This window comes from Ranitomeya variabilis, chromosome 5 (assembly GCF_051348905.1).
Source record: "Ranitomeya variabilis isolate aRanVar5 chromosome 5, aRanVar5.hap1, whole genome shotgun sequence".
Lineage (NCBI taxonomy): Eukaryota > Metazoa > Chordata > Amphibia > Anura > Dendrobatidae > Ranitomeya > Ranitomeya variabilis.
The window spans coordinates 593,333,841-594,487,273 of NC_135236.1; the positions used below are offsets into that span (position 1 = coordinate 593,333,841).

At 39.2% G+C, this 1,153,433-nt stretch overlaps 321 non-coding genes and 1 pseudogene across 321 annotated transcripts; all 322 read right to left on the bottom strand.

Moving 5' to 3' along the window:
* Positions 1–1,046: 1,046 nt before the first annotated feature.
* TRNAL-AAG (transfer RNA leucine (anticodon AAG)) lies at positions 1,047–1,128 on the bottom strand. The gene has a single exon. It is a non-coding gene; the product is annotated as a tRNA-Leu (tRNA).
* Positions 1,129–3,733: 2,605 nt separating this feature from the next.
* On the bottom strand, positions 3,734–3,815 carry TRNAL-AAG (transfer RNA leucine (anticodon AAG)). The gene has a single exon. It is a non-coding gene; the product is annotated as a tRNA-Leu (tRNA).
* Positions 3,816–5,069: 1,254 nt separating this feature from the next.
* Positions 5,070–5,151, bottom strand: TRNAL-AAG (transfer RNA leucine (anticodon AAG)). The gene has a single exon. It is a non-coding gene; the product is annotated as a tRNA-Leu (tRNA).
* Positions 5,152–7,756: 2,605 nt separating this feature from the next.
* On the bottom strand, positions 7,757–7,838 carry TRNAL-AAG (transfer RNA leucine (anticodon AAG)). The gene has a single exon. It is a non-coding gene; the product is annotated as a tRNA-Leu (tRNA).
* A 1,254-nt stretch (positions 7,839–9,092) lies between these two features.
* Positions 9,093–9,174, bottom strand: TRNAL-AAG (transfer RNA leucine (anticodon AAG)). The gene has a single exon. It is a non-coding gene; the product is annotated as a tRNA-Leu (tRNA).
* Positions 9,175–11,779: 2,605 nt separating this feature from the next.
* TRNAL-AAG (transfer RNA leucine (anticodon AAG)) lies at positions 11,780–11,861 on the bottom strand. The gene has a single exon. It is a non-coding gene; the product is annotated as a tRNA-Leu (tRNA).
* A 2,605-nt stretch (positions 11,862–14,466) lies between these two features.
* On the bottom strand, positions 14,467–14,548 carry TRNAL-AAG (transfer RNA leucine (anticodon AAG)). The gene has a single exon. It is a non-coding gene; the product is annotated as a tRNA-Leu (tRNA).
* A 3,956-nt stretch (positions 14,549–18,504) lies between these two features.
* On the bottom strand, positions 18,505–18,586 carry TRNAL-AAG (transfer RNA leucine (anticodon AAG)). The gene has a single exon. It is a non-coding gene; the product is annotated as a tRNA-Leu (tRNA).
* A 231-nt stretch (positions 18,587–18,817) lies between these two features.
* TRNAL-UAG (transfer RNA leucine (anticodon UAG)) lies at positions 18,818–18,899 on the bottom strand. Its single transcript has one exon. It is a non-coding gene; the product is annotated as a tRNA-Leu (tRNA).
* Positions 18,900–21,191: 2,292 nt separating this feature from the next.
* Positions 21,192–21,273, bottom strand: TRNAL-AAG (transfer RNA leucine (anticodon AAG)). The gene has a single exon. It is a non-coding gene; the product is annotated as a tRNA-Leu (tRNA).
* An 826-nt stretch (positions 21,274–22,099) lies between these two features.
* On the bottom strand, positions 22,100–22,181 carry TRNAL-AAG (transfer RNA leucine (anticodon AAG)). Its single transcript has one exon. It is a non-coding gene; the product is annotated as a tRNA-Leu (tRNA).
* A 1,254-nt stretch (positions 22,182–23,435) lies between these two features.
* TRNAL-AAG (transfer RNA leucine (anticodon AAG)) lies at positions 23,436–23,517 on the bottom strand. Its single transcript has one exon. It is a non-coding gene; the product is annotated as a tRNA-Leu (tRNA).
* Positions 23,518–24,343: 826 nt separating this feature from the next.
* On the bottom strand, positions 24,344–24,425 carry TRNAL-AAG (transfer RNA leucine (anticodon AAG)). The gene has a single exon. It is a non-coding gene; the product is annotated as a tRNA-Leu (tRNA).
* Positions 24,426–25,679: 1,254 nt separating this feature from the next.
* TRNAL-AAG (transfer RNA leucine (anticodon AAG)) lies at positions 25,680–25,761 on the bottom strand. The gene has a single exon. It is a non-coding gene; the product is annotated as a tRNA-Leu (tRNA).
* Positions 25,762–25,992: 231 nt separating this feature from the next.
* On the bottom strand, positions 25,993–26,074 carry TRNAL-UAG (transfer RNA leucine (anticodon UAG)). The gene has a single exon. It is a non-coding gene; the product is annotated as a tRNA-Leu (tRNA).
* A 956-nt stretch (positions 26,075–27,030) lies between these two features.
* TRNAL-AAG (transfer RNA leucine (anticodon AAG)) lies at positions 27,031–27,112 on the bottom strand. The gene has a single exon. It is a non-coding gene; the product is annotated as a tRNA-Leu (tRNA).
* Positions 27,113–27,343: 231 nt separating this feature from the next.
* TRNAL-UAG (transfer RNA leucine (anticodon UAG)) lies at positions 27,344–27,425 on the bottom strand. Its single transcript has one exon. It is a non-coding gene; the product is annotated as a tRNA-Leu (tRNA).
* Positions 27,426–31,068: 3,643 nt separating this feature from the next.
* On the bottom strand, positions 31,069–31,150 carry TRNAL-AAG (transfer RNA leucine (anticodon AAG)). The gene has a single exon. It is a non-coding gene; the product is annotated as a tRNA-Leu (tRNA).
* Positions 31,151–35,106: 3,956 nt separating this feature from the next.
* TRNAL-AAG (transfer RNA leucine (anticodon AAG)) lies at positions 35,107–35,188 on the bottom strand. The gene has a single exon. It is a non-coding gene; the product is annotated as a tRNA-Leu (tRNA).
* Positions 35,189–39,144: 3,956 nt separating this feature from the next.
* Positions 39,145–39,226, bottom strand: TRNAL-AAG (transfer RNA leucine (anticodon AAG)). The gene has a single exon. It is a non-coding gene; the product is annotated as a tRNA-Leu (tRNA).
* Positions 39,227–39,457: 231 nt separating this feature from the next.
* On the bottom strand, positions 39,458–39,539 carry TRNAL-UAG (transfer RNA leucine (anticodon UAG)). The gene has a single exon. It is a non-coding gene; the product is annotated as a tRNA-Leu (tRNA).
* Positions 39,540–41,403: 1,864 nt separating this feature from the next.
* Positions 41,404–41,485, bottom strand: TRNAL-AAG (transfer RNA leucine (anticodon AAG)). Its single transcript has one exon. It is a non-coding gene; the product is annotated as a tRNA-Leu (tRNA).
* Positions 41,486–42,739: 1,254 nt separating this feature from the next.
* On the bottom strand, positions 42,740–42,821 carry TRNAL-AAG (transfer RNA leucine (anticodon AAG)). Its single transcript has one exon. It is a non-coding gene; the product is annotated as a tRNA-Leu (tRNA).
* Positions 42,822–43,052: 231 nt separating this feature from the next.
* TRNAL-UAG (transfer RNA leucine (anticodon UAG)) lies at positions 43,053–43,134 on the bottom strand. The gene has a single exon. It is a non-coding gene; the product is annotated as a tRNA-Leu (tRNA).
* Positions 43,135–44,090: 956 nt separating this feature from the next.
* TRNAL-AAG (transfer RNA leucine (anticodon AAG)) lies at positions 44,091–44,172 on the bottom strand. The gene has a single exon. It is a non-coding gene; the product is annotated as a tRNA-Leu (tRNA).
* Positions 44,173–44,403: 231 nt separating this feature from the next.
* TRNAL-UAG (transfer RNA leucine (anticodon UAG)) lies at positions 44,404–44,485 on the bottom strand. The gene has a single exon. It is a non-coding gene; the product is annotated as a tRNA-Leu (tRNA).
* Positions 44,486–52,166: 7,681 nt separating this feature from the next.
* Positions 52,167–52,248, bottom strand: TRNAL-AAG (transfer RNA leucine (anticodon AAG)). The gene has a single exon. It is a non-coding gene; the product is annotated as a tRNA-Leu (tRNA).
* A 231-nt stretch (positions 52,249–52,479) lies between these two features.
* On the bottom strand, positions 52,480–52,561 carry TRNAL-UAG (transfer RNA leucine (anticodon UAG)). The gene has a single exon. It is a non-coding gene; the product is annotated as a tRNA-Leu (tRNA).
* A 3,643-nt stretch (positions 52,562–56,204) lies between these two features.
* Positions 56,205–56,286, bottom strand: TRNAL-AAG (transfer RNA leucine (anticodon AAG)). The gene has a single exon. It is a non-coding gene; the product is annotated as a tRNA-Leu (tRNA).
* A 2,605-nt stretch (positions 56,287–58,891) lies between these two features.
* TRNAL-AAG (transfer RNA leucine (anticodon AAG)) lies at positions 58,892–58,973 on the bottom strand. The gene has a single exon. It is a non-coding gene; the product is annotated as a tRNA-Leu (tRNA).
* A 2,605-nt stretch (positions 58,974–61,578) lies between these two features.
* Positions 61,579–61,660, bottom strand: TRNAL-AAG (transfer RNA leucine (anticodon AAG)). The gene has a single exon. It is a non-coding gene; the product is annotated as a tRNA-Leu (tRNA).
* Positions 61,661–64,265: 2,605 nt separating this feature from the next.
* TRNAL-AAG (transfer RNA leucine (anticodon AAG)) lies at positions 64,266–64,347 on the bottom strand. The gene has a single exon. It is a non-coding gene; the product is annotated as a tRNA-Leu (tRNA).
* Positions 64,348–73,680: 9,333 nt separating this feature from the next.
* TRNAL-AAG (transfer RNA leucine (anticodon AAG)) lies at positions 73,681–73,762 on the bottom strand. Its single transcript has one exon. It is a non-coding gene; the product is annotated as a tRNA-Leu (tRNA).
* A 1,254-nt stretch (positions 73,763–75,016) lies between these two features.
* TRNAL-AAG (transfer RNA leucine (anticodon AAG)) lies at positions 75,017–75,098 on the bottom strand. Its single transcript has one exon. It is a non-coding gene; the product is annotated as a tRNA-Leu (tRNA).
* A 2,605-nt stretch (positions 75,099–77,703) lies between these two features.
* TRNAL-AAG (transfer RNA leucine (anticodon AAG)) lies at positions 77,704–77,785 on the bottom strand. The gene has a single exon. It is a non-coding gene; the product is annotated as a tRNA-Leu (tRNA).
* Positions 77,786–80,390: 2,605 nt separating this feature from the next.
* Positions 80,391–80,472, bottom strand: TRNAL-AAG (transfer RNA leucine (anticodon AAG)). Its single transcript has one exon. It is a non-coding gene; the product is annotated as a tRNA-Leu (tRNA).
* A 2,605-nt stretch (positions 80,473–83,077) lies between these two features.
* On the bottom strand, positions 83,078–83,159 carry TRNAL-AAG (transfer RNA leucine (anticodon AAG)). The gene has a single exon. It is a non-coding gene; the product is annotated as a tRNA-Leu (tRNA).
* Positions 83,160–85,764: 2,605 nt separating this feature from the next.
* On the bottom strand, positions 85,765–85,846 carry TRNAL-AAG (transfer RNA leucine (anticodon AAG)). Its single transcript has one exon. It is a non-coding gene; the product is annotated as a tRNA-Leu (tRNA).
* A 3,959-nt stretch (positions 85,847–89,805) lies between these two features.
* On the bottom strand, positions 89,806–89,887 carry TRNAL-AAG (transfer RNA leucine (anticodon AAG)). The gene has a single exon. It is a non-coding gene; the product is annotated as a tRNA-Leu (tRNA).
* A 231-nt stretch (positions 89,888–90,118) lies between these two features.
* On the bottom strand, positions 90,119–90,200 carry TRNAL-UAG (transfer RNA leucine (anticodon UAG)). The gene has a single exon. It is a non-coding gene; the product is annotated as a tRNA-Leu (tRNA).
* Positions 90,201–92,495: 2,295 nt separating this feature from the next.
* Positions 92,496–92,577, bottom strand: TRNAL-AAG (transfer RNA leucine (anticodon AAG)). Its single transcript has one exon. It is a non-coding gene; the product is annotated as a tRNA-Leu (tRNA).
* A 231-nt stretch (positions 92,578–92,808) lies between these two features.
* On the bottom strand, positions 92,809–92,890 carry TRNAL-UAG (transfer RNA leucine (anticodon UAG)). The gene has a single exon. It is a non-coding gene; the product is annotated as a tRNA-Leu (tRNA).
* Positions 92,891–95,495: 2,605 nt separating this feature from the next.
* TRNAL-UAG (transfer RNA leucine (anticodon UAG)) lies at positions 95,496–95,577 on the bottom strand. Its single transcript has one exon. It is a non-coding gene; the product is annotated as a tRNA-Leu (tRNA).
* A 7,997-nt stretch (positions 95,578–103,574) lies between these two features.
* On the bottom strand, positions 103,575–103,656 carry TRNAL-UAG (transfer RNA leucine (anticodon UAG)). The gene has a single exon. It is a non-coding gene; the product is annotated as a tRNA-Leu (tRNA).
* Positions 103,657–104,597: 941 nt separating this feature from the next.
* TRNAL-AAG (transfer RNA leucine (anticodon AAG)) lies at positions 104,598–104,679 on the bottom strand. The gene has a single exon. It is a non-coding gene; the product is annotated as a tRNA-Leu (tRNA).
* Positions 104,680–105,933: 1,254 nt separating this feature from the next.
* Positions 105,934–106,015, bottom strand: TRNAL-AAG (transfer RNA leucine (anticodon AAG)). The gene has a single exon. It is a non-coding gene; the product is annotated as a tRNA-Leu (tRNA).
* Positions 106,016–111,292: 5,277 nt separating this feature from the next.
* TRNAL-AAG (transfer RNA leucine (anticodon AAG)) lies at positions 111,293–111,374 on the bottom strand. The gene has a single exon. It is a non-coding gene; the product is annotated as a tRNA-Leu (tRNA).
* Positions 111,375–111,605: 231 nt separating this feature from the next.
* Positions 111,606–111,687, bottom strand: TRNAL-UAG (transfer RNA leucine (anticodon UAG)). The gene has a single exon. It is a non-coding gene; the product is annotated as a tRNA-Leu (tRNA).
* A 956-nt stretch (positions 111,688–112,643) lies between these two features.
* TRNAL-AAG (transfer RNA leucine (anticodon AAG)) lies at positions 112,644–112,725 on the bottom strand. The gene has a single exon. It is a non-coding gene; the product is annotated as a tRNA-Leu (tRNA).
* Positions 112,726–112,956: 231 nt separating this feature from the next.
* Positions 112,957–113,038, bottom strand: TRNAL-UAG (transfer RNA leucine (anticodon UAG)). Its single transcript has one exon. It is a non-coding gene; the product is annotated as a tRNA-Leu (tRNA).
* A 2,292-nt stretch (positions 113,039–115,330) lies between these two features.
* On the bottom strand, positions 115,331–115,412 carry TRNAL-AAG (transfer RNA leucine (anticodon AAG)). The gene has a single exon. It is a non-coding gene; the product is annotated as a tRNA-Leu (tRNA).
* Positions 115,413–118,017: 2,605 nt separating this feature from the next.
* Positions 118,018–118,099, bottom strand: TRNAL-AAG (transfer RNA leucine (anticodon AAG)). Its single transcript has one exon. It is a non-coding gene; the product is annotated as a tRNA-Leu (tRNA).
* Positions 118,100–118,330: 231 nt separating this feature from the next.
* Positions 118,331–118,412, bottom strand: TRNAL-UAG (transfer RNA leucine (anticodon UAG)). The gene has a single exon. It is a non-coding gene; the product is annotated as a tRNA-Leu (tRNA).
* A 2,605-nt stretch (positions 118,413–121,017) lies between these two features.
* TRNAL-UAG (transfer RNA leucine (anticodon UAG)) lies at positions 121,018–121,099 on the bottom strand. Its single transcript has one exon. It is a non-coding gene; the product is annotated as a tRNA-Leu (tRNA).
* A 956-nt stretch (positions 121,100–122,055) lies between these two features.
* TRNAL-AAG (transfer RNA leucine (anticodon AAG)) lies at positions 122,056–122,137 on the bottom strand. The gene has a single exon. It is a non-coding gene; the product is annotated as a tRNA-Leu (tRNA).
* A 231-nt stretch (positions 122,138–122,368) lies between these two features.
* On the bottom strand, positions 122,369–122,450 carry TRNAL-UAG (transfer RNA leucine (anticodon UAG)). Its single transcript has one exon. It is a non-coding gene; the product is annotated as a tRNA-Leu (tRNA).
* Positions 122,451–124,742: 2,292 nt separating this feature from the next.
* On the bottom strand, positions 124,743–124,824 carry TRNAL-AAG (transfer RNA leucine (anticodon AAG)). The gene has a single exon. It is a non-coding gene; the product is annotated as a tRNA-Leu (tRNA).
* Positions 124,825–127,742: 2,918 nt separating this feature from the next.
* TRNAQ-UUG (transfer RNA glutamine (anticodon UUG)) lies at positions 127,743–127,824 on the bottom strand. The gene has a single exon. It is a non-coding gene; the product is annotated as a tRNA-Gln (tRNA).
* Positions 127,825–130,122: 2,298 nt separating this feature from the next.
* Positions 130,123–130,204, bottom strand: TRNAL-AAG (transfer RNA leucine (anticodon AAG)). The gene has a single exon. It is a non-coding gene; the product is annotated as a tRNA-Leu (tRNA).
* Positions 130,205–134,175: 3,971 nt separating this feature from the next.
* Positions 134,176–134,257, bottom strand: TRNAL-AAG (transfer RNA leucine (anticodon AAG)). Its single transcript has one exon. It is a non-coding gene; the product is annotated as a tRNA-Leu (tRNA).
* Positions 134,258–136,877: 2,620 nt separating this feature from the next.
* On the bottom strand, positions 136,878–136,959 carry TRNAL-AAG (transfer RNA leucine (anticodon AAG)). The gene has a single exon. It is a non-coding gene; the product is annotated as a tRNA-Leu (tRNA).
* A 1,269-nt stretch (positions 136,960–138,228) lies between these two features.
* On the bottom strand, positions 138,229–138,310 carry TRNAL-AAG (transfer RNA leucine (anticodon AAG)). Its single transcript has one exon. It is a non-coding gene; the product is annotated as a tRNA-Leu (tRNA).
* Positions 138,311–140,930: 2,620 nt separating this feature from the next.
* TRNAL-AAG (transfer RNA leucine (anticodon AAG)) lies at positions 140,931–141,012 on the bottom strand. Its single transcript has one exon. It is a non-coding gene; the product is annotated as a tRNA-Leu (tRNA).
* A 9,361-nt stretch (positions 141,013–150,373) lies between these two features.
* TRNAL-AAG (transfer RNA leucine (anticodon AAG)) lies at positions 150,374–150,455 on the bottom strand. Its single transcript has one exon. It is a non-coding gene; the product is annotated as a tRNA-Leu (tRNA).
* A 232-nt stretch (positions 150,456–150,687) lies between these two features.
* Positions 150,688–150,769, bottom strand: TRNAL-UAG (transfer RNA leucine (anticodon UAG)). The gene has a single exon. It is a non-coding gene; the product is annotated as a tRNA-Leu (tRNA).
* Positions 150,770–153,062: 2,293 nt separating this feature from the next.
* On the bottom strand, positions 153,063–153,144 carry TRNAL-AAG (transfer RNA leucine (anticodon AAG)). The gene has a single exon. It is a non-coding gene; the product is annotated as a tRNA-Leu (tRNA).
* Positions 153,145–156,063: 2,919 nt separating this feature from the next.
* TRNAL-UAG (transfer RNA leucine (anticodon UAG)) lies at positions 156,064–156,145 on the bottom strand. The gene has a single exon. It is a non-coding gene; the product is annotated as a tRNA-Leu (tRNA).
* A 956-nt stretch (positions 156,146–157,101) lies between these two features.
* TRNAL-AAG (transfer RNA leucine (anticodon AAG)) lies at positions 157,102–157,183 on the bottom strand. The gene has a single exon. It is a non-coding gene; the product is annotated as a tRNA-Leu (tRNA).
* A 7,200-nt stretch (positions 157,184–164,383) lies between these two features.
* On the bottom strand, positions 164,384–164,465 carry TRNAL-AAG (transfer RNA leucine (anticodon AAG)). The gene has a single exon. It is a non-coding gene; the product is annotated as a tRNA-Leu (tRNA).
* Positions 164,466–165,734: 1,269 nt separating this feature from the next.
* Positions 165,735–165,816, bottom strand: TRNAL-AAG (transfer RNA leucine (anticodon AAG)). Its single transcript has one exon. It is a non-coding gene; the product is annotated as a tRNA-Leu (tRNA).
* Positions 165,817–167,076: 1,260 nt separating this feature from the next.
* TRNAL-AAG (transfer RNA leucine (anticodon AAG)) lies at positions 167,077–167,158 on the bottom strand. Its single transcript has one exon. It is a non-coding gene; the product is annotated as a tRNA-Leu (tRNA).
* Positions 167,159–168,427: 1,269 nt separating this feature from the next.
* Positions 168,428–168,509, bottom strand: TRNAL-AAG (transfer RNA leucine (anticodon AAG)). The gene has a single exon. It is a non-coding gene; the product is annotated as a tRNA-Leu (tRNA).
* A 1,260-nt stretch (positions 168,510–169,769) lies between these two features.
* On the bottom strand, positions 169,770–169,851 carry TRNAL-AAG (transfer RNA leucine (anticodon AAG)). The gene has a single exon. It is a non-coding gene; the product is annotated as a tRNA-Leu (tRNA).
* Positions 169,852–171,105: 1,254 nt separating this feature from the next.
* Positions 171,106–171,187, bottom strand: TRNAL-UAG (transfer RNA leucine (anticodon UAG)). Its single transcript has one exon. It is a non-coding gene; the product is annotated as a tRNA-Leu (tRNA).
* Positions 171,188–174,821: 3,634 nt separating this feature from the next.
* On the bottom strand, positions 174,822–174,903 carry TRNAL-UAG (transfer RNA leucine (anticodon UAG)). Its single transcript has one exon. It is a non-coding gene; the product is annotated as a tRNA-Leu (tRNA).
* Positions 174,904–179,888: 4,985 nt separating this feature from the next.
* TRNAL-UAG (transfer RNA leucine (anticodon UAG)) lies at positions 179,889–179,970 on the bottom strand. The gene has a single exon. It is a non-coding gene; the product is annotated as a tRNA-Leu (tRNA).
* Positions 179,971–182,265: 2,295 nt separating this feature from the next.
* TRNAL-AAG (transfer RNA leucine (anticodon AAG)) lies at positions 182,266–182,347 on the bottom strand. Its single transcript has one exon. It is a non-coding gene; the product is annotated as a tRNA-Leu (tRNA).
* Positions 182,348–182,578: 231 nt separating this feature from the next.
* Positions 182,579–182,660, bottom strand: TRNAL-UAG (transfer RNA leucine (anticodon UAG)). Its single transcript has one exon. It is a non-coding gene; the product is annotated as a tRNA-Leu (tRNA).
* Positions 182,661–184,970: 2,310 nt separating this feature from the next.
* On the bottom strand, positions 184,971–185,052 carry TRNAL-AAG (transfer RNA leucine (anticodon AAG)). Its single transcript has one exon. It is a non-coding gene; the product is annotated as a tRNA-Leu (tRNA).
* A 1,269-nt stretch (positions 185,053–186,321) lies between these two features.
* On the bottom strand, positions 186,322–186,403 carry TRNAL-AAG (transfer RNA leucine (anticodon AAG)). Its single transcript has one exon. It is a non-coding gene; the product is annotated as a tRNA-Leu (tRNA).
* Positions 186,404–190,686: 4,283 nt separating this feature from the next.
* Positions 190,687–190,768, bottom strand: TRNAL-UAG (transfer RNA leucine (anticodon UAG)). Its single transcript has one exon. It is a non-coding gene; the product is annotated as a tRNA-Leu (tRNA).
* A 947-nt stretch (positions 190,769–191,715) lies between these two features.
* Positions 191,716–191,797, bottom strand: TRNAL-AAG (transfer RNA leucine (anticodon AAG)). The gene has a single exon. It is a non-coding gene; the product is annotated as a tRNA-Leu (tRNA).
* A 1,721-nt stretch (positions 191,798–193,518) lies between these two features.
* Positions 193,519–193,600, bottom strand: TRNAL-AAG (transfer RNA leucine (anticodon AAG)). The gene has a single exon. It is a non-coding gene; the product is annotated as a tRNA-Leu (tRNA).
* A 2,612-nt stretch (positions 193,601–196,212) lies between these two features.
* Positions 196,213–196,294, bottom strand: TRNAL-AAG (transfer RNA leucine (anticodon AAG)). Its single transcript has one exon. It is a non-coding gene; the product is annotated as a tRNA-Leu (tRNA).
* A 3,946-nt stretch (positions 196,295–200,240) lies between these two features.
* TRNAL-AAG (transfer RNA leucine (anticodon AAG)) lies at positions 200,241–200,322 on the bottom strand. Its single transcript has one exon. It is a non-coding gene; the product is annotated as a tRNA-Leu (tRNA).
* Positions 200,323–203,123: 2,801 nt separating this feature from the next.
* On the bottom strand, positions 203,124–203,205 carry TRNAL-AAG (transfer RNA leucine (anticodon AAG)). Its single transcript has one exon. It is a non-coding gene; the product is annotated as a tRNA-Leu (tRNA).
* A 231-nt stretch (positions 203,206–203,436) lies between these two features.
* On the bottom strand, positions 203,437–203,518 carry TRNAL-UAG (transfer RNA leucine (anticodon UAG)). Its single transcript has one exon. It is a non-coding gene; the product is annotated as a tRNA-Leu (tRNA).
* A 2,283-nt stretch (positions 203,519–205,801) lies between these two features.
* On the bottom strand, positions 205,802–205,883 carry TRNAF-AAA (transfer RNA phenylalanine (anticodon AAA)). Its single transcript has one exon. It is a non-coding gene; the product is annotated as a tRNA-Phe (tRNA).
* Positions 205,884–206,824: 941 nt separating this feature from the next.
* On the bottom strand, positions 206,825–206,906 carry TRNAL-AAG (transfer RNA leucine (anticodon AAG)). Its single transcript has one exon. It is a non-coding gene; the product is annotated as a tRNA-Leu (tRNA).
* Positions 206,907–209,529: 2,623 nt separating this feature from the next.
* On the bottom strand, positions 209,530–209,611 carry TRNAL-AAG (transfer RNA leucine (anticodon AAG)). Its single transcript has one exon. It is a non-coding gene; the product is annotated as a tRNA-Leu (tRNA).
* Positions 209,612–211,178: 1,567 nt separating this feature from the next.
* On the bottom strand, positions 211,179–211,260 carry TRNAL-UAG (transfer RNA leucine (anticodon UAG)). The gene has a single exon. It is a non-coding gene; the product is annotated as a tRNA-Leu (tRNA).
* Positions 211,261–213,552: 2,292 nt separating this feature from the next.
* On the bottom strand, positions 213,553–213,634 carry TRNAL-UAG (transfer RNA leucine (anticodon UAG)). The gene has a single exon. It is a non-coding gene; the product is annotated as a tRNA-Leu (tRNA).
* Positions 213,635–214,888: 1,254 nt separating this feature from the next.
* TRNAL-UAG (transfer RNA leucine (anticodon UAG)) lies at positions 214,889–214,970 on the bottom strand. The gene has a single exon. It is a non-coding gene; the product is annotated as a tRNA-Leu (tRNA).
* A 231-nt stretch (positions 214,971–215,201) lies between these two features.
* Positions 215,202–215,283, bottom strand: TRNAL-UAG (transfer RNA leucine (anticodon UAG)). The gene has a single exon. It is a non-coding gene; the product is annotated as a tRNA-Leu (tRNA).
* A 941-nt stretch (positions 215,284–216,224) lies between these two features.
* Positions 216,225–216,306, bottom strand: TRNAL-AAG (transfer RNA leucine (anticodon AAG)). The gene has a single exon. It is a non-coding gene; the product is annotated as a tRNA-Leu (tRNA).
* Positions 216,307–216,537: 231 nt separating this feature from the next.
* On the bottom strand, positions 216,538–216,619 carry TRNAL-UAG (transfer RNA leucine (anticodon UAG)). Its single transcript has one exon. It is a non-coding gene; the product is annotated as a tRNA-Leu (tRNA).
* Positions 216,620–217,560: 941 nt separating this feature from the next.
* TRNAL-UAG (transfer RNA leucine (anticodon UAG)) lies at positions 217,561–217,642 on the bottom strand. Its single transcript has one exon. It is a non-coding gene; the product is annotated as a tRNA-Leu (tRNA).
* Positions 217,643–218,896: 1,254 nt separating this feature from the next.
* Positions 218,897–218,978, bottom strand: TRNAL-UAG (transfer RNA leucine (anticodon UAG)). The gene has a single exon. It is a non-coding gene; the product is annotated as a tRNA-Leu (tRNA).
* Positions 218,979–220,232: 1,254 nt separating this feature from the next.
* On the bottom strand, positions 220,233–220,314 carry TRNAL-UAG (transfer RNA leucine (anticodon UAG)). Its single transcript has one exon. It is a non-coding gene; the product is annotated as a tRNA-Leu (tRNA).
* Positions 220,315–221,568: 1,254 nt separating this feature from the next.
* On the bottom strand, positions 221,569–221,650 carry TRNAL-UAG (transfer RNA leucine (anticodon UAG)). Its single transcript has one exon. It is a non-coding gene; the product is annotated as a tRNA-Leu (tRNA).
* Positions 221,651–222,582: 932 nt separating this feature from the next.
* Positions 222,583–222,664, bottom strand: TRNAL-AAG (transfer RNA leucine (anticodon AAG)). Its single transcript has one exon. It is a non-coding gene; the product is annotated as a tRNA-Leu (tRNA).
* Positions 222,665–222,895: 231 nt separating this feature from the next.
* Positions 222,896–222,977, bottom strand: TRNAL-UAG (transfer RNA leucine (anticodon UAG)). The gene has a single exon. It is a non-coding gene; the product is annotated as a tRNA-Leu (tRNA).
* A 1,254-nt stretch (positions 222,978–224,231) lies between these two features.
* TRNAL-UAG (transfer RNA leucine (anticodon UAG)) lies at positions 224,232–224,313 on the bottom strand. Its single transcript has one exon. It is a non-coding gene; the product is annotated as a tRNA-Leu (tRNA).
* A 1,254-nt stretch (positions 224,314–225,567) lies between these two features.
* TRNAL-UAG (transfer RNA leucine (anticodon UAG)) lies at positions 225,568–225,649 on the bottom strand. The gene has a single exon. It is a non-coding gene; the product is annotated as a tRNA-Leu (tRNA).
* Positions 225,650–226,903: 1,254 nt separating this feature from the next.
* TRNAL-UAG (transfer RNA leucine (anticodon UAG)) lies at positions 226,904–226,985 on the bottom strand. Its single transcript has one exon. It is a non-coding gene; the product is annotated as a tRNA-Leu (tRNA).
* A 1,253-nt stretch (positions 226,986–228,238) lies between these two features.
* On the bottom strand, positions 228,239–228,320 carry TRNAL-UAG (transfer RNA leucine (anticodon UAG)). The gene has a single exon. It is a non-coding gene; the product is annotated as a tRNA-Leu (tRNA).
* A 941-nt stretch (positions 228,321–229,261) lies between these two features.
* On the bottom strand, positions 229,262–229,343 carry TRNAL-AAG (transfer RNA leucine (anticodon AAG)). Its single transcript has one exon. It is a non-coding gene; the product is annotated as a tRNA-Leu (tRNA).
* Positions 229,344–230,597: 1,254 nt separating this feature from the next.
* TRNAL-AAG (transfer RNA leucine (anticodon AAG)) lies at positions 230,598–230,679 on the bottom strand. Its single transcript has one exon. It is a non-coding gene; the product is annotated as a tRNA-Leu (tRNA).
* Positions 230,680–230,910: 231 nt separating this feature from the next.
* TRNAL-UAG (transfer RNA leucine (anticodon UAG)) lies at positions 230,911–230,992 on the bottom strand. The gene has a single exon. It is a non-coding gene; the product is annotated as a tRNA-Leu (tRNA).
* A 1,383-nt stretch (positions 230,993–232,375) lies between these two features.
* Positions 232,376–232,457, bottom strand: TRNAL-AAG (transfer RNA leucine (anticodon AAG)). Its single transcript has one exon. It is a non-coding gene; the product is annotated as a tRNA-Leu (tRNA).
* A 1,254-nt stretch (positions 232,458–233,711) lies between these two features.
* Positions 233,712–233,793, bottom strand: TRNAL-UAG (transfer RNA leucine (anticodon UAG)). The gene has a single exon. It is a non-coding gene; the product is annotated as a tRNA-Leu (tRNA).
* A 1,254-nt stretch (positions 233,794–235,047) lies between these two features.
* Positions 235,048–235,129, bottom strand: TRNAL-UAG (transfer RNA leucine (anticodon UAG)). Its single transcript has one exon. It is a non-coding gene; the product is annotated as a tRNA-Leu (tRNA).
* Positions 235,130–235,360: 231 nt separating this feature from the next.
* TRNAL-UAG (transfer RNA leucine (anticodon UAG)) lies at positions 235,361–235,442 on the bottom strand. Its single transcript has one exon. It is a non-coding gene; the product is annotated as a tRNA-Leu (tRNA).
* Positions 235,443–236,383: 941 nt separating this feature from the next.
* On the bottom strand, positions 236,384–236,465 carry TRNAL-AAG (transfer RNA leucine (anticodon AAG)). The gene has a single exon. It is a non-coding gene; the product is annotated as a tRNA-Leu (tRNA).
* A 231-nt stretch (positions 236,466–236,696) lies between these two features.
* TRNAL-UAG (transfer RNA leucine (anticodon UAG)) lies at positions 236,697–236,778 on the bottom strand. Its single transcript has one exon. It is a non-coding gene; the product is annotated as a tRNA-Leu (tRNA).
* A 1,964-nt stretch (positions 236,779–238,742) lies between these two features.
* TRNAL-UAG (transfer RNA leucine (anticodon UAG)) lies at positions 238,743–238,824 on the bottom strand. The gene has a single exon. It is a non-coding gene; the product is annotated as a tRNA-Leu (tRNA).
* Positions 238,825–239,055: 231 nt separating this feature from the next.
* Positions 239,056–239,137, bottom strand: TRNAL-UAG (transfer RNA leucine (anticodon UAG)). The gene has a single exon. It is a non-coding gene; the product is annotated as a tRNA-Leu (tRNA).
* Positions 239,138–240,391: 1,254 nt separating this feature from the next.
* Positions 240,392–240,473, bottom strand: TRNAL-UAG (transfer RNA leucine (anticodon UAG)). Its single transcript has one exon. It is a non-coding gene; the product is annotated as a tRNA-Leu (tRNA).
* Positions 240,474–241,414: 941 nt separating this feature from the next.
* On the bottom strand, positions 241,415–241,496 carry TRNAL-UAG (transfer RNA leucine (anticodon UAG)). The gene has a single exon. It is a non-coding gene; the product is annotated as a tRNA-Leu (tRNA).
* Positions 241,497–242,750: 1,254 nt separating this feature from the next.
* On the bottom strand, positions 242,751–242,832 carry TRNAL-UAG (transfer RNA leucine (anticodon UAG)). Its single transcript has one exon. It is a non-coding gene; the product is annotated as a tRNA-Leu (tRNA).
* Positions 242,833–244,086: 1,254 nt separating this feature from the next.
* Positions 244,087–244,168, bottom strand: TRNAL-UAG (transfer RNA leucine (anticodon UAG)). The gene has a single exon. It is a non-coding gene; the product is annotated as a tRNA-Leu (tRNA).
* A 932-nt stretch (positions 244,169–245,100) lies between these two features.
* TRNAL-AAG (transfer RNA leucine (anticodon AAG)) lies at positions 245,101–245,182 on the bottom strand. Its single transcript has one exon. It is a non-coding gene; the product is annotated as a tRNA-Leu (tRNA).
* A 1,567-nt stretch (positions 245,183–246,749) lies between these two features.
* TRNAL-UAG (transfer RNA leucine (anticodon UAG)) lies at positions 246,750–246,831 on the bottom strand. The gene has a single exon. It is a non-coding gene; the product is annotated as a tRNA-Leu (tRNA).
* A 2,277-nt stretch (positions 246,832–249,108) lies between these two features.
* On the bottom strand, positions 249,109–249,190 carry TRNAL-AAG (transfer RNA leucine (anticodon AAG)). The gene has a single exon. It is a non-coding gene; the product is annotated as a tRNA-Leu (tRNA).
* A 231-nt stretch (positions 249,191–249,421) lies between these two features.
* On the bottom strand, positions 249,422–249,503 carry TRNAL-UAG (transfer RNA leucine (anticodon UAG)). Its single transcript has one exon. It is a non-coding gene; the product is annotated as a tRNA-Leu (tRNA).
* Positions 249,504–252,504: 3,001 nt separating this feature from the next.
* On the bottom strand, positions 252,505–252,586 carry TRNAL-UAG (transfer RNA leucine (anticodon UAG)). The gene has a single exon. It is a non-coding gene; the product is annotated as a tRNA-Leu (tRNA).
* A 2,277-nt stretch (positions 252,587–254,863) lies between these two features.
* On the bottom strand, positions 254,864–254,945 carry TRNAL-AAG (transfer RNA leucine (anticodon AAG)). Its single transcript has one exon. It is a non-coding gene; the product is annotated as a tRNA-Leu (tRNA).
* Positions 254,946–256,510: 1,565 nt separating this feature from the next.
* Positions 256,511–256,592, bottom strand: TRNAL-UAG (transfer RNA leucine (anticodon UAG)). Its single transcript has one exon. It is a non-coding gene; the product is annotated as a tRNA-Leu (tRNA).
* A 930-nt stretch (positions 256,593–257,522) lies between these two features.
* On the bottom strand, positions 257,523–257,604 carry TRNAL-AAG (transfer RNA leucine (anticodon AAG)). The gene has a single exon. It is a non-coding gene; the product is annotated as a tRNA-Leu (tRNA).
* A 231-nt stretch (positions 257,605–257,835) lies between these two features.
* On the bottom strand, positions 257,836–257,917 carry TRNAL-UAG (transfer RNA leucine (anticodon UAG)). Its single transcript has one exon. It is a non-coding gene; the product is annotated as a tRNA-Leu (tRNA).
* Positions 257,918–259,170: 1,253 nt separating this feature from the next.
* TRNAL-UAG (transfer RNA leucine (anticodon UAG)) lies at positions 259,171–259,252 on the bottom strand. The gene has a single exon. It is a non-coding gene; the product is annotated as a tRNA-Leu (tRNA).
* Positions 259,253–260,192: 940 nt separating this feature from the next.
* Positions 260,193–260,274, bottom strand: TRNAL-AAG (transfer RNA leucine (anticodon AAG)). Its single transcript has one exon. It is a non-coding gene; the product is annotated as a tRNA-Leu (tRNA).
* Positions 260,275–261,834: 1,560 nt separating this feature from the next.
* TRNAL-UAG (transfer RNA leucine (anticodon UAG)) lies at positions 261,835–261,916 on the bottom strand. Its single transcript has one exon. It is a non-coding gene; the product is annotated as a tRNA-Leu (tRNA).
* A 1,253-nt stretch (positions 261,917–263,169) lies between these two features.
* Positions 263,170–263,251, bottom strand: TRNAL-UAG (transfer RNA leucine (anticodon UAG)). Its single transcript has one exon. It is a non-coding gene; the product is annotated as a tRNA-Leu (tRNA).
* Positions 263,252–264,191: 940 nt separating this feature from the next.
* On the bottom strand, positions 264,192–264,273 carry TRNAL-AAG (transfer RNA leucine (anticodon AAG)). The gene has a single exon. It is a non-coding gene; the product is annotated as a tRNA-Leu (tRNA).
* A 1,566-nt stretch (positions 264,274–265,839) lies between these two features.
* TRNAL-UAG (transfer RNA leucine (anticodon UAG)) lies at positions 265,840–265,921 on the bottom strand. The gene has a single exon. It is a non-coding gene; the product is annotated as a tRNA-Leu (tRNA).
* A 1,253-nt stretch (positions 265,922–267,174) lies between these two features.
* TRNAL-UAG (transfer RNA leucine (anticodon UAG)) lies at positions 267,175–267,256 on the bottom strand. Its single transcript has one exon. It is a non-coding gene; the product is annotated as a tRNA-Leu (tRNA).
* Positions 267,257–268,510: 1,254 nt separating this feature from the next.
* On the bottom strand, positions 268,511–268,592 carry TRNAL-UAG (transfer RNA leucine (anticodon UAG)). The gene has a single exon. It is a non-coding gene; the product is annotated as a tRNA-Leu (tRNA).
* Positions 268,593–269,846: 1,254 nt separating this feature from the next.
* TRNAL-UAG (transfer RNA leucine (anticodon UAG)) lies at positions 269,847–269,928 on the bottom strand. Its single transcript has one exon. It is a non-coding gene; the product is annotated as a tRNA-Leu (tRNA).
* Positions 269,929–271,182: 1,254 nt separating this feature from the next.
* TRNAL-UAG (transfer RNA leucine (anticodon UAG)) lies at positions 271,183–271,264 on the bottom strand. Its single transcript has one exon. It is a non-coding gene; the product is annotated as a tRNA-Leu (tRNA).
* Positions 271,265–274,297: 3,033 nt separating this feature from the next.
* TRNAL-UAG (transfer RNA leucine (anticodon UAG)) lies at positions 274,298–274,379 on the bottom strand. Its single transcript has one exon. It is a non-coding gene; the product is annotated as a tRNA-Leu (tRNA).
* An 8,671-nt stretch (positions 274,380–283,050) lies between these two features.
* TRNAL-AAG (transfer RNA leucine (anticodon AAG)) lies at positions 283,051–283,132 on the bottom strand. Its single transcript has one exon. It is a non-coding gene; the product is annotated as a tRNA-Leu (tRNA).
* Positions 283,133–283,989: 857 nt separating this feature from the next.
* Positions 283,990–284,071, bottom strand: TRNAL-UAG (transfer RNA leucine (anticodon UAG)). Its single transcript has one exon. It is a non-coding gene; the product is annotated as a tRNA-Leu (tRNA).
* Positions 284,072–291,315: 7,244 nt separating this feature from the next.
* Positions 291,316–291,397, bottom strand: TRNAL-UAG (transfer RNA leucine (anticodon UAG)). Its single transcript has one exon. It is a non-coding gene; the product is annotated as a tRNA-Leu (tRNA).
* Positions 291,398–295,437: 4,040 nt separating this feature from the next.
* On the bottom strand, positions 295,438–295,519 carry TRNAL-AAG (transfer RNA leucine (anticodon AAG)). The gene has a single exon. It is a non-coding gene; the product is annotated as a tRNA-Leu (tRNA).
* Positions 295,520–297,085: 1,566 nt separating this feature from the next.
* TRNAL-UAG (transfer RNA leucine (anticodon UAG)) lies at positions 297,086–297,167 on the bottom strand. Its single transcript has one exon. It is a non-coding gene; the product is annotated as a tRNA-Leu (tRNA).
* A 3,969-nt stretch (positions 297,168–301,136) lies between these two features.
* TRNAL-UAG (transfer RNA leucine (anticodon UAG)) lies at positions 301,137–301,218 on the bottom strand. The gene has a single exon. It is a non-coding gene; the product is annotated as a tRNA-Leu (tRNA).
* A 947-nt stretch (positions 301,219–302,165) lies between these two features.
* On the bottom strand, positions 302,166–302,247 carry TRNAL-AAG (transfer RNA leucine (anticodon AAG)). The gene has a single exon. It is a non-coding gene; the product is annotated as a tRNA-Leu (tRNA).
* Positions 302,248–306,662: 4,415 nt separating this feature from the next.
* On the bottom strand, positions 306,663–306,744 carry TRNAL-AAG (transfer RNA leucine (anticodon AAG)). The gene has a single exon. It is a non-coding gene; the product is annotated as a tRNA-Leu (tRNA).
* A 231-nt stretch (positions 306,745–306,975) lies between these two features.
* Positions 306,976–307,057, bottom strand: TRNAQ-UUG (transfer RNA glutamine (anticodon UUG)). Its single transcript has one exon. It is a non-coding gene; the product is annotated as a tRNA-Gln (tRNA).
* A 2,488-nt stretch (positions 307,058–309,545) lies between these two features.
* TRNAL-AAG (transfer RNA leucine (anticodon AAG)) lies at positions 309,546–309,627 on the bottom strand. Its single transcript has one exon. It is a non-coding gene; the product is annotated as a tRNA-Leu (tRNA).
* A 231-nt stretch (positions 309,628–309,858) lies between these two features.
* On the bottom strand, positions 309,859–309,940 carry TRNAL-UAG (transfer RNA leucine (anticodon UAG)). The gene has a single exon. It is a non-coding gene; the product is annotated as a tRNA-Leu (tRNA).
* A 2,283-nt stretch (positions 309,941–312,223) lies between these two features.
* On the bottom strand, positions 312,224–312,305 carry TRNAL-UAG (transfer RNA leucine (anticodon UAG)). Its single transcript has one exon. It is a non-coding gene; the product is annotated as a tRNA-Leu (tRNA).
* A 941-nt stretch (positions 312,306–313,246) lies between these two features.
* Positions 313,247–313,328, bottom strand: TRNAL-AAG (transfer RNA leucine (anticodon AAG)). Its single transcript has one exon. It is a non-coding gene; the product is annotated as a tRNA-Leu (tRNA).
* A 1,245-nt stretch (positions 313,329–314,573) lies between these two features.
* TRNAL-AAG (transfer RNA leucine (anticodon AAG)) lies at positions 314,574–314,655 on the bottom strand. Its single transcript has one exon. It is a non-coding gene; the product is annotated as a tRNA-Leu (tRNA).
* A 941-nt stretch (positions 314,656–315,596) lies between these two features.
* On the bottom strand, positions 315,597–315,678 carry TRNAL-AAG (transfer RNA leucine (anticodon AAG)). Its single transcript has one exon. It is a non-coding gene; the product is annotated as a tRNA-Leu (tRNA).
* A 1,570-nt stretch (positions 315,679–317,248) lies between these two features.
* Positions 317,249–317,330, bottom strand: TRNAL-UAG (transfer RNA leucine (anticodon UAG)). Its single transcript has one exon. It is a non-coding gene; the product is annotated as a tRNA-Leu (tRNA).
* Positions 317,331–318,584: 1,254 nt separating this feature from the next.
* On the bottom strand, positions 318,585–318,666 carry TRNAL-UAG (transfer RNA leucine (anticodon UAG)). Its single transcript has one exon. It is a non-coding gene; the product is annotated as a tRNA-Leu (tRNA).
* Positions 318,667–319,920: 1,254 nt separating this feature from the next.
* On the bottom strand, positions 319,921–320,002 carry TRNAL-UAG (transfer RNA leucine (anticodon UAG)). The gene has a single exon. It is a non-coding gene; the product is annotated as a tRNA-Leu (tRNA).
* Positions 320,003–321,256: 1,254 nt separating this feature from the next.
* TRNAL-UAG (transfer RNA leucine (anticodon UAG)) lies at positions 321,257–321,338 on the bottom strand. The gene has a single exon. It is a non-coding gene; the product is annotated as a tRNA-Leu (tRNA).
* Positions 321,339–322,592: 1,254 nt separating this feature from the next.
* Positions 322,593–322,674, bottom strand: TRNAL-UAG (transfer RNA leucine (anticodon UAG)). The gene has a single exon. It is a non-coding gene; the product is annotated as a tRNA-Leu (tRNA).
* A 2,307-nt stretch (positions 322,675–324,981) lies between these two features.
* TRNAL-AAG (transfer RNA leucine (anticodon AAG)) lies at positions 324,982–325,063 on the bottom strand. The gene has a single exon. It is a non-coding gene; the product is annotated as a tRNA-Leu (tRNA).
* A 1,570-nt stretch (positions 325,064–326,633) lies between these two features.
* Positions 326,634–326,715, bottom strand: TRNAL-UAG (transfer RNA leucine (anticodon UAG)). The gene has a single exon. It is a non-coding gene; the product is annotated as a tRNA-Leu (tRNA).
* A 2,307-nt stretch (positions 326,716–329,022) lies between these two features.
* TRNAL-AAG (transfer RNA leucine (anticodon AAG)) lies at positions 329,023–329,104 on the bottom strand. Its single transcript has one exon. It is a non-coding gene; the product is annotated as a tRNA-Leu (tRNA).
* A 1,254-nt stretch (positions 329,105–330,358) lies between these two features.
* On the bottom strand, positions 330,359–330,440 carry TRNAL-UAG (transfer RNA leucine (anticodon UAG)). Its single transcript has one exon. It is a non-coding gene; the product is annotated as a tRNA-Leu (tRNA).
* A 1,254-nt stretch (positions 330,441–331,694) lies between these two features.
* Positions 331,695–331,776, bottom strand: TRNAL-UAG (transfer RNA leucine (anticodon UAG)). The gene has a single exon. It is a non-coding gene; the product is annotated as a tRNA-Leu (tRNA).
* Positions 331,777–332,007: 231 nt separating this feature from the next.
* On the bottom strand, positions 332,008–332,089 carry TRNAL-UAG (transfer RNA leucine (anticodon UAG)). Its single transcript has one exon. It is a non-coding gene; the product is annotated as a tRNA-Leu (tRNA).
* A 941-nt stretch (positions 332,090–333,030) lies between these two features.
* On the bottom strand, positions 333,031–333,112 carry TRNAL-UAG (transfer RNA leucine (anticodon UAG)). Its single transcript has one exon. It is a non-coding gene; the product is annotated as a tRNA-Leu (tRNA).
* Positions 333,113–333,343: 231 nt separating this feature from the next.
* On the bottom strand, positions 333,344–333,425 carry TRNAL-UAG (transfer RNA leucine (anticodon UAG)). Its single transcript has one exon. It is a non-coding gene; the product is annotated as a tRNA-Leu (tRNA).
* A 941-nt stretch (positions 333,426–334,366) lies between these two features.
* On the bottom strand, positions 334,367–334,448 carry TRNAL-AAG (transfer RNA leucine (anticodon AAG)). The gene has a single exon. It is a non-coding gene; the product is annotated as a tRNA-Leu (tRNA).
* Positions 334,449–334,679: 231 nt separating this feature from the next.
* TRNAL-UAG (transfer RNA leucine (anticodon UAG)) lies at positions 334,680–334,761 on the bottom strand. The gene has a single exon. It is a non-coding gene; the product is annotated as a tRNA-Leu (tRNA).
* Positions 334,762–335,702: 941 nt separating this feature from the next.
* Positions 335,703–335,784, bottom strand: TRNAL-UAG (transfer RNA leucine (anticodon UAG)). The gene has a single exon. It is a non-coding gene; the product is annotated as a tRNA-Leu (tRNA).
* Positions 335,785–337,038: 1,254 nt separating this feature from the next.
* Positions 337,039–337,120, bottom strand: TRNAL-UAG (transfer RNA leucine (anticodon UAG)). Its single transcript has one exon. It is a non-coding gene; the product is annotated as a tRNA-Leu (tRNA).
* Positions 337,121–338,374: 1,254 nt separating this feature from the next.
* TRNAL-UAG (transfer RNA leucine (anticodon UAG)) lies at positions 338,375–338,456 on the bottom strand. Its single transcript has one exon. It is a non-coding gene; the product is annotated as a tRNA-Leu (tRNA).
* A 932-nt stretch (positions 338,457–339,388) lies between these two features.
* On the bottom strand, positions 339,389–339,470 carry TRNAL-AAG (transfer RNA leucine (anticodon AAG)). Its single transcript has one exon. It is a non-coding gene; the product is annotated as a tRNA-Leu (tRNA).
* Positions 339,471–339,701: 231 nt separating this feature from the next.
* TRNAL-UAG (transfer RNA leucine (anticodon UAG)) lies at positions 339,702–339,783 on the bottom strand. The gene has a single exon. It is a non-coding gene; the product is annotated as a tRNA-Leu (tRNA).
* A 1,254-nt stretch (positions 339,784–341,037) lies between these two features.
* TRNAL-UAG (transfer RNA leucine (anticodon UAG)) lies at positions 341,038–341,119 on the bottom strand. The gene has a single exon. It is a non-coding gene; the product is annotated as a tRNA-Leu (tRNA).
* Positions 341,120–342,373: 1,254 nt separating this feature from the next.
* TRNAL-UAG (transfer RNA leucine (anticodon UAG)) lies at positions 342,374–342,455 on the bottom strand. The gene has a single exon. It is a non-coding gene; the product is annotated as a tRNA-Leu (tRNA).
* A 1,254-nt stretch (positions 342,456–343,709) lies between these two features.
* TRNAL-UAG (transfer RNA leucine (anticodon UAG)) lies at positions 343,710–343,791 on the bottom strand. Its single transcript has one exon. It is a non-coding gene; the product is annotated as a tRNA-Leu (tRNA).
* A 1,253-nt stretch (positions 343,792–345,044) lies between these two features.
* On the bottom strand, positions 345,045–345,126 carry TRNAL-UAG (transfer RNA leucine (anticodon UAG)). The gene has a single exon. It is a non-coding gene; the product is annotated as a tRNA-Leu (tRNA).
* A 941-nt stretch (positions 345,127–346,067) lies between these two features.
* On the bottom strand, positions 346,068–346,149 carry TRNAL-AAG (transfer RNA leucine (anticodon AAG)). Its single transcript has one exon. It is a non-coding gene; the product is annotated as a tRNA-Leu (tRNA).
* A 231-nt stretch (positions 346,150–346,380) lies between these two features.
* On the bottom strand, positions 346,381–346,462 carry TRNAL-UAG (transfer RNA leucine (anticodon UAG)). The gene has a single exon. It is a non-coding gene; the product is annotated as a tRNA-Leu (tRNA).
* A 1,674-nt stretch (positions 346,463–348,136) lies between these two features.
* TRNAL-UAG (transfer RNA leucine (anticodon UAG)) lies at positions 348,137–348,218 on the bottom strand. Its single transcript has one exon. It is a non-coding gene; the product is annotated as a tRNA-Leu (tRNA).
* Positions 348,219–350,495: 2,277 nt separating this feature from the next.
* TRNAL-AAG (transfer RNA leucine (anticodon AAG)) lies at positions 350,496–350,577 on the bottom strand. The gene has a single exon. It is a non-coding gene; the product is annotated as a tRNA-Leu (tRNA).
* A 1,565-nt stretch (positions 350,578–352,142) lies between these two features.
* TRNAL-UAG (transfer RNA leucine (anticodon UAG)) lies at positions 352,143–352,224 on the bottom strand. Its single transcript has one exon. It is a non-coding gene; the product is annotated as a tRNA-Leu (tRNA).
* Positions 352,225–353,154: 930 nt separating this feature from the next.
* TRNAL-AAG (transfer RNA leucine (anticodon AAG)) lies at positions 353,155–353,236 on the bottom strand. Its single transcript has one exon. It is a non-coding gene; the product is annotated as a tRNA-Leu (tRNA).
* A 231-nt stretch (positions 353,237–353,467) lies between these two features.
* TRNAL-UAG (transfer RNA leucine (anticodon UAG)) lies at positions 353,468–353,549 on the bottom strand. The gene has a single exon. It is a non-coding gene; the product is annotated as a tRNA-Leu (tRNA).
* Positions 353,550–354,489: 940 nt separating this feature from the next.
* Positions 354,490–354,571, bottom strand: TRNAL-AAG (transfer RNA leucine (anticodon AAG)). The gene has a single exon. It is a non-coding gene; the product is annotated as a tRNA-Leu (tRNA).
* A 231-nt stretch (positions 354,572–354,802) lies between these two features.
* TRNAL-UAG (transfer RNA leucine (anticodon UAG)) lies at positions 354,803–354,884 on the bottom strand. The gene has a single exon. It is a non-coding gene; the product is annotated as a tRNA-Leu (tRNA).
* Positions 354,885–355,824: 940 nt separating this feature from the next.
* On the bottom strand, positions 355,825–355,906 carry TRNAL-AAG (transfer RNA leucine (anticodon AAG)). Its single transcript has one exon. It is a non-coding gene; the product is annotated as a tRNA-Leu (tRNA).
* Positions 355,907–356,137: 231 nt separating this feature from the next.
* TRNAL-UAG (transfer RNA leucine (anticodon UAG)) lies at positions 356,138–356,219 on the bottom strand. The gene has a single exon. It is a non-coding gene; the product is annotated as a tRNA-Leu (tRNA).
* A 940-nt stretch (positions 356,220–357,159) lies between these two features.
* Positions 357,160–357,241, bottom strand: TRNAL-AAG (transfer RNA leucine (anticodon AAG)). Its single transcript has one exon. It is a non-coding gene; the product is annotated as a tRNA-Leu (tRNA).
* Positions 357,242–357,472: 231 nt separating this feature from the next.
* TRNAL-UAG (transfer RNA leucine (anticodon UAG)) lies at positions 357,473–357,554 on the bottom strand. The gene has a single exon. It is a non-coding gene; the product is annotated as a tRNA-Leu (tRNA).
* A 940-nt stretch (positions 357,555–358,494) lies between these two features.
* TRNAL-AAG (transfer RNA leucine (anticodon AAG)) lies at positions 358,495–358,576 on the bottom strand. The gene has a single exon. It is a non-coding gene; the product is annotated as a tRNA-Leu (tRNA).
* A 1,560-nt stretch (positions 358,577–360,136) lies between these two features.
* On the bottom strand, positions 360,137–360,218 carry TRNAL-UAG (transfer RNA leucine (anticodon UAG)). Its single transcript has one exon. It is a non-coding gene; the product is annotated as a tRNA-Leu (tRNA).
* Positions 360,219–361,158: 940 nt separating this feature from the next.
* Positions 361,159–361,240, bottom strand: TRNAL-AAG (transfer RNA leucine (anticodon AAG)). The gene has a single exon. It is a non-coding gene; the product is annotated as a tRNA-Leu (tRNA).
* Positions 361,241–362,800: 1,560 nt separating this feature from the next.
* TRNAL-UAG (transfer RNA leucine (anticodon UAG)) lies at positions 362,801–362,882 on the bottom strand. Its single transcript has one exon. It is a non-coding gene; the product is annotated as a tRNA-Leu (tRNA).
* Positions 362,883–364,133: 1,251 nt separating this feature from the next.
* On the bottom strand, positions 364,134–364,215 carry TRNAL-UAG (transfer RNA leucine (anticodon UAG)). Its single transcript has one exon. It is a non-coding gene; the product is annotated as a tRNA-Leu (tRNA).
* Positions 364,216–365,155: 940 nt separating this feature from the next.
* Positions 365,156–365,237, bottom strand: TRNAL-AAG (transfer RNA leucine (anticodon AAG)). Its single transcript has one exon. It is a non-coding gene; the product is annotated as a tRNA-Leu (tRNA).
* Positions 365,238–368,565: 3,328 nt separating this feature from the next.
* TRNAL-UAG (transfer RNA leucine (anticodon UAG)) lies at positions 368,566–368,647 on the bottom strand. The gene has a single exon. It is a non-coding gene; the product is annotated as a tRNA-Leu (tRNA).
* Positions 368,648–369,901: 1,254 nt separating this feature from the next.
* TRNAL-UAG (transfer RNA leucine (anticodon UAG)) lies at positions 369,902–369,983 on the bottom strand. Its single transcript has one exon. It is a non-coding gene; the product is annotated as a tRNA-Leu (tRNA).
* A 1,254-nt stretch (positions 369,984–371,237) lies between these two features.
* On the bottom strand, positions 371,238–371,319 carry TRNAL-UAG (transfer RNA leucine (anticodon UAG)). The gene has a single exon. It is a non-coding gene; the product is annotated as a tRNA-Leu (tRNA).
* Positions 371,320–372,573: 1,254 nt separating this feature from the next.
* Positions 372,574–372,655, bottom strand: TRNAL-UAG (transfer RNA leucine (anticodon UAG)). The gene has a single exon. It is a non-coding gene; the product is annotated as a tRNA-Leu (tRNA).
* Positions 372,656–373,909: 1,254 nt separating this feature from the next.
* On the bottom strand, positions 373,910–373,991 carry TRNAL-UAG (transfer RNA leucine (anticodon UAG)). The gene has a single exon. It is a non-coding gene; the product is annotated as a tRNA-Leu (tRNA).
* Positions 373,992–376,123: 2,132 nt separating this feature from the next.
* On the bottom strand, positions 376,124–376,205 carry TRNAL-UAG (transfer RNA leucine (anticodon UAG)). Its single transcript has one exon. It is a non-coding gene; the product is annotated as a tRNA-Leu (tRNA).
* Positions 376,206–377,459: 1,254 nt separating this feature from the next.
* On the bottom strand, positions 377,460–377,541 carry TRNAL-UAG (transfer RNA leucine (anticodon UAG)). The gene has a single exon. It is a non-coding gene; the product is annotated as a tRNA-Leu (tRNA).
* A 1,254-nt stretch (positions 377,542–378,795) lies between these two features.
* Positions 378,796–378,877, bottom strand: TRNAL-UAG (transfer RNA leucine (anticodon UAG)). The gene has a single exon. It is a non-coding gene; the product is annotated as a tRNA-Leu (tRNA).
* Positions 378,878–380,131: 1,254 nt separating this feature from the next.
* Positions 380,132–380,213, bottom strand: TRNAL-UAG (transfer RNA leucine (anticodon UAG)). The gene has a single exon. It is a non-coding gene; the product is annotated as a tRNA-Leu (tRNA).
* Positions 380,214–381,467: 1,254 nt separating this feature from the next.
* Positions 381,468–381,549, bottom strand: TRNAL-UAG (transfer RNA leucine (anticodon UAG)). Its single transcript has one exon. It is a non-coding gene; the product is annotated as a tRNA-Leu (tRNA).
* A 1,706-nt stretch (positions 381,550–383,255) lies between these two features.
* On the bottom strand, positions 383,256–383,337 carry TRNAL-UAG (transfer RNA leucine (anticodon UAG)). Its single transcript has one exon. It is a non-coding gene; the product is annotated as a tRNA-Leu (tRNA).
* Positions 383,338–385,927: 2,590 nt separating this feature from the next.
* On the bottom strand, positions 385,928–386,009 carry TRNAL-UAG (transfer RNA leucine (anticodon UAG)). Its single transcript has one exon. It is a non-coding gene; the product is annotated as a tRNA-Leu (tRNA).
* Positions 386,010–395,305: 9,296 nt separating this feature from the next.
* Positions 395,306–395,387, bottom strand: TRNAL-UAG (transfer RNA leucine (anticodon UAG)). Its single transcript has one exon. It is a non-coding gene; the product is annotated as a tRNA-Leu (tRNA).
* A 7,246-nt stretch (positions 395,388–402,633) lies between these two features.
* Positions 402,634–402,715, bottom strand: TRNAL-UAG (transfer RNA leucine (anticodon UAG)). The gene has a single exon. It is a non-coding gene; the product is annotated as a tRNA-Leu (tRNA).
* Positions 402,716–406,755: 4,040 nt separating this feature from the next.
* On the bottom strand, positions 406,756–406,837 carry TRNAL-AAG (transfer RNA leucine (anticodon AAG)). Its single transcript has one exon. It is a non-coding gene; the product is annotated as a tRNA-Leu (tRNA).
* Positions 406,838–407,068: 231 nt separating this feature from the next.
* TRNAL-UAG (transfer RNA leucine (anticodon UAG)) lies at positions 407,069–407,150 on the bottom strand. Its single transcript has one exon. It is a non-coding gene; the product is annotated as a tRNA-Leu (tRNA).
* A 1,254-nt stretch (positions 407,151–408,404) lies between these two features.
* TRNAL-UAG (transfer RNA leucine (anticodon UAG)) lies at positions 408,405–408,486 on the bottom strand. The gene has a single exon. It is a non-coding gene; the product is annotated as a tRNA-Leu (tRNA).
* A 1,254-nt stretch (positions 408,487–409,740) lies between these two features.
* Positions 409,741–409,822, bottom strand: TRNAL-UAG (transfer RNA leucine (anticodon UAG)). The gene has a single exon. It is a non-coding gene; the product is annotated as a tRNA-Leu (tRNA).
* Positions 409,823–411,076: 1,254 nt separating this feature from the next.
* On the bottom strand, positions 411,077–411,158 carry TRNAL-UAG (transfer RNA leucine (anticodon UAG)). Its single transcript has one exon. It is a non-coding gene; the product is annotated as a tRNA-Leu (tRNA).
* Positions 411,159–413,720: 2,562 nt separating this feature from the next.
* Positions 413,721–413,802, bottom strand: TRNAL-UAG (transfer RNA leucine (anticodon UAG)). Its single transcript has one exon. It is a non-coding gene; the product is annotated as a tRNA-Leu (tRNA).
* A 4,353-nt stretch (positions 413,803–418,155) lies between these two features.
* Positions 418,156–418,237, bottom strand: TRNAL-UAG (transfer RNA leucine (anticodon UAG)). Its single transcript has one exon. It is a non-coding gene; the product is annotated as a tRNA-Leu (tRNA).
* Positions 418,238–419,491: 1,254 nt separating this feature from the next.
* Positions 419,492–419,573, bottom strand: TRNAL-UAG (transfer RNA leucine (anticodon UAG)). Its single transcript has one exon. It is a non-coding gene; the product is annotated as a tRNA-Leu (tRNA).
* Positions 419,574–422,147: 2,574 nt separating this feature from the next.
* On the bottom strand, positions 422,148–422,229 carry TRNAL-UAG (transfer RNA leucine (anticodon UAG)). The gene has a single exon. It is a non-coding gene; the product is annotated as a tRNA-Leu (tRNA).
* Positions 422,230–423,477: 1,248 nt separating this feature from the next.
* Positions 423,478–423,559, bottom strand: TRNAL-UAG (transfer RNA leucine (anticodon UAG)). The gene has a single exon. It is a non-coding gene; the product is annotated as a tRNA-Leu (tRNA).
* Positions 423,560–426,149: 2,590 nt separating this feature from the next.
* Positions 426,150–426,231, bottom strand: TRNAL-UAG (transfer RNA leucine (anticodon UAG)). Its single transcript has one exon. It is a non-coding gene; the product is annotated as a tRNA-Leu (tRNA).
* Positions 426,232–427,485: 1,254 nt separating this feature from the next.
* On the bottom strand, positions 427,486–427,567 carry TRNAL-UAG (transfer RNA leucine (anticodon UAG)). Its single transcript has one exon. It is a non-coding gene; the product is annotated as a tRNA-Leu (tRNA).
* A 1,256-nt stretch (positions 427,568–428,823) lies between these two features.
* TRNAL-UAG (transfer RNA leucine (anticodon UAG)) lies at positions 428,824–428,905 on the bottom strand. The gene has a single exon. It is a non-coding gene; the product is annotated as a tRNA-Leu (tRNA).
* A 1,254-nt stretch (positions 428,906–430,159) lies between these two features.
* Positions 430,160–430,241, bottom strand: TRNAL-UAG (transfer RNA leucine (anticodon UAG)). The gene has a single exon. It is a non-coding gene; the product is annotated as a tRNA-Leu (tRNA).
* Positions 430,242–432,831: 2,590 nt separating this feature from the next.
* Positions 432,832–432,913, bottom strand: TRNAL-UAG (transfer RNA leucine (anticodon UAG)). Its single transcript has one exon. It is a non-coding gene; the product is annotated as a tRNA-Leu (tRNA).
* Positions 432,914–434,167: 1,254 nt separating this feature from the next.
* On the bottom strand, positions 434,168–434,249 carry TRNAL-UAG (transfer RNA leucine (anticodon UAG)). The gene has a single exon. It is a non-coding gene; the product is annotated as a tRNA-Leu (tRNA).
* A 1,254-nt stretch (positions 434,250–435,503) lies between these two features.
* Positions 435,504–435,585, bottom strand: TRNAL-UAG (transfer RNA leucine (anticodon UAG)). Its single transcript has one exon. It is a non-coding gene; the product is annotated as a tRNA-Leu (tRNA).
* Positions 435,586–436,841: 1,256 nt separating this feature from the next.
* TRNAL-UAG (transfer RNA leucine (anticodon UAG)) lies at positions 436,842–436,923 on the bottom strand. Its single transcript has one exon. It is a non-coding gene; the product is annotated as a tRNA-Leu (tRNA).
* Positions 436,924–440,851: 3,928 nt separating this feature from the next.
* TRNAL-UAG (transfer RNA leucine (anticodon UAG)) lies at positions 440,852–440,933 on the bottom strand. Its single transcript has one exon. It is a non-coding gene; the product is annotated as a tRNA-Leu (tRNA).
* A 1,254-nt stretch (positions 440,934–442,187) lies between these two features.
* TRNAL-UAG (transfer RNA leucine (anticodon UAG)) lies at positions 442,188–442,269 on the bottom strand. Its single transcript has one exon. It is a non-coding gene; the product is annotated as a tRNA-Leu (tRNA).
* A 2,590-nt stretch (positions 442,270–444,859) lies between these two features.
* On the bottom strand, positions 444,860–444,941 carry TRNAL-UAG (transfer RNA leucine (anticodon UAG)). The gene has a single exon. It is a non-coding gene; the product is annotated as a tRNA-Leu (tRNA).
* Positions 444,942–449,751: 4,810 nt separating this feature from the next.
* Positions 449,752–449,833, bottom strand: TRNAL-UAG (transfer RNA leucine (anticodon UAG)). Its single transcript has one exon. It is a non-coding gene; the product is annotated as a tRNA-Leu (tRNA).
* Positions 449,834–451,087: 1,254 nt separating this feature from the next.
* Positions 451,088–451,169, bottom strand: TRNAL-UAG (transfer RNA leucine (anticodon UAG)). The gene has a single exon. It is a non-coding gene; the product is annotated as a tRNA-Leu (tRNA).
* A 3,932-nt stretch (positions 451,170–455,101) lies between these two features.
* TRNAL-UAG (transfer RNA leucine (anticodon UAG)) lies at positions 455,102–455,183 on the bottom strand. The gene has a single exon. It is a non-coding gene; the product is annotated as a tRNA-Leu (tRNA).
* Positions 455,184–457,773: 2,590 nt separating this feature from the next.
* Positions 457,774–457,855, bottom strand: TRNAL-UAG (transfer RNA leucine (anticodon UAG)). Its single transcript has one exon. It is a non-coding gene; the product is annotated as a tRNA-Leu (tRNA).
* A 2,590-nt stretch (positions 457,856–460,445) lies between these two features.
* On the bottom strand, positions 460,446–460,527 carry TRNAL-UAG (transfer RNA leucine (anticodon UAG)). The gene has a single exon. It is a non-coding gene; the product is annotated as a tRNA-Leu (tRNA).
* A 1,245-nt stretch (positions 460,528–461,772) lies between these two features.
* Positions 461,773–461,854, bottom strand: TRNAL-UAG (transfer RNA leucine (anticodon UAG)). The gene has a single exon. It is a non-coding gene; the product is annotated as a tRNA-Leu (tRNA).
* Positions 461,855–464,444: 2,590 nt separating this feature from the next.
* Positions 464,445–464,526, bottom strand: TRNAL-UAG (transfer RNA leucine (anticodon UAG)). The gene has a single exon. It is a non-coding gene; the product is annotated as a tRNA-Leu (tRNA).
* Positions 464,527–465,780: 1,254 nt separating this feature from the next.
* TRNAL-UAG (transfer RNA leucine (anticodon UAG)) lies at positions 465,781–465,862 on the bottom strand. The gene has a single exon. It is a non-coding gene; the product is annotated as a tRNA-Leu (tRNA).
* A 2,590-nt stretch (positions 465,863–468,452) lies between these two features.
* On the bottom strand, positions 468,453–468,534 carry TRNAL-UAG (transfer RNA leucine (anticodon UAG)). The gene has a single exon. It is a non-coding gene; the product is annotated as a tRNA-Leu (tRNA).
* Positions 468,535–469,788: 1,254 nt separating this feature from the next.
* On the bottom strand, positions 469,789–469,870 carry TRNAL-UAG (transfer RNA leucine (anticodon UAG)). Its single transcript has one exon. It is a non-coding gene; the product is annotated as a tRNA-Leu (tRNA).
* A 2,590-nt stretch (positions 469,871–472,460) lies between these two features.
* TRNAL-UAG (transfer RNA leucine (anticodon UAG)) lies at positions 472,461–472,542 on the bottom strand. Its single transcript has one exon. It is a non-coding gene; the product is annotated as a tRNA-Leu (tRNA).
* A 1,269-nt stretch (positions 472,543–473,811) lies between these two features.
* On the bottom strand, positions 473,812–473,893 carry TRNAL-UAG (transfer RNA leucine (anticodon UAG)). The gene has a single exon. It is a non-coding gene; the product is annotated as a tRNA-Leu (tRNA).
* Positions 473,894–475,138: 1,245 nt separating this feature from the next.
* Positions 475,139–475,220, bottom strand: TRNAL-UAG (transfer RNA leucine (anticodon UAG)). Its single transcript has one exon. It is a non-coding gene; the product is annotated as a tRNA-Leu (tRNA).
* Positions 475,221–477,497: 2,277 nt separating this feature from the next.
* Positions 477,498–477,579, bottom strand: TRNAL-UAG (transfer RNA leucine (anticodon UAG)). The gene has a single exon. It is a non-coding gene; the product is annotated as a tRNA-Leu (tRNA).
* A 1,254-nt stretch (positions 477,580–478,833) lies between these two features.
* TRNAL-UAG (transfer RNA leucine (anticodon UAG)) lies at positions 478,834–478,915 on the bottom strand. The gene has a single exon. It is a non-coding gene; the product is annotated as a tRNA-Leu (tRNA).
* A 2,292-nt stretch (positions 478,916–481,207) lies between these two features.
* Positions 481,208–481,289, bottom strand: TRNAL-AAG (transfer RNA leucine (anticodon AAG)). The gene has a single exon. It is a non-coding gene; the product is annotated as a tRNA-Leu (tRNA).
* A 1,558-nt stretch (positions 481,290–482,847) lies between these two features.
* TRNAL-UAG (transfer RNA leucine (anticodon UAG)) lies at positions 482,848–482,929 on the bottom strand. The gene has a single exon. It is a non-coding gene; the product is annotated as a tRNA-Leu (tRNA).
* Positions 482,930–484,183: 1,254 nt separating this feature from the next.
* TRNAL-UAG (transfer RNA leucine (anticodon UAG)) lies at positions 484,184–484,265 on the bottom strand. The gene has a single exon. It is a non-coding gene; the product is annotated as a tRNA-Leu (tRNA).
* Positions 484,266–486,870: 2,605 nt separating this feature from the next.
* Positions 486,871–486,952, bottom strand: TRNAL-UAG (transfer RNA leucine (anticodon UAG)). Its single transcript has one exon. It is a non-coding gene; the product is annotated as a tRNA-Leu (tRNA).
* Positions 486,953–491,974: 5,022 nt separating this feature from the next.
* TRNAL-UAG (transfer RNA leucine (anticodon UAG)) lies at positions 491,975–492,056 on the bottom strand. The gene has a single exon. It is a non-coding gene; the product is annotated as a tRNA-Leu (tRNA).
* Positions 492,057–494,066: 2,010 nt separating this feature from the next.
* On the bottom strand, positions 494,067–494,148 carry TRNAL-UAG (transfer RNA leucine (anticodon UAG)). The gene has a single exon. It is a non-coding gene; the product is annotated as a tRNA-Leu (tRNA).
* Positions 494,149–497,986: 3,838 nt separating this feature from the next.
* On the bottom strand, positions 497,987–498,068 carry TRNAL-UAG (transfer RNA leucine (anticodon UAG)). The gene has a single exon. It is a non-coding gene; the product is annotated as a tRNA-Leu (tRNA).
* Positions 498,069–505,573: 7,505 nt separating this feature from the next.
* Positions 505,574–505,655, bottom strand: TRNAL-UAG (transfer RNA leucine (anticodon UAG)). Its single transcript has one exon. It is a non-coding gene; the product is annotated as a tRNA-Leu (tRNA).
* Positions 505,656–513,651: 7,996 nt separating this feature from the next.
* On the bottom strand, positions 513,652–513,733 carry TRNAL-UAG (transfer RNA leucine (anticodon UAG)). Its single transcript has one exon. It is a non-coding gene; the product is annotated as a tRNA-Leu (tRNA).
* Positions 513,734–519,025: 5,292 nt separating this feature from the next.
* On the bottom strand, positions 519,026–519,107 carry TRNAL-UAG (transfer RNA leucine (anticodon UAG)). The gene has a single exon. It is a non-coding gene; the product is annotated as a tRNA-Leu (tRNA).
* Positions 519,108–521,711: 2,604 nt separating this feature from the next.
* TRNAL-UAG (transfer RNA leucine (anticodon UAG)) lies at positions 521,712–521,793 on the bottom strand. Its single transcript has one exon. It is a non-coding gene; the product is annotated as a tRNA-Leu (tRNA).
* Positions 521,794–525,724: 3,931 nt separating this feature from the next.
* On the bottom strand, positions 525,725–525,806 carry TRNAL-UAG (transfer RNA leucine (anticodon UAG)). The gene has a single exon. It is a non-coding gene; the product is annotated as a tRNA-Leu (tRNA).
* Positions 525,807–528,387: 2,581 nt separating this feature from the next.
* TRNAL-UAG (transfer RNA leucine (anticodon UAG)) lies at positions 528,388–528,469 on the bottom strand. The gene has a single exon. It is a non-coding gene; the product is annotated as a tRNA-Leu (tRNA).
* A 2,605-nt stretch (positions 528,470–531,074) lies between these two features.
* TRNAL-UAG (transfer RNA leucine (anticodon UAG)) lies at positions 531,075–531,156 on the bottom strand. The gene has a single exon. It is a non-coding gene; the product is annotated as a tRNA-Leu (tRNA).
* A 2,604-nt stretch (positions 531,157–533,760) lies between these two features.
* Positions 533,761–533,842, bottom strand: TRNAL-UAG (transfer RNA leucine (anticodon UAG)). Its single transcript has one exon. It is a non-coding gene; the product is annotated as a tRNA-Leu (tRNA).
* Positions 533,843–536,423: 2,581 nt separating this feature from the next.
* Positions 536,424–536,505, bottom strand: TRNAL-UAG (transfer RNA leucine (anticodon UAG)). The gene has a single exon. It is a non-coding gene; the product is annotated as a tRNA-Leu (tRNA).
* A 4,763-nt stretch (positions 536,506–541,268) lies between these two features.
* On the bottom strand, positions 541,269–541,350 carry TRNAL-UAG (transfer RNA leucine (anticodon UAG)). The gene has a single exon. It is a non-coding gene; the product is annotated as a tRNA-Leu (tRNA).
* A 2,572-nt stretch (positions 541,351–543,922) lies between these two features.
* Positions 543,923–544,004, bottom strand: TRNAL-UAG (transfer RNA leucine (anticodon UAG)). The gene has a single exon. It is a non-coding gene; the product is annotated as a tRNA-Leu (tRNA).
* Positions 544,005–545,258: 1,254 nt separating this feature from the next.
* TRNAL-UAG (transfer RNA leucine (anticodon UAG)) lies at positions 545,259–545,340 on the bottom strand. The gene has a single exon. It is a non-coding gene; the product is annotated as a tRNA-Leu (tRNA).
* Positions 545,341–547,937: 2,597 nt separating this feature from the next.
* On the bottom strand, positions 547,938–548,019 carry TRNAL-UAG (transfer RNA leucine (anticodon UAG)). The gene has a single exon. It is a non-coding gene; the product is annotated as a tRNA-Leu (tRNA).
* Positions 548,020–549,264: 1,245 nt separating this feature from the next.
* Positions 549,265–549,346, bottom strand: TRNAL-UAG (transfer RNA leucine (anticodon UAG)). The gene has a single exon. It is a non-coding gene; the product is annotated as a tRNA-Leu (tRNA).
* Positions 549,347–550,600: 1,254 nt separating this feature from the next.
* TRNAL-UAG (transfer RNA leucine (anticodon UAG)) lies at positions 550,601–550,682 on the bottom strand. The gene has a single exon. It is a non-coding gene; the product is annotated as a tRNA-Leu (tRNA).
* Positions 550,683–553,279: 2,597 nt separating this feature from the next.
* TRNAL-UAG (transfer RNA leucine (anticodon UAG)) lies at positions 553,280–553,361 on the bottom strand. Its single transcript has one exon. It is a non-coding gene; the product is annotated as a tRNA-Leu (tRNA).
* Positions 553,362–554,302: 941 nt separating this feature from the next.
* Positions 554,303–554,384, bottom strand: TRNAL-AAG (transfer RNA leucine (anticodon AAG)). The gene has a single exon. It is a non-coding gene; the product is annotated as a tRNA-Leu (tRNA).
* A 231-nt stretch (positions 554,385–554,615) lies between these two features.
* TRNAL-UAG (transfer RNA leucine (anticodon UAG)) lies at positions 554,616–554,697 on the bottom strand. The gene has a single exon. It is a non-coding gene; the product is annotated as a tRNA-Leu (tRNA).
* A 5,626-nt stretch (positions 554,698–560,323) lies between these two features.
* TRNAL-UAG (transfer RNA leucine (anticodon UAG)) lies at positions 560,324–560,405 on the bottom strand. Its single transcript has one exon. It is a non-coding gene; the product is annotated as a tRNA-Leu (tRNA).
* A 5,641-nt stretch (positions 560,406–566,046) lies between these two features.
* On the bottom strand, positions 566,047–566,128 carry TRNAL-UAG (transfer RNA leucine (anticodon UAG)). Its single transcript has one exon. It is a non-coding gene; the product is annotated as a tRNA-Leu (tRNA).
* Positions 566,129–575,499: 9,371 nt separating this feature from the next.
* Positions 575,500–575,581, bottom strand: TRNAL-UAG (transfer RNA leucine (anticodon UAG)). The gene has a single exon. It is a non-coding gene; the product is annotated as a tRNA-Leu (tRNA).
* Positions 575,582–582,226: 6,645 nt separating this feature from the next.
* TRNAL-UAG (transfer RNA leucine (anticodon UAG)) lies at positions 582,227–582,308 on the bottom strand. The gene has a single exon. It is a non-coding gene; the product is annotated as a tRNA-Leu (tRNA).
* Positions 582,309–587,617: 5,309 nt separating this feature from the next.
* On the bottom strand, positions 587,618–587,699 carry TRNAL-UAG (transfer RNA leucine (anticodon UAG)). Its single transcript has one exon. It is a non-coding gene; the product is annotated as a tRNA-Leu (tRNA).
* Positions 587,700–592,964: 5,265 nt separating this feature from the next.
* TRNAL-UAG (transfer RNA leucine (anticodon UAG)) lies at positions 592,965–593,046 on the bottom strand. Its single transcript has one exon. It is a non-coding gene; the product is annotated as a tRNA-Leu (tRNA).
* Positions 593,047–594,300: 1,254 nt separating this feature from the next.
* On the bottom strand, positions 594,301–594,382 carry TRNAL-UAG (transfer RNA leucine (anticodon UAG)). The gene has a single exon. It is a non-coding gene; the product is annotated as a tRNA-Leu (tRNA).
* A 23,548-nt stretch (positions 594,383–617,930) lies between these two features.
* TRNAL-UAG (transfer RNA leucine (anticodon UAG)) lies at positions 617,931–618,012 on the bottom strand. Its single transcript has one exon. It is a non-coding gene; the product is annotated as a tRNA-Leu (tRNA).
* A 2,093-nt stretch (positions 618,013–620,105) lies between these two features.
* On the bottom strand, positions 620,106–620,187 carry TRNAL-UAG (transfer RNA leucine (anticodon UAG)). Its single transcript has one exon. It is a non-coding gene; the product is annotated as a tRNA-Leu (tRNA).
* A 2,104-nt stretch (positions 620,188–622,291) lies between these two features.
* On the bottom strand, positions 622,292–622,373 carry TRNAL-UAG (transfer RNA leucine (anticodon UAG)). Its single transcript has one exon. It is a non-coding gene; the product is annotated as a tRNA-Leu (tRNA).
* Positions 622,374–623,642: 1,269 nt separating this feature from the next.
* Positions 623,643–623,724, bottom strand: TRNAL-UAG (transfer RNA leucine (anticodon UAG)). Its single transcript has one exon. It is a non-coding gene; the product is annotated as a tRNA-Leu (tRNA).
* A 4,968-nt stretch (positions 623,725–628,692) lies between these two features.
* On the bottom strand, positions 628,693–628,774 carry TRNAL-AAG (transfer RNA leucine (anticodon AAG)). The gene has a single exon. It is a non-coding gene; the product is annotated as a tRNA-Leu (tRNA).
* Positions 628,775–629,005: 231 nt separating this feature from the next.
* Positions 629,006–629,087, bottom strand: TRNAL-UAG (transfer RNA leucine (anticodon UAG)). The gene has a single exon. It is a non-coding gene; the product is annotated as a tRNA-Leu (tRNA).
* A 1,269-nt stretch (positions 629,088–630,356) lies between these two features.
* On the bottom strand, positions 630,357–630,438 carry TRNAL-UAG (transfer RNA leucine (anticodon UAG)). Its single transcript has one exon. It is a non-coding gene; the product is annotated as a tRNA-Leu (tRNA).
* A 4,967-nt stretch (positions 630,439–635,405) lies between these two features.
* On the bottom strand, positions 635,406–635,487 carry TRNAL-AAG (transfer RNA leucine (anticodon AAG)). Its single transcript has one exon. It is a non-coding gene; the product is annotated as a tRNA-Leu (tRNA).
* Positions 635,488–635,718: 231 nt separating this feature from the next.
* TRNAL-UAG (transfer RNA leucine (anticodon UAG)) lies at positions 635,719–635,800 on the bottom strand. The gene has a single exon. It is a non-coding gene; the product is annotated as a tRNA-Leu (tRNA).
* A 1,269-nt stretch (positions 635,801–637,069) lies between these two features.
* TRNAL-UAG (transfer RNA leucine (anticodon UAG)) lies at positions 637,070–637,151 on the bottom strand. Its single transcript has one exon. It is a non-coding gene; the product is annotated as a tRNA-Leu (tRNA).
* Positions 637,152–639,755: 2,604 nt separating this feature from the next.
* TRNAL-UAG (transfer RNA leucine (anticodon UAG)) lies at positions 639,756–639,837 on the bottom strand. Its single transcript has one exon. It is a non-coding gene; the product is annotated as a tRNA-Leu (tRNA).
* A 3,941-nt stretch (positions 639,838–643,778) lies between these two features.
* Positions 643,779–643,860, bottom strand: TRNAL-UAG (transfer RNA leucine (anticodon UAG)). Its single transcript has one exon. It is a non-coding gene; the product is annotated as a tRNA-Leu (tRNA).
* A 3,111-nt stretch (positions 643,861–646,971) lies between these two features.
* TRNAL-AAG (transfer RNA leucine (anticodon AAG)) lies at positions 646,972–647,053 on the bottom strand. Its single transcript has one exon. It is a non-coding gene; the product is annotated as a tRNA-Leu (tRNA).
* A 231-nt stretch (positions 647,054–647,284) lies between these two features.
* Positions 647,285–647,366, bottom strand: TRNAL-UAG (transfer RNA leucine (anticodon UAG)). The gene has a single exon. It is a non-coding gene; the product is annotated as a tRNA-Leu (tRNA).
* Positions 647,367–650,477: 3,111 nt separating this feature from the next.
* Positions 650,478–650,559, bottom strand: TRNAL-AAG (transfer RNA leucine (anticodon AAG)). Its single transcript has one exon. It is a non-coding gene; the product is annotated as a tRNA-Leu (tRNA).
* Positions 650,560–650,790: 231 nt separating this feature from the next.
* TRNAL-UAG (transfer RNA leucine (anticodon UAG)) lies at positions 650,791–650,872 on the bottom strand. Its single transcript has one exon. It is a non-coding gene; the product is annotated as a tRNA-Leu (tRNA).
* A 1,802-nt stretch (positions 650,873–652,674) lies between these two features.
* On the bottom strand, positions 652,675–652,756 carry TRNAL-AAG (transfer RNA leucine (anticodon AAG)). The gene has a single exon. It is a non-coding gene; the product is annotated as a tRNA-Leu (tRNA).
* Positions 652,757–652,988: 232 nt separating this feature from the next.
* TRNAL-UAG (transfer RNA leucine (anticodon UAG)) lies at positions 652,989–653,070 on the bottom strand. The gene has a single exon. It is a non-coding gene; the product is annotated as a tRNA-Leu (tRNA).
* Positions 653,071–654,873: 1,803 nt separating this feature from the next.
* Positions 654,874–654,955, bottom strand: TRNAL-AAG (transfer RNA leucine (anticodon AAG)). The gene has a single exon. It is a non-coding gene; the product is annotated as a tRNA-Leu (tRNA).
* A 232-nt stretch (positions 654,956–655,187) lies between these two features.
* Positions 655,188–655,269, bottom strand: TRNAL-UAG (transfer RNA leucine (anticodon UAG)). Its single transcript has one exon. It is a non-coding gene; the product is annotated as a tRNA-Leu (tRNA).
* Positions 655,270–656,225: 956 nt separating this feature from the next.
* On the bottom strand, positions 656,226–656,307 carry TRNAL-AAG (transfer RNA leucine (anticodon AAG)). The gene has a single exon. It is a non-coding gene; the product is annotated as a tRNA-Leu (tRNA).
* Positions 656,308–656,538: 231 nt separating this feature from the next.
* TRNAL-UAG (transfer RNA leucine (anticodon UAG)) lies at positions 656,539–656,620 on the bottom strand. The gene has a single exon. It is a non-coding gene; the product is annotated as a tRNA-Leu (tRNA).
* Positions 656,621–657,874: 1,254 nt separating this feature from the next.
* Positions 657,875–657,956, bottom strand: TRNAL-UAG (transfer RNA leucine (anticodon UAG)). Its single transcript has one exon. It is a non-coding gene; the product is annotated as a tRNA-Leu (tRNA).
* A 2,308-nt stretch (positions 657,957–660,264) lies between these two features.
* TRNAL-AAG (transfer RNA leucine (anticodon AAG)) lies at positions 660,265–660,346 on the bottom strand. The gene has a single exon. It is a non-coding gene; the product is annotated as a tRNA-Leu (tRNA).
* Positions 660,347–660,577: 231 nt separating this feature from the next.
* On the bottom strand, positions 660,578–660,659 carry TRNAL-UAG (transfer RNA leucine (anticodon UAG)). The gene has a single exon. It is a non-coding gene; the product is annotated as a tRNA-Leu (tRNA).
* Positions 660,660–662,462: 1,803 nt separating this feature from the next.
* Positions 662,463–662,544, bottom strand: TRNAL-AAG (transfer RNA leucine (anticodon AAG)). The gene has a single exon. It is a non-coding gene; the product is annotated as a tRNA-Leu (tRNA).
* A 231-nt stretch (positions 662,545–662,775) lies between these two features.
* TRNAL-UAG (transfer RNA leucine (anticodon UAG)) lies at positions 662,776–662,857 on the bottom strand. Its single transcript has one exon. It is a non-coding gene; the product is annotated as a tRNA-Leu (tRNA).
* A 941-nt stretch (positions 662,858–663,798) lies between these two features.
* Positions 663,799–663,880, bottom strand: TRNAL-AAG (transfer RNA leucine (anticodon AAG)). The gene has a single exon. It is a non-coding gene; the product is annotated as a tRNA-Leu (tRNA).
* A 1,269-nt stretch (positions 663,881–665,149) lies between these two features.
* On the bottom strand, positions 665,150–665,231 carry TRNAL-AAG (transfer RNA leucine (anticodon AAG)). Its single transcript has one exon. It is a non-coding gene; the product is annotated as a tRNA-Leu (tRNA).
* Positions 665,232–668,398: 3,167 nt separating this feature from the next.
* TRNAL-UAG (transfer RNA leucine (anticodon UAG)) lies at positions 668,399–668,480 on the bottom strand. Its single transcript has one exon. It is a non-coding gene; the product is annotated as a tRNA-Leu (tRNA).
* A 267-nt stretch (positions 668,481–668,747) lies between these two features.
* Positions 668,748–668,829, bottom strand: TRNAL-UAG (transfer RNA leucine (anticodon UAG)). Its single transcript has one exon. It is a non-coding gene; the product is annotated as a tRNA-Leu (tRNA).
* Positions 668,830–671,505: 2,676 nt separating this feature from the next.
* On the bottom strand, positions 671,506–671,587 carry TRNAL-AAG (transfer RNA leucine (anticodon AAG)). The gene has a single exon. It is a non-coding gene; the product is annotated as a tRNA-Leu (tRNA).
* Positions 671,588–671,818: 231 nt separating this feature from the next.
* TRNAL-UAG (transfer RNA leucine (anticodon UAG)) lies at positions 671,819–671,900 on the bottom strand. The gene has a single exon. It is a non-coding gene; the product is annotated as a tRNA-Leu (tRNA).
* Positions 671,901–672,167: 267 nt separating this feature from the next.
* On the bottom strand, positions 672,168–672,249 carry TRNAL-UAG (transfer RNA leucine (anticodon UAG)). Its single transcript has one exon. It is a non-coding gene; the product is annotated as a tRNA-Leu (tRNA).
* A 947-nt stretch (positions 672,250–673,196) lies between these two features.
* Positions 673,197–673,278, bottom strand: TRNAL-AAG (transfer RNA leucine (anticodon AAG)). Its single transcript has one exon. It is a non-coding gene; the product is annotated as a tRNA-Leu (tRNA).
* A 231-nt stretch (positions 673,279–673,509) lies between these two features.
* On the bottom strand, positions 673,510–673,591 carry TRNAL-UAG (transfer RNA leucine (anticodon UAG)). Its single transcript has one exon. It is a non-coding gene; the product is annotated as a tRNA-Leu (tRNA).
* Positions 673,592–694,240: 20,649 nt separating this feature from the next.
* On the bottom strand, positions 694,241–694,322 carry TRNAL-AAG (transfer RNA leucine (anticodon AAG)). The gene has a single exon. It is a non-coding gene; the product is annotated as a tRNA-Leu (tRNA).
* Positions 694,323–694,553: 231 nt separating this feature from the next.
* On the bottom strand, positions 694,554–694,635 carry TRNAL-UAG (transfer RNA leucine (anticodon UAG)). Its single transcript has one exon. It is a non-coding gene; the product is annotated as a tRNA-Leu (tRNA).
* A 2,003-nt stretch (positions 694,636–696,638) lies between these two features.
* Positions 696,639–696,720, bottom strand: TRNAL-UAG (transfer RNA leucine (anticodon UAG)). The gene has a single exon. It is a non-coding gene; the product is annotated as a tRNA-Leu (tRNA).
* Positions 696,721–699,150: 2,430 nt separating this feature from the next.
* LOC143777298 (U2 spliceosomal RNA) lies at positions 699,151–699,365 on the bottom strand (annotated as a pseudogene).
* A 1,140-nt stretch (positions 699,366–700,505) lies between these two features.
* LOC143777377 (U2 spliceosomal RNA) lies at positions 700,506–700,702 on the bottom strand. The gene has a single exon (XR_013216126.1). It is a non-coding gene; the product is annotated as a U2 spliceosomal RNA (small nuclear RNA).
* Positions 700,703–1,153,433: the final 452,731 nt, after the last annotated feature.

Sequence of the window (1,153,433 nt, forward strand, 5' to 3'; positions counted from 1 at the left end):
AAGTTTTCAAAACCTCAATATGTTGGCAGCAGTGGGATTTGAACCCACGCCTCCAAAGAGACTGAAGCCTAAATCCAGCGCCTTAGACCACTCGGCCATGCTACCTTAAACAGCATGGTTAATTAAGCTTCCTTAGAGAAAGTGAAGTACATTTGACAACATTTAAAATTAGTACATTTTGGAAAATGGGCATGTCTCTAAACATTAGGCAAAAACAAAGATTCTATCAACGGTCTTTATCTTAACTGAAAACTGCTAAATCATACAAATACAAAAGAAGATTATATCACATGCTAATTTGCATGCTAGCAAAATCATAAGAATAAGTACAAAAACATTTCAAGATCTCATTATACTGGCAGCAGTGAGATTAAAGCATATGCTAATTTTGCATGTTAGCATAATTATAAGAATGAGATAAAAAGGTTTAAAAGAACTCATACTAGTGGCAGCAGTGGGATTTGAACTCACAAGTCTGTTGGAATATGGGTAAGTCTCTTAACAATAGGAAAAATCAAAGATTCTTTCACCTGTCTCTTCCTAAACAGAAATTAACACACTCATGAAAATACAAAATCATAAGAATTAGATCAAAGGGTTCTCAAAACCTCATAATAATGGCAGCAGTGGGATTTGAATGGGCATGTCTCTAAACATTAGAAAAAAGCAAGGATTCTTTCAACAGTCTTTATCTGAACTGAAAACTGGAAAATCATGCAAATACAAAAGAAGATTAAATCACATGCTAATTTGCATGTTAGCAAAATCATAAGAATAAGTACAAAAACATTTCAAGATCTCATAATACTGGCAGCAGTGGGTTTAAAGCATATGCTAATTTTGCATGTTAGCATAATTATAAGAATAAGATAAAAAGGTTTAAAAGAACTCATACTAGTGGCATTTGAACCCACAAGTCTGTTAAAATTTAGGTAAGTCTCTAAACTAAAGTCTAAAACTGTCTTTTCCAAAACAGAAATGCACACACTCATGGAAATACAAAATCCTCAGAATTAGATCAAAGGGTTCTCAAAACCTCATAATACTGGCAGCAGTGGGATTTGAACCCACGCCTCCAAAGAGACTGGAGCCTTAATCCAGCGCCTTAGACCGCTCGGCCATGCTACCTAATGCATCATTAAAAGAGCTTCCTGAGAGTAAGTTTAGTGTATCTGACTACATTTTAAACTTGTGAATTGTGGAAAATGGATAGGTCTCTAAACAAAAAGGAAAAAGCAATGATTCTATCTTTTGTCTTTTCCAAAAAAGCAAAGCACGCACTCATACAAAAATATGCTAATTTTTCTATTAGCAAAATCATAAATATAAGCTGAAAAGGTTTTCAAAACCTCAATATGTTAGCAGCAGTGGGATTTGAACCCACGCCTCCAAAGAGACTGGAGCCTAAATCCAGCGCCTTAGACCACTCGGCCATGCTACCTTAAACAGCATGGTTAATTAAGCTTCCTTAGAGAAAGTGAAGTACATTTGACAACATTTAAAATTAGTACATTTTGGAAAATGGGCATGTCTCTAAACATTAGGCAAAAACAAAGATTCTATCAACGGTCTTTATCTTAACTGAAAACTGCTAAATCATACAAATACAAAAGAAGATTATATCACATGCTAATTTGCATGCTAGCAAAATCATAAGAATAAGTACAAAAACATTTCAAGATCTCATAATACTGGCAGCAGTGAGATTAAAGCATATGCTAATTTTGCATGTTAGCATAATTATAAGAATGAGATAAAAAGGTTTAAAAGAACTCATACTAGTGGCAGCAGTGGGATTTGAACTCACAAGTCTGTTGGAATATGGGTAAGTCTCTTAACAATAGGAAAAATCAATGATTCTTTCAACTGTCTTTTCCTAAACAGAAATTAACACACTCATGAAAATACAAAATCATAAGAATTAGATCAAAGGGTTCTCAAAACCTCATAATAATGGCAGCAGTGGGATTTGAATGGGCATGTCTCTAAACATTAGAAAAAAGCAAGGATTCTTTCAACAGTCTTTATCTGAACTGAAAACTGGAAAATCATGCAAATACAAAAGAAGATTAAATCACATGCTAATTTGCATGTTAGCAAAATCATAAGAATAAGTACAAAAACATTTCAAGATCTCATAATACTGGCAGCAGTGGGTTTAAAGCATATGCTAATTTTGCATGTTAGCATAATTATAAGAATAAGATAAAAAGGTTTAAAAGAACTCATACTAGTGGCATTTGAACCCACAAGTCTGTTAAAATTTAGGTAAGTCTCTAAACAATAGGAACAATCAATGATTCTTTCAACTGTCTTTTCCAAAACAGAAATGCACACACTCATGGAAATACAAAATACTCAGAATTAGATCAAAGGGTTCTCAAAACCTCATAATACTAGCAGCAGCGGGATTTGAACCCACGCCTCCGAAGAGACTGGAGCCTTAATCCAGCGCCTTAGACCGCTCGGCCATGCTACCTAATGCATCATTAAAAGAGCTTCCTTAGAGTAAGTTTAGTGTATCTGACTACATTTTAAACTTGTGCATTGTGGAAAATGGATAGGTCTCTAAACAAAAAGGAAAAAGCAATGATTCTATCTTTTGTCTTTTCCAAAAAAGCAAAGCACGCACTCATACAAAAATATGCTAATTTTTCTATTAGCAAAATCATAAATATAAGCTGAAAAAGTTTTCAAAACCTCAATATGTTGGCAGCAGTGGGATTTGAACCCACGCCTCCAAAGAGACTGAAGCCTAAATCCAGCGCCTTAGACCACTCGGCCATGCTACCTTAAACAGCATGGTTAATTAAGCTTCCTTAGAGAAAGTGAAGTACATTTGACAACATTTAAAATTAGTACATTTTGGAAAATGGGCATGTCTCTAAACATTAGGCAAAAACAAAGATTCTATCAACGGTCTTTATCTTAACTGAAAACTGCTAAATCATACAAATACAAAAGAAGATTATATCACATGCTAATTTGCATGCTAGCAAAATCATAAGAATAAGTACAAAAACATTTCAAGATCTCATTATACTGGCAGCAGTGAGATTAAAGCATATGCTAATTTTGCATGTTAGCATAATTATAAGAATGAGATAAAAAGGTTTAAAAGAACTCATACTAGTGGCAGCAGTGGGATTTGAACTCACAAGTCTGTTGGAATATGGGTAAGTCTCTTAACAATAGGAAAAATCAAAGATTCTTTCACCTGTCTCTTCCTAAACAGAAATTAACACACTCATGAAAATACAAAATCATAAGAATTAGATCAAAGGGTTCTCAAAACCTCATAATAATGGCAGCAGTGGGATTTGAATGGGCATGTCTCTAAACATTAGAAAAAAGCAAGGATTCTTTCAACAGTCTTTATCTGAACTGAAAACTGGAAAATCATGCAAATACAAAAGAAGATTAAATCACATGCTAATTTGCATGTTAGCAAAATCATAAGAATAAGTACAAAAACATTTCAAGATCTCATAATACTGGCAGCAGTGGGTTTAAAGCATATGCTAATTTTGCATGTTAGCATAATTATAAGAATAAGATAAAAAGGTTTAAAAGAACTCATACTAGTGGCATTTGAACCCACAAGTCTGTTAAAATTTAGGTAAGTCTCTAAACTAAAGTCTAAAACTGTCTTTTCCAAAACAGAAATGCACACACTCATGGAAATACAAAATCCTCAGAATTAGATCAAAGGGTTCTCAAAACCTCATAATACTGGCAGCAGTGGGATTTGAACCCACGCCTCCAAAGAGACTGGAGCCTTAATCCAGCGCCTTAGACCGCTCGGCCATGCTACCTAATGCATCATTAAAAGAGCTTCCTGAGAGTAAGTTTAGTGTATCTGACTACATTTTAAACTTGTGAATTGTGGAAAATGGATAGGTCTCTAAACAAAAAGGAAAAAGCAATGATTCTATCTTTTGTCTTTTCCAAAAAAGCAAAGCACGCACTCATACAAAAATATGCTAATTTTTCTATTAGCAAAATCATAAATATAAGCTGAAAAAGTTTTCAAAACCTCAATATGTTGGCAGCAGTGGGATTTGAACCCACGCCTCCAAAGAGACTGAAGCCTAAATCCAGCGCCTTAGACCACTCGGCCATGCTACCTTAAACAGCATGGTTAATTAAGCTTCCTTAGAGAAAGTGAAGTACATTTGACAACATTTAAAATTAGTACATTTTGGAAAATGGGCATGTCTCTAAACATTAGGCAAAAACAAAGATTCTATCAACGGTCTTTATCTTAACTGAAAACTGCTAAATCATACAAATACAAAAGAAGATTATATCACATGCTAATTTGCATGCTAGCAAAATCATAAGAATAAGTACAAAAACATTTCAAGATCTCATTATACTGGCAGCAGTGAGATTAAAGCATATGCTAATTTTGCATGTTAGCATAATTATAAGAATGAGATAAAAAGGTTTAAAAGAACTCATACTAGTGGCAGCAGTGGGATTTGAACTCACAAGTCTGTTGGAATATGGGTAAGTCTCTTAACAATAGGAAAAATCAAAGATTCTTTCACCTGTCTCTTCCTAAACAGAAATTAACACACTCATGAAAATACAAAATCATAAGAATTAGATCAAAGGGTTCTCAAAACCTCATAATAATGGCAGCAGTGGGATTTGAATGGGCATGTCTCTAAACATTAGAAAAAAGCAAGGATTCTTTCAACAGTCTTTATCTGAACTGAAAACTGGAAAATCATGCAAATACAAAAGAAGATTAAATCACATGCTAATTTGCATGTTAGCAAAATCATAAGAATAAGTACAAAAACATTTCAAGATCTCATAATACTGGCAGCAGTGGGTTTAAAGCATATGCTAATTTTGCATGTTAGCATAATTATAAGAATAAGATAAAAAGGTTTAAAAGAACTCATACTAGTGGCATTTGAACCCACAAGTCTGTTAAAATTTAGGTAAGTCTCTAAACTAAAGTCTAAAACTGTCTTTTCCAAAACAGAAATGCACACACTCATGGAAATACAAAATCCTCAGAATTAGATCAAAGGGTTCTCAAAACCTCATAATACTGGCAGCAGTGGGATTTGAACCCACGCCTCCAAAGAGACTGGAGCCTTAATCCAGCGCCTTAGACCGCTCGGCCATGCTACCTAATGCATCATTAAAAGAGCTTCCTGAGAGTAAGTTTAGTGTATCTGACTACATTTTAAACTTGTGAATTGTGGAAAATGGATAGGTCTCTAAACAAAAAGGAAAAAGCAATGATTCTATCTTTTGTCTTTTCCAAAAAAGCAAAGCACGCACTCATACAAAAATATGCTAATTTTTCTATTAGCAAAATCATAAATATAAGCTGAAAAGGTTTTCAAAACCTCAATATGTTAGCAGCAGTGGGATTTGAACCCACGCCTCCAAAGAGACTGGAGCCTAAATCCAGCGCCTTAGACCACTCGGCCATGCTACCTTAAACAGCATGGTTAATTAAGCTTCCTTAGAGAAAGTGAAGTACATTTGACAACATTTAAAATTAGTACATTTTGGAAAATGGGCATGTCTCTAAACATTAGGCAAAAACAAAGATTCTATCAACGGTCTTTATCTTAACTGAAAACTGCTAAATCATACAAATACAAAAGAAGATTATATCACATGCTAATTTGCATGCTAGCAAAATCATAAGAATAAGTACAAAAACATTTCAAGATCTCATAATACTGGCAGCAGTGAGATTAAAGCATATGCTAATTTTGCATGTTAGCATAATTATAAGAATGAGATAAAAAGGTTTAAAAGAACTCATACTAGTGGCAGCAGTGGGATTTGAACTCACAAGTCTGTTGGAATATGGGTAAGTCTCTTAACAATAGGAAAAATCAATGATTCTTTCAACTGTCTTTTCCTAAACAGAAATTAACACACTCATGAAAATACAAAATCATAAGAATTAGATCAAAGGGTTCTCAAAACCTCATAATAATGGCAGCAGTGGGATTTGAATGGGCATGTCTCTAAACATTAGAAAAAAGCAAGGATTCTTTCAACAGTCTTTATCTGAACTGAAAACTGGAAAATCATGCAAATACAAAAGAAGATTAAATCACATGCTAATTTGCATGTTAGCAAAATCATAAGAATAAGTACAAAAACATTTCAAGATCTCATAATACTGGCAGCAGTGGGTTTAAAGCATATGCTAATTTTGCATGTTAGCATAATTATAAGAATAAGATAAAAAGGTTTAAAAGAACTCATACTAGTGGCATTTGAACCCACAAGTCTGTTAAAATTTAGGTAAGTCTCTAAACAATAGGAACAATCAATGATTCTTTCAACTGTCTTTTCCAAAACAGAAATGCACACACTCATGGAAATACAAAATACTCAGAATTAGATCAAAGGGTTCTCAAAACCTCATAATACTAGCAGCAGCGGGATTTGAACCCACGCCTCCGAAGAGACTGGAGCCTTAATCCAGCGCCTTAGACCGCTCGGCCATGCTACCTAATGCATCATTAAAAGAGCTTCCTTAGAGTAAGTTTAGTGTATCTGACTACATTTTAAACTTGTGCATTGTGGAAAATGGATAGGTCTCTAAACAAAAAGGAAAAAGCAATGATTCTATCTTTTGTCTTTTCCAAAAAAGCAAAGCACGCACTCATACAAAAATATGCTAATTTTTCTATTAGCAAAATCATAAATATAAGCTGAAAAAGTTTTCAAAACCTCAATATGTTGGCAGCAGTGGGATTTGAACCCACGCCTCCAAAGAGACTGAAGCCTAAATCCAGCGCCTTAGACCACTCGGCCATGCTACCTTAAACAGCATGGTTAATTAAGCTTCCTTAGAGAAAGTGAAGTACATTTGACAACATTTAAAATTAGTACATTTTGGAAAATGGGCATGTCTCTAAACATTAGGCAAAAACAAAGATTCTATCAACGGTCTTTATCTTAACTGAAAACTGCTAAATCATACAAATACAAAAGAAGATTATATCACATGCTAATTTGCATGCTAGCAAAATCATAAGAATAAGTACAAAAACATTTCAAGATCTCATTATACTGGCAGCAGTGAGATTAAAGCATATGCTAATTTTGCATGTTAGCATAATTATAAGAATGAGATAAAAAGGTTTAAAAGAACTCATACTAGTGGCAGCAGTGGGATTTGAACTCACAAGTCTGTTGGAATATGGGTAAGTCTCTTAACAATAGGAAAAATCAAAGATTCTTTCACCTGTCTCTTCCTAAACAGAAATTAACACACTCATGAAAATACAAAATCATAAGAATTAGATCAAAGGGTTCTCAAAACCTCATAATAATGGCAGCAGTGGGATTTGAATGGGCATGTCTCTAAACATTAGAAAAAAGCAAGGATTCTTTCAACAGTCTTTATCTGAACTGAAAACTGGAAAATCATGCAAATACAAAAGAAGATTAAATCACATGCTAATTTGCATGTTAGCAAAATCATAAGAATAAGTACAAAAACATTTCAAGATCTCATAATACTGGCAGCAGTGGGTTTAAAGCATATGCTAATTTTGCATGTTAGCATAATTATAAGAATAAGATAAAAAGGTTTAAAAGAACTCATACTAGTGGCATTTGAACCCACAAGTCTGTTAAAATTTAGGTAAGTCTCTAAACTAAAGTCTAAAACTGTCTTTTCCAAAACAGAAATGCACACACTCATGGAAATACAAAATCCTCAGAATTAGATCAAAGGGTTCTCAAAACCTCATAATACTGGCAGCAGTGGGATTTGAACCCACGCCTCCAAAGAGACTGGAGCCTTAATCCAGCGCCTTAGACCGCTCGGCCATGCTACCTAATGCATCATTAAAAGAGCTTCCTGAGAGTAAGTTTAGTGTATCTGACTACATTTTAAACTTGTGAATTGTGGAAAATGGATAGGTCTCTAAACAAAAAGGAAAAAGCAATGATTCTATCTTTTGTCTTTTCCAAAAAAGCAAAGCACGCACTCATACAAAAATATGCTAATTTTTCTATTAGCAAAATCATAAATATAAGCTGAAAAAGTTTTCAAAACCTCAATATGTTGGCAGCAGTGGGATTTGAACCCACGCCTCCAAAGAGACTGAAGCCTAAATCCAGCGCCTTAGACCACTCGGCCATGCTACCTTAAACAGCATGGTTAATTAAGCTTCCTTAGAGAAAGTGAAGTACATTTGACAACATTTAAAATTAGTACATTTTGGAAAATGGGCATGTCTCTAAACATTAGGCAAAAACAAAGATTCTATCAACGGTCTTTATCTTAACTGAAAACTGCTAAATCATACAAATACAAAAGAAGATTATATCACATGCTAATTTGCATGCTAGCAAAATCATAAGAATAAGTACAAAAACATTTCAAGATCTCATTATACTGGCAGCAGTGAGATTAAAGCATATGCTAATTTTGCATGTTAGCATAATTATAAGAATGAGATAAAAAGGTTTAAAAGAACTCATACTAGTGGCAGCAGTGGGATTTGAACTCACAAGTCTGTTGGAATATGGGTAAGTCTCTTAACAATAGGAAAAATCAAAGATTCTTTCACCTGTCTCTTCCTAAACAGAAATTAACACACTCATGAAAATACAAAATCATAAGAATTAGATCAAAGGGTTCTCAAAACCTCATAATAATGGCAGCAGTGGGATTTGAATGGGCATGTCTCTAAACATTAGAAAAAAGCAAGGATTCTTTCAACAGTCTTTATCTGAACTGAAAACTGGAAAATCATGCAAATACAAAAGAAGATTAAATCACATGCTAATTTGCATGTTAGCAAAATCATAAGAATAAGTACAAAAACATTTCAAGATCTCATAATACTGGCAGCAGTGGGTTTAAAGCATATGCTAATTTTGCATGTTAGCATAATTATAAGAATAAGATAAAAAGGTTTAAAAGAACTCATACTAGTGGCATTTGAACCCACAAGTCTGTTAAAATTTAGGTAAGTCTCTAAACTAAAGTCTAAAACTGTCTTTTCCAAAACAGAAATGCACACACTCATGGAAATACAAAATCCTCAGAATTAGATCAAAGGGTTCTCAAAACCTCATAATACTGGCAGCAGTGGGATTTGAACCCACGCCTCCAAAGAGACTGGAGCCTTAATCCAGCGCCTTAGACCGCTCGGCCATGCTACCTAATGCATCATTAAAAGAGCTTCCTGAGAGTAAGTTTAGTGTATCTGACTACATTTTAAACTTGTGAATTGTGGAAAATGGATAGGTCTCTAAACAAAAAGGAAAAAGCAATGATTCTATCTTTTGTCTTTTCCAAAAAAGCAAAGCACGCACTCATACAAAAATATGCTAATTTTTCTATTAGCAAAATCATAAATATAAGCTGAAAAGGTTTTCAAAACCTCAATATGTTAGCAGCAGTGGGATTTGAACCCACGCCTCCAAAGAGACTGGAGCCTAAATCCAGCGCCTTAGACCACTCGGCCATGCTACCTTAAACAGCATGGTTAATTAAGCTTCCTTAGAGAAAGTGAAGTACATTTGACAACATTTAAAATTAGTACATTTTGGAAAATGGGCATGTCTCTAAACATTAGGCAAAAACAAAGATTCTATCAACGGTCTTTATCTTAACTGAAAACTGCTAAATCATACAAATACAAAAGAAGATTATATCACATGCTAATTTGCATGCTAGCAAAATCATAAGAATAAGTACAAAAACATTTCAAGATCTCATAATACTGGCAGCAGTGAGATTAAAGCATATGCTAATTTTGCATGTTAGCATAATTATAAGAATGAGATAAAAAGGTTTAAAAGAACTCATACTAGTGGCAGCAGTGGGATTTGAACTCACAAGTCTGTTGGAATATGGGTAAGTCTCTTAACAATAGGAAAAATCAATGATTCTTTCAACTGTCTTTTCCTAAACAGAAATTAACACACTCATGAAAATACAAAATCATAAGAATTAGATCAAAGGGTTCTCAAAACCTCATAATAATGGCAGCAGTGGGATTTGAATGGGCATGTCTCTAAACATTAGAAAAAAGCAAGGATTCTTTCAACAGTCTTTATCTGAACTGAAAACTGGAAAATCATGCAAATACAAAAGAAGATTAAATCACATGCTAATTTGCATGTTAGCAAAATCATAAGAATAAGTACAAAAACATTTCAAGATCTCATAATACTGGCAGCAGTGGGTTTAAAGCATATGCTAATTTTGCATGTTAGCATAATTATAAGAATAAGATAAAAAGGTTTAAAAGAACTCATACTAGTGGCATTTGAACCCACAAGTCTGTTAAAATTTAGGTAAGTCTCTAAACAATAGGAACAATCAATGATTCTTTCAACTGTCTTTTCCAAAACAGAAATGCACACACTCATGGAAATACAAAATACTCAGAATTAGATCAAAGGGTTCTCAAAACCTCATAATACTAGCAGCAGCGGGATTTGAACCCACGCCTCCGAAGAGACTGGAGCCTTAATCCAGCGCCTTAGACCGCTCGGCCATGCTACCTAATGCATCATTAAAAGAGCTTCCTTAGAGTAAGTTTAGTGTATCTGACTACATTTTAAACTTGTGCATTGTGGAAAATGGATAGGTCTCTAAACAAAAAGGAAAAAGCAATGATTCTATCTTTTGTCTTTTCCAAAAAAGCAAAGCACGCACTCATACAAAAATATGCTAATTTTTCTATTAGCAAAATCATAAATATAAGCTGAAAAAGTTTTCAAAACCTCAATATGTTGGCAGCAGTGGGATTTGAACCCACGCCTCCAAAGAGACTGAAGCCTAAATCCAGCGCCTTAGACCACTCGGCCATGCTACCTTAAACAGCATGGTTAATTAAGCTTCCTTAGAGAAAGTGAAGTACATTTGACAACATTTAAAATTAGTACATTTTGGAAAATGGGCATGTCTCTAAACATTAGGCAAAAACAAAGATTCTATCAACGGTCTTTATCTTAACTGAAAACTGCTAAATCATACAAATACAAAAGAAGATTATATCACATGCTAATTTGCATGCTAGCAAAATCATAAGAATAAGTACAAAAACATTTCAAGATCTCATTATACTGGCAGCAGTGAGATTAAAGCATATGCTAATTTTGCATGTTAGCATAATTATAAGAATGAGATAAAAAGGTTTAAAAGAACTCATACTAGTGGCAGCAGTGGGATTTGAACTCACAAGTCTGTTGGAATATGGGTAAGTCTCTTAACAATAGGAAAAATCAAAGATTCTTTCACCTGTCTCTTCCTAAACAGAAATTAACACACTCATGAAAATACAAAATCATAAGAATTAGATCAAAGGGTTCTCAAAACCTCATAATAATGGCAGCAGTGGGATTTGAATGGGCATGTCTCTAAACATTAGAAAAAAGCAAGGATTCTTTCAACAGTCTTTATCTGAACTGAAAACTGGAAAATCATGCAAATACAAAAGAAGATTAAATCACATGCTAATTTGCATGTTAGCAAAATCATAAGAATAAGTACAAAAACATTTCAAGATCTCATAATACTGGCAGCAGTGGGTTTAAAGCATATGCTAATTTTGCATGTTAGCATAATTATAAGAATAAGATAAAAAGGTTTAAAAGAACTCATACTAGTGGCATTTGAACCCACAAGTCTGTTAAAATTTAGGTAAGTCTCTAAACTAAAGTCTAAAACTGTCTTTTCCAAAACAGAAATGCACACACTCATGGAAATACAAAATCCTCAGAATTAGATCAAAGGGTTCTCAAAACCTCATAATACTGGCAGCAGTGGGATTTGAACCCACGCCTCCAAAGAGACTGGAGCCTTAATCCAGCGCCTTAGACCGCTCGGCCATGCTACCTAATGCATCATTAAAAGAGCTTCCTGAGAGTAAGTTTAGTGTATCTGACTACATTTTAAACTTGTGAATTGTGGAAAATGGATAGGTCTCTAAACAAAAAGGAAAAAGCAATGATTCTATCTTTTGTCTTTTCCAAAAAAGCAAAGCACGCACTCATACAAAAATATGCTAATTTTTCTATTAGCAAAATCATAAATATAAGCTGAAAAGGTTTTCAAAACCTCAATATGTTAGCAGCAGTGGGATTTGAACCCACGCCTCCAAAGAGACTGGAGCCTAAATCCAGCGCCTTAGACCACTCGGCCATGCTACCTTAAACAGCATGGTTAATTAAGCTTCCTTAGAGAAAGTGAAGTACATTTGACAACATTTAAAATTAGTACATTTTGGAAAATGGGCATGTCTCTAAACATTAGGCAAAAACAAAGATTCTATCAACGGTCTTTATCTTAACTGAAAACTGCTAAATCATACAAATACAAAAGAAGATTATATCACATGCTAATTTGCATGCTAGCAAAATCATAAGAATAAGTACAAAAACATTTCAAGATCTCATAATACTGGCAGCAGTGAGATTAAAGCATATGCTAATTTTGCATGTTAGCATAATTATAAGAATGAGATAAAAAGGTTTAAAAGAACTCATACTAGTGGCAGCAGTGGGATTTGAACTCACAAGTCTGTTGGAATATGGGTAAGTCTCTTAACAATAGGAAAAATCAATGATTCTTTCAACTGTCTTTTCCTAAACAGAAATTAACACACTCATGAAAATACAAAATCATAAGAATTAGATCAAAGGGTTCTCAAAACCTCATAATAATGGCAGCAGTGGGATTTGAATGGGCATGTCTCTAAACATTAGAAAAAAGCAAGGATTCTTTCAACAGTCTTTATCTGAACTGAAAACTGGAAAATCATGCAAATACAAAAGAAGATTAAATCACATGCTAATTTGCATGTTAGCAAAATCATAAGAATAAGTACAAAAACATTTCAAGATCTCATAATACTGGCAGCAGTGGGTTTAAAGCATATGCTAATTTTGCATGTTAGCATAATTATAAGAATAAGATAAAAAGGTTTAAAAGAACTCATACTAGTGGCATTTGAACCCACAAGTCTGTTAAAATTTAGGTAAGTCTCTAAACAATAGGAACAATCAATGATTCTTTCAACTGTCTTTTCCAAAACAGAAATGCACACACTCATGGAAATACAAAATACTCAGAATTAGATCAAAGGGTTCTCAAAACCTCATAATACTAGCAGCAGCAGGATTTGAACCCACGCCTCCGAAGAGACTGGAGCCTTAATCCAGCGCCTTAGACCGCTCGGCCATGCTACCTAATGCATCATTAAAAGAGCTTCCTTAGAGTAAGTTTAGTGTATCTGACTACATTTTAAACTTGTGCATTGTGGAAAATGGATAGGTCTCTAAACAAAAAGGAAAAAGCAATGATTCTATCTTTTGTCTTTTCCAAAAAAGCAAAGCACGCACTCATACAAAAATATGCTAATTTCTCTATTAGCAAAATCATAAATATAAGCTGAAAAAGTTTTCAAAACCTCAATATGTTGGCAGCAGTGGGATTTGAACCCACGCCTCCAAAGAGACTGAAGCCTAAATCCAGCGCCTTAGACCACTCGGCCATGCTACCTTAAACAGCATGGTTAATTAAGCTTCCTTAGAGAAAGTGAAGTACATTTGACAACATTTAAAATTAGTACATTTTGGAAAATGGGCATGTCTCTAAACATTAGGCAAAAACAAAGATTCTATCAACGGTCTTTATCTTAACTGAAAACTGCTAAATCATACAAATACAAAAGAAGATTATATCACATGCTAATTTGCATGCTAGCAAAATCATAAGAATAAGTACAAAAACATTTCAAGATCTCATTATACTGGCAGCAGTGAGATTAAAGCATATGCTAATTTTGCATGTTAGCATAATTATAAGAATGAGATAAAAAGGTTTAAAAGAACTCATACTAGTGGCAGCAGTGGGATTTGAACTCACAAGTCTGTTGGAATATGGGTAAGTCTCTTAACAATAGGAAAAATCAAAGATTCTTTCACCTGTCTCTTCCTAAACAGAAATTAACACACTCATGAAAATACAAAATCATAAGAATTAGATCAAAGGGTTCTCAAAACCTCATAATAATGGCAGCAGTGGGATTTGAATGGGCATGTCTCTAAACATTAGAAAAAAGCAAGGATTCTTTCAACAGTCTTTATCTGAACTGAAAACTGGAAAATCATGCCAATACAAAAGAAGATTAAATCACATGCTAATTTGCATGTTAGCAAAATCATAAGAATAAGTACAAAAACATTTCAAGATCTCATAATACTGGCAGCAGTGGGTTTAAAGCATATGCTAATTTTGCATGTTAGCATAATTATAAGAATAAGATAAAAAGGTTTAAAAGAACTCATACTAGTGGCATTTGAACCCACAAGTCTGTTAAAATGTAGGTAAGTCTCTAAACTAAAGTCTAAAACTGTCTTTTCCAAAACAGAAATGCACACACTCATGGAAATACAAAATCCTCAGAATTAGATCAAAGGGTTCTCAAAACCTCATAATACTGGCAGCAGTGGGATTTGAACCCACGCCTCCAAAGAGACTGGAGCCTTAATCCAGCGCCTTAGACCGCTCGGCCATGCTACCTAATGCATCATTAAAAGAGGTTCCTGAGAGTAAGTTTAGTGTATCTGACTACATTTTAAACTTGTGCATTGTGGAAAATGGATAGGTCTCTAAACAAAAAGGAAAAAGCAATGATTCTATCTTTTGTCTTTTCCAAAAAAGCAAAGCACGCACTCATACAAAAATATGCTAATTTTTCTATTAGCAAAATCATAAATATAAGCTGAAAAGGTTTTCAAAACCTCAATATGTTGGCAGCAGTGGGATTTGAACCCACGACTCCAAAGAGACTGGAGCCTAAATCCAGCGCCTTAGACCACTCGGCCATGCTACCTTAAACAGCATGGTTAATTAAGCTTCCTTAGAGAAAGTGAAGTACATTTGACAACATTTAAAATTAGTACATTTTGGAAAATGGGCATGTCTCTAAACATTAGGCAAAAACAAAGATTCTATCAACGGTCTTTATCTTAACTGAAAACTGCTAAATCATACAAATACAAAAGAAGATTATATCACATGCTAATTTGCATGCTAGCAAAATCATAAGAATAAGTACAAAAACATTTCAAGATCTCATAATACTGGCAGCAGTGAGATTAAAGCATATGATAATTTTGCATGTTAGCATAATTATAAGAATGAGATAAAAAGGTTTAAAAGAACTCATACTAGTGGCAGCAGTGGGATTTGAACTCACAAGTCTGTTGGAATATGGGTAAGTCTCTTAACAATAGGAAAAATCAATGATTCTTTCAACTGTCTTTTCCTAAACAGAAATTAACACACTCATGAAAATACAAAATCATAAGAATTAGATCAAAGGGTTCTCAAAACCTCATAATAATGGCAGCAGTGGGATTTGAATGGGCATGTCTCTAAACATTAGAAAAAAGCAAGGATTCTTTCAACAGTCTTTATCTGAACTGAAAACTGGAAAATCATGCAAATACAAAAGAAGATTAAATCACATGCTAATTTGCATGTTAGCAAAATCATAAGAATAAGTACAAAAACATTTCAAGATCTCATAATACTGGCAGCAGTGGGTTTAAAGCATATGCTAATTTTGCATGTTAGCATAATTATAAGAATAAGATAAAAAGGTTTAAAAGAACTCATACTAGTGGCATTTGAACCCACAAGTCTGTTAAAATTTAGGTAAGTCTCTAAACAATAGGAACAATCAATGATTCTTTCAACTGTCTTTTCCAAAACAGAAATGCACACACTCATGGAAATACAAAATACTCAGAATTAGATCAAAGGGTTCTCAAAACCTCATAATACTAGCAGCAGCAGGATTTGAACCCACGCCTCCGAAGAGACTGGAGCCTTAATCCAGCGCCTTAGACCGCTCGGCCATGCTACCTAATGCATCATTAAAAGAGCTTCCTTCGAGTAAGTTTAGTGTATCTGACTACATTTTAAACTTGTGCATTGTGGAAAATGGATAGGTCTCTAAACAAAAAGGAAAAAGCAATGATTCTATCTTTTGTCTTTTCCAAAAAAGCAAAGCACGCACTCATACAAAAATATGCTAATTTTTCTATTAGCAAAATCATAAATATAAGCTGAAAAAGTTTTCAAAACCTCAATATGTTGGCAGCAGTGGGATTTGAACCCACGCCTCCAAAGAGACTGAAGCCTAAATCCAGCGCCTTAGACCACTCGGCCATGCTACCTTAAACAGCATGGTTAATTAAGCTTCCTTAGAGAAAGTGAAGTACATTTGACAACATTTAAAATTAGTACATTTTGGAAAATGGGCATGTCTCTAAACATTAGGCAAAAACAAAGATTCTATCAACGGTCTTTATCTTAACTGAAAACTGCTAAATCATACAAATACAAAAGAAGATTATATCACATGCTAATTTGCATGCTAGCAAAATCATAAGAATAAGTACAAAAACATTTCAAGATCTCATTATACTGGCAGCAGTGAGATTAAAGCATATGCTAATTTTGCATGTTAGCATAATTATAAGAATGAGATAAAAAGGTTTAAAAGAACTCATACTAGTGGCAGCAGTGGGATTTGAACTCACAAGTCTGTTGGAATATGGGTAAGTCTCTTAACAATAGGAAAAATCAATGATTCTTTCAACTGTCTTTTCCTAAACAGAAATTAACACACTCATGAAAATACAAAATCATAAGAATTAGATCAAAGGGTTCTCAAAACCTCATAATAATGGCAGCAGTGGGATTTGAATGGGCATGTCTCTAAACATTAGAAAAAAGCAAGGATTCTTTCAACAGTCTTTATCTGAACTGAAAACTGGAAAATCATGCAAATACAAAAGAAGATTAAATCACATGCTAATTTGCATGTTAGCAAAATCATAAGAATAAGTACAAAAACATTTCAAGATCTCATAATACTGGCAGCAGTGGGTTTAAAGCATATGCTAATTTTGCATGTTAGCATAATTATAAGAATAAGATAAAAAGGTTTAAAAGAACTCATACTAGTGGCATTTGAACCCACAAGTCTGTTAAAATTTAGGTAAGTCTCTAAACAATAGGAACAATCAATGATTCTTTCAACTGTCTTTTCCAAAACAGAAATGCACACACTCATGGAAATACAAAATACTCAGAATTAGATCAAAGGGTTCTCAAAACCTCATAATACTAGCAGCAGCGGGATTTGAACCCACGCCTCCGAAGAGACTGGAGCCTTAATCCAGCGCCTTAGACCGCTCGGCCATGCTACCTAATGCATCATTAAAAGAGCTTCCTTAGAGTAAGTTTAGTGTATCTGACTACATTTTAAACTTGTGCATTGTGGAAAATGGATAGGTCTCTAAACAAAAAGGAAAAAGCAATGATTCTATCTTTTGTCTTTTCCAAAAAAGCAAAGCACGCACTCATACAAAAATATGCTAATTTCTCTATTAGCAAAATCATAAATATAAGCTGAAAAAGTTTTCAAAACCTCAATATGTTGGCAGCAGTGGGATTTGAACCCACGCCTCCAAAGAGACTGAAGCCTAAATCCAGCGCCTTAGACCACTCGGCCATGCTACCTTAAACAGCATGGTTAATTAAGCTTCCTTAGAGAAAGTGAAGTACATTTGACAACATTTAAAATTAGTACATTTTGGAAAATGGGCATGTCTCTAAACATTAGGCAAAAACAAAGATTCTATCAACGGTCTTTATCTTAACTGAAAACTGCTAAATCATACAAATACAAAAGAAGATTATATCACATGCTAATTTGCATGCTAGCAAAATCATAAGAATAAGTACAAAAACATTTCAAGATCTCATTATACTGGCAGCAGTGAGATTAAAGCATATGCTAATTTTGCATGTTAGCATAATTATAAGAATGAGATAAAAAGGTTTAAAAGAACTCATACTAGTGGCAGCAGTGGGATTTGAACTCACAAGTCTGTTGGAATATGGGTAAGTCTCTTAACAATAGGAAAAATCAAAGATTCTTTCACCTGTCTCTTCCTAAACAGAAATTAACACACTCATGAAAATACAAAATCATAAGAATTAGATCAAAGGGTTCTCAAAACCTCATAATAATGGCAGCAGTGGGATTTGAATGGGCATGTCTCTAAACATTAGAAAAAAGCAAGGATTCTTTCAACAGTCTTTATCTGAACTGAAAACTGGAAAATCATGCCAATACAAAAGAAGATTAAATCACATGCTAATTTGCATGTTAGCAAAATCATAAGAATAAGTACAAAAACATTTCAAGATCTCATAATACTGGCAGCAGTGGGTTTAAAGCATATGCTAATTTTGCATGTTAGCATAATTATAAGAATAAGATAAAAAGGTTTAAAAGAACTCATACTAGTGGCATTTGAACCCACAAGTCTGTTAAAATTTAGGTAAGTCTCTAAACTAAAGTCTAAAACTGTCTTTTCCAAAACAGAAATGCACACACTCATGGAAATACAAAATCCTCAGAATTAGATCAAAGGGTTCTGAAAACCTCATAATACTGGCAGCAGTGGGATTTGAACCCACGCCTCCAAAGAGACTGGAGCCTTAATCCAGCGCCTTAGACCGCTCGGCCATGCTACCTAATGCATCATTAAAAGAGGTTCCTGAGAGTAAGTTTAGTGTATCTGACTACATTTTAAACTTGTGCATTGTGGAAAATGGATAGGTCTCTAAACAAAAAGGAAAAAGCAATGATTCTATCTTTTGTCTTTTCCAAAAAAGCAAAGCACGCACTCATACAAAAATATGCTAATTTTTCTATTAGCAAAATCATAAATATAAGCTGAAAAGGTTTTCAAAACCTCAATATGTTGGCAGCAGTGGGATTTGAACCCACGCCTCCAAAGAGACTGGAGCCTAAATCCAGCGCCTTAGACCACTCGGCCATGCTACCTTAAACAGCATGGTTAATTAAGCTTCCTTAGAGAAAGTGAAGTACATTTGACAACATTTAAAATTAGTACATTTTGGAAAATGGGCATGTCTCTAAACATTAGGCAAAAACAAAGATTCTATCAACGGTCTTTATCTTAACTGAAAACTGCTAAATCATACAAATACAAAAGAAGATTATATCACATGCTAATTTGCATGCTAGCAAAATCATAAGAATAAGTACAAAAACATTTCAAGATCTCATAATACTGGCAGCAGTGAGATTAAAGCATATGCTAATTTTGCATGTTAGCATAATTATAAGAATGAGATAAAAAGGTTTAAAAGAACTCATACTAGTGGCAGCAGTGGGATTTGAACTCACAAGTCTGTTGGAATATGGGTAAGTCTCTTAACAATAGGAAAAATCAATGATTCTTTCAACTGTCTTTTCCTAAACAGAAATTAACACACTCATGAAAATACAAAATCATAAGAATTAGATCAAAGGGTTCTCAAAACCTCATAATAATGGCAGCAGTGGGATTTGAATGGGCATGTCTCTAAACATTAGAAAAAAGCAAGGATTCTTTCAACAGTCTTTATCTGAACTGAAAACTGGAAAATCATGCAAATACAAAAGAAGATTAAATCACATGCTAATTTGCATGTTAGCAAAATCATAAGAATAAGTACAAAAACATTTCAAGATCTCATAATACTGGCAGCAGTGGGTTTAAAGCATATGCTAATTTTGCATGTTAGCATAATTATAAGAATAAGATAAAAAGGTTTAAAAGAACTCATACTAGTGGCATTTGAACCCACAAGTCTGTTAAAATTTAGGTAAGTCTCTAAACAATAGGAACAATCAATGATTCTTTCAACTGTCTTTTCCAAAACAGAAATGCACACACTCATGGAAATACAAAATACTCAGAATTAGATCAAAGGGTTCTCAAAACCTCATAATACTAGCAGCAGCGGGATTTGAACCCACGCCTCCGAAGAGACTGGAGCCTTAATCCAGCGCCTTAGACCGCTCGGCCATGCTACCTAATGCATCATTAAAAGAGCTTCCTTAGAGTAAGTTTAGTGTATCTGACTACATTTTAAACTTGTGCATTGTGGAAAATGGATAGGTCTCTAAACAAAAAGGAAAAAGCAATGATTCTATCTTTTGTCTTTTCCAAAAAAGCAAAGCACGCACTCATACAAAAATATGCTAATTTTTCTATTAGCAAAATCATAAATATAAGCTGAAAAAGTTTTCAAAACCTCAATATGTGGGCAGCAGTGGGATTTGAACCCACGCCTCCAAAGAGACTGAAGCCTAAATCCAGCGCCTTAGACCACTCGGCCATGCTACCTTAAACAGCATGGTTAATTAAGCTTCCTTAGAGAAAGTGAAGTACATTTGACAACATTTAAAATTAGTACATTTTGGAAAATGGGCATGTCTCTAAACATTAGGCAAAAACAAAGATTCTATCAACGGTCTTTATCTTAACTGAAAACTGCTAAATCATACAAATACAAAAGAAGATTATATCACATGCTAATTTGCATGCTAGCAAAATCATAAGAATAAGTACAAAAACATTTCAAGATCTCATTATACTGGCAGCAGTGAGATTAAAGCATATGCTAATTTTGCATGTTAGCATAATTATAAGAATGAGATAAAAAGGTTTAAAAGAACTCATACTAGTGGCAGCAGTGGGATTTGAACTCACAAGTCTGTTGGAATATGGGTAAGTCTCTTAACAATAGGAAAAATCAAAGATTCTTTCACCTGTCTCTTCCTAAACAGAAATTAACACACTCATGAAAATACAAAATCATAAGAATTAGATCAAAGGGTTCTCAAAACCTCATAATAATGGCAGCAGTGGGATTTGAATGGGCATGTCTCTAAACATTAGAAAAAAGCAAGGATTCTTTCAACAGTCTTTATCTGAACTGAAAACTGGAAAATCATGCAAATACAAAAGAAGATTAAATCACATGCTAATTTGCATGTTAGCAAAATCATAAGAATAAGTACAAAAACATTTCAAGATCTCATAATACTGGCAGCAGTGGGTTTAAAGCATATGCTAATTTTGCATGTTAGCATAATTATAAGAATAAGATAAAAAGGTTTAAAAGAACTCATACTAGTGGCATTTGAACCCACAAGTCTGTTAAAATTTAGGTAAGTCTCTAAACTAAAGTCTAAAACTGTCTTTTCCAAAACAGAAATGCACACACTCATGGAAATACAAAATCCTCAGAATTAGATCAAAGGGTTCTCAAAACCTCATAATACTGGCAGCAGTGGGATTTGAACCCACGCCTCCAAAGAGACTGGAGCCTTAATCCAGCGCCTTAGACCGCTCGGCCATGCTACCTAATGCATCATTAAAAGAGCTTCCTGAGAGTAAGTTTAGTGTATCTGACTACATTTTAAACTTGTGAATTGTGGAAAATGGATAGGTCTCTAAACAAAAAGGAAAAAGCAATGATTCTATCTTTTGTCTTTTCCAAAAAAGCAAAGCACGCACTCATACAAAAATATGCTAATTTTTCTATTAGCAAAATCATAAATATAAGCTGAAAAGGTTTTCAAAACCTCAATATGTTGGCAGCAGTGGGATTTGAACCCACGCCTCCAAAGAGACTGAAGCCTAAATCCAGCGCCTTAGACCACTCGGCCATGCTACCTTAAACAGCATGGTTAATTAAGCTTCCTTAGAGAAAGTGAAGTACATTTGACAACATTTAAAATTAGTACATTTTGGAAAATGGGCATGTCTCTAAACATTAGGCAAAAACAAAGATTCTATCAACGGTCTTTATCTTAACTGAAAACTGCTAAATCATACAAATACAAAAGAAGATTATATCACATGCTAATTTGCATGCTAGCAAAATCATAAGAATAAGTACAAAAACATTTCAAGATCTCATTATACTGGCAGCAGTGAGATTAAAGCATAAGCTAATTTTGCATGTTAGCATAATTATAAGAATGAGATAAAAAGGTTTAAAAGAACTCATACTAGTGGCAGCAGTGGGATTTGAACTCACAAGTCTGTTGGAATATGGGTAAGTCTCTTAACAATAGGAAAAATCAATGATTCTTTCAACTGTCTTTTCCAAAACAGAAATGCACACACTCATGGAAATACAAAATACTCAGAATTAGATCAAAGGGTTCTCAAAACCTCATAATACTGGCAGCAGTGGGATTTGAACCCACGCCTCCTAAGAGACTGGAGCCTTAATCCAGCGCCTTTGACCGCTCGGCCATGCTACCTAATGCATCATTAAAAGAGCTTCCTTAGAGTAAGTTTAGTGTATCTGACTACATTTTAAACTTGTGCATTGTGGAAAATGGATAGGTCTCTAAACAAAAAGGAAAAAGCAATGATTCTATCTTTTGTCTTTTCCAAAAAAGCAAAGCACGCACTCATAAAAAAATATGCTAATTTTTCTGTTAGCAAAATCATAAATATAAGCTGAAAAGGTTTTCAAAACCTCAATATGTTGGCAGCAGTGGGATTTGAACCCACGCCTCCAAAGAGACTGGAGCCTAAATCCAGCGCCTAAGACCACTTGGCCATGCTACCTTAAACAGCATGGTTAATTAAGCTTCCTTAGAGAAAGTGAAGTACATTTGACAACATTTAAAATTAGTATATTTTGGAAAATAGGCATGTCTCTAAACATTAGAAAAAAGCAAGGATTCTTTCAACAGTCTTTATCTGAACTGAAAACTGCAAAATCATGCAAATACAAAAGAAGATTAAATCACATGCTAATTTGCATGCTAGCAAAATCATAAGAATAAGTACAAAAACATTTCAAGATCTCATTATACTGGCAGCAGTGAGATTAAAGCATATGCTAATTTTGCATGTTAGCATAATTATAAGAATGAGATAAAAAGGTTTAAAAGAACTCATACTAGTGGCAGCAGTGGGATTTGAACTCACAAGTCTGTTGGAATATGGGTAAGTCTCTTAACAATAGGAAAAATCAAAGATTCTTTCACCTGTCTCTTCCTAAACAGAAATTAACACACTCATGAAAATACAAAATCATAAGAATTAGATCAAAGGGTTCTCAAAACCTCATAATAATGGCAGCAGTGGGATTTGAATGGGCATGTCTCTAAACATTAGAAAAAAGCAAGGATTCTTTCAACAGTCTTTATCTGAACTGAAAACTGGAAAATCATGCAAATACAAAAGAAGATTAAATCACATGCTAATTTGCATGTTAGCAAAATCATAAGAATAAGTACAAAAACATTTCAAGATCTCATAATACTGGCAGCAGTGGGTTTAAAGCATATGCTAATTTTGCATGTTAGCATAATTATAAGAATAAGATAAAAAGGTTTAAAAGAACTCATACTAGTGGCATTTGAACCCACAAGTCTGTTAAAATTTAGGTAAGTCTCTAAACTAAAGTCTAAAACTGTCTTTTCCAAAACAGAAATGCACACACTCATGGAAATACAAAATCCTCAGAATTAGATCAAAGGGTTCTCAAAACCTCATAATACTGGCAGCAGTGGGATTTGAACCCACGCCTCCAAAGAGACTGGAGCCTTAATCCAGCGCCTTAGACCGCTCGGCCATGCTACCTAATGCATCATTAAAAGAGCTTCCTGAGAGTAAGTTTAGTGTATCTGACTACATTTTAAACTTGTGAATTGTGGAAAATGGATAGGTCTCTAAACAAAAAGGAAAAAGCAATGATTCTATCTTTTGTCTTTTCCAAAAAAGCAAAGCACGCACTCATACAAAAATATGCTAATTTTTCTATTAGCAAAATCATAAATATAAGCTGAAAAGGTTTTCAAAACCTCAATATGTTGGCAGCAGTGGGATTTGAACCCACGCCTCCAAAGAGACTGAAGCCTAAATCCAGCGCCTTAGACCACTCGGCCATGCTACCTTAAACAGCATGGTTAATTAAGCTTCCTTAGAGAAAGTGAAGTACATTTGACAACATTTAAAATTAGTACATTTTGGAAAATGGGCATGTCTCTAAACATTAGGCAAAAACAAAGATTCTATCAACGGTCTTTATCTTAACTGAAAACTGCTAAATCATACAAATACAAAAGAAGATTATATCACATGCTAATTTGCATGCTAGCAAAATCATAAGAATAAGTACAAAAACATTTCAAGATCTCATTATACTGGCAGCAGTGAGATTAAAGCATAAGCTAATTTTGCATGTTAGCATAATTATAAGAATGAGATAAAAAGGTTTAAAAGAACTCATACTAGTGGCAGCAGTGGGATTTGAACTCACAAGTCTGTTGGAATATGGGTAAGTCTCTTAACAATAGGAAAAATCAATGATTCTTTCAACTGTCTTTTCCAAAACAGAAATGCACACACTCGTGGAAATACAAAATACTCAGAATTAGATCAAAGGGTTCTCAAAACCTCATAATACTGGCAGCAGTGGGATTTGAACCCACGCCTCCTAAGAGACTGGAGCCTTAATCCAGCGCCTTTGACCGCTCGGCCATGCTACCTAATGCATCATTAAAAGAGCTTCCTTAGAGTAAGTTTAGTGTATCTGACTACATTTTAAACTTGTGCATTGTGGAAAATGGATAGGTCTCTAAACAAAAAGGAAAAAGCAATGATTCTATCTTTTGTCTTTTCCAAAAAAGCAAAGCACGCACTCATAAAAAAATATGCTAATTTTTCTGTTAGCAAAATCATAAATATAAGCTGAAAAGGTTTTCAAAACCTCAATATGTTGGCAGCAGTGGGATTTGAACCCACGCCTCCAAAGAGACTGGAGCCTAAATCCAGCGCCTAAGACCACTTGGCCATGCTACCTTAAACAGCATGGTTAATTAAGCTTCCTTAGAGAAAGTGAAGTACATTTGACAACATTTAAAATTAGTATATTTTGGAAAATAGGCATGTCTCTAAACATTAGAAAAAAGCAAGGATTCTTTCAACAGTCTTTATCTGAACTGAAAACTGCAAAATCATGCAAATACAAAAGAAGATTAAATCACATGCTAATTTGCATGCTAGCAAAATCATAAGAATAAGTACAAAAACATTTCAAGATCTCATTATACTGGCAGCAGTGAGATTAAAGCATATGCTAATTTTGCATGTTAGCATAATTATAAGAATGAGATAAAAAGGTTTAAAAGAACTCATACTAGTGGCAGCAGTGGGATTTGAACTCACAAGTCTGTTGGAATATGGGTAAGTCTCTTAACAATAGGAAAAATCAAAGATTCTTTCTCCTGTCTCTTCCTAAACAGAAATTAACACACTCATGAAAATACAAAATCATAAGAATTAGATCAAAGGGTTCTCAAAACCTCATAATAATGGCAGCAGTGGGATTTGAATGGGCATGTCTCTAAACATTAGAAAAAAGCAAGGATTCTTTCAACAGTCTTTATCTGAACTGAAAACTGGAAAATCATGCAAATACAAAAGAAGATTAAATCACATGCTAATTTGCATGTTAGCAAAATCATAAGAATAAGTACAAAAACATTTCAAGATCTCATAATACTGGCAGCAGTGGGTTTAAAGCATATGCTAATTTTGCATGTTAGCATAATTATAAGAATAAGATAAAAAGGTTTAAAAGAACTCATACTAGTGGCATTTGAACCCACAAGTCTGTTAAAATTTAGGTAAGTCTCTAAACTAAAGTCTAAAACTGTCTTTTCCAAAACAGAAATGCACACACTCATGGAAATACAAAATCCTCAGAATTAGATCAAAGGGTTCTCAAAACCTCATAATACTGGCAGCAGTGGGATTTGAACCCACGCCTCCAAAGAGACTGGAGCCTTAATCCAGCGCCTTAGACCGCTCGGCCATGCTACCTAATGCATCATTAAAAGAGCTTCCTGAGAGTAAGTTTAGTGTATCTGACTACATTTTAAACTTGTGCATTGTGGAAAATGGATAGGTCTCTAAACAAAAAGGAAAAAGCAATGATTCTATCTTTTGTCTTTTCCAAAAAAGCAAAGCACGCACTCATACAAAAATATGCTAATTTTTCTATTAGCAAAATCATAAATATAAGCTGAAAAGGTTTTCAAAACCTCAATATGTTGGCAGCAGTGGGATTTGAACCCACGCCTCCAAAGAGACTGGAGCCTAAATCCAGCGCCTTAGACCACTCGGCCATGCTACCTTAAACAGTATGGTTAATTAAGCTTCCTTAGAGAAAGTGAAGTACATTTGACAACATTTAAAATTAGTACATTTTGGAAAATGGGCATGTCTCTAAACATTAGGCAAAAACAAAGATTCTATCAACGGTCTTTATCTTAACTGAAAACTGCTAAATCATACAAATACAAAAGAAGATTATATCACATGCTAATTTGCATGCTAGCAAAATCATAAGAATAAGTACAAAAACATTTCAAGATCTCATAATACTGGCAGCAGTGAGATTAAAGCATATGCTAATTTTGCATGTTAGCATAATTATAAGAATGAGATAAAAAGGTTTAAAAGAACTCATACTAGTGGCAGCAGTGGGATTTGAACTCACAAGTCTGTTGGAATATGGGTAAGTCTCTTAACAATAGGAAAAATCAAAGATTCTTTCACCTGTCTCTTCCTAAACAGAAATTAACACACTCATGAAAATACAAAATCATAAGAATTAGATCAAAGGGTTCTCAAAACCTCATAATAATGGCAGCAGTGGGATTTGAATGGGCATGTCTCTAAACATTAGAAAAAAGCAAGGATTCTTTCAACAGTCTTTATCTGAACTGAAAACTGGAAAATCATGCAAATACAAAAGAAGATTAAATCACATGCTAATTTGCATGTTAGCAAAATCATAAGAATAAGTACAAAAACATTTCAAGATCTCATAATACTGGCAGCAGTGGGTTTAAAGCATATGCTAATTTTGCATGTTAGCATAATTATAAGAATAAGATAAAAAGGTTTAAAAGAACTCATACTAGTGGCATTTGAACCCACAAGTCTGTTAAAATTTAGGTAAGTCTCTAAACAATAGGAACAATCAATGATTCTTTCAACTGTCTTTTCCAAAACAGAAATGCACACACTCATGGAAATACAAAATACTCAGAATTAGATCAAAGGGTTCTCAAAACCTCATAATACTGGCAGCAGTGGGATTTGAACCCACGCCTCCAAAGAGACTGGAGCCTTAATCCAGCGCCTTAGACCGCTCGGCCATGCTACCTAATGCATCATTAAAAGAGCTTCCTGAGAGTAAGTTTAGTGTATCTGACTACATTTTAAACTTGTGAATTGTGGAAAATGGATAGGTCTCTAAACAAAAAGGAAAAAGCAATGATTCTATCTTTTGTCTTTTCCAAAAAAGCAAAGCACGCACTCATACAAAAATATGCTAATTTTTCTATTAGCAAAATCATAAATATAAGCTGAAAAAGTTTTCAAAACCTCAATATGTTGGCAGCAGTGGGATTTGAACCCACGCCTCCAAAGAGACTGGAGCCTAAATCCAGCGCCTTAGACCACTCGGCCATGCTACCTTAAACAGCATGGTTAATTAAGCTTCCTTAGAGAAAGTGAAGTACATTTGACAACATTTAAAATTAGTACATTTTGGAAAATGGGCATGTCTCTAAACATTAGGCAAAAACAAAGATTCTATCAACGGTCTTTATCTTAACTGAAAACTGCTAAATCATACAAATACAAAAGAAGATTATATCACATGCTAATTTGCATGCTAGCAAAATCATAAGAATAAGTACAAAAACATTTCAAGATCTCATAATACTGGCAGCAGTGAGATTAAAGCATATGCTAATTTTGCATGTTAGCATAATTATAAGAATGAGATAAAAAGGTTTAAAAGAACTCATACTAGTGGCAGCAGTGGGATTTGAACTCACAAGTCTGTTGGAATATGGGTAAGTCTCTTAACAATAGGAAAAATCAAAGATTCTTTCAACTGTCTCTTCCTAAACAGAAATTAACACACTCATGAAAATACAAAATCATAAGAATTAGATCAAAGGGTTCTCAAAACCTCATAATAATGGCAGCAGTGGGATTTGAATGGGCATGTCTCTAAACATTAGAAAAAAGCAAGGATTCTTTCAACAGTCTTTATCTGAACTGAAAACTGGAAAATCATGCAAATACAAAAGAAGATTAAATCACATGCTAATTTGCATGTTAGCAAAATCATAAGAATAAGTACAAAAACATTTCAAGATCTCATAATACTGGCAGCAGTGGGTTTAAAGCATATGCTAATTTTGCATGTTAGCATAATTATAAGAATAAGATAAAAAGGTTTAAAAGAACTCATACTAGTGGCATTTGAACCCACAAGTCTGTTAAAATTTAGGTAAGTCTCTAAACAATAGGAACAATCAATGATTCTTTCAACTGTCTTTTCCAAAACAGAAATGCACACACTCATGGAAATACAAAATACTCAGAATTAGATCAAAGGGTTCTCAAAACCTCATAATACTAGCAGCAGCGGGATTTGAACCCACGCCTCCGAAGAGACTGGAGCCTTAATCCAGCGCCTTAGACCGCTCGGCCATGCTACCTAATGCATCATTAAAAGAGCTTCCTTAGAGTAAGTTTAGTGTATCTGACTACATTTTAAACTTGTGCATTGTGGAAAATGGATAGGTCTCTAAACAAAAAGGAAAAAGCAATGATTCTATCTTTTGTCTTTTCCAAAAAAGCAAAGCACGCACTCATACAAAAATATGCTAATTTTTCTATTAGCAAAATCATAAATATAAGCTGAAAAAGTTTTCAAAACCTCAATATGTTGGCAGCAGTGGGATTTGAACCCACGCCTCCAAAGAGACTGAAGCCTAAATCCAGCGTCTTAGACCACTCGGCCATGCTACCTTAAACAGCATGGTTAATTAAGCTTCCTTAGAGAAAGTGAAGTACATTTGACAACATTTAAAATTAGTACATTTTGGAAAATGGGCATGTCTCTAAACATTAGGCAAAAACAAAGATTCTATCAACGGTCTTTATCTTAACTGAAAACTGCTAAATCATACAAATACAAAAGAAGATTATATCACATGCTAATTTGCATGCTAGCAAAATCATAAGAATAAGTACAAAAACATTTCAAGATCTCATTATACTGGCAGCAGTGAGATTAAAGCATATGCTAATTTTGCATGTTAGCATAATTATAAGAATGAGATAAAAAGGTTTAAAAGAACTCATACTAGTGGCAGCAGTGGGATTTGAACTCACAAGTCTGTTGGAATATGGGTAAGTCTCTTAACAATAGGAAAAATCAAAGATTCTTTCACCTGTCTCTTCCTAAACAGAAATAAACACACTCATGAAAATACAAAATCATAAGAATTAGATCAAAGGGTTCTCAAAACCTCATAATAATGGCAGCAGTGGGATTTGAATGGGCATGTCTCTAAACATTAGAAAAAAGCAAGGATTCTTTCAACAGTCTTTATCTGAACTGAAAACTGGAAAATCATGCAAATACAAAAGAAGATTAAATCACATGCTAATTTGCATGTTAGCAAAATCATAAGAATAAGTACAAAAACATTTCAAGATCTCATAATACTGGCAGCAGTGGGTTTAAAGCATATGCTAATTTTGCATGTTAGCATAATTATAAGAATAAGATAAAAAGGTTTAAAAGAACTCATACTAGTGGCATTTGAACCCACAAGTCTGTTAAAATTTAGGTAAGTCTCTAAACAATAGGAACAATCAATGATTCTTTCAACTGTCTTTTCCAAAACAGAAATGCACACACTCATGGAAATACAAAATACTCAGAATTAGATCAAAGGGTTCTCAAAACCTCATAATACTAGCAGCAGCGGGATTTGAACCCACGCCTCCGAAGAGACTGGAGCCTTAATCCAGCGCCTTAGACCGCTCGGCCATGCTACCTAATGCATCATTAAAAGAGCTTCCTTAGAGTAAGTTTAGTGTATCTGACTACATTTTAAACTTGTGCATTGTGGAAAATGGATAGGTCTCTAAACAAAAAGGAAAAAGCAATGATTCTATCTTTTGTCTTTTCCAAAAAAGCAAAGCACGCACTCATACAAAAATATGCTAATTTTTCTATTAGCAAAATCATAAATATAAGCTGAAAAAGTTTTCAAAACCTCAATATGTTGGCAGCAGTGGGATTTGAACCCACGCCTCCAAAGAGACTGAAGCCTAAATCCAGCGCCTTAGACCACTCGGCCATGCTACCTTAAACAGCATGGTTAATTAAGCTTCCTTAGAGAAAGTGAAGTACATTTGACAACATTTAAAATTAGTACATTTTGGAAAATGGGCATGTCTCTAAACATTAGGCAAAAACAAAGATTCTATCAACGGTCTTTATCTTAACTGAAAACTGCTAAATCATACAAATACAAAAGAAGATTATATCACATGCTAATTTGCATGCTAGCAAAATCATAAGAATAAGTACAAAAACATTTCAAGATCTCATTATACTGGCAGCAGTGAGATTAAAGCATATGCTAATTTTGCATGTTAGCATAATTATAAGAATGAGATAAAAAGGTTTAAAAGAACTCATACTAGTGGCAGCAGTGGGATTTGAACTCACAAGTCTGTTGGAATATGGGTAAGTCTCTTAACAATAGGAAAAATCAAAGATTCTTTCAACTGTCTCTTCCTAAACAGAAATTAACACACTCATGAAAATACAAAATCATAAGAATTAGATCAAAGGGTTCTCAAAACCTCATAATAATGGCAGCAGTGGGATTTGAATGGGCATGTCTCTAAACATTAGAAAAAAGCAAGGATTCTTTCAACAGTCTTTATCTGAACTGAAAACTGGAAAATCATGCAAATACAAAAGAAGATTAAATCACATGCTAATTTGCATGTTAGCAAAATCATAAGAATAAGTACAAAAACATTTCAAGATCTCATAATACTGGCAGCAGTGGGTTTAAAGCATATGCTAATTTTGCATGTTAGCATAATTATAAGAATAAGATAAAAAGGTTTAAAAGAACTCATACTAGTGGCATTTGAACCCACAAGTCTGTTAAAATTTAGGTAAGTCTCTAAACTAAAGTCTAAAACTGTCTTTTCCAAAACAGAAATGCACACACTCATGGAAATACAAAATCCTCAGAATTAGATCAAAGGGTTCTCAAAACCTCATAATACTGGCAGCAGTGGGATTTGAACCCACGCCTCCAAAGAGACTGGAGCCTTAATCCAGCGCCTTAGACCGCTCGGCCATGCTACCTAATGCATCATTAAAAGAGCTTCCTGAGAGTAAGTTTAGTGTATCTGACTACATTTTAAACTTGTGAATTGTGGAAAATGGATAGGTCTCTAAACAAAAAGGAAAAAGCAATGATTCTATCTTTTGTCTTTTCCAAAAAAGCAAAGCACGCACTCATACAAAAATATGCTAATTTTTCTATTAGCAAAATCATAAATATAAGCTGAAAAGGTTTTCAAAACCTCAATATGTTAGCAGCAGTGGGATTTGAACCCACGCCTCCAAAGAGACTGGAGCCTAAATCCAGCGCCTTAGACCACTCGGCCATGCTACCTTAAACAGCATGGTTAATTAAGCTTCCTTAGAGAAAGTGAAGTACATTTGACAACATTTAAAATTAGTACATTTTGGAAAATGGGCATGTCTCTAAACATTAGGCAAAAACAAAGATTCTATCAACGGTCTTTATCTTAACTGAAAACTGCTAAATCATACAAATACAAAAGAAGATTATATCACATGCTAATTTGCATGCTAGCAAAATCATAAGAATAAGTACAAAAACATTTCAAGATCTCATAATACTGGCAGCAGTGAGATTAAAGCATATGCTAATTTTGCATGTTAGCATAATTATAAGAATGAGATAAAAAGGTTTAAAAGAACTCATACTAGTGGCAGCAGTGGGATTTGAACTCACAAGTCTGTTGGAATATGGGTAAGTCTCTTAACAATAGGAAAAATCAATGATTCTTTCAACTGTCTTTTCCTAAACAGAAATTAACACACTCATGAAAATACAAAATCATAAGAATTAGATCAAAGGGTTCTCAAAACCTCATAATAATGGCAGCAGTGGGATTTGAATGGGCATGTCTCTAAACATTAGAAAAAAGCAAGGATTCTTTCAACAGTCTTTATCTGAACTGAAAACTGGAAAATCATGCAAATACAAAAGAAGATTAAATCACATGCTAATTTGCATGTTAGCAAAATCATAAGAATAAGTACAAAAACATTTCAAGATCTCATAATACTGGCAGCAGTGGGTTTAAAGCATATGCTAATTTTGCATGTTAGCATAATTATAAGAATAAGATAAAAAGGTTTAAAAGAACTCATACTAGTGGCATTTGAACCCACAAGTCTGTTAAAATTTAGGTAAGTCTCTAAACAATAGGAACAATCAATGATTCTTTCAACTGTCTTTTCCAAAACAGAAATGCACACACTCATGGAAATACAAAATACTCAGAATTAGATCAAAGGGTTCTCAAAACCTCATAATACTAGCAGCAGCGGGATTTGAACCTACGCCTCCGAAGAGACTGGAGCCTTAATCCAGCGCCTTAGACCGCTCGGCCATGCTACCTAATGCATCATTAAAAGAGCTTCCTTAGAGTAAGTTTAGTGTATCTGACTACATTTTAAACTTGTGCATTGTGGAAAATGGATAGGTCTCTAAACAAAAAGGAAAAAGCAATGATTCTATCTTTTGTCTTTTCCAAAAAAGCAAAGCACGCACTCATACAAAAATATGCTAATTTTTCTATTAGCAAAATCATAAATATAAGCTGAAAAAGTTTTCAAAACCTCAATATGTTGGCAGCAGTGGGATTTGAACCCACGCCTCCAAAGAGACTGAAGCCTAAATCCAGCGCCTTAGACCACTCGGCCATGCTACCTTAAACAGCATGGTTAATTAAGCTTCCTTAGAGAAAGTGAAGTACATTTGACAACATTTAAAATTAGTACATTTTGGAAAATGGGCATGTCTCTAAACATTAGGCAAAAACAAAGATTCTATCAACGGTCTTTATCTTAACTGAAAACTGCTAAATCATACAAATACAAAAGAAGATTATATCACATGCTAATTTGCATGCTAGCAAAATCATAAGAATAAGTACAAAAACATTTCAAGATCTCATTATACTGGCAGCAGTGAGATTAAAGCATATGCTAATTTTGCATGTTAGCATAATTATAAGAATGAGATAAAAAGGTTTAAAAGAACTCATACTAGTGGCAGCAGTGGGATTTGAACTCACAAGTCTGTTGGAATATGGGTAAGTCTCTTAACAATAGGAAAAATCAAAGATTCTTTCACCTGTCTCTTCCTAAACAGAAATAAACACACTCATGAAAATACAAAATCATAAGAATTAGATCAAAGGGTTCTCAAAACCTCATAATAATGGCAGCAGTGGGATTTGAATGGGCATGTCTCTAAACATTAGAAAAAAGCAAGGATTCTTTCAACAGTCTTTATCTGAACTGAAAACTGGAAAATCATGCAAATACAAAAGAAGATTAAATCACATGCTAATTTGCATGTTAGCAAAATCATAAGAATAAGTACAAAAACATTTCAAGATCTCATAATACTGGCAGCAGTGGGTTTAAAGCATATGCTAATTTTGCATGTTAGCATAATTATAAGAATAAGATAAAAAGGTTTAAAAGAACTCATACTAGTGGCATTTGAACCCACAAGTCTGTTAAAATTTAGGTAAGTCTCTAAACAATAGGAACAATCAATGATTCTTTCAACTGTCTTTTCCAAAACAGAAATGCACACACTCATGGAAATACAAAATACTCAGAATTAGATCAAAGGGTTCTCAAAACCTCATAATACTAGCAGCAGCGGGATTTGAACCCACGCCTCCGAAGAGACTGGAGCCTTAATCCAGCGCCTTAGACCGCTCGGCCATGCTACCTAATGCATCATTAAAAGAGCTTCCTTAGAGTAAGTTTAGTGTATCTGACTACATTTTAAACTTGTGCATTGTGGAAAATGGATAGGTCTCTAAACAAAAAGGAAAAAGCAATGATTCTATCTTTTGTCTTTTCCAAAAAAGCAAAGCACGCACTCATACAAAAATATGCTAATTTTTCTATTAGCAAAATCATAAATATAAGCTGAAAAAGTTTTCAAAACCTCAATATGTTGGCAGCAGTGGGATTTGAACCCACGCCTCCAAAGAGACTGAAGCCTAAATCCAGCGCCTTAGACCACTCGGCCATGCTACCTTAAACAGCATGGTTAATTAAGCTTCCTTAGAGAAAGTGAAGTACATTTGACAACATTTAAAATTAGTACATTTTGGAAAATGGGCATGTCTCTAAACATTAGGCAAAAACAAAGATTCTATCAACGGTCTTTATCTTAACTGAAAACTGCTAAATCATACAAATACAAAAGAAGATTATATCACATGCTAATTTGCATGCTAGCAAAATCATAAGAATAAGTACAAAAACATTTCAAGATCTCATTATACTGGCAGCAGTGAGATTAAAGCATATGCTAATTTTGCATGTTAGCATAATTATAAGAATGAGATAAAAAGGTTTAAAAGAACTCATACTAGTGGCAGCAGTGGGATTTGAACTCACAAGTCTGTTGGAATATGGGTAAGTCTCTTAACAATAGGAAAAATCAAAGATTCTTTCAACTGTCTCTTCCTAAACAGAAATTAACATACTCATGAAAATACAAAATCATAAGAATTAGATCAAAGGGTTCTCAAAACCTCATAATAATGGCAGCAGTGGGATTTGAATGGGCATGTCTCTAAACATTAGAAAAAAGCAAGGATTCTTTCAACAGTCTTTATCTGAACTGAAAACTGGAAAATCATGCAAATACAAAAGAAGATTAAATCACATGCTAATTTGCATGTTAGCAAAATCATAAGAATAAGTACAAAAACATTTCAAGATCTCATAATACTGGCAGCAGTGGGTTTAAAGCATATGCTAATTTTGCATGTTAGCATAATTATAAGAATAAGATAAAAAGGTTTAAAAGAACTCATACTAGTGGCATTTGAACCCACAAGTCTGTTAAAATTTAGGTAAGTCTCTAAACTAAAGTCTAAAACTGTCTTTTCCAAAACAGAAATGCACACACTCATGGAAATACAAAATCCTCAGAATTAGATCAAAGGGTTCTCAAAACCTCATAATACTGGCAGCAGTGGGATTTGAACCCACGCCTCCAAAGAGACTGGAGCCTTAATCCAGCGCCTTAGACCGCTCGGCCATGCTACCTAATGCATCATTAAAAGAGCTTCCTGAGAGTAAGTTTAGTGTATCTGACTACATTTTAAACTTGTGAATTGTGGAAAATGGATAGGTCTCTAAACAAAAAGGAAAAAGCAATGATTCTATCTTTTGTCTTTTCCAAAAAAGCAAAGCACGCACTCATACAAAAATATGCTAATTTTTCTATTAGCAAAATCATAAATATAAGCTGAAAAGGTTTTCAAAACCTCAATATGTTAGCAGCAGTGGGATTTGAACCCACGCCTCCAAAGAGACTGGAGCCTAAATCCAGCGCCTTAGACCACTCGGCCATGCTACCTTAAACAGCATGGTTAATTAAGCTTCCTTAGAGAAAGTGAAGTACATTTGACAACATTTAAAATTAGTACATTTTGGAAAATGGGCATGTCTCTAAACATTAGGCAAAAACAAAGATTCTATCAACGGTCTTTATCTTAACTGAAAACTGCTAAATCATACAAATACAAAAGAAGATTATATCACATGCTAATTTGCATGCTAGCAAAATCATAAGAATAAGTACAAAAACATTTCAAGATCTCATAATACTGGCAGCAGTGAGATTAAAGCATATGCTAATTTTGCATGTTAGCATAATTATAAGAATGAGATAAAAAGGTTTAAAAGAACTCATACTAGTGGCAGCAGTGGGATTTGAACTCACAAGTCTGTTGGAATATGGGTAAGTCTCTTAACAATAGGAAAAATCAATGATTCTTTCAACTGTCTTTTCCTAAACAGAAATTAACACACTCATGAAAATACAAAATCATAAGAATTAGATCAAAGGGTTCTCAAAACCTCATAATAATGGCAGCAGTGGGATTTGAATGGGCATGTCTCTAAACATTAGAAAAAAGCAAGGATTCTTTCAACAGTCTTTATCTGAACTGAAAACTGGAAAATCATGCAAATACAAAAGAAGATTAAATCACATGCTAATTTGCATGTTAGCAAAATCATAAGAATAAGTACAAAAACATTTCAAGATCTCATAATACTGGCAGCAGTGGGTTTAAAGCATATGCTAATTTTGCATGTTAGCATAATTATAAGAATAAGATAAAAAGGTTTAAAAGAACTCATACTAGTGGCATTTGAACCCACAAGTCTGTTAAAATTTAGGTAAGTCTCTAAACAATAGGAACAATCAATGATTCTTTCAACTGTCTTTTCCAAAACAGAAATGCACACACTCATGGAAATACAAAATACTCAGAATTAGATCAAAGGGTTCTCAAAACCTCATAATACTAGCAGCAGCGGGATTTGAACCTACGCCTCCGAAGAGACTGGAGCCTTAATCCAGCGCCTTAGACCGCTCGGCCATGCTACCTAATGCATCATTAAAAGAGCTTCCTTAGAGTAAGTTTAGTGTATCTGACTACATTTTAAACTTGTGCATTGTGGAAAATGGATAGGTCTCTAAACAAAAAGGAAAAAGCAATGATTCTATCTTTTGTCTTTTCCAAAAAAGCAAAGCACGCACTCATACAAAAATATGCTAATTTTTCTATTAGCAAAATCATAAATATAAGCTGAAAAAGTTTTCAAAACCTCAATATGTTGGCAGCAGTGGGATTTGAACCCACGCCTCCAAAGAGACTGAAGCCTAAATCCAGCGCCTTAGACCACTCGGCCATGCTACCTTAAACAGCATGGTTAATTAAGCTTCCTTAGAGAAAGTGAAGTACATTTGACAACATTTAAAATTAGTACATTTTGGAAAATGGGCATGTCTCTAAACATTAGGCAAAAACAAAGATTCTATCAACGGTCTTTATCTTAACTGAAAACTGCTAAATCATACAAATACAAAAGAAGATTATATCACATGCTAATTTGCATGCTAGCAAAATCATAAGAATAAGTACAAAAACATTTCAAGATCTCATTATACTGGCAGCAGTGAGATTAAAGCATATGCTAATTTTGCATGTTAGCATAATTATAAGAATGAGATAAAAAGGTTTAAAAGAACTCATACTAGTGGCAGCAGTGGGATTTGAACTCACAAGTCTGTTGGAATATGGGTAAGTCTCTTAACAATAGGAAAAATCAAAGATTCTTTCACCTGTCTCTTCCTAAACAGAAATAAACACACTCATGAAAATACAAAATCATAAGAATTAGATCAAAGGGTTCTCAAAACCTCATAATAATGGCAGCAGTGGGATTTGAATGGGCATGTCTCTAAACATTAGAAAAAAGCAAGGATTCTTTCAACAGTCTTTATCTGAACTGAAAACTGGAAAATCATGCAAATACAAAAGAAGATTAAATCACATGCTAATTTGCATGTTAGCAAAATCATAAGAATAAGTACAAAAACATTTCAAGATCTCATAATACTGGCAGCAGTGGGTTTAAAGCATATGCTAATTTTGCATGTTAGCATAATTATAAGAATAAGATAAAAAGGTTTAAAAGAACTCATACTAGTGGCATTTGAACCCACAAGTCTGTTAAAATTTAGGTAAGTCTCTAAACAATAGGAACAATCAATGATTCTTTCAACTGTCTTTTCCAAAACAGAAATGCACACACTCATGGAAATACAAAATACTCAGAATTAGATCAAAGGGTTCTCAAAACCTCATAATACTAGCAGCAGCGGGATTTGAACCCACGCCTCCGAAGAGACTGGAGCCTTAATCCAGCGCCTTAGACCGCTCGGCCATGCTACCTAATGCATCATTAAAAGAGCTTCCTTAGAGTAAGTTTAGTGTATCTGACTACATTTTAAACTTGTGCATTGTGGAAAATGGATAGGTCTCTAAACAAAAAGGAAAAAGCAATGATTCTATCTTTTGTCTTTTCCAAAAAAGCAAAGCACGCACTCATACAAAAATATGCTAATTTTTCTATTAGCAAAATCATAAATATAAGCTGAAAAAGTTTTCAAAACCTCAATATGTTGGCAGCAGTGGGATTTGAACCCACGCCTCCAAAGAGACTGAAGCCTAAATCCAGCGCCTTAGACCACTCGGCCATGCTACCTTAAACAGCATGGTTAATTAAGCTTCCTTAGAGAAAGTGAAGTACATTTGACAACATTTAAAATTAGTACATTTTGGAAAATGGGCATGTCTCTAAACATTAGGCAAAAACAAAGATTCTATCAACGGTCTTTATCTTAACTGAAAACTGCTAAATCATACAAATACAAAAGAAGATTATATCACATGCTAATTTGCATGCTAGCAAAATCATAAGAATAAGTACAAAAACATTTCAAGATCTCATTATACTGGCAGCAGTGAGATTAAAGCATATGCTAATTTTGCATGTTAGCATAATTATAAGAATGAGATAAAAAGGTTTAAAAGAACTCATACTAGTGGCAGCAGTGGGATTTGAACTCACAAGTCTGTTGGAATATGGGTAAGTCTCTTAACAATAGGAAAAATCAAAGATTCTTTCAACTGTCTCTTCCTAAACAGAAATTAACATACTCATGAAAATACAAAATCATAAGAATTAGATCAAAGGGTTCTCAAAACCTCATAATAATGGCAGCAGTGGGATTTGAATGGGCATGTCTCTAAACATTAGAAAAAAGCAAGGATTCTTTCAACAGTCTTTATCTGAACTGAAAACTGGAAAATCATGCAAATACAAAAGAAGATTAAATCACATGCTAATTTGCATGTTAGCAAAATCATAAGAATAAGTACAAAAACATTTCAAGATCTCATAATACTGGCAGCAGTGGGTTTAAAGCATATGCTAATTTTGCATGTTAGCATAATTATAAGAATAAGATAAAAAGGTTTAAAAGAACTCATACTAGTGGCATTTGAACCCACAAGTCTGTTAAAATTTAGGTAAGTCTCTAAACTAAAGTCTAAAACTGTCTTTTCCAAAACAGAAATGCACACACTCATGGAAATACAAAATCCTCAGAATTAGATCAAAGGGTTCTCAAAACCTCATAATACTGGCAGCAGTGGGATTTGAACCCACGCCTCCAAAGAGACTGGAGCCTTAATCCAGCGCCTTAGACCGCTCGGCCATGCTACCTAATGCATCATTAAAAGAGCTTCCTGAGAGTAAGTTTAGTGTATCTGACTACATTTTAAACTTGTGAATTGTGGAAAATGGATAGGTCTCTAAACAAAAAGGAAAAAGCAATGATTCTATCTTTTGTCTTTTCCAAAAAAGCAAAGCACGCACTCATACAAAAATATGCTAATTTTTCTATTAGCAAAATCATAAATATAAGCTGAAAAGGTTTTCAAAACCTCAATATGTTAGCAGCAGTGGGATTTGAACCCACGCCTCCAAAGAGACTGGATCCTAAATCCAGCGCCTTAGACCACTCGGCCATGCTACCTTAAACAGCATGGTTAATTAAGCTTCCTTAGAGAAAGTGAAGTACATTTGACAACATTTAAAATTAGTACATTTTGGAAAATGGGCATGTCTCTAAACATTAGGCAAAAACAAAGATTCTATCAACGGTCTTTATCTTAACTGAAAACTGCTAAATCATACAAATACAAAAGAAGATTATATCACATGCTAATTTGCATGCTAGCAAAATCATAAGAATAAGTACAAAAACATTTCAAGATCTCATAATACTGGCAGCAGTGAGATTAAAGCATATGCTAATTTTGCATGTTAGCATAATTATAAGAATGAGATAAAAAGGTTTAAAAGAACTCATACTAGTGGCAGCAGTGGGATTTGAACTCACAAGTCTGTTGGAATATGGGTAAGTCTCTTAACAATAGGAAAAATCAATGATTCTTTCAACTGTCTTTTCCTAAACAGAAATTAACACACTCATGAAAATACAAAATCATAAGAATTAGATCAAAGGGTTCTCAAAACCTCATAATAATGGCAGCAGTGGGATTTGAATGGGCATGTCTCTAAACATTAGAAAAAAGCAAGGATTCTTTCAACAGTCTTTATCTGAACTGAAAACTGGAAAATCATGCAAATACAAAAGAAGATTAAATCACATGCTAATTTGCATGTTAGCAAAATCATAAGAATAAGTACAAAAACATTTCAAGATCTCATAATACTGGCAGCAGTGGGTTTAAAGCATATGCTAATTTTGCATGTTAGCATAATTATAAGAATAAGATAAAAAGGTTTAAAAGAACTCATACTAGTGGCATTTGAACCCACAAGTCTGTTAAAATTTAGGTAAGTCTCTAAACAATAGGAACAATCAATGATTCTTTCAACTGTCTTTTCCAAAACAGAAATGCACACACTCATGGAAATACAAAATACTCAGAATTAGATCAAAGGGTTCTCAAAACCTCATAATACTAGCAGCAGCGGGATTTGAACCCACGCCTCCGAAGAGACTGGAGCCTTAATCCAGCGCCTTAGACCGCTCGGCCATGCTACCTAATGCATCATTAAAAGAGCTTCCTTAGAGTAAGTTTAGTGTATCTGACTACATTTTAAACTTGTGCATTGTGGAAAATGGATAGGTCTCTAAACAAAAAGGAAAAAGCAATGATTCTATCTTTTGTCTTTTCCAAAAAAGCAAAGCACGCACTCATACAAAAATATGCTAATTTTTCTATTAGCAAAATCATAAATATAAGCTGAAAAAGTTTTCAAAACCTCAATATGTTGGCAGCAGTGGGATTTGAACCCACGCCTCCAAAGAGACTGAAGCCTAAATCCAGCGCCTTAGACCACTCGGCCATGCTACCTTAAACAGCATGGTTAATTAAGCTTCCTTAGAGAAAGTGAAGTACATTTGACAACATTTAAAATTAGTACATTTTGGAAAATGGGCATGTCTCTAAACATTAGGCAAAAACAAAGATTCTATCAACGGTCTTTATCTTAACTGAAAACTGCTAAATCATACAAATACAAAAGAAGATTATATCACATGCTAATTTGCATGCTAGCAAAATCATAAGAATAAGTACAAAAACATTTCAAGATCTCATTATACTGGCAGCAGTGAGATTAAAGCATAAGCTAATTTTGCATGTTAGCATAATTATAAGAATGAGATAAAAAGGTTTAAAAGAACTCATACTAGTGGCAGCAGTGGGATTTGAACTCACAAGTCTGTTGGAATATGGGTAAGTCTCTTAACAATAGGAAAAATCAATGATTCTTTCAACTGTCTTTTCCAAAACAGAAATGCACACACTCATGGAAATACAAAATACTCAGAATTAGATCAAAGGGTTCTCAAAACCTCATAATACTGGCAGCAGTGGGATTTGAACCCACGCCTCCTAAGAGACTGGAGCCTTAATCCAGCGCCTTTGACCGCTCGGCCATGCTACCTAATGCATCATTAAAAGAGCTTCCTTAGAGTAAGTTTAGTGTATCTGACTACATTTTAAACTTGTGCATTGTGGAAAATGGATAGGTCTCTAAACAAAAAGGAAAAAGCAATGATTCTATCTTTTGTCTTTTCCAAAAAAGCAAAGCACGCACTCATAAAAAAATATGCTAATTTTTCTGTTAGCAAAATCATAAATATAAGCTGAAAAGGTTTTCAAAACCTCAATATGTTGGCAGCAGTGGGATTTGAACCCACGCCTCCAAAGAGACTGGAGCCTAAATCCAGCGCCTAAGACCACTTGGCCATGCTACCTTAAACAGCATGGTTAATTAAGCTTCCTTAGAGAAAGTGAAGTACATTTGACAACATTTAAAATTAGTATATTTTGGAAAATAGGCATGTCTCTAAACATTAGAAAAAAGCAAGGATTCTTTCAACAGTCTTTATCTGAACTGAAAACTGCAAAATCATGCAAATACAAAAGAAGATTAAATCACATGCTAATTTGCATGCTAGCAAAATCATAAGAATAAGTACAAAAACATTTCAAGATCTCATTATACTGGCAGCAGTGAGATTAAAGCATATGCTAATTTTGCATGTTAGCATAATTATAAGAATGAGATAAAAAGGTTTAAAAGAACTCATACTAGTGGCAGCAGTGGGATTTGAACTCACAAGTCTGTTGGAATATGGGTAAGTCTCTTAACAATAGGAAAAATCAAAGATTCTTTCACCTGTCTCTTCCTAAACAGAAATTAACACACTCATGAAAATACAAAATCATAAGAATTAGATCAAAGGGTTCTCAAAACCTCATAATAATGGCAGCAGTGGGATTTGAATGGGCATGTCTCTAAACATTAGAAAAAAGCAAGGATTCTTTCAACAGTCTTTATCTGAACTGAAAACTGGAAAATCATGCAAATACAAAAGAAGATTAAATCACATGCTAATTTGCATGTTAGCAAAATCATAAGAATAAGTACAAAAACATTTCAAGATCTCATAATACTGGCAGCAGTGGGTTTAAAGCATATGCTAATTTTGCATGTTAGCATAATTATAAGAATAAGATAAAAAGGTTTAAAAGAACTCATACTAGTGGCATTTGAACCCACAAGTCTGTTAAAATTTAGGTAAGTCTCTAAACTAAAGTCTAAAACTGTCTTTTCCAAAACAGAAATGCACACACTCATGGAAATACAAAATCCTCAGAATTAGATCAAAGGGTTCTCAAAACCTCATAATACTGGCAGCAGTGGGATTTGAACCCACGCCTCCAAAGAGACTGGAGCCTTAATCCAGCGCCTTAGACCGCTCGGCCATGCTACCTAATGCATCATTAAAAGAGCTTCCTGAGAGTAAGTTTAGTGTATCTGACTACATTTTAAACTTGTGCATTGTGGAAAATGGATAGGTCTCTAAACAAAAAGGAAAAAGCAATGATTCTATCTTTTGTCTTTTCCAAAAAAGCAAAGCACGCACTCATACAAAAATATGCTAATTTTTCTATTAGCAAAATCATAAATATAAGCTGAAAAGGTTTTCAAAACCTCAATATGTTGGCAGCAGTGGGATTTGAACCCACGCCTCCAAAGAGACTGGAGCCTAAATCCAGCGCCTTAGACCACTCGGCCATGCTACCTTAAACAGTATGGTTAATTAAGCTTCCTTAGAGAAAGTGAAGTACATTTGACAACATTTAAAATTAGTACATTTTGGAAAATGGGCATGTCTCTAAACATTAGGCAAAAACAAAGATTCTATCAACGGTCTTTATCTTAACTGAAAACTGCTAAATCATACAAATACAAAAGAAGATTATATCACATGCTAATTTGCATGCTAGCAAAATCATAAGAATAAGTACAAAAACATTTCAAGATCTCATAATACTGGCAGCAGTGAGATTAAAGCATATGCTAATTTTGCATGTTAGCATAATTATAAGAATGAGATAAAAAGGTTTAAAAGAACTCATACTAGTGGCAGCAGTGGGATTTGAACTCACAAGTCTGTTGGAATATGGGTAAGTCTCTTAACAATAGGAAAAATCAAAGATTCTTTCAACTGTCTCTTCCTAAACAGAAATTAACACACTCATGAAAATACAAAATCATAAGAATTAGATCAAAGGGTTCTCAAAACCTCATAATAATGGCAGCAGTGGGATTTGAATGGGCATGTCTCTAAACATTAGAAAAAAGCAAGGATTCTTTCAACAGTCTTTATCTGAACTGAAAACTGGAAAATCATGCAAATACAAAAGAAGATTAAATCACATGCTAATTTGCATGTTAGCAAAATCATAAGAATAAGTACAAAAACATTTCAAGATCTCATAATACTGGCAGCAGTGGGTTTAAAGCATATGCTAATTTTGCATGTTAGCATAATTATAAGAATAAGATAAAAAGGTTTAAAAGAACTCATACTAGTGGCATTTGAACCCACAAGTCTGTTAAAATTTAGGTAAGTCTCTAAACAATAGGAACAATCAATGATTCTTTCAACTGTCTTTTCCAAAACAGAAATGCACACACTCATGGAAATACAAAATACTCAGAATTAGATCAAAGGGTTCTCAAAACCTCATAATACTGGCAGCAGTGGGATTTGAACCCACGCCTCCAAAGAGACTGGAGCCTTAATCCAGCGCCTTAGACCGCTCGGCCATGCTACCTAATGCATCATTAAAAGAGCTTCCTGAGAGTAAGTTTAGTGTATCTGACTACATTTTAAACTTGTGAATTGTGGAAAATGGATAGGTCTCTAAACAAAAAGGAAAAAGCAATGATTCTATCTTTTGTCTTTTCCAAAAAAGCAAAGCACGCACTCATACAAAAATATGCTAATTTTTCTATTAGCAAAATCATAAATATAAGCTGAAAAAGTTTTCAAAACCTCAATATGTTGGCAGCAGTGGGATTTGAACCCACGCCTCCAAAGAGACTGGAGCCTAAATCCAGCGCCTTAGACCACTCGGCCATGCTACCTTAAACAGCATGGTTAATTAAGCTTCCTTAGAGAAAGTGAAGTACATTTGACAACATTTAAAATTAGTACATTTTGGAAAATGGGCATGTCTCTAAACATTAGGCAAAAACAAAGATTCTATCAACGGTCTTTATCTTAACTGAAAACTGCTAAATCATACAAATACAAAAGAAGATTATATCACATGCTAATTTGCATGCTAGCAAAATCATAAGAATAAGTACAAAAACATTTCAAGATCTCATAATACTGGCAGCAGTGAGATTAAAGCATATGCTAATTTTGCATGTTAGCATAATTATAAGAATGAGATAAAAAGGTTTAAAAGAACTCATACTAGTGGCAGCAGTGGGATTTGAACTCACAAGTCTGTTGGAATATGGGTAAGTCTCTTAACAATAGGAAAAATCAAAGATTCTTTCAACTGTCTCTTCCTAAACAGAAATTAACACACTCATGAAAATACAAAATCATAAGAATTAGATCAAAGGGTTCTCAAAACCTCATAATAATGGCAGCAGTGGGATTTGAATGGGCATGTCTCTAAACATTAGAAAAAAGCAAGGATTCTTTCAACAGTCTTTATCTGAACTGAAAACTGGAAAATCATGCAAATACAAAAGAAGATTAAATCACATGCTAATTTGCATGTTAGCAAAATCATAAGAATAAGTACAAAAACATTTCAAGATCTCATAATACTGGCAGCAGTGGGTTTAAAGCATATGCTAATTTTGCATGTTAGCATAATTATAAGAATAAGATAAAAAGGTTTAAAAGAACTCATACTAGTGGCATTTGAACCCACAAGTCTGTTAAAATTTAGGTAAGTCTCTAAACAATAGGAACAATCAATGATTCTTTCAACTGTCTTTTCCAAAACAGAAATGCACACACTCATGGAAATACAAAATACTCAGAATTAGATCAAAGGGTTCTCAAAACCTCATAATACTAGCAGCAGCGGGATTTGAACCCACGCCTCCGAAGAGACTGGAGCCTTAATCCAGCGCCTTAGACCGCTCGGCCATGCTACCTAATGCATCATTAAAAGAGCTTCCTTAGAGTAAGTTTAGTGTATCTGACTACATTTTAAACTTGTGCATTGTGGAAAATGGATAGGTCTCTAAACAAAAAGGAAAAAGCAATGATTCTATCTTTTGTCTTTTCCAAAAAAGCAAAGCACGCACTCATACAAAAATATGCTAATTTTTCTATTAGCAAAATCATAAATATAAGCTGAAAAAGTTTTCAAAACCTCAATATGTTGGCAGCAGTGGGATTTGAACCCACGCCTCCAAAGAGACTGAAGCCTAAATCCAGCGTCTTAGACCACTCGGCCATGCTACCTTAAACAGCATGGTTAATTAAGCTTCCTTAGAGAAAGTGAAGTACATTTGACAACATTTAAAATTAGTACATTTTGGAAAATGGGCATGTCTCTAAACATTAGGCAAAAACAAAGATTCTATCAACGGTCTTTATCTTAACTGAAAACTGCTAAATCATACAAATACAAAAGAAGATTATATCACATGCTAATTTGCATGCTAGCAAAATCATAAGAATAAGTACAAAAACATTTCAAGATCTCATTATACTGGCAGCAGTGAGATTAAAGCATATGCTAATTTTGCATGTTAGCATAATTATAAGAATGAGATAAAAAGGTTTAAAAGAACTCATACTAGTGGCAGCAGTGGGATTTGAACTCACAAGTCTGTTGGAATATGGGTAAGTCTCTTAACAATAGGAAAAATCAAAGATTCTTTCACCTGTCTCTTCCTAAACAGAAATAAACACACTCATGAAAATACAAAATCATAAGAATTAGATCAAAGGGTTCTCAAAACCTCATAATAATGGCAGCAGTGGGATTTGAATGGGCATGTCTCTAAACATTAGAAAAAAGCAAGGATTCTTTCAACAGTCTTTATCTGAACTGAAAACTGGAAAATCATGCAAATACAAAAGAAGATTAAATCACATGCTAATTTGCATGTTAGCAAAATCATAAGAATAAGTACAAAAACATTTCAAGATCTCATAATACTGGCAGCAGTGGGTTTAAAGCATATGCTAATTTTGCATGTTAGCATAATTATAAGAATAAGATAAAAAGGTTTAAAAGAACTCATACTAGTGGCATTTGAACCCACAAGTCTGTTAAAATTTAGGTAAGTCTCTAAACAATAGGAACAATCAATGATTCTTTCAACTGTCTTTTCCAAAACAGAAATGCACACACTCATGGAAATACAAAATACTCAGAATTAGATCAAAGGGTTCTCAAAACCTCATAATACTAGCAGCAGCGGGATTTGAACCCACGCCTCCGAAGAGACTGGAGCCTTAATCCAGCGCCTTAGACCGCTCGGCCATGCTACCTAATGCATCATTAAAAGAGCTTCCTTAGAGTAAGTTTAGTGTATCTGACTACATTTTAAACTTGTGCATTGTGGAAAATGGATAGGTCTCTAAACAAAAAGGAAAAAGCAATGATTCTATCTTTTGTCTTTTCCAAAAAAGCAAAGCACGCACTCATACAAAAATATGCTAATTTTTCTATTAGCAAAATCATAAATATAAGCTGAAAAAGTTTTCAAAACCTCAATATGTTGGCAGCAGTGGGATTTGAACCCACGCCTCCAAAGAGACTGAAGCCTAAATCCAGCGCCTTAGACCACTCGGCCATGCTACCTTAAACAGCATGGTTAATTAAGCTTCCTTAGAGAAAGTGAAGTACATTTGACAACATTTAAAATTAGTACATTTTGGAAAATGGGCATGTCTCTAAACATTAGGCAAAAACAAAGATTCTATCAACGGTCTTTATCTTAACTGAAAACTGCTAAATCATACAAATACAAAAGAAGATTATATCACATGCTAATTTGCATGCTAGCAAAATCATAAGAATAAGTACAAAAACATTTCAAGATCTCATTATACTGGCAGCAGTGAGATTAAAGCATATGCTAATTTTGCATGTTAGCATAATTATAAGAATGAGATAAAAAGGTTTAAAAGAACTCATACTAGTGGCAGCAGTGGGATTTGAACTCACAAGTCTGTTGGAATATGGGTAAGTCTCTTAACAATAGGAAAAATCAAAGATTCTTTCAACTGTCTCTTCCTAAACAGAAATTAACACACTCATGAAAATACAAAATCATAAGAATTAGATCAAAGGGTTCTCAAAACCTCATAATAATGGCAGCAGTGGGATTTGAATGGGCATGTCTCTAAACATTAGAAAAAAGCAAGGATTCTTTCAACAGTCTTTATCTGAACTGAAAACTGGAAAATCATGCAAATACAAAAGAAGATTAAATCACATGCTAATTTGCATGTTAGCAAAATCATAAGAATAAGTACAAAAACATTTCAAGATCTCATAATACTGGCAGCAGTGGGTTTAAAGCATATGCTAATTTTGCATGTTAGCATAATTATAAGAATAAGATAAAAAGGTTTAAAAGAACTCATACTAGTGGCATTTGAACCCACAAGTCTGTTAAAATTTAGGTAAGTCTCTAAACTAAAGTCTAAAACTGTCTTTTCCAAAACAGAAATGCACACACTCATGGAAATACAAAATCCTCAGAATTAGATCAAAGGGTTCTCAAAACCTCATAATACTGGCAGCAGTGGGATTTGAACCCACGCCTCCAAAGAGACTGGAGCCTTAATCCAGCGCCTTAGACCGCTCGGCCATGTTACCTAATGCATCATTAAAAGAGCTTCCTGAGAGTAAGTTTAGTGTATCTGACTACATTTTAAACTTGTGAATTGTGGAAAATGGATAGGTCTCTAAACAAAAAGGAAAAAGCAATGATTCTATCTTTTGTCTTTTCCAAAAAAGCAAAGCACGCACTCATACAAAAATATGCTAATTTTTCTATTAGCAAAATCATAAATATAAGCTGAAAAGGTTTTCAAAACCTCAATATGTTAGCAGCAGTGGGATTTGAACCCACGCCTCCAAAGAGACTGGAGCCTAAATCCAGCGCCTTAGACCACTCGGCCATGCTACCTTAAACAGCATGGTTAATTAAGCTTCCTTAGAGAAAGTGAAGTACATTTGACAACATTTAAAATTAGTACATTTTGGAAAATGGGCATGTCTCTAAACATTAGGCAAAAACAAAGATTCTATCAACGGTCTTTATCTTAACTGAAAACTGCTAAATCATACAAATACAAAAGAAGATTATATCACATGCTAATTTGCATGCTAGCAAAATCATAAGAATAAGTACAAAAACATTTCAAGATCTCATAATACTGGCAGCAGTGAGATTAAAGCATATGCTAATTTTGCATGTTAGCATAATTATAAGAATGAGATAAAAAGGTTTAAAAGAACTCATACTAGTGGCAGCAGTGGGATTTGAACTCACAAGTCTGTTGGAATATGGGTAAGTCTCTTAACAATAGGAAAAATCAATGATTCTTTCAACTGTCTTTTCCTAAACAGAAATTAACACACTCATGAAAATACAAAATCATAAGAATTAGATCAAAGGGTTCTCAAAACCTCATAATAATGGCAGCAGTGGGATTTGAATGGGCATGTCTCTAAACATTAGAAAAAAGCAAGGATTCTTTCAACAGTCTTTATCTGAACTGAAAACTGGAAAATCATGCAAGTACAAAAGAAGATTAAATCACATGCTAATTTGCATGTTAGCAAAATCATAAGAATAAGTACAAAAACATTTCAAGATCTCATAATACTGGCAGCAGTGGGTTTAAAGCATATGCTAATTTTGCATGTTAGCATAATTATAAGAATAAGATAAAAAGGTTTAAAAGAACTCATACTAGTGGCATTTGAACCCACAAGTCTGTTAAAATTTAGGTAAGTCTCTAAACAATAGGAACAATCAATGATTCTTTCAACTGTCTTTTCCAAAACAGAAATGCACACACTCATGGAAATACAAAATACTCAGAATTAGATCAAAGGGTTCTCAAAACCTCATAATACTAGCAGCAGCGGGATTTGAACCTACGCCTCCGAAGAGACTGGAGCCTTAATCCAGCGCCTTAGACCGCTCGGCCATGCTACCTAATGCATCATTAAAAGAGCTTCCTTAGAGTAAGTTTAGTGTATCTGACTACATTTTAAACTTGTGCATTGTGGAAAATGGATAGGTCTCTAAACAAAAAGGAAAAAGCAATGATTCTATCTTTTGTCTTTTCCAAAAAAGCAAAGCACGCACTCATACAAAAATATGCTAATTTTTCTATTAGCAAAATCATAAATATAAGCTGAAAAAGTTTTCAAAACCTCAATATGTTGGCAGCAGTGGGATTTGAACCCACGCCTCCAAAGAGACTGAAGCCTAAATCCAGCGCCTTAGACCACTCGGCCATGCTACCTTAAACAGCATGGTTAATTAAGCTTCCTTAGAGAAAGTGAAGTACATTTGACAACATTTAAAATTAGTACATTTTGGAAAATGGGCATGTCTCTAAACATTAGGCAAAAACAAAGATTCTATCAACGGTCTTTATCTTAACTGAAAACTGCTAAATCATACAAATACAAAAGAAGATTATATCACATGCTAATTTGCATGCTAGCAAAATCATAAGAATAAGTACAAAAACATTTCAAGATCTCATTATACTGGCAGCAGTGAGATTAAAGCATATGCTAATTTTGCATGTTAGCATAATTATAAGAATGAGATAAAAAGGTTTAAAAGAACTCATACTAGTGGCAGCAGTGGGATTTGAACTCACAAGTCTGTTGGAATATGGGTAAGTCTCTTAACAATAGGAAAAATCAAAGATTCTTTCACCTGTCTCTTCCTAAACAGAAATAAACACACTCATGAAAATACAAAATCATAAGAATTAGATCAAAGGGTTCTCAAAACCTCATAATAATGGCAGCAGTGGGATTTGAATGGGCATGTCTCTAAACATTAGAAAAAAGCAAGGATTCTTTCAACAGTCTTTATCTGAACTGAAAACTGGAAAATCATGCAAATACAAAAGAAGATTAAATCACATGCTAATTTGCATGTTAGCAAAATCATAAGAATAAGTACAAAAACATTTCAAGATCTCATAATACTGGCAGCAGTGGGTTTAAAGCATATGCTAATTTTGCATGTTAGCATAATTATAAGAATAAGATAAAAAGGTTTAAAAGAACTCATACTAGTGGCATTTGAACCCACAAGTCTGTTAAAATTTAGGTAAGTCTCTAAACAATAGGAACAATCAATGATTCTTTCAACTGTCTTTTCCAAAACAGAAATGCACACACTCATGGAAATACAAAATACTCAGAATTAGATCAAAGGGTTCTCAAAACCTCATAATACTAGCAGCAGCGGGATTTGAACCCACGCCTCCGAAGAGACTGGAGCCTTAATCCAGCGCCTTAGACCGCTCGGCCATGCTACCTAATGCATCATTAAAAGAGCTTCCTTAGAGTAAGTTTAGTGTATCTGACTACATTTTAAACTTGTGCATTGTGGAAAATGGATAGGTCTCTAAACAAAAAGGAAAAAGCAATGATTCTATCTTTTGTCTTTTCCAAAAAAGCAAAGCACGCACTCATACAAAAATATGCTAATTTTTCTATTAGCAAAATCATAAATATAAGCTGAAAAAGTTTTCAAAACCTCAATATGTTGGCAGCAGTGGGATTTGAACCCACGCCTCCAAAGAGACTGAAGCCTAAATCCAGCGCCTTAGACCACTCGGCCATGCTACCTTAAACAGCATGGTTAATTAAGCTTCCTTAGAGAAAGTGAAGTACATTTGACAACATTTAAAATTAGTACATTTTGGAAAATGGGCATGTCTCTAAACATTAGGCAAAAACAAAGATTCTATCAACGGTCTTTATCTTAACTGAAAACTGCTAAATCATACAAATACAAAAGAAGATTATATCACATGCTAATTTGCATGCTAGCAAAATCATAAGAATAAGTACAAAAACATTTCAAGATCTCATTATACTGGCAGCAGTGAGATTAAAGCATATGCTAATTTTGCATGTTAGCATAATTATAAGAATGAGATAAAAAGGTTTAAAAGAACTCATACTAGTGGCAGCAGTGGGATTTGAACTCACAAGTCTGTTGGAATATGGGTAAGTCTCTTAACAATAGGAAAAATCAAAGATTCTTTCAACTGTCTCTTCCTAAACAGAAATTAACATACTCATGAAAATACAAAATCATAAGAATTAGATCAAAGGGTTCTCAAAACCTCATAATAATGGCAGCAGTGGGATTTGAATGGGCATGTCTCTAAACATTAGAAAAAAGCAAGGATTCTTTCAACAGTCTTTATCTGAACTGAAAACTGGAAAATCATGCAAATACAAAAGAAGATTAAATCACATGCTAATTTGCATGTTAGCAAAATCATAAGAATAAGTACAAAAACATTTCAAGATCTCATAATACTGGCAGCAGTGGGTTTAAAGCATATGCTAATTTTGCATGTTAGCATAATTATAAGAATAAGATAAAAAGGTTTAAAAGAACTCATACTAGTGGCATTTGAACCCACAAGTCTGTTAAAATTTAGGTAAGTCTCTAAACTAAAGTCTAAAACTGTCTTTTCCAAAACAGAAATGCACACACTCATGGAAATACAAAATCCTCAGAATTAGATCAAAGGGTTCTCAAAACCTCATAATACTGGCAGCAGTGGGATTTGAACCCACGCCTCCAAAGAGACTGGAGCCTTAATCCAGCGCCTTAGACCGCTCGGCCATGCTACCTAATGCATCATTAAAAGAGCTTCCTGAGAGTAAGTTTAGTGTATCTGACTACGTTTTAAACTTGTGAATTGTGGAAAATGGATAGGTCTCTAAACAAAAAGGAAAAAGCAATGATTCTATCTTTTGTCTTTTCCAAAAAAGCAAAGCACGCACTCATACAAAAATATGCTAATTTTTCTATTAGCAAAATCATAAATATAAGCTGAAAAGGTTTTCAAAACCTCAATATGTTAGCAGCAGTGGGATTTGAACCCACGCCTCCAAAGAGACTGGATCCTAAATCCAGCGCCTTAGACCACTCGGCCATGCTACCTTAAACAGCATGGTTAATTAAGCTTCCTTAGAGAAAGTGAAGTACATTTGACAACATTTAAAATTAGTACATTTTGGAAAATGGGCATGTCTCTAAACATTAGGCAAAAACAAAGATTCTATCAACGGTCTTTATCTTAACTGAAAACTGCTAAATCATACAAATACAAAAGAAGATTATATCACATGCTAATTTGCATGCTAGCAAAATCATAAGAATAAGTACAAAAACATTTCAAGATCTCATAATACTGGCAGCAGTGAGATTAAAGCATATGCTAATTTTGCATGTTAGCATAATTATAAGAATGAGATAAAAAGGTTTAAAAGAACTCATACTAGTGGCAGCAGTGGGATTTGAACTCACAAGTCTGTTGGAATATGGGTAAGTCTCTTAACAATAGGAAAAATCAATGATTCTTTCAACTGTCTTTTCCTAAACAGAAATTAACACACTCATGAAAATACAAAATCATAAGAATTAGATCAAAGGGTTCTCAAAACCTCATAATAATGGCAGCAGTGGGATTTGAATGGGCATGTCTCTAAACATTAGAAAAAAGCAAGGATTCTTTCAACAGTCTTTATCTGAACTGAAAACTGGAAAATCATGCAAATACAAAAGAAGATTAAATCACATGCTAATTTGCATGTTAGCAAAATCATAAGAATAAGTACAAAAACATTTCAAGATCTCATAATACTGGCAGCAGTGGGTTTAAAGCATATGCTAATTTTGCATGTTAGCATAATTATAAGAATAAGATAAAAAGGTTTAAAAGAACTCATACTAGTGGCATTTGAACCCACAAGTCTGTTAAAATTTAGGTAAGTCTCTAAACAATAGGAACAATCAATGATTCTTTCAACTGTCTTTTCCAAAACAGAAATGCACACACTCATGGAAATACAAAATACTCAGAATTAGATCAAAGGGTTCTCAAAACCTCATAATACTAGCAGCAGCGGGATTTGAACCCACGCCTCCGAAGAGACTGGAGCCTTAATCCAGCGCCTTAGACCGCTCGGCCATGCTACCTAATGCATCATTAAAAGAGCTTCCTTAGAGTAAGTTTAGTGTATCTGACTACATTTTAAACTTGTGCATTGTGGAAAATGGATAGGTCTCTAAACAAAAAGGAAAAAGCAATGATTCTATCTTTTGTCTTTTCCAAAAAAGCAAAGCACGCACTCATACAAAAATATGCTAATTTTTCTATTAGCAAAATCATAAATATAAGCTGAAAAAGTTTTCAAAACCTCAATATGTTGGCAGCAGTGGGATTTGAACCCACGCCTCCAAAGAGACTGAAGCCTAAATCCAGCGCCTTAGACCACTCGGCCATGCTACCTTAAACAGCATGGTTAATTAAGCTTCCTTAGAGAAAGTGAAGTACATTTGACAACATTTAAAATTAGTACATTTTGGAAAATGGGCATGTCTCTAAACATTAGGCAAAAACAAAGATTCTATCAACGGTCTTTATCTTAACTGAAAACTGCTAAATCATACAAATACAAAAGAAGATTATATCACATGCTAATTTGCATGCTAGCAAAATCATAAGAATAAGTACAAAAACATTTCAAGATCTCATTATACTGGCAGCAGTGAGATTAAAGCATATGCTAATTTTGCATGTTAGCATAATTATAAGAATGAGATAAAAAGGTTTAAAAGAACTCATACTAGTGGCAGCAGTGGGATTTGAACTCACAAGTCTGTTGGAATATGGGTAAGTCTCTTAACAATAGGAAAAATCAATGATTCTTTCAACTGTCTTTTCCTAAACAGAAATTAACACACTCATGAAAATACAAAATCATAAGAATTAGATCAAAGGGTTCTCAAAACCTCATAATAATGGCAGCAGTGGGATTTGAATGGGCATGTCTCTAAACATTAGAAAAAAGCAAGGATTCTTTCAACAGTCTTTATCTGAACTGAAAACTGGAAAATCATGCAAATACAAAAGAAGATTAAATCACATGCTAATTTGCATGTTAGCAAAATCATAAGAATAAGTACAAAAACATTTCAAGATCTCATAATACTGGCAGCAGTGGGTTTAAAGCATATGCTAATTTTGCATGTTAGCATAATTATAAGAATAAGATAAAAAGGTTTAAAAGAACTCATACTAGTGGCATTTGAACCCACAAGTCTGTTAAAATTTAGGTAAGTCTCTAAACAATAGGAACAATCAATGATTCTTTCAACTGTCTTTTCCAAAACAGAAATGCACACACTCATGGAAATACAAAATACTCAGAATTAGATCAAAGGGTTCTCAAAACCTCATAATACTAGCAGCAGCGGGATTTGAACCCACGCCTCCGAAGAGACTGGAGCCTTAATCCAGCGCCTTAGACCGCTCGGCCATGCTACCTAATGCATCATTAAAAGAGCTTCCTTAGAGTAAGTTTAGTGTATCTGACTACATTTTAAACTTGTGCATTGTGGAAAATGGATAGGTCTCTAAACAAAAAGGAAAAAGCAATGATTCTATCTTTTGTCTTTTCCAAAAAAGCAAAGCACGCACTCATACAAAAATATGCTAATTTTTCTATTAGCAAAATCATAAATATAAGCTGAAAAAGTTTTCAAAACCTCAATATGTTGGCAGCAGTGGGATTTGAACCCACGCCTCCAAAGAGACTGAAGCCTAAATCCAGCGCCTTAGACCACTCGGCCATGCTACCTTAAACAGCATGGTTAATTAAGCTTCCTTAGAGAAAGTGAAGTACATTTGACAACATTTAAAATTAGTACATTTTGGAAAATGGGCATGTCTCTAAACATTAGGCAAAAACAAAGATTCTATCAACGGTCTTTATCTTAACTGAAAACTGCTAAATCATACAAATACAAAAGAAGATTATATCACATGCTAATTTGCATGCTAGCAAAATCATAAGAATAAGTACAAAAACATTTCAAGATCTCATTATACTGGCAGCAGTGAGATTAAAGCATATGCTAATTTTGCATGTTAGCATAATTATAAGAATGAGATAAAAAGGTTTAAAAGAACTCATACTAGTGGCAGCAGTGGGATTTGAACTCACAAGTCTGTTGGAATATGGGTAAGTCTCTTAACAATAGGAAAAATCAAAGATTCTTTCAACTGTCTCTTCCTAAACAGAAATTAACACACTCATGAAAATACAAAATCATAAGAATTAGATCAAAGGGTTCTCAAAACCTCATAATAATGGCAGCAGTGGGATTTGAATGGGCATGTCTCTAAACATTAGAAAAAAGCAAGGATTCTTTCAACAGTCTTTATCTGAACTGAAAACTGGAAAATCATGCAAATACAAAAGAAGATTAAATCACATGCTAATTTGCATGTTAGCAAAATCATAAGAATAAGTACAAAAACATTTCAAGATCTCATAATACTGGCAGCAGTGGGTTTAAAGCATATGCTAATTTTGCATGTTAGCATAATTATAAGAATAAGATAAAAAGGTTTAAAAGAACTCATACTAGTGGCATTTGAACCCACAAGTCTGTTAAAATTTAGGTAAGTCTCTAAACTAAAGTCTAAAACTGTCTTTTCCAAAACAGAAATGCACACACTCATGGAAATACAAAATCCTCAGAATTAGATCAAAGGGTTCTCAAAACCTCATAATACTGGCAGCAGTGGGATTTGAACCCACGCCTCCAAAGAGACTGGAGCCTTAATCCAGCGCCTTAGACCGCTCGGCCATGCTACCTAATGCATCATTAAAAGAGCTTCCTGAGAGTAAGTTTAGTGTATCTGACTACATTTTAAACTTGTGAATTGTGGAAAATGGATAGGTCTCTAAACAAAAAGGAAAAAGCAATGATTCTATCTTTTGTCTTTTCCAAAAAAGCAAAGCACGCACTCATACAAAAATATGCTAATTTTTCTATTAGCAAAATCATAAATATAAGCTGAAAAGGTTTTCAAAACCTCAATATGTTAGCAGCAGTGGGATTTGAACCCACGCCTCCAAAGAGACTGGAGCCTAAATCCAGCGCCTTAGACCACTCGGCCATGCTACCTTAAACAGCATGGTTAATTAAGCTTCCTTAGAGAAAGTGAAGTACATTTGACAACATTTAAAATTAGTACATTTTGGAAAATGGGCATGTCTCTAAACATTAGGCAAAAACAAAGATTCTATCAACGGTCTTTATCTTAACTGAAAACTGCTAAATCATACAAATACAAAAGAAGATTATATCACATGCTAATTTGCATGCTAGCAAAATCATAAGAATAAGTACAAAAACATTTCAAGATCTCATAATACTGGCAGCAGTGAGATTAAAGCATATGCTAATTTTGCATGTTAGCATAATTATAAGAATGAGATAAAAAGGTTTAAAAGAACTCATACTAGTGGCAGCAGTGGGATTTGAACTCACAAGTCTGTTGGAATATGGGTAAGTCTCTTAACAATAGGAAAAATCAATGATTCTTTCAACTGTCTTTTCCTAAACAGAAATTAACACACTCATGAAAATACAAAATCATAAGAATTAGATCAAAGGGTTCTCAAAACCTCATAATAATGGCAGCAGTGGGATTTGAATGGGCATGTCTCTAAACATTAGAAAAAAGCAAGGATTCTTTCAACAGTCTTTATCTGAACTGAAAACTGGAAAATCATGCAAATACAAAAGAAGATTAAATCACATGCTAATTTGCATGTTAGCAAAATCATAAGAATAAGTACAAAAACATTTCAAGATCTCATAATACTGGCAGCAGTGGGTTTAAAGCATATGCTAATTTTGCATGTTAGCATAATTATAAGAACAAGATAAAAAGGTTTAAAAGAACTCATACTAGTGGCATTTGAACCCACAAGTCTGTTAAAATTTAGGTAAGTCTCTAAACAATAGGAACAATCAATGATTCTTTCAACTGTCTTTTCCAAAACAGAAATGCACACACTCATGGAAATACAAAATACTCAGAATTAGATCAAAGGGTTCTCAAAACCTCATAATACTAGCAGCAGCGGGATTTGAACCCACGCCTCCGAAGAGACTGGAGCCTTAATCCAGCGCCTTAGACCGCTCGGCCATGCTACCTAATGCATCATTAAAAGAGCTTCCTTAGAGTAAGTTTAGTGTATCTGACTACATTTTAAACTTGTGCATTGTGGAAAATGGATAGGTCTCTAAACAAAAAGGAAAAAGCAATGATTCTATCTTTTGTCTTTTCCAAAAAAGCAAAGCACGCACTCATACAAAAATATGCTAATTTTTCTATTAGCAAAATCATAAATATAAGCTGAAAAAGTTTTCAAAACCTCAATATGTTGGCAGCAGTGGGATTTGAACCCACGCCTCCAAAGAGACTGAAGCCTAAATCCAGCGCCTTAGACCACTCGGCCATGCTACCTTAAACAGCATGGTTAATTAAGCTTCCTTAGAGAAAGTGAAGTACATTTGACAACATTTAAAATTAGTACATTTTGGAAAATGGGCATGTCTCTAAACATTAGGCAAAAACAAAGATTCTATCAACGGTCTTTATATTAACTGAAAACTGCTAAATCATACAAATACAAAAGAAGAATATATCACATGCTAATTTGCATGCTAGCAAAATCATAAGAATAAGTACAAAAACATTTCAAGATCTCATTATACTGGCAGCAGTGAGATTAAAGCATATGCTAATTTTGCATGTTAGCATAATTATAAGAATGAGATAAAAAGGTTTAAAAGAACTCATACTAGTGGCAGCAGTGGGATTTGAACTCACAAGTCTGTTGGAATATGGGTAAGTCTCTTAACAATAGGAAAAATCAAAGATTCTTTCACCTGTCTCTTCCTAAACAGAAATTAACACACTCATGAAAATACAAAATCATAAGAATTAGATCAAAGGGTTCTCAAAACCTCATAATAATGGCAGCAGTGGGATTTGAATGGGCATGTCTCTAAACATTAGAAAAAAGCAAGGATTCTTTCAACAGTCTTTATCTGAACTGAAAACTGGAAAATCATGCAAATACAAAAGAAGATTAAATCACATGCTAATTTGCATGTTAGCAAAATCATAAGAATAAGTACAAAAACATTTCAAGATCTCATAATACTGGCAGCAGTGGGTTTAAAGCATATGCTAATTTTGCATGTTAGCATAATTATAAGAATAAGATAAAAAGGTTTAAAAGAACTCATACTAGTGGCATTTGAACCCACAAGTCTGTTAAAATTTAGGTAAGTCTCTAAACTAAAGTCTAAAACTGTCTTTTCCAAAACAGAAATGCACACACTCATGGAAATACAAAATCCTCAGAATTAGATCAAAGGGTTCTCAAAACCTCATAATACTGGCAGCAGTGGGATTTGAACCCACGCCTCCAAAGAGACTGGAGCCTTAATCCAGCGCCTTAGACCGCTCGGCCATGCTACCTAATGCATCATTAAAAGAGCTTCCTGAGAGTAAGTTTAGTGTATCTGACTACATTTTAAACTTGTGCATTGTGGAAAATGGATAGGTCTCTAAACAAAAAGGAAAAAGCAATGATTCTATCTTTTGTCTTTTCCAAAAAAGCAAAGCACGCACTCATACAAAAATATGCTAATTTTTCTATTAGCAAAATCATAAATATAAGCTGAAAAGGTTTTCAAAACCTCAATATGTTAGCAGCAGTGGGATTTGAACCCACGCCTCCAAAGAGACTGGAGCCTAAATCCAGCGCCTTAGACCACTCGGCCATGCTACCTTAAACAGCATGGTTAATTAAGCTTCCTTAGAGAAAGTGAAGTACATTTGACAACATTTAAAATTAGTACATTTTGGAAAATGGGCATGTCTCTAAACATTAGGCAAAAACAAAGATTCTATCAACGGTCTTTATCTTAACTGAAAACTGCTAAATCATACAAATACAAAAGAAGATTATATCACATGCTAATTTGCATGCTAGCAAAATCATAAGAATAAGTACAAAAACATTTCAAGATCTCATAATACTGGCAGCAGTGAGATTAAAGCATATGCTAATTTTGCATGTTAGCATAATTATAAGAATGAGATAAAAAGGTTTAAAAGAACTCATACTAGTGGCAGCAGTGGGATTTGAACTCACAAGTCTGTTGGAATATGGGTAAGTCTCTTAACAATAGGAAAAATCAATGATTCTTTCAACTGTCTTTTCCTAAACAGAAATTAACACACTCATGAAAATACAAAATCATAAGAATTAGATCAAAGGGTTCTCAAAACCTCATAATAATGGCAGCAGTGGGATTTGAATGGGCATGTCTCTAAACATTAGAAAAAAGCAAGGATTCTTTCAACAGTCTTTATCTGAACTGAAAACTGGAAAATCATGCAAATACAAAAGAAGATTAAATCACATGCTAATTTGCATGTTAGCAAAATCATAAGAATAAGTACAAAAACATTTCAAGATCTCATAATACTGGCAGCAGTGGGTTTAAAGCATATGCTAATTTTGCATGTTAGCATAATTATAAGAACAAGATAAAAAGGTTTAAAAGAACTCATACTAGTGGCATTTGAACCCACAAGTCTGTTAAAATTTAGGTAAGTCTCTAAACAATAGGAACAATCAATGATTCTTTCAACTGTCTTTTCCAAAACAGAAATGCACACACTCATGGAAATACAAAATACTCAGAATTAGATCAAAGGGTTCTCAAAACCTCATAATACTAGCAGCAGCGGGATTTGAACCCACGCCTCCGAAGAGACTGGAGCCTTAATCCAGCGCCTTAGACCGCTCGGCCATGCTACCTAATGCATCATTAAAAGAGCTTCCTTAGAGTAAGTTTAGTGTATCTGACTACATTTTAAACTTGTGCATTGTGGAAAATGGATAGGTCTCTAAACAAAAAGGAAAAAGCAATGATTCTATCTTTTGTCTTTTCCAAAAAAGCAAAGCACGCACTCATACAAAAATATGCTAATTTTTCTATTAGCAAAATCATAAATATAAGCTGAAAAAGTTTTCAAAACCTCAATATGTTGGCAGCAGTGGGATTTGCACCCACGCCTCCAAAGAGACTGAAGCCTAAATCCAGCGCCTTAGACCACTCGGCCATGCTACCTTAAACAGCATGGTTAATTAAGCTTCCTTAGAGAAAGTGAAGTACATTTGACAACATTTAAAATTAGTACATTTTGGAAAATGGGCATGTCTCTAAACATTAGGCAAAAACAAAGATTCTATCAACGGTCTTTATATTAACTGAAAACTGCTAAATCATACAAATACAAAAGAAGAATATATCACATGCTAATTTGCATGCTAGCAAAATCATAAGAATAAGTACAAAAACATTTCAAGATCTCATTATACTGGCAGCAGTGAGATTAAAGCATATGCTAATTTTGCATGTTAGCATAATTATAAGAATGAGATAAAAAGGTTTAAAAGAACTCATACTAGTGGCAGCAGTGGGATTTGAACTCACAAGTCTGTTGGAATATGGGTAAGTCTCTTAACAATAGGAAAAATCAAAGATTCTTTCACCTGTCTCTTCCTAAACAGAAATTAACACACTCATGAAAATACAAAATCATAAGAATTAGATCAAAGGGTTCTCAAAACCTCATAATAATGGCAGCAGTGGGATTTGAATGGGCATGTCTCTAAACATTAGAAAAAAGCAAGGATTCTTTCAACAGTCTTTATCTGAACTGAAAACTGGAAAATCATGCAAATACAAAAGAAGATTAAATCACATGCTAATTTGCATGTTAGCAAAATCATAAGAATAAGTACAAAAACATTTCAAGATCTCATAATACTGGCAGCAGTGGGTTTAAAGCATATGCTAATTTTGCATGTTAGCATAATTATAAGAATAAGATAAAAAGGTTTAAAAGAACTCATACTAGTGGCATTTGAACCCACAAGTCTGTTAAAATTTAGGTAAGTCTCTAAACTAAAGTCTAAAACTGTCTTTTCCAAAACAGAAATGCACACACTCATGGAAATACAAAATCCTCAGAATTAGATCAAAGGGTTCTCAAAACCTCATAATACTGGCAGCAGTGGGATTTGAACCCACGCCTCCAAAGAGACTGGAGCCTTAATCCAGCGCCTTAGACCGCTCGGCCATGCTACCTAATGCATCATTAAAAGAGCTTCCTGAGAGTAAGTTTAGTGTATCTGACTACATTTTAAACTTGTGAATTGTGGAAAATGGATAGGTCTCTAAACAAAAAGGAAAAAGCAATGATTCTATCTTTTGTCTTTTCCAAAAAAGCAAAGCACGCACTCATACAAAAATATGCTAATTTTTCTATTAGCAAAATCATAAATATTAGCTTGAAAGGTTTTCAAAACCTCAATATGTTAGCAGCAGTGGGATTTGAACCCACGCCTCCAAAGAGACTGGAGCCTAAATCCAGCGCCTTAGACCACTCGGCCATGCTACCTTAAACAGCATGGTTAATTAAGCTTCCTTAGAGAAAGTGAAGTACATTTGACAACATTTAAAATTAGTACATTTTGGAAAATGGGCATGTCTCTAAACATTAGGCAAAAACAAAGATTCTATCAACGGTCTTTATCTTAACTGAAAACTGCTAAATCATACAAATACAAAAGAAGATTATATCACATGCTAATTTGCATGCTAGCAAAATCATAAGAATAAGTACAAAAACATTTCAAGATCTCATAATACTGGCAGCAGTGAGATTAAAGCATATGCTAATTTTGCATGTTAGCATAATTATAAGAATGAGATAAAAAGGTTTAAAAGAACTCATACTAGTGGCAGCAGTGGGATTTGAACTCACAAGTCTGTTGGAATATGGGTAAGTCTCTTAACAATAGGAAAAATCAATGATTCTTTCAACTGTCTTTTCCTAAACAGAAATTAACACACTCATGAAAATACAAAATCATAAGAATTAGATCAAAGGGTTCTCAAAACCTCATAATAATGGCAGCAGTGGGATTTGAATGGGCATGTCTCTAAACATTAGAAAAAAGCAAGGATTCTTTCAACAGTCTTTATCTGAACTGAAAACTGGAAAATCATGCAAATACAAAAGAAGATTAAATCACATGCTAATTTGCATGTTAGCAAAATCATAAGAATAAGTACAAAAACATTTCAAGATCTCATAATACTGGCAGCAGTGGGTTTAAAGCATATGCTAATTTTGCATGTTAGCATAATTATAAGAATAAGATAAAAAGGTTTAAAAGAACTCATACTAGTGGCATTTGAACCCACAAGTCTGTTAAAATTTAGGTAAGTCTCTAAACAATAGGAACAATCAATGATTCTTTCAACTGTCTTTTCCAAAACAGAAATGCACACACTCATGGAAATACAAAATACTCAGAATTAGATCAAAGGGTTCTCAAAACCTCATAATACTAGCAGCAGCGGGATTTGAACCCACGCCTCCGAAGAGACTGGAGCCTTAATCCAGCGCCTTAGACCGCTCGGCCATGCTACCTAATGCATCATTAAAAGAGCTTCCTTAGAGTAAGTTTAGTGTATCTGACTACATTTTAAACTTGTGCATTGTGGAAAATGGATAGGTCTCTAAACAAAAAGGAAAAAGCAATGATTCTATCTTTTGTCTTTTCCAAAAAAGCAAAGCACGCACTCATACAAAAATATGCTAATTTTTCTATTAGCAAAATCATAAATATAAGCTGAAAAAGTTTTCAAAACCTCAATATGTTGGCAGCAGTGGGATTTGAACCCACGCCTCCAAAGAGACTGAAGCCTAAATCCAGCGCCTTAGACCACTCGGCCATGCTACCTTAAACAGCATGGTTAATTAAGCTTCCTTAGAGAAAGTGAAGTACATTTGACAACATTTAAAATTAGTACATTTTGGAAAATGGGCATGTCTCTAAACATTAGGCAAAAACAAAGATTCTATCAACGGTCTTTATCTTAACTGAAAACTGCTAAATCATACAAATACAAAAGAAGATTATATCACATGCTAATTTGCATGCTAGCAAAATCATAAGAATAAGTACAAAAACATTTCAAGATCTCATTATACTGGCAGCAGTGAGATTAAAGCATATGCTAATTTTGCATGTTAGCATAATTATAAGAATGAGATAAAAAGGTTTAAAAGAACTCATACTAGTGGCAGCAGTGGGATTTGAACTCACAAGTCTGTTGGAATATGGGTAAGTCTCTTAACAATAGGAAAAATCAAAGATTCTTTCACCTGTCTCTTCCTAAACAGAAATTAACACACTCATGAAAATACAAAATCATAAGAATTAGATCAAAGGGTTCTCAAAACCTCATAATAATGGCAGCAGTGGGATTTGAATGGGCATGTCTCTAAACATTAGAAAAAAGCAAGGATTCTTTCAACAGTCTTTATCTGAACTGAAAACTGGAAAATCATGCAAATACAAAAGAAGATTAAATCACATGCTAATTTGCATGTTAGCAAAATCATAAGAATAAGTACAAAAACATTTCAAGATCTCATAATACTGGCAGCAGTGGGTTTAAAGCATATGCTAATTTTGCATGTTAGCATAATTATAAGAATAAGATAAAAAGGTTTAAAAGAACTCATACTAGTGGCATTTGAACCCACAAGTCTGTTAAAATTTAGGTAAGTCTCTAAACTAAAGTCTAAAACTGTCTTTTCCAAAACAGAAATGCACACACTCATGGAAATACAAAATCCTCAGAATTAGATCAAAGGGTTCTCAAAACCTCATAATACTGGCAGCAGTGGGATTTGAACCCACGCCTCCAAAGAGACTGGAGCCTTAATCCAGCGCCTTAGACCGCTCGGCCATGCTACCTAATGCATCATTAAAAGAGCTTCCTGAGAGTAAGTTTAGTGTATCTGACTACATTTTAAACTTGTGCATTGTGGAAAATGGATAGGTCTCTAAACAAAAAGGAAAAAGCAATGATTCTATCTTTTGTCTTTTCCAAAAAAGCAAAGCACGCACTCATACAAAAATATGCTAATTTTTCTATTAGCAAAATCATAAATATAAGCTGAAAAGGTTTTCAAAACCTCAATATGTTAGCAGCAGTGGGATTTGAACCCACGCCTCCAAAGAGACTGGAGCCTAAATCCAGCGCCTTAGACCACTCGGCCATGCTACCTTAAACAGCATGGTTAATTAAGCTTCCTTAGAGAAAGTGAAGTACATTTGACAACATTTAAAATTAGTACATTTTGGAAAATGGGCATGTCTCTAAACATTAGGCAAAAACAAAGATTCTATCAACGGTCTTTATCTTAACTGAAAACTGCTAAATCATACAAATACAAAAGAAGATTATATCACATGCTAATTTGCATGCTAGCAAAATCATAAGAATAAGTACAAAAACATTTCAAGATCTCATAATACTGGCAGCAGTGAGATTAAAGCATATGCTAATTTTGCATGTTAGCATAATTATAAGAATGAGATAAAAAGGTTTAAAAGAACTCATACTAGTGGCAGCAGTGGGATTTGAACTCACAAGTCTGTTGGAATATGGGTAAGTCTCTTAACAATAGGAAAAATCAATGATTCTTTCAACTGTCTTTTCCTAAACAGAAATTAACACACTCATGAAAATACAAAATCATAAGAATTAGATCAAAGGGTTCTCAAAACCTCATAATAATGGCAGCAGTGGGATTTGAATGGGCATGTCTCTAAACATTAGAAAAAAGCAAGGATTCTTTCAACAGTCTTTATCTGAACTGAAAACTGGAAAATCATGCAAATACAAAAGAAGATTAAATCACATGCTAATTTGCATGTTAGCAAAATCATAAGAATAAGTACAAAAACATTTCAAGATCTCATAATACTGGCAGCAGTGGGTTTAAAGCATATGCTAATTTTGCATGTTAGCATAATTATAAGAATAAGATAAAAAGGTTTAAAAGAACTCATACTAGTGGCATTTGAACCCACAAGTCTGTTAAAATTTAGGTAAGTCTCTAAACAATAGGAACAATCAATGATTCTTTCAACTGTCTTTTCCAAAACAGAAATGCACACACTCATGGAAATACAAAATACTCAGAATTAGATCAAAGGGTTCTCAAAACCTCATAATACTAGCAGCAGCGGGATTTGAACCCACGCCTCCGAAGAGACTGGAGCCTTAATCCAGCGCCTTAGACCGCTCGGCCATGCTACCTAATGCATCATTAAAAGAGCTTCCTTAGAGTAAGTTTAGTGTATCTGACTACATTTTAAACTTGTGCATTGTGGAAAATGGATAGGTCTCTAAACAAAAAGGAAAAAGCAATGATTCTATCTTTTGTCTTTTCCAAAAAAGCAAAGCACGCACTCATACAAAAATATGCTAATTTTTCTATTAGCAAAATCATAAATATAAGCTGAAAAGGTTTTCAAAACCTCAATATGTTAGCAGCAGTGGGATTTGAACCCACGCCTCCAAAGAGACTGGAGCCTAAATCCAGCGCCTTAGACCACTCGGCCATGCTACCTTAAACAGCATGGTTAATTAAGCTTCCTTAGAGAAAGTGAAGTACATTTGACAACATTTAAAATTAGTACATTTTGGAAAATGGGCATGTCTCTAAACATTAGGCAAAAACAAAGATTCTATCAACGGTCTTTATCTTAACTGAAAACTGCTAAATCATACAAATACAAAAGAAGATTATATCACATGCTAATTTGCATGCTAGCAAAATCATAAGAATAAGTACAAAAACATTTCAAGATCTCATAATACTGGCAGCAGTGAGATTAAAGCATATGCTAATTTTGCATGTTAGCATAATTATAAGAATGAGATAAAAAGGTTTAAAAGGACTCATACTAGTGGCAGCAGTGGGATTTGAACTCACAAGTCTGTTGGAATATGGGTAAGTCTCTTAACAATAGGAAAAATCAATGATTCTTTCAACTGTCTTTTCCTAAACAGAAATTAACACACTCATGAAAATACAAAATCATAAGAATTAGATCAAAGGGTTCTCAAAACCTCATAATAATGGCAGCAGTGGGATTTGAATGGGCATGTCTCTAAACATTAGAAAAAAGCAAGGATTCTTTCAACAGTCTTTATCTGAACTGAAAACTGGAAAATCATGCAAATACAAAAGAAGATTAAATCACATGCTAATTTGCATGTTAGCAAAATCATAAGAATAAGTACAAAAACATTTCAAGATCTCATAATACTGGCAGCAGTGGGTTTAAAGCATATGCTAATTTTGCATGTTAGCATAATTATAAGAATAAGATAAAAAGGTTTAAAAGAACTCATACTAGTGGCATTTGAACCCACAAGTCTGTTAAAATTTAGGTAAGTCTCTAAACAATAGGAACAATCAATGATTCTTTCAACTGTCTTTTCCAAAACAGAAATGCACACACTCATGGAAATACAAAATACTCAGAATTAGATCAAAGGGTTCTCAAAACCTCATAATACTAGCAGCAGCGGGATTTGAACCCACGCCTCCGAAGAGACTGGAGCCTTAATCCAGCGCCTTAGACCGCTCGGCCATGCTACCTAATGCATCATTAAAAGAGCTTCCTTAGAGTAAGTTTAGTGTATCTGACTACATTTTAAACTTGTGCATTGTGGAAAATGGATAGGTCTCTAAACAAAAAGGAAAAAGCAATGATTCTATCTTTTGTCTTTTCCAAAAAAGCAAAGCACGCACTCATACAAAAATATGCTAATTTTTCTATTAGCAAAATCATAAATATAAGCTGAAAAAGTTTTCAAAACCTCAATATGTTGGCAGCAGTGGGATTTGAACCCACGCCTCCAAAGAGACTGAAGCCTAAATCCAGCGCCTTAGACCACTCGGCCATGCTACCTTAAACAGCATGGTTAATTAAGCTTCCTTAGAGAAAGTGAAGTACATTTGACAACATTTAAAATTAGTACATTTTGGAAAATGGGCATGTCTCTAAACATTAGGCAAAAACAAAGATTCTATCAACGGTCTTTATCTTAACTGAAAACTGCTAAATCATACAAATACAAAAGAAGATTATATCACATGCTAATTTGCATGCTAGCAAAATCATAAGAATAAGTACAAAAACATTTCAAGATCTCATTATACTGGCAGCAGTGAGATTAAAGCATATGCTAATTTTGCATGTTAGCATAATTATAAGAATGAGATAAAAAGGTTTAAAAGAACTCATACTAGTGGCAGCAGTGGGATTTGAACTCACAAGTCTGTTGGAATATGGGTAAGTCTCTTAACAATAGGAAAAATCAAAGATTCTTTCACCTGTCTCTTCCTAAACAGAAATTAACACACTCATGAAAATACAAAATCATAAGAATTAGATCAAAGGGTTCTCAAAACCTCATAATAATGGCAGCAGTGGGATTTGAATGGGCATGTCTCTAAACATTAGAAAAAAGCAAGGATTCTTTCAACAGTCTTTATCTGAACTGAAAACTGGAAAATCATGCAAATACAAAAGAAGATTAAATCACATGCTAATTTGCATGTTAGCAAAATCATAAGAATAAGTACAAAAACATTTCAAGATCTCATAATACTGGCAGCAGCAGTGGGTTTAAAGCATATGCTAATTTTGCATGTTAGCATAATTATAAGAATAAGATAAAAAGGTTTAAAAGAACTCATACTAGTGGCATTTGAACCCACAAGTCTGTTAAAATTTAGGTAAGTCTCTAAACTAAAGTCTAAAACTGTCTTTTCCAAAACAGAAATGCACACACTCATGGAAATACAAAATCCTCAGAATTAGATCAAAGGGTTCTCAAAACCTCATAATACTGGCAGCAGTGGGATTTGAACCCACGCCTCCAAAGAGACTGGAGCCTTAATCCAGCGCCTTAGACCGCTTGGCCATGCTACCTAATGCATCATTAAAAGAGCTTCCTGAGAGTAAGTTTAGTGTATCTGACTACATTTTAAACTTGTGAATTGTGGAAAATGGATAGGTCTCTAAACAAAAAGGAAAAAGCAATGATTCTATCTTTTGTCTTTTCCAAAAAAGCAAAGCACGCACTCATACAAAAATATGCTAATTTTTCTATTAGCAAAATCATAAATATAAGCTGAAAAGGTTTTCAAAACCTCAATATGTTAGCAGCAGTGGGATTTGAACCCACGCCTCCAAAGAGACTGGAGCCTAAATCCAGCGCCTTAGACCACTCGGCCATGCTACCTTAAACAGCATGGTAAATTAAGCTTCCTTAGAGAAAGTGAAGTACATTTGACAACATTTAAAATTAGTACATTTTGGAAAATGGGCATGTCTCTAAACATTAGGCAAAAACAAAGATTCTATCAACGGTCTTTATCTTAACTGAAAACTGCTAAATCATACAAATACAAAAGAAGATTATATCACATGCTAATTTGCATGCTAGCAAAATCATAAGAATAAGTACAAAAACATTTCAAGATCTCATAATACTGGCAGCAGTGAGATTAAAGCATATGCTAATTTTGCATGTTAGCATAATTATAAGAATGAGATAAAAAGGTTTAAAAGAACTCATACTAGTGGCAGCAGTGGGATTTGAACTCACAAGTCTGTTGGAATATGGGTAAGTCTCTTAACAATAGGAAAAATCAATGATTCTTTCAACTGTCATTTCCTAAACAGAAATTAACACTCTCATGAAAATACAAAATCATAAGAATTAGATCAAAGGGTTCTCAAAACCTCATAATAATGGCAGCAGTGGGATTTGAATGGGCATGTCTCTAAACATTAGAAAAAAGCAAGGATTCTTTCAACAGTCTTTATCTGAACTGAAAACTGGAAAATCATGCAAATACAAAAGAAGATTAAATCACATGCTAATTTGCATGTTAGCAAAATCATAAGAATAAGTACAAAAACATTTCAAGATCTCATAATACTGGCAGCAGTGGGTTTAAAGCATATGCTAATTTTGCATGTTAGCATAATTATAAGAATAAGATAAAAAGGTTTAAAAGAACTCATACTAGTGGCATTTGAACCCACAAGTCTGTTAAAATTTAGGTAAGTCTCTAAACAATAGGAACAATCAATGATTCTTTCAACTGTCTTTTCCAAAACAGAAATGCACACACTCATGGAAATACAAAATACTCAGAATTAGATCAAAGGGTTCTCAAAACCTCATAATACTAGCAGCAGCGGGATTTGAACCCACGCCTCCGAAGAGACTGGAGCCTTAATCCAGCGCCTTAGACCGCTCGGCCATGCTACCTAATGCATCATTAAAAGAGCTTCCTTAGAGTAAGTTTAGTGTGTCTGACTACATTTTAAACTTGTGCATTGTGGAAAATGGATAGGTCTCTAAACAAAAAGGAAAAAGCAATGATTCTATCTTTTGTCTTTTCCAAAAAAGCAAAGCACGCACTCATACAAAAATATGCTAATTTTTCTATTAGCAAAATCATAAATATAAGCTGAAAAAGTTTTCAAAACCTCAATATGTTGGCAGCAGTGGGATTTGAACCCACGCCTCCAAAGAGACTGAAGCCTAAATCCAGCGCCTTAGACCACTCGGCCATGCTACCTTAAACAGCATGGTTAATTAAGCTTCCTTAGAGAAAGTGAAGTACATTTGACAACATTTAAAATTAGTACATTTTGGAAAATGGGCATGTCTCTAAACATTAGGCAAAAACAAAGATTCTATCAACGGTCTTTATCTTAACTGAAAACTGCTAAATCATACAAATACAAAAGAAGATTATATCACATGCTAATTTGCATGCTAGCAAAATCATAAGAATAAGTACAAAAACATTTCAAGATCTCATAATACTGGCAGCAGTGAGATTAAAGCATATGCTAATTTTGCATGTTAGCATAATTATAAGAATGAGATAAAAAGGTTTAAAAGAACTCATACTAGTGGCAGCAGTGGGATTTGAACTCACAAGTCTGTTGGAATATGGGTAAGTCTCTTAACAATAGGAAAAATCAAAGATTCTTTCACCTGTCTCTTCCTAAACAGAAATTAACACACTCATGAAAATACAAAATCATAAGAATTAGATCAAAGGGTTCTCAAAACCTCATAATAATGGCAGCAGTGGGATTTGAATGGGCATGTCTCTAAACATTAGAAAAAAGCAAGGATTCTTTCAACAGTCTTTATCTGAACTGAAAACTGGAAAATCATGCAAATACAAAAGAAGATTAAATCACATGCTAATTTGCATGTTAGCAAAATCATAAGAATAAGTACAAAAACATTTCAAGATCTCATAATACTGGCAGCAGTGGGTTTAAAGCATATGCTAATTTTGCATGTTAGCATAATTATAAGAATAAGATAAAAAGGTTTAAAAGAACTCATACTAGTGGCATTTGAACCCACAAGTCTGTTAAAATTTAGGTAAGTCTCTAAACTAAAGTCTAAAACTGTCTTTTCCAAAACAGAAATGCACACACTCATGGAAATACAAAATCCTCAGAATTAGATCAAAGGGTTCTCAAAACCTCATAATACTGGCAGCAGTGGGATTTGAACCCACGCCTCCAAAGAGACTGGAGCCTTAATCCAGCGCCTTAGACCGCTTGGCCATGCTACCTAATGCATCATTAAAAGAGCTTCCTGAGAGTAAGTTTAGTGTATCTGACTACATTTTAAACTTGTGAATTGTGGAAAATGGATAGGTCTCTAAACAAAAAGGAAAAAGCAATGATTCTATCTTTTGTCTTTTCCAAAAAAGCAAAGCACGCACTCATACAAAAATATGCTAATTTTTCTATTAGCAAAATCATAAATATAAGCTGAAAAGGTTTTCAAAACCTCAATATGTTAGCAGCAGTGGGATTTGAACCCACGCCTCCAAAGAGACTGGAGCCTAAATCCAGCGCCTTAGACCACTCGGCCATGCTACCTTAAACAGCATGGTAAATTAAGCTTCCTTAGAGAAAGTGAAGTACATTTGACAACATTTAAAATTAGTACATTTTGGAAAATGGGCATGTCTCTAAACATTAGGCAAAAACAAAGATTCTATCAACGGTCTTTATCTTAACTGAAAACTGCTAAATCATACAAATACAAAAGAAGATTATATCACATGCTAATTTGCATGCTAGCAAAATCATAAGAATAAGTACAAAAACATTTCAAGATCTCATAATACTGGCAGCAGTGAGATTAAAGCATATGCTAATTTTGCATGTTAGCATAATTATAAGAATGAGATAAAAAGGTTTAAAAGAACTCATACTAGTGGCAGCAGTGGGATTTGAACTCACAAGTCTGTTGGAATATGGGTAAGTCTCTTAACAATAGGAAAAATCAATGATTCTTTCAACTGTCATTTCCTAAACAGAAATTAACACTCTCATGAAAATACAAAATCATAAGAATTAGATCAAAGGGTTCTCAAAACCTCATAATAATGGCAGCAGTGGGATTTGAATGGGCATGTCTCTAAACATTAGAAAAAAGCAAGGATTCTTTCAACAGTCTTTATCTGAACTGAAAACTGGAAAATCATGCAAATACAAAAGAAGATTAAATCACATGCTAATTTGCATGTTAGCAAAATCATAAGAATAAGTACAAAAACATTTCAAGATCTCATAATACTGGCAGCAGTGGGTTTAAAGCATATGCTAATTTTGCATGTTAGCATAATTATAAGAATAAGATAAAAAGGTTTAAAAGAACTCATACTAGTGGCATTTGAACCCACAAGTCTGTTAAAATTTAGGTAAGTCTCTAAACAATAGGAACAATCAATGATTCTTTCAACTGTCTTTTCCAAAACAGAAATGCACACACTCATGGAAATACAAAATACTCAGAATTAGATCAAAGGGTTCTCAAAACCTCATAATACTAGCAGCAGCGGGATTTGAACCCACGCCTCCGAAGAGACTGGAGCCTTAATCCAGCGCCTTAGACCGCTCGGCCATGCTACCTAATGCATCATTAAAAGAGCTTCCTTAGAGTAAGTTTAGTGTATCTGACTACATTTTAAACTTGTGCATTGTGGAAAATGGATAGGTCTCTAAACAAAAAGGAAAAAGCAATGATTCTATCTTTTGTCTTTTCCAAAAAAGCAAAGCACGCACTCATACAAAAATATGCTAATTTTTCTATTAGCAAAATCATAAATATAAGCTGAAAAAGTTTTCAAAACCTCAATATGTTGGCAGCAGTGGGATTTGAACCCACGCCTCCAAAGAGACTGAAGCCTAAATCCAGCGCCTTAGACCACTCGGCCATGCTACCTTAAACAGCATGGTTAATTAAGCTTCCTTAGAGAAAGTGAAGTACATTTGACAACATTTAAAATTAGTACATTTTGGAAAATGGGCATGTCTCTAAACATTAGGCAAAAACAAAGATTCTATCAACGGTCTTTATCTTAACTGAAAACTGCTAAATCATACAAATACAAAAGAAGATTATATCACATGCTAATTTGCATGCTAGCAAAATCATAAGAATAAGTACAAAAACATTTCAAGATCTCATAATACTGGCAGCAGTGAGATTAAAGCATATGCTAATTTTGCATGTTAGCATAATTATAAGAATGAGATAAAAAGGTTTAAAAGAACTCATACTAGTGGCAGCAGTGGGATTTGAACTCACAAGTCTGTTGGAATATGGGTAAGTCTCTTAACAATAGGAAAAATCAAAGATTCTTTCACCTGTCTCTTCCTAAACAGAAATTAACACACTCATGAAAATACAAAATCATAAGAATTAGATCAAAGGGTTCTCAAAACCTCATAATAATGGCAGCAGTGGGATTTGAATGGGCATGTCTCTAAACATTAGAAAAAAGCAAGGATTCTTTCAACAGTCTTTATCTGAACTGAAAACTGGAAAATCATGCAAATACAAAAGAAGATTAAATCACATGCTAATTTGCATGTTAGCAAAATCATAAGAATAAGTACAAAAACATTTCAAGATCTCATAATACTGGCAGCAGTGGGTTTAAAGCATATGCTAATTTTGCATGTTAGCATAATTATAAGAATAAGATAAAAAGGTTTAAAAGAACTCATACTAGTGGCATTTGAACCCACAAGTCTGTTAAAATTTAGGTAAGTCTCTAAACTAAAGTCTAAAACTGTCTTTTCCAAAACAGAAATGCACACACTCATGGAAATACAAAATCCTCAGAATTAGATCAAAGGGTTCTCAAAACCTCATAATACTGGCAGCAGTGGGATTTGAACCCACGCCTCCAAAGAGACTGGAGCCTTAATCCAGCGCCTTAGACCGCTCGGCCATGCTACCTAATGCATCATTAAAAGAGCTTCCTGAGAGTAAGTTTAGTGTATCTGACTACATTTTAAACTTGTGAATTGTGGAAAATGGATAGGTCTCTAAACAAAAAGGAAAAAGCAATGATTCTATCTTTTGTCTTTTCCAAAAAAGCAAAGCACGCACTCATACAAAAATATGCTAATTTTTCTATTAGCAAAATCATAAATATAAGCTGAAAAGGTTTTCAAAACCTCAATATGTTAGCAGCAGTGAGATTTGAACCCACGCCTCCAAAGAGACTGGAGCCTAAATCCAGCGCCTTAGACCACTCGGCCATGCTACCTTAAACAGCATGGTTAATTAAGCTTCCTTAGAGAAAGTGAAGTACATTTGACAACATTTAAAATTAGTACATTTTGGAAAATGGGCATGTCTCTAAACATTAGGCAAAAACAAAGATTCTATCAACGGTCTTTATCTTAACTGAAAACTGCTAAATCATACAAATACAAAAGAAGATTATATCACATGCTAATTTGCATGCTAGCAAAATCATAAGAATAAGTACAAAAACATTTCAAGATCTCATAATACTGGCAGCAGTGAGATTAAAGCATATGCTAATTTTGCATGTTAGCATAATTATAAGAATGAGATAAAAAGGTTTAAAAGAACTCATACTAGTGGCAGCAGTGGGATTTGAACTCACAAGTCTGTTGGAATATGGGTAAGTCTCTTAACAATAGGAAAAATCAAAGATTCTTTCACCTGTCTCTTCCTAAACAGAAATTAACACACTCATGAAAATACAAAATCATAAGAATTAGATCAAAGGGTTCTCAAAACCTCATAATAATGGCAGCAGTGGGATTTGAATGGGCATGTCTCTAAACATTAGAAAAAAGCAAGGATTCTTTCAACAGTCTTTATCTGAACTGAAAACTGGAAAATCATGCAAATACAAAAGAAGATTAAATCACATGCTAATTTGCATGTTAGCAAAATCATAAGAATAAGTACAAAAACATTTCAAGATCTCATAATACTGGCAGCAGTGGGTTTAAAGCATATGCTAATTTTGCATGTTAGCATAATTATAAGAATAAGATAAACAGGTTTAAAAGAACTCATACTAGTGGCATTTGAACCCACAAGTCTGTTAAAATTTAGGTAAGTCTCTAAACTAAAGTCTAAAACTGTCTTTTCCAAAACAGAAATGCACACACTCATGGAAATACAAAATCCTCAGAATTAGATCAAAGGGTTCTCAAAACCTCATAATACTGGCAGCAGTGGGATTTGAACCCACGCCTCCAAAGAGACTGGAGCCTTAATCCAGCGCCTTAGACCGCTCGGCCATGCTACCTAATGCATTATTAAAAGAGCTTCCTGAGAGTAAGTTTAGTGTATCTGACTACATTTTAAACTTGTGAATTGTGGAAAATGGATAGGTCTCTAAACAAAAAGGAAAAAGCAATGATTCTATCTTTTGTCTTTTCCAAAAAAGCAAAGCACGCACTCATACAAAAATATGCTAATTTTTCTATTAGCAAAATCATAAATATAAGCTGAAAAGGTTTTCAAAACCTCAATATGTTAGCAGCAGTGGGATTTGAACCCACGCCTCCAAAGAGACTGGAGCCTAAATCCAGCGCCTTAGACCACTCGGCTATGCTACCTTAAACAGCATGGTAAATTAAGCTTCCTTAGAGAAAGTGAAGTACATTTGACAACATTTAAAATTAGTACATTTTGGAAAATGGGCATGTCTCTAAACATTAGGCAAAAACAAAGATTCTATCAACGGTCTTTATCTTAACTGAAAACTGCTAAATCATACAAATACAAAAGAAGATTATATCACATGCTAATTTGCATGCTAGCAAAATCATAAGAATAAGTACAAAAACATTTCAAGATCTCATAATACTGGCAGCAGTGAGATTAAAGCATATGCTAATTTTGCATGTTAGCATAATTATAAGAATGAGATAAAAAGGTTTAAAAGAACTCATACTAGTGGCAGCAGTGGGATTTGAACTCACAAGTCTGTTGGAATATGGGTAAGTCTCTTAACAATAGGAAAAATCAATGATTCTTTCAACTGTCATTTCCTAAACAGAAATTAACACTCTCATGAAAATACAAAATCATAAGAATTAGATCAAAGGGTTCTCAAAACCTCATAATAATGGCAGCAGTGGGATTTGAATGGGCATGTCTCTAAACATTAGAAAAAAGCAAGGATTCTTTCAACAGTCTTTATCTGAACTGAAAACTGGAAAATCATGCAAATACAAAAGAAGATTAAATCACATGCTAATTTGCATGTTAGCAAAATCATAAGAATAAGTACAAAAACATTTCAAGATCTCATAATACTGGCAGCAGTGGGTTTAAAGCATATGCTAATTTTGCATGTTAGCATAATTATAAGAATAAGATAAAAAGGTTTAAAAGAACTCATACTAGTGGCATTTGAACCCACAAGTCTGTTAAAATTTAGGTAAGTCTCTAAACAATAGGAACAATCAATGATTCTTTCAACTGTCTTTTCCAAAACAGAAATGCACACACTCATGGAAATACAAAATACTCAGAATTAGATCAAAGGGTTCTCAAAACCTCATAATACTAGCAGCAGCGGGATTTGAACCCACGCCTCCAAAGAGACTGGAGCCTTAATCCAGCGCCTTAGACCGCTCGGCCATGCTACCTAATGCATCATTAAAAGAGCTTCCTTAGAGTAAGTTTAGTGTATCTGACTACATTTTAAACTTGTGCATTGTGGAAAATGGATAGGTCTCTAAACAAAAAGGAAAAAGCAATGATTCTATCTTTTGTCTTTTCCAAAAAAGCAAAGCACGCACTCATACAAAAATATGCTAATTTTTCTATTAGCAAAATCATAAATATAAGCTGAAAAAGTTTTCAAAACCTCAATATGTTGGCAGCAGTGGGATTTGAACCCACGCCTCCAAAGAGACTGAAGCCTAAATCCAGCGCCTTAGACCACTCGGCCATGCTACCTTAAACAGCATGGTTAATTAAGCTTCCTTAGAGAAAGTGAAGTACATTTGACAACATTTAAAATTAGTACATTTTGGAAAATGGGCATGTCTCTAAACATTAGGCAAAAACAAAGATTCTATCAACGGTCTTTATCTTAACTGAAAACTGCTAAATCATACAAATACAAAAGAAGATTATATCACATGCTAATTTGCATGCTAGCAAAATCATAAGAATAAGTACAAAAACATTTCAAGATCTCATTATACTGGCAGCAGTGAGATTAAAGCATATGCTAATTTTGCATGTTAGCATAATTATAAGAATGAGATAAAAAGGTTTAAAAGAACTCATACTAGTGGCAGCAGTGGGATTTGAACTCACAAGTCTGTTGGAATATGGGTAAGTCTCTTAACAATAGGAAAAATCAAAGATTCTTTCACCTGTCTCTTCCTAAACAGAAATTAACACACTCATGAAAATACAAAATCATAAGAATTAGATCAAAGGGTTCTCAAAACCTCATAATAATGGCAGCAGTGGGATTTGAATGGGCATGTCTCTAAACATTAGAAAAAAGCAAGGATTCTTTCAACAGTCTTTATCTGAACTGAAAACTGGAAAATCATGCAAATACAAAAGAAGATTAAATCACATGCTAATTTGCATGTTAGCAAAATCATAAGAATAAGTACAAAAACATTTCAAGATCTCATAATACTGGCAGCAGTGGGTTTAAAGCATATGCTAATTTTGCATGTTAGCATAATTATAAGAATAAGATAAAAAGGTTTAAAAGAACTCATACTAGTGGCATTTGAACCCACAAGTCTGTTAAAATTTAGGTAAGTCTCTAAACTAAAGTCTAAAACTGTCTTTTCCAAAACAGAAATGCACACACTCATGGAAATACAAAATCCTCAGAATTAGATCAAAGGGTTCTCAAAACCTCATAATACTGGCAGCAGTGGGATTTGAACCCACGCCTCCAAAGAGACTGGAGCCTTAATCCAGCGCCTTAGACCGCTCGGCCATGCTACCTAATGCATCATTAAAAGAGCTTCCTGAGAGTAAGTTTAGTGTATCTGACTACATTTTAAACTTGTGCATTGTGGAAAATGGATAGGTCTCTAAACAAAAAGGAAAAAGCAATGATTCTATCTTTTGTCTTTTCCAAAAAAGCAAAGCACGCACTCATACAAAAATATGCTAATTTTTCTATTAGCAAAATCATAAATATAAGCTGAAAAGGTTTTCAAAACCTCAATATGTTAGCAGCAGTGGGATTTGAACCCACGCCTCCAAAGAGACTGGAGCCTAAATCCAGCGCCTTAGACCACTCGGCCATGCTACCTTAAACAGCATGGTTAATTAAGCTTCCTTAGAGAAAGTGAAGTACATTTGACAACATTTAAAATTAGTACATTTTGGAAAATGGGCATGTCTCTAAACATTAGGCAAAAACAAAGATTCTATCAACGGTCTTTATCTTAACTGAAAACTGCTAAATCATACAAATACAAAAGAAGATTATATCACATGCTAATTTGCATGCTAGCAAAATCATAAGAATAAGTACAAAAACATTTCAAGATCTCATAATACTGGCAGCAGTGAGATTAAAGCATATGCTAATTTTGCATGTTAGCATAATTATAAGAATGAGATAAAAAGGTTTAAAAGAACTCATACTAGTGGCAGCAGTGGGATTTGAACTCACAAGTCTGTTGGAATATGGGTAAGTCTCTTAACAATAGGAAAAATCAATGATTCTTTCAACTGTCTTTTCCTAAACAGAAATTAACACACTCATGAAAATACAAAATCATAAGAATTAGATCAAAGGGTTCTCAAAACCTCATAATAATGGCAGCAGTGGGATTTGAATGGGCATGTCTCTAAACATTAGAAAAAAGCAAGGATTCTTTCAACAGTCTTTATCTGAACTGAAAACTGGAAAATCATGCAAATACAAAAGAAGATTAAATCACATGCTAATTTGCATGTTAGCAAAATCATAAGAATAAGTACAAAAACATTTCAAGATCTCATAATACTGGCAGCAGTGGGTTTAAAGCATATGCTAATTTTGCATGTTAGCATAATTATAAGAATAAGATAAAAAGGTTTAAAAGAACTCATACTAGTGGCATTTGAACCCACAAGTCTGTTAAAATTTAGGTAAGTCTCTAAACAATAGGAACAATCAATGATTCTTTCAACTGTCTTTTCCAAAACAGAAATGCACACACTCATGGAAATACAAAATACTCAGAATTAGATCAAAGGGTTCTCAAAACCTCATAATACTAGCAGCAGCGGTATTTGAACCCACGCCTCCGAAGAGACTGGAGCCTTAATCCAGCGCCTTAGACCGCTCGGCCATGCTACCTAATGCATCATTAAAAGAGCTTCCTTAGAGTAAGTTTAGTGTATCTGACTACATTTTAAACTTGTGCATTGTGGAAAATGGATAGGTCTCTAAACAAAAAGGAAAAAGCAATGATTCTATCTTTTGTCTTTTCCAAAAAAGCAAAGCACGCACTCATACAAAAATATGCTAATTTTTCTATTAGCAAAATCATAAATATAAGCTGAAAAGGTTTTCAAAACCTCAATATGTTAGCAGCAGTGGGATTTGAACCCACGCCTCCAAAGAGACTGGAGCCTAAATCCAGCGCCTTAGACCACTCGGCCATGCTACCTTAAACAGCATGATTAATTAAGCTTCCTTAGAGAAAGTGAAGTACATTTGACAACATTTAAAATTAGTACATTTTGGAAAATGGGCATGTCTCTAAACATTAGGCAAAAACAAAGATTCTATCAACGGTCTTTATCTTAACTGAAAACTGCTAAATCATACAAATACAAAAGAAGATTATATCACATGCTAATTTGCATGCTAGCAAAATCATAAGAATAAGTACAAAAACATTTCAAGATCTCATTATACTGGCAGCAGTGAGATTAAAGCATATGCTAATTTTGCATGTTAGCATAATTATAAGAATGAGATAAAAAGGTTTAAAAGAACTCATACTAGTGGCAGCAGTGGGATTTGAACTCACAAGTCTGTTGGAATATGGGTAAGTCTCTTAACAATAGGAAAAATCAAAGATTCTTTCACCTGTCTCTTCCTAAACAGAAATTAACACACTCATGAAAATACAAAATCATAAGAATTAGATCAAAGGGTTCTCAAAACCTCATAATAATGGCAGCAGTGGGATTTGAATGGGCATGTCTCTAAACATTAGAAAAAAGCAAGGATTCTTTCAACAGTCTTTATCTGAACTGAAAACTGGAAAATCATGCAAATACAAAAGAAGATTAAATCACATGCTAATTTGCATGTTAGCAAAATCATAAGAATAAGTACAAAAACATTTCAAGATCTCATAATACTGGCAGCAGTGGGTTTAAAGCATATGCTAATTTTGCATGTTAGCATAATTATAAGAATAAGATAAAAAGGTTTAAAAGAACTCATACTAGTGGCATTTGAACCCACAAGTCTGTTAAAATTTAGGTAAGTCTCTAAACTAAAGTCTAAAACTGTCTTTTCCAAAACAGAAATGCACACACTCATGGAAATACAAAATCCTCAGAATTAGATCAAAGGGTTCTCAAAACCTCATAATACTGGCAGCAGTGGGATTTGAACCCACGCCTCCAAAGAGACTGGAGCCTTAATCCAGCGCCTTAGACCGCTCGGCCATGCTACCTAATGCATCATTAAAAGAGCTTCCTGAGAGTAAGTTTAGTGTATCTGACTACATTTTAAACTTGTGCATTGTGGAAAATGGATAGGTCTCTAAACAAAAAGGAAAAAGCAATGATTCTATCTTTTGTCTTTTCCAAAAAAGCAAAGCACGCACTCATACAAAAATATGCTAATTTTTCTATTAGCAAAATCATAAATATAAGCTGAAAAGGTTTTCAAAACCTCAATATGTTAGCAGCAGTGGGATTTGAACCCACGCCTCCAAAGAGACTGGAGCCTAAATCCAGCGCCTTAGACCACTCGGCCATGCTACCTTAAACAGCATGGTTAATTAAGCTTCCTTAGAGAAAGTGAAGTACATTTGACAACATTTAAAATTAGTACATTTTGGAAAATGGGCATGTCTCTAAACATTAGGCAAAAACAAAGATTCTATCAACGGTCTTTATCTTAACTGAAAACTGCTAAATCATACAAATACAAAAGAAGATTATATCACATGCTAATTTGCATGCTAGCAAAATCATAAGAATAAGTACAAAAACATTTCAAGATCTCATAATACTGGCAGCAGTGAGATTAAAGCATATGCTAATTTTGCATGTTAGCATAATTATAAGAATGAGATAAAAAGGTTTAAAAGAACTCATACTAGTGGCAGCAGTGGGATTTGAACTCACAAGTCTGTTGGAATATGGGTAAGTCTCTTAACAATAGGAAAAATCAATGATTCTTTCAACTGTCATTTCCTAAACAGAAATTAACACTCTCATGAAAATACAAAATCATAAGAATTAGATCAAAGGGTTCTCAAAACCTCATAATAATGGCAGCAGTGGGATTTGAATGGGCATGTCTCTAAACATTAGAAAAAAGCAAGGATTCTTTCAACAGTCTTTATCTGAACTGAAAACTGGAAAATCATGCAAATACAAAAGAAGATTAAATCACATGCTAATTTGCATGTTAGCAAAATCATAAGAATAAGTACAAAAACATTTCAAGATCTCATAATACTGGCAGCAGTGGGTTTAAAGCATATGCTAATTTTGCATGTTAGCATAATTATAAGAATAAGATAAAAAGGTTTAAAAGAACTCATACTAGTGGCATTTGAACCCACAAGTCTGTTAAAATTTAGGTAAGTCTCTAAACAATAGGAACAATCAATGATTCTTTCAACTGTCTTTTCCAAAACAGAAATGCACACACTCATGGAAATACAAAATACTCAGAATTAGATCAAAGGGTTCTCAAAACCTCATAATACTAGCAGCAGCGGGATTTGAACCCACGCCTCCAAAGAGACTGGAGCCTTAATCCAGCGCCTTAGACCGCTCGGCCATGCTACCTAATGCATCATTAAAAGAGCTTCCTTAGAGTAAGTTTAGTGTATCTGACTACATTTTAAACTTGTGCATTGTGGAAAATGGATAGGTCTCTAAACAAAAAGGAAAAAGCAATGATTCTATCTTTTGTCTTTTCCAAAAAAGCAAAGCACGCACTCATACAAAAATATGCTAATTTTTCTATTAGCAAAATCATAAATATAAGCTGAAAAAGTTTTCAAAACCTCAATATGTTGGCAGCAGTGGGATTTGAACCCACGCCTCCAAAGAGACTGAAGCCTAAATCCAGCGCCTTAGACCACTCGGCCATGCTACCTTAAACAGCATGGTTAATTAAGCTTCCTTAGAGAAAGTGAAGTACATTTGACAACATTTAAAATTAGTACATTTTGGAAAATGGGCATGTCTCTAAACATTAGGCAAAAACAAAGATTCTATCAACGGTCTTTATCTTAACTGAAAACTGCTAAATCATACAAATACAAAAGAAGATTATATCACATGCTAATTTGCATGCTAGCAAAATCATAAGAATAAGTACAAAAACATTTCAAGATCTCATTATACTGGCAGCAGTGAGATTAAAGCATATGCTAATTTTGCATGTTAGCATAATTATAAGAATGAGATAAAAAGGTTTAAAAGAACTCATACTAGTGGCAGCAGTGGGATTTGAACTCACAAGTCTGTTGGAATATGGGTAAGTCTCTTAACAATAGGAAAAATCAAAGATTCTTTCACCTGTCTCTTCCTAAACAGAAATTAACACACTCATGAAAATACAAAATCATAAGAATTAGATCAAAGGGTTCTCAAAACCTCATAATAATGGCAGCAGTGGGATTTGAATGGGCATGTCTCTAAACATTAGAAAAAAGCAAGGATTCTTTCAACAGTCTTTATCTGAACTGAAAACTGGAAAATCATGCAAATACAAAAGAAGATTAAATCACATGCTAATTTGCATGTTAGCAAAATCATAAGAATAAGTACAAAAACATTTCAAGATCTCATAATACTGGCAGCAGTGGGTTTAAAGCATATGCTAATTTTGCATGTTAGCATAATTATAAGAATAAGATAAAAAGGTTTAAAAGAACTCATACTAGTGGCATTTGAACCCACAAGTCTGTTAAAATTTAGGTAAGTCTCTAAACTAAAGTCTAAAACTGTCTTTTCCAAAACAGAAATGCACACACTCATGGAAATACAAAATCCTCAGAATTAGATCAAAGGGTTCTCAAAACCTCATAATACTGGCAGCAGTGGGATTTGAACCCACGCCTCCAAAGAGACTGGAGCCTTAATCCAGCGCCTTAGACCGCTCGGCCATGCTACCTAATGCATCATTAAAAGAGCTTCCTGAGAGTAAGTTTAGTGTATCTGACTACATTTTAAACTTGTGCATTGTGGAAAATGGATAGGTCTCTAAACAAAAAGGAAAAAGCAATGATTCTATCTTTTGTCTTTTCCAAAAAAGCAAAGCACGCACTCATACAAAAATATGCTAATTTTTCTATTAGCAAAATCATAAATATAAGCTGAAAAGGTTTTCAAAACCTCAATATGTTAGCAGCAGTGGGATTTGAACCCACGCCTCCAAAGAGACTGGAGCCTAAATCCAGCGCCTTAGACCACTCGGCCATGCTACCTTAAACAGCATGGTTAATTAAGCTTCCTTAGAGAAAGTGAAGTACATTTGACAACATTTAAAATTAGTACATTTTGGAAAATGGGCATGTCTCTAAACATTAGGCAAAAACAAAGATTCTATCAACGGTCTTTATCTTAACTGAAAACTGCTAAATCATACAAATACAAAAGAAGATTATATCACATGCTAATTTGCATGCTAGCAAAATCATAAGAATAAGTACAAAAACATTTCAAGATCTCATAATACTGGCAGCAGTGAGATTAAAGCATATGCTAATTTTGCATGTTAGCATAATTATAAGAATGAGATAAAAAGGTTTAAAAGAACTCATACTAGTGGCAGCAGTGGGATTTGAACTCACAAGTCTGTTGGAATATGGGTAAGTCTCTTAACAATAGGAAAAATCAATGATTCTTTCAACTGTCTTTTCCTAAACAGAAATTAACACACTCATGAAAATACAAAATCATAAGAATTAGATCAAAGGGTTCTCAAAACCTCATAATAATGGCAGCAGTGGGATTTGAATGGGCATGTCTCTAAACATTAGAAAAAAGCAAGGATTCTTTCAACAGTCTTTATCTGAACTGAAAACTGGAAAATCATGCAAATACAAAAGAAGATTAAATCACATGCTAATTTGCATGTTAGCAAAATCATAAGAATAAGTACAAAAACATTTCAAGATCTCATAATACTGGCAGCAGTGGGTTTAAAGCATATGCTAATTTTGCATGTTAGCATAATTATAAGAATAAGATAAAAAGGTTTAAAAGAACTCATACTAGTGGCATTTGAACCCACAAGTCTGTTAAAATTTAGGTAAGTCTCTAAACAATAGGAACAATCAATGATTCTTTCAACTGTCTTTTCCAAAACAGAAATGCACACACTCATGGAAATACAAAATACTCAGAATTAGATCAAAGGGTTCTCAAAACCTCATAATACTAGCAGCAGCGGTATTTGAACCCACGCCTCCGAAGAGACTGGAGCCTTAATCCAGCGCCTTAGACCGCTCGGCCATGCTACCTAATGCATCATTAAAAGAGCTTCCTTAGAGTAAGTTTAGTGTATCTGACTACATTTTAAACTTGTGCATTGTGGAAAATGGATAGGTCTCTAAACAAAAAGGAAAAAGCAATGATTCTATCTTTTGTCTTTTCCAAAAAAGCAAAGCACGCACTCATACAAAAATATGCTAATTTTTCTATTAGCAAAATCATAAATATAAGCTGAAAAGGTTTTCAAAACCTCAATATGTTAGCAGCAGTGGGATTTGAACCCACGCCTCCAAAGAGACTGGAGCCTAAATCCAGCGCCTTAGACCACTCGGCCATGCTACCTTAAACAGCATGGTTAATTAAGCTTCCTTAGAGAAAGTGAAGTACATTTGACAACATTTAAAATTAGTACATTTTGGAAAATGGGCATGTCTCTAAACATTAGGCAAAAACAAAGATTCTATCAACGGTCTTTATCTTAACTGAAAACTGCTAAATCATACAAATACAAAAGAAGATTATATCACATGCTAATTTGCATGCTAGCAAAATCATAAGAATAAGTACAAAAACATTTCAAGATCTCATTATACTGGCAGCAGTGAGATTAAAGCATATGCTAATTTTGCATGTTAGCATAATTATAAGAATGAGATAAAAAGGTTTAAAAGAACTCATACTAGTGGCAGCAGTGGGATTTGAACTCACAAGTCTGTTGGAATATGGGTAAGTCTCTTAACAATAGGAAAAATCAAAGATTCTTTCACCTGTCTCTTCCTAAACAGAAATTAACACACTCATGAAAATACAAAATCATAAGAATTAGATCAAAGGGTTCTCAAAACCTCATAATAATGGCAGCAGTGGGATTTGAATGGGCATGTCTCTAAACATTAGAAAAAAGCAAGGATTCTTTCAACAGTCTTTATCTGAACTGAAAACTGGAAAATCATGCAAATACAAAAGAAGATTAAATCACATGCTAATTTGCATGTTAGCAAAATCATAAGAATAAGTACAAAAACATTTCAAGATCTCATAATACTGGCAGCAGTGGGTTTAAAGCATATGCTAATTTTGCATGTTAGCATAATTATAAGAATAAGATAAAAAGGTTTAAAAGAACTCATACTAGTGGCATTTGAACCCACAAGTCTGTTAAAATTTAGGTAAGTCTCTAAACTAAAGTCTAAAACTGTCTTTTCCAAAACAGAAATGCACACACTCATGGAAATACAAAATCCTCAGAATTAGATCAAAGGGTTCTCAAAACCTCATAATACTGGCAGCAGTGGGATTTGAACCCACGCCTCCAAAGAGACTGGAGCCTTAATCCAGCGCCTTAGACCGCTCGGCCATGCTACCTAATGCATCATTAAAAGAGCTTCCTGAGAGTAAGTTTAGTGTATCTGACTACATTTTAAACTTGTGCATTGTGGAAAATGGATAGGTCTCTAAACAAAAAGGAAAAAGCAATGATTCTATCTTTTGTCTTTTCCAAAAAAGCAAAGCACGCACTCATACAAAAATATGCTAATTTTTCTATTAGCAAAATCATAAATATAAGCTGAAAAGGTTTTCAAAACCTCAATATGTTAGCAGCAGTGGGATTTGAACCCACGCCTCCAAAGAGACTGGAGCCTAAATCCAGCGCCTTAGACCACTCGGCCATGCTACCTTAAACAGCATGGTTAATTAAGCTTCCTTAGAGAAAGTGAAGTACATTTGACAACATTTAAAATTAGTACATTTTGGAAAATGGGCATGTCTCTAAACATTAGGCAAAAACAAAGATTCTATCAACGGTCTTTATCTTAACTGAAAACTGCTAAATCATACAAATACAAAAGAAGATTATATCACATGCTAATTTGCATGCTAGCAAAATCATAAGAATAAGTACAAAAACATTTCAAGATCTCATAATACTGGCAGCAGTGAGATTAAAGCATATGCTAATTTTGCATGTTAGCATAATTATAAGAATGAGATAAAAAGGTTTAAAAGAACTCATACTAGTGGCAGCAGTGGGATTTGAACTCACAAGTCTGTTGGAATATGGGTAAGTCTCTTAACAATAGGAAAAATCAATGATTCTTTCAACTGTCTTTTCCTAAACAGAAATTAACACACTCATGAAAATACAAAATCATAAGAATTAGATCAAAGGGTTCTCAAAACCTCATAATAATGGCAGCAGTGGGATTTGAATGGGCATGTCTCTAAACATTAGAAAAAAGCAAGGATTCTTTCAACAGTCTTTATCTGAACTGAAAACTGGAAAATCATGCAAATACAAAAGAAGATTAAATCACATGCTAATTTGCATGTTAGCAAAATCATAAGAATAAGTACAAAAACATTTCAAGATCTCATAATACTGGCAGCAGTGGGTTTAAAGCATATGCTAATTTTGCATGTTAGCATAATTATAAGAATAAGATAAAAAGGTTTAAAAGAACTCATACTAGTGGCATTTGAACCCACAAGTCTGTTAAAATTTAGGTAAGTCTCTAAACAATAGGAACAATCAATGATTCTTTCAACTGTCTTTTCCAAAACAGAAATGCACACACTCATGGAAATACAAAATACTCAGAATTAGATCAAAGGGTTCTCAAAACCTCATAATACTAGCAGCAGCGGGATTTGAACCCACGCCTCCGAAGAGACTGGAGCCTTAATCCAGCGCCTTAGACCGCTCGGCCATGCTACCTAATGCATCATTAAAAGAGCTTCCTTAGAGTAAGTTTAGTGTATCTGACTACATTTTAAACTTGTGCATTGTGGAAAATGGATAGGTCTCTAAACAAAAAGGAAAAAGCAATGATTCTATCTTTTGTCTTTTCCAAAAAAGCAAAGCACGCACTCATACAAAAATATGCTAATTTTTCTATTAGCAAAATCATAAATATAAGCTGAAAAGGTTTTCAAAACCTCAATATGTTAGCAGCAGTGGGATTTGAACCCACGCCTCCAAAGAGACTGGAGCCTAAATCCAGCGCCTTAGACCACTCGGCCATGCTACCTTAAACAGCATGGTTAATTAAGCTTCCTTAGAGAAAGTGAAGTACATTTGACAACATTTAAAATTAGTACATTTTGGAAAATGGGCATGTCTCTAAACATTAGGCAAAAACAAAGATTCTATCAACGGTCTTTATCTTAACTGAAAACTGCTAAATCATACAAATACAAAAGAAGATTATATCACATGCTAATTTGCATGCTAGCAAAATCATAAGAATAAGTACAAAAACATTTCAAGATCTCATAATACTGGCAGCAGTGAGATTAAAGCATATGCTAATTTTGCATGTTAGCATAATTATAAGAATGAGATAAAAAGGTTTAAAAGGACTCATACTAGTGGCAGCAGTGGGATTTGAACTCACAAGTCTGTTGGAATATGGGTAAGTCTCTTAACAATAAGAAAAATCAATGATTCTTTCAACTGTCTTTTCCTAAACAGAAATTAACACACTCATGAAAATACAAAATCATAAGAATTAGATCAAAGGGTTCTCAAAACCTCATAATAATGGCAGCAGTGGGATTTGAATGGGCATGTCTCTAAACATTAGAAAAAAGCAAGGATTCTTTCAACAGTCTTTATCTGAACTGAAAACTGGAAAATCATGCAAATACAAAAGAAGATTAAATCACATGCTAATTTGCATGTTAGCAAAATCATAAGAATAAGTACAAAAACATTTCAAGATCTCATAATACTGGCAGCAGTGGGTTTAAAGCATATGCTAATTTTGCATGTTAGCATAATTATAAGAATAAGATAAAAAGGTTTAAAAGAACTCATACTAGTGGCATTTGAACCCACAAGTCTGTTAAAATTTAGGTAAGTCTCTAAACAATAGGAACAATCAATGATTCTTTCAACTGTCTTTTCCAAAACAGAAATGCACACACTCATGGAAATACAAAATACTCAGAATTAGATCAAAGGGTTCTCAAAACCTCATAATACTAGCAGCAGCGGGATTTGAACCCACGCCTCCGAAGAGACTGGAGCCTTAATCCAGCGCCTTAGACCGCTCGGCCATGCTACCTAATGCATCATTAAAAGAGCTTCCTTAGAGTAAGTTTAGTGTATCTGACTACATTTTAAACTTGTGCATTGTGGAAAATGGATAGGTCTCTAAACAAAAAGGAAAAAGCAATGATTCTATCTTTTGTCTTTTCCAAAAAAGCAAAGCACGCACTCATACAAAAATATGCTAATTTTTCTATTAGCAAAATCATAAATATAAGCTGAAAAAGTTTTCAAAACCTCAATATGTTGGCAGCAGTGGGATTTGAACCCACGCCTCCAAAGAGACTGAAGCCTAAATCCAGCGCCTTAGACCACTCGGCCATGCTACCTTAAACAGCATGGTTAATTAAGCTTCCTTAGAGAAAGTGAAGTACATTTGACAACATTTAAAATTAGTACATTTTGGAAAATGGGCATGTCTCTAAACATTAGGCAAAAACAAAGATTCTATCAACGGTCTTTATCTTAACTGAAAACTGCTAAATCATACAAATACAAAAGAAGATTATATCACATGCTAATTTGCATGCTAGCAAAATCATAAGAATAAGTACAAAAACATTTCAAGATCTCATTATACTGGCAGCAGTGAGATTAAAGCATATGCTAATTTTGCATGTTAGCATAATTATAAGAATGAGATAAAAAGGTTTAAAAGAACTCATACTAGTGGCAGCAGTGGGATTTGAACTCACAAGTCTGTTGGAATATGGGTAAGTCTCTTAACAATAGGAAAAATCAAAGATTCTTTCACCTGTCTCTTCCTAAACAGAAATTAACACACTCATGAAAATACAAAATCATAAGAATTAGATCAAAGGGTTCTCAAAACCTCATAATAATGGCAGCAGTGGGATTTGAATGGGCATGTCTCTAAACATTAGAAAAAAGCAAGGATTCTTTCAACAGTCTTTATCTGAACTGAAAACTGGAAAATCATGCAAATACAAAAGAAGATTAAATCACATGCTAATTTGCATGTTAGCAAAATCATAAGAATAAGTACAAAAACATTTCAAGATCTCATAATACTGGCAGCAGCAGTGGGTTTAAAGCATATGCTAATTTTGCATGTTAGCATAATTATAAGAATAAGATAAAAAGGTTTAAAAGAACTCATACTAGTGGCATTTGAACCCACAAGTCTGTTAAAATTTAGGTAAGTCTCTAAACTAAAGTCTAAAACTGTCTTTTCCAAAACAGAAATGCACACACTCATGGAAATACAAAATCCTCAGAATTAGATCAAAGGGTTCTCAAAACCTCATAATACTGGCAGCAGTGGGATTTGAACCCACGCCTCCAAAGAGACTGGAGCCTTAATCCAGCGCCTTAGACCGCTCGGCCATGCTACCTAATGCATCATTAAAAGAGCTTCCTGAGAGTAAGTTTAGTGTATCTGACTACATTTTAAACTTGTGCATTGTGGAAAATGGATAGGTCTCTAAACAAAAAGGAAAAAGCAATGATTCTATCTTTTGTCTTTTCCAAAAAAGCAAAGCACGCACTCATACAAAAATATGCTAATTTCTCTATTAGCAAAATCATAAATATAAGCTGAAAAGGTTTTCAAAACCTCAATATGTTGGCAGCAGTGGGATTTGAACCCACGCCTCCAAAGAGACTGGAGCCTAAATCCAGCGCCTTAGACCACTCGGCCATGCTACCTTAAACAGCATGGTTAATTAAGCTGCCTTAGAGAAAGTGAAGTACATTTGACAACATTTAAAATTAGTACATTTTGGAAAATGGGCATGTCTCTAAACATTAGGCAAAAACAAAGATTCTATCAACGGTCTTTATCTTAACTGAAAACTGCTAAATCATACAAATACAAAAGAAGATTATATCACATGCTAATTTGCATGCTAGCAAAATCATAAGAATAAGTACAAAAACATTTCAAGATCTCATTATACTGGCAGCAGTGAGATTAAAGCATATGCTAATTTTGCATGTTAGCATAATTATAAGAATGAGATAAAAAGGTTTAAAAGAACTCATACTAGTGGCAGCAGTGGGATTTGAACTCACAAGTCTGTTGGAATATGGGTAAGTCTCTTAACAATAGGAAAAATCAATGATTCTTTCAACTGTCTTTTCCTAAACAGAAATTAACACACTCATGAAAATACAAAATCATAAGAATTAGATCAAAGGGTTCTCAAAACCTCATAATAATGGCAGCAGTGGGATTTGAATGGGCATGTCTCTAAACATTAGAAAAAAGCAAGGATTCTTTCAACAGTCTTTATCTGAACTGAAAACTGGAAAATCATGCAAATACAAAAGAAGATTAAATCACATGCTAATTTGCATGTTAGCAAAATCATAAGAATAAGTACAAAAACATTTCAAGATCTCATAATACTGGCAGCAGTGGGTTTAAAGCATATGCTAATTTTGCATGTTAGCATAATTATAAGAATAAGATAAAAAGGTTTAAAAGAACTCATACTAGTGGCATTTGAACCCACAAGTCTGTTAAAATTTAGGTAAGTCTCTAAACAATAGGAACAATCAATGATTCTTTCAACTGTCTTTTCCAAAACAGAAATGCACACACTCATGGAAATACAAAATACTCAGAATTAGATCAAAGGGTTCTCAAAACCTCATAATACTAGCAGCAGCGGGATTTGAACCCACGCCTCCGAAGAGACTGGAGCCTTAATCCAGCGCCTTAGACCGCTCGGCCATGCTACCTAATGCATCATTAAAAGAGCTTCCTTAGAGTAAGTTTAGTGTATCTGACTACATTTTAAACTTGTGCATTGTGGAAAATGGATAGGTCTCTAAACAAAAAGGAAAAAGCAATGATTCTATCTTTTGTCTTTTCCAAAAAAGCAAAGCACGCACTCATACAAAAATATGCTAATTTTTCTATTAGCAAAATCATAAATATAAGCTGAAAAGGTTTTCAAAACCTCAATATGTTGGCAGCAGTGGGATTTGAACCCACGCCTCCAAAGAGACTGAAGCCTAAATCCAGCGCCTTAGACCACTCGGCCATGCTACCTTAAACAGCATGGTTAATTAAGCTTCCTTAGAGAAAGTGAAGTACATTTGACAACATTTAAAATTAGTACATTTTGGAAAATGGGCATGTCTCTAAACATTAGGCAAAAACAAAGATTCTATCAACGGTCTTTATCTTAACTGAAAACTGCTAAATCATACAAATACAAAAGAAGATTATATCACATGCTAATTTGCATGCTAGCAAAATCATAAGAATAAGTACAAAAACATTTCAAGATCTCATTATACTGGCAGCAGTGAGATTAAAGCATATGCTAATTTTGCATGTTAGCATAATTATAAGAATGAGATAAAAAGGTTTAAAAGAACTCATACTAGTGGCAGCAGTGGGATTTGAACTCACAAGTCTGTTGGAATATGGGTAAGTCTCTTAACAATAGGAAAAATCAAAGATTCTTTCACCTGTCTCTTCCTAAACAGAAATTAACACACTCATGAAAATACAAAATCATAAGAATTAGATCAAAGGGTTCTCAAAACCTCATAATAATGGCAGCAGTGGGATTTGAATGGGCATGTCTCTAAACATTAGAAAAAAGCAAGGATTCTTTCAACAGTCTTTATCTGAACTGAAAACTGGAAAATCATGCAAATACAAAAGAAGATTAAATCACATGCTAATTTGCATGTTAGCAAAATCATAAGAATAAGTACAAAAACATTTCAAGATCTCATAATACTGGCAGCAGCAGTGGGTTTAAAGCATATGCTAATTTTGCATGTTAGCATAATTATAAGAATAAGATAAAAAGGTTTAAAAGAACTCATACTAGTGGCATTTGAACCCACAAGTCTGTTAAAATTTAGGTAAGTCTCTAAACTAAAGTCTAAAACTGTCTTTTCCAAAACAGAAATGCACACACTCATGGAAATACAAAATCCTCAGAATTAGATCAAAGGGTTCTCAAAACCTCATAATACTGGCAGCAGTGGGATTTGAACCCACGCCTCCAAAGAGACTGGAGCCTTAATCCAGCGCCTTAGACCGCTCGGCCATGCTACCTAATGCATCATTAAAAGAGCTTCCTGAGAGTAAGTTTAGTGTATCTGACTACATTTTAAACTTGTGCATTGTGGAAAATGGATAGGTCTCTAAACAAAAAGGAAAAAGCAATGATTCTATCTTTTGTCTTTTCCAAAAAAGCAAAGCACGCACTCATACAAAAATATGCTAATTTCTCTATTAGCAAAATTATAAATATAAGCTGAAAAGGTTTTCAAAACCTCAATATGTTGGCAGCAGTGGGATTTGAACCCACGCCTCCAAAGAGACTGGAGCCTAAATCCAGCGCCTTAGACCACTCGGCCATGCTACCTTAAACAGCATGGTTAATTAAGCTGCCTTAGAGAAAGTGAAGTACATTTGACAACATTTAAAATTAGTACATTTTGGAAAATGGGCATGTCTCTAAACATTAGGCAAAAACAAAGATTCTATCAACGGTCTTTATCTTAACTGAAAACTGCTAAATCATACAAATACAAAAGAAGATTATATCACATGCTAATTTGCATGCTAGCAAAATCATAAGAATAAGTACAAAAACATTTCAAGATCTCATAATACTGGCAGCAGTGAGATTAAAGCATATGCTAATTTTGCATGTTAGCATAATTATAAGAATGAGATAAAAAGGTTTAAAAGAACTCATACTAGTGGCAGCAGTGGGATTTGAACTCACAAGTCTGTTGGAATATGGGTAAGTCTCTTAACAATAGGAAAAATCAATGATTCTTTCAACTGTCTTTTCCTAAACAGAAATTAACACACTCATGAAAATACAAAATCATAAGAATTAGATCAAAGGGTTCTCAAAACCTCATAATAATGGCAGCAGTGGGATTTGAATGGGCATGTCTCTAAACATTAGAAAAAAGCAAGGCTTCTTTCAACAGTCTTTATCTGAACTGAAAACTGGAAAATCATGCAAATACAAAAGAAGATTAAATCACATGCTAATTTGCATGTTAGCAAAATCATAAGAATAAGTACAAAAACATTTCAAGATCTCATAATACTGGCAGCAGTGGGTTTAAAGCATATGCTAATTTTGCATGTTAGCATAATTATAAGAATAAGATAAAAAGGTTTAAAAGAACTCATACTAGTGGCATTTGAACCCACAAGTCTGTTAAAATTTAGGTAAGTCTCTAAACAATAGGAACAATCAATGATTCTTTCAACTGTCTTTTCCAAAACAGAAATGCACACACTCATGGAAATACAAAATACTCAGAATTAGATCAAAGGGTTCTCAAAACCTCATAATACTAGCAGCAGCGGGATTTGAACCCACGCCTCCGAAGAGACTGGAGCCTTAATCCAGCGCCTTAGACCGCTCGGCCATGCTACCTAATGCATCATTAAAAGAGCTTCCTTAGAGTAAGTTTAGTGTATCTGACTACATTTTAAACTTGTGCATTGTGGAAAATGGATAGGTCTCTAAACAAAAAGGAAAAAGCAATGATTCTATCTTTTGTCTTTTCCAAAAAAGCAAAGCACGCACTCATACAAAAATATGCTAATTTTTCTATTAGCAAAATCATAAATATAAGCTGAAAAAGTTTTCAAAACCTCAATATGTTGGCAGCAGTGGGATTTGAACCCACGCCTCCAAAGAGACTGAAGCCTAAATCCAGCACCTTAGACCACTCGGCCATGCTACCTTAAACAGCATGGTTAATTAAGCTTCCTTAGAGAAAGTGAAGTACATTTGACAACATTTAAAATTAGTACATTTTGGAAAATGGGCATGTCTCTAAACATTAGGCAAAAACAAAGATTCTATCAACGGTCTTTATCTTAACTGAAAACTGCTAAATCATACAAATACAAAAGAAGATTATATCACATGCTAATTTGCATGCTAGCAAAATCATAAGAATAAGTACAAAAACATTTCAAGATCTCATTATACTGGCAGCAGTGAGATTAAAGCATATGCTAATTTTGCATGTTAGCATAATTATAAGAATGAGATAAAAAGGTTTAAAAGAACTCATACTAGTGGCAGCAGTGGGATTTGAACTCACAAGTCTGTTGGAATATGGGTAAGTCTCTTAACAATAGGAAAAATCAAAGATTCTTTCACCTGTCTCTTCCTAAACAGAAATTAACACACTCATGAAAATACAAAATCATAAGAATTAGATCAAAGGGTTCTCAAAACCTCATAATAATGGCAGCAGTGGGATTTGAATGGGCATGTCTCTAAACATTAGAAAAAAGCAAGGATTCTTTCAACAGTCTTTATCTGAACTGAAAACTGGAAAATCATGCAAATACAAAAGAAGATTAAATCACATGCTAATTTGCATGTTAGCAAAATCATAAGAATAAGTACAAAAACATTTCAAGATCTCATAATACTGGCAGCAGTGGGTTTAAAGCATATGCTAATTTTGCATGTTAGCATAATTATAAGAATAAGATAAAAAGGTTTAAAAGAACTCATACTAGTGGCATTTGAACCCACAAGTCTGTTAAAATTTAGGTAAGTCTCTAAACTAAAGTCTAAAACTGTCTTTTCCAAAACAGAAATGCACACACTCATGGAAATACAAAATCCTCAGAATTAGATCAAAGGGTTCTCAAAACCTCATAATACTGTCAGCAGTGGGATTTGAACCCACGCCTCCAAAGAGACTGGAGCCTTAATCCAGCGCCTTAGACCGCTCGGCCATGCTACCTAATGCATCATTAAAAGAGCTTCCTGAGAGTAAGTTTAGTGTATCTGACTACATTTTAAACTTGTGCATTGTGGAAAATGGATAGGTCTCTAAACAAAAAGGAAAAAGCAATGATTCTATCTTTTGTCTTTTCCAAAAAAGCAAAGCACGCACTCATACAAAAATATGCTAATTTTTCTATTAGCAAAATCATAAATATAAGCTGAAAAGGTTTTCAAAACCTCAATATGTTGGCAGCAGTGGGATTTGAACCCACGCCTCCAAAGAGACTGGAGCCTAAATCCAGCGCCTTAGACCACTCGGCCATGCTACCTTAAACAGTATGGTTAATTAAGCTTCCTTAGAGAAAGTGAAGTACATTTGACAACATTTAAAATTAGTACATTTTGGAAAATGGGCATGTCTCTAAACATTAGGCAAAAACAAAGATTCTATCAACGGTCTTTATCTTAACTGAAAACTGCTAAATCATACAAATACAAAAGAAGATTATATCACATGCTAATTTGCATGCTAGCAAAATCATAAGAATAAGTACAAAAACATTTCAAGATCTCATAATACTGGCAGCAGTGAGATTAAAGCATATGCTAATTTTGCATGTTAGCATAATTATAAGAATGAGATAAAAAGGTTTAAAAGAACTCATACTAGTGGCAGCAGTGGGATTTGAACTCACAAGTCTGTTGGAATATGGGTAAGTCTCTTAACAATAGGAAAAATCAATGATTCTTTCAACTGTCTTTTCCTAAACAGAAATTAACACACTCATGAAAATACAAAATCATAAGAATTAGATCAAAGGGTTCTCAAAACCTCATAATAATGGCAGCAGTGGGATTTGAATGGGCATGTCTCTAAACATTAGAAAAAAGCAAGGATTCTTTCAACAGTCTTTATCTGAACTGAAAACTGGAAAATCATGCAAATACAAAAGAAGATTAAATCACATGCTAATTTGCATGTTAGCAAAATCATAAGAATAAGTACAAAAACATTTCAAGATCTCATAATACTGGCAGCAGTGGGTTTAAAGCATATGCTAATTTTGCATGTTAGCATAATTATAAGAATAAGATAAAAAGGTTTAAAAGAACTCATACTAGTGGCATTTGAACCCACAAGTCTGTTAAAATTTAGGTAAGTCTCTAAACAATAGGAACAATCAATGATTCTTTCAACTGTCTTTTCCAAAACAGAAATGCACACACTCATGGAAATACAAAATACTCAGAATTAGATCAAAGGGTTCTCAAAACCTCATAATACTAGCAGCAGCGGGATTTGAACCCACGCCTCCGAAGAGACTGGAGCCTTAATCCAGCGCCTTAGACCGCTCGGCCATGCTACCTAATGCATCATTAAAAGAGCTTCCTTAGAGTAAGTTTAGTGTATCTGACTACATTTTAAACTTGTGCATTGTGGAAAATGGATAGGTCTCTAAACAAAAAGGAAAAAGCAATGATTCTATCTTTTGTCTTTTCCAAAAAAGCAAAGCACGCACTCATACAAAAATATGCTAATTTTTCTATTAGCAAAATCATAAATATAAGCTGAAAAGGTTTTCAAAACCTCAATATGTTAGCAGCAGTGGGATTTGAACCCACGCCTCCAAAGAGACTGGAGCCTAAATCCAGCGCCTTAGACCACTCGGCCATGCTACCTTAAACAGCATGGTTAATTAAGCTTCCTTAGAGAAAGTGAAGTACATTTGACAACATTTAAAATTAGTACATTTTGGAAAATGGGCATGTCTCTAAACATTAGGCAAAAACAAAGATTCTATCAACGGTCTTTATCTTAACTGAAAACTGCTAAATCATACAAATACAAAAGAAGATTATATCACATGCTAATTTGCATGCTAGCAAAATCATAAGAATAAGTACAAAAACATTTCAAGATCTCATAATACTGGCAGCAGTGAGATTAAAGCATATGCTAATTTTGCATGTTAGCATAATTATAAGAATGAGATAAAAAGGTTTAAAAGGACTCATACTAGTGGCAGCAGTGGGATTTGAACTCACAAGTCTGTTGGAATATGGGTAAGTCTCTTAACAATAGGAAAAATCAATGATTCTTTCAACTGTCTTTTCCTAAACAGAAATTAACACACTCATGAAAATACAAAATCATAAGAATTAGATCAAAGGGTTCTCAAAACCTCATAATAATGGCAGCAGTGGGATTTGAATGGGCATGTCTCTAAACATTAGAAAAAAGCAAGGATTCTTTCAACAGTCTTTATCTGAACTGAAAACTGGAAAATCATGCAAATACAAAAGAAGATTAAATCACATGCTAATTTGCATGTTAGCAAAATCATAAGAATAAGTACAAAAACATTTCAAGATCTCATAATACTGGCAGCAGTGGGTTTAAAGCATATGCTAATTTTGCATGTTAGCATAATTATAAGAATAAGATAAAAAGGTTTAAAAGAACTCATACTAGTGGCATTTGAACCCACAAGTCTGTTAAAATTTAGGTAAGTCTCTAAACAATAGGAACAATCAATGATTCTTTCAACTGTCTTTTCCAAAACAGAAATGCACACACTCATGGAAATACAAAATACTCAGAATTAGATCAAAGGGTTCTCAAAACCTCATAATACTAGCAGCAGCGGGATTTGAACCCACGCCTCCGAAGAGACTGGAGCCTTAATCCAGCGCCTTAGACCGCTCGGCCATGCTACCTAATGCATCATTAAAAGAGCTTCCTTAGAGTAAGTTTAGTGTATCTGACTACATTTTAAACTTGTGCATTGTGGAAAATGGATAGGTCTCTAAACAAAAAGGAAAAAGCAATGATTCTATCTTTTGTCTTTTCCAAAAAAGCAAAGCACGCACTCATACAAAAATATGCTAATTTTTCTATTAGCAAAATCATAAATATAAGCTGAAAAAGTTTTCAAAACCTCAATATGTTGGCAGCAGTGGGATTTGAAACCACGCCTCCAAAGAGACTGAAGCCTAAATCCAGCGCCTTAGACCACTCGGCCATGCTACCTTAAACAGCATGGTTAATTAAGCTTCCTTAGAGAAAGTGAAGTACATTTGACAACATTTAAAATTAGTACATTTTGGAAAATGGGCATGTCTCTAAACATTAGGCAAAAACAAAGATTCTATCAACGGTCTTTATCTTAACTGAAAACTGCTAAATCATACAAATACAAAAGAAGATTATATCACATGCTAATTTGCATGCTAGCAAAATCATAAGAATAAGTACAAAAACATTTCAAGATCTCATTATACTGGCAGCAGTGAGATTAAAGCATATGCTAATTTTGCATGTTAGCATAATTATAAGAATGAGATAAAAAGGTTTAAAAGAACTCATACTAGTGGCAGCAGTGGGATTTGAACTCACAAGTCTGTTGGAATATGGGTAAGTCTCTTAACAATAGGAAAAATCAAAGATTCTTTCACCTGTCTCTTCCTAAACAGAAATTAACACACTCATGAAAATACAAAATCATAAGAATTAGATCAAAGGGTTCTCAAAACCTCATAATAATGGCAGCAGTGGGATTTGAATGGGCATGTCTCTAAACATTAGAAAAAAGCAAGGATTCTTTCAACAGTCTTTATCTGAACTGAAAACTGGAAAATCATGCAAATACAAAAGAAGATTAAATCACATGCTAATTTGCATGTTAGCAAAATCATAAGAATAAGTACAAAAACATTTCAAGATCTCATAATACTGGCAGCAGTGGGTTTAAAGCATATGCTAATTTTGCATGTTAGCATAATTATAAGAATAAGATAAAAAGGTTTAAAAGAACTCATACTAGTGGCATTTGAACCCACAAGTCTGTTAAAATTTAGGTAAGTCTCTAAACAATAGGAACAATCAATGATTCTTTCAACTGTCTTTTCCAAAACAGAAATGCACACACTCATGGAAATACAAAATACTCAGAATTAGATCAAAGGGTTCTCAAAACCTCATAATACTAGCAGCAGCGGGATTTGAACCCATGCCTCCGAAGAGACTGGAGCCTTAATCCAGCGCCTTAGACCGCTCGGCCATGCTACCTAATGCATCATTAAAAGAGCTTCCTTAGAGTAAGTTTAGTGTATCTGACTACATTTTAAACTTGTGCATTGTGGAAAATGGATAGGTCTCTAAACAAAAAGGAAAAAGCAATGATTCTATCTTTTGTCTTTTCCAAAAAAGCAAAGCACGCACTCATACAAAAATATGCTAATTTTTCTATTAGCAAAATCATAAATATAAGCTGAAAAAGTTTTCAAAACCTCAATATGTTGGCAGCAGTGGGATTTGAACCCACGCCTCCAAAGAGACTGAAGCCTAAATCCAGCGCCTTAGACCACTCGGCCATGCTACCTTAAACAGCATGGTTAATTAAGCTTCCTTAGAGAAAGTGAAGTACATTTGACAACATTTAAAATTAGTACATTTTGGAAAATGGGCATGTCTCTAAACATTAGGCAAAAACAAAGATTCTATCAACGGTCTTTATCTTAACTGAAAACTGCTAAATCATACAAATACAAAAGAAGATTATATCACATGCTAATTTGCATGCTAGCAAAATCATAAGAATAAGTACAAAAACATTTCAAGATCTCATTATACTGGCAGCAGTGAGATTAAAGCATATGCTAATTTTGCATGTTAGCATAATTATAAGAATGAGATAAAAAGGTTTAAAAGAACTCATACTAGTGGCAGCAGTGGGATTTGAACTCACAAGTCTGTTGGAATATGGGTAAGTCTCTTAACAATAGGAAAAATCAAAGATTCTTTCACCTGTCTCTTCCTAAACAGAAATTAACACACTCATGAAAATACAAAATCATAAGAATTAGATCAAAGGGTTCTCAAAACCTCATAATAATGGCAGCAGTGGGATTTGAATGGGCATGTCTCTAAACATTAGAAAAAAGCAAGGATTCTTTCAACAGTCTTTATCTGAACTGAAAACTGGAAAATCATGCAAATACAAAAGAAGATTAAATCACATGCTAATTTGCATGTTAGCAAAATCATAAGAATAAGTACAAAAACATTTCAAGATCTCATAATACTGGCAGCAGCAGTGGGTTTAAAGCATATGCTAATTTTGCATGTTAGCATAATTATAAGAATAAGATAAAAAGGTTTAAAAGAACTCATACTAGTGGCATTTGAACCCACAAGTCTGTTAAAATTTAGGTAAGTCTCTAAACTAAAGTCTAAAACTGTCTTTTCCAAAACAGAAATGCACACACTCATGGAAATACAAAATCCTCAGAATTAGATCAAAGGGTTCTCAAAACCTCATAATACTGGCAGCAGTGGGATTTGAACCCACGCCTCCAAAGAGACTGGAGCCTTAATCCAGCGCCTTAGACTGCTCGGCCATGCTACCTAATGCATCATTAAAAGAGCTTCCTGAGAGTAAGTTTAGTGTATCTGACTACATTTTAAACTTGTGCATTGTGGAAAATGGATAGGTCTCTAAACAAAAAGGAAAAAGCAATGATTCTATCTTTTGTCTTTTCCAAAAAAGCAAAGCACGCACTCATACAAAAATATGCTAATTTCTCTATTAGCAAAATCATAAATATAAGCTGAAAAGGTTTTCAAAACCTCAATATGTTCGCAGCAGTGGGATTTGAACCCACGCCTCCAAAGAGACTGGAGCCTAAATCCAGCGCCTTAGACCACTCGGCCATGCTACCTTAAACAGCATGGTTAATTAAGCTGCCTTAGAGAAAGTGAAGTACATTTGACAACATTTAAAATTAGTACATTTTGGAAAATGGGCATGTCTCTAAACATTAGGCAAAAACAAAGATTCTATCAACGGTCTTTATCTTAACTGAAAACTGCTAAATCATACAAATACAAAAGAAGATTATATCACATGCTAATTTGCATGCTAGCAAAATCATAAGAATAAGTACAAAAACATTTCAAGATCTCATAATACTGGCAGCAGTGAGATTAAAGCATATGCTAATTTTGCATGTTAGCATAATTATAAGAATGAGATAAAAAGGTTTAAAAGAACTCATACTAGTGGCAGCAGTGGGATTTGAACTCACAAGTCTGTTGGAATATGGGTAAGTCTCTTAACAATAGGAAAAATCAATGATTCTTTCAACTGTCTTTTCCTAAACAGAAATTAACACACTCATGAAAATACAAAATCATAAGAATTAGATCAAAGGGTTCTCAAAACCTCATAATAATGGCAGCAGTGGGATTTGAATGGGCATGTCTCTAAACATTAGAAAAAAGCAAGGATTCTTTCAACAGTCTTTATCTGAACTGAAAACTGGAAAATCATGCAAATACAAAAGAAGATTAAATCACATGCTAATTTGCATGTTAGCAAAATCATAAGAATAAGTACAAAAACATTTCAAGATCTCATAATACTGGCAGCAGTGGGTTTAAAGCATATGCTAATTTTGCATGTTAGCATAATTATAAGAATAAGATAAAAAGGTTTAAAAGAACTCATACTAGTGGCATTTGAACCCACAAGTCTGTTAAAATTTAGGTAAGTCTCTAAACAATAGGAACAATCAATGATTCTTTCAACTGTCTTTTCCAAAACAGAAATGCACACACTCATGGAAATACAAAATACTCAGAATTAGATCAAAGGGTTCTCAAAACCTCATAATACTAGCAGCAGCGGGATTTGAACCCACGCCTCCGAAGAGACTGGAGCCTTAATCCAGCGCCTTAGACCGCTTGGCCATGCTACCTAATGCATCATTAAAAGAGCTTCCTTAGAGTAAGTTTAGTGTATCTGACTACATTTTAAACTTGTGCATTGTGGAAAATGGATAGGTCTCTAAACAAAAAGGAAAAAGCAATGATTCTATCTTTTGTCTTTTCCAAAAAAGCAAAGCACGCACTCATACAAAAATATGCTAATTTTTCTATTAGCAAAATCATAAATATAAGCTGAAAAAGTTTTCAAAACCTCAATATGTTGGCAGCAGTGGGATTTGAACCCACGCCTCCAAAGAGACTGAAGCCTAAATCCAGCACCTTAGACCACTCGGCCATGCTACCTTAAACAGCATGGTTAATTAAGCTTCCTTAGAGAAAGTGAAGTACATTTGACAACATTTAAAATTAGTACATTTTGGAAAATGGGCATGTCTCTAAACATTAGACAAAAACAAAGATTCTATCAACGGTCTTTATCTTAACTGAAAACTGCTAAATCATACAAATACAAAAGAAGATTATATCACATGCTAATTTGCATGCTAGCAAAATCATAAGAATAAGTACAAAAACATTTCAAGATCTCATTATACTGGCAGCAGTGAGATTAAAGCATATGCTAATTTTGCATGTTAGCATAATTATAAGAATGAGATAAAAAGGTTTAAAAGAACTCATACTAGTGGCAGCAGTGGGATTTGAACTCACAAGTCTGTTGGAATATGGGTAAGTCTCTTAACAATAGGAAAAATCAAAGATTCTTTCACCTGTCTCTTCCTAAACAGAAATTAACACACTCATGAAAATACAAAATCATAAGAATTAGATCAAAGGGTTCTCAAAACCTCATAATAATGGCAGCAGTGGGATTTGAATGGGCATGTCTCTAAACATTAGAAAAAAGCAAGGATTCTTTCAACAGTCTTTATCTGAACTGAAAACTGGAAAATCATGCAAATACAAAAGAAGATTAAATCACATGCTAATTTGCATGTTAGCAAAATCATAAGAATAAGTACAAAAACATTTCAAGATCTCATAATACTGGCAGCAGTGGGTTTAAAGCATATGCTAATTTTGCATGTTAGCATAATTATAAGAATAAGATAAAAAGGTTTAAAAGAACTCATACTAGTGGCATTTGAACCCACAAGTCTGTTAAAATTTAGGTAAGTCTCTAAACTAAAGTCTAAAACTGTCTTTTCCAAAACAGAAATGCACACACTCATGGAAATACAAAATCCTCAGAATTAGATCAAAGGGTTCTCAAAACCTCATAATACTGTCAGCAGTGGGATTTGAACCCACGCCTCCAAAGAGACTGGAGCCTTAATCCAGCGCCTTAGACCGCTCGGCCATGCTACCTAATGCATCATTAAAAGAGCTTCCTGAGAGTAAGTTTAGTGTATCTGACTACATTTTAAACTTGTGCATTGTGGAAAATGGATAGGTCTCTAAACAAAAAGGAAAAAGCAATGATTCTATCTTTTGTCTTTTCCAAAAAAGCAAAGCACGCACTCATACAAAAATATGCTAATTTTTCTATTAGCAAAATCATAAATATAAGCTGAAAAGGTTTTCAAAACCTCAATATGTTGGCAGCAGTGGGATTTGAACCCACGCCTCCAAAGAGACTGGAGCCTAAATCCAGCGCCTTAGACCACTCGGCCATGCTACCTTAAACAGTATGGTTAATTAAGCTTCCTTAGAGAAAGTGAAGTACATTTGACAACATTTAAAATTAGTACATTTTGGAAAATGGGCATGTCTCTAAACATTAGGCAAAAACAAAGATTCTATCAACGGTCTTTATCTTAACTGAAAACTGCTAAATCATACAAATACAAAAGAAGATTATATCACATGCTAATTTGCATGCTAGCAAAATCATAAGAATAAGTACAAAAACATTTCAAGATCTCATAATACTGGCAGCAGTGAGATTAAAGCATATGCTAATTTTGCATGTTAGCATAATTATAAGAATGAGATAAAAAGGTTTAAAAGAACTCATACTAGTGGCAGCAGTGGGATTTGAACTCACAAGTCTGTTGGAATATGGGTAAGTCTCTTAACAATAGGAAAAATCAATGATTCTTTCAACTGTCTTTTCCTAAACAGAAATTAACACACTCATGAAAATACAAAATCATAAGAATTAGATCAAAGGGTTCTCAAAACCTCATAATAATGGCAGCAGTGGGATTTGAATGGGCATGTCTCTAAACATTAGAAAAAAGCAAGGATTCTTTCAACAGTCTTTATCTGAACTGAAAACTGGAAAATCATGCAAATACAAAAGAAGATTAAATCACATGCTAATTTGCATGTTAGCAAAATCATAAGAATAAGTACAAAAACATTTCAAGATCTCATAATACTGGCAGCAGTGGGTTTAAAGCATATGCTAATTTTGCATGTTAGCATAATTATAAGAATAAGATAAAAAGGTTTAAAAGAACTCATACTAGTGGCATTTGAACCCACAAGTCTGTTAAAATTTAGGTAAGTCTCTAAACTAAAGTCTAAAACTGTCTTTTCCAAAACAGAAATGCACACACTCATGGAAATACAAAATCCTCAGAATTAGATCAAAGGGTTCTCAAAACCTCATAATACTGGCAGCAGTGGGATTTGAACCCACGCCTCCAAAGAGACTGGAGCCTTAATCCAGCGCCTTAGACCGCTCGGCCATGCTACCTAATGCATCATTAAAAGAGCTTCCTGAGAGTAAGTTTAGTGTATCTGACTACATTTTAAACTTGTGAATTGTGGAAAATGGATAGGTCTCTAAACAAAAAGGAAAAAGCAATGATTCTATCTTTTGTCTTTTCCAAAAAAGCAAAGCACGCACTCATACAAAAATATGCTAATTTTTCTATTAGCAAAATCATAAATATAAGCTGAAAAGGTTTTCAAAACCTCAATATGTTAGCAGCAGTGAGATTTGAACCCACGCCTCCAAAGAGACTGGAGCCTAAATCCAGCGCCTTAGACCACTCGGCCATGCTACCTTAAACAGCATGGTTAATTAAGCTTCCTTAGAGAAAGTGAAGTACATTTGACAACATTTAAAATTAGTACATTTTGGAAAATGGGCATGTCTCTAAACATTAGGCAAAAACAAAGATTCTATCAACGGTCTTTATCTTAACTGAAAACTGCTAAATCATACAAATACAAAAGAAGATTATATCACATGCTAATTTGCATGCTAGCAAAATCATAAGAATAAGTACAAAAACATTTCAAGATCTCATAATACTGGCAGCAGTGAGATTAAAGCATATGCTAATTTTGCATGTTAGCATAATTATAAGAATGAGATAAAAAGGTTTAAAAGAACTCATACTAGTGGCAGCAGTGGGATTTGAACTCACAAGTCTGTTGGAATATGGGTAAGTCTCTTAACAATAGGAAAAATCAAAGATTCTTTCACCTGTCTCTTCCTAAACAGAAATTAACACACTCATGAAAATACAAAATCATAAGAATTAGATCAAAGGGTTCTCAAAACCTCATAATAATGGCAGCAGTGGGATTTGAATGGGCATGTCTCTAAACATTAGAAAAAAGCAAGGATTCTTTCAACAGTCTTTATCTGAACTGAAAACTGGAAAATCATGCAAATACAAAAGAAGATTAAATCACATGCTAATTTGCATGTTAGCAAAATCATAAGAATAAGTACAAAAACATTTCAAGATCTCATAATACTGGCAGCAGTGGGTTTAAAGCATATGCTAATTTTGCATGTTAGCATAATTATAAGAATAAGATAAAAAGGTTTAAAAGAACTCATACTAGTGGCATTTGAACCCACAAGTCTGTTAAAATTTAGGTAAGTCTCTAAACTAAAGTCTAAAACTGTCTTTTCCAAAACAGTCATGCACACACTCATGGAAATACAAAATCCTCAGAATTAGATCAAAGGGTTCTCAAAACCTCATAATACTGGCAGCAGTGGGATTTGAACCCACGCCTCCAAAGAGACTGGAGCCTTAATCCAGCGCCTTAGACCGCTCGGCCATGCTACCTAATGCATCATTAAAAGAGCTTCCTGAGAGTAAGTTTAGTGTATCTGACTACATTTTAAACTTGTGAATTGTGGAAAATGGATAGGTCTCTAAACAAAAAGGAAAAAGCAATGATTCTATCTTTTGTCTTTTCCAAAAAAGCAAAGCACGCACTCATACAAAAATATGCTAATTTTTCTATTAGCAAAATCATAAATATAAGCTGAAAAGGTTTTCAAAACCTCAATATGTTAGCAGCAGTGGGATTTGAACCCACGCCTCCAAAGAGACTGGAGCCTAAATCCAGCGCCTTAGACCACTCGGCCATGCTACCTTAAACAGCATGGTAAATTAAGCTTCCTTAGAGAAAGTGAAGTACATTTGACAACATTTAAAATTAGTACATTTTGGAAAATGGGCATGTCTCTAAACATTAGGCAAAAACAAAGATTCTATCAACGGTCTTTATCTTAACTGAAAACTGCTAAATCATACAAATACAAAAGAAGATTATATCACATGCTAATTTGCATGCTAGCAAAATCATAAGAATAAGTACAAAAACATTTCAAGATCTCATAATACTGGCAGCAGTGAGATTAAAGCATATGCTAATTTTGCATGTTAGCATAATTATAAGAATGAGATAAAAAGGTTTAAAAGAACTCATACTAGTGGCAGCAGTGGGATTTGAACTCACAAGTCTGTTGGAATATGGGTAAGTCTCTTAACAATAGGAAAAATCAATGATTCTTTCAACTGTCATTTCCTAAACAGAAATTAACACTCTCATGAAAATACAAAATCATAAGAATTAGATCAAAGGGTTCTCAAAACCTCATAATAATGGCAGCAGTGGGATTTGAATGGGCATGTCTCTAAACATTAGAAAAAAGCAAGGATTCTTTCAACAGTCTTTATCTGAACTGAAAACTGGAAAATCATGCAAATACAAAAGAAGATTAAATCACATGCTAATTTGCATGTTAGCAAAATCATAAGAATAAGTACAAAAACATTTCAAGATCTCATAATACTGGCAGCAGTGGGTTTAAAGCATATGCTAATTTTGCATGTTAGCATAATTATAAGAATAAGATAAAAAGGTTTAAAAGAACTCATACTAGTTGCATTTGAACCCACAAGTCTGTTAAAATTTAGGTAAGTCTCTAAACTAAAGTCTAAAACTGTCTTTTCCAAAACAGAAATGCACACACTCATGGAAATACAAAATCCTCAGAATTAGATCAAAGGGTTCTCAAAACCTCATAATACTGTCAGCAGTGGGATTTGAACCCACGCCTCCAAAGAGACTGGAGCCTTAATCCAGCGCCTTAGACCGCTCGGCCATGCTACCTAATGCATCATTAAAAGAGCTTCCTGAGAGTAAGTTTAGTGTATCTGACTACATTTTAAACTTGTGCATTGTGGAAAATGGATAGGTCTCTAAACAAAAAGGAAAAAGCAATGATTCTATCTTTTGTCTTTTCCAAAAAAGCAAAGCACGCACTCATACAAAAATATGCTAATTTTTCTATTAGCAAAATCATAAATATAAGCTGAAAAGGTTTTCAAAACCTCAATATGTTGGCAGCAGTGGGATTTGAACCCACGCCTCCAAAGAGACTGGAGCCTAAATCCAGCACCTTAGACCACTCGGCCATGCTACCTTAAACAGTATGGTTAATTAAGCTTCCTTAGAGAAAGTGAAGTACATTTGACAACATTTAAAATTAGTACATTTTGGAAAATGGGCATGTCTCTAAACATTAGGCAAAAACAAAGATTCTATCAACGGTCTTTATCTTAACTGAAAACTGCTAAATCATACAAATACAAAAGAAGATTATATCACATGCTAATTTGCATGCTAGCAAAATCATAAGAATAAGTACAAAAACATTTCAAGATCTCATAATACTGGCAGCAGTGAGATTAAAGCATATGCTAATTTTGCATGTTAGCATAATTATAAGAATGAGATAAAAAGGTTTAAAAGAACTCATACTAGTGGCAGCAGTGGGATTTGAACTCACAAGTCTGTTGGAATATGGGTAAGTCTCTTAACAATAGGAAAAATCAATGATTCTTTCAACTGTCTTTTCCTAAACAGAAATTAACACACTCATGAAAATACAAAATCATAAGAATTAGATCAAAGGGTTCTCAAAACCTCATAATAATGGCAGCAGTGGGATTTGAATGGGCATGTCTCTAAACATTAGAAAAAAGCAAGGATTCTTTCAACAGTCTTTATCTGAACTGAAAACTGGAAAATCATGCAAATACAAAAGAAGATTAAATCACATGCTAATTTGCATGTTAGCAAAATCATAAGAATAAGTACAAAAACATTTCAAGATCTCATAATACTGGCAGCAGTGGGTTTAAAGCATATGCTAATTTTGCATGTTAGCATAATTATAAGAATAAGATAAAAAGGTTTAAAAGAACTCATACTAGTTGCATTTGAACCCACAAGTCTGTTAAAATTTAGTTAAGTCTCTAAACTAAAGTCTAAAACTGTCTTTTCCAAAACAGAAATGCACACACTCATGGAAATACAAAATCCTCAGAATTAGATCAAAGGGTTCTCAAAACCTCATAATACTGTCAGCAGTGGGATTTGAACCCACGCCTCCAAAGAGACTGGAGCCTTAATCCAGCGCCTTAGACCGCTCGGCCATGCTACCTAATGCATCATTAAAAGAGCTTCCTGAGAGTAAGTTTAGTGTATCTGACTACATTTTAAACTTGTGCATTGTGGAAAATGGATAGGTCTCTAAACAAAAAGGAAAAAGCAATGATTCTATCTTTTGTCTTTTCCAAAAAAGCAAAGCACGCACTCATACAAAAATATGCTAATTTTTCTATTAGCAAAATCATAAATATAAGCTGAAAAGGTTTTCAAAACCTCAATATGTTGGCAGCAGTGGGATTTGAACCCACGCCTCCAAAGAGACTGGAGCCTAAATCCAGCACCTTAGACCACTCGGCCATGCTACCTTAAACAGTATGGTTAATTAAGCTTCCTTAGAGAAAGTGAAGTACATTTGACAACATTTAAAATTAGTACATTTTGGAAAATGGGCATGTCTCTAAACATTAGGCAAAAACAAAGATTCTATCAACGGTCTTTATCTTAACTGAAAACTGCTAAATCATACAAATACAAAAGAAGATTATATCACATGCTAATTTGCATGCTAGCAAAATCATAAGAATAAGTACAAAAACATTTCAAGATCTCATAATACTGGCAGCAGTGAGATTAAAGCATATGCTAATTTTGCATGTTAGCATAATTATAAGAATGAGATAAAAAGGTTTAAAAGAACTCATACTAGTGGCAGCAGTGGGATTTGAACTCACAAGTCTGTTGGAATATGGGTAAGTCTCTTAACAATAGGAAAAATCAATGATTCTTTCAACTGTCTTTTCCTAAACAGAAATTAACACACTCATGAAAATACAAAATCATAAGAATTAGATCAAAGGGTTCTCAAAACCTCATAATAATGGCAGCAGTGGGATTTGAATGGGCATGTCTCTAAACATTAGAAAAAAGCAAGGATTCTTTCAACAGTCTTTATCTGAACTGAAAACTGGAAAATCATGCAAATACAAAAGAAGATTAAATCACATGCTAATTTGCATGTTAGCAAAATCATAAGAATAAGTACAAAACCATTTCAAGATCTCATAATACTGGCAGCAGTGGGTTTAAAGCATATGCTAATTTTGCATGTTAGCATAATTATAAGAATAAGATAAAAAGGTTTAAAAGAACTCATACTAGTGGCATTTGAACCCACAAGTCTGTTAAAATTTAGGTAAGTCTCTAAACAATAGGAACAATCAATGATTCTTTCAACTGTCTTTTCCAAAACAGAAATGCACACACTCATGGAAATACAAAATACTCAGAATTAGATCAAAGGGTTCTCAAAACCTCATAAAACTAGCAGCAGCGGGATTTGAACCCACGCCTCCGAAGAGACTGGAGCCTTAATCCAGCGCCTTAGACCGCTCGGCCATGCTACCTAATGCATCATTAAAAGAGCTTCCTTAGAGTAAGTTTAGTGTATCTGACTACATTTTAAACTTGTGCATTGTGGAAAATGGATAGGTCTCTAAACAAAAAGGAAAAAGCAATGATTCTATCTTTTGTCTTTTCCAAAAAAGCAAAGCACGCACTCATACAAAAATATGCTAATTTTTCTATTAGCAAAATCATAAATATAAGCTGAAAAAGTTTTCAAACCCTCAATATGTTGGCAGCAGTGGGATTTGAACCCACGCCTCCAAAGAGACTGAAGCCTAAATCCAGCGCCTTAGACCACTCGGCCATGCTACCTTAAACAGCATGGTTAATTAAGCTGCCTTAGAGAAAGTGAAGTACATTTGACAACATTTAAAATTAGTACATTTTGGAAAATGGGCATGTCTCTAAACATTAGGCAAAAACAAAGATTCTATCAACGGTCTTTATCTTAACTGAAAACTGCTAAATCATACAAATACAAAAGAAGATTATATCACATGCTAATTTGCATGCTAGCAAAATCATAAGAATAAGTACAAAAACATTTCAAGATCTCATTATACTGGCAGCAGTGAGATTAAAGCATATGCTAATTTTGCATGTTAGCATAATTATAAGAATGAGATAAAAAGGTTTAAAAGAACTCATACTAGTGGCAGCAGTGGGATTTGAACTCACAAGTCTGTTGGAATATGGGTAAGTCTCTTAACAATAGGAAAAATCAAAGATTCTTTCACCTGTCTCTTCCTAAACAGAAATTAACACACTCATGAAAATACAAAATCATAAGAATTAGATCAAAGGGTTCTCAAAACCTCATAATAATGGCAGCAGTGGGATTTGAATGGGCATGTCTCTAAACATTAGAAAAAAGCAAGGATTCTTTCAACAGTCTTTATCTAAACTGAAAACTGGAAAATCATGCAAATACAAAAGAAGATTAAATCACATGCTAATTTGCATGTTAGCAAAATCATAAGAATAAGTACAAAAACATTTCAAGATCTCATAATACTGGCAGCAGTGGGTTTAAAGCATATGCTAATTTTGCATGTTAGCATAATTATAAGAATAAGATAAAAAGGTTTAAAAGAACTCATACTAGTGGCATTTGAACCCACAAGTCTGTTAAAATTTAGGTAAGTCTCTAAACTAAAGTCTAAAACTGTCTTTTCCAAAACAGAAATGCACACACTCATGGAAATACAAAATCCTCAGAATTAGATCAAAGGGTTCTCAAAACCTCATAATACTGGCAGCAGTGGGATTTGAACCCACGCCTCCAAAGAGACTGGAGCCTTAATCCAGCGCCTTAGACCGCTCGGCCATGCTACCTAATGCATCATTAAAAGAGCTTCCTGAGAGTAAGTTTAGTGTATCTGACTACATTTTAAACTTGTGCATTGTGGAAAATGGATAGGTCTCTAAACAAAAAGGAAAAAGCAATGATTCTATCTTTTGTCTTTTCCAAAAAAGCAAAGCACGCACTCATACAAAAATATGCTAATTTCTCTATTAGCAAAATCATAAATATAAGCTGAAAAGGTTTTCAAAACCTCAATATGTTGGCAGCAGTGGGATTTGAACCCACGCCTCCAAAGAGACTGGAGCCTAAATCCAGCGCCTTAGACCACTCGGCCATGCTACCTTAAACAGCATGGTTAATTAAGCTGCCTTAGAGAAAGTGAAGTACATTTGACAACATTTAAAATTAGTACATTTTGGAAAATGGGCATGTCTCTAAACATTAGGCAAAAACAAAGATTCTATCAACGGTCTTTATCTTAACTGAAAACTGCTAAATCATACAAATACAAAAGAAGATTATATCACATGCTAATTTGCATGCTAGCAAAATCATAAGAATAAGTACAAAAACATTTCAAGATCTCATAATACTGGCAGCAGTGAGATTAAAGCATATGCTAATTTTGCATGTTAGCATAATTATAAGAATGAGATAAAAAGGTTTAAGAGAACTCATACTAGTGGCAGCAGTGGGATTTGAACTCACAAGTCTGTTGGAATATGGGTAAGTCTCTTAACAATAGGAAAAATCAATGATTCTTTCAACTGTCTTTTCCTAAACAGAAATTAACACACTCATGAAAATACAAAATCATAAGAATTAGATCAAAGGGTTCTCAAAACCTCATAATACTGGCAGCAGTGGGATTTGAATGGGCATGTCTCTAAACATTAGAAAAAAGCAAGGATTCTATCAACAGTCTTTATCTGAACTGAAAACTGCAAAATCATGCAAATACAAAAGAAGATTAAATCACATGCTAATTTGCATGTTAGCAAAATCATAAGAATAAGTACAAAAACATTTCAAGATCTCATAATACTGGCAGCAGTGGGTTTAAAGCATATGCTAATTTTGCATGTTAGCATTATTATAAGAATAAGATAAAAAGGTTTAAAATAACTCATACTAGTGGCATTTGAACCCACAAGTCTGTTAAAATGTAGGTAAGTCTCTAAACAATAGGAACAATCAATGATTCTTTCAACTGTCTTTTCCAAAACAGAAATGCACACACTCATGGAAATACAAAATCCTCAGAATTAGATCAAAGGGTTCTCAAAACCTCATAATACTGGCAGCAGTGGGATTTGAACCCACGCCTCCAAAGAGACTGGAGCCTTAATCCAGCGCCTTAGACCGCTCGGCCATGCTACCTAATGCATCATTAAAAGAGCTTCCTGAGAGTAAGTTTAGTGTATCTGACTACATTTTAAACTTGTGCATTGTGGAAAATGGATAGGTCTCTAAACAAAAAGGAAAAAGCAATGATTCTATCTTTTGTCTTTTCCAAAAAAGCAAAGCACGCACTCATACAAAAATATGCTAATTTCTCTATTAGCAAAATCATAAATATAAGCTGAAAAGGTTTTCAAAACCTCAATATGTTGGCAGCAGTGGGATTTGAACCCACGCCTCCAAAGAGACTGGAGCCTAAATCCAGCGCCTTAGACCACTCGGCCATGCTACCTTAAACAGCATGGTTAATTAAGCTGCCTTAGAGAAAGTGAAGTACATTTGACAACATTTAAAATTAGTACATTTTGGAAAATGGGCATGTCTCTAAACATTAGGCAAAAACAAAGATTCTATCAACGGTCTTTATCTTAACTGAAAACTGCTAAATCATACAAATACAAAAGAAGATTATATCACATGCTAATTTGCATGCTAGCAAAATCATAAGAATAAGTACAAAAACATTTCAAGATCTCATAATACTGGCAGCAGTGAGATTAAAGCATATGCTAATTTTGCATGTTAGCATAATTATAAGAATGAGATAAAAAGGTTTAAAAGAACTCATACTAGTGGCAGCAGTGGGATTTGAACTCACAAGTCTGTTGGAATATGGGTAAGTCTCTTAACAATAGGAAAAATCAATGATTCTTTCAACTGTCTTTTCCTAAACAGAAATTAACACACTCATGAAAATACAAAATCATAAGAATTAGATCAAAGGGTTCTCAAAACCTCATAATAATGGCAGCAGTGGGATTTGAATGGGCATGTCTCTAAACATTAGAAAAAAGCAAGGATTCTTTCAACAGTCTTTATCTGAACTGAAAACTGGAAAATCATGCAAATACAAAAGAAGATTAAATCACATGCTAATTTGCATGTTAGCAAAATCATAAGAATAAGTACAAAAACATTTCAAGATCTCATAATACTGGCAGCAGTGGGTTTAAAGCATATGCTAATTTTGCATGTTAGCATAATTATAAGAATAAGATAAAAAGGTTTAAAAGAACTCATACTAGTGGCATTTGAACCCACAAGTCTGTTAAAATTTAGGTAAGTCTCTAAACAATAGGAACAATCAATGATTCTTTCAACTGTCTTTTCCAAAACAGAAATGCACACTCTCATGGAAATACAAAATACTCAGAATTAGATCAAAGGGTTCTCAAAACCTCATAATACTAGCAGCAGCGGGATTTGAACCCACGCCTCCGAAGAGACTGGAGCCTTAATCCAGCGCCTTAGACCGCTCGGCCATGCTACCTAATGCATCATTAAAAGAGCTTCCTTAGAGTAAGTTTAGTGTATCTGACTACATTTTAAACTTGTGCATTGTGGAAAATGGATAGGTCTCTAAACAAAAAGGAAAAAGCAATGATTCTATCTTTTGTCTTTTCCAAAAAAGCAAAGCACGCACTCATACAAAAATATGCTAATTTTTCTATTAGCAAAATCATAAATATAAGCTGAAAAAGTTTTCAAAACCTCAATATGTTGGCAGCAGTGGGATTTGAACCCACGCCTCCAAAGAAACTGAAGCCTAAATCCAGCACCTTAGACCACTCGGCCATGCTACCTTAAACAGCATGGTTAATTAAGCTTCCTTAGAGAAAGTGAAGTACATTTGACAACATTTAAAATTAGTACATTTTGGAAAATGGGCATGTCTCTAAACATTAGGCAAAAACAAAGATTCTATCAACGGTCTTTATCTTAACTGAAAACTGCTAAATCATACAAATACAAAAGAAGATTATATCACATGCTAATTTGCATGCTAGCAAAATCATAAGAATAAGTACAAAAACATTTCAAGATCTCATTATACTGGCAGCAGTGAGATTAAAGCATATGCTAATTTTGCATGTTAGCATAATTATAAGAATGAGATAAAAAGGTTTAAAAGAACTCATACTAGTGGCAGCAGTGGGATTTGAACTCACAAGTCTGTTGGAATATGGGTAAGTCTCTTAACAATAGGAAAAATCAAAGATTCTTTCACCTGTCTCTTCCTAAACAGAAATTAACACACTCATGAAAATACAAAATCATAAGAATTAGATCAAAGGGTTCTCAAAACCTCATAATAATGGCAGCAGTGGGATTTGAATGGGCATGTCTCTAAACATTAGAAAAAAGCAAGTATTCTTTCAACAGTCTTTATCTGAACTGAAAACTGGAAAATCATGCAAATACAAAAGAAGATTAAATCACATGCTAATTTGCATGTTAGCAAAATCATAAGAATAAGTACAAAAACATTTCAAGATCTCATAATACTGGCAGCAGTGGGTTTAAAGCATATGCTAATTTTGCATGTTAGCATAATTATAAGAATAAGATAAAAAGGTTTAAAAGAACTCATACTAGTGGCATTTGAACCCACAAGTCTGTTAAAATTTAGGTAAGTCTCTAAACTAAAGTCTAAAACTGTCTTTTCCAAAACAGAAATGCACACACTCATGGAAATACAAAATCCTCAGAATTAGATCAAAGGGTTCTCAAAACCTCATAATACTGGCAGCAGTGGGATTTGAACCCACGCCTCCAAAGAGACTGGAGCCTTAATCCAGCGCCTTAGACCGCTCGGCCATGCTACCTAATGCATCATTAAAAGAGCTTCCTGAGAGTAAGTTTAGTGTATCTGACTACATTTTAAACTTGTGCATTGTGGAAAATGGATAGGTCTCTAAACAAAAAGGAAAAAGCAATGATTCTATCTTTTGTCTTTTCCAAAAAAGCAAAGCACGCACTCATACAAAAATATGCTAATTTTTCTATTAGCAAAATCATAAATATAAGCTGAAAAGGTTTTTAAAACCTCAATATGTTGGCAGCAGTGGGAGTTGAACCCACGCCTCCAAAGAGACTGGAGCCTAAATCCAGCGCCTTAGACCACTCGGCCATGCTACCTTAAACAGCATGGTTAATTAAGCTTCCTTAGAGAAAGTGAAGTACATTTGACAACATTTAAAATTAGTACATTTTGGAAAATGGGCATGTCTCTAAACATTAGGCAAAAACAAAGATTCTATCAACGGTCTTTATCTTAACTGAAAACTGCTAAATCATACAAATACAAAAGAAGATTATATCACATGCTAATTTGCATGCTAGCAAAATCATAAGAATAAGTACAAAAACATTTCAAGATCTCATAATACTGGCAGCAGTGAGATTAAAGCATATGCTAATTTTGCATGTTAGCATAATTATAAGAATGAGATAAAAAGGTTTAAAAGAACTCATACTAGTGGCAGCAGTGGGATTTGAACTCACAAGTCTGTTGGAATATGGGTAAGTCTCTTAACAATAGGAAAAATCAATGATTCTTTCAACTGTCTTTTCCTAAACAGAAATTAACACACTCATGAAAATACAAAATCATAAGAATTAGATCAAAGGGTTCTCAAAACCTCATAATAATGGCAGCAGTGGGATTTGAATGGGCATGTCTCTAAACATTAGAAAAAAGCAAGGATTCTTTCAACAGTCTTTATCTGAACTGAAAACTGGAAAATCATGCAAATACAAAAGAAGATTAAATCACATGCTAATTTGCATGTTAGCAAAATCATAAGAATAAGTACAAAAACATTTCAAGATCTCATAATACTGGCAGCAGTGGGTTTAAAGCATATGCTAATTTTGCATGTTAGCATAATTATAAGAATAAGATAAAAAGGTTTAAAAGAACTCATACTAGTGGCATTTGAACCCACAAGTCTGTTAAAATTTAGGTAAGTCTCTAAACAATAGGAACAATCAATGATTCTTTCAACTGTCTTTTCCAAAACAGAAATGCACACACTCATGGAAATACAAAATACTCAGAATTAGATCAAAGGGTTCTCAAAACCTCATAATACTAGCAGCAGCGGGATTTGAACCCACGCCTCCGAAGAGACTGGAGCCTTAATCCAGCGCCTTAGACCGCTCGGCCATGCTACCTAATGCATCATTAAAAGAGCTTCCTTAGAGTAAGTTTAGTGTATCTGACTACATTTTAAACTTGTGCATTGTGGAAAATGGATAGGTCTCTAAACAAAAAGGAAAAAGCAATGATTCTATCTTTTGTCTTTTCCAAAAAAGCAAAGCACGCACTCATACAAAAATATGCTAATTTTTCTATTAGCAAAATCATAAATATAAGCTGAAAAAGTTTTCAAAACCTCAATATGTTGGCAGCAGTGGGATTTGAACCCACGCCTCCAAAGAGACTGAAGCCTAAATCCAGCGCCTTAGACCACTCGGCCATGCTACCTTAAACAGCATGGTTAATTAAGCTTCCTTAGAGAAAGTGAAGTACATTTGACAACATTTAAAATTAGTACATTTTGGAAAATGGGCATGTCTCTAAACATTAGGCAAAAACAAAGATTCTATCAACGGTCTTTATCTTAACTGAAAACTGCTAAATCATACAAATACAAAAGAAGATTATATCACATGCTAATTTGCATGCTAGCAAAATCATAAGAATAAGTACAAAAACATTTCAAGATCTCATTATACTGGCAGCAGTGAGATTAAAGCATATGCTAATTTTGCATGTTAGCATAATTATAAGAATGAGATAAAAAGGTTTAAAAGAACTCATACTAGTGGCAGCAGTGGGATTTGAACTCACAAGTCTGTTGGAATATGGGTAAGTCTCTTAACAATAGGAAAAATCAAAGATTCTTTCACCTGTCTCTTCCTAAACAGAAATTAACACACTCATGAAAATACAAAATCATAAGAATTAGATCAAAGGGTTCTCAAAACCTCATAATAATGGCAGCAGTGGGATTTGAATGGGCATGTCTCTAAACATTAGAAAAAAGCAAGGATTCTTTCAACAGTCTTTATCTGAACTGAAAACTGGAAAATCATGCAAATACAAAAGAAGATTAAATCACATGCTAATTTGCATGTTAGCAAAATCATAAGAATAAGTACAAAAACATTTCAAGATCTCATAATACTGGCAGCAGTGGGTTTAAAGCATATGCTAATTTTGCATGTTAGCATAATTATAAGAATAAGATAAAAAGGTTTAAAAGAACTCATACTAGTGGCATTTGAACCCACAAGTCTGTTAAAATTTAGGTAAGTCTCTAAACTAAAGTCTAAAACTGTCTTTTCCAAAACAGAAATGCACACACTCATGGAAATACAAAATCCTCAGAATTAGATCAAAGGGTTCTCAAAACCTCATAATACTGGCAGCAGTGGGATTTGAACCCACGCCTCCAAAGAGACTGGAGCCTTAATCCAGCGCCTTAGACCGCTCGGCCATGCTACCTAATGCATCATTAAAAGAGCTTCCTGAGAGTAAGTTTAGTGTATCTGACTACATTTTAAACTTGTGCATTGTGGAAAATGGATAGGTCTCTAAACAAAAAGGAAAAAGCAATGATTCTATCTTTTGTCTTTTCCAAAAAAGCAAAGCACGCACTCATACAAAAATATGCTAATTTCTCTATTAGCAAAATCATAAATATAAGCTGAAAAGGTTTTCAAAACCTCAATATGTTGGCAGCAGTGGGATTTGAACCCACGCCTCCAAGGAGACTGGAGCCTAAATCCAGCGCCTTAGACCACTCGGCCATGCTACCTTAAACAGCATGGTTAATTAAGCTGCCTTAGAGAAAGTGAAGTACATTTGACAACATTTAAAATTAGTACATTTTGGAAAATGGGCATGTCTCTAAACATTAGGCAAAAACAAAGATTCTATCAACGGTCTTTATCTTAACTGAAAACTGCTAAATCATACAAATACAAAAGAAGATTATATCACATGCTAATTTGCATGCTAGCAAAATCATAAGAATAAGTACAAAAACATTTCAAGATCTCATAATACTGGCAGCAGTGAGATTAAAGCATATGCTAATTTTGCATGTTAGCATAATTATAAGAATGAGATAAAAAGGTTTAAAAGAACTCATACTAGTGGCAGCAGTGGGATTTGAACTCACAAGTCTGTTGGAATATGGGTAAGTCTCTTAACAATAGGAAAAATCAATGATTCTTTCAACTGTCTTTTCCTAAACAGAAATTAACACACTCATGAAAATACAAAATCATAAGAATTAGATCAAAGGGTTCTCAAAACCTCATAATAATGGCAGCAGTGGGATTTGAATGGGCATGTCTCTAAACATTAGAAAAAAGCAAGGATTCTTTCAACAGTCTTTATCTGAACTGAAAACTGGAAAATCATGCAAATACAAAAGAAGATTAAATCACATGCTAATTTGCATGTTAGCAAAATCATAAGAATAAGTACAAAAACATTTCAAGATCTCATAATACTGGCAGCAGTGGGTTTAAAGCATATGCTAATTTTGCATGTTAGCATAATTATAAGAATAAGATAAAAAGGTTTAAAAGAACTCATACTAGTGGCATTTGAACCCACAAGTCTGTTAAAATTTAGGTAAGTCTCTAAACAATAGGAACAATCAATGATTCTTTCAACTGTCTTTTCCAAAACAGAAATGCACACACTCATGGAAATACAAAATACTCAGAATTAGATCAAAGGGTTCTCAAAACCTCATAATACTAGCAGCAGCGGGATTTGAACCCACGCCTCCGAAGAGACTGGAGCCTTAATCCAGCGCCTTAGACCGCTCGGCCATGCTACCTAATGCATCATTAAAAGAGCTTCCTTAGAGTAAGTTTAGTGTATCTGACTACATTTTAAACTTGTGCATTGTGGAAAATGGATAGGTCTCTAAACAAAAAGGAAAAAGCAATGATTCTATCTTTTGTCTTTTCCAAAAAAGCAAAGCACGCACTCATACAAAAATATGCTAATTTTTCTATTAGCAAAATCATAAATATAAGCTGAAAAAGTTTTCAAAACCTCAATATGTTGGCAGCAGTGGGATTTGAACCCACGCCTCCAAAGAGACTGAAGCCTAAATCCAGCACCTTAGACCACTCGGCCATGCTACCTTAAACAGCATGGTTAATTAAGCTTCCTTAGAGAAAGTGAAGTACATTTGACAACATTTAAAATTAGTACATTTTGGAAAATGGGCATGTCTCTAAACATTAGGCAAAAACAAAGATTCTATCAACGGTCTTTATCTTAACTTAAAACTGCTAAATCATACAAATACAAAAGAAGATTATATCACATGCTAATTTGCATGCTAGCAAAATCATAAGAATAAGTACAAAAACATTTCAAGATCTCATTATACTGGCAGCAGTGAGATTAAAGCATATGCTAATTTTGCATGTTAGCATAATTATAAGAATGAGATAAAAAGGTTTAAAAGAACTCATACTAGTGGCAGCAGTGGGATTTGAACTCACAAGTCTGTTGGAATATGGGTAAGTCTCTTAACAATAGGAAAAATCAAAGATTCTTTCACCTGTCTCTTCCTAAACAGAAATTAACACACTCATGAAAATACAAAATCATAAGAATTAGATCAAAGGGTTCTCAAAACCTCATAATAATGGCAGCAGTGGGATTTGAATGGGCATGTCTCTAAACATTAGAAAAAAGCAAGGATTCTTTCAACAGTCTTTATCTGAACTGAAAACTGGAAAATCATGCAAATACAAAAGAAGATTAAATCACATGCTAATTTGCATGTTAGCAAAATCATAAGAATAAGTACAAAAACATTTCAAGATCTCATAATACTGGCAGCAGTGGGTTTAAAGCATATGCTAATTTTGCATGTTAGCATAATTATAAGAATAAGATAAAAAGGTTTAAAAGAACTCATACTAGTGGCATTTGAACCCACAAGTCTGTTAAAATTTAGGTAAGTCTCTAAACTAAAGTCTAAAACTGTCTTTTCCAAAACAGAAATGCACACACTCATGGAAATACAAAATCCTCAGAATTAGATCAAAGGGTTCTCAAAACCTCATAATACTGTCAGCAGTGGGATTTGAACCCACGCCTCCAAAGAGACTGGAGCCTTAATCCAGCGCCTTAGACCGCTCGGCCATGCTACCTAATGCATCATTAAAAGAGCTTCCTGAGAGTAAGTTTAGTGTATCTGACTACATTTTAAACTTGTGCATTGTGGAAAATGGATAGGTCTCTAAACAAAAAGGAAAAAGCAATGATTCTATCTTTTGTCTTTTCCAAAAAAGCAAAGCACGCACTCATACAAAAATATGCTAATTTTTCTATTAGCAAAATCATAAATATAAGCTGAAAAGGTTTTCAAAACCTCAATATGTTGGCAGCAGTGGGATTTGAACCCACACCTCCAAAGAGACTGGAGCCTAAATCCAGCGCCTTAGACCACTCGGCCATGCTACCTTAAACAGTATGGTTAATTAAGCTTCCTTAGAGAAAGTGAAGTACATTTGACAACATTTAAAATTAGTACATTTTGGAAAATGGGCATGTCTCTAAACATTAGGCAAAATCAAAGATTCTATCAACGGTCTTTATCTTAACTGAAAACTGCTAAATCATACAAATACAAAAGAAGATTATATCACATGCTAATTTGCATGCTAGCAAAATCATAAGAATAAGTACAAAAACATTTCAAGATCTCATAATACTGGCAGCAGTGAGATTAAAGCATATGCTAATTTTGCATGTTAGCATAATTATAAGAATGAGATAAAAAGGTTTAAAGGAACTCATACTAGTGGCAGCAGTGGGATTTGAACTCACAAGTCTGTTGGAATATGGGTAAGTCTCTTAACAATAGGAAAAATCAATGATTCTTTCAACTGTCTTTTCCTAAACAGAAATTAACACACTCATGAAAATACAAAATCATAAGAATTAGATCAAAGGGTTCTCAAAACCTCATAATAATGGCAGCAGTGGGATTTGAATGGGCATGTCTCTAAACATTAGAAAAAAGCAAGGATTCTTTCAACAGTCTTTATCTGAACTGAAAACTGGAAAATCATGCAAATACAAAAGAAGATTAAATCACATGCTAATTTGCATGTTAGCAAAATCATAAGAATAAGTACAAAAACATTTCAAGATCTCATAATACTGGCAGCAGTGGGTTTAAAGCATATGCTAATTTTGCATGTTAGCATAATTATAAGAATAAGATAAAAAGGTTTAAAAGAACTCATACTAGTGGCATTTGAACCCACAAGTCTGTTAAAATTTAGGTAAGTCTCTAAACAATAGGAACAATCAATGATTCTTTCAACTGTCTTTTCCAAAACAGAAATGCACACACTCATGGAAATACAAAATCCTCAGAATTAGATCAAAGGGTTCTCAAAACCTCATAATACTGGCAGCAGTGGGATTTGAACCCACGCCTCCAAAGAGACTGGAGCCTTAATCCAGCGCCTTAGACCGCTCGGCCATGCTACCTAATGCATCATTAAAAGAGCTTCCTGAGAGTAAGTTTAGTGTATCTGACTACATTTTAAACTTGTGCATTGTGGAAAATGGATAGGTCTCTAAACAAAAAGGAAAAAGCAATGATTCTATCTTTTGTCTTTTCCAAAAAAGCAAAGCACGCACTCATACAAAAATATGCTAATTTCTCTATTAGCAAAATCATAAATATAAGCTGAAAAGGTTTTCAAAATCTCAATATGTTGGCAGCAGTGGGATTTGAACCCACGCCTCCAAAGAGACTGGAGCCTAAATCCAGCGCCTTAGACCACTCGGCCATGCTACCTTAAACAGCATGGTTAATTAAGCTGCCTTAGAGAAAGTGAAGTACATTTGACAACATTTAAAATTAGTACATTTTGGAAAATGGGCATGTCTCTAAACATTAGGCAAAAACAAAGATTCTATCAACGGTCTTTATCTTAACTGAAAACTGCTAAATCATACAAATACAAAAGAAGATTATATCACATGCTAATTTGCATGCTAGCAAAATCATAAGAATAAGTACAAAAACATTTCAAGATCTCATAATACTGGCAGCAGTGAGATTAAAGCATATGCTAATTTTGCATGTTAGCATAATTATAAGAATGAGATAAAAAGGTTTAAAAGAACTCATACTAGTGGCAGCAGTGGGATTTGAACTCACAAGTCTGTTGGAGTATGGGTAAGTCTCTTAACAATAGGAAAAATCAATGATTCTTTCAACTGTCTTTTCCTAAACAGAAATTAACACACTCATGAAAATACAAAATCATAAGAATTAGATCAAAGGGTTCTCAAAACCTCATAATAATGGCAGCAGTGGGATTTGAATGGGCATGTCTCTAAACATTAGAAAAAAGCAAGGATTCTTTCAACAGTCTTTATCTGAACTGAAAACTGGAAAATCATGCAAATACAAAAGAAGATTAAATCACATGCTAATTTGCATGTTAGCAAAATCATAAGAATAAGTACAAAAACATTTCAAGATCTCATAATACTGGCAGCAGTGGGTTTAAAGCATATGCTAATTTTGCATGTTAGCATAATTATAAGAATAAGATAAAAAGGTTTAAAAGAACTCATACTAGTGGCATTTGAACCCACAAGTCTGTTAAAATTTAGGTAAGTCTCTAAACAATAGGAACAATCAATGATTCTTTCAACTGTCTTTTCCAAAACAGAAATGCACACACTCATGGAAATACAAAATACTCAGAATTAGATCAAAGGGTTCTCAAAACCTCATAATACTAGCAGCAGCGGGATTTGAACCCACGCCTCCGAAGAGACTGGAGCCTTAATCCAGCACCTTAGACCGCTCGGCCATGCTACCTAATGCATCATTAAAAGAGCTTCCTTAGAGTAAGTTTAGTGTATCTGACTACATTTTAAACTTGTGCATTGTGGAAAATGGATAGGTCTCTAAACAAAAAGGAAAAAGCAATGATTCTATCTTTTGTCTTTTCCAAAAAAGCAAAGCACGCACTCATACAAAAATATGCTAATTTTTCTATTAGCAAAATCATAAATATAAGCTGAAAAAGTTTTCAAAACCTCAATATGTTGGCAGCAGTGGGATTTGAACCCACGCCTCCAAAGAGACTGAAGCCTAAATCCAGCACCTTAGACCACTCGGCCATGCTACCTTAAACAGCATGGTTAATTAAGCTTCCTTAGAGAAAGTGAAGTACATTTGACAACATTTAAAATTAGTACATTTTGGAAAATGGGCATGTCTCTAAACATTAGGCAAAAACAAAGATTCTATCAACGGTCTTTATCTTAACTGAAAACTGCTAAATCATACAAATACAAAAGAAGATTATATCACATGCTAATTTGCATGCTAGCAAAATCATAAGAATAAGTACAAAAACATTTCAAGATCTCATTATACTGGCAGCAGTGAGATTAAAGCATATGCTAATTTTGCATGTTAGCATAATTATAAGAATGAGATAAAAAGGTTTAAAAGAACTCATACTAGTGGCAGCAGTGGGATTTGAACTCACAAGTCTGTTGGAATATGGGTAAGTCTCTTAACAATAGGAAAAATCAAAGATTCTTTCACCTGTCTCTTCCTAAACAGAAATTAACACACTCATGAAAATACAAAATCATAAGAATTAGATCAAAGGGTTCTCAAAACCTCATAATAATGGCAGCAGTGGGATTTGAATGGGCATGTCTCTAAACATTAGAAAAAAGCAAGTATTCTTTCAACAGTCTTTATCTGAACTGAAAACTGGAAAATCATGCAAATACAAAAGAAGATTAAATCACATGCTAATTTGCATGTTAGCAAAATCATAAGAATAAGTACAAAAACATTTCAAGATCTCATAATACTGGCAGCAGTGGGTTTAAAGCATATGCTAATTTTGCATGTTAGCATAATTATAAGAATAAGATAAAAAGGTTTAAAAGAACTCATACTAGTGGCATTTGAACCCACAAGTCTGTTAAAATTTAGGTAAGTCTCTAAACTAAAGTCTAAAACTGTCTTTTCCAAAACAGAAATGCACACACTCATGGAAATACAAAATCCTCAGAATTAGATCAAAGGGTTCTCAAAACCTCATAATACTGGCAGCAGTGGGATTTGAACCCACGCCTCCAAAGAGACTGGAGCCTTAATCCAGCGCCTTAGACCGCTCGGCCATGCTACCTAATGCATCATTAAAAGAGCTTCCTGAGAGTAAGTTTAGTGTATCTGACTACATTTTAAACTTGTGCATTGTGGAAAATGGATAGGTCTCTAAACAAAAAGGAAAAAGCAATGATTCTATCTTTTGTCTTTTCCAAAAAAGCAAAGCACGCACTCATACAAAAATATGCTAATTTTTCTATTAGCAAAATCATAAATATAAGCTGAAAAGGTTTTTAAAACCTCAATATGTTGGCAGCAGTGGGAGTTGAACCCACGCCTCCAAAGAGACTGGAGCCTAAATCCAGCGCCTTAGACCACTCGGCCATGCTACCTTAAACAGCATGGTTAATTAAGCTTCCTTAGAGAAAGTGAAGTACATTTGACAACATTTAAAATTAGTACATTTTGGAAAATGGGCATGTCTCTAAACATTAGGCAAAAACAAAGATTCTATCAACGGTCTTTATCTTAACTGAAAACTGCTAAATCATACAAATACAAAAGAAGATTATATCACATGCTAATTTGCATGCTAGCAAAATCATAAGAATAAGTACAAAAACATTTCAAGATCTCATAATACTGGCAGCAGTGAGATTAAAGCATATGCTAATTTTGCATGTTAGCATAATTATAAGAATGAGATAAAAAGGTTTAAAAGAACTCATACTAGTGGCAGCAGTGGGATTTGAACTCACAAGTCTGTTGGAATATGGGTAAGTCTCTTAACAATAGGAAAAATCAATGATTCTTTCAACTGTCTTTTCCTAAACAGAAATTAACACACTCATGAAAATACAAAATCATAAGAATTAGATCAAAGGGTTCTCAAAACCTCATAATAATGGCAGCAGTGGGATTTGAATGGGCATGTCTCTAAACATTAGAAAAAAGCAAGGATTCTTTCAACAGTCTTTATCTGAACTGAAAACTGGAAAATCATGCAAATACAAAAGAAGATTAAATCACATGCTAATTTGCATGTTAGCAAAATCATAAGAATAAGTACAAAAACATTTCAAGATCTCATAATACTGGCAGCAGTGGGTTTAAAGCATATGCTAATTTTGCATGTTAGCATAATTATAAGAATAAGATAAAAAGGTTTAAAAGAACTCATACTAGTGGCATTTGAACCCACAAGTCTGTTAAAATTTAGGTAAGTCTCTAAACAATAGGAACAATCAATGATTCTTTCAACTGTCTTTTCCAAAACAGAAATGCACACACTCATGGAAATACAAAATACTCAGAATTAGATCAAAGGGTTCTCAAAACCTCATAATACTAGCAGCAGCGGGATTTGAACCCACGCCTCCGAAGAGACTGGAGCCTTAATCCAGCGCCTTAGACCGCTCGGCCATGCTACCTAATGCATCATTAAAAGAGCTTCCTTAGAGTAAGTTTAGTGTATCTGACTACATTTTAAACTTGTGCATTGTGGAAAATGGATAGGTCTCTAAACAAAAAGGAAAAAGCAATGATTCTATCTTTTGTCTTTTCCAAAAAAGCAAAGCACGCACTCATACAAAAATATGCTAATTTTTCTATTAGCAAAATCATAAATATAAGCTGAAAAAGTTTTCAAAACCTCAATATGTTGGCAGCAGTGGGATTTGAACCCACGCCTCCAAAGAGACTGAAGCCTAAATCCAGCGCCTTAGACCACTCGGCCATGCTACCTTAAACAGCATGGTTAATTAAGCTTCCTTAGAGAAAGTGAAGTACATTTGACAACATTTAAAATTAGTACATTTTGGAAAATGGGCATGTCTCTAAACATTAGGCAAAAACAAAGATTCTATCAACGGTCTTTATCTTAACTGAAAACTGCTAAATCATACAAATACAAAAGAAGATTATATCACATGCTAATTTGCATGCTAGCAAAATCATAAGAATAAGTACAAAAACATTTCAAGATCTCATTATACTGGCAGCAGTGAGATTAAAGCATATGCTAATTTTGCATGTTAGCATAATTATAAGAATGAGATAAAAAGGTTTAAAAGAACTCATACTAGTGGCAGCAGTGGGATTTGAACTCACAAGTCTGTTGGAATATGGGTAAGTCTCTTAACAATAGGAAAAATCAAAGATTCTTTCACCTGTCTCTTCCTAAACAGAAATTAACACACTCATGAAAATACAAAATCATAAGAATTAGATCAAAGGGTTCTCAAAACCTCATAATAATGGCAGCAGTGGGATTTGAATGGGCATGTCTCTAAACATTAGAAAAAAGCAAGTATTCTTTCAACAGTCTTTATCTGAACTGAAAACTGGAAAATCATGCAAATACAAAAGAAGATTAAATCACATGCTAATTTGCATGTTAGCAAAATCATAAGAATAAGTACAAAAACATTTCAAGATCTCATAATACTGGCAGCAGTGGGTTTAAAGCATATGCTAATTTTGCATGTTAGCATAATTATAAGAATAAGATAAAAAGGTTTAAAAGAACTCATACTAGTGGCATTTGAACCCACAAGTCTGTTAAAATTTAGGTAAGTCTCTAAACTAAAGTCTAAAACTGTCTTTTCCAAAACAGAAATGCACACACTCATGGAAATACAAAATCCTCAGAATTAGATCAAAGGGTTCTCAAAACCTCATAATACTGGCAGCAGTGGGATTTGAACCCACGCCTCCAAAGAGACTGGAGCCTTAAACCAGTGCCTTAGACCGCTCGGCCATGCTACCTAATGCATCATTAAAAGAGCTTCCTGAGAGTAAGTTTAGTGTATCTGACTACATTTTAAACTTGTGCATTGTGGAAAATGGATAGGTCTCTAAACAAAAAGGAAAAAGCAATGATTCTATCTTTTGTCTTTTCCAAAAAAGCAAAGCACGCACTCATACAAAAATATGCTAATTTTTCTATTAGCAAAATCATAAATATAAGCTGAAAAGGTTTTTAAAACCTCAATATGTTGGCAGCAGTGGGAGTTGAACCCACGCCTCCAAAGAGACTGGAGCCAAAATCCAGCGCCTTAGACCACTCGGCCATGCTACCTTAAACAGCATGGTTAATTAAGCTTCCTTAGAGAAAGTGAAGTACATTTGACAACATTTAAAATTAGTACATTTTGGAAAATGGGCATGTCTCTAAACATTAGGCAAAAACAAAGATTCTATCAACGGTCTTTATCTTAACTGAAAACTGCTAAATCATACAAATACAAAAGAAGATTATATCACATGCTAATTTGCATGCTAGCAAAATCATAAGAATAAGTACAAAAACATTTCAAGATCTCATAATACTGGCAGCAGTGAGATTAAAGCATATGCTAATTTTGCATGTTAGCATAATTATAAGAATGAGATAAAAAGGTTTAAAAGAACTCATACTAGTGGCAGCAGTGGGATTTGAACTCACAAGTCTGTTGGAATATGGGTAAGTCTCTTAACAATAGGAAAAATCAATGATTCTTTCAACTGTCTTTTCCTAAACAGAAATTAACACACTCATGAAAATACAAAATCATAAGAATTAGATCAAAGGGTTCTCAAAACCTCATAATAATGGCAGCAGTGGGATTTGAATGGGCATGTCTCTAAACATTAGAAAAAAGCAAGGATTCTTTCAACAGTCTTTATCTGAACTGAAAACTGGAAAATCATGCAAATACAAAAGAAGATTAAATCACATGCTAATTTGCATGTTAGCAAAATCATAAGAATAAGTACAAAAACATTTCAAGATCTCATAATACTGGCAGCAGTGGGTTTAAAGCATATGCTAATTTTGCATGTTAGCATAATTATAAGAATAAGATAAAAAGGTTTAAAAGAACTCATACTAGTGGCATTTGAACCCACAAGTCTGTTAAAATTTAGGTAAGTCTCTAAACAATAGGAACAATCAATGATTCTTTCAACTGTCTTTTCCAAAACAGAAATGCACACACTCATGGAAATACAAAATACTCAGAATTAGATCAAAGGGTTCTCAAAACCTCATAATACTAGCAGCAGCGGGATTTGAACCCACGCCTCCGAAGAGACTGGAGCCTTAATCCAGCGCCTTAGACCGCTCGGCCATGCTACCTAATGCATCATTAAAAGAGCTTCCTTAGAGTAAGTTTAGTGTATCTGACTACATTTTAAACTTGTGCATTGTGGAAAATGGATAGGTCTCTAAACAAAAAGGAAAAAGCAATGATTCTATCTTTTGTCTTTTCCAAAAAAGCAAAGCACGCACTCATACAAAAATATGCTATTTTTTCTATTAGCAAAATCATAAATATAAGCTGAAAAAGTTTTCAAAACCTCAATATGTTGGCAGCAGTGGGATTTGAACCCACGCCTCCAAAGAGACTGAAGCCTAAATCCAGCGCCTTAGACCACTCGGCCATGCTACCTTAAACAGCATGGTTAATTAAGCTTCCTTAGAGAAAGTGAAGTACATTTGACAACATTTAAAATTAGTACATTTTGGAAAATGGGCATGTCTCTAAACATTAGGCAAAAACAAAGATTCTATCAACGGTCTTTATCTTAACTGAAAACTGCTAAATCATACAAATACAAAAGAAGATTATATCACATGCTAATTTGCATGCTAGCAAAATCATAAGAATAAGTACAAAAACATTTCAAGATCTCATTATACTGGCAGCAGTGAGATTAAAGCATATGCTAATTTTGCATGTTAGCATAATTATAAGAATGAGATAAAAAGGTTTAAAAGAACTCATACTAGTGGCATTTGAACTCACAAGTCTGTTGGAATATGGGTAAGTCTCTTAACAATAGGAAAAATCAATGATTCTTTCAACTGTCTTTTCCTAAACAGAAATTAACACACTCATGAAAATACAAAATCATAAGAATTAGATCAAAGGGTTCTCAAAACCTCATAATAATGGCAGCAGTGGGATTTGAATGGGCATGTCTCTAAACATTAGAAAAAAGCAAGGATTCTTTCAACAGTCTTTATCTGAACTGAAAACTGGAAAATCATGCAAATACAAAAGAAGATTAAATCACATGCTAATTTGCATGTTAGCAAAATCATAAGAATAAGTACAAAAACATTTCAAGATCTCATAATACTGGCAGCAGTGGGTTTAAAGCATATGCTAATTTTGCATGTTAGCATAATTATAAGAATAAGATAAAAAGGTTTAAAAGAACTCATACTAGTGGCATTTGAACCCACAAGTCTGTTAAAATTTAGGTAAGTCTCTAAACAATAGGAACAATCAATGATTCTTTCAACTGTCTTTTCCAAAACAGAAATGCACACACTCATGGAAATACAAAATACTCAGAATTAGATCAAAGGGTTCTCAAAACCTCATAATACTGGCAGCAGTGGGATTTGAACCCACGCCTCCGAAGAGACTGGAGCCTTAATCCAGCGCCTTAGACCGCTCGGCCATGCTACCTAATGCATCATTAAAAGAGCTTCCTTAGAATAAGTTTAGTGTATCTGACTACATTTTAAACTTGTGCATTGTGGAAAATGGATAGGTCTCTAAACAAAAAGGAAAAAGCAATGATTCTATCTTTTGTCTTTTCGAAAAAAGCAAAGCACGCACTCATACAAAAATATGCTAATTTTTCTATTAGCAAAATCATAAATATAAGCTGAAAAGGTTTTCAAAACCTCAATATGTTGGCAGCAGTGGGATTTGAACCCACGTCTCCAAAGAGACTGAAGCCTAAATCCAGCGCCTTAGACCACTCGGCCATGCTACCTTAAACAGCATGGTTAATTAAGCTTCCTTAGAGAAAGTGAAGTACATTTGACAACATTTAAAATTAGTACATTTTGGAAAATGGGCATGTCTCTAAACATTAGGCAAAAACAAAGATTCTATCAACGGTCTTTATCTTAACTGAAAACTGCTAAATCATACAAATACAAAAGAAGATTATATCACATGCTAATTTGCATGCTAGCAAAATCATAAGAATAAGTACAAAAACATTTCAAGATCTCATTATACTGGCAGCAGTGAGATTAAAGCATATGCTAATTTTGCATGTTAGCATAATTATAAGAATGAGATAAAAAGGTTTAAAAGAACTCATACTAGTGGCAGCAGTGGGATTTGAACTCACAAGTCTGTTGGAATATGGGTAAGTCTCTTAACAATAGGAAAAATCAATGATTCTTTCAACTGTCTTTTCCTAAACAGAAATTAACACACTCATGAAAATACAAAATCATAAGAATTAGATCAAAGGGTTCTCAAAACCTCATAATAATGGCAGCAGTGGGATTTGAATGGGCATGTCTCTAAACATTAGAAAAAAGCAAGGATTCTTTCAACAGTCTTTATCTGAACTGAAAACTGGAAAATCATGCAAATACAAAAGAAGATTAAATCACATGCTAATTTGCATGTTAGCAAAATCATAAGAATAAGTACAAAAACATTTCAAGATCTCATAATACTGGCAGCAGTGGGTTTAAAGCATATGCTAATTTTGCATGTTAGCATAATTATAAGAATAAGATAAAAAGGTTTAAAAGAACTCATACTAGTGGCATTTGAAACCACAAGTCTGTTAAAATTTAGGTAAGTCTCTTAACAATAGGAACAATCAATGATTCTTTCAACTGTCTTTTCCAAAACAGAAATGCACACACTCATGGAAATACAAAATACTCAGAATTAGATCAAAGGGTTCTCAAAACCTCATTATACTGGCAGCAGTGGGATTTGAACCCACCCCTCCGAAGAGACTGGAGCCTTAATCCAGCGCCTTAAACCGCTCGGCCATGCTACCTAATGCATCATTAAAAGAGCTTCCTTAGAGTAAGTTTAGTGTATCTGACTACATTTTAAACTTGTGCATTGTGGAAAATGGATAGGTCTCTAAACAAAAAGGAAAAAGCAATGATTCTATCTTTTGTCTTTTCCAAAAAAGCAAAGCACGCACTCATACAAAAATATGCTAATTTTTCTATTAGCAAAATCATAAATATAAGCTGGAAAGGTTTTCAAAACCTCAATATGTTGGCAGCAGTGGGATTTGAACCCACGCCTCCAAAGAGACTGAAGCCTAAATCCAGCGCCTTAGACCACTCGGCCATGCTACCTTAAACAGCATGGTTAATTAAGCTTCCTTAGAGAAAGTGAAGTACATTTGACAACATTTAAAATTAGTACATTTTGGAAAATGGGCATGTCTCTAAACATTAGGCAAAAACAAAGATTCTATCAACGGTCTTTATCTTAACTGAAAACTGCTAAATCATACAAATACAAAAGAAGATTATATCACATGCTAATTTGCATGCTAGCAAAATCATAAGAATAAGTACAAAAACATTTCAAGATCTCATTATACTGGCAGCAGTGAGATTAAAGCATATGCTAATTTTGCATGTTAGCATAATTATAAGAATGAGATAAAAAGGTTTAAAAAAACTCATACTAGTGGCAGCAGTGGGATTTGAACTCACAAGTCTGTTGGAATATGGGTAAGTCTCTTAACAATAGGAAAAATCAATGATTCTTTCAACTGTCTTTTCCTAAACAGAAATTAACACACTCATGAAAATACAAAATCATAAGAATTAGATCAAAGGGTTCTCAAAACCTCATAATAATGGCAGCAGTGGGATTTGAATGGGCATGTCTCTAAACATTAGAAAAAAGCAAGGATTCTTTCAACAGTCTTTATCTGAACTGAAAACTGGAAAATCATGCAAATACAAAAGAAGATTAAATCACATGCTAATTTGCATGTTAGCAAAATCATAAGAATAAGTACAAAAACATTTCAAGATCTCATAATACTGGCAGCAGTGGGTTTAAAGCATATGCTAATTTTGCATGTTAGCATAATTATAAGAATAAGATAAAAAGGTTTAAAAGAACTCATACTAGTGGCATTTGAATCCACAAGTCTGTTAAAATTTAGGTAAGTCTCTAAACAATAGGAACAATCAATGATTCTTTCAACTGTCTTTTCCAAAACAGAAATGCACACACTCATGGAAATACAAAATACTCAGAATTAGATCAAAGGGTTCTCAAAACCTCATAATACTAGCAGCAGCGGGATTTGAACCCACGCCTCCGAAGAGACTGGAGCCTTAATCCAGCGCCTTAGACCGCTCGGCCATGCTACCTAATGCATCATTAAAAGAGCTTCCTTAGAGTAAGTTTAGTGTATCTGACTACATTTTAAACTTGTGCATTGTGGAAAATGGATAGGTCTCTAAACAAAAAGGAAAAAGCAATGATTCTATCTTTTGTCTTTTCCAAAAAAGCAAAGCACGCACTCATACAAAAATATGCTAATTTTTCTATTAGCAAAATCATAAATATAAGCTGAAAAAGTTTTCAAAACCTCAATATGTTGGCAGCAGTGGGATTTGAACCCACGCCTCCAAAGACACTGAAGCCTAAATCCAGCGCCTTAGACCACTCGGCCATGCTACCTTAAACAGCATGGTTAACTAAGCTTCCTTAGAGAAAGTGAAGTACATTTGACAACATTTAAAATTAGTACATTTTGGAAAATGGGCATGTCTCTAAACATTAGGCAAAAACAAAGATTCTATCAACGGTCTTTATCTTAACTGAAAACTGCTAAATCATACAAATACAAAAGAAGATTATATCACATGCTAATTTGCATGCTAGCAAAATCATAAGAATAAGTACAAAAACATTTCAAGATCTCATTATACTGGCAGCAGTGAGATTAAAGCATATGCTAATTTTGCATGTTAGCATAATTATAAGAATGAGATAAAAAGGTTTAAAAGAACTCATACTAGTGGCAGCAGTGGGATTTGAACTCACAAGTCTGTTGGAATATGGGTAAGTCTTTTAACAATAGGAAAAATCAAAGATTCTTTCACCTGTCTCTTCCTAAACAGAAATTAACACACTCATGAAAATACAAAATCATAAGAATTAGATCAAAGGGTTCTCAAAACCTCATAATAATGGCAGCAGTGGGATTTGAATGGGCATGTCTCTAAACATTAGAAAAAAGCAAGGATTCTTTCAACAGTCTTTATCTGAACTGAAAACTGGAAAATCATGCAAATACAAAAGAAGATTAAATCACATGCTAATTTGCATGTTAGCAAAATCATAAGAATAAGTACAAAAACATTTCAAGATCTCATAATACTGGCAGCAGTGGGTTTAAAGCATATGCTAATTTTGCATGTTAGCATAATTATAAGAATAAGATAAAAAGGTTTAAAAGAACTCATACTAGTGGCATTTGAAACCACAAGTCTGTTAAAATTTAGGTAAGTCTCTAAACAATAGGAACAATCAATGATTCTTTCAACTGTCTTTTCCAAAACAGAAATGCACACACTCATGGAAATACAAAATACTCAGAATTAGATCAAAGGGTTCTCAAAACCTCATAATACTGGCAGCAGTGGGATTTGAACCCACGCCTCCGAAGAGACTGGAGCCTTAATCCAGCGCCTTAAACCGCTCGGCCATGCTACCTAATGCATCATTAAAAGAGCTTCCTTAGAGTAAGTTTAGTGTATCTGACTACATTTTAAACTTGTGCATTGTGGAAAATGGATAGGTCTCTAAACAAAAAGGAAAAAGCAATGATTCTATCTTTTGTCTTTTCCAAAAAAGCAAAGCACGCACTCATACAAAAATATGCTAATTTTTCTATTAGCAAAATCATAAATATAAGCTGGAAAGGTTTTCAAAACCTCAATATGTTGGCAGCAGTGGGATTTGAACCCACGCCTCCAAAGAGACTGAAGCCTAAATCCAGCGCCTTAGACCACTCGGCCATGCTACCTTAAACAGCATGGTTAATTAAGCTTCCTTAGAGAAAGTGAAGTACATTTGACAACATTTAAAATTAGTACATTTTGGAAAATGGGCATGTCTCTAAACATTAGGCAAAAACAAAGATTCTATCAACGGTCTTTATCTTAACTGAAAACTGCTAAATCATACAAATACAAAAGAAGATTATATCACATGCTAATTTGCATGCTAGCAAAATCATAAGAATAAGTACAAAAACATTTCAAGATCTCATTATACTGGCAGCAGTGAGATTAAAGCATATGCTAATTTTGCATGTTAGCATAATTATAAGAATGAGATAAAAAGGTTTAAAAGAACTCATACTAGTGGCAGCAGTGGGATTTGAACTCACAAGTCTGTTGGAATATGGGTAAGTCTCTTAACAATAGGAAAAATCAATGATTCTTTCAACTGTCTTTTCCTAAACAGAAATTAACACACTCATGAAAATACAAAATCATAAGAATTAGATCAAAGGGTTCTCAAAACCTCATAATAATGGCAGCAGTGGGATTTGAATGGGCATGTCTCTAAACATTAGAAAAAAGCAAGGATTCTTTCAACAGTCTTTATCTGAACTGAAAACTGGAAAATCATGCAAATACAAAAGAAGATTAAATCACATGCTAATTTGCATGTTAGCAAAATCATAAGAATAAGTACAAAAACATTTCAAGATCTCATAATACTGGCAGCAGTGGGTTTAAAGCATATGCTAATTTTGCATGTTAGCATAATTATAAGAATAAGATAAAAAGGTTTAAAAGAACTCATACTAGTGGCATTTGAATCCACAAGTCTGTTAAAATTTAGGTAAGTCTCTAAACAATAGGAACAATCAATGATTCTTTCAACTGTCTTTTCCAAAACAGAAATGCACACACTCATGGAAATACAAAATACTCAGAATTAGATCAAAGGGTTCTCAAAACCTCATAATACTAGCAGCAGCGGGATTTGAACCCACGCCTCCGAAGAGACTGGAGCCTTAATCCAGCGCCTTAGACCGCTCGGCCATGCTACCTAATGCATCATTAAAAGAGCTTCCTTAGAGTAAGTTTAGTGTATCTGACTACATTTTAAACTTGTGCATTGTGGAAAATGGATAGGTCTCTAAACAAAAAGGAAAAAGCAATGATTCTATCTTTTGTCTTTTCCAAAAAAGCAAAGCACGCACTCATACAAAAATATGCTAATTTTTCTATTAGCAAAATCATAAATATAAGCTGAAAAAGTTTTCAAAACCTCAATATGTTGGCAGCAGTGGGATTTGAACCCACGCCTCCAAAGACACTGAAGCCTAAATCCAGCGCCTTAGACCACTCGGCCATGCTACCTTAAACAGCATGGTTAATTAAGCTTCCTTAGAGAAAGTGAAGTACATTTGACAACATTTAAAATTAGTACATTTTGGAAAATGGGCATGTCTCTAAACATTAGGCAAAAACAAAGATTCTATCAACGGTCTTTATCTTAACTGAAAACTGCTAAATCATACAAATACAAAAGAAGATTATATCACATGCTAATTTGCATGCTAGCAAAATCATAAGAATAAGTACAAAAACATTTCAAGATCTCATTATACTGGCAGCAGTGAGATTAAAGCATATGCTAATTTTGCATGTTAGCATAATTATAAGAATGAGATAAAAAGGTTTAAAAGAACTCATACTAGTGGCAGCAGTGGGATTTGAACTCACAAGTCTGTTGGAATATGGGTAAGTCTTTTAACAATAGGAAAAATCAAAGATTCTTTCACCTGTCTCTTCCTAAACAGAAATTAACACACTCATGAAAATACAAAATCATAAGAATTAGATCAAAGGGTTCTCAAAACCTCATAATAATGGCAGCAGTGGGATTTGAATGGGCATGTCTCTAAACATTAGAAAAAAGCAAGGATTCTTTCAACAGTCTTTATCTGAACTGAAAACTGGAAAATCATGCAAATACAAAAGAAGATTAAATCACATGCTAATTTGCATGTTAGCAAAATCATAAGAATAAGTACAAAAACATTTCAAGATCTCATAATACTGGCAGCAGTGGGTTTAAAGCATATGCTAATTTTGCATGTTAGCATAATTATAAGAATAAGATAAAAAGGTTTAAAAGAACTCATACTAGTGGCATTTGAAACCACAAGTCTGTTAAAATTTAGGTAAGTCTCTAAACAATAGGAACAATCAATGATTCTTTCAACTGTCTTTTCCAAAACAGAAATGCACACACTCATGGAAATACAAAATACTCAGAATTAGATCAAAGGGTTCTCAAAACCTCATAATACTGGCAGCAGTGGGATTTGAACCCACGCCTCCGAAGAGACTGGAGCCTTAATCCAGCGCCTTAAACCGCTCGGCCATGCTACCTAATGCATCATTAAAAGAGCTTCCTTAGAGTAAGTTTAGTGTATCTGACTACATTTTAAACTTGTGCATTGTGGAAAATGGATAGGTCTCTAAACAAAAAGGAAAAAGCAATGATTCTATCTTTTGTCTTTTCCAAAAAAGCAAAGCACGCACTCATACAAAAATATGCTAATTTTTCTATTAGCAAAATCATAAATATAAGCTGAAAAAGTTTTCAAAACCTCAATATGTTGGCAGCAGTGGGATTTGAACCCACGCCTCCAAAGACACTGAAGCCTAAATCCAGCGCCTTAGACCACTCGGCCATGCTACCTTAAACAGCATGGTTAACTAAGCTTCCTTAGAGAAAGTGAAGTACATTTGACAACATTTAAAATTAGTACATTTTGGAAAATGGGCATGTCTCTAAACATTAGGCAAAAACAAAGATTCTATCAACGGTCTTTATCTTAACTGAAAACTGCTAAATCATACAAATACAAAAGAAGATTATATCACATGCTAATTTGCATGCTAGCAAAATCATAAGAATAAGTACAAAAACATTTCAAGATCTCATTATACTGGCAGCAGTGAGATTAAAGCATATGCTAATTTTGCATGTTAGCATAATTATAAGAATGAGATAAAAAGGTTTAAAAGAACTCATACTAGTGGCAGCAGTGGGATTTGAACTCACAAGTCTGTTGGAATATGGGTAAGTCTTTTAACAATAGGAAAAATCAAAGATTCTTTCACCTGTCTCTTCCTAAACAGAAATTAACACACTCATGAAAATACAAAATCATAAGAATTAGATCAAAGGGTTCTCAAAACCTCATAATAATGGCAGCAGTGGGATTTGAATGGGCATGTCTCTAAACATTAGAAAAAAGCAAGGATTCTTTCAACAGTCTTTATCTGAACTGAAAACTGGAAAATCATGCAAATACAAAAGAAGATTAAATCACATGCTAATTTGCATGTTAGCAAAATCATAAGAATAAGTACAAAAACATTTCAAGATCTCATAATACTGGCAGCAGTGGGTTTAAAGCATATGCTAATTTTGCATGTTAGCATAATTATAAGAATAAGATAAAAAGGTTTAAAAGAACTCATACTAGTGGCATTTGAAACCACAAGTCTGTTAAAATTTAGGTAAGTCTCTAAACAATAGGAACAATCAATGATTCTTTCAACTGTCTTTTCCAAAACAGAAATGCACACACTCATGGAAATACAAAATACTCAGAATTAGATCAAAGGGTTCTCAAAACCTCATAATACTGGCAGCAGTGGGATTTGAACCCACGCCTCCGAAGAGACTGGAGCCTTAATCCAGCGCCTTAAACCGCTCGGCCATGCTACCTAATGCATCATTAAAAGAGCTTCCTTAGAGTAAGTTTAGTGTATCTGACTACATTTTAAACTTGTGCATTGTGGAAAATGGATAGGTCTCTAAACAAAAAGGAAAAAGCAATGATTCTATCTTTTGTCTTTTCCAAAAAAGCAAAGCACGCACTCATACAAAAATATGCTAATTTTTCTATTAGCAAAATCATAAATATAAGCTGGAAAGGTTTTCAAAACCTCAATATGTTGGCAGCAGTGGGATTTGAACCCACGCCTCCAAAGAGACTGAAGCCTAAATCCAGCGCCTTAGACCACTCGGCCATGCTACCTTAAACAGCATGGTTAATTAAGCTTCCTTAGAGAAAGTGAAGTACATTTGACAACATTTAAAATTAGTACATTTTGGAAAATGGGCATGTCTCTAAACATTAGGCAAAAACAAAGATTCTATCAACGGTCTTTATCTTAACTGAAAACTGCTAAATCATACAAATACAAAAGAAGATTATATCACATGCTAATTTGCATGCTAGCAAAATCATAAGAATAAGTACAAAAACATTTCAAGATCTCATTATACTGGCAGCAGTGAGATTAAAGCATATGCTAATTTTGCATGTTAGCATAATTATAAGAATGAGATAAAAAGGTTTAAAAGAACTCATACTAGTGGCAGCAGTGGGATTTGAACTCACAAGTCTGTTGGAATATGGGTAAGTCTCTTAACAATAGGAAAAATCAATGATTCTTTCAACTGTATTTTCCTAAACAGAAATTAACACACTCATGAAAATACAAAATCATAAGAATTAGATCAAAGGGTTCTCAAAACCTCATAATAATGGCAGCAGTGGGATTTGAATGGGCATGTCTCTAAACATTAGAAAAAAGCAAGGATTCTTTCAACAGTCTTTATCTGAACTGAAAACTGGAAAATCATGCAAATACAAAAGAAGATTAAATCACATGCTAATTTGCATGTTAGCAAAATCATAAGAATAAGTACAAAAACATTTCAAGATCTCATAATACTGGCAGCAGTGGGTTTAAAGCATATGCTAATTTTGCATGTTAGCATAATTATAAGAATAAGATAAAAAGGTTTAAAAGAACTCATACTAGTGGCATTTGAATCCACAAGTCTGTTAAAATTTAGGTAAGTCTCTAAACAATAGGAACAATCAATGATTCTTTCAACTGTCTTTTCCAAAACAGAAATGCACACACTCATGGAAATACAAAATACTCAGAATTAGATCAAAGGGTTCTCAAAACCTCATAATACTAGCAGCAGCGGGATTTGAACCCACGCCTCCGAAGAGACTGGAGCCTTAATCCAGCGCCTTAGACCGCTCGGCCATGCTACCTAATGCATCATTAAAAGAGCTTCCTTAGAGTAAGTTTAGTGTATCTGACTACATTTTAAACTTGTGCATTGTGGAAAATGGATAGGTCTCTAAACAAAAAGGAAAAAGCAATGATTCTATCTTTTGTCTTTTCCAAAAAAGCAAAGCACGCACTCATACAAAAATATGCTAATTTTTCTATTAGCAAAATCATAAATATAAGCTGAAAAAGTTTTCAAAACCTCAATATGTTGGCAGCAGTGGGATTTGAACCCACGCCTCCAAAGACACTGAAGCCTAAATCCAGCGCCTTAGACCACTCGGCCATGCTACCTTAAACAGCATGGTTAATTAAGCTTCCTTAGAGAAAGTGAAGTACATTTGACAACATTTAAAATTAGTACATTTTGGAAAATGGGCATGTCTCTAAACATTAGGCAAAAACAAAGATTCTATCAACGGTCTTTATCTTAACTGAAAACTGCTAAATCATACAAATACAAAAGAAGATTATATCACATGCTAATTTGCATGCTAGCAAAATCATAAGAATAAGTACAAAAACATTTCAAGATCTCATTATACTGGCAGCAGTGAGATTAAAGCATATGCTAATTTTGCATGTTAGCATAATTATAAGAATGAGATAAAAAGGTTTAAAAGAACTCATACTAGTGGCAGCAGTGGGATTTGAACTCACAAGTCTGTTGGAATATGGGTAAGTCTTTTAACAATAGGAAAAATCAAAGATTCTTTCACCTGTCTCTTCCTAAACAGAAATTAACACACTCATGAAAATACAAAATCATAAGAATTAGATCAAAGGGTTCTCAAAACCTCATAATAATGGCAGCAGTGGGATTTGAATGGGCATGTCTCTAAACATTAGAAAAAAGCAAGGATTCTTTCAACAGTCTTTATCTGAACTGAAAACTGGAAAATCATGCAAATACAAAAGAAGATTAAATCACATGCTAATTTGCATGTTAGCAAAATCATAAGAATAAGTACAAAAACATTTCAAGATCTCATAATACTGGCAGCAGTGGGTTTAAAGCATATGCTAATTTTGCATGTTAGCATAATTATAAGAATAAGATAAAAAGGTTTAAAAGAACTCATACTAGTGGCATTTGAAACCACAAGTCTGTTAAAATTTAGGTAAGTCTCTAAACAATAGGAACAATCAATGATTCTTTCAACTGTCTTTTCCAAAACAGAAATGCACACACTCATGGAAATACAAAATACTCAGAATTAGATCAAAGGGTTCTCAAAACCTCATAATACTGGCAGCAGTGGGATTTGAACCCACGCCTCCGAAGAGACTGGAGCCTTAATCCAGCGCCTTAAACCGCTCGGCCATGCTACCTAATGCATCATTAAAAGAGCTTCCTTAGAGTAAGTTTAGTGTATCTGACTACATTTTAAACTTGTGCATTGTGGAAAATGGATAGGTCTCTAAACAAAAAGGAAAAAGCAATGATTCTATCTTTTGTCTTTTCCAAAAAAGCAAAGCACGCACTCATACAAAAATATGCTAATTTTTCTATTAGCAAAATCATAAATATAAGCTGGAAAGGTTTTCAAAACCTCAATATGTTGGCAGCAGTGGGATTTGAACCCACGCCTCCAAAGAGACTGAAGCCTAAATCCAGCGCCTTAGACCACTCGGCCATGCTACCTTAAACAGCATGGTTAATTAAGCTTCCTTAGAGAAAGTGAAGTACATTTGACAACATTTAAAATTAGTACATTTTGGAAAATGGGCATGTCTCTAAACATTAGGCAAAAACAAAGATTCTATCAACGGTCTTTATCTTAACTGAAAACTGCTAAATCATACAAATACAAAAGAAGATTATATCACATGCTAATTTGCATGCTAGCAAAATCATAAGAATAAGTACAAAAACATTTCAAGATCTCATTATACTGGCAGCAGTGAGATTAAAGCATATGCTAATTTTGCATGTTAGCATAATTATAAGAATGAGATAAAAAGGTTTAAAAGAACTCATACTAGTGGCAGCAGTGGGATTTGAACTCACAAGTCTGTTGGAATATGGGTAAGTCTCTTAACAATAGGAAAAATCAATGATTCTTTCAACTGTCTTTTCCTAAACAGAAATTAACACACTCATGAAAATACAAAATCATAAGAATTAGATCAAAGGGTTCTCAAAACCTCATAATAATGGCAGCAGTGGGATTTGAATGGGCATGTCTCTAAACATTAGAAAAAAGCAAGGATTCTTTCAACAGTCTTTATCTGAACTGAAAACTGGAAAATCATGCAAATACAAAAGAAGATTAAATCACATGCTAATTTGCATGTTAGCAAAATCATAAGAATAAGTACAAAAACATTTCAAGATCTCATAATACTGGCAGCAGTGGGTTTAAAGCATATGCTAATTTTGCATGTTAGCATAATTATAAGAATAAGATAAAAAGGTTTAAAATAACTCATACTAGTGGCATTTGAACCCACAAGTCTGTTAAAATTTAGGTAAGTCTCTAAACAATAGGAACAATCAATGATTCTTTCAACTGTCTTTTCCAAAACAGAAATGCACACACTCATGGAAATACAAAATACTCAGAATTAGATCAAAGGGTTCTCAAAACCTCGTAATACTAGCAGCAGCGGGATTTGAACCCACGCCTCCGAAGAGACTGGAGCCTTAATCCAGCGCCTTAGACCGCTCGGCCATGCTACCTAATGCATCATTAAAAGAGCTTCCTTAGAGTAAGTTTAGTGTATCTGACTACATTTTAAACTTGTGCATTGTGGAAAATGGATAGGTCTCTAAACAAAAAGGAAAAAGCAATGATTCTATCTTTTGTCTTTTCCAAAAAAGCAAAGCACGCACTCATACAAAAATATGCTAATTTTTCTATTAGCAAAATCATAAATATAAGCTGAAAAAGTTTTCAAAACCTCAATATGTTGGCAGCAGTGGGATTTGAACCCACACCTCCAAAGAGACTGAAGCCTAAATCCAGCGCCTTAGACCACTCGGCCATGCTACCTTAAACAGCATGGTTAATTAAGCTTCCTTAGAGAAAGTGAAGTACATTTGACAACATTTAAAATTAGTACATTTTGGAAAATGGGCATGTCTCTAAACATTAGGCAAAAACAAAGATTCTATCAACGGTCTTTATCTTAACTGAAAACTGCTAAATCATACAAATACAAAAGAAGATTATATCACATGCTAATTTGCATGCTAGCAAAATCATAAGAATAAGTACAAAAACATTTCAAGATCTCATTATACTGGCAGCAGTGAGATTAAAGCATATGCTAATTTTGCATGTTAGCATAATTATAAGAATGAGATAAAAAGGTTTAAAAGAACTCATACTAGTGGCAGCAGTGGGATTTGAACTCACAAGTCTGTTGGAATATGGGTAAGTCTCTTAACAATAGGAAAAATCAAAGATTCTTTCACCTGTCTCTTCCTAAACAGAAATTAACACACTCATGAAAATACAAAATCATAAGAATTAGATCAAAGGGTTCTCAAAACCTCATAATAATGGCAGCAGTGGGATTTGAATGGGCATGTCTCTAAACATTAGAAAAAAGCAAGGATTCTTTCAACAGTCTTTATCTGAACTGAAAACTGGAAAATCATGCAAATACAAAAGAAGATTAAATCACATGCTAATTTGCATGTTAGCAAAATCATAAGAATAAGTACAAAAACATTTCAAGATCTCATAATACTGGCAGCAGTGGGTTTAAAGCATATGCTAATTTTGCATGTTAGCATAATTATAAGAATAAGATAAAAAGGTTTAAAAGAACTCATACTAGTGGCATTTGAATCCACAAGTCTGTTAAAATTTAGGTAAGTCTCTAAACAATAGGAACAATCAATGATTCTTTCAACTGTCTTTTCCAAAACAGAAATGCACACACTCATGGAAATACAAAATACTCAGAATTAGATCAAAGGGTTCTCAAAACCTCATAATACTAGCAGCAGCGGGATTTGAACCCACGCCTCCGAAGAGACTGGAGCCTTAATCCAGCGCCTTAGACCGCTCGGCCATGCTACCTAATGCATCATTAAAAGAGCTTCCTTAGAGTAAGTTTAGTGTATCTGACTACATTTTAAACTTGTGCATTGTGGAAAATGGATAGGTCTCTAAACAAAAAGGAAAAAGCAATGATTCTATCTTTTGTCTTTTCCAAAAAAGCAAAGCACGCACTCATACAAAAATATGCTAATTTTTCTATTAGCAAAATCATAAATATAAGCTGAAAAAGTTTTCAAAACCTCAATATGTTGGCAGCAGTGGGATTTGAACCCACGCCTCCAAAGACACTGAAGCCTAAATCCAGCGCCTTAGACCACTCGGCCATGCTACCTTAAACAGCATGGTTAATTAAGCTTCCTTAGAGAAAGTGAAGTACATTTGACAACATTTAAAATTAGTACATTTTGGAAAATGGGCATGTCTCTAAACATTAGGCAAAAACAAAGATTCTATCAACGGTCTTTATCTTAACTGAAAACTGCTAAATCATACAAATACAAAAGAAGATTATATCACATGCTAATTTGCATGCTAGCAAAATCATAAGAATAAGTACAAAAACATTTCAAGATCTCATTATACTGGCAGCAGTGAGATTAAAGCATATGCTAATTTTGCATGTTAGCATAATTATAAGAATGAGATAAAAAGGTTTAAAAGAACTCATACTAGTGGCAGCAGTGGGATTTGAACTCACAAGTCTGTTGGAATATGGGTAAGTCTCTTAACAATAGGAAAAATCAAAGATTCTTTCACCTGTCTCTTCCTAAACAGAAATTAACACACTCATGAAAATACAAAATCATAAGAATTAGATCAAAGGGTTCTCAAAACCTCATAATAATGGCAGCAGTGGGATTTGAATGGGCATGTCTCTAAACATTAGAAAAAAGCAAGGATTCTTTCAACAGTCTTTATCTGAACTGAAAACTGGAAAATCATGCAAATACAAAAGAAGATTAAATCACATGCTAATTTGCATGTTAGCAAAATCATAAGAATAAGTACAAAAACATTTCAAGATCTCATAATACTGGCAGCAGTGAGTTTAAAGCATATGCTAATTTTGCATGTTAGCATAATTATAAGAATAAGATAAAAAGGTTTAAAAGAACTCATACTAGTGGCATTTGAACCCACAAGTCTGTTAAAATTTAGGTAAGTCTCTAAACAATAGGAACAATCAATGATTCTTTCAACTGTCTTTTCCAAAACAGAAATGCACACACTCATGGAAATACAAAATCCTCAGAATTAGATCAAAGGGTTCTCAAAACCTCATAATACTGGCAGCAGTGCGATTTGAACCCACGCCTCCGAAGAGACTGGAGCCTTAATCCAGCGCCTTAGACCGCTCGGCCATGCTACCTAATGCATCATTAAAAGAGCTTCCTGAGAGTAAGTTTAGTGTATCTGACTACATTTTAAACTTGTGCATTGTGGAAAATGGATAGGTCTCTAAACAAAAAGGAAAAAGCAATGATTCTATCTTTTGTCTTTTCCAAAAAAGCAAAGCACGCACTCATACAAAAATATGCTAATTTCTCTATTAGCAAAATCATAAATATAAGCTGAAAAGGTTTTCAAAACCTCAATATGTTGGCAGCAGTGGGATTTGAACCCACGCCTCCAAAGAGACTGAAGCCTAAATCCAGCGCCTTAGACCACTCGGCCATGCTACCTTAAACAGCATGGTTAATTAAGCTGCCTTAGAGAAAGTGAAGTACATTTGACAACATTTAAAATTAGTACATTTTGGAAAATGGGCATGTCTCTAAACATTAGGCAAAAACAAAGATTCTATCAACGGTCTTTATCTTAACTGAAAACTGCTAAATCATACAAATACAAAAGAAGATTATATCACATGCTAATTTGCATGCTAGCAAAATCATAAGAATAAGTACAAAAACATTTCAAGATCTCATTATACTGGCAGCAGTGAGATTAAAGCATATGCTAATTTTGCATGTTAGCATAATTATAAGAATGAGATAAAAAGGTTTAAAAGAACTCATACTAGTGGCAGCAGTGGGATTTGAACTCACAAGTCTGTTGGAATATGGGTAAGTCTCTTAACAATAGGAAAAATCAATGATTCTTTCAACTGTCTTTTCCTAAACAGAAATTAACACACTCATGAAAATACAAAATCATAAGAATTAGATCAAAGGGTTCTCAAAACCTCATAATAATGGCAGCAGTGGGATTTGAATGGGCATGTCTCTAAACATTAGAAAAAAGCAAGGATTCTTTCAACAGTCTTTATCTGAACTGAAAACTGGAAAATCATGCAAATACAAAAGAAGATTAAATCACATGCTAATTTGCATGTTAGCAAAATCATAAGAATAAGTACAAAAACATTTCAAGATCTCATAATACTGGCAGCAGTGGGTTTAAAGCATATGCTAATTTTGCATGTTAGCATAATTATAAGAATAAGATAAAAAGGTTTAAAAGAACTCATACTAGTGGCATTTGAATCCACAAGTCTGTTAAAATTTAGGTAAGTCTCTAAACAATAGGAACAATCAATGATTCTTTCAACTGTCTTTTCCAAAACAGAAATGCACACACTCATGGAAATACAAAATACTCAGAATTAGATCAAAGGGTTCTCAAAACCTCATAATACTAGCAGCAGCGGGATTTGAACCCACGCCTCCGAAGAGACTGGAGCCTTAATCCAGCGCCTTAGACCGCTCGGCCATGCTACCTAATGCATCATTAAAAGAGCTTCCTTAGAGTAAGTTTAGTGTATCTGACTACATTTTAAACTTGTGCATTGTGGAAAATGGATAGGTCTCTAAACAAAAAGGAAAAAGCAATGATTCTATCTTTTGTCTTTTCCAAAAAAGCAAAGCACGCACTCATACAAAAATATGCTAATTTTTCTATTAGCAAAATCATAAATATAAGCTGAAAAAGTTTTCAAAACCTCAATATGTTGGCAGCAGTGGGATTTGAACCCACGCCTCCAAAGACACTGAAGCCTAAATCCAGCGCCTTAGACCACTCGGCCATGCTACCTTAAACAGCATGGTTAATTAAGCTTCCTTAGAGAAAGTGAAGTACATTTGACAACATTTAAAATTAGTACATTTTGGAAAATGGGCATGTCTCTAAACATTAGGCAAAAACAAAGATTCTATCAACGGTCTTTATCTTAACTGAAAACTGCTAAATCATACAAATACAAAAGAAGATTATATCACATGCTAATTTGCATGCTAGCAAAATCATAAGAATAAGTACAAAAACATTTCAAGATCTCATTATACTGGCAGCAGTGAGATTAAAGCATATGCTAATTTTGCATGTTAGCATAATTATAAGAATGAGATAAAAAGGTTTAAAAGAACTCATACTAGTGGCAGCAGTGGGATTTGAACTCACAAGTCTGTTGGAATATGGGTAAGTCTCTTAACAATAGGAAAAATCAAAGATTCTTTCACCTGTCTCTTCCTAAACAGAAATTAACACACTCATGAAAATACAAAATCATAAGAATTAGATCAAAGGGTTCTCAAAACCTCATAATAATGGCAGCAGTGGGATTTGAATGGGCATGTCTCTAAACATTAGAAAAAAGCAAGGATTCTTTCAACAGTCTTTATCTGAACTGAAAACTGGAAAATCATGCAAATACAAAAGAAGATTAAATCACATGCTAATTTGCATGTTAGCAAAATCATAAGAATAAGTACAAAAACATTTCAAGATCTCATAATACTGGCAGCAGTGAGTTTAAAGCATATGCTAATTTTGCATGTTAGCATAATTATAAGAATAAGATAAAAAGGTTTAAAAGAACTCATACTAGTGGCATTTGAACCCACAAGTCTGTTAAAATTTAGGTAAGTCTCTAAACAATAGGAACAATCAATGATTCTTTCAACTGTCTTTTCCAAAACAGAAATGCACACACTCATGGAAATACAAAATCCTCAGAATTAGATCAAAGGGTTCTCAAAACCTCATAATACTGGCAGCAGTGTGATTTGAACCCACGCCTCCGAAGAGACTGGAGCCTTAATCCAGCGCCTTAGACCGCTCGGCCATGCTACCTAATGCATCATTAAAAGAGCTTCCTGAGAGTAAGTTTAGTGTATCTGACTACATTTTAAACTTGTGCATTGTGGAAAATGGATAGGTCTCTAAACAAAAAGGAAAAAGCAATGATTCTATCTTTTGTCTTTTCCAAAAAAGCAAAGCACGCACTCATACAAAAATATGCTAATTTCTCTATTAGCAAAATCATAAATATAAGCTGAAAAGGTTTTCAAAACCTCAATATGTTGGCAGCAGTGGGATTTGAACCCACGCCTCCAAAGAGACTGAAGCCTAAATCCAGCGCCTTAGACCACTCGGCCATGCTACCTTAAACAGCATGGTTAATTAAGCTGCCTTAGAGAAAGTGAAGTACATTTGACAACATTTAAAATTAGTACATTTTGGAAAATGGGCATGTCTCTAAACATTAGGCAAAAACAAAGATTCTATCAACGGTCTTTATCTTAACTGAAAACTGCTAAATCATACAAATACAAAAGAAGATTATATCACATGCTAATTTGCATGCTAGCAAAATCATAAGAATAAGTACAAAAACATTTCAAGATCTCATAATACTGGCAGCAGTGAGATTAAAGCATATGCTAATTTTGCATGTTAGCATAATTATAAGAATGAGATAAAAAGGTTTAAAAGAACTCATACTAGTGGCAGCAGTGGGATTTGAACTCACAAGTCTGTTGGAATATGGGTAAGTCTCTTAACAATAGGAAAAATCAATGATTCTTTCAACTGTCTTTTCCTAAACAGAAATTAACACACTCATGAAAATACAAAATCATAAGAATTAGATCAAAGGGTTCTCAAAACCTCATAATAATGGCAGCAGTGGGATTTGAATGGGCATGTCTCTAAACATTAGAAAAAAGCAAGGATTCTTTCAACAGTCTTTATCTGAACTGAAAACTGGAAAATCATGCAAATACAAAAGAAGATTAAATCACATGCTAATTTGCATGTTAGCAAAATCATAAGAATAAGTACAAAAACATTTCAAGATCTCATAATACTGGCAGCAGTGGGTTTAAAGCATATGCTAATTTTGCATGTTAGCATAATTATAAGAATAAGATAAAAAGGTTTAAAAGAACTTATACTAGTGGCATTTTGAACCCACAAGTCTGTTAAAATTTAGGTAAGTCTCTAAACAATAGGAACAATCAATGATTCTTTCAACTGTCTTTTCCAAAACAGAAATGCACACACTCATGGAAATACAAAATACTCAGAATTAGATCAAAGGGTTCTCAAAACCTCATAATACTAGCAGCAGCGGGATTTGAACCCACGCCTCCGAAGAGACTGGAGCCTTAATCCAGCGCCTTAGACCGCTCGGCCATGCTACCTAATGCATCATTAAAAGAGCTTCCTTAGAGTAAGTTTAGTGTATCTGACTACATTTTAAACTTGTGCATTGTGGAAAATGGATAGGTCTCTAAACAAAAAGGAAAAAGCAATGATTCTATCTTTTGTCTTTTCCAAAAAAGCAAAGCACGCACTCATACAAAAATATGCTAATTTTTCTATTAGCAAAATCATAAATATAAGCTGAAAAAGTTTTCAAAACCTCAATATGTTGGCAGCAGTGGGATTTGAACCCACGCCTCCAAAGAGACTGAAGCCTAAATCCAGCGCCTTAGACCACTCGGCCATGCTACCTTAAACAGCATGGTTAATTAAGCTTCCTTAGAGAAAGTGAAGTACATTTGACAACATTTAAAATTAGTACATTTTGGAAAATGGGCATGTCTCTAAACATTAGGCAAAAACAAAGATTCTATCAACGGTCTTTATCTTAACTGAAAACTGCTAAATCATACAAATACAAAAGAAGATTATATCACATGCTAATTTGCATGCTAGCAAAATCATAAGAATAAGTACAAAAACATTTCAAGATCTCATTATACTGGCAGCAGTGAGATTAAAGCATATGCTAATTTTGCATGTTAGCATAATTATAAGAATGAGATAAAAAGGTTTAAAAGAACTCATACTAGTGGCAGCAGTGGGATTTGAACTCACAAGTCTGTTGGAATATGGGTAAGTCTCTTAACAATAGGAAAAATCAAAGATTCTTTCACCTGTCTCTTCCTAAACAGAAATTAACACACTCATGAAAATACAAAATCATAAGAATTAGATCAAAGGGTTCTCAAAACCTCATAATAATGGCAGCAGTGGGATTTGAATGGGCATGTCTCTAAACATTAGAAAAAAGCAAGGATTCTTTCAACAGTCTTTATCTGAACTGAAAACTGGAAAATCATGCAAATACAAAAGAAGATTAAATCACATGCTAATTTGCATGTTAGCAAAATCATAAGAATAAGTACAAAAACATTTCAAGATCTCATAATACTGGCAGCAGTGGGTTTAAAGCATATGCTAATTTTGCATGTTAGCATAATTATAAGAATAAGATAAAAAGGTTTAAAAGAACTCATACTAGTGGCATTTTAACCCACAAGTCTGTTAAAATTTAGGTAAGTCTCTAAACTAAAGTCTAAAACTGTCTTTTCCAAAACAGAAATGCACACACTCATGGAAATACAAAATCCTCAGAATTAGATCAAAGGGTTCTCAAAACCTCATAATACTGGCAGCAGTGGGATTTGAACCCACGCCTCCAAAGAGACTGGAGCCTTAATCCAGCGCCTTAGACCGCTCGGCCATGCTACCTAATGCATCATTAAAAGAGCTTCCTGAGAGTAAGTTTAGTGTATCTGACTACATTTTAAACTTGTGCATTGTGGAAAATGGATAGGTCTCTAAACAAAAAGGAAAAAGCAATGATTCTATCTTTTGTCTTTTCCAAAAAAAGCAAAGCACGCACTCATACAAAAATATGCTAATTTTTTTATTAGCAAAATCATAAATATATGCTGAAAAGGTTTTCAAAACCTCAATATGTTGGCAGCAGTGGGATTTGAACCCACGCCTCCAAAGAGACTGGAGCCTAAATCCAGCGCCTTAGACCACTCGGCCATGCTACCTTAAACAGCATGGTTAATTAAGCTTCCTTAGAGAAAGTGAAGTACATTTGACAACATTTAAAATTAGTACATTTTGGAAAATGGGCATGTCTCTAAACATTAGGCAAAAACAAAGATTCTATCAACGGTCTTTATCTTAACTGAAAACTGCTAAATCATACAAATACAAAAGAAGATTATATCACATGCTAATTTGCATGCTAGCAAAATCATAAGAATAAGTACAAAAACATTTCAAGATCTCATAATACTGGCAGCAGTGAGATTAAAGCATATGCTAATTTTGCATGTTAGCATAATTATAAGAATGAGATAAAAAGGTTTAAAAGAACTCATACTAGTGGCAGCAGTGGGATTTGAACTCACAAGTCTGTTGGAATATGGGTAAGTCTCTTAACAATAGGAAAAATCAATGATTCTTTCAACTGTCTTTTCCTAAACAGAAATTAACACACTCATGAAAATACAAAATCATAAGAATTAGATCAAAGGGTTCTCAAAACCTCATAATAATGGCAGCAGTGGGATTTGAATGGGCATGTCTCTAAACATTAGAAAAAAGCAAGGATTCTTTCAACAGTCTTTATCTGAACTGAAAACTGGAAAATCATGCAAATACAAAAGAAGATTAAATCACATGCTAATTTGCATGTTAGCAAAATCATAAGAATAAGTACAAAAACATTTCAAGATCTCATAATACTGGCAGCAGTGGGTTTAAAGCATATGCTAATTTTGCATGTTAGCATAATTATAAGAATAAGATAAAAAGGTTTAAAAGAACTTATACTAGTGGCATTTTGAACCCACAAGTCTGTTAAAATTTAGGTAAGTCTCTAAACAATAGGAACAATCAATGATTCTTTCAACTGTCTTTTCCAAAACAGAAATGCACACACTCATGGAAATACAAAATACTCAGAATTAGATCAAAGGGTTCTCAAAACCTCATAATACTAGCAGCAGCGGGATTTGAACCCACGCCTCCGAAGAGACTGGAGCCTTAATCCAGCGCCTTAGACCGCTTGGCCATGCTACCTAATGCATCATTAAAAGAGCTTCCTTAGAGTAAGTTTAGTGTATCTGACTACATTTTAAACTTGTGCATTGTGGAAAATGGATAGGTCTCTAAACAAAAAGGAAAAAGCAATGATTCTATCTTTTGTCTTTTCCAAAAAAGCAAAGCACGCACTCATACAAAAATATGCTAATTTTTCTATTAGCAAAATCATAAATATAAGCTGAAAAAGTTTTCAAAACCTCAATATGTTGGCAGCAGTGGGATTTGAACCCACGCCTCCAAAGAGACTGAAGCCTAAATCCAGCGCCTTAGACCACTCGGCCATGCTACCTTAAACAGCATGGTTAATTAAGCTTCCTTAGAGAAAGTGAAGTACATTTGACAACATTTAAAATTAGTACATTTTGGAAAATGGGCATGTCTCTAAACATTAGGCAAAAACAAAGATTCTATCAACGGTCTTTATCTTAACTGAAAACTGCTAAATCATACAAATACAAAAGAAGATTATATCACATGCTAATTTGCATGCTAGCAAAATCATAAGAATAAGTACAAAAACATTTCAAGATCTCATTATACTGGCAGCAGTGAGATTAAAGCATATGCTAATTTTGCATGTTAGCATAATTATAAGAATGAGATAAAAAGGTTTAAAAGAACTCATACTAGTGGCAGCAGTGGGATTTGAACTCACAAGTCTGTTGGAATATGGGTAAGTCTCTTAACAATAGGAAAAATCAAAGATTCTTTCACCTGTCTCTTCCTAAACAGAAATTAACACACTCATGAAAATACAAAATCATAAGAATTAGATCAAAGGGTTCTCAAAACCTCATAATAATGGCAGCAGTGGGATTTGAATGGGCATGTCTCTAAACATTAGAAAAAAGCAAGGATTCTTTCAACAGTCTTTATCTGAACTGAAAACTGGAAAATCATGCAAATACAAAAGAAGATTAAATCACATGCTAATTTGCATGTTAGCAAAATCATAAGAATAAGTACAAAAACATTTCAAGATCTCATAATACTGGCAGCAGTGGGTTTAAAGCATATGCTAATTTTGCATGTTAGCATAATTATAAGAATAAGATAAAAAGGTTTAAAAGAACTCATACTAGTGGCATTTGAACCCACAAGTCTGTTAAAATTTAGGTAAGTCTCTAAACTAAAGTCTAAAACTGTCTTTTCCAAAACAGAAATGCACACACTCATGGAAATACAAAATCCTCAGAATTAGATCAAAGGGTTCTCAAAACCTCATAATACTGGCAGCAGTGGGATTTGAACCCACGCCTCCAAAGAGACTGGAGCCTTAATCCAGCGCCTTAGACCGCTCGGCCATGCTACCTAATGCATCATTAAAAGAGCTTCCTGAGAGTAAGTTTAGTGTATCTGACTACATTTTAAACTTGTGCATTGTGGAAAATGGATAGGTCTCTAAACAAAAAGGAAAAAGCAATGATTCTATCTTTTGTCTTTTCCAAAAAAGCAAAGCACGCACTCATACAAAAATATGCTAATTTTTCTATTAGCAAAATCATAAATATAAGCTGAAAAAGTTTTCAAAACCTCAATATGTTGGCAGCAGTGGGATTTGAACCCACGCCTCCAAAGAGACTGAAGCCTAAATCCAGCGCCTTAGACCACTCAGCCATGCTACCTTAAACAGCATGGTTAATTCAGCTTCCTTAGAGAAAGTGAAGTACATTTGACAACATTTAAAATTAGTACATTTTGGAAAATGGGCATGTCTCTAAACATTAGGCAAAAACAAAGATTCTATCAACGGTCTTTATCTTAACTGAAAACTGCTAAATCATACAAATACAAAAGAAGATTATATCACATGCTAATTTGCATGCTAGCAAAATCATAAGAATAAGTACAAAAACATTTCAAGATCTCATTATACTGGCAGCAGTGAGATTAAAGCATATGCTAATTTTGCATGTTAGCATAATTATAAGAATGAGATAAAAAGGTTTAAAAGAACTCATACTAGTGGCAGCAGTGGGATTTGAACTCACAAGTCTGTTGGAATATGGGTAAGTCTCTTAACAATAGGAAAAATCAAAGATTCTTTCACCTGTCTCTTCCTAAACAGAAATTAACACACTCATGAAAATACAAAATCATAAGAATTAGATCAAAGGGTTCTCAAAACCTCATAATAATGGCAGCAGTGGGATTTGAATGGGCATGTCTCTAAACATTAGAAAAAAGCAAGGATTCTTTCAACAGTCTTTATCTGAACTGAAAACTGGAAAATCATGCAAATACAAAAGAAGATTAAATCACATGCTAATTTGCATGTTAGCAAAATCATAAGAATAAGTACAAAAACATTTCAAGATCTCATAATACTGGCAGCAGTGGGTTTAAAGCATATGCTAATTTTGCATGTTAGCATAATTATAAGAATAAGATAAAAAGGTTTAAAAGAACTCATACTAGTGGCATTTGAACCCACAAGTCTGTTAAAATTTAGGTAAGTCTCTAAACTAAAGTCTAAAACTGTCTTTTCCAAAACAGAAATGCACACACTCATGGAAATACAAAATCCTCAGAATTAGATCAAAGGGTTCTCAAAACCTCATAATACTTGCAGCAGTGGGATTTGAACCCACGCCTCCAAAGAGACTGGAGCCTTAATCCAGCGCCTTAGACCGCTCGGCCATGCTACCTAATGCATCATTAAAAGAGCTTCCTGAGAGTAAGTTTAGTGTATCTGACTACATTTTAAACTTGTGCATTGTGGAAAATGGATAGGTCTCTAAACAAAAAGGAAAAAGCAATGATTCTATCTTTTGTCTTTTCCAAAAAAGCAAAGCACGCACTCATACAAAAATATGCTAATTTCTCTATTAGCAAAATCATAAATATAAGCTGAAAAGGTTTTCAAAACCTCAATATGTTGGCAGCAGTGGGATTTGAACCCACGCCTCCAAAGAGACTGAAGCCTAAATCCAGCGCCTTAGACCACTCGGCCATGCTACCTTAAACAGCATGGTTAATTAAGCTGCCTTAGAGAAAGTGAAGTACATTTGACAACATTTAAAATTAGTACATTTTGGAAAATGGGCATGTCTCTAAACATTAGGCAAAAACAAAGATTCTATCAACGGTCTTTATCTTAACTGAAAACTGCTAAATCATACAAATACAAAAGAAGATTATATCACATGCTAATTTGCATGCTAGCAAAATCATAAGAATAAGTACAAAAACATTTCAAGATCTCATAATACTGGCAGCAGTGAGATTAAAGCATATGCTAATTTTGCATGTTAGCATAATTATAAGAATGAGATAAAAAGGTTTAAAAGAACTCATACTAGTGGCAGCAGTGGGATTTGAACTCACAAGTCTGTTGGAATATGGGTAAGTCTCTTAACAATAGGAAAAATCAATGATTCTTTCAACTGTCTTTTCCTAAACAGAAATTAACACACTCATGAAAATACAAAATCATAAGAATTAGATCAAAGGGTTCTCAAAACCTCATAATAATGGCAGCAGTGGGATTTGAATGGGCATGTCTCTAAACATTAGAAAAAAGCAAGGATTCTTTCAACAGTCTTTATCTGAACTGAAAACTGGAAAATCATGCAAATACAAAAGAAGATTAAATCACATGCTAATTTGCATGTTAGCAAAATCATAAGAATAAGTACAAAAACATTTCAAGATCTCATAATACTGGCAGCAGTGGGTTTAAAGCATATGCTAATTTTGCATGTTAGCATAATTATAAGAATAAGATAAAAAGGTTTAAAAGAACTTATACTAGTGGCATTTTGAACCCACAAGTCTGTTAAAATTTAGGTAAGTCTCTAAACAATAGGAACAATCAATGATTCTTTCAACTGTCTTTTCCAAAACAGAAATGCACACACTCATGGAAATACAAAATACTCAGAATTAGATCAAAGGGTTCTCAAAACCTCATAATACTAGCAGCAGCGGGATTTGAACCCACGCCTCCAAAGAGACTGGAGCCTTAATCCAGCGCCTTAGACCGCTCGGCCATGCTACCTAATGCATCATTAAAAGAGCTTCCTGAGAGTAAGTTTAGTGTATCTGACTACATTTTAAACTTGTGCATTGTGGAAAATGGATAGGTCTCTAAACAAAAAGGAAAAAGCAATGATTCTATCTTTTGTCTTTTCCAAAAAAGCAAAGCACGCACTCATACAAAAATATGCTAATTTTTTTATTAGCAAAATCATAAATATATGCTGAAAAGGTTTTCAAAACCTCAATATGTTGGCAGCAGTGGGATTTGAACCCACGCCTCCAAAGAGACTGGAGCCTAAATCCAGCGCCTTAGACCACTCGGCCATGCTACCTTAAACAGCATGGTTAATTAAGCTTCCTTAGAGAAAGTGAAGTACATTTGACAACATTTAAAATTAGTACATTTTGGAAAATGGGCATGTCTCTAAACATTAGGCAAAAACAAAGATTCTATCAACGGTCTTTATCTTAACTGAAAACTGCTAAATCATACAAATACAAAAGAAGATTATATCACATGCTAATTTGCATGCTAGCAAAATCATAAGAATAAGTACAAAAACATTTCAAGATCTCATAATACTGGCAGCAGTGAGATTAAAGCATATGCTAATTTTGCATGTTAGCATAATTATAAGAATGAGATAAAAAGGTTTAAAAGAACTCATACTAGTGGCAGCAGTGGGATTTGAACTCACAAGTCTGTTGGAATATGGGTAAGTCTCTTAACAATAGGAAAAATCAATGATTCTTTCAACTGTCTTTTCCTAAACAGAAATTAACACACTCATGAAAATACAAAATCATAAGAATTAGATCAAAGGGTTCTCAAAACCTCATAATAATGGCAGCAGTGGGATTTGAATGGGCATGTCTCTAAACATTAGAAAAAAGCAAGGATTCTTTCAACAGTCTTTATCTGAACTGAAAACTGGAAAATCATGCAAATACAAAAGAAGATTAAATCACATGCTAATTTGCATGTTAGCAAAATCATAAGAATAAGTACAAAAACATTTCAAGATCTCATAATACTGGCAGCAGTGGGTTTAAAGCATATGCTAATTTTGCATGTTAGCATAATTATAAGAATAAGATAAAAAGGTTTAAAAGAACTCATACTAGTGGCATTTGAACCCACAAGTCTGTTAAAATTTAGGTAAGTCTCTAAACAATAGGAACAATCAATGATTCTTTCAACTGTCTTTTCCAAAACAGAAATGCACACACTCATGGAAATACAAAATACTCAGAATTAGATCAAAGGGTTCTCAAAACCTCATAATACTGGCAGCAGTGGGATTTGAACCCACGCCTCCGAAGAGACTGGAGCCTTAATCCAGCGCCTTAAACCGCTCGGCCATGCTACCTAATGCATCATTAAAAGAGCTTCCTTAGAGTAAGTTTAGTGTATCTGACTACATTTTAAACTTGTGCATTGTGGAAAATGGATAGGTCTCTAAACAAAAAGGAAAAAGCAATGATTCTATCTTTTGTCTTTTCCAAAAAAGCAAAGCACGCACTCATACAAAAATATGCTAATTTTTCTATTAGCAAAATCATAAATATAAGCTGGAAAGGTTTTCAAAACCTCAATATGTTGGCAGCAGTGGGATTTGAACCCACGCCTCCAAAGAGACTGAAGCCTAAATCCAGCGCCTTAGACCACTCGGCCATGCTACCTTAAACAGCATGGTTAATTAAGCTTCCTTAGAGAAAGTGAAGTACATTTGACAACATTTAAAATTAGTACATTTTGGAAAATGGGCATGTCTCTAAACATTAGGCAAAAACAAAGATTCTATCAACGGTCTTTATCTTAACTGAAAACTGCTAAATCATACAAATACAAAAGAAGATTATATCACATGCTAATTTGCATGCTAGCAAAATCATAAGAATAAGTACAAAAACATTTCAAGATCTCATTATACTGGCAGCAGTGAGATTAAAGCATATGCTAATTTTGCATGTTAGCATAATTATAAGAATGAGATAAAAAGGTTTAACCCCTTAATCCCGTATGACGTACTATCCCGTCAAGGTGACCTGGGACTTAATTCCCGGTGACGGGATAGTACGTCATACGCGATCACGGGGGGAGCGCGGCCGATCGCGGCCGGGTGTCGGCTGCATATCGCAGCTGACATCCGGCACTATGTGCCAGGAGCGGTCACGGACCGCCCCCGGCACATTAACCCCCGGCACACCGCGATCAAACATGATCGCGGTGTACCGGCGGTACAGGGAAGCATCGCGCAGGGAGGGGGCTCCCTGCGGGCTTCCCTGAGACGATCGGTACAAGGTGATGTACTCACCTCGTACCGAACGTCTTCTCCCTGCAGGCCCCGGATCCAAAATGGCCGAGGGGCTGTATCCGGGTCCTGCAGGGAGCACTTCCGGGTCGGAGCAGATGAAAGCTGCAGCCTGCAGCGATGTGACTGAGAGCGCCGAACTGATAGAGTGCTGTGCACACTATCAGATCGGCGATCTGTGATGTCCCCCCTGGGACAAAGTAAAAAAGTAAAAAAAAAAATTTCCACATGTGTAAAAAAAAAAAAAATTCCTAAATAAATAATAAAAAAAAAAATATTATTCCCATAAATACATTTCTTTATCTAAAAAAAACAAACAAAAACAATAAAAGTACACATATTTAGTATCGCCGCGTCCGTAACGACCCAACCTATAAAACTGGCCCACTAGTTAACCCCTTCAGTAAACACCGTAAGAAAAAAAAAAAAAAAAACGAGGCAAAAAACAACGCTTTATTACCATACCGCCGGACAAAAAGTGGAATAACACGCGATCAAAAAGACGGATATAAATAACAATGTTACCGCTGAAAACGTCATCTTGTCCCGCAAAAAACGAGCCGCCATACAGCATCATCAGCAAAAAAATAAAAAAGTTATAGTCCTCAGAATAAAGCGATGCCAAAATAATTATTTTTTCTATAAAATAGTTTTTATCGTATAAAAGCGTCAAAACATAAAAAAATGATATAAATGAGGTATCACTGTAATCGTACTGACCCGACGAATAAAACTGCTTTATCAATTTTACCAAGCGCAGAACGGTATAAACGCCTCCCCCAAAAGAAATTCATGAATAGCTGGTTTTTGGTTATTCTGCCTCACAAAAATCAGAATAAAAAGTGATAAAAAATGGTCACGTGTCCGAAAATGTTACCAATAAAAACGTCAACTCGTCCCGCAAAAAACAAGACCTCACATGACTCTGTGGACCAAAATGTGGAAAAATTATAGGTCTCAAAATGTGGAGACGCAAAAACTTTTTTGCTATAAAAAGCGTCTTTTAGTCTGGTTTCACACTTGCGTTTTTATCTGCATGCGTTTTTTAAAAAAACCACATGTGTGAAAAAATGCATGTAAACGCGGTAAAACGCATGCGTTTTTATAGAAAAACACAAGAAAACAAGAAAAAAACAAAAAACCCTAACCCTACCCCTAACCCTACCCCTAACCTGAAATACGTGGCACTGAAATACGTGGCACTGAAATATACGTTTATATACGTATATAAGTGCCACGATATTTCAGTGGCCACGTATATAAATGCCACGTATTTAAGTGCCACGTATTTAAGTGCCACGTATTTAAGTGCCACGTATTTAAGTGCCACGTATTTAAGTGCCACGTATTTTTCAGTGCCTGAAATACGTGGCACTGAAATACGTGGCACTGAAATACGTGGCACTGAAATATCGTGGCACTGAAATATCGTGGCACTGAAATACGTGGCACTTAAATACGTGGCTCTTAAATACGTGGCACTTATATACGTGGCACTTATATACGTGGCACTTATATACGTGGCACTTATATACGTGGCACTTATATATGTGGCACTTATGACTGTCAGAAAATGTTCAGTAAACGGTTAGGGGTGAGGTTAGGGGTAGGGTTTCAGGTAGAATTGGGGAGTTTCCACTGTTCAGGCACATCAGGGGCTCTCCAAACGCGACATGGCGTCCAATCTCAATTCCAGCCAATTCTGCGTTGAAAAAGTAAAACAGTGCTCCTTCCCTTCCGAGCTCTCCCGTGCGTCCAAAAAGGGGTTTACCCCAACATATGGGGTATCAGCGTACTAGGGACAAATTGAACAACAACTTCTGGGGTCCAAGTTCTCTTGTTATCCTTGGGAAAATAAAAATTTGGGGGGCTAAAAATCATTTTTGTGGGAAAAAAAATATGTTTTATTTTCACGGCTCTGCGTTGTAAACTGTAGTGAAACACTTGGGGGTTCAAAGTTCTCACAACACATCTAGATAAGTTCCTTGGGAGGTCTAGTTTCCAATATGGGGTCACTTGTGGGGGGTTTGTACTATTTGGGTACATCAGGGGCTCTGCAAATGCAACGTGACGCCTGTAGACCAATCCATTTAAGTCTGCAGTCCAAATGGCGCTCCTTCCCTTCCGAGCTCTGTCATGCGCCCAAACAGTGGTTCCCCCCACATAGGGGGTATCAGCGTACTCAGGACAAATTGGACAACAACTTTTAGGGTCCAATTTATCCTGATACCCTTGTGAAAATACAAAACTGGGGGCTAAAAAATCATTTTTGTGAAAAAGAAAAATAATTTTTATTTTCACGGCTCTGCGTTATAAACTGTAGTGAAACACTTGGGGGTTCAAAGTTCTCACAACACATCTAGATAAGTTCCTTGGGGGGTCTAGTTTCCAATATGGGGTCACTTGTGGGGGGTTTGTACTGTTTGGGTACATCAGGGGCTCTGCAAATGCAACGTGATGCCTGCAGACCAATCCATTTAAGTCTGCATTCCAAATGGCGCTCCTTCCCTTCCGAGCTCTGTCATGCGCCCAAACAGTGGTTCCCCCCCACATAGGGGGTATCAGCGTACTCAGGACAAATTGGACAACAACTTTTAGGGTCCAATTTATCCTGATACCCTTGTGAAAATACAAAACTGGGGGCTAAAAAATCATTTTTGTGAAAAAGAAAAATAATTTTTATTTTCACGGCTCTGCGTTATAAACTGTAGTGAAACACTTGGGGGTTCAAAGTTCTCACAACACATCTAGATAAGTTCCTTGGGGGGTCTAGTTTCCAATATGGGGTCACTTGTGGGGGGTTTGTACTGTTTGGGTACATCAGGGGCTCTGCAAATGCAACGTGACGCCTGCAGACCAATCCATTTAAGTCTGCATTCCAAATGGCGCTCCTTCCCTTCCGAGCTCTGTCATGCGCCCAAACAGTGGTCCCTCCCCACAAATGGGGTATCAGCGTACTCCAGACAAATTGGACAACAACTTTTGGGGTCCAATTTATCCTGATACCCTTGTGAAAATACAAAACTGGGGGCTAAAAAATCATTTTTGTGAAAAAAAAAAATAATTTTTATTTTCACGGCTCTGCGTTATAAACTGTAGTGAAACACTTGGGGGTTCAAAGCTCTCAAAACACATCTAGATAAGTTCCTTAGGGGGTCTACTTTCCAAAATGGTGTCACTTGTGGGGTTTTTTAATGTTTAGGCACATCAGGGGGCTCTCCAAATGCAACATGGCATCCCATCTTAATTCCAGTCAATTTTGCATTGAAAAGTCAAATAGCGCTCCTTCCCTTCCGAGCTCTGCTATGCACCCAAACAGTGGTTTACCCCCACATATGGGGTATCGTCGTACTCAGGACAAATTGCACAACAACTTTTGTGGTCTAATTTCTTCTCTTACCCTTGGGGAAATAAAAAAATGGGGGTGAAAAGATCATTTTTGTGAAAAAATATGATTTTTTATTTTTACGGCTCTGCATTATAAACTTCTGTGAAGCACTTGTTGGGTCAAAGTGCTCAACACACATCTAGATAAGTTCCTTAAGGGGTCTACTTTCCAAAATGGTGTCACTCGTGGGGGGTTTCAATGTTTAGGCACATTAGGGGCTCTCCAAACGCAACATGGCGTCCCATCTCAATTCCAGTCAATTTTGCATTGAAAAGTCAAATGGCGCTCCTTCCCTTCTGAGCTCTGCCCTGCGCCCAAACAATGGTTTACACCCACATATGGGGTATCAGTGTACTCAGGACAAACTGCACAACAATTTTTGGGGTCCAATTTCTTCTCTTACCCTTGGGAAAATAAAAAATTGGGGGTGAAAAGATCATTTTTGTGAAAAAATATGATTTTTTATTTTACGGCTCTGCATTATAAACTTCTGTGAAGCACTTGTTGGGTCAAAGTGCTCAACACACATCTAGATAAGTTCCTTAAGGGGTCTACTTTCCAAAATGGTGTCACTCGTGGGGGGTTTCAATGTTTAGGCACATTAGGGGCTCTCCAAACGCAACATGGCGTCCCATCTCAATTCCAGTCAATTTTGCATTGAAAAGTCAAATGGCGCTCCTTCCCTTCTGAGCTCTGCCCTGCGCCCAAACAATGGTTTACACCCACATATGGGGTATCAGTGTACTCAGGACAAACTGCACAACAATTTTTGGGGTCCAATTTCTTCTCTTACCCTTGGGAAAATAAAAAATTGGGGGTGAAAAGATCATTTTTGTGAAAAAATATGATTTTTTATTTTTACGGCTCTGCATTATAAACTTCTGTAAAGCACTTGTTGGGTCAAAGTGCTCACCACACATCTAGATAAGTTCCTTAGGGGGTCTACTTTCCAAAATGGTGTCACTTGTTAGGGGTTTCAATGTTTAGGCACATCAAGGGCTCTCTAAATGCAACATGGCGTCCCATCTCAATTCCAGTCAATTTTGCATTGAAAAGTCAAATGGCGCTCCTTCCCTTCCGAGCTCTGCCCTGCGCCCAAACAATGGTTTACACCCACATATGGGGTATCAGCGTACTCAGGACAAATTGCACAACAATTTTTGGGGTCCAATTTCTTCTCTCACCCTTGGGAAAATAAAAAATTGGGGGTGAAAAGATAATTTTTGTGAAAAAATATGATTTTTTATTTTTACGGCTCTGCATTATAAACTTCTGTAAAGCACTTGTTGGGTCAAAGTGCTCACCACACATCTAGATAAGTTCCTTAGGGGGTCTACTTTCCAAAATGGTGTCACTTGTTAGGGGTTTCAATGTTTAGGCACATCAGGGGCTCTCCAAATGCAACATGGCGTCCCATCTCAATTCCAGTCAATTTTGCATTGAAAAGTCAAATGGCGCTCCTTTGCTTCCAAGCTCTGCCATGCGCCCAAACTGTGGTTTACCCCCACATATGGGGTATCAGCGTACTCAGGACAAATTGTACAACAACTTTTGGGGTCTATTTTCTCCTGTTACCCTTGGTAAAATAAAACATATTGGAGCTGAAATAAATTTTGTGTGAAAAAAAGTTAAATGTTCATTTTTATTTAAACATTCCAAAAATTCCTGTGAAACACCTGAAGGGTTAATAAACTTCTTGAAAGTGGTTTTGAGTACCTTGAGGGGTGCAGTTTTTAGAATGGTGTCACACTTGGGTATTTTCTATCATATAGACCCGTCAAAATGACTTCAAATGAGATGTGGTCCCTAAAAAAAAATGGTGTTGTAAAAATGAGAAATTGCTGGTCAACTTTTAACCCTTATAACTCCGTCACAAAAAAAAATTTTGGTTCCAAAATTGTGCTGATGTAAAGTAGACATGTGGGAAATGTTATTTATTAAGCATTTTGTGTGACATATGTCTGTGATTTAAGGGCATAAAAATTCAAAGTTGGAAAATTGCGAAATTTTCAAAATTTTCGCCAAATATTCGTTTTTTTCACAAATAAAGGCAAGTTATATCGAAGAAATTTTACCACTAACATGAAGTACAATATGTCACAAGAAAACAATGTCAGAATCGCCAAGATCCGTTGAAGCGTTCCAGAGTTATAACCTCATAAAGGGACAGTGGTCAGAATTGTAAAAATTGGCCCGGTCATTAACGTGCAAACCACCCTCGGGGCTTAAGGGGTTAAAAGAACTCATACTAGTGGCAGCAGTGGGATTTGAACTCACAAGTCTGTTGGAATATGGGTAAGTCTCTTAACAATAGGAAAAATCAATGATTCTTTCAACTGTCTTTTCCTAAACAGAAATTAACACACTCATGAAAATACAAAATCATAAGAATTAGATCAAAGGGTTCTCAAAACCTCATAATAATGGCAGCAGTGGGATTTGAATGGGCATGTCTCTAAACATTAGAAAAAAGCAAGGATTCTTTCAACAGTCTTTATCTGAACTGAAAACTGGAAAATCATGCAAATACAAAAGAAGATTAAATCACATGCTAATTTGCATGTTAGCAAAATCATAAGAATAAGTACAAAAACATTTCAAGATCTCATAATACTGGCAGCAGTGGGTTTAAAGCATATGCTAATTTTGCATGTTAGCATAATTATAAGAATAAGATAAAAAGGTTTAAAAGAACTCATACTAGTGGCATTTGAACCCACAAGTCTGTTAAAATTTAGGTAAGTCTCTAAACAATAGGAACAATCAATGATTCTTTCAACTGTCTTTTCCAAAACAGAAATGCACACACTCATGGAAATACAAAATACTCAGAATTAGATCAAAGGGTTCTCAAAACCTCATAATACTGGCAGCAGTGGGATTTGAACCCACGCCTCCGAAGAGACTGGAGCCTTAATCCAGCGCCTTAGACCGCTCGGCCATGCTACCTAATGCATCATTAAAAGAGCTTCCTTAGAATAAGTTTAGTGTATCTGACTACATTTTAAACTTGTGCATTGTGGAAAATGGATAGGTCTCTAAACAAAAAGGAAAAAGCAATGATTCTATCTTTTGTCTTTTCCAAAAAAGCAAAGCACGCACTCATACAAAAATATGCTAATTTTTCTATTAGCAAAATCATAAATATAAGCTGAAAAGGTTTTCAAAACCTCAATATGTTGGCAGCAGTGGGATTTGAACCCACGTCTCCAAAGAGACTGAAGCCTAAATCCAGCGCCTTAGACCACTCGGCCATGCTACCTTAAACAGCATGGTTAATTAAGCTTCCTTAGAGAAAGTGAAGTACATTTGACAACATTTAAAATTAGTACATTTTGGAAAATGGGCATGTCTCTAAACATTAGGCAAAAACAAAGATTCTATCAACGGTCTTTATCTTAACTGAAAACTGCTAAATCATACAAATACAAAAGAAGATTATATCACATGCTAATTTGCATGCTAGCAAAATCATAAGAATAAGTACAAAAACATTTCAAGATCTCATTATACTGGCAGCAGTGAGATTAAAGCATATGCTAATTTTGCATGTTAGCATAATTATAAGAATGAGATAAAAAGGTTTAAAAGAACTCATACTAGTGGCAGCAGTGGGATTTGAACTCACAAGTCTGTTGGAATATGGGTAAGTCTCTTAACAATAGGAAAAATCAATGATTCTTTCAACTGTCTTTTCCTAAACAGAAATTAACACACTCATGAAAATACAAAATCATAAGAATTAGATCAAAGGGTTCTCAAAACCTCATAATAATGGCAGCAGTGGGATTTGAATGGGCATGTCTCTAAACATTAGAAAAAAGCAAGGATTCTTTCAACAGTCTTTATCTGAACTGAAAACTGGAAAATCATGCAAATACAAAAGAAGATTAAATCACATGCTAATTTGCATGTTAGCAAAATCATAAGAATAAGTACAAAAACATTTCAAGATCTCATAATACTGGCAGCAGTGGGTTTAAAGCATATGCTAATTTTGCATGTTAGCATAATTATAAGAATAAGATAAAAAGGTTTAAAAGAACTCATACTAGTGGCATTTGAAACCACAAGTCTGTTAAAATTTAGGTAAGTCTCTAAACAATAGGAACAATCAATGATTCTTTCAACTGTCTTTTCCAAAACAGAAATGCACACACTCATGGAAATACAAAATACTCAGAATTAGATCAAAGGGTTCTCAAAACCTCATAATACTGGCAGCAGTGGGATTTGAACCCACGCCTCCGAAGAGACTGGAGCCTTAATCCAGCGCCTTAAACCGCTCGGCCATGCTACCTAATGCATCATTAAAAGAGCTTCCTTAGAGTAAGTTTAGTGTATCTGACTACATTTTAAACTTGTGCATTGTGGAAAATGGATAGGTCTCTAAACAAAAAGGAAAAAGCAATGATTCTATCTTTTGTCTTTTCCAAAAAAGCAAAGCACGCACTCATACAAAAATATGCTAATTTTTCTATTAGCAAAATCATAAATATAAGCTGGAAAGGTTTTCAAAACCTCAATATGTTGGCAGCAGTGGGATTTGAACCCACGCCTCCAAAGAGACTGAAGCCTAAATCCAGCGCCTTTGACCACTCGGCCATGCTACCTTAAACAGCATGGTTAATTAAGCTTCCTTAGAGAAAGTGAAGTACATTTGACAACATTTAAAATTAGTACATTTTGGAAAATGGGCATGTCTCTAAACATTAGGCAAAAACAAAGATTCTATCAACGGTCTTTATCTTAACTGAAAACTGCTAAATCATACAAATACAAAAGAAGATTATATCACATGCTAATTTGCATGCTAGCAAAATCATAAGAATAAGTACAAAAACATTTCAAGATCTCATTATACTGGCAGCAGTGAGATTAAAGCATATGCTAATTTTGCATGTTAGCATAATTATAAGAATGAGATAAAAAGGTTTAAAAGAACTCATACTAGTGGCATTTGAACTCACAAGTCTGTTGGAATATGGGTAAGTCTCTTAACAATAGGAAAAATCAGAGATTCTTTCAACTGTCTCTTCCTAAACAGAAATTAACACACTCATGAAAATACAAAATCATAAGAATTAGATCAAAGGGTTCTCAAAACCTCATAATAATGGCAGCAGTGGGATTTGAATGGGCATGTCTCTAAACATTAGAAAAAAGCAAGGATTCTTTCAACAGTCTTTATCTGAACTGAAAACTGGAAAATCATGCAAATACAAAAGAAGATTAAATCACATGCTAATTTGCATGTTAGCAAAATCATAAGAATAAGTACAAAAACATTTCAAGATCTCATAATACTGGCAGCAGTGGGTTTAAAGCATATGCTAATTTTGCATGTTAGCATAATTATAAGAATAAGATAAAAAGGTTTAAAAGAACTCATACTAGTGGCATTTGAAACCACAAGTCTGTTAAAATTTAGGTAAGTCTCTAAACAATAGGAACAATCAATGATTCTTTCAACTGTCTTTTCCAAAACAGAAATGCACACACTCATGGAAATACAAAATACTCAGAATTAGATCAAAGGGTTCTCAAAACCTCATAATACTGGCAGCAGTGGGATTTGAACCCACGCCTCCGAAGAGACTGGAGCCTTAATCCAGCGCCTTAAACCGCTCGGCCATGCTACCTAATGAATCATTAAAAGAGCTTCCTTAGAGTAAGTTTAGTGTATCTGACTACATTTTAAACTTGTGCATTGTGGAAAATGGATAGGTCTCTAAACAAAAAGGAAAAAGCAATGATTCTATCTTTTGTCTTTTCCAAAAAAGCAAAGCACGCACTCATACAAAAATATGCTAATTTTTCTATTAGCAAAATCATAAATATAAGCTGGAAAGGTTTTCAAAACCTCAATATGTTGGCAGCAGTGGGATTTGAACCCACGCCTCCAAAGAGACTGAAGCCTAAATCCAGCGCCTTAGACCACTCGGCCATGCTACCTTAAACAGCATGGTTAATTAAGCTTCCTTAGAGAAAGTGAAGTACATTTGACAACATTTAAAATTAGTACATTTTGGAAAATGGGCATGTCTCTAAACATTAGGCAAAAACAAAGATTCTATCAACGGTCTTTATCTTAACTGAAAACTGCTAAATCATACAAATACAAAAGAAGATTATATCACATGCTAATTTGCATGCTAGCAAAATCATAAGAATAAGTACAAAAACATTTCAAGATCTCATTATACTGGCAGCAGTGAGATTAAAGCATATGCTAATTTTGCATGTTAGCATAATTATAAGAATGAGATAAAAAGGTTTAAAAGAACTCATACTAGTGGCAGCAGTGGGATTTGAACTCACAAGTCTGTTGGAATATGGGTAAGTCTCTTAACAATAGGAAAAATCAATGATTCTTTCAACTGTCTTTTCCTAAACAGAAATTAACACACTCATGAAAATACAAAATCATAAGAATTAGATCAAAGGGTTCTCAAAACCTCATAATAATGGCAGCAGTGGGATTTGAATGGGCATGTCTCTAAACATTAGAAAAAAGCAAGGATTCTTTCAACAGTCTTTATCTGAACTGAAAACTGGAAAATCATGCAAATACAAAAGAAGATTAAATCACATGCTAATTTGCATGTTAGCAAAATCATAAGAATAAGTACAAAAACATTTCAAGATCTCATAATACTGGCAGCAGTGGGTTTAAAGCATATGCTAATTTTGCATGTTAGCATAATTATAAGAATAAGATAAAAAGGTTTAAAAGAACTCATACTAGTGGCATTTGAAACCACAAGTCTGTTAAAATTTAGGTAAGTCTCTAAACAATAGGAACAATCAATGATTCTTTCAACTGTCTTTTCCAAAACAGAAATGCACACACTCATGGAAATACAAAATACTCAGAATTAGATCAAAGGGTTCTCAAAACCTCATAATACTGGCAGCAGTGGGATTTGAACCCACGCCTCCGAAGAGACTGGAGCCTTAATCCAGCGCCTTAAACCGCTCGGCCATGCTACCTAATGCATCATTAAAAGAGCTTCCTTAGAGTAAGTTTAGTGTATCTGACTACATTTTAAACTTGTGCATTGTGGAAAATGGATAGGTCTCTAAACAAAAAGGAAAAAGCAATGATTCTATCTTTTGTCTTTTCCAAAAAAGCAAAGCACGCACTCATACAAAAATATGCTAATTTTTCTATTAGCAAAATCATAAATATAAGCTGGAAAGGTTTTCAAAACCTCAATATGTTGGCAGCAGTGGGATTTGAACCCACGCCTCCAAAGAGACTGAAGCCTAAATCCAGCGCCTTTGACCACTCGGCCATGCTACCTTAAACAGCATGGTTAATTAAGCTTCCTTAGAGAAAGTGAAGTACATTTGACAACATTTAAAATTAGTACATTTTGGAAAATGGGCATGTCTCTAAACATTAGGCAAAAACAAAGATTCTATCAACGGTCTTTATCTTAACTGAAAACTGCTAAATCATACAAATACAAAAGAAGATTATATCACATGCTAATTTGCATGCTAGCAAAATCATAAGAATAAGTACAAAAACATTTCAAGATCTCATTATACTGGCAGCAGTGAGATTAAAGCATATGCTAATTTTGCATGTTAGCATAATTATAAGAATGAGATAAAAAGGTTTAAAAGAACTCATACTAGTGGCATTTGAACTCACAAGTCTGTTGGAATATGGGTAAGTCTCTTAACAATAGGAAAAATCAGAGATTCTTTCAACTGTCTCTTCCTAAACAGAAATTAACACACTCATGAAAATACAAAATCATAAGAATTAGATCAAAGGGTTCTCAAAACCTCATAATAATGGCAGCAGTGGGATTTGAATGGGCATGTCTCTAAACATTAGAAAAAAGCAAGGATTCTTTCAACAGTCTTTATCTGAACTGAAAACTGGAAAATCATGCAAATACAAAAGAAGATTAAATCACATGCTAATTTGCATGTTAGCAAAATCATAAGAATAAGTACAAAAACATTTCAAGATCTCATAATACTGGCAGCAGTGGGTTTAAAGCATATGCTAATTTTGCATGTTAGCATAATTATAAGAATAAGATAAAAAGGTTTAAAAGAACTCATACTAGTGGCATTTGAAACCACAAGTCTGTTAAAATTTAGGTAAGTCTCTAAACAATAGGAACAATCAATGATTCTTTCAACTGTCTTTTCCAAAACAGAAATGCACACACTCATGGAAATACAAAATACTCAGAATTAGATCAAAGGGTTCTCAAAACCTCATAATACTGGCAGCAGTGGGATTTGAACCCACGCCTCCGAAGAGACTGGAGCCTTAATCCAGCGCCTTAAACCGCTCGGCCATGCTACCTAATGAATCATTAAAAGAGCTTCCTTAGAGTAAGTTTAGTGTATCTGACTACATTTTAAACTTGTGCATTGTGGAAAATGGATAGGTCTCTAAACAAAAAGGAAAAAGCAATGATTCTATCTTTTGTCTTTTCCAAAAAAGCAAAGCACGCACTCATACAAAAATATGCTAATTTTTCTATTAGCAAAATCATAAATATAAGCTGGAAAGGTTTTCAAAACCTCAATATGTTGGCAGCAGTGGGATTTGAACCCACGCCTCCAAAGAGACTGAAGCCTAAATCCAGCGCCTTAGACCACTCGGCCATGCTACCTTAAACAGCATGGTTAATTAAGCTTCCTTAGAGAAAGTGAAGTACATTTGACAACATTTAAAATTAGTACATTTTGGAAAATGGGCATGTCTCTAAACATTAGGCAAAAACAAAGATTCTATCAACGGTCTTTATCTTAACTGAAAACTGCTAAATCATACAAATACAAAAGAAGATTATATCACATGCTAATTTGCATGCTAGCAAAATCATAAGAATAAGTACAAAAACATTTCAAGATCTCATTATACTGGCAGCAGTGAGATTAAAGCATATGCTAATTTTGCATGTTAGCATAATTATAAGAATGAGATAAAAAGGTTTAAAAGAACTCATACTAGTGGCAGCAGTGGGATTTGAACTCACAAGTCTGTTGGAATATGGGTACGTCTCTTAACAATAGGAAAAATAAATGATTCTTTCAACTGTCTTTTCCTAAACAGAAATTAACACACTCATGAAAATACAAAATCATAAGAATTAGATCAAAGGGTTCTCAAAACCTCATAATAATGGCAGCAGTGGGATTTGAATGGGCATGTCTCTAAACATTAGAAAAAAGCAAGGATTCTTTCAACAGTCTTTATCTGAACTGAAAACTGCAAAATCATGCAAATACAAAAGAAGATTAAATCACATGCTAATTTGCATGTTAGCAAAATCATAAGAATAAGTACAAAAACATTTCAAGATCTCATAATACTGGCAGCAGTGGGTTTAAAGCATATGCTAATTTTGCATGTTAGCATAATTATAAGAATAAGATAAAAAGGTTTAAAAGAACTCATACTAGTGGCATTTGAACCCACAAGTCTGTTAAAATTTAGGTAAGTCTCTAAACTAAAGTCTAAAACTGTCTTTTCCAAAACAGAAATGCACACACTCATGGAAATACAAAATCCTCAGAATTAGATCAAAGTGTTCTCAAAACCTCATAATACTGGCAGCAGTGGGATTTGAACCCACGCCTCCAAAGAGACTGGAGCCTAAATCCAGCGCCTTAGACCACTCGGCCATGCTACCTTAAACAGCATAGTTAATTAAGCTTTCTTAGAGAAAGTGAAGTACATTTGACAACATTTAAAATTAGTACATTTTGGAAAATGGGCATGTCTCTAAACATTAGGCAAAAACAAAGATTCTATCAACGGTCTTTATCTTAACTGAAAACTGCTAAATCATACAAATACAAAAGAAGATTATATCACATGCTAATTTGCATGCTAGCAAAATCATAAGAATAAGTACAAAAACATTTCAAGATCTCATAATACTGGCAGCAGTGAGATTAAAGCATATGCTAATTTTGCATGTTAGCATAATTATAAGAATGAGATAAAAAGGTTTAAAAGAACTCATACTAGTGGCAGCAGTGGGATTTGAACTCACAAGTCTGTTGGAATATGGGTATGTCTCTTAACAATAGGAAAAATCAATGATTCTTTCAACTGTCTTTTCCTAAACAGAAATTAACACACTCATGAAAATACAAAATCATAAGAATTAGATCAAAGGGTTCTCAAAACCTCATAATAATGGCAGCAGTGGGATTTGAATGGGCATGTCTCTAAACATTAGAAAAAAGCAAGGATTCTTTCAACAGTCTTTATCTGAACTGAAAACTGGAAAATCATGCAAATACAAAAGAAGATTAAATCACATGCTAATTTGCATGTTAGCAAAATCATAAGAATAAGTACAAAAACATTTCAAGATCTCATAATACTGGCAGCAGTGGGTTTAAAGCATATGCTAATTTTGCATGTTAGCATAATTATAAGAATAAGATAAAAAGGTTTAAAAGAACTCATACTAGTGGCATTTGAACCCACAAGTCTGTTAAAATTTAGGTAAGTCTCTAAACAATAGGAACAATCAATGATTCTTTCAACTGTCTTTTCCAAAACAGAAATGCACACACTCATGGAAATACAAAATACTCAGAATTAGATCAAAGGGTTCTCAAAACCTCATAATACTAGCAGCAGCGGGATTTGAACCCACGCCTCCGAAGAGACTGGAGCCTTAATCCAGCGCCTTAGACCGCTCGGCCATGCTACCTAATGCATCATTAAAAGAGCTTCCTTAGAGTAAGTTTAGTGTATCTGACTACATTTTAAACTTGTGCATTGTGGAAAATGGATAGGTCTCTAAACAAAAAGGAAAAAGCAATGATTCTATCTTTTGTCTTTTCCAAAAAAGCAAAGCACGCACTCATACAAAAATATGCTAATTTTTCTATTAGCAAAATCATAAATATAAGCTGGAAAGGTTTTCAAAACCTCAATATGTTGGCAGCAGTGGGATTTGAACCCACGCCTCCAAAGAGACTGAAGCCTAAATCCAGCGCCTTTGACCACTCGGCCATGCTACCTTAAACAGCATGGTTAATTAAGCTTCCTTAGAGAAAGTGAAGTACATTTGACAACATTTAAAATTAGTACATTTTGGAAAATGGGCATGTCTCTAAACATTAGGCAAAAACAAAGATTCTATCAACGGTCTTTATCTTAACTGAAAACTGCTAAATCATACAAATACAAAAGAAGATTATATCACATGCTAATTTGCATGCTAGCAAAATCATAAGAATAAGTACAAAAACATTTCAAGATCTCATTATACTGGCAGCAGTGAGATTAAAGCATATGCTAATTTTGCATGTTAGCATAATTATAAGAATGAGATAAAAAGGTTTAAAAGAACTCATACTAGTGGCATTTGAACTCACAAGTCTGTTGGAATATGGGTAAGTCTCTTAACAATAGGAAAAATCAGAGATTCTTTCAACTGTCTCTTCCTAAACAGAAATTAACACACTCATGAAAATACAAAATCATAAGAATTAGATCAAAGGGTTCTCAAAACCTCATAATAATGGCAGCAGTGGGATTTGAATGGGCATGTCTCTAAACATTAGAAAAAAGCAAGGATTCTTTCAACAGTCTTTATCTGAACTGAAAACTGGAAAATCATGCAAATACAAAAGAAGATTAAATCACATGCTAATTTGCATGTTAGCAAAATCATAAGAATAAGTACAAAAACATTTCAAGATCTCATAATACTGGCAGCAGTGGGTTTAAAGCATATGCTAATTTTGCATGTTAGCATAATTATAAGAATAAGATAAAAAGGTTTAAAAGAACTCATACTAGTGGCATTTGAAACCACAAGTCTGTTAAAATTTAGGTAAGTCTCTAAACAATAGGAACAATCAATGATTCTTTCAACTGTCTTTTCCAAAACAGAAATGCACACACTCATGGAAATACAAAATACTCAGAATTAGATCAAAGGGTTCTCAAAACCTCATAATACTGGCAGCAGTGGGATTTGAACCCACGCCTCCGAAGAGACTGGAGCCTTAATCCAGTGCCTTAAACCGCTCGGCCATGCTACCTAATGAATCATTAAAAGAGCTTCCTTAGAGTAAGTTTAGTGTATCTGACTACATTTTAAACTTGTGCATTGTGGAAAATGGATAGGTCTCTAAACAAAAAGGAAAAAGCAATGATTCTATCTTTTGTCTTTTCCAAAAAAGCAAAGCACGCACTCATACAAAAATATGCTAATTTTTCTATTAGCAAAATCATAAATATAAGCTGGAAAGGTTTTCAAAACCTCAATATGTTGGCAGCAGTGGGATTTGAACCCACGCCTCCAAAGAGACTGAAGCCTAAATCCAGCGCCTTAGACCACTCGGCCATGCTACCTTAAACAGCATGGTTAATTAAGCTTCCTTAGAGAAAGTGAAGTACATTTGACAACATTTAAAATTAGTACATTTTGGAAAATGGGCATGTCTCTAAACATTAGGCAAAAACAAAGATTCTATCAACGGTCTTTATCTTAACTGAAAACTGCTAAATCATACAAATACAAAAGAAGATTATATCACATGCTAATTTGCATGCTAGCAAAATCATAAGAATCAGTACAAAAACATTTCAAGATCTCATTATACTGGCAGCAGTGAGATTAAAGCATATGCTAATTTTGCATGTTAGCATAATTATAAGAATGAGATAAAAAGGTTTAAAAGAACTCATACTAGTGGCAGCAGTGGGATTTGAACTCACAAGTCTGTTGGAATATGGGTACGTCTCTTAACAATAGGAAAAATCAATGATTCTTTCAACTGTCTTTTCCTAAACAGAAATTAACACACTCATGAAAATACAAAATCATAAGAATTAGATCAAAGGGTTCTCAAAACCTCATAATAATGGCAGCAGTGGGATTTGAATGGGCATGTCTCTAAACATTAGAAAAAAGCAAGGATTCTTTCAACAGTCTTTATCTGAACTGAAAACTGCAAAATCATGCAAATACAAAAGAAGATTAAATCACATGCTAATTTGCATGTTAGCAAAATCATAAGAATAAGTACAAAAACATTTCAAGATCTCATAATACTGGCAGCAGTGGGTTTAAAGCATATGCTAATTTTGCATGTTAGCATAATTATAAGAATAAGATAAAAAGGTTTAAAAGAACTCATACTAGTGGCATTTGAACCCACAAGTCTGTTAAAATTTAGGTAAGTCTCTAAACTAAAGTCTAAAACTGTCTTTTCCAAAACAGAAATGCACACACTCATGGAAATACAAAATCCTCAGAATTAGATCAAAGTGTTCTCAAAACCTCATAATACTGGCAGCAGTGGGATTTGAACCCACGCCTCCAAAGAGACTGGAGCCTAAATCCAGCGCCTTAGACCACTCGGCCATGCTACCTTAAACAGCATAGTTAATTAAGCTTTCTTAGAGAAAGTGAAGTACATTTGACAACATTTAAAATTAGTACATTTTGGAAAATGGGCATGTCTCTAAACATTAGGCAAAAACAAAGATTCTATCAACGGTCTTTATCTTAACTGAAAACTGCTAAATCATACAAATACAAAAGAAGATTATATCACATGCTAATTTGCATGCTAGCAAAATCATAAGAATAAGTACAAAAACATTTCAAGATCTCATAATACTGGCAGCAGTGAGATTAAAGCATATGCTAATTTTGCATGTTAGCATAATTATAAGAATGAGATAAAAAGGTTTAAAAGAACTCATACTAGTGGCAGCAGTGGGATTTGAACTCACAAGTCTGTTGGAATATGGGTATGTCTCTTAACAATAGGAAAAATCAATGATTCTTTCAACTGTCTTTTCCTAAACAGAAATTAACACACTCATGAAAATACAAAATCATAAGAATTAGATCAAAGGGTTCTCAAAACCTCATAATAATGGCAGCAGTGGGATTTGAATGGGCATGTCTCTAAACATTAGAAAAAAGCAAGGATTCTTTCAACAGTCTTTATCTGAACTGAAAACTGGAAAATCATGCAAATACAAAAGAAGATTAAATCACATGCTAATTTGCATGTTAGCAAAATCATAAGAATAAGTACAAAAACATTTCAAGATCTCATAATACTGGCAGCAGTGGGTTTAAAGCATATGCTAATTTTGCATGTTAGCATAATTATAAGAATAAGATAAAAAGGTTTAAAAGAACTCATACTAGTGGCATTTGAACCCACAAGTCTGTTAAAATTTAGGTAAGTCTCTAAACAATAGGAACAATCAATGATTCTTTCAACTGTCTTTTCCAAAACAGAAATGCACACACTCATGGAAATACAAAATACTCAGAATTAGATCAAAGGGTTCTCAAAACCTCATAATACTAGCAGCAGCGGGATTTGAACCCACGCCTCCGAAAAGACTGGAGCCTTAATCCAGCGCCTTAGACCGCTCGGCCATGCTACCTAATGCATCATTAAAAGAGCTTCCTTAGAGTAAGTTTAGTGTATCTGACTACATTTTAAACTTGTGCATTGTGGAAAATGGATAGGTCTCTAAACAAAAAGGAAAAAGCAATGATTCTATCTTTTGTCTTTTCCAAAAAAGCAAAGCACGCACTCATACAAAAATATGCTAATTTTTCTATTAGCAAAATCATAAATATAAGCTGAAAAAGTTTTCAAAACCTCAATATGTTGGCAGCAGTGGGATTTGAACCCACGCCTCCAAAGAGACTGAAGCCTAAATCCAGCGCCTTAGACCACTTGGCCATGCTACCTTAAACAGCATGGTTAATTAAGCTTCCTTAGAGAAAGTGAAGTACATTTGACAACATTTAAAATTAGTACATTTTGGAAAATGGGCATGTCTCTAAACATTAGGCAAAAACAAAGATTCTATCAACGGTCTTTATCTTAACTGAAAACTGCTAAATCATACAAATACAAAAGAAGATTATATCACATGCTAATTTGCATGCTAGCAAAATCATAAGAATAAGTACAAAAACATTTCAAGATCTCATTATACTGGCAGCAGTGAGATTAAAGCATATGCTAATTTTGCATGTTAGCATAATTATAAGAATGAGATAAAAAGGTTTAAAAGAACTCATACTAGTGGCAGCAGTGGGATTTGAACTCACAAGTCTGTTGGAATATGGGTAAGTCTCTTAACAATAGGAAAAATCAAAGATTCTTTCACCTGTCTCTTCCTAAACAGAAATTAACACACTCATGAAAATACAAAATCATAAGAATTAGATCAAAGGGTTCTCAAAACCTCATAATAATGGCAGCAGTGGGATTTGAATGGGCATGTCTCTAAACATTAGAAAAAAGCAAGGATTCTTTCAACAGTCTTTATCTGAACTGAAAACTGGAAAATCATGCAAATACAAAAGAAGATTAAATCACATGCTAATTTGCATGTTAGCAAAATCATAAGAATAAGTACAAAAACATTTCAAGATCTCATAATACTGGCAGCAGTGGGTTTAAAGCATATGCTAATTTTGCATGTTAGCATAATTATAAGAATAAGATAAAAAGGTTTAAAAGAACTCATACTAGTGGCATTTGAACCCACAAGTCTGTTAAAATTTAGGTAAGTCTCTAAACAATAGGAACAATCAATGATTCTTTCAACTGTCTTTTCCAAAACAGAAATGCACACACTCATGGAAATACAAAATACTCAGAATTAGATCAAAGGGTTCTCAAAACCTCATAATACTAGCAGCAGCGGGATTTGAACCCACGCCTCCGAAGAGACTGGAGCCTTAATCCAGCGCCTTAGACCGCTCGGCCATGCTACCTAATGCATCATTAAAAGAGCTTCCTTAGAGTAAGTTTAGTGTATCTGACTACATTTTAAACTTGTGCATTGTGGAAAATGGATAGGTCTCTAAACAAAAAGGAAAAAGCAATGATTCTATCTTTTGTCTTTTCCAAAAAAGCAAAGCACGCACTCATACAAAAATATGCTAATTTTTCTATTAGCAAAATCATAAATATAAGCTGGAAAGGTTTTCAAAACCTCAATATGTTGGCAGCAGTGGGATTTGAACCCACGCCTCCAAAGAGACTGAAGCCTAAATCCAGCGCCTTTGACCACTCGGCCATGCTACCTTAAACAGCATGGTTAATTAAGCTTCCTTAGAGAAAGTGAAGTACATTTGACAACATTTAAAATTAGTACATTTTGGAAAATGGGCATGTCTCTAAACATTAGGCAAAAACAAAGATTCTATCAACGGTCTTTATCTTAACTGAAAACTGCTAAATCATACAAATACAAAAGAAGATTATATCACATGCTAATTTGCATGCTAGCAAAATCATAAGAATAAGTACAAAAACATTTCAAGATCTCATTATACTGGCAGCAGTGAGATTAAAGCATATGCTAATTTTGCATGTTAGCATAATTATAAGAATGAGATAAAAAGGTTTAAAAGAACTCATACTAGTGGCATTTGAACTCACAAGTCTGTTGGAATATGGGTAAGTCTCTTAACAATAGGAAAAATCAGAGATTCTTTCAACTGTCTCTTCCTAAACAGAAATTAACACACTCATGAAAATACAAAATCATAAGAATTAGATCAAAGGGTTCTCAAAACCTCATAATAATGGCAGCAGTGGGATTTGAATGGGCATGTCTCTAAACATTAGAAAAAAGCAAGGATTCTTTCAACAGTCTTTATCTGAACTGAAAACTGGAAAATCATGCAAATACAAAAGAAGATTAAATCACATGCTAATTTGCATGTTAGCAAAATCATAAGAATAAGTACAAAAACATTTCAAGATCTCATAATACTGGCAGCAGTGGGTTTAAAGCATATGCTAATTTTGCATGTTAGCATAATTATAAGAATAAGATAAAAAGGTTTAAAAGAACTCATACTAGTGGCATTTGAAACCACAAGTCTGTTAAAATTTAGGTAAGTCTCTAAACAATAGGAACAATCAATGATTCTTTCAACTGTCTTTTCCAAAACAGAAATGCACACACTCATGGAAATACAAAATACTCAGAATTAGATCAAAGGGTTCTCAAAACCTCATAATACTGGCAGCAGTGGGATTTGAACCCACGCCTCCGAAGAGACTGGAGCCTTAATCCAGTGCCTTAAACCGCTCGGCCATGCTACCTAATGAATCATTAAAAGAGCTTCCTTAGAGTAAGTTTAGTGTATCTGACTACATTTTAAACTTGTGCATTGTGGAAAATGGATAGGTCTCTAAACAAAAAGGAAAAAGCAATGATTCTATCTTTTGTCTTTTCCAAAAAAGCAAAGCACGCACTCATACAAAAATATGCTAATTTTTCTATTAGCAAAATCATAAATATAAGCTGGAAAGGTTTTCAAAACCTCAATATGTTGGCAGCAGTGGGATTTGAACCCACGCCTCCAAAGAGACTGAAGCCTAAATCCAGCGCCTTAGACCACTCGGCCATGCTACCTTAAACAGCATGGTTAATTAAGCTTCCTTAGAGAAAGTGAAGTACATTTGACAACATTTAAAATTAGTACATTTTGGAAAATGGGCATGTCTCTAAACATTAGGCAAAAACAAAGATTCTATCAACGGTCTTTATCTTAACTGAAAACTGCTAAATCATACAAATACAAAAGAAGATTATATCACATGCTAATTTGCATGCTAGCAAAATCATAAGAATAAGTACAAAAACATTTCAAGATCTCATTATACTGGCAGCAGTGAGATTAAAGCATATGCTAATTTTGCATGTTAGCATAATTATAAGAATGAGATAAAAAGGTTTAAAAGAACTCATACTAGTGGCAGCAGTGGGATTTGAACTCACAAGTCTGTTGGAATATGGGTACGTCTCTTAACAATAGGAAAAATCAATGATTCTTTCAACTGTCTTTTCCTAAACAGAAATTAACACACTCATGAAAATACAAAATCATAAGAATTAGATCAAAGGGTTCTCAAAACCTCATAATAATGGCAGCAGTGGGATTTGAATGGGCATGTCTCTAAACATTAGAAAAAAGCAAGGATTCTTTCAACAGTCTTTATCTGAACTGAAAACTGCAAAATCATGCAAATACAAAAGAAGATTAAATCACATGCTAATTTGCATGTTAGCAAAATCATAAGAATAAGTACAAAAACATTTCAAGATCTCATAATACTGGCAGCAGTGGGTTTAAAGCATATGCTAATTTTGCATGTTAGCATAATTATAAGAATAAGATAAAAAGGTTTAAAAGAACTCATACTAGTGGCATTTGAACCCACAAGTCTGTTAAAATTTAGGTAAGTCTCTAAACTAAAGTCTAAAACTGTCTTTTCCAAAACAGAAATGCACACACTCATGGAAATACAAAATCCTCAGAATTAGATCAAAGTGTTCTCAAAACCTCATAATACTGGCAGCAGTGGGATTTGAACCCACGCCTCCAAAGAGACTGGAGCCTAAATCCAGCGCCTTAGACCACTCGGCCATGCTACCTTAAACAGCATAGTTAATTAAGCTTTCTTAGAGAAAGTGAAGTACATTTGACAACATTTAAAATTAGTACATTTTGGAAAATGGGCATGTCTCTAAACATTAGGCAAAAACAAAGATTCTATCAACGGTCTTTATCTTAACTGAAAACTGCTAAATCATACAAATACAAAAGAAGATTATATCACATGCTAATTTGCATGCTAGCAAAATCATAAGAATAAGTACAAAAACATTTCAAGATCTCATAATACTGGCAGCAGTGAGATTAAAGCATATGCTAATTTTGCATGTTAGCATAATTATAAGAATGAGATAAAAAGGTTTAAAAGAACTCATACTAGTGGCAGCAGTGGGATTTGAACTCACAAGTCTGTTGGAATATGGGTATGTCTCTTAACAATAGGAAAAATCAATGATTCTTTCAACTGTCTTTTCCTAAACAGAAATTAACACACTCATGAAAATACAAAATCATAAGAATTAGATCAAAGGGTTCTCAAAACCTCATAATAATGGCAGCAGTGGGATTTGAATGGGCATGTCTCTAAACATTAGAAAAAAGCAAGGATTCTTTCAACAGTCTTTATCTGAACTGAAAACTGGAAAATCATGCAAATACAAAAGAAGATTAAATCACATGCTAATTTGCATGTTAGCAAAATCATAAGAATAAGTACAAAAACATTTCAAGATCTCATAATACTGGCAGCAGTGGGTTTAAAGCATATGCTAATTTTGCATGTTAGCATAATTATAAGAATAAGATAAAAAGGTTTAAAAGAACTCATACTAGTGGCATTTGAACCCACAAGTCTGTTAAAATTTAGGTAAGTCTCTAAACAATAGGAACAATCAATGATTCTTTCAACTGTCTTTTCCAAAACAGAAATGCACACACTCATGGAAATACAAAATACTCAGAATTAGATCAAAGGGTTCTCAAAACCTCATAATACTAGCAGCAGCGGGATTTGAACCCACGCCTCCGAAGAGACTGGAGCCTTAATCCAGCGCCTTAGACCGCTCGGCCATGCTACCTAATGCATCATTAAAAGAGCTTCCTTAGAGTAAGTTTAGTGTATCTGACTACATTTTAAACTTGTGCATTGTGGAAAATGGATAGGTCTCTAAACAAAAAGGAAAAAGCAATGATTCTATCTTTTGTCTTTTCCAAAAAAGCAAAGCACGCACTCATACAAAAATATGCTAATTTTTCTATTAGCAAAATCATAAATATAAGCTGAAAAAGTTTTCAAAACCTCAATATGTTGGCAGCAGTGGGATTTGAACCCACGCCTCCAAAGAGACTGAAGCCTAAATCCAGCGCCTTAGACCACTTGGCCATGCTACCTTAAACAGCATGGTTAATTAAGCTTCCTTAGAGAAAGTGAAGTACATTTGACAACATTTAAAATTAGTACATTTTGGAAAATGGGCATGTCTCTAAACATTAGGCAAAAACAAAGATTCTATCAACGGTCTTTATCTTAACTGAAAACTGCTAAATCATACAAATACAAAAGAAGATTATATCACATGCTAATTTGCATGCTAGCAAAATCATAAGAATAAGTACAAAAACATTTCAAGATCTCATTATACTGGCAGCAGTGAGATTAAAGCATATGCTAATTTTGCATGTTAGCATAATTATAAGAATGAGATAAAAAGGTTTAAAAGAACTCATACTAGTGGCAGCAGTGGGATTTGAACTCACAAGTCTGTTGGAATATGGGTAAGTCTCTTAACAATAGGAAAAATCAAAGATTCTTTCACCTGTCTCTTCCTAAACAGAAATTAACACACTCATGAAAATACAAAATCATAAGAATTAGATCAAAGGGTTCTCAAAACCTCATAATAATGGCAGCAGTGGGATTTGAATGGGCATGTCTCTAAACATTAGAAAAAAGCAAGGATTCTTTCAACAGTCTTTATCTGAACTGAAAACTGGAAAATCATGCAAATACAAAAGAAGATTAAATCACATGCTAATTTGCATGTTAGCAAAATCATAAGAATAAGTACAAAAACATTTCAAGATCTCATAATACTGGCAGCAGCAGTGGGTTTAAAGCATATGCTAATTTTGCATGTTAGCATAATTATAAGAATAAGATAAAAAGGTTTAAAAGAACTCATACTAGTGGCATTTGAACCCACAAGTCTGTTAAAATTTAGGTAAGTCTCTAAACTAAAGTCTAAAACTGTCTTTTCCAAAACAGAAATGCACACACTCATGGAAATACAAAATCCTCAGAATTAGATCAAAGGGTTCTCAAAACCTCATAATACTGGCAGCAGTGGGATTTGAACCCACGCCTCCAAAGAGACTGGAGCCTTAATCCAGCGCCTTAGACCGCTCGGCCATGCTACCTAATGCATCATTAAAAGAGCTTCCTGAGAGTAAGTTTAGTGTATCTGACTACATTTTAAACTTGTGCATTGTGGAAAATGGATAGGTCTCTAAACAAAAAGGAAAAAGCAATGATTCTATCTTTTGTCTTTTCCAAAAAAGCAAAGCACGCACTCATACAAAAATATGCTAATTTTTCTATTAGCAAAATCATAAATATAAGCTGAAAAGGTTTTCAAAACCTCAATATGTTGGCAGCAGTGGGATTTGAACCCACACCTCCAAAGAGACTGGAGCCTAAATCCAGCGCCTTAGACCACTCGGCCATGCTACCTTAAACAGCATGGTTAATTAAGCTTCCTTAGAGAAAGTGAAGTACATTTGACAACATTTAAAATTAGTACATTTTGGAAAATGGGCATGTCTCTAAACATTAGGCAAAAACAAAGATTCTATCAACAGTCTTTATCTTAACTGAAAACTGCTAAATCATACAAATACAAAAGAAGATTATATCACATGCTAATTTGCATGCTAGCAAAATCATAAGAATAAGTACAAAAACATTTCAAGATCTCATAATACTGGCAGCAGTGAGATTAAAGCATATGCTAATTTTGCATGTTAGCATAATTATAAGAATGAGATAAAAAGGTTTAAAAGAACTCATACTAGTGGCAGCAGTGGGATTTGAACTCACAAGTCTGTTGGAATATGGGTATGTCTCTTAACAATAGGAAAAATCAATGATTCTTTCAACTGTCTTTTCCTAAACAGAAATTAACACACTCATGAAAATACAAAATCATAAGAATTAGATCAAAGGGTTCTCAAAACCTCATAATAATGGCAGCAGTGGGATTTGAATGGGCATGTCTCTAAACATTAGAAAAAAGCAAGGATTCTTTCAACAGTCTTTATCTGAACTGAAAACTGGAAAATCATGCAAATACAAAAGAAGATTAAATCACATGCTAATTTGCATGTTAGCAAAATCATAAGAATAAGTACAAAAACATTTCAAGATCTCATAATACTGGCAGCAGCAGTGGGTTTAAAGCATATGCTAATTTTGCATGTTAGCATAATTATAAGAATAAGATAAAAAGGTTTAAAAGAACTCATACTAGTGGCATTTGAACCCACAAGTCTGTTAAAATTTAGGTAAGTCTCTAAACAATAGGAACAATCAATGATTCTTTCAACTGTCTTTTCCAAAACAGAAATGCACACACTCATGGAAATACAAAATACTCAGAATTAGATCAAAGGGTTCTCAAAACCTCATAATACTAGCAGCAGCGGGATTTGAACCCACGCCTCCGAAGAGACTGGAGCCTTAATCCAGCGCCTTAGACCGCTCGGCCATGCTACCTAATGCATCATTAAAAGAGCTTCCTTAGAGTAAGTTTAGTGTATCTGACTACATTTTAAACTTGTGCATTGTGGAAAATGGATAGGTCTCTAAACAAAAAGGAAAAAGCAATGATTCTATCTTTTGTCTTTTCCAAAAAAGCAAAGCACGCACTCATACAAAAATATGCTAATTTTTCTATTAGCAAAATCATAAATATAAGCTGAAAAAGTTTTCAAAACCTCAATATGTTGGCAGCAGTGGGATTTGAACCCACGCCTCCCAAGAGACTGAAGCCTAAATCCAGCGCCTTAGACCACTTGGCCATGCTACCTTAAACAGCATGGTTACTTAAGCTTCCTTAGAGAAAGTGAAGTACATTTGACAACATTTAAAATTAGTACATTTTGGAAAATGGGCATGTCTCTAAACATTAGGCAAAAACAAAGATTCTATCAACGGTCTTTATCTTAACTGAAAACTGCTAAATCATACAAATACAAAAGAAGATTATATCACATGCTAATTTGCATGCTAGCAAAATCATAAGAATAAGTACAAAAACATTTCAAGATCTCATTATACTGGCAGCAGTGAGATTAAAGCATATGCTAATTTTGCATGTTAGCATAATTATAAGAATGAGATAAAAAGGTTTAAAAGAACTCATACTAGTGGCAGCAGTGGGATTTGAACTCACAAGTCTGTTGGAATATGGGTAAGTCTCTTAACAATAGGAAAAATCAAAGATTCTTTCACCTGTCTCTTCCTAAACAGAAATTAACACACTCATGAAAATACAAAATCATAAGAATTAGATCAAAGGGTTCTCAAAACCTCATAATAATGGCAGCAGTGGGATTTGAATGGGCATGTCTCTAAACATTAGAAAAAAGCAAGGATTCTTTCAACAGTCTTTATCTGAACTGAAAACTGGAAAATCATGCAAATACAAAAGAAGATTAAATCACATGCTAATTTGCATGTTAGCAAAATCATAAGAATAAGTACAAAAACATTTCAAGATCTCATAATACTGGCAGCAGTGGGTTTAAAGCATATGCTAATTTTGCATGTTAGCATAATTATAAGAATAAGATAAAAAGGTTTAAAAGAACTCATACTAGTGGCATTTGAACCCACAAGTCTGTTAAAATTTAGGTAAGTCTCTAAACAATAGGAACAATCAATGATTCTTTCAACTGTCTTTTCCAAAACAGAAATGCACACACTCATGGAAATACAAAATACTCAGAATTAGATCAAAGGGTTCTCAAAACCTCATAATACTGGCAGCAGTGGGATTTGAACCCACGCCTCCGAAGAGACTGGAGCCTTAATCCAGCGCCTTAGACCGCTCGGCCATGCTACCTAATGCATCATTAAAAGAGCTTCCTTAGAATAAGTTTAGTGTATCTGACTACATTTTAAACTTGTGCATTGTGGAAAATGGATAGGTCTCTAAACAAAAAGGAAAAAGCAATGATTCTATCTTTTGTCTTTTCCAAAAAAGCAAAGCACGCACTCATACAAAAATATGCTAATTTTTCTATTAGCAAAATCATAAATTTAAGCTGAAAAGGTTTTCCAAACCTCAATATGTTGGCAGCAGTGGGATTTGAACCCACGCCTCCAAAGAGACTGAAGCCTAAATCCAGCGCCTTAGACCACTCGGCCATGCTACCTTAAACAGCATGGTTAATTAAGCTTCCTTAGAGAAAGTGAAGTACATTTGACAACATTTAAAATTAGTACATTTTGGAAAATGGGCATGTCTCTAAACATTAGGCAAAAACAAAGATTCTATCAACGGTCTTTATCTTAACTGAAAACTGCTAAATCATACAAATACAAAAGAAGATTATATCACATGCTAATTTGCATGCTAGCAAAATCATAAGAATAAGTACAAAAACATTTCAAGATCTCATTATACTGGCAGCAGTGAGATTAAAGCATATGCTAATTTTGCATGTTAGCATAATTATAAGAATGAGATAAAAAGGTTTAAAAGAACTCATACTAGTGGCAGCAGTGGGATTTGAACTCACAAGTCTGTTGGAATATGGGTAAGACTCTTAACAATAGGAAAAATCAATGATTCTTTCAACTGTCTTTTCCTAAACAGAAATTAACACACTCATGAAAATACAAAATCATAAGAATTAGATCAAAGGGTTCTCAAAACCTCATAATAATGGCAGCAGTGGGATTTGAATGGGCATGTCTCTAAACATTAGAAAAAAGCAAGGATTCTTTCAACAGTCTTTATCTGAACTGAAAACTGGAAAATCATGCAAATACAAAAGAAGATTAAATCACATGCTAATGTGCATGTTAGCAAAATCATAAGAATAAGTACAAAAACATTTCAAGAACTCATAATACTGGCAGCAGTGGGTTTAAAGCATATGCTAATTTTGCATGTTAGCATAATTATAAGAATAAGATAAAAAGGTTTAAAAGAACTCATACTAGTGGCATTTGAAACCACAAGTCTGTTAAAATTTAGGTAAGTCTCTAAACAATAGGAACAATCAATGATTCTTTCAACTGTCTTTTCCAAAACAGAAATGCACACACTCATGGAAATACAAAATACTCAGAATTAGATCAAAGGGTTCTCAAAACCTCATAATACTGGCAGCAGTGGGATTTGAACCCACGCCTCCGAAGAGACTGGAGCCTTAATCCAGCGCCTTAAACCGCTCGGCCATGCTACCTAATGCATCATTAAAAGAGCTTCCTTAGAGTAAGTTTAGTGTATCTGACTACATTTTAAACTTGTGCATTGTGGAAAATGGATAGGTCTCTAAACAAAAAGGAAAAAGCAATGATTCTATCTTTTGTCTTTTCCAAAAAAGCAAAGCACGCACTCATACAAAAATATGCTAATTTTTTCTATTAGCAAAATCATAAATATAAGCTGAAAAGGTTTTCAAAACCTCAATATGTTGGCAGCAGTGGGATTTGAACCCACGTCTCCAAAGAGACTGAAGCCTAAATCCAGCGCCTTAGACCACTCGGCCATGCTACCTTAAACAGCATGGTTAGTTAAGCTTCCTTAGAGAAAGTGAAATACATTTGACAACATTTAAAATTAGTACATTTTGGAAAATGGGCATGTCTCTAAACATTAGGCAAAAACAAAGATTCTATCAACGGTCTTTATCTTAACTGAAAACTGCTAAATCATACAAATACAAAAGAAGATTATATCACATGCTAATTTGCATGCTAGCAAAATCATAAGAATAAGTACAAAAACATTTCAAGATCTCATTATACTGGCAGCAGTGAGATTAAAGCATATGCTAATTTTGCATGTTAGCATAATTATAAGAATGAGATAAAAAGGTTTAAAAGAACTCATACTAGTGGCATTTGAACTCACAAGTCTGTTGGAATATGGGTAAGTCTCTTAACAATAGGAAAAATCAGAGATTCTTTCAATTGTCTCTTCCTAAACAGAAATTAACACACTCATGAAAATACAAAATCATAAGAATTAGATCAAAGGGTTCTCAAAACCTCATAATAATGGCAGCAGTGGGATTTGAATGGGCATGTCTCTAAACATTAGAAAAAAGCAAGGATTCTTTCAACAGTCTTTATCTGAACTGAAAACTGGAAAATCATGCAAATACAAAAGAAGATTAAATCACATGCTAATTTGCATGTTAGCAAAATCATAAGAATAAGTACAAAAACATTTCAAGATCTCATAATACTGGCAGCAGTGGGTTTAAAGCATATGCTAATTTTGCATGTTAGCATAATTATAAGAATAAGATAAAAAGGTTTAAAAGAACTCATACTAGTGGCATTTGAACCCACAAGTCTGTTAAAATTTAGGTAAGTCTCTAAACAATAGGAACAATCAATGATTCTTTCAACTGTCTTTTCCAAAACAGAAATGCACACACTCATGGAAATACAAAATACTCAGAATTAGATCAAAGGGTTCTCAAAACCTCATAATACTAGCAGCAGCGGGATTTGAACCCACGCCTCCGAAGAGACTGGAGCCTTAATCCAGCGCCTTAGACCGCTCGGCCATGCTACCTAATGCATCATTAAAAGAGCTTCCTTAGAGTAAGTTTAGTGTATCTGACTACATTTTAAACTTGTGCATTGTGGAAAATGGATAGGTCTCTAAACAAAAAGGAAAAAGCAATGATTCTATCTTTTGTCTTTTCCAAAAAAGCAAAGCTCGCACTCATACAAAAATATGCTAATTTTTCTATTAGCAAAATCATTAATATAAGCTGAAAAAGTTTTCAAAACCTCAATATGTTGGCAGCAGTGGGATTTGAACCCACGCCTCCAAAGAGACTGAAGCCTAAATCCAGCGCCTTAGACCACTTGGCCATGCTACCTTAAACAGCATGGTTAATTAAGCTTCCTTAGAGAAAGTGAAGTACATTTGACAACATTTAAAATTAGTACATTTTGGAAAATGGGCATGTCTCTAAACATTAGGCAAAAACAAAGATTCTATCAACGGTCTTTATCTTAACTGAAAACTGCTAAATCATATAAATACAAAAGAAGATTATATCACATGCTAATTTGCATGCTAGCAAAATCATAAGAATAAGTACAAAAACATTTCAAGATCTCATTATACTGGCAGCAGTGAGATTAAAGCATATGCTAATTTTGCATGTTAGCATAATTATAAGAATGAGATAAAAAGGTTTAAAAGAACTCATACTAGTGGCAGCAGTGGGATTTGAACTCACAAGTCTGTTGGAATATGGGTAAGTCTCTTAACAATAGGAAAAATCAAAGATTCTTTCACCTGTCTCTTCCTAAACAGAAATTAACACACTCATGAAAATACAAAATCATAAGAATTAGATCAAAGGGTTCTCAAAACCTCATAATAATGGCAGCAGTGGGATTTGAATGGGCATGTCTCTAAACATTAGAAAAAAGCAAGGATTCTTTCAACAGTCTTTATCTGAACTGAAAACAGTCTTTATCTGAACTGAAAACTGGAAAATCATGCAAATACAAAAGAAGATTTAATCACATGCTAATTTGCATGTTAGCAAAATCATAAGAATAAGTACAAAAACATTTCAAGATCTCATAATACTGGCAGCAGTGGGTTTAAAGCATATGCTAATTTTGCATGTTAGCATAATTATAAGAATAAGATAAAAAGGTTTAAAAGAACTCATACTAGTGGCATTTGAACCCACAAGTCTGTTAAAATTTAGGTAAGTCTCTAAACAATAGGAACAATCAATGATTCTTTCAACTGTCTTTTCCAAAACAGAAATGCACACACTCATGGAAATACAAAATACTCAGAATTAGATCAAAGGGTTCTCAAAACCTCATAATACTAGCAGCAGCGGGATTTGAACCCACGCCTCCGAAGAGACTGGAGCCTTAATCCAGCGCCTTAGACCGCTCGGCCATGCTACCTAATGCATCATTAAAAGAGCTTCCTTAGAGTAAGTTTAGTGTATCTGACTACATTTTAAACTTGTGCATTGTGGAAAATGGATAGGTCTCTAAACAAAAAGGAAAAAGCAATGATTCTATCTTTTGTCTTTTCCAAAAAAGCAAAGCACGCACTCATACAAAAATATGCTAATTTTTCTATTAGCAAAATCATAAATATAAGCTGAAAAAGTTTTCAAAACCTCAATATGTTGGCAGCAGTGGGATTTGAACCCACGCCTCCAAAGAGACTGAAGCCTAAATCCAGCGCCTTAGACCACTTGGCCATGCTACCTTAAACAGCATGGTTACTTAAGCTTCCTTAGAGAAAGTGAAGTACATTTGACAACATTTAAAATTAGTACATTTTGGAAAATGGGCATGTCTCTAAACATTAGGCAAAAACAAAGATTCTATCAACGGTCTTTATCTTAACTGAAAACTGCTAAATCATACAAATACAAAAGAAGATTATATCACATGCTAATTTGCATGCTAGCAAAATCATAAGAATAAGTACAAAAACATTTCAAGATCTCATTATACTGGCAGCAGTGAGATTAAAGCATATGCTAATTTTGCATGTTAGCATAATTATAAGAATGAGATAAAAAGGTTTAAAAGAACTCATACTAGTGGCAGCAGTGGGATTTGAACTCACAAGTCTGTTGGAATATGGGTAAGTCTCTTAACAATAGGAAAAATCAAAGATTCTTTCACCTGTCTCTTCCTAAACAGAAATTAACACACTCATGAAAATACAAAATCATAAGAATTAGATCAAAGGGTTCTCAAAACCTCATAATAATGGCAGCAGTGGGATTTGAATGGGCATGTCTCTAAACATTAGAAAAAAGCAAGGATTCTTTCAACAGTCTTTATCTGAACTGAAAACTGGAAAATCATGCAAATACAAAAGAAGATTAAATCACATGCTAATTTGCATGTTAGCAAAATCATAAGAATAAGTACAAAAACATTTCAAGATCTCATAATACTGGCAGCAGTGGGTTTAAAGCATATGCTAATTTTGCATGTTAGCATAATTATAAGAATAAGATAAAAAGGTTTAAAAGAACTCATACTAGTGGCATTTGAACCCACAAGTCTGTTAAAATTTAGGTAAGTCTCTAAACTAAAGTCTAAAACTGTCTTTTCCAAAACAGAAATGCACACACTCATGGAAATACAAAATCCTCAGAATTAGATCAAAGGGTTCTCAAAACCTCATAATACTGGCAGCAGTGGGATTTGAACCCACGCCTCCAAAGAGACTGGAGCCTTAATCCACCGCCTTAGACCGCTCGGCCATGCTACCTAATGCATCATTAAAAGAGCTTCCTGAGAGTAAGTTTAGTGTATCTGACTACATTTTAAACTTGTGCATTGTGGAAAATGGATAGGTCTCTAAACAAAAAGGAAAAAGCAATGATTCTATCTTTTGTCTTTTCCAAAAAAGCAAAGCACGCACTCATACAAAAATATGCTAATTTTTCTATTAGCAAAATCATAAATATAAGCTGAAAAGGTTTTCAAAACCTCAATATGTTGGCAGCAGTGGGATTTGAACCCACGCCTCCAAAGAGACTGGAGCCTAAATCCAGCGCCTTAGACCACTCGGCCATGCTACCTTAAACAGCATGGTTAATTAAGCTTCCTTAGAGAAAGTGAAGTACATTTGACAACATTTAAAATTAGTACATTTTGGAAAATGGGCATGTCTCTAAACATTAGGCAAAAACAAAGATTCTATCAACGGTCTTTATCTTAACTGAAAACTGCTAAATCATACAAATACAAAAGAAGATTATATCACATGCTAATTTGCATGCTAGCAAAATCATAAGAATAAGTACAAAAACATTTCAAGATCTCATAATACTGGCAGCAGTGAGATTAAAGCATATGCTAATTTTGCATGTTAGCATAATTATAAGAATGAGATAAAAAGGTTTAAAAGAACTCATACTAGTGGCATTTGAACTCACAAGTCTGTTGGAATATGGGTAAGTCTCTTAACAATAGGAAAAATCAATGATTCTTTCAACTGTCTTTTCCTAAACAGAAATTAACACACTCATGAAAATACAAAATCATAAGAATTAGATCAAAGGGTTCTCAAAACCTCATAATAATGGCAGCAGTGGGATTTGAATGGGCATGTCTCTAAACATTAGAAAAAAGCAAGGATTCTTTCAACAGTCTTTATCTGAACTGAAAACTGGAAAATCATGCAAATACAAAAGAAGATTAAATCACATGCTAATTTGCATGTTAGCAAAATCATAAGAATAAGTACAAAAACATTTCAAGATCTCATAATACTGGCAGCAGTGGGTTTAAAGCATATGCTAATTTTGCATGTTAGCATAATTATAAGAATAAGATAAAAAGGTTTAAAAGAACTCATACTAGTGGCATTTGAACCCACAAGTCTGTTAAAATTTAGGTAAGTCTCTAAACAATAGGAACAATCAATGATTCTTTCAACTGTCTTTTCCAAAACAGAAATGCACACACTCATGGAAATACAAAATACTCAGAATTAGATCAAAGGGTTCTCAAAACCTCATAATACTGGCAGCAGTGGGATTTGAACCCACGCCTCCGAAGAGACTGGAGCCTTAATCCAGCGCCTTAGACCGCTCGGCCATGCTACCTAATGCATCATTAAAAGAGCTTCCTTAGAATAAGTTTAGTGTATCTGACTACATTTTAAACTTGTGCATTGTGGAAAATGGATAGGTCTCTAAACAAAAAGGAAAAAGCAATGATTCTATCTTTTGTCTTTTCCAAAAAAGCAAAGCACGCACTCATACAAAAATATGCTAATTTTTCTATTAGCAAAATCATAAATATAAGCTGAAAAGGTTTTCAAAACCTCAATATGTTGGCAGCAGTGGGATTTGAACCCACGCCTCCAAAGAGACTGAAGCCTAAATCCAGCGCCTTAGACCACTCGGCCATGCTACCTTAAACAGCATGGTTAATTAAGCTTCCTTAGAGAAAGTGAAGTACATTTGACAACATTTAAAATTAGTACATTTTGGAAAATGGGCATGTCTCTAAACATTAGGCAAAAACAAAGATTCTATCAACGGTCTTTATCTTAACTGAAAACTGCTAAATCATACAAATACAAAAGAAGATTATATCACATGCTAATTTGCATGCTAGCAAAATCATAAGAATAAGTACAAAAACATTTCAAGATCTCATTATACTGGCAGCAGTGAGATTAAAGCATATGCTAATTTTGCATGTTAGCATAATTATAAGAATGAGATAAAAAGGTTTAAAAGAACTCATACTAGTGGCAGCAGTGGGATTTGAACTCACAAGTCTGTTGGTATATGGGTAAGTCTCTTAACAATAGGAAAAATCAATGATTCTTTCAACTGTCTTTTCCTAAACAGAAATTAACACACTCATGAAAATACAAAATCATAAGAATTAGATCAAAGGGTTCTCAAAACCTCATAATAATGGCAGCAGTGGGATTTGAATGGGCATGTCTCTAAACATTAGAAAAAAGCAAGGATTCTTTCAACAGTCTTTATCTGAACTGAAAACTGGAAAATCATGCAAATACAAAAGAAGATTAAATCACACGCTAATTTGCATGTTAGCAAAATCATAAGAATAAGTACAAAAACATTTCAAGATCTCATAATACTGGCAGCAGTGGGTTTAAAGCATATGCTAATTTTGCATGTTAGCATAATTATAAGAATAAGATAAAAAGGTTTAAAAGAACTCATACTAGTGGCATTTGAAACCACAAGTCTGTTAAAATTTAGGTAAGTCTCTAAACAATAGGAACAATCAATGATTCTTTCAACTGTCTTTTCCAAAACAGAAATGCACACACTCATGAAAATACAAAATCATAAGAATTAGATCAAAGGGTTCTCAAAACCTCATAATAATGGCAGCAGTGGGATTTGAATGGGCATGTCTCTAAACATTAGAAAAAAGCAAGGATTCTTTCAACAGTCTTTATCTGAACTGAAAACTGGAAAATCATGCAAATACAAAAGAAGATTAAATCACACGCTAATTTGCATGTTAGCAAAATCATAAGAATAAGTACAAAAACATTTCAAGATCTCATTATACTGGCAGCAGTGAGATTAAAGCATATGCTAATTTTGCATGTTAGCATAATTATAAGAATGAGATAAAAAGGTTTAAAAGAACTCATACTAGTGGCAGCAGTGGGATTTGAACTCACAAGTCTGTTGGTATATGGGTAAGTCTCTTAACAATAGGAAAAATCAATGATTCTTTCAACAGTCTTTTCCTAAACAGAAATTAACACACTCATGAAAATACAAAATCATAAGAATTAGATCAAAGGGTTCTCAAAACCTCATAATACTGGCAGCAGTGGGATTTGAACCCACGCCTCCGAAGAGACTGGAGCCTTAATCCAGCGCCTTAAACCGCTCGGCCATGCTACCTAATGCATCATTAAAAGAGCTTCCTTAGAGTAAGTTTAGTGTATCTGACTACATTTTAAACTTGTGCATTGTGGAAAATGGATAGGTCTCTAAACAAAAAGGAAAAAGCAATGATTCTATCTTTTGTCTTTTCCAAAAAAGCAAAGCACGCACTCATACAAAAATATGCTAATTTTTCTATTAGCAAAATCATAAATATAAGCTGGAAAGGTTTTCAAAACCTCAATATGTTGGCAGCAGTGGGATTTGAACCCACGCCTCCAAAGAGACTGAAGCCTAAATCCAGCGCCTTAGACCACTCGGCCATGCTACCTTAAACAGCATGGTTAATTAAGCTTCCTTAGAGAAAGTGAAGTACATTTGACAACATTTAAAATTAGTACATTTTGGAAAATGGGCATGTCTCTAAACATTAGGCAAAAACAAAGATTCTATCAACGGTCTTTATCTTAACTGAAAACTGCTAAATCATACAAATACAAAAGAAGATTATATCACATGCTAATTTGCATGCTAGCAAAATCATAAGAATAAGTACAAAAACATTTCAAGATCTCATTATACTGGCAGCAGTGAGATTAAAGCATATGCTAATTTTGCATGTTAGCATAATTATAAGAATGAGATAAAAAGGTTTAAAAGAACTCATACTAGTGGCATTTGAACTCACAAGTCTGTTGGAATATGGGTACGTCTCTTAACAATAGGAAAAATCAATGATTCTTTCAACTGTCTTTTCCTAAACAGAAATTAACACACTCATGAAAATACAAAATCATAAGAATTAGATCAAAGGGTTCTCAAAACCTCATAATAATGGCAGCAGTGGGATTTGAATGGGCATGTCTCTAAACATTAGAAAAAAGCAAGGATTCTTTCAACAGTCTTTATCTGAACTGAAAACTGCAAAATCATGCAAATACAAAAGAAGATTAAATCACATGCTAATTTGCATGTTAGCAAAATCATAAGAATAAGTACAAAAACATTTCAAGATCTCATAATACTGGCAGCAGTGGGTTTAAAGCATATGCTAATTTTGCATGTTAGCATAATTATAAGAATAAGATAAAAAGGTTTAAAAGAACTCATACTAGTGGCATTTGAACCCACAAGTCTGTTAAAATTTAGGTAAGTCTCTAAACAATAGGAACAATCAATGATTCTTTCAACCGTCTTTTCCAAAACAAAAATGCACACACTCATGGAAATACAAAATACTCAGAATTAGATCAAAGGGTTCTCAAAACCTCATAATACTGGCAGCAGTGGGATTTTAACCCACACCTCCGAAGAGACTGGAGCCTTCATCCAGCGACTTAGACCGCTCGGCCATGCTACCTAATGCATCATTAAAAGAGCTTCCTTAGAGTAAGTTTAGTGTATCTGACTACATTTTAAACTTGTGCATTGTGGAAAATGGATAGGTCTCTAAACAAAAAGGAAAAAGCAATGATTCTATCTTTTGTCTTTTCCAAAAAAGCAAAGCACGGACTCATACAAAAATATGCTAATTTTTTCTATTAGCAAAATCATAAATATAAGCTGAAAAGGTTTTCAAAACCTCAATATGTTGGCAGCAGTGGGATTTGAACCCACGTCTCCAAAGAGACTGTAGCCTAAATCCAGCGCCTTAGACCACTCGGCCATGCTACCTTAAACAGCATGGTTAATTAAGCTTCCTTAGAGAAAGTGAAGTACATTTGACAACATTTAAAATTAGTACATTTTGGAAAATGGGCATGTCTCTAAACATTAGGCAAAAACAAAGATTCTATCAACGGTCTTTATCTTAACTGAAAACTGCTAAATCATACAAATACAAAAGAAGATTATATCACATGCTAATTTGCATGCTAGCAAAATCATAAGAATAAGTACAAAAACATTTCAAGATCTCATTATACTGGCAGCAGTGAGATTAAAGCATATGCTAATTTTGCATGTTAGCATAATTATAAGAATGAGATAAAAAGGTTTAAAAGAACTCATACTAGTGGCAGCAGTGGGATTTGAACTCACAAGTCTGTTGGTATATGGGTAAGTCTCTTAACAATAGGAAAAATCAATGATTCTTTCAACTGTCTTTTCCTAAACAGAAATTAACACACTCATGAAAATACAAAATCATAAGAATTAGATCAAATGGTTCTCAAAACCTCATAATAATGGCAGCAGTGGGATTTGAATGGGCATGTCTCTAAACATTAGAAAAAAGCAAGGATTCTTTCAACAGTCTTTATCTGAACTGAAAACTGGAAAATCATGCAAATACAAAAGAAGATTAAATAACACGCTAATTTGCATGTTAGCAAAATCATAAGAATAAGTACAAAAACATTTCAAGATCTCATAATACTGGCAGCAGTGGGTTTAAAGCATATGCTAATTTTGCATGTTAGCATAATTATAAGAATAAGATAAAAAGGTTTAAAAGAACTCATACTAGTGGCATTTGAAACCACAAGTCTGTTAAAATTTAGGTAAGTCTCTAAACAATAGGAACAATCAATGATTCTTTCAACTGTCTTTTCCAAAACAGAAATGCACACACTCATGGAAATACAAAATACTCAGAATTAGATCAAAGGGTTCTCAAAACCTCATAATACTGGCAGCAGTGGGATTTGAACCCACGCCTCCGAAGAGACTGGAGCCTTAATCCAGCGCCTTAAACCGCTCGGCCATGCTACCTAATGCATCATTAAAAGAGCTTCCTTAGAGTAAGTTTAGTGTATCTGACTACATTTTAAACTTGTGCATTGTGGAAAATGGATAGGTCTCTAAACAAAAAGGAAAAAGCAATGATTCTATCTTTTGTCTTTTCCAAAAAAGCAAAGCACGCACTCATACAAAAATATGCTAATTTTTCTATTAGCAAAATCATAAATATAAGCTGGAAAGGTTTTCAAAACCTCAATATGTTGGCAGCAGTGGGATTTGAACCCACGCCTCCAAAGAGACTGAAGCCTAAATCCAGCGCCTTAGACCACTCGGCCATGCTACCTTAAACAGCATGGTTAATTAAGCTTCCTTAGAGAAAGTGAAGTACATTTGACAACATTTAAAATTAGTACATTTTGGAAAATGGGCATGTCTCTAAACATTAGGCAAAAACAAAGATTCTATCAACGGTCTTTATCTTAACTGAAAACTGCTAAATCATACAAATACAAAAGAAGATTATATCACATGCTAATTTGCATGCTAGCAAAATCATAAGAATAAGTACAAAAACATTTCAAGATCTCATTATACTGGCAGCAGTGAGATTAAAGCATATGCTAATTTTGCATGTTAGCATAATTATAAGAATGAGATAAAAAGGTTTAAAAGAACTCATACTAGTGGCATTTGAACTCACAAGTCTGTTGGAATATGGGTACGTCTCTTAACAATAGGAAAAATCAATGATTCTTTCAACTGTCTTTTCCTAAACAGAAATTAACACACTCATGAAAATACAAAATCATAAGAATTAGATCAAAGGGTTCTCAAAACCTCATAATAATGGCAGCAGTGGGATTTGAATGGGCATGTCTCTAAACATTAGAAAAAAGCAAGGATTCTTTCAACAGTCTTTATCTGAACTGAAAACTGCAAAATCATGCAAATACAAAAGAAGATTAAATCACATGCTAATTTGCATGTTAGCAAAATCATAAGAATAAGTACAAAAACATTTCAAGATCTCATAATACTGGCAGCAGTGGGTTTAAAGCATATGCTAATTTTGCATGTTAGCATAATTATAAGAATAAGATAAAAAGGTTTAAAAGAACTCATACTAGTGGCATTTGAACCCACAAGTCTGTTAAAATTTAGGTAAGTCTCTAAACAATAGGAACAATCAATGATTCTTTCAACTGTCTTTTCCAAAACAAAAATGCACACACTCATGGAAATACAAAATACTCAGAATTAGATCAAAGGGTTCTCAAAACCTCATAATACTGGCAGCAGTGGGATTTTAACCCACACCTCCGAAGAGACTGGAGCCTTAATCCAGCGCCTTAGACCGCTCGGCCATGCTACCTAATGCATCATTAAAAGAGCTTCCTTAGAGTAAGTTTAGTGTATCTGACTACATTTTAAACTTGTGCATTGTGGAAAATGGATAGGTCTGTAAACAAAAAGGAAAAAGCAATGATTCTATCTTTTGTCTTTTCCAAAAAAGCAAAGCACGCACTCATACAAAAATATGCTAATTTTTTCTATTAGCAAAATCATAAATATAAGCTGAAAAGGTTTTCAAAACCTCAATATGTTGGCAGCAGTGGGATTTGAACCCACGTCTCCAAAGAGACTGAAGCCTAAATCCAGCGCCTTAGACCACTCGGCCATGCTACCTTAAACAGCATGGTTAATTAAGCTTCCTTAGAGAAAGTGAAGTACATTTGACAACATTTAAAATTAGTACATTTTGGAAAATGGGCATGTCTCTAAACATTAGGCAAAAACAAAGATTCTATCAACGGTCTTTATCTTAACTGAAAACTGCTAAATCATACAAATACAAAAGAAGATTATATCACATGCTAATTTGCATGCTAGCAAAATCATAAGAATAAGTACAAAAACATTTCAAGATCTCATTATACTGGCAGCAGTGAGATTAAAGCATATGCTAATTTTGCATGTTAGCATAATTATAAGAATGAGATAAAAAGGTTTAAAAGAACTCATACTAGTGGCATTTGAACTCACAAGTCTGTTGGAATATGGGTAAGTCTCTTAACAATAGGAAAAATCAGAGATTCTTTCAACTGTCTCTTCCTAAACAGAAATTAACACACTCATGAAAATACAAAATCATAAGAATTAGATCAAAGGGTTCTCAAAACCTCATAATAATGGCAGCAGTGGGATTTGAATGGGCATGTCTCTAAACATTAGAAAAAAGCAAGGATTCTTTCAACAGTCTTTATCTGAACTGAAAACTGCAAAATCATGCAAATACAAAAGAAGATTAAATCACATGCTAATTTGCATGTTAGCAAAATCATAAGAATAAGTACAAAAACATTTCAAGATCTCATAATACTGGCAGCAGTGGGTTTAAAGCATATGCTAATTTTGCATGTTAGCATAATTATAAGAATAAGATAAAAAGGTTTAAAAGAACTCATACTAGTGGCATTTGAACCCACAAGTCTGTTAAAATTTAGGTAAGTCTCTAAACAATAGGAACAATCAATGATTCTTTCAACTGTCTTTTCCAAAACAAAAATGCACACACTCATGGAAATACAAAATACTCAGAATTAGATCAAAGGGTTCTCAAAACCTCATAATACTGGCAGCAGTGGGATTTTAACCCACACCTCCGAAGAGACTGGAGCCTTAATCCAGCGCCTTAGACCGCTCGGCCATGCTACCTAATGCATCATTAAAAGAGCTTCCTTAGAGTAAGTTTAGTGTATCTGACTACATTTTAAACTTGTGCATTGTGGAAAATGGATAGGTCTGTAAACAAAAAGGAAAAAGCAATGATTCTATCTTTTGTCTTTTCCAAAAAAGCAAAGCACGCACTCATACAAAAATATGCTAATTTTTTCTATTAGCAAAATCATAAATATAAGCTGAAAAGGTTTTCAAAACCTCAATATGTTGGCAGCAGTGGGATTTGAACCCACGTCTCCAAAGAGACTGAAGCCTAAATCCAGCGCCTTAGACCACTCGGCCATGCTACCTTAAACAGCATGGTTAATTAAGCTTCCTTAGAGAAAGTGAAGTACATTTGACAACATTTAAAATTAGTACATTTTGGAAAATGGGCATGTCTCTAAACATTAGGCAAAAACAAAGATTCTATCAACGGTCTTTATCTTAACTGAAAACTGCTAAATCATACAAATACAAAAGAAGATTATATCACATGCTAATTTGCATGCTAGCAAAATCATAAGAATAAGTACAAAAACATTTCAAGATCTCATTATACTGGCAGCAGTGAGATTAAAGCATATGCTAATTTTGCATGTTAGCATAATTATAAGAATGAGATAAAAAGGTTTAAAAGAACTCATACTAGTGGCATTTGAACTCACAAGTCTGTTGGAATATGGGTAAGTCTCTTAACAATAGGAAAAATCAGAGATTCTTTCAACTGTCTCTTCCTAAACAGAAATTAACACACTCATGAAAATACAAAATCATAAGAATTAGATCAAAGGGTTCTCAAAACCTCATAATAATGGCAGCAGTGGGATTTGAATGGGCATGTCTCTAAACATTAGAAAAAAGCAAGGATTCTTTCAACAGTCTTTATCTGAACTGAAAACTGGAAAATCATGCAAATACAAAAGAAGATTAAATCACATGCTAATTTGCATGTTAGCAAAATCATAAGAATAAGTACAAAAACATTTCAAGATCTCATAATACTGGCAGCAGTGGGTTTAAAGCATATGCTAATTTTGCATGTTAGCATAATTATAAGAATAAGATAAAAAGGTTTAAAAGAACTCATACTAGTGGCATTTGAACCCACAAGTCTGTTAAAATTTAGGTAAGTCTCTAAACAATAGGAACAATCAATGATTCTTTCAACTGTCTTTTCCAAAACAGAAATGCACACACTCATGGAAATACAAAATACTCAGAATTAGATCAAAGGGTTCTCAAAACCTCATAATACTGGCAGCAGTGGGATTTGAACCCACGCCTCCGAAGAGACTGGAGCCTTAATCCAGCGCCTTAAACCGCTCGGCCATGCTACCTAATGCATCATTAAAAGAGCTTCCTTAGAGTAAGTTTAGTGTATCTGACTACATTTTAAACTTGTGCATTGTGGAAAATGGATAGGTCTCTAAACAAAAAGGAAAAAGCAATGATTCTATCTTTTGTCTTTTCCAAAAAAGCAAAGCACGCACTCATACAAAAATATGCTAATTTTTCTATTAGCAAAATCATAAATATAAGCTGGAAAGGTTTTCAAAACCTCAATATGTTGGCAGCAGTGGGATTTGAACCCACGCCTCCAAAGAGACTGAAGCCTAAATCCAGCGCCTTAGACCACTCGGCCATGCTACCTTAAACAGCATGGTTAATTAAGCTTCCTTAGAGAAAGTGAAGTACATTTGACAACATTTAAAATTAGTACATTTTGGAAAATGGGCATGTCTCTAAACATTAGGCAAAAACAAAGATTCTATCAACGGTCTTTATCTTAACTGAAAACTGCTAAATCATACAAATACAAAAGAAGATTATATCACATGCTAATTTGCATGTCTCTTAACAATAGGAAAAATCAATGATTCTTTCAACTGTCTCTTTCTAAACAGAAATTAACACACTCATGAAAATACAAAATCGTAAGAATTAGATCAAAGGGTTCTCAAAACCTCATAATAATGGCAGCAGTGGGATTTGAATGGGCATGTCTCTAAACATTAGAAAAAAGCAAGGATTCTTTCAACAGTCTTTATCTGAACTGAAAAATGCAAAATCATGCAAATACAAAAGAAGATTAAATCACATGCTAATTTGCATGCTAGCAAAATCATAAGAATAAGTACAAAAACATTTCAATATCTCATAATACTGGCAGCAGTGGGTTTAAAGCATATGCTAATTTTGCATGTTAGCATAATTATAAGAATAAGATAAAAAGGTTTAAAAGAACTCATACTAGTGGCATTTGAACCCACAAGTCTGTTAAAATTTAGGTAAGTCTCTAAACTAAAGTCTAAAACTGTCTTTTCCAAAACAGAAATGCACACACTCATGGAAATACAAAATATGGAAAATGGGCATGTCTCTAAACATTAGGCAAAAACAAAGATTCTATCAACGGTCTTTATCTTAACTGAAACTGCTAAATCATACAAATACAAAAGAAGATTATATCACATGCTAATTTGCATGCTAGCAAAATCATAAGAATAAGTACAAAAACATTTCAAGATCTTATAATACTGGTAGCAGTGAGATTAAAGCATATGCTAATTTTGCATGTTAGCATAATTATAAGAATGAGATAAAAAGGTTTAAAAGAACTCATACTAGTGGCAGCAGTGGGATTTGAACTCACAAGTCTGTTGGAATATGGGTAAGTCTCTTAACAATAGGAAAAATCAATGATTCTTTCAACTCTCTTTTCCTAAACAGAAATTAACACACTCATGAAAATACAAAATCATAAGAATTAGATCAAAGGGTTCTCAAAACCTCATAATAATGGCAGCAGTGGGATTTGAATGGGCATGTCTCTAAACATTAGAAAAAAGCAAGGATTCTATCAACAGTCTTTATCTGAACTGAAAACTGCAAAATCATGCAAATACAAAAGAAGATTAAATCACATGCTAATTTGCATGTTAGCAAAATCATAAGAATAAGTACAAAAACATTTCAAGATCTCATAATACTGGCAGCAGTGCGTTTAAAGCATATGCTAATTTTGCATGTTAGCATAATTATAAGAATAAGATAAAAAGGTTTAAAAGAACTCATACTAGTGGCATTTGAACCCACAAGTCTGTTAAAATTTAGGTAAGTCTCTAAACAATAGGAACAATCAATGATTCTTTCAACTGTCTTTTCCAAAACAGAAATGCACACACTCATGGAAATACAAAATACTCAGAATTAGATCAAAGGGTTCTCAAAACCTCATAATAATGGCAGCAGTGGGATTTGAATGGGCATGTCTCTAAACATTAGAAAAAAGCAAGGATTCTTTCAACAGTCTTTATCTGAACTGAAAACTGCAAAATCATGCAAATACAAAAGAAGATTAAATCACATGCTAATTTGCATGCTAGCAAAATCATAAGAATAAGTACAAAAACATTTCAAGATCTCATAATACTGGCAGCAGTGGGTTTAAAGCATATGCTAATTTTGCATGTTAGCATAATTATAAGAATGAGATAAAAAGGTTTAAAAGAACTCATACTAGTGGCAGCAGTGGGATTTGAACTCACAAGTCTGTTGGAATATGGGTAAGTCTCTTAACAATAGGAAAAATCAATGATTCTTTCAACTGTCTTTTCCTAAACAGAAGTTAACACACTCATGAAAATACAAAATCATAAGAATTAGATCAAAGGGTTCTCAAAACCTCATAATAATGGCAGCAGTGGGATTTGAATGGGCATGTCTCTAAACATTAGAAAAAAGCAAGGATTCTATCAACAGTCTTTATCTGAACTGAAAACTGCAAAATCATGCAAATACAAAAGAAGATTAAATCACATGCTAATTTGCATGTTAGCAAAATCATAAGAATAAGTACAAAAACATTTCAAGATCTCATAATACTGGCAGCAGTGGGTTTAAAGCATATGCTAATTTTGCATGTTAGCATAATTATAAGAATAAGATAAAAAGGTTTAAAAGAACTCATACTAGTGGCATTTGAACCCACAAGTCTGTTAAAATTTAGGTAAGTCTCTAAACAATAGGAACAATCAATGATTCTTTCAACTGTCTTTTCCAAAACAGAAATGCACACACTCATGGAAATACAAAATCCTCAGAATTAGATCAAAGGGTTCTCAAAACCTCATAATACTGGCAGCAGTGGGATTTGAACCCACGCCTCCGAAGAGACTGGAGCCTTAATCCAGCGCCTTAGACCGCTCGGCCATGCTACCTAATGCTTCATTAAAAGAGCTTCCTGAGAGTAAGTTTAGTGTATCTGACTACATTTTAAACTTGTGCATTGTGGAAAATGGATAGGTCTCTAAACAAAAAGGAAAAAGCAATGATTCTATCTTTTGTCTTTTCCAAAAAAGCAAAGCACGCACTCATACAAAAATATGCTAATTTTTCTGTTAGCAAAATCATAAATATAAGCTGAAAAGGTTTTCAAAACCTCAATATGTTGGCAGCAGTGGGATTTGAACCCACGCCTCCAAAGAGACTGGAGCCTAAATCCAGCGCCTTAGACCACTCGGCCATGCTACCTTAAACAGCATGGATAATTAAGCTTCCTTAGAGAAAGTGAAGTACATTTGACAACATTTAAAATTAGTACATTTTGGAAAATGGGCATGTCTCTAAACATTAGGCAAAAACAAAGATTCTATCAACGGTCTTTATCTTAACTGAAAACTGCTAAATCATACAAATACAAAAGAAAATTATATCACATGCTAATTTGCATGCTAGCAAAATCATAAGAATAAGTACAAAAACATTTCAAGATCTCATAATACTGGCAGCAGTGAGATTAAAGCATATGCTAATTTTGCATGTTAGCATAATTATAAGAATGAGATAAAAAGGTTTAAAAGAACTCATACTAGTGGCATTTGAACTCACAAGTCTGTTGGAATATGGGTAAGTCTCTTAACAATAGGAAAAATCAATGATTCTTTCAACTGTCTTTTCCTAAACAGAAACTAACACACTCATGAAAATACAAAATCATAAGAATTAGATCAAAGGGTTCTCAAAACCTCATAATAATGGCAGCAGTGGGATTTGAATGGGCATGTCTCTAAACATTAGAAAAAAGCAAGGATTCTTTCAACAGTCTTTATCTGAACTGAAAACTAGAAAATCATGCAAATACAAAAGAAGATTAAATCACATGCTAATTTGCATGTTAGCAAAATCATAAGAATAAGTACAAAAACATTTCAAGATCTCATAATACTGGCAGCAGTGGGTTTAAAGCATATGCTAATTTTGCATGTTAGCATAATTATAAGAATAAGATAAAAAGGTTTAAAAGAACTCATACTAGTGGCATTTGAACCCACAAGTCTGTTAAAATTTAGGTAAGTCTCTAAACAATAGGAACAATCAATGATTCTTTCAACTGTCTTTTCCAAAACAAAAATGCACACACTCATGGAAATACAAAATACTCAGAATTAGATCAAAGGGTTCTCAAAACCTCATAATACTGGCAGCAGTGGGATTTTAACCCACACCTCCGAAGAGACTGGAGCCTTAATCCAGCGCCTTAGACCGCTCGGCCATGCTACCTAATGCATCATTAAAAGAGCTTCCTTAGAGTAAGTTTAGTGTATCTGACTACATTTTAAACTTGTGCATTGTGGAAAATGGATAGGTCTCTAAACAAAAAGGAACAAGCAATGATTCTATCTTTTGTCTTTTCCAAAAAAGCAAAGCACGCACTCATACAAAAATATGCTAATTTTTCTATTAGCAAAATCATAAATATAAGCTGAAAAGGTTTTCAAAACCTCAATATGTTGGCAGCAGTGGGATTTGGACCCACGCCTCCAAAGAGACTGGAGCCTAAATCCAGCGCCTTAGACCACTCGGCCATGCTACCTTAAACAGCATGGTTAATTAAGCTTCCTTAGAGAAAGTGAAGTACATTTGACAACATTTAAAATTAGTACATTTTGGAAAATGGGCATGTCTCTAAACATTAGGCAAAAACAAAAATTCTATCAACGGTCTTTATCTTAACTGAAAACTGCTAAATCATACAAATACAAAAGAAGATTATATCACATGCTAATTTGCATGCTAGCAAAATCATAAGAATAAGTACAAAAACATTTCAAGATCTCATAATACTGGCAGCAGTGAGATTAAAGCATATGCTAATTTTGCATGTTAGCATAATTATAAGAATGAGATAAAAAGGTTTAAAAGAACTCATACTAGTGGCAGCAGTGGGATTTGAACTCACAAGTCTGTTGGAATATGGGTAAGTCTCTTAACAATAGGAAAAATCAATGATTCTTTCAACTGTCTTTTCCTAAACAGAAACTAACACACTCATGAAAATACAAAATCATTAGAATTAGATCAAAGGGTTCTCAAAACCTCATAATAATGGCAGCAGTGGGATTTGAATGGGCATGTCTCTAAACATTAGAAAAAAGCAAGGATTCTTTCAACAGTCTTTATCTGAACTGAAAACTAGAAAATCATGCAAATACAAAAGAAGATTAAATCACATGCTAATTTGCATGTTAGCAAAATCATAAGAATAAGTACAAAAACATTTCAAGATCTCATAATACTGGCAGCAGTGGGTTTAAAGCATATGCTAATTTTGCATGTTAGCATAATTATAAGAATAAGATAAAAAGGTTTAAAAGAACTCATACTAGTGGCATTTGAACCCACAAGTCTGTTAAAATTTAGGTAAGTCTCTAAACTAAGGTCTAAAACTGTCTTTTCCAAAACAGAAATGCACACACTCATGGAAATACAAAATCCTCAGAATTAGATCAAAGGGTTCTCAAAACCTCATAATACTGGCAGCAGTGGGATTTGAACCCACGCCTCCGAAGAGACTGGAGTTTTAATCCAGCGCCTTAGACCACTCGGCCATGCTACCTTAAACAGCATGGTTAATTAAGCTTCCTTAGAGAAAGTGAAGTACATTTGACAACATTTAAAATTAGTACATTTTGGAAAATGGGCATGTCTCTAAACATTAGGCAAAAACAAAGATTCTATCAACGGTCTTTATCTTAACTGAAAACTGCTAAATCATACAAATACAAAAGAAGATTATATCACATGCTAATTTGCATGCTAGCAAAATCATAAGAATAAGTACAAAAACATTTCAAGATCTCATAATACTGGCAGCAGTGAGATTAAAGCATATGCTAATTTTGCATGTTAGCATAATTATAAGAATGAGATAAAAAGGTTTAAAAGAACTCATACTAGTGGCAGCAGTGGGATTTGAACTCACAAGTCTGTTGGAATATGGGTATGTCTCTTAACAATAGGAAAAATCAATGATTCTTTCAACTGTCTTTTCCTAAACAGAAATTAACACACTCATGAAAATACAAAATCATAAGAATTAGATCAAAGGGTTCTCAAAACCTCATAATAATGGCAGCAGTGGGATTTGAATGGGCATGTCTCTAAACATTAGAAAAAAGCAAGGATTCTTTCAACAGTCTTTATCTGAACTGAAAACTGGAAAATCATGCAAATACAAAAGAAGATTAAATCACATGCTAATTTGCATGTTAGCAAAATCATAAGAATAAGTACAAAAACATTTCAAGATCTCATAATACTGGCAGCAGTGGGTTTAAAGCATATGCTAATTTTGCATGTTAGCATAATTATAAGAATAAGATAAAAAGGTTTAAAAGAACTCATACTAGTGGCATTTGAACCCACAAGTCTGTTCAAATTTAGGTAAGTCTCTAAACTAAAGTCTAAAACTGTCTTTTCCAAAACAGAAATGCACACACTCATGGAAATACAAAATCCTCAGAATTAGATCAAAGGGTTCTCAAAACCTCATAATACTGGCAGCAGTGGGATTTGAACCCACGCCTCCGAAGAGACTGGAGTCTTAATCCAGCGCCTTAGACCACTCGGCCATGCTACCTAATGCATCATTAAAAGAGCTTCCTGAGAGTAAGTTTAGTGTATCTGACTACATTTTAAACTTGTGCATTGTGGAAAATGGATAGGTCTCTAAACAAAAAGGAAAAAGCAATGATTCTATCTTTTGTCTTTTCCAAAAAAGCAAAGCACGCACTCATACAAAAATATGCTAATTTTTCTATTAGCAAAATCATAAATATAAGCTGAAAAGGTTTTCAAAACCTCAATATGTTGGCAGCAGTGGGATTTGAACCCACGCCTCCACCAAAGAGACTGGAGCCTAAATCCAGCGCCTTAGACCACTCGGCCATGCTACCTTAAACAGCATGGTTAGTTAAGCTTCCTTATAGAAAGTGAAGTACATTTGACAACATTTAAAATTAGTACATTTTGGAAAATGGGCATGTCTCTAAACATTAGGCAAAAACAAAGATTCTATCAACGGTCTTTATCTTAACTGAAAACTGCTAAATCATACAAATACAAAAGAAGATTATATAACATGCTAATTTGCATGCTAGCAAAATCATAAGAATAAGTAAAAAAACATTTCAAGATCTCATAATACTGGCAGCAGTGAGATTAAAGCATATGCTAATTTTGCATGTTAGCATAATTATAAGAATGAGATAAAAAGGTTTAAAAGAACTCATACTAGTGGCAGCAGTGGGATTTGAACTCACAAGTCTGTTGGAATATGGGTAAGTCTCTTAACAATAGGAAAAATCAATGATTCTTTCAACTGTCTTTTCCTAAACAGAAACTAACACACTCATGAAAATACAAAATCATAAGAATTAGATCAAAGGGTTCTCAAAACCTCATAATAATGGCAGCAGTGGGATTTGAATGGGCATGTCTCTAAACATTAGAAAAAAGCAAGGATTCTTTCAACAGTCTTTATCTGAACTGAAAACTAGAAAATCATGCAAATACAAAAGAAGATTAAATCACATGCTAATTTGCATGTTAGCAAAATCATAAGAATAAGTACAAAAACATTTCAAGATCTCATAATACTGGCAGCAGTGGGTTTAAAGCATATGCTAATTTTGCATGTTAGCATAATTATAAGAATAAGATAAAAAGGTTTAAAAGAACTCATACTAGTGGCATTTGAACCCACAAGTCTGTTAAAATTTAGGTAAGTCTCTAAACAATAGGAACAATCAATGATTCTTTCAACTGTCTTTTCCAAAACAAAAATGCACACACTCATGGAAATACAAAATACTCAGAATTAGATCAAAGGGTTCTCAAAACCTCATAATACTGGCAGCAGTGGGATTTTAACCCACACCTCCGAAGAGACTGGAGCCTTAATCCAGCGCCTTAGACCGCTCGGCCATGCTACCTAATGCATCATTAAAAGAGCTTCCTTAGAGTAAGTTTAGTGTATCTGACTACATTTTAAACTTGTGCATTGTGGAAAATGGATAGGTCTCTAAACAAAAAGGAACAAGCAATGATTCTATCTTTTGTCTTTTCCAAAAAAGCAAAGCACGCACTCATACAAAAATATGCTAATTTTTCTATTAGCAAAATCATAAATATAAGCTGAAAAGGTTTTCAAAACCTCAATATGTTGGCAGCAGTGGGATTTGGACCCACGCCTCCAAAGAGACTGGAGCCTAAATCCAGCGCCTTAGACCACTCGGCCATGCTACCTTAAACAGCATGGTTAATTAAGCTTCCTTAGAGAAAGTTAAGTACATTTGACAACATTTAAAATTAGTACATTTTGGAAAATGGGCATGTCTCTAAACATTAGGCAAAAACAAAGATTCTATCAACGGTCTTTATCTTAACTGAAAACTGCTAAATCATACAAATACAAAAGAAGATTATATCACATGCTAATTTGCATGCTAGCAAAATCATAAGAATAAGTACAAAAACATTTCAAGATCTCATAATACTGGCAGCAGTGAGATTAAAGCATATGCTAATTTTGCATGTTAGCATAATTATAAGAATGAGATAAAAAGGTTTAAAAGAACTCATACTAGTGGCAGCAGTGGGATTTGAACTCACAAGTCTGTTGGAATATGGGTAAGTCTCTTAACAATAGGAAAAATCAATGATTCTTTCAACTGTCTTTTCCTAAACAGAAACTAACACACTCATGAAAATACAAAATCATAAGAATTAGATCAAAGGGTTCTCAAAACCTCATAATAATGGCAGCAGTGGGATTTGAATGGGCATGTCTCTAAACATTAGAAAAAAGCAAGGATTCTTTCAACAGTCTTTATCTGAACTGAAAACTGGAAAATCATGCAAATACAAAAGAAGATTAAATCACATGCTAATTTGCATGTTAGCAAAATCATAAGAATAAGTACAAAAACATTTCAAGATCTCATAATACTGGCAGCAGTGGGTTTAAAGCATATGCTAATTTTGCATGTTAGCATAATTATAAGAATAAGATAAAAAGGTTTAAAAGAACTCATACTAGTGGCATTTGAACCCACAAGTCTGTTAAAATTTAGGTAAGTCTCTAAACAATAGGAACAATCAATGATTCTTTCAACTGTCTTTTCCAAAACAGAAATGCACACACTCATGGAAATACAAAATCCTCAGAATTAGATCAAAGGGTTCTCAAAACCTCATAATACTGGCAGCAGTGGGATTTGAACCCACGCCTCCGAAGAGACTGGAGCCTTAATCCAGCGCCTTAAACCGCTCGGCCATGCTACCTAATGCATCATTAAAAGAGCTTCCTTAGAGTAAGTTTAGTGTATCTGACTACATTTTAAACTTGTGCATTGTGGAAAATGGATAGGTCTCTAAACAAAAAGGAAAAAGCAATGATTCTATCTTTTGTCTTTTCCAAAAAAGCAAAGCACGCACTCATACAAAAATATGCTAATTTTTCTATTAGCAAAATCATAAATATAAGCTGGAAAGGTTTTCAAAACCTCAATATGTTGGCAGCAGTGGGATTTGAACCCACGCCTCCAAAGAGACTGAAGCCTAAATCCAGCGCCTTAGACCACTCGGCCATGCTACCTTAAACAGCATGGTTAATTAAGCTTCCTTAGAGAAAGTGAAGTACATTTGACAACATTTAAAATTAGTACATTTTGGAAAATGGGCATGTCTCTAAACATTAGGCAAAAACAAAGATTCTATCAACGGTCTTTATCTTAACTGAAAACTGCTAAATCATACAAATACAAAAGAAGATTATATCACATGCTAATTTGCATGCTAGCAAAATCATAAGAATAAGTACAAAAACATTTCAAGATCTCATTATACTGGCAGCAGTGAGATTAAAGCATATGCTAATTTTGCATGTTAGCATAATTATAAGAATGAGATAAAAAGGTTTAAAAGAACTCATACTAGTGGCAGCAGTGGGATTTGAACTCACAAGTCTGTTGGAATATGGGTAAGTCTCTTAACAATAGGAAAAATCAATGATTCTTTCAACTGTCTTTTCCTAAACAGAAACTAACACACTCATGAAAATACAAAATCATAAGAATTAGATCAAAGGGTTCTCAAAACCTCATAATAATGGCAGCAGTGGGATTTGAATGGGCATGTCTCTAAACATTAGAAAAAAGCAAGGATTCTTTCAACAGTCTTTATCTGAACTGAAAACTAGAAAATCATGCAAATACAAAAGAAGATTAAATCACATGCTAATTTGCATGTTAGCAAAATCATAAGAATAAGTACAAAAACATTTCAAGATCTCATAATACTGGCAGCAGTGGGTTTAAAGCATATGCTAATTTTGCATGTTAGCATAATTATAAGAATAAGATAAAAAGGTTTAAAAGAACTCATACTAGTGGCATTTGAACCCACAAGTCTGTTAAAATTTAGGTAAGTCTCTAAACTAAGGTCTAAAACTGTCTTTTCCAAAACAGAAATGCACACACTCATGGAAATACAAAATCCTCAGAATTAGATCAAAGGGTTCTCAAAACCTCATAATACTGGCAGCAGTGGGATTTGAACCCACGCCTCCGAAGAGACTGGAGCCTTAATCCAGTGCCTTAGACCGCTCGGCCATGCTACCTAATGCATCATTAAAAGAGCTTCCTGAGAGTAAGTTTAGTGTATCTGACTACATTTTAAACTTGTGCATTGTGGAAAATGGATAGGTCTCTAAACAAAAAGGAAAAAGCAATGATTCTATCTTTTGTCTTTTCCAAAAAAGCAAAGCACGCACTCATACAAAAATATGCTAATTTTTCTATTAGCAAAATCATAAATATAAGCTGAAAAGGTTTTCAAAACCTCAATATGTTGGCAGCAGTGGGATTTGAACCCACGCCTCCAAAGAGACTGGAGCCTAAATCCAGCGCCTTAGACCACTCGGCCATGCTACCTTAAACAGCATGGTTAATTAAGCTTCCTTAGAGAAAGTGAAGTACATTTGACAACATTTAAAATTAGTACATTTTGGAAAATGGGCATGTCTCTAAACATTAGGCAAAAACAAAGATTCTATCAACGGTCTTTATCTTAACTGAAAACTGCTAAATCATACAAATACAAAAGAAGATTATATCACATGCTAATTTGCATGCTAGCAAAATCATAAGAATAAGTACAAAAACATTTCAAGATCTCATAATACTGGCAGCAGTGAGATTAAAGCATATGCTAATTTTGCATGTTAGCATAATTATAAGAATGAGATAAAAAGGTTTAAAAGAACTCATACTAGTGGCAGCAGTGGGATTTGAACTCACAAGTCTGTTGGAATATGGGTAAGTCTCTTAACAATAGGAAAAATCAATGATTCTTTCAACTGTCTTTTCCTAAACAGAAACTAACACACTCATGAAAATACAAAATCATAAGAATTAGATCAAAGGGTTCTCAAAACCTCATAATAATGGCAGCAGTGGGATTTGAATGGGCATGTCTCTAAACATTAGAAAAAAGCAAGGATTCTTTCAACAGTCTTTATCTGAACTGAAAACTAGAAAATCATGCAAATACAAAAGAAGATTAAATCACATGCTAATTTGCATGTTAGCAAAATCATAAGAATAAGTACAAAAACATTTCAAGATCTCATAATACTGGCAGCAGTGGGTTTAAAGCATATGCTAATTTTGCATGTTAGCATAATTATAAGAATAAGATAAAAAGGTTTAAAAGAACTCATACTAGTGGCATTTGAACCCACAAGTCTGCTAAAATTTAGGTAAGTCTCTAAACAATAGGAACAATCAATGATTCTTTCAACTGTCTTTTCCAAAACAAAAATGCACACACTCATGGAAATACAAAATACTCAGAATTAGATCAAAGGGTTCTCAAAACCTCATAATACTGGCAGCAGTGGGATTTTAACCCACACCTCCGAAGAGACTGGAGCCTTAAGCCAGCGCCTTAGACCGCTCGGCCATGCTACCTAATGCATCATTAAAAGAGCTTCCTTAGAGTAAGTTTAGTGTATCTGACTACATTTTAAACTTGTGCATTGTGGAAAATGGATAGGTCTCTAAACAAAAAGGAACAAGCAATGATTCTATCTTTTGTCTTTTCCAAAAAAGCAAAGCACGCACTCATACAAAAATATGCTAATTTTTCTATTAGCAAAATCATAAATATAAGCTGAAAAGGTTTTCAAAACCTCAATATGTTGGCAGCAGTGGGATTTGGACCCACGCCTCCAAAGAGACTGGAGCCTAAATCCAGCGCCTTAGACCACTCGGCCATGCTACCTTAAACAGCATGGTTAATTAAGCTTCCTTAGAGAAAGTTAAGTACATTTGACAACATTTAAAATTAGTACATTTTGGAAAATGGGCATGTCTCTAAACATTAGGCAAAAACAAAGATTCTATCAACGGTCTTTATCTTAACTGAAAACTGCTAAATCATACAAATACAAAAGAAGATTATATCACATGCTAATTTGCATGCTAGCAAAATCATAAGAATAAGTACAAAAACATTTCAAGATCTCATAATACTGGCAGCAGTGAGATTAAAGCATATGCTAATTTTGCATGTTAGCATAATTATAAGAATGAGATAAAAAGGTTTAAAAGAACTCATACTAGTGGCAGCAGTGGGATTTGAACTCACAAGTCTGTTGGAATATGGGTAAGTCTCTTAACAATAGGAAAAATCAATGATTCTTTCAACTGTCTTTTCCTAAACAGAAACTAACACACTCATGAAAATACAAAATCATAAGAATTAGATCAAAGGGTTCTCAAAACCTCATAATAATGGCAGCAGTGGGATTTGAATGGGCATGTCTCTAAACATTAGAAAAAAGCAAGGATTCTTTCAACAGTCTTTATCTGAACTGAAAACTGCAAAATCATGCAAATACAAAAGAAGATTAAATCACATGCTAATTTGCATGTTAGCAAAATCATAAGAATAAGTACAAAAACATTTCAAGATCTCATAATACTGGCAGCAGTGGGTTTAAAGCATATGCTAATTTTGCATGTTAGCATAATTATAAGAATAAGATAAAAAGGTTTAAAAGAACTCATACTAGTGGCATTTGAACCCACAAGTCTGTTAAAATTTAGGTAAGTCTCTAAACTAAAGTCTAAAACTGTCTTTTCCAAAACAGAAATGCACACACTCATGGAAATACAAAATCCTCAGAATTAGATCAAAGTGTTCTCAAAACCTCATAATACTGGCAGCAGTGGGATTTGAACCCACGCCTCCAAAGAGACTGGAGCCTAAATCCAACGCCTTAGACCACTCGGCCATGCTACCTAATGCATCATTAAAAGAGCTTCCTGAGAGTAAGTTTAGTGTATCTGACTACATTTTAAACTTGTGCATTGTGGAAAATGGATAGGTCTCTAAACAAAAAGGAAAAAGCAATGATTCTATCTTTTGTCTTTTCCAAAAAAGCAAAGCACGCACTCATACAAAAATATGCTAATTTTTCTATTAGCAAAATCATAAATATAAGCTGAAAAGGTTTTCAAAACCTCAATATGTTGGCAGCAGTGGGATTTGAACCCACGCCTCCAAAGAGACTGGAGCCTAAATACAGCGCCTTAGACCACTCGGCCATGCTACCTTAAACAGCATGGTTAGTTAAGCTTCCTTATAGAAAGTGAAGTACATTTGACAACATTTAAAATTAGTACATTTTGGAAAATGGGCATGTCTCTAAACATTAGGCAAAAACAAAGATTCTATCAACGGTCTTTATCTTAACTGAAAACTGCTAAATCATACAAATACAAAAGAAAATTATATCACATGCTAATTTGCATGCTAGCAAAATCATAAGAATAAGTACAAAAACATTTCAAGATCTCATAATACTGGCAGCAGTGAGATTAAAGCATATGCTAATTTTGCATGTTAGCATAATTATAAGAATGAGATAAAAAGGTTTAAAAGAACTCATACTAGTGGCAGCAGTGGGATTTGAACTCACAAGTCTGTTGGAATATGGGTAAGTCTCTTAACAATAGGAAAAATCAATGATTCTTTCAACTGTCTTTTCCTAAACAGAAATTAACACACTCATGAAAATACAAAATCATAAGAATTAGATCAAAGGGTTCTCAAAACCTCATAATAATGGCAGCAGTGGGATTTGAATGGGCATGTCTCTAAACATTAGAAAAAAGCAAGGATTCTTTCAACAGTCTTTATCTGAACTGAAAACTGGAAAATCATGCAAATACAAAAGAAGATTTAATCACATGCTAATTTGCATGTTAGCAAAATCATAAGAATAAGTACAAAAACATTTCAAGAACTCATAATACTGGCAGCAGTGGGTTTAAAGCATATGCTAATTTTGCATGTTAGCATAATTATAAGAATAAGATAAAAAGGTTTAAAAGAACTCATACTAGTGGCATTTGAACCCACAAGTCTGTTAAAATTTAGGTAAGTCTCTAAACTAAAGTCTAAAACTGTCTTTTCCAAAACAGAAATGCACACACTCATGGAAATACAAAATCCTCAGAATTAGATCAAAGGGTTCTCAAAACCTCATAACACTGGCAGCAGTGGGATTTGAACCCACGCCTCCAAAGAGACTGGAGCCTAAATCCAACGCCTTAGACCACTCGGCCATGCTACCTAATGCATCATTGAAAGAGCTTCCTGAGAGTAAGTTTAGTGTATCTGACTACATTTTAAACTTGTGCATTGTGGAAAATGGATAGGTCTCTAAACAAAAAGGAAAAAGCAATGATTCTATCTTTTGTCTTTTCCAAAAAAGCAAAGCACGCACTCATACAAAAATATGCTAATTTTTCTATTAGCAAAATCATAAATATAAGCTGAAAAGGTTTTCAAAACCTCAATATGTTGGCAGCAGTGGGATTTGAACCCACGCCTCCAAAGAGACTGGAGCCTAAATCCAGCGCCTTAGACCACTCGGCCATGCTACCTTAAACAGCATGGTTAGTTAAGCTTCCTTATAGAAAGTGAAGTACATTTGACAAGATTTAAAATTAGTACATTTTGGAAAATGGGCATGTCTCTAAACATTAGGCAAAAACAAAGATTCTATCAACGGTCTTTATCTTAACTGAAAACTGCTAAATCATACAAATACAAAAGAAAATTATATCACATGCTAATTTGCATGCTAGCAAAATCATAAGAATAAGTACAAAAACATTTCAAGATCTCATAATACTGGCAGCAGTGAGATTAAAGCATATGCTAATTTTGCATGTTAGCATAATTATAAGAATGAGATAAAAAGGTTTAAAAGAACTCATACTAGTGGCAGCAGTGGGATTTGAACTCACAAGTCTGTTGGAATATGGGTAAGTCTCTTAACAATAGGAAAAATCAATGATTCTTTCAACTGTCTTTTCCTAAACAGAAATTAACACACTCATGAAAATACAAAATCATAAGAATTAGATCAAAGGGTTCTCAAAACCTCATAATAATGGCAGCAGTGGGATTTGAATGGGCATGTCTCTAAACATTAGAAAAAAGCAAGGATTCTTTCAACAGTCTTTATCTGAACTGAAAACTGGAAAATCATGCAAATACAAAAGAAGATTTAATCACATGCTAATTTGCATGTTAGCAAAATCATAAGAATAAGTACAAAAACATTTCAAGAACTCATAATACTGGCAGCAGTGGGTTTAAAGCATATGCTAATTTTGCATGTTAGCATAATTATAAGAATAAGATAAAAAGGTTTAAAAGAACTCATACTAGTGGCATTTGAACCCACAAGTCTGTTAAAATTTAGGTAAGTCTCTAAACTAAAGTCTAAAACTGTCTTTTCCAAAACAGAAATGCACACACTCATGGAAATACAAAATCCTCAGAATTAGATCAAAGGGTTCTCAAAACCTCATAATACTGGCAGCAGTGGGATTTGAACCCACGCCTCCGAAGAGACTGGAGCCTTAATCCAGCGCCTTAGACCGCTCGGCCATGCTACCTAATGCATCATTAAAAGAGCTTCCTGAGAGTAAGTTTAGTGTATCTGACTATATTTTAAACTTGTGCATTGTGGAAAATGGATAGGTCTCTAAACAAAAAGGAAAAAGCAATGATTCTATCTTTTGTCTTTTCCAAAAAAGCAAAGCACGCACTCATACAAAAATATGCTAATTTTTCTATTAGCAAAATCATAAATATAAGCTGAAAAGGTTTTCAAAACCTCAATATGTTGGCAGCAGTGGGATTTGAACCCACGCCTCCAAAGAGACTGGAGCCTAAATCCAGCGCCTTAGACCACTCGGCCATGCTACCTTAAACAGCATGGTTAATTAAGCTTCCTTAGAGAAAGTGAAATACATTTGACAACATTTAAAATTAGTACATTTTGGAAAATGGTCATGTCTCTAAACATTAGGCAAAAACAAAGATTCTATCAACGGTCTTTATCTTAACTGAAAACTGCTAAATCATACAAATACAAAAGAAGATTATATCACATGCTAATTTGCATGCTAGCAAAATCATAAGAATAAGTACAAAAACATTTCAAGATCTCATAATACTGGCAGCAGTGAGATTAAAGCATATGCTAATTTTGCATGTTAGCATAATTATAAGAATGAGATAAAAAGGTTTAAAAGAACTCATACTAGTGGCAGCAGTGGGATTTGAACTCACAAGTCTGTTGGAATATGGGTAAGTCTCTTAACAATAGGAAAAATCAATGATTCTTTCAACTGTCTTTTCCTAAACAGAAATTAACACACTCATGAAAATACAAAATCATAAGAATTAGATCAAAGGGTTCTCAAAACCTCATAATAATGGCAGCAGTGGGATTTGAATGGGCATGTCTCTAAACATTAGAAAAAAGCAAGGATTCTTTCAACAGTCTTTATCTGAACTGAAAACTGGAAAATCATGCAAATACAAAAGAAGATTAAATCACATGCTAATGTGCATGTTAGCAAAATCATAAGAATAAGTACAAAAACATTTCAAGAACTCATAATACTGGCAGCAGTGGGTTTAAAGCATATGCTAATTTTGCATGTTAGCATAATTATAAGAATAAGATAAAAAGGTTTAAAAGAACTCATACTAGTGGCATTTGAACCCACAAGTCTGTTAAAATTTAGGTAAGTCTCTAAACTAAAGTCTAAAACTGTCTTTTCCAAAACAGAAATGCACACACTCATGGAAATACAAAATCCTCAGAATTAGATCAAAGGGTTCTCAAAACCTCAATATGTTGGCAGCAGTGGGATTTGAACCCACGCCTCCAAAGAGACTGGAGCCTAAATCCAGCGCCTTAGACCACTCGGCCATGCTACCTTAAACAGCATGGTTAATTAAGCTTCCTTAGAGAAAGTGAAGTACATTTGACAACATTTAAAATTAGTACATTTTGGAAAATGGGCATGTCTCTAAACATTAGGCAAAAACAAAGATTCTATCAACGGTCTTTATCTTAACTGAAAACTGCTAAATCATACAAATACAAAAGAAGATTATATCACATGCTAATTTGCATGCTAGCAAAATCATAAGAATAAGTACAAAAACATTTCAAGATCTCATAATACTGGCAGCAGTGAGATTAAAGCATATGCTAATTTTGCATGTTAGCATAATTATAAGAATGAGATAAAAAGGTTTAAAAGAACTCATACTAGTGGCAGCAATGGGATTTGAACTCACAAGTCTGTTGGAATATGGGTAAGTCTCTTAACAATAGGAAAAATCAATGATTCTTTCAACTGTCTTTTCCTAAACAGAAACTAACACACTCATGAAAATACAAAATCATAAGAATTAGATCAAAGGGTTCTCAAAACCTCATAATAATGGCAGCAGTGGGATTTGAATGGGCATATCTCTAAACATTAGAAAAAAGCAAGGATTCTTTCAACAGTCTTTATCTGAACTGAAAACTAGAAAATCATGCAAATACAAAAGAAGATTAAATCACATGCTAATTTGCATGTTAGCAAAATCATAAGAATAAGTACAAAAACATTTCAAGATCTCATAATACTGGCAGCAGTGGGTTTAAAGCATATGCTAATTTTGCATGTTAGCATAATTATAAGAATAAGATAAAAAGGTTTAAAAGAACTCATACTAGTGGCATTTGAACCCACAAGTCTGTTAAAATTTAGGTAAGTCTCTAAACTAAAGTCTAAAACTGTCTTTTCCAAAACAGAAATGCACACACTCATGGAAATACAAAATCCTCAGAATTAGATCAAAGGGTTCTCAAAACCTCATAATACTGGCAGCAGTGGGATTTGAACCCACGCCTCCGAAGAGACTGGAGCCTTAATCCAGCGCCTTAGACTGCTCGGCCATGCTACCTAATGCATCATTAAAAGAGCTTCCTGAGAGTAAGTTTAGTGTATCTGACTACATTTTAAACTTGTGCATTGTGGAAAATGGATAGGTCTCTAAACAAAAAGGAAAAAGCAATGATTCTATCTTTTGTCTTTTCCAAAAAAGCAAAGCACGCGCTCATACAAAAATATGCTAATTTTTCTATTAGCAAAATCATAAATATAAGCTGAAAAGGTTTTCAAAACCTCAATATGTTGGCAGCAGTGGGATTTGAACCCACGCCTCCAAAGAGACTGGAGCCTAAATCCAGCGCCTTAGACCACTCGGCCATGCTACCTTAAACAGCATGGTTAATTAAGCTTCCTTAGAGAAAGTGAAATACATTTGACAACATTTAAAATTAGTACATTTTGGAAAATGGTCATGTCTCTAAACATTAGGCAAAAACAAAGATTCTATCAACGGTCTTTATCTTAACTGAAAACTGCTAAATCATACAAATACAAAAGAAGATTATATCACATGCTAATTTGCATGCTAGCAAAATCATAAGAATAAGTACAAAAACATTTCAAGATCTCATAATACTGGCAGCAGTGAGATTAAAGCATATGCTAATTTTGCATGTTAGCATAATTATAAGAATGAGATAAAAAGGTTTAAAAGAACTCATACTAGTGGCAGCAGTGGGATTTGAACTCACAAGTCTGTTGGAATATGGGTAAGTCTCTTAACAATAGGAAAAATCAATGATTCTTTCAACTGTCTTTTCCTAAACAGAAACTAACACACTCATGAAAATACAAAATCATAAGAATTAGATCAAAGGGTTCTCAAAACCTCATAATAATGGCAGCAGTGGGATTTGAATGGGCATATCTCTAAACATTAGAAAAAAGCAAGGATTCTTTCAACAGTCTTTATCTGAACTGAAAACTAGAAAATCATGCAAATACAAAAGAAGATTAAATCACATGCTAATTTGCATGTTAGCAAAATCATAAGAATAAGTACAAAAACATTTCAAGATCTCATAATACTGGCAGCAGTGGGTTTAAAGCATATGCTAATTTTGCATGTTAGCATAATTATAAGAATAAGATAAAAAGGTTTAAAAGAACTCATACTAGTGGCATTTGAACCCACAAGTCTGTTAAAATTTAGGTAAGTCTCTAAACTAAAGTCTAAAACTGTCTTTTCCAAAACAGAAATGCACACACTCATGGAAATACAAAATCCTCAGAATTAGATCAAAGGGTTCTCAAAACCTCATAATACTGGCAGCAGTGGGATTTGAACCCACGCCTCCGAAGAGACTGGAGCCTTAATCCAGCGCCTTAGACTGCTCGGCCATGCTACCTAATGCATCATTAAAAGAGCTTCCTGAGAGTAAGTTTAGTGTATCTGACTACATTTTAAACTTGTGCATTGTGGAAAATGGATAGGTCTCTAAACAAAAAGGAAAAAGCAATGATTCAATCTTTTGTCTTTTCCAAAAAAGCAAAGCACGCGCTCATACAAAAATATGCTAATTTTTCTATTAGCAAAATCATAAATATAAGCTGAAAAGGTTTTCAAAACCTCAATATGTTGGCAGCAGTGGGATTTGAACCCACGCCTCCAAAGAGACTGGAGCCTAAATCCAGCGCCTTAGACCACTCGGCCATGCTACCTTAAACAGCATGGTTATTTAAGCTTCCTTAGAGAAAGTGAAATACATTTGACAACATTTAAAATTAGTACATTTTGGAAAATGGTCATGTCTCTAAACATTAGGCAAAAACAAAGATTCTATCAACGGTCTTTATCTTAACTGAAAACTGCTAAATCATACAAATACAAAAGAAGATTATATCACATGCTAATTTGCATGCTAGCAAAATCATAAGAATAAGTACAAAAACATTTCAAGATCTCATAATACTGGCAGCAGTGAGATTAAAGCATATGCTAATTTTGCATGTTAGCATAATTATAAGAATGAGATAAAAAGGTTTAAAAGAACTCATACTAGTGGCAGCAGTGGGATTTGAACTCACAAGTCTGTTGGAATATGGGTAAGTCTCTTAACAATAGGAAAAATCAATGATTCTTTCAACTGTCTTTTCCTAAACAGAAATTAACACACTCATGAAAATACAAAATCATAAGAATTAGATCAAAGGGTTCTCAAAACCTCATAATAATGGCAGCAGTGGGATTTGAATGGGCATGTCTCTAAACATTAGAAAAAAGCAAGGATTCTTTCAACAGTCTTTATCTGAACTGAAAACTGGAAAATCATGCAAATACAAAAGAAGATTAAATCACATGCTAATGTGCATGTTAGCAAAATCATAAGAATAAGTACAAAAACATTTCAAGAACTCATAATACTGGCAGCAGTGGGTTTAAAGCATATGCTAATTTTGCATGTTAGCATAATTATAAGAATAAGATAAAAAGGTTTAAAAGAACTCATACTAGTGGCATTTGAACCCACAAGTCTGTTAAAATTTAGGTAAGTCTCTAAACTAAAGTCTAAAACTGTCTTTTCCAAAACAGAAATGCACACACTCATGGAAATACAAAATCCTCAGAATTAGATCAAAGGGTTCTCAAAACCTCATAATACTGGCAGCAGTGGGATTTGAACCCACGCCTCCGAAGAGACTGGAGCCTTAATCCAGTGCCTTAGACCGCTCGGCCATGCTACCTAATGCATCATTAAAAGAGCTTCCTGAGAGTAAGTTTAGTGTATCTGACTACATTTTAAACTTGTGCATTGTGGAAAATGGATAGGTCTCTAAACAAAAAGGAAAAAGCAATGATTCTATCTTTTGTCTTTTCCAAAAAAGCAAAGCACGCACTCATACAAAAATATGCTAATTTTTCTATTAGCAAAATCATAAATATAAGCTGAAAAGGTTTTCAAAACCTCAATATGTTGGCAGCAGTGGGATTTGAACCCACGCCTCCAAAGAGACTGGAGCCTAAATCCAGCGCCTTAGACCACTCGGCCATGCTACCTTAATCAGCATGGTTAATTAAGCTTCCTTAGAGAAAGTGAAGTACATTTGACAACATTTAAAATTAGTACATTTTGGAAAATGGGCATGTCTCTAAACATTAGGCAAAAACAAAGATTCTATCAACGGTCTTTATCTTAACTGAAAACTGCTAAATCATACAAATACAAAAGAAAATTATATCACATGCTAATTTGCATGCTAGCAAAATCATAAGAATAAGTACAAAAACATTTCAAGATCTCATAATACTGGCAGCAGTGAGATTAAAGCATATGCTAATTTTGCATGTTAGCATAATTATAAGAATGAGATAAAAAGGTTTAAAAGAACTCATACTAGTGGCATTTGAACTCACAAGTCTGTTGGAATATGGGTAAGTCTCTTAACAATAGGAATAATCAATGATTCTTTCAACTGTCTTTTCCTAAACAGAAATTAACACACTCATGAAAATACAAAATCATAAGAATTAGATCAAAGGGTTCTCAAAACCTCATAATAATGGCAGCAGTGGGATTTGAATGGGCATGTCTCTAAACATTAGAAAAAAGCAAGGATTCTTTCAACAGTCTTTATCTGAACTGAAAACTGGAAAATCATGCAAATACAAAAGAAGATTAAATCACATGCTAATGTGCATGTTAGCAAAATCATAAGAATAAGTACAAAAACATTTCAAGAACTCATAATACTGGCAGCAGTGGGTTTAAAGCATATGCTAATTTTGCATGTTAGCATAATTATAAGAATAAGATAAAAAGGTTTAAAAGAACTCATACTAGTGGCATTTGAACCCACAAGTCTGTTAAAATTTAGGTAAGTCTCTAAACTAAAGTCTAAAACTGTCTTTTCCAAAACAGAAATGCACACACTCATGGAAATACAAAATCCTCAGAATTAGATCAAAGGGTTCTCAAAACCTCATAATACTGGCAGCAGTGGGATTTGAACCCACGCCTCCGAAGAGACTGGAGCCTTAATCCAGCGCCTTAGACCGCTCGGCCATGCTACCTAATGCATCATTAAAAGAGCTTCCTGAGAGTAAGTTTAGTGTATCTGACTACATTTTAAACTTGTGCATTGTGGAAAATGGATAGGTCTCTAAACAAAAAGGAAAAAGCAATGATTCTATCTTTTGTCTTTTCCAAAAAAGCAAAGCACGCACTCATACAAAAATATGCTAATTTTTCTATTAGCAAAATCATAAATATAAGCTGAAAAGGTTTTCAAAACCTCAATATGTTGGCAGCAGTGGGATTTGAACCCACGCCTCCAAAGAGACTGGAGCCTAAATCCAGCGCCTTAGACCACTCGGCCATGCTACCTTAAACAGCATGGTTAATTAAGCTTCCTTAGAGAAAGTGAAGTACATTTGACAACATTTAAAATTAGTACATTTTGGAAAATGGGCATGTCTCTAAACATTAGGCAAAAACAAAGATTCTATCAACGGTCTTTATCTTAACTGAAAACTGCTAAATCATACAAATACAAAAGAAGATTATATCACATGCTAATTTGCATGCTAGCAAAATCATAAGAATAAGTACAAAAACATTTCAAGATCTCATAATACTGGCAGCAGTGAGATTAAAGCATATGCTAATTTTGCATGTTAGCATAATTATAAGAATTAGATAAAAAGGTTTAAAAGAACTCATACTAGTGGCAGCAGTGGGATTTGAACTCACAAGTCTGTTGGAATATGGGTAAGCCTCTTAACAATAGGAAAAATCAATGATTCTTTCAACTGTCTTTTCCTAAACAGAAACTAACACACTCATGAAAATACAAAATCATAAGAATTAGATCAAAGGGTTCTCAAAACCTCATAATAATGGCAGAAGTGGGATTTGAATGGGCATGTCTCTAAACATTAGAAAAAAGCAAGGATTCTTTCAACAGTCTTTATCTGAACTGAAAACTAGAAAATCATGCAAATACAAAAGAAGATTAAATCACATGCTAATTTGCATGTTAGCAAAATCATAAGAATAAGTACAAAAACATTTCAAGATCTCATAATACTGGCAGCAGTGGGTTTAAAGCATATGCTAATTTTGCATGTTAGCATAATTATAAGAATAAGATAAAAAGGTTTAAAAGAACTCATACTAGTGGCATTTGAACCCACAAGTCTGTTAAAATTTAGATAAGTCTCTAAACTAAAGTCTAAAACTGTCTTTTCCAAAACAGAAATGCACACACTCATGGAAATACAAAATCCTCAGAATTAGATCAAAGGGTTCTCAAAACCTCATAATACTGGCAGCAGTGGGATTTGAACACACGCCTCCGAAGAGACTGGAGCCTTAATCCAGCGCCTTAGACTGCTCGGCCATGCTACCTAATGCATCATTAAAAGAGCTTCCTGAGAGTAAGTTTAGTGTATCTGACTACATTTTAAACTTGTGCATTGTGGAAAATGGATAGGTCTCTAAACAAAAAGGAAAAAGCAATGATTCTATCTTTTGTCTTTTCCAAAAAAGCAAAGCACGCACTCATACAAAAATATGCTAATTTTTCTATTAGCAAAATCATAAATATAAGCTGAAAAGGTTTTCAAAACCTCAATATGTTGGCAGCAGTGGGATTTGAACCCACGCCTCCAAAGAGACTGGAGCCTAAATCCAGCGCCTTAGACCACTCGGCCATGCTACCTTAAACAGCATGGTTAATTAAGCTTCCTTAGAGAAAGTGAAGTACATTTGACAACATTTAAAATTAGTACATTTTGGAAAATGGGCATGTCTTTAAACATTAGGCAAAAACAAAGATTCTATCAACGGTCTTTATCTTAACTGAAAACTGCTAAATCATACAAATACAAAAGAAGATTATATCACATGCTAATTTGCATGCTAGCAAAATCATAAGAATAAGTACAAAAACATTTCAAGATCTCATAATACTGGCAGCAGTGAGATTAAAGCATATGCTAATTTTGCATGTTAGCATAATTATAAGAATTAGATAAAAAGGTTTAAAAGAACTCATACTAGTGGCAGCAGTGGGATTTGAACTCACAAGTCTGTTGGAATATGGGTAAGCCTCTTAACAATAGGAAAAATCAATGATTCTTTCAACTGTCTTTTCCTAAACAGAAATTAACACACTCATGAAAATACAAAATCATAAGAATTAGATCAAAGGGTTCTCAAAACCTCATAATAATGGCAGCAGTGGGATTTGAATGGGCATGTCTCTAAACATTAGAAAAAAGCAAGGATTCTTTCAACAGTCTTTATCTGAACTGAAAACTGGAAAATCATGCAAATACAAAAGAAGATTAAATCACATGCTAATGTGCATGTTAGCAAAATCATAAGAATAAGTACAAAAACATTTCAAGAACTCATAATACTGGCAGCAGTGGGTTTAAAGCATATGCTAATTTTGCATGTTAGCATAATTATAAGAATAAGATAAAAAGGTTTAAAAGAACTCATACTAGTGGCATTTGAACCCACAAGTCTGTTAAAATTTAGGTAAGTCTCTAAACTAAAGTCTAAAACTGTCTTTTCCAAAGCAGAAATGCACACACTCATGGAAATACAAAATCCTCAGAATTAGATCAAAGGGTTCTCAAAACCTCATAATACTGGCAGCAGTGGGATTTGAACACACGCCTCCGAAGAGACTGGAGCCTTAATCCAGCGACTTAGACCGCTCGGCCATGCGACCTAATGCATCATTAAAAGAGCTTCCTTAGAGTAAGTTTAGTGTATCTGACTACATTTTAAACTTGTGCATTGTGGAAAATGGATAGGTCTCTAAACAAAAAGGAAAAAGCAATGATTCTATCTTTTGTCTTTTTCAAAAAAGCAAAGCACGCACTCATACAAAAATATGCTAATTTTTCTGTTAGCAAAATCATAAATATAAGCTGAAAAGGTTTTCAAAACCTCAATATGTTGGCAGCAGTGGGATTTGAACCCACGCCTCCAAAGAGACTGGAGCCTAAATCCAGCGCCTTAGACCACTCGGCCATGCTACCTTAAACAGCATGGATAATTAAGCTTCCTTAGAGAAAGTGAAGTACATTTGACAACATTTAAAATTAGTACATTTTGGAAAATGGGCATGTCTCTAAACATTAGGCAAAAACAAAGATTCTATCAACGGTCTTTATCTTAACTGAAAACTGCTAAATCATACAAATACAAAAGAAGATTATATCACATGCTAATTTGCATGCTAGCAAAATCATAAGAATAAGTACAAAAACATTTCAAGATCTCATAATACTGGCAGAAGTGAGATTAAAGCATATGCTAATTTTGCATGTTAGCATAATTATAAGAATGAGATAAAAAGGTTTAAAAGAACTCATACTAGTGGCAGCAGTGGGATTTGAACTCACAAGTCTGTTGGAATATGGGTAAGTCTCTTAACAATAGGAAAAATCAATGATTCTTTCAACTGTCTTTTCCTAAACAGAAATTAACACACTCATGAAAATACAAAATCATAAGAATTAGATCAAAGGGTTCTCAAAACCTCATAATAATGGCAGCAGTGGGATTTGAATGGGCATGTCTCTAAACATTAGAAAAAAGCAAGGATTCTTTCAACAGTCTTTATCTGAACTGAAAACTGGAAAATCATGCAAATACAAAAGAAGATTAAATCACATGCTAATTTGCATGTTAGCAAAATCATAAGAATAAGTACAAAAACATTTCAAGAACTCATAATACTGGCAGCAGTGGGTTTAAAGCATATGCTAATTTTGCATGTTAGCATAATTATAAGAATAAGATAAAAATGTTTAAAAGAACTCATACTAGTGGCATTTGAACCCACAAGTCTGTTAAAATTTAGGTAAGTCTCTAAACTAAAGTCTAAAACTGTCTTTTCCAAAACAGAAATGCACACACTCATGGAAATACAAAATCCTCAGAATTAGATCAAAGGGTTCTCAAAATCTCATAATACTGGCAGCAGTGGGATTTGAACCCACGCCTCCGAAGAGACTGGAGCCTTAATCCAGCACCTTAGACCGCTCGGCCATGCTACCTAATGCATCATTAAAAGAGCTTCCTGAGAGAAAGTTTAGTGTATCTGACTACATTTTAAACTTGTGCATTGTGGAAAATGGATAGGTCTCTAAACAAAAAGGAAAAAGCAATGATTCTATCTTTTGTCTTTTCCAAAAAAGCAAAGCACGCACTCATACAAAAATATGCTAATTTTTCTATTAGCAAAATCATAAATATAAGCTGAAAAGGTTTTCAAAACCTCAATATGTTGGCAGCAGTGGGATTTGAACCCACGCCTCCAAAGAGACTGGAGCCTAAATCCAGCGCCTTAGACCACTCGGCCATGCTACCTTAAACAGCATGATAATTAAGCTTCCTTAGAGAAAGTGAAGTACATTTGACAACATTTAAAATTAGTACATTTTGGAAAATGGGCATATCTCTAAACATTAGGCAAAAACAAAGATTCTATCAACAGTCTTTATCTTAACTGAAAACTGCTAAATCATACAAATACAAAAGAAGATTATATCACATGCTAATTTGCATGCTAGCAAAATCATAAGAATAAGTACAAAAACATTTCAAGATCTCATAATACTGGCAGCAGTGAGATTAAAGCATATGCTAATTTTGCATGTTAGCATAATTATAAGAATGAGATAAAAAGGTTTAAAAGAACTCATACTAGTGGCAGCAGTGGGATTTGAACTCACAAGTCTGTTGGAATATGGGTAAGTCTCTTAACAATAGGAAAAATCAATGATTCTTTCAACTGTCTTTTCCTAAACAGAAATTAACACACTCATGAAAATACAAAATCATAAGAATTAGATCAAAGGGTTCTCAAAACCTCATAATAATGGCAGCAGTGGGATTTGAATGGGCATGTCTCTAAACATTAGAAAAAAGCAAGGATTCTTTCAACAGTCTTTATCTGAACTGAAAACTGGAAAATCATGCAAATACAAAAGAAGATTAAATCACATGCTAATTTGCATGTTAGCAAAATCATAAGAATAAGTACAAAAACATTTCAAGATCTCATAATACTGGCAGCAGTGGGTTTAAAGCATATGCTAATTTTGCATGTTAGCATAATTATAAGAATAAGATAAAAAGGTTTAAAAGAACTCATACTAGTGGCATTTGAACCCACAAGTCTGTTAAAATTTAGGTAAGTCTCTAAACTAAAGTCTAAAACTGTCTTTTCCAAAACAGAAATGCACACACTCATGGAAATACAAAATCCTCAGAATTAGATCAAAGGGTTCTCAAAACCTCATAATACTGGCAGCAGTGGGATTTGAACCCACGCCTCCGAAGAGACTGGAGCCTTAATCCAGCACCTTAGACCGCTCGGCCATGCTACCTAATGCATCATTAAAAGAGCTTCCTGAGAGAAAGTTTAGTGTATCTGACTACATTTTAAACTTGTGCATTGTGGAAAATGGATAGGTCTCTAAACAAAAAGGAAAAAGCAATGATTCTATCTTTTGTCTTTTCCAAAAAAGCAAAGCACGCACTCATACAAAAATATGCTAATTTTTCTGTTAGCAAAATCATAAATATAAGCTGAAAAGGTTTTCAAAACCTCAATATGTTGGCAGCAGTGGGATTTGAACCCACGCCTCCAAAGAGACTGGAGCCTAAATCCAGCGCCTTAGACCACTCGGCCATGCTACCTTAAACAGCATGGATAATTAAGCTTCCTTAGAGAAAGTGAAGTACATTTGACAACATTTAAAATTAGTACATTTTGGAAAATGGGCATGTCTCTAAACATTAGGCAAAAACAAAGATTCTATCAACGGTCTTTATCTTAACTGAAAACTGCTAAATCATACAAATACAAAAGAAGATTATATCACATGCTAATTTGCATGCTAGCAAAATCATAAGAATAAGTACAAAAACATTTCAAGATCTCATAATACTGGCAGCAGTGAGATTAAAGCATATGCTAATTTTGCATGTTAGCATAATTATAAGAATAAGATAAAAAGGTTTAAAAGAACTCATACTAGTGGCAGCAGTGGGATTTGAACTCACAAGTCTGTTGGAATATGGGTAAGTTTCTTAACAATAGGAAAAATCAATGATTCTTTCAACTGTCTTTTCCTAAACAGAAATTAACACACTCATGAAAATACAAAATCATAAGAATTAGATCAAAGGGTTCTCAAAACCTCATAATAATGGCAGCAGTGGGATTTGAATGGGCATGTCTCTAAACATTAGAAAAAAGCAAGGATTCTTTCAACAGTCTTTATCTGAACTGAAAACTAGAAAATCATGCAAATACAAAAGAAGATTAAATCACATGCTAATTTGCATGTTAGCAAAATCATAAGAATAAGTACAAAAACATTTCAAGATCTCATAATACTGGCAGCAGTGGGTTTAAAGCATATGCTAATTTTGCATGTTAGCATAATTATAAGAATAAGATAAAAAGGTTTAAAAGAACTCATACTAGTGGCATTTGAACCCACAAGTCTGTTAAAATTTAGGTAAGTCTCTAAACTAAAGTCTAAAACTGTCTTTTCCAAAACAGAAATGCACACACTCATGGAAATACAAAATCCTCAGAATTAGATCAAAGGGTTCTCAAAACCTCATAATACTGGCAGCAGTGGGATTTGAACCCACGCCTCCGAAGAGACTGGAGCCTTAATCCAGCGCCTTAGACCACTCGGCCATGCTACCTAATGCATCATTAAAAGAGCTTCCTGAGAGTAAGTTTAGTGTATCTGACTACATTTTAAACTTGTGCATTGTGGAAAATGGATAGGTCTCTAAACAAAAAGGAAAAAGCAATGATTCTATCTTTTGTCTTTTCCAAAAAAGCAAAGCACGCACTCATACAAAAATATGCTAATTTTTCTATTAGCAAAATCATAAATATAAGCTGAAAAGGTTTTCAAAACCTCAATATGTTGACAGGAGTGGGATTTGAACCCACGCCTCCAAAGAGACTGGAGCCTAAATCCAGCGCCTTAGACCACTCGGCCATGCTACCTTAAACAGCATGGTTAATTAAGCTTCCTTAGAGAAAGTGAAGTACATTTGACAACATTTAAAATTAGTACATTTTGGAAAATGGGCATGTCTCTAAACATTAGGCAAAAACAAAGATTCTATCAACGGTCTTTATCTTAACTGAAAACTGCTAAATCATACAAATACAAAAGAAAATTATATCACATGCTAATTTGCATGCTAGCAAAATCATAAGAATAAGTACAAAAACATTTCAAGATCTCATAATACTGGCAGCAGTGAGATTAAAGCATATGCTAATTTTGCATGTTAGCATAATTATAAGAATGAGATAAAAAGGTTTAAAAGAACTCATACTAGTGGCAGCAGTGGGATTTGAACTCACAAGTCTGTTGGAATATGGGTAAGTCTCTTAACAATAGGAAAAATCAATGATTCTTTCAACTGTCTTTTCCTAAACAGAAATTAACACACTCATGAAAATACAAAATCATAAGAATTAGATCAAAGGGTTCTCAAAACCTCATAATAATGGCAGCAGTGGGATTTGAATGGGCATGTCTCTAAACATTAGAAAAAAGCAAGGATTCTTTCAACAGTCTTTATCTGAACTGAAAACTGGAAAATCATGCAAATACAAAAGAAGATTAAATCACATGCTAATTTGCATGTTAGCAAAATCATAAGAATAAGTACAAAAACATTTCAAGAACTCATAATACTGGCAGCAGTGGGTTTAAAGCATATGCTAATGTTGCATGTTAGCATAATTATAAGAATAAGATAAAAAGGTTTAAAAGAACTCATACTAGTGGCATTTGAACACACAAGTCTGTTAAAATTTAGGTAAGTCTCTAAACTAAAGTCTAAAACTGTCTTTTCCAAAACAGAAATGCACACACTCATGGAAATACAAAATCCTCAGAATTAGATCAAAGGGTTCTCAAAACCTCATAATACTGGCAGCAGTGGGATTTGAACCCACGCCTCCGAAGAGACTGGAGCCTTAATCCAGCGCCTTAGACCGCTCGGCCATGCTACCTAATGCATCATTAAAAGAGCTTCCTTAGAGTAAGTTTAGTGTATCTGACTACATTTTAAACTTGTGCATTGTGGAAAATGGATAGGTCTCTAAACAAAAAGGAAAAAGCAATGATTCTATCTTTTGTCTTTTCCAAAAAAGCAAAGCACGCACTCATACAAAAATATGCTAATTTTTCTGTTAGCAAAATCATAAATATAAGCTGAAAAGGTTTTCAAAATCTCAATATGTTGGCAGCAGTGGGATTTGAACCCACGCCTCCAAAGAGACTGGAGCCTAAATCCAGCGCCTTAGACCACTCGGCCATGCTACCTTAAACAGCATGGATAATTAAGCTTCCTTAGAGAAAGTGAAGTACATTTGACAACATTTAAAATTAGTACATTTTGGAAAATGGGCATGTCTCTAAACATTAGGCAAAAACAAAGATTCTATCAACGGTCTTTATCTTAACTGAAAACTGCTAAATCATACAAATACAAAAGAAGATTATATCACATGCTAATTTGCATGCTAGCAAAATCATAAGAATAAGTACAAAAACATTTCAAGATCTCATAATACTGGCAGAAGTGAGATTAAAGCATATGCTAATTTTGCATGTTAGCATAATTATAAGAATGAGATAAAAAGGTTTAAAAGAACTCATACTAGTGGCAGCAGTGGGATTTGAACTCACAAGTCTGTTGGAATATGGGTAAGTCTCTTAACAATAGGAAAAATCAATGATTCTTTCAACTGTCTTTTCCTAAACAGAAATTAACACACTCATGAAAATACAAAATCATAAGAATTAGATCAAAGGGTTCTCAAAACCTCATAATAATGGCAGCAGTGGGATTTGAATGGGCATGTCTCTAAACATTAGAAAAAAGCAAGGATTCTTTCAACAGTCTTTATCTGAACTGAAAACTGGAAAATCATGCAAATACAAAAGAAGATTAAATCACATGCTAATTTGCATGTTAGCAAAATCATAAGAATAAGTACAAAAACATTTCAAGAACTCATAATACTGGCAGCAGTGGGTTTCAAGCATATGCTAATTTTGCATGTTAGCATAATTATAAGAATAAGATAAAAAGGTTTAAAAGAACTCATACTAGTGGCATTTGAACCCACAAGTCTGTTAAAATTTAGGTAAGTCTCTAAACTAAAGTCTATAACTGTCTTTCCAAAACAGAAATGCACACACTCATGGAAATACAAAATCCTCAGAATTAGATCAAAGGGTTCTCAAAACCTCATAATAATGGCAGCAGTGGGATTTGAATGGGCATGTCTCTAAACATTAGAAAAAAGCAAGGATTCTTTCAACAGTCTTTATCTGAACTGAAAACTGGAAAATCATGCAAATACAAAAGAAGATTAAATCACATGCTAATTTGCATGTTAGCAAAATCATAAGAATAAGTACAAAAACATTTCAAGATCTCATAATACTGGCAGCAGTGGGTTTAAAGCATATGCTAATTTTGCATGTTAGCATAATTATAAGAATAAGATAAAAAGGTTTAAAAGAACTCATACTAGTGGCATTTGAACCCACAAGTCTGTTAAAATTTAGGTAAGTCTCTAAACAATAGGAACAATCAATGATTCTTTCAACTGTCTTTTCCAAAACAGAAATGCACACACTCATGGAAATACAAAATCCTCAGAATTAGATCAAAGGGTTCTCAAAACCTCATAATACTGGCAGCAGTGGGATTTGAACCCACGCCTCCGAAGAGACTGGAGCCTTAATCCAGCGCCTTAAACCGCTCGGCCATGCTACCTAATGCATCATTAAAAGAGCTTCCTTAGAGTAAGTTTAGTGTATCTGACTACATTTTAAACTTGTGCATTGTGGAAAATGGATAGGTCTCTAAACAAAAAGGAAAAAGCAATGATTCTATCTTTTGTCTTTTCCAAAAAAGCAAAGCACGCACTCATACAAAAATATGCTAATTTTTCTATTAGCAAAATCATAAATATAAGCTGGAAAGGTTTTCAAAACCTCAATATGTTGGCAGCAGTGGGATTTGAACCCACGCCTCCAAAGAGACTGAAGCCTAAATCCAGCGCCTTAGACCACTCGGCCATGCTACCTTAAACAGCATGGTTAATTAAGCTTCCTTAGAGAAAGTGAAGTACATTTGACAACATTTAAAATTAGTACATTTTGGAAAATGGGCATGTCTCTAAACATTAGGCAAAAACAAAGATTCTATCAACGGTCTTTATCTTAACTGAAAACTGCTAAATCATACAAATACAAAAGAAGATTATATCACATGCTAATTTGCATGCTAGCAAAATCATAAGAATAAGTACAAAAACATTTCAAGATCTCATTATACTGGCAGCAGTGAGATTAAAGCATATGCTAATTTTGCATGTTAGCATAATTATAAGAATGAGATAAAAAGGTTTAAAAGAACTCATACTAGTGGCAGCAGTGGGATTTGAACTCACAAGTCTGTTGGAATATGGGTACGTCTCTTAACAATAGGAAAAATCAATGATTCTTTCAACTGTCTTTTCCTAAACAGAAATTAAAACACTCATGAAAATACAAAATCATAAGAATTAGATCAAAGGGTTCTCAAAACCTCATAATAATGGCAGCAGTGGGATTTGAATGGGCATGTCTCTAAACATTAGAAAAAAGCAAGGATTCTTTCAACAGTCTTTATCTGAACTGAAAACTGCAAAATCATGCAAATACAAAAGAAGATTAAATCACATGCTAATTTGCATGTTAGCAAAATCATAAGAATAAGTACAAAAACATTTCAAGATCTCATAATACTGGCAGCAGTGGGTTTAAAGCATATGCTAATTTTGCATGTTAGCATAATTATAAGAATAAGATAAAAAGGTTTAAAAGAACTCATACTAGTGGCATTTGAACCCACAAGTCTGTTAAAATTTAGGTAAGTCTCTAAACTAAAGTCTAAAACTGTCTTTTCCAAAACAGAAATGCACACACTCATGGAAATACAAAATCCTCAGAATTAGATCAAAGTGTTCTCAAAACCTCATAATACTGGCAGCAGTGGGATTTGAACCCACGCCTCCAAAGAGACTGGAGCCTAAATCCAACGCCTTAGACCACTCGGCCATGCTACCTAATGCATCATTAAAAGAGCTTCCTGAGAGTAAGTTTAGTGTATCTGACTACATTTTAAACTTGTGTATTGTGGAAAATGGATAGGTCTCTAAACAAAAAGGAAAAAGCAATGATTCTATCTTTTGTCTTTTCCAAAAAAGCAAAGCACGCACTCATACAAAAATATGCTAATTTTTCTATTAGCAAAATCATAAATATAAGCTGAAAAGGTTTTCAAAACCTCAATATGTTGGCAGCAGTGGGATTTGAACCCACGCCTCCAAAGAGACTGGAGCCTAAATACAGCGCCTTAGACCACTCGGCCATGCTACCTTAAACAGCATGGTTAGTTAAGCTTCCTTATAGAAAGTGAAGTACATTTGACAACATTTAAAATTAGTACATTTTGGAAAATGGGCATGTCTCTAAACATTAGGCAAAAACAAAGATTCTATCAACGGTCTTTATCTTAACTGAAAACTGCTAAATCATACAAATACAAAAGAAAATTATATCACATGCTAATTTGCATGCTAGCAAAATCATAAGAATAAGTACAAAAACATTTCAAGATCTCATAATACTGGCAGCAGTGAGATTAAAGCATATGCTAATTTTGCATGTTAGCATAATTATAAGAATGAGATAAAAAGGTTTAAAAGAACTCATACTAGTGGCAGCAGTGGGATTTGAACTCACAAGTCTGTTGGAATATGGGTAAGTCTCTTAACAATAGGAAAAATCAATGATTCTTTCAACTGTCTTTTCCTAAACAGAAATTAACACACTCATGAAAATACAAAATCATAAGAATTAGATCAAAGGGTTCTCAAAACCTCATAATAATGGCAGCAGTGGGATTTGAATGGGCATGTCTCTAAACATTAGAAAAAAGCAAGGATTCTTTCAACAGTCTTTATCTGAACTGAAAACTGGAAAATCATGCAAATACAAAAGAAGATTTAATCACATGCTAATTTGCATGTTAGCAAAATCATAAGAATAAGTACAAAAACATTTCAAGAACTCATAATACTGGCAGCAGTGGGTTTAAAGCATATGCTAATTTTGCATGTTAGCATAATTATAAGAATAAGATAAAAAGGTTTAAAAGAACTCATACTAGTGGCATTTGAACCCACAAGTCTGTTAAAATTTAGGTAAGTCTCTAAACTAAAGTCTAAAACTGTCTTTTCCAAAACAGAAATGCACACACTCATGGAAATACAAAATCCTCAGAATTAGATCAAAGGGTTCTCAAAACCTCATAACACTGGCAGCAGTGGGATTTGAACCCACGCCTCCAAAGAGACTGGAGCCTAAATCCAACGCCTTAGACCACTCGGCCATGCTACCTAATGCATCATTAAAAGAGCTTCCTGAGAGTAAGTTTAGTGTATCTGACTACATTTTAAACTTGTGCATTGTGGAAAATGGATAGGTCTCTAAACAAAAAGGAAAAAGCAATGATTCTATCTTTTGTCTTTTCCAAAAAAGCAAAGCACGCACTCATACAAAAATATGCTAATTTTTCTATTAGCAAAATCATAAATATAAGCTGAAAAGGTTTTCAAAACCTCAATATGTTGGCAGCAGTGGGATTTGAACCCACGCCTCCAAAGAGACTGGAGCCTAAATCCAGCGCCTTAGACCACTCGGCCATGCTACCTTAAACAGCATGGTTAGTTAAGCTTCCTTATAGAAAGTGAAGTACATTTGACAACATTTAAAATTAGTACATTTTGGAAAATGGGCATGTCTCTAAACATTAGGCAAAAACAAAGATTCTATCAACGGTCTTTATCTTAACTGAAAACTGCTAAATCATACAAATACAAAAGAAAATTATATCACATGCTAATTTGCATGCTAGCAAAATCATAAGAATAAGTACAAAAACATTTCAAGATCTCATAATACTGGCAGCAGTGAGATTAAAGCATATGCTAATTTTGCATGTTAGCATAATTATAAGAATGAGATAAAAAGGTTTAAAAGAACTCATACTAGTGGCAGCAGTGGGATTTGAACTCACAAGTCTGTTGGAATATGGGTAAGTCTCTTAACAATAGGAAAAATCAATGATTCTTTCAACTGTCTTTTCCTAAACAGAAATTAACACACTCATGAAAATACAAAATCATAAGAATTAGATCAAAGGGTTCTCAAAACCTCATAATAATGGCAGCAGTGGGATTTGAATGGGCATGTCTCTAAACATTAGAAAAAAGCAAGGATTCTTTCAACAGTCTTTATCTGAACTGAAAACTGGAAAATCATGCAAATACAAAAGAAGATTTAATCACATGCTAATTTGCATGTTAGCAAAATCATAAGAATAAGTACAAAAACATTTCAAGAACTCATAATACTGGCAGCAGTGGGTTTAAAGCATATGCTAATTTTGCATGTTAGCATAATTATAAGAATAAGATAAAAAGGTTTAAAAGAACTCATACTAGTGGCATTTGAACCCACAAGTCTGTTAAAATTTAGGTAAGTCTCTAAACTAAAGTCTAAAACTGTCTTTTCCAAAACAGAAATGCACACACTCATGGAAATACAAAATCCTCAGAATTAGATCAAAGGGTTCTCAAAACCTCATAATACTGGCAGCAGTGGGATTTGAACCCACGCCTCCGAAGAGACTGGAGCCTTAATCCAGCGCCTTAGACCGCTCGGCCATGCTACCTAATGCATCATTAAAAGAGCTTCCTGAGAGTAAGTTTAGTGTATCTGACTATATTTTAAACTTGTGCATTGTGGAAAATGGATAGGTCTCTAAACAAAAAGGAAAAAGCAATGATTCTATCTTTTGTCTTTTCCAAAAAAGCAAAGCACGCACTCATACAAAAATATGCTAATTTTTCTATTAGCAAAATCATAAATATAAGCTGAAAAGGTTTTCAAAACCTCAATATGTTGGCAGCAGTGGGATTTGAACCCACGCCTCCAAAGAGACTGGAGCCTAAATCCAGCGCCTTAGACCACTCGGCCATGCTACCTTAAACAGCATGGTTAATTAAGCTTCCTTAGAGAAAGTGAAATACATTTGACAACATTTAAAATTAGTACATTTTGGAAAATGGTCATGTCTCTAAACATTAGGCAAAAACAAAGATTCTATCAACGGTCTTTATCTTAACTGAAAACTGCTAAATCATACAAATACAAAAGAAGATTATATCACATGCTAATTTGCATGCTAGCAAAATCATAAGAATAAGTACAAAAACATTTCAAGATCTCATAATACTGGCAGCAGTGAGATTAAAGCATATGCTAATTTTGCATGTTAGCATAATTATAAGAATGAGATAAAAAGGTTTAAAAGAACTCATACTAGTGGCAGCAGTGGGATTTGAACTCACAAGTCTGTTGGAATATGGGTAAGTCTCTTAACAATAGGAAAAATCAATGATTCTTTCAACTGTCTTTTCCTAAACAGAAATTAACACACTCATGAAAATACAAAATCATAAGAATTAGATCAAAGGGTTCTCAAAACCTCATAATAATGGCAGCAGTGGGATTTGAATGGGCATGTCTCTAAACATTAGAAAAAAGCAAGGATTCTTTCAACAGTCTTTATCTGAACTGAAAACTGGAAAATCATGCAAATACAAAAGAAGATTAAATCACATGCTAATGTGCATGTTAGCAAAATCATAAGAATAAGTACAAAAACATTTCAAGAACTCATAATACTGGCAGCAGTGGGTTTAAAGCATATGCTAATTTTGCATGTTAGCATAATTATAAGAATAAGATAAAAAGGTTTAAAAGAACTCATACTAGTGGCATTTGAACCCACAAGTCTGTTAAAATTTAGGTAAGTCTCTAAACTAAAGTCTAAAACTGTCTTTTCCAAAACAGAAATGCACACACTCATGGAAATACAAAATCCTCAGAATTAGATCAAAGGGTTCTCAAAACCTCAATATGTTGGCAGCAGTGGGATTTGAACCCACGCCTCCAAAGAGACTGGAGCCTAAATACAGCGCCTTAGACCACTCGGCCATGCTACCTTAAACAGCATGGTTAGTTAAGCTTCCTTAGAGAAAGTGAAGTACATTTGACAACATTTAAAATTAGTACATTTTGGAAAATGGGCATGTCTCTAAACATTAGGCAAAAACAAAGATTCTATCAACGGTCTTTATCTTAACTGAAAACTGCTAAATCATACAAATACAAAAGAAGATTATATCACATGCTAATTTGCATGCTAGCAAAATCATAAGAATAAGTACAAAAACATTTCAAGATCTCATAATACTGGCAGCAGTGAGATTAAAGCATATGCTAATTTTGCATGTTAGCATAATTATAAGAATGAGATAAAAAGGTTTAAAAGAACTCATACTAGTGGCAGCAATGGGATTTGAACTCACAAGTCTGTTGGAATATGGGTAAGTCTCTTAACAATAGGAAAAATCAATGATTCTTTCAACTGTCTTTTCCTAAACAGAAACTAACACACTCATGAAAATACAAAATCATAAGAATTAGATCAAAGGGTTCTCAAAACCTCATAATAATGGCAGCAGTGGGATTTGAATGGGCATATCTCTAAACATTAGAAAAAAGCAAGGATTCTTTCAACAGTCTTTATCTGAACTGAAAACTAGAAAATCATGCAAATACAAAAGAAGATTAAATCACATGCTAATTTGCATGTTAGCAAAATCATAAGAATAAGTACAAAAACATTTCAAGATCTCATAATACTGGCAGCAGTGGGTTTAAAGCATATGCTAATTTTGCATGTTAGCATAATTATAAGAATAAGATAAAAAGGTTTAAAAGAACTCATACTAGTGGCATTTGAACCCACAAGTCTGTTAAAATTTAGGTAAGTCTCTAAACTAAAGTCTAAAACTGTCTTTTCCAAAACAGAAATGCACACACTCATGGAAATACAAAATCCTCAGAATTAGATCAAAGGGTTCTCAAAACCTCATAACACTGGCAGCAGTGGGATTTGAACCCACGCCTCCAAAGAGACTGGAGCCTAAATCCAACGCCTTAGACCACTCGGCCATGCTACCTAATGCATCATTAAAAGAGCTTCCTGAGAGTAAGTTTAGTGTATCTGACTACATTTTAAACTTGTGCATTGTGGAAAATGGATAGGTCTCTAAACAAAAAGGAAAAAGCAATGATTCTATCTTTTGTCTTTTCCAAAAAAGCAAAGCACGCACTCATACAAAAATATGCTAATTTTTCTATTAGCAAAATCATAAATATAAGCTGAAAAGGTTTTCAAAACCTCAATATGTTGGCAGCAGTGGGATTTGAACCCACGCCTCCAATGAGACTGGAGCCTAAATCCAGCGCCTTAGACCACTCGGCCATGCTACCTTAAACAGCATGGTTAGTTAAGCTTCCTTATAGAAAGTGAAGTACATTTGACAACATTTAAAATTAGTACATTTTGGAAAATGGGCATGTCTCTAAACATTAGGCAAAAACAAAGATTCTATCAACGGTCTTTATCTTAACTGAAAACTGCTAAATCATACAAATACAAAAGAAAATTATATCACATGCTAATTTGCATGCTAGCAAAATCATAAGAATAAGTACAAAAACATTTCAAGATCTCATAATACTGGCAGCAGTGAGATTAAAGCATATGCTAATTTTGCATGTTAGCATAATTATAAGAATGAGATAAAAAGGTTTAAAAGAACTCATACTAGTGGCAGCAGTGGGATTTGAACTCACAAGTCTGTTGGAATATGGGTAAGTCTCTTAACAATAGGAAAAATCAATGATTCTTTCAACTGTCTTTTCCTAAACAGAAATTAACACACTCATGAAAATACAAAATCATAAGAATTAGATCAAAGGGTTCTCAAAACCTCATAATAATGGCAGCAGTGGGATTTGAATGGGCATGTCTCTAAACATTAGAAAAAAGCAAGGATTCTTTCAACAGTCTTTATCTGAACTGAAAACTGGAAAATCATGCAAATACAAAAGAAGATTTAATCACATGCTAATTTGCATGTTAGCAAAATCATAAGAATAAGTACAAAAACATTTCAAGAACTCATAATACTGGCAGCAGTGGGTTTAAAGCATATGCTAATTTTGCATGTTAGCATAATTATAAGAATAAGATAAAAAGGTTTAAAAGAACTCATACTAGTGGCATTTGAACCCACAAGTCTGTTAAAATTTAGGTAAGTCTCTAAACTAAAGTCTAAAACTGTCTTTTCCAAAACAGAAATGCACACACTCATGGAAATACAAAATCCTCAGAATTAGATCAAAGGGTTCTCAAAACCTCATAATACTGGCAGCAGTGGGATTTAAACCCACGCCTCCGAAGAGACTGGAGCCTTAATCCAGCGCCTTAGACCGCTCGGCCATGCTACCTAATGCATCATTAAAAGAGCTTCCTGAGAGTAAGTTTAGTGTATCTGACTATATTTTAAACTTGTGCATTGTGGAAAATGGATAGGTCTCTAAACAAAAAGGAAAAAGCAATGATTCTATCTTTTGTCTTTTCCAAAAAAGCAAAGCACGCACTCATACAAAAATATGCTAATTTTTCTATTAGCAAAATCATAAATATAAGCTGAAAAGGTTTTCAAAACCTCAATATGTTGGCAGCAGTGGGATTTGAACCCACGCCTCCAAAGAGACTGGAGCCTAAATCCAGCGCCTTAGACCACTCGGCCATGCTACCTTAAACAGCATGGTTAATTAAGCTTCCTTAGAGAAAGTGAAATACATTTGACAACATTTAAAATTAGTACATTTTGGAAAATGGTCATGTCTCTAAACATTAGGCAAAAACAAAGATTCTATCAACGGTCTTTATCTTAACTGAAAACTGCTAAATCATACAAATACAAAAGAAGATTATATCACATGCTAATTTGCATGCTAGCAAAATCATAAGAATAAGTACAAAAACATTTCAAGATCTCATAATACTGGCAGCAGTGAGATTAAAGCATATGCTAATTTTGCATGTTAGCATAATTATAAGAATGAGATAAAAAGGTTTAAAAGAACTCATACTAGTGGCAGCAGTGGGATTTGAACTCACAAGTCTGTTGGAATATGGGTAAGTCTCTTAACAATAGGAAAAATCAATGATTCTTTCAACTGTCTTTTCCTAAACAGAAATTAACACACTCATGAAAATACAAAATCATAAGAATTAGATCAAAGGGTTCTCAAAACCTCATAATAATGGCAGCAGTGGGATTTGAATGGGCATGTCTCTAAACATTAGAAAAAAGCAAGGATTCTTTCAACAGTCTTTATCTGAACTGAAAACTGGAAAATCATGCAAATACAAAAGAAGATTAAATCACATGCTAATGTGCATGTTAGCAAAATCATAAGAATAAGTACAAAAACATTTCAAGAACTCATAATACTGGCAGCAGTGGGTTTAAAGCATATGCTAATTTTGCATGTTAGCATAATTATAAGAATAAGATAAAAAGGTTTAAAAGAACTCATACTAGTGGCATTTGAACCCACAAGTCTGTTAAAATTTAGGTAAGTCTCTAAACTAAAGTCTAAAACTGTCTTTTCCAAAACAGAAATGCACACACTCATGGAAATACAAAATCCTCAGAATTAGATCAAAGGGTTCTCAAAACCTCAATATGTTGGCAGCAGTGGGATTTGAACCCACGCCTCCAAAGAGACTGGAGCCTAAATCCAGCGCCTTAGACCACTCGGCCATGCTACCTTAAACAGCATGGTTAATTAAGCTTCCTTAGAGAAAGTGAAGTACATTTGACAACATTTAAAATTAGTACATTTTGGAAAATGGGCATGTCTCTAAACATTAGGCAAAAACAAAGATTCTATCAACGGTCTTTATCTTAACTGAAAACTGCTAAATCATACAAATACAAAAGAAGATTATATCACATGCTAATTTGCATGCTAGCAAAATCATAAGAATAAGTACAAAAACATTTCAAGATCTCATAATACTGGCAGCAGTGAGATTAAAGCATATGCTAATTTTGCATGTTAGCATAATTATAAGAATGAGATAAAAAGGTTTAAAAGAACTCATACTAGTGGCAGCAATGGGATTTGAACTCACAAGTCTGTTGGAATATGGGTAAGTCTCTTAACAATAGGAAAAATCAATGATTCTTTCAACTGTCTTTTCCTAAACAGAAACTAACACACTCATGAAAATACAAAATCATAAGAATTAGATCAAAGGGTTCTCAAAACCTCATAATAATGGCAGCAGTGGGATTTGAATGGGCATATCTCTAAACATTAGAAAAAAGCAAGGATTCTTTCAACAGTCTTTATCTGAACTGAAAACTAGAAAATCATGCAAATACAAAAGAAGATTAAATCACATGCTAATTTGCATGTTAGCAAAATCATAAGAATAAGTACAAAAACATTTCAAGATCTCATAATACTGGCAGCAGTGGGTTTAAAGCATATGCTAATTTTGCATGTTAGCATAATTATAAGAATAAGATAAAAAGGTTTAAAAGAACTCATACTAGTGGCATTTGAACCCACAAGTCTGTTAAAATTTAGGTAAGTCTCTAAACTAAAGTCTAAAACTGTCTTTTCCAAAACAGAAATGCACACACTCATGGAAATACAAAATCCTCAGAATTAGATCAAAGGGTTCTCAAAACCTCATAATACTGGCAGCAGTGGGATTTGAACCCACGCCTCCGAAGAGACTGGAGCCTTAATCCAGCGCCTTAGACTGCTCGGCCATGCTACCTAATGCATCATTAAAAGAGCTTCCTGAGAGTAAGTTTAGTGTATCTGACTACATTTTAAACTTGTGCATTGTGGAAAATGGATAGGTCTCTAAACAAAAAGGAAAAAGCAATGATTCTATCTTTTGTCTTTTCCAAAAAAGCAAAGCACGCGCTCATACAAAAATATGCTAATTTTTCTATTAGCAAAATCATAAATATAAGCTGAAAAGGTTTTCAAAACCTCAATATGTTGGCAGCAGTGGGATTTGAACCCACGCCTCCAAAGAGACTGGAGCCTAAATCCAGCGCCTTAGACCACTCGGCCATGCTACCTTAAACAGCATGGTTAATTAAGCTTCCTTAGAGAAAGTGAAATACATTTGACAACATTTAAAATTAGTACATTTTGGAAAATGGTCATGTCTCTAAACATTAGGCAAAAACAAAGATTCTATCAACGGTCTTTATCTTAACTGAAAACTGCTAAATCATACAAATACAAAAGAAGATTATATCACATGCTAATTTGCATGCTAGCAAAATCATAAGAATAAGTACAAAAACATTTCAAGATCTCATAATACTGGCAGCAGTGAGATTAAAGCATATGCTAATTTTGCATGTTAGCATAATTATAAGAATGAGATAAAAAGGTTTAAAAGAACTCATACTAGTGGCAGCAGTGGGATTTGAACTCACAAGTCTGTTGGAATATGGGTAAGTCTCTTAACAATAGGAAAAATCAATGATTCTTTCAACTGTCTTTTCCTAAACAGAAATTAACACACTCATGAAAATACAAAATCATAAGAATTAGATCAAAGGGTTCTCAAAACCTCATAATAATGGCAGCAGTGGGATTTGAATGGGCATGTCTCTAAACATTAGAAAAAAGCAAGGATTCTTTCAACAGTCTTTATCTGAACTGAAAACTGGAAAATCATGCAAATACAAAAGAAGATTAAATCACATGCTAATGTGCATGTTAGCAAAATCATAAGAATAAGTACAAAAACATTTCAAGAACTCATAATACTGGCAGCAGTGGGTTTAAAGCATATGCTAATTTTGCATGTTAGCATAATTATAAGAATAAGATAAAAAGGTTTAAAAGAACTCATACTAGTGGCATTTGAACCCACAAGTCTGTTAAAATTTAGGTAAGTCTCTAAACTAAAGTCTAAAACTGTCTTTTCCAAAACAGAAATGCACACACTCATGGAAATACAAAATCCTCAGAATTAGATCAAAGGGTTCTCAAAACCTCATAATACTGGCAGCAGTGGGATTTGAACCCACGCCTCCGAAGAGACTGGAGCCTTAATCCAGTGCCTTAGACCGCTCGGCCATGCTACCTAATGCATCATTAAAAGAGCTTCCTGAGAGTAAGTTTAGTGTATCTGACTACATTTTAAACTTGTGCATTGTGGAAAATGGATAGGTCTCTAAACAAAAAGGAAAAAGCAATGATTCTATCTTTTGTCTTTTCCAAAAAAGCAAAGCACGCACTCATACAAAAATATGCTAATTTTTCTATTAGCAAAATCATAAATATAAGCTGAAAAGGTTTTCAAAACCTCAATATGTTGGCAGCAGTGGGATTTGAACCCACGCCTCCAAAGAGACTGGAGCCTAAATCCAGCGCCTTAGACCACTCGGCCATGCTACCTTAAACAGCATGGTTAATTAAGCTTCCTTAGAGAAAGTGAAGTACATTTGACAACATTTAAAATTAGTACATTTTGGAAAATGGGCATGTCTCTAAACATTAGGCAAAAACAAAGATTCTATCAACGGTCTTTATCTTAACTGAAAACTGCTAAATCATACAAATACAAAAGAAAATTATATCACATGCTAATTTGCATGCTAGCAAAATCATAAGAATAAGTACAAAAACATTTCAAGATCTCATAATACTGGCAGCAGTGAGATTAAAGCATATGCTAATTTTGCATGTTAGCATAATTATAAGAATGAGATAAAAAGGTTTAAAAGAACTCATACTAGTGGCATTTGAACTCACAAGTCTGTTGGAATATGGGTAAGTCTCTTAACAATAGGAATAATCAATGATTCTTTCAACTGTCTTTTCCTAAACAGAAATTAACACACTCATGAAAATACAAAATCATAAGAATTAGATCAAAGGGTTCTCAAAACCTCATAATAATGGCAGCAGTGGGATTTGAATGGGCATGTCTCTAAACATTAGAAAAAAGCAAGGATTCTTTCAACAGTCTTTATCTGAACTGAAAACTGGAAAATCATGCAAATACAAAAGAAGATTAAATCACATGCTAATGTGCATGTTAGCAAAATCATAAGAATAAGTACAAAAACATTTCAAGAACTCATAATACTGGCAGCAGTGGGTTTAAAGCATATGCTAATTTTGCATGTTAGCATAATTATAAGAATAAGATAAAAAGGTTTAAAAGAACTCATACTAGTGGCATTTGAACCCACAAGTCTGTTAAAATTTAGGTAAGTCTCTAAACTAAAGTCTAAAACTGTCTTTTCCAAAACAGAAATGCACACACTCATGGAAATACAAAATCCTCAGAATTAGATCAAAGGGTTCTCAAAACCTCATAATACTGGCAGCAGTGGGATTTGAACCCACGCCTCCGAAGAGACTGGAGCCTTAATCCAGCGCCTTAGACCGCTCGGCCATGCTACCTAATGCATCATTAAAAGAGCTTCCTGAGAGTAAGTTTAGTGTATCTGACTACATTTTAAACTTGTGCATTGTGGAAAATGGATAGGTCTCTAAACAAAAAGGAAAAAGCAATGATTCTATCTTTTGTCTTTTCCAAAAAAGCAAAGCACGCACTCATACAAAAATATGCTAATTTTTCTATTAGCAAAATCATAAATATAAGCTGAAAAGGTTTTCAAAACCTCAATATGTTGGCAGTAGTGGGATTTGAACCCACGCCTCCAAAGAGACTGGAGCCTAAATCCAGCGCCTTAGACCACTCGGCCATGCTACCTTAAACAGCATGGTTAATTAAGCTTCCTTAGAGAAAGTGAAGTACATTTGACAACATTTAAAATTAGTACATTTTGGAAAATGGGCATGTCTCTAAACATTAGGCAAAAACAAAGATTCTATCAACGGTCTTTATCTTAACTGAAAACTGCTAAATCATACAAATACAAAAGAAGATTATATCACATGCTAATTTGCATGCTAGCAAAATCATAAGAATAAGTACAAAAACATTTCAAGATCTCATAATACTGGCAGCAGTGAGATTAAAGCATATGCTAATTTTGCATGTTAGCATAATTATAAGAATTAGAAAAAAAGGTTTAAAAGAACTCATACTAGTGGCAGCAGTGGGATTTGAACTCACAAGTCTGTTGGAATATGGGTAAGCCTCTTAACAATAGGAAAAATCAATGATTCTTTCAACTGTCTTTTCCTAAACAGAAACTAACACACTCATGAAAATACAAAATCATAAGAATTAGATCAAAGGGTTCTCAAAACCTCATAATAATGGCAGCAGTGGGATTTGAATGGGCATGTCTCTAAACATTAGAAAAAAGCAAGGATTCTTTCAACAGTCTTTATCTGAACTGAAAACTAGAAAATCATGCAAATACAAAAGAAGATTAAATCACATGCTAATTTGCATGTTAGCAAAATCATAAGAATAAGTACAAAAACATTTCAAGATCTCATAATACTGGCAGCAGTGGGTTTAAAGCATATGCTAATTTTGCATGTTAGCATAATTATAAGAATAAGATAAAAAGGTTTAAAAGAACTCATACTAGTGGCATTTGAACCCACAAGTCTGTTAAAATTTAGATAAGTCTCTAAACTAAAGTCTAAAACTGTCTTTTCCAAAACAGAAATGCACACACTCATGGAAATACAAAATCCTCAGAATTAGATCAAAGGGTTCTCAAAACCTCATAATACTGGCAGCAGTGGGATTTGAACACACGCCTCCGAAGAGACTGGAGCCTTAATCCAGCGCCTTAGACTGCTCGGCCATGCTACCTAATGCATCATTAAAAGAGCTTCCTGAGAGTAAGTTTAGTGTATCTGACTACATTTTAAACTTGTGCATTGTGGAAAATGGATAGGTCTCTAAACAAAAAGGAAAAAGCAATGATTCTATCTTTTGTCTTTTCCAAAAAAGCAAAGCACGCGCTCATACAAAAATATGCTAATTTTTCTATTAGCAAAATCATAAATATAAGCTGAAAGGGTTTTCAAAACCTCAATATGTTGGCAGCAGTGGGATTTGAACCCACGCCTCCAAAGAGACTGGAGCCTAAATCCAGCGCCTTAGACCACTCGGCCATGCTACCTTAAACAGCATGGTTAATTAAGCTTCCTTAGAGAAAGTGAAGTACATTTGACAACATTTAAAATTAGTACATTTTGGAAAATGGTCATGTCTCTAAACATTAGGCAAAAACAAAGATTCTATCAACGGTCTTTATCTTAACTGAAAACTGCTAAATCATACAAATACAAAAGAAGATTATATCACATGCTAATTTGCATGCTAGCAAAATCATAAGAATAAGTACAAAAACATTTCAAGATCTCATAATCCTGGCAGCAGTGAGATTAAAGCATATGCTAATTTTGCATGTTAGCATAATTATAAGAATGAGATAAAAAGGTTTAAAAGAACTCATACTAGTGGCAGCAGTGGGATTTGAACTCACAAGTCTGTTGGAATATGGGTAAGTCTCTTAACAATAGGAAAAATCAATGATTCTTTCAACTGTCTTTTCCTAAACAGAAATTAACACACTCATGAAAATACAAAATCATAAGAATTAGATCAAAGGGTTCTCAAAACCTCATAATAATGGCAGCAGTGGGATTTGAATGGGCATGTCTCTAAACATTAGAAAAAAGCAAGGATTCTTTCAACAGTCTTTATCTGAACTGAAAACTGGAAAATCATGCAAATACAAAAGAAGATTAAATCACATGCTAATGTGCATGTTAGCAAAATCATAAGAATAAGTACAAAAACATTTCAAGAACTCATAATACTGGCAGCAGTGGGTTTAAAGCATATGCTAATTTTGCATGTTAGCATAATTATAAGAATAAGATAAAAAGGTTTAAAAGAACTCATACTAGTGGCATTTGAACCCACAAGTCTGTTAAAATTTAGGTAAGTCTCTAAACTAAAGTCTAAAACTGTCTTTTCCAAAGCAGAAATGCACACACTCATGGAAATACAAAATCCTCAGAATTAGATCAAAGGGTTCTCAAAACCTCATAATACTGGCAGCAGTGGGATTTGAACACACGCCTCCGAAGAGACTGGAGCCTTAATCCAGCGACTTAGACCGCTCGGCCATGCGACCTAATGCATCATTAAAAGAGCTTCCTTAGAGTAAGTTTAGTGTATCTGACTACATTTTAAACTTGTGCATTGTGGAAAATGGATAGGTCTCTAAACAAAAAGGAAAAAGCAATGATTCTATCTTTTGTCTTTTCCAAAAAAGCAAAGCACGCACTCATACAAAAATATGCTAATTTTTCTGTTAGCAAAATCATAAATATAAGCTGAAAAGGTTTTCAAAACCTCAATATGTTGGCAGCAGTGGGATTTGAACCCACGCCTCCAAAGAGACTGAAGCCTAAATCCAGCGCCTTAGACCACTTGGCCATGCTACCTTAAACAGCATGGTTACTTAAGCTTCCTTAGAGAAAGTGAAGTACATTTGACAACATTTAAAATTACTACATTTTGGAAAATGGGCATGTCTCTAAACATTAGGCAAAAACAAAGATTCTATCAACGGTCTTTATCTTAACTGAAAACTGCTAAATCATACAAATACAAAAGAAGATTATATCACATGCTAATTTGCATGCTAGCAAAATCATAAGAATAAGTACAAAAACATTTCAAGATCTCATAATACTGGCAGAAGTGAGATTAAAGCATATGCTAATTTTGCATGTTAGCATAATTATAAGAATGAGATAAAAAGGTTTAAAAGAACTCATACTAGTGGCAGCAGTGGGATTTGAACTCACAAGTCTGTTGGAATATGGGTAAGTCTCTTAACAATAGGAAAAATCAATGATTCTTTCAACTGTCTTTTCCTAAACAGAAATTAACACACTCATGAAAATACAAAATCATAAGAATTAGATCAAAGGGTTCTCAAAACCTCATAATAATGGCAGCAGTGGGATTTGAATGGGCATGTCTCTAAACATTAGAAAAAAGCAAGGATTCTTTCAACAGTCTTTATCTGAACTGAAAACTAGAAAATCATGCAAATACAAAAGAAGATTAAATCACATGCTAATTTGCATGTTAGCAAAATCATAAGAATAAGTACAAAAACATTTCAAGATCTCATAATACTGGCAGCAGTGGGTTTAAAGCATATGCTAATTTTGCATGTTAGCATAATTATAAGAATAAGATAAAAAGGTTTAAAAGAACTCATACTAGTGGCATTTGAACCCACAAGTCTGTTAAAATTTAGGTAAGTCTCTAAACTAAAGTCTAAAACTGTCTTTTCCAAAACAGAAATGCACACACTCATGGAAATACAAAATCCTCAGAATTAGATCAAAGGGTTCTCAAAACCTCATAATACTGGCAGCAGTGGGATTTGAACCCACGCCTCCGAAGAGACTGGAGCCTTAATCCAGCGCCTTAGACCGCTCGGCCATGCTACCTAATGCATCATTAAAAGAGCTTCCTTAGAGTAAGTTTAGTGTATCTGACTACATTTTAAACTTGTGCATTGTGGAAAATGGATAGGTCTCTAAACAAAAAGGAAAAAGCAATGATTCTATCTTTTGTCTTTTCCAAAAAAGCAAAGCACGCACTCATACAAAAATATGCTAATTTTTCTGTTAGCAAAATCATAAATATAAGCTGAAAAGGTTTTCAAAATCTCAATATGTTGGCAGCAGTGGGATTTGAACCCACGCCTCCAAAGAGACTGGAGCCTAAATCCAGCGCCTTAGACCACTCGGCCATGCTACCTTAAACAGCATGGATAATTAAGCTTCCTTAGAGAAAGTGAAGTACATTTGACAACATTTAAAATTAGTACATTTTGGAAAATGGGCATGTCTCTAAACATTAGGCAAAAACAAAGATTCTATCAACGGTCTTTATCTTAACTGAAAACTGCTAAATCATACAAATACAAAAGAAGATTATATCACATGCTAATTTGCATGCTAGCAAAATCATAAGAATAAGTACAAAAACATTTCAAGATCTCATAATACTGGCAGAAGTGAGATTAAAGCATATGCTAATTTTGCATGTTAGCATAATTATAAGAATGAGATAAAAAGGTTTAAAAGAACTCATACTAGTGGCAGCAGTGGGATTTGAACTCACAAGTCTGTTGGAATATGGGTAAGTCTCTTAACAATAGGAAAAATCAATGATTCTTTCAACTGTCTTTTCCTAAACAGAAATTAACACACTCATGAAAATACAAAATCATAAGAATTAGATCAAAGGGTTCTCAAAACCTCATAATAATGGCAGCAGTGGGATTTGAATGGGCATGTCTCTAAACATTAGAAAAAAGCAAGGATTCTTTCAACAGTCTTTATCTGAACTGAAAACTGGAAAATCATGCAAATACAAAAGAAGATTAAATCACATGCTAATTTGCATGTTAGCAAAATCATAAGAATAAGTACAAAAACATTTCAAGAACTCATAATACTGGCAGCAGTGGGTTTCAAGCATATGCTAATTTTGCATGTTAGCATAATTATAAGAATAAGATAAAAAGGTTTAAAAGAACTCATACTAGTGGCATTTGAACCCACAAGTCTGTTAAAATTTAGGTAAGTCTCTAAACTAAAGTCTATAACTGTCTTTCCAAAACAGAAATGCACACACTCATGGAAATACAAAATCCTCAGAATTAGATCAAAGGGTTCTCAAAACCTCATAATAATGGCAGCAGTGGGATTTGAATGGGCATGTCTCTAAACATTAGAAAAAAGCAAGGATTCTTTCAACAGTCTTTATCTGAACTGAAAACTGGAAAATCATGCAAATACAAAAGAAGATTAAATCACATGCTAATTTGCATGTTAGCAAAATCATAAGAATAAGTACAAAAACATTTCAAGAACTCATAATACTGGCAGCAGTGGGTTTAAAGCATATGCTAATTTTGCATGTTAGCATAATTATAAGAATAAGATAAAAAGGTTTAAAAGAACTCATACTAGTGGCATTTGAACCCACAAGTCTGTTAAAATTTAGGTAAGTCTCTAAACTAAAGTCTAAAACTGTCTTTTCCAAAACAGAAATGCACACACTCATGGAAATACAAAATCCTCAGAATTAGATCAAAGGGTTCTCAAAACCTCATAATACTGGCAGCAGTGGGATTTGAACCCACGCCTCCGAAGAGACTGGAGCCAGCGCCTTAGACCACTCGGCCATGTTACCCAATGCATCATTAAAAGAGCTTCCTGAGAGTAAGTTTAGTGTATCTGACTACATTTTAAACTTGTGCATTGTGGAAAATGGATAGGTCTCTAAACAAAAAGGAAAAAGCAATGATTCTATCTTTTGTCTTTTCCAAAAAAGCAAAGCACGCGCTCATACAAAAATATGCTAATTTTTCTATTAGCAAAATCATAAATATAAGCTGAAAAGGTTTTCAAAACCTCAGTATGTTGGCAGCAGTGGGATTTGAACCCACACCTCCAAAGAGACTGGAGCCTAAATCCAGCGCCTTAAACCACTCAGCCATGCTACCTTAAACAGCATGGTTCATTAAGCTTCCTTAGAGAAAGTGAAGTACATTTGACAACATTAAAAATTAGTACATTTTGGAAAATGGTCATGTCTCTAAACATTAGGCAAAAACAAAGATTCTATCAACGGTCTTTATCTTAACTGAAAACTGCTAAATCATACAAATACAAAAGAAGATTATATCACATGCTAATTTGCATGCTAGCAAAATCATAAGAATAAGTACAAAAACATTTCAAGATCTCATAATACTGGCAGCAGTGAGATTAAAGCATATGCTAATTTTGCATGTTAGCATAATTATAAGAATGAGATAAAAAGGTTTAAAAGAACTCATACTAGTGGCATTTGAACTCACAAGTCTGTTGGAATATGGGTAAGTCTCTTAACAATAGGAAAAATCAATGATTCTTTCAACTGTCTTTTCCTAAACAGAAATTAACACACTCATGAAAATACAAAATCATAAGAATTAGATCAAAGGGTTCTCAAAACCTCATAATAATGGCAGCAGTGGGATTTGAATGGGCATGTCTCTAAACATTAGAAAAAAGCAAGGATTCTTTCAACAGTCTTTATCTGAACTGAAAACTGGAAAATCATGCAAATACAAAAGAAGATTAAATCACATGCTAATTTGCATGTTAGCAAAATCATAAGAATAAGTACAAAAACATTTCAAGAACTCATAATACTGGCAGCAGTGGGTTTAAAGCATATGCTAATTTTGCATGTTAGCATAATTATAAGAATAAGATAAAAAGGTTTAAAAGAACTCATACTAGTGGCATTTGAACCCACAAGTCTGTTCAAATTTAGGTAAGTCTCTAAACTAAAGTCTAAAACTGTCTTTTCCAAAACAGAAATGCACACACTCATGGAAATACAAAATCCTCAGAATTAGATCAAAGGGTTCTCAAAACCTCATAATACTGGCAGCAGTGGGATTTGAACCCATGCCTCCGAAGAGACTGGAGCCTTAATCCAGCGCCTTAGACCGCTCGGCCATGCGACCTAATGCATCATTAAAAGAGCTTCCTTAGAGTAAGTTTAGTGTATCTGACTACATTTTAAAATTGTGCATTGTGGAAAATGGATAGGTCTCTAAACAAAAAGGAAAAAGCAATGATTCTATCTTTTGTCTTTTCCAAAAAAGCAAAGCACGCACTCATACAAAAATATGCTAATTTTTCTGTTAGCAAAATCATAAATATAAGCTGAAAAGGTTTTCAAAACCTCAATATGTTGGCAGCAGTGGGATTTGAACCCACGCCTCCAAAGAGACTGGAGCCTAAATCCAGCGCCTTAGACCACTCGGCCATGCTACCTTAAACAGCATGGATAATTAAGCTTCCTTAGAGAAAGTGAAGTACATTTGACAACATTTAAAATTAGTACATTTTGGAAAATGGGCATGTCTCTAAACATTAGGCAAAAACAAAGATTCTATCAACGGTCTTTATCTTAACTGAAAACTGCTAAATCATACAAATACAAAAGAAGATTATATCACATGCTAATTTGCATGCTAGCAAAATCATAAGAATAAGTACAAAAACATTTCAAGATCTCATAATACTGGCAGCAGTGAGATTAAAGCATATGCTAATTTTGCATGTTAGCATAATTATAAGAATGAGATAAAAAGGTTTAAAAGAACTCATACTAGTGGCAGCAGTGGGATTTGAACTCACAAGTCTGTTGGAATATGGGTAAGTCTCTTAACAATAGGAAAAATCAATGATTCTTTCAACTGTCTTTTCCTAAACAGAAATTAACACACTCATGAAAATACAAAATCATAAGAATTAGATCAAAGGGTTCTCAAAACCTCATAATAATGGCAGCAGTGGGATTTGAATGGGCATGTCTCTAAACATTAGAAAAAAGCAAGGATTCTTTCAACAGTCTTTATCTGAACTGAAAACTGGAAAATCATGCAAATACAAAAGAAGATTAAATCACATGCTAATTTGCATGTTAGCAAAATCATAAGAATAAGTACAAAAACATTTCAAGAACTCATAATACTGGCAGCAGTGGGTTTAAAGCATATGCTAATTTTGCATGTTAGCATAATTATAAGAATAAGATAAAAAGGTTTAAAAGAACTCATACTAGTGGCATTTGAACCCACAAGTCTGTTCAAATTTAGGTAAGTCTCTAAACTAAAGTCTAAAACTGTCTTTTCCAAAACAGAAATGCACACACTCATGGAAATACAAAATCCTCAGAATTAGATCAAAGGGTTCTCAAAACCTCATAATACTGGCAGCAGTGGGATTTGAACCCACGCCTCCGAAGAGACTGGAGCCTTAATCCAGCGCCTTAGACCGCTGGGCCATGCTACCTAATGCATTATTAAAAAAGCTTCCTGAGAGTAAGTTTAGTGTATCTGACTACATTTTAAACTTGTGCATTGTGGAAAATGGATAGGTCTCTAAACAAAAAGGAAAAAGCAATGATTCTATCTTTTGTCTTTTCCAAAAAAGCAAAGCACGCGCTCATACAAAAATATGCTAATTTTTCTATTAGCAAAATCATAAATATAAGCTGAAAAGGTTTTCAAAACCTCAATATGTTGGCAGCAGTGGGATTTGAACTCACGCCTCCAAAGACACTGGAGCCTAAATCCAGCGCCTTAGACCACTCGGCCATGCTACCTTTAACAGCATGGTTCATTAAGCTTCCTTAGAGAAAGTGAAGTACATTTGACAACATTTAAAATTAGTACATTTTGGAAAATGGTCATGTCTCTAAACATTAGGCAAAAACAAAGATTCTATCAACGGTCTTTATCTTAACTGAAAACTGCTAAATCATACAAATACAAAAGAAGATTATATCACATGCTAATTTGCATGCTAGCAAAATCATAAGAATAAGTACAAAAACATTTCAAGATCTCATAATACTGGCAGCAGTGAGATTAAAGCATATGCTAATTTTGCATGTTAGCATAATTATAAGAATGAGATAAAAAGGTTTAAAAGAACTCATACTAGTGGCAGCAGTGGGATTTGAACTCACAAGTCTGTTGGAATATGGGTAAGTCTCTTAACAATAGGAAAAATCAATGATTCTTTCAACTGTCTTTTCCTAAACAGAAATTAACACACTCATGAAAATACAAAATCATAAGAATTAGATCAAAGGGTTCTCAAAACCTCATAATAATGGCAGCAGTGGGATTTGAATGGGCATGTCTCTAAACATTAGAAAAAAGCAAGGATTCTTTCAACAGTCTTTATCTGAACTGAAAACTGGAAAATCATGCAAATACAAAAGAAGATTAAATCACATGCTAATTTGCATGTTAGCAAAATCATAAGAATAAGTACAAAAACATTTCAAGAACTCATAATACTGGCAGCAGTGGGTTTAAAGCATATGCTAATTTCGCATGTTAGCATAATTATAAGAATAAGATAAAAAGGTTTAAAAGAACTCATACTAGTGGCATTTGAACCCACAAGTCTGTTCAAATTTAGGTAAGTCTCTAAACTAAAGTCTAAAACTGTCTTTTCCAAAACAGAAATGCACACACTCATGGAAATACAAAATCCTCAGAATTAGATCAAAGGGTTCTCAAAACCTCATAATACTGGCAGCAGTGGGATTTGAACCCACGCCTCCGAAGAGACTGGAGCCTTAATCCAGCGCCTTAGACCGCTCGGCCATGCTACCTAATGCGTTATTAAAAAAGCTTCCTGAGAGTAAGTTTAGTGTATCTGACTACATTTTAAACTTGTGCATTGTGGAAAATGGATAGGTCTCTAAACAAAAAGGAAAAAGCAATGATTCTATCTTTTGTCTTTTCCAAAAAGCAAAGCACGCACTCATACAAAAATATGCTAATTTTTCTATTAGCAAAATCATAAATATAAGCTGAAAAGGTTTTCAAAACCTCAATATGTTGGCAGCAGTGGGATTTGAACTCACGCCTCCAAAGAGACTGGAGCCTAAATCCAGCGCCTTAGACCACTCGGCCATGCTACCTTTAACAGCATGGTTCATTAAGCTTCCTTAGAGAAAGTGAAGTACATTTGACAACATTTAAAATTAGTACATTTTGGAAAATGGTCATGTCTCTAAACATTAGGCAAAAACAAAGATTCTATCAACGGTCTTTATCTTAACTGAAAACTGCTAAATCATACAAATACAAAAGAAGATTATATCACATGCTAATTTGCATGCTAGCAAAATCATAAGAATAAGTACAAAAACATTTCAAGATCTCATAATACTGGCAGCAGTGAGATTAAAGCATATGCTAATTTTGCATGTTAGCATAATTATAAGAATGAGATAAAAAGGTTTAAAAGAACTCATACTAGTGGCAGCAGTGGGATTTGAACTCACAAGTCTGTTGGAATATGGGTAAGTCTCTTAACAATAGGAAAAATCAATGATTCTTTCAACTGTCTTTTCCTAAACAGAAATTAACACACTCATGAAAATACAAAATCATAAGAATTAGATCAAAGGGTTCTCAAAACCTCATAATAATGGCAGCAGTGGGATTTGAATGGGCATGTCTCTAAACATTAGAAAAAAGCAAGGATTCTTTCAACAGTCTTTATCTGAACTGAAAACTGGAAAATCATGCAAATACAAAAGAAGATTAAATCACATGCTAATTTGCATGTTAGCAAAATCATAAGAATAAGTACAAAAACATTTCAAGAACTCATAATACTGGCAGCAGTGGGTTTAAAGCATATGCTAATTTTGCATGTTAGCATAATTATAAGAATAAGATAAAAAGGTTTAAAAGAACTCATACTAGTGGCATTTGAACCCACAAGTCTGTTAAAATTTAGGTAAGTCTCTAAACTAAAGTCTATAACTGTCTTTCCAAAACAGAAATGCACACACTCATGGAAATACAAAATCCTCAGAATTAGATCAAAGGGTTCTCAAAACCTCATAATACTGGCAGCAGTGGGATTTGAACCCACGCCTCCGAAGAGACTGGAGCCTTAATCCAGCGCCTTAGACCGCTCGGCCATGCGACCTAATGCATCATTAAAAGAGCTTCCTTAGAGTAAGTTTAGTGTATCTGACTACATTTTAAACTTGTGCATTGTGGAAAATGGATAGGTCTCTAAACAAAAAGGAAAAAGCAATGATTCTATCTTTTGTCTTTTCCAAAAAAGCAAAGCACGCACTCATACAAAAATATGCTAATTTTTCTGTTAGCAAAATCATAAATATAAGCTGAAAAGGTTTTCAAAACCTCAATATGTTGGCAGCAGTGGGATTTGAACCCACGCCTCCAAAGAGACTGGAGCCTAAATCCAGCGCCTTAGACCACTCGGCCATGCTACCTTAAACAGCATGGATAATTAAGCTTCCTTAGAGAAAGTGAAGTACATTTGACAACATTTAAAATTAGTACATTTTGGAAAATGGGCATATCTCTAAACATTAGGCAAAAACAAAGATTCTATCAACGGTCTTTATCTTAACTGAAAACTGCTAAATCATACAAAAACAAAAGAAGATTATATCACATGCTAATTTGCATGCTAGCAAAATCATAAGAATAAGTACAAAAACATTTCAAGATCTCATAATACTGGCAGCAGTGAGATTAAAGCATATGCTAATTTTGCATGTTAGCATAATTATAAGAATGAGATAAAAAGGTTTAAAAGAACTCATACTAGTGGCAGCAGTGGGATTTGAACTCACAAGTCTGTTGGAATATGGGTAAGTCTCTTAACAATAGGAAAAATCAATGATTCTTTCAACTGTCTTTTCCTAAACAGAAATTAACACACTCATGAAAATACAAAATCATAAGAATTAGATCAAAGGGTTCTCAAAACCTCATAATAATGGCAGCAGTGGGATTTGAATGGGCATGTCTCTAAACATTAGAAAAAAGCAAGGATTCTTTCAACAGTCTTTATCTGAACTGAAAACTGGAAAATCATGCAAATACAAAAGAAGATTAAATCACATGCTAATTTGCATGTTAGCAAAATCATAAGAATAAGTACAAAAACATTTCAAGAACTCATAATACTGGCAGCAGTGGGTTTAAAGCATATGCTAATTTTGCATGTTAGCATAATTATAAGAATAAGATAAAAATGTTTAAAATAACTCATACTAGTGGCATTTGAACCCACAAGTCTGTTAAAATTTAGGTAAGTCTCTAAACTAAAGTCTAAAACTGTCTTTTCCAAAACAGAAATGCACACACTCATGGAAATACAAAATCCTCAGAATTAGATCAAAGGGTTCTAATACTGGCAGCAGTGGGATTTGAACCCACGCCTCCGAAGAGACTGGAGCCTTAATCCAGCGCCTTAGACCGCTCGGCCATGCTACCTAATGCATCATTGAAAGAGCTTCCTGAGAGTAAGTTTAGTGTATCTGACTACATTTTAAACTTGTGCATTGTGTAAAATGGATAGGTCTCTAAACAAAAAGGAAAAAGCAATGATTCTATCTTTTGTCTTTTCCAAAAAAGGAAAGCACGCGCTCATACAAAAATATGCTAATTTTTCTATTAGCAAAATCATAAATATAAGCTGAAAAGGTTTTCAAAACCTCAATATGTTGGCAGCAGTGGGATTTGAACCCACGCCTCCAAAGAGACTGGAGCCTAAATCCAGCGCCTTAGACCACTCGGCCATGCTACCTTAAACAGCATGGTTAATTAAGCTTCCTTAGAGAAAGTGAAGTACATTTGACAACATTTAAAATTAGTACATTTTGGAAAATGGGCATGTCTCTAAACATTAGGCAAAAACAAAGATTCTATCAACGGTCTTTATCTTAACTGAAAACTGCAAAATCATACAAATACAAAAGAAGATTATATCACATGCTAATTTGCATGCTAGCAAAATCATAAGAATAAGTACAAAAACATTTCAAGATCTCATAATACTGGCAGCAGTGAGATTAAAGCATATGCTAATTTTGCATGTTAGCATAATTATAAGAATGAGATAAAAAGGTTTAAAAGAACTCATACTAGTGGCAGCAGTGGGATTTGAACTCACAAGTCTGTTGGAATATGGGTAAGTCTCTTAACAATAGGAAAAATCAATGATTCTTTCAACTGTCTTTTCCTAAACAGAAATTAACACACTCATGAAAATACAAAATCATAAGAATTAGATCAAAGGGTTCTCAAAACCTCATAATAATGGCAGCAGTGGGATTTGAATGGGCATGTCTCTAAACATTAGAAAAAAGCAAGGATTCTTTCAACAGTCTTTATCTGAACTGAAAACTGGAAAATCATGCAAATACAAAAGAAGATTAAATCACATGCTAATTTGCATGTTAGCAAAATCATAAGAATAAGTACAAAAACATTTCAAGAACTCATAATACTGGCAGCAGTGGGTTTAAAGCATATGCTAATTTTGCATGTTAGCATAATTATAAGAATAAGATAAAAAGGTTTAAAAGAACTCATACTAGTGGCATTTGAACCCACAAGTCTGTTAAAATTTAGGTAAGTCTCTAAACTAAAGTCTATAACTGTCTTTCCAAAACAGAAATGCACACACTCATGGAAATACAAAATCCTCAGAATTAGATCAAAGGGTTCTCAAAACCTCATAATACTGGCAGCAGTGGGATTTGAACCCACGCCTCCGAAGAGACTGGAGCCTTAATCCAGCGCCATAGACCACTCGGCCATGCTACCTAATGCATCATTAAAAGAGCTTCCTGAGAGTAAGTTTAGTGTATCTGACTACATTTTAAACTTGTGCATTGTGGAAAATGGATAGGTCTCTAAACAAAAAGGAAAAAGCAATGATTCTATCTTTTGTCTTTTCCAAAAAAGCAAAGCACGCGCTCATACAAAAATATGCTAATTTTTCTATTAGCAAAATCATAAATATAAGCTGAAAAGGTTTTCAAAACCTCAGTATGTTGGCAGCAGTGGGATTTGAACCCACACCTCCAAAGAGACTGGAGCCTAAATCCAGCGCCTTAGACCACTCGGCCATGCTACCTTAAACAGCATGGTTAATTAAGCTTCCTTAGAGAAAGTGAAGTACATTTGACAACATTTAAAATTAGTACATTTTGGAAAATGGGCATGTCTCTAAACATTAGGCAAAAACAAAGATTCTATCAACGGTCTTTATCTTAACTGAAAACTGCTAAATCATACAAATACAAAAGAAGATTATATCACATGCTAATTTGCATGCTAGCAAAATCATAAGAATAAGTACAAAAACATTTCAAGATCTCATAATACTGGCAGCAGTGAGATTAAAGCATATGCTAATTTTGCATGTTAGCATAATTATAAGAATGAGATAAAAAGGTTTAAAAGAACTCATACTAGTGGCAGCAGTGGGATTTGAACTCACAAGTCTGTTGGAATATGGGTAAGTCTCTTAACAATAGGAAAAATCAATGATTCTTTCAACTGTCTTTTCCTAAACAGAAATTAACACACTCATGAAAATACAAAATCATAAGAATTAGATCAAAGGGTTCTCAAAACCTCATAATAATGGCAGCAGTGGGATTTGAATGGGCATGTCTCTAAACATTAGAAAAAAGCAAGGATTCTTTCAACAGTCTTTATCCGAACTGAAAACTGGAAAATCATGCAAATACAAAAGAAGATTAAATCACATGCTAATTTGCATGTTAGCAAAATCATAAGAATAAGTATAAAAACATTTCAAGAACTCATAATACTGGCAGCAGTGGGTTTAAAGCATATGCTAATTTTGCATGTTAGCATAATTATAAGAATAAGATAAAAAGGTTTAAAAGAACTCATACTAGTGGCATTTGAACCCACAAGTCTGTTAAAATTTAGGTAAGTCTCTAAACTAAAGTCTATAACTGTCTTTCCAAAACAGAAATGCACACACTCATGGAAATACAAAATCCTCAGAATTAGATCAAAGGGTTCTCAAAACCTCATAATACTGGCAGCAGTGGGATTTGAACCCACGCCTCCGAAGAGACTGGAGCCTTAATCCAGCGCCTTAGACCGCTCGGCCATGCTACCTAATGCATCATTAAAAGAGCTTCCTTAGAGTAAGTTTAGTGTATCTGACTACATTTTAAACTTGTGCATTGTGGAAAATGGATAGGTCTCTAAACAAAAAGGAAAAAGCAATGATTCTATCTTTTGTCTTTTCCAAAAAAGCAAAGCACGCGCTCATACAAAAATATGCTAATTTTTCTATTAGCAAAATCATAAATATAAGCTGAAAAGGTTTTCAAAACCTCAATATGTTGGCAGCAGTGGGATTTGAACCCACGCATCCAAAGAGACTGGAGCCTAAATCCAGCGCCTTAGACCACTCGGCCATGCTACCTTAAACAGCATGGTTAATTAAGCTTCCTTAGAGAAAGTGAAGTACATTTGACAACATTTAAAATTAGTACATTTTGGAAAATGGGCATGTCTCTAAACATTAGGCAAAAACAAAGATTCTATCAACGGTCTTTATCTTAACTGAAAACTGCAAAATCATACAAATACAAAAGAAGATTATATCACATGCTAATTTGCATGCTAGCAAAATCATAAGAATAAGTACAAAAACATTTCAAGATCTCATAATACTGGCAGCAGTGAGATTAAAGCATATGCTAATTTTGCATGTTAGCATAATTATAAGAATGAGATAAAAAGGTTTAAAAGAACTCATACTAGTGGCAGCAGTGGGATTTGAACTCACAAGTCTGTTGGAATATGGGTAAGTCTCTTAACAATAGGAAAAATCAATGATTCTTTCAACTGTCTTTTCCTAAACAGAAACTAACACACTCATGAAAATACAAAATCATAAGAATTAGATCAAAGGGTTCTCAAAACCTCATAATAATGGCAGCAGTGGGATTTGAATGGGCATGTCTCTAAACATTAGAAAAAAGCAAGGATTCTTTCAACAGTCTTTATCTGAACTGAAAACTAGAAAATCATGCAAATACAAAAGAAGATTAAATCACATGCTAATTTGCATGTTAGCAAAATCATAAGAATAAGTACAAAAACATTTCAAGATCTCATAATACTGGCAGCAGTGGGTTTAAAGCATATGCTAATTTTGCATGTTAGCATAATTATAAGAATAAGATAAAAAGGTTTAAAAGAACTCATACTAGTGGCATTTGAACCCACAAGTCTGTTAAAATTTAGGTAAGTCTCTAAACTAAAGTCTAAAACTGTCTTTTCCAAAACAGAAATGCACACACTCATGGAAATACAAAATCCTCAGAATTAGATCAAAGGGTTCTCAAAACCTCATAATACTGGCAGCAGTGGGATTTGAACCCACGCCTCCGAAGAGACTGGAGCCAGCGCCTTAGACCACTCGGGCATGCTACCCAATGCATCATTAAAAGAGCTTCCTGAGAGTAAGTTTAGTGTATCTGACTACATTTTAAACTTGTGCATTGTGGAAAATGGATAGGTCTCTAAACAAAAAGGAAAAAGCAATGATTCTATCTTTTGTCTTTTCCAAAAAAGCAAAGCACGCGCTCATACAAAAATATGCTAATTTTTCTATTAGCAAAATCATAAATATAAGCTGAGAAGGTTTTCAAAACCTCAGTATGTTGGCAGCAGTGGGATTTGAACCCACACCTCCAAAGAGACTGGAGCCTAAATCCAGCGCCTTAGACCACTCGGCCATGCTACCTTAAACAGCATGGTTAATTAAGCTTCCTTAGAGAAAGTGAAGTACATTTTACAACATTTAAAATTAGTACATTTTGGAAAATGGGCATGTCTCTAAACATTAGGCAAAAACAAAGATTCTATCAACGGTCTTTATCTTAACTGAAAACTGCTAAATCATACAAATACAAAAGAAGATTATATCACATGCTAATTTGCATGCTAGCAAAATCATAAGAATAAGTACAAAAACATTTCAAGATCTCATAATACTGGCAGCAGTGAGATTAAAGCATATGCTAATTTTGCATGTTAGCATAATTATAAGAATGAGATAAAAAGGTTTAAAAGAACTCATACTAGTGGCAGCAGTGAGATTTGAACTCACAAGTCTGTTGGAATATGGGTAAGTCTCTTAACAATAGGAAAAATCAATGATTCTTTCAACTGTCTTTTCCTAAACAGAAATTAACACACTCATGAAAATACAAAATCATAAGAATTAGATCAAAGGGTTCTCAAAACCTCATAATAATGGCAGCAGTGGGATTTGAATGGGCATGTCTCTAAACATTAGAAAAAAGCAAGGATTCTTTCAACAGTCTTTATCTGAACTGAAAACTGGAAAATCATGCAAATACAAAAGAAGATTAAATCACATGCTAATTTGCATGTTAGCAAAATCATAAGAATAAGTACAAAAACATTTCAAGAACTCATAATACTGGCAGCAGTGGGTTTAAAGCATATGCTAATTTTGCATGTTAGCATAATTATAAGAATAAGATAAAAAGGTTTAAAAGAACTCATACTAGTGGCATTTGAACCCACAAGTCTGTTAAAATTTAGGTAAGTCTCTAAACTAAAGTCTATAACTGTCTTTCCAAAACAGAAATGCACACACTCATGGAAATACAAAATCCTCAGAATTAGATCAAAGGGTTCTCAAAACCTCATAATACTGGCAGCAGTGGGATTTGAACCCACGCCTCCGAAGAGACTGGAGCCTTAATCCAGCGCCTTAGACCGCTCAGCCATGCGACCTAATGCATCATTAAAAGAGCTTCCTTAGAGTAAGTTTAGTGTATCTGACTACATTTTAAACTTGTGCATTGTGGAAAATGGATAGGTCTCTAAACAAAAAGGAAAAAGCAATGATTCTATCTTTTGTCTTTTCCAAAAAAGCAAAGCACGCACTCATACAAAAATATGCTAATTTTTCTGTCAGCAAAATCATAAATATAAGCTGAAAAGGTTTTCAAAACCTCAATATGTTGGCAGCAGTGGGATTTGAACCCACGCCTCCAAAGAGACTGGAGCCTAAATCCAGCGCCTTAGACCACTCGGCCATGCTACCTTAAACAGCATGGTTAATTAAGCTTCCTTAGAGAAAGTGAAGTACATTTGACAACATTTAAAATTAGTACATTTTGGAAAATGGGCATGTCTCTAAACATTAGGCAAAAACAAAGATTCTATCAACGGTCTTTATCTTAACTGAAAACTGCAAAATCATACAAATACAAAAGAAGATTATATCACATGCTAATTTGCATGCTAGCAAAATCATAAGAATAAGTACAAAAACATTTCAAGATCTCATAATACTGGCAGCAGTGAGATTAAAGCATATGCTAATTTTGCATGTTAGCATAATTATAAGAATGAGATAAAAAGGTTTAAAAGAACTCATACTAGTGGCTGCAGTGGGATTTGAACTCACAAGTCTGTTGGAATATGGGTAAGTCTCTTAACAATAGGAAAAATCAATGATTCTTTCAACTGTCTTTTCCTAAACAGAAACTAACACACTCATGAAAATACAAAATCATAAGAATTAGATCAAAGGGTTCTCAAAACCTCATAATAATGGCAGCAGTGGGATTTGAATGGGCATGTCTCTAAACATTAGAAAAAAGCAAGGATTCTTTCAACAGTCTTTATCTGAACTGAAAACTGGAAAATCATGCAAATACAAAAGAAGATTAAATCACATGCTAATTTGCATGTTAGCAAAATCATAAGAATAAGTACAAAAACATTTCAAGAACTCATAATACTGGCAGCAGTGGGTTTAAAGCATATGCTAATTTTGCATGTTAGCATAATTATAAGAATAAGATAAAAAGGTTTAAAAGAACTCATACTAGTGGCATTTGAACCCACAAGTCTGTTAAAATTTAGGTAAGTCTCTAAACTAAAGTCTATAACTGTCTTTCCAAAACAGAAATGCACACACTCATGGAAATACAAAATCCTCAGAATTAGATCAAAGGGTTCTCAAAACCTCATAATACTGGCAGCAGTGGGATTTGAACCCACGCCTCCGAAGAGACTGGAGCCTTAATCCAGCGCCTTAGACCGCTCGGCCATGCTACCTAATGCATCATTAAAAGAGCTTCCTTAGAGTAAGTTTAGTGTATCTGACTACATTTTAAACTTGTGCATTGTGGAAAATGGATAGGTCTCTAAACAAAAAGGAAAAAGCAATGATTCTATCTTTTGTCTTTTCCAAAAAAGCAAAGCACGCGCTCATACAAAAATATGCTAATTTTTCTATTAGCAAAATCATAAATATAAGCTGAAAAGGTTTTCAAAACCTCAATATGTTGGCAGCAGTGGGATTTGAACCCACACATCCAAAGAGACTGGAGCCTAAATCCAGTGCCTTAGACCACTCGGCCATGCTACCTTAAACAGCATGGTTAATTAAGCTTCCTTAGAGAAAGTGAAGTACATTTGACAACATTTAAAATTAGTACATTTTGGAAAATGGGCATGTCTCTAAACATTAGGCAAAAACAAAGATTCTATCAACGGTCTTTATCTTAACTGAAAACTGCTAAATCATACAAATACAAAAGAAGATTATATCACATGCTAATTTGCATGCTAGCAAAATCATAAGAATAAGTACAAAAACATTTCAAGATCTCATAATACTGGCAGCAGTGAGATTAAAGCATATGCTAATTTTGCATGTTAGCATAATTATAAGAATGAGATAAAAAGGTTTAAAAGAACTCATACTAGTGGCTGCAGTGGGATTTGAACTCACAAGTCTGTTGGAATATGGGTAAGTCTCTTAACAATAGGAAAAATCAATGATTCTTTCAACTGTCTTTTCCTAAACAGAAACTAACACACTCATGAAAATACAAAATCATAAGAATTAGATCAAAGGGTTCTCAAAACCTCATAATAATGGCAGCAGTGGGATTTGAATGGGCATGTCTCTAAACATTAGAAAAAAGCAAGGATTCTTTCAACAGTCTTTATCTGAACTGAAAACTGGAAAATCATGCAAATACAAAAGAAGATTAAATCACATGCTAATTTGCATGTTAGCAAAATCATAAGAATAAGTACAAAAACATTTCAAGAACTCATAATACTGGCAGCAGTGGGTTTAAAGCATATGCTAATTTTGCATGTTAGCATAATTATAAGAATAAGATAAAAAGGTTTAAAAGAACTCATACTAGTGGCATTTGAACCCACAAGTCTGTTAAAATTTAGGTAAGTCTCTAAACTAAAGTCTATAACTGTCTTTCCAAAACAGAAATGCACACACTCATGGAAATACAAAATCCTCAGAATTAGATCAAAGGGTTCTCAAAACCTCATAATACTGGCAGCAGTGGGATTTGAACCCATGCCTCCGAAGAGACTGGAGCCTTAATCCAGCGCCTTAGACCGCTCGGCCATGCTACCTAATGCATCATTGAAAGAGCTTCCTGAGAGTAAGTTTAGTGTATCTGACTACATTTTAAACTTGTGCATTGTGTAAAATGGATAGGTCTCTAAACAAAAAGGAAAAAGCAATGATTCTATCTTTTGTCTTTTCCAAAAAAGCAAAGCACGCGCTCATACAAAAATATGCTAATTTTTCTATTAGCAAAATCATAAATAAAAGCTGAAAAGGTTTTCAAAACCTCAATATGTTGGCAGCAGTGGGATTTGAACCCACGCCTCCAAAGAGACTGGAGCCTAAATCCAGCGCCTTAGACCACTCGGCCATGCTACCTTAAACAGCATGGTTAATTAAGCTTCCTTAGAGAAAGTGAAGTACATTTGACAACATTTAAAATTAGTACATTTTGGAAAATGGGCATGTCTCTAAACATTAGGCAAAAACAAAGATTCTATCAACGGTCTTTATCTTAACTGAAAACTGCTAAATCATACAAATACAAAAGAAGATTATATCACATGCTAATTTGCATGCTAGCAAAATCATAAGAATAAGTACAAAAACATTTCAAGATCTCATAATACTGGCAGCAGTGAGATTAAAGCATATGCTAATTTTGCATGTTAGCATAATTATAAGAATGAGATAAAAAGGTTTAAAATAACTCATACTAGTGGCAGCAGTGGGATTTGAACTCACAAGTCTGTTGGAATATGGGTAAGTCTCTTAACAATAGGAAAAATCAATGATTCTTTCAACTGTCTTTTCCTAAACAGAAACTAACACACTCATGAAAATACAAAATCATAAGAATTAGATCAAAGGGTTCTCAAAACCTCATAATAATGGCAGCAGTGGGATTTGAATGGGCATGTCTCTAAACATTAGAAAAAAGCAAGGATTCTTTCAACAGTCTTTATCTGAACTGAAAACTAGAAAATCATGCAAATACAAAAGAAGATTAAATCACATGCTAATTTGCATGTTAGCAAAATCATAAGAATAAGTACAAAAACATTTCAAGATCTCATAAAACTGGCAGCAGCGGGTTTAAAGCATATGCTAATTTTGCATGTTAGCATAATTATAAGAATAAGATAAAAAGGTTTAAAAGAACTCATACTAGTGGCATTTGAACCCACAAGTCTGTTAAAATTTAGGTAAGTCTCTAAACTAAAGTCTATAACTGTCTTTCCAAAACAGAAATGCACACACTCATGGAAATACAAAATCCTCAGAATTAGATCAAAGGGTTCTCAAAACCTCATAATACTGGCAGCAGTGGGATTTGAACCCACGCCTCCGAAGAGACTGGAGCCTTAATCCAGCGCCTTAGACCGCTCAGCCATGCGACCTAATGCATCATTAAAAGAGCTTCCTTAGAGTAAGTTTAGTGTATCTGACTACATTTTAAACTTGTGCATTGTGGAAAATGGATAGGTCTCTAAACAAAAAGGAAAAAGCAATGATTCTATCTTTTGTCTTTTCCAAAAAAGCAAAGCACGCACTCATACAAAAATATGCTAATTTTTCTGTTAGCAAAATCATAAATATAAGCTGAAAAGGTTTTCAAAACCTCAATATGTTGGCAGCAGTGGGATTTGAACCCACGCCTCCAAAGAGACTGGAGCCTAAATCCAGAGCCTTAGACCACTCGGCCATGCTACCTTAAACAGCATGGTTAATTAAGCTTCCTTAGAGAAAGTGAAGTACATTTGACAACATTTAAAATTAGTACATTTTGGAAAATGGGCATGTCTCTAAACATTAGGCAAAAACAAAGATTCTATCAACGGTCTTTATCTTAACTGAAAACTGCTAAATCATACAAATACAAAAGAAGATTATATCACATGCTAATTTGCATGCTAGCAAAATCATAAGAATAAGTACAAAAACATTTCAAGATCTCATAATACTGGCAGCAGTGAGATTAAAGCATATGCTAATTTTGCATGTTAGCATAATTATAAGAATGAGATAAAAAGGTTTAAAAGAACTCATACTAGTGGCAGCAGTGGGATTTGAACTCACAAGTCTGTTGGAATATGGGTAAGTCTCTTAACAATAGGAAAAATCAATGATTCTTTCAACTGTCTTTTCCTAAACAGAAACTAACACACTCATGAAAATACAAAATCATAAGAATTAGATCAAAGGGTTCTCAAAACCTCATAATAATGGCAGCAGTGGGATTTGAATGGGCATGTCTCTAAACATTAGAAAAAAGCAAGGATTCTTTCAACAGTCTTTATCTGAACTGAAAACTAGAAAATCATGCAAATACAAAAGAAGATTAAATCACATGCTAATTTGCATGTTAGCAAAATCATAAGAATAAGTACAAAAACATTTCAAGATCTCATAATACTGGCAGCAGTGGGTTTAAAGCATATGCTAATTTTGCATGTTAGCATAATTATAAGAATAAGATAAAAAGGTTTAAAAGAACTCATACTAGTGGCATTTGAACCCACAAGTCTGTTAAAATTTAGGTAAGTCTCTAAACTAAAGTCTAAAACTGTCTTTTCCAAAACAGAAATGCACACACTCATGGAAATACAAAATCCTCAGAATTAGATCAAAGGGTTCTCAAAACCTCATAATACTGGCAGCAGTGGGATTTGAACCCACGCCTCCGAAGAGACTGGAGCCTTAATCCAGCGCCTTAGACCGCTCGGCCATGCGACCTAATGCATCATTAAAAGAGCTTCCTTAGAGTAAGTTTAGTGTATCTGACTACATTTTAAACTTGTGCATTGTGTAAAATGGATAGGTCTCTAAACAAAAAGGAAAAAGCAATGATTCTATCTTTTGTCTTTTCCAAAAAAGCAAAGCACGCACTCATACAAAAATATGCTAATTTTTCTGTTAGCAAAATCATAAATATAAGCTGAAAAGGTTTTCAAAACCTCAATATGTTGGCAGCAGTGGGATTTGAACCCACGCCTCCAAAGAGACTGGAGCCTAAATCCAGCGCCTTAGACCACTCGGCCATGCTACCTTAAACAGCATGGTTAATTAAGCTTCCTTAGAGAAAGTGAAGTACATTTGACAACATTTAAAATTAGTACATTTTGGAAAATGGGCATGTCTCTAAACATTAGGCAAAAACAAAGATTCTATCAACGGTCTTTATCTTAACTGAAAACTGCTAAATCATACAAATACAAAAGAAGATTATATCACATGCTAATTTGCATGCTAGCAAAATCATAAGAATAAGTACAAAAACATTTCAAGATCTCATAATACTGGCAGCAGTGAGATTAAAGCATATGCTAATTTTGCATGTTAGCATAATTATAAGAATGAGATAAAAAGGTTTAAAAGAACTCATACTAGTGGCAGCAGTGGGATTTGAACTCACAAGTCTGTTGGAATATGGGTAAGTCTCTTAACAATAGGAAAAATCAATGATTCTTTCAACTGTCTTTTCCTAAACAGAAACTAACACACTCATGAAAATACAAAATCATAAGAATTAGATCAAAGGGTTCTCAAAACCTCATAATAATGGCAGCAGTGGGATTTGAATGGGCATGTCTCTAAACATTAGAAAAAAGCAAGGATTCTTTCAACAGTCTTTATCTGAACTGAAAACTAGAAAATCATGCAAATACAAAAGAAGATTAAATCACATGCTAATTTGCATGTTAGCAAAATCATAAGAATAAGTACAAAAACATTTCAAGAACTCATAATACTGGCAGCAGTGGGTTTAAAGCATATGCTAATTTTGCATGTTAGCATAATTATAAGAATAAGATAAAAAGGTTTAAAAGAACTCATACTAGTGGCATTTGAACCCACAAGTCTGTTAAAATTTAGGTAAGTCTCTAAACTAAAGTCTAAAACTGTCTTTTCCAAAATAGAAATGCACACACTCATGGAAATACAAAATCCTCAGAATTAGATCAAAGGGTTCTCAAAACCTCATAATACTGGCAGCAGTGGGATTTGAACCCACGCCTCCGAAGAGACTGGAGCCTTAATCCAGCGCCTTAGACCGCTCGGCCATGCGACCTAATGCATCATTAAAAGAGCTTCCTTAGAGTAAGTTTAGTGTATCTGACTACATTTTAAACTTGTGCATTGTGGAAAATGGATAGGTCTCTAAACAAAAAGGAAAAAGCAATGATTCTATCTTTTGTCTTTTCCAAAAAAGCAAAGCACGCACTCATACAAAAATATGCTAATTTTTCTGTTAGCAAAATCATAAATATAAGCTGAAAAGGTTTTCAAAACCTCAATATGTTGGCAGCAGTGGGATTTGAACCCACGCCTCCAAAGAGACTGGAGCCTAAATCCAGCGCCTTAGACCACTCGGCCATGCTACCTTAAACAGCATGGATAATTAAGCTTCCTTAGAGAAAGTGAAGTACATTTGACAACATTTAAAATTAGTACATTTTGGAAAATGGGCATGTCTCTAAACATTAGGCAAAAACAAAGATTCTATCAACGGTCTTTATCTTAACTGAAAACTGCTAAATCATACAAATACAAAAGAAGATTATATCACATGCTAATTTGCATGCTAGCAAAATCATAAGAATAAGTACAAAAACATTTCAAGATCTCATAATACTGGCAGCAGTGAGATTAAAGCATATGCTAATTTTGCATGTTAGCATAATTATAAGAATGAGATAAAAAGGTTTAAAAGAACTCATACTAGTGGCAGCAGTGGGATTTGAACTCACAAGTCTGTTGGAATATGGGTAAGTCTCTTAACAATAGGAAAAATCAATGATTCTTTCAACTGTCTTTTCCTAAACAGAAATTAACACACTCATGAAAATACAAAATCATAAGAATTAGATCAAAGGGTTCTCAAAACCTCATAATAATGGCAGCAGTGGGATTTGAATGGGCATGTCTCTAAACATTAGAAAAAAGCAAGGATTCTTTCAACAGTCTTTATCTGAACTGAAAACTGGAAAATCATGCAAATACAAAAGAAGATTAAATCACATGCTAATTTGCATGTTAGCAAAATCATAAGAATAAGTACAAAAACATTTCAAGAACTCATAATACTGGCAGCAGTGGGTTTAAAGCATATGCTAATTTTGCATGTTAGCATAATTATAAGAATAAGATAAAAAGGTTTAAAAGAACTCATACTAGTGGCATTTGAACCCACAAGTCTGTTAAAATTTAGGTAAGTCTCTAAACTAAAGTCTAAAACTGTCTTTTCCAAAATAGAAATGCACACACTCATGGAAATACAAAATCCTCAGAATTAGATCAAAGGGTTCTCAAAACCTCATAATACTGGCAGCAGTGGGATTTGAACCCACGCCTCCGAAGAGACTGGAGCCTTAATCCAGCGCCTTAGACCGCTCGGCCATGCGATCTAATGCATCATTAAAAGAGCTTCCTTAGAGTAAGTTTAGTGTATCTGACTACATTTTAAACTTGTGCATTGTGGAAAATGGATAGGTCTCTAAACAAAAAGGAAAAAGCAATGATTCTATCTTTTGTCTTTTCCAAAAAAGCAAAGCACGCACTCATACAAAAATATGCTAATTTTTCTGTTAGCAAAATCATAAATATAAGCTGAAAAGGTTTTCAAAACCTCAATATGTTGGCAGCAGTGGGATTTGAACCCACGCCTCCAAAGAGACTGGAGCCTAAATCCAGCGCCTTAGACCACTCGGCCATGCTACCTTAAACAGCATGGATAATTAAGCTTCCTTAGAGAAAGTGAAGTACATTTGACAACATTTAAAATTAGTACATTTTGGAAAATGGGCATGTCTCTAAACATTAGGCAAAAACAAAGATTCTATCAACGGTCTTTATCTTAACTGAAAACTGCTAAATCATACAAATACAAAAGAAGATTATATCACATGCTAATTTGCATGCTAGCAAAATCATAAGAATAAGTACAAAAACATTTCAAGATCTCATAATACTGGCAGCAGTGAGATTAAAGCATATGCTAATTTTGCATGTTAGCATAATTATAAGAATGAGATAAAAAGGTTTAAAAGAACTCATACTAGTGGCAGCAGTGGGATTTGAACTCACAAGTCTGTTGGAATATGGGTAAGTCTCTTAACAATAGGAAAAATCAATGATTCTTTCAACTGTCTTTTCCTAAACAGAAATTAACACACTCATGAAAATACAAAATCATAAGAATTAGATCAAAGGGTTCTCAAAACCTCATAATAATGGCAGCAGTGGGATTTGAATGGGCATGTCTCTAAACATTAGAAAAAAGCAAGGATTCTTTCAACAGTCTTTATCTGAACTGAAAACTGGAAAATCATGCAAATACAAAAGAAGATTAAATCACATGCTAATTTGCATGCTAGCAAAATCATAAGAATAAGTACAAAAACATTTCAAGATCTCATAATACTGGCAGCAGTGAGATTAAAGCATATGCTAATTTTGCATGTTAGCATAATTATAAGAATGAGATAAAAAGGTTTAAAAGAACTCATACTAGTGGCAGCAGTGGGATTTGAACTCACAAGTCTGTTGGAATATGGGTAAGTCTCTTAACAATAGGAAAAATCAATGATTCTTTCAACTGTCTTTTCCTAAACAGAAATTAACACACTCATGAAAATACAAAATCATAAGAATTAGATCAAAGGGTTCTCAAAACCTCATAATAATGGCAGCAGTGGGATTTGAATGGGCATGTCTCTAAACATTAGAAAAAAGCAAGGATTCTTTCAACAGTCTTTATCTGAACTGAAAACTGGAAAATCATGCAAATACAAAAGAAGATTAAATCACATGCTAATTTGCATGTTAGCAAAATCATAAGAATAAGTACAAAAACATTTCAAGAACTCATAATACTGGCAGCAGTGGGTTTAAAGCATATGCTAATTTTGCATGTTAGCATAATTATAAGAATAAGATAAAAAGGTTTAAAAGAACTCATACTAGTGGCATTTGAACCCACAAGTCTGTTAAAATTTAGGTAAGTCTCTAAACTAAAGTCTAAAACTGTCTTTTCCAAAATAGAAATGCACACACTCATGGAAATACAAAATCCTCAGAATTAGATCAAAGGGTTCTCAAAACCTCATAATACTGGCAGCAGTGGGATTTGAACCCACGCCTCCGAAGAGACTGGAGCATTAATCCAGCGCCTTAGACCGCTCGGCCATGCGACCTAATGCATCATTAAAAGAGCTTCCTTAGAGTAAGTTTAGTGTATCTGACTACATTTTAAACTTGTGCATTGTGGAAAATGGATAGGTCTCTAAACAAAAAGGAAAAAGCAATGATTCTATCTTTTGTCTTTTCCAAAAAATCAAAGCACGCACTCATACAAAAATATGCTAATTTTTCTGTTAGCAAAATCATAAATATAAGCTGAAAAGGTTTTCAAAACCTCAATATGTTGGCAGCAGTGGGATTTGCACCCACGCCTCCAAAGAGACTGGAGCCTAAATCCAGCGCCTTAGACCACTCGGCCATGCTACCTTAAACAGCATGGATAATTAAGCTTCCTTAGAGAAAGTGAAGTACATTTGACAACATTTAAAATTAGTACATTTTGGAAAATGGGCATGTCTCTAAACATTAGGCAAAAACAAAGATTCTATCAACGGTCTTTATCTTAACTGAAAACTGCTAAATCATACAAATACAAAAGAAGATTATATCACATGCTAATTTGCATGCTAGCAAAATCATAAGAATAAGTACAAAAACATTTCAAGATCTCATAATACTGGCAGCAGTGAGATTAAAGCATATGCTAATTTTGCATGTTAGCATAATTATAAGAATGAGATTAAAAGAACTCATACTAGTGGCTGCAGTGGGATTTGAACTCACAAGTCTGTTGGAATATGGGTAAGTCTCTTAACAATAGGAAAAATCAATGATTCTTTCAACTGTCTTTTCCTAAACAGAAATTAACACACTCATGAAAATACAAAATCATAAGAATTAGATCAAAGGGTTCTCAAAACCTCATAATAATGGCAGCAGTGGGATTTGAATGGGCATGTCTCTAAACATTAGAAAAAAGCAAGGATTCTTTCAACAGTCTTTATCTGAACTGAAAACTGGAAAATCATGCAAATACAAAAGAAGATTAAATCACATGCTAATTTGCATGTTAGCAAAATCATAAGAATAAGTACAAAAACATTTCAAGAACTCATAATACTGGCAGCAGTGGGTTTAAAGCATATGCTAATTTTGCATGTTAGCATAATTATAAGAATAAGATAAAAAGGTTTAAAAGAACTCATACTAGTGGCATTTGAACCCACAAGTCTGTTAAAATTTAGGTAAGTCTCCAAACTAAAGTCTAAAACTGTCTTTTCCAAAATAGAAATGCACACACTCATGGAAATACAAAATCCTCAGAATTAGATCAAAGGGTTCTCAAAACCTCATAATACTGGCAGCAGTGGGATTTGAACCCACGCCTCCGAAGAGACTGGAGCCTTAATCCAGCGCCTTAGACCGCTCAGCCATGCGACCTAATGCATCATTAAAAGAGCTTCCTTAGAGTAAGTTTAGTTTATCTGACTACATTTTAAACTTGTGCATTGTGGAAAATGGATAGGTCTCTAAACAAAAAGGAAAAAGCAATGATTCTATCTTTTGTCTTTTCCAAAAAAGCAAAGCACGCACTCATACAAAAATATGCTAATTTTTCTATTAGCAAAATCATAAATATAAGCTGAAAAGGTTTTCAAAACCTCAGTATGTTGGCAGCAGTGGGATTTGAACCCACACCTCCAAAGAGACTGGAGCCTAAATCCAGCGCCTTAGACCACTCGGCCATGCTACCTTAAACAGCATGGTTAATTAAGCTTCCTTAGAGAAAGTGAAGTACATTTGACAACATTTAAAATTAGTACATTTTGGAAAATGGGCATGAACAAATGGAGGAGATGGACATGGTACAAGGATGGAGTCGTTATATAGACGATGTCCTTTTTGTATGGGAGGGTAGCACTGACCAACTTACATCGTTGATGGATAAATTAAATCAAAATAATTATAACATCAAATTAACTTACAAGTGGGGGAGATCTTTAGATTTTTTGGATCTAGATATGACAGTAGCCCCAAATGGCAGAATAATAACTAATGTGTTTAGAAAACCAACTGCCACTAATACCTTGCTCCATGCGTCATCAGCCCATTATAAACCAACTATTAATGGGATCCCTATCGGCCAATTTTTGAGGGTCAAAAAAATCTGTGCCACTGATGGTAATTTTCAATCACAAGCAACTGACCTAGCCCAGCGGTTTTTAGATCGAGGCTACAGTAAAAGACAAATTAAAAAAGGATATAAAAGAGCCGAGAAAACCCCTAGAGAGGAATTATTATATGGTAGCAGGGTATCTATGTGTAGCAAGAATGAAAATCAGGTGAGGTTCATTACCAATTATAATAAACAGTGGCCAGAGTTGATAGCAATTTTTCGTAGGCACTGGAACATCTTGCTTAGTGACCCTATTCTCAAAAAGACCCTCCCTAAATATCCAGCTATCACACCTAGAAGGGCCCGTAACTTGAAGGACATTTTAGTCCATAGCCACTACTCAGAGACGAAAGTGACTGGCAGCAGATATTTACCAACTAGAAAGGGATTCTTTCCATGTAGGAGATGTAAAGCGTGCAGAAATCATATCCAGAGCACTTCCTTTGTCAATTTCGACGGGTCAAGGACATATTCCATACGTGAATATCTTACTTGCTGTTCAAAAGGCGTGGTATACCACGCACAATGCCCGTGCAACAAGATTTACATTGGGCTCACCACGCGTGAGCTTAAACTACGCACAAGGGAACATGTCCTTGATATTGAGAAGTCAGCTAATATAGAAGACATTCACCAACTTAAGACATTGCCAAAACATTTTAGGCTGTTCCATAAGTCTGATCCGAATGGTCTTAAAATACAAGCCATCGATCAGATTACCCTGAATGACAGGGGTGGTAATCTGGGTAGAATTCTGGCAAGGAAAGAAAGCAGGTGGATTTATCAACTTGGGACCCTTGCCCCTCAGGGACTTAACGAAACAATGGGTTTCAGCTCATTTTTATAAGGATACATCCACCCCTTTATGTACCCCTTACGCGTGTATCGTTATTTACTTTGGTTTTTGGTTTAATCTAGTAGGTGAATTACCCTTGACTCCATGGGGACTGAGATCGTGATTTGTGTCTATAACGGAATGGATATAATTTCGTCAGCAACCCCGCTTTACAGACAATACAGAGTATCCCCCGCATTTGTCCTTTCTGGATTTATCTAAATTAGTAGTCATATGAGATCATTGGGCCATAGACACTGGTTCACAATGTACATTCTGTGCAGTTTTTAGTGTGTTAGATTTTAACTGTGTTTTTTCATTGTAGGTGCACACATTTGGTGTTGGGTTTCAGTTTTTCTACAGCATGGGAATTTCATCGCAGTAATGGACTATGGACTAAGAAAATTAAGCCGAATCCCACCTCAGCATTACTTACCCACCAATATATAGATGGATAGATATGTTGGCTGTGTTTATAAGTGTTTCATACATAGACATTTTAATAGAATATTGGGGATATAGGGTGGATATCTATTCAGTCAAATGTAGCTTACTGGGCATGCTGTATTGTATTTTATCTGTATTCATCCTTTTGTGTTTTTGTTTCTTTTTCTTTTCCTTTTCTAATTCTATGGTTGCATATATGTGGTGGTTTAGGATGGCATCGCACATAATTCTATGATGTTGCAAACCCTTGTTCAGCAATTCAGGGTATAGTTCATGTTTGGTAGTATGGTCATTCAGAACCCTACATTACCATCTTTATAGATATCTAATTGTATCTCTGCCCTCTAGCTGTTATAGACTTAGGCTTTGTTTGGGCCATTGATATATTAATACATTGGTGGCAATTAGTTTAGTATTCAGCATTTTTAAATGCTGAATAACAAATAGTAATATCAATCATAGTATAACATGGGCGGTTCATTGTCCTGCTTTGGCCTTTGCTAGCCACGCCTCTTACCAACGGCGCTCCATCGCTGTAGCGATATGCAGGCTGTTGAGCTGCAGCCTCGGAGTGGTGCGCATGCCCCGGGTTCGGCCGCACGGTGGACTCTAGCCCCGCCCACAGGGTGACGTAGGCGCTTGACGCCTGCTGACCAGGGGCGTGTGCTAGAGAACCACGCTAGTTGCACGAGCGGCCGAAAACCGGCGCATGCGCCGTACAACATCCGGGACGCGGCGGTGCCTGACACACACCTCCATGCACAATCAGTGACCACATATAAGGGATAGCTGCTACAGTTATAACACACGTGCCCCCATAAGGAAGAAGCCTGGATTGGCGAAACGGCGCTGTCGGGGTGGCAACACGGTCACACAATATTCTTCTATTTTGCATGTAAGTTGTTATGCTGAACTATAAACGGCTCGGAATTGTATCCATGTATGTTTTGACTTTGGCTAAATATTTATAGTATGATGGTGTCATATGAGATATGCATAATGGGACCCATTAGTTACTTGGGATAAACTTGAGGTTCACCATATTTGCACTTTATCCATTGTTTTCAAAAATCGTACATCCTTACTATAGTTAGCCGTTGCAGAGCCTTTTTTTTCAGCACTCATAATGTCCATATGGAATTATACTGCATGCATACTGTGTTGACATGGTAGTTGCTTTGTTTTTATAGGTTCCTTGTCTGTCAATTTGTGTGTGGTGTTTTATTGTATTTAATAAAGTTTTTTCCATTTTAATCATTGCGCATATACCTTCATTTCCCTATGTCCACAGGGGAAATTTTGTTCTATTATACTCTATTGAGGTATTTAAAACAATTGGGACTTATGTTATTTATATGTTTGCTACTGTTTTCTAACAGATTTCCCTGGTTACTTGAGATGGACCTTAAGGCTAGGGAAACATCCTGGCGGTCCAAAGCCACGGACTTATTCAGACAGGGAACCTTTGCTGCACAGGATGGTAATACAGATAATCGTGACCTGATGACCCACTACAAAAATGTGGTACATAGAAAACTCAAAACATGGTGGAATAAAACTGCTTTAGAAAATTACATTGAACGTAACATCATCCCCAGGGGCCTTCGGGTACAAGTATATCCCTCCTTTGAGTTAGAGGATGTAGAACTAATACAAAGATGGAAAAAAGCAGCTACCACCTGCTCCTTAGAATTTATCAAAATTATAATTGATAAAAATTCAATGACATTGAATCTGATTGACAAAGAAATTGATGATACGCATAAGAATCTTAAAAAACATCTCAACTCTGAAAAATTGGAAAACTATCTACAGGCTATAGAGAAGGACATAGATAAGTGGGAGAACGATATCAGCCAATTTAAATTAAAAAAATTTTTAAGAGATTCTAAGGACTATGAAACGGACAGAATTTATAAGTGGCAATTCCCCAAAAAAAGATCCAATGTGGCACCACCTAGTGGCGATACAATGCTAAATGAGAGAGAATCAGGTTCAGAAAGTAGCACTTCGTGCAGTGAAACGGAAAATACAAGTGACTACTTCATGCGGACAAGAGTCGGGAACAACAGAAAATATGCTGATATCTTCTCAAAAAAGAAGACTAAACGGACTGATGACCGCATGAAGGTAGTCAATTTGTCAAAACATACACTATCGACAACCCAGATTAAACTATTAGAAAAGGGTTTAACGTTTTCCCCTTCCTCCACACTAGACAAATTCACGGTGGTAAAAGACCTACACCTTTTTGCCCGCAAAATAGTCCTCCAAAAAATACATCATAAAGCTGATTCGGAACTCTCTTGTTCTCCTGATATGGAACGAGAGGCATTGAGGGATCTTGAAGAGCTACTTGAAGAAAACGCTCAAACAGAGATTGGTAAGTTCCCTATCCATCTAGTCATGAAATCAAAAACATTCCCAAATTTTAACACATGTTCGGCAGTAGATGTCTTTACGAAAATGGTCACCAAAGAAATTGAGGCATTACCCAATAGCCCTAGTTGGAATTCTAATCTAAATAGGGATGAACATCTGGCTCTGAGAGAACTTCAAAATCTTAAGAATGTAGTAATAAAACAGGCGGACAAAGGTGGTAATACGGTAATTTGGCCTATCGACCTTTATGAAAAACAAGCGGACAAAATACTATCAGTCAAATCTTGTTACAAAAAGATGTCTTACAATCCTTCCATTCAATTCCAACAAGAACTCATTGGGATTTTAGAAGGGGCGTATGAAGAGGGGATCATTCCAAAGCGTTTATTGGAATATATCATTAAATTGCAACCTAAAATGGCCACATTTTACCTCCTACCAAAACTACATAAGGATTCCAATGATCCCCCAGGGAGACCGATAGTTTCTGGTAAGGAAAGCCTTTGTGAATCAATCTGTACCATCATAGATTATTATCTCCAACCTTTAGTTTTAACATTGCCATCGTATGTTAAAGATACTACATCTGTTTTAAAAAGGTTGGATTCGATTTATTTAGAAGAGGGAGCTATGTTAGTAACAGCTGATGTAGAAGCGCTGTACTCATCTATCAGGCATGTGGACGGTTTAAAGGCAGTTGCCTATTATTTAAACCAAAGCAATTTGGACAAACCCCTCATTGATTTGATTTTGACCCTGTTGCAATTTGTATTAGAACATAATTTTTTCATTTTTAATAAGACGATTTTCCTTCAAAAACAAGGAACGGCAATGGGCGCAACTTGTGCCCCCACCTACGCCAATCTTTTTATGGGATTTTGGGAAAAAGAAATCTTTCAGGATGAACAAATGGAGGAGATGGACATGGTACAAGGATGGAGTCGTTATATAGACGATGTCCTTTTTGTATGGGAGGGTAGCACTGACCAACTTACATCGTTGATGGATAAATTAAATCAAAATAATTATAACATCAAATTAACTTACAAGTGGGGGAGATCTTTAGATTTTTTGGATCTAGATATGACAGTAGCCCCAAATGGCAGAATAATAACTAATGTGTTTAGAAAACCAACTGCCACTAATACCTTGCTCCATGCGTCATCAGCCCATTATAAACCAACTATTAATGGGATCCCTATCGGCCAATTTTTGAGGGTCAAAAAAATCTGTGCCACTGATGGTAATTTTCAATCACAAGCAACTGACCTAGCCCAGCGGTTTTTAGATCGAGGCTACAGTAAAAGACAAATTAAAAAAGGATATAAAAGAGCCGAGAAAACCCCTAGAGAGGAATTATTATATGGTAGCAGGGTATCTAGGTGTAGCAAGAATGAAAATCAGGTGAGGTTCATTACCAATTATAATAAACAGTGGCCAGAGTTGATAGCAATTTTTCGTAGGCACTGGAACATCTTGCTTAGTGACCCTATTCTCAAAAAGACCCTCCCTAAATATCCAGCTATCACACCTAGAAGGGCCCGTAACTTGAAGGACATTTTAGTCCATAGCCACTACTCAGAGACGAAAGTGACTGGCAACAGATATTTACCAACTAGAAAGGGATTCTTTCCATGTAGGAGATGTAAAGCGTGCAGAAATCATATCCAGAGCACTTCCTTTGTCAATTTCGACGGGTCAAGGACATATTCCATACGTGAATATCTTACTTGCTGTTCAAAAGGCGTGGTATACCACGCACAATGCCCGTGCAACAAGATTTACATTGGGCTCACCACGCGTGAGCTTAAACTACGCACAAGGGAACATGTCCTTGATATTGAGAAGTCAGCTAATATAGAAGACATTCACCAACTTAAGACATTGCCAAAACATTTTAGGCTGTTCCATAAGTCTGATCCGAATGGTCTTAAAATACAAGCCATCGATCAGATTACCCTGAATGACAGGGGTGGTAATCTGGGTAGAATTCTGGCAAGGAAAGAAAGCAGGTGGATTTATCAACTTGGGACCCTTGCCCCTCAGGGACTTAACGAAACAATGGGTTTCAGCTCATTTTTATAAGGATACATCCACCCCTTTATGTACCCCTTACGCGTGTATCGTAATTTACTTTGGTTTTTGGTTTAATCTAGTAGGTGAATTACCCTTGACTCCATGGGGACTGAGATCGTGATTTGTGTCTATAACGGAATGGATATAATTTCGTCAGCAACCCCGCTTTACAGACAATACAGAGTATCCCCCGCATTTGTCCTTTCTGGATTTATCTAAATTAGTAGTCATATGAGATCATTGGGCCATAGACACTGGTTCACAATGTACATTCTGTGCAGTTTTTAGTGTGTTAGATTTTAACTGTGTTTTTTCATTGTAGGTGCACACATTTGGTGTTGGGTTTCAGTTTTTCTACAGCATGGGAATTTCATCGCAGTAATGGACTATGGACTAAGAAAATTAAGCCGAATCCCACCTCAGCATTACTTACCCACCAATATATAGATGGATAGATATGTTGGCTGTGTTTATAAGTGTTTCATACATAGACATTTTAATAGAATATTGGGGATATAGGGTGGATATCTATTCAGTCAAATGTAGCTTACTGGGCATGCTGTATTGTATTTTATCTGTATTCATCCTTTTGTGTTTTTGTTTCTTTTTCTTTTCCTTTTCTAATTCTATGGTTGCATATATGTGGTGGTTTAGGATGGCATCGCACATAATTCTATGATGTTGCAAACCCTTGTTCAGCAATTCTGGGTATAGTTCATGTTTGGTAGTATGGTCATTCAGAACCCTACATTACCATCTTTATAGATATCTAATTGTATCTCTGCCCTCTAGCTGTTATAGACTTAGGCTTTGTTTGGGCCATTGATATATTAATACATTGGTGGCAATTAGTTTAGTATTCAGCATTTTTAAATGCTGAATAACAAATAGTAATATCAATCATAGTATAACATGGGCGGTTCATTGTCCTGCTTTGGCCTTTGCTAGCCACGCCTCTTACCAACGGCGCTCCATCGCTGTAGCGATATGCAGGCTGTTGAGCTGCAGCCTCGGAGTGGTGCGCATGCCCCGGGTTCGGCCGCACGGTGGACTCTAGCCCCGCCCACAGGGTGACGTAGGCGCTTGACGCCTGCTGACCAGGGGCGTGTGCTAGAGAACCACGCTAGTTGCACGAGCGGCCGAAAACCGGCGCATGCGCCGTACAACATCCGGGACGCGGCGGTGCCTGACACACACCTCCATGCACAATCAGTGACCACATATAAGGGATAGCTGCTACAGTTATAACACACGTGCCCCCATAAGGAAGAAGCCTGGATTGGCGAAACGGCGCTGTCGGGGTGGCAACACGGTCACACAATATTCTTCTATTTTGCATGTAAGTTGTTATGCTGAACTATAAACGGCTCGGAATTGTATCCATGTATGTTTTGACTTTGGCTAAATATTTATAGTATGATGGTGTCATATGAGATATGCATAATGGGACCCATTAGTTACTTGGGATAAACTTGAGGTTCACCATATTTGCACTTTATCCATTGTTTTCAAAAATCGTACATCCTTACTATAGTTAGCCGTTGCAGAGCCTTTTTTTCAGCACTCATAATGTCCATATGGAATTATACTGCATGCATACTGTGTTGACATGGTAGTTGCTTTGTTTTTATAGGTTCCTTGTCTGTCAATTTGTGTGTGGTGTTTTATTGTATTTAATAAAGTTTTTTCCATTTTAATCATTGCGCATATACCTTCATTTCCCTATGTCCACAGGGGAAATTTTGTTCTATTATGCTAATTTGCATGCTAGCAAAATCATAAGAATAAGTACAAAAACATTTCAAGATCTCATAATACTGGCAGCAGTGAGATTAAAGCATATGCTAATTTTGCATGTTAGCATAATTATAAGAATGAGATAAAAAGGTTTAAAAGAACTCATACTAGTGGCAGCAGTGGGATTTGAACTCACAAGTCTGTTGGAATATGGGTAAGTCTCTTAACAATAGGAAAAATCAATGATTCTTTCAACTGTCTTTTCCTAAACAGAAATTAACACACTCATGAAAATACAAAATCATAAGAATTAGATCAAAGGGTTCTCAAAACCTCATAATAATGGCAGCAGTGGGATTTGAATGGGCATGTCTCTAAACATTAGAAAAAAGCAAGGATTCTTTCAACAGTCTTTATCTGAACTGAAAACTGGAAAATCATGCAAATACAAAAGAAGATTAAATCACATGCTAATTTGCATGTTAGCAAAATCATAAGAATAAGTACAAAAACATTTCAAGAACTCATAATACTGGCAGCAGTGGGTTTAAAGCATATGCTAATTTTGCATGTTAGCATAATTATAAGAATAAGATAAAAAGGTTTAAAAGAACTCATACTAGTGGCATTTGAACCCACAAGTCTGTTAAAATTTAGGTAAGTCTCTAAACTAAAGTCTAAAACTGTCTTTTCCAAAACAGAAATGCACACACTCATGGAAATACAAAATCCTCAGAATTAGATCAAAGGGTTCTCAAAACCTCATAATACTGGCAGCAGTGGGATTTGAACCCACGCCTCCGAAGAGACTGGAGCCTTAATCCAGCGCCTTAGACCGCTCGGCCATGCTACCTAATGCTTCATTAAAAGAGCTTCCTGAGAGTAAGTTTAGTGTATCTGACTACATTTTAAACTTGTGCATTGTGGAAAATGGATAGGTCTCTAAACAAAAAGGAAAAAGCAATGATTCTATCTTTTGTCTTTTCCAATAAAGCAAAGCACGCGCTCATACAAAAATATGCTAATTTTTCTATTAGCAAAATCATAAATATAAGCTGAAAAGGTTTTCAAAACCTCAGTATGTTGGCAGCAGTGGGATTTGAACCCACGCCTCCGAAGAGACTGGAGCCTTAATCCAGCGCCTTAGACCGCTCGGCCATGTTACCTAATGCATCATTAAAAGAGCTTCCTGAGAGTAAGTTTAGTGTATTTGACTACATTTTAAACTTGTGCATTGTGGAAAATGGATAGGTCTCTAAACAAAAAGGAAAAAGCAATGATTCTATCTTTTGTCTTTTCCAAAAAAGCAAAGCACGCGCTCATACAAAAATATGCTAATTTTTCTATTAGCAAAATCATAAATATAAGCTGAAAAGGTTTTCAAAACCTCAGTATGTTGGCAGCAGTGGGATTTGAACCCACGCCTCCGAAGAGACTGGAGCCTTAATCCAGCGCCTTAGACCGCTCGGCCATGTTACCTAATGCATCATTAAAAGAGCTTCCTGAGAGTAAGTTTAGTGTATTTGACTACATTTTAAACTTGTGCATTGTGGAAAATGGATAGGTCTCTAAACAAAAAGGAAAAAGCAATGATTCTATCTTTTGTCTTTTCCAAAAAAGCAAAGCACGCGCTCATACAAAAATATGCTAATTTTTCTATTAGCAAAGTCATAAATATAAGCTGAAAGGGTTTTCAAAACCTCAATATGTTGGCAGCAGTGGGATTTGAACCCACGCCTCCAAAGAGACTGGAGCCTAAATCCAGCGCCTTAGACCACTCGGCCATGCTACCTTAAACAGCATGGTTAATTAAGCTTCCTTAGAGAAAGTGAAGTACATTTGACAACATTTAAAATTAGTACATTTTGGAAAATGGTCATGTCTCTAAACATTAGGCAAAAACAAAGATTCTATCAACGGTCTTTATCTTAACTGAAAACTGCTAAATCATACAAATACAAAAGAAGATTATATCACATGCTAATTTGCATGCTAGCAAAATCATAAGAATAAGTACAAAAACATTTCAAGATCTCATAATACTGGCAGCAGTGAGATTAACCCCTTCACCCCCAAGGGTGGTTTGCACGTTAATGACCGGGCCAATTTTTACAATTCTGACCACTGTCCCTTTATGAGGCTATAACTCTGGAACGCTTTGACGGATCTTGGCGATTCTGACATTGTTTTCTCGTGACATATTGTACTTCATGTTAAAGGTAAAATTTATTCGATATAACTTGCGTCTATTTGTGAAAAAAATGGAAATTTGGCGAAAATTTTGAAAATTTTGCAATTTTCCAACTTTGAATTTTTGTGCCCTTAAATCACAGACATATGTCACGCAAAATACTTAATAAGTAACATTTCCCACATGTCTACTTTACATCAGTACAATTTTGGAACCAAAATTTTTTTTTGTGACGGAGTTATAAGGGTTAAAAGTTGACCAGCAATTTCTCATTTTTACAACACCATTTTTTTTTAGGGACCACATCTCATTTGAAGTCATTTTGAGGGGTCTATATGATAGAAAATACTCAAGTGTGACACCATTCTAAAAACTGCACCCCTCAAGGTGCTCAAAACCACATTCAAGAAGTTTATTAACCCTTCAGGTGTTTCACAGGAATTTTTGGAATGTTTAAATAAAAATGAACATTTAACTTTTTTTCACACAAAATTTATTTCAGCTCCAATTTGTTTTATTTTACCAAGGGTAACAGGAGAAAATGGACCCCCAAAGTTGTTGTACAATTTGTCCTGAGTACGATGATACCCCATATGTGGGTGTAAACCATTGTTTAGGCGCATGGCAGAGCTTGGAAGGGAAGGAGCGCCATTTGACTTTTCAATGCAAAATTGACTGGAATTGAGATGGGACGCCATGTTGCGTTTGGAGAGCCCCTGATGTGCCTAAACATTGAAACTCCCTACAAGTGACACCATTTTGGAAAGTAGACCCCCTAAGGAACTTATCTAGATGTGTGGTGAGCACTTTGACCCACCAAGTGCTTCACAGAAGTTTATAATGCAGAGCCGTAAAAATAAAAAATCATATTTTTTCACAAAAATGATCTTTTCGCCCCCAATTTTGTATTTTCCCAAGGGTAAGAGAAGAAATTGGACCCCAAAAAATGTTGTGCAATTTGTCCTGAGTACGCTGATACCCCATATGTGGGTGTAAACCATTGTTTGGGCGCATGGCAGAGCTTGGAAGGGAAGGAGCGCCATTTGACTTTTCAATGCAAAATTGACTGGAATTGAGATGGGACGCCATGTTGCGTTTGGAGAGCCCCTGATGTGCCTAAACATTGAAACTCCCTACAAGTGACACCATTTTGGAAAGTAGACCCCCTAAGGAACTTATCTAGATGTGTGGTGAGCACTTTGACCCACCAAGTGCTTCACAGAAGTTTATAATGCAGAGCCGTAAAAATAAAAAATCATATTTTTTCACAAAAATGATCTTTTTGCCCCCAATTTTTTATTTTCCCAAGGGTAAGAGAAGAAATTGGACCCCAAAAAATGTTGTGCAATTTGTCCTGAGTACGCTGATACCCCATATGTGGGTGTAAACCATTGTTTGGGCGCATGGCAGAGCTTGGAAGGGAAGGAGCGCCATTTGACTTTTCAATGCAAAATTGACTGGAATTGAGATGGGACGCCATGTTGCGTTTGGAGAGCCCCTGATGTGCCTAAACATTGAAACTCCCTACAAGTGACACCATTTTGGAAAGTAGACCCCCTAAGGAACTTATCTAGATGTGTGGTGAGCACTTTGACCCACCAAGTGCTTCACAGAAGTTTATAATGCAGAGCCGTAAAAATAAAAAATCATATTTTTTCACAAAAATGATCTTTTCGCCCCCAATTTTTTATTTTCCCAAGGGTAAGAGAAGAAATTGGACCCCAAAAAATGTTGTGCAATTTGTCCTGAGTACGCTGATACCCCATATGTGGGTGTAAACCATTGTTTGGGCGCATGGCAGAGCTTGGAAGGGAAGGAGCGCCATTTGACTTTTCAATGCAAAATTGACTGGAATTGAGATGGGACGCCATGTTGCGTTTGGAGAGCCCCTGATGTGCCTAAACATTGAAACTCCCTACAAGTGACACCATTTTGGAAAGTAGACCCCCTAAGGAACTTATCTAGATGTGTGGTGAGCACTTTGACCCACCAAGTGCTTCACAGAAGTTTATAATGCAGAGCCGTAAAAATAAAAAATCATATTTTTTCACAAAAATGATCTTTTTGCCCCCAATTTTTTATTTTCCCAAGGGTAAGAGAAGAAATTGGACCCCAAAAAATGTTGTGCAATTTGTCCTGAGTACGCTGATACCCCATATGTGGGTGTAAACCATTGTTTGGGCGCATGGCAGAGCTTGGAAGGGAAGGAGCGCCATTTGACTTTTCAATGCAAAATTGACTGGAATTGAGATGGGACGCCATGTTGCGTTTGGAGAGCCCCTGATGTGCCTAAACATTGAAACTCCCTACAAGTGACACCATTTTGGAAAGTAGACCCCCTAAGGAACTTATCTAGATGTGTTTTGAGAGCTTTGAACCCCCAAGTGTTTCACTACAGATTATAACGCAGAGCCGTGAAAATAATTTTTTTTTTTTCTCAAAAATGATTTTTTAGCCCCCAGCTTTGTATTTTTACAAGGGTAACAGAATAAATTGGACCCCAAAATTTGTTTTCCAATTTGTCCTGAGTACGCTGATACCCCATATGTGGGGGGGAACCACTGTTTGGGCGCATGACAGAGCTCGGAAGGGAAGGAGCGCCATTTGGAATGCAGACTTAAATGGATTGGTCAGCAGCCGTCACGTTGCATTTGCAGAGCCCCTGATGTACCCAAACAGTACAAACCCCCCACAAGTGACCCCATATTGGAAACTAGACCTCCCAAGGAACTTATCTAGATGTGTTGTGAGAACTTTGAACCCCCAAGTGTTTCACTACAGTTTATAATGCAGAGCCGTGAAAATAAAACATCTTTTTTTTCCCACAAAAATGATTTTTAGCCCCCCAAATTTTTATTTTCCTAAGGATAACAAGAGAACTTGGACCCCAGAAGTTGTTGTTCAATTTGTCCCGAGTACGCTGATAACACATATGTTGGGGTAAACCCCTTTTTGGGCGCACGGGAGAGCTCGGAACGGAAGGAGCACTGTTTTACTTTTTCAACGCAGAATTGGCTGGAATTGAGATTGGACGCCATGTCGCGCTTGGAGAGCCCCTGATGTGCCTGGACAGTGGAAACCCCCCAATTCTACCTGAAACCCTAACCCAAACACACCCCTAACCCTAATCCCAACGGTAACCCTAACCACACCCCTAGCCCTGACACACCCATAATTCTAATCCCAACCCTAATCCAAACGTAAATGTAATCCAAACCCCAACCCTAACTTTAGCCCCAACCCTAACTTTACCTCCAACCCTAGCCCTAACCCTAACCCTACCCCTAACCCTAACCCTAAACGTGACTGAAATACGTGGCACTGAAATACGTGGCACTGAAATACGTGGCACTGAAATATGTGGCACTGAAATACGTGATACGTGGCACTTAAATACGTGGCACTGAAACACGTGGCACTGAAATACGTGGCACTGAAATACGTGGCACTGAAATACGTGGCACTGAAATACGTGGCACTTAAATAAGTGGCACTGAAATATGTGATATGTGGCACTTAAATACGTGGCACTTAAATACGTGGCACTGAAATACGTGGCACTGAAATACGTGGCACTTAAATACGTGGCACTGAAATATGTGATACGTGGCACTTAAATATGTGGCACTGAAACACGTGGCACTGAAATACGTGGCACTGAAATACGTGGCACTGAAATACGTGGCACTGAAATACGTGGCACTTAAATAAGTGGCACTGAAATATGTGATATGTGGCACTGAAATACGTGGCACTGAAATACGTGGCACTGAAATACGTGCAACTGAAATACGTGGTACTAAAATATGTGGCACTGAAATACGTGATACGTGGCACTGAAATACATGGCACTGAAATACGTGGCACTTAAATACGTGGCACTTAAATACGTGGCACTTAAATACGTGGCACTGAAATATGTGATACGTGGCACTTAAATACGTGGCACTGAAACACGTGGCACTGAAATACGTGATACGTGGCACTGAAATATGTGGCACTGAAATACGTGCAACTGAAATACGTGGTACTAAAATATGTGGCACTGAAATACGTGATACGTGGCACTGAAATACATGGCACTGAAATACGTGGCACTGAAATACGTGGCACTGAAATACGTGGCACTGAAATACGTGGCACTATGACTGTCAGAAAATGTTCATTAAACGGTTAGGGGTGAGGTTAGGGGTGAGGTTAGGGGTAGAGTTAGGGTTAGGGTTTGGATCCCTTTATCACCTTGATGGTGGTGGGTGGCTTTTCAGTGTGTTTTCTGTTTTTTTTCGATAAAAATGCATGCGTTTTTAACACAAACAAACGCATGTGCTTAAAAACGCAATAAAATACTGCAGGTTGTATTTCTGAAAATGAACGCATGCAGAAAAAAACCGCATGCGTTTGAAAACGCGACCAAACGCGTACAAAAAAACCGCATGCGTTTTCAATGTTAAATATAGGGAAAAAACGCATGCGTTTTTTTGTGCAAAAAACGCTGCAGACAAAAACGGAAGTGTGAAACCAGCGACGCTTTTTATAGCAAAAAAGTTTTTGCGTCTCCACATTTTGAGACCTATAATTTTTCCACATTTGCTCCACAGAGTCATGTGAGGTCTTGTTTTTTGCGGGACGAGTTGACGTTTTTATTGGTAACATTTTCGGACACGTGACCGTTTTTGATCGCTTTTTATTCCGATTTTTGTGAGGCAGAATGACCAAAAACCTGCTATTCATGAATTTCTTTTGGGAGAGGCGTTTATACCGTTCCGGGTTTGGTAAAATTGATAAAGCAGTTTTATTCTTCGGGTCAGTACGATTACAACGATATCTCATTAATATCATTTTTTTTATGTTTTGGCGCTTTTATACGATAAAAACTATTTTATAGAAAAAATAATTATTTTGGTATCGCTTTATTCTCAGGACTATAACTTTTTTATTTTTTTGCTGATGATGCTGTATGGCGGCTTGTTTTTTGCGGGACAAGATGACGTTTTCAGCGGTACCATGGATATTTATATCAGTCTTTTTGATCGCGTGTTATTCCACTTTTTGTTCGGCGGTATGGTAATAAAGCGTTGTCTTTTGCCTCGTTTTTTTTTCTTACGGTGTTTACTGAAGGGGTTAACTAGTGTGGCAGTTTTATAGGTTGGGTCATTACGGACGTGGCGATACTAAATATGTGTACTTTTATTGTTTTTTTTTTAAATTTAGATAAAGAAATGTATTTATGGGAATAATATTTTTTTTTTTTTTTCATTATTTTGGAATATATTTTTTTTTTTTTTTTTACACATTTGGAAATTTTTTTTTTTACTTTTTTACTTTGCCCCAGGGGGGGACAATACAGATCGGTGATCTGCCAGTTTGCATAGCACTCTGACAGATCACCGATCTGCGAGAAGTGCAGCCTGCTTCACAGTGCCTGCTCTGAGCAGGCGTCTGTGAAGCCACCTCCCTCACTGCAGGACCCGGATCCACGGCCATCTTGGATCCGGGTCTGGAGCAGGCAGGGAGGGAGGTAAGACCCTCGCAGCAACGCGATCACATCGCGTTGCTGCGGGGGGCTCAGGGAAGCCCGCAGGGAGCCCTCTCCCTGCGCGATGCTTCCCTGCATCGCCGGCACATCGCGATCATGTTTGATCGCGGTGTGCCGGGGGTTAATGTGCCGGGGGCGGTCCGTGACCGCTCCTGGCACATAGTGCCGGATGTCAGCTGCGATATGCAGCCGACACCCGGCCGCGATCGGCCGCGCTCCCCCCGTGAGCGCGGCCGATCGGCTATGACGTACTATCCCGTCGGCGGTCATACGGGCCCACCCCACCTCGACGGGATAGTACGTCGGATGTCAGGAAGGGGTTAAAGCATATGCTAATTTTGCATGTTATCATAATTATAAGAATGAGATAAAAAGGTTTAAAAGAACTCATACTAGTGGCAGCAGTGGGATTTGAACTCACAAGTCTGTTGGAATATGGGTAAGTCTCTTAACAATAGGAAAAATCAATGATTCTTTCAACTGTCTTTTCCTAAACAGAAATTAACACACTCATGAAAATACAAAATCATAAGAATTAGATCAAAGGGTTCTCAATACCTCATAATAATGGCAGCAGTGGGATTTGAATGGGCATGTCTCTAAACATTAGAAAAAAGCAAGGATTCTTTCAACAGTCTTTATCTGAACTGAAAACTGGAAAATCATGCAAATACAAAAGAAGATTAAATCACATGCTAATTTGCATGTTAGCAAAATCATAAGAATAAGTACAAAAACATTTCAAGAACTCATAATACTGGCAGCAGTGGGTTTAAAGCATATGCTAATTTTGCATGTTAGCATAATTATAAGAATAAGATAAAAAGGTTTAAAAGAACTCATACTAGTGGCATTTGAACCCACAAGTCTGTTAAAATTTAGGTAAGTCTCTAAACTAAAGTCTAAAACTGTCTTTTCCAAAATAGAAATGCACACACTCATGGAAATACAAAATCCTCAGAATTAGATCAAAGGGTTCTCAAAACCTCATAATACTGGCAGCAGTGGGATTTGAACCCACGCCTCCGAAGAGACTGGAGCCTTAATCCAGCGCCTTAGACCGCTCGGCCATGCGACCTAATGCATCATTAAAAGAGCTTCCTTAGAGTAAGTTTAGTGTATCTGACTACATTTTAAACTTGTGCATTGTGGAAAATGGATAGGTCTCTAAACAAAAAGGAAAAAGCAATGATTCTTTCTTTTGTCTTTTCCAAAAAAGCAAAGCACGCACTCATACAAAAATATGCTAATTTTTCTATTAGCAAAATCATAAATATAAGGTAAAAAGGTTTTCAAAACCTCAGTATGTTGGCAGCAGTGGGATTTGAACCCACACCTCCAAAGAGACTGGAGCCTAAATCCAGCGCCTTAGACCACTCGGCCATGCTACCTTAAACAGCATGGTTAATTAAGCTTCCTTAGAGAAAGTGAAGTACATTTGACAACAATTAAAATTAGTACATTTTGGAAAATGGTCATGTCTCTAAACATTAGGCAAAAACAAAGATTCTATCAACGGTCTTTATCTGAACTGAAAACTGCTAAATCATACAAATACAAAAGAAGATTATATCACATGCTAATTTGCATGCTAGCAAAATCATAAGAATAAGTACAAAAACATTTCAAGATCTCATAATACTGGCAGCAGTGAGATTAAAGCATATGCTAATTTTGCATGTTAGCATAATTATAAGAATGAGATAAAAAGGTTTAAAAGAACTCATACTAGTGGCAGCAGTGGGATTTGAACTCACAAGTCTGTTGGAATATGGGTAAGTCTCTTAACAATAGGAAAAATCAATGATTCTTTCAACTGTCTTTTCCTAAACAGAAATTAACACACTCATGAAAATACAAAATCATAAGAATTAGATCAAAGGGTTCTCAAAACCTCATAATAATGGCAGCAGTGGGATTTGAATGGGCATGTCTCTAAACATTAGAAAAAAGCAAGGATTCTTTCAACAGTCTTTATCTGAACTGAAAACTGGAAAATCATGCAAATACAAAAGAAGATTAAATCACATGCTAATTTGCATGTTAGCAAAATCATAAGAATAAGTACAAAAACATTTCAAGAACTCATAATACTGGCAGCAGTGGGTTTAAAGCATATGCTAATTTTGCATGTTAGCATAATTATAAGAATAAGATAAAAAGGTTTAAAAGAACTCATACTAGTGGCATTTGAACCCACAAGTCTGTTCAAATTTAGGTAAGTCTCTAAACTAAAGTCTAAAACTGTCTTTTCCAAAACAGAAATGCACACACTCATGGAAATACAAAATCCTCAGAATTAGATCAAAGGGTTCTCAAAACCTCATAATACTGGCAGCAGTGGGATTTGAATGGGCATGTCTCTAAACATTAGAAAAAAGCAAGGATTCTATCAACAGTCTTTATCTGAACTGAAAACTGCAAAATCATGCAAATACAAAAGAAGATTAAATCACATGCTAATTTGCATGTTAGCAAAATCATAAGAATAAGTACAAAAACATTTCAAGATCTCATAATACTGGCAGCAGTGGGTTTAAAGCATATGCTAATTTTGCATGTTAGCATAATTATAAGAATAAGATAAAAAGGTTTAAAAGAACTCATACTAGTGGCATTTGAACCCACAAGTCTGTTAAAATTTAGGTAAGTCTCTAAACTAAAGTCTAAAACTGTCTTTTCCAAAATAGAAATGCACACACTCATGGAAATACAAAATCCTCAGAATTAGATCAAAGGGTTCTCAAAACCTCATAATACTGGCAGCAGTGGGATTTGAACCCACGCCTCCGAAGAGACTGGAGCCTTAATCCAGCGCCTTAGACCGCTCGGCCATGCGACCTAATGCATTATTAAAAGAGCTTCCTTAGAGTAAGTTTAGTGTATCTGACTACATTTTAAACTTGTGCATTGTGGAAAATGGATAAGTCTCTAAACAAAAAGGAAAAAGCAATGATTCTTTCTTTTGTCTTTTCCAAAAAAGCAAAGCACGCACTCATACAAAAATATGCTAATTTTTCTATTAGCAAAATCATAAATATAAGGTGAAAAGGTTTTCAAAACCTCAGTATGTTGACAGCAGTGGGATTTGAACCCACACCTCCAAAGAGACTGGAGCCTAAATCCAGCGCCTTAGACCACTCGGCCATGCTACCTTAAACAGCATGGTTAATTAAGCTTCCTTAGAGAAAGTGAAGTACATTTGACAACATTTAAAATTAGTACATTTTGGAAAATGGTCATGTCTCTAAACATTAGGCAAAAACAAAGATTCTATCAACGGTCTTTATCTTAACTGAAAACTGCTAAATCATACAAATACAAAAGAAGATTATATCACATGCTAATTTGCATGCTAGCAGAATCATAAGAATAAGTACAAAAACATTTCAAGATCTCATAATACTGGCAGCAGTGAGATTAAAGCATATGCTAATTTTGCATGTTAGCATAATTATAAGAATGAGATAAAAAGGTTTAAAAGAACTCATACTAGTGGCAGCAGTGGGATTTGAACTCACAAGTCTGTTGGAATATGGGTAAGTCTCTTAACAATAGGAAAAATCAATGATTCTTTCAACTGTCTTTTCCTAAACAGAAATTAACACACTCATGAAAATACAAAATCATAAGAATTAGATCAAAGGGTTCTCAAAACCTCATAATAATGGCAGCAGTGGGATTTGAATGGGCATGTCTCTAAACATTAGAAAAAAGCAAGGATTCTTTCAACAGTCTTTATCTGAACTGAAAACTGGAAAATCATGCAAATACAAAAGAAGATTAAATCACATGCTAATTTGCATGTTAGCAAAATCATAAGAATAAGTACAAAAACATTTCAAGAACTCATAATACTGGCAGCAGTGGGTTTAAAGCATATGCTAATTTTGCATGTTAGCATAATTATAAGAATAAGATAAAAAGGTTTAAAAGAACTCATACTAGTGGCATTTGAACCCACAAGTCTGTTCAAATTTAGGTAAGTCTCTAAACTAAAGTCTAAAACTGTCTTTTCCAAAACAGAAATGCACACACTCATGGAAATACAAAATCCTCAGAATTAGATCAAAGGGTTCTCAAAACCTCATAATACTGGCAGCAGTGGGATTTGAACCCACGCCTCCGAAGAGACTGGAGCCTTAATCCAGCACCTTAGACCGCTCGGCCATGCGACCTAATGCATCATTAAAAGAGCTTCCTTAGAGTAAGTTTAGTGTATCTGACTAAATTTTAAACTTGTGCATTGTGGAAAATGGATAGGTCTCTAAACAAAAAGGAAAAAGCAATGATTCTATCTTTTGTCTTTTCCAAAAAAGCAAAGCACGCACTCATACAAAAATATGCTAATTTTTCTGTTAGCAAAATCATAAATATAAGCTGAAAAGGTTTTCAAAACCTCAATATGTTGGCAGCAGTGGGATTTGAACCACGCCTCCAAAGAGACTGGAGCCTAAATCCAGCGCCTTAGACCACTCGGCCATGCTACCTTAAACAGCATGGTTAATTAAGCTTCCTTAGAGAAAGTGAAGTACATTTGACAACATTTAAAATTAGTACATTTTGGAAAATGGTCATGTCTCTAAACATTAGGCAAAAACAAAGATTCTATCAACGGTCTTTATCTTAACTGAAAACTGCTAAATCATACAAATACAAAAGAAGATTATATCACATGCTAATTTGCATGCTAGCAAAATCATAAGAATAAGTACAAAAACATTTCAAGATCTCATAATACTGGCAGCAGTGAGATTAAAGCATATGCTAATTTTGCATGTTAGCATAATTATAAGAATGAGATAAAAAGGTTTAAAAGAACTCATACTAGTGGCAGCAGTGGGATTTGAACTCACAAGTCTGTTGGAATATGGGTAAGTCTCTTAACAATAGGAAAAATCAATGATTCTTTCAACTGTCTTTTCCTAAACAGAAACTAACACACTCATGAAAATACAAAATCATAAGAATTAGATCAAAGGGTTCTCAAAACCTCATAATAATGGCAGCAGTGGGATTTGAATGGGCATGTCTCTAAACATTAGAAAAAAGCAAGGATTCTTTCAACAGTCTTTATCTGAACTGAAAACTGGAAAATCATGCAAATACAAAAGAAGATTAAATCACATGCTAATTTGCATGTTAGCAAAATCATAAGAATAAGTACAAAAACATTTCAAGATCTCATAATACTGGCAGCAGTGGGTTTAAAGCATATGCTAATTTTGCATGTTAGCATAATTATAAGAATAAGATAAAAAGGTTTAAAAGAACTCATACTAGTGGCATTTGAACCCACAAGTCTGTTAAAATTTAGGTAAGTCTCTAAACTAAAGTCTAAAACTGTCTTTTCCAAAACAGAAATGCACACACTCATGGAAATACAAAATCCTCAGAATTAGATCAAAGGGTTCTCAAAACCTCATAATACTGGCAGCAGTGGGATTTGAACCCACGCCTCCGAAGAGACTGGAGCCTTAATCCAGCGCCTTAGACCGCTCGGCCATGCTACCTAATGCATCATTAAAAGAGCTTCCTGAGAGTAAGTTTAGTGTATCTGACTACATTTTAAACTTGTGCATTGTGGAAAATGGATAGGTCTCTAAACAAAAAGGAAAAAGCAATGATTCTATCTTTTGTCTTTTCCAAAAAAGCAAAGCACGCACTCATACAAAAATATGCTAATTTTTCTGTTAGCAAAATCATAAATATAAGCTGAAAAGGTTTTCAAAACCTCAATATGTTGGCAGCAGTGGGATTTGAACCACGCCTCCAAAGAGACTGGAGCCTAAATCCAGCGCCTTAGACCACTCGGCCATGCTACCTTAAACAGCATGGTTAATTAAGCTTCCTTAGAGAAAGTGAAGTACATTTGACAACATTTAAAATTAGTACATTTTGGAAAATGGTCATGTCTCTAAACATTAGGCAAAAACAAAGATTCTATCAACGGTCTTTATCTTAACTGAAAACTGCTAAATCATACAAATACAAAAGAAGATTATATCACATGCTAATTTGCATGCTAGCAAAATCATAAGAATAAGTACAAAAACATTTCAAGATCTCATAATACTGGCAGCAGTGAGATTAAAGCATATGCTAATTTTGCATGTTAGCATAATTATAAGAATGAGATAAAAAGGTTTAAAAGAACTCATACTAGTGGCAGCAGTGGGATTTGAACTCACAAGTCTGTTGGAATATGGGTAAGTCTCTTAACAATAGGAAAAATCAATGATTCTTTCAACTGTCTTTTCCTAAACAGAAACTAACACACTCATGAAAATACAAAATCATAAGAATTAGATCAAAGGGTTCTCAAAACCTCATAATAATGGCAGCAGTGGGATTTGAATGGGCATGTCTCTAAACATTAGAAAAAAGCAAGGATTCTTTCAACAGTCTTTATCTGAACTGAAAACTGGAAAATCATGCAAATACAAAAGAAGATTAAATCACATGCTAATTTGCATGTTAGCAAAATCATAAGAATAAGTACAAAAACATTTCAAGATCTCATAATACTGGCAGCAGTGGGTTTAAAGCATATGCTAATTTTGCATGTTAGCATAATTATAAGAATAAGATAAAAAGGTTTAAAAGAACTCATACTAGTGGCATTTGAACCCACAAGTCTGTTAAAATTTAGGTAAGTCTCTAAACTAAAGTCTAAAACTGTCTTTTCCAAAACAGAAATGCACACACTCATGGAAATACAAAATCCTCAGAATTAGATCAAAGGGTTCTCAAAACCTCATAATACTGGCAGCAGTGGGATTTGAACCCACGCCTCCGAAGAGACTGGAGCCTTAATCCAGCGCCTTAGACCGCTCAGCCATGCTACCTAATGCATCATTAAAGGAGCTTCCTGAGAGTAAGTTTAGTGTATCTGACTACATTTTAAACTTGTGCATTGTGGAAAATGGATAGGTCTCTAAACAAAAAGGAAAAAGCAATGATTCTATCTTTTGTCTTTTCCAAAAAAGCAAAGCACGCGCTCATACAAAAATATGCTAATTTTTCTATTAGCAAAATCATAAATATAAGCTGAAAAGGTTTTCAAAACCTCAGTATGTTGGCAGCAGTGGGATTTGAACCCACACCTCCAAAGAGACTGGAGCCTAAATCCAGCGCCTTAGACCACTCGGCCATGCTACCTTAAACAGCATGGTTAATTAAGCTTCCTTAGAGAAAGTGAAGTACATTTGACAACATTTAAAATTAATACATTTTGGAAAATGGTCATGTCTCTAAACATTAGGCAAAAACAAAGATTCTATCAACGGTCTTTATCTTAACTGAAAACTGCTAAATCATACAAATACAAAAGAAGATTATATCACATGCTAATTTGCATGCTAGCAAAATCATAAGAATAAGTACAAAAACATTTCAAGATCTCATAATACTGGCAGCAGTGAGATTAAAGCATATGCTAATTTTGCATGTTAGCATAATTATAAGAATGAGATAAAAAGGTTTAAAAGAACTCATACTAGTGGCATTTGAACTCACAAGTCTGTTGGAATATGGGTAAGTCTCTTAACAATAGGAAAAATCAGAGATTCTTTCAACTGTCTCTTCCTAAACAGAAATTAACACACTCATGAAAATACAAAATCATAAGAATTAGATCAAAGGGTTCTCAAAACCTCATAATAATGGCAGCAGTGGGATTTGAATGGGCATGTCTCTAAACATTAGAAAAAAGCAAGGATTCTTTCAACAGTCTTTATCTGAACTGAAAACTGGAAAATCATGCAAATACAAAAGAAGATTAAATCACATGCTAATTTGCATGTTAGCAAAATCATAAGAATAAGTACAAAAACATTTCAAGATCTCATAATACTGGCAGCAGTGGGTTTAAAGCATATGCTAATTTTGCATGTTAGCATAATTATAAGAATAAGATAAAAAGGTTTAAAAGAACTCATACTAGTGGCATTTGAACCCACAAGTCTGTTAAAATTTAGGTAAGTCTCTAAACAATAGGAACAATCAATGATTCTTTCAACTGTCTTTTCCAAAACAGAAATGCACACACTCATGGAAATACAAAATACTCAGAATTAGATCAAAGGGTTCTCAAAACCTCATAATACTAGCAGCAGCGGGATTTGAACCCACGCCTCCGAAGAGACTGGAGCCTTAATCCAGCGCCTTAGACCGCTCGGCCATGCTACCTAATGCATCATTAAAAGAGCTTCCTTAGAGTAAGTTTAGTGTATCTGACTACATTTTAAACTTGTGCATTGTGGAAAATGGATAGGTCTCTAAACAAAAAGGAAAAAGCAATGATTCTATCTTTTGTCTTTTCCAAAAAAGCAAAGCTCGCACTCATACAAAAATATGCTAATTTTTCTATTAGCAAAATCATAAATATAAGCTGAAAAAGTTTTCAAAACCTCAATATGTTGGCAGCAGTGGGATTTGAACCCACGCCTCCAAAGAGACTGAAGCCTAAATCCAGCGCCTTAGACCACTTGGCCATGCTACCTTAAACAGCATGGTTAATTAAGCTTCCTTAGAGAAAGTGAAGTACATTTGACAACATTTAAAATTAGTACATTTTGGAAAATGGGCATGTCTCTAAACATTAGGCAAAAACAAAGATTCTATCAACGGTCTTTATCTTAACTGAAAACTGCTAAATCATATAAATACAAAAGAAGATTATATCACATGCTAATTTGCATGCTAGCAAAATCATAAGAATAAGTACAAAAACATTTCAAGATCTCATTATACTGGCAGCAGTGAGATTAAAGCATATGCTAATTTTGCATGTTAGCATAATTATAAGAATGAGATAAAAAGGTTTAAAAGAACTCATACTAGTGGCAGCAGTGGGATTTGAACTCACAAGTCTGTTGGAATATGGGTAAGTCTCTTAACAATAGGAAAAATCAAAGATTCTTTCACCTGTCTCTTCCTAAACAGAAATTAACACACTCATGAAAATACAAAATCATAAGAATTAGATCAAAGGGTTCTCAAAACCTCATAATAATGGCAGCAGTGGGATTTGAATGGGCATGTCTCTAAACATTAGAAAAAAGCAAGGATTCTTTCAACAGTCTTTATCTGAACTGAAAACAGTCTTTATCTGAACTGAAAACTGGAAAATCATGCAAATACAAAAGAAGATTAAATCACATGCTAATTTGCATGTTAGCAAAATCATAAGAATAAGTACAAAAACATTTCAAGATCTCATAATACTGGCAGCAGTGGGTTTAAAGCATATGCTAATTTTGCATGTTAGCATAATTATAAGAATAAGATAAAAAGGTTTAAAAGAACTCATACTAGTGGCATTTGAACCCACAAGTCTGTTAAAATTTAGGTAAGTCTCTAAACAATAGGAACAATCAATGATTCTTTCAACTGTCTTTTCCAAAACAGAAATGCACACACTCATGGAAATACAAAATACTCAGAATTAGATCAAAGGGTTCTCAAAACCTCATAATACTAGCAGCAGCGGGATTTGAACCCACGCCTCCGAAGAGACTGGAGCCTTAATCCAGCGCCTTAGACCGCTCGGCCATGCTACCTAATGCATCATTAAAAGAGCTTCCTTAGAGTAAGTTTAGTGTATCTGACTACATTTTAAACTTGTGCATTGTGGAAAATGGATAGGTCTCTAAACAAAAAGGAAAAAGCAATGATTCTATCTTTTGTCTTTTCCAAAAAAGCAAAGCACGCACTCATACAAAAATATGCTAATTTTTCTATTAGCAAAATCATAAATATAAGCTGAAAAAGTTTTCAAAACCTCAATATGTTGGCAGCAGTGGGATTTGAACCCACGCCTCCAAAGAGACTGAAGCCTAAATCCAGCGCCTTAGACCACTTGGCCATGCTACCTTAAACAGCATGGTTACTTAAGCTTCCTTAGAGAAAGTGAAGTACATTTGACAACATTTAAAATTAGTACATTTTGGAAAATGGGCATGTCTCTAAACATTAGGCAAAAACAAAGATTCTATCAACGGTCTTTATCTTAACTGAAAACTGCTAAATCATACAAATACAAAAGAAGATTATATCACATGCTAATTTGCATGCTAGCAAAATCATAAGAATAAGTACAAAAACATTTCAAGATCTCATTATACTGGCAGCAGTGAGATTAAAGCATATGCTAATTTTGCATGTTAGCATAATTATAAGAATGAGATAAAAAGGTTTAAAAGAACTCATACTAGTGGCAGCAGTGGGATTTGAACTCACAAGTCTGTTGGAATATGGGTAAGTCTCTTAACAATAGGAAAAATCAAAGATTCTTTCACCTGTCTCTTCCTAAACAGAAATTAACACACTCATGAAAATACAAAATCATAAGAATTAGATCAAAGGGTTCTCAAAACCTCATAATAATGGCAGCAGTGGGATTTGAATGGGCATGTCTCTAAACATTAGAAAAAAGCAAGGATTCTTTCAACAGTCTTTATCTGAACTGAAAACTGGAAAATCATGCAAATACAAAAGAAGATTAAATCACATGCTAATTTGCATGTTAGCAAAATCATAAGAATAAGTACAAAAACATTTCAAGATCTCATAATACTGGCAGCAGTGGGTTTAAAGCATATGCTAATTTTGCATGTTAGCATAATTATAAGAATAAGATAAAAAGGTTTAAAAGAACTCATACTAGTGGCATTTGAACCCACAAGTCTGTTAAAATTTAGGTAAGTCTCTAAACTAAAGTCTAAAACTGTCTTTTCCAAAACAGAAATGCACACACTCATGGAAATACAAAATCCTCAGAATTAGATCAAAGGGTTCTCAAAACCTCATAATACTGGCAGCAGTGGGATTTGAACCCACGCCTCCAAAGAGACTGGAGCCTTAATCCACCGCCTTAGACCGCTCGGCCATGCTACCTAATGCATCATTAAAAGAGCTTCCTGAGAGTAAGTTTAGTGTATCTGACTACATTTTAAACTTGTGCATTGTGGAAAATGGATAGGTCTCTAAACAAAAAGGAAAAAGCAATGATTCTATCTTTTGTCTTTTCCAAAAAAGCAAAGCACGCACTCATACAAAAATATGCTAATTTTTCTATTAGCAAAATCATAAATATAAGCTGAAAAGGTTTTCAAAACCTCAATATGTTGGCAGCAGTGGGATTTGAACCCACGCCTCCAAAGAGACTGGAGCCTAAATCCAGCGCCTTAGACCACTCGGCCATGCTACCTTAAACAGCATGGTTAATTAAGCTTCCTTAGAGAAAGTGAAGTACATTTGACAACATTTAAAATTAGTACATTTTGGAAAATGGGCATGACTCTAAACATTAGGCAAAAACAAAGATTCTATCAACGGTCTTTATCTTAACTGAAAACTGCTAAATCATACAAATACAAAAGAAGATTATATCACATGCTAATTTGCATGCTAGCAAAATCATAAGAATAAGTACAAAAACATTTCAAGATCTCATAATACTGGCAGCAGTGAGATTAAAGCATATGCTAATTTTGCATGTTAGCATAATTATAAGAATGAGATAAAAAGGTTTAAAAGAACTCATACTAGTGGCATTTGAACTCACAAGTCTGTTGGAATATGGGTAAGTCTCTTAACAATAGGAAAAATCAATGATTCTTTCAACTGTCTTTTCCTAAACAGAAATTAACACACTCATGAAAATACAAAATCATAAGAATTAGATCAAAGGGTTCTCAAAACCTCATAATAATGGCAGCAGTGGGATTTGAATGGGCATGTCTCTAAACATTAGAAAAAAGCAAGGATTCTTTCAACAGTCTTTATCTGAACTGAAAACTGGAAAATCATGCAAATACAAAAGAAGATTAAATCACATGCTAATTTGCATGTTAGCAAAATCATAAGAATAAGTACAAAAACATTTCAAGATCTCATAATACTGGCAGCAGTGGGTTTAAAGCATATGCTAATTTTGCATGTTAGCATAATTATAAGAATAAGATAAAAAGGTTTAAAAGAACTCATACTAGTGGCATTTGAACCCACAAGTCTGTTAAAATTTAGGTAAGTCTCTAAACAATAGGAACAATCAATGATTCTTTCAACTGTCTTTTCCAAAACAGAAATGCACACACTCATGGAAATACAAAATACTCAGAATTAGATCAAAGGGTTCTCAAAACCTCATAATACTGGCAGCAGTGGGATTTGAACCCACGCCTCCGAAGAGACTGGAGCCTTAATCCAGCGCCTTAGACCGCTCGGCCATGCTACCTAATGCATCATTAAAAGAGCTTCCTTAGAATAAGTTTAGTGTATCTGACTACATTTTAAACTTGTGCATTGTGGAAAATGGATAGGTCTCTAAACAAAAAGGAAAAAGCAATGATTCTATCTTTTGTCTTTTCCAAAAAAGCAAAGCACGCACTCATACAAAAATATGCTAATTTTTCTATTAGCAAAATCATAAATATAAGCTGAAAAGGTTTTCAAAACCTCAATATGTTGGCAGCAGTGGGATTTGAACCCACGCCTCCAAAGAGACTGAAGCCTAAATCCAGCGCCTTAGACCACTCGGCCATGCTACCTTAAACAGCATGGTTAATTAAGCTTCCTTAGAGAAAGTGAAGTACATTTGACAACATTTAAAATTAGTACATTTTGGAAAATGGGCATGTCTCTAAACATTAGGCAAAAACAAAGATTCTATCAACGGTCTTTATCTTAACTGAAAACTGCTAAATCATACAAATACAAAAGAAGATTATATCACATGCTAATTTGCATGCTAGCAAAATCATAAGAATAAGTACAAAAACATTTCAAGATCTCATTATACTGGCAGCAGTGAGATTAAAGCATATGCTAATTTTGCATGTTAGCATAATTATAAGAATGAGATAAAAAGGTTTAAAAGAACTCATACTAGTGGCAGCAGTGGGATTTGAACTCACAAGTCTGTTGGTATATGGGTAAGTCTCTTAACAATAGGAAAAATCAATGATTCTTTCAACTGTCTTTTCCTAAACAGAAATTAACACACTCATGAAAATACAAAATCATAAGAATTAGATCAAAGGGTTCTCAAAACCTCATAATAATGGCAGCAGTGGGATTTGAATGGGCATGTCTCTAAACATTACAAAAAAGCAAGGATTCTTTCAACAGTCTTTATCTGAACTGAAAACTGGAAAATCATGCAAATACAAAAGAAGATTAAATCACACGCTAATTTGCATGTTAGCAAAATCATAAGAATAAGTACAAAAACATTTCAAGATCTCATAATACTGGCAGCAGTGGGTTTAAAGCATATGCTAATTTTGCATGTTAGCATAATTATAAGAATAAGATAAAAAGGTTTAAAAGAACTCATACTAGTGGCATTTGAAACCACAAGTCTGTTAAAATTTAGGTAAGTCTCTAAACAATAGGAACAATCAATGATTCTTTCAACTGTCTTTTCCAAAACAGAAATGCACACACTCATGAAAATACAAAATCATAAGAATTAGATCAAAGGGTTCTCAAAACCTCATAATAATGGCAGCAGTGGGATTTGAATGGGCATGTCTCTAAACATTAGAAAAAAGCAAGGATTCTTTCAACAGTCTTTATCTGAACTGAAAACTGGAAAATCATGCAAATACAAAAGAAGATTAAATCACACGCTAATTTGCATGTTAGCAAAATCATAAGAATAAGTACAAAAACATTTCAAGATCTCATTATACTGGCAGCAGTGAGATTAAAGCATATGCTAATTTTGCATGTTAGCATAATTATAAGAATGAGATAAAAAGGTTTAAAAGAACTCATACTAGTGGCAGCAGTGGGATTTGAACTCACAAGTCTGTTGGTATATGGGTAAGTCTCTTAACAATAGGAAAAATCAATGATTCTTTCAACAGTCTTTTCCTAAACAGAAATTAACACACTCATGAAAATACAAAATCATAAGAATTAGATCAAAGGGTTCTCAAAACCTCATAATACTGGCAGCAGGGGGATTTGAACCCACGCCTCCGAAGAGACTGGAGCCTTAATCCAGCGCCTTAAACCGCTCGGCCATGCTACCTAATGCATCATTAAAAGAGCTTCCTTAGAGTAAGTTTAGTGTATCTGACTACATTTTAAACTTGTGCATTGTGGAAAATGGATAGGTCTCTAAACAAAAAGGAAAAAGCAATGATTCTATCTTTTGTCTTTTCCAAAAAAGCAAAGCACGCACTCATACAAATTTATGCTAATTTTTCTATTAGCAAAATCATAAATATAAGCTGGAAAGGTTTTCAAAACCTCAATATGTTGGCAGCAGTGGGATTTGAACCCACGCCTCCAAAGAGACTGAAGCCTAAATCCAGCGCCTTAGACCACTCGGCCATGCTACCTTAAACAGCATGGTTAATTAAGCTTCCTTAGAGAAAGTGAAGTACATTTGACAACATTTAAAATTAGTACATTTTGGAAAATGGGCATGTCTCTAAACATTAGGCAAAAACAAAGATTCTATCAACGGTCTTTATCTTAACTGAAAACTGCTAAATCATACAAATACAAAAGAAGATTATATCACATGCTAATTTGCATGCTAGCAAAATCATAAGAATAAGTACAAAAACATTTCAAGATCTCATTATACTGGCAGCAGTGAGATTAAAGCATATGCTAATTTTGCATGTTAGCATAATTATAAGAATGAGATAAAAAGGTTTAAAAGAACTCATACTAGTGGCAGCAGTGGGATTTGAACTCACAAGTCTGTTGGTATATGGGTAAGTCTCTTAACAATAGGAAAAATCAATGATTCTTTCAACTGTCTTTTCCTAAACAGAAATTAACACACTCATGAAAATACAAAATCATAAGAATTAGATCAAAGGGTTCTCAAAACCTCATAATAATGGCAGCAGTGGGATTTGAATGGGCATGTCTCTAAACATTAGAAAAAAGCAAGGATTCTTTCAACAGTCTTTATCTGAACTGAAAACTGGAAAATCATGCAAATACAAAAGAAGATTAAATCACACGCTAATTTGCATGTTAGCAAAATCATAAGAATAAGTACAAAAACATTTCAAGATCTCATAATACTGGCAGCAGTGGGTTTAAAGCATATGCTAATTTTGCATGTTAGCATAATTATAAGAATAAGATAAAAAGGTTTAAAAGAACTCATACTAGTGGCATTTGAAACCACAAGTCTGTTAAAATTTAGGTAAGTCTCTAAACAATAGGAACAATCAATGATTCTTTCAACTGTCTTTTCCAAAACAGAAATGCACACACTCATGAAAATACAAAATACTCAGAATTAGATCAAAGGGTTCTCAAAACCTCATAATACTGGCAGCAGTGGGATTTTAACCCACACCTCCGAAGAGACTGGAGCCTTAATCCAGCGCCTTAGACCGCTCGGCCATGCTACCTAATGCATCATTAAAAGAGCTTCCTTAGAGTAAGTTTAGTGTATCTGACTACATTTTAAACTTGTGCATTGTGGAAAATGGATAGGTCTGTAAACAAAAAGGAAAAAGCAATGATTCTATCTTTTGTCTTTTCCAAAAAAGCAAAGCACGCACTCATACAAAAATATGCTAATTTTTTCTATTAGCAAAATCATAAATATAAGCTGAAAAGGTTTTCAAAACCTCAATATGTTGGCAGCAGTGGGATTTGAACCCACGTCTCCAAAGAGACTGAAGCCTAAATCCAGCGCCTTAGACCACTCGGCCATGCTACCTTAAACAGCATGGTTAATTAAGCTTCCTTAGAGAAAGTGAAGTACATTTGACAACATTTAAAATTAGTACATTTTGGAAAATGGGCATGTCTCTAAACATTAGGCAAAAACAAAGATTCTATCAACGGTCTTTATCTTAACTGAAAACTGCTAAATCATACAAATACAAAAGAAGATTATATCACATGCTAATTTGCATGCTAGCAAAATCATAAGAATAAGTACAAAAACATTTCAAGATCTCATTATACTGGCAGCAGTGAGATTAAAGCATATGCTAATTTTGCATGTTAGCATAATTATAAGAATGAGATAAAAAGGTTTAAAAGAACTCATACTAGTGGCATTTGAACTCACAAGTCTGTTGGAATATGGGTAAGTCTCTTAACAATAGGAAAAATCAGAGATTCTTTCAACTGTCTCTTCCTAAACAGAAATTAACACACTCATGAAAATACAAAATCATAAGAATTAGATCAAAGGGTTCTCAAAACCTCATAATAATGGCAGCAGTGGGATTTGAATGGGCATGTCTCTAAACATTAGAAAAAAGCAAGGATTCTTTCAACAGTCTTTATCTGAACTGAAAACTGGAAAATCATGCAAATACAAAAGAAGATTAAATCACATGCTAATTTGCATGTTAGCAAAATCATAAGAATAAGTACAAAAACATTTCAAGATCTCATAATACTGGCAGCAGTGGGTTTAAAGCATATGCTAATTTTGCATGTTAGCATAATTATAAGAATAAGATAAAAAGGTTTAAAAGAACTCATACTAGTGGCATTTGAACCCACAAGTCTGTTAAAATTTAGGTAAGTCTCTAAACAATAGGAACAATCAATGATTCTTTCAACTGTCTTTTCCAAAACAGAAATGCACACACTCATGGAAATACAAAATACTCAGAATTAGATCAAAGGGTTCTCAAAACCTCATAATACTGGCAGCAGTGGGATTTGAACCCACGCCTCCGAAGAGACTGGAGCCTTAATCCAGCGCCTTAAACCGCTCGGCCATGCTACCTAATGCATCATTAAAAGAGCTTCCTTAGAGTAAGTTTAGTGTATCTGACTACATTTTAAACTTGTGCATTGTGGAAAATGGATAGGTCTCTAAACAAAAAGGAAAAAGCAATGATTCTATCTTTTGTCTTTTCCAAAAAAGCAAAGCACGCACTCATACAAAAATATGCTAATTTTTCTATTAGCAAAATCATAAATATAAGCTGGAAAGGTTTTCAAAACCTCAATATGTTGGCAGCAGTGGGATTTGAACCCACGCCTCCAAAGAGACTGAAGCCAAAATCCAGCGCCTTAGACCACTCGGCCATGCTACCTTAAACAGCATGGTTAATTAAGCTTCCTTAGAGAAAGTGAAGTACATTTGACAACATTTAAAATTAGTACATTTTGGAAAATGGGCATGTCTCTAAACATTAGGCAAAAACAAAGATTCTATCAACGGTCTTTATCTTAACTGAAAACTGCTAAATCATACAAATACAAAAGAAGATTATATCACATGCTAATTTGCATGTCTCTTAACAATAGGAAAAATCAATGATTCTTTCAACTGTCTCTTTCTAAACAGAAATTAACACACTCATGAAAATACAAAATCGTAAGAATTAGATCAAAGGATTCTCAAAACCTCATAATAATGGCAGCAGTGGGATTTGAATGGGCATGTCTCTAAACATTAGAAAAAAGCAAGGATTCTTTCAACAGTCTTTATCTGAACTGAAAAATGCAAAATCATGCAAATACAAAAGAAGATTAAATCACATGCTAATTTGCATGCTAGCAAAATCATAAGAATAAGTACAAAAACATTTCAAGATCTCATAATACTGGCAGCAGTGGGTTTAAAGCATATGCTAATTTTGCATGTTAGCATAATTATAAGAATAAGATAAAAAGGTTTAAAAGAACTCATACTAGTGGCATTTGAACCCACAAGTCTGTTAAAATTTAGGTAAGTCTCTAAACTAAAGTCTAAAACTGTCTTTTCCAAAACAGAAATGCACACACTCATGGAAATACAAAATATGGAAAATGGGCATGTCTCTAAACATTAGGCAAAAACAAAGATTCTATCAACGGTCTTTATCTTAACTGAAACTGCTAAATCATACAAATACAAAAGAAGATTATATCACATGCTAATTTGCATGCTAGCAAAATCATAAGAATAAGTACAAAAACATTTCAAGATCTTATAATACTGGTAGCAGTGAGATTAAAGCATATGCTAATTTTGCATGTTAGCATAATTATAAGAATGAGATAAAAAGGTTTAAAAGAACTCATACTAGTGGCAGCAGTGGGATTTGAACTCACAAGTCTGTTGGAATATGGGTAAGTCTCTTAACAATAGGAAAAATCAATGATTCTTTCAACTCTCTTTTCCTAAACAGAAATTAACACACTCATGAAAATACAAAATCATAAGAATTAGATCAAAGGGTTCTCAAAACCTCATAATAATGGCAGCAGTGGGATTTGAATGGGCATGTCTCTAAACATTAGAAAAAAGCAAGGATTCTATCAACAGTCTTTATCTGAACTGAAAACTGCAAAATCATGCAAATACAAAAGAAGATTAAATCACATGCTAATTTGCATGTTAGCAAAATCATAAGAATAAGTACAAAAACATTTCAAGATCTCATAATACTGGCAGCAGTGCGTTTAAAGCATATGCTAATTTTGCATGTTAGCATAATTATAAGAATAAGATAAAAAGGTTTAAAAGAACTCATACTAGTGGCATTTGAACCCACAAGTCTGTTAAAATTTAGGTAAGTCTCTAAACAATAGGAACAATCAATGATTCTTTCAACTGTCTTTTCCAAAACAGAAATGCACACACTCATGGAAATACAAAATACTCAGAATTAGATCAAAGGGTTCTCAAAACCTCATAATAATGGCAGCAGTGGGATTTGAATGGGCATGTCTCTAAACATTAGAAAAAAGCAAGGATTCTTTCAACAGTCTTTATCTGAACTGAAAACTGCAAAATCATGCAAATACAAAAGAAGATTAAATCACATGCTAATTTGCATGCTAGCAAAATCATAAGAATAAGTACAAAAACATTTCAAGATCTCATAATACTGGCAGCAGTGGGTTTAAAGCATATGCTAACTTTGCATGTTAGCATAATTATAAGAATGAGATAAAAAGGTTTAAAAGAACTCATACTAGTGGCAGCAGTGGGATTTGAACTCACAAGTCTGTTGGAATATGGGTAAGTCTCTTAACAATAGGAAAAATCAATGATTCTTTCAACTGTCTTTTCCTAAACAGAAGTTAACACACTCATGAAAATACAAAATCATAAGAATTAGATCAAAGGGTTCTCAAAACCTCATAATAATGGCAGCAGTGGGATTTGAATGGGCATGTCTCTAAACATTAGAAAAAAGCAAGGATTCTATCAACAGTCTTTATCTGAACTGAAAACTGCAAAATCATGCAAATACAAAAGAAGATTAAATCACATGCTAATTTGCATGTTAGCAAAATCATAAGAATAAGTACAAAAACATTTCAAGATCTCATAATACTGGCAGCAGTGGGTTTAAAGCATATGCTAATTTTGCATGTTAGCATAATTATAAGAATAAGATAAAAAGGTTTAAAAGAACTCATACTAGTGGCATTTGAACCCACAAGTCTGTTAAAATTTAGGTAAGTCTCTAAACAATAGGAACAATCAATGATTCTTTCAACTGTCTTTTCCAAAACAGAAATGCACACACTCATGGAAATACAAAATCCTCAGAATTAGATCAAAGGGTTCTCAAAACCTCATAATACTGGCAGCAGTGGGATTTGAACCCACGCCTCCGAAGAGACTGGAGCCTTAATCCAGCGCCTTAGACCGCTCGGCCATGCTACCTAATGCTTCATTAAAAGAGCTTCCTGAGAGTAAGTTTAGTGTATCTGACTACATTTTAAACTTGTGCATTGTGGAAAATGGATAGGTCTCTAAACAAAAAGGAAAAAGCAATGATTCTATCTTTTGTCTTTTCCAAAAAAGCAAAGCACGCACTCATACAAAAATATGCTAATTTTTCTGTTAGCAAAATCATAAATATAAGCTGAAAAGGTTTTCAAAACCTCAACATGTTGGCAGCAGTGGGATTTGAACCCACGCCTCCAAAGAGACTGGAGCCTAAATCCAGCGCCTTAGACCACTCGGCCATGCTACCTTAAACAGCATGGATAATTAAGCTTCCTTAGAGAAAGTGAAGTACATTTGACAACATTTAAAATTAGTACATTTTGGAAAATGGGCATGTCTCTAAACATTAGGCAAAAACAAAGATTCTATCAACGGTCTTTATCTTAACTGAAAACTGCTAAATCATACAAATACAAAAGAAAATTATATCACATGCTAATTTGCATGCTAGCAAAATCATAAGAATAAGTACAAAAACATTTCAAGATCTCATAATACTGGCAGCAGTGAGATTAAAGCATATGCTAATTTTGCATGTTAGCATAATTATAAGAATGAGATAAAAAGGTTTAAAAGAACTCATACTAGTGGCATTTGAACTCACAAGTCTGTTGGAATATGGGTAAGTCTCTTAACAATAGGAAAAATCAATGATTCTTTCAACTGTCTTTTCCTAAACAGAAACTAACACACTCATGAAAATACAAAATCATAAGAATTAGATCAAAGGGTTCTCAAAACCTCATAATAATGGCAGCAGTGGGATTTGAATGGGCATGTCTCTAAACATTAGAAAAAAGCAAGGATTCTTTCAACAGTCTTTATCTGAACTGAAAACTAGAAAATCATGCAAATACAAAAGAAGATTAAATCACATGCTAATTTGCATGTTAGCAAAATCATAAGAATAAGTACAAAAACATTTCAAGATCTCATAATACTGGCAGCAGTGGGTTTAAAGCATATGCTAATTTTGCATGTTAGCATAATTATAAGAATAAGATAAAAAGGTTTAAAAGAACTCATACTAGTGGCATTTGAACCCACAAGTCTGTTAAAATTTAGGTAAGTCTCTAAACAATAGGAACAATCAATGATTCTTTCAACTGTCTTTTCCAAAACAAAAATGCACACACTCATGGAAATACAAAATACTCAGAATTAGATCAAAGGGTTCTCAAAACCTCATAATACTGGCAGCAGTGGGATTTTAACCCACACCTCCGAAGAGACTGGAGCCTTAATCCAGCGCCTTAGACCGCTCGGCCATGCTACCTAATGCATCATTAAAAGAGCTTCCTTAGAGTAAGTTTAGTGTATCTGACTACATTTTAAACTTGTGCATTGTGGAAAATGGATAGGTCTCTAAACAAAAAGGAACAAGCAATGATTCTATCTTTTGTCTTTTCCAAAAAAGCAAAGCACGCACTCATACAAAAATATGCTAATTTTTCTATTAGCAAAATCATAAATATAAGCTGAAAAGGTTTTCAAAACCTCAATATGTTGGCAGCAGTGGGATTTGGACCCACGCCTCCAAAGAGACTGGAGCCTAAATCCAGCGCCTTAGACCACTCGGCCATGCTACCTTAAACAGCATGGTTAATTAAGCTTCCTTAGAGAAAGTGAAGTACATTTGACAACATTTAAAATTAGTACATTTTGGAAAATGGGCATGTCTCTAAACATTAGGCAAAAACAAAGATTCTATCAACGGTCTTTATCTTAACTGAAAACTGCTAAATCATACAAATACAAAAGAAGATTATATCACATGCTAATTTGCATGCTAGCAAAATCATAAGAATAAGTACAAAAACATTTCAAGATCTCATAATACTGGCAGCAGTGAGATTAAAGCATATGCTAATTTTGCATGTTAGCATAATTATAAGAATGAGATAAAAAGGTTTAAAAGAACTCATACTAGTGGCAGCAGTGGGATTTGAACTCACAAGTCTGTTGGAATATGGGTAAGTCTCTTAACAATAGGAAAAATCAATGATTCTTTCAACTGTCTTTTCCTAAACAGAAACTAACACACTCATGAAAATACAAAATCATAAGAATTAGATCAAAGGGTTCTCAAAACCTCATAATAATGGCAGCAGTGGGATTTGAATGGGCATGTCTCTAAACATTAGAAAAAAGCAAGGATTCTTTCAACAGTCTTTATCTGAACTGAAAACTGGAAAATCATGCAAATACAAAAGAAGATTAAATCACATGCTAATTTGCATGTTAGCAAAATCATAAGAATAAGTACAAAAACATTTCAAGATCTCATAATACTGGCAGCAGTGGGTTTAAAGCATATGCTAATTTTGCATGTTAGCATAATTATAAGAATAAGATAAAAAGGTTTAAAAGAACTCATACTAGTGGCATTTGAACCCACAAGTCTGTTAAAATTTAGGTAAGTCTCTAAACTAAAGTCTAAAACTGTCTTTTCCAAAACAGAAATGCACACACTCATGGAAATACAAAATCCTCAGAATTAGATCAAAGTGTTCTCAAAACCTCATAATACTGGCAGCAGTGGGATTTGAACCCACGCCTCCAAAGAGACTGGAGCCTAAATCCAGCGCCTTAGACCACTCGGCCATGCTACCTTAAACAGCATGGTTAATTAAGCTTCCTTAGAGAAAGTGAAGTACATTTGACAACATTTAAAATTAGTACATTTTGGAAAATGGGCATGTCTCTAAACATTAGGCAAAAACAAAGATTCTATCAACGGTCTTTATCTTAACTGAAAACTGCTAAATCATACAAATACAAAAGAAGATTATATCACATGCTAATTTGCATGCTAGCAAAATCATAAGAATAAGTACAAAAACATTTCAAGATCTCATAATACTGGCAGCAGTGAGATTAAAGCATATGCTAATTTTGCATGTTAGCATAATTATAAGAATGAGATAAAAAGGTTTAAAAGAACTCATACTAGTGGCAGCAGTGGGATTTGAACTCACAAGTCTGTTGGAATATGGGTATGTCTCTTAACAATAGGAAAAATCAATGATTCTTTCAACTGTCTTTTCCTAAACAGAAATTAACACACTCATGAAAATACAAAATCATAAGAATTAGATCAAAGGGTTCTCAAAACCTCATAATAATGGCAGCAGTGGGATTTGAATGGGCATGTCTCTAAACATTAGAAAAAAGCAAGGATTCTTTCAACAGTCTTTATCTGAACTGAAAACTGGAAAATCATGCAAATACAAAAGAAGATTAAATCACATGCTAATTTGCATGTTAGCAAAATCATAAGAATAAGTACAAAAACATTTCAAGATCTCATAATACTGGCAGCAGTGGGTTTAAAGCATATGCTAATTTTGCATGTTAGCATAATTATAAGAATAAGATAAAAAGGTTTAAAAGAACTCATACTAGTGGCATTTGAACCCACAAGTCTGTTCAAATTTAGGTAAGTCTCTAAACTAAAGTCTAAAACTGTCTTTTCCAAAACAGAAATGCACACACTCATGGAAATACAAAATCCTCAGAATTAGATCAAAGGGTTCTCAAAACCTCATAATACTGGCAGCAGTGGGATTTGAACCCACGCCTCCGAAGAGACTGGAGTCTTAATCCAGCGCCTTAGACCACTCGGCCATGCTACCTAATGCATCATTAAAAGAGCTTCCTGAGAGTAAGTTTAGTGTATCTGACTACATTTTAAACTTGTGCATTGTGGAAAATGGATAGGTCTCTAAACAAAAAGGAAAAAGCAATGATTCTATCTTTTGTCTTTTCCAAAAAAGCAAAGCACGCACTCATACAAAAATATGCTAATTTTTCTATTAGCAAAATCATAAATATAAGCTGAAAAGGTTTTCAAAACCTCAATATGTTGGCAGCAGTGGGATTTGAACCCACTCCTCCAAAGAGACTGGAGCCTAAATGCAGAGCCTTAGACCACTCGGCCATGCTACCTTAAACAGCATGGTTAGTTAAGCTTCCTTATAGAAAGTGAAGTACATTTGACAACATTTAAAATTAGTACATTTTGGAAAATGGGCATGTCTCTAAACATTAGGCAAAAACAAAGATTCTATCAACGGTCTTTATCTTAACTGAAAACTGCTAAATCATACAAATACAAAAGAAGATTATATCACATGCTAATTTGCATGCTAGCAAAATCATAAGAATAAGTACAAAAACATTTCAAGATCTCATAATACTGGCAGCAGTGAGATTAAAGCATATGCTAATTTTGCATGTTAGCATAATTATAAGAATGAGATAAAAAGGTTTAAAAGAACTCATACTAGTGGCATTTGAACTCACAAGTCTGTTGGAATATGGGTAAGTCTCTTAACAATAGGAAAAATCAATGATTCTTTCAACTGTCTTTTCCTAAACAGAAACTAACACACTCATGAAAATACAAAATCATAAGAATTAGATCAAAGGGTTCTCAAAACCTCATAATAATGGCAGCAGTGGGATTTGAATGGGCATGTCTCTAAACATTAGAAAAAAGCAAGGATTCTTTCAACAGTCTTTATCTGAACTGAAAACTAGAAAATCATGCAAATACAAAAGAAGATTAAATCACATGCTAATTTGCATGTTAGCAAAATCATAAGAATAAGTACAAAAACATTTCAAGATCTCATAATACTGGCAGCAGTGGGTTTAAAGCATATGCTAATTTTGCATGTTAGCATAATTATAAGAATAAGATAAAAAGGTTTAAAAGAACTCATACTAGTGGCATTTGAACCCACAAGTCTGTTAAAATTTAGGTAAGTCTCTAAACTAAGGTCTAAAACTGTCTTTTCCAAAACAGAAATGCACACACTCATGGAAATACAAAATCCTCAGAATTAGATCAAAGGGTTCTCAAAACCTCATAATACTGGCAGCAGTGGGATTTGAACCCACGCCTCCGAAGAGACTGGAGTCTTAATCCAGCGCCTTAGACCACTCGGCCATGCTACCTTAAACAGCATGGTTAATTAAGCTTCCTTAGAGAAAGTGAAGTACATTTGACAACATTTAAAATTAGTACATTTTGGAAAATGGGCATGTCTCTAAACATTAGGCAAAAACAAAGATTCTATCAACGGTCTTTATCTTAACTGAAAACTGCTAAATCATACAAATACAAAAGAAGATTATATCACATGCTAATTTGCATGCTAGCAAAATCATAAGAATAAGTACAAAAACTTTTCAAGATCTCATAATACTGGCAGCAGTGAGATTAAAGCATATGCTAATTTTGCATGTTAGCATAATTATAAGAATGAGATAAAAAGGTTTAAAAGAACTCATACTAGTGGCAGCAGTGGGATTTGAACTCACAAGTCTGTTGGAATATGGGTATGTCTCTTAACAATAGGAAAAATCAATGATTCTTTCAACTGTCTTTTCCTAAACAGAAATTAACACACTCATGAAAATACAAAATCATAAGAATTAGATCAAAGGGTTCTCAAAACCTCATAATAATGGCAGCAGTGGGATTTGAATGGGCATGTCTCTAAACATTAGAAAAAAGCAAGGATTCTTTCAACAGTCTTTATCTGAACTGAAAACTGGAAAATCATGCAAATACAAAAGAAGATTAAATCACATGCTAATTTGCATGTTAGCAAAATCATAAGAATAAGTACAAAAACATTTCAAGATCTCATAATACTGGCAGCAGTGGGTTTAAAGCATATGCTAATTTTGCATGTTAGCATAATTATAAGAATAAGATAAAAAGGTTTAAAAGAACTCATACTAGTGGCATTTGAACCCACAAGTCTGTTCAAATTTAGGTAAGTCTCTAAACTAAAGTCTAAAACTGTCTTTTCCAAAACAGAAATGCACACACTCATGGAAATACAAAATCCTCAGAATTAGATCAAAGGGTTCTCAAAACCTCATAATACTGGCAGCAGTGGGATTTGAACCCACGCCTCCGAAGAGACTGGAGTCTTAATCCAGCGCCTTAGACCACTCGGCCATGCTACCTAATGCATCATTAAAAGAGCTTCCTGAGAGTAAGTTTAGTGTATCTGACTACATTTTAAACTTGTGCATTGTGGAAAATGGATAGGTCTCTAAACAAAAAGGAAAAAGCAATGATTCTATCTTTTGTCTTTTCCAAAAAAGCAAAGCACGCACTCATACAAAAATATGCTAATTTTTCTATTAGCAAAATCATAAATATAAGCTGAAAAGGTTTTCAAAACCTCAATATGTTGGCAGCAGTGGGATTTGAACCCACGCCTCCACCAAAGAGACTGGAGCCTAAATCCAGCGCCTTAGACCACTCGGCCATGCTACCTTAAACAGCATGGTTAGTTAAGCTTCCTTATAGAAAGTGAAGTACATTTGACAACATTTAAAATTAGTACATTTTGGAAAATGGGCATGTCTCTAAACATTAGGCAAAAACAAAGATTCTATCAACGGTCTTTATCTTAACTGAAAACTGCTAAATCATACAAATACAAAAGAAGATTATATAACATGCTAATTTGCATGCTAGCAAAATCATAAGAATAAGTAAAAAAACATTTCAAGATCTCATAATACTGGCAGCAGTGAGATTAAAGCATATGCTAATTTTGCATGTTAGCATAATTATAAGAATGAGATAAAAAGGTTTAAAAGAACTCATACTAGTGGCAGCAGTGGGATTTGAACTCACAAGTCTGTTGGAATATGGGTAAGTCTCTTAACAATAGGAAAAATCAATGATTCTTTCAACTGTCTTTTCCTAAACAGAAATTAACACACTCATGAAAATACAAAATCATAAGAATTAGATCAAAGGGTTCTCAAAACCTCATAATAATGGCAGCAGTGGGATTTGAATGGGCATGTCTCTAAACATTAGAAAAAAGCAAGGATTCTTTCAACAGTCTTTATCTGAACTGAAAACTAGAAAATCATGCAAATACAAAAGAAGATTAAATCACATGCTAATTTGCATGTTAGCAAAATCATAAGAATAAGTACAAAAACATTTCAAGATCTCATAATACTGGCAGCAGTGGGTTTAAAGCATATGCTAATTTTGCATGTTAGCATAATTATAAGAATAAGATAAAAAGGTTTAAAAGAACTCATACTAGTGGCATTTGAACCCACAAGTCTGTTAAAATTTAGGTAAGTCTCTAAACTAAGGTCTAAAACTGTCTTTTCCAAAACAGAAATGCACACACTCATGGAAATACAAAATCCTCAGAATTAGATCAAAGGGTTCTCAAAACCTCATAATACTGGCAGCAGTGGGATTTGAACCCACGCCTCCGAAGAGACTGGAGCCTTAATCCAGTGCCTTAGACCGCTCGGCCATGCTACCTAATGCATCATTAAAAGAGCTTCCTGAGAGTAAGTTTAGTGTATCTGACTACATTTTAAACTTGTGCATTGTGGAAAATGGATAGGTCTCTAAACAAAAAGGAAAAAGCAATGATTCTATCTTTTGTCTTTTCCAAAAAAGCAAAGCACGCACTCATACAAAAATATGCTAATTTTTCTGTTAGCAAAATCATAAATATAAGCTGAAAAGGTTTTCAAAACCTCAATATGTTGGCAGCAGTGGGATTTGAACCCACGCCTCCAAAGAGACTGGAGCCTAAATCCAGCGCCTTAGACCACTCGGCCATGCTACCTTAAACAGCATGGTTAATTAAGCTTCCTTAGAGAAAGTGAAGTACATTTGACAACATTTAAAATTAGTACATTTTGGAAAATGGGCATGTCTCTAAACATTAGGCAAAAACAAAGATTCTATCAACGGTCTTTATCTTAACTGAAAACTGCTAAATCATACAAATACAAAAGAAGATTATATCACATGCTAATTTGCATGCTAGCAAAATCATAAGAATAAGTACAAAAACATTTCAAGATCTCATAATACTGGCAGCAGTGAGATTAAAGCATATGCTAATTTTGCATGTTAGCATAATTATAAGAATGAGATAAAAAGGTTTAAAAGAACTCATACTAGTGGCAGCAGTGGGATTTGAACTCACAAGTCTGTTGGAATATGGGTAAGTCTCTTAACAATAGGAAAAATCAATGATTCTTTCAACTGTCTTTTCCTAAACAGAAACTAACACACTCATGAAAATACAAAATCATAAGAATTAGATCAAAGGGTTCTCAAAACCTCATAATAATGGCAGCAGTGGGATTTGAATGGGCATGTCTCTAAACATTAGAAAAAAGCAAGGATTCTTTCAACAGTCTTTATCTGAACTGAAAACTAGAAAATCATGCAAATACAAAAGAAGATTAAATCACATGCTAATTTGCATGTTAGCAAAATCATAAGAATAAGTACAAAAACATTTCAAGATCTCATAATACTGGCAGCAGTGGGTTTAAAGCATATGCTAATTTTGCATGTTAGCATAATTATAAGAATAAGATAAAAAGGTTTAAAAGAACTCATACTAGTGGCATTTGAACCCACAAGTCTGTTAAAAATTAGGTAAGTCTCTAAACTAAAGTCTAAAACTGTCTTTTCCAAAACAGAAATGCACACACTCATGGAAATACAAAATCCTCAGAATTAGATCAAAGGGTTCTCAAAACCTCATAATACTGGCAGCAGTGGGATTTGAACCCACGCCTCCGAAGAGACTGGAGCCTTAATCCAGCTCCTTAGACCGCTCGGCCATGCAACCTAATGCATCATTAAAAGAGCTTCCTTAGAGTAAGTTTAGTGTATCTGACTACATTTTAAACTTGTGCATTGTGTAAAATGGATAGGTCTCTAAACAAAAAGGAAAAAGCAATGATTCTATCTTTTGTCTTTTCCAAAAAAGCAAAGCACGCACTCATACAAAAATATGCTAATTTTTCTGTTAGCAAAATCATAAATATAAGCTGAAAAGGTTTTCAAAACCTCAATATGTTGGCAGCAGTGGGATTTGAACCCACGCCTCCAAAGAGACTGGAGCCTAAATCCAGCGCCTTAGACCACTCGGCCATGCTACCTTAAACAGCATGGATAATTAAGCTTCCTTAGAGAAAGTGAAGTACATTTGACAACATTTAAAATTAGTACATTTTGGAAAATGGGCATGTCTCTAAACATTAGGCAAAAACAAAGATTCTATCAACGGTCTTTATCTTAACTGAAAACTGCTAAATCATACAAATACAAAAGAAGATTATATAACATGCTAATTTGCATGCTAGCAAAATCATAAGAATAAGTAAAAAAACATTTCAAGATCTCATAATACTGGCAGCAGTGAGATTAAAGCATATGCTAATTTTGCATGTTAGCATAATTATAAGAATGAGATAAAAAGGTTTAAAAGAACTCATACTAGTGGCAGCAGTGGGATTTGAACTCACAAGTCTGTTGGAATATGGGTAAGTCTCTTAACAATAGGAAAAATCAATGATTCTTTCAACTGTCTTTTCCTAAACAGAAACTAACACACTCATGAAAATACAAAATCATAAGAATTAGATCAAAGGGTTCTCAAAACCTCATAATAATGGCAGCAGTGGGATTTGAATGGGCATGTCTCTAAACATTAGAAAAAAGCAAGGATTCTTTCAACAGTCTTTATCTGAACTGAAAACTAGAAAATCATGCAAATACAAAAGAAGATTAAATCACATGCTAATTTGCATGTTAGCAAAATCATAAGAATAAGTACAAAAACATTTCAAGATCTCATAATACTGGCAGCAGTGGGTTTAAAGCATATGCTAATTTTGCATGTTAGCATAATTATAAGAATAAGATAAAAAGGTTTAAAAGAACTCATACTAGTGGCATTTGAACCCACAAGTCTGTTAAAATTTAGGTAAGTCTCTAAACTAAGGTCTAAAACTGTCTTTTCCAAAACAGAAATGCACACACTCATGGAAATACAAAATCCTCAGAATTAGATCAAAGGGTTCTCAAAACCTCATAATACTGGCAGCAGTGGGATTTGAACCCACGCCTCCGAAGAGACTGGAGCCTTAATCCAGTGCCTTAGACCGCTCGGCCATGCTACCTAATGCATCATTAAAAGAGCTTCCTGAGAGTAAGTTTAGTGTATCTGACTACATTTTAAACTTGTGCATTGTGGAAAATGGATAGGTCTCTAAACAAAAAGGAAAAAGCAATGATTCTATCTTTTGTCTTTTCCAAAAAAGCAAAGCACGCACTCATACAAAAATATGCTAATTTTTCTGTTAGCAAAATCATAAATATAAGCTGAAAAGGTTTTCAAAACCTCAATATGTTGGCAGCAGTGGGATTTGAACCCACGCCTCCAAAGAGACTGGAGCCTAAATCCAGCGCCTTAGACCACTCGGCCATGCTACCTTAAACAGCATGGTTAATTAAGCTTCCTTAGAGAAAGTGAAGTACATTTGACAACATTTAAAATTAGTACATTTTGGAAAATGGGCATGTCTCTAAACATTAGGCAAAAACAAAGATTCTATCAACGGTCTTTATCTTAACTGAAAACTGCTAAATCATACAAATACAAAAGAAGATTATATCACATGCTAATTTGCATGCTAGCAAAATCATAAGAATAAGTACAAAAACATTTCAAGATCTCATAATACTGGCAGCAGTGAGATTAAAGCATATGCTAATTTTGCATGTTAGCATAATTATAAGAATGAGATAAAAAGGTTTAAAAGAACTCATACTAGTGGCAGCAGTGGGATTTGAACTCACAAGTCTGTTGGAATATGGGTAAGTCTCTTAACAATAGGAAAAATCAATGATTCTTTCAACTGTCTTTTCCTAAACAGAAACTAACACACTCATGAAAATACAAAATCATAAGAATTAGATCAAAGGGTTCTCAAAACCTCATAATAATGGCAGCAGTGGGATTTGAATGGGCATGTCTCTAAACATTAGAAAAAAGCAAGGATTCTTTCAACAGTCTTTATCTGAACTGAAAACTAGAAAATCATGCAAATACAAAAGAAGATTAAATCACATGCTAATTTGCATGTTAGCAAAATCATAAGAATAAGTACAAAAACATTTCAAGATCTCATAATACTGGCAGCAGTGGGTTTAAAGCATATGCTAATTTTGCATGTTAGCATAATTATAAGAATAAGATAAAAAGGTTTAAAAGAACTCATACTAGTGGCATTTGAACCCACAAGTCTGTTAAAAATTAGGTAAGTCTCTAAACTAAAGTCTAAAACTGTCTTTTCCAAAACAGAAATGCACACACTCATGGAAATACAAAATCCTCAGAATTAGATCAAAGGGTTCTCAAAACCTCATAATACTGGCAGCAGTGGGATTTGAACCCACGCCTCCGAAGAGACTGGAGCCTTAATCCAGCTCCTTAGACCGCTCGGCCATGCAACCTAATGCATCATTAAAAGAGCTTCCTTAGAGTAAGTTTAGTGTATCTGACTACATTTTAAACTTGTGCATTGTGTAAAATGGATAGGTCTCTAAACAAAAAGGAAAAAGCAATGATTCTATCTTTTGTCTTTTCCAAAAAAGCAAAGCACGCACTCATACAAAAATATGCTAATTTTTCTGTTAGCAAAATCATAAATATAAGCTGAAAAGGTTTTCAAAACCTCAATATGTTGGCAGCAGTGGGATTTGAACCCACGCCTCCAAAGAGACTGGAGCCTAAATCCAGCGCCTTAGACCACTCGGCCATGCTACCTTAAACAGCATGGATAATTAAGCTTCCTTAGAGAAAGTGAAGTACATTTGACAACATTTAAAATTAGTACATTTTGGAAAATGGGCATGTCTCTAAACATTAGGCAAAAACAAAGATTCTATCAACGGTCTTTATCTTAACTGAAAACTGCTAAATCATACAAATACAAAAGAAGATTATATAACATGCTAATTTGCATGCTAGCAAAATCATAAGAATAAGTAAAAAAACATTTCAAGATCTCATAATACTGGCAGCAGTGAGATTAAAGCATATGCTAATTTTGCATGTTAGCATAATTATAAGAATGAGATAAAAAGGTTTAAAAGAACTCATACTAGTGGCAGCAGTGGGATTTGAACTCACAAGTCTGTTGGAATATGGGTAAGTCTCTTAACAATAGGAAAAATCAATGATTCTTTCAACTGTCTTTTCCTAAACAGAAACTAACACACTCATGAAAATACAAAATCATAAGAATTAGATCAAAGGGTTCTCAAAACCTCATAATAATGGCAGCAGTGGGATTTGAATGGGCATGTCTCTAAACATTAGAAAAAAGCAAGGATTCTTTCAACAGTCTTTATCTGAACTGAAAACTAGAAAATCATGCAAATACAAAAGAAGATTAAATCACATGCTAATTTGCATGTTAGCAAAATCATAAGAATAAGTACAAAAACATTTCAAGATCTCATAATACTGGCAGCAGTGGGTTTAAAGCATATGCTAATTTTGCATGTTAGCATAATTATAAGAATAAGATAAAAAGGTTTAAAAGAACTCATACTAGTGGCATTTGAACCCACAAGTCTGTTAAAATTTAGGTAAGTCTCTAAACTAAGGTCTAAAACTGTCTTTTCCAAAACAGAAATGCACACACTCATGGAAATACAAAATCCTCAGAATTAGATCAAAGGGTTCTCAAAACCTCATAATACTGGCAGCAGTGGGATTTGAACCCACGCCTCCGAAGAGACTGGAGCCTTAATCCAGTGCCTTAGACCGCTCGGCCATGCTACCTAATGCATCATTAAAAGAGCTTCCTGAGAGTAAGTTTAGTGTATCTGACTACATTTTAAACTTGTGCATTGTGGAAAATGGATAGGTCTCTAAACAAAAAGGAAAAAGCAATGATTCTATCTTTTGTCTTTTCCAAAAAAGCAAAACACGCACTCATACAAAAATATGCTAATTTTTCTATTAGCAAAATCATAAATATAAGCTGAAAAGGTTTTCAAAACCTCAATATGTTGGCAGCAGTGGGATTTGAACCCACGCCTCCAAAGAGACTGGAGCCTAAATCCAGCGCCTTAGACCACTCGGCCATGCTACCTTAAACAGCATGGTTAATTAAGCTTCCTTAGAGAAAGTGAAGTACATTTGACAACATTTAAAATTAGTACATTTTGGAAAATGGGCATGTCTCTAAACATTAGGCAAAAACAAAGATTCTATCAACGGTCTTTATCTTAACTGAAAACTGCTAAATCATACAAATACAAAAGAAGATTATATCACATGCTAATTTGCATGCTAGCAAAATCATAAGAATAAGTACAAAAACATTTCAAGATCTCATAATACTGGCAGCAGTGAGATTAAAGCATATGCTAATTTTGCATGTTAGCATAATTATAAGAATGAGATAAAAAGGTTTAAAAGAACTCATACTAGTGGCAGCAGTGGGATTTGAACTCACAAGTCTGTTGGAATATGGGTAAGTCTCTTAACAATAGGAAAAATCAATGATTCTTTCAACTGTCTTTTCCTAAACAGAAACTAACACACTCATGAAAATACAAAATCATAAGAATTAGATCAAAGGGTTCTCAAAACCTCATAATAATGGCAGCAGTGGGATTTGAATGGGCATGTCTCTAAACATTAGAAAAAAGCAAGGATTCTTTCAACAGTCTTTATCTGAACTGAAAACTAGAAAATCATGCAAATACAAAAGAAGATTAAATCACATGCTAATTTGCATGTTAGCAAAATCATAAGAATAAGTACAAAAACATTTCAAGATCTCATAATACTGGCAGCAGTGGGTTTAAAGCATATGCTAATTTTGCATGTTAGCATAATTATAAGAATAAGATAAAAAGGTTTAAAAGAACTCATACTAGTGGCATTTGAACCCACAAGTCTGTTAAAATTTAGGTAAGTCTCTAAACAATAGGAACAATCAATGATTCTTTCAACTGTCTTTTCCAAAACAAAAATGCACACACTCATGGAAATACAAAATACTCAGAATTAGATCAAAGGGTTCTCAAAACCTCATAATACTGGCAGCAGTGGGATTTTAACCCACACCTCCGAAGAGACTGGAGCCTTAATCCAGCGCCTTAGACCGCTCGGCCATGCTACCTAATGCATCATTAAAAGAGCTTCCTTAGAGTAAGTTTAGTGTATCTGACTACATTTTAAACTTGTGCATTGTGGAAAATGGATAGGTCTCTAAACAAAAAGGAACAAGCAATGATTCTATCTTTTGTCTTTTCCAAAAAAGCAAAGCACGCACTCATACAAAAATATGCTAATTTTTCTATTAGCAAAATCATAAATATAAGCTGAAAAGGTTTTCAAAACCTCAATATGTTGGCAGCAGTGGGATTTGGACCCACGCCTCCAAAGAGACTGGAGCCTAAATCCAGCGCCTTAGACCACTCGGCCATGCTACCTTAAACAGCATGGTTAATTAAGCTTCCTTAGAGAAAGTTAAGTACATTTGACAACATTTAAAATTAGTACATTTTGGAAAATGGGCATGTCTCTAAACATTAGGCAAAAACAAAGATTCTATCAACGGTCTTTATCTTAACTGAAAACTGCTAAATCATACAAATACAAAAGAAGATTATATCACATGCTAATTTGCATGCTAGCAAAATCATAAGAATAAGTACAAAAACATTTCAAGATCTCATAATACTGGCAGCAGTGAGATTAAAGCATATGCTAATTTTGCATGTTAGCATAATTATAAGAATGAGATAAAAAGGTTTAAAAGAACTCATACTAGTGGCAGCAGTGGGATTTGAACTCACAAGTCTGTTGGAATATGGGTAAGTCTCTTAACAATAGGAAAAATCAATGATTCTTTCAACTGTCTTTTCCTAAACAGAAACTAACACACTCATGAAAATACAAAATCATAAGAATTAGATCAAAGGGTTCTCAAAACCTCATAATAATGGCAGCAGTGGGATTTGAATGGGCATGTCTCTAAACATTAGAAAAAAGCAAGGATTCTTTCAACAGTCTTTATCTGAACTGAAAACTGGAAAATCATGCAAATACAAAAGAAGATTAAATCACATGCTAATTTGCATGTTAGCAAAATCATAAGAATAAGTACAAAAACATTTCAAGATCTCATAATACTGGCAGCAGTGGGTTTAAAGCATATGCTAATTTTGCATGTTAGCATAATTATAAGAATAAGATAAAAAGGTTTAAAAGAACTCATACTAGTGGCATTTGAACCCACAAGTCTGTTAAAATTTAGGTAAGTCTCTAAACAATAGGAACAATCAATGATTCTTTCAACTGTCTTTTCCAAAACAGAAATGCACACACTCATGGAAATACAAAATCCTCAGAATTAGATCAAAGGGTTCTCAAAACCTCATAATACTGGCAGCAGTGGGATTTGAACCCACGCCTCCGAAGAGACTGGAGCCTTAATCCAGCGCCTTAAACCGCTCGGCCATGCTACCTAATGCATCATTAAAAGAGCTTCCTTAGAGTAAGTTTAGTGTATCTGACTACATTTTAAACTTGTGCATTGTGGAAAATGGATAGGTCTCTAAACAAAAAGGAAAAAGCAATGATTCTATCTTTTGTCTTTTCCAAAAAAGCAAAGCACGCACTCATACAAAAATATGCTAATTTTTCTATTAGCAAAATCATAAATATAAGCTGAAAAGGTTTTCAAAACCTCAATATGTTGGCAGCAGTGGGATTTGAACCCACGCCTCCACCAAAGAGACTGGAGCCTAAATCCAGCGCCTTAGACCACTCGGCCATGCTACCTTAAACAGCATGGTTAGTTAAGCTTCCTTATAGAAAGTGAAGTACATTTGACAACATTTAAAATTAGTACATTTTGGAAAATGGGCATGTCTCTAAACATTAGGCAAAAACAAAGATTCTATCAACGGTCTTTATCTTAACTGAAAACTGCTAAATCATACAAATACAAAAGAAGATTATATAACATGCTAATTTGCATGCTAGCAAAATCATAAGAATAAGTAAAAAAACATTTCAAGATCTCATAATACTGGCAGCAGTGAGATTAAAGCATATGCTAATTTTGCATGTTAGCATAATTATAAGAATGAGATAAAAAGGTTTAAAAGAACTCATACTAGTGGCAGCAGTGGGATTTGAACTCACAAGTCTGTTGGAATATGGGTAAGTCTCTTAACAATAGGAAAAATCAATGATTCTTTCAACTGTCTTTTCCTAAACAGAAACTAACACACTCATGAAAATACAAAATCATAAGAATTAGATCAAAGGGTTCTCAAAACCTCATAATAATGGCAGCAGTGGGATTTGAATGGGCATGTCTCTAAACATTAGAAAAAAGCAAGGATTCTTTCAACAGTCTTTATCTGAACTGAAAACTAGAAAATCATGCAAATACAAAAGAAGATTAAATCACATGCTAATTTGCATGTTAGCAAAATCATAAGAATAAGTACAAAAACATTTCAAGATCTCATAATACTGGCAGCAGTGGGTTTAAAGCATATGCTAATTTTGCATGTTAGCATAATTATAAGAATAAGATAAAAAGGTTTAAAAGAACTCATACTAGTGGCATTTGAACCCACAAGTCTGTTAAAATTTAGGTAAGTCTCTAAACTAAGGTCTAAAACTGTCTTTTCCAAAACAGAAATGCACACACTCATGGAAATACAAAATCCTCAGAATTAGATCAAAGGGTTCTCAAAACCTCATAATACTGGCAGCAGTGGGATTTGAACCCACGCCTCCGAAGAGACTGGAGCCTTAATCCAGTGCCTTAGACCGCTCGGCCATGCTACCTAATGCATCATTAAAAGAGCTTCCTGAGAGTAAGTTTAGTGTATCTGACTACATTTTAAACTTGTGCATTGTGGAAAATGGATAGGTCTCTAAACAAAAAGGAAAAAGCAATGATTCTATCTTTTGTCTTTTCCAAAAAAGCAAAGCACGCACTCATACAAAAATATGCTAATTTTTCTATTAGCAAAATCATAAATATAAGCTGAAAAGGTTTTCAAAACCTCAATATGTTGGCAGCAGTGGGATTTGAACCCACGCCTCCAAAGAGACTGGAGCCTAAATCCAGCGCCTTAGACCACTCGGCCATGCTACCTTAAACAGCATGGTTAATTAAGCTTCCTTAGAGAAAGTGAAGTACATTTGACAACATTTAAAATTAGTACATTTTGGAAAATGGGCATGTCTCTAAACATTAGGCAAAAACAAAGATTCTATCAACGGTCTTTATCTTAACTGAAAACTGCTAAATCATACAAATACAAAAGAAGATTATATCACATGCTAATTTGCATGCTAGCAAAATCATAAGAATAAGTACAAAAACATTTCAAGATCTCATAATACTGGCAGCAGTGAGATTAAAGCATATGCTAATTTTGCATGTTAGCATAATTATAAGAATGAGATAAAAAGGTTTAAAAGAACTCATACTAGTGGCAGCAGTGGGATTTGAACTCACAAGTCTGTTGGAATATGGGTAAGTCTCTTAACAATAGGAAAAATCAATGATTCTTTCAACTGTCTTTTCCTAAACAGAAACTAACACACTCATGAAAATACAAAATCATAAGAATTAGATCAAAGGGTTCTCAAAACCTCATAATAATGGCAGCAGTGGGATTTGAATGGGCATGTCTCTAAACATTAGAAAAAAGCAAGGATTCTTTCAACAGTCTTTATCTGAACTGAAAACTAGAAAATCATGCAAATACAAAAGAAGATTAAATCACATGCTAATTTGCATGTTAGCAAAATCATAAGAATAAGTACAAAAACATTTCAAGATCTCATAATACTGGCAGCAGTGGGTTTAAAGCATATGCTAATTTTGCATGTTAGCATAATTATAAGAATAAGATAAAAAGGTTTAAAAGAACTCATACTAGTGGCATTTGAACCCACAAGTCTGTTAAAATTTAGGTAAGTCTCTAAACAATAGGAACAATCAATGATTCTTTCAACTGTCTTTTCCAAAACAAAAATGCACACACTCATGGAAATACAAAATACTCAGAATTAGATCAAAGGGTTCTCAAAACCTCATAATACTGGCAGCAGTGGGATTTTAACCCACACCTCCGAAGAGACTGGAGCCTTAATCCAGCGCCTTAGACCGCTCGGCCATGCTACCTAATGCATCATTAAAAGAGCTTCCTTAGAGTAAGTTTAGTGTATCTGACTACATTTTAAACTTGTGCATTGTGGAAAATGGATAGGTCTCTAAACAAAAAGGAACAAGCAATGATTCTATCTTTTGTCTTTTCCAAAAAAGCAAAGCACGCACTCATACAAAAATATGCTAATTTTTCTATTAGCAAAATCATAAATATAAGCTGAAAAGGTTTTCAAAACCTCAATATGTTGGCAGCAGTGGGATTTGGACCCACGCCTCCAAAGAGACTGGAGCCTAAATCCAGCGCCTTAGACCACTCGGCCATGCTACCTTAAACAGCATGGTTAATTAAGCTTCCTTAGAGAAAGTTAAGTACATTTGACAACATTTAAAATTAGTACATTTTGGAAAATGGGCATGTCTCTAAACATTAGGCAAAAACAAAGATTCTATCAACGGTCTTTATCTTAACTGAAAACTGCTAAATCATACAAATACAAAAGAAGATTATATCACATGCTAATTTGCATGCTAGCAAAATCATAAGAATAAGTACAAAAACATTTCAAGATCTCATAATACTGGCAGCAGTGAGATTAAAGCATATGCTAATTTTGCATGTTAGCATAATTATAAGAATGAGATAAAAAGGTTTAAAAGAACTCATACTAGTGGCAGCAGTGGGATTTGAACTCACAAGTCTGTTGGAATATGGGTAAGTCTCTTAACAATAGGAAAAATCAATGATTCTTTCAACTGTCTTTTCCTAAACAGAAACTAACACACTCATGAAAATACAAAATCATAAGAATTAGATCAAAGGGTTCTCAAAACCTCATAATAATGGCAGCAGTGGGATTTGAATGGGCATGTCTCTAAACATTAGAAAAAAGCAAGGATTCTTTCAACAGTCTTTATCTGAACTGAAAACTGGAAAATCATGCAAATACAAAAGAAGATTAAATCACATGCTAATTTGCATGTTAGCAAAATCATAAGAATAAGTACAAAAACATTTCAAGATCTCATAATACTGGCAGCAGTGGGTTTAAAGCATATGCTAATTTTGCATGTTAGCATAATTATAAGAATAAGATAAAAAGGTTTAAAAGAACTCATACTAGTGGCATTTGAACCCACAAGTCTGTTAAAATTTAGGTAAGTCTCTAAACAATAGGAACAATCAATGATTCTTTCAACTGTCTTTTCCAAAACAGAAATGCACACACTCATGGAAATACAAAATCCTCAGAATTAGATCAAAGGGTTCTCAAAACCTCATAATACTGGCAGCAGTGGGATTTGAACCCACGCCTCCGAAGAGACTGGAGCCTTAATCCAGCGCCTTAAACCGCTCGGCCATGCTACCTAATGCATCATTAAAAGAGCTTCCTTAGAGTAAGTTTAGTGTATCTGACTACATTTTAAACTTGTGCATTGTGGAAAATGGATAGGTCTCTAAACAAAAAGGAAAAAGCAATGATTCTATCTTTTGTCTTTTCCAAAAAAGCAAAGCACGCACTCATACAAAAATATGCTAATTTTTCTATTAGCAAAATCATAAATATAAGCTGGAAAGGTTTTCAAAACCTCAATATGTTGGCAGCAGTGGGATTTGAACCCACGCCTCCAAAGAGACTGAAGCCTAAATCCAGCACCTTAGACCACTCGGCCATGCTACCTTAAACAGCATGGTTAATTAAGCTTCCTTAGAGAAAGTGAAGTACATTTGACAACATTTAAAATTAGTACATTTTGGAAAATGGGCATGTCTCTAAACATTAGGCAAAAACAAAGATTCTATCAACGGTCTTTATCTTAACTGAAAACTGCTAAATCATACAAATACAAAAGAAGATTATATCACATGCTAATTTGCATGCTAGCAAAATCATAAGAATAAGTACAAAAACATTTCAAGATCTCATTATACTGGCAGCAGTGAGATTAAAGCATATGCTAATTTTGCATGTTAGCATAATTATAAGAATGAGATAAAAAGGTTTAAAAGAACTCATACTAGTGGCAGCAGTGGGATTTGAACTCACAAGTCTGTTGGAATATGGGTACGTCTCTTAACAATAGGAAAAATCAATGATTCTTTCAACTGTCTTTTCCTAAACAGAAATTAACACACTCATGAAAATACAAAATCATAAGAATTAGATCAAAGGGTTCTCAAAACCTCATAATAATGGCAGCAGTGGGATTTGAATGGGCATGTCTCTAAACATTAGAAAAAAGCAAGGATTCTTTCAACAGTCTTTATCTGAACTGAAAACTGCAAAATCATGCAAATACAAAAGAAGATTAAATCACATGCTAATTTGCATGTTAGCAAAATCATAAGAATAAGTACAAAAACATTTCAAGATCTCATAATACTGGCAGCAGTGGGTTTAAAGCATATGCTAATTTTGCATGTTAGCATAATTATAAGAATAAGATAAAAAGGTTTAAAAGAACTCATACTAGTGGCATTTGAACCCACAAGTCTGTTAAAATTTAGGTAAGTCTCTAAACTAAAGTCTAAAACTGTCTTTTCCAAAACAGAAATGCACACACTCATGGAAATACAAAATCCTCAGAATTAGATCAAAGTGTTCTCAAAACCTCATAATACTGGCAGCAGTGGGATTTGAACCCACGCCTCCAAAGAGACTGGAGCCTAAATCCAACGCCTTAGACCACTCGGCCATGCTACCTAATGCATCATTAAAAGAGCTTCCTGAGAGTAAGTTTAGTGTATCTGACTACATTTTAAACTTGTGCATTGTGGAAAATGGATAGGTCTCTAAACAAAAAGGAAAAAGCAATGATTCTATCTTTTGTCTTTTCCAAAAAAGCAAAGCACGCACTCATACAAAAATATGCTAATTTTTCTATTAGCAAAATCATAAATATAAGCTGAAAAGGTTTTCAAAACCTCAATATGTTGGCAGCAGTGGGATTTGAACCCACGCCTCCAAAGAGACTGGAGCCTAAATACAGCGCCTTAGACCACTCGGCCATGCTACCTTAAACAGCATGGTTAGTTAAGCTTCCTTATAGAAAGTGAAGTACATTTGACAACATTTAAAATTAGTACATTTTGGAAAATGGGCATGTCTCTAAACATTAGGCAAAAACAAAGATTCTATCAACGGTCTTTATCTTAACTGAAAACTGCTAAATCATACAAATACAAAAGAAAATTATATCACATGCTAATTTGCATGCTAGCAAAATCATAAGAATAAGTACAAAAACATTTCAAGATCTCATAATACTGGCAGCAGTGAGATTAAAGCATATGCTAATTTTGCATGTTAGCATAATTATAAGAATGAGATAAAAAGGTTTAAAAGAACTCATACTAGTGGCAGCAGTGGGATTTGAACTCACAAGTCTGTTGGAATATGGGTAAGTCTCTTAACAATAGGAAAAATCAATGATTCTTTCAACTGTCTTTTCCTAAACAGAAATTAACACACTCATGAAAATACAAAATCATAAGAATTAGATCAAAGGGTTCTCAAAACCTCATAATAATGGCAGCAGTGGGATTTGAATGGGCATGTCTCTAAACATTAGAAAAAAGCAAGGATTCTTTCAACAGTCTTTATCTGAACTGAAAACTGGAAAATCATGCAAATACAAAAGAAGATTTAATCACATGCTAATTTGCATGTTAGCAAAATCATAAGAATAAGTACAAAAACATTTCAAGAACTCATAATACTGGCAGCAGTGGGTTTAAAGCATATGCTAATTTTGCATGTTAGCATAATTATAAGAATAAGATAAAAAGGTTTAAAAGAACTCATACTAGTGGCATTTGAACCCACAAGTCTGTTAAAATTTAGGTAAGTCTCTAAACTAAAGTCTAAAACTGTCTTTTCCAAAACAGAAATGCACACACTCATGGAAATACAAAATCCTCAGAATTAGATCAAAGGGTTCTCAAAACCTCATAACACTGGCAGCAGTGGGATTTGAACCCACGCCTCCAAAGAGACTGGAGCCTAAATCCAACGCCTTAGACCACTCGGCCATGCTACCTAATGCATCATTAAAAGAGCTTCCTGAGAGTAAGTTTAGTGTATCTGACTACATTTTAAACTTGTGCATTGTGGAAAATGGATAGGTCTCTAAACAAAAAGGAAAAAGCAATGATTCTATCTTTTGTCTTTTCCAAAAAAGCAAAGCACGCACTCATACAAAAATATGCTAATTTTTCTATTAGCAAAATCATAAATATAAGCTGAAAAGGTTTTCAAAACCTCAATATGTTGGCAGCAGTGGGATTTGAACCCACGCCTCCAAAGAGACTGGAGCCTAAATCCAGCGCCTTAGACCACTCGGCCATGCTACCTTAAACAGCATGGTTAGTTAAGCTTCCTTATAGAAAGTGAAGTACATTTGACAACATTTAAAATTAGTACATTTTGGAAAATGGGCATGTCTCTAAACATTAGGCAAAAACAAAGATTCTATCAACGGTCTTTATCTTAACTGAAAACTGCTAAATCATACAAATACAAAAGAAAATTATATCACATGCTAATTTGCATGCTAGCAAAATCATAAGAATAAGTACAAAAACATTTCAAGATCTCATAATACTGGCAGCAGTGAGATTAAAGCATATGCTAATTTTGCATGTTAGCATAATTATAAGAATGAGATAAAAAGGTTTAAAAGAACTCATACTAGTGGCAGCAGTGGGATTTGAACTCACAAGTCTGTTGGAATATGGGTAAGTCTCTTAACAATAGGAAAAATCAATGATTCTTTCAACTGTCTTTTCCTAAACAGAAATTAACACACTCATGAAAATACAAAATCATAAGAATTAGATCAAAGGGTTCTCAAAACCTCATAATAATGGCAGCAGTGGGATTTGAATGGGCATGTCTCTAAACATTAGAAAAAAGCAAGGATTCTTTCAACAGTCTTTATCTGAACTGAAAACTGGAAAATCATGCAAATACAAAAGAAGATTTAATCACATGCTAATTTGCATGTTAGCAAAATCATAAGAATAAGTACAAAAACATTTCAAGAACTCATAATACTGGCAGCAGTGGGTTTAAAGCATATGCTAATTTTGCATGTTAGCATAATTATAAGAATAAGATAAAAAGGTTTAAAAGAACTCATACTAGTGGCATTTGAACCCACAAGTCTGTTAAAATTTAGGTAAGTCTCTAAACTAAAGTCTAAAACTGTCTTTTCCAAAACAGAAATGCACACACTCATGGAAATACAAAATCCTCAGAATTAGATCAAAGGGTTCTCAAAACCTCATAACACTGGCAGCAGTGGGATTTGAACCCACGCCTCCAAAGAGACTGGAGCCTAAATCCAACGCCTTAGACCACTCGGCCATGCTACCTAATGCATCATTAAAAGAGCTTCCTGAGAGTAAGTTTAGTGTATCTGACTACATTTTAAACTTGTGCATTGTGGAAAATGGATAGGTCTCTAAACAAAAAGGAAAAAGCAATGATTCTATCTTTTGTCTTTTCCAAAAAAGCAAAGCACGCACTCATACAAAAATATGCTAATTTTTCTATTAGCAAAATCATAAATATAAGCTGAAAAGGTTTTCAAAACCTCAATATGTTGGCAGCAGTGGGATTTGAACCCACGCCTCCAAAGAGACTGGAGCCTAAATCCAGCGCCTTAGACCACTCGGCCATGCTACCTTAAACAGCATGGTTAGTTAAGCTTCCTTATAGAAAGTGAAGTACATTTGACAACATTTAAAATTAGTACATTTTGGAAAATGGGCATGTCTCTAAACATTAGGCAAAAACAAAGATTCTATCAACGGTCTTTATCTTAACTGAAAACTGCTAAATCATACAAATACAAAAGAAAATTATATCACATGCTAATTTGCATGCTAGCAAAATCATAAGAATAAGTACAAAAACATTTCAAGATCTCATAATACTGGCAGCAGTGAGATTAAAGCATATGCTAATTTTGCATGTTAGCATAATTATAAGAATGAGATAAAAAGGTTTAAAAGAACTCATACTAGTGGCAGCAGTGGGATTTGAACTCACAAGTCTGTTGGAATATGGGTAAGTCTCTTAACAATAGGAAAAATCAATGATTCTTTCAACTGTCTTTTCCTAAACAGAAATTAACACACTCATGAAAATACAAAATCATAAGAATTAGATCAAAGGGTTCTCAAAACCTCATAATAATGGCAGCAGTGGGATTTGAATGGGCATGTCTCTAAACATTAGAAAAAAGCAAGGATTCTTTCAACAGTCTTTATCTGAACTGAAAACTGGAAAATCATGCAAATACAAAAGAAGATTTAATCACATGCTAATTTGCATGTTAGCAAAATCATAAGAATAAGTACAAAAACATTTCAAGAACTCATAATACTGGCAGCAGTGGGTTTAAAGCATATGCTAATTTTGCATGTTAGCATAATTATAAGAATAAGATAAAAAGGTTTAAAAGAACTCATACTAGTGGCATTTGAACCCACAAGTCTGTTAAAATTTAGGTAAGTCTCTAAACTAAAGTCTAAAACTGTCTTTTCCAAAACAGAAATGCACACACTCATGGAAATACAAAATCCTCAGAATTAGATCAAAGGGTTCTCAAAACCTCATAATACTGGCAGCAGTGGGATTTGAACCCACGCCTCCGAAGAGACTGGAGCCTTAATCCAGCGCCTTAGACCGCTCGGCCATGCTACCTAATGCATCATTAAAAGAGCTTCCTGAGAGTAAGTTTAGTGTATCTGACTATATTTTAAACTTGTGCATTGTGGAAAATGGATAGGTCTCTAAACAAAAAGGAAAAAGCAATGATTCTATCTTTTGTCTTTTCCAAAAAAGCAAAGCACGCACTCATACAAAAATATGCTAATTTTTCTATTAGCAAAATCATAAATATAAGCTGAAAAGGTTTTCAAAACCTCAATATGTTGGCAGCAGTGGGATTTGAACCCACGCCTCCAAAGAGACTGGAGCCTAAATCCAGCGCCTTAGACCACTCGGCCATGCTACCTTAAACAGCATGGTTAATTAAGCTTCCTTAGAGAAAGTGAAATACATTTGACAACATTTAAAATTAGTACATTTTGGAAAATGGTCATGTCTCTAAACATTAGGCAAAAACAAAGATTCTATCAACGGTCTTTATCTTAACTGAAAACTGCTAAATCATACAAATACAAAAGAAGATTATATCACATGCTAATTTGCATGCTAGCAAAATCATAAGAATAAGTACAAAAACATTTCAAGATCTCATAATACTGGCAGCAGTGAGATTAAAGCATATGCTAATTTTGCATGTTAGCATAATTATAAGAATGAGATAAAAAGGTTTAAAAGAACTCATACTAGTGGCAGCAGTGGGATTTGAACTCACAAGTCTGTTGGAATATGGGTAAGTCTCTTAACAATAGGAAAAATCAATGATTCTTTCAACTGTCTTTTCCTAAACAGAAATTAACACACTCATGAAAATACAAAATCATAAGAATTAGATCAAAGGGTTCTCAAAACCTCATAATAATGGCAGCAGTGGGATTTGAATGGGCATGTCTCTAAACATTAGAAAAAAGCAAGGATTCTTTCAACAGTCTTTATCTGAACTGAAAACTGGAAAATCATGCAAATACAAAAGAAGATTAAATCACATGCTAATGTGCATGTTAGCAAAATCATAAGAATAAGTACAAAAACATTTCAAGAACTCATAATACTGGCAGCAGTGGGTTTAAAGCATATGCTAATTTTGCATGTTAGCATAATTATAAGAATAAGATAAAAAGGTTTAAAAGAACTCATACTAGTGGCATTTGAACCCACAAGTCTGTTAAAATTTAGGTAAGTCTCTAAACTAAAGTCTAAAACTGTCTTTTCCAAAACAGAAATGCACACACTCATGGAAATACAAAATCCTCAGAATTAGATCAAAGGGTTCTCAAAACCTCAATATGTTGGCAGCAGTGGGATTTGAACCCACGCCTCCAAAGAGACTGGAGCCTAAATCCAGCGCCTTAGACCACTCGGCCATGCTACCTTAAACAGCATGGTTAATTAAGCTTCCTTAGAGAAAGTGAAGTACATTTGACAACATTTAAAATTAGTACATTTTGGAAAATGGGCATGTCTCTAAACATTAGGCAAAAACAAAGATTCTATCAACGGTCTTTATCTTAACTGAAAACTGCTAAATCATACAAATACAAAAGAAGATTATATCACATGCTAATTTGCATGCTAGCAAAATCATAAGAATAAGTACAAAAACATTTCAAGATCTCATAATACTGGCAGCAGTGAGATTAAAGCATATGCTAATTTTGCATGTTAGCATAATTATAAGAATGAGATAAAAAGGTTTAAAAGAACTCATACTAGTGGCAGCAATGGGATTTGAACTCACAAGTCTGTTGGAATATGGGTAAGTCTCTTAACAATAGGAAAAATCAATGATTCTTTCAACTGTCTTTTCCTAAACAGAAACTAACACACTCATGAAAATACAAAATCATAAGAATTAGATCAAAGGGTTCTCAAAACCTCATAATAATGGCAGCAGTGGGATTTGAATGGGCATATCTCTAAACATTAGAAAAAAGCAAGGATTCTTTCAACAGTCTTTATCTGAACTGAAAACTAGAAAATCATGCAAATACAAAAGAAGATTAAATCACATGCTAATTTGCATGTTAGCAAAATCATAAGAATAAGTACAAAAACATTTCAAGATCTCATAATACTGGCAGCAGTGGGTTTAAAGCATATGCTAATTTTGCATGTTAGCATAATTATAAGAATAAGATAAAAAGGTTTAAAAGAACTCATACTAGTGGCATTTGAACCCACAAGTCTGTTAAAATTTAGGTAAGTCTCTAAACTAAAGTCTAAAACTGTCTTTTCCAAAACAGAAATGCACACACTCATGGAAATACAAAATCCTCAGAATTAGATCAAAGGGTTCTCAAAACCTCATAATACTGGCAGCAGTGGGATTTGAACCCACGCCTCCGAAGAGACTGGAGCCTTAATCCAGCGCCTTAGACTGCTCGGCCATGCTACCTAATGCATCATTAAAAGAGCTTCCTGAGAGTAAGTTTAGTGTATCTGACTACATTTTAAACTTGTGCATTGTGGAAAATGGATAGGTCTCTAAACAAAAAGGAAAAAGCAATGATTCTATCTTTTGTCTTTTCCAAAAAAGCAAAGCACGCGCTCATACAAAAATATGCTAATTTTTCTATTAGCAAAATCATAAATATAAGCTGAAAAGGTTTTCAAAACCTCAATATGTTGGCAGCAGTGGGATTTGAACCCACGCCTCCAAAGAGACTGGAGCCTAAATCCAGCGCCTTAGACCACTCGGCCATGCTACCTTAAACAGCATGGTTAATTAAGCTTCCTTAGAGAAAGTGAAATACATTTGACAACATTTAAAATTAGTACATTTTGGAAAATGGTCATGTCTCTAAACATTAGGCAAAAACAAAGATTCTATCAACGGTCTTTATCTTAACTGAAAACTGCTAAATCATACAAATACAAAAGAAGATTATATCACATGCTAATTTGCATGCTAGCAAAATCATAAGAATAAGTACAAAAACATTTCAAGATCTCATAATACTGGCAGCAGTGAGATTAAAGCATATGCTAATTTTGCATGTTAGCATAATTATAAGAATGAGATAAAAAGGTTTAAAAGAACTCATACTAGTGGCAGCAGTGGGATTTGAACTCACAAGTCTGTTGGAATATGGGTAAGTCTCTTAACAATAGGAAAAATCAATGATTCTTTCAACTGTCTTTTCCTAAACAGAAATTAACACACTCATGAAAATACAAAATCATAAGAATTAGATCAAAGGGTTCTCAAAACCTCATAATAATGGCAGCAGTGGGATTTGAATGGGCATGTCTCTAAACATTAGAAAAAAGCAAGGATTCTTTCAACAGTCTTTATCTGAACTGAAAACTGGAAAATCATGCAAATACAAAAGAAGATTAAATCACATGCTAATGTGCATGTTAGCAAAATCATAAGAATAAGTACAAAAACATTTCAAGAACTCATAATACTGGCAGCAGTGGGTTTAAAGCATATGCTAATTTTGCATGTTAGCATAATTATAAGAATAAGATAAAAAGGTTTAAAAGAACTCATACTAGTGGCATTTGAACCCACAAGTCTGTTAAAATTTAGGTAAGTCTCTAAACTAAAGTCTAAAACTGTCTTTTCCAAAACAGAAATGCACACACTCATGGAAATACAAAATCCTCAGAATTAGATCAAAGGGTTCTCAAAACCTCATAATACTGGCAGCAGTGGGATTTGAACCCACGCCTCCGAAGAGACTGGAGCCTTAATCCAGTGCCTTAGACCGCTCGGCCATGCTACCTAATGCATCATTAAAAGAGCTTCCTGAGAGTAAGTTTAGTGTATCTGACTACATTTTAAACTTGTGCATTGTGGAAAATGGATAGGTCTCTAAACAAAAAGGAAAAAGCAATGATTCTATCTTTTGTCTTTTCCAAAAAAGCAAAGCACGCACTCATACAAAAATATGCTAATTTTTCTATTAGCAAAATCATAAATATAAGCTGAAAAGGTTTTCAAAACCTCAATATGTTGGCAGCAGTGGGATTTGAACCCACGCCTCCAAAGAGACTGGAGCCTAAATCCAGCGCCTTAGACCACTCGGCCATGCTACCTTAAACAGCATGGTTAATTAAGCTTCCTTAGAGAAAGTGAAGTACATTTGACAACATTTAAAATTAGTACATTTTGGAAAATGGGCATGTCTCTAAACATTAGGCAAAAACAAAGATTCTATCAACGGTCTTTATCTTAACTGAAAACTGCTAAATCATACAAATACAAAAGAAAATTATATCACATGCTAATTTGCATGCTAGCAAAATCATAAGAATAAGTACAAAAACATTTCAAGATCTCATAATACTGGCAGCAGTGAGATTAAAGCATATGCTAATTTTGCATGTTAGCATAATTATAAGAATGAGATAAAAAGGTTTAAAAGAACTCATACTAGTGGCATTTGAACTCACAAGTCTGTTGGAATATGGGTAAGTCTCTTAACAATAGGAATAATCAATGATTCTTTCAACTGTCTTTTCCTAAACAGAAATTAACACACTCATGAAAATACAAAATCATAAGAATTAGATCAAAGGGTTCTCAAAACCTCATAATAATGGCAGCAGTGGGATTTGAATGGGCATGTCTCTAAACATTAGAAAAAAGCAAGGATTCTTTCAACAGTCTTTATCTGAACTGAAAACTGGAAAATCATGCAAATACAAAAGAAGATTAAATCACATGCTAATTTGCATGTTAGCAAAATCATAAGAATAAGTACAAAAACATTTCAAGAACTCATAATACTGGCAGCAGTGGGTTTAAAGCATATGCTAATTTTGCATGTTAGCATAATTATAAGAATAAGATAAAAAGGTTTAAAAGAACTCATACTAGTGGCATTTGAACCCACAAGTCTGTTAAAATTTAGATAAGTCTCTAAACTAAAGTCTAAAACTGTCTTTTCCAAAACAGAAATGCACACACTCATGGAAATACAAAATCCTCAGAATTAGATCAAAGGGTTCTCAAAACCTCATAATACTGGCAGCAGTGGGATTTGAACCCACGCCTCCGAAGAGACTGGAGCCTTAATCCAGCGCCTTAGACCGCTCGGCCATGCTACCTAATGCATCATTAAAAGAGCTTCCTGAGAGTAAGTTTAGTGTATCTGACTACATTTTAAACTTGTGCATTGTGGAAAATGGATAGGTCTCTAAACAAAAAGGAAAAAGCAATGATTCTATCTTTTGTCTTTTCCAAAAAAGCAAAGCACGCACTCATACAAAAATATGCTAATTTTTCTATTAGCAAAATCATAAATATAAGCTGAAAAGGTTTTCAAAACCTCAATATGTTGGCAGCAGTGGGATTTGAACCCACGCCTCCAAAGAGACTGGAGCCTAAATCCAGCGCCTTAGACCACTCGGCCATGCTACCTTAAACAGCATGGTTAATTAAGCTTCCTTAGAGAAAGTGAAGTACATTTGACAACATTTAAAATTAGTACATTTTGGAAAATGGGCATGTCTCTAAACATTAGGCAAAAACAAAGATTCTATCAACGGTCTTTATCTTAACTGAAAACTGCTAAATCATACAAATACAAAAGAAGATTATATCACATGCTAATTTGCATGCTAGCAAAATCATAAGAATAAGTACAAAAACATTTCAAGATCTCATAATACTGGCAGCAGTGAGATTAAAGCATATGCTAATTTTGCATGTTAGCATAATTATAAGAATTAGATAAAAAGGTTTAAAAGAACTCATACTAGTGGCAGCAGTGGGATTTGAACTCACAAGTCTGTTGGAATATGGGTAAGCCTCTTAACAATAGGAAAAATCAATGATTCTTTCAACTGTCTTTTCCTAAACAGAAACTAACACACTCATGAAAATACAAAATCATAAGAATTAGATCAAAGGGTTCTCAAAACCTCATAATAATGGCAGCAGTGGGATTTGAATGGGCATGTCTCTAAACATTAGAAAAAAGCAAGGATTCTTTCAACAGTCTTTATCTGAACTGAAAACTAGAAAATCATGCAAATACAAAAGAAGATTAAATCACATGCTAATTTGCATGTTAGCAAAATCATAAGAATAAGTACAAAAACATTTCAAGATCTCATAATACTGGCAGCAGTGGGTTTAAAGCATATGCTAATTTTGCATGTTAGCATAATTATAAGAATAAGATAAAAAGGTTTAAAAGAACTCATACTAGTGGCATTTGAACCCACAAGTCTGTTAAAATTTAGATAAGTCTCTAAACTAAAGTCTAAAACTGTCTTTTCCAAAACAGAAATGCACACACTCATGGAAATACAAAATCCTCAGAATTAGATCAAAGGGTTCTCAAAACCTCATAATACTGGCAGCAGTGGGATTTGAACACACGCCTCCGAAGAGACTGGAGCCTTAATCCAGCGCCTTAGACTGCTCGGCCATGCTACCTAATGCATCATTAAAAGAGCTTCCTGAGAGTAAGTTTAGTGTATCTGACTACATTTTAAACTTGTGCATTGTGGAAAATGGATAGGTCTCTAAACAAAAAGGAAAAAGCAATGATTCTATCTTTTGTCTTTTCCAAAAAAGCAAAGCACGCGCTCATACAAAAATATGCTAATTTTTCTATTAGCAAAATCATAAATATAAGCTGAAAGGGTTTTCAAAACCTCAATATGTTGGCAGCAGTGGGATTTGAACCCACGCCTCCAAAGAGACTGGAGCCTAAATCCAGCGCCTTAGACCACTCGGCCATGCTACCTTAAACAGCATGGTTAATTAAGCTTCCTTAGAGAAAGTGAAGTACATTTGACAACATTTAAAATTAGTACATTTTGGAAAATGGTCATGTCTCTAAACATTAGGCAAAAACAAAGATTCTATCAACGGTCTTTATCTTAACTGAAAACTGCTAAATCATACAAATACAAAAGAAGATTATATCACATGCTAATTTGCATGCTAGCAAAATCATAAGAATAAGTACAAAAACATTTCAAGATCTCATAATACTGGCAGCAGTGAGATTAAAGCATATGCTAATTTTGCATGTTAGCATAATTATAAGAATGAGATAAAAAGGTTTAAAAGAACTCATACTAGTGGCAGCAGTGGGATTTGAACTCACAAGTCTGTTGGAATATGGGTAAGTCTCTTAACAATAGGAAAAATCAATGATTCTTTCAACTGTCTTTTCCTAAACAGAAATTAACACACTCATGAAAATACAAAATCATAAGAATTAGATCAAAGGGTTCTCAAAACCTCATAATAATGGCAGCAGTGGGATTTGAATGGGCATGTCTCTAAACATTAGAAAAAAGCAAGGATTCTTTCAACAGTCTTTATCTGAACTGAAAACTGGAAAATCATGCAAATACAAAAGAAGATTAAATCACATGCTAATGTGCATGTTAGCAAAATCATAAGAATAAGTACAAAAACATTTCAAGAACTCATAATACTGGCAGCAGTGGGTTTAAAGCATATGCTAATTTTGCATGTTAGCATAATTATAAGAATAAGATAAAAAGGTTTAAAAGAACTCATACTAGTGGCATTTGAACCCACAAGTCTGTTAAAATTTAGGTAAGTCTCTAAACTAAAGTCTAAAACTGTCTTTTCCAAAGCAGAAATGCACACACTCATGGAAATACAAAATCCTCAGAATTAGATCAAAGGGTTCTCAAAACCTCATAATACTGGCAGCAGTGGGATTTGAACACACGCCTCCGAAGAGACTGGAGCCTTAATCCAGCGACTTAGACCGCTCGGCCATGCGACCTAATGCATCATTAAAAGAGCTTCCTTAGAGTAAGTTTAGTGTATCTGACTACATTTTAAACTTGTGCATTGTGGAAAATGGATAGGTCTCTAAACAAAAAGGAAAAAGCAATGATTCTATCTTTTGTCTTTTCCAAAAAAGCAAAGCACGCACTCATACAAAAATATGCTAATTTTTCTGTTAGCAAAATCATAAATATAAGCTGAAAAGGTTTTCAAAACCTCAATATGTTGGCAGCAGTGGGATTTGAACCCACGCCTCCAAAGAGACTGGAGCCTAAATCCAGCGCCTTAGACCACTCGGCCATGCTACCTTAAACAGCATGGATAATTAAGCTTCCTTAGAGAAAGTGAAGTACATTTGACAACATTTAAAATTAGTACATTTTGGAAAATGGGCATGTCTCTAAACATTAGGCAAAAACAAAGATTCTATCAACGGTCTTTATCTTAACTGAAAACTGCTAAATCATACAAATACAAAAGAAGATTATATCACATGCTAATTTGCATGCTAGCAAAATCATAAGAATAAGTACAAAAACATTTCAAGATCTCATAATACTGGCAGAAGTGAGATTAAAGCATATGCTAATTTTGCATGTTAGCATAATTATAAGAATGAGATAAAAAGGTTTAAAAGAACTCATACTAGTGGCAGCAGTGGGATTTGAACTCACAAGTCTGTTGGAATATGGGTAAGTCTCTTAACAATAGGAAAAATCAATGATTCTTTCAACTGTCTTTTCCTAAACAGAAATTAACACACTCATGAAAATACAAAATCATAAGAATTAGATCAAAGGGTTCTCAAAACCTCATAATAATGGCAGCAGTGGGATTTGAATGGGCATGTCTCTAAACATTAGAAAAAAGCAAGGATTCTTTCAACAGTCTTTATCTGAACTGAAAACTGGAAAATCATGCAAATACAAAAGAAGATTAAATCACATGCTAATTTGCATGTTAGCAAAATCATAAGAATAAGTACAAAAACATTTCAAGAACTCATAATACTGGCAGCAGTGGGTTTAAAGCATATGCTAATTTTGCATGTTAGCATAATTATAAGAATAAGATAAAAATGTTTAAAAGAACTCATACTAGTGGCATTTGAACCCACAAGTCTGTTAAAATTTAGGTAAGTCTCTAAACTAAAGTCTAAAACTGTCTTTTCCAAAACAGAAATGCACACACTCATGGAAATACAAAATCCTCAGAATTAGATCAAAGGGTTCTCAAAATCTCATAATACTGGCAGCAGTGGGATTTGAACCCACGCCTCCGAAGAGACTGGAGCCTTAATCCAGCACCTTAGACCGCTCGGCCATGCTACCTAATGCATCATTAAAAGAGCTTCCTGAGAGAAAGTTTAGTGTATCTGACTACATTTTAAACTTGTGCATTGTGGAAAATGGATAGGTCTCTAAACAAAAAGGAAAAAGCAATGATTCTATCTTTTGTCTTTTCCAAAAAAGCAAAGCACGCACTCATACAAAAATATGCTAATTTTTCTATTAGCAAAATCATAAATATAAGCTGAAAAGGTTTTCAAAACCTCAACATGTTGGCAGCAGTGGGATTTGAACCCACGCCTCCAAAGAGACTGGAGCCTAAATCCAGCGCCTTAGACCACTCGGCCATGCTACCTTAAACAGCATGATAATTAAGCTTCCTTAGAGAAAGTGAAGTACATTTGACAACATTTAAAATTAGTACATTTTGGAAAATGGGCATATCTCTAAACATTAGGCAAAAACAAAGATTCTATCAACAGTCTTTATCTTAACTGAAAACTGCTAAATCATACAAATACAAAAGAAGATTATATCACATGCTAATTTGCATGCTAGCAAAATCATAAGAATAAGTACAAAAACATTTCAAGATCTCATAATACTGGCAGCAGTGAGATTAAAGCATATGCTAATTTTGCATGTTAGCATAATTATAAGAATGAGATAAAAAGGTTTAAAAGAACTCATACTAGTGGCAGCAGTGGGATTTGAACTCACAAGTCTGTTGGAATATGGGTAAGTCTCTTAACAATAGGAAAAATCAATGATTCTTTCAACTGTCTTTTCCTAAACAGAAATTAACACACTCATGAAAATACAAAATCATAAGAATTAGATCAAAGGGTTCTCAAAACCTCATAATAATGGCAGCAGTGGGATTTGAATGGGCATGTCTCTAAACATTAGAAAAAAGCAAGGATTCTTTCAACAGTCTTTATCTGAACTGAAAACTGGAAAATCATGCAAATACAAAAGAAGATTAAATCACATGCTAATTTGCATGTTAGCAAAATCATAAGAATAAGTACAAAAACATTTCAAGATCTCATAATACTGGCAGCAGTGGGTTTAAAGCATATGCTAATTTTGCATGTTAGCATAATTATAAGAATAAGATAAAAAGGTTTAAAAGAACTCATACTAGTGGCATTTGAACCCACAAGTCTGTTAAAATTTAGGTAAGTCTCTAAACTAAAGTCTAAAACTGTCTTTTCCAAAACAGAAATGCACACACTCATGGAAATACAAAATCCTCAGAATTAGATCAAAGGGTTCTCAAAACCTCATAATACTGGCAGCAGTGGGATTTGAACCCACGCCTCCGAAGAGACTGGAGCCTTAATCCAGCACCTTAGACCGCTCGGCCATGCTACCTAATGCATCATTAAAAGAGCTTCCTGAGAGAAAGTTTAGTGTATCTGACTACATTTTAAACTTGTGCATTGTGGAAAATGGATAGGTCTCTAAACAAAAAGGAAAAAGCAATGATTCTATCTTTTGTCTTTTCCAAAAAAGCAAAGCACGCACTCATACAAAAATATGCTAATTTTTCTGTTAGCAAAATCATAAATATAAGCTGAAAAGGTTTTCAAAACCTCAATATGTTGGCAGCAGTGGGATTTGAACCCACGCCTCCAAAGAGACTGGAGCCTAAATCCAGCGCCTTAGACCACTCGGCCATGCTACCTTAAACAGCATGGATAATTAAGCTTCCTTAGAGAAAGTGAAGTACATTTGACAACATTTAAAATTAGTACATTTTGGAAAATGGGCATGTCTCTAAACATTAGGCAAAAACAAAGATTCTATCAACGGTCTTTATCTTAACTGAAAACTGCTAAATCATACAAATACAAAAGAAGATTATATCACATGCTAATTTGCATGCTAGCAAAATCATAAGAATAAGTACAAAAACATTTCAAGATCTCATAATACTGGCAGCAGTGAGATTAAAGCATATGCTAATTTTGCATGTTAGCATAATTATAAGAATAAGATAAAAAGGTTTAAAAGAACTCATACTAGTGGCAGCAGTGGGATTTGAACTCACAAGTCTGTTGGAATATGGGTAAGTTTCTTAACAATAGGAAAAATCAATGATTCTTTCAACTGTCTTTTCCTAAACAGAAATTAACACACTCATGAAAATACAAAATCATAAGAATTAGATCAAAGGGTTCTCAAAACCTCATAATAATGGCAGCAGTGGGATTTGAATGGGCATGTCTCTAAACATTAGAAAAAAGCAAGGATTCTTTCAACAGTCTTTATCTGAACTGAAAACTAGAAAATCATGCAAATACAAAAGAAGATTAAATCACATGCTAATTTGCATGTTAGCAAAATCATAAGAATAAGTACAAAAACATTTCAAGATCTCATAATACTGGCAGCAGTGGGTTTAAAGCATATGCTAATTTTGCATGTTAGCATAATTATAAGAATAAGATAAAAAGGTTTAAAAGAACTCATACTAGTGGCATTTGAACCCACAAGTCTGTTAAAATTTAGGTAAGTCTCTAAACTAAAGTCTAAAACTGTCTTTTCCAAAACAGAAATGCACACACTCATGGAAATACAAAATCCTCAGAATTAGATCAAAGGGTTCTCAAAACCTCATAATACTGGCAGCAGTGGGATTTGAACCCACGCCTCCGAAGAGACTGGAGCCTTAATCCAGCGCCTTAGACCGCTCGGCCATGCTACCTAATGCATCATTAAAAGAGCTTCCTTAGAGTAAGTTTAGTGTATCTGACTACATTTTAAACTTGTGCATTGTGGAAAATGGATAGGTCTCTAAACAAAAAGGAAAAAGCAATGATTCTATCTTTTGTCTTTTCCAAAAAAGCAAAGCACGCACTCATACAAAAATATGCTAATTTTTCTGTTAGCAAAATCATAAATATAAGCTGAAAAGGTTTTCAAAATCTCAATATGTTGGCAGCAGTGGGATTTGAACCCACGCCTCCAAAGAGACTGGAGCCTAAATCCAGCGCCTTAGACCACTCGGCCATGCTACCTTAAACAGCATGGATAATTAAGCTTCCTTAGAGAAAGTGAAGTACATTTGACAACATTTAAAATTAGTACATTTTGGAAAATGGGCATGTCTCTAAACATTAGGCAAAAACAAAGATTCTATCAACGGTCTTTATCTTAACTGAAAACTGCTAAATCATACAAATACAAAAGAAGATTATATCACATGCTAATTTGCATGCTAGCAAAATCATAAGAATAAGTACAAAAACATTTCAAGATCTCATAATACTGGCAGAAGTGAGATTAAAGCATATGCTAATTTTGCATGTTAGCATAATTATAAGAATGAGATAAAAAGGTTTAAAAGAACTCATACTAGTGGCAGCAGTGGGATTTGAACTCACAAGTCTGTTGGAATATGGGTAAGTCTCTTAACAATAGGAAAAATCAATGATTCTTTCAACTGTCTTTTCCTAAACAGAAATTAACACACTCATGAAAATACAAAATCATAAGAATTAGATCAAAGGGTTCTCAAAACCTCATAATAATGGCAGCAGTGGGATTTGAATGGGCATGTCTCTAAACATTAGAAAAAAGCAAGGATTCTTTCAACAGTCTTTATCTGAACTGAAAACTGGAAAATCATGCAAATACAAAAGAAGATTAAATCACATGCTAATTTGCATGTTAGCAAAATCATAAGAATAAGTACAAAAACATTTCAAGAACTCATAATACTGGCAGCAGTGGGTTTCAAGCATATGCTAATTTTGCATGTTAGCATAATTATAAGAATAAGATAAAAAGGTTTAAAAGAACTCATACTAGTGGCATTTGAACCCACAAGTCTGTTAAAATTTAGGTAAGTCTCTAAACTAAAGTCTATAACTGTCTTTCCAAAACAGAAATGCACACACTCATGGAAATACAAAATCCTCAGAATTAGATCAAAGGGTTCTCAAAACCTCATAATAATGGCAGCAGTGGGATTTGAATGGGCATGTCTCTAAACATTAGAAAAAAGCAAGGATTCTTTCAACAGTCTTTATCTGAACTGAAAACTGGAAAATCATGCAAATACAAAAGAAGATTAAATCACATGCTAATTTGCATGTTAGCAAAATCATAAGAATAAGTACAAAAACATTTCAAGAACTCATAATACTGGCAGCAGTGGGTTTAAAGCATATGCTAATTTTGCATGTTAGCATAATTATAAGAATAAGATAAAAAGGTTTAAAAGAACTCATACTAGTGGCATTTGAACCCACAAGTCTGTTAAAATTTAGGTAAGTCTCTAAACTAAAGTCTAAAACTGTCTTTTCCAAAACAGAAATGCACACACTCATGGAAATACAAAATCCTCAGAATTAGATCAAAGGGTTCTCAAAACCTCATAATACTGGCAGCAGTGGGATTTGAACCCACGCCTCCGAAGAGACTGGAGCCAGCGCCTTAGACCACTCGGCCATGTTACCCAATGCATCATTAAAAGAGCTTCCTGAGAGTAAGTTTAGTGTATCTGACTACATTTTAAACTTGTGCATTGTGGAAAATGGATAGGTCTCTAAACAAAAAGGAAAAAGCAATGATTCTATCTTTTGTCTTTTCCAAAAAAGCAAAGCACGCGCTCATACAAAAATATGCTAATTTTTCTATTAGCAAAATCATAAATATAAGCTGAAAAGGTTTTCAAAACCTCAGTATGTTGGCAGCAGTGGGATTTGAACCCACACCTCCAAAGAGACTGGAGCCTAAATCCAGCGCCTTAGACCACTCGGCCATGCTACCTTAAACAGCATGGATAATTAAGCTTCCTTAGAGAAAGTGAAGTACATTTGACAACATTTAAAATTAGTACATTTTGGAAAATGGGCATGTCTCTAAACATTAGGCAAAAACAAAGATTCTATCAACGGTCTTTATCTTAACTGAAAACTGCTAAATCATACAAATACAAAAGAAGATTATATCACATGCTAATTTGCATGCTAGCAAAATCATAAGAATAAGTACAAAAACATTTCAAGATCTCATAATACTGGCAGCAGTGAGATTAAAGCATATGCTAATTTTGCATGTTAGCATAATTATAAGAATGAGATAAAAAGGTTTAAAAGAACTCATACTAGTGGCAGCAGTGGGATTTGAACTCACAAGTCTGTTGGAATATGGGTAAGTCTCTTAACAATAGGAAAAATCAATGATTCTTTCAACTGTCTTTTCCTAAACAGAAATTAACACACTCATGAAAATACAAAATCATAAGAATTAGATCAAAGGGTTCTCAAAACCTCATAATAATGGCAGCAGTGGGATTTGAATGGGCATGTCTCTAAACATTAGAAAAAAGCAAGGATTCTTTCAACAGTCTTTATCTGAACTGAAAACTGGAAAATCATGCAAATACAAAAGAAGATTAAATCACATGCTAATTTGCATGTTAGCAAAATCATAAGAATAAGTACAAAAACATTTCAAGAACTCATAATACTGGCAGCAGTGGGTTTAAAGCATATGCTAATTTTGCATGTTAGCATAATTATAAGAATAAGATAAAAAGGTTTAAAAGAACTCATACTAGTGGCATTTGAACCCACAAGTCTGTTCAAATTTAGGTAAGTCTCTAAACTAAAGTCTAAAACTGTCTTTTCCAAAACAGAAATGCACACACTCATGGAAATACAAAATCCTCAGAATTAGATCAAAGGGTTCTCAAAACCTCATAATACTGGCAGCAGTGGGATTTGAACCCACGCCTCCGAAGAGACTGGAGCCTTAATCCAGCGCCTTAGACCGCTGGGCCATGCTACCTAATGCATTATTAAAAAAGCTTCCTGAGAGTAAGTTTAGTGTATCTGACTACATTTTAAACTTGTGCATTGTGGAAAATGGATAGGTCTCTAAACAAAAAGGAAAAAGCAATGATTCTATCTTTTGTCTTTTCCAAAAAAGCAAAGCACGCGCTCATACAAAAATATGCTAATTTTTCTATTAGCAAAATCATAAATATAAGCTGAAAAGGTTTTCAAAACCTCAATATGTTGGCAGCAGTGGGATTTGAACTCACGCCTCCAAAGACACTGGAGCCTAAATCCAGCGCCTTAGACCACTCGGCCATGCTACCTTTAACAGCATGGTTCATTAAGCTTCCTTAGAGAAAGTGAAGTACATTTGACAACATTTAAAATTAGTACATTTTGGAAAATGGTCATGTCTCTAAACATTAGGCAAAAACAAAGATTCTATCAACGGTCTTTATCTTAACTGAAAACTGCTAAATCATACAAATACAAAAGAAGATTATATCACATGCTAATTTGCATGCTAGCAAAATCATAAGAATAAGTACAAAAACATTTCAAGATCTCATAATACTGGCAGCAGTGAGATTAAAGCATATGCTAATTTTGCATGTTAGCATAATTATAAGAATGAGATAAAAAGGTTTAAAAGAACTCATACTAGTGGCAGCAGTGGGATTTGAACTCACAAGTCTGTTGGAATATGGGTAAGTCTCTTAACAATAGGAAAAATCAATGATTCTTTCAACTGTCTTTTCCTAAACAGAAATTAACACACTCATGAAAATACAAAATCATAAGAATTAGATCAAAGGGTTCTCAAAACCTCATAATAATGGCAGCAGTGGGATTTGAATGGGCATGTCTCTAAACATTAGAAAAAAGCAAGGATTCTTTCAACAGTCTTTATCTGAACTGAAAACTGGAAAATCATGCAAATACAAAAGAAGATTAAATCACATGCTAATTTGCATGTTAGCAAAATCATAAGAATAAGTACAAAAACATTTCAAGAACTCATAATACTGGCAGCAGTGGGTTTAAAGCATATGCTAATTTCGCATGTTAGCATAATTATAAGAATAAGATAAAAAGGTTTAAAAGAACTCATACTAGTGGCATTTGAACCCACAAGTCTGTTCAAATTTAGGTAAGTCTCTAAACTAAAGTCTAAAACTGTCTTTTCCAAAACAGAAATGCACACACTCATGGAAATACAAAATCCTCAGAATTAGATCAAAGGGTTCTCAAAACCTCATAATACTGGCAGCAGTGGGATTTGAACCCACGCCTCCGAAGAGACTGGAGCCTTAATCCAGCGCCTTAGACCGCTCGGCCATGCTACCTAATGCATTATTAAAAAAGCTTCCTGAGAGTAAGTTTAGTGTATCTGACTACATTTTAAACTTGTGCATTGTGGAAAATGGATAGGTCTCTAAACAAAAAGGAAAAAGCAATGATTCTATCTTTTGTCTTTTCCAAAAAGCAAAGCACGCACTCATACAAAAATATGCTAATTTTTCTATTAGCAAAATCATAAATATAAGCTGAAAAGGTTTTCAAAACCTCAATATGTTGGCAGCAGTGGGATTTGAACTCACGCCTCCAAAGAGACTGGAGCCTAAATCCAGCGCCTTAGACCACTCGGCCATGCTACCTTTAACATCATGGTTCATTAAGCTTCCTTAGAGAAAGTGAAGTACATTTGACAACATTTAAAATTAGTACATTTTGGAAAATGGTCATGTCTCTAAACATTAGGCAAAAACAAAGATTCTATCAACGGTCTTTATCTTAACTGAAAACTGCTAAATCATACAAATACAAAAGAAGATTATATCACATGCTAATTTGCATGCTAGCAAAATCATAAGAATAAGTACAAAAACATTTCAAGATCTCATAATACTGGCAGCAGTGAGATTAAAGCATATGCTAATTTTGCATGTTAGCATAATTATAAGAATGAGATAAAAAGGTTTAAAAGAACTCATACTAGTGGCAGCAGTGGGATTTGAACTCACAAGTCTGTTGGAATATGGGTAAGTCTCTTAACAATAGGAAAAATCAATGATTCTTTCAACTGTCTTTTCCTAAACAGAAATTAACACACTCATGAAAATACAAAATCATAAGAATTAGATCAAAGGGTTCTCAAAACCTCATAATAATGGCAGCAGTGGGATTTGAATGGGCATGTCTCTAAACATTAGAAAAAAGCAAGGATTCTTTCAACAGTCTTTATCTGAACTGAAAACTGGAAAATCATGCAAATACAAAAGAAGATTAAATCACATGCTAATTTGCATGTTAGCAAAATCATAAGAATAAGTACAAAAACATTTCAAGAACTCATAATACTGGCAGCAGTGGGTTTAAAGCATATGCTAATTTTGCATGTTAGCATAATTATAAGAATAAGATAAAAAGGTTTAAAAGAACTCATACTAGTGGCATTTGAACCCACAAGTCTGTTAAAATTTAGGTAAGTCTCTAAACTAAAGTCTATAACTGTCTTTCCAAAACAGAAATGCACACACTCATGGAAATACAAAATCCTCAGAATTAGATCAAAGGGTTCTCAAAACCTCATAATACTGGCAGCAGTGGGATTTGAACCCACGCCTCCGAAGAGACTGGAGCCTTAATCCAGCGCCTTAGACCGCTCGGCCATGCGACCTAATGCATCATTAAAAGAGCTTCCTTAGAGTAAGTTTAGTGTATCTGACTACATTTTAAACTTGTGCATTGTGGAAAATGGATAGGTCTCTAAACAAAAAGGAAAAAGCAATGATTCTATCTTTTGTCTTTTCCAAAAAAGCAAAGCACGCACTCATACAAAAATATGCTAATTTTTCTGTTAGCAAAATCATAAATATAAGCTGAAAAGGTTTTCAAAACCTCAATATGTTGGCAGCAGTGGGATTTGAACCCACGCCTCCAAAGAGACTGGAGCCTAAATCCAGCGCCTTAGACCACTCGGCCATGCTACCTTAAACAGCATGGATAATTAAGCTTCCTTAGAGAAAGTGAAGTACATTTGACAACATTTAAAATTAGTACATTTTGGAAAATGGGCATATCTCTAAACATTAGGCAAAAACAAAGATTCTATCAACGGTCTTTATCTTAACTGAAAACTGCTAAATCATACAAATACAAAAGAAGATTATATCACATGCTAATTTGCATGCTAGCAAAATCATAAGAATAAGTACAAAAACATTTCAAGATCTCATAATACTGGCAGCAGTGAGATTAAAGCATATGCTAATTTTGCATGTTAGCATAATTATAAGAATGAGATAAAAAGGTTTAAAAGAACTCATACTAGTGGCAGCAGTGGGATTTGAACTCACAAGTCTGTTGGAATATGGGTAAGTCTCTTAACAATAGGAAAAATCAATGATTCTTTCAACTGTCTTTTCCTAAACAGAAATTAACACACTCATGAAAATACAAAATCATAAGAATTAGATCAAAGGGTTCTCAAAACCTCATAATAATGGCAGCAGTGGGATTTGAATGGGCATGTCTCTAAACATTAGAAAAAAGCAAGGATTCTTTCAACAGTCTTTATCTGAACTGAAAACTGGAAAATCATGCAAATACAAAAGAAGATTAAATCACATGCTAATTTGCATGTTAGCAAAATCATAAGAATAAGTACAAAAACATTTCAAGAACTCATAATACTGGCAGCAGTGGGTTTAAAGCATATGCTAATTTTGCATGTTAGCATAATTATAAGAATAAGATAAAAATGTTTAAAATAACTCATACTAGTGGCATTTGAACCCACAAGTCTGTTAAAATTTAGGTAAGTCTCTAAACTAAAGTCTAAAACTGTCTTTTCCAAAACAGAAATGCACACACTCATGGAAATACAAAATCCTCAGAATTAGATCAAAGGGTTCTAATACTGGCAGCAGTGGGATTTGAACCCACGCCTCCGAAGAGACTGGAGCCTTAATCCAGCGCCTTAGACCGCTCGGCCATGCTACCTAATGCATCATTGAAAGAGCTTCCTGAGAGTAAGTTTAGTGTATCTGACTACATTTTAAACTTGTGCATTGTGTAAAATGGATAGGTCTCTAAACAAAAAGGAAAAAGCAATGATTCTATCTTTTGTCTTTTCCAAAAAAGGAAAGCACGCGCTCATACAAAAATATGCTAATTTTTCTATTAGCAAAATCATAAATATAAGCTGAAAAGGTTTTCAAAACCTCAATATGTTGGCAGCAGTGGGATTTGAACCCACGCCTCCAAAGAGACTGGAGCCTAAATCCAGCGCCTTAGACCACTCGGCCATGCTACCTTAAACAGCATGGTTAATTAAGCTTCCTTAGAGAAAGTGAAGTACATTTGACAACATTTAAAATTAGTACATTTTGGAAAATGGGCATGTCTCTAAACATTAGGCAAAAACAAAGATTCTATCAACGGTCTTTATCTTAACTGAAAACTGCAAAATCATACAAATACAAAAGAAGATTATATCACATGCTAATTTGCATGCTAGCAAAATCATAAGAATAAGTACAAAAACATTTCAAGATCTCATAATACTGGCAGCAGTGAGATTAAAGCATATGCTAATTTTGCATGTTAGCATAATTATAAGAATGAGATAAAAAGGTTTAAAAGAACTCATACTAGTGGCAGCAGTGGGATTTGAACTCACAAGTCTGTTGGAATATGGGTAAGTCTCTTAACAATAGGAAAAATCAATGATTCTTTCAACTGTCTTTTCCTAAACAGAAATTAACACACTCATGAAAATACAAAATCATAAGAATTAGATCAAAGGGTTCTCAAAACCTCATAATAATGGCAGCAGTGGGATTTGAATGGGCATGTCTCTAAACATTAGAAAAAAGCAAGGATTCTTTCAACAGTCTTTATCTGAACTGAAAACTGGAAAATCATGCAAATACAAAAGAAGATTAAATCACATGCTAATTTGCATGTTAGCAAAATCATAAGAATAAGTACAAAAACATTTCAAGAACTCATAATACTGGCAGCAGTGGGTTTAAAGCATATGCTAATTTTGCATGTTAGCATAATTATAAGAATAAGATAAAAAGGTTTAAAAGAACTCATACTAGTGGCATTTGAACCCACAAGTCTGTTAAAATTTAGGTAAGTCTCTAAACTAAAGTCTATAACTGTCTTTCCAAAACAGAAATGCACACACTCATGGAAATACAAAATCCTCAGAATTAGATCAAAGGGTTCTCAAAACCTCATAATACTGACAGCAGTGGGATTTGAACCCACGCCTCCGAAGAGACTGGAGCCTTAATCCAGCGCCTTAGACCACTCGGCCATGCTACCTAATGCATCATTAAAAGAGCTTCCTGAGAGTAAGTTTAGTGTATCTGACTACATTTTAAACTTGTGCATTGTGGAAAATGGATAGGTCTCTAAACAAAAAGGAAAAAGCAATGATTCTATCTTTTGTCTTTTCCAAAAAAGCAAAGCACGCGCTCATACAAAAATATGCTAATTTTTCTATTAGCAAAATCATAAATATAAGCTGAAAAGGTTTTCAAAACCTCAGTATGTTGGCAGCAGTGGGATTTGAACCCACACCTCCAAAGAGACTGGAGCCTAAATCCAGCGCCTTAGACCACTCGGCCATGCTACCTTAAACAGCATGGTTAATTAAGCTTCCTTAGAGAAAGTGAAGTACATTTGACAACATTTAAAATTAGTACATTTTGGAAAATGGGCATGTCTCTAAACATTAGGCAAAAACAAAGATTCTATCAACGGTCTTTATCTTAACTGAAAACTGCTAAATCATACAAATACAAAAGAAGATTATATCACATGCTAATTTGCATGCTAGCAAAATCATAAGAATAAGTACAAAAACATTTCAAGATCTCATAATACTGGCAGCAGTGAGATTAAAGCATATGCTAATTTTGCATGTTAGCATAATTATAAGAATGAGATAAAAAGGTTTAAAAGAACTCATACTAGTGGCAGCAGTGGGATTTGAACTCACAAGTCTGTTGGAATATGGGTAAGTCTCTTAACAATAGGAAAAATCAATGATTCTTTCAACTGTCTTTTCCTAAACAGAAATTAACACACTCATGAAAATACAAAATCATAAGAATTAGATCAAAGGGTTCTCAAAACCTCATAATAATGGCAGCAGTGGGATTTGAATGGGCATGTCTCTAAACATTAGAAAAAAGCAAGGATTCTTTCAACAGTCTTTATCTGAACTGAAAACTGGAAAATCATGCAAATACAAAAGAAGATTAAATCACATGCTAATTTGCATGTTAGCAAAATCATAAGAATAAGTACAAAAACATTTCAAGAACTCATAATACTGGCAGCAGTGGGTTTAAAGCATATGCTAATTTTGCATGTTAGCATAATTATAAGAATAAGATAAAAAGGTTTAAAAGAACTCATACTAGTGGCATTTGAACCCACAAGTCTGTTAAAATTTAGGTAAGTCTCTAAACTAAAGTCTATAACTGTCTTTCCAAAACAGAAATGCACACACTCATGGAAATACAAAATCCTCAGAATTAGATCAAAGGGTTCTCAAAACCTCATAATACTGACAGCAGTGGGATTTGAACCCACGCCTCCGAAGAGACTGGAGCCTTAATCCAGCGCCTTAGACCACTCGGCCATGCTACCTAATGCATCATTAAAAGAGCTTCCTGAGAGTAAGTTTAGTGTATCTGACTACATTTTAAACTTGTGCATTGTGGAAAATGGATAGGTCTCTAAACAAAAAGGAAAAAGCAATGATTCTATCTTTTGTCTTTTCCAAAAAAGCAAAGCACGCGCTCATACAAAAATATGCTAATTTTTCTATTAGCAAAATCATAAATATAAGCTGAAAAGGTTTTCAAAACCTCAGTATGTTGGCAGCAGTGGGATTTGAACCCACACCTCCAAAGAGACTGGAGCCTAAATCCAGCGCCTTAGACCACTCGGCCATGCTACCTTAAACAGCATGGTTAATTAAGCTTCCTTAGAGAAAGTGAAGTACATTTGACAACATTTAAAATTAGTACATTTTGGAAAATGGGCATGTCTCTAAACATTAGGCAAAAACAAAGATTCTATCAACGGTCTTTATCTTAACTGAAAACTGCTAAATCATACAAATACAAAAGAAGATTATATCACATGCTAATTTGCATGCTAGCAAAATCATAAGAATAAGTACAAAAACATTTCAAGATCTCATAATACTGGCAGCAGTGAGATTAAAGCATATGCTAATTTTGCATGTTAGCATAATTATAAGAATGAGATAAAAAGGTTTAAAAGAACTCATACTAGTGGCAGCAGTGGGATTTGAACTCACAAGTCTGTTGGAATATGGGTAAGTCTCTTAACAATAGGAAAAATCAATGATTCTTTCAACTGTCTTTTCCTAAACAGAAATTAACACACTCATGAAAATACAAAATCATAAGAATTAGATCAAAGGGTTCTCAAAACCTCATAATAATGGCAGCAGTGGGATTTGAATGGGCATGTCTCTAAACATTAGAAAAAAGCAAGGATTCTTTCAACAGTCTTTATCCGAACTGAAAACTGGAAAATCATGCAAATACAAAAGAAGATTAAATCACATGCTAATTTGCATGTTAGCAAAATCATAAGAATAAGTATAAAAACATTTCAAGAACTCATAATACTGGCAGCAGTGGGTTTAAAGCATATGCTAATTTTGCATGTTAGCATAATTATAAGAATAAGATAAAAAGGTTTAAAAGAACTCATACTAGTGGCATTTGAACCCACAAGTCTGTTAAAATTTAGGTAAGTCTCTAAACTAAAGTCTATAACTGTCTTTCCAAAACAGAAATGCACACACTCATGGAAATACAAAATCCTCAGAATTAGATCAAAGGGTTCTCAAAACCTCATAATACTGGCAGCAGTGGGATTTGAACCCACGCCTCCGAAGAGACTGGAGCCTTAATCCAGCGCCTTAGACCACTCGGCCATGCTACCTAATGCATCATTAAAAGAGCTTCCTGAGAGTAAGTTTAGTGTATCTGACTACATTTTAAACTTGTGCATTGTGGAAAATGGATAGGTCTCTAAACAAAAAGGAAAAAGCAATGATTCTATCTTTTGTCTTTTCCAAAAAAGCAAAGCACGCGCTCATACAAAAATATGCTAATTTTTCTATTAGCAAAATCATAAATATAAGCTGAAAAGGTTTTCAAAACCTCAGTATGTTGGCAGCAGTGGGATTTGAACCCACACCTCCAAAGAGACTGGAGCCTAAATCCAGCGCCTTAGACCACTCGGCCATGCTACCTTAAACAGCATGGTTAATTAAGCTTCCTTAGAGAAAGTGAAGTACATTTGACAACATTTAAAATTAGTACATTTTGGAAAATGGGCATGTCTCTAAACATTAGGCAAAAACAAAGATTCTATCAACGGTCTTTATCTTAACTGAAAACTGCTAAATCATACAAATACAAAAGAAGATTATATCACATGCTAATTTGCATGCTAGCAAAATCATAAGAATAAGTACAAAAACATTTCAAGATCTCATAATACTGGCAGCAGTGAGATTAAAGCATATCCTAATTTTGCATGTTAGCATAATTATAAGAATGAGATAAAAAGGTTTAAAAGAACTCATACTAGTGGCAGCAGTGGGATTTGAACTCACAAGTCTGTTGGAATATGGGTAAGTCTCTTAACAATAGGAAAAATCAATGATTCTTTCAACTGTCTTTTCCTAAACAGAAATTAACACACTCATGAAAATACAAAATCATAAGAATTAGATCAAAGGGTTCTCAAAACCTCATAATAATGGCAGCAGTGGGATTTGAATGGGCATGTCTCTAAACATTAGAAAAAAGCAAGGATTCTTTCAACAGTCTTTATCCGAACTGAAAACTGGAAAATCATGCAAATACAAAAGAAGATTAAATCACATGCTAATTTGCATGTTAGCAAAATCATAAGAATAAGTATAAAAACATTTCAAGAACTCATAATACTGGCAGCAGTGGGTTTAAAGCATATGCTAATTTTGCATGTTAGCATAATTATAAGAATAAGATAAAAAGGTTTAAAAGAACTCATACTAGTGGCATTTGAACCCACAAGTCTGTTAAAATTTAGGTAAGTCTCTAAACTAAAGTCTATAACTGTCTTTCCAAAACAGAAATGCACACACTCATGGAAATACAAAATCCTCAGAATTAGATCAAAGGGTTCTCAAAACCTCATAATACTGGCAGCAGTGGGATTTGAACCCACGCCTCCGAAGAGACTGGAGCCTTAATCCAGCGCCTTAGACCGCTCGGCCATGCTACCTAATGCATCATTAAAAGAGCTTCCTTAGAGTAAGTTTAGTGTATCTGACTACATTTTAAACTTGTGCATTGTGGAAAATGGATAGGTCTCTAAACAAAAAGGAAAAAGCAATGATTCTATCTTTTGTCTTTTCCAAAAAAGCAAAGCACGCGCTCATACAAAAATATGCTAATTTTTCTATTAGCAAAATCATAAATATAAGCTGAAAAGGTTTTCAAAACCTCAATATGTTGGCAGCAGTGGGATTTGAACCCACGCATCCAAAGAGACTGGAGCCTAAATCCAGCGCCTTAGACCACTCGGCCATGCTACCTTAAACAGCATGGTTAATTAAGCTTCCTTAGAGAAAGTGAAGTACATTTGACAACATTTAAAATTAGTACATTTTGGAAAATGGGCATGTCTCTAAACATTAGGCAAAAACAAAGATTCTATCAACGGTCTTTATCTTAACTGAAAACTGCAAAATCATACAAATACAAAAGAAGATTATATCACATGCTAATTTGCATGCTAGCAAAATCATAAGAATAAGTACAAAAACATTTCAAGATCTCATAATACTGGCAGCAGTGAGATTAAAGCATATGCTAATTTTGCATGTTAGCATAATTATAAGAATGAGATAAAAAGGTTTAAAAGAACTCATACTAGTGGCAGCAGTGGGATTTGAACTCACAAGTCTGTTGGAATATGGGTAAGTCTCTTAACAATAGGAAAAATCAATGATTCTTTCAACTGTCTTTTCCTAAACAGAAACTAACACACTCATGAAAATACAAAATCATAAGAATTAGATCAAAGGGTTCTCAAAACCTCATAATAATGGCAGCAGTGGGATTTGAATGGGCATGTCTCTAAACATTAGAAAAAAGCAAGGATTCTTTCAACAGTCTTTATCTGAACTGAAAACTAGAAAATCATGCAAATACAAAAGAAGATTAAATCACATGCTAATTTGCATGTTAGCAAAATCATAAGAATAAGTACAAAAACATTTCAAGATCTCATAATACTGGCAGCAGTGGGTTTAAAGCATATGCTAATTTTGCATGTTAGCATAATTATAAGAATAAGATAAAAAGGTTTAAAAGAACTCATACTAGTGGCATTTGAACCCACAAGTCTGTTAAAATTTAGGTAAGTCTCTAAACTAAAGTCTAAAACTGTCTTTTCCAAAACAGAAATGCACACACTCATGGAAATACAAAATCCTCAGAATTAGATCAAAGGGTTCTCAAAACCTCATAATACTGGCAGCAGTGGGATTTGAACCCACGCCTCCGAAGAGACTGGAGCCAGCGCCTTAGACCACTCGGGCATGCTACCCAATGCATCATTAAAAGAGCTTCCTGAGAGTAAGTTTAGTGTATCTGACTACATTTTAAACTTGTGCATTGTGGAAAATGGATAGGTCTCTAAACAAAAAGGAAAAAGCAATGATTCTATCTTTTGTCTTTTCCAAAAAAGCAAAGCACGCGCTCATACAAAAATATGCTAATTTTTCTATTAGCAAAATCATAAATATAAGCTGAAAAGGTTTTCAAAACCTCAGTATGTTGGCAGCAGTGGGATTTGAACCCACACCTCCAAAGAGACTGGAGCCTAAATCCAGCGCCTTAGACCACTCGGCCATGCTACCTTAAACAGCATGGTTAATTAAGCTTCCTTAGAGAAAGTGAAGTACATTTTACAACATTTAAAATTAGTACATTTTGGAAAATGGGCATGTCTCTAAACATTAGGCAAAAACAAAGATTCTATCAACGGTCTTTATCTTAACTGAAAACTGCTAAATCATACAAATACAAAAGAAGATTATATCACATGCTAATTTGCATGCTAGCAAAATCATAAGAATAAGTACAAAAACATTTCAAGATCTCATAATACTGGCAGCAGTGAGATTAAAGCATATGCTAATTTTGCATGTTAGCATAATTATAAGAATGAGATAAAAAGGTTTAAAAGAACTCATACTAGTGGCAGCAGTGGGATTTGAACTCACAAGTCTGTTGGAATATGGGTAAGTCTCTTAACAATAGGAAAAATCAATGATTCTTTCAACTGTCTTTTCCTAAACAGAAATTAACACACTCATGAAAATACAAAATCATAAGAATTAGATCAAAGGGTTCTCAAAACCTCATAATAATGGCAGCAGTGGGATTTGAATGGGCATGTCTCTAAACATTAGAAAAAAGCAAGGATTCTTTCAACAGTCTTTATCCGAACTGAAAACTGGAAAATCATGCAAATACAAAAGAAGATTAAATCACATGCTAATTTGCATGTTAGCAAAATCATAAGAATAAGTATAAAAACATTTCAAGAACTCATAATACTGGCAGCAGTGGGTTTAAAGCATATGCTAATTTTGCATGTTAGCATAATTATAAGAATAAGATAAAAAGGTTTAAAAGAACTCATACTAGTGGCATTTGAACCCACAAGTCTGTTAAAATTTAGGTAAGTCTCTAAACTAAAGTCTATAACTGTCTTTCCAAAACAGAAATGCACACACTCATGGAAATACAAAATCCTCAGAATTAGATCAAAGGGTTCTCAAAACCTCATAATACTGGCAGCAGTGGGATTTGAACCCACGCCTCCGAAGAGACTGGAGCCTTAATCCAGCGCCTTAGACCGCTCGGCCATGCTACCTAATGCATCATTAAAAGAGCTTCCTTAGAGTAAGTTTAGTGTATCTGACTACATTTTAAACTTGTGCATTGTGGAAAATGGATAGGTCTCTAAACAAAAAGGAAAAAGCAATGATTCTATCTTTTGTCTTTTCCAAAAAAGCAAAGCACGCGCTCATACAAAAATATGCTAATTTTTCTATTAGCAAAATCATAAATATAAGCTGAAAAGGTTTTCAAAACCTCAATATGTTGGCAGCAGTGGGATTTGAACCCACGCATCCAAAGAGACTGGAGCCTAAATCCAGCGCCTTAGACCACTCGGCCATGCTACCTTAAACAGCATGGTTAATTAAGCTTCCTTAGAGAAAGTGAAGTACATTTGACAACATTTAAAATTAGTACATTTTGGAAAATGGGCATGTCTCTAAACATTAGGCAAAAACAAAGATTCTATCAACGGTCTTTATCTTAACTGAAAACTGCAAAATCATACAAATACAAAAGAAGATTATATCACATGCTAATTTGCATGCTAGCAAAATCATAAGAATAAGTACAAAAACATTTCAAGATCTCATAATACTGGCAGCAGTGAGATTAAAGCATATGCTAATTTTGCATGTTAGCATAATTATAAGAATGAGATAAAAAGGTTTAAAAGAACTCATACTAGTGGCAGCAGTGGGATTTGAACTCACAAGTCTGTTGGAATATGGGTAAGTCTCTTAACAATAGGAAAAATCAATGATTCTTTCAACTGTCTTTTCCTAAACAGAAACTAACACACTCATGAAAATACAAAATCATAAGAATTAGATCAAAGGGTTCTCAAAACCTCATAATAATGGCAGCAGTGGGATTTGAATGGGCATGTCTCTAAACATTAGAAAAAAGCAAGGATTCTTTCAACAGTCTTTATCTGAACTGAAAACTAGAAAATCATGCAAATACAAAAGAAGATTAAATCACATGCTAATTTGCATGTTAGCAAAATCATAAGAATAAGTACAAAAACATTTCAAGATCTCATAATACTGGCAGCAGTGGGTTTAAAGCATATGCTAATTTTGCATGTTAGCATAATTATAAGAATAAGATAAAAAGGTTTAAAAGAACTCATACTAGTGGCATTTGAACCCACAAGTCTGTTAAAATTTAGGTAAGTCTCTAAACTAAAGTCTAAAACTGTCTTTTCCAAAACAGAAATGCACACACTCATGGAAATACAAAATCCTCAGAATTAGATCAAAGGGTTCTCAAAACCTCATAATACTGGCAGCAGTGGGATTTGAACCCACGCCTCCGAAGAGACTGGAGCCAGCGCCTTAGACCACTCGGGCATGCTACCCAATGCATCATTAAAAGAGCTTCCTGAGAGTAAGTTTAGTGTATCTGACTACATTTTAAACTTGTGCATTGTGGAAAATGGATAGGTCTCTAAACAAAAAGGAAAAAGCAATGATTCTATCTTTTGTCTTTTCCAAAAAAGCAAAGCACGCGCTCATACAAAAATATGCTAATTTTTCTATTAGCAAAATCATAAATATAAGCTGAAAAGGTTTTCAAAACCTCAGTATGTTGGCAGCAGTGGGATTTGAACCCACACCTCCAAAGAGACTGGAGCCTAAATCCAGCGCCTTAGACCACTCGGCCATGCTACCTTAAACAGCATGGTTAATTAAGCTTCCTTAGAGAAAGTGAAGTACATTTTACAACATTTAAAATTAGTACATTGTGGAAAATGGGCATGTCTCTAAACATTAGGCAAAAACAAAGATTCTATCAACGGTCTTTATCTTAACTGAAAACTGCTAAATCATACAAATACAAAAGAAGATTATATCACATGCTAATTTGCATGCTAGCAAAATCATAAGAATAAGTACAAAAACATTTCAAGATCTCATAATACTGGCAGCAGTGAGATTAAAGCATATGCTAATTTTGCATGTTAGCATAATTATAAGAATGAGATAAAAAGGTTTAAAAGAACTCATACTAGTGGCAGCAGTGGGATTTGAACTCACAAGTCTGTTGGAATATGGGTAAGTCTCTTAACAATAGGAAAAATCAATGATTCTTTCAACTGTCTTTTCCTAAACAGAAATTAACACACTCATGAAAATACAAAATCATAAGAATTAGATCAAAGGGTTCTCAAAACCTCATAATAATGGCAGCAGTGGGATTTGAATGGGCATGTCTCTAAACATTAGAAAAAAGCAAGGATTCTTTCAACAGTCTTTATCTGAACTGAAAACTGGAAAATCATGCAAATACAAAAGAAGATTAAATCACATGCTAATTTGCATGTTAGCAAAATCATAAGAATAAGTACAAAAACATTTCAAGAACTCATAATACTGGCAGCAGTGGGTTTAAAGCATATGCTAATTTTGCATGTTAGCATAATTATAAGAATAAGATAAAAAGGTTTAAAAGAACTCATACTAGTGGCATTTGAACCCACAAGTCTGTTAAAATTTAGGTAAGTCTCTAAACTAAAGTCTATAACTCTTTCCAAAACAGAAATGCACACACTCATGGAAATACAAAATCCTCAGAATTAGATCAAAGGGTTCTCAAAACCTCATAATACTGGCAGCAGTGGGATTTGAACCCACGCCTCCGAAGAGACTGGAGCCTTAATCCAGCGCCTTAGACCGCTCAGCCATGCGACCTAATGCATCATTAAAAGAGCTTCCTTAGAGTAAGTTTAGTGTATCTGACTACATTTTAAACTTGTGCATTGTGGAAAATGGATAGGTCTCTAAACAAAAAGGAAAAAGCAATGATTCTATCTTTTGTCTTTTCCAAAAAAGCAAAGCACGCACTCATACAAAAATATGCAAATTTTTCTGTCAGCAAAATCATAAATATAAGCTGAAAAGGTTTTCAAAACCTCAATATGTTGGCAGCAGTGGGATTTGAACCCACGCCTCCAAAGAGACTGGAGCCTAAATCCAGCGCCTTAGACCACTCGGCCATGCTACCTTAAACAGCATGGTTAATTAAGCTTCCTTAGAGAAAGTGAAGTACATTTGACAACATTTAAAATTAGTACATTTTGGAAAATGGGCATGTCTCTAAACATTAGGCAAAAACAAAGATTCTATCAACGGTCTTTATCTTAACTGAAAACTGCAAAATCATACAAATACAAAAGAAGATTATATCACATGCTAATTTGCATGCTAGCAAAATCATAAGAATAAGTACAAAAACATTTCAAGATCTCATAATACTGGCAGCAGTGAGATTAAAGCATATGCTAATTTTGCATGTTAGCATAATTATAAGAATGAGATAAAAAGGTTTAAAAGAACTCATACTAGTGGCTGCAGTGGGATTTGAACTCACAAGTCTGTTGGAATATGGGTAAGTCTCTTAACAATAGGAAAAATCAATGATTCTTTCAACTGTCTTTTCCTAAACAGAAACTAACACACTCATGAAAATACAAAATCATAAGAATTAGATCAAAGGGTTCTCAAAACCTCATAATAATGGCAGCAGTGGGATTTGAATGGGCATGTCTCTAAACATTAGAAAAAAGCAAGGATTCTTTCAACAGTCTTTATCTGAACTGAAAACTGGAAAATCATGCAAATACAAAAGAAGATTAAATCACATGCTAATTTGCATGTTAGCAAAATCATAAGAATAAGTACAAAAACATTTCAAGAACTCATAATACTGGCAGCAGTGGGTTTAAAGCATATGCTAATTTTGCATGTTAGCATAATTATAAGAATAAGATAAAAAGGTTTAAAAGAACTCATACTAGTGGCATTTGAACCCACAAGTCTGTTAAAATTTAGGTAAGTCTCTAAACTAAAGTCTATAACTGTCTTTCCAAAACAGAAATGCACACACTCATGGAAATACAAAATCCTCAGAATTAGATCAAAGGGTTCTCAAAACCTCATAATACTGGCAGCAGTGGGATTTGAACCCACGCCTCCGAAGAGACTGGAGCCTTAATCCAGCGCCTTAGACCGCTCGGCCATGCTACCTAATGCATCATTAAAAGAGCTTCCTTAGAGTAAGTTTAGTGTATCTGACTACATTTTAAACTTGTGCATTGTGGAAAATGGATAGGTCTCTAAACAAAAAGGAAAAAGCAATGATTCTATCTTTTGTCTTTTCCAAAAAAGCAAAGCACGCGCTCATACAAAAATATGCTAATTTTTCTATTAGCAAAATCATAAATATAAGCTGAAAAGGTTTTCAAAACCTCAATATGTTGGCAGCAGTGGGATTTGAACCCACACATCCAAAGAGACTGGAGCCTAAATCCAGTGCCTTAGACCACTCGGCCATGCTACCTTAAACAGCATGGTTAATTAAGCTTCCTTAGAGAAAGTGAAGTACATTTGACAACATTTAAAATTAGTACATTTTGGAAAATGGGCATGTCTCTAAACATTAGGCAAAAACAAAGATTCTATCAACGGTCTTTATCTTAACTGAAAACTGCTAAATCATACAAATACAAAAGAAGATTATATCACATGCTAATTTGCATGCTAGCAAAATCATAAGAATAAGTACAAAAACATTTCAAGATCTCATAATACTGGCAGCAGTGAGATTAAAGCATATGCTAATTTTGCATGTTAGCATAATTATAAGAATGAGATAAAAAGGTTTAAAAGAACTCATACTAGTGGCTGCAGTGGGATTTGAACTCACAAGTCTGTTGGAATATGGGTAAGTCTCTTAACAATAGGAAAAATCAATGATTCTTTCAACTGTCTTTTCCTAAACAGAAACTAACACACTCATGAAAATACAAAATCATAAGAATTAGATCAAAGGGTTCTCAAAACCTCATAATAATGGCAGCAGTGGGATTTGAATGGGCATGTCTCTAAACATTAGAAAAAAGCAAGGATTCTTTCAACAGTCTTTATCTGAACTGAAAACTGGAAAATCATGCAAATACAAAAGAAGATTAAATCACATGCTAATTTGCATGTTAGCAAAATCATAAGAATAAGTACAAAAACATTTCAAGAACTCATAATACTGGCAGCAGTGGGTTTAAAGCATATGCTAATTTTGCATGTTAGCATAATTATAAGAATAAGATAAAAAGGTTTAAAAGAACTCATACTAGTGGCATTTGAACCCACAAGTCTGTTAAAATTTAGGTAAGTCTCTAAACTAAAGTCTATAACTGTCTTTCCAAAACAGAAATGCACACACTCATGGAAATACAAAATCCTCAGAATTAGATCAAAGGGTTCTCAAAACCTCATAATACAGGCAGCAGTGGGATTTGAACCCATGCCTCCGAAGAGACTGGAGCCTTAATCCAGCGCCTTAGACCGCTCGGCCATGCTACCTAATGCATCATTGAAAGAGCTTCCTGAGAGTAAGTTTAGTGTATCTGACTACATTTTAAACTTGTGCATTGTGTAAAATGGATAGGTCTCTAAACAAAAAGGAAAAAGCAATGATTCTATCTTTTGTCTTTTCCAAAAAAGCAAAGCACGCGCTCATACAAAAATATGCTAATTTTTCTATTAGCAAAATCATAAATAAAAGCTGAAAAGGTTTTCAAAACCTCAATATGTTGGCAGCAGTGGGATTTGAACGCACGCCTCCAAAGAGACTGGAGCCTAAATCCAGCGCCTTAGACCACTCGGCCATGCTACCTTAAACAGCATGGTTAATTAAGCTTCCTTAGAGAAAGTGAAGTACATTTGACAACATTTAAAATTAGTACATTTTGGAAAATGGGCATGTCTCTAAACATTAGGCAAAAACAAAGATTCTATCAACGGTCTTTATCTTAACTGAAAACTGCTAAATCATACAAATACAAAAGAAGATTATATCACATGCTAATTTGCATGCTAGCAAAATCATAAGAATAAGTACAAAAACATTTCAAGATCTCATAATACTGGCAGCAGTGAGATTAAAGCATATGCTAATTTTGCATGTTAGCATAATTATAAGAATGAGATAAAAAGGTTTAAAATAACTCATACTAGTGGCAGCAGTGGGATTTGAACTCACAAGTCTGTTGGAATATGGGTAAGTCTCTTAACAATAGGAAAAATCAATGATTCTTTCAACTGTCTTTTCCTAAACAGAAACTAACACACTCATGAAAATACAAAATCATAAGAATTAGATCAAAGGGTTCTCAAAACCTCATAATAATGGCAGCAGTGGGATTTGAATGGGCATGTCTCTAAACATTAGAAAAAAGCAAGGATTCTTTCAACAGTCTTTATCTGAACTGAAAACTAGAAAATCATGCAAATACAAAAGAAGATTAAATCACATGCTAATTTGCATGTTAGCAAAATCATAAGAATAAGTACAAAAACATTTCAAGATCTCATAAAACTGGCAGCAGCGGGTTTAAAGCATATGCTAATTTTGCATGTTAGCATAATTATAAGAATAAGATAAAAAGGTTTAAAAGAACTCATACTAGTGGCATTTGAACCCACAAGTCTGTTAAAATTTAGGTAAGTCTCTAAACTAAAGTCTATAACTGTCTTTCCAAAACAGAAATGCACACACTCATGGAAATACAAAATCCTCAGAATTAGATCAAAGGGTTCTCAAAACCTCATAATAATGGCAGCAGTGGGATTTGAATGGGCATGTCTCTAAACATTAGAAAAAAGCAAGGATTCTTTCAACAGTCTTTATCTGAACTGAAAACTGGAAAATCATGCAAATACAAAAGAAGATTAAATCACATGCTAATTTGCATGTTAGCAAAATCATAAGAATAAGTACAAAAACATTTCAAGAACTCATAATACTGGCAGCAGTGGGTTTAAAGCATATGCTAATTTTGCATGTTAGCATAATTATAAGAATAAGATAAAAAGGTTTAAAAGAACTCATACTAGTGGCATTTGAACCCACAAGTCTGTTAAAATTTAGGTAAGTCTCTAAACTAAAGTCTATAACTGTCTTTCCAAAACAGAAATGCACACACTCATGGAAATACAAAATCCTCAGAATTAGATCAAAGGGTTCTCAAAACCTCATAATACTGGCAGCAGTGGGATTTGAACCCACGCCTCCGAAGAGACTGGAGCCTTAATCCAGCGCCTTAGACCGCTCAGCCATGCGACCTAATGCATCATTAAAAGAGCTTCCTTAGAGTAAGTTTAGTGTATCTGACTACATTTTAAACTTGTGCATTGTGGAAAATGGATAGGTCTCTAAACAAAAAGGAAAAAGCAATGATTCTATCTTTTGTCTTTTCCAAAAAAGCAAAGCACGCACTCATACAAAAATATGCTAATTTTTCTGTTAGCAAAATCATAAATATAAGCTGAAAAGGTTTTCAAAACCTCAATATGTTGGCAGCAGTGGGATTTGAACCCACGCCTCCAAAGAGACTGGAGCCTAAATCCAGAGCCTTAGACCACTCGGCCATGCTACCTTAAACAGCATGGTTAATTAAGCTTCCTTAGAGAAAGTGAAGTACATTTGACAACATTTAAAATTAGTACATTTTGGAAAATGGGCATGTCTCTAAACATTAGGCAAAAACAAAGATTCTATCAACGGTCTTTTTCTTAACTGAAAACTGCTAAATCATACAAATACAAAAGAAGATTATATCACATGCTAATTTGCATGCTAGCAAAATCATAAGAATAAGTACAAAAACATTTCAAGATCTCATAATACTGGCAGCAGTGAGATTAAAGCATATGCTAATTTTGCATGTTAGCATAATTATAAGAATGAGATAAAAAGGTTTAAAAGAACTCATACTAGTGGCAGCAGTGGGATTTGAACTCACAAGTCTGTTGGAATATGGGTAAGTCTCTTAACAATAGGAAAAATCAATGATTCTTTCAACTGTCTTTTCCTAAACAGAAACTAACACACTCATGAAAATACAAAATCATAAGAATTAGATCAAAGGGTTCTCAAAACCTCATAATAATGGCAGCAGTGGGATTTGAATGGGCATGTCTCTAAACATTAGAAAAAAGCAAGGATTCTTTCAACAGTCTTTATCTGAACTGAAAACTAGAAAATCATGCAAATACAAAAGAAGATTAAATCACATGCTAATTTGCATGTTAGCAAAATCATAAGAATAAGTACAAAAACATTTCAAGATCTCATAATACTGGCAGCAGTGGGTTTAAAGCATATGCTAATTTTGCATGTTAGCATAATTATAAGAATAAGATAAAAAGGTTTAAAAGAACTCATACTAGTGGCATTTGAACCCACAAGTCTGTTAAAATTTAGGTAAGTCTCTAAACTAAAGTCTAAAACTGTCTTTTCCAAAACAGAAATGCACACACTCATGGAAATACAAAATCCTCAGAATTAGATCAAAGGGTTCTCAAAACCTCATAATACTGGCAGCAGTGGGATTTGAACCCACGCCTCCGAAGAGACTGGAGCCTTAATCCAGCGCCTTAGACCGCTCGGCCATGCGACCTAATGCATCATTAAAAGAGCTTCCTTAGAGTAAGTTTAGTGTATCTGACTACATTTTAAACTTGTGCATTGTGTAAAATGGATAGGTCTCTAAACAAAAAGGAAAAAGCAATGATTCTATCTTTTGTCTTTTCCAAAAAAGCAAAGCACGCACTCATACAAAAATATGCTAATTTTTCTGTTAGCAAAATCATAAATATAAGCTGAAAAGGTTTTCAAAACCTCAATATGTTGGCAGCAGTGGGATTTGAACCCACGCCTCCAAAGAGACTGGAGCCTAAATCCAGCGCCTTAGACCACTCGGCCATGCTACCTTAAACAGCATGGTTAATTAAGCTTCCTTAGAGAAAGTGAAGTACATTTGACAACATTTAAAATTAGTACATTTTGGAAAATGGGCATGTCTCTAAACATTAGGCAAAAACAAAGATTCTATCAACGGTCTTTATCTTAACTGAAAACTGCTAAATCATACAAATACAAAAGAAGATTATATCACATGCTAATTTGCATGCTAGCAAAATCATAAGAATAAGTACAAAAACATTTCAAGATCTCATAATACTGGCAGCAGTGAGATTAAAGCATATGCTAATTTTGCATGTTAGCATAATTATAAGAATGAGATAAAAAGGTTTAAAAGAACTCATACTAGTGGCAGCAGTGGGATTTGAACTCACAAGTCTGTTGGAATATGGGTAAGTCTCTTAACAATAGGAAAAATCAATGATTCTTTCAACTGTCTTTTCCTAAACAGAAACTAACACACTCATGAAAATACAAAATCATAAGAATTAGATCAAAGGGTTCTCAAAACCTCATAATAATGGCAGCAGTGGGATTTGAATGGGCATGTCTCTAAACATTAGAAAAAAGCAAGGATTCTTTCAACAGTCTTTATCTGAACTGAAAACTAGAAAATCATGCAAATACAAAAGAAGATTAAATCACATGCTAATTTGCATGTTAGCAAAATCATAAGAATAAGTACAAAAACATTTCAAGATCTCATAATACTGGCAGCAGTGGGTTTAAAGCATATGCTAATTTTGCATGTTAGCATAATTATAAGAATAAGATAAAAAGGTTTAAAAGAACTCATACTAGTGGCATTTGAACCCACAAGTCTGTTAAAATTTAGGTAAGTCTCTAAACTAAAGTCTAAAACTGTCTTTTCCAAAACAGAAATGCACACACTCATGGAAATACAAAATCCTCAGAATTAGATCAAAGGGTTCTCAAAACCTCATAATACTGGCAGCAGTGGGATTTGAACCCACGCCTCCGAAGAGACTGGAGCCTTAATCCAGCTCCTTAGACCGCTCGGCCATGCAACCTAATGCATCATTAAAAGAGCTTCCTTAGAGTAAGTTTAGTGTATCTGACTACATTTTAAACTTGTGCATTGTGTAAAATGGATAGGTCTCTAAACAAAAAGGAAAAAGCAATGATTCTATCTTTTGTCTTTTCCAAAAAAGCAAAGCACGCACTCATACAAAAATATGCTAATTTTTCTGTTAGCAAAATCATAAATATAAGCTGAAAAGGTTTTCAAAACCTCAATATGTTGGCAGCAGTGGGATTTGAACCCACGCCTCCAAAGAGACTGGAGCCTAAATCCAGCGCCTTAGACCACTCGGCCATGCTACCTTAAACAGCATGGATAATTAAGCTTCCTTAGAGAAAGTGAAGTACATTTGACAACATTTAAAATTAGTACATTTTGGAAAATGGGCATGTCTCTAAACATTAGGCAAAAACAAAGATTCTATCAACGGTCTTTATCTTAACTGAAAACTGCTAAATCATACAAATACAAAAGAAGATTATATCACATGCTAATTTGCATGCTAGCAAAATCATAAGAATAAGTACAAAAACATTTCAAGATCTCATAATACTGGCAGCAGTGAGATTAAAGCATATGCTAATTTTGCATGTTAGCATAATTATAAGAATGAGATAAAAAGGTTTAAAAGAACTCATACTAGTGGCAGCAGTGGGATTTGAACTCACAAGTCTGTTGGAATATGGGTAAGTCTCTTAACAATAGGAAAAATCAATGATTCTTTCAACTGTCTTTTCCTAAACAGAAATTAACACACTCATGAAAATACAAAATCATAAGAATTAGATCAAAGGGTTCTCAAAACCTCATAATAATGGCAGCAGTGGGATTTGAATGGGCATGTCTCTAAACATTAGAAAAAAGCAAGGATTCTTTCAACAGTCTTTATCTGAACTGAAAACTGGAAAATCATGCAAATACAAAAGAAGATTAAATCACATGCTAATTTGCATGTTAGCAAAATCATAAGAATAAGTACAAAAACATTTCAAGAACTCATAATACTGGCAGCAGTGGGTTTAAAGCATATGCTAATTTTGCATGTTAGCATAATTATAAGAATAAGATAAAAAGGTTTAAAAGAACTCATACTAGTGGCATTTGAACCCACAAGTCTGTTAAAATTTAGGTAAGTCTCTAAACTAAAGTCTAAAACTGTCTTTTCCAAAATAGAAATGCACACACTCATGGAAATACAAAATCCTCAGAATTAGATCAAAGGGTTCTCAAAACCTCATAATACTGGCAGCAGTGGGATTTGAACCCACGCCTCCGAAGAGACTGGAGCCTTAATCCAGCGCCTTAGACCGCTCGGCCATGCGACCTAATGCATCATTAAAAGAGCTTCCTTAGAGTAAGTTTAGTGTATCTGACTACATTTTAAACTTGTGCATTGTGGAAAATGGATAGGTCTCTAAACAAAAAGGAAAAAGCAATGATTCTATCTTTTGTCTTTTCCAAAAAAGCAAAGCACGCACTCATACAAAAATATGCTAATTTTTCTGTTAGCAAAATCATAAATATAAGCTGAAAAGGTTTTCAAAACCTCAATATGTTGGCAGCAGTGGGATTTGAACCCACGCCTCCAAAGAGACTGGAGCCTAAATCCAGCGCCTTAGACCACTCGGCCATGCTACCTTAAACAGCATGGATAATTAAGCTTCCTTAGAGAAAGTGAAGTACATTTGACAACATTTAAAATTAGTACATTTTGGAAAATGGGCATGTCTCTAAACATTAGGCAAAAACAAAGATTCTATCAACGGTCTTTATCTTAACTGAAAACTGCTAAATCATACAAATACAAAAGAAGATTATATCACATGCTAATTTGCATGCTAGCAAAATCATAAGAATAAGTACAAAAACATTTCAAGATCTCATAATACTGGCAGCAGTGAGATTAAAGCATATGCTAATTTTGCATGTTAGCATAATTATAAGAATGAGATAAAAAGGTTTAAAAGAACTCATACTAGTGGCAGCAGTGGGATTTGAACTCACAAGTCTGTTGGAATATGGGTAAGTCTCTTAACAATAGGAAAAATCAATGATTCTTTCAACTGTCTTTTCCTAAACAGAAATTAACACACTCATGAAAATACAAAATCATGAGAATTAGATCAAAGGGTTCTCAAAACCTCATAATAATGGCAGCAGTGGGATTTGAATGGGCATGTCTCTAAACATTAGAAAAAAGCAAGGATTCTTTCAACAGTCTTTATCTGAACTGAAAACTGGAAAATCATGCAAATACAAAAGAAGATTAAATCACATGCTAATTTGCATGTTAGCAAAATCATAAGAATAAGTACAAAAACATTTCAAGAACTCATAATACTGGCAGCAGTGGGTTTAAAGCATATGCTAATTTTGCATGTTAGCATAATTATAAGAATAAGATAAAAAGGTTTAAAAGAACTCATACTAGTGGCATTTGAACCCACAAGTCTGTTAAAATTTAGGTAAGTCTCTAAACTAAAGTCTAAAACTGTCTTTTCCAAAATAGAAATGCACACACTCATGGAAATACAAAATCCTCAGAATTAGATCAAAGGGTTCTCAAAACCTCATAATACTGGCAGCAGTGGGATTTGAACCCACGCCTCCGAAGAGACTGGAGCCTTAATCCAGCGCCTTAGACCGCTCGGCCATGCGATCTAATGCATCATTAAAAGAGCTTCCTTAGAGTAAGTTTAGTGTATCTGACTACATTTTAAACTTGTGCATTGTGGAAAATGGATAGGTCTCTAAACAAAAAGGAAAAAGCAATGATTCTATCTTTTGTCTTTTCCAAAAAAGCAAAGCACGCACTCATACAAAAATATGCTAATTTTTCTGTTAGCAAAATCATAAATATAAGCTGAAAAGGTTTTCAAAACCTCAATAAGTTGGCAGCAGTGGGATTTGAACCCACGCCTCCAAAGAGACTGGAGCCTAAATCCAGCGCCTTAGACCACTCGGCCATGCTACCTTAAACAGCATGGATAATTAAGCTTCCTTAGAGAAAGTGAAGTACATTTGACAACATTTAAAATTAGTACATTTTGGAAAATGGGCATGTCTCTAAACATTAGGCAAAAACAAAGATTCTATCAACGGTCTTTATCTTAACTGAAAACTGCTAAATCATACAAATACAAAAGAAGATTATATCACATGCTAATTTGCATGCTAGCAAAATCATAAGAATAAGTACAAAAACATTTCAAGATCTCATAATACTGGCAGCAGTGAGATTAAAGCATATGCTAATTTTGCATGTTAGCATAATTATAAGAATGAGATAAAAAGGTTTAAAAGAACTCATACTAGTGGCAGCAGTGGGATTTGAACTCACAAGTCTGTTGGAATATGGGTAAGTCTCTTAACAATAGGAAAAATCAATGATTCTTTCAACTGTCTTTTCCTAAACAGAAATTAACACACTCATGAAAATACAAAATCATAAGAATTAGATCAAAGGGTTCTCAAAAACTCATAATAATGGCAGCAGTGGGATTTGAATGGGCATGTCTCTAAACATTAGAAAAAAGCAAGGATTCTTTCAACAGTCTTTATCTGAACTGAAAACTGGAAAATCATGCAAATACAAAAGAAGATTAAATCACATGCTAATTTGCATGCTAGCAAAATCATAAGAATAAGTACAAAAACATTTCAAGATCTCATAATACTGGCAGCAGTGAGATTAAAGCATATGCTAATTTTGCATGTTAGCATAATTATAAGAATGAGATAAAAAGGTTTAAAATAACTCATACTAGTGGCAGCAGTGGGATTTGAACTCACAAGTCTGTTGGAATATGGGTAAGTCTCTTAACAATAGGAAAAATCAATGATTCTTTCAACTGTCTTTTCCTAAACAGAAACTAACACACTCATGAAAATACAAAATCATAAGAATTAGATCAAAGGGTTCTCAAAACCTCATAATAATGGCAGCAGTGGGATTTGAATGGGCATGTCTCTAAACATTAGAAAAAAGCAAGGATTCTTTCAACAGTCTTTATCTGAACTGAAAACTAGAAAATCATGCAAATACAAAAGAAGATTAAATCACATGCTAATTTGCATGTTAGCAAAATCATAAGAATAAGTACAAAAACATTTCAAGATCTCATAAAACTGGCAGCAGCGGGTTTAAAGCATATGCTAATTTTGCATGTTAGCATAATTATAAGAATAAGATAAAAAGGTTTAAAAGAACTCATACTAGTGGCATTTGAACCCACAAGTCTGTTAAAATTTAGGTAAGTCTCTAAACTAAAGTCTATAACTGTCTTTCCAAAACAGAAATGCACACACTCATGGAAATACAAAATCCTCAGAATTAGATCAAAGGGTTCTCAAAACCTCATAATAATGGCAGCAGTGGGATTTGAATGGGCATGTCTCTAAACATTAGAAAAAAGCAAGGATTCTTTCAACAGTCTTTATCTGAACTGAAAACTGGAAAATCATGCAAATACAAAAGAAGATTAAATCACATGCTAATTTGCATGTTAGCAAAATCATAAGAATAAGTACAAAAACATTTCAAGAACTCATAATACTGGCAGCAGTGGGTTTAAAGCATATGCTAATTTTGCATGTTAGCATAATTATAAGAATAAGATAAAAAGGTTTAAAAGAACTCATACTAGTGGCATTTGAACCCACAAGTCTGTTAAAATTTAGGTAAGTCTCTAAACTAAAGTCTATAACTGTCTTTCCAAAACAGAAATGCACACACTCATGGAAATACAAAATCCTCAGAATTAGATCAAAGGGTTCTCAAAACCTCATAATACTGGCAGCAGTGGGATTTGAACCCACGCCTCCGAAGAGACTGGAGCCTTAATCCAGCGCCTTAGACCGCTCAGCCATGCGACCTAATGCATCATTAAAAGAGCTTCCTTAGAGTAAGTTTAGTGTATCTGACTACATTTTAAACTTGTGCATTGTGGAAAATGGATAGGTCTCTAAACAAAAAGGAAAAAGCAATGATTCTATCTTTTGTCTTTTCCAAAAAAGCAAAGCACGCACTCATACAAAAATATGCTAATTTTTCTGTTAGCAAAATCATAAATATAAGCTGAAAAGGTTTTCAAAACCTCAATATGTTGGCAGCAGTGGGATTTGAACCCACGCCTCCAAAGAGACTGGAGCCTAAATCCAGAGCCTTAGACCACTCGGCCATGCTACCTTAAACAGCATGGTTAATTAAGCTTCCTTAGAGAAAGTGAAGTACATTTGACAACATTTAAAATTAGTACATTTTGGAAAATGGGCATGTCTCTAAACATTAGGCAAAAACAAAGATTCTATCAACGGTCTTTTTCTTAACTGAAAACTGCTAAATCATACAAATACAAAAGAAGATTATATCACATGCTAATTTGCATGCTAGCAAAATCATAAGAATAAGTACAAAAACATTTCAAGATCTCATAATACTGGCAGCAGTGAGATTAAAGCATATGCTAATTTTGCATGTTAGCATAATTATAAGAATGAGATAAAAAGGTTTAAAAGAACTCATACTAGTGGCAGCAGTGGGATTTGAACTCACAAGTCTGTTGGAATATGGGTAAGTCTCTTAACAATAGGAAAAATCAATGATTCTTTCAACTGTCTTTTCCTAAACAGAAACTAACACACTCATGAAAATACAAAATCATAAGAATTAGATCAAAGGGTTCTCAAAACCTCATAATAATGGCAGCAGTGGGATTTGAATGGGCATGTCTCTAAACATTAGAAAAAAGCAAGGATTCTTTCAACAGTCTTTATCTGAACTGAAAACTAGAAAATCATGCAAATACAAAAGAAGATTAAATCACATGCTAATTTGCATGTTAGCAAAATCATAAGAATAAGTACAAAAACATTTCAAGATCTCATAATACTGGCAGCAGTGGGTTTAAAGCATATGCTAATTTTGCATGTTAGCATAATTATAAGAATAAGATAAAAAGGTTTAAAAGAACTCATACTAGTGGCATTTGAACCCACAAGTCTGTTAAAATTTAGGTAAGTCTCTAAACTAAAGTCTAAAACTGTCTTTTCCAAAACAGAAATGCACACACTCATGGAAATACAAAATCCTCAGAATTAGATCAAAGGGTTCTCAAAACCTCATAATACTGGCAGCAGTGGGATTTGAACCCACGCCTCCGAAGAGACTGGAGCCTTAATCCAGCGCCTTAGACCGCTCGGCCATGCGACCTAATGCATCATTAAAAGAGCTTCCTTAGAGTAAGTTTAGTGTATCTGACTACATTTTAAACTTGTGCATTGTGTAAAATGGATAGGTCTCTAAACAAAAAGGAAAAAGCAATGATTCTATCTTTTGTCTTTTCCAAAAAAGCAAAGCACGCACTCATACAAAAATATGCTAATTTTTCTGTTAGCAAAATCATAAATATAAGCTGAAAAGGTTTTCAAAACCTCAATATGTTGGCAGCAGTGGGATTTGAACCCACGCCTCCAAAGAGACTGGAGCCTAAATCCAGCGCCTTAGACCACTCGGCCATGCTACCTTAAACAGCATGGTTAATTAAGCTTCCTTAGAGAAAGTGAAGTACATTTGACAACATTTAAAATTAGTACATTTTGGAAAATGGGCATGTCTCTAAACATTAGGCAAAAACAAAGATTCTATCAACGGTCTTTATCTTAACTGAAAACTGCTAAATCATACAAATACAAAAGAAGATTATATCACATGCTAATTTGCATGCTAGCAAAATCATAAGAATAAGTACAAAAACATTTCAAGATCTCATAATACTGGCAGCAGTGAGATTAAAGCATATGCTAATTTTGCATGTTAGCATAATTATAAGAATGAGATAAAAAGGTTTAAAAGAACTCATACTAGTGGCAGCAGTGGGATTTGAACTCACAAGTCTGTTGGAATATGGGTAAGTCTCTTAACAATAGGAAAAATCAATGATTCTTTCAACTGTCTTTTCCTAAACAGAAACTAACACACTCATGAAAATACAAAATCATAAGAATTAGATCAAAGGGTTCTCAAAACCTCATAATAATGGCAGCAGTGGGATTTGAATGGGCATGTCTCTAAACATTAGAAAAAAGCAAGGATTCTTTCAACAGTCTTTATCTGAACTGAAAACTAGAAAATCATGCAAATACAAAAGAAGATTAAATCACATGCTAATTTGCATGTTAGCAAAATCATAAGAATAAGTACAAAAACATTTCAAGATCTCATAATACTGGCAGCAGTGGGTTTAAAGCATATGCTAATTTTGCATGTTAGCATAATTATAAGAATAAGATAAAAAGGTTTAAAAGAACTCATACTAGTGGCATTTGAACCCACAAGTCTGTTAAAATTTAGGTAAGTCTCTAAACTAAAGTCTAAAACTGTCTTTTCCAAAACAGAAATGCACACACTCATGGAAATACAAAATCCTCAGAATTAGATCAAAGGGTTCTCAAAACCTCATAATACTGGCAGCAGTGGGATTTGAACCCACGCCTCCGAAGAGACTGGAGCCTTAATCCAGCTCCTTAGACCGCTCGGCCATGCAACCTAATGCATCATTAAAAGAGCTTCCTTAGAGTAAGTTTAGTGTATCTGACTACATTTTAAACTTGTGCATTGTGTAAAATGGATAGGTCTCTAAACAAAAAGGAAAAAGCAATGATTCTATCTTTTGTCTTTTCCAAAAAAGCAAAGCACGCACTCATACAAAAATATGCTAATTTTTCTGTTAGCAAAATCATAAATATAAGCTGAAAAGGTTTTCAAAACCTCAATATGTTGGCAGCAGTGGGATTTGAACCCACGCCTCCAAAGAGACTGGAGCCTAAATCCAGCGCCTTAGACCACTCGGCCATGCTACCTTAAACAGCATGGATAATTAAGCTTCCTTAGAGAAAGTGAAGTACATTTGACAACATTTAAAATTAGTACATTTTGGAAAATGGGCATGTCTCTAAACATTAGGCAAAAACAAAGATTCTATCAACGGTCTTTATCTTAACTGAAAACTGCTAAATCATACAAATACAAAAGAAGATTATATCACATGCTAATTTGCATGCTAGCAAAATCATAAGAATAAGTACAAAAACATTTCAAGATCTCATAATACTGGCAGCAGTGAGATTAAAGCATATGCTAATTTTGCATGTTAGCATAATTATAAGAATGAGATAAAAAGGTTTAAAAGAACTCATACTAGTGGCAGCAGTGGGATTTGAACTCACAAGTCTGTTGGAATATGGGTAAGTCTCTTAACAATAGGAAAAATCAATGATTCTTTCAACTGTCTTTTCCTAAACAGAAATTAACACACTCATGAAAATACAAAATCATAAGAATTAGATCAAAGGGTTCTCAAAACCTCATAATAATGGCAGCAGTGGGATTTGAATGGGCATGTCTCTAAACATTAGAAAAAAGCAAGGATTCTTTCAACAGTCTTTATCTGAACTGAAAACTGGAAAATCATGCAAATACAAAAGAAGATTAAATCACATGCTAATTTGCATGTTAGCAAAATCATAAGAATAAGTACAAAAACATTTCAAGAACTCATAATACTGGCAGCAGTGGGTTTAAAGCATATGCTAATTTTGCATGTTAGCATAATTATAAGAATAAGATAAAAAGGTTTAAAAGAACTCATACTAGTGGCATTTGAACCCACAAGTCTGTTAAAATTTAGGTAAGTCTCTAAACTAAAGTCTAAAACTGTCTTTTCCAAAATAGAAATGCACACACTCATGGAAATACAAAATCCTCAGAATTAGATCAAAGGGTTCTCAAAACCTCATAATACTGGCAGCAGTGGGATTTGAACCCACGCCTCCGAAGAGACTGGAGCCTTAATCCAGCGCCTTAGACCGCTCGGCCATGCGACCTAATGCATCATTAAAAGAGCTTCCTTAGAGTAAGTTTAGTGTATCTGACTACATTTTAAACTTGTGCATTGTGGAAAATGGATAGGTCTCTAAACAAAAAGGAAAAAGCAATGATTCTATCTTTTGTCTTTTCCAAAAAAGCAAAGCACGCACTCATACAAAAATATGCTAATTTTTCTGTTAGCAAAATCATAAATATAAGCTGAAAAGGTTTTCAAAACCTCAATATGTTGGCAGCAGTGGGATTTGAACCCACGCCTCCAAAGAGACTGGAGCCTAAATCCAGCGCCTTAGACCACTCGGCCATGCTACCTTAAACAGCATGGATAATTAAGCTTCCTTAGAGAAAGTGAAGTACATTTGACAACATTTAAAATTAGTACATTTTGGAAAATGGGCATGTCTCTAAACATTAGGCAAAAACAAAGATTCTATCAACGGTCTTTATCTTAACTGAAAACTGCTAAATCATACAAATACAAAAGAAGATTATATCACATGCTAATTTGCATGCTAGCAAAATCATAAGAATAAGTACAAAAACATTTCAAGATCTCATAATACTGGCAGCAGTGAGATTAAAGCATATGCTAATTTTGCATGTTAGCATAATTATAAGAATGAGATAAAAAGGTTTAAAAGAACTCATACTAGTGGCAGCAGTGGGATTTGAACTCACAAGTCTGTTGGAATATGGGTAAGTCTCTTAACAATAGGAAAAATCAATGATTCTTTCAACTGTCTTTTCCTAAACAGAAATTAACACACTCATGAAAATACAAAATCATGAGAATTAGATCAAAGGGTTCTCAAAACCTCATAATAATGGCAGCAGTGGGATTTGAATGGGCATGTCTCTAAACATTAGAAAAAAGCAAGGATTCTTTCAACAGTCTTTATCTGAACTGAAAACTGGAAAATCATGCAAATACAAAAGAAGATTAAATCACATGCTAATTTGCATGTTAGCAAAATCATAAGAATAAGTACAAAAACATTTCAAGAACTCATAATACTGGCAGCAGTGGGTTTAAAGCATATGCTAATTTTGCATGTTAGCATAATTATAAGAATAAGATAAAAAGGTTTAAAAGAACTCATACTAGTGGCATTTGAACCCACAAGTCTGTTAAAATTTAGGTAAGTCTCTAAACTAAAGTCTAAAACTGTCTTTTCCAAAATAGAAATGCACACACTCATGGAAATACAAAATCCTCAGAATTAGATCAAAGGGTTCTCAAAACCTCATAATACTGGCAGCAGTGGGATTTGAACCCACGCCTCCGAAGAGACTGGAGCCTTAATCCAGCGCCTTAGACCGCTCGGCCATGCGATCTAATGCATCATTAAAAGAGCTTCCTTAGAGTAAGTTTAGTGTATCTGACTACATTTTAAACTTGTGCATTGTGGAAAATGGATAGGTCTCTAAACAAAAAGGAAAAAGCAATGATTCTATCTTTTGTCTTTTCCAAAAAAGCAAAGCACGCACTCATACAAAAATATGCTAATTTTTCTGTTAGCAAAATCATAAATATAAGCTGAAAAGGTTTTCAAAACCTCAATAAGTTGGCAGCAGTGGGATTTGAACCCACGCCTCCAAAGAGACTGGAGCCTAAATCCAGCGCCTTAGACCACTCGGCCATGCTACCTTAAACAGCATGGATAATTAAGCTTCCTTAGAGAAAGTGAAGTACATTTGACAACATTTAAAATTAGTACATTTTGGAAAATGGGCATGTCTCTAAACATTAGGCAAAAACAAAGATTCTATCAACGGTCTTTATCTTAACTGAAAACTGCTAAATCATACAAATACAAAAGAAGATTATATCACATGCTAATTTGCATGCTAGCAAAATCATAAGAATAAGTACAAAAACATTTCAAGATCTCATAATACTGGCAGCAGTGAGATTAAAGCATATGCTAATTTTGCATGTTAGCATAATTATAAGAATGAGATAAAAAGGTTTAAAAGAACTCATACTAGTGGCAGCAGTGGGATTTGAACTCACAAGTCTGTTGGAATATGGGTAAGTCTCTTAACAATAGGAAAAATCAATGATTCTTTCAACTGTCTTTTCCTAAACAGAAATTAACACACTCATGAAAATACAAAATCATAAGAATTAGATCAAAGGGTTCTCAAAAACTCATAATAATGGCAGCAGTGGGATTTGAATGGGCATGTCTCTAAACATTAGAAAAAAGCAAGGATTCTTTCAACAGTCTTTATCTGAACTGAAAACTGGAAAATCATGCAAATACAAAAGAAGATTAAATCACATGCTAATTTGCATGCTAGCAAAATCATAAGAATAAGTACAAAAACATTTCAAGATCTCATAATACTGGCAGCAGTGAGATTAAAGCATATGCTAATTTTGCATGTTAGCATAATTATAAGAATGAGATAAAAAGGTTTAAAAGAACTCATACTAGTGGCAGCAGTGGGATTTGAACTCACAAGTCTGTTGGAATATGGGTAAGTCTCTTAACAATAGGAAAAATCAATGATTCTTTCAACTGTCTTTTCCTAAACAGAAATTAACACACTCATGAAAATACAAAATCATAAGAATTAGATCAAAGGGTTCTCAAAACCTCATAATAATGGCAGCAGTGGGATTTGAATGGGCATGTCTCTAAACATTAGAAAAAAGCAAGGATTCTTTCAACAGTCTTTATCTGAACTGAAAACTGGAAAATCATGCAAATACAAAAGAAGATTAAATCACATGCTAATTTGCATGTTAGCAAAATCATAAGAATAAGTACAAAAACATTTCAAGAACTCATAATACTGGCAGCAGTGGGTTTAAAGCATATGCTAATTTTGCATGTTAGCATAATTATAAGAATAAGATAAAAAGGTTTAAAAGAACTCATACTAGTGGCATTTGAACCCACAAGTCTGTTAAAATTTAGGTAAGTCTCTAAACTAAAGTCTAAAACTGTCTTTTCCAAAACAGAAATGCACACACTCATGGAAATACAAAATCCTCAGAATTAGATCAAAGGGTTCTCAAAACCTCATAATACTGGCAGCAGTGGGATTTGAACCCACGCCTCCGAAGAGACTGGAGCCTTAATCCAGCGCCTTAGACCGCTCGGCCATGCGACCTAATGCATCATTAAAAGAGCTTCCTTAGAGTAAGTTTAGTGTATCTGACTACATTTTAAACTTGTGCATTGTGGAAAATGGATAGGTCTCTAAACAAAAAGGAAAAAGCAATGATTCTATCTTTTGTCTTTTCCAAATAAGCAAAGCACGCACTCATACAAAAATATGCTAATTTTTCTGTTAGCAAAATCATAAATATAAGCTGAAAAGGTTTTCAAAACCTCAATATGTTGGCAGCAGTGGGATTTGAACCCACGCCTCCAAAGAGACTGGAGCCTAAATCCAGCGCCTTAGACCACTCGGCCATGCTACCTTAAACAGCATGGACAATTAAGCTTCCTTAGAGAAAGTGAAGTACATTTGACAACATTTAAAATTAGTACATTTTGGAAAATGGGCATGTCTCTAAACATTAGGCAAAAACAAAGATTCTATCAACGGTCTTTATCTTAACTGAAAACTGCTAAATCATACAAATACAAAAGAAGATTATATCACATGCTAATTTGCATGCTAGCAAAATCATAAGAATAAGTACAAAAACATTTCAAGATCTCATAATACTGGCAGAAGTGAGATTAAAGCATATGCTAATTTTGCATGTTAGCATAATTATAAGAATGAGATAAAAAGGTTTAAAAGAACTCATACTAGTGGCAGCAGTGGGATTTGAACTCACAAGTCTGTTGGAATATGGGTAAGTCTCTTAACAATAGGAAAAATCAATGATTCTTTCAACTGTCTTTTCCTAAACAGAAATTAACACACTCATGAAAATACAAAATCATAAGAATTAGATCAAAGGGTTCTCAAAACCTCATAATAATGGCAGCAGTGGGATTTGAATGGGCATGTCTCTAAACATTAGAAAAAAGCAAGGATTCTTTCAACAGTCTTTATCTGAACTGAAAACTGGAAAATCATGCAAATACAAAAGAAGATTAAATCACATGCTAATTTGCATGTTAGCAAAATCATAAGAATAAGTACAAAAACATTTCAAGAACTCATAATACTGGCAGCAGTGGGTTTAAAGCATATGCTAATTTTGCATGTTAGCATAATTATAAGAATAAGATAAAAAGGTTTAAAAGAACTCATACTAGTGGCATTTGAACCCACAAGTCTGTTAAAATTTAGGTAAGTCTCTAAACTAAAGTCTAAAACTGTCTTTTCCAAAATAGAAATGCACACACTCATGGAAATACAAAATCCTCAGAATTAGATCAAAGGGTTCTCAAAACCTCATAATACTGGCAGCAGTGGGATTTGAACCCACGCCTCCGAAGAGACTGGAGCATTAATCCAGCGCCTTAGACCGCTCGGCCATGCGACCTAATGCATCATTAAAAGAGCTTCCTTAGAGTAAGTTTAGTGTATCTGACTACATTTTAAACTTGTGCATTGTGGAAAATGGATAGGTCTCTAAACAAAAAGGAAAAAGCAATGATTCTATCTTTTGTCTTTTCCAAAAAAGCAAAGCACGCACTCATACAAAAATATGCTAATTTTTCTGTTAGCAAAATCATAAATATAAGCTGAAAAGGTTTTCAAAACCTCAATATGTTGGCAGCAGTGGGATTTGCACCCACGCCTCCAAAGAGACTGGAGCCTAAATCCAGCGCCTTAGACCACTCGGCCATGCTACCTTAAACAGCATGGATAATTAAGCTTCCTTAGAGAAAGTGAAGTACATTTGACAACATTTAAAATTAGTACATTTTGGAAAATGGGCATGTCTCTAAACATTAGGCAAAAACAAAGATTCTATCAACGGTCTTTATCTTAACTGAAAACTGCTAAATCATACAAATACAAAAGAAGATTATATCACATGCTAATTTGCATGCTAGCAAAATCATAAGAATAAGTACAAAAACATTTCAAGATCTCATAATACTGGCAGCAGTGAGATTAAAGCATATGCTAATTTTGCATGTTAGCATAATTATAAGAATGAGATAAAAAGGTTTAAAAGAACTCATACTAGTGGCTGCAGTGGGATTTGAACTCACAAGTCTGTTGGAATATGGGTAAGTCTCTTAACAATAGGAAAAATCAATGATTCTTTCAACTGTCTTTTCCTAAACAGAAATTAACACACTCATGAAAATACAAAATCATAAGAATTAGATCAAAGGGTTCTCAAAACCTCATAATAATGGCAGCAGTGGGATTTGAATGGGCATGTCTCTAAACATTAGAAAAAAGCAAGGATTCTTTCAACAGTCTTTATCTGAACTGAAAACTGGAAAATCATGCAAATACAAAAGAAGATTAAATCACATGCTAATTTGCATGTTAGCAAAATCATAAGAATAAGTACAAAAACATTTCAAGAACTCATAATACTGGCAGCAGTGGGTTTAAAGCATATGCTAATTTTGCATGTTAGCATAATTATAAGAATAAGATAAAAAGGTTTAAAAGAACTCATACTAGTGGCATTTGAACCCACAAGTCTGTTAAAATTTAGGTAAGTCTCTAAACTAAAGTCTAAAACTGTCTTTTCCAAAATAGAAATGCACACACTCATGGAAATACAAAATCCTCAGAATTAGATCAAAGGGTTCTCAAAACCTCATAATACTGGCAGCAGTGGGATTTGAACCCACGCCTCCGAAGAGACTGGAGCCTTAATCCAGCGCCTTAGACCGCTCGGCCATGCGACCTAATGCATCATTAAAAGAGCTTCCTTAGAGTAAGTTTAGTTTATCTGACTACATTTTAAACTTGTGCATTGTGGAAAATGGATAGGTCTCTAAACAAAAAGGAAAAAGCAATGATTCTATCTTTTGTCTTTTCCAAAAAAGCAAAGCACGCACTCATACAAAAATATGCTAATTTTTCTATTAGCAAAATCATAAATATAAGCTGAAAAGGTTTTCAAAACCTCAGTATGTTGGCAGCAGTGGGATTTGAACCCACACCTCCAAAGAGACTGGAGCCTAAATCCAGCGCCTTAGACCACTCGGCCATGCTACCTTAAACAGCATGGTTAATTAAGCTTCCTTAGAGAAAGTGAAGTACATTTGACAACATTTAAAATTAGTACATTTTGGAAAATGGGCATGAACAAATGGAGGAGATGGACATGGTACAAGGATGGAGTCGTTATATAGACGATGTCCTTTTTGTATGGGAGGGTAGCACTGACCAACTTACATCGTTGATGGATAAATTAAATCAAAATAATTATAACATCAAATTAACTTACAAGTGGGGGAGATCTTTAGATTTTTTGGATCTAGATATGACAGTAGCCCCAAATGGCAGAATAATAACTAATGTGTTTAGAAAACCAACTGCCACTAATACCTTGCTCCATGCGTCATCAGCCCATTATAAACCAACTATTAATGGGATCCCTATCGGCCAATTTTTGAGGGTCAAAAAAATCTGTGCCACTGATGGTAATTTTCAATCACAAGCAACTGACCTAGCCCAGCGGTTTTTAGATCGAGGCTACAGTAAAAGACAAATTAAAAAAGGATATAAAAGAGCCGAGAAAACCCCTAGAGAGGAATTATTATATGGTAGCAGGGTATCTAGGTGTAGCAAGAATGAAAATCAGGTGAGGTTCATTACCAATTATAATAAACAGTGGCCAGAGTTGATAGCAATTTTTCGTAGGCACTGGAACATCTTGCTTAGTGACCCTATTCTCAAAAAGACCCTCCCTAAATATCCAGCTATCACACCTAGAAGGGCCCGTAACTTGAAGGACATTTTAGTCCATAGCCACTACTCAGAGACGAAAGTGACTGGCAGCAGATATTTACCAACTAGAAAGGGATTCTTTCCATGTAGGAGATGTAAAGCGTGCAGAAATCATATCCAGAGCACTTCCTTTGTCAATTTCGACGGGTCAAGGACATATTCCATACGTGAATATCTTACTTGCTGTTCAAAAGGCGTGGTATACCACGCACAATGCCCGTGCAACAAGATTTACATTGGGCTCACCACGCGTGAGCTTAAACTACGCACAAGGGAACATGTCCTTGATATTGAGAAGTCAGCTAATATAGAAGACATTCACCAACTTAAGACATTGCCAAAACATTTTAGGCTGTTCCATAAGTCTGATCCGAATGGTCTTAAAATACAAGCCATCGATCAGATTACCCTGAATGACAGGGGTGGTAATCTGGGTAGAATTCTGGCAAGGAAAGAAAGCAGGTGGATTTATCAACTTGGGACCCTTGCCCCTCAGGGACTTAACGAAACAATGGGTTTCAGCTCATTTTTATAAGGATACATCCACCCCTTTATGTACCCCTTACGCGTGTATCGTTATTTACTTTGGTTTTTGGTTTAATCTAGTAGGTGAATTACCCTTGACTCCATGGGGACTGAGATCGTGATTTGTGTCTATAACGGAATGGATATAATTTCGTCAGCAACCCCGCTTTACAGACAATACAGAGTATCCCCCGCATTTGTCCTTTCTGGATTTATCTAAATTAGTAGTCATATGAGATCATTGGGCCATAGACACTGGTTCACAATGTACATTCTGTGCAGTTTTTAGTGTGTTAGATTTTAACTGTGTTTTTTCATTGTAGGTGCACACATTTGGTGTTGGGTTTCAGTTTTTCTACAGCATGGGAATTTCATCGCAGTAATGGACTATGGACTAAGAAAATTAAGCCGAATCCCACCTCAGCATTACTTACCCACCAATATATAGATGGATAGATATGTTGGCTGTGTTTATAAGTGTTTCATACATAGACATTTTAATAGAATATTGGGGATATAGGGTGGATATCTATTCAGTCAAATGTAGCTTACTGGGCATGCTGTATTGTATTTTATCTGTATTCATCCTTTTGTGTTTTTGTTTCTTTTTCTTTTCCTTTTCTAATTCTATGGTTGCATATATGTGGTGGTTTAGGATGGCATCGCACATAATTCTATGATGTTGCAAACCCTTGTTCAGCAATTCAGGGTATAGTTCATGTTTGGTAGTATGGTCATTCAGAACCCTACATTACCATCTTTATAGATATCTAATTGTATCTCTGCCCTCTAGCTGTTATAGACTTAGGCTTTGTTTGGGCCATTGATATATTAATACATTGGTGGCAATTAGTTTAGTATTCAGCATTTTTAAATGCTGAATAACAAATAGTAATATCAATCATAGTATAACATGGGCGGTTCATTGTCCTGCTTTGGCCTTTGCTAGCCACGCCTCTTACCAACGGCGCTCCATCGCTGTAGCGATATGCAGGCTGTTGAGCTGCAGCCTCGGAGTGGTGCGCATGCCCCGGGTTCGGCCGCACGGTGGACTCTAGCCCCGCCCACAGGGTGACGTAGGCGCTTGACGCCTGCTGACCAGGGGCGTGTGCTAGAGAACCACGCTAGTTGCACGAGCGGCCGAAAACCGGCGCATGCGCCGTACAACATCCGGGACGCGGCGGTGCCTGACACACACCTCCATGCACAATCAGTGACCACATATAAGGGATAGCTGCTACAGTTATAACACACGTGCCCCCATAAGGAAGAAGCCTGGATTGGCGAAACGGCGCTGTCGGGGTGGCAACACGGTCACACAATATTCTTCTATTTTGCATGTAAGTTGTTATGCTGAACTATAAACGGCTCGGAATTGTATCCATGTATGTTTTGACTTTGGCTAAATATTTATAGTATGATGGTGTCATATGAGATATGCATAATGGGACCCATTAGTTACTTGGGATAAACTTGAGGTTCACCATATTTGCACTTTATCCATTGTTTTCAAAAATCGTACATCCTTACTATAGTTAGCCGTTGCAGAGCCTTTTTTTCAGCACTCATAATGTCCATATGGAATTATACTGCATGCATACTGTGTTGACATGGTAGTTGCTTTGTTTTTATAGGTTCCTTGTCTGTCAATTTGTGTGTGGTGTTTTATTGTATTTAATAAAGTTTTTTCCATTTTAATCATTGCGCATATACCTTCATTTCCCTATGTCCACAGGGGAAATTTTGTTCTATTATACTCTATTGAGGTATTTAAAACAATTGGGACTTATGTTATTTATATGTTTGCTACTGTTTTCTAACAGATTTCCCTGGTTACTTGAGATGGACCTTAAGGCTAGGGAAACATCCTGGCGGTCCAAAGCCACGGACTTATTCAGACAGGGAACCTTTGCTGCACAGGATGGTAATACAGATAATCGTGACCTGATGACCCACTACAAAAATGTGGTACATAGAAAACTCAAAACATGGTGGAATAAAACTGCTTTAGAAAATTACATTGAACGTAACATCATCCCCAGGGGCCTTCGGGTACAAGTATATCCCTCCTTTGAGTTAGAGGATGTAGAACTAATACAAAGATGGAAAAAAGCAGCTACCACCTGCTCCTTAGAATTTATCAAAATTATAATTGATAAAAATTCAATGACATTGAATCTGATTGACAAAGAAATTGATGATACGCATAAGAATCTTAAAAAACATCTCAACTCTGAAAAATTGGAAAACTATCTACAGGCTATAGAGAAGGACATAGATAAGTGGGAGAACGATATCAGCCAATTTAAATTAAAAAAATTTTTAAGAGATTCTAAGGACTATGAAACGGACAGAATTTATAAGTGGCAATTCCCCAAAAAAAGATCCAATGTGGCACCACCTAGTGGCGATACAATGCTAAATGAGAGAGAATCAGGTTCAGAAAGTAGCACTTCGTGCAGTGAAACGGAAAATACAAGTGACTACTTCATGCGGACAAGAGTCGGGAACAACAGAAAATATGCTGATATCTTCTCAAAAAAGAAGACTAAACGGACTGATGACCGCATGAAGGTAGTCAATTTGTCAAAACATACACTATCGACAACCCAGATTAAACTATTAGAAAAGGGTTTAACGTTTTCCCCTTCCTCCACACTAGACAAATTCACGGTGGTAAAAGACCTACACCTTTTTGCCCGCAAAATAGTCCTCCAAAAAATACATCATAAAGCTGATTCGGAACTCTCTTGTTCTCCTGATATGGAACGAGAGGCATTGAGGGATCTTGAAGAGCTACTTGAAGAAAACGCTCAAACAGAGATTGGTAAGTTCCCTATCCATCTAGTCATGAAATCAAAAACATTCCCAAATTTTAACACATGTTCGGCAGTAGATGTCTTTACGAAAATGGTCACCAAAGAAATTGAGGCATTACCCAATAGCCCTAGTTGGAATTCTAATCTAAATAGGGATGAACATCTGGCTCTGAGAGAACTTCAAAATCTTAAGAATGTAGTAATAAAACAGGCGGACAAAGGTGGTAATACGGTAATTTGGCCTATCGACCTTTATGAAAAACAAGCGGACAAAATACTATCAGTCAAATCTTGTTACAAAAAGATGTCTTACAATCCTTCCATTCAATTCCAACAAGAACTCATTGGGATTTTAGAAGGGGCGTATGAAGAGGGGATCATTCCAAAGCGTTTATTGGAATATATCATTAAATTGCAACCTAAAATGGCCACATTTTACCTCCTACCAAAACTACATAAGGATTCCAATGATCCCCCAGGGAGACCGATAGTTTCTGGTAAGGAAAGCCTTTGTGAATCAATCTGTACCATCATAGATTATTATCTCCAACCTTTAGTTTTAACATTGCCATCGTATGTTAAAGATACTACATCTGTTTTAAAAAGGTTGGATTCGATTTATTTAGAAGAGGGAGCTATGTTAGTAACAGCTGATGTAGAAGCGCTGTACTCATCTATCAGGCATGTGGACGGTTTAAAGGCAGTTGCCTATTATTTAAACCAAAGCAATTTGGACAAACCCCTCATTGATTTGATTTTGACCCTGTTGCAATTTGTATTAGAACATAATTTTTTCATTTTTAATAAGACGATTTTCCTTCAAAAACAAGGAACGGCAATGGGCGCAACTTGTGCCCCCACCTACGCCAATCTTTTTATGGGATTTTGGGAAAAAGAAATCTTTCAGGATGAACAAATGGAGGAGATGGACATGGTACAAGGATGGAGTCGTTATATAGACGATGTCCTTTTTGTATGGGAGGGTAGCACTGACCAACTTACATCGTTGATGGATAAATTAAATCAAAATAATTATAACATCAAATTAACTTACAAGTGGGGGAGATCTTTAGATTTTTTGGATCTAGATATGACAGTAGCCCCAAATGGCAGAATAATAACTAATGTGTTTAGAAAACCAACTGCCACTAATACCTTGCTCCATGCGTCATCAGCCCATTATAAACCAACTATTAATGGGATCCCTATCGGCCAATTTTTGAGGGTCAAAAAAATCTGTGCCACTGATGGTAATTTTCAATCACAAGCAACTGACCTAGCCCAGCGGTTTTTAGATCGAGGCTACAGTAAAAGACAAATTAAAAAAGGATATAAAAGAGCCGAGAAAACCCCTAGAGAGGAATTATTATATGGTAGCAGGGTATCTAGGTGTAGCAAGAATGAAAATCAGGTGAGGTTCATTACCAATTATAATAAACAGTGGCCAGAGTTGATAGCAATTTTTCGTAGGCACTGGAACATCTTGCTTAGTGACCCTATTCTCAAAAAGACCCTCCCTAAATATCCAGCTATCACACCTAGAAGGGCCCGTAACTTGAAGGACATTTTAGTCCATAGCCACTACTCAGAGACGAAAGTGACTGGCAACAGATATTTACCAACTAGAAAGGGATTCTTTCCATGTAGGAGATGTAAAGCGTGCAGAAATCATATCCAGAGCACTTCCTTTGTCAATTTCGACGGGTCAAGGACATATTCCATACGTGAATATCTTACTTGCTGTTCAAAAGGCGTGGTATACCACGCACAATGCCCGTGCAACAAGATTTACATTGGGCTCACCACGCGTGAGCTTAAACTACGCACAAGGGAACATGTCCTTGATATTGAGAAGTCAGCTAATATAGAAGACATTCACCAACTTAAGACATTGCCAAAACATTTTAGGCTGTTCCATAAGTCTGATCCGAATGGTCTTAAAATACAAGCCATCGATCAGATTACCCTGAATGACAGGGGTGGTAATCTGGGTAGAATTCTGGCAAGGAAAGAAAGCAGGTGGATTTATCAACTTGGGACCCTTGCCCCTCAGGGACTTAACGAAACAATGGGTTTCAGCTCATTTTTATAAGGATACATCCACCCCTTTATGTACCCCTTACGCGTGTATCGTTATTTACTTTGGTTTTTGGTTTAATCTAGTAGGTGAATTACCCTTGACTCCATGGGGACTGAGATCGTGATTTGTGTCTATAACGGAATGGATATAATTTCGTCAGCAACCCCGCTTTACAGACAATACAGAGTATCCCCCGCATTTGTCCTTTCTGGATTTATCTAAATTAGTAGTCATATGAGATCATTGGGCCATAGACACTGGTTCACAATGTACATTCTGTGCAGTTTTTAGTGTGTTAGATTTTAACTGTGTTTTTTCATTGTAGGTGCACACATTTGGTGTTGGGTTTCAGTTTTTCTACAGCATGGGAATTTCATCGCAGTAATGGACTATGGACTAAGAAAATTAAGCCGAATCCCACCTCAGCATTACTTACCCACCAATATATAGATGGATAGATATGTTGGCTGTGTTTATAAGTGTTTCATACATAGACATTTTAATAGAATATTGGGGATATAGGGTGGATATCTATTCAGTCAAATGTAGCTTACTGGGCATGCTGTATTGTATTTTATCTGTATTCATCCTTTTGTGTTTTTGTTTCTTTTTCTTTTCCTTTTCTAATTCTATGGTTGCATATATGTGGTGGTTTAGGATGGCATCGCACATAATTCTATGATGTTGCAAACCCTTGTTCAGCAATTCTGGGTATAGTTCATGTTTGGTAGTATGGTCATTCAGAACCCTACATTACCATCTTTATAGATATCTAATTGTATCTCTGCCCTCTAGCTGTTATAGACTTAGGCTTTGTTTGGGCCATTGATATATTAATACATTGGTGGCAATTAGTTTAGTATTCAGCATTTTTAAATGCTGAATAACAAATAGTAATATCAATCATAGTATAACATGGGCGGTTCATTGTCCTGCTTTGGCCTTTGCTAGCCACGCCTCTTACCAACGGCGCTCCATCGCTGTAGCGATATGCAGGCTGTTGAGCTGCAGCCTCGGAGTGGTGCGCATGCCCCGGGTTCGGCCGCACGGTGGACTCTAGCCCCGCCCACAGGGTGACGTAGGCGCTTGACGCCTGCTGACCAGGGGCGTGTGCTAGAGAACCACGCTAGTTGCACGAGCGGCCGAAAACCGGCGCATGCGCCGTACAACATCCGGGACGCGGCGGTGCCTGACACACACCTCCATGCACAATCAGTGACCACATATAAGGGATAGCTGCTACAGTTATAACACACGTGCCCCCATAAGGAAGAAGCCTGGATTGGCGAAACGGCGCTGTCGGGGTGGCAACACGGTCACACAATATTCTTCTATTTTGCATGTAAGTTGTTATGCTGAACTATAAACGGCTCGGAATTGTATCCATGTATGTTTTGACTTTGGCTAAATATTTATAGTATGATGGTGTCATATGAGATATGCATAATGGGACCCATTAGTTACTTGGGATAAACTTGAGGTTCACCATATTTGCACTTTATCCATTGTTTTCAAAAATCGTACATCCTTACTATAGTTAGCCGTTGCAGAGCCTTTTTTTCAGCACTCATAATGTCCATATGGAATTATACTGCATGCATACTGTGTTGACATGGTAGTTGCTTTGTTTTTATAGGTTCCTTGTCTGTCAATTTGTGTGTGGTGTTTTATTGTATTTAATAAAGTTTTTTCCATTTTAATCATTGCGCATATACCTTCATTTCCCTATGTCCACAGGGGAAATTTTGTTCTATTATGCTAATTTGCATGCTAGCAAAATCATAAGAATAAGTACAAAAACATTTCAAGATCTCATAATACTGGCAGCAGTGAGATTAAAGCATATGCTAATTTTGCATGTTAGCATAATTATAAGAATGAGATAAAAAGGTTTAAAAGAACTCATACTAGTGGCAGCAGTGGGATTTGAACTCACAAGTCTGTTGGAATATGGGTAAGTCTCTTAACAATAGGAAAAATCAATGATTCTTTCAACTGTCTTTTCCTAAACAGAAATTAACACACTCATGAAAATACAAAATCATAAGAATTAGATCAAAGGGTTCTCAAAACCTCATAATAATGGCAGCAGTGGGATTTGAATGGGCATGTCTCTAAACATTAGAAAAAAGCAAGGATTCTTTCAACAGTCTTTATCTGAACTGAAAACTGGAAAATCATGCAAATACAAAAGAAGATTAAATCACATGCTAATTTGCATGTTAGCAAAATCATAAGAATAAGTACAAAAACATTTCAAGAACTCATAATACTGGCAGCAGTGGGTTTAAAGCATATGCTAATTTTGCATGTTAGCATAATTATAAGAATAAGATAAAAAGGTTTAAAAGAACTCATACTAGTGGCATTTGAACCCACAAGTCTGTTAAAATTTAGGTAAGTCTCTAAACTAAAGTCTAAAACTGTCTTTTCCAAAACAGAAATGCACACACTCATGGAAATACAAAATCCTCAGAATTAGATCAAAGGGTTCTCAAAACCTCATAATACTGGCAGCAGTGGGATTTGAACAAACGCCTCCGAAGAGACTGGAGCCTTAATCCAGCGCCTTAGACCGCTCGGCCATGCTACCTAATGCTTCATTAAAAGAGCTTCCTGAGAGTAAGTTTAGTGTATCTGACTACATTTTAAACTTGTGCATTGTGGAAAATGGATAGGTCTCTAAACAAAAAGGAAAAAGCAATGATTCTATCTTTTGTCTTTTCCAATAAAGCAAAGCACGCGCTCATACAAAAATATGCTAATTTTTCTATTAGCAAAATCATAAATATAAGCTGAAAAGGTTTTCAAAACCTCAGTATGTTGGCAGCAGTGGGATTTGAACCCACGCCTCCGAAGAGACTGGAGCCTTAATCCAGCGCCTTAGACCGCTCGGCCATGTTACCTAATGCATCATTAAAAGAGCTTCCTGAGAGTAAGTTTAGTGTATTTGACTACATTTTAAACTTGTGCATTGTGGAAAATGGATAGGTCTCTAAACAAAAAGGAAAAAGCAATGATTCTATCTTTTGTCTTTTCCAAAAAAGCAAAGCACGCGCTCATACAAAAATATGCTAATTTTTCTATTAGCAAAGTCATAAATATAAGCTGAAAGGGTTTTCAAAACCTCAATATGTTGGCAGCAGTGGGATTTGAACCCACGCCTCCAAAGAGACTGGAGCCTAAATCCAGCGCCTTAGACCACTCGGCCATGCTACCTTAAACAGCATGGTTAATTAAGCTTCCTTAGAGAAAGTGAAGTACATTTGACAACATTTAAAATTAGTACATTTTGGAAAATGGTCATGTCTCTAAACATTAGGCAAAAACAAAGATTCTATCAACGGTCTTTATCTTAACTGAAAACTGCTAAATCATACAAATACAAAAGAAGATTATATCACATGCTAATTTGCATGCTAGCAAAATCATAAGAATAAGTACAAAAACATTTCAAGATCTCATAATACTGGCAGCAGTGAGATTAACCCCTTCACCCCCAAGGGTGGTTTGCACGTTAATGACCGGGCCAATTTTTACAATTCTGACCACTGTCCCTTTATGAGGCTATAACTCTGGAACGCTTTGACGGATCTTGGCGATTCTGACATTGTTTTCTCGTGACATATTGTACTTCATGTTAAAGGTAAAATTTATTCGATATAACTTGCGTTTATTTGTGAAAAAAATGGAAATTTGGCGAAAATTTTGAAAATTTTGCAATTTTCCAACTTTGAATTTTTGTGCCCTTAAATCACAGACATATGTCACGCAAAATACTTAATAAGTAACATTTCCCACATGTCTACTTTACATCAGTACAATTTTGGAACCAAAATTTTTTTTTGTGACGGAGTTATAAGGGTTAAAAGTTGACCAGCAATTTCTCATTTTTACAACACCATTTTTTTTTAGGGACCACATCTCATTTGAAGTCATTTTGAGGGGTCTATATGATAGAAAATACTCAAGTGTGACACCATTCTAAAAACTGCACCCCTCAAGGTGCTCAAAACCACATTCAAGAAGTTTATTAACCCTTCAGGTGTTTCACAGGAATTTTTGGAATGTTTAAATAAAAATGAACATTTAACTTTTTTTCACACAAAATTTATTTCAGCTCCAATTTGTTTTATTTTACCAAGGGTAACAGGAGAAAATGGACCCCCAAAGTTGTTGTACAATTTGTCCTGAGTACGATGATACCCCATATGTGGGTGTAAACCATTGTTTAGGCGCATGGCAGAGCTTGGAAGGGAAGGAGCGCCATTTGACTTTTCAATGCAAAATTGACTGGAATTGAGATGGGACGCCATGTTGCGTTTGGAGAGCCCCTGATGTGCCTAAACATTGAAACTCCCTACAAGTGACACCATTTTGGAAAGTAGACCCCCTAAGGAACTTATCTAGATGTGTGGTGAGCACTTTGACCCACCAAGTGCTTCACAGAAGTTTATAATGCAGAGCCGTAAAAATAAAAAATCATATTTTTTCACAAAAATGATCTTTTCGCCCCCAATTTTGTATTTTCCCAAGGGTAAGAGAAGAAATTGGACCCCAAAAAATGTTGTGCAATTTGTCCTGAGTACGCTGATACCCCATATGTGGGTGTAAACCATTGTTTGGGCGCATGGCAGAGCTTGGAAGGGAAGGAGCGCCATTTGACTTTTCAATGCAAAATTGACTGGAATTGAGATGGGACGCCATGTTGCGTTTGGAGAGCCCCTGATGTGCCTAAACATTGAAACTCCCTACAAGTGACACCATTTTGGAAAGTAGACCCCCTAAGGAACTTATCTAGATGTGTGGTGAGCACTTTGACCCACCAAGTGCTTCACAGAAGTTTATAATGCAGAGCCGTAAAAATAAAAAATCATATTTTTTTCACAAAAATGATCTTTTTGCCCCCAATTTTTTATTTTCCCAAGGGTAAGAGAAGAAATTGGACCCCAAAAAATGTTGTGCAATTTGTCCTGAGTACGCTGATACCCCATATGTGGGTGTAAACCATTGTTTGGGCGCATGGCAGAGCTTGGAAGGGAAGGAGCGCCATTTGACTTTTCAATGCAAAATTGACTGGAATTGAGATGGGACGCCATGTTGCGTTTGGAGAGCCCCTGATGTGCCTAAACATTGAAACTCCCTACAAGTGACACCATTTTGGAAAGTAGACCCCCTAAGGAACTTATCTAGATGTGTGGTGAGCACTTTGACCCACCAAGTGCTTCACAGAAGTTTATAATGCAGAGCCGTAAAAATAAAAAATCATATTTTTTCACAAAAATGATCTTTTCGCCCCCAATTTTTTATTTTCCCAAGGGTAAGAGAAGAAATTGGACCCCAAAAAATGTTGTGCAATTTGTCCTGAGTACGCTGATACCCCATATGTGGGTGTAAACCATTGTTTGGGCGCATGGCAGAGCTTGGAAGGGAAGGAGCGCCATTTGACTTTTCAATGCAAAATTGACTGGAATTGAGATGGGACGCCATGTTGCGTTTGGAGAGCCCCTGATGTGCCTAAACATTGAAACTCCCTACAAGTGACACCATTTTGGAAAGTAGACCCCCTAAGGAACTTATCTAGATGTGTGGTGAGCACTTTGACCCACCAAGTGCTTCACAGAAGTTTATAATGCAGAGCCGTAAAAATAAAAAATCATATTTTTTCACAAAAATGATCTTTTTGCCCCCAATTTTTTATTTTCCCAAGGGTAAGAGAAGAAATTGGACCCCAAAAAATGTTGTGCAATTTGTCCTGAGTACGCTGATACCCCATATGTGGGTGTAAACCATTGTTTGGGCGCATGGCAGAGCTTGGAAGGGAAGGAGCGCCATTTGACTTTTCAATGCAAAATTGACTGGAATTGAGATGGGACGCCATGTTGCGTTTGGAGAGCCCCTGATGTGCCTAAACATTGAAACTCCCTACAAGTGACACCATTTTGGAAAGTAGACCCCCTAAGGAACTTATCTAGATGTGTTTTGAGAGCTTTGAACCCCCAAGTGTTTCACTACAGATTATAACGCAGAGCCGTGAAAATAATTTTTTTTTTTTCTCAAAAATGATTTTTTAGCCCCCAGCTTTGTATTTTTACAAGGGTAACAGAATAAATTGGACCCCAAAATTTGTTTTCCAATTTGTCCTGAGTACGCTGATACCCCATATGTGGGGGGGAACCACTGTTTGGGCGCATGACAGAGCTCGGAAGGGAAGGAGCGCCATTTGGAATGCAGACTTAAATGGATTGGTCAGCAGCCGTCACGTTGCATTTGCAGAGCCCCTGATGTACCCAAACAGTACAAACCCCCCACAAGTGACCCCATATTGGAAACTAGACCTCCCAAGGAACTTATCTAGATGTGTTGTGAGAACTTTGAACCCCCAAGTGTTTCACTACAGTTTATAATGCAGAGCCGTGAAAATAAAACATCTTTTTTTTCCCACAAAAATGATTTTTAGCCCCCCAAATTTTTATTTTCCTAAGGATAACAAGAGAACTTGGACCCCAGAAGTTGTTGTTCAATTTGTCCCGAGTACGCTGATAACACATATGTTGGGGTAAACCCCTTTTTGGGCGCACGGGAGAGCTCGGAACGGAAGGAGCACTGTTTTACTTTTTCAACGCAGAATTGGCTGGAATTGAGATTGGACGCCATGTCGCGCTTGGAGAGCCCCTGATGTGCCTGGACAGTGGAAACCCCCCAATTCTACCTGAAACCCTAACCCAAACACACCCCTAACCCTAATCCCAACGGTAACCCTAACCACACCCCTAGCCCTGACACACCCATAATTCTAATCCCAACCCTAATCCAAACGTAAATGTAATCCAAACCCCAACCCTAACTTTAGCCCCAAACCCTAACTTTACCTCCAACCCTAGCCCTAACCCTAACCCTACCCCTAACCCTAACCCTAAACGTGACTGAAATACGTGGCACTGAAATACGTGGCACTGAAATACGTGGCACTGAAATATGTGGCACTGAAATACGTGATACGTGGCACTTAAATACGTGGCACTGAAACACGTGGCACTGAAATACGTGGCACTGAAATACGTGGCACTGAAATACGTGGCACTGAAATACGTGGCACTTAAATAAGTGGCACTGAAATATGTGATATGTGGCACTTAAATACGTGGCACTTAAATACGTGGCACTGAAATACGTGGCACTGAAATACGTGGCACTTAAATACGTGGCACTGAAATATGTGATACGTGGCACTTAAATACGTGGCACTGAAACACGTGGCACTGAAATACGTGGCACTGAAATACGTGGCACTGAAATACGTGGCACTGAAATACGTGGCACTTAAATAAGTGGCACTGAAATATGTGATATGTGGCACTGAAATACGTGGCACTGAAATACGTGGCACTGAAATACGTGCAACTGAAATACGTGGTACTAAAATATGTGGCACTGAAATACGTGATACGTGGCACTGAAATACATGGCACTGAAATACGTGGCACTTAAATACGTGGCACTTAAATACGTGGCACTTAAATACGTGGCACTGAAATATGTGATACGTGGCACTTAAATACGTGGCACTGAAACACGTGGCACTGAAATACGTGATACGTGGCACTGAAATATGTGGCACTGAAATACGTGCAACTGAAATACGTGGTACTAAAATATGTGGCACTGAAATACGTGATACGTGGCACTGAAATACATGGCACTGAAATACGTGGCACTGAAATACGTGGCACTGAAATACGTGGCACTGAAATACGTGGCACTATGACTGTCAGAAAATGTTCATTAAACGGTTAGGGGTGAGGTTAGGGGTGAGGTTAGGGGTAGAGTTAGGGTTAGGGTTTGGATCCCTTTATCACCTTGATGGTGGTGGGTGGCTTTTCAGTGTGTTTTCTGTTTTTTTTCGATAAAAATGCATGCGTTTTTAACGCAAACAAACGCATGTGCTTAAAAACGCAATAAAATACTGCAGGTTGTATTTCTGAAAATGAACGCATGCAGAAAAAAACCGCATGCGTTTGAAAACGCGACCAAACGCGTACAAAAAAACCGCATGCGTTTTCAATGTTAAATATAGGGAAAAAACGCATGCGTTTTTTTGTGCAAAAAACGCTGCAGACAAAAACGGAAGTGTGAAACCAGCGACGCTTTTTATAGCAAAAAAGTTTTTGCGTCTCCACATTTTGAGACCTATAATTTTTCCACATTTGCTCCACAGAGTCATGTGAGGTCTTGTTTTTTGCGGGACGAGTTGACGTTTTTATTGGTAACATTTTCGGACACGTGACCGTTTTTGATCGCTTTTTATTCCGATTTTTGTGAGGCAGAATGACCAAAAACCTGCTATTCATGAATTTCTTTTGGGAGAGGCGTTTATACCGTTCCGGGTTTGGTAAAATTGATAAAGCAGTTTTATTCTTCGGGTCAGTACGATTACAACGATATCTCATTAATATCATTTTTTTTATGTTTTGGCGCTTTTATACGATAAAAACTATTTTATAGAAAAAATAATTATTTTGGTATCGCTTTATTCTCAGGACTATAACTTTTTTATTTTTTTGCTGATGATGCTGTATGGCGGCTTGTTTTTTGCGGGACAAGATGACGTTTTCAGCGGTACCATGGATATTTATATCAGTCTTTTTGATCGCGTGTTATTCCACTTTTTGTTCGGCGGTATGGTAATAAAGCGTTGTCTTTTGCCTCGTATTTTTTTCTTACGGTGTTTACTGAAGGGGTTAACTAGTGTGGCAGTTTTATAGGTTGGGTCGTTACGGACGTGGCGATACTAAATATGTGTACTTTTATTGTTTTTTTTTTAAATTTAGATAAAGAAATGTATTTATGGGAATAATATTTTTTTTTTTTTTTCATTATTTTGGAATATATATATATTTTTTTTTTTACACATTTGGAAATTTTTTTTTTTACTTTTTTACTTTGCCCCAGGGGGGGACAATACAGATCGGTGATCTGCCAGTTTGCATAGCACTCTGACAGATCACCGATCTGCGAGAAGTGCAGCCTGCTTCACAGTGCCTGCTCTGAGCAGGCGTCTGTGAAGCCACCTCCCTCACTGCAGGACCCGGATCCGCGGCCATCTTGGATCCGGGTCTGGAGCAGGCAGGGAGGGAGGTAAGACCCTCGCAGCAACGCGATCACATCGCGTTGCTGCGGGGGGCTCAGGGAAGCCCGCAGGGAGCCCTCTCCCTGCGCGATGCTTCCCTGCATCGCCGGCACATCGCGATCATGTTTGATCGCGGTGTGCCGGGGGTTAATGTGCCGGGGGCGGTCCGTGACCGCTCCTGGCACATAGTGCCGGATGTCAGCTGCGATATGCAGCCGACACCCGGCCGCGATCGGCCGCGCTCCCCCCGTGAGCGCGGCCGATCGGCTATGACGTACTATCCCGTCGGCGGTCATACGGGCCCACCCCACCTCGACGGGATAGTACGTCGGATGTCAGGAAGGGGTTAAAGCATATGCTAATTTTGCATGTTATCATAATTATAAGAATGAGATAAAAAGGTTTAAAAGAACTCATACTAGTGGCAGCAGTGGGATTTGAACTCACAAGTCTGTTGGAATATGGGTAAGTCTCTTAACAATAGGAAAAATCAATGATTCTTTCAACTGTCTTTTCCTAAACAGAAATTAACACACTCATGAAAATACAAAATCATAAGAATTAGATCAAAGGGTTCTCAATACCTCATAATAATGGCAGCAGTGGGATTTGAATGGGCATGTCTCTAAACATTAGAAAAAAGCAAGGATTCTTTCAACAGTCTTTATCTGAACTGAAAACTGGAAAATCATGCAAATACAAAAGAAGATTAAATCACATGCTAATTTGCATGTTAGCAAAATCATAAGAATAAGTACAAAAACATTTCAAGAACTCATAATACTGGCAGCAGTGGGTTTAAAGCATATGCTAATTTTGCATGTTAGCATAATTATAAGAATAAGATAAAAAGGTTTAAAAGAACTCATACTAGTGGCATTTGAACCCACAAGTCTGTTAAAATTTAGGTAAGTCTCTAAACTAAAGTCTAAAACTGTCTTTTCCAAAATAGAAATGCACACACTCATGGAAATACAAAATCCTCAGAATTAGATCAAAGGGTTCTCAAAACCTCATAATACTGGCAGCAGTGGGATTTGAACCCACGCCTCCGAAGAGACTGGAGCCTTAATCCAGCGCCTTAGACCGCTCGGCCATGCGACCTAATGCATCATTAAAAGAGCTTCCTTAGAGTAAGTTTAGTGTATCTGACTACATTTTAAACTTGTGCATTGTGGAAAATGGATAGGTCTCTAAACAAAAAGGAAAAAGCAATGATTCTTTCTTTTGTCTTTTCCAAAAAAGCAAAGCACGCACTCATACAAAAATATGCTAATTTTTCTATTAGCAAAATCATAAATATAAGGTGAAAAGGTTTTCAAAACCTCAGTATGTTGGCAGCAGTGGGATTTGAACCCACACCTCCAAAGAGACTGGAGCCTAAATCCAGCGCCTTAGACCACTCGGCCATGCTACCTTAAACAGCATGGTTAATTAAGCTTCCTTAGAGAAAGTGAAGTACATTTGACAACAATTAAAATTAGTACATTTTGGAAAATGGTCATGTCTCTAAACATTAGGCAAAAACAAAGATTCTATCAACGGTCTTTATCTGAACTGAAAACTGCTAAATCATACAAATACAAAAGAAGATTATATCACATGCTAATTTGCATGCTAGCAAAATCATAAGAATAAGTACAAAAACATTTCAAGATCTCATAATACTGGCAGCAGTGAGATTAAAGCATATGCTAATTTTGCATGTTAGCATAATTATAAGAATGAGATAAAAAGGTTTAAAAGAACTCATACTAGTGGCAGCAGTGGGATTTGAACTCACAAGTCTGTTGGAATATGGGTAAGTCTCTTAACAATAGGAAAAATCAATGATTCTTTCAACTGTCTTTTCCTAAACAGAAATTAACACACTCATGAAAATACAAAATCATAAGAATTAGATCAAAGGGTTCTCAAAACCTCATAATAATGGCAGCAGTGGGATTTGAATGGGCATGTCTCTAAACATTAGAAAAAAGCAAGGATTCTTTCAACAGTCTTTATCTGAACTGAAAACTGGAAAATCATGCAAATACAAAAGAAGATTAAATCACATGCTAATTTGCATGTTAGCAAAATCATAAGAATAAGTACAAAAACATTTCAAGAACTCATAATACTGGCAGCAGTGGGTTTAAAGCATATGCTAATTTTGCATGTTAGCATAATTATAAGAATAAGATAAAAAGGTTTAAAAGAACTCATACTAGTGGCATTTGAACCCACAAGTCTGTTCAAATTTAGGTAAGTCTCTAAACTAAAGTCTAAAACTGTCTTTTCCAAAACAGAAATGCACACACTCATGGAAATACAAAATCCTCAGAATTAGATCAAAGGGTTCTCAAAACCTCATAATACTGGCAGCAGTGGGATTTGAATGGGCATGTCTCTAAACATTAGAAAAAAGCAAGGATTCTATCAACAGTCTTTATCTGAACTGAAAACTGCAAAATCATGCAAATACAAAAGAAGATTAAATCACATGCTAATTTGCATGTTAGCAAAATCATAAGAATAAGTACAAAAACATTTCAAGATCTCATAATACTGGCAGCAGTGGGTTTAAAGCATATGCTAATTTTGCATGTTAGCATAATTATAAGAATAAGATAAAAAGGTTTAAAAGAACTCATACTAGTGGCATTTGAACCCACAAGTCTGTTAAAATTTAGGTAAGTCTCTAAACTAAAGTCTAAAACTGTCTTTTCCAAAATAGAAATGCACACACTCATGGAAATACAAAATCCTCAGAATTAGATCAAAGGGTTCTCAAAACCTCATAATACTGGCAGCAGTGGGATTTGAACCCACGCCTCCGAAGAGACTGGAGCCTTAATCCAGCGCCTTAGACCGCTCGGCCATGCGACCTAATGCATTATTAAAAGAGCTTCCTTAGAGTAAGTTTAGTGTATCTGACTACATTTTAAACTTGTGCATTGTGGAAAATGGATAGGTCTCTAAACAAAAAGGAAAAAGCAATGATTCTTTCTTTTGTCTTTTCCAAAAAAGCAAAGCACGCACTCATACAAAAATATGCTAATTTTTCTATTAGCAAAATCATAAATATAAGGTGAAAAGGTTTTCAAAACCTCAGTATGTTGACAGCAGTGGGATTTGAACCCACACCTCCAAAGAGACTGGAGCCTAAATCCAGCGCCTTAGACCACTTGGCCATGCTACCTTAAACAGCATGGTTAATTAAGCTTCCTTAGAGAAAGTGAAGTACATTTGACAACATTTAAAATTAGTACATTTTGGAAAATGGTCATGTCTCTAAACATTAGGCAAAAACAAAGATTCTATCAACGGTCTTTATCTTAACTGAAAACTGCTAAATCATACAAATACAAAAGAAGATTATATCACATGCTAATTTGCATGCTAGCAGAATCATAAGAATAAGTACAAAAACATTTCAAGATCTCATAATACTGGCAGCAGTGAGATTAAAGCATATGCTAATTTTGCATGTTAGCATAATTATAAGAATGAGATAAAAAGGTTTAAAAGAACTCATACTAGTGGCAGCAGTGGGATTTGAACTCACAAGTCTGTTGGAATATGGGTAAGTCTCTTAACAATAGGAAAAATCAATGATTCTTTCAACTGTCTTTTCCTAAACAGAAATTAACACACTCATGAAAATACAAAATCATAAGAATTAGATCAAAGGGTTCTCAAAACCTCATAATAATGGCAGCAGTGGGATTTGAATGGGCATGTCTCTAAACATTAGAAAAAAGCAAGGATTCTTTCAACAGTCTTTATCTGAACTGAAAACTGGAAAATCATGCAAATACAAAAGAAGATTAAATCACATGCTAATTTGCATGTTAGCAAAATCATAAGAATAAGTACAAAAACATTTCAAGAACTCATAATACTGGCAGCAGTGGGTTTAAAGCATATGCTAATTTTGCATGTTAGCATAATTATAAGAATAAGATAAAAAGGTTTAAAAGAACTCATACTAGTGGCATTTGAACCCACAAGTCTGTTCAAATTTAGGTAAGTCTCTAAACTAAAGTCTAAAACTGTCTTTTCCAAAACAGAAATGCACACACTCATGGAAATACAAAATCCTCAGAATTAGATCAAAGGGTTCTCAAAACCTCATAATACTGGCAGCAGTGGGATTTGAACCCACGCCTCCGAAGAGACTGGAGCCTTAATCCAGCGCCTTAGACCGCTCGGCCATGCGACCTAATGCGTCATTAAAAGAGCTTCCTTAGAGTAAGTTTAGTGTATCTGACTAAATTTTAAACTTGTGCATTGTGGAAAATGGATAGGTCTCTAAACAAAAAGGAAAAAGCAATGATTCTATCTTTTGTCTTTTCCAAAAAAGCAAAGCACGCACTCATACAAAAATATGCTAATTTTTCTGTTAGCAAAATCATAAATATAAGCTGAAAAGGTTTTCAAAACCTCAATATGTTGGCAGCAGTGGGATTTGAACCACGCCTCCAAAGAGACTGGAGCCTAAATCCAGCGCCTTAGACCACTCGGCCATGCTACCTTAAACAGCATGGTTAATTAAGCTTCCTTAGAGAAAGTGAAGTACATTTGACAACATTTAAAATTAGTACATTTTGGAAAATGGTCATGTCTCTAAACATTAGGCAAAAACAAAGATTCTATCAACGGTCTTTATCTTAACTGAAAACTGCTAAATCATACAAATACAAAAGAAGATTATATCACATGCTAATTTGCATGCTAGCAAAATCATAAGAATAAGTACAAAAACATTTCAAGATCTCATAATACTGGCAGCAGTGAGATTAAAGCATATGCTAATTTTGCATGTTAGCATAATTATAAGAATGAGATAAAAAGGTTTAAAAGAACTCATACTAGTGGCAGCAGTGGGATTTGAACTCACAAGTCTGTTGGAATATGGGTAAGTCTCTTAACAATAGGAAAAATCAATGATTCTTTCAACTGTCTTTTCCTAAACAGAAACTAACACACTCATGAAAATACAAAATCATAAGAATTAGATCAAAGGGTTCTCAAAACCTCATAATAATGGCAGCAGTGGGATTTGAATGGGCATGTCTCTAAACATTAGAAAAAAGCAAGGATTCTTTCAACAGTCTTTATCTGAACTGAAAACTGGAAAATCATGCAAATACAAAAGAAGATTAAATCACATGCTAATTTGCATGTTAGCAAAATCATAAGAATAAGTACAAAAACATTTCAAGATCTCATAATACTGGCAGCAGTGGGTTTAAAGCATATGCTAATTTTGCATGTTAGCATAATTATAAGAATAAGATAAAAAGGTTTAAAAGAACTCATACTAGTGGCATTTGAACCCACAAGTCTGTTAAAATTTAGGTAAGTCTCTAAACTAAAGTCTAAAACTGTCTTTTCCAAAACAGAAATGCACACACTCATGGAAATACAAAATCCTCAGAATTAGATCAAAGGGTTCTCAAAACCTCATAATACTGGCAGCAGTGGGATTTGAACCCACGCCTCCGAAGAGACTGGAGCCTTAATCCAGCGCCTTAGACCGCTCGGCCATGCTACCTAATGCATCATTAAAAGAGCTTCCTGAGAGTAAGTTTAGTGTATCTGACTACATTTTAAACTTGTGCATTGTGGAAAATGGATAGGTCTCTAAACAAAAAGGAAAAAGCAATGATTCTATCTTTTGTCTTTTCCAAAAAAGCAAAGCACGCGCTCATACAAAAATATGCTAATTTTTCTATTAGCAAAATCATAAATATAAGCTGAAAAGGTTTTCAAAACCTCAGTATGTTGGCAGCAGTGGGATTTGAACCCACACCTCCAAAGAGACTGGAGCCTAAATCCAGCGCCTTAGACCACTCGGCCATGCTACCTTAAACAGCATGGTTAATTAAGCTTCCTTAGAGAAAGTGAAGTACATTTGACAACATTTAAAATTAGTACATTTTGGAAAATGGTCATGTCTCTAAACATTAGGCAAAAACAAAGATTCTATCAACGGTCTTTATCTTAACTGAAAACTGCTAAATCATACAAATACAAAAGAAGATTATATCACATGCTAATTTGCATGCTAGCAAAATCATAAGAATAAGTACAAAAACATTTCAAGATCTCATAATACTGGCAGCAGTGAGATTAAAGCATATGCTAATTTTGCATGTTAGCATAATTATAAGAATGAGATAAAAAGGTTTAAAAGAACTCATACTAGTGGCAGCAGTGGGATTTGAACTCACAAGTCTGTTGGAATATGGGTAAGTCTCTTAACAATAGGAAAAATCAATGATTCTTTCAACTGTCTTTTCCTAAACAGAAACTAACACACTCATGAAAATACAAAATCATAAGAATTAGATCAAAGGGTTCTCAAAACCTCATAATAATGGCAGCAGTGGGATTTGAATGGGCATGTCTCTAAACATTAGAAAAAAGCAAGGATTCTTTCAACAGTCTTTATCTGAACTGAAAACTGGAAAATCATGCAAATACAAAAGAAGATTAAATCACATGCTAATTTGCATGTTAGCAAAATCATAAGAATAAGTACAAAAACATTTCAAGATCTCATAATACTGGCAGCAGTGGGTTTAAAGCATATGCTAATTTTGCATGTTAGCATAATTATAAGAATAAGATAAAAAGGTTTAAAAGAACTCATACTAGTGGCATTTGAACCCACAAGTCTGTTAAAATTTAGGTAAGTCTCTAAACTAAAGTCTAAAACTGTCTTTTCCAAAACAGAAATGCACACACTCATGGAAATACAAAATCCTCAGAATTAGATCAAAGGGTTCTCAAAACCTCATAATACTGGCAGCAGTGGGATTTGAACCCACGCCTCCGAAGAGACTGGAGCCTTAATCCAGCGCCTTAGACCGCTCGGCCATGCTACCTAATGCATCATTAAAAGAGCTTCCTGAGAGTAAGTTTAGTGTATCTGACTACATTTTAAACTTGTGCATTGTGGAAAATGGATAGGTCTCTAAACAAAAAGGAAAAAGCAATGATTCTATCTTTTGTCTTTTCCAAAAAAGCAAAGCACGCGCTCATACAAAAATATGCTAATTTTTCTATTAGCAAAATCATAAATATAAGCTGAAAAGGTTTTCAAAACCTCAGTATGTTGGCAGCAGTGGGATTTGAACCCACACCTCCAAAGAGACTGGAGCCTAAATCCAGCGCCTTAGACCACTCGGCCATGCTACCTTAAACAGCATGGTTAATTAAGCTTCCTTAGAGAAAGTGAAGTACATTTGACAACATTTAAAATTAGTACATTTTGGAAAATGGTCATGTCTCTAAACATTAGGCAAAAACAAAGATTCTATCAACGGTCTTTATCTTAACTGAAAACTGCTAAATCATACAAATACAAAAGAAGATTATATCACATGCTAATTTGCATGCTAGCAAAATCATAAGAATAAGTACAAAAACATTTCAAGATCTCATAATACTGGCAGCAGTGAGATTAAAGCATATGCTAATTTTGCATGTTAGCATAATTATAAGAATGAGATAAAAAGGTTTAAAAGAACTCATACTAGTGGCAGCAGTGGGATTTGAACTCACAAGTCTGTTGGAATATGGGTAAGTCTCTTAACAATAGGAAAAATCAATGATTCTTTCAACTGTCTTTTCCTAAACAGAAACTAACACACTCATGAAAATACAAAATCATAAGAATTAGATCAAAGGGTTCTCAAAACCTCATAATAATGGCAGCAGTGGGATTTGAATGGGCATGTCTCTAAACATTAGAAAAAAGCAAGGATTCTTTCAACAGTCTTTATCTGAACTGAAAACTGGAAAATCATGCAAATACAAAAGAAGATTAAATCACATGCTAATTTGCATGTTAGCAAAATCATAAGAATAAGTACAAAAACATTTCAAGATCTCATAATACTGGCAGCAGTGGGTTTAAAGCATATGCTAATTTTGCATGTTAGCATAATTATAAGAATAAGATAAAAAGGTTTAAAAGAACTCATACTAGTGGCATTTGAACCCACAAGTCTGTTAAAATTTAGGTAAGTCTCTAAACTAAAGTCTAAAACTGTCTTTTCCAAAACAGAAATGCACACACTCATGGAAATACAAAATCCTCAGAATTAGATCAAAGGGTTCTCAAAACCTCATAATACTGGCAGCACTGGGATTTGAACCCACGCCTCCGAAGAGACTGGAGCCTTAATCCAGCGCCTTAGACCGCTCGGCCATGCTACCTAATGCATCATTAAAAGAGCTTCCTGAGAGTAAGTTTAGTGTATCTGACTACATTTTAAACTTGTGCATTGTGGAAAATGGATAGGTCTCTAAACAAAAAGGAAAAAGCAATGATTCTATCTTTTGTCTTTTCCAAAAAAGCAAAGCACGCGCTCATACAAAAATATGCTAATTTTTCTATTAGCAAAATCATAAATATAAGCTGAAAAGGTTTTCAAAACCTCAGTATGTTGGCAGCAGTGGGATTTGAACCCACACCTCCAAAGAGACTGGAGCCTAAATCCAGCGCCTTAGACCACTCGGCCATGCTACCTTAAACAGCATGGTTAATTAAGCTTCCTTAGAGAAAGTGAAGTACATTTGACAACATTTAAAATTAGTACATTTTGGAAAATGGTCATGTCTCTAAACATTAGGCAAAAACAAAGATTCTATCAACGGTCTTTATCTTAACTGAAAACTGCTAAATCATACAAATACAAAAGAAGATTATATCACATGCTAATTTGCATGCTAGCAAAATCATAAGAATAAGTACAAAAACATTTCAAGATCTCATAATACTGGCAGCAGTGAGATTAAAGCATATGCTAATTTTGCATGTTAGCATAATTATAAGAATGAGATAAAAAGGTTTAAAAGAACTCATACTAGTGGCAGCAGTGGGATTTGAACTCACAAGTCTGTTGGAATATGGGTAAGTCTCTTAACAATAGGAAAAATCAATGATTCTTTCAACTGTCTTTTCCTAAACAGAAACTAACACACTCATGAAAATACAAAATCATAAGAATTAGATCAAAGGGTTCTCAAAACCTCATAATAATGGCAGCAGTGGGATTTGAATGGGCATGTCTCTAAACATTAGAAAAAAGCAAGGATTCTTTCAACAGTCTTTATCTGAACTGAAAACTGGAAAATCATGCAAATACAAAAGAAGATTAAATCACATGCTAATTTGCATGTTAGCAAAATCATAAGAATAAGTACAAAAACATTTCAAGATCTCATAATACTGGCAGCAGTGGGTTTAAAGCATATGCTAATTTTGCATGTTAGCATAATTATAAGAATAAGATAAAAAGGTTTAAAAGAACTCATACTAGTGGCATTTGAACCCACAAGTCTGTTAAAATTTAGGTAAGTCTCTAAACTAAAGTCTAAAACTGTCTTTTCCAAAACAGAAATGCACACACTCATGGAAATACAAAATCCTCAGAATTAGATCAAAGGGTTCTCAAAACCTCATAATACTGGCAGCACTGGGATTTGAACCCACGCCTCCGAAGAGACTGGAGCCTTAATCCAGCGCCTTAGACCGCTCGGCCATGCTACCTAATGCATCATTAAAAGAGCTTCCTGAGAGTAAGTTTAGTGTATCTGACTACATTTTAAACTTGTGCATTGTGGAAAATGGATAGGTCTCTAAACAAAAAGGAAAAAGCAATGATTCTATCTTTTGTCTTTTCCAAAAAAGCAAAGCACGCGCTCATACAAAAATATGCTAATTTTTCTATTAGCAAAATCATAAATATAAGCTGAAAAGGTTTTCAAAACCTCAGTATGTTGGCAGCAGTGGGATTTGAACCCACACCTCCAAAGAGACTGGAGCCTAAATCCAGCGCCTTAGACCACTCGGCCATGCTACCTTAAACAGCATGGTTAATTAAGCTTCCTTAGAGAAAGTGAAGTACATTTGACAACATTTAAAATTAGTACATTTTGGAAAATGGTCATGTCTCTAAACATTAGGCAAAAACAAAGATTCTATCAACGGTCTTTATCTTAACTGAAAACTGCTAAATCATACAAATACAAAAGAAGATTATATCACATGCTAATTTGCATGCTAGCAAAATCATAAGAATAAGTACAAAAACATTTCAAGATCTCATAATACTGGCAGCAGTGAGATTAAAGCATATGCTAATTTTGCATGTTAGCATAATTATAAGAATGAGATAAAAAGGTTTAAAAGAACTCATACTAGTGGCAGCAGTGGGATTTGAACTCACAAGTCTGTTGGAATATGGGTAAGTCTCTTAACAATAGGAAAAATCAATGATTCTTTCAACTGTCTTTTCCTAAACAGAAACTAACACACTCATGAAAATACAAAATCATAAGAATTAGATCAAAGGGTTCTCAAAACCTCATAATAATGGCAGCAGTGGGATTTGAATGGGCATGTCTCTAAACATTAGAAAAAAGCAAGGATTCTTTCAACAGTCTTTATCTGAACTGAAAACTAGAAAATCATGCAAATACAAAAGAAGATTAAATCACATGCTAATTTGCATGTTAGCAAAATCATAAGAATAAGTACAAAAACATTTCAAGATCTCATAATACTGGCAGCAGTGGGTTTAAAGCATATGCTAATTTTGCATGTTAGCATAATTATAAGAATAAGATAAAAAGGTTTAAAAGAACTCATACTAGTGGCATTTGAACCCACAAGTCTGTTCAAATTTAGGTAAGTCTCTAAACTAAAGTCTAAAACTGTCTATTCCAAAACAGAAATGCACACACTCATGGAAATACAAAATCCTCAGAATTAGATCAAAGGGTTCTCAAAACCTCATAATACTGGCAGCAGTGGGATTTGAACCCACGCCTCCGAAGAGACTGGAGCCTTAATCCAGCGCCTTAGACCGCTCGGCCATGCTACCTAATGCATCATTAAAAGAGCTTCCTGAGAGTAAGTTTAGTGTATCTGACTACATTTTAAACTTGTGCATTGTGGAAAATGGATAGGTCTCTAAACAAAAAGGAAAAAGCAATGATTCTATCTTTTGTCTTTTCCAAAAAAGCAAAGCACGCGCTCATACAAAAATATGCTAATTTTTCTATTAGCAAAATCATAAATATAAGCTGAAAAGGTTTTCAAAACCTCAGTATGTTGGCAGCAGTGTGATTTGAACCCACACCTCCAAAGAGACTGGAGCCTAAATCCAGCGCCTTAGACCACTCGGCCATGCTACCTTAAACAGCATGGTTAATTAAGCTTCCTTAGAGAAAGTGAAATACATTTGACAACATTTAAAATTAGTACATTTTGGAAAATGGTCATGTCTCTAAACATTAGGCAAAAACAAAGATTCTATCAACGGTCTTTATCTTAACTGAAAACTGCTAAATCATACAAATACAAAAGAAGATTATATCACATGCTAATTTGCATGCTAGCAAAATCATAAGAATAAGTACAAAAACATTTCAAGATCTCATAATACTGGCAGCAGTGAGATTAAAGCATATGCTAATTTTGCATGTTAGCATAATTATAAGAATGAGATAAAAAGGTTTAAAAGAACTCATACTAGTGGCATTTGAACACACAAGTCTGTTGGAATATGGGTAAGTCTCTTAACAATAGGAAAAATCAATGATTCTTTCAACTGTCTTTTCCTAAACAGAAACTAACACACTCATGAAAATACAAAATCATAAGAATTAGATCAAAGGGTTCTCAAAACCTCATAATAATGGCAGCAGTGGGATTTGAATGGGCATGTCTCTAAACATTAGAAAAAAGCAAGGATTCTTTCAACAGTCTTTATCTGAACTGAAAACTAGAAAATCATGCAAATACAAAAGAAGATTAAATCACATGCTAATTTGCATGTTAGCAAAATCATAAGAATAAGTACAAAAACATTTCAAGATCTCATAATACTGGCAGCAGTGGGTTTAAAGCATATGCTAATTTTGCATGTTAGCATAATTATAAGAATAAGATAAAAAGGTTTAAAAGAACTCATACTAGTGGCATTTGAACCCACAAGTCTGTTAAAATTTAGGTAAGTCTCTAAACTAAAGTCTAAAACTGTCTTTTCCAAAACAGAAATGCACACACTCATGGAAATACAAAATCCTCAGAATTAGATCAAAGGGTTCTCAAAACCTCATAATGAGCCCACGCCTCCGAAGAGACTGGAGCCTTAATCCAGCGCCTTAGACCGCTCGGCCATGCGACCTAATGCATCATTAAAAGAGCTTCCTTAGAGTAAGTTTAGTGTATCTGACTACATTTTAAACTTGTGCATTGTGGAAAATGGATAGGTCTCTAAACAAAAAGGAAAAAGCAATGATTCTTTCTTTTGTCTTTTCCAAAAAAGCAAAGCACGCACTCATACAAAAATATGCTAATTTTTCTATTAGCAAAATCATAAATATAAGGTGAAAAGGTTTTCAAAACCTCAGTATGTTGGCAGCAGTGGGATTTGAACCCACACCTCCAAAGAGACTGGAGCCTAAATCCAGCGCCTTAGACCACTCGGCCATGCTACCTTAAACAGCATGGTTAATTAAGCTTCCTTAGAGAAAGTGAAGTACATTTGACAACAATTAAAATTAGTACATTTTGGAAAATGGTCATGTCTCTAAACATTAGGCAAAAACAAAGATTCTATCAACGGTCTTTATCTGAACTGAAAACTGCTAAATCATACAAATACAAAAGAAGATTATATCACATGCTAATTTGCATGCTAGCAAAATCATAAGAATAAGTACAAAAACATTTCAAGATCTCATAATACTGGCAGCAGTGAGATTAAAGCATATGCTAATTTTGCATGTTAGCATAATTATAAGAATGAGATAAAAAGGTTTAAAAGAACTCATACTAGTGGCAGCAGTGGGATTTGAACTCACAAGTCTGTTGGAATATGGGTAAGTCTCTTAACAATAGGAAAAATCAATGATTCTTTCAACTGTCTTTTCCTAAACAGAAATTAACACACTCATGAAAATACAAAATCATAAGAATTAGATCAAAGGGTTCTCAAAACCTCATAATAATGGCAGCAGTGGGATTTGAATGGGCATGTCTCTAAACATTAGAAAAAAGCAAGGATTCTTTCAACAGTCTTTATCTGAACTGAAAACTGGAAAATCATGCAAATACAAAAGAAGATTAAATCACATGCTAATTTGCATGTTAGCAAAATCATAAGAATAAGTACAAAAACATTTCAAGAACTCATAATACTGGCAGCAGTGGGTTTAAAGCATATGCTAATTTTGCATGTTAGCATAATTATAAGAATAAGATAAAAAGGTTTAAAAGAACTCATACTAGTGGCATTTGAACCCACAAGTCTGTTCAAATTTAGGTAAGTCTCTAAACTAAAGTCTAAAACTGTCTTTTCCAAAACAGAAATGCACACACTCATGGAAATACAAAATCCTCAGAATTAGATCAAAGGGTTCTCAAAACCTCATAATACTGGCAGCAGTGGGATTTGAATGGGCATGTCTCTAAACATTAGAAAAAAGCAAGGATTCTATCAACAGTCTTTATCTGAACTGAAAACTGCAAAATCATGCAAATACAAAAGAAGATTAAATCACATGCTAATTTGCATGTTAGCAAAATCATAAGAATAAGTACAAAAACATTTCAAGATCTCATAATACTGGCAGCAGTGGGTTTAAAGCATATGCTAATTTTGCATGTTAGCATAATTATAAGAATAAGATAAAAAGGTTTAAAAGAACTCATACTAGTGGCATTTGAACCCACAAGTCTGTTAAAATTTAGGTAAGTCTCTAAACTAAAGTCTAAAACTGTCTTTTCCAAAATAGAAATGCACACACTCATGGAAATACAAAATCCTCAGAATTAGATCAAAGGGTTCTCAAAACCTCATAATACTGGCAGCAGTGGGATTTGAACCCACGCCTCCGAAGAGACTGGAGCCTTAATCCAGCGCCTTAGACCGCTCGGCCATGCGACCTAATGCATTATTAAAAGAGCTTCCTTAGAGTAAGTTTAGTGTATCTGACTACATTTTAAACTTGTGCATTGTGGAAAATGGATAGGTCTCTAAACAAAAAGGAAAAAGCAATGATTCTTTCTTTTGTCTTTTCCAAAAAAGCAAAGCACGCACTCATACAAAAATATGCTAATTTTTCTATTAGCAAAATCATAAATATAAGGTGAAAAGGTTTTCAAAACCTCAGTATGTTGACAGCAGTGGGATTTGAACCCACACCTCCAAAGAGACTGGAGCCTAAATCCAGCGCCTTAGACCACTCGGCCATGCTACCTTAAACAGCATGGTTAATTAAGCTTCCTTAGAGAAAGTGAAGTACATTTGACAACATTTAAAATTAGTACATTTTGGAAAATGGTCATGTCTCTAAACATTAGGCAAAAACAAAGATTCTATCAACGGTCTTTATCTTAACTGAAAACTGCTAAATCATACAAATACAAAAGAAGATTATATCACATGCTAATTTGCATGCTAGCAGAATCATAAGAATAAGTACAAAAACATTTCAAGATCTCATAATACTGGCAGCAGTGAGATTAAAGCATATGCTAATTTTGCATGTTAGCATAATTATAAGAATGAGATAAAAAGGTTTAAAAGAACTCATACTAGTGGCAGCAGTGGGATTTGAACTCACAAGTCTGTTGGAATATGGGTAAGTCTCTTAACAATAGGAAAAATCAATGATTCTTTCAACTGTCTTTTCCTAAACAGAAATTAACACACTCATGAAAATACAAAATCATTAGAATTAGATCAAAGGGTTCTCAAAACCTCATAATAATGGCAGCAGTGGGATTTGAATGGGCATGTCTCTAAACATTAGAAAAAAGCAAGGATTCTTTCAACAGTCTTTATCTGAACTGAAAACTGGAAAATCATGCAAATACAAAAGAAGATTAAATCACATGCTAATTTGCATGTTAGCAAAATCATAAGAATAAGTACAAAAACATTTCAAGAACTCATAATACTGGCAGCAGTGGGTTTAAAGCATATGCTAATTTTGCATGTTAGCATAATTATAAGAATAAGATAAAAAGGTTTAAAAGAACTCATACTAGTGGCATTTGAACCCACAAGTCTGTTCAAATTTAGGTAAGTCTCTAAACTAAAGTCTAAAACTGTCTTTTCCAAAACAGAAATGCACACACTCATGGAAATACAAAATCCTCAGAATTAGATCAAAGGGTTCTCAAAACCTCATAATACTGGCAGCAGTGGGATTTGAACCCACGCCTCCGAAGAGAATGGAGCCTTAATCAAGCGCCTTAGACCGCTCGGCCATGCGACCTAATGCATCATTAAAAGAGCTTCCTTAGAGTAAGTTTAGTGTATCTGACTAAATTTTAAACTTGTGCATTGTGGAAAATGGATAGGTCTCTAAACAAAAAGGAAAAAGCAATGATTCTATCTTTTGTCTTTTCCAAAAAAGCAAAGCACGCACTCATACAAAAATATGCTAATTTTTCTGTTAGCAAAATCATAAATATAAGCTGAAAAGGTTTTCAAAACCTCAATATGTTGGCAGCAGTGGGATTTGAACCACGCCTCCAAAGAGACTGGAGCCTAAATCCAGCGCCTTAGACCACTCGGCCATGCTACCTTAAACAGCATGGTTAATTAAGCTTCCTTAGAGAAAGTGAAGTACATTTGACAACATTTAAAATTAGTACATTTTGGAAAATGGTCATGTCTCTAAACATTAGGCAAAAACAAAGATTCTATCAACGGTCTTTATCTTAACTGAAAACTGCTAAATCATACAAATACAAAAGAAGATTATATCACATGCTAATTTGCATGCTAGCAAAATCATAAGAATAAGTACAAAAACATTTCAAGATCTCATAATACTGGCAGCAGTGAGATTAAAGCATATGCTAATTTTGCATGTTAGCATAATTATAAGAATGAGATAAAAAGGTTTAAAAGAACTCATACTAGTGGCAGCAGTGGGATTTGAACTCACAAGTCTGTTGGAATATGGGTAAGTCTCTTAACAATAGGAAAAATCAATGATTCTTTCAACTGTCTTTTCCTAAACAGAAACTAACACACTCATGAAAATACAAAATCATAAGAATTAGATCAAAGGGTTCTCAAAACCTCATAATAATGGCAGCAGTGGGATTTGAATGGGCATGTCTCTAAACATTAGAAAAAAGCAAGGATTCTTTCAACAGTCTTTATCTGAACTGAAAACTGGAAAATCATGCAAATACAAAAGAAGATTAAATCACATGCTAATTTGCATGTTAGCAAAATCATAAGAATAAGTACAAAAACATTTCAAGATCTCATAATACTGGCAGCAGTGGGTTTAAAGCATATGCTAATTTTGCATGTTAGCATAATTATAAGAATAAGATAAAAAGGTTTAAAAGAACTCATACTAGTGGCATTTGAACCCACAAGTCTGTTAAAATTTAGGTAAGTCTCTAAACTAAAGTCTAAAACTGTCTTTTCCAAAACAGAAATGCACACACTCATGGAAATACAAAATCCTCAGAATTAGATCAAAGGGTTCTCAAAACCTCATAATACTGGCAGCAGTGGGATTTGAACCCACGCCTCCGAAGAGACTGGAGCCTTAATCCAGCGCCTTAGACCGCTCGGCCATGCTACCTAATGCATCATTAAAAGAGCTTCCTGAGAGTAAGTTTAGTGTATCTGACTACATTTTAAACTTGTGCATTGTGGAAAATGGATAGGTCTCTAAACAAAAAGGAAAAAGCAATGATTCTATCTTTTGTCTTTTCCAAAAAAGCAAAGCACGCGCTCATACAAAAATATGCTAATTTTTCTATTAGCAAAATCATAAATATAAGCTGAAAAGGTTTTCAAAACCTCAGTATGTTGGCAGCAGTGGGATTTGAACCCACACCTCCAAAGAGACTGGAGCCTAAATCCAGCGCCTTAGACCACTCGGCCATGCTACCTTAAACAGCATGGTTAATTAAGCTTCCTTAGAGAAAGTGAAGTACATTTGACAACATTTAAAATTAGTACATTTTGGAAAATGGTCATGTCTCTAAACATTAGGCAAAAACAAAGATTCTATCAACGGTCTTTATCTTAACTGAAAACTGCTAAATCATACAAATACAAAAGAAGATTATATCACATGCTAATTTGCATGCTAGCAAAATCATAAGAATAAGTACAAAAACATTTCAAGATCTCATAATACTGGCAGCAGTGAGATTAAAGCATATGCTAATTTTGCATGTTAGCATAATTATAAGAATGAGATAAAAAGGTTTAAAAGAACTCATACTAGTGGCAGCAGTGGGATTTGAACTCACAAGTCTGTTGGAATATGGGTAAGTCTCTTAACAATAGGAAAAATCAATGATTCTTTCAACTGTCTTTTCCTAAACAGAAACTAACACACTCATGAAAATACAAAATCATAAGAATTAGATCAAAGGGTTCTCAAAACCTCATAATAATGGCAGCAGTGGGATTTGAATGGGCATGTCTCTAAACATTAGAAAAAAGCAAGGATTCTTTCAACAGTCTTTATCTGAACTGAAAACTGGAAAATCATGCAAATACAAAAGAAGATTAAATCACATGCTAATTTGCATGTTAGCAAAATCATAAGAATAAGTACAAAAACATTTCAAGATCTCATAATACTGGCAGCAGTGGGTTTAAAGCATATGCTAATTTTGCATGTTAGCATAATTATAAGAATAAGATAAAAAGGTTTAAAAGAACTCATACTAGTGGCATTTGAACCCACAAGTCTGTTAAAATTTAGGTAAGTCTCTAAACTAAAGTCTAAAACTGTCTTTTCCAAAACAGAAATGCACACACTCATGGAAATACAAAATCCTCAGAATTAGATCAAAGGGTTCTCAAAACCTCATAATACTGGCAGCAGTGGGATTTGAACCCACGCCTCCGAAGAGACTGGAGCCTTAATCCAGCGCCTTAGACCGCTCGGCCATGCTACCTAATGCATCATTAAAAGAGCTTCCTGAGAGTAAGTTTAGTGTATCTGACTACATTTTAAACTTGTGCATTGTGGAAAATGGATAGGTCTCTAAACAAAAAGGAAAAAGCAATGATTCTATCTTTTGTCTTTTCCAAAAAAGCAAAGCACGCGCTCATACAAAAATATGCTAATTTTTCTATTAGCAAAATCATAAATATAAGCTGAAAAGGTTTTCAAAACCTCAGTATGTTGGCAGCAGTGGGATTTGAACCCACACCTCCAAAGAGACTGGAGCCTAAATCCAGCGCCTTAGACCACTCGGCCATGCTACCTTAAACAGCATGGTTAATTAAGCTTCCTTAGAGAAAGTGAAGTACATTTGACAACATTTAAAATTAGTACATTTTGGAAAATGGTCATGTCTCTAAACATTAGGCAAAAACAAAGATTCTATCAACGGTCTTTATCTTAACTGAAAACTGCTAAATCATACAAATACAAAAGAAGATTATATCACATGCTAATTTGCATGCTAGCAAAATCATAAGAATAAGTACAAAAACATTTCAAGATCTCATAATACTGGCAGCAGTGAGATTAAAGCATATGCTAATTTTGCATGTTAGCATAATTATAAGAATGAGATAAAAAGGTTTAAAAGAACTCATACTAGTGGCAGCAGTGGGATTTGAACTCACAAGTCTGTTGGAATATGGGTAAGTCTCTTAACAATAGGAAAAATCAATGATTCTTTCAACTGTCTTTTCCTAAACAGAAACTAACACACTCATGAAAATACAAAATCATAAGAATTAGATCAAAGGGTTCTCAAAACCTCATAATAATGGCAGCAGTGGGATTTGAATGGGCATGTCTCTAAACATTAGAAAAAAGCAAGGATTCTTTCAACAGTCTTTATCTGAACTGAAAACTAGAAAATCATGCAAATACAAAAGAAGATTAAATCACATGCTAATTTGCATGTTAGCAAAATCATAAGAATAAGTACAAAAACATTTCAAGATCTCATAATACTGGCAGCAGTGGGTTTAAAGCATATGCTAATTTTGCATGTTAGCATAATTATAAGAATAAGATAAAAAGGTTTAAAAGAACTCATACTAGTGGCATTTGAACCCACAAGTCTGTTCAAATTTAGGTAAGTCTCTAAACTAAAGTCTAAAACTGTCTATTCCAAAACAGAAATGCACACACTCATGGAAATACAAAATCCTCAGAATTAGATCAAAGGGTTCTCAAAACCTCATAATACTGGCAGCAGTGGGATTTGAACCCACGCCTCCGAAGAGACTGGAGCCTTAATCCAGCGCCTTAGACCGCTCGGCCATGCTACCTAATGCATCATTAAAAGAGCTTCCTGAGAGTAAGTTTAGTGTATCTGACTACATTTTAAACTTGTGCATTGTGGAAAATGGATAGGTCTCTAAACAAAAAGGAAAAAGCAATGATTCTATCTTTTGTCTTTTCCAAAAAAGCAAAGCACGCGCTCATACAAAAATATGCTAATTTTTCTATTAGCAAAATCATAAATATAAGCTGAAAAGGTTTTCAAAACCTCAGTATGTTGGCAGCAGTGTGATTTGAACCCACACCTCCAAAGAGACTGGAGCCTAAATCCAGCGCCTTAGACCACTCGGCCATGCTACCTTAAACAGCATGGTTAATTAAGCTTCCTTAGAGAAAGTGAAGTACATTTGACAACATTTAAAATTAGTACATTTTGGAAAATGGTCATGTCTCTAAACATTAGGCAAAAACAAAGATTCTATCAACGGTCTTTATCTTAACTGAAAACTGCTAAATCATACAAATACAAAAGAAGATTATATCACATGCTAATTTGCATGCTAGCAAAATCATAAGAATAAGTACAAAAACATTTCAAGATCTCATAATACTGGCAGCAGTGAGATTAAAGCATATGCTAATTTTGCATGTTAGCATAATTATAAGAATGAGATAAAAAGGTTTAAAAGAACTCATACTAGTGGCATTTGAACTCACAAGTCTGTTGGAATATGGGTAAGTCTCTTAACAATAGGAAAAATCAATGATTCTTTCAACTGTCTTTTCCTAAACAGAAACTAACACACTCATGAAAATACAAAATCATAAGAATTAGATCAAAGGGTTCTCAAAACCTCATAATAATGGCAGCAGTGGGATTTGAATGGGCATGTCTCTAAACATTAGAAAAAAGCAAGGATTCTTTCAACAGTCTTTATCTGAACTGAAAACTAGAAAATCATGCAAATACAAAAGAAGATTAAATCACATGCTAATTTGCATGTTAGCAAAATCATAAGAATAAGTACAAAAACATTTCAAGATCTCATAATACTGGCAGCAGTGGGTTTAAAGCATATGCTAATTTTGCATGTTAGCATAATTATAAGAATAAGATAAAAAGGTTTAAAAGAACTCATACTAGTGGCATTTGAACCCACAAGTCTGTTAAAATTTAGGTAAGTCTCTAAACTAAAGTCTAAAACTGTCTTTTCCAAAACAGAAATGCACACACTCATGGAAATACAAAATCCTCAGAATTAGATCAAAGGGTTCTCAAAACCTCATAATACTGGCAGCAGTGGGATTTGAACCCACGCCTCCAAAGAGACTGGAGCCAGCGCCTTAGACCACTCGGCCATGCTACCCAATGCATCATTAAAAGAGCTTCCTGAGAGTAAGTTTAGTGTATCTGACTACATTTTAAACTTGTGCATTGTGGAAAATGGATAGGTCTCTAAACAAAAAGGAAAAAGCAATGATTCTATCTTTTGTCTTTTCCAAAAAAGCAAAGCACGCGCTCATACAAAAATATGCTAATTTTTCTATTAGCAAAATCATAAATATAAGCTGAAAAGGTTTTCAAAACCTCAGTATGTTGGCAGCAGTGGGATTTGAACCCACACCTCCAAAGAGACTGGAGCCTAAATCCAGCGCCTTAGACCACTCGGCCATGCTACCTTAAACAGCATGGTTAATTAAGCTTCCTTAGAGAAAGTGAAGTACATTTGACAACATTTAAAATTAGTACATTTTGGAAAATGGTCATGTCTCTAAACATTAGGCAAAAACAAAGATTCTATCAACGGTCTTTATCTTAACTGAAAACTGCTAAATCATACAAATACAAAAGAAGATTATATCACATGCTAATTTGCATGCTAGCAAAATCATAAGAATAAGTACAAAAACATTTCAAGATCTCATAATACTGGCAGCAGTGAGATTAAAGCATATGCTAATTTTGCATGTTAGCATAATTATAAGAATGAGATAAAAAGGTTTAAAAGAACTCATACTAGTGGCAGCAGTGGGATTTGAACTCACAAGTCTGTTGGAATATGGGTAAGTCTCTTAACAATAGGAAAAATCAATGATTCTTTCAACTGTCTTTTCCTAAACAGAAACTAACACACTCATGAAAATACAAAATCATAAGAATTAGATCAAAGGGTTCTCAAAACCTCATAATAATGGCAGCAGTGGGATTTGAATGGGCATGTCTCTAAACATTAGAAAAAAGCAAGGATTCTTTCAACAGTCTTTATCTGAACTGAAAACTAGAAAATCATGCAAATACAAAAGAAGATTAAATCACATGCTAATTTGCATGTTAGCAAAATCATAAGAATAAGTACAAAAACATTTCAAGATCTCATAATACTGGCAGCAGTGGGTTTAAAGCATATGCTAATTTTGCATGTTAGCATAATTATAAGAATAAGATAAAAAGGTTTAAAAGAACTCATACTAGTGGCATTTGAACCCACAAGTCTGTTAAAATTTAGGTAAGTCTCTAAACTAAAGTCTAAAACTGTCTTTTCCAAAACAGAAATGCACACACTCATGGAAATACAAAATCCTCAGAATTAGATCAAAGGGTTCTCAAAACCTCATAATACTGGCAGCAGTGGGATTTGAACCCACGCCTCCGAAGAGACTGGAGCCAGCGCCTTAGACCACTCGGCCATGCTACCCAATGCATCATTTTAAAGAGCTTCCTGAGAGTAAGTTTAGTGTATCTGACTACATTTTAAACTTGTGCATTGTGGAAAATGGATAGGTCTCTAAACAAAAAGGAAAAAGCAATGATTCTATCTTTTGTCTTTTCCAAAAAAGCAAAGCACGCGCTCATACAAAAATATGCTAATTTTTCTATTAGCAAAATCATAAATATAAGCTGAAAAGGTTTTCAAAACCTCAGTATGTTGGCAGCAGTGGGATTTGAACCCACACCTCCAAAGAGACTGGAGCCTAAATCCAGCGCCTTAGACCACTCGGCCATGCTACCTTAAACAGCATGGTTAATTAAGCTTCCTTAGAGAAAGTGAAGTACATTTGACAACATTTAAAATTAGTACATTTTGGAAAATGGTCATGTCTCTAAACATTAGGCAAAAACAAAGATTCTATCAACGGTCTTTATCTTAACTGAAAACTGCTAAATCATACAAATACAAAAGAAGATTATATCACATGCTAATTTGCATGCTAGCAAAATCATAAGAATAAGTACAAAAACATTTCAAGATCTCATAATACTGGCAGCAGTGAGATTAAAGCATATGCTAATTTTGCATGTTAGCATAATTATAAGAATGAGATAAAAAGGTTTAAAAGAACTCATACTAGTGGCAGCAGTGGGATTTGAACTCACAAGTCTGTTGGAATATGGGTAAGTCTCTTAACAATAGGAAAAATCAATGATTCTTTCAACTGTCTTTTCCTAAACAGAAACTAACACACTCATGAAAATACAAAATCATAAGAATTAGATCAAAGGGTTCTCAAAACCTCATAATAATGGCAGCAGTGGGATTTGAATGGGCATGTCTCTAAACATTAGAAAAAAGCAAGGATTCTTTCAACAGTCTTTATCTGAACTGAAAACTAGAAAATCATGCAAATACAAAAGAAGATTAAATCACATGCTAATTTGCATGTTAGCAAAATCATAAGAATAAGTACAAAAACATTTCAAGATCTCATAATACTGGCAGCAGTGGGTTTAAAGCATATGCTAATTTTGCATGTTAGCATAATTATAAGAATAAGATAAAAAGGTTTAAAAGAACTCATACTAGTGGCATTTGAACCCACAAGTCTGTTAAAATTTAGGTAAGTCTCTAAACTAAAGTCTAAAACTGTCTTTTCCAAAACAGAAATGCACACACTCATGGAAATACAAAATCCTCAGAATTAGATCAAAGGGTTCTCAAAACCTCATAATACTGGCAGCAGTGGGATTTGAACCCACGCCTCCGAAGAGACTGGAGCCTTAATCCAGCGCCTTAGACCGCTCGGCCATGCGACCTAATGCATCATTAAAAGAGCTTCCTGAGAGTAAGTTTAGTGTATCTGACTACATTTTAAACTTGTGCATTGTGGAAAATGGATAGGTCTCTAAACAAAAAGGAAAAAGCAATGATTCTATCTTTTGTCTTTTCCAAAAAAGCAAAGCACGCGCTCATACAAAAATATGCTAATTTTTCTATTAGCAAAATCATAAATATAAGCTGAAAAGGTTTTCAAAACCTCAGTATGTTGGCAGCAGTGGGATTTGAACACACACCTCCAAAGAGACTGGAGCCTAAATCCAGCGCCTTAGACCACTCGGCCATGCTACCTTAAACAGCATGGTTAATTAAGCTTCCTTAGAGAAAGTGAAGTACATTTGACAACATTTAAAATTAGTACATTTTGGAAAATGGTCATGTCTCTAAACATTAGGCAAAAACAAAGATTCTATCAACGGTCTTTATCTTAACTGAAAACTGCTAAATCATACAAATACAAAAGAAGATTATATCACATGCTAATTTGCATGCTAGCAAAATCATAAGAATAAGTACAAAAACATTTCAAGATCTCATAATACTGGCAGCAGTGAGATTAAAGCATATGCTAATTTTGCATGTTAGCATAATTATAAGAATGAGATAAAAAGGTTTAAAAGAACTCATACTAGTGGCAGCAGTGGGATTTGAACTCACAAGTCTGTTGGAATATGGGTAAGTCTCTTAACAATAGGAAAAATCAATGATTCTTTCAACTGTCTTTTCCTAAACAGAAACTAACACACTCATGAAAATACAAAATCATAAGAATTAGATCAAAGGGTTCTCAAAACCTCATAATAATGGCAGCAGTGGGATTTGAATGGGCATGTCTCTAAACATTAGAAAAAAGCAAGGATTCTTTCAACAGTCTTTATCTGAACTGAAAACTAGAAAATCATGCAAATACAAAAGAAGATTAAATCACATGCTAATTTGCATGTTAGCAAAATCATAAGAATAAGTACAAAAACATTTCAAGATCTCATAATACTGGCAGCAGTGGGTTTAAAGCATATGCTAATTTTGCATGTTAGCATAATTATAAGAATAAGATAAAAAGGTTTAAAAGAACTCATACTAGTGGCATTTGAACCCACAAGTCTGTTAAAATTTAGGTAAGTCTCTAAACTAAAGTCTAAAACTGTCTTTTCCAAAACAGAAATGCACACACTCATGGAAATACAAAATCCTCAGAATTAGATCAAAGGGTTCTCAAAACCTCATAATACTGGCAGCAGTGGGATTTGAACCCACGCCTCCGAAGAGACTGGAGCCTTAATCCAGCGCCTTAGACCGCTCGGCCATGCTACCTAATGCATCATTAAAAGAGCTTCCTGAGAGTAAGTTTAGTGTATCTGACTACATTTTAAACTTGTGCATTGTGGAAAATGGATAGGTCTCTAAACAAAAAGGAAAAAGCAATGATTCTATCTTTTGTCTTTTCCAAAAAAGCAAAGCACGCGCTCATACAAAAATATGCTAATTTTTCTATTAGCAAAATCATAAATATAAGCTGAAAAGGTTTTCAAAACCTCAGTATGTTGGCAGCAGTGGGATTTGAACCCACACCTCCAAAGAGACTGGAGCCTAAATCCAGCGCCTTAGACCACTCGGCCATGCTACCTTAAACAGCATGGTTAATTAAGCTTCCTTAGAGAAAGTGAAGTACATTTGACAACATTTAAAGTTAGTACATTTTGGAAAATGGTCATGTCTCTAAACATTAGGCAAAAACAAAGATTCTATCAACGGTCTTTATCTTAACTGAAAACTGCTAAATCATACAAATACAAAAGAAGATTATATCACATGCTAATTTGCATGCTAGCAAAATCATAAGAATAAGTACAAAAACATTTCAAGATCTCATAATACTGGCAGCAGTGAGATTAAAGCATATGCTAATTTTGCATGTTAGCATAATTATAAGAATGAGATAAAAAGGTTTAAAAGAACTCATACTAGTGGCAGCAGTGGGATTTGAACTCACAAGTTTGTTGGAATATGGGTAAGTCTCTTAACAATAGGAAAAATCAATGATTCTTTCAACTGTCTTTTCCTAAACAGAAATTAACACACTCATGAAAATACAAAATCATAAGAATTAGATCAAAGGGTTCTCAAAACCTCATAATAATGGCAGCAGTGGGATTTGAATGGGCATGTCTCTAAACATTAGAAAAAAGCAAGGATTCTTTCAACAGTCTTTATCTGAACTGAAAACTGGAAAATCATGCAAATACAAAAGAAGATTAAATCACATGCTAATTTGCATGTTAGCAAAATCATAAGAATAAGTACAAAAACATTTCAAGAACTCATAATACTGGCAGCAGTGGGTTTAAAGCATATGCTAATTTTGCATGTTAGCATAATTATAAGAATAAGATAAAAAGGTTTAAAAGAACTCATACTAGTGGCATTTGAACCCACAAGTCTGTTAAAATTTAGGTAAGTCTCTAAACTAAAGTCTAAAACTGTCTTTTCCAAAATAGAAATGCACACACTCATGGAAATACAAAATCCTCAGAATTAGATCAAAGGGTTCTCAAAACCTCATAATACTGGCAGCAGTGGGATTTGAACCCACGCCTCCGAAGAGACTGGAGCCTTAATCCAGCGCCTTAGACCGCTCGGCCATGCTACCTAATGCATCATTAAAAGAGCTTCCTGAGAGTAAGTTTAGTGTATCTGACTACATTTTAAACTTGTGCATTGTGGAAAATGGATAGGTCTCTAAACAAAAAGGAAAAAGCAATGATTCTATCTTTTGTCTTTTCCAAAAAAGCAAAGCACGCGCTCATACAAAAATATGCTAATTTTTCTATTAGCAAAATCATAAATATAAGCTGAAAAGGTTTTCAAAACCTCAGTATGTTGGCAGCAGTGGGATTTGAACCCACACCTCCAAAGAGACTGGAGCCTAAATCCAGCGCCTTAGACCACTCGGCCATGCTACCTTAAACAGCATGGTTAATTAAGCTTCCTTAGAGAAAGTGAAGTACATTTGACAACATTTAAAATTAGTACATTTTGGAAAATGGTCATGTCTCTAAACATTAGGCAAAAACAAAGATTCTATCAACGGTCTTTATCTTAACTGAAAACTGCTAAATCATACAAATACAAAAGAAGATTATATCACATGCTAATTTGCATGCTAGCAAAATCATAAGAATAAGTACAAAAACATTTCAAGATCTCATAATACTGGCAGCAGTGAGATTAAAGCATATGCTAATTTTGCATGTTAGCATAATTATAAGAATGAGATAAAAAGGTTTAAAAGAACTCATACTAGTGGCAGCAGTGGGATTTGAACTCACAAGTTTGTTGGAATATGGGTAAGTCTCTTAACAATAGGAAAAATCAATGATTCTTTCAACTGTCTTTTCCTAAACAGAAATTAACACACTCATGAAAATACAAAATCATAAGAATTAGATCAAAGGGTTCTCAAAACCTCATAATAATGGCAGCAGTGGGATTTGAATGGGCATGTCTCTAAACATTAGAAAAAAGCAAGGATTCTTTCAACAGTCTTTATCTGAACTGAAAACTGGAAAATCATGCAAATACAAAAGAAGATTAAATCACATGCTAATTTGCATGTTAGCAAAATCATAAGAATAAGTACAAAAACATTTCAAGAACTCATAATACTGGCAGCAGTGGGTTTAAAGCATATGCTAATTTTGCATGTTAGCATAATTATAAGAATAAGATAAAAAGGTTTAAAAGAACTCATACTAGTGGCATTTGAACCCACAAGTCTGTTAAAATTTAGGTAAGTCTCTAAACTAAAGTCTAAAACTGTCTTTTCCAAAATAGAAATGCACACACTCATGGAAATACAAAAGACTCAGAATTAGATCAAAGGGTTCTCAAAACCTCATAATACTGGCAGCAGTGGGATTTGAACCCACGCCTCTGAAGAGACTGGAGCCTTAATCCAGCGCCTTAGACCGCTCGGCCATGCGACCTAATGCATCATTAAAAGAGCTTCCTTAGAGTAAGTTTAGTGTATCTGACTACATTTTAAACTTGTGCATTGTGGAAAATGGATAGGTCTCTAAACAAAAAGGAAAAAGCAATGATTCTATCTTTTGTCTTTTCCAAAAAAGCAAAGCACGCGCTCATACAAAAATATGCTAATTTTTCTATTAGCAAAATCATAAATATATTATCTGAAAAGGTTTTCAAAACCTCAGTATGTTGGCAGCAGTGGGATTTGAACCCACACCTCCAAAGAGACTGGAGCCTAAATCCAGCGCCTTAGACCACTCGGCCATGCTACCTTAAACAGCATGGTTAATTAAGCTTCCTTAGAGAAAGTGAAGTACATTTGACAACATTTAAAATTAGTACATTTTGGAAAATGGTCATGTCTCTAAACATTAGGCAAAAACAAAGATTCTATCAACGGTCTTTATCTTAACTGAAAACTGCTAAATCATACAAATACAAAAGAAGATTATATCACATGCTAATTTGCATGCTAGCAAAATCATAAGAATAAGTACAAAAACATTTCAAGATCTCATAATACTGGCAGCAGTGAGATTAAAGCATATGCTAATTTTGCATGTTAGCATAATTATAAGAATGAGATAAAAAGGTTTAAAAGAACTCATACTAGTGGCAGCAGTGGGATTTGAACTCACAAGTCTGTTGGAATATGGGTAAGTCTCTTAACAATAGGAAAAATCAATGATTCTTTCAACTGTCTTTTCCTAAACAGAAATTAACACACTCATGAAAATACAAAATCATAAGAATTAGATCAAAGGGTTCTCAAAACCTCATAATAATGGCAGCAGTGGGATTTGAATGGGCATGTCTCTAAACATTAGAAAAAAGCAAGGATTCTTTCAACAGTCTTTATCTGAACTGAAAACTGGAAAATCATGCAAATACAAAAGAAGATTAAATCACATGCTAATTTGCATGTTAGCAAAATCATAAGAATAAGTACAAAAACATTTCAAGAACTCATAATACTGGCAGCAGTGGGTTTAAAGCATATGCTAATTTTGCATGTTAGCATAATTATAAGAATAAGATAAAAAGGTTTAAAAGAACTCATACTAGTGGCATTTGAACCCACAAGTCTGTTAAAATTTAGGTAAGTCTCTAAACTAAAGTTTAAAACTGTCTTTTCCAAAATAGAAATGCACACACTCATGGAAATACAAAAGACTCAGAATTAGATCAAAGGGTTCTCAAAACCTCATAATACTGGCAGCAGTGGGATTTGAACCCACGCCTCCGAAGAGACTGGAGCCTTAATCCAGCGCCTTAGACCGCTCGGCCATGCGACCTAATGCATCATTAAAAGAGCTTCCTTAGAGTAAGTTTAGTGTATCTGACTACATTTTAAACTTGTGCATTGTGGAAAATGGATAGGTCTCTAAACAAAAAGGAAAAAGCAATGATTCTATCTTTTGTCTTTTCCAAAAAAGCAAAGCACGCACTCATACAAAAATATGCTAATTTTTCTGTTAGCAAAATCATAAATACAAGCTGAAAAGGTTTTCAAAACCTCAATATGTTGGCAGCAGTGGGATTTGAACCCACGCCTCCAAAGAGACTGGAGCCTAAATCCAGCGCCTTAGACCACTCGGCCATGCTACCTTAAACAGCATGGATAATTAAGCTTCCTTAGAGAAAGTGAAGTACATTTGACAACATTTAAAATTAGTACATTTTGGAAAATGGGCATGTCTCTAAACATTAGGCAAAAACAAAGATTCTATCAACGGTCTTTATCTTAACTGAAAACTGCTAAATCATACAAATACAAAAGAAGATTATATCACATGCTAATTTGCATGCTAGCAAAATCATAAGAATAAGTACAAAAACATTTCAAGATCTCATAATACTGGCAGCAGTGAGATTAAAGCATATGCTAATTTTGCATGTTAGCATAATTATAAGAATGAGATAAAAAGGTTTAAAATAACTCATACTAGTGGCAGCAGTGGGATTTGAACTCACAAGTCTGTTGGAATATGGGTAAGTCTCTTAACAATAGGAAAAATCAATGATTCTTTCAACTGTCTTTTCCTAAACAGAAATTAACACACTCATGAAAATACAAAATCATAAGAATTAGATCAAAGGGTTCTCAAAACCTCATAATAATGGCAGCAGTGGGATTTGAATGGGCATGTCTCTAAACATTAGAAAAAAGCAAGGATTCTTTCAACAGTCTTTATCTGAACTGAAAACTGGAAAATCATGCAAATACAAAAGAAGATTAAATCACATGCTAATTTGCATGTTAGCAAAATCATAAGAATAAGTACAAAAACATTTCAAGAACTCATAATACTGGCAGCAGTGGGTTTAAAGCATATGCTAATTTTGCATGTTAGCATAATTATAAGAATAAGATAAAAAGGTTTAAAAGAACTCATACTAGTGGCATTTGAACCCACAAGTCTGTTAAAATTTAGGTAAGTCTCTAAACTAAAGTCTAAAACTGTCTTTTCCAAAACAGAAATGCACACACTCATGGAAATACAAAATCCTCAGAATTAGATCAAAGGGTTCTCAAAACCTCATAATACTGGCAGCAGTGGGATTTGAACCCACGCCTCCGAAGAGACTGGAGCCTTAATCCAGCGCCTTAGACCGCTCGGCCATGTTACCTAATGCATCATTAAAAGAGCTTCCTGAGAGTAAGTTTAGTGTATTTGACTACATTTTAAACTTGTGCATTGTGGAAAATGGATAGGTCTCTAAACAAAAAGGAAAAAGCAATGATTCTATCTTTTGTCTTTTCCAAAAAAGCAAAGCACGCGCTCATACAAAAATATGCTAATTTTTCTATTAGCAAAGTCATAAATATAAGCTGAAAGGGTTTTCAAAACCTCAATATGTTGGCAGCAGTGGGATTTGAACCCACGCCTCCAAAGAGACTGGAGCCTAAATCCAGCGCCTTAGACCACTTGGCCATGCTACCTTAAACAGCATGGTTAATTAAGCTTCCTTAGAGAAAGTGAAGTACATTTGACAACATTTAAAATTAGTACATTTTGGAAAATGGTCATGTCTCTAAACATTAGGCAAAAACAAAGATTCTATCAACGGTCTTTATCTTAACTGAAAACTGCTAAATCATACAAATACAAAAGAAGATTATATCACATGCTAATTTGCATGCTAGCAAAATCATAAGAATAAGTACAAAAACATTTCAAGATCTCATAATACTGGCAGCAGTGAGATTAAAGCATATGCTAATTTTGCATGTTAGCATAATTATAAGAATGAGATAAAAAGGTTTAAAAGAACTCATACTAGTGGCAGCAGTGGGATTTGAACTCACAAGTCTGTTGGAATATGGGTAAGTCTCTTAACAATAGGAAAAATCAATGATTCTTTCAACTGTCTTTTCCTAAACAGAAATTAACACACTCATGAAAATACAAAATCATAAGAATTAGATCAAAGGGTTCTCAAAACCTCATAATAATGGCAGCAGTGGGATTTGAATGGGCATGTCTCTAAACATTAGAAAAAAGCAAGGATTCTTTCAACAGTCTTTATCTGAACTGAAAACTGGAAAATCATGCAAATACAAAAGAAGATTAAATCACATGCTAATTTGCATGTTAGCAAAATCATAAGAATAAGTACAAAAACATTTCAAGAACTCATAATACTGGCAGCAGTGGGTTTAAAGCATATGCTAATTTTGCATGTTAGCATAATTATAAGAATAAGATAAAAAGGTTTAAAAGAACTCATACTAGTGGCATTTGAACCCACAAGTCTGTTAAAATTTAGGTAAGTCTCTAAACTAAAGTCTAAAACTGTCTTTTCCAAAACAGAAATGCACACACTCATGGAAATACAAAATCCTCAGAATTAGATCAAAGGGTTCTCAAAACCTCATAATACTGGCAGCAGTGGGATTTGAACCCACGCCTCCGAAGAGACTGGAGCCTTAATCCAGCGCCTTAGACCGCTCGGCCATGCGACCTAATGCATCATTAAAAGAGCTTCCTGAGAGTAAGTTTAGTGTATCTGACTACATTTTAAACTTGTGCATTGTGGAAAATGGATAGGTCTCTAAACAAAAAGGAAAAAGCAATGATTCTATCTTTTGTCTTTTCCAAAAAAGCAAAGCACGCGCTCATACAAAAATATGCTAATTTTTCTATTAGCAAAATCATAAATATAAGCTGAAAAGGTTTTCAAAACCTCAGTATGTTGGCAGCAGTGGGATTTGAACCCACACCTCCAAAGAGACTGGAGCCTAAATCCAGCGCCTTAGACCACTCGGCCATGCTACCTTAAACAGCATGGTTAATTAAGCTTCCTTAGAGAAAGTGAAGTACATTTGACAACATTTAAAATTAGTACATTTTGGAAAATGGTCATGTCTCTAAACATTAGGCAAAAACAAAGATTCTATCAACGGTCTTTATCTTAACTGAAAACTGCTAAATCATACAAATACAAAAGAAGATTATATCACATGCTAATTTGCATGCTAGCAAAATCATAAGAATAAGTACAAAAACATTTCAAGATCTCATAATACTGGCAGCAGTGAGATTAAAGCATATGCTAATTTTGCATGTTAGCATAATTATAAGAATGAGATAAAAAGGTTTAAAAGAACTCATACTAGTGGCAGCAGTGGGATTTGAACTCACAAGTCTGTTGGAATATGGGTAAGTCTCTTAACAATAGGAAAAATCAATGATTCTTTCAACTGTCTTTTCCTAAACAGAAACTAACACACTCATGAAAATACAAAATCATAAGAATTAGATCAAAGGGTTCTCAAAACCTCATAATAATGGCAGCAGTGGGATTTGAATGGGCATGTCTCTAAACATTAGAAAAAAGCAAGGATTCTTTCAACAGTCTTTATCTGAACTGAAAACTAGAAAATCATGCAAATACAAAAGAAGATTAAATCACATGCTAATTTGCATGTTAGCAAAATCATAAGAATAAGTACAAAAACATTTCAAGATCTCATAATACTGGCAGCAGTGGGTTTAAAGCATATGCTAATTTTGCATGTTAGCATAATTATAAGAATAAGATAAAAAGGTTTAAAAGAACTCATACTAGTGGCATTTGAACCCACAAGTCTGTTAAAATTTAGGTAAGTCTCTAAACTAAAGTCTAAAACTGTCTTTTCCAAAACAGAAATGCACACACTCATGGAAATACAAAATCCTCAGAATTAGATCAAAGGGTTCTCAAAACCTCATAATACTGGCAGCAGTGGGATTTGAACCCACGCCTCCGAAGAGACTGGAGCCTTAATCCAGCGCCTTAGACCGCTCGGCCATGCTACCTAATGCATCATTAAAAGAGCTTCCTGAGAGTAAGTTTAGTGTATCTGACTACATTTTAAACTTGTGCATTGTGGAAAATGGATAGGTCTCTAAACAAAAAGGAAAAAGCAATGATTCTATCTTTTGTCTTTTCCAAAAAAGCAAAGCACGCGCTCATACAAAAATATGCTAATTTTTCTATTAGCAAAATCATAAATATAAGCTGAAAAGGTTTTCAAAACCTCAGTATGTTGGCAGCAGTGGGATTTGAACCCACACCTCCAAAGAGACTGGAGCCTAAATCCAGCGCCTTAGACCACTCGGCCATGCTACCTTAAACAGCATGGTTAATTAAGCTTCCTTAGAGAAAGTGAAGTACATTTGACAACATTTAAAGTTAGTACATTTTGGAAAATGGTCATGTCTCTAAACATTAGGCAAAAACAAAGATTCTATCAACGGTCTTTATCTTAACTGAAAACTGCTAAATCATACAAATACAAAAGAAGATTATATCACATGCTAATTTGCATGCTAGCAAAATCATAAGAATAAGTACAAAAACATTTCAAGATCTCATAATACTGGCAGCAGTGAGATTAAAGCATATGCTAATTTTGCATGTTAGCATAATTATAAGAATGAGATAAAAAGGTTTAAAAGAACTCATACTAGTGGCAGCAGTGGGATTTGAACTCACAAGTTTGTTGGAATATGGGTAAGTCTCTTAACAATAGGAAAAATCAATGATTCTTTCAACTGTCTTTTCCTAAACAGAAATTAACACACTCATGAAAATACAAAATCATAAGAATTAGATCAAAGGGTTCTCAAAACCTCATAATAATGGCAGCAGTGGGATTTGAATGGGCATGTCTCTAAACATTAGAAAAAAGCAAGGATTCTTTCAACAGTCTTTATCTGAACTGAAAACTGGAAAATCATGCAAATACAAAAGAAGATTAAATCACATGCTAATTTGCATGTTAGCAAAATCATAAGAATAAGTACAAAAACATTTCAAGAACTCATAATACTGGCAGCAGTGGGTTTAAAGCATATGCTAATTTTGCATGTTAGCATAATTATAAGAATAAGATAAAAAGGTTTAAAAGAACTCATACTAGTGGCATTTGAACCCACAAGTCTGTTAAAATTTAGGTAAGTCTCTAAACTAAAGTCTAAAACTGTCTTTTCCAAAATAGAAATGCACACACTCATGGAAATACAAAATCCTCAGAATTAGATCAAAGGGTTCTCAAAACCTCATAATACTGGCAGCAGTGGGATTTGAACCCACGCCTCCGAAGAGACTGGAGCCTTAATCCAGCGCCTTAGACCGCTCGGCCATGCTACCTAATGCATCATTAAAAGAGCTTCCTGAGAGTAAGTTTAGTGTATCTGACTACATTTTAAACTTGTGCATTGTGGAAAATGGATAGGTCTCTAAACAAAAAGGAAAAAGCAATGATTCTATCTTTTGTCTTTTCCAAAAAAGCAAAGCACGCGCTCATACAAAAATATGCTAATTTTTCTATTAGCAAAATCATAAATATAAGCTGAAAAGGTTTTCAAAACCTCAGTATGTTGGCAGCAGTGGGATTTGAACCCACACCTCCAAAGAGACTGGAGCCTAAATCCAGCGCCTTAGACCACTCGGCCATGCTACCTTAAACAGCGTGGTTAATTAAGCTTCCTTAGAGAAAGTGAAGTACATTTGACAACATTTAAAATTAGTACATTTTGGAAAATGGTCATGTCTCTAAACATTAGGCAAAAACAAAGATTCTATCAACGGTCTTTATCTTAACTGAAAACTGCTAAATCATACAAATACAAAAGAAGATTATATCACATGCTAATTTGCATGCTAGCAAAATCATAAGAATAAGTACAAAAACATTTCAAGATCTCATAATACTGGCAGCAGTGAGATTAAAGCATATGCTAATTTTGCATGTTAGCATAATTATAAGAATGAGATAAAAAGGTTTAAAAGAACTCATACTAGTGGCAGCAGTGGGATTTGAACTCACAAGTTTGTTGGAATATGGGTAAGTCTCTTAACAATAGGAAAAATCAATGATTCTTTCAACTGTCTTTTCCTAAACAGAAATTAACACACTCATGAAAATACAAAATCATAAGAATTAGATCAAAGGGTTCTCAAAACCTCATAATAATGGCAGCAGTGGGATTTGAATGGGCATGTCTCTAAACATTAGAAAAAAGCAAGGATTCTTTCAACAGTCTTTATCTGAACTGAAAACTGGAAAATCATGCAAATACAAAAGAAGATTAAATCACATGCTAATTTGCATGTTAGCAAAATCATAAGAATAAGTACAAAAACATTTCAAGAACTCATAATACTGGCAGCAGTGGGTTTAAAGCATATGCTAATTTTGCATGTTAGCATAATTATAAGAATAAGATAAAAAGGTTTAAAAGAACTCATACTAGTGGCATTTGAACCCACAAGTCTGTTAAAATTTAGGTAAGTCTCTAAACTAAAGTCTAAAACTGTCTTTTCCAAAATAGAAATGCACACACTCATGGAAATACAAAAGACTCAGAATTAGATCAAAGGGTTCTCAAAACCTCATAATACTGGCAGCAGTGGGATTTGAACCCACGCCTCTGAAGAGACTGGAGCCTTAATCCAGCGCCTTAGACCGCTCGGCCATGCGACCTAATGCATCATTAAAAGAGCTTCCTTAGAGTAAGTTTAGTGTATCTGACTACATTTTAAACTTGTGCATTGTGGAAAATGGATAGGTCTCTAAACAAAAAGGAAAAAGCAATGATTCTATCTTTTGTCTTTTCCAAAAAAGCAAAGCACGCGCTCATACAAAAATATGCTAATTTTTCTATTAGCAAAATCATAAATATATTATCTGAAAAGGTTTTCAAAACCTCAGTATGTTGGCAGCAGTGGGATTTGAACCCACACCTCCAAAGAGACTGGAGCCTAAATCCAGCGCCTTAGACCACTCGGCCATGCTACCTTAAACAGCATGGTTAATTAAGCTTCCTTAGAGAAAGTGAAGTACATTTGACAACATTTAAAATTAGTACATTTTGGAAAATGGTCATGTCTCTAAACATTAGGCAAAAACAAAGATTCTATCAACGGTCTTTATCTTAACTGAAAACTGCTAAATCATACAAATACAAAAGAAGATTATATCACATGCTAATTTGCATGCTAGCAAAATCATAAGAATAAGTACAAAAACATTTCAAGATCTCATAATACTGGCAGCAGTGAGATTAAAGCATATGCTAATTTTGCATGTTAGCATAATTATAAGAATGAGATAAAAAGGTTTAAAAGAACTCATACTAGTGGCAGCAGTGGGATTTGAACTCACAAGTTTGTTGGAATATGGGTAAGTCTCTTAACAATAGGAAAAATCAATGATTCTTTCAACTGTCTTTTCCTAAACAGAAATTAACACACTCATGAAAATACAAAATCATAAGAATTAGATCAAAGGGTTCTCAAAACCTCATAATAATGGCAGCAGTGGGATTTGAATGGGCATGTCTCTAAACATTAGAAAAAAGCAAGGATTCTTTCAACAGTCTTTATCTGAACTGAAAACTGGAAAATCATGCAAATACAAAAGAAGATTAAATCACATGCTAATTTGCATGTTAGCAAAATCATAAGAATAAGTACAAAAACATTTCAAGAACTCATAATACTGGCAGCAGTGGGTTTAAAGCATATGCTAATTTTGCATGTTAGCATAATTATAAGAATAAGATAAAAAGGTTTAAAAGAACTCATACTAGTGGCATTTGAACCCACAAGTCTGTTAAAATTTAGGTAAGTCTCTAAACTAAAGTCTAAAACTGTCTTTTCCAAAATAGAAATGCACACACTCATGGAAATACAAAAGACTCAGAATTAGATCAAAGGGTTCTCAAAACCTCATAATACTGGCAGCAGTGGGATTTGAACCCACGCCTCTGAAGAGACTGGAGCCTTAATCCAGCGCCTTAGACCGCTCGGCCATGCGACCTAATGCATCATTAAAAGAGCTTCCTTAGAGTAAGTTTAGTGTATCTGACTACATTTTAAACTTGTGCATTGTGGAAAATGGATAGGTCTCTAAACAAAAAGGAAAAAGCAATGATTCTATCTTTTGTCTTTTCCAAAAAAGCAAAGCACGCGCTCATACAAAAATATGCTAATTTTTCTATTAGCAAAATCATAAATATATTATCTGAAAAGGTTTTCAAAACCTCAGTATGTTGGCAGCAGTGGGATTTGAACCCACACCTCCAAAGAGACTGGAGCCTAAATCCAGCGCCTTAGACCACTCGGCCATGTTACCTTAAACAGCATGGTTAATTAAGCTTCCTTAGAGAAAGTGAAGTACATTTGACAACATTTAAAATTAGTACATTTTGGAAAATGGTCATGTCTCTAAACATTAGGCAAAAACAAAGATTCTATCAACGGTCTTTATCTTAACTGAAAACTGCTAAATCATACAAATACAAAAGAAGATTATATCACATGCTAATTTGCATGCTAGCAAAATCATAAGAATAAGTACAAAAACATTTCAAGATCTCATAATACTGGCAGCAGTGAGATTAAAGCATATGCTAATTTTGCATGTTAGCATAATTATAAGAATGAGATAAAAAGGTTTAAAAGAACTCATACTAGTGGCAGCAGTGGGATTTGAACTCACAAGTCTGTTGGAATATGGGTAAGTCTCTTAACAATAGGAAAAATCAATGATTCTTTCAACTGTCTTTTCCTAAACAGAAATTAACACACTCATGAAAATACAAAATCATAAGAATTAGATCAAAGGGTTCTCAAAACCTCATAATAATGGCAGCAGTGGGATTTGAATGGGCATGTCTCTAAACATTAGAAAAAAGCAAGGATTCTTTCAACAGTCTTTATCTGAACTGAAAACTGGAAAATCATGCAAATACAAAAGAAGATTAAATCACATGCTAATTTGCATGTTAGCAAAATCATAAGAATAAGTACAAAAACATTTCAAGAACTCATAATACTGGCAGCAGTGGGTTTAAAGCATATGCTAATTTTGCATGTTAGCATAATTATAAGAATAAGATAAAAAGGTTTAAAAGAACTCATACTAGTGGCATTTGAACCCACAAGTCTGTTAAAATTTAGGTAAGTCTCTAAACTAAAGTTTAAAACTGTCTTTTCCAAAATAGAAATGCACACACTCATGGAAATACAAAAGACTCAGAATTAGATCAAAGGGTTCTCAAAACCTCATAATACTGGCAGCAGTGGGATTTGAACCCACGCCTCCGAAGAGACTGGAGCCTTAATCCAGCGCCTTAGACCGCTCGGCCATGCGACCTAATGCATCATTAAAAGAGCTTCCTTAGAGTAAGTTTAGTGTATCTGACTACATTTTAAACTTGTGCATTGTGGAAAATGGATAGGTCTCTAAACAAAAAGGAAAAAGCAATGATTCTATCTTTTGTCTTTTCCAAAAAAGCAAAGCACGCGCTCATACAAAAATATGCTAATTTTTCTATTAGCAAAGTCATAAATATAAGCTGAAAGGGTTTTCAAAACCTCAATATGTTGGCAGCAGTGGGATTTGAACCCACGCCTCCAAAGAGACTGGAGCCTAAATCCAGCGCCTTAGACCACTTGGCCATGCTACCTTAAACAGCATGGTTAATTAAGCTTCCTTAGAGAAAGTGAAGTACATTTGACAACATTTAAAATTAGTACATTTTGGAAAATGGTCATGTCTCTAAACATTAGGCAAAAACAAAGATTCTATCAACGGTCTTTATCTTAACTGAAAACTGCTAAATCATACAAATACAAAAGAAGATTATATCACATGCTAATTTGCATGCTAGCAAAATCATAAGAATAAGTACAAAAACATTTCAAGATCTCATAATACTGGCAGCAGTGAGATTAAAGCATATGCTAATTTTGCATGTTAGCATAATTATAAGAATGAGATAAAAAGGTTTAAAAGAACTCATACTAGTGGCAGCAGTGGGATTTGAACTCACAAGTCTGTTGGAATATGGGTAAGTCTCTTAACAATAGGAAAAATCAATGATTCTTTCAACTGTCTTTTCCTAAACAGAAATTAACACACTCATGAAAATACAAAATCATAAGAATTAGATCAAAGGGTTCTCAAAACCTCATAATAATGGCAGCAGTGGGATTTGAATGGGCATGTCTCTAAACATTAGAAAAAAGCAAGGATTCTTTCAACAGTCTTTATCTGAACTGAAAACTGGAAAATCATGCAAATACAAAAGAAGATTAAATCACATGCTAATTTGCATGTTAGCAAAATCATAAGAATAAGTACAAAAACATTTCAAGAACTCATAATACTGGCAGCAGTGGGTTTAAAGCATATGCTAATTTTGCATGTTAGCATAATTATAAGAATAAGATAAAAAGGTTTAAAAGAACTCATACTAGTGGCATTTGAACCCACAAGTCTGTTAAAATTTAGGTAAGTCTCTAAACTAAAGTCTAAAACTGTCTTTTCCAAAACAGAAATGCACACACTCATGGAAATACAAAATCCTCGGAATTAGATCAAAGGGTTCTCAAAACCTCATAATACTGGCAGCAGTGGGATTTGAACCCACGCCTCCGAAGAGACTGGAGCCTTAATCCAGCGCCTTAGACCGCTCGGCCATGTTACCTAATGCATCATTAAAAGAGCTTCCTTAGAGTAAGTTTAGTGTATCTGACTACATTTTAAACTTGTGCATTGTGGAAAATGGATAGGTCTCTAAACAAAAAGGAAAAAGCAATGATTCTATCTTTTGTCTTTTCCAAAAAAGCAAAGCACGCACTCATACAAAAATATGCTAATTTTTCTGTTAGCAAAATCATAAATATAAGCTGAAAAGGTTTTCAAAACCTCAATATGTTGGCAGCAGTGGGATTTGAACCCACGCCTCCAAAGAGACTGGAGCCTAAATCCAGCGCCTTAGACCACTCGGCCATGCTACCTTAAACAGCATGGATAATTAAGCTTCCTTAGAGAAAGTGAAGTACATTTGACAACATTTAAAATTAGTACATTTTGGAAAATGGGCATGTCTCTAAACATTAGGCAAGAACAAAGATTCTATCAATGGTCTTTATCTTAACTGAAAACTGCTAAATCATACAAATACAAAAGAAGATTATATCACATGCTAATTTGCATGCTAGCAAAATCATAAGAATAAGTACAAAAACATTTCAAGATCTCATAATACTGGCAGCAGTGAGATTAAAGCATATGCTAATTTTGCATGTTAGCATAATTATAAGAATGAGATAAAAAGGTTTAAAAGAACTCATACTAGTGGCAGCAGTGGGATTTGAACTCACAAGTCTGTTGGAATATGGGTAAGTCTCTTAACAATAGGAAAAATCAATGATTCTTTCAACTGTCTTTTCCTAAACAGAAATTAACACACTCATGAAAATACAAAATCATAAGAATTAGATCAAAGAGTTCTCAAAACCTCATAATAATGGCAGCAGTGGGATTTGAATGGGCATGTCTCTAAACATTAGAAAAAAGCAAGGATTCTTTCAACAGTCTTTATCTGAACTGAAAACTGGAAAATCATGCAAATACAAAAGAAGATTAAATCACATGCTAATTTGCATGTTAGCAAAATCATAAGAATAAGTACAAAAACATTTCAAGAACTCATAATACTGGCAGCAGTGGGTTTAAAGCATATGCTAATTTTGCATGTTAGCATAATTATAAGAATAAGATAAAAAGGTTTAAAAGAACTCATACTAGTGGCATTTGAACCCACAAGTCTGTTAAAATTTAGGTAAGTCTCTAAACTAAAGTCTAAAACTGTCTTTTCCAAAATAGAAATGCACACACTCATGGAAATACAAAAGACTCAGAATTAGATCAAAGGGTTCTCAAAACCTCATAATACTGGCAGCAGCGGGATTTGAACCCACGCCTCCGAAGAGACTGGAGCCTTAATCCAGCGCCTTAGACCGCTCGGCCATGCGACCTAATGCATCATTAAAAGAGCTTCCTTAGAGTAAGTTTAGTGTATCTGACTACATTTTAAACTTGTGCATTGTGGAAAATGGATAGGTCTCTAAACAAAAAGGAAAAAGCAATGATTCTATCTTTTGTCTTTTCCAAAAAAGCAAAGCACGCACTCATACAAAAATATGCTAATTTTTCTGTTAGCAAAATCATAAATATAAGCTGAAAAGGTTTTCAAAACCTCAATATGTTGGCAGCAGTGGGATTTGAACCCACGCCTCCAAAGAGACTGGAGCCTAAATCCAGCGCCTTAGACCACTCGGCCATGCTACCTTAAACAGCATGGATAATTAAGCTTCCTTAGAGAAAGTGAAGTACATTTGACAACATTTAAAATTAGTACATTTTGGAAAATGGGCATGTCTCTAAACATTAGGCAAGAACAAAGATTATATCAACGGTCTTTATCTTAACTGAAAACTGCTAAATCATACAAATACAAAAGAAGATTATATCACATGCTAATTTGCATGCTAGCAAAATCATAAGAATAAGTACAAAAACATTTCAAGATCTCATAATACTGGCAGCAGTGAGATTAAAGCATATGCTAATTTTGCATGTTAGCATAATTATAAGAATGAGATAAAAAGGTTTAAAAGAACTCATACTAGTGGCAGCAGTGGGATTTGAACTCACAAGTCTGTTGGAATATGGGTAAGTCTCTTAACAATAGGAAAAATCAATGATTCTTTCAACTGTCTTTTCCTAAACAGAAATTAACACACTCATGAAAATACAAAATCATAAGAATTAGATCAAAGGGTTCTCAAAACCTCATAATAATGGCAGCAGTGGGATTTGAATGGGCATGTCTCTAAACATTAGAAAAAAGCAAGGATTCTTTCAACAGTCTTTATCTGAACTGAAAACTGGAAAATCATGCAAATACAAAAGAAGATTAAATCACATGCTAATTTGCATGTTAGCAAAATCATAAGAATAAGTACAAAAACATTTCAAGAACTCATAATACTGGCAGCAGTGGGTTTAAAGCATATGCTAATTTTGCATGTTAGCATAATTATAAGAATAAGATAAAAAGGTTTAAAAGAACTCATACTAGTGGCATTTGAACCCACAAGTCTGTTAAAATTTAGGTAAGTCTCTAAACTAAAGTCTAAAACTGTCTTTTCCAAAACAGAAATGCACACACTCATGGAAATACAAAATCCTCAGAATTAGATCAAAGGGTTCTCAAAACCTCATAATACTGGCAGCAGTGGGATTTGAACCCACGCCTCCGAAGAGACTGGAGCCTTAATCCAGCGCCTTAGACCGCTCGGCCATGCTACCTAATGCATTATTAAAAGAGCTTCCTGAGAGTAAGTTTAGTGTATCTGACTACATTTTAAACTTGTGCATTGTGGAAAATGGATAGGTCTCTAAGCAAAAAGGAAAAAGCAATGATTCTATCTTTTGTCTTTTCCAAAAAAGCAAAGCACGCACTCATACAAAAATATGCTAATTTTTCTATTAGCAAAATCATAAATATAAGCTGAAAAGGTTTTCAAAACCTCAATATGTTGGCAGCAGTGGGATTTGAACTCACACCTCCAAAGAGACTGGAGCCTAAATCCAGCGCCTTAGACCACTCGGCCATGCTACCTTAAACAGCATGGTTAATTAAGCTTCCTTAGAGAAAGTGAAGTACATTTGACAACATTTAAAATTAGTACATTTTGGAAAATGGTCATGTCTCTAAACATTAGGCAAAAACAAAGATTCTATCAACGGTCTTTATCTTAACTGAAAACTGCTAAATCATACAAATACAAAAGAAGATTATATCACATGCTAATTTGCATGCTAGCAAAATCATAAGAATAAGTACAAAAACATTTCAAGATCTCATAATACTGGCAGCAGTGAGATTAATGCATATGCTAATTTTGCATGTTAGCATAATTATAAGAATGAGATAAAAAGGTTTAAAAGAACTCATACTAGTGGCAGCAGTGGGATTTGAACTCACAAGTCTGTTGGAATATGGGTAAGTCTCTTAACAATAGGAAAAATCAATGATTCTTTCAACTGTCTTTTCCTAAACAGAAATTAACACACTCATGAAAATACAAAATCATAAGAATTAGATCAAAGGGTTCTCAAAACCTCATAATAATGGCAGCAGTGGGATTTGAATGGGCATGTCTCTAAACATTAGAAAAAAGCAAGGATTCTTTCAACAGTCTTTATCTGAACTGAAAACTGGAAAATCATGCAATTACAAAAGAAGATTAAATCACATGCTAATTTGCATGTTAGCAAAATCATAAGAATAAGTACAAAAACATTTCAAGAACTCATAATACTGGCAGCAGTGGGTTTAAAGCATATGCTAATTTTGCATGTTAGCATAATTATAAGAATAAGATAAAAAGGTTTAAAAGAACTCATACTAGTGGCATTTGAACCCACAAGTCTGTTAAAATTTAGGTAAGTCTCTAAACTAAAGTCTAAAACTGTCTTTTCCAAAATAGAAATGCACACACTCATGGAAATACAAAAGACTCAGAATTAGATCAAAGGGTTCTCAAAACCTCATAATACTGGCAGCAGCGGGATTTGAACCCACGCCTCCGAAGAGACTGGAGCCTTAATCCAGCGCCTTAGACCGCTCGGCCATGCGACCTAATGCATCATTAAAAGAGCTTCCTTAGAGTAAGTTTAGTGTATCTGACTACATTTTAAACTTGTGCATTGTGGAAAATGGATAGGTCTCTAAACAAAAAGGAAAAAGCAATGATTCTATCTTTTGTCTTTTCCAAAAAAGCAAAGCACGCACTCATACAAAAATATGCTAATTTTTCTGTTAGCAAAATCATAAATATAAGCTGAAAAGGTTTTCAAAACCTCAATATGTTGGCAGCAGTGGGATTTGAACCCACGCCTCCAAAGAGACTGGAGCCTAAATCCAGCGCCTTAGACCACTCGGCCATGCTACCTTAAACAGCATGAATAATTAAGCTTCCTTAGAGAAAGTGAAGTACATTTGACAACATTTAAAATTAGTACATTTTGGAAAATGGGCATGTCTCTAAACATTAGGCAAGAACAAAGATTCTATCAATGGTCTTTATCTTAACTGAAAACTGCTAAATCATACAAATACAAAAGAAGATTATATCACATGCTAATTTGCATGCTAGCAAAATCATAATAATAAGTACAAAAACATTTCAAGATCTCATAATACTGGCAGCAGTGAGATTAAAGCATATGCTAATTTTGCATGTTAGCATAATTATAAGAATGAGATAAAAAGGTTTAAAAGAACTCATACTAGTGGCAGCAGTGGGATTTGAACTCACAAGTCTGTTGGAATATGGGTAAGTCTCTTAACAATAGGAAAAATCAATGATTCTTTCAACTGTCTTTTCCTAAACAGAAATTAACACACTCATGAAAATACAAAATCATAAGAATTAGATCAAAGGGTTCTCAAAACCTCATAATAATGGCAGCAGTGGGATTTGAATGGGCATGTCTCTAAACATTAGAAAAAAGCAAGGATTCTTTCAACAGTCTTTATCTGAACTGAAAACTGGAAAATCATGCAAATACAAAAGAAGATTAAATCACATGCTAATTTGCATGTTAGCAAAATCATAAGAATAAGTACAAAAACATTTCAAGAACTCATAATACTGGCAGCAGTGGGTTTAAAGCATATGCTAATTTTGCATGTTAGCATAATTATAAGAATAAGATAAAAAGGTTTAAAAGAACTCATACTAGTGGCATTTGAACCCACAAGTCTGTTAAAATTTAGGTAAGTCTCTAAACTAAAGTCTAAAACTGTCTTTTCCAAAACAGAAATGCACACACTCATGGAAATACAAAATCCTCAGAATTAGATCAAAGGGTTCTCAAAACCTCATAATACTGGCAGCAGTGGGATTTGAACCCACGCCTCCGAAGAGACTGGAGCCTTAATCCAGCGCCTTAGACCGCTCGGCCATGGTACCTAATGCATTATTAAAAGAGCTTCCTGAGAGTAAGTTTAGTGTATCTGACTACATTTTAAACTTGTGCATTGTGGAAAATGGATAGGTCTCTAAGCAAAAAGGAAAAAGCAATGATTCTATCTTTTGTCTTTTCCAAAAAAGCAAAGCACGCACTCATACAAAAATATGCTAATTTTTCTATTAGCAAAATCATAAATATAAGCTGAAAAGGTTTTCAAAACCTCAATATGTTGGCAGCAGTGGGATTTGAACTCACACCTCCAAAGAGACTGGAGCCTAAATCCAGCGCCTTAGACCACTCGGCCATGCTACCTTAAACAGCATGGTTAATTAAGCTTCCTTAGAGAAAGTGAAGTACATTTGACAACATTTAAAATTAGTACATTTTGGAAAATGGTCATGTCTCTAAACATTAGGCAAAAACAAAGATTCTATCAATGGTCTTTATCTTAACTGAAAACTGCTAAATCATACAAATACAAAAGAAGATTATATCACATGCTAATTTGCATGCTAGCAAAATCATAAGAATAAGTACAAAAACATTTCAAGATCTCATAATACTGGCAGCAGTGAGATTAATGCATATGCTAATTTTGCATGTTAGCATAATTATAAGAATGAGATAAAAAGGTTTAAAAGAACTCATACTAGTGGCAGCAGTGGGATTTGAACTCACAAGTCTGTTGGAATATGGGTAAGTCTCTTAACAATAGGAAAAATCAATGATTCTTTCAACTGTCTTTTCCTAAACAGAAATTAACACACTCATGAAAATACAAAATCATAAGAATTAGATCAAAGGGTTCTCAAAACCTCATAATAATGGCAGCAGTGGGATTTGAATGGGCATGTCTCTAAACATTAGAAAAAAGCAAGGATTCTTTCAACAGTCTTTATCTGAACTGAAAACTGGAAAATCATGCAAATACAAAAGAAGATTAAATCACATGCTAATTTGCATGTTAGCAAAATCATAAGAATAAGTACAAAAACATTTCAAGAACTCATAATACTGGCAGCAGTGGGTTTAAAGCATATGCTAATTTTGCATGTTAGCATAATTATAAGAATAAGATAAAAAGGTTTAAAAGAACTCATACTAGTGGCATTTGAACCCACAAGTCTGTTAAAATTTAGGTAAGTCTCTAAACTAAAGTCTAAAACTGTCTTTTCCAAAATAGAAATGCACACACTCATGGAAATACAAAAGCCTCAGAATTAGATCAAAGGGTTCTCAAAACCTCATAATACTGGCAGCAGCGGGATTTGAACCCACGCCTCCGAAGAGACTGGAGCCTTAATCCAGCGCCTTAGACCGCTCGGCCATGCGACCTAATGCATCATTAAAAGAGCTTCCTTAGAGTAAGTTTAGTGTATCTGACTACATTTTAAACTTGTGCATTGTGGAAAATGGATAGGTCTCTAAACAAAAAGGAAAAAGCAATGATTCTATCTTTTGTCTTTTCCAAAAAAGCAAAGCACGCACTCATACAAAAATATGCTAATTTTTCTGTTAGCAAAATCATAAATATAAGCTGAAAAGGTTTTCAAAACCTCAATATGTTGGCAGCAGTGGGATTTGAGCCCATGCCTCCAAAGAGACTGGAGCCTAAATCCAGCGCCTTAGACCACTCGGCCATGCTACCTTAAACAGCATGGATAATTAAGCTTCCTTAGAGAAAGTGAAGTACATTTGACAACATTTAAAATTAGTACATTTTGGAAAATGGGCATGTCTCTAAACATTAGGCAAGAACAAAGATTATATCAACGGTCTTTATCTTAACTGAAAACTGCTAAATCATACAAATACAAAAGAAGATTATATCACATGCTAATTTGCATGCTAGCAAAATCATAAGAATAAGTACAAAAACATTTCAAGATCTCATAATACTGGCAGCAGTGAGATTAAAGCATATGCTAATTTTGCATGTTAGCATAATTATAAGAATGAGATAAAAAGGTTTAAAAGAACTCATACTAGTGGCAGCAGTGGGATTTGAACTCACAAGTCTGTTGGAATATGGGTAAGTCTCTTAACAATAGGAAAAATCAATGATTCTTTCAACTGTCTTTTCCTAAACAGAAATTAACACACTCATGAAAATACAAAATCATAAGAATTAGATCAAAGGGTTCTCAAAACCTCATAATAATGGCAGCAGTGGGATTTGAATGGGCATGTCTCTAAACATTAGAAAAAAGCAAGGATTCTTTCAACAGTCTTTATCTGAACTGAAAACTGGAAAATCATGCAAATACAAAAGAAGATTAAATCACATGCTAATTTGCATGTTAGCAAAATCATAAGAATAAGTACAAAAACATTTCAAGAACTCATAATACTGGCAGCAGTGGGTTTAAAGCACATGCTAATTTTGCATGTTAGCATAATTATAAGAATAAGATAAAAAGGTTTAAAAGAACTCATACTAGTGGCATTTGAACCCACAAGTCTGTTAAAATTTAGGTAAGTCTCTAAACTAAAGTCTAAAACTGTCTTTTCCAAAACAGAAATGCACACACTCATGGAAATACAAAATCCTCAGAATTAGATCAAAGGGTTCTCAAAACCTCATAATACTGGCAGCAGTGGGATTTGAACCCACGCCTCCGAAGAGACTGGAGCCTTAATCCAGCGCCTTAGACCGCTCGGCCATGCTACCTAATGCATTATTAAAAGAGCTTCCTGAGAGTAAGTTTAGTGTATCTGACTACATTTTAAACTTGTGCATTGTGGAAAATGGATAGGTCTCTAAGCAAAAAGGAAAAAGCAATGATTCTATCTTTTGTCTTTTCCAAAAAAGCAAAGCACGCACTCATACAAAAATATGCTAATTTTTCTATTAGCAAAATCATAAATATAAGCTGAAAAGGTTTTCAAAACCTCAATATGTTGGCAGCAGTGGGATTTGAACTCACACCTCCAAAGAGACTGGAGCCTAAATCCAGCGCCTTAGAGAACTCGGCCATGCTACCTTAAACAGCATGGTTAATTAAGCTTCCTTAGAGAAAGTGAAGTACATTTGACAACATTTAAAATTAGTACATTTTGGAAAATGGTCATGTCTCTAAACATTAGGCAAAAACAAAGATTCTATCAACGGTCTTTATCTTAACTGAAAACTGCTAAATCATACAAATACAAAAGAAGATTATATCACATGCTAATTTGCATGCTAGCAAAATCATAAGAATAAGTACAAAAACATTTCAAGAACTCATAATACTGGCAGCAGTGGGTTTAAAGCATATGCTAATTTTGCATGTTAGCATAATTATAAGAATAAGATAAAAAGGTTTAAAAGAACTCATACTAGTGGCATTTGAACCCACAAGTCTGTTAAAATTTAGGTAAGTCTCTAAACTAAAGTCTAAAACTGTCTTTTCCAAAATAGAAATGCACACACTCATAGAAATACAAAAGACTCAGAATTAGATCAAAGGGTTCTCAAAACCTCATAATACTGGCAGCAGCGGGATTTGAACCCACGCCTCCGAAGAGACTGGAGCCTTAATCCAGCGCCTTAGACCGCTCGGCCATGCGACCTAATGCATCATTAAAAGAGCTTCCTTAGAGTAAGTTTAGTGTATCTGACTACATTTTAAACTTGTGCATTGTGGAAAATGGATAGGTCTCTAAACAAAAAGGAAAAAGCAATGATTCTATCTTTTGTCTTTTCCAAAAAAGCAAAGCACGCACTCATACAAAAATATGCTAATTTTTCTGTTAGCAAAATCATAAATATAAGCTGAAAAGGTTTTCAAAACCTCAATATGTTGGCAGCAGTGGGATTTGAACCCACGCCTCCAAAGAGACTGGAGCCTAAATCCAGCGCCTTAGACCACTCGGCCATGCTACCTTAAACAGCATGGATAATTAAGCTTCCTTAGAGAAAGTGAAGTACATTTGACAACATTTAAAATTAGTACATTTTGGAAAATGGGCATGTCTCTAAACATTAGGCAAGAACAAAGATTATATCAACGGTCTTTATCTTAACTGAAAACTGCTAAATCATACAAATACAAAAGAAGATTATATCACATGCTAATTTGCATGCTAGCAAAATCATAAGAATAAGTACAAAAACATTTCAAGATCTCATAATACTGGCAGCAGTGAGATTAAAGCATATGCTAATTTTGCATGTTAGCATAATTATAAGAATGAGATAAAAAGGTTTAAAAGAACTCATACTAGTGGCAGCAGTGGGATTTGAACTCACAAGTCTGTTGGAATATGGGTAAGTCTCTTAACAATAGGAAAAATCAATGATTCTTTCAACTGTCTTTTCCTAAACAGAAATTAACACACTCATGAAAATACAAAATCATAAGAATTAGATCAAAGGGTTCTCAAAACCTCATAATAATGGCAGCAGTGGGATTTGAATGGGCATGTCTCTAAACATTAGAAAAAAGCAAGGATTCTTTCAACAGTCTTTATCTGAACTGAAAACTGGAAAATCATGCAAATACAAAAGAAGATTAAATCACATGCTAATTTGCATGTTAGCAAAATCATAAGAATAAGTACAAAAACATTTCAAGAACTCATAATACTGGCAGCAGTGGGTTTAAAGCATATGCTAATTTTGCATGTTAGCATAATTATAAGAATAAGATAAAAAGGTTTAAAAGAACTCATACTAGTGGCATTTGAACCCACAAGTCTGTTAAAATTTAGGTAAGTCTCTAAACTAAAGTCTAAAACTGTCTTTTCCAAAACAGAAATGCACACACTCATGGAAATACAAAATCCTCAGAATTAGATCAAAGGGTTCTCAAAACCTCATAATACTGGCAGCAGTGGGATTTGAACCCACGCCTCCGAAGAGACTGGAGCCTTAATCCAGCGCCTTAGACCGCTCGGCCATGCTACCTAATGCATTATTAAAAGAGCTTCCTGAGAGTAAGTTTAGTGTATCTGACTACATTTTAAACTTGTGCATTGTGGAAAATGGATAGGTCTCTAAGCAAAAAGGAAAAAGCAATGATTCTATCTTTTGTCTTTTCCAAAAAAGCAAAGCACGCACTCATACAAAAATATGCTAATTTTTCTGTTAGCAAAATCATAAATATAAGCTGAAAAGGTTTTCAAAACCTCAATATGTTGGCAGCAGTGGGATTTGAACCCACGCCTCCAAAGAGACTGGAGCCTAAATCCAGCGCCTTAGACCACTCGGCCATGCTACCTTAAACAGCATGGATAATTAAGCTTCCTTAGAGAAAGTGAAGTACATTTGACAACATTTAAAATTAGTACATTTTGGAAAATGGGCATGTCTCTAAACATTAGGCAAGAACAAAGATTCTATCAATGGTCTTTATCTTAACTGAAAACTGCTAAATCATACAAATACAAAAGAAGATTATATCACATGCTAATTTGCATGCTAGCAAAATCATAAGAATAAGTACAAAAACATTTCAAGATCTCATAATACTGGCAGCAGTGAGATTAAAGCATATGCTAATTTTGCATGTTAGCATAATTATAAGAATGAGATAAAAAGGTTTAAAAGAACTCATACTAGTGGCAGCAGTGGGATTTGAACTCACAAGTCTGTTGGAATATGGGTAAGTCTCTTAACAATAGGAAAAATCAATGATTCTTTCAACTGTCTTTTCCTAAACAGAAATTAACACACTCATGAAAATACAAAATCATAAGAATTAGATCAAAGGGTTCTCAAAACCTCATAATAATGGCAGCAGTGGGATTTGAATGGGCATGTCTCTAAACATTAGAAAAAAGCAAGGATTCTTTCAACAGTCTTTATCTGAACTGAAAACTGGAAAATCATGCAAATACAAAAGAAGATTAAATCACATGCTAATTTGCATGTTAGCAAAATCATAAGAATAAGTACAAAAACATTTCAAGAACTCATAATACTGGCAGCAGTGGGTTTAAAGCATATGCTAATTTTGCATGTTAGCATAATTATAAGAATAAGATAAAAAGGTTTAAAAGAACTCATACTAGTGGCATTTGAACCCACAAGTCTGTTAAAATTTAGGTAAGTCTCTAAACTAAAGTCTAAAACTGTCTTTTCCAAAACAGAAATGCACACACTCATGGAAATACAAAATCCTCAGAATTAGATCAAAGGGTTCTCAAAACCTCATAATACTGGCAGCAGTGGGATTTGAACCCACGCCTCCGAAGAGACTGGAGCCTTAATCCAGCGCCTTAGATCGCTCGGCCACGGTACCTAATGCATTATTAAAAGAGCTTCCTGAGAGTAAGTTTAGTGTATCTGACTACATTTTAAACTTGTGCATTGTGGAAAATGGATAGGTCTCTAAGCAAAAAGGAAAAAGCAATGATTCTATCTTTTGTCTTTTCCAAAAAAGCAAAGCACGCACTCATACAAAAATATGCTAATTTTTCTATTAGCAAAATCATAAATATAAGCTGAAAAGGTTTTCAAAACCTCAATATGTTGGCAGCAGTGGGATTTGAACTCACACCTCCAAAGAGACTGGAGCCTAAATCCAGCGCCTTAGACCACTCGGCCATGCTACCTTAAACAGCATGGTTAATTAAGCTTCCTTAGAGAAAGTGAAGTACATTTGACAACATTTAAAATTAGTACATTTTGGAAAATGGTCATGTCTCTAATAGTGTTGAGCGATACCGTCCGATACTTGAAAGTATCGGTATCGGAAAGTATCGGCCGATACCGTCACAGTATCGGAATCCAATCCGATACCGATACCCGATACCAATACAAGTCAATGGGACTCATGTATCGGACGGTATCCCTGATGGTTCCCAGGGTCTGAAGGAGAGGAAACTCTCCTTCAGGCCCTGGGAACCATATAAATGTGTAAAAGAAAGAATTAAAATAAAAAATATCGCTATACTCACCTGTCCGACGCAGCCGGGACTTCAGCGAGGGAACCGGCAGCGTTGTTTGTTTAAAAATCGCGCTATTACTTGGTTACGTGAATTCCCGGCTTGTGATTGGTCAGGTCGGCCATGTTGCCGGGACGCGGACCAATCACAGCAAGCCGTGACGAAATTACGTCACGGCTTGCTGTGATTGGTCCGCGTCCCGGCAATATGGCCGCCCTGACCAATCACAAGCCGGGACGTCACGGGAGGCTGGACACGCGCTCATTTTAAAATGGGCGCGTGTCCAGCCTCCCGTGACGTCACGGCTTGTGATTGGTTGCGCCGCGATCAACCAATCACAAGCCGGGAGGCTGGACGCGCTCATTTTGAAAGGGCGCGTGTCCAGCCTCCCGTGACGTCACGGCTTGTGATTGGTTGCGCCGCGATCAACCAATCACAAGCCGGGAGGCTGGACGCGCTCATTTTGAAATGGGCGCGTGTCCAGCCTCCCGTGACGTCACGGCTTGTGATTGGTTGCGCCGCGATCAACCAATCACAAGCCGGGAGGCTGGACGCGCTCATTTTGAAATGGGCGCGTGTCCAGCCTCCCGGCTTGTGATTGGTTGACCGCGACGCAACCAATCACAAGCCGTGACGTCACGGGAGGCTGGACACGCGCCCTTTTTAAAATGAGCGCGTTTCCAGCCTCCCGTGACGTCACGGCTTGTGATTGGTTAATGGCGGCCATGTTGCCGGGACGCGGACCAATCACAGCAAGCCGTGACGTATTTTCGTCACGGCTTGCTGTGATTGGTCCGCGGCCCGGCAACATGGCCGCCCTGACCAATCAAAAGCCGGGACTTCGCGTAACCATGTAAAAGCGGGAATTTTAAACAAACAACGCTGCCGGTTCCTGCGCTGAGGTCCCGGCTGCGTCGGACAGGTGAGTATAGCGATATTTTTTATTTTAATTCTCTATTTTACACATTTTAACATTAATGTTGTTCCGATACCCGATACCCGATACCACAAGAGTATCGGAATCCCGGTATCGGAATTCCGATACAGCAAGTATCGGCCGATACCCGATACTTGCAGCATCGGAATGCTCAACACTAGTCTCTAAACATTAGGCAAAAACAAAGATTCTATCAATGGTCTTTATCTTAACTGAAAACTGCTAAATCATACAAATACAAAAGAAGATTATATCACATGCTAATTTGCATGCTAGCAAAATCATAAGAATAAGTACAAAAACATTTCAAGATCTCATAATACTGGCAGCAGTGAGATTAATGCATATGCTAATTTTGCATGTTAGCATAATTATAAGAATGAGATAAAAAGGTTTAAAAGAACTCATACTAGTGGCAGCAGTGGGATTTGAACTCACAAGTCTGTTGGAATATGGGTAAGTCTCTTAACAATAGGAAAAATCAATGATTCTTTCAACTGTCTTTTCCTAAACAGAAATTAACACACTCATGAAAATACAAAATCATAAGAATTAGATCAAAGGGTTCTCAAAACCTCATAATAATGGCAGCAGTGGGATTTGAATGGGCATGTCTCTAAACATTAGAAAAAAGCAAGGATTCTTTCAACAGTCTTTATCTGAACTGAAAACTGGAAAATCATGCAAATACAAAAGAAGATTAAATCACATGCTAATTTGCATGTTAGCAAAATCATAAGAATAAGTACAAAAACATTTCAAGAACTCATAATACTGGCAGCAGTGGGTTTAAAGCATATGCTAATTTTGCATGTTAGCATAATTATAAGAATAAGATAAAAAGGTTTAAAAGAACTCATACTAGTGGCATTTGAACCCACAAGTCTGTTAAAATTTAGGTAAGTCTCTAAACTAAAGTCTAAAACTGTCTTTTCCAAAATAGAAATGCACACACTCATGGAAATACAAAAGACTCAGAATTAGATCAAAGGGTTCTCAAAACCTCATAATACTGGCAGCAGCGGGATTTGAACCCACGCCTCCGAAGAGACTGGAGCCTTAATCCAGCGCCTTAGACCGCTCGGCCATGCGACCTAATGCATCATTAAAAGAGCTTCCTTAGAGTAAGTTTAGTGTATCTGACTACATTTTAAACTTGTGCATTGTGGAAAATGGATAGGTCTCTAAACAAAAAGGAAAAAGCAATGATTCTATCTTTTGTCTTTTCCAAAAAAGCAAAGCACGCACTCATACAAAAATATGCTAATTTTTCTGTTAGCAAAATCATAAATATAAGCTGAAAAGGTTTTCAAAACCTCAATATGTTGGCAGCAGTGGGATTTGAACCCACGCCTCCAAAGAGACTGGAGCCTAAATCCAGCGCCTTAGACCACTCGGCCATGCTACCTTAAACAGCATGGATAATTAAGCTTCCTTAGAGAAAGTGAAGTACATTTGACAACATTTAAAATTAGTACATTTTGGAAAATGGGCATGTCTCTAAACATTAGGCAAGAACAAAGATTCTATCAACGGTCTTTATCTTAACTGAAAACTGCTAAATCATACAAATACAAAAGAAGATTATATCACATGCTAATTTGCATGCTAGCAAAATCATAAGAATAAGTACAAAAACATTTCAAGATCTCATAATACTGGCAGCAGTGAGATTAAAGCATATGCTAATTTTGCATGTTAGCATAATTATAAGAATGAGATAAAAAGGTTTAAAAGAACTCATACTAGTGGCAGCAGTGGGATTTGAACTCACAAGTCTGTTGGAATATGGGTAAGTCTCTTAACAATAGGAAAAATCAATGATTCTTTCAACTGTCTTTTCCTAAACAGAAATTAACACACTCATGAAAATACAAAATCATAAGAATTAGATCAAAGGGTTCTCAAAACCTCATAATAATGGCAGCAGTGGGATTTGAATGGGCATGTCTCTAAACATTAGAAAAAAGCAAGGATTCTTTCAACAGTCTTTATCTGAACTGAAAACTGGAAAATCATGCAAATACAAAAGAAGATTAAATCACATGCTAATTTGCATGTTAGCAAAATCATAAGAATAAGTACAAAAACATTTCAAGAACTCATAATACTGGCAGCAGTGGGTTTAAAGCATATGCTAATTTTGCATGTTAGCATAATTATAAGAATAAGATAAAAAGGTTTAAAAGAACTCATACTAGTGGCATTTGAACCCACAAGTCTGTTAAAATTTAGGTAAGTCTCTAAACTAAAGTCTAAAACTGTCTTTTCCAAAACAGAAATGCACACACTCATGGAAATACAAAATCCTCAGAATTAGATCAAAGGGTTCTCAAAACCTCATAATACTGGCAGCAGTGGGATTTGAACCCACGCCTCCGAAGAGACTGGAGCCTTAATCCAGCGCCTTAGACCGCTCGGCCATGCTACCTAATGCATTATTAAAAGAGCTTCCTGAGAGTAAGTTTAGTGTATCTGACTACATTTTAAACTTGTGCATTGTGGAAAATGGATAGGTCTCTAAGCAAAAAGGAAAAAGCAATGATTCTATCTTTTGTCTTTTCCAAAAAAGCAAAGCACGCACTCATACAAAAATATGCTAATTTTTCTATTAGCAAAATCATAAATATAAGCTGAAAAGGTTTTCAAAACCTCAATATGTTGGCAGCAGTGGGATTTGAACTCACACCTCCAAAGAGACTGGAGCCTAAATCCAGCGCCTTAGACCACTCGGCCATGCTACCTTAAACAGCATGGTTAATTAAGCTTCCTTAGAGAAAGTGAAGTACATTTGACAACATTTAAAATTAGTACATTTTGGAAAATGGTCATGTCTCTAAACATTAGGCAAAAACAAAGATTCTATCAACGGTCTTTATCTTAACTGAAAACTGCTAAATCATACAAATACAAAAGAAGATTATATCACATGCTAATTTGCATGCTAGCAAAATCATAAGAATAAGTACAAAAACATTTCAAGATCTCATAATACTGGCAGCAGTGAGATTAATGCATATGCTAATTTTGCATGTTAGCATAATTATAAGAATGAGATAAAAAGGTTTAAAAGAACTCATACTAGTGGCAGCAGTGGGATTTGAACTCACAAGTCTGTTGGAATATGGGTAAGTCTCTTAACAATAGGAAAAATCAATGATTCTTTCAACTGTCTTTTCCTAAACAGAAATTAACACACTCATGAAAATACAAAATCATAAGAATTAGATCAAAGGGTTCTCAAAACCTCATAATAATGGCAGCAGTGGGATTTGAATGGGCATGTCTCTAAACATTAGAAAAAAGCAAGGATTCTTTCAACAGTCTTTATCTGAACTGAAAACTGGAAAATCATGCAAATACAAAAGAAGATTAAATCACATGCTAATTTGCATGTTAGCAAAATCATAAGAATAAGTACAAAAACATTTCAAGAACTCATAATACTGGCAGCAGTGGGTTTAAAGCATATGCTAATTTTGCATGTTAGCATAATTATAAGAATAAGATAAAAAGGTTTAAAAGAACTCATACTAGTGGCATTTGAACCCACAAGTCTGTTAAAATTTAGGTAAGTCTCTAAACTAAAGTCTAAAACTGTCTTTTCCAAAATAGAAATGCACACACTCATGGAAATACAAAAGACTCAGAATTAGATCAAAGGGTTCTCAAAACCTCATAATACTGGCAGCAGCGGGATTTGAACCCACGCCTCCGAAGAGACTGGAGCCTTAATCCAGCGCCTTAGACCGCTCGGCCATGCGACCTAATGCATCATTAAAAGAGCTTCCTTAGAGTAAGTTTAGTGTATCTGACTACATTTTAAACTTGTGCATTGTGGAAAATGGATAGGTCTCTAAACAAAAAGGAAAAAGCAATGATTCTATCTTTTGTCTTTTCCAAAAAAGCAAAGCACGCACTCATACAAAAATATGCTAATTTTTCTGTTAGCAAAATCATAAATATAAGCTGAAAAGGTTTTCAAAACCTCAATATGTTGGCAGCAGTGGGATTTGAACCCACGCCTCCAAAGAGACTGGAGCCTAAATCCAGCGCCTTAGACCACTCGGCCATGCTACCTTAAACAGCATGGATAATTAAGCTTCCTTAGAGAAAGTGAAGTACATTTGACAACATTTAAAATTAGTACATTTTGGAAAATGGGCATGTCTCTAAACATTAGGCAAGAACAAAGATTATATCAACGGTCTTTATCTTAACTGAAAACTGCTAAATCATACAAATACAAAAGAAGATTATATCACATGCTAATTTGCATGCTAGCAAAATCATAAGAATAAGTACAAAAACATTTCAAGATCTCATAATACTGGCAGCAGTGAGATTAAAGCATATGCTAATTTTGCATGTTAGCATAATTATAAGAATGAGATAAAAAGGTTTAAAAGAACTCATACTAGTGGCAGCAGTGGGATTTGAACTCACAAGTCTGTTGGAATATGGGTAAGTCTCTTAACAATAGGAAAAATCAATGATTCTTTCAACTGTCTTTTCCTAAACAGAAATTAACACACTCATGAAAATACAAAATCATAAGAATTAGATCAAAGGGTTCTCAAAACCTCATAATAATGGCAGCAGTGGGATTTGAATGGGCATGTCTCTAAACATTAGAAAAAAGCAAGGATTCTTTCAACAGTCTTTATCTGAACTGAAAACTGGAAAATCATGCAAATACAAAAGAAGATTAAATCACATGCTAATTTGCATGTTAGCAAAATCATAAGAATAAGTACAAAAACATTTCAAGAACTCATAATACTGGCAGCAGTGGGTTTAAAGCATATGCTAATTTTGCATGTTAGCATAATTATAAGAATAAGATAAAAAGGTTTAAAAGAACTCATACTAGTGGCATTTGAACCCACAAGTCTGTTAAAATTTAGGTAAGTCTCTAAACTAAAGTCTAAAACTGTCTTTTCCAAAACAGAAATGCACACACTCATGGAAATACAAAATCCTCAGAATTAGATCAAAGGGTTCTCAAAACCTCATAATACTGGCAGCAGTGGGATTTGAACCCACGCCTCCGAAGAGACTGGAGCCTTAATCCAGCGCCTTAGACCGCTCGGCCATGCTACCTAATGCATTATTAAAAGAGCTTCCTGAGAGTAAGTTTAGTGTATCTGACTACATTTTAAACTTGTGCATTGTGGAAAATGGATAGGTCTCTAAGCAAAAAGGAAAAAGCAATGATTCTATCTTTTGTCTTTTCCAAAAAAGCAAAGCACGCACTCATACAAAAATATGCTAATTTTTCTATTAGCAAAATCATAAATATAAGCTGAAAAGGTTTTCAAAACCTCAATATGTTGGCAGCAGTGGGATTTGAACTCACACCTCCAAAGAGACTGGAGCCTAAATCCAGCGCCTTAGACCACTCGGCCATGCTACCTTAAACAGCATGGTTAATTAAGCTTCCTTAGAGAAAGTGAAGTACATTTGACAACATTTAAAATTAGTACATTTTGGAAAATGGTCATGTCTCTAAACATTAGGCAAAAACAAAGATTCTATCAACGGTCTTTATCTTAACTGAAAACTGCTAAATCATACAAATACAAAAGAAGATTATATCACATGCTAATTTGCATGCTAGCAAAATCATAAGAATAAGTACAAAAACATTTCAAGATCTCATAATACTGGCAGCAGTGAGATTAATGCATATGCTAATTTTGCATGTTAGCATAATTATAAGAATGAGATAAAAAGGTTTAAAAGAACTCATACTAGTGGCAGCAGTGGGATTTGAACTCACAAGTCTGTTGGAATATGGGTAAGTCTCTTAACAATAGGAAAAATCAATGATTCTTTCAACTGTCTTTTCCTAAACAGAAATTAACACACTCATGAAAATACAAAATCATAAGAATTAGATCAAAGGGTTCTCAAAACCTCATAATAATGGCAGCAGTGGGATTTGAATGGGCATGTCTCTAAACATTAGAAAAAAGCAAGGATTCTATCAATAGTCTTTATCTGAACTGAAAACTGGAAAATCATGCAAATACAAAAGAAGATTAAATCACATGCTAATTTGCATGTTAGCAAAATCATAAGAATAAGTACAAAAACATTTCAAGAACTCATAATACTGGCAGCAGTGGGTTTAAAGCATATGCTAATTTTGCATGTTAGCATAATTATAAGAATAAGATAAAAAGGTTTAAAAGAACTCATACTAGTGGCATTTGAACCCACAAGTCTGTTAAAATTTAGGTAAGTCTCTAAACTAAAGTCTAAAACTGTCTTTTCCAAAACAGAAATGCACACACTCATGGAAATACAAAATCCTCAGAATTAGATCAAAGGGTTCTCAAAACCCCATAATACTGGCAGCAGTGGGATTTGAACCCACGCCTCCGAAGAGACTGGAGCCTTAATCCAGCGCCTTAGACCGCTCGGCCATGTTACCTAATGCATCATTAAAAGAGCTTCCTGAGAGTAAGTTTAGTGTATTTGACTACATTTTAAACTTGTGCATTGTGGAAAATGGATAGGTCTCTAAACAAAAAGGAAAAAGCAATGATTCTATCTTTTGTCTTTTCCAAAAAAGCAAAGCACGCGCTCATACAAAAATATGCTAATTTTTCTATTAGCAAAGTCATAAATTTAAGCTGAAAGGGTTTTCAAAACCTCAATATGTTGGCAGCAGTGGGATTTGAACCCACGCCTCCAAAGAGACTGGAGCCTAAATCCAGAGCCTTAGACCACTCGGCCATGCTACCTTAAACAGCATGGTTAATTAAGCTTCCTTAGAGAAAGTGAAGTACATTTGACAACATTTAAAATTAGTACATTTTGGAAAATGGTCATGTCTCTAAACATTAGGCAAAAACAAAGATTCTATCAACGGTCTTTATCTTAACTGAAAACTGCTAAATCATACAAATACAAAAGAAGATTATATCACATGCTAATTTGCATGCTAGCAAAATCATAAGAATAAGTACAAAAACATTTCAAGATCTCATAATACTGGCAGCAGTGAGATTAAAGCATATGCTAATTTTGCATGTTAGCATAATTATAAGAATGAGATAAAAAGGTTTAAAAGAACTCATACTAGTGGCAGCAGTGGGATTTGAACTCACAAGTCTGTTGGAATATGGGTAAGTCTCTTAACAATAGGAAAAATCAATGATTCTTTCAACTGTCTTTTCCTAAACAGAAACTAACACACTCATGAAAATACAAAATCATAAGAATTAGATCAAAGGGTTCTCAAAACCTCATAATAATGGCAGCAGTGGGATTTGAATGGGCATGTCTCTAAACATTAGAAAAAAGCAAGGATTCTTTCAACAGTCTTTATCTGAACTGAAAACTAGAAAATCATGCAAATACAAAAGAAGATTAAATCACATGCTAATTTGCATGTTAGCAAAATCATAAGAATAAGTACAAAAACATTTCAAGATCTCATAATACTGGCAGCAGTGGGTTTAAAGCATATGCTAATTTTGCATGTTAGCATAATTATAAGAATAAGATAAAAAGGTTTAAAAGAACTCATACTAGTGGCATTTGAACCCACAAGTCTGTTAAAATTTAGGTAAGTCTCTAAACTAAAGTCTAAAACTGTCTTTTCCAAAACAGAAATGCACACACTCATGGAAATACAAAATCCTCAGAATTAGATCAAAGGGTTCTCAAAACCTCATAATACTGGCATTTGAACCCACGCCTCCGAAGAGACTGGAGCCTTAATCCAGCGCCTTAGACCGCTCGGCCATGTTACCTAATGCATCATTAAAAGAGCTTCCTGAGAGTAAGTTTAGTGTATTTGACTACATTTTAAACTTGTGCATTGTGGAAAATGGATAGGTCTCTAAACAAAAAGGAAAAAGCAATGATTCTATCTTTTGTCTTTTCCAAAAAAGCAAAGCACGCGCTCATACAAAAATATGCTAATTTTTCTATTAGCAAAGTCATAAATATAAGCTGAAAGGGTTTTCAAAACCTCAATATGTTGGCAGCAGTGGGATTTGAACCCACGCCTCCAAAGAGACTGGAGCCTAAATCCAGCGCCTTAGACCACTCGGCCATGCTACCTTAAACATCATGGTTAATTAAGCTTCCTTAGAGAAAGTGAAGTACATTTGACAACATTTAAAATTAGTACATTTTGGAAAATGGTCATGTCTCTAAACATTAGGCAAAAACAAAGATTCTATCAACGGTCTTTATCTTAACTGAAAACTGCTAAATCATACAAATACAAAAGAAGATTATATCACATGCTAATTTGCATGCTAGCAAAATCATAAGAATAAGTACAAAAACATTTCAAGATCTCATAATACTGGCAGCAGTGAGATTAAAGCATATGCTAATTTTGCATGTTAGCATAATTATAAGAATGAGATAAAAAGGTTTAAAAGAACTCATACTAGTGGCAGCAGTGGGATTTGAACTCACAAGTCTGTTGGAATATGGGTAAGTCTCTTAACAATAGGAAAAATCAATGATTCTTTCAACTGTCTTTTCCTAAACAGAAATTAACACACTCATGAAAATACAAAATCATAAGAATTAGATCAAAGGGTTCTCAAAACCTCATAATAATGGCAGCAGTGGGATTTGAATGGGCATGTCTCTAAACATTAGAAAAAAGCAAGGATTCTTTCAACAGTCTTTATCTGAACTGAAAACTGGAAAATCATGCAAATACAAAAGAAGATTAAATCACATGCTAATTTGCATGTTAGCAAAATCATAAGAATAAGTACAAAAACATTTCAAGAACTCATAATACTGGCAGCAGTGGGTTTAAAGCATATGCTAATTTTGCATGTTAGCATAATTATAAGAATAAGATAAAAAGGTTTAAAAGAACTCATACTAGTGGCATTTGAACCCACAAGTCTGTTAAAATTTAGGTAAGTCTCTAAACTAAAGTCTAAAACTGTCTTTTCCAAAACAGAAATGCACACACTCATGGAAATACAAAATCCTCAGAATTAGATCAAAGGGTTCTCAAAACCTCATAATACTGGCAGCAGTGGGATTTGAACCCACGCCTCCGAAGAGACTGGAGCCTTAATCCAGCGCCTTAGACCGCTCGGCCATGCTACCTAATGCATTATTAAAAGAGCTTCCTGAGAGTAAGTTTAGTGTATCTGACTACATTTTAAACTTGTGCATTGTGGAAAATGGATAGGTCTCTAAGCAAAAAGGAAAAAGCAATGATTCTATCTTTTGTCTTTTCCAAAAAAGCAAAGCACGCACTCATACAAAAATATGCTAATTTTTCTATTAGCAAAATCATAAATATAAGCTGAAAAGGTTTTCAAAACCTCAATATGTTGGCAGCAGTGGGATTTGAACTCACACCTCCAAAGAGACTGGAGCCTAAATCCAGCGCCTTAGACCACTCGGCCATGCTACCTTAAACAGCATGGTTAATTAAGCTTCCTTAGAGAAAGTGAAGTACATTTGACAACATTTAAAATTAGTACATTTTGGAAAATGGTCATGTCTCTAAACATTAGGCAAAAACAAAGATTCTATCAACGGTCTTTATCTTAACTGAAAACTGCTAAATCATACAAATACAAAAGAAGATTATATCACATGCTAATTTGCATGCTAGCAAAATCATAAGAATAAGTACAAAAACATTTCAAGATCTCATAATACTGGCAGCAGTGAGATTAATGCATATGCTAATTTTGCATGTTAGCATAATTATAAGAATGAGATAAAAAGGTTTAAAAGAACTCATACTAGTGGCAGCAGTGGGATTTGAACTCACAAGTCTGTTGGAATATGGGTAAGTCTCTTAACAATAGGAAAAATCAATGATTCTTTCAACTGTCTTTTCCTAAACAGAAATTAACACACTCATGAAAATACAAAATCATAAGAATTAGATCAAAGGGTTCTCAAAACCTCATAATAATGGCAGCAGTGGGATTTGAATGGGCATGTCTCTAAACATTAGAAAAAAGCAAGGATTCTATCAATAGTCTTTATCTGAACTGAAAACTGGAAAATCATGCAAATACAAAAGAAGATTAAATCACATGCTAATTTGCATGTTAGCAAAATCATAAGAATAAGTACAAAAACATTTCAAGAACTCATAATACTGGCAGCAGTGGGTTTAAAGCATATGCTAATTTTGCATGTTAGCATAATTATAAGAATAAGATAAAAAGGTTTAAAAGAACTCATACTAGTGGCATTTGAACCCACAAGTCTGTTAAAATTTAGGTAAGTCTCTAAACTAAAGTCTAAAACTGTCTTTTCCAAAACAGAAATGCACACACTCATGGAAATACAAAATCCTCAGAATTAGATCAAAGGGTTCTCAAAACCCCATAATACTGGCAGCAGTGGGATTTGAACCCACGCCTCCGAAGAGACTGGAGCCTTAATCCAGCGCCTTAGACCGCTCGGCCATGTTACCTAATGCATCATTAAAAGAGCTTCCTGAGAGTAAGTTTAGTGTATTTGACTACATTTTAAACTTGTGCATTGTGGAAAATGGATAGGTCTCTAAACAAAAAGGAAAAAGCAATGATTCTATCTTTTGTCTTTTCCAAAAAAGCAAAGCACGCGCTCATACAAAAATATGCTAATTTTTCTATTAGCAAAGTCATAAATATAAGCTGAAAGGGTTTTCAAAACCTCAATATGTTGGCAGCAGTGGGATTTGAACCCACGCCTCCAAAGAGACTGGAGCCTAAATCCAGAGCCTTAGACCACTCGGCCATGCTACCTTAAACAGCATGGTTAATTAAGCTTCCTTAGAGAAAGTGAAGTACATTTGACAACATTTAAAATTAGTACATTTTGGAAAATGGTCATGTCTCTAAACATTAGGCAAAAACAAAGATTCTATCAACGGTCTTTATCTTAACTGAAAACTGCTAAATCATACAAATACAAAAGAAGATTATATCACATGCTAATTTGCATGCTAGCAAAATCATAAGAATAAGTACAAAAACATTTCAAGATCTCATAATACTGGCAGCAGTGAGATTAAAGCATATGCTAATTTTGCATGTTAGCATAATTATAAGAATGAGATAAAAAGGTTTAAAAGAACTCATACTAGTGGCAGCAGTGGGATTTGAACTCACAAGTCTGTTGGAATATGGGTAAGTCTCTTAACAATAGGAAAAATCAATGATTCTTTCAACTGTCTTTTCCTAAACAGAAACTAACACACTCATGAAAATACAAAATCATAAGAATTAGATCAAAGGGTTCTCAAAACCTCATAATAATGGCAGCAGTGGGATTTGAATGGGCATGTCTCTAAACATTAGAAAAAAGCAAGGATTCTTTCAACAGTCTTTATCTGAACTGAAAACTAGAAAATCATGCAAATACAAAAGAAGATTAAATCACATGCTAATTTGCATGTTAGCAAAATCATAAGAATAAGTACAAAAACATTTCAAGATCTCATAATACTGGCAGCAGTGGGTTTAAAGCATATGCTAATTTTGCATGTTAGCATAATTATAAGAATAAGATAAAAAGGTTTAAAAGAACTCATACTAGTGGCATTTGAACCCACAAGTCTGTTAAAATTTAGGTAAGTCTCTAAACTAAAGTCTAAAACTGTCTTTTCCAAAACAGAAATGCACACACTCATGGAAATACAAAATCCTCAGAATTAGATCAAAGGGTTCTCAAAACCTCATAATACTGGCAGCAGTGGGATTTGAACCCACGCCTCCGAAGAGACTGGAGCCTTAATCCAGCGCCTTAGACCGCTCGGCCATGTTACCTAATGCATCATTAAAAGAGCTTCCTGAGAGTACGTTTAGTGTATTTGACTACATTTTAAACTTGTGCATTGTGGAAAATGGATAGGTCTCTAAACAAAAAGGAAAAAGCAATGATTCTATCTTTTGTCTTTTCCAAAAAAGCAAAGCACGCGCTCATACAAAAATATGCTAATTTTTCTATTAGCAAAGTCATAAATATAAGCTGAAAGGGTTTTCAAAACCTCAATATGTTGGCAGCAGTGGGATTTGAACCCACGCCTCCAAAGAGACTGGAGCCTAAATCCAGCGCCTTAGACCACTCGGCCATGCTACCTTAAACATCATGGTTAATTAAGCTTCCTTAGAGAAAGTGAAGTACATTTGACAACATTTAAAATTAGTACATTTTGGAAAATGGTCATGTCTCTAAACATTAGGCAAAAACAAAGATTCTATCAACGGTCTTTATCTTAACTGAAAACTGCTAAATCATACAAATACAAAAGAAGATTATATCACATGCTAATTTGCATGCTAGCAAAATCATAAGAATAAGTACAAAAACATTTCAAGATCTCATAATACTGGCAGCAGTGAGATTAAAGCATATGCTAATTTTGCATGTTAGCATAATTATAAGAATGAGATAAAAAGGTTTAAAAGAACTCATACTAGTGGCAGCAGTGGGATTTGAACTCACAAGTCTGTTGGAATATGGGTAAGTCTCTTAACAATAGGAAAAATCAATGATTCTTTCAACTGTCTTTTCCTAAACAGAAATTAACACACTCATGAAAATACAAAATCATAAGAATTAGATCAAAGGGTTCTCAAAACCTCATAATAATGGCAGCAGTGGGATTTGAATGGGCATGTCTCTAAACATTAGAAAAAAGCAAGGATTCTTTCAACAGTCTTTATCTGAACTGAAAACTGGAAAATCATGCAAATACAAAAGAAGATTAAATCACATGCTAATTTGCATGTTAGCAAAATCATAAGAATAAGTACAAAAACATTTCAAGAACTCATAATACTGGCAGCAGTGGGTTTAAAGCATATGCTAATTTTGCATGTTAGCATAATTATAAGAATAAGATAAAAAGGTTTAAAAGAACTCATACTAGTGGCATTTGAACCCACAAGTCTGTTAAAATTTAGGTAAGTCTCTAAACTAAAGTCTAAAACTGTCTTTTCCAAAACAGAAATGCACACACTCATGGAAATACAAAATCCTCAGAATTAGATCAAAGGGTTCTCAAAACCTCATAATACTGGCAGCAGTGGGATTTGAACCCACGCCTCCGAAGAGACTGGAGCCTTAATCCAGCGCCTTAGACCGCTCGGCCATGCTACCTAATGCATTATTAAAAGAGCTTCCTGAGAGTAAGTTTAGTGTATCTGACTACATTTTAAACTTGTGCATTGTGGAAAATGGATAGGTCTCTAAGCAAAAAGGAAAAAGCAATGATTCTATCTTTTGTCTTTTCCAAAAAAGCAAAGCACGCACTCATACAAAAATATGCTAATTTTTCTATTAGCAAAATCATAAATATAAGCTGAAAAGGTTTTCAAAACCTCAATATGTTGGCAGCAGTGGGATTTGAACTCACGCCTCCAAAGAGACTGGAGCCTAAATCCAGCGCCTTAGACCACTCGGCCATGCTACCTTAAACAGCATGGTTAATTAAGCTTCCTTAGAGAAAGTGAAGTACATTTGACAACATTTAAAATTAGTACATTTTGGAAAATGGTCATGTCTCTAAACATTAGGCAAAAACAAAGATTCTATCAACGGTCTTTATCTTAACTGAAAACTGCTAAATCATACAAATACAAAAGAAGATTATATCACATGCTAATTTGCATGCTAGCAAAATCATAAGAATAAGTACAAAAACATTTCAAGATCTCATAATACTGGCAGCAGTGAGATTAATGCATATGCTAATTTTGCATGTTAGCATAATTATAAGAATGAGATAAAAAGGTTTAAAAGAACTCATACTAGTGGCAGCAGTGGGATTTGAACTCACAAGTCTGTTGGAATATGGGTAAGTCTCTTAACAATAGGAAAAATCAATGATTCTTTCAACTGTCTTTTCCTAAACAGAAATTAACACACTCATGAAAATACAAAATCATAAGAATTAGATCAAAGGGTTCTCAAAACCTCATAATAATGGCAGCAGTGGGATTTGAATGGGCATGTCTCTAAACATTAGAAAAAAGCAAGGATTCTATCAATAGTCTTTATCTGAACTGAAAACTGGAAAACCATGCAAATACAAAAGAAGATTAAATCACATGCTAATTTGCATGTTAGCAAAATCATAAGAATAAGTACAAAAACATTTCAAGAACTCATAATACTGGCAGCAGTGGGTTTAAAGCATATGCTAATTTTGCATGTTAGCATAATTATAAGAATAAGATAAAAAGGTTTAAAAGAACTCATACTAGTGGCATTTGAACCCACAAGTCTGTTAAAATTTAGGTAAGTCTCTAAACTAAAGTCTAAAACTGTCTTTTCCAAAACAGAAATGCACACACTCATGGAAATACAAAATCCTCAGAATTAGATCAAAGGGTTCTCAAAACCCCATAATACTGGCAGCAGTGGGATTTGAACCCACGCCTCCGAAGAGACTGGAGCCTTAATCCAGCGCCTTAGACCGCTCGGCCATGTTACCTAATGCATCATTAAAAGAGCTTCCTGAGAGTAAGTTTAGTGTATTTGACTACATTTTAAACTTGTGCATTGTGGAAAATGGATAGGTCTCTAAACAAAAAGGAAAAAGCAATGATTCTATCTTTTGTCTTTTCCAAAAAAGCAAAGCACGCGCTCATACAAAAATATGCTAATTTTTCTATTAGCAAAGTCATAAATATAAGCTGAAAGGGTTTTCAAAACCTCAATATGTTGGCAGCAGTGGGATTTGAACCCACGCCTCCAAAGAGACTGGAGCCTAAATCCAGAGCCTTAGACCACTCGGCCATGCTACCTTAAACAGCATGGTTAATTAAGCTTCCTTAGAGAAAGTGAAGTACATTTGAAAACATTTAAAATTAGTACATTTTGGAAAATGGTCATGTCTCTAAACATTAGGCAAAAACAAAGATTCTATCAACGGTCTTTATCTTAACTGAAAACTGCTAAATCATACAAATACAAAAGAAGATTATATCACATGCTAATTTGCATGCTAGCAAAATCATAAGAATAAGTACAAAAACATTTCAAGATCTCATAATACTGGCAGCAGTGAGATTAAAGCATATGCTAATTTTGCATGTTAGCATAATTATAAGAATGAGATAAAAAGGTTTAAAAGAACTCATACTAGTGGCAGCAGTGGGATTTGAACTCACAAATCTGTTGGAATATGGGTAAGTCTCTTAACAATAGGAAAAATCAATGATTCTTTCAACTGTCTTTTCCTAAACAGAAACTAACACACTCATGAAAATACAAAATCATAAGAATTAGATCAAAGGGTTCTCAAAACCTCATAATAATGGCAGCAGTGGGATTTGAATGGGCATGTCTCTAAACATTAGAAAAAAGCAAGGATTCTTTCAACAGTCTTTATCTGAACTGAAAACTAGAAAATCATGCAAATACAAAAGAAGATTAAATCACATGCTAATTTGCATGTTAGCAAAATCATAAGAATAAGTACAAAAACATTTCAAGATCTCATAATACTGGCAGCAGTGGGTTTAAAGCATATGCTAATTTTGCATGTTAGCATAATTATAAGAATAAGATAAAAAGGTTTAAAAGAACTCATACTAGTGGCATTTGAACCCACAAGTCTGTTAAAATTTAGGTAAGTCTCTAAACTAAAGTCTAAAACTGTCTTTTCCAAAACAGAAATGCACACACTCATGGAAATACAAAATCCTCAGAATTAGATCAAAGGGTTCTCAAAACCTCATAATACTGGCAGCAGTGGGATTTGAACCCACGCCTCCGAAGAGACTGGAGCCTTAATCCAGCGCCTTAGACCGCTCGGCCATGTTACCTAATGCATCATTAAAAGAGCTTCCTGAGAGTAAGTTTAGTGTATTTGACTACATTTTAAACTTGTGCATTGTGGAAAATGGATAGGTCTCTAAACAAAAAGGAAAAAGCAATGATTCTATCTTTTGTCTTTTCCAAAAAAGCAAAGCACGCGCTCATACAAAAATATGCTAATTTTTCTATTAGCAAAGTCATAAATATAAGCTGAAAGGGTTTTCAAAACCTCAATATGTTGGCAGCAGTGGGATTTGAACCCACGCCTCCAAAGAGACTGGAGCCTAAATCCAGCGCCTTAGACCACTCGGCCATGCTACCTTAAACATCATGGTTAATTAAGCTTCCTTAGAGAAAGTGAAGTACATTTGACAACATTTAAAATTAGTACATTTTGGAAAATGGTCATGTCTCTAAACATTAGGCAAAAACAAAGATTCTATCAACGGTCTTTATCTTAACTGAAAACTGCTAAATCATACAAATACAAAAGAAGATTATATCACATGCTAATTTGCATGCTAGCAAAATCATAAGAATAAGTACAAAAACATTTCAAGATCTCATAATACTGGCAGCAGTGAGATTAAAGCATATGCTAATTTTGCATGTTAGCATAATTATAAGAATGAGATAAAAAGGTTTAAAAGAACTCATACTAGTGGCAGCAGTGGGATTTGAACTCACAAGTCTGTTGGAATATGGGTAAGTCTCTTAACAATAGGAAAAATCAATGATTCTTTCAACTGTCTTTTCCTAAACAGAAATTAACACACTCATGAAAATACAAAATCATAAGAATTAGATCAAAGGGTTCTCAAAACCTCATAATAATGGCAGCAGTGGGATTTGAATGGGCATGTCTCTAAACATTAGAAAAAAGCAAGGATTCTATCAATAGTCTTTATCTGAACTGAAAACTGGAAAATCATGCAAATACAAAAGAAGATTAAATCACATGCTAATTTGCATGTTAGCAAAATCATAAGAATAAGTACAAAAACATTTCAAGAACTCATAATACTGGCAGCAGTGGGTTTAAAGCATATGCTAATTTTGCATGTTAGCATAATTATAAGAATAAGATAAAAAGGTTTAAAAGAACTCATACTAGTGGCATTTGAACCCACAAGTCTGTTAAAATTTAGGTAAGTCTCTAAACTAAAGTCTAAAACTGTCTTTTCCAAAACAGAAATGCACACACTCATGGAAATACAAAATCCTCAGAATTAGATCAAAGGGTTCTCAAAACCCCATAATACTGGCAGCAGTGGGATTTGAACCCACGCCTCCGAAGAGACTGGAGCCTTAATCCAGCGCCTTAGACCGCTCGGCCATGTTACCTAATGCATCATTAAAAGAGCTTCCTGAGAGTAAGTTTAGTGTATTTGACTACATTTTAAACTTGTGCATTGTGGAAAATGGATAGGTCTCTAAACAAAAAGGAAAAAGCAATGATTCTATCTTTTGTCTTTTCCAAAAAAGCAAAGCACGCGCTCATACAAAAATATGCTAATTTTTCTATTAGCAAAGTCATAAATATAAGCTGAAAGGGTTTTCAAAACCTCAATATGTTGGCATCAGTGGGATTTGAACCCACGCCTCCAAAGAGACTGGAGCCTAAATCCAGAGCCTTAGACCACTCAGCCATGCTACCTTAAACAGCATGGTTAATTAAGCTTCCTTAGAGAAAGTGAAGTACATTTGACAACATTTAAAATTAGTACATTTTGGAAAATGGTCATGTCTCTAAACATTAGGCAAAAACAAAGATTCTATCAACGGTCTTTATCTTAACTGAAAACTGCTAAATCATACAAATACAAAAGAAGATTATATCACATGCTAATTTGCATGCTAGCAAAATCATAAGAATAAGTACAAAAACATTTCAAGATCTCATAATACTGGCAGCAGTGAGATTAAAGCATATGCTAATTTTGCATGTTAGCATAATTATAAGAATGAGATAAAAAGGTTTAAAAGAACTCATACTAGTGGCAGCAGTGGGATTTGAACTCACAAGTCTGTTGGAATATGGGTAAGTCTCTTAACAATAGGAAAAATCAATGATTCTTTCAACTGTCTTTTCCTAAACAGAAATTAACACACTCATGAAAATACAAAATCATAAGAATTAGATCAAAGGGTTCTCAAAACCTCATAATAATGGCAGCAGTGGGATTTGAATGGGCATGTCTCTAAACATTAGAAAAAAGCAAGGATTCTATCAATAGTCTTTATCTGAACTGAAAACTGGAAAATCATGCAAATACAAAAGAAGATTAAATCACATGCTAATTTGCATGTTAGCAAAATCATAAGAATAAGTACAAAAACATTTCAAGAACTCATAATACTGGCAGCAGTGGGTTTAAAGCATATGCTAATTTTGCATGTTAGCATAATTATAAGAATAAGATAAAAAGGTTTAAAAGAACTCATACTAGTGGCATTTGAACCCACAAGTCTGTTAAAATTTAGGTAAGTCTCTAAACTAAAGTCTAAAACTGTCTTTTCCAAAACAGAAATGCACACACTCATGGAAATACAAAATCCTCAGAATTAGATCAAAGGGTTCTCAAAACCTCATAATACTGGCAGCAGTGGGATTTGAACCCACGCCTCCGAAGAGACTGGAGCCTTAATCCAGCGCCTTAGACCGCTCGGCCATGTTACCTAATGCATCATTAAAAGAGCTTCCTGAGAGTAAGTTTAGTGTATTTGACTACATTTTAAACTTGTGCATTGTGGAAAATGGATAGGTCTCTAAACAAAAAGGAAAAAGCAATGATTCTATCTTTTGTCTTTTCCAAAAAAGCAAAGCACGCGCTCATACAAAAATATGCTAATTTTTCTATTAGCAAAGTCATAAATATAAGCTGAAAGGGTTTTCAAAACCTCAATATGTTGGCAGCAGTGGGATTTGAACCCACGCCTCCAAAGAGACTGGAGCCTAAATCCAGCGCCTTAGACCACTCGGCCATGCTACCTTAAACAGCATGGTTAATTAAGCTTCCTTAGAGAAAGTGAAGTACATTTGACAACATTTAAAATTAGTACATTTTGGAAATTGGGCATGTCTCTAAACATTAGGCAAAAACAAAGATTCTATCAACGGTCTTTATCTTAACTGAAAACTGCTAAATCATACAAATACAAAAGAAGATTATATCACATGCTAATTTGCATGCTAGCAAAATCATAAGAATAAGTACAAAAACATTTCAAGATCTCATAATACTGGCAGCAGTGAGATTAAAGCATATGCTAATTTTGCATGTTAGCATAATTATAAGAATGAGATAAAAAGGTTTAAAAGAACTCATACTAGTGGCAGCAGTGGGATTTGAACTCACAAGTCTGTTGGAATATGGGTAAGTCTCTTAACAATAGGAAAAATCAATGATTCTTTCAACTGTCTTTTCCTAAACAGAAATTAACACACTCATGAAAATACAAAATCATAAGAATTAGATCAAAGGGTTCTCAAAACCTCATAATAATGGCAGCAGTGGGATTTGAATGGGCATGTCTCTAAACATTAGAAAAAAGCAAGGATTCTATCAACAGTCTTTATCTGAACTGAAAACTGGAAAATCATGCAAATACAAAAGAAGATTAAATCACATGCTAATTTGCATGTTAGCAAAATCATAAGAATAAGTACAAAAACATTTCAAGATCTCATAATACTGGCAGCAGTGGGTTTAAAGCATATGCTAATTTTGCATGTTAGCATAATTATAAGAATAAGATAAAAAGGTTTAAAAGAACTCATACTAGTGGCATTTGAACCCACAAGTCTGTTAAAATTTAGGTAAGTCTCTAAACAATAGGAACAATCAATGATTCTTTCAACTGTCTTTTCCAAAACAGAAATGCACACACTCATGGAAATACAAAATACTCAGAATTAGATCAAAGGGTTCTCAAAACCTCATAATACTGGCAGCAGTGGGATTTGAACCCACGCCTCCGAAGAGACTGGAGCCTTAATCCAGCGCCTTAGACCGCTCGGCCATGCTACCTAATGCATCATTAAAAGAGCTTTCTTAGAGTAAGTTTAGTGTATCTGACTACATTTTAAACTTGTGCATTGTGGAAAATGGATAGGTCTCTAAACAAAAAGGAAAAAGCAATGATTCTATCTTTTGTCTTTTCCAAAAAAGCAAAGCACGCACTCATACAAAAATATGCTAATTTTTCTATTAGCAAAATCATAAATATAAGCTGAAAAGGTTTTCAAAACCTCAATATGTTGGCAGCAGTGGGATTTGAACCCACGCCTCCAAAGAGACTGGAGCCTAAATCCAGCGCCTTAGACCACTCGGCCATGCTACCTTAAACAGCATGGATAATTAAGCTTCCTTAGAGAAAGTGAAGTACATTTGACAACATTTAAAATTAGTACATTTTGGAAAATGGGCATGTCTCTAAACATTAGGCAAAAACAAAGATTCTATCAACGGTCTTTATCTTAACTGAAAACTGCTAAATCATACAAATACAAAAGAATATTATATCACATGCTAATTTGCATGCTAGCAAAATCATAAGAATAAGTACAAAAACATTTCAAGATCTCATAATACTGGCAGCAGTGAGATTAAAGCATATGCTAATTTTGCATGTTAGCATAATTATAAGAATGAGATAAAAAGAACTCATACTAGTGGCAGCAGTGGGATTTGAACTCACAAGTCTGTTGGAATATGGGTAAGTCTCTTAACAATAGGAAAAATCAATGATTCTTTCAACTGTCTTTTCCTAAACAGAAATTAACACACTCATGAAAATACAAAATCATAAGAATTAGATCAAAGGATTCTCAAAACCTCATAATAATGGCAGCAGTGGGATTTGAATGGGCATGTCTCTAAACATTAGAAAAAAGCAAGGATTCTATCAACAGTCTTTATCTGAACTGAAAACTGCAAAATCATGCAAATACAAAAGAAGATTAAATCACATGCTAATTTGCATGTTAGCAAAATCATAAGAATAAGTACAAAAACATTTCAAGATCTCATAATACTGGCAGCAGTGGGTTTAAAGCATATGCTAATTTTGCATGTTAGCATAATTATAAGAATAAGATAAAAAGGTTTAAAAGAACTCATACTAGTGGCATTTGAACCCACAAGTCTGTTAAAATTTAGGTAAGTCTCTAAACTAAAGTCTAAAACTGTCTTTTCCAAAACAGAAATGCACACACTCATGGAAATACAAAATCCTCAGAATTAGATCAAAGGGTTCTCAAAACCTCAAAATGCTGGCAGCAGTGGGATTTGAACCCACGCCTCCGAAGAGACTGGAGCCTTAATCCAGCGCCTTAGACCGCTCGGCCATGCTATCTAATGCATCATTAAAACAGCTTCCTGAGAGTAAGTTTAGTGTATCTGACTACATTTTAAACTTGTGCATTGTGGAAAATGGATAGGTCTCTAAAAAAAAAGGAGAAAGCAATGATTCTATCTTTTGTCTTTTCCAAAAAAGCAAAGCACGCACTCATACAAAAATATGCTAATTTTTCTATAAGCAAAATCATAAATATAAGCTGAAAAGGTTTTCAAAACCTCAATATGTTGGCAGCAGTGGGATTTGAACCCACGCCTCCAAAGAGACTGGAGCCTAAATCCAGCGCCTTAGACCACTCGGCCATGCTACCTTAAACAGCATGGATAATTAAGCTTCCTTAGAGAAAGTGAAGTACATTTGACAACAATTAAAATTAGTACATTTTGGAAAATGGGCATGTCTCTAAACATTAGGCAAAAACAAAGATTCTATCAACGGTCTTTATCTTAACTGAAAACTGCTAAATCATACAAATACAAAAGAAGATTATATCACATGCTAATTTGCATGCTAGCAAAATCATAAGAATAAGTACAAAAACATTTCAAGATCTCATAATACTGGCAGCAGTGAGATTAAAGCATATGCTAATTTTGCATGTTAGCATAATTATAAGAATGAGATAAAAAGGTTTAAAAGAACTCATACTAGTGGCAGCAGTGGGATTTGAACTCACAAGTCTGTTGGAATATGGGTAAGTCTCTTAACAATAGGAAAAATCAATGATTCTTTCAACTGTCTTTTCCTAAACAGAAATTAACACACTCATGAAAATACAAAATCATAAGAATTAGATCAAAGGGTTCTCAAAACCTCATAATAATGGCAGCAGTGGGATTTGAATGGGCATGTCTCTAAACATTAGAAAAAAGCAAGGATTCTTTCAACAGTCTTTATCTGAACTGAAAACTGGAAAATCATGCAAATACAAAAGAAGATTAAATCACATGCTAATTTGCATGTTAGCAAAATCATAAGAATAAGTACAAAAACATTTCAAGATCTCATAATACTGGCAGCAGTGGGTTTAAAGCATATGCTAATTTTGCATGTTAGCATAATTATAAGAATAAGATAAAAAGGTTTAAAAGAACTCATACTAGTGGCATTTGAACCCACAAGTCTGTTAAAATTTAGGTAAGTCTCTAAACTAAAGTCTAAAACTGTCTTTTCCAAAACAGAAATGCACACACTCATGGAAATACAAAATCCTCAGAAATAGATCAAAGGGTTCTCAAAACCTCATAATGCTGGCAGCAGTGTGATTTGAACCCACGCCTCCGAAGAGACTGGAGCCTTAATCCAGCGCCTTAGACCACTCGGCCATGCTACCTTAAACAGCATGGTTAATTAAGCTTCCTTAGAGAAAGTGAAGTACATTTGACAACATTTAAAATTAGTACATTTTGGAAAATGGGCATGTCTCTAAACATTAGGCAAAAACAAAGATTCTATCAACAGTCTTTATCTTAACTGAAAACTGCTAAATCATACAAATACAAAAGAAGATTATATCACATGCTAATTTGCATGCTAGCAAAATCATAAGAATAAGTACAAAAACATTTCAAGATCTCATAATACTGGCAGCAGTGAGATTAAAGCATATGCTAATTTTGCATGTTAGCATAATTATAAGAATGAGATAAAAAGGTTTAAAAGAACTCATACTAGTGGCAGCAGTGGGATTTGAACTCACAAGTCTGTTGGAATATGGGTAAGTCTCTTAACAATAGGAAAAATCAATGATTCTTTCAACTGTCTTTTCCTAAACAGAAATTAACACACTCATGAAAATACAAAATCATAAGAATTAGATCAAAGGGTTCTCAAAACCTCATAATAATGGCAGCAGTGGGATTTGAATGGGCATGTCTCTAAACATTAGAAAAAAGCAAGGATTCTTTCAACAGTCTTTATCTGAACTGAAAACTGGAAAATCATGCAAATACAAAAGAAGATTAAATCACATGCTAATTTGCATGTTAGCAAAATCATAAGAATAAGTACAAAAACATTTCAAGAACTCATAATACTGGCAGCAGTGGGTTTAAAGCATATGCTAATTTTGCATGTTAGCATAATTATAAGAATAAGATAAAAAGGTTTAAAAGAACTCATACTAGTGGCATTTGAACCCACAAGTCTGTTAAAATGTAGGTAAGTCTCTAAACTAAAGTCTAAAACTGTCTTTTCCAAAACAGAAATGCACACACTCATGGAAATACAAAATCCTCAGAATTAGATCAAAGGGTTCTCAAAACCTCATAATGCTGGCAGCAGTGGGATTTGAACCCACGCCTCCGAAGAGACTGGAGCCTTAATCCAGCGCCTTAGACCGCTCGGCCATGCTACCTAATGCATCATTAAAAGAGCTTCCTGAGAGTAAGTTTAGTGTATCTGACTACATTTTAAACTTGTGCATTGTGGAAAATGGATAGGTCTCTAAACAAAAAGGAAAAAGCAATGATTCTATCTTTTGTCTTTTCCAAAAAAGCAAAGCACGCACTCATACAAAAATATGCTAATTTTTCTATTAGCAAAATCATAAATATAAGCTGAAAAGGTTTTCAAAACCTCAATATGGTGGCAGCAGTGGGATTTGAACCCACGCCTCCAAAGAGACTGGAGCCTAAATCCAGCGCCTTAGACCACTCGGCCATGCTACCTTAAACAGCATGGTTAATTAAGCTTCCTTAGAGAAAGTGAAGTACATTTGACAACATTTAAAATCAGTACATTTTGGAAAATGGGCATGTCTCTAAACATTAGGCAAAAACAAAGATTCTATCAACAGTCTTTATCTTAACTGAAAACTGCTAAATCATACAAATACAAAAGAAGATTATATCACATGCTAATTTGCATGCTAGCAAAATCATAAGAATAAGTACAAAAACATTTCAAGATCTCATAATACTGGCAGCAGTGAGATTAAAGCATATGCTAATTTTGCATGTTAGCATAATTATAAGAATGAGATAAAAAGGTTTAAAAGAACTCATACTAGTGGCAGCAGTGGGATTTGAACTCACAAGTCTGTTGGAATATGGGTAAGTCTCTTAACAATAGGAAAAATCAATGATTCTTTCAACTGTCTTTTCCTAAACAGAAATTAACACACTCATGAAAATACAAAATCATAAGAATTAGATCAAAGGGTTCTCAAAACCTCATAATAATGGCAGCAGTGGGATTTGAATGGGCATGTCTCTAAACATTAGAAAAAAGCAAGGATTCTTTCAACAGTCTTTATCTGAACTGAAAACTGGAAAATCATGCAAATACAAAATAAGATTAAATCACATGCTAATTTGCATGTTAGCAAAATCATAAGAATAAGTACAAAAACATTTCAAGAACTCATAATACTGGCAGCAGTGGGTTTAAAGCATATGCTAATTTTGCATGTTAGCATAATTATAAGAATAAGATAAAAAGGTTTAAAAGAACTCATACTAGTGGCATTTGAACCCACAAGTCTGTTAAAATGTAGGTAAGTCTCTAAACTAAAGTCTAAAACTGTCTTTTCCAAAACAGAAATGCACACACTCATGGAAATACAAAATCCTCAGAATTAGATCAAAGGGTTCTCAAAACCTCATAATGCTGGCAGCAGTGGGATTTGAACCCACGCCTCCGAAGAGACTGAAGTCTTAATCCAGCGCCTTAGACCGCTCGGCCATGCTACCTAATGCATCATTAAAAGAGCTTCCTGAGAGTAAGTTTAGTGTATCTGACTACATTTTAAACTTGTGCATTGTGGAAAATGGATAGGTCTCTAAACAAAAAGGAAAAAGCAATGATTCTATCTTTTGTCTTTTCCAAAAAAGCAAAGCACGCACTCACACAAAAATATGCTAATTTTTCTATTAGCAAAATCATAAATATAAGCTGAAAAGGTTTTCAAAACCTCAATATGTTGGCAGCAGTGGGATTTGAACCCACGCCTCCAAAGAGACTGGAGCCTAAATCCAGCGCCTTAGACCACTCGGCCATGCTACCTTAAACAGCATGGTTAATTAAGCTTCCTTAGAGAAAGTGAAGTACATTTGACAACATTTAAAATTAGTACATTTTGGAAAATGGGCATGTCTCTAAACATTAGGCAAAAACAAAGATTCTATCAACAGTCTTTATCTTAACTGAAAACTGCTAAATCATACAAATACAAAAGAAGATTATATCACATGCTAATTTGCATGCTAGCAAAATCATAAGAATAAGTACAAAAACATTTCAAGATCTCATAATACTGGCAGCAGTGAGATTAAAGCATATGCTAATTTTGCATGTTAGCATAATTATAAGAATGAGATAAAAAGGTTTAAAAGAACTCATACTAGTGGCAGCAGTGGGATTTGAACTCACAAGTCTGTTGGAATATGGGTAAGTCTCTTAACAATAGGAAAAATCAATGATTCTTTCAACTGTCTTTTCCTAAACAGAAATTAACACACTCATGAAAATACAAAATCATAAGAATTAGATCAAAGGGTTCTCAAAACCTCATAATAATGGCAGCAGTGGGATTTGAATGGGCATGTCTCTAAACATTAGAAAAAAGCAAGGATTCTTTCAACAGTCTTTATCTGAACTGAAAACTGGAAAATCATGCAAATACAAAAGAAGATTAAATCACATGCTAATTTGCATGTTAGCAAAATCATAAGAATAAGTACAAAAACATTTCAAGAACTCATAATACTGGCAGCAGTGGGTTTAAAGCATATGCTAATTTTGCATGTTAGCATAATTATAAGAATAAGATAAAAAGGTTTAAAAGAACTCATACTAGTGGCATTTGAACCCACAAGTCTGTTAAAATTTAGGTAAGTCTCTAAACAATAGGAACAATCAATGATTCTTTCAACAGTCTTTTCCAAAACAGAAATGCACACACTCATGGAAATACAAAATACTCAGAATTAGATCAAAGGGTTCTCAAAACCTCATAATACTGGCAGCAGTGGGATTTGAACCCACGCCTCCGAAGAGACTGGAGCCTTAATCCAGCGCCTTAGACCGCTCGGCCATGCTACCTAATGCATCATTAAAAGAGCTTCCTTAGAGTAAGTTTAGTGTATCTGACTACATTTTAAACTTGTGCATTGTGGAAAATGGATAGGTCTCTAAACAAAAAGGAAAAAGCAATGATTCTATCTTTTGTCTTTTCCAAAAAAGCAAAGCACGCACTCATACAAAAATATGCTAATTTTTCTATTAGCAAAATCATAAATATAAGCTGAAAAGGTTTTCAAAACCTCAATATGTTGGCAGTAGTGGGATTTGAACCCACGCCTCCAAAGAGACTGGAGCCTAAATCCAGCACCTTAGACCACTCGGCCATGCTACCTTAAACAGCATGATTAATTAAGCTTCCTTAGAGAAAGTGAAGTACATTTGACAACATTTAAAATTAGTACATTTTGGAAAATGGGCATGTCTCTAAACATTAGGCAAAAACAAAGATTCTATCAACGGTCTTTATCTTAACTGAAAACTGCTAAATCATACAAATACAAAAGAAGATTATATCACATGCTAATTTGCATGCTAGCAAAATCATAAGAATAAGTACAAAAACATTTCAAGATCTCATAATACTGGCAGCAGTGAGATTAAAGCATATGCTAATTTTGCATGTTAGCATAATTATAAGAATGAGATAAAAAGGTTTAAAAGAACTCATACTAGTGGCAGCAGTGGGATTTGAACTCACAAGTCTGTTGGAATATGGGTAAGTCTCTTAACAATAGGAAAAATCAATGATTCTTTCAACTGTCTCTTCCTAAACAGAAATTAACACACTCATGAAAATACAAAATCATAAGAATTAGATCAAAGGGTTCTCAAAACCTCATAATAATGGCAGCAGTGGGATTTGAATGGGCATGTCTCTAAACATTAGAAAAAAGCAAGGATTCTTTCAACAGTCTTTATCTGAACTGAAAACTGGAAAATCATGCAAATACAAAAGAAGATTAAATCACATGCTAATTTGCATGTTAGCAAAATCATAAGAATAAGTACAAAAACATTTCAAGATCTCATAATACTGGCAGCAGTGGGTTTAAAGCATATGCTAATTTTGCATGTTAGCATAATTATAAGAATAAGATAAAAAGGTTTAAAAGAACTCATACTAGTGGCATTTGAACCCACAAGTCTGTTAAAATTTAGGTAAGTCTCTAAACTAAAGTCTAAAACTGTCTTTTCCAAAACAGAAATGCACACACTCATGGAAATACAAAATCCTCAGAATTAGATCAAAGGGTTCTCAAAACCTCATAATACTGGCAGCAGTGGGATTTGAACCCACGCCTCCGAAGAGACTGGAGTCTTAATCCAGCGCCTTAGACCGCTCGGCCATGCTACCTAATGCATCATTAAAAGAGCTTCCTGAGAGTAAGTTTAGTGTATCTGACTACATTTTAAACTTGTGCATTGTGGAAAATGGATAGGTCTCTAAACAAAAAGGAAAAAGCAATGATTCTATCTTTTGTCTTTTCCAAAAAAGCAAAGCACGCACTCATACAAAAATATGCTAATTTTTCTATTAGCAAAATCATAAATATAAGCTGAAAAGGTTTTCAAAACCTCAATATGTTGGCAGCAGTGGGATTTGAAACCACGCCTCCAAAGAGACTGGAGCCTAAATCCAGCGCCTTAGACCACTCGGCCATGCTACCTTAAACAGCATGGTTAATTAAGCTTCCTTAGAGAAAGTGAAGTACATTTGACAACATTTAAAATTAGTACATTTTGGAAAATGGGCATGTCTCTAAACATTAGGCAAAAACAAAGATTCTATCAACGGTCTTTATCTTAACTGAAAACTGCTAAATCATACAAATACAAAAGAAGATTATATCACATGCTAATTTGCATGCTAGCAAAATCATAAGAATAAGTACAAAAACATTTCAAGATCTCATAATACTGGCAGCAGTGAGATTAAAGCATATGCTAATTTTGCATGTTAGCATAATTATAAGAATGAGATAAAAAGGTTTAAAAGAACTCATACTAGTGGCATTTGAACTCACAAGTCTGTTGGAATATGGGTAAGTCTCTTAACAATAGGAAAAATCAATGATTCTTTCAACTGTCTTTTCCTAAACAGAAATTAACACACTCATGAAAATACAAAATCATAAGAATTAGATCAAAGGGTTCTCAAAACCTCATAATAATGGCAGCAGTGGGATTTGAATGGGCATGTCTCTAAACATTAGAAAAAAGCAAGGATTCTTTCAACAGTCTTTATCTGAACTGAAAACTGGAAAATCATGCAAATACAAAAGAAGATTAAATCACATGCTAATTTGCATGTTAGCAAAATCATAAGAATAAGTACAAAAACATTTCAAGAACTCATAATACTGGCAGCAGTGGGTTTAAAGCATATGCTAATTTTGCATGTTAGCATAATTATAAGAATAAGATAAAAAGGTTTAAAAGAACTCATACTAGTGGCATTTGAACCCACAAGTCTGTTAAAATGTAGGTAAGTCTCTAAACTAAAGTCTAAAACTGTCTTTTCCAAAACAGAAATGCACACACTCATGGAAATACAAAATCCTCAGAATTAGATCAAAGGGTTCTCAAAACCTCATAATGCTGGCAGCAGTGGGATTTGAACCCACGCCTCCGAAGAGACTGGAGCCTTAATCCAGCGCCTTAGACCGCTCGGCCATGCTACCTAATGCATCATTAAAAGAGCTTCCTGAGAGTAAGTTTAGTGTATCTGACTACATTTTAAACTTGTGCATTGTGGAAAATGGATAGGTCTCTAAACAAAAAGGAAAAAGCAATGATTCTATCTTTTGTCTTTTCCAAAAAAGCAAAGCACGCACTCATACAAAAATATGCTAATTTTTCTATTAGCAAAATCATAAATATAAGCTGAAAAGGTTTTCAAAACCTCAATATGTTGGCAGCAGTGGGATTTGAACCCACGCCTCCAAAGAGACTGGAGCCTAAATCCAGCGCCTTAGACCACTCGGCCATGCTACCTTAAACAGCATGGTTAATTAAGCTTCCTTAGAGAAAGTGAAGTACATTTGACAACATTTAAAATCAGTACATTTTGGAAAATGGGCATGTCTCTAAACATTAGGCAAAAACAAAGATTCTATCAACAGTCTTTATCTTAACTGAAAACTGCTAAATCATACAAATACAAAAGAAGATTATATCACATGCTAATTTGCATGCTAGCAAAATCATAAGAATAAGTACAAAAACATTTCAAGATCTCATAATACTGGCAGCAGTGAGATTAAAGCATATGCTAATTTTGCATGTTAGCATAATTATAAGAATGAGATAAAAAGGTTTAAAAGAACTCATACTAGTGGCAGCAGTGGGATTTGAACTCACAAGTCTGTTGGAATATGGGTAAGTCTCTTAACAATAGGAAAAATCAATGATTCTTTCAACTGTCTTTTCCTAAACAGAAATTAACACACTCATGAAAATACAAAATCATAAGAATTAGATCAAAGGGTTCTCAAAACCTCATAATAATGGCAGCAGTGGGATTTGAATGGGCATGTCTCTAAACATTAGAAAAAAGCAAGGATTCTTTCAACAGTCTTTATCTGAACTGAAAACTGGAAAATCATGCAAATACAAAATAAGATTAAATCACATGCTAATTTGCATGTTAGCAAAATCATAAGAATAAGTACAAAAACATTTCAAGAACTCATAATACTGGCAGCAGTGGGTTTAAAGCATATGCTAATTTTGCATGTTAGCATAATTATAAGAATAAGATAAAAAGGTTTAAAAGAACTCATACTAGTGGCATTTGAACCCACAAGTCTGTTAAAATGTAGGTAAGTCTCTAAACTAAAGTCTAAAACTGTCTTTTCCAAAACAGAAATGCACACACTCATGGAAATACAAAATCCTCAGAATTAGATCAAAGGGTTCTCAAAACCTCATAATGCTGGCAGCAGTGGGATTTGAACCCACGCCTCCGAAGAGACTGGAGCCTTAATCCAGCGCCTTAGACCGCTCGGCCATGCTACCTAATGCATCATTAAAAGAGCTTCCTGAGAGTAAGTTTAGTGTATCTGACTACATTTTAAACTTGTGCATTGTGGAAAATGGATAGGTCTCTAAACAAAAAGGAAAAAGCAATGATTCTATCTTTTGTCTTTTCCAAAAAAGCAAAGCACGCACTCACACAAAAATATGCTAATTTTTCTATTAGCAAAATCATAAATATAAGCTGAAAAGGTTTTCAAAACCTCAATATGTTGGCAGCAGTGGGATTTGAACCCACGCCTCCAAAGAGACTGGAGCCTAAATCCAGCGCCTTAGACCACTCGGCCATGCTGCCTTAAACAGCATGGTTAATTAAGCTTCCTTAGAGAAAGTGAAGTACATTTGACAACATTTAAAATTAGTACATTTTGGAAAATGGGCATGTCTCTAAACATTAGGCAAAAACAAAGATTCTATCAACAGTCTTTATCTTAACTGAAAACTGCTAAATCATACAAATACAAAAGAAGATTATATCACATGCTAATTTGCATGCTAGCAAAATCATAAGAATAAGTACAAAAACATTTCAAGATCTCATAATACTGGCAGCAGTGAGATTAAAGCATATGCTAATTTTGCATGTTAGCATAATTATAAGAATGAGATAAAAAGGTTTAAAAGAACTCATACTAGTGGCAGCAGTGGGATTTGAACTCACAAGTCTGTTGGAATATGGGTAAGTCTCTTAACAATAGGAAAAATCAATGATTCTTTCAACTGTCTTTTCCTAAACAGAAATTAACACACTCATGAAAATACAAAATCATAAGAATTAGATCAAAGGGTTCTCAAAACCTCATAATAATGGCAGCAGTGGGATTTGAATGGGCATGTCTCTAAACATTAGAAAAAAGCAAGGATTCTTTCAACAGTCTTTATCTGAACTGAAAACTGGAAAATCATGCAAATACAAAAGAAGATTAAATCACATGCTAATTTGCATGTTAGCAAAATCATAAGAATAAGTACAAAAACATTTCAAGAACTCATAATACTGGCAGCAGTGGGTTTAAAGCATATGCTAATTTTGCATGTTAGCATAATTATAAGAATAAGATAAAAAGGTTTAAAAGAACTCATACTAGTGGCATTTGAACCCACAAGTCTGTTAAAATTTAGGTAAGTCTCTAAACAATAGGAACAATCAATGATTCTTTCAACAGTCTTTTCCAAAACAGAAATGCACACACTCATGGAAATACAAAATACTCAGAATTAGATCAAAGGGTTCTCAAAACCTCATAATACTGGCAGCAGTGGGATTTGAACCCACGCCTCCGAAGAGACTGGAGCCTTAATCCAGCGCCTTAGACCGCTCGGCCATGCTACCTAATGCATCATTAAAAGAGCTTCCTTAGAGTAAGTTTAGTGTATCTGACTACATTTTAAACTTGTGCATTGTGGAAAATGGATAGGTCTCTAAACAAAAAGGAAAAAGCAATGATTCTATCTTTTGTCTTTTCCAAAAAAGCAAAGCACGCACTCATACAAAAATATGCTAATTTTTCTATTAGCAAAATCATAAATATAAGCTGAAAAGGTTTTCAAAACCTCAATATGTTGGCAGTAGTGGGATTTGAACCCACGCCTCCAAAGAGACTGGAGCCTAAATCCAGCACCTTAGACCACTCGGCCATGCTACCTTAAACAGCATGATTAATTAAGCTTCCTTAGAGAAAGTGAAGTACATTTGACAACATTTAAAATTAGTACATTTTGGAAAATGGGCATGTCTCTAAACATTAGGCAAAAACAAAGATTCTATCAACGGTCTTTATCTTAACTGAAAACTGCTAAATCATACAAATACAAAAGAAGATTATATCACATGCTAATTTGCATGCTAGCAAAATCATAAGAATAAGTACAAAAACATTTCAAGATCTCATAATACTGGCAGCAGTGAGATTAAAGCATATGCTAATTTTGCATGTTAGCATAATTATAAGAATGAGATAAAAAGGTTTAAAAGAACTCATACTAGTGGCAGCAGTGGGATTTGAACTCACAAGTCTGTTGGAATATGGGTAAGTCTCTTAACAATAGGAAAAATCAATGATTCTTTCAACTGTCTCTTCCTAAACAGAAATTAACACACTCATGAAAATACAAAATCATAAGAATTAGATCAAAGGGTTCTCAAAACCTCATAATAATGGCAGCAGTGGGATTTGAATGGGCATGTCTCTAAACATTAGAAAAAAGCAAGGATTCTTTCAACAGTCTTTATCTGAACTGAAAACTGGAAAATCATGCAAATACAAAAGAAGATTAAATCACATGCTAATTTGCATGTTAGCAAAATCATAAGAATAAGTACAAAAACATTTCAAGATCTCATAATACTGGCAGCAGTGGGTTTAAAGCATATGCTAATTTTGCATGTTAGCATAATTATAAGAATAAGATAAAAAGGTTTAAAAGAACTCATACTAGTGGCATTTGAACCCACAAGTCTGTTAAAATTTAGGTAAGTCTCTAAACTAAAGTCTAAAACTGTCTTTTCCAAAACAGAAATGCACACACTCATGGAAATACAAAATCCTCAGAATTAGATCAAAGGGTTCTCAAAACCTCATAATGCTGGCAGCAGTGGGATTTGAACCCACGCCTCCGAAGAGACTGGAGCCTTAATCCAGCGCCTTAGACCGCTCGGCCATGCTACCTAATGCATCATTAAAAGAGCTTCCTGAGAGTAAGTTTAGTGTATCTGACTACATTTTAAACTTGTGCATTGTGGAAAATGGATAGGTCTCTAAACAAAAAGGAAAAAGCAATGATTCTATCTTTTGTCTTCTCCAAAAAAGCAAAGCACGCACTCATACAAAAATATGCTAATTTTTCTATTAGCAAAATCATAAATATAAGCTGAAAAGGTTTTCAAAACCCCAATATGTTGGCAGCAGTGGGATTTGAACCCACGCCTCCAAAGAGACTGGAGCCTAAATCCAGCGCCTTAGACCACTCGGCCATGCTACCTTAAACAGCATGGTTAATTAAGCTTCCTTAGAGAAAGTGAAGTACATTTGACAACATTTAAAATTAGTACATTTTGGAAAATGGGCATGTCTCTAAACATTAGGCAAAAACAAACATTCTATCAACGGTCTTTATCTTAACTGAAAACTGCTAAATCATACAAATACAAAAGAAGATTATATCACATGCTAATTTGCATGCTAGCAAAATCATAAGAATAAGTACAAAAACATTTCAAGATCTCATAATACTGGCAGCAGTGAGATTAAAGCATATGCTAATTTTGCATGTTAGCATAATTATAAGAATGAGATAAAAAGGTTTAAAAGAACTCATACTAGTGGCAGCAGTGGGATTTGAACTCACAAGTCTGTTGGAATATGGGTAAGTCTCTTAACAATAGGAAAAATCAATGATTCTTTCAACTGTCTTTTCCTAAACAGAAATTAACACACTCATGAAAATACAAAATCATAAGAATTAGATCAAAGGGTTCTCAAAACCTCATAATAATGGCAGCAGTGGGATTTGAATGGGCATGTCTCTAAACATTAGAAAAAAGCAAGGATTCTGTCAACAGTCTTTATCTGAACTGAAAACTGGAAAATCATGCAAATACAAAAGAAGATTAAATCACATGCTAATTTGCATGTTAGCAAAATCATAAGAATAAGTACAAAAACATTTCAAGATCTCATAATACTGGCAGCAGTGGGTTTAAAGCATATGCTAATTTTGCATGTTAGCATAATTATAAGAATAAGATAAAAAGGTTTAAAAGAACTCATACTAGTGGCATTTGAACCCACAAGTCTGTTAAAATTTAGGTAAGTCTCTAAACTAAAGTCTAAAACTGTCTTTTCCAAAACAGAAATGCACACACTCATGGAAATACAAAATCCTCAGAATTAGATCAAAGGGTTCTCAAAACCTCATAATGCTGGCAGCAGTGGGATTTGAACCCACGCCTCCGAAGAGACTGGAGCCTTAATCCAGCGCCTTAGACCGCTCGGCCATGCTACCTAATGCATCATTAAAAGAGCTTCCTGAGAGTAAGTTTAGTGTATCTGACTACATTTTAAACTTGTGCATTGTGGAAAATGGATAGGTCTCTAAACAAAAAGGAAAAAGCAATGATTCTATCTTTTGTCTTTTCCAAAAAAGCAAAGCACGCACTCATACAAAAATATGCTAATTTTTCTATTAGCAAAATCATAAATATAAGCTGAAAAGGTTTTCAAAACCTCAATATGTTGGCAGCAGTGGGATTTGAACCCACGCCTCCAAAGAGACTGGAGCCTAAATCCAGCACCTTAGACCACTCGGCCATGCTACCTTAAACAGCATGATCAATTAAGCTTCCTTAGAGAAAGTGAAGTACATTTGACAACATTTAAAATTAGTACATTTTGGAAAATGGGCATGTCTCTAAACATTAGGCAAAAACAAAGATTCTATCAACTGTCTTTATCTTAACTGAAAACTGCTAAATCATACAAATACAAAAGAAGATTATATAACATGCTAATTTGCATGCTAGCAAAATCATAAGAATAAGTACAAAAACATTTCAAGATCTCATAATACTGGCAGCAGTGAGATTAAAGCATAAGCTAATTTTGTATGTTAGCATAATTATAAGAATAAGATAAAAAGGTTTAAAAGAACTCATACTAGTGGCATTTGAACCCACAAGTCTGTTAAAATTTAGGTAAGTCTCTAAACTAAAGTCTAAGGGTACGTTCACACAGGACTTTTTTGCTGCTTTTTTTTGCTGCTTTTTTTTATGCTAATTTAGGTGCGTTTTTTTGGTGCGTTTTTGGTGCGTTTTTTGGGTTTGTTCACACAGGACTTTTTTGCTGCAGATTTTTGCTGCAGATTTTTGCTGCAGATTTTTGCTGCTTTTTTATGCCAATTTTCAGCTGCTAGGACACCTCACAATGGCTCTTCACACCTTACTACCAGGAACTCCCTCACAATAGATCACAATCAGGACACCTCACAATGGCTCTTCACACCTCACAATGGCTCACAATGGCTCTTCACACCTCACTACCAGGAACTCCCTCACAATAGATCACAATCAGGACACCTCACAATGGCTCTTCACACCTCACAATGGCTCACAATGGCTCTTCGCACCTCACTACCAGGAACTCCCTCACAACAGATCACAAACAGGACGCCTCACAATGGCTCTTCACACCTCACAATGGCTCACAATGGCTCTTCACACCTCACTAACCACACCCCTAAGCTCTTGGCTGTGACATCCCTTCCTGCTGGCCATGATTTTCTGCACAAAAAACGCAGCAAATAATGCTACATGCGTTTTTTCAGCGTTTTTGCAGCGTTTTTTTCATCACCCATTCAAGTCAATGGGTGAAAAAACGCTGCAAAAACGCAGCAAAAACGCTGAAAGAAGTGACATGCCCTATGTCCAAAAAAAGCAGCAAAGCAGAAAAAACTGATCAAACAAAAAACCAACGTGTGTGCATGAGATTTCTGAAATCTCATAGGCTTTACTGGTACTGTAAAAAGCAGCTGAAAATTAGCATAAAAAAAGCAGCAAAAAAGTCCTGTGTGAACGTACCCTAAAACTGTCTTTTCCAAAACAGAAATGCAAACACTCATGGAAATACAAAATCCTCAGAATTAGATCAAAGGGTTCTCAAAACCTCATAATACTGGCAGCAGTGGGATTTGAACCCACGCCTCCGAAGAGACTGGAGCCTTAATCCAGCGCCTTACACCGCTCGGCCATGCTACCTACTGCATCATTGAAAGAGCTTCCTTAGAGTAAGTTTAGTGTATCTGACTACATTTTAAACTTGTGCATTGTGGAAAATGGATAGGTCTCTAAACAAAAAGGAAAAAGCAATGATTCTATCTTTTGTCTTTTCCAAAAAAAGCAAAGCACGCACTCATACAAAAATATGCTAATTTTTCTGTTAGCAAAATCATAAATATAAGCTGAAAAGGTTTTCAAAACCTCAGTATGTTGGCAGCAGTGGGATTTGAACCCACACCTCCAAAGAGACTGGAGCCTAAATCCAGCACCTTAGACCACTCGGCCATGCTACCTTAAACAGCATGATCAATTAAGCTTCCTTAGAGAAAGTGAAGTACATTTGACAACATTTAAAATTAGTACATTTTGGAAAATGGGCATGTCTCTAAACATTAGGCAAAAACAAAGATTCTATCAACTGTCTTTATCTTAACTGAAAACTGCTAAATCATATAAATACAAAAGAAGATTATATCACATGCTAATTTGCATGCTAGCAAAATCATAAGAATAAGTACAAAAACATTTCAAGATCTCATAATACTGGCAGCAGTGAGATTGAAGCATAAGCTAATTTTGTATGTTAGCATAATTATAAGAATGAGATAAAAAGGTTTAAAAGAACTCATACTAGTGGCAGCAGTGGGATTTGAACTCACAAGTCTGTTGGAATATGGGTAAGTCTCTTAACAATAGGAAAAATCAATGATTCTTTCAACTGTCTTTATCTGAACTGAAAACTGGAAAATCATGCAAATACAAAAGAAGATTAAATCACATGCTAATTTGCATGTTAGCAAAATCATAAGAATAAGTACAAAAACATTTCAAGAACTCATAATACTGGCAGCAGTGGGTTTAAAGCATATGCTAATTTTGCATGTTAGCATAATTATAAGAATAAGATAAAAAGGTTTAAAAGAACTCATACTAGTGGCATTTGAACCCACAAGTCTGTTAAAATTTAGGTAAGTCTCTAAACTAAAGTCTAAGGGTACGTTCACACAGGACTTTTTTGCTGCTTTTTTTTGCTAATTTAGGTGCGTTTTTTTGGTGCGTTTTTGGTGCGTTTTTTGGGTTTGTTCACACAGGACTTTTTTGCTGCAGATTTTTGCTGCAGATTTTTGCTGCTTTTTTATGCCAATTTTCAGCTGCTAGGACACCTCACAATGGCTCTTCACACCTTACTACCAGGAACTCCCTCACAATAGATCACAATCAGGACACCTCACAATGGCTCTTCACACCTCACAATGGCTCACAATGGCTCTTCACACCTCACTACCAGGAACTCCCTCACAATAGATCACAATCAGGACACCTCACAATGGCTCTTCACACCTCACAATGGCTCACAATGGCTCTTCACACCTCACTACCAGGAACTCCCTCACAATAGATCACAAACAGGACGCCTCACAATGGCTCTTCACACCTCACAATGGCTCACAATGGCTCTTCACACCTCACTAACCACACCCCTAAGCTCTTGGCTGTGAGATCCCTTCCTGCTGGCCATGATTTTCTGCACAAAAAACGCAGCAAATAATGCTACATGCGTTTTTTCAGCGTTTTTGCAGCGTTTTTTTCATCACCCATTCAAGTCAATGGGTGAAAAAAACGCTGCAAAAACGCAGCAAAAACGCTGAAAGAAGTGACATGCCCTATGTCCAAAAAAAGCAGCAAAGCAGAAAAAACTGATCAAACAAAAAAACAACGTGTGTGCATGAGATTTCTGAAATCTCATAGGCTTTACTGGTACTGTAAAAAGCAGCTGAAAATTAGCATAAAAAAGCAGCAAAAAAGTCCTGTGTGAACGTACCCTAAAACTGTCTTTTCCAAAACAGAAATGCAAACACTCATGGAAATACAAAATCCTCAGAATTAGATCAAAGGGTTCTCAAAACCTCATAATACTGGCAGCAGTGGGATTTGAACCCATGCCTCCGAAGAGACTGGAGCCTTAATCCAGCGCCTTACACCGCTCGGCCATGCTACCTACTGCATCATTAAAAGAGCTTCCTTAGAGTAAGTTTAGTGTATCTGACTACATTTTAAACTTGTGCATTGTGGAAAATGGATAGGTCTCTAAACAAAAAGGAAAAAGCAATGATTCTATCTTTTGTCTTTTCCAAAAAAAGCAAAGCACGCACTCATACAAAAATATGCTAATTTTTCTGTTAGCAAAATCATAAATATAAGCTGAAAAGGTTTTCAAAACCTCAGTATGTTGGCAGCAGTGGGATTTGAACCCACACCTCCAAAGAGACTGGAGCCTAAATCCAGCGCCTTAGACCACTCGGCCATGCTACCTTAAACAGCATGATCAATTAAGCTTCCTTAGAGAAAGTGAAGTACATTTGACAACATTTAAAATTAGTACATTTTGGAAAATGGGCATGTCTCTAAACATTAGGCAAAAACAAAGATTCTATCAACTGTCTTTATCTTAACTGAAAACTGCTAAATCATACAAATACAAAAGAAGATTATATCACATGCTAATTTGCATGCTAGCAAAATCATAACAATAAGTACAAAAACATTTCAAGATCTCATAATACTGGCAGCAGTGAGATTAAAGCATAAGCTAATTTTGCATGTTAGCATAATTATAAGAATGAGATAAAAAGGTTTAAAAGAACTCATACTAGTGGCAGCAGTGGGATTTGAACTCACAAGTCTGTTGGAATATGGGTAAGTCTCTTAACAATAGGAAAAATCAATGATTCTTTCAACTGTCTTTTCCTAAACAGAAATTAACACACTCATGAAAATACAAAATCATAAGAATTAGATCAAAGGGTTCTCAAAACCTCATAATAATGGCAGCAGTGGGATTTGAAGGGGCATGTCTCTAAACATTAGAAAAAAGCAAGGATTCTTTCAACAGTCTTTATCTGAACTGAAAACTGGAAAATCATGCAAATACAAAAGAAGATTAAATCACATGCTAATTTGCATGTTAGCAAAATCATAAGAATAAGTACAAAAACATTTCAAGAACTCATAATACTGGCAGCAGTGGGTTTAAAGCATATGCTAATTTTGCATGTTAGCATAATTATAAGAATAAGATAAAAAGGTTTAAAAGAACTCATACTAGTGGCATTTGAACCCACAAGTCTGTTAAAATTTAGGTAAGTCTCTAAACTAAAGTCTAAGGGTACGTTCACACAGGACTTTTTTGCTGCTTTTTTTTGCTGCTTTTTTTATGCTAATTTAGGTGCGTTTTTTTGGTGCGTTTTTGGTGCGTTTTTTGGGTTTGTTCACACAGGACTTTTTTGCTGCAGATTTTTGCTGCAGATTTTTGCTGCTTTTTTATGCCAATGTTCAGCTGCTAGGACACCTCACAATGGCTCTTCACACCTTACTACTAGGAACTCCCTCACAATAGATCACAATCAGGACACCTCACAATGGCTCTTCACACCTCACAATGGCTCACAATGGCTCTTCACACCTCACTACCAGGAACTCCCTCACAATAGATCACAATCAGGACACCTCACAATGGCTCTTCACACCTCACAATGGCTCACAATGGCTCTTCACACCTCACTAACCACACCCCTAAGCTCTTGGCTGTGAGATCCCTTCCTGCTGGCCATGATTTTCTGCACAAAAAACGCAGCAAATAATGCTACATGCGTTTTTTCAGCGTTTTTGCAGCGTTTTTTTCATCACCCATTCAAGTCAATGGGTGAAAAAACGCTGCAAAAACGCAGCAAAAACGCTGAAAGAAGTGACATGCCCTATGTCCAAAAAAAGCAGCAAAGCAGAAAAAACAGATCAAACAAAAAACCAACGTGTGTGCATGAGATTTCTGAAATCTCCTAGGCTTTACTGGTACTGTAAAAAGCAGCTGAAAATTAGCATAAAAAAAGCAGCAAAAAAGTCCTGTGTGAACGTACCCTAAAACTGTCTTTTCCAAAACAGAAATGCAAACACTCATGGAAATACAAAATCCTCAGAATTAGATCAAAGGGTTCTCAAAACCTCATAATACTGGCAGCAGTGGGATTTGAACCCACGCCTCCGAAGAGACTGGAGCCTTAATCCAGCGCCTTACACCGCTCGGCCATGCTACCTACTGCATCATTAAAAGAGCTTCCTTAGAGTAAGTTTAGTGTATCTGACTACATTTTAAACCTGTGCATTGTGGAAAATGGATAGGTCTCTAAACAAAAAGGAAAAAGCAATGATTCTATCTTTTGTCTTTTCCAAAAAAAGCAAAGCACGCACTCATACAAAAATATGCTAATTTTTCTATTAGCAAAATCATAAATATAAGCTGAAAAAGTTTTCAAAACCTCAATATGTTGGCAGCAGTGGGATTTGAACCCACGCCTCCAAAGAGACTGGAGCCTAAATCCAGCGCCTTAGACCACTCGGCCATGCTACCTTAAACAGCATGGATAATTAAGCTTCCTTAGAGAAAGTGAAGTACATTTGACAACATTTAAAATTAGTACAATTTGGAAAATGGGCATGTCTCTAAACATTAGGCAAAAACAAAGATTCTATCAACGGTCTTTATCTTAACTGAAAACTGCTAAATCATACAAATACAAAAGAAGATTATATCACATGCTAATTTGCATGCTAGCAAAATCATAAGAATAAGTACAAAAACATTTCAAGATCTCATAATACTGGCAGCAGTGAGATTAAAGCATAAGCTAATTTTGCATGTTAGCATAATTATAAGAATAAGATAAAAAGGTTTAAAAGAACTCATACTAGTGGCATTTGAACCCACAAGTCTGTTAAAATTTAGGTAAGTCTCTAAACTAAAGTCTAAGGGTACGTTCACACAGGACTTTTTTGCTGCTTTTTTTTGCTGCTTTTTTTTATGCTAATTTAGGTGCGTTTTTTTGGTGCGTTTTTGGTGCGTTTTTTGGGTTTGTTCACACAGGACTTTTTTGCTGCAGATTTTTGCTGCAGATTTTTGCTGCAGATTTTTGCTGCTTTTTTATGCCAATTTTCAGCTGCTAGGACACCTCACAATGGCTCTTCACACCTTACTACCAGGAACTCCCTCACAATAGATCACAATCAGGACACCTCACAATGGCTCTTCACACCTCACAATGGCTCACAATGGCTCTTCACACCTCACTACCAGGAACTCCCTCACAATAGATCACAATCAGGACACCTCACAATGGCTCTTCACACCTCACAATGGCTCACAATGGCTCTTCGCACCTCACTACCAGGAACTCCCTCACAACAGATCACAAACAGGACGCCTCACAATGGCTCTTCACACCTCACAATGGCTCACAATGGCTCTTCACACCTCACTAACCACACCCCTAAGCTCTTGGCTGTGACATCCCTTCCTGCTGGCCATGATTTTCTGCACAAAAAACGCAGCAAATAATGCTACATGCGTTTTTTCAGCGTTTTTGCAGCGTTTTTTTCATCACCCATTCAAGTCAATGGGTGAAAAAACGCTGCAAAAACGCAGCAAAAACGCTGAAAGAAGTGACATGCCCTATGTCCAAAAAAAGCAGCAAAGCAGAAAAAACTGATCAAACAAAAAACCAACGTGTGTGCATGAGATTTCTGAAATCTCATAGGCTTTACTGGTACTGTAAAAAGCAGCTGAAAATTAGCATAAAAAAAGCAGCAAAAAAGTCCTGTGTGAACGTACCCTAAAACTGTCTTTTCCAAAACAGAAATGCAAACACTCATGGAAATACAAAATCCTCAGAATTAGATCAAAGGGTTCTCAAAACCTCATAATACTGGCAGCAGTGGGATTTGAACCCACGCCTCCGAAGAGACTGGAGCCTTAATCCAGCGCCTTACACCGCTCGGCCATGCTACCTACTGCATCATTGAAAGAGCTTCCTTAGAGTAAGTTTAGTGTATCTGACTACATTTTAAACTTGTGCATTGTGGAAAATGGATAGGTCTCTAAACAAAAAGGAAAAAGCAATGATTCTATCTTTTGTCTTTTCCAAAAAAAGCAAAGCACGCACTCATACAAAAATATGCTAATTTTTCTGTTAGCAAAATCATAAATATAAGCTGAAAAGGTTTTCAAAACCTCAGTATGTTGGCAGCAGTGGGATTTGAACCCACACCTCCAAAGAGACTGGAGCCTAAATCCAGCACCTTAGACCACTCGGCCATGCTACCTTAAACAGCATGATCAATTAAGCTTCCTTAGAGAAAGTGAAGTACATTTGACAACATTTAAAATTAGTACATTTTGGAAAATGGGCATGTCTCTAAACATTAGGCAAAAACAAAGATTCTATCAACTGTCTTTATCTTAACTGAAAACTGCTAAATCATATAAATACAAAAGAAGATTATATCACATGCTAATTTGCATGCTAGCAAAATCATAAGAATAAGTACAAAAACATTTCAAGATCTCATAATACTGGCAGCAGTGAGATTGAAGCATAAGCTAATTTTGTATGTTAGCATAATTATAAGAATGAGATAAAAAGGTTTAAAAGAACTCATACTAGTGGCAGCAGTGGGATTTGAACTCACAAGTCTGTTGGAATATGGGTAAGTCTCTTAACAATAGGAAAAATCAATGATTCTTTCAACTGTCTTTTCCTAAACAGAAATTAACACACTCATGAAAATACAAAATCATAAGAATTAGATCAAAGGGTTCTCAAAACCTCATAATAATGGCAGCAGTGGGATTTGAATGGGCATGTCTCTAAACATTAGAAAAAAGCAAGGATTCTTTCAACAGTCTTTATCTGAACTGAAAACTGGAAAATCATGCAAATACAAAAGAAGATTAAATCACATGCTAATTTGCATGTTAGCAAAATCATAAGAATAAGTACAAAAACATTTCAAGAACTCATAATACTGGCAGCAGTGGGTTTAAAGCATATGCTAATTTTGCATGTTAGCATAATTATAAGAATAAGATAAAAAGGTTTAAAAGAACTCATACTAGTGGCATTTGAACCCACAAGTCTGTTAAAATTTAGGTAAGTCTCTAAACTAAAGTCTAAGGGTACGTTCACACAGGACTTTTTTGCTGCTTTTTTTTGCTAATTTAGGTGCGTTTTTTTGGTGCGTTTTTGGTGCGTTTTTTGGGTTTGTTCACACAGGACTTTTTTGCTGCAGATTTTTGCTGCAGATTTTTGCTGCTTTTTTATGCCAATTTTCAGCTGCTAGGACACCTCACAATGGCTCTTCACACCTTACTACCAGGAACTCCCTCACAATAGATCACAATCAGGACACCTCACAATGGCTCTTCACACCTCACAATGGCTCACAATGGCTCTTCACACCTCACTACCAGGAACTCCCTCACAATAGATCACAATCAGGACACCTCACAATGGCTCTTCACACCTCACAATGGCTCACAATGGCTCTTCACACCTCACTACCAGGAACTCCCTCACAATAGATCACAAACAGGACGCCTCACAATGGCTCTTCACACCTCACAATGGCTCACAATGGCTCTTCACACCTCACTAACCACACCCCTAAGCTCTTGGCTGTGAGATCCCTTCCTGCTGGCCATGATTTTCTGCACAAAAAACGCAGCAAATAATGCTACATGCGTTTTTTCAGCGTTTTTGCAGCGTTTTTTTCATCACCCATTCAAGTCAATGGGTGAAAAAAACGCTGCAAAAACGCAGCAAAAACGCTGAAAGAAGTGACATGCCCTATGTCCAAAAAAAGCAGCAAAGCAGAAAAAACTGATCAAACAAAAAACCAACGTGTGTGCATGAGATTTCTGAAATCTCATAGGCTTTACTGGTACTGTAAAAAGCAGCTGAAAATTAGCATAAAAAAGCAGCAAAAAAGTCCTGTGTGAACGTACCCTAAAACTGTCTTTTCCAAAACAGAAATGCAAACACTCATGGAAATACAAAATCCTCAGAATTAGATCAAAGGGTTCTCAAAACCTCATAATACTGGCAGCAGTGGGATTTGAACCCATGCCTCCGAAGAGACTGGAGCCTTAATCCAGCGCCTTACACCGCTCGGCCATGCTACCTACTGCATCATTAAAAGAGCTTCCTTAGAGTAAGTTTAGTGTATCTGACTACATTTTAAACTTGTGCATTGTGGAAAATGGATAGGTCTCTAAACAAAAAGGAAAAAGCAATGATTCTATCTTTTGTCTTTTCCAAAAAAAGCAAAGCACGCACTCATACAAAAATATGCTAATTTTTCTGTTAGCAAAATCATAAATATAAGCTGAAAAGGTTTTCAAAACCTCAGTATGTTGGCAGCAGTGGGATTTGAACCCACACCTCCAAAGAGACTGGAGCCTAAATCCAGCGCCTTAGACCACTCGGCCATGCTACCTTAAACAGCATGATCAATTAAGCTTCCTTAGAGAAAGTGAAGTACATTTGACAACATTTAAAATTAGTACATTTTGGAAAATGGGCATGTCTCTAAACATTAGGCAAAAACAAAGATTCTATCAACTGTCTTTATCTTAACTGAAAACTGCTAAATCATACAAATACAAAAGAAGATTATATCACATGCTAATTTGCATGCTAGCAAAATCATAACAATAAGTACAAAAACATTTCAAGATCTCATAATACTGGCAGCAGTGAGATTAAAGCATAAGCTAATTTTGCATGTTAGCATAATTATAAGAATGAGATAAAAAGGTTTAAAAGAACTCATACTAGTGGCAGCAGTGGGATTTGAACTCACAAGTCTGTTGGAATATGGGTAAGTCTCTTAACAATAGGAAAAATCAATGATTCTTTCAACTGTCTTTTCCTAAACAGAAATTAACACACTCATGAAAATACAAAATCATAAGAATTAGATCAAAGGGTTCTCAAAACCTCATAATAATGGCAGCAGTGGGATTTGAAGGGGCATGTCTCTAAACATTAGAAAAAAGCAAGGATTCTTTCAACAGTCTTTATCTGAACTGAAAACTGGAAAATCATGCAAATACAAAAGAAGATTAAATCACATGCTAATTTGCATGTTAGCAAAATCATAAGAATTAGTACAAAAACATTTCAAGAACTCATAATACTGGCAGCAGTGGGTTTAAAGCATATGCTAATTTTGCATTTTAGCATAATTATAAGAATAAGATAAAAAGGTTTAAAAGAACTCATACTAGTGGCATTTGAACCCACAAGTCTGTTAAAATTTAGGTAAGTCTCTAAACTAAAGTCTAAGGGTACGTTCACACAGGACTTTTTTGCTGCTTTTTTTTGCTGCTTTTTTTTATGCTAATTTAGGTGCGTTTTTTTGGTGCGTTTTTGGTGCGTTTTTTGGGTTTGTTCACACAGGACTTTTTTGCTGCAGATTTTTGCTGCAGATTTTTGCTGCTTTTTTATGCCAATTTTCAGCTGCTAGGACACCTCACAATGGCTCTTCACACCTTACTACCAGGAACTCCCTCACAATAGATCACAATCAGGACACCTCACAATGGCTCTTCACACCTCACAATGGCTCACAATGGCTCTTCACACCTCACTACCAGGAACTCCCTCACAATAGATCACAATCAGGACACCTCACAATGGCTCTTCACACCTCACAATGGCTCACAATGGCTCTTCACACCTCACTACCAGGAACTCCCTCACAATAGATCACAAACAGGACGCCTCACAATGGCTCTTCACACCTCACAATGGCTCACAATGGCTCTTCACACCTCACTAACCACACCCCTCAGCTCTTGGCTGTGAGATCCCTTCCTGCTGGCCATGATTTTCTGCACAAAAAACGCAGCAAATAATGCTACATGCGTTTTTTCAGCGTTTTTGCAGCGTTTTTTTCATCACCCATTCAAGTCAATGGGTGAAAAAACGCTGCAAAAACGCAGCAAAAACGCTGAAAGAAGTGACATGCCCTATGTCCAAAAAAAGCAGCAAAGCAGAAAAAACTGATCAAACAAAAAACCAACGTGTGTGCATGAGATTTCTGAAATCTCATAGGCTTTACTAGTACTGTAAAAAGCAGCTGAAAATTAGCATAAAAAAAGCAGCAAAAAAGTCCTGTGTGAACGTACCCTAAAACTGTCTTTTCCAAAACAGAAATGCAAACACTCATGGAAATACAAAATCCTCAGAATTAGATCAAAGGGTTCTCAAAACCTCATAATACTGGCAGCAGTGGGATTTGAACCAACGCCTCCGAAGAGACTGGAGCCTTAATCCAGCGCCTTACACCGCTCGGCCATGCTACCTACTGCATCATTAAAAGAGCTTCCTTAGAGTAAGTTTAGTGTATCTGACTACATTTTAAACTTGTGCATTGTGGAAAATGGATAGGTCTCTAAACAAAAAGGAAAAAGCAATAATTCTATCTTTTGTCTTTTCCAAAAAAAGCAAAGCACGCACTCATACAAAAATATGCTAATTTTTCTGTTAGCAAAATCATAAATATAAGCTGAAAAGGTTTTCAAAACCTCAGTATGTTGGCAGCAGTGGGATTTGAACCCACACCTCCAAAGAGACTGGAGCCTAGATCCAGCGCCTTAGACCACTCGGCCATGCTACCTTAAACAGCATGATCAATTAAGCTTCCTTAGAGAAAGTGAAGTACATTTGACAACATTTAAAATTAGTACATTTTGGAAAATGGGCATGTCTCTAAACATTAGGCAAAAACAAAGATTCTATCAACTGTCTTTATCTTAACTGAAAACTGCTAAATCATACAAATACAAAAGAAGATTATATCACATGCTAATTTGCATGCTAGCAAAATCATAAGAATAAGTACAAAAACATTTCAAGATCTCATAATACTGGCAGCAGTGAGATTAAAGCATAAGCTAATTTTGCATGTTAGCATAATTATAAGAATGAGATAAAAAGGTTTAAAAGAACTCATACTAGTGGCAGCAGTGGGATTTGAACTCACAAGTCTGTTGGAATATGGGTAAGTCTCTTAACAATAGGAAAAATCAATGATTCTTTCAACTGTCTTTTCCTAAACAGAAATTAACACACTCATGAAAATACAAAATCATAAGAATTAGATCAAAGGGTTCTCAAAACCTCATAATAATGGCAGCAGTGGGATTTGAATGGGCATGTCTCTAAACATTAGAAAAAAGCAAGGATTCTATCAACAGTCTTCATCTTAACTGAAAACTGCAAAATCATGCAAATACAAAAGAAGATTAAATCACATGCTAATTTGCATGCTAGCAAAATCATAAGAATAAGTACAAAAACATTTCAAGATCTCATAATACTGGCAGCAGTGGGTTTAAAGCATATGCTAATTTTGCATGTTAGCATAATTATAAGAATAAGATAAAAAGGTTTAAAAGAACTCATACTAGTGGCATTTGAACCCACAAGTCTGTTAAAATTTAGGTAAGTCTCTAAACAATAGGAACAATCAATGATTCTTTCAACTGTGTTGTCCAAAACAGAAATGCACACACTCATGGAAATACAAAATACTCAGAATTAGATCAAAGGGTTCTCAAAACCTCATAATACTGGCAGCAGTGGGATTTGAACCCACACCTCCGAAGAGACTGGAGCCTTAATCCAGCGCCTTAGACCGCTCGGCCATGCTACCTAATGCATCATTAAAAGAGCTTCCTTAGAGTAAGTTTAGTGTATCTGACTACATTTTAAACTTGTGCATTGTGGAAAATGGATAGTTCTCTAAACAAAAAGGAAAAAGCAATGATTCTATCTTTTGTCTTTTCCAAAAAAGCAAAGCACGCACTCATACAAAAATATGCTAATTTTTCTGTTAGCAAAATCATAAATATAAGCTGAAAAGGTTTTCAAAACCTCAATATGTTGGCAGCAGTGGGATTTGAGCCCACGCCTCCAAAGAGACTGGAGCCTAAATCCAGCGCCTTAGACCACTCGGCCATGCTACCTTAAACAGCATGGTTAATTAAGCTTCCTTAGAGAAAGTGAAGTACATTTGACAACATTTAAAATTAGTACATTTTGGAAAATGGGCATGTCTCTAAACATTAGGCAAAAACAAAGATTCTATCAACGGTCTTTATCTTAACTGAAAACTGCTAAATCATACAAATACAAAAGAAGATTATATCACATGCTAATTTGCATGCTAGCAAAATCATAAGAATAAGTACAAAAACATTTCAAGATCTCATAATACTGGCAGCAGTGAGATTAAAGCATAAGCTAATTTTGCATGTTAGCATAATTATAAGAATGAGATAAAAAGGTTTAAAAGAACTCATACTAGTGGCAGCAGTGGGATTTGAACTCACAAGTCTGTTGGAATATGGGTAAGTCTCTTAACAATAGGAAAAATCAAAGATTCTTTCAACTGTCTCTTCCTAAACAGAAATTAACACACTCATGAAAATACAAAATCATAAGAATTAGATCAAAGGGTTCTCAAAACCTCATAATAATGGCAGCAGTGGGATTTGAATGGGCATGTCTCTAAACATTAGAAAAAAGCAAGGATTCTTTCAACAGTCTTTATCTGAACTGAAAACTGGAAAATCATGCAAATACAAAAGAAGATTAAATCACATGCTAATTTGCATGTTAGCAAAATCATAAGAATAAGTACAAAAACATTTCAAGATCTCATAATACTGGCAGCAGTGGGTTTAAAGCATATGCTAATTTTGCATGTTAGCATAATTATAAGAATAAGATAAAAAGGTTTAAAAGAACTCATACTAGTGGCATTTGAACCCACAAGTCTGTTAAAATTTAGGTAAGTCTCTAAACAATAGGAACAATCAATGATTCTTTCAACTGTCTTTTCCAAAACAGAAATGCACACACTCATGGAAATACAAAATACTCAGAATTAGATCAAAGGGTTCTCAAAACCTCATAATACTAGCAGCAGCGGGATTTGAACCCACGCCTCCGAAGAGACTGGAGCCTTAATCCAGCGCCTTAGACCGCTCGGCCATGCTTCCTAATGCATCATTAAAAGAGCTTCCTTAGAGTAAGTTTAGTGTTTCTGACTACATTTTAAACTTGTGCATTGTGGAAAATGGATAGGTCTCTAAACAAAAAGGAAAAAGCAATGATTCTATCTTTTGTCTTTTCCAAAAAAGCAAAGCACGCACTCATACAAAAATATGCTAATTTTTCTATTAGCAAAATCATAAATATAAGCTGAAAAAGTTTTCAAAACCTCAATATGTTGGCAGCAGTGGGATTTGAACCCACGCCTCCAAAGAGACTGAAGCCTAAATCCAGCGCCTTAGACCACTCAGCCATGCTACCTTAAACAGCATAGTTAATTAAGCTTCCTTAGAGAAAGTGAAGTACATTTGACAACATTTAAAATTAGTACATTTTGGAAAATGGGCATGTCTCTAAACATTAGGCAAAAATAAAGATTCTATCAACGGTCTTTATCTTAACTGAAAACTGCTAAATCATACAAATACAAAAGAAGATTATATCACATGCTAATTTGCATGCTAGCAAAATCATAAGAATAAGTACAAAAACATTTCAAGATCTCATTACACTGGCAGCAGTGAGATTAAAGCATATGCTAATTTTGCATGTTAGCATAATTATAAGAATGAGATAAAAAGGTTTAAAAGAACTCATACTAGTGGCAGCAGTGGGATTTGAACTCACAAGTCTGTTGGAATATGGGTAAGTCTCTTAACAATAGGAAAAATCAAAGATTCTTTCAACTGTCTCTTCCTAAACAGAAATTAACACACTCATGAAAATACAAAATCATAAGAATTAGATCAAAGGGTTCTCAAAACCTCATAATAATGGCAGCAGTGGGATTTGAATGGGCATGTCTCTAAACATTAGAAAAAAGCAAGGATTCTTTCAACAGTCTTTATCTGAACTGAAAACTGGAAAATCATGCAAATACAAAAGAAGATTAAATCACATGCTAATTTGCATGTTAGCAAAATCATAAGAATAAGTACAAAAACATTTCAAGATCTCATAATACTGGCAGCAGTGGGTTTAAAGCATATGCTAATTTTGCATGTTAGCATAATTATAAGAATAAGATAAAAAGGTTTAAAAGAACTCATACTAGTGGCATTTGAACCCACAAGTCTGTTAAAATTTAGGTAAGTCTCTAAACAATAGGAACAATCAATGATTCTTTCAACTGTCTTTTCCAAAACAGAAATGCACACACTCATGGAAATACAAAATACTCAGAATTAGATCAAAGGGTTCTCAAAACCTCATAATACTAGCAGCAGCGGGATTTGAACACACGCCTCCGAAGAGACTGGAGCCTTAATCCAGCGCCTTAGACCGCTCGGCCATGCTACCTAATGCATCATTAAAAGAGCTTCCTTAGAGTAAGTTTAGTGTATCTGACTACATTTTAAACTTGTGCATTGTGGGTGCATTGTGGAAAATGGATAGGTCTCTAAACAAAAAGGAAAAAGCAATGATTCTATCTTTTGTCTTTTCCAAAAAAGCAAAGCACGCACTCATACAAAAATATGCTAATTTTTCTATTAGCAAAATCATAAATATAAGCTGAAAAAGTTTTCAAAACCTCAATATGTTGGCAGCAGTGGGATTTGAACCCACGCCTCCAAAGAGACTGAAGCCTAAATCCAGCGCCTTAGACCACTCGGCCATGCTACCTTAAACAGCATAGTTAATTAAGCTTCCTTAGAGAAAGTGAAGTACATTTGACAACATTTAAAATTAGTACATTTTGGAAAATGGGCATGTCTCTAAACATTAGGCAAAAATAAAGATTCTATCAACGGTCTTTATCTTAACTGAAAACTGCTAAATCATACAAATACAAAAGAAGATTATATCACATGCTAATTTGCATGCTATCAAAATCATAAGAATAAGTACAAAAACATTTCAAGATCTCATTATACTGGCAGCAGTGAGATTAAAGCATATGCTAATTTTGCATGTTAGCATAATTATAAGAATGAGATAAAAAGGTTTAAAAGAACTCATACTAGTGGCAGCAGTGGGATTTGAACTCACAAGTCTGTTGGAATATGGGTAAGTCTCTTAACAATAGGAAAAATCAAAGATTCTTTCAACTGTCTCTTCCTAAACAGAAATTAACACACTCATGAAAATACAAAATCATAAGAATTAGATCAAAGGGTTCTCAAAACCTCATAATAATGGCAGCAGTGGGATTTGAATGGGCATGTCTCTAAACATTAGAAAAAAGCAAGGATTCTTTCAACAGTCTTTATCTGAACTGAAAACTGGAAAATCATGCAAATACAAAAGAAGATTAAATCACATGCTAATTTGCATGTTAGCAAAATCATAAGAATAAGTACAAAAACATTTCAAGATCTCATAATACTGGCAGCAGTGGGTTTAAAGCATATGCTAATTTTGCATGTTAGCATAATTATAAGAATAAGATAAAAAGGTTTAAAAGAACTCATACTAGTGGCATTTGAACCCACAAGTCTGTTAAAATTTAGGTAAGTCTCTAAACTAAAGTCTAAAACTGTCTTTTCCAAAACAGAAATGCACACACTCATGGAAATACAAAATCCTCAGAATTAGATCAAAGGGTTCTCAAAACCTCATAATACTGGCAGCAGTGGGATTTGAACCCACGCCTCCGAAGAGACTGGAGCCTTAATCCAGCGCCTTAGACCGCTCGGCCATGCTACCTAATGCATCATTAAAAGAGCTTCCTGAGAGTAAGTTTAGTGTATCTGACTACATTTTAAACTTGTGCATTGTGGAAAATGGATAGGTCTCTAAACAAAAAGGAAAAAGCAATGATTCTATCTTTTGTCTTTTCCAAAAAAGCAAAGCACGCACTCATACAAAAATATGCTAATTTTTCTATTAGCAAAATCATAAATATAAGCTGAAAAGGTTTTCAAAACCTCAATATGTTGGCAGCAGTGGGATTTGAACCCACGCCTCCAAAGAGACTGGAGCCTAAATCCAGCGCCTTAGACCACTCGGCCATGCTACCTTAAACAGCATGGTTAATTAAGCTTCCTTAGAGAAAGTGAAGTACATTTGACAACATTTAAAATTAGTACATTTTGGAAAATGGGCAGGTCTCTAAACATTAGGCAAAAACAAAGATTCTATCAACGGTCTTTATCTTAACTGAAAACTGCTAAATCATACAAATACAAAAGAAGATTATATCACATGCTAATTTGCATGCTAGCAAAATCATAAGAATAAGTACAAAAACATTTCAAGATCTCATAATACTGGCAGCAGTGAGATTAAAGCATATGCTAATTTTGCATGTTAGCATAATTATAAGAATGAGATAAAAAGGTTTAAAAGAACTCATACTAGTGGCAGCAGTGGGATTTGAACTCACAAGTCTGTTGGAATATGGGTAAGTCTCTTAACAATAGGAAAAATCAATGATTCTTTCAACTGTCTTTTCCTAAACAGAAATTAACACACTCATGAAAATACAAAATCATAAGAATTAGATCAAAGGGTTCTCAAAACCTCATAATAATGGCAGCAGTGGGATTTGAATGGGCATGTCTCTAAACATTAGAAAAAAGCAAGGATTCTTTCAACAGTCTTTATCTGAACTGAAAACTGGAAAATCATGCAAATACAAAAGAAGATTAAATCACATGCTAATTTGCATGTTAGCAAAATCATAAGAATAAGTACAAAAACATTTCAAGATCTCATAATACTGGCAGCAGTGGGTTTAAAGCATATGCTAATTTTGCATGTTAGCATAATTATAAGAATAAGATAAAAAGGTTTAAAAGAACTCATACTAGTGGCATTTGAACCCACAAGTCTGTTAAAATTTAGGTAAGTCTCTAAACAATAGGAACAATCAATGATTCTTTCAACTGTCTTTTCCAAAACAGAAATGCACACACTCATGGAAATACAAAATACTCAGAATTAGATCAAAGGGTTCTCAAAACCTCATAATACTAGCAGCAGCGGGATTTGAACCCACGCCTCCGAAGAGACTGGAGCCTTAATCCAGCGCCTTAGACCGCTCGGCCATGCTACCTAATGCATCATTAAAAGAGCTTCCTTAGAGTAAGTTTAGTGTATCTGACTACATTTTAAACTTGTGCATTGTGGGAAATGGATAGGTCTCTAAACAAAAAGGAAAAAGCAATGATTCTATCTTTTGTCTTTTCCAAAAAAAAGCAAAGCACGCACTCATACAAAAATATGCTAATTTTTCTATTAGCAAAATCATAAATATAAGCTGAAAAAGTTTTCAAAACCTCAATATGTTGGCAGCAGTGGGATTTGAACCCACGCCTCCAAAGAGACTGAAGCCTAAATCCAGCGCCTTAGACCAGTCGGCCATGCTACCTTAAACAGCATAGTTAATTAAGCTTCCTTAGAGAAAGTGAAGTACATTTGACAACATTTAAAATTAGTACATTTTGGAAAATGGGCATGTCTCTAAACATTAGGCAAAAATAAAGATTCTATCAACGGTCTTTATCTTAACTGAAAACTGCTAAATCATACAAATACAAAAGAAGATTATATCACATGCTAATTTGCATGCTAGCAAAATCATAAGAATAAGTACAAAAACATTTCAAGATCTCATTATACTGGCAGCAGTGAGATTAAAGCATATGCTAATTTTGCATGTTAGCATAATTATAAGAATGAGATAAAAAGGTTTAAAAGAACTCATACTAGTGGCAGCAGTGGGATTTGAACTCACAAGTCTGTTGGACTATGTGTAAGTCTCTTAACAATAGGAAAAATCAAAGATTCTTTCCTCTGTCTCTTCCTAAACAGAAATTAACACACTCATGAAAATACAAAATCATAAGAATTAGATCAAAGGGTTCTCAAAACCTCATAATAATGGCAGCAGTGGGATTTGAATGGGCATGTCTCTAAACATTTGAAAAAAGCAAGGATTCTTTCAACAGTCTTTATCTGAACTGAAAACTGGAAAATCATGCAAATACAAAAGAAGATTAAATCACATGCTAATTTGCATGTTAGCAAAATCATAAGAATAAGTACAAAAACATTTCAAGATCTCATAATACTGGCAGCAGTGGGTTTAAAGCATATGCTAATTTTGCATGTTAGCATAATTATAAGAATAAGATAAAAAGGTTTAAAAGAACTCATACTAGTGGCATTTGAACCCACAAGTCTGTTAAAATTTAGGTAAGTCTCTAAACTAAAGTCTAAAACTGTCTTTTCCAAAACAGAAATGCACACACTCATGGAAATACAAAATCCTCAGAATTAGATCAAAGGGTTCTCAAAACCTCATAATACTGGCAGCAGTGGGATTTGAACCCACGCCTCCGAAGAGACTGGAGCCTTAATCCAGTGCCTTAGACCGCTCGGCCATGCTACCTAATGCATCATTAAAAGAGCTTCCTGAGAGTAAGTTTAGTGTATCTGACTACATTTTAAACTTGTGCATTGTGGAAAATGGATAGGTCTCTAAACAAAAAGGAAAAAGCAATGATTCTATCTTTTGTCTTTTCCAAAAAAGCAAAGCACGCACTCATACAAAAATATGCTAATTTTTCTATTAGCAAAATCATAAATATAAGCTGAAAAGGTTTTCAAAACCTCAATATGTTGGCAGCAGTGGGATTTGAACCCACGCCTCCAAAGAGACTAGAGCCTAAATCCAGCGCCTTAGACCACTTGGCCATGCTACCTTAAACAGCATGGTTAATTAAGCTTCCTTAGAGAAAGTGAAGTACATTTGACAACATTTAAAATTAGTACATTTTGGAAAATGGGCAGGTCTCTAAACATTAGGCAAAAACAAGGATTCTATCAACGGTCTTTATCTTAACTGAAAACTGCTAAATCATACAAATACAAAAGAAGATTATATCACATGCTAATTTGCATGCTAGCAAAATCATAAGAATAAGTACAAAAACATTTCAAGATCTCATAATACTGGCAGCAGTGAGATTAAAGCATATGCTAATTTTGCATGTTAGCATAATTATAAGAATGAGATAAAAAGGTTTAAAAGAACTCATACTAGTGGCAGCATTGGGATTTGAACTCACAAGTCTGTTGGAATATGGGTAAGTCTCTTAACAATAGGAAAAATCAATGATTCTTTCAACTGTCTTTTCCTAAACAGAAATTAACACACTCATGAAAATACAAAATCATAAGAATTAGATCAAAGGGTTCTCAAAACCTCATAATAATGGCAGCAGTGGGATTTGAATGGGCATGTCTCTAAACATTAGAAAAAAGCAAGGATTCTTTCAACAGTCTTTATCTGAACTGAAAACTGGAAAATCATGCAAATACAAAAGAAGATTAAATCACATGCTAATTTGCATGTTAGCAAAATCATAAGAATAAGTACAAAAACATTTCAAGATCTCATAATACTGGCAGCAGTGGGTTTAAAGCATATGCTAATTTTGCATGTTAGCATAATTATAAGAATAAGATAAAAAGGTTTAAAAGAACTCATACTAGTGGCATTTGAACCCACAAGTCTGTTAAAATTTAGGTAAGTCTCTAAACAATAGGAACAATCAATGATTCTTTCAACTGTCTTTTCCAAAACAGAAATGCACACACTCATGGAAATACAAAATCCTCAGAATTAGATCAAAGGGTTCTCAAAACCTCATAATACTGGCAGCAGTGGGATTTGAACCCACGCCTCCGAAGAGACTGGAGCCTTAATCCAGTGCCTTAGACCGCTCGGCCATGCTACCTAATGCATCATTAAAAGAGCTTCCTGAGAGTAAGTTTAGTGTATCTGACTACATTTTAAACTTGTGCATTGTGGAAAATGGATAGGTCTCTAAACAAAAAGGAAAAAGCAATGATTCTATCTTTTGTCTTTTCCAAAAAAGCAAAGCACGCACTCATACAAAAATATGCTAATTTTTCTATTAGCAAAATCATAAATATAAGCTGAAAAGGTTTTCAAAACCTCAATATGTTGGCAGCAGTGGGATTTGAACCCACGCCTCCAAAGAGACTAGAGCCTAAATCCAGCGCCTTAGACCACTTGGCCATGCTACCTTAAACAGCATGGTTAATTAAGCTTCCTTAGAGAAAGTGAAGTACATTTGACAACATTTAAAATTAGTACATTTTGGAAAATGGGCAGGTCTCTAAACATTAGGCAAAAACAAGGATTCTATCAACGGTCTTTATCTTAACTGAAAACTGCTAAATCATACAAATACAAAAGAAGATTATATCACATGCTAATTTGCATGCTAGCAAAATCATAAGAATAAGTACAAAAACATTTCAAGATCTCATAATACTGGCAGCAGTGAGATTAAAGCATATGCTAATTTTGCATGTTAGCATAATTATAAGAATGAGATAAAAAGGTTTAAAAGAACTCATACTAGTGGCAGCATTGGGATTTGAACTCACAAGTCTGTTGGAATATGGGTAAGTCTCTTAACAATAGGAAAAATCAATGATTCTTTCAACTGTCTTTTCCTAAACAGAAATTAACACACTCATGAAAATACAAAATCATAAGAATTAGATCAAAGGGTTCTCAAAACCTCATAATAATGGCAGCAGTGGGATTTGAATGGGCATGTCTCTAAACATTAGAAAAAAGCAAGGATTCTTTCAACAGTCTTTATCTGAACTGAAAACTGGAAAATCATGCAAATACAAAAGAAGATTAAATCACATGCTAATTTGCATGTTAGCAAAATCATAAGAATAAGTACAAAAACATTTCAAGATCTCATAATACTGGCAGCAGTGGGTTTAAAGCATATGCTAATTTTGCATGTTAGCATAATTATAAGAATAAGATAAAAAGGTTTAAAAGAACTCATACTAGTGGCATTTGAACCCACAAGTCTGTTAAAATTTAGGTAAGTCTCTAAACAATAGGAACAATCAATGATTCTTTCAACTGTCTTTTCCAAAACAGAAATGCACACACTCATGGAAATACAAAATCCTCAGAATTAGATCAAAGGGTTCTCAAAACCTCATAATACTGGCAGCAGTGGGATTTGAACCCACGCCTCCGAAGAGACTGGAGCCTTAATCCAGTGCCTTAGACCGCTCGGCCATGCTACCTAATGCATCATTAAAAGAGCTTCCTGAGAGTAAGTTTAGTGTATCTGACTACATTTTAAACTTGTGCATTGTGGAAAATGGATAGGTCTCTAAACAAAAAGGAAAAAGCAATGATTCTATCTTTTGTCTTTTCCAAAAAAGCAAAGCACGCACTCATACAAAAATATGCTAATTTTTCTATTAGCAAAATCATAAATATAAGCTGAAAAGGTTTTCAAAACCTCAATATGTTGGCAGCAGTGGGATTTGAACCCACGCCTCCAAAGAGACTAGAGCCTAAATCCAGCGCCTTAGACCACTTGGCCATGCTACCTTAAACAGCATGGTTAATTAAGCTTCCTTAGAGAAAGTGAAGTACATTTGACAACATTTAAAATTAGTACATTTTGGAAAATGGGCAGGTCTCTAAACATTAGGCAAAAACAAGGATTCTATCAACGGTCTTTATCTTAACTGAAAACTGCTAAATCATACAAATACAAAAGAAGATTATATCACATGCTAATTTGCATGCTAGCAAAATCATAAGAATAAGTACAAAAACATTTCAAGATCTCATAATACTGGCAGCAGTGAGATTAAAGCATATGCTAATTTTGCATGTTAGCATAATTATAAGAATGAGATAAAAAGGTTTAAAAGAACTCATACTAGTGGCAGCATTGGGATTTGAACTCACAAGTCTGTTGGAATATGGGTAAGTCTCTTAACAATAGGAAAAATCAATGATTCTTTCAACTGTCTTTTCCTAAACAGAAATTAACACACTCATGAAAATACAAAATCATAAGAATTAGATCAAAGGGTTCTCAAAACCTCATAATAATGGCAGCAGTGGGATTTGAATGGGCATGTCTCTAAACATTAGAAAAAAGCAAGGATTCTTTCAACAGTCTTTATCTGAACTGAAAACTGGAAAATCATGCAAATACAAAAGAAGATTAAATCACATGCTAATTTGCATGTTAGCAAAATCATAAGAATAAGTACAAAAACATTTCAAGATCTCATAATACTGGCAGCAGTGGGTTTAAAGCATATGCTAATTTTGCATGTTAGCATAATTATAAGAATAAGATAAAAAGGTTTAAAAGAACTCATACTAGTGGCATTTGAACCCACAAGTCTGTTAAAATTTAGGTAAGTCTCTAAACAATAGGAACAATCAATGATTCTTTCAACTGTCTTTTCCAAAACAGAAATGCACACACTCATGGAAATACAAAATACTCAGAATTAGATCAAAGGGTTCTCAAAACCTCATAATACTAGCAGCAGCGGGATTTGAACCCACGCCTCCGAAGAGACTGGAGCCTTAATCCAGCGCCTTAGACCGCTCGGCCATGCTACCTAATGCATCATTAAAAGAGCTTCCTTAGAGTAAGTTTAGTGTATCTGACTACATTTTAAACTTGTGCATTGTGGAAAATGGATAGGTCTCTAAACAAAAAGGAAAAAGCAATGATTCTATCTTTTGTCTTTTCCAAAAAAGCAAAGCACGCACTCATACAAAAATATGCTAATTTTTCTATTAGCAAAATCATAAATATAAGCTGAAAAAGTTTTCAAAACCTCAATATGTTGGCAGCAGTGGGATTTGAACCCACGCCTCCAAAGAGACTGAAGCCTAAATCCAGCGCCTTAGACCACTCGGCCATGCTACCTTAAACAGCATAGTTAATTAAGCTTCCTTAGAGAAAGTGAAGTACATTTGACAACATTTAAAATTAGTACATTTTGGAAAATGGGCATGTCTCTAAACATTAGGCAAAAATAAAGATTCTATCAACGGTCTTTATCTTAACTGAAAACTGCTAAATCATACAAATACAAAAGAAGATTATATCACATGCTAATTTGCATGCTAGCAAAATCATAAGAATAAGTACAAAAACATTTCAAGATCTCATTATACTGGCAGCAGTGAGATTAAAGAATATGCTAATTTTGCATGTTAGCATAATTATAAGAATGAGATAAAAAGGTTTAAAAGAACTCATACTAGTGGCAGCAGTGGGATTTGAACTCACAAGTCTGTTGGAATATGGGTAAGTCTCTTAACAATAGGAAAAATCAAAGATTCTTTCAACTGTCTCTTCCTAAACAGAAATTAACACACTCATGAAAATACAAAATCATAAGAATTAGATCAAAGGGTTCTCAAAACCTCATAATAATGGCAGCAGTGGGATTTGAATGGGCATGTCTCTAAACATTAGAAAAAAGCAAGGATTCTTTCAACAGTCTTTATCTGAACTGAAAACTGGAAAATCATGCAAATACAAAAGAAGATTAAATCACATGCTAATTTGCATGTTAGCAAAATCATAAGAATAAGTACAAAAACATTTCAAGGTCTCATAATACTGGCAGCAGTGGGTTTAAAGCATATGCTAATTTTGCATGTTAGCATAATTATAAGAATAAGATAAAAAGGTTTAAAAGAACTCATACTAGTGGCATTTGAACCCACAAGTCTGTTAAAATTTAGGTAAGTCTCTAAACTAAAGTCTAAAACTGTCTTTTCCAAAACAGAAATGCACACACTCATGGAAATACAAAATCCTCAGAATTAGATCAAAGGGTTCTCAAAACCTCATAATACTGGCAGCAGTGGGATTTGAACCCACGCCTCCGAAGAGACTGGAGCCTTAATCCAGCGCCTTAGACCGCTCGGCCATGCTACCTAATGCATCATTAAAAGAGCTTCCTGAGAGTAAGTTTAGTGTATCTGACTACATTTTAAACTTGTGCATTGTGGAAAATGGATAGGTCTCTAAACAAAAAGGAAAAAGCAATGATTCTATCTTTTGTCTTTTCCAAAAAAGCAAAGCACGCACTCATACAAAAATATGCTAATTTTCCTATTAGCAAAATCATAAATATAAGCTGAAAAGGTTTTCAAAACCTCAATATGTTGGCAGCAGTGGGATTTGAACCCACGCCTCCAAAGAGACTGGAGCCTAAATCCAGCGCCTTAGACCACTCGGCCATGCTACCTTAAACAGCATGGTTAATTAAGCTTCCTTAGAGAAAGTGAAGTACATTTGACAACATTTAAAATTAGTACATTTTGGAAAATGGGCAGGTCTCTAAACATTAGGCAAAAACAAAGATTCTATCAATGGTCTTTATCTTAACTGAAAACTGCTAAATCATACAAATACAAAAGAAGATTATATCACATGCTAATTTGCATGCTAGCAAAATCATAAGAATAAGTACAAAAACATTTCAAGATCTCATAATACTGGCAGCAGTGAGATTAAAGCATATGCTAATTTTGCATGTTAGCATAATTATAAGAATGAGATAAAAAGGTTTAAAAGAACTCATACTAGTGGCAGCAGTGGGATTTGAACTCACAAGTCTGTTGGAATATGGGTAAGTCTCTTAACAATAGGAAAAATCAATGATTCTTTCAACTGTCTTTTCCTAAACAGAAATTAACACACTCATGAAAATACAAAATCATAAGAATTAGATCAAAGGGTTCTCAAAACCTCATAATAATGGCAGCAGTGGGATTTGAATGGGCATGTCTCTAAACATTAGAAAAAAGCAAGGATTCTTTCAACAGTCTTTATCTGAACTGAAAACTGGAAAATCATGCAAATACAAAAGAAGATTAAATCACATGCTAATTTGCATGTTAGCAAAATCATAAGAATAAGTACAAAAACATTTCAAGATCTCATAATACTGGCAGCAGTGGGTTTAAAGCATATGCTAATTTTGCATGTTAGCATAATTATAAGAATAAGATAAAAAGGTTTAAAAGAACTCATACTAGTGGCATTTGAACCCACAAGTCTGTTAAAATTTAGGTAAGTCTCTAAACAATAGGAACAATCAATGATTCTTTCAACTGTCTTTTCCAAAACAGAAATGCACACACTCATGGAAATACAAAATACTCAGAATTAGATCAAAGGGTTCTCAAAACCTCATAATACTAGCAGCAGCGGGATTTGAACCCACGCCTCCGAAGAGACTGGAGCCTTAATCCAGCGCCTTAGACCGCTCGGCCATGCTACCTAATGCATCATTAAAAGAGCTTCCTTAGAGTAAGTTTAGTGTATCTGACTACATTTTAAACTTGTGCATTGTGGAAAATGGATAGGTCTCTAAACAAAAAGGAAAAAGCAATGATTCTATCTTTTGTCTTTTCCAAAAAAGCAAAGCACGCACTCATACAAAAATATGCTAATTTTTCTATTAGCAAAATCATAAATCTAAGCTGAAAAAGTTTTCAAAACCTCAATATGTTGGCAGCAGTGGGATTTGAACCCACGCCTCCAAAGAGACTGAAGCCTAAATCCAGCACCTTAGACCACTCGGCCATGCTACCTTAAACAGCATGGTTAATTAAGCTTCCTTAGAGAAAGTGAAGTACATTTGACAACATTTAAAATTAGTACATTTTGGAAAATGGGCATGTCTCTAAACATTAGGCAAAAACAAAGATTCTATCAACGGTCTTTATCTTAACTGAAAACTGCTAAATCATACAAATACAAAAGAAGATTATATCACATGCTAATTTGCATGCTAGCAAAATCATAAGAATAAGTACAAAAACATTTCAAGATCTCATTATACTGGCAGCAGTGAGATTAAAGCATATGCTAATTTTGCATGTTAGCATAATTATAAGAATGAGATAAAAAGGTTTAAAAGAACTCATACTAGTGGCAGCAGGGGGATTTGAACTCACAAGTCTGTTGGAATATGGGTAAGTCTCTTAACAATAGGAAAAATCAAAGATTCTTTCAACTGTCTCTTCCTAAACAGAAATTAACACACTCATGAAAATACAAAATCATAAGAATTAGATCAAAGGGTTCTCAAAACCTCATAATAATGGCAGCAGTGGGATTTGAATGGGCATGTCTCTAAACATTAGAAAAAAGCAAGGATTCTTTCAACAGTCTTTATCTGAACTGAAAACTGGAAAATCATGCAAATACAAAAGAAGATTAAATCACATGCTAATTTGCATGTTAGCAAAATCATAAGAATAAGTACAAAAACATTTCAAGATCTCATAATACTGGCAGCAGTGGGTTTAAAGCATATGCTAATTTTGCATGTTAGCATAATTATAAGAATAAGATAAAAAGGTTTAAAAGAACTCATACTAGTGGCATTTGAACCCACAAGTCTGTTAAAATTTAGGTAAGTCTCTAAACTAAAGTCTAAAACTGTCTTTTCCAAAACAGAAATGCACACACTCATGGAAATACAAAATCCTCAGAATTAGATCAAAGGGTTCTCAAAACCTCATAATACTGGCAGCAGTGGGATTTGAACCCACGCCTCCGAAGAGACTGGAGCCTTAATCCAGTGCCTTAGACCGCTCGGCCATGCTACCTAATGCATCATTAAAAGAGCTTCCTGAGAGTAAGTTTAGTGTATCTGACTACATTTTAAACTTGTGCATTGTGGAAAATGGATAGGTCTCTAAACAAAAAGGAAAAAGCAATGATTCTATCTTTTGTCTTTTCCAAAAAAGCAAAGCACGCACTCATACAAAAATATGCTAATTTTTCTATTAGCAAAATCATAAATATAAGCTGAAAAGGTTTTCAAAACCTCAATATGTTGGCAGCAGTGGGATTTGAACCCACGCCTCCAAAGAGACTAGAGCCTAAATCCAGCGCCTTAGACCACTTGGCCATGCTACCTTAAACAGCATGGTTAATTAAGCTTCCTTAGAGAAAGTGAAGTACATTTGACAACATTTAAAATTAGTACATTTTGGAAAATGGGCAGGTCTCTAAACATTAGGCAAAAACAAGGATTCTATCAACGGTCTTTATCTTAACTGAAAACTGCTAAATCATACAAATACAAAAGAAGATTATATCACATGCTAATTTGCATGCTAGCAAAATCATAAGAATAAGTACAAAAACATTTCAAGATCTCATAATACTGGCAGCAGTGAGATTAAAGCATATGCTAATTTTGCATGTTAGCATAATTATAAGAATGAGATAAAAAGGTTTAAAAGAACTCATACTAGTGGCAGCATTGGGATTTGAACTCACAAGTCTGTTGGAATATGGGTAAGTCTCTTAACAATAGGAAAAATCAATGATTCTTTCAACTGTCTTTTCCTAAACAGAAATTAACACACTCATGAAAATACAAAATCATAAGAATTAGATCAAAGGGTTCTCAAAACCTCATAATAATGGCAGCAGTGGGATTTGAATGGGCATGTCTCTAAACATTAGAAAAAAGCAAGGATTCTTTCAACAGTCTTTATCTGAACTGAAAACTGGAAAATCATGCAAATACAAAAGAAGATTAAATCACATGCTAATTTGCATGTTAGCAAAATCATAAGAATAAGTACAAAAACATTTCAAGATCTCATAATACTGGCAGCAGTGGGTTTAAAGCATATGCTAATTTTGCATGTTAGCATAATTATAAGAATAAGATAAAAAGGTTTAAAAGAACTCATACTAGTGGCATTTGAACCCACAAGTCTGTTAAAATTTAGGTAAGTCTCTAAACAATAGGAACAATCAATGATTCTTTCAACTGTCTTTTCCAAAACAGAAATGCACACACTCATGGAAATACAAAATACTCAGAATTAGATCAAAGGGTTCTCAAAACCTCATAATACTAGCAGCAGCGGGATTTGAACCCACGCCTCCGAAGAGACTGGAGCCTTAATCCAGCGCCTTAGACCGCTCGGCCATGCTACCTAATGCATCATTAAAAGAGCTTCCTTAGAGTAAGTTTAGTGTATCTGACTACATTTTAAACTTGTGCATTGTGGAAAATGGATAGGTCTCTAAACAAAAAGGAAAAAGCAATGATTCTATCTTTTGTCTTTTCCAAAAAAGCAAAGCACGCACTCATACAAAAATATGCTAATTTTTCTATTAGCAAAATCATAAATATAAGCTGAAAAAGTTTTCAAAACCTCAATATGTTGGCAGCAGTGGGATTTGAACCCACGCCTCCAAAGAGACTGAAGCCTAAATCCAGCGCCTTAGACCACTCGGCCATGCTACCTTAAACAGCATAGTTAATTAAGCTTCCTTAGAGAAAGTGAAGTACATTTGACAACATTTAAAATTAGTACATTTTGGAAAATGGGCATGTCTCTAAACATTAGGCAAAAATAAAGATTCTATCAACGGTCTTTATCTTAACTGAAAACTGCTAAATCATACAAATACAAAAGAAGATTATATCACATGCTAATTTGCATGCTAGCAAAATCATAAGAATAAGTACAAAAACATTTCAAGATCTCATTATACTGGCAGCAGTGAGATTAAAGAATATGCTAATTTTGCATGTTAGCATAATTATAAGAATGAGATAAAAAGGTTTAAAAGAACTCATACTAGTGGCAGCAGTGGGATTTGAACTCACAAGTCTGTTGGAATATGGGTAAGTCTCTTAACAATAGGAAAAATCAAAGATTCTTTCAACTGTCTCTTCCTAAACAGAAATTAACACACTCATGAAAATACAAAATCATAAGAATTAGATCAAAGGGTTCTCAAAACCTCATAATAATGGCAGCAGTGGGATTTGAATGGGCATGTCTCTAAACATTAGAAAAAAGCAAGGATTCTTTCAACAGTCTTTATCTGAACTGAAAACTGGAAAATCATGCAAATACAAAAGAAGATTAAATCACATGCTAATTTGCATGTTAGCAAAATCATAAGAATAAGTACAAAAACATTTCAAGGTCTCATAATACTGGCAGCAGTGGGTTTAAAGCATATGCTAATTTTGCATGTTAGCATAATTATAAGAATAAGATAAAAAGGTTTAAAAGAACTCATACTAGTGGCATTTGAACCCACAAGTCTGTTAAAATTTAGGTAAGTCTCTAAACTAAAGTCTAAAACTGTCTTTTCCAAAACAGAAATGCACACACTCATGGAAATACAAAATCCTCAGAATTAGATCAAAGGGTTCTCAAAACCTCATAATACTGGCAGCAGTGGGATTTGAACCCACGCCTCCGAAGAGACTGGAGCCTTAATCCAGCGCCTTAGACCGCTCGGCCATGCTACCTAATGCATCATTAAAAGAGCTTCCTGAGAGTAAGTTTAGTGTATCTGACTACATTTTAAACTTGTGCATTGTGGAAAATGGATAGGTCTCTAAACAAAAAGGAAAAAGCAATGATTCTATCTTTTGTCTTTTCCAAAAAAGCAAAGCACGCACTCATACAAAAATATGCTAATTTTCCTATTAGCAAAATCATAAATATAAGCTGAAAAGGTTTTCAAAACCTCAATATGTTGGCAGCAGTGGGATTTGAACCCACGCCTCCAAAGAGACTGGAGCCTAAATCCAGCGCCTTAGACCACTCGGCCATGCTACCTTAAACAGCATGGTTAATTAAGCTTCCTTAGAGAAAGTGAAGTACATTTGACAACATTTAAAATTAGTACATTTTGGAAAATGGGCAGGTCTCTAAACATTAGGCAAAAACAAAGATTCTATCAACGGTCTTTATCTTAACTGAAAACTGCTAAATCATACAAATACAAAAGAAGATTATATCACATGCTAATTTGCATGCTAGCAAAATCATAAGAATAAGTACAAAAACATTTCAAGATCTCATAATACTGGCAGCAGTGAGATTAAAGCATATGCTAATTTTGCATGTTAGCATAATTATAAGAATGAGATAAAAAGGTTTAAAAGAACTCATACTAGTGGCAGCAGTGGGATTTGAACTCACAAGTCTGTTGGAATATGGGTAAGTCTCTTAACAATAGGAAAAATCAATGATTCTTTCAACTGTCTTTTCCTAAACAGAAATTAACACACTCATGAAAATACAAAATCATAAGAATTAGATCAAAGGGTTCTCAAAACCTCATAATAATGGCAGCAGTGGGATTTGAATGGGCATGTCTCTAAACATTAGAAAAAAGCAAGGATTCTTTCAACAGTCTTTATCTGAACTGAAAACTGGAAAATCATGCAAATACAAAAGAAGATTAAATCACATGCTAATTTGCATGTTAGCAAAATCATAAGAATAAGTACAAAAACATTTCAAGATCTCATAATACTGGCAGCAGTGGGTTTAAAGCATATGCTAATTTTGCATGTTAGCATAATTATAAGAATAAGATAAAAAGGTTTAAAAGAACTCATACTAGTGGCATTTGAACCCACAAGTCTGTTAAAATTTAGGTAAGTCTCTAAACAATAGGAACAATCAATGATTCTTTCAACTGTCTTTTCCAAAACAGAAATGCACACACTCATGGAAATACAAAATACTCAGAATTAGATCAAAGGGTTCTCAAAACCTCATAATACTAGCAGCAGCGGGATTTGAACCCACACCTCCGAAGAGACTGGAGCCTTAATCCAGCGCCTTAGACCGCTCGGCCATGCTACCTAATGCATCATTAAAAGAGCTTCCTTAGAGTAAGTTTAGTGTATCTGACTACATTTTAAACTTGTGCATTGTGGAAAATGGATAGGTCTCTAAACAAAAAGGAAAAAGCAATGATTCTATCTTTTGTCTTTTCCAAAAAAGCAAAGCACGCACTCATACAAAAATATGCTAATTTTTCTATTAGCAAAATCATAAATCTAAGCTGAAAAAGTTTTCAAAACCTCAATATGTTGGCAGCAGTGGGATTTGAACCCACGCCTCCAAAGAGACTGAAGCCTAAATCCAGCACCTTAGACCACTCGGCCATGCTACCTTAAACAGCATGGTTAATTAAGCTTCCTTAGAGAAAGTGAAGTACATTTGACAACATTTAAAATTAGTACATTTTGGAAAATGGGCATGTCTCTAAACATTAGGCAAAAACAAAGATTCTATCAACGGTCTTTATCTTAACTGAAAACTGCTTAATCATACAAATACAAAAGAAGATTATATCACATGCTAATTTGCATGCTAGCAAAATCATAAGAATAAGTACAATAACATTTCAAGATCTCATTATACTGGCAGCAGTGAGATTAAAGCATATGCTAATTTTGCATGTTAGCATAATTATAAGAATGAGATAAAAAGGTTTAAAAGAACTCATACTAGTGGCAGCAGGGGGATTTGAACTCACAAGTCTGTTGGAATATGGGTAAGTCTCTTAACAATAGGAAAAATCAAAGATTCTTTCAACTGTCTCTTCCTAAACAGAAATTAACACACTCATGAAAATACAAAATCATAAGAATTAGATCAAAGGGTTCTCAAAACCTCATAATAATGGCAGCAGTGGGATTTGAATGGGCATGTCTCTAAACATTAGAAAAAAGCAAGGATTCTTTCAACAGTCTTTATCTGAACTGAAAACTGGAAAATCATGCAAATACAAAAGAAGATTAATCACATGCTAATTTGCATGTTAGCAAAATCATAAGAATAAGTACAAAAACATTTCAAGATCTCATAATACTGGCAGCAGTGGGTTTAAAGCATATGCTAATTTTGCATGTTAGCATAATTATAAGAATAAGATAAAAAGGTTTAAAAGAACTCATACTAGTGGCATTTGAACCCACAAGTCTGTTAAAATTTAGGTAAGTCTCTAAACTAAAGTCTAAAACTGTCTTTTCCAAAACAGAAATGCACACACTCATGGAAATACAAAATCCTCAGAATTAGATCAAAGGGTTCTCAAAACCTCATAATACTGGCAGCAGTGGGATTTGAACCCACGCCTCCGAAGAGACTGGAGCCTTAATCCAGCACCTTAGACCGCTCGGCCATGCTACCTAATGCATCATTAAAAGAGCTTCCTGAGAGTAAGTTTAGTGTATCTGACTACATTTTAAACTTGTGCATTGTGGAAAATGGATAGGTCTCTAAACAAAAAGGAAAAAGCAATGATTCTATCTTTTGTCTTTTCCAAAAAAGCAAAGCACGCACTCATACAAAAATATGCTAATTTTTCTATTAGCAAAATCATAAATATAAGCTGAAAAGGTTTTCAAAACCTCAATATGTTGGCAGCAGTGGGATTTGAACCCACGCCTCCAAAGAGACTGGAGCCTAAATCCAGCGCCTTAGACCACTCGGCCATGCTACCTTAAACAGCATGGTTAATTAAGCTTCCTTAGAGAAAGTGAAGTACATTTGACAACATTTAAAATTAGTACATTTTGGAAAATGGGCATGTCTCTAAACATTAGGCAAAAACAAAGATTCTATCAACGGTCTTTATCTTAACTGAAAACTGCTAAATCATACAAATACAAAAGAAGATTATATCACATGCTAATTTGCATGCTAGCAAAATCATAAGAATAAGTACAAAAACATTTCAAGATCTCATAATACTGGCAGCAGTGAGATTAAAGCATATGCTAATTTTGCATGTTAGCATAATTATAAGAATGAGATAAAAAGAACTCATACTAGTGGCAGCAGTGGGATTTGAACTCACAAGTCTGTTGGAATATGGGTAAGTCTCTTAACAATAGGAAAAATCAATGATTCTTTCAACTGTCTTTTCCTAAACAGAAATTAACACACTCATGAAAATACAAAATCATAAGAATTAGATCAAAGGATTCTCAAAACCTCATAATAATGGCAGCAGTGGGATTTGAATGGGCATGTCTCTAAACATTAGAAAAAAGCAAGGATTCTATCAACAGTCTTTATCTGAACTGAAAACTGCAAAATCATGCAAATACAAAAGAAGATTAAATCACATGCTAATTTGCATGTTAGCAAAATCATAAGAATAAGTACAAAAACATTTCAAGATCTCATAATACTGGCAGCAGTGGGTTTAAAGCATATGCTAATTTTGCATGTTAGCATAATTATAAGAATAAGATAAAAAGGTTTAAAAGAACTCATACTAGTGGCATTTGAACCCACAAGTCTGTTAAAATTTAGGTAAGTCTCTAAACTAAAGTCTAAAACTGTCTTTTCCAAAACAGAAATGCACACACTCATGGAAATACAAAATCCTCAGAATTAGATCAAAGGGTTCTCAAAACCTCAAAATGCTGGCAGCAGTGGGATTTGAACCCACGCCTCCGAAGAGACTGGAGCCTTAATCCAGCGCCTTAGACCGCTCGGCCATGCTACCTAATGCATCATTAAAACAGCTTCCTGAGAGTAAGTTTAGTGTATCTGACTACATTTTAAACTTGTGCATTGTGGAAAATGGATAGGTCTCTAAACAAAAAGGAGAAAGCAATGATTCTATCTTTTGTCTTTTCCAAAAAAGCAAAGCACGCACTCATACAAAAATATGCTAATTTTTCTATTAGCAAAATCATAAATATAAGCTGAAAAAGTTTTCAAAACCTCAATATGTTGGCAGCAGTGGGATTTGAACCCACGCCTCCAAAGAGACTGAAGCCTAAATCCAGCACCTTAGACCACTCGGCCATGCTACCTTAAACAGCATAGTTAATTAAGCTTCCTTAGAGAAAGTGAAGTACATTTGACAACATTTAAAATTAGTACATTTTGGAAAATGGGCATGTCTCTAAACATTAGGCAAAAATAAAGATTCTATCAACGGTCTTTATCTTAACTGAAAACTGCTAAATCATACAAATACAAAAGAAGATTATATCACATGCTAATTTGCATGCTAGCAAAATCATAAGAATAAGTACAAAAACATTTCAAGATCTCATTATACTGGCAGCAGTGAGATTAAAGAATATGCTAATTTTGCATGTTAGCATAATTATAAGAATGAGATAAAAAGGTTTAAAAGAACTCATACTAGTGGCAGCAGTGGGATTTGAACTCACAAGTCTGTTGGAATATGGGTAAGTCTCTTAACAATAGGAAAAATCAAAGATTCTTTCAACTGTCTCTTCCTAAACAGAAATTAACACACTCATGAAAATACAAAATCATAAGAATTAGATCAAAGGGTTCTCAAAACCTCATAATAATGGCAGCAGTGGGATTTGAATGGGCATGTCTCTAAACATTAGAAAAAAGCAAGGATTCTTTCAACAGTCTTTATCTGAACTGAAAACTGGAAAATCATGCAAATACAAAAGAAGATTAAATCACATGCTAATTTGCATGTTAGCAAAATCATAAGAATAAGTACACAAACATTTCAAGATCTCATAATACTGGCAGCAGTGGGTTTAAAGCATATGCTAATTTTGCATGTTAGCATAATTATAAGAATAAGATAAAAAGGTTTAAAAGAACTCATACTAGTGGCATTTGAACCCACAAGTCTGTTAAAATTTAGGTAAGTCTCTAAACAATAGGAACAATCAATGATTCTTTCAACTGTCTTTTCCAAAACAGAAATGCACACACTCATGGAAATACAAAATACTCAGAATTAGATCAAAGGGTTCTCAAAACCTCATAATACTAGCAGCAGCGGGATTTGAACCCACGCCTCCGAAGAGACTGGAGCCTTAATCCAGCGCCTTAGACCGCTCGGCCATGCTACCTAATGCATCATTAAAAGAGCTTCCTTAGAGTAAGTTTAGTGTATCTGACTACATTTTAAACTTGTGCATTGTGGAAAATGGATAGGTCTCTAAACAAAAAGGAAAAAGCAATGATTCTATCTTTTGTCTTTTCCAAAAAAGCAAAGCACGCACTCATACAAAAATATGCTAATTTTTCTATTAGCAAAATCATAAATCTAAGCTGAAAAAGTTTTCAAAACCTCAATATGTTGGCAGCAGTGGGATTTGAACCCACGCCTCCAAAGAGACTGAAGCCTAAATCCAGCACCTTAGACCACTCGGCCATGCTACCTTAAACAGCATGGTTAATTAAGCTTCCTTAGAGAAAGTGAAGTACATTTGACAACATTTAAAATTAGTACATTTTGGAAAATGGGCATGTCTCTAAACATTAGGCAAAAACAAAGATTCTATCAACGGTCTTTATCTTAACTGAAAACTGCTAAATCATACAAATACAAAAGAAGATTATATCACATGCTAATTTGCATGCTAGCAAAATCATAAGAATAAGTACAAAAACATTTCAAGATCTCATTATACTGGCAGCAGTGAGATTAAAGCATATGCTAATTTTGCATGTTAGCATAATTATAAGAATGAGATAAAAAGGTTTAAAAGAACTCATACTAGTGGCAGCAGGGGGATTTGAACTCACAAGTCTGTTGGAATATGGGTAAGTCTCTTAACAATAGGAAAAATCAAAGATTCTTTCAACTGTCTCTTCCTAAACAGAAATTAACACACTCATGAAAATACAAAATCATAAGAATTAGATCAAAGGGTTCTCAAAACCTCATAATAATGGCAGCAGTGGGATTTGAATGGGCATGTCTCTAAACATTAGAAAAAAGCAAGGATTCTTTCAACAGTCTTTATCTGAACTGAAAACTGGAAAATCATGCAAATACAAAAGAAGATTAATCACATGCTAATTTGCATGTTAGCAAAATCATAAGAATAAGTACAAAAACATTTCAAGATCTCATAATACTGGCAGCAGTGGGTTTAAAGCATATGCTAATTTTGCATGTTAGCATAATTATAAGAATAAGATAAAAAGGTTTAAAAGAACTCATACTAGTGGCATTTGAACCCACAAGTCTGTTAAAATTTAGGTAAGTCTCTAAACTAAAGTCTAAAACTGTCTTTTCCAAAACAGAAATGCACACACTCATGGAAATACAAAATCCTCAGAATTAGATCAAAGGGTTCTCAAAACCTCATAATACTGGCAGCAGTGGGATTTGAACCCACGCCTCCGAAGAGACTGGAGCCTTAATCCAGCACCTTAGACCGCTCGGCCATGCTACCTAATGCATCATTAAAAGAGCTTCCTGAGAGTAAGTTTAGTGTATCTGACTACATTTTAAACTTGTGCATTGTGGAAAATGGATAGGTCTCTAAACAAAAAGGAAAAAGCAATGATTCTATCTTTTGTCTTTTCCAAAAAAGCAAAGCACGCACTCATACAAAAATATGCTAATTTTTCTATTAGCAAAATCATAAATATAAGCTGAAAAGGTTTTCAAAACCTCAATATGTTGGCAGCAGTGGGATTTGAACCCACGCCTCCAAAGAGACTGGAGCCTAAATCCAGCGCCTTAGACCACTCGGCCATGCTACCTTAAACAGCATGGTTAATTAAGCTTCCTTAGAGAAAGTGAAGTACATTTGACAACATTTAAAATTAGTACATTTTGGAAAATGGGCATGTCTCTAAACATTAGGCAAAAACAAAGATTCTATCAACGGTCTTTATCTTAACTGAAAACTGCTAAATCATACAAATACAAAAGAAGATTATATCACATGCTAATTTGCATGCTAGCAAAATCATAAGAATAAGTACAAAAACATTTCAAGATCTCATAATACTGGCAGCAGTGAGATTAAAGCATATGCTAATTTTGCATGTTAGCATAATTATAAGAATGAGATAAAAAGAACTCATACTAGTGGCAGCAGTGGGATTTGAACTCACAAGTCTGTTGGAATATGGGTAAGTCTCTTAACAATAGGAAAAATCAATGATTCTTTCAACTGTCTTTTCCTAAACAGAAATTAACACACTCATGAAAATACAAAATCATAAGAATTAGATCAAAGGATTCTCAAAACCTCATAATAATGGCAGCAGTGGGATTTGAATGGGCATGTCTCTAAACATTAAAAAAAAGCAAGGATTCTATCAACAGTCTTTATCTGAACTGAAAACTGCAAAATCATGCAAATACAAAAGAAGATTAAATCACATGCTAATTTGCATGTTAGCAAAATCATAAGAATAAGTACAAAAACATTTCAAGATCTCATAATACTGGCAGCAGTGGGTTTAAAGCATATGATAATTTTGCATGTTAGCATAATTATAAGAATAAGATAAAAAGGTTTAAAAGAACTCATACTAGTGGCATTTGAACCCACAAGTCTGTTAAAATTTAGGTAAGTCTCTAAACTAAAGTCTAAAACTGTCTTTTCCAAAACAGAAATGCACACACTCATGGAAATACAAAATCCTCAGAATTAGATCAAAGGGTTCTCAAAACCTCAAAATGCTGGCAGCAGTGGGATTTGAACCCACGCCTCCGAAGAGACTGGAGCCTTAATCCAGCGCCTTAGACCGCTCGGCCATGCTACCTAATGCATCATTTAAACAGCTTCCTGAGAGTAAGTTTAGTGTATCTGACTACATTTTAAACTTGTGCATTGTGGAAAATGGATAGGTCTCTAAACAAAAAGGAGAAAGCAATGATTCTATCTTTTGTCTTTTCCAAAAAAGCAAAGCACGCACTCATACAAAAATATGCTAATTTTTCTATTAGCAAAATCATAAATATAAGCTGAAAAAGTTTTCAAAACCTCAATATGTTGGCAGCAGTGGGATTTGAACCCACGCCTCCAAAGAGACTGAAGCCTAAATCCAGCACCTTAGACCACTCGGCCATGCTACCTTAAACAGCATAGTTAATTAAGCTTCCTTAGAGAAAGTGAAGTACATTTGACAACATTTAAAATTAGTACATTTTGGAAAATGGGCATGTCTCTAAACATTAGGCAAAAATAAAGATTCTATCAACGGTCTTTATCTTAACTGAAAACTGCTAAATCATACAAATACAAAAGAAGATTATATCACATGCTAATTTGCATGCTAGCAAAATCATAAGAATAAGTACAAAAACATTTCAAGATCTCATTATACTGGCAGCAGTGAGATTAAAGAATATGCTAATTTTGCATGTTAGCATAATTATAAGAATGAGATAAAAAGGTTTAAAAGAACTCATACTAGTGGCAGCAGTGGGATTTGAACTCACAAGTCTGTTGGAATATGGGTAAGTCTCTTAACAATAGGAAAAATCAAAGATTCTTTCAACTGTCTCTTCCTAAACAGAAATTAACACACTCATGAAAATACAAAATCATAAGAATTAGATCAAAGGGTTCTCAAAACCTCATAATAATGGCAGCAGTGGGATTTGAATGGGCATGTCTCTAAACATTAGAAAAAAGCAAGGATTCTTTCAACAGTCTTTATCTGAACTGAAAACTGGAAAATCATGCAAATACAAAAGAAGATTAAATCACATGCTAATTTGCATGTTAGCAAAATCATAAGAATAAGTACAAAAACATTTCAAGGTCTCATAATACTGGCAGCAGTGGGTTTAAAGCATATGCTAATTTTGCATGTTAGCATAATTATAAGAATAAGATAAAAAGGTTTAAAAGAACTCATACTAGTGGCATTTGAACCCACAAGTCTGTTAAAATTTAGGTAAGTCTCTAAACTAAAGTCTAAAACTGTCTTTTCCAAAACAGAAATGCACACACTCATGGAAATACAAAATCCTCAGAATTAGATCAAAGGGTTCTCAAAACCTCATAATACTGGCAGCAGTGGGATTTGAACCCACGCCTCCGAAGAGACTGGAGCCTTAATCCAGCGCCTTAGACCGCTCGGCCATGCTACCTAATGCATCATTAAAAGAGCTTCCTGAGAGTAAGTTTAGTGTATCTGACTACATTTTAAACTTGTGCATTGTGGAAAATGGATAGGTCTCTAAACAAAAAGGAAAAAGCAATGATTCTATCTTTTGTCTTTTCCAAAAAAGCAAAGCACGCACTCATACAAAAATATGCTAATTTTCCTATTAGCAAAATCATAAATATAAGCTGAAAAGGTTTTCAAAACCTCAATATGTTGGCAGCAGTGGGATTTGAACCCACGCCTCCAAAGAGACTGGAGCCTAAATCCAGCGCCTTAGACCACTCGGCCATGCTACCTTAAACAGCATGGTTAATTAAGCTTCCTTAGAGAAAGTGAAGTACATTTGACAACATTTAAAATTAGTACATTTTGGAAAATGGGCAGGTCTCTAAACATTAGGCAAAAACAAAGATTCTATCAACGGTCTTTATCTTAACTGAAAACTGCTAAATCATACAAATACAAAAGAAGATTATATCACATGCTAATTTGCATGCTAGCAAAATCATAAGAATAAGTACAAAAACATTTCAAGATCTCATAATACTGGCAGCAGTGAGATTAAAGCATATGCTAATTTTGCATGTTAGCATAATTATAAGAATGAGATAAAAAGGTTTAAAAGAACTCATACTAGTGGCAGCAGTGGGATTTGAACTCACAAGTCTGTTGGAATATGGGTAAGTCTCTTAACAATAGGAAAAATCAATGATTCTTTCAACTGTCTTTTCCTAAACAGAAATTAACACACTCATGAAAATACAAAATCATAAGAATTAGATCAAAGGGTTCTCAAAACCTCATAATAATGGCAGCAGTGGGATTTGAATGGGCATGTCTCTAAACATTAGAAAAAAGCAAGGATTCTTTCAACAGTCTTTATCTGAACTGAAAACTGGAAAATCATGCAAATACAAAAGAAGATTAAATCACATGCTAATTTGCATGTTAGCAAAATCATAAGAATAAGTACAAAAACATTTCAAGATCTCATAATACTGGCAGCAGTGGGTTTAAAGCATATGCTAATTTTGCATGTTAGCATAATTATAAGAATAAGATAAAAAGGTTTAAAAGAACTCATACTAGTGGCATTTGAACCCACAAGTCTGTTAAAATTTAGGTAAGTCTCTAAACAATAGGAACAATCAATGATTCTTTCAACTGTCTTTTCCAAAACAGAAATGCACACACTCATGGAAATACAAAATACTCAGAATTAGATCAAAGGGTTCTCAAAACCTCATAATGCTGGCAGCAGTGGGATTTGAACCCACGCCTCCGAAGAGACTGGAGCCTTAATCCAGCGCCTTAGACCGCTCGGCCATGCTACCTAATGCATCATTTAAACAGCTTCCTGAGAGTAAGTTTAGTGTATCTGACTACATTTTAAACTTGTGCATTGTGGAAAATGGATAGGTCTCTAAACAAAAAGGAGAAAGCAATGATTCTATCTTTTGTCTTTTCCAAAAAAGCAAAGCACGCACTCATACAAAAATATGCTAATTTTTCTATTAGCAAAATCATAAATATAAGCTGAAAAAGTTTTCAAAACCTCAATATGTTGGCAGCAGTGGGATTTGAACCCACGCCTCCAAAGAGACTGAAGCCTAAATCCAGCACCTTAGACCACTCGGCCATGCTACCTTAAACAGCATAGTTAATTAAGCTTCCTTAGAGAAAGTGAAGTACATTTGACAACATTTAAAATTAGTACATTTTGGAAAATGGGCATGTCTCTAAACATTAGGCAAAAATAAAGATTCTATCAACGGTCTTTATCTTAACTGAAAACTGCTAAATCATACAAATACAAAAGAAGATTATATCACATGCTAATTTGCATGCTAGCAAAATCATAAGAATAAGTACAAAAACATTTCAAGATCTCATTATACTGGCAGCAGTGAGATTAAAGAATATGCTAATTTTGCATGTTAGCATAATTATAAGAATGAGATAAAAAGGTTTAAAAGAACTCATACTAGTGGCAGCAGTGGGATTTGAACTCACAAGTCTGTTGGAATATGGGTAAGTCTCTTAACAATAGGAAAAATCAAAGATTCTTTCAACTGTCTCTTCCTAAACAGAAATTAACACACTCATGAAAATACAAAATCATAAGAATTAGATCAAAGGGTTCTCAAAACCTCATAATAATGGCAGCAGTGGGATTTGAATGGGCATGTCTCTAAACATTAGAAAAAAGCAAGGATTCTTTCAACAGTCTTTATCTGAACTGAAAACTGGAAAATCATGCAAATACAAAAGAAGATTAAATCACATGCTAATTTGCATGTTAGCAAAATCATAAGAATAAGTACAAAAACATTTCAAGGTCTCATAATACTGGCAGCAGTGGGTTTAAAGCATATGCTAATTTTGCATGTTAGCATAATTATAAGAATAAGATAAAAAGGTTTAAAAGAACTCATACTAGTGGCATTTGAACCCACAAGTCTGTTAAAATTTAGGTAAGTCTCTAAACTAAAGTCTAAAACTGTCTTTTCCAAAACAGAAATGCACACACTCATGGAAATACAAAATCCTCAGAATTAGATCAAAGGGTTCTCAAAACCTCATAATACTGGCAGCAGTGGGATTTGAACCCACGCCTCCGAAGAGACTGGAGCCTTAATCCAGCGCCTTAGACCGCTCGGCCATGCTACCTAATGCATCATTAAAAGAGCTTCCTGAGAGTAAGTTTAGTGTATCTGACTACATTTTAAACTTGTGCATTGTGGAAAATGGATAGGTCTCTAAACAAAAAGGAAAAAGCAATGATTCTATCTTTTGTCTTTTCCAAAAAAGCAAAGCACGCACTCATACAAAAATATGCTAATTTTCCTATTAGCAAAATCATAAATATAAGCTGAAAAGGTTTTCAAAACCTCAATATGTTGGCAGCAGTGGGATTTGAACCCACGCCTCCAAAGAGACTGGAGCCTAAATCCAGCGCCTTAGACCACTCGGCCATGCTACCTTAAACAGCATGGTTAATTAAGCTTCCTTAGAGAAAGTGAAGTACATTTGACAACATTTAAAATTAGTACATTTTGGAAAATGGGCAGGTCTCTAAACATTAGGCAAAAACAAAGATTCTATCAACGGTCTTTATCTTAACTGAAAACTGCTAAATCATACAAATACAAAAGAAGATTATATCACATGCTAATTTGCATGCTAGCAAAATCATAAGAATAAGTACAAAAACATTTCAAGATCTCATAATACTGGCAGCAGTGAGATTAAAGCATATGCTAATTTTGCATGTTAGCATAATTATAAGAATGAGATAAAAAGGTTTAAAAGAACTCATACTAGTGGCAGCAGTGGGATTTGAACTCACAAGTCTGTTGGAATATGGGTAAGTCTCTTAACAATAGGAAAAATCAATGATTCTTTCAACTGTCTTTTCCTAAACAGAAATTAACACACTCATGAAAATACAAAATCATAAGAATTAGATCAAAGGGTTCTCAAAACCTCATAATAATGGCAGCAGTGGGATTTGAATGGGCATGTCTCTAAACATTAGAAAAAAGCAAGGATTCTTTCAACAGTCTTTATCTGAACTGAAAACTGGAAAATCATGCAAATACAAAAGAAGATTAAATCACATGCTAATTTGCATGTTAGCAAAATCATAAGAATAAGTACAAAAACATTTCAAGATCTCATAATACTGGCAGCAGTGGGTTTAAAGCATATGCTAATTTTGCATGTTAGCATAATTATAAGAATAAGATAAAAAGGTTTAAAAGAACTCATACTAGTGGCATTTGAACCCACAAGTCTGTTAAAATTTAGGTAAGTCTCTAAACAATAGGAACAATCAATGATTCTTTCAACTGTCTTTTCCAAAACAGAAATGCACACACTCATGGAAATACAAAATACTCAGAATTAGATCAAAGGGTTCTCAAAACCTCATAATACTAGCAGCAGCGGGATTTGAACCCACGCCTCCGAAGAGACTGGAGCCTTAATCCAGCGCCTTAGACCGCTCGGCCATGCTACCTAATGCATCATTAAAAGAGCTTCCTTAGAGTAAGTTTAGTGTATCTGACTACATTTTAAACTTGTGCATTGTGGAAAATGGATAGGTCTCTAAACAAAAAGGAAAAAGCAATGATTCTATCTTTTGTCTTTTCCAAAAAAGCAAAGCACGCACTCATACAAAAATATGCTAATTTTTCTATTAGCAAAATCATAAATCTAAGCTGAAAAAGTTTTCAAAACCTCAATATGTTGGCAGCAGTGGGATTTGAACCCACGCCTCCAAAGAGACTGAAGCCTAAATCCAGCACCTTAGACCACTCGGCCATGCTACCTTAAACAGCATGGTTAATTAAGCTTCCTTAGAGAAAGTGAAGTACATTTGACAACATTTAAAATTAGTACATTTTGGAAAATGGGCATGTCTCTAAACATTAGGCAAAAACAAAGATTCTATCAACGGTCTTTATCTTAACTGAAAACTGCTAAATCATACAAATACAAAAGAAGATTATATCACATGCTAATTTGCATGCTAGCAAAATCATAAGAATAAGTACAAAAACATTTCAAGATCTCATTATACTGGCAGCAGTGAGATTAAAGCATATGCTAATTTTGCATGTTAGCATAATTATAAGAATGAGATAAAAAGGTTTAAAAGAACTCATACTAGTGGCAGCAGGGGGATTTGAACTCACAAGTCTGTTGGAATATGGGTAAGTCTCTTAACAATAGGAAAAATCAAAGATTCTTTCAACTGTCTCTTCCTAAACAGAAATTAACACACTCATGAAAATACAAAATCATAAGAATTAGATCAAAGGGTTCTCAAAACCTCATAATAATGGCAGCAGTGGGATTTGAATGGGCATGTCTCTAAACATTAGAAAAAAGCAAGGATTCTTTCAACAGTCTTTATCTGAACTGAAAACTGGAAAATCATGCAAATACAAAAGAAGATTAATCACATGCTAATTTGCATGTTAGCAAAATCATAAGAATAAGTACAAAAACATTTCAAGATCTCATAATACTGGCAGCAGTGGGTTTAAAGCATATGCTAATTTTGCATGTTAGCATAATTATAAGAATAAGATAAAAAGGTTTAAAAGAACTCATACTAGTGGCATTTGAACCCACAAGTCTGTTAAAATTTAGGTAAGTCTCTAAACTAAAGTCTAAAACTGTCTTTTCCAAAACAGAAATGCACACACTCATGGAAATACAAAATCCTCAGAATTAGATCAAAGGGTTCTCAAAACCTCATAATACTGGCAGCAGTGGGATTTGAACCCACGCCTCCGAAGAGACTGGAGCCTTAATCCAGCACCTTAGACCGCTCGGCCATGCTACCTAATGCATCATTAAAAGAGCTTCCTGAGAGTAAGTTTAGTGTATCTGACTACATTTTAAACTTGTGCATTGTGGAAAATGGATAGGTCTCTAAACAAAAAGGAAAAAGCAATGATTCTATCTTTTGTCTTTTCCAAAAAAGCAAAGCACGCACTCATACAAAAATATGCTAATTTTTCTATTAGCAAAATCATAAATATAAGCTGAAAAGGTTTTCAAAACCTCAATATGTTGGCAGCAGTGGGATTTGAACCCACGCCTCCAAAGAGACTGGAGCCTAAATCCAGCGCCTTAGACCACTCGGCCATGCTACCTTAAACAGCATGGTTAATTAAGCTTCCTTAGAGAAAGTGAAGTACATTTGACAACATTTAAAATTAGTACATTTTGGAAAATGGGCATGTCTCTAAACATTAGGCAAAAACAAAGATTCTATCAACGGTCTTTATCTTAACTGAAAACTGCTAAATCATACAAATACAAAAGAAGATTATATCACATGCTAATTTGCATGCTAGCAAAATCATAAGAATAAGTACAAAAACATTTCAAGATCTCATAATACTGGCAGCAGTGAGATTAAAGCATATGCTAATTTTGCATGTTAGCATAATTATAAGAATGAGATAAAAAGAACTCATACTAGTGGCAGCAGTGGGATTTGAACTCACAAGTCTGTTGGAATATGGGTAAGTCTCTTAACAATAGGAAAAATCAATGATTCTTTCAACTGTCTTTTCCTAAACAGAAATTAACACACTCATGAAAATACAAAATCATAAGAATTAGATCAAAGGATTCTCAAAACCTCATAATAATGGCAGCAGTGGGATTTGAATGGGCATGTCTCTAAACATTAGAAAAAAGCAAGGATTCTATCAACAGTCTTTATCTGAACTGAAAACTGCAAAATCATGCAAATACAAAAGAAGATTAAATCACATGCTAATTTGCATGTTAGCAAAATCATAAGAATAAGTACAAAAACATTTCAAGATCTCATAATACTGGCAGCAGTGGGTTTAAAGCATATGCTAATTTTGCATGTTAGCATAATTATAAGAATAAGATAAAAAGGTTTAAAAGAACTCATACTAGTGGCATTTGAACCCACAAGTCTGTTAAAATTTAGGTAAGTCTCTAAACTAAAGTCTAAAACTGTCTTTTCCAAAACAGAAATGCACACACTCATGGAAATACAAAATCCTCAGAATTAGATCAAAGGGTTCTCAAAACCTCAAAATGCTGGCAGCAGTGGGATTTGAACCCACGCCTCCGAAGAGACTGGAGCCTTAATCCAGCGCCTTAGACCGCTCGGCCATGCTACCTAATGCATCATTAAAACAGCTTCCTGAGAGTAAGTTTAGTGTATCTGACTACATTTTAAACTTGTGCATTGTGGAAAATGGATAGGTCTCTAAACAAAAAGGAGAAAGCAATGATTCTATCTTTTGTCTTTTCCAAAAAAGCAAAGCACGCACTCATACAAAAATATGCTAATTTTTCTATTAGCAAAATCATAAATATAAGCTGAAAAAGTTTTCAAAACCTCAATATGTTGGCAGCAGTGGGATTTGAACCCACGCCTCCAAAGAGACTGAAGCCTAAATCCAGCACCTTAGACCACTCGGCCATGCTACCTTAAACAGCATAGTTAATTAAGCTTCCTTAGAGAAAGTGAAGTACATTTGACAACATTTAAAATTAGTACATTTTGGAAAATGGGCATGTCTCTAAACATTAGGCAAAAATAAAGATTCTATCAACGGTCTTTATCTTAACTGAAAACTGCTAAATCATACAAATACAAAAGAAGATTATATCACATGCTAATTTGCATGCTAGCAAAATCATAAGAATAAGTACAAAAACATTTCAAGATCTCATTATACTGGCAGCAGTGAGATTAAAGAATATGCTAATTTTGCATGTTAGCATAATTATAAGAATGAGATAAAAAGGTTTAAAAGAACTCATACTAGTGGCAGCAGTGGGATTTGAACTCACAAGTCTGTTGGAATATGGGTAAGTCTCTTAACAATAGGAAAAATCAAAGATTCTTTCAACTGTCTCTTCCTAAACAGAAATTAACACACTCATGAAAATACAAAATCATAAGAATTAGATCAAAGGGTTCTCAAAACCTCATAATAATGGCAGCAGTGGGATTTGAATGGGCATGTCTCTAAACATTAGAAAAAAGCAAGGATTCTTTCAACAGTCTTTATCTGAACTGAAAACTGGAAAATCATGCAAATACAAAAGAAGATTAAATCACATGCTAATTTGCATGTTAGCAAAATCATAAGAATAAGTACAAAAACATTTCAAGGTCTCATAATACTGGCAGCAGTGGGTTTAAAGCATATGCTAATTTTGCATGTTAGCATAATTATAAGAATAAGATAAAAAGGTTTAAAAGAACTCATACTAGTGGCATTTGAACCCACAAGTCTGTTAAAATTTAGGTAAGTCTCTAAACTAAAGTCTAAAACTGTCTTTTCCAAAACAGAAATGCACACACTCATGGAAATACAAAATCCTCAGAATTAGATCAAAGGGTTCTCAAAACCTCATAATACTGGCAGCAGTGGGATTTGAACCCACGCCTCCGAAGAGACTGGAGCCTTAATCCAGCGCCTTAGACCGCTCGGCCATGCTACCTAATGCATCATTAAAAGAGCTTCCTGAGAGTAAGTTTAGTGTATCTGACTACATTTTAAACTTGTGCATTGTGGAAAATGGATAGGTCTCTAAACAAAAAGGAAAAAGCAATGATTCTATCTTTTGTCTTTTCCAAAAAAGCAAAGCACGCACTCATACAAAAATATGCTAATTTTCCTATTAGCAAAATCATAAATATAAGCTGAAAAGGTTTTCAAAACCTCAATATGTTGGCAGCAGTGGGATTTGAACCCACGCCTCCAAAGAGACTGGAGCCTAAATCCAGCGCCTTAGACCACTCGGCCATGCTACCTTAAACAGCATGGTTAATTAAGCTTCCTTAGAGAAAGTGAAGTACATTTGACAACATTTAAAATTAGTACATTTTGGAAAATGGGCAGGTCTCTAAACATTAGGCAAAAACAAAGATTCTATCAACGGTCTTTATCTTAACTGAAAACTGCTAAATCATACAAATACAAAAGAAGATTATATCACATGCTAATTTGCATGCTAGCAAAATCATAAGAATAAGTACAAAAACATTTCAAGATCTCATAATACTGGCAGCAGTGAGATTAAAGCATATGCTAATTTTGCATGTTAGCATAATTATAAGAATGAGATAAAAAGGTTTAAAAGAACTCATACTAGTGGCAGCAGTGGGATTTGAACTCACAAGTCTGTTGGAATATGGGTAAGTCTCTTAACAATAGGAAAAATCAATGATTCTTTCAACTGTCTTTTCCTAAACAGAAATTAACACACTCATGAAAATACAAAATCATAAGAATTAGATCAAAGGGTTCTCAAAACCTCATAATAATGGCAGCAGTGGGATTTGAATGGGCATGTCTCTAAACATTAGAAAAAAGCAAGGATTCTTTCAACAGTCTTTATCTGAACTGAAAACTGGAAAATCATGCAAATACAAAAGAAGATTAAATCACATGCTAATTTGCATGTTAGCAAAATCATAAGAATAAGTACAAAAACATTTCAAGATCTCATAATACTGGCAGCAGTGGGTTTAAAGCATATGCTAATTTTGCATGTTAGCATAATTATAAGAATAAGATAAAAAGGTTTAAAAGAACTCATACTAGTGGCATTTGAACCCACAAGTCTGTTAAAATTTAGGTAAGTCTCTAAACAATAGGAACAATCAATGATTCTTTCAACTGTCTTTTCCAAAACAGAAATGCACACACTCATGGAAATACAAAATACTCAGAATTAGATCAAAGGGTTCTCAAAACCTCATAATACTAGCAGCAGCGGGATTTGAACCCACGCCTCCGAAGAGACTGGAGCCTTAATCCAGCGCCTTAGACCGCTCGGCCATGCTACCTAATGCATCATTAAAAGAGCTTCCTTAGAGTAAGTTTAGTGTATCTGACTACATTTTAAACTTGTGCATTGTGGAAAATGGATAGGTCTCTAAACAAAAAGGAAAAAGCAATGATTCTATCTTTTGTCTTTTCCAAAAAAGCAAAGCACGCACTCATACAAAAATATGCTAATTTTTCTATTAGCAAAATCATAAATCTAAGCTGAAAAAGTTTTCAAAACCTCAATATGTTGGCAGCAGTGGGATTTGAACCCACGCCTCCAAAGAGACTGAAGCCTAAATCCAGCACCTTAGACCACTCGGCCATGCTACCTTAAACAGCATGGTTAATTAAGCTTCCTTAGAGAAAGTGAAGTACATTTGACAACATTTAAAATTAGTACATTTTGGAAAATGGGCATGTCTCTAAACATTAGGCAAAAACAAAGATTCTATCAACGGTCTTTATCTTAACTGAAAACTGCTAAATCATACAAATACAAAAGAAGATTATATCACATGCTAATTTGCATGCTAGCAAAATCATAAGAATAAGTACAAAAACATTTCAAGATCTCATTATACTGGCAGCAGTGAGATTAAAGCATATGCTAATTTTGCATGTTAGCATAATTATAAGAATGAGATAAAAAGGTTTAAAAGAACTCATACTAGTGGCAGCAGGGGGATTTGAACTCACAAGTCTGTTGGAATATGGGTAAGTCTCTTAACAATAGGAAAAATCAAAGATTCTTTCAACTGTCTCTTCCTAAACAGAAATTAACACACTCATGAAAATACAAAATCATAAGAATTAGATCAAAGGGTTCTCAAAACCTCATAATAATGGCAGCAGTGGGATTTGAATGGGCATGTCTCTAAACATTAGAAAAAAGCAAGGATTCTTTCAACAGTCTTTATCTGAACTGAAAACTGGAAAATCATGCAAATACAAAAGAAGATTAATCACATGCTAATTTGCATGTTAGCAAAATCATAAGAATAAGATAAAAAGGTTTAAAAGAACTCATACTAGTGGCATTTGAACCCACAAGTCTGTTAAAATTTAGGTAAGTCTCTAAACAATAGGAACAATCAATGATTCTTTCAACTGTCTTTTCCAAAACAGAAATGCACACACTCATGGAAATACAAAATACTCAGAATTAGATCAAAGGGTTCTCAAAACCTCATAATACTAGCAGCAGCGGGATTTGAACCCCCGCCTCCGAAGAGACTGGAGCCTTAATCCAGCGCCTTAGACCGCTCGGCCATGCTACCTAATGCATCATTAAAAGAGCTTCCTTAGAGTAAGTTTAGTGTATCTGACTACATTTTAAACTTGTGCATTGTGGAAAATGGATAGGTCTCTAAACAAAAAGGAAAAAGCAATGATTCTATCTTTTGTCTTTTCCAAAAAAGCAAAGCACGCACTCATACAAAAATATGCTAATTTTTCTATTAGCAAAATCATAAATCTAAGCTGAAAAAGTTTTCAAAACCTCAATATGTTGGCAGCAGTGGGATTTGAACCCACGCCTCCAAAGAGACTGAAGCCTAAATCCAGCACCTTAGACCACTCGGCCATGCTACCTTAAACAGCATGGTTAATTAAGCTTCCTTAGAGAAAGTGAAGTACATTTGACAACATTTAAAATTAGTACATTTTGGAAAATGGGCATGTCTCTAAACATTAGGCAAAAACAAAGATTCTATCAACGGTCTTTATCTTAACTGAAAACTGCTAAATCATACAAATACAAAAGAAGATTATATCACATGCTAATTTGCATGCTAGCAAAATCATAAGAATAAGTACAAAAACATTTCAAGATCTCATAATACTGGCAGCAGTGGGTTTAAAGCATATGCTAATTTTGCATGTTAGCATAATTATAAGAATAAGATAAAAAGGTTTAAAAGAACTCATACTAGTGGCATTTGAACCCACAAGTCTGTTAAAATTTAGGTAAGTCTCTAAACAATAGGAACAATCAATGATTCTTTCAACTGTCTTTTCCAAAACAGAAATGCACACACTCATGGAAATACAAAATACTCAGAATTAGATCAAAGGGTTCTCAAAACCTCATAATACTAGCAGCAGCGGGATTTGAACCCACGCCTCCGAAGAGACTGGAGCCTTAATCCAGCGCCTTAGACCGCTCGGCCATGCTACCTAATGCATCATTAAAAGAGCTTCCTTAGAGTAAGTTTAGTGTATCTGACTACATTTTAAACTTGTGCATTGTGGAAAATGGATAGGTCTCTAAACAAAAAGGAAAAAGCAATGATTCTATCTTTTGTCTTTTCCAAAAAAGCAAAGCACGCACTCATACAAAAATATGCTAATTTTTCTATTAGCAAAATCATAAATCTAAGCTGAAAAAGTTTTCAAAACCTCAATATGTTGGCAGCAGTGGGATTTGAACCCACGCCTCCAAAGAGACTGAAGCCTAAATCCAGCACCTTAGACCACTCGGCCATGCTACCTTAAACAGCATGGTTAATTAAGCTTCCTTAGAGAAAGTGAAGTACATTTGACAACATTTAAAATTAGTACATTTTGGAAAATGGGCATGTCTCTAAACATTAGGCAAAAACAAAGATTCTATCAACGGTCTTTATCTTAACTGAAAACTGCTAAATCATACAAATACAAAAGAAGATTATATCACATGCTAATTTGCATGCTAGCAAAATCATAAGAATAAGTACAAAAACATTTCAAGATCTCATTATACTGGCAGCAGTGAGATTAAAGCATATGCTAATTTTGCATGTTAGCATAATTATAAGAATGAGATAAAAAGGTTTAAAAGAACTCATACTAGTGGCAGCAGGGGGATTTGAACTCACAAGTCTGTTGGAATATGGGTAAGTCTCTTAACAATAGGAAAAATCAAAGATTCTTTCAACTGTCTCTTCCTAAACAGAAATTAACACACTCATGAAAATACAAAATCATAAGAATTAGATCAAAGGGTTCTCAAAACCTCATAATAATGGCAGCAGTGGGATTTGAATGGGCATGTCTCTAAACATTAGAAAAAAGCAAGGATTCTTTCAACAGTCTTTATCTGAACTGAAAACTGGAAAATCATGCAAATACAAAAGAAGATTAATCACATGCTAATTTGCATGTTAGCAAAATCATAAGAATAAGTACAAAAACATTTCAAGATCTCATAATACTGGCAGCAGTGGGTTTAAAGCATATGCTAATTTTGCATGTTAGCATAATTATAAGAATAAGATAAAAAGGTTTAAAAGAACTCATACTAGTGGCATTTGAACCCACAAGTCTGTTAAAATTTAGGTAAGTCTCTAAACTAAAGTCTAAAACTGTCTTTTCCAAAACAGAAATGCACACACTCATGGAAATACAAAATCCTCAGAATTAGATCAAAGGGTTCTCAAAACCTCATAATACTGGCAGCAGTGGGATTTGAACCCACGCCTCCGAAGAGACTGGAGCCTTAATCCAGCACCTTAGACCGCTCGGCCATGCTACCTAATGCATCATTAAAAGAGCTTTCTGAGAGTAAGTTTAGTGTATCTGACTACATTTTAAACTTGTGCATTGTGGAAAATGGATAGGTCTCTAAACAAAAAGGAAAAAGCAATGATTCTATCTTTTGTCTTTTCCAAAAAAGCAAAGCACGCACTCATACAAAAATATGCTAATTTTTCTATTAGCAAAATCATAAATATAAGCTGAAAAGGTTTTCAAAACCTCAATATGTTGGCAGCAGTGGGATTTGAACCCACGCCTCCAAAGAGACTGGAGCCTAAATCCAGCGCCTTAGACCACTCGGCCATGCTACCTTAAACAGCATGGTTAATTAAGCTTCCTTAGAGAAAGTGAAGTACATTTGACAACATTTAAAATTAGTACATTTTGGAAAATGGGCATGTCTCTAAACATTAGGCAAAAACAAAGATTCTATCAACGGTCTTTATCTTAACTGAAAACTGCTAAATCATACAAATACAAAAGAAGATTATATCACATGCTAATTTGCATGCTAGCAAAATCATAAGAATAAGTACAAAAACATTTCAAGATCTCATAATACTGGCAGCAGTGAGATTAAAGCATATGCTAATTTTGCATGTTAGCATAATTATAAGAATGAGATAAAAAGAACTCATACTAGTGGCAGCAGTGGGATTTGAACTCACAAGTCTGTTGGAATATGGGTAAGTCTCTTAACAATAGGAAAAATCAATGATTCTTTCAACTGTCTTTTCCTAAACAGAAATTAACACACTCATGAAAATACAAAATCATAAGAATTAGATCAAAGGATTCTCAAAACCTCATAATAATGGCAGCAGTGGGATTTGAATGGGCATGTCTCTAAACATTAGAAAAAAGCAAGGATTCTATCAACAGTCTTTATCTGAACTGAAAACTGCAAAATCATGCAAATACAAAAGAAGATTAAATCACATGCTAATTTGCATGTTAGCAAAATCATAAGAATAAGTACAAAAACATTTCAAGATCTCATAATACTGGCAGCAGTGGGTTTAAAGCATATGCTAATTTTGCATGTTAGCATAATTATAAGAATAAGATAAAAAGGTTTAAAAGAACTCATACTAGTGGCATTTGAACCCACAAGTCTGTTAAAATTTAGGTAAGTCTCTAAACTAAAGTCTAAAACTGTCTTTTCCAAAACAGAAATGCACACACTCATGGAAATACAAAATCCTCAGAATTAGATCAAAGGGTTCTCAAAACCTCAAAATGCTGGCAGCAGTGGGATTTGAACCCACGCCTCCGAAGAGACTGGAGCCTTAATCCAGCGCCTTAGACCGCTCGGCCATGCTACCTAATGCATCATTAAAACAGGTTCCTGAGAGTAAGTTTAGTGTATCTGACTACATTTTAAACTTGTGCATTGTGGAAAATGGATAGGTCTCTAAACAAAAAGGAGAAAGCAATGATTCTATCTTTTGTCTTTTCCAAAAAAGCAAAGCACGCACTCATACAAAAATATGCTAATTTTTCTATTAGCAAAATCATAAATATAAGCTGAAAAGGTTTTCAAAACCTCAATATGTTGGCAGCAGTGGGATTTGAAGCCACGCCTCCAAAGAGACTGGAGCCTAAATCCAGCGCCTTAGACCACTCGGCCATGCTACCTTAAACAGCATGGTTAATTAAGCTTCCTTAGAGAAAGTGAAGTACATTTGACAACATTTAAAATTAGTACATTTTGGAAAATGGGCATGTCTCTAAACATTAGGCAAAAACAAAGATTCTATCAACGGTCTTTATCTTAACTGAAAACTGCTAAATCATACAAATACAAAAGAAGATTATATCACATGCTAATTTGCATGCTAGCAAAATCATAAGAATAAGTACAAAAACATTTCAAGATCTCATAATACTGGCAGCAGTGAGATTAAAGCATATGCTAATTTTGCATGTTAGCATAATTATAAGAATGAGATAAAAAGAACTCATACTAGTGGCAGCAGTGGGATTTGAACTCACAAGTCTGTTGGAATATGGGTAAGTCTCTTAACAATAGGAAAAATCAATGATTCTTTCAACTGTCTTTTCCTAAACAGAAATTAACACACTCATGAAAATACAAAATCATAAGAATTAGATCAAAGGGTTCTCAAAACCTCATAATAATGGCAGCAGTGGGATTTGAATGGGCATGTCTCTAAACATTAGAAAAAAGCAAGGATTCTTTCAACAGTCTTTATCTGAACTGAAAACTGGAAAATCATGCAAATACAAAAGAAGATTAAATCACATGCTAATTTGCATGTTAGCAAAATCATAAGAATAAGTACAAAAACATTTCAAGATCTCATAATACTGGCAGCAGTGGGTTTAAAGCATATGCTAATTTTGCATGTTAGCATAATTATAAGAATAAGATAAAAAGGTTTAAAAGAACTCATACTAGTGGCATTTGAACCCACAAGTCTGTTAAAATTTAGGTAAGTCTCTAAACTAAAGTCTAAAACTGTCTTTTCCAAAACAGAAATGCACACACTCATGGAAATACAAAATCCTCAGAATTAGATCAAAGGGTTCTCAAAACCTCATAATACTGGCAGCAGTGGGATTTGAACCCACGCCTCCGAAGAGACTGGAGCCTTAATCCAGCACCTTACACCGCTCGGCCATGCTACCTACTGCATCATTAAAAGAGCTTCCTTAGAGTAAGTTTAGTGTATCTGACTACATTTTAAACTTGTGCATTGTGGAAAATGGATAGGTCTCTAAACAAAAAGGAAAAAGCAATGATTCTATCTTTTGTCTTTTCCAAAAAAGCAAAGCACGCACTCATACAAAAATATGCTAATTTTTCTATTAGCAAAATCATAAATATAAGCTGAAAAGGTTTTCAAAACCTCAGTATGTTGGCAGCAGTGGGATTTGAACCCACACCTCCAAAGAGACTGGAGCCTAAATCCAGCGCCTTAGACCACTCGGCCATGCTACCTTAAACAGCATGATCAATTAAGCTTCCTTAGAGAAAGTGAAGTACATTTGACAACATTTAAAATTAGTACATTTTGGAAAATGGGCATGTCTCTAAACATTAGGCAAAAATAAAGATTCTATCAACGGTCTTTATCTTAACTGAAAACTGCTAAATCATACAAATACAAAAGAAGATTATATCACATGCTAATTTGCATGCTAGCAAAATCATAAGATTAAGTACAAAAACATTTCAAGATCTCATTATACTGGCAGCAGTGAGATTAAAGCATATGCTAATTTTGCATGTTAGCATAATTATAAGAATGAGATAAAAAGGTTTAAAAGAACTCATACTAGTGGCAGCAGTGGGATTTGAACTCACAAGTCTGTTGGAATATGGGTAAGTCTCTTAACAATAGGAAAAATCAATGATTCTTTCGACTGTCTTTTCCTAAACAGAAATTAACACACTCATGAAAATACAAAATCATAAGAATTAGATCAAAGGGTTCTCAAAACCTCATAATAATGGCAGCAGTGGGATTTGAATGGGCATGTCTCTAAACATTAGAAAAAAGCAAGGATTCTTTCAACAGTCTTTATCTGAACTGAAAACTGGAAAATCATGCAAATACAAAAGAAGATTAAATCACATGCTAATTTGCATGTTAGCAAAATCATAAGAATAAGTACAAAAACATTTCAAGATCTCATAATACTGGCAGCAGTGGGTTTAAAGCATATGCTAATTTTGCATGTTAGCATAATTATAAGAATAAGATAAAAAGGTTTAAAAGAACTCATACTAGTGGCATTTGAACCCACAAGTCTGTTAAAATTTAGGTAAGTCTCTAAACTAAAGTCTAAAACTGTCTTTTCCAAAACAGAAATGCACACACTCATGGAAATACAAAATCCTCAGAATTAGATCAAAGGGTTCTCAAAACCTCATAATGCTGGCAGCAGTGGGATTTGAACCCACGCCTCCGAAGAGACTGGAGCCTTAATCCAGCGCCTTAGACCGCTCGGCCATGCTACCTAATGCATCATTAAAAGAGCTTCCTGAGAGTAAGTTTAGTGTATCTGACTACATTTTAAACTTGTGCATTGTGGAAAATGGATAGGTCTCTAAACAAAAAGGAAAAAGCAATGATTCTATCTTTTGTCTTTTCCAAAAAAGCAAAGCACGCACTCATACAAAAATATGCTAATTTTTCTATTAGCAAAATCATAAATATAAGCTGAAAAGGTTTTCAAAACCTCAATATGTTGGCAGCAGTGGGATTTGAACCCACGCCTCCAAAGAGACTGGAGCCTAAATCCAGCGCCTTAGACCACTCGGCCATGCTACCTTAAACAGCATGGTTAATTAAGCTTCCTTAGAGAAAGTGAAGTACATTTGACAACATTTAAAATTAGTACATTTTGGAAAATGGGCATGTCTCTAAACATTAGGCAAAAACAAAGATTCTATCAACGGTCTTTATCTTAACTGAAAACTGCTAAATCATACAAATACAAAAGAAGATTATATCACATGCTAATTTGCATGCTAGCAAAATCATAAGAATAAGTACAAAAACATTTCAAGATCTCATAATACTGGCAGCAGTGAGATTAAAGCATATGCTAATTTTGCATGTTAGCATAATTATAAGAATGAGATAAAAAGGTTTAAAAGAACTCATACTAGTGGCAGCAGTGGGATTTGAACTCACAAGTCTGTTGGAATATGGGTAAGTCTCTTAACAATAGGAAAAATCAATGATTCTTTCAACTGTCTTTTCCTAAACAGAAATTAACACACTCATGAAAATACAAAATCATAAGAATTAGATCAAAGGGTTCTCAAAACCTCATAATAATGGCAGCAGTGGGATTTGAATGGGCATGTCTCTAAACATTAGAAAAAAGCAAGGATTCTTTCAACAGTCTTTATCTGAACTGAAAACTGGAAAATCATGCAAATACAAAAGAAGATTAAATCACATGCTAATTTGCATGTTAGCAAAATCATAAGAATAAGTACAAAAACATTTCAAGATCTCATAATACTGGCAGCAGTGGGTTTAAAGCATATGCTAATTTTGCATGTTAGCATAATTATAAGAATAAGATAAAAAGGTTTAAAAGAACTCATACTAGTGGCATTTGAACCCACAAGTCTGTTAAAATGTAGGTAAGTCTCTAAACTAAAGTCTAAAACTGTCTTTTCCAAAACAGAAATGCACACACTCATGGAAATACAAAATCCTCAGAATTAGATCAAAGGGTTCTCAAAACCTCATAATGCTGGCAGCAGTGGGATTTGAACCCACGCCTCCGAAGAGACTGGAGCCTTAATCCAGCGCCTTAGACCGCTCGGCCATGCTACCTAATGCACCATTAAAAGAGCTTCCTGAGAGTAAGTTTAGTGTATCTGACTACATTTTAAACTTGTGCATTGTGGAAAATGGATAGGTCTCTAAACAAAAAGGAAAAAGCAATGATTCTATCTTTTGTCTTTTCCAAAAAAGCAAAGCACGCACTCATACAAAAATATGCTAATTTTTCTATTAGCAAAATCATAAATATAAGCTGAAAAGGTTTTCAAAACCTCAATATGTTGGCAGCAGTGGGATTTGAACCCACACCTCCGAAGAGACTGGAGCCTAAATCCAGCGCCTTAGACCACTCGGCCATGCTACCTTAAACAGCATGGTTAATTAAGCTTCCTTAGAGAAAGTGAAGTACATTTGACAACATTTAAAATTAGTACATTTTGGAAAATGGGCATGTCTCTAAACATTAGGCAAAAACAAAGATTCTATCAACAGTCTTTATCTTAACTGAAAACTGCTAAATCATACAAATACAAAAGAAGATTATATCACATGCTAATTTGCATGCTAGCAAAATCATAAGAATAAGTACAAAAACATTTCAAGATCTCATAATACTGGCAGCAGTGAGATTAAAGCATATGCTAATTTTGCATGTTAGCATAATTATAAGAATGAGATAAAAAGGTTTAAAAGAACTCATACTAGTGGCAGCAGTGGGATTTGAACTCACAAGTCTGTTGGAATATGGGTAAGTCTCTTAACAATAGGAAAAATCAATGATTCTTTCAACTGTCTTTTCCTAAACAGAAATTAACACACTCATGAAAATACAAAATCATAAGAATTAGATCAAAGGGTTCTCAAAACCTCATAATAATGGCAGCAGTGGGATTTGAATGGGCATGTCTCTAAACATTAGAAAAAAGCAAGGATTCTTTCAACAGTCTTTATCTGAACTGAAAACTGGAAAATCATGCAAATACAAAAGAAGATTAAATCACATGCTAATTTTAATGTTAGCAAAATCATAAGAATAAGTACAAAAACATTTCAAGAACTCATAATACTGGCAGCAGTGGGTTTAAAGCATATGCTAATTTTGCATGTTAGCATAATTATAAGAATAAGATAAAAAGGTTTAAAAGAACTCATACTAGTGGCATTTGAACCCACAAGTCTGTTAAAATGTAGGTAAGTCTCTAAACTAAAGTCTAAAACTGTCTTTTCCAAAACAGAAATGCACACACTCATGGAAATACAAAATCCTCAGAATTAGATCAAAGGGTTCTCAAAACCTCATAATGCTGGCAGCAGTGGGATTTGAACCCACGACTCCGAAGAGACTGGAGCCTTAATCCAGCGCCTTAGACCGCTCGGCCATGCTACCTAATGCATCATTAAAAGAGCTTCCTGAGAGTAAGTTTAGTGTATCTGACTACATTTTAAACTTGTGCATTGTGGAAAATGGATAGGTCTCTAAACAAAAAGGAAAAAGCAATGATTCTATCTTTTGTCTTTTCCAAAAAAGCAAAGCACGCACTCATAAATAAAACAAAAATATGCTAATTTTTCTATTAGCAAAATCATAAATATAAGCTGAAAAGGTTTTCAAAACCTCAATATGTTGGCAGCAGTGGGATTTGAACCCACGCCTCCAAAGAGACTGGAGCCTAAATCCAGCGCCTTAGACCACTCGGCCATGCTACCTTAAACAGCATGGTTAATTAAGCTTCCTTAGAGAAAGTGAAGTACATTTGACAACATTTAAAATTAGTACATTTTGGAAAATGGGCATGTCTCTAAACATTAGGCAAAAACAAAGATTCTATCAACGGTCTTTATCTTAACTGAAAACTGCTAAATCATACAAATACAAAAGAAGATTATATCACATGCTAATTTGCATGCTAGCAAAATCATAAGAATAAGTACAAAAACATTTCAAGATCTCATAATACTGGCAGCAGTGAGATTAAAGCATATGCTAATTTTGCATGTTAGCATAATTATAAGAATGAGATAAAAAGAACTCATACTAGTGGCAGCAGTGGGATTTGAACTCACAAGTCTGTTGGAATATGGGTAAGTCTCTTAACAATAGGAAAAATCAATGATTCTTTCAACTGTCTTTTCCTAAACAGAAATTAACACACTCATGAAAATACAAAATCATAAGAATTAGATCAAAGGGTTCTCAAAACCTCATAATAATGGCAGCAGTGGGATTTGAATGGGCATGTCTCTAAACATTAGAAAAAAGCAAGGATTCTTTCAACAGTCTTTATCTGAACTGAAAACTGGAAAATCATGCAAATACAAAAGAAGATTAAATCACATGCTAATTTGCATGTTAGCAAAATCATAAGAATAAGTACAAAAACATTTCAAGATCTCATAATACTGGCAGCAGTGGGTTTAAAGCATATGCTAATTTTGCATGTTAGCATAATTATAAGAATAAGATAAAAAGGTTTAAAAGAACTCATACTAGTGGCATTTGAACCCACAAGTCTGTTAAAATTTAGGTAAGTCTCTAAACTAAAGTCTAAAACTGTCTTTTCCAAAACAGAAATGCACACACTCATGGAAATACAAAATCCTCAGAATTAGATCAAAGGGTTCTCAAAACCTCATAATACTGGCAGCAGTGGGATTTGAACCCACGCCTCCGAAGAGACTGGAGCCTTAATCCAGCACCTTACACCGCTCGGCCATGCTACCTACTGCATCATTAAAAGAGCTTCCTTAGAGTAAGTTTAGTGTATCTGACTACATTTTAAACTTGTGCATTGTGGAAAATGGATAGGTCTCTAAACAAAAAGGAAAAAGCAATGATTCTATCTTTTGTCTTTTCCAAAAAAGCAAAGCACGCACTCATACAAAAATATGCTAATTTTTCTATTAGCAAAATCATAAATATAAGCTGAAAAGGTTTTCAAAACCTCAGTATGTTGGCAGCAGTGGGATTTGAACCCACACCTCCAAAGAGACTGGAGCCTAAATCCAGCGCCTTAGACCACTCGGCCATGCTACCTTAAACAGCATGATCAATTAAGCTTCCTTAGAGAAAGTGAAGTACATTTGACAACATTTAAAATTAGTACATTTTGGAAAATGGGCATGTCTCTAAACATTAGGCAAAAATAAAGATTCTATCAACGGTCTTTATCTTAACTGAAAACTGCTAAATCATACAAATACAAAAGAAGATTATATCACATGCTAATTTGCATGCTAGCAAAATCATAAGATTAAGTACAAAAACATTTCAAGATCTCATTATACTGGCAGCAGTGAGATAAAAGCATATGCTAATTTTGCATGTTAGCATAATTATAAGAATGAGATAAAAAGGTTTAAAAGAACTCATACTAGTGGCAGCAGTGGGATTTGAACTCACAAGTCTGTTGGAATATGGGTAAGTCTCTTAACAATAGGAAAAATCAATGATTCTTTCGACTGTCTTTTCCTAAACAGAAATTAACACACTCATGAAAATACAAAATCATAAGAATTAGATCAAAGGGTTCTCAAAACCTCATAATAATGGCAGCAGTGGGATTTGAATGGGCATGTCTCTAAACATTAGAAAAAAGCAAGGATTCTTTCAACAGTCTTTATCTGAACTGAAAACTGGAAAATCATGCAAATACAAAAGAAGATTAAATCACATGCTAATTTGCATGTTAGCAAAATCATAAGAATAAGTACAAAAACATTTCAAGATCTCATAATACTGGCAGCAGTGGGTTTAAAGCATATGCTAATTTTGCATGTTAGCATAATTATAAGAATAAGATAAAAAGGTTTAAAAGAACTCATACTAGTGGCATTTGAACCCACAAGTCTGTTAAAATTTAGGTAAGTCTCTAAACTAAAGTCTAAAACTGTCTTTTCCAAAACAGAAATGCACACACTCATGGAAATACAAAATCCTCAGAATTAGATCAAAGGGTTCTCAAAACCTCATAATGCTGGCAGCAGTGGGATTTGAACCCACGCCTCCGAAGAGACTGGAGCCTTAATCCAGCGCCTTAGACCGCTCGGCCATGCTACCTAATGCATCATTAAAAGAGCTTCCTGAGAGTAAGTTTAGTGTATCTGACTACATTTTAAACTTGTGCATTGTGGAAAATGGATAGGTCTCTAAACAAAAAGGAAAAAGCAATGATTCTATCTTTTGTCTTTTCCAAAAAAGCAAAGCACGCACTCATACAAAAATATGCTAATTTTTCTATTAGCAAAATCATAAATATAAGCTGAAAAGGTTTTCAAAACCTCAATATGTTGGCAGCAGTGGGATTTGAACCCACGCCTCCAAAGAGACTGGAGCCTAAATCCAGCGCCTTAGACCACTCGGCCATGCTACCTTAAACAGCATGGTTAATTAAGCTTCCTTAGAGAAAGTGAAGTACATTTGACAACATTTAAAATTAGTACATTTTGGAAAATGGGCATGTCTCTAAACATTAGGCAAAAACAAAGATTCTATCAACGGTCTTTATCTTAACTGAAAACTGCTAAATCATACAAATACAAAAGAAGATTATATCACATGCTAATTTGCATGCTAGCAAAATCATAAGAATAAGTACAAAAACATTTCAAGATCTCATAATACTGGCAGCAGTGAGATTAAAGCATATGCTAATTTTGCATGTTAGCATAATTATAAGAATGAGATAAAAAGGTTTAAAAGAACTCATACTAGTGGCAGCAGTGGGATTTGAACTCACAAGTCTGTTGGAATATGGGTAAGTCTCTTAACAATAGGAAAAATCAATGATTCTTTCAACTGTCTTTTCCTAAACAGAAATTAACACACTCATGAAAATACAAAATCATAAGAATTAGATCAAAGGGTTCTCAAAACCTCATAATAATGGCAGCAGTGGGATTTGAATGGGCATGTCTCTAAACATTAGAAAAAAGCAAGGATTCTTTCAACAGTCTTTATCTGAACTGAAAACTGGAAAATCATGCAAATACAAAAGAAGATTAAATCACATGCTAATTTGCATGTTAGCAAAATCATAAGAATAAGTACAAAAACATTTCAAGATCTCATAATACTGGCAGCAGTGGGTTTAAAGCATATGCTAATTTTGCATGTTAGCATAATTATAAGAATAAGATAAAAAGGTTTAAAAGAACTCATACTAGTGGCATTTGAACCCACAAGTCTGTTAAAATGTAGGTAAGTCTCTAAACTAAAGTCTAAAACTGTCTTTTCCAAAACAGAAATGCACACACTCATGGAAATACAAAATCCTCAGAATTAGATCAAAGGGTTCTCAAAACCTCATAATGCTGGCAGCAGTGGGATTTGAACCCACGCCTCCGAAGAGACTGGAGCCTTAATCCAGCGCCTTAGACCGCTCGGCCATGCTACCTAATGCACCATTAAAAGAGCTTCCTGAGAGTAAGTTTAGTGTATCTGACTACATTTTAAACTTGTGCATTGTGGAAAATGGATAGGTCTCTAAACAAAAAGGAAAAAGCAATGATTCTATCTTTTGTCTTTTCCAAAAAAGCAAAGCACGCACTCATACAAAAATATGCTAATTTTTCTATTAGCAAAATCATAAATATAAGCTGAAAAGGTTTTCAAAACCTCAATATGTTGGCAGCAGTGGGATTTGAACCCACACCTCCGAAGAGACTGGAGCCTAAATCCAGCGCCTTAGACCACTCGGCCATGCTACCTTAAACAGCATGGTTAATTAAGCTTCCTTAGAGAAAGTGAAGTACATTTGACAACATTTAAAATTAGTACATTTTGGAAAATGGGCATGTCTCTAAACATTAGGCAAAAACAAAGATTCTATCAACAGTCTTTATCTTAACTGAAAACTGCTAAATCATACAAATACAAAAGAAGATTATATCACATGCTAATTTGCATGCTAGCAAAATCATAAGAATAAGTACAAAAACATTTCAAGATCTCATAATACTGGCAGCAGTGAGATTAAAGCATATGCTAATTTTGCATGTTAGCATAATTATAAGAATGAGATAAAAAGGTTTAAAAGAACTCATACTAGTGGCAGCAGTGGGATTTGAACTCACAAGTCTGTTGGAATATGGGTAAGTCTCTTAACAATAGGAAAAATCAATGATTCTTTCAACTGTCTTTTCCTAAACAGAAATTAACACACTCATGAAAATACAAAATCATAAGAATTAGATCAAAGGGTTCTCAAAACCTCATAATAATGGCAGCAGTGGGATTTGAATGGGCATGTCTCTAAACATTAGAAAAAAGCAAGGATTCTTTCAACAGTCTTTATCTGAACTGAAAACTGGAAAATCATGCAAATACAAAAGAAGATTAAATCACATGCTAATTTTAATGTTAGCAAAATCATAAGAATAAGTACAAAAACATTTCAAGAACTCATAATACTGGCAGCAGTGGGTTTAAAGCATATGCTAATTTTGCATGTTAGCATAATTATAAGAATAAGATAAAAAGGTTTAAAAGAACTCATACTAGTGGCATTTGAACCCACAAGTCTGTTAAAATGTAGGTAAGTCTCTAAACTAAAGTCTAAAACTGTCTTTTCCAAAACAGAAATGCACACACTCATGGAAATACAAAATCCTCAGAATTAGATCAAAGGGTTCTCAAAACCTCATAATGCTGGCAGCAGTGGGATTTGAACCCACGACTCCGAAGAGACTGGAGCCTTAATCCAGCGCCTTAGACCGCTCGGCCATGCTACCTAATGCATCATTAAAAGAGCTTCCTGAGAGTAAGTTTAGTGTATCTGACTACATTTTAAACTTGTGCATTGTGGAAAATGGATAGGTCTCTAAACAAAAAGGAAAAAGCAATGATTCTATCTTTTGTCTTTTCCAAAAAAGCAAAGCACGCACTCATAAATAAAACAAAAATATGCTAATTTTTCTATTAGCAAAATCATAAATATAAGCTGAAAAGGTTTTCAAAACCTCAATATGTTGGCAGCAGTGGGATTTGAACCCACGCCTCCAAAGAGACTGGAGCCTAAATCCAGCGCCTTAGACCACTCGGCCATGCTACCTTAAACAGCATGGTTAATTAAGCTTCCTTAGAGAAAGTGAAGTACATTTGACAACATTTAAAATTAGCACATTTTGGAAAATGGGCATGTCTCTAAACATTAGGCAAAAACAAAGATTCTATCAACAGTCTTTATCTTAACTGAAAACTGCTAAATCATACAAATACAAAAGAAGATTATATCACATGCTAATTTGCATGCTAGCAAAATCATAAGAATAAGTACAAAAACATTTCAAGATCTCATAATACTGGCAGCAGTGAGATTAAAGCATATGCTAATTTTGCATGTTAGCATAATTATAAGAATGAGATAAAAAGGTTTAAAAGAACTCATACTAGTGGCAGCAGTGGGATTTGAACTCACAAGTCTGTTGGAATATGGGTAAGTCTCTTAACAATAGGAAAAATCAATGATTCTTTCAACTGTCTTTTCCTAAACAGAAATTAACACACTCATGAAAATACAAAATCATAAGAATTAGATCAAAGGGTTCTCAAAACCTCATAATAATGGCAGCAGTGGGATTTGAATGGGCATGTCTCTAAACATTAGAAAAAAGCAAGGATTCTTTCAACAGTCTTTATCTGAACTGAAAACTGGAAAATCATGCAAATACAAAAGAAGATTAAATCACATGCTAATTTGCATGTTAGCAAAATCATAAGAATAAGTACAAAAACATTTCAAGAACTCATAATACTGGCAGCAGTGGGTTTAAAGCATATGCTAATTTTGCATGTTAGCATAATTATAAGAATAAGATAAAAAGGTTTAAAAGAACTCATACTAGTGGCATTTGAACCCACAAGTCTGTTAAAATTTAGGTAAGTCTCTAAACTAAAGTCTAAAACTGTCTTTTCCAAAACAGAAATGCACACACTCATGGAAATACAAAATCCTCAGAATTAGATCAAAGGGTTCTCAAAACCTCATAATACTGGCAGCAGTGGGATTTGAACCCACGCCTCCGAAGAGACTGGAGTCTTAATCCAGCGCCTTAGACCGCTCGGCCATGCTACCTAATGCATCATTAAAAGAGCTTCCTGAGAGTAAGTTTAGTGTATCTGACTACATTTTAAACTTGTGCATTGTGGAAAATGGATAGGTCTCTAAACAAAAAGGAAAAAGCAATGATTCTATCTTTTGTCTTTTCCAAAAAAGCAAAGCACGCACTCATACAAAAATATGCTAATTTTTCTATTAGCAAAATCATAAATATAAGCTGAAAAGGTTTTCAAAACCTCAATATGTTGGCAGCAGTGGGATTTGAACCCACGCCTCCAAAGAGACTGGAGCCTAAATCCAGCGCCTTAGACCACTCGGCCATGCTACCTTAAACAGCATGGTTAATTAAGCTTCCTTAGAGAAAGTGAAGTACATTTGACAACATTTAAAATTAGTACATTTTGGAAAATGGGCATGTCTCTAAACATTAGGCAAAAACAAAGATTCTATCAACGGTCTTTATCTTAACTGAAAACTGCTAAATCATACAAATACAAAAGAAGATTATATCACATGCTAATTTGCATGCTAGCAAAATCATAAGAATAAGTACAAAAACATTTCAAGATCTCATAATACTGGCAGCAGTGAGATTAAAGCATATGCTAATTTTGCATGTTAGCATAATTATAAGAATGAGATAAAAAGGTTTAAAAGAACTCATACTAGTGGCAGCAGTGGGATTTGAACTCACAAGTCTGTTGGAATATGGGTAAGTCTCTTAACAATAGGAAAAATCAATGATTCTTTCAACTGTCTTTTCCTAAACAGAAATTAACACACTCATGAAAATACAAAATCATAAGAATTAGATCAAAGGGTTCTCAAAACCTCATAATAATGGCAGCAGTGGGATTTGAATGGGCATGTCTCTAAACATTAGAAAAAAGCAAGGATTCTTTCAACAGTCTTTATCTGAACTGAAAACTGGAAAATCATGCAAATACAAAAGAAGATTAAATCACATGCTAATTTGCATGTTAGCAAAATCATAAGAATAAGTACAAAAACATTTCAAGATCTCATAATACTGGCAGCAGTGGGTTTAAAGCATATGCTAATTTTGCATGTTAGCATAATTATAAGAATAAGATAAAAAGGTTTAAAAGAACTCATACTAGTGGCATTTGAACCCACAAGTCTGTTAAAATTTAGGTAAGTCTCTAAACTAAAGTCTAAAACTGTCTTTTCCAAAACAGAAATGCACACACTCATGGAAATACAAAATCCTCAGAATTAGATCAAAGGGTTCTCAAAACCTCATAATGCTGGCAGCAGTGGGATTTGAACCCACGCCTCCGAAGAGACTGGAGCCTTAATCCAGCGCCTTAGACCGCTCGGCCATGCTACCTAATGCATCATTAAAAGAGCTTCCTGAGAGTAAGTTTAGTGTATCTGACTACATTTTAAACTTGTGCATTGTGGAAAATGGATAGGTCTCTAAACAAAAAGGAAAAAGCAATGATTCTATCTTTTGTCTTTTCCAAAAAAGCAAAGCACGCACTCATACAAAAATATGCTAATTTTTCTATTAGCAAAATCATAAATATAAGCTGAAAAGGTTTTCAAAACCTCAATATGTTGGCAGCAGTGGGATTTGAACACACGCCTCCAAAGAGACTGGAGCCTAAATCCAGCACCTTAGACCACTCGGCCATGCTACCTTAAACAGCATGATCAATTAAGCTTCCTTAGAGAAAGTGAAGTACATTTGACAACATTTAAAATTAGTACATTTTGGAAAATGGGCATGTCTCTAAACATTAGGCAAAAACAAAGATTCTATCAACTGTCTTTATCTTAACTGAAAACTGCTAAATCATACAAATACAAAAGAAGATTATATAACATGCTAATTTGCATGCTAGCAAAATCATAAGAATAAGTACAAAAACATTTCAAGATCTCATAATACTGGCAGCAGTGAGATTAAAGCATCAGCTAATTTTGTATGTTAGCATAATTATAAGAATGAGATAAAAAGGTTTAAAAGAACTCATACTAGTGGCAGCAGTGGGATTTGAACTCACAAGTCTGTTGGAATATGGGTAAGTCTCTTAACAATAGGAAAAATCAATGATTCTTTCAACTGTCTTTTCCTAAACAGAAATTAACACACTCATGAAAATACAAAATCATAAGAATTAGATCAAAGGGTTCTCAAAACCTCATAATAATGGCAGCAGTGGGATTTGAATGGGCATGTCTCTAAACATTAGAAAAAAGCAAGGATTCTTTCAACAGTCTTTATCTGAACTGAAAACTGGAAAATCATGCAAATACAAAAGAAGATTAAATCACATGCTAATTTGCATGTTAGCAAAATCATAAGAATAAGTACAAAAACATTTCAAGAACTCATAATACTGGCAGCAGTGGGTTTAAAGCATATGCTAATTTTGCATGTTAGCATAATTATAAGAATAAGATAAAAAGGTTTAAAAGAACTCATACTAGTGGCATTTGAACCCACAAGTCTGTTAAAATTTAGGTAAGTCTCTAAACTAAAGTCTAAGGGTATGTTCACACAGGACTTTTTTGCTGCTTTTTTTTGCTGCTTTTTTTTATGCTAATTTAGGTGCGTTTTTTTGGTGCGTTTTTGGTGCGTTTTTTGGGTTTGTTCACACAGGACTTTTTTGCTGCAGATTTTTGCTGCAGATTTTTGCTGCTTTTTTATGCCAATTTTCAGCTGCTAGGACACCTCACAATGGCTCTTCACACCTTACTACCAGGAACTCCCTCACAATAGATCACAATCAGGACACCTCACAATGGCTCTTCACACCTCACAATGGCTCACAATGGCTCTTCACACCTCACTACCAGGAACTCCCTCACAATAGATCACAATCAGGACACCTCACAATGGCTCTTCACACCTCACAATGGCTCACAATGGCTCTTCGCACCTCACTACCAGGAACTCCCTCACAATAGATCACAAACAGGACGCCTCACAATGGCTCTTCACACCTCACAATGGCTCACAATGGCTCTTCACACCTCACTAACCACACCCCTAAGCTCTTGGCTGTGAGATCCCTTCCTGCTGGCCATGATTTTCTGCACAAAAAACGCAGCAAATAATGCTACATGCGTTTTTTCAGCGTTTTTGCAGCGTTTTTTTCATCACCCATTCAAGTCAATGGGTGAAAAAACGCTGCAAAAACGCAGCAAAAACGCTGAAAGAAGTGACATGCCCTATGTCCAAAAAAAGCAGCAAAGCAGAAAAAACTGATCAAACAAAAAACCAACGTGTGTGCATGAGATTTCTGAAATCTCATAGGCTTTACTGGTACTGTAAAAAGCAGCTGAAAATTAGCATAAAAAAAGCAGCAAAAAAGTCCTGTGTGAACGTACCCTAAAACTGTCTTTTCCAAAACAGAAATGCAAAAACTCATGGAAATACAAAATCCTCAGAATTAGATCAAAGGGTTCTCAAAACCTCATAATACTGGCAGCAGTGGGATTTGAACCCATGCCTCCGAAGAGACTGGAGCCTTAATCCAGCGCCTTACACCGCTCGGCCATGCTACCTAATGCATCATTAAAAGAGCTTCCTTAGAGTAAGTTTAGTGTATCTGACTACATTTTAAACTTGTGCATTGTGGAAAATGGATAGGTCTCTAAACAAAAAGGAAAAAGCAATGATTCTATCTTTTGTCTTTTCCAAAAAAAGCAAAGCACGCACTCATACAAAAATATGCTAATTTTTCTGTTAGCAAAATCATAAATATAAGCTGAAAAGGTTTTCAAAACCTCAGTATGTTGGCAGCAGTGGGATTTGAATCCACACCTCCAAAGAGACTGGAGCCTAAATCCAGCGCCTTAGACCACTCGGCCATGCTACCTTAAACAGCATGATCAATTAAGCTTCCTTAGAGAAAGTGAAGTACATTTGACAACATTTAAAATTAGTACATTTTGGAAAATGGGCATGTCTCTAAACATTAGGCAAAAACAAAGATTCTATCAACTGTCTTTATCTTAACTGAAAACTGCTAAATCATACAAATACAAAAGAAGATTATATCACATGCTAATTTGCATGCTAGCAAAATCATAAGAATAAGTACAAAAACATTTCAAGATCTCATAATACTGGCAGCAGTGAGATTAAAGCATAAGCTAATTTTGCATGTTAGCATAATTATAAGAATGAGATAAAAAGGTTTAAAAGAACTCATACTAGTGGCAGCAGTGGGATTTGAACTCACAAGTCTGTTGGAATATGGGTAAGTCTCTTAACAATAGGAAAAATCAATGATTCTTTCAACTGTCTTTTCCTAAACAGAAATTAACACACTCATGAAAATACAAAATCATAAGAATTAGATCAAAGGGTTCTCAAAACCTCATAATAATGGCAGCAGTGGGATTTGAAGGGGCATGTCTCTAAACATTAGAAAAAAGCAAGGATTCTTTCAACAGTCTTTATCTGAACTGAAAACTGGAAAATCATGCAAATACAAAAGAAGATTAAGTCACATGCTAATTTGCATGTTAGCAAAATCATAAGAATAAGTACAAAAACATTTCAAGAACTCATAATACTGGCAGCAGTGGGTTTAAAGCATATGCTAATTTTGCATGTTAGCATAATTATAAGAATAAGATAAAAAGGTTTAAAAGAACTCATACTAGTGGCATTTGAACCCACAAGTCTGTTAAAATTTAGGTAAGTCTCTAAACTAAAGTCTAAGGGTACGTTCACACAGGACTTTTTTGCTGCTTTTTTTTGCTGCTTTTTTTATGCTAATTTAGGTGCGTTTTTTTGGTGCGTTTTTGGTGCGTTTTTTGGGTTTGTTCACACAGGACTTTTTTGCTGCAGATTTTTGCTGCAGATTTTTGCTGCTTTTTTATGCCAATTTTCAGCTGCTAGGACACCTCACAATGGCTCTTCACACCTTACTACCAGGAACTCCCTCACAATAGATCACAATCAGGACACCTCACAATGGCTCTTCACACCTCACAATGGCTCACAATGGCTCTTCACACCTCACTACCAGGAACTCCCTCACAATAGATCACAATCAGGACACCTCACAATGGCTCTTCACACCTCACAATGGCTCACAATGGCTCTTCGCACCTCACTACCAGGAACTCCCTCACAATAGATCACAAACAGGACGCCTCACAATGGCTCTTCACACCTCACAATGGCTCACAATGGCTCTTCACACCTCACTAACCACACCCCTAAGCTCTTGGCTGTGAGATCCCTTCCTGCTGGCCATGATTTTCTGCACAAAAAACGCAGCAAATAATGCTACATGCGTTTTTTCAGCGTTTTTGCAGCGTTTTTTTCATCACCCATTCAAGTCAATGGGTGAAAAAACGCTGCAAAAACGCAGCAAAAACGCTGAAAGAAGTGACATGCCCTATGTCCAAAAAAAGCAGCAAAGCAGAAAAAACTGATCAAACAAAAAACCAACGTGTGTGCATGAGATTTCTGAAATCTCATAGGCTTTACTGGTACTGTAAAAAGCAGCTGAAAATTAGCATAAAAAAAGCAGCAAAAAAGTCCTGTGTGAACGTACCCTAAAACTGTCTTTTCCAAAACAGAAATGCAAACACTCATGGAAATACAAAATCCTCAGAATTAGATCAAAGGGTTCTCAAAACCTCATAATACTGGCAGCAGTGGGATTTGAACCCACGCCTCCGAAGAGACTGGAGCCTTAATCCAGCGCCTTACACCGCTCGGCCATGCTACCTACTGCATCATTAAAAGAGCTTCCTTAGAGTAAGTTTAGTGTATCTGACTACATTTTAAACTTGTGCATTGTGGAAAATGGATAGGTCTCTAAACAAAAAGGAAAAAGCAATGATTCTATCTTTTGTCTTTTCCAAAAAAGCAAAGCACGCACTCATACAAAAATATGCTAATTTTTCTATTAGCAAAATCATAAATATAAGCTGAAAAGGTTTTCAAAACCTCAGTATGTTGGCAGCAGTGGGATTTGAACCCACACCTCCAAAGAGACTGGAGCCTAAATCCAGCGCCTTAGACCACTCGGCCATGCTACCTTAAACAGCATGATCAATTAAGCTTCCTTAGAGAAAGTGAAGTACATTTGACAACATTTAAAATTAGTACATTTTGGAAAATGGGCATGTCTCTAAACATTAGGCAAAAATAAAGATTCTATCAACGGTCTTTATCTTAACTGAAAACTGCTAAATCATACAAATACAAAAGAAGATTATATCACATGCTAATTTGCATGCTAGCAAAATCATAAGATTAAGTACAAAAACATTTCAAGATCTCATTATACTGGCAGCAGTGAGATTAAAGCATATGCTAATTTTGCATGTTAGCATAATTATAAGAATGAGATAAAAAGGTTTAAAAGAACTCATACTAGTGGCAGCAGTGGGATTTGAACTCACAAGTCTGTTGGAATATGGGTAAGTCTCTTAACAATAGGAAAAATCAATGATTCTTTCGACTGTCTTTTCCTAAACAGAAATTAACACACTCATGAAAATACAAAATCATAAGAATTAGATCAAAGGGTTCTCAAAACCTCATAATAATGGCAGCAGTGGGATTTGAATGGGCATGTCTCTAAACATTAGAAAAAAGCAAGGATTCTTTCAACAGTCTTTATCTGAACTGAAAACTGGAAAATCATGCAAATACAAAAGAAGATTAAATCACATGCTAATTTGCATGTTAGCAAAATCATAAGAATAAGTACAAAAACATTTCAAGATCTCATAATACTGGCAGCAGTGGGTTTAAAGCATATGCTAATTTTGCATGTTAGCATAATTATAAGAATAAGATAAAAAGGTTTAAAAGAACTCATACTAGTGGCATTTGAACCCACAAGTCTGTTAAAATTTAGGTAAGTCTCTAAACAATTGGAACAATCAATGATTCTTTCAACTGTCTTTTCCAAAACAGAAATGCACACACTCAAGGAAATACAAAATACTCAGAATTAGATCAAAGGGTTCTCAAAACCTCATAATACTAGCAGCAGCGGGATTTGAACCCACGCCTCCGAAGAGACTGGAGCCTTAATCCAGCGCCTTAGACCGCTCGGCCATGCTATCTAATGCATCATTAAAAGAGCTTCCTTAGAGTAAGTTTAGTGTATCTGACTACATTTTAAACTTGTGCATTGTGGAAAATGGATAGGTCTCTAAACAAAAAGGAAAAAGCAATGATTCTATCTTTTGTCTTTTCCAAAAAAGCAAAGCACGCACTCATACAAAAATATGCTAATTTTTCTATTAGCAAAATCATAAATATAAGCTGAAAAGGTTTTCAAAACCTCAATATGTTGGCAGCAGTGGGATTTCAACCCACGCCTCCAAAGAGACTAGAGCCTAAATCCAGCGCCTTAGACCACTCGGCCATGCTACCTTAAACAGCATGGTTAATTAAGCTTCCTTAGAGAAAGTGAAGTACATTTGACAACATTTAAAATTAGTACATTTTGGAAAATGGGCATGTCTCTAAACATTAGGCAAAAACAAAGATTCTATCAACTGTCTTTATCTTAACTGAAAACTGCTAAATCATACAAATACAAAAGAAGATTATATAACATGCTAATTTGCATGCTAGCAAAATCATAAGAATAAGTACAAAAACATTTCAAGATCTCATAATACTGGCAGCAGTGAGATTAAAGCATCAGCTAATTTTGTATGTTAGCATAATTATAAGAATGAGATAAAAAGGTTTAAAAGAACTCATACTAGTGGCAGCAGTGGGATTTGAACTCACAAGTCTGTTGGAATATGGGTAAGTCTCTTAACAATAGGAAAAATCAATGATTCTTTCAACTGTCTTTTCCTAAACAGAAATTAACACACTCATGAAAATACAAAATCATAAGAATTAGATCAAAGGGTTCTCAAAACCTCATAATAATGGCAGCAGTGGGATTTGAATGGGCATGTCTCTAAACATTAGAAAAAAGCAAGGATTCTTTCAACAGTCTTTATCTGAACTGAAAACTGGAAAATCATGCAAATACAAAAGAAGATTAAATCACATGCTAATTTGCATGTTAGCAAAATCATAAGAATAAGTACAAAAACATTTCAAGAACTCATAATACTGGCAGCAGTGGGTTTAAAGCATATGCTAATTTTGCATGTTAGCATAATTATAAGAATAAGATAAAAAGGTTTAAAAGAACTCATACTAGTGGCATTTGAACCCACAAGTCTGTTAAAATTTAGGTAAGTCTCTAAACTAAAGTCTAAGGGTATGTTCACACAGGACTTTTTTGCTGCTTTTTTTTGCTGCTTTTTTTTATGCTAATTTAGGTGCGTTTTTTTGGTGCGTTTTTGGTGCGTTTTTTGGGTTTGTTCACACAGGACTTTTTTGCTGCAGATTTTTGCTGCAGATTTTTGCTGCTTTTTTATGCCAATTTTCAGCTGCTAGGACACCTCACAATGGCTCTTCACACCTTACTACCAGGAACTCCCTCACAATAGATCACAATCAGGACACCTCACAATGGCTCTTCACACCTCACAATGGCTCACAATGGCTCTTCACACCTCACTACCAGGAACTCCCTCACAATAGATCACAATCAGGACACCTCACAATGGCTCTTCACACCTCACAATGGCTCACAATGGCTCTTCGCACCTCACTACCAGGAACTCCCTCACAATAGATCACAAACAGGACGCCTCACAATGGCTCTTCACACCTCACAATGGCTCACAATGGCTCTTCACACCTCACTAACCACACCCCTAAGCTCTTGGCTGTGAGATCCCTTCCTGCTGGCCATGATTTTCTGCACAAAAAACGCAGCAAATAATGCTACATGCGTTTTTTCAGCGTTTTTGCAGCGTTTTTTTCATCACCCATTCAAGTCAATGGGTGAAAAAACGCTGCAAAAACGCAGCAAAAACGCTGAAAGAAGTGACATGCCCTATGTCCAAAAAAAGCAGCAAAGCAGAAAAAACTGATCAAACAAAAAACCAACGTGTGTGCATGAGATTTCTGAAATCTCATAGGCTTTACTGGTACTGTAAAAAGCAGCTGAAAATTAGCATAAAAAAAGCAGCAAAAAAGTCCTGTGTGAACGTACCCTAAAACTGTCTTTTCCAAAACAGAAATGCAAAAACTCATGGAAATACAAAATCCTCAGAATTAGATCAAAGGGTTCTCAAAACCTCATAATACTGGCAGCAGTGGGATTTGAACCCATGCCTCCGAAGAGACTGGAGCCTTAATCCAGCACCTTACACCGCTCGGCCATGCTACCTAATGCATCATTAAAAGAGCTTCCTTAGAGTAAGTTTAGTGTATCTGACTACATTTTAAACTTGTGCATTGTGGAAAATGGATAGGTCTCTAAACAAAAAGGAAAAAGCAATGATTCTATCTTTTGTCTTTTCCAAAAAAAGCAAAGCACGCACTCATACAAAAATATGCTAATTTTTCTGTTAGCAAAATCATAAATATAAGCTGAAAAGGTTTTCAAAACCTCAGTATGTTGGCAGCAGTGGGATTTGAATCCACACCTCCAAAGAGACTGGAGCCTAAATCCAGCGCCTTAGACCACTCGGCCATGCTACCTTAAACAGCATGATCAATTAAGCTTCCTTAGAGAAAGTGAAGTACATTTGACAACATTTAAAATTAGTACATTTTGGAAAATGGGCATGTCTCTAAACATTAGGCAAAAACAAAGATTCTATCAACTGTCTTTATCTTAACTGAAAACTGCTAAATCATACAAATACAAAAGAAGATTATATCACATGCTAATTTGCATGCTAGCAAAATCATAAGAATAAGTACAAAAACATTTCAAGATCTCATAATACTGGCAGCAGTGAGATTAAAGCATAAGCTAATTTTGCATGTTAGCATAATTATAAGAATGAGATAAAAAGGTTTAAAAGAACTCATACTAGTGGCAGCAGTGGGATTTGAACTCACAAGTCTGTTGGAATATGGGTAAGTCTCTTAACAATAGGAAAAATCAATGATTCTTTCAACTGTCTTTTCCTAAACAGAAATTAACACACTCATGAAAATACAAAATCATAAGAATTAGATCAAAGGGTTCTCAAAACCTCATAATAATGGCAGCAGTGGGATTTGAAGGGGCATGTCTCTAAACATTAGAAAAAAGCAAGGATTCTTTCAACAGTCTTTATCTGAACTGAAAACTGGAAAATCATGCAAATACAAAAGAAGATTAAGTCACATGCTAATTTGCATGTTAGCAAAATCATAAGAATAAGTACAAAAACATTTCAAGAACTCATAATACTGGCAGCAGTGGGTTTAAAGCATATGCTAATTTTGCATGTTAGCATAATTATAAGAATAAGATAAAAAGGTTTAAAAGAACTCATACTAGTGGCATTTGAACCCACAAGTCTGTTAAAATTTAGGTAAGTCTCTAAACTAAAGTCTAAGGGTACGTTCACACAGGACTTTTTTGCTGCTTTTTTTTGCTGCTTTTTTTATGCTAATTTAGGTGCGTTTTTTTGGTGCGTTTTTGGTGCGTTTTTTGGGTTTGTTCACACAGGACTTTTTTGCTGCAGATTTTTGCTGCAGATTTTTGCTGCTTTTTTATGCCAATTTTCAGCTGCTAGGACACCTCACAATGGCTCTTCACACCTTACTACCAGGAACTCCCTCACAATAGATCACAATCAGGACACCTCACAATGGCTCTTCACACCTCACAATGGCTCACAATGGCTCTTCACACCTCACTACCAGGAACTCCCTCACAATAGATCACAATCAGGACACCTCACAATGGCTCTTCACACCTCACAATGGCTCACAATGGCTCTTCGCACCTCACTACCAGGAACTCCCTCACAATAGATCACAAACAGGACGCCTCACAATGGCTCTTCACACCTCACAATGGCTCACAATGGCTCTTCACACCTCACTAACCACACCCCTAAGCTCTTGGCTGTGAGATCCCTTCCTGCTGGCCATGATTTTCTGCACAAAAAACGCAGCAAATAATGCTACATGCGTTTTTTCAGCGTTTTTGCAGCGTTTTTTTCATCACCCATTCAAGTCAATGGGTGAAAAAACGCTGCAAAAACGCAGCAAAAACGCTGAAAGAAGTGACATGCCCTATGTCCAAAAAAAGCAGCAAAGCAGAAAAAACTGATCAAACAAAAAACCAACGTGTGTGCATGAGATTTCTGAAATCTCATAGGCTTTACTGGTACTGTAAAAAGCAGCTGAAAATTAGCATAAAAAAAGCAGCAAAAAAGTCCTGTGTGAACGTACCCTAAAACTGTCTTTTCCAAAACAGAAATGCAAACACTCATGGAAATACAAAATCCTCAGAATTAGATCAAAGGGTTCTCAAAACCTCATAATACTGGCAGCAGTGGGATTTGAACCCACGCCTCCGAAGAGACTGGAGCCTTAATCCAGCGCCTTACACCGCTCGGCCATGCTACCTACTGCATCATTAAAAGAGCTTCCTTAGAGTAAGTTTAGTGTATCTGACTACATTTTAAACTTGTGCATTGTGGAAAATGGATAGGTCTCTAAACAAAAAGGAAAAAGCAATGATTCTATCTTTTGTCTTTTCCAAAAAAGCAAAGCACGCACTCATACAAAAATATGCTAATTTTTCTATTAGCAAAATCATAAATATAAGCTGAAAAGGTTTTCAAAACCTCAGTATGTTGGCAGCAGTGGGATTTGAACCCACACCTCCAAAGAGACTGGAGCCTAAATCCAGCGCCTTAGACCACTCGGCCATGCTACCTTAAACAGCATGATCAATTAAGCTTCCTTAGAGAAAGTGAAGTACATTTGACAACATTTAAAATTAGTACATTTTGGAAAATGGGCATGTCTCTAAACATTAGGCAAAAATAAAGATTCTATCAACGGTCTTTATCTTAACTGAAAACTGCTAAATCATACAAATACAAAAGAAGATTATATCACATGCTAATTTGCATGCTAGCAAAATCATAAGATTAAGTACAAAAACATTTCAAGATCTCATTATACTGGCAGCAGTGAGATTAAAGCATATGCTAATTTTGCATGTTAGCATAATTATAAGAATGAGATAAAAAGGTTTAAAAGAACTCATACTAGTGGCAGCAGTGGGATTTGAACTCACAAGTCTGTTGGAATATGGGTAAGTCTCTTAACAATAGGAAAAATCAATGATTCTTTCGACTGTCTTTTCCTAAACAGAAATTAACACACTCATGAAAATACAAAATCATAAGAATTAGATCAAAGGGTTCTCAAAACCTCATAATAATGGCAGCAGTGGGATTTGAATGGGCATGTCTCTAAACATTAGAAAAAAGCAAGGATTCTTTCAACAGTCTTTATCTGAACTGAAAACTGGAAAATCATGCAAATACAAAAGAAGATTAAATCACATGCTAATTTGCATGTTAGCAAAATCATAAGAATAAGTACAAAAACATTTCAAGATCTCATAATACTGGCAGCAGTGGGTTTAAAGCATATGCTAATTTTGCATGTTAGCATAATTATAAGAATAAGATAAAAAGGTTTAAAAGAACTCATACTAGTGGCATTTGAACCCACAAGTCTGTTAAAATTTAGGTAAGTCTCTAAACAATTGGAACAATCAATGATTCTTTCAACTGTCTTTTCCAAAACAGAAATGCACACACTCAAGGAAATACAAAATACTCAGAATTAGATCAAAGGGTTCTCAAAACCTCATAATACTAGCAGCAGCGGGATTTGAACCCACGCCTCCGAAGAGACTGGAGCCTTAATCCAGCGCCTTAGACCGCTCGGCCATGCTATCTAATGCATCATTAAAAGAGCTTCCTTAGAGTAAGTTTAGTGTATCTGACTACATTTTAAACTTGTGCATTGTGGAAAATGGATAGGTCTCTAAACAAAAAGGAAAAAGCAATGATTCTATCTTTTGTCTTTTCCAAAAAAGCAAAGCACGCACTCATACAAAAATATGCTAATTTTTCTATTAGCAAAATCATAAATATAAGCTGAAAAGGTTTTCAAAACCTCAATATGTTGGCAGCAGTGGGATTTCAACCCACGCCTCCAAAGAGACTGGAGCCTAAATCCAGCGCCTTAGACCACTCGGCCATGCTACCTTAAACAGCATGGTTAATTAAGCTTCCTTAGAGAAAGTGAAGTACATTTGACAACATTTAAAATTAGTACATTTTGGAAAATGGGCAGGTCTCTAAACATTAGGCAAAAACAAAGATTCTATCAACGGTCTTTATCTTAACTGAAAACTGCTAAATCATACAAATACAAAAGAAGATTATATCACATGCTAATTTGCATGCTAGCAAAATCATAAGAATAAGTACAAAAACATTTCAAGATCTCATAATACTGGCAGCAGTGAGATTAAAGCATATGCTAATTTTGCATGTTAGCATAATTATAAGAATGAGATAAAAAGGTTTAAAAGAACTCATACTAGTGGCAGCAGTGGGATTTGAACTCACAAGTCTGTTGGAATATGGGTAAGTCTCTTAACAATAGGAAAAATCAATGATTCTTTCAACTGTCTTTTCCTAAACAGAAATTAACACACTCATGAAAATACAAAATCATAAGAATTAGATCAAAGGGTTCTCAAAACCTCATAATAATGGCAGCAGTGGGATTTGAATGGGCATGTCTCTAAACATTAGAAAAAAGCAAGGATTCTTTCAACAGTCTTTATCTGAACTGAAAACTGGAAAATCATGCAAATACAAAAGAAGATTAAATCACATGCTAATTTGCATGTTAGCAAAATCATAAGAATAAGTACAAAAACATTTCAAGATCTCATAATACTGGCAGCAGTGGGTTTAAAGCATATGCTAATTTTGCATGTTAGCATAATTATAAGAATAAGATAAAAAGGTTTAAAAGAACTCATACTAGTGGCATTTGAACCCACAAGTCTGTTAAAATTTAGGTAAGTCTCTAAACAATAGGAACAATCAATGATTCTTTCAACTGTCTTTTCCAAAACAGAAATGCACACACTCATGGAAATACAAAATACTCAGAATTAGATCAAAGGGTTCTCAAAACCTCATAATACTAGCAGCAGCGGGATTTGAACCCACGCCTCCGAAGAGACTGGAGCCTTAATCCAGCGCCTTAGACCGCTCGGCCATGCTACCTAATGCATCATTAAAAGAGCTTCCTTAGAGTAAGTTTAGTGTATCTGACTACATTTTAAACTTGTGCATTGTGGAAAATGGATAGGTCTCTAAACAAAAAGGAAAAAGCAATGATTCTATCTTTTGTCTTTTCCAAAAAAGCAAAGCACGCACTCATACAAAAATATGCTAATTTTTCTATTAGCAAAATCATAAATATAAGCTGAAAAAGTTTTCAAAACCTCAATATGTTGGCAGCAGTGGGATTTGAACCCACGCCTCCAAAGAGACTGAAGCCTAAATCCAGCGCCTTAGACCACTCGGCCATGCTACCTTAAACAGCATAGTTAATTAAGCTTCCTTAGAGAAAGTGAAGTACATTTGACAACATTTAAAATTAGTACATTTTGGAAAATGGGCATGTCTCTAAACATTAGGCAAAAATAAAGATTCTATCAACGGTCTTTATCTTAACTGAAAACTGCTAAATCATACAAATACAAAAGAAGATTATATCACATGCTAATTTGCATGCTAGCAAAATCATAAGAATAAGTACAAAAACATTTCAAGATCTCATTATACTGGCAGCAGTGAGATTAAAGCATATGCTAATTTTGCATGTTAGCATAATTATAAGAATGAGATAAAAAGGTTTAAAAGAACTCATACTAGTGGCAGCAGTGGGATTTGAACTCACAAGTCTGTTGGAATATGGGTAAGTCTCTTAACAATAGGAAAAATCAAAGATTCTTTCAACTGTCTCTTCCTAAACAGAAATTAACACACTCATGAAAATACAAAATCATAAGAATTAGATCAAAGGGTTCTCAAAACCTCATAATAATGGCAGCAGTGGGATTTGAATGGGCATGTCTCTAAACATTAGAAAAAAGCAAGGATTCTTTCAACAGTCTTTATCTGAACTGAAAACTGGAAAATCATGCAAATACAAAAGAAGATTAAATCACATGCTAATTTGCATGTTAGCAAAATCATAAGAATAAGTACAAAAACATTTCAAGATCTCATAATACTGGCAGCAGTGGGTTTAAAGCATATGCTAATTTTGCATGTTAGCATAATTATAAGAATAAGATAAAAAGGTTTAAAAGAACTCATACTAGTGGCATTTGAACCCACAAGTCTGTTAAAATTTAGGTAAGTCTCTAAACAATAGGAACAATCAATGATTCTTTCAACTGTCTTTTCCAAAACAGAAATGCACACACTCATGGAAATACAAAATACTCAGAATTAGATCAAAGGGTTCTCAAAACCTCATAATACTAGCAGCAGCGGGATTTGAACCCACGCCTCCGAAGAGACTGGAGCCTTAATCCAGCGCCTTAGACCGCTCGGCCATGCTTCCTAATGCATCATTAAAAGAGCTTCCTTAGAGTAAGTTTAGTGTATCTGACTACATTTTAAACTTGTGCATTGTGGAAAATGGATAGGTCTCTAAACAAAAAGGAAAAAGCAATGATTCTATCTTTTGTCTTTTCCAAAAAAGCAAAGCACGCACTCATACAAAAATATGCTAATTTTTCTATTAGCAAAATCATAAATATAAGCTGAAAAAGTTTTCAAAACCTCAATATGTTGGCAGCAGTGGGATTTGAACCCACGCCTCCAAAGAGACTGAAGCCTAAATCCAGCGCCTTAGACCAGTCGGCCATGCTACCTTAAACAGCATAGTTAATTAAGCTTCCTTAGAGAAAGTGAAGTACATTTGACAACATTTAAAATTAGTACATTTTGGAAAATGGGCATGTCTCTAAACATTAGGCAAAAATAAAGATTCTATCAACGGTCTTTATCTTAACTGAAAACTGCTAAATCATACAAATACAAAAGAAGATTATATCACATGCTAATTTGCATGCTAGCAAAATCATAAGAATAAGTACAAAAACATTTCAAGATCTCATTACACTGGCAGCAGTGAGATTAAAGCATATGCTAATTTTGCATGTTAGCATAATTATAAGAATGAGATAAAAAGGTTTAAAAGAACTCATACTAGTGGCAGCAGTGGGATTTGAACTCACAAGTCTGTTGGAATATGTGTAAGTCTCTTAACAATAGGAAAAATCAAAGATTCTTTCAACTGTCTCTTCCTAAACAGAAATTAACACACTCATGAAAATACAAAATCATAAGAATTAGATCAAAGGGTTCTCAAAACCTCATAATAATGGCAGCAGTGGGATTTGAATGGGCATGTCTCTAAACATTAGAAAAAAGCAAGGATTCTTTCAACAGTCTTTATCTGAACTGAAAACTGGAAAATCATGCAAATACAAAAGAAGATTAAATCACATGCTAATTTGCATGTTAGCAAAATCATAAGAATAAGTACAAAAACATTTCAAGATCTCATAATACTGGCAGCAGTGGGTTTAAAGCATATGCTAATTTTGCATGTTAGCATAATTATAAGAATAAGATAAAAAGGTTTAAAAGAACTCATACTAGTGGCATTTGAACCCACAAGTCTGTTAAAATTTAGGTAAGTCTCTAAACAATAGGAACAATCAATGATTCTTTCAACTGTCTTTTCCAAAACAGAAATGCACACACTCATGGAAATACAAAATACTCAGAATTAGATCAAAGGGTTCTCAAAACCTCATAATACTAGCAGCAGCGGGATTTGAACCCACGCCTCCGAAGAGACTGGAGCCTTAATCCAGCGCCTTAGACCGCTCGGCCATGCTACCTAATGCATCATTAAAAGAGCTTCCTTAGAGTAAGTTTAGTGTATCTGACTACATTTTAAACTTGTGCATTGTGGAAAATGGATAGGTCTCTAAACAAAAAGGAAAAAGCAATGATTCTATCTTTTGTCTTTTCCAAAAAAGCAAAGCACGCACTCATACAAAAATATGCTAATTTTTCTGTTAGCAAAATCATAAATATAAGCTGAAAAGGTTTTCAAAACCTCAATATGTTGGCAGCAGTGGGATTTGAGCCCACGCCTCCAAAGAGACTGGAGCCTAAATCCAGCGCCTTAGACCACTCGGCCATGCTACCTTAAACAGCATGGTTAATTAAGCTTCCTTAGAGAAAGTGAAGTACATTTGACAACATTTAAAATTAGTACATTTTGGAAAATGGGCATGTCTCTAAACATTAGGCAAAAACAAAGATTCTATCAACGGTCTTTATCTTAACTGAAAACTGCTAAATCATACAAATACAAAAGAAGATTATATCACATGCTAATTTGCATGCTAGCAAAATCATAAGAATAAGTACAAAAACATTTCAAGATCTCATAATACTGGCAGCAGTGAGATTAAAGCATAAGCTAATTTTGCATGTTAGCATAATTATAAGAATGAGATAAAAAGGTTTAAAAGAACTCATACTAGTGGCAGCAGTGGGATTTGAACTCACAAGTCTGTTGGAATATGGGTAAGTCTCTTAACAATAGGAAAAATCAAAGATTCTTTCAACTGTCTCTTCCTAAACAGAAATTAACACACTCATGAAAATACAAAATCATAAGAATTAGATCAAAGGGTTCTCAAAACCTCATAATAATGGCAGCAGTGGGATTTGAATGGGCATGTCTCTAAACATTAGAAAAAAGCAAGGATTCTTTCAACAGTCTTTATCTGAACTGAAAACTGGAAAATCATGCAAATACAAAAGAAGATTAAATCACATGCTAATTTGCATGTTAGCAAAATCATAAGAATAAGTACAAAAACATTTCAAGATCTCATAATACTGGCAGCAGTGGGTTTAAAGCATATGCTAATTTTGCATGTTAGCATAATTATAAGAATAAGATAAAAAGGTTTAAAAGAACTCATACTAGTGGCATTTGAACCCACAAGTCTGTTAAAATTTAGGTAAGTCTCTAAACAATAGGAACAATCAATGATTCTTTCAACTGTCTTTTCCAAAACAGAAATGCACACACTCATGGAAATACAAAATACTCAGAATTAGATCAAAGGGTTCTCAAAACCTCATAATACTAGCAGCAGCGGGATTTGAACCCACGCCTCCGAAGAGACTGGAGCCTTAATCCAGCGCCTTAGACCGCTCGGCCATGCTTCCTAATGCATCATTAAAAGAGCTTCCTTAGAGTAAGTTTAGTGTTTCTGACTACATTTTAAACTTGTGCATTGTGGAAAATGGATAGGTCTCTAAACAAAAAGGAAAAAGCAATGATTCTATCTTTTGTCTTTTCCAAAAAAGCAAAGCACGCACTCATACAAAAATATGCTAATTTTTCTATTAGCAAAATCATAAATATAAGCTGAAAAAGTTTTCAAAACCTCAATATGTTGGCAGCAGTGGGATTTGAACCCACGCCTCCAAAGAGACTGAAGCCTAAATCCAGCGCCTTAGACCACTCGGCCATGCTACCTTAAACAGCATAGTTAATTAAGCTTCCTTAGAGAAAGTGAAGTACATTTGACAACATTTAAAATTAGTACATTTTGGAAAATGGGCATGTCTCTAAACATTAGGCAAAAATAAAGATTCTATCAACGGTCTTTATCTTAACTGAAAACTGCTAAATCATACAAATACAAAAGAAGATTATATCACATGCTAATTTGCATGCTAGCAAAATCATAAGAATAAGTACAAAAACATTTCAAGATCTCATTACACTGGCAGCAGTGAGATTAAAGCATATGCTAATTTTGCATGTTAGCATAATTATAAGAATGAGATAAAAAGGTTTAAAAGAACTCATACTAGTGGCAGCAGTGGGATTTGAACTCACAAGTCTGTTGGAATATGGGTAAGTCTCTTAACAATAGGAAAAATCAAAGATTCTTTCAACTGTCTCTTCCTAAACAGAAATTAACACACTCATGAAAATACAAAATCATAAGAATTAGATCAAAGGGTTCTCAAAACCTCATAATAATGGCAGCAGTGGGATTTGAATGGGCATGTCTCTAAACATTAGAAAAAAGCAAGGATTCTTTCAACAGTCTTTATCTGAACTGAAAACTGGAAAATCATGCAAATACAAAAGAAGATTAAATCACATGCTAATTTGCATGTTAGCAAAATCATAAGAATAAGTACAAAAACATTTCAAGATCTCATAATACTGGCAGCAGTGGGTTTAAAGCATATGCTAATTTTGCATGTTAGCATAATTATAAGAATAAGATAAAAAGGTTTAAAAGAACTCATACTAGTGGCATTTGAACCCACAAGTCTGTTAAAATTTAGGTAAGTCTCTAAACAATAGGAACAATCAATGATTCTTTCAACTGTCTTTTCCAAAACAGAAATGCACACACTCATGGAAATACAAAATACTCAGAATTAGATCAAAGGGTTCTCAAAACCTCATAATACTAGCAGCAGCGGGATTTGAACCCACGCCTCCGAAGAGACTGGAGCCTTAATCCAGCGCCTTAGACCGCTCGGCCATGCTACCTAATGCATCATTAAAAGAGCTTCCTTAGAGTAAGTTTAGTGTATCTGACTACATTTTAAACTTGTGCATTGTGGGTGCATTGTGGAAAATGGATAGGTCTCTAAACAAAAAGGAAAAAGCAATGATTCTATCTTTTGTCTTTTCCAAAAAAGCAAAGCACGCACTCATACAAAAATATGCTAATTTTTCTATTAGCAAAATCATAAATATAAGCTGAAAAAGATTTCAAAACCTCAATATGTTGGCAGCAGTGGGATTTGAACCCACGCCTCCAAAGAGACTGAAGCCTAAATCCAGCGCCTTAGACCACTCGGCCATGCTACCTTAAACAGCATAGTTAATTAAGCTTCCTTAGAGAAAGTGAAGTACATTTGACAACATTTAAAATTAGTACATTTTGGAAAATGGGCATGTCTCTAAACATTAGGCAAAAATAAAGATTCTATCAACGGTCTTTATCTTAACTGAAAACTGCTAAATCATACAAATACAAAAGAAGATTATATCACATGCTAATTTGCATGCTATCAAAATCATAAGAATAAGTACAAAAACATTTCAAGATCTCATTATACTGGCAGCAGTGAGATTAAAGCATATGCTAATTTTGCATGTTAGCATAATTATAAGAATGAGATAAAAAGGTTTAAAAGAACTCATACTAGTGGCAGCAGTGGGATTTGAACTCACAAGTCTGTTGGAATATGGGTAAGTCTCTTAACAATAGGAAAAATCAAAGATTCTTTCAACTGTCTCTTCCTAAAGAGAAATTAACACACTCATGAAAATACAAAATCATAAGAATTAGATCAAAGGGTTCTCAAAACCTCATAATAATGGCAGCAGTGGGATTTGAATGGGCATGTCTCTAAACATTAGAAAAAAGCAAGGATTCTTTCAACAGTCTTTATCTGAACTGAAAACTGGAAAATCATGCAAATACAAAAGAAGATTAAATCACATGCTAATTTGCATGTTAGCAAAATCATAAGAATAAGTACAAAAACATTTCAAGATCTCATAATACTGGCAGCAGTGGGTTTAAAGCATATGCTAATTTTGCATGTTAGCATAATTATAAGAATAAGATAAAAAGGTTTAAAAGAACTCATACTAGTGGCATTTGAACCCACAAGTCTGTTAAAATTTAGGTAAGTCTCTAAACTAAAGTCTAAAACTGTCTTTTCCAAAACAGAAATGCACACACTCATGGAAATACAAAATCCTCAGAATTAGATCAAAGGGTTCTCAAAACCTCATAATACTGGCAGCAGTGGGATTTGAACCCACGCCTCCGAAGAGACTGGAGCCTTAATCCAGCGCCTTAGACCGCTCGGCCATGCTACCTAATGCATCATTAAAAGAGCTTCCTGAGAGTAAGTTTAGTGTATCTGACTACATTTTAAACTTGTGCATTGTGGAAAATGGATAGGTCTCTAAACAAAAAGGAAAAAGCAATGATTCTATCTTTTGTCTTTTCCAAAAAAGCAAAGCACGCACTCATACAAAAATATGCTAATTTTTCTATTAGCAAAATCATAAATATAAGCTGAAAAGGTTTTCAAAACCTCAATATGTTGGCAGCAGTGGGATTTGAACCCACGCCTCCAAAGAGACTGGAGCCTAAATCCAGCGCCTTAGACCACTCGGCCATGCTACCTTAAACAGCATGGTTAATTAAGCTTCCTTAGAGAAAGTGAAGTACATTTGACAACATTTAAAATTAGTACATTTTGGAAAATGGGCAGGTCTCTAAACATTAGGCAAAAACAAAGATTCTATCAACGGTCTTTATCTTAACTGAAAACTGCTAAATCATACAAATACAAAAGAAGATTATATCACATGCTAATTTGCATGCTAGCAAAATCATAAGAATAAGTACAAAAACATTTCAAGATCTCATAATACTGGCAGCAGTGAGATTAAAGCATATGCTAATTTTGCATGTTAGCATAATTATAAGAATGAGATAAAAAGGTTTAAAAGAACTCATACTAGTGGCAGCAGTGGGATTTGAACTCACAAGTCTGTTGGAATATGGGTAAGTCTCTTAACAATAGGAAAAATCAATGATTCTTTCAACTGTCTTTTCCTAAACAGAAATTAACACACTCATGAAAATACAAAATCATAAGAATTAGATCAAAGGGTTCTCAAAACCTCATAATAATGGCAGCAGTGGGATTTGAATGGGCATGTCTCTAAACATTAGAAAAAAGCAAGGATTCTTTCAACAGTCTTTATCTGAACTGAAAACTGGAAAATCATGCAAATACAAAAGAAGATTAAATCACATGCTAATTTGCATGTTAGCAAAATCATAAGAATAAGTACAAAAACATTTCAAGATCTCATAATACTGGCAGCAGTGGGTTTAAAGCATATGCTAATTTTGCATGTTAGCATAATTATAAGAATAAGATAAAAAGGTTTAAAAGAACTCATACTAGTGGCATTTGAACCCACAAGTCTGTTAAAATTTAGGTAAGTCTCTAAACAATAGGAACAATCAATGATTCTTTCAACTGTCTTTTCCAAAACAGAAATGCACACACTCATGGAAATACAAAATACTCAGAATTAGATCAAAGGGTTCTCAAAACCTCATAATACTAGCAGCAGCGGGATTTGAACCCACGCCTCCGAAGAGACTGGAGCCTTAATCCAGCGCCTTAGACCGCTCGGCCATGCTACCTAATGCATCATTAAAAGAGCTTCCTTAGAGTAAGTTTAGTGTATCTGACTACATTTTAAACTTGTGCATTGTGGAAAATGGATAGGTCTCTAAACAAAAAGGAAAAAGCAATGATTCTATCTTTTGTCTTTTCCAAAAAAGCAAAGCACGCACTCATACAAAAATATGCTAATTTTTCTATTAGCAAAATCATAAATATAAGCTGAAAAAGTTTTCAAAACCTCAATATGTTGGCAGCAGTGGGATTTGAACCCACGCCTCCAAAGAGACTGAAGCCTAAATCCAGCGCCTTAGACCACTCGGCCATGCTACCTTAAACAGCATAGTTAATTAAGCTTCCTTAGAGAAAGTGAAGTACATTTGACAACATTTAAAATTAGTACATTTTGGAAAATGGGCATGTCTCTAAACATTAGGCAAAAATAAAGATTCTATCAACGGTCTTTATCTTAACTGAAAACTGCTAAATCATACAAATACAAAAGAAGATTATATCACATGCTAATTTGCATGCTAGCAAAATCATAAGAATAAGTACAAAAACATTTCAAGATCTCATTATACTGGCAGCAGTGAGATTAAAGCATATGCTAATTTTGCATGTTAGCATAATTATAAGAATGAGATAAAAAGGTTTAAAAGAACTCATACTAGTGGCAGCAGTGGGATTTGAACTCACAAGTCTGTTGGAATATGGGTAAGTCTCTTAACAATAGGAAAAATCAATGATTCTTTCAACTGTCTTTTCCTAAACAGAAATTAACACACTCATGAAAATACAAAATCATAAGAATTAGATCAAAGGGTTCTCAAAACCTCATAATAATGGCAGCAGTGGGATTTGAATGGGCATGTCTCTAAACATTAGAAAAAAGCAAGGATTCTTTCAACAGTCTTTATCTGAACTGAAAACTGGAAAATCATGCAAATACAAAAGAAGATTAAATCACATGCTAATTTGCATGTTAGCAAAATCATAAGAATAAGTACAAAAACATTTCAAGATCTCATAATACTGGCAGCAGTGGGTTTAAAGCATATGCTAATTTTGCATGTTAGCATAATTATAAGAATAAGATAAAAAGGTTTAAAAGAACTCATACTAGTGGCATTTGAACCCACAAGTCTGTTAAAATTTAGGTAAGTCTCTAAACAATAGGAACAATCAATGATTCTTTCAACTGTCTTTTCCAAAACAGAAATGCACACACTCATGGAAATACAAAATACTCAGAATTAGATCAAAGGGTTCTCAAAACCTCATAATACTAGCAGCAGCGGGATTTGAACCCACGCCTCCGAAGAGACTGGAGCCTTAATCCAGCGCCTTAGACCGCTCGGCCATGCTACCTAATGCATCATTAAAAGAGCTTCCTTAGAGTCAGTTTAGTGTATCTGACTACATTTTAAACTTGTGCATTGTGGGAAATGGATAGGTCTCTAAACAAAAAGGAAAAAGCAATGATTCTATCTTTTGTCTTTTCCAAAAAAAAGCAAAGCACGCACTCATACAAAAATATGCTAATTTTTCTATTAGCAAAATCATAAATATAAGCTGAAAAGGTTTTCAAAACCTCAATATGTTGGCAGCAGTGGGATTTGAACCCACGCCTCCAAAGAGACTGAAGCCTAAATCCAGCGCCTTAGACCAGTCGGCCATGCTACCTTAAACAGCATAGTTAATTAAGCTTCCTTAGAGAAAGTGAAGTACATTTGACAACATTTAAAATTAGTACATTTTGGAAAATGGGCATGTCTCTAAACATTAGGCAAAAATAAAGATTCTATCAACGGTCTTTATCTTAACTGAAAACTGCTAAATCATACAAATACAAAAGAAGATTATATCACATGCTAATTTGCATGCTAGCAAAATCATAAGAATAAGTACAAAAACATTTCAAGATCTCATTATACTGGCAGCAGTGAGATTAAAGCATATGCTAATTTTGCATGTTAGCATAATTATAAGAATGAGATAAAAAGGTTTAAAAGAACTCATACTAGTGGCAGCAGTGGGATTTGAACTCACAAGTCTGTTGGAATATGTGTAAGTCTCTTAACAATAGGAAAAATCAAAGATTCTTTCAACTGTCTCTTCCTAAACAGAAATTAACACACTCATGAAAATACAAAATCATAAGAATTAGATCAAAGGGTTCTCAAAACCTCATAATAATGGCAGCAGTGGGATTTGAATGGGCATGTCTCTAAACATTAGAAAAAAGCAAGGATTCTTTCAACAGTCTTTATCTGAACTGAAAACTGGAAAATCATGCAAATACAAAAGAAGATTAAATCACATGCTAATTTGCATGTTAGCAAAATCATAAGAATAAGTACAAAAACATTTCAAGATCTCATAATACTGGCAGCAGTGGGTTTAAAGCATATGCTAATTTTGCATGTTAGCATAATTATAAGAATAAGATAAAAAGGTTTAAAAGAACTCATACTAGTGGCATTTGAACCCACAAGTCTGTTAAAATTTAGGTAAGTCTCTAAACTAAAGTCTAAAACTGTCTTTTCCAAAACAGAAATGCACACACTCATGGAAATACAAAATCCTCAGAATTAGATCAAAGGGTTCTCAAAACCTCATAATACTGGCAGCAGTGGGATTTGAACCCACGCCTCCGAAGAGACTGGAGCCTTAATCCAGTGCCTTAGACCGCTCGGCCATGCTACCTAATGCATCATTAAAAGAGCTTCCTGAGAGTAAGTTTAGTGTATCTGACTACATTTTAAACTTGTGCATTGTGGAAAATGGATAGGTCTCTAAACAAAAAGGAAAAAGCAATGATTCTATCTTTTGTCTTTTCCAAAAAAGCAAAGCACGCACTCATACAAAAATATGCTAATTTTTCTATTAGCAAAATCATAAATATAAGCTGAAAAGGTTTTCAAAACCTCAATATGTTGGCAGCAGTGGGATTTGAACCCACGCCTCCAAAGAGACTAGAGCCTAAATCCAGCGCCTTAGACCACTCGGCCATGCTACCTTAAACAGCATGGTTAATTAAGCTTCCTTAGAGAAAGTGAAGTACATTTGACAACATTTAAAATTAGTACATTTTGGAAAATGGGCAGGTCTCTAAACATTAGGCAAAAACAAGGATTCTATCAACGGTCTTTATCTTAACTGAAAACTGCTAAATCATACAAATACAAAAGAAGATTATATCACATGCTAATTTGCATGCTAGCAAAATCATAAGAATAAGTACAAAAACATTTCAAGATCTCATAATACTGGCAGCAGTGAGATTAAAGCATATGCTAATTTTGCATGTTAGCATAATTATAAGAATGAGATAAAAAGGTTTAAAAGAACTCATACTAGTGGCAGCAGTGGGATTTGAACTCACAAGTCTGTTGGAATATGGGTAAGTCTCTTAACAATAGGAAAAATCAATGATTCTTTCAACTGTCTTTTCCTAAACAGAAATTAACACACTCATGAAAATACAAAATCATAAGAATTAGATCAAAGGGTTCTCAAAACCTCATAATAATGGCAGCAGTGGGATTTGAATGGGCATGTCTCTAAACATTAGAAAAAAGCAAGGATTCTTTCAACAGTCTTTATCTGAACTGAAAACTGGAAAATCATGCAAATACAAAAGAAGATTAAATCACATGCTAATTTGCATGTTAGCAAAATCATAAGAATAAGTACAAAAACATTTCAAGATCTCATAATACTGGCAGCAGTGGGTTTAAAGCATATGCTAATTTTGCATGTTAGCATAATTATAAGAATAAGATAAAAAGGTTTAAAAGAACTCATACTAGTGGCATTTGAACCCACAAGTCTGTTAAAATTTAGGTAAGTCTCTAAACAATAGGAACAATCAATGATTCTTTCAACTGTCTTTTCCAAAACAGAAATGCACACACTCATGGAAATACAAAATACTCAGAATTAGATCAAAGGGTTCTCAAAACCTCATAATACTAGCAGCAGCGGGATTTGAACCCACGCCTCCGAAGAGACTGGAGCCTTAATCCAGCGCCTTAGACCGCTCGGCCATGCTACCTAATGCATCATTAAAAGAGCTTCCTTAGAGTAAGTTTAGTGTATCTGACTACATTTTAAACTTGTGCATTGTGGAAAATGGATAGGTCTCTAAACAAAAAGGAAAAAGCAATGATTCTATCTTTTGTCTTTTCCAAAAAAGCAAAGCACGCACTCATACAAAAATATGCTAATTTTTCTATTAGCAAAATCATAAATATAAGCTGAAAAAGTTTTCAAAACCTCAATATGTTGGCAGCAGTGGGATTTGAACCCACGCCTCCAAAGAGACTGAAGCCTAAATCCAGCGCCTTAGACCACTCGGCCATGCTACCTTAAAAAGCATAGTTAATTAAGCTTCCTTAGAGAAAGTGAAGTACATTTGACAACATTTAAAATTAGTACATTTTGGAAAATGGGCATGTCTCTAAACATTAGGCAAAAATAAAGATTCTATCAACGGTCTTTATCTTAACTGAAAACTGCTAAATCATACAAATACAAAAGAAGATTATATCACATGCTAATTTGCATGCTAGCAAAATCATAAGAATAAGTACAAAAACATTTCAAGATCTCATTATACTGGCAGCAGTGAGATTAAAGAATATGCTAATTTTGCATGTTAGCATAATTATAAGAATGAGATAAAAAGGTTTAAAAGAACTCATACTAGTGGCAGCAGTGGGATTTGAACTCACAAGTCTGTTGGAATATGGGTAAGTCTCTTAACAATAGGAAAAATCAAAGATTCTTTCAACTGTCTCTTCCTAAACAGAAATTAACACACTCATGAAAATACAAAATCATAAGAATTAGATCAAAGGGTTCTCAAAACCTCATAATAATGGCAGCAGTGGGATTTGAATGGGCATGTCTCTAAACATTAGAAAAAAGCAAGGATTCTTTCAACAGTCTTTATCTGAACTGAAAACTGGAAAATCATGCAAATACAAAAGAAGATTAAATCACATGCTAATTTGCATGTTAGCAAAATCATAAGAATAAGTACAAAAACATTTCAAGGTCTCATAATACTGGCAGCAGTGGGTTTAAAGCATATGCTAATTTTGCATGTTAGCATAATTATAAGAATAAGATAAAAAGGTTTAAAAGAACTCATACTAGTGGCATTTGAACCCACAAGTCTGTTAAAATTTAGGTAAGTCTCTAAACTAAAGTCTAAAACTGTCTTTTCCAAAACAGAAATGCACACACTCATGGAAATACAAAATCCTCAGAATTAGATCAAAGGGTTCTCAAAACCTCATAATACTGGCAGCAGTGGGATTTGAACCCACGCCTCCGAAGAGACTGGAGCCTTAATCCAGCGCCTTAGACCGCTCGGCCATGCTACCTAATGCATCATTAAAAGAGCTTCCTGAGAGTAAGTTTAGTGTATCTGACTACATTTTAAACTTGTGCATTGTGGAAAATGGATAGGTCTCTAAACAAAAAGGAAAAAGCAATGATTCTATCTTTTGTCTTTTCCAAAAAAGCAAAGCACGCACTCATACAAAAATATGCTAATTTTCCTATTAGCAAAATCATAAATATAAGCTGAAAAGGTTTTCAAAACCTCAATATGTTGGCAGCAGTGGGATTTGAACCCACGCCTCCAAAGAGACTGGAGCCTAAATCCAGCGCCTTAGACCACTCGGCCATGCTACCTTAAACAGCATGGTTAATTAAGCTTCCTTAGAGAAAGTGAAGTACATTTGACAACATTTAAAATTAGTACATTTTGGAAAATGGGCAGGTCTCTAAACATTAGGCAAAAACAAAGATTCTATCAACGGTCTTTATCTTAACTGAAAACTGCTAAATCATACAAATACAAAAGAAGATTATATCACATGCTAATTTGCATGCTAGCAAAATCATAAGAATAAGTACAAAAACATTTCAAGATCTCATAATACTGGCAGCAGTGAGATTAAAGCATATGCTAATTTTGCATGTTAGCATAATTATAAGAATGAGATAAAAAGGTTTAAAAGAACTCATACTAGTGGCAGCAGTGGGATTTGAACTCACAAGTCTGTTGGAATATGGGTAAGTCTCTTAACAATAGGAAAAATCAATGATTCTTTCAACTGTCTTTTCCTAAACAGAAATTAACACACTCATGAAAATACAAAATCATAAGAATTAGATCAAAGGGTTCTCAAAACCTCATAATAATGGCAGCAGTGGGATTTGAATGGGCATGTCTCTAAACATTAGAAAAAAGCAAGGATTCTTTCAACAGTCTTTATCTGAACTGAAAACTGGAAAATCATGCAAATACAAAAGAAGATTAAATCACATGCTAATTTGCATGTTAGCAAAATCATAAGAATAAGTACAAAAACATTTCAAGATCTCATAATACTGGCAGCAGTGGGTTTAAAGCATATGCTAATTTTGCATGTTAGCATAATTATAAGAATAAGATAAAAAGGTTTAAAAGAACTCATACTAGTGGCATTTGAACCCACAAGTCTGTTAAAATTTAGGTAAGTCTCTAAACAATAGGAACAATCAATGATTCTTTCAACTGTCTTTTCCAAAACAGAAATGCACACACTCATGGAAATACAAAATACTCAGAATTAGATCAAAGGGTTCTCAAAACCTCATAATACTAGCAGCAGCGGGATTTGAACCCACGCCTCCGAAGAGACTGGAGCCTTAATCCAGCGCCTTAGACCGCTCGGCCATGCTACCTAATGCATCATTAAAAGAGCTTCCTTAGAGTAAGTTTAGTGTATCTGACTACATTTTAAACTTGTGCATTGTGGAAAATGGATAGGTCTCTAAACAAAAAGGAAAAAGCAATGATTCTATCTTTTGTCTTTTCCAAAAAAGCAAAGCACGCACTCATACAAAAATATGCTAATTTTTCTATTAGCAAAATCATAAATATAAGCTGAAAAAGTTTTCAAAACCTCAATATGTTGGCAGCAGTGGGATTTGAACCCACGCCTCCAAAGAGACTGAAGCCTAAATCCAGCGCCTTAGACCACTCGGCCATGCTACCTTAAACAGCATAGTTAATTAAGCTTCCTTAGAGAAAGTGAAGTACATTTGACAACATTTAAAATTAGTACATTTTGGAAAATGGGCATGTCTCTAAACATTAGGCAAAAATAAAGATTCTATCAACGGTCTTTATCTTAACTGAAAACTGCTAAATCATACAAATACAAAAGAAGATTATATCACATGCTAATTTGCATGCTAGCAAAATCATAAGAATAAGTACAAAAACATTTCAAGATCTCATTATACTGGCAGCAGTGAGATTAAAGCATATGCTAATTTTGCATGTTAGCATAATTATAAGAATGAGATAAAAAGGTTTAAAAGAACTCATACTAGTGGCAGCAGTGGGATTTGAACTCACAAGTCTGTTGGAATATGGGTAAGTCTCTTAACAATAGGAAAAATCAATGATTCTTTCAACTGTCTTTTCCTAAACAGAAATTAACACACTCATGAAAATACAAAATCATAAGAATTAGATCAAAGGGTTCTCAAAACCTCATAATAATGGCAGCAGTGGGATTTGAATGGGCATGTCTCTAAACATTAGAAAAAAGCAAGGATTCTTTCAACAGTCTTTATCTGAACTGAAAACTGGAAAATCATGCAAATACAAAAGAAGATTAAATCACATGCTAATTTGCATGTTAGCAAAATCATAAGAATAAGTACAAAAACATTTCAAGATCTCATAATACTGGCAGCAGTGGGTTTAAAGCATATGCTAATTTTGCATGTTAGCATAATTATAAGAATAAGATAAAAAGGTTTAAAAGAACTCATACTAGTGGCATTTGAACCCACAAGTCTGTTAAAATTTAGGTAAGTCTCTAAACAATAGGAACAATCAATGATTCTTTCAACTGTCTTTTCCAAAACAGAAATGCACACACTCATGGAAATACAAAATACTCAGAATTAGATCAAAGGGTTCTCAAAACCTCATAATACTAGCAGCAGCGGGATTTGAACCCACGCCTCCGAAGAGACTGGAGCCTTAATCCAGCGCCTTAGACCGCTCGGCCATGCTACCTAATGCATCATTAAAAGAGCTTCCTTAGAGTAAGTTTAGTGTATCTGACTACATTTTAAACTTGTGCATTGTGGGAAATGGATAGGTCTCTAAACAAAAAGGAAAAAGCAATGATTCTATCTTTTGTCTTTTCCAAAAAAAAGCAAAGCACGCACTCATACAAAAATATGCTAATTTTTCTATTAGCAAAATCATAAATATAAGCTGAAAAGGTTTTCAAAACCTCAATATGTTGGCAGCAGTGGGATTTGAACCCACGCCTCCAAAGAGACTGAAGCCTAAATCCAGCGCCTTAGACCAGTCGGCCATGCTACCTTAAACAGCATAGTTAATTAAGCTTCCTTAGAGAAAGTGAAGTACATTTGACAACATTTAAAATTAGTACATTTTGGAAAATGGGCAGGTCTCTAAACATTAGGCAAAAACAAGGATTCTATCAACGGTCTTTATCTTAACTGAAAACTGCTAAATCATACAAATACAAAAGAAGATTATATCACATGCTAATTTGCATGCTAGCAAAATCATAAGAATAAGTACAAAAACATTTCAAGATCTCATAATACTGGCAGCAGTGAGATTAAAGCATATGCTAATTTTGCATGTTAGCATAATTATAAGAATGAGATAAAAAGGTTTAAAAGAACTCATACTAGTGGCAGCAGTGGGATTTGAACTCACAAGTCTGTTGGAATATGGGTAAGTCTCTTAACAATAGGAAAAATCAATGATTCTTTCAACTGTCTTTTCCTAAACAGAAATTAACACACTCATGAAAATACAAAATCATAAGAATTAGATCAAAGGGTTCTCAAAACCTCATAATAATGGCAGCAGTGGGATTTGAATGGGCATGTCTCTAAACATTAGAAAAAAGCAAGGATTCTTTCAACAGTCTTTATCTGAACTGAAAACTGGAAAATCATGCAAATACAAAAGAAGATTAAATCACATGCTAATTTGCATGTTAGCAAAATCATAAGAATAAGTACAAAAACATTTCAAGATCTCATAATACTGGCAGCAGTGGGTTTAAAGCATATGCTAATTTTGCATGTTAGCATAATTATAAGAATAAGATAAAAAGGTTTAAAAGAACTCATACTAGTGGCATTTGAACCCACAAGTCTGTTAAAATTTAGGTAAGTCTCTAAACAATAGGAACAATCAATGATTCTTTCAACTGTCTTTTCCAAAACAGAAATGCACACACTCATGGAAATACAAAATACTCAGAATTAGATCAAAGGGTTCTCAAAACCTCATAATACTAGCAGCAGCGGGATTTGAACCCACGCCTCCGAAGAGACTGGAGCCTTAATCCAGCGCCTTAGACCGCTCGGCCATGCTACCTAATGCATCATTAAAAGAGCTTCCTTAGAGTAAGTTTAGTGTATCTGACTACATTTTAAACTTGTGCATTGTGGAAAATGGATAGGTCTCTAAACAAAAAGGAAAAAGCAATGATTCTATCTTTTGTCTTTTCCAAAAAAGCAAAGCACGCACTCATACAAAAATATGCTAATTTTTCTATTAGCAAAATCATAAATATAAGCTGAAAAAGTTTTCAAAACCTCAATATGTTGGCAGCAGTGGGATTTGAACCCACGCCTCCAAAGAGACTGAAGCCTAAATCCAGCGCCTTAGACCACTCGGCCATGCTACCTTAAAAAGCATAGTTAATTAAGCTTCCTTAGAGAAAGTGAAGTACATTTGACAACATTTAAAATTAGTACATTTTGGAAAATGGGCATGTCTCTAAACATTAGGCAAAAATAAAGATTCTATCAACGGTCTTTATCTTAACTGAAAACTGCTAAATCATACAAATACAAAAGAAGATTATATCACATGCTAATTTGCATGCTAGCAAAATCATAAGAATAAGTACAAAAACATTTCAAGATCTCATTATACTGGCAGCAGTGAGATTAAAGAATATGCTAATTTTGCATGTTAGCATAATTATAAGAATGAGATAAAAAGGTTTAAAAGAACTCATACTAGTGGCAGCAGTGGGATTTGAACTCACAAGTCTGTTGGAATATGGGTAAGTCTCTTAACAATAGGAAAAATCAAAGATTCTTTCAACTGTCTCTTCCTAAACAGAAATTAACACACTCATGAAAATACAAAATCATAAGAATTAGATCAAAGGGTTCTCAAAACCTCATAATAATGGCAGCAGTGGGATTTGAATGGGCATGTCTCTAAACATTAGAAAAAAGCAAGGATTCTTTCAACAGTCTTTATCTGAACTGAAAACTGGAAAATCATGCAAATACAAAAGAAGATTAAATCACATGCTAATTTGCATGTTAGCAAAATCATAAGAATAAGTACAAAAACATTTCAAGGTCTCATAATACTGGCAGCAGTGGGTTTAAAGCATATGCTAATTTTGCATGTTAGCATAATTATAAGAATAAGATAAAAAGGTTTAAAAGAACTCATACTAGTGGCATTTGAACCCACAAGTCTGTTAAAATTTAGGTAAGTCTCTAAACTAAAGTCTAAAACTGTCTTTTCCAAAACAGAAATGCACACACTCATGGAAATACAAAATCCTCAGAATTAGATCAAAGGGTTCTCAAAACCTCATAATACTGGCAGCAGTGGGATTTGAACCCACGCCTCCGAAGAGACTGGAGCCTTAATCCAGCGCCTTAGACCGCTCGGCCATGCTACCTAATGCATCATTAAAAGAGCTTCCTGAGAGTAAGTTTAGTGTATCTGACTACATTTTAAACTTGTGCATTGTGGAAAATGGATAGGTCTCTAAACAAAAAGGAAAAAGCAATGATTCTATCTTTTGTCTTTTCCAAAAAAGCAAAGCACGCACTCATACAAAAATATGCTAATTTTCCTATTAGCAAAATCATAAATATAAGCTGAAAAGGTTTTCAAAACCTCAATATGTTGGCAGCAGTGGGATTTGAACCCACGCCTCCAAAGAGACTGGAGCCTAAATCCAGCGCCTTAGACCACTCGGCCATGCTACCTTAAACAGCATGGTTAATTAAGCTTCCTTAGAGAAAGTGAAGTACATTTGACAACATTTAAAATTAGTACATTTTGGAAAATGGGCAGGTCTCTAAACATTAGGCAAAAACAAAGATTCTATCAACGGTCTTTATCTTAACTGAAAACTGCTAAATCATACAAATACAAAAGAAGATTATATCACATGCTAATTTGCATGCTAGCAAAATCATAAGAATAAGTACAAAAACATTTCAAGATCTCATAATACTGGCAGCAGTGAGATTAAAGCATATGCTAATTTTGCATGTTAGCATAATTATAAGAATGAGATAAAAAGGTTTAAAAGAACTCATACTAGTGGCAGCAGTGGGATTTGAACTCACAAGTCTGTTGGAATATGGGTAAGTCTCTTAACAATAGGAAAAATCAATGATTCTTTCAACTGTCTTTTCCTAAACAGAAATTAACACACTCATGAAAATACAAAATCATAAGAATTAGATCAAAGGGTTCTCAAAACCTCATAATAATGGCAGCAGTGGGATTTGAATGGGCATGTCTCTAAACATTAGAAAAAAGCAAGGATTCTTTCAACAGTCTTTATCTGAACTGAAAACTGGAAAATCATGCAAATACAAAAGAAGATTAAATCACATGCTAATTTGCATGTTAGCAAAATCATAAGAATAAGTACAAAAACATTTCAAGATCTCATAATACTGGCAGCAGTGGGTTTAAAGCATATGCTAATTTTGCATGTTAGCATAATTATAAGAATAAGATAAAAAGGTTTAAAAGAACTCATACTAGTGGCATTTGAACCCACAAGTCTGTTAAAATTTAGGTAAGTCTCTAAACAATAGGAACAATCAATGATTCTTTCAACTGTCTTTTCCAAAACAGAAATGCACACACTCATGGAAATACAAAATACTCAGAATTAGATCAAAGGGTTCTCAAAACCTCATAATACTAGCAGCAGCGGGATTTGAACCCACGCCTCCGAAGAGACTGGAGCCTTAATCCAGCGCCTTAGACCGCTCGGCCATGCTACCTAATGCATCATTAAAAGAGCTTCCTTAGAGTAAGTTTAGTGTATCTGACTACATTTTAAACTTGTGCATTGTGGAAAATGGATAGGTCTCTAAACAAAAAGGAAAAAGCAATGATTCTATCTTTTGTCTTTTCCAAAAAAGCAAAGCACGCACTCATACAAAAATATGCTAATTTTTCTATTAGCAAAATCATAAATCTAAGCTGAAAAAGTTTTCAAAACCTCAATATGTTGGCAGCAGTGGGATTTGAACCCACGCCTCCAAAGAGACTGAAGCCTAAATCCAGCACCTTAGACCACTCGGCCATGCTACCTTAAACAGCATGGTTAATTAAGCTTCCTTAGAGAAAGTGAAGTACATTTGACAACATTTAAAATTAGTACATTTTGGAAAATGGGCATGTCTCTAAACATTAGGCAAAAACAAAGATTCTATCAACGGTCTTTATCTTAACTGAAAACTGCTAAATCATACAAATACAAAAGAAGATTATATCACATGCTAATTTGCATGCTAGCAAAATCATAAGAATAAGTACAAAAACATTTCAAGATCTCATTATACTGGCAGCAGTGAGATTAAAGCATATGCTAATTTTGCATGTTAGCATAATTATAAGAATGAGATAAAAAGGTTTAAAAGAACTCATACTAGTGGCAGCAGGGGGATTTGAACTCACAAGTCTGTTGGAATATGGGTAAGTCTCTTAACAATAGGAAAAATCAAAGATTCTTTCAACTGTCTCTTCCTAAACAGAAATTAACACACTCATGAAAATACAAAATCATAAGAATTAGATCAAAGGGTTCTCAAAACCTCATAATAATGGCAGCAGTGGGATTTGAATGGGCATGTCTCTAAACATTAGAAAAAAGCAAGGATTCTTTCAACAGTCTTTATCTGAACTGAAAACTGGAAAATCATGCAAATACAAAAGAAGATTAATCACATGCTAATTTGCATGTTAGCAAAATCATAAGAATAAGTACAAAAACATTTCAAGATCTCATAATACTGGCAGCAGTGGGTTTAAAGCATATGCTAATTTTGCATGTTAGCATAATTATAAGAATAAGATAAAAAGGTTTAAAAGAACTCATACTAGTGGCATTTGAACCCACAAGTCTGTTAAAATTTAGGTAAGTCTCTAAACTAAAGTCTAAAACTGTCTTTTCCAAAACAGAAATGCACACACTCATGGAAATACAAAATCCTCAGAATTAGATCAAAGGGTTCTCAAAACCTCATAATACTGGCAGCAGTGGGATTTGAACCCACGCCTCCGAAGAGACTGGAGCCTTAATCCAGCACCTTAGACCGCTCGGCCATGCTACCTAATGCATCATTAAAAGAGCTTCCTGAGAGTAAGTTTAGTGTATCTGACTACATTTTAAACTTGTGCATTGTGGAAAATGGATAGGTCTCTAAACAAAAAGGAAAAAGCAATGATTCTATCTTTTGTCTTTTCCAAAAAAGCAAAGCACGCACTCATACAAAAATATGCTAATTTTTCTATTAGCAAAATCATAAATATAAGCTGAAAAGGTTTTCAAAACCTCAATATGTTGGCAGCAGTGGGATTTGAACCCACGCCTCCAAAGAGACTGGAGCCTATATCCAGCGCCTTAGACCACTCGGCCATGCTACCTTAAACAGCATGGTTAATTAAGCTTCCTTAGAGAAAGTGAAGTACATTTGACAACATTTAAAATTAGTACATTTTGGAAAATGGGCATGTCTCTAAACATTAGGCAAAAACAAAGATTCTATCAACGGTCTTTATCTTAACTGAAAACTGCTAAATCATACAAATACAAAAGAAGATTATATCACATGCTAATTTGCATGCTAGCAAAATCATAAGAATAAGTACAAAAACATTTCAAGATCTCATAATACTGGCAGCAGTGAGATTAAAGCATATGCTAATTTTGCATGTTAGCATAATTATAAGAATGAGATAAAAAGAACTCATACTAGTGGCAGCAGTGGGATTTGAACTCACAAGTCTGTTGGAATATGGGTAAGTCTCTTAACAATAGGAAAAATCAATGATTCTTTCAACTGTCTTTTCCTAAACAGAAATTAACACACTCATGAAAATACAAAATCATAAGAATTAGATCAAAGGGTTCTCAAAACCTCATAATAATGGCAGCAGTGGGATTTGAATGGGCATGTCTCTAAACATTAGAAAAAAGCAAGGATTCTTTCAACAGTCTTTATCTGAACTGAAAACTGGAAAATCATGCAAATACAAAAGAAGATTAAATCACATGCTAATTTGCATGTTAGCAAAATCATAAGAATAAGTACAAAAACATTTCAAGATCTCATAATACTGGCAGCAGTGGGTTTAAAGCATATGCTAATTTTGCATGTTAGCATAATTATAAGAATAAGATAAAAAGGTTTAAAAGAACTCATACTAGTGGCATTTGAACCCACAAGTCTGTTAAAATTTAGGTAAGTCTCTAAACTAAAGTCTAAAACTGTCTTTTCCAAAACAGAAATGCACACACTCATGGAAATACAAAATCCTCAGAATTAGATCAAAGGGTTCTCAAAACCTCATAATGCTGGCAGCAGTGGGATTTGAACCCACGCCTCCGAAGAGACTGGAGCCTTAATCCAGCGCCTTAGACCGCTCGGCCATGCTACCTAATGCACCATTAAAAGAGCTTCCTGAGTAAGTTTAGTGTATCTGACTACATTTTAAACTTGTGCATTGTGGAAAATGGATAGGTCTCTAAACAAAAAGGAAAAAGCAATGATTCTATCTTTTGTCTTTTCCAAAAAAGCAAAGCACGCACTCATACAAAAATATGCTAATTTTTCTATTAGCAAAATCATAAATATAAGCTGAAAAGGTTTTCAAAACCTCAATATGTTGGCAGCAGTGGGATTTGAACCCACACCTCCGAAGAGACTGGAGCCTAAATCCAGCGCCTTAGACCACTCGGCCATGCTACCTTAAACAGCATGGTTAATTAAGCTTCCTTAGAGAAAGTGAAGTACATTTGACAACATTTAAAATTAGTACATTTTGGAAAATGGGCATGTCTCTAAACATTAGGCAAAAACAAAGATTCTATCAACAGTCTTTATCTTAACTGAAAACTGCTAAATCATACAAATACAAAAGAAGATTATATCACATGCTAATTTGCATGCTAGCAAAATCATAAGAATAAGTACAAAAACATTTCAAGATCTCATAATACTGGCAGCAGTGAGATTAAAGCATATGCTAATTTTGCATGTTAGCATAATTATAAGAATGAGATAAAAAGGTTTAAAAGAACTCATACTAGTGGCAGCAGTGGGATTTGAACTCACAAGTCTGTTGGAATATGGGTAAGTCTCTTAACAATAGGAAAAATCAATGATTCTTTCAACTGTCTTTTCCTAAACAGAAATTAACACACTCATGAAAATACAAAATCATAAGAATTAGATCAAAGGGTTCTCAAAACCTCATAATAATGGCAGCAGTGGGATTTGAATGGGCATGTCTCTAAACATTAGAAAAAAGCAAGGATTCTTTCAACAGTCTTTATCTGAACTGAAAACTGGAAAATCATGCAAATACAAAAGAAGATTAAATCACATGCTAATTTGCATGTTAGCAAAATCATAAGAATAAGTACAAAAACATTTCAAGAACTCATAATACTGGCAGCAGTGGGTTTAAAGCATATGCTAATTTTGCATGTTAGCATAATTATAAGAATAAGATAAAAAGGTTTAAAAGAACTCATACTAGTGGCATTTGAACCCACAAGTCTGTTAAAATGTAGGTAAGTCTCTAAACTAAAGTCTAAAACTGTCTTTTCCAAAACAGAAATGCACACACTCATGGAAATACAAAATCCTCAGAATTAGATCAAAGGGTTCTCAAAACCTCATAATGCTGGCAGCAGTGGGATTTGAACCCACGCCTCCGAAGAGACTGGAGCCTTAATCCAGCGCCTTAGACCGCTCGGCCATGCTACCTAATGCATCATTAAAAGAGCTTCCTGAGAGTAAGTTTAGTGTATCTGACTACATTTTAAACTTGTGCATTGTGGAAAATGGATAGGTCTCTAAACAAAAAGGAAAAAGCAATGATTCTATCTTTTGTCTTTTCCAAAAAAGCAAAGCACGCACTCATACAAAAATATGCTAATTTTTCTATTAGCAAAATCATAAATATAAGCTGAAAAGGTTTTCAAAACCTCAATATGTTGGCAGCAGTGGGATTTGAACCCACGCCTCCAAAGAGACTGGAGCCTAAATCCAGCGCCTTAGACCACTCGGCCATGCTACCTTAAACAGAAGGGTTAATTAAGCTTCCTTAGAGAAAGTGAAGTACATTTGACAACATTTAAAATTAGTACATTTTGGAAAATGGGCATGTCTCTAAACATTAGGCAAAAACAAAGATTCTATCAACAGTCTTTATCTTAACTGAAAACTGCTAAATCATACAAATACAAAAGAAGATTATATCACATGCTAATTTGCATGCTAGCAAAATCATAAGAATAAGTACAAAAACATTTCAAGATCTCATAATACTGGCAGCAGTGAGATTAAAGCATATGCTAATTTTGCATGTTAGCATAATTATAAGAATGAGATAAAAAGGTTTAAAAGAACTCATACTAGTGGCAGCAGTGGGATTTGAACTCACAAGTCTGTTGGAATATGGGTAAGTCTCTTAACAATAGGAAAAATCAATGATTCTTTCAACTGTCTTTTCCTAAACAGAAATTAACACACTCATGAAAATACAAAATCATAAGAATTAGATCAAAGGGTTCTCAAAACCTCATAATAATGGCAGCAGTGGGATTTGAATGGGCATGTCTCTAAACATTAGAAAAAAGCAAGGATTCTTTCAACAGTCTTTATCTGAACTGAAAACTGGAAAATCATGCAAATACAAAAGAAGATTAAATCACATGCTAATTTGCATGTTAGCAAAATCATAAGAATAAGTACAAAAACATTTCAAGATCTCATAATACTGGCAGCAGTGGGTTTAAAGCATATGCTAATTTTGCATGTTAGCATAATTATAAGAATAAGATAAACAGGTTTAAAAGAACTCATACTAGTGGCATTTGAACCCACAAGTCTGTTAAAATTTAGGTAAGTCTCTAAACTAAAGTCTAAAACTGTCTTTTCCAAAACAGAAATGCACACACTCATGGAAATACAAAATCCTCAGAATTAGATCAAAGGGTTCTCAAAACCTCATAATGCTGGCAGCAGTGGGATTTGAACCCACGCCTCCGAAGAGACTGGAGCCTTAATCCAGCGCCTTAGACCGCTCGGCCATGCTACCTAATGCATCATTAAAAGAGCTTCCTGAGAGTAAGTTTAGTGTATCTGACTACATTTTAAACTTGTGCATTGTGGAAAATGGATAGGTCTCTAAACAAAAAGGAAAAAGCAATGATTCTATCTTTTGTCTTTTCCAAAAAAGCAAAGCACGCACTCATACAAAAATATGCTAATTTTTCTATTAGCAAAATCATAAATATAAGCTGAAAAGGTTTTCAAAACCTCAATATGTTGGCAGCAGTGGGATTTGAACCCACGCCTCCAAAGAGACTGGAGCCTAAATCCAGCGCCTTAGACCACTCGGCCATGCTACCTTAAACAGCATGGTTAATTAAGCTTCCTTAGAGAAAGTGAAGTACATTTGACAACATTTAAAATTAGTACATTTTGGAAAATGGGCATGTCTCTAAACATTAGGCAAAAACAAAGATTCTATCAACGGTCTTTATCTTAACTGAAAACTGCTAAATCATACAAATACAAAAGAAGATTATATCACATGCTAATTTGCATGCTAGCAAAATCATAAGAATAAGTACAAAAACATTTCAAGATCTCATAATACTGGCAGCAGTGAGATTAAAGCATATGCTAATTTTGCATGTTAGCATAATTATAAGAATGAGATAAAAAGGTTTAAAAGAACTCATACTAGTGGCAGCAGTGGGATTTGAACTCACAAGTCTGTTGGAATATGGGTAAGTCTCTTAACAATAGGAAAAATCAATGATTCTTTCAACTGTCTTTTCCTAAACAGAAATTAACACACTCATGAAAATACAAAATCATAAGAATTAGATCAAAGGGTTCTCAAAACCTCATAATAATGGCAGCAGTGGGATTTGAATGGGCATGTCTCTAAACATTAGAAAAAAGCAAGGATTCTTTCAACAGTCTTTATCTGAACTGAAAACTGGAAAATCATGCAAATACAAAAGAAGATTAAATCACATGCTAATTTGCATGTTAGCAAAATCATAAGAATAAGTACAAAAACATTTCAAGAACTCATAATACTGGCAGCAGTGGGTTTAAAGCATATGCTAATTTTGCATGTTAGCATAATTATAAGAATAAGATAAAAAGGTTTAAAAGAACTCATACTAGTGGCATTTGAACCCACAAGTCTGTTAAAATTTAGGTAAGTCTCTAAACAATAGGAACAATCAATGATTCTTTCAACAGTCTTTTCCAAAACAGAAATGCACACACTCATGGAAATACAAAATACTCAGAATTAGATCAAAGGGTTCTCAAAACCTCATAATACTGGCAGCAGTGGGATTTGAACCCACGCCTCCGAAGAGACTGGAGCCTTAATCCAGCGCCTTAGACCGCTCGGCCATGCTACCTAATGCATCATTAAAAGAGCTTCCTTAGAGTAAGTTTAGTGTATCTGACTACATTTTAAACTTGTGCATTGTGGAAAATGGATAGGTCTCTAAACAAAAAGGAAAAAGCAATGATTCTATCTTTTGTCTTTTCCAAAAAAGCAAAGCACGCACTCATACAAAAATATGCTAATTTTTCTATTAGCAAAATCATAAATATAAGCTGAAAAGGTTTTCAAAACCTCAATATGTTGGCAGTAGTGGGATTTGAACCCACGCCTCCAAAGAGACTGGAGCCTAAATCCAGCACCTTAGACCACTCGGCCATGCTACCATAAACAGCATGATTAATTAAGCTTCCTTAGAGAAAGTGAAGTACATTTGACAACATTTAAAATTAGTACATTTTGGAAAATGGGCATGTCTCTAAACATTAGGCAAAAACAAAGATTCTATCAACGGTCTTTATCTTAACTGAAAACTGCTAAATCATACAAATACAAAAGAAGATTATATCACATGCTAATTTGCATGCTAGCAAAATCATAAGAATAAGTACAAAAACATTTCAAGATCTCATAATACTGGCAGCAGTGAGATTAAAGCATATGCTAATTTTGCATGTTAGCATAATTATAAGAATGAGATAAAAAGGTTTAAAAGAACTCATACTAGTGGCATTTGAACTCACAAGTCTGTTGGAATATGGGTAAGTCTCTTAACAATAGGAAAAATCAATGATTCTTTCAACTGTCTTTTCCTAAACAGAAATTAACACACTCATGAAAATATAAAATCATAAGAATTAGATCAAAGGGTTCTCAAAACCTCATAATAATGGCAGCAGTGGGATTTGAATGGGCATGTCTCTAAACATTAGAAAAAAGCAAGGATTCTTTCAACAGTCTTTATCTGAACTGAAAACTGGAAAATCATGCAAATACAAAAGAAGATTAAATCACATGCTAATTTGCATGTTAGCAAAATCATAAGAATAAGTACAAAAACATTTCAAGATCTCATAATACTGGCAGCAGTGGGTTTAAAGCATATGCTAATTTTGCATGTTAGCATAATTATAAGAATAAGATAAAAAGGTTTAAAAGAACTCATACTAGTGGCATTTGAACCCACAAGTCTGTTAAAATTTAGGTAAGTCTCTAAACTAAAGTCTAAAACTGTCTTTTCCAAAACAGAAATGCACACACTCATGGAAATACAAAATCCTCAGAATTAGATCAAAGGGTTCTCAAAACCTCATAATGCTGGCAGCAGTGGGATTTGAACCCACGCCTCCGAAGAGACTGGAGCCTTAATCCAGCGCCTTAGACCGCTCGGCCATGCTACCTAATGCATCATTAAAAGAGCTTCCTGAGAGTAAGTTTAGTGTATCTGACTACATTTTAAACTTGTGCATTGTGGAAAATGGATAGGTCTCTAAACAAAAAGGAAAAAGCAATGATTCTATCTTTTGTCTTCTCCAAAAAAGCAAAGCACGCACTCATACAAAAATATGCTAATTTTTCTATTAGCAAAATCATAAATATAAGCTGAAAAGGTTTTCAAAACCCCAATATGTTGGCAGCAGTGGGATTTGAACCCAAGCCTCCAAAGAGACTGGAGCCTAAATCCAGCGCCTTAGACCACTCGGCCATGCTACCTTAAACAGCATGGTTAATTAAGCTTCCTTAGAGAAAGTGAAGTACATTTGACAACATTTAAAATTAGTACATTTTGGAAAATGGGCATGTCTCTAAACATTAGGCAAAAACAAACATTCTATCAACGGTCTTTATCTTAACTGAAAACTGCTAAATCATACAAATACAAAAGAAGATTATATCACATGCTAATTTGCATGCTAGCAAAATCATAAGAATAAGTACAAAAACATTTCAAGATCTCATAATACTGGCAGCAGTGAGATTAAAGCATATGCTAATTTTGCATGTTAGCATAATTATAAGAATGAGATAAAAAGGTTTAAAAGAACTCATACTAGTGGCAGCAGTGGGATTTGAACTCACAAGTCTGTTGGAATATGGGTAAGTCTCTTAACAATAGGAAAAATCAATGATTCTTTCAACTGTCTTTTCCTAAACAGAAATTAACACACTCATGAAAATACAAAATCATAAGAATTAGATCAAAGGGTTCTCAAAACCTCATAATAATGGCAGCAGTGGGATTTGAATGGGCATGTCTCTAAACATTAGAAAAAAGCAAGGATTCTTTCAACAGTCTTTATCTGAACTGAAAACTGGAAAATCATGCAAATACAAAAGAAGATTAAATCACATGCTAATTTGCATGTTAGCAAAATCATAAGAATAAGTACAAAAACATTTAAAGATCTCATAATACTGGCAGCAGTGGGTTTAAAGCATATGCTAATTTTGCATGTTAGCATAATTATAAGAATAAGATAAAAAGGTTTAAAAGAACTCATACTAGTGGCATTTGAACCCACAAGTCTGTTAAAATTTAGGTAAGTCTCTAAACTAAAGTCTAAAACTGTCTTTTCCAAAACAGAAATGCACACACTCATGGAAATACAAAATCCTCAGAATTAGATCAAAGGGTTCTCAAAACCTCATAATGCTGGCAGCAGTGGGATTTGAACCCACGCCTCCGAAGAGACTGGAGCCTTAATCCAGCGCCTTAGACCGCTCGGCCATGCTACCTAATGCATCATTAAAAGAGCTTCCTGAGAGTAAGTTTAGTGTATCTGACTACATTTTAAACTTGTGCATTGTGGAAAATGGATAGGTCTCTAAACAAAAAGGAAAAAGCAATGATTCTATCTTTTGTCTTTTCCAAAAAAGCAAAGCACGCACTCATACAAAAATATGCTAATTTTTCTATTAGCAAAATCATAAATATAAGCTGAAAAGGTTTTCAAAACCTCAATATGTTGGCAGCAGTGGGATTTGAACACACGCCTCCAAAGAGACTGGAGCCTAAATCCAGCACCTTAGACCACTCGGCCATGCTACCTTAAACAGCATGATCAATTAAGCTTCCTTAGAGAAAGTGAAGTACATTTGACAACATTTAAAATTAGTACATTTTGGAAAATGGGCATGTCTCTAAACATTAGGCAAAAACAAAGATTCTATCAACTGTCTTTATCTTAACTGAAAACTGCTAAATCATACAAATACAAAAGAAGATTATATAACATGCTAATTTGCATGCTAGCAAAATCATAAGAATAAGTACAAAAACATTTCAAGATCTCATAATACTGGCAGCAGTGAGATTAAAGCATCAGCTAATTTTGTATGTTAGCATAATTATAAGAATGAGATAAAAAGGTTTAAAAGAACTCATACTAGTGGCAGCAGTGGGATTTGAACTCACAAGTCTGTTGGAATATGGGTAAGTCTCTTAACAATAGGAAAAATCAATGATTCTTTCAACTGTCTTTTCCTAAACAGAAATTAACACACTCATGAAAATACAAAATCATAAGAATTAGATCAAAGGGTTCTCAAAACCTCATAATAATGGCAGCAGTGGGATTTGAATGGGCATGTCTCTAAACATTAGAAAAAAGCAAGGATTCTTTCAACAGTCTTTATCTGAACTGAAAACTGGAAAATCATGCAAATACAAAAGAAGATTAAATCACATGCTAATTTGCATGTTAGCAAAATCATAAGAATAAGTACAAAAACATTTCAAGAACTCATAATACTGGCAGCAGTGGGTTTAAAGCATATGCTAATTTTGCATGTAAGCATAATTATAAGAATAAGATAAAAAGGTTTAAAAGAACTCATACTAGTGGCATTTGAACCCACAAGTCTGTTAAAATTTAGGTAAGTCTCTAAACTAAAGTCTAAGGGTACGTTCACACAGGACTTTTTTGCTGCTTTTTTTTGCTGCTTTTTTTTATGCTAATTTAGGTGCGTTTTTTTGGTGCGTTTTTGGTGCGTTTTTTGGGTTTGTTCACACAGGACTTTTTTGCTGCAGATTTTTGCTGCAGATTTTTGCTGCAGATTTTTGCTGCTTTTTTATGCCAATTTTCAGCTGCTAGGACACCTCACTATGGCTCTTCACACCTTACTACCAGGAACTCCCTCACAATAGATCACAATCAGGACACCTCACAATGGCTCTTCACACCTCACAATGGCTCACAATGGCTCTTCACACCTCACTACCAGGAACTCCCTCACAATAGATCACAATCAGGACACCTCACAATGGCTCTTCACACCTCACAATGGCTCACAATGGCTCTTCGCACCTCACTACCAGGAACTCCCTCACAATAGATCACAAACAGGACGCCTCACAATGGCTCTTCACACCTCACAATGGCTCACAATGGCTCTTCACACCTCACTAACCACACCCCTAAGCTCTTGGCTGTGAGATCCCTTCCTGCTGGCCATGATTTTCTGCACAAAAAACGCAGCAAATAATGCTACATGCGTTTTTTCAGCGTTTTTGCAGCGTTTTTTTCATCACCCATTCAAGTCAATGGGTGAAAAAACGCTGCAAAAACGCAGCAAAAACGCTGAAAGAAGTGACATGCCCTATGTCCAAAAAAAGCAGCAAAGCAGAAAAAACTGATCAAACAAAAAACCAACGTGTGTGCATGAGATTTCTGAAATCTCATAGGCTTTACTGGTACTGTAAAAAGCAGCTGAAAATTAGCATAAAAAAAGCAGCAAAAAAGTCCTGTGTGAACGTACCCTAAAACTGTCTTTTCCAAAACAGAAATGCAAACACTCATGGAAATACAAAATCCTCAGAATTAGATCAAAGGGTTCTCAAAACCTCATAATACTGGCAGCAGTGGGATTTGAACCCACGCCTCCGAAGAGACTGGAGCCTTAATCCAGCGCCTTACACCGCTCGGCCATGCTACCTACTGCATCATTAAAAGAGCTTCCTTAGAGTAAGTTTAGTGTATCTGACTACATTTTAAACTTGTGCATTGTGGAAAATGGATAGGTCTCTAAACAAAAAGGAAAAAGCAATGATTCTATCTTTTGTCTTTTCCAAAAAAAGCAAAGCACGCACTCATACAAAAATATGCTAATTTTTCTGTTAGCAAAATCATAAATATAAGCTGAAAAGGTTTTCAAAACCTCAGTATGTTGGCAGCAGTGGGATTTGAACCCACACCTCCAAAGAGACTGGAGCCTAAATCCAGCACCTTAGACCACTCGGCCATGCTACCTTAAACAGCATGATCAATTAAGCTTCCTTAGAGAAAGTGAAGTACATTTGACAACATTTAAAATTAGTACATTTTGGAAAATGGGCATGTCTCTAAACATTAGGCAAAAACAAAGATTCTATCAACTGTCTTTATCTTAACTGAAAACTGCTAAATCATACAAATACAAAAGAAGATTATATCACATGCTAATTTGCATGCTAGCAAAATCATAAGAATAAGTACAAAAACATTTCAAGATCTCATAATACTGGCAGCAGTGAGATTAAAGCATAAGCTAATTTTGTATGTTAGCATAATTATAAGAATGAGATAAAAAGGTTTAAAAGAACTCATACTAGTGGCAGCAGTGGGATTTGAACTCACAAGTCTGTTGGAATATGGGTAAGTCTCTTAACAATAGGAAAAATCAATGATTCTTTCAACTGTCTTTTCCTAAACAGAAATTAACACACTCATGAAAATACAAAATCATAAGAATTAGATCAAAGGGTTCTCAAAACCTCATAATAATGGCAGCAGTGGGATTTGAATGGGCATGTCTCTAAACATTAGAAAAAAGCAAGGATTCTTTCAACAGTCTTTATCTGAACTGAAAACTGGAAAATCATGCAAATACAAAAGAAGATTAAATCACATGCTAATTTGCATGTTAGCAAAATCATAAGAATAAGTACAAAAACATTTCAAGAACTCATAATACTGGCAGCAGTGGGTTTAAAGCATATGCTAATTTTGCATGTTAGCATAATTATAAGAATAAGATAAAAAGGTTTAAAAGAACTCATACTAGTGGCATTTGAACCCACAAGTCTGTTAAAATTTAGGTAAGTCTCTAAACTAAAGTCTAAGGGTACGTTCACACAGGACTTTTTTGCTGCTTTTTTTTGCTAATTTAGGTGCGTTTTTTTGGTGCGTTTTTGGTGCGTTTTTTGGGTTTGTTCACACAGGACTTTTTTGCTGCAGATTTTTGCTGCAGATTTTTGCTGCTTTTTTATGCCAATTTTCAGCTGCTAGGACACCTCACAATGGCTCTTCACACCTTACTACCAGGAACTCCCTCACAATAGATCACAATCAGGACACCTCACAATGGCTCTTCACACCTCACAATGGCTCACAATGGCTCTTCACACCTCACTACCAGGAACTCCCTCACAATAGATCACAATCAGGACACCTCACAATGGCTCTTCACACCTCACAATGGCTCACAATGGCTCTTCACACCTCACTACCAGGAACTCCCTCACAATAGATCACAAACAGGACGCCTCACAATGGCTCTTCACACCTCACAATGGCTCACAATGGCTCTTCACACCTCACTAACCACACCCCTAAGCTCTTGGCTGTGAGATCCCTTCCTGCTGGCCATGATTTTCTGCACAAAAAACGCAGCAAATAATGCTACATGCGTTTTTTCAGCGTTTTTGCAGCGTTTTTTTAATCACCCATTCAAGTCAATGGGTGAAAAAACGCTGCAAAAACGCAGCAAAAACGCTGAAAGAAGTGACATGCCCTATGTCCAAAAAAAGCAGCAAAGCAGAAAAAACTGATCAAACAAAAAAACAACGTGTGTGCATGAGATTTCTGAAATCTCATAGGCTTTACTGGTACTGTAAAAAGCAGCTGAAAATTAGCATAAAAAAGCAGCAAAAAAGTCCTGTGTGAACGTACCCTAAAACTGTCTTTTCCAAAACAGAAATGCAAACACTCATGGAAATACAAAATCCTCAGAATTAGATCAAAGGGTTCTCAAAACCTCATAATACTGGCAGCAGTGGGATTTGAACCCATGCCTCCGAAGAGACTGGAGCCTTAATCCAGCGCCTTACACCGCTCGGCCATGCTACCTAATGCATCATTAAAAGAGCTTCCTTAGAGTAAGTTTAGTGTATCTGACTACATTTTAAACTTGTGCATTGTGGAAAATGGATAGGTCTCTAAACAAAAAGGAAAAAGCAATGATTCTATCTTTTGTCTTTTCCAAAAAAAGCAAAGCACGCACTCATACAAAAATATGCTAATTTTTCTGTTAGCAAAATCATAAATATAAGCTGAAAAGGTTTTCAAAACCTCAGTATGTTGGCAGCAGTGGGATTTGAATCCACACCTCCAAAGAGACTGGAGCCTAAATCCAGCGCCTTAGACCACTCGGCCATGCTACCTTAAACAGCATGATCAATTAAGCTTCCTTAGAGAAAGTGAAGTACATTTGACAACATTTAAAATTAGTACATTTTGGAAAATGGGCATGTCTCTAAACATTAGGCAAAAACAAAGATTCTATCAACTGTCTTTATCTTAACTGAAAACTGCTAAATCATACAAATACAAAAGAAGATTATATCACATGCTAATTTGCATGCTAGCAAAATCATAAGAATAAGTACAAAAACATTTCAAGATCTCATAATACTGGCAGCAGTGAGATTAAAGCATAAGCTAATTTTGCATGTTAGCATAATTATAAGAATGAGATAAAAAGGTTTAAAAGAACTCATACTAGTGGCAGCAGTGGGATTTGAACTCACAAGTCTGTTGGAATATGGGTAAGTCTCTTAACAATAGGAAAAATCAATGATTCTTTCAACTGTCTTTTCCTAAACAGAAATTAACACACTCATGAAAATACAAAATCATAAGAATTAGATCAAAGGGTTCTCAAAACCTCATAATAATGGCAGCAGTGGGATTTGAAGGGGCATGTCTCTAAACATTAGAAAAAAGCAAGGATTCTTTCAACAGTCTTTATCTGAACTGAAAACTGGAAAATCATGCAAATACAAAAGAAGATTAAGTCACATGCTAATTTGCATGTTAGCAAAATCATAAGAATAAGTACAAAAACATTTCAAGAACTCATAATACTGGCAGCAGTGGGTTTAAAGCATATGCTAATTTTGCATGTTAGCATAATTATAAGAATAAGATAAAAAGGTTTAAAAGAACTCATACTAGTGGCATTTGAACCCACAAGTCTGTTAAAATTTAGGTAAGTCTCTAAACTAAAGTCTAAGGGTACGTTCACACAGGACTTTTTTGCTGCTTTTTTTTGCTGCTTTTTTTTATGCTAATTTAGGTGCGTTTTTTTGGTGCGTTTTTGGTGCGTTTTTTGGGTTTGTTCACACAGGACTTTTTTGCTGCAGATTTTTGCTGCAGATTTTTGCTGCTTTTTTATGCCAATTTTCAGCTGCTAGGACACCTCACAATGGCTCTTCACACCTTACTACCAGGAACTCCCTCACAATAGATCACAATCAGGACACCTCACAATGGCTCTTCACACCTCACAATGGCTCACAATGGCTCTTCACACCTCACTACCAGGAACTCCCTCACAATAGATCACAATCAGGACACCTCACAATGGCTCTTCACACCTCACAATGGCTCACAATGGCTCTTCGCACCTCACTACCAGGAACTCCCTCACAATAGATCACAAACAGGACGCCTCACAATGGCTCTTCACACCTCACAATGGCTCACAATGGCTCTTCACACCTCACTAACCACACCCCTAAGCTCTTGGCTGTGAGATCCCTTCCTGCTGGCCATGATTTTCTGCACAAAAAACGCAGCAAATAATGCTACATGCGTTTTTTCAGCGTTTTTGCAGCGTTTTTTTCATCACCCATTCAAGTCAATGGGTGAAAAAACGCTGCAAAAACGCAGCAAAAACGCTGAAAGAAGTGACATGCCCTATGTCCAAAAAAAGCAGCAAAGCAGAAAAAACTGATCAAACAAAAAACCAACGTGTGTGCATGAGATTTCTGAAATCTCATAGGCTTTACTGGTACTGTAAAAAGCAGCTGAAAATTAGCATAAAAAAAGCAGCAAAAAAGTCCTGTGTGAACGTACCCTAAAACTGTCTTTTCCAAAACAGAAATGCAAACACTCATGGAAATACAAAATCCTCAGAATTAGATCAAAGGGTTCTCAAAACCTCATAATACTGGCAGCAGTGGGATTTGAACCCACGCCTCCGAAGAGACTGGAGCCTTAATCCAGCGCCTTACACCGCTCGGCCATGCTACCTACTGCATCACTAAAAGAGCTTCCTTAGAGTAAGTTTAGTGTATCTGACTACATTTTAAACTTGTGCATTGTGGAAAATGGATAGGTCTCTAAACAAAAAGGAAAAAGCAATGATTCTATCTTTTGTCTTTTCCAAAAAAAGCAAAGCACGCACTCATACAAAAATATGCTAATTTTTCTGTTAGCAAAATCATAAATATAAGCTGAAAAGGTTTTCAAAACCTCAGTATGTTGGCAGCAGTGGGATTTGAACCCACACCTCCAAAGAGACTGGAGCCTAAATCCAGCACCTTAGACCACTCGGCCATGCTACCTTAAACAGCATGATCAATTAAGCTTCCTTAGAGAAAGTGAAGTACATTTGACAACATTTAAAATTAGTACATTTTGGAAAATGGGCATGTCTCTAAACATTAGGCAAAAACAAAGATTCTATCAACTGTCTTTATCTTAACTGAAAACTGCTAAATCATACAAATACAAAAGAAGATTATATCACATGCTAATTTGCATGCTAGCAAAATCATAAGAATAAGTACAAAAACATTTCAAGATCTCATAATACTGGCAGCAGTGAGATTAAAGCATAAGCTAATTTTGTATGTTAGCATAATTATAAGAATGAGATAAAAAGGTTTAAAAGAACTCATACTAGTGGCAGCAGTGGGATTTGAACTCACAAGTCTGTTGGAATATGGGTAAGTCTCTTAACAATAGGAAAAATCAATGATTCTTTCAACTGTCTTTTCCTAAACAGAAATTAACACACTCATGAAAATACAAAATCATAAGAATTAGATCAAAGGGTTCTCAAAACCTCATAATAATGGCAGCAGTGGGATTTGAATGGGCATGTCTCTAAACATTAGAAAAAAGCAAGGATTCTTTCAACAGTCTTTATCTGAACTGAAAACTGGAAAATCATGCAAATACAAAAGAAGATTAAATCACATGCTAATTTGCATGTTAGCAAAATCATAAGAATAAGTACAAAAACATTTCAAGAACTCATAATACTGGCAGCAGTGGGTTTAAAGCATATGCTAATTTTGCATGTTAGCATAATTATAAGAATAAGATAAAAAGGTTTAAAAGAACTCATACTAGTGGCATTTGAACCCACAAGTCTGTTAAAATTTAGGTAAGTCTCTAAACTAAAGTCTAAGGGTACGTTCACACAGGACTTTTTTGCTGCTTTTTTTTGCTAATTTAGGTGCGTTTTTTTGGTGCGTTTTTGGTGCGTTTTTTGGGTTTGTTCACACAGGACTTTTTTGCTGCAGATTTTTGCTGCAGATTTTTGCTGCTTTTTTATGCCAATTTTCAGCTGCTAGGACACCTCACAATGGCTCTTCACACCTTACTACCAGGAACTCCCTCACAATAGATCACAATCAGGACACCTCACAATGGCTCTTCACACCTCACAATGGCTCACAATGGCTCTTCACACCTCACTACCAGGAACTCCCTCACAATAGATCACAATCAGGACACCTCACAATGGCTCTTCACACCTCACAATGGCTCACAATGGCTCTTCACACCTCACTACCAGGAACTCCCTCACAATAGATCACAAACAGGACGCCTCACAATGGCTCTTCACACCTCACAATGGCTCACAATGGCTCTTCACACCTCACTAACCACACCCCTAAGCTCTTGGCTGTGAGATCCCTTCCTGCTGGCCATGATTTTCTGCACAAAAAACGCAGCAAATAATGCTACATGCGTTTTTTCAGCGTTTTTGCAGCGTTTTTTTAATCACCCATTCAAGTCAATGGGTGAAAAAACGCTGCAAAAACGCAGCAAAAACGCTGAAAGAAGTGACATGCCCTATGTCCAAAAAAAGCAGCAAAGCAGAAAAAACTGATCAAACAAAAAAACAACGTGTGTGCATGAGATTTCTGAAATCTCATAGGCTTTACTGGTACTGTAAAAAGCAGCTGAAAATTAGCATAAAAAAGCAGCAAAAAAGTCCTGTGTGAACGTACCCTAAAACTGTCTTTTCCAAAACAGAAATGCAAACACTCATGGAAATACAAAATCCTCAGAATTAGATCAAAGGGTTCTCAAAACCTCATAATACTGGCAGCAGTGGGATTTGAACCCATGCCTCCGAAGAGACTGGAGCCTTAATCCAGCGCCTTACACCGCTCGGCCATGCTACCTAATGCATCATTAAAAGAGCTTCCTTAGAGTAAGTTTAGTGTATCTGACTACATTTTAAACTTGTGCATTGTGGAAAATGGATAGGTCTCTAAACAAAAAGGAAAAAGCAATGATTCTATCTTTTGTCTTTTCCAAAAAAAGCAAAGCACGCACTCATACAAAAATATGCTAATTTTTCTGTTAGCAAAATCATAAATATAAGCTGAAAAGGTTTTCAAAACCTCAGTATGTTGGCAGCAGTGGGATTTGAATCCACACCTCCAAAGAGACTGGAGCCTAAATCCAGCGCCTTAGACCACTCGGCCATGCTACCTTAAACAGCATGATCAATTAAGCTTCCTTAGAGAAAGTGAAGTACATTTGACAACATTTAAAATTAGTACATTTTGGAAAATGGGCATGTCTCTAAACATTAGGCAAAAACAAAGATTCTATCAACTGTCTTTATCTTAACTGAAAACTGCTAAATCATACAAATACAAAAGAAGATTATATCACATGCTAATTTGCATGCTAGCAAAATCATAAGAATAAGTACAAAAACATTTCAAGATCTCATAATACTGGCAGCAGTGAGATTAAAGCATAAGCTAATTTTGCATGTTAGCATAATTATAAGAATGAGATAAAAAGGTTTAAAAGAACTCATACTAGTGGCAGCAGTGGGATTTGAACTCACAAGTCTGTTGGAATATGGGTAAGTCTCTTAACAATAGGAAAAATCAATGATTCTTTCAACTGTCTTTTCCTAAACAGAAATTAACACACTCATGAAAATACAAAATCATAAGAATTAGATCAAAGGGTTCTCAAAACCTCATAATAATGGCAGCAGTGGGATTTGAAGGGGCATGTCTCTAAACATTAGAAAAAAGCAAGGATTCTTTCAACAGTCTTTATCTGAACTGAAAACTGGAAAATCATGCAAATACAAAAGAAGATTAAGTCACATGCTAATTTGCATGTTAGCAAAATCATAAGAATAAGTACAAAAACATTTCAAGAACTCATAATACTGGCAGCAGTGGGTTTAAAGCATATGCTAATTTTGCATGTTAGCATAATTATAAGAATAAGATAAAAAGGTTTAAAAGAACTCATACTAGTGGCATTTGAACCCACAAGTCTGTTAAAATTTAGGTAAGTCTCTAAACTAAAGTCTAAGGGTACGTTCACACAGGACTTTTTTGCTGCTTTTTTTTGCTGCTTTTTTTTATGCTAATTTAGGTGCGTTTTTTTGGTGCGTTTTTGGTGCGTTTTTTGGGTTTGTTCACACAGGACTTTTTTGCTGCAGATTTTTGCTGCAGATTTTTGCTGCTTTTTTATGCCAATTTTCAGCTGCTAGGACACCTCACAATGGCTCTTCACACCTTACTACCAGGAACTCCCTCACAATAGATCACAATCAGGACACCTCACAATGGCTCTTCACACCTCACAATGGCTCACAATGGCTCTTCACACCTCACTACCAGGAACTCCCTCACAATAGATCACAATCAGGACACCTCACAATGGCTCTTCACACCTCACAATGGCTCACAATGGCTCTTCGCACCTCACTACCAGGAACTCCCTCACAATAGATCACAAACAGGACGCCTCACAATGGCTCTTCACACCTCACAATGGCTCACAATGGCTCTTCACACCTCACTAACCACACCCCTAAGCTCTTGGCTGTGAGATCCCTTCCTGCTGGCCATGATTTTTTGCACAAAAAACGCAGCAAATAATGCTACATGCGTTTTTTCAGCGTTTTTGCAGCGTTTTTTTCATCACCCATTCAAGTCAATGGGTGAAAAAACGCTGCAAAAACGCAGCAAAAACGCTGAAAGAAGTGACATGCCCTATGTCCAAAAAAAGCAGCAAAGCAGAAAAAACTGATCAAACAAAAAACCAACGTGTGTGCATGAGATTTCTGAAATCTCATAGGCTTTACTGGTACTGTAAAAAGCAGCTGAAAATTAGCATAAAAAAAGCAGCAAAAAAGTCCTGTGTGAACGTACCCTAAAACTGTCTTTTCCAAAACAGAAATGCAAACACTCATGGAAATACAAAATCCTCAGAATTAGATCAAAGGGTTCTCAAAACCTCATAATACTGGCAGCAGTGGGATTTGAACCCACGCCTCCGAAGAGACTGGAGCCTTAATCCAGCGCCTTACACCGCTCGGCCATGCTACCTACTGCATCACTAAAAGAGCTTCCTTAGAGTAAGTTTAGTGTATCTGACTACATTTTAAACTTGTGCATTGTGGAAAATGGATAGGTCTCTAAACAAAAAGGAAAAAGCCATGATTCTATCTTTTGTCTTTTCCAAAAAAAGCAAAGCACGCACTCATACAAAAATATGCTAATTTTTCTGTTAGCAAAATCATAAATATAAGCTGAAAAGGTTTTCAAAACCTCAGTATGTTGGCAGCAGTGGGATTTGAACCCACACCTCCAAAGAGACTGGAGCCTAAATCCAGCACCTTAGACCACTCAGCCATGCTACCTTAAACAGCATGATCAATTAAGCTTCCTTAGAGAAAGTGAAGTACATTTGACAACATTTAAAATTAGTACATTTTGGAAAATGGGCATGTCTCTAAACATTAGGCAAAAACAAAGATTCTATCAACTGTCTTTATCTTAACTGAAAACTGCTAAATCATACAAATACAAAAGAAGATTATATCACATGCTAATTTGCATGCTAGCAAAATCATAAGAATAAGTACAAAAACATTTCAAGATCTCATAATACTGGCAGCAGTGAGATTAAAGCATAAGCTAATTTTGTATGTTAGCATAATTATAAGAATGAGATAAAAAGGTTTAAAAGAACTCATACTAGTGGCAGCAGTGGGAATTGAACTCACAAGTCTGTTGGAATATGGGTAAGTCTCTTAACAATAGGAAAAATCAATGATTCTTTCAACTGTCTTTTCCTAAACAGAAATTAACACACTCATGAAAATACAAAATCATAAGAATTAGATCAAAGGGTTCTCAAAACCTCATAATAATGGCAGCAGTGGGATTTGAATGGGCATGTCTCTAAACATTAGAAAAAAGCAAGGATTCTTTCAACAGTCTTTATCTGAACTGAAAACTGGAAAATCATGCAAATACAAAAGAAGATTAAATCACATGCTAATTTGCATGTTAGCAAAATCATAAGAATAAGTACAAAAACATTTCAAGAACTCATAATACTGGCAGCAGTGGGTTTAAAGCATATGCTAATTTTGCATGTTAGCATAATTATAAGAATAAGATAAAAAGGTTTAAAAGAACTCATACTAGTGGCATTTGAACCCACAAGTCTGTTAAAATTTAGGTAAGTCTCTAAACTAAAGTCTAAGGGTACGTTCACACAGGACTTTTTTGCTGCTTTTTTTTGCTAATTTAGGTGCGTTTTTTTGGTGCGTTTTTGGTGCGTTTTTTGGGTTTGTTCACACAGGACTTTTTTGCTGCAGATTTTTGCTGCAGATTTTTGCTGCTTTTTTATGCCAATTTTCAGCTGCTAGGACACCTCACAATGGCTCTTCACACCTTACTACCAGGAACTCCCTCACAATAGATCACAATCAGGACACCTCACAATGGCTCTTCACACCTCACAATGGCTCACAATGGCTCTTCACACCTCACTACCAGGAACTCCCTCACAATAGATCACAATCAGGACACCTCACAATGGCTCTTCACACCTCACAATGGCTCACAATGGCTCTTCACACCTCACTACCAGGAACTCCCTCACAATAGATCACAAACAGGACGCCTCACAATGGCTCTTCACACCTCACAATGGCTCACAATGGCTCTTCACACCTCACTAACCACACCCCTAAGCTCTTGGCTGTGAGATCCCTTCCTGCTGGCCATGATTTTCTGCACAAAAAACGCAGCAAATAATGCTACATGCGTTTTTTCAGCGTTTTTGCAGCGTTTTTTTCATCACCCATTCAAGTCAATGGGTGAAAAAACGCTGCAAAAACGCAGCAAAAACGCTGAAAGAAGTGACATGCCCTATGTCCAAAAAAAGCAGCAAAGCAGAAAAAACTGATCAAACAAAAAACCAACGTGTGTGCATGAGATTTCTGAAATCTCATAGGCTTTACTGGTACTGTAAAAAGCAGCTGAAAATTAGCATAAAAAAGCAGCAAAAAAGTCCTGTGTGAACGTACCCTAAAACTGTCTTTTCCAAAACAGAAATGCAAACACTCATGGAAATACAAAATCCTCAGAATTAGATCAAAGGGTTCTCAAAACCTCATAATACTGGCAGCAGTGGGATTTGAACCCATGCCTCCGAAGAGACTGGAGCCTTAATCCAGCGCCTTACACCGCTCAGCCATGCTACCTACTGCATCATTAAAAGAGCTTCCTTAGAGTAAGTTTAGTGTATCTGACTACATTTTAAACTTGTGCATTGTGGAAAAAGGATAGGTCTCTAAACAAAAAGGAAAAAGCAATGATTCTATCTTTTGTCTTTTCCAAAAAAAGCAAAGCATGCACTCATACAAAAATATGCTAATTTTTCTGTTAGCAAAATAATAAATATAAGCTGAAAAGGTTTTCAAAACCTCAGTATGTTGGCAGCAGTGGGATTTGAACCCACACCTCCAAAGGGACTGGAGCCTAAATCCAGCGCCTTAGACCACTCGGCCATGCTACCTTAAACAGCATGATCAATTAAGCTTCCTTAGAGAAAGTGAAGTACATTTGACAACATTTAAAATTAGTACATTTTGGAAAATGGGCATGTCTCTAAACATTAGGCAAAAACAAAGATTCTATCAACTGTCTTTATCTTAACTGAAAACTGCTAAATCATACAAATACAAAAGAAGATTATATCACATGCTAATTTGCATGCTAGCAAAATCATAACAATAAGTACAAAAACATTTCAAGATCTCATAATACTGGCAGCAGTGAGATTAAAGCATAAGCTAATTTTGCATGTTAGCATAATTATAAGAATGAGATAAAAAGGTTTAAAAGAACTCATACTAGTGGCAGCAGTGGGATTTGAACTCACAAGTCTGTTGGAATATGGGTAAGTCTCTTAACAATAGGAAAAATCAATGATTCTTTCAACTGTCTTTTCCTAAACAGAAATTAACACACTCATGAAAATACAAAATCATAAGAATTAGATCAAAGGGTTCTCAAAACCTCATAATAATGGCAGCAGTGGGATTTGAAGGGGCATGTCTCTAAACATTAGAAAAAAGCAAGGATTCTTTCAACAGTCTTTATCTGAACTGAAAACTGGAAAATCATGCAAATACAAAAGAAGATTAAATCACATGCTAATTTGCATGTTAGCAAAATCATAAGAATAAGTACAAAAACATTTCAAGAACTCATAATACTGGCAGCAGTGGGTTTAAAGCATATGCTAATTTTGCATGTTAGCATAATTATAAGAATAAGATAAAAAGGTTTAAAAGAACTCATACTAGTGGCATTTGAACCCACAAGTCTGTTAAAATTTAGGTAAGTCTCTAAACTAAAGTCTAAGGGTACGTTCACACAGGACTTTTTTGCTGCTTTTTTTTGCTAATTTAGGTGCGTTTTTTTGGTGCGTTTTTGGTGCGTTTTTTGGGTTTGTTCACACAGGACTTTTTTGCTGCAGATTTTTGCTGCAGATTTTTGCTGCTTTTTTATGCCAATTTTCAGCTGCTAGGACACCTCACAATGGCTCTTCACACCTTACTACCAGGAACTCCCTCACAATAGATCACAATCAGGACACCTCACAATGGCTCTTCACACCTCACAATGGCTCACAATGGCTCTTCACACCTCACTACCAGGAACTCCCTCACAATAGATCACAATCAGGACACCTCACAATGGCTCTTCACACCTCACAATGGCTCACAATGGCTCTTCACACCTCACTACCAGGAACTCCCTCACAATAGATCACAAACAGGACGCCTCACAATGGCTCTTCACACCTCACAATGGCTCACAATGGCTCTTCACACCTCACTAACCACACCCCTAAGCTCTTGGCTGTGAGATCCCTTCCTGCTGGCCATGATTTTCTGCACAAAAAACGCAGCAAATAATGCTACATGCGTTTTTTCAGCGTTTTTGCAGCGTTTTTTTAATCACCCATTCAAGTCAATGGGTGAAAAAACGCTGCAAAAACGCAGCAAAAACGCTGAAAGAAGTGACATGCCCTATGTCCAAAAAAAGCAGCAAAGCAGAAAAAACTGATCAAACAAAAAAACAACGTGTGTGCATGAGATTTCTGAAATCTCATAGGCTTTACTGGTACTGTAAAAAGCAGCTGAAAATTAGCATAAAAAAGCAGCAAAAAAGTCCTGTGTGAACGTACCCTAAAACTGTCTTTTCCAAAACAGAAATGCAAACACTCATGGAAATACAAAATCCTCAGAATTAGATCAAAGGGTTCTCAAAACCTCATAATACTGGCAGCAGTGGGATTTGAACCCATGCCTCCGAAGAGACTGGAGCCTTAATCCAGCGCCTTACACCGCTCGGCCATGCTACCTAATGCATCATTAAAAGAGCTTCCTTAGAGTAAGTTTAGTGTATCTGACTACATTTTAAACTTGTGCATTGTGGAAAATGGATAGGTCTCTAAACAAAAAGGAAAAAGCAATGATTCTATCTTTTGTCTTTTCCAAAAAAAGCAAAGCACGCACTCATACAAAAATATGCTAATTTTTCTGTTAGCAAAATCATAAATATAAGCTGAAAAGGTTTTCAAAACCTCAGTATGTTGGCAGCAGTGGGATTTGAATCCACACCTCCAAAGAGACTGGAGCCTAAATCCAGCGCCTTAGACCACTCGGCCATGCTACCTTAAACAGCATGATCAATTAAGCTTCCTTAGAGAAAGTGAAGTACATTTGACAACATTTAAAATTAGTACATTTTGGAAAATGGGCATGTCTCTAAACATTAGGCAAAAACAAAGATTCTATCAACTGTCTTTATCTTAACTGAAAACTGCTAAATCATACAAATACAAAAGAAGATTATATCACATGCTAATTTGCATGCTAGCAAAATCATAAGAATAAGTACAAAAACATTTCAAGATCTCATAATACTGGCAGCAGTGAGATTAAAGCATAAGCTAATTTTGCATGTTAGCATAATTATAAGAATGAGATAAAAAGGTTTAAAAGAACTCATACTAGTGGCAGCAGTGGGATTTGAACTCACAAGTCTGTTGGAATATGGGTAAGTCTCTTAACAATAGGAAAAATCAATGATTCTTTCAACTGTCTTTTCCTAAACAGAAATTAACACACTCATGAAAATACAAAATCATAAGAATTAGATCAAAGGGTTCTCAAAACCTCATAATAATGGCAGCAGTGGGATTTGAAGGGGCATGTCTCTAAACATTAGAAAAAAGCAAGGATTCTTTCAACAGTCTTTATCTGAACTGAAAACTGGAAAATCATGCAAATACAAAAGAAGATTAAGTCACATGCTAATTTGCATGTTAGCAAAATCATAAGAATAAGTACAAAAACATTTCAAGAACTCATAATACTGGCAGCAGTGGGTTTAAAGCATATGCTAATTTTGCATGTTAGCATAATTATAAGAATAAGATAAAAAGGTTTAAAAGAACTCATACTAGTGGCATTTGAACCCACAAGTCTGTTAAAATTTAGGTAAGTCTCTAAACTAAAGTCTAAGGGTACGTTCACACAGGACTTTTTTGCTGCTTTTTTTTGCTGCTTTTTTTTATGCTAATTTAGGTGCGTTTTTTTGGTGCGTTTTTGGTGCGTTTTTTGGGTTTGTTCACACAGGACTTTTTTGCTGCAGATTTTTGCTGCAGATTTTTGCTGCTTTTTTATGCCAATTTTCAGCTGCTAGGACACCTCACAATGGCTCTTCACACCTTACTACCAGGAACTCCCTCACAATAGATCACAATCAGGACACCTCACAATGGCTCTTCACACCTCACAATGGCTCACAATGGCTCTTCACACCTCACTACCAGGAACTCCCTCACAATAGATCACAATCAGGACACCTCACAATGGCTCTTCACACCTCACAATGGCTCACAATGGCTCTTCGCACCTCACTACCAGGAACTCCCTCACAATAGATCACAAACAGGACGCCTCACAATGGCTCTTCACACCTCACAATGGCTCACAATGGCTCTTCACACCTCACTAACCACACCCCTAAGCTCTTGGCTGTGAGATCCCTTCCTGCTGGCCATGATTTTCTGCACAAAAAACGCAGCAAATAATGCTACATGCGTTTTTTCAGCGTTTTTGCAGCGTTTTTTTCATCACCCATTCAAGTCAATGGGTGAAAAAACGCTGCAAAAACGCAGCAAAAACGCTGAAAGAAGTGACATGCCCTATGTCCAAAAAAAGCAGCAAAGCAGAAAAAACTGATCAAACAAAAAACCAACGTGTGTGCATGAGATTTCTGAAATCTCATAGGCTTTACTGGTACTGTAAAAAGCAGCTGAAAATTAGCATAAAAAAAGCAGCAAAAAAGTCCTGTGTGAACGTACCCTAAAACTGTCTTTTCCAAAACAGAAATGCAAACACTCATGGAAATACAAAATCCTCAGAATTAGATCAAAGGGTTCTCAAAACCTCATAATACTGGCAGCAGTGGGATTTGAACCCACGCCTCCGAAGAGACTGGAGCCTTAATCCAGCGCCTTACACCGCTCGGCCATGCTACCTACTGCATCACTAAAAGAGCTTCCTTAGAGTAAGTTTAGTGTATCTGACTACATTTTAAACTTGTGCATTGTGGAAAATGGATAGGTCTCTAAACAAAAAGGAAAAAGCAATGATTCTATCTTTTGTCTTTTCCAAAAAAAGCAAAGCACGCACTCATACAAAAATATGCTAATTTTTCTGTTAGCAAAATCATAAATATAAGCTGAAAAGGTTTTCAAAACCTCAGTATGTTGGCAGCAGTGGGATTTGAACCCACACCTCCAAAGAGACTGGAGCCTAAATCCAGCACCTTAGACCACTCGGCCATGCTACCTTAAACAGCATGATCAATTAAGCTTCCTTAGAGAAAGTGAAGTACATTTGACAACATTTAAAATTAGTACATTTTGGAAAATGGGCATGTCTCTAAACATTAGGCAAAAACAAAGATTCTATCAACTGTCTTTATCTTAACTGAAAACTGCTAAATCATACAAATACAAAAGAAGATTATATCACATGCTAATTTGCATGCTAGCAAAATCATAAGAATAAGTACAAAAACATTTCAAGATCTCATAATACTGGCAGCAGTGAGATTAAAGCATAAGCTAATTTTGTATGTTAGCATAATTATAAGAATGAGATAAAAAGGTTTAAAAGAACTCATACTAGTGGCAGCAGTGGGAATTGAACTCACAAGTCTGTTGGAATATGGGTAAGTCTCTTAACAATAGGAAAAATCAATGATTCTTTCAACTGTCTTTTCCTAAACAGAAATTCACACACTCATGAAAATACAAAATCATAAGAATTAGATCAAAGGGTTCTCAAAACCTCATAATAATGGCAGCAGTGGGATTTGAAAGGGCATGTCTCTAAACATTAGAAAAAAGCAAGGATTCTTTCAACAGTCTTTATCTGAACTGAAAACTGGAAAATCATGCAAATACAAAAGAAGATTAAATCACATGCTAATTTGCATGTTAGCAAAATCATAAGAATAAGTACAAAAACATTTCAAGAACTCATAATACTGGCAGCAGTGGGTTTAAAGCATATGCTAATTTTGCATGTTAGCATAATTATAAGAATAAGATAAAAAGGTTTAAAAGAACTCATACTAGTGGCATTTGAACCCACAAGTCTGTTAAAATTTAGGTAAGTCTCTAAACTAAAGTCTAAGGGTACGTTCACACAGGACTTTTTTGCTGCTTTTTTTTGCTAATTTAGGTGCGTTTTTTTGGTGCGTTTTTGGTGCGTTTTTTGGGTTTGTTCACACAGGACTTTTTTGCTGCAGATTTTTGCTGCAGATTTTTGCTGCTTTTTTATGCCAATTTTCAGCTGCTAGGACACCTCACAATGGCTCTTCACACCTTACTACCAGGAACTCCCTCACAATAGATCACAATCAGGACACCTCACAATGGCTCTTCACACCTCACAATGGCTCACAATGGCTCTTCACACCTCACTACCAGGAACTCCCTCACAATAGATCACAATCAGGACACCTCACAATGGCTCTTCACACCTCACAATGGCTCACAATGGCTCTTCACACCTCACTACCAGGAACTCCCTCACAATAGATCACAAACAGGACGCCTCACAATGGCTCTTCACACCTCACAATGGCTCACAATGGCTCTTCACACCTCACTAACCACACCCCTAAGCTCTTGGCTGTGAGATCCCTTCCTGCTGGCCATGATTTTCTGCACAAAAAACGCAGCAAATAATGCTACATGCGTTTTTTCAGCGTTTTTGCAGCGTTTTTTTCATCACCCATTCAAGTCAATGGGTGAAAAAACGCTGCAAAAACGCAGCAAAAACGCTGAAAGAAGTGACATGCCCTATGTCCAAAAAAAGCAGCAAAGCAGAAAAAACTGATCAAACAAAAAACCAACGTGTGTGCATGAGATTTCTGAAATCTCATAGGCTTTACTGGTACTGTAAAAAGCAGCTGAAAATTAGCATAAAAAAGCAGCAAAAAAGTCCTGTGTGAACGTACCCTAAAACTGTCTTTTCCAAAACAGAAATGCAAACACTCATGGAAATACAAAATCCTCAGAATTAGATCAAAGGGTTCTCAAAACCTCATAATACTGGCAGCAGTGGGATTTGAACCCATGCCTCCGAAGAGACTGGAGCCTTAATCCAGCGCCTTACACCGCTCAGCCATGCTACCTACTGCATCATTAAAAGAGCTTCCTTAGAGTAAGTTTAGTGTATCTGACTACATTTTAAACTTGTGCATTGTGGAAAATGGATAGGTCTCTAAACAAAAAGGAAAAAGCAATGATTCTATCTTTTGTCTTTTCCAAAAAAAGCAAAGCACGCACTCATACAAAAATATGCTAATTTTTCTGTTAGCAAAATAATAAATATAAGCTGAAAAGGTTTTCAAAACCTCAGTATGTTGGCAGCAGTGGGATTTGAACCCACACCTCCAAAGAGACTGGAGCCTAAATCCAGCGCCTTAGACCACTCGGCCATGCTACCTTAAACAGCATGATCAATTAAGCTTCCTTAGAGAAAGTGAAGTACATTTGACAACATTTAAAATTAGTACATTTTGGAAAATGGGCATGTCTCTAAACATTAGGCAAAAACAAAGATTCTATCAACTGTCTTTATCTTAACTGAAAACTGCTAAATCATACAAATACAAAAGAAGATTATATCACATGCTAATTTGCATGCTAGCAAAATCATAACAATAAGTACAAAAACATTTCAAGATCTCATAATACTGGCAGCAGTGAGATTAAAGCATAAGCTAATTTTGCATGTTAGCATAATTATAAGAATGAGATAAAAAGGTTTAAAAGAACTCATACTAGTGGCAGCAGTGGGATTTGAACTCACAAGTCTGTTGGAATATGGGTAAGTCTCTTAACAATAGGAAAAATCAATGATTCTTTCAACTGTCTTTTCCTAAACAGAAATTAACACACTCATGAAAATACAAAATCATAAGAATTAGATCAAAGGGTTCTCAAAACCTCATAATAATGGCAGCAGTGGGATTTGAAGGGGCATGTCTCTAAACATTAGAAAAAAGCAAGGATTCTTTCAACAGTCTTTATCTGAACTGAAAACTGGAAAATCATGCAAATACAAAAGAAGATTAAATCACATGCTAATTTGCATGTTAGCAAAATCATAAGAATAAGTACAAAAACATTTCAAGAACTCATAATACTGGCAGCAGTGGGTTTAAAGCATATGCTAATTTTGCATGTTAGCATAATTATAAGAATAAGATAAAAAGGTTTAAAAGAACTCATACTAGTGGCATTTGAACCCACAAGTCTGTTAAAATTTAGGTAAGTCTCTAAACTAAAGTCTAAGGGTACGTTCACACAGGACTTTTTTGCTGCTTTTTTTTGCTGCTTTTTTTATGCTAATTTAGGTGCGTTTTTTTGGTGCGTTTTTTGGGTTTGTTCACACAGGACTTTTTTGCTGCAGATTTTTGCTGCAGATTTTTGCTGCTTTTTTATGCCAATTTTCAGCTGCTAGGACACCTCACAATGGCTCTTCACACCTTACTACTAGGAACTCCCTCACAATAGATCACAATCAGGACACCTCACAATGGCTCTTCACACCTCACAATGGCTCACAATGGCTCTTCACACCTCACTACCAGGAACTCCCTCACAATAGATCACAATCAGGACACCTCACAATGGCTCTTCACACCTCACAATGGCTCACAATGGCTCTTCACACCTCACTACCAGGAACTCCCTCACAATAGATCACAAACAGGACGCCTCACAATGGCTCTTCACACCTCACAATGGCTCACAATGGCTCTTCACACCTCACTAACCACACCCCTAAGCTCTTGGCTGTGAGATCCCTTCCTGCTGGCCATGATTTTCTGCACAAAAAACGCAGCAAATAATGCTACATGCGTTTTTTCAGCGTTTTTGCAGCGTTTTTTTCATCACCCATTCAAGTCAATGGGTGAAAAAACGCTGCAAAAACGCAGCAAAAACGCTGAAAGAAGTGACATGCCCTATGTCCAAAAAAAGCAGCAAAGCAGAAAAAACTGATCAAACAAAAAACCAACGTGTGTGCATGAGATTTCTGAAATCTCATAGGCTTTACTGGTACTGTAAAAAGCAGCTGAAAATTAGCATAAAAAAAGCAGCAAAAGAGTCCTGTGTGAACGTACCCTAAAACTGTCTTTTCCAAAACAGAAATGCAAACACTCATGGAAATACAAAATCCTCAGAATTAGATCAAAGGGTTCTCAAAACCTCATAATACTGGCAGCAGTGGGATTTGAACCCACGCCTCCGAAAAGACTGGAGCCTTAATCCAGCGCCTTACACCGCTCGGCCATGCTACCTACTGCATCATTAAAAGAGCTTCCTTAGAGTAAGTTTAGTGTATCTGACTACATTTTAAACTTGTGCATTGTGGAAAATGGATAGGTCTCTAAACAAAAAGGAAAAAGCAATGATTCTATCTTTTGTCTTTTCCAAAAAAAGCAAAGCACGCACTCATACAAAAATTTGCTAATTTTTCTGTTAGCAAAATCATAAATATAAGCTGAAAAGGTTTTCAAAACCTCAGTATGTTGGCAGCAGTGGGATTTGAACCCACACCTCCAAAGAGACTGGAGCCTAAATCCAGCGCCTTAGACCACTCGGCCATGCTACCTTAAACAGCATGATCAACTAAGCTTCCTTAGAGAAAGTGAAGTACATTTGACAACATTTAAAATTAGTACATTTTGGAAAATGGGCATGTCTCTAAACATTAGGCAAAAACAAAGATTCTATCAACTGTCTTTATCTTAACTGAAAACTGCTAAATCATACAAATACAAAAGAAGATTATATCACATGCTAATTTGCATGCTAGCAAAATCATAAGAATAAGTACAAAAACATTTCAAGATCTCATAATACTGGCAGCAGTGAGATTAAAGCATAAGCTAATTTTGCATGTTAGCATAATTATAAGAATGAGATAAAAAGGTTTAAAAGAACTCATACTAGTGGCAGCAGTGGGATTTGAACTCACAAGTCTGTTGGAATATGGGTAAGTCTCTTAACAATAGGAAAAATCAATGATTCTTTCAACTGTCTTTTCCTAAACAGAAATTAACACACTCATGAAAATACAAAATCATAAGAATTAGATCAAAGGGTTCTCAAAACCTCATAATAATGGCAGCAGTGGGATTTGAATGGGCATGTCTCTAAACATTAGAAAAAAGCAAGGATTCTTTCAACAGTCTTTATCTGAACTGAAAACTGGAAAATTATGCAAATACAAAAGAAGATTAAATCACATGCTAATTTGCATGTTAGCAAAATCATAAGAATAAGTACAAAAACATTTCAAGAACTCATAATACTGGCAGCAGTGGGTTTAAAGCATATGCTAATTTTGCATTTTAGCATAATTATAAGAATAAGATAAAAAGGTTTAAAAGAACTCATACTAGTGGCATTTGAACCCACAAGTCTGTTAAAATTTAGGTAAGTCTCTAAACTAAAGTCTAAGGGTACGTTCACACAGGACTTTTTTGCTGCTTTTTTTTGCTGCTTTTTTTTATGCTAATTTAGGTGCGTTTTTTTGGTGCGTTTTTGGTGCGTTTTTTGGGTTTGTTCACACAGGACTTTTTTGCTGCAGATTTTTGCTGCAGATTTTTGCTGCTTTTTTATGCCAATTTTCAGCTGCTAGGACACCTCACAATGGCTCTTCACACCTTACTACCAGGAACTCCCTCACAATAGATCACAATCAGGACACCTCACAATGGCTCTTCACACCTCACAATGGCTCACAATGGCTCTTCACACCTCACTACCAGGAACTCCCTCACAATAGATCACAATCAGGACACCTCACAATGGCTCTTCACACCTCACAATGGCTCACAATGGCTCTTCACACCTCACTACCAGGAACTCCCTCACAATAGATCACAAACAGGACGCCTCACAATGGCTCTTCACACCTCACAATGGCTCACAATGGCTCTTCACACCTCACTAACCACACCCCTCAGCTCTTGGCTGTGAGATCCCTTCCTGCTGGCCATGATTTTCTGCACAAAAAACGCAGCAAATAATGCTACATGCGTTTTTTCAGCGTTTTTGCAGCGTTTTTTTCATCACCCATTCAAGTCAATGGGTGAAAAAACGCTGCAAAAACGCAGCAAAAACGCTGAAAGAAGTGACATGCCCTATGTCCAAAAAAAGCAGCAAAGCAGAAAAAACTGATCAAACAAAAAACCAACGTGTGTGCATGAGATTTCTGAAATCTCATAGGCTTTACTAGTACTGTAAAAAGCAGCTGAAAATTAGCATAAAAAAGCAGCAAAAAAGTCCTGTGTGAACGTACCCTAAAACTGTCTTTTCCAAAACAGAAATGCAAACACTCATGGAAATACAAAATCCGCAGAATTAGATCAAAGGGTTCTCAAAACCTCATAATACTGGCAGCAGTGGGATTTGAACCAACGCCTCCGAAGAGACTGGAGCCTTAATCCAGCGCCTTACACCGCTCGGCCATGCTACCTACTGCATCATTAAAAGAGCTTCCTTAGAGTAAGTTTAGTGTATCTGACTACATTTTAAACTTGTACATTGTGGAAAATGGATAGGTCTCTAAACAAAAAGGAAAAAGCAATAATTCTATCTTTTGTCTTTTCCAAAAAAAGCAAAGCACGCACTCATACAAAAATATGCTAATTTTTCTGTTAGCAAAATCATAAATATAAGCTGAAAAGGTTTTCAAAACCTCAGTATGTTGGCAGCAGTGGGATTTGAACCCACACCTCCAAAGAGACTGGAGCCTAAATCCAGCGCCTTAGACCACTCGGCCATGCTACCTTAAACAGCAAGATCAATTAAGCTTCCTTAGAGAAAGTGAAGTACATTTGACAACATTTAAAATTAGTACATTTTGGAAAATGGGCATGTCTCTAAACATTAGGCAAAAACAAAGATTCTATCAACTGTCTTTATCTTAACTGAAAACTGCTAAATCATACAAATACAAAAGAAGATTATATCACATGCTAATTTGCATGCTAGCAAAATCATAAGAATAAGTACAAAAACATTTCAAGATCTCATAATACTGGCAGCAGTGAGATTAAAGCATAAGCTAATTTTGCATGTTAGCATAATTATAAGAATGAGATAAAAAGGTTTAAAAGAACTCATACTAGTGGCAGCAGTGGGATTTGAACTCACAAGTCTGTTGGAATATGGGTAAGTCTCTTAACAATAGGAAAAATCAAAGATTCTTTCAACTGTCTCTTCCTAAACAGAAATTAACACACTCATGAAAATACAAAATCATAAGAATTAGATCAAAGGGTTCTCAAAACCTCATAATAATGGCAGCAGTGGGATTTGAATGGGCATGTCTCTAAACATTAGAAAAAAGCAAGGATTCTTTCAACAGTCTTTATCTGAACTGAAAACTGGAAAATCATGCAAATACAAAAGAAGATTAAATCACATGCTAATTTGCATGTTAGCAAAATCATAAGAATAAGTACAAAAACATTTCAAGATCTCATAATACTGGCAGCAGTGGGTTTAAAGCATATGCTAATTTTGCATGTTAGCATAATTATAAGAATAAGATAAAAAGGTTTAAAAGAACTCATACTAGTGGCATTTGAACCCACAAGTCTGTTAAAATTTAGGTAAGTCTCTAAACAATTGGAACAATCAATGATTCTTTCAACTGTCTTTTCCAAAACAGAAATGCACACACTCAAGGAAATACAAAATACTCAGAATTAGATCAAAGGGTTCTCAAAACCTCATAATACTAGCAGCAGCGGGATTTGAACCCACGCCTCCGAAGAGACTGGAGCCTTAATCCAGCGCCTTAGACCGCTCGGCCATGCTACCTAATGCATCATTAAAAGAGCTTCCTTAGAGTAAGTTTAGTGTATCTGACTACATTTTAAACTTGTGCATTGTGGAAAATGGATAGGTCTCTAAACAAATAGGAAAAAGCAATGATTCTATCTTTTGTCTTTTCCAAAAAAGCAAAGCACGCACTCATACAAAAATATGCTAATTTTTCTATTAGCAAAATCATAAATATAAGCTGAAAAGGTTTTCAAAACCTCAATATGTTGGCAGCAGTGGGATTTGAACCCACGCCTCCAAAGAGACTGGAGCCTAAATCCAGCGCCTTAGACCACTCGGCCATGCTACCTTAAACAGCATGGTTAATTAAGCTTCCTTAGAGAAAGTGAAGTACATTTGACAACATTTAAAATTAGTACATTTTGGAAAATGGGCAGGTCTCTAAACATTAGGCAAAAACAAAGATTCTATCAACGGTCTTTATCTTAACTGAAAACTGCTAAATCATACAAATACAAAAGAAGATTATATCACATGCTAATTTGCATGCTAGCAAAATCATAAGAATAAGTACAAAAACATTTCAAGATCTCATAATACTGGCAGCAGTGAGATTAAAGCATATGCTAATTTTGCATGTTAGCATAATTATAAGAATGAGATAAAAAGGTTTAAAAGAACTCATACTAGTGGCAGCAGTGGGATTTGAACTCACAAGTCTGTTGGAATATGGGTAAGTCTCTTAACAATAGGAAAAATCAATGATTCTTTCAACTGTCTTTTCCTAAACAGAAATTAACACACTCATGAAAATACAAAATCATAAGAATTAGATCAAAGGGTTCTCAAAACCTCATAATAATGGCAGCAGTGGGATTTGAATGGGCATGTCTCTAAACATTAGAAAAAAGCAAGGATTCTTTCAACAGTCTTTATCTGAACTGAAAACTGGAAAATCATGCAAATACAAAAGAAGATTAAATCACATGCTAATTTGCATGTTAGCAAAATCATAAGAATAAGTACAAAAACATTTCAAGATCTCATAATACTGGCAGCAGTGGGTTTAAAGCATATGCTAATTTTGCATGTTAGCATAATTATAAGAATAAGATAAAAAGGTTTAAAAGAACTCATACTAGTGGCATTTGAACCCACAAGTCTGTTAAAATTTAGGTAAGTCTCTAAACAATAGGAACAATCAATGATTCTTTCAACTGTCTTTTCCAAAACAGAAATGCACACACTCATGGAAATACAAAATACTCAGAATTAGATCAAAGGGTTCTCAAAACCTCATAATACTAGCAGCAGCGGGATTTGAACCCACGCCTCCGAAGAGACTGGAGCCTTAATCCAGCGCCTTAGACCGCTCGGCCATGCTACCTAATGCATCATTAAAAGAGCTTCCTTAGAGTAAGTTTAGTGTATCTGACTACATTTTAAACTTGTGCATTGTGGAAAATGGATAGGTCTCTAAACAAAAAGGAAAAAGCAATGATTCTATCTTTTGTCTTTTCCAAAAAAGCAAAGCACGCACTCATACAAAAATATGCTAATTTTTCTATTAGCAAAATCATAAATATAAGCTGAAAAAGTTTTCAAAACCTCAATATGTTGGCAGCAGTGGGATTTGAACCCACGCCTCCAAAGAGACTGAAGCCTAAATCCAGCGCCTTAGACCACTCGGCCATGCTACCTTAAACAGCATAGTTAATTAAGCTTCCTTAGAGAAAGTGAAGTACATTTGACAACATTTAAAATTAGTACATTTTGGAAAATGGGCATGTCTCTAAACATTAGGCAAAAATAAAGATTCTATCAACGGTCTTTATCTTAACTGAAAACTGCTAAATCATACAAATACAAAAGAAGATTATATCACATGCTAATTTGCATGCTAGCAAAATCATAAGAATAAGTACAAAAACATTTCAAGATCTCATTATACTGGCAGCAGTGAGATTAAAGCATATGCTAATTTTGCATGTTAGCATAATTATAAGAATGAGATAAAAAGGTTTAAAAGAACTCATACTAGTGGCAGCAGTGGGATTTGAACTCACAAGTCTGTTGGAATATGGGTAAGTCTCTTAACAATAGGAAAAATCAAAGATTCTTTCAACTGTCTCTTCCTAAACAGAAATTAACACACTCATGAAAATACAAAATCATAAGAATTAGATCAAAGGGTTCTCAAAACCTCATAATAATGGCAGCAGTGGGATTTGAATGGGCATGTCTCTAAACATTAGAAAAAAGCAAGGATTCTTTCAACAGTCTTTATCTGAACTGAAAACTGGAAAATCATGCAAATACAAAAGAAGATTAAATCACATGCTAATTTGCATGTTAGCAAAATCATAAGAATAAGTACAAAAACATTTCAAGATCTCATAATACTGGCAGCAGTGGGTTTAAAGCATATGCTAATTTTGCATGTTAGCATAATTATAAGAATAAGATAAAAAGGTTTAAAAGAACTCATACTAGTGGCATTTGAACCCACAAGTCTGTTAAAATTTAGGTAAGTCTCTAAACAATAGGAACAATCAATGATTCTTTCAACTGTCTTTTCCAAAACAGAAATGCACACACTCATGGAAATACAAAATACTCAGAATTAGATCAAAGGGTTCTCAAAACCTCATAATACTAGCAGCAGCGGGATTTGAACCCACGCCTCCGAAGAGACTGGAGCCTTAATCCAGCGCCTTAGACCGCTCGGCCATGCTTCCTAATGCATCATTAAAAGAGCTTCCTTAGAGTAAGTTTAGTGTATCTGACTACATTTTAAACTTGTGCATTGTGGAAAATGGATAGGTCTCTAAACAAAAAGGAAAAAGCAATGATTCTATCTTTTGTCTTTTCCAAAAAAGCAAAGCACGCACTCATACAAAAATATGCTAATTTTTCTATTAGCAAAATCATAAATATAAGCTGAAAAAGTTTTCAAAACCTCAATATGTTGGCAGCAGTGGGATTTGAACCCACGCCTCCAAAGAGACTGAAGCCTAAATCCAGCGCCTTAGACCACTCGGCCATGCTACCTTAAACAGCATAGTTAATTAAGCTTCCTTAGAGAAAGTGAAGTACATTTGACAACATTTAAAATTAGTACATTTTGGAAAATGGGCATGTCTCTAAACATTAGGCAAAAATAAAGATTCTATCAACGGTCTTTATCTTAACTGAAAACTGCTAAATCATACAAATACAAAAGAAGATTATATCACATGCTAATTTGCATGCTAGCAAAATCATAAGAATAAGTACAAAAACATTTCAAGATCTCATTACACTGGCAGCAGTGAGATTAAAGCATATGCTAATTTTGCATGTTAGCATAATTATAAGAATGAGATAAAAAGGTTTAAAAGAACTCATACTAGTGGCAGCAGTGGGATTTGAACTCACAAGTCTGTTGGAATATGGGTAAGTCTCTTAACAATAGGAAAAATCAAAGATTCTTTCAACTGTCTCTTCCTAAACAGAAATTAACACACTCATGAAAATACAAAATCATAAGAATTAGATCAAAGGGTTCTCAAAACCTCATAATAATGGCAGCAGTGGGATTTGAATGGGCATGTCTCTAAACATTAGAAAAAAGCAAGGATTCTTTCAACAGTCTTTATCTGAACTGAAAACTGGAAAATCATGCAAATACAAAAGAAGATTAAATCACATGCTAATTTGCATGTTAGCAAAATCATAAGAATAAGTACAAAAACATTTCAAGATCTCATAATACTGGCAGCAGTGGGTTTAAAGCATATGCTAATTTTGCATGTTAGCATAATTATAAGAATAAGATAAAAAGGTTTAAAAGAACTCATACTAGTGGCATTTGAACCCACAAGTCTGTTAAAATTTAGGTAAGTCTCTAAACAATAGGAACAATCAATGATTCTTTCAACTGTCTTTTCCAAAACAGAAATGCACACACTCATGGAAATACAAAATACTCAGAATTAGATCAAAGGGTTCTCAAAACCTCATAATACTAGCAGCAGCGGGATTTGAACCCACGCCTCCGAAGAGACTGGAGCCTTAATCCAGCGCCTTAGACCGCTCGGCCATGCTACCTAATGCATCATTAAAAGAGCTTCCTTAGAGTAAGTTTAGTGTATCTGACTACATTTTAAACTTGTGCATTGTGGAAAATGGATAGGTCTCTAAACAAAAAGGAAAAAGCAATGATTCTATCTTTTGTCTTTTCCAAAAAAGCAAAGCACGCACTCATACAAAAATATGCTAATTTTTCTATTAGCAAAATCATAAATATAAGCTGAAAAAGTTTTCAAAACCTCAATATGTTGGCAGCAGTGGGATTTGAACCCACGCCTCCAAAGAGACCACTCGGCCATGCTACCTTAAACAGCATAGTTAATTAAGCTTCCTTAGAGAAAGTGAAGTACATTTGACAACATTTAAAATTAGTACATTTTGGAAAATGGGCATGTCTCTAAACATTAGGCAAAAATAAAGATTCTATCAACGGTCTTTATCTTAACTGAAAACTGCTAAATCATACAAATACAAAAGAAGATTATATCACATGCTAATTTGCATGCTAGCAAAATCATAAGATTAAGTACAAAAACATTTCAAGATCTCATTATACTGGCAGCAGTGAGATTAAAGCATATGCTAATTTTGCATGTTAGCATAATTATAAGAATGAGATAAAAAGGTTTAAAAGAACTCATACTAGTGGCAGCAGTGGGATTTGAACTCACAAGTCTGTTGGAATATGGGTAAGTCTCTTAACAATAGGAAAAATCAAAGATTCTTTCAATTGTCTCTTCCTAAACAGAAATTAACACACTCATGAAAATACAAAATCATAAGAATTAGATCAAAGGGTTCTCAAAACCTCATAATAATGGCAGCAGTGGGATTTGAATGGGCATGTCTCTAAACATTAGAAAAAAGCAAGGATTCTTTCAACAGTCTTTATCTGAACTGAAAACTGGAAAATCATGCAAATACAAAAGAAGATTAAATCACATGCTAATTTGCATGTTAGCAAAATCATAAGAATAAGTACAAAAACATTTCAAGATCTCATAATACTGGCAGCAGTGGGTTTAAAGCATATGCTAATTTTGCATGTTAGCATAATTATAAGAATAAGATAAAAAGGTTTAAAAGAACTCATACTAGTGGCATTTGAACCCACAAGTCTGTTAAAATTTAGGTAAGTCTCTAAACTAAAGTCTAAAACTGTCTTTTCCAAAACAGAAATGCACACACTCATGGAAATACAAAATCCTCAGAATTAGATCAAAGGGTTCTCAAAACCTCATAATACTGGCAGCAGTGGGATTTGAACCCACGCCTCCGAAGAGACTGGAGCCTTAATCCAGCGCCTTAGACCACTCGGCCATGCTACCTAATGCATCATTAAAAGAGCTTCCTGAGAGTAAGTTTAGTGTATCTGACTACATTTTAAACTTGTGCATTGTGGAAAATGGATAGGTCTCTAAACAAAAAGGAAAAAGCAATGATTCTATCTTTTGTCTTTTCCAAAAAAGCAAAGCACGCACTCATACAAAAATATGCTAATTTTTCTATTAGCAAAATCATAAATATAAGCTGAAAAGGTTTTCAAAACCTCAATATGTTGGCAGCAGTGGGATTTGAACCCACGCCTCCAAAGAGACTGGAGCCTAAATCCAGCGCCTTAGACCACTCGGCCATGCTACCTTAAACAGCATGGTTAATTAAGCTTCCTTAGAGAAAGTGAAGTACATTTGACAACATTTAAAATTAGTACATTTTGGAAAATGGGCAGGTCTCTAAACATTAGGCAAAAACAAAGATTCTATCAACGGTCTTTATCTTAACTGAAAACTGCTAAATCATACAAATACAAAAGAAGATTATATCACATGCTAATTTGCATGCTAGCAAAATCATAAGAATAAGTACAAAAACATTTCAAGATCTCATAATACTGGCAGCAGTGAGATTAAAGCATATGCTAATTTTGCATGTTAGCATAATTATAAGAATGAGATAAAAAGGTTTAAAAGAACTCATACTAGTGGCAGCAGTGGGATTTGAACTCACAAGTCTGTTGGAATATGGGTAAGTCTCTTAACAATAGGAAAAATCAATGATTCTTTCGACTGTCTTTTCCTAAACAGAAATTAACACACTCATGAAAATACAAAATCATAAGAATTAGATCAAAGGGTTCTCAAAACCTCATAATAATGGCAGCAGTGGGATTTGAATGGGCATGTCTCTAAACATTAGAAAAAAGCAAGGATTCTTTCAACAGTCTTTATCTGAACTGAAAACTGGAAAATCATGCAAATACAAAAGAAGATTAAATCACATGCTAATTTGCATGTTAGCAAAATCATAAGAATAAGTACAAAAACATTTCAAGATCTCATAATACTGGCAGCAGTGGGTTTAAAGCATATGCTAATTTTGCATGTTAGCATAATTATAAGAATAAGATAAAAAGGTTTAAAAGAACTCATACTAGTGGCATTTGAACCCACAAGTCTGTTAAAATTTAGGTAAGTCTCTAAACAATTGGAACAATCAATGATTCTTTCAACTGTCTTTTCCAAAACAGAAATGCACACACTCAAGGAAATACAAAATACTCAGAATTAGATCAAAGGGTTCTCAAAACCTCATAATACTAGCAGCAGCGGGATTTGAACCCACGCCTCCGAAGAGACTGGAGCCTTAATCCAGCGCCTTAGACCGCTCGGCCATGCTACCTAATGCATCATTAAAAGAGCTTCCTTAGAGTAAGTTTAGTGTATCTGACTACATTTTAAACTTGTGCATTGTGGAAAATGGATAGGTCTCTAAACAAAAAGGAAAAAGCAATGATTCTATCTTTTGTCTTTTCCAAAAAAGCAAAGCACGCACTCATACAAAAATATGCTAATTTTTCTATTAGCAAAATCATAAATATAAGCTGAAAAGGTTTTCAAAACCTCAATATGTTGGCAGCAGTGGGATTTGAACCCACGCCTCCAAAGAGACTGGAGCCTAAATCCAGCGCCTTAGACCACTCGGCCATGCTACCTTAAACAGCATGGTTAATTAAGCTTCCTTAGAGAAAGTGAAGTACATTTGACAACATTTAAAATTAGTACATTTTGGAAAATGGGCAGGTCTCTAAACATTAGGCAAAAACAAAGATTCTATCAACGGTCTTTATCTTAACTGAAAACTGCTAAATCATACAAATACAAAAGAAGATTATATCACATGCTAATTTGCATGCTAGCAAAATCATAAGAATAAGTACAAAAACATTTCAAGATCTCATAATACTGGCAGCAGTGAGATTAAAGCATATGCTAATTTTGCATGTTAGCATAATTATAAGAATGAGATAAAAAGGTTTAAAAGAACTCATACTAGTGGCAGCAGTGGGATTTGAACTCACAAGTCTGTTGGAATATGGGTAAGTCTCTTAACAATAGGAAAAATCAATGATTCTTTCAACTGTCTTTTCCTAAACAGAAATTAACACACTCATGAAAATACAAAATCATAAGAATTAGATCAAAGGGTTCTCAAAACCTCATAATAATGGCAGCAGTGGGATTTGAATGGGCATGTCTCTAAACATTAGAAAAAAGCAAGGATTCTTTCAACAGTCTTTATCTGAACTGAAAACTGGAAAATCATGCAAATACAAAAGAAGATTAAATCACATGCTAATTTGCATGTTAGCAAAATCATAAGAATAAGTACAAAAACATTTCAAGATCTCATAATACTGGCAGCAGTGGGTTTAAAGCATATGCTAATTTTGCATGTTAGCATAATTATAAGAATAAGATAAAAAGGTTTAAAAGAACTCATACTAGTGGCATTTGAACCCACAAGTCTGTTAAAATTTAGGTAAGTCTCTAAACAATAGGAACAATCAATGATTCTTTCAACTGTCTTTTCCAAAACAGAAATGCACACACTCATGGAAATACAAAATACTCAGAATTAGATCAAAGGGTTCTCAAAACCTCATAATACTAGCAGCAGCGGGATTTGAACCCACGCCTCCGAAGAGACTGGAGCCTTAATCCAGCGCCTTAGACCGCTCGGCCATGCTACCTAATGCATCATTAAAAGAGCTTCCTTAGAGTAAGTTTAGTGTATCTGACTACATTTTAAACTTGTGCATTGTGGAAAATGGATAGGTCTCTAAACAAAAAGGAAAAAGCAATGATTCTATCTTTTGTCTTTCCAAAAAAGCAAAGCACGCACTCATACAAAAATATGCTAATTTTTCTATTAGCAAAATCATAAATATAAGCTGAAAAAGTTTTCAAAACCTCAATATGTTGGCAGCAGTGGGATTTGAACCCACGCCTCCAAAGAGACTGAAGCCTAAATCCAGCGCCTTAGACCACTCGGCCATGCTACCTTAAACAGCATAGTTAATTAAGCTTCCTTAGAGAAAGTGAAGTACATTTGACAACATTTAAAATTAGTACATTTTGGAAAATGGGCATGTCTCTAAACATTAGGCAAAAATAAAGATTCTATCAACGGTCTTTATCTTAACTGAAAACTGCTAAATCATACAAATACAAAAGAAGATTATATCACATGCTAATTTGCATGCTAGCAAAATCATAAGAATAAGTACAAAAACATTTCAAGATCTCATTATACTGGCAGCAGTGAGATTAAAGCATATGCTAATTTTGCATGTTAGCATAATTATAAGAATGAGATAAAAAGGTTTAAAAGAACTCATACTAGTGGCAGCAGTGGGATTTGAACTCACAAGTCTGTTGGAATATGGGTAAGTCTCTTAACAATAGGAAAAATCAAAGATTCTTTCAACTGTCTCTTCCTAAACAGAAATTAACACACTCATGAAAATACAAAATCATAAGAATTAGATCAAAGGGTTCTCAAAACCTCATAATAATGGCAGCAGTGGGATTTGAATGGGCATGTCTCTAAACATTAGAAAAAAGCAAGGATTCTTTCAACAGTCTTTATCTGAACTGAAAACTGGAAAATCATGCAAATACAAAAGAAGATTAAATCACATGCTAATTTGCATGTTAGCAAAATCATAAGAATAAGTACAAAAACATTTCAAGATCTCATAATACTGGCAGCAGTGGGTTTAAAGCATATGCTAATTTTGCATGTTAGCATAATTATAAGAATAAGATAAAAAGGTTTAAAAGAACTCATACTAGTGGCATTTGAACCCACAAGTCTGTTAAAATTTAGGTAAGTCTCTAAACAATAGGAACAATCAATGATTCTTTCAACTGTCTTTTCCAAAACAGAAATGCACACACTCATGGAAATACAAAATACTCAGAATTAGATCAAAGGGTTCTCAAAACCTCATAATACTAGCAGCAGCGGGATTTGAACCCACGCCTCCGAAGAGACTGGAGCCTTAATCCAGCGCCTTAGACCGCTCGGCCATGCTTCCTAATGCATCATTAAAAGAGCTTCCTTAGAGTAAGTTTAGTGTATCTGACTACATTTTAAACTTGTGCATTGTGGAAAATGGATAGGTCTCTAAACAAAAAGGAAAAAGCAATGATTCTATCTTTTGTCTTTTCCAAAAAAGCAAAGCACGCACTCATACAAAAATATGCTAATTTTTCTATTAGCAAAATCATAAATATAAGCTGAAAAAGTTTTCAAAACCTCAATATGTTGGCAGCAGTGGGATTTGAACCCACGCCTCCAAAGAGACTGAAGCCTAAATCCAGCGCCTTAGACCACTCGGCCATGCTACCTTAAACAGCATAGTTAATTAAGCTTCCTTAGAGAAAGTGAAGTACATTTGACAACATTTAAAATTAGTACATTTTGGAAAATGGGCATGTCTCTAAACATTAGGCAAAAATAAAGATTCTATCAACGGTCTTTATCTTAACTGAAAACTGCTAAATCATACAAATACAAAAGAAGATTATATCACATGCTAATTTGCATGCTAGCAAAATCATAAGAATAAGTACAAAAACATTTCAAGATCTCATTACACTGGCAGCAGTGAGATTAAAGCATATGCTAATTTTGCATGTTAGCATAATTATAAGAATGAGATAAAAAGGTTTAAAAGAACTCATACTAGTGGCAGCAGTGGGATTTGAACTCACAAGTCTGTTGGAATATGGGTAAGTCTCTTAACAATAGGAAAAATCAAAGATTCTTTCAACTGTCTCTTCCTAAACAGAAATTAACACACTCATGAAAATACAAAATCATAAGAATTAGATCAAAGGGTTCTCAAAACCTCATAATAATGGCAGCAGTGGGATTTGAATGGGCATGTCTCTAAACATTAGAAAAAAGCAAGGATTCTTTCAACAGTCTTTATCTGAACTGAAAACTGGAAAATCATGCAAATACAAAAGAAGATTAAATCACATGCTAATTTGCATGTTAGCAAAATCATAAGAATAAGTACAAAAACATTTCAAGATCTCATAATACTGGCAGCAGTGGGTTTAAAGCATATGCTAATTTTGCATGTTAGCATAATTATAAGAATAAGATAAAAAGGTTTAAAAGAACTCATACTAGTGGCATTTGAACCCACAAGTCTGTTAAAATTTAGGTAAGTCTCTAAACAATAGGAACAATCAATGATTCTTTCAACTGTCTTTTCCAAAACAGAAATGCACACACTCATGGAAATACAAAATACTCAGAATTAGATCAAAGGGTTCTCAAAACCTCATAATACTAGCAGCAGCGGGATTTGAACCCACGCCTCCGAAGAGACTGGAGCCTTAATCCAGCGCCTTAGACCGCTCGGCCATGCTACCTAATGCATCATTAAAAGAGCTTCCTTAGAGTAAGTTTAGTGTATCTGACTACATTTTAAACTTGTGCATTGTGGAAAATGGATAGGTCTCTAAACAAAAAGGAAAAAGCAATGATTCTATCTTTTGTCTTTTCCAAAAAAGCAAAGCACGCACTCATACAAAAATATGCTAATTTTTCTATTAGCAAAATCATAAATATAAGCTGAAAAAGTTTTCAAAACCTCAATATGTTGGCAGCAGTGGGATTTGAACCCACGCCTCCAAAGAGACCACTCGGCCATGCTACCTTAAACAGCATAGTTAATTAAGCTTCCTTAGAGAAAGTGAAGTACATTTGACAACATTTAAAATTAGTACATTTTGGAAAATGGGCATGTCTCTAAACATTAGGCAAAAATAAAGATTCTATCAACGGTCTTTATCTTAACTGAAAACTGCTAAATCATACAAATACAAAAGAAGATTATATCACATGCTAATTTGCATGCTAGCAAAATCATAAGATTAAGTACAAAAACATTTCAAGATCTCATTATACTGGCAGCAGTGAGATTAAAGCATATGCTAATTTTGCATGTTAGCATAATTATAAGAATGAGATAAAAAGGTTTAAAAGAACTCATACTAGTGGCAGCAGTGGGATTTGAACTCACAAGTCTGTTGGAATATGGGTAAGTCTCTTAACAATAGGAAAAATCAAAGATTCTTTCAATTGTCTCTTCCTAAACAGAAATTAACACACTCATGAAAATACAAAATCATAAGAATTAGATCAAAGGGTTCTCAAAACCTCATAATAATGGCAGCAGTGGGATTTGAATGGGCATGTCTCTAAACATTAGAAAAAAGCAAGGATTCTTTCAACAGTCTTTATCTGAACTGAAAACTGGAAAATCATGCAAATACAAAAGAAGATTAAATCACATGCTAATTTGCATGTTAGCAAAATCATAAGAATAAGTACAAAAACATTTCAAGATCTCATAATACTGGCAGCAGTGGGTTTAAAGCATATGCTAATTTTGCATGTTAGCATAATTATAAGAATAAGATAAAAAGGTTTAAAAGAACTCATACTAGTGGCATTTGAACCCACAAGTCTGTTAAAATTTAGGTAAGTCTCTAAACTAAAGTCTAAAACTGTCTTTTCCAAAACAGAAATGCACACACTCATGGAAATACAAAATCCTCAGAATTAGATCAAAGGGTTCTCAAAACCTCATAATACTGGCAGCAGTGGGATTTGAACCCACGCCTCCGAAGAGACTGGAGCCTTAATCCAGCGCCTTAGACCACTCGGCCATGCTACCTAATGCATCATTAAAAGAGCTTCCTGAGAGTAAGTTTAGTGTATCTGACTACATTTTAAACTTGTGCATTGTGGAAAATGGATAGGTCTCTAAACAAAAAGGAAAAAGCAATGATTCTATCTTTTGTCTTTTCCAAAAAAGCAAAGCACGCACTCATACAAAAATATGCTAATTTTTCTATTAGCAAAATCATAAATATAAGCTGAAAAGGTTTTCAAAACCTCAATATGTTGGCAGCAGTGGGATTTGAACCCACGCCTCCAAAGAGACTGGAGCCTAAATCCAGCGCCTTAGACCACTCGGCCATGCTACCTTAAACAGCATGGTTAATTAAGCTTCCTTAGAGAAAGTGAAGTACATTTGACAACATTTAAAATTAGTACATTTTGGAAAATGGGCAGGTCTCTAAACATTAGGCAAAAACAAAGATTCTATCAACGGTCTTTATCTTAACTGAAAACTGCTAAATCATACAAATACAAAAGAAGATTATATCACATGCTAATTTGCATGCTAGCAAAATCATAAGAATAAGTACAAAAACATTTCAAGATCTCATAATACTGGCAGCAGTGAGATTAAAGCATATGCTAATTTTGCATGTTAGCATAATTATAAGAATGAGATAAAAAGGTTTAAAAGAACTCATACTAGTGGCAGCAGTGGGATTTGAACTCACAAGTCTGTTGGAATATGGGTAAGTCTCTTAACAATAGGAAAAATCAATGATTCTTTCGACTGTCTTTTCCTAAACAGAAATTAACACACTCATGAAAATACAAAATCATAAGAATTAGATCAAAGGGTTCTCAAAACCTCATAATAATGGCAGCAGTGGGATTTGAATGGGCATGTCTCTAAACATTAGAAAAAAGCAAGGATTCTTTCAACAGTCTTTATCTGAACTGAAAACTGGAAAATCATGCAAATACAAAAGAAGATTAAATCACATGCTAATTTGCATGTTAGCAAAATCATAAGAATAAGTACAAAAACATTTCAAGATCTCATAATACTGGCAGCAGTGGGTTTAAAGCATATGCTAATTTTGCATGTTAGCATAATTATAAGAATAAGATAAAAAGGTTTAAAAGAACTCATACTAGTGGCATTTGAACCCACAAGTCTGTTAAAATTTAGGTAAGTCTCTAAACAATTGGAACAATCAATGATTCTTTCAACTGTCTTTTCCAAAACAGAAATGCACACACTCAAGGAAATACAAAATACTCAGAATTAGATCAAAGGGTTCTCAAAACCTCATAATACTAGCAGCAGCGGGATTTGAACCCACGCCTCCGAAGAGACTGGAGCCTTAATCCAGCGCCTTAGACCGCTCGGCCATGCTACCTAATGCATCATTAAAAGAGCTTCCTTAGAGTAAGTTTAGTGTATCTGACTACATTTTAAACTTGTGCATTGTGGAAAATGGATAGGTCTCTAAACAAAAAGGAAAAAGCAATGATTCTATCTTTTGTCTTTTCCAAAAAAGCAAAGCACGCACTCATACAAAAATATGCTAATTTTTCTATTAGCAAAATCATAAATATAAGCTGAAAAGGTTTTCAAAACCTCAATATGTTGGCAGCAGTGGGATTTGAACCCACGCCTCCAAAGAGACTGGAGCCTAAATCCAGCGCCTTAGACCACTCGGCCATGCTACCTTAAACAGCATGGTTAATTAAGCTTCCTTAGAGAAAGTGAAGTACATTTGACAACATTTAAAATTAGTACATTTTGGAAAATGGGCAGGTCTCTAAACATTAGGCAAAAACAAAGATTCTATCAACGGTCTTTATCTTAACTGAAAACTGCTAAATCATACAAATACAAAAGAAGATTATATCACATGCTAATTTGCATGCTAGCAAAATCATAAGAATAAGTACAAAAACATTTCAAGATCTCATAATACTGGCAGCAGTGAGATTAAAGCATATGCTAATTTTGCATGTTAGCATAATTATAAGAATGAGATAAAAAGGTTTAAAAGAACTCATACTAGTGGCAGCAGTGGGATTTGAACTCACAAGTCTGTTGGAATATGGGTAAGTCTCTTAACAATAGGAAAAATCAATGATTCTTTCAACTGTCTTTTCCTAAACAGAAATTAACACACTCATGAAAATACAAAATCATAAGAATTAGATCAAAGGGTTCTCAAAACCTCATAATAATGGCAGCAGTGGGATTTGAATGGGCATGTCTCTAAACATTAGAAAAAAGCAAGGATTCTTTCAACAGTCTTTATCTGAACTGAAAACTGGAAAATCATGCAAATACAAAAGAAGATTAAATCACATGCTAATTTGCATGTTAGCAAAATCATAAGAATAAGTACAAAAACATTTCAAGATCTCATAATACTGGCAGCAGTGGGTTTAAAGCATATGCTAATTTTGCATGTTAGCATAATTATAAGAATAAGATAAAAAGGTTTAAAAGAACTCATACTAGTGGCATTTGAACCCACAAGTCTGTTAAAATTTAGGTAAGTCTCTAAACAATAGGAACAATCAATGATTCTTTCAACTGTCTTTTCCAAAACAGAAATGCACACACTCATGGAAATACAAAATACTCAGAATTAGATCAAAGGGTTCTCAAAACCTCATAATACTAGCAGCAGCGGGATTTGAACCCACGCCTCCGAAGAGACTGGAGCCTTAATCCAGCGCCTTAGACCGCTCGGCCATGCTACCTAATGCATCATTAAAAGAGCTTCCTTAGAGTAAGTTTAGTGTATCTGACTACATTTTAAACTTGTGCATTGTGGAAAATGGATAGGTCTCTAAACAAAAAGGAAAAAGCAATGATTCTATCTTTTGTCTTTCCAAAAAAGCAAAGCACGCACTCATACAAAAATATGCTAATTTTTCTATTAGCAAAATCATAAATATAAGCTGAAAAAGTTTTCAAAACCTCAATATGTTGGCAGCAGTGGGATTTGAACCCACGCCTCCAAAGAGACTGAAGCCTAAATCCAGCGCCTTAGACCACTCGGCCATGCTACCTTAAACAGCATAGTTAATTAAGCTTCCTTAGAGAAAGTGAAGTACATTTGACAACATTTAAAATTAGTACATTTTGGAAAATGGGCATGTCTCTAAACATTAGGCAAAAATAAAGATTCTATCAACGGTCTTTATCTTAACTGAAAACTGCTAAATCATACAAATACAAAAGAAGATTATATCACATGCTAATTTGCATGCTAGCAAAATCATAAGAATAAGTACAAAAACATTTCAAGATCTCATTATACTGGCAGCAGTGAGATTAAAGCATATGCTAATTTTGCATGTTAGCATAATTATAAGAATGAGATAAAAAGGTTTAAAAGAACTCATACTAGTGGCAGCAGTGGGATTTGAACTCACAAGTCTGTTGGAATATGGGTAAGTCTCTTAACAATAGGAAAAATCAAAGATTCTTTCAACTGTCTCTTCCTAAACAGAAATTAACACACTCATGAAAATACAAAATCATAAGAATTAGATCAAAGGGTTCTCAAAACCTCATAATAATGGCAGCAGTGGGATTTGAATGGGCATGTCTCTAAACATTAGAAAAAAGCAAGGATTCTTTCAACAGTCTTTATCTGAACTGAAAACTGGAAAATCATGCAAATACAAAAGAAGATTAAATCACATGCTAATTTGCATGTTAGCAAAATCATAAGAATAAGTACAAAAACATTTCAAGATCTCATAATACTGGCAGCAGTGGGTTTAAAGCATATGCTAATTTTGCATGTTAGCATAATTATAAGAATAAGATAAAAAGGTTTAAAAGAACTCATACTAGTGGCATTTGAACCCACAAGTCTGTTAAAATTTAGGTAAGTCTCTAAACTAAAGTCTAAAACTGTCTTTTCCAAAACAGAAATGCACACACTCATGGAAATACAAAATCCTCAGAATTAGATCAAAGGGTTCTCAAAACCTCATAATACTGGCAGCAGTGGGATTTGAACCCACGCCTCCGAAGAGACTGGAGCCTTAATCCAGCGCCTTAGACCGCTCGGCCATGCTACCTAATGCATCATTAAAAGAGCTTCCTGAGAGTAAGTTTAGTGTATCTGACTACATTTTAAACTTGTGCATTGTGGAAAATGGATAGGTCTCTAAACAAAAAGGAAAAAGCAATGATTCTATCTTTTGTCTTTTCCAAAAAAGCAAAGCACGCACTCATACAAAAATATGCTAATTTTTCTATTAGCATAATCATAAATATAAGCTGAAAAGGTTTTCAAAACCTCAATACGTTGGCAGCAGTGGGATTTGAACCCACGCCTCCAAAGAGACTGGAGCCTAAATCCAGCGCCTTAGACCACTCGGCCATGCTACCTTAAACAGCATGGTTAATTAAGCTTCCTTAGAGAAAGTGAAGTACATTTGACAACATTTAAAATTAGTACATTTTGGAAAATGGGCAGGTCTCTAAACATTAGGCAAAAACAAAGATTCTATCAACGGTCTTTATCTTAACTGAAAACTGCTAAATCATACAAATACAAAAGAAGATTATATCACATGCTAATTTGCATGCTAGCAAAATCATAAGAATAAGTACAAAAACATTTCAAGATCTCATAATACTGGCAGCAGTGAGATTAAAGCATATGCTAATTTTGCATGTTAGCATAATTATAAGAATGAGATAAAAAGGTTTAAAAGAACTCATACTAGTGGCAGCAGTGGGATTTGAACTCACAAGTCTGTTGGAATATGGGTAAGTCTCTTAACAATAGGAAAAATCAATGATTCTTTCAACTGTCTTTTCCTAAACAGAAATTAACACACTCATGAAAATACAAAATCATAAGAATTAGATCAAAGGGTTCTCAAAACCTCATAATAATGGCAGCAGTGGGATTTGAATGGGCATGTCTCTAAACATTAGAAAAAAGCAAGGATTCTTTCAACAGTCTTTATCTGAACTGAAAACTGGAAAATCATGCAAATACAAAAGAAGATTAAATCACATGCTAATTTGCATGTTAGCAAAATCATAAGAATAAGTACAAAAACATTTCAAGATCTCATAATACTGGCAGCAGTGGGTTTAAAGCATATGCTAATTTTGCATGTTAGCATAATTATAAGAATAAGATAAAAAGGTTTAAAATAACTCATACTAGTGGCATTTGAACCCACAAGTCTGTTAAAATTTAGGTAAGTCTCTAAACTAAAGTCTAAAACTGTCTTTTCCAAAACAGAAATGCACACACTCATGGAAATACAAAATCCTCAGAATTAGATCAAAGGGTTCTCAAAACCTCATAATACTGGCAGCAGTGGGATTTGAACCCACGCCTCCGAAGAGACTGGAGCCTTAATCCAGCGCCTTAGACCGCTCGGCCATGCTACCTAATGCATCATTAAAAGAGCTTCCTGAGAGTAAGTTTAGTGTATCTGACTACATTTTAAACTTGTGCATTGTGGAAAATGGATAGGTCTCTAAACAGAAAGGAAAAAGCAATGATTCTATCTTTTGTCTTTTCCAAAAAAGCAAAGCACGCACTCATACAAAAATATGCTAATTTTTCTATTAGCAAAATCATAAATATAAGCTGAAAAGATTTTCAAAACCTCAATATGTTGGCAGCAGTGGGATTTGAACCCACGCCTCCATAGAGACTAGAGCCTACATCCAGCGCCTTAGACCACTCGGCCATGCTACCTTAAACAGCATGGTTAATTAAGCTTCCTTAGAGAAAGTGAAGTACATTTGACAACATTTAAAATTAGTACATTTTGGAAAATGGGCATGTCTCTAAACATTAGGCAAAAACAAAGATTCTATCAACGGTCTTTATCTTAACTGAAAACTGCTAAATCATACAAATACAAAAGAAGATTATATCACATGCTAATTTGCATGCTAGCAAAATCATAAGAATAAGTACAAAAACATTTCAAGATCTCATAATACTGGCAGCAGTGAGATTAAAGCATATGCTAATTTTGCATGTTAGCATAATTATAAGAATGAGATAAAAAGGTTTAAAAGAACTCATACTAGTGGCAGCAGTGGGATTTGAACTCACAAGTCTGTTGGAATATGGGTAAGTCTCTTAACAATAGGAAAAATCAATGATTCTTTCAACTGTCTTTTCCTAAACAGAAATTAACACACTCATGAAAATACAAAATCATAAGAATTAGATCAAAGGGTTCTCAAAACCTCATAATAATGGCAGCAGTGGGATTTGAATGGGCATGTCTCTAAACATTAGAAAAAAGCAAGGATTCTTTCAACAGTCTTTATCTGAACTGAAAACTGGAAAATCATGCAAATACAAAAGAAGATTAAATCACATGCTAATTTGCATGTTAGCAAAATCATAAGAATAAGTACAAAAACATTTCAAGATCTCATAATACTGGCAGCAGTGGGTTTAAAGCATATGCTAATTTTGCATGTTAGCATAATTATAAGAATAAGATAAAAAGGTTTAAAAGAACTCATACTAGTGGCATTTGAACCCACAAGTCTGTTAAAATTTAGGTAAGTCTCTAAACAATAGGAACAATCAATGATTCTTTCAACTGTCTTTTCCAAAACAGAAATGCACACACTCATGGAAATACAAAATACTCAGAATTAGATCAAAGGGTTCTCAAAACCTCATAATACTAGCAGCAGCGGGATTTGAACCCACGCCTCCGAAGAGACTGGAGCCTTAATCCAGCGCCTTAGACCGCTCGGCCATGCTACCTAATGCATCATTAAAAGAGCTTCCTTAGAGTAAGTTTAGTGTATCTGACTACATTTTAAACTTGTGCATTGTGGAAAATGGATAGGTCTCTAAACAAAAAGGAAAAAGCAATGATTCTATCTTTTGTCTTTTCCAAAAAAGCAAAGCACGCACTCATACAAAAATATGCTAATTTTTCTATTAGCAAAATCATAAATCTAAGCTGAAAAAGTTTTCAAAACCTCAATATGTTGGCAGCAGTGGGATTTGAACCCACGCCTCCAAAGAGACTGAAGCCTAAATCCAGCACCTTAGACCACTCGGCCATGCTACCTTAAACAGCATGGTTAATTAAGCTTCCTTAGAGAAAGTGAAGTACATTTGACAACATTTAAAATTAGTACATTTTGGAAAATGGGCATGTCTCTAAACATTAGGCAAAAATAAAGATTCTATCAACGGTCTTTATCTTAACTGAAAACTGCTAAATCATACAAATACAAAAGAAGATTATATCACATGCTAATTTGCATGCAAGCAAAATCATAAGAATAAGTACAAAAACATTTCAAGATCTCATTATACTGGCAGCAGTGAGATTAAAGCATATGCTAATTTTGCATGTTAGCATAATTATAAGAATGAGATAAAAAGGTTTAAAAGAACTCATACTAGTGGCAGCAGTGGGATTTGAACTCACAAGTCTGTTGGAATATGGGTAAGTCTCTTAACAATAGGAAAAATCAAAGATTCTTTCAACTGTCTATTCCTAAACAGAAATTAACACACTCATGAAAATACAAAATCATAAGAATTAGATCAAAGGGTTCTCAAAACCTCATAATAATGGCAGCAGTGGGATTTGAATGGGCATGTCTCTAAACATTAGAAAAAAGCAAGGATTCTTTCAACAGTCTTTATCTGAACTGAAAACTGGAAAATCATGCAAATACAAAAGAAGATTAAATCACATGCTAATTTGCATGTTAGCAAAATCATAAGAATAAGTACAAAAACATTTCAAGATCTCATAATACTGGCAGCAGTGGGTTTAAAGCATATGCTAATTTTGCATGTTAGCATAATTATAAGAATAAGATAAAAAGGTTTAAAAGAACTCATACTAGTGGCATTTGAACCCACAAGTCTGTTAAAATTTAGGTAAGTCTCTAAACTAAAGTCTAAAACTGTCTTTTCCAAAACAGAAATGCACACACTCATGGAAATACAAAATCCTCAGAATTAGATCAAAGGGTTCTCAAAACCTCATAATACTGGCAGCAGTGGGATTTGAACCCACGCCTCCGAAGAGACTGGAGCCTTAATCCAGCGCCTTAGACCGCTCGGCCATGCGACCTAATGCATCATTAAAAGAGCTTCCTGAGAGTAAGTTTAGTGTATCTGACTACATTTTAAACTTGTGCATTGTGGAAAATGGATAGGTCTCTAAACAAAAAGGAAAAAGCAATGATTCTATCTTTTGTCTTTTCCAAAAAAGCAAAGCACGCGCTCATACAAAAATATGCTAATTTTTCTATTAGCAAAATCATAAATATAAGCTGAAAGGGTTTTCAAAACCTCAATATGTTGGCAGCAGTGGGATTTGAACCCACGCCTCCAAAGAGACTGGAGCCTAAATCCAGCGCCTTAGACCACTCGGCCATGCTACCTTAAACAGCATGGTTAATTAAGCTTCCTTAGAGAAAGTGAAGTACATTTGACAACATTTAAAATTAGTACATTTTGGAAAATGGGCAGGTCTCTAAACATTAGGCAAAAACAAAGATTTTATCAACGGTCTTTATCTTAACTGAAAACTGCTAAATCATACAAATACAAAAGAAGATTATATCACATGCTAATTTGCATGCTAGCAAAATCATAAGAATAAGTACAAAAACATTTCAAGATCTCATAATACTGGCAGCAGTGAGATTAAAGCATATGCTAATTTTGCATGTTAGCATAATTATAAGAATGAGATAAAAAGGTTTAAAAGAACTCATACTAGTGGCAGCAGTGGGATTTGAACTCACAAGTCTGTTGGAATATGGGTAAGTCTCTTAACAATAGGAAAAATCAATGATTCTTTCAACTGTCTTTTCCTAAACAGAAATTAACACACTCATGAAAATACAAAATCATAAGAATTAGATCAAAGGGTTCTCAAAACCTCATAATAATGGCAGCAGTGGGATTTGAATGGGCATGTCTCTAAACATTAGAAAAAAGCAAGGATTCTTTCAACAGTCATTATCTGAACTGAAAACTGGAAAATCATGCAAATACAAAAGAAGATTAAATCACATGCTAATTTGCATGTTAGCAAAATCATAAGAATAAGTACAAAAACATTTCAAGAACTCATAATACTGGCAGCAGTGGGTTTAAAGCATATGCTAATTTTGCATGTTAGCATAATTATAAGAATAAGATAAAAAGGTTTAAAAGAACTCATACTAGTGGCATTTGAACCCACAAGTCTGTTAAAATTTAGGTAAGTCTCTAAACTAAAGTCTAAGGGTATGTTCACACAGGACTTTTTTGCTGCTTTTTTTTGCTAATTTAGGTGCGTTTTTTTGGTGCGTTTTTGGTGCGTTTTTTGGGTTTGTTCACACAGGACTTTTTTGCTGCAGATTTTTGCTGCAGATTTTTGCTGCTTTTTTATGCCAATTTTCAGCTGCTAGGACACCTCACAATGGCTCTTCACACCTTACTACCAGGAACTCCCTCACAATAGATCACAATCAGGACACCTCACAGTGGCTCTTCACACCTCACAATGGCTCACAATGGCTCTTCACACCTCACTACCAGGAACTCCCTCACAATAGATCACAATCAGGACACCTCACAATGGCTCTTCACACCTCACAATGGCTCACAATGGCTCTTCACACCTCACTACCAGGAACTCCCTCACAATAGATCACAAACAGGACGCCTCACAATGGCTCTTCACACCTCACTAACCACACCCCTAAGCTCTTGGCTGTGAGATCCCTTCCTGCTGGCCATGATTTTCTGCACAAAAAACGCAGCAAATAATGCTACATGCGTTTTTTCAGCGTTTTTGCAGCATTTTTTTCATCACCCATTCAAGTCAATGGGTGAAAAAACGCTGCAAAAACGCAGCAAAAACGCTGAAAGAAGTGACATGCCCTATGTCCAAAAAAAGCAGCAAAGCAGAAAAAACTGATCAAACAAAAAACCAACGTGTGTGCATGAGATTTCTGAAATCTCATAGGCTTTACTGGTACTGTAAAAAGCAGCTGAAAATTAGCATAAAAAAGCAGCAAAAAAAAAGCAGCAAAAAAGTCCTGTGTGAACGTACCCTAAAACTGTCTTTTCCAAAACAGAAATGCACACACTCATGGAAATACAAAATCCTCAGAATTAGATCAAAGGGTTCTCAAAACCGCATAATACTGGCAGCAGTGGGATTTGAACCCACGCCTCCGAAGAGACTGGAGCCTTAATCCAGTGCCTTACACCGCTCGGCCATGCTACCTACTGCATCATTAAAAGAGCTTCCTTAGAGTAAGTTTAGTGTATCTGACTACATTTTAAACTTGTGCATTGTGGAAAATGGATAGGTCTCTAAACAAAAAGGAAAAAGCAATGATTCTATCTTTTGTCTTTTCCAAAAAAAGCAAAGCACGCACTCATACAAAAATATGCTAATTTTTCTGTTAGCAAAATCATAAATATAAGCTGAAAAGGTTTTCAAAACCTCAGTATGTTGGCAGCAGTGGGATTTGAACCCACACCTCCAATGAGACTGGAGCCTAAATCCAGCGCCTTAGACCACTCGGCCATGCTACCTTAAACAGCATGATCAATTAAGCTTCCTTAGAGAAAGTGAAGTACATTTGACAACATTTAAAATTAGTACATTTTGGAAAATGGGCATGTCTCTAAACATTAGGCAAAAACAAAGATTCTATCAACTGTCTTTATCTTAACTGAAAACTGCTAAATCATACAAATACAAAAGAAGATTATATCACATGCTAATTTGCATGCTAGCAAAATCATAAGAATAAGTACAAAAACATTTCAAGATCTCATAATACTGGCAGCAGTGAGATTAAAGCATAAGCTAATTTTGCATGTTAGCATAATTATAAGAATGAGATAAAAAGGTTTAAAAGAACTCATACTAGTGGCAGCAGTGGGATTTGAACTCACAAGTCTGTTGGAATATGGGTAAGTCTCTTAACAATAGGAAAAATCAATGATTCTTTCAACTGTCTTTTCCTAAACAGAAATTAACACACTCATGAAAGTACAAAATCATAAGAATTAGATCAAAGGGTTCTCAAAACCTCATAATAATGGCAGCAGTGGGATTTGAATGGGCATGTCTCTAAACATTAGAAAAAAGAAAGGATTCTATCAACAGTCTTCATCTTAACTGAAAACTGCAAAATCATGCAAATACAAAAGAAGATTAAATCACATGCTAATTTGCATGCTAGCAAAATCATAAGAATAAGTACAAAAACATTTCAAGATCTCATAATACTGGCAGCAGTGGGTTTAAAGCATATGCTAATTTTGCATGTTAGCATAATTATAAGAATAAGATAAAAAGGTTTAAAAGAACTCATACTAGTGGCATTTGAACCCACAAGTCTGTTAAAATTTAGGTAAGTCTCTAAACAATAGGAACAATCAATGATTCTTTCAACTGTCTTTTCCAAAACAGAAATGCACACACTCATGGAAATACAAAATACTCAGAATTAGATCAAAGGGTTCTCAAAACCTCATAATACTGGCAGCAGTGGGATTTGAACCCACGCCTCCGAAGAGACTGGAGCCTTAATCCAGCGCCTTAGACCGCTCGGCCATGCTACCTAATGCATCATTAAAAGAGCTTCCTTAGAGTAAGTTTAGTGTATCTGACTACATTTTAAACTTGTGCATTGTGGAAAATGGATAGTTCTCTAAACAAAAAGGAAAAAGCAATGATTCTATCTTTTGTCTTTTCCAAAAAAGCAAAGCACGCACTCATACAAAAATATGCTAATTTTTCTGTTAGCAAAATCATAAATATAAGCTGAAAAGGTTTTCAAAACCTCAGTATGTTGGCAGCAGTGGGATTTGAACCCACACCTCCAAAGAGACTGGAGCCTAAATCCAGCGCCTTAGACCACTCGGCCATGCTACCTTAAACAGCATGATCAATTAAGCTTCCTTAGAGAAAGTGAAGTACATTTGACAACATTTAAAATTAGTACATTTTGGAAAATGGGCATGTCTCTAAACATTAGGCAAAAACAAAGATTCTATCAACTGTCTTTATCTTAACTGAAAACTGCTAAATCATACAAATACAAAAGAAGATTATATCACATGCTAATTTGCATGCTAGCAAAATCATAAGAATAAGTACAAAAACATTTCAAGATCTCATAATACTGGCAGCAGTGAGATTAAAGCATAAGCTAATTTTGCATGTTAGCATAATTATAAGAATGAGATAAAAAGGTTTAAAAGAACTCATACTAGTGGCAGCAGTGGGATTTGAACTCACAAGTCTGTTGGAATATGGGTAAGTCTCTTAACAATAGGAAAAATCAATGATTCTTTCAACTGTCTTTTCCTAAACAGAAATTAACACACTCATGAAAATACAAAATCATAAGAATTAGATCAAAGGGTTCTCAAAACCTCATAATAATGGCAGCAGTGGGATTTGAATGGGCATGTCTCTAAACATTAGAAAAAAGCAAGGATTCTTTCAACAGTCATTATCTGAACTGAAAACTGGAAAATCATGCAAATACAAAAGAAGATTAAATCACATGCTAATTTGCATGTTAGCAAAATCATAAGAATAAGTACAAAAACATTTCAAGAACTCATAATACTGGCAGCAGTGGGTTTAAAGCATATGCTAATTTTGCATGTTAGCATAATTATAAGAATAAGATAAAAAGGTTTAAAAGAACTCATACTAGTGGCATTTGAACCCACAAGTCTGTTAAAATTTAGGTAAGTCTCTAAACTAAAGTCTAAGGGTATGTTCACACAGGACTTTTTTGCTGCTTTTTTTTGCTAATTTAGGTGCGTTTTTTTGGTGCGTTTTTGGTGCGTTTTTTGGGTTTGTTCACACAGGACTTTTTTGCTGCAGATTTTTGCTGCAGATTTTTGCTGCTTTTTTATGCCAATTTTCAGCTGCTAGGACACCTCACAATGGCTCTTCACACCTTACTACCAGGAACTCCCTCACAATAGATCACAATCAGGACACCTCACAGTGGCTCTTCACACCTCACAATGGCTCACAATGGCTCTTCACACCTCACTACCAGGAACTCCCTCACAATAGATCACAATCAGGACACCTCACAATGGCTCTTCACACCTCACAATGGCTCACAATGGCTCTTCACACCTCACTACCAGGAACTCCCTCACAATAGATCACAAACAGGACGCCTCACAATGGCTCTTCACACCTCACTAACCACACCCCTAAGCTCTTGGCTGTGAGATCCCTTCCTGCTGGCCATGATTTTCTGCACAAAAAACGCAGCAAATAATGCTACATGCGTTTTTTCAGCGTTTTTGCAGCATTTTTTTCATCACCCATTCAAGTCAATGGGTGAAAAAACGCTGCAAAAACGCAGCAAAAACGCTGAAAGAAGTGACATGCCCTATGTCCAAAAAAAGCAGCAAAGCAGAAAAAACTGATCAAACAAAAAACCAACGTGTGTGCATGAGATTTCTGAAATCTCATAGGCTTTACTGGTACTGTAAAAAGCAGCTGAAAATTAGCATAAAAAAGCAGCAAAAAAAAAGCAGCAAAAAAGTCCTGTGTGAACGTACCCTAAAACTGTCTTTTCCAAAACAGAAATGCACACACTCATGGAAATACAAAATCCTCAGAATTAGATCAAAGGGTTCTCAAAACCGCATAATACTGGCAGCAGTGGGATTTGAACCCACGCCTCCGAAGAGACTGGAGCCTTAATCCAGTGCCTTACACCGCTCGGCCATGCTACCTACTGCATCATTAAAAGAGCTTCCTTAGAGTAAGTTTAGTGTATCTGACTACATTTTAAACTTGTGCATTGTGGAAAATGGATAGGTCTCTAAACAAAAAGGAAAAAGCAATGATTCTATCTTTTGTCTTTTCCAAAAAAAGCAAAGCACGCACTCATACAAAAATATGCTAATTTTTCTGTTAGCAAAATCATAAATATAAGCTGAAAAGGTTTTCAAAACCTCAGTATGTTGGCAGCAGTGGGATTTGAACCCACACCTCCAATGAGACTGGAGCCTAAATCCAGCGCCTTAGACCACTCGGCCATGCTACCTTAAACAGCATGATCAATTAAGCTTCCTTAGAGAAAGTGAAGTACATTTGACAACATTTAAAATTAGTACATTTTGGAAAATGGGCATGTCTCTAAACATTAGGCAAAAACAAAGATTCTATCAACTGTCTTTATCTTAACTGAAAACTGCTAAATCATACAAATACAAAAGAAGATTATATCACATGCTAATTTGCATGCTAGCAAAATCATAAGAATAAGTACAAAAACATTTCAAGATCTCATAATACTGGCAGCAGTGAGATTAAAGCATAAGCTAATTTTGCATGTTAGCATAATTATAAGAATGAGATAAAAAGGTTTAAAAGAACTCATACTAGTGGCAGCAGTGGGATTTGAACTCACAAGTCTGTTGGAATATGGGTAAGTCTCTTAACAATAGGAAAAATCAATGATTCTTTCAACTGTCTTTTCCTAAACAGAAATTAACACACTCATGAAAGTACAAAATCATAAGAATTAGATCAAAGGGTTCTCAAAACCTCATAATAATGGCAGCAGTGGGATTTGAATGGGCATGTCTCTAAACATTAGAAAAAAGAAAGGATTCTATCAACAGTCTTCATCTTAACTGAAAACTGCAAAATCATGCAAATACAAAAGAAGATTAAATCACATGCTAATTTGCATGCTAGCAAAATCATAAGAATAAGTACAAAAACATTTCAAGATCTCATAATACTGGCAGCAGTGGGTTTAAAGCATATGCTAATTTTGCATGTTAGCATAATTATAAGAATAAGATAAAAAGGTTTAAAAGAACTCATACTAGTGGCATTTGAACCCACAAGTCTGTTAAAATTTAGGTAAGTCTCTAAACAATAGGAACAATCAATGATTCTTTCAACTGTCTTTTCCAAAACAGAAATGCACACACTCATGGAAATACAAAATACTCAGAATTAGATCAAAGGGTTCTCAAAACCTCATAATACTGGCAGCAGTGGGATTTGAACCCACGCCTCCGAAGAGACTGGAGCCTTAATCCAGCGCCTTAGACCGCTCGGCCATGCTACCTAATGCATCATTAAAAGAGCTTCCTTAGAGTAAGTTTAGTGTATCTGACTACATTTTAAACTTGTGCATTGTGGAAAATGGATAGTTCTCTAAACAAAAAGGAAAAAGCAATGATTCTATCTTTTGTCTTTTCCAAAAAAGCAAAGCACGCACTCATACAAAAATATGCTAATTTTTCTGTTAGCAAAATCATAAATATAAGCTGAAAAGGTTTTCAAAACCTCAGTATGTTGGCAGCAGTGGGATTTGAACCCACACCTCCAAAGAGACTGGAGCCTAAATCCAGCGCCTTAGACCACTCGGCCATGCTACCTTAAACAGCATGATCAATTAAGCTTCCTTAGAGAAAGTGAAGTACATTTGACAACATTTAAAATTAGTACATTTTGGAAAATGGGCATGTCTCTAAACATTAGGCAAAAACAAAGATTCTATCAACTGTCTTTATCTTAACTGAAAACTGCTAAATCATACAAATACAAAAGAAGATTATATCACATGCTAATTTGCATGCTAGCAAAATCATAAGAATAAGTACAAAAACATTTCAAGATCTCATAATACTGGCAGCAGTGAGATTAAAGCATAAGCTAATTTTGCATGTTAGCATAATTATAAGAATGAGATAAAAAGGTTTAAAAGAACTCATACTAGTGGCAGCAGTGGGATTTGAACTCACAAGTCTGTTGGAATATGGGTAAGTCTCTTAACAATAGGAAAAATCAAAGATTCTTTCAACTGTCTCTTCCTAAACAGAAATTAACACACTCATGAAAATACAAAATCATAAGAATTAGATCAAAGGGTTCTCAAAACCTCATAATAATGGCAGCAGTGGGATTTGAATGGGCATGTCTCTAAACATTAGAAAAAAGCAAGGATTCTTTCAACAGTCTTTATCTGAACTGAAAACTGGAAAATCATGCAAATACAAAAGAAGATTAAATCACATGCTAATTTGCATGTTAGCAAAATCATAAGAATAAGTACAAAAACATTTCAAGAACTCATAATACTGGCAGCAGTGGGTTTAAAGCATATGCTAATTTTGCATGTTAGCATAATTATAAGAATAAGATAAAAAGGTTTAAAAGAACTCATACTAGTGGCATTTGAACCCACAAGTCTGTTAAAATTTAGGTAAGTCTCTAAACTAAAGTCTAAGGGTACGTTCACACAGGACTTTTTTGCTGCTTTTTATTGCTGCTTTTTTTTATGCTAATTTAGGTGCGTTTTTTTTGTGTGTTTTTAGTGCGTTTTTTGGGTTTGTTCACACAGGACTTTTTTGCTGCAGATTTTTGCTGCAGATTTTTGCTGCTTTTTTATGCCAATTTTCAGCTGCTAGGACACCTCACAATGGCTCTTCACACCTTACTACCAGGAACTCCCTCACAATAGATCACAATCAGGACACCTCACAATGGCTCTTCACACCTCACAATGGCTCACAATGGCTCTTCACACCTCACTACCAGGAACTCCCTCACAATAGATCACAATCAGGACACCTCACAATGGCTCTTCACACCTCACAATGGCTCACAATGGCTCTTCACACCTCACTACCAGGAACTCCCTCACAATAGATCACAAACAGGACGCCTCACAATGGCTCTTCACACCTCACAATGGCTCACAATGGCTCTTCACACCTCACTAACCACACCCCTAAGCTCTTGGCTGTGAGATCCCTTCCTGCTGGCCATGATTTTCTGCACAAAAAACGCAGCAAATAATGCTACATGCGTTTTTTCAGCGTTTTTGCAGCATTTTTTTCATCACCCATTCAAGTCAATGGGTGAAAAAACGCTGCAAAAACGCAGCAAAAACGCTGAAAGAAGTGACATGCCCTATGTCCAAAAAAAGCAGCAAAGCAGAAAAAACTGATCAAACAAAAAACCAACGTGTGTGCATGAGATTTCTGAAATCTCATAGGCTTTACTGGTACTGTAAAAAGCAGCTGAAAATTAGCATAAAAAAGCAGCAAAAAAAGCAGCAAAAAAGTCCTGTGTGAACGTACCCTAAAACTGTCTTTTCCAAAACAGAAATGCACACACTCATGGAAATACAAAATCCTCAGAATTAGATCAAAGGGTTCTCAAAACCGCATAATACTGGCAGCAGTGGGATTTGAACCCACGCCTCCGAAGAGACTGGAGCCTTAATCCAGCGCCTTACACCGCTCGGCCATGCTACCTACTGCATCATTAAAAGAGCTTCCTTAGAGTAAGTTTAGTGTATCTGACTACATTTTAAACTTGTGCATTGTGGAAAATGGATAGGTCTCTAAACAAAAAGGAAAAAGCAATGATTCTATCTTTTGTCTTTTCCAAAAAAAGCAAAGCACGCACTCATACAAAAATATGCTAATTTTTCTGTTAGCAAAATCATAAATATAAGCTGAAAAGGTTTTCAAAACCTCAGTATGTTGGCAGCAGTGGGATTTGAACCCACACCTCCAAAGAGACTGGAGCCTAAATCCAGCGCCTTAGACCACTCGGCCATGCTACCTTAAACAGCATGATCAATTAAGCTTCCTTAGAGAAAGTGAAGTACATTTGACAACATTTAAAATTAGTACATTTTGGAAAATGGGCATGTCTCTAAACATTAGGCAAAAACAAAGATTCTATCAACTGTCTTTATCTTAACTGAAAACTGCTAAATCATACAAATACAAAAGAAGATTATATCACATGCTAATTTGCATGCTAGCAAAATCATAAGAATAAGTACAAAAACATTTCAAGATCTCATAATACTGGCAGCAGTGAGATTAAAGCATAAGCTAATTTTGCATGTTAGCATAATTATAAGAATGAGATAAAAAGGTTTAAAAGAACTCATACTAGTGGCAGCAGTGGGATTTGAACTCACAAGTCTGTTGGAATATGGGTAAGTCTCTTAACAATAGGAAAAATCAAAGATTCTTTCAACTGTCTCTTCCTAAACAGAAATTAACACACTCATGAAAATACAAAATCATAAGAATTAGATCAAAGGGTTCTCAAAACCTCATAATAATGGCAGCAGTGGGATTTGAATGGGCATGTCTCTAAACATTAGAAAAAAGCAAGGATTCTTTCAACAGTCTTTATCTGAACTGAAAACTGGAAAATCATGCAAATACAAAAGAAGATTAAATCACATGCTAATTTGCATGTTAGCAAAATCATAAGAATAAGTACAAAAACATTTCAAGAACTCATAATACTGGCAGCAGTGGGTTTAAAGCATATGCTAATTTTGCATATTAGCATAATTATAAGAATAAGATAAAAAGGTTTAAAAGAACTCATACTAGTGGCATTTGAACCCACAAGTCTGTTAAAATTTAGGTAAGTCTCTAAACTAAAGTCTAAGGGTACGTTCACACAGGACTTTTTTGCTGCTTTTTATTGCTGCTTTTTTTATGCTAATTTAGGTGCGTTTTTTTGGTGTGTTTTTAGTGCGTTTTTTGGGTTTGTTCACACAGGACTTTTTTGCTGCAGATTTTTGCTGCAGATTTTTGCTGCTTTTTTATGCCAATTTTCAGCTGCTAGGACACCTCACAATGGCTCTTCACACCTTACTACCAGGAACTCCCTCACAATAGATCACAATCAGGACACCTCACAATGGCTCTTCACACCTCACAATGGCTCACAATGGCTCTTCACACCTCACTACCAGGAACTCCCTCACAATAGATCACAATCAGGACACCTCACAATGGCTCTTCACACCTCACAATGGCTCACAATGGCTCTTCACACCTCACTACCAGGAACTCCCTCACAATAGATCACAAACAGGACGCCTCACAATGGCTCTTCACACCTCACAATGGCTCACAATGGCTCTTCACACCTCACTAACCACACCCCTAAGCTCTTGGCTGTGAGATCCCTTCCTGCTGGCCATGATTTTCTGCACAAAAAACGCAGCAAATAATGCTACATGCGTTTTTTCAGCGTTTTTGCAGCATTTTTTTCATCACCCATTCAAGTCAATGGGTGAAAAAACGCTGCAAAAACGCAGCAAAAACGCTGAAAGAAGTGACATGCCCTATGTCCAAAAAAAGCAGCAAAGCAGAAAAAACTGATCAAACAAAAAACCAACGTGTGTGCATGAGATTTCTGAAATCTCATAGGCTTTACTGGTACTGTAAAAAGCAGCTGAAAATTAGCATAAAAAAAGCAGCAAAAAAAAGCAGCAAAAAAGTCCTGTGTGAACGTACCCTAAAACTGTCTTTTCCAAAACAGAAATGCACACACTCATGGAAATACAAAATCCTCAGAATTAGATCAAAGGGTTCTCAAAACCGCATAATACTGGCAGCAGTGGGATTTGAACCCACGCCTCCGAAGAGACTGGAGCCTTAATCCAGCGCCTTACACCGCTCGGCCATGCTACCTACTGCATCATTAAAAGAGCTTCCTTAGAGTAAGTTTAGTGTATCTGACTACATTTTAAACTTGTGCATTGTGGAAAATGGATAGGTCTCTAAACAAAAAGGAAAAAGCAATGATTCTATCTTTTGTCTTTTCCAAAAAAAGCAAAGCACGCACTCATACAAAAATATGCTAATTTTTCTGTTAGCAAAATCATAAATATAAGCTGAAAAGGTTTTCAAAACCTCAGTATGTTGGCAGCAGTGGGATTTGAACCCACACCTCCAAAGAGACTGGAGCCTAAATCCAGCGCCTTAGACCACTCGGCCATGCTACCTTAAACAGCATGATCAATTAAGCTTCCTTAGAGAAAGTGAAGTACATTTGACAACATTTAAAATTAGTACATTTTGGAAAATGGGCATGTCTCTAAACATTAGGCAAAAACAAAGATTCTATCAACTGTCTTTATCTTAACTGAAAACTGCTAAATCATACAAATACAAAAGAAGATTATATCACATGCTAATTTGCATGCTAGCAAAATCATAAGAATAAGTACAAAAACATTTCAAGATCTCATAATACTGGCAGCAGTGAGATTAAAGCATAAGCTAATTTTGCATGTTAGCATAATTATAAGAATGAGATAAAAAGGTTTAAAAGAACTCATACTAGTGGCAGCAGTGGGATTTGAACTCACAAGTCTGTTGGAATATGGGTAAGTCTCTTAACAATAGGAAAAATCAATGATTCTTTCAACTGTCTTTTCCTAAACAGAAATTAACACACTCATGAAAGTACAAAATCATAAGAATTAGATCAAAGGGTTCTCAAAACCTCATAATAATGGCAGCAGTGGGATTTGAATGGGCATGTCTCTAAACATTAGAAAAAAGCAAGGATTCTATCAACAGTATTCATCTTAACTGAAAACTGCAAAATCATGCAAATACAAAAGAAGATTAAATCACATGCTAATTTGCATGCTAGCAAAATCATAAGAATAAGTACAAAAACATTTCAAGATCTCATAATACTGGCAGCAGTGGGTTTAAAGCATATGCTAATTTTGCATGTTAGCATAATTATAAGAATAAGATAAAAAGGTTTAAAAGAACTCATACTAGTGGCATTTGAACCCACAAGTCTGTTAAAATTTAGGTAAGTCTCTAAACAATAGGAACAATCAATGATTCTTTCAACTGTCTTTTCCAAAACAGAAATGCACACACTCATGGAAATACAAAATACTCAGAATTAGATCAAAGGGTTCTCAAAACCTCATAATACTGGCAGCAGTGGGATTTGAACCCACGCCTCCGAAGAGACTGGAGCCTTAATCCAGCGCCTTAGACCGCTCGGCCATGCTACCTAATGCATCATTAAAAGAGCTTCCTTAGAGTAAGTTTAGTGTACCTGACTACATTTTAAACTTGTGCATTGTGGAAAATGGATAGTTCTCTAAACAAAAAGGAAAAAGCAATGATTCTATCTTTTGTCTTTTCCAAAAAAGCAAAGCACGCACTCATACAAAAATATGCTAATTTTTCTGTTAGCAAAATCATAAATATAAGCTGAAAAGGTTTTCAAAACCTCAGTATGTTGGCAGCAGTGGGATTTGAACCCACACCTCCAAAGAGACTGGAGCCTAAATCCAGCGCCTTAGACCACTCGGCCATGCTACCTTAAACAGCATGATCAATTAAGCTTCCTTAGAGAAAGTGAAGTACATTTGACAACATTTAAAATTAGTACATTTTGGAAAATGGGCATGTCTCTAAACATTAGGCAAAAACAAAGATTCTATCAACTGTCTTTATCTTAACTGAAAACTGCTAAATCATACAAATACAAAAGAAGATTATATCACATGCTAATTTGCATGCTAGCAAAATCATAAGAATAAGTACAAAAACATTTCAAGATCTCATAATACTGGCAGCAGTGAGATTAAAGCATAAGCTAATTTTGCATGTTAGCATAATTATAAGAATGAGATAAAAAGGTTTAAAAGAACTCATACTAGTGGCAGCAGTGGGATTTGAACTCACAAGTCTGTTGGAATATGGGTAAGTCTCTTAACAATAGGAAAAATCAAAGATTCTTTCAACTGTCTCTTCCTAAACAGAAATTAACACACTCATGAAAATACAAAATCATAAGAATTAGATCAAAGGGTTCTCAAAACCTCATAATAATGGCAGCAGTGGGATTTGAATGGGCATGTCTCTAAACATTAGAAAAAAGCAAGGATTCTGTCAACAGTCTTTATCTGAACTGAAAACTGGATAATCATGCAAATACAAAAGAAGATTAAATCACATGCTAATTTGCATGTTAGCAAAATCATAAGAATAAGTACAAAAACATTTCAAGATCTCATAATACTGGCAGCAGTGGGTTTAAAGCATATGCTAATTTTGCATGTTAGCATAATTATAAGAATAAGATAAAAAGGTTTAAAAGAACTCAAACTAGTGGCATTTGAACCCACAAGTCTGTTAAAATTTAGGTAAGTCTCTAAACTAAAGTCTAAAACTGTCTTTTCCAAAACAGAAATGCACACACTCATGGAAATACAAAATCCTCAGAATTAGATCAAAGGGTTCTCAAAACCTCATAATACTGGCAGCAGTGAGATTTGAACCCACGCCTCCGAAGAGACTGGAGCCTTAATCCAGCGCCTTAGACCGCTCGGCCATGCGACCTAATGCATCATTAAAAGAGCTTCCTTAGAGTAAGTTTAGTGTATCTGACTACATTTTAAACTTGTGCATTGTGGAAAATGGATAGGTCTCTAAACAAAAAGGAAAAAGCAATGATTCTATCTTTTGTCTTTTCCAAAAAAGCAAAGCACGCGCTCATACAAAAATATGCTAATTTTTCTATTAGCAAAATCATAAATATAAGCTGAAAGGGTTTTCAAAACCTCAATATGTTGGCAGCAGTGGGATTTGAACCCACGCCTCCAAAGAGACTGGAGCCTAAATCCAGCGCCTTAGACCACTCGGCCATGCTACCTTAAACAGCATGGTTAATTAAGCTTCCTTAGAGAAAGTGAAGTACATTTGACAACATTTAAAATTAGTACATTTTGGAAAATGGGCATGTCTCTAAACATTAGGCAAAAACAAAGATTTTATCAACGGTCTTTATCTTAACTGAAAACTGCTAAATCATACAAATACAAAAGAAGATTATATCACATGCTAATTTGCATGCTAGCAAAATCATAAGAATAAGTACAAAAACATTTCAAGATCTCATAATACTGGCAGCAGTGAGATTAAAGCATATGCTAATTTTGCATGTTAGCATAATTATAAGAATGAGATAAAAAGGTTTAAAAGAACTCATACTAGTGGCAGCAGTGGGATTTGAACTCACAAGTCTGTTGGAATATGGGTAAGTCTCTTAACAATAGGAAAAATCAATGATTCTTTCAACTGTCTTTTCCTAAACAGAAATTAACACACTCATGAAAATACAAAATCATAAGAATTAGATCAAAGGGTTCTCAAAACCTCATAATAATGGCAGCAGTGGGATTTGAATGGGCATGTCTCTAAACATTAGAAAAAAGCAAGGATTCTTTCAACAGTCTTTATCTGAACTGAAAACTGGAAAATCATGCAAATACAAAAGAAGATTAAATCACATGCTAATTTGCATGTTAGCAAAATCATAAGAATAAGTACAAAAACATTTCAAGAACTCATAATACTGGCAGCAGTGGGTTTAAAGCATATGCTAATTTTGCATGTTAGCATAATTATAAGAATAAGATAAAAAGGTTTAAAAGAACTCATACTAGTGGCATTTGAACCCACAAGTCTGTTAAAATTTAGGTAAGTCTCTAAACAATAGGAACAATCAATGATTCTTTCAACTGTCTTTTCCAAAACAGAAATGCACACACTCATGGAAATACAAAATACTCAGAATTAGATCAAAGGGTTCTCAAAACCTCATAATACTGGCAGCAGTGGGATTTGAACCCACACCTCCGAAGAGACTGGAGCCTTAATCCAGCGCCTTAGACCGCTCGGCCATGCTACCTACTGCTTCATTAAAAGAGCTTCCTTAGAGTAAGTTTAGTGTATCTGACTACATTTTAAACTTGTGCATTGTGGAAAATGGATAGGTCTCTAAACAAAAAGGAAAAAGCAATGATTCTATCTTTTGTCTTTTCCAAAAAAAGCAAAGCACGCACTCATACAAAAATATGCTAATTTTTCTGTTAGCAAAATCATAAATATAAGCTGAAAAGGTTTTCAAAACCTCAGTATGTTGGCAGCAGTGTGATTTGAACCCACACCTCCAAAGAGACTGGAGCCTAAATCCAGCGCCTTAGACCACTCGGCCATGCTACCTTAAACAGCATGATCAATTAAGCTTCCTTAGAGAAAGTGAAGTACATTTGACAACATTTAAAATTAGTACATTTTGGAAAATGGGCATGTCTCTAAACATTAGGCAAAAACAAAGATTCTATCAACGGTCTTTATCTTAACTGAAAACTGCTAAATCATACAAATACAAAAGAAGATTATATCACATGCTAATTTGCATGCTAGCAAAATCATAAGAATAAGTACAAAAACATTTCAAGATCTCATAATACTGGCAGCAGTGAGATTAAAGCATAAGCTAATTTTGCATGTTAGCATAATTATAAGAATGAGATAAAAAGGTTTAAAAGAACTCATACTAGTGGCAGCAGTGGGATTTGAACTCACAAGTCTGTTGGAATATGGGTAAGTCTCTTAACAATAGGAAAAATCAATGATTCTTTCAACTGTCTTTTCCTAAACAGAAATTAACACACTCATGAAAGTACAAAATCATAAGAATTAGATCAAAGGGTTCTCAAAACCTCATAATAATGGCAGCAGTGGGATTTGAATGGGCATGTCTCTAAACATTAGAAAAAAGAAAGGATTCTATCAACAGTCTTCATCTTAACTGAAAACTGCAAAATCATGCAAATACAAAAGAAGATTAAATCACATGCTAATTTGCATGCTAGCAAAATCATAAGAATAAGTACAAAAACATTTCAAGATCTCATAATACTGGCAGCAGTGGGTTTAAAGCATATGCTAATTTTGCATGTTAGCATAATTATAAGAATAAGATAAAAAGGTTTAAAAGAACTCATACTAGTGGCATTTGAACCCACAAGTCTGTTAAAATTTAGGTAAGTCTCTAAACAATAGGAACAATCAATGATTCTTTCAACTGTCTTTTCCAAAACAGAAATGCACACACTCATGGAAATACAAAATACTCAGAATTAGATCAAAGGGTTCTCAAAACCTCATAATACTGGCAGCAGTGGGATTTGAACCCACGCCTCCAAAGAGACTGGAGCCTTAATCCAGCGCCTTAGACCGCTCGGCCATGCTACCTAATGCATCATTAAAAGAGCTTCCTTAGAGTAAGTTTAGTGTATCTGACTACATTTTAAACTTGTGCATTGTGGAAAATGGATAGTTCTCTAAACAAAAAGGAAAAAGCAATGATTCTATCTTTTGTCTTTTCCAAAAAAGCAAAGCACGCACTCATACAAAAATATGCTAATTTTTCTGTTAGCAAAATCATAAATATAAGCTGAAAAGGTTTTCAAAACCTCAGTATGTTGGCAGCAGTGGGATTTGAACCCACACCTCCAAAGAGACTGGAGCCTAAATCCAGCGCCTTAGACCACTCGGCCATGCTACCTTAAACAGCATGATCAATTAAGCTTCCTTAGAGAAAGTGAAGTACATTTGACAACATTTAAAATTAGTACATTTTGGAAAATGGGCATGTCTCTAAACATTAGGCAAAAACAAAGATTCTATCAACTGTCTTTATCTTAACTGAAAACTGCTAAATCATACAAATACAAAAGAAGATTATATCACATGCTAATTTGCATGCTAGCAAAATCATAAGAATAAGTACAAAAACATTTCAAGATCTCATAATACTGGCAGCAGTGAGATTAAAGCATAAGCTAATTTTGCATGTTAGCATAATTATAAGAATGAGATAAAAAGGTTTAAAAGAACTCATACTAGTGGCAGCAGTGGGATTTGAACTCACAAGTCTGTTGGAATATGGGTAAGTCTCTTAACAATAGGAAAAATCAAAGATTCTTTCAACTGTCTCTTCCTAAACAGAAATTAACACACTCATGAAAATACAAAATCATAAGAATTAGATCAAAGGGTTCTCAAAACCTCATAATAATGGCAGCAGTGGGATTTGAATGGGCATGTCTCTAAACATTAGAAAAAAGCAAGGATTCTTTCAACAGTCTTTATCTGAACTGAAAACTGGAAAATCATGCAAATACAAAAGAAGATTAAATCACATGCTAATTTGCATGTTAGCAAAATCATAAGAATAAGTACAAAAACATTTCAAGAACTCATAATACTGGCAGCAGTGGGTTTAAAGCATATGCTAATTTTGCATGTTAGCATAATTATAAGAATAAGATAAAAAGGTTTAAAAGAACTCATACTAGTGGCATTTGAACCCACAAGTCTGTTAAAATTTAGGTAAGTCTCTAAACTAAAGTCTAAGGGTACGTTCACACAGGACTTTTTTGCTGCTTTTTATTGCTGCTTTTTTTTATGCTAATTTAGGTGCGTTTTTTTTGTGTGTTTTTAGTGCGTTTTTTGGGTTTGTTCACACAGGACTTTTTTGCTGCAGATTTTTGCTGCAGATTTTTGCTGCTTTTTTATGCCAATTTTCAGCTGCTAGGACACCTCACAATGGCTCTTCACACCTTACTACCAGGAACTCCCTCACAATAGATCACAATCAGGACACCTCACAATGGCTCTTCACACCTCACAATGGCTCACAATGGCTCTTCACACCTCACTACCAGGAACTCCCTCACAATAGATCACAATCAGGACACCTCACAATGGCTCTTCACACCTCACAATGGCTCACAATGGCTCTTCACACCTCACTACCAGGAACTCCCTCACAATAGATCACAAACAGGACGCCTCACAATGGCTCTTCACACCTCACAATGGCTCACAATGGCTCTTCACACCTCACTAACCACACCCCTAAGCTCTTGGCTGTGAGATCCCTTCCTGCTGGCCATGATTTTCTGCACAAAAAACGCAGCAAATAATGCTACATGCGTTTTTTCAGCGTTTTTGCAGCATTTTTTTCATCACCCATTCAAGTCAATGGGTGAAAAAACGCTGCAAAAACGCAGCAAAAACGCTGAAAGAAGTGACATGCCCTATGTCCAAAAAAAGCAGCAAAGCAGAAAAAACTGATCAAACAAAAAACCAACGTGTGTGCATGAGATTTCTGAAATCTCATAGGCTTTACTGGTACTGTAAAAAGCAGCTGAAAATTAGCATAAAAAAAGCAGCAAAAAAAGCAGCAAAAAAGTCCTGTGTGAACGTACCCTAAAACTGTCTTTTCCAAAACAGAAATGCACACACTCATGGAAATACAAAATACTCAGAATTAGATCAAAGGGTTCTCAAAACCTCATAATACTGGCAGCAGTGGGATTTGAACCCACGCCTCCGAAGAGACTGGAGCCTTAATCCAGCGCCTTAGACCGCTCGGCCATGCTACCTAATGCATCATTAAAAGAGCTTCCTTAGAGTAAGTTTAGTGTACCTGACTACATTTTAAACTTGTGCATTGTGGAAAATGGATAGTTCTCTAAACAAAAAGGAAAAAGCAATGATTCTATCTTTTGTCTTTTCCAAAAAAGCAAAGCACGCACTCATACAAAAATATGCTAATTTTTCTGTTAGCAAAATCATAAATATAAGCTGAAAAGGTTTTCAAAACCTCAGTATGTTGGCAGCAGTGGGATTTGAACCCACACCTCCAAAGAGACTGGAGCCTAAATCCAGCGCCTTAGACCACTCGGCCATGCTACCTTAAACAGCATGATCAATTAAGCTTCCTTAGAGAAAGTGAAGTACATTTGACAACATTTAAAATTAGTACATTTTGGAAAATGGGCATGTCTCTAAACATTAGGCAAAAACAATGATTCTATCAACTGTCTTTATCTTAACTGAAAACTGCTAAATCATACAAATACAAAAGAAGATTATATCACATGCTAATTTGCATGCTAGCAAAATCATAAGAATAAGTACAAAAACATTTCAAGATCTCATAATACTGGCAGCAGTGAGATTAAAGCATAAGCTAATTTTGCATGTTAGCATAATTATAAGAATGAGATAAAAAGGTTTAAAAGAACTCATACTAGTGGCAGCAGTGGGATTTGAACTCACAAGTCTGTTGGAATATGGGTAAGTCTCTTAACAATAGGAAAAATCAAAGATTCTTTCAACTGTCTCTTCCTAAACAGAAATTAACACACTCATGAAAATACAAAATCATAAGAATTAGATCAAAGGGTTCTCAAAACCTCATAATAATGGCAGCAGTGGGATTTGAATGGGCATGTCTCTAAACATTAGAAAAAAGCAAGGATTCTGTCAACAGTCTTTATCTGAACTGAAAACTGGATAATCATGCAAATACAAAAGAAGATTAAATCACATGCTAATTTGCATGTTAGCAAAATCATAAGAATAAGTACAAAAACATTTCAAGATCTCATAATACTGGCAGCAGTGGGTTTAAAGCATATGCTAATTTTGCATGTTAGCATAATTATAAGAATAAGATAAAAAGGTTTAAAAGAACTCAAACTAGTGGCATTTGAACCCACAAGTCTGTTAAAATTTAGGTAAGTCTCTAAACTAAAGTCTAAAACTGTCTTTTCCAAAACAGAAATGCACACACTCATGGAAATACAAAATACTCAGAATTAGATCAAAGGGTTCTCAAAACCTCATAATACTGGCAGCAGTGGGATTTGAACCCACGCCTCCGAAGAGACTGGAGCCTTAATCCAGCGCCTTAGACCGCTCGGCCATGCTACCTAATGCATCATTAAAATAGCTTCCTTAGAGTCAGTTGAGTGTATCTGACTACATTTTAAACTTGTGCATTGTGGAAAATGGATAGTTCTCTAAACAAAAAGGAAAAAGCAATGATTCTATCTTTTGTCTTTTCCAAAAAAGCAAAGCACGCACTCATACAAAAATATGCTAATTTTTCTGTTAGCAAAATCATAAATATAAGCTGAAAAGGTTTTCAAAACCTCAGTATGTTGGCAGCAGTGGGTTTTGAACCCACGCCTTCAAAGAGACTGGAGCCTAAATCCAGCGCCTTAGACCACTCGGCCAAGCTACCTTAAACAGCATGGTTAATTAAGCTTCCTTAGAGAAAGTGAAGTACATTTGACAACATTTAAAATTAGTACATTTTGGAAAATGGGCATGTCTCTAAACATTAGGCAAAAACAAAGATTCTATCAACGGTCTTTATCTTAACTGAAAACTGCTAAATCATACAAATACAAAAGAAGATTATATCACATGCTAATTTGCATGCTAGCAAAATCATAAGAATAAGTACAAAAACATTTCAAGATCTCATAATACTGGCAGCAGTGAGATTAAAGCATAAGCTAATTTTGCATGTTAGCATAATTATAAGAATGAGATAAAAAGGTTTAAAAGAACTCATACTAGTGGCAGCAGTGGGATTTGAACTCACAAGTCTGTTGGAATATGGGTAAGTCTCTTAACAATAGGAAAAATCAATGATTCTTTCAACTGTCTTTTCCTAAACAGAAATTAACACACTCATGAAAGAACAAAATCATAAGAATTAGATCAAAGGGTTCTCAAAACCTCATAATAATGGCAGCAGTGGGATTTGAATGGGCATGTCTCTAAACATTAGAAAAAAGCAAGGATTCTATCAACAGTCTTCATCTTAACTGAAAACTGCAAAATCATGCAAATACAAAAGAAGATTAAATCACATGCTAATTTGCATGCTAGCAAAATCATAAGAAGAAGTACAAAAACATTTCAAGATCTCATAATACTGGCAGCAGTGGGTTTAAAGCATATGCTAATTTTGCATGTTAGCATAATTATAAGAATAAGATAAAAAGGTTTAAAAGAACTCATACTAGTGGCATTTGAACCCACAAGTCTGTTAAAATTTAGGTAAGTCTCTAAACAATAGGAACAAACAATGATTCTTTCAACTGTCTTTTCCAAAACAGAAATGCACACACTCATGGAAATACAAAATACTCAGAATTAGATCAAAGGGTTCTCAAAACCTCATAATACTGGCAGCAGTGGGATTTGAACCCACGCCTCCGAAGAGACTGGAGCCTTAATCCAGCGCCTTAGACCGCTCGGCCATGCTACCTAATGCATCATTAAAAGAGCTTCCTGAGAGTAAGTTTAGTGTATCTGACTACATTTTAAACTTGTGCATTGTGGAAAATGGATAGTCTCTAAACAAAAAGGAAAAAGCAATGATTCTATCTTTTGTCTTTTCCAAAAAAGCAAAGCACGCACTCATACAAAAATATGCTAATTTTTCTGTTAGCAAAATCATAAATATAAGCTGAAAAGGTTTTCAAAACCTCAGTATGTTGGCAGCAGTGGGTTTTGAACCCACGCCTTCAAAGAGACTGGAGCCTAAATCCAGCGCCTTAGACCACTCGGCCAAGCTACCTTAAACAGCATGGTTAATTAAGCTTCCTTAGAGAAAGTGAAGTACATTTGACAACATTTAAAATTAGTACATTTTGGAAAAGAGGCATGTCTCTAAACATTAGGCAAAAACAAAGATTCTATCAACTGTCTTTATCTTAACTGAAAACTGCTAAATCATACAAATACAAAAGAAGATTATATCACATGCTAATTTGCATGCTAGCAAAATCATAAGAATAAGTACAAAAACATTTCAAGATCTCATAATACTGGCAGCAGTGAGATTAAAGCATAAGCTAATTTTGCATGTTAGCATAATTATAAGAATGAGATAAAAAGGTTTAAAAGAACTCATACTAGTGGCAGCAGTGGGATTTGAACTCACAAGTCTGTTGGAATATGGGTAAGTCTCTTAACAATAGGAAAAATCAATGATTCTTTCAACTGTCTTTTCCTAAACAGAAATTAACACACTCATGAAAGTACAAAATCATAAGAATTAGATCAAAGGGTTCTCAAAACCTCATAATAATGGCAGCAGTGGGATTTGAATGGGCATGTCTCTAAACATTAGAAAAAAGCAAGGATTCTATCAACAGTCTTCATCTTAACTGAAAACTGCAAAATCATGCAAATACAAAAGAAGATTAAATCACATGCTAATTTGCATGCTAGCAAAATCATAAGAATAAGTACAAAAACATTTCAAGATCTCATAATACTGGCAGCAGTGGGTTTAAAGCATATGCTAATTTTGCATGTTAGCATAATTATAAGAATAAGATAAAAAGGTTTAAAAGAACTCATACTAGTGGCATTTGAACCCACAAGTCTGTTAAAATTTAGGTAAGTCTCTAAACAATAGGAACAATCAATGATTCTTTCAACTGTCTTTTCCAAAACAGAAATGCACACACTCATGGAAATACAAAATACTCAGAATTAGATCAAAGGGTTCTCAAAACCTCATAATACTAGCAGCAGTGGGTTTAAAACATATGCTAATTTTGCATGTTAGCATAATTATAAGAATAAGATAAAAAGGTTTAAAAGAACTCATACTAGTGGCATTTGAACCCACAAGTCTGTAAAAAATTTAGGTAAGTCTCTAAACTAAAGTCTAAAACTGTCTTTTCCAAAACAGAAATGCACACACTCATGGAAATACAAAATCCTCAGAATTAGATCAAAGGGTTCTCAAAACCTCATAATACTGGCAGCAGTGGGATTTGAACCCACGCCTCCGAAGAGACTGGAGCCTTAATCCAGCACCTTAGACCGCTCGGCCATGCTACCTAATGCATCATTAAAAGAGCTTCCTTAGAGTAAGTTTAGTGTATCTGACTACATTTTAAACTTGTGCATTGTGGAAAATGGATAGTCTCTAAACAAAAAGGAAAAAGCAATGATTCTATCTTTTGTCTTTTCTAAAAAAGCAAAGCACGCACTCATACAAAAATCTGCTAATTTTTCTGTTAGCAAAATCATAAATATAAGCTGAAAAGGTTTTCAAAACCTCAGTATGTTGGCAGCAGTGGGTTTTGAACCCACGCCTTCAAAGAGACTGGAGCCTAAATCCAGCGCCTTAGACCACTCGGCCAAGCTACCTTAAACAGCATGGTTAATTAAGCTTCCTTAGAGAAAGTGAAGTACATTTGACAACATTTAAAATTAGTACATTTTGGAAAATGGGCATGTCTCTAAACATTAGGCAAAAACAAAGATTCTATCAACGGTCTTTATCTTAACTGAAAACTGCTAAATCATACAAATACAAAAGAAGATTATATCACATGCTAATTTGCATGCTAGCAAAATCATAAGAATAAGTACAAAAACATTTCAAGATCTCATAATACTGGCAGCAGTGAGATTAAAGCATAAGCTAATTTTGCATGTTAGCATAATTATAAGAATGAGATAAAAAGGTTTAAAAGAACTCATACTAGTGGCAGCAGTGGGATTTGAACTCACAAGTCTGTTGGAATATGGGTAAGTCTCTTAACAATAGGAAAAATCAATGATTCTTTCAACTGTCTTTTCCTAAACAGAAATTAACACACTCATGAAAGTACAGAATCATAAGAATTAGATCAAAGGGTTCTCAAAACCTCATAATAATGGCAGCAGTGGGATTTGAATGGGCATGTCTCTAAACATTAGAAAAAAGCAAGGATTCTATCAACAGTCTTTATCTGAACTGAAAACTGCAAAATCATGCAAATACAAAAGAAGATTAAATCACATGCTAATTTGCATGTTAGCAAAATCATAAGAATAAGTACAAAAACATTTCAAGATCTCATAATACTGGCAGCAGTGGGTTTAAAGCATATGCTAATTTTGCATGTTAGCATAATTATAAGAATAAGAAAAAGGTTTAAAAGAACTCATACTAGTGGCATTTGAAACCACAAGTCTGTTAAAATTTAGGTAAGTCTCTAAACAATAGGAACAATCAATGATTCTTTCAACTGTCTTTTCCAAAACAGAAATGCACACACTCATGGAAATACAAAATACTCAGAATTAGATCAAAGGGTTCTCAAAACCTCATAATACTGGCAGCAGTGGGATTTGAACCCACGCCTCCGAAGAGACTGGAGCCTTAATCCAGTGCCTTAGACCGCTCGGCCATGCTACCTAATGCATCATTAAAAGAGCTTCCTGAGAGTAAGTTTAGTGTATCTGACTACATTTTAAACTTGTGCATTGTGGAAAATGGATAGTCTCTAAACAAAAAGGAAAAAGCAATGATTCTATCTTTTGTCTTTTCCAAAAAAGCAAAGCACGCACTCATACAAAAATATGCTAATTTTTCTGTTAGCAAAATCATAAATATAAGCTGAAAAGGTTTTCAAAACCTCAATATGTTGGCAGCAGTGGGATTTGAACCCACGCCTCCAAAGAGACTGGAGCCTAAATCCAGCGCCTTAGACCACTCGGCCATGCTACCTTAAACAGCATGGTTAATTAAGCTTCCTTAGAGAAAGTGAAGTACATTTGACAACATTTAAAATTAGTACATTTTGGAAAATAGGCATGTCTCTAAACATTAGAAAAAAGCAAGGATTCTTTCAACAGTCTTTATCTGAAAAAGCAATGATTCTATCTTTTGTCTTATCCAAAAAAGCAAAGCACGCACTCATACAAAAATATGCTAATTTTTCTGTTAGCAAAATCATAAATATAAGCTGAAAAGGTTTTCAAAACCTCAATATGTTGGCAGCAGTGGGATTTGAACCCACGCCTCCAAAGAGACTGGAGCCTAAATCCAGCGCCTTAGACCACTCGGCCATGCTACCTTAAACAGCATGGTTAATTAAGCTTCCTTAGAGAAAGTGAAGTACATTTGACAACATTTAAAATTAGTACATTTTGGAAAATGGGCATGTCTCTAAACATTAGGCAAAAACAAAGATTCTATCAACGGTCTTTATCTTAACTGAAAACTGCTAAATCATACAAATACAAAAGAAGATTATATCACATGCTAATTTGCATGCTAGCAAAATCATAAGAATAAGTACAAAAACATTTCAAGATCTCATAATACTGGCAGCAGTGAGATTAAAGCATAAGCTAATTTTGCATGTTAGCATAATTATAAGAATGAGATAAAAAGGTTTAAAAGAACTCATACTAGTGGCAGCAGTGGGATTTGAACTCACAAGTCTGTTGGAATATGGGTAAGTCTCTTAACAATAGGAAAAATCAATGATTCTTTCAACTGTCTTTTCCTAAACAGAAATTAACACACTCATGAAAGTACAGAATCATAAGAATTAGATCAAAGGGTTCTCAAAACCTCATAATAATGGCAGCAGTGGGATTTGAATGGGCATGTCTCTAAACATTAGAAAAAAGCAAGGATTCTATCAACAGTCTTTATCTGAACTGAAAACTGCAAAATCATGCAAATACAAAAGAAGATTAAATCACATGCTAATTTGCATGTTCGCAAAATCATAAGAATAAGTACAAAAACATTTCAAGATCTCATAATACTGGCAGCAGTGGGTTTAAAGCATATGCTAATTTTGCATGTTAGCATAATTATAAGAATAAGAAAAAGGTTTAAAAGAACTCATACTAGTGGCATTTGAAACCACAAGTCTGTTAAAATTTAGGTAAGTCTCTAAACAATAGGAACAATCAATGATTCTTTCAACTGTCTTTTCCAAAACAGAAATGCACACACTCATGGAAATACAAAATACTCAGAATTAGATCAAAGGGTTCTCAAAACCTCATAATACTGGCAGCAGTGGGATTTGAACCCACGCCTCCGAAGAGACTGGAGCCTTAATCCAGTGCCTTAAGGCCCCGTCTCACTTATCGATTTACCAACGATCACGACCAGCGATATGACCTGGCCGTGATCGTTGGTAAGTCGCTGTGTGGTCGCTGGGGAGCTGTCACACAGACCGCTCTCCCCAGCGACCAACGATCAGGGGAACGAGTTCGGCATCGTTGAAACTGTCTTCAACGATGCCGAAGTCCCCCTGCAGCACCCGGGTAACCAGGGTAAACATCGGGTTACTAAGCGCAGGGCCGCGCTTAGTAACCCGATGTTTACCCTGGTTACCAAAAAAAACAAACAGTACATACTCGCCTTTCGGTGTCCAGGTCCCTTGCCGTCTGCTTCCTGCTCTGACTGAGATCCGGCCGTACACTGAGAGCAGAGCGCAGCGGTGACGTCACTGCTGTGCTCTCACTTCTCACTGTACGGCCGGGAGTCAGTGAGAGCAGGAAGCAGACGGCAAGGGACCCGACGGACATCAGAAGGCGAGTATGTACTGTTTGTTTGTTTTTTACATTTACGCTGGTAACCAGGGTAAACATCGGGTTACTAAGCGCGGCCCTGCGCTTAGTAACCCGATGTTTACCCTGGTTACCAGTGAAGACATCGCTGGATCGGTGTCACACACACCGATTCAGCGATGTCAGCGGGGCCTCAACGACCAAAAAAAGGTCCAGGCCATTCCGACACGACCAGCGATCTCGCAGCAGGGGCCTGATCGCTGGTACGTGTCACACATAGCGAGATCGCTATGGAGGTCGCTGTTGCGTCACAAAACTTGTGACTCAGCAGCGATCTCGCTAGCGATCTCGCTATGTGAGACGGGGCCTTAAGACCGCTCGGCCATGCTACCTAATGCATCATTAAAAGAGCTTCCTGAGAGTAAGTTTAGTGTATCTGACTACATTTTAAACTTGTGCATTGTGGAAAATGGATAGTCTCTAAACAAAAAGGAAAAAGCAATGATTCTATCTTTTGTCTTTTCCAAAAAAGCAAAGCACGCACTCATACAAAAATATGCTAATTTTTCTATTAGCAAAATCATAGATATAAGCTGAAAAGGTTTTCAAAAGCTCAATATGTTGGCAGCAGTGGGATTTGAACCCACACCTCCGAACAGACTGGAGCCTTAATCCAGCGCCTTAGACCACTCGGCCATGCTACCTTAAACAGCATGGTTAATTAAGCTTCCTTAGAGAAAGTGAAGTACATTTGACAACATTTAAAATTAGTACATTTTGGAAAATGGGCATGTCTCTAAACATTAGGCAAAAACAAAGATTCTATCAACGGTCTTTATCTTAACTGATAACTGCTAAATCATACAAATACAAAAGAAGATTATATCACATGCTAATTTGCATGCTAGCAAAATCATAAGAATAAGTACAAAAACATTTCAAGATCTCATTATACTGGCAGCAGTGAGATTAAAGCATAAGCTAATTTTGCATGTTAGCATAATTATAAGAATGAGATAAAAAGGTTTAAAAGAACTCATACTAGTGGCAGCAGTGGGATTTGAACTCACAAGTCTGTTGGAATATGGGTAAGTCTCTTAACAATAGGAAAAATCAATGATTCTTTCAACTGTCTTTTCCAAAACAGAAATGCACACACTCATGGAAATACAAAATACTCAGAATTAGATCAAAGGGTTCTCACAACCTCATAATACTGGCAGCAGTGGGATTTGAACCCACGCCTCCGAAGAGACTGGAGCCTTAATCCAGCGCCTTAGACCGCTCGGCCATGCTACCTAATGCATCATTAAAAGAGCTTCCTTAGAGTAAGTTTAGTGTATCTGACTACATTTTAAACTTGTGCATTGTGGAAAATGGATACGTCTCTAAACAAAAAGGAAAAAGCAATGATTCTATCTTTTGTCTTTTCCAAAAAAGCAAAGCACGCACTCATACAAAAATATGCTAATTTTTCTGTTAGCAAAATCATAAATATAAGCTGAAAAGGTTTTCAAAACCTCAATATGTTGGCAGCAGTGGGATTTGAACCCACGCCTCCAAAGAGACTGGAGCCTAAATCCAGCGCCTTAGACCACTCGGCCATGCTACCTTAAACAGCATGGTTAATTAAGCTTCCTTAGAGAAAGTGAAGTACATTTGACAACATTTAAAATTAGTACATTTTGGAAAATAGGCATGTCTCTAAACATTAGAAAAAAGCAAGGATTCTTTCAACAGTCTTTATCTGAAAAAGCAATGATTCTATCTTTTGTCTTATCCAAAAAAGCAAAGCACGCACTCATACAAAAATATGCTAATTTTTCTGTTAGCAAAATCATAAATATAAGCTGAAAAGGTTTTCAAAACCTCAATATGTTGGCAGCAGTGGGATTTGAACCCACGCCTCCAAAGAGACTGGAGCCTAAATCCAGCGCCTTAGACCACTCGGCCATGCTACCTTAAACAGCATGGTTAATTAAGCTTCCTTAGAGAAAGTGAAGTACATTTGACAACATTTAAAATTAGTACATTTTGGAAAATGGGCATGTCTCTAAACATTAGGCAAAAACAAAGATTCTATCAACGGTCTTTATCTTAACTGAAAACTGCTAAATCATACAAATACAAAAGAAGATTATATCACATGCTAATTTGCATGCTAGCAAAATCATAAGAATAAGTACAAAAACATTTCAAGATCTCATAATACTGGCAGCAGTGAGATTAAAGCATATGCTAATTTTGCATGTTAGCATAATTATAAGAATGAGATAAAAAGGTTTAAAAGAACTCATACTAGTGGCATTTGAACTCACAAGTCTGTTGGAATATGGGTAAGTCTCTTAACAATAGGAAAAATCAATGATTCTTTCAACTGTCTTTTCCTAAACAGAAATTAACACACTCATGAAAATACAAAATCATAAGAATTAGATCAAAGGGTTCTCAAAACCTCATAATAATGGCAGCAGTGGGATTTGAATGGGCATGTCTCTAAACATTAGAAAAAAGCAAGGATTCTTTCAACAGTCTTTATCTGAACTGAAAACTGGAAAATCATGCAAATACAAAAGAAGATTAAATCACATGCTAATTTGCATGTTAGCAAAATCATAAGAATAAGTACAAAAACATTTCAAGATCTCATAATACTGGCAGCAGTGGGTTTAAAGCATATGCTAATTTTGCATGTTAGCTTAATTATAAGAATAAGATAAAAAGGTTTAAAAGAACTCATACTAGTGGCATTTGAACCCACAAGTCTGTTAAAATTTAGGTAAGTCTCTAAACAATAGGAACAATCAATGATTCTTTCAACTGTCTTTTCCAAAACAGAAATGCACACACTCATGGAAATACAAAATCCTCAGAATTAGATCAAAGGGTTCTCAAAACCTCATAACACTGGCAGCAGTGGGATTTGAACCCACGCCTCCGAAGAGACTGGAGCCTTAATCCAGCGCCTTAGACCGCTCGGCCATGCTACCTAATGCATCATTAAAAGAGCTTCCTTAGAGTAAGTTTAGTGTATCTGACTACATTTTAAACTTGTGCATTGTGGAAAATGGATAGGTCTCTAAACAAAAAGGAAAAAGCAATGATTCTATCTTTTGTCTTTTCCAAAAAAGCAAAGAACGCACTCATACAAAAATATGCTAATTTTTCTATTAGCAAAATCATAAATATAAGCTGAAAAGGTTTTCAAAACCTCAATATGTTGGCAGCAGTGGGATTTGAACCCACGCCTCCAAAGAGACTGGAGCCTAAATCCAGCGCCTTAGACCACTCGGCCATGCTACCTTAAACAGCATGGATAATTCAGCTTCCTTAGAGAAAGTGAAGTACATTTGACAACATTTAAAATTAGTACATTTTGGAAAATGGGCAGGTCTCTAAACATTAGGCAAAAACAAAGATTCTATCAACGGTCTTTATCTTAACTGAAAACTGCTAAATCATACAAGTACAAAAGAAGATTATATCACATGCTAATTTGCATGCTAGCAAAATCATAAGAATAAGTACAAAAACATTTCAAGATCTCATAATACTGGCAGCAGTGAGATTAAAGCATATGCTAATTTTCCATGTTAGCATAATTATAAGAATGAGATAAAAAGGTTTAAAAGAACTCATACTAGTGGCAGCAGTGGGATTTGAACTCACAAGTCTGTTGGAATATGGGTAAGTCTCTTAACAATAGGAAAAATCAATGATTCTTTCAACTGTCTTTTCCTAAACAGAAATTAACACACTCATGAAAATACAAAATCATAAGAATTAGATCAAAGGGTTCTCAAAACCTCATAATAATGGCAGCAGTGGGATTTGAATGGGCATGTCTCTAAACATTAGAAAAAAGCAAGGATTCTATCAACAGTCTTTATCTGAACTGAAAACTGCAAAATCATGCAAATACAAAAGAAGATTAAATCACATGCTAATTTGCATGTTAGCAAAATCATAAGAATAAGTACAAAAACATTTCAAGATCTCATAATACTGGCAGCAGTGGGTTTAAAGCATATGCTAATTTTGCATGTTAGCATAATTATAAGAATAAGATAAAAAGGTTTAAAAGAACTCATACTAGTGGCATTTGAACCCACAAGTCTGTTAAAATTTAGGTAAGTCTCTAAACAATAGGAACAATCAATGATTAGTGTTGAGCATTCCGATACCGCAAGTATCGGGTATCGGCCGATACTTGCGGTATCGGAATTCCGATACCGGGATTCCGATACTTGCCGCGTATCGGATACCGGAATCGGAAGTTCCCAGATTCAAAATTCCGAAATTCAGCCAATGAGAATGATTCCAAGTGTGGGCACATCCTGTTTAGCATGGAGGGCATGAAACTACTGGCAAGGCTGTGATTGGCTGCTGAAATGATGTCATGCTGCAGTTTAAAATTCGCTGGCGCCATTTTGCGATCACTCTGCTGTGAATTCAGTTAGTGACAGGACGCTGTTTGCTGACTGAGGGACAGTTTAGAGATAGAGATTTGCTTCTTTGTGCTTTCCAAAGGCTAATTTAGCAACCGCTGTGTTCACCTACTATTCACCTTGCTTTTGCCTTGTAGCGCTGTTTTCACAGCGATCTGCAAGGTCTGTGTGTGTGTGTGTGTGTGTGTGTGAGTGCAGCCCACTCTCTAGTCTGAGTGCAGCCACATAGGCCATCCATAGCTGGTTGTATTCAGTTCAGGGAGGGTGGTTCATTGCCTCATACTGTTCTTTTTTTTTTTTTTTTTTTTCCAAGTAGTGTAGTCTGCTGCTAATTTATTCAAAAAAATCCTATTAGTGTCTTTCCACCCGTCTCCAGCTAATTTGTGGAAAAACACTACATAGGATAAAGTAGAGGAGGGTTTTTGGGCCTTGCAGCGCCGTTTACGGCTGTCTGCACGGTCTCCGTGTGACTGCAGCTCGCCCTGTAGTCTGTGAGCAGCCGTAGCCTGGTTGTCTCCAGCTCAGGGTTGTTCACTGCGTCATACCGCCAAATCAATTTTAATTTTTTTTCAAGTAGTGTAGTCTGCTGCTAATTAATTTAAAAAAATCCTATTAGTGTCTTTCCACCCGTCTCCAGCTAATTTGTGGAAAAACACTACATAGGATAAAGTAGAGGAGGGTTTTTGGGCCTTGCAGCGCCGTTTACGGCTGTCTGCACGGTCTCCGTGTGACTGCAGCTCGCCCTGTAGTCTGTGAGCAGCCGTAGCCTGGTTGTCTCCAGCTCAGGGTTGTTCACTGCGTCATACCGCCAAATCAATTTTCATTTTTTTTCAAGTAGTGTAGTCTGCTGCTAATTAATTTAAAAAAATCCTATTAGTGTCTTTCCACCCGTCTCCAGCTAATTTGTGGAAAAACACTACATAGGATAAAGTAGAGGAGGGTTTTTGGGCCTTGCAGCGCCGTTTACGGCTGTCTGCACGGTCTCTGTGTGACTGCAGCTCTATCTGTTGTCAGTTCAGCCCCCAAAAAAGAAATAAATAATAAAGTTCACCAAACACACCAGTTACACCACTTTACATTTGTGTAGGCCACATTAGCTCATATTAAAGTCTAGTCCACACTTTAGAAAATTAGTGTTTCTTATACCTGTTAGGAGGAGTTGCTCAGGAATAAGCACACAAATCCGTTAGTACTTTTCTGCTTATCTTTATCAGTCAACCAAGATGAAGAAGGCAGTGAGTAAGGCACGTGGGCGTGGGCGTGGGCGCGGAGCAGGGAGGGGACGTGGGGATTCTGTGCCTGCTGCGGGCACCGGTGACTCATCAGCACCCACTTTCACCAGGCAACAGTCGTTCATGCGCAGCTTTGTGTCAGAGCGCCGTACACCGCTGCTGCGTCAAGACCAAATTGAAGCTGTTGTCGGATGGATGGCAGCTAATGCATCAACTTCCATTAGTGCCACATCCTCTCAGACACAGAGCACTGGAGAGCAGCCATCTGTCTCTTCACCACCTGCCAAATTGCCCAGGCAGACAGAGAGCCCAGGACAGGAGCCGTCTCTACTTCTGTTCTCTGAATCTCTTGGCTTGGAAACAGGGGGCCAGCCAAGCAGCATTGGAGAAATGGAAGAAGAGGCAGGGTGCAGTGATGCCCAACAGCTTTTTCTGTCTTCCTCTGAAGAGGCGGGTGGGCCAGTGGCTCCGGTCACCACATCGCAGGCCGCATCAGCTGATGATGACACTCAGGTGCCACTTACTGGTGCGTGCTCTGCTGCTGAGACTACCCAGGAGGAGCAGTTGGGGGCAGAGGGTAGTGTAGATGATGAGGTCCTCGACCCATCTTGGCGTGAGGGACAGGAAGGTGGTGGGAGCAGCTCTGAGGAAGAGATTCCCCGTACGGCCCAAAGAGGGAGAGGGAGGGGGAAGACTGCGGATCCTGCAGCCTCCGCTTTGGCACCCGTTAGGAGCATGTCTCTTCCAAAAGCCAAAAAGGGCGCTCCCAAGACTTGCAGTGCCTGGTCCTTTTTTGACACAGTTGCAGATGACATTTGCTATGTCAGATGCAACGTGTGTCATCAAAAAGTCAAAAGAGGGAAAAATGTCAGCAACCTCAATACCTCCAACATGTGGAAACATGTGCGCAACAGGCACCCGGCGGAGTTAGAAAAACACACTGAAGAGCTAGGCCAACCAACAGCGGCAGCTACCACCTCTTCAGCTCGTGTTGCCTCTTCCTCTAGCTCACACGCAGCTGGTTCGGCTTCCTCCCAGGATCGCCGTGGAAGAACCTCTGGCCCTGTTGTCCAGAGACCCGCTGTAATTCCACCCGCAGCGCCACTTTCCCAGTCATCCACACACTCCCAGCCCAGTGTACAGCCATCGGTAGTACAGGCATGGGAGAAAAGGCGGCCTTTCTCGTCAAACCACCCACGAGCACAGGCTCTGACTGCAGGCATTGCCAAACTGCTGTCACTGGAAATGCTGTCATTCAGGCTGGTGGAGACTGACAGCTTCCGTGACTTGATGTCATTGGCAGTCCCACAGTACAATGTGCCCAGCCGCTTTTACTTCAGCAGGCAAGCCGTCCCTGCCCTGCACAAGCATGTGGAGGGACACATAAAACACGCGCTACTGAACGCCGTCAGTAGCAAGGTCCACCTCACCACCGATGCGTGGACCAGTCAACATGGACAGGGGCGATACCTTTCCCTCACTGCCCATTGGGTTAATGTCGTTGAGCCGGGTACAGACCGTGCGAGTGGCGCAGGACGTGTCCTGCCCACTCCAAGGATTGCAGGAATCCATTCTGTACGCATTGACTCCTCCTCTTACACCAGTTCCTCAGAATCATCGCTGCAGGAGCCGTCACAGTCCACCTCCACATGGACCCGTGATGAACGTGTACCTGTTACTACCGACATGAGCACAGCCGTGGCCAAACGTCAACAGGCCGTCTTGAAATTAATTTTTTTGGGGAATCGTAGCCACACAGCGCAGGAGCTCTGGAATGCCATCAAGCAGGAGAGCGATGTGTGGTTTGTGCCAGCGAATCTCCAGCCAGGCATGGTAGTGTGTGATAATGGCCGAAATCTGGTGGCAGCTCTGGGCCTCGGCAACCTCACTCACATCCCATGTCTGGCACATGTGCTCAATTTGGTCGTGCAGAGCTTTTTGAGGGACTATCCGGATCTTGATGCACTGCTGCACAAGGTCCGCCTAGAGTGTGCTCACTTGCGGCGTTCCAGCACGGCAAAAGCGCGCATTGCGGCTCTGCAGCGCCGACACCGCCTGCCGGAACATCGCATCATATGTGACCTACCTACCAGGTGGAATTCCACGTTACATATGTTGTGTGAGCAGCAGCAAGCTGTAATGGAGTACCAGCTGCTTCAGGCGCAAAAAAGTCGCAGTCAGCGCCGTACAGACTTCACAACCACAGAGTGGGCCACTATGAATGACGTCTGCCAGGTTTTGCGTCCCTTTGATTATTCCACGCGGATGGCGAGTGCAGATGATGCACTAGTCAGCATGACTGTCCCCCTTATCTGCCTGCTTGAAAAATCACTGCAAGCGCTAAGGGATGATGTTGTGGAAGAGGTGGAGGATGAGGATTCACCATTTCCATCATCTTCTGGACAGTCAGCGCCACGTGGTTCCTCACAAACGCGTAGGCAGGGGACAGTTTGTGAGGAGGATGAGGAGGAGTCAATGGAGGAGGAAGACGTCCGTCCAGAGGAGGGAGTTACCGAATTGTCCAGTACTCAGTGTGTACAGCGAGGGTGGGGTGATGACGAGCAGGCAGAGATCACGCCTCCAGCAGGGGACAGCGTTTCTTGGGCAGTTGGCAGTCTGCAGCACATGGTGGATTACATGCTGCAGTGCCTGAGAAACGACCGCCGCATCGCCCACATTCTCAACATGTCTGATTATTGGGTGTTCACCCTCCTCGATCCTCGCTACCGGGACAACGTAGAAAGCCTCATCACACCGTTGAACCGGGAGCGAAAAATGCGGGAGTACCAAGACACACTGGTCAATTCCATCATCTTCTCCATTCCAACTGAGAGAAGTGCTGCTAGTGCATTCTAAAGCAGCTCAGTGCGTCCAGGCAGTGGTGGAGGCTCTGCACAAAGAGGGAGCAGAAGCAGTGCCTCTGCCCAAGGCAAGACCAGTATGGCCCAACTGTGGCACAGTTTTCTGTGCCCCCCACAAAAGTCTACACTGTTGTGAATTTGGATTCTGGGCTCCCCCGGTGGCTACTGGTGGAATTGAACTGGTGTCTTCATCTTCTCTGTTCACCTGTTCCCATCAAGATGTGGGAGTCGCTATATAACCTTGCTGCTCTGTTAGTTGCTTGCCGGTCAACAATGTTATCAGAAGCCTCTCTGTGCTTGTTCCTGCTCCTAGACAACTACTAGATAAGTTGGACTCTTGTCCATGTTTGTTTTTGCATTTTTGTTCCAGTTCACAGCTGTAGTTTCGTTACTGTGTCTGGAAAGCTCTTGTGAACAGGAATTGCCACTCTGGTGTTATGAGTTAATGCCAGAGTTTTAAAGTAATTTCTGGATGGTGTTTTTGATAGGGTTTTCAGCTGACCATGAAAGTGTCCTTTCTGTCTTCTGCTATGTAGTAAGTGGACCTCAAATTTGCTAAACCTATTTTCATACTACGTTTGTTATTTCATCTCAACTCACCGCCAATACATGTGGGGGGCCTCTGTCTCCTTTCGGGGTATTTCTCTAGAGGTGAGCTAGGACTAATATTTTCCTCTGCTAGCTTTATTTAGTCCTCCGGCTGGTGCTGGGCATCTAGAATCAACGTAGGCATGCTACCCGGCCACTGCTAGTTGTGTGTTAGGTTTAGTTCATGGTCAGCTCAGTTCCCATCTTCCAAGAGCTAGTTCCTATATATGCTTATGCTATGTTCTCTTGCCATTGAGATCATGACAGTTTGACCGGCCAACAAAGTGTTAATTGTTTGGGCTGAAGCAGGAGAAAAAGAAGTGTTGAAGGGAAATTTTTTTTTTTTTTTTCCCCTCAGAGTTTTGCTGCCTAGCCCTTAATTGCTGTCTAGCTGCTTCTTACCTCCTCTTAACCCTTGAATGGCTCTGTGTCCACCTGTTTGTAATGGATCTTCAGAGTGTAACTGCAGGTTTGAATAATCTCGCCACGAAGGTACAAAATTTGCAAGATTTTGTTTGTCATGCACCTGTATCTGAGCCGAGAGTTCCTTTGCCGGAATTTTTCTCGGGGAATAGATCCGGGTTTCAGAATTTTCGAAATAATTGCAAATTATTTTTGTCCCTGAAATCTCGCTCTGCCGGAGACCCTGCACAGCAGGTCAGGATTGTGATTTCCTTGCTCCGGGGCGACCCTCAAGACTGGGCTTTTTCATTGACACCAGGGGATCCTGCGTTGCTCAATGTGGATGCGTTTTTTCTGGCCTTGGGGTTGCTTTATGACGAACCTCATTTGGAGCTTCAGGCAGAAAAAACTTTGATGTCCCTATCTCAGGGGCAAGATGAAGCGGAAATTTACTGCCAAAGATTCCGTAAATGGTCTGTGCTTACTCAGTGGAATGAGTGCGCCCTGGCGGCGACTTTCAGAGAGGGTCTCTCTGATGCCATTAAGGATGTTATGGTGGGGTTCCCTGTGCCTGCGGGTCTGAATGAGTCCATGACAATGGCTATTCAGATCGATAGGCGTTTGCGGGAGCGCAAACCAGTGCACCATCTGGCGGTGTCCACTGAGAAGTCGCCAGAGAGTATGCAGTGTGATAGAATTCTGTCCCGAAGCGAGCGGCAGAATTTTAGACGGAAAAATGGGTTGTGTTTCTATTGTGGTGATTCTACTCATGTTATATCAGCATGCTCTAAGCGCACTAAAAAGCTTGGTAAATCTGTTTCCATTTGCACCTTACCGTCTAAATTTATTCTATCTGTGACCCTGATTTGCTCTTTGTCATCTATTACCACGGACGCCTATGTCGACTCTGGCGCCGCTTTGAGTCTTATGGATTGGTCCTTTGCCAAACGCTGTGGGTATGATTTAGAGCCTTTGGAGACTCCTATTCCTCTGAAGGGGATTGACTCCACCCCATTGGCTAATAATAAACCACAATACTGGACACAAGTAACTATGCGTATTAATCCGGATCACCAGGAGATTATTCGCTTTCTGGTGCTGTATAATCTACATGATGATTTGGTGCTAGGATTGCCTTGGCTGCAATCTCACAACCCAGTCCTCGACTGGAGAGCTATGTCTGTGTTGACCTGGGGATGTAAGGGGGCTCATGGGGATGTACCTGTGGTTTCCATTTCATCATCCATTCCCTCTGAAATTCCTGAGTTCCTGTCTGACTATCGTGACGTCTTTGAAGAATCCAAGCTTGGTTCGTTACCTCCGCACCGAGAGTGCGATTGTGCCATAGATTTAATCCCGGGTAGTAAATACCCAAAGGGTCGTTTATTTAATCTGTCTGTGCCTGAACATGCTGCTATGCGAGAATATATAAAGGAGTCCTTGGAAAAGGGACATATTCGTCCATCGTCATCTCCCTTAGGAGCCGGTTTTTTCTTTGTGTCAAAAAAAGACGGCTCTTTGAGACCATGTATTGATTATCGGCTTTTGAATAAAATCACTGTTAAATATCAATACCCATTGCCGTTGCTGACTGATTTGTTTGCTCGCATAAAGGGGGCCAAGTGGTTCTCTAAGATTGACCTTCGTGGGGCGTATAATTTGGTGCGAATCAGGCAGGGGGATGAGTGGAAAACCGCATTTAATACGCCTGAGGGCCACTTTGAGTATTTAGTGATGCCTTTTGGTCTTTCTAATGCTCCGTCAGTTTTCCAGTCCTTTATGCATGATATTTTTCGCGATTATTTGGATAAATTTATGATTGTGTATCTGGATGATATTCTGATTTTTTCGGATGACTGGGACTCTCATGTCCAGCAAGTCAGGAGGGTTTTTCAGGTTTTGCGGTCTAATTCTTTGTGTGTGAAGGGTTCTAAGTGTGTTTTTGGGGTACAGAGGATTTCCTTTTTGGGATATATTTTTTCCCCCTCTTCCATTGAAATGGATCCTGTCAAGGTTCAAGCTATTTGTGATTGGACGCAGCCCTCTTCTCTTAAGAGTCTTCAGAAATTTTTGGGCTTTGCTAACTTTTATCGTCGATTTATTGCTGGTTTTTCGGATATTGCTAAGCCATTGACCGATTTGACTAAGAAGGGTGCTGATGTTGCTGATTGGTCCCCTGATGCTGTGGAGGCCTTTCGGGAGCTTAAGCGCCGTTTTTCCTCTGCCCCTGTGTTGCGTCAGCCTGATGTTGCTCTACCTTTTCAGGTTGAGGTCGACGCTTCTGAGATCGGAGCTGGGGCAGTGTTGTCGCAGAAAAGTTCTGACTGCTCCGTGATGAGGCCTTGTGCCTTCTTTTCCCGTAAATTTTCGCCCGCTGAGCGGAATTATGATGTTGGGAATCGGGAGCTTTTGGCCATGAAGTGGGCTTTTGAGGAGTGGCGCCATTGGCTTGAGGGGGCCAGACATCAGGTGGTGGTATTGACTGACCACAAAAATTTGATTTATCTTGAGACCGCCAGGCGCCTGAATCCTAGACAGGCGCGCTGGTCATTATTTTTCTCTCGGTTTAATTTTGTGGTGTCATACCTACCGGGTTCTAAGAATGTTAAGGCGGATGCCCTTTCTAGGAGTTTTGAGCCTGACTCGCCTGGTAACTCTGAGCCCACAGGTATCCTTAAGGATGGAGTGGTATTGTCAGCCGTTTCTCCAGACCTGCGGCGGGCCTTGCAGGAGTTTCAGGCGGATAGACCTGATCGTTGCCCACCTGATAAACTGTTTGTTCCTGATGATTGGACCAGTAGAGTCATCTCTGAGGTTCATTCTTCTGCGTTGGCAGGTCATCCTGGCATTTTTGGTACCAGGGATTTGGTGGCAAGGTCCTTCTGGTGGCCTTCCCTGTCACGAGATGTGCGAGGCTTTGTGCAGTCTTGTGACGTTTGTGCTCGGGCCAAGCCTTGTTGTTCTCGGGCTAGTGGATTATTGTTGCCCTTGCCTATTCCTAAGAGGCCTTGGACGCACATCTCGATGGATTTTATTTCAGATCTGCCTGTTTCTCAGAAGATGTCTGTCATCTGGGTGGTGTGTGACCGTTTTTCTAAGATGGTCCATTTGGTTCCTCTGCCCAAGTTACCTTCTTCTTCCGAGTTGGTTCCTCTGTTTTTTCAAAATGTTGTTCGTTTGCATGGTATTCCTGAGAATATCGTTTCTGACAGAGGGACCCAATTCGTGTCTAGATTTTGGCGGGCATTCTGTGCTAGGATGGGCATAGATTTATCTTTTTCGTCCGCTTTCCATCCTCAGACGAATGGCCAGACCGAGCGGATTAATCAGACCCTGGAGACATATCTGAGGTGTTTTGTGTCTGCTGACCAGGATGATTGGGTTGCTTTTTTGCCATTGGCGGAGTTCGCTCTCAATAATCGGGCCAGCTCTGCCACTTTGGTGTCCCCGTTTTTCTGTAATTCGGGGGTTTCATCCTCGATTTTCCTCTGGTCAGGTGGAATCTTCGGATTGTCCTGGAGTGGATGCTGTGGTGGAGAGATTGCATCAGATCTGGGGGCAGGTGGTGGACAATTTGAGGTTGTCCCAGGAGAAGACTCAGCTTTTTGCCAACCGCCACCGTCGTGTTGGTCCTCGGCTTTCTGTTGGGGATTTGGTGTGGTTGTCTTCTCGTTTTGTCCCTATGAGGGTCTCTTCTCCTAAGTTTAAGCCTCGGTTTATCGGCCCGTATAAGATATTGGAGATTCTTAACCCTGTTTCCTTCCGTTTGGACCTCCCTGCATCCTTTTCTATTCATAACGTTTTTCATCGGTCATTATTGCGCAGGTATGAGGTACCGGTTGTGCCTTCCGTTGAGCCTCCTGCTCCGGTGTTGGTTGAGGGTGAGTTGGAGTACGTTGTGGAGAAAATCTTAGACTCTCGTGTTTCCAGACGGAGACTCCAGTATCTGGTCAAGTGGAAGGGATACGGCCAGGAGGATAATTCTTGGGTGAATGCATCTGATGTTCATGCCTCCGATCTGGTTCGTGCCTTTCATAGGGCCCATCCTGATCGCCCTGGTGGTTCTGGTGAGGGTTCGGTGCCCCCTCCTTGAGGGGGGGGTACTGTTGTGAATTTGGATTCTGGGCTCCCCCGGTGGCTACTGGTGGAATTGAACTGGTGTCTTCATCTTCTCTGTTCACCTGTTCCCATCAAGATGTGGGAGTCGCTATATAACCTTGCTGCTCTGTTAGTTGCTTGCCGGTCAACAATGTTATCAGAAGCCTCTCTGTGCTTGTTCCTGCTCCTAGACAACTACTAGATAAGTTGGACTCTTGTCCATGTTTGTTTTTGCATTTTTGTTCCAGTTCACAGCTGTAGTTTAGTTACTGTGTCTGGAAAGCTCTTGTGAACAGGAATTGCCACTCTGGTGTTATGAGTTAATGCCAGAGTTTTAAAGTAATTTCTGGATGGTGTTTTTGATAGGGTTTTCAGCTGACCATGAAAGTGTCCTTTCTGTCTTCTGCTATGTAGTAAGTGGACCTCAAATTTGCTAAACCTATTTTCATACTACGTTTGTTATTTCATCTCAACTCACCGCCAATACATGTGGGGGGCCTCTGTCTCCTTTCGGGGTATTTCTCTAGAGGTGAGCTAGGACTAATATTTTCCTCTGCTAGCTTTATTTAGTCCTCCGGCTGGTGCTGGGCATCTAGAATCAACGTAGGCATGCTACCCGGCCACTGCTAGTTGTGCGTTAGGTTTAGTTCATGGTCAGCTCAGTTCCCATCTTCCAAGAGCTAGTTCCTATATATGCTTATGCCATGTTCTCTTGCCATTGAGATCATGACACTACACCATCACAGACGGCTCCAGTCAGCAGGAGGCAACGGTTCCGTCAGATGGTGACAGACTACATGTCTTGCCCTCTTGCTGTACTCCCAGACGGCTCTTCCCCTTTCAAGTTTTGGGTCTCAAAGCTGGATACATGGCCAGAGCTAAGCCAGTATGCATTGGAGGTGCTGTCTTGCCCTGCGGCCAGTGTATTATCGGAACGTGTCTTTAGTGCTGCAGGTGGTGTACTAACTGACCGTCGCATGCGACTATCCTCCGATAACGTTGACCGGCTTACTTTCCTGAAAATGAACAAGGCCTGGATCTCGCAGGAATTTGCCACTCCTCCTCCTGATTAAATAATTAGGTCACTGTATACGTTATCCAGGTCTCCTGTTGTGTTCATCTTTCTACCACCTGAACTTAAATTCCTGTGCTCCAACACCGCCAGTTGAGGCTCAGAAGTGCCGTCTGCACAGTCAAAACATACGACCCAGTGTTATTGGGTTTCAGTAACGTCAGCTGATCCCCAGCTGTGTAGCCGGCAATGTGTCATGCGACCGCCACGCTGACACAACAACTGAAATGTAAGGGAATCTGTCCCCCCCCCCAAGGCGTTTGTTACTGAAAGAGCCACCTTGTGCAGCAGTAATGCTGCACAAGGAAAAGGTAGCTATTTTTGTTTAGCTCCTTGCACACGCAGAACTTAACACTTATAAAATGTGTCCACTGATACCGTAAAACCGTCCCGGAGGTGGGACTTTCCTTCGTAATGTGACGCAGCACAGCCGTCATTCCTACCCCCACGGCGCCGCGCACCGGCTCCTCAGCGTTGTTTTATTCCTTCCCGGAGCCTGCGCTCTTATGTTATCCCGTGGCCAGGCACACTTAGCGCTGCCCGTCTTCTGGCATCATTTGGTGTCAGGATGGCTGCGCCTGTGCGGCCGCGCTGGCAGAGAGCCCGCCTCGCAGTGTCTTCTGATTTAATCCCACTGGGGGCCTGGGATCCATGGACATGCGCAGTGCATATCTGAACCTCCACCTCTCACTCATTTCCCTATGGCTTCTTCAGACTGTTCGGTGTCAGCTGGTCCCTAATAGCATGCCACGGCCGTGACACCGCACAGTCTTAAGAAGCCGTAGGGAGGGGAGTGAGAGGCGAGGATATGCACTGCGCATGTCCATGGATCCCAGGCCCCCAGTGGGATTAAATAAGAAGACACTGCGAGGCGGGCTCTCTGCCAGCGCGGCCGCACAGGCGCAGCCATCCTGACACCAAATGATGCCAGAAGACGGGCAGCGCTAAGTGTGCCTGGCCACGGGATAACATAACAGCGCAGGCTCCGGGACGGAATAAAACAACGCTGAGGAGCCGGTGCGCGGCGCCGGGGGGGTAGGAATGACGGCTGTGCTGCGTCACATTACGAAGGAAAGTCCCACCTCCGGGACGGTTTTACGGTTGCAGGGGACACATTTTATAAGTGTTTAGTTCTGTGTTTGCAAGGAGCATGATGAAAAGAGCCACCTTTTCCTTTTGCATCTTTTGTGCTGCACAAGCTGGCTCTTTCAGCTACAAACGCCTTGGGGGGGGGTTAAAGGTTCCCTTTCGACTTTCTCAGGCTTCGGCCTACATTGTGTTCCTCTGCTTTTCCACCTGTCCCTGGGCTCCAACACCGCCAGTTGCCATCCAGAAGTGCTGTACGCACAGTCAACAGTCCCTCCTCTGTTATTGGGGTTCAGTAACGTCAGCTGTTCCCCTGCTGTGTGTGTGGCAATCCCTCCTACCTCCTCCAACCTCCTCCTCCTCCACCTGTCCCTGGGCTCCAACACCGCCAGTTGCCGTCCAGAAGTGCTGTACGCACAGTCAACAGTCGCTCCTCTGTTATTGGGGTTCAGTAACGTCAGCTGTTCCCCTGCTGTGTGTGTGGCAATCCCTCCTACCTCCTCCAACCTCCTCCTCCTCCACCTGTCCCTGGGCTCCAACACCGCCAGTTGCCGTCCAGAAGTGCTGTACGCACAGTCAACAGTCCCTCCTCTGTTATTGGGGTTCAGTAACGTCAGCTGTTCCCCTGCTGTGTGTGTGCCAATCCCTCCTACCTCCTCCTCCTCCACCTGTCCCTGGGCTCCAACACCGCCAGTTGCCGTCCAGAAGTGCTGTACGCACAGTCAACAGTCGCTCCTCTGTTATTGGGGTTCAGTAACGTCAGCTGTTCCCCTGCTGTGTGTGTGGCAATCCCTCCTACCTCCTCCAACCACCTCCTCCTCCACCTGTCCCTGGGCTCCAACACCGCCAGTTGCCGTCCAGAAGTGCTGTACGCACAGTCAACAGTCCCTCCTCTGTTATTGGGGTTCAGTAACGTCAGCTGTTCCCCTGCTGTGTGTGTGGCAATCCCTCCTACCTCCTCCAACCTCCTCCTCCTCCACCTGTCCCTGGGCTCCAACACCGCCAGTTGCCGTCCAGAAGTGCTGTACGCACAGTCAACAGTCCCTCCTCTGTTATTGGGGTTCAGTAACGTCAGCTGTTCCCCTGCTGTGTGTGTGGCAATCACTCCTACCTCCTCCAACCTCCTCCTCCTCCACCTGTCCCTGGGCTCCAACACCGCCAGTTGCCGTCCAGAAGTGCTGTACGCACAGTCAACAGTCCCTCCTCTGTTATTGGGGTTCAGTAACGTCAGCTGTTCCCCTGCTGTGTGTGTGGCAATCCCTCCTACCTCCTCCAACCTCCTCCTCCTCCACCTGTCCCTGGGCTCCAACACCGCCAGTTGCCGTCCAGAAGTGCTGTACGCACAGAGCCAAACACCTCGCCAATGTGTTAGTGGGGTTCAGCACCGCCAGCTGTTCCCCTGCTGTGTATACGGCAACGTGTACTGCGACCGCCACGCAGGCACAACAAGTTAAATTTAAGGGAACCTGTCCCCCCCCCCCAGGCGTTTGTTACTGAAGGAGCCACCTTGTGCAGCAGTAATGATGATGCAAAGGGAAAAAGTGCCTCTTTTCGTGGTGCTCCTTGCAGATGCTTAACCTAACACTTATGAAATGTGTATCCTCACAGCGTTCAACCGTCCGGTAGGTGGAACTTTCCTTTGTCATGTGACGCAGCACAGCCGTCATTTTTACCCCCTTGTCGCCGTGCGCCACCTCCTCAGCGTTGTTTGAATCTGTCCCGGAGCCTGCGCTGTTAGGTTACCCCTTGGCCATGCACACATTTTGCGCTGCCCGTCTTCTGACATCATTTGCTGTCAGGCTGGCTGCGCCTGTGCGGGTGCGCTGTCCGAGATTCAGCCTCGCGGTGTCGTCTAATGTAATCCCACCGCGGGCCTGGGATCCGTGTCCATGCGCAGTGCATATCCTCGCCTCTCACTCCCCTCCCTACGGCTTCTAAAGACTGTTCGGTGTCAGCTGATCCCTAATAGCATGCCACGGCCGTGACACCGCACAGTCTTAAGAAGCCGTAGGGAGGGGAGTGAGAGGCGAGGATATGCACTGCGCATGGACACGGATGCCAGGCCCACGGTGGGATTACATTAGACGACACCGCGAGGCTGAATCTCGGACAGCGCACCCGCACAGGCGCAGCCAGCCTGACAGCAAATGATGTCAGAAGACGGGCAGCGCAAAATGTGTGCATGGCCAAGGGGTAACCTAACAGCGCAGGCTCCGGGACAGATTCAAACAACGCTGAGGAGGCGGCGCACGGCACCAAGGGGGTAAAAATGACGGCTGTGCTGCGTCACATGACAAAGGAAAGTTCCACCTACCGGACGGTTGAACGCTGTGAGGGGACACATTTCATAAGTGTTAGGTTCAGCATCTGCAAGGACCATAATTAAAAGAGCTAAGTTTACCTTTTCCAGCATTAGTGCTGTACACGATGGCTCTTCCAGCTACAAACGCCTGGGGGGGGGTTAAAGGTTTCCTTTCAACTTGCTCCAGTGCAGGCTTCGGCCTACACTCCGCTCCCCCTGCTCCTCCTGCTGACCCTGGGCTCTAACACCGCCAGTTGGGGCCCAGATGTGCTAGCTGCACAGAGAAAAACACCTCGCCAATGTGTCAGTGGGGTTCAGCACCGCCAGCTGTTCCCCTGCTGTGCAGCCGGCAACGTGTCCTGCAAAAGCCACGCAGACACAACACACCCAAAGCTGCCGCCAGTGCAGGCTTCGGCCTACACTCTGCTCCCTCTCCTCCTCCTGCTGACCCCGGGCTCTAACACCGCCAGTTGGGGCCCGGTACTGCTAGCTGCACAGAGAAAAACACCAGCCAATTTGTCAGTGGGGTTCAGCAACGCCAGCTGTTCCCCTGCTGTGCAGCCGGCATCGTGTCCTGCGACCGCCACGCAGACACAAGAACTGAAATTGAAGGGAACCTGTCCCCCCTCCCCCAGGTGTTTCTACGTTTTACAGCCACCTTGTACAGCAGTAATGCTGCATGTGTGCAAGGTGGCTCAGAAACGTATTCTCCTTGCACTCGTGGAACTGAACACGTCTAAAATGTGTCCTCTGTGACCATTAAAACGTCCCTCAGGTGTGATTTTACTTTGTATTGACATACGCAACAAGCTCCTTGGTAACGCTGCCCGTCTTCTGGCATCATTGTTTGGCTGGGTGCGCCTCTGCGGCCGCCTTGACCCACACAACGCCCCTCGGTGTCTTATTTATTTTGACTGCGAGGGTGTGTGACGGGCATGAACGGTGCATTTCTTCGCCTGTCCCTCATCTCCTTCCGCCTTCTTCGGACTGTGCGGCTTCATGGCCGTGGCATGCGATAAGGGATCAGCTGACGCCACATAGTCTGAAGCAGGTGTAAGAACCCAAGCGAGAGGCGAACATATGTACTGTGCCAGGCCATGAATCCCAGCCCCGCAGTGTTTTAACTATGTCAATACACTGCGGGGCTGTGATTCATGGGCATCGCGAACCGCACCGGCCGACATCAAATGATGTCAGAGGACGGGCAGCGCTAACAGCGCTAGGCCAGGGGATAACACGACAGCGCAGACTCCTGTACAGCAAATAACAACGCTCAGGAGGCTGCACCCAGCACCAAGGTGGGATTCTTGACATCTGTGCTGCGTCTCATTACAAAGGGAACTCGCGCCTCCAACACAGTTTGACTGTATAAAGGGCTAAATGTTATACGTGTTCCATTCAGCGTGTGCAAGGAGCGAAATTTAAAGAGCAACCTTTGACTTGTGCAGCACTACTGCTGCATGAGCTGTGGCTCTTCTACTTTGTAACCCCTGAGGGGGGGGTTAAAGGTTACCTTTGAAATTGGTTCGATTAGGCTTCGGCCTACACTCTGCTCCCCCTGCAGAGCCCGGGCTCCAACACCGCCAGTTGGGGCCCGGTACTGCTAGCTGCACAGAGAAAAACACCAGCCAATGTGTCAGTGGGGTTCAGCACCGCCAGCTGTTCCCCTGCTGTGCAGCCGGCATCGTGTCCTGCAAAAGCCACGCAGACACCAGAACTGAAATTGAAGGGAACCTGTCCCCCCTCCCCCAGGCGTTTGTACGTTTTTAAGGCCACCTTGTACAGCGGTAATGCTGCATGTGTGCAAGGTGGCTCATAAACGTATTCTCCTCGCACATGTGGAACGGAAAACACGTCTAAAATGTGTCCTCTGTGTGACCATTTAACCGTCCCGGTGGTGTGACTTTCCTTTGTAATGACACGCTGCAACCCCCTTGGTAGCGCTGCCCGTCTTCTGGCATCATTGTTTGGCTGCCTGCGCCTCTGCGGCCGCCCTGACCCACACAACGCCCCTCGGTGTCTTATTTCTTGGGACTGCGAGGGTGTGTTTGATGGGCATGAGCAGTGCATCAGTTCGCCTGTCCCTCATCTCCTTCCGCCTTCTTCAGACTGTGCGGCTTCATGGCCGTGGCATGCGATAAGGGATCAGCTGACGCCGCACAGTCTGAAGCGGGTGTAAGGACCCGAGTGTGAGAGGCGAACATATGTGCTGCGCCAGGCCATGAATCCCAGCCCAGCAGTGTTTTAACAATGTTAAGACACTGCGGGGCTGGGATTCATGGGCATCGCGAACCGCACCAGCCAACATTAAATGAGGTCAGAAGATGGGCAGCGCTAACAGCGCTAGGCCAGGGGATAACACGACAGCGCAGACTCCTGTACAGCAAATAACAACGCTCAGGAGGCTGCACCCAGCACCAAGGTGGGATTCTTGACATCTGTGCTGCGTCTCATTACAAAGGGAACTCGCGCCTCCAACACAGTTTGACTGTATAAAGGGCTAAATGTTATACGTGTTCCATTCAGCGTGTGCAAGGAGCGAAATTTAAAGAGCAACCTTTGACTTGTGCAGCACTACTGCTGCATGAGCTGTGGCTCTTCTACTTTGTAACCCCTGAGGGGGGGTTAAAGGTTACCTTTGAAATTGGTTCGATTAGGCTTCGGCCTACACTCTGCTCCCCCTGCAGAGCCCGGGCTCCAACACCGCCAGTTGGGGCCCGGTACTGCTAGCTGCACAGAGAAAAACACCAGCCAATGTGTCAGTGGGGTTCAGCACCGCCAGCTGTTCCCCTGCTGTGCAGCCGGCAACGTGTCCTGCAACAGCCACGCAGGCACAACAGACCCAAAGCTGCCGCCAGTGCAGGCTTCGGCCTACACTCTGCTCCCTCTCCTCCTCCTGCTGACCCCGGGCTCCAACACTGCCAGTTGGGGCCCGGTACTGCTAGCTGCACAGAGAAAAACACCAGCCAATGTGTCAGTGGGGTTCAGCACCGCCAGCTGTTCCCCTGCTGTGCAGCCGGCATCGTGTCCTGCAAAAGCCACGCAGACACTTGCTCTTGTACCTTCTGCTCCCCATCCTGGTTCCAGTACCGTCAGCTGGTTCCGGGCAGAGCCTTTGGCTTAGGTGCCTCCCTCTGGGTATCCGAGTTCCACCAACGTCAGGTGGTCCTTGGTAGTGCTTTCAGGCACGGGTACCTCCTGCTTAGTAACCGGGTTCCAGTAACGTCAGCTGGTCCTCGGTAGTTCCATTGGCTCTTGGACCTTCGGGTAGCCATCCGAGTTCCAGTTCCATCAGCTGGTTCTCGGCATTTTCTCAGCCTTCTTGTACATTCTGCTACATTTCCAAGTTCAAGAGACTAAACACGATGACCCGGAAGAACACCCCTAAGATGACGACGACACCAGAGACGACAACCACCGTGATGACGACGACCCTGGAGACGATGACCCTGAAGACCACCGTGATGACGACGACCCCGGAGACGACGACCGTGAAGACCACCCCGATGACGACGACCCCGGAGACGACGACCCTGGAGACGACGACGACCTGGAAGACCGAGAAGCAGAAGAACAAGAGGCTGCAGAACAAAGAGCAGAAGAACATTAAGCATAACACTAAATATCAGAGCAAAAAATATTATCTAAATTATAAGCAGAAGAAGACTAAGCAGTGTATGGGGGTGAGTCCGTTCCTCCTCGTGGTGCCCCTGGATAAAGCCTGATGCTGCAGGCCAAACTGAACGCGGACAAATGTAACTGTTTTGTGACAGGCAGAACGGAAGGTGTAATCTTCAAACTTTTATAGATAACTACAGGAATGCCTGTCACAAATAAGAATATGATGAAGAAGTAGAATATGATGAAGATAATAGTAAAATAAAAAGAATATGAACAATGTAACCCAAAAAATAATAGGTAGAAGATGAAGAAGAAGATGAATAAGGTGAAGAAGTTGATGTCAAAGAAGCTGATGATGAGGATAATGAAGAAGAAAGCGTGGGAGAAGTAAAAAAGAAGGTGAAGGGCGTTGAAGTAGTGAAACATCAATATGTGACATAAAAAAAAAAAAAAATTAACATAGTCAAATTCTTTCTAACGCCGAACGTCATCAAAAAAAAAAAAAATCCTGCTATTCTATTACATTGGGCTAAACCTCTGTGCCTTTAATGTCTCCGCCACGTCCCCCAATACATCCTACATTATTCTTAGTTGTTTTCCTTCATGTAGAATGAACCTACAAGTGTATAAAGGGTTTATTTTAATTCCGATATTTTCGTCCCATTGACTTGCATTGGGATCGGGTATCGGTATCGGATTGGATCCGATATTTTGACGGTATCGGCCGATACTTTCCGATACCGATCGGAAAGTATCGCTCAACACTATCAATGATTCTTTCAACTGTCTTTTCCAAACCAGAAATGCACACACTCATGGAAATACAAAATACTCAGAATTAGATCAAAGGGTTCTCAAAACCTCATAATACTGGCAGCAGTGGGATTTGAACCCACGCCTCCGAAGAGACTGGCGCCTTAATCCAGCGCCTTAGACCGCTCGGCCATGCTACCTAATGCATCATTAAAAGAGCTTCCTTAGAGTAAGTTTAGTGTATCTGACTACATTTTAAACTTGTGCATTGTGGAAAATGGATAGGTCTCTAAACAAAAAGGAAAAAGCAATGATTCTATCTTTAGTCTCTTCCAAAAAAGCAAAGCACGCACTCATACAAAAATATGCTAATTTTTCTGTTAGCAAAATCATAAATATAAGCTGAAAAGGTTTTCAAAAACTCAATATGTTCGCAGCAGTGGGATTTGAACCCACGCCTCCAAAGAGACTGGAGCCTAAATCCAGCGCCTTAGACTACTCGGTCATGCTACCTTAAACAGCATGATTAATTAAGCTTCCTTAGAGAAAGTGAAGTACATTTGACAACATTTAAAATTAATACATTTTGGAAAATGGGCATGTCTCTAAACATTAGGCAAAAACAAAGATTCTATCAACGGTCTTTATCTTAACTGAAGACTGCTAAATCATACAAATACAAAAGAAGATTATATCACATGCTAATTTGCATGCTAGCAAAATCATAAGAATAAGTACAAAAACATTTCAAGATCTCATAATACTGGCAGCAGTGAGATTAAAGCATATGCTAATTTTGCATGTTAGCATAATTATAAGAATGAGATAAAAAGGTTTAAAAGAACTCATACTAGTGGCAGCAGTGGGATTTGAACTCACAAGTCTGTTGGAATATGGGTAAGTCTCTTAACAATAGGAAAAATCAATGATTCTTTCAACTGTCTTTTCCTAAACAGAAATTAACACACTCATGAAAATACAAAATCATAAGAATTAGATTAAAGGGTTCTCAAAACCTCATAATAATGGCAGCAGTGGGATTTGAATGGGCATGTCTCTAAATATTAGGAAAAAACAAGGATTCTATCAACAGTCTTTATCTTAACTGAAAACTATAAAATCATGCAAATACAAAAGAAGATTAAATCACATGCTAATTTGCATGTTAGCAAAATCATAAGAATAAGTCCAAAAACATTTCAAGATCTCATAATACTGGCAGCAGTGGGTTTAAAGCATATGCTAATTTTGCATGTTAGCTTAATTATAAGAATAAGATAAAAAGGTTTAAAAAAGGTTTAAAAGAACTCATACTAATGGCAGCAGTGGGATTTGAACCCACAAGTCTGTTGGGATATGGGTAAGTCTCTAAACAATAGGAAAAATCAATGATTCTTTCAACTGTCTTTTCCAAAACAGAAATGCACACACTCACGGAAATACAAAATACTCAGAATTAGATCAAAGGGTTCTCAAAACCTCATAATACTGGCAGCAGTGGGATTTGAACCCACGCCTCCGAAGAGACTGGAGCCTTAATCCAGCGCCTTAGACCGCTCGGCCATGCTACCTAATGCATCATTAAAAGAGCTTCCTTAGAGTAAGTTTAGTGTATCTGACTACAGTTTAAACTTGTGCATTGTGGAAATTGGATAGGTCTCTAAACAAAAAGGAAAAAGCAATGATTCTATCTTTTGTCTTTTCCAAAAAAGCAAAGCACGCACTCATACAAAAATATGCTAATTTTTCTGTTAGCAAAATCATAAATATAAGCTGAAAAGGTTTTCAAAACCTCAATATGTTGGCAGCAGTGGGATTTGAACCCACGCCTCCAAAGAGACTGGAGCCTAAATCCAGCGCCTTAGACCACTCGGCCATGCTACCTTAAACAGCATGATTAATTAAGCTTCCTTAGAGAAAGTGAAGTACATTTGACAACATTTAAAATTAGTACATTTTGGAAAATGGGCATGTCTCTAAACATTAGGCAAAAACAAAGATTCTGTCAACGGTCTTTATCTTAACTGAAAACTGCTAAATCATACAAATACAAAAGAAGATTATATCACATGCTAATTTGCATGCTAGCAAAATCATAAGAATAAGTACAAAAACATTTCAAGATCTCATAATACTGGCTGCAGTGGGTTTAAAGCATATGCTAATTTTGCATGTTAGCATAATTATAAGAATAAGATAAAAAGGTTTAAAAGAACTCATACTAATGGCAGCAGTGGGATTTGAACCCACAAGTCTGTTGGAATATGGGTAAGTCTCTTAACAATAGGAAAAATCAATGATTCTTTCAACTGTCTTTTCCTAAACAGAAATTAACACACTCATGAAAATACAAAATCATAAGAATTAGATCAAAGGGTTCTCAAAAGCTCATACTACTGGCAGCAGTGGGATTTGAATGGGCTTGTCTCTAAACATTAGAAAAAAGCAAGGATTCTATCAGTCTTTTGTCATGGTTCCCAATGGCAAGGGAAAGTCAGAGAACATAAATAACTGAACAGCTCTTGGGTGATGGAATCTCGAGCTGACCATGAGCTAAACCTATCACACAACTAACAGTGGCCGGGTGACGTACCTACGTTTTATCCCTAGACGCCCAGCGCCAGCCGGAGGACTAACTAACCCTAATAGAGGAAAAGACAGACCTGGCTTACCTCTAGGGAAATTCCCCCAAAAAGGAGACAGAAGCCCCCCACATATATTGACGGTGAGTTCAGAGGAAAAGACATGCGTAGTATGAAGGTAGGTTCAGCAAAGCGAGGTCCGCTTACTAGATAGCAAGAAGATACAATAGGGAACTTCACGGTCAGCTGAAAACCCTATTAAAATACCATCCCGAAATTACTTTAAGACTCATGTGTCAACTCATGACACCGGAGTGGCAATTTCGGCCCACAAGAGCTTCCAGCTACAGAAAAATAACATAACTGTGAACTGGAACAAAAATGCAAAACAAACTTAGGACTAAGAGTCCAACTTAGCTGATAGTAGTCTAGAAGCAGGAACATGCAACAGAAAGGCTCTGGTTACATTGATGGCCGGCACCAGAATAACTGAGCAGCAAGGCTAAATAGGATACTCCCATATCCTGATGGAAACAGGTGAACAGAGAAAGTGAAGCACACAAGTCCAGTACCACCAGTGACCACCGGGGGAGCCCAAAAACCAAATTCACAACAGTCTTTATCTTAACTGAAAACAACAAAATCATGCATATACAAAAGAAGATTAAATCACATGCTAATTTGCATGTTATCAAAATCATAAGAATAAGTACAAAAACATTTCAAGATCTCATAATACTGGCAGCAGTGGGTTTAAAACATATGTTAATTTTGCATGATAGCATATTTATAAGAATAAGATAAAAAGGTTTAAAAGAACTCATACTAGTGTCATTTGAAAACACAAGTCTGTTAAAATTTAGGTAAGTCTCTAAATAATAGGAACAATCAATGATTCTTTCAACTGTCTTTTCCAAAACAGAAATGCACACACTCATGGAAATAAAAAATCCTAAGAATTAGATCAAAGGGTTCTCAAAACTTCATAATACTGGCAGCAGTGGGATTTGAACCCACGCCTCCGAAGAGACTGGAGCCTTAATTCAACGCCTTAGACTGCTCGGCCATGCTACCTAATGCATCATTATTAGAGCTTCCTGAGAGTAAGTTTAGTGTATCTGACTACATTTTAAACTTGTGCATTGTGGAAAATGGATAGGTCTCTAAACAAAAAGGAAAAAGCAATGATTCTATCTTTTGTCTTTTCCAAAAAAGCAAAGCACGCACTCATACAAAAATATGCTAATTTTTCTATTAGCAAAATCATAAATATAAGCTGAAAAGGTTTTCAAAACCTCAATATGTTGGCAGCAGTGGGATTTGAACCCACGCCTCCAAAGAGACTGGAGCCTAAATCCAGCGCCTTAGACCACTCGGCCATGCTACCTTAAACAGCATGATAAATTAAGCTTCCTTAGAGTAAGTGAAGTACATTTGACAACATTTAAAATTAGTACATTTTGGAAAATGGGCATGTCTCTAAACATTAGGCAAAAACAAAGATTCTATCAACGGTCTTTATCTTAACTGAAAACTGCTAAATCATACAAATACAAAAGAAGATTAAATCACATGCTAATTTGCATGCTAGCAAAATCATAAGAATAAGTACAAAAACATTTCAAGATCTCATTATACTGGCAGCAGTGAGATTAAAGCATAAGCTAATTTTGCATGTTAGCATAATTATAAGAATGAGATAAAAAGGTTTAAAAGAACTCATACTAGTGGCAGCAGTGGGATTTGAACTCACAAGTCTGTTGGAATATGGGTAAGTCTCTTAACAATAGGAAAAATCAATGATTCTTTCAACTGTCTTTTCCTAAACAGAAATTAACACACTCATGAAAATACAAAATCATAAGAATTAGATCAAAGGGTTCTCAAAAGCTCATAATAATGGCAGCATTGTGATTTGAATGGGCATGTCTCTAAACATTAGAAAAAAGCAAGGATTCTATCAACAGTCTTTATCTTAACTGAAAACTGCAAAATCATGCAAATACAAAAGAAGATTAAATCACATGCTAATTTGCATGTTAGCAAAATCATAAGAATAAATACAAAAACATTTCAAGATCTCATAATACTGGCAGCAGTGGGTTTAAAACATATGCTAATTTTGCATGTTAGCATAATAATAAGAATAAGATAAAAAGGTTTAAAAGAGCTCATACTAGTGTCATTTGAAAACACAAGTCTGTTAAAATTTAGGTAAGTCTCTAAATAATAGGAACAATCAATGATTCTTTCAACTGTCTTTTCCAAAACAGAAATGCACACACTCATGGAAATACAAAATCATAAGAATTAGATCAAAGGGTTCTCAAAAGCTCATAATAATGGCAGCAGTGGGATTTGAATGGGCATGTCTCTAAACATTAGAAAAAAGCAAGGATTCTATCAACAGTCTTTATCTGAACTGAAAACTGCAAAATCATGCAAATACAAAAGACGATTAAATCACATGCTAATTTGCATGTTAGCAAAATCATCAGAATAAGTACAAAAACATTCCAAGATCTCATAATACTGGCAGCAGTGAGATTAAAGCATATGCTAATTTTGCATGTTAGCATAATTATAAGAAAAAGATAAAAAGGTTTAAAAGAACTCATACTAGTGGCAGCAGGGGGATTTGAGCCCACAAGTCTTTTGGAATATGGGTAAGTCTCTAAACAATAGGGAAAAATCAATGATTCTTCAACTGTCTTTTCCTAAACAGTTAACATACTCATGAAAACACTCATGAAAATACAAAATCATAAGAATTAGATCAAAGGGTTCTCAAAACCTCATAATACTGGCAGCAGTGGGTTTAAAGCATATGCTAATTTTGCATGTTAGCATAATTATAAGAATAAGATTAAAAGGTTTAAAAGAACTCATACTAGTGGCATTTGAACCCACAAGTCTGTTAAAATTTAGGTAAGTCTCTAAACTAAAGTCTAAAACTGACTTTTCCAAAACAGAAATGCACACACTCATGGAAATACAAAATACTCAGAATTAGATCAAAGGGTTCTCAAAACCTCATAATAATGGCAGCAGTGGGATTTGAATGGGCATGTTTCCACAGTGGAGTACACACAGCAATACAGCCATCACGGAGCCTTCTAGGGCAGCCCAATGAGCTACAGCGCTGAGAGAAAAAAAAAAAAAAATTAGCTTCCACTGTCCCTGCACACCGAAGGTGGTGTTGGACAGTGGAAATCGCTACAGCACAAGCGGTTTGGTGGTTTATGTACCCTGCCTAACGCTCTCCCTGCTTGTGACGAAGCGGCAGCAACCTCTCCCTAAGCTCAGATCAGCAGCAGTGAGATGGCGGTCGGCGGGAACGCCCCTTTATAGCCCCTGTGACGCCGCAGACAGCAAGCCAATCACTGCCATGCCCTTCTCTAAGATGGTGGGGACCAGGACCTATGTCATCACGCTGCCCACACTCTGCGTTCACCTTCATTGGCTGAGAAATGGCGCTTTTTGCGTCATTGAAACGCGACTTTGGCGCGAAAGTCGCGTACCGCATGGCCGATAAGCACAGGGGTCGGATCGGGTTTCATGAGACGACGACTTAGCCAAAAGTCGGCGACTTTTGAAAATGAACGACCCGTTTTGCTCAACCCTACTTGACATACATAGGTGAAAGCAAGGCAAGGCACACACACAAAATGTTGCAAATTGTCAAGCGAAAGCGAGCAAAATGCTACACTTGGCATCTGAAATGTGCTTCTTTGACCCTGAAAAGAATTCACATCGTGGGTTAAAACACAACTTGCGCTGATTTCAATTCAATCTGTTTTTGGAAACCGGATCAGAGAAGGAGTGCACTGTTCCCGGAGATACTGCAATAACAGGTCAATGCGTGAGTGGACAGAGCAAGCACTTTTCCCATCTCCCTGTTCTAAAAATCCATTTAATATATGGTCCACAATTAGGAGACATATTAGATATTAAACTGATAAGAACAGATACTACAATTGATCTTGGGCGGCGGCAACGACGACGATCATAGCCAAAAGTCTGAGAAGAAATAACCAAAAATGGTTTTGTACTTGTGCCGCCTTGAGGCCTGACACTGATCCTTCATCCTAGCCAGAAGGCCAAGAAGCAATAACCAGAACTCGTTTTGCACTTGTACCGCACCAAGGCCTAACACTGATACCCTTTAGGGAGATTGAGCAAAAGATTGCCCTGAGGAGGACATTTTAGCAAACCAGACGCCTTCACAATGGCCGTTCTGCTGTTTGTTCAAGCTTTGAGCCCCTCATTTCTAATCTGCATAACCCCAGCTATTGTAACCCTCCTACCCCTCTTTGTTCCTATGTGTAATCAGGAGGAGGTGTGCGAGAGGGAAATTCAAAAAACAAACAAGCGAGCAGCTGTCTTCCCTTAGCTCTCCAGATGCCGGGTGTAGACCCTGCTGCCTATCTACCACCATGCTGCTCGCCGCGGCTCAGGCAGCAGACTGAAGATAACTGCCACGGCGCTGCTTTTTATAGGCCAAGGACCCATTGTGACACGTGAGAGTTCCAGACCATGGCCAAGGGCCAATTGTGACACGTGAGGGTTCCGTGAACAGATTCTATCTAATGCAGGCAGCGCACCTGGTTGCTAGAAAGCGTTAGAATACTCACACAGGTGGAGATAGGCAGCGTATTTGAGATCAGCGCAGACACAATTTTTCCTTTTTTTAAATACATATACACCAAATTTAAAAGTCAGTGGTCCACAAGAGGGAAACAAGGTTTTACAAAAGAATTCATGGGGTCACAAATGTGGTATGTATGGCAGAACTACTCATTGGATACTTCAATGTAAATGCCAAGTACTGACAGCAGGGGGCCCTAACTTTGTAGATGGATGGTATAGTATATATGCAACACAGTAACAAAGGCCTAATACAGGCCTACGTCTTAACACACCTGATGCAACCAGTAAAGACAAATTGATAGATTGATTGCATATTGAATGCAATATAATGCTTGACATACATAGGTGAAAGCAAGGCAAGGCACACACACAAAATGTTGCAAATTGTCAAGCGAAAGCGAGCAAAATGCTACACTTGGCATCTGAAATGTGCTTCTTTGACCCTGAAAAGAATTCACATCGTGGGTTAAAACACAACTTGCGCTGATTTCAATTCAATTTTTTTTGGAAACCGGATCAGAGAAGGAGTGCACTGTTCCCGGAGATACTGCAATAACAGATCAATGCGTGAGTGGACAGAGCAAGCACTTTTCCCATCTCCCTGTTCTAAAAATCCATTTCATATATGGTCCCCAATTAGGAGACGTATAAGATATTAAACTGATAAGAACACATACTACAATTGATCTTAGGGTTAGGGGTGGGGGGCCGGATTATGTGTGGTAATGTGGGGGGGTGGGATAATGTGTGGTAATGTGGTGAGTAATGTGAGTGGGGGGCGGGACTATCTGTGGTAATGTGGTGGGGGGCGGGATTAACTGTGGTAATTTGGTGGGGGGCGGGATTGTGTGTGGTGATGGGGTGGGGTGTGGGATTATGTGTGGTTTTATTTTGTGTGGTAATTGGGTATGGGGGCGGTATTATGTGTGGTGATGGGGTGGGGGGCAGGATTATGTATGGTGATGGGGTGAGGGGGCGGGATTATGTGTGGTAATGTGGTTTGGCGGGGGATTATGTGTGGTTATGTGGAGGGGGGCAGGATTATCAGTGGTAATGTGGTGGGGCGGGATTATCTGTGGTGATGTGGTGGGGGGTGGGATTATCTGTAGTGATGTGGGGGGGGCGGGATTATGTGTAGTGATGTGGTGGGAGGTGGGATTACTTGTGGTGATGGGATGGGGGCTGGATTATGTGTGGTTATGGGGTGGGGGCGGGAATATGTGTGGTGATGTGGTGGGGGAGCGAAATTACGTGTGGTGATGGGGTGGGGGGCGGGATTATGTGTGGTGATGGGATGGGGGCCGGATTATGTGTAGTTATGGGGTGGGGGTGGGATTATGTGTGATGATGGGGAGGGGGGCGGGATTATGTGTGGTTATGGGGTGGGGGCGGGATTATGTGTGGTGATGGTAAGGGGGGGTGGGATTATGTGTGGTGATGGTAAGGGGGGCGGGATTATGTGTAATGATGAATGGAGGGCGGGATTATGTGTGGTGATGTGGTGGGGGGCAGGATTTTGTGTGCTAATGTGGTGGGTGTCGGGATTATGTGTAGTAATGTGGTGGGGGGCGGGATTATGTTTGGTGATGTGGTGGATGCGGGATTATGTGTGGTGATGGGGTGGGGGTCCGGATTATGTGTGGTAATGTGGGGGGGTGGGATTAACTGTGGTAATTCGGTGGGGGCAGGATTATCTGTGGTAATGTGGTGGGGAGCGGGATTATGTGTGATAATGTGGTGGGGGCGAGATTATGTGTGATAATGTGGTGGGGGCAGGATTGTCTGTAGTAATGTGGTGGGGGCGAGATTATGTGTGATAATGTGGTGGGGGGCGTTATTATCTGTGGTAATGTAGTGGGGGGCGGGATTATGTGTAGTAGTGTGGTGGGGTGGCAAAATCGTGTGTGGTGATGTGGTGGGGGGCAGGATTATATGTGGTAATGTGGTGGGGGGCGGGATTATGTGCAGTAATGTGGTGGGGGGCAAGATTATGTGTAGTAATGTGGTGGGGGGTGGGATTATGTGTTGTAATGTGGTGGGGACAGGATTATGTGTGGTAATGTGGTGGGGGGCTGGATTATCTGTAGCAATGTGGGGGGGCGGGTTTCTGTGTGGTGATGGGGTGGGGGGGCAGGATTATGTGTGGTGATGTGGTGGGTGTCGGGATTATGTGTAGTAATGTGGTGGGGGGCGGGATTATGTTTGGTGATGTGGTGGGGGCGGGATAATGTGTGGTGATGGGGTGGGGGGCCGGATTATGTGTGGTAATGTGCTGGGGGGCCGGATTATGTGTGGTAATGTGGTGGGGGGCAGGATTATCAGTGGTAATGTGGTGGGGCGGGATTATCTGTGGTGATGTGGGGGGGGGGATTATCTGTAGTGATGTGGGGGGGGGGGGAATTATGTGTAGTGATGTGGTGGGAGGTGGGATTACTTGTGGTGATGGGATGGGGGCTGGATTATGTGTGGTTATGGGGTGGGGGCGGGAATATGTGTGGTGATGTGGTGGGGGAGCGAAATTACGTGTGGTGATGAGGTGGGGGGCGGGATTATGTGTGGTGATGGGATGGGGGCGGGATTATGTGTGGTTATGGGGTGGGGGCGGGATTATGTGTGGTGATGGTAAGGGGGGTGGGATTATGTGTGGTGATGGGGTGGGGGGCGGGATTATGTGTAATGATGGAATGGAGGGCGGGATTATGTGTGGTGATGTGGTGGGGGGCAGGATTTTTTGTGCTAATGTGGTGGGTGTCGGGATTATGTGTAGTAATGTGGTGGGGGGCGGGATTATGTTTGGTGATGTGGTGGATGCGGGATTATGTGTGGTGATGGGGTGGGGGTCCGGATTATGTGTGGTAATGTGGGGGGGTGGGATAATGTGTGGTAATGTGGTGGGGGGTGGGATTAACTGTGGTAATTCGGTGGGGGCAGGATTATGTGTGGTAATGTGGTGGGGGGCGGGATTATCTGTGATAATGTGGTGGGGGCGAGATTATGTGTGATAATGTGGTGGGGGGCGTTATTATGTGTGGTGATGGGTAGGGGGGTAGGATTATGTGTGGTGATGGAATGGAGGGTGGGATTATGTGTGGTGATGGGGTGGGGGGGCAGGATTATGTGTGCTAATGTGGTGGGTGTCGGGATTATGGGATTATGTGTAGTAATGTGGTGGGGTTCGGGATTATGTTTGGTGATGTGGTGGGGGTGGGATTATGTGTGGTGATGGGGTGGGGGGCCGAATTATGTGTGTTAATGTGGTGGGGGTGGGATTATGTGTGGTAATGTGGTGGGGGGCGGGATTATCTGTGGTAATGTAGTGGGGGGGCAGGATTATCTGTGGTAATGTTGTGGGGGGCGGGATTATGTGTGGTAATGTGGTGGGAGGCAGGATTATGTGTGGTGATGTGGTGGGGGGTGGGATTATCTGTAGTGATGTGTGGGGGGAGAGATTATGTGTGGTAAAGTGGTGGGTGGGCGAGATTATGTGTGGTGATGTGGTGGGGGGCGGAATTATTTGTGGCGATGGGATGGGGGCTGGATTATGTGTGGTCATGGGGTGGGAGCGGGATTATGGGTGGTAATGTGGGGGGGCGGATTATGTGTGATAATGTGGTGGGGGCAGGATTGTCTGTAGTAATGTGGTGGGGGCGAGATTATGTGTGATAATGTGGTGGGGGGCGTTATTATCTGTGGTAATGTAGTGGGGGGTGGGATTATGTGTAGTAGTGTGGTGGGGTGGCAAAATCGTGTGTGGTGATGTGGTGGGGGGCAGGATTATATGTGGTAATGTGGTGGGGGGCGGGATTATGTGCAGTAATGTGGTGGGGGGCAAGATTATGTGTAGTAATGTGGTGGGGGGTGGGATTATGTGTGGTAATGTGGTGGGGGGCTGGATTATCTGTAGCAATGTGGGGGGGCGGGTTTCTGTGTGGTGATGGGGTGGGGGGGCAGGATTATGTGTGGTGATGTGGTGGGTGTCGGGATTATGTGTAGTAATGTGGTGGGGGGCGGGATTATGTTTGGTGATGTGGTGGGGGCGGGATAATGTGTGGTGATGGGGTGGGGGGCCGGATTATGTGTGGTAATGTGGTGGGGGGCCGGATTATGTGTGGTAATGTGGTGGGGGGTGGTATTATGTGTGGTAATGTGGTGTGGGGTGAGATTATCTGTGGCAATGTGGTGGGGGGAAGGATTATGTGTGGTAATGTGGTGGGAGGCAGGATTATGTGTGGTGATGTGGTGGGTGGTGGGATTATCTGTAGTGATGTGGGGGGGCAAGATTATGTGTGGTAAAGTGGTGGGTGGGCGAGATTATGTGTGGTGATGTGGTGGGGGAGCGGGATCATGTGTGGTGATGTGGTGGGGGCGGAATTATTTGTGGTGATGGGATGGGGGCCGGATTATGTGTGGTTATGGGGTGGGGGTGGGATTATGTGTGATGGTGGGGAGGGGGGGCGGGATTATATGTGGTGATGGGGAGGGGGGCGGGATTATGTGTGGCAATGTGGTGGGGGCGGGATTGTGTGGTGATGTGGTGGGGGCGGGATTATTTATGGTGATGTGGTGGGGGGTGGGATTATGTGTGGTGATGGGATGGGGTCGGGATTATGTGTGGTAATGTGGTGGGGGTGGGATTATGTGTTGTAATGTGGTAGGGGCAGGATTATGTGTGGTAATGTGGTCGGGGGCGGGATTATCTGTGGTAATGTGGTGGGGAGCGGGATTATGTGTAGTAATGTGGTGGGAGGCAGGATTATGTGTGGTGATGGGCGGGATTATGTGTGGTGATGTGGTGGGGGAGCGGGATCATGTGTAGTGATGTGGTGGGGGGCTGGATTATTTGTGGTGATGGGATGAGGGCCGGATTATGTGGTTATGGGGTGGGGGCGGGATTATGTGTGGTGATGGGGTGGGGGCCGGATTATGTGTGGTTATGGGATGGGGGCGGGATTATGTGTGGTGATGGGGTGGGGGGGCGGGATTATGTGTGGTGATGGAATGGAGGGTGGGATTATGTGTGGTGATGGGGTGGGGGGCCGAATTATGTGTGTTAATGTGGTGGGGGTGGGATTATGTGTAGTAATGTGGTGGGGGGCGGGATTATCTGTGGTAATGTGGTGGGGGGGCGGGATTATGTGTGGTAATGTTGTGGGGGGTGGGATTATGTGTGGTGATGTGGTGGGGGAGAGATTATGTGTGGTAAAGTGGTGGGTGGGCGAGATTATGTGTGGTGATGTGGTGGGGGAGCGGGATCATGTGTGGTGATGTGGTGGGTGGCGGAATTATTTGTGGTGATGGGATGGGGGCCGGATTATGTGTGGTCATGGGGTGGGAGCGGGATTATGTGTGGTGATGTGGTGGGAGAGCGAGATTATGTGTGTTGATTTGGTGGGGGGCGGGATTATGTGTGGTGATTGGATGGGGGCTGGATTATGTGTGGTTATTGTTTGGGGGCGGGATTATGTGTGATGGTGGGGAGGGGGGGCGGGATTATATTTGGTGATGGGGAGGGGGGCAGGATTATGTGTGCTAATGTGGTGGGTGTCGAGATTATGTGTAGTAATGTGGTGGGGGGCAGGATTATGTGTGGTAATGTGGTGGAGGTGGGATTATGTGTGGTGATGTGGTGGTGGCGGGTTTATGTATGGTGATGTGGTGGGGGGTGGGATTATTTGTGGTGATGGGATGGGAGGCGGGATTATGTGTGGTAATGTGGGGGGTGGGATTATGTGTAGTAATGTGGTGAGGTGGCAGGTTTAGGTGTGGTGATGTGGTGGGGGGCAGGATAATGTGTGGTAATGGGGTCAGGGGCGGGATTATGTGTGGTGATGTGTTGGGGGTAGTATTGTGTGGTGATGTGTGGGGGCGGGATTATGTGTGGTGATGTGGTGGGGAGGCGGGATTTGTGGGGGGCAGGATTGTGTGTGGTGATGTGGTGCGGATTGTGTGTGGTAATGGGGTGGGGGCAAGATTATGTGTGGTGATGTGATGGGGCGGAGCTACTGTGCAGGGGTGGGATTAGCGAGTAATCACGATGATATATATATATATATATATATATATATAGATATATATAGATATGCTAATGTTAAAATACAAGTGAAAAATACTGTGAAAGTATGAAGTACAAAGTGCAAAGTGGGGGATGTGGAGTAAGGGGGGTGGATGGAGAGAAAACAAACCATGAAATAGATAAATATGTGCATAAAAGTAAGATAATAGAATAAAAAAAAAACCATGAAAAATATATACATATATATGTATATATGTATACACGGGGAAAATATCACGTATGATCAATAACGTTAAAAAATATAAAAACAGGAAAGGGGGGAGTGACAGGGATAAGGAAAAGAAAAAAAGAATATAATGATAAACAAAAGCAAAACAATAATGGTGCCTCCATACAATATATTGTAAGGTTAATAAATAATCCATATATAGTAGATGCAGACCAACAAAAGTGTCAAATCACAGAACTAAATTCTTCCATTAACAACTTGTGTATCTTCAAAAAAAGTTTCCATCTGAACGTTTGCGGACCAGTCCATAAATATAGCTTTTAATCCTCAGATATTTCAAAATATGTTTCTTTCTCCATTTGCAGCCCAATTTAACCGGACCAGCTATGGAGATGTGAATCGCCCAAGAATGCTGAATCGCCAATGAAATAAGGTTGGTGAGCTAATTTATGTAAAGCATGAGATAAGAGAGTTAATAACAGTAGTACATGCTTTAAAAAAAAAAAAAAAAAAAAAGCAACACTATTCAAAAGATAAAAAGGCAAATATGAATAGGTGGTGTCACAAATCCGCACCGCTGCACCCAATTTGTCACGATTCACACCATGACCGTCACCCCTACGTCATGGTTCGGGGTGACTTTAGGCCAACAGACGGCTATCACATGTGCAGGGAGGCTTATCCTAGTTATCCCTCCACTGCTAGCAATGTGATGAAAAAAAACACACACAAGGCTATTGACCTCTTGATTTACAGCAGGGGCTTATTTTAGGTATCCCACTGCTCTATCATATACCACGAACTGCAGGGATGTATATCCCGCTTTACAGTTCCGCTTAAACTTGCAGCTCTCTGGCACCCCCTTACCCTCAGGTCAGATTAGGTACTACACCTAGGGTAATTAGTCGCCAGAAAGGCTGCCTGCTATGTACTGGCTATAGGGCACATGCACAACAGCATAGCCAGCCACTAAATAAATATAAAACTTAGCCTTTAATATGTATACCTAAAAACAGTTTAAATAAAACATTTGCTGAAAGTGCTCATGGTTAGCAGTGCACTAGAAAAAAATGGCACAATCTCACCCAATTGTCACCTCACGATCTACTGGAGATTTCTCTAACCTCAGGATCCGGATGCAGGAGGGGGGAGGTACACTAGGTTCTACTTTCCCTGTCGTGCCCAGTGTAAAAAAACTCCCGCCCTGACAAGGGCAGTACCCAAGTGCGAGCCTGTTTTTCTATAATGCCCTTGATAGATGTAGCCACCCTGGAAAAAATGTCTCCCTTCTTCTTCCCAATGCGTTTCCTCCCCTGTTCAGGGGGTTCATCAGGGGAAGTTGTCCAGGTTAGTAAGGGTATTCTGCAGTGGCAGACATAACCTCTCTAGAATATAGGTGCCTTGGTGTAAAGGTAGAGCAGTCTCTCTCCTGTTTGATTGTGGTTGCCATTATATAGTATTGTGGGCGGTACCATCCATTGGTGTCTGTCATCACTTCCTGGGTGTCCCCATCTCAGTCTACGTTTATATGGTGATTCACATAAAGTACAGGGTTTAGTGCTGCTTCTGGGGCTTTCATTTACCATGCATTCATATGCTCAGCGCTGCGCTGGTGTTTATTTTGAGTGTTTACCTCTATACCATCGCTATTGAGCTGCAGCCACACCTCCGTTTGTTGGTCACATGACCACAGGTCCTGGTCGGCTGAAAGCTTCTATTATTAGTGCCTGCTCTTTGCATACTCGGTCACATGACCACAGGTCCTGGTCGGCTAAAAGCTTCTATTATTAGTGCCTGCGCTTTGCATTTACCATGCTTTCATATGCTCAACGCTGCGCTGATGTTTATTTTGAGATTTTATCTCTATACCATCGCTATTAAGCTGCAGCCACATCTCCGTTTGTTGGTCACATGACCACAGGTCCTGGTCGGCTAAAAGCTTCTATTATTAGTGCCTGCGCTTTGCATACACGGTCACATAACCGCAGGTCCTGGTTGGCAACAGACTCCGGTTACCAACCACGCTTGTGCTTTAGCTGCTAGGTCACATGACCTCAGGTATTGGTTTGCACATAGCTCCTTACCTACCCAGCGTGTGTTCAGCATCCCAGGTCTCAATCAGCAGATTCTTATTAGCCATCTGCACGTATCCCTTCAACTAAAAAACCCAGTTGAGTATTGCGCTGGTGCTTCTTACTTATTGTGGTTAAAAGCTGCATAAATGCTTGGTAAGCTTCTGCAACTACTAGATTCAGCGGACCGATTGTCTCTATCTATATAACCCCGTTTCCTATTACAATATCACTGCTGAGATGCATATAAAATTACAGTAATATTAGAACACACCACTTTGTGTCAAGGTACCTTTCCACCTCTCGGCATACATATATTAGATCCACTGTCCGGCATATTTTATTCACCCCTCATTCTATATGCCAACCATTATTACAGTAAGACCGTGTGCCCCTTTATTCTGTTTATGCAGCCGGGGCTCAGATGTATAGGTCATAGGTACAACCTATTTCACGGGTCGTTTCACTTGGCCTAGTCTGAGGTCCTTCTCCCCTTCCGTCCACTTATATTTTAAACCAAAGAGGCTAATTCATAAGAAACAGCTAAAATTAAGTTGCTCATTTAGACCTGAGGGGCATTGGGTATCTAGCCGGTAAATCCACCGACATTCTCTTTGCAGAATCATTTTGTCATAATTACCACCTCTACTCGGTGCTCTGACTTGATCGATACCCATGAATCTGACGACTCCACAGTTCCCGCCATGACAGCTATTCACATGTTTTGCCAAGGGAGTGTCTCTGTCATTGCGTATATCCCCCAAATGCTCCCCCACTCTCCGTCTAAATTCTCTGATTGTCTTACCCACATAGGATTTACCACAGATGCATGAAGCCTTATAGATTACCCCTGTTGTTCTACAGTTTATAAATTGTTTAACCATGAATTTTTCTTTTGTTATATCATTTATAAACTCCTTTCCTGTTTGTATAGATGCGCATGCAACACATCGCCCACATTTATAACAACCTTTTGGTTTTTCGGGTAACCATGTTTCTTCTGCCTCAAGTTTAGTTAGATGGCTGTGTACCAGTCTGTCTTTTAGAGACCTACCCTTTTTGTACGTAATTTGGGGTGTCTCCCCAACGACCCTAGCCAAATCTGGATCCATTAACAAAACATTCCAGTGCCTTTTCAGGACCTCCCGTACAGCTGATGCCCCATTATCATATGTGGTAATCATACGGATAGTCCCCGGATTCTCCTCATTTTTCATCTTTGTTTTCAATAAATCCTCTCTAGGCTTTGTTTGTGCCAGTTGGAATGATTCCCTAAGGACCCTGTCAGGGTAGCCTCTCTTCTGGAATCTCTCTCTTAGATCATTTGCCCAGTATCTGAAGTTATTGTTCTCTGAGCAGTTGCGTTTCATTCTAAGGTATTGCCCTTTCGGTATTGCTCTTCTCTCTGCCAGTGGGTGGTGGCTATCCCACCTCAACAAATAATTCGTCGAGGTGGGTTTGCGATAGATGGAGGTTGTTAGGACCCCTTCCTCTATTGATTTACCAATGCATATATCAAGAAATGGTAACCTGTGCGTTTCAATTACGGAGGTGAATCGAAGGCCGATTTCGTTTATGTTTAAAGCTGCTACAAATGATTCAAACATATCCTTCGTACCACTCCATAAGATAAAAACATCGTCAATGAATCTTACCCACAGGTCTATGAACCTGGTAAACCCATTCAGTACCTCTGAGAAGACTACTGTATCCTCCCACCAGCCCAGGAACAAATTTGCATAACTTCGTGCTGCTGGATTACCCATTGCAGTGCCCCTGAGCTGGTGGTAGGTTCTTCCATCAAAGGTAAAGAAATTGTTTCTGAGAGAGAATTCCAGAAGTTCTATGACAAATTGGCTATGATTGTCAAATTGGCACCCTCTTGAGCTAAGGAAGTGCTTTACTCCCCGTATTCCATGCTCATGTGGAATTGACGAGTACAATGTTTCCACATCAATACTTGCCAGCATGGTTTCGTTTTCGATGGGTATACCCTCTAATTTCTGGAGGAGGTCAGTCATATCCCGAATAAATGAAGGGAGTGTGCTCACAAATGGTTTTAGAATGTGATCAACATATGTCCCTAGGTTGTTACAAATACTCCCTATTCCGGAGACTATTGGCCTTCCTCTTAGAGGAGTATAGCCTTTATGTACCTTCGGGAGGCTATAAAACGTAGCCATGACTGGATACTGAGGGAGAAGAAAAGAAAATTCGTCTTGAGAGATCAATTGGTTGGTTTTCGCTCTCAATAGCAACTTTGTGAGTGCATCAATACATGTAACTGTCGGGTTACCTTTTATTATTTTATACGTTGAGGAGTCCTGGAGCAGGGAAAGGCACATGCTCCTATATTGGCTTACATCCATAACAACCACATTTCCCCCTTTGTCTGAGGGTTTTATTACTATGGAGGTGTCTCTTTCGAGATCACACAGTGCCTTCATTTGATCTTTAGATAAATTATGTGGTACATGCGCCTTCCCTATTCCCTTAATATCACTCGTGACCAAATTGAGAAAGACATCTATCACTGATATGTCTCCTACTCCTGGAGGCATCTTTGTACTCGAATTCTTTAGAGGAGTAAACGGACCCAAGCCTACGGACATCGGTGTTACTTCATCTAGATTTGCCAGACATTGTACATCGGACAACATATCTGGAGGGATATTATATTCCCTACATGTTTTTAAATCTTTGTCCTTAAAAAACTTATGCCATCTAAGTTTTCTCACAAAAAGATTCACATCTTTAATGACATCAAAAGTTACCATATCAGTTGTGGGCACAAAGGATAGCCCCTTGCTCAGAACCGTCATTTCTATATCTGTAACTGGTCTCTGTGACAGGTTAATAACTTGCAAGTCTAGTCCTTGGGCCTGGGGTTGTTCCTGTTCCGAAGGGGGTACACTCGGTCTAAAAAAACCCCTTTCGGTGATGTGGCTGCGTATCGTCCGTAAGATCCCCTTTGTCTACCTCTCTGACGCCCTCTGTTATTTCGTTGTCTAACGTCTGTATCAGAGTACTCAGTGTCAGTTGATGAAATGTCTGTCTCTCTTTCCCGTTCCTGTCTACTCCCCAAGTATTGATACACTTTGTTGTCCTTAAAGTCCTGCAAATCTCTGCAGAATTGTTTATGTTTTCTCTCTTTTAGGTGGTACTGAAATTTTTCTATTGTATTCTGCAGATTTGTTTCTTTTACTCCAAAGTCACTTTCATTTGTTCCTGGGCTGGTGGGAGGATACAGTAGTCTTCTCAGAGGTACTGAATGGGTTTACCAGGTTCATAGACCTGTGGGTAAGATTCATTGACGATGTTTTTATCTTATGGAGTGGTACGAAGGATATGTTTGAATCATTTGTAGCAGCTTTAAACATAAACAAAATCGGCCTTCGATTCACCTCCGTAATTGAAACGCACAGGTTACCATTTCTTGATATATGCATTGGTAAATCAATAGAGGAAGGGGTCCTAACAACCTCCATCTATCGCAAACCCACCTCGACGAATTATTTGTTGAGGTGGGATAGCCACCACCCACTGGCAGAGAGAAGAGCAATACCGAAAGGGCAATACCTTAGAATGAAACGCAACTGCTCAGAGAACAATAACTTCAGATACTGGGCAAATGATCTAAGAGAGAGATTCCAGAAGAGAGGCTACCCTGACAGGGTCCTTAGGGAATCATTCCAACTGGCACAAACAAAGCCTAGAGAGGATTTATTGAAAACAAAGATGAAAAATGAGGAGAATCCGGGGACTATCCGTATGATTACCACATATGATAATGGGGCATCAGCTGTACGGGAGGTCCTGAAAAGGCACTGGAATGTTTTGTAAATGGATCCAGATTTGGCTAGGGTCGTTGGGGAGACACCCCAAATTACGTACAAAAAGGGTAGGTCTCTAAAAGACAGACTGGTACACAGCCATCTAACTAAACTTGAGGCAGGAGAAACATGGTTACCCGAAAAACCAAAAGGTTGTTAGAAATGTGGGCGATGTGTTGCATGCGCATCTATTCAAACAGGAAAGGAGTTTATAAATGATATAACAAAAGAAAAATTCATGGTTAAGCAATTTATAAACTGTAGAATAACAGGGGTAATCTATAAGGCTTCATGCATCTGTGGTAAATCCTATGTGGGTAAGACAATCAGAGAATTTAGACGGAGAGTGGGGGAGCATTTGGGGGATATACGCAATGACAGAGACACTCCCTTGGCAAAACATGTGAATAGCTGTCATGGCGGGAACTGTGGAGTCGTCAGATTCATGGGTATCGATCAAGTCAGAGCACCGAGTAAAGGTGGTAATTATGACAAAATGATTCTGCAAAGAGAATGTCGGTGGATTTACCGGCTAGATACCCAATGCCCCTCAGGTCTAAATGAGCAACTTAATTTTAGCTGTTTCTTATGAATTAGCCTCTTTGGTTTAAAATATAAGTGGACGGAAGGGGAGAAGGACCTCAGACTAGGCCAAGTGAAACGACCCGTGAAATAGGTTGCACCTATGACCTATACATCTGAGCCCTGGCTGCATAAACAGAATAAAGGGGCACACGGTCTTACTGTAATAATGGTTGGCATATAGAATGAGGGGTGAATAAAATATGCCGGACAGTGGATCTAATATATGTATGCCGAGAGGTGGAAAGGTACCTTGACACAAAGTGGTGTGTTCTAATATTACTGTAATTTTATATGCATCTCAGCAGTGATATTGTAATAGGAAACGGGGTTATATAGATAGAGACAATCGGTCCGCTGAATCTAGTAGTTGCAGAAGCTTACCAAGCATTTATGCAGCTTTTAACCACAATAAGTAAGAAGCACCAGCGCAATACTCAACTGGGTTTTTTAGTTGAAGGGATACGCGCAGATGGCTAATAAGAATCTGCTGATTGAGACCTGGGATGCTGAACACATGCTGGGTTGGTAAGGAGCTATGTGCAAGCCAATACCTGAGGTCATGTGACCTAGCAGCTAAAGCACAAGCGTGGTTGGTAACCGGAGTCTGTTGCCAACCAGGACCTGCGGTCATGTGACCGTGTATGCAAAGCGCAGGCACTAATAATAGAAGCTTTTAGCCGACCAGGACCTGTGGTCATGTGACCAACAAACGGAGATGTGGCTGCAGCTTAATAGCGATGGTATAGAGATAAAATCTCAAAATAAACATCAGCGCAGCGTTGAGCATATGAAAGCATGGTAAATGCAAAGCGCAGGCACTAATAATAGAAGCTTTTAGCCGACCAGGACCTGTGGTCATGTGACCGAGTATGCAAAGAGCAGGCACTAATAATAGAAGCTTTCAGCCGACCAGGACCTGTGGTCATGTGACCAACAAACGGAGGTGTGGCTGCAGCTCAATAGCGATGGTATAGAGGTAAACACTCAAAATAAACACCAGCGCAGCGCTGAGCATATGAATACATGGTAAATGAAAGCCCCAGAAGCAGCACTAAACCCCGTACTTTATGTAAATCACCATATAAACGTAGACTGAGATGGGGACACCCAGGAAGTGATGACAGACACCAATGGATGGTACCGCCCACAATACTATATAATGGCAACCACAATCAAACAGGAGAGAGACTGCTCTACCTTTACACCAAGGCACCTATATTCTAGAGAGGTTATGTCTGCCACTGCAGAATACCCTTACTAACCTGGACAACTTCCCCTGATGAACCCCCTGAACAGGGGAGGAAACGCGTTGGGAAGAAGAAGGGAGACATTTTTTCCAGGGTGGCTACATCTATCAAGGGCATTATAGAAAAACAGGCTCACACTTGGGTACTGCCCTTGTCAGGGCGGGAGTTTTTTTACACTGGGCACGACAGGGAAAGTAGAACCTAGTGTACCTCCCCCCTCCTGCATCCGGATCCTGAGGTTACAGAAATCTCCAGTAGATCGTGAGGCGACAATTGGGTGAGATTGTGCCATTTTTTTCTAGTGCACTGCTAACCATGAGCACTTTCAACAAATGTTTTATTTAAACTGTTTTTAGGTATACATATTAAAGGCTAAGTTTTATATTTATTCAGTGGCTGGCTATGCTGTTGTGCCTGAATTTTTGATTGTCAGATTGGTTTGGAGCCTGACGTTCCAGTCTTGTTGGCTGATATAGACTATTGGGCACATGGCAGCGAGGCAATTTAACTACTCCTGCTCAGGCAGGAACAATAATTATCAATGTCGCCGTCACTACAACGACTCCCAAAGGCACAGTGCATGGTATTGCTGCCACCAGCTTCGATTAAACGGGTCTGAAGCTAACCCAAAACAGTAGCGTAATTCCCTTTAGAAGACTTAGGATACGTTTTAGAGCATGAAGAACAAATCTAGTATTAAATATTATACCCCATTAAAGTTCAGGCTGTGTTTATAGAAAAATATTACAAGGTTGTTACAAAAAGAGACAATTGCAAATATGTACAGAGGTAATTATAAAAATAACAGGGGTTAAATGAGAAATAACACTTACATGTGTTCAGATCATTTGAGGCAACCAGGCTAGTGGGCGGAGTTCCCAAATGTCCCAATTCATCAGGGTTCTGGAGTAAGATCAGGCTCACTCAGACTCCAGCAGACAGACACCAGGCTGGGGTGCCTGGCAGACTTATAGCTCAGCCTGATGACATAACAAAAAAGGGTTGGTTTTCCCACACCCTCCTATCTCTTCAGTTTAACTAAATTCAACCTAAATTGGTCTAATGCCTATAACTCTGCTACAGAACATGTCATAGTCATAACAAACCCAGCATTCATCTTGTATTAACGTTGGCATTCTAATGAGATCAAATATGTCCTATTTGTGATGCATAATTACAGAGAAATCCCTACTTTTTACCTGATGGAGTTAGAAGCACATGTTTATAGTGGCAGACAGAACCGCAGATGAACGTTAACAATATGTACTTTTCCTTTTTCTAGCCTACATCGTTGGCCCAATATTTTACAATAATGGAACACAGGACTTCTTGCATTTACAGAAGGGAATCAGACCGTTTTGGCTAGCACAACTTTCCACTGCAGTTATGCCAGTCGTAAATACCTTTCTTCAATAAAACTCCCCCACATACATTGACAGGCAAGCTCTTGCCTGAGTGAAAGGGAAGGGGGGTTTTAGCCCACAGCCTGGGCTAACAGATGAAACTAAACTTATATGATATTTCATACCATATCGTGACAGGTGGTGACAAAATGTCATGCCGTTCTGTCTGTTTCTGGTTTTCGGCATGACAATGTATATGTTTGCTTTAACCCTTTACTCTTTTCCCCCCTAATTTGAGCTGGGATACTGATGGATATTACCTGAATGGAGCCTTTTCAGTTCCCTGCTCTGCTGTGCAGCCATACATGGTGGTTAGGTCTTTCCTGTTGTAGGACCATCCGCATGTGCGGTCACTGGTTGCTGCTGTGAAAGCTGTCTGTGGGTTGTGAGGTGCCCTGAGCCTCAGTTCCTGCACTGTTTGTGCTGCAATGATTTCTGTGTGTGCTAAAGGCGTGCACGGCCACACCTCCCCTGCTTTTATCAGGGTTAGGGTGTGCACTTGAAATGCTGTCCCCAGCCAATTGCTGAGGGGCAGCTCCTATGTAAAGTTCCCCTGCCCTGTGGGCGGGGCTGAGCTACTCACAAAGCTCCTGAACTTTGCTATATGTGTTTGTGTTCCTGCTCCTCTCCTGTCTATGTTTTGTGTTATGGACCTGGTGGTTAGGAGCACCTGGAATGACCTGATGGTTAAACTAGATGACTGGACAAGCTCTGGGAAGTGGGATCTCTGCTGACCGCAAACTCTAAACCTATCACACACACTAGAAATAGCCGTGGAGCGTACCTAACTCTCCCTAGACGCCTGTTATGGTTCTCAATGGCAAGAGAACATAGCCCAGCAAACATAAGAACTAGCTCTTGGAAGGATGGAAACTAAACTGACCATGAACTAAACCTGCCGCACAACTAACAGTAGCCGGGTAGCGTTGCCTGCGTTTTATCCCTAGACGCCCAGCGCCGGCCGGAGGACTAACTAATCCTGGCAGAGGAAAATATAGTCCTGGCTCACCTCTAGAGAAATTTCCCCGAAAGGCAGACAGAGGCCCCCACATATATTGGCGGTGATTTTAGATGAAACGACAAACGCAGTATGAAAATAGGTTTAGCAAAATTGAGGTCCGCTTACTAGATAGCAGGAAGACAGAAAGGGCACTTTCATGGTCAGCTGAAAACCCTATCAAAACACCATCCTGAAATTACTTTAAGACTCTAGTATTAACTCATAACATCAGAGTGGCAATTTCAGATCACAAGAGCTTTCCAGACACAGAAACGAAACTACAGCTGTGAACTGGAACAAAATGCAAAAACAAACGAGGACTAAAGTCCAACTTAGCTGGGAGATGTCTAGCAGCAGGAACATGCACAGAAAGGCTTCTGATTACAATGAGTGAAATACAAAGAAAAGTGGCACTCACCCAAGTTTTGCTGAAAGATTCATAACGTCCTTTATTTGAACTTTACATGGAGAGGCGGCTGGTAAACAACGAGGGTGCGGGGAAGAAAAGGAGGACTACGGCCGTTTCACGCTTATGCGCTTCTACGGGTCCATGTGCACAGCTAAAAGCGTCATTTCCTTTATACAAAGGCAGACGTAACAACGTGGACAACAGGTGAGGATAATAAGCAGAAATGTTATACAAATATATACATACAACTGCATAAAAACTGTGCATTGCTAACGTTAAAGAGTACACCATAAGAAAATAATCCTAATTATAACAAATGAGATTTAGAACAAGCGTAATATTTTAGGAAAAACACCAGACCTTTATTCAGAGGAAAACCGCCATGTCAAGCTTGTCGTTAAGACCAAGCGGACCTTGTGCGTTCGTTTTAATAATCCACTTTGCTTCCCTTTGAAGTAACAATTTGTTGTGGTCACCACCATATGGAGGATATTTAACCACCTCCAAACCCGCAAATCGTAATGTATCTGGGTTGGAATTGTGGACATCTCGTATATGTTTGATTAACCGGGGACAGCCTTTACCAGTGGAGATAGAACTGTGATGTTCCCTGAATCTATGAACAAGAGGACGGATGGTTTTCCCAATATAAAAGAAAAGGCATGGACAAAAAATAACATAAACCACGAATTTTGTTTTACAAGTGATAAATTGACGAATTTTATGATCAATTCCCCCGATACGTATCGGGTTGTTTAGATATCTCAGATAGCAGAAGCTACAGCTCCCACACCTGTGATTGCCTAATGGTGTATTTTTCTGCAACCAGTTGTTTCTAACAGGCAAGATACGATTTTTTACCAACAGATCACCCAAATTTTTGGTACGCTTATAAGCGAAACATGGATGGTTAGTTGTAATTTCTGCCAGATCTTTATCATTTTGGAGTACATGCCAGTTTTTATTAATGGCTGAATGAATTATCTTATCAACTGGACTGTGAATAAAAGTAAACACAAATTTTTGATGATGATCCATTTGCCGACCCAAATGATGCATTTTCTTACGATTTTTTAAAAGATCAATTTGTTTAAGTTCCCCCACTCTTCTTTCTGCTGTCGCTAAGATATTCTGCGGGTACTCCCTTTCCAAGAAGTTCTTTTTTAACGTGGATATTTGTTCTTTAAATACTCCATCATCATTATTTAACTTTCTATACCGCACCATCTGGCTGTAAGGAATACTTCTTTTTGTATGAGCTGGATGTGCGCTGTTAAAATGGAGCAAACTATTTGTCGCAGTTGATTTTTTATGTACTGTTGTATTAAGTTTTCCATCCACGACATTAATTTTCGCATCTAAGAATTCCAGTGAGTCGCCCCCAAAACAAGCGGTAAATTGCATATTCACATCATTCACATTATTAAGATGTGTAACAAACGCATCAAAGGTGTCTTTCGAGCCGTCCCAAATAATAAAGATGTCGTCCGCAAATCGCAAATAATTGCGCACATGTTTCAAGAAAGGATTATGAACTGACATTATAAATTTCTCTTCGAAAGCCGCTAGAAACAAATTTGCAAAGACACATGCAACGGGCGTACCCATTGCAGTGCCTGTGCATTGCAAGAACCACTTGTCCATAAATTTAAATGCATTGTGCGCAAGTACAAACTCGAGACTCTCTAAAATGAAAGCAATAAAATCCCGATCTTTATCTGTATGGGACAAAATGGTGTGAATTGCTTCAATGCCCTTCGCCTGAGGTATTCTCGTGTACAAACTAACGACATCGATGGATGTTAATGAGAAGGACGGTTGCCAATCAACTGAGTGTAGAAAAGCCACAAACTCACCTGAGTCCTTAATAAAAGAGGGAATTTTATGCAACAGTGGTTTGAGGAGCCAGTCCAAAAATTTGGACAAGGGTTCAGTTAATGATCCTATCCCCGATATAATCGGGCGTCCAGGTGGTGAAGTGGCATCTTTGTGAATTTTAGGCAGACTATACCAAAATGGTATCTTAGGGGAAATTGGAAATAGTTTTTCAGCTTTATTTTTGGTTAGCGTCCCACTGGCCACATATTTATTAAGTAATGATCTTAGTTTTTCTTTGAATTTATTTGTGGGGTTGAAATCAAGGGGTGCATATGTAGCACGATCATTTAACTGAGACAGCGCTTCCTGGATATAATAATTTCTATCTAGTAGAACTATATTACCTCCCTTGTCCGCCTTTCTTATGACCACATCATCCCACTGTTGCATTTCATATACAGCCCTCTCTTCTCCACCAGAGAGATTTTTAGAGGGACTTTGATATAAAATTGCTTCAACATCTTTGACCACGAGATCATAAAACAAATCAATATTATTGCCAGGAGTGATGGGGGGCATAAAGGTTGATTTAATTCCTCCTCTAAAGGATTCCGGGACCAATGTTTCTATTGCCTCCAGAGTAAACGCCTCCATTTCAGATCCTTCCTCACATAAATCGGCTAGAAGTCGTGCGTCTTCGATATCGTTTAAATCTGGCACTTCGGAAGCTATAAAGCCCAGAGGACCTATCACTGCTGGAGATTCCGTCGATACCAAACTTGGTGCTTTCTCTTTACCGTCTTTTGCAACACTGGAAAAAAATTTTTTTAAATGTAGTTTTCTAGTGGCCTTAAAAAGATCTATTTTAAAGTCAGTGGCGCTGAACTCAGTCGGGATGCAAAAATTTAAACCCATGGAGAGTACTTTGGTTTGCTCTTTGGTCAAAACTTTATTAGATAAATTAACAATTTGCGTTTGCTTATTAAGATCTAGCTCCTCCAGGACACTTGCTTGCGTTTCTTTCGCGTGTTTATGTTTGCGACCTCCACGTCGGATCTTTTTTCTAAAGGGACGCTGGTACTAGTTGAGGTGGAAGTAGAAGGCACATTAATGTCTGCATCGTCCATACCACTTGAGTCGGAATCTGTGATCCAACCATCTCTTGAAAATCTATTTTTATTATATCTCTTGGAAAAGTTGTTCCTCTGAAAATTTTTCCTTTTATTTTTATTCCAAGAGAATATACAACCAGTTGCAAAATCATTTTTGTCTCTTAAAAATTTTTCTTTTTTCTTTTGTTTCGTATCCATCTGAATTATAATCAATTTTTTTTCTAATTTCTTGTGGAACTGTTTATTGTACTCCTCTGTAACCCTTGTCATAAGTTCCGTCTTAGCTTTGTTCAGATGCTCACATAATGCTGTATATTCTTTCTCATTTTGAGCTATTACAAGGGTCAAAAGGTTACGTGAACATTGCAGGTGTATAGCTTCCCATGCTTCTTTAAACGAGGGATCCTCTGTAAACTGAGAGATGTCTTTATACACCCGTAAGCCCCTAGGTACTCGTTCACAGTCCACATATGATTTGAGCGATTTAATAGTCCAATAAAGTCTTATTTCCTTTTCTGCCAAGGTTTGCCTTTTCTTTTATATTGGGAAAACCATCCGTCCTCTTGTTCATAGATTCAGGGAACATCACAGTTCTATCTCCACTGGTAAAGGCTGTCCCCGGTTAATCAAACATATACGAGATGTCCACAATTCCAACCCAGATACATTACGATTTGCGGGTTTGGAGGTGGTTAAATATCCTCCATATGGTGGTGACCACAACAAATTGTTACTTCAAAGGGAAGCAAAGTGGATTATTAAAACGAACGCACAAGGTCCGCTTGGTCTTAACGACAAGCTTGACATGGCGGTTTTCCTCTGAATAAAGGTCTGGTGTTTTTCCTAAAATATTACGCTTGTTCTAAATCTCATTTGTTATAATTAGGATTATTTTCTTATGGTGTACTCTTTAACGTTAGCAATGCACAGTTTTTATGCAGTTGTATGTATATATTTGTATAACATTTCTGCTTATTATCCTCACCTGTTGTCCACGTTGTTACGTCTGCCTTTGTATAAAGGAAATGACGCTTTTAGCTGTGCACATGGACCCGTAGAAGCGCATAAGCGTGAAACGGCCGTAGTCCTCCTTTTCTTCCCCGCACCCTCGTTGTTTACCAGCCGCCTCTCCATGTAAAGTTCAAATAAAGGACGTTATGAATCTTTCAGCAAAACTTGGGTGAGTGCCACTTTTCTTTGTATTTCACTCCTGATAAGTTTGGCTGTTTTTCAAGTTGTGCACCGCCCACAGCTGATCACTAAGGCGCTCCAGAAAATCCACCACACATCCTCCGATAGTGCAATTGAGCCTGAAGCAGTGGATATATACCTGGTGCCGGTATTCTGCTTTTTATTTTCTATTTGAGACTGTTTTTCTGTTTAACCGAGCACAGAGATTTTCCACGTGGCTTTGTATGGTACTTTCGTTGATCGCTATGGATATAGCTCAGGAGGATACGATGGATGCGGCAACTGGTGCGTCAATGGAGTTTGGTTTACAGGCTGGCAGAGAGGGTGCGGAGGAATTCTTTATGGATTGCAACCATAAAGATGAGTTAACGTTAATCAGTACTAAGACACTAGAAATGAAAATCCAAACCTTGGCAGAAAAGGAAATAAGACTTTATTGGACTATTAAATCGCTCAAATCATATGTGGACTGTGAACGAGTACCTAGGGGCTTACGGGTGTATAAAGACATCTCTCAGTTTACAGAGGATCCCTCGTTTAAAGAAGCATGGGAAGCTATACACCTGCAATGTTCACGTAACCTTTTGACCCTTGTAATAGCTCAAAATGAGAAAGAATATACAGCATTATGTGAGCATCTGAACAAAGCTAAGACGGAACTTATGACAAGGGTTACAGAGGAGTACAATAAACAGTTCCACAAGAAATTAGAAAAAAAATTGATTATAATTCAGATGGATACGAAACAAAAGAAAAAAGAAAAATTTTTAAGAGACAAAAATGATTTTGCAACTGGTTGTATATTCTCTTGGAATAAAAATAAAAGGAAAAATTTTCAGAGGAACAACTTTTCCAAGAGATATAATAAAAATAGATTTTCAAGAGATGGTTGGATCACAGATTCCGACTCAAGTGGTATGGACGATGCAGACATTAATGTGCCTTCTACTTCCACCTCAACTAGTACCAGCGTCCCTTTAGAAAAAAGATCCGACGTGGAGGTCGCAAACATAAACACGTGAAAGAAACGCAAGCAAGTGTCCTGGAGGAGCTAGATCTTAATAAGCAAACGCAAATTGTTAATTTATCTAATAAAGTTTTGACCAAAGAGCAAACCAAAGTACTCTCCATGGGTTTAAATTTTTGCATCCCGACTGAGTTCAGCGCCACTGACTTTAAAATAGATCTTTTTAAGGCCACTAGAAAACTACATTTAAAAAAATTTTTTTCCAGTGTTGCAAAAGACGGTAAAGAGAAAGCACCAAGTTTGGTATCGACGGAATCTCCAGCAGTGATAGGTCCTCTGGGCTTTATAGCTTCCGAAGTGCCAGATTTAAACGATATCGAAGACGCACGACTTCTAGCCGATTTATGTGAGGAAGGATCTGAAATGGAGGCGTTTACTCTGGAGGCAATAGAAACATTGGTCCCGGAATCCTTTAGAGGAGGAATTAAATCAACCTTTATGCCCCCCATCACTCCTGGCAATAATATTGATTTGTTTTATGATCTCGTGGTCAAAGATGTTGAAGCAATTTTATATCAAAGTCCCTCTAAAAATCTCTCTGGTGGAGAAGAGAGGGCTGTATATGAAATGCAACAGTGGGATGATGTGGTCATAAGAAAGGCGGACAAGGGAGGTAATATAGTTCTACTAGATAGAAATTATTATATCCAGGAAGCGCTGTCTCAGTTAAATGATCGTGCTACATATGCACCCCTTGATTTCAACCCCACAAATAAATTCAAAGAAAAACTAAGATCATTACTTAATAAATATGTGGCCAGTGGGACGCTAACCAAAAATAAAGCTGAAAAACTATTTCCAATTTCCCCTAAGATACCATTTTGGTATAGTCTGCCTAAAATTCACAAAGATGCCACTTCACCACCTGGACGCCCGATTATATCGGGGATAGGATCATTAACTGAACCCTTGTCCAAATTTTTGGACTGGCTCCTCAAACCACTGTTGCATAAAATTCCCTCTTTTATTAAGGACTCAGGTGAGTTTGTGGCTTTTCTACACTCAGTTGATTGGCAACTGTCCTTCTCATTAACATCCATCGATGTCGTTAGTTTGTACACGAGAATACCTCAGGCGAAGGGCATTGAAGCAATTCACACCATTTTGTCCCATACAGATAAAGATCGGGATTTTATTGCTTTCATTTTAGAGAGTCTCGAGTTTGTACTTGCGCACAATGCATTTAAATTTATGGACAAGTGGTTCTTGCAATGCACAGGCACTGCAATGGGTACGCCCGTTGCATGTGTCTTTGCAAATTTGTTTCTAGCGGCTTTCGAAGAGAAATTTATAATGTCAGTTCATAATCCTTTCTTGAAACATGTGCGCAATTATTTGCGATTTGCGGACGACATCTTTATTATTTGGGACGGCTCGAAAGACACCTTTGATGCGTTTGTTACACATCTTAATAATGTGAATGATGTGAATATGCAATTTACCGCTTGTTTTGGGGGCGACTCACTGGAATTCTTAGATGCGAAAATTAATGTCGTGGATGGAAAACTTAATACAACAGTACATAAAAAATCAACTGCGACAAATAGTTTGCTCCATTTTAACAGCGCACATCCAGCTCATACAAAAAGAAGTATTCCTTACAGCCAGATGGTGCGGTATAGAAAGTTAAATAATGATGATGGAGTATTTAAAGAACAAATATCCACGTTAAAAAAGAACTTCTTGGAAAGGGAGTACCCGCAGAATATCTTAGCGACAGCAGAAAGAAGAGTGGGGGAACTTAAACAAATTGATCTTTTAACCCCTTCCCGACATTTGACGTACTATCCCGTCGAGGTGGGGTGGGCCCGTATGACCGCCGACGGGATAGTACGTCATAGCCGATCGGCCGCGCTCACGGGGGGAGCGCGGCCGATCGCGGCCGGGTGTCGGCTGCATATCGCAGCTGACATCCGGCACTATGTGCCAGGAGCGGTCACGGACCGCCCCCGGCACATTAACCCCCGGCACACCGCGATCAAACATGATCGCGATGTGCCGGCGATGCAGGGAAGCATCGCGCAGGGAGGGGGCTCCCTGCGGGCTTCCCTGAGCCCCCCGCAGCAACGCGATGTGATCGCGTTGCTGCGAGGGTCTTACCTCCCTCCCTGCCTGCTCCAGACCCGGATCCAAGATGGCCGCGGATCCGGGTCCTGCAGGGAGGGAGGTGGCTTCACAGACGCCTGCTCAGAGCAGGCACTGTGAAGCAGCCTGCACTTCTCGCAGATCGGTGATCTGTCAGAGTGCTATGCAAACTGACAGATCACCGATCTGTATTGTCCCCCCCTGGGGCAAAGTAAAAAAGTAAAAAAAAAAATTTCCAAATGTGTAAAAAAAAATAAAAAAAAATATTCCAAAATAATGAAAAAAAAAAAAATATTATTCCCATAAATACATTTCTTTATCTAAATTAAAAAAAAAAAACAATAAAAGTACACATATTTAGTATCGCCACGTCCGTAATGACCCAACCTATAAAACTGCCACACTAGTTAACCCCTTCAGTAAACACCGTAAGAAAAAAAAAAAAAAAACGAGGCAAAAAACAACGCTTTATTACCATACCGCCGAACAAAAAGTGGAATAACACGCGATCAAAAAGACTGATATAAATATCCATGGTACCGCTGAAAACGTCATCTTGTCCCGCAAAAAACAAGCCGCCATACAGCATCATCAGCAAAAAAATAAAAAAGTTATAGTCCTGAGAATAAAGCGATACCAAAATAATTATTTTTTCTATAAAATAGTTTTTATCGTATAAAAGCGCCAAAACATAAAAAAATGATATAAATGAGATATCGCTGTAATCATACTGACCCGACGAATAAAACTGCTTTATCAATTTTACCAAACCCGGAACGGTATAAACGCCTCTCCCAAAAGAAATTCATGAATAGCAGGTTTTTGGTCATTCTGCCTCACAAAAATCGGAATAAAAAGCGATCAAAAACGGTCACGTGTCCGAAAATGTTACCAATAAAAACGTCAACTCGTCCCGCAAAAAACCAGACCTCACATGACTCTGTGGAGCAAATGTGGAAAAATTATAGGTCTCAAAATGTGGAGACGCAATAACTTTTTTGCTATAAAAAGCGTCGCTGGTTTCACACTTGCGTTTTTGTCTGCAGCGTTTTTTGCACAAAAAAACGCATGCGTTTTTTCCCTATATTTAACATTGAAAACGCATGCGGTTTTTTTGTACGCGTTTGGTCGCGTTTTCAAACGCATGCGGTTTTTTTCTGCATGCGTTCATTTTCAGAAATACAACCTGCAGTATTTTCTTGCGTTTTTAAGCACATGCGTTTGTTTGCGTTAAAAACGCATGCATTTTTATCGAAAAAAACAGAAAACACACTGAGAAGCCACCCACCACCATCAAGGTGATAAAGGGATCCAAACCCTAACCCTAACTCTACCCCTAACCTCACCCCTAACCGTTTAATGAACATTTTCTGACAGTCATAGTGCCACGTATTTCAGTGCCACGTATTTCAGTGCCACAAATTTCAGTGCCACGTATTTCAGTGCCACGTATTTCAGTGCCATGTATTTCAGTGCCACGTATCACGTATTTCAGTGCCACGTGTTTCAGTGCCACGTATTTCAGTGCCACGTATCACGTATTTCAGTGCCACATATTTTAGTACCACGTATTTCAGTTGCACGTATTTCAGTGCCACGTATTTCAGTGCCACGTATTTCAGTGCCACGTATTTCAGTGCCACGTATCACGTATTTCAGTGCCACGTGTTTCAGTGCCACGTATTTAAGTGCCACGTATCACATATTTCAGTGCCACGTATTTCAGTGCCACGTATTTCAGTGCCACGTATTTCAGTGCCACGTATTTCAGTGCCACGTATTTCAGTGCCACATATCACATATTTCAGTGCCACTTATTTAAGTGCCACGTATTTCAGTGCCACGTATTTCAGTGCCACGTATTTCAGTGCCACGTATTTCAGTGCCACGTATTTCAGTGCCACGTGTTTCAGTGCCACGTATTTAAGTGCCACGTATCACGTATTTCAGTGCCACGTATTTCAGTGCCACGTATTTCAGTGCCACGTATTTCAGTGCCACGTATTTCAGTGCCACGTATTTCAGTGCCACGTATTTCAGTGCCACGTATTTATGTGAATATCACTTATTTCAGTGCCACTTATTTAAGTGCCACGTATTTAAGTGCCACATATTTCAGTGCCACGTATTTCAGTGCCACGTATTTCAGTGCCACGTATTTCAGTGCCACGTATCACGTATTTCAGTGCCACGTATTTCAGTGCCACGTATTTCAGTGCCACGTGTTTCAGTGCCACGTATTTAAGTGCCACGTATCACGTATTTCAGTGCCACGTATTTCAGTGCCACGTATTTCAGTGCCACGTATTTCAGTGCCACGTATTTCAGTGCCACGTATTTCAGTCACGTTTAGGGTTAGGGTTAGGGGTAGGGTTAGGGTTAGGGCTAGGGTTGGAGGTAAAGTTAGGGTTGGGGCTAAAGTTAGGGTTGGGGCTAAAGTTAGGGTTGGGGCTAAAGTTAGGGTTAGGGTTTGGATTACATTTACGTTTGGATTAGGGTTGGGATTAGAATTATGGGTGTGTCAGGGCTAGGGGTGTGGTTAGGGTTACCGTTGGGATTAGGGTTAGGGGTGTGTTTGGGTTAGGGTTTCAGGTAGAATTGGGGGGTTTCCACTGTCCAGGCACATCAGGGGCTCTCCAAGCGCGACATGGCGTCCAATCTCAATTCCAGCCAATTCTGCGTTGAAAAAGTAAAACAGTGCTCCTTCCCTTCCGAGCTCTCCCGTGCGCCCAAAAAGGGGTTTACCCCAACATATGTGTTATCAGCGTACTCGGGACAAATTGAACAACAACTTCTGGGGTCCAAGTTCTCTTGTTATCCTTAGGAAAATAAAAATTTGGGGGGCTAAAAATCATTTTTGTGGGAAAAAAAAGATGTTTTATTTTCACGGCTCTGCATTATAAACTGTAGTGAAACACTTGGGGGTTCAAAGTTCTCACAACACATCTAGATAAGTTCCTTGGGAGGTCTAGTTTCCAATATGGGGTCACTTGTGGGGGGTTTGTACTGTTTGGGTACATCAGGGGCTCTGCAAATGCAACGTGACGCCTGCAGACCAATCCATTTAAGTCTGCATTCCAAATGGCGCTCCTTCCCTTCCGAGCTCTGTCATGCGCCCAAACAGTGGTTCCCCCCCACATATGGGGTATCAGCGTACTCAGGACAAATTGGAAAACAAATTTTGGGGTCCAATTTATTCTGTTACCCTTGTAAAAATACAAAGCTGGGGGCTAAAAAATCATTTTTGTGAAAAAAAAAAAAGAATTTTTATTTTCACGGCTTTGCGCTATAAACTTTAGTGAAACACTTGGGGGTTCAAAGTTCTCAAAACACATCTAGATAAGTTCCTTGGGAGGTCTAGTTTCCAATATGGGGTCACTTGTGGGGGGTTTGTACTGTTTGGGTACATCAGGGGCTCTGCAAATGCAACGTGACGGCTGCTGACCAATCCATTTAAGTCTGCATTCCAAATGGCGCTCCTTCCCTTCCGAGCTCTGTCATGCGCCCAAACAGTGGTTCCCCCCCACATATGGGGTATCAGCGTACTCAGGACAAATTGGAAAACAAATTTTGGGGTCCAATTTATTCTGTTACCCTTGTAAAAATACAAAGCTGGGGGCTAAAAAATCATTTTTGAGAAAAAAAAAAAAAATTATTTTCACGGCTCTGCGTTATAATCTGTAGTGAAACACTTGGGGGTTCAAAGCTCTCAAAGCACATCTAAATAAGTTCCTTAGGGGGTCTACTTTCCAAAATGGTGTCACTTGTAGGGAGTTTCAATGTTTAGGCACATCAGGGGCTCTCCAAACGCAACATGGCGTCCCATCTCAATTCCAGTCAATTTTGCATTGAAAAGTCAAATAGCGCTCCTTCCCTTCCAAGCTCTGCCATGCGCCCAAACAATGGTTTACACCCACATATGGGGTATCAGCGTACTCAGGACAAATTGCACAATATTTTTTGGGGTCCAATTTCTTCTCTTACCCTTGGGAAAATAAAAAATTGGGGGCGAAAAGATCATTTTTGTGAAAAAATATGATTTTTTATTTTTACGGCTCTGCATTATAAACTTCTGTGAAGCACTTGGTGGGTCAAAGTGCTCACCACACATCTAGATAAGTTCCTTAGGGGGTCTACTTTCCAAAATGGTGTCACTTGTAGGGAGTTTCAATGTTTAGGCACATCAGGGGCTCTCCAAACGCAACATGGCGTCCCATCTCAATTCCAGTCAATTTTGCATTGAAAAGTCAAATGGCGCTCCTTCCCTTCCAAGCTCTGCCATGCGCCCAAACAATGGTTTACACCCACATATGGGGTATCAGCGTACTCAGGACAAATTGCACAACATTTTTTGGGGTCCAATTTCTTCTCTTACCCTTGGGAAAATAAAAAATTGGGGGCGAAAAGATCATTTTTGTGAAAAAATATGATTTTTTATTTTTACGGCTCTGCATTATAAACTTCTGTGAAGCACTTGGTGGGTCAAAGTGCTCACCACACATCTAGATAAGTTCCTTAGGGGGTCTACTTTCCAAAATGGTGTCACTTGTAGGGAGTTTCAATGTTTAGGCACATCAGGGGCTCTCCAAACGCAACATGGCGTCCCATCTCAATTCCAGTCAATTTTGCATTGAAAAGTCAAATGGCGCTCCTTCCCTTCCAAGCTCTGCCATGCGCCCAAACAATGGTTTACACCCACATATGGGGTATCAGCGTACTCAGGACAAATTGCACAACATTTTTTGGGGTCCAATTTCTTCTCTTACCCTTGGGAAAATAAAAAATTGGGGGCGAAAAGATCATTTTTGTGAAAAAATATGATTTTTTATTTTTACGGCTCTGCATTATAAACTTCTGTGAAGCACTTGGTGGGTCAAAGTGCTCACCACACATCTAGATAAGTTCCTTAGGGGGTCTACTTTCCAAAATGGTGTCACTTGTAGGGAGTTTCAATGTTTAGGCACATCAGGGGCTCTCCAAACGCAACATGGCGTCCCATCTCAATTCCAGTCAATTTTGCATTGAAAAGTCAAATGGCGCTCCTTCCCTTCCAAGCTCTGCCATGCGCCCAAACAATGGTTTACACCCACATATGGGGTATCAGCGTACTCAGGACAAATTGCACAACATTTTTTGGGGTCCAATTTCTTCTCTTACCCTTGGGAAAATAAAAAATTGGGGGCGAAAAGATCATTTTTGTGAAAAAATATGATTTTTTATTTTTACGGCTCTGCATTATAAACTTCTGTGAAGCACTTGGTGGGTCAAAGTGCTCACCACACATCTAGATAAGTTCCTTAGGGGGTCTACTTTCCAAAATGGTGTCACTTGTAGGGAGTTTCAATGTTTAGGCACATCAGGGGCTCTCCAAACGCAACATGGCGTCCCATCTCAATTCCAGTCAATTTTGCATTGAAAAGTCAAATGGCGCTCCTTCCCTTCCAAGCTCTGCCATGCGCCCAAACAATGGTTTACACCCACATATGGGGTATCAGCGTACTCAGGACAAATTGCACAACATTTTTTGGGGTCCAATTTCTTCTCTTACCCTTGGGAAAATAAAAAATTGGGGGCGAAAAGATCATTTTTGTGAAAAAATATGATTTTTTATTTTTACGGCTCTGCATTATAAACTTCTGTGAAGCACTTGGTGGGTCAAAGTGCTCACCACACATCTAGATAAGTTCCTTAGGGGGTCTACTTTCCAAAATGGTGTCACTTGTAGGGAGTTTCAATGTTTAGGCACATCAGGGGCTCTCCAAACGCAACATGGCGTCCCATCTCAATTCCAGTCAATTTTGCATTGAAAAGTCAAATGGCGCTCCTTCCCTTCCAAGCTCTGCCATGCGCCTAAACAATGGTTTACACCCACATATGGGGTATCATCGTACTCAGGACAAATTGTACAACAACTTTGGGGGTCCATTTTCTCCTGTTACCCTTGGTAAAATAAAACAAATTGGAGCTGAAATAAATTTTGTGTGAAAAAAAGTTAAATGTTCATTTTTATTTAAACATTCCAAAAATTCCTGTGAAACACCTGAAGGGTTAATAAACTTCTTGAATGTGGTTTTGAGCACCTTGAGGGGTGCAGTTTTTAGAATGGTGTCACACTTGAGTATTTTCTATCATATAGACCCCTCAAAATGACTTCAAATGAGATGTGGTCCAGAAAAAAAAATGGTGTTGTAAAAATGAGAAATTGCTGGTCAACTTTTAACCCTTATAACTCTGTCACAAAAAAAAATTTTGGTTCCAAAATTGTACTGATGTAAAGTAGACATGTGGGAAATGTTACTTATTAAGTATTTTGCGTGACATATGTCTGTGATTTAAGGGCACAAAAATTCAAAGTTGGAAAATTGCAAAATTTTCAAAATTTTCGCCAAATTTCCATTTTTTTCACAAATAAACGCAAGTTATATCGAATAAATTTTACAGTTAACATGAAGTACAATATGTCACGAGAAAACAATGTCAGAATCGCCAAGATCCTTCAAAGCGTTCCAGAGTTATAGCCTCATAAAGGGACAGTGGTCAGAATTGTAAAAATTGGCCCGGTCATTAACGTGCAAACCACCCTTGGGGGTGAAGGGGTTAAAAAATCGTAAGAAAATGCATCATTTGGGTCGGCAAATGGATCATCATCAAAAATTTGTGTTTACTTTTATTCACAGTCCAGTTGATAAGATAATTCATTCAGCCATTAATAAAAACTGGCATGTACTCCAAAATGATAAAGATCTGGCAGAAATTACAACTAACCATCCATGTTTCGCTTATAAGCGTACCAAAAATTTGGGTGATCTGTTGGTAAAAAATCGTATCTTGCCTGTTAGAAACAACTGGTTGCAGAAAAATACACCATTAGGCAATCACAGGTGTGGGAGCTGTAGCTTCTGCCATCTGAGATATCTAAACAACCCGATACGTATCGGGGGAATTGATCATAAAATTCGTCAATTTATCACTTGTAAAACAAAATTCGTGGTTTATGTTATTTTTTGTCCATGCCTTTTCTTTTATATTGGGAAAACCATCCGTCCTCTTGTTCATAGATTCAGGGAACATCACAGTTCTATCTCCACTGGTAAAGGCTGTCCCCGGTTAATCAAACATATACGAGATGTCCACAATTCCAACCCAGATACATTACGATTTGCGGGTTTGGAGGTGGTTAAATATCCTCCATATGGTGGTGACCACAACAAATTGTTACTTCAAAGGGAAGCAAAGTGGATTATTAAAACGAACGCACAAGGTCCGCTTGGTCTTAACGACAAGCTTGACATGGCGGTTTTCCTCTGAATAAAGGTCTGGTGTTTTTCCTAATATATTACGCTTGTTCTAAATCTCATTTGTTATAATTAGGATTATTTTCTTATGGTGTACTCTTTAACGTTAGCAATGCACAGTTTTTATGCAGTTGTATGTATATATTTGTATAACATTTCTGCTTATTATCCTCACCTGTTGTCCACGTTGTTACGTCTGCCTTTGTATAAAGGAAATGACGCTTTTAGCTGTGCACATGGACCCGTAGAAGCGCATAAGCGTGAAACGGCCGTAGTCCTCCTTTTCTTCCCCGCACCCTCGTTGTTTACCAGCCGCCTCTCCATGTAAAGTTCAAATAAAGGACGTTATGAATCTTTCAGCAAAACTTGGGTGAGTGCCACTTTTCTTTGTATTTCACTCCTGATAAGTTTGGCTGTTTTTCAAGTTGTGCACCGCCCACAGCTGATCACTAAGGCGCTCCAGAAAATCCACCACACATCCTCCGATAGTGCAATTGAGCCTGAAGCAGTGGATATATACCTGGTGCTGGTATTCTGCTTTTTATTTCCTTCTGATTACAATGTTGACCGGCATGGAAATGACAGAGGAGCAAGGTTAAATAGCGACTCCCACATCCTGATGGGAACAGGTGAACAGAGAGGATGATGCACACAAGTTCAATTCCACCAGTGGCCACCGGGGGAGCCCAAAATCCAATTTCACAACAGTACCCCCCCCTCAAGGAGGGTTCACCGAACCCTCACCAGAACCACCAGGGCGATCAGGATGAGCCCTATGAAAGGCACGGACCAGATCGGAGGCATGAACATCAGAGGCAGTCACCCAAGAATTATCCTCCTGACCGTATCCCTTCCATTTGACCAGATACTGGAGCTTCCGTCTGGAAACACGGGAGTCCAAGATTTTTTCCACAACGTACTCCAACTCGCCCTCAACCAACACCGGAGCAGGAGGCTCAACGGAAGGCACAACCGGTACCTCATACCTGCGCAATAATGACCGATGAAAAACATTATGAATAGAAAAAGATGCAGGGAGGTCCAAACGGAAGGACACAGGGTTAAGAATCTCCAATATCTTGTACGGGCCGATGAACCGAGGCTTAAACTTGGGAGAAGAAACCCTCATAGGGACAAAACGAGAAGACAACCACACCAAGTCCCCAACACAAAGCCGAGGACCAACCCGACGCCGGCGGTTGGCAAAAAGCTGAGTCTTCTCCTGGGACAACTTCAAATTGTCCACTACCTGCCCCCAAATCTGATGCAACCTCTCCACCACAGCATCCACTCCAGGACAATCCGAAGATTCCACCTGACCAGAAGAAAATCGAGGATGAAACCCCGAATTACAGAAAAAGGGAGACACCAAGGTGGCAGAGCTGGCCCGATTATTGAGGGCAAACTCCGCTAAAGGCAAAAAAGCAACCCAATCATCCTGATCTGCAGACACAAAACACCTCAAATATGTCTCCAAGGTCTGATTCGTCCGCTCGGTCTGGCCATTAGTCTGAGGATGGAAAGCAGACGAGAAAGACAAATCTATGCCCATCCTGGCACAGAATGCTCGCCAAAATCTAGACACGAATTGGGTACCTCTGTCAGAAACGATATTCTCCGGAATACCATGCAAACGGACCACATTTTGAAAAAACAGAGGAACCAACTCGGAAGAAGAAGGCAACTTAGGCAGGGGAACCAAATGGACCATCTTAGAGAAACGATCACACACCACCCAGATGACAGACATCCTCTGAGAAACAGGAAGATCCGAAATAAAATCCATCGAGATGTGCGTCCAGGGCCTCTTCGGGATAGGCAAGGGCAACAACAATCCACTAGCCCGAGAACAACAAGGCTTGGCCCGAGCACAAACGTCACAAGACTGCACAAAGCCTCGCACATCTCGAGACAGGGAAGGCCACCAGAAGGACCTTGCCACCAAATCCCTGGTACCAAAGATTCCAGGATGACCTGCCAACGCAGAAGAATGAACCTCAGAAATGACTTTACTGGTACCATCATCAGGAACAAACAGTCTACCAGGTGGGCAACGATCAGGTCTATCCGCCTGAAACTCCTGCAAGGCCCGCCGCAGGTCTGGAGAAATGGCAGACAATATCACTCCATCCTTAAGGATACCTGTAGGTTCAGAATTACCAGGGGAGTCAGGCTCAAAACTCCTAGAAAGGGCATCCGCCTTAACATTCTTAGAACCCGGCAGGTAGGACACCACAAAATTAAACCGAGAGAAAAACAACGACCAGCGCGCCTGTCTAGGATTCAGGCGTCTGGCGGACTCAAGATAAATTAGATTTTTGTGGTCAGTCAATACCACCACCTGATGTCTAGCCCCCTCAAGCCAATGACGCCACTCCTCAAAAGCCCACTTCATGGCCAAAAGCTCCCGATTCCCAACATCATAATTCCGCTCGGCGGGCGAAAATTTACGCGAGAAAAAAGCACAAGGTCTCATCACGGAGCAATCGGAACTTCTCTGCGACAAAACCGCCCCAGCTCCGATTTCAGAAGCGTCGACCTCAACCTGAAAAGGAAGAGCAACATCAGGCTGACGCAACACAGGGGCGGAAGAAAAGCGGCGCTTAAGCTCCCGAAAGGCCTCCACAGCAGCAGGGGACCAATCAGCAACATCAGCACCCTTCTTAGTCAAATCAGTCAATGGTTTAACAACATCAGAAAAACCAGCAATAAATCGACGATAAAAGTTAGCAAAGCCCAAAAATTTCTGAAGGCTCTTAAGAGAAGAGGGTTGCGTCCAATCACAAATAGCCTGAACCTTGACAGGATCCATCTCGATGGAAGAGGGGGAAAAAATATATCCCAAAAAGGAAATCTTTTGAACCCCAAAAACGCATTTAGAACCCTTCACACACAAGGAATTAGACCGCAAAACCTGAAAAACCCTCCTGACCTGCTGGACATGAGAGTCCCAGTCATCCGAAAAAATCAAAATATCATCCAGATACACAATCATAAATTTATCCAAATAATCACGGAAGATGTCATGCATAAAGGACTGAAAGACTGAAGGGGCATTTGAAAGACCAAAAGGCATCACCAAATACTCAAAGTGGCCCTCGGGCGTATTAAATGCAGTTTTCCACTCATCCCCCTGCTTAATTCGCACCAAATTATACGCCCCACGGAGATCTATCTTAGAGAACCACTTGGCCCCCTTTATGCGAGCAAACAAATCAGTCAGCAGTGGCAACGGATATTGATATTTAACCGTGATTTTATTCAAAAGCCGATAATCAATACACGGCCTCAAAGAGCCATCTTTCTTAGCCACAAAGAAAAAACCGGCTCCTAAGGGAGATGACGAAGGACGAATATGTCCCTTTTCCAAGAACTCCTTTATATATTCTCGCATAGCAGCATGTTCAGGCACAGACAGATTAAATAAACGACCCTTAGGGTATTTACTACCCGGAATCAAATCTATGGCACAATCGCACTCCCGGTGCGGAGGTAATGAACCAAGCTTAGGTTCTTCAAAAACGTCACGATATTCAGTCAAGAATTCAGGAATCTCAGAGGGAATAGATGATGAAATGGAAACCACAGGTACGTCCCCATGCGTCCCCTTACATCCCCAGCTTAACACAGACATAGCTTTCCAGTCAAGGACTGGGTTATGAGATTGCAGCCATGGCAATCCAAGCACCAACACATCATGTAGGTTATACAGCACAAGAAAGCGAATAATCTCCTGGTGATCCGGATTAATCCGCATAGTTACTTGTGTCCAGTATTGTGGTTTATTGCTAGCCAATGGGGTGGAGTCAATCCCCTTCAGGGGTATAGGAGTTTCAAGAGGCTCCAAATCATACCCACAGCGTTTGGCAAAGGACCAATCCATAAGACTCAAAGCGGCGCCAGAGTCGACATAGGCATCCGCGGTAATAGATGATAAAGAACAAATCAGGGTCACAGATAGAATAAACTTAGACTGTAAAGTGCCAATTGAAACAGACTTATCAAGCTTCTTAGTACGCTTAGAGCATGCTGATATAACATGAGTTGAATCACCGCAATAGAAGCACAACCCATTTTTTCGTCTAAAATTCTGCCGTTCACTTCTGGACAGAATTCTATCACATTGCATATTCTCTGGCGTCTTCTCAGTAGACACCGCCAAATGGTGCACAGGTTTGCGCTCCCGCAGACGCCTATCGATCTGGATAGCCATTGTCATGGACTCATTCAGACCCGCAGGCACAGGGAACCCCACCATAACATCCTTAATGGCATCAGAGAGACCCTCTCTGAAATTCGCCGCCAGGGCGCACTCATTCCACTGAGTGAGCACAGCCCATTTACGGAATTTCTGGCAGTATATTTCAGCTTCGTCTTGCCCCTGAGATAGGGACATCAAGGCCTTTTCCGCCTGAAGTTCTAACTGAGGTTCCTCATAAAGCAACCCCAAGGCCAGAAAAAACGCATCCACATTGAGCAACGCAGGATCCCCTGGAGCCAATGCAAAAGCCCAATCCTGAGGGTCGCCCCGGAGCAAGGAAATCACAATCCTGACCTGCTGAGCAGGATCTCCAGCAGAGCGAGATTTAAGGGACAAAAACAACTTGCAATTATTTTTGAAATTTTGAAAGCAAGATCTATTCCCCGAGAAAAATTCAGGCAAAGGAATTCTAGGTTCAGATATAGGAACCTGAACAACAAAATCTTGTAAATTTTGAACTTTCGTGGTGAGATTATTCAAACCTGCAGCTAAACTCTGAATATCCATTTTAAACAGGTGAACACAGAGCCATTCCAGGATTAGAAGGAGAGAGAGAGAGAAAGGCTGCAATATAGGCAGACTTGCAAGAGATTCAATTACAAGCACACTCAGAACTGAAGGAAAAAAAAAAAAAATCTTCAGCAGACTTCTCTTTTCTCTCCTTTCTCTGTCAATTAATTTAACCCTTTTTGGCCGGTCAAACTGTTATGGTTCTCAATGGCAAGAGAACATAGCCCAGCAAACATAAGAACTAGCTCTTGGAAGGATGGAAACTAAACTGACCATGAACTAAACCTGCCGCACAACTAACAGTAGCCGGGTAGCGTTGCCTGCGTTTTATCCCTAGACGCCCAGCGCCGGCCGGAGGACTAACTAATCCTGGCAGAGGAAAATATAGTCCTGGCTCACCTCTAGAGAAATTTCCCCGAAAGGCAGACAGAGGCCCCCACATATATTGGCGGTGATTTTAGATGAAACGACAAACGCAGTATGAAAATAGGTTTAGCAAAATTGAGGTCCGCTTACTAGATAGCAGGAAGACAGAAAGGGCACTTTCATGGTCAGCTGAAAACCCTATCAAAACACCATCCTGAAATTACTTTAAGACTCTAGTATTAACTCATAACATCAGAGTGGCAATTTCAGATCACAAGAGCTTTCCAGACACAGAAACGAAACTACAGCTTTGAACTGGAACAAAATGCAAAAACAAACGAGGACTAAAGTCCAACTTAGCTGGGAGATGTCTAGCAGCAGGAACATGCACAGAAAGGCTTCTGATTACAATGTTGACCGGCATGGAAATGACAGAGGAGCAAGGTTAAATAGCGACTCCCACATCCTGATGGGAACAGGTGAACAGAGAGGATGATGCACACAAGTTCAATTCCACCAGTGGCCACCGGGGGAGCCCAAAATCCAATTTCACAACAGACGCCTCTTCACAGCCTAAGAGCTAACTACCCCTAAAGATAGGAAATAAAGCCTTACTTTGCCTCAGAGAAATTCCCCAAAGGAAAAGGCAGCCCCCCACAAATATTGACTGTGAGTTAAGAGGAAAGTCACAAACACAGGAATGAAACAGATTTCAGCAAAGGAGGCCAGACTTACTAAATAGACTGAGGATAGGAAAGGGATCTATGCGGTCAGCACAAAACACTACAAAAGGCCATGCAGAGTGTGCAAAAAGACCCCAGCACCGACTCACGGTGTGGAGGTGCCACTCTGCACCCCAGAGCTTCCAGCTAGCAAGGCAATAACATCAAGCTGGACTAGAAAATAGCAAATACTAAGAAATATATTAGTACACAATGAACAACAAATGAGCTAGCAGGGACTTAGCTTTTGCTGGAGTAGACAGGTCATCAGAAAGATCAGAGAGAGATCTGAACCAGTACTGAAACATTGACAGCCGGCATGAAGTAACGATCTGAGTGGAGTTAAATATGGAAGCCAACCCAGCCGTAAACGAGGACAGCTGGGGAAGCAACCTCAAAAAGCAGTAGTTCCACTCACAGCCACCAGAGGGAGTCCACGGACAGAACTCGCTGAAGTACCATTCATGACCACAGGAGGGAGTTCGAGAACGGAATTTACAACAGTTTTGGTACCAAAGTCCTTGCCTTGATTCCTGTTCTGGCGCCTGTCCTGGAGGCAGTATATCCATCCCCAAATCCTTGATCCTGTACCTGTCCTGTACCTGAACCTGTCTGAACTGTGTCTGCTGTGATTATGTCCTGGAATTCCTCTGCATCTGGAGCCGCACTCCCAGTGACTTTGAGTCTCTTGTAACCGGTGTTTCTGCTGAGCATCTACTACTCTGTGCTCTGACTACCATGTGGTGTTAACCCCGTCTGGCTCACATCCAGTATGGTGGTGTATGCATCATGCTTGAGTTCCTTCCTAGGTCCGATGCCCGAAAGCTTGATGACTGCAGTTTGGAACCTGATGACCGCTGCCTGGAGCTTGGAACCTGATGACTGGTGGTGCCTGTAGGTCATGTCAGATGTCCAGAACCGAACGACTCCTGTCTGATGTCTGCCGGTGACCCTGGGTCCAGATGTCCTGATGTCCGGTCTGTACTCTGATGTCCTGCCTGTGTCCTGATGACCTCATGGACCCTGATGTCCTGATGTTCCTGATGTCTTACCTGCATCCTGATGACCTTGTGTTCCCTGATGTCCTGATGTCCTTCATGTGCTTGATGTCCTGATGTAACTGATGACCTGGGCTGCCACTCCAGTGTCCCAGCTGATGACCTGGGCTGCCATGCCAGTGTCCCACATGTCTATTCAGTATTCCTGTCTCCTGATGCCCTGCCTGTGTCCTGATGTCCTGAGGTCTTTCCTGAGTCCAGGTGTCCTGATGTCCTGTCTGTATCCTGATGACTTTCCTGCATCCTGATGTGCTCGTGTACCCTGATGTCCTGCCTGGGTCCTGATGTCCCGCCTATGTGTGCCTCGGTGATCCGTTGGTGCCTTGGGTCCACTAGGTGGTACCCTTCTGGAGGTGTGGAATTGGGAGCCTGACATTATCATGTTTTGTTTATGTACTGTGTGACTTTACTTTAGTAAACTTTACTTTCTCTATACCTGAAGTTGTGCGGTGTAATCAAGTCCTACGTGTCTCTTTCCTTGTCCACATGCTCAGCTGCCACAGAACTCCGGTCTCTGCTCTCCCCTAGTTTGGGTAGGCCCGTGTCATCCTCTGCAGTTTAAAGGGTCCATATTGTGTCCCCGGGGGAGGCGCGCCCCACGCCTTCTGAGGTTGGTCGGCTTGGGGGACGTCTATGTGCTGGGCCGCATCTGCGGCTGCAGCTAATCGGGACACAAAAGATACATTTTGTTAAGCCTGTGTGGGGACACTTTTAAGTGTCCATATCAATTTATATATGTATATTTTTGCACTATATTTTTCGGGGTGCAGCCAAGCCCAAACACGTTCGATCTCGCATGAGGGGTGTTCACACTGGGATGCATTGAGAGTGTGCTGGCCAGCCTGCCTAATCGAAAAGTAGGGGCGAGACTAATAGGCTGTGAACCAGACACTATGCAGCACCATTGTGTGAACAACGCCCTATGTGGGCCTTTATTGTGCATTTGTATACTAGGCAGTCACCCCCTCCAGGAGTGGAAATGTGGTGAGTGGCTGTTGATCTGGCATTTTGCACCTGTGTTGCTAACATCTTGCTTTATGGGCTGGCTGCACCCTGCAGTGCATTTGTTCCAAGATCTGGGCAGGTAAGTGTTGCTGCCTTTTTTTTTTTTCTGCTGTTGAAAATCCATATCAATTTAGTTTCGAGCTTAAGGTACCTTCACACTAAACGATATCGCTAGCGATCCGTGACGTTGCGGCGTCCTGGCTAGCGATATCGTTTAGTTTGACACGCAGCAGTGATCAGGATCCTGCTGTGATATCGCTGGTCGTTGAACAAAGTTCAGAACTTTATTTGGTCGTCAGACCGGCATGTATCGTCGTGTTTGACACCAAAAGCAACGATACCAGCGATGTTTTACACTGGTAACCAGGGTAAACATCGGGTTACTAAGCGCAGGGCCGCGCTTAGTAACCCGATGTTTACCCTGGTTACCAGTGTAAAATGTAAAAAAAACAAACAGTACATACTCACCTTCGCATCCCCCGGCGTCCGCTTCCCACACTGACTGAGTGCCGTAAAGTGAAAGTGAAAGTACAGCACAGCGGTGACGTCACCGCTCTGCTGTTAGGGCCGGCGCTCAGTCAGTGCAGGAAGCGGACGCCGGGGGACGCGAATGTAAGTATGTAGTGTTTGTTTTTTTTACATTTTACGCTGGTAACCAGGGTAAACATCGGGTTACTAAGCGCGGCCCTGCGCTTAGCAACCCAATGTTTACCCTGGTTACCCGGGGACTTCGGCATCGTTGGTCGCTGGAGAGCGGTCTGTGTGACAGCTCTCCAGCGATCAAACAGCGACGCTGCAGCGATCGGCATCGTTGTCGCTATCGCTGCAGCGTCACTTAATGTGAAGGTACCTTTAGCCAAAGGGATACTAATGTTCCCCCTCTAAAACTTGGACGAATCATATCAATTCTTACAACTTTCAACAGGGAGGCATCACGTCCGTGATGGATTTTAATCCCTTAAGTCCCGAGGGTGGTTTGCACGTTAATGACCGGGCCAATTTTAACAATTCTGACCACTGTCCCTAAAGGCTGTCCCACACATCCAGATAATTCTGATACCGGAATAAATCGGTACCGGAGTTATCCGTGTCCGTGTGCCTGGGAACTCACGTAGGCCATACGTGCGGCACACGTGTGCCGCCCGTATGGCGAGTGGGTACGGAGCGTGTGGTACCCACACGTGTGGTACCCTGCATCGTGCTGAAGCCGCGATTCATATGTTCCCTGCAGCAGCGTTTGCTGCAGAGAAAATATGAATAATAGTGTTTAAAATAAAGATCTATGTGTCCGCCGCCCTCCCACCCCCTGTGCGCCCCCCCGCTGTTCAGAAAATACTTACCCGCCTCCCTCGCTGCTTCCTGGTCTGGCCGTGGCTTCTAGTGTATGCGGTCACGTGGGGCCGATCATTTACAGTCATGAATATGTGGCTCCACCTCCCATAGGGGCGGAGCCGACTATTCATGATTGTAAATGAGCGGCCCCACGTGACCGCATACAGTAGGAGGCGCGGGGCAGAGAGGAAGGAGTGACAGCCAACGTGGGAGTGGGTGAGTATTTTCAGAACAGCGGGGGGGCGCACAGGGGGTGGGGGGGCGGCGGACACATAGATCTTTATTTTAAACACTATTATTCATATTTTCTCTGCAGCAAACGCTGCTGCACAGAAGATATGAATCGCAGCTTCAGCACCATGTGGGGGGGACAGCGCTTACTGTAGCGCTGTCTCCTGCACGCACACGGACCCCAGACGGAGAACGTCCGTGTGAGGTCCGTGTTTTACACGGACCCATTGACTTTAATGGGTCCGTGTAATACGTGCGCTCCCACAAACACTGACATGTCTCCGTGTTTGGCACACGGAGACACGGTCCGCAAAAAATCAATGACATCTGAACAGATGCATTGATTTTTATGGGTCTACGTGTGTCAGTGTCTCCGGTACGTGAGGAAACTGTCACCTCACGTACCGGAGCCACTGACGTGTGAAACCGGCCTTAATGAGGTTATAACTCTGGAACGCTTCAATGGATCCCGGTGATTCTGACACTGTTTTCTCATGACATATTGTGCTTCATGATAGTGGTAACATTTCTTTGATATTACCTGTACTTATTTGTGAAAAAAATGGAAATTTGGCGAAAATTTTGCAATTTTCCAACTTTGACATTTTTATGCCCTTAAATCACAGAGATATGTCACACAAAATACTTAATAAGTAACATTTTCCACATGTCTACTTTACATCAGCACAATTTTGGAACCAAAATTTTTTTTTGCTAGGGAGTTACAAGGGTTAAAATTTGACCAGCAATTTCTCATTTTTACAACACCATTTTTTTTTAGGGACAACATCACATTTGAAGTCATTTTGAGGGGTCTATATGATAGAAAATAACCAAGTGTGACACCATTCTAAACTGCACCCCTCAAGGTGCTCAAAACCATATTCAAGAAGTTTATTAACTCTTCTGGTGCTTCACAGGAATTTTTGGAATGTTTAAAAAAATATTTAGAATTGAGAGTCCTCAGTGGTTGATACCTTTTAATGGCTAACTGAAAAGATGGTAACAAATTGCAAGCTTTCGAGACTACATACGTCTCTTCATCAGGCAAAGACTAAAACAAATTCTGAAGAATCACATATTTATGCACAACATAGTATAGAGAAAAAAAAAAAAAAAAGAGGGGAAAAAAAACCATGGATAAGCTAGGTGACATGAAGCAGAATTACCATGGGTGATAAACAGTTACGTCCATAAATATTGGGCCAATTCATGGAATGTTTAAAAAAATTAACATTTTTTTCACAAAAAAATGATTTCAGCTCCAATTTGTTTTATTTTACCAAGGGTAACAATAGAAAATGGACCACAATAGTTGTTGTGCAATTTGTCCTGAGTACCCCGATACCCCAGATGTGGGGGTAAACCACTGTTTGGGCCCATGGCAGAGCTTGGAAGGGAAGGAGTGCCATTTGAATTTTCAATGCAAATTTGGTTGGAATTGAGATGGGACGCCATGATGCGTTTGAAGAGCCACTAATGTGCCTAAACATTGAAACCCCCCACAAGCGACACCATTTTGGAAAGTAGACCCCCTAAGGAACTTATCTAGATGTGTGGTGAGCTCTTTGACCCACAAAGTGCCTCACAGAAGTTTATAATGTAGAGCTGTAAAAATAAAAAATAATAATTTTTCACAAAAATGAAATTTTCACCCCCAATTTTTTATTTTCCCAAGGTTAGCAGAAAAAATTGTACCCCAAACGTTGTTGTGCGATTTGTCCTGAGTACTCTGATTCTCCATATGTGGGGGTAAACCACTGTTTGGGTGCATGGCAGAGCTCGGAAAGGAACTAGCACCGTTTGACTTTTCAATGCAAAATTAGCTGGAATTGAGATTGAACGCCATGTTGCGTTTGGAGACCCTTGATGTGCCTAAACACTGAAACTCCCCACAAGTGACATGATTTTGGAAAGTAGACCCCCTAAGAATCTTTTCTACATGTGTTGTGAGAGCTTTGAACCCTCAAGTGTTTCACTACAGTTTATGACGCAGAGCCGTGAAAATAAAAATTCATTTTTTTCCACAAAAATTATATTTAGCCCCCAGTTTTGTATTTTCCCAAGGGTATCAGGAGAAATTGGACCCCAAGAGTTGTTGTGCAATTTGTCCTGAGTACGCTGATACTCCATATGTGGGGGAACCACCATTTGGGCACATGGCAGAGCTTGGAAGAGAAGGAGCGCGATTTGGAATGCAGACTTAGATGGAATGGTCTACAGGCATCGCATTGCGTTTGCAGAGCCCCTACTGTACCTAAACAGTAGAAACCCCCCACAGGTGACCCCATATTAGAAACTAGACCCCCCAAGGAACTTATCTAGATGTGCTGTGAGAACTTTGAACCCCCAAGTGTTTCACTACAGTTAATAACGCAGAACCATGGAAATAAAAAATCATTTTTTCCAAAACAATTATCTTTAACACCCAGCTTTGTATTTTACCAAGGGTAACAGGATGAATTAGTCTCAAAAGTTGTTGTCCAATTTTTCCTGAGTATGCTGATACCCCATATGTGGGGGGAACCACCGTTTGGGTGCATGGCAGAGCTCGGAAGGAAAGGAGCGGCTTTTGGAATGCAGACTTAGATGGATTGGTCTGCAGGCATTACGTTGCATTTGCAGATCCCCTGATGTACCTAAACAGTAGAACCCCCCACAAGTGACCCCATATTAGAAACTAGACCCCCGAAGGAACTTATCTAGATGTGTTGTTAGAACTTTCAACCCCCAAGTGTTTCACTACAGTTAATAACGCAGAGCCATGAAAATAAAAAAACATTTTTTTTCCTCAAAAATTATCTTTAACACCCAGTTTTGTATTTTCCCAAGGGTAACAGGAGAAATTAGTCCCCAAAAGTTGTTGTCCAATTTGTCCTGAGTACGCTGATACCCCATATGGGGGGGAACCACCGTTTGGGCGCATGGCAGAGCTCAGAAGGGAAGGAGCGCCATTTGGAATGCAGACTTAGATGGATTGGTCTGCAGGCATCATTTTGCATTTGCAGAGCCCCTGATGTACCCAAACAGTAGAAATCCCCACAAGTGACCCCATATTGGAGCCTAGACCCCCAAGGAACTTATCTAGATGTGTTGTGAGAACGTTGAACCCAAAGTATTTCACTACAGTTTATAACGCAGAGCTGTGAAAAAAAAACATCATTTTTTCCTACAAAAATGTTTGTTAGCCCCCAAATTTTTATTTTCCCAAGGGTAACAAGAGAAGTTGGACCACAGAAGTTGTTGTACAATTTGTCCTGAGTATGCTGATGCCCCATATGTGGGGGTAACCCCCTGTTTGGGCGCATGGGAGAGCTCGGAAGAGAAGGAGCACTGTTTTACTTTTTCAACGCAGATGTGGCTGGAATTGAGATCGGACGCCATGTCGCGTTTGGAGAGCCCTGATGTGCCAAAACAGTGGAAACCACCAATTCTAACTAAAACCCTAACCCAAACACACCCCTAACCCTAATCCCAACCACACCCCTTACCCCAACTCCAACACACCCCTAACCCTTATCCCAACCATATCCCTAACCACACCCCTAACCCTGACACCCCCATAACCCTAATCCCAACCGTAAATGTAATCCAAACCCTAACCCTAACCCTAGCCCTAACCCTAACCCTAACCCTAGCCCTAGCCCTAACCCTAACCTTAGCCCTAACCCTAACCCTAGCCCTAACCCTAGCCCTGACCCTAATGGGAAAATGGAAAGAAATACATTTTTTTTTTTAATTCTTCCCTAACTAAGTTGGTGATGAAGGGGCGTTTAATTAACTTTTATAGTGTTTTTTATGACTGGCAGCCGTCACACACTAAAAGATGCTTTTTATTGCAAAAAATAATTTTTCGCATTACCACTAGTGTTGAGCATTCCGATACCGCAAGTATCGGGTATCGGCCGATATTTGCGCTATCGGAATTCCGATACCGAGTTCTGATATTTTTGCGATATCGGGAATCGGGATTGGGATGCATATTCATGCATAAAATAAAGAATAAAAATAAAATAGGGATATACTCACCCTCTGACGCGTCCTGTTTGTAACCGCTGCAACCGGCAGCCTCCGTTCCTAAGAATGAGCGAGTGAAGGACCTGCGATGACGTCGCGGTCTTGTGATTGGTTGCGTTAGCGGTCACATGAGCGGTCACGCGACCAATCACAAGCCGCCACGTCATCGAAGGTCCTTCACTCGCTCATTCTTAGGAACGGAGGCTGCCGGTTGCAGGGGTTACAACCAGGGCGCGTCAGAGGGTGAGTATATCCCTATTTTTTATTTTTATTCTTTATTTTACACATGAATATGGATTCCAGGGCCTGAAGGAGAGTTCCCTCTCCTTCAGACCCTGGGAACCATCCAGGATCACTTCTGATATTTGTGTCCCATTGACTTGTATTGGTATCGGGTATCGGTATCGGCGATATCCGATATTTTTCGGATATCGGCAGATACAATCCGATACCGATACTTTGAAATATCGGAATGTATCGCTCAACACTAATTACCACATTTTGAGAGCTATAATTTTTCCATGTTTTGCTCCACAGAGTCATGTGAAGTCTTTTTTTTGGGATGAGTTGACATTTTTATTGGTAACATTTTCGGGCATGTGACATTTTTTGATCGCTTTTTATTCCAATTTTTGTGAGGCAGTGTAACCAAAAAGCAGCTATTCATTAATTTCTTTTGGGAAGGGCATTTATAACGTTCCGCATTTGGTAAAATTGATAAAGCAGTTTTATTCTTCTGGTCAGTACAATTACAGCGATACCTCATTTAATGTATATCTTTTTTTTATGTTTTGGTGCTTTTATACAATAAAAACTATTTTATAGAAAAAATAATTATTTTTGCATCGTTTTATTCTGAGGACTATAATATTTTATTTTTTCACTTACAATGCTGTATGGCAGCTCGTTTTTTGAGGGACAAGATGACGTTTTCAGCAGTACCATGGTTATTTATATCCGTCTTTTTGATTGCGTGCTATTCCACTTTTTGTTTGGCGGTATAATAATAAAGCGTTGTTTTTTGCCTCTATTTTTTTTTTTTACGGTGTTCACTGAAGGGGTTAACTAGTGGGACAGTTTTATAGGTTGGGTTGTTACGGACGTGGCGATGCTAAATATGTGTACTTTTATTGTTTTTTTTATTTAGATAAAGAAATGCATTTATGGGAACAATATATATATATATATATATATATATATAATTTTTTTTTTTTTTTTTTTTTTTTTCCACACATCTAAATGTATTTTATTTTTCCCTTTATAACATTGCCCCGGGGGGGGGCATCATGTTATAAGGTCAGATCGCTGATGTGACACTTTGCAGAGCACTGTGTCAGATCAGTGATCTGACATGCAAGGCTGCAGGCTTACCAGCACCTGGTAAGCCATCTCCCTGCAGGATCCGGATGCAGCCCCGCGGCCATTTTGGATCCGGGGCCTGCAGGGAGGAGACGCTCGGTACAAGTTAAGCATATCGTCTTGTACCGAGGGTCTCAGGGAAGCACGCAGGGAGCCCCCTCCCTGCACGATGCTTCCCTATGCCCCTGGAACGATGCGATCGTGTTTGATCGCAGTGTGCCGGGGGTTAATTTGCCGGAGGCAGTCCTTGACTGCTCCTGGCACATAGTCAGCTGCGATAGTCAGCTGACACCCGGCTACGATCGGCCGCGCTCCCCCGTGAGCGCAGCTGATCGTGCTGGGTATACTATCCTGTCAATGGGAATTAAGTCCCAGGTCACCTTGATGGGATAGTATGTCCAATGGGATTAAGGGGTTAAAGTGCCGAGGTAAAGTTTTTAATAGGGAGACATCTTGCACTTCCCTGGCAGCAGTAATCCCCAAAACATGTTCCCTTACCATAACCTTTAATTTGTCTGGTGGTTAGACCCACATATATAAGGGAACAAGGACAGGTGGCATAATATATCACAGCTTTAGATGTACATTTGATGGTATGTGTGATTTTGAAGGTTTATGAATTATCTGAGTTTGAAAAAGTGTGTGCCCTCAAAATATTGTCCACAAAACACTGTCCACATGGCTTACATCCCCATGGAGGTCTTGATTGGGAGAGGAACGTGAAACTCGGTTCACCAATATAGTGGCTCTTGACCAAACTATCCTTTAGGCTTCGAGCAGCAATGGGACCAAGCAGAAACCAACGCATTTCGAAGGAGCACAGTCCCTCTTCATCAGGGTGCCCTGGTACCCTGATGAAGAAGGACTGCGCTCCTTCGAAACGCGTCGGTTTCTGCTTGGTCCCAGTGCTGCTCCACACTTTTGTGACGTCACACAGTGAGCGCTCCCGTCGGCCATTTTTTCTTTTTTTTTTTTTCTTTTCCCTCACTGTTTCCAGGGACGCCACCGGCCGGGGTGTTCCTGGTTTCCACGCCAACACACCGCCTTCCTGTTCAGCTGCTGTCACCTGGCACTGGCCTCCTCGACCAGCACTTGTTCCCCAGGAGCAGCGTCTCACGTGCCGGACCCACTGTCTGGGCGCCCAGATCCCTGGTACCTCCTACACTATGACCAACATCAGATCTCGGTGAGTCAGACTCGCACTGATTAGTGCCAAAATCTTTTGTACCACGTTGTGCTCAGCTTATTATTTATCATAGTGCACTCACCCTTCCACTCTTCCATCATATGTAGCAGATACTCAGCGGGTAGTTTATTAATAGAGGTAACTTTTATATACTCCACTCATTTGTATATAGATTGCTCAGCCAAGTTATATCCCTTTAGCGCGGTATCATCCTGTTTTATCTTTATTATTTATTTATATTGACAGCCCTGGCATCTGGCTGTTTTGATACCAGCAGCAAAGGGTATCGTTTCTACTGGTAGCGCTGGGGTTTTCCTTTGTTATATCCTTTAGGTTTGGTGATCTCCTGAAAGTAATAGTTGATTACTAGTGATGAGTGGATATACTCGTTACTGGAGATTTCTCGAGCACGCTCGGGTGTCCTCCAAAAATTTTTTAGTGTTCTGAGATTTAGTTTTTCTTGCCGCTGCTGAATGATTTACATCTGTTAGCCAGCATAAGTGTTAGGTGTTGAGTTCCCACCTCTGCACAGGGGAATCTCGAACCATCTCTACTGCGGTCTCCATTCTTCTCCAGTCGCAGTGGAGTCTGCTCAGCGGAGATGTCGGTCCCAGCGTCTTGCACAGTCTGACTCTATGCAAAGGGTTACTGCTGCCTTTCCAGCTTCTGCAAATTTAGCCAGTACTGGGCAGCGGCGAGCAGATGTTTTTGGGACTAAGTCCTGCTTTTCCCCTTCTGAGCATGCCCAGGGCAAGATCTCTCATTGGAGATCAAGGGTCACATGCTTAGATACTGCAGCAAATCCCATTGGTGCTCTAGGAAGGTCCTGAAGGTGTTCAACTTCTGTGGCAGCCTCCCATTGGTCCTTCTGGGAAGGTCCTGTACTTGCTGCAGCTATAAAAGGTTTGCATTGCCGCATGGCCATGCGCTAGTGTACACTTGTAAATGTGTGTGTGTTGATGTGTGAAAGTCGCTCATTAATTATCCCCTCCCTTGTGTATGACTGCTCGCGTAAGGTGGATGATTGCTATCTAGCGCACGACTTAGCCATCAGCACGTGACACACAATACAGCATCGGATTTCTGTGACCGCCAGTGCGGCGCCGTGCTTTTTCACAGCGCTTTCCTTACCCAGGCCTGTGTGGTTTGTGGCTTCCGCCAGAGCAGCACCGCACGCACTCCCGTGCATCTAAGTTATTATTTTGGTTACATTGACACCCCAGTTGTGGTGTTGAGCACAAGAGGTCTAGTTGTATTCTAATCCCAAGTCTAGGGGTAGAGTTCTGTGACTCTTTGCTTGCGCACTTTGTGCATTACCGTGGCCGTGTGATGCAACAGGGTTCGCTTTCTTCATACTGGGTGAAGTTAACCCGTGTGTGAATCCATATTGTACTGCCATACAGTCCGTCATAACTTAGCAGCAGGTTCCATCTCTGCACGGTGGACCCTGGCTGCGAACGCACCTTACTCTATCTTTCTAATTATTTGGTGCATTCCACTAGCCATAACAATAAGTACATGTGGGGATTCCCTTGCAACCAGGCAACCCCCGCATGTACTTATGCTTTCTAACATATGTAATTCATTCAGCTGCGGCAAAAAAAACTAAATATCAGAGCACTTAAAAATACTAAGAGGACCCCCAGCATGCTCGAGAAATTTCGAGTAACGAGTATATTCGCTCATCACTATTCATTATCAAAGTATTTAGATATAACCGTGCGAGCACTCTTGCATACAGTGCCATCTATCTGCCATTCCCTTTGCAATAAAGGCAAAAATGTTTTACTTATTTATGAGTCCCATGTTTCTTTTCCATTGGCTATCCATGTACAGTGGTTTCATTTGGTTTGTTTTAAAATAGTTTGTGTGTTAGTGGTCTGACCCATAAGCCACAAAAATGTATTCTGTTCCTATTGTTATACAGTAAGGGACCTGACTTTAAAATGCTTTGTAGCATCTATTGTGTTATAGAGGCCTGATCCATAGGCCACAGAAAATTATTCTGTTGTTAATGTAATACAGTAAAGGATGTGACTTTATTATAGCTTATAGCATCGAGTGTGTAATAGAGGCCTGCTCCAGAGGCCACAAGAAATTCTTCTATTAACGTGTTACAGTAAGGCACCTGACGCCAAAATAGTTTGTAGCATTTAGTGTGTTATAGAGGCCTGGTCCATAGGCCACAAAAAATTATTCTGGTATTAACTTCATACAGTAAGGGACCTGACTTTAAAATTGTTTGCAGCGTAACTTCTTTGTCATACAAGCCTCATCCACACTCAAACAATTCTTTATTCTATGACTAACACAATACAGCATGCCATATTTCAACTTTGAGTTTACTGTCGCTGGAATTCAGCTGTTTACAGAGATGGTGCAGAGTTTAAAATATATTTTTTGTAGCTAATACTGTGCTCCTACCACACCATCTAACCAACATGACTGGGAAAAAGCGAGGTCATGGTGGAAGAGGAATTAGGCTTGGTACTCAAGGCGTACGTGGGGTAGGTGGTAATGTTTGTAAAAGCACTATTGAAGCAATGTCACATCCTATGCAAAGACAACTGAAAACTTATGTTACTGGACAGGCTACACCACTACCTTTCTTTGGCAGTCGCACAGCAGGACGCATTATCGATGATGCCCAGAAAGTGCATGTACTCGAGTGGATGGCAAATGCAGCTTCTCCTTCTCTCCCTCCACCTCAACATCGCACACAGTACAGTCCAGAGAAGTGGCACCAATATTTCCCTTGCTTCCCCCTGCATCCCAACTATCCAACCATTCAGTTGACTGTACAGAGCCACAGATAGGGGAGTCTGAAGAGCTGTTCACACATTTTATGCCATTTTCATCAGAAGTGTACTCAAAAGCTTCGCAGAGTCAAGAGGAGAAAATCTGCACCGATACCCAAATTTTTTTTAGCTTGGTTCAGGGGCAGAATGACGTAGAGTCCGAAAATCATCCCTACCATCGTCATCAGATGTTAACCCTGGGGGGAGGTGATCATAATGAGACTCAGATATCTGCGGCTCACATGGACTGTACTGTGCTGCCAGGACAAAAAGAGGAGGAGAGTGACTCCAATAGCAAAGAATATGATAACACAGAGGATGATGATGATGAGGTGTAAGATCCCAATTGTTGTGAACATCGAGGTAGACAGCTGAGTCTCCTCATCCGAGGAGAAGGACGAGGAGGTTACGTTGCACCATATGTTGCTGACACATAGTGAAGCAGCCACGATGAGTGATGCATCCTCAGCCACAACTGTGCCTCTGACCAGCAGCGTCCTTGGTTCTGCATCTCGCAGGGGTGGCAAGGGTTGCCTAGCCTGGGCTTTTTTTGACATTGCAAAGGATGAGCCAACTCACATTATCTGCCAACTTTGCAAAAAAAACCGAGTTGAGGTAACAAAGTGCAATAATTTGAATACTACATGTATGAACCTTCACATGTGCAATTAACATGCTTTTCTGTGGGAATCCCACTGCGCACAAATGCGGACCAGCTGACCTTAACAACCATCAGCCGCCCCATCAATTGCATCTGCCGCTTCTTCCTCCTCCTCGTTTACCGTGTCAACTATTGAGACTCAGGTCTTCAACCACAGAACCTCAGGTTATTTACCATCTCCAGTCACGCTGACTGAGAGGCCACCTTCAGCTGTAACAGAAGTGGACATGCCTGTTGTTTCTGACTGATCTCAGAGAACGAGCAGACCACAATTTTTTCAATCACAGAAATATCTCCTCCTGCACCTCTCTCATGGTGCAGAAGTTGTGGTCACGTAAAAGATTGTTTCCTCCTACACATGACAAAGCTAAGAAATTGAACTCCACCAAACCAATCTGTTGGCCACGGAAATGCTGCGTTTCCGCCTAGTAGGTACAGACAGTTTGTGAAAGCTGATGGCTGTTGCAGTCCCCCACTACCAATTACCTAGTCACCATTACTTTTCTAAGAAAGCTGTGCCTGCGCTACACCAGCATGTCACAGTCAACATCACCCATTCCTTGACTAAATCTCTGTCTGCCAGGGTGCATTTCACCACAGACACTTGGATGAGTAAGCATGGCCAAGGGCATTACATCTCGCTGACTAGGCACTGGGTGACTCTGGTGGCTATGGGAGCAGGTACTGCTCCACAAGTCTTGGAATCCCCAAGGCTTGCAGGACTAACCTCTACATTTAACACTTCCTCCACTGCTTCTGCCTCCTTTCTCCTCTAGTGCCTCTACCTGCACCCTCAACCTCTGCCTTAACAAGACACACACTCCAACAGTGCAGAGCAAACCCCGCCACCGCTGTACTGTGCAGCCAGGTCTCACCACAATCAGGCAGTCTTTAAATTTATATGTCTTAGAGATTGCAGTCATACAGCTGAATAGTTGTGGACATCTCTCCAGGCTTCGTTTGATCAATGGCTGTCTCTGCTGAATCTGCATCCAGGGAAGGCCATGTCTGATAACGGTGCAAGCTAGGTGGCAGCACCAAGGCGAGGCAAACTCACACACGTGCCTTGCATGGCTCAATCTGGTGATACAGCATTTTCTCAACCACTATCTTGGCCTGGAAGAGTTGCTCCAGAAAGCACACAAGCCGTGTGCTCATTTCCGCACCCCTCTGCTCATCGACTTGCATCGATATAGAGGTTTTTGTTCATGCCAGTTAACAGGTTGATATGAGATGTGCTGACATGGTGGAATTCCACTCTGCATATGTTGCATCAACTGTGGCAGCAGCAGCAACGATCCCTGATGCAGTATGTCACATCGTACTGCCTGGGCCAACAAAGTACGGACGTGGTGCATATCACAGATTCAGAGTGGGCACAGATCAAGGACCTATGCAGCCATCTGCGCAGATTCAAAATGGCTATAAAGATGGTTAGCACCATCAGCATCACTATTCCAATCATCTATATGCTGGAGCAGACTTTAAATAACCCGCGGTAGGAGATAGTTTTCCCAGAAGATGAGGAGGGAGCAGAGGAGGATGCAGAAGGGATAAAATTGTCTCTAAGTTCAAGACTATTGCCACACAGGTGGGTGCCATGGGAAGGCGGATTACTGGTTGGTGATAACAGAGAAATTGTTATCAAAGGTGCAAGATCTGAGGAACATATGGAAGAGGAAGAGGTGATGGGCGAACAGTTGTCAGATGAAGAGGATAATCCTACGCTCTCTGTTGTTCATGATTGGCAGGAAGGGATGGAGGAAACGAGCCTCATTGTTACCCAGCCACCAACACAGAATGGGCTTGAACCTCATGTTAGAGCCCAAAATATGAGTCTCGGTCCCAATTACACTATTTCTATTCTCGTGACAGCTATTCCACTTGGTGGTGTCATGCAATCAGTTTTCTTAAAATGTGAACATTCCTGATTCGGTGTCCATCTGCTGTATTGGGTGCAGTGGAAGACCTGTTAGTCTCTATTATACTATTTTTACTGTGGTGAAATTGATGCCACTTCTGTTGTGGCTGCCAATAATTTTAGGAATATGAACACTCCTGGTTGGGTGTCCATCTGCTGGATTTGGTGTAGTGGAAGAACTGTCAGTCCCTATTATACTATTTTTAATGTGGTGAAAATGTTGCCACTTTGGTGGTGTAAGGCTTTCATTTCTTTAGACTCACAGAAAAAATCCCCCAAGAAAAAGAAAAATATCCTTAAAATTATCCTTTATTAATATTATTAAAACCATACGTGTGCACTTGACAACACCATCACCAATAGATGCAAGCGTACTACAGGAGAGGCCGGGTTAGTGCCAAGCCCTACGCTTTCTCAGTGCTCCCTACCTGCCTGCGGAGGTTGGCACCCTCTTTTCCTGTGCCGTGGCGCCCCCGCTCCTCGTCGGCTAGCCCTGCTATCCCTATAGTGCCCTCATGGGATCAGGGGAGAACATCTCACATATACAATAACTAAATATGGATAGCTTGAGAGGACATAAATGTGTCAGTCAAATATCTAACTGAATCTAGGGGTCTCAACTGACTTGGTAGTCTGTGTCCCTTCTTTCTCAAAAAGTTTTTATTAAGCCAGACGATGTACCAACAGGTAGAGATGCTACAAAGAGACTAAAAATGCATAACAAGGAGACTAAAGATGCATATATGATCTTGGTCTAGCTATATATGTATTACGGTCACCAGGTACTGTTGTGACAATAGGGAGAATGTATTTGCTGTAGTGTCAAACATATCCCATACAGCCATACAGGAATCAAGCTGCAGCCTTGATTAAACAATAGATGCAAGAATAGCCACATACCATCCCCACATATTTGTTTGTTGTGACCCCTGTGCTGACCAGATCACTAAAACACTTTCTATATCATACAGAAATAAATATACATATCCCTTTCCTACTCAACGCGTTTCTCCCCTTCTAATGAAAAGAGGTTCATCAGGAGTATATCCAGATAACAAAGGGTTACTTAGCTTGCATAAGATATCAGCATATCAACATGGTAGACAGCTGCACCACCGGGCCGGTCCCCTTATCTTAGTAGCGCCTGCACACAAGTGCTAAATCTCGTGTATTATATAGGCTTCCAATTACCGCCACACAAATAACACCTGGAACGATTACCCCATTTCCGGCGCTTCTATATTAATGGCCCTATAACCTGTATGTTCAAACCGCACTGGCATCATTAAGAGGCGCGCCGTCGCCACAACAGAACAATAATGCGCAGGCGCCGGATAATCCAAAGTAGCGCACGCGCCCATTAATATGCGCCTTACTGCCACAATAGACTTAGAATGCTGTACGTTCAAGACGCACTAGCGTCATCAAAAAGGCGTATCCTCGCCATAAAGGGACGACGCTGCGCAGGCGCCGATCAATCCAAGATCGCGCATGCACCCCTTGACAAGCGCTGTACCATCACAGATCAGGGCGACAGTGCGCAGGTGTCAACCAGTCCCGAGTCGCGCATGCGTCCATCAATGTAAAGGATACCAGCCAACTCCATTAGCGCACGCGTGTAGCGCAGGAGAAATCACATAGTCCTGCATAGTTTCAAAATGCGCCTCAGTGTGGGGGCTCAAGCTCTCCAGAATCTATAATATAGTCTAATGCGCGCACGTGTCATATATCAGAATGATCACGTGTGCGCAGGCTATCACATATTTACTCACAAATGGTACATCCCAGTATGTGTACCCACATAGTTAAAAAGGGCAGCGGTAACAGGTAAGGCATACAATAGATGTATATCTGATAGAGGGGCACTATAGCCTCATCCCAGTGCCTACATCAATTTCATATCAGCAACCACCTTAAGTTTGAGTGATTAAAATTAGTAAAGAAAAATGAACATAAATAACATTTGACAGTCCGCGATCCCATGTGGAGAGAGCCAAAAAATCATCATGATGACTGTTATTTCTGTGCAGTGCAAGTGCAAGGATTCAATAAGCATAAGAAACGAAAATGGGAGTAACATGGAATCTGCAAGAAGGCCTGTCCCTCATTGTGAAGATGTGCCTGTACCTGTGTTTACCATAAATAACAGTCATCATGATGATTTTTTGGCTCTCTCCATACCATTGGAACACCAAATTTGAAGCTTTTTCTTTGTCCTTTGCTCCATTTTCGTAATAATTCGATACATGCTTTGCACACTATGTGTGGTGCCCAAAACTTGTCTTGGTCCCCAAGCATAACCCCAAAATAGGCAAAATACACTTTTTTTACGAAGTCTGTTATGTTTCTTCTATGTTTTGGCAGTGTGTATTCACCACAAATGTAACAGAATGAGTCTGGATCGTTAAGACAACTTCTTCTTGATGAGTTCATGCTTTTCACTGGAAAACAGACAACAACATAAAGTTAGTGCAAAAATCAAGCTATGAACAAACTTTTAGAACACTAATTAACACAAAACTATATTGAGAACTGCTCAGTTCAAGTACTAATCCAAAGAAATTAATGAGATGATGCGTTGCATTTACCAACAAGTGCTATAAATAAGATACCAAAAATCTCAAAAACTTGAGCCAATCTGGCAAAACTGATGACATATTCAGAATCAGCACCCCAAAAATACCCTAAATTCGATGAAATATCTTTGGCACCAAAAATGCTGTTGACCAGTGTTATCAACAAATACTGGGGTATATTACTTGCTGATACGGATATCAGGGAGTATCTATCAGAAACACCTATGATTACATACAGGAGAGGGAGATCTTTAACCCCTTCACCCCCAAGGGTGGTTTGCACGTTAATGACCGGGCCAATTTTTACAATTCTGATCACTGTCCATTTATGAGGTTATAACTCTGGAACGCTTCAACGGATCTTGGCGATTCTGACACTGTTTTCTCGTGACATATTGTACTTCATGATAGTGGTAAAATTTCTTTGATATTACCTGCGTTTATTTGCAAAACAAATGGAAATTTGGCGAAAATTTTGAAAATTTTGCAATTTTGCAATTTTCCAACTTTGAATTTTTATGCCCTTAAATCACAGAGATATGTCACACAAAATACTTAATAAGTAACATTTTCCACATGTCTACTTTACATCAGCACAATTTTGGAACCAAAATTTTTTTTTGTTAGGGAGTTATAAGGGTTAAAAGTTGACCAGCAATTTCTCATTTTTACAACACCATTTTTTTTTAGGGACCACATCTCATTTGAAGTCATTTTGAGGGGTCTATATGATAGAAAATACCCAAGTGTGACACCATTCTAAAAACTGCACCCCTCAAGGTGCTCAAAACCATATTCAAGAAGTTTATTAACCCTTCTGGTGCTTCACAGGAATTTTTGGAATGTTTAAATAAAAATGAACATTTAACTTTTTTTCACAAAAAATTTACTTCAGCTCCAATTTGTTTTATTTTACCAACAGGAGAAAATGGACCCCAAAAGTTGTTGTACAATTTGTCCTGAGTATGCCGATACCCCATATGTGGGGATAAACCACTGTTTGGGCGCATGGGAGACCTCAGAAGGGAAGGAGCGCCGTTTGACTTTTCAATGCAAAATTGACAGGAATTGAGATGGGACGTCATGTTGCGTTTGGAGAGCCACTGATGTGCCTAAACATTGAAACCCCCCACAAGTGACACCATTTTGTAAAGCAGACCCCCTAAGGAACTTATCTAGATGTGTTTTGAGCGCTTTGACCCACCAAGGGCTTCACAGAAGTTAATAATGCAGAGCCGTAAAAATAAAACAAAAATTTTTTCCCACAAAAATTATTTTTTTAGCCCCCAGTTTTGTATTTTCCCGAGGGTAGCAGGAGAAATTGGACCCCAAAATTTGTTGTCCAAGTTGTCCTGAGTGCGATGATACACCATAACTGGGGAGAACCACTGTTTGGGCGCATGGGAGGGCTCGGAAAGGAAGGAGTGCAATTTGGAATGCAGGCTTAGATGGAATGGTCTGCAGGCGTCATATTGCGTTTGCAGAGCCCCTAATGTACCTAAACAGTAGAAACCCCCCACAAGTGACACCATTTTGGAAAGTAGACCCCCTAAGGAACTTATCTAGATGTGTGGTGAGCGCTTTGACCCACCAAGGGCTTCACAGAAGTTTATAATGCAGAGAGGTAAAAATAAAACTAAAATTTTTTTCCCACAAAAATTATTTTTCAGCCCCCAGTTTTGTATTTTCCCGAGGGTAACAGGAGAAATTGGACCCCAAAAGTTGTTGTCCAAGTTGTCCTGAGTGCGCTGATACCCCATATGTGGGGGGAACCACCGTTTGGATGCATGGGAGGGCTCGGAAGGGAAGGAGCGCCATTTGGAATGCAGACTTAGATGGAATGGTCTGCAGGCGTCACATTGCGTTTGCAGAGCCCCTAATGTACCTAAATAGTAGAAACCCCCCACAAGTGACACCATGTTGGAAAGTAGACCCCGTAAGGAACTTATCTAGATGTGTGGTGAGCGCTTTGACCCACCAAGGGCTTCACAGAAGTTTATAATGCAGAGCCGTAAAAATAAAACTAAAATTTTTCCCACAAAAATTATTTTTCAGCCCCCAGTTTTGTATTTTCCCGAGGGTAACAGGAGAAATTGGACCCCAAAGTTGTTGTCCAATTTGTCCTGAGTGCGCTGATACCCCATATGTGGGGGGAACCACCGTTTGGATGCATGGGAGGGCTTGGAAGGGAAGGAGCGCCATTTGGAATGCAGACTTAGATGGAATGGTCTGCAGGCGTCACATTGCGTTTGCAGAGCCCCTAATGTACCTAAACAGTAGAAGCCCCGCACAAGTGACCCCATTTTGGAAACTAGACCCCCCAAGGAACTTATCTAGATATGTTGTAAGAACTTTGAACCCCCAAGTGTTTCACTACAGTTTATAACGCAGAGCCGTGAAAATAAAAAATATTTTTTTTTTCCCACAAAAATTATTTTTTAGCCCCCAGTTTTGTATTTTCCCAGGGGTAACAGGAGAAATTGGACCCCAAATGTTGTTGTCCTATTTGTCCCGAGTACGCTGCTACCCCATATGTTGGGGTAAACCCCTGTTTGGGCACACGGGAAAGCTCGGAAGGGAAGGAGCACTGTTTTACTTTTTCAACGCAGAATTGGCTGGAATTGAGATCGGACGCCATGTCGCGTTTGGAGAGCCCCTGATGTGCCGAAACAGTGGAAACCCCCCAATTATAACTGATACCCTAATCCAAACACACCCCTAACCCTAATCCCAACAGTAACCCTAACCACACCTCTAACCCTGACACACCCCTAACCCTAATCCCAACCCTATTCCCAACCGTAAATGTAATCTAAACCCTAACCGTAACTTTAGCCCCAACCCTAACCCTAACTTTAGCCCCAACCCTAACTGTAGCCTTAACCCTAGCTCCAACCCTAGCCCTAATGGGAAAATGGAAATATATATATTTTTTTTTCCCTAACTATGGGGGTGATGAAGGGGGGTTTGATTTACTTGTATAGCGAGTTTTTTAGCGGATTTTTATGATTGGCAGCCGTCACACACTGAAAGACGCTTTTCATTGCAAAAAATATTTTTTGCGTTACCACATTTTGAGAGCTATAAATTTTCCATATTTTGGTCCACAGAGTCATGTGAGGTCTTGTTTTTTGTGGGACGAGTTGACGTTTTTATTGGTAACATTTTCGGACATGTGACAGTTTTTGATCGCTTTTTATTCCGATTTTTGTGAGGCAGAATGACCAAAAACCAGCTATTCATGAATTTCTTTTGGGGGGAGGCGTTTATACCGTTCCGCGTTTGGTAAAATTGATAAGCAGTTTTATTCTTCGGGTCAGAACGATTACAGTGATACCTCATTTATATTATTTTTTTATGTTTTGGTGCTTTTATATGATAAAAACTATTTTATGGAAAAAATAATTATTTTTGCATCGCTTTATTCTCAGGACTATAACTTTTTTATTTTTTTGCTGATCATGCTGTATGGCAGCTCGTTATTTGCGGGACAAGATGACGCTTTCAGTGGTACCATGGTTATTTATATCCGTCTTTTTGATCGCGTGTTATTCCACTTTTTGTTCGGCGGTATGTTAATAAAGCGTTGTTTTTTGCCTCGTTTTTTTTTTTTTTTTTCTTATGGTGTTTACTGAAGGGGTTAACTAGTGGGCCAGTTTTATAGGTCGGGTCGTTACAGACGCGGCGATACTAAATACGTGTACTTTTATTGTTTTTTTTATTTTATTTAGATAAAGAAATGTATTTATGGGAATAATATTTTATTTTTTTTTTCATTATTTTGGAATTTTTTTTTTATTTTTTTTTTACACATTTGGAAATTTTTTTTTTTACTTTTTTACTTTGCCCCAGGGGGAGACAATACAGATCGGTGATCTGTCAGTTTGCATAGCACTCTGACAGATCACCGATCTGAGAGAAGCGCAGGCTGCTTCACAGTGCCTGCTCTGAGCAGGCTTCTGTGAAGCCACCTCCCTCCCTGCAGGACCCGGATCCGCGGCCATCTTGGATCCAGGTCTGGAGCAGGCAGGGAGGGAGGTAAGACCCTCGCAGCAACGCGATCACATCGCGTTGCTCCGGGGGTCTCAGGGAAGCCCGCAGGGAGCCCCCTCCCTGCGCGATGCTTCCCTGCACCGCCGGCACATCGCGATCATGTTTGATCGCGGTGTGCTGGGGGTTAATGTGCCGGGAGCGGTCCGTGACCACTCCTGGCACATAGTGCCGGATGTCAGCTGCGACAGGCAGCTGACACCCGGCCGCGATCGGCCGCGCTCCCCCCGTGAGCGCCGCCGATCGCGCTGGACGTACTATCCCGTCCGTGGTCATAGGGGCCCACCCCACCTCGACGGGATAGTACGTCCGATGTCAGGAAGGGGTTAAAGGATCAACTCGTGCATAGTACCTTTGTTTCCCCCATGAAAAAAGGTACATGGCTAGAAAGAAGACAAGTAGGCACATTTCGCTGTGGTGGATGCTCGTTTTGTGGCTATTTGGCCACTGGGAAGTATTTTTCAAGTGCTAGTACAGGACAGAATTTTGAAAGTAGACACTTTGCAAATTGTAAAACTAGCGGGGTGATCTACTTGTTCAGGTGTACATGTCCAGTAAATTACGTCGGAAAAATGAGGAGAGAGCTCCGTAGGAGAATTGGTGATCATGTGGGTGATATAAAACATGCGAGGGATACACCAATTTCTCGACATATACGATCTGTACATGAGGGTGATTTGAAATCTTTTTCCTTCTGTGCTGTGGAGGTAGTGACCCCCTCTATACGAGGAGGTGATTGGGACCGCAGAATTTTGCAAAAGGAATTGAAATGGATCCATAGATTGGACACGGTGTCCCCAAGGGGGCTGAATGAGCAAATGAACTTTGGCTGCTACCTATGACTCTGTACATATAGAGGTTGAGAGATATGTGGTGACTGGAAAACCTGTTGTATCGACCCGAATGGGTCATTTATTCATTATCGGTCCAAATTCTGGACAATTGACTTTTTAATACCTGTCAAATCCGTGACAGATGTTATTTTCGCTTTGAAAAGTGTATTATGGACTGATTTATGTTCTAAAAGGCTGTAAATAGATAACTAATAGACCCATTCATTTGCATGGGATCGCGGACTGTCAAATGTTATGTTCATTTTTCTTTACTAATTTTAATCACTCAAACTTAAGGTGGTTGCTGATATGAAATTGATGTAGGCACTGGGATGAGGCTATAGTGCCCCTCTATCAGATATACATCTATTGTATGCCTTACCTGTTACCGCTGCCCTTTTTAACCATGTGGGTACACATACTGGGATGTACCATTTGTGAGTAAATATGTGATAGCCTGCGCACACGTGATCGTTCTGATATATGACACGTGCGCGCATTAGACTATATTATAGATTCTGGAGAGCTTGAGCCCCCACACTGAGGCGCATTTTGAAACTATGCAGGACTATGTGATTTCTCCTGCGCTACACGCGTGCGCTAATGGAGTTGGCTGGTATCCTTTACATTGATGGATGCATGCGCGACTCGGGACTGGTTGACACCTGCGCACTGTCGCCCTGATCTGTGATGTTACGGCGCATATCAAGGGGCGCATGTGCGATCTTGGATTGATCGGCGCCTGCGCAGCGTCGTCCCTTTATGGCGAGGATACGCCTTTTTGATGACGCTAGTGCGTCTTGAACGTACAGCGTTCTAAGTCTATTGTGGCAGTAAGGCGCATATTAATGGGCGCGTGCGCTACTTTGGATTATCCGGCGCCTGCGCATTATTGTTCTGTTGTGGCGACGGCGCGCCTCTTAATGATGCCAGTGCGGTTTGAACATACAGGTTATAGGGCCATTAATATAGAAGCGCCGGAAATGGGGTAATCGTTCCAGGTGTTATTTGTGTGGCGGTAATTGGAAGCCTATATAATACACGAGATTTAGCACTTGTGTGCAGGCGCTACTAAGATAAGGGGACCGGCCCGGTGGTGCAGCTGTCTACCATGTTGATATGCTGATATCTTATGCAAGCTAAGTAACCCTTTGTTATCTGGATATACTCCTGATGAACCTCTTTTCATTAGAAGGGGAGAAACGCGTTGAGTAGGAAAGGGATATGTATATTTATTTCTGTATGATATAGAAAGTGTTTTAGTGATCTGGTCAGCACAGGGGTCACAACAAACAAATATGTGGGGACGGTATGTGGCTATTCTTGCATCTATTGTTTAATCAAGGCTGCAGCTTGATTCCTGTATGGCTGTATGGGATATGTTTGACACTACAGCAAATACATTCTCCCTATTGTCACAACAGTACCTGGTGACCGTAATACATATATAGCTAGACCAAGATCATATATGCATCTTTAGTCTCCTTGTTATGCATTTTTAGTCTCTTTGTAGCATCTCTACCTGTTGGTACATCGTCTGGCTTAATAAAAACTTTGTGAGAAAGAAGGGACACAGACTACCAAGTCAGTTGAGACCCCTAGATTCAGTTAGATATTTGACTGACACATTTATGTCCTCTCAAGCTATCCATATTTAGTTATTGTATATGTGAGATGTTCTCCCCTGATCCCATGAGGGCACTATAGGGATAGCAGGGCTAGCCGACGAGGAGCGGGGGCGCCACGGCACAGGAAAAGAGGGTGCCAACCTCCGCAGGCAGGTAGGGAGCACTGAGAAAGCGTAGGGCTTGGCACTAACCCGGCCTCTCCTGTAGTACGCTTGCATCTATTGGTGATGGTGTTGTCAAGTGCACACGTATGGTTTTAATAATATTAATAAAGGATAATTTTAAGGATATTTTTCTTTTTCTTGGGGGATTTTTTCTGTGAGTCTAGTTTAATTTACCCCAAATATATTTTTTGACTGTGAGAGATTAGTTACCCTCATTTCTTTACATGTGAATACTCCTTGTTGGATGTCCATCTGCCGCATTGGGTGTAGCAAAAGACCTGTCAGTCCCTATTAAACTATTTCTACTGTGGTGAAATTGATGCTAATTCTGTGGTGTCTGCCAATAATTTTTGGAAATGTGAACACTTTTTGTTGGGTGTCTACCTGCTGGATTGGGTGCAGTGAAAGACCTTTCGGTCCCTATTATGCTATTTCTACTGTGGTCAAATTGATGCCACTTTTTTAGTGTCTGCCAGTAATTTTTGGAAATGTGACTCTCATTGTTGGGTGTCCACCTGCTGTATTGGGTGTAGGGGAAGAACTGTCGGTCTCTATTATGCTATTTCTACTGTGGTGAAATTGTTGCCACTTTGGTAATGTAAGGCCCTAATTTCTTTACATCTGAATACTCCTTGTTAGGTGTCCATCTGCCGCATTGGGTGTAGCGAAAGACCTGTCAGTCCCTATTAAACTATTTCTACTGTGGTGAAATTGATGCTAATTCTGTGGTGTCTGCCAATAATTTTTGGAAATGTGAACACTTTTTGTTGGGTGTCTACCTGCTGGATCTGGATTGGGTGTAGTGGAGGAACTGTTGGTCCCTATTATATTATTTCTACTGTAGTGAAATTGATGCCACTTTGGTGGTGTCTGCCAATAATTTTTGGAAATTTGAACACTTCTTGTTGGGTCTCCTTCGTGCATGTTGCCTGTAGCATTAGGCCTCTGAGACCGTCATGCTTCCATTTTCTTGGAGTGCCCGTGTTACTATCCTTAAATTTTTCTGACAATGGTAGTCTAAAAAATTGATATTTGTGACACCTGAGTGTGGCTCAGCATGAAAGCAGATAGAGATGTTGCATGTGGTATCAGGGCTCCCAACAAAGGGGCCCTACACTGATTCCTCACTCACCTCATCTTACTGTGACATTCAATTGAAGCTGTAAATTCTGTCCCAGACTCCCCATACCTCATGCCTTGCTGATTGCTGCAGTTCCATGCGGCAATTTGTACTGTGGGTGAATTGGTGGCACTTTCCTAGTGTCTGCCCCTAACTTGATTTTTTGGAAGCATTTGGGGATGCTAGAAGGTGTTGTGCATGTGTATGTTTTTGTCTCCCATTGAGATGAATAGCATTCGCTAATGTTAGGCGATTATTCGATAAATTTATCGGTGATACTGTAAATTCGGCAAAAGTAAGCTGAACCAACATTGAAATATTCGCTCATCTATAATTATAAACTTCATAGATATCTTTGATTGTGATCTTGTTGTTTATTTTGGAGATAAGTCTAAATGGGAAAAACAACTGAAGACTATATGTTTAGTTCTCAAGTAGTTTGCTAAATGTTTCAAGGTTCTTCTCTTGTACAAACTGAAGGGGTCAGATGTTGGAAGAGAGATAATGTGGTATTATATGGAATTTCCTCTGTCTTTCTGGCTCTTCTCATGATCAGTTCTTTTTGTTGGAAGTTATGTAATTAGCAGATATTGTCTCTAGGAGGATCTCCTGGTTTCAGTTGTCCAAAAGATCCTGTGCAGTCAATTATCAGGGGGTCTGAGCAGTCAGAGTCTTTAAGACCAGAGCATCTCTGTTGAATTGCTTTTAAGAGCATGCCAGTGACTACCGCTTTGGGTACACCATGGAATCTCACATTGTTGCACCTGCTTTTGTTATCCTAATCTTCAATGTAATTGAAGAGAAGATTGATATGATGTTGGCAGTTCTGCCTGTTTTCAGGGGCTGAGTTGGTGAAACTGTGTAGGTCTTGTGTGTTGTTCCAAGAGCTTCTACTTTGCTGCTGATTGGTATACCTCTCCTTTGATTTTGCTAGGTGTTCTTGACATAAGTTAAAGTTTTGTGCAAAGACTGTGAAATGAAGGATAGATCATATACACCAAAAGATGGTGGTGCTTTCCATGTCCGCAATCAAGGGGACAAACCTGTTAGCAGTTTGCTTATGTTTCCTTGAGAAAGTACTGGATTAGAGGATTTAGCTTCTTGGTATCTGCCAATTTTCACCATGGAGATAGTGTTTGCGTTTATGGCATGGGGGTGCCATCTAATTAGCAAGACAGAATGTAAATTTTCAGGATGGAACAAAAAGGTTAAACCACCTTCACTAGACCTTAAAAAAATTTACTGGTTGTTGCTATACTGAGGTGAGTGTGAACTGTGAGGGATTTTTGTTTTGTATCAAAATAGAAGTGTTCTTATCTCTGTATTACTGAAGATCTACACAAGATGGCAGTATGGTATAGGAGATCATGAAAAAGACTGAAGGAGTGAATACATTTCTTATATAGGGTAAAATAATTTAATACTTCTTTAGCTGAGAGCAAAATACAAAAAAATGGGTTAGTAACTCCCTTCACAGCGTTAAAAAGACCCCAACAATTTAAGTATAAAGCAGTTAAATATGAATGTTGTCGGGGCGTGGCTAGCTGCAGAGGGAGCAGGACGCACTTTCCCTAAGCTCCTCTAATACCAGACATAATCTGTCCAATCCAACAATCCAACGGACCCATCCTCACATTTTGAGGGCTTTATCCACCTGCCTAAAGGCCCTGGATGCTTAATTTGGTCATATTGGCCATAAAATCGAGCCACAATCACAGGGAAAACCTGAGGCCTACATATAGGCCTGAAGCCTGCAGGACGCTATCGCAGTGCGCCCAATTTCCCGGAAAACTCGCCACACCTCACTCCCCTCCAAATGGATGACAATGACTGGCGGGAAAACGGTGTGGCTGGCCCCTGTCTCTTAGGTCCCCAGCGGCTCTGTCGGTGAGGATCCGGGACCGGCGTGAGGTGAGGAGACTGGCGAGGGACGAACAGACAGCTGGTGCGCCGGCGTAGTTTTTCCCGCCTCCTCTTCCATCCCTGCGGCGGGTCTTGGTTTGATCGCACCGGCCGGGGATCCACACACAGGGTCTACACCAGACTGCAGCGGACACAGGGAGGAACGAGCTGCCCCCTCCCCGCACACCCTCTTCTGCTTCGGCTTTCCGCTCACGCGGCTCACCGCTTACCTGCGGCGGTGCCCCCTCTGATCCGGTGCTTCAGGCGCTGTTCAGTGGCGTGCTGGACTGCCGCGACCCGACCCCTGCTCCATAGGGTGGTTGCCTGCAGACATAGAGGGTCACCGCGGTCAGCGACATTGCTGGGCGGACTCACCCTCCTTGACGGCACTCTGCTTCCCTGGTGGCCGGGTAAGTCCCCCGAAATCTTCTCTGACAGCGGGGGGAAGAAGCTGGGAATTTCCCACCAGTCCCAGCGCCATCTTGTTCTTGCCACAGGGTGTAGGGGAGATCCCTGCACACTTAAATGGAGAACTGTGCCTGGCTGGTGTCACTCCCTGTCTGCAGCCCACAACTGTGCCTTATCTCCTGCTGCCCCATACCCACCTGCCTAAAACTCACTGGGCTAGAATAATTATTTGTATGTGTTCTACACATTACCACCAGTGCACACTTATACAAGGAGCTACGCCCTTTGCTAAGATCGCTCCCTATCTGCAGCCCATAATCTCACCTCACCTACTGCTGCCTCATACCCATCTGTTAACTCCTACGGGGCTGGAATAAGAACTGTGTGAGGTTGTTGCACAGTAACTCCAGTGCACATCTGAGTAGAAGTCTACATCCTGTGCTGGTATCGCTACTTCTCTGCAGCCCTGAAGTGCACCCTATCTCCTGCTGCCCCATACCCATCTGTTTAACACTTACAGGGCTGGAACAATAACTGTGGATGGTTCTGTTAACTCTCTAACACGAGGATATCAAGAGATCAGTTTATTTCCTTAGACATAGCACCACCAATGTACATCTGAGCTCAAGATTTGAACTACCCAATACCTTTTTTCTGACAGCGAGAGATATTGTCTCCCAACTAACATTTCTATTGGAACTATATGTACTTTCTCTCTCTGCCTCTTTCCATATATATGGTAATAGGGAAAGTGCTTGGCAAGATATCCCTACAGCGACACCTAGTGTACAAGCCAAACATTAACACCAAACCCAATATATCATGGGAAGTGCTTAACAAGACATTATTTTTCTTTACTGATCCTATAGCGACACCTAGTGTCCATTCTGAATTTCTGCTTTAAATTCAATATAATGAGTAAATAAGTTTTTCCCTCCTTTGTCCAAGTTGTGATTGCATCATTTCACGTTAGCAAACACCCTCAACATGGTTAAATCACAAAAAGAACGTGAAAAATTAGCGAATAAAGCTATGGCAGATGAACAGAAAAAAAGTGCCCATGGCGCTATCGATTCTTATTTGAAGAAAAAAATGATGCTTCACAGACCCCTACGAGACGCTCTCTTAAAAAAGCAATTTTTTCTGAAAACATAGAGGAATCAGATCTCAGTGAAATTGACTCTGATAGTGATTCCGCCACAGGAGACGTAGCTCCCATCTCCAGAAATTTTATGAAAACGTTAATGGCCCAAAACAAGAAACCTCTCCTAGAGGAAGTTACAGGAATGCGCTCAGACCTGCAACAACTAGGTCACAGAGTTGAGTCCCTGGAATCTGCAAACATGGACATGATCGATGCTATTACCTGCCTACATGAACAAACCCTTAAACAACAACAACACCTGAATGTAGCGCTTCTGGCAGCTGAAGACCAAGAAAACAAGCAGAAGGAAAAATATCCGGATAAGAGGTGTCCCAGAATCTTTCGCTCGGGAAGCCTTAGGCTACTTTCACACTAGCGTTAACTGCAATCCGCCACAATGCGTCGTTTTGCCGAAAGAACGCATCCAGCAAAAGTGCTTGCAGTATGCGTTTTTTCCCCATAGACTTACATTAAGCGACGTATTGCGACAAATTGACACACGTCGCAACCGTCGTGCGACGGTTGCGCCGTGTTGTGGCGGACCGTCGGGACCAAAAAACGCTACATGTAACGTTTTTTGCTCACGATGGTCCGCTTTTTCCGACCGCGCATGCGCGGCCGGAACTCCGCCCCCACCTCCCCGCACTTCCCCGCACCTCACAATGGGGCAGCGGATGCGCTGGAAAAATGCATCTGCTGCCCCCGTTGTGCGGCGGAGACAACGCTAGCGTCGGGAACCTCGGCCCGACGCACTGCGACGGGCCGAGCCCGACGCTAGTGTGAAAGTAGCCTTAGACAAAGTAACTAAAGAAATTTTTGCTAACCTCCTAGGGCAAGAGAGAGTCTCAACAATCACAATTGAAAGAGTTCACCGTGCTCTAAGGCCTAAACCAAAAACAGATGAACCACCCAGAGACATTATCTGTGGCCTTCTCAGCTATGTGGACACAGCTGCCATCTTATCAAGTTCTAGAGAACAAGACAAAATTCTCTATGAAAACTCGCAATTACAACTCTTTCAAGATTTAGCCCCATCTACTCTGGCAAAGAGAAGGATCCTCAGACCTCTTCTATCTGCCCTGAAAGCTAAAACCTTGACATATAAATGACTATTCCCCTTTGGTCTTGCACTAAATGTTGCCGGCCGTCAACTTACAATCCGCACCCCAGAGGATCTTCATAAAGCCTGGGAGACTCTGGACATCTCCCCAATTGACCTACCTTCCTGGATGCCAGTATACTCCAACTGGAGCTTACCCACGATGAAGAAACCACAGGAGTGGTCACTAAAGAAAAAGCATACCTCTCCTAAAGTTAAGAAACAAGATTCCAAGAAGCATCCACCATAAATTTTTTATTTTTTTTTTCCTTTTTTTTTTCTTCTCCTTCAATGACAGTTTGCTGGTGACTCATTTCGTTCGTTACCTGTAAACTGTAGATAATTTCATCTGCCTCATTAAGTTTTTTATATTGTGCAAAGCTTTTTCTTCTCTTATTACAACAGGTTATATTCACAACTTGGACTACCTCGCCTATGTTTGGGTACTCCCCCCCGCGTTAGGCGAGTCTTCAATTGTACAAAGTTTGCTATTCATGTTTTTCTTATTTTTCTTTAGATACCAGGGCGGGAATGATACCTCTTCAGAAAATGATGAGTATGAATAGTCGGGTGAGCTCTGGATCCATCACGGTAGCCTCTTTTAATGTTAGGGGTCTAAATGCGCCCGCAAAACAAAAACAAATTTTCACATTATTAAAAAAACAAAAAGCTCAAGTGGCCTTCCTCCAAGAGACCCATTTTAAAAATGGTAGAGTCCCTAACACTTCCTTTTCCCCCTACCCGATATGGTTTAATAGTTGCAATTTATCTGCGTCTAAAGGGGTCTGCATAGTACTAAAAAAAGGTCTACCATTCTCGCCCAAAGATACATTGAGCGACCATGAAGGGAGATACATATTTGTAAAAGGTCACCAAGGCAATACTATGGTTACGTTTGCCAACTTATATGCACCTAATAAACAACAAGCCCAATGGATCTCAAAAACACTAGATGTACTACAACTTTTCACAGAGGGACTGCTAGTTGTGGGAGGTGATTTTAACTTAACCCTAAATCCTGAGATTGACTCATCAAGTGGTCTTTCCTTTATTTCCCAAAAATCGAGACATATCTTGCTGAACAAATTATCTACACTACATCTTATTGACCCCTGGCATACTATTCACCCCACCACGAAAGATTACACTTTTTTCTCCCCTCCCCATTCGTCCTACCATCGTATTGACCTCCTTTTGATCCAGTCGCGATCCTTAAGTCTAATTAAATCCGCTAATATAGGCTCAGTCACAATTTCTGACCATGCCCCGATCTTCATAGACATCACCATTGACACCTTACCTCGTCCCGCAACAACTTGGAGACTAAATGAATCCTGACTGGATAACCCACAAAATCTAGAGAAGGTAAAATACACAATCTCAGGTTACTTTACAGAAAATGTTACGGAGGGACTACTAACACCTAACATCTGGGAAGCACACAAGGCAGTACTTAGAGGAGAATTTATATCAATCGGGGCCCACGCTAAAAAACAAAAGGAAAAAGAGATAATGTCACTCTTACATCCAGTGTCGGACTGAGGTGTCTAGGGCCTACCAGTGGAACTGGCTCCAGGGGCCCACTCTAAAGGTACCGTCACACTAAACGACGCTGCAGCGATATAGACAACGACGTAGTGGTGACTCACTTATCGTTCTCACAGGTCGTTAGCTCCATGTTTAACCCCTTCCCGACATGTGACGGTATAGTACGTCACATGTCGGGACCCCCGCTTTGATGTGCGCTCCGGCGGTGAGCGCACATCAAAGCCGGGACATGTCAGCTGTTTTGAACAGCTGACATGTGCCCGCAATAGGCGCGAGCAGAATCGCGATCTGCGCGCGCCTATAAACTAGTTAAATGCCGCTGTCAAACGCAGACAGCGGCATTTAACTACCGCATCCGGCCGTGCGGCCGGATATGAGCGCATCGCTGACCCCCGTCACATGATCGGGGGTCGGCGATGCTCCTCCATTGTAACCATAGAGGTCCTTGAGACCTCTATGGTTACTGATTGCCGGTGGCTGTGAGCGCCCCCCTGTGGTCGGCGCTCACAGCACACCTGCAAATCTGCTGTGTAGCAGCGATCTTATGATCACTGCTGCATAGCAGAGCCGATCGGGCTGTGCCTGCTTCTAGCCTCCGATGGAGGCTATAGAAGCATGGCAAAAGTAAAAAAAAAAGTTTTTAAAAATGTGAAAAAAAAAAAAAAAAAATAAAAGTTTAAATCACCCCCCTTTCGCCCCAATCAAAATAAATCAATAAAAAAAAACCCCAACCTACACATATTTGGTATTGCCGCGTTCAGAATCGCCCGATCTATCAATAAAAAAAAAGCATTAACCTGATCGCTAAATGGCGTAATGAGAAAAAAATTCGAAACGCCAGATTTACATTTTTTTGGTCGCCACGACATTGCATTAAAATGCAATAACGGGAGATCAAAAGAACGTATCTACACCAAAATGCTATCATTAAAAACGCCAGCTCGGCATGCAAAAAATAAGCCCTCACCTGACCCCAGATCACGAAAAATGGAGACGCTACGAGTATCGGAAAATGGCGCAATTTTGTTTTGTTTTGTTTTTTGCAAAGTTTGGAATTTTTTTTCACCACTTAGGTGAAAAATAACCTAGTCATGTTAGGTGTCTATGAACTCGTAGTGACCTGGAGAATCATAATGGCAGGTCAGTTTTAGCATTTAGTGAACCTAGCAAAATAGGCAAGCAAAAAACAAGTGTGGGATTGCACTTTTTTTGCAATTTCACTGCACTTGGAATTTTTTTCCCGTTTTCTAGTACACGACATGCTAAAACCAATGATGTCGTTCAAAAGTACAACTCGTCCCGCAAAAAATAAGCCCTCACATGGCCAAATTGACAGAAAAATAAAAAAGCTATGGCTCTGGGAAGGAGGGGAGCGAAAAACGAAAATGGAAAAACGGAAAAAGCTCCGGGGGTGAAGGGGTTAACATTGCTGACATCGTTGCTTTTGCTGTCAAACACGACGATACACGCCGATCTGACGACCAAATAAAGTTCTGGACTTTCAGCAACGACCAACGATATCACAGCAGGATCCAGATCGTTGCTGCGTGTCAAACACAATGATATCGTTATCCAGGACGCTGCAACGTCACGGATCGTTGTCGTTCTCGTTGCAAAGTTGTTTAGTGTGAAGGTACCTTTAATTTCAATACCCAGGCTAGGTTCACCTTTGTGTTGTAGTATGTGTTAGGAGGCTCAGTAGTAAGTTTCATCGTATTCACTAGTACAGGTACAACATGCTGCACATTTTTTTTTCTGCTAAAAAAATGGGCACTAACGGAAACAACAATAACCTGATTACTGTATTTAATTGGTTCTCTCCATCGCCATTTTTGTCTATTTTTGATAGATCCATTTCTTTAACGCTATGGTCACACTATGGCTATGTGTACATGTTGCAGATTTGCCTCTGGACTTTTCTGTGTGGATTCTGCATCTCTTGGCAGAAAACGCAGGTCAAAATCTGAGCGTTTTTTTTGCTTGCGGATTTTATGCGTTTTTAGCCCTGCGCATTTCTATAATGGAATGGGTGCAGAAATGCACAAAGAATTGACGTGGTCCTTTTTTTAATCCCCTGCGGATTCCTTGCGGACTTTTCTGCACCATTAGCACAGCACTTTTATTTTCCCATTGATTTACATTGTATTGTAAATCACTTGCGGTTCTGCAGCGGTTCTGCACGGAAAAAACGCTGTGTATCTGCAGGAAATCCGCAACGTGTGCACACAGCCTATCAGTATTTTACATCAGTTCTGCAGCAAACCCTGGCAGGTTCCACTGCATTTTTGGTGCGTTTTTTCATGCATTTTTTTCCATTCAATTCAATGGGTGAAAAACACTAAAAAACGCTGAAAAAAGTAACATGCTCTAGATCCAAAAACCATACAAAGCACAAAATGCTGATAAAAAATAAACCAATGTATGTGCATGAGATCTCTGAAATTTCATAGGCTTTGGTGGTACTGTAAAACGCAGGTGAAAATTAGTATAAAAAACGTATTAAAACACAGCAAAAACGCCCAGTGTGAACTTAGCCTTAGGCCGGGGTCACACTTCTGAGTGCAAAGCAAGAGACTCGCACAAGTCTCTCGCCTCAATATCAGCACTGTATTTCTATGCAGCCGCACACTCCGATCCCGAATGCCGGCGGCAGTGCCGGGTATTGAGGTGAGAGACTCGTGTGAGTCTCTCGCATTGCACTTGCAAATATGACCCCGGCCTTTTAGGGTAGGTGTCCACGTTCAGGATGGCCGGCACTTTGGACGGAGCGGAAAACCCGCTCCGCCCAAAGCTCCACCCCTTCTGAAGACGCGATGATGCTGGATGTGTTCATTGCACACATCCGGCATCATCGCACCCCGCACATAGGGCCCTGTGATTTACCTTGCGGCAGCGCAGCGGCGCCGCAAGGTAAACGGACATGCTGCAATCTAAAAAGACGCGCAGCATGTCCGTAATCGCAGGGCCGCCGGGTGCGTGTTACCACGCATAGTGGAGACGGGATTTCATAAAATCCCCTCCACTATGCTGGAACATCTGGACGCTGCTTGTTTGACGCTGCAGCTCTGCGCAGCGTCAAACAAGCAGCGTTTCCTGACCGTGGAAACATACCCTTATAGAGCACCCAATGCAAACTGGAGAGATGGCATTTTTTTTACTGTTAGATTTTTGTGATAAATGACATTATAAATATATTCATTGTTCATTCTGCATATAAAAATGCCAGGTATGTTTTTAAAAGGTACACGTGTTTTGTTGTGGCGCTTTTTAATGTCTGACTATAAACTAAAAATGTCACATGTATGCACACAGTCACTTATTGACATAAATGCATTGCAGACATACACATTGTACATCTCTAGATAGTGTACATATTATGATTTGTGTACACACCTTATACACACACAGAAATAAAATAGGATTTCGGGCAGCAAGTGCCATGAAGAAGATGGGGACACGCTTGTCACCATCACAGCTGAGCAGTGGGGGAAGGTAAAGTGATATCAACTACTAGAAGGCAGAAAGGGTAGAGGGGGCAGAAAGAGTGCAGCTGTGAGGGGCAAACGGAAAAAAAAAACAGCTTTTGTTGGTGTGGAGGACAGAACAAGGTCAGGATAGAGACAAACAGGAAGCTCCAGTACTCACTTCAGGTCAATCACTGTGTTCCTCTGGAGCCTCCCCTCCCCCTCCTGTCTGTGCCGACGACAGAGCTCAGAGCCTGGCTTGGAGCAGTGCAGGAGCCGCAGACGCCTCTTCACTTCCATTAGCACTTTCATCACTGCTAGCTTCAGCGGCTGCACAGCTCTCCTGGCCGCTAGTTGCAGCAGCCTGACCCGGTCCATGCTGTTGGGCAGGGCTTACTGCTGTCGGGCTCCAGGAGCAGCGTCTGAGTGCAAGTCAGGTAAATGGCTGTGCTGAGCCTCCCTCCTCCCATCCTAGCCAGAGACTCCGGGAGGGAAGAGATCCAGCCCCAGCCGCACAGCCGAACACTGCTCTTTCTCTATGCTGCAGTCTGAGGCAGTGATCCCCACCATTATAGCAGGCATATGCAGGAGCACAGCTTTTCTCTCCTCTTCTGATGGGCGGGGAGAGGCGGAGCTTAAATCGAGCATGCAGCACTGCTCAGAAGAGAGAGTCTGTCAGAGGCAGGGGCCCTCTGGGGGAGGGGCGCACCGGGGGATCCACCGATTCCCCGGTGGGCCAGTCCGAGCCTGCTTACATCAGATCACTAAACGTCTCCATAAAAAATCTAACACCCAAAATCTTCAACAGGACCTAAGTCTCCCTTCGCGGGAAATTGAAAGACCTGCTTAACGTTAAATCTGCAAAGATTTTTTTGAAATGTAGATATAGATTCTATGTCCATGGAAACAAAAATAGTAAGCTGACCACTCATCTACTTAAAAAGCAGAAAGAGAATACATTTCTAAAACATATCTACAAAAACCCCAATACGATGGTAGACAGGTCCGAAGATATCGCAGAGGCATTCAGGAGTTGTTATGAATCTCTCTATAACTTAGAACCACCCGACCCTATGAAAGACCATTTAGCCGTGATAGACAGGATCCAAGAATTCCTGGCCTCGCTCTCCCTCCCAAAAATCCAAACCAAAGACCATCCGGCTCTTCTGTCTCAAGTGTCCCCCCAAGAAATTAGTGATACGTTACAGAATATGGCAATAAATAAGACTCCAGGCCCAGATGGCTTTCCCGTGTCCTATTATAAAAAATTCTCGGATCTACTCCTCCCGCACTTGACCTCTTTATTTAACTCTTTCCTTGCAGGAAACCCCCCAGCCAAACAGACCTTAGAGGCACACATTTCTGTTATCCCTAAAGACAGGAGAGATGGCAGCCTATGTGGCAATTATCGCCCCATCTCTTTGCTAAACTCTGACCTAAAACTCTGGGCAAAAATCCTTGCATCCAGGATCAATACTGTTCTAGAATCCTTAATCCACCCCGATCAAGTGGGTTTTGTTAAAGGAAGGGAGGGTAAGGATAATACCACAAAAATTCTCTTAGCCATCTCACATGCCAGACGTTCTGGTATCCTGTTGGCTTTACTTTCAACTGACGCCGAAAATGCGTTAGACAGAGTCAGCTGGCATTACATGGTCTGCACTTTACGGAAGTTTGACTTCCCCCAACCTCTTATTGATGCCATTATGATGCTGTATTCACTCCCAACTGCTAGAGTTAGAGTCAACGGGTTGCTTTCGGACTCCTTTGGGATTGGAAATGGAACTAGGCAGGGCTGCCCTCTCTCCCCCACCCTTTTTGTGTTGTTATGGAGACCCTAATACAGGGAATAAGGCAGGAGGAGTCGATCAGGGGACTAATAGTAGATCAGACAGAATTCAAGACAGCTGCTTTTGCGGATGACCTCCTGATTCTGATCTCAAACCCATAGATAGCCTTCCCTACTCTACTGAAACTACTCAAGAGTTTGGAGTCATCTCTAACTTTAAAGTCAATATGCACAAATCGGAAGTTCTCAACATCTCATTATCAGATAGTGTAGTCTCAGAACTTAAGAAGCTTACCCCCTTTAAATGGCTCACTGAAAAACTGAAATATTTAGGTGTCTTCCTTACCTCTGACCCCTTTGCCCTTTTTAAACATAATTTCGAGCCTCTCCTAGACAATATACAAAATCTTCTCAAATCATACGATCTGCCATATCTTTCGTGGATTGGTAGGATCAGCATAATTAAATCCTATATACTACCAAAAATGTTCTACCATATGAATATGATACCCATACCTCTCCCCAAATCCTTCTTCGTATCAGCTAATAGAATAGCCAATGGTTTTGTGTGGAGGGGCAGAAGAGCCAGACTCCCCTTTAAAATCCTTTCCCTTCCAAAAAAGAAGGGTGGCCTGGGACTTCCTAGTTTCAAGACCTACTATCAGGCAATACACTTAGCTCGATGGTTAAAACTGACTAAGTTGGTAACTGACCAAAAAACTCCTAACCTGGAACTTATGTTACTGGGAAGAGAAGCGGAGATATATCTCTGGATCTCTGCTACCCCCCGCAGGGCACATTGGAGATAATAACCAACAACACCTTAGCTATTAGAAGAGTGCTTATCCCAAATAAGTGGCCATAATATCTTTTCCTGGATAATATCCCTTTAACCCCTTCCCGACCTTTGATGCCACGTAGGCCTCATGAAAGTCGGTGCCAATCCAACCTGTGACGCCTATGTGGCGTCATGGAGGGATCTCATCCCTGCAGAGCGGGTGAAAGGGTTAATTCCAATTTCAGCCATCCTGCAGGGACAGGGGGAGTGGTGCTTCAGCCCAGGGGGGGTGGCTTCACCCCCCCATGGCTACGATCGCTCTGATTGGCTGTTGAAAGTGAAACAGCCAATCAGAGCAATCTGTAATATTTCACCTATGAAAATTGGTGAAATATTACAATCCAGCCATGGCCGATGCTGCAATAGCATCTGCCATGGCTGGAGACCCCGATCTGCCCCCCACCGCCACCGATCTCCCCCTCTCCGTCCTGTCATGTCCCCTGCTCCCCTCCACGCTTCTGTCCGCTCCCCTGGTCCTCCTGTCCGCTCCCCCCGTGCTCCGATCACCCCCCTGTCATGATCTCCATGGCCAGAGAACTAGCATAAGCCTCTATAGGAACAAGCTCTTGGAAGATGTAACTGTACTGACCATGAACTAAACCTACCGCATCATCTAGAAGTAGCCAGGTAGCATGTCCTACTTTTTATCCCTATATGCCCAGCGCCGGCCGGAGAACTAAATAATGCTAGCAGAGGGAAATATAAGACCTGACTCACCTCTAGAGAAATGCCCAAAAGGAGACAGAAGCCCCCCACATATATTGGCGGTGATATGAGATGAAACAACAAACGCAGCAGGAAAATAGTTTTAGCAAATTTGAGGTCCGCTTTCTAGATAGCAGAAGACAGAAAGCATACTTTCATGGTCAGTAGAAAACCCTAACAAAACACATCCAGAAATTACTTTAGGACTCTGGCATTAACTCATAATACCAGAGTGGCAATTCCTGATCAACAAGAGCTTTCCAGACACAGTAACGAAACTGCAGTTGTGAACTGGAACCAAAATACAAAAACAAAACATGGACGAATGTCCAACTTATCTAGTAGATGTCTGGGAGCAGGAACAAGCACAGAGAGGCTTCTGATAACATTGTTGACCGGCAAGCATCTAACAGAGAAGCCAGGTTATATAGCGACACCCAGATCTAATCAGAACAGGTGAACAGGGAAGATGATGTCACAAGTTCAATTCCACCAGTAACCACCGGGGGAGCCCAGAATCCAAATTCACAACAGTACCCCCCCCTCAAGGAGGGGGCACCGAACCCTCACCAGAACCACCAGGGCGATCAGGATGGGCCCTATGAAAGGCACGAACCAGATCAGAGGCATGAACATCAGATGCAGTGACCCAAGAATTATCCTCCTGGCCGTATCCCTTCCACTTGACCAGATACTGGAGTCTCCGTCTGGAAACACGGGAGTCTAGGATTTTTTCCACAACGTACTCCAACTCACCCTCAACCAACACCGGAGCAGGAGGCTCAACGGAAGGCACAACCGGTGCCTCATACCTGCGCAATAACGACCGATGAAAAACGTTATGAATAGAAAAGGATGCAGGGAGGTCCAAACGGAATGAAACAGGGTTAAGAATCTCCAATATTTTATACGGACCGATGAACCGAGGCTTAAACTTAGGAGATGAGACCCTCATAGGGACAAAACGAGAAGACAACCACACCAAATCTCCAACACAAAGCCGAGGACCAACACGACGGTGACGGTTGGCAAAAAGCTGAGTCTTCTCCTGGGACAACTTTAAATTGTCCATCACCTGCCCCCAGATATGATGCAATCTCTCCACCACCGCATCCACTCCAGGACAATCCGAGGATTCCATCTGACCGGAGGAAAATCGAGGATGGAACCCCGAATTACAGAAAAACGGGGAAACCAAGGTGGCAGAGCTGGCCCGATTATTGAGGGCGAACTCCGCCAATGGCAAAAAAGCAACCCAATCATCCTGGTCAGCAGACACAAAACACCTCAGATATGTCTCCAGGGTCTGATTAGTCCGCTCGGTCTGGCCATTAGTCTGAGGGTGAAAAGCAGACGAAAAAGACAAATCTATGCCCATCCTAGCACAAAATGCCCGCCAAAATCTAGACACAAATTGGGTTCCTCTGTCAGAAACGATATTCTCAGGAATACCATGCAAACGAACAACATTTTGAAAAAACAGGGGCACCAACTCGGAAGAAGAAGGCAATTTGGGCAGGGGAACCAAATGAACCATCTTAGAAAAACGGTCACACACCACCCAGATGACAGACATCTTCTGAGAAACAGGCAGATCTGAAATAAAATCCATCGAGATGTGTGTCCAAGGCCTCTTAGGAATAGGCAAGGGCAACAATAATCCACTAGCCCGAGAACAACAAGGCTTGGCCCGAGCACAAACGTCACAAGACTGCACAAAGCCTCGCACATCTCGTGACAGGGAAGGCCACCAGAAGGATCTTGCCACCAAATCCCTGGTACCAAAAATTCCAGGATGACCTGCCAACGCAGAAGAATGCACCTCAGAGATGACTTTACTGGTCAAATCATCAGGAACAAACAGCCTATCAGGCGGACAACGATCCGGTCTATCCGCCTGAAACTCCTGCAAGGCCCGCCGCAGGTCTGGAGAAACAGCTGACAAGATAACTCCCTCCTTAAGAATACCTGTGGGGTCAGAGTTGCCAGGTGAATCAGGCTCAAAACTCCTAGAAAGGGCATCCGCCTTAACATTCTTAGAACCTGGTAGGTACGATACCACAAAATTAAACCGAGAAAAAAATAATGACCAGCGCGCCTGTCTAGGATTCAGGCGCCTGGCGGTCTCAAGATAAATCAAATTTTTGTGGTCAGTCAATACCACCACCTGATGTCTGGCCCCCTCGAGCCAATGGCGCCACTCCTCAAACGCCCACTTCATGGCCAAAAGCTCCCGATTCCCAACATCATAATTCCGCTCAGCGGGCGAAAATTTACGGGAAAAGAAGGCACAAGGCCTCATCACGGCGCAGTCAGAACTTTTCTGCGACAACACTGCCCCAGCTCCGATCTCAGAAGCGTCGACCTCAACCTGAAAAGGAAGAGTCACATCAGGCTGACGCAACACAGGGGCAGAAGAAAAACGGCGCTTAAGCTCCTGAAAGGCCTCCACAGCATCAGGGGACCAATTAGCAACATCAGCACCCTGTCTAGTCAAATCGGTCAATGGCTTAACGACATCCGAAAAACCAGAAATAAATCGACGATAAAAGTTGGCAAAGCCCAAAAATTTCTGAAGACTTTTAAGAGAAGAGGGCTGCGTCCAATCACAAATAGCTTGAACCTTGACAGGATCCATCTCAATGGAAGAGGGAGAAAAAATATATCCCAAAAAGGAAATTCTCTGAACGCCAAAAACGCACTTAGAACCCTTGACACACAGAGAATTAGACCGCAAAACCTGAAAAACCCTCTTAACTTGCCGGACATGAGAGTCCCAGTCATCCGAAAAAATCAGAATATCATCCAGATACACTATCATAAATTTATCCAAAAAATCGCGGAAAATATCATGCATAAAGGACTGGAAGACTGAAGGGGCATTAGAAAGACCAAAAGGCATCACCAAATACTCAAAGTGGCCCTCGGGCGTATTAAATGCGGTTTTCCACTCATCCCCCTGCCTGATCCGCACCAAATTATACGCCCCACGGAGATCAATCTTAGAGAACCACTTGGCCCCCTTTATGCGAGCAAACAAATCAGTCAGCAACGGCAATGGGTATTGATATTTAACCGTGATTTTATTCAAAAGCCGATAATCAATACATGGTCTCAAAGAGCCGTCTTTTTTTGACACAAAGAAAAAACCGGCTCCTAAGGGAGATGACGATGGACGAATATGTCCCTTTTCCAAGGACTCCTTTATATATTCTCGCATAGCAGTATGTTCAGGCACAGACAGATTAAATAAACGACCCTTTGGGTATTTACTACCCGGAATTAAATCTATAGCACAATCGCACTCACGGTGCGGAGGTAGTGAACCCAGCTTGGGTTCTTCAAAGACGTCACGATAATCAGACAGGAACTCAGGGATTTCAGAGGGAATAGATGATGAAATGGACACCAAAGGTACGTCCCCATGAGTCCCCTTACATCCCCAGCTCAACACAGACATAGCTCTCCAGTCAAGGACTGGGTTGTGAGACTGCAGCCATGGCAATCCCAGCACCAAATCCTCATGTAGATTATACAGCACTAGAAAACGAATAGTCTCCTGGTGATCCGGATTAATACACATAGTCACTTGTGTCCAGTATTGTGGTTTATTATTAGCCAATGGGGTGGAGTCAATCCCCTTCAGAGGAATAAGAGTTTCCAAAGGCTCTAAATCATACCCACAACGATTGGCAAAGGACCAATCCATAAGACTCAAAGCGGCGCCAGAGTCGATATAGGCGTCAGTAGTAATAGATGACAAAGAGCAAATCAGGGTCACAGACAAAATAAATTTAGACTGTAAAGTGCCAATGGAAACGGATTTATCAAGCTTTTTAGTACGCTTAGAGCACGCTGATATAACATGAGTAGAATCCCCACAATAGAAACACAACCCATTTTTCCGTCTAAAATTCTGCCGCTCGCTTCTGGACAGAATTCTATCACACTGCATGCTTTCTGGCGTCTTCTCAGTGGACACCGCCAGATGGTGCACAGGTTTGCGCTCCCGCAGACGCCTATCGATCTGAATGGCCATTGTCATGGACTCATTCAGACCCGCAGGCACAGGGAACCCCACCATAACATCCTTAATGGCATCAGAGAGACCCTCTCTGAAAGTAGCCGCCAAGGCACACTCATTCCACTGAGTAAGCACAGACCATTTACGGAATCTTTGGCAGTAAATTTCAGCTTCATCTTGCCCCTGCGATAGGGACATCAAAGTTTTTTCTGCCTGAAGTTCCAAATGAGGTTCCTCATACAGCAAGCCCAAGGCCAAAAAAAACGCATCCACATTGCGCAACGCAGGATCCCCTGGTGCCAATGCAAAAGCCCAGTCTTGAGGGTCGCCGCGGAGCAAGGAAATCACAATCCCAACCTGCTGTGCAGAGTCTCCAGCAGAACGAGATTTCAGGGACAAAAATAGCTTACAATTATTTCTAAAATTCTGAAAGCTAGATCTATTCCCTGAGAAGAATTCCGGCAAAGGAATTCTCGGCTCAGATACCGGAGCATGAATAATAAAATCTTGCAAATTTTGTACTTTCGTGGTGAGATTATTCAAACCTGCAGTTACACTCTGAAGATCCATTATTAACAGGTGAACACAAAGCCATTCAAAGATTATAAGGAGAGAGAAAAAAAAGAAAGACTGCAGCATAGACAGACTGGCAAGTGATCCAATTAAGAGCACAGAGGAAAAAAAAAAAAAAAAAACTCTCAGCAGACTTCTTATTTCTCTCCTTTCTCAGCCAAGGATTTTAACCCTTTAGTGGGCCGGTCAAACTGTCATGATCTCCATGGCCAGAGAACTAGCATAAGCCTCTATAGGAACAAGCTCTTGGAAGATGTAACTGTACTGACCATGAACTAAACCTACCGCATCATCTAGAAGTAGCCAGGTAGCATGTCCTACTTTTTATCCCTATATGCCCAGCGCCGGCCGGAGAACTAAATAATGCTAGCAGAGGGAAATATAAGACCTGACTCACCTCTAGAGAAATGCCCAAAAGGAGACAGAAGCCCCCCACATATATTGGCGGTGATATGAGATGAAACAACAAACGCAGCAGGAAAATAGTTTTAGCAAATTTGAGGTCCGCTTTCTAGATAGCAGAAGACAGAAAGCATACTTTCATGGTCAGTAGAAAACCCTAACAAAACACATCCAGAAATTACTTTAGGACTCTGGCATTAACTCATAATACCAGAGTGGCAATTCCTGATCAACAAGAGCTTTCCAGACACAGTAACGAAACTGCAGCTGTGAACTGGAACCAAAATACAAAAACAAAACATGGACGAATGTCCAACTTATCTAGTAGATGTCTGGGAGCAGGAACAAGCACAGAGAGGCTTCTGATAACATTGTTGACCGGCAAGCATCTAACAGAGAAGCCAGGTTATATAGCGACACCCAGATCTAATCAGAACAGGTGAACAGGGAAGATGATGTCACAAGTTCAATTCCACCAGTAACCACCGGGGGAGCCCAGAATCCAAATTCACAACACCCCCCGTGTTCCGATCCCACCCCCCCATACTTACCGAGCTCCGATGTCCCTCCCGGTGTCTGTCCGTCTTCTCCATGGGTGCCGCCAGCTTGGAAAATGGCAGGCACATGCGCAGTGCGCCCGCCGAATCTGCCGGCCGGCAGATTCGTTCCCTGTTTATTTCAAAATAAAAAAAATAGTAAATAACCCCCCCCTTTATCACCCCCATAGGTAGGGACAATAATAAAATACAGAAAATATAATTATTTTTGTTTTTCCATTAGGGTTAGGGTTGCACTTAGGGTTAGGGTTGCACTTAGGGTTGCACTTAGGGTTAGGGTTGCACTTAGGGTTAGGGTTGCACTTAGGGTTAGGGTTGCACTTAGGGTTGCACTTAGGGTTAGGGTTGCACTTAAGGGTTGCACTTAGGGTTAGGGTTGCACTTAGGGATAGGGTTGCACTTAGGGTTGCACTTAGGGTTGCACTTAGGGTTAGGGTTGCACTTAGGGCTAAGGTCGCACTTAGGGCTAGGGTCGCACTTAGGGCTAGGGTTGCACTTAGGGCTAGGGTTGCACTTAGGGCTAGGGTTGCACTTAGGGTTGCACTTAGGGTTAGGGTTGCACTTAGGGTTGCACTTAGGGTTAGGGTTCCACTTAGGGCTAGGGTTAGAATTAGGGTTAGGGTTAGAATTAGGGTTAGGGTTAGAATTAGGGTTAGGGTTGCAATTAGGGTTAGGGTTACAATTAGGGTTAGAATTTGGGCTAGGGTTGGAATTAGGGTTAGAATTAGGCTATGTGCACACGGTGCAGATTTGGCTGCGGATCCGCAGCGGATTGGTTGCTGCGGATTTGTAGCAGTTTTCCATCACGTTTACAGTACCACATACACCTATGGAAAACCAAATCCACTGTACCCATGGTGCGGAAAATACAGCACGGAAACACTGCGTTGTATTTTCCGCAGCATGTCAATTCTTTGTGTGGATTCCGCAGCGTTTTACACCTGCTCCATAATAGGAATCCGCAGGTGAAATCCACACAAAAAACACTGGAAATCTGCGGTAAATCCGCAGGTAAAGCGCAGTGCGTTTTACCTGAAGATTTTTAAAAAACGGTGCGGAAAAATCCACACACAAATCCGCAACGTGAGCACATAGACTTAGGGTTAGGGTTGGAATTAGAGTTAGGGTTGGAATTAGGGTTAAGACTAGGGTTAGGGGTGTGTTGGGGTTAGGATTGTGGTTAGGGTTGGGATTAGGGTTTGGGGTGTGTTGGGGTTAGTGTTGGAGATAGAATTGAGGGGTTTCCACTGTTTAGGCACATCAGGGGGTCTCCAAACGCGAAATGGCACCACCATTGATTCCAGCCAATCTTGCGTTGAAAAAGTCAAATGGTGCTCTCTCCCTTCCGAGCCCCGACGTGTGCCCAAAGAGTGGTTTACCCCCACATATGGGGTACCAGCGTACTCAGGAGAAACTGGACAACAACGTTTGGGGTCCAATTTCTCCTGTAACCCTTGGGAAAATAAAAAATTGTGGGCTAAAAAATTATTTTTGAGGAAAGAAAAATGATTTTTTATTTTCACGGCTCTGCGTTATAAACTTCTGTGAAGCACTTGGGGGTTCAAAGTGCTCACCACACATCTAGATAAGTTCCTTTGGGGGGTCTAGTTTCCAAAATGGGGTCACTTTTTGGCGGTTTCTACTGTTTAGGCACATCAGGGGCTCTGCAAACGCAACGTGACGCCCGCAGAGCATTCCATCAAAGTCTGCATTTCAAAACGTTACTACTTCACTTCCGAGCCCCGGCATGTGCCCAAACAGTGGTTTTTCCCCACATATCGGGTATCAGCATACTCAGGAGAAACTGGACAACAAATTTTGGGGTCAAATTTCTCCTGTTACCCTTGGGAAAATAAAAAATTCTGGGCTAAAAAATTATTTTTGAGGAAAGAAAACGTATTTATTATTTTCAGGTCTCTGCGTTATAAACTTCTGTGAAGCACTTGTTGGTTTATAGTGCTCACTATGCATCTAGATTAGTTCCTTGGGAGGTCTAGTTTCCAAAATGGGGTAATTTGTGTGGGAGCTCCAATGTTTAGGCACACAGGGGCTCTCCAAACGCGACATGGTGTCCGCTAACGATTGGAGCTAATTTTCCATCCAAAAAGTCAAATGGCGCGCCTTCCCTTCCGAGCCTTGCCGTGCGCCCAAACAGTGGCTTACCCCCACATATGAGGTATTGGCGTACTCAGGAGAAATTGCCCAACAAATTTTAGGATCCATTTTATCCTTTTGCCCATGTGAAAATTAAAAAATTGAGGCTAAAATAATTTTTTTGTGAAAAAAAAGTACTTTTTCATTTTTACGGATCAATTTGTGAAGCACCTGGGGGTTTACAGTGCTCACTATGCATCTAGATAAGTTCCTTGGGGCATCTAGTTTCCAAAATGGGGTCACTTGTGGGGGAGCTCCAATGTTTAGGCACACGGGGGCTCTCCAAATGCGACATGGTGTCCGCTAAATATTGGAGCCAATTTTTCATTCAAAAAGTCAAATGGCGCTCCTTCCCTTCCAAGTTCTGCCGTGAGCCCAAACAGTGGTTTACCCCCACATATGAGGTATTAGCGTACTCAGAACAAATTGGAAAACAACGTTCATGGTCCAGTTTCTCCTTTTACCCTTGGGAAAATAAAAAAATTGTTGCTAAAAGATCATTTTTGTGACTAAAAAGTTAAATGTTCATTTTTTCCTTCCATGTTGCTTCTGCTGCTGTGAAGCACCTGAAGAGTTAACAAACTTCTTGATTGTGGTTTTGAGCACCTTGAGGGGTGCAGTTTTTAGAATGGTGTCACTTTTGGGTATTTTCAGCCATATAGAACCCTCAAATTGACTTCAAATGTGAGGTGGTCCCTAAAAAAAATGGTTTTGTAAATTTTGTTGTAAAAATGAGAAATCACTGGTCAAATTTTAACCCTTATAACTTCCTAGCAAAAAAAAATTTTGTTTCCAAAATTGTGCTGATGTAAAGTAGACATGTGGGAAATGTTATTTTTTAACTATTTTGTATCACATAACTCTCTGGTTTAACAGAATAAAAATTCAAAATGTGAAAATTGCTAAATTTTCAAAATTTTCGCCAAATTTTTGTTTTTTCACAAATAAACTCAGAAATTATCGACGTAAATTTACCACTACCATGAAGCTCAATATGTCACGAAAAAACAGTCTCAGAATCGCATGGATCCGTTGAAGCGTTCCTGAGTTATTACCTCATAAAGGGACACTGGTCAGAATTGCAAAAAATGGCCAGGTCATTAGGGTCAAAATAGGCTGGGTCATGAAGGGGTTAAGGATTATACCCTGGCTCATGGATCCAAAATACATAGATGTTTTTGACTTATGAAATTCTTTGCCGGACCTCCCAATTTCACAGTTACTCACCAACCATAACAAATGCGTAGACAAATGGCCCCATGATGCCAAAAAACGACCCAGAAACTTCATACAAACACATCATGTCCAACATATTATCTCAAAACTTAAGTCAGATATCCAACATAACACAGACTGGTTATGGTTAGAACTTCTCTTTAGACTCAAACCCATACCTCCTAAATTAATATCTAAATTATATTCTAACCTAATTTCCCTGTTATGGACCTGGTGGTTAGGAGCACCCGGAATGACCTGATGAGTAAACTAGAAATCGGGACAAGCTCTGGGGAGTGGGAACTCTGCTGACCGCAAACCCTACTCCTATCACACACAATAGAAATAGCCGTGGAGTGTACCTAACTCTCCCTAGACGCCTCTTCACAGCCTAAGAGCTAGTTACCCCTAAAGATAGAAATAGAAGCCTAACCTTGCCTCAGAGAAATTCCCCAAAGGAAAAGGCAGCTCCCCACATATATTGACTGTGAGTCAAGAGGAAAGTCACAAACACAGGAATGAAACCGGTTTTAGCAAAGGAGGCCAGACTTCACTAAATAATCAGAGGATAGAAAAGGGAACTATGCGGTCAGCACAAAAAACTACAAAAACCACGCAGAGTATGCAAAAAGACCCCCACACCGACTCACGGTGTGGAGGTGCAACTCTGCACCCCCAGAGCATCCAGCTAGCAAGGGAATATCATGGACTAGACTGGACTGGACTAGAATTTAGCAGTACTAAGAAATATATTCAGGAAGCAGTAACAGCAAATGAACTAGCAAGGACTTAGCTTCTGCTGGAGTAGACAGGTCCTCAGAGAAGTCCAAGAGAGATCTGAACCAATACTGAGACATTCACAGCTGGCATGAAGTAACGATCTGAGTGGAGTTAAATAGGGAAGCCAGCATAGCAATAAACGAGGGCAGCTGAGAAAGCCAACCTCAGTGACCAGCAGTTCCGCTCAAAGCCACCAGAGGGAGTCCAAGAGCAGAACTAACCAAAGTACCATTTATGACCACAGGAGGGAGTCTGAGAACTGAATTCACAACAGTACCCCCCCTTGAGGAGGGGTCACCGAACCCTCACCAGGGCCCCCAGGCCGATCAGGATGAGCCAAATGAAAGGCACAAACTAAATCGGCAGCATGGACATCGGAGGCAACAACCCAGGAATTATCCTCCTGACCACAGCCCTTCCACTTAACCAGGTACTGAAGCCTCCGTCTCGAAATACGAGAATCCAAAATTTTTTCCACCACATACTCCAACTCCCCCTCAACCAACACCGGAGCAGGAGGATCAACGGAGGGAACCATAGGCGCCACGTACCTCCGCAACAACGACCTATGGAACACATTATGAATGGCAAAAGAAGCTGGAAGGACCAAACGAAATGACACAGGGTTGAGAATTTCAGAAATCTTATAAGGACCAATGAAACGAGGCTTAAACTTAGGAGAAGAAACCTTCATAGGAACAAAACGAGATGACAACCAAACCAGATCCCCAACACGAAGTCGGGGACCAACACAATGACGGCGGTTAGCGAAACGTTGAGCCTTCTCCTGGGACAACGTCAGATTGTCCACTACGTGAGTCCAAATTTGCTGCAACCTGTCCACCACAGAATCCACACCAGGACAGTCAGAAGGCTCAACCTGCCCCGAAGAAAAACGAGGATGAAAACCAGAATTGCAAAAAAAAGGCGAAACCAAAGTAGCCGAACTAGCCCGATTATTAAGGGCGAACTCAGCCAATGGCAAAAAGCTCACCCAATCATCCTGATCAGCAGAAACAAAGCATCTCAGATAGGTTTCCAAAGTCTGGTTGGTTCGTTCGGTTTGGCCATTTGTCTGAGGATGGAAAGCTGAAGAAAAAGACAAATCAATGCCCATCTTAGCACAAAAGGACCGCCAAAACCTAGAGACAAATTGGGAACCTCTGTCCGATACAATGTTCTCCGGAATGCCATGCAAACGAACCACATGCTGAAAAAATAATGGCACCAAATAAGAGGAGGAAGGCAATTTAGGCAAGGGTACCAAATGGAACATCTTAGAAAAGCGATCACAAACCACCCAGATGACAGACATCCTTTGAGAGACAGGAAGATCTGAAATATAATCCATGGAAACATGCGTCCAAGGCCTTTTCGAGACCGGCAAGGGCAAAAGCAACCCACTGGCACGAGAACAGCAGGGCTTAGCCCGAGCACAAGTCCCACAGGACTGCACAAAAGAACGCACATCCTGTGACAAGGAAGGCCACCAAAAGGACCTAGCCACCAAATCTCTGGTACCAAAAATCCCAGGATGACCAGCCAACACCGAGCAATGAACCTCAGAAATAACTCTGCTAGTCCATCTATCAGGGACAAACAGCTTCTCCGCAGGACAACGGTCAGGTCTATCAGCCTGAAACTCCTGCAGCACCCGCCGCAAATCAGGGGAGATGGCAGACAGAATTACCCCCTCTTTGAGAATACCAGCCGGCTCAGGGACTCCCGGAGAATCAGGCACAAAATTCCTAGAAAGGGCATCCGTCTTCACATTCTTAGAACCTGGAAGGTATGAGACCACAAAATCGAAATGGGAGAAAAATAGCGACCATCGAGCCTGTCTAGGATTCAACCGCTTGGCAGACTCGAGATAAGTCAGATTCTTGTGATCCGTCAGGACCACCACGCGGTGCTTGGCTCCCTCAAGCCAATGTCGCCACTCCTCGAATGCCCACTTCATAGCCAGCAGCTCCCGGTTGCCAACATCATAATTATGCTCAGCAGGCAAAAACTTTCTAGAAAAGAAGGCACATGGCTTCATCATAGAGCCATCAGAACTTCTTTGAGACAAAACAGCCCCTGCTCCAATCTCAGAAGCATCAACCTCGACCTGAAAAGGGAGCGAAACATCTGGCTGACGCAACACATGGGCCAAAGAAAAACGACGTTTCAGCTCCTGAAAAGCCTCAACGGCCGCAGAGGACCAATTCACCACATCAGCACCTTTCTTTGTCAGATCAGTCAAAGGTTTAAAGACACTAGAAAAATTAGCGATGAAGCGACGGTAAAAATTAGCAAAGCCCAGGAATTTCTGAAGACTCTTCACAGATGTAGGTTGAGTCCAATCATAAATGGCCTGAACTTTAACAGGATCCATCTCGATAGTAGAAGGTGAAAAAATGAAGCCCAAAAAGGAAACCTTCTGAACTCCGAAGAGACATTTAGACCCCTTCACAAACAAGGAATTAGCCCAAAGGACCTGGAATACCATTCTGACCTGCTTCACATGAGACTCCCAATCATCCGAAAAGACCAAAATATCATCCAAATATACAATCATGAATCTATCCAGATACTTTCGGAAGATGTCATGCATAAAGGACTGAAACACAGATGGAGCATTAGAAAGCCCGGATGGCATCACCAGGTATTCAAAATGGCCCTCGGGCGTATTAAATGCTGTTTTCCATTCATCGCCCTGTTTAATACGCACAAGGTTATACGCCCCTCGAAGATCTATCTTGGTGAACCAACTAGCCCCCTTAATCCGAGCAAACAAATCAGACAGCAGAGGCAAAGGGTACTGAAATTTGCCCGTGATTTTATTGAGAAGGCGGTAATCTATACAGGGTCTCAGAGAACCATCCTTCTTGGCCACAAAAAAGAACCCTGCTCCCAACGGTGATGAAGACGGGCGAATATGCCCTTTCTCCAAGGACTCCTTTATATAACTCCGCATAGCGGCATGTTCTGGCACAGATAAATTGAAAAGTCGGCCCTTAGGAAACTTACTACCAGGAATCAAATTTATAGCACAATCACAATCCCTATGAGGGGGTAGGACACTGGATTTGGGCTCATCAAATACATTCTGGTAATCCGACAGAAACTCAGGGACTTCAGAAGGAGTGGAAGAAGAAATTGATACCAACGGAACATCACCATGTACCCCTTGACAACCCCAACTAGACACAGACATTGATTTCCAATCCAATACTGGATTATGAACCTGTAGCCATGGCAAACCCAACACGACCACATCATGCAAATTATGCATCACCAAAAAGCGAATATCCTCCTGATGTGCAGGAGCCATGCACATGGTCAACTGAGTCCAGTACTGAGGTTTATTCTTGGCCAAAGGCGTAGCATCAATTCCCCTTAATGGAATAGGATACTGTAAAGGCTCCAAGAAAAAACCACAGCGCCTGGCAAACTTCAAGTCCATCAAATTCAGGGCAGCGCCCGAATCCACAAATGCCATAACCGAGTAGGATGACAAAGAGCAAATCAGAGTAACAGACAAAAGAAATTTAGGCTGTACAGTACCAATGGTGACAGACCTAGCGAACCGCTTAGTGCGCTTAGGACAATCAGAGATGGCATGAGTGGGGTCACCACAGTAAAAACACAGCCCATTCTGACGTCTGTGTTCTTGCCGTTCAGTTCTGGTCAAAGTTCTATCACATTGCATAAGCTCAGGCCTCTGCTCAGAGGACACCGCCAAATGGTGCACAACTTTGCGCTTGCGCAAACGCCGATCAATTTGGATGGCCAAGGACATTGATTCATTCAGACCAGCAGGCGTGGGAAACCCCACCATAACATCCTTAAGGGCTTCAGAAAGACCCTTTCTAAAAATTGCTGCCAGGGCACACTCATTCCATTGAGTAAGCACAGACCATTTTCTAAACTTCTGACAGTATACATCCGCTTCATCCTGACCCTGACACAAAGCCAGCAAGATTTTCTCTGCCTGATCCACTGAATTCGGTTCGTCATAAAGCAATCCAAGCGCCAGAAAAAACGCATCTACATTAAGCAATGAAGGATCTCCTGGCGCAAGGGAGAATGCCCAGTCTTGAGGGTCGCCACACAACAAAGAAATAACAATTTTTACTTGCTGAGTGGGATCACCAGAGGAGCGGGGTTTCAAAGCAAGAAACAGTCTACAATTATTTTTGAAATTCAGAAACTTAGATCTATCCCCAGAAAAAAACAAATCAGGAATTGGGATTCTAGGCTCTAACATCGGATTCTGAACTACATAATCTTGAATGCTTTGTACCCTTGCAGCGAGTTGATCCACAGAAGAGGACAGACCTTGAATATCCATATCTACACCTGAGTCCTGAACCACCCAGAGGTTAAGGGGAAAAGAGAGACAAAACACACTGCAGAGTGGGTTCAGAACTTCTCTTATCCCTCTTTTGAGATGCATTAACACTTTGTTGGCCAGCTGTACTGTTATGGACCTGGTGGTTAGGAGCACCAGGAATGACCTGATGAGTAAACTAGAAATCGGAACAAGCTCTGGGGAGTGGGAACTCTGCTGACCGCAAACCCTACTCCTATCACACACAATAGAAATAGCCGTGGAGCGTACCTAACTCTCCCTAGACGCCTCTTCACAGCCTAAGAGCTAGCTACCCCTAAAGATATAAATAGAAGCCTAACCTTGCCTCAGAGAAATTCCCCAAAGGAAAAGGCAGCCCCCCACATATATTGACTGTGAGTCAAGAGGAAAGTCACAAACACAGGAATGAAACAGGTTTTAGCAAAGGAGGCCAGACTTCACTAAATAGTCAGAGGATAGAAAAGGGAACTATGCGATCAGCACAAAAAACTACAAAAACCACGCAGAGTATGCAAAAAGACCCCCACACCGACTCACGGTGTGGAGGTGCAACTCTGCACCCCCAGAGCTTTCAGCTAGCAAGGACTTAGCTTCTGCTGGAGTAGACAGGTCCTCAGAGAAGTCCAAGAGAGATCTGAACCAATACTGAGACATTGACAGCTGGCATGAAGTAACGATCTGAGTGGAGTTAATTAGGGAAGTGTTGTGAACTATACTTCTTGGCTCCCTCTTGTGGTCACTAGTGATTTGGCACTTGGATTGTCTTTTACCAGGTTGGTACTCACCTGCTTCATTAGGCCTGGGGTGTTGCTATTTAAACTTCCTGGATTCTCAGTCCAGTGCCTGGCATCATTGTAATCAGTTCATTTCTGTTTGCTCCTGTCCTCAGGTCCTGGTTCTTTGCAAGATAAGCTAAGTCCTGCTTTCTTATTTTTTGATCATTTGTATTGTTTATATTTTTGTCCAGCTTGTACAAAATGTGATTCCTGTTATCGCTGGAAGCTCTAGGGGGCTGATATTCTCCCCCCACACCGTTAGTCGGTTTGGGGGTTCTTGGATATTCAGCGTGGATATTTTGCAGGGTTTTTGCTGACCATATAAGTCATCTTACTATATTCTGCTATTAGTCAGTGGGCCTCTCTTTGCTAAAATCTAGTTCATTCTTACGTTTGTCTTTTCTTCTTACCTCACCGTTATTATTTGTTGGGGGCTTGTATTACTTTGGGGTCTTTTCTCTGGAGGCAAGAAAGGTCTTATTTTCCCTTATAGGGTTAGTTAGTTGGCGCGAGACGTCTAGGATCAACGTAGGCACGTTCCCCGGCTACTGTTAGTGTTTGTGCTAGGATCAGGTATATGGTCAGCCTAGTTACCACGTCCCTATGAGCTGGTATTTATGTTTGCAGACTTTGCTGTAATCTCTGAGATCCTTTGCCATTGGGATCATAACAGGGAAGCCAGCATAGCAATAAACGAGGGCAGCTGAGAAAGCCAACCTCAGTGACCAGCAGTTCCGCTCAAAGCCACCAGAGGGAGTCCAAGAGCAGAACTAACCAAAGTACCATTCATGACCACAGAAGGGAGTCTGAGAACGGAATTCACAACATTTCCCCCAAAACTCAGTTTATACCCTTATACATATCCTCATGGGAATCTGAATTAAACATATCTCTTAAAGTTAGGGAGACGGAGCAGGTTCTGTGACACTCACACGGTTTCTCAAGATGTGTTCTGTTGCAAGAAATTGCCTTCAAAATCCTCTCCAGATGGTACAGAACCCCGGAACTACTCTACTATTTAGGCCTCTCTGACTCACCTCTATGTTGGAGATGTATGAAGTCCAAGGGTTCTTTGACACATATTTTTTGGTCTTGCCCAATTATCTTTAACTTCTGGGAAGATATCTTTGACTACCTCCGCAAGATAGGATTGATAAAACAAAACCTAACTCCCCAAGAGGTCCTGCTGTCACTCCCCACAAGGTCATACAACCCTAAGAAACACGACTTGCTTCCCCTTCTGATAGCCGCAGCTAAACATTTGATTTATTTACATTGGCGGCAAACGTCTCCCCCCCCTCACATTAGCGAACGGGTTAAAAAAGTGCAAGACATCTATAGGATGGAAGAGCTGTCCAGCTGGGACGCACGGACACATGAAAAATTTTTTCACACCTGGCTGCCATGGCATCTTGCCTCTCCAGTAGACCCATAGCTCTCTATTAGCTATCTTTGCTGGTCGCATACAACTTTGACCTTTTGTTCTCACTTCACTGCACTGTGATGGATCCGGGCTTAGCTAATCTAGCCAACCAGTAGACTGTCTCTCACCCTTGTCTCTATGTTGGCCCTGACTACTTAATACATATCTTGTAGGTCTTTCGCTACTCCACCTGCTCGTTTGTCTTCATTTCTAGTGCTAATTTATGAAGTTCTTCTCACTGCTTCCCCCCCCCCCCGGTATACCCATTTTTTCTTATTGTTTATTTTGTTGTTCTTGATGTTGTTATATTTTTCTTTTGACCTACTGGTCCTACTTGGGATGCATGGACTGATATCTGTAATCGACCAACCTTTACCAGAAATATTTTGTATGTTTACGCAGACTTTTTGGACACTTCCGGTGCAAGATTCAAAGGCAGGAAGTTCCTAGATTGTTTCCACATGCTTCTATTTTCAATTTGTTCCTGCTTGACTTATGTTCCGTGTATTTTTTGTCTTGTTTTTGTATTTTGAAAATTGAAAATAAAAAATAAAAAAATAAAAAATATATGAATGTTTTCATCATCTGTGTAATTTGTAAGGAACCTCCAATGTATACAAATATTACCATTTTTACTGAACCTCATCAAACAGAACTTATACAATTGATAGCCGGCACAGTACTTATGAAACATTTATTCTGTGTTAAGCAGAGGCTCTTTCATTAAGGCTATTAAATATACAGTGCTTTGCGAAAGTATTCAGCCCCCTTGAACTTTTCAACCTTTTACCACATATCATTCTTCAAACATAAAGATACCAAATGTAAATTTTTGGTGAAGAATCAACAACAAGTGGAACACAATTGTGAAGTTGAATGAAATGTATTGGTTATTTTAAAGTTTTGTGGAAATTTAAAAACTGAAAAGTGGGGCGTGCAATATTATTTGGCCCCTTTACTTTCAGTGTAGCAAACTCACTCCAGAAGCTCATTGCGGATCTCTGAATTATCCAATGTTGTCCTAAATGCCTAATGATGATAAATATAATCCACCTGTGTGAAATCAAGTCTCAGTATTAATGCACCTGCTCTGTGATAGTCTCAGGGTTCTGTTTGAAGCACAGAGAGCATCCTGAGACCAAGGAACACAACAGGAAGGTCCGTGATACTGTTTTGGAGAAGTTTAAAGCCGGATTTGGATACAAAATTATTTCCAAAACTTTAAACATCCCAAGGAGCACTGTGCATGCGATCATATTGAAATGGAAGGAGTATCATACTACTGCAAATCTACCAAGACCCGGCTGTCCCTCTAAACTTTCATCTCAAACAAGGAGGAGACTGATCAGAGATGCAGCCAAGAGGCCCATCTTCACTCTGGATGAACTGCAGATATCTACAGCTGAGGTAGGACAGTCTGTCTACAGGACAACAATCAGTCATAGACTGAACAAATCTGGCCTTTATGGAAGAGTGACAAGAAGAAAGCCATTTCTCAAAGATATCCATAAAAAGTGGTGTTTAAAGTTTGCAACAAGCCACCTGGGAGAAACACCAAACATGTGGAAGAAGGTGCTCTGGTCAGATGAAACCAAAATCGAAATTTTGGCAACAATGCCAAATGATATGTTTGGCGTAAAGGCAACACATCTCATCACCCCGAACACTCAATCCTCACTGTCAAACATGGTGGTGGCAGCATCATGGTTTGGGCCTGCTTTTCTTCAGCAGGGACAGGAAAGATGGTTAAAATTGATGGTAAGATGGATGGAGCCAAATACAGGACCATTCTTGAAGAAAACCTCTTGGAGTCTGCAAAAGACCTGAGACTGGGAAGGAGATTTGTCTTCCAACAAGACAATCATCCCAAACATAAAGCAAAATCTACAATTGAATGGTTCACAAATAAACGTATCCAGGTGTTAGTATGGCCAAGTCAAAGTCCAAACCTCAATCCAATCGAGAATCTGTGGAAAGAACTGAAAACTGCTGTTCACAAACGATCTCCATCAAACCTCACTGAGCTTGAGCTGTTTGCCAAGGAAGAATGGGCAAGAATTTCAGTCTCTCAATGTACAAAACTGATAGACATAGCCCAGCTGTAATTGCAGCAAAAGGTGGAGCAACAATGTATTAAGTTAAAAGGGCCGAATAATAATGCATGCCCCAATTTTCAGTTTTTGATTTTCCACAAAAATTTAAAATAACCAATAAATTTCATTCAGCTTCACAATTGTGTTCCACTTGTTGGTGATTCTTCACAAAAAAAATTACATTTGTAATCTTTATGTTTGAAGCATGATATGTGGGAAAAGGTTGAAAAGTTCAAGGGGGCCGAATACTTTCGCAAAGCACTGTAGTATTTTGGTGTTATTAAAAAAAAAACCAAGACAAAAAAACAATAGGCATATATCCTGCAGTCAATAAATAATAATAAGAATAACAGTAATAATAATAATATTTTTCCGCAGCACCAGAGGCGTAGCTAGGGTTTTGGTCCAGGGGGGCGAAGCTTCTGAGTGGGCCCCTAACCAGGTAACCTTAATTAGAACTCGATGACGCACCCTAATAGTGGAGGAGAACCTCAGCAGATGACCACGCTATTACTGAAGATAATCTCTATATAACGACCAACATGGATATTACCGCCATATGGTCAGTGGTAGATACTAGCCCCACAGAGCATATAAGAGATCACTGCACATTTACAGATATTGACTGTTCTTTATCATGGAATCTACACTTTTTCCATCTTTTCCATTTGGCCCAAACCGACATGACAACTCCTTCCAGCTACAACTTGTCTGCAGAGAATACAATAAAGACACATTTTACTTCTCACATTCAAGCCATCACCATCTATTCCCAACCTGCACAAACCCCTCATCCTGCTGATACCCCAATACTGAGCCGCTGCTGCCATATGTGTCCCTATTACTGCACCTGATACCCCGATACTGAGCCGCTGCTGCCGTATGTGTCCCTATTACTCCACCTGATACCCCAATACTGAGCCGCTGCTGCCGTATGTGTCCCTATTACTGCCCCTGATACCCCAGTACTGAGCCACTGCTGCCGTATGTGTCCCTATTACTTCCCCTGATACCCCAATACTGAGCCTCTGCTGCCGTATGTGACCCTATTACTGCACCTACTCTGTGGTTATCTGTACCCTCTAAATTCTAAAGCACCCCTCTATAATATAGTAATGCCGCGTGCAAGTGCCATAGAAAACAGCGCCCACATTTTGCCCCCTAGAAAGTAATATTGCCCTCTGTGTGCCCCTTTGATAGTCACAGTAACCTGAGTTCTCCTATTACAATAAGTGCCCACTTTACATTTAATAATGTCCCGAGTCTCCTCCCTGTACAGCTCCCCTATACACAGTATAATGCCCCCCATCTGTATAGTACCACCCACACAGTATATTGACCCCTTAGTAGCCTTCAAACTGTTTGATGGCTCCAACACTGTAATCCTTACACTGTATGATGGTCCCATAGATAACCTCCATATAGTATAATGTGCCAGATGGTCCTCCATATAGCACAAAGCAGCACCCCTATATGCAGACCCTGTATTTTAAGGCAGCACCCCCCATAGGCAGATACTGTAGAATAAGGCAGCACCCCCCTATAGGCAGATCCTGTAGAATAAGGCAGCACTCCCCCCATAGCCAGATCCTGTAGAATAAGACAGCACTCCCTCCCCTATAGGCAGATCCTGTATATAAGGCAGCACTCCCCGCTATAGGCAGATCCTGTATATAAGGCATCACTCCCCCCTATAAGCAGATCATGTATATAAGGCCGCACCCCCCCTATAGGCAGATCCTGTATATAAGGCAGCACTCCCCCCTATAGGCAGATCCTGTATATAAGGCAGCACTCCCACTATAGGCAGATCCTGTATATAAGGCAGCACTCCCCCCCATAGGCAGATCCAGTATATAAGGCAGCACTCCCCCATAGGCAGATCCTGTATATAAGGCAGCACTCCCCCCATAGGCAGATCCTGTATATAAGGCAGCCCCCATAAAAAACACAGTAAATAAATACTCACCTCTCTTCCTCCTTGTTCCAGCGGTGCTTCCTGCTCCTGCTCCCGCTCATCTCGCGGCGGGCGCTGGGTGCTAACGTCATCGCGCCCGCTGTCAGACATGTGGGGGATGATGGGAGGAGAGCAGCGCAGCACTCCTTCCCTCATCACTGCGGTGAGCTGTATCAGCTAGATGCCGATACAGCTCACCATGCAATGATGGGCGGGGGGCCCACTGCTGGTACCGGGCCTCCCCGCCTGCTTAGGGGCCCCATAGCGGCAGAGCAGGGGATCAATTCTCCCTGCTCTGCCTCAGAATGCAAACTGCATATACAGTAGCGTAGCTCCAGGTGGGCCCTTTAGAGCGCGGGGCCCGGGGCGATTGCCCCCTCTGCCCCCCCCCCCCCCCCCCCCCCGGCTGCTAGGCTACTGCGCAGCACTTTTTTACATTTTAGGGGGGACTTACAATAGACATTACAGCATAACAATAAACACATAAATCAACAGATACCAAGAGGAGTGAGGGTCCTGCTCGCAAGCCTATAATTTGAGGAAAAAAGGGAGACATGAAAGGTGGATGGTAACAATTGCTTTCGTTGTTTGGACTAGCCATAGTGTAAGAATCTGGTGTTCATGTAATGCTGCATAAACCGGTTTTCAGCCTATATGTAACAGTACAGACACACATGACTATTAAATGCATAAAGCTTATGAGAACATGATACGAGGAACAGGTCTTCCACTACATCCAACCCAGCAGATGGACACCCAAGCAGGACTGTTCGTATTTCCACAAATAAATGATAACATCTCCAGCAGCACCAACAGCAGGCACATAAGCCCCACTAAAGATACCAGAGATTGCAATTACGTGAGAACAATGCAGCACACTAAAACCTACAACATCCAGTAACAGAAGTTGTCAGTTGTCTTTGGATAGGATGTCACGTTGTAGGTTGACTAGAGCTTTCAGAAAAATTAACACTTACACCACATACACCTCAAACACCAAGGCTAATCCCCCTTCCACCACGACCTCACTTTTTCCCAGTCACGTTGCTCAGATAGTTTGCTAGGAGCACACTATTAGCAACTAAAAATTTCAAACTGATATGTCCCTTACTGTCTTTTGTTAGTAACCGACAATATTTTTGGGGGCCTGTTGATAATGTCTGTATAGCATTGACTAGATGTTACAAACAATTTCTAAGTGAGATGTCCCCTACTGTATTACGTTAGCAACAGAATAATTTTGGGGGCCTGTTGATGAGGCCTGTATAACATTGACTACAGGTTCCAAACAATTTCAAAGTGAGATGTCCCATACTGTGTTATGTTAGTAACAGAAGATTTTTTTTGGCCTGTCAATGAGGCCTGTATAACATTGACTAGATGCTACAAACAATTTCTAAGTGAGATGTTCCCTACTGTATGTCATTAGTAGCAGAATAATTTTTTTTGGGGGGCTGTCGATGAAGCCTCTATAACATTGAGTAGATGCTACAATTTCTACGTGAGATGTCCCCTACTGAATTACGTTAGTAACAGAAGATTTTTTTTTGCCTGTCGATGAGGTCTTTATAACATTGACTAGATGCTCAAAACAATTTCAAACTGAGATTTCCCCTTCTGTATCACGTTAGTAACATAAAATATATATTTTTAGTGTGAATGAGGCCTGTATAATATAGAAGACTGACCATGGCATTGGAACTTCCTCTTTGCTACAGTTGCTGTCGGTAAGGTGCTGGTTTGCTGGAGAAATATGGCCGACGTGTCATTAAGTGCACATATCAGGAAAATGGGCATGAGGATGGGAACGTATAACAGGATCAATAGTAGTGCAACTATGGGAGGTATGAGATCCAGGATCCAGCCCACAATGATTGACCATTTGCCCAACACCATTTACCAGAGAGCATTTGATGCTCATCAGAAGATAGGTGTAACATATGCGAGTATCAGTTTAGGCACAAAAGATGCCAATGAGAAATTGGTTGCCAAAGATGCACATAATCTAGAAGACAGGCTCAAAACAATTTTAAACTCAGATCTCGGCTGCTGTATCACGTTTGTAAAAAAAAAAATATATATGTGCCACAGCTCTGCACACAGAACAATTTCACTAAATGACAAGTTTGAATATAGCAGGCTGTGTTACATTTAGCAACAGAAAAATAATTATATCTTAGGCCGGGGTCACACTAGTGTAGAATACGGACAAGTGCTATGTGAGAAAACATTGCATAGCACTTGGATCACTGTTAATCTATGGAGCAGCTCAAATCGCTCTCTTTTTTTCTCGGGCATATTCAGCATGCAAGTGAAATCGCAGCATGCTGTAATTGTACGCATATATCGCCTTAGTCTCCCCAATGCAAGTCTATTGGTGCAAGAAAAAAATAGGACACCACGCATACCATCTGTGTAGCTTGCGAGAAATACGTACATATTTTCCTCATTCCAGCCGATTGAGCCATACAATTCAATGGTGAAAAGCAGTGAGAAATGTAACGCCATACGCATGTCATACAGATACATAGATGTAAGAAAATTGCATTGCAAATGCATTATACACGGATGACCACACGGAGAACACATGTGCGACTCTCGTCAGGGAGACTAGCACTGATTTTTCATACGATAAGTGTGAACGCGGCCTTAATGTGCATGAGGTTTGCAGATGGCTTCATATCACTGCCTCAGAATGAGAACGTAGGATACGGTGGGCTGCATCACGTTTTTCAACAGAAAAAATTGTATTTTTTGCTTTATAATGTGTGTTAGGTATACAGACAATTTCATATCACCACCATAAAATGACAATGTGGAATATGGCAAGCTGTATCACATTTAGCAGCAGAAAAATATTATATATTTTTTCAATGTGCATGAGCTGTGTACACTGTGGAATTTCACTGCTACTTAATAACAAGGTGAGATATGTCATGGTGAATGACAGTAGCAACTGCCCCCAAAAAATATTTCTTCATGCAGCTTAAATCACAGAACAATGTCACCACACCACTAAATGACACGGTGGAATATGGCATGCTGTTTCACATTTAGCTTGTGAAAAAATAAGATTTAGAAAGGTCTACTCATGCATGGAGCACAATAGAAGCAGTTCACAGCAAACTTGTATGAAATGTGTCCTGCTGTCTTTGTCTGTGGACCTAAGTAATAGCAAAAAAATAGCTGGAAGGTTTATTTCACAGCCACACAGGACACTAGCTAGCTTAACTATCTGACTAATAAACAACTGCCTAGCTAACTACCTAAAATATAGCTGAAAACAGTGCCAGCATGAGGATCAGCCTCTTTGTGCTTTTACAATGTCAAAATGGCACTAAAACAAAATGTTCGCTCCTTATGTGGAGAGGGACATGTGATGTCAGCAGCCAATGACACAAGCCGTTGTGTCAGGACATTGTGGATGTTTCCTGCTCCCTGATTGGCTAGCCGCAATGCACACACAAAGTTAAGAAAAAAAATTACTGTTTACAAGAACGCCACGCCTCTAAGATTTGCAAACTCCCTTTCCTCATCAAACATGTGCCCCACGCTCATGATACACCACCATTATCGTAGCTAAAGTGTTGAAAATACTTTTGTCTCAATGCAAATATTTTCCCATACTTTTTACCAAATAATTATGATTTTATAAAATTTTGCTCGTTCTTCCAATCACAAATCTGAATGTGCCGTAATCATGCTCAATTTGTTTGGCTACCATTTACTGAACAAATTTGCTCATCATTAGTCCAATATTCATTGAGCGGTTCGTTGAACGGTTCATGGAACATATCAAAACCCATTGAATTGCTTTGGAGGCAAACACATATACAACAACTTCAGGGGATCAAAAAGCTGCCAAAACAACTCAAATTAGGGGCAGACACCTGGAAGTGACATCTTTTGACAATCAGTAGAAATTTGATAATGCAACAACAGCAGTTAGCCATGGGCCATGCATGAGGTATCAGTGTCGGGGCTAGCATTTACAGCTTATTATTTAAGTTTAAATTAAGAAGAGGTGTGTGAGGGACCAGAGTAAGCCTGTTGTGCTGAGAGCCTTGATACCTCATGCAACAGCTCAAATTGCATTAGCTTGTTAAACCACAAATGTTAGACAAATTAAAGATAGTGATATAGGTAGTTGACTGAACCATTCACACACAGTAGAAATTTTAGAATGGCACAGCAGCCGTCAGCCATGCTTGAGGTATCAGGGTCTGGGACAGCACTGAGAGCTTTGAATTGAAGTTGCAATCATGTTGTGGTGGGTAAGAGAATGGTGTAAGCCTTCTTTGTTGGGAAGTCTGACACCTAATCAAGAGCCCAATATTTTTTTCCCAGCCTCAGTCAGGTGACACAAACATCAGTTTCTTAGACTTCTATTGGTAGAAAAATGTAAGGATACTAACACAAGTAGTGTTGAGCATTCCGATACCGCAAGTATCGGGTATCGGCCGATATTTGCTGTATCGGAATTCCGATACCGAGTTCCGATATTTTTGTGATATCGGAAATCGGAATCGGAAGTTCCCAGTGTATGGTTCCCAGGGTCTGGAGGAGAGAAAACTCTCCTTCAGGTCCCGGGATCCATATTCATATGTAAAATAAAGAAATAAAAAATAGGGATATACTCACCCTCTGACGCGCCCTGGTTGTAACCGCTGCAACCGGCAGCCTCCGTTCCTAAGAATAAGCGAGTGAAGGACCTTCGATGACGTCGCAGCTTGTGATTGGTCGCATTGCCGCTCATGTGACCGCTCACGCGACCAATCACAAGCCGCGATGTCATCACAGGTCTTAAACTCGGCATTCTTAGGAACGGAGGCACCGCTAAGAGCAGGGGCCGCCGGAGGGGTGAGTATATCCATATTTTTTATTTTAATTCTTTATTTTTTACATGAATATGGATCCCAGGGCCTGAAGGAGTTTCCTCTCCTTCAGACCCTGGGAACCATCCAGGATACCTTCCGATACTTGTGTCCCATTGACTTGCATTGGTATCGGGTATCGGAGATATCCGATATTTTTTGGATATCGGCCGATACCATCCGATACCGATACCTTTGAGTATCGGAAGGTATCGCTCAACACTAAACACAAGTAGTTGACTGATCAATTAACACACAGTAGAACATTTTATAATGGCACATAAGCATTTAGCCATGGGCCATGCATGATGTAGCAGGGTCTGGGCCAGCACTCACAGCTTTGAATTCAAGATTCAATTAAGATGTGGCTGCTGAGGAGCAGTGTTCTTTGCTGAGAGCTATGATACCTCATGTAAATATTTTTTTTTCTCAGCCACATTGAGATGCCACAAATATCTGCTTGGTAGAGCATTAATGTTATTATTATTATTATTATTATTATTATTATTATTTATTATTATTATAGTGCCATTTATTCCATGGCGCTTTACATGTGAGGAGGGGTATACATAATAAAAATAAGTACAATAATCTTGAACAATACAAGTCACAACTGGTACAGGGGGAGAGAGGACCCTGCCCGTGAGGGCTCACAATCTACAAGGGATGGGTGAGGATACAGTAAGTGAGGATAGAGCTGGTCGTGCAGTGGTTTGGTCGATCAGTGGTTACTGCAGGTTGCAGGCTTGTCGGAAGAGGTGGGTCTTCAGGTTCTTTTTGAAGGTTTCAATGGTAGGTGAGAGTCTGATTTGTTGTGGTAGAGAGTTCCAAAGTAGGGGTGATGCACGAGAGAAATCTTGTATGCGATTGTGGGAAGAGGAGATAAGAGGAGAGTAGAGAAGGAGATCTTGTGGGGATCGGAGGTTGCGTGTAGGAAAGTACCCAGAGACGAGGTCACAGATGTATGTAGGAGACAGGTTGTGGATGGCTTTGTATGTCATGGTTAGGGTTTTGTACTGGAGTCTGTGGGTAATGGGGAGTCAGTGAAGGGATTGACAGAAGGGAGAGGCCGGGGAATAGCAGGGGGACAGGTGGATTAGTCGGGCAGCTGAGTTTAGAATAGATTGGAGGGGTGCAAGAGTATTAGAGGGGAGGCCACAGAGCAGGAGGTTACTGTAGTTGAGGCGGGAGATGATGAGGGCATGGACTAGGGTTTTTTACAGATTTTTGGTTTAGGAATGTACGGATCCGTGAAATATTTTTGAGTTGAAGGCAGCAGGAAGTGTAAAGGGTTTGGATATATGGTTTGAAGGAGAGATCAGTGTCAAGGATTACCTCGAGACAGTGAGCTTGTGGGACTGGGAAGAGTGGGCAGCTGTTTACTGTAATGGATAGGTTAGTTGGGGGGGTCGCGTGAGATAGAGGAAAGATGATGAATTCTGTTTTGTCCATGTTAAGTTTTAGAAATCTAGTGGAGAAGAATTATGAAATAGCGGATAGACATTGAGAGATTCTGGTTAGTAGGGTGGTGATATCTGGTCCAGAGATGTAGATCTGTGTATCGTCAGCATAGAGATGATACTGAAAACCGTGAGATTCTATAAGCAGGCCAAAAGTGTAAATGGAGAAGAGCAGGGGCCCTAGAACTGAACCTTGCGGGACTCCTATAGATAGGGGGCGAGGTGAGGAGGTGGTGTGTGAGTGGGAGACGCTGAATGTCCAGTCAGTTAGGGATGATAACATCCAGGATAGGGCCAAGTCTGTGATGCCAAGGGATGAGAGGGTCTGCAAGAAAAATGAATGGTCCACTGTGTCAAAGGCAGAAGACAGGTCCAGGAGGAGAAGGATAGAGTAGTTTTCCTTGCTCCACTGAGAGGTCTTCCTTTGGGCAAGCTCAGAAGGGGAAAAGCAGGACTTAGTCCCAGAGACATCTGCTCGCTGCTGATCAGTGCAGGCTACAATGGCAGAGCCTGGAAAAGCAGCAGTAACCCTTGGCACAGAACCAGACTGAGCGAGATGCTGGGACCAATGTCTCCGCTGAGCAGGCTTCGAGATTCCCCCTATGCAGTGGCGGGAACTCGACTCCTAACAAGGTGTGATTGACGCATGTTTAAAGCTGGAGGAGAAAACACCAGTTGTTTGTGATAGGTTGAAGAGATGGGTTACGGTTGGGATGAAGACTGTGGCGAGGTTTGGGATGAAGTGGGAAGGGATCGGGTCAAGTGCACAGGTGGTGAGATACGATCTTCAGAGTAGAGTGGAGAGTCGATCTTCTGTAATGGTGGAGAAGTTGGTTTTGGAGGTGGAGGGCAGGGTAGTTAGGAGGAAGGACTCTGGGGGTTGTTGACTAAAACTATCTCTGATGTTCTCAATCTTCTGCTTGAAAAATGAGGCAAAGTCTTCAGCTGAGATGAGTGGGAAGGGAGGAGGTGCTGGGTGATGGAGGAGAGACCTGAAGGTGTTGAATAACTGTAATGTTAGAAAAATGTAAGGATAGTAAAACAGGTAGTTTACTGAAAGTAAGTACAGGAATGCCGGTTTGGGAGCCCTACTGCTTGTTACAGCCGCTACTCACCTTCGTCGCTCCGCTCCTGGTTCCCGGCGCTCTGTTCCTGCTTCTTCAGCTGTGGCTGCTGTCCCTGGTCGCTGTTCTTCCGGGTCCCGGCGCGCTTCCTCCTCGCCGGTGCTGACTCCTTCCATCACTGCTCATCCCTGCTGTCCGGCTTCCGGGAGGCGGCGCGCTCATCCTCAGCGGGCTCCTCCTCCACGTCCTGCTGTCTGCTCTGCTGGAGGTGTGCAGCATCTGCGCAGGTGCGCAGGTTTCTGCGATAGACGCACATGTCTCAGTCCAGGATCTTCTGCTTCCGGATGTTTAGATCTGGAGAGCCTCAGCAGCCAATCCTGGTAAGGTTCTCGGTATTTCAGGCCACCTCCCCTGCTAGGAGGTGCCTGAGTGTCATTTGCTTCTGCTTTTGCCTCCGGCCACTTTTCGCTCTGTGTTTAGTACCTCCGTGCTAGCTCTGTGTTCTACACCTTGCCTCGCGTTCCTTGTGCCTCCACTTACTCAGCTCTCCCTTTCTCTCTCCCTCTCTACAGTTCCGTCTCCGTCCCAGCTTTCCTTCAGGTTCAAGCCTGACGTCCATTCTCCGGGTCCTGCTGTTGGTTCCACCTACCCCGTTCCTGTGTTTCTGTTTTTGCTCTCTTCTTTTGTTCCCTTCCTTCTGAGCCATCCCTCTTGGTATCTGCTACTGTGGATTGGTGATCTCCGGGCCTGCTCCTGACAGCCCCTGTATAGGGGTTGGTTAACACAAGGTCAGCTCGCCCAGGGGTAGGTCTCTTCCACGGTCCAGAGGGTCCATTCTCGTTCTTGCCTCAGAAAACGTTACAGTACACTCAGGCCATGGACCCCGCAGGTATCGCGTTTTCTGCCCAGAAAGAATTGGCACACTTGCGTGACAACCAGCAGCGCATCATGTCCTTCATGAAATCCTTGGAGTCTCGTCTGACCTCTTTACAGACAACCGACCCAGTTAATGCCATTCAACTAGCGGGTCTGCAGCAAGAGCTCTCCAAGCAGCGCGATACGCAGGCGCGCATGCTGAGCTATATGGCTTCTATAGATGACCGCTTATTTAACTTGCAGTCTGCCTCTGCGGCCTCCGTTCAGGTGGTCTCACAAGACTCTAATTCTACTTCTTTGCCCCATCCGCCACCTCACCTTGGCAAACCTTCCAGGTTTAGCGGGGATCCCAAACTCTGTAGGGGGTTCCTGAACCAGTGCCGTCTCCAGTTCGAACTCCTTCCCCAACAATACCCTACCGATCGGGCCAAGGTGGCTTTTATAGTGTCTCATTTAGAGGGGGAGGCTTTGGCTTGGATCAATCCCCTGTGGGAGCGGGATGATCCCATAGTTTCCCAATTAGCTTTTTTTCTGGAGACCTTTCGTAGGGTTTTTGACGAGCCCGGGTGCTTAGCTTCCACGATGGAGTCGCTTTTTAATCTCCAACAAGGTTCTCTAACTGTTGGCCAATATGCCATCCGTTTTCGTACCCTAGCCTCTGAGCTTGGGTGGAACAATGAGGCTTTGGTTGGCGCCTTCTGGGGAGGCCTGTCCAGTCGGATAAAGGATGAGTTGGCTGGACGAGATACCCCAACCTCTTTAGAAGACCTCATATCTCTGTCTACGCACATTGACCTACACTTCCAAGAGCGTACTTGTGAGTCCGCTAGAGAAAGGAGACCTAATCGCCCCTTACCATCTGTCCGCAGGTCTGGGAGTCCGTGGCCTTTGACGTCTCCTACTGCATCCATACCTGAGCCCATGCAAGTAGATCGTGTCAAGATGGCAGAGCAACGTCGTTGGGAGAGACGTTCCCAAGGACTCTGCTTTTACTGCGGTAGCGCTTCGCCTTTTTTGCGGTCTTGCCCTGAGAGACCGGAAAACTCCTCCGCCTAGGACAGGTAAGAGAGGCCTCCCTAGGTGTTCCAGATTCCTCTCAACCCCTGTTTCTGTCTGTCTTACTTGTTCTTAATCAGAAGCATTTTTCCGAGGTCATGTATGTGGATTCGGGCGCAGCAGGCAATTTTATCAGTCTTGAGGCGGTTCAGAGGCTACGCATTCCAGTTCTCTCTTTGGACTCTCCTTGTCTGATTGCCTCCGTAGATGGGAGACCCTTGCAAGATGCCATCACCATGGTTACAGAAGAGGTTGAACTGCGGATCGGAGCTCTACATCATGAGAGGATCACTTTTTACGTCCTGCCTAACCTCGCCCATGCTCTGTTACTTGGGTTACCGTGGCTCCGAACTCATGAACCTACTCTTGACTGGCGTTCGGGTGACGTACTCCGTTGGGGATCCACTTGTCAAAAACAATGCCTTCAATCCGTTTGCCCTATTGTTCCTCCACCGGTGGTTTCTGTTCCCTCTGGACTACCTTCTCCTTTCTGGTCCTTCATAGATGTTTTTGATAAGAAAGAAGCTGAGAGTCTTCCTCCGCATCGTTCCTATGATTGCCCGATCGAGCTTCTTCCCGGTTCCACCCCACCTAGAGGGAGAATTTATCCACTTTCACCTGCTGAAACCAAGGCCATGTCTGAATACATCCAAGAAAATTTAACTAAAGGTTTCATTCGAAAGTCTTCTTCTCTCGCAAGTGCAGGATTGTTCTTCATCAAGAAGGACGGTTCGCTACGACCTTGCATTGACTACAGAGGTTTGAACAACATTACGGTCAAGAACAAGTACCCCCTACCTCTCATTCCTGAGCTCTTTGATCGACTTAGAGAGGCGCAAATTTTCACTAAGTTAGATCTTCGGGGTGCTAACAACCTAGTCCGGATCCGCGCCGGAGATGAATGGAAGACCGCTTTTAATACTCGAGACGGTCATTATGAATACTTGGTCATGCCGTTCGGTCTCTGCAATGCTCCCGCAGTCTTCCAAGAATTCGTTAATGACATCTTCCGAGACCTTCTCTACTCCTGTGTTGTGGTGTATTTAGACGACATCCTAGTTTTTTCGGTATATTTACCGATCCACAGAAGAAGTGTCCGTTTGGTTTTGCAACGTTTGAGAGAAAATCGTCTTTATGCTAAGTATGAGAAGTGTCTCTTCGAACAAACTTCTTTGCCCTTTCTTGGATACATCATTTCGGATTCTGGTCTTAAGATGGACCCTGAGAAAGTGAATGCCATTCTTAACTGGCCACGTCCCTATGGCGTAAAAGCCATCCAGCTGTTTCCGGGATTCGCTAACTACTACAGGCAATTCATATCTCACTTCTCCTCAGTAATTCAGCCTCTTTCTGCTCTCACCCACAAAGGTTCCAACCTGAAGATGTGGACCCCGGAGGCCGAAAATGCCTTTGTGCTCCTGAAGCAGTCTTTTTCCTCCGCTCCTGTACTACACCATCCAGAGATTAACAAGCCATTCGTTCTCGAGGCGGATGCCTCCTCCACGGGTGCCGGAGCGGTGCTCTCCCAAAGGTCCCCTATGGGTTGACTGGTCCCTTGTGGATTCTTTTCTAAAACATTTTCTGCATTGGAACGTAATTATACCATTGGAGACCGAGAACTCTTAGCCATAAAGCTGGCTCTGGAGGAATGGAGGCATCTGCTAGAGGGAGCTGTTAATCCATTCGTAATTTTCTCTGACCACAAGAATTTGGCCTACCTTCAGACAGCGCAGAGGCTTAATCCACAGCAGGCTCGATGGTCCCTGTTTTTTGCCCCCTTTGACTTCGAGCTTTGTTTTTGGCCTGGTGACAAAAATGTCAAGGCAGACGCACTGTCTAGGCTTTCGCAGCCAGAAGATGTCGACGAAGAACCTTCACATATCTTGGATCCCTGCAAGGTCGTCTCGGTGGCTCCTTTAAGGATGATCTGTCCTCCTCTGGGTAAAACTCTGGTGGCAGAGGGTGACATAGAGAGGGTGCTTCGTTGGGGACATTCCTCTAAATTGGCAGGCCATGCCGGGTTAAAGAAGACCTTCCTTCTCATCGCCTGCTACTATTGGTGGCCTTCGTTACGTCAAGATGTCGAAGTGTTTGTCGCCTCTTGTCCTTCCTGTGCTAAGAACAAAGTGCCAAGGCAGTTACCTCGTGGAGGTCTGCTTCCTCTTCCTGTACCATCTAGTCCGTGGCAGCATATCGCCTTGGACTTCATTACCGATTTACCGAATTCCTCTGGTTGTACAGTCATCCTTACGGTAGTAGATCGGTTCTCCAAGATGGCCCATTTTGTTCCCCTGCCCGGTCTACCCTCGGCTCCAGAATTGGTGAAGATCTTTATTTCTAATATCTTCAAACTCCATGGTTTTCCTGAAAACATCGTGTCCAACAGAGGAGTACAATTTACATCGCATTTTTGGAGGGCGTTATGCAAACTCTTGAAGGTGTCTCTAGATTTTTTATCAGCCTATCACCCTCAAACTAATGATCAAGCTGAGCAAACAAATCAAATTGTGGCTGCCTATCTTCTTCACTTCACTAATGCCCACCAAAATGATTGGGTCAGTCTTCTGCCTTGGGCTGAATTCGCCTATAATAATCACTCCAGTGAGTCCTCAGCAAAGTCTCCTTTTTTTGTTGTGTTTGGACAGCATCCGAATATGCCCCTTCCAATTTCCTCAACATCTGGAGTACTGGCAGCTGATTCTTTGACTTTGGACTTTTCTTCAATATGGAGGGAGGTTAAAGAAGCACTCAATAAGGCATCTGTTAGGATGAAAAGACATGCTGACAAGAGACACTTAGATTCTTCTCCGTTTTTACCTGGCGACAAGGTCTGTCTCTCCTCACGTTACATTAGACTCAAGATTCCATCTTAGAAACTTGGTCCTCGCTACATCGGTCCCTTTGAGATTCTGAGTCGAGTCAACGATGCCGCCTACAAGCTGAGGTTGCCTGCCTCTCTCCATATTCCCAATACCTTCCATGTGTCTCTGCTCAAACCTGTTGTTCTTAACCGCTTCCATCCTTCTTCCTGTACCTCTCCTCAGCCTGTTCGTGCCGATAACATTTTTGAGGTGAGGGATATTCTAGCCATGAAGAAGGTTCATGGGAGAGAATTTTTCTATGTGGATTGGAAGGGTTTTGGTTCGGAGGAGAGATCGTGGGAGCCTCTGGAGAATATCAATGCACCTCGTTTTCTAAACGAATTCCTCACCAGTTTTGGGAGAGGGGATTTTAAGGAGGGGGGTACTGTTACAGCCGCACCTCACCTTCGTCGCTCCGCTCCTGGCTCCCGGCGTGCTGTTCCTGCTTCTTCAGCTGTGGCTGCTGTCCCTGGCCGCTCTTCTTCCGGGTCCTGGCGCGCTTCCTCCTTGGCGGTGCTGACTCCTTCCATCGCTGCTCGTCCTTGCTGTCCGGCTTCTGGGAGGCAGCATGCTCATCCTCGGCGGGCTCCTCCTCCACGTCCTGCTGTCTGCTCTGCTGGAGGTGGCCAGCATCTGCGCAGGCGCAAAGGTTTCTGCGATAGATGCACACGTCTCAGTCCAGGTTCTTCTGCTTCCGGATGTTTAGATCCGGAGAGCCTCAGCAGCCAATCCTGGTAAGGTTCTCGGTATTTCAGGCCACCTCCCCTGCTAGGAGGTGCCTGAGTGTCATTTGCTTCTGCTTTTGCCTCCGGCCACTTTCCGCTCTGTGTTTAGTACCTCCGTGTTAGCTCTGTGTTCTACACCTTGCCTCGCGTTCCTTGTGCCTCCACTTACTCAGCTCTCCCTTTCTCTCTCCCTCCCTACAGTTCCGTCTCCGTCCCAGCTTTCCTTCAGGTTCAAGCCAGACATCCATTCTCCGGGTCCTGCTGTTGGTTCCACCTACCCCATTCCTGTGTTTCTGTTTTTGCTCTCTTCTTTTGTTCCCTTCCTTCTGAGCCGTCCCTCTTGGTATCTGCTACTGTGGATTGGTGATCTCTGGGCCTGCTCCTGACAGCCCCTGTATAGGGGTTGGTTAACACAAGGTCAGCTCGCCCAGGGGTAGGTCTCTTCCACGGTCCAGAGGGTCCACTCTCATTCTTGCCTCAGAAAACGTTACACTGCTACAGTCAACACACATGAAGGAGACCCAATTTGTAGTATAAACATTTCCCAAAATTTGAGACACACGCAAGGAACAATGGCACCAATTGACTCACAGTAATATTTTTATAATGGCGCAGCAGTCAGCAACGGGTCATGCATGGGACAGGGTTTGAGCCTGCATTTACAGCTTTAAAATTATGTTGAAATTAAGAGGTGGTTGAGGAATCAATGTAGGTCTGCTGTGCTGGGAGCACTGCCAAGTTCAGGCAACACAGAAGAAGTGAAGCACAACAATTTCCCAAATTTATTGCCACACACTAGTGATGAGCGAACGTGCTTGCCACTGTTCGTTACTCGCCCGAGTATAATTATGCTCAGTGTGCTCGGCGAGCACCGAGCATTTCCGGGATTATTTGGCGGTAACTGGTGTCTCCAACCAGCGTTTTTGGCGGACTTTAGAGGCCCAGTCACGGTGCAGGGATTGTCTGCCAGGCTATGAAACGCCGCAGCCATCCTTGTTGTGGTTGTGCAGTGATTGGCTTGGCTGCACAGCATCATCCTGAGTATCAGAGATCTGGTGCCACCCTGCTCGCCACATTCTGTTCCTGATTCAGTGAGAGTAGGGAAAGCTGATGCCAAGATAGGGTCAGAATCGTGGTTTTTAGAGTTAGTGTAGGTCTGCAACTCTTAAATCTTCAACTCCTCAGAAATCAAAAGTCCTTTTAAGGCTAATTAGTGGGTCCCAATAATGCAGCACTAGGTAGGCAGGGCACAGCATATCCACATCAGTGCAAGGCCAGCAGGCACTTTATGAGCATTCATTGCTCAAACTGCATTCCAAAGCTCCATAACTGTCTGCTGCTGCTGCAGCTTTTTTACTATATACCTAGTTGCATGTTTTTTTCAAAAAATTCACCCAAAATAACAAAAAATACACAGTCTGTTCTGTTAGACTGAGGCCTTTTGAAAAATCATAGTTTGTCAGGCATTCGTAGCATGGTTGTGTGTGCTAGCCTAGTGCCACTTTTTTTTTTTTTGTTTTAAATTCACAGAAAAAGAGAAAAAGGGCTCATATATCTGTGTGCTCCAAGTTTTTGCATTGCAGGCCATTTTGCCACTGTTTTTGCTGTCTGTTACTCTAATTCTATGCAGCACTATTTTGCTTCAAAAAATATAAAAAGGCCACATATTTGCCAGTGTGGTATTTCCGTGACAGCCCTCATATCTGCTTGCTCCAAGTTTGGTCATTGTAGGCCGGTGTACCCCTTTTTTTGCTGTCTGATACTCTAATTCTATGCAGCATTATTTAGCATCAAAAATTATAAAAAGGCCACAGATTTGCCAGTATGGTATTTCCGTGACAGCCCTCATATATCTGCGTGCTCCAGGTTTGGTGATTGTAGGCCGGTGTACCCCTTTTTTTGCTGTCTGAGACTCTAATTCTATACAGCACTATTTAGCTTCAAAAAATATAAAAAGACCACATATTTGCCAGTGTGGTATTTCCGTGACAGCCCTCATATATCTGCGTACTCCAAGTTTGGTCATTGTAGGCCAGTGTACACCTTTTTTTGCTGTCTGATACTCTAATTATATACAGCACTCTTTAGCTTCAAAAAATATAAAAAGTCCATGTATGTGACAGTGTGTTATCGCTGTCAGACGTCCGATGTATTTGTGGCCTACAAAATGTGGAATTCAGGCCTTCCTTTTTGGAAGTGCTTTTGAACAGCAAGGTGGCTTGTTGTTGAAGGGAAATAGAGGGAAAAAAAAAAAATCTTTAAATCTTCAGCATAGCGAGTGTGAGCGAGCTGAGTGTGACCTGAGCGTAAGTGTGGACGGCGGTAAGTGTGACTTGTGACTCAGTGACTTTGGAATCAGGGAGTTTCCAAGGGAGGAATTGCTGTTCCAAGTGTTAATTAATACTTTGTATTTATTTTTATTTAACGTTTCTGTCTGGTGCAATCCCCATTAGGAAATGTGCTCCACAATTGTTAATGCCATCCAGTGCACATCTTGCCACATGTATGCAGTCCTTGATCAGCCGGTCGAGGGTGCATACTGCTGTGCGAGATGTGGGCACGTTGTGCATTTGGAAACCCAGATAATGCATCTAAATGTGCAGCTGGCAACACTGAGATCCATAGACAATATGGAGAGGAGTCTTCTGCTCACAGAGCAGACGCTCAATGGGATAGATGAGGAGGGGGATGGTAGGATGGAGCTGCAGGACAGTGAGGCAGTTAGCTGGGTGACAGTTAGGAAGCAGGGTAGAGGGAAGAGTGCCAGGGAGGCTAGTCCTGATCTTTCACACCCCAATAAGTTTGCTAAGTTGGCAGATGAGGGGGGTGCCAGTACAGGGGTAGCACTGCTGCAGCCAGGCATGTCCTCTGAAAGCCGGAGGAGTGACTGCTCCAGTAAGGAGGGAAATAGGAGAGCAGGGCAGGCCAGACAGGTGCTGGTAGTGGGGGACTCAATTATTAGGGGAACAGATAGGGCAATCTGTCACAAAGACAGGGATCGTCAAACGGTGTGCTGCCTACCTGGCGCTCGAGTCCGACACATCGCTGATCGGGTGGACAGATTACTGGGAGGGGCTGGTAAGGACCCAGCGGTCATGGTGCACATTGGCACAAATGACAAAGTTAGAGGTAGGTGGAAGGTCCTTAAAGATGATTTCAGGGAATTAGGCTGCAAGCTGAAAGCAAGGACCTCCAACGTGGTATTTTCCGAAATACTGCCTGTACCACGTGCCACGCCAGAGAGGCAATGGGAGATTAGGGAGGTTAATAAGTGGCTCAAGAATTGGTGTAGGAAGGAGGGGTTTGGGTTCCTGCAGAACTGGGCCGACTTCTCAGTTGGCTACAGGCTCTACGCTAGGGATGGGCTGCACCTCAATGGGGAAGGTGCAGCTGTGCTGGGGGAGAAAATGGTTAGAAGGTTGGAGGAGTGTTTAAACTAGAGAATGGGGGGGAGGGTATTCATTTTATAGGTGGGGAAGATAGTGCAGATAGAGACCTGGGCACAAATAAGGAAGTTGGGGGTGGCGGAGGCATGGGGGGTGGGGTTAGAACAGTTAGTAATTTAAGAAAGAATAGAGGTGCAGAGAGGAACATCAAGTGCATGTATACTAATGCCAGAAGCCTCGCCAACAAAATGGCCGAATTAGAACTAATGTTGTTGGAACATAATTATGACATGGTGGGGATATCTGAAGCATGGCTGGATGAGAGCCATGACTGGGCTGTTACTTGCAGGGCTATAGCCTTTTCAGAAATGACCGTACAGATAAGCGAGGGGGTGGGGTTTGTCTGTTTGTAAAATCGACCTTAAAACCCATCCTGCGTGATAATATAGGTGAATCTAATGAAAATGTAGAGTCCCTGTGGGTGGAGATAAGGGGAAGGGGAAAAAATAATAAATTACTGATAGGGGTTTGTTATAAATCTCCAAAAATAATGGAAGCAATGGAGAATATCCTCGTAAAGCAAATAGATGAAGCTGCGACTCAAGGAGAAGTCATTATTATGGGGGACTTCAACTACCCTGAAATAGATTGGGGAACAGAAACCTGCAGTTCCAGTAAAGGTAATCTGTTTTTGACAACTATGAGAGACAATTACCTTTCACAACTGGTTCAGGACCCAACAAGAAGGGGGGCACTGCTAGACCTAATATTAACCAACAGGCCAGACCGCATATCAAATATAAGGGTTGGGGGTCACTTGGGGAATAGTGATCACAAATTAATAAGTTTTCATGTCTCCTTTAATAAGATGTGTAGTAGAGGGGTGACAAGGACACTAAACTTCAGGAGGGCAAATTTCCAACGGATGAGAGAGGATCTTGGTGCAATTAACTGGGATGATATCCTGAGACATAAAAGTACACAAAGAAAATGGGAGACATTTATTAGCATCCTGGATAGGACCTGTGCACAGTATATACCGTATGGGAATAAACATACTAGAAATAGGAGGAAACCAATATGGCTAAATAAAGCTGTAAGGGGCGCAATAAGTGACAAAAATAAAGCATTTAGAGAATTAAAGGAAGTAGGTAGTGAGGAGGCATTAAATAAATGCAAAAAATTAAATAGATTATGTAAAAAGCAAATCAAGGCAGCAAAGATTGAGACAGAGAGACTCATTGCTAGAGAGAGCAAAAATAACCCCAACATATTCTTTAACTACATAAATAGTAAGAAACTAAAAAATTATAGTGTTGGCCCCCTTAAAAATAGTCTGGGTGAAATGGTGGATGAGGATGAGGAAAAAGCCAATATGCTAAATGACTTTTTTTCATCAGTATTTACAAAAGAAAATCCCATGGCAGCCAAAATGACTAGTGATAATAATTCCCAATTTAATGTTACCTGCTTAACCCAGCAGGAAGTACGGCGGCGTCTAAAAATCACAAAAATTGACAAATCTCCGGGCCCGGATGGGATACACCCCCGAGTACTGCAGGAATTAAGTACAGTCATTGATAGACCATTATTTTTAATCTTTAAAGAGTCCATAATAACAGGGTCTGTACCACAGGACTGGCTTATAGCAAATGTGGTGCCAATATTCAAAAAGGGGACAAAAACTGAACTCGGAAATTATAGGCCAGTAAGTTTAACCTCTACTGTGGGTAAAATCCTGGAGGGCATTCTAAGGGATGCTATACTGGAGTATCTGAAGAGGAATAACCTCATGACCCAGTATCAGCACGGGTTTACTAGGGACCAATCATGTCAGACTAATTTGATCAGCTTCTATGAAGAGGTAAGTTCCGGTCTGGACCAAGGGAACCCAGTAGATGTAGTGTATATGGACTTTTCAAAAGCTTTTGATACGGTGCCACACAAAAGGTTGATACATAAAATGAGAATAATGGGGATAGGGGAAAATATGTGCAAGTGGGTTGAGAGTTGGCTCAGGGATAGGAAACAAAGGGTGGTTATTAATGGAGCACACTCGGACTGGGTCACGGTTAGTAGTGGGGTACCACAGGGGTCAGTATTGGGCCCTCTTCTTTTTAACATATTTATTAATGACCTTGTAGGGGGCATTCAGAGTAGAATTTCAATATTTGCAGATGACACTAAACTCTGCAGGGTAATCAATACAGGGGAGGACAATTTTATATTACAGGCTGATTTATGTAAACTAGAAGCTTGGGCTGATAAATGGCAAATGAGCTTTAATGGGGATAAATGTAAGGTCATGCACTTGGGTAGAAGTAATAAGATGTATAACTATGTGCTTAATTCTAAAACTCTGGGCAAAACCGTCAATGAAAAAGACCTGGGTGTATGGGTGGATGACAAACTCATATTCAGTGGCCATTGTCAGGCAGCTGCTCCAAAGGCAAATAAAATAAGGGGATGCATTAAAAGAGGCATCGATGCTCATGAGGAGAACATCATTTTACCTCTATACAAGTCACTAGTGCGACCACACTTAGAATACTGTGCACAGTTCTGGTCTCCGGTGTATAAGAAAGACATAGCTGAACTGGAGCGGGTGCAGAGAAGAGCAACCAAGGTTATTAGAGGACTGGGGGGTCTGCAATACCAAGATAGGTTATTACACTTGGGGCTATTTAGTTTGGAAAAACGAAGGCTAAGGGGTGATCTTATGTTAATGTATAAATATATGAGGGGACAGTACAAAGACATTTCTGATGATCTTTTTAATCACAGATCGGTGACAGGGACAAGGGGGCATCCTCTATGTCTGGAGGAAAAAAGGTTTAAGCATAATAACAGACGCGGATTCTTTACTGTAAGAGCAGTGAGACTATGGAACTCTCTGCCATATGATGTTGTAATGAGTGACTCATTGCTTCAATTTAAGAGGGGACTGGATGCCTTTCTGGAAAAGTATAATGTTACAGGGTATATACACTAGATTCCTTGATAAGGCGTTGATCCAGGGAACTAGTCTGATTGCCGTATGTGGGGTCGGGAACAAATTTTTTTCCCCATGATGGAGCTTACTCTTACCACATGGGTTTTTTTTGCCTTCCCCTGGATCAACATGTTAGGGCATGTTAGGTTAGGCTATGGGTTGAACTAGATGGACTTAAAGTCTTCCTTCAACCTTAATAACTATGTAACTATGTACATCCAGCTTTACTTGCTACACTATTTTAGTTTAAAAATTAACAAATGCAGGCCACATATCAAACAGTGTAGTATCTCGTTCAAAATACTTCTCTTTTAAGTTGCTAAGGCTGCTTCATGACTGTGTTAAATGCTCCAACTACTACCACCATCATCATCATCTTCTGCCTAGAGGCAGTCACTGCGCACATAGAAAGTCTGAGGAGCAGAGTGTGAATGCTTGGACAGTGCTTTACTTTGTCTCTGTATTACGAAGTACTTACATAGGTTACCTAACAAGGTACGAAGTGACAAGTGGAAGGTTAAATAAAAATATTTTTGTCTTTATTGAAACAATATTTTAAAATCACATAACATTAAAAGACAGGTTGATCGCAAAAAATGGTTGGACCTCCAAAAGGATCATGGTGTGACTCAATGGATTTTTTATATATTTATATACAATATATCTGCACTTGTATAGCATCTAGTACTTGTATATAGTAAGGAGATTGTATGGACTTGCATATGGGTGGACGTAAAGGAACATCTCTAAATAAACCCCGTTAGCAGTCCTATATCAAATTTAAAGGGTAAAAAGGAAAAGGAAATATACAATAAACAGCAAAATATAGCAATACTCTCACATCAGGAAATACGCATATTGGAAAACAGCTTATGTCATAACCATGTTGAGATTAGTAGTGACCTGAATATAGAAATAATGTCTATTCATGTAAGGCGGAAAAAAAGGAAAGGCATAATGACGGACAATTTTGAAGTGATCACTAGGTGGCAAAGTAGTATCAGATCAAGAGTAGTGTTGAGCATTCCGATACCGCAAGTATCGGGTATCGGCCGATATTTGCGGTATCGGAATTCCGATACCGAGTTCCGATATTTACCGCATATCGGATACCGGAATCGGAAGTTCCCAGAATTCAAACTGCACGAATTCAGCCAATGAGGAATGATTACAAGTGTGGGCACATCCTGTTCAGCATGGTGGGTATGTAACTACTGGCAAGGCTGTGATTGGCTGCTGAAATGATGTCATGATGCACTATAAAAAACGCTGCCGCCCTTTCTGGCTCACTCTGCTGTGAATTCAGTTAGTCATAGGATGCTGTGTTCTGACTGAGGGCCAGTTGAGATAGCGATTTGCTTCATTGTGCTTTTCCCAGGCTAATTTAGCAACCGCTGTGTGTTCACCTTGCTTTTGCCTTGCAGCGCTGTTTTCACAGCGATCTGCATGGTCTCTGTGTGTGTGTGTGTGTGTGAGTGAGTGCAGCCCACTCTGTAGTCTGTGTGCAGCCATAGCCGTTTGTATTCAGCTCAGGGTGGTTCACTGCCTCATACTGTTCTATCCATTGTCCTTTTTTGCTAATAGTGCAGCCTGCTGCACATTTTTTCAAATATTTCCTATTAGTGTCTTTCCACCCGTATCCAGCTAAATTGTAGAAAAACACTACATAGGATAACATAGAGAAGGTTTTTTGGGCCATGCAGTGCCGTTTACGGCTGTCTGCACGGTCTCCGTGTGAGTGCAGCTCGCCCTGTAGTCTGTGTGCCGCCACAGCCGGTTGTATCCAGCTCATGGTGCGTCACTGCCTCATACCGTAAAATACATTGTCCTTTTTTGCAAATAGTGCAGCCTGCTGCACATTTTTTCAAATAATTCCTATTAGTGGCTTTCCACCCGTATCCAGCTAAATTGTGGGAAAACACTACATAGGATAACCTAGAGGAGGTTTTTTGGGTCTTGCAGTGCCGTGTACAGCTGTTTGCATGGTCTCCGTGTGATTGCAGCTCGCCCTGTAGTCGTTTCTGCCCCCCCCCCAAAAAAAATAAATAATAAAGTTCACCAAACACACCACTTTACAGTTGTGTAGGCCACATTAGCTCATATTAAAGTCTAGTCCACACTTTAGAAAATTAGTGTTTCTTATACCTGTTAGGAGCTGTTCAGGAATAAGCACACTAAGCCCTTAGTACTTTTCTGCTTATCTTTATCAGTCAACCAAGATGAAGAAGGCAGGGAGTAAGGCACGTGGGCGTGGGTACGGAGCAGGGAGAGGACATGGGGATTCTGTGCCTGCTGCGGGCACCGGTGACTCATCATCACCCAGTTTCAGCAGGGAACAGTCCTTCATGCGCAACTTAGTCGGAGAGCGCCGTACACCGCTGCTGCGTGAAGACCAAATTGAAGCCGTTGTCGGATGGATGGCAGCTAACGCATCAACTTCAATTAGTGCCACATCCTCTGAGGCACAGAGCACTGGAGAGCACCCATCTGTCTCTTCACCACCTGCCAAATTGCCCAGGCAGTCAGAGAGCCCAGGACAGGAGCCGTCTCTACTTCTGTTCTCTGAATCTCTTGGCTTGGAAACAGGGGGACAGCCAAGCAGCATTGGAGAAATGGAAGAAGAGGCAGTGTGCAGTGATGTGCAACAGCTTTGTCTCTCTGACTCTGAAGAGGCGGGTGGGCCAGTGCCTCCGGTCACCACACCACAGTAAGCATCTGATGACACTCAGGTGCCACTTTCTGGTGCGTGCTGTGCTGCCGAGACTACCCAGGAGGAGCAGTTGGTGGCAGAGGGTAGTGCTGATGATGAGGTCCTTGACCCATCGTGGCGTGAGGAACAGGAAGGTGGTGGGAGCAGCTCTGAGGAAGAGATTCCCCGAACGGGCCAAAGAGGGAGAGGGAGGGAGGGGGAAGACTGCGGAGTTTGTAGCCTTCACTTCGGCACCCGTTAGGAGCATGTCTCTTCCAAAAGCCAAAAAGGGCGCTCCCAAGACTTGCAGTGCCTAGGCCTTTTTTGACACAGTTGCAGATGACATTTGCTTTGTCAAATGCAAGGTGTGTCATCAGAAAATCAAAAGAAGGAGAAATGTCAGCAACCTCAATACCTCAAATATGTGGAAACATGTGCGGAACAGGCACGCGGTAGAGTTAAAATAACACACTGAAGACCTAGGTCAACCAACAGCGGCAGCTACCACCTCTTCAGCTCGTGTTGCCTCTTCCTCCAGCTCACACACAACTGGTTCGGCTTCCTCCCAGGATCGCCATGGAAGAACCTCTGGCACAGTTGTCCAGAGACCCACTGTAATTCCACCCGCAGCACCACGTTCCCAGTCATCCTCACACTCCCAGCCCAGTCTACAGCCATCGGTAGTACAGGCATGGGAGAAAAGGTGGCCATTCTCTGCAAACAACCCCCGAGCAAAGGCTCTGAATGCTGGCATTGCAAAACTACTGTCCCTTGAAATGCTCTCATTCAGGCTGGTGGAGACTGACAGCTTCCGTGACTTGATGGCATTGGCAGTCCCACAGTACAATGTGCCCAGCCGCTGTTATTTCAGCAGGAAAGCCGTCCCTGCCCTGCATAAGCATGTGGAGGGACACATAAAACACGCGCTACTGAATGCCGTCAGTAGCAAGGTCCACCTCACCACCGATGCGTGGACCAGTCACCATGGGCAGGGGCGATACCTTTCCCTCACTGCCCATTGGGTAAATGTTGTTGAGCCGAGTACAGATCGTGCGAGTGGCGCAGGACGTGTCCTGCCCACTCCAAGTATTGCAGGAATCCAGTCTGTACGCATTGACTCCTCCTCATACACAAGTTCCTCAGAATTATCGCTGCAGGAGCCGTCACAGTCCACCTCCACATGGACCCGTGAACGTTTACCTGTTTCGACCGACATGAGCACAGCCATGGCCAAACATCAACAGGCCGTCTTGAAATTAATTTCTTTGGGGAATCGAAGCCACACAGCGCAGGAGCTCTGGAATGCCATCAAACAGGAGAGCGACATGTGGTTTGTGCCAGCGAATCTCCAGCCAAGCATGGTAGTGTGTGACAATGGCCGAAATCTGGTGGCAGCTCTGGCCCTTGGCAACCTCACTCACATCCCATGTCTGGCACATGTGCTCAATTTGGTCGTGCAGAGTTTTTTGAGGGACTATCTGGATCTTGATGCACTGCTGCACAAGGTCCGCCTAGAGTGTGCTCACTTGCAGCGTTCCAGCACGGCAAGATCGCGCATTGCAGCTCTGCAGTGCCGATTCCGCCTTCCGGAACATCGCATCATATGTGACCTACCTACCAGGTGGAGTTCCACGTTACATATGTTGGAGCGGTTGTGTGAGCAGCAGCAAGCAGTAATGGAGTACCAGCTGCATCAGGCACAAAGAAGTCGCACTCCGCGCCGTTCAGACTTCACAACCACAGAGTGGGCCACTATGAAGGACGTCTGCCAGGTTTTGCGTCCCTTCGATTATTCCACGCGGATGGCGAGTGCAGATGATGCACTAGTCAGCCTGACTGTTGAAGCAGGCAGATAAGGGGGACAAACACTGCAAGCGCTAAGGGATGATGTTGTGGAAGAGGTGGAGGATGAGGAGTCACCATTTCCATCAGCTTCTGGACAGTCAGCGCCACGTGGTTCCTCACAAAGGCGTAGCCAGGGGACACTTTGTGAGGAGGATGAGGTGGAGGCAATGGAGGAGGAAGACATCCGTCCAGAGGAGGGTGTTAAACAATTGTCCAGTAGTCAGTGTGTGTACAGCGAGGGTGGGGTGATGAAGAGCGGGCAGAGATCACGCCTCAAGCAGGGGACAGCGTATCTTGGCCAGTTGGCAGTCTGCAGCACATCGTTGATTACATGCTGCAGTGCCTGAGAATTGACCGCCGCATCGCCCACATTCTCAAGATGGCTGATTATTGGGTGTACACCCTCCTCGATCCTCGCTACCGGGACAACGTACAAAGCCTCATCACACCGTTGAACCGGGAGCGTAAAATGCGGGAGTACCAAGACACACTGGTGAATTCCATCATCTTCTCCAGTCCAACTGAGAGCAGTGCTGCTAGTGCGTTACAAAGCAGCTCAGTGCGTCGAGGCAGTGGAGGAGGCTCTGCACAAAGGGGGAGCAGAAGCAGTGCCTCTGCCCAAGGCAAGACCAGTATGGCCCAACTGTGGCACAGTTTTGTGTGCCCGCCACAAATGTCTGTACCATCACCGGTGGCTCCAGTCAGCAGGAGGCAACGGTTCCGTCAGATGGTGACAGACTACATGTCTTGCCCTCTTACTGTACTCCCAGACGGCTCTTCCCCTTTCAAGTTTTGGGTCTCTAAGCTGGATACATGGCCAGAGCTAAGCCAGTATGCATTGGAGGTGCTGGCTTGCCCTGTGGCTAGTGTATTATTGGAACGCGTCTTTAGTGCTGCAGGTGGTGTGCTAACAGACCGTCGCATGCGACTATCCTCCGATAACGTTGACCGGCTTACTTTTCTGAAAATGAACCAGGCCTGTATCTCACAGGAATTTGCCACTCCTCTTCCTGATTAAATAATTGGGTGTCTACAGTATCCAGGTCTCCTGTTGTGTTCATCTTTCTTCCACCTGAACTGTAATTCCTGGGCTCCAACACCGCCAGTTGAGGCTCAGAAGTGCCGTCTGCACAGTAAAAACATACGACTCAGTGTTATTGGGTTTCAGTAACGTCAGCTGATCCCCAGCTGTGTAGCCGGCAATGTGTCCTGCGACCGCCATGCTGACACAACAACTGAAATTTAAGGGAACCTGTACCCCCCCAGGCGTTTGTTACTGAAAGAGCCACCTTGTGCAGCAGTAATGCTGCACAAGGGAAAGGTAGCTCTTTTAGTTTAGCTCCTTGCACACGCAGAACTTAACACTTATAAAATGTGTCCAATGATACCGTACAACCGTCCCGGAGGTGGGACTTTCCTTCGTAATGGGACGCAGCACAGCCGTCATTCCTACCCCCTTGGTGCCGTGCGCCGCCTACTCAGCGTTGTTTGAATCTGTCCCGGAGCCTGCGCTGTTAGGTTATCCCTTGGCCATGCACGCTTAGCGCTGCCCGCCTTTTGACATCATTTGGTTGCAGGCAGGCTGCGCCTGTGCAGCCGTGCTGGCCGAGATCCCGCCTCGCAGTGTCTTCTGATTTAATCACACTCTGGGCCTGGGATCCATGGGCATGCGGAGTGCATATCTTCACCTCAGGCTCTCACTCATCTCCCTCCGCCTTCTTCAGACTGTGCGCCGTCAGCTGATCCCTAATAGCATGCCACGGCCGTGACGCCGCACAGTCTGAAGAAGCCGGAAGGAGGGGAGTGAGAGGCGAGGATATGCACTGCGCATGCCCATGGATCCCAGGCCCGCAGTGGGATTACATTAGATGACACTGCGAGGTGGGATCTCTGCCAGCGCGGCCGCACAGGCGCTGCCAGCCTGACACCTAAATGATGTCAGAAGACGGGCAGCTCTAAGTGTGCTTGGCCAAGGGATAACATAACAGTGCAGGCTCCGGGATAGATTCAAACAACGCTGAGGAGGCGGCATACGGCACCATGGGGGTAGGAATGACATCTGTGCTGCGTCCCATTACGAAGGAAAGTCCCACCTCCGGGACGGTCTCACGGTATCAGGGGACACATTTTATAAGTGTTTACTTCTGTGTTTGCAAGGAGCATAATTAAAAGAGCCACCTTTTCCTTTTGCATCCTTAGTGCGGCACAAGATGGCTCTTTCAGCTACAAACGCCTTGTGGGGTTAAAGGTTCCCTTTCAACTTGCTCCAATCAGGCTTCGGCCTACACTCTGTTCCTCTGCTCCTCCTGCTGTCCCTGGGCTTCAACACCGCTAGTTGCTGTCCGGAAGTGCTGTCTGTACAGTCAACAGTTGCTCCTCTGTTATTGGGGTTCAGTAACGTCAGCTGGTCCCCAGCTGTGTGTGCGGCAATACCTCCAATCTGCTCCTCCTGCTGTCCCTAGGCTCCAACACCGCCAGTTGGTGCCTGGAAGTGCTGTCCGCACAGTCAACAGTTGCTCCTCTGTTATTGGGGTTCAGTAACGCCAGCTGCTCCCCTGCTGTGTGTGCGGCAATACCTCCAATCTGCTCCTCCTGCTGTCCCTGGGCTCTAACACCGCCAGTTGGTGCCTGGAAGTGCTGTCCGCACAGTCAACAGTCGCTCCTCTGTTATTGGGGTTCAGTAACGTCAGCTGTTCCCCAGCTGTGTGTGCGGCAATACCTCCAATCTGCTACTCCAGCTATCCCTGGGCTCTAACACCGCCAGTTGGTGCCTGGAAGTGCTGTCCGCACAGTAAACAGTCGCTCCTCTGTTATTGGGGTTCAGTAACGTCAGCTGTTCCCCAGCTGTGTGTGCGGCAATACCTCCAATCTGCTCCTCCTGCTGTCCATGGGCTCCAACACTGCTGGTTGCTGCCCAGAAGTGCTGTTTGCACAGAGCCAAACACCTCGCAAATGTGTTAGTGGGGTTCAGCAACGCCTGCTGCTCCCCTGCTGTGTATCCGGCAACATGTCATGCGACCGCCACGCTGGCACAACTGTTATGGACCTGGTGGTTAGGTGCACCAGGAATGACCTGATAGTTAAACACGGAATCGGGACGAGCTCTGGGGAAATGGGAACTCTGCTGACCGCAAACCCTACTCCTATCAACACAACTAGAAATAGCCGTGGAGCGTGCCTGACTCTGCCTAGACGCCTCTTCACAGCCTAAGAGCTAACTACCCCTAGAGAAAGGAAACAAAGCCTCACTTGCCTCAGAGAAATTTCCCCAAAGGTAAAAGCAGCCCCCCACAAGTATTGACTGTGAGTTAAGAGGAAATCACAAACACAGGATGAAATAGGTTTTAGCAAAGGGAGGCCAGTCTAACTAAACAGATTGAGGATAGAAAAGAGATCTTTGCGGTCAACACAAAAATACTACAAAAACCACGCAGAGTGTGCAAAAAATACCCCCGCACCGACTCACGGTGCGGTGGTGCCACTCTGCACCCCCAGAGCTTCCAGCTAGCCAGGCAGTTTCATGAAAGCAAGCTGGACTAGAACATAGCAAGAAAAACCATATGTAACAAATGAACAAGCAGGAACTTAGCTTATGCTGGAGTAGACAGGTCCTCAGAAAGATCCAGGAGAGATCTGAACCAGTACTAGAACATTGACAGCTGGCATGGAGTAACGATCTGAGTGGAGTTAAATAGAGAATCCAGCCTAGCCCTAAATGAGGGCAGCTGGGGAAGGAATCTCAGAACCAGCAGCTCCACTCACAGCCACCAGAGGGAGTCCACAAACAGAACTCACCGAAGTACCATTCATGACCACAGGAGGGAGTTCGAGAACGGAATTCACAACAGTACCCCCCCCTTGAGGAGGGGTCACCGAACCCTCACCAGAGCCCCCAGGCCGATCAGGACGAGCCAAATGAAAGGCACAAACTAAATCGACAGCATGGACATCAGAGGCAACAACCCAGGAATTATCCTCCTGACCATAACCCTTCCATTTGACCAAGTACTGAAGTTTTCATCTCGAAATACGAGAATCCAAAATCTTCTCCACCACATACTCCAACTCCCCCTCGACCAACATCGGAGCAGGAGGATCAACGGAGGGAACCATAGGCGCCACATATCTCTGCAGCAACGACCTATGGAACACATTATGGATGGCAAAAGAAGCAGGAAGGGCCAAACGAAATGATCTAGGATTAAGAATTTCAGAAATCTTATAAGGACCAACGAAACGAGGCTTAAACTTAGGAGAAGAAACCTTCATAGGAACATAACGAGATGACAACCAAACCAAATCCCCAACACGAAGTCGGGGACCAACACGGCGAAGGCGGTTAGCGAAACGTTGAGCCTTCTCTTGGGACAAGGTCAAATTGTCCACCACATGAGTCCAAATTTGCTGCAACCTGTCCACCACAGAATCCACACCAGGACAGTCCGAAGGCTCAACCCACCCTGAAGAAAAATGAGGATGAAAAACAGAATTACAAAAAAAAGGCGAAACCAAAGTAGCCGAACTGGCCCGATTATTAAGGGCGAACTCAGCCAATGGCAAGAAGGTCACCCAATCATCCTGATCTGCAGAAACAAAGCATCTCAGATAAGTTTCCAAAGTCTGATTGGTTCGTTCGGTTTGGCCATTTGTCTGAGGATGGAAAGCCGAAGAAAAAGACAAATCAATGCCCATCTTAGCACAAAAGGAACGCCAAAACCTTGAAACAAACTGGGAACCTCTGTCAGACATGATGTTCTCCGGAATGCCATGCAAACGAACCACATGTTGGAAAAATAATGGAACCAAATCAGAGGAAGAAGGCAATTTAGGCAAGGGTACCAAATGGACCATTTTAGAGAAGCGATCACAAACCACCCAGATGACCGACATCCTTTGAGAAACAGGAAGATCTGAAATAAAATCCATGGAAACATGCGTCCAGGGCCTTTTCGGGACCGGCAAGGGCAAAAGTAACCCACTGGCACGAGAACAGCAGGGCTTAGCCCGAGCACAAGTCCCACAAGACTGCACAAAAGAACGCACATCCCGCGACAAGGAAGGCCACCAAAAGGACCTAGCCACCAAATCTCTGGTACCAAAAATCCCAGGATGACCAGCCAACACCGAACAATGAACCTCAGAGATAACTCTATTAGTCCATCTATCAGGGACAAACAGTTTCTCCGCTGGACAACGGTCAGGTCTATCAGCCTGGAACTCCTGCAGCACCCGCCGCAAATCAGGGGAGATGGCAGACAGAACTACCCCCTCTCTGAGAATACCAGCCGGCTCAGGAACCCCAGGAGAATCAGGCACAAAACTCCTTGAAAGGGCATCAGCCTTCACATTCTTAGAACCCGGAAGGTACGAAACCACAAAATTGAAACGGGAGAAAAACAGCGACCAACGAGCCTGTCTAGAATTCAACCGCTTGGCAGACTCGAGATAAGTCAGATTCTTGTGATCTGTCAAGACCACCACGCGATGCTTGGCTCCTTCAAGCCAATGTCGCCACTCCTCGAATGCCCCTTCATAGCCAACAACTCCCGATTGCCAACATCATAATTACGCTCAGCAGGCAAAAACTTTCTTGAAAAGAAAGCGCATGGCTTCATTACAGAGCAATCAGAACTTCTCTGAGACAAAACAGCCCCTGCTCCAATTTCAGAAGCATCAACCTCGACATGAAAAGGGAGCGAAACATCTGGCTGACACAACACAGGAGCCAAAGAGAAACGACGTTTCAACTCCTGAAAAGCCTCAACGGCCGCAGAGGACCAATTCACCACATCAGCACCCTTCTTGGTCAAATCAGTCAACGGTTTAACAACACCAGAAAAATTAGCGATGAAGCGACGGTAAAAATTGGCAAAGCCCAGAAATTTCTGAAGGCTCTTCACAGATGTAGGCCGAGTCCAATCATAAACAGCTTGGACTTTAACAGGATCCATCTCGATAGTAGAAGAGGAAAAAATGAAGCCCAAAAAGGAAACCTTCTGAACTCCAAAGAGACACTTAGATCCCTTCACAAACAAGGAATTAGCACGAAGGACCTGGAACACCATTCTGACCTGCTTCACATGGGACTCCCAATCATCCGAAAAGACCAAAATATCATCCAAATATACGATCATGAATCTATCCAGATACTTTCGGAAGATGTCATGCATAAAGGACTGAAACACAGAGGGAGCATTAGAAAGGCCGAATGGCATCACCAAGTACTCAAAATGGCCCTCGGGCGTATTAAATGCTGTTTTCCATTCATCGCCCTGTTTAATACGCACGAGATTATACGCCCCTCGAAGGTCTATCTTGGTGAACCAACTAGCCCCCTTAATCCGAGCAAATAAATCAGACAGTAGAGGAAAAGGGTACTGAAATTTGACCGTGATTTTATTAAGAAGGCGGTAATCTATACAAGGTCTCAGAGAACCATCCTTCTTGGCCACAAAAAAGAACCCTGCTCCCAATGGTGACGACGACGGGTGAATATGCCCTTTCTCCAAGGACTCCTTTATATAACTCCGCATAGTGGCATGCTCTGGCACAGACAAATTGAAAAGTCATCCCTTAGGGAACTTGCTACCAGGAATCAAATTATTAGCACAATCACAATCCCTATGAGGAGGTAGGGTACTAGACTTGGGCTCATCAAATACATCCCGGTAATCTGACAAAAACTCAGGGACTTCAGAAGGAGTGGAGGAAGAAATTGACAACAATGGAACATCCCCATGTACCCCTTGATAACCCCAACTGGACACCGACATTGATTTCCAATCCAATACTGGATTATGGACCCGCAGCCATGGCAAACCCAACACGACCACATCATGCAGATTATGCAACACCAAAAAGTGAATATCCTCCTGATGCGCAGGAGCCATGCACATGGTCAACTGGGTCCAGTACTGAGGCTTCTTCTTGGCCAAAGGCATAGCATCAATTCCCCTCAAAGTAACGGGATGCTGCAAGGGCTCCAAGAAAAAACCACAGCGCCTGGCAAACTCCAAGTCCATCAAATTCAGGGCAGCGCCTGAATCCACAAATGCCATAACAGAATAGGATGACAAAGAGCAAATCAGAGTAACGGACAAAAGAAATTTAGGCTGTATAGTACCAATGGTGACGGACCTAGCGAACCGCTTAGTGCGCTTAGGACAATCAGAGACAGCATGAGTGGAGTCACCACAGTAAAAACCCATTCTGACGTCTATGTTCTTGCCGTTCAGCTCTGGTCAAAGTCCCATCACATTGCATAGGCTCAGGCCTCTGCTCAGAGGACACCGCCAAATGGTGCACAGTTTTGCGCTCACGTAAGCGCCGATCGATCTGTATGGCCAAGGACATTGATTCATTCAGACCAGCAGGCGTGGGGAACCCCACCATAACATCCTTAAGGGCTTCAGAAAGACCCTTTCTGAAAATTGCTGCCAGGGCACACTCATTCCACTGAGTAAGCACAGACCACTTTCTGAACTTCTGGCAATATACCTCCGCTTCATCCTGACCCTGACACAAAGCCAGCAAAATTTTCTCTGCCTGATCCACAGAATTCGGTTCATCATAAAGCAATCCAAGCGCCACAAAAAACGCATCTACATTACGCAATGCAGGATCTCCTGGCGCCAGGGCGAATGCCCAGTCTTGAGGGTCGCCACGCAACAAAGAAATAATGATTCTTACTTGCTGAATAAGATCACCAGAAGAGCGGGGTTTCAGAGCAAGAAACAGTTTACAATTGTTTTTGAAATTCAGAAATTTAGATCTATCCCCAGAAAACAAATCAGGAATTGGAATTCTAGGCTCCAACATAGGATTCTGAACTACATAATCTTGAATGTTTTGTACCTTTTCAGCGAGTTGATCTACACTAGAGGACAGACCTTGAATGTCCATATCCACACCTGATTTCTGAACCACCCAGAGTTTAAGGAAAAAAGAAAGGCAAAGCACACTGCAGAGAAAAAAAAATGGTATCAGAACTTCTCTTTTCCCTCTATTGAGATGCATTAACACTTTGTGGGCCAGCTGTACTGTTATGGACCTGGTGGTTAGGTGCACCAGGAATGACCTGATAGTTAAACATGGAATCGGAACGAGCTCTGGGGAAATGGGAACTCTGCTGACCGCAAACCCTACTCCTATCAACACAACTAGAAATAGCCGTGGAGCGTGCCTGACTCTGCCTAGACGCCTCTTCACAGCCTAAGAGCTAACTACCCCTAAAGAAAGGAAACAAAGCCTCACTTGCCTCAGAGAAATTTCCCCAAAGGTAAAAGCAGCCCCCCACAAGTATTGACTGTGAGTTAAGAGGAAATCACAAACACAGGATGAAATAGGTTTTAGCAAATGGAGGCCAGTCTAACTAAACAGATTGAGGATAGAAAAGAGATCTTTGTGGTCAACACAAAAATACTACAAAAACCACGCAGAGTGTGCAAAAAATACCCCCGCACCGACTCACGGTGCGGTGGTGCCACTCTGCACCCCCAGAGCTTCCAGCTAGCCAGGCAGTTTCATGAAAGCAAGCTGGACTAGAACATAGCAAGAAAAACCATATGTAACAAATGAACAAGCAGGAACTTAGCTTATGCTGGAGTAGACAGGTCCTCAGAAAGATCCAGGAGAGATCTGAACCAGTACTAGAACATTGACAGCTGGCATGGAGTAACGATCTGAGTGGAGTTAAATAGAGAATCCAGCCTAGCCCTAAATGAGGGCAGCTGGGGAAGGAATCTCAGAACCAGCAGCTCCACTCACAGCCACCAGAGGGTGTCCACAAACAGAACTCACCGAAGTACCATTCATGACCACAGGAGGGAGTTCGAGAATGGAATTCACAACACACAACTAATTAAATTAAAGGGAACCTGTCCCCCCCCAGGCGTTTGTTACTGAAAGAGCCACCTTGTGCAGCAATAATGCTGCACAAGGAAAAGGTGCCTCTTTTCATTGTGCTCCTTGCACACGCTGAACCTAACACTTATGAAATGTGTCTCCTCACACCATTAAACTGTCCCGGAGGTGGGACTTTCCTTTGTAATATGACGCAGCACAGCCGTCATTCCCACCCCCTTGGCGCCATGCGCTGCCTCCTCAGTGTTGTTTGATTCTGTCCCGGAGCCTGCGCTGTTATGTTATCCCTTGGCCAGGCGCAGTTAGCGCTGCCTGTCTTCTGACATAATTTGGTGTCAGGCTGGCTGCGCCTGTGAGGTCGCGCTGGCCAAGATCCTGCCTACCAGTGTCTTCTGATTTAATCACACTGCGGGCCTGGGATCCAGGGTCATGCGCAGTGCATATCTTCACCCCCGCCTCTCACTCATCTCCCTCTGCCTTCTTTAGACTGTGCACTGTCAGCTGATCTCTAATAGCATGCCACGGCCGTGACGCCGCACAATCTGAAGAAGCCGGAGGGAGGGGAGTGAGAGGCGAGGATATGCACTGTACATGCCCATGGATCCCAGGCCCGCAGTGGGATTACATTAGACGACACTGCGAGGCGGGATCTTGGGCAGCACGGCCGCACAGGTGCAGCCAGCCTGACACCAAATTATGTCAAAAGACGGGCAGCGCTAAGTGCGCCTGGCCAAGGGATAACATAACAGTGCAGACTCCTGTACAGCAAAAAGCGACGCTCAGGAGGCCGCGCCCAGCACCAAGGTGGTATTTTTGACAGCTGTGCTGCATCTCATTAAGAAGGAAACTCCCGCCTCCAAGACAGTTTGACTGTATAAGGGGCTAAATGTTATACGTGTTTCATTCAGCGTGTGCAAGGAGCAAAATTAAAAGAGCAACCACCTTTGACTTGTGCAGCATTACTGCTGCACAAGGTGGCTCTTCTAGTTTGTAATGCCTGAGGGGGGGTAAAAGGTTACCTTTAAAATTGGTTCAATTAGGCTTCAGCCTACACTCTGCTCCTCCTGCAGACCCGGGGCTCTAACACCGCCAGTTGGTGCCCGGAAGGGCTAGCTGCACAGAGAAAAACACCCGCCAATGTGTCAGTGGGGTTCAGCAATGCCAGCTGTTCCCCTGCTGTGTAGCCGGCAACGTGTCCTGCAAACGCCACGCAGACACAACAGACCTAAAACTGACTCCCGTGCAGGCTTCGGCCTACACTCTGCTCCCTGTGCTCCTCCTGCTGACCCCGGGCTCTAACACCGCCAGTTGGTGCCCGGAAGGGCTAGCTGCACAGAGCAAAACACCCGCCAATGTGTCAGTGGGGTTCAGCAACGCCAGCTGTTCCCCTGCTGTGTAACCGGCATCGTGTCCTGCAAAAGCCACGCAGACACAAGAACTGAAATTGAAGGGAACCTGTCCCCCCCCAGGCGTTTGTATGTATAACAGCCACCTTGTACAGCAGTAATGCTGCATTTGTACAAGGTGGCTCATTAAGTTATTCTCCTTGCACACGTCGAACTCAACACATATAAAATTTGTCCCCTGAGACCATTAAAATGTCCCTGAGGTGTGACTTTCCTTTGTAATGACACGCAGCAACCACCTTGGTAGCGCTGCCCGTCTTCTGACATCATTGTTTGGCTGGCTGCGCCTCTGCGGCCGCCCTGACCGACACAACGCCCCTCAGTGTCTTATTTATTTTGACTGCGAGGGTGTGATTGACGGGCATGAGCAGTGCATATCTTCGCCTGTCACTTATCTCCTTCCGCCTTCTTCAGACTGTGCGGCTTCATGGCCGTGGCATGCGATAAGGGATCAGCTGGCGCCGCACAGTCTGAAGCAGGTGTAAGGACACGAGTGAGAGGCGAACATATGTACTGTGCAAGGCCATGAATCCCAGCCCCGCAGTGTGAATAAATGAAAAGACACTGCGGGGCTGGGTTTCATGGGCATCGCGAACCGCACCGGCCGACATCAAATGATGTCAGAAGACGGGCAGCGCTAACAGCGCATGGACAAGGGATAACACAACAGCGCAGATTCCTGTACAGCAAAAAGCAACGCTCAGGAGGCCGCGCCCAGCACCAAGGTGGTATTTTTGACAGCTGTGCTGCATCTCATTAGGAAGGAAACTCCCGCCTCCAAGACAGTTTGACTGTATAAGGGGCTAAATGTTATACGTGTTTCATTCAGCATGTGCAAGGAGCAAAATTAAAAGAGCAACCTTTGACATGTGCAGCATTACTGCTGCACAAGGTGGCTCTTCTAGTTTGTAACACCTGAGGGGGAGTTAAAAGTTACCTTTAAAATTGGTTCAATTAGGCTTCGGCCTACACTCTGCTCCTCCTGCAGACCCTGGGCTCTAACACCACCAGTTGGTGCCCGGAAGGGCTGGCTGCACAGAGCAAAACACCCGCCAATGTGTCAGTGGGGTTCAGCAACGCCAGCTGTTCCCCTGCTGTGTAGCCGGCATCGTGTCCTGCAAACGCCACGCAGGCAAAAAGCTGCCGCCAGTGCAGGCTTCGGCCTACACTCTGCTCCTCTGCTCCTCCTGCTGACCCTGGTCTCTGACACCACCAGTTGGTGCCCGGAAGAGCTGGCTACACAGAGAAAAACACCCGCCAATGTGTCAGTGGGGTTCAGCAACGCCAGCTGTTCCCCTGCTGTGTAGCCGGCATCTTGTCCTGCAAATGCCACACAGACACAAAGCTGCCGCCAGTGCAGGCTTCAGCCTACACTCACCTCCCCCTGCTGACCCTTTACTCCAACACCGCTAGTTGGGGCTCTAGGAAGACAATCTTGAATAGGTCCCCATCCTGGTTCCAGTACCGTCAGCTGGTTCCGGGTAGAACCTTTGGCTTAGGTGCCTCCGTCTCGGTATCCGAGTTCCACCAACGTCGGGTGGTCCTTGGTAGTGCTTTCAGGCATGGGTACCTCCTGCTTAGTAACCGGGTTCCAGTAACGTCAGCTGGTCCTCGGTAGTTCCATTGGCTCTTGAACCTTTGGCTACCAATCCGGGTTCAGTACCATCAGCTGGTTCTCGGCAGTGTCTTTTGCTCTTGTACCTTCTGCTCCCCATCCTGGTTCCAGTACCGTCAGCTGGTCCTGGGCAGAGCCTTTGGCTTAGGTGCCTCCTTCTGGGTATCCGAGTTCCACCAACATCAGGTGGTCCTTGGTAGTGCTTTCTGGCACGGGTACCTCCTGCTTAGTAACCGGGTTCCAGTAACGTCAGCTGGTCCTCGGTAGTTCCATTGGCTCTTGGACCTTTGGCTACCCATCTGGGTTCCAGTACCGTCAGCTGGTTCTCGGCAGTGTCTTTTGCTCTTGTACCTTCTGCTCCCCATCCTGGTTCCAGTACCGTCAGCTGGTTCCGGGCAGAGCCTTTGGCTTAGGTGCCTGCTTCTGGGTATCCGAGTTCCACCAACGTCAGGTGGTCCTTGGTAGTGCTTTCTGGCACGGGTACCTCCTGCTTAGTTACCGGGTTCCAGCAACGTCAGCTGGTCCTCGGTAGTTCCATTGGCTCTTGGACCTTCGGATAGCCATCCGAGTTCCAGTTCCATCAGCTGGTTCTCGGCATTTTCTCAGCCTTCTTGTACATTCTGCTACATTTCCAAGTTCAAGACCCTAAAGACGACGACCTGGAAGACCACCCCTAAGATGACGACGACACCAGAGAGGACAACCGCTGAGATGACGACAACCCTGGAGACGATGACCCTGAAGACCACCCTGATGACGATGACGACGACGACCTCGGAGACGACGACCCTGGAGACGACGACATGGAAGACCGAGAAGCAGAAGAACAAGAGGCTGCAGAACAAAGAGCAGAAGAACATTAAGCATAACACTAAATATCAGAGCAAAAGATATTATCTAAATTATAAGCAGAAGAAGACTAAGCAGTGTATGGGGGTGAGTCCGTTCCTCCTCGTGGTGCCCCTGGATAAAGCCTGATGCTGCAGGCCAAACTGAACGCGGACAAATGTAACTCTTTTGTGACAGGCAGAACGGAAGGTGTAATCTTCAAACTTTTATAGATAACAACTACAGGAATGCCTGTCACAAATAAGAATATGATGAAGAAGTAGAATATGAAGAAGAATAATAGTTTAATAAAAAGAATATGAAGAATGTAACAAAAAAAAATAATAGGTAGAAGATGAAGAAGAAGATGAATAAGGTGAAGAAGTTGATGTCAAAGATGCTGATGATGATGAAGAAGAAAGTGTGGGAGAAGTAAAAAAAAACGTGAAGGGCGTGGAAGTAGTGACACATCAATATCTGACAAAATAAAAAAATTCTTAACATAGTCAATATCTTTGTAACTCCGAACATCTTAAAAAAAAATTCCTGCTCTTCTATTTGATTGGGCTAAACCTCTATGCCTTTAATGTCTCTGCCACCTCCCCCAATACATCCTACATTATTCTTAGTTGTTTTCCTTCATGTAGAATGAACCTACAAGGAAAGAAAGAGTTTATTTTAATTCCGATATTTTCGTCCCATTGACTTGCATTGGTATCGGGTATCGGTATCGGCGAGATCTGATATTTTGCCGGTATCGCCCAATCCAGTCCGCTCAACACTAATCAAGAGGACTAGAGCATAAGATGTAGATCAAATAAATAATTAGATTGCAAAAAAGCCGATCAATAAGCTGTTGAGCGTTACCTGAAAGTGAGGGAAAGATGAAAACCAATAGTGGAAGAAGAGGGTCACATCCTGCGCCCGACAAGCGCCGTTTTGCCTTGCAGCTTCTTCAAACAAGAGGGGCGTACTGGAGACTAGGTGTGAGGGAGGTTTTTTTTAATCCTAGAGGCCGGGTATGACGTGGGGGTGGGGTGGAATCCATCAGTGACATGTGGAGGAGTGATAGGCCTATCAGGTGTTGCTAGGGGCAAGTTAGGCTTTGCTAGCTGTGCATGAATGTGGGCGGGTGCTCTGATGAAAGTGGAGACTTCCCGTCTTGTGCCTGATGTCACGAGGCGGAATGCACCACACGTCATGGGTATGGTGCCGATCGAAAATCAGCCAGAGCAACGGGACCGGCGCATGCGCACCAATGCAGGTAAGGAGGCAACAGGGAGAAAGAAAGTGAAACTGGATCCGCCTCCTAGCGCTGTCAGAAATTAGGCTGGGGCCAGACAGCGACGAAGCTGTGGGGGACTACAGAGAGAGGAGGGAAAGAGAGCGGAAAGAGGATGTGAAAAGGGATGAAACAGAATGGTGCCATCACCGCTTGCTGATATATATATATAATATATAAACACCCATAGTAAAGAGTACTGTTGTGGGGGAAAGGGAGAGGGGATAATATCACCAAGATCACGTATTAGAAATGAGGCAAATTGCCAAATATTAAAAACTAGAATGTGGCCTGATTCTAACGCATCGGGTATTCTAGAATATGCATGTCCCCGTAGTATATGGACAATGTTGATTCCAGAATTCGCGGCAGACTGTGCCCGTCGCTGATTGGTCAAGGCAACCTTTATGACATCATCGTCGCCATGGCAACCATTATGACATCTATGTCGATACTGTGCCCGTCGCTGCTTGGTCAAGGCCCAGGTGGCCTCGACCAATCAGAGATGCGGGATTTCTACGTCGATAGGGTGCCCGTCACTGATTGGTCGAGGCCCAGGTGGCCTCAACCAATCAGAGATGCGGGATTTCCAGGATGGACAGAAAAACCCTTAGACAATTATATATATAGAAGGGGAATATTTAATGAAGGGTAATTCATAGTGCAGAATGGGTCCAAGAAAGTATAAATAGCCCAAATATATCATTTATATGTAATAAATAGGGAAGGACCAATGTGGATAAAAATATGTTAGATATCAAAATGATAATATATTAAATTTTATATTAAATTTTATGTTAAAAGCGTAATATGGAAATAAGGTGCTAATAGTGCCACTTGCATGTAGTTGCAGAGTGATAAAAATTATATAAGGGTGGTTGGGAGAAATACGTGATTAGAAAAATACACGGTGCCATTATGAGGCAGAGGGAGAGGAAAGAAGCAGAAATGACGAGGAGTGCCACGAGAATAAAGTGCTAAGATAATCCGCCCGTCTAAATTTCAAAAAAGCATAGCAAAAGTAATATTACAAGTAAATACATAAGCTGTATAGCTCAAAAAAACATATCCCAATGTTACTGCTCCATGAAGATGCTTTAGGAGAGGAAGGACCATCCAGACACAGCCACAAAGTCATACAAGGCTCAAGAAGTCATAAAGTGCCCCATTCACAGGAGGATAGAGGGCCAAAAAGGTATGTGAGATGTATAGAGATAGTCCTTGCAGGTCTTTTGTGAAGCTAAAAGTTTTCATAACTTGTTTCCCTGCTGGAGAGATTCCACCAAGATGAACATCCGAACCGGACCACAGGACACACGCTGGACAAGAAGACTCAAAGATACATCACCCACAAAAGTAAAGGAGAATCGGAAGGATATATACAATACCTAAGGCAAGTAAAAAAATGTGTTAAAAGAATGAAGACAATAAAATTGTTGCTTAAATAAGGGAAAGGGGAAGTGAGGGAAAATTAAAACCTAGACACAGTTAAAACCTCGGAAAATACAAATAATGATAATTAATACAACCAATATGAAAACAATATTAGATTACAGGAATGAAGCACAGCCATGGTTCTCATTAAGGCCAAAGGGTGTGATGGTGTTAAGGCAGTAAATCCATCTACTTTCCTGTTGTGCAAGTGCCTTTCCCAAATCCCCTCCTCGTATGCCTAGCTCCACTTGATCTATGACTTTAAAACCCCTTGGCTGAGAGTTTTGATATATTTTGAAGTGACGAGGTAGGGTTTTAAGTAATGAGAGATCTTCAATGGTCTTGGATTTTTCTATATCTCTAATGTGTTCTCTCACTCTAATCTTAAATTCCCTTGTTGTTAGGCCAACGTATATTGGATTACAAGGACAGGTGGCGTGATATATTACTCCATAGGAGGAGCATGTAAAATATTTCCTGATGGTATACATTTTTGGATCCATCAAAATTTGAATTTTTTTTTGCTTTTTTCAAATTTCCACAAGACTTGCACAGACCACAAGGGAAAAAGCCTTGTAATGTGGTTGGGCCCGGTGAGTTAAATGTAGGGTCATAGTGGCTGCAGACCAAAAGGTCCTTGAGATTACGGCTTCTTTTAGCCACCATTGGAGGGTAAGGGGGGAGGCACTTTTTTAATATAGGGTCTGTCATTAGGATATGCCAGTGTTTTTTGAGAATATCCTTCAAGTCCTTCCACTGATTATGATATGTTGAAATGAACCTTACCTGGTTATTTTGAAAGTTCATGTCTCTGTGTCCAGGATATAATAGTTGTTCCCTTCGAGCTTTTTTGGCCTTTTTGTAACCATGTTTTATAGAGAGTTTACTGTAACCTCTGACTATGAACCTATTGGTTAAATCAAGGGCGTGTTTTTAAAAGTCGCTGTTTTGACAGCAAATCCTGTCTGGCCGCAGCCTAATTTCTGACAGCACTAGAAGGAGGATCCAGTTTCACTTTCTTTCTTCCTGTTACCTCCTTCCCTGTGTTGGTGCGCATGCGCCGGTCCCGTTGCTCTGTCTGATTTTCGATTGGCACCATACCCATGATGCACGGTGCATTCCACCGCATGTCATCAGGCACAGGACCGGAAGTCTCCACTTTCATCAGAGCACCCGCCCACATTCATGCGCCGCTAGCAACGCCTAACCTGCCCCTATCAACACCTGATAGGCCTATCACTCTTCCACATGTCACTGATGGATTCCGTCCCCCCCACATCATAACCAGCCTCTAGGATATATAAAACCTCCCTCATACCTAGTCTCCAGTACGCCCCTCTTGTTTGAAGAAGCTGCAAGGCGAAACAGTGCTCGTCGGGCGCAGGATGTGACCCTCTTCTTCCACTTTGGGTTTTCATCTTTCCCTCACTTTCAGGTAACACTCGACAGCTTATTGATCGGCTTTTTTGCAATCTAATTATTTATTTGATCTACATCTTATGCTCTATTCATCTTGATCTGATACTACATTGCCACCTAGTGATCACTTCAAAATTGTCCGGCATTATGCCTTTCCTTTTTGTCTGCCTTACATGAATAGACTTTATTTCTATATTCAAGTCACTACTAATCTCAACATGGTTATGACATAAGCTGTTTTCCAATATGCGTATTTCCTGATGTGAGAGTATTGCTATATTTTGCTGTTTATTGTATATTTCCTTTTCCTTTTTTCCCTTTAAATTTGATATAGAACTGCTAACGTGTTTTTTTTTTAGAGACGTTCCTTTACGTACACCCATATGCAAGTCCATACAATCTCCTTATAGGGATACTATACAAGTGCAGATATATTGCATATAAATATATATAAAAAATCCATTGGGTCACACCCTGATTCTTTCTCCAAAGACATACTGATAGGGAATTTAGATTGTGAGCCCCATCAGGGACAGCGATGATAATGTGTACAAACTGTAAAGCGCTGCGTAATATGTTAGCGCTATATAAAAAAAAATAAAGAAAAGAAGAAAGATTCTTTTGGAGGTCCATCCATTTTTTGCCATCATCCTATCTTTTAATGTTATGTGATTTTAAAATATTGTTTCAATAAAGACAAAAATATTTTTATTTAACCTTCCACTTGTCACTTTGTACCTTGTTAGGTAGCCTATATAAGTATATATAATCGAAGTGCTATTTATTTGCCTAAAAAAATTTTGGATTCATGGGATTAATCTGTATTACGAAGGCATATGCTACCGCCAGTAAAAACGTTACTGCCAGAAAGCTAGGAGCCATGTTTACAGTGACCGCCAGAGAGAGAGGCACCATGCTCTCATTGACCGTGAGTACAGTGCACGTTCACAGTAAAGAGAGAGGCAGTAAAGAGAGAGACAGTTCATGCTCTGTAATCAGCTTTGCAGAACAATAATTAAAGGGCACAGAGGAATGACAGGGGACATTGGTACAGTCAGCAAGGTACTTCCTCAGCATTTTCCCAAACAAAGCACTCTTTGTGAGAGTGCCCCACGCCTCAGGGCCAGGGCGATAGTAGGGTCTGAGAAAACTCTCTCTGAACTTTATTAATGTTCCACTGCCTCTGCTGGATTGGAGTTGTGTCTCTCTTACCTATACTCCTTGCTTGGCCAACGAACTGTGACCTCTTCTGCCAGCATTTTCAGATGGGAATTTTTAAGTAATTCAGCAAAAAGGGCCCTATGGTCCACCAACATTGTAGTACACTTGTCTACCTCTGGAATAAGAGAAATAAAGTTCTTGTAGCATGGGTGTAGAAATATCACCAATCAGTATTCCCTGCCTGTCACCCAAAAGTTTGAGAATGTGAGGGTGACGGGAAAGGCAGCGGAACATAAACTCAGTCATGCGTGCAAGACTGCTAACAGTCGATACTTTGTTTCATCACCAAGAGGACAACTGACCATGCTCTCCTTATTCTCCTTGTCCTCAGGCCTCCACAAGTTTCAACAAACCTCAGTAATATAATTGTGGAAACTTCATTGTAAATACATTCCCCTGTACTTTTCATCTCCCCCACCTCATTGTAGATTGTAAGTTGTCATGAGCAGGATGGGTTTTTTGGGGTTTAATTATTGTTATCGTTGTTACTTACTGTAGATTGTAAGCTTACCTGAGCAGGGTTGTTTTATTTCTGTTTAACCCCTTAGTGACAGAGCCAATTTGGTACTTAATGACAGAGCCAATTTTTACAATTCTGACCACTGTCACTTTATGAGGTTATAACTCTGGAATGCTTTAACGGATCCTGCTGATTCTGAGAATGTTTTTTCGTGACATGTTGTACTTCATGTTAGTGGTAAAATTTATTCGATATTGCTTGCGATTATTTATGAAAAAAATGGAAATATGGTGAAAATTTTTAAAATTTTGCAATTTTCAAATTTTGTATTTTTATGCCCTTAAATCAGAGAGATATGTCACAAAAAATAGTTGATAAATAACATTTCCGACATGTCTACTTTACATCAGCACAATTTTGGAAACAAAATTTTTTTTTGTTAGGGAGTTATAAGGGTTAAAATTTGACCAGCAATTTCTCATTTTTACAACACCATTTTTTTTTAGGGACCACATCACATTTGAAGTCATTTTGAGGGGTCGATATGATAGAAAATAACCAAGTGTGACACCATTCTAAAAACTGCACCCCTCAAGGTACTTAAAACCACATTCAAGACGTTTATTAACCCTTTACGTGCTTCACAGGAACTCAAATAATGTGGAAGGAAAAAATGAACATTTAACTTTTTTTGCAAACACTTTAATTCAGAACCATATTTTTTATTTTCACAAGTGTAAAAACAGAAATTTAACCATAAATTTTGTTGTGAAATTTCTCCTGAATACGCTGATACCCCATATGTGGGAGTAAACCACTGTTTGGGCGCACCGCAGAGCTTGGAAGAGAAGGAGCGCCGTTTGACTTTTTCAATGCAGAATTGGCTGGAATTGAGATCGGATGCCATGTCGCGTTTGGAGAGCCCCTGATGTGCCTAAACAGGGGAAACGCTCCACAAGTGACACCATTTTGGAAACTAGACCCCTTAAGGAACTTAACTAGATGTGTGGTGAGCACTTTGAGCCCCCAAGTGCTTCACAGAAGTTTATAACGTAGAGCCGTGAAAATAAAAAATCGCATTTGTTTACACAAAAATGATATTTTCGCCCACAAATTCTTATTTTCACAAGGGTAACAGGAGAAATTAGACCACAAAAGTTGTTGTGCAATTTCTCCTGAGTACGTTGATACCCCATATGTGGGGGTAAACCACTGTTCGGGCTCACTGCAGAGCTTGGAAGAGAAGGAGTGCCGTTTTACTTTTTCAATGTAGAATTAGCTGGAATTGAGATCGGATGCCATGTCGCGTTTGGAGAGCCACTGATGTGCCTAAACAGTTTAAACCCCCCACAAATGACACCATTTTGGAAACTAGACCCCTTAAGGAACTTATCTAGATGTGTGGTGAGCACTTTAAACCCCCAGGTGCTCCCGGAAGTTTATAACGTAGAGCCGTGAAAATAAAAAAGTCGCATTTTTTCTACAAAAATGATCTTTTTGCCCCCAAATTTTTATTTTCACAAGGGTAACAGGAGAAATTAGACAACAAATGTTGTTGTGCAACCTCTCCTGAGTAAGTCAATACCCCATATGTGGGGGTAAACCACTGTTTGGGCGCACTGCAGAGCTTGGAAGAGAATGAGTGCCGTTTTACTTTTTCAATGTAGAATTGGCTGGAATTGAGATCGGATGCCATGTCGCGTTTGGAGAGCCCCTGATGTGCCTAAACAGTGGAAACCCCCCACAAATGACACCATTTTGGAAACTAGACCCCTTAAGGAACTTATCTAGATGTGTGGTGAGCACTTTAAACCCACAGTTGCTTCACGGAAGTTTATAACGTAGAGCCGTGAAAATAAAAAATCCTTTTTTTTTCACTCAAAAATGATTTTTTAGCCTGAAATTTTTTATTTTATCAAGGGTAACAGGAGACATTGGACCACAAGATCTGTTGACCAGTTTGTCCTGAGTACGCTGATACCCCATATGTTGGGGGAGGGCACTGTTTGGGCACCCATCAGGGCTCGGAAGGGAAGGAGCGCCGCTTGGAATGCAGACTTTGATGGGATGGTCTGCAGGTGTCATGTTGCATTTGCAGAGATCCTGATGTACCTAAACAGTAGAAACCCCCCACAAGTGACTCCATTTTGGAAACTAGATGTGTGGTGAGCACTAGGAACCCCCAACTGCTTCACAGAAGTTTATAATGTAGAGCCATGAAAATAAAAAAAATCATATTTTTTTCCACAAAAATGATCTTCTCACCCCCAAATTTTTACTTTCACAAGGGTAACAGGAGAAATTGGACCTCAAAATTTATTGTGCAATTTATGCTGAGTAGGCTGATACCCCATATGTGGGGGATAAACCACTGTTTGGGTGCATGGCAGAGCTTGGAAGGGAAGGAGCGCCGTTTTGGAATGCAGACTTTGATAGAATGGTCTGCAGGCATTATGTTGCGTTTGCAGAGCCTCCGATGTACCTAAACAGTAGAAACCCCCCACAAGTGACCTCATTTTGGAAACTAGACCCCCCAAGGAACTTATCCAGATGTGTTGTGAGAACTTTGAATGCCCAAGTGCTTCACAGAAGTTTATAATGCAGAGTCGTGAAAACAAAAAAAAATATTTTTTTCACAAAAAAGATTGTTTTAGCCCCCCAATTTTTATTTTCACAAAGGTAACAAGAGAAATTGGACCCCAAAAGTTGTTGTCCAATTTGTCCTGAGTACACTGATACCCCATGTGTGGGGGGGACCACTGTTTAGGTGCATGGCTGAGCTCGGAAGGGAAGGAGTGCCGTTTTGGAATGCAGACTTTGATAGAATGGTCTGCGGGCGTTATGTTGCATTTGCAGAGCCCCAGATATACCTAAACAGTAGAGAACCCCCAGAAGTGACCCCATTTTGGAAACTAGACCCCCCAAGGAACTTATCTAGATGTGTGGTGAGAACTTTGAATGCCCAAGTGCTTCACAGAAGTTTATAATGCAGAGTCGTGAAAATAAAAAATATTTTTTTTTCCACAAAAAAAGATTTTTAGCCCCCAAGTTTTTATTTTCACAAGGGTATCAGGAGAAATTGGACCCCAAAAGTTGTTGTCCAATTTATCCCGAGTACGCTGATGCCCCATATGTGGGGGTAAACCACTGTTTGGGCGCACGGCAGAGCTCAGAAGGTAGGGAGCACGATTTTACTTTTTGAGCACAAAATTGGCTGTGGCGTTTAGAGACCCCCTGATGTACCTAAACAGTGGAAACCCCCCAATTCTAACTCCAACCCTAACCCCAACACACCCCTAACCCTAATCCCAACCCGATCCATAATCCTAATCACAACCCTAACCCCCAAAACACCCCTAACCCTAATCCCAAAGCTAACCATAACCCTAATCAAAACCCTAAACCCAACACCCCCCTAATCCTAATCTGAACCCTAACCTCAAAACCTAACCCTAATCCCAATACACCCCTATCCTTAATCCCAACCCTAGCCTTAACCCTAATCCCAAACCTAACCCTAATCCCAAATGTAACCCTAATGCCAACCCTAATCCAAATCCTAATCCCAACTCTAACCCTAACTTTAGCCCCAACCCTAGCCCTAACCCTAACTTTAGCCCAAACCCTAACTTTAGCCCTAAACCTAGCCCCAACCCTAACCCTAACTTTAGCCCCAACCCTAGCCCTAACCCTAGCTCTAACCCTAATCCTAGCTCTAACCCTAACCCAAGCCCTAACCCTAACCCTAAGGCTATGTGCACATGTTGCGGATTTTGCTGCGGATCCGCAGCGTTTCTGCAGCTGTGGGTCCGCAGCAGTTTCCCATGAGTTTACAGTACAATGTAAACCTATGGGAAACATAAAACGCTGTGCCCATGCTGCGGAAAAAACCACATGGAAACGCAGCGGTTTACATTCCGCAGCATGTCAATTCTTTCTGCTGATTCCGCAGCGGTTTTACACCTGCTCCATAATAGAAAACCGCAGGTGTAAAACCGCAGTGGAATCCACACAAAAACCGTGGTACATCCGCGATAAATCCGCAGGAAAAACGCAGGGTTTTGGTCCTGCGGATTTATCAAATCCGCTGCGGAAAAATCCACAGAGAACCATTCTATGTGTGCACATATCCTAACCCTACCCCTAGCCCTACCCCTAGCCCTACCCCTAGCCCTAACCCTAACCCTAACCCTACCCCTAACCCTAACCCTAACGCTACCCCTAACCCTATTTGGAAAATAGAAATTCATACATTTTTTTTATTTTATTACTTTTTTCTTACTAAGGGGGTGATAAAGGGGGGGGTTATTTACTATTTTTTTTATTTTGATCACTGTGATAGGATCTCACAGTGACCAAAATAAAAAAAGAGGAAGAATTTTCTTCTACCGGCCGGCAGATCATGTCAAGATTTTCTTACCGAAGCAAGAAGCCGGCGGCCAGCAGAAGAAGCAGGAGGACCCAGGGACACCGGTAAGTATAACAGGGTCCCCGGATCCCCCTATTTCTCTGTCCTCTGATGTGCGATCACATCAGAGGACAGAGAAATGACATCGCTTTTTTTTTTTTTTTTTTTGCGGTCGCCGGTAAACAGTTAATTACCGGCGATCGCAAAACAGGGGTCGGTAAAAACCGACCCCGATCATGTTCTTTGGGGTCTCGGCTACCCCCGGCAGCCGAGACCCTAAAGAACATCCGGGTGCCGGGCGGCGGGCGCACTGCGCATGCGCCCGCCATTTTTTCCCCGGAAAAAGATGGTGGCGCCCATCGGGAGCCAAGAGGAGCTCCGGGGGAGGTAGGTGAGTATTGGGGGGCTATCTGGGGCTATCGGGGACCACATTTCTCTGTCCTCCGATGTGCGATCACATCGGAGGACAGAGAAATTAAATTACAAATCGCGTTTTTGTTTTTTTTTGCGACCGCCAGTAAACGGTTAATTACCGGCGATCGCAACTCGGGGGTCGGTAAAAAAAACCCGAATCATGTTCTCTGGGGTCTCGGCTACCCCCGGCAACCGAGACCCCAGAGAAAATCCGACTCTGGGTGGCGCTATTCACTTTTTCCACAGCGCCGTTAATCAACGGCGCTGTGGTTTAAGTACCCTTAGCGGCCGCCGATAAAAGGCGTATCGGCGGTCATTAAGGGGTTAATTATTGTATTATTGTTATCGTTGTTACTTAGGACTGTTGTGTTTGAAACTAAATATGTTGACGCTACATAAATAACTATAAATATTAATATTAGAACACAGAGAAGCAGGATGGAGATGTTAATTATGGTGTCATTGCCGCTCACCATCTTGGTGAATTCCTCAAAGTTTTGGAGGCTGGTACATATGTCTGACATCCATGTCCACTCCTGAGATCTTATGTGTGAAGTCAGAACTGAATACCAACGGTCTTGCTGATGCTGATGGTCAACAACTGCCCTCTTCTGCTCACAAATCCTTTCCAAAATATGCAGTGTAGAGTTCCAATGCATGGGGAGGACATCACACACCAGTCGGTAAGCCAGAAGCAGCAAGCGCTGCAGAAGCACGAAAATGGCAAATGAAGCTCTAGCTGACTTTCTAAAATGGGTACACAGAGCTCATACTCTTCCAAGCAGATCTGGCACCTCCGGGTCACTTTTCAGTGAACGTTGAACAATTAGGTTAAGCACACGGGCCAGGCATGGCAAGTGTGTGAGCTCGCCTCGACACAGAGAGGCACCAGGTTCCAGCCACTGTCTTACACGACCATGCCTGGCTGTAGGTTAAGTGGTGTCAGCCACACATCTGCCTGCTCTTTCAGAGCTGTCCACAACTCTTTATCATTGTCACCTAAGCATATTAGCTTCAGCATAGCCTGTTGCCACTTTCCTGAGGCAGTGCTGCAGTGCTTCCAGCTTGTGACTGACGTGTTACTTTTGGAGATGGAGGCCGAAGAGGACGCAAAGGAGGAGGTGCAGGAGCTGTAGACAGTGGTTGCAACCCAGATTGATGTAGGGCCCGCAATACTCGGGGTCGGGAGGATGTGTCCAATCCCAAGGTCGGACTGGGTCCCGGCTTCCACTATGTTAACCCAGTGTGCCGTTAGTGAGATGTACCATCCCTGACCACAAGCACTTGTCCACGTGTCGGTGGTTAGGTGGACTTTCCCAATAACAGCATTGTGGAGGGCACGGGTAATGTTGTGGGACACGTGCCTGTGTAATGCCAGGACGGCACATTGGTACAAATAGTCCCACATGTTTGGGGCCTCAGGGTGATCCTAGACTCTGCCCTCTCTTTCAAGATACAGATCCAAGCCCTTGCCTCCTCCTGCCCACTGCAACTCAAAAACATTTCCAGGATCAGTAAATTCCAAGAAATTATAAAACTGTTTGCTTACGCCCTAATTATCTCCCACCTCCACTATTGCAACCTTCTACTCTCTGGCCTCCCATCTAGCAGTCTTGCACCACTCCAATCTATCCTAAAGTCTGATGTCCGTTTAATCCAACTGTCCCTCTGTTATTCCCAAACCTCTCCTCCCAGCCAGGCCTGTTATGGACCTGGTGGTTAGGAGCACCCGGAATGACCTGATGGTTAAACTAGAAACAGGGACAAGCTCTGGGGATGTGGGAACTCTGCTGACCGCAAACCCTACTCCTATCACAAACACTAGAGATAGCCGTGGAGCGTACCTAACTCTCCCTAGACGCCTCTGCACAGCCTAAGAGCTAACTACCCCTTAAAGAGAGAAATAGAAGCCTTACCTTGCCTCAGAGAAATTCCCCAAAGGAAAAGGCAGCCCCCACATATATTGACTGTGAGTTAAGAGGAAAGTCACAAACACAGGAATGAAACAGGTTTTTGCAAAGGAGGCCAGTCTTCACTAAATAGTCAGAGGATAGTAAAGGGAACTATGCGGTCAGCACAAAAAACTACAAAACCCATGCAGAGTATGCAAAAAGACCCCACACCGACTCACGGTGTGGAGGTGCAACTCTGCACCCCCAGAGCTTCCAGCTAGCAAGGAAATATCATGATAGCAAGCTGGACTAGAATGTAGCAGTACTAAGAAATATATTCAGAAAGCAGTAACAACAAATGAACTATCAGGGACTTAGCTTCTGCTGGAGTAGACAGGTCATCAGAGAAGTCCAAGAGAGATCTGAACCAATACTGAGACATTGACAGCTGGCAAGAAGTAACGATCTGAGTGGAGTTAAATAGGGAAGCCAGCATGACAAGAAACGAGGGCAGCTGAGCCAGCACCTCAGTGACCAGCAGTTCCGCTCAAAGCCACCAGAGGGAGTCCAAGAGCAGAATTAACCAAAGTACCATTCATGACCACAGGAGGGAGTCCGAGAACGGAATTCACAACACAGGCCCTTGAGTGCCTTTCAATTGCCCGGAGGCTACAGTTCACAACCCTAACTGTATTAGGGTTGAACAATTAATATAAATGTTCAATTCTCTAGTTGCCTACTCCTGGCCTAATGGATATTGATCATGTGCACTAAAGAAATACACCAGACACAGTCAGCTGTAACTCTCCTTGATCAAAGTGTGGCTCAGCTCCAAGAAGGGAAGTTTATTAGTCAAACACAATGTTATATATCTCCTGTAAGGGGGCTCGGTTAGTTCTAAAATGGGAGTGATCGGATGTATTCCATTGGTTAGTGGGTTGGGCATGAGCAAGTCCATGGGCGGATCCATGAGGTCATCAAGGTGGGTTGGTCCGTGAGGTCATCAAAGTGGGCGTCACTGTGGGTGGATCCATGAGGTCATCTGGGTGGGCGTCATCTTGGATACCAGACCGCATGGTCTGCTAAAACAGGAAATGGCAGCCATCTTCAGTGTCTTCATTGTTCATCAGACCGCATGGCTCTGGTACAGGAGATGGCAGCCATCTTAAGTGTCTTACTTTGTCTGAGGAAAACTTATGTAAGGTTAAACAATACATGTTATGGGTTGCTTCCCTCCATTACCTTATGTGTTGAGGTTAATTAAGTATTTGATCTTATGGCTCTCCTCAACAGTCCCCCCTAAATACTTTATTAACCTTTTCTTTTATCTTGATCCCACCGTGGTTCCCTAACCCATCGATGTTAAGTGTTATTATGACATCAGAAGCTTCATGACAATATGGATGCTATAGACACCAGATAATGTGTGACTAATTATGGGTATACTGCGGAGGTATATCGGAGCGCGTTACCCATGTCTTCGGGACTTCCCAACCTGCTGGATCTATTACTCTCCAATCTCCCATCTCCATGGTTACTTACAGTAAAATACACATGTGACTAACCCTGTTGTACACATCCTAGATCTGACCGTCTTGCCCGGGAGGGGGAATTGGAGTTTTCACCAGTTTGAGACAAGTTTTCCCTTGTGGAAAACCTCCCTTTGTAGCTGGACTTTGACAAGCAGGTCAGATCCTACTCTGTCCCTACCTCTCTAAGAAGTTTACAATGTGAGAGATGGATCCAGGAGGCGCTCAGCAATCCTGACCGAAGTAGGAGTAGTCAGGAGCACTTGGTAGGGACCCTTAAATCTCGACTCCAGGAATGTCTTTTCTGATGAACTTCTTTACAAGCACGTAGTCACCAGGTTGGAAAGCATGGGTACCTTCACTGGAATCTGGACCTGGAATGGATGATAAAACTCGTACATGCGTTACTGACAGTTCTTTAGTAACAACAATCAACAACAATTACAGAATTTACAAGAGTATCACTTCCCAAGGCTAGCTGTTGTGGAAAATATTGACCCAACCTTGGAGGCCCCCCAAAAAGAATCTCGTATGGTGTGAGTTTAATGGGACCCCTTGTAGTGTTTCTGACTGAGTATAAGGCAACGTGCAAAATGTCTGTCCCAAGTCTGACCTCCTAACTGGCTTTCAGTATTTTATTTTTCAAGGTGCCATTCAGTGTTTCTACTTTCCCACTGCTGTGTAGGTGATATGGAGTATGTAAACCCAAATCCGCTCCCACTAATGTTCATAGTTCCTTAGACAGTGCTGCAATGAACGCAGGTACTTGGTCACTCTCAATTACCTCTGGGACCCCATATCTGCAGACTACTTCAGTCATCAGTCTCTTAACAGTCACTCTGGCAGTCATGTTGGTTACTGGATAGGCTTCGGGCCATCCTGAGAACATGTCAGTCACTACCAGTACGTACTCGCACTTCCCTACTTTTGGCATTTGAATACGATCGATCTGAACTCTCTGAAAGGGATAGTGGTTTAGCCAAATGTTTCTGAGGCGGTGCTGGATTGCATGTTGCACACACAAGGCAGGACTTGCAATATTTTTGGGTGACAGTAGAAATCCCAGGTGCCATGTAGGTCTTCCAAATCAGGTCATTCATCCGATTCTTGCCTCTGTGGGTGATACCGTGTGCCCATTCTGTCACTGAAGGGTACAGATTACGGGGTAGACCTTTGTGTTCACCCTCCAGACTCCATCTTCATCCTTTTTTAGTTCCTCCTTCTTGCCATGACTTCTTTTCATCATCTGATGTCTTGTCTTGATGTAGATGGATGATCCTCTTAAGAGAGCCTTTAGTCCCTTCTTCAGTGTCTTGTGACACGTACACCGCTGCTTTTTCTTTCCCAAATGGATCCACAGCATAGGTTTTTTCTGTTTTGTCAGCAAAGAAGTTCCCCCTTGCTTCTGGAGAATCCAATCTCCCGTGAGCTTTGATCTTGATCACTGCAACCTCTGAAGGTAGATTCAGAGCGACCACAAGTTCTTGTATGATAGCAGCATGTTTTACAGGAGTTCCACTGGACGTTAGGTATCCTCTGGCTGCCCAGATACTGCCGAAGTCATGAGCCACTCCAAAAGCGTATCTTGAATCCGTGTAGATGTTGACCACCTTCTCCGTCGCTTCCTGACAAGCCAACGTCAAAGCTTTAAGTTCCGCTTCTTGTGCAGACATGTGCGGTGGTAGCGATCCAGCTGAGATGACCTGGTCATGTGTAACCACGGCATATCCCGTATGGAATCTTCCTGTTTCATCTGCAAATCTGGAACCATCAGTGAAGAACGTCAGGTCAGCATGTGGGAGTGGGTCTTCAGACACGCTTTTCTGGGAGGCTACTTCTTCATGCATTTGTTCGAGACAGTCATGATCCTCTGAGTGTGTAGAGGCATCTTCTCCGAGAGCATCAGTATCATCCACATCCCCCCTGGAAAGAGGAAGCAGCGTGGACAGTTTGAAGATGCTGCAGCGGACAAGAGTGACATTATCCGGAACCAAGAGCGAACATTGGAGTCTCATATGATGCTGCACCAACAGATGTTTAGGTTCCAACAAAGCAATTATGTCGTGTGGAGCCATTAAGAGAACTGGATGTCCTCAGATGATATCAGACGTTTTGTCCAGAAGCATATGTGCAGCATGAACAGCTCTGAGGCAAGTCGGGGAAGCTTGAGACACAGAGTCCAGGCGGGCAGAGTAGTAGCCGATTGGTCTTGTTCTTCCCCCATGTTTTTGTGCTAGGACTCCGGAAGCATGTCCTGCTACTTTACTGACAAACAAGTAAAAAGGTAGTTGATAATTTGGGATTCCAAGAGCTGGTGCAGACTGTATGGCCTGTTTAAGAGCGTAGAAAGCTTCCACGGATTTAGTACATAGTGGAAACGCTGACGTCTTGAGGTCATCGTACAATGGCTGCATCAGCTTTGAGGCATCTGGAAACCTTTGGCAACAATAATAATTGATAGGTCAGCCAACTCATCCGAGGCCCTTGTCTTAGGTTCTTGGCAGAACTCAACACCAGAGTCCCATGCCTCGTCATGCTCCTGTAGAAAGGCATTGGCTGTTTTTCTGGATCTAGAACTTGGTTCAACAGAGTAGCAGCTTGCTGGGGTGTAAACTTGACATAGATGGTGGGCTCCTCAGACATGAGCATTGGCACTGTTGGCGGTGGCACCTGAAGCGGGAGTAGAGATGGCACCGTGAGTGCAGATGTAGTCCCTTGTGTATGAGGAGCCGGAGGAGGTAACAGTCCTGGAATGAAGGGCTCTATTTGGGCAGCTCCAGTATCATGGTATGGGCTCCAGGTGACGCAGGCAGTCTTAAAAGCTTTAACAGTCCTGTCCTCATTAATGCGAGTTATTGCTGCATGAAGTTGCTGAGCACTAACGTCTGGATGAATAGGGTCATAAGTAGGGGTCACAGTGTGTATGATCATTCTACACAGGAGACTGCCAGCTTTAGTCACCGCTATGTCCCCAACAGCTATCTGACCACGTGACTCAACAATGATTTGACTGTCAGCTTGAATAGTCGCCCCTCCTGCTTCCACTATAGCTCTAGCTACACCTCCATTGTGCTCTAACCGAGAATTGGCAGCATTAACAATAGCGTCTGTCTCCATTGTTGTTATATCACCCTTTCCCACCACTAACAAGGGTCCCTCAGGAAGTTCTTTTTCAAAAATAGGTTGCCAACATTCCCTCCCCTTTGTGCTTCCTGTGCTATTGGTATCCCCCTCCCACATTGAGCCCCCCCTTGATACAGTCGCCACCGTCCCATACAGGTGTGCGCTTGGCTGCGAGACAGCCTGTGAGGTACTGGGCATAGGGTTATGTAGGCTGCGTGAGAGTGCTGTTGTGGAAGCATTGGGAGGAGAGGCCGCTGCTTGGAGCATCTCATGTGGGTGTGCGGCTAAATTGGCAGTGGAAGTGACAGTAGAAAGGGTAGGTGCTGGGGACGATCCAGGTGGGAGGACTGCTGGATTCACAACAGGAGTGATAGAGGAAAGGGTTGGTGCCCCATTGGAAACAACAGAGATAGGAAACATGGGTAAAGCCTGTTCACTTCCCAAAGGAATATAGTATTGGCCGTTAGTGGTCATTACTGGGTAACAAGGATTTGGTGATGTGGCGTGTAACCTTAATCTGAGATGTTCACCACCAGGAGCAGCACATTCGCCATCCACAACATGGCTGCCGTCAGAATTAACACCTTTGCCATTCACAAGATGGCCGCCGTCAGAATTATATTTACCACCACCAAGATGGCCGCCATTACATTTACCACCTGGCTCTGGGCCACCATTTTGGCTGCTATCACATTTAACACATTGGCCATTAACAAAATGGCGACCATTACATTTACCACATGGCTCTGAGCCACCATTTTGGCTGCTATTACATTTAACACATTGGCCATTAACAAAATGGCGACCATTACATTTACCACATGGCTCTGAGCCACCATTTTGGCTGCTATCACATTTAACACATTGGCCATTAACAAAATGGCGACCATTACATTTACCACATGGCTCTGAGCCACCATTTTGGCTGCTATCACATTTAACACATTGGCCATTAACAAAATGGCGACCATTACATTTACCACATGGCTCTGAGCCACCATTTTGGCTGCTATCACATTTAACACATTGGCCATTAACAAAATGGCGACCATTACATTTACCACATGGCTCTGAGCCACCATTTTGGCTGCTATCACATTTAACACATTGGCCATTAACAAAATGGCGACCATTACATTTACCACATGGCTCTGAGCCACCATTTTGGCTGCTATTACATTTAACACATTGGCCATTAACAAAATGGCTCTGGGCCACCATTATACGGTGGTAGCCGCTCACAGGATATATTTTTGTAATACACATAAGTCAAAACTCTATTCTTTCTATTCCTTTTCTCTTCTACCCAATTTCCAATTTTTCCTTTTTTTTTTTTTTTTTTTTTTTATACAGACTTTCAGAGACTCTTTCTCCTGCCCTAGCAATAGACAACAATCCATTATCTTCTAGGATACCTTTTCTTTCTTTCAAGACAAGCTTCCAGTCCAGGGGCTGCAACCTTCCCCCTTCTGGCATTCCACACAACTTCATAAGCTTTTTACATTGCTTAATATGACTCTTCCCTTCACGAGTCGCTACTAATGTGCATGAGTCTAACTTGCCATCTGAATTTGACTTAGTGCCCATACGGCAGAACTGCATTACTTTCTCCATCTTTCTATTGATACACAGTATATATATATCTATCTATCAAGATAACAAACACCAAACAAACAACAAGACGGGGGAGATGACTCAAACCTGAGATTCTAAAGGGAACTGAGTCTGCAGTACCCAGTTCCTATTGCTTCTTGTCACGTGGTCCCCGTCTGACTTCCGTGCTCCGTACTTTACAAACCAATTATTCCCTACTTTGTCAGATTGCTCCCTAACTCACCGGTCCCCGTGCAGAGTCAATTACTCGATGTCACGGGGCAAAAAAAGAAAAACTATAAATTTAATTGGCCCAAACTGAGCCAATTGCTCCAAGTTTCAATGAGCCGCTACACAATTTCTTATGCCCGAACTGAGCCAATTGCTCCAAGATTTACCGGGTCCCCCTAGGCCGAGTCAATTACTCCAGGTCCTAGTCCTCATGTACAGAACTGAAAATCTTATCACAGGCGACAACCGTATACCACAGACAAAAATTATTATTATTTTTTTTTCTACACTTGCTTTCTTTCCTTCTTTAAAAACAAAACCTGTTTTTCTCGTCCTACCACATGCTTTTCTTTCTGTAAACAAACCTGTTTATTCTTTCCTAGTAACCTGCTTTGTTCCAAACACAATGCTTTTCTTTAACTACCAGTACATACCCTGTTTTTCCTGTTTTATCACTTGCCTGTAGCCCTCTGTAAACACTTCTATTTGTCATCTCCCCTCTTCACAACATGTAACAGGCAGTAGGCAACTAAAACGTGACGGTTCTTGCAATTAAATGACCAGCAGCGGAGATACCCTTTCTGCCGTCTTACAGATACCAAGAAAACCGGACACGGTCAGGCAATCTGCACAGGATACCCCGAAAGACACAGGTAAAGACTACAGATTATAAAAATCAGCAGACTTACCGTGTTCTGTTAAGGAGTTGATCAGTCTCCAGATTCGGGGTACTCAGTGCATCCAGCCGTTCCACTCGCCGGTTTTACAGGGTTCAGGGCTCTTCCTCTGCTGGCCCCACGTTGGGCGCCAAATATTAGGGTTGAACAATTAATATAAATGTTCAATTCTCTAGTTGCCTACTCCTGGCCTAATGGATATTGATCATGTGCACTAAAGAAATACACCAGACACAGTCAGCTGTAACTCTCCTTGATCAAAGTGTGGCTCAGCTCCAAGAAGGGAAGTTTATTAGTCAAACACAATGTTATATATCTCCTGTAAGGGGGCTCGGTTAGTTCTAAAATGGGAGTGATCGGATGTATTCCATTGGTTAGTGGGTTGGGCATGAGCAAGTCCATGGGCGGATCCATGAGGTCATCAAGGTGGGTTGGTCCGTGAGGTCATCAAAGTGGGCGTCACTGTGGGTGGATCCATGAGGTCATCTGGGTGGGCGTCATCTTGGATACCAGACCGCATGGTCTGCTAAAACAGGAAATGGCAGCCATCTTCAGTGTCTTCATTGTTCATCAGACCGCATGGCTCTGGTACAGGAGATGGCAGCCATCTTAAGTGTCTTACTTTGTCTGAGGAAAACTTATGTAAGGTTAAACAATACATGTTATGGGTTGCTTCCCTCCATTACCTTATGTGTTGAGGTTAATTAAGTATTTGATCTTATGGCTCTCCTCAACAACTGTGACAGACAAATCCTTCCACAACCTGTCTCCATACATCGGCAACATGGTCTCCCAATGTCCAAGAAAAAAAAATAATGAAAACCAGCTCACCTTCTAGGCATGTGTTGTGGGGAAGCCCGGATAACGTGCAGTCATCACATGGAGCAATAGGGCAAAACAGAAGAAAAATCCAGCTTCCAAAGATAATCAAATTTATTGAAGATAAAATGCAAAGTCCAAAAACATGGTTCACAGGAGAATGTGTAGCAGCAGGCTACGCATTTCGAACAGTATGTTCTTTTTCAAAGCAGTAAATTTGATTATCTTTGGAAGCTGGATTTTTCTCCTGTTTTGCCCTCTCCCAATGTCCGACTGAGTCATGGCTTCCTCTACGCTAACCCAGTGTGCCATCAGCGAGATGTACCATCCCTGCCCAGATGCACTTGTCCAACTGTCCGTGTTTAGGTGCACTTTCCCTGTAACAGCATTGTAGAGGCCCCGGGTAATGTTGTGGGACACGTGGTTGCTTGTGTAATGTCGTGACGGCCGACAGGGAAAAATTGTGGCAGCTGGGTAATGAGTACCTTGTGATGGTCACTGGCATCAGGTTGCAGAAAGCTTACATTTCCATGGGCCTAATATGCAACATTTTGAGCGCAAGCAGATGAGAAATGTATGAATTTAGCACTGTGGCATTGACTGCTTCTTTCCGCTTGTGTTCCAAATACTGGGGTATGGACAACTGAACGCTGTGCTGGGACAAGGATGTGGATGTGCTTGTTGATGGTGCTAGTTGAGTTTGTGTGCAACTGCAGATGCAGAGCATGAGGCATATTTGCATGCACCATGGACAGGGGATTGACTTGCACGCACAACAATGGAAGAAGCAGTGGTATCACCCACAGACACTGTTCATGGAGCCTTGTATTCAACCAACAAAGTCAGCTGCTTTGCTGCCATGTGCATGATCCTGCTTGTGGGGGTTAGGATGGGAGTTTTGCTACACCTGCTGATGCAGGCATGGCCATTGGTGCAAATGGCCTTTTGGGGGTTATCGGCAGTGTCTTTAAAAAACAACCAGGGTGTTACTGGGACATTCAGTGTCTCCCTCTCCCACACCACCTCCTCACCTCGACCACAGTCTTGCGGCATTCCCCAAGGCTCTGTTCTAGGACCCCTACTCTTCTCCATCTACACCTTTGGCCTGGGACAGCTGATGTAATTGCACAGTTTGCAATATCATCAGTATGCCGATGACATGCAGATTTACATATCTGTACCTGACATTACCTCTTTTCTGACCAAAATCACAGTCTTGCCGCAATTTTATCTTTCTTTTATGCTCACTTTCAAAAAGTGGACATGGACAAAACAGAATACATCATCTTTCAACCATCTCAGGCTAAATAGACATGAGAGATGTGTATGCATCATTCGGTACCACTTTAGTAAGAGGTAAAGTTTGCCCAAGAAAAAATTATTTTCCAGACTTTCACGGCCTTTTTTGCACGTTTTGCACCTTTGATCTTAATCCTCTTGGTGCTGATGCTGTAAATTTCAAAATTCCATCAATACCATCATCGTCCACATCTTGTAAAGAGGAAATCTGGTGTTTCCCAGGGTCGTGGTTATGTACGTTTAGTGGCATTCCTTTCACATCCACTATGTGGCTTCCAAGGCCTACTGTGGTGCATATGACTGACAATGCAGCAGGGCTCACTTTCCTGCCAATGTGTAAAACAAAGGAGTATGGGAGTACAAAATGCATATTGTGAAGTTGATTTTCATGGGCCCATCCACTATGTGGGTTCCAAGGCCTAATGGGGTGCATGTGACTGACTATGCAGCAGGGCAGGCCTTGCTGGCAGTGTGTAGAACCAAGGAGTACGGGAGTACAAAATGCATATTGTGAAGTTGATTTTCATGGGCCCATCCACTATGTGGGTTCCAAGGCCTAATGGGGTGCATATGACATTTTTGCCCCATTTTTGTCTATGAGACTAAACTGCCAGTGGTACTGGTGCTGACTATGTAGAATAGACATTTGGACCCTTAACTGTGCAATTTGAATGTGTTTTGCTACAGAAGGGTTCCCACTGTTCATATTTGTTGAGTCCAAAATATTTTAAATATTTGTAATTAAATGTTATGTTTTAAAATTTCCCTTTTTTTGCTATGTTCAACTGATTCTATAAGGGATTCTTGTTGCTCCTTTGTGAATACTCCATTTTGCTAAATTGTAATTTTTATTTTGATGCACAACAGGCTTAGAATAAATGGCATATCATATTTGTCTGCTGAAAAAAAATTGCAGGAACACTAGCAGAGGAATATTTGATCACTTCAGTACAGTGCTGGAGCAATAAAGCAATGCTATTTCTAACCAACCAACTCTGTCTTTTTTATTTTGATGCACAACTGGTGCAGTATAAATGACATATAATATTTGTCTGTTGATAAAAATGGCAGGAATACTAGCACATCAAAATTTGCCCACCTAAGATGGACTTCTTACTGTGCCGGAGAAACACAGCGATGCTATAATCTAGTCAGCATTCGACCACAACTGTCCTATCAGTATACCAGCTTTATGTTTTTAAAGTTTTGTATCTTTTAGCCCCTTTGTGAATCATCCAGAAGTAAATAGAATAAGGATTGCCTTGTCCGCAGCTATGGGTCACTGTGCTTGCTCCCAGGCCAAAATTTGCCAGCTATCCTCTGCAGGGCCAGTGTCAGTACTTGGCGCCCCGGGTTAGCGACAGGGCTCTGAGCAGGGGGGCCCACTCACCGTTGGGGACTTTGGCACGCTATGGGGGTCCAATGCTAGTGCCGGCACCCGCGAGTGGGCCCCCCTGCCTGCTCAGGGCCCTGGTACAAGCAATACTTACCTCTCCCCGTTCCACAGCTGCAGCGCCTTCCGCGTCTCCTGACTGTGACGTTTCAGGTCAGAAGGCACGATGATGTCACGGCTGTGCGCCCTTTGCCTGAACAGTCACAGTGAAAAGAACAGGAAGACGCTGATGTTGAGGAGTCCAGAGAAGAGCAGCGGCCAGCGAGGAGAGTTTTTTTTTTTCATGTTTGGAGCAATATATGGGGTCCATCATATGGGGTCAATTATATATGGAACATTATATGGGGCCCATCATACACTGGAGCATCTTACACTGGGTCCATTATATATGGAGCATTATATGGGTCCCATCATATACTGTATGGAACATTGTATGGGGTCCTTTATGTATGAGGCTCATTATTCTGTTTTGAGCACTACGTGGTGCCCATAATACTGTATGGAGCAATATATGGGGCTCATTATTCTGTATGGAGCACTATGTGGTGCCCATAATACTATATAGAGCAATATATGGGGCTCATTATTCTGTATGGAGCACAATGTATTGCTCATTATACTATATGGTGGACTATACTGTCTGGTTTTTGAGCTATTGTAGAATTTACAATAGATATCACTTATGTAATATAAGAAGTATGTGAAATCTTTAGAATTATCCTATACATACATTTCTCTGCCATGTCTGTGCATTAAGAATTGTGGTATGTATGAAAGGGATCCATTGAGACTCTTTTGCCCAAGGCCCATGAAAGCCTGGAGCCAGCCCTGATTCCTTGCATACTTAAGTTGCATCCTGAAGGACATTGCTTCACTTATAATTGCACTTCACTTACATTCCTTGCACTTAAAATGTTACTAAATGGCTATTTAGGATAAAAAGGTATGTGATATTGCTTATTTTAAGGCAGATTTGCTATACAGAGACTGACCAATTCCACTGACAGTCACTCCAAAGCATATGTTTTTACCAAAGAAGACTAAGAAAACATTTGCAATAATCCAAGTTAATTAGTTTTGGATATATGACTGTCAGTTATCTCTAGAAGATAAAATAAAAAAGAAAAGGCAGTCCTACCAATAGTCAATGTATGTGATTATCATTAAGCTTTTTTTCAACATTCAAATGTCACAGATTTAAATCAAACCTGTCAGCTGACTTAGGCTGCCGAAGCTACAGGCAGCATGAATATGAGCCTTGCTGCTCGAATGCAGCAGGTACATTTTAGTCTAGAACGCTCTGGCATTTCAGAGTAAATATAGTTAGAAGATCTGTCCGGGGACCATAGCAAGAGATGAGCTTAGTCTGATGCTTCCCCTGGGTGCAATCATGCAGCTAGGCTCTGATTCATGCTGCCCACAATTTGGGCAGCAAGAATCAGTTGATAGATGCTGTATGTTCAGGAGTAAAGGAATGATGGAAGTATCATTATTATGATTACATTTTTTCATTCAAATAAAAAAAGTCAAAAGAAAGTTGAATCTGTAAAGACTCTGTTCACTTCCAATGCATAAAAATATATTCCGCTCAAGTGTTGAACACTAAGTTGATAAGATTCTTCCTTAATAGCTGCACTTGCAGCCTCTTTTACATAAAGATTTATAGTTGATATTTTTTAGTGATGTCTTATTCATTTGCAGTCAGTAAGTTATGTTTCAAGTTGTCTTTTAATACCATCCTCAGCTATTTAACAAGTTGAGTGACCCTAAAGTTCTATACAGATTCCCTATGAGACAATTTGGGTCCAAAAATTATTTAGCGATAATAACGCCTAAGGATTGTCTTACTGCAGTTACTGTCTTTCTTCTAAACTATCCATCATTTGTGCTTCCAGTATTGAGAACAAGGACCTGCTATTACTTTAATTGTGTCTCTAGAAAATTTCCACAGATGGATTGGAAAATATGTTAAAATCAATAAATGAATAAATATTCAATGCTTATTAATTTCTCAGATATAAATAACGTTCATTGCTTATTCTGTTGTTTAATTTCATGTATCTTCCATTTATGTAGTGAGCTGTAATTGTGTATTAAAGCATGCCTAAATTTTACGCATATATTTATTTTATTTGAAGGTATTTATGGTTATTACTGTACTATCATAACATAAATTTAGAACAGAGTACAAAAATCTACTTGGTACTATTTGGCAATTTAATTAACAATATAAGCCAAATTACTATAGAATGGCAGAAAACTGTAAAAAAAAGAAAACACAAAAATTAAATTTCATTATGACCGTGCTATTTGTTATATCTTTCAGGTTTTTATGCAAAGTATTGAGAGGATGAACATAATAAATCACTTTTACAATACTATGCTAGTAAAGAAAGGCATAAAGCAGTCTGAAGCCTATAAGTGCTGCCAACAGCTCTTGTTTTAATGAATTCCCTTTTAGATGTCCATTAAATGCTCATGGCAAATGTACTCATAATGGAAATAGCAAATCTAAATGGGCTGATATGAATAATCCATGGAGTTTAAATTCTGGTTTATGATCATCCTCACATTTAGATTTCAGGACAACGTAGTTTAGTTTTCATTACAGTTTGGAATAATGCGGACAGGGAGTAATTGATTGCTTCAAGCATATTAAAATCAATGGCCTTCTTCTCAAAGAACCAGTTCAATGCAATAATTTGAACGTTATACATTGATTTAAGAATCTAAGCACAATGTTTTGTGTCACATGAACCTTTATATTAAAAGCAGAAAGAATATGTTGAAAGAATATATACGCCTGAATCGTGATTGTTAAAGTCAATTTTTCTAAGAGAAATATGTCAATTTATTCTGCAGCACCACAGTTAGCTGTTATATCACCAGTCAAAGATATCTTATAATAAACCTCAGTATTTGTAAGATACTTACAACAAAATTATAAACTGTAATATACATTTCTCATGATTTAATCCTAACGGTCAAATTGTAGGTTTTCACAGAATGTATAAAAATTAGAGTAATTTATCCAGTGAAAACAGACTATCAATTGCCAGAAAATGTACATAAATAGTTATTTTACTTTGATTTGCAAAACATGAATAAGATCAAATAGGCATTACTTGTCCACTTCTAGATAATTATTCAGGTTTTCTATTCAGTTTTCTTTGGTTTACTGTTGTTTGTGGCCTTACAATACATAATACAAAAAAAAAAGATTAATGATATCATGTAATAGTATCAAGATCTATAAATGATCAAAAACTAAATGTAAATTACTTCTGTAAGTTTCTGCAAAATGTCTGAAATCTTAAATTAACCAAATGTTTGGGTATTTAGTTTCTGAAACAAATAAAAAAGACTTGAACGGACGTGTGTGGAGACACGAGGGTAACTGGGTGCTCTTGTCCGCTGGCCCAGATGTTTTTGGAAAGACCACATGGACCAGGGCTCATCCCAGTGAATGCCCGCACTCCTTTCCAGTGGGCAGAATACTACTCAGACAACACAGGGTGAGGGTAAAACAGTGTGGCAATCATTTTTTGAACCACCCACAGACAATAACACAAAGAACAGTGCCAGCAAAATACACAGATGGTGTAAAAGACAGTCTCACCATCCCCCATTGACTGGCTGGAATTAGAGCAGCTGTGCCTTCAGGGCATCCAGGCCCTACTACTCCAACCAATAGCACCCTGCTTTTGGAGGGCACCCACAGAGAGAAAGCAGCGGCAAGCTTAGGAAGGTGACCTAGTGCAGTGAGGTATGTGGCCAGGTGACCTGATGGTTCCAACCTGGAATCTTCAAACAATTTTGAGGATTCATTGATGGTCAATGGAGTAGATCTGTATTCCTTCAGCTGTGGCTGTGGTCCCATAACCTGGCATCCTGTAGAATCCCTCTGGAATCAGAGACAGATCTCCTTTTATAGTTCACAACTGTCCTGCAGGCCATCATCTACAGGTCAGAAGGATGGTGAGATGAGGTCATCTCTCATTGTTTGAGTATTTAATCTATGTCCATAGTTTGTCCTTCAATGTTTGCTGGTCAACAAGCTGCATGGATTGATACAATGGATAATCAACATATTAGTAAACATCAATTGTTCAATTACCCTGCATCTCTGACTAGAGATGAGCAAACGTGTTCAGAAAACATTCGCCATTCTCAAATTTGATATGATCATAGCACATTCAGATTTGTGTTTGCTTTCACAAGCATTTTTACTCAAAGTCTGCAAAATTCAGTCACACTTCGATAAATCATTGTGTTTCCTCTAATGCTCTTGTTATTACTTTGGCTAGGATAGTAGTGCTGTATCATGAGCTAGAAGACATGGGTGTGGAGGGATGTGTTTGATGAGGGAAGGGGGTGTGGAGAAGTTAGAGGAGCAAGGGAAGAGATTACAAGAACATTTTTTCCCTTAACTTTGTGTTTTGATTCCGGCAACCAATCAGGGATCAGAAACCATCCACAATGTCAAGGTGTTCTGTGATTTTTTTACCAAAATAACAACATGTCCCTGGCCATATAAAACGTGTATATCTTATTTTGCTGGCTCTATGTTTCTCAGTGTCACAGTGCAAAGAGGTCGCTCCTGCGCTAGTGCTGGTCCTAAAAGTGAACTTGGCAGTTATTTAGATAGGATTCTGTTCTGTGTGAAATCGATCTTCCAGCATTAAAGTAGATTGTGCAAAAACTGTGTGACAGTGTCCGGAAGCCCCATTTGCTAATGTAAATAGTTTGTGCTAAAACTGTGTTTCAATGGCAAATCAGAAGGCCAGATTTCCACTCAAAAATCATTAGGACTAATATTGGGATGAAGCCTAGAAGGACAATTAGATGCTCCCAATCATGAGTGATGAAACTGTGTTTCAGTGGCAAATGAGAATATAATATAGTGGTTAAGCCACGAGGCGCAATTACCTACTCCAAATAGTTTGTGCTAAAACTGTTTCAGTGGCAAAACAGAAGGCCAGATTTCCATGTACAAATTGTTAGGCCTAATATTGTGGTGCAGCCACGACGCCCAATTACCTACTCCAAATAGTTTGTGCTAAAATTGTTTCGGTGGCAAATAAGAAGGCCAGATTTCCACGTACAAATTGTTAGGCCTAATATTGTCGTACAGGCCCAATTAGTTACTCCACGTTAACACGTGAGGAGTGGATAGAAAATGTTTTGATATCTGGTGAAACGTACCCAGGTCATTGCAGCAAATTTCAATGCAAGACACTCAATGCAAGAAAACTGTCACCATTCCCATGTTAATTAGGTGTATCCATAAAAATCGCCCACCCCAAAAAGTTTGCCTCATCACTGAACATAATGTTGTGTGTAAACTGAGAGTCCTGTTCCAATTTTTGCTTTGCACATTCTGCAAATTCAGTGTGCTAATCTGGGTCATCCTCATTGAGATGCTGCAGCAGCTGGGTTTTGTAATGGTGCCATTTGTGAGTAGCTAATAACTGCCAAAGGGATGTTCGACTGATGCCAGATTGGCGTGCTAAATTTGCAGAATGGGAAAAACAAAAATTGGAACAGGACCCTCAGTTTACACAGAACATTATGTTGAGTGATGAGGCAAACTTTTTGGGGTGGGCAGTTTATATGGATACACCAATATAACATGGGAATGGTGACAGTTTTCTTGTGTAGGGTGTCTTGCATTGAAATCTACTGCAATGACCCGGGTACTGCGCTCACCAGACATCAACACTTTCTATCCACTACTCACGTGTTAACCTCTGTGACATGCCAATGGCTGTAAACAAAGAGAAACTTGTAAGTAACTTGTGAAAGAATAAAGTTACGTTAAAACCAACACACCATTGTTTTTATTGTGAAATTCTTAATAAGTTTGTGTCACATGACCCTCTTCCCATTAGAAAAAATAAAGTTGGATAAAAAATGGCCGACTTCAAAATGGCAACAATGGTCACCATCCATCTTGAAAAGTTTTCCCCCTCCCATGTACTAATGTACCACAAAGAGGAAGTTGATATCATCAACCATTCCCAGTTTATTTAGGTGTATCCATATAATTGGCCCATCCTGTAAATTGTTTATACTAATAGCATGCAACAGGAAGCAGGCTACATTTCAGTATATAAATCATTTGTGCTGATTGTGTGGTCCAGCCTGCAGGCTACATTTAGCATTTTAGTATGGGTAAGGGGCTGAGACAGAACTTGGAGCATCATCTCTAACTTAAACATTGATCAGTAACATGTGGATGAGTGACAGGCAAGATACATAAAGGAGACCCAACTTAGAGTCCAAACAGTTTAAAACTTAGATGCAGACATCACTAAAGGGACATCAGTTTATTGTATTTATTTATTTATTTTACTCACTAATGTAGCATCATTATGTAGTGGAAACCTGTATGGAAAGTTTTAGGAGAAACTCAAAAGGTGTCACACGTTTCCCAGTTTTGATCAAATCAGGGAGTCGATTGATCAGAGACAAGGGCACACAATCAGAAGTCTCTTGGTGTACTGGCTTGTCTGATCTCAGAAGCCCAGTCACAAGTTTGTATCACAATCACATAGATAAGAAAAGTGGGAATGGCATACATTACCTAAGACAGAAGATATTTATGTTGGGAAAAACAAAATCGTAAATTATGGATTCTGTCAAAATTCCTTTCTATCCAGCTCTAACCAGATTAATGTACTTTCAGAGACAAAATAAATGTTTAACACAGATACCTCTATATCAGAGACAAATCCATATGTTATTGCTTTTATGAATAACACTTATAAAGCTAATACTAAAATCCAAATTATCGAAGATATGTAAGTAGACTCAATTGTCTAAATAATAATCAAAGCAAAGTCTAAATATTTACCATAACAATTAAAACAACAGCACTTTGCATACATTATAATTGTCCCTAGAGTTCAAATGAGGCTTATAATGGGGCTCTGACACCCCTCCAAGACAGGCAGCCCAACAGATTGAGACCCAACTTGGAGTCTCCACATGTCTTAAAAATTGTTTGTAACATCAGCAGCAGTAGCAACAGCAGGCACAGAGGTTCCGAAAAAAGGTGTCATAGACAGCAATAAAGCGAGATCAGTGCAGCACACTAAAAACCACACCATCGCGTAGTCTGCGATTGGGGTGCAATAGTAATTGGAGATCCATGACTCATTCATCTTGATGAAAGTTAGGAGGTCTACACTTTCAGTGTATGGGCGGATATGCTTATTTGTGAGGACACCACCAGCAGCGCTGAAGACATCTTCAGAGAGAATGCTGTCTGCCGGGCATGGCAAAACATCCAATATGTGACAGGCAAGCTTAGGCCACTATTACATTTTTGAAGACCAAACTAAAAAAGGGTCCAAATCCTCCCTGATGACATTGATATTGAGCTCAAAATACTCCTGCACCATCTTCCCCTGTCGTTCATTACGTGCCAGACACACTGTTCTGCTGGTGCACTGGCTTGTATAAAAATGTGTGAAATGACTCACAAAAATTGCTTCTTTTAATTTTTAGGTATTTTACTAACTTATGTAGTGCAATTACATGGTGCTTCAAAGACATTTGTGGCCCTGTCCTCATAGGGACTCACAATTAGTGATGAGCATTCCGATACCGCAAGTATCGGGTATCGGCCGATATTTGCGGTATCAGAATTCCGATACCGAGTTCAGATATTTTCAGTATGTCGGATACCGGAATTGGAAGTTCCCACAATTCAGCCAATGAGGAATGATTAGAAGTGTGGGCACATCCTGTTCTGCATGGTGGGCATGGAAGTACTGGCATGGCTGTGTTTGGCTGCTGAAATGATGTCATGATGTACTATAAAAGTCACTGCCGCCATTTAGGGCTCACTCTGCTGTGAATTCAGCACATCGCTCTGTAGTCTGCCTGCAGCCACAGCCGGTTGTAGTCAGCTCAGAGTGCATCCCGGCCTCATACTGTTCTATCCATTGTCCTTTTTTGCAATTAGTGCAGCCTGCTGCACATTTTTTCAAATATTTTCTATTAGTGGCTTTCCATCCGTATCCAGCTAAATTGTAGAAAAACACTCCATAGAATTACATAGTGCAGCTATTTTTAGCCTTGCAGTGCTGTTTACGGCTGTCTGCACGGTCTCTGTGTGAGTGCACATCGCTCTGTAGTCTGTCGGCAGCCACAGCCGGTTGTAGTCAGCTCAGGGTGCGTGACTGCCTCATACCATTCCATTGTCTGTTTCTCAGTTAGGGCAGCCTGCTGCACATTTTTTCAAATTTATCCTATTAGAGGTTTTCCCTCCGTATCCTGCTAGATTGTGGAAAACACTATATAGGATTATATAGAGGAGCTTGTTTTGGCCTTGTAGCCCCGTTCACAGCTGTCTGCATGATCTGTGTGTGAGTGCAGCTCACTCTGTAGTCAGTTCTGCAAAAAAAAATAATAATAAAGTTCACCAAACACACCACTTTACAGTTGTGTAGGACACATTAGCTCATATTAAAGTCTAGTCCACACTTAAAGAAGACTAAAGAAGGCAGGGAGAAAGGCATGTGGGCGTGGGCGCGGAGCAGGGAGAGGACGTGGGGATTCTGTGCCTGCTGCGGGCACTGGTGACTCATCATCACCCAGTTTCAGCAGGGATCAGTCCTTCATGCGCAGCTTTGTAGGAGATCGCCGACCACCGCTGCTGTGTGAAGAACAAATTGAAGTCATTGTCGGATGGATGGCAGCTAACGCATCGACTTCAATTAGTGTCACATCCTCTCAGGCACAGAGCACTGGAGAGCACCCATCTGTCTCTTCACCACCTGCCAAATTGTCCAAGGCAGTCAGAGAGCACAGGACAGGAGCCATCTCTACTTCTGTTCTCTGAATCTCTTGGCTTGGAAACAGGGGGCCAGCCAAGCAGCATTGGAGAAATGGAAGAAGAGGCAGTATGCAGTGATGCCCAACAGCTTTGTCTCTTTGGCTCTGAAGAGGCGGGTGGGCCAGTGCCTTCGGTCACCACACCGCAGTACGCATCTGATGATGAGACTCAGGTGCCACTTTCTGGTGCATACTGTGTGTTGTGAATTCGCTTTTTGCTCCCTCTAGTGGTTACTAGTTTTTTGACTCTGGTTTTTCTGTCATTCCTTTTATCCGCACCTGGGTCGTTAGTTAGGGGTGTTGCTATATAAGCTCCCTGGACCTTCAGTTCAATGCCTGGCAACGTAGTTATCAGAGCTAGTCTGCTGTGCTCTTGTCTACTGATCCTGGTTCCAGTTATATCAGCTAAGTCTGCCTTTTTGCTTTTTGCTATTTGTTTTGGTTTTGTATTTTTGTCCAGCTTGTTCCAAATCTATATCCTGATCTTTGCTGGAAGCTCTAGGGGGGCTGGTGTTCTCCCCCCGGACCGTTAGACGGTTCGGGGGTTCTTGAATTTCCAGTGTGGATTTTGATAGGGTTTTTTGTTGACCATATAAGTTACCTTTCTTTATTCTGCTATCAGTAAGCGGGCCTCTCTGTGCTAAACCTGGTTCATTTCTGTGTTTGTCATTTCCTCTTACCTCACCGTTATTATTTGTGGGGGGCTTCTATCCAGCTTTGGGGTCCCCTTCTCTGGAGGCAAGAAAGGTCTTTGTTTTTCCTCTACTAGGGGTAGTTAGATTCTCCGGCTGGAGCGTGTCATCTAGAATCATCGTAGGAATGATCCCCGGCTACTTCTAGTGTTGGCGTTAGGAGTAGATATATGGTCAACCCAGTTACCACTGCCCTATGAGCTGGTTTTTTGTATTCTGCAGACTTCCACGTTCCTCTGAGACCCTCGCCATTGGGGTCATAACAACTGTGCTGCCGAGACTACCCAGGAGAAGCAGTTGGTGGCAGAGGGTAGTGTAGATGATGAGGTCCTTGACCCATCGTGGCGTGAGGTACAGGAAGGTTGTGGGGGAAGCTCTGAGGAAGAGATTCCACAAACGAGCCAAAGAGGGAGAGGGGGGAAGACTGCGGTTCCTGTAGCCTCCAGTTTGGCACCCGTTAGGAGCATGCCTCTTCCAAAAGCCAAAACGGGCGCTCCCAAGACTTGCAGTGCCTGGTCCTTTTTTGACACAGTTGCAGATGACATTTCCTTTGTCAAATACAAGGTGTGTCATCAGAAAGTCAAAAGAGGGAAAAATGTCAGCAACCTCAATACCACAAATATGTGGTAACATGTGCGGACCAAGCACGCGGTGGATTTACAAAAACACACTGAAGACCTAGGCCAACCAACAGCGGCACCTACCACCTCTTCAGCTCATGTTGTTGCCTCTTCCTCCAGCTCACACACAGCTGGTTCGGCTTCCTCACAGGATCGCCATGGAAGAACCTCTGGCACTGTTGTCCAGAGACCCACTGTAATTCCACCCACAGCACCACGTTCCCAGTCATCCTCACACTCCCAGCCCAGTCTACAGCCATCGGTAGCACAGGCATGGGAGAAAAGGCGGCCTTTCTCGGCAAAACACCCCCGAGCACAGGCTCTGAATGCTGGCATTGCAAAACTACTCTCCCTTGAAATGCTGTCATTCAGGCTGGTGGAGACTGACAGCTTCCGTAACTTGATGGCATTGGCAGTCCCACAATACAATGTGTTCAGACGCTTTTATTTCAGCAGGCAAGCCGTCCCTGCCCTGCACAAGCATGTGGAGGGACACATAAAACACGCGCTACTGAACGCCGTCAGTAGCAAGGTCCACCTCACCACCGATGCGTGGACCAATCACCATGGACAGGGGCGATACCTTTCCCTCACTGCCCATTGGGTTAATGTTCTTGAGCCGGGTACAGATCGTGCGAGTGGCGCAGGATGTGTTCTGCCAACTCCAAGGATTGCAGGAATCCAGTCTGTATGCATTGATGCCTCCTCATACACAAGTTCCTCAGAATCATCGCTGCAGGAGCCGTCACAGTCCACCTCCACATGGACCCGTGAACGTTTACCTGTTACGACCGACATGAGCACAGCTGTGGCCAAACATCAACAGGCCGACTTGAAATTAATTTCTTTGGGAAATCAAAGCCACACAGCGCAGGAGCTCTGGAATGCCATCAAGCAGGAGAGCGACGTGTGGTTTGTGCCAGCGAATCTCCAGCCTGGCATGGTAGTGTGTGACAATGGCCGAAATCTCGTGGCAGCTCTTGCCCTAACCAACCTCACTCACATCCCATGTCTGGCACATGTGCTCAATTTGGTCGTGCAGAGTATTTTGAGGGACTATCCGGATCTTGATGCACTGCTGCACAAGGTCGGCCTAGAGGGTGCTCAATTGCGGCGTTCCAGCATGGCAAGATCGCGCATTGCAGCTCTGCAGCGCCGATTCCGCCTTCCGGAACATCGCATCATATGTGACCTACCCACCAGGAGGAATTCCACGTTACATATGTTGGAGCGGTTGTGTGAGCAGCAGCCAGCAGTAATGGAGTACCAGCTGCATCAGGCGCAAAGAAATCACACTTCGCACCATTCAGACTTCACAACCACTGAGTGGGCCACTATGAAGGACGTCTGCCAGGTTTTGCGTTCGTTCGATGATTCCACGCGGATTGAGAGTGCAGATGATGCACTAGTCAGCATGACTGTCCCCCTTTTCTGCCTGCTTCAACAAACACTGCAAGCGCTAAGAGATGATGTTGTGGAAGTGGTGGAGGATGAGGAGTCACCAATTCCATCAGCTTCTGGACAGTCAGCGCTACGTGGTTCCTCACAAAGGCCTAGGCAGGGGACACTTTGTGAGGAGGAAGAGGAGGAGTCAATGGAGGAGGAAGACATCAGTACAGAGGAGGGAGTTACACAATTCTCCAGTAGTCAGTGTGTAGAGCGAGGGTGGGGTGATGCAGAGAAGGCAGAGGTCACTCCTCAAGCAGGGGACAGCGTTTCTTGGCCAGTTGGCAATCTGCAGCACATGGCTGATTACATGCTGCAGTGCCTGAGAAACAACCGCCCCATCGCCCACATTCTCAACACGGCTGATTATTGGGTGTACACCCTCCTAGATCCTCGCTACCGGGACAACTTACAAAGCCTCATAACACCATTGAACCGGGAGCGTAAAATGCGGGAGTACCAAGACACACTGGTGAATTCCATCATCTTCTCCAGTCCAACTGAGAGCAGTGCTGCTAGTGCTTTACAAAGCAGCTCAGTGCGTCGAGGCAGTGGAGGAAGCTCTGCACAAAGAGGGAGCAGAAGCAGTGCCTCAGCACAAGGCAAGACCAGTTTCGGCCCAACTGTGGTACAGTTTTGTGTGCCCGCCACACATGTCTACACCATCACAGACGGCTCCAGTCAGCAGGAGGCAACGTTTCCGTCAGATGGTGACAGACTACATGTCTTGCCCTCTTACTGTACTCCCAGATGGCTCTTCCCCCTTCAAATTTTGGGTCTCTAAGCTGGATACATGGCCAGAGCTAAGCCAGTATGCATTGGAGGTGCTGGCTTGCCCTGCTGCTAGTGTATCATCGGAACGCGTCTTTAGTGCCGCAGGTGGTGTACTACTATTGTTTGTTCACCCCTGATGAAGCCACTTCTGTGGTGACACGCGTTGGGTCTTTGACCCTCCCAGGACCTCCACTCCTTGGTCTGTATAGATCGTGGACAGGCCGGCTTGCTTTATCCTCCTATTATGGCGGTTGTGACTTTCATGCTTTTTGAGCCAATACTCTTTTAGGAGCAGTTTTTATTATAACATCTTTCTAGGGAAGTCCGGTTGGTCATTATTTCTGCTGGTACTTTACCAGTGTATGAGTTAATAAATATCACAGTCCACGTATGGTTGGTCAAGATTACACTTTATCTTGTATTTGTATATTTATAAGAATTCTAGTGAAAGATATATTCTTAGATAGACCACCAGGGTGCGCTGTGTGACAAATACTGTGGAATCCACAGTGAAAGACCGAACTAAAAACTAAAGCAATGCAGCAAGGACTAAATACCAAAAAATAATATCGAAGCATAGGATTATTAAAATGTGCCTTTATTTATGGGAGTGGCAATGGTTACAATATATAAAAAATAATTTTTAAAAAAAATATAACAAATTAACATTACCAAAATTGCGCGGCACCAGGTATAATTATCGTTCCTTAATTATCCCCCTATTACTATATCAGGATGTATTAAAGTGTGCTGTACAAAAAATCAATCTCCCTTGTGTAAGAATAACATAAAACTCATATTCATTGTGAAAAAAAAAAAAAAAAAAAATCCGCAAAATCACAGAATATATAATTATGAAGTGTGCAAATATATCACAATACAAATAAAGTGACCAAGTGCTTCAGTGTGAAATTTTAATTATTTCCAATCTCCAACAAAAAACCTAGAGAGTGTGCAGGAACCTATCACTAGGTTCATGAGTGCCAGCATATGCTGGAATCACGTGTATAGAAAAAACTTTTTGTACAGCCACTGTATATAGTTATATCTACCTTAGGGGTCCAGAACCTGTGCCTGCGCCTCACCCGACGCGCGTTTCGGAGTTAATTATCCTTCGTCAGGGGGAGTAACAGTTTAGTTTCTAAAGGGCTTTTTATAGTGTGTCCTATTTCCGAGCGCTGCGCTCCGGGTGTGAACGGCGCGTGCGCAATCAGGAGGACCAGTAACTCCGGCCCCTACGTCACATGATCGGCTGCATGGGAACGGAGTACCCAGCATAACCACGGCAACATGGACGCAGGAAGCCGGAGCCGCCGGACACAGACCGCGCACGCGCACAGCCAGGAACGCTGCGTGGGAAAAACCTGTAATATAACCCAAACGGGCATGAAATACAAAGTTTTAATGGCTGATAGGGGAGAATAGAGGAAAAAACCGACCAATAATGCATTTGTAGTGAAGATATGTGATAACATATATATGAGAAAAAACCTCATATATAAAATAGTGTCCGGACAAATAATTAATTAGTTTACTGAGACACAGAGAATAATATAAAATTAATGAAAAATAATATGTGAGTAATTGTGATATGGGAATAAATCCCCTATATAAAACAAAAATTACTATATATATATATATATATATATATATATATATATATATATATATATATATATATATATATATATATATATATGAATACCTACTATCCCTAAAAAATCTATAATACATATACAATATTCAAAGACAAAAAATTAAATACAGATGAAAAATATAATAAAAATCATAATAATTATAACAACCACAATTACCGGGGTTAGACCATATATGTAATCACAATAGGCTACATATAACATAATTGACTAAATATGTCACATATCCAATTGAATTTATAGATCAAGTCAAAAAAACAAAAACAAAAAAAAAACATAATTCCTCTACAGTCAATTGAATTATATTTGTTATACATAATTTGTTACTGGAAAGTTAAATTGTCCTTTTCTTCCACAGGTTTGACCCTCTTCATCCTGAATCACGGTAACGGAGTCCGCATAAGGTAAGTTGATCGACTATCTGAATTCCAGATCCACTCACAGGGAAAATTATAGAACAGATGAAACTAAGGAATATGATGAAAATATTAAGATATAAAATTGTAAAAATAATAAATCAGCCATATGATACTAAAAAACTGATTAAAAACGAATAAAAATATAATGTGACCACATACACATATACACACACATATAAACATACACATATATGTATGTATATATATATATACACACATATACCCATTACATAAAACCCACAAGAATAAAACTAGTAAAAATGGTAAAAAGATTATTTAATGATGCTTGTTATAAAAATGGTACAAAACTTAGATTTTCGTTTAGGCCTTTTGGTGATACAGTGTCAAGAGTCCAGATCCATTTAGTTTCTTTTTTGGCCAGAGTTGTACTTATCTTACCTCCTCTCTCACTAATCTTTATCATATCTATGCCCGTTATTTTCAATAAAGATGCGTCGCACCCGTGACGTAATTTGAAATGTTTTGGGATTGTTTTTAATAATGATAAGTCATCTATTTCTTTTGCTGCCAAAATGCCCCGAATATGTTCCCTGGCACGGACCTTCAGCTGTCTTGTTGTCATGCCCACATACACAAGGGAACAGGGGCATGTGGCATGATAGATCACGGCTTTTGTGGTGCAAGTTATAGCGTGTTTAATTTTATATGAGGTTGTACCATCAAAGTTGCAAAATGATTCTGTTCTTAGAATGTTTGGACACGCAATACACTGACCACAAGGCTTACAGCCCAACGCTATCCTTGTATTTGTTAGAAAAGAAGGAACCACTGGATTATATGCATAATGGCTCCTGACTAACTCATCTTTGAGATTTCTGGATCTACGATAAGTAATATTAGGTCTTTCACTAATATACTTTGATAGAACCGGGTCGGCCTTTAAAATGGCCCATGATTTAGTTAGGTAAGATCTCATTAGCTCGGTCTGCCCATGATATTGTGTGATATATCTAATCACTCGTGTATATATATATATATATATAAAGCGCTTCCTTTTCTTAAAGGGGCTAGCATCATTTCATTTCAAACTGGTCCTTATTGACTGCATTTCTCTCCTCATAGTTTGTAGGTGTTTGTTACATCAGGCATGTCTTGTATTACCTTTACTATATTGTTAATTTTTTTTACACTGTTTTCCACATTGTTGGTTTAGTCCTGGGGGGTGTTTACCTCTTTATGGGGTCTGTGTGTTATTGTTTTTAAATGTTTTTAATAACTGTGTTTGTTGTTATGACCCCAATGGCAGAGGGTCTCAGAAATAATTACTAAGTCTGCAAACACAAAAAAAAACCCAGCTCATAGGGCAGTGGTAACTGAGCTGACCATATATCTAATCCTAGCACCACAAATAGCAGCAGCCGGGGAACGTGCCTACGTTGGTTCTAGACGTCTCGCGCCAGCCGGAGAACTAACTAACCCTAGAAGGGAAAAGAAAGACCTTTCTTGCCTCCAGAGAAAAGACCCCAAAAGTTGGATACAAGCCCCCAACAAATAATAACGGTGAGGTAAGAGGAAAAGACAAACGTAAGAATGAGCTAGGTATTTAGCAAAGAGAGGCCCACTAGCTAATAGCAGAATATAGTAAGATGACTTATATGGTCAGCAAAAACCCTATCAAAATATCCACACTGGATATTCAAGAACCCCCGAACCCGGCCCGGGGGGAGAACACCAGCCCCCTAGAGCTTCCAGCAAAGTCAGGAATCACATTTAGTACAAGCTGGACAAAAGTAAAAGCCAAGCAAATAACCAAAAAACAAAGAAGCAAGACTTAGCTTAATTTTGCACAAACCAGGACCAGCAGACAGGAGCAAACAGAAAGGATCTGATTACAACGATGCCAGGCACTGGACTAAGGATCCAGGAAGTTTATATAGCAACACCCCTGGACTAACGACCCAGGTGGGTGCCAAACTGAGGAAAGACAATCCCAGAGTCATATCACTAGTAACCACAAGAGGGAGCCAAAAAGTCTAATTCACAACAGTTTGTGTTTTGGACTTTAATAAATATGTAAGATTTCTAATTATTATTTTTTATATGGATTTTCTTGGTTGCTCCCCAGTTTAGTATGTCTCTTTTCCTCTTTTTTGTGCACATGTATTTGTGACATACCTTGGGTTGAGCCCCTTTAATTTTCAAATTATAGTGGTTGGTGCCCTCCATACTCAGTTGTGTGGTGTACTAACAGACCGTCGCTTGCGACTATCCTCCGATAACGTTGACCGGCTTACTTTTCTGAAAATGAACAAGGCCTGGATCTCGCAGGAATTTGCCACTCCTCTTCCAGATTAAATAATTGGTTGGCTACAGTATCCAGGTCTCCTGTTGCGTTCATGTTTCTACCACCTGAACTGTAATCCCTGGGCTCCAACACCACCAGTTGATGCTCAGAAGTGCCGTCTGCACAGTCAATACTTGCTGCCGTGTTATTGGGGTTCAGTAATTTCAGCTGATCCCCAGCTGTGTATCCGGCAATGAGTCCTGCGACCGCCACACTGACACAACAACTGAAATGTAAGGGAACCTGTCCCCCCCCAGGCGTTTGTTACTGAAAGAACCACCTTGTGCAGCAGTAATGCTGCACAAGGAAAAGGTAGCTCTTTTAGTTTTGCTCCTGATACCGTAAAACTGTCCAAGAGGTGGGACTTTCCTTCGTAATGGGACGCAGGACAGCCATCATCCCTACCCCCTTGGCGCCGTGCGCCGCCTCCTTAGCATTATTTGAATCTGTCCCGTAGCCTTCGCTGTTTTGTTCAACCTTGGCCTTGCACAGTTTGCACTGCCTGACATCATTTGGTGTCAGGGGACTGGGCCTGTGTGGCCGCGCTGCCCGAGATCCCGCCTCGCAGTCTCTTCTGATTTAATCATACTGCGGGCCTGGGATCCATGGGCATGCGCAGTGCATATCTTCACCTCAGGCTCTCACTCATCTCCCTCTGCCTTCTTCAGACTGTGCGCCGTCAGCTGATCCCTGCTAGCATGCCACGGCCGTGACGCCGCACAGTCTGAAGAAGCCGAAAGGAGGTGAGTGAGAGGCGGAGATATGCACTACGCATGCCCATGGATCCCAGGCCTGCAGTGTGAATTACGTTAGACGACACTGTGAGGTGGGATCTCTAGCAGTGCGGACGCACAGGCGCAGCCAGCCTGACACCAAAAGATGTTAGAAGACGGGCAGTGCTAACTGCGCATGGCCAAGGTTGAACATAACAGCGCAGGCTCCAGGACAGATTCAAACAATGCTGAGGAGGCGGCGCACGGCGCCAAGGGGGTAGGAGTAACGACGGTGCTGCGTTCCATTACGAAGGAAAGTCCCACCTCCGGGACGGTTTCACTGTATCAGGGGACAAATTTAGTGTTTAGTTCTACGTTTGCAAGGAGCATAATTAAAAGATACACCTTTTCCTTTTGCAGCATTAGTGCTGCACAAGTTGGCTCTTTCAGCTACAAACACTTGGTGGGGGGGTTAAAGGTTACCTTTCAGCTTGCTCCAATTAGGCCTCAGCCTAAACTGTGCTCCTCCTTGATTCCCTGGGCTCTAACACCGCCAGTTGGTGCTCGGAAGTGCTGTCTGCACAGAGAAAAACATTCGCCACTGTGTCAGTGGGGTTCAGTAACGCCAGCTGTTCCTCTGCTGTATAGCCAGCAACATGTCCTGCAAATGCCACGCAGACACAACAGACACTAAGCTGCCTCCAGTGCATGCTTCGGCCTACACTATGCTCCTATGCTCCTCCTTGATTCCCTGGGCTCTAACACAGCCAGTTGGTGCCCGGAAGTGCTGGCTGCACAGAGAAAAACACTCGCCACTGTGTCAGTGGGGTTCAGTAACGCCAGCTTTTCCCCTGCTGTGTAGCCGGCAACATGTCCTGCAAACGCCACGCAGACACAACAGATAATATACTGGCTCCAGTGCAGGCTTCGGGCTACACTCTGCTCCTCCTGCTGACCCTGTGCTCCAACACCGCTAGTTACTGCTCGGAAGTGCTGGCTGCACAGAGAAAGACACTCGCCACTGTGTCAGTGGAGTTCAGTAACGCCAGCTGTTCCCCTGCTGTGTAGCCGGCAACGTGTCCTTCAAACGCCACGCAGACACAACAGATATTAAACTGCCTCCAGTGCAGGCTTTGGCCTACACTCTGCTCCTCCTGCTGTCCCTGGGCTCTAACACCACCAGTTGCTGCTCGGAAGTGCTGGCTGTACAGAGAAAGACACTCGCCACTGTGTCAGTGGGGTTCAGTAACGCCAGCTGTTCCCCTGCTGTGTAGCCTGCAATGTGTCCTGCAAACGCCACACAGACACACCAGACACTAAGCTCCCTTCAGTGCAGGCTTTGGCCTACACTCTGCTCCTCCTGCTGACCCTGGGCTCCACTACTGCTAGATGCTGCTCCGAAGTGCTGGCTGCACAGAGAAAAACACTTGCCACTGTGTCAGTGGGGTTCAGTAACGCCAGCTGTTCCCCTGCTGTGTAGCTGGCAATGTGTCCTGCGAACACCACGCAGACACTACAGCAAAAATTAAAGGGAACCTGCCCCCTCCAGGCGTTTGTAACTAAAAGAGCCAACTTGTGCAGCACTAATGCTGCATTTGAACAAGGTGGCTCTTTTTGTTATACTCATTGCACATGCAGAACTAAACACTAGGGTTGAGCGACTTTTACTTTGTTGGGGTCGAGTCGGGTTTTGCGAAACCAGACTTTGTCAAAAGTCGAGTCGAGTGAAGTCGGCCGATTATCGCGAAAAGTCGGGGATTGACCGAAACATGAAACCTAATGCAAGTCAATGGGGAAGCATAGTCGGCAGTGAGTGGAGGCCAGGAAAACACCTACAGTGCCCATTTTAATGGCAAAAACATCCATTCTTGTTACTGAAGCTTGTCAATCTTAATTTACTTTATAATAATAGATAGGCATTGGAAATTGGGGGTCATTTGGCTAAAGTTGTGGGGGGTAAGGCTGGTTCAAGTTTTTAGTGGGCCCAGGAAACGTGGACTACGTCACGGCGGTGGAGCAGTGAGAGGCAAGTATGTCAAATTTGCAAGTGCTGTGATCCTGAGCAAGTGGGGGGGGCCACTTGTTGGCATTGGCTCTGGCACAGGGCCCCTCAAAGTACAGCGGTGTGTTTGCACGGCGGGGGCGCCTCCCACCGGCAGCGACACTTTTGCGTACTCTGAGTAGCCCTGTGCCAGTGACGTCGCCAACGAGTATGCCCCCCCACCTGATGAAGGAACCTGCACTTTCATCTGCACCTTCCTCTTTGTCCCCGTGTAAGGTGGAATAGCATGCGGGAAGGGGAACCTTACTTTCAGCAGGGTCAGATTCTGGCTGTGTAGAGTGCAAGGGGAAAGTAGTGGTCTGGGTCAATGTACCAGCAGACTCATCTAGCAGTGGCTGGGCAATGGGCAGGATGAGGAGGAAACACAGATATAGGGCCAAAGAATAAAGTAGGCTAAATGCAGTTCAAAATTTGTAACAGGACTAACCAGGCGGCATTGCTTTGTTCAGTGGAGGACAACTGCAATGAGAGGCTGACACAGTTAGTAGGCCCAAGTAATAAAGTGGGCCAAGTGAAGTTCAAAATTGGTAACAGGACTAACCAGGCGGCATTGCTTTGTTCAGTGGAGGACAACTGTAATGAGAGGCTGACACAGTTAGTAGGCCCAAGTAATAAAGTGGGCCAAATGAAGTTCAAAATTGGTAACAGGAGTAAACAGGCGGCACTGCTTTGTTCAGTGGAGGAGAACACCAAGGAGCGGCAGACACCGTTACTAGGCCCCAACCAAAGTAGTAGGGCAACTGCAGTGTGACATTAAAAAATACTTAATGACAGCCTGAAGGTTGAAGCTCAGACAAGGAAATCTGGAGGAGAACACCAAGGAGCGTCAGACACCGTTACTAGGCCCCAACCAAAGTAGTAGGCCAACTGCAGTGTGACATTTAAAAATACTTAATGAGAGCCTGAAGGTTGAAGCTCAGACAAGGAAACCTGGAGGAGAACACCATTGAGCGGCAGACACCGTTACTAGGCCCCAACCAAAGTAGTAGGGCAACTGCAGTGTGACATTAAAAAATACTTAATGACAGCCTGAAGGTTGAAGCTCAGACAAGGAAACCTGGAGGAGAACACCAAGGAGGAGGAGAACACCAAGGAGAGGCAGACACCGTTACTAGACCCCAACCAAAGTAGTAGGGCAACTGCAGTGTGACATTAAAAAATACTTAATCAGAGCCTGAAGGTTGAAGTTCAGCTTTTTCAGTGGAGGACAGCATGGTTGAGTGGCGCCGCAGACAGACAAAGGTAGTATGTGTTAACTAAAAAAGTTGGCTCTATGCAGTTTTTAAATTAGTTACAGGGGTACACAGGCAGCATTGGTGTGGTCAGTGGAGGACAATTTGAAGGAGGGACTGCAGACAGACTTCCTAGGCCTAAAATAATAAAATAGGCTCTATGCAACTTCCATTAGGTGGCAGGGGTACTCAGGCAGCATTGGTGTGGTCAGTGGAGGACAATTGGAAGGAGGGACCGCAGACAGACTTCCTAGGCCTAAAATAATAAAATAGGCTCTATGCAGCTTCCATTAGGTGGCAGGGGTACACAGGCAGCATTGGTGTGGTCAGCGGAGGACAATTTGAAGGAGGGACCGCAGACAGACTTCCTAGGCCTAAAATAATAAAATAGGCTCTGTGCAGCTTCCATTAGGTGGCACGGGTACTCAGGCAGCATTGGTGTGGTCAGCGGAGGACAATTTGAAGGAGGAACCGCAGACAGACTTCCTAGGCCTAAAATAATAAAATAGGCTCTATGCAGCTTCCATTAGGTGGCAGGGGTACACAGGCAGCATTGGTGTGGTCAGCGGAGGACAATTGGAATTAGTGTCTGACACAGTAAGTACGCCGAGTCCCAAAACCTAAATTGATGTTAATGTATCCCCAAAAAAAAAAAAAAAAAAAAAAAAAAAGGTGGCATACTTAGGTACAGGGGTGTGCTTCTATGCTGACTTTCAGACATTGTAATTGGGCTCAAAGTATTTACTGGTGTAAATGTAGGACAGGGCCCCTGACTATTTTAACTAGCATCATGCATGTCAACAAATTGTTATTGTCTGTGTCAGGCATTGAAGGATTTCAGCGCATAGACTAAACAGTGGTGGAGCAGCGACAGATAATTTTGCCAGTGGTAGAGCACTGTTTGACCTTGGGGGGGGACACTCTCTCCTGGCTGGCGGTACAAGCCCAGGGCCCCTCATGTTACAACGGTGTGTCTGACGTTGGGTGCGCGCCACCACCGCTAGAGACACTTCATTGTACTATGAGGGACCCAGTGCCAGTGCCGTCGACCAAAAGTGGGCACACCCACCTCTTCAGACAAACGGCACTCTGACGGGTGCTTGCGACAAGTGGCGAGATCACGGCCCCATGGGGGGAGTTAGGCCATTTAGGGAGGTGTAAACATGTCGTATGCTGGACAAACAGCAGCTGCAAATTATGAGATTGGAACAGTCAGTAACACCAGTCCCAAAGCAAGACCTTTTTACAGGAAAGCTAGGTGTCAGCCGGGAAACGTGGGGCAAAATAATTTGAAATCCATGAGTGGTTCATTTTAATGAAGGTTAGATCATCAACATTTTGGGTAGCCAGACGAGTCCTTTTTTCGGTCAGGATTGAACCAGCAGCACTGAATACTCTTTCTGATAGCACACTAGCTGCTGTGCAAGCAAGCTCCTGCAATGCATATTCGGCCAATTCAGGCCAGGTGTCTATTTTGGATGCCCAGTAATCAAAGGGGAATGACGGTTGAGGGAGAACATCGGTAATGGAGGAAAAATAGTTAGTAACCATACTGGACTAATGTTGTCTCCTGTCACTTTGAATGGATGCTGCTGTACCTGTCGTGTCTGTGGTCATTGCGAAATCACTCCACAACCTGGTCAGAAAACCCCTCTGTCCTACGCCACTTCTGATTTGTGCACCTCTAACACCTCTGCCCTGTTGCCCCTTGCAGCTCGTGTGAGAACCATCACCGGCGCTGTGTGCTGGGAATGCCTGAATCAAACGGTCTACAAGAGTAGCTTGTTTGGTTGCCAATATCTGTTCGAGGTTCTCATGTGGCATGATATTTTGCAATTTGCCTTTATAGTGAGGATCAAGGAGGCAGGCCAACCAGTAATCATCATCGGTCATCATTTTTATAATGCGTGGGTCCCTTCTGAGGATATGCAAGGCATAATCCGCCATGTGGGCCAATGTTCCAGTTGTCAACTCAGTGCATATGCTGGGTTGAGGAGCACTTTCTGGCAAATCAACGTCACTTGTCTACCTCAAAACCCCTGAACCCGGCCTTGCACCGCCAGCAGTTTCTATTGCCCCCTGAGAAGCTTCCTCATCCCAAAAATACTCATCCCCATCATCCTCCTCGTCCTCCTCCTCTTCGCCCGCCACCTCGTCCTGTAGACTTCCCTGAGCAGACAATGGCTGACTGTCATCAAGGCTTCCCTCGTCCTCGGCTGCAGACGCCTGTTCCTTTATGTGCGTCAAACTTTGCATCAGCAGACGCATTAGTGGGATGCTCATGCTTATTACGGCGTTGTCTGCACTAACCAGCCATGTGCATTCCTCAAAACACTAAAGGACTTGACACAGGTCTTGGAGCTTCGACCACTGCACAGCTGACAACTCCATGTCTGCCATCCAACTGTCTGTCCGTGTATATTTATCCTCCCACAAATACATAACAGCACGCCTCTGTTTGCACAGTCTATGAAGCATGTGCAGTGTGGAGTTCCACCTTGTTGCAACGTTGATGATTAGGCGTTGCTGGGGAAGGTTCAAAAACCGCTGATGGTTCTGCATACGACTGGAGTGTACGGGCGAACGGTGGATGTGAGAGCAAAGTCTGCGCACTTTCAGCAGCAGGTCGGGTAACCCCGGATAACTTTTCAGGAAGCACTGCACCACCAGGTTTAAGGTGTGAGCCAGGCAAGGAATGTGTTTCAGTTGTGAAAGGGCTATGGCAGCCATAAAATTCCTTCCGTTATCCCTCACTACCTTGCCTGCCTCAAGATGTACAGTGCCCAGCCATGACTGAGTTTCTTGCTGCAAGAACTCAGACAGAACTTCCGCGGTGTGTCTGTTGTCGCCCAAACACTTCATTGTCAATACAGCCTGCTGACGCTTGCCACTATCTGTTCCATAATTGGACACCTCATGTGCTACAGTGGCAACTGCGGATGGAGTGGTTGTGCGACTGCTGTCTGTGGACGAGCTCTCGCTTCTGGTAGAGGACGAGGAGGAGGAGGGGTGACGAACGCCTACAGCCAACTGTTTCCTAGACCGTGGGCTAGGCAGAACTGTCCCAATATTACTGTCCCCTGTGGACCCTGCATCCACCACATTAACCCAGTGTGCCGTGATGGAGACGTAACTCCCCTGGTCCATGCATCTGTTGTCAGGTGCACCTTTCTACTGACAGATTGCCTGAGCGCATGGACAATGCCGTCTTTTACATGCTGGTGGAGGGCTGGGATGGCTTTTCTGGAAAAAAAGTGTTGACTGGGTAGCTCATAGCATGGTACAGCGTAGTCCATCAGGGCTTTGAAAGCTTCGCTTTCAACTAACCGGTAGGGCATCATCTCTAACGAAATTAGTCTAGCAATGTGGGCATTCAAACCATGTGTACGCGGATGCGAGGATGAGTACTTCCTTTTCCTAGTGAGAGTCTCATGTAGGGTGAGCTGGGCTGGAGAGCTGCATAGGGTGGAACTAGCGGGGGTGCCGGTGGACATGGGTGACTGAGAGGTTTGGTGATGGTATTCTTGCTGTTGCCCTACATACAGTTTTTGCTACCACGAACCTGGTGATTCCATGACTGCTTTGGCCTTGCGATGAAACCGCCACATTACCTGCAGGTGGTGTGGTAAAAGGTGGGCTTACAGTGAGGAAAGGGATGTCGCGTTGCTGACTAGCTTCATTGTGAGAGGGTGCTACAATGTTAAGGGACATTTGGTAGTTTGTCCAGGCTTGCAAGTGCATGGTGGTTAAAAGTCTACGCATGCAACTTGTATTTAGATTTTTAACATTCTGACCTCTGCTGAACATCCTTGAGCATTTCTTACAGATGACTTTGCACTGGTCATTGGGATCTTGGTTAAAAAAATGTCAGACTGCACTCTTCCTACTATCGGATACCTTTTCAGGCATTGCACACTGAGCTACTTTAACCGGACGGCCACGCTGTCCTACAACTGGTTTTGGTTTTGCCACACATTTTTGGCCAGATAAGGGCCTGCCAGACGGAACCTGTTGCGATGTTGATGACTGCTGCGGCTCCTCCTCCTCCTCTTCAGAGCTACTGCCGCCTGCACCCTGTTCCCCCAATGGCTGCCAATCGGGGTCAACAACTGGGTAATCTATGACCTCCTCTTCTATGTACTGTGCACCTTCCTCTGGGTCACCATGTAAGCCGGTTCTATAGCGTTCGTGATGGGGCTCCATAATCTCATCGGGGTCAGATTCTGGATCAGTACACTGCGAGGGCAATGTTCTCATGTGAGTCAAAGGAACAGCATAATAATCTGGCTGTGGCTGTGCATCTGTGCACTCCATGTCCGATTCATCTTGTAATGGGCATGGCCTGTTAACAATTTCCCTTTCTAACCCAGGCACGGTATGTGTAAAGAGCTCCATGGAGTAACCTGTTGTGTCGCCTGACGCATCCTTTACTGTTGTTCTGGGTGAAGGACACAAGGAAGCGACTTGTTCCTGACCGGGATCCACTGACAATGCACTGCTCTGACATTTGGCACTTTCCGAGGAGGAGGCGAAATAGCTAGAGGCAGAGTCAGCAATAAAAGCCAATACTTGTTCCTCCTGCTCCAGCTTCAAAAGCGGTTTTCCTACTCCCAGAAAAGGGAGCCTTCGAGGCCTTGTGTAGCCAGACGATGACGCTGGCTCAGCAACTCGAGACTTAGGGGCTATATTGCTTTTCCCACGACCACCTGATGCTCCACGACCACCACCACTACCATCAATACCAGCTGGCAATGAACGCCCATGGCCACGACCTCTTCCACCAGACTTCCTCATTCTTGGAAAAATGTTACCAAACTAACAACCGTTATGTGGTCCTGTAAAACCAGGTACAAGGTGTACGTGAACTTGTTGTGAATGTAAATCTCCCTTTTTTATGTGTGGGAGAATGCAGGGAAAAATAAGACCCACTGTATTACACTACACAGTTTGATTGGCAGAAAGAGGCTGGCAGATATGGCACTGACAGGACTGACACAGATGCACACACTGGCAATAGAAATGTAACTTTTTTTGTGTGGGAGAATGCAGGGAAAAATCAGGCCCACTGTATTACACTACACTGTTTGATTGGCAGAAAGAGGCTGGCAGATACGGCACTAACAGGGATGACGCAGATAAAAACACTGGCAATAGAAATGTCCCTCTTTATGTGTGGGAGAATGCAGGGAAAAATCAGGCCCACTGTATTACACAACAACACAGTTTGAGTGGCAGAAAGAGGCTGGCAGATATGGCTCTAACCGGACTGACACAGATGCACACACTGGCAATAGAAATGTCCCTTTATTTGGGTGGGAGAATGCAGTGAAAAATCAGGCCCACTGTATTACACTACACTGTTTGATTGGCAGAAAGAGGCTGGCAGATATGGCACTAACAGGAGTGACGCAGATAAAAACACTGGCAATAGAAATGTCCCTCTTTATGTGTGGGAGAATGCAGTGAAAAATCAGGCCGACTGTATTACACTACACTGTTTGATTGGCAGAAAGAGGCTGGCAGATATGGCACTAACAGGAGTGACGCAGATAAAAACACTGGCAATAGAAATGTCCCTCTTTTTTTTGATATGGGAGACAAGGGATTGAATCAGGCCCACTATATCACGGTATAGTTCCTGTGGCACAAAATGACTGACAGATACCACAGACAGCACTCACACAGATGCACAGGTTTGGCAAGATTATTCTCCCTTTATTTTAATTTTTTTGGGGGATATGTGAGACAAGTAATTTAATCTGGCCCACTGTTATACAGTAGGTTTTCTGTGTCTGAAAAACAAAGACAGATGCCACACACAGGACTGGCACTAATGCAGATTTGCCAATCTTAATCTCCCACTTTTATTTTTTTTTCTGGGAGAATTGTGAAGAAATCAGGCCCACTGTTATACAGTAGGTTTTCTGTGGCAGAAAAAAAAATGCCACACACAGGACTGGCACTAATGCAGATTTGCCAATCTTAATCTCCCACTTTTACTTTTTTTTATGGAAGAATTGTGAAGAAATCAGGCCCACTGTTATACAGTAGGTTTTCTGTGGCAGAAAAACAAAAAAAGATGCCACACACAGGACTGGCACTAATGCAGATTTGCCAATCTTAATCTCCCACTTTAATTTTTTTTTCTGGGAGAATTGTGAAGAAATCAGGCCCACTTTTAGACAGTAGGTTTTCTGTGGCAGAAAAACAAAGACAGATGCCACACACAGGACTGGCACTGATGCAGATTTGACAATCTTAATCTCCCACTTTTATTTTTTTTTCTGGGAGAATTGTGAATAAATCTGGGCCACTGTATTAAAGTATATTTTCTGTGGCAAAAAGTGGCTTGAAGAGATATGACAAAAAAAAAAAAAAAAAAAGGGACTGTACTACAATTACTATCTCCCTACAGTTATCTCAGAAAAGTATGTCAGGCAGCAATAAAAAGGACTGCTGCACACAAAAGTCAAAAGTGTGGACAAACAAACAAGATAGCTGGGCAGAAAGGAAGGAGCAACAGGAATTGTGATTTGAAAAAAGCAGTTGGTTTGCACAGCGGCGTACACACAGCAACGCAGCTATCAGGGAGCCTTATAACCTACAGAGCTGTTGCACAGAAATCGAGCCTCCACTGTCCCAAAAAGAAAAGGTGGTGTTGGACAGTGGAAATCGCTAAAGCACAAGCGGTTTGGGGGTTAATTTACCCTGCCTAACGCTATCCCTGCTTCTGACGAAGTGGCAGCAACCTCTCCCTATGCTCAGATCAGCAGCAGTAACATGGCGGTCGACGGGAACGCCCCTTTATAGCCCCTGTGATGCCGAAGAAAGCAAGCCAATCACTGCCATGCCCTTCTCTAAGATGGTAGGGAACAGGACCTATGTCATCACGCTGCCCACACTCTGCGTGCACCTTCATTGGCTGAGAAATGGCGCTTTAAGCATCATAGGAAACGCGACTTTGGCGCGAAGATCGTGTACCGCATGGCCGATCCCACGCTGGGATCGAGTCGGGTTTCATGAAACCCGACTTTGCCAAAAGTCAGCGTCTTATGAAAATGACCGATCTGTTTCGCTCAACCCTACTAAACACTTATAAAATGTGTTCCCTGATTCCGATTTACCGTCCTGGAGGTGTGACTTTCCTTCGTAATTACACGCAGCAACCCCCTTGCTGCCGTGCGTCGCCTCCTCAGTGTTGTTTGAATCTGTCCCGGAGCTTGCGCTGTTATGTTATCCCTTGGCCATGCGCGTTTAGCCTTGCCCTTCTTCTGACATCATTTCAGACTGTGCGGCTTCACGGCCGTGGCATGTGATAAGGGATCAGCTGATGCCACACAGTCTGAAACACGTGTAAGGACATGAGTGAGAGGCGAAGATATTAACTGTGCAAGGCCATGAATCCCAGCCCCGCTGTGTGAATAAATCAGAAGACACTGCAGGGCTGGGATTTATGGGCATGCGCAGTAACAGTGCATGGCCAAGGGATAACACAACAGCGCAGACTCCGTAACACAAAAAAGCAATGCTTTAGCCGAAGGTCCAAGAGCCAATGGAACTACCGAGGACCAGCTGACGTTACTGGAACCCGGTTACTAAGCAGGAGGTACCCGTGCCTGAAAGCACCACCAAGGACCACCTGACGTTGGTTGAACTTGGATACCCAGAAGGAGGCACCTAAGCCAAAGGCTCTACCCGGAACCAGCTGACGGTACTGGAACCAGGATGGGGACCTATTCAAGATTGTCTTCCTAGAGCCCCAACTAGCGGTGTTGGAGCAAAGGGTAAGCAGGGGGAGCAGAGGGTAGTCCGAAACCTGCACTGGAGGCAGGTTAGTGTCTGTTGTGTCTGCGTGGCGTTTGCAGGACACGTTGCCGGCTACACAGCAAGGGAACAGCTGGTGTTACTGAACCCCACTAACACATTGGCGAGTGTTTTTCTCTGTGCAGCCAGCACTTCCGGGCACCAACTGGTGGTGTTAGAGCCCAGGGAATCAAGGAGGAGCATAGGAGCAGAGTGTAAACCGAAGCCTGCACTGGAGGCAGTATTGTGTCTGCGTGGCGTTTGCAGGACACGTTGTTGCCAGCTACACAGCAGGGGAACAGCTGGCGTTACTGAACCCCACTGACACATTGGTGGGTGTTTTTCTCTGTGCAGCCAGCACTTCTGAGCAACAACTGGCGGTGTTAGAGCCCAGGGAATCAAGGCGGAGCAGAGGAGCAGAGTGTAGGCAGAAGCCTGCACTGGAGGCAGCTTAGTGTTTGCGTGGTGTTTGCAGGACACGTTATTGCCAGCTACACAGCAGGGGAACAGCTGGCGTTACTGAACCCCACTGACACATTGATGGGTGTTTTTCTCTGTGCAGCCAGCACTTCCGGGCACCAACTGGCGGTGTTAGAGCCCAGGGTCAGCAGGAGGAGCAGAGTGTAGGCCGAAGCCTGCACTGGAGCAAGTTGAAAGGGAACCCTTGAACCCCCCAGGCGTTAGTAACTGGAAGAGCCATCTTGTGCAGCAGTAATGCTGCACAAGGAAAAGGTGGCTCTTTTAATTATGTTCCTTGCACACGCTGAATGAAACACTTATAAAATTTTTCCCCTCACACCGTGAAAGCGTCTGGGCGGCGGGGCTTTCCTTCTTAATGAGACGAAGCACAGCTGTCAAACATACCCCCTTGGTGCTGGGCGGTGCCTCCTGAGTTGCTTTTTTGTGTTCCGGAGTCTGTGCTGTTGTGTTATCCCTTTGCCATATGCTGTTACTGCGCAAGGTCATGAATCCCAGCCCCGCAGTGTCTTCTGATTTATTTACACTTTGGGGCTGGGATTCATGGCCTTGCTCAGTAAATATCGGCGCCTGTCACGCATGTCCTTACTCCTGCTTCTGACTGTGCGGCGTCAGCTGATCCCTTATCGCATGCCACGGCCGTGAAGCCGCACAGTCTGAAGAAGGCAGAAGGAGATGAGTGAGAGGCGAAGATATGCACAGCGCATTCCCATGAATCCCAGGCCCGCAGTGAGAATAAAGAAGACACTGAGGCGTGTGATTTTGGGCTGCGTGTCCGCACAGGCGCAGCCAGACTGACTACAAATGATGTCAGAAGACGGGCAGCGCTAGCTGCGGATGGCCAAGGGATAACATTACAGCGCAGGCTCCGGGACAGATTCAAACAACGCTAAGGAGGTTGTGCACAGCGGCAAGGGGGTTGCTGCGTGTCGTTACGAAGGAAAGTCACATCTCTGGGATGGTTGAGCGGTATCAGGGGAAACATATTATAAGTGTTTAGTTCAGCGTGTGCAAGGAGTAAAACTAAAAGCCACCTTGTCCAAATGCAGCATTAGTGCTGCACAAGGTGGCTCTTTAGTTACAAACACCTGGGGGGGCAGGTTCCCTTAAATTTTTGCTGTAGTGTCTGCGTAGCGTTTGCAGGACACGTTGCCGGCTACACAGCAGGGGCACAGCTGGCGTTACTGAACCCCACTGACACATTGACGGGTGTTTTTCTCTGTGCAGCTAGCACTTCCGGGCACCAACTGGCGGTGTTAGAGCCCAGGGTCAGCAGGAGGCGCAGAGGAGCAGAGTGTAGGCCGAAGCCTGCACTGGAGGCAGCTTTGCGTCTGCGTGGCGTTTGCAGGACACGTTGCCGGCTACACAGCAGGGGAACAGCTGGCATTACTGAACCCCACTGACACATTGACGGGTGTTTTTCTCTGTGCAGCCAGCACTTCCGGGCACCAACTGGCGGTGTTAGAGCCCAGGGTCAGCAGGAGGAGCAGAGGAGCAGAGTGTAGGCCGAAGCCTGCACTGGAGCAAGTTGAAAGGGAACCTTTAACCCCCCCCAGGCGTTTGTTGCTGAAAGAGCCATCTTGTACAGTACTAATGCTGCAAAAGGAAAAGGTGGCTCTTTTAATTATGCTCCTTGCACACGGTGAACTAAACACTTACAAAATGTGTCCCCTGATACCGTGATACCATCCCACAGGTGTTACTTTCTGTCGTGATGAGACACAGCACAGCCGGCATTCACACCCCCATGACGCCGGGCGCCACCTCATCAGCGTTGCTTGAATCTGTCACGGAGCCCGCGCTGTTATGTTAAACCTTGGCCATGTGCAGTTAGCGCTGCCCGTCTTCTAACATCATTTGGTGTCATGGTAACTGTGCCTGTGCAGCCGCACCGGCCGAGAAACCGCCTCGCAGTGTCTTCTGATTTAGTCTCACTGCAGGGCTGGGATTCCTGGGCATGTGCAGTGCATATCTTCGCCTCTCACTACTCTCCATCCGCCTTCTTCAGAGTGTGCGGCGTCACGGCCGTGGCATGTGAATTGAGGTCAGCTGACGCCACAGTGTCTGTAGAAGGCAGAGGGAGAAGAGGGAGAGGCGAAGATATGCACTGTGCATGTCCAGGAATCCCAGCCCCACAGTGTGACAAAATCAGAAGACACTGTGGGGCGTGACCTCTGGCAGCGCGCCTGCACAGGCACAGTCAGCATGACATCAAATGATGTCAGAAGATGGGCTGCGCTAACTGTGCATGCCCAAGGTTAAACATAACAGCGCAGGCTCCGGGACAGATGCAAACAACGCTGAGGAGGCGGCGCTCGGCACCATGGGGGTATGAATGCCGGCTGTGCTACATCTCATAGCAAACAGTATGAGGGGACACATATTTTATAAGTGTTAAGTGCAGCGTGTGCAAGAAGCAGAACTAAAGGATCCACCTGTTCCTTGTGCAGCATTTCTGCTACACAAGGTGGCTCTTTCAGTTACAGACGCCTGGGGGGGACAGGTTCTCTTTAATTGCTGTTGTAGTGCCAGTGTGGCGGATGCTGGACACATTGCTGAATACACAGCAGGGGATCAGCGGACGTTACTGAAACCCAATAACACTGGGTCATGTGTTGTCTGTGCAGCCGGCACTTCTGGGCAGCAACTGGCGGTGTTGGAGCCCAGGGATTAAAGGTCAGGTGGTTGAAACATGAACACAGCTGGAGACCTGGATACTGTTGGCAACCAATTACTTAATTGGTAAGAGGAGTGGCAAATTCCTGTGAGATCCAGGCCTTGTTCATTTTCAAAAAAGTAAGCCGGTCAATGTTATCGTATGATAGTCGCATGCGACGGTCTGTTAGTACACCACCTGCAGCACTAAAGACGCGTTCCGATAATACACTGGCAGCAGGGCAAGCCAGCACCTCCAATGCATATTGGCTAAGCTCTGGCCATGTATCCAGCTTAGAGACCCAAAACTTGAAGTGGGAAGAGCCGTCTGGGAGTACGCTGAGAGTGCAAGACATGTAGTCTGTCACCATCTGACAGAAACGTGGCCTCCTGCTGACTGGATCTGTCACCGTCAGTGATGGTGTAGACATTTGTGGCGGGCACACAAAACTTTGCCACTGTTGGATCAGACTGGTCTTGGCTTGTGCTGGGCCACTGCTTGTGCTACCTTTTTGTGCAGACATTCCTCCACTGCCTCTACGCACAGAGCTGCTTTGTAAAGTACTAGCAGTAGCAGGCGCAACACTTCTCTCGATTGGACTGGAGAAGATGATGGACTGCACCAGTGTGTCTTGGTACAGCCGCATTTTACGCTCCCGCTGCAACGGTGGTTTGAGGGTTTGCAAATTGTCCCTGTAGCGCGGGTCGAGGAGGGTGTACACCCAATAATCAGCCGTGGTAAGTATGTGGGTGATGCGGTGGTCATTTCTCAGGCACTGCAGCATGAACTCAATCATGTGCTGCAGACTGCCAACTGGCCAAGAAACGCTGCCCCCTGCTTGAGGCATGATGTCTGCCTGCTCTGCATCACCCCACCCTCGCTCTACATACTGACTACTGGAGATTTGTGTAACTCCCTCCTCTGGAAAGATGTCTTCCTCCTCCATTGACTCCTCCTCATCCTCCTCACAAAAGGTCCCTGCCTATTCCTTTGTGAGGAACCACGTCGCGCAGACTGTCCAGAAGCCGATGGCATTTCTGACTCCTCATTCTCAACCTCTTCCACCACCTCATCCCTTAGCGCTTGCAGGGTTCTTTCAAGCAGGCAGATAAGGGGGACAGTCATGCTGACTAGTGCATCATCTGCACTCGCCATCCGCGTGGATTCATCAAAGGCCCGCAAAACCTGGCAGATGTCCTTCATAGTGGCCCACTCAGTGGTTGTGAAGTCTGAACGGCACGCACTGCGACTTCTTTGCGCCTGATGCAGCTGGTACTCCATTACTGCTGGCTGCTGCTCACACAACTGCTCCAACATATGTAACGTGGAATTCCACCTGGTGGGGAGGTCACATATGATGCGATGTTCCGGAAGACGGAATCGGCGCTGCAGACTTGCAATGCGCGATCTGGCCATGCTGGAATGCCGCAAGTGAGCACACTCAAGGCGGACCTTGTGCAAGATCCGGATAGTCCCTCAGAAAACTCAGCACAACCAAATTGAGCACATGTGCCAGACATGGGATGTGAGTGAGGTTGCCAAGTTCCAGAGCTGCCACCAGATTATGGCCATTGTCACACACTACCATGCCTGTCTGGAGATTCGCAGGCGCAAACCACTTGTCGCTCTCAGCATTGATGGCATTCCAGAGCTCCTGCACTGTGTGGCTTCGATTCCCAAAGAAATTAATTTAAGTACGGCCTGTTGACGTTTGGCCACAGCTGTGCTCATATCGTTTGTAACAGGTAAGCATTCATGGGTCAAGGTGGAGGTATGCCGTGTCGGCTCCTGCAGCGATGATTCTGAGGAACTGGAGTATGAGGCGGAGTCAATGTGCACAGACTGGATTCCTGCAATCCTTGGCGTTGGCAGTACATGTACAGCGCCACTCGCCATGTCTGTACCCGGCTCCACAACATTGACGAAATGGGCAGTGAGGGAAAGGTATCGTCCCTGTCCATGGTGACTGGTCCACGCATCGGTGGTGAGGTGGACCTTGCTACTAACGGCGTTTAGTGTTATGATCCTAGTGGCAAGGACCGCAGGTCGGACTAGCTAAGTAACTGAACAGACTACTAGCTCTGGGGAAGTGGTAACTAGATTGACCGCAACCTGATCCTATCCGCAAAAAACTATAGGCAGCCGTGGAACGTTACCTAAAAAATCCTAGATGTCTCGTCACGGCCTGAGAAACTGACTATTCCTGGAGGGAAAGTAAGTCCTCACTTGCCTCAGTGAAAGACCCCAAAGATATAGAATAGCCCCCCACAAATATTAACGGTGAGTTAAGGGGAAAGCACAAACGCAGAGATGAAATCAGATTTAGCAAATGAGGCCCGCTAATACTAGATAGCAGAAAATAGGAAGGAAACTGTGCGGTCAATAAAAAACCCTATTCAAAATATCCACGCAGAGATTGCTCGAGCCCCCGCACCAACTAACGGTGTGGGGGAAGCAACTCCGTACTCCAGAGCTTACCAGCAAAAAGAAATCACATGTTAGCAAGCTGGACTAGACTCATCATACACAGGAATCATATTGCAGGCAGATGAGCAAAAAATATTCAAACAGAACTTAGCTTATCCTGAAGAGGCAGAAAACAAAATAATCAGGAGTAATCAGAATAGCACTGAATACATTGACAGCCGGCAACAAGTGAAAGTGAAGCAGAGCTAAATAGGAGCCTCCCTGGTGAATAACGAGGCAGCTGATCCAGCAGACCTGCAGGATAATAAACCAAACCACCAGGGGGAGCCAAAAAACCAAAGTCACACAATACCATCTGTGACCACAAGAGGGAGCCTGAAAACGGAGTTCACAACAGTACCCCCCCCTTGAGGAGGGGTCACCGAACCCTTATCAAAACCCCCAGGGCGATCAGGGTGAGCCACATGGAAGGCACGAACCAAATCGGCCGCATGAACATCAGAGGCGACAACCCAGGAATTATCCTCCTGACCATAGCCTTTCCACTTAAACAAATACTGAAGCCTCCATCTAGAAATACGAGAATCCAAGATCTTCTCCACCACATATTCCAATTCTCCCTCAACCAGCACAGGGGCAGGAGGCTCAACCGAAGGAACCACAGGCACCACATACCTCCGCAACAACGACCGATGGAACACATTATGAATAGCAAACGATGCCGGGAGATCCAAACGAAATGACACAGGGTTAAGGACTTCCAAAATCTTATAAGGACCGATAAACCGAGGCTTAAACTTAGGAGAGGAGACCTTCATAGGAACAAAGTGAGAAGACAACTACACCAAATCCCCAATGCGAAGTCGGGGACCCACACAGCGACGGCGGTTGGCAAAGCGCTGAGCCTTCTCTTGTGACAGCTTCAAATTGTCCACCACATGATTCCAAATCTGATGCAACCTATCCACCACAACATCCACTCCAGGACAGTCAGAAGACTCCACCTGACCCGAGGAAAAACGAGGATGAAACCCTGAATTACAAAAAAAAAGGCGAAACCAAAGTAGCAGAACTAGCCCGATTATTAAGGGCAAACTCGGCCAATGGCAAAAAAGTCACCCAGTCGTCCTGATCAGCAGAAACAAAACATCTTAAATAGGTTTCCAAAGTCTTATTAGTGCGCTCGGTTTGGCCATTCGTCTGAGGATGGAAGGCCGACGAAAAAGAAAAATTAATGCCCATCTTAGCACAAAAGGTCCGCCAAAACCTAGACACAAACTGGGATCATCTGTCGGAAACAATATGTTCAGGGATCCCGTGCAAACGAACCACATTTTGAAAAAACAGAGGAACCAACTCAGAGGAGGAAGGCAACTTAGGCAAGGGCACCAAATGGACCATTTTAGAAAAACGATCACACACCACCCAAATGACCGACATTCTCTGAGAGACAGGAAGATCTGAAATAAAATCCATGGAAATGTGCGTCCAAGGCCTCTTCGGGACAGGCAAAGGCAACAACAAGCCACTGGCATGAGAACAGCAAGGCTTAGCCCGAGCACAAATTCCACAAGACTGCACAAAGGAACGCACATCCCGTGACAAGGAAGGCCACCAGAAGGACCTAGCCACCAAATCTCTGGTACCAAAAATCCCAGGATGGCCTGCCAACACCGAAGAATGAACCTCGGAAATAACTCTGCTGGTCCATCTATCCGGGACAAACAGTCTCTCCGGTGGACAACGGTCAGGTCTATCTGCCTGAAACTCCTGCAGCACTCGTCGCAAATCTGGGGAGATGGCAGACAAAATCACCCCTTCTCTGAGGATACCAGCTGGCTCTGAATCACCAGGAGAGTCAGGCACAAAACTCCTAGAAAGAGCATCAGCCTTCACATTCTTCGAACCAGGCAGGTATGAGACCACGAAATCAAAACAAGAGAAAAACAACGACCAACGAGCCTGTCTAGGATTGAGCCGCTTGGCCGACTCGAGATAAATCAAATTCTTGTGATCAGTCAAGACCACCACACGATGCTTAGCTCCCTCGAGCCAATGTCGCCACTCCTCAAATGCCCACTTCATAGCCAACAACTCCCGATTACCAACATCATAATTCCGCTCGGCAGGCGAAAACTTTCTTGAAAAGAAAGCACATGGCTTCATCACAGAGCCATCAGAGCTTCTCTGCGACAAAACAGCCCCCGCTCCAATCTCAGAAGCATCAACCTCGACCTGGAAAGGAAGGGAGATGTCTGGCTGACATAAGACCGGAGCCGAAGAAAACCGTCGCTTCAGCTCCCGAAAGGCCTCCACAGCCGCAGGAGACCAATTAGTCACATCAGAACCCTTCTTGGTCAAATCCGTCAATGGCTTAACAACACCAGAAAAATTAGCGATGAAGCGACGGTAAAAATTAGCAAAACCCAAGAACTTCTGAAGACTCTTAACAGATGTAGGCCGAGTCCAGTCATGAATAGCCTGAACCTTGACTGGGTCCATCTCAATAGCAGAAGGAGAAAAAATGAAACCCAAAAAAGAGACCTTCTGGACTCCAAAAAGACACTTTGAGCCCTTCACAAATAAAGCATTGGCACGCAGGACCTGAAACACCATCCTGACCTGCTTAACATGGGACTCCCAATCATCCGAAAAAACCAGAATATCATCCAGATACACAATCATAAATTTATCCAGATATTCGCAGAAGATGTAGTGCATAAAGGACTGAAAGACAGAAGGAGCGTTAGAAAGTCCAAAAGGCATCACCAAGTACTCAAAATGGCCTTCGGGCGTATTAAATGCAGTTTTCCATTCATCACCCTGCTTAATACGCACAAGGTTATACGCACCACGAAGATCTATCTTGGTGAACCAACTAGACCCCCTAATGCGAGCAAACAGATCAGATAACAATGGCAAAGGATACTGAAATTTGACCGTGATTTTGTTTAGAAGGCGATAATCAATACAAGGTCTCAAGGAACCATCCTTCTTAGCCACAAAAAAGAACCCCGCACCAAGAGGGGAGGAGGAGGGGTGAATAAGTCCTTTCTCCAAAGACTCCTTTATATAACTCCGCATAGCAGCATGCTCCGGCACTGACAAATTGAAAAGTCGTCCCTTAGGCAACTTACTACCAGGAATCAAATTTATAGCACAATCACAATCCCTATGAGGAGGTACAGAACTGAGTTTGGGCTCATCAAATACATCCTGGTAATCTGACAAAAACGCAGGGACCTCAGAAGGAGTGGATGAAGCAATTGACACCACAGGAGCATCGCCATGAATTCCCTGACAACCCCAACTTGACACAGACATTGCTTTCCAATCCAGGACTGGATTATGAGTCTGCAACCATGGCAGGCCCAACACGACAACATCATGCAAATTATGCAATACAAGAAAGCGAATCACCTCCTGATGAACAGGAGTCATGCACATGGTCACTTGTGTCCAGTACTGAGGTTTATTCGTAGCCAATGGTGTAGCATCAATTCCCCTTAGTGGAATAGGGAATTTTAAAGGCTCCAAAACAAAACCACAGTGCCTGGCAAATGACAAATCCATCAGACTCAGGGCAGCACCTGAATCCACAAAAGCCATAACCGGGTAAGATGACAGGGAACAAATCAGGGTAACAGACAAAATAAACTTAGGCTGTAAAGTACCGATGGTGACAGATTTATCAATCTTTTTTGTGCGCTTAGAGCATGCTGAGATAACATGAGCTGAGTCACCACAGTAAAAGCACAACCCATTTTGCCGTCTATAATTTTGCCGTTCACTTCTGGTCAGAATTCTATCACATTGCATAGACTCAGGTGTCTGTTCAGAAGACACCGCCAAATGGTGCGCAGGTTTGCGCTCCCGCAAACGCCGATCAAACTGAATGGCCAGAGTCATTGACTCATTCAGACCTGCAGGCGTAGGGAACCCCACCATGACATTCTTAATGGCTTCAGAAAGACCTTTTCTGAAATTTGCAGCCAGGGCACACTCATTCCATTGAGTAAGCACCGACCATTTCCGAAATTTCTGGCAGTACACCTCTGCATCATCTTGCCCCTGAGAGAGGACCAACAACACTTTTTCAGCCTGGTTCTCAAGATTAGGTTCCTCATAGAGCAATCCAAGGGCCAGAAAAAACGCATCCACACTGAGCAATGCAGGATCCCCTGGAGCCAATGCGAAAGCTCAATCTTGAGGATCGCCACGCAAGAAAGAAATAATAATCTTAACTTGCTGAACAGAATCCCCAGAGGAACGAGGTTTCAAAGAAAGAAACAACTTGCAATTGTTCTTAAAATTCAGGAACCTAGATCTATCTCCAGAAAACAACTCCGGAATAGGTATTCTAGGCTCTGACATAGGACTGTGCACAACAAAATCCTGAATACTTTGTACCCTTGCAGCAAGATGATCTACACTGGAGGCTAAACTCTGGATATCCATATCAGCAGCTGAACTCAGAGCCACACCAAGATTAAGAGGAGGAGAAAAGCCAGACACACAGCAGCTAGACACACGGCAGCAAAAAAAAAAAAAATATATATATCTCCAAGCTTCTTTTCTCCTGCTTCTGCCATGCAATTAACACTTTATAGGCCGGCTGTACTGTTATGATCCTAGTGGCAAGGACCGCAGGTCGGACTAGCTAAGTAACTGAACAGACTACTAGCTCTGGGGAAGTGGTAACTAGATTGACCGTAACCTGATCCTATCCGCAAACAACTATAGGCAGCCGTGGAACGTTACCTAAAAAATCCTAGACGTCTCGTCACGGCCTGAGAAACTGACTATTCCTGGAGGGAAAGTAAGTCCTCACTTGCCTCAGTGGAAGACCCCAAAGATATAGAATAGCCCCCCACAAATATTAACGGTGAGTTAAGGGGAAAGCACAAACGCAGAGATGAAATCAGATTTAGCAAATGAGGCCCGCTAATACTAGATAGCAGAAAATAGGAAGGAAACTGTGCGGTCAATAAAAAACCCTATTCAAAATATCCACGCAGAGATTGCTCGAGCCCCCGCACCAACTAACGGTGCGGGGGAAGCAACTCCGTACCCCAGAGCTTACCAGCAAAGGCTCATCATACTCAGGAATCATATTGCAGGCAGATGAGCAAAAAATATTCAAACAGAACTTAGCTTATCCTGAAGAGGCAGAAAACGAAATAATCAGGAGTAATCAGAATAGCACTGAATACATTGACAGCCGGCAACAAGTGAAAGTGAAGCAGAGCTAAATAGGAGCCTCCCTGGTGAATAACGAGGCAGCTGATCCAGCAGACCCGCAGGATAATAAACCAAACCACCAGGGGGAGCCAAAAAACCAAAGTCACACAATACCATCTGTGACCACAAGAGGGAGCCTGAAAACGGAGTTCACAACAGTTTAGTAGCGCATGTTTGATGTTTGCCTCCACAAGCTTTTTCAGGGCAGGGACGGCTTGCCTGCTGAAATAAAAGCAGCTGGGCACATTGTATTGTGGGACTGCCAATGCCATCAAGTTACGGAAGCTGTCAGTCTCCACCAGCCTGAATGAGAGCATTTTCAGTGACAGAAGTTTGGCAATGCCTGCTTTCGGAGCCTGTGCTCGTGGATGGTTTGCCGAGAATGCCCACCTTTTCTCCCATGCCTGTGCTACTGATGGCTGTAGACTGGGCTGGGAGTGTGAGAATGACTGGGAACGTGGTGCTGTGGGTGGAATTACACTGGGTCTCTGGACAACAGTGTCAGAGTTTCTTCCATGGCGATCCTGTGAGGAAGCCGAACCAGCAGTGTGTGAGCTGGAGGAAGAGGCAACAACACGAGCTGAAGAGGTGGTAGGTGCCGCTGTAGGTTGGCTTAGGTCTTCAGTGTGTTTTTGTAACTCCACCGCGTGCTTGGTCCGCACATGTTTCCACATGATTGAGGTATTGAAGTTGCTGACATTTCTACCTCGTTTGATTTTCTGACTACACAGCTTGCATTTGACAAAGCAAATGTCATCTCAACTGTGTCAAAAAAGGACCAGGCACTGCAAGTCTTGGGAGCGCCCATTTTGGCTTTTGGAAGAGGCATGCTCCTAACGGGTGCCGAAGTGGAGGCTCCAGGCCTCCCTCTCCCAGCTGTTCGGGGAATCTCTTCCTCAGAGCTGCTCCCACTACCTTCCTTTTCCTCACGACATGATGGGTCGAGGACCTCATCATCTACGCTACCCTCTGCCACCAACTGCTTCTCCTGGGTAGTCTCAGCAGCACAGTACGCACCAGAAACTGGCACCTGAGTCTCATCATCTGATGCGTACTGAGAAGTTGTAACTGGAGGCACTGTCCCACCCGCCTCTTCTGATTCAGAGAGACAAAGCTGTTGGGCATCACTGCATACAGCCTCTTCTTCTGATTCTCTAATGCTGCTTGGCTGGCCCCCTGTTTCCAAGCCAAGAGATTCAGAGAACAGAAGTAGAGATGGCTCCTGTCCTGGGCTCTCTGACTGCCTGGGCAATTTGGCAGGTGGGGAAGAGACAGATGGTTGCTCTTCAGTGCTCTGTGCCTGAGAGGATGTGGCACTAATTGAAGTCGATGCGTTAGCTGCCATCTATCCGAAAATGGCTTCAATTTGTTCGTCCCGCAGCAGCGGGGTATGGCGAGCTCCGACAAAGCTGCGCATGAAGGTCTGCTCCCTGCTGAAACTGGGGGATGATGAGTCTCCGGTGCCCGCAGCTGGCGCAGAATCCCCACGTCCTCTCCCTGCTCCACGCCCACGCCCATGTGCCTTACTCCCTGCCTTCTTCATCGTGATAGACTGAGTGATAAAGATAGGCAGAAAAGTACTAACGGCTTAGCAGCTGTCCAGGAATAAGCACACTAACAGGTATAAGAAACACTTATTTTATTGAGTGTGGACTAGACTTTATTATGAGCTTATGTGGCCTACACAACAGTAAAGTGGAGTGTTTGGTGAACTTTGGGTTTGTTTCGCAGAACAGACACTACAAAGTGAGTGCAGTACTCACACACAGACCGTGCAGACAGCCGTGAACGGCACTGCAAGGCCAAGAAAAGCTCCTCTATCTAATCCTATATAGTGTTTTTCCACAATCTAGCGGGATCCGTATGGAAAGACACTATTAGGATATTATTGAAAAAAGGTGCAGCTGGCTGCACTAATTGCAAAAAAAAAAGGATTTAGCAGTATGAGGCAGTGACGCACTCTGAGCTGAACACACCGGCTGTGGCTGCGGACAGACTGCAGAGTGAGCTGCACTCACACACAGACCTTGCAGACAGCTGTGAACAGCGCTGCAAGGCAAAAGCAAGGTGAACACAGCGGTTGCTGATTTAGCCTGGATTAAGCACAATGAAGCAAATCGCAATCTCTAAACTGGCCCTCAGTCAGAACACAGCGTCCTGTCCCTGACTGAATTCACAGCAGAGTGAGCACAAAATGGCGGCGGCGACTTTTAAAGGGCGTCGTGACATCATTTCAGCAGCCAATCACAGCCATGCCAGTAGTTACGTGCCCACCATGCAGAACAGGATGTGCCCACACTTCAAATCATTCCTCATTGGCTGATTCATAAAAAAACGGGAGTTTGCATGAAGGGAATTTCCGATTCCGGTTTCCGATACACTGAAAGTATCGGAACTCAGTATCGGAATTCCGATACCGCGAATATCGGCCGATACCCGATACTTGCGGTATCGGAATGCTCAACACTACTCATAAGATTGTCTACAATTGTGTTTTGATACTCCAGCATGCACACATCTCTTTCAAAGGGTTAAAGCATCTGACAAAATTTACTCTTGTATCGCGGATCTAACAGAGTGGCAACCCAGCAATCAGTGCTATTTCTAATCCTAGGCCAACAATCATGTTGCAGATAGTGCAGCAAAAATATGCTCATGTGTCTGCCACTTCCATGAAGTCCAAGCACATGGTATGTTGGTGGTGGGGAAAGACTAAAGCTTGCATCCAGCATCCTCTCCCACCAACCACAAACAACAGAGAGGGGATCTTTATTCTCTTCATCTCTTGACTGTTGTGTGCCCTTCAACTCTTACTCCTCTTCCTCCTCCATTTGTTCCTCAGCTCAAGCACCTTAACTAACAGTTTGTCTGGTACCTTGAGCCTCCCTCGATCGCTATAATCCACCCTCCAATGGCACCCACCTTTGTGATGACTGTCTAAAAGTTAGAGATTTTGTTATGACTTCCACATCCTCCTTGGCTTCCTCCTCTTCCTCTGCGATGACTACCTCTTACTTCAGACTATTAAAAGTAAGATCCAGCATCTAGATGACCGGAATAATAATGCTGATGATGGCAACATCATTGCTATCCATCTAAGTAGCCAATTTGGAACTGTGCAAAAGGGTGCAGAAGTCATTGATCTGTGCCCACTCTGTAAGCGTGATTTGTTACACGTTGGTACTGCTTTGTACCAGACTATGCAAAATGTCATACTTTACCATTGGTCATCGCTGTTGTCACAGTCACTGCAACGTGTGTAGAGTGTAATTCCATGGTGTATATAAACCAGTTAACTGGTAGCCCAAAAGACCTCTGTAGAAAAATAAGTCGATGACGACGAGTGGTGCAGACTCCAGAAATGAGCACACAGCAGTTGTGCTTTCTGCAGCAGTGCATCCAGTCTGGGACAGTGGCATAGAAATTGTAGTACCAAAAGGTTGAGGATGTGAGCCATGCAAGGCATGTGTGCAGCATTGCCCAGCATAGGTCCGCCAGCAGGTTTGCACCATTATCGCATATGGCCTTCACTGACTCCAGGTTCAGTGGAGACAGCCATTGCTCAAACTCGGCCTGGATAGCTGTCCACCACACTTGAGCTGTGTGACTACATTCTATAAAGGCATATGAATTTAAACAATGCCTGATTGCGGTTTTCCCTGGCTGTGCAGTATGGTGGTGAGGGATATTCTTGCACTGTTAAAAAGCGTGTATCATTAGGGGAGAGGTTGAAGGCATAGGTGGAGTACCTACAGGAGATGGAGGAGGCAGAAGCAGTGGAGGAAGGGTTACATACAGAGTTTTGTCCCACAAGCCTTGGGGATTCCAAGATTTGCTGTCTAGTGACAGCTTGGTGTCTAGTGTTTTACTTCACCATCCCTTGGTGTGTAGTGGTTTAGTTCTCCAAAACTAGGTGTTTAGTAGCTTAGTTATCCAAGCCCGGTTATCTAGTAGTTTAGTTCTCCATCTTCTGGTGTGTAGTGCGTTAGTTATCAAACTTTAGGTGTTTAGTACTTTATTTCTTCAAGCCTTGTTGTTTAGTCCTTTAGCTTTCTATCTTCTGGTGTGTAGTGGTTTAGTTCAACAAAACTAGGTGTTTAGTATCTTAGTTCGCCAAGCCATTTTATGTAATAGTGTAGTTCTCCTTTTTACAATGTGGTTGTGGTTTAGTTCTCCATCCCCAAGCGCCCTGCAAGCCTTGTGGATTCCAAAACTTGTGAAGAAGTAATGGCGACTGGACAACTGGTACTGGGAGACTGCAATGTCTATCAGCTTTCAAAAATAGTCTGTATCCACAATGCAGAAAGGCTGCATTTCTGTGGCCAACCGATTGGATTGGCCATCCAATTATCACAGAGATCAAAGCCCAGTAATGACGCAGAGCCAGATACTGTGATCTTTAGAGCAAAGCGCTCTCAGCTGGCCCCTATCTTCCAAACAATTACATGCTTAAGTGACTGTCAACCGAGGGGTCCGCAGGCTGTACCCAATAGTTAGTTATCAGAAAGCCTAACAGCACATGGAATGTGTACATACCGCCGTACGATCACTGCTAACTCAACAATAACCCCTACACTACTCGCTGCCACCACCAATCCTATTTAAAAAAATAAAATAAAATAAATACAGGCTGATTGGATGCCATTCTTCTTTTGAGGCTCACACCTTCAGGGTCTTCCATCCCCTTTCCCTCATATACCATCTCCCAGGCTCACCCACCCAATTCCTTGACCACTTTTCTGCCTTGATGCCACACTTCGTGTCCTCAGAATTTCCAGCTTTTATCCTGGGAGACTTAAACAGCCCCATCTCCCCAATTGCATCCCAACTCCTATTTCTAGCCACTTCTTGTGGCCTTTTACAACTTTAAACCTCTGAGACACACAAAGACGGTAACACCCCTGATCTGGTCTTTGTCTGGCTCAGTTAAATCTCTTAAATAGATAAGTCACCTCTTCCCCTTTCCACCTCATGAAATTAGGACTAACCACAACTGATATATTTTTAGGCACTCCCTTAAAACACATCTGTTTAGTGCGGCCCATGATGTTCTCTAATCAAAGTTTTTTTTATATATAGCCTATTCTCTACTACTCTGAACATAATTTGCCATCAAACTCATCCTCACCCAAAATCCTCATGTAGGCTTTATCAACCCCCCAATTCCTCAAGATGGCTGGACCAGCATTGCAAATAAGTACCTGGACTTTTTGTCACCCCCACCTCATTGTAGATTGGAAGCGCTTACAAGCAGGGTTGTCATTATTTTAATTGTTGGATTATCATTAACTTTGTAACTTATGACTGTATTATATTAACTGCTAACTTGTAAAGCTCTGAGGAATATGTTTGCACTATATGAATAAAGGTTGTTATTATTAGTAGATTGAAAATGGTGAAGTTCAAGCTCTTAGCTTTGCCATGTGAAAGAGGTAAAAAAATTACGTAACCACAACTGCACAAATGAAAGCTGACTGTAGTACTGACAGAGGGTGGAGTAGGGTGAACACTACAATCTGCTGGACTTTGAGTGAGGTGCAGGCGCTGATATTATGGTGGACTGAGAAAGATGTGATGTGCTCGGTGTCTGAGATAGGTCAAAAAGATTAGGCATGTCCACTTCTGTAACAGCAGACGGGCTCTCACTCACCACAACTGTAGCCGGTAAACAAGTGGGGGTTCTGTGGACAGATAAACACTCGCCATGTTGATAGAGGAGAAAGAGGCAGCAGATGTTGTTAATGGGTGGCTTTTGATTGGCAAGGCCCGCTAGTCCGCATTTCAGGGCAGTGAGATTCCCAGACTGATGCATGTTGATCATGCATGTTCCGTTTCATGCATGTAATAGGCAAATTATTGAATTTTTTGCCTCTACTCAGTTCTTTACAAAGCTGGCAGATAACATGAGTTGATTCATCCTTTGTGGTCTCAAAAAAGGGTCAAGCCAGCCAACCCTTACCACCCCTTTGAACTTCAGACCTGAAACCGCTGCTTGCCACAGCCAGAGTTGTGACTGAGTATGCAGTGCTTGTCGTGGTTGCATCACTCACAGTCTATGTGGGAAGTTGCAGTGTAACCTACTCGACTTCTTCCTCCTCCACCTCCTCTGATGAGCTACTCAGCTGCGTTCCTCTGGGTTCACATCAAGTGGGCTCTACAACCTAATCATTATCCTCTTTGTTCTTCCATTCCTCGCCCTGAGAGTCATCATACTCTTCCTCCTGCCTGATAGCACAGTAGACTCCCCGTGCGCCTCAGGTATTTGAGTCTCATCAGGATCACCTCCACCACGGGGGGTTAACGTCTGATAATGAGGTTCTAGATTCTGCTAAGACCCTACTTTGTCCAGCCCGTGATACAACAGCAAAAAATTTTGCCCATCAGTGCAGATGCTTTCCTCCTCTTGAGTGCAAACTGTGATGGCCGTGTAATAGAATGTGAAAACAGTTCTGACGACTAACCCATCTGTGGTTCCCCATAGTAAGTTGAGTGGTTGGAGAGTTGTGACATGAGGAGAAACAAGGGTAATTGGGGTGCCACTTATGAGGACTGTACTGTCTGTGAAGTTAAGGTGGAGGAAAAGGAGGAGAGATCACTTGATGAGGAGCTTTCCACACACTTGAGGACATTCTGGCCCTCATCTACAAGGCATACCCCTGTACAGCTGCCCAAGAAAGGGAGTTGAGTAGCCCGTTAAGTAACAGAAGTTGTCAAAATACTGTGCAATTTCTCACTGCTGCAAAGCAAACCTCCTTGTTATATTTCATATTTTCCCTGTCTCACAACACCAAACAACTATTCAGTACTTTTATTTATCTCATTGTTCCCCAACTCCCCCTCATTGTTCACTTTTCTCAGCTCAAGACTTTTCCTCCTTCTTTAAGAAGAAGATTGATAACATAAGGCAAAACTCTTGTCTAAAGTCCCTACAGCCTCTCCTCATAACTACTTAACTCTTCTCCTCCAAAACCAACTTCACCACTATAGAAGATCAATTTTCCTCTTTACTCTCCAAATCATGTCTTACCACCTGTGATCTTGATCCAATCTCATCCCATAAGTCTTCATCCCAAAACTAACCTACCACTTCAACCTGTCACTAACTACTGTTGTCTTCCCCTCATGCTTCAGACATACCTCGATCACAACTGTCCTCAAATATGCTATATTGACCCATCCTTTCTATATAGCTATAGCCCCATATCACTTCTCCCCTATGCCTCAAAGCTAGAGGAACAACATGTCCATTTTGAACTGTCCCAAAATCTATCCTGCTTCCTCTTTGACCACTTAAAATCTGGCTTCTGACTGCACCATTCCACTGGAACTGCCCTGACTAAAGTCAACTACAATCTACTGACCGCCAAATTCAAGCAACACTACTTTGTCCGCCTTCTCGTGGACCTGTCATCTGCCTTCAACACAGTGGATCATTCACTCTTACTACAGACACTTTCATGTCTTGGCATCACAGACTTGTCCCTATCTTGGATCTTGTCTTACCTAAAAGACAGGACATTCAGTGTCTCCCACTCATACACCACCACCTCATCTTTTCCCCTATCTGTCAGTGCCCCACAAGGTTCAGTGTTAGGACCCCTGCTCTACCCCATCTACACCTTCGGCCTGGGACAGCTCATGGAATCTCACTGCTTTTAGTATCACCTCTATGCTGGTATGCAAAAAGTATTGTTTCTCCTTGCAGAGATCGACATGCTAAGCATGCCGAGATGAGGAGACTTAAAGCTGCAATGCTCCTCTGGGTAATATGGTGATTATGCAAATTGTCTCTTCAGAGAGGAAGAGAGCTAGAACTCTACTGCACAGCCAAATGAGATCTCCGCTTTGCATTGACGAGGGGTAGTACCCCGAAACACAGTGTCTGCAAATTGAGATTCTCGTTTGGTTATTATCCTAAGGCATGTGACAAGGCTCGTTAAAGGGTCAACATTGACTGGTAGGATTGCTACCTTCCAATAGGTGGCACTAGAGTTCTAGCTCTCTTCCTCTCTGAAGAGACAATTTGCTCTATGCTGGTGACACACAAATCTATCTCTCTGGACCTGATATCAGCTCCTTACCAGAATACCACAATGTCAGTCCTCTATTTCATTTTTCTACTCTGCTAGGTTTCTAAAGCTGAGCATAGATAATCATATCTAGAATAATCATTCATCATCTTTCCACTATTTAATTCAACCCCCAATTGACCTATCCATCAAAATTGATGGCTTGACTCTAATCTCTCCTTCAAATATGAGATCCAAGCCCTTTCCCTTTCCTACCGACTCCAACAAAAAAATATCTCCCGAATCTGCGGATTCCTTAACCGTGAATCTGCAAGAATAATAGTGCATGTCCTCATCAGCTCCCGCCTTGACTACTGCAACCTCCTGCTCTGTGGCCTCCTTACTAACACTATTGCACCCATCCAATCTATCCTAAACTCTGCTGCCTGACTAATCCACCTGTTGCCCCACTATTCCCCAGCTTCTCCCCTATGCCAATCCCTGCACTGTTCTCCGTTGCCCAAAGGAGCTAGTCTCCTGGTACTTACTTTCATGCAGCTTCCAATTGTCACAAGATCCCCTTCTCTATTCCCATTTTATCTCCTCTTCCCACAATCAAATCATGCTAGATTTTTCCTGGAGATACCCTCTACTCTGGAACTGTATCGCTAAACATATTGATATAGAATGTTTTTCGTTTTTGTCCTGGAATTAGTTTTTATATTAGTGTCATAGACTTATAGTCTCATTTTCAAGGATTTTATACTTATCTCATATGTAATACTTTTAAGAGTCTGCAAAAACATATTTTGGATACATGGGAAATAATGTCATCATGACCTGGGTAACAGGTGGGGCTTCATGAGTTACATTGAGTTACATTGCTGTAAATGGTAGAAAATCCTGCATTCTTGTGTGAAAAAAAACAGAACAGTGACTTGCTCACAACCAGTGTGCACGATTTTCTCCAAGTGCCCGTTATTTGAGGGCCTAATCTCATAAAGGGAACCAGTCACCCCCCATGGCATTTCTAACTAAAAGAGCCACCTTGTGCAGCACTAATGCTGCATTCTGTCATGGTGGCTCTTTTATTTGGGGTCCCTTCCAATGCTGAAATATTCATTTTTATAATTTGCCCCTCATACCTGTAGTCTGTTCGGGGGCATGTCTTTTCCCCTCGGACACAAACACTTCCCAACCATCCCTCAGCCCCTCTGTGCGCTGGGCGCTGCCTCCTCTGTAGTCATTAATATCCCCAGCACCTGCGTTGTAAGTTCCCATCAAGTGATGGAAGTCGAAGGGCAGCGCAATCTGTGCATGCCCGAAAAAAAAACTTACAGCGCAGGCACTGGGGACGTTGATGACTGCAGAGGAGGCGGTGCCCAGTGCACTGAGGGATGGCTGAGAGGCTTTTGTGTCTGTGGGGAAAAGACATGTCCCCCAGACAGACTACAGGTATGAGGAGTAAATCATAATATCAAATATTTCAGCGTTGGAAGGGACCCCAAATAAAAGAGCCACCTTGAGAGAATGCAGCATTAGTATTGCACAAGGAGGCTCTTTTAGTTAAAAATGCTTGGGGGATGACAAGTTCCCTTTAATTCGGCCTCACTGGTGATCCAGCATATCTGACTTTGGGTCAGAACAAAAACAGTTGCAACAGCTTTGGCACCCAATGTTGGGGCATTGTAACCAGTAGTGATGAGCAAATATACTCGTTACTCGAGTTTTTCCGAGCACGCTCGAGTGTTTAGTTTTTATCGCCGCAGCTGAATGATTTACATGTGTTAGCCAGCTTGATTACATGTGGGGATTCCCTAGCTACCAGGCAACCCCCACATGTACTTATGTTGGCTAGTAGCTGTAAATCATTCAGCTGTGGCGATGAAAACTAAATCTCCAAGCACTTAAAAAATACTCAGAGGACACCCGAGCCTGCTCAGGAAATCTCGAGTAACGAGTATATTCACTCATCACTGGTAACCAGCCTATTCGGAAGCAGTATGTGGGATTTTCTTGAGAGATTGGAAATACAAATTCCAGCTGCAGCAAGGTAAGGAGCCTGATTCTTACACTTTTGTGTTGTACTTACAATCTCTCTGGTCTCTTCAAATCTCTGGATAAAGGCTGCAAACACGGTTCAAGAACCAAAATCACCAGTGAGTTTTGTGATTTTAAGTCTGTTTATGTCTGTATGAGATTTGAATAATAGATAAGAAAATTAGTATTATCTGTCAGTCAACTAACTGGTTGTGTAGCGCAGAGCTGAGACAGTCTCTGTGCAGTTTTATTGCTTAGGTCATCTGGGATTAGCAATGCATTGTATAAGGCTATGTTTATGTTATGTAATTGTTGGCTTCGGCCATTTCTGGAATGTCAGTGAGCACCGCAGTCCTCATAAGTTGTGCTAATTCCTATGTACAGTATGCAGGTTGTGTGAATTTTTCTATGTATGTGTAGGATAACCTCTTAAATGCATGAATGATGAGTAACTGAGTATAAGGGACACATAAATAAGTCCCTGATTGATGAGGGGTTCTGTATGATAGAGGACACTATTCAACTCACTTTGAGCTGAATCAGGCAGAATGATTGAAATAAGAGATTCTGTTTTTTTAGTATAATCAGCTGACTTCAGATCGCTGAGAAATAATCCCTAAATGAGCATTAGTTCACTACTGAGTGTCTCTGTATATTGCATTGATTTTCTATGGTATGCACTGACTTTCCCCAGCTCTCCCTGGCTCCTGAATGTCTCTGTATATTGCATTGATTTTCTATGCTTTCCCTGGCATCTGACTGTCTATGTGCATCATATATAATAATTTTCTGGTATGCTTTCTTACCTATCATCGTGTTTCCATGACCTGTTTCATGTCTCTCATTATGTTATTCTGGCATCTCTTTGAGTGGTCAGTCCAACCCCCTCCCTCTCTTTATGACCTAGCTTAACTCTTTACATATGGTCTCCCATACCCAGCCACCTCCTCATTCACACCTGATTGCCCTTAGCTGGGGATATATTCACATGCAGGCATCTGCTCCAGACGTAGTCTGCCCAATTCATCTTTTAACTTCCATCTTTTTAATTACTTTGAATTAGACTGAATTGGACTGGAATTGTCTGAAAGGTAACAAATTACAAAACCACTACAATGTTTTGGTTTCTTTTCTCTTTTACCCCCACTACTACTATCCTATACTACTTTCCTTCTTACAATCTCATGCAATCCCTAGTAGTGATGAGCGAATATACTTGTTACTCGAGATTTCTCGAGCATGCTCGGGGGTTTTTTAGTGCTAGGAGTTAAAGTTTTTCTTGCCGCAGCTGAATGATTTACATCTGATAGCCAGCTTAAGTACATGTGGGGATTCCCTAGCAACCAGGCAACCCCCACATGTACTTATGCTGGCTATCAGATGTAAATCATTCAGCCGCGGCAAGAAAAACTAAAACTCCGAGCACTAAAAAATACTTGGAGGACCCCGAGCATGCTCGAGAAATCTCGAGTAACGAGTATATTCGCTCATCACTAATCCCTAGTCATTTTTCCCTCAATACTCCCCAGCCAACTCACCTTCTCAGAACTATTCCTCCACATACAATCCTTTTTTACCAGACACTCATGGCCGCATCATGTTCTATCCTGCTCCCACCTTCTAACGCTCTGTCTGCTACTCCTCATCGTTGGTGATGTATCCCCAAATCCTGGCCCTCCTCAAAAAACCCTCACACTCATTTGAAACCCCCGGCCACGATCCTCTGCACGTTTTCCCAACCATGATAACCTCATAGCCATTCATCCAGCCCCCACTCCCCCGGCCCCCCCTACCTGTAGCACTATGGAACGCACGCTCTGTCTGCAACAAACTGCCATTTATCCATGATCTCTTCACCACCAACAAACTCTCCTTCCTTGGCATCACGGAAACCTGGCTCACCCCCTCTTGACTCAGCCTCTCCAGCTGCGCTTTCCTATGGCAGTTTCCACCTCTCTCACACCCCTCGCCCCAGCAACAAACGTGGTGGAGGAGTTTGCTCCTGTCAGTCAGCTGCTCCTTTACTCCAATCCCGCTACCACCCTCTGCTACCCTTCCCTCGTTTGAGGTGCACTCCATCTGCATCTATTCCCCCTCCAACCTCCAGCTGGCTGTCATCTACCGCCCCCTAGAACTAGCCATCTCCACCTTTCTCGACCACCTCACCACCTGGTGACTTCATTTGCTCTCTGCTGACATCCCCACTATCATCATGGGTGACTTCAATATCCCCATTGACACTTTCACCTCAGCTGCCTCTAAACTTTTATCACTGACTTCCTCCTTTGACCTAACTCACTGGTCCTCTGAGGCCACTCACATAGATGGCCACATGCTGGACCTCATCTTCACCCGCCTCTGCTCCCTTACTAATATCACTAAGTCACCCCTCCCTCTGTCTGACCACAACCTACTGACATTCTCTTCCCTCTCCTCTCCTAGTGTTCAACCCCCACTCCACAAACTCACTCACCCTCGCAGAAATCTCAAAAACCTCAATTTACAATCACTCTCTGAGTCCCATCTCCCTCTTACAGACATACAGACATAGCCTCCCTTCATGACACAGATGCTGCTGCCACTTTTTATAACACCACAATAACAGCTACACTTGATTTGGCCACCCTGCTCATGCATTACAAAACTCGTACACTCAACAGGCAGCCCTGGCTGACCAGCCTGACCGAAGAACTGAGACGGGCTTCCAGGATCGCTGAGCGGAGATGGAAGCTATCCCTCTCTGCCGACCACTTCACTGCATACAAGCAGTCCGTCGCCAGCTTCAAGTCCATGCTCACTGCCGCAAAGCTAATTTACTTCTCATCTCTCATATCCTCCCTGTCTCACAACCCTAAACAGCTTTTCAACACTTTCAATTCTCTACTCCATCCCCCCACACCCCCTCCCTCCCCTCTCATTTCTGCTGAAGACTTTGCCTCTTTCTTTAAATAGAAGATAGATACGATCAGAGAAAGCTTTGGCCCACAACGCCCATTGTCCCTCCTAGCTGCTCAACCCTGTTCCTCCAAAACCAGCTTCTCCACCATGGCAGAAGATTAGCCCTCCACCTTCCTGTCAAGATCACACCTCACCACCTGCATGCTTGACCTGCTCCCGTCCCACCTCATCCCTATCCTTGCCGCTGTCTTCATCCCAACCCTACAGCCTCTTCAACCTCTTCAACCTCTCACTCACAGCAGGTCTCTTCCCCTCATCCTTCAAACATGCCAAGATCACACCCATACTCAAAAAGCCATCCCTCGATCCATCCTCTGTGTCTAGCTATCACCCAAAATCTCTTCTCCCTTATGCCCCAAAATTACTGGAACAACATATCCATCTTGAACTGTCCTCCCACCTCTCCTCCTGCTCCCTCTTTGACCAATTACAATCTGGCTTCCGACCCCATGTCTCAACCAAAACTGCCCTAACCAAAGTCACCAATGACCTACTAAATGCCAAAAGCAAGTGACACTTGTTGTGAATTAGACTTTTTGGCTCCCTCTTATGGTTACTAGTGATATGACTCTGGGATTGTCTTTCCTCAGTTTGGCACCCACCTGGGTCGTTAGTCCAGGGGTGTTGCTATATAAACTTCCTGGATCCTTAGTCCAGTGCCTGGCATCGTTGTAATCAGATCCTTTCTGTTTGCTCCTGTCTGCTGGTCCTGGTTCGTGCAAAATTAAGCTAAGTCTTGCTTCTTTGTTTTTTGGTTACTTGCTTTGCTCTTATTTTTGTCCAGCTTGTACTAAATGTGATTCCTGACTTTGCTGGAAGCTCTAGGGGGCTGGTGTTCTCCCCCCGGGCCGTTAGACGGTTCGGGGGTTCTTGAATATCCAGCGTGGATATTTTGATAGGGTTTTTGCTGACCATATAAGTCATCTTACTATATTCTGCTATTAGCTAGTGGGCCTCTCTTTGCTAAATACCTAGCTCATTCTTACGTTTGTCTTTTCCTCTTACCTCACCGTTATTATTTGTTGGGGGCTTGTATCCAACTTTTGGGGTCTTTTCTCTGGAGGCAAGAAAGGTCTTTATTTTCCCTTCTAGGGTTAGTTAGTTCTCCGGCTGGCGCGAGACGTCTAGAACCAACGTAGGCACGTTCCCCGGCTGCTGCTATTTGTGGTGCTAGGATTAGATATATGGTCAGCTCAGTTACCACTGCCCTATGAGCTGTTTTTTTGTGTTTGCAGACTTAGTAATTATTTCTGAGACCCTCTGCCATTGGGGTCATAACAGTATGCCAGGCCGACATTGAATGTTTAATGCATTGCAGAAGTGGAATAATAAGAAAGGAAATTCTGAGTTTTTTTTTTTTTTCCTCTCTTCCTCCCCTTTACCTCTGAGTGGCTTGTGCTTGCTGCAGACATGAATGTCCAGACCTTGATTACAAGTGTAGACCAGCTTGCTGCTCGTGTGCAGGGCATACAAGATTTTGTTACCAGTAGTCCAATGTCTGAACCTAAAATACCTATTCCTGAACTGTTTTCTGGAGACCGATTTAAGTTTAGGAATTTCAGGAATAATTGTAAATTGTTTCTATCTCTGAGACCCCGTTCATCTGGAGATTCAGCTCAGCAAGTTAAAATTGTTATCTCTTTTTTACGGGGCGACCCTCAGGATTGGGCTTTCTCGCTAGCGCCAGGAGATCCGGCGTTGGCAAATATTGATGCGTTTTTTCTGGCGCTCGGATTGCTTTACGAGGAACCCAATCTTGAAGTTCAGGCAGAAAAAGCCTTGCTGACTATTTCTCAGGGCCAGGATGAAGCTGAAGTGTATTGCCAAAAATTTCGGAAATGGTCCGTGCTTACTCAGTGGAATGAGTGTGCTCTGGCCGCAAATTTCAGAAATGGCCTTTCTGAAGCCATTAAGAATGTGATGGTGGGTTTCCCCATTCCTACAAGTCTGAATGATTCCATGGCGCTGGCTATTCAAATTGACCGGCGTTTGCGGGAGCGCAAAACCGCTAATCCTCTGGTGGTGTTGTCTGAACAAACACCTGATTTAATGCAATGTGATAGAATTCAGACTAGAAATGAGCGGAAAAATCATAGACGTCAGAATGGGTTGTGTTTTTACTGTGGTGATTCTACACATGTTATATCAGCATGCTCTAAGCGCCTAACAAGGGTTGTTAGTCCTGTCGCCATTGGTAATTTGCAACCTAAATTTATTTTGTCTGTGACTTTAATTTGCTCATTGTCTTCTTACCCTGTTATGGCGTTTGTGGATTCAGGTGCTGCCCTGAGTCTTATGGATCTGTCATTTGCCAAACGCTGTGGTTTTGTTCTTGAACCGTTGGTAAATCCTATTCCTCTTAGAGGTATTGATGCTACGCCATTGGCGGAAAATAAACCGCAGTTTTGGACGCAGGTAACCATGTGCATGACTCCTAAACATCGGGAGGTGATTCGTTTTCTTGTTCTGCATAAAATGCATGATTTGGTCGTTTTGGGTCTGCCATGGTTACAGACCCACAATCCAGTCTTGGATTGGAAGGCAATGTCTGTGTCAAGTTGGGGCTGTCACGGAATTCATGCTGATTCCCCGCCGGTGTCTATTGCTTCCTCTACTCCTTCGGAAGTTCCTGAGTAGGGTTGAGTGAAACGGGTCGATCATTTTCAAAAGTCGCCGACTTTTGGCTAAGTCGGCGTCTCATGAAACCCGATCCGACCCCTGTGCTTGTCGGCCATGCGGTACGCGACTTTCGCGCCAAAGTCGCGTTTCAATGACGCGAAAAGCGCCATTTCTCAGCCAATGAAGGTGAACGCAGAGTGTGGGCAGCGTGATGACATAGATCCTGGTCCCCACCATCTTAGAGAAGGGCATTGCAGTGATTAGCTTGCTGTCTGCGGCGTCACAGGGGCTATAAAGGGGCGTTCCCGCCGACCGCCATCTTACTGCTGCTGATCTGAGCTTAGGGAGAGGTTGCTGCCGCTTCGTCAGAAGCAGGGAGAGCGTTAGGCAGGGTCCACTAACCACCAAACCGCTTGTGCTGTAGCGATTTCCACTGTCCAACACCACCTTCGGTGTGCAGGAACAGTGGAAGCTATTTTTTTTTTTTCCTCAGCGCTGTAGCTCATTGGGCTGCCCTAGAAGGCTCCGTGATAGCTGTATTGCTGTGTGTACGCCACTGTGGAAACCAACTGCTTTTTTCAAACCACATATCCTCTTGTTCCTTTCTGCACAGCTATCTTTTTTGTTTGTCCACACTTTTTATTTAATTTGTGCATCAGTCCACTCCTATTGCTGCCTGCCATACCTGGCTTAGATTACTGCAGGGAGATAGTAATTGTAGGACAGTCCCTGTTTTTTTTTTTTTTTTTTTTGTGGGAGATTAAGATTGGCATTTCTGCTACAGTGCCATCCCTGTGTGTGCAATCTCTCACTGAGTGGGCCATAGAAAGCCTATTTATTTTTTCCGTGATTTGTGTTCTAAATTCTACCTCAACACAAAAACACTACATCAATCAGTGGTAGAAAAATATTGGCCTCAGTCAGGGCTTGTGTGCCACTGCTGTGTGTGCTATCTCTTATTCAGTGGGCTATAGAAAGCCTATTTATTTATTTATTTTTTTTCTTATTATTTGGTTTCTAAAGTCTCCCTGAAAAAAAAATAAAAAATAAAAAAACAGTGGGAGAGTAATATTGCCCTTTCAGCTTGTGTGCCAGTCTTGACTCCTGGGTGTGCCACCTCTCTCTCTAATTGTGGGCCATAGAAAGCCTTTTTTTTTTTAAATATTATTGGGTTTTTAAAGTCTCCCTTAAAAAACAAAAAATACATAAAAAAACAGTGGGAGAGTAATATTGCCCTTTCAGCTTGTGTGCCAGTCTTGACTCCTGGGTGTGCCACCTCTCTCCCTCTCCTTCAGTGGGCCATAGAAAGCCTATTTTTTTTTTTTAAATATTATTGGGTTTCTAAAGTCTCCCTTAAAAAACAAAAAATACATAAAAAAACAGTGGGAGAGTAATATTGCCCTTTCAGCTTGTGTGCCAGTCTTGACTCCTGGGTGTGCCACCTCTCTCCCTCTCATTCAGTGGGCCATAGAAAGCCTATTTATTTATTTTTTTTTAAATATTATTGGGTTTCTAAAGTCTCCCTTAAAAAACAAAAAATACATAAAAAAACAGTGGGAGAGTAATATTGCCCTTTCAGCTTGTGTGCCAGTCTTGACTCCTGGGTGTGCCACCTCTCTCTCATTCAGTGGGCCATAGAAAGGCTATTTATTTTTTTGGTTTTTTTAATATTATTTGGTTTCTAAAGTCTCCCTGAAAAAAAAAAAAATAAATAAAAAAACAGTGGGAGAGTAATATTGCCCTTTCAGCTTGTGTGCCAGTCTTGACTCCTGGGTGTGCCACCTCTCTCTCTAATTGTGGGCCATAGAAAGCCTTTTTTTTAAAAAAAATATTATTGGGTTTCTAAAGTCTCCCTTAAAAAACAAAAAATACATAAAAAAACAGTGGGAGAGTAATATTGCCCTTTCAGCTTGTGTGCCAGTCTTGACTCCTGGGTGTGCCACCTCTCTCCCTCTCATTCAGTGGGCCATAGAAAGCCTATTTTTTTTTTTTTTTAAATATTATTGGGTTTCTAAAGTCTCCCTTAAAAAACAAAAAATACATAAAAAAAACAGTGGGAGAGTAATATTGCCCTTTCAGCTTGTGTGCCAGTCTTGACTCCTGGGTGTGCCACCTCTCTCCCTCTCATTCAGTGGGCCATAGAAAGCCTATTTATTTTTTTTTTAAAATATTATTGGGTTTCTAAAGTCTCCCTTAAAAAACAAAAAATACATAAAAAAACAGTGGGAGAGTAATATTGCCCTTTCAGCTTGTGTGCCAGTCTTGACTCCTGGGTGTGCCACCTCTCTCTCATTCAGTGGGCCATAGAAAGCATTTTTTTTTTCCTTGATTTGTGTTCTAAAATCTACCTCAACACAAAAACACTACATCAATCAGTGGGAGAAAAATATTGGCCTCAGTCAGGGCTTGTGTGCCACTGCTGTGTGTGCTATCTCTCATTCAGTGGGCTATAGAAAGCCTATTTATTTATTTATTTTTTTTCTTATTATTTGGTTTCTAAAGTCTCCCTGAAAAAAAAAATACATAAAAAAACAGTGGGAGAGTAATATTGCCCTTTCAGCTTGTGTGCCAGTCTTGACTCCTGGGTGTGCCACCTCTCTCTCTCATTCAATGGGCCATAGAAAGGCTATTTATTTTTTTGGTTTTTTTAATATTATTTGGTTTCTAAAGTCTCCCTGAAAAAAAAAAAAACATAAAAAAACAGTGGGAGAGTAATATTGCCCTTTCAGCTTGTGTGCCAGTCTTGACTCCTGGGTGTGCCACCTCTCTCCCTCTCATTCAGTGGGCCATAGAAAGCCTATTTATTTATTTTTTTTAATATTATTGGGTTTCTAAAGTCTCCCTTAAAAAACAAAAAATACATAAAAAAACAGTGGGAGAGTAATATTGCCCTTTCAGCTTGTGTGCCAGTCTTGACTCCTGGGTGTGCCACCTCTCTCTCTCATTCAGTGGGCCATAGAAAGGCTATTTATTTTTTTGGTTTTTTTAATATTATTTGGTTTCTAAAGTCTCCCTGAAAATAAAAAAAAAAAAACTTAAAAAAACAGTGGGAGAGTAATATTGCCCTTTCAGCTTGTGCGCCAGTCTTGACTCCTGGGTGTGCCACCTCTCTCTCTCTAATTGTGGGCCATAGAAAGCCTTTTTTTTGTTGTTTTTTTTTAATATTATTTGGTTTCTAAAGTCTCCCTGAGAAAAAAAAATAAATAAATTAGGTGGGAGATTAATATTGACATTAGTGCTTGAGTGACAGTCCTGCGTGTGTGTCATCTCTGTGATTTTGTGCCACAGAAAACAGAGTGTGTAACATTGTGCCTGATTTTCATTGTGGTCTCACCAACCTGTTAAGGGATATTGAAATCATACTGAAGTTATAGCTCACTGTGTAAGTTGTTTGACAGCAACAAATAAAGTTACTTTGGTTAAGATTTTTAAACAATGAGGAAGTCTGGTGCAAGAGGTCGTCGTGGGCGTTCATTGTCAGCTGGTAATGATGGTAGTGGTAGTGGAGCATCAGGTGGTCGTGGGGATAAAAATATTCCACCTAAGTCTGGAGCTGTGGAGCCAGTTTCGTCGTCAGGCTACACAAGGCCTCGAACGCTCTCTTTTCTGGGAGTAGGAAAACCGCTTTTAAAGGCGGAGCAGCAACAGCAAGTTTTGGCTTACATTGCAGACTCAGCCTCTAGCTCTTTTGCCTCCTCTTCAGAAACTGGTAAATGTAAAAGCAGCGCGTCGCTTGTGGATGTTCACGGTCAGGGACAAGTCGCTTCCTTGTCCTCCTCAGCAAAAACTACAACAAGAGAGAAGGATGCAGCAGGCGACACAACGGGTCACTCCATGGAGCTCTTTACACATACCGTCCCTGGCTTAGAAAGTGAAACATTTAACAGGCCATGCCCATTACAAGTAGATTCTGACATGGAGTGCACTGATGCACAGCCACAGCCAGAGTACTATGCTGCTCCTTTGACTCAGACCACCACATTGCCCTCTCAGGGTACAGATCCACAATCAGACCCTGATGAGACTATGTTGCCCCGCCACGAACGCTATACCACCGACCGACACAGTGACACAGACGAAGTTGCACACGAGCTCGAAGAGGAGGTAATAGATGACCCAGTTATTGACCCCGATTGGCAGCCATTGGGGGAACAGGGTGCAGGCGGCAGTAGTTCAGAAGCGGAGGTGGAGGAGGGGCCGCAGCAGGCATCAACATCGCAACAGGTTCCATCTGCCGGGCCCGTATCTGGCCCAAAACGCGTGTCAAAGCCAAAACCTGTTGGAGGACAGCGTGGCCATCCGGTTAAAGCTCAGTCTGCAATCCCTGAAAAGGGATCCGAGTCTAGGAAGAGTGCAGTCTGGCATTTTTTTAAACAACATCCAACTGATCAGCGCAAAGTCATCTGTCAAAAATGTTCAACTAGCTTAAGCAGAGGTCAGAATCTGAAAAGTCTAAATACTAGTTGCATGCATAGACACTTAACCACCATGCATTTTCAAGCCTGGACTAACTACCAAACGTCCCTTAAGGTTGTAGCACCCTCGGCCAATGAAGCTAGTCAGCAACGCAACATCCCTTCCGTCACTGTAAGGCCACCATTTTCCGCACCACCGGCAGTATCTGTGCAGGTTTCTTTACCAGCCAAAAGCAGTCAGGGTCAGGGAATCACCAGTTTTGTAGGAGGAAATATTGCATCTAGGGCACCGGTGGAAACAATACCGTCTCCAACCGTCTCTCAGTCTGCCATGTACACCGGCACACCCGAAAGTTCCACGATCTCCAGCTCTCCAGTCCAGCTCACCCTACATGAGACTCTGGTTAGAAAAAGGAAGTACTTATCCTCGCATCCGCGTACACAGGGTTTTAACGCCCACATAGCTAGACTAATCTCGTTAGAGATGATGCCCTACCGGTTAGTTGAAAGCGAAGCTTTCAAAGCCCTGATGGAGTACGCTGAACCACGATACGAGCTACCCAGTCGACACTTTTTTTCCAGAAAAGCCATCCCAGCCCTGCACCAGCATGTTAAACAGCGCATCGTCCATGCACTCAGGCAATCTGTGAGTACAAAGGTGCACCTGACTACAGATGCATGGACCAGTAGGCATGGCCAGGGACGTTGTGTCTATCACGGCACACTGGGTGAATGTGGTGGATGCAGGGTCCACAGGCGACATCAATTTAGGGACAGTTGTGCCTAGCCCACGGTCTAGGAAACAGTTGGCTGTAGGCGTTCGCACCCCCTCCTCCTCCTCCTCGTCCTCCTGCAGAAGCTACAGCTCTTCCACAGAACGCAGTCTGCCAACCACTCCATCGGCAGATGACACTGTTGCACACCAGTTGTCCTATTATGGGCCAGCTACTGCCAAGCGTCAGCAGGCTGTATTGGCTATGAAGTGTTTGGGCGACAACAGACACACCGCGGAAGTTCTGTCCGAGTTCTTGCAACAAGAAATGCAGTCGTGGCTGGGCACAGAAGATCTTGAGGCAGGCAAGGTAGTGAGTGATAACGGAAGGAATTTCATGGCTGCCATCTCCCTTTCCCAACTGAAACACATTCCTTGCCTGGCTCACACCTTAAACCTGGTGGTGCAGTGCTTATTGAAAACTTATCCTGGGTTCTCCGACCTGCTCCTCAAAGTGCGTGCACTTTGCTCACATATCCGACGTTCGCCTGTACACGCCAGCCGTATGCAGACCTATCAGCGGTCTTTGAACCTTCCCCAGCATCGCCTAATCATAGACGTTGCAACAAGGTGGAACTCAACACTGCACATGCTTCAGAGACTGTGCGAACAGAGGCGTGCTGTTATTTATTTGTGGGAGGATACACGGGCAGGCAGTAGGATGGCAGACATGGAGTTGTCAGGTGTGCAGTGGTCTAAGATACAAGACATGTGTCAAGTCCTTCAGTGTTTTGAGGAATGCACACGGCTGGTTAGTGCAGACAACGCCGTAATAAGCATGAGCATCCCCCTAATGCGTCTGCTGATGCAAAGTTTGACGCACATAAAGGAGCAGGCGTCTGCACCAGAGGAAGAGGAAAGCCTTGATGACAGTCAGCCATTGTCTGGTCAGGGCAGTGTACAGGACGAGGTAGCGGGCGAAGAGGAGGTGGAGGACGAGGAGGATGATGGGGATGAGTATATTTTTAATGCCGAACCTTTCCCGGGGGCACAGGAAATTGGTTGCGTGTCACGGCCGGGTTCTGGTTTTTTGAGGGACACAAGTGACGTAGATTTGCCTGCAACTGCCCCTCAACCAATCACAACCGGAGATTTGACAACTGGAACTTTGGCCCACATGGCGGATTATGCCTTACGTATCCTAAAAAGGGACACACGCATTACGAAAATGATGAACGATGACGATTACTGGTTGGCCTGCCTCCTTGATCCACGCTATAAAGGCAAATTGCAAAATATTATGCCACATGAGAACTTGGAACTGATATTAGCAACCAAACAATCAACTCTTGTTGACCGTTTGCTTCAGGCATTCCCAGCACACAGCGCACGTGATCGTTCTCACACGAGCTCCAGGGGGCAGCAGACTAGGAGTGTTAGGGGTGCACACATCAGAAGTGGCGTTGGACAGAGGGGTTTTCTGACCAGGTTGTGGAGTGATTTTGCTATGACCGCAGACAGGACAGGTACTGCTGCATCAATTGAAAGTGACAGGAGACAACATTTGTCCAGTATGGTTACTAACTATTTTTCATCCCTTATCGATGTTCTCCCTCAACCGTCATTCCCATTTGATTACTGGGCCTCCAAATTAGACACCTGGCCAGAATTGGCAGAATATGCATTGCAGGAGCTTGCTTGCCCGGCAGCAAGTGTCCTATCAGAAAGAGTATTCAGTGCTGCAGGTTCAATATTAACCGAAAAAAGGACTCGTCTGGCTACCCAAAATGTTGACGATCTAACATTCATTAAAATGAACCACAACTGGATTTCGAAATCTTTTGCCCCACCTTGCCCGGCCGACACCTAGCTTTCCTATGAAAAGCTCTTGCCTGTGAATTACTTTTCTAATGTCTAATTTGCTGCAGCTGATTGTACAGCATACGACATGTTTACACCTCCCTAAATGGCCAAACTCCCCACACGGGGCCGTGGTATCGCGACTTGGCGCAAGCACCCGTGAGACTGCTGTTTGTCTGAAGAGGTGGGTGTGCTCGCTTTTGGTTGACGGCATTGCTACTGGGTCCCTCATAGTACAATGTAGTGTCTCTGGCGGTGGTGGTGCGCACCCAACGTCAGACACACCGTTGTAACATGAGGGGCCCTGGGGCGGTCCCGCCGGCCTCAAGAGAGTTCCCCCCTACCCCAGCTCAAAATGTGCTCTACCACGTGCAAAATTATGTCGCACAGCTCCACCAATCTTTAGTCTATTCGCTGACATCATTCAATGTCTGGCACTGACAATACAAATTTGTAGACATCTATGATGCAACTTAAAGTAGTCTGTGTCTGTGTCCTATATTGGCACCATTAAATAGTTACTGCCAAATTACTATGTCAGAAACTCAGTAGATGAGCCCACCCCTGTACCTAAGTATGCCACCTTTTTTTTTGTTTTGGTTGTTTTGCGAGACATTAACATCTATTTATATTTTGGGAGTACTGGGACAGACACTCCTTGCACTACTCCTCCACTCACCACCAAGCTGCCTGTGTATCCATGTAACCGCTGTAAAGCTGCCATGAGCCTATTGTTTGTTATTTTAGGCCTTTGATAGCCTGTCTGCGGTCCCTACTTTAAATACTCCTCCACTCACCACCAAGCTGCCTGTGTATCCATGTAACCGCTGTAAAACTGCCATGAGCCTATTGTTTGTTATTTTAGGCCTTTGATAGCATGTCTGCGGTCCCTACTTTAAATACTCCTCCACTCACCACCAAGCTGCCTGCCCGTGTATCCATGTAACCGCTGTAAAACTGCCATGAGCCTATTGTTTGTTATTTTAGGCCTTTGATAGCCTGTCTGCGGTCCCTACTTTAAATACTCCTCCACTCACCACCAAGCTGCCTGTGTATCCATGTAACCGCTGTAAAACTGCCATGAGCCTATTGTTTGTTATTTTAGGCCTTTGATAGCCTGTCTGCGGTCCCTACTTTAAATACTCCTCCACTCACCACCAAGCTGCCTGCTCGTGTATCCATGTAACCGCTGTAAAACTGCCATGAGCCTATTGTTTGTTATTTTAGGCCTTTGATAGCCTGTCTGCGGTCCCTACTTTAAATACTCCTCCACTCACCACCAAGCTGCCTGTGTATCCATGTAACCGCTGTAAAACTGCCATGAGCCTATTGTTTGTTATTTTAGGCCTTTGATAGCCTGTCTGCGGTCCCTACTTTAAATACTCCTCCACTCACCACCAAGCTGCCTGCCCGTGTATCCATGTAACCGCTGTAAAACTGCCATGAGCCTATTGTTTGTTATTTTAGGCCTTTGATAGCCTGTCTGCGGTCCCTACTTTAAATACTCCTCCACTCACCACCAAGCTGCCTGCCCGTGTATCCATGTAACCGCTGTAAAACTGCCATGAGCCTATTGTTTGTTATTTTAGGCCTTTGATAGCCTGTCTGCGGTCCCTACTTTAAATACTCCTCCACTCACCACCAAGCTGCCTGCCCGTGTATCCATGTAACCGCTGTAAAACTGCCATGAGCCTATTGTTTGTTATTTTAGGCCTTCGAAGCCTGTCTGCGGTCCCTCCTTCCACTAGGCCTCCACTGACCAGACCACTGCTGCCCGTGTACCCCTGGAACCAATGTTAAAGTGCCTACAGCCAGCCCATTTTATTGTGTTAGGCCTTCGAAGCCTGTCTGCGGTCCCTCCTTCCACTAGGCCTCCACTGACCAGACCACTGCTGCCCGTGTACCCCTGGAACCAATTTTAAAGTGCCTACAGCCAGCCCATTTTATTGTGTTAGGCCTTCGAAGCCTGTCTGCGGTCCCTCCTTCCACTAGGCCTCCACTGACCAGACCACTGCTGCCCGTGTACCCCTGGAACCAATGTTAAAGTGCCTACAGCCAGCCCATTTTATTGTGTTAGGCCTCCGAAGCCTGTCTGCGGTCCCTCCTTCCACTAGGCCTCCACTGACCAGACCACTGCTGCCCGTGTACCCCTGGAACCAATTTTAAAGTGCCTACAGCCAGCCCATTTTATTGTGTTAGGCCTTCGAAGCCTGTCTGCGGTCCCTCCTTCCACTAGGCCTCCACTGACCAGACCACTGCTGCCCGTGTACCCCTGGAACCAATTTTAAGTTGCCTACAGCCAGCCCATTTTATTGTGTTAGGCCTTCGAAGCCTGTCTGCGGTCCCTCCTTCCAATAGGCCTACACTGACAAAGGTACACCTGACAACAGACACATGGACCTGTAGGCATGGCCACGGAAGGTTACGTGTCCTTTGTGGCTCAATGGGTTAATGTATTGGATGCATGGTCCACACAGGGGACAGCCTGCTAAGTCTGTCTGCAGTCCCTAATTCAAGTTGTCCTCAACTGAATAAAGCTGAGCTTCTACCTTCCGGCTCTGATTAACTGCTGTTTTTAAACACATTGGTGGTTCCGGCCTACTAACGGTGTCTGCCCCTGCCTGGTGTTGCCCTCAACTGAATAAAGCTGAGCTTCAACCTTCTGGCTCTCATTAAGTGTTTTTTAAAAAACAAAATGGTGGTTAGGGCCTACTAACGGTGTCTGCCCCTCCCTGGTGTTGCCCTCAACTGAATAAAGCTGAGCTTCAACCTTCTGGCTCTCATTAAGTGTTTTTTAAAAAACAAAATGGTGGTTAGGGCCTACTAACGGCTTCTGCCCCTCCCTGGTGTTGCCCTCAACTGAATAAAGCTGAGCTTCTACCTTCCGGCTCTGATTAACTGCTGTTTTTAAACACATTGGTGGTTCCGGCCTACTAACGGTGTCTGCCCCTGCCTGGTGTTGCCCTCAACTGAATAAAGCTGAGCTTCAACCTTCTGGCTCTCATTAAGTGTTTTTTAAAAAACAAAATGGTGGTTAGGGCCTACTAACGGCTTCTGCCCCTCCCTGGTGTTGCCCTCAACTGAATAAAGCTGAGCTTCTACCTTCCGGCTCTGATTAACTGCTGTTTTTAAACACATTGGTGGTTCCGGCCTACTAACGGTGTCTGCCCCTCCCTGGTGTTGCCCTCAACTGAATAAAGCTGAGCTTCTACCTTCCGGCTCTGATTAACTGCTATTTTTAAACACATTGGTGGTTCCGGCCTACTAACGGTGTCTGCCCCTGCCTGGTGTTGCCCTCAACTGAATAAAGCTGAGCTTCAACCTTCTGGCTCTCATTAAGTGTTTTTTAAAAAACAAAATGGTGGTTAGGGCCTACTAATGGCTTCTGCCCCTCCCTGGTGTTGCCCTCAACTGAATAAAGCTGAGCTTCTACCTTCCGGCTCTGATTAACTGCTGTTTTTAAACACATTGGTGGTTCCGGCCTACTAACGGTGTCTGCCCCTGCCTGGTGTTGCCCTCAACTGAATAAAGCTGAGCTTCAACCTTCTGGCTCTCATTAAGTGTTTTTTAAAAAACAAAATGGTGGTTAGGGCCTACTAACGGTGTCTGCCCCTCCCTGGTGTTGCCCTCAACTGAATAAAGCTGAGCTTCAACCTTCTGGCTCTCATTAAGTGTTTTTTAAAAAACAAAATGGTGGTTAGGGCCTACTAACGGCTTCTGCCCCTCCCTGGTGTTGCCCTCAACTGAATAAAGCTGAGCTTCTACCTTCCGGCTCTGATTAACTGCTGTTTTTAAACACATTGGTGGTTCCGGCCTACTAACGGTGTCTGCCCCTGCCTGGTGTTGCCCTCAACTGAATAAAGCTGAGCTTCAACCTTCTGGCTCTCATTAAGTGTTTTTTAAAAAACAAAATGGTGGTTAGGGCCTACTAACGGCTTCTGCCCCTCCCTGGTGTTGCCCTCAACTGAATAAAGCTGAGCTTCTACCTTCCGGCTCTGATTAACTGCTGTTTTTAAACACATTGGTGGTTCCGGCCTACTAACGGTGTCTGCCCCTCCCTGGTGTTGCCCTCAACTGAATAAAGCTGAGCTTCTACCTTCCGGCTCTGATTAACTGCTATTTTTAAACACATTGGTTGTTCCGGCCTACTAACGGTGTCTGCCCCTGCCTGGTGTTGCCCTCAACTGAATAAAGCTGAGCTTCAACCTTCTGGCTCTCATTAAGTGTTTTTTAAAAAACAAAATGGTGGTTAGGGCCTACTAATGGCTTCTGCCCCTCCCTGGTGTTGCCCTCAACTGAATAAAGCTGAGCTTCTACCTTCCGGCTCTGATTAACTGCTGTTTTTAAACACATTGGTGGTTCCGGCCTACTAACGGTGTCTGCCCCTGCCTGGTGTTGCCCTCAACTGAATAAAGCTGAGCTTCAACCTTCTGGCTCTCATTAAGTGTTTTTTAAAAAACAAAATGGTGGTTAGGGCCTACTAACGGCTTCTGCCCCTCCCTGGTGTTGCCCTCAACTGAATAAAGCTGAGCTTCTACCTTCCGGCTCTGATTAACTGCTGTTTTTAAACACATTGGTGGTTCCTGCCTACTAACGGTGTCTGCCCCTGCCTGGTGTTGCCCTCAACTGAATAAAGCTGAGCTTCTACCTTCCGGCTCTGATTAACTGCTGTTTTTAAACACATTGGTGGTTCCGGCCTACTAACGGTGTCTGCCCCTGCCTGGTGTTGCCCTCAACTGAATAAAGCTGAGCTTCAACCTTCTGGCTCTCATTAAGTGTTTTTTAAAAAACAAAATGGTGGTTAGGGCCTACTAACGGTGTCTGCCCCTGCCTGGTGTTGCCCTCAACTGAATAAAGCTGAGCTTCAACCTTCTGGCTCTCATTAAGTGTTTTTTAAAAAACAAAATGGTGGTTAGGGCCTACTAACGGCTTCTGCCCCTCCCTGGTGTTGCCCTCAACTGAATAAAGCTGAGCTTCAACCTTCTGGCTCTCATTAAGTGTTTTTTAAAAAACAAAATGGTGGTTAGGGCCTACTAACGGTGTCTGCCCCTCCCTGGTGTTGTCCTCAACTGAACAAAGCTGAGCTTCCACATTCTGGCTTTCGGCCTATACTATCAGATATTAAACTGCATTTGGCCTACTAGTGTGGTTAGGCCCTTGAAACAGTGTCTGCTGCTCTTGGGTTTGCTACTCCACTGAACAAAGCAATGCCGCCTGTTTAGTCCTGTTACCAATTTTGATCTGCATTTAGCCTACTTTATTCTTTGGCCCTATATCTGTTTCCTCATCATCCTGCCCATTGCCCAGCCACTGCTAGATGAGTCTGCTGGTACATTGACCTAGACCACTACATTCCCCTTGTACTCTACACAGCCAGAATCTGACCCTGCTGAAAGTAAGGTTCCCCTTCCCGCATATTATACCACCTTACACAGGGACAAAGAGGAAGGTGCAGATGAAAGTGCAGGTTCCTTCATCAGGTGGGGGGGCATACTCGTTGGCGACGTCACTGGCACAGGGCCACTCAGAGTACGCAAAAGTGTCGCTGCTGGTGGGAGGCGCCCCCGCCATGCAAACACACCGCCGTACTTTGAGGGGCCCTGTGCCAGTGCCAATGCGAACGAGTGGGCCCCCCCTGCTTGCTCAGGATCACAGCACTTGCAACGTTGAAATACTTACCTCTCCCTGCTCCACCGCCATGACGTAGTCCATGTTTCCTGGGCCCACTAAAACCTTGAACCAGCCCTACCCCCACAACTTTTGCCAAATGACCCCCAATTTCCAGTGCCCAACTATTATTATAAAGTTAATTAAGATTGACAAGCTTCAGAAAACAAGAATGGATGTTTTTGGCAGTAAAATGTGCACTGTAGGTGTTTTCCTGGTCTCCACTCACTGCCGGCTATGCTTCCCCATTGACTTGCATTGGGTTTCGTGTTTCGGTCGATCACCGACTTTTAGCGATAATCGGCCGACTTCACTCGACTCGACTCTGGACTAAATCGGGTTTCACAAAACCAGACTCGATCTTAAAAAAATGAAAGTCGCTCAACCCTATTCCTGAGTATTTGTCTGATTATCAGGATGTATTCAGCGAGTCCAGGTCCAGTGCTCTGCCTCCTCATAGGGACTGTGACTGCGCCATAGATTTGATTCCAGGTAGTACATTTCCTAAGGGAAGACTATTTAATCTGTCTGTACCTGAGCATGCCGCAATGCGTTCGTATATCAAGGAGTCTCTGGAGAAGGGGCATATCCGTCCATCCTCTTCCCCTCTTGGTGCGGGATTCTTTTTTGTGGCCAAGAAGGACGGATCTTTGAGACCTTGTATTGACTATCGGCTTCTGAATAAAATCACTGTTAAATTTCAGTATCCTTTGCCTCTGTTGTCGGACTTGTTTGCCCGGATTAAAGGTGCCAAGTGGTTCACCAAGATAGATCTTCGTGGTGCGTACAACCTTGTGCGCATTAAGCAAGGAGATGAATGGAAGACAGCATTTAATACGCCCGAAGGTCATTTTGAGTACTTGGTGATGCCTTTTGGGCTCTCTAATGCTCCCTCAGTGTTTCAGTCCTTTATGCATGATATTTTCCGGAAGTATCTGGATAAATTTATGATTGTTTATCTGGATGATATTCTGGTTTTCTCTGAAGATTCGGACTCACATGTGGAGCAGGTCAGGATGGTGTTTCAGGTTTTGCGTGAGAATGCTTTGTTTGTTAAGGGCTCAAAGTGTCTCTTTGGAGTACAGAAGGTTCCCTTTTTGGGGTTTATTTTTTCCCCTTCTGCTGTGGAGATGGACCCAGTCAAGGTCCGAGCTATTCATGATTGGACTCAACCCACGTCAGTTAAGAGTCTTCAGAAGTTCTTGGGTTTTGCTAACTTCTACCGTCGTTTTATCGCTAATTTTTCTAGCATTGTTAAACCTTTGACGGATATGACCAAGAAAGGTTCTGATGTTGCTAACTGGGCTCCTGCAGCCATGGAGGCGTTCCAAGAGTTGAAGCGCCGGTTTACTTCGGCGCCTGTATTGTGCCAGCCTGATGTCTCACTTCCCTTTCAGGTCGAAGTGGATGCTTCTGAGATTGGGGCAGGGGCCGTTTTGTCGCAGAGAGGCCCTGGTTGCTCGGTAATGAGACCATGTGCTTTCTTCTCTAGGAAGTTTTCGCCTGCTGAGCGGAATTATGATGTTGGCAATCGGGAGTTGCTGGCCATGAAGTGGGCATTTGAGGAGTGGCATCATTGGCTCGAGGGTGCTAAGCATTGTGTGGTGGTTTTGACTGATCACAAAAATTTGATGTATCTCGAGTCTGCTAAACGCCTGAATCCTAGACAGGCCCGCTGGTCATTGTTTTTCTCCCGTTTTGACTTTGTGGTCTCGTATTTACCAGGTTCAAAGAATGTGAAGGCTGATGCTCTTTCAAGGAGCTTTGTGACTGACTCTCCTGGAGTTGCAGAACCAGTTGGTATTCTTAAAGAGGGAGTTATCTTGTCGGCCATTTCTCCTGATTTGCGACGTGTGTTGCAGAGATTTCAGGCTGGTAGACCTGACTCTTGTCCACCTGACAGACTGTTTGTTCCTGATAAGTGGACCAGCAGAGTCATTTCCGAGGTTCATTCCTCGGTGTTGGCAGGGCATCCGGGAATTTTTGGCACCAGAGATCTGGTGGCTAGGTCCTTTTGGTGGCCTTCCTTGTCACGGGATGTGCGGTCATTTGTGCAGTCCTGTGGGACTTGTGCTCGAGCTAAGCCTTGCTGTTCTCGTGCCAGCGGGTTGCTCTTGCCCTTGCCTGTCCCGAAGAGGCCTTGGACACACATTTCCATGGATTTCATTTCAGATCTCCCGGTGTCTCAGGGCATGTCTGTCATCTGGGTGGTATGTGATCGCTTTTCTAAAATGGTCCATTTGGTGCCTTTGCCTAAGCTGCCTTCCTCTTCCGATCTGGTTCCTGTGTTCTTTCAGAATGTGGTTCGTTTACATGGCATTCCTGAGAATATTGTGTCTGACAGAGGATCCCAGTTTGTTTCCAGGTTCTGGCTATCCTTTTGTGCTAGGATGGGCATTGATTTGTCGTTTTCGTCTGCCTTTCATCCTCAGACTAATGGACAAACGGAGCGAACTAATCAGACTCTGGAGGCTTATTTGAGGTGTTTTGTTTCGGCAGATTAGGATGATTGGGTGACTGTCATGATTCTCAATGGCGAGAGAACATAGCCCAGCATATATGAGAACTAGCTCTTGGAAGATGGAAACTATACTGACCATGAACTAAACCTGCCGCACAACTAGAAGTGGCCGGGTAGCATGCCTACGTTTTTTTATCCCTAGATGCCCAGCGCCAGCCGGAGAACTATCTAATCCTAGCAGAGGAAAAGACAGTCCTGGCTCACCTCTAGAGAAATTTTCCCAAAAGGCAGACAGAGGCCCCCACATATATTGGCGGTGATTTTAGATGAAATGACAAACGTAGTATGAAAATAGGTTTAGCAAAATCGAGGTCCGCTTACTAGATAGCAGGAAGACAGAAAGGGCACTTTCATGGTCAGCAGAAAACCCTATCAAAACACCATCCAGAAATTACTTTAAGACTCTAGCATTAACTCATAACACCAGAGTGGCAATTTCCGATCACTAGAGCTTTCCAGACACAGTAACGAAACAGCAGCTGTGAACAGGAACAAAATGCAAAAACACACAAGGACAAAAGTCCAACTTAGCTGGGAGTTGTCTAGTAGCAGGAACATGCACAGAAAGGCTTCTGATTCCATTGTTGACCGGCAAGAAACTGACAGAGGAGCAAGGTTATATAGCGACTCCCACATCCTGATAGGAGCAGGTGAACAGAGGGGATGATGCACACAAGTTCAATTCCACAAGTGGCCACCGGGGGAGCCCAGAATCCAATTTCACAACAGTACCCCCCCCTCAAGGAGGGGGCACCGAACCCTCACCAGAACCACCAGGGCGATCAGGATGAGCCCTATGAAAGGCACGGACAAGATCGGAGGCATGAACATCAGAAGCAGTGACCCAAGAATTATCCTCCTGACCGTATCCCTTCCATTTGACCAGATACTGGAGTTTCCGTCTGGAAACACGAGAGTCTAAGATCTTTTCCACAATGTACTCCAACTCACCCTCAACCAACACCGGAGCAGGAGGCTCAACGGAAGGCACAACCGGTACCTCATACCTGCGCAACAATGACCGATGAAAAACATTATGAATCGAAAAGGATGCAGGGAGGTCCAAACGAAAGGACACAGGGTTAAGAATCTCCAATATCTTGTACGGGCCGATGAACCGAGGCTTAAACTTAGGAGAAGAAACCCTCATAGGGACAAAACGAGAAGACAACCACACCAAGTCCCCAACACAAAGCCGAGGACCAACACGACGACGGCGGTTGGCAAAAAGCTGAGTCTTCTCCTGGGACAACTTCAAATTGTCCACCACCTGCCCCCAAATCTGATGCAACCTCTCCACCACAGCATCCACTCCAGGACAATCCGAAGATTCCACTTGACCGGAGGAAAATCGAGGATGAAACCCCGAATTACAGAAAAACGGGGACACCAAGGTGGCAGAGCTGGCCCGATTATTGAGGGCGAACTCCGCCAAAGGCAAAAAAGCAACCCAATCATTCTGATCCGCAGACACAAAACACCTCAAATATGTCTCCAAGGTCTGATTAGTCCGCTCGGTCTGGCCATTAGTCTGAGGATGGAAAGCAGACGAAAAAGACAAATCTATGCCCATCCTAGCACAGAATGCCCGCCAAAATCTAGACACGAATTGGGTCCCTCTGTCAGAAACGATATTCTCAGGAATACCATGCAAGCGAACAACATTTTGAAAAAACAGAGGAACCAACTCGGAAGAAGAAGGCAACTTAGGCAAGGGAACCAGATGGACCATCTTAGAGAAACGGTCACACACCACCCAGATGACAGACATCTTCTGAGAAACAGGCAGATCCGAAATAAAATCCATCGAGATGTGCGTCCAAGGCCTCTTCGGGATAGGCAAGGGTAACAACAATCCACTAGCCCGAGAACAACAAGGCTTGGCCCGAGCACAAACGTCACAAGACTGCACAAAGCCTCGCACATCTCGTGACAGGGAAGGCCACCAGAAGGACCTTGCCACCAAATCCCTGATACCAAAGATTCCAGGATGACCTGCCAATGCAGAAGAATGAACCTCAGAGATGACTCTACTGGTCCAATCATCAGGAACAAACAGTCTACCAGGTGGGCAACGATCAGGTCTATCCGCCTGAAACTCCTGCAAGGCCCGCCGCAGGTCTGGAGAAACGGCAGACAATATCACTCCATCTTTAAGGATACCTGTGGGCTCAGAATTACCAGGGGAGTCAGGCTCAAAACTCCTAGAAAGGGCATCCGCCTTAACATTCTTAGAACCCGGTAGGTACGACACCACAAAATTAAACCGAGAGAAAAACAACGACCAGCGCGCCTGTCTAGGATTCAGGCGCCTGGCAGACTCAAGGTAAATTAAATTTTTGTGGTCAGTCAATACCACCACCTGATGTCTGGCCCCCTCAAGCCAGTGACGCCACTCCTCAAAAGCCCACTTCATGGCCAAAAGCTCCCGATTCCCAATATCATAATTCCGCTCGGCGGGCGAAAATTTACGGGAAAAAAAACACAAGGTCTCATCACGGAGCAGTCGGAACTTCTCTGCGACAACACCGCCCCAGCTCCGATTTCAGAAGCGTCGACCTCAACCTGAAAAGGAAGAGCAACATCAGGCTGACGCAACACTGGGGCGGAAGAAAAGCGGCGCTTGAGCTCCCGAAAGGCCTCCACAGCATCAGGGGACCAATCAGCAACATCAGCACCCTTCTTAGTCAGATCAGTCAATGGTTTCACAACATCAGAAAAACCAGCAATAAATCGACGATAAAAGTTAGCAAAGCCCAAAAATTTCTGAAGACTCTTAAGAGAAGAGGGTTGCGTCCAATCACCAATAGCCTGAACCTTGACAGGATCCATCTCGATGGAAGAGGGGGAAAAAATGTATCCCAAGAAGGAAATCTTTTGAACCCCAAAAACACACTTAGAACCCTTCACACACAAGGAATTAGACCGCAAAACCTGAAAAACCCTCCTGACCTGCTGGACATGAGAGTCCCAGTCATCCGAAAAAATCAGAATATCATCCAGATACACAATCATAAATTTATCCAAATAATCGCGGAAAATGTCATGCATAAAGGACTGGAAGACTGAAGGGGCATTTGAAAGACCAAAAGGCATCACTAAATACTCAAAATGGCCCTCGGGCGTATTAAATGCGGTTTTCCACTCATCCCCCTGCTTGATTCGCACCAAATTATACGCCCCACGGAGATCAATCTTAGAGAACCACTTGGCCCCCTTTATACGAGCAAACAAATCAGTAAGCAGTGGTAACGGATATTGATATTTAACCGTGATTTTATTCAAAAGTCGATAATCAATACACGGCCTCAAAGAGCCGTCTTTCTTAGACACAAAGAAAAAACCGGCTCCTAAGGGAGATGACGAAGGACGAATATGTCCCTTTTCCAAGGACTCCTTTATATATTCTCGCATAGCAGCGTGTTCAGGCACAGACAGATTAAATAAACGACCCTTAGGGTATTTACTACCCGGGATCAAGTCTATGGCACAATCGCACTCCCGGTGCGGAGGTAGTGAACCAACCTTGGGTTCTTCAAAAACGTCACGAAAGTCAGACAAGAATTCAGGAATCTCAGAGGGAATAGATGATGAAATGGAAACCAAAGGTACGTCCCCATGAGTTCCTTTACATCCCCAGTTTAACACAGACATAGCTCTCCAGTCGAGGACTGGGTTATGAGATTGCAGCCATGGCAATCCCAGCACCAAAACATCATGTAGATTATACAGCACCAGAAAGCGAATAACCTCCTGGTGATCCGGATTAACATGCATAGTCACTTGTGTCCAGTATTGTGGTTTATTACTAGCCAATGGGGTGGAGTCAATCCCTTTCAGAGGTATCGGAGCCTCCAATGGCTCCAAATCATACCCACAGCGTTTGGCAAAGGACCAATCCATAAGACTCAAAGCAGCGCCAGAGTCGACATAGGCGTCCGCGGTAATAGATGACAAAGAACAAATCAGGGTCACAGATAGAATAAACTTAGACTGTAAAGTGCTAATTGAAACAGACTTGTCAGGCTTCTTAGTACGCTTAAAGCATGCTGATATAACATGAGTTGAATCACCACAATAGAAGCACAACCCATTTTTTCGTCTAAAATTCTGCCGCTCGCTTCTGGACAGAATTCTATCACATTGCATATTTTCTGGCGTTTTCTCAGTAGACACCGCCAAATGGTGCACAGGTTTGCGCTCCCGCAGACGCCTATCGATCTGAATAGCCATCGTCATGGACTCATTCAGACTCGCAGGCACAGGGAACCCCACCATAACATCCTTAATGGCATCAGAGAGACCTTCTCTGAAAATCGCCGCCAGGGCGCACTCATTCCACTGAGTAAGCACACACCATTTGCGGAATTTTTGGCAGTATATTTCAGCTTCATCTTGCCCCTGAGACAAGGACATCAAGGCCTTTTCCGCCTGAAGCTCTAAATGAGGTTCCTCATAAAGCAACCCCAAGGCCAGAAAAAACGCATCCACATTGAGCAACGCAGGATCCCCTGGTGCCAATGCAAAAGCCCAGTCTTGAGGGTCGCCCCGGAGCAAGAAAATTACAATCCTGACCTGCTGTGCAGGGTCTCCGGCAGAGCGAGACTTCAGGGACAAAAACAATTTGCAATTATTTTTAAAATTTTGAAAGTGAGATCTATTCCCCGAGAAGAACTCAGGCCAAAGAATTCTAGGCTCAGACATAGGTGCATGAACAACAAAATCTTGCAAATTTTGTACCTTTGTGGCGAGATTATTCAAACCTGTAGCTACACTCTGAAGATCCATTTGAAACAGGTGAACACAGAGCCATTCAAGGATTAGAAGGAGAGAAAGAGAGGAAGGCTGCAGTATAGGCAGACTAGCAAGTGATTCAATTAAGAGCACACTCAGAACTAGAGGGAAAAAAAAAAAAAAAATTGTAGCAGACTTCTTATTCTCTCCTTTCTCAGCCAGTAATTTAACCCTTTTTAGGGCCGGTCAAACTGTCATGATTCTCAATGGCGAGAGAACATAGCCCAGCATATATGAGAACTAGCTCTTGGAAGATGGAAACTATACTGACCATGAACTAAACCTGCCGCACAACTAGAAGTGGCCGGGTAGCATGCCTACGTTTTTTTATCCCTAGATGCCCAGCGCCAGCCGGAGAACTATCTAATCCTAGCAGAGGAAAAGACAGTCCTGGCTCACCTCTAGAGAAATTTTCCCAAAAGGCAGACAGAGGCCCCCACATATATTGGCGGTGATTTTAGATGAAATGACAAACGTAGTATGAAAATAGGTTTAGCAAAATCGAGGTCCGCTTACTAGATAGCAGGAAGACAGAAAGGGCACTTTCATGGTCAGCAGAAAACCCTATCAAAACACCATCCAGAAATTACTTTAAGACTCTAGCATTAACTCATAACACCAGAGTGGCAATTTCCGATCACTAGAGCTTTCCAGACACAGTAACGAAACAGCAGCTGTGAACAGGAACAAAATGCAAAAACACACAAGGACAAAAGTCCAACTTAGCTGGGAGTTGTCTAGTAGCAGGAACATGCACAGAAAGGCTTCTGATTACATTGTTGACCGGCAAGAAACTGACAGAGGAGCAAGGTTATATAGCGACTCCCACATCCTGATAGGAGCAGGTGAACAGAGGGGATGATGCACACAAGTTCAATTCCACAAGTGGCCACCGGGGGAGCCCAGAATCCAATTTCACAACAGGTGACCTTCTTGCCGTTGGCTGAGTTTGCTCTTAATAATCGGGCTAGTTCCGCTACTTTGGTTTCGCCATTTTTCTGCAACTCTGGTTTCCATCCTCGTTTTTCCTCGGGACATGTGGAGCCTTCTGACTGTCCTGGGGTAGATTCTGTGGTGGATAGGTTGCAGCAGATCTGGAATCATGTGGTGGACAACTTAAAGTTGTCACAGGAGAAGGCTCAGCGTTTTGCCAACCGCCGCGGTGTGGGTCCCCGACTTTGTGTTGGGGATTTGGTATGGCTGTCTTCTCGATTTGTTCCTATGAAGGTCTCCTCTCCTAAATTTAAGCCTCGCTTCATCGGTCCTTACAAGATATTGGAAATCCTTAATCCTGTGTCCTTTCGCTTGGATCTTCCGGTGTCGTTTGCCATTCACAATGTATTCCATAGGTCTTTGTTGCGGCGGTACGTTGTACCTGTGGTTCCTTCTGTTGAGCCTCCTGCTCCGGTGTTGGTTGATGGCGAGTTGGAGTATGTGGTGGAGAAGATCTTGGATTCTCGTCTCTCCAGACGGAGGCTTCAGTATCTGGTCAAGTGGAAGGGCTATGGTCAGGAGGATAATTCCTGGGTGGTTGCTTCTGATGTGCATGCGGCCGATTTAGTTCGTGCCTTTCACGCTGCTCATCCTGATCGCCCTGGTGGTCTTGGTGAGGGTTTGGTGACCCCTCCTTAAGGGGGGGGTACTTGTTGTGAATTAGACTTTTTGGCTCCCTCTTGTGGTTACTTGTGATATGACTCTGGGATTGTCTTTCCTCAGTTTGGCACCCACCTGGGTCGTTAGTCCAGGGGTGTTGCTATATAACTTCCTGGATCCTTAGTCCAGTGCCTGGCATCGTTGTAATCAGATCCTTTCTGTTTGCTCCTGTCTGCTGGTCCCGGTTCGTGCAAAATTAAGCTAAGTCCTGCTTCTTTGTTTTTTGGCTATTTGCTTTGCTCTTATTTTTGTCCAGCTTGTACTAAATGTGATTCCTGACTTTGCTGGAAGCTCTAGGGGGCTGGTGTTCTCCCCCCGGGCCATTAGACGGTTCGGGGGTTCTTGAATATCCAGCGTGGATATTTTGATAGGGTTTTTGCTGACCATATAAGTCATCTTATAAATTCTGCTATTAGCTAGTGGGCCTCTCTTTGCTAAATACCTAGCTCATTCTTACGTTTGTCTTTTCCTCTTACCTCACCGTTATTATTTGTTGGGGGCTTGTATCCAACTTTTGGGGTCTTTTCTCTGGAGGCAAGAAATGTCTTTCTTTTCCCTTCTAGGGTTAGTTAGTTCTCCAGCTGGCGCGAGACGTCTAGAACCAACGTAGGCACGTTCCATGGCTGCTGCTATTTGTGGTGCTAGGATTAGATATATGGTCAGCTCAGTTACCACTGCCCTATGAGCTGTTTTTTTGTGTTTGCAGACTTAGTAATTATTTCTGAGACCCTCTGCCATTGGGGTCATAACAGGTACTGTTGTGAATTAGACTTTTTGGCTCCCTCTTGTGGTTACTAGTGATATGACTCTGGGATTGTCTTTCCTCAGTTTGGCACCCACCTGGGTCGTTAGTCCAGGGGTGTTGCTATATAAACTTCCTGGATCCTTAGTCCAGTGCCTGGCATCGTTGTAATCAGATCCTTTCTGTTTGCTCCTGTCTGCTGGTCCTGGTTCGTGCAAAATTAAGCTAAGTCTTGCTTCTTTGTTTTTTGGTTACTTGCTTTGCTCTTATTTTTGTCCAGCTTGTACTAAATGTGATTCCTGACTTTGCTGGAAGCTCTAGGGGGCTGGTGTTCTCCCCCCGGGCCGTTAGACGGTTTGGGGGTTCTTGAATATCCAGCGTGGATATTTTGATAGGGTTTTTGCTGACCATATAAGTCATCTTACTATATTCTGCTATTAGCTAGTGGGCCTCTCTTTGCTAAATACCTAGCTCATTCTTACGTTTGTCTTTTCCTCTTACCTCACCGTTATTATTTGTTGGGGGCTTGTATCCAACTTTTGGGGTCTTTTCTCTGGAGGCAAGAAAGGTCTTTCTTTTCCCTTCTAGGGTTAGTTAGTTCTCCGGCTGGCGCGAGACGTCTAGAACCAACGTAGGCACGTTCCCCGGCTGCTGCTATTTGTGGTGCTAGGATTAGATATATGGTCAGCTCAGTTTCCACTGCCCTATGAGCTGTTTTTTTGTGTTTGCAGACTTAGTAATTATTTCTGAGACCCTCTGCCATTGGGGTCATAACAGACACTACTCTGTCCTCCTTCTCCTGGACATATCTTCTGCCTTTGACACTGTTAACCACTCCCTTCTGCTACAGATCCTCTCATCTCTCGGCCTTATCCTGGATATCGTCATATCTGACTGACCGAACATTCAGTGTCTCCCTCCCCCACACCACCTCCTCACTCCGCTCCATGTCAGTCGGTGTTCCTCAAGGCTCTGTTCTAGGACCCCTACTCTTCTCCATCTACACCTTCAGCCTAGGACAGCTCATAGAATCCCACGGTATGCAGTATCATCTCTACGTCGATGACACGCAGATCTACCTATCCGGACCTGACCTCACCTCCTTACTTACCAAAATCTCACACTGTCTGTCTGCTATCTCGACCTTCTTTTCTGCATGCTTTCTAAAACTGAACTCGGACAAAACACAATTCATCATCTTTCCCCTTCTCACTCTACCCCTCCACCAGACCTATCTATCAATGTCAATGGCTGCTCACTTTCCCCAGTCCCATACGCCCAGTGTCTCGGTGTGATCCTCGACTCAGCCCTCTATTTCAAGCCACATATCCAAGCCCTTTCCTCCTCCTGCCATCTCAAACTCAAAAATATCTCCTGGATCCATGTATTCCTTGATTGCGACACCACAAAAACACTAGTGCATGCCCTTATCATCTCCCGCCTTGACTACTGCAACCTCCTACTCTCTGGCCTCCCCTCTAGCACTCTGGCACCACTCCAATCCATCCTACACTCTGCTGCCCGACTAATCTACCTGTCTCCCCACTATTCCCCAGCCTCTCCCCTATGCCAAGCCCTTCACTGGCTTCCCGTCACCCAGACACTCCAGTTCAAAACCCTTAGGCTGGAGTCACACTAGTCTGTAATACGGACGAGTAGTATGTGATAAAAAATCGCATAGCACTCTTACCAGTATTTCTCTATGGGGCAGCTCACATCTTCCATTTTTTTCTCGTCCGTATTACACTTGCGAGTGAAATCGCAGCATGCTGTGATTGTCTGCGTATCTCAGCTGAGAAACGCCAATGCTAGTCTATGGGTGCGAGAAAAAATCGCACAGCACACTGACCATCTGTGTGACTTGCGAGAAATTCTCAGGCATTGGGCAGGTGACAGAATATGCTCAGCCATTATTTGCTCATTTTGCAAGTGTGTGAGAAAATCTCACCATACGGATGACACATGGATACTTTTTTGAGAAAAAAACGCATCCTCGCATTGCACACGGATGACATACGGATCACCATACGGAAAACATTTGTGCGATTCTTGGCAGACAAAATCGGACAGATTTTTTATACATTGTTTGTGACTCCAGCCCTACAGTGATATACAAAGCCATCTACAACCTGTCTCCTCCATACATCTGTGACATGGTCTCCCGGTACTTAGCTACACACAACCTCTGATCCTCTCAAGGCCTCCTTCTCTACTCCCCTCTCATCTCTTCTTCCCACAACCACATCCAAGACTTCTCCCGTGCTTCCCCCATCCTCTGGAACTCTCTACCACAACACATCAGACTCTCGCCTACCATACAAACCTTCAAAAAGAACCTGAAGACTCACCTCTTCCGACAAGCCTACAGCCTGCAGTGATTCTCAACCTTCTGAACCGCAGCACAATCAGCTATACCCTCTCCTAGTGTATCCTCACCCATCCCCTGCAGACTGTGAGCCCTCACGGGCAGGGTCCTCCCTCCTTATGTACCTGTGTGCCTTGTTTTTTGCTCATATTTAGTTGTATTTGTCTATATTTGCCCCTTTTTACATGTAAAGCATCATGGAATAAATGGCGCTATAAAAATGTACAATAATAATAATTAGTGATGAGCGAGTATACTCGTTACTCGAGATTTCCCGAGCATGCTCAGGTGTCCTCCGAGTATTTGTAAGAGGTTGGAGATTTAGTTTTCAATGCCTCAGCTGAATGATTTACATCTGTTAGCCAGCTTGATTACATGTGTGGATTCCCTAGCAACCAGGCAACCCCCACATGTACTTATGCTGGCTAGTAGCTGTAAATCATTCAGCTGCCGCGATGAAGACTAAATCTCCGAGCACTTACAAATACTTCAAAGTCACACGAGCATGCTTGGGAAATCTCGAGTAACGAGTATATTTGCTCATCACTAGAGTTGAGCCACTGTTACTTTTTTGGGATTGAGTCGGGTTTCGCGAAACCCAACTGTGAAAAGTCGGGTATAGTGAAATTGGACGATTATTGCGAAAAGTCGGGGGCCGACTGAAACACGAAACCCAATGCAAGTCAATGGGGAATCAAAGTCGGCAGTGAGTGGAGGACAGGAAAACACCTACAGTGCCCATTTTAATGCCAAAAACATCAATTCTTATTACTTAAGCTTGTCAATCTTAATTTACTTTACAATAGTAGTTAGGCATTAACAACTGGGGGTCATTTGGCTAAAGTTGTGGGGGGGTAGGGCTGGCTCAAGATTTTTGTGGGCCCAGGAAACGCAGAATATGTCACGGCGATGGAGCAGGGAGAGGTAAGTATTTCAACTTTGGAAGTGCTGTGATCCTGAGCAAGCAGGGGGGTGCCCACTTGTTGGCATTGGCACTGGCACAGGGCCCCTCATAGTACGGCAGTGTGTTTGATGGCGGGTGGCCCCTTCCACCAGCAGATACACTTTTGCGTACTATGAAGGGCCCTGTGCCAGTGACGTCGACAATGAGTATGCCCCCCACCTGATGAAGGAACCTGCACTTTCATCAGCACCTTCCTCTTTGTCCCTGTGTAAGATGGCATAGTATGCGGGAAGGGGAACCTGACTTTCAGGAGGGTCAGATTCTGGCTGTGTAGAGTGCAAGGGGAATGTAGTGGTCTGGGTCAATGTACCAGCAGACTCATCTAGCAGTGGATGGGCAATGGGCAGGATGAGGAGGAAACACAGATAAAGGCCCAAATAATAAAGTAGGCTAAGTGCAGTTCAAAATTGGTAACAGGACTAAACATGTGACATTGCTTTGTTCATTAGAGGACAACTGTAATGAGCGGCAGACACAGTTAGTAGGACCAAATAATGAAGTGAGCTAAATGCATTTAAAAATTGGTAACAGGACTAAACAGGCGGCATTGCTTTGTTCATTGGAGGACAACTGTAATGAGAGGCAGACACAGTTAATAGGCCCAAATAATAAAGTGGGCTAAATTCAGTTCAAAAGTGGTAACAGGACTAAACAGGCGGCATTGCTTTGTTCAGTGGAGGACAACTGTAATGAGCAGCAGACACAGTTAGTAGGCCCAAATAATAAAGTGGGATAAATGCAGTTCAAAATTGGTAACAGGAGTAAACAGATGGCATTGCTTTGTTCATTGGAGGACAACTGCAATGAGTGTCAGACACCGTTAGTAGGCCCAAATAATAAAGTGGGCTAAATGCAGTTCAAAATTGGTAACAGGATTAAACAGGCGGCATTGCTTTGTTCATTGGAGGACAAGTGTAATGAGTGGCAGACACAGTTAGTAGGCCCAAATAATAAAGTGGGCTAAATGCAGTTCAAAATTGGTAACAGGACTAAACAGGCGGCATTGCTTTGTTCAGTGGAGGACAACTGTAATGAGCGGCAGACACAGTTAGTAGGCCCAAATAATAAAGTTGGCTAAATGCAGTTCAAAATTGGTAACAGGACTAAACAGGCGGCATTGCTTTCTTCATTGGAGGACAACTGTAATGAGCGGCAGACACAGTTAGTAGGCCCAAATAATAAAGTGGGCTAAATGCAGTTCAAAATTGGTAACAGGACTAAACAGGCGGCATTGCTTTGTTCAGTGGAGAACAACTGTAAAGAGCAGCAGACACAGTTAGTAGGCCCAAATAATAAAGTGTGCTAAATGCAGTTCAATAGTGGTAACAGGACTAAACAGGTGGCATTGCTTTGTTCATTGGAGGACAACTGTAATGAGCGGCAGACACCGTTAGTAGGCCCAAATAATAAAGTGAGCTAAATGTCTGCCAAAAAATTGATCATAAATAAACAGGTGGTATAGCTATGTACAGGGGTGGGCTCCTCTGCTGAGTAGCAGACAGTGGTAGTAGGCTCAAAGTATTAACTGGTCTAAATTGAGGCAAGGGCACCTGTATATTTTAACTATCATCTATAATTTCAACAAATTTTTATTGGCAGTGCCATTGAAGGATTTAACAGCACAGACTACACAGTGGTGGAGCAGGGAGAGGTAAGTATTGCAAGTGGTAGAGCACTGTTGGAGCTGGGGGGAACACTCTCTCGTGGGTGGCGGTAGCGGCACAGGGCCCCTCATATTACGACGGTGTGTCTGATGTTGTTTGTGCACCACCACCATCAGAGACACTTCATTGTACTATGACGGACCCTGTGCCAGTGCCATCACCCAAGAGTAGGCACACCCACCTGTCCAAGCAAACGGCACTCGCATGGGTGCTTGCGCCAGTTGGTGACCACGGCCCTGTGTGGGGAGTCAGCCCATTTAGGGAGGTATAAAAATGGTCTTTGGTGGACATTCAGCAGCTGCAAATGGAGGAATTGGAGAAGTCAGTAAGAGGAGGCCAAAAGCAAGACATTTTTCAGGCAAGCTATGTGTCAGCAGGGGAAGGTGGGTCAAAATAATTTGAAATTCATGATTGGTTCATTTTAATGAAGGTTAGATCATCAACATTTTGGGTAGCCAGACATGTCCTTTTTTCGGTCAGTATTGAACCAGCAGCACTGAAGACTAGAGTTGAGCGACTTTTACTTTTGTAGGATCGAGTCGGGTTTTGAGAAACCCAACTTTGTCAAAAGTCGGGTTGGGTGAAATCGGACATTTATTGTGTAAAGTCGGGGGCTGACTGAAACACGAAACCCAATGCAAGTCAATGGGGAATCAAAGTCGGTGGAGAGTGGAGGACAGGAAAACACCTACAGTGCCCATTTTAATGCCAAACACATCAATTCTTATTACTGAAGCTTGTCAATCTTAATTTACTTTATAATAATAGTTAGGCATTGAAAACTGGGAGTCATTTGGCTAAAGTTGTGGGGGGGTAGGGCTGGCTCAAGTTTTTAGTGGGCCCAGGAAACATTGAATGCGTCACGGCGGTGGAGCAGGGAGAGGTAAGTATTTCAACTTTGGAAGTGCTGTGATCCTGAGCAAGCAGTGGGGCCCCACTCATTGGCATTGGCACTGGCACAGGGCCCCTCATAGTACGGCAGTGTGCTTGACGGCGGGTGGCACCACCCACCGGCAGAGACACTTTTGTGTACTATGAGGGGCCCTGTGCCAGTGACGTCGCCAACGAGTATGCCCCCCACCTGATAAAGGAACATCCACTTACATCTGCACCTTCCTCTTTGTCCCCGTGTAAGGTGGTATAGTATAAGGGAAGGGGAACCTGACTTTCAGCAGGGTCAGATTCTAGCTGTGTATAGTACAAGGGGAATGTATTGGTCTGGGTCAATGAACCAGCAGACTCATCTAGCAGTGGCTGGGCAATGGGCAGGATGAGGAGGAAACACAGATATAGGCCCAAATAATAAAGTAGGCTAAATGCAGTTCAAAATTGGTAAGAGAACTAAACAGGCGGCATTGCTTTGTTCAGTGGTGGAAAACTGTAATGAGTGGCAGACACAGTTATTAGGCCCAAATAATAAAGCAGGCTAAATGCAGTTCCAAATTGGTAACAGGAATGAACAGGCGGCATTGCTTTGTTCAGTGGAGGACAACTGTAATGAGTGGCAGACACAGTTAGTAGGCTGTTAAATATGCTTATTTTCGCGCATTTATTTGATCAAGACTATTCACCAGGTGCATTACTTCTTAATGTCATGATATTCTCATAAAAAAGGTAGTGGTTTATTGAATTGTCCACAGAAAAACCACATTGCAGCAAAACATAAAATAAATGAAATAGTAACAAACAGATTGTCCATGTGTAGATATTAGCACTTGATACTCATCTTTCCCAAAGTTCTGAATGGTAAAAGTCATCTGTCTGTGTGAAATCTGAAGGTCATCATTAGGGTTGAGCGAAACGGGTCGGCCATTTTCAGAAGTCGCCGACTTTTGGCAAAGTTGGGTTTCATGAAACCCGACCCGACCCCTGTGTGGGGTCGGCCATGAGGTCGGCGATCTTCTGAATCTGGTATCGGAATTCCGATACCGAGTTCCGATATGTTTGAGATATCGGAAATCAGTATCGGGATCCACATTTAAGTGTAAAATAAAGAATTAAAATAAAAAAAAATTGATATACTCACCTCTCCGGAGGCCCCTGGACATTCTAGGAATTTAGGACCTGAGAATTACGTCACGACTTGTGATTGGTCGCGTGAGCGGTCACATGGGCGGCCGCGACCAATCACAAGCCGTGACATCATCTAAGGCCCTTCACGCGCTCATTCTTAAGAAGGAAGGCTGCCGGAAAGAAGCAGGGCGCGTCCGAGGGTGAGTATATACCTAATTGGAATATTCTCACCCTCGGCTTCTTTCCGGCAGCCTTCCTTCCTAAGAATGAGCGCGTTCAGGGCCTTAGATGACGTCACGGCTTGTGATTGGTCGCGGCCGCCCATGTGACCGCCACGCGACCAATCACAAGCTGTGACGTAATTCTCAGGTCCTAAATTCCTAGAATTACGAATTTAGGACCTGAGAATTACATCACGGCTTGTGATTGGTCGTGTGGCGGTCACATGAGTGACACGCGACCAATCAGAAGCCGTGACGTCATGGAAGGCCCTGAACGCGCTCATTTTAAGCAAAGAAGGCTGCCAGTTACCAGCGGTGATGTCCAGGGGCCTCCGGACGGGTGAGTATATCAATATTTTTTATTTTAATTCTTTATTTTACACATTAATATGGATCCCAGGGCCTGAAGGAGAGTTTCCTCTCCTTCAGACCCTGGGAACCAGAGTATCCCATTGCACTGCATTGGGTTTTGTGTTTTGGCTGACGCCCCCCCCCCGACTTTTTTATAGGATCGGCCGATTTCACTCGACCCGACTTTTGAGAAAGTCGGGTTTCGTGAAACCCGACCCGATCCTATAAAAATAAAAGTTGCTCAACCCTAGTCATCATGGCTACCAGCTGTTACTTTCTTGTGTGACTTCCCTGATGTCCTTGGAGAATGATGGTGAAGGCAGGAGGTGACAGCCCCCACGTGACAAAAGCCCCCCACACCCTCCTTAGAGACGTTTATATATGTTTCCTACAGACCACTTGTTCCCGTTTATATGGAGTTGACTTATACTCTGAGCTTCATGCACAGAAATAGCCCTTTGTAATGTCAGCAAGAAGCAATGTGCTCAGTACAGGATTGAATAAGAATAATTCAATTAATAATTAATATTTAACAATTCCCCTTTTGAGGGTGACAGACATTGATTGGAACCCTCAAATAAAATATATTATTAAGATCTTCTTTCTTCTTTTCTTCTTCTTTGGCAAAATAATTTAATGTTCATAATAATATAAATAATAATAATAGTATTATTATACGTACTCAATAATATAATGATATGTAAATTCATGTTATGGTAAGCAGTGACCAATATTTACATAAAATATATATATTATACTTCCCTATATTTAATTGTAGCATTTCAGGTCTGATCGTCATCTGATGTCATCTGGTCTTTATCTTGATGTCTTCTTCTTGGTTCTTTTAAAACAATCTTTATTGTAATTCTTTTGAAATAGATGATGACATGTAGATATTGTAGAGACTGTGTGTCATATGTCAATCAAAGTCCATAAATTCAAATGTTGATAAGAAAAAAAAGTTCATAGATGAAATGTAGCTTTAATATCTGTGCAGTGTCACCTTTAGAGACCTGGACTTACATTGGCTCACCTTGGAAATCATCTGGAATCTCCATATCATCCGCATTCATCTTGGAACAGGTGTGACATCTTTGGTCAGCACAGCAAGGGTTACATTGACTCTTCCCTGCTAAACATAGCACCATAACCAGTCTTTAGTGGACAGGACACATGTCAGGGTTGTAGCGTCCTGACAATTACCTGATTGTTCACCAGCTTTCATGGGAGTCTTATAGGTGATAGGAAACCACTGGAACATGATATAACATAATAACACAGTTCATAGAATTATAGGATCATCGTCCTCCAATTGTGGTTGTCAGTTTAGATACTGTACTCTTAGTTGTCAGTGATGGATGCTGTAGTTGTGAGTGGTGACATGAATTATATTTGACACAGTCTATTATTACTCAGAAATCATAGCATTGTTACCTTGTGGAACTTCTGGATAACAGCTTTTCTTCTTGCAACTTTTAAGAATCAATTAAATTTAAAAATATGAAAAGTCTTTATTAACTTCGTAACTTCAGTATCTTGATTGAAGTCTTCATTCCCTATTCTATACCAAATCTGGTAATTTTCCTAACTTATGATATCACAGCGTACCATAGCAATCAATAATATCCATATAATTATTATCAGAATATTAATATGGAAATCATATTTGGAAAAAATAAAATAATAATAAATAATACATTATTAACCATATTCTTCATGTGATAGGACATTTTTGTGTCATGGGTGTAATTTCTTTTTGAACCCATAGATGTCAGTGTGTCTTTTATGTAACAAATGTTTCCATCTTTATTATTAAAACTTTATTAATAAACTATATTTATTAGTCCAATAATATGTAAGAATGTGTAGCCATGAACCAAAATAAGAATATATATGAATAAATGAATGAATGAGTGAAAGAATTGTTGTATTTAACTCAGAATTGAAACATTTCTTATAATGAAACCATATGATTATTATATTCAATAAAGCAATATTCTTGTACTAGACATTACTTTATTAAATATTGATTTTTTTTCTTGTGATAAAAAAATTAAGAATAAAAATTGAAGAAAAAATGGAAAGTGAAAAATAAAAATGAGAATAAAAATTGAAGAAAAAATGAAAAATGAAAAATAAAAATGAGAATAAAAATAAAAATAAGGCCTTTATATGTTGATGATAAATGCTGAGGTTATGTCTCAGTAGCACATTTCCTTTAATATTTTCATCATTTAGATGTTGTCATAACCTTGGATTACCAAAATATTGAAATTATGCAACTTTGCATATAATACCCTTCATTAGAGAAAAAATGACTTTTATAATACTTAATGTTATTATACCCAATAGTACCTTATTAATATTTCTTCTTTATTAAAATGTGTGAAGAGGTGTTGATGAAATGTGATGATGTAATTTGGATCAAAAACACATTTCCCCCTTATTACCAAAAAATATTTTATGAAAAAAATTAATATGTAAAAACCAAAATTAAAAAATAATTAATTTTATAACTGTCATTTCAGCCATATGCCATATATTTGTTTGAAGATGTGTATCCATCTATGTAACTAAAAAACAACACTGAATATCAAAAAATTATAATTTGGAAAAATGATTTTAAATGTAGATTTTCTTGATAAACCATATTGATGTGTGATTGTACTTATTCACTATTAACTAAATCAAGAAATAACAATTACTAAAGAAATATAGAAATATATGTTGAGTAGATAATATTTAAATATATCTTAATATTGTAATAATTTAACTGAATCTTATTTTTTTCATAAACACAAGGTTTTTTTTCCAACATACCATAAATCATGAGGCCTGTTATGGTTCTCAATGGCAAGAGAACATAGCCCAGCAAACATAAGAACTAGCTCTTGGAAGGATGGAAACTAGACTGACCATGAACTAAACCTGCCGCACAACTAACAGTAGCCGGGTAGCGTTGCCTGCGTTTTATCCCTAGACGCCCATCGCCGGCCGAAGGACTAACTAATCCTGGCAGAGGGAAATATAGTCCTGGCTCACCTCTAGAGAAATTTCCCCGAAAGGCAGACAGAGGCCCCCACATATATTGGCGGTGATTTTAGATGAAATGACAAACGTAGTATGAAAATAGGTTTAGCAAAATTGAGGTCCGCTTACTAGATAGCAGGAAGACAGAAAGGGCACTTTCATGGTCAGCTGAAAACCCTATCAAAACACGATCCTGAAATTACTTTAAGACTCTAGTATTAACTCATAACATCAGAGTGGCAATTTCAGATCACAAGAGCTTTCCAGACACAGAAACGAAACTACAGCTGTGAACTGGAACAAAATGCAAAAACAAACGAGGACTAAAGTCCAACTTAGCTGGGAGTTGTCTAGCAGCAGGAACATGCACAGAAAGGCTTCTGATTACAATGTTGACCGGCATGGAAGTGACAGAGGAGCAAGGCTAAATAGCGACTCCCACATCCTGATGGAAACAGGTGAACAGAGGGGATGATGCACACCAGTTCAATTCCACCAGTGGCCACCGGGGGAGCCCAAAATCCAATTTCACAACAGTACCCCCCCCTCAAGGAGGGGGCACCGAACCCTCACCAGAACCACCAGGGCGATCAGGATGAGCCCTATGAAAGGCACGGACCAGATCGGAGGCATGAACATCAGAGGCAGTCACCCAAGAATTATCCTCCTGACCGTATCCCTTCCATTTGACCAGATACTGGAGTTTCCGTCTGGAAACACGGGAGTCCAAGATTTTTTCCACAACGTACTCCAACTCGCCCTCAACCAACACCGGAGCAGGAGGCTCAACGGAAGGCACAACCGGTACCTCATACCTGCGCAATAATGACCGATGAAAAACATTATGAATAGAAAAAGATGCAGGGAGGTCCAAACGGAAGGACACCGGGTTAAGAATCTCCAATATCTTGTACGGGCCGATGAACCGAGGCTTAAACTTGGGAGAAGAAACCCTCATAGGGACAAAGCGAGAAGACAACCACACCAAGTCCCCAACACAAAGCCGAGGACCAACCCGACGCCGGCGGTTGGCAAAAAGCTGAGTCTTCTCCTGGGACAACTTCAAATTGTCCACTACCTGCCCCCAAATCTGATGCAACCTCTCCACCACAGCATCCACTCCAGGACAATCCGAAGATTCCACCTGACCAGAAGAAAATCGAGGATGAAACCCCGAATTACAGAAAAAGGGAAACACCAAGGTGGCAGAGCTGGCCCGATTATTGAGGGCAAACTCCGCTAAAGGCAAAAAAGCAACCCAATCATCCTGATCTGCAGACACAAAACACCTCAAATATGTCTCCAAGGTCTGATTCGTCCGCTCGGTCTGGCCATTAGTCTGAGGATGGAAAGCAGACGAGAAAGACAAATCTATGCCCATCCTAGCACAGAATGCTCGCCAAAATCTAGACACGAATTGGGTACCTCTGTCAGAAACGATATTCTCCGGAATACCATGCAAACGGACCACATTTTGAAAAAACAGAGGAACCAACTCGGAAGAAGAAGGCAACTTAGGCAGGGGAACCAAATGGACCATCTTAGAGAAACGATCACACACCACCCAGATGACAGACATCTTCTAAGAAACAGGAAGATCCGAAATAAAATCCATCGAGATGTGCGTCCAGGGCCTCTTCGGGATAGGCAAGGGCAACAACAATCCACTAGCCCGAGAACAACAAGGCTTGGCCCGAGCACAAACGTCACAAGACTGCACGAAGCCTCGCACATCTCGAGACAGGGAAGGCCACCAGAAGGACCTTGCCACCAAATCCCTGGTACCAAAGATTCCAGGATGACCTGCCAACGCAGAAGAATGAACCTCAGAAATGACTTTACTGGTCCAATCATCAGGAACAAACAGTCTACCAGGTGGGCAACGATCAGGTCTATCCACCTGAAACTCCTGCAAGGCCCGCCGCAGGTCTGGAGAAACGGCAGACAATATCACTCCATCCTTAAGGATACCTGTAGGTTCAGAATTACCAGGGGAGTCAGGCTCAAAACTCCTAGAAAGGGCATCCGCCTTAACATTCTTAGAACCCGGCAGGTAGGACACCACAAAATTAAACCGAGAGAAAAACAACGACCAGCGCGCCTGTCTAGGATTCAGGCGTCTGGCGGACTCAAGATAATTTAGATTTTTGTGGTCAGTCAATACCACCACCTGATGTCTAGCCCCCTCAAGCCAATGACGCCACTCCTCAAAAGCCCACTTCATGGCCAAAAGCTCCCGATTCCCAACATCATGATTCCGCTCGGCGGGCGAAAATTTACGCGAGAAAAAAGCACAAGGTCTCATCACGGAGCAATCGGAACTTCTCTGCGACAAAACCGCCCCAGCTCCGATTTCAGAAGCGTCGACCTCAACCTGAAAAGGAAGAGCAACATCAGGCTGACGCAACACAGGGGCGGAAGAAAAGCGGCGCTTAAGCTCCCGAAAGGCCTCCACAGCAGCAGGGGACCAATCAGCAACATCAGCACCCTTCTTAGTCAAATCAGTCAATGGTTTAACAACATCAGAAAAACCAGCAATAAATCGACGATAAAAGTTAGCAAAGCCCAAAAATTTCTGAAGACTCTTAAGAGAAGAGGGTTGCGTCCAATCACAAATAGCCTGAACCTTGACAGGATCCATCTCGATGGAAGAGGGGGAAAAAATATATCCCAAAAAGGAAATCTTTTGAACCCCAAAAACGCACTTAGAACCCTTCACACACAAGGAATTAGACCGCAAAACCTGAAAAACCCTCCTGACCTGCTGGACATGAGAGTCCCAGTCATCCGAAAAAATCAAAATATCATCCAGATACACAATCATAAATTTATCCAAATAATCACGGAAAATGTCATGCATAAAGGACTGAAAGACTGAAGGGGCATTTGAAAGACCAAAAGGCATCACCAAATACTCAAAGTGGCCCTCGGGCGTATTAAATGCGGTTTTCCACTCATCCCCCTGCTTAATTCGCACCAAATTATACGCCCCACGGAGATCTATCTTAGAGAACCACTTGGCCCCCTTTATGCGAGCAAACAAATCAGTCAGCAGTGGCAACGGATATTGATATTTAACCGTGATTTTATTCAAAAGCCGATAATCAATACACGGCCTCAAAGAGCCATCTTTCTTAGCCACAAAGAAAAAACCGGCTCCTAAGGGAGATGACGAAGGACGAATATGTCCCTTTTCCAAGGACTCCTTTATATATTCTCGCATAGCAGCATGTTCAGGCACAGACAGATTAAATAAACGACCCTTAGGGTATTTACTACCCGGAATCAAATCTATGGCACAATCGCACTCCCGGTGCGGAGGTAATGAACCAAGCTTAGGTTCTTCAAAAACGTCACGATATTCAGTCAAGAATTCAGGAATCTCAGAGGGAATAGATGATGAAATGGAAACCACAGGTACGTCCCCATGCGTCCCCTTACATCCCCAGCTTAACACAGACATAGCTTTCCAGTTGAGGACTGGGTTATGAGATTGCAGCCATGGCAATCCAAGCACCAACACATCATGTAGGTTATACAGCACAAGAAAGCGAATAATCTCCTGGTGATCCGGATTAATCCGCATAGTTACTTGTGTCCAGTATTGTGGTTTATTGCTAGCCAATGGGGTGGAGTCAATCCCCTTCAGGGGTATAGGAGTTTCAAGAGGCTCCAAATCATACCCACAGCGTTTGGCAAAGGACCAATCCATAAGACTCAAAGCGGCGCCAGAGTCGACATAGGCATCCGCGGTAATAGATGATAAAGAACAAATCAGGGTCACAGATAGAATAAACTTAGACTGTAAAGTGCCAATTGAAACAGACTTATCAAGCTTCTTAGTACGCTTAGAGCATGCAGATATAACATGAGTTGAATCACCGCAATAGAAGCACAACCCATTTTTTCGTCTAAAATTCTGCCGTTCACTTCTGGACAGAATTCTATCACATTGCATATTCTCTGGCGTCTTCTCAGTAGACACCGCCAAATGGTGCACAGGTTTGCGCTCCCGCAGACGCCTATCGATCTGGATAGCCATTGTCATGGACTCATTCAGACCCGCAGGCACAGGGAACCCCACCATAACATCCTTAATGGCATCAGAGAGACCCTCTCTGAAATTCGCCGCCAGGGCGCACTCATTCCACTGAGTAAGCACAGCCCATTTACGGAATTTCTGGCAGTATATTTCAGCTTCGTCTTGCCCCTGAGATAGGGACATCAAGGCCTTTTCCGCCTGAAGTTCTAACTGAGGTTCCTCATAAAGCAACCCCAAGGCCAGAAAAAACGCATCCACATTGAGCAACGCAGGATCCCCTGGAGCCAATGCAAAAGCCCAATCCTGAGGGTCGCCCCGGAGCAAGGAAATCACAATCCTGACCTGCTGAGCAGGATCTCCAGCAGAGCGAGATTTCAGGGACAAAAACAACTTGCAATTATTTTTGAAATTTTGAAAGCAAGATCTATTCCCCGAGAAAAATTCAGGCAAAGGAATTCTAGGTTCAGATATAGGAACCTGAACAACAAAATCTTGTAAATTTTGAACTATAGTGGTGAGATTATTCAAACCTGCAGCTAAACTCTGAATATCCATTTTAAACAGGTGAACACAGAGCCATTCCAGGATTAGAAGGAGAGAGAGAGAGAAAGGCTGCAATATAGGCAGACTTGCAAGAGATTCAATTACAAGCACACTCAGAACTGAAGGGAAAAAAAAAAAAAAAAAATCTTCAGCAGACTTCTCTTTTCTCTCCTTTCTCTGTCAATTAATTTAACCCTTTGTGGCCGGTCAAACTGTTATGGTTCTCAATGGCAAGAGAACATAGCCCAGCAAACATAAGAACTAGCTCTTGGAAGGATGGAAACTAGACTGACCATGAACTAAACCTGCCGCACAACTAACAGTAGCCGGGTAGCGTTGCCTGCGTTTTATCCCTAGACGCCCAGCGCCGGCCGAAGGACTAACTAATCCTGGCAGAGGGAAATATAGTCCTGGCTCACCTCTAGAGAAATTTCCCCGAAAGGCAGACAGAGGCCCCCACATATATTGGCGGTGATTTTAGATGAAATGACAAACGTAGTATGAAAATAGGTTTAGCAAAATTGAGGTCCGCTTACTAGATAGCAGGAAGACAGAAAGGGCACTTTCATGGTCAGCTGAAAACCCTATCAAAACACGATCCTGAAATTACTTTAAGACTCTAGTATTAACTCATAACATCAGAGTGGCAATTTCAGATCACAAGAGCTTTCCAGACACAGAAACGAAACTACAGCTGTGAACTGGAACAAAATGCAAAAACAAACGAGGACTAAAGTCCAACTTAGCTGGGAGTTGTCTAGCAGCAGGAACATGCACAGAAAGGCTTCTGATTACAATGTTGACCGGCATGGAAGTGACAGAGGAGCAAGGCTAAATAGCGACTCCCACATCCTGATGGAAACAGGTGAACAGAGGGGATGATGCACACCAGTTCAATTCCACCAGTGGCCACCGGGGGAGCCCAAAATCCAATTTCACAACAGAGGCCTCTTTCATACTGTACATTCCACGCTATAGTCACTCTTACATTAACTTCACTCTTAGCAGCTGCTCATAAGCTCATCTGTCATCTGTCACTCAGACTGTGACACACACAGAAGTTGACAATACATATTTCACATACAAAGAATAAGAATACATGTATATTAACCCAAAATATTGTATCCTAATTATCAATGCGCATTGTAAACTATTACATTTAATATTCTAATATTTTTTGAATATTCCCCAAATATTATGTGACACTATCTACAATTACGCTATGTTCTAACCTATGGATAGGACTCATCCATAAAAAACGAGCATTTGTTCCACAGCTATTTCTGGTACAGGGCCTGCAACTGAATCCATTCTAAAGCTTCTTCTTACAGCTCTAAATTAAAACAGGGGTGTGACATGTCATGCCATGCAGTAGAGAAAAAAAACAAATTTTTAGATCATATTACAGAACAAAAATTACAGTACACAAATTTTAGATTGTTAGTTATATATTATTTATTTTCTTAAGTGTTAAATATATAAAATCATGCAGTTATTATAACTTCCTGTGTAAATAAAAACATAAATTCATGTAAGAAGTTTTTTTTGTTCAATTCCTGCTTTGAAATGAAAGCTCTAAGGAAAAATAAAAGATAAGATTAATTTCATATTTATTTAAAAACAAAATAATTTAAATATCTTATACATATGTATATATTTAATATATGTATTTAATGTAATTCTAAATATTATTACTGGATTAAATTCTAATTATTTCACTATACATATAAAAATACAGTTAATATAATCTCTACTTATAAAAATATGCTACAGTATTTACTGTATACTATATTAATATATATATAACTGCAGAAATATATTGTATAAAAATTACATATTAATAAATAATACATTGTATAACTCATTTACACATCATATAATATAATTACATTTTTAGCCAATTCCTAAACCAAATCTCAACTCTCTGTCAATAATTTGTTGAAAAGCGCTATTTAATAAGGTCATTTGTATGGATTCTTTGAAGAGCTCTGCCAATGGAGCATTCAGTCTACCCCCATGCTGTTGCTCACCTGTTTCCGTCTATCAATTTCCGCCATCTTTACAGAGAGATCTGGCCCGTAAGCTTTTAACCCATTCAGAGCAACTTCTTTAATGGACTCATAGGGTTTGTAGCAAATATGTAATTTTCTTCGTACTTCATAGATTTGATTTTGGGTCAATTTTGGAGATTTTGATTTTGGTTTCTCATAAGATATATTGCTGCCTGCTTTAAAAAACTTAGTATGATTTTTTTTTCCTCTCAAGATTTTCATGTTTTCTAGAAAAATCAAGGGATTGCGCACATTCAAATAAAGAATCTTTTTGTGATGCAATAACATGAGATGCAGGATTTAGGAATCCAAATTTGTTTACAAAACATTTTATCATTGATTTTTTTATTGAAATTCGTAATGACCATCTTGTACACCCTTTCAAATATGGACATGAATGTAAAAGTACATTCTTTCCGGCCAATCCTCAATTTTAGAAGAATATCAAGATCTGGATAATTTTCTTTTAATCCACAAAATATCAAAATTTTTAATCTTTCTATATCAGTCATTTCTTCATGGAACTCATCACTCTGCATTATTAATGAGAACGTTCTGGAAAAAGTTACCGGAAGCCACATTTTAAACAACTGATTTTTCTCTTCATTAGTCAAATCAAACTTATCATCAAAACTCTCAAATATCTCTGAATTTCTGCACACATGGATTTTGTCATCATATGCAGGAATGATGTTGCATTATTTTAACAAGAATTTCCTAGATTTAGTTTGGAGTTGGGCTTCTGAGTCGTTTTCTATTTTTAGTGGCCCTTCTACATCTGTCTCTTGTACATCATCTTTGTCAGTTGTCATGTCTCCTACGTGTCCTCCATCTTGTTTTTCATCATGAGACACAAAGTCACCTTGGGTGGTCAATACAGACATGTGCGTCACATCTTGCTTATTCTCCACATTACAGTCAATCTTGGGAACATCATTAATTTCCATTTCCTTAGAAATTCTTTCTACACAGTCTTTTTGGACTTATCTGTAACAAACTCGTTAAATACATAAACTATATGTAATATATTTTTCAGTTGCTCTTTTTCTTTTTTCCTAGATATTAGCTTAAAATCTAACTTTAGATTTGCTATCTTGCATTCTGCAAATAAAGAAAGCCAAAAAATTCCTAAGCTAGATTTGTACAAACTTACAAATTCTATCTGACTCGATTTAGCATATGAATTAATTAAATCCATTTTTCTTACCTTGAGTTCCTTTGAAATATCTCAGCTTGTCTTTATAACGCTGGGCCCTGGACTTCAGCACGTCTATTTTCAGCACGTCTGTCTTCAGCACTTCCAATGCTAGTGCTTGTCAATTCAACTGACACCTGTTAAAGTCTCCGTTACTCGTAGGTTCTTGTGAAATCCTTGTGACTTGAAGTTTTGAAGTGGAATTCCTGAAAACTTGCACAACATCTAGCGAAGCTCTTCACTCTACCCCATGTGCAAGATGAAGGAAATTCATGCAAAAATAGCACAAAAAAAATCAAAACTGGCTAGCTTGGCCAATGTTAAATATGCTTATTTTTGCACATTTATTTAATTAAGACTATTCACCAGGTGCATTACTTCTTAATGTCATGATATTCTCATAAAAAAGGTAGTGGTTTATTGAATTGTCCACAGAAAAATCACATTGCAGCAAAACATAAAATAAATGAAATAGTAACAAACAGATTGTCCATGTGTAGATATCAGCACTTGATACTCATCTTTCCCAAAGTTCTGAATGGTAAAAGCCATCTGTCTGTGTGAAATCTGAAGGTCATCATGGCTACCAGCTGTTACTTTCTTGTGTGAATTCTCTGATATCCATGGAGAATGATGGTGAAGGCAGGAGGTGACAGCCCCCACGTGACAAAAGCCCCCCACACCCTCCTAAGAGACGTTTATGTATGTTTCCTACAGACCACATGTTCCCCTTTATATGGAGTTGACTTATACTCTGAGCTTCATGCACAGAAACAGCCCTTTGTAATGTCAGCAAGAAGCAATGTGCTCAGTACAGGATTGAATAAGAATAATTCAATTAATAATTAATATTTAACATAGGCCCAAAAAATAAAGTGGGCTAAATGCAATTCAAAATTGGTAACAGGAATAACCAGGCGGCATTGCTTGGTTCAGTGGAGGACAATTGTAAGGAGTGGCTGACATAGTGAGTAGGCCCAAATAAGTAAGTGGGCTAAATGCAGTTCAAAATTGTTAGCATTAATAACCAGGCGGCATTGCTTGGTTCAGCGGAGGACAATTGTAAGGAGTGGCTGACTGTTGTGAATTCTGTCGTGGGTTCTGCTCTTGGGCTCACTCTGGTGGTTATAAGTGGTAGTGCTGCTGTTTGTCCTTCACAACAGTCATCAGCTGCTTCCACTTTGGACGGGGCTATTTAGTCTGGCTTCTTCCTTTAGTGAGTGCCAGTTGTCCATTGTTTTCTAGGGATCCACATCTCTGCTTGGTTTCTCCTTCTGGATTGTCCAAATCATCAAATATAAGTCCTGGCTCTGTTTTTGCAGTCCACATGCGGTGGACTTAATAGTTCTGTGAATTGCTATGAGTAGTAGAGCATAGGGACCTTTCATCAAACTCAATTTGACAGGTGGACACGCCCCTATCAAAGTGTATCAAAAGTGTGTAACCCCTCCTCCCCTCCCTGTCAGCCAGCTGTCCCTCCTTGTCTGGCTCTCCCTTTTTGATATAGTTTAATATTATTATCACAGTATTTGATGCAGTGAATGTTATCCCAGTAATTGTTTTATATTAGTTGTTTATATGCTGTATTAAGAGTAGTCTTATTTGATAATCCGCTGATAGGGGGAGTGAGGCTGTGTTTCTGCAGTATTATCGGCTATTGGTATTCTCATTTATATGTGTTTTATAATGGGGCGCATTATGTATGCGGCCATATTACAACACCCGCAAGTATGAAGCGTGGTGTTTTATACGTTTATAAAAAAAGCAAAAGACGCGGTATTGTAAAATGTAAAAGATTTTTATTGTAAAATAAACACATCTCAAAGACATTTCACTGCTGCATCGTACAAAATAAATAGTATCGCTTAAATATACAACAACACACTTCTTACAAAATAAATATCAATGCTGCATCGTACAAAATAAATAGCACGATGATATAAGTTATGTCATTTATCCACTATAAGATGTGTTTCATTATCAGCGAACACATTCTATAGTGAATATTGAAGAAACGACAGGCAGGAGTTGGTTGCTACATAATCACACTAACAGCTGTGATCGTGATGCTTTGGGATATGTCCGCAAAGCCTGTTCACACACACACAACATGCATTCACAAAATATCATCATACACATGGTTCATCAATCAGTACAGCAAAAAACTGGCTGCATTTGCTTCCCACCGATGTTTTTTTTATTTTATTTTATTTATTTTTTTTTGAGGGGGTCCCAACAGCTGTTTCTCTGGTATCCCAGTTAGCTGAGCAAACACAGAATGGTTTAAAATCTTTTATTGTGTGAAGTAAAGCAAAACAGAGTTAACTGCTAGCAGCTGTCACCCTTGAAGCCCTTCTAACTAGGACCTGGACAATTATTTAGATCATCGAAGCTGGCAATAGCAAGTGCATTTTTTATTAAATTGATAATTACAATTAGAACGAGTTAAATTTGAAAATGTTGTTGAAATAAAATCTGTTACGGTTCTATCGTTTTTTTGTACATCAGAACTGAAATGTTGTAAAACATTCTTGAATGGTAATCCCCGCGCTAAATGGTGCAATACACACACGCAGTAATGACCGCATGTGTAGCTATACAGATCTTGGATTTGTTCTTTTCTTGTTCAGGAATGACACAAAATCGCGTGGGAAGATTATATTTTCAGGACTAAAGCCGTAACTATCAAAAAATATGCCCATCTTATCATCGCAGAGTACGATTAATACCCAGTGACGTCCAGCTTGACTCGCCGGGTCTGTATTCACGATATATGCCGCGGGTCTCTGAGTCACCCTTTCTTCCAGAAGCAAATCACACGGAAACACACGGGCGAATATGCGATCTGTATAATTATCGGACTTCAGTATCGTTGTAAGCTGCAGACTGTCCATCATTAATTAAAATCGTACAAGATCTCTCTCCTATTATTAATTTCCAGAATGGTGTGGTTGACTGCAAAAACAATCATATTTATCGTGTGGGGTGTCGCTAGCGCAAAGCGGACTTCAGCACGTAGGTTACCTGTTTTAATGAGCGAGAAATGTCCTCCAGGCTCTTGATCAGGCGATAAATCAAAAGCAAACAGAGTGAATCCATCCATAAATTCTTCACGATCTATCGCCATGGCACAATCAGCCTTTTGCTTACCAGATATATGGGCAAGCGCCATATACTCTCTGATGGCTAATCCATCATTAAAATTAGGATTATAAGGCCTCGCGGGTATCTGCTGACCGTCCAGATATAAGGCGGCGTGGTTGATGTGGTAGTGGTGGAATTGAAGGGGATTTTTTGCATAAGCTCCACTGAACGATTCATTATCCACAAAGCCCAATATAACAGTCTTTGGGATCTGGCCTAGGAAGAGGTTCTCGTGGTTCGTGATCCGTGTCCCTGCGGCGATGCTGTACACTTTCAGACATGTTCGGTCAATAGCGTACTTGGCGGTTGCGGATAGGAGGGCCTGGCTGTGGCCGATTCGGACAGCCGGAGACACCTGCACTCTTTTCACGTAGAGAGCCGCTTGCGAGATTTGCACCTTCAGCGGCTCGGCTTCTGTGGACATGAGGCAGAAAGCATCCTTATTTCTTGTTAGCTTAACCTTAAGGTCAAGCCCGTTCAATATTAACTTTGGCTGATTAAATATATCCCCAAAGATGGGCCCCAAGAGGTCGATGGGCTTTGAGCGAGAAGCCGCATCGGCTCTTTTGATAAACCCCGCATTTGCGCCATCCAAGCTCCGGTCATTATGATGGCCCGCAGTGTCTTTATAGAACAAACCGGCTGTAAATTGTGATGCCAGCGTCTGCAAGCTGTAATTTAAAAGGGTCTCTATGTACGCTCTATAGCTGTAGAGATTGTCCGATTGTGAGATAAGTCGATCTCCCAGAGTAATATCGACCTGGTTAAAAAGGGTGGCTAGAGGATAATTTATGAGAGCCACCCGGGCACCATCGCCAATAGCCGTGTTATCTTGCTTCACGATGCGACAGCTTACGTACAACAGAGTATTGTTCAGATCATAATAATAATCGCCGCTCCCAGATATGAAAAATTCCAACGGCCCGTTGTCTGACAGAGCCGCAACTGGCTGTACTTCTACAAATAGAGATTTCTCTATACTTGTTTGTGTCGGGGGTACATCAAAAATATCCAGTTCAGATTTAGCGCACTCTACAGAAGCGTCATGCAGGAAAGCCATGATAACTGATTAGAAGATGTCGTCCGCAGAACGTCTTACGCGTTTCTGACGGTGATGTCTCTTGGCGGTAGTTTTATTCATGAGCATCGGCGGTAAAGGCGGGCAAGCGCGCCTCTTTCTTTTTTGCGCTTTTTTAGCGACATAAATTAACCCAGACCCGTCTTGCTGCGGTTGTGTATTTATCCGTTTCATAAGGGCCGTTGAGGCGGTCGTGGCGATGATCCGGACCGCCGTCTTTATGTGCGGTTTTACTAATTCTAAGCCTTTTCTGAAAAGCGGTACGGCGCGTCGAAATAATCCTTTAAATATCCCGGCCAGGCCGAAGCCATACATGTACTCGCTCCCGCGGAATCCCTCTAGTCCATGCCCCGACTGGGCAGTATAGTAGCGGGCATAAACAGCGGGATCTCCATACACCCTTTGAGACACCATTTTATCGTGTCAATACTGCCGCGGTCTGAAATTTAATCGCACTATACACTTTCCGTATCTGAATTTAACAGGCGTAGCCTGGTCCGACATGACTGTAATGTTTATGGAGTCAAAGTGTTGTTTGCACAGCGGTATGTAACCGGGCCGCGTGTAGCGCACCGTGACAATATCATTATCATCGCCGCTAACTTCTACGCTTCGTAACAGTTGAACGTAACTGTCGCCTACAAGCTGGTGCTGAATTATATCGGTGTATACAAAAAGCGAATAAAAACCAGCCTTTGAATCGGGGTAAAAGCGTCGATTCCACGGCATTAAAGCAACGGGGGAGTCATCGACGGTCTGTAGCCCGAAAATAAATTGTAGCTTAGTACCCAGAGCAAACTGTATAGGGGCCGGGTCGGGCAGGATCACCTCTCGGCGTAGCTCATCATACCGTATTCTGTAGGCAGGCATGGATAAATTCAGCGCCTCTATTCGGGCATTGACCGCGGTAACCAGCTTATGAATGTTCGAGTAAAACCCTGATTTTATGTGATAATGTTCTAGCGGTTCGCTGTGTTTCGCGGCGTAGAAGTTCCCTTCAAAAGCCTCAAACGTGTTCCACGTATGGGGGTACTGTATTTCCGTTAACGCCATTTCATAAGCGTCTGAAAGGTGAACGGCCCTCGCTAACTTGGTATTGTAATTCGATATGGTGTTATCGGGGTAGATATTAATTGACGAATTACTGGGCAGGGTCACGAAAAAGGAGCGCGCTTCCATAGCTATATATCTGACAACTCCGAAGCCGGGATCCAACTATTGAATTTTTCGGGGTACCCTGTTGTGAATTTACCTTTTGGCTCCCTCTAGTGGCTACTAGTGATTTGACTCTGGGTATGTCTGTCATCCCTTGTATGCTCACCTGGGTCGTTAGGTCAGGGGTGTTGCTATATAAGCTCCCTGGACCTTCAGTTCAATGCCTGGCAACGTTGATATCAGAGCTAATCTGTAGTGCTCTTGTCTACTGATCCTGGTTCCTGCTTGATTAAGCTAAGTCTGCTTTCTTGCTTTTTGCTATTTGTTTTTCTTTGCATTTTTGTCCAGCTTGTATATAATCTGTATCCTGACCTTGCTGGAAGCTCTAGGGTGGCTGGTGTTCTCCCCCCGGGCCGTTAGACGGTTCGGGGGTTCTTGAATCTCCAGCGTGGATTTTTGATAGGGTTTTTGTTGACCATATAAGTTATCTTACTACATTCTGCTATTAGTAAGTGGGCCTCTCTTTGCTAAACCTAGTTCATCTCTGTGTTTGTCATTTCCTCTTACCTCACCGTTATTATTTGTGGGGGGCTTGTATCCTACTTTTGGGGTCTTTTCCCTGGAGGCAAGAGAGGTCTTTGTTTTCCTCTTCTAGGGGTAGTTAGATCTCCGGCTGGCGCGAGACATCTAGCGACCAACGTAGGCATGTTCCCTGGCTACTTCTAGTGTTGGCATTAGGAGTAGATATATGGTCAACCCAGTTACCACTGCCCTATGAGCTGGATTTTTGTACTTCGCAGACTTGCTGATTTCTCTGAGACCCTCGCCATTGGGGTCATAACAGTTTGCCAGGCCAGTATTAAATGTTAAATGCATTGCAGAAGCGGGATTATAAGAAAGAAAGTTCTGAGGTTTTTTTTCTCTCTCTCATTTTTTTTTTTCTTCTTTTCCCCTTTACCTCTGAGTGGCTTGTGATTGCTGCAGACATGAATGTCCAGACCTTGATGACAAGTGTGGACCAGCTTGCTGCTCGTGTGCAGGGCATACAAGATTATGTTACCAGAAATCCTATGTCAGAACCTAAGATACCGATTCCTGAACTGTTTTCCGGAGACCGATTTAAGTTTAGAAATTTCAGGAATAATTGTAAATTGTTTTTGTCCCTGAGACCCTGTTCCTCTGGAGACTCCGCTCAGCAAGTGAAAATTGTTATTTCTTTTTTACGGGGCGACCCTCAGGATTGGGCTTTCTCGCTGGCGCCAGGAGATCCGGCATTGGCTGATATTGATGCGTTTTTTCTGGCGCTCGGTTTGCTTTATGAGGAACCCAATCTTGAGATTCAGGCAGAAAAAGCCTTGCTGGCTATGTCTCAGGGCCAGGACGAGGCTGAAGTGTATTGCCAAAAATTTCGGAAATGGTCCGTGCTGACCCAGTGGAACGAGTGTGCATTGGCTGCAAATTTTAGAAATGGCCTTTCTGAAGCCATTAAGAATGTGATGGTGGGTTTTCCCATTCCCACAGGTCTGAATGATTCCATGGCCCTGGCAATTCAAATTGACCGGCGGTTGCGGGAGCGCAAAACCGCAAATTCCCTCATGGTGTTATCTGAACAGGCACCTGATTTAATGCAATGTGATAGAATCCTGACTAGAAATGAGCGGAAAATTCATAGACGCCAGAATGGCTTGTGTTACTACTGTGGTGATTCTACACATGTTATCTCAGCATGCTCTAAGCGTCTTACTAAGGTTGTTAGTCCTGTCGCCATTGGTAATTTGCAACCTAAGTTTATTCTATCTGTAACTTTGATTTGCTCACTGTCATCGTATCCTGTCATGGCGTTTGTAGATTCAGGTGCTGCCCTGAGTCTTATGGATCTGTCATTTGCCAAGCGCTGCGGTTTTGTTCTTGAGCCATTAGAAAATCCTATCCCTCTTAGGGGTATTGATGCTACGCCATTGGCAGAAAATAAACCGCAGTTTTGGACACAGGTTACCATGTGCATGACTCCTGAACATCGGGAGGTGATACGTTTTCTTGTTCTGCATAAGATGCATGATTTGGTTGTTTTGGGTTTGCCATGGTTACAGACCCATAATCCAGTCTTGGACTGGAAGGCAATGTCAGTGTCAAGTTGGGGCTGTCATGGAATTCATGGAGATTCCTTGCCCGTGTCTATTGCTACTTCTACGCCTTCGGAAGTTCCGGCGTATTTGTCTGATTATCAGGATGTCTTCAGCGAGTCTAGGTCAAGTGCATTGCCTCCTCATAGGGAATGTGACTGTGCAATAGATTTGATTCCAGGCAGTAAGTTTCCTAAGGGAAGACTGTTTAATCTGTCGGTACCTGAACATACCGCGATGCGTTCATATATCAAGGAGTCTCTGGAGAAGGGGCATATCCGTCCTTCTTCTTCCCCTCTTGGTGCGGGATTCTTTTTTGTGGCCAAAAAGGACGGATCTTTGAGGCCTTGTATTGACTATCGGCTTTTAAATAAGATCACTGTCAAATTTCAGTATCCTTTGCCGCTGTTGTCAGACTTGTTTGCCCGGATTAAAGGTGCCAAGTGGTTCACCAAGATAGACCTTCGTGGTGCGTACAACCTTGTGCGCATTAAGCAAGGAGATGAATGGAAAACCGCATTCAATACGCCCGAAGGTCATTTTGAGTACTTGGTGATGCCATTTGGGCTGTCTAATGCACCTTCAGTTTTTCAGTCCTTTATGCATGACATTTTCCGGAAGTATCTGGATAAATTTTTGATAGTTTATCTGGATGATATTCTGTTTTTTTCTGATGATTGGGACTCGCATGTGGAGCAGGTCAGGATGGTTTTCAAGATTTTGCGTGAAAATTCTTTGTTTGTTAAAGGCTCAAAGTGTCTCTTTGGTGTACAGAAGGTTCCCTTTTTAGGGTTCATTTTTTCCCCTTCTGCTGTGGAGATGGACCCAGTCAAGGTCCGAGCTATTCATGATTGGACTCAACCCTCGTCAGTTAAGAGTCTTCAGAAGTTCTTGGGTTTTGCTAACTTCTACCGTCGTTTTATCGCTAATTTTTCTAGCGTTGTTAAACCGTTGATGGATATGACCAAGAAAGGCTCTGATGTGGCTAACTGGGCTCCTGCTGCCGTGGAGGCTTTCCAGGAGTTGAAACGCCGGTTTACTTCGGCGCCTGTTTTGTGCCAGCCTGACATCTCACTTCCCTTTCAGGTTGAGGTGGATGCTTCGGAGATTGGGGCAGGGGCCGTTTTGTCGCAGAGAGGCCCTGGTTGCTCTACTATGAGACCTTGTGCCTTTTTCTCTAGGAAGTTTTCGCCGGCAGAGCGAAATTATGATGTGGGCAATCGGGAGTTGTTGGCCATGAAGTGGGCATTTGAGGAGTGGCGTCATTGGCTCGAGGGTGCTAAGCATCGTGTGGTGGTCTTGACTGATCACAAAAATCTGATGTACCTCGAGTCTGCTAAACGCCTGAATCCTAGACAGGCCCGCTGGTCATTGTTTTTCTCCCGTTTTGACTTTGTGGTCTCGTATTTACCAGGTTCTAAGAATGTGAAGGCCGATGCTCTGTCTAGGAGCTTTGTGCCTGATGCTCCTGGAGTCACTGAACCTGTGGGTATTCTTAAGGAAGGAGTTATCTTGTCAGCTATTTCTCCAGATCTGCGACGTGTGTTGCAGAGATTTCAGGCTGGTAGGCCTGACTCTTGTCCACCTGACAGATTGTTTGTGCCTGCTAAATGGACCAGCAGAGTCATTTCCGAGGTTCATTCCTCAGTGTTGGCAGGGCACCCGGGAATTTTTGGCACCAGAGATCTGGTGGCCAGGTCCTTTTGGTGGCCTTCCTTGTCAAGGGATGTGCGGTCATTTGTGCAGTCCTGTGGTACTTGTGCTCGAGCTAAGCCTTGCTGCTCTCGTGCCAGCGGGTTGCTCTTGCCCTTGCCTGTCCCGAAGAGACCTTGGACACACATCTCTATGGATTTCATTTCGGATCTTCCGGTGTCTCAGGGCATGTCTGTCATCTGGGTGATATGTGATCGTTTCTCCAAGATGGTCCATCTGGTTCCTTTGCCTAAGCTGCCTTCCTCTTCTGATATGGTTCCTGTGTTCTTCCAGAACGTGGTTAGTTTGCACGGCATTCCTGAGAATATTGTGTCGGACAGAGGATCCCAGTTTGTTTCCAGGTTCTGGCGATCCTTTTGTGGTAGGATGGGCATTGATTTGTCGTTTTCGTCCGCCTTTCATCCACAGACTAACGGACAAACGGAACGAACTAATCAGACTCTGGAGGCGTATTTGAGGTGTTTTGTCTCTTCTGATCAGGATGATTGGGTGACCTTCTTGCTGTTGGCTGAATTTGCCCTTAATAATCGGGCTAGTTCTGCCACCTTGGTTTCGCCATTTTTCTGCAACTCTGGTTTCCATCCTCGTTTTTCCTCGGGACATGTGGAGCCTTCTGACTGTCCTGGGGTGGATTCTGTGGTGGATAGGTTGCAGCGGATCTGGAATCATGTGGTGGACAACTTGAAGTTGTCACAGGAGAAGGCTCAGCGTTTTGCCAACCGCCGCCGCGGTGTGGGTCTCCGACTTCGTGTTGGGGATTTGGTATGGCTGTCTTCTCGATTTGTTCCTATGAAGGTCTCCTCTCCCAAATTTAAGCCTCGATTCATTGGTCCTTACAAGATATTGGAGATCCTTAATCCTGTATCCTTTCGCCTGGATCTTCCGGTGTCGTTTGCCATTCACAACGTATTTCATAGGTCCTTGTTGCGGCGGTACGTTGTGCCTGTGGTTCCTTCTGCTGAGCCCCCTGCTCCGGTGTTGGTTGAGGGCGAGTTGGAGTACGTGGTGGAGAAGATCTTAGATTCTCGTCTCTCCAGGCGGAGGCTTCAGTACCTGGTCAAGTGGAAGGGCTATGGTCAGGAGGATAATTCCTGGGTGGTAGCCTCTGATGTGCATGCGGCCGAATTAGTTCGTGCCTTTCACGCCGCTCATCCTGATCGCCCTGGCGGTCTTGGTGAGGGTTCGGTGACCCCTCACTAAGGGGGGGGTACTGTTGTGAATTTACCTTTTGGCTCCCTCTAGTGGCTACTAGTGATTTGACTCTGGGTATGTCTGTCATCCCTTGTATGCTCACCTGGGTCGTTAGGTCAGGGGTGTTGCTATATAAGCTCCCTGGACCTTCAGTTCAATGCCTGGCAACGTTGATATCAGAGCTAATCTGTAGTGCTCTTGTCTACTGATCCTGGTTCCTGCTTGATTAAGCTAAGTCTGCTTTCTTGCTTTTTGCTATTTGTTTTTGTTTGCATTTTTGTCCAGCTTGTATATAATCTGTATCCTGACCTTGCTGGAAGCTCTAGGGTGGCTGGTGTTCTCCCCCCGGGCCGTTAGACGGTTCGGGGGTTCTTGAATCTCCAGCGTGGATTTTTGATAGGGTTTTTGTTGACCATATAAGTTATCTTACTACATTCTGCTATTAGTAAGTGGGCCTCTCTTTGCTCAACCTAGTTCATCTCTGTGTTTGTCATTTCCTCTTACCTCACCGTTATTATTTGTGGGGGGCTTGTATCCTACTTTTGGGGTCTTTTCTCTGGAGGCAAGAGAGGTCTTTGTTTTCCTCTTCTAGGGGTAGTTAGATCTCCGGCTGGCGCGAGACATCTAGCGACCAACGTAGGCATGTTCCCCGGCTACTTCTAGTGTTGGCGTTAGGAGTAGATATATGGTCAACCCAGTTACCACTGCCCTATGAGCTGGATTTTTGTACTTCGCAGACTTGCTGATTTCTCTGAGACCCTCGCCATTGGGGTCATAACAGTACCCCAGCCATTTGACGAGGCAGTGACTTACACCCCCGACACGTTTTTTTCTCAAAATCTTTTCCACTCTGTAGACGCGATTCTCATCCGCAGGTATTTTTTGCAGCTCTTCCTTATAAAATGACCCCTCTACAGGGTCCCCGGCTAAATCACTAATTTTATAAAGAGGTTTATGAAATTTATCGGAGACGCCGGTAATTAAAAAAATCTCTTCGCTGTACGTTTTCTCATACCCCTTACAGAATGTACCTTTATAGGCCGATATCCTGACATGATCAACGACCTTTAAAGTCGGTTTAATCGGTTTATTAGTAATAGTAGAACTGTAAATATTGCGCCAGATTTGCATAGCGTTTTTCTCTGTCACTTCAGCGGGAGTACAGCGTATGGTAGAATGATACGTATGATTGTAGCTATGCACCAAATCCGGTAAAATATCAATATACCTAAAGGTATTATGCTTCGTGAGATAGCTCCACATACGAGTTTTTAATGTGCGATTAAAGCGCTCTACCATAGCTGCTTTCACAGCGTTGTTGGTAAAAAAGTGATGAATATTATGTAAATTACATAGTTGCTTGACTGACGAATTTATAAATTCTTTGCCGCAATCCGTCTGCAATTTCTTCGGTATGCGCTTATCATTTTGAAATATTAATTCGAATGATCTAGCCACATTAGCACCCGTTTTGCTTGACAAAGCCACACACCACGCATATCTCGATAGAGTATCAATCACCGTCAGGATGTATTTGACATTATCATTTTCCCTTGAATAGTCGATTAAACTTACGAGATCCGCCTGCCATTGCGCATCAATGTTCGAGACATAAATTTTATTTGGCAAAAAACGTTTTCTAATAGGCTTGTGCAACGTATAAACGTCTTGTCTATCCAGCCACTCAGTCACGTCAGATTTCTTTATTCCGCGGTCTCTCGTCGCTCTAAATAATTTGTCTATTCCATAGAATGATCCGGAATTGCTAGCTGTAAAATATTGTTTTTCTAATATGTGATCCCAGGTATTAGAATCCATGGCTGAATAAAACTATTGTGTCTCGGTAATCAGCAGCCTCCTGCTTTCAGAAATTCAGTTGTATAAAATTTCATATTAAACGCTGTATTTACCCCAAATATTCCAGTCCAAGATGTTATTTAGATTTTAACACAACAGCTGCGAGTCATTAGTGTAATCCGATACTGCCTGGTTGAAAACGCTGAAGAGCCAGACACAGACACGTTGTTTGTGTTCTCTTTAAATACAGGTCAGACTGCTACAGCATTGGCACAGAGGACACCTTTTCTGCGAGCCTGAATAGCTGCTATTTTAAAAGGTAAGTGCTAACTGATTTATTTGCGCCCCGATATTATAATTCATGTACAGTATATATCGGGGCGCTGCAATGTCTAGTTAGATATATTTATCTTTTTTTATTATAATTCACATACAGTATATATTTGATATTTGCGATAGTCATACACTTTTAAGTTTCCTTCTGTGGTATCACACTGACATCTAGTGGCCATCTCTTTAACTACATTATTTTACTATCTCTCTCCTGCTTAGCAGCAATTATTATTCCCACATTTGTGCCATTATAGAATCTATCAATACCATCACCAAAGCCGTTTTTGATGTGAGGGCTTTGCCATGTATATATTTATATTTCTGATTGCCTATTTTTAGTTATACCCTTCAATCATATATAAGACTGACATGCGGTTCTTCTAAAGAGGCGTTGGAGGTCCTATTTCTTCCAACACCCTGTCTTTTAAAGATATGTAATTTTTTAAAATAATATGACAATAAAGATATTTTTACTTTTATTTACTAATGTGTCACTTCATACCTTGTTAGGTAATTTTTGTCAGCACTAATTCATATATAGTATATATTTGCTATATAGTTAAATCTGTATTTATCGTCGGTATAAAGGCTTGTGACGGGGCGTAACTGGGGTGTGTTTCTGGGTGTTAACACTCGGCTTGCTTTCTGACCCGCAGAATAAATACAGCTGTCTGTAGTGTACAGCCACCAGAAGTCAGACGCCGTCTAATCTCTGAGCTATTCGGAAATGTAAGTATATAAGACAGTTGCCTTATTATTCGCAAATGCTTAATTATGTTTTAGAGACGCATAGTTAAATATATTTATTATTATGACATGATTTGTGTAATACAGTAGTTAATAGCTGTTAATACATCCTAACTAGCGTATTCAGCACGCACTTATTACCTATGTTTGGTTAGTATAAACAATATTTGTGGCGTGAAATTAATATAGACAGTACAAAAATTTACACAGATAATTTATTTTTAGATGGAATCCCAAAATTTTTCGGCTTTTTCCGGCCTACTTGAGGAAACGATATTAGGTATGTTTCAAGCTTTATATAAATGCATCTGTTAGTGTACCATTCTAAGTAAGCGCTGTTATGTATATTATATTTATTTATTTATTTATTATTTTTTTTTCTTGTTTAACCCCTTCACCCCCAAGAGTGGTTTGCACGTTAATGACCGGGCCAATTTTTACAATTCTGACCACTGTCCCTTTATGAGGTTATAACTCTGGAACGCTTCAACGGATCTTGGCGATTCTGACAATGTTTTCTCGAGACATATAGTACTTCATGATAGTGGTAAAATTTCTTCGATATAACTTGCGTTTATTTGTGAAAAAAACAAATATTTGGCGAAAAATTTGAAAATTTCGCAATTTTCCAACTTTGAATTTTTATGCCCTTAAATCACAGACATGTCACACAAAATACTTAATAAGTAACATTTCCCACATGTCTACTTTACATCAGCACAATTTTGGAACCAAAATTTTTTTTGTGACGGAGTTATAAGGGTTAAAAGTTGACCAGCAATTTCTCATTTTTACAACACCATTTTTTTTTAGGGACCACATCTCATTTGAAGTCATTTTGAGGGGTCTATATGATAGAAAATACCCAAGTGTGACACTATTCTAAAAACAGCACTCCTGAAGGTACTCAAAACCACTTTCAAGAAGTTTATTAACCCTTCAGGTGTTTCACAGGAATATTTGGAATGTTTAAATAAAAATAAACATTTAACTTTTTTTCACACAAAATTTATTTCAGCTCCAATTTGTTTTATTTTACCAAGGATAACAGGAGAAAATAGACCGCAAAAGTTGTTGCACAATTTGTCTTGAGTATGCTGATACCCCATATGTGGGGGTAAACCACTGTTTGGGTGCATGGCAGAGCTCGGAAGGAAAGGAGCGCCATTTGACTTTTCAAAGCAAAATTGACTGGAATTGAGATGAGACGCCATGTTGCATTTGGAGAGCCCCTGATGTGCCTAAACATTGAAACCCCCCACAAGTGACACCATTTTGGAAAGTAGACCCCCTAAGGATCTTATCTAGATGTGTGGTGAGCACTTTGACCCAACAAGTGCTTCACAGAAGTTTATAATGCAGAGCCGTAAAAATAAAAAATCATATTTTTTCACAAAAATGATCTTTTCGCCCCCAATTTTTTATTTTCCCAAGGGTAAGAGAAGAAATTGGACCCCAAAAATTGTTGTGCAATTTGTCCTGAGTACGCTGATACCCCATATGTGGGTGTAAACCATTGTTTGGGCGCAGGGCAGAGCTCGGAAGGGAAGGAGCGCCATTTGACTTTTCAATGCAAAATTGACTGGAATTGAGATGGGACGCCATGTTGCGTTTGGAGAGCCCCTGATGTGCCTATACATTGAAACCCCCCACAAGTGACACCATTTTGGAAAGTAGACCCCTTAAGGAACTTATCTAGATGTGTGTTGAGCACTTTGACCCAACAAGTGCTTCACCGAAGTTTATAATGCAGAGCCGTAAAAATAAAAAATCATATTTTTTCACAAAAATGATCTTTTCGCCCCCAATTTTTTATTTTCCCAAGGGTAAGAGAAGAAATTGGACCCCAAAAATTGTTGTGCAATTTGTCCTGAGTACGCTGATACCCCATATGTGGGTGTAAACCATTGTTTGGGCGCAGGGCAGAGCTCGGAAGGGAAGGAGCGCCATTTGACTTTTCAATGCAAAATTGACTGGAATTGAGATGGGACGCCATGTTGCGTTTGGAGAGCCCCTGATGTGCCTATACATTGAAACCCCCCACAAGTGACACCATTTTGGAAAGTAGACCCCTTAAGGAACTTATCTAGATGTGTGTTGAGCACTTTGACCCAACAAGTGCTTCACCGAAGTTTATAATGCAGAGCCGTAAAAATAAAAAATCATATTTTTTCACAAAAATGATCTTTTCGCCCCCAATTTTTTATTTTCCCAAGGGTAAGAGAAGAAATTGGACCCCAAAAATTGTTGTGCAATTTGTCCTGAGTACGCTGATACCCCATATGTGGGTGTAAACCATTGTTTGGGCGCAGGGCAGAGCTCGGAAGGGAAGGAGCGCCATTTGACTTTTCAATGCAAAATTGACTGGAATTGAGATGGGACGCCATGTTGCGTTTGGAGAGCCCCTGATGTGCCTATACATTGAAACCCCCCACAAGTGACACCATTTTGGAAAGTAGACCCCTTAAGGAACTTATCTAGATGTGTGTTGAGCACTTTGACCCAACAAGTGCTTCACCGAAGTTTATAATGCAGAGCCGTAAAAATAAAAAATCATATTTTTTCACAAAAATGATATTTTTGCCCCCATTTTTTTATTTCCCCAAGGGTAAGAGAAGAAATTAGACCACAAAAGTTGTTGTGCAATTTGTCCTGAGTACGACGATACCCCATATGTGGGGGTAAACCACTGTTTGGGCGCAGGGCAGAGCTCGGAAGGGAAGGAGCGCTATTTTACTTCTCAATGCAAAATTGACTGGAATTAAGATGGGATGCCATGTTGCGTTTGCAGAGCCCCTGATGTGCCTAAACATTAAAAACCCCCACAAGTGACACCATTTTGGAAAGTAGACCCCCTAAGGAACTTATCTAGATGTGTTTTGAGAGCTTTGAACCCCCAAGTGTTTCACTACAGTTTATAACGCAGAGCCGTGAAAATAAAAATTCTTTTTTTTTTCACAAAAATTATATTTTAGCCCCCAGTTTTGTATTTTCACAAGGGTATCAGGATAACTTGGACCCCAAACGTTGTTGTCGAATTTGTCCTGAGTACGCTGATACCCCATATGTGGGGGGGAACCACTGTTTGGGCGCATGACAGAGCTCGGAAGGGAAGGAGCGCCATTTGGAATGCAGACTTAAATAGATTGGTCTGCAGGCGTCACGTTGCATTTGCAGAGCCGCTGATGTACCCAAACAGTACAAACCCCCCACAAGTGACCCCATATCGGAAACTAGACCCCCCAAGGAACTTATCTAGATGTGTTGTGAGAACTTTGAACCCCCAAGTGTTTCACTACAGTTTACAACGCAGAGCCGTGAAAATAAAAAAATCTTTTTTTTCCCACAAAACTTATTTTTTGGCCCCCAGTTTTGTATTTTCCCAAGGGTAGCAGGAGAAATTGGACCCCAATAGATGATGTCCAATATGTCCTGAGTACGCTGATACCCCATATGTTGGGGTAAACCCCTGTTTGGGCACACGGGAGAGCTCTGAAGGGAAGGAGCACGGTTTTCCTTTTTCAACGCAGAATTGGCTGCTGGAATTCAGATCGGATGCCATGTCCCGTTTGGAGAGCCCCTGATGTGCCTAAACAGTGGAAACCCCCCAATTATAACTGAAACCCTAATCCAAACACACCCCTTACCCTAATCCCAACAGTAACCCTAACCACTCCTCTAACCCAGACACACCCAACCCTATTCCCAACCGTAAATGTAATCCAAACCCTAACCCTATCTTTAGCCCCAACCCTAACTGTAGCCCCAACCCTAGCCCCAACCCTAGCCCTAACCCTAGCAATAACCCTAGCCCTATCACTAGCCCTAACACTAGCCGTAACACTAGCCCCAACCCTAGCCCTAACCCTAACCCTAACCCTAGCCCCAACCCTAACCCTAGCCCTAACCCTAGCCCCAACCCTAGCCCTAACCCTAACCCTAGCCCTAACCCTAGCCCCAACCCTAGCCCTAACCCTAACCCTAACCCTAGCTCTAACTCTAGTCCTAACTCTAGCCCTAACCCTAACCCTAACCCTAATGGGAAAATGGAAATAAATACATTTTTTTATTTTTTTATTTTTCCCTAACTAAGGGGGTGATGAAGGGGGGTTTGATTTACTTTTATAGCGGGTTTTTTAGCGGATTTTTATGATTGGCAGCCGTCACACACTGAAAGACGCTTTTCATTGCAAAAAATATTTTTTGCGTTACCACATTTTGAGAGCTGTAATTTTTCCATATTTGAGTCAACAGAGTCATGTGAGATCTTGTTTTTTGTGGGACGAGTTGACGTTTTTATGGGTAACATTTTCGGACACGTGACATTTTTTGATCGCTTTTTATTCCGATTTTTGTTAGGCAGAGTGATCAAAAACCAGCTATTCATGAATTTCTTTTGGGGGAGGCGTTTATACCGTTCCGCGTTTGGTAAAATTGATAAAGCAGTTTTATTCGTCGGGTCAGTACGATTACAGCGATACCTCATTTATATCATTTTTTTATGTTTTGGCGCTTTTATATGATAAAAACTATTTTATAGAAAAAATAATTATTTTGGTATTGCTTTATTCTCAGGACTATAACTTTTTTATTTTTTTGCTGATGATGCTGTATGGCAGCTCGTTTTTTGCGGGACAAGATGACGTTTTCAGCGGTACCATGTTTATTTATATCAGTCTTTCTGATCGCGTGTTATTCCACTTTTTGTCCGGCGGTATGATAATAAAGCGTTGTTTTTTGCCTCGTTTTTTTTTTTTTTTCTTACGGTGTTTACTGAAGGGGTTAACTAGTGGGGCAGTTTTATAGGTTGGGTCGTTACGGATGCGGCGATACTAAATGTGTGTACTTTTATTGTTTTTTTTATTTTATTTAGCTAAAGAAATGTATTTATGGGAATAATATATATTTTTTTTTTCATTATTTAGGATATTTTTTTATTTTTTTTTTACACACATGTGGGGATTTTTTTTTTTACTTTTTTACTTTGTCCCAGGGGGGGACATGACAGATCATTGATCTGACAGAGTGCACAGCACTCTGTCAGATCGACAATCTGCTGTGCAGGGCTGCAGGCTTACCAAGTGTCACACTCGGTAAGCCACCTCCCTCCCTGCAGGACCCGGATGCCGCGGCCATCTTGGATCCGGGACCTGCGGCGAGGAGGGAGGTAGGAGACCCTCGGAGCAACGCGATCACATCGCGTTGCTCCGGGGGTTTCAGGGAAGCCCGCAGGGAGCCCCCTCCCTGCGCGATGCTTCCCTATACCGCCGGTACACCGCGATCATGTTTGATCGCGGTGTGCCGGGGGCGGTCCGTGACCGCTCCTGGCACATAGTGCCGGATGTCAGCTGCGATATGCAGCTGACACCCGGCCACGATCCCCCCGTGAGCGCGTATGACGTACTATCCCGTTGGTGGTCATACGGGCCCACCCCACCTCGACGGGATAGTACGTCAGATGTCAGAAAGGGGTTAAGATGAACTTGTCAGGAACATCCCGGATGATATTTTTAACATCTGCAGCGTTCCTGCTCTGGACAGCGTTCCTGCTCTGGAGTGCGATACAGCCGGAGCTGAGTATAGTATCGCTGATGAGGCTGATGCATGGGATTTTGCCCAGGACATCATAGGTGTGTTGTGTGTATATATCTTTTAAGTATTTAGACGTGTAATCATATATTAATTCTTTACAGATGACGACATGAATCTCTTTTAAGTATTTAGACGTGTAAATATATATTCATTCTCTACAGATGTCGACCTGATTCCAGAACCAGCTACCTCGGAACACAATCAGATGATCGTTGAAGACCTGTTGTACCAGACCCCTACACCGAGAAACAGCCCTGTTTCTAGAGCCCCTAAAAAACCGCGAGGAGCTGCGAGCAAGAAAGGAAAAGGTAGCAATCGTATGAAAATGTGTTTTTGCACAACCGCTCTGAGAAAATCCCCCTCGTCACTACTAAGGCCTATATCTTTATTTATAGCTTGTAAACTGAAGCCTAGAAGGATTTTCACAAAAGAGAATATACACCTGCTAGTGGAGAACCCCGCAGAAGCTCCAGAAGCCGCCACGGCAGTCATCCACCCCATATCGCTAGCCCGTAAGTGTATGTTTTGATATACGTGCACACTCTCTGTACAGCCAATGATACACGTGCTTCTCCAATGAGATCCTGATCACACACATATCTGACACATATCTGGCACATATCACACACATATCTGACACATATCTGGCACATATCACACACATATCTGACACATATCTGACACATATCTGACACATCTAGCACATATCTGACACATATCTGTCGCATATCTGACACATGTATAATCTTTCCTGCAGCTAAAAGCAAAGTCATGAGAAAAATACCTCCAACACCTCTACAGCTGCTACAGCTCTCCGAGAATGGCGCAGTACCAGTGTGGACGGCAATACAGTCATCTAATGGACCTGTTAGAACAGCCCCGGCATCGTCGACCTGTGTGGTGCACGGCCTGGGAAACCCTGTGTCTGCGGTCCAGCGTGAAATACCCCATTCAAGTATTGGGCAGCCATCGACCAGCAGTGTGAATGACCCCTCGCTACTATATCCAGAAGTGGTAGAGACACCCCGAAAACATAAGCGAAAAACAAAACATATTACAGAGCCAGCAAACACAACCAGCGCCGTGGGTACCACAGCAACGATGCCTCGTGAAGAGCTTGATCGTGAGATTGATCAGCTCGCTGATGGTAAGCAATCAGCCGTGGAACTGATCATTATACGTATGTCACACACTATGCAGCCGCCAGCGGCATATCTAACTGTACCTGCTAACTCCTCTGGCGCTGCCCCCACAGGCGCCTCTAATTTGGGTAGCACATCTCATGCTTGTGTATCTAACTCTGTTAATACTAAGAAACGGTTAAAGAGGGCTTTACCAGCGAGTGTTAAGTTGTGTAAAAAGCAGAGGATTCAAGCGCCATCTACAAATCTGACGCATGAATCCATCTGTTGGGGGGTCGCTGAAATGATTGTGTTTCAGGAGCTGTTCACGCGCTACTTACGCTACAAACTCTGGGGCCCCAACATAATGTTTTTTTGTGATACTTTTGAAAAATTATTATCAACACAAACCCCAACACACGCTAATAAGGCCGAACTATATGCACTCTGGAATCTGCAGCTGGATGGCGAGACAACAGCTGCCGCTAGCCCATTATGATTGAATATAGTCGGCCACGGTATGCATAAATCACCTAAATCAACACCACCCAGCTATAATAGGGCTAGAGTTATAAAGAGGGCTCTAAAATTGTTGGTCAGCGCCAGACGCTCGCTATGCGCTAGGAGGCGTTGTGGCGGCATGTGTCCTGCAATACCGCTACAGATGCCACAGTTGCAGCCACATGCGTCAGACCCACATTCACATAGCCGAGACCACTCTGCAGATGCCATGCATACATCTACACAAAATTCACAAGCCTCAGACGTTGACACAGCCTCTGATGGTGATGTGTTGTACAACGATCATACAGTATTTTTACAACGCATCTATCATCATCATAGGCCTCTCCGCAATTTCAACAGGCATATACATACAAATCATTTTAGATTTGTAAATTTGGAGCGTGTACAATCATTTGTAGAGGGTGAGAATATTGTTCATGATGGCATTCAGTCATTACTGGATAGAATCTTCAGGGACATTGAACCTGGTGACTTTGTACAGTTAAGGCTTGAAGGTGGCGATACTCTAGACCCTATTTTCGCTACAAAACAGACCAGGGAAGATTTTAATTCCGAATCTTTTTTAAATGCCGTTGCCCATACACTTCAAAGTAACGCTGAATGCATAGCAACCAATTCGCTAAAGCTAGTCGTCACCATCATTAAAAACCGATGCGGTGGTGTAAAACAAAGGCGCTTGAAATCTATAGCGAGCAGTCAGATCATTAAACAAAAGAGGCAGTGACTGTATGATTTTAACAATTACACGACAAATCTGTGTTTGGCTGCTAGCGTGTGCACCCTGATGGCCGACACGGATCTCGCTGATGGCGATTTACTGAGCCGCTCTAAAAACATACACACAGCACTGGGCATCCCTGATGGTCAGTTAGTGAGCTTTAGCGACATTCCAGCATTTGAAAAATATTTGGGGGTCACCATTAAAGTACTGTACTATAGCCAGGGTGATTGGCGCTACTTTCAGAGTGGCAATACAGCTAATGGTAAAACCGTATTCATATTGTTCCATGATAACCACTACTACAGTATCAAAAATATGAAGGGTTTTATCGGTGCTGATTACTTTTGCGAACGCTGCAATTCTGTGTTTCATCACAAGAGCAATCATTCCTGTCAGTATTTTTGTAAATCCTGTCAGAGAGATGATTGTGTAGAAGCCACTGGCGAGCAACAACCCAGGTGCCCTATTTGCAGGACTTATTGCCGATCGAGCGAGTGCTTAGATTATCACACACAATTGGGTGTAGCCGACTTAACATTCTGCAGGCTTAAAACATTTTGTGATAAATGCAACCGTTTTGTTTTCAGAAATAGCAAGACTGAGCATAAATGTAAAGGTTTGCGCTGCCCTGTATGTCGCGGCCGTATAAATAAATTCGATGCTCATCTTTGTTACATGCGGCAGTATGTAGCACAGGATGAGACGGATTGTTATATCTTTTATGATTTTGAATGTATGCAGGAGACAGTTACGCACATTCCGAATTACATTTATGCTACTACGCTGTATGGTCACCCCTCCTGGGAGTTTGAGGGTGATACCTGTACACATGACTTTGTACAGTTCTTTACAAGCGGTAAATTTTCAGATCACACATTTGTTGCCCACAATGGTGGTAGATACGACTCATACTTTATTGTTAAGGAACTGATTTCTGAAAAACTACAGGTAAAGTTGATAACCGGAGGCGGCCGCCTCTTGTGTGTGACGCTACCCGATCTGTCTATAAGGTTCATAGACTCTCTAAATTTTATCCCCATGAAACTCAGTAAATTACCACAGGCCATGGGTTTTTCAGGAGGCAAAGGGCATTTTCCACACTTTTTTAATACCAGAGAAAACCAAAACTATGTAGGCCCCATACCTGATGTAAAATATTATGGGACGGAGTACATGTCACCTGGTGAGAAGGTAGAGTTCCTGGAGTGGTATGCGACACAGGTAAATACAACTTTTGACTTCAAGGCTGAGCTAAAATCTTATTGCAAACAAGATGTTGAAATTCTGAGACACGCCTGCGAGATCTATAGAGAGCGTATTATGCAGATGACACAGAAAAATGTAAAAAAATACTGTAAGCGTCAGAGGCAAACGATTGTAGTGAGCAGATGTGTTGATCCTTTTCAGCTCATCACTCTGGCCTCAGTGTGTATGGCAATGTACAGATTTAAATTTCTTCCAAAAAAGACCATCGGCATTTTGCCTGGTGATAATTATCACAAGGCAAAAAAGCGCTACTCGTCACCGGCTATACAATGGCTCATGTATGTAGCACAAACTGAGAACATCAACATCCGCCACGCATTGAGAGGCGGTGAAAAACGAGTCGGGAAATATTTTCTAGATGGTTATGCCTATGTTAGCGGCCAACACATAGCATTTGAATTTCAAGGGTGTTTTTACCATGGGTGTCCCGTGTGCTATAATGAAAATGACAGGAATAAGGTCACAAACACGTCCTACGGCCAGTTATATTACACATTTTTAGCTAAAAAGCGCTACTTACAGGCCTGCGACTACACAATAAGAGTGATGTGGGAGCATGAGTGGAATGAAATGGTTGAAAATGATTCTAACCTTCAATCATTTCTCCGCCAGATGGAATTCCCCGTTCCTTTAGACCCCCGTGATGCGCTTTATGGCGGGCGAACTAACGCCATTAAGCTCTATCACCAGCTGGCAGAAGGGGAGACTTTACATTACTACGATTTCACCAGTCTGTACCCCTTTGTAAACAAAACTAAAACACACCCTGTAGGTCATCCAGACATCATCTATGACAATTTTGGATTCATTAAAAAATACTTTGGCATTGCTAAAGTCAAGGTCTACCCACCGAGAGATTTATTTTTTCCAGTTCTACCGGTAAAACTCAACAAAAAATTAATGTTTCCCCTATGCTACACATGCGCTGTAAATTCCCAGGCAGATATTTGTGCGCATAGTGATGAAGAGCGTGCATTGTCAGGCACCTCGTGCACTATAGAGCTCGAGATGGCGATAGAAAAAGGGTATCGGATCGCCCACATCTATGAAATATGGCATTTTCCTAAAACCACTGATGATCTGTTTGCACCCTACATTAAATTACATCTGAGGGAGAAGCAGGAAGCCTCTGGTTACCCTAGCTGGTGCACTGATGAGGTCAAGAAAAGGCAGTACATTGACTCCTTTCTTGAAAAAGAAGGTGTGCAATTACGGCCTGAAAATATAGCCGTCAACCCTGCTAAGAGACAGATCTCCAAGCTTTTCTTAAATTCTTTATGGGGGAAGTTTGCTCAGAGATCTAATCTATCATGTACCAGCATTGTTAGGGATCCAGATGAGCTTTTTAAGTATTTGTTCCTGCCTTACTATGACATCTCGATGTTACATTTCCTTGATGATGACACCGCAACCATTAACTGGAAATACGCAAAAGGTCACCACACCGTCAACAAAAACAAACATTTTTATAGCGTGTTTTACAACAGCGTATGCCCGGCTAGAGCTCTATTCGCTGCTGGACAGGCTGCAGGAGAGGTGCCTTTATCACGACACAGATTCTGTTATTTTTGTACAGAGAGATGGTGAGTGGCAGCCGCCTTTAGGCGATTACTTGGGGGAGCTGACCAGTGAAATACCCGATGGTACACACATCACAGAATTTGTATCCGCGGGCCCCAAAACTTATGGGTACAAACTCAACAAGGGTAAAACTGTCTTAAAAGTTAAGGGTATAACACTAAATGTTGGTAACTCTCAATCTATTAATTTCAACAGTCTAAAAGATCTAGTTCTGGACTACCCGAGCAATTCTGACACAGATATGCAGAAACGTATTGTCGTACAACAGCCGTCCATTGTAAGAAATAAAAAGTACTGGGAGATTGAAACGAGGCCGTTACACAAAACACAAAAGTGCGTTTATACAAAGCGCCGACTAATTGACGGTTTCACAACACTGCCTTTTGGGTATTAGCAGAGTATTGTGCTGATGGATACATGCTTGCAACACCCATTCTCGTGCATTCTAGCAGGACCGTCTAATTCTGGAAAGAGCTATTTTGTAAAACAACTGCTGTATAATATTGAAACTAATTTTTCTCAGAAACCTGATAATATTGTTTGGTTTTATTCGTGTTGGCAAAAACTATATGATGAAATCTCTCTCTCTTTTCCCCACGCCAGATTTGTGGAGGGTCTGCCGAATACATTCGTAGATGACGAATTATTCCCGCCGGAGAAGGTGAATTTGGCTATTGTTGATGATCTCATGGAGAGTGCTAGTGAAAATTGTGAGATAGAAAAAGCCTTTACCAAGTATGTGCACCACAGAAATCTCAGCATTTTCTACCTGGTACAAAACATATTTTGCCAGGGTAAGAAAAGCTGTACGATAATTTAAACACAAAATACATGGTGCTTTTCAATAACCCCCGAGATAAATTACAAATTTTAACTCTAGCTCGCCAGATGTATCCTGGAAAAACACGTTTTTTCCTAGAAGCTTTTGAGGATGCCAAAGCGGGAACCTTATGGGTATTTACTTGTAGATTTGAGAGCTAATACCCCTGAGGAACTTCGCTTAAGGACCGGCTTGTTTCCACCAGCATTGCCTGCTGTTTATGTTCAAAAGAAAAACACTTCTAAAAAGTGAATTTTACCCAGGTATCAGACATTCTACGCTGTGTGCGTTGTGCTGTAAAGATGTCTGAGAGACTCCGGCGTAACTGGGCTCTCTTAAAAACTCTGGTGAAGGCAACCCCGGCTGTCCGAAAGTCTATTTTGCGCAATGCAAGCAATGATTTAATTACAGCCATAGGCGAGATTGCTTTAAACATCTTAAAAGGCAGGATTCCACTGAAAGAGCATCAAAAAGGCATATTAAAGAAGTGGCGTAAAGCTATAAGAACCCTGAGCGACAGATCTCAGCCCATAAAGAAAAAGAAACGGCTACTAAAGCAGGCCAACGGGTTTATCGGCCGTCTTTTAGCTTTTGCAATCCCTATAATAACAAGCCTGCTCGCAGGAAGATAATGGAGCATACAGAGAAAATGTATCTAGTCCCCAAACAGGAGCTAGACAGACTAAGACCCGGCGCTACAGCTAACATACGCGACAGCGTTATTCAACGCCTTGATGGCGAAATTAGCGACATTTTACAACGTCGTGACATCCCCGATGATGTGAAAATTAAAATGTATAGCACCGTGCTACAGCGATACTTGGTGCATACGCGGCACAGCTCAAAAGAAGTAACGGCTTTAAATCTCGTTAGCACTCCTGATCCTGGTCAGCAACAATTGTCAAATACCGACTCTGATAAAAATCAAGAGATCGCTGAAATTGTCAGCCATATAAACCAAAGATATAAAAAGAATGCTGAATTTTTACTAAACAGGTTACTACAGAATAAAAATGTTACAGACTGGAATAATAAAGCTGAATTTATTTTCAAAGGATCCGTAATACCGGGGTCTAACTTACTGGATTTGGTACGTAGTACTACGCAGAGTCATGCTCTGACCGGCAGAAATTTACCGCCGGGTTGGGAAGCATTTATGCAGGCTATGGCCGAGCTAAATATACCGTCTACAGTTGTTGGTAATCCCACTACTAGGAAGCTTTTAGATGAATTAAAAATTTCCAGCAGCGAGACACACGCAGTATCTACGCCGCTGAAGCTAGCTCCGACGCCGCGTACAATACAATCTTTACATTCCCCGTCATTAGGTACCACACGTGGAACTCTGCTACCTAAAAGAAGGTCTCTACCGATGCTACAAACCATGTGGCTCACGATGTAAAGAATGTACTAGCGATACTGTTTATTTTTGTAAGAAGTGTAATGATGTATAATCATCGTGCTATTTATTTTGTACGATGCAGCATTGATATTTATTTTGTAAGAAGTGTGTTGTTGTATATTCAAGCGATACTATTTATTTTGTACGATGCAGCAGCGAAATGTCTTTGAGATGTGTTTATTTTACAATAAACATCTTTTACATTTTACAATACCGTGTCTTTTGCTTTTTTTATAAACGTATAAAACACCACGCTTCATATTTGCGGGTGTTGTAATATGGCCGCATACATAATGCGCCCCATTATAAAACACATATAAATGAGAATACCAATAGCCGATAATACTGCAGAAACACAGCCTCACTCTCCCTATCAGCGGATTATCAAATAAGACTACTCTTAATACAGCATATAAACAACTAATATAAAACAATTACTGGGATAACATTCACTGCATCAAATACTGTGATAATAATATTAAACTATATCAAAAAGGGAGAGCCAGACAAGGAGGGACAGCTGGCTGACAGGGAGGGGAGGAGGGGTTACACATGTTTGATACACTTTGATAGGGGCGTGTCCACCTGTCAAATTGAGTTTGACGAAAGGTCCCTATGCTCTACTACTGCTATGTTTTTTCTTGTCCAGCTTTGTCTGTGTAAAGATTTATTCAGCCAAGTTGGAAGCTCTGGAGTCACAGAGTTACCCTCCATGCCTTTAGTTAGGTGTGGAGATTTTTGTATTCTCTGTGGTGGATTTTGTAGTATTTTTTATACTGACCGCACAGTACTCTGTTCTGTCTTTTCCTTCTAGGTAGCGTGGCCTCCTTTGCTAAATTCTGTTTTCAGTCTGCGTTTGTAATTTCCCTCTCCTCTCACAGTCAATATTTGTGGGGGGGCTGCCTTTCCTTTGGGAATTTTCTCTGAGGCAAGATAGTATTCCTGTTTCTTTCTTTAGGGGTAATTAGTCCTCCGGCCATGACGAGGTGTCTAGGGAGTGACAGGAACATCCCACGGCTACTTCTAGTTGATGTGTTAAGTTCAGGGTCTGCTGTCAGTATAGAGGCCACCTACTCCAGAGCTCGTCCATGCTGCTCCTAGGCCACCAGTTCATAACAGCTGACACAGTGAGTAGGCCCAAATAAGTAAGTAGGCTAAATGCAGTTTAAAATTGGTAACATGAATAACCAGGCGGCATTGCTTGGTTCAGCGGAGGACAATTGGAAGGAGTGGCTGACACAGTGAGAAGGCCCAAATAAGTAAGTAGGCTAAATGCAGTTCAACATTGTTAACAGGAATAACCAGGCGGCATTGCTTGGTTCAGCAGAGTAAAATTGCATGGAGTGGCTGACACAGTGAATAGGCCCAAATAAGTAAGTAGGCTAAATGCAGTTCAAAATTGGTAACAGGACTAAACTGGCGGCGTTGCTTTGTTCAGCGGAGGACAATTGTAAGGAGTGGCTGACACAGTGAATAGGCCCAAATAAGTAAGTAGGCTAAATGCAGTTCAAAATTGGTAACAGGACTAAACTGGTGGCATTGCTTCGTTCAGCGGAGGACAATTGTAAGGAGTGGCTGGCACAGTGAGTAGGCCCAAATAAGTAAGTGGTCTAAATGCAGTTCAAAATTGGTAACTGGAAGGACCAGGCGGCATTGCTTGGTTCAGCGGAGGACAATTGTAAGGAGTGGCTGACACAGTGAGTAGGCCCAAATAAGTAAGTGGGCTAAACGCAGTTCAAAATTGGTAACAGGAATAACCAGGCGGCATTGCTTGGTTCAGCAGAGGACAATTGTATGGAGTGGCTAAGGGTACCGTCACACATTGAAATTTCCATCGCTACGACGTTACGATTCCTGACGTTCTAGCGATATCGTTACGATATCGCGGTGTCTGACACGCTACTGCGATCAGACACCCTGCTGAGAATCGTACGTCGTAGCAGATCGTTTGGAACTTTCTTTCGTCGCTTGATCACCCGCTGACATCGCTGGATCGTTGTGTGTGACAGCGATCCAGCGATGTCTTTGCTTGTAACCAGGGTAAACATCGGGTAACTAAGCGCAGGGCCACGCTTAGTAACCCGATGTTTACCCTGGTTACAAGCGTAAACGTAAAAAAACAAACCGTACATACTCACCCGTCGGTGTCCTTCAGGTCCCTTGCCGTCTGCTTCCTGCTCTGAGTGCCGGCTGGAAAGTGAGAGCAGAGCGCAGCGGTGCTGCGCTCTGCTCTCACTGTACGGCTGCACTCAGAGCAGGAAGCAGACGGCAAGGGACCTGAAGGACACCGACGGGTGAGTATGTACTGTTTGTTTTTTTACGTTTACGCTGGTAACCAGGGTAAACATCGGGTTACTAAGCGCGGCCCTGCGCTTAGTTACCCGATGTTTACCCTGGTAACCCGGGGACTTCGGCATCGCTCCAGCGCCGTGATTGCAACGTGTGACCGCAGTCTACGACGCTGGAGCGATGATTATACGACGCTGCGACGTCACGAATCGTGCCGTCGCAGCGATGAAAATTTCAATGTGTGACGGTACCCTAAGACAGTGAGTAGGCCCAAATAAGTAAGTAGGCTAAATGCAGTTCAAAATTGGTAACAGGACTAATCTGGCAGAGTTGCTTTGTTCAGCGGAGGACAATTGTAAGAAGTGGCTGACACAGTGACTAGGCCCAAATAAGTAAGTAGGCTAAATGCAGTTCAAAATAGGTAACAGGAATAACCAGGCGGCATTGCTTGGTTCAGCAGAGGACAATTGTAAGGAGTTGCTGACACAGTGAGTAGGCCCAAATATGTAAGTAGCCTAAATGCAGTTCAAAATTGGTAACAGGACTAAACTGGCGGCGTTGCTTTGTTCAGCGGAGGACAATTGTAAGGAGTGGCTGACACAGTGAGAAGGCCCAAATAAGTAAGCAGCCTAAATGCAGTTCAAAGTTGGTAACAGGACTAAACTGGCGGCGTTGCTTTGTTCAGCGGAGGACAATTGTAAGGAGTGGCTGACACAGTTAGTAGGCCCAAATAAGTAAGTGGGCTAAATGCAGTTCAAAATTGGTAACAGTAATGACCAGGCGGCATTGCTTGGTTCAGCGGAGGACAATTGTAAGGAGTGGCTAACACAGTGAGTAGGCCCAAATAAGTAAGAGGGCTAAATGCAGTTCAAAATTGGTAACAGGAATAACCAGGCGGCATTGCTTGGTTCAGCGGAGGACAATTGTAAGGAGTGACTGACACAGTAAGTAGGCCCAAATAAGTAAGTGGGCTAAGTGCAGTTCAAAATTGTTAACATGAATAACCAGCCGGCATTGCTTGGTTCAGCGGAGGACAATTGTAAGGAGTGGCTGACAAAGTGAGTAAACCCAAATAAGTGAGTAGGCTAAATGCAGTTCAAAATTGGTAACAGGACTAAACTGGCAGCGTTGCTTTGTTCAGCGGAGGACAATTGTAAGGAGTGGCTGACACAGTGAGTTGGTCCAAAAAAGTAAGTGGGCTAAATGCAATTCAAAATTGGTAACAGGACTAAACTGGCGGCATTGCTTTGTTCAGCGGAGGACAACTGTAAGTAGTTGGTGACACAGTTAGTAGGCCCAAATAATAAAGTGGGCTAAATGTCTGCCAAAAAATTGTTCATAAATAAACAGGTGGCATAGCTAGGTACAGGGGTTGGCTCCTCTGCTGAGTAGCAGCCAGTGGTAGTAGGCGCAAATTGGGGAGCAGGGAGAGGTAAGTATTGCAAGTGTTAGAGCACTGTTCGAGCAGGGGAGGAACACTCTCTCATGGGCAGCGGTACTGGCACAGGGCCCCTCATATTACGACGGTGTGTCTGACGTTGGTTGTGCACCACCATCGTCAGAGACACTTAATTGTACTATGAGGGACCCTGTGCCAGTGCCGTCGCCCAAGAGTGGGCACACCCACCTGTCCAGGCAAATGGCACTCGCACGGGTGCTTGCGCCAGATGGTGTCCACGGCCCTGTGGGGGGAGTCAGCCCATTTAGGGAGGTATAAAAATGGCCTATGGTGGACATTCAGCAGCTGCAAATGGAGGAATTGGAGAAGTCAGTAAGAGGAGGCCAAAAGCAAGACATTTTTCAGTCAAGCTATGTGTCAGCAGGGGAAGGTGGGGCCAAATAATTTGAAATCCATGATTGGTTCATTTTAATGAAGGTTAGATCATCAACATTTTGGGTAGCCAGACGTGTCCTTTTTTAGGTCAGTATTAAACCAGCAGCACTGAATACTCTTTCTGATAGCACACTAGCAGCAGGGCATGTGAGCTCCATTAATGCATATTCTGCCAATTCAGGCCAGGTGTCTATTTTAGATGCCCAGTAATCAAAGGGGAATGACCTGTGAGGGAGAACATCGTTAAGGGCGGAAAAGTAGTTCGTAACCATACTTGAAAAATGCTGTCTCCTGTCACTTTGAATCGATGCAGCAGTACCTGTCGTGTCAGGGGTCGTTTCAAAATCACTCCACAACCTGGTCATAAAACCCCTCTGTCCAACGCCACTTCGGATTTGTGCACCTCTAACACCTCTGCCATGTTGCCCACTATGGCTCGTGTGAGAACCATCACCACCGCTGTGTGCTTGGAGTGCCTGAACCAAATGGTCTAAAAGAGTTGCTTGTTTGGTAGCCCATATTTGCTCAAGGTTCTCATGTGGCATGATGTTTTGTAATTTTCCTTTATATCGTGGATCCAGGAGGCAGGCCAACCAGTAAGCGTCATCGGTCATCATTTTGATAATGCGGGGGGCCCTTTTTAGGATATGCAATGCATACTCAGCCATGTGGGCCAATGTTCCAGGTGTCAATTCACTGCTTGTGCTGGGTTGAGGAGCACTTTCTTGCAAATCAACATCACTTGTGTCCCGCAAAAACCCTGTACCTGACCTTGAAACGCCACCAGTTTCTATTGCCCACTGAGAAGCATCCTCCTCCCATAAATATTCATACCCATCATCCTCCTCCTCCTCCTCTTCGTCCGCCACCTCGTCCAGGAGAGTTAACTGAGCTGCCAATGGATGACTGTCATCAAGGCTTCTCTCCTCTTCGGCTGCAGATGCCTGCTCCTTAATGTGCATCAAACTTTGCATCAGCAGATGCATTAGTGGGATGCTCATGCTTATCATGGCATCATCTGCACTTACCAGCAGTGTGCATTCCTCAAAACACTGAAGGACAGAGGTCTTGTAGCTTCGACCACTGCACACCATTCAACTCCATGTCTGCCATCCAAGTGCCTGCCGGTGTATGTGTATCCTCCCACAAATAAATTACAGCACGCGTCTGTTCGCATCTGTTCGCACAGTCTCTGAAGCATATGCAGTGTGGAGTCCTCCGCTGAACAAAGCAACACCGCCAGTTTACTCCTGTGTGGAGTTCCACCTTGTTGCAACGTCGATTATTACGCGGTGCTGGGGAAGATTCAGCGATCACTGATGGTTCAGCATACGGCTGGAGTGTATGGGCGACTGGCGGATGTGCAAGCAAAGTCTTCGCACCTTCAGGAGCAGGGCTGGTAACCCCAGATCATTTTTCAGTTTTCACTGCACCACCAGGTTCAAGGTGTGAGCCAGGCAAGGTATGTGCTTCAGTTCTGAAAGGGCTATGGCAGCCATAAAATTCCTTCCGTTATCACTGACTACCTTGCCTGCCTCAATATGTACACTGCCCAGCCATGACTGAGTTTCTTGCTGCAAGTACTCGGCCAGTACTTCCATGTTGTGTCTGTTGTCGCCCAAACACTTCATTTGTAACACAGCCTGCTGACGCTTACCACTAGCTGTTCGATAATGGAACACCTCGTGTGCAACACTGGCAGCTGCGGATGGAGTGGTAGGGTGACTGCATTCTGTGGACAACCTTTTGCTTATGGAGGAGGAGGAGGAGGGGTGGCGAATGCCTACAGCCAATTGTATCCTAGACCGTGGGCTAGGCAGAACTGTCCCACTATGGCTGTCCCCAGTGGACCCTGCATCCACCACATTAACCCAGTGCGCCATGATGGACACGTAACATCCCTGGCCATGCCTACTGGTCCATGCATCTGTTGTGAGGTGCACCTTTCCACTGACTGATTGCCTCAGTGCATGGACAATGCGGTCTTTGACATGCTGGTGGAGGGCTGGGATGGCTTTTCGCGCAAAGAAGTGCCGACTGGGTAGGTCATAGTGTGGTACTGCATAGGCCATCAGTTCTTTGAAAGCATCGTTTTCAACCAACCGGTAGGGCATCATCTCTTACAAGATTAGTCTAGCAATGTGGGCATTAAAACCTTGTGTACACGGATGAGAGGAGGAGTATTTTCTTTTCCTAATGAGAGTCTCTTGTAGGGTGAGCTGGAATGGAGAGCTGCATATGGTGGAACTAGCGGTGGTGGTGGTGGTGGACATGGCGGATTGAGAGAGGGTTGGTGATAGTATTCTTGATGTTGGCCTACATACAGTGTTTCCTACCAATAACCTTGTGATTCCCTGACTGCTTTGGCCTTGCGACGATACCTCCACATTTGCTGCTGGTGGTGTCCTAACCGGTGGGATTACAGTGAGGGAAGCAATGTAGCGTTGCGGACTACCTTCATTCTGAGCTGGTGCACCAACGGTACGTGACATTAGGTAGTTAGTCCAGGCTTGCAAGTGCATGCTGGTTAAATGTCTACGCATGCACGTTGTATTTAAATTTTGAAGATTCTTCCCTCTGCTAAAGGTCTTTGAGCATTTCTTACAGATAACTTTTGACTGATCATTCGGATCTTAGTTAAAAAATTGCCACACTGCACTCTTCCTACTATCGAATACCTTTTCAGGCATTGCATGCTGTGCTACTTTCACCGGATGGCCACGCTGTCCTAAAACTGTTTTTGTTTTTGACACACGTTTTTGGCCTGATACGGGCCTGCCAGATGACAGCTGTTGCGATGTAGATGGCTGCTGTGGATCATCCTCCTCCGCTTCTGAACTACTGGCAGCGGCACCCTCTTCCCCCAATGGCTGCCAATCTGGGTCAACAACTTGGTCATCTATCACCTCCTCTTCAATGTCATGTGCATCTTTCTCTGTGTCACCGTGTAAGGTGCTATAGCGATCGGGACGGGGCACCATAGTCTCATCAGGGTCAGATTCTGGCTCAGTACACTGCGAGGGCAATGTAGTGATCTGAGTCAATGGAACAGCATAATAATCTAGCTGTGGCTGTGCATCAGTGCACTCCATGTCCGATTCATCTAGTAATGGGCAGTTAACAATTTCCCTTTCTAACCCTGGCACGGTATGTGTAAAGAGCTCCATGGAGTAACCTGTAGTGTCACCTGATGCATCCTTCACTTTTGGTGTGGGTGAAGGACACAAGGAAACATCTTGTTCCTGACCGAAAGCATCCACTGATGACTCGCTGCTTTTATATTTGGAACTTTCTGAAGAGGAGATGAAAGAGCTAGAGGCTTAGTCAGCAATGAAAGCCAAAACTTTTTCCTGCTGCTCCGGCTTTAAAAGCTGTTTTCCTACTCCCAGATAAGGGAGCCTTCGAGGCCTTGTGTAGCCAGACGATGACGCTGGCTCAACATCTCCAGCCTTAGGTGCTATTGTGCTTTTCCCACTACCACCAGATGCACAACAACCACCATCAGTACCAGCTGGCAACCTACGCCCACGGCCTCTTCCACCAGTCTTCCTCATTTTTGGGAAAATCTAACCAAAATAACAACCGTTATATGGTACAGTAAAACAAGGTAGAAGGTGTATATAAACTTGTTTAGAATTTAAATCTCCATTTTTATTTTGGGGAGACAGCACCACAACTCAGGCCCAGTGTATAACACAACTCAATGTAAGTGGCAGAACGTGGCTGGCTGATACATGACAAACTAAGAGGACTGAGGTATATCCACTTTGTGAGAATTTGAATCTCACATTTTTTGGGGGAGACTGAACCCAAACTCAGGCCCAATGTATTTTACAACGCAATGTGAGTGGCAGCAAGTGGCTGGCTGATACACGAGAAACTAAGAGGACTGAGGTATATCCACTTTGTGAGAATTTGAATCTCACTTTTTTTGGGGGGGAGACTAAACCCAAACTTAGGCCCAGAGTATTTTACAACGCAATGTGAGTGGCAGCAAGTGGCTGGCTGATACACGACAAACTAAGAGGACTGAGGTATATCGTATATCCACTTTGTGAGAATTTGAATCTCATTTTTTTTTTGGGGGGGAGACTGAACCCAAACTCAGGCCCAGTGTATTTTACAATGCAATGTGAGTGGCAGCAAGTGGCTGGCTGATACACGACAAACTAAGAGGACTGAGGTATATCCAGTTTGTGAGAATTTGAATTTCACTTTTTTTTGGTGGGGGGAGACTGAACCCAAACTCAGGCCCAGTGTATTTTACAACGCAATGTGAGTGGCAGCAAGTGGCTGGCTGATACACGACAAACTAAGAGGACTGAGGTATATCCACTTTGTGAGAATTTGAATCTCACTTTTTTTTGGGGGGGACTGAACCCAAACTCAGGCCCAGTGTATTTTACAACGCCATGTGAGTGGCAGCAAGTGGCTGGCAGATACACGAGAAACTAAGAGGACTGAGGTATATCCACTTTGTGAGTATTTTAATCTCACTTTTTTTGGGGGGGAGACTGAACCCAAACTCAGGCCCAGTGTATTTTACAACGCCATGTAAGTGGCAGAAAGTGGCTGGCAGATACACGAGAAACTAAGAGGACTGAGGTATATCCACTTTGTGAGAATTTGAATCTCACTTTTTTTTGGGGGGGGGGAGACTGAACCCAAACTCAGGCTCAGTGTATTTTACAATGCAATGTGAGTGGCAGCAAGTGGCTGGCTGATACATGACAAACTAAGAGGACTGGGGTATATCCACTTTGTTAGAATTTGAATCTCACTTTTTTTTTTGGGGGGGAGACTGAACCCAAACTCAGGCCCAGTGTATTTTACAACACAATGTAAGTGGCAGAACGTGGCTGGCTGATATACGACAAACTAACAGAACTGACGTTATCCACTTTGTGACAATTTGAATCTCCCTTTTTTGGGGGGAGACAGGACCACAACTCAGGCCCATGGTCAAACTGTACATGTGCTCTCAGTCTATGTATCCAGCATACACACTTGCGCCTATTGACATGCGCAGTAGTATACTTATCACCACTTCTCCACCTCCAATATGGCGATTACTGATAACCACCTATGATACTGGCTACTTCCGGTATGTCACTTCCGCCCCTCTTTGCCCACTCTCAGAGCGGTATTGTGACATTTTAGCCCCCTTCCTCTATGTCTCCCCTGGCGCATTTATCACAAACAGAGACCTTGGGCCCCCTTCTCAATATAAGCATTCGGCTCCTATACTTACGCATATGCGCAATACAACATCTAGCACTACCCCTCCACCTCCAAGATGGCGATTCCAAGCCACCATTCATGTGACCGGGCACTTCCGGTTCGTCATTTCCGCCCATCCCCACTCACATTTAGAGCGGTATTGCGCTCCTACAGTCCCCTTTTCCATGCCCTCCTGGCGCAGCTGCTATAAATGGAGCCCCTTAGCCCTCCCCTTCACACCACATACAGCGGTGGACGCCGCGACGATAAGCCCACATACAGGTAATTATGTATACCTTCCTTCACTTCAGACCGACTTTTTAAGGTCAGTACAATGAGTTTCCTTTCTCATTCTTTCCCCTTTCTCACCTTGTCTAGGCTTAATATCTTTCTCCCATTATTGGGGAGTCCGTGCTATATCGACTCACCTTCCTGGTAGGTACCAGTACATGTTCTTACCCCCCTGTGGGATACTTTCTGTGATATCCACTTACTCTGGTCCTCATCTACTCCCAGACAGGTCATATAGTCACCTTCCTCTGATATTATCCCAAATTACGGTATGTACTTCTTTATCACTGGATCACCACTGTGCCATGCTATAGGTCACTCTTCCAGACACACAGATCCTATGCACTACTATAAACTGCCATAATCATGTGCTTTGCATATGTTGTATATACTTTGGTTTTGTTGTTACTTACATGTTTTGTATTTTCCCAATGTTTTATTGTACACTTGTTTCAGTTACTGATCAAGGTCCCGTTACGAGACCGAAACGTTTTGTTGGATTTGGGATGCAATAAATCTATTGTTTCTTCACACCATTAAGTTGAGTGCCGGGTTTTGTATTTTAATTGATTACGGTTTGGGAACCTACCCGTGCACCATATTCGGTTGTGCACACGGTTATCTAACCATATCGTTTCCCCTTACGTGTGGCACACCTTTATGGCTATGACCTCTAACACTTTCTCGTATAATAATGAGGAGAGTTCTTCTATACTGGCACAGTCTACTTTCTCCAGTGACTTTTTGAAAATACCCCCACGTGAAACACGGGGACGTGACCTTGAGAGAGCACTTAGACATCAGGTCAACACAGAATTGCACTGCGCCACCCTTTCCGAATATCTCCGTGTTAAAAGGATCCCTAGGGGACTTAGAGTCCCTTTGCGTCCTACTCTGTTTAGTGATTGCTCTGATTACTGTTTAAAATTTGAACAGATACTTAATAAGTGTTCATTTGACTTGATAACACTCACCCTAGAACACCTCCACAAAGCCATTGAAAAGAACGCGGCAAACATCAGGAGCATCGAAACCCAATTATCTACCACTGGTACCACAGAAGAACTGAAAGCCCTGAGGACCCAGATCCAGGAACGTGTGGACCTTCACAAAAGAGACACGGAAAATCGGAAACGCAGTAAATTCTCCCGTGATACCATCGACTACGAGACGAACCAAGTATATCGATGGCACGACAACTCGACATCCAGGCGACAATCTTCACGCAACCAGAGATCCACTACAGATTATTCCACCTCTGGTTCGGACCAGGAGAGGAACCCCCTCCCTTCTACTTCAGTTCCTTTTTTAGGACAACGAAGACGTTTTCCAAAAAGAAGACAAGACGGAGCTCCTCCAAGGCGGGACATTCCAGATCAGATGCGGATCACGAGATCCAAGGTACTGAATCATTGGTAGTAAATATTTCTTCCAGGACATTAGGGGTCTCAGAAATTGGGGTATTAGAAAAGGGTTTGTCATTTTGTCCGTCATCTCAATGTAAAACCTTTGATTTAGAGATGGATTTACAACGCTTTTTTCGGTTACTAAGACTTAAAACCCATTTTTCCTCCTCTCCTATTACCCCGTCTCCCCCCTGTACTAACCCCATGTCCATAATGACACTGGGTCTCCGTGAGAAGAGCACCTTCCACCCACCCCAGGGCTCTCACGCTGTAGAGGCCTTTATCGGATTCGTCCAGGATTCATTTCACACTATCCGAGATGACATCGAGAAAGGTAGATTGCACTATCCCCCTAATCTCTCGGCAACAGAACACCAGGCACTTGCAACATTACAGAAAGACCCCAACCTTGTAATTAAGCCAGCAGACAAGGGGGGTGCCCTAGTCGTAATGGACAAAACACATTATGTTGCAGAGATCCTTCGCCAGCTTAATAATACCTCGATCTATGATCCACTATCAAGGGATCCTTCTATAGAGATTAGGGGCAAAATTGAGAAAATCATCACCAAATATTCTAATTTGGGTATTCTAGACTCCAAAACGAGTGATTTTCTAAGAAAGAAGAACCCCATTACACCGGTGTTCTACACCCTACCGAAAATTCATAAAGATCTAGCCAATCCCCCCGGTAGGCCGATAGTAGCGTCCACGGATTCTATCCTATCACCACTATCACGGTACCTTGAGAAAATACTTACACCAATTACTCAACAATCAGCATCTTTTATTTTGGACACGGGGGACTTTTTACGTTGTATCAGGCATATACACAGGGTACCTCCTCATACTCTACTAGTTACCCTTGACGTTAAAGACTTATACACGTCTATCCCACATTTGAATGGGATCAATGCAGTACATCAGTCTCTTACCACCGCAGGGTTAGACACCGAACAAATCAATCTTTGTATTGATCTATTGTCCACGGTACTATACAATAATTATTTTCTTTTCCAGGACTCTTTCTACTTACAGACACGTGGTACAGCAATGGGCTCCAATGTAGCGCCCCCTTATGCTAATACATATATGACACTTTTTGAAACATCTATCATCTACAGACATCCCCTGTTCATCGATAACGTCACATTATGGAAACGTTACATAGATGATATTTTTTGCATGTGGGGGGGCACATTGGAGTCCTTGCAAGAATTCTTCTTGTTCCTCAATGATGCCTGGCCAGGCATCAAGTTTACCATTAGCCATGATCAGAGTGCCATTAACTTTCTGGACACAGTGGTGCTTAAGGACCCAACAGGCTTATTAACCACCGATCTCTATACGAAACCGACCGATCGAAACAGCCTGCTGCACTACCAAAGTTTTCACCCACCTTCTACCAAACGTTCCATCCCCCTGTCACAATATCAAAGAGTCAGACGTATAGTCCCAAACGCAACACTCTGTGAAAAACGCTTACAAGACATGACTACTAAATTTCGGAGTAGGGGCTATCCCCCCACCCTCTTGACAGAATCAAAAAATCCCCCTCCTCGACCGGCTAGGAGGACCCCTGACAAACGTATCCCCTTTGTCCATTCATACCACCCGTTTTCTTTCATTCTCCATAAAACCATCAGGAGACACTGGCATCTCCTGTCCACAGCCCATCCTGACATACCAGAGTTCAGAGAGCCCTTTCTACCATGCTTTAGGAGACCTCCGAACCTGAGAGACAACCTGGTTAGAGCCGATATTGGGTCTAAACATCCACATAGACAGACCTTCCTCTCACGACCAAAAACCGGCACCTACCCATGCCTACATTGCGCACAATGCAACAACATTCAAAAAGGTAACAGCTTTCAACATCCCAGATCTGGTAAAACATTCCACATTAGGCATTTTTTCACCTGTGAGTCGTCCTACGTCATATATCTCATCAAGTGCCCGTGTGGACTACTCTACATTGGTGAAACCACACAATCGGTTAGAGATAGGATCTCGAAGCACAAGAGTACTATCCGCACCAGTAACCTACTCCTCCCTATTCCATACCATTTCCATACGCAGGGACATACTGTTTCACAACTAAAATACCAAGTCATAGATCACGTACCACCTCCTAGACGAGGTGGAGACAGAGTCACTCTACTTAAAAAGAAAGAGGCCTACTGGATACATACACTGGAAACCCTCTCTCCCAGAGGCCTGAACCGCGATTATGAGCTCATGGCATTTGTATAAGTGATGTCTTCATTAACATGCATTGTTATTAATTTGCTCTTCTTTGTCCCTTCAGAGTCGCCTCTATTGAAATTACCACTACTATGGATCACGGGCACTGTTCCATTCACTTGCCATCACTTCGCTCTGGATCGTCACGTCCCTCCGTTTTTTGTTATACCTAACTCCATCTGTTCAATTCTGATATATCACAGCACTAATTGCTATATTCTGTTGATATAATAATAAAATCATTCACATCTATCATACCATGTGTCACCGACCTGTCTGGGGCTCTTTTTCATTGTTATGCGCACCTTATCTACTCATATGGGGCAATCTTTTTACCATTTTCCCTCGGTATGTCCTTGTCTGGTTAGCATATACATTATTCCTCTCTTTTTTACATATAGGGTTTCCCTTGTACACATTACATCTATCCATACTATAGTATCACTATAGTCATATATACCATGGTCAAACTGTACATGTGCTCTCAGTCTATGTATCCAGCATACACACTTGCGCCTATTGACATGCGCAGTAGTATACTTATCACCACTTCTCCACCTCCAATATGGCGATTACTGATAACCACCTATGATACTGGCTACTTCCGGTATGTCACTTCCGCCCCTCTTTGCCCACTCTCAGAGCGGTATTGTGACATTTTAGCCCCCTTCCTCTATGTCTCCCCTGGCGCATTTATCACAAACAGAGACCTTGGGCCCCCTTCTCAATATAAGCATTCGGCTCCTATACTTGCGCATATGCGCAATACAACATCTAGCACTACCCCTCCACCTCCAAGATGGCGATTCCAAGCCACCATTCATGTGACCGGGCACTTCCGGTTCGTCATTTCCGCCCATCCCCACTCACATTTAGAGCGGTATTGCGCTCCTACAGTCCCCTTTTCCACGCCCTCCTGGCACAGCTGCTATAAATGGAGCCCCTTAGCCCTCCCCTTCACACCACATACAGCGGTGGACGCCGCGACGATAAGCCCACATACAGGTAATTATGTATACCTTCCTTCACTTCAGACCGACTTTTTAAGGTCAGTACAATGAGTTTCCTTTCTCATTCTTTCCCCTTTCTCACCTTGTCTAGGCTTAATATCTTTCTCCCATTATTGGGGAGTCCGTGCTATATCGACTCACCTTCCTGGTAGGTACCAGTACATGTTCTTACCCCCCTGTGGGATACTTTCTGTGATATCCACTTACTCTGGTCCTCATCTACTCCCAGACAGGTCATATAGTCACCTTCCTCTGATATTATCCCAAATTACGGTATGTACTTCTTTATCACTGGATCACCACTGTGCCATGCTATAGGTCACTCTTCCAGACACACAGATCCTATGCACTACTATAAACTGCCATAATCATGTGCTTTGCATATGTTGTATATACTTTGGTTTTGTTGTTACTTACATGTTTTGTATTTTCCCAATGTTTTATTGTACACTTGTTTCAGTTACTGATGAAGGTCCCGTTACGAGACCGAAACGTTTTGTTGGATTTGGGACGCAATAAATCTATTGTTTCTTCACACCATTAAGTTGAGTGCCGGGTTTTGTATTTTAATTAGGACCACAACTCAGGCCCAGTGCATAACACAACACAATGTATGTGGCAGCAAGTGGCTGGCTGATACACGAGAAACTATGAGGACTGAGGTATATCCACTTTGTGAGAATTTGAATCTCACTTTTTTTTTTGGGGGGGAGACTGAACCACAACTCAGGCCCAGTGTATTTTACAACGCAATGTGAGTGGCAGCAAGTGGCTGTGTAATACTATTGTAGGAACTCAAGGATTCTGATAGCATGGGGCAATGACCAGACAGAGACGGGTTTCTTTAGTGCAAATAGTGTATTTGTACAACAGCAATAATACCCAAAACAATATACTGATAAACCACATTGTCCTGAAATGAAACGAGTCCTTGAAATATATACAGCAAATCGGTGGAGTTCTTAAGGCAGAATCCTCAGCAAGGTGAGTGTGATGGGTGACGTGGTGCAGATCCAAACACTGTCGGCACAGAAAGAGTCAAATCCAGGTATGAAGTAAACACAGGGAAGTCCAGAACAAGTCCACAAGTTCATCCCAGGTGTGATTGAACACGGGTAAGTCCAGAAACTAGTTCACAAGTTGATCCCAGATGTGGCATAAACAAGGATAAGTTCAGAAACAGGTTCACCTTAAAGTATTATACTGGTGTTGTTTCCAACAGCACCCACCGGGGGGAGTAAATGAAGCAACACACAGTCCTAAAAGAAGTCCAGAAACAAAGTTCCAAAAACACAGTTCTTACCAGAAGGAATGAACCGAGGGTTAAGTTGCAAGTCAGCAGACTAATGATAACATAGAGAGTGTAGCTTACATATGCAGGAAATGTCCAGAGCCAGAGGTAGAGACACACTCAGAACCAGCAGCTGAGCTGAAGGAGAACAGAATCAGAATACTCCAGCAAAGAGGCTGACACCTGACCCGGGTTTAAAACAAACGAACAGGAAGTAGTGCAGACAAAAACAGCAAACTACATCTTAACAAAGGGCAAAATCATTCACAAGGTAACTTAGAAAACCCGGAATACTGACAGGCTGGCTGATACACGAGAAACTAAGAGGACTGAAGTATATCCACTTTGTGAGAATTTGAATCTCACTTTTTTTTGGGGGAGACTGAACCCAAACTCAGGCCCAGTGTATTTTACAATGCAATGTGAGTGGCAGCAAGTGGCTGGCTGATACACGAGAAACTAAGAGGACTGAGGTATATCCACTTTGTGAGAATTTGAATCTCACTTTTTTTGGAGGGGAGACTGAACCACAACACAGGCCCAGTGTATTTTATAACGCAATGTGAGTGGCAACAAGTGGCTGGCTGATGCATGACAAACTAAGAGGACTGAGGTATATCCACTTTGTGAGAATTTGTATCTCACTTTTTTTTGGGGGGAGACTGAACCCAATCTCAGTCTCAGTGTATTTTACAATGCAATGTGAGTGGCAGCAAGTGGCTGGCTGATACACGAGAAACTAAGAGGACTGAGGTATATCCACTTTGTGAGAATTTGAATCTCACCTTTTTTGGGGGAGAGACTGAACCCAAACTCAGGCCCAGTGTATTTTACAACGCAATGTGAGTGGCAGCAAGTGGCTGGCTGATACACAACAAACTAAGAGGACTGAGGTATATCCACTTTGTGAGAATTTTTAATCTCACTTTTTTGGGGGGGAGACTGAACCAAAACTCAGGCCCAGTGTATAAAACAACACAATGTAAGTCGCTGGCTGATATACGACAAACTAACAGGACAGAAGTATATCCACTTTGTGAGAATTTGAATCTCCATTTTTTGGGGGGAGACTGAACCAAAACTCAGGCCCAGTGTATAAAACAACACAATGTAAGTGGCTGAAAGTGGCAGGCTGATATACGACAAACTAACAGGACAGAAGTACCGTATATACTCGAGTATAAGCCGAGATTTTCAGCCCAAATTTTTGGGCTGAAAGTGCCCCCTCAGCTTATACTCGAGTCACGGTCGGCGGGTGAGGGGGAGAGGGCGCCGAGGCATACTTACCTAGTCCCGGCGATCCTGACGCTCCCCCTGCCCGTCCCACGGTCTCTGGGTGCAGCAGCTCTTCCCCTGTTCAGAAGTCACGTTGGACCGCTCATTAGAGAAATGAATAGGCTGCTCCACCTCCCATAGGGGCGGAGCCGCATAATTCATTTCTCTAATCAGCGGTGCCGGTGACCGCTGACAGAGGAAGAGGCTGCGGCACCGAAGACCAGCTGTCCGGGGGAAGGAGCGGGACGCCTGGAGCAGGTAAGTATTACATATTCACCTGTCCGTGTTCCACACGCCGGGCGCTGTCTCCATCTTCCCGGCGTCTCTCCTCACTGACTGTGCAGGTCAGAGGGCGCGATGATGCATATAGTGTGCGCGCCGCCCTCTGCCTCATCAGTCAGTGCGGAGAGACGCCGGGAAGATGGCGCCGAGGAGCTGCAAGCAAGACAGGTGAGTATGTCGTTTTATTATTTTTATTGCAGCAGCAGCAGCAGCACAGCTATGGGGCAATAATGGATGGTGCAGAGCACTATATGGCACAGCTATAGAGCAATAATGGTGCAGAGCACTGTATGGCACAGCTATGGGGCAATAATGGACGGTGCAGAGCACTATATGGCACAGCTATGGGGCAATAATGGTGCAGAGCACTGTATGGCACAGCTATGGGGCAATAATGGTGCAGAGCACTGTATGGCACAGCTATGGGGCAATAATGGTGCAGAGCACTGTATGGCACAGCTATGGGGCAATAATGGTGCAGAGCACTGTATGGCACAGCTATGGGGCAATAATGGTGCAGAGCACTGTATGGCACAGCTATGGGGCAATAATGGTGCAGAGCACTATATGGCACAGCTATGGGGCAATAATGGTGCAGAGCACTGTATGGCACGGCTATGGGGCAATAATGAACGGTGCAGAGCACTATATGGCACAGCTATGGGGCAATAATGGTGCAGAGCACTATATGGCACAGCTATGGGGCCATAATGAACGGTATGGAGCATCTATTTTTATTTTTGAAATTCACCGGTAGCTGCTGCATTTTCCACCCTAGGCTTATACTCGAGTCAATAAGTTTTCCCAGTTTTTTGTGGCAAAATTAGGGGGGTCGGCTTATACTCGGGTCGGCTTATACTCGAGTATATACGGTATATCCACTTTGTGAGAATATGAATCTCCCTTTTTTTGGGAGGAGACTGAACCAAAACTCAGGCCCAGTGTATAAAACAATGCAATGTAAGTGGCTGAAAGTGGCTGGCTGATATATGAAAAAATACAAGGACTGTAGTACAATTTCAATCTCCCTACAATGATCTCAGGACAAGTATGGCAGCAATAAAAAGGACTGCTGCACACAAAAGTGTGGACAAATAAACAAGATAACTGTGCAAAAAGGAGCAACAGGATTTTTGCTATTAAAAAAGCAGTTGGTTTGCACAGCAGCATGCAAACAGCAAGGCAGCTATCAGGGAGCCTTATAAGGCAGCCTAATAAGCTACAGAGCTGATGCACAAAAATTTAGCCTCCACTGTCCCTGCAAAAAAAAGGTGGTGTACAGTGGAAATCGCTACAGCACAAGCAGTTTGGGGGTTAATCTTCCCTCCCTAACTATATCCCTTCGGCCTCTTTCACACATCAGTGTCTCCAGTACATATAGTGACAGTTTTCTCACGTCCCTGAGACAGACACTGACACACGTAGACACATTAGAATCTATGTGTTTCTGCACATGTGTGTGTTTTCACACGGACCGTATGTCCGTGTGCAAAACACGTAGACATGTCCTTTTTTTTCGGGTAGCACGTACAGCAATACGTCCTGCACACGTGCACACGGAGAACAGTGTGCACTCTCCTCCTTGTGCACGTACCGCCCGCAGGAGAGACAGCGCTACAGTAAGCGGTGTCCCCTCGCTGTGGTGCTGAAGGCGGCATTCATCTCTTCTCCCCCGCAGGAGAGAAGAGATGAAAGTTCAAGTTTTTGTTATTTTTTATGAAAAATAAAGTTTGCATGTGACCCCCGCCTCCCACCCCCAGTGCGCCGCCCGGCCCTTTGCAGAAGAAATACTCACCCAGCTCCCGTGATGTCTCCACTCTCCTCTCAGCGCTGGCAGCCTGTCCTGTGTGAGCAGTCACATGGGACCGCTCATTACAGTGAGCAATATGCGCATATTCCTCACTGTAATGAGCGGTCCCACGTGACCGCTCACACAGGACAAGGGGCCAGCGCTGAGAGGAGAGTGGAGACATCGCGGGAGCTGGGTGAGAAATTCTTCTGCAAGGGGCCAGGCGGCACACTGGGGGTGGGAGGCGCGGGTCACATGCAAACTTTATTTTTCACAAAAAATAACAAAAACTTGATCTTTCATCTCTTCTCTCCTGCGGGGGAGAAGCGATGAATGCCGCCTTCAGCACCACACAGGGGGGACAGCGCTTAATGTAGCGCTGTCTCTCCTGCACGGTCCGTGTGGTCCTCGGGCGGCACACGGATGCCACATGTGTGCCACACTGATGTGCCACGTGAGCACACGGACACACGTACAAGGATAACTCCGGTGCCGATTTCTCCGGTACCGGAATTATCTGGACGTGTGTAAGAGGCCTTCTTCTGATGAAGCTGCAGCAATCTCTCCCTATGCTACGATCGGCAGAAGTAAGATGGCGGTCGGCGTGCATGCCCATTTATAGCCCCTGTGACGCTGCAGAAAGCAAGCCAATCCCTGTCATGCCCTTCTCTAAGATGGTGGGTACCAAGACCTATGTCATCACGCTGCCCACACTCTGCGTCCTCCTTCGTTAGCTGAAAAATGGCGCTGAACGCGTCATACGAAACGCGACTTTGGTGCGCTGATCGCCGACCGCATGGCCGATCCCACACTAGGATCGGGTTTCATGAAACCCGACTTTGCCGAAAGTTGGCGATTTTTGAATTTGTCCGATCCATTTCGCTCAACTTTACCAGTGACCGTACGAGTAGTGAATGGGTCGACACTGCCCTCACAGATAACACACCAGACCATCCCATTTAATTCTTTCTATGTCGCCATCCCATCAGGAGATTATCTCTTTACTTGTCATTCTCGAGGGAATTGATGAGGTCCTGTTAGGGATACCATGGCTACGCTACCACTCCCCTCATATTGAGTGGTCCACAGGGAGAATTTTGGGATGGAGTGAGTCTTGTGAGGGTAGATGGTGCATTCAGGTTGCTACTACTGAGGTACCCGCAGATCTTTCTTCTCTCACCAAGCACTATTGGCCCTATGCAGACATGTTTTCCAAGAGGGCTGCGGAGACCCTTCCACCTCACCACCCCTATGACTGTCCTATTGACCTCTTGCCTGGTGCTGAGCCTCCCCCGGGATTGAGTCTACCCGTTATCTCTCCAGGAGACGGAGGCAATGTCTCAGTACATCCAGGAAATTCAGGCAAGAGGATTCATTAGGAAGTCAGTGTCACCCGCAGGGGCTGGGTTCTTCTTCGTGCCGAAGAAGAATGGAGAATTACGTCCCTGCAAAGAATACAGGGGTCTTAACGCCATAACAGTCTAGATAATCTGACACGTCACTTCTTAATGAATCTGGTGCTCAGAAAAGGGATGCCAACCCCTATATCCAAAATAATAAAATATGATTCTGGTACTCAATTATTCATGAAGAGCTTATTTATTTATTTCATATTCCAAAAAATAATTCATAACTAGTGTTGAGCGATACCGTCCGATACTTGAAAGTATCGGTATCGGAAAGTATCGGCCGATACCGGCAAAGTATCGGATCCAATCCGATACCGATACCCGATACCAATACAAGTCAATGGGACTCAAGTATCGGACGGTATTCCTGATGGTTCCCAGGGTCTGAAGGAGAGGAAACTCTCCTTCAGGCCCTGGGAACCATATTAATGTGTAAAAGAAAGAATTAAAATAAAAAATATTGCTATACTCACCTCTCCGAGGGAACCGGGAGCGTTGTTTGCTTAAAATTCGCGCTTTTCTTTCCTTACGTGAAGTCCCTGCTTTGTGATTGGTTGCGTCGCAGTCACATGGGCGACGCAACCAATCACAGCAAGCCGTGACGTAATTTCAGGTCCTTAAGGATTTTAAAATTACGTCCCGGCTTTGTGATTGGTTGCGTCGCAGTCACATGGGCGACGCAACCAATCACAGCAAGCCGTGACGTAATTTCAGGCCCTTAAGGATTTTAAAATTACGTCCCGGCTTTGTGATTGGTTGCGTCGCAGTCACATGGGCGACGCAACCAATCACAAGCCGTGACGTCACGGGAGGCTGGACACGCGCGCATTTTAAAATGTGCGCTTGTCCAGCCTCCCGTGACGTCCTGGCTTGTGATTGGTTGCGTCGCGGTCAACCAATCACAAGCCGGGAGGCTGGACACGCGCGCATTTTAAAATGCGCGCTTGTCCAGCCTCCCGTGACGTCCCGGCTTGTGATTGGTTGCGTCGCGGTCAACCAATCACAAGCCGGGAGGCTGGACACGCGCGCATTTTAAAATTTTTAAAATGCGCGCGTGTCCAGCCTCCCAGCTTGTGATTGGTTGACCACGACGCAACCAATCACAAGCTGGGACATCACGGGAGGCTGGACAAGCGCGCATTTTAAAATGCGCGCGTGTCCAGCCTCCCGTGACGTCACGGCTTGTGATTGGTTGCGTCGCCCATGTGACTGCGACGTAACCAATCACAAAGCCGGGACGTAATTTTAAAATCCTTAAGGGCCTGAAATTACGTCACGGCTTGCTGTGATTGGTTGCGTCGCCCATGTGACTGCGACGCAACCAATCACAAAGCCAGGACGTAATTTTAAAATCCTTAAGGACCTGAAATTACGTCACGGCTTGCTGTGATTGGTTGCGTCGCCCATGTGACTGCGATGCAACCAATCACAAGCCGGGACTTCACGTAAAGGGAAGAAAAGCGCGAATTTTAAACAAAGAACGCTGCCGCTTCCCTCGGTAAGGTGCAGGCTGCGTCGGAGAGGTGAGTATAGCAATATTTTTTATTTTAATTCTCTCTTTTACACATTTTTACATTAATGTTGTTTCGATACCGATACCCAATACCACAAAAGTATCGGATCTCGGTATCGGAATTCCGATACCCGCAAGTATCGGCCGATACCCGATACTTGCGGTATCGGAATGCTCAACACTATTCATAACGCTTCGGTCTTTAACACCATCATCAGACTAGAATACAGAAAGAAAAAATATAACAATCAGTAATAATCCATATTTCATATACAGGTCCTTCTCAAAAAAATAGCATAGTTAGTTACATAGTTATTAAGGTTGAAGGAAGACTGTAAGTCCATCTAGTTCAACCCATAGCCTAACCTAACATGCCCAGCATATAGTGTTAAATTTCATTATTTACCATAATGTAATGATTACAATTAAACTTTCATATATTATAGATTCATTATCCACCAACTGAAATTTGTCAGGTCTTTTATTGTTTTAATACTGATGATTTTGGCCTACAACTCCTGATAACCCAAAAAACCTGTCTCAATAAATTAGCATATTTCACCCGTCCAATCAAATAAAAGTGTTTTTTAATAACAAACAAAAAAACCATCAAATAATAATGTTCAGTTATGCACTCAATACTTGGTCGGGAATCCTTTGGCAGAAATGACTGCTTCAATGCGGCGTGGCATGGAGGCAATCAGCCTGTGACACTGCTGAGATGTTATGGAGGCCCAGGATGCTTCAATAGCGGCCTTAAGCTCATCCAGAGTGTTGGGTCTTGCGTCTCTCAACTTTCTCTTCACAATATCCCACAGATTCTCTATGGGGTTCAGGTCAGGAGAGTTGGCAGGCCAATTGAGCCCAGTAATACCATGGTCAGTAAACCATTTACCAGTGGTTTTGGCACTGTGAGCAGGTGCCAGGTCGTGCTGAAAAATGAAATCTTCATCTCCATAAAGCATTTCAGCCGATGGAAGCATGAAGTGCTCCAAAATCTCCTGATAGCTAGCTGCATTGACCCTGCCCTTGATGAAACACAGTGGACCAACACCAGCAGCTGACATGGCACCCCACACCATCACTGACTGTGGGTACTTGACACTGGACTTCAGGCATTTTGGCATTTCCTTCTCCCCAGTCTTCCTCCAGACTCTGGCACCTTGATTTCCGAATGACGTGCAAAATTTGCTTTCATCAGAAAAAAGTACTTGGGACCACTTAGCAACAGTCCAGTGCTGCTTCTCTGTAGCCCAGGTCAGGCGCTTCTGCCGCTGTTTATGGTTCAAAAGTGGCTTTACCTGGGGAATGCGGCACCTGTAGCCCATTTCCTGCACACGCCTGTGCATGGTGGCTCTGGATGTTTCCACACCAGACTCAGTCCACTGCTTCCTCAGGTTCCCCAAGGTCTGGAATCGGTCCTTCTCCACAATCTTCCTCAGGGTCCGGTCACCTCTTCTCGTTGTACAGCGTTTTCTGCCACATTGTTTCCTTCCAACAGACTTACCATTGAGGTGCCTTGATACAGCACTCTGGGAACAGCCTATTTGTTGAGAAATTTCTTTCTGGGTCTTACCCTCTTGCTTGAGGGTGTCAATGATGGCCTTCTTGACATCTGTCAGGTCGCTAGTCTTACCCATGATGGGGGTTTTGAGTAATGAACCAGGCAGGGAGTTTTTAAAAGCCTCAGGTATCTTTTGCATGTGTTTAGAGTTAATTAGTTGATTCATAAGATTAGGGTAATAGGTCGTTTAGAGAACCTTTTCTTGATATGCTAATTTATTGAGACAGGTTTTTTGGGTTATCAGGAGTTGTAGGCCAAAATCATCAGTATTAAAACAATAAAAGACCTGACAAATTTCAGTTGGTGGATAATGAATCTATAATATATGAAAGTTTAATTGTAATCATTACATTATGGTAAATAATGAAATTTAACACTATATGCTAATTTTTTGAGAAGGACCTGTAAATCCCATAATTATCAAAAAATCTCATAATATGTTGGATCCTATATCACATGTTTGTAATATCATGAATTATATTCTTACTCAAAAAAATGTATTTAATTTATTAAGACAAGTTCATCAAATCAATCAATATATTCCAAAAGAAAAAAAGGAAAAAGAAAAAAAATTTTTAAATTATAATTATATGCAGTGATATCAGGTTCAACATATTTTACAATATGGGTCTAGACAAATTTTACATGTTTTGTAACATACAGGTAGATCCAGTGCATATCAAACATCAGTAAAACTTGAAATTCTCATATTTTGCCATAAATATCTATATTATGATTGGTTTATGTTCCAGCGTGGGTTCACATTTAAACCAAAAGGATGACGAAAAAAGTCCCATAAGCAAAGAACAAGAAAATTGACGCTTACCAACAACTGCAGTAACTGAGAAAAATCGACCTAAGATGTATATATGACTCCTTCAGGAGTTCTACAGAAAGAAAGACAAAAATGTTGGTAAAAAAAGTATGTTCCTATGTCCATAAAATCATAAAAAGTGACTCAAGATAGAGAGAGCTTACCACAAGTGTGTCTGGTGATTACTCTATCCCCGCGTCCACCCTAAATAGCCCCTAACCCGGAAATGACGTCAGAGAAATGCACCTGGAACGCTGTGTGAAACGCAAAGGAAACCAGCGCACCCGGAAATACGTCACCACAGTGTCTAAAGGTCAATTCACCTCCGTGGACCACGGTGACGGCAATGCAGAAGTGAGTGGTCAGCTCCAAAATGAAGAACGAAGGTACCAGACTGCAGTGAATCGGGGTATTCAGCGTTGGAGTGTGCGGATCAGGTGAGTATAATGTGAAGTAAAGAATCAATTGACTGCCTATAAAGATAAGAAAAAGAATATTAACACTTCAAAAAGTTAGTATTATATTCATAAACAATTCCAAAGCAACAATAATCTATCTCCTTGCTTTTGTACATACCAATACATTCTGCATCAATTATCTATATGCCATCTACAATAAGGTGCCATATAAGAATACTAGGTGTTTCCAGCCAGCTAACACTCGGCACGCTCATTGCTATCTAGTAGTGTTGAGCATTCCGATACCGCAAGTATCGGGTATCGGCCGATACTTGCGGGTATCGGAATTCCGATACCGAGATCCGATACTTTTGTGGTATCGGGTATCGGTATCGAAACAACATTAATGTGTAAAATAAAGAATTAAAATAAAAAATATTGCTATACTCACCTCTCCGACGCAGCCTGGACCTCACCAAGGGAACCGGCAGCGTTCTTTGCTTAAAATGCGCGCGTTTACTTCCTTCCGTGACGTCACGGCTTGTGATTGGTCGCGTGCCGCCCATGTGGCCGCGACGCGACCAATCACAGCAAGCCGTGACGTAATTTTCAGGTCCTGAATGCCTAATTCTAGGCATTCAGGATTTTAAAATTACGTTCCGGCTTGTGATTGGTCGCGTCGCGGTCACATGGGCGACGCGACCAATCACAAGCCGTGACATCACGGGAGGCAGGAAACGCGCGCATTTTAAAATTACGTCATGGCTTGTGATTGGTTGCGTGCCGCCCATGTGACCGCGACGCGACCAATCACAGCAAGCCGTGACGTAATTTCAGGTCCTGAATACAGAATTAGGCATACAGGACCTGAAATTACGTCACGGCTTGCTGTGATTGGTCGCGTCGCGGTCACATGGGCGGCACGCAACCAATCACAAGAAGTGATGTAATTTTAAAATGCGCGCGTTTCCTGCCTCCCGTGACGTCACGGCTTGTGATTGGTCGCGTCGCCCATGTGACCGCGACGCGACCAATCACAAGCAGGAACGTAATTTTAAAATCCTGAATGCCTAGAATTAGGCATTCAGGACCTGAAAATTACGTCACGGCTTGCTGTGATTGGTCGCGTCGTGGCCACATGGGCAGCACGCGACCAATCACAAGCCGTGACGTCACGGAAGGAAGTAAATGCGCGCATTTTAAGCAAAGAACGCTGCCGGTTCCCTCGGTGAGGTCCAGGCTGCGTCGGAGAGGTGAGTATAGCAATATTTTTTATTTTAATTCTTTATTTTACACATTAATATGGATCCCAGGGCCTGAAGGAGAGTTTCCTCTCCTTCAGACCCTGGGAACCATCAGGGATACCGTCCGATACTTGAGTCCCATTGACTTGTATTGGTATCGGGTATCGGTATCGGATTAGATCCGATACTTTGCCGGTATCGGCCGATACTTTCCGATACCGATACTTTCAAGTATCGGACGGTATTGCTCAACACTACTATCTAGTTAACGCTGCAGGTGATTAAACTAAAGTAAATAATGACAACATTCAATAGCGCGTACACAGGTGGTAAATTAACGTGTGGTAATGTGTGGGGACGGAGCCTCGTGTGGGGACAGAGCCTCGTGTGGTAATGTGTGTGGATGGAGCCTCATGTGGTAATGTGTGAAGACGGAGCCTCGTGTGGTAATGTGTGAAGACGGAGCCTCCTGTGGTAATGTGTGGGGACAGAGCCTCATGTGGTAATGTGGGGGGACAGAGCCTCGTGTGGTAATGTGTGGGGATGGAGCCTCGTGTGGTAATGTGTGGGGACAGAGCATCGTGTGGTAATGTGGGGGGGCGGGATTATGTGTGGTAATGTGGGGGGCGGGATTATGTGTGGTAATGTGATGGGGGGTGGGATTATGTGTGGTAATGTGGTGGGGGGTGGGATTATGTGTGGTAATGTGGTGGGGGGTGGGATTATGTGTGGTAATGTGGTGGGGGGCAGGATTATGTGTGGAAATGGGGTGGGGGGCAGGATTATGTGTGGTAATGGGGTGGGGGCGGTATTATGTGTGGTAATGGGTGGGGGGCGAGATTATGTGTGGTGATGTGTTGGAGGGCGGGATTACGTGTGGTGATGTGTTGGGGGGGCGGGATTATGTGTGGTGATGTGATGGGGGTGGGATTACGTGTGGTGATGTATTGGGGGGTGGGATTACGTGTGGTGATGTGGTGGGGGGGCGGATTATATGTGGTAATGTGGAGGGGGGGCAGGATTATGTGTGGTAATGTGGTGGGGGGGCGATTATGTGTGGTAATGTGGTGGGGTGTCGGGACTACGTGTGGTAATGTGGTGGGGGGATTATGTGTGGTAATGAGGTGAAGCAGGATTATGTGTGGTAATGTGGTGGGGGGCGGGATTATGTGTGGTAATGTGGTGGGGGCAGGATTATCTGTGGCAATGTAATGGGGGGGATTATGTGTAGTAATGTGGTGGGGGGTGGGATTATGTGTGGTGATGTGGTGGGGGGCGGGATTACGTGTGGTGATGTGGTGGGGGGCGGGATTACGTGGTGATGTGGTGTTTGGGTGGGATTATGTGTGGTAATGAGGTGGGGGGGTGGGATTATGTGTGGTAATGGGGTGGGGGGTGGGATTAGGTGTGGTAATGTGGTGGGGGGGTGGGATTAGGTGTGGTAATGGGGTGGGGGGGTGACTTTAGGTGTGGTAATGGGGTGGGGGGGTGGTATTATGTGTGGTAATGGAGTGGGGGGGTGGGATTATGTGTGGCAATGGGGTGGGGGGGATTATGTGTGGTAATGGGGTGGTGGGCGGGATTGTGTGTGGTGATGTGTTGGGGGCGTGATAATGTGTGGTGATGTGGTGGGGGGCGGGATTATGTGTGGTAATATGGTGGGGGCGGTGTTGTGGATTCTGTTTGTGGGCTCCCTCTGGTGGTTACTGCTGGTACTGGGTGACTTTGGTGGGTTGCGGCCTTTGGTTTCCAGCTGTCCATCAGAGGCTGGGTGTTTCCTATTTTACCTGGCCTTTCTGTCATTCCCTTGCCAGCTATCAATGTATTCAGATGTGCTCTGTTTGGTTCCTGCCTACCTGCTCCCAGATCTTTCAGGATAAGCTAAGTGCTGATTTTCAGTTGTTTGGTTTTTTTGTCCAGCTTGCTTATTATGTCTCTATGCTAGCTGGTAGCTCTAGTGGACTGAGGTTCTCCCCATGTGCCATGAGTTGGCACATGGGTTCTTGTAATCTCAGGATGGTTTTTTGATTAGGGTTTTTTGCTGACCGCTCAGTCCCCTTTTGTATCGTTCTGCTTTCTAGTTTACAGCGGGCCTCAATTTGCTAAAGCTATATATATCATCTCTATGTGTGTGCCTTCCTCTCATTTCACCGTCAATACATGTGGGGGGCAACTATATCTTTTGGGGTTCATTCCTCTGGAGGCAAGTGAGGTCTTATTTTCTCTGCAGTGCTAGTTAGCTCTTAGGCTGGTGCGTGGCGTCTAGAACCAATGTAGGCACGCTCCCTGGCTATCTCTAGTTGCGTTTGTCAGGCGTAGGGCAGCGGTCAGCCTAGGTTCCATCACCCTAGAGCTCGTCCGTTATTTATTTGTACTTTGCTTGTCCTGTGCTATCCCTAGCCATTGGGATTCATGACAGTATAGCCGGCCCACAAAGTGTTAATTGTTTGGGCTGAAGCAGGAGAAAAAGAAGTGTTTAAGGGAATTTTTTTTTTTTTTTCCCTTCAGAGTTTTGCTGCCTAGCCCTTAATTGCTGTCTAGCTGCTTCTTACCTCCTCTTAACCCTTGAATGGCTCTGATCTTAGCTGTTTAACATGGATGTCCAGAGTTTGGCTTCCAGCCTGAGTAATCTCGCGGCAAAAGTTCAAAACATACAGGATTTTGTTGTTCACACTCCAATGTCTGAACCTAGAATTCCTATTCCAGAGTTCTTTTCTGGAGATAGATCTACCTTCCTGAATTTCAGGAACAATTGTAAATTGTTTCTTTCTTTAAAATCTCGCTCCTCTGGAGACCCTGCTCAACAGGTCAAGATTGTAATATCTTTCCTGCGGGGCGACCCTCAGAATTGGGCATTTGCATTGGCACCAGGGGATCCTGCATTGCTCAGTGTGGATGCGTTTTTTCTGGCATTGGGATTGCTCTATGAGGAACCTAACCTGGAGATTCAGGCTGAAAAGGCTTTATTAGCCCTCTCTCAGGGGCATGATGAAGCGGAAATATATTGTCAAAAATTTCGGAAATGGTCGGTGCTTACTCAGTGGAATGAGTGCGCCCTGGCTGCAAACTTCAGAAATGGTCTTTCTGAGGCCATTAAGGATATTATGGTGGGGTTCCCTACGCCTACAGGTCTGAATGAGTCTATGGCTATGGCCATTCAGATTGATCGGCGTTTACGGGAGCGCAAACCCGTGCACCAGTTGGCGGTGTCTTCTGAACAGGCACCTGAGACTATGCAATGTGATAGAATTCAGTCCAGAAGTGAACGGCAAAATTATAGGCGGAAAAATGGATTGTGTTTTTATTGTGGTGATTCAGCTCATGTTATATCAGCATGCTCTAAACGCACAAAAAGGGTTGAGAAATCTTTTGCCATTGGTACTCTGCAGCCTAAGTTCATTTTGTCTGTGACTCTGATTTTTTCACTGTCTTCCATTGCCGTCGATGCCTATGTGGATTCGGGCGCTGCCCTGAGTCTTATGGATTGGTCATTTGCTAAACGCTGCGGTTTTAGTCTGGAGCCTCTGGAAGTTCCTATTCCTCTGAAGGGAATTGACTCTACACCATTGGCTATGAATAAACCGCAGTATTGGACACAAGTGACCATGCGCATGACTCCCGTTCATCAGGAGGTGATTCGCTTCCTTGTACTGTATAATTTACATGATGTACTAGTGCTTGGTCTGCCATGGTTACAAACTCATAATCCTGTCCTGGACTGGAAAACAATGTCTGTGTTAAGCTGGGGATGTCAGGGGGTTCATGATGATGCACCTCCGATTTCAATCGCTTCATCTACTCCTTCTGAGATCCCTGCGTTTTTGTCTGACTATAGGGATGTTTTTGAGGAGCCTAAGCTCAATTCGCTCCCTCCTCATAGAGAGTGTGACTGTGCTATAGAATTGATTCCTGGCAGTAAGTTCCCTAAGGGTCGTTTATTTAATCTGTCACTGCCAGAGCATACTGCTATGCGGAATTATATTAAGGAGTCCTTGGAAAAGGGACATATTCGTCCATCTTCGTCCCCTCTGGGAGCAGGTTTTTTTTTTGTGGCTAAAAAAGATGGTTCCCTGAGGCCTTGTATAGATTATCGCCTTCTGAATAAGATTACAGTCAAATATCAGTATCCATTGCCATTATTGACTGATTTGTTTGCTCGCATTAAGGGGGCTAGGTGGTTCACTAAGATAGATCTTCGCGGTGCGTATAATCTGGTGCGGATAAAACGGTGATGAGTGGAAAACCGCATTTAATACGCCTGAGGGCCATTTTGAGTATTTGGTAATGCCTTTTGGACTCTCCAATGCTCCGTCAGTCTTTCAGTCCTTTATGCACAATATTTTCCGTGAATATCTGGATAAGTTTATGATTGTGTATTTGGATGATATTTTGGTGTTTTCTGATGACTGGGAGTTTCATGTTCTACAGGTCAGGAAGGTGTTTCAGGTTCTGCGGGCCAATTCTCTGTTTGTGAAGGGCTCAAAGTGTCTCTTCGGAGTCCAAAAGATTTCTTTTTTGGGGTACATTTTTTCTCCTTCTACTATTGAGATGGATCCCGTCAAGGTTCAGGCTATTTGTGACTGGACACAACCTAAATCTGTTAAGAGCCTTCAGAAGTTCTTGGGGTTTGCTAATTTTTATCGTCGGTTCATTGCTAATTTTTCCAGTATTGTTAAACCTTTGACTGATTTGACTAAAAAGGGTGCTGATGTTGCTGATTGGTCTCCTGCAGCCGTGGAGGCCTTTCAGGAACTTAAGCGCCGGTTTTCTTCTGCTCCTGTGTTGTGTCAACCAGATGTTTCACTTACTTTTCAGGTTGAGGTTGATGCTTCCGAGATTGGAGCGGGGGCGGTTTTGTCACAGAGAAGTTCTAATGGCTCGGTGATGAAGCCATGTGCATTCTTCTCTAGAAAATTCTCGCCCGCCGAGCGCAATTATGATGTGGGTAATCGGGAGCTTTTGGCCATGAAGTGGGCATTTGAGGAGTGGCGTCATTGGCTTGAGGGTGCTAAACATCGTGTGGTGGTCTTGACTGATCACAAGAATCTCATTTACCTTGAGTCTGCCAGGCGATTGAATCCTAGACAGGCTCGTTGGTCGTTGTTTTTTTCTCGTTTCAATTTCGTGGTTTCATACCTGCCAGGTTCAAAGAATGTGAAGGCAGATGCTCTTTCCAGGAGTTTTGTGCCTGACTCTCCTGGAGACTCTGGGCCTACTGGTATCCTTAGGGATGGGGTAATATTGTCCGCCGTATCCCCAGACTTGCGACGTGCATTGCAGGAGTTTCAGGTGGATAAACCGGATCGTTGTCCACCAGAAAGACTGTTTGTTCCGGATGATTGGACCAGTAGAGTCATCTCCGAGGTCCATTCTTCTGTGTTGGCTGGTCATCCTGGAATATTTGGTACTAGAGACTTGGTGGCCAGGTCTTTTTGGTGGCCTTCCTTGTCTAGGGATGTGCGTACCTTTGTGCAGTCTTGTGAAGTGTGTGCTCGAGCTAAGCCTTGCTGTTCTCGGGCCAGTGGGTTGTTGTTATCCTTGCCCATCCCGAAGAGGCCTTGGACGCACATTTCCATGGATTTTATTTCTGATCTCCCGGTTTCACAGAAAATGTCCGTTATCTGGGTTGTGTGTGACCGCTTTTCTAAGATGGTTCATTTGGTGCCCTTGCCTAAGTTGCCCTCCTCCTCTGAGCTGGTCCCTTTATTTTTTCAGAACGTGGTTCGTTTGCATGGGATTCCGGAGAATATCGTTTCTGACATGGGATCCCAGTTTGTGTCTAGATTTTGGCGGACGTTTTGTGCCAAGATGGGCATTGATTTGTCTTTCTCGTCTGCATTCCATCCTCAGACGAATGGCCAGACGGAGCAAACTAATCAGACCTTGGAAACTTATTTGAGGTGTTTTGTTTCTGCTGATCAAGATGACTGGGTTGCTTTTTTGCCACTGGCCGAATTTGCTCTTAATAATCGGGCTAGTTCTGCCACGTTGGTCTCTCCTTTTTTTTGTAATTCGGGGTTTCATCCTCGTTTTTCCTCTGGTCAGGTGGAGCCTTCGGATTGTCCTGGAGTGGACGTGGTGGTGGACAGGCTACATCAGATTTGGAATCAGGTGGTGGACAATTTGAAGTTATCTCAGGAGAAGACTCAGCAGTTTGCTAATCGCCGTCGCCGCGTGGGTCCCCGACTTCTTGTTGGGGATTTGGTGTGGTTGTCTTCTCGTTTTGTCCCTATGAAGGTCTCTTCTCCTAAGTTCAAGCCTCGGTTCATCGGTCCTTATAGGATCTCGGAGATTCTTAACCCTGTATCTTTTCGTTTGGATCTCCCAGCATCGTTTGCTATTCATAATGTGTTCCATCGGTCGTTGTTGCGGAGGTATGAGGTGCCCGTTGTTCCTTCGGTTGAGCCTCATGCTCCGGTGCTGGTGGAGGGAGAATTGGAGTATGTTGTTGAGAAGATCTTGGATTCTCGTGTTTCCAGACGCAAACTCCAGTATTTGGTTAAGTGGAAGGGTTATGGTCAGGAGGATAATTCCTGGGTGGTCGCCTCCGATGTTCATGCGACTGATTTGGTCCGCGCCTTCCATAGAGCTCACCCTGATCGCCCTGGGGGTTCTCGTGAGGGTTCGGTGACCCCTCCTCAAGGGGGGGGTACTGTTGTGGATTCTGTTTGTGGGCTCCCTCTGGTGGTTACTGCTGGTACTGGGTGACTTTGGTGGGTTGCGGCCTTTGGTTTCCACCTGTCCATCAGAGGCTGGGTGTTTCCTATTTTACCTGGCCTTTCTGTCATTCCCTTGCCGGCTATCAATGTATTCAGATGTGCTCTGTTTGGTTCCTGCCTACCTGCTCCCAGATCTTTCAGGATAAGCTAAGTGCTGATTTTCAGTTGTTTGGTTTTTTTGTCCAGCTTGCTTATTATGTCTCTATGCTAGCTGGTAGCTCTAGTGGACTGAGGTTCTCCCCATGTGCCATGAGTTGGCACATGGGTTCTTGTAATCTCAGGATGGTTTTTTGATTAGGGTTTTTTGCTGACCGCTCAGTCCCCTTTTGTATCGTTCTGCTTTCTAGTTTACAGCGGGCCTCAATTTGCTAAAGCTATATATATCATCTCTATGTGTGTGCCTTCCTCTCATTTCACCGTCAATACATGTGGGGGGCAACTATATCTTTTGGGGTTCATTCCTCTGGAGGCAAGTGAGGTCTTATTTTCTCTGCAGTGCTAGTTAGCTCTTAGGCTGGTGCGTGGCGTCTAGAACCAACGTAGGCACGCTCCCTGGCTATCTCTAGTTGCGTTTGTCAGGCGTAGAGCAGCGGTCAGCCTACCTTCCATCACCCTAGAGCTCGTCCGTTATTTATTTGTACTTTGCTTGTCCTGTGCTATCCCTAGCCATTGGGATTCATGACAGGGCGGGATTTTGTGTGGTAATGTGGTGGGGGGGCGGAATTATTTGTGCTAATGTGGTGGGGGACGAGATTATCTTTGGTAATGTGGTGGGGGGCGGGATTATGTGTAGTAATGTGGTGGGGGGCGGGATTATGTGTGGTAATTTGGTGGGGGGTGGGATTATGTGTGGTTATGTGGTGGGGGAGGTGTTGTGAACTGTGTTTCTGGGCTCCCTCTGGTGGTCACTAACGGTATTGTGTTAGGTATGTCTTGTTGCAGGCCTGAGCTCCAGCTGTGTCGTTAAGCAGCGGGTGTTTCCTATTTGAGTGTCCTCTGGACTCAGTCTCTTGCCTGGCATCGTTGTATCCAGACCTATTTGGTCTCCTCTGGATTCCTTTCAGTCTGCCTCATGCTAAGTCTGTTTTGTACAATTTGGATCGTTTGCATTATTCAGTGTTTTTGTCCAGCTTGGTTTACATTTGATTTTTGACTCGCTGGAAGCTCTAGGGGGCTGATATTCTCCCTCCACACCGTCAGTCGGTGTGGGGGTTCTTGAATGTTCAGCGTGGATGTTTTGTAGGGTTTTCTGCTAACCGCATAGTCCACTATCTATTTTCTGCTATCTAGACTATTGGGCCTCACTTTGCTGAATCTAGTTCATCTCTACATTTGTGTTTTCCTCTTGCCTCACCGTTATTATTTGTTGGGGGCTTTCTATATCTTTGGCGTTCAACTTCTCTGGAGGCAAGTGAGGTCTTATTTTTTCCCTCTAGGGGTAGTCAGTTCTCCGGCTGGCTCGAGACGTCTAGAACCAACGTAGGCACGTTCACCGGCTACTTTTAGTTGTTTGTGTCAGGATCAGGTTTGCGGTTAGCCCAGTTTCCACCTCCCTAGAGCAGTATTTATATTTTTGCTATCTTGCCGAAATATCAGAGATCCTCTGCCATTGGGATCATAACAGAATGCCAGGCCCATGTGAACCAGGTCAGGATGGTGTTTCAGGTTTTGCGGGAGAATGCTCTATTTGTGAAGGGCTCAAAATGTATCTTTGGGGTACAGAAGGTTTCTTTTTTGGGTTTTATTTTTTCCCCTTCTACTGTGGAGATGGACCCAGTTAAGGTCCGTGCCATTCATGACTGGACTCAGCCCACGTCTGTTAAGAGCCTGCAGAAGTTCTTGGGCTTTGCTAATTTTTACCGTCGTTTTATCACTAATTTCTCCAGCGTGGTTAAACCTTTGATGGATATGACCAAGAAGGGTTCTGATGTTGCGAATTGGTCTCCTGCGGCCGTGGAGGCCTTTCAGGAGCTGAAGCGTCGGTTTACTTCAGCGCCAGTCTTGTGCCAGCCGGATGTCTCTCTTCCCTTCCAGGTTGAAGTTGATGCTTCTGAAATTGGTGCAGGGGCTGTTTTGTCGCAAAAAAGCTCTGATGGCTCCGTGATGAAGCCATGCGCCTTCTTTTCAAGGAAATTTTCGCCTGCTGAGCGGAACTACGATGTTGGTAATCGGGAGTTGTTGGCCATGAAGTGGGCATTTGAGGAGTGGCGACATTGGCTCGAGGGAGCTAGACATCGTGTGGTGGTCTTGACTGATCATAAAAATCTGATTTACCTCGAGTCTGCCAAGCGCCTGAATCCTAGACAGGCCCGTTGGTCGTTGTTTTTCTCCCGTTTTGACTTTGTGGTCTCGTACCTGCCTGGTTCGAAGAACGTGAAGGCTGATGCACTTTCTAGGAGTTTTGTGCCTGATTCTCCGGGAGTCTCTGAGCCGGCTGGTATTCTCAGAGAGGGAGTAATTTTGTCTGCCATTTCCCCAGATTTGCGACGAGGGCTGCAAAAATTTCAGGCTGATAGGCCTGATCGTTGTCCACCAGAGAGATTGTTTGTCCCTGATGGATGGACCAACAGAGTTATTTCTGAGGTTCATTCTTCGGTGTTGGCGGGACATCCTGGGATTTTCGGTACCAGAGATTTGGTGGCCAGGTCCTTTTGGTGGCCTTCCTTGTCGCGGGATGTGCGTTCTTTTGTGCAGTCCTGTGGGATTTGTGCTCGGTCTAAGCCTTGCTGTTCTCGTGCCAGCGGGTTGCTTTTGCCCTTGCCTATCCCAAAGAGGCCTTGGACGCACATTTCCATGGATTTCATTTCGGATCTTCCGGTGTCTCGGAAGATGTCTGTCATCTGGGTGGTGTGCGATCGTTTTTCTAAAATGGTCCATTTGGTGCCCTTGCCTAAGTTGCCTTCCTCCTCTGATTTGGTTCCTTTGTTCTTTCAGAATGTGGTTCGTTTGCATGGCATCCCTGAGAATATTGTATCTGACAGAGGATCCCAGTTTGTGTCCAGATTCTGACGATCCTTTTGTGCTAAGATGGGTATTGATTTGTCTTTTTCGTCGGCTTTTCATCCTCAGACTAATGGCCAGACCGAGCGAACTAATCAGACGTTAGAGACTTATTTGAGATGTTTTGTTTCTGCTGATCAGGACGACTGGGTTACCTTTTTGCCACTGGCCGAGTTTGCCCTTAATAATCGGGCTAGTTCTGCCACCTTGGTTTCACCCTTTTTCTGCAACTCTGGTTTTCATCCTCGTTTCTCCTCGGGTCAGGTTGAACCTTCTGACTGTCCTGGGGTTGATTCTGTGGTGGATAGGTTGCAGCGGATTTGGAACCATGTGGTGGACAATTTGAAATTGTCACAAGACAAGGCCCAGCGGTTTGCCAACCGCCGCCGCGGTGTGGGTCCCCGACTTCGTGTTGGGGATTTGGTTTGGTTGTCTTCTCGGCATGTTCCTTTGAAAGTCTCCTCTCCTAAGTTCAAGCCTCGCTTTATTGGTCCTTATTAGATTTTGGAAATCCTTAACCAGGTGTCTTTTCGCTTGGACCTTCCAGCGTCTTTTGCTATTCATAATGTGTTCCATAGGTCCTTGTTGCGGCGGTACGTGGTGCCTATGGTTCCTGCTGTTGAGCCTCCTGCCCCGGTTTTGGTTGAGGGCGAGTTGGAGTACGTGGTGGAGAAGATTCTGGATTCTCGTATCTCTAGACGGAAACTCCAGTATTTAGTTAAGTGGAAAGGCTATGGTCAGGAGGATAATTCCTGGGTTGTCGCCTCTGATGTTCATGCGGCTGACTTGGTTCATGCCTTTCACGCTGCTCATCCTGATCGCCCTGGGGGTCTTGGTGAGGGTTCGGTGACCCCTCCTCAAGGGGGGGGTACTGTTGTGAACTGTGTTTCTGGGCTCCCTCTGGTGGTCACTAACGATATTGTGTTAGGTATGTCTTGTTGCAGGCCTGAGCTCCAGCTGTGTCGCTAAGCAGCGGGTGTTTCCTATTTGAGTGTCCTCTGGACTCAGTCTCTTGCCTGGCATCGTTGTATCCAGACCTATTTGGTCTCCTCCGGATTCCTTTCAGTCTGCCTCATGCAAGAAAAGCTAAGTCTGTTTTGTACAATTTGGATCGTTTGCATTATTCAGTGTTTTTGTCCAGCTTGCTTTACATTTGATTTTTGACTCGCTGGAAGCTCTAGGGGGCTGATATTCTCCCTCCACACCGTCAGTCGGTGTGGGGGTTCTTGAATGTTCAGCGTGGATGTTTTGTAGGGTTTTCTGCTAACCGCATAGTCCACTATCTATTTTCTGCTATCTAGACTATTGGGCCTCACTTTGCTGAATCTAGTTCATCTCTACGTTTGTGTTTTCCTCTTGCCTCACCGTTATTATTTGTTGGGGGCTTTCTATATCTTTGGCGTTCAATTTCTCTGGAGGCAAGTGAGGTCTTATTTTTTCCCTCTAGGGATAGTCAGTTCTCCGACTGGCTCGAGACGTCTAGAACCAACGTAGGCACGTTCACCGGCTACTTTTAGTTGTTTGTGTCAGGATCAGGTTTGCGATTAGCCCAGTTTCCACCTCCCTAGAGCAGTATTTATATTTTTGCTATCTTGCGGGAATATCAGAGATCCTCTGCCATTGGGATCATAACAGGGAGGGAGTATGTGTGGTGATGTGGGGGGCTGGAATATGTGTGGTGAAGTGGTGGGGGGTGGGATTATGTGTGGTAATGGGGTGGGGGGGATTATGTGTGGTAATGGGGTGGGGGGGCGGGATTATGTGTGGTAATGGGGTGGGGGGCAGGATTATGTGTGGTAATGGGGTGGGGAGCGGAATTATGTGTGGTAATGGGGTGGGGGGTGGGATTATGTGTGGTGATGTGTTGTGGGGGGGAATATGTGTGGTGATGTGTTGGGGGGTGGGATTATGTGTGATAATGGGGTGCGGGGCGAGATTATGTGTGGTAATGTGTTGGGGGCAGGATTACGTGTGTTGATGTGGTGAGGGGGCGGGATTACGTGTGGTGATGTGATGGGGAGTGATTACGTGTGGTGATGTGATGGGGGTGGGATTATGTGTGGTGATGTGGTGGGTGGGAGGAATTACGTGTGGTGATGTGGTGGGGGTGCGATTATGTGTGGTAATGTGGTGGGGGGGCGGAATTATGTGTAGTAATGGGGTGGGGGGTGTTATTATGTGTGGCAATGGGGTGGGGGGCGTTATTGTGTGTGGTGATGTGTTGGGGGGCCAGGATTGTGTGGTGATGTGGTGGGGGGCGGGATTATGTGTGGTAATATGGTGGGGGGCGGGATTTTGTGTGGTAATGTGGTGGGGGGTGGAATTATCTGTGGTAATGTGGTGGGGACGAGATTATCTGTGGTAATGTGGGGGGGCGGGATTATGTGTAGTAATGTGGTGGGGGGCGGGATTATGTGTGGTAATCTGGTGGGGGGTGAGATTATGTGTGGTGATGTGGTGGGGCGGGAGTATGTGTGGTGATGTGGGGGGCGGGAATATGTGTGGTGAAGTGGTGGGGGGTGGGATTATGTGTAATAATGGGGTGGGGGGGCGAGATTATGTGTGGTAATGGGGTGGGGGGGCGTAATTATGTGTGGTAATGGGGTGGGGGGGCGGGATTATGTGTGGTAATGGGGTGGGGGGGCGGGATTATGTGTGGTAATGGGTTGGGGGGGTGGGATTATGTGTGGTGATGTGTTGGGGGTGGGAATATGTGTGGTGATGTGTTGGGGGGTGGGATTTTGTGTGATAATGGGGTGCGGGGCGAGATTATGTGTGGTAATGTATTGGGGGCAGAATTACGTGTGTTGATGTGGTGAGGGGGCGGGATTATGTGTGGTGATGTGATGGGGGCGGGATTACGTGTGGTGATGTGATGGGGGTGGGATTATGTCTGGTGATGTGGTGGTTGGGCGGAATTACGTGTGGTGATGTGGTGGGGGACGGGATTATGTGTGGTAATGTTGTGTGGGGGCGCGATTATGTGTGGTAATGTGGTGGGGGCGGGATTATCTGTGGTAATGTTTGGGGGGGGCGGAATTATGTGTGGTAATGTGGTGGGCGGGCGGGATTATCTGTGGTAATGTGGTGGGGGCAGAATTATGTGTAGTAATGTGGTGGGGGGTAGGATTATGTGTGGTGATGTGGTGTGGGGGCGGGATTATGTGTGGTAATGGGGTGGGGGGCAGGATTATGTGTGGTAATGGGGTGGGGGGGCGGGATTATGTGTGGTAATGGGGTGTGGGGGTGGGATTATGTGTGGCAATTGGTGGGGGGAGAGATTATGTGTGGTGATCTGTTGGGGGGCGGGATTACATGTGGTGATGTGATGGGGGGCGGGATTACGTGTGGTGATGTGATGGGGGTGGGATTACGTGTGGTGATGTGTTGGGGGTGGGATCATGTGTGGTAATGTGGTGGGTGGGCGGAATTACGTGTGGTGATGTGGTGGGGGGGCGGGATTATGTGTGGCAATGTGGTGAGGGGGCGGGATCATATGTGGTAATGTGGTGGGGGGCAGGTTTATGTGTGGTAATGTGGTGGGGGGGCGCGATTATGTGTGGTAATGTGGTGGGGAGTGGGATTTTTACCCTTCGCCACGACAGCACCCCACATGAGAGAGAGGGATCCGCCCATAGGAACAGGAAACCTACAGAATAAAAGGAGGCAGTCCCCTCTCCTCCTCAGTTTAGGTTTCCTGTTTCTATGGGAACCCGAAGTACCTGCAGTCAAGAGGATTCCTGGGCCATGCACCCGCCTGCGTCAGTCTCCGTGGGAACGGCAGGGGCTGCGGTGCCAGAAGCAGCGGCGGGGGAGCCACTGTTTGCAGCCTCCCCCCTCGTCTGGTCGGTCGCCATGGTCCGTGTTCGGTGCCGCTGGTCCGCCCGGCTCCATGAGGACGCGCGCGCTCAGCGGCTGGCTTCTTATCCAGCAGCCGCCGCATGGTAAGGAGGAGCGGCGCGTCTAACCCGGAAGTCACTGGAGCACTTCCGGGTTGGGTCCGGGGAGGCAGGAGATTCAGCGCCAAATTTAAAAATGCAGCGCTAGCGTCGGCCGGTGTGTGTAAGTATGGCTTCACCGGCCGATGTAGCGCACTTGCCTGTAACAGAGCAGTCTCCCAGCAAGGAGACAAGCGCCAGGAGCAGCACCAAAAGTGGGGATCGATCTCAGGAAAAGCAATCTGCCACCAAACAAAAGGATCTTTCTTCAAAGAATCCGCCTCCAGAACCGGTACCTGTCAGCTTCACTGGGTGAGTTTTTAAAAGAGTCTCTTCCCATATGCTGATATATGTTCCTCCTGTATCCCCTTCCTCTAGACTAAGAAAAGGACACATAAAACCAAACACAGAGAATGTGCCTTATGTTTACAACCCCTCCCGGACTCATATACAAAAAGATTATGTGCAGAATGCATCATGCTAACTTTACGGCAGGAAAACGTAATGACTCCGTCTGACGTTAGAGCCATAATACGCGAGGAAATGCAGGGTCTGGCGCATACAAGTAGCACCAGTACCCGTCAGCCTAGCCGGTCCCGATCTCCAACAAGCCCAGAGTCAGAGGTAGTACAAAACAAAAATCCTCTGACGAAGAGGAGTCTCAGCCAAGTTCATCGGAATATGAAGGAGGGCTTTGTCTACCAAATAGCAGCATAGACAATGTAGTAAAAGCCGTCAGAAGCACGATGGGGTGTCCAGACGAGAAGGGAAAGAAGTCAGCTCAGGACATCATGTTTGCGGGGTTAGGACAGAAAAAACGGAGGTCCTTCCCCGTCATACCCACAATTAAAGAGCTAGTTAAAAAGGAGTGGGAAAAACAGCATACAAGAGGGTTTTTACCATCCTCTGCTAAGAGACGCTACCCCTTCAGTGATGAAGAACTTAATACTTGGCAAAAAATACCAAAGGTTGATGCGGCAGTGGCCTCAACTTCTAAGCAATCGGTCTTACCTGTTGAAGACTCGGGGACTCTGACTGATCCCTTGGACCGAAAGGCAGAAGCCTTACTTAAGAGGTCTTGGGAGGCTAATACGGGGGCATTCAGGCCAGCCATTTCTGGCACCTGTACTGCAAGATCGCTGCTAGTATGGACAGAGCAGCTGGAGGAACAAATTAGAGGTGGAGCTTCGAGAAATACAATTCTATCGAAAATCCCTCTAATGAAAGAGGCAGTAGCATTTCTAGCTGATGCCTCGGTGGACTCGCTACGCCTAACAGCCAGGTCAGCCGGCCTAGTGAACACAGCCCGGCGAGCACTCTGGTTGAAAAATTGGAAAGGGGACGCACAGGCCAAAGCAAAACTTTGTGCGATCCCCTGCCAGGGTGAGTTCCTATTTGGGAAAACTCTGGACGAGCTCTTAAACAAAGCAGGAGAGCGGAAGAAGGGCTTCCCTAACCGGTATCTTCCCTCTTACAGGAGAGCCTTCAGGAGACGCCCCTTTACCAGAAACAAACCTGCTGAGCAAAGGGAGCGCTGGGAGACAAAGGATCCAAAACAAAGAGGTGCTCTGTTTTCCGGATCTTATAACCAAAAACGTAACAAATACCGTTAATTATGAAGTGGGCGGTAGATTGAAATATTTATTTTCTAAATGGAAGCTGATAACATCTAGTCATTGGATTCTGGACATTATTGAAAACGGATTAAGATTAGAGTTTGATAGAATCCCTTGGGATTCTTTTATAGTAACATCTCCAAAAGGACGACAACAGCAAGAAGCTCTAGAATCAGAGATCCTGTCGCTTCTATCTAAAAAAGTATTGATAGAGGTTCCCCGGGGTCAGGAAAAGAAGGGGTTCTATTCCCCTTTATTCTTGATCAATAAGCCGGATGGTTCATTTAGAACCATCATAAACCTTAGAAAACTAAATTCCTTTCTGCGTAACCATACCTTCAAAATGGAATCCATTAGTTCTACCATCAAACTTTTGTTTCCTAGGTGTGTCATGGCCGGGATAGACCTAAAAGATGCATATTATCATCTTCCCATACATGCCGAACACCAGCAGTATCTAAGGGTGGCAGTCATCATGGAAGGACAGGTTCGTCACTTTCAGTATGTAGCAATGCCATTTGGGCTTTCTATGGCCCCCCGCATCTTTACAAAAGTGATATTAGAGGTGATGGCTTATCTGCGCCAACAGGACACTTTGATAATACCCTACCTGGATGACTTTCTAGTGGTAGGAGACTCTATTGCTCAATGTAAAATGCGGTTGTCTAACACGATCTCATCCCTGCAGGAGTTGGGTTGGATCGTCAATTTCGAAAAGTCCAGACTGAATCCAGACACTACTCAAATGTTTCTAGGGATCCAGCTAGACTCCGTAAGTCAAAGAAGCTTCCTCCCGCATTCAAAGAAAATGATTATACAGTCAAAGGTGTCAGAAGCAATAAGAAACCCATACATGACACTAAGGAAGGCTATGTCCTTATTAGGATCATTGTCCTCATGTATCCCGGCTGTACCCTGGGCTCAATTCCATACCCGCCAATTACAGTACGAAGTATTGTCAGTCCAGGGACAAAGAGGACACCTGGAGAGTAAACTAACTCTCTCTAGAGATGTCATAGAATCTCTATCCTGGTGGCTAGATATGGGACACCTTTCAGGAGGTGTACCTTGGGTAGTAGATCCATCCAAAATAATTACTACCGACGCCAGCCCTACGGGGTGGGGTGCACATATGGAAGATGACATAGTCCAGGATACCTGGAATCAGGCAGAATCATCATGTTCGTCAAATTGGAAAGAATTAACAGCAGTAGGAAAAGCCTTAAATTATTTTCTTCCACAGATTCAAGGAGCAGATGTAAGAGTTTTCTCAGACAACTCCACCACAGTGGCCTATGTAAACCGTCAGGGCGGTACACGGTCAGGAAGTCTGATGACCATCGCAGGGGAGATCTTCCAGTTTGCAGAGACTCATCTTACATCCCTAACAGCCCTACACATCAGAGGAGTAGAAAATACCAAAGCGGACTACCTCAGTCGAAACAGGCTGCGCCAGGGAGAATGGTCCTTAAACAGAACCGTGTTCAGACTAATAACAAGAGCATGGGGAGTGCCTCAGATAGATCTATTTGCCACAAGAGGCAACAGGCAAGTAGAAAGATTCGCTTCCCTGAACTCCATGGATCATCCAGACATGCTGGACTCCCTACATCATCCTTGGGACTTCAGACTGGCTTACGCCTTTCCTCCAATGTCTCTAATTCCGCTAGTGATCAGGAAGATCAGGAGGGAACGTGCAAGGGTAATCCTCATTGCACCCTTCTGGCCAAAGAGACCGTGGTTCTCCTGCCTCCAAAGCATGTGTCTATCCGATCCATGGATTCTTCCATTGGACAAGGAACTACTGTTCCAGGGGCCGTTTTTCCACCCGCAAGTGAAAGGGCTTCACTTGACGGCGTGGAACTTGAGCGGCAGTTACTAAGCTCAAGGGGTTTTTCAGAACAGCTAGTAAAAACCCTGCTACTAAGTAGAAAAAGATCTACCACCCTGATATATAGCAGAGTTTGGAAAAAATTCTTAGAATTTCATACAGTACCATTCACTAATCAGGTTCCGATAACACCTATTCTAGAGTTCCTACAAAAAGGTAGAGAATTAGGATTATCAGTGAACACCTTAAGAGTCCAGATATCAGCGTTAGGAGCCCTATATGGATATAATATAGCCGCTGATAGATGGGTCTCCAGATTCATTAAGTCTTGTGAACGAAGTAACCCGGTACATATTCCCCGTCTACCTCCGTGGGATTTAAATCTAGTGCTAGAAGCCTTAACCAGCTCCCCATTTGAGCCTCTAGATTATATACCTCTAAATATCCTCACATATAAAGTAGCCCTTTTGGTAGCCCTGACCTCAGCCAGACGTGTTAGTGACATCCAGGCCCTATCAGTAGACCCACCATTCTTACTGATATTCCATGATCGAATAGTCCTAAAACCAGACCCCTCTTACCTCCCTAAGGTAGCATCCACCTACCACAGGTCACAGGAAATATTTCTCCCTTCCTTTTTTGATTCTCCTGTAACCCCTGAAAAACATAAGTTCCACACCTTAGATGTCAGAAGAGTCATCCTGACTTATATAGAAAGGTGTCAAACATGGAGGGAGAGTAGGGCTCTGTTTATCTCCTTTCAGGGCCACAAGAAAGGACATGGGGTCACGAGAGCTACCATATCTCGGTGGATCAGAGATGCTATCTGCTTGGCCTATACATCAAAAGGCGAGATTCCTCCAGTGGGTATTAAAGCGCACTCAACACGAGCCATGGCTTCCTCCTGGGCGGAACAAGCGGATGTCCCGATCCATCTAATATGTAAGGCCGCAACTTGGTCTACACCTTCTACCTTTTACAACCATTATAGACTTGATCTATCTTCTTCTTCTGATTTGACCTTTGGTAGAGCTGTGCTTAGTACAGTAATCCCACCCGAGTAATGACTCTCTGAAAGTCTCTCATGTGGGGTGCTGTCGTGGCGAAGGGTAAAAAGCCGGATTACTCTCCGGTAATGCTCTTTTAATGAGTCCACGACAGCACCCATTTACAACCCTCCCTGATTATGCACAGCTCTTTCTTTAATTCACAAATAATGGTTGTATAGAGTTTTTAAGATATTTTGCTGAATAAGAATTAATACTAAAACTTTTGCGGTTCCCTTTTTATACTCTGTAAACTAAACTGAGGAGGAGAGGGGACCGCCTCCTTTTATTCTGTAGGTTTCCTGTTCCTATGGGCGGATCCCTCTCTCTCATGTGGGGTGCTGTCGTGGACTCATTAAAAGAGCATTACCGGTGAGTAATCCGGCTTATCTGTGGTAATGTGGTGGGGGGTGGAATTATGTGTGGTAATGTGGTGGGTGGGTGGGATTATCTGTGGTAATGTGGTGGGGGCAGAATTATGTGTAGTAATGTGGGGGGGGATTATGTGTGGTGATGTGGTGGGGGGCAGGATTATATATGGTAATGTGGTGGGGGGCAGGATTATGTGTGGTAATGTGGTGTGGGGGCGCGATTATGTGTGGTAATGTGGTGGGGGGCGGGATTATCTGTGGTAATGTGGTGGGGGGTGGAATTATGTGTGGTAATGTGGTGGGCGGGCGGGATTATCTGTGGTAATATGGTGGGGGCAGAATTATGTGTAGTAATGTGGTGGGGGGCGGGATTGTGTGGTGATGTGTTGGGGGGCGGGAATATGTGTGATGATGTGGTGGGGGGGCGGGATTATGTGTGGTGATGTGATGGGGCGGGATTACATGTGGTGATGTGATGGGGGTGGGATTATGTGTGGTGATGTGATGGGGGTGGGATTATGTGTGGTGATGTGATGGGGGTGGGATTATGTGTGGTGATGTGGTGGGTGGGCGGAATTACGTGTGGTGATGTGGTGGGGGGCGGGATTATGTGTGGTGATGTGATGGGGGTGGGATTATGTGTGGTGATGTGGTGGGTGAGCGGATTTACGTGTGGTGATGTAGTGGGGGGGTGGGATTATGTGTGGTAATGTGGTGGGGTTGCGGGATTATGTGTGGTAATGAGGTGTGGGTTCGCGATTATGTGTGGTAATGTGGTGGGGGTGGGATTATTTATTGTAATGTGGTGGGGGGGTGGAAATATGAGTGGTAATTTATCTGTGGTAATGTGGTGGGGGCAGAATTATGTGTAGCAATGTGGTGGGGGTGGGATTATGTGTGGTGATTAGTGTTGAGCATTCCGATACCGCAAGTATCGGGTATCGGCCGATACTTGTGGGTATCGGAATTCCGATACCGAGATCCGATACTTTTGTGGTATCGGGTATCGGTATCGAAACAACATTAATGTGTAAAATAAAGAATTAAAATAAAAAATATTGCTATACTCACCTCTCCGACGCAGCCTGGACCTCACCGAGGGAACCGGCAGCGTTCTTTGCTTAAAATGCGCGCGTTTACTTCCTTCCGTGACGTCACGGCTTGTGATTGGTCGCGTGCCGCCCATGTGGCCGCAACGCGACCAATCACAGCAAGCCATGACGTAATTTTCAGGTCCTGAATGCCTAATTCTAGGCATTCAGGATTTTAAAATTACGTTCCGGCTTGTGATTGGTCGCGTCGCGGTCACATGGGCGACGCGACCAATCACAAGCCGTGACATCACGGGAGGCAGGAAACGCGCGTATTTTAAAATTACGTCACGGATTGTGATTGGTTGCGTGCCGCCCATGTGACCGCGACGCGACCAATAACAGCAAGCCGTGACGTAATTTCAGGTCCTGAATGCAGAATTAGGCATACAGGACCTGAAATTACATCACGGCTTGCTGTGATTGGTCGCGTTGCGGTCACATGGGTGGCACGCAACCAATCACAAGCCGTGATGTAATTTTAAAATGCGCGCGTTTCCTGCCTCCCGTGACGTCACGGCTTGTGATTGGTCGCGTCGCCCATGTGACCGCGACGCGACCAATCACAAGCCGGAACATAATTTTAAAATCCAGAATGCCTAGAATTAGGCATTCAGGACCTGAAAATTACGTCACGGCTTGCTGTGATTGGTCGCGTCGCGGCCACATGGGCGGCACGCGACCAATCACAAGCCGTGACGTCACGGAAGGAAGTAAACGCGCGCATTTTAAGCAAAGAACGCTGCCGGTTCCCTCGGTGAGGTCCAGGCTGCGTCGGAGAGGTGAGTATAGCAATATTTTTTATTTTAATTCTTTATTTTACACATTAACCCCTTAAGCCCCGAGGGTGGTTTGCACGTTAATGACCGGGCCAATTTTTACAATTCTGACCACTGTCCCTTTATGAGGCTATAACTCTGGAACGCTTTGACGGATCTTGGCGATTCTGACATTGTTTTCTCGTGACATATTGTACTTCATGTTAGTTGTAAAATTTATTCGATATAACTTGCGTTTATTTGTGAAAAAAATGGAAATTTGGCGAAAATTTTGAAAATTTCGCAATTTTCCAACTTTGAATTTTTATGCCCTTAAATCACAGACATATGTCATGCAAAATACTTAATAAGTAACATTTCCCACATGTCTACTTTACATCAGCACAATTTTGGAACCAAAATTTTTTTTTGTGACGGAGTTATAAGGGTTAAAAGTTGACCAGCAATTTCTCATTTTTACAACACCATTTTTTTTTAGGGACCACATCTCATTTGAAGTCATTTTGAGGGGTCTATATGATAGAAAATACCCAAGTATGACACCATTCTAAAAACTGCACCCCTTAAGGTGCTCAAAACCACATTCAAGAAGTTTATTAACCCTTCAGGTGTTTCACAGGAATTTTTGGAATGTTTAAATAAAAATGAACATTTAACTTTTTTTCACACAAAATTTATTTCAGCTCCAATTTGTTTTATTTTACCAAGGGTAACAGGAGAAAATGGACCCCCAAAGTTGTTGTACAATTTGTGCTGAGTACGCTGATACCCCATATGTGGGGGTAAACCACTGTTTGGGCGCATGGCAGAGCTCGGAAGGAAAGGAGCGCCATTTGACTTTTCAATGCAAAATTGACTGGAATTGAGATGGGACGCCATGTTGCGTTTGGAGAGCCCCTGATGTGCCTAAACATTGAAACCCCCTACAAGTGACACCATTTTGGAAAGTAGACCCCCTAAGGAACTTATCTAGATGTGTGGTGAGCACTTTGACCCACCAAGTGCTTCACAGAAGTTTATAATGCAGAGTCGTAAAAATAAAAAATCATATTTTTTCACAAAAATTGTATTTTCGCCCCCAATTTTTTATTTTCACAAGGGTAAGAGAAGAAATTGGACCCCAAAAAATGTTGTGCAATTTGTCCTGAGTACTCTGATACCCCATATGTGGGTGTAAACCATTGTTTGGGCGCATAGCAGAGCTTGGAAGGGAAGGAGCGCCATTTGACTTTTCAATGCAAAATTGACTGGAATTGAGATGAGACGCCATGTTGCGTTTGGAGAGCCCCTGATGTGCCTAAACACTGAAACCCCCTACAAGTGACACCATTTTGGAAAGTAGACCCCCTAAGGAACTTATCTAGATGTGTGGTGAGCACTTTGACCCACCAAGTGCTTCACAGAAGTTTATAATGCAGAGCCGTAAAAATAAAAAATCATATTTTTTCACAAAAATTATCTTTTCGCCCCCAATTTTTTATTTTCCCAAGGGTAAGAGAAGAAATTGGACCCCAAAATTTGTTGTCCAATTTTTCCTGAATATGCTGACACCCCATATGTGGGGGGGAACCGCTGTTTGGGCGCATGACAGAGCTCGGAAGGGAAGGAGCACCATTTGGAATGCAGACTTAAATGGATTGGTCTGCAGGCGTCACGTTGCATTTGCAGAGCCCCTGATGTACCCAAACAGTACAAACCCCCCACAAGTGACCCCATATTGGAAACTAGTCCTCCCAAGGAACTTATCTAGATGTTTTGTGAAAACTTTGAACCCCCAAGTGTTTCACTACAGTTTACAACGCAGAGCCGTGAAAATAAAAATTATTTTTTTTTTCCACAAAAATGATTTTTTAGCCCCCAGTTTTGTATTTTCACAAGGGTAACAGGATAAATTAGACCCCAAAAGTTGTTGTCCAATTTGTCCTGAGTACGCTGATATCCCCATATGTGGGGGGGAACCACTGTTTGGGCGCATGACAGAGCTCGGAAGGGAAGGAGCGCCATTTGGAATGCAGACTTAAATGGATTGGTCTGCAGGCGTCACGTTGCATTTGCAGAGCCCCTGATGTACCCAAACAGTACAAACCCCCAAAAGTGACCCCATATTGGAAACTAGACCTCCCAAGGAACTTATCTAGATGTGTTGTGAGAACTTTGAACCCCCAAGTGTTTCACTACAGTTTATAACGCACAGCCGTGAAAATAAAACATCTTTTTTTTCTCACAAAAACGATTTTTAGCCCCCCAAATTTTTAATTTTCCCAAGGATAACAAGAGAAATTGGACCCCAGAAGTTGTTGATCAATTTGTCCCGAGTACGCTGATAACCCATATGTTGGGGTAAACCCCTTTTTGGGTGCACGGGAGAGCTCGGAAGGGAAGGAGCACTGTTTTACTTTTTCAACGCAGAATTGGCTGGAATTGAGATTGGACGCCATGTCGCGTTTGGAGAGCCCCTGATGTGTCTGGACAGTGGAAACTCCCCAATTCTACCTGAAACCCTTTCCCAAACACACCCTTAACCCTAATCTCAAAGGTAACCCTAACCACACCCCTAGTCCTGACACACCTATAATTCTAATCCCAACCCTAATCCAAACCGTAAATGTAATTCAAACCCTAACCCTAACTTTAGCCCCAACCCTAACCCTAACTTTAGCCCCAACCCTAACCCTAACTTTACCTCCAACCCTAGCCCTAACCCTAGCCCTAACCCTAACTTTAGCCCCAACCCGAACCCTAGCCCTAACCCTAACTCTAGCCCTAACCCTAACCCTAACTCTAGCCCTAACCCTAACCCTAACCCTAATGGGAAAATGGAAATAAATACATTTTTTTAATTTTACTATTTTTCCCTAACTAAGGGGGTGATGAAGGAGGGTTTGATTTACTTTTATAGCGTGTTTTATATCGGATTTTTATGATTGGCAGCTGTCACACACTAAAAGACGCTTTTTATAGCAAAAAAGTTTTTGCGTCTCCACATTTTGAGACCTATAATTTTTCCAAATTTTGCTCCACAGAGTCATGTGAGGTCTTGTTTTTTGCGGGACGAGTTGACGTTTTTATTGGTAACATTTTTGGACATGTGACCGTTTTTGATCACTTTTTATTCCGATTTTTGTGAGGCAGAATGACCAAAAACCTGCTATTCATGAATTTCTTTTGGGAGAGGCGTTTATACCGTTCCGCGTTTGGTAAAATTGATAAAGCAGTTTTATTCTACGGGTCAGTACGATTGCAGCGATATCTCATTTATATCATTTTTTTATGTTTTGGCGCTTTTATACGATAAAAACTATTTTATAGAAAAAATAATTATTTTAGTATCGCTTTATTCTCAGGACTATAACTTTTTTATTTTTTTTGCTGATGATGCTGTATGGTGGCTTGTTTTTTGCGGGACAAGATGACGTTTTCAGCTGTACCATGATTATTTATATCAGTCTTTTTGATTGCGTGTTATTCTACTTTTTGTTCGGCGGTATGGTAATAAAGCGTTGTTTTTTGCCTCGTTTTTTTTTTTTTTTCCTTACGGTGTTTACTGAAGGGGTTAACTAGTGGGGCAGTTTTATAGGTTGGGTCGTTACGGACGCAGCGATACTAAATATGTGTACTTTTATTGTTTTGTTTTTTTTATTTAGATAAAAAAAATGTATTTATGGGAATAATATATATTTTTTTATTATTATTTATTTAGGAATTTTTTTTTTTTTTTTTTACACATGTGGAAAAAATTTTTTTTAACTTTTTTACTTTGTCCCAGGGGGGGACATCACAGATCGATGATCTGATAGTGTGCACAGCACTCTATCAGATCACCGATCTCACTTACATCGGTGCAGGCTTACCAGCGTCTGCTCTGAGCAGGCGCTCGGTAAGCCACCTTTCTCCCTGCAGGACCCGGATGCCGTGGCCATCTTGGATCCGGGTCCTGCAGGGTGGAAGGAGGTAGGAGACCCTCGGAGCAACGCGATCACATCGCGTTGCTCCGGGGGTCTCAGGGAAGCCCGCAGGGAGCCCCCTCCCTGCGCGATGCTTCCCTATACCGCCGGTACACTGCGATCATGTTTCATCGCAGTGTGCCGGGGGTTAATGTGCCGGGGGCGGTCCGTGACCGCTCCTGGCACATAGTGCCGGATGTCAGCTGCGATAGGCAGCTGACACCCGGCCGCGATCGGCCGCGCTCCCCCCGTGAGCGCGGCCGATCGCGTATGACGTACTATCCCGTCACCCGGAATTAAGTCCCAGGTCACCTTGACGGGATAGTACGTCATACGGGATTAAGGGGTTAATATGGATCCCAGGGCCTGAAGGAGAGTTTCCTCTCCTTCAGACCCTGGGAACCATCAGGGATACCGTCCGATACTTGAGTCCCATTGACTTGTATTGGTATCGGGTATCGGATTAGATCCGATACTTTGCCGGTATCAGCCGATACTTTCCGATACCGATACTTTCAAGTATCGGACGGTATCGCTCAACACTAGTGGTGATGTGGTGGGGGTGGGATTATGTGTGGTAATGGGGTGGGGGGCGGGATTATGTGTGGTAATGGGGTGGGGGGCGGGATTATGTGTGGTAATGGGGTGGGGGGGCGGGATTATGTGTGGTAATGGGGTGGGGGGGCGGGATTATGTGTGGTAATGGGGTGGGGGGGCGGGATTATGTGTGGTAATGGGTGGGGGACGAGATTGTGTGGTGATGTGTTGGGGGGCGGGATTACGTGTGGTGATGTGGTGGGGGGGCGGGATTATGTGTGGTGATGTGATGGGGTGGGATTACATGTGGTGATGTGTTGGGGGGTGGGATTATGTGTGGTGATGTGGTGGGTGGGCGGAATTATGTGTGGTGATGTGGTGGGGGGCGGGATTATGTGTGGCAATGTGGTGGGGGGCGGGATTATATGTGGTAATGTGGTGGGGGGGCAGGATTATGTGTGGTAATGTGGTGGGGGGGCGCGATTGTGTGTGGTAATGTGGTGGGGAGTGGGATTATCTGTGGTAATGTGGTGGGGGGCGGAATTATGTGTGGTAATGTGGTGGGCGGGCGGGATTATCTGTGGTAATGTGGTGGGGGCAGAATTATGTGTAGTAATGTGGTGGGGGGGTGGGATTATGTGTGGTGATGTGGTGGGGGGCGGAATTATATGTGGTAATGTGGTGGAGGGGCGGAATTATGTGTGGTAATGTGGTGGGTGGGCAGGACAATCTGTGGTAATATGGTGGGGGAAGAATTATGTGTAGTAATGTGGTGGGGGGTGGGATTATGTGTGGTGATGTGGTGGGGGGCGGGATTGTGTATGGTAATGGGGTGGGGGGCTGGATTATGTGTGGTGATGTGTTGGGGGCGGGATTATCTGTGGTGATGTGGTGGGCTGGCGGGATTATGTGTGGTGATGTGATGGAAGGGTGGGATTGTGTGTGGTGCTGTGTTGTGGGCGAGATTATGTGTGGTGATGTGGTGGGGGGCGGGATTATGTGTGGTGATTTGGTGGGGGGCGGGATTATGTGTGGTGATGTGGTGGGCATGCGGGATTATCTGTGGTGATGTGGTGGGCGGGCGGGATTATGTGTGGTAATGTGTTGGGGGCCGGGATTATGTGTGGTGATGTGGTGGGGGTGGGATTGTGTGTGGTGATGTGGTGGGGCGGGATTGTGTGTGATGATGTGGTGGGGGGGCGGAGCTACTGTGCAGGGGGCGGGATTAGTGAGTAATCACGATGCCTCTTATATATATAGATATCACCATATATACCACTGAATACAGAGAAACAAATTTTTTACAATAAATTATTAACAATAACAATTAAAAAACAATATTGACCCACAACTCTCAAGGTAAGGAATTCAAAACCTCCAACGTATCTCATACATTAAATATCCATCATCATCATAATGTTGACAGAAAAGTCAGATTACTAAAAAAGATCTGTCAGGTTATAATCCCTATTTAGTCCTTTAGGTTCCAAACTCTGCAAATAATGTATCCAAAAGGCCTCTCTGTATAAAAGTTTTTTATTTATGTTACCTCCTCTTCTATTTAAACCCCTTTCTGCCAGCTGACGGAATAGTACGTCAGCTGGCAGATCCCCTGCTTTGAGGTGGGCTCTGGTGGTGAGCCCACCTCAACGCCGCGACATGTCAGCTGTTTTGTACAGCTGACATGTGCGCGCAATGAGTGCGAGCGGAATCGCGATCCGCCCGCGTCCATTAACTAGTTAAATGCCACCGTCAAACGCTGACAGTGGCATTTATCTAGTGCTCCCGGCTGCGCGGCCGGAGGTGCTCACACCGCTGACCCCTTTCATATGATCGGGGGTCATCGGTGCATTGCCATAACAACCAGAGGTCTCCTTGAGACCTCTATGGTTGTTGATGGCCGATTGCTTTGAGCGCCCCCTGTGGTCGGCGTTTAAAGCACACCAGCATTTCTGCTACATAGAGGTGATCTGTGCTTCACCTCTATGTAGCAGAGCCGATCGTGTAGTGCATGCTTCTAGCCTCCTATGGGGGCTATTGAAGCATGCCAAAATTTAAAAAAAAAAGTGTTTAAAAATATAAAAAAATAAAAAAATATATAAAAGTTCAAATCACCCCCCTTTCGCCCCAATCAAAATAAAACAATACAAAAAAAATCAAACCTACAAATATTTGGTATTGCCGCATTCAGAATTGCCTGATCTATCAAGATAAACAAAGGAGTAAACTGATCGCTAAATGGCGTAGTGAGAAACAAAAATCAAAACTCCAAAATTATGTTTTTTTGGTCGCCATGACATTGAATTAAAATGCAATAACGGCTAATCAAAAGAATGTATCTGCACCTAAATGGTATCATTACAAACGTCAGCTCAGCACGCAAAAAATAAGCTCTTATTTGACCCCAGATCACGAAAATTGGAGACGCTACGGGTATCGGAAAATGGCGCAATTTTTTATTTTGTTTTAGCAAACTTTGGATTTTTTTTTGCCACTTAAAAGAGAACCTAGACATGTTTGGTGTCTATGAACTCGTAATGACCTGGAGAATCATAATGGCAGGTCAGTTTCAGCATTTAGTGAACCTAGCAAAAATGCCAAGCACAAAACAAGTGTAAGATTGCACTTTTTTGCAATTTCATCGAACTTGGAATTTGTTTCCCATTTTCTGTTACACGGCATGGTAAAACCAATGGTATGGTTCAAAAGTACATCTTGTCCCGCAAAAAATAAGCCCTCACATGGCCATATTGACAGAAAAATTAAATGTTATGGCTATGGGAAAGAGGGGTGTTGTGAACTCTATTTTTAGGCTCCCTCTATTGGTCACAAGCGGTACTGTGTAGTGTTGTCTTTTTGCAGGTTGGCTGCATCAGCTGGTTTGTTATCCTTGGTTGGTTTCCTATTTAGCTCACCTGGATACTCAGTTCCTTGCCTGCTATCAATGTATTCAGTGCTCTTCAGATTCCTTGTGATTACTTTGCTCCCAGCCTCTCCAAGACAAGCTAAGTTTTTGTCCGTTCATTTTTTGATTATCAGCATTCATCATGTTTCTTGTCCAGCTTGCTAAGATGTGATCTCCTCGCTTGCTGGTTGCTCTAGGGGACTGAGTTTCTCCCCCCACACCGTTAGTTGGTGCGGGGGTTCTTGAAATCTCAGTGTGGATATTTTGTAAGGGTTTTTTACTGACCGCACAGACCCCTTTACTATTTTCTGCTATCTAGTATTAGTGGGCCTCATTTGCTGAATCTGTTTTCACCCCTGTGTATGTGCCTTCCTCTTACCTCACCGTTATTATTTGTTGGGGGCTTCTATATCTTTGGGGATTATTTCTCTGGAGGCAAGAGAGGTCTTTCTTTCTCTCTAGGGGTAGTTAGTTCCTCAGGCTGGCTCGAGACGTCTAGGATGTTTAGGCACGTTCACCGGCTACTTCTAGTGTGTTTGGATAGGTTCAGATTTGCGGTCAGTCCAGTTTGCCACCTCCCTAGAGCTTGTCCTATGTTTGTTACTTAGCTGGAGTAATTCGTGATCCTCAACCACTAAGGATCATAACAGTATAGCAGGCCAAAAAAGTGTTTAATGCATCGCAGAAGTGGGATAAAAAGAAGACCTGACTACATTTTTTTTTTCCTCCCGCTTTTCCTTTGCTGCAGTCTGTTTAGCTTCTTTCATCCCCTTGAACTCTGGGTGGTTTTGAGCTCAGCTGCAGACATGAATGTTCAGACTCTGACTTCTAGTGTGGATCATCTTACTGCACGGGTGCAAAGTATTCAGGATTTTGTTATTCATAGCCCTATGTCAGAACCAAAGATACCCATTCCTGAGTTGTTTTCTGGAGATAGATCTAGGTTTCAGAATTTTAAGAATAATTGTAAGTTATTTCTGTCTCTGAGACCTCGTTCCTCTGGTGATTCCGCTCAGCAAGTTAAAATTGTTATCTCCTTGTTGCGTGGCGACCCTCAAGATTGGGCTTTCTCTCTGGCGCCAGGAGATCCTGCATTGCTTAATGTAGATGCATTTTTTCTGGCTCTTGGACTGCTTTATGAGGAGCCTAATCTTGAGAATCAGGCAGAAAAAGCGTTGCTGGCTATCTCTCAAGGTCAGGATGAAGCAGAGGTGTATTGTCAAAAATTTCGGAAATGGTTGGTGCTTACTCAATGGAATGAGTGTGCCCTGGCTGCAAATTTCAGAGAAGGTCTTTCTGAGGCCGTTAAGAATGTTATGGTGGGGTTTCCCACCCCTACATGTCTGAGTGATTTTATGGCTTTAGCCATTCAGGTTGATCGGCGTTTGCGGGAGCGCAAATCTGCTCATCCTTTGGCGGTATTTTCTGAACAGAGACCTGAGTCTATGCAATGTGACCGAACTCTGACCAGAATTGAGCGACAAAGTCATAGACGTCAAAATGGGTTGTGCTTTTACTGTGGGGATTCTACTCATGTTATCTCAGCATGCTCTAAACGTTTAAAAAAAATCGCTAAACCTGTCACCATTGGTACGATACAGCCTAAATTTATTTTGTCTGTTACTTTGATTTGTTCTTTGTTGTCCTACTCGGTTATGGCTTTTGTGGATTCGGGTGCTGCCCTGAATCTGATGGATTTGTCGTTTGCCAGGCGCTGTGGTTTTGTCCTGGAGCCTTTGGAATTTCCTATTCCTCTGAGGGGAATTGATGCTACGCCATTGGCTGAGAATAAGCCTCAGTATTGGACGCAAATGACCATGTGCATGACTCCCGTACATCAGGAGGTGATTCGCTTTCTCGTTCTGCATAATTTGCATGATGTTGTCGTTTTGGGTCTGCCATGGCTGCAGGCTCATAATCCAGTTTTAGATTGGAAAGCTATGTCTGTGTCAAGTTGGGGTTGTCAGGGAATTCATGGCGATACTCCGTTGGTGTCTATTGCTTCTTCCACTCCTTCTGAGATCCCTGAGTTTTTGTCTGACTACCAGGATGTATTTGATGAGCCCCGGTCCAGTGCCCTGCCCCCTCATAGGGATTGTGACTGTGCTATAAATTTAATTCCTGGTAGTAAATTCCCTAAGGGACGACTTTTTAATTTGTCTATACCAGAGCATGCCGCGATGCGGAGTTATATAAAGGAGTCTTTGGAGAAGGGACATATTCGCCCATCCTCTTCCCCTCTTGGTGCAGGATTTTTTTTTGTGGCCAAGAAGGACGGTTCTTTGAGACCTTGTATAGATTATCGTCTTCTGAATAAAATCACAGTCAAATTTCAGTATCCTTTGCCACTATTGTCTGATTTGTTTGCTCGGATTAAGGGGGCCAGTTGGTTCACTAAGATAGATCTCCATGGTGCGTATAACCTTGTGCGCATTAAGCAGGGAGATGAATGGAAAACAGCATTTAATACGCCCGAAGGCCATTTTGAGTACTTAGTGATGCCTTTTGGACTCTCTAATGCTCCTTCTGTGTTTCAGTCCTTCATGCATGACATCATCCGAGAATATCTGGATAAATTTATGATTGTTTATCTGGATGACATTTTGGTCTTTTCTGATGATTGGGAGTCCCATGTGAAGCAGGTCAGGATGGTGTTTCAGGTCCTGCGTGCTAATGCTTTATTTGTGAAGGGCTGAAAATGCCTCTTCGGAGTACAGAAGGTCTCTTTTTTGGGTTTTATTTTTTCTCCTTCTACTGTGGAGATGAACCCAGTCAAGGTCCAGGCTATTCATGACTGGACTCAGCCTACGTCTGTTAAGAGTCTTCAGAAGTTCTTGGGTTTCGCTAATTTTTACCGTCATTTCATTGCTAATTTTTCTAGCGTGGTTAAACCTTTGACGGATTTGACCAAGAAGGGTTCTGATGTGACTAATTGGTCTCCTGCGGCCGTGGAGGCCTTTCGGGAACTGAAGCACCGGTTTTCTTCAGCTCCAGTCTTATGTCATCCAGATGTCTCTCTCCCCTTCCAGGTCGAGGTTGATGCTTCTGAGATTGGAGCAGGGGCTGTTTTGTCGCAGAGAAGCTCTCATGGCTCTGTGATGAAGCCATGTGCTTTCTTTTCAAGAAAGTTTTCGCCTGCCGAGCGGAATTATGATGTTGGTAATCGGGAGTTGTTGGCTATGAAGTGGGCATTTGAGGAGTGGCGACATTGGCTCGAAGGAGCTAAACATCGTGTGGTGGTCTTGACTGATCACAAAAACCTGATTTACCTCGAATCTGCCAAGCGCCTGAATCCTAGACAGGCTCGTTGGTTGCTGTTTTTCTCCCGTTTCAACTTCGTGGTCTCATACCTGCCTGGTTCGAAGAACGTGAAGGCTGATGCACTTTCTAGGAGTTTTGTGCCTGACTCTCCGGGAGTTTCTGAGCCGGCTGGTATTCTCAGAGAGGGAGTGATTTTGTCTGCCATTTCCCCAGATTTGCGACGAGTGCTGCAGAAATTTCAGGCGGATAGACCTGACCGTTGTCCACCAGAGAGACTGTTTGTCCCGGATAGATGGACCAGCAGTGTTATTTCCGAGGTTCATTCTTCGGTGTTGGCGGGTCATCCTGGGATTTTTGGTACCAGAGATTTGGTGGCTAGGTCCTTCTGGTGGCCTTCCTTGTCGCGGGATGTGCGTTCCTTTGTGCAGTCTTGTGGGATTTGTGCTCGGGCTAAGCCTTGCTGTTCTCGTGCCAGCGGTTTGCTTTTGCCTTTGCCTGTCCCGAAAAGGCCTTGGACGCACATTTCCATGGATTTTATTTCGGATCTTCCAGTATCTCAGAAAATGTCTGTCATCTGGGTGGTGTGTGATCGTTTTTCCAAGATGGTCCATTTGGTGCCCTTGCCTAAGTTGCCTTCCTCCTCCGATTTGGTTCCTCTATTTTTTCAGAATGTGGTTCGCTTGCACGGCATTCCTGAAAATATTGTGTCTGATAGAGGATCCCAGTTTGTGTCCAGGTTTTGGCGGACTTTTTGTGCTAAGATGGGCATTGATTTATCTTTTTCGTCGGCCTTCCATCCTCAGACTAATGGCCAAACCGAGCGAACTAATCAGACGTTGGAAACTTATTTGAGATGTTTTGTTTCTGCTGATCAGGATGATTGGGTGACTTTTTTGCCATTGGCCGATTTTGCCATTAATAATCGGGCTAGTTCTGCTACTTTGGTTTCGCCTTTTTTCTGCAATTCTGGTTTCCATCCTCGTTTTTCCTCGGGTCAGGTTGAGTCTCCTGACTGTCCTGGGGTGGATTCTGTGGTGGATAGGTTGCAGCAGATTTGGAACCATGTGGTGGACAATTTGAGGTTGTCACAGGAGAAGGCTCAGCGCTTTGCCAACCGCCGCCGCGGTGTGGGTCCCCGACTTCGTGTTGGGGATTTGGTGTGGCTGTCTTCTCGGTATGTTCCTATGAAGGTCTCCTCTCATAAATTCAAGCCTCGCTTCATCGGTCCTTATAAGATCTTGGAAATCCTTAACCCGGTGTCTTTTCGTTTGGATCTCCCAGCATCGCTTGCCATTCATAATGTGTTCCATAGGTCTTTGTTGCGGAGGTATGTGGTACCTGTGGTTCCTTCTGTTGAGCCTCCTGCTCCGGTGCTGGTCGAGGGAGAATTGGAGTACGTGGTGGAGAAGATTTTGGATTCTCGTATCTCTAGACGGAGGCTTCAGTATTTGGTGAAGTGGAAGGGCTATGGTCAGGAGGATAATTCCTGGGTTGTCGCCTCTGATGTTCATGCGGCCGATTTGGTTCGTGCCTTCCACGCGGCTCATCCTGATCGCCCTGGGGGTCTTGATGAGGGTTCGGTGACCCCTCCTCAAGGGGGGGTACTGTTGTGAACTCTATTTTTAGGCTCCCTCTAGTGGTCACAAGCGGTACTGTGTAGTGTTGTCTTTTTGCAGGTTGGCTGCATCAGCTGGTTCGTTATCCTTGGTTGGTTTCCTATTTAGCTCACCTGGATACTCAGTTCCTTGCCTGCTATCAATGTATTCAGTGCTCTTCAGATTCCTTGTGATTACTTTGCTCCCAGCCTCTCCAAGACAAGCTAAGTTTTTGTCCGTTCATTTTTTGATTATCAGCATTCATCATGTTTCTTGTCCAGCTTGCTAAGATGTGATCTCCTCGCTTGCTGGTTGCTCTAGGGGACTGAGTTTCTCCCCCCACACCGTTAGTTGGTGCGGGGGTTCTTGAAATCTCAGTGTGGATATTTTGTAAGGGTTTTTTACTGACCGCACAGACCCCTTTACTATTTTCTGCTATCTAGTATTAGTGGGCCTCATTTGCTGAATCTGTTTTCACCCCTGTGTATGTGCCTTCCTCTTACCTCACCGTTATTATTTGTTGGGGGCTTCTATATCTTTGGGGATTATTTCTCTGGAGGCAATAGAGGTCTTTCTTTCTCTCTAGGGGTAGTTAGTTCCTCAGGCTGGCTCGAGACGTCTAGGATTTTTAGGCACGTTCACCGGCTACTTCTAGTGTGTTTGGATAGGTTCAGATTTGCGGTCAGTCCAGTTTGCCACCTCCCTAGAGCTTGTCCTATGTTTGTTACTTAGCTGGAGTAATTCGTGATCCTCAACCACTAAGGATCATAACAGAGGGGAGCGAAAAATGAAAAAATGAAAAAAGCTCCGGGGGTGAAGGGGTTAGAGACCTGCTCTAATACTAAAAATCGTAGCTGTGTGACAGAGTGACCTGCTTCACGGAAATGGTATGGAATGGGGAGATGATATTTTCCACAGCGAATGTCCGATTTATGATGTGAAATGCAATCTTTAATCGCCTGAGTTGTTTCGCCTACATATATTTTCCCGCAGGGACATTTTATGGCATATATTACTTGTCTAGAGTCGCAAGTATAAAATCCTTGAATAGGGATATCGGCTCCTGTTAGGGGATGGGAAATATTTGGACCTTTTAATACATTTACGCACTGTGCGCATTGTAGACAAGGGAAAGTACCTTTACGTGGTGTCTGTAGAAACGTCTGATGTGAGACACTGGAAGGAGAACCAATATCCGCTCTGACAATTTTATTTTTCAAATTACTCGGCTGTCTAAAACAAGGTAGAAAAGGTGCTTAAAATTCTGGGACTTCCGGAAAACTCTCCTGCAGTATATGCCAGTGTTTGCGAATTTTGTTGTCAAGTTTATACATGTAGGGATGAAACGTGTGAACTAGAGGGATCCTTATGGATGACCCTGAATCTCTGGCTCGACTTACATCATTACGGCATAGTCGTAGGGTACAAAGTGGGTAGCCCCTCTGTGAAAATTTCACTTCCATTTCGTCTAAGCATTGAGAACACAGTGTTGGGTCACTTACAATCCTGCGTACTCTTTCAAACTGTGAGTGGGGGATCGATTTTTTAATGGCTCTAGGATGGCAACTTTGATAGAGTAACAGGTTATTACAATCCGTATCCTTTACATAAAGATCCACCATCAGTGAACCATCAGACTTTTGAATTATCTTAGTATCCAGAAAATTGATCTCTTTATGATCATAGTTCAATGTGAAAGAAAGTTCAGGCCAAATTAAATTAATTTGGTCAAAAAATCTCTGCAAACTTTCACATGGGCCCCTCCAAAAACATAATACATCATCGATGTATCTACGCCATAGTAAACAGTGAGATCGGTATAATTCATTACTATATTATTATTATTATTATTATTATTATTATTTATTTATATAGCACCATTAATTCAATGTTGCTGTACATGAGAAAGGGGTTACATACAGGGTTATAGATATTGTTTACAGTAAACAGGTTTACAGTGACACACTGCTACAATGGGGAGAGGACCCTGTCCTTGCGGACTTACATTCTATGGGATAGTGGGGAAGAGACAGAAGGTAGGGGTGAGGCGGCGGCTCTGGCGGTGGTGAGGGGGCGACTCGATTATTGTAGGCTGTAGGCTTTCCTGAAGAGATGGGTTTTCAGGTTCTGAAGGATCCGAGGGTGGTGGATAATCAGACGTGTTGTTATAAATTCAGACTCAAAAGAGGACATAAAGCAATTTGCATAAGGTGGGGCCACATTGGACCCCATTGCTGAGCCCTATACTTGAACATAAAAAGTATCCTCAAGGATAAAAAATGTTTTGGTCAGAACAAGTCTCAATAAATCTAACAAGAAAGAAATTACCCTCGGGTCTTTTTGAGATTTTCTTAAAAGCAGTTCTGTTGCTCTAATCCCTTTTGTATGTTGAATAGAGGTGAATCAGTTGTTTACATCTAACGTTACCAAAAGGTTCCCTCCGATAGTTTGTCCATCTCACGTATGATTTGTAAAAAAGCCTCTGTATCTAATAGGAATGCAGGTGTACTCTTAACAAGAGGTGTCAAGACCTTCTCGAGAAGAAATGATAGTGGCAATAAAATTGAATCAGTAGATGCCACTATCGGTCTGCCTGGGGGTTTCTCTAAGTTCTTATGTATTTTAGGCAATACATAAAACACCGGAGTTATTGGATGTTCATTTGTCAAAAATTATTTAGTCTTCTTGTCTATGATCTGTGAAGATAATGCTCCCTCTAATGTTAAAGCTATCTTGTCTCTAATAGAAGACGTAGGATTATTGGTAAGAGGTAAGTATACCTTCCTATTAGCCAACTGGGACAAGATTTCAGAATGATAGAAGGAGTGATCCATAATCACTATTGCGCCCCCTTTGTCTGCTGGCTTTATAATTATATCTCTATCATTCATAAGTGTTCTCAGAGCCATGTGTTCGGCTTGATCCAAATTAGATCTAAAAGTGAGATCACCTCTAATAACATGTTTACAGAAATTTGAGACCTCTCTCTCAACCAATGTAATGAAAGTCTCTACTTTTTTTTAGTCATCCTTTTGGTTTAAATGTGGACCCACGCTGGAACATATACCAATCATAATATAGATATTTATGGCAAAATATGCCAATTTCAAGTTTTACTGATGTTTGATATGCACTGGATCTATATTACAAAACACGTAAAATTTGTCTAGACCCATATTGTAAAATATGTTGAACCTGATATCACTGGATATAATTATAATTTAATTTTTTTTTTCTTTTTTCTTCTTTCCTTCTGGAATATATTGATTGATGTGATGAACTTGTCTTAATAAATTAAATAATTTTTTTTGAGTATAAATATAATTCATGATTTTACAAACATGTGATATAGGATCCAACATATTATGAGATTTTTTTTATAATTATGGGATTTATATGAAATATGGATTATTATTGATTGTTATATTTTTTCTTTCTGTATTCTAGTCTGATGAAGGCCATGAAGACCTAAACGTTATGAATTATTTTTTGGAACATAAAAATAAATAAATAAGCTCTTCATGAAAAATTGAGTGCCAGATTAATATTTTCTTATTAACACCATAACAGTTATGAATAAGTACCCTCTGCCACTTTTATCTGAGCTCTTCGATAGGTTGTGGGGGGCGAGGGTATTTACTAAGCTTGATCTGTGGGGTGCTTACAATCTGATTCACAACCATGAGGGGGACGAATGCAAGATGGCATTTAACACCAGGGACGGGCACTATGAATACCTGGTGATGCTCTTTGGGCTCTGTGATGCTCCAGCAGGTCCCTATTCTTCTCCCGGTTCCACTTCACTCTTCATTTTCTCTCCCGGGAGAAGAACACTCGTGCCAACGCTCTCTCCTGCTCCTTAGTGTCATTAGAGGAGGAGGAGGAGCCTTGGCTTATTGTCCCTTCAGAAAGCCTGAGAACTGTGGCCCTGGTTTCGCTAGAGTCTGTGCCTCCAGGCAAAACTTCTGTTCCACCTAATTTGAGACCAGAGGTTCTCTTATGGGCCCACTCCTCCAGGGTGGGTGGACATTTGGGACCAAGAGGACATCTGAGCTCCTGGCGAGGACATGCTGGGGGCCGCATATGGCCCATGACGTAGGAGTCTATATTTGAGCGTGTATCCTGCTCCAAGAATCTGTCTCCTTGGCAACGGCCTGCTGGGCTACTTTACCCCCTGCCAGTAGCAGACAGGCCCCAGTAAATGGTCAGGATGGACTTTGTGGTGGGCTTACCCAAGTCTTGTAGCTGCACCATTATCTGGGTAGTCACCGATCATTTTTCCAAAATGGTGCACTTGGTGCCTCTTTCACAGCTTCCTTCTGCTCGGACCTTGGTGGCGTTGGTTAAGCATGTTTTCTGCCTACATGGTATGCCAGACAAAATTGTCAGTGACTGGGGTCCCCAATTTGCATCTCAGTTCTGGAGAGAGCTCTGTCGTCTACTCAGCATTGAGCTGAATCTCTCTTCAGCGTATCATCCCGAGACGAATGGGTTGGTAGAGAGGGCTAACCAGACTCTGGTCACATACCTGCGACATTTTGTTTCGGCCAGGCAAGATGACTGGGCATCCTTGCTACCATGGGCAGAGTTTGCACTGAACAACGCCGTAGCCGACTCCACTGGTTAGACTTCATTCCTCCTTAACTACAGCCAGCATCCGCATGTCCCTGTGTCCATGCCCGTGTTGTCCACCGATTCTAGGGTGGCAGACTGGGCGGTGGAGGCATGTGACATTTGGGACTGCACACAGGATGCCATCTGGGCTTCCAATGAGAGAATGAGTGTCTCCGTCGATGCACATTGGCTCCCCGCTCCGACCTTTGCTCCTAGCGACTTAGTGTGGCTCTCCTCCCGTAAAATCAGGCTGTGAGTTAAGTCCACTAAGTTTGTGCCTTGCTACATTGGTCCCTTCAAGTTCCTGGAACAAGTCAACCCTGTGGTCTATCGGTTGGCCCTTCCTCCACGCCTAGGTATCACCGACACTTTTCATGTGTCCCTCCTAAAACCAATTCACATGTCCCTGTTTTCCAAGTCATCTGCCGGGATATAGGTTCGTCCGCAGATGATTACGAGGTGAATGCTATTGTTGAGTGTAAGGTGGTTTGCGGCAAAAAGTATTATCTGGTGGATTGGAAGGGTTATGACCCAGCGGACAGGAGCCTATTGAGCACGTTCGGGCTCCTCAGCGGAGTTCCCTCAGCTGCACAAGGGGAAATCTCGAACCATGTCCTCTGCGGTCTACCATTCTTCCCCAGCCGCGGTGGAGTTTGCGCAGCAGAGAAGTTGGTCTGAGCATCTAGCTCAAGCTGAAACTGTGTGGCTGTTTACAGCTGCCACCCCAGGTTTAGCCTTTGTAACCAGCATTGATCAGCAGCGAGCAGACCTTCCAGGGACTAAGTCCTGCTTTTCATCTACTGAGCATGCCTGTGGGATGACCTCTCATTGAGGTCGGAGGTCACATGCTCAGGTCCTGTAGCGGCTCTGATAGGACCACTAGGAATGTCCTGGAAGGCTACATCTATGAAAGGCTCACATTAAATCTGTAATTGTGTGTGTGTATGTATGCCTGAATCTGGTGAAAGCTCTGAATCATACCCATTCCTAGTGTTTTTGAATTTACTTGAGTGATTGAGCTACATAGCACCAGAATATGCCATCCAGCACCAGGCACGAGTTTACTGCGTCAATTGTCAGCGACCACCGGTGCGGCACCGTATGCAACTAGTGCGCTTTCCTAACCCTAGTTAGGGTGGTTAGTGGCATCCACCAGTGTTGCGCTGCACGCACTCTGTGCAGTAAATCTTTAATTAGTACTGACAACCGGTCAGTGTAGGGTGGGAACTCTCGCTTGATCTTATCATCTGACTCAGGGCATCCTCAGGCGCGGGCTCAAAAGCCACCGAGAGTCAGAGCGAGATCAATCACCAGCATAGTGGTGGTGAATTTCAGGAATCTCACTAGCATCCATCTGTTTAACCCTGTGACTGCTAACAGGGCACAGCGTTTCATTTGTTTCCCTCTGATTCTGAAGCAACAGAGTTCACATCAGTTCATACCGGGTGACGGAACCCGTGCTTATTATTCTGGCGTAGTACCGCCATATAGTGCAGCCATTACCTAGCAGCAGGTTCCATCTCTGCACAGTGGACCCCAGGCGCGTTCCGCTAGCCCTAACACATGGCATACAGACTCAGCAGAGAGCCACCCTGGAAATGATGGAAACGGTGGATGGTTCCCCTTTAATTTCTGGACCAGTAGATCAGGAAACTGTACATCTAGATGTTTTCATAGAGCACGATCATTGGGAAATGCTATCCTTTATGTTGATCTCCTCACCACACTTCTCTTTAATTTTAGTAATCCCATGGCTGCAGTTGCAAAATCCTATCGTCAACTGGGAGACTAAGGAGATCACTTTTCCATCAAAAGAAGCGCCAGGAATAAGCCAGACATGTCCTCGGGATACGGAATGTACCACTGAGGTATCTTTATTACCATCTGATTTATAATGAATTTTAGGATATTTATGAGAAGAAAATGCCAGACAAGTTTCTTCCTCACAGACCGTATGATTGTCCCATTGAGCTGCTTCCAGGGGCACCTATTTCATTCAAGAATGTCTACCCACTAGCAGCTCCAGAGCTGTAGGCTTTGAAGGAATACATCGATGAGAATTTGGCTAAGGTTTCATTCACCCTTCCACATCACCGGCAGGAGCACCCATTTTTTTCTCTTGTCACCTTCCACAAAAGCATTGGAGGATGTCTCCATTCCCTAATGGGGGACAGGAAGCACAAGAGATTAAAAGGCCCCTCCTACCTCCTATTCGCCAGTGTCTTTCCTGTCCTCCATGGGGCATGGAGAGGTTTTCATATGCTGTGACTGCAGTGTACCTACTTTTTCCTGCTGGGCAGTGGTGGTCGTGGGCTCTGCCTTCCTCCATGTCATGCTGCTCCCGTCTCCCCATGATTTGGGACCTTTCCTGGCCCACCTGTTCCTCCATGGGTGATAAAGCGGGCCAGTGATCCCCAGCGGTGGCCTCCTTGAGCTCACCTGCTTTCCTCCTCCCTCCGCAGCGATGTTCGGTGTCCCAGAAGTGACGTCATCGCTGCACGCGCGTCACTACCGGACCTGCATTCCACTAGATGGAACGCATCCACTTCTGGGTTCTTGGCCTCCTGCAGCCTTCGGACACTGCAGAGCGCACGCCATTTCACGTGGTGGTCTGCTCTCAGACACGGGGAGGAGGAGGGGAATTGTTTCATCCATGCCAGGGGCAGGGTTTATTTCTATGTAAAACCTGCCTGAAGACACCTCCAGGTAAGACTGATCCCTGTCAGTATGGATGGTGCTTGTCGTGGGGTGGGTCCGAGGCCAGAGGTAATAAGGGGCCCCCTTTTTACACTGCTCTCCCTCTTATTGCAGGGAGAAAATTCTGCCCAGAAAATCTCGGCCAAAAATTCTTCAAAATGCGCAATCTGCAATCTGAAGCTTCCCTCTCTGTGTGAGAAAAAACTCTGTCAGGGGTGCATGGATAAAGTGGTCAGAGCAGAACAGCCCTCCCTCCTTGATGAAATCCATGCCCTGGTTAAGCATGAAGTGCAATCTTCTCTAGCCGCCTTTAATCCTCCTCCACCTCCACTGCCAGGTCCATCTCCTTTTAAAAAAAGGAAGATATAAATTGAAGATTCTTGCTCTGAGTCTGATCACTCATATTCCTCTTCTTCGGAGAAATGGGGTGAATCTTCCGTGTCTAAACTTTCGGAGGCAAAAAAGTATCTTTTCTCCTCTGACTATATTGAGGAGTTAGTAATGGCTGTATGTAACACAATGGGGTTACAGAAGGAATCTGTCCCTCAATCCATACAGGATGAAAATTTTGGAGGATTGAAATTGGAGAGAAATTTGGGGTTCCCAGTGCATAGGAACATTCTAGATTTAATATCTCAGGAGTGGGAGCTCCCAGAGAAACGCCTAACCACTCCCTCTGAAATGAAGCACCGTTTTCCCTTAGAATCGGGTTCCCCTTCATGTCATATACCTAAAGTAGATATACAAGTGGCAAGAGTAGCGAAAAAAACTTCGCTCCCCTTTGAGGACTCCTCTCTAGGGTTGAGCGAAACGGATCGTTCATTTTCATAAGTCGCCGACTTTTGGCAAAGTCGGCGTCTCATGAAACCGAGCCGATCCCTGTGTGGGGTCTGCCATGCGGTACGCGACTTTCGCGCCAAAGTCGCGTTTCAATGACGCTAAAAGCGCCATTTCTCAGCCAATGAAGGTGGACGCAGAGTGTGGGCAGCTTGATGACATAGATCTCAGTCCCCACCATCTTAGAGAAGGGCATTGCAGTGATTGGCTTGCTTTCTGTGGCGTCACAGGGGCTATAAAGGGGCGTTCCCGCCGACCGCCATCTTACTGCTGCTGATCTGAGCGTAGGGAGAGGTTGCTGCAGCTTCTTCGGAAGCAGGGATAGTGATAGGCAGGGTACATAAAGCTACAAACCGCTTGTGCTGTAGCGATTTCCACTGTCCAACACCACCTTTTGATTGCAGGGACAGTGGAAGCTACATTTTTTTTTCCTCAGCACTGTAGCTCATTGGGCTGCCCTAGAAGGCTCCCTGACCCTGATAGCTGCGTTGCTGTGCCTGTGTGTACGCCGCTGTGCAAACCAACTGCTTTTTTCAAAGCACAAATCCTGTTTTTCCTTCCTTTCTGCACAGCTATCTTGTGTGTTTGTCCACACTTTTGTGTGCAGCAGTCCTTTTTATAGCTGCCTGCCATACTTTTCTGAGATAACTGCAGGGAGATAAATATTGGCAAGTCTGCCTCCGTGCCATTGCTGTGTGTGGTATCTGTCTCTCATTGTGTGGCACCGAAAACACTGTGTAATACTTGCCCATTTTTGTTTTTTGGGGGGTACATTCTCCCTTTTCCCCAAAAAAAATTAGTGGGAGATAAATATTGGCAAGTCTGCCTCCGTGCCATTGCTGTGTGTGGTATCTGTCTCTCATTGTGTGCCACCAAAAACACTGTGTAATACTTGGCCATTTTTTTTTTTTTGCTAAATTCTCCCTTTTCCAAAAAAAAAAAAATAGTGGGAGATAAACATTGGCAAGTCTGCCTCCGTGCCATTGCTGTGTGTGGCATCTGTCTGTCATTGTGTGGCACCGAAAACACTGTGTAATACTTGGCCATTTTTTTTCTTTTTTTGGGTACATTCTCCCTTTTCCAAAAAAAAAATTAGTGGGAGATAAATATTGGCAAGTCTGCCTCCGTGCCATTGCTGTGTGTGGTATCTGTCTCTCATTGTGTGCCACCGAAAACACTGTGTAATACTTGGCCATTTTTTTTTTTTTTTTGCTAAATTCTCCTTTTTCAAAAAAAAAAAAATTAGTGGGAGATAAATATTGGCAAGTCTGCCTCCGTGCCATTGCTGTGTGTGGCATCTGTCTGTCATTGTGTGGCACCGAAAACACTGTGTAATACTTGGCCATTTTTTTTCTTTTTTTGGGTACATTCTCCCTTTTCCAAAAAAAAAATTAGTGGGAGATAAATATTGGCAAGTCTGCCTCCGTGCCATTGCTGTGTGTGGTATCTGTCTCTCATTGTGTGCCACCGAAAACACTGTGTAATACTTGGCCATTTTTTTTTTTTTGCTAAATTCTCCCTTTTCAAAAAAAAAAAATAGTGGGAGATAAATATTGGCAAGTCTGCCTCCGTGCCATTGCTGTGTGTGGTATCTGTCTCTCATTGTGTGCCACCGAAAACACTGTGTAATACTTGGCCATTTTTTTTTTTTTTTGCTAAATTCTCCTTTTTCCAAAAAAAAAAATTAGTGGGAGATAAATATTGGCAAGTCTGCCTCCGTGCCATTGCTGTGTGTGGCATCTGTCTGTCATTGTGTGGCACCGAAAACACTGTGTAATACTTGGCCATTTTTTTTCTTTTTTTGGGTACATTCTCCCTTTTCCAAAAAAAAAATTAGTGGGAGATAAATATTGGCAAGTCTGCCTCCATGCCATTGCTGTGTGTGGTATCTGTCTCTCATTGTGTGCCACCGAAAACACTGTGTAATACTTGGCCATTTTTTTTTTTTTGCTAAATTCTCCCTTTTCCCCCCCAAAAAATAGTGGGAGATAAATATTGGCAAGTCTGCCTCCGTGCCATTGCTGTGTGTGGTATCTGTCTCTCATTGTGTGCCACCGAAAACACTGTGTAATACTTGGCAATTTTTTTTTTTTTTGCTAAATTCTCCCTTTTCCAAAAAAAAAAATTAGTGGGAGATAAATATTGGCAAGTCTGCCTCCGTGCCATTGCTGTGTGTGGTATCTGTCTCTCATTGTGTACCACCGAAAACACTGTGTAATACTTGGCCATTTTTTTTTTTAGGGTAAATTCTCCCAGAAAAAAAAAAAAAATAGTGGGAGATTAAGATTGGCATTTCTGCTTGAGTTCTGGTCCTGTGTGTGCCATCTGTCTCAAATTTTGGGGGCACAGAAAACCTAGTGTGCAACATTGGGCCTGATTTTCCTTTCAGTGTCAGGCACCTATAAAGGTATATATAAATCCTACAGAAGTTTGAGTTCACCTGATAAGTTGTTTTACAGTAACAAATAGCGTTACTTTGGTTATGTTTTGCAAACAATGAGGAAGTCTAGTGGAAGAGGTCGTGGCCGTGGGCGGTCATTGTCAGCTGGTAATGATGGTAGTGGTGGTGGAGCATCAGGTGGTCGTGGTAAAAGCAGTACAGCACCTAAGTCTCGAGTTGTTGAGCCAGGTTCGTTGTCTGGCTACACAAGGCCTCGAACGCTCTTTTTTCTGGGAGTAGGAAAACCACTTTTGAAGCCGGAGCAGGAGGAACAAGTATTGGCTTTCATTGCTGACTCTGCCTCTAACTCTTTCGCCTCCTCCTCGGAAAGTGCCAAATGTCAGAGCAGTGCATCGTCAGTGGGTGCTCCCGGTCAGGAACAAGTCGCTTCCTTGTGTCCTTCACTAAAAACAACAGTGAAGGATGCGTCAGTCGACACAACAGGTTACTCCATGGAGCTCTTTACACATACCGTTCCTGGGTTACACAGTGAAACAGTTAACAGGCTATGCCCATTAGAAGTTGAATCGGACATGGAGTGCACAGATGCACAGCCACAGCCAGATTACTATGCTGTTCCTTTGACTCAGACCAGAACATTGCCCTCGCAGTGTACTGAGGCAGAATCAAAACCAGCGGAGACTATGGTGCTCCGTCACGAACGCAATACCACCGGCTTACACGGTGACACAGACGAAGTTGCACACAACATAGAAGAGGAGGTCATAGATGACCCAGTTGTGGACCCCGATTGGCAGCCATTGGGGGAACAGGGTGCAGGCGGTAGTAGTTCTGTAGCGGAGGAGGAGGAGCCGCAGCAGGCATCAACATCACAACAGGTTCCATCTACCGGGCCCGTATCTGGCCAAAAACGCGTGGCAAAACCTAAACCAGTTGGAGGACAGCGTGGCCATCTGGTTAAAGAAGCTCAGCCTGCAATGCCTGAAAAGGTATCCGATAGTAGAAAGAGTGCAGTCTGGCATTTTTTTAAACAACATCCAAATGATCAGTGCAAAGTCATCTGTCAAAAATGTTCAACTACCTTAAGCAGAGGGCAGATTTAGAAAAGTCTAAATACAAGTTGCATGCATAGACATTTATCCACCATGCATTTGCAAGCCTGGACTAACTACCAAACGTCCCTAAAGGTTGCTGCACCCTCGGCCAATGAAGCTAGTCAGCAACGCTACATCCCTTCCCTCCCTGTAAGCCGACCATTTCCCACACCACCTGCAGTATCTGTGCAGCTTTCGTCGCCAGGCCAAAGCAGTCAGGGAATCACCAGGTTAGTAGTAGGAAACACTGCATGTAGGGCACTGGCAAGAATACCATCTCCAACCCTCTCTCACTCACCCATGTCCACTGGCACCACCGCTAGTTCCACGATCTCCAGCTCTCCAGTCCAGCTCACCCTACATGAGACTCTTGTTAGGAAAAGGAAGTACTCATCCTCGCATCCGCGTACACAGGGTTTGAACACCCACATTGCTAGACTAATCTCATTAGAGATGATGCCCTACCGGTTAGTTGAAAGCGCTGATGGACTACGCTGTACCACGCTACGAGCTACCCAGTCGGCACTTCTTTTCTAGAAAAGCCATCCCAGCCCTCCAACAGCATGTTACAGACCGCATCGTCCATGCACTCAGGCAGTCTGTGACTACAAAGGTGCACCTGACAACAGATGCATGGACCAGTAGGCATGGCCAGGGACGCTACGTGTCCATCACGGCACACTGGGTGAATGTGGTGGATGCAGGCTCCACAGGGGACAGCAATATTGGGACAGTTCTGCCTAGCCCACGGTCAAGGAAAGAGTTGGCTGTAGGCGTTCGCCCCCCTACTCCTCTTCCTCCTCCTCCTGCAGAAGGGAGAGCTCGTCCACAGACCGCAGTCGCACATCCACTCCATCCGCAGCTGCCACTGTTGCACACCAGGTGTGCCATTATGGGACAGCTAGTGACAAGCGTCAGCAGGCTGTATTGGCAATGAAGTGTTTGGGCGACAACAGACACACCGCGGAAGTTCTGTCCGAGTTCTTGCAGAAAGAAACTCAGTCATGGCTGGGCACTGTACATCTTGAGGCAGGCAAGGTAGTGAGTGATAACGGAAGGAATTTCATGGCTGCCATAGCCCTTTCCCAACTGAAACACATTCCTTGCCTGGCTCACACCTTAAACCTGGTGGTGCAGTGCTTCCTGAAAAGTTATCCGGGGTTACCCGACCTGCTCCTCAAACTGCGCAGACTTTGCTCGCATATCCGCTGTTTGCCTGTACACTCCAGCCGTATGCAGAACTATCAGCGTTCTTTGAACCTTCCTCAGCATCGCCTAATCATCGACGTTGCAACAAGGTGGAACTCCACACTGCACATGCTTCAGAGAGTGTGCGAACAGAGGCGTGCTGTTATGTATTTGTGGGAGGATACATGGGCAGGCAGTTGGATGGCAGACATGGAGTTTTCAGGTGTGCAGTGGTCGAAGCTACAAGACCTTTGTCAAGTCCTTCAGTGTTTTGAGGAATGCACATGGCTGGTTAGTGCAGACAACGCAATAATAAGCATGAGCATCCCCCTAATGCGTCTGCTGATGCAAAGTTTGACGCACATAAAGGAGCAGGCGTCTGCAGCCGAGGAAGAGGAAAGCCTTGATGACAGTCAGCCATTGTCTGGTCAGGGCCGTGTAGAGGACGCGGTAGTGGGCGAAGAGGAGGAGGAGGACGAGGAGGATGATGGGGATGAGTACTTTTTTACTGAGGAAGCTTCTCCTGGGCCAACAGAAATTAGTGGCGTTGCAAGGCCAGGTTCTGTTTTTGTAAGAGAGACAAGTGACGTAGATTTGCCTGTAACTGCCCCTCAAACCAGCACAACCGCAGATTTGACAACTGGAACTTTGGCCCACATGGCGGATTATGCCATACGTATCCTCAAAAAGGACCCACGCATTATTAAAATGATGAGCGATGACGATTACTGGTTGGCCTGCATCCTTGACCCTCGCTATAAAGGCAAATTGCAAAATATTATGCCACATGAGAACCTCGAACAAATATTAGCAACCAAACAAGCTACTCTTGTAGACCGTTTGATTCAGGCATTCCCAGCACACAGCGCCGGTGATGGTTCTCACACGAGCTGCAGGGGGCTACAGGGAAGAGGTGTTAGAGGTGCACAGATCAGAAGTGGCGTTGGACAGAGGAGTTTTCTGACCAGGTTGTGGAGTGATTTCGCAATGACCGCAGACAGGACAGATACTGCAGCATCTATTCAAAGTGACAGGAGACAACATTTGTCCAGTATGGTTACTAACTTTTTCAGCCCTTATTGATGTTCTCCCTCAACCGTCATTCCCATTTGATTACTGGGCATCCAAATTAGACACCTGGCCTGAATTGGCAGAATATGCGTTGCAGGAGCTTGCTTGCCCAGCAGCTAGTGTGCTATCAGAAAGAGTATTCAGTGCTGCTGGTTCAATATTAACCGAAAAAAGGACTCGTCTGGCTACCCAAAATGTGGATGATCTCACCTTCATTAAAATGAACCACTCCTGGATTTCAAATTATTTTGCCCCACCTTTCCCGGCTGACACCTAGCTTTCCTATAAAAAGGTCTTGCTTGTGGACTGGTCTTACTGAGTGTTAAAATCTCTTAATTTGCAGCAGCTGTTTGACCAGCATACGACATGTTTACACCTCCCCCAATGGGAAAACTCCCCCCACGGGGCCGTTGTCTCACTCTCGACACTTGGCGCAAGCACCCGTTAGTTACAGTGCTGTTTGTCAGAAGAGGTGGGTGTGCTCGCTTTTGGTCGACGGCACTGCCACTGGGTCCCTCATAGTACAATGTAGTGTCTCTGGCGGTGGTGGTGCGCACCCAACGTCAGACACACCATTGTAACATGAGGGGCCCTGGGGCGGTACCACCGGCCACAAGAGAGTTCCCCCCCCAGCTCAAACTGTGCTCTACCATGTGCCAAATTATCTCGCACAGCTCCACCAATGTTTAGTCTATGCGCTGACATCATTCAATGCCTGGCACTGACAATCAATACCAATTTGTTGACATCTATGATGATAGTTACAGTAGTCTGGGTCAGTGTCCTATATTGACACCAGTAAATACTAATTTACTGCCAAATTACTTTGTCATAAACTCTGCAGATGAGCCCACCCCTGTACCTAAGCATGCCACCCTTTTTTTTTATTTATAGTTGTTTTGCGAGACATTAACATCTATTTATTTTTTGGGAGTACTAACTGTGTCAGACACTTCTTGCAATACTCCTCCACTGACCACAATGCTGCCTGCCTGTGTATCCATGTAACCGATTTAAAACTGCCATGCCTGCCTATTGCTTGTTATTTTAGGCCTTTGATAGCCTGTCTGCGGCCCCTACTTGCAATACTCCTCCACTGACCACAATGCTGCCTGGAGTGCCTGCCTGTGTATCCATGTAACCGATTTAAAACTGCCATGCCTGCCTATTGTTTGTTATTTTAGGCCTTTGATAGCCTGTCTGCGGCCCCTACCAGCAATACTCCTCCACTGACCACAATGCTGCCTGCCTGTGTATCCATGTAACCGATTTAAAACTGCCATGCCTGCCTATTGTTTGTTATTTTAGGCCTTTGATAGCCTGTCTGCGGCCCCTACTTGCAATACTCCTCCACTGACTACAATGCTGCCTGCCTGTGTATCCATGTAACCGATTTAAAACTGCCATGCCTGCCTATTGTTTGTTATTTTAGGCCTTTGATAGCCTGTCTGCGGCCCCTACCTGCAATACTCCTCCACTGACCACAATGCTGCCTGCCTGTGTATCCATGTAACCGATTTAAAACTGCCATGCCTGCCTATTGTTTGTTAGTTTAGGCCTTTGATAGCCTGTCTGCGGCCCCTACCTGCAATACTCCTCCACTGACCACAATGCTGCCTGCCTGTGTATCCATGTAACCGATTTAAAACTGCCATGCCTGCCTATTGTTTGTTATTTTAGGCCTTTGGTAGCCTGTCTGCGGCCCCTACCTGCAATACTCCTCCAATGACCACAATGCTGCCTGCCTGTGTATCCATGTAACCGATTTAAAACTGCCATGCCTGCCTATTGTTTGTTAGTTTAGGCCTTTGATAGCCTGTCTGCGGCCCCTACCTGCAATACTCCTCCACTGACCACAACGCTGCCTGCCTGTGTATCCATGTAACCGGTGTAAAACTGCCATGCCTGCCTATTGTTTGTTATTTTAGGCTTTGATAGCCTGTCTGCGGCCCCTACCTGCAATACTCCTCCACTGACCACAATGCTGCCTGCCTGTGTATCCATGTAACCGATTTAAAACTGCCATGCCTGCCTATTGTTTGTTAGTTTAGGCCTTTGATAGCCTGTCTGCGGCCCCTACTTGCAATACTCCTCCACTGACCACAATGCTGCCTGGAGTGCCTGCCTGTGTATCCATGTAACCGATTTAAAACTGCCATGCCTGCCTATTGTTTGTTATTTTAGGCCTTTGATAGCCTGTCTGCGGCCCCTACTTGCAATACTCCTCCACTGACCACACCAATGCTGCCCGTGTACCCCTGGAACCTATTTAAAAGTTCATAGAGCCTAGTTATATATTTTATTTACTATTAATAAGGCCATGATGGACTACGCTGTACCACGCTACAAGCTAACCAGTCGACACCTCTTTTGCGAGAAAAGCCATCCCAACCCTCCACCAGCATGTAAAAGACCGCATTGTCCATGCACTCTGGCAATCTGTGAGTACAAAGGTGCACCTGACAACAGACGCATGGACCTGTAGGCATGGCCACGGAAGATTACGTGTCCATTAAGGCGCAATGGGTTAATGTGGTGGATGCATGGTCCACAGGGGACAGCCTACTAAGTCTGTCTGCAGTCCCTAATTCAAATTGTCCTCCACTGTCTAAATCGGAGCTTCCACCTTCTGGCTTTCGGCCTATAGTATCAGAAATTAAACTGCATTTGGCCTTCAACTTTGGTTACGGCCTACTAACGGTGTCTGCCCCTGCCTGTTGTTTGTCCTTTTGAACAGCATTTTGCCTAAATACTTATTTAGGCCTACTTATTGTGTCTGTCTCCCATTACAGTTGTCCTCCACTGCACAAAGCTGAGCTTCAATCTACAGGCTCTCATTAAGTAGTTGTTGTTAATATGTGTGGTTGGGGCCTACTAACGGTGTCTGCCGCTCCCTGGTGTTGTCCTCAACTGTATAAAGCTGAGCTTCAGTCTTTAGGCTTACGGCCTAAAGTATCAGATATTAAACTGCATTTGGCCTTCAACTTTGGTTACGGCCTACTAACGGTGTCTGCCGCTCCCTGGTGTTGTCCTTAACTGAATAAAGCTGAGCTTCAACCTTCTGGCTCTCATTAAGTGCTGTGTTTTTAAAAATTGGTGGTTAGGGCCTACTAACGGTGTCTGCCCCTCCCTGGTGTTTGCCCTCAACTGAATAAAGCTGAGCTTCCACCTTCTGGCTTTCGGCCTATAGTATCAGATATTAACACTAGAAGTCCCAGAGACAGGTCATTTGACATTTCTACCTTTGAAACCCAGAGAAGGGTCAAATGACCTAAAGGATTTTATCTATAGCTGATCTTATCTCTATTCACTGTCTTTTGTTCTGTAATTAAGGCCATTACTGTTGCACCACAGGAGGTTGTTTGCTGTTTTCCATCAAGTTTACCCATGTAGTTTCAAGTTTCAAGTTAGTTCTGTTCAGTTTATTGTATTTGATAATATAAAGACTATACATATTGTATTTAGTTTAGTTTTATTTGAGCAAAAAAGTGCTGAAACAATGAATCATTTTTTATATATTTTAAATAGAGAATTAGAAATTTTAGAGCAAGGTACAGCTGTGAGTAATGACCAGAAGCATTTGTGTCTAAGGCTATGTGCACACTTTGCGGATTCCACTGCGGATTTTTCCACAGCGGAATTCCAAAATCCGCAGTGAAAACCCATTGCGGTTTTTACTGCGGATTTATCGCGTTTTTTTACTGCGGTTTCTTCTGCGGATTTTCATCTGCAGTTTCCTATTGGAGCAGGTGAAAATCCGCAGAAAAGAAGTGACATGCTGCGGAATGTAATCCGCAGCGTTTCCGCGCGGATTTTTCCACAGCATGTGCACAGCGTTTTTTGTTTCCCATAAGTTTACATTGTACTGTAAACTCAGGGGAATCTGCTGCGGATCCGCAGCGGTCAAAGGTACCGTTACATGTTACGATCTCGTCGACGATATAGTTAGAAATGTCACGTGATCACATCGTTCGTGCAATCAGTTTCACATCGTCCAAGAGGCATCACATGCAACTATCTTGTTAACGATGTAAATTTTGGCTCCGCGTTAGCCTCATTGCAAACGTTTGCAGAACGATTTTTCACAATGGCAGGAATAGGAGCATTTAGACCGACATCGTTCATCTCAGCGTTACACTGAACGATGCTGCACATCTTCTGACACATAATTGGATGAGGATCGTCAGATTTGAGATCCTGACCTCAAATCTGCGATCAGCGATCCAACAATGTGTTCGTCCGATATCTTCACGTTACACGCAACGATGTGAAAACGACATCGCATGAACGACGTGACCACGTGAGGTTTTCAAACGATATCGTCAACGAGATCGTAACGTGTAACTGTACCTTTAGGCCTCAATCAGACTAGCGAAAAAAAATCGCAGCATGTTCATTCTTGTGCAAATTTGGCGCGAAGAAAATTCGCACAAGAGGACTGAAATTTTAGTGTGAAAAATATACAAAAGAACAACTGTTATTTGTTTCGATGCTTTTTATTTTTTTTTTAAAAACCAATAAGATTTTTTTTTCACTAAAGGGTTATTTCACACCAACATCAAACAAATAGTCACATTTTCAAGATGAGCAGTGTATAAGCGGCATGGCCAAACAAATGCGGTAAAACAGTGAACAAGAAAACAATATAATCAAATTATACAACAGGGAGGGATGTTGGTGGAGGAGTGGGAAGAGGGGAGGGGGGAAAGGGTAAAGGAAGCTTTTTATTTTTGCTATAAAAATGTTAAACAAATACAAGGAATAAAACAATTCCACACATATTTTCAATAGGCTGCAGTGGGGGGCTGTGTGTGTGTGAGTGGCATGTCCTTGTGTGACTAGCATTTCAGCACTCACTCAGCAGTATGTCTGAACATGTCGGAACATACCTGGCACTGCCTGGGTATGTCCCTGGTACATTTGCCACACGTGTATTTGTAGCAGTCAACACATCTCTCAGTTGCACAATTGTTCGTGCATCGATGGTTGACCTGACACTTCACCCTTTTGCCAGGGCTGGGTGAGGAAGGAAGTTGCCAAAGGAGTTTCTCCTTGCGTGCCTTCTTTTCAGTCTCATGACGGCCACCTAACTCTTTTGCAAGCTCAACCAGGAAGTCCACCCGTCTCTCCCGCACCCCAGTGCATACCTGATAAAGAACATGAGCATTGAGTGCTGCCATGTCAATCATGTTGTAGAACACGGCGACTGGCCATCTCCGTGTTCCTGCACGCACGCTGTACTCACGCACCATTAGGTCCATTACATCCACGCCGCACTTTGTGTGGTTGTATTGTGTGACCGTGTTTGGCTTTCTTTTGTTGGTATCCTCAGTCTCAACCACGCTGTGCATGCTGCTGAGAATGTAGACGGCCTTCTTTCGTTTGGGTGCATACACTGTCAGTGTGGCACCAGTGGTTGAAAACACCTGAGTGGTGAATTCAGTGCGGTCCATCTGTCTAGCGGATTGAGGAATTTCCCGGCGACTCTTGTTGACTGTGCCGAGGATAGTGGTTTCCTGGCTAAGCAGTCGTTGTGCAAGTGACAATGATGTAAAGAAATTGTCCGTGGTTACAGTTCTGCCCTTGTCCATGAATGGTTCCATCAGCCTCATCACTACAGTTTCGGACAGTCTCTCCCCGCTGGGACGACTGGGGTCCTTGCCAAGATATGGGAGGACATTACAGATGTACTTTGATTTCAAGTCGCAAGCCACCCAAAACTTGATGCCAAACTTGTCTGGTTTTGTTGCAATGTATTGCAGAAAACAGCAGCGAGTCTTTGACGGAAAAAGCTGTTCATCAATAGTGATGTGTCGACCAGGGTTGTAGGATGCGATGCAGTTGGTGACAAACAATCTCCACACATCGGAAATTGCAGCAAACGTATCGGTCTCCACTCGCTCACTGCGCGTGAACATGTCATCAAAGCGTAGGTGTTGCATGATGTCTTGAAAGCGGTTTCGGGTCATAGTGGCAATGATCCTTGGGTTTCCCAGGTTTGCTGACCAGCTGTCACGTAGTGATGGAACCTTGGTCAACCCCCGCAAGAAAATGACTGAAATAAATGCCATTAGTTCCGGGAGACCCATGAACCAATCCACCTGCTCCGTGTGACGTGCATGTTGAGTAGTCCATTCTTCAATGCTACGAAGCATGTCAAGACTGATAAAACAGAGGAAGCTCTGAAGGCGACTCTGGACACTTCGTCTGGCCTTAGCACTTGGCTCTCCATCTGTAGGGTACGGTTCTATTGGGGTCAAATGGTGATGTTTCCCCACTTGTACTTCATGCCACACTGTGCCATCTTTTGCGGTCTCTGTCGGCTCACTCGCCAACCGAGCTCTCTTGTTTGGTAAAGGCGGAGTCTCCTCATCTGCAAGATAAATAATTTCAAATAAGCATTTTGTTTTGGTTCAAAATAAAAAAAGATAGTCAGGAAATAAAATAGGTAACTCACACTGCCTTTTTTGGCATCCTGTTCTGTCCGTTTTTGAAACAAGCAGAACAGGATCCCTTTTGGCCCCCATGCACCGTGGGTGATGTCCGTGTGCTATCCGTGAATCCACAGATAGCGCTGTCTGCTGTCACCACATACTCACCCTCCAGCGCCTCTTCTCCTCTCACTTCCGGTTCACTCTTGGGCTCAGTGAAGTGAATATTCATAAGCCTAATGAGCGGCACCGGAAGTGAGAGGAACTGTCAGCGCTGGACTGAGGTGAATATGAAATTCTTTATTTTTAGGCTTTTCACTTTCCTCTGTGGTCCGTGCACACGGAAGTCACCGACCCTTATCTGCACCAACCCCTGCAAAACATAGGATCCAAATGAACAGGCAAAAAAGGGAGTGTGAAGCCAGCCTAACCTGAAGACAGCTCAGAGACCAAATACGGTTGAAGGACTATGTCTTCTCCATCTGAGTCAGAAGGGTTTGTGTTGCTCAGAATCAGTTCCAATGCCTCTTCAATGGTGTGCCTTCTCTCCATTTTCTTTCCTGTGAACAAAATAGGTTTCTCCCCCACAGCACATAAAGCTGCATGCAAATTTGCTAATGCAATGCAGCTGGGGGGGTGGGCAGACACTCAGGAGCAGCTCACATTCTCACAAGCAACCCCCACACTCAGGAATAGCTTGCATTCTTCTGTTTACATGCTCTTATCTTAGATAATCCCCCCTGCAGATTCCTCAGGCAAGAGCACATTTACAAATAAAAGGATGCTAATTAAGGTGTCAATATGGACTGAGGGTCATTTGACCCTCTCTCAGGACTTCAGGGGGGATCTTGAAATTCCCGGGACTTCTAGTGTTAAACTGCATTTGGCCTTCAACTTTGGTTACGGCCTACTAACGGTGTCTGCCCCTCCCTGGTGTTTGCCCTCAACTGAATAAAGCTGAGCTTCAGTCTTAGGCTTTTGGCCCAAAGTATCAGATATTAAACTGCATTTGGCCTATTAGTGTGTTTGGGCCCTTAAAACAGTGTCTGCTGCTCTTGGGTTTGCTACTCCACTGAACAAAGCAATGCTGCCTGTTTAGTCCTGTTACCAATTTTGAACTGCATTTAGCCTACTTTATTCTTTGACCCTATATCTGTTTCCTCCTCATCCTGCCCATTGCCCAGCCACTGCTAGATGAGTTTGCTGGTACATTGACCTAGACCACTACATTCCCCTTGCACTCTACACAGCCAGAATCTGACCCTGCTGAAAGTAAGGTTCCCCTTCCCGCATGTTATACCACCTTACACAGGGACAAAGAGGAAGGTGCAGATGAAAGTGCAGGTTCCTTCATCAGGTGGGGGGGGGCATACTTGTTGGCGACGTCACTGGCACAGGGCCCCTCAGAGTATGCAAAAGTGTCGCTGCTGGTGGGAGGCGCCCCCGCCGTGCAAACACACCGCTGTACTTTGAGGGGCCCTGTGCCAGTGCCAATGTGAACAAGTGTGCCCCCCTGCTTGCTCAGGATCACAGCACTTGCAACGTTTAAATACTTACCTCTCCCTGCTCCACCGCCGTGACGTAGTCCACGATTCCTGGGCCCACTAAAACCTTGAACCAGCCCTACCCCCCACAACTTTTGCCAAATGACCCCCAATTTCCAATGCCCAACTATTATTATAAAGTTAATTAAGATTGACAAGCTTCAGAAACAAGAATGGATGTTTTTGGCATTAAAATGGGCACTGTAGGTGTTTTCCTGGCCTCCACTCACTGCCGACTATGCTTCCCCATTGACTTGCATTGGGTTTCATGTTTCGGTCGATCCCCAACTTTAAGCGATAATCGGCCAACTGCACTCGACTCGACTCTGGACAAAGTCGGGTTTCACAAAACCCGACTCGATCTTTAAAAAATGAAAGTCGCTCAACCCTACTCCTCTCAGCTGAGAGATCTGTTGGATAGGAAAATGGAGAGCCTATTGAAAAAGTCATGGGAAACATCCACATCGGGGTGAAAATCTAATATTGGTGCCACCTGTGTTGCCAGAGCTCTATCCCATTGGATGGATGAGCTGGAAAAGCACATCTCCCAAGGTACATCGAGAGGGGAACTTCTAGATTGTCTTCCCATGCTCCAAAAGGCTTCTGCTTTTCTGGCTGACGCTTCTATGGAGTCGATTAGAATAGCGGCCAGAGCCTTAGTCCAGTCTAATTCTGCCCAAAGAGCCCTCTGGCTCAAGATGTGGAGCGGTGACGTAACTTCAAAAATTAAGTTATGCTCTATTCCCTTTAAGGGCGATTATCTTTTTGGTCCTGCTTTAGACGAAATTCTGGAAAAGGTCACAGATAGAAAAAAGGCCCTTCCAGAGCAGAAACCTATCAGAAAACATTTTTTTCGTGCCCCCCAATCTAATACCTCCCAAAGAAGAAGTAAGGAGAAAAAAAGGGAAAATGGAGCTATGCCAAGGGCAATGGGAAAAATATCCTTATTCCCCAGCAGGAACAGCAACAGCCCCAGCAGGATAAACAATGACTCCATCCCGGTGGGGGAAGGCTCGCAAATTTTATTCATCAATGGCGGGCCATCACCAGTTGTCAGTGGGTCCTCAATGTCACTCAGGAGGGCCTCCTGACAGAATTCATATCTTCCCCCCTCGGAGTCTGAAGATAACCTCCCCAACGTCACACGGAGCCCATACATTGATGATGACAGGCCTCGGAGATCTCTTAAAATTAAATGCAATCTCCCATGTACCCCCGAAGAATGAGGTTCGGGTCATTACTATCATCTCTTCCTGGTAAAAAAGCCATCGGGGGATGCACGAGTTATAATAAATCTGAAAGACCTCAATTTTCATATTCAATACCGAAAATTCAAAATGCAGTCAGTGAAATCTGCTATTCCTCTGATAGGTCCGCATTATTTTATGGCAACCACCGACCTAAAAGATGCATATTTTCATGTGCCGATTCACCCCCGGCACAGGAAGTATCTCAGATGCGCAATACAGTACAACCAGCAAGTGAGACACTTCCAATTCAATGTACTTCCTTTTGGGATTTCTTCAGTGCCGAGAGTAATCTCCAGGATAATGGCAGAGGCAATATCATATATCCGGAGACAGGGAGTCTGTATTGTTCCTTACCTGGACGATCTGCTTATCATTGCTTCCTGGGCCCAAACTCTCAGCGTTCATGTTTCAAAGACTCTCGACATTCTCAGAACCCTTGGGTGGCTCCCAAATCTAAAGAAATCCCAGCTTCAACCTTCCAAATCAAGGAAGTATCTGGGAGCTCTGTTAGACTCTGTTAAACAAAAATCCTTTCTCCCGGAGGATCATCGCCAGGCTGTAATCAGAAAAATTGCAGACTTCAGAGAAGAGAGATCCCCGACTCTTCGAAAGGGCATGTCGGTTTAGACTCCATGACGGCGTGTATTCAGTCAGTGTCCTGGGCACAGGCACATTCCAGAATCCTTCAAGCCCAGATCCTCACAAACTGGGACGGGAATCCGGGCTCTTTAAACAAAAGAGTGCACACACCGGGGCGTGTGAAAGCATCCCTAGCGTGGTGGTTAAACTCCAAAAATATACGCAAGGGTGTGAGCTGGTCACAATCTCCCCTGGTGATGATTACTACTGATGGCCGCAAACGAGGCTGGGTGGCTGTGTTATCCCATACTCCTTTTCAGGGGCACTGGGATCAGGCAACAAGCACCAAATCATCCAACTTCAGGGAGTTGAAGGCAGTGGAAGAAGCCCTTCTGGCCGCAAGCAGCCTAGTATCAGGAAGTCACGTCAAAGTTTATTTGGACAACACGACTATGGTTGCTCACCTCAGACATCAGGGGAATTAAAAATTCAACAGCCTAAGGAACATCTCGATCTGAATTTTCTATTGGGCCGAAAAGCAACTTCTCTCTCTGACAGCCATCCATTTAAATGGGGTCTTTCAACCTACAGGCGGATTTCCTGAGTCGCCAGGACATTCAACCAGGAGAGTGGAGCTTGAACAAAAGAGTCTTCAACATGCTGGTAAACAGATGGGGTCTTCCTGAGATCGATTTGTTTGCCTCAAACCAAATGCGCAGGTCCAAACCTTTTTTTCCCTAAACCCCAGGGACAATTGCAGAGGAGTCCCAGCCATGGAATTTCCAATTGGCCTACACCTTCTGTTGTGAATTCCGTCTAGGCTCCCTCTGGTGGCCTTTACGATACTGCGGGTCTGTAGCAGGGCTCAGTTGCCTCATTTCCTGCTATGACTGGTCCCTATTTAATTCTACCTGGACCTTCACTTGTTGCCTGCTGTCGGTGTATTCAGTCCTGTTTCTGAGAGCTCCTGAATATTCCTTGTGACCAGTCTCCTGCTGGAGAAGTTAAGTTTGTTTGTTCATTTTGCTCATTATTTCCTTGAAAACGTTTCTCTGTATATGATGAGTTCAGTCCAGCTTGCTTATATGTGATTTTTTGCTTGCTGGTAAGTTATGGGGTGCAGAGTGCGCCCCTCACATCGTGAGTCGGTGTGGGGGTTCTTATATTCTCTGCATGGTTTATTTTTGATAGGAGTCTGTGCAGTCAGTACAAAAACTATCTATTTTCAGTCTATCTAGTGTTAGCGGGCCTCATTTGCTGTACCTGTTTCATTTCTACGTTTGTCTTTTCCCCTTAACTCACCGTTATTATTTGTGGGGGGCTGACTATAACTTTGGGGTTATTTCTCTGAGGCTAGTGAGGTCCTTGCTTTCTCTCTAGGGGTAGTCAGTTTCTCAGGCTGTGAACGAGGCGTCTAGGATTTTAGGAACGCTCCACAGCTGCCTTTAGTGTTTGTGGATAGGTTCAGGATTGCGGTCAGTATAGCTTCCACATCCCCAGAACTTGTCCTATATTCTGGTCATATGTGTCGGGTTAGTTTTGAGATCCTACCACCGGGTCATAACAGTACAGCAGGCCATAAAGTGTTAATGCAGCAGAAGGGGAGAAGAGAAATTCTGAAGTCATTTTTTTTTTCCTCTGCACTGTGTTTAGTTTCTCTCCTCCCCTTAATCTCTGGGTGGTTCTGAACTGAGCTGCAGATATGGACATTCAGAGTCTGTCTTCTAGTGTGGACCATCTCACTGCAAGAGTACAGGGCATTCAGGATTATGTAGTCCGCAGTCCTATGTCAGAGCCTAAAATACCAATTCCTGAGCTGTTCTCCGGAGATAGATCTAGGTTTTTGAACTTTAAGAATAATTGTAAGTTATTCCTTTCTCTAAGACCTCGCTCCTCTGGTGACTCTGTTCAGCAAGTTAAAATTGTTATTTCTTTGTTGCATGGTGACCCCCAAGATTGGGCATTCTCTCTGGCGCCAGGAGATCCTTCATTACTAAATGTGGATGCATTTTTTCTGGCGCTTGGAGTGCTTTATGAGGAACAAAATTTGGTAGACCAAATTTGAGAAGGTTTTGCTGGCTCTCTCTCAGGGTCAGGATGAAGCAGAGATTTACTGACAGAAGTTTAGGAAGTGGTCTGTGCTCACTCAATGGAATGAGTGCGCCCTGGCGGCGATTTTCAGAAAGGGTCTTTCTGAAGCCCTTAAAGATGTTATGGTGGGGTTCCCCACGCCTGCGGGTCTGAATGAGTCAATGTCTTTGGCCATTCAGATTGATCGGCGTTTGCGGGAGCGCAAACCTGTGCGCCATCTGGCGGTATTTTCTGAGCAAAAGCCTGAGCCTATGCAATGCGACAGGATTCTGACCAGAGTTGAACGGCAAAACCACAGACGTCTGAATGGGTTGTGCTTTTACTGTGGTGATTCTGCTCATGTTATCTCAGAGTGTTCTAAGTGCACAAAAAGATTTGCCAAGTTTGTCACCATTGGTACTGTACAACCTAAATTCATTTTGTCTGTTACTCTGATTTGCTCTCTGTCATCCTACTCAGTTATGGCTTTTGTGGATTCAGGTGCAGCCCTGAATTTGATGGATTTGTCATTTGCCAGGCGCTGTGGTTTTATCTTGGAGCCTTTACAATTCCCTATTCCACTAAAGGGAATTGATGCTACACCATTGGCCAAGAATAAACCTCAGTACTGGACTCAAGTGACCATGTGCATGGCTCCTGCACATCAGGAGGTGATTTGCTTTCTTGTGCTACATAATTTGCATGATGTTGTCGTGTTGGGCCTGTCATGGTTGCAGGCTCATAATCCAGTCCTGGATTGGAAAGCAATGTCTGTGTCAAGTTGGGGTTGCCAGGGAATTCATGGCGATGCTCCTTTGGTGTCAATTGCTTCTTCTACTCCTTCTGAAGTCCCTGAATTTTTGTCGGACTACCAGGATGTATTTGATGAGCCCAGATCCAATGCCCTACCTCCTCATAGGGATTGTGATTGTGCTATAAATCTGATTCCTGGTAGTAAGTTCCCTAAGGGACGACTTTTTAATTTATCTGTGCCAGAACATACCTCTATGCGGAGTTATATAAAGGAGTCCTTGGAGAAGGGGCATATTCACCCGTCCTCGTCCCCTTTGGGTGCGGGGTTCTTTTTTATGGCCAAGAAGGATGGTTCTCTGAGACCCTGTATTGATTATCACCTTCTAAATAACATCACGGTCAAATTTCAGTACCCCTTGCCACTGTTGTCTGATCTGTTTGCCCGGATTAGGGGGGCCAGTTGGTTCACCAAGATAGATCTTCGAGGAGCGTATAATCTTGTACGCATAAAGCAGGGCGATGAATGGAAAACAGCATTTAATACGCCCGAAGGCCATTTTGAGTACTTGGTGATGCCTTTTGGGCTCTCTAATGCCCCTTCTGTGTTTCAGTCCTTCATGCACGACATTTTCTGAGAGTATCTGGATAGATTTATGATTGTGTACCTGGATGATATTTTGGTCTTTTCCGATGATTGGGAATCTCATGTGAAGCAGGTCAGGATGGTATTTCAGGTCCTGCGTGCCAATGCCTTGTTTGTGAAGGGCTCTAAATGTCTCTTCGGAGTCCAGAAGGTTTCCTTTTTGGGCTTTATTTTTTCTCCTTCTACTATTGAGATGGATCCAGTCAAGGTCCAGGCTATTCATGACTGGACTCAACCTACATCTGTGAAGAGTCTTCAGAAGTTCTTGGGTTTTGCTAATTTTTACCGTCGCTTCATCACTAATTTTTCTAGTGTGGTTAAACCTTTGACGGATTTGACCAAGAAGGGTTCTGATGTGACTAATTGGTCTCCTGCGGCCGTGGAAGCCTTTCAGGAGCTGAAACGTCGTTTTTCTTCGGCTCCTGTCTTGCGCCAGCCCGATGTCTCTCTTCCTTTCCAGGTCGAGGTTGATGCTTCTGAGACTGGAGCAGGGGCTGTCTTGTCGCAGTAAAGCTCTGATGGCTCTGTGATGAGACCATGTGCTTTCTTTTCAAGAAAGTTTTCGCCTGCCGAGCGGAATTATGATGTTAGTAATCGAGAGTTGTTGGCAATGAAGTGGGCATTCGAGGAGTGGCGACATTGGCTTGAGGGAGCCAAGCATCGTGTGGTGGTCTTGACGGATCACAAGAATTTGACTTATCTCGAGTCTGCCAAACAGTTGAATCCGAGACAGGCTCGATGGTCGCTATTTTTCTCTCGTTTCAATTTCGTGGTTTCATATCTTCCGGGTTCGAAAAACGTGAAGGCTGATGCCCTTTCTAGGAGTTTTGTACCTGACTCCCCGGAAGTTTCTGAACCGACTGGTGTCCTCAAAGAGGGGGTGATTTTGTCTGCCATCTCTCCTGATCTGCGACGAGTGTTGCAGGAGTTTCAGGCCAATAGACCTGACCGTTGTCCACCGGAGAGACTGTTTGTCCCGGACAGATGGACCAGTAGAGTTATTTCCGAGGTTCATTCTTCGGTGTTGGCGGGTCATCCTGGGATTTTTGGTACCAGGGATTTGGTGGCGAGATCCTTTTGGTGGCCTTCCTTGTCGCGGGATGTGCGTTCCTTTGTGCAGTCCTGTGGGATTTGTGCTCGGGCCAAGCCTTGCTGTTCTTGTGCCAGTGGATTGCTTTTGCCTTTGCCTGTCCCGAAGAGGCCTTGGACGCATATTTCCATGGATTTTATTTCAGATCTTCCTGTCTCTCAGAGAATGTCTGTCATTTGGGTGGTTTGTGATCGTTTTTCTAAAATGGTCCATTTGGTACCCTTGCCTAAGCTGCCTTCCTCCTCCGATTTGGTACCACTGTTTTTTCAGAATGTGGTTCGTTTACATGGTATTCCGGAGAACATTGTGTCTGACAGAGGATCCCAGTTTGTGTCCAGATTTTGGCGGTCCTTTTGTGCCAAGATGGGCATTGAATTGTCTTTTTCGTCGGCCTTCCATCCTCAGACGAATGGCCAAACCGAACGAACTAATCAGACCTTGGAAACTTATTTGAGATGTTTTGTTTCGGCTGATCAGGATGATTGGGTGACTTTTTTGCCATTGGCTGAGTTCGCCCTCAATAATCAGGCTAGTTCTGCTACTTTGGTTTCACCTTTCTTTTGCAATTCTGGTTTTCATCCTCGTTTCTCCTCGGGTCAGGTTGAGCCCTCTGACTGTCCTGGGGTGGATTCTGTGGTGGATAGGTTGCAGCAGATTTGGAACCATGTGGTGGACAATTTGACGTTGTCACAAGAGAAGGCTCAGCGCTTTACTAACCGCCGTCGCTGTGTGGGTCCCCGACTTCGTGTGGGGGATTTGGTATGGTTGTCTTCTCGTTATGTTCCTATGAAGGTTTCTTCTCCTAAGTTCAAGCCTCGTTTCATCGGTCCTTATAAGATTTTGGAAATTCTCAACCCTGTGTCATTTCGTTTGGACCTCCCAGCTTCGTTTGCCATTTACAATGTGTTCCATAGGTCATTGTTGCGGAGATATGTGGTGCCTGTGGTTCCTTCTGTTGATCCTCCTGCTCCTGTCTTGGACGAGGGAGAATTGGAGTATGTGGTGGAGAAGATCTTGGATTCTCGTGTTTCGAGACGGAGGCTTCAGTACTTGGTTAAGTGGAAGGGCTATGGTCAGGAGGATAATTCCTGGGTTGTCGCCTCTGATGTCCATGCGGCCGATTTGGTTCGTGCCTTTCATTCAGCTCGTCCTGATCGGCCGGGGGGCTTTGGTGAGGGTTCGGTGACCCCTCCTCAAGGGGGGGGTACTGTTGTGAATTCCGTCTGGGCTCCCTCTAGTGGCCTTTAGCGATACTGCGGGTCTGTAGCATGGCTCAGTTGCCTCATTTCCTGCTATGACTGGTCCCTATTTACTTCCACCTGGACCTTCACTTGTTGCCTGCTGTTGGTGTATTCAGTCCTGTTTCTGAGAGCTCCTGAATATTCCTTGTGACCAGTCTCCTGCTGGAGAAGTTAAGTTTGTTTGTTCATTTTGCTCATTATTTCCTTGAAAATGTTTCTCTGTATATGATGAGTTCAGTCCAGCTTGCTTATATGTGATTTTTCGCTTGCTGGTTAGTTCTGGGGTGCAGAGTGCGCCCCTCACATCGTGAGTCAGTGTGGGGGTTCTTGTATTCTCTGCGTGGTTTATTTTTGATAGTTTTGTACTGACCGCACAGACTCCTATCTATTTTCAGTCTATCTAGTGTTAGCGGGCCTCATTTGCTGTACCTGTTTCATTTCTACATTTGTCTTTTCCCCTTAACTCACCGTTATTATTTGTGGGGGGCTGACTATAACTTTGGGGTTATTTCTCTGAGGCTAGTGAGGTCTTTGCTTTCTCTCTAGGGGTAGTCAGTTTCTCAGGCTGTGAATGAGGTGTCTAGGATTTTAGGAACGCTCCACAGCTGCCTTTAGTGTTTGTGGATCGGTTCAGGATTGCGGTCAGTGTAGCTTCCACATCCCCAGAACTTGTCCTATATTCTGGTCATATGTGTCAGGTCAGTTTTGAGATCCTACCACCGGATCATAACAGCCTTCCCGCCAATTCCAATACTGGTGAAAACCCTTCGGAAAATCCGGGAGGATCAGGTTCCGACTAGGGTTGAGCGAAACGGATCGTTCATTTTCATAAGTCGCCGACTTTTGGCAAAGTCGGCGTCTCATGAAACCGAGCCGATCCCTGTGTGGGGTCTGCCATGCGGTACGCGACTTTCGTGCCAAAGTCGCATTTCAATGACGCTAAAAGTGCCATTTCTCAGCCAATGAAGGTGGACGCAGAGTGTGGGCAGCGTGATGACATAGATCTCAGTCCCCACCATCTTAGAGAAGGGCATTGCAGTGATTGGCTTGCTTTCTGCGGCGTCACAGGGGCTATAAAGGGGCGTTCCTGCTGACCACCATCTTACTGCTGCTGATGTGAGCGTAGGGAGAGGTTGCTGCTGCTTCTTCAGAAGCAGGGATAGTGATAGGCAGGGTACATAAAGCTGCAAACCGCTTGTGCTGTAGCGATTTCCACTGTCCAACACCACCTTTTGTTTGCAGGGACAGTGGAAGCTACATTTTTTTTTCCTCAGCGCTGTCGCTCATTGGGCTGCCCTAGAAGGCTCCCTGACCCTGATAGCTGCGTTGCTGTGCCTGTGTGTGTACGACGCTGTGCAAACCGACTGCTTTTTTCAAAGCACAAATCCTGTATTTCCTTCCTTTCTGCACAGCTATCTTGTGTGTTTGTCCACACTTTTGTGTGCAGCAGTCCTTTTTCTAGCTGCCTGCCATACTTTTCTGAGATAACTGCAGGGAGATAAATCTTGGCAAGTCTGCCTCCGTGCCATTGCTGTGGGTGGCATCTCACTGTCATTGTGTGGCACCGAAAAAAACACTGTGTGATACTTGGCTATTTTTTTTTTTTGTCTAAATTCTCCCTTTTCAAAAAAAAAAAAAATTTAGTGGGAGATAAATCTTGGCAAGTCTGCCTCCGTGCCATTGCTGTGGGTGGCATCTCCCTCTCATTGTGTTGCACCGAAAAAACCACTGTGTGATACTTGGTTATTTTTTTTTTTGTCTAAATTCTCCCTTTTTAAAAAAAAAAAGTTAGTGGGAGATAAATCTTGGCAAGTCTGCCTCTGTGCCAGTCCTGTGTGTGGCATCTGTCTCTCATTGTGTCCCACTGAAAAGCAGTGTGTAATACTGGTCCTTTTTGTTTTTTCGGGGTAAATTCTCCCTTTTCACAAAAAAAAATAGTTAGTGGGAGATAAATATTCGCAAGTCTGCCTCCGTGCCATTGCTGTGGGTGGCATCTCACTCTCATTGTGTGGCACCGAAAAAACCACTGTGTGATACTTGGCCATTTTTTTTTGGGGGGGGGTAAATTCTCACTTTTCAAAAAAAAAATAGTTAGTGGGAGATAAATATTGGCAAGTCTGCCTCCGTGCCAGTCCTGTGTGTGGCATCTGTCTCTCATTGTGTCCCACCGAAAAGCAGTGTGTAATACTGGTCCTTTTTGGTTTTTTGGGGTAAATTCTCCCTTTTCAAAAAAAAAAATAGTTAGTGGGAAATAAATATTGGCAAGTCTGCCTCCGTGCCATTGCTGTGGGTGGCATCTCACTCTCATTGTGTGGCACCGAAAAAAACAATGTGTGATACTTGGCCATTTTTTTGGGGGGGGTAAATTCTCACTTTTCAAAAAAAAAATAGTTAGTGGGAGATAAATATTGGCAAGTCTGCCTCCGTGCCATTGCTGTGGGTGGCATCTCACTCTCATTGTGTGGCACCGAAAAAACCACTGTGTGATACTTGGCCATTTTTTTTTGGGGGGGGTAAATTCTCACTTTTCAAAAAAAAAAAATAGTTAGTGGGAGATAACTATTGGCAAGTCTGCCTCCGTGCCATTGCTGTGGGTGGCATCTCACTCTCATTGTGTGGCACCGAAAAAACCACTGTGTGATACTTGGCCATTTTTTTGGGGGGGGGGGTAAATTCTCACTTTTCAAAAAAAAATAGTTAGTGGGAGATAAATATTGGCAAGTCTGCCTCCGTGCCATTGCTGTGGGTGGCATCTCACTCTCATTGTGTGGCACCGAAAAAACCACTGTGTGATACTTGGCCATTTTTTTTTGGGGGGGGGTAAATTCTCCCTTTTCAAAAAAAAAAAAATTAGTGGGAGATAAATATTGGCAAGTCTGCTTGAGTGCTGCTCCTGTGTGTGCCATCTGTCTCAAATTATTGGGGCACAGAAAACCGAGTGTGTAACATTGGGGCTGATTTTCCTTTCAGTGTCAGGCACCTATAAAGGTATATATAAATTCTACAGAAGTTTGAGTTCACCTTATAAGTTGTTTTACAGTAACAAATAGCGTTACTTTGGTTACGTTTTGCAAACAATGAGGAAGTCTAGTGGAAGAGGTCGTGGCCGTGGGCGGTCATTGTCAGCTGGTAATGATGGTAGTGGTGGTGGAGCATCAGGTGGTCGTGGTAAAAGCAGTACAGCACCTAAGTCTCGAGTTGTTGAGCCAAAAACGTCGTCTGCCTACACAAGGCCTCGAACGCTCTCTTTTCTGGGAGTAGGAAAACCACTTTTGAAGCCGGAGCAGGAGGAACAAGTATTGGCTTTCATTGCTCACTCTGCCTCTAGCTCTTTCGCCTCCTCCTCGGAAAGTGCCAAATGTCAGAGCAGTGCATCATCAGTGGATGCTCCCAGTCAGGAACAAGTCGCTTTCTTGTGTCCTTCACCCAGAACAACAGTGAAGGATGCGTCAGTCGACACAACAGGTTACTCCATGGAGCTCTTTACACATACCGTTCCTGGGCTAGACAGTGAAACAGTTAACAGGCCATGCCCATTAGAAGTTGAATCGGACATGGAGTGCACAGATGCACAGCCACAGCCAGATTACTATGCTGTTCCTTTGACTCAGACAAGAACATTGCCCTCGCAGTGTACTAAGGCAGAATCAAACCCAGCGGAGACTATGGTGCCCCGTCACGAACGCTATACCACCAGCTTACACGGTGACACAGACGAAGTTGCACACGACATAGAAGAGGAGGTCATAGATGACCCAGTTGTTGACCCCGATTGGCAGCCATTGGGGGAACAGGGTGCAGGCGGCAGTAGTTCAGAAGCGGAGGAGGAGGAGCCGCAGCAGGCATCAACATCACAACAGGTTCCATCTACCGGGCCCGTATCTGGCCAAAAACGCGTGGCAAAACCAAAACCTGTTGGAGGACAGCGTGGCCATCCGGTTAAAGAAGCTCAGTCTGCAATGCCTGAAAAGTTATCCGATAATAGAAAGAGTGCAGTCTGGCATTTTTTTAAACAACATCCAAATGATCAGTGCAAAGTCATCTGTCAAAAATGTTCAACTACCTTAAGCAGAGGCCAGAATCTTAAAAGTCTAAATACAAGTTGCATGCATAGACATTTATCCACCATGCATTTGCAAGCCTGGAATAACTACCAAATGTCCCTAAAGGTTGCAGCACCCTCGGCCAATGAAGCTAGTCAGCAACGCTACATCCCTTCCCTCACTGTAAACCCACCATTTCCCACACCACCGGCAGTATCTGTGCAGCTTTCATCGCCAGGCCAAAGCAGTCAGGGAATCACCAGGTTTGCAGTAGGAAACACTGCATGTAGGGCACCGGCAAGAATACCATCTCCAACCCTCTCTCAGTCTGCCATGTCCACCGGCACCACCGCTAGTTCCACGATCTCCAGCTCTCCAGGCCAGCTCACCCTACATGAGACTCTTGTTAGGAAAAGGAAGTACTCATCCTCGCATCTGCGTACACAGGGTTTGAACGCCCACATTGCTAGACTAATCTCATTAGAGATGATGCCCTACCGGTTAGTTGAAAGCGAAGCTTTCAAAGCGCTGATGGACTACACTGTACCACGCTACGAGCTACCCAGTCGACACTTCTTTTCTAGAAAAGCCATCCCAGCCCTCCAACAGCATGTTAAAGACCGCATCATCCATGCACTCAGGCAGTCTGTGACTACAAAGGTGCACCTGACAACAGATGCATGGACCAGTAGGCATGGCCAGGGACGTTACGTGTCCATCACAGCACACTGGGTGAATGTGGTGGATGCAGGGTCCACAGGAAACAGCAATATTGGGACAGTTTTGCCTAGTCCACGGTCAAGGAAAGACTTGGCTGTAGGCGTTAGCCCCCCTCCTCCTCTTCCTCCTCCTCATGCAGAAGCGAGAGCTCATCCACACACCGCAGTCGCACATCCACTCCATCTGCAGCTGCCACTGTTGCACACCAGGTGTGCCATTATGGGACAGCTAGTGGCAAGCATCAGCAGGCTGTATTGGCAATGAAGTGTTTGGGCGACAACAGACACACCGCGGAAGTTCTGTCCGAGTTCTTGCTGAATGAAACTCAGTCATGGCTGGGCACTGTACATCTTGAGGCAGGCAAGGTTGTGAGTGATAACGGAAGGAATTTCATGGCTGCCATAGCCCTTTCCCAACTGAAACACATTCCTTGCCTGGCTCACACCTTAAACCTGGTGGTGCAGTGCTTCCTGAAAAGTTACCCGGGGTTACCAGACCTGCTCCTCAAAGTGCGCAGACTTTGCTCGCATATCCGCCGTTCGCCCGTACACTCCAGCCGTATGCAGAACTATCAGCGGTCTTTGAACCTTCCCCAGCATCGCCTAATCATCAACATTTCAACAAGGTGGAACTCCACACTGCACATGCTTCAGAGACTGTGCGAACAGAGGCGTGCTGTTATGTTTTTGTGGGAGGATACACATACACGGGCAGGCAGTTGGATGGCAGACATGGAGTTGTCAGGTGTGCAGTGGTCGAAGCAACAAGACCTGTGTCAAGTCCTTCAGTGTTTTGAGGAATGCACACGGCTGGTTAGTGCAGACAACGCCATAATAAGCATGAGCATCCCCCTAATGCGTCTGCTGATGCAAAGTTCGACGCACATAAAGGAGCAGGCGTCTGCAGCCGAGGAAGAGGAAAGCCTTGATGACAGTCAGCCATTGTCTGGTCAGGGCCGTGTAGAGGACGCGGTAGCGGGCGAAGAGGAGGAGGAGGATGATGGGGATGAGTACTTTTTGAATGAGTAAGCTTCTCCTGGGCCAACAGAAATTAGTGGCGTTGCAAGGCCGGGTTCTGTTTTTTTAAGGTAGACAAGTGACGTAGATTTGCCTGTAACAGCCCCTCCAACCAGCACAACCGCAGATTTGACAACTGGAACTTTGGCACACATGGCGGATTATGCCTTACGTACCCTCAAAAGGGACACACGCATTATTAAAATGATGAGCGATGACGATTACTGGTTGGCCTGCATCCTTGACCCTCGCTATAAAGGCAAATTGCAAAATATTATGCCACATGAAAACCTCGAACAAATATTAGCAACCAAACAAGCTACTCTTGTAGACCGTTTGATTCAGGCATTCCCAGCACACAGCGCCGGTGATGGTTCTCACACGAGCTGCAGGGGGCTACAGGGCAGAGGTGTTAGAGGTGCACAGATCAGAAGTGGCGTTGGACAGAGGAGTTTTCTGACCAGGTTGTGGAGTGATTTCGCAATGACCGCAGACAGGACAGGTACTGCAGCATCTATTCAAAGTGACAGAAGACAACATTTGTCCAGTATGGTTACTAACTATTTTTCTTCCCGTATCGATGTTCTCCCTCAACCGTCATTCCCATTTGATTACTGGGCATCAAAATTAGACACCTGACCTGAATTGGCAGAATATGCGTTGTAGGAGCTTGCTTGCCCAGCAGCTAGTGTGCTATCAGAAAGAGTATTCAGTGCTGCTGGTTCAATATTAACCGAAAAAAGGACTCTTCTGGCTACCCAAAATGTGGATGATCTCACCTTCATTAAAATGAACCACTCCTGGATTTCAAATTATTTTGCCCCACCTTTCCCGGCTGACACCTAGCTTTCCTATAAAAAGGTCTTGCTTGTGGACTAGTCTTACTGAGTGTTCCAATCTGTTAATTTGCAGCAGCTGTTTGTCCAGCATACGACATGTTTACACCTCCCCCAATGGGAAAAATCCCCCCACGGGGCCGTTGTCTCGCCACTTGGCGCAAGCACCCGTTACAGTGCTGATTGTCTGAAGAGGTGGGTGTGCCCGCTTTTGGTCGACGGCACTGCCACTGGGTCCCTCATAGTACAATGTAGTGTCTCTGGTGGTGGTGGTGCGCACCCAACGTCAGACACACCGTTGTAACTTGAGGGGCCCTGGGGCGGTACCGCCGGCCACAAGAGAGACCCCCCCCCCAGCTCAAACTGTGCTCTACCACGTGCAAAATTATCTCGCACAGCTCCACCAATGTTTAGTCTATGCACTGACATCATTCAATGCCTGGCACTGACAAACAATACCAATTTGTTTGCATCTATGATGCTAGTTAAAGTAGTCTGGGTCAGTATCCTATATTGACACCAGTAAATACTAATTTACTGCCAAATTACTTTGTCATAATCTCTGCAGATGAGCCCACCCTGTACCTAAGCATGCCACCCTTTTTTTACTTATAGTTGTTTTGCGAGACATTCACATCTATTTATTTTTTTGGAGTACTAACTGTGTCAGACACTCCTTGCAATACTCCTCCACTGACCACAATGCTGCCTGGAGTGCCTGCCTGTGTATCCATGTAACCGATGTAAAACTGCCATGACTGCCTACTGTTTGTTATTTTAGGCCTTTGTGAGCCTGTCTGCGGCCCCTACTTGCAATACTCCTCCACTGACCACAATGCTGCCTGGAGTGCCTGCCTGTGTATCCATGTAACCGATGTAAAACTGCCATGACTGCCTACTGTTTGTTATTTTAGGCCTTTGTGAGCCTGTCTGCGGCCCCTACTTGCAATACTCCTCCACTGACCACAATGCTGCCTGCCTGTGTATCCATGTAACCGATGTAAAACTGCCATGACTGCCTACTGTTTGTTATTTTAGGCCTTTGTGAGCCTGTCTGCGGCCCCTACTTGCAATACTCCTCCACTGACCACAATGCTGCCTGGAGTGCCTGCCTGTGTATCCATGTAACCGATGTAAAACTGCCATGACTGCCTACTGTTTGTTATTTTAGGCCTTTGTGAGCCTGTCTGCGGCCCCTACTTGCAATACTCCTCCACTGACCACACCAATGCTGCCCGTGTACCCCTGGAACCTATTTAAAAGTTCATAGAGCCTAGTTATATATTTTATTTACTATTAATAAGGCCATGATGGACTACGCTGTACCACGCTACAAGCTAACCAGTCGACACCTCTTTTGCGAGAAAAGCCATCCCAACCCTCCACCAGCATGTAGAAGACCGCATTGTCCATGCACTCTGGCAATCTGTGAGTACAAAGGTGCACCTGACAACAGACGCATGGACCTGTAGGCATGGCCACGGAAGATTACGTGTCCATTACAGCACAATGGGTTAATGTGTTGGATGCATGGTCCACAGGGGACAGCCTACTAAGTCTGTCTGCAGTCCCTAATTCTAATCGTCCTCCACTGTCTAAATCTGAGCTTCCACCTTCTGGCTTTCGGCCTATAGTATCAGAAATTAAACTGCATTTGGCCTTCAACTTTGGTTACGGCCTACTAACGGTGTCTGCCCCTGCCTGGTGTTTGTCCTCAACTGAATACAGCTGAGCTTCAACCTTCTGGCTCTCATTAAGTGCTGTTTTTAAATAAAAAAATGGTGTTTAGGGCCTACTAACGGTGTCTGCCCCTGCCTGGCGTTTGTCCTCAACTGAATACAGCTGTGCTTCAACCTTCTGGCTCTCATTAAGTGCTGTTTTTAAATAAAAAAATGGTGTTTAGGGCCTACTAACGGTGTCTGCCCCTGCCTGGCGTTTGTCCTCAACTGAATACAGCTGTGCTTCAACCTTCTGGCTCTCATTAAGTGCTGTTTTTAAATAAAAAAATGGTGTTTAGGGCCTACTAACGGTGTCTGCCCCTGCCTGGTGTTTGTCCTCAACTAAATACAGCTGAGCCTCAACCTTCTGGCTCTCATTAAGTGCTGTTTTTAAATAAAAAATGGTGTTTATGGCCTACTAACGGTGTCTGCCCCTGCCTGGTGTTTGTCCTCAACTAAATACAGCTGAGCCTCAACCTTCTGGCTCTCATTAAGTGCTGTTTTTAAATAAAAAAATGGTGTTTAGGGCCTACTGACGGTGTCTGCCCCTGCCTGGTGTTTGTCCTCAACTGAATACAGCTGAGCCTCAACCTTCTGGCTCTCATTAAGTGCTGTTTTTAAATAAAAAAAATGGTGTTTAGGGCCTACTAATGGTGTCTGCCCCTGCCTGGTGTTTGTCCTCAACTGAATAAAGCTGATCCTCAACCTTCTGGCTCTCATTAAGTGCTGTTTTTAAATAAAAAAATGGTGTTTAGGGCCTACTAACGGTGTCTGCCCCTGCCTGGTGTTTGTCCTCAACTGAATACAGCTGTGCTTCAACCTTCTGGCTCTCATTAAGTGCTGTTTTTAACTAAAAAAATGGTGTTTAGGGCCTACTAACGGTGTCTGCCCCTGCCTGGTGTTTGTCCTCAACTGAATACAGCTGAGCCTCAACCTTCTGGCTCTCATTAAGTGCTGTTTTTAAATAAAAAAATGGTGTTTAGGGCCTACTAACGGTGTCTGCCCCTGCCTGGTGTTTGTCCTCAACTGAATACAGCTGAGCCTCAACCTTCTGGCTCTCATTAAGTGCTGTTTTTAAATAAAAAAATGTTGTTTAGGGCCTACTAACGGTGTCTGCCCCTGCCTGGTGTTTGTCCTCAACTGAATACAGCTGAGCCTCAACCTTCTGGCTCTCATTAAGTGCTGTTTTTAAATAAAAAATGGTGTTTAGGGCCTACTAACGGTGTCTGCCCCTGCCTGGTGTTTGTCCTCAACTGAATACAGCTGAGCCTCAACCTTCTGGATCTCATTAAGTGCTGTTTTTAAATAAAAAAATGGTGTTTAGGGCCTACTAACGGTGTCTGCCCCTGCCTGGTGTTTGTCCTCAACTGAATACAGCTGTGCTTCAACCTTCTGGCTCTCATTAAGTGCTGTTTTTAAATAAAAAAAATGGTGTTTAGGGCCTACTAACGGTGTCTGCCCCTGCCTGGTGTTTGTCCTCAACTGAATACAGCTGAGCCTCAACCTTCTGGCTCTCATTAAGTGCTGTTTTTAAATAAAAAAATGGTGTTTAGGGCCTACTAACGGTGTCTGCCCCTTCCTGGTCTTTGTCCTCAGCTGAATACAGCTGTGCTTCAACCTTCTGGCTCTCATTAAGTGCTGTTTTTAAATAAAAAAATGGTGGTTAGGGCCTACTAACGGTGTCTGCCCCTCCCTGGTGTTGCCCTCAACTGAATACAGCTGAGCTTCTACCTTCTGGCTTTCGGCCTATAGTATCAGATATTAAACTGCATTTGGCCTACTAGTGTGGTTGGGCCCTTAAAACAGTGTCTGCTGCTCTTGAGTTTGCTACTCCACTGAACAAAGCAGTGCCGCCTGTTTAGTCCTGTTACCAATTTTGAACTGCATTTAGCCTACTTTATTCTTTGGCCCTATATCTGTTTCCTCCTCATCCTGCCCATTGCCCAGCCACTGCTAGATGAGTCTGCTGGTACATTGACCCAGAACACTACATTCCCCTTGCACTCTACACAGCCAGAATCTGACCCTGCTGGAAGTAAGGTCCCCCTTACCGCATGTTAAACCACCTTACACAGGGACAAAGAGGAAGGTGCAGATGAAAGTGCAGGTTCTTTCATCAGGTGGGGGGGGCATACTCATTGGCGACGTCACTGGCACAGGGCCCCTCAGAGTACGCAAAAGTGTCGCTGCTGGTGGGAGGCGCCCCTGCCGTGCAAACACACCGCTGTACTTTGAGGGGCCCTGTGCCAGTGCCAATGCGAACGAGTGGGCCCCCCCTGCTTGCTCAGGATCACAGCACTTGCAACGCTGAAATACTTACCTCTCCCTGCTCCACCACCGTGACGTAGTCCACATTTCCTGGGCCCACTAAAGCCTTGATCCAGCCCTACCCCCCACAACTTTTGCCAAATGACCCCCAATTTCCTATGCCCAACTATTATTATAAAGTTAATTTAGATTGACAAGCTTCAGAAACAAGAATGGATGTTTTTGGCATTAAAATGGGCACTGTAGGTGTTTTCCTGGCCTCCACTCGCTGCCGACTATGGTTCCCCATTGACTTGCATTGGGTTTCGTGTTTCGGTCGATCCCCGACTTTTAGCGATAGTCGGCCGACTGCACTCGACTCGACTCTGGACAAAGTCGGGTTTCACAAAACCCGACTCGACCTTAAAAAAATGAAAGTCGCTCAACCCTAGTTCCGACTAAACTAGTGGCTCCAGTATGGCCAAAAAGAAGCTGGTTCAATCTTAATATCGAGCTACAGACAGACGATAGACGCCGATCTTCTCCTTCATTGGCCCTTTCAACATCAAAACCCCCAAAAATTGAATCTAGCAGCCTGGTTACTGAGGCCCAGGTCCTGAGTGCTAGAGGACTATCCAATGCGGTAATCTCTACCTTGAAAAGATCCAGGAAGCCTGTTACTAATGCAATTTATAGCAAGATGTGGAAAAAATGTTCATCTTTCTGTCTTCCTAATAGCCCAGATCCTTTTCATCCAAATATCTAGCAAATATTAGATTTCCTGGAATTAGGCCTTAGACCCAGCACGCTGAAGGTTCAGGTCTCCTCCCTCAGTGCTGTTTTTGACCAGGATTTGGCGAACCACCGTTGGATCAGAAGATTCATGGTATCAGCTCTCAGATCACAACCCATAAAGCAACCCGTTGTACCTTCATGGGACTTAAATTTAGTTCTCAGAGGACTCATACAAGCACCGTTCGAGCCCCTGTTGTCATGTACTCCTCAATTCCTGTCATACAAAGCTGTTTTTCTTGTAGCGATAACCACAGCAAGACGGGTGGGGGAGCTGCAAGCTTTATCAGTAAGATAACCCTATTTATTGATTACAGACGACTCTATAATTCTCCATTTTGATCCATCCTTCCTCCCGAAGGTGGTATCTGAATTTCATCGATCTCAGAATATTATTCTTCCTTCCTTCTGTCAAAATCCGGCAAAGCCAAAAAAGGAACAGTTCCATACTCTTGATGTTAAACAAACTATTCTACATTACCTTGAACAGACTAGCTCCTTCAGATGGGATCAAAATGTATTCATCATCTGTCAGGTCAGAATAAGGGGAGAAAGGTGGCAAAAAGTACCATCGCCAACTGGATCAAGAGGGCCATACACGAAACCTATGTAGCCCAGAAATTGATTCCCCCAATCGGGGTCAAGGCCCACTCTTCAAGATCTACCTCGGTTTCATGGGCAGAAAAAAGTGGGCGCTTCCATCAAGCAGATTTGCAGGGCTGCAACATTGTCTTCATCTCATACCTTTACCAAACACTACAGATTGCACTCATTGTCCAATAGGGATCTAGTCTTTGGCTGGAAGGTTCTCCAGGCTATTGTCCCTCCCTAGTGTAGAATTGGTTGGTTCTCCTCCTATGCTGTCATGGAAGGTGACTAGAGAAAATAGAATTAGACTTACCTGTAGGTTGGTTTCTAGGAACCTTCCACGACAGCACTAATTCCCTCCCTTGCCTTGAATAATTTCCTGCGTTCATTAAAGTAGCTCGTGCTATGGTATCCAATATAAGTCACTGGCGAATAGGAGATAGGAGGAGCCTTTTAACCTCTTGTGCTTCCTGTCCCCCATTAGGGAATGGAGATGTCCTCCAATGCTGTCGTGGAAGGTTCCTAGAAACCGAATTACCGGTAAGTCTAATTCTATTTTTCGTTAAAAAAAAGGATGGAACTCTTAGACCTTGTATCGATTATCAGGAGCTAAATAAGATCACCATTCAGATTCGCTACCCCCTACCATTGATTCCAGAACTGCTGGAAAGAGTTCGACAGGCCAAAATCTTCTATATCTGGTGATGCGTTTCGGTCTCTGCAATGCTCCGGCAACCTTCCATCATCTGGCTAGTGATATTTTTAAAGATCAGTTAGACCATTTTGTCATGATTAGGGTTGAGCGAAACGGGTCGATCATTTTCAAAAGTCGCCGACTTTTGGCTAAGTCGGCGTCTCATGAAACCCGATCCGACCCCTGTGCTTGTCGGCCATGCGGTACGCGACTTTCGCGCCAAAGTCGCGTTTCAATGACGCGAAAAGCGCCATTTCTCAGCCAATGAAGGTGAACGCAGAGTGTGGGCAGCGTGATGACATAGATCCTGGTCCCCACCATCTTAGAGAAGGGCATTGCAGTGATTGGCTTGCTGTCTGCGGCGTCACAGGGGCTACAAAGGGGCGTTCCCGCCGACCGCCATCTTACTGCTGCTGATCTGAGCTTAGGGAGAGGTTGCTGCCGCTTCGTCAGAAGCAGGGAGAGCGTTAGGCAGGGTCCACTAACCACCAAACCGCTTGTGCTGTAGCGATTTCCACTGTCCAACACCACCTTCGGTGTGCAGGAACAGTGGAAGCTATTTTTTTTTTTTTTCCTCAGCGCTGTAGCTCATTGGGCTGCCCTAGAAGGCTCCGTGATAGCTGTATTGCTGTGTGTACGCCACTGTGGAAACCAACTGCTTTTTTCAAAGCACATATCCTCTTGTTCCTTTCTGCACAGCTATCTTTTTTGTTTGTCCACACTTTTTATTTAATTTGTGCATCAGTCCACTCCTATTGCTGCCTGCCATACCTGGCTTAGATTACTGCAGGGAGATAGTAATTGTAGGACAGTCCCTTTTTTTTTTTTTTTTTTTTTTGTGGGAGATTAAGATTGGCATTTCTGCTACAGTGCCATCCCTGTGTGTGCCATCTCTCACTGAGTGGGCCATAGAAAGCCTATTTATTTTTTCCGTGATTTGTGTTCTAAATTCTACCTCAACACAAAAACACTACATCAATCAGTGGTAGAAAAATATTGGCCTCAGTCAGGGCTTGTGTGCCACTGCTGTGTGTGCTATCTCTTATTCAGTGGGCTATAGAAAGCCTATTTATTTATTTATTTTTTTTCTTATTATTTGGTTTCTAAAGTCTCCCTGAAAAAAAAAAATAAATAAATAAAAAAACAGTGGGAGAGTAATATTGCCCTTTCAGCTTGTGTGCCAGTCTTGACTCCTGGGTGTGCCACCTCTCTCTTTAATTGTGGGCCATAGAAAGCCTTTTTTTTTTTTTTAAATATTATTGGGTTTCTAAAGTCTCCCTTAAAAAACAAAAAATACATAAAAAAACAGTGGGAGAGTAATATTGCCCTTTCAGCTTGTGTGCCAGTCTTGACTCCTGGGTGTGCCACCTCTCTCTCTCATTCAGTGGGCCATAGAAAGGCTATTTATTTTTTTGTTTTTTTTAATATTATTTGGTTTCTAAAGTCTCCCTTAAAAAACAAAAAATACATAAAAAAACAGTGGGAGAGTAATATTGCCCTTTCAGCTTGTGTGCCAGTCTTGACTCCTGGGTGTGCCACCTCTCTCTCTCATTCAGTGGGCCATAGAAAGGCTATTTATTTTTTTGGTTTTTTTAATATTATTTGGTTTCTAAAGTCTCCCTTAAAAAACAAAAAATACATAAAAAAACAGTGGGAGAGTAATATTGCCCTTTCAGCTTTTGTGCCAGTCTTGACTCCTGGGTGTGCCACCTCTCTCTCTCATTCAGTGGGCCATAGAAAGGCTATTTATTTTTTTGGTTTTTTTAATATTATTTGGTTTCTAAAGTCTCCCTGAAAAAAAAATAAAAAATAAAAAAACAGTGGGAGAGTAATATTGCCCTTTCAGCTTGTGTGTGTTGTGAATTTGCTTTTTGCTCCCTCTAGTGGTTACTAGTTTTTTGACTCTGGTTTTTCTGTCATTCCTTTTATCCGCACCTGGGTCGTTAGTTAGGGGTGTTGCTATATTAGCTCCCTGGACCTTCAGTTCTATGCCTGGCAACGTAGTTATCAGAGCTAGTCTGCTGTGCTCTTGTCTACTGATCCTGGTTCCAGTTATATCAGCTAAGTCTGCCTTTTGCTTTTTGCTATTTGTTTTGGTTTTGTATTTTTGTCCAGCTTGTTCCAAATCTATATCCTGACCTTTGCTGGAAGCTCTAGGGGGCTGGTGTTCTCCCCCCGGACCGTTAGACGGTTCGGGGGTTCTTGAATTTCCAGTGTGGATTTTGATAGGGTTTTTGTTGACCATATAAGTTACCTTTCTTTATTCTGCTATCAGTAAGCGGGCCTCTCTGTGCTAAACCTGGTTCATTTCTGTGTTTGTCATTTCCTCTTACCTCACCGTTATTATTTGTGGGGGGCTTCTATCCAGCTTTGGGGTCCCCTTCTCTGGAGGCAAGAAAGGTCTTTGTTTTCCTCTACTAGGGGTAGCTAGATTCTCCGGCTGGCGCGTGTCATCTAGAATCAACGTAGGAATGATCCCCGGCTACTGCTAGTGTTGGCGTTAGGAGTAGATATATGGTCAACCCAGTTACCACTGCCCTATGAGCTGGATTTTTGTATTCTGCAGACTTCCACGTTCCTCTGAGACCCTCGCCATTGGGGTCATAACAGTTTGCCAGGCCAGTATTAAATGTTTAATGCATTGCAGAAGAGGGATTATAAGAAAGAAGATTCTGAGTTTTTTTTTTTTTCTTCCCCTTTACCTCAGAGTGGCTATGCTTGCTGCAGACATGAATGTCCAGACCTTGATTACAAGTGTGGACCAGCTGGCTACTCGTGTGCAGGGCATACAAGACTATGTTATCAGATATCCTAGGTCAGAACCTAAAATACCGATTCCTGAACTGTTTTCCGGAGACAGGTTTAAGTTTAGGAATTTCATGAATAATTGTAAATTGTTTTTGTCCCTGAGACCCTGTTCATCTGGAGACTCTGCTCAGCAAGTAAAAATTATTATTTCGTTCTTACGGGGCGACCCTCAGGATTGGGCTTTTTCGCTGGCGCCTGAAGATCCGGCATTGGCTGATATTGATGCGTTTTTTCTGGCGCTCGGTTTACTTTATGAGGAACCCAATCTTGAGATTCAGGCAGAAAAGGCCTTGCTGGCTATGTCTCAGGGGCAGGACGAGGCTGAAGTGTATTGCCAAAAATTTCGGAAATGGTCCGTGCTGACACATTGGAACGAGTGTGCACTGGCCGCTAATTTTAGAAATGGCCTTTCTGAGGCCATTAAGAATGTTATGGTGGGTTTTCCTGTTCCCACAGGTCTGAATGATACTATGGCACTGGCTATTCAAATTGACCGGCGGTTGCGGGAACGCAAATCCGCTAATTCCCTCATGGTGTTGTCTGAACAGACACCTAATTCGGTGCAATGTGATAGAAAAACCGCAAATTCCCTCATGGTGTTGTCTGAACAGACACCTGATTTAATGCAATGTGATAGAATCCTGACTAGAAATGAGCGGAAAATTCATAGACGCCGGAATGGCTTGTGCTACTACTGTGGTGATTCTACACATGTTATCTCAGCATGCTCTAAACGTATAGCTAAGGTTGTTAGTCCTGTCACCGTTGGTAATTTGCAACCTAAATTTATTCTGTCTGTAACTTTGATTTGCTCACTGTCGTCTTATCCTGTCATGGCGTTTGTAGATTCAGGTGCTGCCCTGAGTCTTATGGATCTGTCATTTGCTAAGCGCTGTGGTTTTACTCTTGAACCATTAGTAAATCCTATTCCTCTTAGGGGTATTGATGCTACGCCATTGGCAGCAAATAAACCGCAGTATTGGACACAGGTTACCATGTGCATGACTCCTGAACACCGCGAGGTGATACGTTTCCTGGTTTTACATAAAATGCATGATTTGGTTGTTTTAGGGCTACCATGGTTACAGACCCATAATCCAGTCCTGGACTGGAAGGCTATGTCAGTCTCAAGTTGGGGCTGTCGTGGTATTCATGGGGAGTCCCTGCCTGTGTCTATTGCTTCTTCTACGCCTTCGGAAGTTCCTGAGTATTTGTCTGATTATCAGGATGTCTTCAGTGAGTCTGAGTCCAGTGCACTGCCTCCTCATAGGGACTGTGACTGTGCTATAGATTTGATCCCAGGCAGTAAATTTCCTAAGGGAAGACTGTTTAATCTGTCGGTACCTGAACATACCGCTATGCGTTCATATATCAAGGAGTCTCTGGAGAAAGGACATATTCGTCCGTCTTCTTCCCCTCTTGGTGCGGGATTCTTTTTTGTGGCTAAAAAGGACGGATCTTTGAGGCCTTGTATTGATTATCGGCTTTTAAATAAGATCACTATCAAATTTCAGTATCCTTTGCCGCTGTTGTCTGACTTGTTTGCCCGGATTAAAGGTGCCAAGTGGTTCACCAAGATAGACCTTCGTGGTGCGTACAACCTTGTGCGCATTAAGCAAGGTGATGAATGGAAAACCGCATTCAATACGCCCGAAGGTCATTTTGAGTACTTGGTGATGCCTTTTGGGCTCTCCAATGCGCCTTCAGTTTTTCAGTCCTTTATGCATGACATTTTTCGGAAGTATCTGGATAAATTTTTGATTGTTTATCTGGATGATATTTTGGTTTTTTCTGAGAATTGGGATTCGCATGTGGAGCAGGTCAGGTTGGTCTTTAAAATTTTGCGTGAAAATTCGTTATTTGTCAAGGGCTCAAAATGTCTCTTTGGTGTACAGAAGGTTCCCTTTTTGGGGTTCATTTTTTCCCCTTCTGCTGTGGAGATGGACCCAGTCAAGGTCCGAGCTATTCTTGATTGGACTCAGCCCTCGTCAGTTAAGAGTCTTCAGAAGTTCTTGGGTTTCGCTAACTTCTACCGTCGTTTTATCGCTAATTTTTCTAGCATTGTGAAACCTTTGACGGATATGACCAAGAAGGGCTCCGATGTAGCTAACTGGGCTCCTGCTGCCGTGGAGGCTTTCCAGGAGTTGAAACGCCGGTTTACTTCGGCGCCTGTTTTGTGCCAGCCCGATGTCTCACTTCCCTTTCAGGTTGAGGTGGATGCTTCAGAGATTGGAGCAGGGGCCGTTTTGTCGCAGAGAGGCCCTGGTTGCTCTGTTATGAAACCTTGTGCCTTTTTCTCTAGGAAGTTTTCGCCTGCCGAGCGAAATTATGATGTGGGCAATCGGGAGTTGTTGGCCATGAAATGGGCATTTGAGGAGTGGCGTCATTGGCTCGAGGGTGCTAAGCATCGTGTGGTGGTCTTGACTGATCACAAAAATTTGATGTATCTCGAGTCTGCTAAACGCCTTAATCCGAGACAGGCCCGCTGGTCATTGTTTTTCTCCCGCTTTGATTTTGTTGTCTCGTATTTACCAGGTTCAAAGAATGTGAAGGCCGATGCTCTTTCTAGGAGCTTTGTGCCTGATGCTCCTGAAGTCGCTGATCCTGTTGGTATTCTTAAAGATGGAGTTATCTTGTCAGCTATTTCTCCGGATCTGCGACGTGTGTTGCAGAGATTTCAGGCTGATAGGCCTGAGTCTTGTCCACCTGACAGACTGTTTGTCCCGGATAAGTGGACTAGCAGAGTCATTTCCGAGGTTCATTCCTCGGTGTTGGCAGGTCACCCGGGAATTTTTGGCACCAGAGATCTGGTGGCCAGGTCCTTTTGGTGGCCTTCCTTGTCAAGGGATGTGCGGTCATTTGTGCAGTCCTGTGGGACTTGTGCTCGAGCCAAGCCTTGCTGTTCTCGTGCCAGCGGTTTGCTCTTGCCCTTGCCTGTCCTGAAGAGACCTTGGACACATATCTCCATGGATTTCATTTCTGATCTTCCGCTATCTCAGGGCATGTCCGTTATCTGGGTGATATGTGATCGCTTCTCCAAGATGGTCCATTTGGTTCCTTTGCCTAAGCTGCCTTCCTCTTCCGATCTGGTTCCTGTGTTTTTCCAGAACGTTGTTCGTTTGCACGGCATCCCTGAGAATATTGTGTCAGACAGAGGATCCCAGTTCGTTTCCAGGTTCTGGCGATCCTTTTGTAGTAGGATGGGCATTGATTTGTCGTTTTCGTCTGCTTTCCATCCTCAGACTAATGGACAGACGGAGCGAACCAATCAGACTTTGGAGGCTTATTTGAGGTGTTTTGTCTCTGCTGATCAGGACGATTGGGTGACATTCTTGCCGTTGGCTGAGTTTGCCCTTAATAATCGGGCTAGTTCCGCCACCTTGGTTTCGCCTTTTTTCTGCAACTCTGGTTTCCATCCTCGCTTTTCTTCGGGTCATGTGGAGCCTTCTGACTGTCCTGGGGTGGATTCTGTGGTGGATAGGTTGCAGCGGATCTGGAATCATGTGGTGGACAACTTGAAGTTGTCACAGGAGAGGGCTCAGCGCTTTGCCAACCGCCGCCGCGGTGTGGGTCCCCGACTACGCGTTGGGGATTTGGTATGGCTTTCTTCCCGCTTTGTTCCTATGAAGGTCTCCTCTCCCAAATTTAAACCTCGTTTTATTGGGCCTTACAAGATATTGGAAATCCTTAATCCTGTATCTTTTCGTCTGGATCTTCCTGTGTCGTTTGCTATTCACAATGTATTTCATAGGTCCTTGTTGCGGCGGTACATTGTGCCTGTAGTTCCTTCTGCTGAGCCTCCTGCTCCGGTGTTGGTTGAGGGCGAGTTGGAGTACGTGGTGGAGAAGATCTTGGATTCTCGCCTCTCCAGGCGGAGGCTTCAGTACCTGGTCAAGTGGAAGGGCTATGGTCAGGAGGATAATTCCTGGGTGGTCGCCTCTGATGTTCATGCGGCCGATTTAGTTCGTGCCTTTCATGCCGCTCATCCTGATCGCCCTGGTGGTCGTGGTGAGGGTTCGGTGACCCCTCACTAAGGGGGGGGTACTGTTGTGAATTTGCTTTTTGCTCCCTCTAGTTGTTACTAGTTTTTTGACTCTGGTTTTTCTGTCATTCCTTTTATCCGCACCTGGGTCGTTAGTTAGGGGTGTTGCTATATTAGCTCCCTGGACCTTCAGTTCTATGCCTGGCAACGTAGTTATCAGAGCTAGTCTGCTGTGCTCTTGTCTACTGATCCTGGTTCCAGTTATATCAGCTAAGTCTGCCTTTTGCTTTTTGCTATTTGTTTTGGTTTTGTATTTTTGTCCAGCTTGTTCCAAATCTATATCCTGACCTTTGCTGGAAGCTCTAGGGGGCTGGTGTTCTCCCCCCGGACCGTTAGACGGTTCGGGGGTTCTTGAATTTCCAGTGTGGATTTTGATAGGGTTTTTGTTGACCATATAAGTTACCTTTCTTTATTCTGCTATCAGTAAGCGGGCCTCTCTGTGCTAAACCTGGTTCATTTCTGTGTTTGTCATTTCCTCTTACCTCACCGTTATTATTTGTGGGGGGCTTCTATCCAGCTTTGGGGTCCCCTTCTCTGGAGGCAAGAAAGGTCTTTGTTTTCCTCTACTAGGGGTAGCTAGATTCTCCGGCTGGCGCGTGTCATCTAGAATCAACGTAGGAATGATCCCCGGCTACTGCTAGTGTTGGCGTTAGGAGTAGATATATGGTCAACCCAGTTACCACTGCCCTATGAGCTGGATTTTTGTATTCTGCAGACTTCCACGTTCCTCTGAGACCCTCGCCATTGGGGTCATAACAGTGTGCCAGTCTTGACTCCTGGGTGTGCCACCTCTCTCTCTAATTGTGGGCCATAGAAAGCCTTTTTTTTTTTTTTTTTTTTTAAATATTATTGGGTTTCTAAAGTCTCCCTTAAAAAACAAAAAATACATAAAAAAACAGTGGGAGAGTAATATTGCCCTTTCAGCTTGTGTGCCAGTCTTGACTCCTGGGTGTGCCACCTCTCTCTCTCATTCAGTGGGCCATAGAAAGGCTATTTTTTTTTTTGGTTTTTTTAATATTATTTGGTTTCTAAAGTCTCCCTGAAAAAAAAAAAAAACATAAAAAAACAGTGGGAGAGTAATATTGCCCTTTCAGCTTGTGTGCCAGTCTTGACTCCTGGGTGTGCCACCTCTCTCTCATTCAGTGGGCCATAGAAAGGCTATTTATTTTTTTGTTTTTTTAAATATTATTTGGTTTCTAAAGTCTCCCTGAAAAAAAAAAAAACATAAAAAAACAGTGGGAGAGTAATATTGCCCTTTCAGCTTGTGCGCCAGTCTTGACTCCTGGGTGTGCCACCTCTCTCTCTCTAATTGTGGGCCTTAGAAAGCCTTTTTTTGTTTGTTTTTTTTAATATTATTTGGTTTCTAAAGTCTCCCTGAGAAAAAAAAAAAAAAATTAGGTGGGAGATTAATATTGACATTAGTGCTTGAGTGACAGTCCTGCGTGTGTGTCATCTCTGTGATTTGGTGCCACAGAAAACAGAGTGTGTAACATTGTGCCTGATTTTCCTTGTGGTCTCACCAACCTGTTAAGGGATATTGAAATCATACTGAAGTTATAGCTCACCGTGTAAGTTGTTTGACAGCAACAAATAAAGTTACTTTGGTTAAGATTTTAAAACAATGAGGAAGTCTGGTGCAAGAGGTCGTCGTGGGCGTTCATTGTCAGCTGGTAATGATGGTAGTGGTAGTGGAGCATCAGGTGGTCGTGGGGATAAAAATATTCCACCTAAGTCTGGAGCTGTGGAGCCAGTTTCGTCGTCAGGCTACACAAGGCCTCGAACGCTCTCTTTTCTGGGAGTAGGAAAACCGCTTTTAAAGGCGGAGCAGCAACAGCAAGTTTTGGCTTACATTGCAGACTCAGCCTCTAGCTCTTTTGCCTCCTCTTCAGAAACTGGTAAATGTAAAAGCAGCGCGTCGCTTGTGGATGTTCACGGTCAGGGACAAGTCGCTTCCTTGTCCTCCTCAGCAAAAACTACAACAAGAGAGAAGGATGCAGCAGGCGACACAACGGGTCACTCCATGGAGCTCTTTACACATACCGTCCCTGGCTTAGAAAGTGAAACATTTAACAGGCCATGCCCATTACAAGTAGATTCTGACATGGAGTGCACTGATGCACAGCCACAGCCAGAGTACTATGCTGCTCCTTTGACTCAGACCACCACATTGCCCTCTCAGGGTACAGATCCACAATCAGACCCTGATGAGACTATGTTGCCCCGCCACGAACGCTATACCACCGACCGACACAGTGACACAGACGAAGTTGCACACGAGCTCGAAGAGGAGGTAATAGATGACCCAGTTATTGACCCCGATTGGCAGCCATTGGGGGAACAGGGTGCAGGCGGCAGTAGTTCAGAAGCGGAGGTGGAGGAGGGGCCGCAGCAGGCATCAACATCGCAACAGGTTCCATCTGCCGGGCCCGTATCTGGCCCAAAACGCGTGTCAAAGCCAAAACCTGTTGGAGCACAGCGTTGCCATCCGGTTAAAGCTCAGTCTGCAATCCCTGAAAAGGGATCCGAGTCTAGGAAGAGTGCAGTCTGGCATTTTTTTAAACAACATCCAACTGATCAGCGCAAAGTCATCTGTCAAAAATGTTCAACTAGCTTAAGCAGAGGTCAGAATCTGAAAAGTCTAAATACTAGTTGCATGCATAGACACTTAACCACCATGCATTTTCAAGCCTGGACTAACTACCAAACGTCCCTTAAGGTTGTAGCACCCTCGGCCAATGAAGCTAGTCAGCAACGCAACATCCCTTCCGTCACTGTAAGGCCACCATTTTCCGCACCACCGGCAGTATCTGTGCAGGTTTCTTTGCCAGCCAAAAGCAGTCAGGGTCAGGGAATCACCAGTTTTGTAGGAGGAAATATTGCATCTAGGGCACCGGCGGAAACAATACCGTCTCCAACCGTCTCTCAGTCTGCCATGTACACCGGCACACCCGAAAGTTCCACGATCTCCAGCTCTCCAGTCCAGCTCACCCTACATGAGACTCTGGTTAGAAAAAGGAAGTACTTATCCTCGCATCCGCGTACACAGGGTTTTAACGCCCACATAGCTAGACTAATCTCGTTAGAGATGATGCCCTACCGGTTAGTTGAAAGCGAAGCTTTCAAAGCCCTGATGGAGTACGCTGAACCACGATACGAGCTACCCAGTCGACACTTTTTTTCCAGAAAAGCCATCCCAGCCCTGCACCAGCATGTTAAACAGCGCATCGTCCATGCACTCAGGCAATCTGTGAGTACAAAGGTGCACCTGACTACAGATGCATGGACCAGTAGGCATGGCCAGGGACGTTATGTGTCCATCACGGCACACTGGGTGAATGTGGTGGATGCAGGGTCCACAGGCGACATCAATTTAGGGACAGTTGTGCCTAGCCCACGGTCTAGGAAACAGTTGGCTGTAGGCGTTCGCACCCCCTCCTCCTCCTCCTCCTCGTCCTCCTGCAGAAGCTACAGCTCTTCCACAGAACGCAGTCTGCCAACCACTCCATCGGCAGATGACACTGTTGCACACCCGTTGTCCCATTATGGGCCAGCTACTGCCAAGCGTCAGCAGGCTGTATTGGCTATGAAGTGTTTGGGCGACAACAGACACACCGCGGAAGTTCTGTCCGAGTTCTTGCAACAAGAAACGCAGTCGTGGCTGGGCACAGTAGATCTTGAGGCAGGCAAGGTAGTGAGTGATAACGGAAGGAATTTCATGGCTGCCATCTCCCTTTCCCAACTGAAACACATTCCTTGCCTGGCTCACACCTTAAACCTGGTGGTGCAGTGCTTATTGAAAACTTATCCTGGGTTCTCCGACCTGCTCCTCAAAGTGCGTGCACTTTGCTCACATATCCGACGTTCGCCTGTACACGCCAGCCGTATGCAGACCTATCAGCGGTCTTTGAACCTTCCCCAGCATCGCCTAATCATAGACGTTGCAACAAGGTGGAACTCAACACTGCACATGCTTCAGAGACTGTGCGAACAGAGGCGTGCTGTTATTTATTTGTGGGAGGATACACGGGCAGGCAGTAGGATGGCAGACATGGAGTTGTCAGGTGTGCAGTGGTCTAAGATACAAGACATGTGTCAAGTCCTTCAGTGTTTTGAGGAATGCACACGGCTGGTTAGTGCAGACAACGCCGTAATAAGCATGAGCATCCCCCTAATGCGTCTGCTGATGCAAAGTTTGACGCACATAAAGGAGCAGGCGTCTGCACCAGAGGAAGAGGAAAGCCTTGATGACAGTCAGCCATTGTCTGGTCAGGGCAGTGTACAGGACGAGGTAGCGGGCGAAGAGGAGGTGGAGGACGAGGAGGATGATGGGGATGAGTATATTTTTAATGCGGAACCTTTCCCGGGGGCACAGGAAATTGGTTGCGTGTCACGGCCGGGTTCTGGTTTTTTGAGGGACACAAGTGACGTAGATTTGCCTGCAACTGCCCCTCAACCAATCACAACCGGAGATTTGACAACTGGAACTTTGGCCCACATGGCGGATTATGCCTTACGTATACTAAAAAGGGACACACGCATTACGAAAATGATGAACGATGACGATTACTGGTTGGCCTGCCTCCTTGATCCACGCTATAAAGGCAAATTGCAAAATATTATGCCACATGAGAACTTGGAACTAATATTAGCAACCAAACAATCAACTCTTGTTGACCGTTTGCTTCAGGCATTCCCAGCACACAGCGCACGTGATCGTTCTCACACGAGCTCCAGGGGGCAGCAGACTAGGAGTGTTAGGGGTGCACAGATCAGAAGTGGCGTTGGACAGAGGGGTTTTCTGACCAGGTTGTGGAGTGATTTTGCTATGACCGCAGACAGGACAGGTACTGCTGCATCAATTGAAAGTGACAGGAGACAACATTTGTCCAGTATGGTTACTAACTATTTTTCATCCCTTATCGATGTTCTCCCTCAACCGTCATTCCCATTTGATTACTGGGCCTCCAAATTAGACACCTGGCCAGAATTGGCAGAATATGCATTGCAGGAGCTTGCTTGCCCGGCAGCAAGTGTCCTATCAGAAAGAGTATTCAGTGCTGCAGGTTCAATATTAACCGAAAAAAGGACTCGTCTGGCTACCCAAAATGTTGACGATCTAACATTCATTAAAATGAACCACAACTGGATTTCGAAATCTTTTGCCCCACCTTGCCCGGCCGACACCTAGCTTTCCTATGAAAAGCTCTTGCCTGTGAATTACTTTTCTAATGTCTAATTTGCTGCAGCTGATTGTACAGCATACGACATGTTTACACCTCCCTAAATGGCCAAACTCCCCACACGGGGCCGTGGTATCGCGACTTGGCGCAAGCACCCGTGAGACTGCTGTTTGTCTGAAGAGGTGGGTGTGCTCGCTTTTGGTTGACGGCATTGCTACTGGGTCCCTCATAGTACAATGTAGTGTCTCTGGCGGTGGTGGTGCGCACCCAACGTCAGACACACCGTTGTAACATGAGGGGCCCTGGGGCGGTCCCGCCGGCCTCAAGAGAGTTCCCCCCTACCCCAGCTCAAAATGTGCTCTACCACGTGCAAAATTATGTCGCACAGCTCCACCAATCTTTAGTCTATTCGCTGACATCATTCAATGTCTGGCACTGACAATACAAATTTGTAGACATCTATGATGCAACTTAAAGTAGTCTGTGTCTGTGTCCTATATTGGCACCATTAAATAGTTACTGCCAAATTACTATGTCAGAAACTCAGTAGATGAGCCCACCCCTGTACCTAAGTATGCCACCTTTTTTTTTGTTTTGGTTGTTTTGCGAGACATTAACATCTATTTATATTTTGGGAGTACTGGGACAGACACTCCTTGCACTACTCCTCCACTCACCACCAAGCTGCCTGTGTATCCATGTAACCGCTGTAAAGCTGCCATGAGCCTATTGTTTGTTATTTTAGGCCTTTGATAGCCTGTCTGCGGTCCCTACTTTAAATACTCCTCCACTCACCACCAAGCTGCCTGCCCGTGTATCCATGTAACCGCTGTAAAACTGCCATGAGCCTATTGTTTGTTATTTTAGGCCTTTGATAGCCTGTCTGCGGTCCCTACTTTAAATACTCCTCCACTCACCACCAAGCTGCCTGCCCGTGTATCCATGTAACCGCTGTAAAACTGCCATGAGCCTATTGTTTGTTATTTTAGGCCTTTGATAGCCTGTCTGCGGTCCCTACTTTAAATACTCCTCCACTCACCACCAAGCTGCCTGCCCGTGTATCCATGTAACCGCTGTAAAACTGCCATGAGCCTATTGTTTGTTATTTTAGGCCTTTGATAGCCTGTCTGCGGTCCCTACTTTAAATACTCCTCCACTCACCACCAAGCTGCCTGCCCGTGTATCCATGTAACCGCTGTAAAACTGCCATGAGCCTATTGTTTGTTATTTTAGGCCTTTGATAGCCTGTCTGCGGTCCCTACTTTAAATACTCCTCCACTCACCACCAAGCTGCCTGTGTATCCATGTAACCGCTGTAAAACTGCCATGAGCCTATTGTTTGTTATTTTAGGCCTTTGATAGCCTGTCTGCGGTCCCTACTTTAAATACTCCTCCACTCACCACCAAGCTGCCTGCCCGTGTATCCATGTAACCGCTGTAAAACTGACATGAGCCTATTGTTTGTTATTTTAGGCCTTCGAAGCCTGTCTGCGGTCCCTCCTTCCACTAGGCCTCCACTGACCAGACCACTGCTGCCCGTGTACCCCTGGAACCAATTTTAAAGTGCCTACAGCCAGCCCATTTTATTGTGTTAGGCCTTCGAAGCCTGTCTGCGGTCCCTCCTTCCACTAGGCCTCCACTGACCAGACCACTGCTGCCCGTGTACCCCTGGAACCAATTTTAAAGTGCCTACAGCCAGCCCATTTTATTGTGTTAGGCCTTCGAAGCCTGTCTGCGGTCCCTCCTTCCACTAGGCCTCCACTGACCAGACCACTGCTGCCCGTGTACCCCTGGAACCAATTTTAAAGTGCCTACAGCCAGCCCATTTTATTGTGTTAGGCCTTCGAAGCCTGTCTGCGGTCCCTCCTTCCACTAGGCCTCCACTGACCAGACCACTGCTGCCCGTGTACCCCTGGAACCAATTTTAAAGTGCCTACAGCCAGCCCATTTTATTGTGTTAGGCCTTCGAAGCCTGTCTGCGGTCCCTCCTTCCACTAGGCCTCCACTGACCAGACCACTGCTGCCCGTGTACCCCTGGAACCAATTTTAAAGTGCCTACAGCCAGCCCATTTTATTGTGTTAGGCCTTCGAAGCCTGTCTGCGGTCCCTCCTTCCACTAGGCCTCCACTGACCAGACCACTGCTGCCCGTGTACCCCTGGAACCAATTTTAAAGTGCCTACAGCCAGCCCATTTTATTGTGTTAGGCCTTCGAAGCCTGTCTGCGGTCCCTCCTTCCACTAGGCCTCCACTGACCAGACCACTGCTGCCCGTGTACCCCTGGAACCAATTTTAAAGTGCCTACAGCCAGCCCATTTTATTGTGTTAGGCCTTCGAAGCCTGTCTGCGGTCCCTCCTTCCAATAGGCCTCCACTGACCAGACCACTGCTGCCCGTGTACCCCTGGAACCAATTTTAAAGTGCCTACAGCCAGCCCATTTTATTGTGTTAGGCCTTCGAAGCCTGTCTGCGGTCCCTCCTTCCACTAGGCCTCCACTGACCAGACCACTGCTGCCCGTGTACCCCTGGAACCAATTTTAAAGTGCCTACAGCCAGCCCATTTTATTGTGTTAGGCCTTCGAAGCCTGTCTGCGGTCCCTCCTTCCACTAGGCCTCCACTGACCAGACCACTGCTGCCCGTGTACCCCTGGAACCAATTTTAAAGTGCCTACAGCCAGCTCATTTTATTGTGTTAGGCCTTCGAAGCCTGTCTGCGGTCCCTCCTTCCACTAGGCCTCCACTGACCAGACCACTGCTGCCCGTGTACCCCTGGAACCAATTTTAAAGTGCCTACAGCCAGCCCATTTTATTGTGTTAGGCCTTCGAAGCCTGTCTGCGGTCCCTCCTTCCACTAGGCCTCCACTGACCAGACCACTGCTGCCCGTGTACCCCTGGAACCAATTTTAAAGTGCCTACAGCCAGCCCATTTTATTGTGTTAGGCCTTCGAAGCCTGTCTGCGGTCCCTCCTTCCAATAGGCCTACACTGACAAAGGTACACCTGACAACAGACACATGGACCTGTAGGCATGGCCACGGAAGATTACGTGTCCTTTGTGGCTCAATGGGTTAATGTATTGGATGCATGGTCCACACAGGGGACAGCCTGCTAAGTCTGTCTGCAGTCCCTAATTCAAGTTGTCCTCAACTGAATAAAGCTGAGCTTCTACCTTCCGGCTCTGATTAACTGCTGTTTTTAAACACATTGGTGGTTCCGGCCTACTAACGGTGTCTGCCCCTGCCTGGTGTTGCCCTCAACTGAATAAAGCTGAGCTTCAACCTTCTGGCTCTCATTAAGTGTTTTTTAAAAAACAAAATGGTGGTTAGGGCCTACTAACGGCTTCTGCCCCTCCCTGGTGTTGCCCTCAACTGAATAAAGCTGAGCTTCTACCTTCCGGCTCTGATTAACTGCTGTTTTTAAACACATTGGTGGTTCCGGCCTACTAACGGTGTCTGCCCCTGCCTGGTGTTGCCCTCAACTGAATAAAGCTGAGCTTCAACCTTCTGGCTCTCATTAAGTGTTTTTTAAAAAACAAAATGGTGGTTAGGGCCTACTAACGGCTTCTGCCCCTCCCTGGTGTTGCCCTCAACTGAATAAAGCTGAGCTTCTACCTTCCGGCTCTCATTAAGTGTTTTTTAAAAAACAAAATGGTGGTTAGGGCCTACTAACGGCTTCTGCCCCTCCCTGGTGTTGCCCTCAACTGAATAAAGCTGAGCTTCTACCTTCCGGCTCTGATTAACTGCTGTTTTTAAACACATTGGTGGTTCCGGCCTACTAACGGTGTCTGCCCCTCCCTGGTGTTGCCCTCAACTGAATAAAGCTGAGCTTCTACCTTCCGGCTCTGATTAACTGCTGTTTTTAAACACATTGGTGGTTCCGGCCTACTAACGGTGTCTGCCCCTGCCTGGTGTTGCCCTCAACTGAATAAAGCTGAGCTTCAACCTTCTGGCTCTCATTAAGTGTTTTTTAAAAAACAAAATGGTGGTTAGGGCCTACTAACGGCTTCTGCCCCTCCCTGGTGTTGCCCTCAACTGAATAAAGCTGAGCTTCTACCTTCTGGCTCTCATTAAGTGTTTTTTAAAAAACAAAATGGTGGTTAGGGCCTACTAACGGCTTCTGCCCCTCCCTGGTGTTGCCCTCAACTGAATAAAGCTGAGCTTCCACCTTCCGGCTCTCATTAAGTGTTTTTTAAAAAACAAAATGGTGGTTAGGGCCTACTAACGGCTTCTGCCCCTCCCTGGTGTTGCCCTCAACTGAATAAAGCTGAGCTTCTACCTTCCGGCTCTGATTAACTGCTGTTTTTAAACACATTGGTGGTTCCGGCCTACTAACGGTGTCTGCCCCTGCCTGGTGTTGCCCTCAACTGAATAAAGCTGAGCTTCAACCTTCTGGCTCTCATTAAGTGTTTTTTAAAAAACAAAATGGTGGTTAGGGCCTACTAACGGCTTCTGCCCCTCCCTGGTGTTGCCCTCAACTGAATAAAGCTGAGCTTCTACCTTCCGGCTCTCATTAAGTGTTTTTTAAAAAACAAAATGGTGGTTAGGGCCTACTAACGGCTTCTGCCCCTCCCTGGTGTTGCCCTCAACTGAATAAAGCTGAGCTTCTACCTTCCGGCTCTGATTAACTGCTGTTTTTAAACACATTGGTGGTTCCGGCCTACTAACGGTGTCTGCCCCTCCCTGGTGTTGCCCTCAACTGAATAAAGCTGAGCTTCTACCTTCCGGCTCTGATTAACTGCTGTTTTTAAACACATTGGTGGTTCCGGCCTACTAACGGTGTCTGCCCCTGCCTGGTGTTGCCCTCAACTGAATAAAGCTGAGCTTCAACCTTCTGGCTCTCATTAAGTGTTTTTTAAAAAACAAAATGGTGGTTAGGGCCTACTAACGGCTTCTGCCCCTCCCTGGTGTTGCCCTCAACTGAATAAAGCTGAGCTTCTACCTTCCGGCTCTCATTAAGTGTTTTTTAAAAAACAAAATGGTGGTTAGGGCCTACTAACGGCTTCTGCCCCTCCCTGGTGTTGCCCTCAACTGAATAAAGCTGAGCTTCTACCTTCCGGCTCTGATTAACTGCTGTTTTTAAACACATTGGTGGTTCCGGCCTACTAACGGTGTCTGCCCCTGCCTGGTGTTGTCCTCAACTGAATAAAGCTGAGCTTCAACCTTCTGGCTCTCATTAAGTGTTTTTTAAAAAACAAAATGGTGGTTAGGGCCTACTAACGGCTTCTGCCCCTCCCTGGTGTTGCCCTCAACTGAATAAAGCTGAGCTTCTATCTTCTGGCTCTCATTAAGTGTTTTTTAAAGAACAAAATGGTGGTTAGGGCCTACTAACGGCTTCTGCCCCTCCCTGGTGTTGCCCTCAACTGAATAAAGCTGAGCTTCTACCTTCCGGCTCTCATTAAGTGTTTTTTAAAAAACAAAATGGTGGTTAGGGCCTACTAACGGCTTCTGCCCCTCCCTGGTGTTGCCCTCAACTGAATAAAGCTGAGCTTCTACCTTCCGGCTCTGATTAACTGCTGTTTTTAAACACATTGGTGGTTCCGGCCTACTAACGGTGTCTGCCCCTCCCTGGTGTTGCCCTCAACTGAATAAAGCTGAGCTTCAACCTTCTGGCTCTCATTAAGTGTTTTTTAAAAAACAAAATGGAGGTTAGGGCCTACTAACGGCTTCTGCCCCTCCCTGGTGTTGCCCTCAACTGAATAAAGCTGAGCTTCTACCTTCCGGCTCTCATTAAGTGTTTTTTAAAAAACAAAATGGTGGTTAGGGCCTACTAACGGCTTCTGCCCCTCCCTGGTGTTGCCCTCAACTGAATAAAGCTGAGCTTCTACCTTCCGGCTCTGATTAACTGCTGTTTTTAAACACATTGGTGGTTCCGGCCTACTAACGGTGTCTGCCCCTCCCTGGTGTTGCCCTCAACTGAATAAAGCTGAGCTTCTACCTTCCGGCTCTGATTAACTGCTGTTTTTAAACACATTGGTGGTTCCGGCCTACTAACGGTGTCTGCCCCTGCCTGGTGTTGCCCTCAACTGAATAAAGCTGAGCTTCAACCTTCTGGCTCTCATTAAGTGTTTTTTAAAAAACAAAATGGTGGTTAGGGCCTACTAACGGCTTCTGCCCCTCCCTGGTGTTGCCCTCAACTGAATAAAGCTGAGCTTCTACCTTCCGGCTCTCATTAAGTGTTTTTTAAAAAACAAAATGGTGGTTAGGGCCTACTAACGGCTTCTGCCCCTCCCTGGTGTTGCCCTCAACTGAATAAAGCTGAGCTTCTACCTTCCGGCTCTGATTAACTGCTGTTTTTAAACACATTGGTGGTTCCGGCCTACTAACGGTGTCTGCCCCTGCCTGGTGTTGCCCTCAACTGAATAAAGCTGAGCATCAACCTTCTGGCTCTCATTAAGTGTTTTTTAAAAAACAAAATGGTGGTTAGGGCCTACTAACGGCTTCTGCCCCTCCCTGGTGTTGCCCTCAACTGAATAAAGCTGAGCTTCTACCTTCTGGCTCTCATTAAGTGTTTTTTAAAAAACAAAATGGTGGTTAGGGCCTACTAACGGCTTCTGCCCCTCCCTGGTGTTGCCCTCAACTGAATAAAGCTGAGCTTCTACCTTCCGGCTCTCATTAAGTGTTTTTTAAAAAACAAAATGGTGGTTAGGGCCTACTAACGGCTTCTGCCCCTCCCTGGTGTTGCCCTCAACTGAATAAAGCTGAGCTTCTACCTTCCGGCTCTGATTAACTGCTGTTTTTAAACACATTGGTGGTTCCGGCCTACTAACGGTGTCTGCCCCTGCCTGGTGTTGCCCTCAACTGAATAAAGCTGAGCTTCAACCTTCTGGCTCTCATTAAGTGTGTTTTAAAAAACAAAATGGTGGTTAGGGCCTACTAATGGCTTCTGCCCCTCCCTGGTGTTGCCCTCAACTGAATAAAGCTGAGCTTCTACCTTCCGGCTCTGATTAACTGCTGTTTTTAAACACATTGGTGGTTCCGGCCTACTAACGGTGTCTGCCCCTGCCTGGTGTTGCCCTCAACTGAATAAAGCTGAGCTTCAACCTTCTGGCTCTCATTAAGTGTTTTTTAAAAAACAAAATGGTGGTTAGGGCCTACTAACGGCTTCTGCCCCTCCCTGGTGTTGCCCTCAACTGAATAAAGCTGAGCTTCTACCTTCCGGCTCTCATTAAGTGTTTTTTAAAAAACAAAATGGTGGTTAGGGCCTACTAACGGCTTCTGCCCCTCCCTGGTGTTGCCCTCAACTGAATAAAGCTGAGCTTCTACCTTCCGGCTCTGATTAACTGCTGTTTTTAAACACATTGGTGGTTCCGGCCTACTAACGGTGTCTGCCCCTCCCTGGTGTTGCCCTCAACTGAATAAAGCTGAGCTTCTACCTTCCAGCTCTGATTAACTGCTGTTTTTAAACACATTGGTGGTTCCGGCCTACTAACGGTGTCTGCCCCTGCCTGGTGTTGCCCTCAACTGAATAAAGCTGAGCTTCAACCTTCTGGCTCTCATTAAGTGTTTTTTAAAAAACAAAATGGTGGTTAGGGCCTACTAACGGCTTCTGCCCCTCCCTGGTGTTGCCCTCAACTGAATAAAGCTGAGCTTCTACCTTCCGGCTCTCATTAAGTGTTTTTTAAAAAACAAAATGGTGGTTAGGGCCTACTAACGGCTTCTGCCCCTCCCTGGTGTTGACCTCAACTGAATAAAGCTGAGCTTCTACCTTCCGGCTCTGATTAACTGCTGTTTTTAAACACATTGGTGGTTCCGGCCTACTAACGGTGTCTGCCCCTGCCTGGTGTTGCCCTCAACTGAATAAAGCTGAGCTTCAACCTTCTGGCTCTCATTAAGTGTTTTTTAAAAAACAAAATGGTGGTTAGGGCCTACTAACGGCTTCTGCCCCTCCCTGGTGTTGCCCTCAACTGAATAAAGCTGAGCTTCTACCTTCCGGCTCTCATTAAGTGTTTTTTAAAAAACAAAATGGTGGTTAGGGCCTACTAACGGCTTCTGCCCCTCCCTGGTGTTGCCCTCAACTGAATAAAGCTGAGCTTCTACCTTCCGGCTCTGATTAACTGCTGTTTTTAAACACATTGGTGGTTCCGGCCTACTAACGGTGTCTGCCCCTCCCTGGTGTTGCCCTCAACTGAATAAAGCTGAGCTTCTACCTTCCGGCTCTGATTAACTGCTGTTTTTAAACACATTGGTGGTTCCGGCCTACTAACGGTGTCTGCCCCTGCCTGGTGTTGCCCTCAACTGAATAAAGCTGAGCTTCAACCTTCTGGCTCTCATTAAGTGTTTTTTAAAAAACAAAATGGTGGTTAGGGCCTACAAACGGCTTCTGCCCCTCCCTGGTGTTGCCCTCAACTGAATAAAGCTGAGCTTCTACCTTCCGGCTCTCATTAAGTGTTTTTTAAAAAACAAAATGGTGGTTAGGGCCTACTAATGGCTTCTGCCCCTCCCTGGTGTTGCCCTCAACTGAATAAAGCTGAGCTTCTACCTTCCGGCTCTGATTAACTGCTGTTTTTAAACACATTGGTGGTTCCGGCCTACTAACGGTGTCTGCCCCTCCCTGGTGTTGCCCTCAACTGAATAAAGCTGAGCTTCTACCTTCCGGCTCTGATTAACTGCTGTTTTTAAACACATTGGTGGTTCCGGCCTACTAACGGTGTCTGCCCCTGCCTGGTGTTGCCCTCAACTGAATAAAGCTGAGCTTCAACCTTCTGGCTCTCATTAAGTGTTTTTTAAAAAACAAAATGGTGGTTAGGGCCTACTAACGGCTTCTGCCCCTCCCTGGTGTTGCCCTCAACTGAATAAAGCTGAGCTTCTACCTTCCGGCTCTCATTAAGTGTTTTTTCAAAAACAAAATGGTGGTTAGGGCCTACTAACGGCTTCTGCCCCTCCCTGGTGTTGCCCTCAACTGAATAAAGCTGAGCTTCTACCTTCCGGCTCTGATTAACTGCTGTTTTTAAACACATTGGTGGTTCCGGCCTACTAACGGTGTCTGCCCCTGCCTGGTGTTGCCCTCAACTGAATAAAGCTGAGCTTCAACCTTCTGGCTCTCATTAAGTGTTTTTTAAAAAACAAAATGGTGGTTAGGGCCTACTAACGGCTTCTGCCCCTCCCTGGTGTTGCCCTCAACTGAATAAAGCTGAGCTTCTACCTTCCGGCTCTGATTAACTGCTGTTTTTAAACACATTGGTGGTTCCGGCCTACTAACGGTGTCTGCCCCTCCCTGGTGTTGCCCTCAACTGAATAAAGCTGAGCTTCTACCTTCCGGCTCTGATTAACTGCTGTTTTTAAACACATTGGTGGTTCCGGCCTACTAACGGTGTCTGCCCCTGCCTGGTGTTGCCCTCAACTGAATAAAGCTGAGCTTCAACCTTCTGGCTCTCATTAAGTGTTTTTTAAAAAACAAAATGGTGGTTAGGGCCTACTAACGGCTTCTGCCCCTCCCTGGTGTTGCCCTCAACTGAATAAAGCTGAGCTTCTACCTTCCGGCTCTCATTAAGTGTTTTTTAAAAAACAAAATGGTGGTTAGGGCCTACTAACGGCTTCTGCCCCTCCCTGGTGTTGCCCTCAACTGAATAAAGCTGAGCTTCTACCTTCCGGCTCTGATTAACTGCTGTTTTTAAACACATTGGTGGTTCCGGCCTACTAACGGTGTCTGCCCCTCCCTGGTGTTGCCCTCAACTGAATAAAGCTGAGCTTCTACCTTCCGGCTCTGATTAACTGCTGTTTTTAAACACATTGGTGGTTCCGGCCTACTAACGGTGTCTTCCCCTGCCTGGTGTTGCCCTCAACTGAATAAAGCTGAGCTTCAACCTTCTGGCTCTCATTAAGTGTTTTTTAAAAAACAAAATGGTGGTTAGGGCCTACTAACGGCTTCTGCCCCTCCCTGGTGTTGCCCTCAACTGAATAAAGCTGAGCTTCTACCTTCCGGCTCTCATTAAGTGTTTTTTAAAAAACAAAATGGTGGTTAGGGCCTACTAACGGCTTCTGCCCCTCCCTGGTGTTGCCCTCAACTGAATAAAGCTGAGCTTCTACCTTCCGGCTCTGATTAACTGCTGTTTTTAAACACATTGGTGGTTCCGGCCTACTAACGGTGTCTGCCCCTGCCTGGTGTTGCCCTCAACTGAATAAAGCTGAGCTTCAACCTTCTGGCTCTCATTAAGTGTTTTTTAAAAAACAAAATGGTGGTTAGGGCCTACTAACGGCTTCTGCCCCTCCCTGGTGTTGCCCTCAACTGAATAAAGCTGAGCTTCTACCTTCCGGCTCTCATTAAGTGTTTTTTAAAAAACAAAATGGTGGTTAGGGCCTACTAACGGCTTCTGCCCCTCCCTGGTGTTGCCCTCAACTGAATAAAGCTGAGCTTCTACCTTCCGGCTCTGATTAACTGCTGTTTTTAAACACATTGGTGGTTCCGGCCTACTAACGGTGTCTGCCCCTCCCTGGTGTTGCCCTCAACTGAATAAAGCTGAGCTTCTACCTTCCGGCTCTGATTAACTGCTGTTTTTAAACACATTGGTGGTTCCGGCCTACTAACGGTGTCTGCCCCTGCCTGGTGTTGCCCTCAACTGAATAAAGCTGAGCTTCAACCTTCTGGCTCTCATTAAGTGTTTTTTAAAAAACAAAATGGTGGTTAGGGCCTACTAACGGCTTCTGCCCCTCCCTGGTGTTGCCCTCAACTGAATAAAGCTGAGCTTCTACCTTCCGGCTCTCATTAAGTGTTTTTTAAAAAACAAAATGGTGGTTAGGGCCTACTAACGGCTTCTGCCCCTCCCTGGTGTTGCCCTCAACTGAATAAAGCTGAGCTTCTACCTTCCGGCTCTGATTAACTGCTGTTTTTAAACACATTGGTGGTTCCGGCCTACTAACGGTGTCTGCCCCTGCCTGGTGTTGTCCTCAACTGAATAAAGCTGAGCTTCAACCTTCTGGCTCTCATTAAGTGTTTTTTAAAAAACAAAATGGTGGTTAGGGCCTACTAACGGCTTCTGCCCCTCCCTGGTGTTGCCCTCAACTGAATAAAGCTGAGCTTCTATCTTCTGGCTCTCATTAAGTGTTTTTTAAAGAACAAAATGGTGGTTAGGGCCTACTAACGGCTTCTGCCCCTCCCTGGTGTTGCCCTCAACTGAATAAAGCTGAGCTTCTACCTTCCGGCTCTCATTAAGTGTTTTTTAAAAAACAAAATGGTGGTTAGGGCCTACTAACGGCTTCTGCCCCTCCCTGGTGTTGCCCTCAACTGAATAAAGCTGAGCTTCTACCTTCCGGCTCTGATTAACTGCTGTTTTTAAACACATTGGTGGTTCCGGCCTACTAACGGTGTCTGCCCCTCCCTGGTGTTGCCCTCAACTGAATAAAGCTGAGCTTCAACCTTCTGGCTCTCATTAAGTGTTTTTTAAAAAACAAAATGGAGGTTAGGGCCTACTAACGGCTTCTGCCCCTCCCTGGTGTTGCCCTCAACTGAATAAAGCTGAGCTTCTACCTTCCGGCTCTCATTAAGTGTTTTTTAAAAAACAAAATGGTGGTTAGGGCCTACTAACGGCTTCTGCCCCTCCCTGGTGTTGCCCTCAACTGAATAAAGCTGAGCTTCTACCTTCCGGCTCTGATTAACTGCTGTTTTTAAACACATTGGTGGTTCCGGCCTACTAACGGTGTCTGCCCCTCCCTGGTGTTGCCCTCAACTGAATAAAGCTGAGCTTCTACCTTCCGGCTCTGATTAACTGCTGTTTTTAAACACATTGGTGGTTCCGGCCTACTAACGGTGTCTGCCCCTGCCTGGTGTTGCCCTCAACTGAATAAAGCTGAGCTTCAACCTTCTGGCTCTCATTAAGTGTTTTTTAAAAAACAAAATGGTGGTTAGGGCCTACTAACGGCTTCTGCCCCTCCCTGGTGTTGCCCTCAACTGAATAAAGCTGAGCTTCTACCTTCCGGCTCTCATTAAGTGTTTTTTAAAAAACAAAATGGTGGTTAGGGCCTACTAACGGCTTCTGCCCCTCCCTGGTGTTGCCCTCAACTGAATAAAGCTGAGCTTCTACCTTCCGGCTCTGATTAACTGCTGTTTTTAAACACATTGGTGGTTCCGGCCTACTAACGGTGTCTGCCCCTGCCTGGTGTTGCCCTCAACTGAATAAAGCTGAGCATCAACCTTCTGGCTCTCATTAAGTGTTTTTTAAAAAACAAAATGGTGGTTAGGGCCTACTAACGGCTTCTGCCCCTCCCTGGTGTTGCCCTCAACTGAATAAAGCTGAGCTTCTACCTTCTGGCTCTCATTAAGTGTTTTTTAAAAAACAAAATGGTGGTTAGGGCCTACTAACGGCTTCTGCCCCTCCCTGGTGTTGCCCTCAACTGAATAAAGCTGAGCTTCTACCTTCCGGCTCTCATTAAGTGTTTTTTAAAAAACAAAATGGTGGTTAGGGCCTACTAACGGCTTCTGCCCCTCCCTGGTGTTGCCCTCAACTGAATAAAGCTGAGCTTCTACCTTCCGGCTCTGATTAACTGCTGTTTTTAAACACATTGGTGGTTCCGGCCTACTAACGGTGTCTGCCCCTGCCTGGTGTTGCCCTCAACTGAATAAAGCTGAGCTTCAACCTTCTGGCTCTCATTAAGTGTGTTTTAAAAAACAAAATGGTGGTTAGGGCCTACTAATGGCTTCTGCCCCTCCCTGGTGTTGCCCTCAACTGAATAAAGCTGAGCTTCTACCTTCCGGCTCTGATTAACTGCTGTTTTTAAACACATTGGTGGTTCCGGCCTACTAACGGTGTCTGCCCCTGCCTGGTGTTGCCCTCAACTGAATAAAGCTGAGCTTCAACCTTCTGGCTCTCATTAAGTGTTTTTTAAAAAACAAAATGGTGGTTAGGGCCTACTAACGGCTTCTGCCCCTCCCTGGTGTTGCCCTCAACTGAATAAAGCTGAGCTTCTACCTTCCGGCTCTCATTAAGTGTTTTTTAAAAAACAAAATGGTGGTTAGGGCCTACTAACGGCTTCTGCCCCTCCCTGGTGTTGCCCTCAACTGAATAAAGCTGAGCTTCTACCTTCCGGCTCTGATTAACTGCTGTTTTTAAACACATTGGTGGTTCCGGCCTACTAACGGTGTCTGCCCCTCCCTGGTGTTGCCCTCAACTGAATAAAGCTGAGCTTCTACCTTCCAGCTCTGATTAACTGCTGTTTTTAAACACATTGGTGGTTCCGGCCTACTAACGGTGTCTGCCCCTGCCTGGTGTTGCCCTCAACTGAATAAAGCTGAGCTTCAACCTTCTGGCTCTCATTAAGTGTTTTTTAAAAAACAAAATGGTGGTTAGGGCCTACTAACGGCTTCTGCCCCTCCCTGGTGTTGCCCTCAACTGAATAAAGCTGAGCTTCTACCTTCCGGCTCTCATTAAGTGTTTTTTAAAAAACAAAATGGTGGTTAGGGCCTACTAACGGCTTCTGCCCCTCCCTGGTGTTGACCTCAACTGAATAAAGCTGAGCTTCTACCTTCCGGCTCTGATTAACTGCTGTTTTTAAACACATTGGTGGTTCCGGCCTACTAACGGTGTCTGCCCCTGCCTGGTGTTGCCCTCAACTGAATAAAGCTGAGCTTCAACCTTCTGGCTCTCATTAAGTGTTTTTTAAAAAACAAAATGGTGGTTAGGGCCTACTAACGGCTTCTGCCCCTCCCTGGTGTTGCCCTCAACTGAATAAAGCTGAGCTTCTACCTTCCGGCTCTCATTAAGTGTTTTTTAAAAAACAAAATGGTGGTTAGGGCCTACTAACGGCTTCTGCCCCTCCCTGGTGTTGCCCTCAACTGAATAAAGCTGAGCTTCTACCTTCCGGCTCTGATTAACTGCTGTTTTTAAACACATTGGTGGTTCCGGCCTACTAACGGTGTCTGCCCCTCCCTGGTGTTGCCCTCAACTGAATAAAGCTGAGCTTCTACCTTCCGGCTCTGATTAACTGCTGTTTTTAAACACATTGGTGGTTCCGGCCTACTAACGGTGTCTGCCCCTGCCTGGTGTTGCCCTCAACTGAATAAAGCTGAGCTTCAACCTTCTGGCTCTCATTAAGTGTTTTTTAAAAAACAAAATGGTGGTTAGGGCCTACAAACGGCTTCTGCCCCTCCCTGGTGTTGCCCTCAACTGAATAAAGCTGAGCTTCTACCTTCCGGCTCTCATTAAGTGTTTTTTAAAAAACAAAATGGTGGTTAGGGCCTACTAATGGCTTCTGCCCCTCCCTGGTGTTGCCCTCAACTGAATAAAGCTGAGCTTCTACCTTCCGGCTCTGATTAACTGCTGTTTTTAAACACATTGGTGGTTCCGGCCTACTAACGGTGTCTGCCCCTCCCTGGTGTTGCCCTCAACTGAATAAAGCTGAGCTTCTACCTTCCGGCTCTGATTAACTGCTGTTTTTAAACACATTGGTGGTTCCGGCCTACTAACGGTGTCTGCCCCTGCCTGGTGTTGCCCTCAACTGAATAAAGCTGAGCTTCAACCTTCTGGCTCTCATTAAGTGTTTTTTAAAAAACAAAATGGTGGTTAGGGCCTACTAACGGCTTCTGCCCCTCCCTGGTGTTGCCCTCAACTGAATAAAGCTGAGCTTCTACCTTCCGGCTCTCATTAAGTGTTTTTTCAAAAACAAAATGGTGGTTAGGGCCTACTAACGGCTTCTGCCCCTCCCTGGTGTTGCCCTCAACTGAATAAAGCTGAGCTTCTACCTTCCGGCTCTGATTAACTGCTGTTTTTAAACACATTGGTGGTTCCGGCCTACTAACGGTGTCTGCCCCTGCCTGGTGTTGCCCTCAACTGAATAAAGCTGAGCTTCAACCTTCTGGCTCTCATTAAGTGTTTTTTAAAAAACAAAATGGTGGTTAGGGCCTACTAACGGCTTCTGCCCCTCCCTGGTGTTGCCCTCAACTGAATAAAGCTGAGCTTCTACCTTCCGGCTCTGATTAACTGCTGTTTTTAAACACATTGGTGGTTCCGGCCTACTAACGGTGTCTGCCCCTCCCTGGTGTTGCCCTCAACTGAATAAAGCTGAGCTTCTACCTTCCGGCTCTGATTAACTGCTGTTTTTAAACACATTGGTGGTTCCGGCCTACTAACGGTGTCTGCCCCTGCCTGGTGTTGCCCTCAACTGAATAAAGCTGAGCTTCAACCTTCTGGCTCTCATTAAGTGTTTTTTAAAAAACAAAATGGTGGTTAGGGCCTACTAACGGCTTCTGCCCCTCCCTGGTGTTGCCCTCAACTGAATAAAGCTGAGCTTCTACCTTCCGGCTCTCATTAAGTGTTTTTTAAAAAACAAAATGGTGGTTAGGGCCTACTAACGGCTTCTGCCCCTCCCTGGTGTTGCCCTCAACTGAATAAAGCTGAGCTTCTACCTTCCGGCTCTGATTAACTGCTGTTTTTAAACACATTGGTGGTTCCGGCCTACTAACGGTGTCTGCCCCTCCCTGGTGTTGCCCTCAACTGAATAAAGCTGAGCTTCTACCTTCCGGCTCTGATTAACTGCTGTTTTTAAACACATTGGTGGTTCCGGCCTACTAACGGTGTCTTCCCCTGCCTGGTGTTGCCCTCAACTGAATAAAGCTGAGCTTCAACCTTCTGGCTCTCATTAAGTGTTTTTTAAAAAACAAAATGGTGGTTAGGGCCTACTAACGGCTTCTGCCCCTCCCTGGTGTTGCCCTCAACTGAATAAAGCTGAGCTTCTACCTTCCGGCTCTCATTAAGTGTTTTTTAAAAAACAAAATGGTGGTTAGGGCCTACTAACGGCTTCTGCCCCTCCCTGGTGTTGCCCTCAACTGAATAAAGCTGAGCTTCTACCTTCCGGCTCTGATTAACTGCTGTTTTTAAACACATTGGTGGTTCCGGCCTACTAACGGTGTCTGCCCCTGCCTGGTGTTGCCCTCAACTGAATAAAGCTGAGCTTCAACCTTCTGGCTCTCATTAAGTGTTTTTTAAAAAACAAAATGGTGGTTAGGGCCTACTAACGGCTTCTGCCCCTCCCTGGTGTTGCCCTCAACTGAATAAAGCTGAGCTTCTACCTTCCGGCTCTGATTAACTGCTGTTTTTAAACACATTGGTGGTTCCGGCCTACTAACGGTGTCTGCCCCTCCCTGGTGTTGCCCTCAACTGAATAAAGCTGAGCTTCTACCTTCCGGCTCTGATTAACTGCTGTTTTTAAACACATTGGTGGTTCCGGCCTACTAACGGTGTCTGCCCCTGCCTGGTGTTGCCCTCAACTGAATAAAGCTGAGCTTCAACCTTCTGGCTCTCATTAAGTGTTTTTTAAAAAACAAAATGGTGGTTAGGGCCTACTAACGGCTTCTGCCCCTCCCTGGTGTTGCCCTCAACTGAATAAAGCTGAGCTTCTACCTTCCGGCTCTGATTAACTGCTGTTTTTAAACACATTGGTGGTTCCGGCCTACTAACGGTGTCTGCCCCTGCCTGGTGTTGCCCTCAACTGAATAAAGCTGAGCTTCAACCTTCTGGCTCTCATTAAGTGTTTTTTAAAAAACAAAATGGTGGTTAGGGCCTACTAACGGCTTCTGCCCCTCCCTGGTGTTGCCCTCAACTGAATAAAGCTGAGCTTCAACCTTCTGGCTCTCATTAAGTGTTTTTTAAAAAACAAAATGGTGGTTAGGGCCTACTAACGGCTTCTGCCCCTCCCTGGTGTTGCCCTCAACTGAATAAAGCTGAGCTTCTACCTTCCGGCTCTCATTAAGTGTTTTTTAAAAAACAAAATGGTGGTTAGGGCCTACTAACGGCTTCTGCCCCTCCCTGGTGTTGCCCTCAACTGAATAAAGCTGAGCTTCTACCTTCCGGCTCTGATTAACTGCTGTTTTTAAACACATTGGTGGTTCCGGCCTACTAACGGTGTCTGCCCCTCCCTGGTGTTGCCCTCAACTGAATAAAGCTGAGCTTCTACCTTCCGGCTCTGATTAACTGCTGTTTTTAAACACATTGGTGGTTCCGGCCTACTAACGGTGTCTGCCCCTCCCTGGTGTTGCCCTCAACTGAATAAAGCTGAGCTTCTACCTTCCGGCTCTCATTAAGTGTTTTTTAAAAAACAAAATGGTGGTTAGGGCCTACTAATGGCTTCTGCCCCTCCCTGGTGTTGCCCTCAACTGAATAAAGCTGAGCTTCTACCTTCCGGCTCTCATTAAGTGTTTTTTAAAAAACAAAATGGTGGTTAGGGCCTACTAACGGCTTCTGCCCCTGCCTGGTGTTGCCCTCAACTGAATAAAGCTGAGCTTCAACCTTCTGGCTCTCATTAAGTGTTTTTTAAAAAACAAAATGGTGGTTAGGGCCTACTAACGGCTTCTGTCCCTCCCTGGTGTTGCCCTCAACTTTATAAAGCTGAGCTTCTACCTTCCGGCTCTGATTAACTGCTGTATTTAAACACATTGGTGGTTCCGGCCTACTAACGGTGTCTGCCCCTGCCTGGTGTTGCCCTCAACTGAATAAAGCTGAGCTTCAACCTTCTGGCTCTCATTAAGTGTTTTTTAAAAAACAAAATGGTGGTTAGGGCCTACTAACGGTGTCTGCCCCTCCCTGGTGTTGCCCTCAACTGAATAAAGCTGAGCTTCTACCTTCCGGCTCTGATTAACTGCTGTTTTTAAACACATTGGTGGTTCCGGCCTACTAACGGTGTCTGCCCCTCCCTGGTGTTGCCCTCAACTGAATAAAGCTGAGCTTCTACCTTCCGGCTCTGATTAACTGCTGTTTTTAAACACATTGGTGGTTCCGGCCTACTAACGGTGTCTGCCCCTGCCTGGTGTTGCCCTCAACTGAATAAAGCTGAGCTTCAACCTTCTGGCTCTCATTAAGTGTTTTTTAAAAAACAAAATGGTGGTTAGGGCCTACTAACGGCTTCTGCCCCTCCCTGGTGTTGCCCTCAACTGAATAAAGCTGAGCTTCTACCTTCCGGCTCTCATTAAGTGTTTTTTAAAAAACAAAATGGTGGTTAGGGCCTACTAACGGCTTCTGCCCCTCCCTGGTGTTGCCCTCAACTGAATAAAGCTGAGCTTCTACCTTCCGGCTCTGATTAACTGCTGTTTTTAAACACATTGGTGGTTCCGGCCTACTAACGGTGTCTGCCCCTGCCTGGTGTTGCCCTCAACTGAATAAAGCTGAGCTTCAACCTTCTGGCTCTCATTAAGTGTTTTTTAAAAAACAAAATGGTGGTTAGGGCCTACTAACGGCTTCTGCCCCTCCCTGGTGTTGTCCTCAACTGAATAAAGCTGAGCTTCTACCTTCCGGCTCTCATTAAGTGTTTTTTAAAAAACAAAATGGTGGTTAGGGCCTACTAACGGCTTCTGCCCCTCCCTGGTGTTGCCCTCAACTGACTGAATAAAGCTGAGCTTCTACCTTCCGGCTCTGATTAACTGCTGTTTTTAAACACATTGGTGGTTCCGGCCTACTAACGGTGTCTGCCCCTCCCTGGTGTTGCCCTCAACTGAATAAAGCTGAGCTTCTACCTTCCGGCTCTGATTAACTGCTGTTTTTAAACACATTGGTGGTTCCGGCCTACTAACGGTGTCTGCCCCTGCCTGGTGTTGCCCTCAACTGAATAAAGCTGAGCTTCAACCTTCTGGCTCTCATTAAGTGTTTTTTAAAAAACAAAATGGTGGTTAGGGCCTACTAACGGCTTCTGCCCCTCCCTGGTGTTGCCCTCAACTGAATAAAGCTGAGCTTCTACCTTCCGGCTCTCATTAAGTGTTTTTTAAAAAACAAAATGGTGGTTAGGGCCTACTAATGGCTTCTGCCCCTCCCTGGTGTTGCCCTCAACTGAATAAAGCTGAGCTTCTACCTTCCGGCTCTCATTAAGTGTTTTTTAAAAAACAAAATGGTGGTTAGGGCCTACTAACGGCTTCTGCCCCTGCCTGGTGTTGCCCTCAACTGAATAAAGCTGAGCTTCAACCTTCTGGCTCTCATTAAGTGTTTTTTAAAAAACAAAATGGTGGTTAGGGCCTACTAACGGCTTCTGTCCCTCCCTGGTGTTGCCCTCAACTTTATAAAGCTGAGCTTCTACCTTCCGGCTCTGATTAACTGCTGTTTTTAAACACATTGGTGGTTCCGGCCTACTAACGGTGTCTGCCCCTGCCTGGTGTTGCCCTCAACTGAATAAAGCTGAGCTTCAACCTTCTGGCTCTCATTAAGTGTTTTTTAAAAAACAAAATGGTGGTTAGGGCCTACTAACGGTGTCTGCCCCTCCCTGGTGTTGCCCTCAACTGAATAAAGCTGAGCTTCTACCTTCCGGCTCTGATTAACTGCTGTTTTTAAACACATTGGTGGTTCCGGCCTACTAACGGTGTCTGCCCCTCCCTGGTGTTGCCCTCAACTGAATAAAGCTGAGCTTCTACCTTCCGGCTCTGATTAACTGCTGTTTTTAAACACATTGGTGGTTCCGGCCTACTAACGGTGTCTGCCCCTGCCTGGTGTTGCCCTCAACTGAATAAAGCTGAGCTTCAACCTTCTGGCTCTCATTAAGTGTTTTTTAAAAAACAAAATGGTGGTTAGGGCCTACTAACGGCTTCTGCCCCTCCCTGGTGTTGCCCTCAACTGAATAAAGCTGAGCTTCTACCTTCCGGCTCTCATTAAGTGTTTTTTAAAAAACAAAATGGTGGTTAGGGCCTACTAACGGCTTCTGCCCCTCCCTGGTGTTGCCCTCAACTGAATAAAGCTGAGCTTCTACCTTCCGGCTCTGATTAACTGCTGTTTTTAAACACATTGGTGGTTCCGGCCTACTAACGGTGTCTGCCCCTGCCTGGTGTTGCCCTCAACTGAATAAAGCTGAGCTTCAACCTTCTGGCTCTCATTAAGTGTTTTTTAAAAAACAAAATGGTGGTTAGGGCCTACTAACGGCTTCTGCCCCTCCCTGGTGTTGTCCTCAACTGAACAAAGCTGAGCTTCCACATTCTGGCTTTCGGCCTATACTATCAGATATTAAACTGCATTTGGCCTACTAGTGTGGTTAGGCCCTTGAAACAGTGTCTGCTGCTCTTGGGTTTGCTACTCCACTGAACAAAGCAATGCCGCCTGTTTAGTCCTGTTACCAATTTTGATCTGCATTTAGCCTACTTTATTCTTTGGCCCTATATCTGTTTCCTCATCATCCTGCCCATTGCCCAGCCACTGCTAGATGAGTCTGCTGGTACATTGACCCAGACCACTACATTCCCCTTGTACTCTACACAGCCAGAATCTGACCTTGCTGAAAGTAAGGTTCCCCTTCCCGCATATTATACCACCTTACACAGGGACAAAGAGGAAGGTGCAGATGAAAGTGCAGGTTCCTTCATCAGGTGGGGGGGCATACTCGTTGGCGACGTCAGTGGCACAGGGCCACTCAGAGTACGCAAAAGTGTCGCTGCTGGTGGGAGGCGCCCCCGCCATGCAAACACACCGCCGTACTTTGAGGGGCCCTGTGCCAGTGCCAATGCGAACGAGTGGCCCCCCCTGCTTGCTCAGGATCACAGCACTTGCAACGTTGAAATACTTACCTCTCCCTGCTCCACCGCCATGACGTAGTCCATGTTTCCTGGGCCCACTAAAACCTTGAACCAGCCCTACCCCCACAACTTTTGCCAAATGACCCCCAATTTCCAGTGCCCAACTATTATTATAAAGTTAATTAAGATTGACAAGCTTCAGAAAACAAGAATGGATGTTTTTGGCAGTAAAATGTGCACTGTAGGTGTTTTCCTGGCCTCCACTCACTGCCGGCTATGCTTCCCCATTGACTTGCATTGGGTTTCGTGTTTCGGTCGATCCCCGACTTTTAGCGATAATCGGCCGACTTCACTCGACTCGACTCTGGACTAAATCGGGTTTCACAAAACCAGACTCGATCTTAAAAAAATGAAAGTCGCTCAACCCTAGTCATGATCTATCAGGACGATATTTTGATTTTTTTTCTGATTCATTGCAGGAACATCAGGAGCATAATAAAACCATTCTGAGACGTCTCAAAGAGAATCATCTCTACATTAAGCCTGAGAAATATGAATTACATCGCTCAGATTCAGTTTATGGAGTATGTCATCTCACCACAGGGGCTTAACATGGAGGCAAGTAAACTCTTGATTGGCCCGCACCTAAAAATCTCAAGGAGGTACAACGTTTCATTGGATTCCAAATTTTTATAGACTATTTATTCATATTTTCTCTGAAATTGCTGGACCCATTACACAGCTAACCAAGAAGGAAAATACTTTCTTGTGGTCCTCACAGGTTCAGGAAGCCTTTGATTGTCTTAAGTCCCTGTTTACTTCTGCACCTGTACTGATTCACTCTAACCCAGCACATTTTTTCATCGCGGAAGTGGACGCTTCAGATTGTGCTCTGTGGGCCATCCTCTCACAAAGAATGGGAGACGAGGGTCTGTTACATCCATGTGCTTTTTTTTTTTCTTGCAGACTTTCCGCTGCAGAGAAGAACTATGATGAGGGGATAAAGAGCTTCTAGCCATTATCGCTGCATTTAAGGAATGGAGGCACCATCTGCATGGGGCAGCACAACAAGTTATTGTGCTCACAGATCATTGCAATCTTGAATTTCTTAGAACTGCCAGATGTCTTTCTCCATAGCAGGCTCATTGGAGTCTATTTTTGAGCCAATTTGATTTTGTTATTTCGCCCAACGTCACGTAATGGGAAAGCAGGTGCTTTGTCCCGGATCCATGCCACGGATTTCGTACCTGGGACTAAGAGATCTTGTCTGATGCCAACTTTGTCAGAGTCATTAAGAATAAGGACTTATGGAAGACCATTAAGGAGGCCTATGACGCAGACCCATTTCTCGCCAACCTGACTGCTGATGTGAACTTAGTTCTCAAGAATGGTATGTGGGTCCAGAATCAACGTTTATATGTTCCGGAGGCCATAAAGCTGCAGGTACTCAAATTTGTCCATGACTCCAAGTTGGCGGGTCATCGGGGGGTACAGAAGACACAGAGTTCCTCAGCCATTTCTTTGGGTGGCCTACCTGTTTGAAAGATGTAAAGAGGTACGTTCTCTGTTGTGAGGTATGTGCATGCATTGAGACTCCTCGTGTATCAACTACTGGATTGCTACAACCACTACCATCCCCTCTCGCCCTTGGGGGTCTATTTCAATGGACTTTATAGTAGAATTGCCCACCTGGAGGAAAGTATTCTATTCTGGGGGATATGGATCACCTTACTAAAGCTGCCCACTTCATCCCTTGTACTGGTCTTCCCTCTGCCAAGTAGACGGTAGAGCTGGTCATTCAGAATGTCTTCCAGCTGCATGGAGTTCCAGACTAAATCATCTACAATCGGGGAGTGCAGTTTACTTCAAGGTTCTGGAGGTGATTCTCTTTTGCACTCGGTGTTAATGTTTGCCTTCTGCTTATCATCCTCAGACTAATGGGCAGACGGAGTGGACTAATTAGACTCTGGAACAGTATCCTCGATACTATAACAGCCATTTGCAGGATGACTGGTTGGAGTTGCTTCTGCTAGCAGAATTTTGTTACAACCACTCTGAGTTCATCTACTAAGGTAACACCCTTCTTTGCCAACCTGGGTTATCATCCCAGTATTCCTCCCAGATCCCCGATTGATGCACCGGTGCTTGCAGTTCATGAGAGGTTGGCGGCAATGAGACAGAATCTGGAAACCTTGAAGGAATCACTACTGCACAGGAGAGATAGAAAAGATCTGCCAATAGGTTTTGGAGGCCTGCACCTATGTTCCAGGTAGGGGACTATGTGTGTTTGTCCACAAAGAACTTGAGATTGAACATTCCATCACAGAAACTGGGACAAAAATTAATCGGCCTGTTCAAGATCTCTGGGATCATGAGTTCCACTGCCTGTCGTATAAAGTTGCCATGGACCTTGAAGGTACATAATGTGTTTTATGTCTCCCTGTTAAAATCAGTGTCTCCAAATACTTTTCAGGGTTGTTTTACGCCTCCTCCTCAGCCTGTATTGGTGGACGGACAAGAACAGTTTGTTGTGGAAAAGATTCTGGACTCTAGAATCTACTGGAATCAGCTGCAGTATCTCATCAAGTGGCAAGAATTTCCGTCTTAGGAGAACTCTTGTGAGCCGGTGAGCAATATCTGTGCTCCTCAAAAGATTACAATTTTCCGTCAGAAATATCGTCAAAAGCCTAGTCCTGGATTGTCCTGAGGCCGCTTCTGTGGTGGGAGAAATGTAAGGATTTCGGACTTTCCTTTGTGCCTGTTTGCCGTGATCCAAGATGGAGTCTCGAATCTCACCCAGTCATGAAACTTGCTGTCTGTCCTGATTATTTAAGTCCAGGTCGTGTGCTCTTCCTTGCCTGAGTATTTTGTTGCTGTTGGCTCCTGAGCTCCTGCTGGTCTGCTGTGGACTCCCTGCTGTTGCTCATTACTTGGTGCTCTGCCTCTCCACGTTCTGCTGCCTTCAGTCCTCGGTGCGTCTCCCTGATCCTGTCTGAACTTAAAGGGAAGGTGCCATCAAAAAAAAATTTTTTTACAGCAATTGTAAAAATGTAAAGAATTAATGTTTAAATTTTCTTAAAAAATATTTTCATTTGTTTATAATTTAGTAAAATATGAAAAATAATTTGAAAAGTTTTGGAATTTCCACTTTTAAACACTAGGGGGAGCAGCTGCTGAAATTTCAGAGAAACCTAGTGTACAACTAGCTCACATTACTGCACTGCAGTAATTATGGGCGGAGTCTGCGCACGTGTGTGATGTCTCCTCTCCTCCCCTTCCATGTGTTTGCTAAGGGATAAGAGAGGATTCAGGAACACAGTGAGCAGCCATTTTGTTGGTGACTGCAGAGTAAGGCTGCCGTCACACTAGCAGGATTTGGTCAGTATTTTACCTCAGTATGTGTAAGCCAAAACCAGGAGTGGAGCAATTAGAGGAAAAGTATAATAGAAACATATGCACCACTTCTGCATTTATCACCCTCTCCAGGTTTTGGCTTACAAATACTGAGGTAAAATACAGACCTCAAATACTGATGCTGACTGAATGTGTGACCGCAGCCTTATACTGACAAGTAGACAGTCACCGAGGATGGCAGGCAGCAAGGATTCTGGAAGATATGTGGTGGAGGGAGCAGGGTGACAGCAACACAGAGTATTTCAGGAGAGCAGTGTGCTGGTCTATGGGGGGCACCCTGTTCAGTGCGCGGAGCAGCCAGAGATTTACATAGAGCGCTGTCTTTTATACACATGGATGGGCCGTCTGCTCTACAGAAATCCAGGAAACATTTCTGCGGATTGATGGCCTGTTCTGATCCAGACTTTGCATGCAGACCCCATTCCCCTCCTCACATCCTGTCTTCTCCATCCTGTCCTAGCGATGTGTGAAAGTGAGACGACAGGCGAAGTACGGGGTGACGCTGGGGGAAATGTAGCCATAATGATAAAAATGAGACCCTCTCTTCATCTGCCTCACTAGCCCTGACTGCACCTAACTGGAGGTCATGCTGCCCCCTCTATTACCCCAGACCCGCGTGCAGGTGCTCAGCCAGAACCACCGTAGAATGGGTCCACTTTCTGAAGATAATACTGCCATAGTGTTCTCACATAATACCGCTATATAGATCACACATAATACCGCCATATACATCACACACAATACTATCAAATAGATCACACAATACTGTCATACAGTTCTCACATACCACCATATAGATCACACATAATACCGCCATATAATTCTCACCTAGTACTTCCACATAGATCACACATAATCCCACAATATAGTTCTCATATACCACCGTCATATAGTTTTTACATCATTCCCCAACACTGATCAAACATAATATTGCCATATAGATCACATATAATACCGTCACATAGATCACACAATACTTGGTGGCATAATGTGCGATATTATATATATATTATAATATCCCGGCATAATGTGTGGTCTTTATGGGAGTATTATGTGATTATATATCGGCATTATACGTGATCCATATGGTATTGTGCTGCTCTAGGGAGGTGAGAGACGTATGGTGGAAGGAGCAGGGTGACAGGAGCACAGTATTTCAGGAGAGCAGTGTACTGGTCTGTGGGTGGGAGGGTGTGCTCACTCACACGCTCGCAACTGTATACTTATAGCCTTTACTGGCTATTAAAATGGGGGACAGCCCCCCAAAAAAGACGTGGAGCCCCCTATAATTAATAACCATGAAATATTATGCAGACAGCTGCAGGCTTACATTAATAGCCTAGGAAGGGGCCATGGATACTGTCCCCCCCCCCCAGGCTAAAAACATCAGCTCTCAGCCGCCTTTTACATGCGCCTTTTCTGGCGCTTTGCCTGGCAATTTCCACTTGCCCTGTAGCGGTAGCAAGTGGGGTTTATATTTGTGGGGTTAATGTCACCTCCATATTGTCCGGTGACATCAAGCCCACGGCTTAGTAATGGAGAGGCGTCTATAAGGCACCCATCCATTACTAATCCTATAGTTGTATTGTAAATAAAGACTCGGCCAGAATAAAGTCCTTTATTAATCTTTTTTAAACCATACCGAACGCATAATCCTCGACTCCCACATCTCCCACAACAAAAATAATAAACCACAATGGGAAAAGACACGCAGGGGGGAGAGTGCATAGGAGAGGATTAGATACTGACTGCTGAGCCGTGTATCTAATCCTGGCCTGTGTGATACCGACAGCTGAGCCATGTATCTAATCCTGTCCTGTGTGATACCAACTGCTGAGCCGTGTATCTAATCCTGTCCTGTGTGATACCGACTGCTGAGCCGTGTATCTAATCCTGTCCTGTGTGATACTGACTGCTGAGCCGTGTATCTAATCCTGTCCTGTGTGATACTGACTGCTGAGGACACAGTACACGGGACAGGATTAGCTACCCAGGACTAGATTAGCTACACAGGACAGAGGTAGCAGTGGTATACAGAGGCAGGCAGGCAGTGGTATACAGAGGCAGGCAGTGGTATACAGAGGCAGGCAGGCAGTGGTATACAGAGGCAGGCAGGCAGGGGTATACAGAGGCAGGCAGTGTTGTACAGAGGCAGGCAGAGGTATACAGAGGCAGGCAGGCATGGGTTTACAGAGGCAGGCAGGCAGTGGTATACAGAGGCAGGCAGGCAGTGGTATACAGAGGCAGGCAGTGGTATACAGAGGCAGGCAGGCAGTGGTATACAGAGGCAGGCAGGGGTATACAGAGGCAGGCAGGCAGTGGTATACAGAGGCAGGCAGGCAGTGGTATACAGAGGCAGGTAGGCAGTGGTATACAGAGGCAGGCAGGCAGTGGTATACAGAGGCAGGCAGGCAATGGTATACAGAGGCAGGCAGGCAATGGTATACAGAGGCAGGCAGGCAGGGGTATACAGAGGCAGGCAGTGGTATACAGAGGCAGGCAGTGGTATACAGAGGCAGGCAGGCAGTGGTATACAGAGGCAGGCAGGCAATGGTATACAGAGGCAGGCAGGCAGTGGTATACAGAGGCAGGCAGGCAGTGGTATACAGAGGCAGGCAGGCAGTGGTATACAGAGGCAGGCAGGCAGTGGTATACAGAGGCAGGCAGTGGTATACAGAGGCAGGCAGGCAGGGGTATACAGAGGCAGGCAGGCAGGGGTATACAGAGGCAGGCAGGCAGTGGTATACAGAGGCAGGCAGGCAGTGGTATACAGAGGCAGGCAGGCAGTGGTATACAGAGGCAGGCAGGCAGTGGTATACAGAGGCAGGCAGGCAATGGTATACAGAGGCAGGCAGGCAGGGGTATACAGAGGCAGGCAGTGGTATACAGAGGCAGGCAGTGGTATACAGAGGCAGGCAGGCAGTGGTATACAGAGGCAGGCAGGCAGTGGTATACAGAGGCAGGCAGGCAGTGGTATACAGAGGCAGGCAGTGGTATACAGAGGCAGGCAGTGGTATACAGAGGCAGGCAGGCAGTGGTATACAGAGGCAGGCAGGCAGTGGTATACAGAGGCAGGCAGTGGTATACAGAGGCAGGCAGGCAAGGGTATACAGAGGCAGGCAGGCAGGGGTATACAGAGGCAGGAAGGCAGGGGTATACAGAGGCAGGCAGGCAGTGGTATACAGAGGCAGGCAGGCAATGGTATACAGAGGCAGGCAGGCAGGGGTATACAGAGGCAGGCAGTGGTATACAGAGGCAGGCAGTGGTATACAGAGGCAGGCAGGCAGTGGTATACAGAGGCAGGCAGGCAATGGTATACAGAGGCAGGCAGGCAGTGGTATATAGGGGCAGGCAGTGCTAGGTGATATATAGGGGCTGGTAGCAGTGGTAGATGCATAAGAAAATAAAAACGCTGTACTTACCTTCCATCCTCTCTCAGGAAATGCTGAGTCATGTTCAGGGCAGAGCAGTGTGACGATCTCCCTGCTCTGCTCTGAACAGGTCGGCAGTGAGCAGTGATTGCAGCCTGTAATGTAATACTAAGTACAGGCTGCAATCACAGCTCCTTGCTGCAGATACTCACCTCGGACCCTCGGCAGCAGCTTCTCCCAGCAGCAGCTTCTGCCATCGCACGCACTGAGCTGTGTGTGCGATGGCAGAGGGAAAAACAAAATGGCCGCGATCTCCTCTCACAGCTGTGATGCGGCAGCTCAGTGGGCGTGGCCAAGTGACAGCTGAGAGGCAGGAGGAGCGGCCTCAATGAAAGAGATGCGGTCGGGGCCCGACTGCAGTCTCCTATGTCCATGGCTGCCGTAAGTGAGGACTGCAAGTGTCGTGCCCAGACACTTACACCCACACTAATGAAAATGGCGGCCTCCAGTGGTGAAAGTAAAAGTGAATAAATAAAAAAGTATGAAAGAGGTACATTTACTTTTGTATTGAAAATAATTGATTATATAATCAATAATTATTAATACAAAAACTAAAATCACGGCACCCTCCCTTTAACTATTGCCTGGACTTCTGGTGTGGAGCTAATCACGAGTAGAAATAATGTAGGAATCCAGCTCCAGGATGTAAAATATCAAAAATATTCTTTATTCAAATATTAAAAATTGGAACAAGGGCATACAAATGACCAGCAAAAATAGTTAGGGAGCAGCCAAGAGCGACTGAACGCGTTTCGAACAACTGCTGTGTTCTTAGTCTTCAGTACAAGAGTGGAAAATCCACGCCTCCTTTAAAGCTGAGCCCAACAGATGGAAAATAATTAGCAGACCGCTTGTGAGAATGGCTAAAAAACAACTAGTCAAATGTGAAACAACTAGACAGAAAATGTGAAAAAAAAACAATGCAAACACAAGTGAAATAAAATAAATCTACACATGGAAAAAAAGAAAAAAAAAGAAAAAAAAATTTCAATATAACTATGATTAATAATATAATATTATTTATTTTCTATATTATTTAATTCCAAAGGTGCCCTGGTATTGACCTAAAGGATCCAAAAGGCTTCTCTATCACACAGTTTCCTCTCTCTGTCTCCACCTTGTATGTTTTTATAAATCTGTTCTATTGCAAAAACTCTCAAAGATGAGGTTTGTCTATTATGAACTTTTATAAAATGATTGGAAGCATTAGACACATGATGAATGGTGGGTTGTACAATGTCATACAAATGTTCACGGAATCTATCCTTGAGTTTTCTTATGGTAGAGCCAACATAAAGCAGTTCGCAATCTACACACTCAATGATGTAAACTACATAATCTGAATTGCAGTTTAAAAAACTTTTTATAAAAAAATATTTTTGCTTTTTAACACAAGAAAAAACTGCAGTTTTTTTGTATAAGAACAGGTTTTTACAAGGAAATGATCCACACTTGAAAAAACCTTTGGTAGATAACCAATTTGAAAAATTCTTAGATGTGTTAGATTGTAAAAAACTTGGAGAAAGTGAATTACCTAAAGTGGGCGCTCTCCTAGGAACAATTTTGACACCATTTTCAAGAATTGAATCCATGACCGAGTCATCTTGCAAGATATTTAAATTGCGATGTATAATTTCCAATATGGATTTAAAATAAGTGCTATAAGTAAGTACTAAAACAGGTTGTTCCCAATAAGTACTTTTAACAATTTGTCATCCTTTGTTTGTAGTATTATTACTATTATGTAGAATGTCAGGTGTGCTTCCTATAAGTTCTGATCTTTGTTTGTTGCCAGCTATATTAAAGGCTCTTTCGATGGCCCATTTTGGATATCTTCTGTTGGTAAGACGTTTGCGGATAATAGATTTTTCCTGATTAAAAGCGGACTCTTCACTGCAGTTTCTCCTTGCCCTAATTGCCTCACCTACAGGGATAGATTGAATGGTATGATGAGGATGGAAGCTGTCTGCATGTAGGATGGTATTACCTGTGGTTTGTTGCGATAGGTGTGAGTTCTGATTATTTCATGTGGAATCCCCAAGAGACTTAGATCTAAAAAATTGATACATTCATGATTCCAGGTGTATGTGAATTTTAAATTAAAGGGATTATTATTAATATAAAAATTGAATGCATTTCTGGAGAAAGAATCTCCATCCAAAATCAATAATAAGTCATCTATGAATCTGGAATACCATTAAATGCGATTGAAAAATGGATGATCAACACTAAAAATATAATTTTCTTCCCACCATGACATAACCAGATTGGCTACCGAGGGGGAAAATTCACCCCCATTGAAACTCCACTAGATTGCAAGACTGTGATCAAACAAAAAATAATTATGAGAAAGTAGAAATGCGAGTACCAAAATAATATATGATTGGAGATCATAAGAAAATTTGCTGTATTTACTTAAGTGAAACAGTACCGCATGTAGAGCTACTTTGTGGGGTATAGAGAGCAATTACGGCACAGGAGAGCCAAGACCATTGGGGATTCCACATAACATCATGAAACATTGCAAGAACATCGTGTGAATCCTTGAGGTAACAAGGTACTCGTTGGGCTAGTGGCTGTAAAATTGTATCAAGCCACTCCCCAAATGTTCACTGTACGAACCTATACCGGAAATGATGCGCCACATTGGATGAGGAAAAACCTGTTTATGTGTTTTCGTTAACGCATGCAGAATTGGGATTTTAGGGTTATCTACACAAATATATTCTGCCTGTTGTTTAGTGAAAAATCCCCAACTAACACCATTATCCACAATATGTTTGATAAGTGCTGAAAATTCCAAAGTTGGATTAGATTTCGGAAGGGTATATACATCACTTTCTGTTAACATGTCATGGATGGTTTTAAAATAATCAGATCTATTTAATACAACCACTGAGCCACCTTTATCTGACATTCTAATGACGATATCAGGATTGTATTTAATTTTCTCAAGAGATTCACGTTGTGACCTAGACAAATTAAATTTGGGGGAACAAACGTCTGATTTCAATGTGAGATTACAAATTTATTTTTCTACAATTTCTTGAAAACGATCCATAGCTTCAGTTCTAGTATGCACTGGATAGAATAAAGGATTTTTTATCTTGAATGAAGAAGCATTATTGATGTGTTCCGATATCAGATTCAGTCTCCATATCCATAAGAGACATCAGTCCGTTTTGTTCCAAAAAGTTTTTTTCCAACAAACTCATTAGTAAGGGATGGTGAACTGGAAGCTTGAGCTTCCCTATTTTCCTCAAAAAAATGTTTTTTAACAGTTATGTCTCGTACAAATGTATTAATGTCCTTCAATGTATTAATGTCCTTCAATGTATTAATATCATTTTCCTTCTGGAAAATCGAGGGAGTGCTTATGATGTTTCCTCCCACTCCTCCTGATGCATTTTTTGGAACATTTTTTGAATAACCATGATTGTTTTGTTTAGTTTTACGGTAATACTGCACTTGGGATTTAGAACCAGATGTCACTTGATTAGTATCGGCATCATAAGTGAATGAGCCTAAAGAAGCATCTGAAGATTCAGGATCCGAAGAAGAGAACGTCACTTGGTTACGACGTGCGGCAGAAAACGTACGATCACGTTTTTTTTTTAAATTGATCTGGGAGTTGTCGAATATTTTTTCCATCTGCCCAACTCATAAACCTGGTTATTTTTATAATCAAAGACATCCCTGCTAAATTTACGTTTCTTGATTATTATAATAGACTCTTCCAAAGTATGTAATTTGGATCTCAGATCTTTTTGAAAATCTTCGAATTCTTGATCAGTTATCGTAGATTTTAGTGACACAACGTCCTTGTTCAATTCGGTTTTAATATTAGATAGCTCTTTGTTTTCATATTTGATGATAAGCTGCATTAACTGTTTGGAGCAATCAGATAGAATTGTGTTCCAATCTTTTACAAAATCCTCACTATACACTGTAGTGGGAATTTTTTGATGCGTAAGCCTCTAGGAATAATATCCTGGGCTAAATAATTTTCTAAAGTGGTTTGATCCCACCAAATGCGAGTTTCATTCAGAGACAATTTCTCTATGGTAAGCATTGCAGTCAGAGCATCAGGAGAAGTCTCGGAGCTTTTATTAACAGATTGACAAACCTGTGATGCATGTTCCCTTCTGGAGCTAATCACCCCTGAAACTGCTGTGGCTTATAAGATATCCTGACATCACCATTTCCTCTAGGTCTGTGTTTGTTTGGACTGCATGGTTGGACTTGTGCAAGACTTTAAGCTCAAAAGGTACATATAGAGACCTTCTCCTGTTCATGCCGCCACTGTATTAAGCTGGACTTCTGTGTCTAAGTGCCGTGTGTAGTGTTGAGCGATATCTTCTGATATCCAGAAGTATCGGATTGGATCGGCCGATATCCAAAAAATATCGGATATCGCCGATACCGATACCCGATACCAATGCAAGTCAATGGGGCGCAAATATTGGAATGTAAATAAGCCCTTTCTGTCCTTCTACATCCTGTTCCGGAGGGGGAAAGAGTGTGGGCGGTGTGTGGGCGGACACTGTGAGTGTCTGTGTGTGTGGGGTCTGTGCGGGCCTGCCAGGGATCTGTACGGGCCTCTCGGGGGTCTGTGCAGGCTGCTGGGGGTCTGTACGGGCCTGCCGGGGCTCTGTGCGGCCTGCCCGAGGTCTGTATGGGCCTGCCGGGGCTCTGTGCGGCCTGCTGGGGGTCTTTGCGGGCCTGCCAGGGGTCTGTGTGGGCTCCCGGGGTCTGTGCGGGCTGCGGGAGTCTGTGCGGGCTGCTGGGGGTCTGTGTGGGCTGCCGGGGGTCTGTGTGGGCTGCCAGGGCTCTGTTTGGGCTGCCGGGGGTCTCTGCGGGCTGCCGGGGCTCTGTGTGGGCTGCCAGGGATCTGTGCAGGCTGCCAGGGGTCTGTGCGTGTATGCAGGCATCATCCGTTGGGACTACAAGTCTCATCGGATGATGCCTGCTACAGTGACAGTGATTTACACATTAGCCAATGATGGGACAGTAGTAGTCCCATCATCCGGCTAATGTGTTGAATGTAAAAAAAAAACATACATACTTCATACATACTACATACATACATACAAAATACTACATACTGTAATAATTATAGGGGATAACTCAGGAGACTCTTTGCGTGGAACAAGACAACTACAAGACACAGTTTTATAAGTGGTAAAGTCTATATTATCACACGGTGATTCAAACAGGTGCAGAGAGAAACTCAAGTCCATAACACTTGGTGCAAATATCAAATGCAGCTCAGCAGTCTATAGGAAACTTCAGAGGAAAATGCAATCACGCAGAAAGTCTATGAAGCACAATTGTTCTTGAGGATACTTGACATGAATAAGTCCTTGCTTAGTCCAAAACACAGATAGATATGCTTATAAGGCAGTTCAAATAATATCTTAGCTCAACCAGGGAGGTCTGGGTAATAGTCTCAGGTTCTTGCAGAGCAGCAACAGCTTACATGTCCAGCAAATTCAGATGGAAGTAATCACGAGCAGCAGATGAAGGAGGATTACTGGAACTGGTGTATGCAGCAGGAACTCAGAGCAGAGTAGCAAGATAACCCCACAGGTTCACAGGAGCAGGTATATAGCCAGGGAGTCACCAGAGGTCAGGAGCTGGAAGCAAGGCAGAATACTCTAGCACAGACTGAAGGCTGGGGTGGAGTTTTATAGCAGGAAGACACAGTGCACATGAGACCAAAGATGCCATCTTGGAAAAGGGCAGTAATGCACAAAAAGGTAATAAAAAAGTTCAAAGAGTAAAAAAGAGTCCTGACACATACATACTACATACATACTACATACATACTACATACGTATTACATACATTCATACAACATACATACTACATACATACTACATACATACATACAACATACTACATACATACAACATACTGCATACATACTACATACATACAACATACTACATACATTCTACATATATATACTACATACATACTACATACATACTACATGCATACTGCATACCTACTACATACATATTACATACATACATACAACATACATGCTACATACATACTAAATACATACTACATACTGTACATACAACATACTACATACATACTACATACATACATACTACATACAATACATTCATACATTACATACAATACATACATACACACATACAGTACATATAACAGAGTACATACTCACCATTACTTGTCATTTTGTTCCCCGAAGCCAGTGTCATCTGTAAAAAAGATTAAAATAACAAACAACCAATATACTCCCTGTCCGCAGAAATCCACGAGTGTCCCACGACGATCCCCTGTGGAGAACGGCAGCATCAGCTGATGCGACTGCTCCCAAGGGGCTCCAGGAACACAATGATGGGAGGAAGGTATCCTTCCGCACTGTATTCCTCCGCCACTGTAAAATAAATAGTCCTGAGTCTCACTTTTGGCTTTGCTGTGTGAGAAATTTTCCCACGCAGCAATTGCCATAAAGTGAGACTCTGAGAGGTTACTATAGTTCAGTGATGCACTGCAGGAGCCATTGTCTCCTGTCAGTGTCACTGAAGGTCCTATGGTAGCTAGAAGGAATATAGAGCGCAAATAGGGTCTTATCCGAAATAAAGGGAATATTCGTGAGAGATAGTATAAATTCACTCACCTATTATGGTTGTGTAAGACACAACCACTGCACTTAGCATTGGCGGCTGCTGCAAGCCCCGATGTGATGATCCTTTACTAGGTGAAGAGAATGGGGCATTAGACTGCGTTGCTCGCCTGTCAGGATAATGTACCAGAGAAGTCCAAGTAGATGTAAAAGAGAATAGACTTTATTTAGAAATAAAGTCTATTCTCTATTACATCTACTTGGACTTCTCTGGTACATTATCCTGACAGGCGAGCAGTGCATTCTGATGCCCCATTCTCTTCAACTAGCAAAGGACTGAAGGTCCTATAGAGCAGTGACATCACCTGATGTCACTGTTATATAGGGGAGATCATCGTAGGACACTCATTATTAATTGGACTACGGCGGACAGGTAGTATACGGTTTATTATTTTATGTTTCTTGCAGGCGCTGAAGTATGGTAAGTATGGTTAAATGAAGAATGTTAAAATACATTTTTCCTAATGTGTGTGTGTTTTTTTAACCTTTTACTAGTATTGGATTAATAATGGATAGGCGTCTTATTGTCTTATTGATGCCTCTCCGTTATTAACCCGGCTTAATGTCACCTTACAATAGCAAGGTGACATTAACCCCTCATTACCCCATATCCCTCCGCTACACGGGAGTGGGAAGAGAGGGGCTAAGTGCCGGAATTTCCCCCTCAGGCGCAGAAACTTGCGCGGGAGCCCACACCATTTTTTCTGTTTTTTTTAATTAAACTTTCATTAAGGACTCTTTCACACTTGCATCGCTATGGGGCCATCGCTATGCGTCAGGCCGACATACCGACGCACATTGTGAAATTTTTGCACGACGTGGGCAGCGAATGCCGTTTTTCAATGCTTCCGCTGCCCATTCTGAAGTCCAGGGAGGAGGGGGCGGAGTTTCGACCACTCATGAGCGGTCAAAAATGGCGGACGCGATGGACAATAAAACATTAACTTGAACGTTTATTTATGCCGATGGTCCGCCAAAACATGAAGGATCCGCTGCATGACGGATGCAAAGTGTGGCCATCTGTCACAATCCGTCGCTAATACAAGTCTATGGGTAAAAAACGCATCCTGCGAGCACATTTGCAGGATCCATTTTTTCTGCCGAATCCGTTATTTTCTCATGGAGTTGTATTAGCGCTGGATTGCACCTGAAGGCTACACGTTTCATCCCTTTTTTTGCAGGATTTGTCAAAAATGCTGTTTCCGCTGGACGGAAAACATATACAGAGGAACGTTTTTTCTGTCCAGTGAAAAAACGCACAACGACAGATCCGGCAAAAAATGGATGAAACTGAGATGTGAAATTATGAATCTGGCCTCCAAATATACTTTTTCAGGCATGTTTTCATTCAAATCATGCACATTTTCCGTTAATTTATTTATTTCCAACTGCATCAAAACCGTGCAAAAACTGCACCAAAAACTGCATCAAAATTGCACCAAAAACTGCATCAAAAACCACATCAAAAACTGCACCAAAAACCTGCATCAAAAAAACACACCAAAACCCTGCATCAGAACTGCACCAAAAACTGCATCAAAACCTGCATCAAAAACTGCATCAAAACTGCACCGAAAACTGCATCAAAACAGCATTAAAAACCGCATCAAAAACTGCATCAAACACAACATAAAAAACCACATCAAAACTGCACCAAAAAAAGCACCAAAAACTGCATCAAAATTGCACCAAAAACTGCATCAAAAACCACATCAAAAACTGCACCAAAAACCTGCATAAAAAAAACGCACCAAAACCCTGCATCAGAACTGCACCAAAAACTGCATCAAAACCTGCATCAAAAACTGCATCAAACCTGCATCAAAAACTGCATCAAAACTGCACCAAAAACTGCATCAAAGACCGCACCAAAAACCTGCATCAAAAAATGCACCAAAAACCTGCATCAAAGCTGCACCAAAAACAGCATCAACAACCGCATCAAAAACCGCACCAAAAACTGCATCAAAACCTGCATCAAAAACTGCATCAACACTGCACCAAAAACTGCATCAAAAACAGCATAAAAAACACACCGAAACCTGCATCAAAAACCGCATCAAAAACCACACCAAAAACTGCATCAAAAAATGCATCAAAAAATGCATCAAAAACCGCATCAAAACCTGCATCAAAAACTGCATCAAAACTGCATCAAAAACCGCATAAAAAAACGCATAAAAAACCGCACCAGTTTTTGATTCAGGTTTTTGGTGCGGTTTTTGATGAGTTTTTTTATGCAGTTTTTGGTGCAGCTTTGATGCAGTTTTTGGTGCAGTTTTTGGAGCAGTTTTTGATGCAGTTTTTGGTGCAGTTTTGATGCAGTTTTTGATGCAGGTTTTGATGCAGTTTTTGGGAATAAATAAATAAATAAACGGAAAATATGCATGATTTGAATGGAAACATGCATGAAAAAATGTATTCAGAGGCCGGATTCATCATTTCTCATCTCAGTTTCATTCATTTTTGCCTGATCCATTGCTGTGCGTTTTTTCACCGGACAGAAAAACCGTTCCTCTGTATGTGTTTTTCGTCCAATGTAAACAGCTTTTTTGACGGATCCTTCAAAAAACGGATGAAACGTGTGGCCATCAGGCACAATCCGGCGCTAATACAACTCTATGAGAAAAAACGGATCCGGCGGAAAAAACGGATCCTGTAAATGTGCTCGCAGGATGCGTTTTTTTACCCATAGACTTGTATTAGTGATGGATTGCGATGGATGGCCACACGTTGCATCCTTTGTGCAATGGATCCATCGTGTTTTGGCAGACCGTCGGCACGAAAAAACTTTCAAGTGAACATTTTTTTGTCCATCGCGTCTGCCATTTTCTACAGCGCATGCGCTGATGAAACTCCGTCCCCTCCTCCCCGGACTTCAGAATGGGCAGCGGATGCATTGAAAAACTGCATCTGCTGCCCACATCGTGCACAAATTTCACAACGTGCGTCGGTACGTTGGCCCAACGCATAGCGACGGACCCGTACCGACGCAAGTGTGAAAGCGGCCTTAATGAGCCTTGACTTAAAGAAAAACGGAAAAAAACAGCGTGGGCTCCCGCACAATTTTCTGCGCCAGAGGGGGAAAGCCGACGTCCGGGGCCAATATTTGTAGCCTGCTATGAATATCAGCTTGCAGCTGTCTGCGTAGCCTTTACTGGCTCTTAAAATAGAGGGACCCCCCAAAAAAAATGATATGGGGTCCCCCTATATTATATAGCCAGAAAGGCTACGCAGACAGCTGTGGGCTGATATTCATAGCCTAGAGAGGGACCATGGATATTGCCCCCCCAGCTACAAATACCAGTCCGCAGCCACCCTGGAAAAGGCGCATCTGTAAGATGCGCCAATTCCGGCACTTAGCCCCTCTCTTCTCACTCCCGTGTAGCGGTGGGATATGGGGTAATAAGGGGTTAATGTAACCTTGCTATTGTAAGGTGACATTAAGCCGGGTTAATAACGGAGAGGCGTCAATAAGACGCCTATCCATTATTAATCCAATACTAGTAAAAGGTTAAAAAAACACACACACATTAGGAAAAATGTATTTTAATATTTTTCATTTAACTCGGTATTGAATTCCAAATTCCGATACAGCGAATATCGGCCCATACCCGATATTTGCAGTATCAGAATGCTCAACACTAGCCGTGTGGATTTCCCCCCTTGTGATTGCTGGACTTCTACACTTTAGTGCCGTGTGCGCGCTCTTTCATAATATCGATGGACTGCATCATTAAATGCAGTGCGCTATTCTCATACTTTTGATAGACTCCTCCTACGTTTAGTACCTTGTGCACACCTGCGTCATATTACTGTTGGATTGGTTCATATTTGCGGTCGCGCCCACTTTTCAGTCACTCTGGACATTTCCATATTGTGCTGTGTTTTCATTACTATTGCAGGAAGTGCTTTGTTTAGTTTTGTCACATTTGTTAATTATACTTACCGTATTTTTCCGACTATAAGACGCACTTTTTTTCCTCCAAATTTGGGAGGAAAGTGTGGGTGCGTCTTATAGTACGGATATAGCATGTGGGGAGGGGGGCAGCAGCAAGTGGGATCGCAATGATATCCCACTTCATGATGTCCCCGCTGCCGGAATCAGCTGCTGGGGAAACCACGTGGCCCCACTGATTAAGTGCAGTGAATATTCATTAGCGGCTCCCCGCCCACCGATCAGCTGAGCGGTGAGCGGGGAGCAGCAAATGAATACTGCACTTAAGCAGCGACACACAGTTTCCCCAGCACTGATTCTGGGGAGAATCTGTGTGTCCGGGGGAGGAGGCAGCAGCAGCAGGGGCCAGGAGATCGCTGCATACCTGCCTGTGCTGGACGCTGAGCTGTCTGTGGTGCACAAGGAGGACCTGTGTGATGTCAGAAGTGGGCGGGCTGGAGCATCACATGGCAGCTCAGAGCCCTCCCTCTTCTGACATCATCATAGGTCCTTCAGACTCCCACCTAGAATCTGCAGCTTCCTCTTATGTCCTGCGCGTGCGCTGTGGAAAGGCAACAAGAGAGAGGGCTCTGTGTGTGCAGCCATGGGATGCTCCAGCTTTTACCTCACCACAGGCTGGCTCCCACAATTAAGAGGTTAGTCTTTACAAAACACAATAAAGCACTCTGCCACTCCTTTGGTGAACTATAACTCCCAGCATGTCATAGGATCTGCAGGACATGCTGGGAGTTATAGTTCTCCCATGGGATTTTAAAGCAGCACTCCAGTGTTATTTACAGTGCTGGAGTGGTGCTTTCACTATAAGCCCTGTGCCCCCATTCTTATACTCACCCTCCAGTGTCTTCATATAGTACTTTACAGACACCACACTGGTCCCGCAGCTTCCAACATAATAACGTACTATTATATATAATAACAACACATATAATAGTATGTTATTAAATATTTTACCACTTTTTTTTTGCTTCAAATATTTTTTTCCCTATTTTCCACCTCTAAAACCTGGGTGCGCCTTATAGTCCGGTGCGTCCTATAGTCCGAAAAATACGGTATTTGCATCAACTTTGGCCTCCGTTTTGTATTGTCCCATGCAATCAGATTCCGTCGTACCCATATAATTATTACATGACATCAATTTCATGAGAGTGTAAATGGTATAATAGGGGCAGACATGTCTTCTACTACAGTAGCTCAGAAGATGGAGACCCAATCCTGAGTCTTCAATTTTAGACTAAATAGGGGCAGACACCACCAAAGTGGCATCAATTTCACCAGAGTAGAAAGAGCATAATGGGGAGTGATATCTCTTGCACTACAGCCAACCCAGCAGGTGGACACCCAACTAGGAGTTTTTAAGCTTGGCGGATTGCACTAAATAAAATATAAAAATAAAGTACAATTGCAACCTGGGGTTCACTGTGCAGAGAAGAACCCTGCTGCTAGTGTGAATAATGACGGAATACAACAGCAAGTGTTTACCTTGAACACACTGAGTTAATGCCATTCAGTTTGATCTGAACACTGAATACCAAGCTCAGTTACTTCACCAAGAGGTATGGCACAAATATACAAAGTGCTGTGCCCTGTCACAGAGATATTAGCATGTGTCTTGGACTAGTTCTGCAACTAAATGGTGCTAACTGCACACCTGAATAAAGCAGATGCAGAGCCAAGAGAGAGAGAGAGCTCTTTGATGCTAGATACAATACCCTATCGTTTTCACTGAGAAGTATAGCATAAGGGTTGAGCTTGCTCTGTAGCTGAACTGTGCCAATCGCGCACATGAATGAAACCGATGCAAAGCCAAGCGGCTAGTTACCCCAGTCCTGATACAACTGAACCTGTGCCTGACCGGAACTCGAAGCATGTAGCAGACTTAAGACTCAGGCGTTGAGCCAAGGGAACAAAACCGCATAAGGTGCAACCAGCCAACATGTACAGTCTCTCTGAGCAAAGACACACGTGCAGACAAAGTGGAAGAGTATCCACCCACACACACACCACACATAAATTACACTAAGGGTCCAGCTCATTAGCATTAGCATTTGCTTCCCATATCAAATCTTATATGTGTTGGGTGTCGAGTTCCCACCTCTGCACAGGGGGAATCTCAAACCATCCCCACTGCAGTCTCCCATGCTTCTCCAGCCGCAGTGGAGTCTGCTCAGCGGAGACATCGGTTCCAGCGTCTTGCTCAGTCTCACTCTGTGCATAGGGTTACTGCTGCTTTTCCAGCTTCTGCCATTGAAGCCAGTGCTGGGCAGCGGCGAGCAGACGCTTTTGGGACTAAGTCCTACTTTTCCCCTTCTGAGCATGCCCAGGGCAAGATCTCCCATTGGATATCGAGGCTCACATGCTCAGATACTGCAGCAGATCCCATTGGTCCTCCAGGAAGGTCCTGAAGGTGCTCAACTTCTGTGGCAGCCTCCCATTGGTCCTTCTGGGAAGGTCCTGTACATGCTGCAGCTATAAAAGGTTTGCATGACCGCACGGCCATGCACTAGTGTACATTTGTATTCGTGCGTGTGTTGATGAGTGCAAGTCATCCTTAAATATCCCATCCCTATTGTATGACTGCTCGCGTAAGGTGGATGATTGCTATCTAGTGCCTGACTTAGCCATCAGCACGTAACACATAAAACAGCGTTTATTGCTGTGTCCGCCAGTGTGGCGCTTTCACAGCACTTTCCTGACCCAAGCCTGGGTGGTTAGTGGCATCCGCCAGTGCGGCACCGCACGCACTCTCGTGCATCTTTATTAATATTATTTCTTTCACTCTGACACCCCAGTTGCGGTGTCGAGCGCAAGAGGTCTATTTGAACTCAAATCCTGTGTCTTGGGATTGAGTTCTGAGACTCCTTGCTTGCACTCTTGGTGCGGTACTGCGGCCCTGTGACGCAACAGGGTTCGCTTCCTTCACACAGGGTGAAGTTAACCCGTGTGTGTATACACATTGTACCGCCATATAGTCCGTCATTACTTAGCAGCAGTTTCCATCTCTGCACGGTGGACCCCGGGCTGCGAACGCACCTTACTCTATGAATATAACAAAAGAAAACACCAGCGCTACCAATAGAAAAGTTACCCTTTGCTGCTGGTAACAAAACAGCCAGATGCCGGGGCTGTCAATATAAATGAATAAAAAAGATAAAACAGGATGATACCGCGCTAAAGGGATATAACTTTGCTGAGAAATCTATATACAAATGAGTGGAGTATATAAAAGTTACCCCTATTAATAAACTCCCCTCTGAGTACCTGCTACATATGATGGAAGAGTGGAAGGGTGAGTGCACTATGGTAAATAATAAGCTGAGCACAACGTGGTACAAAAGATTTTGGAACTAACCAGTGCGAGTCTGACTCACCGAGATCTGATGTTGATCGTAGTGTTGGAGGTACCAGGGATCTGGGCGCCCAGACAGTGGGTTCGGCACGTGAGAGAGTGCTCCTGGGTAACAAGAGCTGGGCGAGGAGGCCAGCGCCAGGTGGCAGCAGCTGAACAAAAATGCGGTGTGTCGGCGTGGAAACCAGGAATGCCCCGGCCGGTGGCATCCCTGGAAACAGTGAGGGAAAATAAAAAAACGGGAGCGCTCACTGTGTGACGTCACAAAAGTGTGGAGCAGCACTGGGACCAAGCAGAAACTGACACGTTTCGAAGGAGCGCAGTCCTTCTTCATCAGGGTACGGGTACGGGTTTCCACGCCGACACACCGCCTTCATGTTCAGCTGCTGCCACCTGGCGCTGGCCTCCTCGACCAGCACTTGTTCCCCAGGAGCAGCGTCTCACATGCCGGACCCATTGTCTGGGCGCCCAGATCCCTGGTACCTCTGACACTATGACCAACATTCGATCTCGGTGAGTCAGACTCGCACTGGTTAGTGCCAAAATCTTTTGTACCTCGTTGTGCTCAGCTTATAATTTACCATAGTGCACTCACCCTTCCACTCTTCCATCAAATGTAGCAGGTACTCAGCGGGGAGTTTATTAATAGGGGCAACTTTTATATACTCCACTCATTTGTATATAGATTTCTCGGCAAAGTTATATCCCTTTAGCGCGGTATCATCCTGCACCTTACTCTATCCTTCTAATTATTTGGTGCGTTTCGCTAGCCCTAACAATATGAAAACTGTGCTGAGATGATATTACCCACCAGTGAAATTGCAAACGCTGTTTCCCGCATCTTCGCAATTATGCTGGCATAATTGTGGATTTAAGGGCTCATTTCCACTTGCGAGGAAAATGGACAAGTGCAATCCAATAAAAATCGGATTGCACTCGGATCAATGTTATTCAATAGGTGTCTTTTCATTTGCGATTTTTTTCTCAGCCGAAATCAGACTGAGAAAAAAATCGCAGCATGCTGCGTATTGCTGTGATTCTCGGACGAGACTCGACAATGTAAGTCAATGGGTGCGAGAAAAAAATCGCACAGCACTCGCACCATGCGAGTTCTGTCCTATTTTTACGCACCAGTGTCCTTTGAAAAGCCGGCAATTCAGCGCGGTGTACAGTAAAATCACATTGGCAGGTTAGAATAGAATAGATATATACACATAGAATAGGTATATATACATATATATATATGTCAGTGAGACACCTATATACTGTATATGTATATATATATTTATATTTAATGCAGCGCTAGGTAGCAGAAAAGGCAGTAATTCAATTGCCGGCTTTTGCTATCTCCTTCACAAACCCGACAGGATATGAGACATGGTTTACATACAGTAAACCATTTCATATCCCTTATTTTATTACATATTCCTGACTACTAATGTAAGAAGTGTCTTTGTGTAAAATTTGGTGGCTCTAGCTGTTAAAATAAAGGGTTAAATCACGGAAAAAATTGGCGTGGGCTCCCTCGCAATTTTCTCCGCCAGAGTGGTAAAGTCAGTGACAGAGGACAGATATTACTAGCCTAGAGAGGGACCATGGTTATTGGACCCCCCCTGGCTAAAAACATCTGCCCCCAGCCACCCCAGAAAAGGCACATCTGTAAGATGCGCCTATTCTGGCACTTGGCCACTCTCTTCCCACTCCCGTGTAGCGGTGGGATATGGGGTAATAAAGGGTTAATGCCACCTTGCTATTGTAAGGTGACATTAAGCCTGGTTAATAATGGAGAGGTGTCAATAAGACACCTATCCATTATTAATCCAATACTAGTAAATGGTTAATAAAGCACACACATATTAGGAATAAAGTATTTTAATGAAATAAAGACACATGGTGTTGTAATAGTTTATTATGCTCTCAATCCAATTTAAGACCCTTGTCATCTGAAACAAAGTTAAAATAAAAAAATAACAATATCCCATACCTAATGATTTTGGTATCAAATTTACTTTTGTCTATGATCAGCATAGTATATCCTTTTTAGATCTGGAATTGTGTGGTTATGCTGGGGAATATATGGTTAGTAGGACATATGTAAAGCCAATTAGTGGAAATACGATCTTGCACGCGGATAGTAGCTATCCAGCCCACACGATTAAATCTATACCTGTGGGGGAGTTTACGAGGTTAAAACGAAATTGTAGCAGGGAGGAAGATAAACTAAAGGAATTTGGTGAACTCAGAAGTAAACTTAGGGTCCGCAAATATCCAAATTGGACTCTGAATAGAGCCATAAATATAGTGGATAAAAAATGGAGAGAAGAGTTATTAGTACCTAATTTGGTTAGTGGCTCAAAAAAGAAAAAACACGATGGAAAACCGTATGTTTGTTTACAATTTTCCTCTCAATTTAACCAAATCAAGGGAATAATTAATAAAAGATTACCTATTCTGTATGAGGATAATACACTATCGGACATATTAAAAGGCGGAGTAAGTGTAGTAGCAAGGAGAGCGCAAACTATTGGGGATAGAATTGCCCCTAACTCAATCTTACCTAAGGTCAAATCTAACACATGGCTTGATTGTAAGGGTTTCTTTAGGTGCGGTACTTCCGCTTGCAGTACGTGTGCACACATGCAGCCGGGTAATATTTTTCAGGATTCAGAAAAAACTAAAGAATACAAAATAAATAGTTTTATTAATTGCCACACTAAAAATGCGGTTTATAAAATAGACTGCATGTCATACAATCTCTCCTATGTAGGATGTATGTCACGTGAATTAAAAACGCGCGTAACTGAACATCTGAGAGATGCCACTAATTTCAATGCGATTAATAGGAATGTCTCAATGGTTTCGAGACATTTTGGCACGAAGTATAATGGGGATACTACGGCTTTGAGAGTACATGGCATTGAAAAAATCTATCTTTCAAATCGCGGGGGCGATATTAGGAGATGCCTACTTACAAGAGAGGCATTTTGGATTTATAATTTGAATACTCGCTTCCCTGCAGGTATGAATAAAAGAAACAAAATTATGTATCACTATTGTTAATATTTTAATATGTTATTTGTTTATATGCTATTGTAGATTTTCATCTGAATATGTGTGGTTCCAGGACCTTCCAGATTAATCATGTGACATGAGGAGTGTGTCAGGGGTCTAAGTGAGTTATATATGTAGCGTTCACTTGTGGAATCTCACAGGCATGAGTAAGACCTATATTGGTCGAAACGCGTTGCCGTAACTTTTACAATCACCTGTTTGGTCTACCTTTTGTAAGGATTTTCCTTTTTATTACCATGTTGGATTAATAAAGAAAATAATTTTTTAACCATCTTGTTTGGAGCTGGAGTATCTACGTTGTTTGGAATCCCATACCTTCCGTCGTTCAATCTTGTCCCACGCTGTAAATCCATCTGAAGGGGTTAAATAATTTTACAGCCAGGAGCTCTGCTAATGCAGCTGTGCTCCTGCCTGTAAAATCTGGGGAATGAATGGACTCGAGTGTGGGAATTTTTCTGAATATTTTCTCACGCTCTAGTTCATATGAGTTTATACCAGCAGGGGGCGCAGCACCGCAAGTCTAGGTAGCTACGTTCCCCTGCTTTCCATTCATTCCCCAGATTTTACAGGCAGGAGCACAGCTGCATTAGCAGAGCTCCTGGCAGTAAAATTATTTAACCCCTTCAGATGGATTTACAGCGTGGGACAAGACTGAACGATGGAAGGTATGGGATATTGTTGATTTTTTTACTTTAACTTTGCTTCAGGTGACAAGGGTCTTCAATTGGATGGAGAGTATAATAAACTATTACAACACCATGTGTCTTTATTTCATTAAAATACTTTATTCCTAATGCGTGTGTGTTTTATTAACCATTTACTAGTTTTGGATTAATAATTGATAGGTGTCTTATTGACACCTCTCCATTATTAACCAGGCTTAATGTCACCTTACAATAGCAAAGTTGCATTAACCCTTTATTACCCCATATCCCATTGCTACACGGGAGTGGGAAGAGAGTGGCCAAGTGCCAGAATAGGCACATCTTACAGATGTGCCTTTTCAGGGGTGGCTGGGGCAGATGTTTTTAGCCAGGGGGTCCTATAACCATGGTCCCTCTCTAGGCTATTAATATCTGCCCTCAGTCACTGGCTTTACCACTCTGATGGAGAAAATTGCGCGGGAGCCCACGCCATTTTTTTCCATGATTTAACCCTTTATTTTAACAGCTAGAGCCACCAAATTTTGCACAAAGACACTTCTTACATTAGCAGTCAGGAATATGTAATAAAATAAGGGATATGAAATGGTTTACTGTATGTAAACCATGTCTCATATCCTGTCGGGTTTGTGAAGGAGATAGCAAAAGCCGGCAATTGAATTACCGGTTTTTCTGCTATCTAGCACTGCATTAAATATAAATATATATATATATATAGGTGTCCCTCGGACATATATATATATATATATATATATATATATATATAGATGTATATATACCTATTCTAAGTGTATATATCTATCCTATTCTAATCTGTTAGTGTGATTTTACTGTACGCAGCACTGATTTGCCGGCTTTTCAAAGGACACCGGTGCGTAAAAATCGGACAGCAATACGGATGTCATGCGGATGTCATACGGATGTTGCGATAAAAAATCGCATGACACTCGCATGACAATTGCATGATTTACCTCCGTTTTTTCAGTCCGTAGGACCATTTTTTTCTCGCAAGTGGAAATGAGCCCTAAAGGTTCTCTCCTTGCTCCAACAGCCCTGCCCTGAAGCATGAGCATATCATTAACTCAAAACAGAAAATAAAGTTTAAACAACAACCACGAGATGGATTTAATCAACCAAGGTATTTTTTAGATCAGTATAACAGTGCCAACCTGACACTGATATTAAAGCCTAATATCCTTAAGTTTTTGCGAGTAGTGGTACTTGGAAACAAGTCCCCATCAAGTGATACTCTCAGTGGAGAAGTAGTTGGAATTCTTCCACAAATGAAAAGGGAATTCCATCCGCTTTTGCACTGACAGTAACAAGTGTCAGGGCCTTGCTCTCATAACAGATGTGGATACAATTGATGAAACCAAAATCTATTATGCAATTAAGACCTATTTTGTGGATATACTATATATTTAGGGGATAGGAATGGTCATTTAACTTCATCTTCTTTATTCAAATCCCATATATCTCTATTTTTTTTTACCATTTGTGTTCATATATATGGTGGGTAACCTTGTAGTCTGGCAAGCTAAAAGTGCAACTAAAAGTTTCATAGTCATGTTTAAAGGGAACCTGTCACCCCCAAAATGGCTGGTGAGGTAAGCTCACCGGCATCAGGGGCTTATCTACAGCATTCTGTAATGCTGTAGATAAGCCCCCAATGTTACCTGAGAGAGGAGAAAAAGACGTTAGATTATACTCACCCATGGGCGGTCCTGGTGCGGTCAGGTCGGATGGGTGTCTCCGGTCCGCTCCGGCGCCTCCCATCTTCATTCCATGACGTCCTCTTCGGGTCTTTATGCCACGGCTCCAGCGCAGGCGTACTTTGTCTGCCCTGTTCAGGGCAGAGCAAAGTACTGCAGTGGGCAGACGCCGGAAAGGTCAGAGAGGCCCGGCGCCTGCGCACTGCAGTACTTTGCTCTGCCCTCAACAGGGCAGACAAAGTACGCCTGCACCGGAGCACCGGCGTAAAGACCCGAAGAGGACGTCATGAAATGAAGATGGGAGGCGCCGGAGCGGACCGGAGACACCCATCCGACCTGACCGCACCGGGACCGCCCCTGGGTGAGTATAATCTAACGTCTTTTTCTCCTCTTTCAGGATACATCGGGGGCTTATCTACAGCATTACAGAAAGCTGTAGATAAGCCCCTGATGCCGGCGGGCTTTGCTCACCAGCCATTTTGGGGGTGACAGGTTCCCTTTAAAGGAATCACAAAGGTCTGCATTGAAAATTCTGGATTACTCAAAGAAAATATTTTTGAAAGATTACTCATAAAGTAATTATTCAGCAATGTTTTCCTAGAAAATTCTTAATTTTGGTGTTCCCATTATTACTCCTGTAAAAGTATGGAAAAATCTTTAAGAATAGTAAAATAGACCACATTTTCTAAAAAACACACATATAGCAATATAGCTGACAATAGTAATAGATCTCACACATTGTACACTATGAGATACATCAAAATAGATGGATTTATATCATGCTCAAATAAAATGTAATTTCTTACACAAGAGAATTAAAAAAGCTGTCAATAAATTGCACTTTCTAATAGAATCACATGATGTCTAAATTGTGAATAATTTGATATGTCTGTTAAATAAAAGTGTCTTGAGAAAATGATGCATTAATTGACTGATGGCTAAAGTTTCTCCTAAATATAATGGTCTACTCAGATTGATTTGATTTGTGAGAGATGCCTTTCTTTAATAAACAATTTGCTCTTAGGCAATAGAAGAAATGAATGGATATCAAACCAAACCTAATTAGTTTATTCTAGATTGAAATTACTCAGGGAGTCTTCATCTTAATTGGTAAGCACTGAGTACTAAAGGATTTTTTTATTATTTCTTCCTTCCAAATGCTCTTCTGTAACTACCTATGGAATAATAACATCAGAATTTATTGTAAGAAATGTTTTTAAATGAACTAGCTAATTATGGAAGCGTGAAAGGGATTTCTTTAATTATTTTGGATATTTAGCACAGCACTCCTCAAAATATGAGGGACTTATTGGCTGGTGAGACACAGGTCCCTATCTGTGCCAAGCATTTTTATGAAGCAGTCTGGGAAAATAGTGAGAAAGTGACAACAGTAGAAAGGAAAATACTAGACAGCAGCAGGCAACTGAAGTAGCTGTTACAGCAAATTTCGTAAAGAAAGCACCCCTTTTCTTGAGGGCATCATTACAGGTTGAAATGTATCTTTTTTCAATCTTATGAGTTTTTAAAAAGTTAACTTGTGTGCATGAGTGGGCAATGTCAAGTTTTTGGTGAGATAAAAGGTGTAGAACTTTGATGAAAATGTATTAGCTATTCTTCAAAGTGTAACATCTCTACCTATTTGTGACTGTTCTGTTTCCACCTTTATAGCTGACCACTTGTTTTTCTTTTCTGGGGACATTTGGTGCTGCTTAACCAGGGAGCTATGGGGATTATTTTGGTCTGATTTCAATCACTTCTTTCTGAGATCCCTTGACTGAGCTGCCAGCTATTTAACCCCTGAAGCTCTGACTTACGCTGCCAGTCAATAGTTCAACTTTCTGATAGCTCTGTTATGTACTCCTAGCTTTTGTCTTAATTTATTCTGTTCTTGGACCTCAGCTTAAAATTGGACAACCCACTTGCTTTATGATCTTGTACCTGCTCTAATAGCCTGGTTCTGACTTGGCTACCAGACCTCTTTTCTTGCCAACTCACACCAAACAGCAGCAAATTCTGTGGTCTCAGCATAAGGGAACCCTGTTAAGTCCAGACCCCTAAGTTGAGGTAAAAGAGTAAATGTCAAATAAATCTCTTGGTTCTGAAAAATGTTGTATCTAGCTCCAAACTTTTCCGTAATAATAATTTTTAGAGATGTCGGGTGACCAAGAAAAGTGCCTTGTGTGACAGTCAGTCCAGATTATTAATGTCATTAATGTAACAGTAATAGGCCAAGGGTTTTTTATGGAGTAGGATGCTAAATAGTCATTTATCTGAAAAATGTAGCATAGTGAGGTGCCATTGAGGGAAGCCAAAGTGGTTCTAAAGCATTGTAGATATATATCTTCACCAGAAGAGAAAAAATTGCAACAGGATAAATTAAGTGAGTTGAAACAGACAACTCTTGGCGTAAATGAGGTCTTATAAAACTTCACTAGCCTATCCCAAAGGTTCATATCAAATTTGTAACAGATTAAGAATAGTGATGAGCGAACGTGCTCGCCACTACTCGTTACTCGCCCGAGTATCGCTATGCTCGGTGTACTCGGCGAGCAGCGAGCATTTCCAGTATTATTCGGCGGTAACTGCAGTCTCCACCCAGCAGTTTTGGCGGACTTTAGAGACCCAATCAGTGTGCAGGGATTGTCTGCCAGGCCATGAAACGCCACAGCCATCTTTGTTGTGGTCATGCAGTGATTGGCTGGGTCATATAGCATAATCCCGAGTATAAGAGACCTGGCGCCGCCTTGCTTGCTGCATTATGTACCTGTTTCAGCTCGAGTAGGGAGAGCTGCTGCTGAGATAGGGTCAGAATCGTGGTTTTAGAGTTAGTGTAGGTCTGCAACTCTTACATCCACAACTCCTCAGAAAACAAAAGTCCTTTTAAGGGCTAATTCGTGGGTCCCAATATTGCAGCGCTAGGTATGCAGGGCACAGCATATCCACATCAGTGCAAGGCTTGCAGGCACTGTATGTGTGTCCATTGGTCCCACTGCATCCTTCCAAAAGCTACGTAACTGCCTGCTGCTGCAGCTTATTTACTGTCTATATACCTATTTTTTTTTCCAAAAATTCCCCCCCCCCCATTTTTTGGCTGTCTGATACTCAAATTCTATCCAGTGCTATTTAGCATACAAAAATTGAAAGGCCTCATATTTGCCAGTGTGGTCTTTCCGTTACAGCCATCATATATCTCTGTGCTCCAAGTTTGGGCATTGGAGGCCAGTGTACTTATTATTTGGCTGTGTGATACTCAAATTCTATACAGCGCTATTTAGCATAAAAATAAATTGAAAGGCCACAGATTTGCCAGTGTGGTATTTCCGTGTCAGCCCTGATATATCTGCGTGCTCCAAGTTAGCGCATTTTTGGCTGAAGGACCACTTTTTTTGCTGTCTGATACACAAATTATATTCAGCACTATTTTGCATTAAAAAAACCCCACCTATTTGGCAGTGTGTTATTTCCGTGACAGGACTCATATATGCGAGTGGTCCAAGTGAGCACATTTTAGGCCTTTTTTACACAGTATTTGCTGTCTGTTACCCTAGTTCGGTACACTATTTTAGTTTAAAAAAGTAAAAAAATGCTGCCCACATATCGAACAGTGTGGTATCTCGCTAAAAATACTTCTCTTTCAATTTGTTATGGCTGTTTCATAACTGTGTTAAATACTCCATCTACTACCACCATCCTCATTTCCGGCCTACAAGCAGTCACTGTGCACATAGAAAGTCTGAGGAGCAGAGTGTGAACGCTTGAGCAGTGTTGTACTCTGTCTCTGTATTGTGAAGGTGTTTTCTCCTGCCAATAAAAGCGGTACTGTCATAAAGTGAGGAGACATGTGCCCAATGACTGCCAGAGAGAGAGAGGCACCGCGCGCTCCATGAGCATGAGTACAGCTCACGTGCACAGTAGAGAGAGACTTTTCATGCTTTGCTAAACAATAATTAAAGGGCACAGAGGACATTGGTACGGTCAGCAAGGTACTCCCTCTGCATTTTCCCAAACTTTACACACAAAAAGAAAAAAAGCAAAAAAAAAAAAAAAGCACGACTGCACAGCTGCTGCTGGATCAATAACTGATTACGGTCCCTCCAGTTATAAGCATGAACCTGACATCACAGTAGAGGTGCTCATATGGAAAAAGGTAAACCATCAGGAAATGTGAAGAAACATACGGCAACACTCACCGGTCCAAGTGTGGTACAGATTCTTTATTGAAGCCCTAAGAAACCATCTCGTTTACGGCCCGGGATGGTGGAACAGGAAAGGAGGTGAGCAGGATGTGACGACGGCCGTTTTGCACCTGTGACAGCGCTTCAACGGGTCTGAGGTGTAGGGGAGTGGCGTGGATATAAATAGAAAAGTGGGAGAAAGACCTCCCTACTCACGCCCCCTCCCTCCACCTCCTCCAGACAAAATACACATGTGCAAAACATAAAATGCATTTAAAATCAGTGAATAAAATCCGGGAACAAAACCCGGAATATGTACCTCCCCTTGTCTAAGCTCCCTTACACTACAAAGGATATGATCAAAATACAGCAAATAAGTGAAGGAATTCTCCACTCCATCAGGAACGAGCCGAGCATACCTATATATGACCTACACAGACTACTAAAATGGGGTTATGCTAGCACAAAAGCAAAGGTGGTATATAAAGCATAAACGAAAAAACTACTAACGGGGGAAAAAAATAATGATAATTGATACATTACAGAAAAATAGACATATCGATCCTGTCGCTCAGGCCAGCTGGACCCATAGCGCGCGTGTGCATGACCCACCTGGCCTCCTTTCTCAACAACAGCTTCTGTAAATCGCCCCCTTGCGCAGGTAAGACCACCTTCTCCACCCCAGCAAATCTAAGGACCCCCGGATCACCCAGATGTACATCTCTGATGTGTTCAATTGACCTGGGTACACCCTTACCCGTCCGGATAGATCGGAAGTGCTCCCTAAACCGCACACAGAGTTGATGTATAGTCTTCCCTATGGATGGGTTAAAGTTTATACTGACCCATAACGCATTTAGTTTTTTGGATACCTGGTTTATTCAGACCACGGGGACTGCCATGGGGACCTGGCTGCATGTACTTTCGCCAATTTGTATTTGGCGGTATTTGAAGAGGTTTATGTATATTCCTCTGACAACCATTTCCTCAAGTACATTAAACTTTTCTTGAGATATGTCGACGATGTGTTCCTGGTGTGGGATGGGACGGAGGGGGATTTTGAGCTATTTGTCCAATACCTGAATACTAGGGTTGAGCGAAACGGGTCGGCAATTTTCAGAAGTCGCCGACTTTTGGCAAAGTCGGGTATCATGAAACCCGACCCGACCCCTGTGTGGGGTCGGCCATGAAGTCGGCGATCTTCTGAATCTGGAATCGGAATTCCGATACCGATTCCCGATATGTTTAAGATATCGGGAATTGGTATTGGAATTCAGATTTAAGTGTAAAATAAAGAATTAAAATAAAAAATATCGCTATACTTACCCTCTGATGCGCCCTGGTACTAAGCGGGAACCTTCCTTCCTTAGAATCAGCCTTCCAGGACCTTGCGGTGACGTCGCGGTGACGTCGCGGCTTGTGATTGGTCGCGCGGCCGCCCATGTGAACCGCTCGCGCGACCAATCACAAGCCGCGACGTCACCGTGACGTCACCGAAGGTCCTGGAAGGGCTGATTCTTAGGAAGGAAGGCTGCCGGAAAGAAGCAGTGCGTGTCCGAGGGTGAGTATATACCTAATAGGAATATACTCACCCTCGGCTTCGTTCCAGCAGCCTTCCTTCCTAAGAATCAGCCCTTCCAGGACCTTCGGTGACATCACGGTGACGTCGCGGCTTGTGATTGGTCGCGCGAGCGGTCACATGGGCGGCCGCGTGACCAATCACAAGCCGCGACGTCACCGCAAGGTCCTGGAAGGCTGATTCTAAGGAAGGAAGGTTCCCGCTTAGTACCAGGGCGCTTCAGAGGGTAAGTATAGCGATATTTTTTATTTTAATTCTTTATTTTACACTTAAATATGGATCCCAGGGCCTGAAGGAGAGTTTCCGCTCCTTCAGATTCTGGGAACCATTGGAAACCCAATGCACTGCATTGGGTTTCGAGTTTCGGCCGACCCCGACCCCGACTTTTTTATAGGATCGGCCGATTTCACTCGACCCGACTTTTGAAAAAGTCGGGTTTCATGAAACCCGACCCGATCCTATAAAAGTAAAGGTCGCTCAACCCTACTGAATACCTCTAATACCATGGGGATGTCTTTTACATCGGTGTTCGGGGGTTCCCGTCTAGAATTTCTAGATGTGGCGGTTGAGGTTCTTGATGGGGAGGTATGTACGTCTGTTTACCGTAAACCCAACGCAACAAACTCGTTGTTACATTCTAGGAGTTTTCGTCCCGTGCACGTCAAGCGATCATTAGCCTATGGCCAATTTCTCCATACAAGAAGGGTGAATAATACACAATCGGGCTTTGAGCGTCAGTCTCAAGATTTATGTGCGAGGTTTCGTGAGAGGGGCTACTCTGATGTTGTATTACGAGAGGTGATGGAACGGGTTAACGCACGGACACCGGGTGGGACCAACAACACCAGGACGTCCTCAGGACAGCGCTTTACTTTTTGCTTTCATTATGGCCCAATGAACCATGAGATCAGGGCATCTATAAGGAAGCACTGGCATGTGTTGGCCAGGGATAAGGATCTTTCAGATAGGGTGGCCGGGGGACCACTTATTTCGAATAAACGGAGCACACAGGTGAGGGATTTAACCGTATTTCTAATCCTAGGACAACATGGCTTGAACAATCAGTCCCTAAGGGTAACTTTTGCTGTGGCCACTGCCTTTCGTGTAAATATCATATTACAGGGCAGATGCTAAATATAGGTCCTATAAGACATATTGTTCAGCTGTTCATTTCATGTAAGACCGATTACGTAGTTTACGTTTTGTTCTGTCCCTGTAAAAGGTTCTACATAGGGAAGACTATACGTCAACTCTGTGTGCGGTTTAGGGAGCACTTCCGATCTATCCGGATGGGTAAGGGTGTACCTAGGTTAATTGAACACATCAGAGATGTACATCTGGGTGATCCGGGGGTCCTTAGATTTGCCGGGATGGAGAAGGTGGTCTTACCTGCGCAAGGGGGTGATTTACAGAAGCTGTTGTTGAGAAAGGAGGCCAGGTGGATCATGCGCACGCGCGCTATGGGTCCAGCTGGCCTGAACGACAGGATTGATATGTCTATTTTTCTGTAATGTATCAATTATCATAATTTTTTTCCCCGTTAGTAGTTTTTCGTTTATGCGTTAATATACCACCTTTGCTTTTGTGCTAGCATAACCCCATTTTAGTAGTCTGTGTAGGTCATATATAGGTATGCTCGGCTCGTTCCTGATGGAGTGGAGAATTCCTTCACTTATTTGCTGTATTTTGATCATATCCTTTGTAGTGTATGGGAGCTTAGACAAGGGGAGGTACATATTCCGGGTTTTGTTCCCGGATTTTATTCATTGATTTTAAATGCATTTTATGTTTTGCACATGTGTATTTTGTCTGGAGGAGGTGGAGGGAGGGGGCGTGAGTAGGGAGGTCTTTCTCCCACTTTTCTATTTATATCCACGCCACTCCCCTACACCTCAGACCCGTTGAAGCGCTGACACAGGTGCGAAACGGCCGTCGTCACATCCTGCTCACCTCCTTTCCTGTTCCACCGTCCCGGGCCGTGAATAAGATGGTTTCTTAGGGCTTCAATAAAGAATCTGTACTACACTTGGACCGGTGAGTGTTGCCATATGTTTCTTCACATTTCCTGATGGTTTACCTTTTTCCATACGAGCACCTCTACTGTGATGTCAGGTTCACGCTTATAACTGGAGGGACCGTAATCAGTTATTGATCCAGCAGCAGCTGTGCAGTCGTGCTTTTTTTCTTTTTGTGTGGACATTTACTCTAATATTCGACTAGCACGCTGCGGATCTAAGCTGTGAATACAGGTCTTTTTTAACTCCTCTCCTTCATCACTGAAGGGTTTCTGGTAAACACCGAAACATGGATCCTGACTCTTCCTCTATACGTGTGGGGCTGCAAGCCGGCCGGGAGGACGTAATTAACTATTTTAAGGAGTGTGAGCAGGTGGACGAAGTACGCATGTTAAGTACTAAGGCCTTGGAGTATAAGCTCATAAATCTATCTGAGAGAGAGATCAGATTATTCTGGACAAACAATTCTCTCCAGTCATACAAGGATAATGATCGGGTCCCGAGAGGACTCTGAGTATGGAAGGACATATCCCATTTTAGCAGCGATGTCACTTTTAAAACCGAATGGGAGAGCATTATGCTGAAGTGCTCCCAGGACTTACTATCATTGGTATTGAAATCTAACATACAAAACTACGAGTCGGTGAACACAGACATTAAAAAAACACAATCTGAATTAAAAAGTAGGCTCACAGAAAGCCAATGGACTGCATTGAACAAAAAGTTGGACAACAGACTTAATCCTATTCAAGCTGAAATAAAGCAAAAGAAGAGGGATAAATTTATCCGTGATAAAGGGGATTATGATTCAGGGCAGGTGTTTTCCTGGCAAAAAACGTATAGAGACAATCCTACATCCCAATTCTCTGGGGGTAAATTTAATAGTAACAAGAAACGTAAAGCCAGGAAACGTAATCAGTACCGTCGTAAAGACTATTTGACTACTGAATCAGACTCCAGCCTTAGTGAAGGGACAATCACGAGCATGGATACTAGGGATGGTTCTATGTTGGAGGCTTCAGCAACTACAATCACTACTACTCCTCTCCCTTTAGGAAGAAAACCCGAAGGGGGCAGCGGCGGCCACATCCCTGCTTGGAGGCACAAGAGGAAGAACGTGTCATGGAGATAGAAGCGGGTGTCGGGTCGTTTCCTGAGGATAATGTGATTAATTTGACTGATCGGGTCTTAGAACTCGCGCAATTGACATTGTTATCTAAAGGCTTAAATTATTGCATTCCCGATGCTTTTGATTTTTCTGAGTTTCAAGTGGACCTGTTTAAAGCCACCAGAAAGATTCACCTTCATAAAACTTTTTCTAACAATACTGCTAGTTCTATTACTTTAGAAGGGGAGCAACCTTGCGCCATAGGTCCACTCGGGTTTTTGGCAGGTTCGGATGAGCAAGCATTGGCGGATGTCCGTGAGGATGCGGCCCTTTTGTTAAGTTTAGATGGTGTCGGTCCCATTGTTGATTTATACGGCCGGGTGACTCCTTTTATGGGTGGTGTTTCCTCATCTTTCATGCCTGCCACCTCCCCGGGTAATTTGGTTGATTTGTTTGAGACTCTGGTTTTGAGGGACATGGAGGCCTTGGTGTATAGGCGGGCTCCATGGAATTTGACTAGTTCAGAGAGGGTGGCTTTGAGAGAGATGGCAGGGTGGACTGACGTGATTGTGCGCCCGGCAGACAAGGTGGGTAAGGTTGTTTTAATACCTAGAGAGGCTTACCTCCTTGAGGCGAAACGACAATTGTAGGATGAAGACACCTATAAAAAGTTGTCTGGGGACCCTACTGCCAAGTTCAAGGCTGAGTTGCGTTCTTTTTTGCGGATCTCAGTGGAACTTGGGGTTATTACACAGAAAAAACCTGAGAGACTTTTTCCAGAGTTCCCCACCAGACCTCATTGGTATTACCTCCCTAAGGTGCACAAATCTGTCACTCACACCCCTCCCGGTAGACCTATCGTTTCAGGGGTTGGTTCGTTAACCGAACCTCTCTCCCAGTACATAGACTGGTTATTGCTACCCTTGCTCCGCTCTGTCCCCTCCTACATCAGGGACACAAAATCGTTTTTAGAACACATACAGCGGTTTACATGGCAGCCGGGTTTCTCCCTGGCATCCATTGACGTGGTCAATCTTTATACTAGGATCCCCCAATCAACAGGGGTGGATGCGATCTGGCGTGTTTTGAACACTACTGATAAGAGCAAAATCTTCGTTGATTTTGTTTGCGATGGGTTAAAGTTTATACTGATCCATAACGCGTTTAGTTTTTTGGATACCTGGTTTATTCAGACCACGGGGACTGCCATGGGGATCCCGGCTGCATGTACTTTCGCCAATTTGTATTTGGCGGTATTTGAAGAGGTTTATGTATATTCCTCTGACAACCATTTCCTCAAGCACATTAAACTTTTCTTGAGATATGTCGACGATGTGTTCCTGGTGTGAGATGGGACGGAGGGGGATTTTGCGCTATTTGTTCAATACCTGAATCCCTCTAATACCATGGGGATGTCTTTTACATTGGGGTTCAGGGGTTCCCGTCTAGAATTTCTAGATGTGGCGGTTGAGGTTCTTGATGGGGAGGTATGTATGTCTGTTTACCGTAAACCCACTGCAACAAACTCGTTGTTACATTCTAGGAGTTTTCATCCCGCGCACGTCAAGCGATCATTACCCTATAGCCAACTTCTCCGTACGAGAAGGGTGAATAATACACAATCGGGCTTTGAGCGTCAGTCTCAAGATTTATGTGCGAGGTTTCGCGAGAGGGGCTACTCTGATGTTGTATTACGAGAGGCGATGGAACGGGTTAACGCACGGACACCGGGTGGGACCAACAACACCAGGACATCCTCAGGACAGCGCTTTACTTTTTGCTTTTGTTATGGCCCGATGGACCATGAGATCAGGGCATCTATAAGGAAGCACTGGCATGTGTTGGCCAGGGATAAGGATCTTTCAGATAGGGCGGCCAGGGGACCACTTATTTTGAATAAACGGAGCACACGGGTGAGGGATTTACTGGTTCGTTACCGTATTTCTAATCAGAGGACCACATGGCTTGAACAATCAGTCCCTAAGGGTTACTTTTGCTGTGGTCACTGCCTTTCGTGTAAATATCATATTACAGGGCAGATGCTAAATATAGGTCCTATAAGACATATTGTTCAGCAGTTCATTTTGTGTAAGACCGATTACGTAGTTTACGTTTTGTTCTGTCCCTGTAAAAGGTTCTATATAGGGAAGACTATACGTCAACTCTGTGTGCGGTTTAGGGAGCACTTCCGATCTATCCGGACGGGTAAGGGTGTACCTAGGTTAATTGAACACATCAGAGATGTACATCTGGGTGATCCGGGGGTCCTTAGATTTGCCAGGGTGGAGAAGGTGGTCTTACCTGCGCAAGGGGGCGATTTACAGAAGCTGTTGTTGAGAAAGGAGGCCAGGTGGATCATGCGCACGCGCGCTATGGGTCCAGCTGGCCTGAACGACAGGATCGATATGTCTATTTTTCTGTAATCTATCAATTATCATAATTTTTTTCCCCCGTTAGTAGTTTTTAGTTTATGCGTTAATATACCACCTTTGCTTTTGTTCTAGCATAACCCCATTTTAGCAGTCTGTGTAGGTCATTTATAGGTATGTTCGGCTCGTTCCTGATGGAGTGGAGAATTCCTTCACTTATTTGCTGTATTTTGATCATATCCTTTGTAGTGTATGGGAGCTTATACAAGGGGAGGTACATATTCCGGGTTTTGTTCCCGGATTTTATTCATTGATTTTAAATGCATTTTATGTTTTGCACATGTGTATTTTGTCTGGAGGAGGTGGAGGGAGGGGGTGTGTGTAGGGAGGTCTTTCTCCCACTTTTCTATTTATATCCACACCACTCCCCTACACCTCAGACCCGTTGAAGCGCTGACACAGGCGCAAAACGGCCGTCGTCACATCCTGCTCACCTCCTTTCCTGTTCCACCATCCCGGGCCGTGAACGAGATGGTTTCTTAGGGCTTCAATAAAGAATCTGTACCACACTTGGACCGGTGAGTGTTGCCGTATGTTTCTTAACATTTCCTGATGATTTTCCCAAACTTTACACTCCTTGTGAGAGTCCACCATGCCTCAGCGCCAGGGCGATGGGAGGGTCTGTGAAAACTCTCCCTGAATTTTGCCAGTGTTCCACTGCCTCTGCTGGATTGGAGTTGTGTCTCTCTCACCTGTACTCCTTACTTGGCCAACGAACTGTGACCTCTTCTGCCAGCGTTTTCAGATGGGATTTTTTTTTAAATAATTCAGCAAGAAGGGCCCTATGGTCCTACAACCTTGTAGTACACCTGTCTGCCTCTGGAATAAGAGATATAAAGCTCTTTTTGTAGCTTGGGTCTAGAAGTGTCAACAACCCAACCAGTATTAGCTGTCACACCAAAATTTGGAGAATGCGAGGGTGACAGGAAAGGCAGCATAAACTATACTCAACCATGCGTCATAGACTGCAAACAGTCGATACTTCCGTGTGCTCACCAAAAGCACAACTGACCATTTGTCTCCCCCTCCTCCTTGTCCTCAGGCCTCCACCACTTTTGACAAACCTCAATAGTATCATTGTAAATACATCATTGTAAATACATTCCCCTGTAGTTTTTATTTCCCCTACCTCATTGTAGATTTTGAGTCGTCACTAGTGTTGAGCATTCCGATACCGCAAGTATCGGGTATCGGCCGATACTTGTGGTATCGGAATTCCGATACCGAGATCCGATATTTTTGTGATATCGGAAATCGAAATCGGTAGTTCCCAGTGTATGGTTCCCAGGGTCTGGAGGAGAGGAGACTCTCCTTCAGGCCCTGGGATCCATATTCATGTAAAAAATAAAGAATTAAAATAAAAAATATGGATATACTCACCCCTCCGGCGGCCCCTGGACCTTACCGAATGTAACCGGCAGCCTCCATTCCTAAGAATGAGGAGTTTAGGACCTGCGATGACGTCGCGGCTTGTGATTGGTCGCGTGAGCGGTCCCGCTCACGTGACCAATCACAAGCCGCGACGTCATCGAAGGTCTTTCACTCCCTGCATTCTTATGAACGGAGTCAGACGCTTAGACCGGTGAGAGCCGGGGCCGCCAGCGGGGTGAGTATATCAATATTTTTTATTTTTATTCTTTATTTTACACATGAATATGGATCCCAGGGCCTGAAGGAGAGTTTCCTCACCTGCAGACCCTGGGAACCATCCAGGATACCTTCCGATACTTGTGTCCCATTGACTTGTATTGGTATCGGGTATCGGTATCGGCGATATCCGATATTTTTCGGATATCGGCCGATACAATCCGATACCGATACTTTCAAGTATCGGAAGGTATCGCTCAACACTAGTAGTCACCCTTTTTTTTCCATTTAAATTATTGTTATCGTTATAAGTTAGTGTAGATTCTAAGCTGTCACGAGCAGGGTAGTTTTATTTATGTTTAATTATTGTATCATTGTTATCGTTGTTGCTTAGTACTGTTGTGTTTGAAACTGTAAATATGTTTATGCTATATAAATAACTATAAATATTAATATTAGAACACAGAGAAGCAGGATGGAGATGTTAATTATGCCGTCATTGCCGCTCACCATCTTGGTGAATTCCTCAAACTTTTGGAGGATGGTACATATGTCTGACATCCATGTCCACTCCTGAGATCTTATGTGAGAACTCAGAACTGAACACCGATGGCCTTGTTGATGCTGGTAGTCAACAACTGCCCTGTCCCGCTCACAAATCTTTTCCAAAATGTGCAGTGTAGAGTTCCAATGCATGGGGAGGACATAACACAACAGTCGATGAGACATAAGCTGCAAGTGCTGCAGAAGCACGTCAAACACGGATGAAGCTCTAGCTGACTTTCTAAAATGTGTATGCAGAGTCTCATACTTTTCCTAGCAGATCTGGCACCTCCATGTCACTTTTCATAAAATGTTGAACAATGAGATTAAGCACATGGGCCAGGCATGGCACGTGTGTGAGCTCGCCTCGACACAGAGCAGACACCAGGTTCTAGCCATTGTCCCACACAACCATGGCTGGCTGTAGGTTCATTGGTGTCAGCTACAGATTCGCCTGCTCTTTCAGAGCTGTCCAGTGTCCACAAATCTTCATCATTGTGCGGGTTGTCACCTAAGCATATTAGCTTCAGCATAGCCAGTTGCCATTTAGCTCAGGCAATGCTGCAGTGCTTCCAGCTTGTGATTGAAATGCTACTTGTGGAAATGGAGGCTGAAGAGGAGGAGGTGGAGTAGCTGAAGACTGTGGGGCAACCCAGATTGACTAAAGGCCCACAATAATCATGTTTGGTCAAACGTGCACCATCCCAAGGTCGGACTGGGTCCCGGCTTCCACTATGTTAACCCAGTGTGCTGTTAGTGTGATGTACCGTCCCTGACCACAACCACTTGTTCACGTGTCTGTGGTTAGGTTGACTTTGCCAATATTAGCATCTTGGAGGGCATGGGTAATGTTTTGGGACACGTGCCTGTGTAATGCCGGGATGCCACACCGGCAAAAAAAGTCTAGCATGTTCATGGCCTCGGGGTGATCCTCGACTCTGCCCTCTCTTTCAATATACATATCCAAGCCCTTGCCTCCTCCTGCACACTACAACTCAAAAACAGTTCTAGGATCCGTACATTCCAAGAAACTGCAAAAATGTTTGTGCACACCCTCATGATCTCCTGCCTCCAATACTGCAACCTTCTGCTGTCTGGCCTCCCCTCTAGTACTCTTGCACCACTCCAATCTATCCTAAAGTCTTATTCCCGAGTAATCCAACTGTCCCTCAGTTATTCCCCACTGTCTTCCAATTGTCCAGAGGCTACAGTTCAAAATCAAAACCCTAACTATGACATGCAAAGCCTTCAACAACCTGTCTCCAAACATCTGTAACATAGTCTCCCAATGTCCAACTGGGTCATGGCTTTCTCTACGCTAACCCAGCGTGCCATCAGTGAGATGTACCATCCCTGCCTAAAAGCACCTTTCCACATGTCCGTGGTTAGGTGCTCTTTCCCTGTAACAGCATTGTTGAGGGCTCGGGTAATGTTGTGGGACATGTCGTTGCTTGTGTAATGTCGTGACGGCAGACCGGGCAAAATTGTGGTGGCTGGGTAGCGAGTATCTTGTGATGGTCACCGCCATCAGGTTGCTGAAAGCTTAGGACTCACACAAGCCTAAAATGCAACATTTTGAGTGCCTGCAGACGAGAAATGTTTGAATTTAGTACTGTAGTGTTGCATGCGTATTTCCACTTGTGTTCCAAGGACTGGGGTATGGACAACTGAACGGTGAGCTGGAAAAAGGACGTGGACGTGCTTGTTGATGGTGGTAGTTGAGTTTGTGTGCAACTGCAGATGCAGGGCATGATGCATGTTTGCATGCAGCATGGGCAGGGGATTGGCTTTCATGCACAACATCAGAAGAAGCAGTGGCATCACCTGCACAAGTTGTTTATGGAGCCTTGTGTTCAACCAACAAAGTCGGGTGCTTTCTGCCATGTGCCTGATCATGCATGTGGTGGTTAGGATAGGAGTTTTGCTACCCCTGCTGATGCGGGCATGGCCAGTGGTGTAAATAGACTTTTTGGGGTTATCGGCAGAGTCTTTAGAAAACAACCAGGCTGTTACGGGGACATTCAGTGTCTCCCTCTCACACACCACTTCCTCACCTCGACTCCGGTCTTTTGATGTTCCCCAAGGCACAGTTTTAGAACCCCTACTCTTCTCCATCTACACCTTCGGCCTGGGCCAGCTGATGTAATTTTGCAATCTCATCAGTATGCCGATGACACGTGTATCTACCTATCTGTACCTGACATCTCCTCCTTACCATCCAAAATCACACGTCTTCCCGCTAATTCATCCTTCTTTTGTGCTCGCTTTCAAAAAGTGGACATGGACCAAACAGGATACATCATCTTTCAAACATCTCAGGCTAAATAGACATGAGACCTGTGTATGCATCATTCGGTACCACTTTAGTAAGAGGGAAAGTTTGCCCAAGAGAAAATGATTTTCCAGACATTCACGGCCTTTTTTGCACATTTTTTGCAGCTGTGATCTTCATCTTCTTGGTGTGGATGTAGTAAATTTCAAAGTGTTCATCAATACCA